The sequence below is a fragment of the Pelobates fuscus genome, chromosome 2 (genome assembly GCF_036172605.1).
Source record: "Pelobates fuscus isolate aPelFus1 chromosome 2, aPelFus1.pri, whole genome shotgun sequence".
In the NCBI taxonomy this organism is placed as follows: Eukaryota; Metazoa; Chordata; class Amphibia; order Anura; family Pelobatidae; genus Pelobates; species Pelobates fuscus.
The window spans coordinates 220,106,196-221,259,628 of record NC_086318.1 but is presented as its reverse complement, the minus strand read 5'-3'; the positions used below and the strand labels follow the sequence as shown (position 1 = coordinate 221,259,628).

Sequence of the window (1,153,433 nt, the reverse complement as noted above, 5' to 3'; positions counted from 1 at the left end):
ACATCCTGGTCCCCTGGCTTATGAAAGCCTTGAACCCACTCCTCACACAAATACAGCAAGACCTACAGAACTGGATCTATCCGCACATCTCTTGGCTGGGCCACATCACGGTAATTAAAATGAATATACTACCTAGGCTGCTATATTTGTTCCAAACTATCCCATTGTCGCTACCGACGGCTTTCTTCACCTCTCTAAGAGCAGCATTCCTGAAATACGTGTGGAGGGGATGCAGGCCACGACTGAGGTATGAGCTGCTCTGCCTGCCTAGAAGGAGAGGTGGACTTCCGCTCCCTGACCTGCGCAAGTACCACCATGCGACAGCCCCACTGAGGATCCTAGAATGGCACACTAACCCATGACACAAACAATGGATTGGCCTGGATAGGGGTTCATGTGGCCCCTCCATCTTCACCTCCCTGTGGAATATGAGGACGACGACATTGGACGAGTCGAACAAACTCACCCCGGCGAGCCAAACCCTTCAGACATGGTCTAGAATATGGAAAACGAAAGTCATCTCTCCATGCCTAGCCCGATGATCACTCTGACAAATAACCAACGATTGGGCAGTGGACTGACACCTAGGGCCTGGGACTTCCTGGGAGGAGATGACTTCATCCCGCTCCACTAGGCACTGAACTCAACTGGACTGATACCCCTAGATCAGCTCGTGGGAACACGCCGACACCTGTGAAAATATATAGATACTCACAACTGAAACATTTCTACCGCACATTACCGGACAGACCCACAGTGCACAGAACCCTCACATGGTTCGAAGAGATCTGTGATAGAAAAACGGCCGTGATGAAACCGGTATCAGCCTCATACCAATACTTGATAGTAGAAACTCAACCGGCAACCCTTACCTACAAACGAAAATGAGAACGACTTACAGACAAGACCTTCATGGATGCACAATGGGAAAAAAAATTGACTCTTCACCACAAATTCTCAATTAGCTCGCATTACCAGGAAATGAACTATATACTAATGTCGTTCTGGTATAGAACCCCGGACCTCCTCCACAAAATATATCCCAACACCCCAAAGACATTCTGGAGATTCGAGAACGAAGACGGAACCGTGAAACAGATTTGGTGGGAATGCCCCAGAATCTAGCCATTCTGGAGCCTGATCATCTCTCGCATCAAAGATGTCCTGGGAGACACAATACAGCTATCAATAGAGAACATACTACTCCACTCTTCACAAGAACCGATTTTTAAATACAAAAAGTCAATCCTCCGACACCAAAGCATTAATACCTACCCTCTGGAAACAAACCCAACAACCCACAGTTGAACACTGGCTTAACAGAGTAGAAGACATCAGATCCACAGAAGAGATACATGCTACCCTGATGGGTAATCTCACAAAATATGTAGAAAGGTGGCAGCCCTGGATAATGTACATGGCGGGACGGGGATCGGTGGGCACGGCTGGCGGGGTCCAGGACTGTAATGGTAAATTAAGTAATTTCTTTATATTTATGAAGTTCTGAATTTCATAAATATGAAATAATACCACAAATAAAATAATAAAAGGTATACTGGTCAATCACATAAATATTAGTGAATATCTTGAATGAACAGACAAGAGGCAAAGTTTTGATGAAAGTATAAACAAAACTTTACTGGGAATACAATTATCAAGCACACAAAAAAACAAATACTTTTAAAAAAAAACACACACTGCTATAAACAATACATTCAGGTAAGAAATCTACTTAGCTCTATTCATGGAGATTCAGCAGCTTACACAGGATAATTGAATCAGCATAACACACAGAACAATGAGGTGAGTTCCTTGCCACATGTTAAATGGATTTACATGGGCACCTCTAAAGACACCTGGCTTCTTCCGACCCAGTCATGAAACTGCTCTCAGGTTTCTGGTAACCCCTTGAATAACCTCCCATCTAGTATCCGCCCACAGAGGTAACATAACCAATACCTAATGGTCATCTCTAGGAGGCGGATACTACATGTGGTCATTTGTGAAAGGAAGTGACTTAAGAATTCTCAATACCTTCCTAAAGCACATGTCTCATTGACTATGCGGCAGCCATCTTTATTCACTCGACGTCACAGTGCTCACTAGGCCACCTATAGGTCACTTCCTCCCTAAAGCACATGTCTCATTGACTATGCGGCAGCCATCTTTATTCACTCGACGTCACAGTGCTCACTACACCCCCTATAGGTATCATACGTTATTGCACATGAATGGGAACACAATAATAGAACATTTATCATTGCCCATAACCAATACAATCCACCTGTTGATCCCATTACATGAGTAATAACTATAACTCATATATTTCCCGGATAGGTCTTACTTTCTTCATATGCAAATAAGTGAAAAGTATACCCTTTGCCTCTAGAAAAATACACAAATAAAACGTCAATAAAATTACTCATGTAATAAATGCAACAGACTAAATAATAAAGTCCAATAATAGTCTGTGTAGGTCCCTTTGTTCCCGATGTTTTCTGGTGTTACTCCATGATCAAATAAAATATGAAAATGTAAAGAAAAAAAGGGGTAAATTAGTGATACACTATTTCACTACAAAAAGGGAATCCTTTGTACAAATAAGAATATTAATAAATTGACTTTATTTGAATCTTAGCTGGAAGCTAAGTATCAGTGTAAAAAACTTCACATAAATTAAAATTGGAATTAAAACAAACTCCAGATATCTTTAAATGAATAATAGTAGGGCTTCGTTACGGTATGCCTACTAGTTAGTACAGAAAGTGCTGGGTGCAGACCTTATGCTGTTCTCGGCGTCCCGAAATCAGCAGTTCAGATGTTGGTTTGCTGGTAACAGTGAAGGTGAATGCTCCCCAGGCGCTGGCTTTCTGTGATGTGAGTTGTGTCCCTCCAAACGCGTTTCTCCGTTCCAACGGCTTTATCAATGGATGCGGACTTTTCAGGTAAATGCCGCTTTTATAGCGGACTCTGATTTTCATTTAACACTTAATCAAAAACGATGTTTCAAACTTCTGGAATTCCATAACATTCATTAATAATACAATGTGAATAGTCTAACACATATTTTCAAATTCTTATTTGCGATCATGCTCACAATGTTACATTTTTGTTATTATGTGTCGCCATGGTTACTCCCGCTGGATACAAATTCAAACGTAACTGTCTTTCTTTTAACTTTCAATATATGGACATAATTCACAGGGCATTTCTACAATATACAGTCATGTATCGGTACACTTTTTATTGTTAGTGCTTTCTAACCAAGGGAGTAATACCAGTGCACTAAAAATTAAATGTATAAAAATAAATGTATTTAAAAATAAATGTATTAAAAAATGTATTAAAAAATGGTATTCACAATCCGATGTTTTGCAGTGAGTACTATACAAGTAGGTATAACTCTCTACCAATTGCTAATATTGATTCACAACAATATAGATCCATAAAATATAAAAAAAAAAAAAAAAAAAAAATATAAAAAAAAAAAAAAAAAAAAAAATGCTCAACAATAAAATAATAATCATAAAAATAATATGAAAGAAAGAAGTAGTTTACTAGATACAATTACGAATCTATGTTCTCTGATTTAAAGGTGTATACATATTGGAAAGTTGTGTTTTGTCACTGGAATGCAGAATGGGGTTATAAAGTGAGATCACCTATCACATAGGGAATCTAACAGTTTATTAAACTAAAGATCATGGAAAATAGATAGAGCTATGCCATAATTAATGCAAAAGAATAAATTGCATGAGGGGAGATAAGTATGATGTTGTACCTCTTAATTATATATTATTATTGTACTCCTATGAGGCACTATCATTATTATTATGATTCGAGATAAATACTATTATGGATCAGTGAGTGACCGAATTACTATTCTTTAGGAAGTGATAGGTTATTATCTATCGCTATTTATCCTAAAAAATGGCATAATTCAAATTCTGCATTCAAGCCATTTGGTTGTAGTGTATTTAAATTATATATCCATTTCATCTCTTGTATGCCTAGCTGTTTCGTGTAGTCTCCACCTCTCCAGTGTTTCTTTACTTTGCATATGGCTTTAAAGTTCAAAAGGCTCATATCTGCTCCATGGTACTGTGCAAAATGTGCCGATACTGTATGTTGCATAAATTTCTTTTTGATATTTAGCATGTGCTCTCTGACTCTTATATACAACTGTCTTTTTGTTCTGCCCACGTACTGGAGTCCACATGGGCATTCCAGTACGTAGATTAAATTCACACTTTGACACGTAATGAAGTCCTTAATTTTAAATACTTCATTACGATTATTGACTTTTCTGTTAGAGATTTCATGTACTCCTTTCAATGTAGTGTTTCTGCTGGTTTTGCAAGCAATACACTCATTGCAGTAGAAGAAACCCTTTTTTGTTCTTTTTCCTTCCTTCTTGTTTCCTTTCAGATGATTATTTGTTAATTTATTTTTGAGGTTCCTAACTCCTCTAAATATTATCCTGGGTTTTTCGGGTATGGTACTAGTCAAAGATCTGTCTCTTTTTAGTAGGTGCCAGTGTTTCATCAGGATCTTTTTAAGTTGTATATTCTCTTTACTATAATCCAGAATGATGGGTGGAAAAAGGTTAGTTTGCTGTGGTGTTGCTCTGTCATTTCTTTCCTTTTCTCTTAGCAGGTTACTGCGTTCTATATCCTTCACTCTCAGTAGGTCATATTCTACTTCCTTAGGATCATAGTTTTTAGCCAGAAAATTTTCTTTTATTTTCTCTGCCTGTTCTATATATACTTGTTGGTCTGTACAATTGCGCCTTAATCTTCTAAATTCATTGTATGGTACATTTTTCAGCCATGCTGGAAGATGGCAACTTTCCTTTAAGATGAAACTGTTGACATCAACTTCCTTGAAATGTGTCCTTGTTTTCAGGATACCTGACTCAATATAGATGGTAAGATCAAGGAAATCCACAGATGTAGTGCTGTGGATTGTATTGAGTGCTACTCCCCAGGTATTATTGTTGATGTATACAAGAAATTTATCCAGTTCTTCTATGCTCCCTTCCCATACAAGAAAGATGTCATCAATATACCTCTTGTACCTATGGATATTTTTATTCCATGAGTGGGTGTTCCAGATATAATTGTTTTCCCATTCGCCCATGAATATATTGGCAAAACTGGGAGCAAATTTTGTCCCCATTGCAGTCCCTCTCTTCTGTAGGAAAAATTGGTCTTCAAAAAGGAAATAATTGTTCTTAAGTATAAATTCAATGCTTTCGATTATAAACGTGATTTGTGACTCTTCTAGATCTCCAATCCTCCTCAGGGTGTTCTTAACTGAATTGCACCCTAATTCATGTTCGATTATGGTATACAGTGATGTTACGTCCATGGATACCAGGATGAGATTTTCCTTCCATACCACGGAAGCCAGTTCCCGAATCATCTGCGTTGTGTCTTTTAGATGTGATTTCACTCCAAATACATATGGTTGTAAGAAATGATCAATGTACTGAGACAAGTTTGAAGTGATGGAATTAATGCCAGAAATAATAGGTCTGCCTGGTGGTGTTCTCAGGTTTTTATGTATCTTTGGTAAGAAGTAGAATGTTGGAGTTTTCGGAAAATTTATATCCAGGAATTTGTATTCTGACGCTTTTAGGATTCCTACCTCTTCAGCCTGTATAAGCATATTTTTCAGTGCTCTTTGTATCTTTTCCAATGGATCCTTGGGTAGCTTTTCATAAGTTTCCCCATCTCCTAATAATCTATATGCTTCTTTTAAGTAATTTTCTTTAGTCATAATCACGATTCCTCCACCTTTATCCGCCGGTTTAATGCATATCTCTTCGTTATTCGATAGGTTCTCCAACGCTTCTATTTCTTTTCTCGTAAGATTATTTCTTTGGTAGTTATTTTTCTTGATCTTTCTTATGTCTTCTGTGACAAGTTCCTCAAACATTTCCATTCCAGCTGAGACTTGGTTATAGGGGTAGAAAGTTGAGGTAGGTTTCAAATTGCTATGTTTGAAGACATCCACTGTTTCTTCTTTTTTAGGTATGTCTTGAATTTGTGCAAAATGCTTCTTAATGCTGACTTTCCTAATGAATCTCTTAATGTCGATCATGGTATTGAATTTGTCGACATGCGCTGTTGGAGCGAATTTCAAACCTTTATTCAATGCTGAGATATGCGAAGGGGATAGCGTGATTTCTGCAAGGTTGAAGATGCCTATTGGCTGTTCTTCTTGTTTCTTTTTCTGTTTATTTCCTGCTCTTCTTCCTCCTCTATCTCTTCTGGATTTAAGTCCTTTCTTTTTCTCCTTTTTGGCGTTACTGGGTGAAACCATGTTGTGATTTCTCTTGTGTTCTTGCCTAAAAAAACCTCCTCTCTGGAGGGATTATGGATCTCTGCTTGTGTCGTCACAGTATTTCCTGTTCTGGATGTAGTACTATTATTTTCAGATCTTCTTGTTTCAACCGTATTCTCTTGCCTTAATTCTTTCACTCTTTTTCCATTTGCCTGTGCTGTATTGCTGTGTACATGCTTTCCCATTTTGTTCGATGTTCTAAGAGTTTCATCTTCCTCATTCTGCTTTCCCTGTCTCTTTACTCCTGTATATCCTGTAGATTGTGTTATTCTTTTTGCAAATTGATCCTCTTTCGTTTTCGTGTTGGGATTCTTCCATTTCTCACTTATCCTTTTGTTCCTATTGATTGGTATCAAATTAGGATTTCCTTCTTTACGTTGTTCTTGTGATGATGTTTGTGGTGGTCTTCTATCTTTTGGATTACGGCTGTTTGTTGTTTTCCAGTCCCACTTTTTTGCTTGATAGTTGTCTTTCGATTGATCATATGTGTCCTTTTCCTCCTGATGGTGGGTATGGTTGTATTGCGTGTTATATTTCTTATGGAAGTTTCTGACCCTGTCGTTCTTATAGTCTTCCATGTCTCTTACAAATTTTTTCTTTTTGATTTTCTTGATATCCTCTTCTAATCTGTCAACATTATCCGATATTTTCATAATTTTTTCTTGTGAATTATCATCTTCCAACATGGGCTCCAAGATTCTCTGTATTCCCTTAATTTCTTGGTCTAATTCTATCAGTTGTTTTTTTCTGCATTCTATTATAATGTCTAAAAAGACAAAAGAGCAGTCTTCCATTGCCTCATACCATCTTTCTTTTAGTTCGGAATCTTCTATTGAAAATGCAGGCTCTTTAAACAACCTTAATCCTCTTGGGGTGATATTGTCAATAATGTATTGTTGTAGTGTGGCTACTTCCCATTTTACTTTAAGTTCTTGTTTCAATAACCTTTCTAATTTTAAGAAGAGGAAATTTTTATTGTATTTCGTTGTATAATCCCTCAGGATATCTGTGCCAAAGCATTTCGTTGCATTATTGGCCACTCTTTGTCTTAATGCATTGATATCCATCCTATTATAAAGGAGGCAAAGGAAAAAAAAAAAAAAAAAAAAGGAGTGCAAGGCAGCAATAGATGCTAACAGGCTCCAATTGTGTGGATAGGAAAAATGAAATCCTAACCGTGGTTATAGTATGGCTGCTCAACACTAGTCAGGTTAAAATGTAAATGCTAATAGTGTGCAAAAAGTGGAGCGCTACTTAAATTCCTAAGGAGGAGGGTATATATAATAGGAAACCTGACAACCTATTAAGTAAATGATATGCAAATAAGTGAAAAGTATACCCTTTGCCTCTAGAAAAATACACAAATAAAACGTCAATAAAATTACTCATGTAATAAATGCAACAGACTAAATAATAAAGTCCAATAATAGTCTGTGTAGGTCCCTTTGTTCCCGATGTTTTCTGGTGTTACTCCATGATCAAATAAAATATGAAAATGTAAAGAAAAAAAGGGGTAAATTAGTGATACACTATTTCACTACAAAAAGGGAATCCTTTGTACAAATAAGAATATTAATAAATTGACTTTATTTGAATCTTAGCTGGAAGCTAAGTATCAGTGTAAAAAACTTCACATAAATTAAAATTGGAATTAAAACAAACTCCAGATATCTTTAAATGAATAATAGTAGGGCTTCGTTACGGTATGCCTACTAGTTAGTACAGAAAGTGCTGGGTGCAGACCTTATGCTGTTCTCGGCGTCCCGAAATCAGCAGTTCAGATGTTGGTTTGCTGGTAACAGTGAAGGTGAATGCTCCCCAGGCGCTGGCTTTCTGTGATGTGAGTTGTGTCCCTCCAAACGCGTTTCTCCGTTCCAACGGCTTTATCAATGGATGCGGACTTTTCAGGTAAATGCCGCTTTTATAGCGGACTCTGATTTTCATTTAACACTTAATCAAAAACGATGTTTCAAACTTCTGGAATTCCATAACATTCATTAATAATACAATGTGAATAGTCTAACACATATTTTCAAATTCTTATTTGCGATCATGCTCACAATGTTACATTTTTGTTATTATGTGTCGCCATGGTTACTCCCGCTGGATACAAATTCAAACGTAACTGTCTTTCTTTTAACTTTCAATATATGGACATAATTCACAGGGCATTTCTACAATATACAGTCATGTATCGGTACACTTTTTATTGTTAGTGCTTTCTAACCAAGGGAGTAATACCAGTGCACTAAAAATTAAATGTATAAAAATAAATGTATTTAAAAAATAAATGTATTAAAAAATGTATTAAAAAATGGTATTCACAATCCGATGTTTTGCAGTGAGTACTATACAAGTAGGTATAACTCTCTACCAATTGCTAATATTGATTCACAACAATATAGATCCATAAAATATAAAAAAAAAAAAAAAAAAAAAAAAAAAATATAAAAAAAAAAAAAAAAAAAAAATGCTCAACAATAAAATAATAATCATAAAAATAATATGAAAGAAAGAAGTAGTTTACTAGATACAATTACGAATCTATGTTCTCTGATTTAAAGGTGTATACATATTGGAAAGTTGTGTTTTGTCACTGGAATGCAGAATGGGGTTATAAAGTGAGATCACCTATCACATAGGGAATCTAACAGTTTATTAAACTAAAGATCATGGAAAATAGATAGAGCTATGCCATAATTAATGCAAAAGAATAAATTGCATGAGGGGAGATAAGTATGATGTTGTACCTCTTAATTATATATTATTATTGTACTCCTATGAGGCACTATCATTATTATTATGATTCGAGATAAATACTATTATGGATCAGTGAGTGACCGAATTACTATTCTTTAGGAAGTGATAGGTTATTATCTATCGCTATTTATCCTAAAAAATGGCATAATTCAAATTCTGCATTCAAGCCATTTGGTTGTAGTGTATTTAAATTATATATCCATTTCATCTCTTGTATGCCTAGCTGTTTCGTGTAGTCTCCACCTCTCCAGTGTTTCTTTACTTTGCATATGGCTTTAAAGTTCAAAAGGCTCATATCTGCTCCATGGTACTGTGCAAAATGTGCCGATACTGTATGTTGCATAAATTTCTTTTTGATATTTAGCATGTGCTCTCTGACTCTTATATACAACTGTCTTTTTGTTCTGCCCACGTACTGGAGTCCACATGGGCATTCCAGTACGTAGATTAAATTCACACTTTGACACGTAATGAAGTCCTTAATTTTAAATACTTCATTACGATTATTGACTTTTCTGTTAGAGATTTCATGTACTCCTTTTTTTTTTTAATACATTTATTTTTAAATACATTTATTTTTATACATTTAATTTTTAGTGCACTGGTATTACTCCCTTGGTTAGAAAGCACTAACAATAAAAAGTGTACCGATACATGACTGTATATTGTAGAAATGCCCTGTGAATTATGTCCATATATTGAAAGTTAAAAGAAAGACAGTTACGTTTGAATTTGTATCCAGCGGGAGTAACCATGGCGACACATAATAACAAAAATGTAACATTGTGAGCATGATCGCAAATAAGAATTTGAAAATATGTGTTAGACTATTCACATTGTATTATTAATGAATGTTATGGAATTCCAGAAGTTTGAAACATCGTTTTTGATTAAGTGTTAAATGAAAATCAGAGTCCGCTATAAAAGCGGCATTTACCTGAAAAGTCCGCATCCATTGATAAAGCCGTTGGAACGGAGAAACGCGTTTGGAGGGACACAACTCACATCACAGAAAGCCAGCGCCTGGGGAGCATTCACCTTCACTGTTACCAGCAAACCAACATCTGAACTGCTGATTTCGGGACGCCGAGAACAGCATAAGGTCTGCACCCAGCACTTTCTGTACTAACTAGTAGGCATACCGTAACGAAGCCCTACTATTATTCATTTAAAGATATCTGGAGTTTGTTTTAATTCCAATTTTAATTTATGTGAAGTTTTTTACACTGATACTTAGCTTCCAGCTAAGATTCAAATAAAGTCAATTTATTAATATTCTTATTTGTACAAAGGATTCCCTTTTTGTAGTGAAATAGTGTATCACTAATTTACCCCTTTTTTTCTTTACATTTTCATATTTTATTTGATCATGGAGTAACACCAGAAAACATCGGGAACAAAGGGACCTACACAGACTATTATTGGACTTTATTATTTAGTCTGTTGCATTTATTACATGAGTAATTTTATTGACGTTTTATTTGTGTATTTTTCTAGAGGCAAAGGGTATACTTTTCACTTATTTGCATATCATTTACTTAATAGGTTGTCAGGTTTCCTATTATATATACCCTCCTCCTTAGGAATTTAAGTAGCGCTCCACTTTTTGCACACTATTAGCATTTACATTTTAACCTGACTAGTGTTGAGCAGCCATACTATAACCACGGTTAGGATTTCATTTTTCCTATCCACACAATTGGAGCCTGTTAGCATCTATTGCTGCCTTGCACTCCTTTCTCTTTTTTTTTTTTTTTTTTTTTTTCCTTTGCCTCCTTTATAATAGGATGGATATCAATGCATTAAGACAAAGAGTGGCCAATAATGCAACGAAATGCTTTGGCACAGATATCCTGAGGGATTATACAACGAAATACAATAAAAATTTCCTCTTCTTAAAATTAGAAAGGTTATTGAAACAAGAACTTAAAGTAAAATGGGAAGTAGCCACACTACAACAATACATTATTGACAATATCACCCCAAGAGGATTAAGGTTGTTTAAAGAGCCTGCATTTTCAATAGAAGATTCCGAACTAAAAGAAAGATGGTATGAGGCAATGGAAGACTGCTCTTTTGTCTTTTTAGACATTATAATAGAATGCAGAAAAAAACAACTGATAGAATTAGACCAAGAAATTAAGGGAATACAGAGAATCTTGGAGCCCATGTTGGAAGATGATAATTCACAAGAAAAAATTATGAAAATATCGGATAATGTTGACAGATTAGAAGAGGATATCAAGAAAATCAAAAAGAAAAAATTTGTAAGAGACATGGAAGACTATAAGAACGACAGGGTCAGAAACTTCCATAAGAAATATAACACGCAATACAACCATACCCACCATCAGGAGGAAAAGGACACATATGATCAATCGAAAGACAACTATCAAGCAAAAAAGTGGGACTGGAAAACAACAAACAGCCGTAATCCAAAAGATAGAAGACCACCACAAACATCATCACAAGAACAACGTAAAGAAGGAAATCCTAATTTGATACCAATCAATAGGAACAAAAGGATAAGTGAGAAATGGAAGAATCCCAACACGAAAACGAAAGAGGATCAATTTGCAAAAAGAATAACACAATCTACAGGATATACAGGAGTAAAGAGACAGGGAAAGCAGAATGAGGAAGATGAAACTCTTAGAACATCGAACAAAATGGGAAAGCATGTACACAGCAATACAGCACAGGCAAATGGAAAAAGAGTGAAAGAATTAAGGCAAGAGAATACGGTTGAAACAAGAAGATCTGAAAATAATAGTACTACATCCAGAACAGGAAATACTGTGACGACACAAGCAGAGATCCATAATCCCTCCAGAGAGGAGGTTTTTTTAGGCAAGAACACAAGAGAAATCACAACATGGTTTCACCCAGTAACGCCAAAAAGGAGAAAAAGAAAGGACTTAAATCCAGAAGAGATAGAGGAGGAAGAAGAGCAGGAAATAAACAGAAAAAGAAACAAGAAGAACAGCCAATAGGCATCTTCAACCTTGCAGAAATCACGCTATCCCCTTCGCATATCTCAGCATTGAATAAAGGTTTGAAATTCGCTCCAACAGCGCATGTCGACAAATTCAATACCATGATCGACATTAAGAGATTCATTAGGAAAGTCAGCATTAAGAAGCATTTTGCACAAATTCAAGACATACCTAAAAAAGAAGAAACAGTGGATGTCTTCAAACATAGCAATTTGAAACCTACCTCAACTTTCTACCCCTATAACCAAGTCTCAGCTGGAATGGAAATGTTTGAGGAACTTGTCACAGAAGACATAAGAAAGATCAAGAAAAATAACTACCAAAGAAATAATCTTACGAGAAAAGAAATAGAAGCGTTGGAGAACCTATCGAATAACGAAGAGATATGCATTAAACCGGCGGATAAAGGTGGAGGAATCGTGATTATGACTAAAGAAAATTACTTAAAAGAAGCATATAGATTATTAGGAGATGGGGAAACTTATGAAAAGCTACCCAAGGATCCATTGGAAAAGATACAAAGAGCACTGAAAAATATGCTTATACAGGCTGAAGAGGTAGGAATCCTAAAAGCGTCAGAATACAAATTCCTGGATATAAATTTTCCGAAAACTCCAACATTCTACTTCTTACCAAAGATACATAAAAACCTGAGAACACCACCAGGCAGACCTATTATTTCTGGCATTAATTCCATCACTTCAAACTTGTCTCAGTACATTGATCATTTCTTACAACCATATGTATTTGGAGTGAAATCACATCTAAAAGACACAACGCAGATGATTCGGGAACTGGCTTCCGTGGTATGGAAGGAAAATCTCATCCTGGTATCCATGGACGTAACATCACTGTATACCATAATCGAACATGAATTAGGGTGCAATTCAGTTAAGAACACCCTGAGGAGGATTGGAGATCTAGAAGAGTCACAAATCACGTTTATAATCGAAAGCATTGAATTTATACTTAAGAACAATTATTTCCTTTTTGAAGACCAATTTTTCCTACAGAAGAGAGGGACTGCAATGGGGACAAAATTTGCTCCCAGTTTTGCCAATATATTCATGGGCGAATGGGAAAACAATTATATCTGGAACACCCACTCATGGAATAAAAATATCCATAGGTACAAGAGGTATATTGATGACATCTTTCTTGTATGGGAAGGGAGCATAGAAGAACTGGATAAATTTCTTGTATACATCAACAATAATACCTGGGGAGTAGCACTCAATACAATCCACAGCACTACATCTGTGGATTTCCTTGATCTTACCATCTATATTGAGTCAGGTATCCTGAAAACAAGGACACATTTCAAGGAAGTTGATGTCAACAGTTTCATCTTAAAGGAAAGTTGCCATCTTCCAGCATGGCTGAAAAATGTACCATACAATGAATTTAGAAGATTAAGGCGCAATTGTACAGACCAACAAGTATATATAGAACAGGCAGAGAAAATAAAAGAAAATTTTCTGGCTAAAAACTATGATCCTAAGGAAGTAGAATATGACCTACTGAGAGTGAAGGATATAGAACGCAGTAACCTGCTAAGAGAAAAGGAAAGAAATGACAGAGCAACACCACAGCAAACTAACCTTTTTCCACCCATCATTCTGGATTATAGTAAAGAGAATATACAACTTAAAAAGATCCTGATGAAACACTGGCACCTACTAAAAAGAGACAGATCTTTGACTAGTACCATACCCGAAAAACCCAGGATAATATTTAGAGGAGTTAGGAACCTCAAAAATAAATTAACAAATAATCATCTGAAAGGAAACAAGAAGGAAGGAAAAAGAACAAAAAAGGGTTTCTTCTACTGCAATGAGTGTATTGCTTGCAAAACCAGCAGAAACACTACATTGAAAGGAGTACATGAAATCTCTAACAGAAAAGTCAATAATCGTAATGAAGTATTTAAAATTAAGGACTTCATTACGTGTCAAAGTGTGAATTTAATCTACGTACTGGAATGCCCATGTGGACTCCAGTACGTGGGCAGAACAAAAAGACAGTTGTATATAAGAGTCAGAGAGCACATGCTAAATATCAAAAAGAAATTTATGCAACATACAGTATCGGCACATTTTGCACAGTACCATGGAGCAGATATGAGCCTTTTGAACTTTAAAGCCATATGCAAAGTAAAGAAACACTGGAGAGGTGGAGACTACACGAAACAGCTAGGCATACAAGAGATGAAATGGATATATAATTTAAATACACTACAACCAAATGGCTTGAATGCAGAATTTGAATTATGCCATTTTTTAGGATAAATAGCGATAGATAATAACCTATCACTTCCTAAAGAATAGTAATTCGGTCACTCACTGATCCATAATAGTATTTATCTCGAATCATAATAATAATGATAGTGCCTCATAGGAGTACAATAATAATATATAATTAAGAGGTACAACATCATACTTATCTCCCCTCATGCAATTTATTCTTTTGCATTAATTATGGCATAGCTCTATCTATTTTCCATGATCTTTAGTTTAATAAACTGTTAGATTCCCTATGTGATAGGTGATCTCACTTTATAACCCCATTCTGCATTCCAGTGACAAAACACAACTTTCCAATATGTATACACCTTTAAATCAGAGAACATAGATTCGTAATTGTATCTAGTAAACTACTTCTTTCTTTCATATTATTTTTATGATTATTATTTTATTGTTGAGCATTTTTTTTTTTTTTTTTTTTTTTTATATTTTTTTTATTTTTTTTTTTTTTATTTTTTTTTTATATTTTATGGATCTATATTGTTGTGAATCAATATTAGCAATTGGTAGAGAGTTATACCTACTTGTATAGTACTCACTGCAAAACATCGGATTGTGAATACCATTTTTTAATACATTTTTTAATACATTTATTTTTAAATACATTTATTTTTATACATTTAATTTTTAGTGCACTGGTATTACTCCCTTGGTTAGAAAGCACTAACAATAAAAAGTGTACCGATACATGACTGTATATTGTAGAAATGCCCTGTGAATTATGTCCATATATTGAAAGTTAAAAGAAAGACAGTTACGTTTGAATTTGTATCCAGCGGGAGTAACCATGGCGACACATAATAACAAAAATGTAACATTGTGAGCATGATCGCAAATAAGAATTTGAAAATATGTGTTAGACTATTCACATTGTATTATTAATGAATGTTATGGAATTCCAGAAGTTTGAAACATCGTTTTTGATTAAGTGTTAAATGAAAATCAGAGTCCGCTATAAAAGCGGCATTTACCTGAAAAGTCCGCATCCATTGATAAAGCCGTTGGAACGGAGAAACGCGTTTGGAGGGACACAACTCACATCACAGAAAGCCAGCGCCTGGGGAGCATTCACCTTCACTGTTACCAGCAAACCAACATCTGAACTGCTGATTTCGGGACGCCGAGAACAGCATAAGGTCTGCACCCAGCACTTTCTGTACTAACTAGTAGGCATACCGTAACGAAGCCCTACTATTATTCATTTAAAGATATCTGGAGTTTGTTTTAATTCCAATTTTAATTTATGTGAAGTTTTTTACACTGATACTTAGCTTCCAGCTAAGATTCAAATAAAGTCAATTTATTAATATTCTTATTTGTACAAAGGATTCCCTTTTTGTAGTGAAATAGTGTATCACTAATTTACCCCTTTTTTTCTTTACATTTTCATATTTTATTTGATCATGGAGTAACACCAGAAAACATCGGGAACAAAGGGACCTACACAGACTATTATTGGACTTTATTATTTAGTCTGTTGCATTTATTACATGAGTAATTTTATTGACGTTTTATTTGTGTATTTTTCTAGAGGCAAAGGGTATACTTTTCACTTATTTGCATATCATTTACTTAATAGGTTGTCAGGTTTCCTATTATATATACCCTCCTCCTTAGGAATTTAAGTAGCGCTCCACTTTTTGCACACTATTAGCACTTACTTTCTTCATAGCTTGCTTTCCCACACATATAATCAAATTTACAAAAAAATACAATATTATACATAAAACAACACCCACTACTACCCATTGCATTACTTTAAACCCTAAATTACCCAACCACCCAAAAGGTCCACTATCCGGTGGATTCTGGAGCTTCTTCCTGGTATCATTTATCTTTGAAATATCATGTGTTATTGCGCCAGAGTTATTGACAATATATGAGCAGCACTCTGTCCCTACCAACGCACAAACGCCTCCTTTGGCGGCCAAGACATAATCTAATGCCAGTCTATTTTGCAACACCACTGCTCTCATTTGTACCTGCTCTTGGGATAGTTTGTTAATAGCATCCACGGTTGCATCTAAAGCTTCATCCACTAGCTTTTTTAAAGCTTCTATTCGAGTTAATGACCAATATACTCCCCAACCGGGAAATACAATTCCAGAATTAGCTTCATGTTCTCCGATAAATGAACTCCACCGTTTATTTCTAATAATGCCTTCTGGAAAGCTATTTCTATGCCTTATGGCGGGGATGATTGATCCAATGTAACATTCTCCTTCCCATTGACTAGGTAACCATCTATAGGCCCAATTACCACACAGAAAATACACACCTCTGGGAAGGACACTGTAACTATTATCTGGGGCCCCACTAAAACAAGTGTCCAGGAGTATAGAAATAAAGGGAAAGCTCAGTCTTTTTATTGCACCATGAGAGGTCATACTTATTACTCTCACCACTGGGCTGGCGTCTTTGACAGTCATTGCCCAATGTTGTTCATTACCATAGCCCTTTACCCAGGCAGATGTACAGTTAGAATATCCCATTTTAGTGGCATTGCCTCCGTTGTTATGTGAACTGATACAAATAGCACCTTCCTGGGGGCGGTTTATAATATGCAATCTGTCCAATGATTGTGGCTTTCCTTCTTCTCGGTACCAGCCGAATCCTGTATTATTATATTGTTTTAACTCCTCCAATGTCCATGGAACACCAACATATGGGTAACTGCTCTCCTCGCTGAATGATATGGCCCCACAAATCCAGCAATCCGTGCTGTTTGACACTCTCGAATAACTTGCTAATAGATTCAGGTATGAGTTGGAGGACCAGGGATCCGACTTGTCTATATAGGCACCAATCTGTTGGAAGGAAAGAAAATAGGGTGAGTACCTCCACTTAGTAATACAACTTTAGTGTCACCAGGTCCATTGGACAGTATTTCTCCCTTCTGTTTGACCTGCTCACCTGCTCGTGGTAGCACCCATACTTTGGAACCTGTCTGTAAGGTATTGCTTTCCTCCCATGTCACTAATACTTTCCGTGGGATCCAAATGGATACCACGCCTAATACAGTGTGTGAGAAAATCTGGCCTGGACACCCCCTGGTCAATGGGATTTCCCACAAATCTGATAACACATTTACCATCCCTGTGGTCAACCATTTATCATCTCTTAGCTCCTCTGTTAGGGCGAAGGTCACTTCAGTCCCTTCTGGTAATATCCCACCCATGGGAAGTATGTATGTCATCCATTCATCACCCTGTACAATCTCAACTAGGTTCTGGCTGACCACTTTAAATTTGTTCTTCCCCACCTGTTGGGGGAAAGATCCCTTAAACCTTAATCGAACTGACACAGTTGGTGTCCCTACCTGTCCAGTCAATCTTTCATATGGTGAAAACTGTCCTATTGGTCTACTATTTAGTATCATAACTGCCTGCGTGATCACCCGGTCCCACCCCCTCAATGTCCTACTTGGGGATAGCTTCCGAATCTGTTCTTTTAAAAGCCCATTGCACCTTTCAATCAACCCCGAAGCTTGAGGATGATAGGGGATGTGGAAGATCCACTTAATCCCTGAGTCATTTGCCCACTGCTGTACGAGCTGTCCAGTGAAGTGGGTTCCATTGTCTGTCTGAATCTCAGATGGCAGTCCATAAGCAATCACAAGAGTCTGTAGCATCTGAAGTGTTGAGGCCTGGTTTGCATGTTTGCAGGGTAATACTTTCAGAATTCCGGAAAAGGTGTCTACAGCAGTACAACAATACATCAGCCCCCCTCTTCCTTTAGGCATGGGACCAATGTAGTCCATCTGCCAGATCTGTCCTGCTATTGTTCCTTTATTTAAATGTCCACGGGCTTGCTTCGTGAGGGGCCATTTCTTCACCTCGTTGCAGGTCTCGCATACTTCTTGAGCTTGGACAATCATCTGGAGAGTTATTGGTAGTCCTCGGGCTCGCGCCCACTCTAGCGTAGCTGCTTTTCCTCTATGACCCGCGGTCTCATGGGCCCAGTCTGCCATTCTAAGTAATACTGGATCAACAGGTTCTGGTGTTATTTTTGCTTCTCGTATTCGGGTCAATTCATCGGCTATCTTATTCGCGTTCTCTTCTCCAGTACTGTCTTTCACATGGGCATTAACATGTCCGAGGTGTATTAATCTTGATTGGGCTGTTTTCCATATATTTTCCCATAAATCTTCTCCTCCCCATACTGTCTTGCCATGTATTTGCCACCTGTTGTTTCTCCATGTAGGCATCCATGTAACACAAGCCTTGTACACAGCCCAGCTATCTGTATAGATGTAGAGCTCTGGATCTGTGGTTTCTTCCATCAGTATGACTATGGCAGTCAATTCAGCATATTGACTAGATCCTCCTATTCCCTTCTCTTGAATCACAATTTGTTGCTGAGGGTTGTAAGCTACTGCAGTCCAATGTCGTCCTTTGTGGGTCATGATTGCAGACCCATCTGTGAACCATGCGTTTTTCTTTTGTTCTTCACCCAGTTCTCCAAATGAAGGAGCTGTCTTGATGGGTGAGGGCTGTAAAATTGGGACTTCTTGTACATTGGGATGTGAAAGTGTATCATATGTCACTAACCCAGTAAGGAGTTTGGTCAGTTCCTTCACTTCACCTGCTTGGATCCCTCCTCTTTCCTGCAGGTACCACTTCCATTTTAATAATGTCTGACTTTGTGCCACTGTTGTCTTTGCAGATAATCCTTCATCTCGTACCCATCCTGCTATTGGTAAATCTGTTTTCACTGATACTATGCTTTTCTCAGTCATTGTCTCCACATGCTGCAGTGCGAGGTATGCTGCCAGAAGATTCTTCTCCAAAGGTGTGTACCTTTGCTGAGCCCCAGTCAATTGCTTGGACCAAAACCCAATTGGTACTGCCCGCTTGCCTTTGTCTTCACTCGGTTGCCATAGTCCCCATGATGCTACGTTGTCGTTCACCATCACATCCAATATGAACGGAGCTCCAATTTGAATCGGGCCCAAGCCCTGATGCTGTAATACTGCTTCCTTTGCTGCTTGGAATGCTGTAGCTTGATCAATTCCCCATACAAATGCTGATTTCTTTCTGGTAACATTGTATATGGGGCGTAGCAGCAATCCTAGATGCGGTATAAATGCTCTCCAGTAACCAACTGCACCTAAAAACTTTTGGGCTTCTGTTAGCGTCTTAGGTTCTGGAGAATTCTGGATAGTATCCAGCACAGGCTGAGGTATCTTCCGAACAGGCCCGGACCACATCATTCCTAGGAATTTAACTTCTTGGGTTGGACCTTGAATTTTGTCTTTATTTATTGCCCATCCCCGTCCAGTCATGTAATTCACTAGAACAGGTAATGCTTCTTTCACTTCCTCTTTAGATCCAGAGATCATGATGTCATCAATGTAGTGAAATACTGGAAGATGTAGAGTGAGGTGGCTTAAATCCCGTGCAACTAGTCCATGGCAAATCGTAGGTGAGTGTATATATCCCTGGGGCACAACTTGGAAGGTATATTGGCGTCCTTCCCAAGTGAAAGCAAATTGATCTTGCGACTCAGGTGCAATAGGAATTGAAAAGAACGCATTAGCTAAATCTATTACCGCATGCCACTCCCCGGCCTGTTTGGCAATGTTTCCCACAATGGTTATAATATCAGGGACAGCAGCACTCAATGGTGGTGCTACCTTGTTGAGTCCCCGGTAATCCACCGTCATTCGCCATGAACCATCCATCTTCTTTACAGGGAATACTGGAGCATTGAACGGACTGACAGCTGGACGAATTACACCTGACTGTAAAAGCTTGTCGATAGTCTCACTAATTTCTTGACATCCTCCGGGCAAACGGTATTGCTTCAGTCTTACCGGGTTGCATGGAGGAGGAACAATGACAGGTGTCCAATTTGCATTCCCTCGCACAATGTCTTTTACTGGTCTGAGATAGTATGGCTTATGAGGGAATCCAAACGTGAACACCCCCCACTGTGTCTCAATACTCTGCCCTAGTAACACATCTATTCCCAAGATATTGTCTGGCAATTCTGAAATCAAAACTTTAGCACTGAATCTTGGTCCTTTGTTAATTGACATAGCCACAACAGTTTGTACTGCTTTGGTAATTCTACCTCCTAAACCTTCTATTCTCACACAGGGTCCTGATAGCCTTGATGGATTACCATGCAGTACTGTGACTTCTGCTCCTGTGTCAACTAAAGCTAAAATCTTTGTTGGTCCTGGTCTTGTCCCCCACCACACAGTCAAAGGTACATAAGGGCGTCGGTCCCCGGCGGTTAAAGGGGAAACATGTACCGCCGGAGGCCCACCATTCTGTCATTGTACTACAGCACTGTCCCAATCCATCAAATCATGTGTCATCAGATCTTTTACAGGATACAAGGATCTGACTTTACCATCACTCTCTGGCAGTGCTTGTTTCTCACTAGATGTAGTATGAGAGTAAGTCCTAGCACGATATTCTGTTGGAAACAGTGAGGACATATGTGGGTATGAATGTGGGGGGGTGTTATCTTGGGCTTGAAGTGAGGGTGGGGGCACAGCATAAGGAGCACAATGTTGGAATAGAGGTATGGACAGAGGAGGTGTGTCTGTAGGCATGAGAGGAGTGTTTTTTAAATAACTAGGGGGAGGAGACTTTGGGACAAATGGGGCAGAGGGCATGGTATTGTCTGCCTGATCCTTGCATGCCAAATGCACCTGTACCTTTTTATTAGACTCTTTTTTTAGTTCTAACCATTTTTCAAACATGGCAGGTGTTGAAATTCCATTAATTTGTTCTCTAGGTACACCAGCCTCAATCAAATCATTCCACATTTGAAAACGATTAACTCTCAGCCTTGTTTTATTCCTAAACTTTCCCTGATTTTTTCCCTCTATTGGTTCCACCATCTCCTCCCTTGTCCTGTTAGCGGCAAAAACACCTTTCCTAGGGTTAGATTCTGACTCTAATTCCCCAATTTCAGCTAAATAAGTGGTGAGCTGATGTACCTTTACATTATTCCCCAAACTGCCCAGCAAAGACAATAAAGATGCCTTCATTTCCTGGGGTGCACTTTTTAAAAACCGAGACCGCATGCTGGCTGTGAATTCCTCCATGTCTGGACCTTCCCAGTTATCCTTGTTTAATCCCACCACACAACCCATAACTCTAATGCGGGTAATAGCATCCCTCGGTTTTGACCAGGGTAAAATGGGCTCAATGTCATTGCTAGATGGGAAGGCCACAATTATGGCATGCCGCACCATATCAAATAATGAAAAATTACCTCCAATCTCCCTCACCCTCCGTAATACCTGCATGAGCTGTGGATGCAGCGTCAGCTGCCCCATACATAATGCTTCCCTTGCATTCAACTGCACACTGTCAGCTCCTCCATCCCACATGCGCAATAACCATTCTCCCACATTTTCACCAACTTCATGCTTATACACCTTTGCCAGCTCCATGAGCTCTGTTTGTGTGTAACTTTTTACCACTTCATTCATCTCTTCATGTACACCATTTCTCAAACCATGCGCTCTATCTTGTAGTCTCCTTTTCCGCTGCTGTGTAATGATAGGACGGGCTTGTCGCCTGTCCACATCATTATCATCATCAGAAAAGGATACATACTCATCATCAGATGACTGTAGCGGTGCTTCAGGATCCCATATGGGGTTTGCAACCATTGCTCGCACTTTACTTACAGGCACTGGCTTTTTTCCTTTCTGTGACCTCCTGCGGTTAATCTTGCTTACCACTAAAGTAGTACACTTTTCTTCTAGGGCAGCCACCTGGCATGCATTACTACGCATACATTCTTTAGTCATAACTAATAAATCTTTTACATCCTGCAACTCTTTCTCGAGCGCTTTATTTCTTTGCACCTCGCGGCTAAGGGCCTGCACAACTATCCACCCTGTGGTGGCAGCGGCTTTCCGCACTTTTTTGGAGTATACTCCCAGGTCTAACCGTAATGCTTGAACACCAAGTTCAGTACCAGCATCAGGATAGACAGGAGCTGCATACTTGATCAGCTCCTCAGCAATGGGTTTCCAGTTTTCTAAACTGGCCCACAATGGAATTGTCCCATACTTAGACGCCTCCTTCCCTCCTGCTCTATTACTTTTTTTAAACAGAGTAAGCATCTTTACTCTCAGGGGGAACACAAAAATGCAAATATACCAATCAAAGACAATGCTTGTTAACTATATCTCTTTTCACTGTGCAACGTGACTGTGCTATAGGCTTATTCAATCTATACACACATTCAAATATTCTATATTTAGTGATTGTGCAGTATCCTGTTCACAGCGCCAGTTGTAATGGTAAATTAAGTAATTTCTTTATATTTATGAAGTTCTGAATTTCATAAATATGAAATAATACCACAAATAAAATAATAAAAGGTATACTGGTCAATCACATAAATATTAGTGAATATCTTGAATGAACAGACAAGAGGCAAAGTTTTGATGAAAGTATAAACAAAACTTTACTGGGAATACAATTATCAAGCACACAAAAAAACAAATACTTTTAAAAAAAAACACACACTGCTATAAACAATACATTCAGGTAAGAAATCTACTTAGCTCTATTCATGGAGATTCAGCAGCTTACACAGGATAATTGAATCAGCATAACACACAGAACAATGAGGTGAGTTCCTTGCCACATGTTAAATGGATTTACATGGGCACCTCTAAAGACACCTGGCTTCTTCCGACCCAGTCATGAAACTGCTCTCAGGTTTCTGGTAACCCCTTGAATAACCTCCCATCTAGTATCCGCCCACAGAGGTAACATAACCAATACCTAATGGTCATCTCTAGGAGGCGGATACTACATGTGGTCATTTGTGAAAGGAAGTGACTTAAGAATTCTCAATACCTTCCTAAAGCACATGTCTCATTGACTATGCGGCAGCCATCTTTATTCACTCGACGTCACAGTGCTCACTAGGCCACCTATAGGTCACTTCCTCCCTAAAGCACATGTCTCATTGACTATGCGGCAGCCATCTTTATTCACTCAACGTCACAGTGCTCACTACACCCCCTATAGGTATCATACGTTATTGCACATGAATGGGAACACAATAATAGAACATTTATCATTGCCCATAACCAATACAAGGACTGAGGGAGAGCATCCAATCATCCCATACCTCCCTGCAGCCCCTCTCCCACCCCATCTGACTTTGTCTCACCCAACTCCTTCACTCTTCACTTCTCTCCCCATAATCATACTGCCACAATACACAATACACCCGAGAACCCCCACACAACTTCATAGTAGGGCGACGAATAGCGATACGGAAGGGGAAGGCACCCACTTCCACGGTAAACATGTAATTACGAGACAGTAGAAAGGAACGGAAACCCCTGCAAATATAAGGACTGGGACACGAAACTTGGGAGTCTAAGAATTAGACACAACACTGTACATACTTGGTCACAACAAAAACACATGACAACTTCCCATACAGCAACAGCAACCCCTAATATGACACATACTTTCAATGACAAGCCTATGCCCCACTCCAAGTGAACTGAACACAACAAGGGGAAGATGGACAGATTAGCAACTTCGAGCACACACTATCTCACACATACACACCTCACACATGAACAAGCTCGGATAGAACTACAGATAACACCAGACGCAAGCATTGAGGTGGAAGCAGATAACAATCATACTCGCACAACAAATCAGAACAATATACCCCACATGGAGTAACAACACACCCACAGTTGGTTACCCTATTTTTTAGTATAGCCCATAGAATACGTGATAAAAAATTGTTATGTTTTATTATTGAGGACCTGCGAGTCCACTATGCGCAGCATCTGTGTATTAGCAGCACTCGGCCACATTGGAAACTTGTGGGTCTAACTGCTTGGGTGCTCAATAACTCTATACAAGGGCCACTAGGGAAAACACAACACACCCAGATGACAAACACAATCACACACCATACTAGGGGCACTACACCCTGCAAAAGGTACTAAACACCTGCAGATGCATAGTATATCCCTAATGAAAGTTTATGGATCCGATACGAACATGTCATACTCTGACCTGGAGGACCTGCGAGTCCTACATAAGCAACACTAAAGTAACAACAGTCACAGCCTTCTTGGAGACCTGCGCGTCTCACTGTTTGATTGCTTAAATGTTCTATATATGTGATGTCTCGGAAAAATTCCTTACAAATTTATTTATGTCAAGGTAAGCTTGAAAAGGTTTGTAAACATTTTTTGGGTGCAAATTTTGATCCTGACCTGTTTTTTTAATATGGCATGGATCCGAAGGTTGTCTTTATTTTTAGATCATTTAAATTCAAATGACAGAGGCATAATTTTAACTCATGGATACAGTAAACGCAATTAAAAACTTTTTAGATCTCCACATTTTTATTAAAGATGGTAATATTAATACTAGAACCTTTTTTTGTGTACAAACATAGTGATAAATCAAACTAGCTGCCACTATGCTCCTTGGCTTGAAAGCGCTCACAAAAGCCAATTTTTATGGTTAAAAAGAAATTGCTCCAAGCCAGAGGATTTTGAACAAACTACAGTCTTAAAAAATAATTTTTGGAAAAACTTTATTCAGAAGAAAAACTAGATAATGTTATTAAAAAAAGTCAAAGCAAAAGAAAGAAACAACCTTCTAAGATACAAAGAAAAAAACAAAACTGCACCTTCTGTTCCAATCATATCTGACTTTAATAACAAAAGTAAAGAAAATAATAATTAATAAGCACTGGTACATTTTAGAACAAGATAACATTTTAAAACAAATTCCTCCCACCAAGCCAAATATTATATTTAGAGGTGCCCCCAATTTTAAAAATATTTTCACACAATTTTTTACTAAGAATAATACATCTAAGTCTTCTACGTTATCAAATGCCAAAGGTTTTTTTTTTTGTTTTTTTTTTAATTCTTTATTTTTGCAGTGCATATGAGGATAACAGACAGGCATGTGGTACCCCAAAGGCAGTCCACTTGCGTAGTTCAAAAACATAGATAACATTGGGGTATAAAGGAACATTGCACAATTTTATATTTTTTAAAGACAAGAGGATCAAGTTTGGAGCATGTTAGTTAGGTGAATATAGAAGACACGAGTGTATATGTAGTGAACACGTTAATCAAACTGGTCAGACTAAAAACAGCTAGCTATGCCATATGACGATATAAAACAGTGAGGAGACAGCGTCGGCACCGCTTAAGATGTAAAATACATGAATGATAGTCGCCCATTCCAGGCTTAAGTTGCATTATACAAAGCGTGGGCTCTATAATATGAATAAGCTGGTGGCCCTGTTGTCTAAATTGCATGCTGTGGAAACATCTCCAGATTCTGTTTGCAGTGTCGAGTGTCATCCCATAAGTAGCTAGGCTAGAGTGCTATTTCACTAAGAAGAGGTTGCCTAAAACAATGTTAAGCAGTCGCGTTAAAGGGCCATTCCGACAGGTTCTAATTGCTCAATTAGGTTCAGTCATGCTTAATAAGAATTAATCAATCCTCTTCCATTGTAACAATTATTTAGGTTGCCATCAGGGAACATAGACTAGGGCACAAGTTACATGTCGTAAGTGTCAAAGTAACAGCAGGTGAGATAAAATGATTGGTGCTTGACAGTTTAGTTATGGTAGCGTAATTGTAATATAGGAACAGTGACTTAGCTTAAAATAACACATGCTGGTACAGTATATACATCGTGCAAGACAACTATAGCTTTTGAGTAAATAGTAATCATGAACAGGTAAGTCGCTTCAATGCTTATATCACCCCAGCCGACCGGGATCACCATTGCTGCCTCTGCGGGTGGCCGTCTTCCTGGCGGTCCAGAGACCCCACACTCAGCGAGTGTCCCACTAGCTTTAGGAATCTGCTCTGCCTTATGTGTTTGCTGAAAGGTGAATGTCCATCGGGGCCGGCATCAGGACCCAGTCCCCCCATGCTGCATTGTGGAGTGTTCGCTGGTTCCCATAGGACTGCAGCAGTGCTGTAGTGTGCTCATCTCTCCCGACATACAGCCCGTCGGCGTCAGCCATGGAGGGGAGCCCGGCATGAGGTTTTCGGTTCCCGGGTGAGTCTGCCTCAGGCGTGTGGGGTGAGAGGTCGGCTTGTCTTCTTGTCGTTGACACGGTCAGTCTGTTCAGGCGGCGGTAGTCAGTGTGCGGGTTACCTCCTACTCCCCTGTGCCGCCGTTGCTGTCGTAGGTTGAAGTGGCTGCAGGGGTAAGTGGTCTCACTCCTCGGCTTAGCCGTGTCTGAAAGCTGGAGCCGCCTTATCAGCCTTGGGCGCCAGTGTTAGGTGTTAGTGCTTACTTCGCCGCTTGCGCACATGGCGCCCGCCATCTTGGGCCCAGCGGTCAGACCTCCCAGCTTCGGCCGCGGCATCCCGATCAAGGCCTTAGGGTGAGGACCGGGATCACCCCCCCGGTCCATAGGGGGGGGAACGGGGCCGAGTCCGCCCAGCATCGTGCTCCAGATTGGGTGCTGTGTGGCAGGCCAGTGGGGCAGCGGCCGTCCGCCCCACTCACCACCGGAGTAGGCCTCAGGCAAATCCACGAGGAGTTCTCCTCCAGGGGACTGTAGCTCGGTGAGCCAGCCTCTCCCTGGATCCAGCAGTCCCTCTGCTTTAGGCTTCGTAGCCGTCGGTCAGTTTTTCGGTGTAAAGGCATAGTTTTAATCGTTAATATGTGCGGTGTTGCAGGAGCTCTGCTTGCCTGCGACCGACCAGCTCGGCGGCCCGGCCCCGCCCCCCGCCAAAGGTTTTTTTTAAATGCAGAAAGTGCATTGTACGTAAAACTACCCAGGGACTGGTGCAAAATAAAATCACTAACTTTACTAAAAAACATTACTAAAAAAACCTATAAGATAAATGATTTTATTACATACAATTCTAGTAATGTTATTTATCAATTGGAGTGCCCATGTGGCCTCCAATATGTAGGGATGACCTCTAGAAGTCTAAAAATGCAAATATCAGAACATTGCCGAAACATAACAAAAGGATACTTAAATCACATTGTATCAAAACATTTTTTAAAACATCAAAAAAATCCAGGATGATTAAAATTTACTGGCATACAAAAATGTACTATGCCATGGCGTGGAGGTGATATGAAAAAAATTCTGGGAAAGAATGAGATGCAGTGGGTTTTTAACTTGAAAACTTTGGTACCAGAAGGTTTAAATGCTGATTTTGATCTTTTCAACTTTCTATAGAATATGTTTTTAATTGTCACTGTTTAGCTGATTTGCCTAAAGGCTGTGTTTCTTTTTTATTCATTTTCTTTTAATTTGTATATCTCTTGTCTAAAATTGCTAATTTTATACTTGTTAATACTAACCCCTCCCCTAATATGTCATATCGTTCATTCCTAAACCCTCATTTTTAATATCTAATTATGCAGGCTACACTGCCACACACAATATATTGCTTAGACCTAATAAAGTTACAACTTAAGAAAAAGGGGGAAAAAAAACATACTGCCACACACCTAATAAAGTTACTATTTAAAAAAAAGAGAGAGAATTTTTTTATTTATATTTTTATTAGCCATAGTCATGCTATTGTGGTCATGTGATTAATGATGTAATTTTGACGCCAAAATTAAGTGTTTTAAAGCCTATATAAACCCAGTTATGCCAGGTATCTGTTTTTACCACTTGAGAAAGTCCTTAGGGGAGAAACACGTTGTGTTTTTTTTTTTTTTTTTTAATTCTTTATTTTTGTTGTGCGTTAGCTTATAACATTCGCATGTGAGGTACCCCAAAGGCAAACCTCCAGCGCATTTAAACAGTTAGACACAGAGGTACATGTTAGAACAAGCACATTTTTTTTTGTTTAGGCTATAAACAGTATGGATTTACGCTTCTAAGGTATTGTTATGATAAAACATAAACTTGTTAACGTTAGCACATTGACTTTAATGTAAGTTGCTTTGTACGCAGGCTTGGTTAGTGCGTGTGGTAGTCTAGTATCGACTTAGGTAATGCATGTATTCAATGCTAGATAAGAAATCAGGCTAGTGTGGTTACGCTTTGTATTGGTCATACTTAGTGGAGGCATATAGGCATCTCTCCTAAGGTTGTCAGGTGTTTGTACCCTAGCATTTAATAATCGTTGTGTGTCTATAGCATTGTTTAGTGGGACTACGCTTAGATATCAGTGTATTATATACATGCTAAACCATTGCGTTTGTGAGTAAGACACGAGTAACTACACAGGCTTAATAGGGTAGAAGGTATGCAATATATGTACTTCGCTATTCTGGTCTAGGCTATGATGTAGCAGAGAACAGTAAACAACGGCTATATCTTGTTTCCAAAGTGGGGTAACATCATTACACAGTCCAGGGTGTCGTGGGGCATTAAGAGTTTGTCAAGTAGGCATATCGATGCTGGACTATGAGAGCGAGAGTCACTGGATCTTTAAGCAGGTGAGTGCGGTGGCGCTCTCTTGCGCAAGTCGGCCAACAGGTGAGTTACCAGCCAGTTTGCACATAGTAAGAGAGAAAAAAAATAACAAAATTAAAAAAATAAAAGCACAAAAATCATCAACATACGTGGCAGGTCAAAATGTTTGTTAGTTTCATAGTCCATACGGGACCGGGTGTCCACAGCCGCGGATCGGTAAGTCCATGGTACGCATGGTGAAACTGCCCTGCTACACAAGTGAACAGTCAGCCTATGCCTCGGTTCGTGAAGCTTAGTGTGGGCAGGTGTGGATTCCGGGTGGTGCTGTCTCCGTGGGTTTTGGCGTGTACTTGCTTCTTTGTTGGGATTGCAGTCAGGTTGTGTGATGTCTCCAGCATGGATGGTTGTGCAAGCCGGCTTCCCTTTTTATCAACGCGTGCGTTGTGTGACCCGTACTTTTGAAGTGGAGGGTGCCGCTTGGAGTATCCGTTGGAGCTCTGATGAGCTAGTTTCACCGTGGGTGTCTGCGGTGCAGTCTGCTGGGGTGGGTTCACATCCGCGGTGTGCGGTATGCAGTCTTGCGGGCGGGTTCGGTATTGCGGGGTGCGTAGACCTGTCCACCTTCGGGTACCCTTGCGGCGAGCCTGCTGGGGCCTGCCTTTCCCGCTTTTCCCCCTCTCGGAGGTGTGACCGAGGTCTCTTTGCATGCCGGGACTCCCATGGGCCGTAGTGGGTGTGTGTCTCCCAGATGCAGTGGCTTGTTGCAGGTATGTTACCTGTTTTTTGGTCCCGGTCGTGGGGTGTCCAGGGTGTACTTCCCTGGCTGGTTGTCGTGCCATAGGTGGTCTGGACTTCTTCCCAGTGTTTGGTGGCTGAGGTAGCCGGTGCTTGTGTGCTAGTTTGGCCCAGAACTGCTCCTACATGGCTTCGAACCTTGCGTTGGAGGCCGCCTCCCAGTCGCTGGGAGTGTGTTGTTGTGCTTGTTCCATTCCCCGCTCTTGTGCCTGTGGAGCAGCCGTCTCCTCGTGGCTCAGTCGTAAGTAGGCAGCAGGCCTCGATATATTCAGTCGGCAGCGCCGGTGGTCGGAAGAGGTACCGTTCTGTGCAGCAGCCCCTCCCGGTTGTGAAACTCTTGGTCTGCAGCTTGTGGTTAGTGGTAGCTGGGTGTAATTCACCATAATTTGTCCCCAGACCCGGGAGCTCTCTCCTAACACGTCTGGGCTGCTTGGTTGCTTGGCTCCGCCCCCCCCCCTCCTCCCCCCCCCACGTTGTAGTTTTTATGCTGTTGTTAAAATAAAGTATTTTGGCTACCTCACTGCCTGCGTTTTAGCCATATATTTTTAGAACTTATTAGTATTTATTTTTATACTTTTACCTGACATCTGGTCCCATCACCTACCGTGGACAACCAACCAAAGAAAATCCTTGGTGGGGATTATACCACCCAGGCTTGATACATTGAGCGGTTAGTCTGCTCACTCTATTGTAAGTATATTTATATTTACCTTATTGATACGTACCTATCTATATAGAGAGCACTGTTGGCTGCTTTATTTGTCATTCCATATGATCTACCTCATCGTTATCCAGTTGTGATTTACCATCATTCTACTGTGTACCAAAACCAGAGGGATATCCTGCAAGTGGGAATTGTATACCACTGCATGCTGTTTTACCTAGAGCTGGTTATAGCTCTACCATATGTGAGTTGACATCTTATCTAAGTGTCGTTTGTCCTACCATGTACTACCATATTGCACTATTAGTTTGCATCTGTTTTTGCTTCTTTTTCATAGTCTGCTATTAAGCTAAGCTACCAAGAAAGTCCCATACCAGGACTAGAAGATCTATTGCCACCTTTGAGACTGTGCCGTACTATTTGGTATTTTTTATTCTTTTAAGTTTTATTGTGGACTCTTTTTATATCCAGTGGATTTTTTTATTGCTCTTATTGATTTTATTGTTCTTATTATTATATACTATTGTGTTTGTAGTATTTTTCTTGGTGCTACCTGTATATTGTTGTTTGACTTAATAGGAGAAGAAGTGTCCATTCAAACTGGGTTTGCGCCATTCTCCTGATGGGTCTGCACGAAGGAGCGCTGATTGGTTACTGCGAAGCGCAGGCGACCAATCAGAGAGGGAGCACCCTTTTCAAACTGGGTTTTGCGCCCTTTCTCCTGGGCAAAACCCCTCTCCTCCCTGAGCACTCATTGGTGCGAATTGGTTTCGCACCTTTCAGCTGATTGGTTTTTGCTTGGTTTAGGCACGAAGTTTGAATTTGCCAGGATAAACCAAGCAACCCTCTGGAACTACTCAGAGCCTCGAGCCCAGACTTTGTACGATGGTTTCTCAGGCTCTGTACATCCGATTGCCCCGCTATTTGCAGGGATCTTAGCTGGGTGATGTATGTTTTATATGTGTGAACGCTTCCCTTCATGGGGCGCAGAGCTCCTAAGTTTCCCCCCCCTGTACGTGAAATGTTTTAATGTGTGTAACTGTGTGTGCTGTTGGTATCTTCCAGAGCGGGAGATGGCTATTTGTAACCCAGCCCCCTCCATGCCTGGGACTGAGTGAAGTGTATTGAGTCCTTAATTGGGGTTATACACTACACTACACATATGTATACTAATTTCCTCTTTATTTTTCTTTGGTTTTTTTTCTCCACATGAGTATATATTAAAATCCTACTTGTTGTTCCTATTTAGGAACTGCGGTTGATTGGTACGATGTGGGGGGAAGTGACGTGTCGTGAAGGATCGTGACGTCACTTCACCCACAAACTGACGCCCATGAACTGATGATAAATACATGAGACCGGCGGGCTGGTAAGTGACATGCTATGAGTGTTATACATGCCATAAACAGCCGCTGAATAGCACATATGTGTAGTGTATAACCCCAATTAAGTAGTAAACCTCGCCATTGGATGGGAATATCACGCGTGACCGGAACGATCCCAGCACCACCATATAAAAGACAGCACAGAAGTTTGCTGGAAACATCTAACTGAGGAAGTTTATTTCTAAGCGAAACGTGTTTTGGCAAAAGGAACTGCACTTATTGGACTATACACAATGTTTGTTTTTACTTTTATATTTGCCTATTTGTTTTTAGAATTTTTATTATCAATAAATCTTCGTTGGATTCATCCGGTGTTCAGACCTGATCCTGTTTGACTTCTGGGGTAGTGTCACCCCATATCTTCACACCTTGCTTTCCTACCTCAGAGTCAGGCTTATCAGGCTCTGAACAAGGTGAGCTTAACATCTTCCCATATATGCTAAGTCACTGTTGTTTGAAACTCTCTGCACTACTGTATGCTTTCTATTTCCTTTTATGTCTGGAGAACATTCACCTAAATCTACCAGAGGTATGATGCTGCCTTAAGAGCATAAAGTTCCTCCTGTTACCATACAGGCTCTAGTCTAGGGCTCAAGTCATGCAGAACCGCGTTCCTGTACTTTTTTTAGAGCAGGAACGCCATTCCTGCTGTTCCTGCAGGCACTCATGGGGCGGCAATTTATGTCATGGGGGGACCCAACAGGTGGCCGGTTGGCTACCTGATGGACCCCCCCTTACGGGCGCCTGTCTCCATATCAGACACGGCGAGGGAGCCATGTCTGATATGGACGTCATATTCCAGCTCCCGGCATCAGTAGACAGCCCGCGCAGCGAGAGGGAGCAGAGAGAACACAGCTCCCTAGCCACGTCTGATATGGAGACAGGCGCCCGTCCCACTTAACCCCAGGGACAGGTCCACGCCAGCTCTCCAGGTAGGGAGGCTGGGTGGACATTTTTTTAATAAAATAATAATAATAATTTGTGAGTATATGTGTCTGTGTCTGTGTATGTGTGAGTGTATGTGTGTGTCTGTGAGTGTGGGTGTGTTAGTGTGTGTCTCTTAGTGTGTGTATCTTAGTGTGTGTCTCTTAGTGTGTGTGTCTGTCTCTTAGTGTCTGTCTGTTAGTGTGCGTCTGTTAGTGTGCGTCTGTGTCTGTTAGTGTCTGTCTCTTAGTGTCTGTCTCTTAGTGTTAGTGTGTGTCTGTTAGTGTCTGTCTCTTAGTGTCTGTCTCTTAGTGTGTGTCTCTTAGTGTGTGTCTGTCTGTTAGTGTGTCTGTCTGTAAGTGTGTGTGTCTGTAAGTGTGTGTGTCTGTCTGTCAGTGTGTGCCTGTCTGTTAGTGTGTGTCTGTTAGTGAGTGTGAGTGTGTTTGCCTGTTAGTGAATTAGTGTCTGTTAGTGAGTATGTGTTTCTGTCAGTGCGTGTGTGTGTGTGTATTTAGAATGCGGGGCAGGGTGGAAGGGTTGGGTGGGGGTGGCTCGTGGAAGGGTTGGGTGGGGATGGGGGGGGGGGGCGCCTGAGTTTTGTCCTGCCTAGGGCAGCACAAAACCAGGATACACCACTGGTGTGCACCTGTCAATCTGTGTGTGCACGCGTATATATATATATATATATATATATATATATATATATATATATATACACACAAGTGTATATTATTTTTTTTTGGGGGGGGGGGGAATCTTAGGTGAGTTCCCACACTTTTTTCCCCAGGACTTGGCCCCTGCTCAAGTCCATGTGAGTTGGTATGTACCTTGTATACTGAACCATTAGCACTTTATACCATCTGCACTATATTTTCTATGTGTTGTTATTTCATATACTTTATATAACACTACATTCCCCCCTGCATACCTTTAAGGGGTAAGCACTACTATTTATGCATGTTTAACTTTCCACCTAGTGCTCCACTCTAATATAAATGTAATATCTATATATCCTTTATTTATGCAGTGGATAGTACCTACCTAAAGTGGTGCAAGGAAGGACAACCAGTGAACCGGCATCAGGCTAGTCGTCTGGTCTGAATTTCTAAAAACACAATGCTGGCCATGATAGAAAGGTTACACATCAACAATAACAAAGGTACACTATACCTTTAAAACATATAGTGCATACATAAAGTGCACACAGTGCAAGTGACAGTGCACTTATAGAGTGTTATATTCTGTATGTAATATATACAATAAAGTGCATGTAAATACCAAGTGCAAAAAGTGATAATGAATAATAAAAACTTACTATGAAAATTAAATTAGGGACTTCATAATTATCTCCCAGCAATACATTGAGAAATAATGGATGAAAACAAAAAAGGAGAAGTTATAGTGTAATATTGTAACACCACAGAAGGTAATGTAAGCAAAATGAAATAAACTCACAAGAAAGGAGCAGTGGAAGTCAGCTCCAACTTTGTTGGCATTAGTCCTTATACTCAGGAATGAGAGATCGTTGATGACCAGGACGGCAACTGGATATGAAGCAATTCTTACTTTATTGAAAACAAGGTAAAAAAAACACAAAAAGTGATTAAGCTCTTTCACCCAAATGAAGTCTTTATCGATCTGTATGCAGTCTTATCAAAACTCACGACTAGCACTAGCGATTTCCAAGCGGCAGCAACAATGGGGAATACGTCCGAGAATACGAGCGTCATACGGTCACGTGATGACATCGTACGTATTCGTGCACGATGGCGCGTTTCGCCTGGGCGGATTCCTCAGGACTGTATGACGTTCATATTCCTGAAAGTATTCCCCATTGTTTCTGCAGCTTGGAAACTGCTTTATGTATGCACTATATGTTTTAAAGGTATAGCACACCTTTTTTATTGTTGATGTGTAACAATGTGTTTTTTGAGCTATTTCACCCAAAGGTGCAGCTTTCTTTGCCTTTTTAATATCTACACATTGTTACATTGTTTTATCACTTGTATCATTTTACTTCTTTTTTTTTTGCTTGTATACCTATTGTACATAATAGAAAAAACACACAGTGCATCGTAGTTTGCTACATATGGGGCTGTGTAGCCACAGACCAGTCAGAGTGTCCATGATGACACCTGTCAATCACCAAAACTTCTTCAATGGGAATGTGAGCATAAGAACTAGACCATGGAGCAATGGAATAAGGTTGCCTGGTCATCAGAGGAGGGAGATGTATAATTTTTTCAAGCTCTTAGTTCCTAAGTTGGGACTGTAAATCCGTTTATTTGATTTGTAGTCAGGGATCTGGGTTGAGTTTGTTCTTATGTGTAAGTTCTGTCAGGTCATGAATCGGCTTTGTGTATGTCTGAAGTCTTTGTTTCTTCGTGAAACTTGAGTGTTTTATAAAAAGGCACCAAATGTCTGCCTTGTTTGCCTGCCAGATAACATCAATGTTTATTTCAGTTGTTTTGTTCAGATCTTTAAAAAGATCTTTCAATTGCCAAGAACCTGTCCCCTTATATGGGAAATGTTCCCTTAGTGTCCGTAAGATAGGTGCATGATCTGATCACGAAATCAGACCTATCTGTGTGCCCTGTACTTTTGTCATGTGTATGGATGGGGTTAGAAACCTATCGATTATGGTATAGTTGTTGTGGGCCATGGGATGGTATGAGTAATCAAGTGAGGTGGAGAATTATCCATGAGTGCAAAAAGTTGTGTAGTAGGATTATGTGACATAATTTTGCTGCAATGTTACCCTGTTTCCTAGCTATGGCTTAAGCTACCATTGATGAGGAAGAAGTGCCAGGGTATAGTCCAGAAGGAATTTAGTGTTGCTCCCTATTATGATATCTTCAAATTTGTTTGCAGTCGTTAGGGCCAACATCCTTTTAAAGACAATCGTTATGGTTTTCGTGTTGGCCATGCTTACTGAGGAGTGTGTATTGTTCTTTCTGTAAAAAAAACACAGGGACAGTAAATATCCCCCCTCCCTCTAAGATCAACACTCACCTCTTCTTGGTTTGTAACAGGAATGGAAGTTATGTGGGAACTGCTTTGAACAGAATCTGGGCCTATTCCTCCACTTAAAATGGTTTTCTTGATAGAAATCCACATGGGCGTTATATTTTGTGGGCTCTTCCATTGCTGGCCAAAACTAATGCAAGGAGTTAAGGTCATTAGTATTAAGTGATAATATTTTTAAGACATGATATTTTTGGGTTGGGAGCAGTGCTAATGAATGCTTGTTATTTTGTGACTTCTCATGACAGTGGTGAGAATGGCATCTAGGCCCGCCTCCCACACAAGAGAAGGATGTCAAGAGAAACGACACTTCTCCCCAACTTCTCTATCTTACTCTCTATCGCTGCCAAATATGCTAGCACCATAGAAGAATTTGATGCATCTGGAGAGTTCCATTCATGAATTAAAAAATGATAAAGGTGGTTAGACAGTAGTAACAAGGCTCTAGGGAGCCACATGTGAGTGGTGTTGAAAAGAGTGGCAGATCCAAGAGATAAATCTTCTTTTCCCTTCCTATAAAAAAAAATGTACATGCAGTAGTGAAATAATCCCAATTCATCATCTGCCCAATGCTAGCACTACAGGAGCAGGCACATTTAAAATGCATGCAGACATAGGAATATCTCAAAAGGCACACATTGTTGTGACTGTAGCTAAGGAACAGACAGTCAGGCTGTTTTAAGAGAGAAAGTGGGCCAGAGATCTACAGGCTCAGTCATTTAGGTGAAACCACTGTGTACCTGTAGCTGTATACTTTCACTGGGGAATGTTACTTGGACTTTATCCTCTCAGTCTGGTCTGGCAGTGGCACAGGAATATTCCACACTCTGAGAATATGTTGGTCAGCTCCCTTGCATCATAAACTAAGCGTGCTGTGAATCCCTACTTGTACAGGATTTTGCTTCACGTGAGACCAAGGTTATCAGTATGAAGGTCTTTCTCTTTTGTAGTGTTGTCAAGGAGAGAACTTCAAAGATGTTGACCTCTGCAAATTTCTCAGTTAATGTAGATAGTTCCCGAGAGGACCGCACGATAGCTTCCTTGGAGGTGTAGCAGTGGAACTTTAGTATGAGGTCTTGTGGTACCAATTCTAGCAGGTGTTTGGGCTTAGGCAGTTGGTGTATGCGATCAAGTAGTAAGACCTGCTCACTTAAGTTAGGAGCCAGAGCCTGGAACAAAGCAAGGGCAGAGGCATGTAACTCTTTCAGATTGATTTCCTTTTGCACCCCCGAAGTTGGACCTTTTTGTGCCTATTCCTGTCTACGAGGTCAGCAACCTTATCCCGGGAAGACGTCTAGCTTGGCACTTATGTCTGTATAAGCATCAGCTAAGAAACTATGGGAATCTTTTAGCTTCTTGGCATTCTCCTCCAAATGCACTGTTCTTTCACCAATAGCTTGTATATTGGCTCGTACATCCAGTGGTGTATTTTGGATTTGTGCTGCCCTGGGCATGAAAAAACTCAGGCACCCCCCTAATTTACATTTGCACCACCCTTCCTATCAAGGCTGCACCTCTTCCTGTTTAAGACCAACACGCACTTTGACTGACAGACACACGCCATCACTGATGCATGCACTGACATACACTCACTGACAGACACACACTGACATCCATAGGCCATGTGGAATCAGAGTGTTAAAATTTAAAATAAACTTAATTTCCTCAGTGTTTATCTTCTACTTATTATAATCCCCCCTCTCCAATCTTTCTTCATTATTTTGATTGCACAGAAAAACAGACCTTCTGGATTTTGGTTATGGAACACTTTAAAGTGGTTAGAGACATTATATGTCTCCAACCATTTCCTAATGTTCCTACCATGTCCTGCAATTCTGACATTAACATTTCTAATAATTATTCCTATATAATATAGGATGCAGGTTCATTTTAACACATATATAACTCCCTTTGAAAAACACGTTAGGTGATCCCTAATTTTGAAATCCTTATTGATCCGTCGTTTTATTTATTATTTATTATTGCCATTTATATAGCGCCAACAGATTCCGTAGTGCTTTACAATATTATGAGGGGGGGATTTAACTATAAATAGGACAATAGGTTGAAGAGGACCCTGCTCAATCGAGCTTACATTCTATAGGAGGTGGGGTGTAACACATTAGGACAGGAATTTGCAGTCAGGTAAGGTGGGCTGCCCTTTAGGAGAGAGCAAGAGACAGGTATGTGAGGTAGAGGTTAGTCTTGGAGGCCATAAGCTTTCCTAAAGAGATGGGTTTTAAGGCACTTCTTAAAAGATGCAAGACTAGGGGAGAGTCTGATGGCGGTAGGCAGGCTATTCCATAGGAGGGGAGCCGCCCACGAGAAGTCCTGGAGTTGGCCGTACGGGTGCGGGCAATGGACAGGAGGTGGTCACGGCCAGAGTGGAGAGACCGAGAAGGGACATACCTATGGATCTGTGAGGAGATATAAGAGGGGCTAGAGTTGTTCAGTGCTTTATAGGTGTGAATTAATACCTTGAATTGACCCCTTCTAAAGCATACAGAAAGCCAATGTAAGGACTGGCAGAGGGGTGAGGTGTGAGAGAACCGACTAGAGAGGAAAATCAGTCTGGCAGCAGCGTTCATTACGGACTGTAGCGGTGCAGTATGGCTTTTGGGAAGACCAATCAGGAGAGGGTTACAGTAATCCATGCGGGAAATTACTAGAGCATGGACAAGATCCTTGGTAGCATCTTGTGCAAGAAAGGGGTGGATGCGGGCTATGTTTTTATGATGGAATCTGCAGGCAACATGCTGGATGTGAGGCTCAAAGGTGAGGCCAGAATCAAGTATGATGCCAAGACAGCGCGCTTGCAAGGATAGACTGATATGGGTACCACAAACTTAAAGGGAGAGCGAAAGAGGAGGATCAGTATTAGGAGGAGGAAAGATAAGGAGCTCAGTTTTAGAGAGATTGAGTTTCAGAAAGTGGGAGGACATGGAAGATGGAAGAAAGGCAAGCAGTGACACGTTGCAGGACGACAGGGGAGCGGTCCGGGGAGGAGAGATATAACTGGGTGTCATCAGCATACAGGTGGTAGTGGAATCCAAAAGAGGTAATAATTTTGCCAAGAGAGGCAGTATGAAGAGAAAATAGAAGGGGACCAAGGACAGAGCCTTGGGGGACTCCAACCGAGACAGGACGAGGGGAGGAGGTATCATTAGAAAAGGAGACACTGAATGAGCGTTGGGAGAGATAAGAGGAAAACCACGAGAGGACAGAGTCACAGAGACCAAGTAATTGAAGAGTTTGAAGAAGGAGAGCATGATCAACGGTGTCAAAGGCCGCAGAGAGGTCAAGAAGAATTAGTATGGAGTAGTGGCCTTTGGATTTAGTTACGATTAGGTCGTTAGTAACTTTTATAAGCGCGGTCTCAGTAGAGTAGAGAGGGCGGAAACCAGATTGAAGAGGGTCAAGGAGAGAGTTGGAATTGAGGAAATGAGACACGCGGGTAAAGACAAGTCTTTCCAGAAGCTTTGAGGAAAAAGGGAGCAGGGATATGGGACCATAGTTATAGGGGGTGGACGGGTCTAGGGATGTTTTTTTTAGTAAAGGTACTACAGTGGCATGTTTAAGGTCAGCAGGGACAATGCCATAAGAGAGAGAGCAGTTGAAGATGTGTGTTAAGGAAGGCATGAGATAAGTGGAGAGAGATCTAATAAGGTGAGATGGAACAGGATCGAGCGGGCAAGTGGTGGGGCGAGAGGAAAAGAGAAGAGCAGCCACCTCATGGTCAGTAGCCGCGGAGAATGTCTGAAGGGTAGTAAAGGCATGATCTATGTGTGGTTGAGAAACAGAATGGCAAGGAGGGGAGAATTATTTCCTTAGCTGTTCAATCTTGTCAGTAAAGTAACATGCAAAGTTGTCAGCAGTAAGGTTAGTTTGGGGGGTGGACACAGCATGGCGAAGAAGAGAATTAAAGGTGTCAAAGAGACGCCTGGGATACGGGAGCATGAACTAATGAGAGAGGAAAAGTAGGACTGTTTGGCAAGGGCAAGGGCTGCGCTGTATGAACACAATATGAGAATGGGTGCGAGACTTCCTCCAGGAGCGTTCAACACAATGGGAGCATCTTTGCAGGTAGCGTGTGGATTTAGTATGCCACGGTTGGGGGCGGGTCCTCCTCAAGGTGCTGGTTTGGAGCTGTGCTGTAGCGTTCAAGACACAGGTGAGGGTAGTGTTATATGCGGAGATGGCCAGTGAAGGACAGGAGAGGGAAGGGATGGACAGCAGTTGTGAATCAATATCAGCTGACAACTGCTGGAGATCAAGAGAATAAAGGTCCCTCCTGAGTTGAGGGGGGTTAGGCTGAGGTTGTTGGGTGAGGGGGTACACAAGAGCAAACGATAAGAGGTGGTGATCAGAGAGAGGAAATGGAGTGTAGAAGATATTAGATACTGTACATGCATAAGAGAATATTAGGTCAAGGGTATTGCCAGCTACATGGGTGGGAGAATTAGCCCACTGTGAAAGCCCAAGGGAGGAAGTAATTGAGAGTAGTTTAGAGGCTGCAGAGGTCAAAGGTGGGTTAATAGGAATATTGAAGTCCCCTAGAATTAGGGATGGAATATTAGAAGAGAGGAAATAGACTAGCTAGGCAGCAAAGTGGTCAAGGAAGAGAAGAGGGGAACCCGGGGGACGATAAATAACAGCAATGTTAGCAGAGAAGGGTTTAAAAAGGCGAATTGAATGTAAAGAGAGGGAAGGGGGGGTGGGTAGAGGTTTAAAGGAGCAGTGAGGGGAGAGGAGAAACCCTACACCACCACCTTTACATTCAAAGTTTCTTGGGTTGTGGGTAAGTTGAAGACCACCGAAGGACAAAGATGCAGGGGTAGCAGTGTCAGAGGGGGAGAGCCAGGTTTCTGTTAAGGCTAGTAAATCTAGGGAACGAGAGATGAAGAGGTCGTGGACAGCAGTGGATTTTGTAATATTGCAAACAGAGCGTGTGTTCCAGAGGGAAGTATTGAAGGAGGATTTAGAGGAACATGAGATGGGTATGAGATTAGTGTGGATCCTTGGGTTAGTATGTGGTGAGTTTGCTGAGATGGGACCAGGGTTTGGAGAGACATCACCAGCTGCTAGGAGCAGAAGGATAGAAAGGAAGTAAAGGTGGGAGTAGGATTTGAAAGTTTTGTAGGAGGGTATGTATGTAGAGGATTTGGGAGGAGTTGGTGGAGATAGGCTGGAAAGGTATGTGTAGAGTGCATGAGATGAATAGAGAAGGGTGGGTAGTAAGGTGGAACTAATGATGATGGTGTTGCCAGGGACAGGTGAGCAAAAGGATAGGGCTATTTTAGTAATGAGAGAAGTTAGTATTAAAGTGAAAAATAGAAGTGAGAACATTAGAGAAAATGTGTATTATATAGATATGAAGATTATATATATATATATATATATATATATATATATGTGCACATATATAAATCATATACATATATACACACACACACACACACACAAATATCAATGAGTGTTTAAACCATTGTAAGGATGCAGTGTGTTAACAGAGGATTTCAGGTGAGGAGAGGTTTAGTGACTTGATTGGTGTCTTTTGGAAACCAGCTGATCTGCACTATCTATAAGTAAGGTAATGACCATGGGGTGTGATTTTGTGAGGAGGGGAGGGTGGGTAATCTTCCAGAGATGATACCTCTGATCAGAAGATTCTGCAGGACTTGGTTGCTTGGGAGTGCTGGGTGTTAATGCTTTTTTAAGGGGCCCAGTCTGAAATATAAGGTCTGAGGTTAGAAAGAAAAAATAAATAAAACACACTATTATGGGTGGGGAGACATGAGGCAATTGAGGCAATTAATTAGAGATGACAAATCCAGAGGAGAGAACATTCGGAATAAAAAGATATGAAGGATCAGATAGGTGAAAGTCATAAAACATGAACATAAATTCACAAGATTATCAGTGAGAGTAGTTTTATGTCTGTTATATACTAGGGCTGCTGGGCAGGCAGGCAGGCGAGTGGACATGCAAGGTAGGTGGCAAGGGAGCTTTGATCTTCTTGCTCAGCTCCCTCACGCGTCGCTTAGTGATGCCGGGAGCTGGAGTGAAGTCATATTCCGGCTCTGGCATCACTGTAGAGCGTGCAAGGGAGGCACCGTTTTTTGCCGCACCCTGGAAATACAGCACTGTGTACATCACAAGCTAGTTTGGCAAACTTTCCCTGTAAGGAGCTGTGAAGTTCCTGCAACATTTTCTGGATGGAGGGTTCAGTCGCTGGAGCTTGGGTGAGTGTTCAAATCAGTGTGATATTACTCTTGTCTGAGCAAGAAGTTGGTGTGGTTGGCCTGTTGGCACCATCTTGGGTCTGGTCACATGGTGTAGTCAGGGCAAAAACTTGGAGAGCTACGGCTTTCTGCTTCACTTTTTTGTGTGGTCTGCTGGCCATGAGTTCTCTGAGTCCTATACCCCAGGTTGGTTTAGAGGAAAACATGCTCTGCTAATTGCTGTTCTAAACTGGACACGTCCATTAGTGTGAGATGCGAAACCTTTCCCTTCTTTTGATCATTTTGAAGCCATGTGAGTACTTCATTTCACTTTGGAGTAATAGTTTTCAATTTTAATTGATCTTTTTCACCTCTATAGCTGGAAACTAATCTGGTGCAACACATTATTGGGCTGGTATAGAATTTTTGTTCCAAGACTGCTATTAATTCCCAGTCATGTCCTTGTTAACACACCTATAGTGGCTGTCTTTCAGACAATTACTGAAAGCACGTCCGTGTTGAGAACCGAGTAAAACTCAGTTCTTAATCAAATGCCATACAAAGTTTTGCCGTGCATGTGAATTAGCCTCCCAATGTTTCCCTATGGGAAATCATTGGATTGGATGAGATCATCAAGACTGAGACAGAGCAGCAGGACTGAGACCAGCCTGGTGAGGGCTGAACGGTGAATGAATCTCACCATTCATACCCTCAGAGGATCGGGGAGGACCTAAAAGTTCATTTTATTAATGACACGGAGGCTCCTATTATGCTATCTCTTTCTTACTTTATTCCTCAGCAGCAAAGAGAATATAACTGAAAGAGAAAAAATGTAAAATATGAACAATATATAACAGATACAACCATATCTGCCTAGTAACAGGGCAGCCAATCAGTCTCTAGGAACAGTCCATAAAGTCTCTAGCCATGTACTTCCACTTCCTCTTTCTTTGCTGCTGTCCTCAGACCAGCTAAGTATAAATTTTCTCTCTGTGTATTTGTGCTCATTATTGTTTGCCAGGGTTATTTACCCTGTTTTTAGCTGATGATTATTACTTGCTTTCATTCCGTTTTGGTTCTATGTATATTTTGTGTTTATTTCTATACATTTTTTGATTCTTTTTGTTGGTTTGTCTTCCCTGCGTTTTGCCACCGGTTTCCCTGTCTGTGCTGCACTTTTACTTATCACAGACAGGGTCCGCGGCTCGCAGGGAAAGATTCTCTGTGGAGCTCTATTGCTCCCTGGTTCCCCTCCCTTCCCCTCGTGTGCGGCCGCGTTATCTGCCGGCCCAATCAGTGTCTCCTCGCACCCGCTGGTGCGAGGGAGTTCCCGACCGCGTGTGCTCCACGCGCTCCCCGGCCATTGGCGGGGCAAGAGCTCTGGGGTACCCGCGGCGCGTCCTAGCCGCGGCGGCCATTTTCTGTTTCCTGCTCGCACGTGGCTGGGACTGCTCGGCGGGTCGGCTCCCTCCTACCTCTCCCTTTCGAATTTTTATTCCCTGTATCAGGTATTTGCTTGTGGGTTACTCAACCCCTCTTTTCTGTAGTGTAGTGGCTTCCCCCTTTTCCCTTGTTACCATTTAATTGTGGAATCTGTACCTGCCCTGTAGGTATTCATATTTAAAGGTACAGAGCTGAATTTTGGTGATAGTTTTTATCCTCCCTGCACATTATGCAGGCTAGAGGTGAGGGGTCTGGTAGCCCCAGCTATCCTATTATGGATCCCTCTCAGACCCCTGTCACTGGGGAGATGGGCCTTACTCCCTCTCAGGAGTTCCAGGCCCTCATTGATTCCACCATGCAGAGGGCTCTGGCCTCGGCCATGGGGACCATGTCTTCGTCCCTGTCTCATACAATTCAGCAGGCGTTGACACAGCCCCTGTCCCCATGCCTGCGCTGCAGCCTCAGGCGAGTCGCAAGGCGCACGCAAAGACTAAGCATGTCTCTCCAGATGTGACACAGGTGTTACCTGCCCTGACTGACGTGCCTGTGGCCGTCCAAGATGGCGCGCTACCGTGCTACCACGCAAAAGAGCCGCTGGCCGGGCAAAATCGTCCAGGAAATGGAAACGGGCGCGTGCCCGTGATGGTGATGGATCGGATAGCGATCAGACTGGAGAGACAGACTCGGATGCCCCTGATTACGCCTCATATGAGGAAGGGGGCTGCGGCGATGAGGCGGAGTATGACGCTTCGGCGCTTCCTCCGAGTGAGGGGCAGGACATTTGTGATCCTCATGGTTACCCCCTGTTCGATCCTGATGACCTTCGCCATCCTCGTTCGGCGGAATGGGACCCGCCTGCGCACATTGCCAGTTATTTGGCATTACGCATGCGAACCCCTCTTTCCAAAGAGGGGCACAGTAAGTTGAGGGCCGAGTGCCCGAGGCCTTCGGTGCCTGATGCGGCGTGCAAGACGCCAGAGGTTGACACTCAGATTTCCCAGTTCCTGGCGAAAACGGGTTGGAAACCCAAGAAGGGTCTGGAGCTTTCGCTCCATAATTGCCAGGACAAGATCCTGGACACCCTGGGCCCCACTGCCAAGCTTTATGAGCTTTTAGAGGCGGCTAAGGCTGGAACCAAACCCCTTGACTTCGATGAAGCAATCGGGTGGGTCCAGAGGTTGATTTGCCTTCTCGGCAACGCGAACACTGCCATGTCAGCTGAATGCCGCAAGGCAATTTTGCTCAAAATTGAGCCCAAGTTGGTGAACCTTGCGGTGAAGGAACCGGGTGCTTCGGGCCAAGGGAATGCTCTTTGGAGAGTATTTTGTTAAAGATTTGGGCTCCTTTGTACGCACCTTCACCGCCCTAGATAAGGCCCAGTCAAACCTGAAGCGTGTTTTTGGCCCTAAGGTTTTCCACGGGGCCGGGAGGTATAGGAGCCGTCCGCCCGTCTGTGGAGCTCGAGGTCCCTCACGGGCCCACAGAGGTTCCTTTGCTGCCCCCCGGGCCTACCAAGAATATAAGCCCGCGCCCTTCTTTCCCTCACGCGGGAGACCGTGGCAGAATCGAGGTGGTCGTGGCCAACCCTCATACAGACGTCCTTACGGTGAGTACCCCAGATGGTATGGTTTTCCGGGCAAGTGTGGGTGGCAGGCTAGCGCTATTTCTCGATATGTGGGGCATGATCACCACAGATGTATGGGTTCTGAATACGGTCAGGGGTTTCCGCCTAGATTTGTTGTCTCCCCCTGTCCAGACTTATGTCCCACAGGAACTGAAGCTGCTGGAAGAGCAGTCCGGGCTAATTACCGCGGAGATCGCGGAACTTTCTGCCAAACAAGCTATCCAGGAAATCCCCTACGGTCACCCCGGTTTCCTAAGCAATTTGTTTCTTGTCGCCAAGAAAGGCGGAGGTGTCCGACCGGTGATAAACCTCAAACACCTCAACAATTTCCTCCATTACCATCACTTCAAGATGGAGGGTGCTCACTGTCTCAAAGATGCCTACTTGACCATACCCATGGCGGAAGAGCACTGGGACTTATTGCACTTTACGTGGAAAGGACGTCGATGGCGGTTTACATGTCTGCCGTTCGGTCTATCTTCGGCTCCATGGTGTTTCACAAAGGTGATGAAGCCGTGGTGATGTCCCTCAGAGCTCGAGGGGTCCGCATGATTATCTACCTGGACGACATACTGATTATGTCTTCGTCCCCCGAGCAACTTACCAGACACCTGGAATGGACGGTGAGTCTCCTGGAAGGCCTGGGCTTTCTCGTAAATTGGGAGAAGTCCATTGTGACCCCGGTGCAGAGGATAGAATTCCTGGGCTTCGAGGTCGATTCGGTCGCCCAGTTTCTGTTCCTTCCGGAGGCCAAACTAAAGTCGATGAAGAAGGAGATACGACGTGCGCTAAGAGCCACCTCTCTCTCCGTCCGACAACTGCAAGGGTGATCGGCCTATTGACCTCATCGATTCAGGCGATTTTCCAGGTCCATTACACTATCGGGCCCTACAACGTCTGAAGGGATCCCATCTTCGATCGGGCAGTTCGTACGAGAGTGTATTGACCCTGGGCAGGGATTCCAAAGACGTACTGCGGTGGTGGTTGGACCATATGGAGGCCTGGAACGGCCGGGCCATCTTCGGTTCCGCTCCGGACATGATAATAGAATCGGACGCAAGCCTACATGGTTGGGGCGCTCGCTGTGGCAGTGCCTCCACAGGTGGCAGATGGTCCGAAGTTGAGGCAACGTTGCACATAAATTGCCTGGAACTGCTGGCTGGATCGTTCGCCATTCGGAGTCTATCTCCGACTCAGGGGAATTTCTGCATGCTCCTACGCATGGACAACGTGTCCACGGTCAGATACATAAACCACCTGGGTGGAACAAAATCGAAACAGCTAGCGAACTTAGCAAAGGACTTCTGGCAGTTCTGCCTCCACAACGCTGTGTCGGTTACGGCCGAACACATTCCGGGACTGGACAACGAATGGGCGGATTGGAATTCGCGTTACCTGAAAGATTCAGGAGATTGGCATTTGCTATCCTCGACGGATAGATCGACTATGGGGCCCGCTGCACCTGGATTTGTTCGCGTCCAGACTGAATTCCCAACTACCCCAGTACTTCAGTATATGTATATGTGTATCGGGGGGGATCTTCTTCTTATCTCACGGTAAGTACCCATGATTTACTTGTATTAAGTATGCGGTATTTATATGGTGCGATATATGTACATAATTTTTTGACTATGATGCACTTTGTATGCAGGTCGCATGATTCTGATATGTTGCACTCAGATCCTAAGTTTGGAGTTTACCACCTATTTGTTTGTTTTGCAGCTTGATTTCGTTCTGATGAAGTTTACCAGTTTGACGTTTGTTAATTACTGAAGTGGATGTTTCGGTTTGGGTCTTCGGTTCAGAAGGCAAAGAAGAGGAATTGGAAGTACATGGCTAGAGACTTTATGGACTGTTCCTAGAGACTGATTGGCTGCCCTGTTACTAGGCAGATATGGTTGTATCTGTTATATATTGTTCATATTTTAAATTTTTTCTCTTTCAGTTATATTTTCTCTTTGCTGCTGAGGAATAAAGTAAGAAAGAGATAGCATAATACTTGCCTCCGTGTCATTAATAAAATCATGACTTTACGTCATGTTATTAGTAAAATCTGGGAATTTAAAACTATAACGTTAGGAATACATGTTTGTATTTATAAAGCTATCGTGTTACATTAAGGATTTACTCACTAAAGTCAATTGTGAAATATTGACAAATTTTAAATAGTTATATGAATTCATAATGGAATTGAGATCAAGTAATGTTGTAACACTCTGTAGGACTTACAGTCATTTGTTCTTGACATCCATTGCACTCAAATATAGAGACAGCATCATAGTGGTTAAAAAAAATAATCAATTAGACTACAGCATCTTCTTCTTTGTTGTAGTCCTGTGATGCCCTTGTTCTACTGAGGATGATCTGGTGGTGATTGTTTCTCTTACATATTACATAGTTACATAGTTACATAGCTGAAAAGAGACTTGCGTCCATCAAGTTCAGCCTTCCTCACATTTGTTATTTGCTGTTATTACCTTATTCTCCCCTATTGTTTAACCAAGGGTATTACATCTGGTTACTACATTTTTGGTAACTTACTGATTAGGCTGTAACTGTTTTCTGTACAGCCTTATGAGACCCCTAGTGACTAAATTGTGGCACTACGCATCAGGACTAGCACTTATTTGTAGTGTGTAATTTTATTTTTCCACAATGTTTAATACTACTGGATATTATCTAGGTGGCAATTATAGCCTTTTAAATACATTCAATAAAGGTTCTTAATGATTCACTTTCTGTATATCTCCACCTTTTTCTTTTTGATGTACACTTGTACTGTTTGTTCCAGCACTGTTGTAAGTTTAATATGCTCGACAGTTGTCACTTCAGCATTAGCCGCAAAACTGGCCCAATGTTACTATGTGAGATCTGTGGACTCCACAGTAGGACTTTGATATATCATTTTGGTAGTTTAGCAGATTTAGATGCTCCTTCACCACATTGTTTGAAAAGTTGTTTATTTTTTCTCAGGAATAAGACAGGAATTAAGATTTAAAATATGAAACATTCTCCGTGTGCAGCCAGTCAGAAAGGCTGCTGGCTCTGCTTCTGCCTCTGCTCACTTAAAGGACCACTCTAGTGCCAGGAAAGCATACTCGTTTTCCTGGCACTAGAGTGCCCTGAGGGTGCCCCCACCCTCAGGGACCCCCTCCCGCCCGGCTCTGGAAAGGGGAAAGGGGTAAAAACTTACCTTTTTCCAGCGCTGGGCGGGGAGCTCTCCTCCTCCTCTCCGCCTCCGTTCCTCCCCGTCGGCTGAATGCGCACGCGCGGCAAGAGCTGCGCGCGCATTCAGCCGGTCACATAGGAAAGCATTCATAATGCTTTCCTATGGACGCTTGCGTGCTCTCACTGTGATTTTCACAGTGAGAATCACGCAAGCGCCTCTAGCGGCTGTCAGTGAGACAGCCACTAGAGGAAATAGGGGAAGGCTTAACTAATTGATAAACATAGCAGTTTCTCTGAAACTGCTATGTTTATAAAAAAATTAGTTAACCCTAGCTGGACCTGGCACCCAGACCACTTCATTAAGCTGAAGTGGTCTGGGTGCCTAGAGTGGTCCTTTAAGATCTTTATGAAATACTCACATTGACTGCATTGCGATTTCCTTGTAATTTCTATGCATAGGATGAGGTAGAGGCACAAAATATGCCTGAACAGTCTTAGCATAGAAAACAAAAGGATTAAAGAAACACTCTAGTCACCTAAACAACTTTAGCTTAAAGTTTTTGTTTTTTTTGTAAAGTTTTTTAGCTTAAAAAAAACTTGTTTCATTTTCAATCAGATGTAATTTACCTTAAACAATTTTCTCTCTTGCTCTGTAGATTGAACTTTAATCACATACAAGAGGCTCTTGCAGGGTCTAGCAAGCTATTAACACAGCAAGGGATAAGAAAATCTAAATTAAACAGAACATGCAATAAATGATACACTTTAGATGACTCTCGGCCCCACTGTAACGCTCAAATAAGAGCAAAACGTTTTATTTTTTTGCTCTTATTTGAGCATTTTATCTCCCTCCAAGTCAATGGCACCACCATCACCTCTACCTCGCAGACTCGCTGCCTAGGTGTTTTCTTTCACTCCGACCTCTCCTTCACTAATCATGTCCAGTCGATCGCCAAATCCTAACATTTCCATATCAAAAACATAGCTTGCATCTACCCCTATTTAACACCAGACGTGACTACGGTGCTGGTCCATGCCATTGTTCTTTCTCACCGTGACTACTGCAATTCCCTTCTCAGTGGTCTTATGTGTTCCCAGATTGCACCATTGCAATCTATAATGAATGCAGCGGCAAGGCTGATTTTCCTGTCCACCCGTACCTCCCACGCCTCCCCCCTCTGTCTGTCCCTACATTGGCTTCCAGTTAGATATAGGACTCAATTTAAGATTCTGGTTCTTGCTTACAAGTCCCTACATAATGCTGCTCCAACCTACCTCATACACAAGTATGTCCCGTCGAGGCCCCTGCCCTCTGTCCGTACTCCCACATCTGATGTTCGCCTCCAAGACTCCTCCAGGGCTGCACCTTTTCTGTGGAACTCTCTTCCCTTCTCCGTTAGACTTTCACCCAGTCTCCACTCCTTCAAAAAAATCTTTGAAAACACACTTCTTCAGGAAAGAATCTCATTTAAACTGTTAGCGGGTTTTCATTTTCCATCCCCCCCCATGACTCCTCTCCTACAACTGCCAAAAATAACCTAAATTCTCAGTGATTAATTTTGTAGCAACCTATTTCATTACCCCATCTCATACCTTTTGTGTCACTACACCCCACTCCCTCTAGCATGTAACCTCATTGAACATGGCCCTCAACCCCTCTGCTCTGTTTCTGTGCGTCCATTTGTCTGGTTACAATTACGTGTCTGTTAGTCCACCCCTATGGAATTTGCTGGCACTATATAAATAATAAAATAATAATAATAATAGAACTGGTAAGTATGTCTACCTTTAGATTCACCATCTGCCACAGTACACAAAGCACGGATGTCACCTTTGGGATATAAAAGTTCCAAAAGTAACAGAGCCACATTCTGTTACAGTCGAATGGATAAGTCCACCATAAGTAGAATCTGTTCAACCCTGGCGGCTTACAGGTTCAACTCCCTACAGGGTTGACCAGTGGTGTATCCTGGTTTTGTGCTGCCCTAGGCATGACAAAACTCCCTCACCGCCCGCCCGGAAGTGCCGCCGCTGACAGCCTGGGGGGCCCTGAGGAGGCCAGCCAGCCAGCTCCTGGGCCCCCTAGGACAAGATGCTAGCAAGCTTTTTTTGCCGCCCCCCCAGAAAGTGCCGCCCAAGGCAAATGCCTTGTTTGCCTCTGGGTAAATACACCCCTGGGGTTGACTAAGTCCTTCATCCTTCCGAGGTAGATAAAATGAGTACCATTAAATTGGGTAATAGTAACATCCCCTGGATGTTGGGCAAAAATACGTACTTAGAAACCAGAGTAATCTGAATGTACGTTTCCTGGATAATTTTCTTTGTTTTTATTAAATGTTATGCTTTTTCGAGTAGCTGTTGACATAAATGCAATTATTTTCAAAATGACAAGCAGGCAGATCACGCTGATCTTAATGCTGCACATAGTTTGTCTTTTAGACTTTTCACAGTATGGAAACATTGTTTTAAACTTTTCACGAATGCCTGGAAAGTCAACATCTAAGCCATGTTTTATTAAGAAAAGATTCATTTTTCATTAATCTATTGAGCAAATAAATATTGAATGGATTATTGTACGATCTTTCTGTTTACCCACCATTCATTACATTATAAAATATTGATGTAATTTTAATAAAATATTATATATATGTATTATGTGTGAGCATCTAATGTATGTGTTTGTGAATGATCTTCCTTGTTAGATTATTCCCAGATGGTGTCTGATCATTGGATTAAGATTTAGATTACGATTAAGAAAATAAGCAACAAGTTAAGTTGAAGTAGAACTGTTGGGACATCCAATGGCTTGTGCTTGTTTATTTAGACTGTATGCATCATGCAGTGGAACAATACAAAAAAAGCAAAACAACGGAAATGATTGATAGACATAGAACCGTTTTAACTTTGTTTGCTTATTACTTGAAGAACAGATGGATTGTGTTACGTGAAATAACAAAACAAAAAAGTCAGCAAGTGGTCACAGGACATTCTGATCAGTGGAGAGGATTCCATGTAAGTTAGCTAATAAGTAACTGCACTTATGCAATAGGTGAAATAATATTTAAAGCAAATATATGTTTGCCCCAGATTTCAAGAGGACAAAACAAGAACTGGTCTTCAGAAAAGAGCTCTGTTGAAAGGTACGCATAAAAGCTTTAAAGATTTGATACACTTAAATATATTTCATACAGATAATTATATTGTAGACATTCCATAGATAGTTCAATCAATATTTGTTAAGAACACATGAAAACTTTCACTTTAATGCTGAAATAAAAACAAAATTATACGACTTGTTGAAGGGCAGGAAAAAGATACAGTTCAGACTGAAAGATTTATAGTTGGTTATTGATTTATTTTGTTTAAGAACAATTTTCTGTACCAGTTAAAACATTTCATTTTACTTATTTTATTCTTGCTATGTTACCAAAAGGCTTTTTTTTGTGAAAAAAAAAAACTAATTGCCTAATCTCTCTGCTTCTACAAATGCATATAATATTGAAACTATGTTTTTTGTTCATGTACGTTGTGTTATTTAACAGTTACTATTATTGTTATTATTACTAGTATTTTTAAAATGCCATAATTTTCTGCAAATCTGTACAAGTAGGAAAATCAGACATTAACAGCAACAATATATACAAACAAGGACAAAGGGAACAGAGGACTCTTTCAGTAAGCTATTGTAGTTCTTTTATAAAACGTGTTCAGTTAGATAACCTGTGAGCTTACAATGTATTCTAAAGGAGCAGGGACCAGTGGGAGGTAACCATGGGTAGCAGGGAGACATTGAAGATGATAGCCTGGAGCTTTACAAAGCATTTGCAGCAAGTGCTAAGAAGTGAAGTGATTGAGGAGCTAATTGGGGAAGATGTCAAGCAGCTGGAGAGGAACACTTTAAGCACCATAACCACTACAGCTTGCTAATGGTTTGATGACTTACATGGGGTCCACCAGGCATCGTTTACTTCTTCCATAGGCTACTTTGCATATATTTACTTAATAACTATTAAGCAGTGTTAAAAAAATTCTGAACACATAATTTACAGCCTTGATTTATTTTTTTATAGGCTTTATTGATTCTGAGTAACCATGAAGGTCCAAATCATTCTTCTGCATTTAGCTGCTTATGTTGCTGTGTCAGTGTGCAACCGTGTCTATGTGCATCCTTTCAACCTTTTCAACTTCAACAAAACAGAGTGTGAAAAAGCTGAAAAGCTAAATCACACAATTGAAAAGCTTTTCATACCCATCTCAATTGATTCCAAGATAAAGTCTGAAGAGGAACTGGTGAAAGAGAAAACATCCTTCGACGTAAAACATCTTGGAATTACAGGAAACTACATGTTAAATAGGTTGACATATTTAATGAATGATTTTGGTTTCCGGGCCCTAAATGCATTGATGAAAATGAGCAAAGATGACACTTTTCTCCTGTCCTATACCAACTTATATGCGACTATGATATCTTTCTATCTTGGTGCCTCTGGAGATACTTCGGATGATCTACAGACAATTTTGGGCTTTCTGCACTCATCAGGTCATGCAGACTGTGCATCGAAGGTGAATGGCCTTAAAGTTCTTTCAACCCTCAGAAACATTGACAACCTACTCTTTTCCAAAGGTGCCAACATTGATGCCTTGACTATAGCGTGCATCTTTGTTGCCCCAGACGTCCCATTATCAGAGATGTTTGTACAGAACTTGCTTCCATCAGCTGACGAACTTTATGTGAGGTCAGTTGATTTCACAAATTCAATTAAAGCTGCAGAATTGATCAATGATTTTTTGGAGTCTCGAACATCAAAAAAAAATCAAAATGTATTAAAGTCTACTGCTGAATCGACCAATCTTTTATACACAAGCTACATCCATTTCACAGGTAAGAACAATTTAGAGCTATTCACAAATTATTACTGATGTTGTTGAAATATGCAGACTGGTAACAATATGTATAGACTCACTTTGCATATTTCACAACACAATTTATTTTAATATTCATACTGTATTTGTCATTTTATTAAGATATATGTTCTTTTGCATTAGTATAACCTTTGTCTTGCAGTGCAATTTACAGTACAATAAACTATTTTTCGAACTTGTTACCGCTAGTTTAAAACTATTAAACTTCACAGGAATGTAACCCTAATAACAAATCTTCATCAAAGTAATACACTCATTTCAAAGTTAAGAAACCATTACATGTTAAAATGTGATCTTAATTGTTGAAATGTTGAGGTACCCTCTGTTTTACCATATAACCCATGTTATATAATTATTATATAGCATTATAATTAATTGAAACTGAAACTGGGATATAACACTTTTAAAGAAAGTAATAGGAAGATATGAATATGTTGTGGACCTTATGAATATCAGCAGGCAGGGCCGCCATCAGGGGGTCCCGCGGCGGTCCTGGGGGGCCCGGACTGCTTTGGCAGTCCAGGGCCCCACAATTACTCTCTGCACCTATATATAGCGATGATCGCTATATATAGGTGCAGCCGCGGGCCCCCCGGCTCCCTGTATCCGCAGAGGGGGCCCAGCGAGCTGCAGCTTTACTTTCCAGCATTTCCTCGCTCTAACTCCCGCGAGACGTGCGGACGTTAGAGCGTTGCCATGGGTTACCATGGCAACGCTCCGCGCGCCGCGCACACCACGTCTCGCATCCACTGCACTTACACACACACTGCATCCACTGAACTTACACACACACTGCATCCACTGCACTTACACACACACTGCATCCACTGCACTTACACACACACTGCATCCACTGCACTTACACACACACTGCATCCACTGCACTTACACACACACTGCATCCACTGCACTTACACACACACTGCATCCACTGCACTTACACACACACTGCATCCACTGCACTTACACACACACTGCATCCACAACACTAACACGCACACTGCATCCACAACACTAACACACACACTGCACCCACTGCACTAACACACACACTGCAGACCTTGTGCTTTGTCAGGGGCCCCAAAATTTCTGGTGGCGGCCCTGTCAGCAGGTGAAATAGGGGATGAGGGAGGTATAACACAGTACAACCTTATACATATATTAGCATATTATAAAGAGCAATAAATAAACCACTCGAGCAACTGGTCTTCTTAATTATATTCCTCAGGGGGAGGGGAGAGGATTTCTTCATTCAGGAGCCATGGTACATAAGGCAAAAAGTGGCAAGATTATCAATGTTTATTTTTAAAAGTCATTGTATTGCTTAGGAAGTATGCCAAAGGTCTTCAGAAAAGACGTTAGAGGTAAATTCGTGTAGGACTCCACCCTACCCACTAGAAGATAACTGAGGGTTCCCAATCTACAGGGTATTTCCAAGTTCTGATGCTGATGAGTGATGGGTTGAAATGAGTGTGGCCACAGCACAGTATTGGGAGAGAGATCTTGGAGGAAGGTCAACAGAAAAGTTTCATACCCTTAAAAGCAGCCATCAGGGCAGTTTTGACTGCTATATGTTAAAATATTGAATTACATCACAAGGTGCTTGAATTGAGTCATTCTGCAAGACTTCATCTAGTAATGTTTCACCATCCCCAAGCACCTTTGGAGGTACTGGGTGGCTTTTGTATGCAGTGGTTGGTCTTTAATTTGATGCGAGCAGCTATTGGACAGGTTCTTGAGAAGGTAGTATTGTAGACGGCACTTGTCATAGCAGTACATGTGGTAGTTAGTGTGGTATCAGTGAGATGAGAGGTTGAATGTCATTGGAAACATAGAGGAGAGTATAGGTGTGGCACATAAGGGTGGTTGGGTTGGCAACCCAGACAAGATTGCAGCTTAGGTGATTAGGGAAAGGGAGAGGTGTGTTAGTGAGGTTAGCTATAGAAGAAAGATTGTAGAAGATAACTGTTGCTAGCTTGATGGGTAGGGGAATTGGACCTCTACAACATGATTGTGCATAACATATGACTTTATTGTACCAGAGAGAAAAATTGGGTTATGTGTGGAGCAAATGATGAATCTGCCAATTTTGCTTGCCTGTGCCACGGCAAGGTCTTTGTCTAACAAGACCAATTAACACTTGAGAAAAATACCTAATGTCAGCAGGTATAGTTTGCTTAAACCTTATAGTTATTAGGAGTCTTTCCTGGGCAGTCCTAAGCCATGTAGATTGTAACTGATATTGAGACTTTACTGGATCAGAAAACTAACACGTACTTGTTTTTTGTTATCTAGGTAAGGTAAACAATTCCTTTTTGTTTCCTGAACCTCAAGACTTTTGGATTGAGCCAAACAGGAAAATTCTGGTTCCAATGTTGTCAGTATCTGGAACGTTCCAATATAAGACCGATGATACCACGAATCAAACAGTATTAAAGCTTCCTATTAGTGAAAATGACTTCTTATTGTTGGTCCAGCCAACTAACGGGAACACACTTGAGAACATAGAGTCTTCAATCTCTTGGGATACATTTCAAAAATGGTTGAATAATTTATCAAATAGGTATGTCTGTAGTCCACAATTCATTCTCTTATTAAAATAATAAATAATTACACATATTCAATAATATCTTGTTTATATTTTTAAGGAAGATCAACTTATCTCTACCAAAGCTGGAAATAGAAAGTTCCTATGACATTCAAGAGATTCTTGCCAAACTAGGAGTTCCATCTCTACTTGGAAATACAGCGAATTTTAGGAAAATAAGCAATGTTGACATACAAGTTGGGCAGGTAACGTTTATTTAAAGCACTTATTCAAGCCTTTAATGTAAATATTATAGAACAATAAAGTAAAGAATATATAATCCGCCAGTTCATAGGTACATTTTATGGTTGTGGCATGGCAGTTAGTAAGTGCAGAAAGTAGTTTGTAAGCACAGAAGGGGTAAGAATAATATCCAATAATGCAGATGGTTAGAAGGTTAAAGGGTTACTCTATGCACCCGAACCACTTACAGTGATTGAAGATGGATGCCCATCACCAGAGGCTCAAGGAGCCTTGGCACCCAGTGGGGACCCAGGTAAGGCAAACCAAATATTTGACGCCATTACTGGGAAACATGGATACTCTTCATATCATGCTTGGAGTAACACTTTAAAAGTACTCTTGGGGAAGATAAGTAATAAGGAGTGGCCAACCATTAATAAAGATTAAATTGTCACACCTAAGATTAAAATGTCACGCAAAGCTCCTTGCATAATTTAAATGGTGATGGCACACACAGGACCCTGAACCAACAGCTCCTGCTAGCTATCAATCAGGCAGCTGGAATATTCAGCTGCAACTGCCTATTATTAACTTGCTGCATGCAAAACTTGGATTGAGTGCTCTCTTCTTCCACGAGGCAGCTGAGTTATTAAGCATGTTCACACTGCATGAAAACTTAGACTCTCTCCTAAAAGAGAGAGACAAGTTTTATAAACAGTGAACCTGAAAAGAATGTCTATGTATATAAATGTGTCAGTGTATGAATGTGAATGCAAAATCCAAAGTGAGACACAAAAAAAGAAACCCCACTTTCTGGCCCCTGGTGCCATGTAACCAATTTACCCCTCTACTTACACTCAACCTATGTCATGAGTGGAGTTGCTCTTGGGTGATATAAACTAATTATACAATTACCTTACTAATGCCTGACTGGACCCACATAAAGTAACTGAGGTATCTATATGAGATCAGTTTATTGTATATTTCTAGTATTACTGCACAGATCATAACAGGACAGCAGCTGAACCAGTGGGTAGGTGAACTAATAGAAAGTGGCAGGTTTGAATCTACCTGAAGAATGCCAAACCTAATGTCACATTAGTGTTTTGTGGTTTTACTCAACCATAGTGGGAAGGGAACAATAAGTCCAGAACGCTAATTTTAGCCAGTTCATCCAAATCAAATTCCTTTTAATCCGCACTGTAACAATTCTATTTCCCTGGAAATTACATGTGGAGTAAGGAAAAACCCATATAAATCCCAGATGAATCAATTTGTTCAAGTGTGGAGTAAAAGGACTTTAATTTAGATGAACAGTGCATTTACATGTACTAGATGCATAGTGTCAATTCATTGATGAATCTCTTTAGTTATTAAAAATGACACTCTGTGCAAACAGAAGACTGGAGGATTATAAAATATTTGTGCACAAATCCATTTAAACTGGGTTGAATTAATCAAATTCCTTTTCATCCGCACCCAAACAAGTCAATCTGTCCAGTCTTATCGATGGAATATAACTCCACAGACAAGTCTAGCTTGACCGCTCAGTGAATTAGGCAGCTGTCTAGGGCAGACCAACCAAGGTGGGGGTAGGGGAGCACAGTCTCCGGGTGACCAGCATAAGGGTGGAGCACAGTACTCCCCCTCCTGCAGGTCACAGAATGTATTGTGGCAGTGCGGACCAAGGTAGTGTCAGATTGGGTAGACGAAACAGAAGATCCAACATCGTGGTCCATTCGGCCACACTACATGGAGAGAGGTCAGCAGACACAGGAGGGGTGGGGGGGAAGAACAAAGAGGTGCACAGAGGGCTGAGGGGGGGACAATGGGGGGCACAGAAGGGATTGCGGGCAGAAATAAACACACAGAGGGGCTGGGGGGCAAAGAGGCACACAGAAGGGCTGGGGCAGCACAAAGAGGCACACAGAAGGGCCAGGGGCACAAAAAGACACACAGAGAGGCTATAGAAGACAAAGAGACACACAGAGAGGCTTGGGGACAAATAAACAAACAGAGGTGGGGGTGACAAAGAGGAACACAGAATGGCTGGAGGACAGAGAGAAACAGAGGGGCTGGCTGGACAAAGAGACACACAGAGTGTGGGGGACAAAGTGACACAAATAAGGGCTTGAAGGACAGAGAGACACACACAGAGAGGCTGTGAGTATAAGGAGAAACACCAAGTGTTGGAAGGGGACAAAGAGCAACACAAAGGGGCTGGGGTAAGAAAGAACCACACAAAAGGGCTGGGGAGAGAGACAGAGAAAAGGGCTGGTGGAGAAAGAGACACATAGAGGGGCTAGGGGGGGAGAAAGAGACCCACAAAGGTGCTGGGGGATTTGGGGGAGAGACACACAGAGGAGCTAGGAAAGGAAAAAAAGAGACACACAAAGGGGTTGGGGCAGAAAGAGATACACAAAGGTGGCAATTTGTTTTTTTTGATGGGTGGGTGCAAGTAGCTGGTCTGACCTAGGGTGCAAAATTGTTTTGCACTGTCCCTGTCCACAGGTAAATCCTGGAAAGGTAGGTTTGTTCAACCCAAATAAAATGGATTTGTGCATATGTCTATTTTATACCTCAGCAGTGGTGCGATAAATATTTTCTGTCATATATGTTCAGTATGATGGATATATTTTTACACCCAATAAATGAAGAGAGAAAATGTGTTTTCATGAAACATTGCTCAGTAATTCTAACAATAAATGTTATTGTATATCATTTCAGATTATAAATAAAGTTAATTTTGAATTGGAAAGCATTGCCTTGGACACAAGTGAAGCAAAGAGTCATTTGTCGGACAAAGATGACATTGAACCTCTGGAAGTGAAATATAATGAGCCTTTTCTCCTAGCTGTATTTGAAGGCACCACAAAAGCATTTATTTTTATTGGCAGAATAACAAATCCTGTAAATGCCCTTTAAATGTTAAGAGTGCTGGTAAATCAAGGCGCATCAATGGCAGTACTTGCTTCCCAGATACCTTACAGCTAATCTAGATATGATAGGACATTTCTGAGTTTGAATCCCTATGCAGCCATCTCAGTTTTAGCCATGAATGTCATCTTGGCATAAGTGCCACTTGGTTGACATCACCTATTTTAATGTCCTGTCCTCCTGATCCTTTCATACTGTCTTCATACCTCCACATGTTGCCAGGTATGCTCCTGTAGAAAATAGAAATCTTAAAATAATAATTTTACTTGATACTTATTCATATGTATGTATGTATTTTATTCTTTATAAAATAGGCTTTCTGGTATCATATACAGTACATACATATGTTGTTCTGTGTCACATAAATAATAGTGTAATCAGACTTCCCTGGCTTTTCTTATAAAAACAGATTTATTCTTATTGCTTCACAAATACAAAGTCAGTTCTTACAACATCATTCATGTTAAAGCTGAAGGTATATGCCAGACATTCTGAGTGCGGAGACACTCTGCCCTTGATGTTCTGTGTCGCAGTGTCTGTGTCTGATTGTTTCTATCTTACACATTTAATACATTCTATATATACACCACCAATGTGGGTGTGCAAGCATTACAAAGTCATTGTTATTGATACAATATGATTGTTGATAAGTCTAATTAGGTCACCCCATGTTCCGTGGACACTCAGAAATAGATAAGAGCTTGTAACATGTATTATTGTCTGTTCATGTCACCCAAGATCAACCATGCCGCAGTGGGAAATGCATGTAAGAAAAATGTCCAAAAAATAGAAGATTTTACAGGTCCAGTAGCATATTCCTTCAAAACGTCCCTGTACAGGTCTCAAAACTGTCCTGAATTCAGCAAGACAGTACTAATTCAGACTTCTGTCCCAGCATTCTCTGTTTGTTACCTATTGTATCTCTTTTGGAGACACCAGAGAATTGTCCCTAGAAAGTGTAGTGCAAGTGCATCATTAAACATAAATGTGCTGTGCTAAGGGCACTAGAACCATTAATTGTAACAGCATTCTATGCACGGTTCACCCAGCCAGTGTGATTGGCAGTGTGCATTCACTCCAGGTTGACATGCCCCTTCTTTGGTCAGGATCCAGCATTTGAGCAGGGCCAGTAGTACAGGTTGTGTCGCTGGCTTTCCCCATTTAGGTCAGGCCATCAGCATCCCGCTTTAGATACTTTCCTATGCTGGGAGGCATGCTAAGTACATGCTAAGTCACTTTTAATGCTGTTAAACAACACTAAACATAACCCTGTTTTACTGCTAAGCAGATGTAAAGAAGAAAACTAAACAATCTTAAATAGGAAGCCAAGGTTTAAAATATAATATTTATTATCACAGTACCAGTTCTACTTCTACTCATTTAATGCTGTAGATATGGGGCCATATTTAAACATAGTCCCCGGTCAGATAAATTATGTTCATGACTTTTTATTAAACAATATTTCAAAACTATTTTGTGCCAAATTATTAAAACACAAAATATATCTGTTCCAGTGAAAATGCCGGAAATATATGTAAAATGCACATCTGTGTAAAAGTTTCCCTGATAATATGTAACTATGGAATAAAATATCTCAGTTTCTATATATATATAAAATGCTGTATGTGGAGTTTTTTTCCCCTCTATACTTAATGCAACAACAACAAATGAAAGAAAACAATAAATCAGAGAGAGATAAAATAAAAGCATCAAAAAAGTAGACAAGGCAACACAATCCTGCTGAAGAAACAATATGGGCACTTAACATTAGATACTTAGATAATAATCTGAAAAAACTGTGTCCTTTAAAACTCTTCTCAAACTACTATTATACACTGTAACTAAAATATAACATAGTAAAATCAATAGCATATAATAAACATGCAATACTGGAAAGCACATTTTTCGATGCACCTTTATGGCATCTTAAAATCATACATAAACTGTAAGGTCCACATCAGTGGGTTAATGACACAACTGTCACCTATTAGCATCATGTGAGAAAACTGTTCTGACTCACCTCACCCTCTAAACCAAGCGGTCAATATCTGGGTGATCCCTTCTGCTGGTCACTGAGAGCATCAAGCAGCTTCCCATCAGCCGGGGTAGAGGAAACAGAAGATCCTCCATCCCGGTAAGCGGCTTGCAGCTTGGCTACGCTTCATGGAGGTAGATGAGCTGGCACAGCGGCGGGAGAGAGACCACAAAAGGATCGGTGAGTGACAAAGAGACACACAGAGGGCGGCTGAGGGGGCAAGGAGATGCACAGAAGAGCTGGGAACACACAGAGAGACACACAAAGGGGCTGGGGGCAAAGAGACACAGAGAGTTGCTGGGGTGAGAAGAGAGACACAAAAAGGGGCTGGCTAGAAAGAGACACACAGAGGGGCTGGGGGAAGAAAGAGAGCCATGACGGTGCTGTGGGCGAAGAGACACACACGGGGAAAAGGGAAAAATGAGTTTGGGGAGAAAGAGACACACAAAGGGACTGGGTGAAGAAGGAGACACACAACGTTGGCAATTTTTGTTTTGGGTTTGGGTGCAAGTAGATGGACTTGCCTAGGGCTCAAAATAGTCTCACAATGGCCTTATCTGTAACACCGATTTCTAGTCCACCATCTCTCCTCCATCAGTCTTCATTGATGTTTGATGACACTTCCCCAAGCAGGACAAACATCCTGTGTGATGCCGACAAGCTGTGTTCACTGTCAGCATGCTGACATCTGAATGGAGTGACATCAGTCACTCCTTTTCTATACTCCATAGGCAGCTCTAGCAGCGTCAACTAGCCAATTACCACAGCACACACAGCACACACACCGTGGTTGCTATTTGCAGAAAGTAGAAAGGCTACATGTGGAAGGTCTCTTCTGCTCTCCCTTTTTAGTAAATTCTTCAGCATAGTCTATGCCCAAGAACTAATTGACAGTTGGGGTAAAAAAAACTATTTTTAAACAGGTTTGCCTCCCATTAAACATTTGCTAGAAAACTGTCTAGAACCCATAACTAGAAATCACAGGGCCCCGGTGTGAGAAATCACTGGGGCCCCCTAATGCCTCTCATCCCCCCCCCCACACCCGAGCCCCTCCATGCTTCTCTGTCCCACTTTCCCAGCCCCTCCATGCTCCTTTTCCCACCCCCCAGTTTCTCCATGCATCCCATTCCCTCCCAGCCTCTCCTTGTGTCTAATTCTCTCACCCCAGTCCCTCCATGTGTCCCATTCCCTCCCCCTCAGTCCTGCCCTGTGTCCCATTCCCTCCCCCCAGCCCCTCTATGTGTCTCATTCCCTCCACCAGTCCCTCCATGTTTCCCATTCCCTACCCCCAGCCTCTCCACGTGTGTCTCCATTCCCTCCCCTAGCCTCCCCATGGGTATCCATTCCATCTCCCCCCCTCCCATGCCCCCTTCCAGACGCTCCATGGGTCCCATTCCCTCACCCCTGCCCCTCTAAATGTTTCACTTCCCTCTCAGTGCCTCCATGTGTCTCATTCCCTCCGCCCAGGACAGACACATTTAGATTATTTAATAAGACTGATAGGTATAAAGAGTCCCTCCTCCGCTTACACCACAGTCTTTTTTTCCTGTCCTTAGCCAGTTCTACAGGACTTAAAAAAAACTTTTTATTTTTTTACCACCTTCCTGCATTTGTCGTGGGTACTTTCCAAGTGAAGTTAAGCCTCTCTTCATTTGATGAAACCAGTAAACGGCCTGCAAGAGCAGGACTAACTGGGTTAGGTTCAGTATGAGTACTGAACTGCTATGTGGGAATATGGTGTTCTGAGGGAGACACATATGCAAGGTAAATTGTGGGGTTGGACCTCCTTAAAATTTCCTGTTGTGCATAACCCCTATAAATTTAGGCCAAAAATCCCCCTTACAAGGCAGCTCTTTGGGATCCATACTTGCACAGGGGATCCTCCCTTGGAAGGAACCCTCTGGGGACTCTGTTGTTCCTATTTTAGGTTACCTGAACAGTAGGTGTGCGTTGTATTCCCCTGAGAGGGGGTTGGTTTAAGCCGCTGGGGTCTTTTTTTATTTTCAGCCACAGGTTCCTCATTTCGAACGCTGGAACGCAGTATGCGTTCCAATGGGCAGAAGTGATGTTTGCGGTTATCGCCGCATGACCGGAGAGACGCTAGAACGTATTACGTGCGTTCCAGCATCCTGTGCATGTGTTTCAACCGGCTCTATTTGAAATCAGCGTGGGCTGGGGTTCACTGTGTGCCTGCTTAGAGCATCTGATGGTGTCCTGGGTACAATCCTTCAATCACCTTATTTGAGATCATTGAAGCTGGTGATCTTCTGTTCTTTTGGCTGCTTGGATTTGTTTTCCTTGTCTAAAGGTATGCTTTTTTATTCTTTGCAGTTTTTCTTTGCTATTCACTGTATGCTTATGCATTTGATAGACCATGGATTTTAGTCCTTTTACATACTCTATTGATCTTGAATTATAGCATGGATTCTCCCTCTGCCTCTCTAGAAAACATAGGTGAGCCAATTACTTTTTCTTATAGAGTGTGTTAAAGAGTGCCAGAATAAGCCTTTTATTTTTATTTTTTCCCCTCCAAGAAAAGAAGGGATAAAACCAATAGATGCTTGAATTGTTCGTCTTATGTACCTTTGAGGAGAGTGCTTATTGAAAATAGCGGATGCTTTCAATAGAGGTTCCCAACAGGCAGGGCCGGATTAAGAGCCCAGTGGGCCTGGTGCTGACAATTATGATGGGCCTAATTACAGAATCTTATCGACCAAAAACACTAAAACGGTCATACCTCACAAGCGTCATGTATCTGATGGAGATGGTGTTGGAGGGAAACTCATAGGATCCAGCTATAAGAAAACACATACTCTATGCTAATCTCTCTCTAATTTATGCTTTCATCGTTCAAGTAAATCCATACCCCCTAACAGCAGTGTCCAGTGAAGCAGGAAGTCAATGGGCTGGGTAAAAGGGTTGGCCACTGGTGCGAATCACGTCACCAGACCTGCCAAAAGGGGAGAACATGCCCAAAAAGGGGGCATGTCTGTCCAAAGAATTTGAAGGACAGCCTGGCATGAATGCATGTCAGGCTGCCCGCCAATCCTGCAGGCTGGCCAACTAAGGGCATACTATGCAGGCAGCATTCTGAGCTTGACATAAATGCGTCTAATGATGCGCTCACTCCATGCTTTCTAAGGACTGTCCCCTAGCACTCGCTAGTCCACTTGTCTCCTTATCTTCTTACTAGCAGGCAGAAGTTCCTGGTATACAGTCTGAGACAGAGAAAATGTGTATGTAGTGAGTGTAGAAGAAAGGAGGGGACATACCACAGTGTTAGAGAGACAAACAGCATTACCTAAACTAATTTTATTGTCAGCCAGTCCACACAGGTTTTGTTCCCATACATCCCTCTTAAGCTTCCAAACTTAAAGGGACACTATAGTCACCAGAACAACTACAGCTTATTGTATTTGTTCTGGTAAGTAGAATCATTCCATTCAGGCCTTTTGCAGTAAACACTGTCTTTTCAGAGAAAATAACTCCACTGGCCACTCCTTAGATGGCTGCTAGAGGTGCTTCCTGGGGCAGTACTGCATAGTGTGCAGCACTGCCATTCAGTGTCTCCACCCTATGCATGCAGACACTGAACTTTCCTCATAGAGATGCATTGATTCAATTTATCTTTATGAGGAGATGCTGATTGGCCAGGGCTATGTTGGACTTGTGCTGGCTCTGCCCCTGATCTGTCTAGTTCACAGTCTCAGCCAATCCTATGGGCAAGTATTGTAATTTGCTCAGACCACCACTTCTGATGATGTCAGCAGACAGTCAGTTCAGAGGCAGAGCCAGCAGCTGCAGACTTGAATACAAGTTATATTTTACTATACTTAGGGAGGCAAGAAGTGGCCAGGGTGGTGGTTTTAACATAATAGGGTCAGAAATACATGATTGTGTTCCTGACCTTGTAGTGCTCCTTTAAGCAAGAGTATGTGAAGAGTAGTTAGGGTTGCCACCTTTCTTGGGAAAAAATACCAGCCTTAATCATTTGTATAATCACAAGGAGTGACATCAGAGAAAATTCTGTAAAATCACCAACAGACTACTCACAGTTTGATTCTGCTGTATAGATGGATTGCTCCCAATGTCTCCCTGTCTCCCAGTGTCTCAGTCTCGCAAGTCACCCAGTGTCTCAGTGTCCCTATGTATCACAGTGTCAGTGTCCCCATGTCGCCCAGTCCCCTAGTCTCTCAGTGTCTCATTGCCCACATTTCTCCCAGTGTCCCAATGTCTCAGTGTGTCCCCATGTCACTAGGACACAGTGAGACCCGGGGACACTGAGAGACATGGGGACACTCAGAGACCCGGGAACACACATACCTGGGGACACTGGGAGACATGGGGACACTGAGACATTTAGGGAAACTGGGAGAAATGGGGACACTGAGACACTAGAGACACAGACACTGAGACATGGGGACACAAACATTTGGGGACACTAAGACACTAGGGACACAGAGACATGGGAACACAGACACTGGGAGACTAGGGGACACTGGCTGGGAGACAGACACTTGGGGACACTGGGAGACATGGGGACAGTTGTGGACATAGACATGGGGACACTGGGACACATAAGGACACTGGGAGACATGGGGACACTAGGCACACTGAGACACTAGGAACACAGACACTGGGAGACATGGGGACACTGCAACATTTGGGGACACTAAGACACTAGGGACACAGATACATGGGAACACAGACACTGGGAGACTAGGGGACACTGGCTGGGAGACAGACACTTGGGGACACTGAGAGACATGGAGACACTGAAACATTTGGGGACACTAAGACACTAGGGACACAGAGACATGGGAACACAGAGACTGGGAGACTAGGGGACACTGGGAGACTAGGGGACACTGGGAGACTAGGGTACACTGGGAGACTGGGGAAACTGGCTGGGAGACAGACACGTGGGGACACTTGTGGACATAGACATGGGGACACTAGGCACACTGAGAGACATGGGACACAGACACTGGGAGACTTGGGGACACTGAGACACTAGGGACACTGGCTGGGGGACATGGGGACACTGGGAGAAATGGGGACACAGTGTCTCCATGTCCCAATGTCTCAGTGTCTCCCAATGTCCCTATGTCTCATAGCGTCCCCATGTATCTCAGCATCCCCATGTGTCCCAGTGTCCCCTAGTGTCTCAGTGTCCCCATTTTTTCCAGTGTCCCCATATGTCCTAGTGTCTCAGTGTCCCCTAGTGTCTGTGTCCCCTAGCGTCTGAGTGTCCCCATATGTCCCTTAGTGTCCCCTAGTGTCTCAGTGTCCCCATGTGTCCCCTAGTGTATCAGTGCCCCCATGTGTCCCTACTATCTTTCCCCCCATCCCTCACTTACTGTAGAGCTGTTGTCTGGACTCTGTGCTGTGTTGCTGCTCCCTCATGGATCAGTGAGTAGTAGAGAGAGGCAGGGACATGCTGTAACTTCCTATACCTGCCTCTCTCCACACACAGTGACCCCTACTGGCCAGTGCTGGTATTGCAGAGTAATCTCCATTTATTCTGAAAAAAATACCTGCATTTGTATTGCTGGTATTACTGCAATACCGGCACGGCCAGACAGCCTCAAATACCGGCTGTGCGAGTAAAATACCAGTCAGGTGGCAAACCTAAGAGTAGTGTGTAAAAAAAAATGGGCCTATTCCATGGGCCTGGGCCTGGGCCTGGAGCTGCAGCTCCATCAGCCCCTATGTTAATCCGGCCCTGCCAACAGGACGACCTTAAACATTGGATTTCACAAGCTATTGCTGAGGGCCAGGGGCGTACCTAAAACATTTGGCACCCGGGGCGGGTCCTATTTTTGGAAACCCCCCCCCCCCTCCTCAACTTTAAATGTAAAAAACAAACAAAAATGTTTTTAATGTATATAGCACTGAGCAGTGTTTGTGTGTGAATGTATGCATGTTTTTGTATGGAGTATGTGTGAGTGAATGTAGGGGTGTGTTTGTATGTAGTGTTGGCGTTTGAATGCAGGCATGCATTTGTGTGTTGTGTGGTATTTGAATGCAGTGATGTGGTTATATATAATGGTGGGGTTTGTATGTAGTGTTGACGTTGAAATGCATGAGTGTATTTGTGTGTAGTGTTGGCGAGATTTTGAGATATATGCACATATACACATATACACACACACGCAGAAACACTATGCTCTGCATGCTGGCATCTGACAACACATTTGCATATAATTCACATTAGCCACACAGATTTTTTGTTGTGGGCTGGCTGACACCTCTTTACTTTGATCTTTGTTTAGCAGATAACTCCCCTATTTGCTATCCTTATGTGGGCTTGTCATATTTAAGGACACCAAATAAGGGAAATATCTGCTAAACAGCACCCTCATTTGGTATCTTTAAATATGGAAATCTCGCATACAGGCACCAATTCAGGGAATTATATTCTAAACAGCTAAAGGATCAAAATTAAAAAAGCCCTTTTCTTATTTTCAGTTGTTTAGTAGATAAATCCCTTATTTGTTATCCTTATATTAGATTGCAATATTTAAGGACTCCAAATAAGGGAGCTATCTACTAAACACATACACAGAGATACACACAATCACACACATAATCACAGATACACACAAACACAATCACAGACCCACACACATACAATCACAGACACACAATCACATACACACACAAACATTACATACATACACACATTTAATAAATAAGAGGTCCACCCAGCCTCCCTACCTTGCTCTGGAAGGGCTAGAGTGGATCCTCAGTTCCTGGTGGTCAGTGGTTGCTGCTGGGATCTCTGTGCTCTTCCTGCACAGGTTCCTTGCACGCCCTATAATGACGCAGATGCCACGATGACACCATATCCCGGCTGCCGTCTCACTGCAGGGCGGAGACCGTCAGACACAGTCAGATGCACACAGTCCCACACACAGTCACAGGGAGACAGTCACACATACACACACTCAGTCACAGACGGTCACACACACACACACGTACACACGCACGCAATCATAGGCAGATAGTCACACAGGCACACACACACAATCCCAGGCAGGCAGACAGTCACACACACACAGACAATCACAGGCAGTCACAGATAGTCACACACACAGTCAAAGACAGTCACAATCACAGTTACACACTCTCTCACTTACAGTAAGCTTGGGCTGGAGGAGGAGTGGATTCAGTCCCTTTGGCTCCTGTGTTGTAGTTGGGTAAGCAGGAACTCCTTCCTGCTTCGCCTCTGTGTGTGAGGCCGCCCACGCATCCGTCTTGGCTCCGCCCCGCGCCCGATCTGGCTCCGCCTCCAAATCTCCGTGCAGCCAGGTCTCCTGCTTGCTCCCAGTCCCAGTGCGTGTGAGCTGTGTCGGCTGCCCGGCGCCCCTGCTGCTATGGCACCCGGTGCAGCCATACAGCTCACAGACTCCCAAGCCTGGCCAGCCCTGGTGGCACCCCCCTGCCTGATGGCACCCGGGGCGGACTGCCCCCCCACCCCCCCTTAGTACGCCACTGCTGAGGGCTTTAAGTCTACCATGGATAAAAGTGGTCCTTATAAAAGAAACAGAGCAGAACCTCAGTCTTCATGCACTGATGAAGACCCTGATATATTGGAGGTCTCAGATGACGGTGAGGAGGAAGTTGATAATACAAACAAATAAAGTGATTTAGCGCACATATATAGGAATGAATTTACCTTATGAAATATATAAACATATATAACACAGGTTCTTCGTGTGAAATTATTCTTTAACCTATATAAAATAAATATGCATACACATGGTGTAATCTGTATTTACATGAAATATAATAAGTAGGAGTAGTCTATAAACTCACAACAATTTTTTGAGCCTATTAAAAGTTGGCTCTGGACTTTTAGCGCATTTCATCTCACTCCAGGAGATAAGTAGAAAAATGTATTCGACAGTCACACCAACAGAAACTCAGGAGCTTGGTAGTGTCAGCAACAAAGATTCCAGGATCCCAGGTGACAGGTATTAAGAAAATGTATTAAACTTCAATGTATCAAATAAAATGAAATAAATAAAAGCACAACGCGTTTCAACCTCTGTAAGGTCTTCCTCAGGTATAAGTATCCTAACAGCTAAGCGAGACTAGCCTGCAAAAGCTTGTGTGTTATTCACAGATTACAATGCAAATATGATTATACTGCATGTATACATTCTTTTAGCTTGTGACACAGCATGCCAATTCTAAGTTTAGATAGAGCAGCGATGTTACCAAGTACCAAGCAAGCCTCAGATATTTTCAGCTAGCATGTTAATCCCTAGGCTGTAAGATTAATCAGTATACTGCATTACTAAACTCTGAGACAGGCAGATTTTCTGTGCAACTATGATCCATTGTTTAACCTTTAACATGTCTCCTATCTTGAATATAAAAAAAATGTGCTATGTATTTCAATGCCATACCTATGTTAATGTATGTTTCCAAACCTGCTTGCACCTGCTATTGTGGCAGTACAAACATGATTGTTCAAGCTATGCACAAATAAAATAAAGAATTAAAAAAATAAAAATAACAAAAGATATTAAATATATATAATTAATATATATATATATATATATATAAACAGATATTGTAAAAAATATTTGCTTGTTATGTTAAGAATATAGATATATAAAAAGACCAATGATAGACATCAACCCAGACAGTATTAAAGAGAGCACATAAAACAAAATATAAATCATAAAATACAATTGATCTCAAAATCTATATTGAGCCCTAGAGGGGTTAATATCCTCATCTCAAATTCCATTTTGATTCCTGTAGGCTCAGTTTTTTTAGCTAAGTCTCCCCCTCTTCAATGATTATTTACTTTTTCTGTTCCATAAAATTCGAAAGTGCTAGGGTCTTAGACACACTATGATTTATGAAACCTTTCTTAATATTTCTAATGTGCTCACTAATCCTAGTTTTACTCATTCTAGATGTCTTGCCGACATACTGATAACCACATGTACATTTTATTAAATAAATTACATTTTTGGTGTGACATGAAATGAATAGCTACTCTAGTGGGTGTCTGGAAAAGGTGGAGTTAACACTTCAATGTACCGGTAATTATTACAGGTTTGCTGAAACCACAATGTTGTACATTGCATGGTTAAGGGGACAAAGGCACTGCATCCAGACCACTCCAATGAGATTAAGTGGTTTGGGTGCCTAAAGTGTCCCTTTTGTGTTGGTCAATATCTTGAATGTCTGAGAATGTAGCAAGGAGCTTCCATTTGCTCAACGTGTAGGGGCAGCTCATTGGCTGTGAGCATCAGTTAAGCATTCACAGCCAACGAGCAATCCTCTGTATCTCCAGACTTAGCTCAGAGCTTTGTAGCTGCAGAGGTAAGCATCCAGTGGAACTCAGACAAGTTCTGGAGCTCTTTGACTAGTTAACCTGGTAAGTTATCAGGGACCTCTGGCAACATAAGTACAGTGGGCTTTAGTTTTCATGTTTCATTGATTGTTCATCTAACTGAACCTGTCATAAAAGGTACAACTGTTATCTTCAAAATGTATTTTTACAATATGTTGGTCAATCCATGCACTGAAGTCCCCAAATATGACACTTTAGTGTCAATAAGAAAGAACACTCATTCATTTGATTGCTTGTTGGTAGCCTGTGCCTAGCAGCATGCCAAAGTTATTATGAAATGCATGTTTGTATTAGTAGAACAAGAAGTTTTCATGAAAAATAAATATACAAAGATCCAGTATGTCCTTCCATGGCTAGTATAATCCAGCTTGCTGTTTAGGTGCCCCTCAAGCTAAAAGTGCAAAGGGTTATCATGTATCTGTGGACATAACTGAAACATTACTTGCCAATTCCAGCAAAAAAAAACAAAAAAAAAACAGTTTTCACAGTATACAGGTTTGTTAAGGGATGGAATGACCGCAAAAAATTTGCACTTGGGCAAACTGGACCTGGGTCCCTGATGACCAATTAAATATACCAAACAAGTTCTCCCTCCACACACTTTTGCTTTATTAGAGACATATTGCATTATAATACCTTAGGCTTAGGGGGCAGGGCTGGACCACCATGCTGTGAGGAAGCAAGAACAAACAGCTCCTGCTATTTTTCAACTATTAAGCTAACCGCAGCGGATAACTTACCCTTATGACCGCTGGTTCTGAGGCTGAGCCTTTCAATTCTCTCTCGGTCTCTGGGAGAGAGATCCTTGGTCCACGCTGCTGAGGCCTACTCTGGCGGTTTGTGAGGTGGACGGGCGCCGTCTACCCTGCTATCCTGCCCAATTGCAGAAGATCAGATCCTTGGTCCCACGTGATGCCTGCCCCGTTCTCCCCCTTTGGCCCGGGGGGGGGGGGGAAAGGTGATCCCGGTTCTCGCCTCAAGGGCCTCACCGCTATTAACAGCACAGAGCAACGAGAATCATCTCGAGCGGCAGAGAAGCTTCACCTAAAATGGCGGATGCTGTATGTTGGACCGACAACAAGGAGCACGCCGATTTCTCTCTGCAGGTTTTTGGGACTACCTGACACGGCGTCTCATCCTAACTGAAAGTCAAGAGCGGATCGATCACCCACCCCAGGACTTACCACAGCAGGGTTCCGAGTAGCAACTCTAGCTCTGCTCCAGAAACTAGCCCGAACAGGGATGCAGCGTCGGATACAATCCGGTACAGCTGCCACAATGCATGATCCACCTAAGAGCCCTCATCTTACAGTCGCCAGGGTGGACAATACACCGCGTACGACGAAGCCTTAATTCGTAGCAATTTTTGTTAATCATTTTGCATTTCCCACTATGAATGGGCATGTTATAGCTCTCACTTCAGAGTGGGGTCCCCAGGGTGACACATACTTCTGCTTTTTACTAAAGTTACTTGACTCTCTTTTCTTCAATCTTTAAGACTCCCTCTCAGTGCATATGCCTATACCAGCTACTAGTATGCTGTTGTCAAGCCTAGCACTGTGTTGATTTGTTTATCTTTCGAAAAAAAAATAATGTGCCGTATATCTATAATCTACATTGTTTACTAGCTATTACCTCTTACTATTGAATTTGCAATGTACAAGGTGATATTTTGACAATGCCATGTACATCAAAAATAAAGAATTAAAAAATGCCTTAGTGCTTACACCAACCCTATTTGGGGGAGATGCACATGATTATATTATGGGCATTAGCAGTACACAATATTGCAGTGGGACACTATAGCATTATTAATACAGTTTTGTGTTCCTTACAATATAGTGTTCCTTTAAGTGCAATAATTTGATTAGGTTAGAGTATATATTTTATTTAAAAGAAAACAATTACTCTACAAGCCTATGCTCTCTACCTTTCCTTCCCAGCCTACATAGTTTCCCTTTTTGGTCCAGCTACATTGTGCCACAATGACACAGTATTGGTTGCATTATATAAATTTGCTGCTGTCAGTTACATGTGGGAAATAATAAGCAAGCAAAGAATAGGGCTGTCATATCAGTGTTTTCACTCACCAGGTACACTTATCCTAAAAACCTGCAGTGTTCACCTGTCCTCCGATGGAGACAACTTAAACCTAAGTTTGAACTTGTAACACACTTATGCAGAACAAATTCAATACCATCAAATAATTCTGACTCAGATTTTTTTTTTTATTTGGTAAATTTTGTATGTACAGGATATTTTAATCATTTATTAGGTAGAACAACATATTTCTTGGTTTTCTGCAAAAACACAATTTGTTGCAATCAAAAGAAGTTATATATACATCACAACATGATTTACTCCCTTCAGTCTTACAAATGAAAATATGCCAATATATGTATATATATTATTCACTGATACAGCACAATCATAGTTATCCTTGTTCTGCTATTGCCTGTTCCTTGGCAGCTTGAACCAACTCTAAAAGACCCGGAAAGCATTTTATGTCTTCAGTCTGCAAACCCAAGTTCTGTATCTAAAAGAAAAGAAAAAGGCATGAACGACCATTATAAAATATTCCACTTCTTTTGAATAATATATATGTGTGTCACAAAGGAGTAGTGATTATTTATTTTACGGATTTACACAATTGGATACCAACTTTGTATCTTCATCCAAGTGGCAGTTAAAGGAACACTCCAGACCCCTGAAGCACTTCAGCTTGTTCAAGTGCTTTATGTGTGAAAAGTGTGTGTTAAAAATGCTTAATTTTGCAAAAAGTGCACATTTCAATAGAAATTGGCACATTTATAAATCAGCCTAGTGACACCTACCATGTTGTCAGTCAGACAACCTGTCATGTTACTTCCTGATTGTTTAGGTCAGTGGAGCTAAAATCAGTGGTGTATTCTGGATTTGTGCTGCCCTAGGCACGACTAAATTCGGCACCCCCTTATCTAAATTTGCCCCACCAATTCATGTCAAGGCCTTTTTTTTTTTTTTTTACTGACAGACACACACACACACACACACAGACAGACACTCATAATGACAGACATAAACACACACTCACTGGCAGTCACAAACATCCTCACTGCCAGACACACACACACACATTTTCTCATACACTCACTAATTATTAATATATATATATTTTTAATCTAAAAGGACATATCTCCCTCATCGCCCGGCTAGAATATTAGTACGTTAACACCTAGAGGGGGCCCTAAGGTGGCAGCCAGCTCTTGAGCCTTCCAGTACACAAGGCAAACAAGGCATTTACCTGGGCACTTGGGGCATTTTTTGCTGCCCCCCCTGAAAGTGCTGCCCTTGGCAAATGCCTTGTTTGCCTTGTGGTAAATACACCCCTGGCTAAAATCAAGACGCAGACAATTGCTGAGGCCAGCTTCCTTTCAAAGACTTCTATTTGAGCTGCACAGGGAAGTGTGTGTGATTGGACAACCACAGAATATCATGGCTGAGTTAAAAGAGGGTGGCTTGCAAAGGCTTCAGACAAGAGATCTGCAACTTTTGCAAGATGTTTTTAGATATACACTCAATGAAAAAATGCATATTTAAATGCTTACATGTTGTCATTGGCGTATGTCTACTGAGCAGTGATTTAAATTGTTTTGTATTTGGGCAGTGGAATGTCCATTTAAGCATCATGGGGGATGCAGTCTAAATAAAGATTTAAACTGAATTTGCCTTCTATTGTCTGATAGTGTAATAAATTCACAGATTACCTGATTTCCCATATATTCAACATCGAGTGCTAGCTGAAGTCTTATTTTGTTGTCATCACCAACACCACCATTTGATGCGTTACTTGCTGTTGTGTTTCTACGAGCTTGTTTAAGTCTCTTCAGACTTTCCTCCATCTTCTTCACAGAACTGAGGACATCTGATACAGTGTCAAAATACCTAGGTACAAAAGGGAAATTATACAAGTATAATGGCCGAACATATGAAATCAGATCAAAAGATTCAGGGAGCAAATTAAATATGCTTAAAGTGTCATGTAGACTAAAATTAACTTGGCAAAGTGTTTTTTCTTCTCCAATTAAACCATGGGAATCATTCACTAAATGGTGAGATGTGGTGATTTCAAAATAAACTTGAGATTTGTTTTTACCTTGGCTATTTGAGTCTAAATTTAGCAACAGGCCAGGGGCGGAACTACTGCCAGTGCGGCGGCACGGGGGCCTGCAAGCTCAGGGGGCCCATGCATTTATGGTCACCCGATGGGGATTGCTGAACAGGGGCCCGGTCAGGCGTTGCAGCCTTTTAAGAGTGTGACTGGGCCCTGAAGTACTAGCAGAGCTGGAAGGAAGAGAAAACTGGTCACTTTCGCCCAGCTTCAATAGACAGTGCCGCGTGGGAGGGGAGGCACATGCAGCAGACGCGACCCTCGTATTACCCTACTGTCAGTCACATACCTTTGTGCACATTCAGAAAGCGCACCTTTCAGCCATTTTTCTCTGACTGACTGACTGAGGAGAGTTTTGTATTCATTTTGAAGCTGATGAAGGGGTTTAACAGCATTGTCTACATATGGGGAAGCTTTTGTTGGTACCTCCTAAAAGAAAGGTAAACGTTTAAACAGAATATATAAACCAATAAGGCACGATATACAACAAAATACCCACATGAGTAGAAGTAACAATATGATTTGGACACATGGCTCTATATAGCCCCAGTATGGCTCCCTTGAATGGCAATGCTGGATCTAACAGATTTGTTTATTTAGAACTGCATACTCCCTTTCCCCAATCAAATCCTGCTTTTGTACGATGAGCGAATTCACATCATCCTGATTGTCTCATCATTCCAGATACCGGTACATGCATTTTGAAAATAGAATGGAAGAAACAAATAAAGAAAAATAAATAAATGGAATTTAATGTGAGCTCAATCTCATGGTTTCCCCCACTCGAGCAAGTTGTGAAATGGCCGAAGGGCATAATATATCTTTTTATAAGGAGAAGATGCATGCAAGAGCAGCAAATACTCCTGCTTGTCATTCCCTCTCATGATAAAAAAACAAACCAAAATAAACATTGAGAACTCCTTATTGGTGTACAGTTGCTTGTAAGAGTGCTTCTCAGTCATTGTTTTCCAATGAAAAGCTAATGTGTGGGTCTATATATACACATTAGCAGCTGTTATTACTAAAATTGTCTGAGAAACATACCATGAAAATACAATGTGTGTGGAAACCACAGAAAATAAATTAGCATAATTGCATTTAAACCACCAAATCTGACAGACGCAAAGTAACCCAAGTGATGTGGACTTGAATGTTACTATTCCACTATTCAGGACTAGTAAAGAAACTTTTTACCGAGGTACTTATCTCTACGCTGCAATAAGAATTATTAGTAAACCTTTGAAAAATGTTGCCTTATGAAAAAATAAATATAGTTATTTATACAATATTTTACCAGGAAGAATACATTTGGATTTCTCTCGTTTTCAAGTATGACATATATAATGAGAGTGTGAAAAGTGTGAATTACAAATCACTAAACAAAGTGGATTAAAGACCACAACTTGGTATTTAGCAGTTTGGTGTTTTGTGAATAAACCCAATAGAAAAAATGGCAAAACAGTGCTAATCATTCAAAGAGAAGCTACTCCAGAAATTTACAGCACTTACTCTGCCCAAATCTTTAGACATGGAGCCCTTATGACCTTGCTTCCACAGCCACTGCCTAATGTTAGGCATGCATGCCATCTATCTCACGCACACTCACTAATGCAGGGTTTCACAAAATTGCACGGAATCTAGAAGTCAGCCAACAAAGTTAGAAGCCTGTTGTTTTGTAACTAACCGATTCAATTTCAACGAAAAAAAAAATAAATTTAAAGGGACACTATTGTCACCAGACCCACTACAGCTTAATGCAGTGGTTCTGATGTCTAAAACCAGGCTTTTCAGAGACAAGGCAGTGCTTACATTGCTGCACCTCTATTGACAGTCACTCAGACTGCCACTTGAAGTGATGCCTACCTAAGTTCAGTATCTACACGCTCTAATGCATTGCATTGATGTGGGAGGTAACTTTAATCACTACTTTATCTGAACAGCAATGGCAAAGAGTATGCAACTTGATATGTCTGCGCTGTTGCTAGCAAAACGCAGGAATCTGCTTATTTTAACACAATTTTGGTACAGAACTCCACAGGTTATTGACCCTTCTTGTGATGTTAAATGTTGGAGGTGTCAGAACAAATTGGAACATACCTTTATGTGTGGTGGGAATGTCAAAAGATAGTGCCTTTTTAGAGGAGGATCCATGCAGTCATTAAGAGCTTTACCAATAACAGCCCCCTTCACACCAGCTCCATCTTTGCTCCACCACACCGGTTACGTCTCTATATTAGAGGTCAGTGACCATTGGTATACTGAACGTGGTGAAACCCCTGATGTCTTTAATTCTGGCAAAAAGCAGATCCTCCATCCTTTCAGCTCTGGTAGCTTATTGTGGTTAGCTGGAACGTAGCCATGGAGAAGCGTATGCATGGTTTCTTGGGGCGCATGCAGTCATACACAACATTTTGGCCTCAGTGGCTCTTTCAAGCATTGCTATGGGTATAGTCAAGGTTGCCAACAAAGTGGAGCCCATGGTCACCTGATATGACTGGTACTTCCCAATCTCATCTTAACTTTCTACCAAACCTCTTCTTATAGCCCCTCCCCTTTTTTCCATCTATGTATTGATTTACACACATTGTATTGTATTATGACAAACATACTGGTTTACTTGCAACTGATACTTCTAAACTGAATTCTTATTATACAGCGTTGATTATTTTCTTCAATACGTCAGTATAGTCAGTAAGTATTGGCTCTGTGTAAAACCACAATAACTTGGTACTTGTGAACTTTGGAATGGAGGCAATTTTCCTCATAGTCATGGTTTTAAACCGCAAAACAAAGAACTCTTATTCACCAATATATAAAAATGAAATATTACATTTAATTTGCATTAAAAGTATTACTAACCTTATTTGTCCTCCTGTAAAGCCTGGGGATTTCCAGAGCACCTTTTAAATATACAATGCAAGACTCACTAAGGTCAAGTGTAATTTTGTTATTTATTGCCAACAGAGGTGTGGATAATGCATTGCAAGTGTCTTCCAAGGCTCCTAGGGAATTCAAATTCAAGAATAAAAAAATAAATAAAATTATAGGTATTTAATTTAACAAGAACAATCAACATATAGAAGCTTTTTCTTTTATTTCCTCTACATGCTCTGCCCATTTTTTTAACCAGTAGATCATGTTTTAGAATCCCCATCACTACCATGCATTATAGGGACCTTATTATTTGGCAGCCCAATACATACATGTCCCAGTCTACTTGAGATTACACTCCTAAACAATACATCCTACTATTTTACCCAAGAAAATGCTGAATGCTTCCCGCACAGAAATACATTGCTTGAAGGCATCTCTATGACGAGATGCTGATTGGCAAAGTACAGTGTTTTGCAGCCCATGCCTAATAGCCTCTCAATGCTTTCTATGGGAAAGCATTGGATTGGCTGAGATCATCAAGATTGAGGAGAGGCTAGACGCAGAATAGAGAAATTAACATAACTTTATACTCCATTTTGAGCCAGGGACCTAACCCTATATTCCAGCAATATATATTGTTTAAAAAATGTTTGTATTCCTAACAGTATAGTTTTCCTTTAATATAAGTGGGAAAAAAGGTTTGTTTTTTGTGTATTTTGCCCAATAAAGGTTGCTCCGTGGTCTTAATTGGAAAAGGATTATACTGTTAATGGATTCTGTGCTAAAAAAAAACAAACAAACAAAAAAACCCTCTTAATTAAAACAAAGTACTAGTAAGTTCTTAATTAAAAGAAAGTATTGGTAACTATGTTGATCAAAAAATAGCATTTTATTGCATTGTTTTAATAACTGTTTGGCTATCACACCGTATAGATAAATCTATGAAAGAAAGAAAATAATCTTGCATGGGTTAGAGTATCAGGAGGTTGCCATGCACCTGTCCTGATTTGTCTGGCTCATACCTGTAATAATTAGTAAAAATCCCCTTCTTTCAAATACATCACAGTAATAAACATTTGAGTAAACTACAAGGGCAAGCATTAGGGTCTTCTCTACAGTGAACCCCTACACCACTATGATGCAGATTCAATAATGAGGTTTTCCTCACACATAATGGTCATCCCATGTGATTCTGACACTTACACAATTATAATGACATGATGTAACTTGGTTGTAACTCACATAGATAAAAGGAGCAGTTTTGCAATGTTCTTTGAACAAATACAGCAGACAGAAACTGCCAACTAGTTTACTTAGGGTGCTAACCAACTAAAAAAAGATGGCAAAGGCAGAGTGAGCAATGCATTAATTCTTTTTTTTTTCAACTTTATTCATTTTCCAAATACCAAAAGAGACTAAAAGGATATATAAAAGTGCACGTTTCAAGCGTCATCATACAAAAAATTTGCATAAATTAGGTTTGTTGCCTAGAAATGTGCACACACCAAAACTAAAACAACATATATAAAGGTAGTCAACATTCACACCAGATTCAAACATCACAAAAACAAAACCAGACTGTACCCAATGGTGCGGGGACAAAAATCAGTTTAAATTATATTATGGGTAGGTAATGTATCGAATATCATAAAAAATAAATCCCTTGTACAATTGATATTGACCTTTAATTATAGAGAAGGACTTTTCCATTTGGTATTGGAAATCAATCTGATATTTAAATTTTTTTTTTTGTGTAATATATTTTATTGAGTTTTCATTCTTTATACATGTTACACATTTCCAGGACACAGTTAAACATACAGAAACCATAATCACAGTATTACATGAGTTCGGTTTAACATTTATTCACACATTATATGCATAGATTGTATCATAAGAGGGTATGCCGCATTCCCTATAATAAGCATCATTTTTGTAGTTGTGTGTATCAGTTCTTGAACAGAAGGTCAACTATGTGACACCTGCTGTGCCGTCAATGATGTCCTTCTTCTATTCCCTTATGCGAACTCTATGGCAGTCTTTGTCTGTGTTCCTGGTCTACTATAACTCAAACTAGTATTTAACAGTGGGGTGGGGAAAAAATAGGGGGGGGGTATGAGTGTACCAGGGTATCAGAGTTATTGGTCGGTTTCGGTCGGGGACCTGCCTTCATTGTTATCTGCTAGTGGGATACTCTTTGTTTGTTAATCTCCAGGCGTCCCATTTTTCCCAAGCTGTCTGCCAAAATTGTTTCCCTTTTTTTTTTCTGCCTTGCGGCTGTTTCATAGGATTTGGTGGTTTCCACCATATCTAAGTATGTGCCAATAACTGGAGTGTTTACCTTTAGCCACATTTTACTTATAGATGTGAGAGCTGTGACAATTATATGGTAGGTGAGGTATAGGTCAGTTTTTTGTAGGTCTTGGGGTAGCATTAATAGCAGGAAGAGTTCCGGGGAAATTTGTATGTCATTACTGATGAGTTTCTTAATGATATTTGATATGTCTTCCCAGAAGGGTTGTACTTTTGGGCAAGTCCACCATATGTGGAGCATTGTGCCGGGTTCTGTAAGGCACCTCCAGCAATTCCCCGACTGTCTTTTATCATATTTGTGTAGTGTTTGTGGTACTATATACCAGCGATAGAGTACTTTCCTACTCGTTTCTACATGTGATGTGTTTAGCGTGAGATGTTTGTGAGCCCACATAATTGTTAGCCAGGTGTCGTTGGGCATATTCAAGTGTAGGTCTCGTTCCCAAGCCCGTACAAAGGGCAAAGATTTAGGTAATGTTTGGGGTCTAGTGATCTTATATAAAGTAGATAATAGCTTTTTCGGTTGCTGGTTAGCTACACATATTTTCTCTAGCGGTGACAAGGGGAGTCCCTGGTTGTGTAATTTGCCCTCCATGGTCTGTTTCCGCACCCATGAGTGCAGTTGTAGATATGCGAAATATGCTCTTTTGGGTAGTCCAAATGTTTCGGAAAGTGATTCGTAGGGTGGAAGGCGGCCCTCTGGCATGATCTGGAAAAGGCATTTGATGCTGTGGTCATTCCATAGACCACTATCGAATCCAGGGATAAGCACATAGAGTGCCCGCATTTGCAATGCTGGGGATATATAAGATGCCGGGTAGTGTTTTGTCACATGTTTATCCCATGCCTTGAGGGTGGCAATGGTCGTGGGACAGGTTTGCGTAGATTTTGGCCTTTGATGTTTAGGGATCCAGGCCAGGACTGGCAATGTTAACCCGCCCGTGTTTATCCTTTCAATCTGGTGCCATGGTGGCATTGTGTCGTGATGGAAAGTCCCTATAAGGGTACTCATGAGGGCTGCTGTGTAATAACTTGCTATTTCTGGCGCTCCCATTCCTCCATCTTTGAAAGGTTTATACATGGTGGTCGCTGCCACCCTAGATCTTTTACCTCCCCATATATAACTATTTAGTGTGCGTTGAGTTTCAGTAAAAAATTCTTTTGGGATGCAAATTTGGAGTGTCCTGAACAGATATTGTAGCTTGGGCAGAATCATCATTTTTATTGCAGCTATCCTGCCCGTCCAGGAGACATATTTCCCTTTCCACCCCTGTAACTGCTGTTTGATGTTGCGTAGTAGTGGGAGGTAGTTTGCTTTGTACAATTTCTTGGTCGTTGGTGTGAGGTGTAGCCCCAAGAACGTTAAGTGGTCCCGTCTCCAGTCATATGAGTAGCTATTTTGTAGGTTAGTGAGTTGGGTTGTCGTGAGATTGAGGCCCATCGCCTGCGTCTTACTGACATTGAGTTTATAATAAGAGCATTGACCGAATTTTGTCAGAATATGTTGCAGGTAAGGCAGGGAAGAGTCAGGGTTTGATATGGTTAGCATCACATCGTCAGCAAATAATGTTATTTTATGTGTTTTCCCCCCTATTGTTATCCCCTCTATGTCCGGTGAATCTCTTATTCGCTGAGCTAATGGTTCTAGTGCTAATATATACAAGAGTGGTGAAAGTGGGCAGCCCTGTCGCGACCCATTGGAGACCTGGAAGGACTTGGAGACAAACCCGCCATTGGTTATTCTCGCTGTAGGGTTATCATATAAGGCAGATATCAACATTATTAGAGTCTCCGGGAAGGCAAACTTCTTTAATACAGCTGTTAAGTATCCCCAGTGTAGCCTGTCGAACGCTTTCTCTGCGTCTAAGGACAAGGCCACACTGGGTTCTCCCGACAGCTGAATGTTATGGAAGATGTTAATTAGCTTCCTAGTCCCGTCGGAACCCAGTCTGCCCCGCACGAACCCCACTTGATCATCTCGAACTAGTTTAGGTAGGATTGTTCCCAGTCTATTTGCATAGATCTTAGCCAGTATCTTTAAATCTGTATCTAGGAGTGAGATGGGTCTTAGGTTTTGGCATTTATTGGGTGGTTTCCCGGGCTTGGGGAGAGTAGTTATATGAGCTAATAACATTTCCTGTGGTATTTTGCCTGACTGGAAGATTCCATGGTAGAGTTTTTCTAAGAAGGGGGTTAGTACGTGAGAGAAGGTTTTGTAATAGGCGTTGGTAAAGCCATCTGGGCCTGGGGATTTCCCCTTCGGGAGAGTTTTGATAACTCCTGCTATTTCAGTCTGGGTGATGGGTGTCTCCAAAAAGGAACGGTCTATCTGTGAAAGTTGTTGCGTGTTCACATCTGCTAAGAATTCGTCAATGTCTGAGGGAAGTGGCTGATGTGTATGAACATCTTTTTTAAGGTTATATAACCTATCATAGTAGTCTGCAAGCGTGTCATTGATGTCTTGAGGACTATACACTTTATTTCCCAGTTGGTTAAAGAGAAACGGTATTTTTGAATTTAGTCTCTTCTGCCTCATGAGGTTTGCGAGGGCCTTTCCCGCTCTATTTCCCTGTGTGTATGTGCGGAGTTTTAGCCTATAGGATATAGTAGCTGACGTGCGGACTTGAATATCATTTAATTGTTTCTTAGTTTGGTCTATGCGCTGCTGAGTAAGCGTTGATGGGTTCGTTATTTGTGAGTGTGTGTCCTCCCTGAGTCGTCTCATGAGTGTTAAGTAATGCGCTTTCGCCTGTTTGTGTAAATATGATGCTTGACTAATTAGAAGCCCTCGGATATAGGCTTTATGTGTCAGCCACGTTGTGGCCATAGAAACCTCCGGAGTGTGGTTTATATCAAAGAACTTTTCAAGTTCCTCAGTTAGTTTAGTGACCAGTTCAGGGTTGTGTAGGAGAGCCTCATTTAGGCGCCACGGTGATGTGACACGGGACTGGAATTGGTCTGGTAAGGATACCATTACCGGTGCGTGATCCGACCACACAATGTTACCTATTTCACTGCTTAATGCAGTCGGCAATAAATCTCCTGAGACAAATATAAAATCTATTCTAGAATAGGTTCTGTGGACCGAGGAATAAAAGGTGAACTCCTTGTCATTCGGGTGTTGCGCCCTCCATATGTCATATAAGTTATGTTCCATAAGAGTTTTTACTAATGCTACAGCCTGTTTGCTCAGTGTTTTGCATCTTGACGAGTCAGCTGTTTGCGTGGTATCTAGTCTAGGTTGTAAGGTGTGATTTAAGTCTCCGCACAAAATAGTGGAGGAGGGATATGTCTGGGGTATTCTATGTAAGACTTTCTGGAGAAAATTTCTCTGTTCCGAGTTAGGGCTATAAATCCCCACCAACGTGTACAAAGCATTATTGATTTTACAGTGTACAATTAAAAAACGTCCTTGTGTGTCTTTTTTGAGATGTAAGAGTTCAAATGTGATGGTATTGTGTATGAGTAGTGATACTCCTCTTGATTTAGATGAGTTCGTGGAGTGGTATTGTATAGGATATTCTTTGCTCGCAAATGCAGGCACCCTATTGTGTACAAAATGTGTTTCCTGCACACATAGTATGTCTGATTTATTGCTTTTTGCATCGTCAAGGAGGAGTCTCCTTTTATGAGGTGTGTTCAACCCTCGGGCATTAATTGACATTATTTTCAACATTTGTGTTTAAGTGTAGATCAATGCCGTAATAACAATACAGGATATGACTAAATTTCCTCTTCAAACATTTGGTAGAACCATTGCAGTGATCCCTCAGCAGATATGCTAGATACGACCTGAGACCAGTGGTTATCAGCCCTGTTAATTTAAGGGAATATTGGTTGTGGGTTCGTTTCAGATTTAACCCTGTCAGGGTATGCGACTGATCCCTGGAGTTTGGGGAAGGGAAATGTGAACTGGGAGGGGGGGTCTGTAACTATATACAGAATGTCTCGTGCAGAGACAGTATGTGGGTATACCACATCTGGAGGATAGAATAGAAAACTTTCTATCATAACGTGGCTATTGGGCACCTATTCGCGCCATAATAGGGTACATCCACTACAGAGTATTTTGTTATATAATGCCTTGCTTGCTGTTTGTCATCTGCGTATAGATGACTTATATAGTCTTCGGGGATTCTCATGTTTTGTAATTAACTTTAGTCGACCCTTCCCTGTCCTGATCGGGTGTTGTTACATGTCTGGTTCAGGTTTGGGTATACCTTATTTTATCGTTTTACTGTGCCCTTCCCTCCTCCCGACATTAACAAATATGCATGTAACTGTATACAGTCTAAGTCTTATTACTTTTCCCATCGCTAGCATCTTCCCCCCTCCATTAAGCCCTCTATATGACAATCTTTATATATCATCGTCCATATACTAGGGGCCTGGGTCTCAGGTCCCCTTTACCTCGTGGGCTGATAGAGTTCATAGGGTCAGGAGCAGTGGGCACCATCTTATTATGGGTCAAGGTGCACAGTCCGGTTCTCGGTGTTGGAATACTGCCCGGTAGGTTGCACGTGCATCTCCTGATGGGAGTAATAATCCAGACACTTGGTCTCCCAAGCTGAAGGTCGCGGAAGAGGTTTCGGGTGGGTAAGTTCGGGGATTTATCTCCTCGGCAAACAGTCCAGATCGGGCCATCCCGCGGTATGTCACTGCTCTGCGTACGCTTCGTCACAGCGATGGCGGGAGAACCCGATCCAGAGTCTCACCGCCACATAAGGTAGTCCAGACAGGAAAGGGAGCTTGCTTCCACAATGAATCGCCCTGTGTTTGGGCTTCCCTTGGAATTTAGTTTGAAGCTGTTGAATGTTTATAGTGTCCATTTATTAATTCTTTTCTTAATATCCATGTTTAAACAGGGATGGACGGTCTTAGACCGGTATTCGTCCGGTTTAGTGCTTGTCTCGAGGTTTTTCCCATTCCCGTTTCAATGTGCCTGTTTGGTTTGTGGAGGTGGTCAGCGGCTCCACCGGCAAGGCCCAGGCTAGCAGTTTTGTCACTCCCGCCTCGGGGGTGTTCAGCACCGTCGTGGTTCCATCTTTTGTGACTATCAATTTAGTGGGGAAGCCCCAACGGTATCGAATACTGTGCGACCGCAGGGTGTTGGTTACTTGGGAGAATTCCCTCCTTTTCTTTAGAGTAACGGCTGATAGATCCGCATATATCTTGACTGTTGGGTAGTCCGTCGGAGGTTTTGCTCGTGTTCTGCTGTTCTTTAATATGTGTTCCTTAATATGAAAGTAATGAGCCCGGAGTAGAACATCTCTTGGTATAGCTTGTGGAAGGTGCCCGGGCTTGGGTATCCGGTGCACCCTGTCTACCAGCAGCATGTCTGCCGGTATCTCTGGGGCGTGAGCATGCAACAGATTCCTCACATAGGCCTGCAAATTATCATTTGTGATTTCTTCTGGTACTCCCCGCAGGCGGAGATTATTTCGCCGTGAGCGATCCTCCATATCTGCTAGTTTGCTCTCCAATTTGTTAATTTCTGTGGCCATTCGTTCCACAGTCGTGGCCAAGTCATTATGTGCCGTGGCGAACTCGTCACATTTATCCTCCATGTGCGACGTCCGTTTACCTAGTTCTTGTAGGTCTTTTCTTAGTGAATCCGCCGTATGCTGCCATGTGGTTACAAGTTTTTCGGAGAGAAGCTCCAGGGCCGCATTCAAGTCAGCTTTTGTGATTTGTGCTGCATCTTGCGCCTTAGTTCGGGTAATAATTTGTGCGTTGTCGGCCATTTCAGAGATCATGGATTCCGTTGGGGCCTGTTCTACCGGAGACGCCGGAGATGATTTCTGGTTGAAAAAATTGAGCTTGTCCGGTTTTGCCGAGCTCCTCTTGTTCTTGGGTTGAGACATCGCTAGATAATAGTAGTGGATGTTGCTGCTTTATTCAGGATTGCATTAGATTAGGTGTCCTGATGCCGGAGCAAATTTTCATGCGGCCATCTTGCTCCGCAGTTAGCCACGCCCCCCCCTGATATTTAAATTAATGTCAAAGAACATGGTCAGAGAATCTCCACTTTCTAGCTATACAGAGATTAGCAACTAACAAAAAAAAAAATGTACTGAGTGGGGCGGAGCCTAACCGAGAACCAAGATAAGGCACGAGCTCCCGAGACAATGGTCCTAAAAACAGCAACGTAAAGCATACTGGACAGAGCACAGGCCCCTCCAAACGCATACACAACACTTACGACCCAGACAGCCACATCCAACCATGGGAGGAAACCGGAAAAAACGGGATCTGCCGCCATCGGTGGCCTTGCTCTTCCGCACGCCAAGAGACCCCGCACCATCTTCCACACAGAGAACAGAAGACTCGGCCTCGGACTCCGAGCATAGTGAAGCCTCAACCCCAGCCACGACACCGCTGACAAAACACGACCTCCAGCACTTGCTACACAAGGCGGCAGCAGACATCAAGCAACACATGGCAACGGAACTTGAAAAACAACTCCAAGGCATAAGGGAGGAAATCGCTGATCTGGGGGAGCAGACAGGCCTAGTGGAACAAAGGACAGATGACCATCTGGAGACGGTCAATACACATGATGCAGCCCTGTCCGCATTGATATCCCGCATAGAAATGCTGCAGAACAGGTTGGAAGCTCTCAGCAACCGATCCAGACGCAATAACATCAGGATTAAAGGCCTACCAGAGATGGTAACTGGAGATATGCTCCACTCTATGCTGCAGGAATATCCTTCTTTAGAACAGGTGCCCAAAATTACACAGCATATTCAAGGTGTGGTCTAAAAAGTGATTTACAATAAGGCAAAATTATATTCTCATCCCGAGAATTAATGCTCTTTTTCATGCCTGACCACTGGCGCAGGGGTCCCTGGTATGTACGCCAGTGCAGCCACAGCCACATCTTGCCAGCCTCTTCTCCTGGGGAGCCCAGGAGCTGGCCACCTCAGGGCCCCCCGAGGAGGGCAGTGGCATCACTTTGCGGGCGGACGCGCGAGGGAGCATTCTCCCCTGAGCTCTCTCTGCCCAGCTCCCTTGCGCGCATCGCAGTGATGCTGGAGCCGGAATATGACGTCACTACGGCATCAGCTGAACAGGAGGATCAGTGCTCCCTCGACTCCTGCAGTGACCGGCCGCCCAGCAGCCCCACTGGACCCCAGGGAAAGCTGGAATCCCCTCAGCACTCCCAAAGGTAGGGAGGCTGGGGGATTAAATAAAAAAAAAATAACGTGAGTGTGTTAGTGTGTCAGTGAGTGTGTTTCTGTGTGTGTATGTTACTGAGTGTGTTAGTTGTGTGTGTCTGTTATTGAGTGTCAGTGAGTGTGTTAGTTTCTGTGTGTCTGTTATTGAGTGTGTGTCTGCTAGTGTCAGTAAGTGTGTTAGTTTTTGTGTGTCAGAGAGTGTGTGTGTGTGTCTGTTATTGAGTGTGTTAGTTTGTGTGTGTTTGGTGTCTGTTAGTGAGTGTGCGTTTGTCAGTGAGAGTGTATGTATTGTAAGTGAGTGTGTATGTATGTCTGTCAGTAAACGTGTGTGTCTGTTAGCTAGTGTGTATGCGTCTGTTCGATAGAGTGTGTGTGTATGCTTGTCTGTTAGTGAGTGTGTGTTTGTTAGTGAGTGTGCATGTGGGTCTGTCACTATGAGTGTGTGTCTGTATGTATATCTCTGTGTGTGTATCTGAATGTTTGTCATTAAAGGACCACTGTAGTGCCAGGAAAACAAACTCTATTTCCTGGCACTATAGGTCCGCCCCACCCTTCTGGCCCTCTCCCACTGGGCTGAAAGGGTTAAAACCCCTTCAGCACTTACCTTTCTCCAGCGCCGGGCTCCCTTGGCGCTGGGGATCTCTCCGCCCTGACTGCCTCTCAGCTCCGAATGCGCATGCGTGGCTAGAGCCGCGCACGCATTCAAACCGCCCATAGGAAAGCATTACTCAATGCTTTCCTATGGATGTCCATCCTCTTCTCACTGTGATTTTCACAGTGAGAATCGCGGAAGCGCCTCTAGGGGATGTCAGTGAGACAGCTACTAGAGGCTGGATTAACCCTCCGTGAAACATAGCTCTGAAACTGCTACGTTTTCAGCTGCAGGGTTAAAACTAGAGGGACCTGGCACCTAGACCACTTTCATTGAGCTGAAGTGGTCTGGGTGCCTATAGTGATCCTTTAAGTGTATGTGTATCTGCATGCACTGGCGTACATACCGCAGTCGCAGGGGTCGCAGCCCTGCTACCACGTGCCCGCCGCCATGTGTTGTGGCCCCGGCCCACGCAGTGTAAGCCACGGTGGGGCTCACGGATCAGTTTTCGCACCGGAGCCCCATGGATTGTGTGCATGCCACTGTGCACGACAACACCTTACTGGCCTTAGCCATTGCTGATTGACATTGCACATTGTTCCATAGTTTGTTGTCTATAACAATTCCCAAGTCCTTTTCGTGTGTTGTTATCCCTAACCCGCTTCCATTAATGGTATACGTTGCTTGTCGCCGAAGTGCATAACTTTGCATTTTTCAACATTAAATTTCATCTGCCATTTGAGTGCCCAGTCCCCCAGTCTATCTAAATCCCGCTGCAGCAAAGTAATATCTTGCTCACGTTGTATTATTTTACAGAGTTTTGTGTCATCTGCAAACACTGAAACATGAGTTTCAATGCTTTTTTCAAGATCATTTATAAATATGTTAAATAGAAGGGATCCCAGAACAGAACCCTGAGGGACATCTCTTGTCACCTATGTCCAGCTTGAAAATTTACCATTAATGGCAACTCTTTGTACTCTATTTTTAAGCCAATGTTCTACCCAAGAACAAGAATTTTTATCTAGACTGAATTCTTTGAGTTTGAACACTAATCTATTGTATGGAACTGTATCAAATGCCTTGGCAAAATGAAAATAGATCACATCCACTGCAACACCCTGATCTATACTTCTACTTACTTCTTAGTAGAATGCAAACAAGTTAGTTTGACATGACCTGTGCTTCCTAAAACCATGCTGATTTTTGCTGATAACCATGTTCTTCTCAAGGAATTATCCATTATCCAAAGAATTCCTGCCCTGAATTAAACTTTATAGGGGCTTGGTTCAGAGTATAGAGATTCACACAGGTATGTTATACCATTAATTTTTGCTACCAGATATTGAAACCTGCCTTTTGCGTTGCCTTTATAATAAAGGTGTTCAAAGTTTAACCATATTAAACACTATGATGGCGACTCCTTATTTTTTTTACGAATATAAAATAACATTATATCTTATTGGAAATTTACCAAATTTTCTGAGGTTTTTATCTGGAACTATCCAGTGTGTACAAATCCTATATCAATCCCATTTTCCATTAATGAATTGTATGGCCAGCCTCTTTTTTTGTGGGGAATCCAAACCCTGGACATTGACAGAAGCAATTTTAAGTGACATCATTACTGAAGATTCCCTCAACCCCCTAATGCTATTAGAATATCCCATATCCATCAGCACACAAACAGAAAAAAAATACAACACTCATACTTCACATACATTCCATAGCTGCAAAAGATATTCTCTTGCAACCAATCTCGCAGCCGCCGCGAGAAATTTAAGTGTGTGGAAAGCAATTTGCTATTGATTCCTCTCCTGCCACTGTAAAAAAAAAAAAAAATTAAACAATAACCTACTAAGCCCTCAGTGAATACTTTTCTAGAAGCCTACTTTTCTACCTTTTCTGCATCCAACTTGTCTTGTTACAATTACGTTTCTGTTAGTCCACCCATTGTACAGCACTACACAATTTTTTGGTGCTTTATAAATAATAATAATAATTTATAACAAAAAATTATAAGTGGTCAGTCATAGTAGAATACCGTTTCTTACCCTTTCCCTTCTATCTTTTTTTCTTACCTTCTAAATCTACTTAAGTAAACAATAGTGTGACCAGGCCTGTATAAAAAAAAAAGGTGATTTATCTCCTAAATAAAGAACGAGTAGTGAAACTGCATGGGGAATGATCTATACACCAAAACTGCTTCATTAAGCTTAAGTTGTTATGGTGCCTAATATGAGAGATGTATATTTTCTTCAAAATGTTTTTGCCTCCAAGAGGTCATTTTGTCCAGAACTTGGAATGGATCTTTGAAATTAGAAACATAAAAACATAGAATGTGACAGCAGATAAGAACCATTCGGCCCATCTAGTCTGCCCAATTTTCTAAAATACTTTCATTAGTCTCTTATATCTAAGATAGCCTTATGTCTATCCCACGCATGCTTAAACTCCTTCACTGTATTAACCTCTACCACTTGAGCTGGAAGGCTATTCCATGCATCCACTACCCTCTCAGTAAAGTAATACTTCCTGATATTATTTTTAAACCTTTGCCACTCTAATTCAGGACTATGTCCTTTTGTTGTAGTTTTTCTTCTTTTAAATAAAGTCCTTTACTGTGTTGATTCCCTTTATGTATTTAAATGTTTCTATCATATCCCCCCTGTCTCGTCTTTCCTCCAAGCTATACATGTTAAGATCCTTTAACCTTTCCTGGTAAGTTTTATCCTGCAATCCATGAACCAGTTTAGTAGCCCTTCTCTGAACTCTCTCTAAGGTATCAATATCCTTCTGGAGATACGATCTCCAGTACTGCGTACAATACTCCAAGTGAGGTCTTACCAGTGTTCTGTACAATGGCATGAGCACTTCCCTCTTTCTACTGCTAATACCTCTCCCTATACAACCAAGCATTCTGCTAGCATTTCCTGCTGCTCTATTACATTGTCTGCCTACCTTTAAGTCATCAGAAATAATCACCCCTAAATCCCTTTCCTCAGATGTTGAGGTTAGGACTCTATCAAATATTCTGTACTCTGCCCTTGGGTTTTTACGTCCAAGATGCACTATCTTGTACTCATCCACATTAAATGTCAGTTGCCACAACCATTTTTCTAGTTTACCTAAATCATTTGCCATTTGGCTTATCCCTCCTGGAACATCAACCCTGTTACATATCTTAGTACCATCAGCAAAAAGACATACCTTACCATCAAGACCTTCTGCAATATCACTAATAAAAATATTAAAGAGAATGGGTCCAAGTACAGATCCCTGAGGTACCCCACTGTTGACAAGCCCAAGCTTTGAATATACTCCATTGACTACAACCCTCTGTTGCCAGTCACACAGCCACTTCCTTACCCATTCAACAATATTGGAATCCAAACTTAAAGATTGCAATTTATTGATAAGCATTCTATGTGCAACAGTGTCAAAAGCCTTACTGAAATCTTGGTAAGCAATGTCTACTGCACCACCCTGATCTATTATTTTAGTTAGCCAATCAAAATAAATAAATCAATAAGATTAGTTTGGCATGGTCTCCCTGCCCATGTTGTCTCTGATCTTGAAATCCATGTATTTTTAGATGTTCAACAATCCTATCCTTTAACATGGTTTCCATTACTTTCCCCACTACTGAAGTAAGGCTTACTGGCCTACAGTTGCCCGACTCCTCCCTACTACCTTTCTTGTGAATGGGCACAACATTTGCTAACTTCCAATCTTCTGGGACTACTCCTGTTATCAATGATTGGTTAAATAAATCTGTTAATGGTTTTGCTAGTACACCACTAAGCTCTTTTAATAAACTTTGGGTGTATTCCATCAGGTCCCATTGACTTATGTCTTTACTTTTGACAGTTGAAATAGAACCTCCTCCTCTTTAAACTCACATGTAATAAATGACCTATTTGTCCTTTTTCCTAACTGAGGTCCCTTTTTCTTCATTTTCCTCTGTAAATACTGAACATAAATATTCATTGAGGCAGTCAGCTAGATCTTTATCCTCATCTACATACCTTCCTTCTTTTTTTTTTTTTAAATTAACTAATCCTTGTTTTACTTTCCTTTTCTCATTTATGTATCTAAAAAATGTTTTGTCCCCTTTTTTTTTACTGACTGTGCTATTTTCTCTTCTGTGTGAGATTTGGAAGCTCTTATAACTTGCTTAATCTTTTTCTGCCTAATCTTATAGAGCATTCTGTCTTCCTCACTCTGTTTTTTTTTTTATAATTACTAAATGCTAACTTTTTGCTTTTTACTATTTTGGCCACATCTGCGGAGTACCACAGTGGTTTCTTGGATTTCTTGCTTTTACTGACAAGCCTAATGCATTTTTCTGTTGCCTTCAGCAGTGCAATTTTTAAATAATCCCATTTCTGTTGGACTCCATTTGAATTGCTCCAATCTGATAATGACTCGTTTACACATATTCTAATTTAAAAAAATACTTTTTTTTAAAGTCTAAAACTTTTGTTTTTGTGTGGTGGTACTCAGTCACTGTTCTTATATTAAACCACACTGACTGATGATCACTGGATCCTAAACTTTCACATACAGTAATATCTGATACCAAATCTCCATTTGTTAACACTAAATCTAGTATGGCCTCTTTACGAGTTGGTTCCTCAACGACTTGTTTTAGAGACAATCCCAGTAGGGAGTTTGGAATATGTGTGCTCCTGGCACAAGCAGCTAATTTTGTTTTCCAATTCACATCATGAAGATTAAAGTCACCCATGATGATAACTTCCCCTTTCATTGTCATTTTAGCTATTTCCTCAACTAGTAGATAATCTAACTCTTCTATTTTTCCTGGGGGCCTATAAATCACACCTACACGAGTTAGTGTGTGATTACCAAATTCTAACGTTACCCAAACGGACTCTATGTTCGCCTCACTAACTTTTATTAGGCTACATTTTATGCTATCCTTCACATACAGGGCCAACTCTCCCCCTTTCTTGCCTTCCCTGTGTTTTTTCTATATAAAGAGTACCCTGGTATTGCTATGTCCCAGTCATTTTCTCTCATTATACCATGTCTCAGTAACAGCAACTAAATCTACATTATCAGTTGCCATTATTGCCACAAGTTCATGGATCTTATTCCCTAAACTGCGAGCATTTGTAGACATGACTCTAAGCTTGTCATTTCCTAAACACACTCGCTAAAGGCACCATCTGTCCTTGTTTTGGGGGGCAATTAAATTGATGTTTTATCACCCTTTTGCACCCCCCTCCTAGTTTATATTATATGTAGCATTATCATACATTACATACATGAAAATAAGAGACATATCAATGTATCCTTCCTGGCAAAATATTTTATAGAAAATTACAATCAGAGGAGTAGGGAACCCCCATCTCTGTGGGAGACCCTTATCTTTCAAGGTCAATGTCAGGTCCCTAAATTGTTTACAAGTTTGCCTATTAGTGGCAGATATAGGAAAATAATAATATCTTTATATTTCTTGTCTCTTGATGTTACTTTCATACTCCTTGTAGTATCATATCTATTACATTTGAGTTAGAGTTCTCTTTGGCTTAAAGAGTCTATGAAATATATCAAAAGGTCTATCACCTAATTCCTGGGAGTTGATAAATGTTGAAAATAGTTCTAGATATTCCCTTTTTTACTGTTTCAGGTATTCCTCTGACACGGATATTTTTTCTCCTTGACCGGTCCTCCAAATCTGCTACTTTGTTTTCTAAGGATTTAATTTTATTTTCCAAGACATTGTTGGTTTCTTGCAAGTTTTTACAATCTTCTTGTATTTTATGTAGCACATTACTTTGGGAGTCTGTTTCTGAGAATTGTGCAATTTTGCTTCTTCGCTCTGAAGTATTATCGTCAAAATCTTTCCTTTTTTTTTTTTTTAAATAGAGATTACCACAATTACGTCATTTATGATCTGATGATGGGACTGGTCTACTTCTGTTGTAGACTCTGAAGAGTAGAGAGGCTTAGGGTGTCTCTGCTCTATAATAGATGTTCTCCTATTGCCATCATTTCTTAAGCCATGGCTCTTACGTGAACAGAACAAGTTAACGTATCTGGTTTTATCCGTCTTTGGTGCCATCTTCAACCAATAAATATAGATTATTTGTCTCGGCTTTGAAGGTTTATCAATAGTTAAATGGACAAATATGCCGACAATATCGATAGTAAGTGCCTCTTCAGCCTCAATGTCTGAGAAAGCATGTACAGCCAAGTTAGTCACTCTAGCTGTGTATATGGTCTGTTTTCACACTACAACAACATATAGGTATATGAAGCTACATATCAACTCAGGATACAGGCTTCTGTCTGTGAATTCATGGTATCAAAACTAAACAAAAGCTACAGTAATTACCAATATTCCCTATGAGTAGACATGCCACAGATTGCCATTTTCTTCAAGCAGTTTACGCACAGTATGAAGGACGGGCCAAAGAAGGGTTACTACACAGCCCCAAGAGCTATAATTATAACACAGTTACGGTTTCCACTTAAGCTTGGACTAAACAGGGGCACTGTTAAATTTCAGATGGGCAAAAACTTCCCCTCTGCTGCCGTGCATCCACAGGCGTTATGTCTAATACGTAGTGCCATTTGTTCGCATATTGAACTTATCAATGTAGCAAATTTGCTCGGGACCGGATCGTCAAGACCACCAAACATGTACAATGTTGCTACTTGATGCTACTCTCGAACAGGGTTCTCCAACAACTCCATATGCCAATTAATCTTCCACTCCTCCTCGACTGGCATGCATGAACATGTGCACGTCACATCATTACGCCCTGATCACCCTCCACAGGGAGAGCAATTTTAAAAAAATCCATCAAATATTGTAATTTACAATTCTAAAAATGATGTTAATACTATGGATTAAACCATAAAAGGGTGCTGTTCTGTAACAAATCAACAAAGCATTAAGAGTTCTTAATGTAAACTGAGAGATAAATCGTTTTACATATCTACATTTTTTCTGAAACAGGCAATACTATTTTAGCAAATAAACCCGTGACACCCGTGAAAAACGCACAGCCATGTTTTTCCTCTCGAGCGTCGAACGCACAGCGATCATGTGATCGGCAATCATACACGTGACGCAGGCGTATGACGAATGCGGAAGTGGCTGGTGCTTTGAACGAACCCGGCTTTTTTTCATCGCGGCTAAACAGATACACCTGAGAGAAAAACCTCGACGAATGAGAATTATGAAATTAGAAGACACCCACTATTCCACCAATGACTTGCAGGGTTTAGCCCTATTTAAGAAATTTTGAATGTTAGCGTTTTTAGGATGCTGCTTTTGATTTTATGTACCTGTTGAATGTGATTCATTGAAAGAAGTTCCTGAGGAAGTCCTTTCTGTATAAGGACGAAACGCGTAGGACCAGCATCTCTTTCCTAAGTTTGTTTTTATAATATTTTATTTTATTTATACCTTTTTCAAAGTGAATAAATTGCCTTTAAGTATTCCTGTTGGTTGCTGTCTGTGAAATTTCGGGCTGACCTGGATACCCTACTGGCTATCACTTGAGAAGGGAATTTTAAAGGAACATACACCCCATTTCCACCAAGGGGAGGCACCCATAATACGCTTTATTTTCCTGGAATATGTGAGTGCATTCTGATCATTGGCAGTTTCATTTTAGTTTATTAGCAATATTTGCACTATGTTTTGTCCTCTATTATAGGTACACTAGCAATATCCCAAAACATCCCATCAATTATACAATACTATTTTAGGGATCTGCATTCCAACAACTGAGGTTTTGGATATGTTGACCAATCCCATGTGTAATTGAGATACACTCAAGCTAAACAAATATGAGGAAGGCTGAACTTGATGGACCCAAGTCTCTTTCCAGCTATGTAACTTTTTAGAGTATCTTTATTAGGCCATACCTGTAACTATAAACATATCAAAGCATGAAATGCAGAATAAGACAAATACAAACCATTATTCCATTTGTATTTTATGTTGTTTTAAGACATAAGTATGGGAATATTCCTACCTTTTACTATGGAGAAGTCCTTAAAACCAATCTGATCAAGCTTCTGTTTAATTACGTCTGTTAGTTCTGGTAACTATAGAATAAAATAAAAAAGAAATAAAATTATTCCATATTATAATTCCCTAATGATGACCACATCAGCATTAAAATACATTTTCACTACATTCTCCACTATGTTAGAAAAGATATACGGTAAATGATATATTCCTTAATAAATGGTATACTGCAATTAGTCACAGCAGGAAATATAAATGTAAACTCAGCCACAGTAAAACATCCAGATTTATTCTCCACCACTAAGTACATGTGCCAAACATATACATATACTTGTTGTATCAATATTTTACTTATCTCGTATTGTTCATTTTATTTTAAAATGTTACACCTTTCAATAAAAACTATTTGAAAAGTAGATATGCCAAACAAACTCAAGAGAAAACTAGAGAGACCCACTCGCAAATCGCAAAGTAAAAGAAAAAAAAACACACACACACCAAGAAAAACCATAGTGAACTCTCAGCTACACAGTAACATTTATAATTCAACTCCCAACCACCAATAAAAACAAACAAAAAAGAAAGACACAACAAATAAATCACAAACAAAGAGACATGCACAATGGCCCACACAAACCTACTCACGGCCATACATAACAAGCAAAACACACAAGATCCCTTCTCACACAACTTGGAGGTCTCAAAGACCATGAAGTGAGAACCTCTAGCGGCATTTAAACCCTGCAATGTTACCTTTGCCGTTCCTGAGTGCATATAGTGTCCCTTCAATACCATATTCTGAGATTCATATCTAGATGTCTGCTTGCCTGTCTATCCATCTATTCATCCATAGCGTGCACCATTCTTTTAAAATTGTGTATCAATGTGTATTAACTATTATACTATAATAAATGCAAACCATTCTATATTTATATACACACAAGCGCAACACAATAGAAAGATCCAAAGTATGAATACAGCATAAAAAGACTGTCCTTATGTGAAATAATGGCCTACCTCATCCTTTAGTTTTTCAACATCAGCTACTATAAGCATTAGCCGACGAGTGGTAATAACAGATGACTGGGCCTCTGGAGAAGTTCCACTTGTTTGGTCCTCACTGGTGGCAGGTGAAGGGGCTGAGTCTCTATTACTGGGCAATAGTGGATTTTTATTCTCATTTATAACTCTTTCTGAAGTTACTCGAGATGCCAGCTAAAATAGTAAATTAAAACCAAAGTTGACTGGGAAAGAACAGTTAGAATACAAGATAATATCTCATCATATTATAAAACAATTGATAAACATTACATATATTTTAGACATTTCTGTCTTAAAGTGGCTCTGTCACTTCTCAGCAATTTACATAATTGACTAAACCATGGGTGTCCAACTTTTTAGCTTCCCTGGGCCGTATTGGGTACAGAGGAATTGTCTTAGGCCACATTTCAAATATATAATACAGTTAATGTATAGAAGTAATACAATTTTACTTATTTCAATTGTTTAGTAGATAAATCCCTTATTTGTTATCCTTATGTAGGATTGCCATATTTAAGGATAGCAGATTAGGGAGCCATCTACTAAACACATATGCAAGTACATATGCACACATAACCACAGATATATATATATACACACAAATAATCACACACACACACACATACAATTACAGACATAGTCGCAAGAGAGTGCAGAGAACGGACAACAGCTCAATTAGCCTGCCCTTCGGTGGGTCCCCGCTCAGTTCTCAAGCTGGTTTGAGCTCATCTTGTGCCACACAGACACATACTGACACACATGCGTGTACACAGACACAAATATAGACACACATGCAGATGCACATACACAGAATGGCACTCATACAGATATAAACAGTGACATACAGATACATAGGGGCACACACTGCAACACTTGCAGAAAAACAGATACACATACAGACACAGATACATATAGATACACATACAGACAAATAGATACACATATAGACACGAATGCAGATACACAGACACAATTAATGACAAACATTCAGATACACATACAGATACCCATGCAGACAAACAGATACACCTACAGACACACATGTAGACAAACAGATGCAAAGACAAAGAGATACACATACATACAGACACGCACACACATACAGACATTCTCTGTCCATTATTGCTCATTTATGTATTCTATTTGTCTGTTCTGGTTTTATGGAGATCCAGTAACATTTTCTTATTTTGAATATGACCTGGGTCTGGCATTTTGTTAATTTTTGTGAAAGTTCCTTCATGCTGCTTGTGTTATTTAGAGATATAGGTTGGCAATTATACAAGCTTCAGCAATTACAACAGACACACACGCAGACATACAGACACCCAGATATACCGATACAGACATTCTCTAACACACACACACACACAAACTGTTTTATAAAATTTTAGTGACTTCCCTGGGGTCCAGTGGTTGCCTTATGCTGATGGGAATCAGAGCTTCCACTCTGACTCCCTCCTCTCCTCCTGTGTGGTGCTCTGTTGGCTGGGAGGAAGTGACTTCCTCCCATCTCTGACATCATCACTGGGGCCCGATTGCGCTCTTAAAGCGCCGCAGCGCTGACCGCCCCCAGGAAATCCATTATCATCGGGGCCACCCGTTGGGCTCCTTCAATGCGGCCCGGCGGTTTTACCGCACCAAAAATGCTGGCGCGCACCGCGGTCGCAGGACAGCCGAGCCCCCTGGTCGCAGCTGCAACCCCTGCGACCACGGTAGTTCCACCAGTGTTTAGAACGTATAGTGTAACAGCAATTAGGCAGACAGTGCAGCAAAATACTACATACACCAGCTAAATATAGACAGATATACCATACCTCATTAATAAAGAGAGAGTAACGGGAGAACATTTGTAATGTTAGTTTCCAAAAACGATGTGCAAGTAAAGGTATGAAGATCTGATCGGACCAGCATTCTGTCAGGCATTTCGATAGTACATGTGAAGCCCGGAGGCAATATTTGCTTCCCGCTGCAAGACGGTAGGGGAGAATGATTATTGCACAAGACTGACACACACAATAAAACAACACAATACACACCTGTTGATACAACTACAAATCTAGTAGTACAAACATATATTTGCATGTGTTGAGCGATGATAAACCAGAATTTGCCTCCTAGCCAGGTGTTCATGGGAAGAAATACAACTTTCAGGACTGAAGGCAAAATAAACATTAATTTAACTAATACAATCTAGGTAGCAGTATAAAGCGAGGAAGCTCAGCTGCTGAGGAAGATGGTAATTCAACACCTGCTGGCTGCTCACAGTTCCCATTAAAGGGACACTATAGGCACCTAGACTACTTCATCACATTGAAGTGTTCTGGGTGCAGTGTCCCTGTCCCATTTACCCTGAAATGTAAAATGATTTTAAGAAACTGCAATTAATTAATTCATTACTTTCCTATAGGGAAACCCTAATGCGCTGTGCATGCGCATTTGTTTTCCAGATCTGCGTGAAGTTGAGGGAGGAGGGTAGTGAAAGAAAGCGTTTTTAACCCTTTTGGAGGCAGAGGGACACTATAATGCTAGGAATACAGTTTTGTATTCTTAACACTATATTGGTACTTTAACACAGTTTCCTTTCATTTATTTCAGATGTTTAGAAATAAATACATCACCTATCCAAACACTGCTTACCAGGTGCATCTTCTAGCCCAGCAGACAATGCAGACTCTAGACTTCCAGCTATTTCTTTAAACCTAAGTTAAAAAAAAAAAAAAATATATATATATATATATATATATATATATAAAAAACAAAACAGCAACATCCCATGAGGACTGCACTCCCCTTTCATCATTAATATTTTTAAATAATTGCACCTTGTTTGTATGTCTGTATAAATTTTGAAAGTAACACTACATGAACAGATAAATTAGCATAACAAATCTTTTTTTTTAGACAACGTATCCCTGTTTCTAGTACAATTAAGCCAAATCTTTAGCTATAATTAACTGAATTGTATATGGTCCAGATAGCAGGATTTTAGAAGTGTTTTAGATTAACACTTCACAGTCATCGAAAAGCACAGAGAAAAGAAATGTGGTCTACATGAATAAGTCATTATTAAAATGTGGTTACGCACAAGGAGAGAGTTTAAGCAGTGCTATAAAATCTGTCACGTAAACAGGATTTTAATGAAGGTATGCAAGATACAATCACTAAAATAGCAAGAATATATCATTATAAATGTAGCTAAACAGACAACATTCAGGTTTCCCATTTAGATAAAAAAAAAAAAAAAAAGTAAGAAGAACAGGGGGGCAGGATTAATAGGAAAGGAAAAGAAAAAGGGGGGGAAGGGCACTTGAGGACAGACAGTGGATATAGTGAAGCTTTTTATCTGCATGGTCAGAAACTGAGGAATCAGGAGGAGCCCTGGGTTTAAAGTGCAACATCCTAGGAGCCTAAATATTTCACTTTTTATGCCAGAAAAATATTTGCCCTCTACTGCTTTTTCAGCATGGGACAGTGCAGTGGAAAATTCAACATCTCGTGCAAGACATTTGCCTGTTGCATGTTTAAGTTGTAATTATATGTCATCCTCTAACTTCTCTAAACAAGAAGTAAGGCTGCAATTTGTAAAGAAACCAATTGCAGAAAACGGTTGATTCATCATGTTTGCTTTACGTCAAACAAATTTTGTGCAGAGATAACCCTTGCATAGGTGTTTGACCTGAACATTTTGCAGGAAAAATCTGCCAAGTCACATGTTTACCTTATCTGGAAATACACGGGCAAATTCCACTTGTTGTTAAAGCTGTGGTAGGAGGGATGCGCACGTAATCTCTTCACACTAGCCTGAGACCCGCATTGGCGCTCAAATTTTCTCACGAAGTCCATGCTTATTGTATATTTCTAGAATTGAGATTAAAAAAAGATAAAGTTCACACATATCGTAATTATAGGTAGCAGCACTATATGTATTCTTAAAATATCAGAAAGGAGTAGATTTTAACACCCAAAAATGAGTTATAATAGATATAGTAAAAAGGTACAACCAAGTTAAACAACCACAATATAATATTACTTGCCTTAGCAAGGTGAAGGCTAATTTGTAAAAGTGTAAATTTACCTTAAAATCTGGACTTTTTGCAAAAAAAACAAAAAACAAAAACACAGTTCACACAAAGCTTATCAACAACCTAAAGTGTTTTAGGGGTCTGGAGGGTTCCTTTAACAGCTGCCATTACTGTGATTCTCAAAGAGGGCAAAGACTCCGCTTGTTGTGCTAGTTACAGTCCACTATTCCTTTTGAATGCAGATTTGAAGTTATTCTCAAAAGCTTTGGTGCTCTGCCTAAGTAGATTGATACCTAACCTAGTCCACTCTAGTCCACACTACCTGGTAGAGTGGCGAGGAATAATACCATAAGGGCTCTGAATATTATGCATGCAGTTCGGAAAGCAGGCAGAGAACTCCCTTTCCGCTCTATGGAGAATGCCTTTGATAAGATGGACCGGCAGTTACTTAGCACAACACTGCAATATATGGGAATTGGGCCTCACATACATGTGTGGGTTTCCGCTCTCTATATAGTCCCCTACACGCACATTTGGACTAATGGAGCATTCTTGCATCCATTTCAGATAAGGAACGGCACAAGTCTGGGTACCCTCTGTCCCGTCTTATGTTTGCCCTAACTCTAGAACCGTTTCTGGAGTCTGTCAAATGGGACGGAATATCACAGGGTTCTCCTAAGGTCATGTAGAATATAAAATAGCCACCTACACTGATAACATGTTTTTCTTTGTGGAAAGGCCCTTAGTAACCCATCCAAACCGTATAGCCATCTTTAAAGAATATGGACTTATTTCAAATTGAACATGGACATGCATGGTAAACACCTTATTTACCGTGATCTGACCCAGTTTTGTACTTTAAGCTCTTCACGAAGTCATAACACGAGGGGGGGGGTCTCAGTGATTTATACTATGCTGCTGACTGTTGCTCCAATGGAGTCCCCTAGGTTTGTTTCTAGGTGGGAGACAGAGCTGAGAGTTTCATTCACTGAACAGGAGTGGGGGAAAAAATATAGATAGTCTATCATCTGGAGGCTGATATAGGCTTCCACATCTAGTTGTCCTGCTCTGTTATTATCCCTTTTTGGAGTTTAAATCATTCCAAGATAATAGACATAGTGGACACTGATCTCTCTTCCAACCACTACTAATGTTATTACATCACACAGAATCCCCACTGTCATGATACAAAAAGCCGCTTACCAAACACCTCTTAAATGCGGCCATGACACCTGCAATGTGGCTGAGCCCGGGTGCGCAATCCCTCTGGCAGTGGCTAGCAAAGGTAGAGGAGATTTATGCTATGGAGTCCCTGACTGCGATGCTTAAGTGTACCACAGATAGATATATTCAGACCTGGACAACGTGGCTGGACTTTATATCCAGTAGACCATATCAGGTACTGACCAATTGCACAATGTGATTTGGTTACTCTGCAGCCGTATATCTTAGACTACTCAGACAAAGCTTAGGGAGTAGAAAGGAACCGGCTGAGTACAGATGAGGCTTAGGAGGGATAGCTAATGGCAACCTCAGAGGCATGGAGTGGAGGATCTCTTGAGCTCTCCATAGAACGATATACTGGAGTGGGCTCATGATTAACCTGTGGGAACTGCATACTACCCTCTTTTTTATTTCTATCCTGTCCCTTCTCTTCACCTCTTTTTATCTCTTGGAGGCACAATATACGAACCCGAGGCCTTCCGGAAACAGTACTGGCAGACGCCATATTGCCCACACACCAGGAGCTATTTCAAACCCTCCTACCTAAAACTACAGCACAGGACCGGGAAATAGAAAGGGCGCACAGAGCCCTCCAACTGCCAGCACTTAACACCACAGCCCCAAGAGACATCATTGTACGGCTGCTCCACTTCACCACCAAGAAAAGGCTTATGGCGGTCACAAGAGCTGCACCACCAACATACCAGGGGCACAAGCTCGCATTCTTCCAAGATCTGGCATCCACAACGTTGAAGAAGCGGAGAGAACTCAAACCCCTCACATTAGCGTTGACCCAACAAGAACTTAAGTACCATCAAACTGATGGTCCGAAAAGGGGATCAGGAATATACCCTCCATCATATAGCAGACCTGGAGGAGTTCGCTTCCACACCAGGCCTCGCCCTACAAGCAGCGGATCAACATGACACACGCTCCAAAAAAGTAAGCAACACCCTGCTCCCTCCGAGACAGAACACGAGAAAGAGACCACCCCAGCAGCCCAGAGGCCCAGTCCAAGGCCCCACCGAATGAACGGTCTGACGGACTATGCTCATATCCTAACAAGGGAGCCGAAACTCTCACTGTTCCTAACCAGGTTTAGACGACCTACCTTTATTGTTTGTATTTGTATTTGAATTTAGCCAGATTAAAATATTTGATAATGTAAGGGCCGAACGCACCCAATCCAAAATGCCGGGGACACAGGGGGCAAATTGTTCAGTTATTTTAGACAGCTCCGACACAGAACAGGCACTTCACAACCCAGGACATTAGGTACTCTGAACTCTCTAAGAGTACAGGGGCCACACACACAGAGGACCAACATATCCCAGAATTTACTCTGCCCCGAACGCACAGCATTCCATGGACAGCCCTAACAAGGTTCCCAAGTTTGTTCACACGGGGGGGGGGGGGGGGAGAGAGCCGGTGCGAACATGTATCTGCAAGCACACGGAATCATAGACCCATCAGGCCTAGAGTGCACGGTGCGCGCTGTCTCCTCCTCATGATTAGCTAAAGTACTGCTCGGGTATTCGAGCATCCAAAAAATTGGGCGATCAGACTGCTCAAAAAGTCCTGACACCACATGTAGACTGTCAACACACCTCTGCGTCAACCTAGTCCCAAACACATAGACCCAACAGGGCTTACCCACACATTGACGGGAACTAACACACCCTGGAGCCCACCAGGCATGGGACACGTAGGGCACATTGTTCAGTTCTACTGTTTAGGTTCAACATTGTTCAGGTTTTTGTAAAAATAAGTACACTGCTAGAATGAAGACTCAAACCGCCCGAACCACCGGAGCCAAGGGGCGTCACATCCCCGGACCTGCCCAGTCACAGAGACATAGCACCCATTATTTAATCGCAGCACTGTTTAACTGGTCAGGCACTCAGTAGGGAGCACTGACACATACTTGAGTCCGCCTGGCCCCGGACACACAGATCTTATTGTAAGTCTTCGCTCTAAATAGGAGATAGAAGGTCGTGGGTGCGAAGTAGAGATCCATTGATCCCCTGGTCTCGGACACACGACAATAAGACACAGATTGGGCGCACGGAAGCCTTAGAGGTCAGTCAATTCGACCACCTTCAAGGCTTAGAAAGGCCAGGACTGCAAAACACTACACTTGTGTGTAGTGTTTCAGTGTTCAATGTGTGCAATAACTTCCGCTACTGTTTCCTCTAAGATACCCCTCAGCACTCACCAAAATGCTCACCTGCCACTGTTGTAACGCAATCAGGGAAAAGACTGACCGAGGTTTATAAAAGCTGCTTATAACCAATGCAGGACCGGAACACCACAGAGGAATACCTCCTTTTGCTTTGTGTGCCAACAAATTAATCCTCTTGGAACCGAAGGTAAAACCCAACATACTCCAGAGGAACAAAGAGGACCACCCTCTAAACCCCACAAACACAACTCCAGTCACTACGTGGAAGTCAGATCCGCGAGACAGACCGGCAGGGGGCCACCCAGCAAACCACCTCCTCGGGCTCTCTCTTCCTCCGACCCCACACGCCCTGGAATCTCAGGAATAAGCCCAGGAGTCTGCTTACCTATACCCAACCCAGGCCTATGGCCAGAACCCTACCCCCACACCTACTAAACCCCCTCACACCCTTGACCGGCCTGGATGACAGCCACAGTAACCTACATATTCCATAAACTGTAAAGGACTCAACAACCCCTCCAAGAGACACCAACTAATGAGATGGGCCAGCAGAACAGGAGCAGACCTGATACTCCTGCAGGAAACCCATTTCACCCAAGCAAAACCTTTCCCCCTCCTGAACCGACACTATAAGGAAAGTCACACAGCCAACTCACCCCTAGGCAAACAAAATGGGCTCGCCATCCTAGTGCGCAAGACGTGCCCAATACACATCAAACAGGTAGTTAAAGACCCCAAGGGGAGGTTCATCATGATCTCCGGCCAAGCAGGGAACAACAACTACGCCATCACCTCACTTTATGCTCCGAGCACCCGAGACAAACAAGTCTGGTAATGGCTGCAAGCTCAACTTGCCCTATTCCCGTCCCACTATAAAACACTTGGGGTAGACTTCAACACCACCATGTCCCCAGCACTAGACAGGCATCGCCCACGCACCAACCCACACCACCGACCACCCACAACAAAAGGAGACAAACTGCTCGCCACGTTCGCAACACAATTCCCACTAGCAGATATCTGGAGGTAACGCAACCCTGCCACCAGGGAATAAACGTTCTACTCCCACCCACACAACACGTACTCCCGGATAGATCTCTTCCTCACCACCCCCTCACTGTTACCCGTGGTAAAATGGGCCACCATTGGCTCCATATCGTGGTTGGACCACGCTGGAAATATCAATCCCCAACATAGCCCGCCCCTGGTCCTGGCGTCTTAACCCCACACAGCTACACAACCCTCTTCTGAAAGAATCAATACACAAAGATATAGGCGAATACTTTACCCTTAATAAAAACACAGTCTCTTTGGAGAGCACCCTATGGGCGGCACACAAGACATCCTAAGGGGAAAACTCATTAGCATAGCCTACAAACATAAAAAGGAGCGGCTAGGGGGGCGTGGCCGACCACGGAGCTGAACAGTCGCATGTCTGTGGAGCTCCACTTCAGCCCCACAGATTCAGAGACCTAAAGCCGAGAAAACCGCTCCAAATCACCCAGCTTACCTGCCGCCCGACAGCAGACAATATGGGGCGCAAACACAAGCGACAAAACTACACGGAGAGACCCGAGGCTCCCGACATAAGGCTGGCGTTCCAGAGGCCTACACAGGCGCGGCCCGCCAAGATGGCGCCGGAACCGCTGAGTGAGGTAGAGATGTCTGACAACTCCCAGGAAGAGAGGGTCTCCCAAGCCGCACTCCCAGGCCCCACTCCCAGGAAGATGACTCCCCAGCCACTAAAGGAGACATGAGGAGGCTGCTGACTGACTTAAGACAGGTCTGGAAGGCCGATCTAAAAGAGACCCAGGATGACATAGGGGTCCTGCAGCAGAGAGTCCAGGAGGTGGAGACCAAAGGCAAATCCAGGGATGTCCAACTCCAGGACACTAAGTAACAAGTGGAAGGACTTTCTGAGCAGGTCCGGCGCTTGCAAGGAACGGTGGCGACACTAGAATCCAGACACCGCCGCCGTAACATTCGCCTCAGGGGCATCCCTGAGACAATAGGCGGAGAAGACCTACTACCGTTTGTCCGGAGACTTATCTCCTCCATGGGTCTCAGATGCAACTCAGACACCCCGCTGATATTATCTACCTTCCGGGTATGCAAATCGCCAGCAGCACCGGCCGGTGCCCCCAGAGACGCGATAGCTACCACCAGAGACATAGCGGCGAAGGCCGCCATCATGGCCGGATCCAGACCACTGGGATCGGTGAAATTTGAGGGAAACGAGGTAGCTATGTATAATGACCTCCCTTTCGCAGTGTTGGCAGCAAGGAGACAACTAATTCCGGTCACAAAGAGACTGAGAGAGCACTCCGTCCGGTACCGATGGGGCACAGACAGCTCACTGGTGGTGCAACAGGGCACTGAAGTACTCACCTTGTCCGCAGGGGCAGACCCAGAGACTTTCTTCAAAAAGCTAGATTTGCTAGCCACCGGGCACAGCAAGAGAACTGAGAAACGCAATACTTAGTCTTGCAACACTTCATTAATATGATGCTGTAGTCCAGGTGTCTTTATGTTTATGTATATAGTTTCAGAAGGTTTAGAAGTTTTACACGCCTAGTCTACTACCTCACACATAGATACCATCCACCTGACTTCACAGACACAGAAGGTGACAGTAGAGAACGCTACACTTCTGCATACTCGTTTAGCAGGGATCCTCGTATAACCGCAATAAAAGTTTAACAATAACAACAGTATAAAATATAAAAGTGAAAAGTAGAATAAGCAACTTGATACCTCGCAATGTAGATGTGCATATTTCACCAATACTGTGATTAATGCCATGTTTGCATCCCACCGAAATGTTACACGATCTTGCCATAACCTATTCAATAACCCATACAATGGAAAATTGTATACTGTGTGTACAAAACCAAATAAAATACAAATTTAAAAAAAAAAAAAAAAAAAAAAAGGACCGGCTAGTCGCTCTAGCACAAACCCTCACGGATCTTCGAACATTACAGACACGACACAAGGCTGACCCATCCCCGGATATTCTAGCCCAAATGACGACATGCAGGAACACAATAAGGGCCAGACCCAGAATCCCACAGACAACCCCGGCTCTCACGAATTCTATCAAAATATGGGATAAACTCGCACTTAAGCATTCACTCACAACGCATCCTTCACCCCTAACCCCGATACCAAGAAATAAACATTTCGCACCAGGAATGGACCCCCGTGACTTCACACATTACGAAGACAACAACCTGATACGAATATACCAGTATTACCAAAACCATCAACTAATCCCATTCACAGAACTACCGCGCAACACACCACTCACCACCCACAACTACTTCCGCTACATACAAATAAGAAGCTTCCTGGATACGACCACACTCACAACATTTGAAAAAACATGCACGCAAAACCCAGTACACAAAGGACAGATATCACCCATCTACTCCCTCCTAGTCCGCACTACACAGGACACGACACCAACATATGTCTTGACCTTGGACCACCCGAACACCCAACAGACTGGGGAGACATTTGTGAAGCCACTGCAACAGTCACAATCTGCGTCAACCATAAAGAACAGGCATACAAGACACTCATGAGGTGGTACCTTACCCACCAAAAGCTGGAACAAATGAGGATATCCACAAGTGGTCTCTGTTGGAAGAGTTGCGGCCAACAAGGAACATGCTTCCACCTATGGTGGGAATGCCAACAAATAGCCCAAATATGGACAGAAATCACACACCTAGCCCTCACAATCTTACACACAAACATAGGAAAAGACCCCTGGACATGGTTACTATCCAAATCCATCAAAAACATACCCCGAGCACAAAATAAGCTCCTAGCAAAAATAGCACTAGCCACCAGAAGAGCCATAGCAACACACTGGGAAGCGGAAACTATCCCAACCATAAGAGGCATCAAAAAGAAAATAGAAGAAACTATAAAAATGGATAGCCTCTCAGCCCTTTTACATAACACGACAAAACACTGTGACAAAATATGGGACCCCTGGCTGATCGAGTTCCCAGCCCAAAACCACCCGCCCTACCCTCAGGCCTGGGCATCCCCTACACATACCTTCCCTAACTCGAAGACGACCACAAAACACACAAATACTAGCACTACAAAGCTCAAGCGCCACTGCAGCACCAGAAAACAAAAACAACCGGACCCCTAAAGGTTATACGCTATCCACACAAACATCGAGCACCCGAAGGCCCACCCCGCCTACCTCAAAACTAATCAAAAAGCCTGCGGACATAGACAGAGCACTACCAAGCCGACCCCAATACAAACACGACTAGTCCCCAAATGCAACTCAGAAACACAAGCAGAAACCCCTAATACTAGGCGAATGGACGGACAACATAGCCGCTCACAAAGGGACAGTACAGATACACATAACCTGCTGAAGGCAGACTAACTTTTCCAGAAGTTATAGGGTAGAAACCTACACAACCCACCCCATATCACCAGGGAATGGGGAAGCTCGTAACCACCGAAACCCAAACCGGCTATAACATCTAGGATGCAATTCAACGTGTGGAGACCACGTAACAGAATCTAGGTACATTCTAAAATGTATGATTACACGACTGTACAGTACCCCGCATGTGTTTACCTGACCCGCTGTAACATCCAGACACACCCCCTTACCATGGGGCATATGCACTGATCGAAGGTAACACGTGTCTCATACAACCCATTACAGTTGTACACAGAGTTTCGTTGAAAACTCAAAAGGAAGATTCGTAATAATTGGAGTTGATCCCCACCTGAGAAACTTGTCCAAACACTCTCAGAGAGCGGGACACAACACATGGGATGCCTCTCTCTCCATTCCTTATTCCACACACACCATTACCCCCCCACCCCCATCCGACTCTCCCTTTATAACCGTCACCCATTTCGGGATAAGGGTACTGAACTGCAGAATCCCAGAACTGACCCCAGGGGTAACCAGCCTATGTAACCTTGGGCCTTTAACTGTCCTTTTGAAGGTGCCATCATGGGGGCCAATAACCCCACCATGCAGTAAAAGTACCACAAGATTCATCTGCAACATATCACTATGCCCTCTAGGCTTGCTCATCCCCCTACCCAAGGAAGAAATGCATATTCCCCCTCCCCTTTCCTATGTACCCCCAACCCCCTGACTAATTTTACGGCAGCTACATTGTCTCTTAGTAGACTCAAATGCACCCTTTTATACCTGGCTCCACATGCACCATTGACATACCTCAAGGTCTGAACTACCCGCGCCAAAGTAATCTGCTGTACAGTCAAGAGTTACCCTTTCATTTTTGATACAAATGAAAATGTATTTTCCTCAATTTGTACAAACTTCCCTTTTCTTTTTTCTGTAACCCATGATCTTGCTGAACCACATGTTGAAAACCATAAATAAAGAATTTATTTAAAAACAACAAAAAAAAAAAAGTTTAAAAGGTAAAATAGCCAAAATATATATGGGATATTTTTCTAGACCAGCTATTTTGGTCAGAATTTTTAAATTCACTGTGACTTTACTTTCAAGTCACAGCAATTCTCACTTTTAGTGACTAAGCCAAATTCCCAACAAATAAAAAAAAGAAAATGTATTAAGATCCGACCATGATTTACCTGATGAAAAATGTCTGGATTTCCTGGACTAAAGAGTGATGGTAACTTTTCTTCTAAGCCACGGGAAATCTCTGGCCAGACAGAGTTCAATAAAAAGTCATAACCAGGAACCATGTCTGCTTTGTCACTAAAATAAAAATAAAAAGAAAAAATAATCAAATACGAAAATGACAAAGAATAATTTGCCCTGAACTGCTTTGATAAAAACACCATAAACACTCTAACATTTTATTTTGTGTACTTTCAAGCCCTATGTCTAGATTTTACTCTCAGTAATAGGTCAATAGGATTTTGAGTGAGGATTAGATATGGTGGCTGGAAACAATACGCTTCCCCTTGCATGACCTTTTTAAAAATGTTTTTAAAATATAGTATTATTCTCCACTACGATTAACAATAAAAAACAAAACTTGAGTTGTAAGCTTAAACTGGAATAGTGTTTTGTAAACTATCAAAGCAGATAACTGCATAAATGTATGTACACACATTTTATGTTTGCTAAAAATATATATAAAATTGAGCACATATATTACAGATCAATACTTACATAAATACATAAGACATAATTTACCTCACCTGTATTTTACTATATTTTGTTATTACTTTTTTAATTTTTATCATAGCAGTAAAGAGGTGCAAAGGAAATACTCATTGAATGCTCCAATGAATAAATGGATTTGAAAAGGGAAAGGTGGCAAAATGTTGGCCGCAATCCTGGCTGATTGTTACCTTGATATGGAACCTCCTGTCACTTCCTTTAGAAGTCGACAATGATGAGGAACAAACTCAAGAAGTTTGTTATACATGACTTGGAGCCCATTGGGATGAGATTGTACATATTTTTCCACAATGACCTGCAACATGAGCATAACACTTTTCTAAATTAATAAATCCAGAAAAAAAAAAGTTTGTCTTCAATCAAAATGCAATCAATAGGCACTTTTATACATCTGATCATTAATGTAAGCTACCAGCACAAATTACGTGACTTCCCATGAATGTAAACAAGAGAGCTCAACTTTTAAAAACCTTCATTGCGAGCAAAGCATTGTGTATTATTGGGTACGTGCAATGACAGCAAATGTGAACACAATGGCGAATTTGTGTAAATTTTCAGTACGTGTGAAAGCAGGTGTGAGATTGTGTAGAGTGTCTGTGTGTTGATGCAGTTATATTCCTTTTTCACACTTATATCACTTGCTCATCCCTTTCCATATCACACATCCCAAACACACTTTTTATGTCACCTGTCTACACCTTACTATATTATGTGCCCTCCCCATTTAATTGCATCTAGCCACTTCTCAACTTCACTAGTTCTTCTGCTCCTCTTACAATCTAAACACAACCACCCATTATGTCCCTAGCTCAATTCTACATCATACATTTCTCCTTTGAAGGAGGAATTAACCCCAAAGGGAATTCCAAACTGAACTCCATGTAACACCGAGACCAAAGACATACCAAACAGACCTTATGTAGTGCGCACCAGATTGTTTTAGTGAGCAAAGGATGCATAGACAGCATGAAAAAGTAGTAAACAATCATATTGCAGGGCAGGTTACATGCAGGTCTCTGCTGGCCAAAGAAATAATCACAGCAGCAACAGTGTATGTGCTGTGAGAGAGATAGCGAACAACCGATAGCATGTTTCTTCTGATCTTTTTGGGCAATCAGTTGTTGGTATAGAGTTCAAAACTGTGGGTTAAGCCTAGTATACAGAGAACTGATTGACAGATGAGGAGATGGACAGTATATAGTAAAACTTTATATAGTTTTAGTGAAAAAGCTATACATATATAGCAATTCTGCTAGAACATTATTATATGTATATATGTACCATAAGACTTGCTTTTCTATATAAAAAAAAATGACCTCTTTATAAATTTGTTTGAACCATGACATGTACACTTAAAAGTGTAAAAATGCACAAAAATCTGCTAAATTATTCACGTCTCACTAATCAACTTAAATCTAGTAGCAAATGTCAGCATCTTCCCATAATATTAAGAAAATTGGTACGGAACTTTCCATTCCATAGATGCATAAATTTAACAGGTAAAGAGATAATTATTTGTCAAATAAAACTTGCCTCATCAACATATGGTTTCACTAACACCTGGCCAATTAATGCTTCGGCATCTCTGGTTTTGTCAATAGTAGCATAAGTCCGTAAACAGTGACGAATTATATCCACATTGGACGTCTGAAGGCCTTCTAAGAGCAGCCCTTCCAAAGACTGTTGTAACATCGATGTTATGCCACCAATACGCTTACAGAAAAGGAAAACATTTTTTTTTTTTTTAAAAACATAATGAATTGTAAATAACAGGTGTTTTAAAACAGCATTTTATTCAAGAATAATATCTACATAAACACAAAATTCTTAAATTAAAAGTCGTTTTCACAAAATTTCCATAGGAAAGCATTGGATTCGCGGAGATCATGAATTCTGATAATCTTAGCTAAAGAGGCGGGGTGGGGGGACAGAGCCAAACTCCGCCCTGGACAGTCAGCATCTCCTCATACGGATGCACAGAATCAATGCATCTCTAAGAGCAAAGTTTAGCATGCAGACTGTGCAGCACTGCCCCAGGAAGCACATCCAGGGCTGTCTGAGTGACTGCCACTGGAGGTGTCCCTAGGCAGTCATGAAAACTATTGTATATATATATATATATATATATATATACAGGAAACATGGGGGGATGGTTGCACTTACCTAAACATGCTTTAATGGGGTGCTGCTGGGGGCCATATTATACTTGTGTATTGTTTATTATATATATATATATATATATATATATATATATATATATATATATATATATATATATATATATATATATATATATATATATATATCTGTACAATACCTGGTTTAACCCCTTAAGGACACATGACGTGTGACATGTCATGATTCCCTTTTATTCCAGAAGTGGTCCTTAAGGGGTTAAACCAAGTCTATTTCAAATGTGATGCACACACATAGTTTTGTCACATATGTTAAAGATACAGAACAATACAGTTTTTGTTGCAGATTTTTTTTTATACAAAACAAAATGAATAAAATATGATTTAAATTAACTTTTTTTTTTCCATGGAGAAGGAGATTCAATGATAAGGAGTCTAACAGACACTCTAGTATTTAATGCTTTTGGTATCAGAGACCTGAGCAACAAACTGCTCACTTGAGTGTCACTAATTAGTAAAAGTACTGTTCAGCATTTTCTACATATCTCGAGTTTGACTTTAGGAAAATCATGCTTCCACAACTATCCCAGAGTTTGCAGCTTGACTTTCAGCTTGACATGCAAATGAACACAGTCAGGTATTGTTTGTCATACTTCACTCTGCATTTGGTAGGTACCCCTACCAATGAACACTGTTTTTTCCTTTCTTAAATCATAGAATGGGATGTAAATAAAAAGGAATAGTGACCAGAAACTAACCATGGACTGTACAGTTATAACTTTTTGGGATCCCCCACCAACTTAAGTCGGTTAACCAAAACTATACCAATTTCTGAATGATGCCAGTCAATAACATTATTACTATCAAAATGCTATCTGGTACTTACAGGTCTCACTTTGTCCAACAGAGGCATGCCCTTGCTCTGGACTGCATGGAACTGTAACTGGTTAAATTCTGTAGCAATTCTTTCTAGGGTCTGTCCAGTCAGCAGTGAGCTTAAATACAAATATAGAGGGATAAACTTAACAGCAGTAAATTCAAAATACTAAAATTTGCTCTATTGAAGTTTATATAATGCATCCCTGAAGTATATAAAGATGGAAAGTTAGTAGCAAATATGTGTTAAAGGATCACTATAGGGTCAGGAACACAAACATGTATTCCTGACCCTATAGTGTTAACCCCACCATCTAGCCCTCTCATGCCTCCATAAATATAGCAAAATCTTACTGTATTCAAGCCTGAAGCTGTAACTCTGCATGCTGTTTGCCTCAGAAAAACAAGAAGTGGTAGCCTGATCCAATCACAGTGTTTCCCCATAGGATTGGCTGAGACTGACAAAGAGGCAGAGCCAGCAAGATTCAAACACAGCCCTGGCCAATCAGCATCTCCTCATAGAGATGAATTGAATCAATGAATCTCTATGAGGAAAGTTCAGTGTCTGCATGCAGAGGGTGGAGACACTGAATGTTTGGATGCATTTTAGGCAGCCATGACCCAGGAAGGATCTCTAACAGCCATCTGAGGAGTGGGCAGTGAAGTTATCCCTAGGCTGTAATGTAAACACTGCATTTTTTTCTGAAAAGACACTGTTTACAGCAAAAAGCCTGAAGGTAATGATTCTACTCACCAGAACAAATTTTATAAGTTGTAGTTGTTCTGGTGACTATAATGTCCCTTTAATGTTCATTTAGGGTGAAAAAACAAACTGTTTAAAAGCAGAAGTTATATTCAGGCATTTTACAGTACAACAGTTCAGTTTTAGTAACTACTGTTTTTTTCCAATGTTTAAAGGGAAATATGTAAAGAAAACACATATATTGCAGACAGAAAAAAAGGAATACATATCAAACAATTGAAATAGGATCAAAAGCCATTTTTTATTATTATTATTATTATACTTAAGATATTTGGGCAATCAAAGGCGGTTTCAATAAAAAAGATGGTCTGGCCATTTAGGATTGACTGTCAATTTGGTGATGTTCACCTAATAAACTTTGGTTATATAGAGGGTCAAAGTTATATATCACAGATGTATGGCTGTAGGTCCATTAAAGTGACATGTCCCTTTGAGACAACTGTTTCATTTACCCCCCCCCCCCCCCACTGATGATGATGTAGTGTGCGCCAGCCAAGAATACACATAACCACACAAATGCACAGCATAGCCCCCCGAGAATAAGCGAATTACAGAGGTGCTTTGCAAGGCTTGCACTCCTGGCTCCCAAGTAGAGCCTTCCTACTTGGATAAACACTTGACTACCTCTATGCAGTGGACCATGTAGATTTGGGTGGTGCCACGCAGCCAGAGTGAGGAGGCTATGGGTGAGCCTATAAAACGATCTGGTAGAAGATCGGGGAGCCTGGTCACTTACATGGAAGGGAAGTTTTGGTGGAAACAAATATAGAAGGATGTGGGGATAAACAGGAAATTTCCAATGCACTGGCATTTAAAGACATTGCATAGGGGAAGTGAACCTACTACTCATTAACTGGACAGTCTCATCAGATTGTAATAAGTCATGTAGCGCACAGTCACGCACAGGTAACATTTATTTTACAATTAAACTGTATTTGATAAGAATCCGTCTGGGCATCATAAATAATAAAGTCCAAAAACTGTATAAACCTGACACTAGAGATGCTTTTGAATCAAAATCCCCACAGTCAGCCTGCATCAGAGTCTACCCCCCACATAATCGCCCTGTCACACTCATCCTCATACAAATGCACCCCCACACTGACAGTTACCCTCATACACAAAACAGCCTCACCATAAATACAACTCACATATAAAACCCACAAGCAGCCCCAACACAGACACACACAAACACACAAACACAAACACTTTGCAAGCAGCTTCATACATACACTCTCAGACACAGAGATACACATACCTAAAGAAACAGATATGGATTCCAGATAGTCACAGATTTACAAATACACAGAAATACAGTCATAGATGCACAAGGATGCTCACTGCCAGATACACACTCTCTGGCATATACACAGATACACAATGCAAGAGAAGCACACACAGGTCCCATTTACACACAGCCAGACACACACTGTGATTGTGTATACGCATCTGTCAATATTTGTGTCTCTGTGTCATAGTATTTCTGTACATCAGTGTGTATGTATGTGCGTGTTTCCCAACAGGCAACATGTCTGCAATGTGAGTGTGATATGGTATGATCTATATGGAATACAGAATGCACACTATAATAACCCCAGATATAAAATACAAAACTTTAGTAAGTATAAAAATAACAATAAATTACAAAATGAAAAAAGTAACACAATAAGGCAAATAGTAATCAAGAGTAATTTACTCAAATCTTTCAAGTCTCAAGGTAGAAACAATTTGATTATTCATTTTGTCTCTCCATGTGGTTTTGGTTTATTTAATGTGATATTGTATGAGCAATGTTAAGGTAATGTGGCTATATACCCTGCCTGGCCAAAAAAAAGGCCCAACCTGGGTTTAACTAAGCAAATAGGTAAGAGCCTCCTATTGGATAGTTACTGCATGGGCGATTATCTTTCAGCTGGCAACAAGTTATTTAATCCCAACTGATGCAATGAGTAGCTTCTCCTTTCTTAAACAACCATGTCGAAAGACACATCCCGTGGTCGTGGAAAAGGTTAGTCTGTTTGAGAAGGGTCAAATCATTGGCATGCATCAAGCAGAGTAAACATCTAAGGAGATTGCAGAAACTACTAAAATAGGGTTAAGAACTGTCCAACACATTATTAAACTGGAAGGATAGTGGGGAGCTATCGTCTTCGAGGAAGGTACCCCGACCGGGTACCTCTGTCAGTTGCTGCTTCCTAGTAATCCTGGAGTACCATAAGCACCGCACTGGACACCATAACCACTGCAGCTTGGTTGGGGTCTCTCTGTCCTCCACCCACCCTGGACCCAAGACCCGGATCCAGCTTCCAGTGGGTAGACCTCTCCTAGTCCAAAAAGCAAAGCAGACTGCTCTTACAAGAGCAATCGGAAGCAATAGCAATCCCCAGAGTGAATATAGCTCTCAAATCCCCCAAACATGAGCCTAGACTTCATGAAGGGTAAAACGAATCTGTTTAATGGCAGCCACAACTGGCCTTATATGCAGGTCGCAAGGACTCCCCCTGGACCTGAGAGTAAACTACAGTAAAAACATATACACGATTACATTTGCTCTCAGGTCCATGACACTCCCATACAAAATAGGTCAACACCCTCCTCCCCGTGACTGGGAGATAATTGAGTCAGCACTGTATTAAACTCAATTATCTCCAGGCACAGAAAACACACATTTTAAAAAAAAAAAACAAGAATACCTTTAAACACACAAAATTCCCACAAAAGTTACATCCCCTGATAGCCCCGATCTGGGTGACCAACATATCCAAAAATCACCCAGATCAGTTCAGGGGTTCAGGAATTTCTTGAAAGCCATAATTTTGACCTACCATGTACATGGTCCTATGCCCAAAACAGTTCCAGGGAATTAGGGCTAACAGTTGGTCTTTCTTTCTGGAGTACAAAAGTGCATATATCACATGAACGGAGCCTTTTAAAGTGCACTGAGCAAGGAATATTGCAGGGCCCATAGTCCTGAGGCAGGAGGCTGTCAAGCAGACTCCTCTAGGAGCTCGTGGCAAACGACCAGACCACAGGGCGTTTGTCACAATCATGATCGGCGATCACTTAAACGTTTGGTGAAATCAAATCGTAGAAAGAAAAAAAACACTAGAACTCAGGGCTATGTTTAATAGTGAAAGTTAGAACATTTCCACACGCACAATGTGAAGGGAACTCAAGAGATTGGGACTGAACAGCTGTGTAGTCTTAAGAAAACCACTAATCAGGGAGGCTAATCAGGAAAAAAAAGTCTTCAATTTGCTAGGGAGCATAAAGACTGGACTCTGGAGCAATGAAAGAAGGCCATGTGGTCTGACCAGTCCAGAATTACCCTGTTCCATCATGCCTAGTGCCTACTGTACAAGTCTCTGGGGGCAGTGCTATGATCTGGGGTTGCTGCAGTTGGGCAAGTCTAGGTTCAGCAACAATATGTGCCCAAAGAATGAGGTCAGCTGACTACCTGAATATACTGAATGACCAAGTTATTCCATCAATGGATTTTTTCTTCTCTGATGGCACGGGCATATTCCAAGATGACAATGCCAGGATTCATCAGGCTCAAATTGTGAAAGAGTGGTTCAGGGAGCATGAGACATCATTTTCACACATGGATTGGCCACCACAGAGTCCAAACCTTAACCCCATTGAAAATCTTTAAGATGTGCTGGAGAAGGCTTTGCGCAGTTGTCCGACTCTCCCACCATCAATACAAGATGCAACACTTGACGGAAATAAATCTTGTGACATTGCAGAAGCTTATCGAAAAAATGCCGTAATCAAAGCTAAAGGTGGTTCAACAAAATATTAGAGTGTATGACCTTTTTATTTTTGGGTGGCGACTTTTTTTTTTAGCCAGGCATTGTATAATGAAAAATTACAGCTAACAACTGAGTGCATATGCTCTGCACAGTGAATCCTTTTATATACTGTATCCATAATATATGTGTGTAAAAATGTGGCTGTATGAATATATACACACATGCACACACACAATCAATTGTTACAATTGCTCTCTCTTATCTGTATTAAGACAATCAGTTTGCCAGATTTGTTTCCCTGTCTCTCAGCATCCTTTGTTCTTTGTTTGAAAAAGTCACGAGCCTGCACATTGTAACATATTCATCGTCACCTTGCGGCATTTGCGCTCAGCGGCCATGCGTCTGTACACCTGACTCCTGCAACACGCCAGTCACGCCAATGCCGCAGGCCCGGCTCTAGTTCACAAAGGCTGCCAGCTTACTCCTCAGATTCCACTCAGGAGACCCTGGTCGCTATCCTGGCCAGCCTCTGAACCATTAACAGGCTGGTCAGTGGAAACGGCTATAGCCACACCAGGTGTCTCATTAGGTCCGGCAGGCCACTCCCTGACGGTCTCGGTCAAACTTACCCCTAATTTCCCCTTCCCCCACCACCCACTATCTCTTCTCTGCACGTCTCACTGGCCCACTCTGTTCCAGATTCCACAGAGAAGGAAATTCTTGATGTAAGGGATGTTAATCTAATATCATTACTCATAACTTCCCACGACATCCTTTAGTATATAGGTTACATGATTGATGACATCTCAGTAATCCTAAAGAGAGAGTACCACGGCTCAACAAGCTTCTCCGACTCGGGCCCTTACAAGACAGCCCCTTACACTTCTCACCACTCCTGCACCTCACACACTAGACAGGGAGGCGGGCAGAGGGACAAACTGGGCAGACCATTTAATTTCTGGGCAAGGCTCAGGCGTGCAGTGACTTTAATACAGGGCTATGCTATTTCAGACAGCCCCCCTGCTGGCAGATCCCGGGGGCCTCATTTGCCGTGGGAGGGCTGCCTGGGCTGTCAGGCAGCCCTCCAGAAGAGGATCGCGGCAGAGGTGAGTACCTCCTGGCTCCTGGGGCAGAAAGCCGTTACGGCGTTCCATGCCGCCGCAACGGCTTTAAAGCCCATTTAAAGCGCGACGGCATGGAACGCCGTAACGGCGTTAAGGGGTTAAATAGGTCAACAGCTGAAGGTACATGCTTGACATTCAGAGTGTGAAGACATTCTCCCTTTGCACAGATAATACATTCTACATATATACCACCAAAATGGCTGTGTAAGCATTACAAAGGCAATGCTATCGATACAATATGCTTGTAGGCAGTTCCTTATTAGGTCATCCATTGTTCCATGAACACTCAGAAATAGAAAAGAGCTTACAATACTTATTGTCATCTGTTTATGTCACTCATGATCAACCACACTTCCGTGTGAAATGCATGTAAAAGACTTTGACCTTAAATTTGAAATTCATTTTAAATTCTCACTTTAGTAAATAACCCTCATAGTTTCTCTTGCATTGCTTGTGCTAGTTCATGAAACTCACATGGGTTTTAGTGGGTTGGTGAAAGAGGTGGGTTGGTGAGAGACTAAAGAAACTCCCCTAGCTAAGAGCCGTGTCGGACAAAGGAAAGTTGATAGTGAGTTTATAATTGTGTACTAAATACTTGTTAAACTTTTCTTGCTTTATTTAAGTTTATATATATGTAAAAGTGTTTGCTTGCTGGTGTAAAAAAAACAGAAAAAAAAAAAAAAACATTGCCAAGTAATGCATGTCTCTTTAAGCTTTAAATAAACAAGATCTAGCCCATTTAAACGTCAACAATTTGTGTCTATAATCATTGTGTGGTCTACTTGATCTAATAAACCAATTTGCCTGCCATACAGAACATTGATGTTAACTATTTACAACTGAGAACTTGTAATGTTACTTCACCCACCTGTTTAGCTCAGAAGCATTCTCTTTGCTGTTCTGAGAATTCAAAATTTTTTCAATCTTCTCAACTGAACGAATAACCTGAATCATCCTTAAAACACACATCTGTAAATAGAAATGAGATCTGCCACTTTATAAACTGGACATATTTTGTAACCACCGTATTACTTATATGATAAAATAACTGATTAAAGAAGTTTTATTTTATAATGAATTCACAGCAAGAAAAAAAACAATATTTATGTTACAATATACCAACTCCTCATTTTTGTGTATTTCACATATAAAGACATTACTTGTCTTCTTATTCCACTCCCAATTTCTGAAAGCCATAATTTACTATTTTTAGCAAATGGTCCCTCCAATTTAGACTTCTGCTGGTTAATCACTTCACTACCAAAATTGAGTAGAAAACTTTATTTACTTTCATGTAGTTTGCAGAATGAAATAAATAAAAGCCTCACTCACCCTCTTTATACTCTAACAATGAATACCAGCCTGTAGAGGAACACATTTCTCTTCCAAAAGTCACTGGTCACTGATTTAACGGCTGCTAAAATGTTTTAATGGGTTATATCATTCAGACATTTAGCAGTTAGCATTCCATTTAAAGTCGAGAGATTGCTATAGCATTTTAGAAATATGTTATGAAACTACATTTATTGTATGTGGGCATTATACTTAAATGCAGACATTCTGTTTAAACTTTTATCAAGCTGTGTTAGGGGATGCAGACATGGGGATTTGATCTAAGTGGCTGCATACGCAGATGACATGTTGCACAATGACATCTGTTGTAAAAAAAAAAAAAACATTAAAAAAACAACAACAAAAAAACAACACACTTCTCCCAACATAAATGGGTGTGAAATTGTTTAACTGTGCATCATTTGGGATGCTTGTATTTTCTTAAAAGTCTGAGTGCAAACATCCTGCCCCTGCGGTCTGGCAAATGTAAACACTGCTGTTTCTGGAAAACAGAAATGTTTACATGTGTAAAAGTCTATGCAATATAGAATGCACACTATAACAACTTCGAATAGTCAAAAGTATGACTTTATTATGTACAAAAGGTACTACAGTGAAAAAATACAAAAAATAAACACAATGACAGGAGCAAGGGCAAATACAATAATGCAATAGTAAAATGCCTAAAATTCTAACCAGCTTCAAGACAGAAACATGAGTCACCAAACCCCCAACGTTTCAGCACCAACCTGCTGTTTCTGTCTTGAGGCTGGTTAGAATTTTAGGCATTTTACTATTGCATTATTGTATTTTCCCTTGCTTCTGTCGTTGTGTTTATTTTTTTATTTTTTCACTGTAGTACCTTTTGTACATAATAAAGTTATACTTTTGACTATTCGAAGTTGTTATAGTGTGCATTCTATATTGCGTAGATATTTGAAACATTTGAGGGAGTGGTTTTGATAGTTTGCACCTAGCTATCTGATATATTTTGTCTCTCCATGTGCTTTTAGTTTGTGTACATTTGTAAAAGAACATGTCTCTACTGGCAGACAGCCTGATGAAAGTCGAAAGTTTTCACACTGTACAGACAGCTCGATTTAAAAGGGTGATAGTTCTTCTCATATAGAGAATCATTGGGCTAATGTTTCTCTATTAAAAGCATCTGATTGGCAGATCAATGAATTTAATGCGCATGTGCTGTAGGTCCCAATTGCTTCTCTATAAGAAATACTGGATTTAACAAGAGACGGTCAGAATGATGATCTCACTGCAGGCTTCTACACAGTAAAAGGGATGGCACTGAAAAAAAGGCGAGTTATCCTTTTTTAGGTTTCCAAAGGCGGCCCTAAATAACTGTGGAAAGGAACAGTCTAGTATCATAAAAAAATTTTACTTACTTAAAGCATTACAGTGTTCTTTTAACTTTGCTAATTCACCTTATTTCTGAAAAGGCGAGGAAAATGTGTTCTTCCACAGAGAGCCTTTAAAACTACATTGTCTAGGCATTGGAGTTGGCTAGTTAGAGGTCCTGTCTTATGAACGTTAATATATTTCAACAAAGGTGTAGTCATAATAGTTGAATGCACAGAAATGCTTGGCAATTAATGTACAGAACTCATTTGTGATGTAATGGGGTAACAAACATTGTATTTTTATTTTAATCCCATGTGCACATAGTTCCCTTAGTCACTTGTGCAACAATGACAAAAACCTTGAGGCTTCTGTTTGTTGGTTCCCTTCTGCCTAAATATTGTGTTGCCCTACTTCTTGTCTGGATCACACATAAAGCAGGCTAGTGTGGTGGCAAGGACTTGATGTTGTAGGACTCTCAGTGCATAAAGCACAGTTGTTTAAGGTTGTACCCCAGAGCCTCATCCAGCTGTTTTTCTATAAGTGGATATTTCTCCATTTCCTTGCCTGGGCTGGGTGGGTGAAATTTGCAGTCCGGTTTGTAAATACCATAATTATAAACGGTATTTACACTGATCCTTTTGTAAATAAAGAGGATTTTTTTCCCTTTACCAAACTGAGCTTTTCTATTTGCTTAATGTAGAGGAAAAAAATACTAAGGTTACTTTACTAAGTACAAAGCTATACCTTCTTTTTACGAATATCATCTTGTTTAGCCAAACGCTCATCCACTGCTTGGATAACATCACTTACAGATGTCTTTAAACTCTAAAACACAAAAAAAAGAAATACAATTAGTTCAATGGGCAATTATGAATTACATCTGGAGTTATAAGATGCTGTTACTCAAAAGTTCATTTGAAGATAATGATATGCTTTTTATACAATGTAATGTGTAATGTCCCCTTAATGGACATTTCAGTAACTAAAACCACAGACATGCATCTGACACATCATTTCACAAATCTTCCAGATTTTGCATAATAATAGATGCATAGTTTGTGCAAAAAGAACATATTTCTACAGAAATATTTAGTTAAACTACAAGCACAAAACAGTACACATTTCCAACATTTTATGATAGGAACAAATAGGAAGCCACTTTCATGGCTCTGTTTAAAGAGACACTAAATGCTCTATGAAAAGATGCTGATTGGTTGCTGCTCACTGGTCCCCACTGCTGCCCTATGGGAAAGCATTTGATTGGCTGAAATGATCTGTATTGATGATTTCAGCCAGCAGATATTTGGTGGCCATGGTGAGACAAGCACAACATGTTCTGATTTAACTTCCCAACCCTGTTCGACAAGGTGACACGGGTCCTGCACTCCTGGTTACTCCCCCACATGACGTGGCTTGGCAAAATATGTTATTAAACTAAACATACTACCACGCTTTTTTTGTACCTATGTCAGACTATCCCAGTTCACATTACCCAGACATTATTCACACAAGTCCATCAGTTATTCACATCATACATCTGGCACTTCCAGGAAGCATGATTAAAATTTGCCATTCTGACAAAGCCTAAACAGCAGGAAGGATTGGGACTTACGGACCTATCCAAATTTCATGAAACAGTCCACTTACAATGTGTACTAGAATGGGTCCACTCTCCTCCTGAAAAAAAGTGTCAGTTGTGATCCAACTGAAGGCCAGATTCTCCAACAACCTCTGACGTGCCCCTTTGTGGCTTCCTTCAGAATTGAGGGCAAGACAAACTGGTAGGCATCCTACCATTCCCAATACATTGTCCATATGGAGGAGAATCCATGTGTGTCTCCCCTATACCTAATAATTGGTAACCCATCCGTTAACCCTGCAAACTTCCCTCAATACACATCCTCGCTGGGATTACTGTCCCGCTGCCGCCTAATAGAGGTCTACATAAATGATATTGTTTATCAGACCTTGTCCCCCAAGCCCGCAGCTCAGGTTCCTCAAATGCACAACTGGACTAGCAACAGTCAACAGACTGGCACATGCTATCTCCCAACTCTATCCACTCCTGATCTCCCCATACAAGGGACAGTAGTTATTTTACTTTGTTAAATACCGGGAGAGAGACCTGGGACACTCCTAATCTCCAGAACAAAGGACAGAGACTTTCATCCTTATACATAAATCTTCAATTACTACTAAATACCAAGAATCCAGTTACAAAATGATTTCACATTGGTACAAAACTCCAGAGAGATTGGTCACCATAATGTCCAACCGTGACCCTGAGTGTTGGAAATTTGCAAGGGAGTTGGGTACTCTGTTCCACCTATGTTGGACATGCCCTCTCACACAACCCTTCTAGAGGGAATTACTCCAGATCCTAACTACTCTCACAGACATTCCAGTAAATTTCTCTCCGGACGTTCACCTGCTATACGTCACCACTATCCCACTCACGACATAAAAGAAAATGGTGCTATCACCTGATGAAGGCAGTGCGCAGCCTCATCCCGTGATTCTAGAGACAGAGAGCTGTTCCAACGGTTAGGGATAGGGTGGGACCCTCAATTTTCGTAAAACAAAAAAAGTTTGACAAAGAACCAGGCCTGCAACCACTTTATCAGCACGTAGGGATTATGACCCCTTGACTGCTATTTTAAGACGTGGTACACTGTTGAATGAGCAAGTTCCTATTCATGAAATTAGCTTTCTTACTACAGGTAACTGCATTTGGGGTAGCATGTTACTCGTAAAATTGCAAAAAGAGGCAAACGACTATTGGGTTATTTTATTTAGTACTTCTACCTTTACTCATAGGTCATCCACACTTACACTCTCTAGTAGAAGGAAGGAAAATACAAAAATAACAAAAAAAAAGGAATTGCCAAAAATACCAGTACTTCTTCTTTTAGTTGTCCTAGAGGTACTGACAGTTGGCTCAGCGCTTTATCCATTCCCACCTGTGCACCAATAAATCAAACAAATGAGACAAAAACAAACAAACCATAGATTAGATGCATATATTTGTTCAAAGATCACTTAAAAAGGCAGTCACAACTAGGTAAAAAAAAAAGAAACAAAACCTAAATAAATTACATAAACAGACTTTCCACCCAAAGTTATTTTAGAAGTGCATGCAAGCTGTAAAACTATGAGTGTTTATTTAAACCACTTATTAATCACATAATTTTAGTAAATAACCTTTTATTGAAAAAGATACATTGTGGCAAACGTTTGTGGGAAGGAGCGTTTGTCACACCTACCCCTATACCCTATTTTTAATTATATGTATAGTATATGAAAAGTAAGCCCTATTTGTCCTTTAAAACTATATTTAATGAACATGGTGTCACTTAGAAATTTAAAGAGCAAACTATGATCATCTTATTATAAACACTTATTGTGTGTGAACACCAGGTTTTCCCTTTTCACTTTTACTCCTGTGTCCTGAATTAGAGAAAAACTAGATCTAGATAATAGATGAGTTTAAGTGGCATATTTAAGTTGTGCCACTCCTTTATTGATTTTGTTGTAAAGTAAACATCCTGTAAGCAAAGAGCAGCAAGTTACATTATCCTAACCAGCTTACATTATCCCAAGAAATGCTAAGGCCTCACTAATTTGTTCATTGTTTAAACCAGCCTGAAAATGCATTTCATCTTCCCATTTGCTTTGATTAGAGGGTTATCCTCAATCAAAAATCTGCATTATAAGGAAACACAATCACAATTTTTGGCCATTTTTAGATATTCAGATTATTATATCCAGCAAGAATCCTTTAATACAGCAAAGCCTTTTTCATGCCGTTTTGGCCAGGTGCTCATGTGATTATGACAGTTTGCTAAATAGGATAATTGAGTAAGATACAACTGCTCTAGAACATTATACCAACAATGATTTATATATGACAGGGCTACAGAATCGCTATACATTTCTCTTTTATTTTTATCTTTCTGGAAATCTTAGGAGGACTTGCCTCAAGGATTGCATATTGGCTAGTAGGGATAGAGTTACCCCTGTAAAAAAAGGAACAGCATGAGACGCTATTAACAATACTCTTCATTGACAAGGAAGGCGTTGAAATACGCCAAAACGTGAGTTGAACTTAAAGGGACACTATAGTCACCTGAACAACTTTAGCTTAATGAATCCGTTTTGGTGTATAGAACATGCCCCTGCAGCTTCACTGCTCAATCCTCTGCCATTTAGGAGTTAAATCCCTTTGTTTATGAACCCTAGTCACACCTCCCTGCATGTGACTTGCACAGTCTTCCATAAACACTTCCTGTAAAGAGAGCCCTATTTAGGCTTTCTTTATTGCAAGTTCTGTTTAATTAAGATTTTATTATCCCCTGCTATGTTAATAGCTTGCTAGACCCTGCAAAGGCCTCCTGTAAAGTTCAATTTAGAGATTGAGATACAATTATTTAAGGTAAATTACATCTGTTTGAAAGTGAAACCAGTTTTTTTTTCATGCAGGCTCTGTCAATCATATCCAGGGGAGGTGTGGCTAGGGCTGCATAAACAGAAACAAAGTGATTTAACTCCTAAATGACAGTGAATTGAGCAGTGAAATTGCAGGGGAATGAACTATACACTAAAACTGCTTTATTTAGCTAAAGTAATTTAAGTGACTATAGTGTTCCTTTAATTTCACTTTTGTTTTTTTGGAAATACGTTAAGGTTTTGATGTATTAGAAAGGGGGAGGACGGGGTTCATCTAGAGAGATTTAGTTTTATTATTAAGATGTTTACTAGGCACTAGTAAGGGACTGAGATTGTATAAATTAGGACTAATCTCCTTCTATTCCCAGCTTTTCCTTCCTTACTCTTCCATTCACCATATCTCATTTACTTCTAAGAAATAGTGTTTGGAATTTCTCTCTTTTTTACAGGTAGATTTAGTTACTAAATTTCTAACTCCAGCTAGATATTGTCACACCTTTATAGACACAATGTTTTACACTTTGTTACTGGAATTTCATCCAGATATTGTTATTGTTTTATATTCTAACAGATATAAAATCTAAATTTATGGCTAAATATTGGTACCCTTGTAGTAGCTATATTCTATTTAAATTAATCCTTAAGTGAGAAACTGAGATTTCAGGTACAGAGACATTTTTTTCTTGACTACCGAATTGTTCGGGTAAAGGGCTGTTCGAGTTCCAAAGTTCCACTGTAATTTATTGCTGTGCAGCAGCTGCAACAACTTTATTGGAGATTCCTCAGTAACTAGATACTATGTCATATTTCAAGACACAAAGCTTAAAATCGTGATACTTTGGTTACATTGTCTCAATATATAGCTTATTGTTTCCTTAATGGCTAAACACTTAACCTGGGAGTAGCTATATTCAAATTGTATCAACCTTTTACTCATTTCTATATTTAGAGATGACTTCCCCCCTTATTCCATTTATTATATAGTGTTACACGGCTCATTTATTTCTACACATTTCTGTTTTTCTTTCTTTACTGACTGATGACATTTAAGAATTGTAATTAAAGTGTTATTTTTAATTTAGGCAACATTTGAAGCTAGGTCACTGGATTTGAATTCATTGGTAATTATAATAGCATATATTATTGTAATTAAAGGAGCAATGTAATCACTATAACCATTTCATTTCACAGAATTGGTTATATTACCTGGACTCCCTGACTCTGTCCATCCAAGTTGAATCATTTTCGAGCAGTTTAACACTGAATGAGGATTCTCTCTTTCACATAGCTCTGCCCCAACTGGAGGTATGGTTAAAACAGAGATTACACACCTCCTAGCCGCATTCGTTGTCATTTAAGTGTGCATGCTGATGTTGAATGTGAACCGTCAACTTCGAAGGAAGAATTGCCTATAGCAGTTGACAGTCTACCAGCCACTATAAGGTGTGTTATCTGACAAATGTAAAATTGTGGTTTCTTAGAAAATCCCAATTTGTGTTAATCCACATCTAAATGGTTTAATATAAAACTGGAGGACGGTACCAAGACACTTAATGCAACAAAGCCTATACACTGTACTGTAGTGGTTGTGTTGCTTAGAATGTACTTAAATACTGCATTAAATTAATAATTAGGTCATAAGGACAGTGAATATTACATCAGCAACCATATATTCAAACATTAAATAACAAGTAATAATATACATACCAAGTTTGTGGACAGATTCACAAAGTCTGCATAGTCCTTGTTAATTAGTTCTACCATGGCAGTCTTCAGAAGCCGGTAATAAAGTTCCAGATCGTCTCTGAGGTCTTCCAGCTGCACACGTTTTCGGCATTCTGACATAAAGGTGTCAACGTCAAACCCATCCTATTGGAGAATAAAGCACCAACATGAGCATTTCTATATGCTACATTATATCTAAGAATCACTGAGTTGCTCATTAAGATCACAACCTTTACATAAATTAATATATAGAAACATGTGATTCTATATTTCATTTATATCATCCTCACTTAGCCAGAGATATGAAAAATTATTGTGTGTTAAAATAACACTATGGGAAGAAATTGATTCACATTTTAATACATTATATATACAGGGAGTGCAGAATTATTAGGCAAATGAGTATTTTGACCACATCATCCTCTTTATGCATGTTGTCTTACTCCAAGCTGTATAGGCTCGAAAGCCTACTACCAATTAAGCATATTAGGTGATGTGCATCTCTGTAATGATAAGGGGTGTGGTCTAATGACATCAACACCCTATATCAGGTGTGCATAATTATTAGGCAACTTCCTTTCCTTTGGCAAAATGGGTCAAAAGAAGGACTTGACAGGCTCAGAAAAGTCAAAAATAGTGAGATATCTTGCAGAGGGATGCAGCACTCTTAAAATTGCAAAGCTTCTGAAGCGTGATCATCGAACAATCAAGCGTTTCATTCAAAATAGTCAACAGGGTCGCAAGAAGCGTGTGGAAAAACCAAGGCGCAAAATAACTCCCCATGAACTGAGAAAAGTCAAGCGTGCAGCTGCCAAGATGCCACTTGCCACCAGTTTGGCCATATTTCAGAGCTGCAACATCACTGGAGTGCCCAAAAGCACAAGGTGTGCAATACTCAGAGACATGGCCAAAGTAAGAAAGGCTGAAAGACTACCACCACTGAACAAGACACACAAGCTGAAACGTCAAGACTGGGCCAAGAAATATCTCAAGACTGATTTTTCTAAGGTTTTATGGACTTATGAAATGAGAGTGAGTCTTGATGGGCCAGATGGATGGACCCGTGGCTGGATTGGTAAAGGGCAGAGAGCTCCAGTCCGACTCAGACGCCAGCAAGGTGGAGGTGGAGTACTGGTTTGGGCTGGTATCATCAAAGATGAGCTTGTGGGGCCTTTTCGGGTTGAGGATGGAGTCAAGCTCAACTCTCAGTCCTACTGCCAGTTTTTGGAAGACACCTTCTTCAAGCAGTGGTACAGGAAGAAGTCTGCATCCTTCAAGAAAAACATGATTTTCATGCAGGACAACGCTCCATCACACGCGTCCAAGTACTCCACAGCGTGGCTGGCAAGAAAGGGTATAAAAGAAGAAAATCTAATGACATGGCCTCCTTGTTCACCTGATCTGAACCCCATTGAGAACCTGTGGTCCATCATCAAATGTGAGATTTACAAGGAGGGAAAACAGTACACCTCTCTGAACAGTGTCTGGGAGGCTGTGGTTGCTTCTGCACGCAATGTTGATGGTGAACAGATCAAAACACTGACAGAATCCATGGATGGCAGGCTTTTGAGTGTCCTTGCAAAGAAAGGTGGCTATATTGGTCACTGATTTGTTTTTGAATGTCAGAAATGTATATTTGTGAATGTTGAGATGTTATATTGGTTTCACTGGTAAAAATAAATAATTGAAATGGGTATATATTTGGTTTTTGTTAAGTTGCCTAATAATTATGCACAGTAATAGTCACCTGCACACACAGATATCCCCCTAAAATAGCTAAAACTAAAAACAAACTAAAAACTACTTCCAAAAATATTCAGCTTTGATATTAATGGGTTTTTTGGGTTCATTGAGAACATGGTTGTTGTTCAATAATAAGATTAATCCTCAAAAATACAACTTGCCTAATAATTCTGCACTCCCTGTAGACTGTATTAAAGGATTCCAAGTACCATGGCCACTTCAATGATTTGGAGTTTAACACCCTTGCCGCAGAATGGTATAACTCCACCAAGGCTGCATAATTGGAGAGTCGTTAGCCAGCCCCCGAACAAGAGATCCGGGTTAACTACTGTCAATTCTGTGCGCATGCACTCATATTGCAATCATTGGTCGAGGGAGTAAAGCTCAAGTTCTCAGTCAAAGGATGACGACAGCATCAGAACATGACTTCCGCAGCTCTGCAGAAGCTGGATACAAGTCCCCAGACCTGCCAGGAGCCTTGGAACAGGGACTCAGGTAAAAGGGCAAACCTTTGCAAAACTGTTTGCCCCAATACCAGGGTATGGGGCCATAGGTACTCCTCGTATCATATAAGAGGAGAAGACCCTCACTGTACAATGATGCTCCTTTAATGGAAATCTCAAAGCACCATAAACAAACAAACAATCTATAGAGGTTATGGTGCCAGGAGTACCCTAGTACTTGGAATTCTCACTTTAGTGAATGAAAGTAACCCTGATAAGAACATTTCACTTCCTCTATATCCCATCACGTTTTTGCACAGTGTGAGTATCTATTGAATGGAGACTTCCAGGTGGCTGGGGTGTTCACTAATTCAGTAGTGCTAAATCATTGCAGCCATTACTGTATAACAGAAATGGATCTGACTCTTCAAGTACTAATATACTACAACACAGTAGTACACAATACTACAACACAGTGGCCTGTCACTAGCAGTGCGCAGCAGAGTTATAATGTGTGCTATTTAAAGGGACACTACAGCGTGGAGTTGATCCAGTTTTTAATCAATTATATAAATGGGAATGATATTTTGAGATTACTGGGCTAACTAGCCAGCAGTGATCTCAGCCTATCACTGTCAACCAAAGTAATTGGTCATTTCCTCAATATATAAAAATATTTGAAACACAGCATTCATTCCTCACTTTCTGTACTTTGAAACTGCTGTCATTACACTTCATTCTATCCAGCTGTAGTGGGAGCTTTAATTCTGAAGAATGTATGGGGTCATTATATTAAATATGTGTGATATGTAATAAAGTACGAATAGATTTGTTATAAGAGCCAGAATGGTTCACTGTCCAATACTACACCATAACCTGGCCAATACTGTATGTATTCCAGTGTAAAATATACATAAGACAGTCTTAAACTGTCTTAAACTAGTCTTAAATAGTCTTAAACTATAAGAATAACAAATGTGCAAGGGTAGCAAGTTATTACTTCAAATAAGAGACCTCTCTATACCACTTTAATGCCCTCAAGACCACCTGTATGGTGGACACCAGGGCTTTATACATACAGTATATATATATATATATCAGCCAATCATGTAACAATACTGACATATATATAATCAATGTGTTGTGTATGATATATGGGGTCTGGAAAAACCCCTACAATGGCAGCATAGAATAGACTGTAACTCTGTATGACATATTGCTCGAACCTTCATAAACTCGTTTTTATCGAAGCACAGAGTGCCCGGGCCCTGCGGCAGCTGCATCCCGACCCGCTCCATGTCTGACTGGTGAGGATGGCACCGGGGATACGCGGCACTTCCGCCAACCCTGCAACCCAGCTCCTGCTGATGGGACAGCTAACCTGTCAGCGAAACTGGCTGTCACAGTGACACCTAATGGTCGCCACGTGTAACTACATGGAAATCCGATTATTCTTGTATTTATTTATTTTAGCACTAAAATTATACTGTGGCAACTAAGTAAAGTCTTTGTAATAATGTGCCTGGCAAAACATAACACAAATTGTGGAGGTCACATACATGATCACTAATTTATATAGAGCGTCTGTACATAACTACAAGCTCATAAACACGTCTTATGGTCTGTCCCCACCTGATCAGTGACAGCCAACCTGGCATGAATTCAGAACTGCTAACTTTGTCAGGTCTGAAAGCTTCACAGACAATGAAAAAAGCTGGGTTAAGATTTCATACCTCCCAAGTGTTCGAATTTAGGAGGGACAGTCCCTATTTTTATCCCAAATATATATGTTCCTCTTTTCTGTTCTAATGCCCCTCTTTTCTTTAGGCGCTCTATATTTTTGGTGTGTCTCAGTGTGTAGAATTCTATAGCAATAAAGGCCTCCCAACTTTCCTGATTTTAGCAGGACAGTCCTGATTTTTAGATCCTGTCACGCTGCTCCAACTTAATTCCCTGATGTCTTGCCTTTGGGGACACCAGGGTACTGTCCCCAACAAGCATAGTGTGACATGCAATGAATCCTGGTTTGTCTGCAGGGACATACGATACACACCAGAACAACTACATTAAGTTGTAGTTGTTCTGGTGACTATAGTGTCCCTTTTAAGCACGCACCACATAACACCAGGCTTTTTACAGTACATTACCGTATTTTTGCAAAGACTACCTAATATTATATCTCTGCTTGCATTATTTCTGCAAAACAGAGGTAATGTAGATATTCTTGAACCTCTCTACTTGGCACTGACATTCATTTTCAGCTGTTTTCAGCTCTTTGTGGCTTAATCTACAGAGTTTGGCACGGTTTTCTCTTAAAGGACCAATATAGGCACCCAGACCATTTCAGCTCAATGAAGTGTTTCTCACTGCTATGTTTACACTGCAGGGTTAATCCAGCCTCTAGTGGCTGTCTTCCTGATAGCCACTAGAGGCGCTTCCACGATTTACACTAAATAAATCGCACTTATTTGAAGCTGCACGTCCTCATGGAGTCTAGCGTCAAATAAGATCCCCATGGGAAAGCAATGAGCAATGCTTACCTTTGGGCAGGTTTGAATGCATGCATGCCTCTGGTCGCGCATGTGCATTCAACTCCACTCAGAAGCTGACGTCGGCGGAGAGGTCACCAGCGCCGAGGGAGCGCGGCGCTGGATTAAGGTAGGTGGCTGAAGGGGTTTAAGCACTCCAAGAGCCTATAGTGCTGGAAAAACTGTTTTTTTTTTCCTGGCACTATAGGATTCCATTAGGACTTGTGTGTCTCTCTATTTCTTGCCACTTATGCCTCTATTCACCTCTACATCACCTCAATTGTGTATTTCTCCGTATCCCTCACTTGCACTCATTGTGTCTCTGTTTCTTTTTTAATTCTTTATTTGTTTCATTTCACATTGGAGTAGTACAGAAAAATGTCATAATGTGAGCAAATACACCTACAAATTCAACATACCATCAATAACAGTAAAGCAATGTAAAAAGAATGGTTTTGAGAAAATAAAATTACATTTCCCCACACTGCTGCAAGGAGATGGGCCTTGTCTTGGAGTGATTGGAAGCGGATGCAGTTGCTGGTTTCGGCAACCAGAACATGCCATTTAACTTCAGCAATTTGGCCTGTTTAGGTGGCAGCAAACATACTAATGAAGTGTGGCAGGTTGGTGGACCTATCGTCTCCAGCAACCCTCTGACCTTTAAGTTGTATCTTCTCTTCTTGTCCTCCATGGCATCAACTCTACCATTAGTATTGAGTTTCTGCTCCACTGGGGACAGCCTGGAGACGTGCATACTAGTGGAGGCCTCCAGAAGGGTGATCCTTGAAGTGGCGTCTTCAATGGCACCTTTACAGTGGGCTGCTATATTCCTACGTAATGTCGCCACCATACTTTTCAGCTGGGCCACAGTGACCAGTTCCCTGTCTGTAGAAGCAACAGTCTTGAAGGAGATGTGCTCTTTAGAGTAGGATGATCCTTTGTCCCCCAGCACAATCTTGTCCCTTGAAAACTTTTGAGAGCTCTGCAGGAGATGCTCGATATCTAGGCTGGTAGAGCCTTTTTTAATCTTTTGGTTTTTTTAAACCCATAATACCAGAAGGTAGTAAATAAAGGTAAAATTAAATTTAAGTGTGAAAAGTCTCGGATCTCAAATGAGTGCTTCTACTTTGCTCCTTTGCTAGCTCTTCACAGTTCCTTGAAGAGTGGTAGGTCCACCCTAGCTGAAAAAGGACACCTTATCACAGAACCCTACATTTACCAGCATCTATTTCAAAGCTGGGCCTTGATCTGGCCCATTTTCATCATGGTACAGTAATACAAATTAAAGTCATCAGAATGCTGCCTAGTTAATACTCTTCTATTTCGTGGCTCCATTTTGAATGGTTCTATAATCACTTGTAAAGTACTGCGTATGTTCTCTCTTTACAAATTATTATTTACAGGACACAACATGTAACTATGATCACCTATACTAAAGGAACCCTCCAAGCACCATAAGCACTACAGCTCATTGGAAATCTCTTAACAATACCATTGTTGTAGTTATGGTACAGAAACTGTGTGCTCCATGGTGTTTATCAAACCATTAAAAAAAAAAAAAAAAAAAAAAAAATTCAGACATAGGTTTATTTAAATGGATTAAAAAAAAAACCTAAAACAATAAATTTACAATATACATATAAACAGTAGTCAGCAGGATTGTCAGTAAATGTCCTTCGTCACACATGATCCTCTGCTTGATCTAGCTCTAGCCAAACCTGCATAGCGTGCACGCTGTCACACCGCTTGGGGCGCGCAGAGGCTGCCGGGAGTTGTAGTTTCCAGCTCGGTGGGTAGAGTTAGGCGAGCGACGCCTGCGGCCTAGTCCATCAATGGATCCGCCGGGAGAGAAGGTAGACCTTTTTCCGCTTCTGTCCTCTTTGTCTGGGAAGGTTATAAGGGAACTACCCGCCATTAAAGCGGAGACAGAGAGCGGTCACGGTTAATGCAGTTTATTAATTATACGCGGAGCTCCCGAGGTCTTTGTTATAGTATATAGTATGCATGCAGTGTTACTGTGCCTTGTTATTATTATTATTATTATCTGCTCGTTTAATCACAGTGTGCCCTGCTACTCTGGCTCTCTCATTTTTATACTTTTTTTTTTTTTTTCCTTAATTGTAGCTTATTTATTTGTTTTCTTTTCTCCAGGAAGATAACTCGAACGATGGCCGGGATCCAGAGGATAATTCAAATGATGGGAGCCAGCCTGCCAAGCGGAGATGCACAGCCTCTGGGGAGAGCTCCCCAATCTGTGAGAATTCAAGTCAGGATTTTGGGTACTGTGGAACATTTAAGCAAAATAATCAAATTACATAGCACTGCCGAGTAACTGGTGAAATGTCAAGAGCCATTTGTATGTTTGAAAGGGCTGCTCCTGATTAATGCTTTATAAGGGATCCTTGACTACAATGCTTTATTTTTTTTATTTTTTGTGTGTGTTATTTATGTTTTAGTGGTTTATTCACTGAATGTTGAACTAGTGAACGCAAGAACATTAAGCCAATATAGCCTACAGATGAGTTGTCAATTTTTCACTCTCACCAGTTTTGCCCCAAATCTTGAAAACTTACATTTCATTTCACCACAATTCACAATTTTGTGATTGTTGTAGCTGAGAATTGATAAAATTCACCATTTAATTAATTAAAACCGAGGCTGTCACTGCCTGAGCAGGCCCTTCTGGTCTCTATTATATTCTGTATGTTTTTTACTTGTCAAATATCTCCATTTTATAACTGTAAAACGCTGCGGAATATGTTGGCGCGCTATATAAATGCTTATTAAAATAATAATAGGGATGATTGAGAATGCGTGCTACTCTTGATGTGAATGCTGCACACACTATCATATGCAGCTGCAATATATTTTTATGTTAATACATTTGTGATAGAGTGCATATATACCAGCTCATTGTAATTGTTATGATGCAGGCTGTAAGTGTTATTTTAAAAATATATATTTTTAAACATTCTGTTTTGGTTCACCTTTATGCATCAAGGTCTTAAATCAATAAAAATGTAAATTATTCTAAAGATAAATTACATATTTAGTTGCTTCAGAAGATGTTATGGTTACTTACCTCTCCAAATTGCCTGCTATTACAGTATCCTCTCCTGACCCAAGCTTACTCCCTTCCCTCTCCAACTCACTGACCACTGTCAACCCATCAGAGTGACTCAAATTCTACTAGCCATAGTCAGATATACTTGGAATATCTTTGCATCTACTGTGTATGCAGATCATTGATTAACAGTAGGGGACAAAATCAAATTCAGGTTTTATATTTTATTAAAAAATATTTTTGATAGCACAATTTAGATGAAATGTTGTGCACACATGTATTGATGGAGTCTGGTACTTCAGTGTGTAGCTCTTTTTTCTATATCCATGCACATACATCTCTTTGTTAAAAGGTTACAATATCACTACATTAGTGTAAACATTTCCCTTCTAAAATAATTACCACTGTCTGTTTATTTTCAATAGTTAAGCATTCATTTGTTTTTCCTCAGATCCAATTACTTTCCAGCAGAAAATCTAATTGAATACAAATGGCCACCAGAAGAAACGGGGGAATACTGTATGCTGCAAGAACAAGTCAGTGAATATTTAGGTGTTACTTCCTTCAAGCGTAAATATCCAGGTAAATTTGTATTTTGAAAGGTGAAGGCAATGCCATACACACTTTTATTTTGGTAATGTTTTTCAGAGATATTCATGCAAGTTAAGTAAATAACAGAGGTTCTTAAAAGTGGCACTCTAGGCACTTGAACCATACAGAACATTTTAGTGCTTAGGGTGCTGTGGGTCTAAGGATGCTGTCAAACAGTTTGGAATGACTGTAATAATCTGGGTGTGGGCTAGCCCAGCTACTTTATTCTGTCACTGCTGATATTGTGGTAGTATAGTTTCCATGTTATCAGTTTGATTATATGGGATGTGGGCAGACTACAGGTAGTGAGGAAAGCCCTGATTTTTATCAAACCCCTCAAAACATATACAATGAGCTAGATATTTATGTCAAGGGTAGGCAACCTTCCGCACTCGAGTTGTTGTGGACTTAATCTCCCATAATGCTCTTAAAGCCATATTGCTTCAGGGGGATGCAGTCCACAACATCTGGGGTGCCAGAGGTTGCTTACCCTTGGTTGATGTTGTTTAGACTAGATGCAACAAATTTTTCCATCTTTATTTTATTTTTTCAAGGGACATTCCAAGCACCATTTGCCAATTATTCACATTCTTTGTCAAAAAAGTGAAGCCTATATGAAAGATATATTGTTCTTAGGGTAAAATATATCCGACCAACATCTGGAGTGGTCAAGGTTGCCAATCTCTGAATTGGAGGATGGAAAGGGAACAGCAGTAATGTGATTCCATATGGTCTGTTTAAGGAGGAGGGCGGTTCGCTAATCTAACATTAGTAACCATGTGTATTAGCCCCTTTTTTTTTTTTTTTTTTTTAAGATGTCCACTTTGTGTAGACAAGTGTCATATATTTTAAAAGTGGCAGTATTGAAATAATACTGTGTTTGGTCTTTTAGTTATTTTTTGCCAATTCAAAATTGCCATCGCACATTTACCATAGCTATAATAATGGCTCTGGACAGCACATTGATAGTGATACCTTGTGATATAGATCGTCCTCGATTCTCAGATGGTGTATTGAGAGAGATATCTCCCCAACAAAAATGAAATATTTCTATAATGCTATATAAAACATCATGTATTGTACTGTTTTAAAGCTGTGGTTCCCAACCCAGTCCTCAAGTACTCCCTAACAGTCCAGGATTTAGGGATTACCCAGTCTAAGGTGTTTTTAGAAAGGGGAAAAAAAACACTTGAGACACAACAGGTTAATCCCCAAATCCTGGATTGTTAAAAAGTACTGGAGGACTGGATTTGGAACCCCTGGTTTAAAGGTTTACTCAAAGCACCAGGACCACATCAGGGATTTAAGTGGTCATGGTGACTGGAGTATGTATGTGCAGCGTTTCACTAGTAAATGTGGTACATACAGAGCTTAACTACTTTTACTGCCAGAGGTGTAATACCTTCTCTGACAGCAGCATTTGGGTGACACTAATCCCACCCCTTGTGCTTCCTATGTCCTCTCTTGAGTCTGTCCTTTCCCTACATCCCTTGCATCTAGAGGGAGTGGGGACAGTGAAGGAGGATAAAGCTGCAGGTAGAACTTGGCCTTGGTGCTGGATCCAGGTGCTTTTTAGTTTTAGCAAAGTAAGGGTTACTTTGGTTGGAATAACCCTTGAAACTCACATGGAGTACAGTCTGTGTATTGGCTCTGAGGTTATATGCATTATTACTACCTGGAAGAGAATAACCCGTATACAAACGTTATTTTAATTAACTGAAAAATGTGTGTGTATAAATCTCACAAAGTAAAAGCAATATTATTCAAATCTGATATCCAATAATTTAAGATGTATTCTGCCATGTGGCTTTTTGAAATGAGATTTATTCTTCAAAATGTACATTTTTTGATTAGGCAATTGATAGGAAAAAGTCCCCCTCCCTCTAGCTTGTGTGTTGTAATGAGGAAGTTCCAGACCCTCATTATTTATAAAAGTGTTTATACCGCATGCATATGCATTATAATATGCGACTCCAAGCACAATATAGGAAAATTCAGCTTTAAGGATCACTATACTGTCAGGAAAACAAACTCATTTCCCTGACACTATATAACCCTCAGGGCTCCCTCGGCGCTGGTGACCTCTCCTCCCATTCCGACATCCGCTCCCGAGTGGAGCGGAATGCACATGCGCGGCCAGAGCCGCGCGCGCATTAAAAACGCAGAAGCGGCTGTCAAGAAAACAGCCACTAAAGGCTTGATTAACCCTGCAATGTAAACATAGCAGTTTCTCTGAAACTGCTATGTCTACTTCTGAAGGGTTACAACCTGGGGGACCTGGCATCCAGACCACTTCATTGAGCTGAAGTGGTCTGGGTGACTATAGTGGTCCTTTAACCCCTTAAGGACCAAACTTCTGGAATAAAAGGGAATCATGACATGTCACGCATGTCATGTGTCCTTAAGGGGTTAAGCTCCTTTTAGTGCACCCATGTTAAGTCAGTATTGCTAGTTTTACAAAGGCTCATGCTATGATCTGTGTGTAATGAGCTTTTATAGTATTCTAATATGTGTGTGATGAAAATGTATATTTATGTTTTATTGTAATATTCATTGTACAATAGTGGTATATAGTATTGTAATATTAACATGTTATATTAAAACCAGTCCAATTAAAGTTATTAAAATAGTAATAGTATAGTTACTTTATCACATGATGGTAATTGAGTTATTTCTGATTCTAACAGTTGCTGCTGCTACCTGTGTCATAGGAAGTAAATGGCTTTAATCTGTGATTCTTTCAAAGGATTATTATTTTATTAGAAAGAGATGCTTTGTTTTGTATAGAGAATTAAATGTTATGTTTAATTGCTTTGCAAATTAAAAATGCTTTTTCTTCTTTTAAAGATTTAGAGAGAAGAGATTTGTCCCACAAGGAGAAACTTTATCTAAGGGAACTAAATGTCATTACAGAAACACAGTGTACTTTAGGTAATTATTACCAGCTAAAAACCTGCACATTCTGGCTGTGCTCCTGTCAACTGAGATTAAGAGCACCTGTATGTAACCATTTTGCTGCAGTAGTGATAGAAACATGTTTAAAAAAAAAAAAACCTGCGCTCCACATTCAGTAAATACCCTGGTTGCCATAGTAATTAGGAAAGATACTAAACAGCTGTACTCAGATATTACCTAAAAAGGCAATGAACCCATATAACTGAAAAATGTCTACGCTAACACTGAAAGAACGCAAGATATTAAAGAGCAGTACTAAACAGATATATTAGTAAGTGGTAATATTTTACAATATTTAATTTAATACACAGGAGTTAGAAATTGAACCGTATTGCAGATTAGCATGACGGTGACTTTATGTGTCTAATAGACAGCCACTAGAGGTCACTTCCTCCTTCGTAGCACAGATTATATGTGCTAGAGCGTCGCTGGACGTCCTCACGCTGTGTGAGGACCTCCAGCGTCGCTCATTTTCTCATAGGAAAGCATTGAAAATCATTTTCAATGCTTTCCTATGGGGAGCGCTAATGCGGATTGTTTTCCTGGCACTGGAGTTTTCCTTTAAAGTCTACAGACTAAAAATGTGCTCTAGATAGACGGTTCAATCCAAAAAATTAAAAAGGGGGTGGGGGCGTGGCCGGCAATGAACTAAACCAGATGTTTTTATGTGGAGCTCCGTTATGGCCACACAAAACAGAGCCAATAGCCGCAAAAATAGAGCCAGCGAACCCTAAAAGACCTACCACCCCCCCAGATAACAAGATGGGGCGCAAAAATAAGAGAACCCAGCGTCCAGAAATACCTAGTCTCCGGGATATCAGGCTTTCTTTCGAGAGACCTGCACCGCAAGATGGCTCACGAGGACCCGGAGACTTCTGATGAATCCCAGGAGGGAGAAGAATCGATCCACACATGGAGGTACTCCCCAGATATCCGAGTCGGAAGAAGACTCGCCATGTCTACTACAGGGGACATAAAGAGGTTGCTAACGGACCTATGGAAGGCGGACCTGTTTGACACCCAAACCGAAATGGGTGTCATACACCAAAAGGTGGGGGAGGTAGAGGCGAGGGAAACTGCTAGAGACAGCCACATACAAGAAGCCAGAAGCCAAATTGAGGGCCTCACAGCACAAGTCTATCAGCTTCACTGAGCAGTAACCCTGCTAGAAACAAGGCATAGACACAGAAATATACGAATCAGGGACATTCCAGAGTTGGTAGAGGGGGAGCAGCTGCTGGAATTTACAAGAAACATGATTCCTGCTATGGGACTCAAGGGCTGCGCAGAAAAAAATCTGCAGCAGCGCCCAGCGGTGTCCCCAGAGACACTATTGCACTCACGAGAGATGTCACGGTACGCACTGCGATTATGGCTTGATCCAGGGCACTGCAGACCATACATTTCGAGGGCAAAACGCTGGCAATATACAGTGATCTCCCTTTTGCAGTGCTGACAGAACAGAGGAGGCTAGCACCAGTTTCATAGCGGCTGAGAGACAGCTCTGTGAAATATAGATGGGAAGTCGACGGTTCCCTCACAGCAACAACTGGGGCCAGACCCATTGCTCTCACCTCGTCTGACGACCCAGAGCCCTTTCTACAGAGTCGAAGCATACTGGCCGAATCGCAAGCGGCTGCACTATCCCCAACCAAGAAGCCCACTAATTCCTGGGTGACCGACAAACCGACACCAATGACCTCGAGACCTACTGTGTCAAGGTAGCGTTCTTGGAACACAGAGACAAGGATACCTTTACAGCTGACACCTCTGGGTTTAAGACTTATACTCTAGACAGAGAGTCACACTAGGCATAATGCCTGATCTCTTCCCAGGGACATTAGGCAGCAGAAAAAGATACGAAGATCCCACTTACAGTTTATACTACATTTCTATCTTACTATAAATAATCACTGTTACATATAATGTTTGAGGTGCATACCCATGCAAAGCATTAGTCTATATGGCCAATTGATATTATCAGTATAATGGTCCTGATGTATACTTTATGTGCAAATGCAAATAAAAAACAAAACATACCAAAGCAAGAAAGTATGTACAGTAAATTATGTACAAAAACAATAGAAAGGATTTTATTTATATATATATATATATATATATATATATATATATATATATATATATATATATATATATATATATATATATAGAATGGATCCACAATATAATTTTAAATCCATACAGTGGATTTCTTAAATTGTGTGAAAGAAAATCTCTCATTCATACTCAAAGTCTTTAGTTGGTAAAAACGATAAGCTTTTTAACCAGAGTTCTGAGGAAAGTCCCAAGCTGGGACTGAAACATTGACTGACTTTTTAACATCAAATATAAATGTATGTTGGCACTCGAACCTGCAAATAGGTGCTGGTATCAGGGTTACCCACCTATATTAATCCCAACATGAATATATACAAAAATAAGAATATCGCACTCCAAATTCTTGATCAAAAAATCAAAAAGGTATTTAATGGATAATATAAATAAAAAATATAGGTAATCAATTAGTGCATCACTTCACATGAAAATTCATCTATATACACGAATATTTCATTAGTCGGAAAAACCTGAATTCATATTATGTACACTATTGCTGTACAAATTGAAATCATATTCTGTACATCATATACATAAATAAAAAAAAACTATAATAATTCATCAGAAATACTTGATCAAGAAAAAAATCATATACAAAAATCAGATTAAATTCATCAAATTCATAAAAAAAACTAAAAATGAAAAAAACAAATATGCAAAAAAAGTCTCTATATGTAAGTTATTTTGAGTACTCAAAAAGGAAAAAAGGATTGGTAAGATCTCACCAAATATTGGTTTAGCAGGATATTTAAATTTCGCAGTAGTAGGTAGTATGTGGTATAAAAGTTCATTGGGGATTCACTGGACTAGAGAGAGAAGAGTCCACTGGATCCTTTTTTTTCTTTTTGAGTACTCAGAAGAACTTACATATAGAGATTCTTTTATTGCATTCTTGTTTTTTCATGCTTTTCGTTTTTCATTTTTTGTTTTTTTTACGTTCTACTATTTTTTTCCAGGACTGTCATTGAACAAAAATTTTTTTTTTTCCAGCAGCATTTAATCAATTTTGTCTTCCTCTAGATTCTGCTACCATTTTAGGCAGGACCATCTATATTCTTCATAAATAGTATGGGGTATGGTAGGACATATCTCAAGCATATTTCACTAAGCTTTGATCTATGATGTTCCCAAAATGAACTTATGAACTTTTTTATTCATTAAAAACTCTTTTCTTTGCGCGGGGCCTGACCAGCATGGCGACTGGTCGCAACTTGCAGGGGCTCTCTATCAAACTACTCTCCCAAGCGTTTCACCGAGACTCCTGTCGCTCACAGCCTGACCCAAAATGTGATTTAACTGTCACAGACAATGACTGGAGTGTTCCGGTTCGGAAAGCCGAGATGCCGACCGTCAAAAGCCTTGCAGAGTGATTGCGGCCTAGTGCAGTCCCGTTTCCTCCCCCCTCTAGGCCGGGGGGGGGGGGGGGGATATCCCAGTCCACACTACACTGCCTGCTGAGCGGATAGACCCTGGTAGACCATGCATCGGAACCACGGAGTGCAATCCCATGCACAAGATGGCGGGCGCACTTCCATGTCACAGCCAAGCCACGCGAACAAGTACTCTCTGCGGACCGGTGTCCCTGGAGAGCTTCATGTCAAAGCTCGATGCTGTCTTTGAGGCCTTCTGGGCGAAGTTGGCGGCAAGAGCGGCAATCTCCAAGTGGGACCCCCGAGCAGAGGATCAGAGGCACGAAGCACAAAATGGCCGCGGATCACACTGCTGCATTCAGCAGTGCACTGCACCCGCCGCAAGCAGCAACTACCTTCCTGGGCTAGAGGTCACCAAGAGACTAGCTCTCCGGCATCGACCACACAAGCGGAGCATCCCACTCATACGTCAACGCAAGACTGTGCTCCAGCTCTGCACTCCCTTTGTAGGAAAGGACTTGGACTTTGCAAGGTCCCAAGTCAGTGGCTCAGAGATGCAGACCTCAACACAGGCCTGAGGCTATGGGGCTGCCTCACCTCACCCCCACTCAAGCGTCTCGACCACAGCTCCTCAGTACTTCCCGAACATGGGAATCGGATGAGCCAGGACTCCCTCCACCAAACAATGCTGGCTTCATGCCTCCTGGACGCCAGATTTGCAATCTCACCAACTACAGAATGCGAATCACCTACGATTGCAAACACTTATTATTAAGCTATGTTATATGTTAACCCTGTTATGCGTGGCACTAAATTGACACTCGGGGCAGTGACAGTCCCGATTACACAAAGCTGGCACTTCGAGTTCCCTTCTGTGGGCAGAGATCCAGCCAGATAGTGTACCATGTCTAATAGTTGAATAATCTTGCAGTTCAATCTTGTTTGTTTCATCTATACCTATCTCAATGCAGTCCAGTCTGAAAATTATACCATAACGGAAGCGTAGATTTCCCTCCTATACTCAGACAACTGTATGCCACATACTTACCTTGTTCCCTCCTTCTTGATAATATAGATGCTATTTGCCATTCTTGACAGGTATACTTTTTACCATAATATGCATAGCTTTGTTCCACCTAGCATGTCCACTGTCCACTGATTTACCTAATCTGTCTCAGGTTAATCTATGTTCATAAAAGTGTTTCTACTATCCAGTGGTAACATTACTAATAGAACTGTTGGTTACTACAACAAGACATACTTCCTTAACTCACTACTGACGTACTCTCTATCATGCTCATGTTATACTATGTTATACTATACTATTAAGACTAACAGTAAGTCAGTTACCTATCTTGCTTCCATTATTGCTCATACTAGCATACCTACTGACATATTATGTATGTCCATGTTTTATTATACAAAAATTGTGCCGTTTTACCCAATGTCATGACGTTATGTTCTTCGCATTGCCTGCGTTAGCTATCGTGGCATTACAGGCCTGTTATAAACCCTTTGCACTGCAAAAATAATGAATTTAATTTTTAAAAATTTTTTACAAACACTTTTTTTAATTAATTTATTTTTGTATATGACTTTTTTTCTTGATCAAGTTTTTCTGATGAATTATTGATGATTTTTTTTTTTTTATTTATGTATATGATGTACAGAATATGAAATCAATTTGTACAGCAATATTGTACATAATATGAATTAATTTTTTTCCGACTAATGAATTATTCGTGTATATAAATGAATTTTCATGTGAAGTGATGTACTAATTAATTAAATTTTAAAAAATTTTCACTTTGATTTAGTTTGGATTTAAAATTTTACTTAGATTCACTTTGAAGTGCTGACTGTTTACACCTTCATGAATATCGCATTGTCGTGTTTACTAGCTTGATCAATTCAAAGACAATGATGTGATCAAATAAAATGTAGTAAACTATCTGATTTACATTTTTAACACTAAATGTCTTTGTGATTGACCTATTTATTTAAAGTAAAAGGTGTCTGGGCTGTATACAGATCAGCATAAAGCTAAAAAAAATTATAAAGTAAAAAAAAAATTATTCTGAAATCACCCAAGTGGACCAATGTGAACAAGGAAGAACTGTTGCAACATTCTTTTTTTTTTTCTTCTTTTTTGTAATGTAATGATCAATTTAAAGGAGTACTATAGTGCCAGGAAAACAAACTTGTTTTCCTGGCACTTTGGGGTTAATATGTCCCACCCCATTCAGCCACTTACTTTAATTCAGCGCCAGTGACCTCTCCTCCCCCCGCCGACGTCAGCTACGAATGCGCATGCGTGACCAGAGCCGCGCGCACATTCAAACTGCCTATAGGAAAGCATTACTCAATGCTTTCCTATGGACGTCAGCGTCATCTCACAGTGTTTTTTTTACACTGAGAATTGCAGAAGCGCCTATAGTAACTGTCAGGGAGACAGCCACTAGAGGCTGGATAAACCCTCAATGAAAACATAGCAGTTTCTCGGAAACTATGTTTTCAGCTGCAGGGTTAAAACTAGGGGAACTTGGCACCCAGACCACTTCATTGAGCTGAAGTGGTCTGGGTGCCTATAGTGGTCCATTAATGATGTAACATTGTAGTAAAGTACTTAGTATTTATTTTAATTGCAAACGGTCTTCCCAAGTTGCTTTACATAGAAACAAAAGTTGGTTATTGCAAAAAAATAATTTATAAAAATAACTCTGAGCTCTTCCGGACAGTCTGTTTTAAAGAGTGGAATATTATTAGCAGGAACCACTAACCTGTGTAGCAAATCCTCCAGTCTCTCTAGACCTCAAGTCTTTATAGCAGCTACTCGCTATACATCCTTAGTCTCACTGAAAGATTGGATTTGCCAATGTAGACTACAGCTGACATCTGGTTAGTGTTAAAACATGTTTATCAAAATCATACAATGCCATGTTGATGTTATTGATTGAAGTTACCTTGATATTTAAATATCAGGGGCTATATACTTATTATTTTCAAATTCGCTTCCTCTGAGGGCTAAGGGTTTAAGGACATGTTAATGGCCAGGTTTACTTTCACAGGTCTGACAGCTTTACGAAGTGATGAAGTAATTGACCTTATGATAAAGGAGTACCCATCCAAGCATGCAGCATACTCTGTCATACTGCAGGAAAAAGAGCGCCAGCGAATTACTGATCATTACAAGGAATATTCAGTAAGTTATAATGTCAGGTTTTGGAAAACGGGTTTGTATTTTGATTTAGAATTGCTCAATTTTGCCAGTTGTATCGTTTTGAGTCCTAAAACAAAAAAATAAATGTATATACACACATACATACACAAGGTGGGCCAAAATTCAGAGTAGGGTTTGACCAGTAAATAACTTACTTGTTAGTAGTTTATTTTTTGCTACTGGTACGTAATATAACTGAGTCTAGGGAGATTAATCATGGGTAATTTCACGAAACGGACGATGGTGGTTTTTGACAGTTGCTGGTGTGAGTTATCGGTCTATGATTGGAAACTTTTTTACGTAATGAAAAATTATCCTGAAATGTGGTTTCAACAGGATGGGGCTACTGCCCATAAAGCCAGAGCCAAAATGGACCTGCTGAAACAAATGTTCTCTGAGCAGATAATTTCCCAGAAATTCCCAGATTTATTGGCCATCACGCTCACCTGACCTTTTAGCTCCCGATTACTTTCTGTGGGGATATCTAAAGGAGCGGGTGTATATGAACAAAACACATACACATGAGCAGCTCAAGAAGAATATCCGTGCAGAAATTCGAGGGCTAGAGCCTTAACCATTAACTAATGTTATGAACAATGCAATCGAAAAAGAGCCGACTTTGAGAGGCAGCAAATGTTGCTCATTTAAAAGATGTCATCCTCCGTACCTAGTGAAACAAATCTCCATGCATTCATTGTATGGAATATCCTTGAAAATGACATTAATTTGAAAAAAAATATATTGACTCCACATACCCTACTCAGAATTTTGGCCCACGTGTATGTGTGTCATGATTTTTTTTTTTTTTTTTTAACAAAACTAAAGCCAAAATGGCCGTTTGTGAAAAGCGAAGTACACCTTATGATTCAATAGTTTGTAGAACCACCTTTAGCGGCAATAACTTAAAGTAACCATTCTCTGTATTACTTTGTCAACAATAAAGCCAGAATGGAGAAGCCATGTGTAAAAAATAAAATAAAAAATAAAAAAAAATAGGTACACCCTTAGTGCTTCCATAGGAGTCTCTCACATCATTGTGGGGGAATTTTGGCCACTCTTTACAATATTGCTTCAGTTCATTGAGGTTTGCTGGCATTTGTTTATGCACAGCTCTCTTAAGGTCCACACACAACATTTAATTTGGGTTCAGGTCTGGACTTTTACTGGGCTATTGCAACACCTTGATTCTTTTCTTCTTTAGCCATTCTGTTGTAGATGTGCTGCTGTTCTTGGGATCATTGTCCTATTGCATGACACAATGTCAGCCAAGCTTTAGCTATCGCACAGATGGTCTCACATTTGACTGTAGAATACTTTGGTATACAGAGGAGAATCCTTCCAAACAAACCATACTTGTTCAGTCTTTTTCTAATTATATTGTCATGAACATTTAACATGCTAATTGAAGCCTGTATAGGCTGAAATGTAACTTTTGGTTATTTTGCATTGTGTCTGAGCAATGCACGGTTTGACCTTGGGGTGAATTTGCTGGGACATCCACTCCTGGGAAGATTGGCAACTGTCTTAAATGCTTTCCACTTTGGAATAATCATTCTCACTGTAAAATGATGGACTTTAATTTGTTTGGAAAATGGTGCAGAGTGAACTTGCTGGCATTTCGGATCTTGACTGCCCGTTAAGAGGCATGTCCAATAATGCAATATGATAAAGTATATAAATGCTTATTACATACTTTTCAAAGTTTTTCTTCCTTTATTTTGGTTTGTAAAAATCTTTGTTTTATTGCTGGTTTAAAAAAAAAATTAAAATTGTTAGCTGATGCGTGTTATAACATCTATATATAACATCAGGTTATTGCATGGAAAAGGTTTACAAATGATCACAACTTCCCTTAATGTGTACTGTTATAATGGGTAACAAATAACCTACACTGAAGTTTAAATACTTTTCTCGGAATTGAATGTTCAGTTTAAACGTTTTTCGGTTGTTTGTATTTCAGAAACTGGATAGCTAGTGAAATTGTAATATGGTTAGCAATGGATCACATGAGTAAACCGCGTATGCAGCAAACTGTTCATTGTCACACCTTCCATTGGGAGTTACCTGGCATGTGTCCAGAGCAGTGCATGTCTGTCATTTTCCAAAGTGTAATTAATAAAAGGAAAGCAAACCTTCCGGTTCTCAGTTGCATTAAAGCTCCATAAGAACAAATCTATGTGTGAAAGCAGTATAGACCGAGCTTTTCATTAAACTTTTTTCCTGAAATCTAAGTGGCAACAAATATCCAAATAAGGAGAAAAAGAGGGGTGAAGGAACACAAAACTACTTCTCTCCAAGTTTTTTTTTTTCTGATATTCATTGCAATGAAAAAAACATTTTTTTGTAAATAAAACCAAGTATAAGAAGAATTGTATACCCATTTTCCCCCCTCTCTCTGATGAAAGTTAGTTAGCAATGTTTTCCAAGTCTCAGGAACAAAAAATGTAAAATCCCAAAACTCCATTTCGGTGTCAAATAAAATGCAGCATTTATTGTAAGCCCTTAAAATGAGTACATGTCACCGATCATGTTGTGTGAATGAACATATACTTACTAATAGGGGCATAACATAGCAATTCAAAGGACACTATAGGCACTATAACCATTGAATTGATTATAGTGCCTGGAGTATTCTGGTGCTGTCACTCCGTTCAATGTTAAAGCAACCATAACTTGGCCCCCCACTGAAGCGTAGGCTAAGGCAGAGATTACGCACTTCCTTAGCCATACCATTTCAAAACAGCAATTAAGTGGCTCTGATAAGCTGAAAGCAGTTCGCTCATTGCTGCTCAGGCTGCTGCTTTCTAATGCCTAATCATCACAGGGGATGGGCTACTGGGGACCATTTTCAATGGTTTAATGTTAAAGGAATGTTGGAACCAAGGTAACTCTAACCACTTCAAGCAGATGAAGCTGTTAGAGTGCCTAAAGTTTCTTTTTAAATGCCCCATTTCTGAGGTGTCACAAATTGTGCAATCTGCAGAGTAACACCTGCATTAACCCTTATCTTGCACGTTACAAAGTCAAACGCTTCTTTCATACAAAAACAGTTTAACAGCAAAATAACAGACAATTTCTCATATGTATTTGTTCTTCTGAAGTTTGAGTGCATCTGAGACCTGCCCATTTTCATTGATTTAATTAATGTCACATCCCATTGATGTAAACTTTCCAATGGGAATATGTCCAAGTTGATAAAACAAGTGCATTGTTAACTAATACCTCTGAGAAAACATTTCAGCAGTTAAAGCGACTATGTCATGAAAAATGAATTTTGTAAGTTTGAAGAATCACTCGTTTTAAAAATAACAAAACAAGAACTGTTTTTTTTTTTTATACCAATATTTTTCCATAACAGATAACTGCTGGAGAAATTCAGAATGAAGTATGTGATCAGGATGAAACAGGGAAAGTAAACACAGTTTTTATTGTATATTTTCCTCTTTCCCTTTCTTTGACTGTGTGAATGGGACAACACCGTTAACAATAAAACATCTGTTTTTCAGCAAATGCAGCAACAAAATACACAGAAGGTGGAACCTAGCAAAGTCCCAGAGTATATCAAGAAAGCTGCTAAAAAGGCAGCAGAGTTCAACAGCAACTTAAACCGTGAAAGGATGGAAGAAAGAAGGGCCTATTTTGACTTACAAACACATGTAAGAGGGCTTTCAGTAGATCTTGTGTCGTATGCTTTATAAAAAAAAAAAAAATAAAGAGAAGATTAGTTTTACTAAACAATAAACAGAATATCCATTCACTTTTACACAATCTATTACATATACCATATATATATATATTTTTTTATTTTTTTTTCGTTTAAATGTAATTAATATTCAGAACAGACTATGAACATACTTATGACGTAGATAAAGTTTCTTTTTTTCATGGATCTTAATTATGCCAAGGAGGTTGTTCTGCACCACTCAAACTAATGAACTAACACTGTATAGTAAGATATCAGATCATAGTCCATTACCTATGTTGTTTTTTGTTTTCTCCCAAACATTTTTATGGTTATTAGCTAAAGATAATTTAAAATTTAAGACCAAAACAGACCATTTGAAAGTATTAAAGAATTATTCCAGTTTAGTATATGGACCTTAAATTTTAAATTATCTTGGTTGATTGAATAACCCTGTTTATTGCAACCAGTTTTTAGCGATAAGAATAGATGCAAATTTAGGCATGATTGTGTATTATTTTGTAATGCATTCTTAAGTACATATTACTGTTCAGTACTTCTCTTGACTTATCCTTGCTCTGTGTGGTTAGATATCTTTTTTTTTTTTTTTTCCTGATCAGACGCACCTCTTACCTGACCAAAGGTCATGCAGGTAACAAAGGTCAAGTTCTGACCTCATGCACCAGTGCCAAAGATCTCAGAATTCTGCACTGAGCCAGTGTGGGTGGTTTACATTGCACATTATTTTCGGTCAGGTGCATAAGTGGTTTTGCTGATGTTGTTTTATTTAATGCATAAGCACTTTTACATTTTATTTCTGAAAGATTACTGGTTGTTGTTTCAGATAGTGGTAAATTTTATGTACTATTTAAAGCAGCACTGTCATGCTGAACTTACCTTTCTCCTATTGTTCCCTCTTCTATTCTTCTCTCAGAATCTGTTCTTCTTTTCTTCCTTTCTGATCTAGTTTTCTTTTAAACATAAAGTAGGGACTGCTTTGTCTTATGTATTTTTCCTACACTTGACTTTCTTTGAAAAAAGGAGGAGGAGCTCAAGTCCGCTCCATTTCCTGTGTCAGAGAAAGTACTTGCCCGTCTCCTTGACTCAGGAAATGGAGCTGACTTAAGCTCCTCCTTGGGTGAGAGAATGTCAGGCGTAGGAAAAATACATAAGACAAAGCAGTTCCTACTTTATCTTTTATTTTGAAGAAAACTAGATCAGAAATAAAGAAAAGAAGAACAGATTCAAAAAGAGGAAACCATAGAAGAAGGGTAAGTTCTGCGTGACAGTGATGCTTTAACTCAAATGTAGTGTATGGAGTGTTTGACTTTTGATGTGCACTTTCTTAGCATGTTTGGATATTTTTTTTTTTTTTTTTTTACGATTCTTTTATTTGTTCAAATTATCCAATAGGTGATACAGGTGCCAAAGGGAAAGTACACAATTCTACCCACCGAAGTAACGAAAGTGAGCCCATATCCTGTTTCCCTCATACCTGGACAGTTTCAGGAGTACTACAAAAGGTATACTATTTCTTAACCACAATATACAATACATTGCAGATTTGTTATTTTGAATTTTACACCTAGTAGCATCACTATCATGATTTTGGTTTTAGAAATGGTGATCTAAACATTTGATTGATACAAATGATATAATTTTGGAAAGTTTATTGGTATGGTATCTGTCTATCTTTTGTGTATGTATTTTACTAAAGCAGACGATAGTGATATCAGTGAAGTGCTTACAATCAAAAAGTGTTTGTAGATCCTCGATTTATATGTGCTGTGAAAAAAAACCAAAAAAACAGGGATATGGGAAAATTAAATATTGTAATCAGAACCCAGGTGGCATCGTCAAAGTATTAAGCTTTACAGATTCTGGGCTGACCCTTTGACCAGTGTTGTAAGCTAATGTACTGCACAAGTCAGGATAAATTACTGCCATCATGTAGGTTTGCCCTGTAAATTTTGGTATTCTACTTTGTGTGTTACTGATTTTAATCGGTGCACGTTCCATTTCATTCTACCCCTAATCATACTCATAAGCTAGTATATGCACATGTAGTTCTTGGCTCAAACTGTAATGTTGTGTTCCATAAAGAGGTCACAGAGGAAGTTATTTTAGAATCTTAGAAATTTGTATGGTAACATCTGTTAAGGACAAGAATTAATACAAATGAGACGGACGATTAGATTATTCTTCACTGATTTAAGGTCTAAGGGTTGAGAGAGAATGTTTTTGTTTTATTTAACTTGGAATACAATGCTATATTTGCCTAATATCATTATGAGCAAGCAATTATTTTTCTTTTTAGGTATTCCCCAAATGAGCTCCGCTACTTACCACTCAACACTGCTTTATATGAACCACCTCTTGATCCTTTAGACCCTGAGTTGCTTGCCCTTGACAGTGATGGAGATTCAGATGAGGTGGAAGAAAGTCGCAGCGAAAAGAAAAAAACCAAAGGTTCCTCAGTAAGTCTAAGCACTATATATTTACAGTTCTATTTTTTTTTTTTAATAATACATATGCCATAAAAGGATAAAGTGCATTGGAACACGGCAGTGACGTAAAACTATCCAATGTTAATATCAATGGAAGAAATTGTAATGCTCAAACTTCATTTGTAGTTTTAATGGTGTGTTTGTATTGTTACGGCGCTAGTCAATGCATGATCTGTTCATTTATTTACATTTCTCTGGTTTTATATTGCAGGGAAGTTCTTCTGGTAATGTCTCAGAAGGTGAAAATACACAGGACACCCAGGAGGACTCACTTCAGGGAAACCCTAAGAAGAAAGAGAAGCCAACTCCGAAAAAAGAGGGCACCAAACGTACTGTACTGTCCAAAACTCACTCCGGGTACAAGGTAGAAGAAAAAAGCCCCTGACTCGGCTTCTTTACTGACCAGCCTCTCTCCCTGAAACATTAATGCTGTTTTTACATTTCAGCTTTTCTTTATTCACTATTTTTGTTCGTTCCTACTCCTGCCTTTCTCCTATCATGTGATGGTCTTCCATTGCTTCCCTTTTTTGGCTTTATTTCACTGGAGCTTTTCTGTAACTTTTAACTTAAGGAGTAACATCTGTTCATGTATCTGAACTCCTTCATACAAGGTGTGTAAATGGAAAATGTGTTTATTTTTTCAAACTATATAGTCTTATCCTGATGCATTTAATCCACCCAGAGGGGCATTAAATACACAGGGTTGCTTCATATCTTCTTGGACTGCGTTTACAAGAAAATAGTATTTATAGTGTGATACTATAGGCCAGGGTAAGGCAACTTTTGGCAGTCCAGATGTGGACGACATCTCTCCTGATGTTTTGCAAACAGTATGGGTGTAAGAACATTATGGAAGATGTAGTCCAACATCTGGGGTTCCAAATGTTGCCTACTCCTGCTGTAAGCCAGCGTGCTTTATAGCATATTGAGGGGGGATGGGTCATAGGGTCCTATAATTGTTTTCCAATTACAAGATGGATGTGAATTTAGAGTTTCATAGAGACTACATGTTGTATAACCATTTTGAAAGTTGTACTACATCTAGATGCTGGGTGATATTCTATGAAAAAAGCAGGAATTCTGTATGTGGTGGCTCTAATGAAAAGCTAATTTTAAAAGTTCATTTTAATATATACAATTTGTAGTAATCCGTGACTGATCATCTGAGTTAGTCACTCTAAGCAGCATTACAAATTTATTTTGCTGTAGTAAGACCTGTCCCTGCATGCTAACCTTGTAAACCTTTTTGCCATTTTCTTGATATCTGCATATGTTTGAAGATGTAACACCACAACTGGCTAGGCATGTAATCTGAGGTAGATTTAATTCCTCATCTGACCGATTTAAATATTTATTCTGATACTCACTGTACTGCTCCATTTAGCTTGGCAGCCTTACTTGCGATGCAAAAATTGTATGCAGATATTAAGAAAACTGCAAAATGTGTGACTTAGGAATCAGAGACTGGGGTCAGTGCACCATCAATACTACAGTAAACTGACATGGTACAGTATCCCTGCGAGTTAGTCTTTAAGTAGACAACTCTGTAATTTAATAGTATATTGTGAGATCGTACTTTAAACTAGCACTTTTTAACTTTGAATGTTTTTTCAGTAAACAGTGAGCTGCGGTGAGTTCAATTATTAGACCAATTGGCAAGCCAGGAAAAACAAAAACAGCAGATCTTGCAGGGATTTATTGTATGGGTATTTTTCCATTTCCTATTGCTATGATCTAGAGTTCGCAATCCTTTTGTCAACTCACCACAACTGACTGTTCAGAGTATAAACATTTTTCACTCAATACTTCTCCCTTTAAGGGGTTTGTTCAAAATGAATTTTAGGCACAAATGCACCTTAAAAAAATTGTTTTTGGGTTTCACTGTGTTAAACCTATTTTAATTAAAAATATAGACATGTGCCTATTATAAGCAATAGGTCACTGTTTTGAAATGGCATATTAATATATTAACCTTCATACTGCTTCCTTCAAAATATATAGTATTTTAGGTTCTTATTTCAGTGTTCTCATTTTGTTAGATGTTTCTAGAACACCGTATATTGTGTAATTGAGCAGTTGATATCATTCACTCTTTTGAAGGGTACATATTACCTTGATATTTTAATCTTTATAACTCATATTCTCATACAATATAATTAGTATTGTTATTTATTAGTGAACTGTTATACCTAGTTTTGTTAATTTAGAATAAAAATGAGTTGTTTAAGTATTATGCAGATATTCGTGTGCAGCTTTATATTGCATATAATAATCCAAGTTTGGAACTTAAAAGCCTTTTTGCAGCATTTATCTTAGGCCGTCAATAAACCCATGTTTCCAGAAGGCTTAAATGGTCACTCCAGGCATTGAAACCACTGTGGTGGTTATGATGGCGGGATTGCCCTGTTGCCATTCCTCAGTGATGGGGCAAACTGTTTTGCTACAGTTTGTTCTCTTGTCTGAGTTCCGCTGGGTGCTGAGCCTTCTACGCTGTTGGGTGCCAGCCATCAAGCTTCTGTAGTGCTGCAGAAGCTGGGTACCTATCCCACATCTTACTGGCTAAGATTACAGGCTACTATATATATTTTTTCATTGTCTGTTTTATAAAACCAAAAGTTATCTTTTTGATATTGTGAGAGCTGCTGTGTTGCTTAGGTCATCCTAACTAGATCTAAATCTTGGTTGACTAACTTTGGCACTATTGGTTCTATATCATTGGATCTGTAGTGCTAATAACCCCCTATACCCAATCCTGTTTTGAAAAGTTCTTAATATATATAATAAAATCCTCATCAAGCAGCTCTGATATCCTGATATTATTATTAAATGGATAAAAGGGACACTCTTGACAATGCAACCATTTGAGAATATAGTAGTGGTTATATTGTTCGGAATCTTTCCCTGCAAACTTATGTTTTAAATCCTTGCCATTTTTTATGTATATTTTAATGGCATGTTTGGTATGCAGGCTCCAACTTACTTTCCAAAGACGCATTATAGTTCCCTTTCTAACTAAGAGCACTGTGTGAGGTAAAGATAAAAATTACAGAATCTGTGAGGTTTAAAAAGTATGTTTTCAGAAAAACCACCACTCTAGCACCATAACGTCTACAGTGTTGTGATGAGCTTGGAATATCCCATTAATACTTTGATTAAAGGGATCCTATAGTGCCAGTAAAACAAACCTGTTTTCCTGGAACTATAGGCTCCTGGAGTGCCCTCCTGCCTCGGCGATGGGTCAGGCTCCTCCCCCGCCGTCAGCCAACGGGGGAGACTTAATGGCCGCGCGCGCATTAGACCTCCACATAGTAAAGCATTATTTAATGCTTTCCAATGGGGAAAATCTGACGCTGGAGGTCCCTGAGGACGTCCAGTGTCCGATGACGGACCAAAAGTCCGTCTGGATTCCGGAAGCCGTCTAGTGGCTGTTAGTTAGACAGCCACAGAGGGCAGACTTAGAGCTGCAATGTAAACATCGCAGTTCTCTGAAACTGCAATGTTTAACTATCCAGCACTAAGTGCAAAAGTGTCAGATCTTGGTTGACTAACTTTGGCACTATTGGTTCTATATCAGGGTCAATTAGCTGAAGTGGTCTGGGTGGCTACAGTGTCCCTTTAATAACAGCCCCCAGTTTCTCCTTGTGTGCAGGTAAGTAAATTAGAGTATATATTAGTCCACAAATATGACTACTTTTTAAAGCTCACAAGGAGGAAGAGAAGCTTACATAGGACACTCAGACCAGATACGGTCATGGTCTGCTCAGGGATATCAAGTGAGTACTTATGAGCAGAGGGAATCGAAGAAAGAGAGAATTTGAGAACTTTGTTCCATTTTAGAAACACTACATAATAAACTGGTATTGTTTTTGATAAGGTATTATTAGTGTCACTGTGTATTTTGTATAAGGGGGAATCAGGAAGCCTAAACAGCAATCCAAAGTCTGAGGTTTGAAGCACAATGTCTTTTGGTAAGTTACAGAATCAACAGACAAGTAACAGAGTCGGTAATCCCAAGTAAGTGGTTCAGTGAAACACAGGTAAACAATCAGCAGGATAATAGATGAAATATGACTTATTACAACTGCTTTGAACATACAGAAGGGCAGTTATTTATAGCATGCATCTGGTTGTGATTAGAGTATTATCATAGATGTTTGTTAATGGCTGATTTCCCTGAATATAATCAAAAGGCCTATGGAACATTCACACCAGGAGACTAGCAAACAAATAAATGTGCCACTATGTCTGTGACTGAATTAAAATCCCCATATTGCCACCTTGAGCAGGATATCCGTGCCACCTTGCAGTCCTAAAAATGCATTTAAAAAAAAAATCAAGAACAGTATCCCTCAGTATTAGTGAGCAGGAATTTGGGAGTTGGCACGAATGTAAATACTACAAGTTTCAAGTAATATAATAAAAGCAACAGTCCAATCTACTCAAGTTGCATTTGCTTGGAAAGTATGTTGCAGGTTATAAGTAAGAGAGGAAATGTGGAAAGATGTGGCTGGAGGTAAAGCTTTAATTCACATGTATAGCTGTTGTATGTGCAGACCGAGAACAAGATAGTTTATATGGGCATGATCTGTCATCATTAAATGTGCATTTTATATGGATGAAATATTATAAAACACCTCGGTTTTATTTGAAGTGGATAGCATGTATACTGGTGGCTGACATCATTCAATTTGTTTTTCCCTAAAACCTCTAAGTGAAGTAGCAAAAGTATTGCTCATCAGATGTTGACATTTCATAAATTAAAATAATCTGCATTCAAAAAATTACATATCACATTTTATTCTGAAGTGAAAAATTGTGATTAATCTACTTTAATACTGTCAAACGCATGTATGGCACAAGTACATGGAACTTAAGTCTGGACTAACAAAGGCAAGTGTTGGAAAAGCTAGTAGCACATTACCAGTCCCTAGGGAGCAGCATGCAATGATGTAGGGTTCCAGCTTCAGAAGTCAAACCATTAAACATCATGCTAGCAGTAGTTTGCAGCACCAGGAGTGCTAACTATTGCCTGTGTGTTCTCTGAATTATATCTGTCTAATAAGTCCTCAATAATTTTGTTATTGCCTTTATAAATATGGCAGGTTTGGTGAAGGGTTAATTAACTCTAAACCAGTGGCAAGATGATACCTTGCTGCAGCTCTACTCGGCTATCTGGGAGATAATTAGTACTGATAATCTCCCAGTGTTTTTCATAGACAAGCATTAATATATGGCACGTCTGCAGCACCTTTTTGTGCTTCACCTGCAATGCTTCTTACAGAGAAGCATTGCATCCAGTTTCTCTCTATGAGATGCATTGTCTTTTCATTGTGCTGGGGCACACAACAATCAGGAAGCATATAAACACTAACACCTTTTAAGTTAATTTGGAAAACCTGAGCTATAAAGATTATGGTGAATGATGCTACGATGCACCATAATATGTAGATTTATTTTATTTTAATTTTCACTGCTGCACCTTGGCAACATTTGTATTCTTTTTCTGAAAGAAAGAGTGAGGCTTGATAGCAGAAAAATAGATCTGTATTTTTCTAGTAAAACTTGCCATGCAGAGGTTTGAGACACATTAAATGTTTCCATGAAAGACAGTAGTAGTGTGTACAACAAATCACCGATATCCTTTTCTTGCTTTTCCCCCCCTCTGTTTATGATGCTAGATGCCTGTGTTTTTCAGAAACTGCTAGGAAAAAAAAAAAAAAGTTGCATCCTTCCATCATTAACTCCTAGAGTGCAATCGTTTTATGGAATATGTGAAACATCTTAAAATCAGTACGCTAGAAATGTCCTAAGCTGTTGTAAAACACATTATATGCCTTCCTAAATCGTTTAAATACTGATTTTCATTTTTCTGATTGTTACTGCTGCTTTCATTTAAAGTTTACCTGTCATGATACACAGTATTTTAGGTTTAAAGTAAAGCACCTTATATTTCATATATGCATTGTGCTAGCAGAAATGCTGGCAAATGTACAGATTTTAATTTAATATTTAAAACTACGGTTACTCCCCCACCCAGCAATCAGTCTTCAAAGCAGAAGGTTGATTGACATTGGGGAGCAGGAGAACCTTCTTATATGTGGTTTTCCTCTACCCTATAACCCCAGCAAACGTTTCTCAAATTTGCTGTGGTTGGGGAAGTGCCCCCAATCAGAGCTAGTCCGTGCAGAGAGAATAGCTGCTTAGGAGCTAGGGAGTAGCAGGTTACAACTATATATGCTCATGAAACTTGTAATTCTATCATGTATCACTGCCTTAGAAGCTGTTATATATTAATATAAACTTGGTATGGTTTCAAAATCCAAATGCAGCTTGTTCTATTCTTATTAATCAAGGCTTAATTAAAACCTAAGTTCTGGCAGTTAATAGATAATCTGAGAAGAAAGTCAAATAGCCTTTCACAAGTGTTTCTGGAGCTATTTTGTCAGGTTTTTACTTTGTATAATTTTTCTCATTTTGATATAGACAAGTTCGATTTAAGTGTACTCAAAGAAACCTGGCACATCTGTAAATTATAAAGTGGTTTTAATATCTCCTCAGATATCTTACTCCGATATCTAGCCTAGTTGGATCATTATTTTCATATCTTGCGCTGTCCATTATCAAAATCACATCATATGTACTAGTTCTCCCTCCCTTATTAGTGCCCGCACTAAGCTTTCTCAAAAAGAAGCTGATGTACAGTGGACTTGGTAGAGAAACTATTACAATTTCTGCATGAATCCAAGCATGGGAAGCCCTAATCTGTGTGGTGGTTAAAGAGGTGACTGCTTTTTACATTATGGCACTTAAGAACAATAGAATAGTCTAACAAATGTTTCGGATAAAAAAAAAAAAAAAAACTAGTCCCCAATATTTTCTGAGTAATAAATATTCACATCGATATATAAAATGAGAATGCAACGGGCATGTTTAAAGATATTGAGTTTGCCCCATTTTTCTGGAATGCATTAAAATACTTTAAAAACAATATAATAAAAATAGTCATGAAATATACTCATATTTAAAGTTCCTGCATGTGTTGTTTATTCTCAAACTTTGCAGCTTTTAGAGTAAGCCCTGCTCATAATAAGAAGTAAGTTTAGCAAATTAACAATATTCCTTTAAATTTACATGTCAATGATGAACTTATTCAATACATTTCTGCCAAGCCAGAATTTATGTTAGCTATAATGTAGTGTAAAAGCTGACAACTGATCTGAAACTCCCAGAAGTGATGACTTTCCATAAAGCTGTACTAGTGGAGCAAAAAGGAAAACATGGGACTCCCAAAATCAAACCAAAAAACCCTAAAGCAGATTATATAACCTAACCTACACATTGATATTTCTGGTGTATAATTAAGTATGTTTGCACATAAATGATAAATGTTGTTTTATGCACCACACATAAACTACATTGTCGTAAAAGGTAATATTGTATAACTTAAATATGGAGATGTACACAAAAATAATGGCAGTTTTTCTTAGAAATGTGCATTATACCAAAACATTGTGCGTCATGAAAAAGATTATCTGTATTCATTTATTAATAGCATTTATATAACGCCAACATATTGTGCTACGCTTTAAATTTGATAGACTTGGGATATTTGAAGAAGGCTATGCTCAACCAAGCTTACAATCTATCAGGATTTAAGGCAGGCAGATATATATATATATATATATATATATATATATATATATATATCGTTAGGTGTGTAGTCCAGCGGTTCCCAAACTGGGGTGCTGCGAAGGGCACACAGGGGCACTGCAAAATATTTCCCTGCACCAGGAACCGGGCCTTCCTTTTCCCTGTTGGCTCTGCAGGACCGGATGGGAAAATAAGAGCTCTCCCTCTCCGGCCTGCTAGCACTGTAATGTTGGCAGCCGGCAGGGGAGGGAGAGAGGACCAGGGGAGCTTCTACCCTGCAGTTCCGCTGGGTTGTCCTCTCGCGAGCTTGGAGCGTTGCTGCGTTTACCACGGCAACTCTCCGAATCTCACAAGAGTGAACTCTAGCTGCTAGAGTTCACTCTCACCAGTAGGACCATCAGGGCTTCTCCACCAGACCACCAGGGATTGCAGGAAATGTGTCCCCCCATCTCAGGCAAAGCTAAGCAGGGAGGGGAGATATCAAAATTATTATTTTTTTTTTTTTAAATAAAAAAAAATCTGTATTAATCTACCCTCCCCTTATACACACACACTGCCCCCCTCAATTACACACTGCCCCGCACACGCACACACTGCACCCTTCAAACACACACTGCACCCTTCGAACACACACACACACACAATGCACCCCTTACACACACACAATGCACCCCACACACACACACACAACATCCTTCATAAACACAACACACCCCTGTACCCACACTGCACCACACACACACACCACTACCCTTATCCCCTACTAAAGCCTCTATCCCGGCAGACCCCAGGTAAGTTGTCAAACTGATCTTAAACAGTTTGACTACTTACCCTGGGAGGGCACCATGGCACTCCTGGCACCATAACAACTACAACGTGCTGTAGTGGTTATTGTAGCTGGATTGTTTCTTGAAATAATCTTCAGTGCTCCTCCCGAGATTAGGTTTTGGATCCGCATCTAACAGGGAAACATTTGACTTGGGGCGCCTTGGAAAAATATTGAAACATTAAGGGCGCCTTGAACCTAAATGGTTTGGGAACCACTGGTCTAGCCTAAGGAAACTTACTGCTGAGGTGGTCTGACCAGTATTCAAACATAGATTTCCTGGTTCTTAGGCAGTGACGTTACCATAGTAGTAAATTATATAGAAGATAAGGATTCCTATCAGCAGCATTAATGCATATTAGTATTATGTGTAGTGTAGTCAAAATGTAGCTTTACAGCATGGATGCTCTGTCGTAGAACTACAGCTGCTGTGAAGTTTTTTGGGAGTTGCAGTTCTAAAATAGCTAGAGAGCTACCTGGCTATCCCTGCTGTATAGTTATCGTGGATGTATAATCTCTGTGATGATGCTCTGCCCACCGCAGACACTCCTTTACATTTTTTAATGTAATGTTTTGCTGGGCATGTAGTTGGAGAACATCATTCTTGATTACCTTAAATGTAAAAAAAAAAGCTGTTGGATTAATAATTTAGTCTACCCTTGCAGCCATTTGGTTTACCCTTGGTACCACAGTTCTCTCCATGCCGTCAATCATTGTTTCCCTCCATTACATTTGTATTCAGCTTAAGTTCTTTAAGGGTTTTTGAAAGCATGTCATGCAATAGCTCAGCATCTTAATCACAATATCCAGGCTGAAGCAACAGGAAAAGCCAAAGGTTTTTTTTTTTTTTTAAATAAAATTTTATATTATACATACTTTTACTCCATGTTTGCATACATGTATACCATTATATTCTAGGACAGATAGATACTATTTCACATGTTTTAAATGTATAGCTTCATATACGTTATATTTATTTTGTAGACACGATATTGTGAATGTACAATTTTTTCCTTATTTCTTTTAATGTTTTAATATGTAAACAGGTTGACAATGCTTTATTTTCCATTTTTTAAATAAATGGCATGAAAGTCATTATGTATGCCTCTGTCATCTTTTAAATGAGGATTTGCAGCATGTGGTGTCCACACAAAATGTCAGATTACATGATCTTGGCAAAATAAACCAGTTAATATATCTTATGCTTTCAGTTATTCCAACAATGGATAATTGTATCATGAAATGTGGCTCTTGCCATCTCTGAGCACTCTATATTTTGAAATAAGGAAATTAAACATTTTTAAATTGTGACCACTGCTACCTCTTAATTGACAATATAAGATACAAAAAAGGGCATTGATATATACCATATTATCAATTTTGTGGTATTGTCCCCCATACTTTAAAAATAAATAAATTTTTAGAAAGGCAACATACTAAGTGATGGCGTATAGTAAGCTGTAATACAGTCTTTAAAACAACTTGTGTGTGCGTGTGTAGAGTTCTAATGACGAATGAATGCATAGACAAAAAAAACACAGGTTATGTTGCATGTTGTAAAATGTAAATCTAATGTCTTTAATAAGGTCTTTAAGAACTGTGTTGTATTAGCATAGGTTGTAAATGGTCCTTAGAGGGTACATTTATTTATTTTTAACACACTATATATAAATCAATGCCCTTAATACGAAATATCCTTCACACACACACACACACACACACACATATATATATAAAATTTACAGGGAGAATAAAATAATTATATGCTGATTTGTAAGTCTTGGACATCATCATCTTACATTTACACACCACACACTCCCCTTTGCCTATTAAAGAACTTTGATGAAGAAATGTAAATGCAGCTCTGGGCTGTAAAAAGCTTCTGAGGTTTCATATACTGACACTTTTAGACAATGACTGAAGTCTTCATTGGCCATATAGCATTTTGAAATGGGATAAGGCTGTTTATTCAGAAGAATGTTACAAAGAAAACGTTGCAAAGCATAGCAATTTAAAGTCAAGTTTGTAGGGTCTTCTTCACAAATTCTGCCTGCTCTATGTTATGTATCAAACTATAAGATTATTATTATATTTAGGTAGCACTTTGTCACAAGACATTTAAATGTATATTCATAAAGTAGTATATATTTTTTATTTTTTTTAGCAAAGTGTCAGATGCACAAAAAAAAAACAGTATTTATTTGTGCATGACAAATCCCTAAAAACTATACTCTATATTCTCATGCTACCTATCGGAAACAAGAGAATGACATACCTGATTGTTCAGTTGTAGATCATCTACACTTTGCAGGAGCACACAGAACAACAATTAGAGGAATCAAAGTGAATTCTATGTAAGATAGTGGCTAACAACTTTGAAAAAATGTCTCACTGAAAATCCACTAAACAATGTCAGAGCCACACATTTTTTTTTATTTATTTATTTTTTTAACATTTTTATTTTCAAACTTTCCCCTGCATGAAACACAATGTTTTTGTTTTTTTTATTGGCTGAGCATGCAGCTCGTTTCAACTGACAGAAAATGCAAATTAAATCACTAGTTTAATTCTGATTTCTTTATTATTAGTTTGTTTCTCTTCAGTATTTTTTTTTTGTACAAACTAGCTTTAAAATTTGCAGGAAAATGAACACGATCTGTGCTTTAAAAAGGAATGTATTTACTTGTGCTAGATCTACTCACAGTGAACATTGTAAACACCCTATCTCAAACTATTCCAGTTGAGATATTGGGAGTGAGACCTCACATGAGCAGATTGCTCCTGCTGATAGATTCCTCCTTTTTCTTAAATTAGTGTTTTTAATGTTAGCGTAACAAATTCAGCTGCTAAATACACACAACTGATCTAGAAGTATTGCAATAGAGTAGCAGTGAAGATCCTAGTGAGGCCTCAATGAATTCATTTGGCATGAAATTATAGCACTTTTCTACCATTCCAGCCAAAGTCCATTCCAAATGCTATATGTGGGATTTGTCTGAAGGGTAAGGACGTCGCCAAGAAAACCAGAGCTGAGAAACTAATACACTGCTCCCAATGTGAAAATAGTGGTAAGTAAATCAGTGTTTCAATGCTTTCCACTAATTAGTACACGTGTGTTGACTCATCTATTAATTTTATTCTGCTTAAATTAAAACATAGTGGCCAAAGTAATAGTTTGTTAAAATCACACAATAGATCTCTATCATTCTGTTCAGCTCTTATCATACATAATTATATTTCAGCAATTGTGACATGTGACTGGTAATTTGTGCCCTTGTGGTTTAAAAAAAAAAATTGTCTCATTTATTTGTCATGCATTCCCAAAAGTTTAGCATATTATATTTACTTATTTTCTATATTTAGCAAATACGAGTTTCTGATGCCTGTTAAATAAAATCTAAATTAGAAATTCACCCTGCTGCATTTACTCTTCAATGTTTGGGGTACCCCTCCTAATCCCCCATTTCCACCTCTCTGCGGCCAGACCCATCTCCTTGGCTGAGATCATCAATCTTGATAATATTAGCCAACCCAATGCAGCAAAATGCCTCACTGCACTTCTATGAGAACATCTGAATGGATATGTGAGTTCAGCTCTATTAGGTCGGAAGCACCTCTAGTGGCTGTCAGCGTGACAGTCACTAGAGGCATGTTAACTCTGCAATTTTCCTGCAGAAAGGCAATGTTTTCAGTTAAAGCGAAAGGGGCATGGCACCCAGACCATTTCATTGAGATGAAGTAGTCTGAGTTCATTTAGTGTCCCTTTAACCCCTTAAGGACCAAACTTCTGGAATAAAAGGGAATCATGACATGTCAGACATCTCATGTGTCCTTAAGGGGTTAATATGTGTGGTAATAGCTTGTTGATCCATGGAGACATCTGACTGTTACTTTACAGTCGAAAAGGAATTTATCCTTATTTTGTGCAAAACTGGAAATAAATTCTGATTGGTTGTTTAGTCTTCTTTTGGATCAACAGGAGTAATTCAAATATGTCAATAGCTGAACTTGGTGGATTTGAGTCCTTTCAGGTTTATATTACTATTTAACAATCGATACCCTGGAAATGAGTACCTCCATCTTGTTTCCCTGTCAGTCATTGTTATGCCATTTGCTCCAAACGGTCAGTAAATAAAGAATATAGTGAGATGTGGAGCAACTGAAACAATGGTCATAGTGCATGTTTGTTTGAACTGGATCCAGATGTCAGTTCCAACTAAATCATTAATTCTTACACTAAAAAGAGAAGAGGTATCATATGAACAAAGATCAAAACAAAATATGTCATTTTCATTTTTTAAAATTCAAATGTGTAATTTCCACAGCAGTTACAGTTCTCCATTTTAATTTTGATAAATGTTCTCAGAAAAACAGACCCAGTATCTGGGCGCTCCTCGTGTCAGCTGATGTTTCTGGGTTTTTACATGAACATGCCACAAATTGGGAATACGCAGTTTGAGTTCATCTAAGCACTTTGCATTTAGAAATGATCTTTATCTCCATATACCTTAGCTGATGCAGCTACTCCCAAACAGCTAAATCATTACTGAATTTGTTTAAGTTGGTAACCACAATTCCCCTAAAAAGGGTCAGGGAATTGCATCCATACAGTTAAGCCTCACTAATCCTAAATCATCTCACTTCAACCCCTTAACTCCCTAACCTTTAACTCTATGACAATAATTCAACACTCACCCCCCTCTTCCATGATGCTGAATCTGTCTCTGTTTTAGTTGCTTCCCACACATTATCTTTGGAGTAATCCACAATTTGCAAAAGAAAATACAAGTTGGAATCAGACGGGAGATCTTTGAAATTATTGCATTATTTGCAAAAAGCCAACGCTCTTTTTTTTTTTTTTTTCTTGAGATTCATCCTGCTCTCCTATGAGGCCCTTTTGATAAAGTGAGGGGGTATTTGCTACTGCTTGTGTCCTACAATTCATTGAATTATTTTGTAAATATGAGATAATGTGAATAAACGTTTGGATACTAAAATTGGCAATAATAACCAGTTTTAAAAAATGTTAAAAATCCATTCCTGAAACTTGATCTAGTACTTAGCGATAGTCTAGAGTAGGGGTTCCCAATTAATTTTTCCTGTGGAACCCTTTGACATAGTGTATCAACATCGTACACCCACACTCAGATACACACACTGGCACATACACACAGTGTCATATACGCGCACTGACACACACACACACTGATATACACTGACACACACACACACTCAGATACACACAGTGACACACACACAAACCTTGACACACACTCAGACACACATACTCTTTGACAGACACACATACACTCTCACTGACAAACACACATACTCTTTGACAGACACACATACAAACACATATACACTCTCACTGACAAGGACACACTCACTGACAAGCACACATACACTCTCACTGAAACACATACATACATACACACACATACATACACTCTCAGTGACACACACTCACTCACACACATACAAACTCCTTAACAGACACACACGCAATTTATTTTTTTAAATTTCACTCCACCCAGCCTCCCTACCTTTAGGAGTGCTGTCATGGAGTCTCTATTTCCCTTGGGTCCAGTGGGTCTGCTGGGCTGGCGTGCAATCCCTGGGGTCCAGTGGTGCTGCTGGGCTGACTGGCTAGCATGCGGACGTACAATGGGGGTGGTGAGGGAGCAGTGATCTTCCTGCTCAGCTCCCTGGCACGCCTCTTAGATGTGACGTCTCCTGCATCACTGCTGTGCGCGCAGGGGAGAGTGCTCCCTCGCCGCCCATCTCAATTATCGCGGTCTAGAGACCCTAGAACCAGGGGTAGGCAACTTTCAGCACTACAAATAGTAGTAATGGACTACATCTTCCCTGATGCCTTGCCAACATTATGGCTGTAAGAGCATTATGGGAGATATCGTACAAAACATCTGGAATACTGGAGGTTAGTAATGGTTAGTGAAGGTTTGTGAAGGTTCGCAAGAGTTATTGGGAGAGAGGAGCTGAATGTGTAGACGCAGTGTGCTGGGCCCCCTCTGCAGTAACAGGGAGCCGGGGGCCCCACCATGCCACCGGACCACCAGGGAATGGAATCTCCCCCCTCCCTGGACACAGGTAAGAAGCAGGGAGGGGGGAATAACATTTAATTAAATTTTATGTAAACTTGATGTGAAATTAATGTAAAATTGCCCCTAACTGGGGGGGGGAGGGGTTAGGGGCATTTTTACATTAATTTCACATCAAGTTTACATAAAAGTTCTCCATGGAATATTTGAAATCTAATGCAAAGACTTTGAGGACAGATTTAAAGAAAAGTTGGTACCCTAACAGCTTCCTACAAAAGACAGATATATGTGATCTTGAAATAACTAGACGCCTTTTATAAGTGTTTAGATGTATTGGCACTTATACAGGATGGAGTTAGGTGAGAGGCATTCTTCAGAGGTATTGTCAAAAATTAATGGCAGACAATCAATTGAAGGAAATGTTGAACAAAAATTGTAATCCAGGCACTCAAGGATCAATTTAGCAGCTTTATTGGAACAAAGTGCCACTTTTCCATCCCACAAGGGATCTTTCTCAAGCGCCTGGACTACAATTTTTGTCCCAATAAATCTGCTGAATTGATCCTTGAGTGCCTGGACTACAATTTTTGTTCAACTATCACAGGAGGGGTAGCCAATCCCTGGTCTGGTTGCACCAGGATTGTAATAAGTGTGCAGTATACCTGTTTTTTTTGTTTATACACTATTCGAAGGAAATGCTGAAACCTCAGCTATCATGCAGCATGACCGGCATCAAGAATTTGTGACATTCTGGTATATATCCATTTTGTTACACCTAGACAAGAGATTTGATTAACTAATAATCTAGTGGTCCATTTAAATGTAAAAGCTGCGGGCGGGCTTGGCACAGCTACAGTTTAGATACCATCTTTTACAGCTCTGTGCACAAATATCCTAAAACACCGAAAAACTGTGAAAATATTGGCTGATCAACAACCAAAAGTGCTTGCCACAGGTGGGGGAAATCCAGCTGACCCTGCTCATGCCCTTTCAATTCGGATCGCCCACTGCGCCATCCCACAAGACCCGGCAGAAGCTTAGGCCTGGAAGCCTGAGGGCCGCAACCAACCACGCCGAGCTCCTCACTGACTGGCGCGAATACCTGTATCCCTATCGGAGAGACCTAGACACTGCAACCATGGGTCGGAAGACCACACCACAAGAGGCGAGAGATATCGGGGCACTCCTCAAATGCTTAAGGACCAGACCGGCAGAGCACTCTGCTCCTCCAGCTCACTCAGCCAACAGAGGCCTCTGAGGATGAAGAGGGGAACGGGGAGGAAAGCATGCAGCACGTTGCAGCGGCCACCGCAAGTGAGTCCCACAGCCTGACGCCTGCCACTAAAAGACATATCTGACCTCTATGACATAATCAGTCTGTTGTTTGATGCTGACTTTGCCCTGGTAAAAAATGAGGTCCAGGCTGTCACAAACCACATACAGGCCACTGAGGAAGGTGCGATTGACCTCAAGAAAGGCCTGGCAGCCCTGGTGGACACTGTGCAGCAAATGCAAACCTCACATTCCTTCCTGACACACAGAGAGGACACCCTGGATGACAGGAGAAGGCATCAAACACATCAAAATCCGCTGCGTCTCCGATGCAGTATCCACAGAGGAGTTACCGCATTTTCTTAGGCAGCTGATAGCCACAGTCCTGCCCGCTAAACAGGTTAAACTGCTCCCGCTGGATGGGGCATATCGGGTCAACAGACTCACACGCGCCCCAACGAGCTCACCGAGGGACATTATTCTCAAATGTCAAACCCTCACAGACAAGCAAAGGCTAATGAAAGCTTTCCAAGACAAGGCCCCTATGGACTTCCTCATCCTCTTACTTTCTATCAAGATGTCACCCGGGCCATTTACTATGGAGAAAGGCTATGCAGCCTATCACGAAAAAGCTACAAGAAGCAGGAGTGGCATATCGTTGGTCCGCATCCCGCACTCTGATGGTTCTCAAAGAAGGGAAGACGTATAAAGCAACATCTCCGTCGGATGCCCCCGCTTTCCTCGCAGCACAGGCCCTCACGGGGGGCACAGAAGCCCCAGCGGGAACAACAACCAATCCTCAGTGGGATGTCTCAAATGTAACACCCTTTGTTCCATCCTGGATCCAGGACTTAGTGACTTGGACACTGAACCGACGGCACTAACTCAGTTCACCTCACCACTGTTGGCGGCAAGGAGATGTTCTTCACGGACTGGATTGCAGCTTACATTCATAACCTGGTTTATAGCTTTCGTCTAGTTTTCTGTTATCTTGCGATGAATGATGGTTGTTAAACTAGAAATGAGGCACACGCAGAGAACCTCCACAACTGACACTCTCTTTCCTCCTCCCCCCCCCCCCCCCGCTACCCCCAGAGGTTAGGGGTACACAAAACCAACAGAGGCACCAAACATTGCCCCCCAACAACCCCCATGCCTATGAGGCACGGTGGATGCACAGCCCCCACACTAGTTAGATAGCAACAATCTAGTGATAGCCGCTGACCTCTGGTATAGCATCAGCAGGAATCTGCTCAGCACACTTCTGCGGACCGTCCGGTATCCACACAACGCCCCACACACCAAGACGTATTACGCACCGATGACAAACTCTGAGTACCACCAATCACATGTTTATCTGAGCCACGTTTTCTTCACTATTCTGTTGTCTGATCCAACTTATATGTAAAAATGTCAAAGTTGCAAGCTATGTGGATTTGTTAAATAATTTTAATCAATCAACAACAAATAAAGGGGGGAACCTCTTCAGGCAGTGAAGCCTTGAAACTTTTCAGCTATGCATGTGCATGTAATGAACCTCTAACCACCATGGTCCTTACTCAGTAACTGCACACTAAGTCATGCTAATTAGTTGTCTGTTTAGTCTGTAGTTTAAAGGGTATAGTTTGGATCCTTTATTTTGATATTGATCTGTGATACATAATCTCCTGCCTTGCTGTATGAACAATGTATGCTAAATATTATTGTAAAGAAATGATCAAATTGTTGACAATCATTTAATTACTGTTCTTCAGGACACCCTTCGTGCTTAGATATGTCTCCAGAACTGGTTGCTGTTATAAAGAAATATCCATGGCAGTGCATGGAATGTAAAACGTGCATCATTTGTGGGCAGCCACACCACGAAGAGGAGATGATGTTTTGTGACCACTGTGACCGTGGCTACCACACATTCTGTGTTGGACTTGGTGCTCTCCCTTCAGGTATGTCTTTTAAAGAATGAATAAGCATACATTAATGGGACACTGTAGAAAATATTAAAGGATATTGATGATGGGATGTACTTGAAAACCAGAGGAATCTGAATGTACCTTTCCTGGTTAAATACTTTATTATCATATGCATGTGGGGGGCTACATTATTGGGGCTATTTATTGAAGTGAGAATGCAAAGTGAATTTCAAATATAAGGCCAGAGTAGCTGAACTGAAAGCCTAACTGACTTAGAGAATTGTTCTAAGTTTGCTCTTTTGACCTTAAATTTTAAAATCAGTTTGAATACCTACTTTAGCAAATGACCCTGTATATGACTAATGTTCCATACTAACTCCATTTGACTGGTTCTAATCTAGTTTAATTGCCAAACACTTGGGGACAAGTCCAGTGCAGCTATTAGGCATCCTTTAGGGGGCCCAAATGGACTGGGACTTTTAACAGAATTTTATACTGCCTCAACTTGGCAGCACTTGGAAGAAGTGATGTCAGATCCCTTCCTCTCAGGGCTTGTGGAAGCAGCACAGTAGGTATATGTGTGCAGCAGACTGTGTGTAGCATTGTGTATGATTTTCAGTGTGATTGTGTGTTTGCCTGGCATTGTGTATTGAAGTGTGTGTGTACCCGTGAGAATGACTGGAATGTATATTTTTTTGAGAGTGAGTGTGGGGGAGCCAGAGAGTGGGGAGCCAAGCCTGTACAATGCATTTCCAGTTGTCTTCTAATTCTGCCTAGAGTAGCCTATATGTGTATTAAATGTGTATTCAATCATGGTGTCCTGAGCACTCACAAAACTGTAAGTGCAGTATAAAGCAAAACAATTCTGTCTGACATTATGGTTTTTCCATGGCATTTCCATGGCCTGCTGTCCACAGTGTTATCTTGCTGATGTTCAGCTCTGGAATGGATTGTATTTCACACAGATTTAATGAAACATGATCACAATTATACATTTTGTTTTACTGAATTGCCCATCTCCCTATAACTCACAGATGACAAAACGAAAATCCTTCAGGAAAGTAACTTCATTAGTAAATGCTAAATTGGTTTTATTTCTTTAATACAAAAAAATTGGTTTTATTTTTTAATAAACATACATGTCTGTTTTACTTTAGCTGTATATCCCTGGTCTAGTGAAAAGAATAAAAATAATATAATTGTACACAGTCAATACAGGATACCGTGTGACTTGCTTGGCAAGGAACAAAACACCCATTAATTGTGATTTTAACAGTCCCCTTTCATTTTTTTTTTTTTTTTTTTTTTTTATTTCTTTACTTATTAGCAGGTATTTCTTACAAGATTATGAACACATCATAATGGATAGGACATTAACCTGAATGGATTATTTTTGTTCAAATATCGCCTTTCTTTTTGTTTTCTCCAATTTCAAAGGGATAGCCAAAATGTTTTCCCGTTGATTTCCAGTAGTTTATTAGTTGAAGGATTTAGCTTTTAGCCATCTCTGGATTACGCAATTTATAATAAGGATTTACAGGGACATGTTATCTAAACCCCCCTCCTCTCCAATGAAACAAAACAAATCAAACTTTTTTTTTTTTTTTTTTTTTATTAGGTCCCTGGATTTGTGACTGTTGTCAAAATGTTCCAGCCACACCAAAAAAAGGAGTCAAAAGAGTCAAAAACAGTAAAGAAGGATAGCAGATGTTTTTTTCGTTTTTATTTTTATTTCAGATGTTGATTGCAGAAGTCTTTCTACACGGTTGCTACTTGACCAGATATCCTTGAGTGCTTTGAAATCAATTGCACATATGTAACAATTTTTCACATTTTTACACCAACTAATAAAACTTTTGGAATTATTTGCTGGCATACTGGGACCTGACATGAATGGGATTGTTTTGTTTGTATCGTGTGTTGTCTTTCTTTTTTTTAAAACCTATACCGTATTTTAGACTACAAATACCTCATATTGCTGGTTTAAACAAGATACAATTACTTGCCCTTAAAACTCCACTGTGTCTACACAAACTGTGTTGAAGTTGCATTGTGTTTTTATCTAAAAATGCAGGGTGTTATTAACTAATCAAGGGACTACCAAGAGGTCTGTATTAATGTATGCAATTATTGGTGTTATAGTTGTGTAATAATGTTTTATATAAGAAGCATGAGTAAATGCCATTTTGACTTTATTTCTCAAAATGCCATGGTTATGCACATATCATGTATCAAGAATCATTTTGTTTAACTAAAGAAATGTTATAAATTACTGCCATTTATTTGTTGTCATTGGTGTCCTAACCGCAACCTCAAAAGCTCTTTGAAGCCTAGAAATTGCACGACACAAAGGTAAACCTGCCGACAAAGTACACTTTGTCACAATAAATGACCTGAAATCTGGAAATGTTGACTGGACCCATAAAATATTATAGTTTCATGGGTTAATACTGCTTGGTGTCCTAAATATTAAAATGTTTTTACTATGTTCACACAAAAAAAATGCCCTCATTGGTTTTTTGATTTATTTATTTATTTATACTTGGAATTCATAGTAGATATTGTGTTATGTCTATTTACAAGATGGTGACCCTGTCGGCTAATAACAAATTACCTGAAGAACAGTATCTGTTACACAAGTATCTCTCAATTCATGTTTTATTTGGTTTCTGTCAATTTGCCAAACAGTACCATATTTTATGTATACTGCACCTTCCTCCACGCTGTAGGCATTTCTGGGTAAGATTTAAAGTGAAACTGTCACTTTTCTAGAATAGAGAATTCCTCACTCCAGTAAATGCTATTGTAACATTTACTTCGATGAATAATCCAGCAGAGATGCCTAAAAACCATATGTAGCTCTGCAGCACTTCCATGTTTAGTGCATTTACACTGACTTGTGATGCATTGTACGCTGTCTGGCATTTAAAGAGAAATGGTATTTGAGCACCTAGTGCCATAATTGAACAAACTACACTGCAATGGATTAATCCGATTTGCATCACTATACCAGGACAGCCAGGCATACCTTGTAATATAATAGAAAAACTAGTAAGATTTGCAAAATAAATAAATCACGCTTTTAGTTGGCTGTTGGCCTCTGCATAATCTCACTATTGATTTACAATAGTCAATACTTTCCTTAGTAAAGCAGTAAAGTACTGTGCACATATATTACTTGCTTAATTTAATTCCAACATACTTGAATGGTAGATAAATTATAAATAGAAAATTAAAGGAACTGTATAGGTTTAAAAAAAAATTAAAAAATGCATATCCTCCCTTCTCCCTCCACAACAGTAAACCTACGCTCACTGGGGGCGGGGCCGGACCGCCGAGCTGGATGGTCGACGGCGCGACCAGCTCCTGCAGCCTAAGTCCGAATAGGCTTAAAAAACATGAATCCTGGCACAAAATCATCCGGCAAGGGGGGCCCTCAGCGGGCGGAGAGCACTGGATCTAGGGTGAGGCTGGCCGAACGGGCTTCAGTTCCCTAGAGGAGGATCCCTCACTGGCTCTACCGAGGCCTACTCCGGCGGTGAGCGGGGCGGACGGCCACTGCCCTGCCGCCTGCCGTTCAGCGCTAAGAGTCAGACCGCGGGGAACCGGCCCCATACCCCCCCCCCTATGGGCCGGGGGGGTGGTCCCGGTCCCCACCAGCAAAACCAGCAAGGCAACACAGCAAAGCAGCCAAGATCCGCACTACAGGCATTGATGCCAAGATGGCGGAGACCATGTGGGATGATGCTGAGACCAGGGCCTGCACAGACCTCTTACCCGCAGCGGCAGTACAACCAGCAGACCGTAAACACCTGCAGCACAGATCCTTTCTGCAGCCATCCATCTGCAGGCTCCCTCGAACCCCAACAAGCCACCCACCTTTGCTAATACCACCCTCAGAAGCCTCCAGCGGGGTCCCGGTATTTCCTCCCTCCTCTGGGTAGGGAAACGAAACTCCACACACAAGCATCAGCAGCACGCAACCACCACTGCACTGGGGAGCTTACCTGCACAGGGAGAAGCAAACAAGCCATCGCCCAAACCCCTCTTGGATCCTCACAGGCAGCAGGAACACAGCAGAGAACCTGCCCTGCACCCAGCGACCGGCAGCAGACCGGGCATCCTGGTACAACACATCGGCAGCTGAAGGGGGTAACTCACCTACCTAAAGAGGGACTTTCTACCACAGAGACGGTCTTGCATACAACCATCTTACCCTCATGAACTTTGTGCCATTATTGATTGTAATCTGCCACATGCTGGTATACTCCATCCACTAGGGTACCTCTAGACCACCCTGTAAACATGAGCAAAATCTAACCAGCCAGTCTCTAGATAACTATTCTCTAAGGGAAGCACATAGTATGTTTAACAACTATACCAATATACATCCCTCACTTAAGCATAAGTTAAGCGACACTACATCAAGGGTCCGAAACTAAAGCGACGACGTATACTTTAATTCTTAACCTCAAGCTACTGTTACTAAACGTTAGAATAATTCATTAGAACTAACCAGCATGTACCTAGCCTGTTTCAAATACCAGAGCTTGCATTACTACATTTCTTACTCAAAGTGTTATAAAATTTATGCTGAAGCCTGTTTCTTTAACTTTAAAAAAAAAAAAAGTGCAATTGTCTCTCATGCCATAACACTGTACACAAATGTTTGACCACATTAAGCTTGTAGATGCTGTTGTGGCGCTACCAGCCTGTATGTTATTACTTTCTTGCACATCAAAAAAAAGAATTAAAAGAAAAAAAAAAAAACAGTAAACCTACGCTCACTAAATGCATTTCCCCCTTAAATAGTGTCAAAAAATAGCTTTAGAAGTACCTGTTTTAGTCTTTACATTGATCAGAATTTTGGCTTCAACTCTGATTTAATGTAATTTCCCCCTTTGATTTATCCCTGCTTCCTGTATTTCAGTCAGACTGTACACCAATGGCCATGCTGCAGTGATTCTCTATGATAATCAGTAATGGCATTCCTTACTGTTGGTGCCTGAGCTTCACTCAGCTCAACACATGCCCACAATGCCTGTCCAGTCTCCTCAGAGTCCTCAGCACTCAGACCCAAGAAATTACAAACAACATCACACAAACATTTCCTCACTATTAGGTGTGATATAGTTTCATATGTTTATTATACATACATATCAAGAGACAAACACATTGTGTTATCTATATATATATATATATATATATATCTCGAAGTCTATCTTTAATTCTCTGTTTCTCTCGAGAGGGGTTAACAGTGGGTAGTGAGGTTAGCTGACAGGTACTGGCAGGGTAGAGGTTAACTGTGGTTAGGGAGGTTGGCTGGCATGGGAGGTGAGTTAACAGTGGCTACGGAGGTTGGCTGACTGGAACTGGAAGGGAAGGGATTAACTGTGGTTAGGGAGGTTGGCAGACCGGAACTGGCAGGGAAGGAATTAACTGTGGTTAGGAAGGTTGGCTGACTGGGACTTGCAGGGAAGGGGTTACCAGTAGGTTTGGAGGTTGACTGACAGGAGCTGTAAGGAAATGTATAACTTGCATTACAGGGAGGGAGAGAAGCACATATGCCTCTATTTTCAGTTGCTGAAAAGGTACGTTTCAAAGACTGGGGATCAGGAACGTGTTGAAATGTGAGACGGGGTGGCTAAAGAGGCTGGGTTGCACTGCTGAAAACAGCAAAACATTTTACAGCACTGCAGGAAAGCTACACAGCATTGGAAGAAAAGGAAACGAACCACAGGTATGAGTTTAACTTGTTTAGCTGCCTGGAATGTCCTTTTAAAAGAAGGGTCAGAGCTAAAGAGGTGTGTTGTGTCGTCAACAATGACTAGTATGGTCCACAAACTGAGCAAGGGCCAATCATTTGCCCTATGCTGTATTTTATTCTTTTTGTAATTTTTTAGCCCCACCATGGAGAATTTTTTTTATTATTATTTTAACTTCATTCCTTATGCTTTTTCCTCTTTCCCAATATAGGTATACTTAGGAATACTTTTTGACCTTTTTATAGTTTGAGCTTAGGCATAACTTATGCTTTTCTCTGAATGGCTGATACTAGCGGTTTCTTATTGGCCATATTCAGCTGACAATTTTTTTATTTTTATTTATTTTTGAATTAAAAAAAAAAAACTGTAGGCATAATAAATGGGCATTGACGGGGCGGGGCTTAGCAGCCGAGACAGACAGTCGCACTATTCCGGAGCTCTGTGGCCCAAACGAGAGAAAACTGACAAAATCCCAACAAATCGGCACCCGAACCACGGCAAAAGTCATAGACCTACACCCCAACGATATGGGTCGCAAAACCGGCAAGAAAATCCCGGGGAAAATCAACCCGGGACTGACTATAGGAGACATGTGGCGGCAGGCCCGAGGCGCAAACGAAGCCAACATGGCGGCGCTCCACGGAGGCCGCTCAGACTTCTCCGACGATCTCTCAGGTGAGGAATACCTACCGGTCCACACAGCCAGACGGCCCTCACCACCCACCAATGCCTCTCCAGACTCCACTCCAGTGACAGTAGCGATCCTTAAACAAATGCTGGCAGACCATCACGATGACATACACAAGGAAATCATTGCACTGAGGGGGGATCTAAAAGGGGTGTCTAGCCGCCTAGCTACGCTAGAAAATCGAACCGAAACGAACTCCGAGGACATACGGGAGCTCAAACACGCGGTGCATGAACTGCGCTTGCAACAACGCTCTCACGACGACCGCATGGCCGACATCGAGGATGCCAGGCGCCGAAATAACCTTAAGCTCAGGGGGCTCCCAGAGAACATCACGGACGCAGGCCTTCCACAGACAATCAAACGCCTGCTCGCCATGATCCTGCCACCGGCGCTAGCAGAGCACATCCACCCAGAACACTGCTTCAGAATCCCCAAGTCACCAAAGGCTCCGACTGGGTCCACCAGAGACACCATAATAGTTCTCCGAAAAGATTCCGACAAAATGGCGATACTAGATGCCCTGCGGGGCAAGACGCCTCCACAGTTTGAAGGCAGGACCCTAAACTTTTACGCAGACCTCTCCAGCGGCACCTTAGCTTGGAGACGGTCCCTCCAACCACTTACCACCCTACTCCGCCAAAAGGGCCTCAACTACCGCTGGCGACCAGCTCACACACTCACGGTCCACCAGGGTCCTGACTCACACCAGATAAGGGACTTAAGCGATGCAGCACCACTTCTACTATCCTTAGGCCTCACCCTGGACTCCATCCAACCAAAAGCCCAGAAGAGCCAAGCATCCCCACAACACAGCTGGGACCCATCCAAGACCGTCCCGTTCATCCCGCAGGGCCTCACACCGGACCCATGCGCCACCATCACCACCTGAACAGCGATGGGCGACCACAGGGACTATCGGTCCCGAGGACAAGCACACATATGGCAGAGGACTTATACCAGTTTCCCCTTTTTATCCTGGACTTTTTCCTGGAAACCAACTCCCACATATTAAGACCCTACCCAGGGTTGGTTCGATGGTACCGGGACTTTTGGACAGAGCATCACCGAACCCGTGTCATTCTGGCCTGGTCACCAACCCTGCTGGACCTAATCACATGGCTTCAACATTGCACGTCTTCACGCTGTTCCATACGAACTCGTTTTCTCTTTTTTTTTTTTTTCTTCCCTTTTCTTTTCTTAAGCATGCCACACTTCGAAAAATGTGACCACCCACAGTCCTAAGACTCCAAGCCAGATTGTTGAAAGCTACATGTATAACCTGTCTGTTAGCATTACTCAGCCAGACCTCACATAACGGGTTCCTAAATGTTACATTTTTGGTATTCTTTCACTCTCTCTCACTTACATGTAAGAGGCAAATCAACCCCAACCAACATGTACCAGTCCACCTATACTGACACACATCAATTGTATACCACAAGTCCCTCCGTTAATGGAGTACTACAGGAATCGCCTTAACAGACGAGCTCACATTGCTGGGTAGGCTAGTGGCACTGTAACGACCGGCTCCATAGAGCTAGTAGGCACCCAGGCTTACCTATATTGGCTACACGCATAATATACTCCACACCTGTACTAACATAATGTGTTCTACCATATAGAGAGGCACACCACCTAAAGTCCCCAAGCAGACACTGAGCAACGGCTGTCGAGCCCACCTCAGCGCCTCTCAAGTGCACAGGCCACGCTTGCTCATAGATGACACACTCCTCCTGATACAACACTTTTAACTTTGCTCCAAGTACCGTCTCAAAATTATACTAACGATGCTAGCAAACCATCCGCGCACACACACGCATGCAGCCCCTTAATTCAAATGTAGTGTCGGGATAACGGAGGTGACCACTACAGTTACAAAAGCATATTTTATTTAACAATGTTATCTTTACCCTTTATTTCGATACCTAGCCTCTCAGCCCTTCATGCAAGCACAACATGATTATCTGCTCAGCGTGCACAAAAGCATACTGCTCTTGCTACTCATGCTAGCCTAGTAATTGTTTAGCTTGGTATATTAACCTGCAGTTCTGTAAGCCCCACCAAAATGCAATATGTTTAGCGAGGTGTACGAACCAAGCGCCTCATATAAGATCCAGAAAGGGGTTACAAGGAGCTTTTGATTTTGGTTTTGCTTTGTTTTCCTTGGATTTGTTAATCAACAAATGCATTTCGGATCTTAGGGTAAATGCCTAAAAATAACCCATCTTGAATATTTTATGGTATGCTTCCATGGTAATTTTAACCTAATACTTCATGAAGCGGACCTCTTGCATTGCATACATCGAGCCCAACTCACCTGATGAACCATGTCTTTAGCGTCTAATCTGTACACCAAATGTGTCCCACATATCTAACATATCCTCCCTCCATATAAAAATGCCTGTATGTTGAATGACCTTGCCAACATAATCCCCATGTTCATAGTTAAGGCTTTATGCCTTTCTAGCAATGTTAAGACATGGTATATAGTGGAACTGTCACACACGTACCATTGCATGTTTTTCAAGCCTGTATATAATATGTTTTCGTTGCACAATATAAAAACAAAAATGAGGCCTAAATGTCGCGGAAATGTACAACTTTAATGTCATTGCTGTACCGGCCCTACATTGTGTATCATTTGTATATTTCACTTTCTCCATTCTGTAACCCAACTTGTATGCCTTAATAAAAGAAAGATTGACAATACTTTAACGGGCATTAAAAGTGAATGGAATTGAAATGAGTATAGTGATCTAAACTGGCAATGTATATAATGTCAATTCAATGCCATGAAAAGGATCAAATCAAGTTATATCACTGACTTAAAATCGATTGTCCTGATTGGCTGCAGCCAGTGTCCTGCTCTGACATAATGACATTCAGCATCACCAGCACAAAACTCCTAGCTTTGTCACTGTGACAAACTATAGCTGGAGTTTGAACCTTTCAGGAGTTATGCGATAAATGTCAAGAAAGCTCTGGACCTAGTGTGCAGGAAGTCACTGCATGTGTACTAAGGGACAGTGATCTTTTAGGTACCAGAGCCTATAACGTGTTGCAAAGAAAAGGGGCTTCCATACTCAACAAGTTTTGTGAAGAAATTAGCTGTTACTTCAAACACAATGGAAGCATACTTGTCTGTATCAGGGACCAGCATGAGGCTGACAAACAGACCTGTTTGTACCTACTTCCGGCACAAGGAATCCAAGCATTAATAGCCCAAAGACAACTTAAGACACTGAGAGACAGAAAGTGTTGACAAATGACAACCACAGCAAAAACTGTTTCTGGAAGAAATCTTTCCTGCCCAGCTTGACTCGAGGCCTGCTGGCCTCCAAACCAAAAACAGAGTCTGGTAGAAATCTTTCCTAACTAGATCAACTCAAGGTCAACTGCCTCTGGCTTCCACACCACCAAATAACGATTCTGGGAAGAGATCTTTCTTAACTAGCTCAACTCAAAGTCAAGAGCTGCTGGCCTCCACTCCTGTAATGAAAGAATATATTGCTATAAAGGAGCGTTGTTGGCTAAAAAAAAAAAAAAATAAGGCCTTGAAATGTGGATCAAGAGAAGAAAAGGTTTTTGAAATCAGATTTTAGGTACAACCCTCACTTTGCCTATGTTAAACCTCCTCCACCCTCTGCCTTAGCCCAGTCCAGCCATTAATATTAAAAAGAAGACACTTCAGAAATATGGAAGTTATGGGGGGCAGCCTGCTACCGAAGTGGCAGATCTATAAGGAGATACGTAATTACATGGAGAAAGAAGGGGGCATAGGAGAGATTGCTGTTAAATGAACACCATAGTCACCTAAATTACTTTAGCTAAATAAAGCAGTTTTAGTGTATAGATCATTCCCCTGCAATTTCACTGCTCAATTCACTGTCATTTAGGAGTTAAATCACTTTGTTTCTGTTTATGCAGCCCTAGCCACACCTCCCCTGGCTATGATTGACAGAGTCTGCATGAAAAAAAAACTGGTTTCACTTTCAAACAGATGTAATTTACCTTAAATAATTGTATCTCAATCTCTAAATTTAACTTTAATCACATACAGGAGGCTCTTGCAGGGTCTAGCAAGCTATTAACATAGCAGGGGATAAGGAAATCTTAATTAAACAGAACAATAAAGAAAGCCTAAATAGGGCTCTCTTTACAGGAAGTGTTTATGGAAGGCTGTGCAAGTCACATGCAGGGAGGTGTGACTAGGGTTCATAAACAAAGGGATTTAACTAAATGAGTATTGGGCAGTGCGGCTGCAGGGGCATGTTCTATACACCAAAACTGCTTCATTAAGCTAAAGTTGTTCAGGTGACTATAGTGTCCCTTTAATCTCACTGAGGATATACTCACACAAGAATCTCTTGTGAATGTAAAAGGGCATCCAAAATGGCAATTCATTTGTCTATGGCATGAGAACACTGGCTAAAAGGCAAACTGAGACATGAAAAAGGGAACTCATTATTTTCAAAAAAATCTATAACAATGAGCAGCAATGGAGAAATAGCAACCAGAAAAACAAACAGTAGAAGGATTGGCAACCATCCATGCCCTTTTATTTGAAACAAATCCTTCTTTGGGCGAAATTCCCCTACTCTACTATGCTGTCCCCCAAACAAGCTCTATGTCCTTCTCTGAACTCTTTAAGGATTTAAAAAAAATATGTTAAAGATCCAGACACAAGGGGGTATTATTGTTTGCGGGCAAAAATGGGCCTGACTGACACATCCAAGCCAGGCTGTTACAATAAAGATCAGGTATACCTTGAAGGCGTTCTCCATCTTCTAAGGCACAGGTATGTAATAGATTTCCAGCTCCTAATGGCAATGGGAAAGGTTTCTTATGAAGATGTTGACCATCTTAAAAGCATTGCAAGGCGTATGAATCCAAGGATCTCAGAGTTTCTACAAGAAAGGAAGCAGTATATGGAATGTCTGGAGAACATAATGAAATTCAATCATCTAACAGACGACAAACTACAAAAACGTATTAATTGAGATGAGAGTGTTAGACCATCAGTCACAACGTGTAGCATGAGGCAAGTATCACACAAAAGTTAAATACATGTTGTTTGTGTTGGTTTTGGTTTTTGTGAGAAATTGTATAATTCTGCTGCTTTACATCTAGGAGATGTTTCAATGCTAAGCAATATATGTGTGAAATGCAATCTTGTTCTTTTCTGTTGTTTTTTTTGCAATAGGTATAGATTACTCACAAAAGTGCAAGGAGAACAATGCACGCAAACAGAGTTTTGAAATGCATATAATGCCTGGATAAAGGTCTATAGCTCAGAACAATAGAAGGAGAAGAGCTGAGAGGGAAAACAGTGAGAGAGGAAAATGAGTATTCATGAGCTGTCAGTGACAGATACAGTCTTCCGCGCATCTTCACACCAACCCGCAACTTGGGGTCTTATCACAATCCCATGACTTCCAGGACCTGGCTGTCTGTCATAAGTCATGGAATCCTTCCCTACCAGTCCATTTTCATGGCTACTTGGGAAGTGTATTCCCTACTTGCTCCTCTACTTCCAGTTGCATCTTTTCTTTTAAAATGATTGTTTAATGTGTCTACTCTCCATTTCTGGTTTTGTACCCCCCTGCTTTTCTGTATTGTATTTGACTGTCTTGGCCTCTTATTGTTTTGTTTCCATTTCTGACAGTCTGCTATAGGCGTAGCTCATGCCAGAGCAAGATGTGGCTGAAATCCTGAAAGGTCAGCCACAAAATCCACTAGGCCATCATCAAAGTGCATGCCAGTGGGGAATTTTGTTGCCATCTTTAGACTAGTATAATAAATTAATAAATGGGTTCAAAAATCTAAATGCATGGAAATGTTTTATACCATTAAAAAAATACAAACTTCTTTGCAAATAAGAGTTACTCTAACTAAACACTATTTTGGTTGGAGAAAACCTTTGAAATATGAAGAATTAATAAATTCAATATTGCTGAGCTAGCTGATCCCTACAAAACCTGATAGCGCCTCTACGGCGTGCTATTCCGTCCTACATTGCACACCGCAGCATTTAAGCCCTTCCACATGTGCTCACTCGATCACAGGCTGCAGATCATGGTTGGCCCCCTGTGGCCAACCAGTGGCAATCTGCAGCTTAAGGGGCACTCAAGGCACCCAGACCACTTCAGCTCATTGTAGTAGTCTGGGTGCAATGTCCCTTAACCCTACAGTGGTAATTATTGCAGTTTCTGAGAAACTGAAATAATTACTGCTCAGGATTAACTCCACCTCTAGTGGCGGTCTACCAGACAGCCACTAGAAGGACTTCCGGGTGCTTAGACAAGTTTTGGTCGTCTAAATGACGCTAGCTGTCCTCACGCTATGCATGAGGACTTCCAGCGCCACCAGAATCCCTATAGGAAAGCATTAAATAATGGGACATTGGCACTGGATTTGATACCGGAGAAACTGACGGAAGCCAAGCACAGAGAAGTGGACACAGGTTTCTTCAGGAAGGAAGAGATTCTTTATTCGATTCACCGACCGGGGCTCAGAGGGACTAATATCACCAAAATACAACAAGATCTGAGCCCAGAACTGACTGTGTAAATGCATGATATAGACATATAGCTCCTCCTATAGTTAACTCTACCCACATATACTCTTTACCCAATCAGCTGAACAAAGCCTAACTTCCCTTACCTGTTAGACCACATGGCTCACCCAGAACAATGGAGGAGGGGAAGTGTTTTCAGTTTCTGCATTCCTGCACTTGCTCAGTACACTGTTGATTGTATCTTAGCTACGTGTAACTGACTAACTGATACACCAACATTTACACATATGCCACGTGGAAATCTCGGCCTACTAAATCTAATTTCTACCGAGCTTCCACCACATTCCCCCCTTTGATGCTTCTGATATATATAATAATTCCAGATGCATCACTTAACCATAGTTTGCTTACACCTCAGGTTGCCATGAATCAGAACAGACCTCGTAAGCATCTTAGCATCATTACAAATTCCTTCAGCACTCCTCATCCTGAATATATTCTCTCTGGGCTAAGGGTTCATACTTGCAAACAGCCATTAAATGTGCAGCTGTTTTCCTTTCTGTCGTGCTCTCTATGACACTCTGTATGGGCCTAATTACCAATGGAACCAAACATGGTAGAAAGAGACACAACACTATAATCAACATGACTCCTCCTACCAATGTCTTGATCCCTCCAAGCTGCTCGTACCTACTTCCAAACCAACTACTAGAATTGTACCCGTTCCAGGCTTAAGTCGGTACATGCGTCAGTTTAGCCATGTGGCTTGTGAGATCAGCCACTGCCTGCCCTTCATCATCTATGTGCAGACAACAGTTGCTGAGATTGAACTTTCCACATACACCTCCTTCTATTTGCACTGGAAGTGAATGGAGGACTTTATCAACAGCCCAACTGGTTTACCCGGTAAGAAGGCTATGTGCTTTACAGAGGAATCCATCATTGCCTAATGGTAGAATGAGGCTTGAATCCCTGTATTAGAATACAATAACACTTCATGGGCATACAGTTTGGCTGTTAACCAGTTCCCTCACATATTACATCCCTCCTATTGGCAATGAAGCGCGCTAAGGTAGCCAGTGCCACTCATTATCTTCCCAGCTACCTACATTCAAGGATGCTAGCTTCTTTTTATGATTCACATCATAAACTTTAACTCTCAAGGTCTCTCCTGTTTCAATTGGCAACAAGAAGAAGGATGGTTTGAGCATACCTAATACACATGCCCCTTCCCAGTCCTGTGGTAACTCCGAATAGGCTTTCTTACCACAGATCCAGTACAAATTTGCTGGGGCTTTCCAACTAGATGTAGCAGATAGGTCAAACCACACATCCTTTAAATTGGTATAAATTGCAAACGGATTAGGTGGTTCTGAGACATTTGAAGCTGACCACCAAGTCATGTACTATCATTATAAGCTTTTTGCCCTAGACAAGTCAATTCTCCTACAGATGTATTAAACATTATTCCTTTCCTTGCTATGCAAACATAACCTATAATGGAGGTCTTTAATCGCCACTCAGATTTACCTCTAACACTCACTTGATAATCAGTCTGAGAAGATATTAACTGTACAACTGTCTCAGAACCGGAATACATTACCTCCTTTGCTTCCCATGGCCTTTGGTCTCCCATGTTAGTACCTCCACACACATAGCAGTTGGTTACATTAAGACTACCAGCAATGCTTTTGGCTAGATCTATAAATATGTTTTTCACATTATGGGGGATCTTATTTTCCACACTCATCTCCTCATAGAAGGAATGAAAGACCTGATGAGTCTGGGTTGCTACAGTATCGGTCTCTATTCATATAAATAATATTGTCCCAGGATCCAAACCTGTTCCATATATCTGGAACCCAAATAAGTTCCCAAACCTATCTATGAATCGTTCTGGGTCTTGATAAGTATATGGACTGGGTTACACTCCCTAGACTTACAATATGGCTTGGTAGGCAACTTAGTGACGATCATATCCTTATCTACTGTCTGTCCCCAGGTTGCCCACCCTACACAGGACCAATACGGACAATAATTATATCTTTATTTGGGCACTTTGGATCCATGTATTTGTACTTACTACTGGGGCAAATATATTTATCATTAGACCCAAACGTTCTTTCCCATTTAAGATCCTACCACCTGATATCGCCTTACATGCATCAAATAGCAGAATACCTGAATAATGTACGGTTTCTAGTATGGTCTTATTTATCAGGGTCCCCTGTGAGTCTCCATTCCGAATAGTCAACCAAATTGTACGGGGTTGATACTCTGGACTAAAACACCTAGGTTCTCCTGCTCTTAGATGGCATACACTATAATCTATACTCAAGTGTCTACACTTAGATACATGTCCTTTACACTCATATTGTGAATGCCAAATAAGGGTCTGGGAAATATGATTGCCTGTTTTCGTAGTCTTAATGCAAACCTCACAGCCTGGTGTGTCGGTACCTCTACCTTCCTGAATAATTAAAAAACACAAATATACACATTATCAAACACATCACTCCTGACATCTTTGTCCTGACTTTTCGACCGTGCGATGGCACCTCAGCTTCCAGGCTGTGAGGGCTGCAGGGAATGGAGTCCTTCCTGATCCTCACTTTTCTTCACAGAGGTTTTTCCTCTGGCTTAACGTTGGTAGGAGGTCAGGCTTTATTGTGGCCGTCAAAACACCTACTTGTAGATCTTTGTTGATGTTCCCGTTTAACAATATTCTCTTTGCAAAAAACACTTTTAATCCAACTCGGTCACACGCTTCAACCGGATCTTGCAAGGATTCTCTGGATCTATGGTAGCTTGTCAGGAATCTGCCGCTGGTTTTTACCCTAGAGTGATGAATCCACGGAGTTACTTCTACAACCTTTACAACTGTTGGGGTAGATAAAAGAACAACATAGGGACCTCTCCACTTGGAACCTAATGGAACAGTGTTCCATTCTTTTATCCACACTTGATCCCCTGGATGGTAAGAATGAACAGGTGGATATATGTTCACAGGTAACCTATCTTACACCTATTTCTGTACCTTCATCATAGTTTTACTCAACTCAGCCACCTACAGCCGAGTAATTCCATCATCAAACTGACATAAATCTCCTCCTAACTTACTGAGTATGGAAGGTGGATGCCCATACATAATTTTTCAGCAGTACCCCAGAAACAAAAGAAAGCATCTTTGAGGTCTAGGAAGGTATAGTAGGTTGCCCCACCTGGTATTAAAGCAAGCAGATTATAGGGGATGGGTACCACTGGGTGTATATTGACTACTGCATTATTAACTGCTTTTAGATCTTGTACAGGATGATACTCATCTGATCCCGGCTTCTGAACAGGTAATAATGGAGTGTTCCAAGGGGAGGTACAGAATTTTAGGATGTTGTACTTTACACACTTATCCACATAGGTTTGTATATTTTCCTTAGCCCTCTATAATATATGGTACTAACTAAGGCTAACAGGATACGCTCCAAGCTTTAATTCAATGTGTATTGCTGGAATATTGCGAGCAAGTCCTGGAGGATTATTCTCTGTCCATATTCTTGAAATGTCAAATAAGGATTCATCACTCTTAGGGTCTGTATTTGTTATTATAGAGTAGAAGTGGGAGGGGGGGGGAGAAAGAAACAGGGAGGGAGGGGGGAGAAAGAAACAGGGAGGGAGGGGGGATAAAGAAACAGGGAGGGGGGATAAAGAAACAAGATGGGGGGATAAAGAAACAGGGAGGGAGGGGGGATAAAGAAACAGGGAGGGAGGGGGGAGAAAGAAACAGGGAGGGGGGATAAAGAAACAGGGAGGATGGGGGGAAGAAAGAAACAGGGAGGGGGGGGAAGAAAGAAACAGGGAGGGAGGGGGGATAAAGAAACAGGGAGGGGGGATAAAGAAACAGGGAGGGAGGGAGGGGGGGAAAGAAACAGGGAGGGGGGAGAAAGAAACAGAGAGGGAGAGGGGGGAAAAAGAAACAGGGAGGGAGGGGGGAGAAAGAAACAGGGAGGGAGTAGGGGGGAAAAAGAAACGTAGGGAGGGGGGGAAAGAAACAGGGAGGGGGAGAAAGAAACAGGGAGGGAGGGGGGAGAAAGAAACAGGGAGGGAGGGGGGAGAAAGAAACAGGGAGGGAGGGGGAGAAAGAAACAGGGAGGGAGGGGGGGAAGAAACAGGGAGGGAGGGGGGGAGAAAGAAACAGGGAGGGAGGGGTGGGAGAAAGAAACAGGGAGGGAGGGGTGGGAGAAAGAAACAGGGAGGGAGGGGGGAGAAAGAAACAGGGAGGGAGGGGGGAGAAAGAAACAGGGAGGGAGGGGGGAGAAAGAAACAGGGAGGGAGGGGGGAGAAAGAAACAGGGAGGGAGGGGGGAGAAAGAAACAGGGAGGGAGGGGGGGAGAAAAAAAACAGGGAGGGGGGAGAAAGAAACAGGGAGGGAGGGGGGGGAGAAAAAAACAGGGAGGGAGGGGGGAGAAACAGGGAGGGGGGAAACAGGGAGGGAGGGGGGGAAACAGGGAGGGAGGGGGAAACAGGGAGGGAGGGGGGGAAACAGGGAGGGGGGAGAAAGTGAGTGACAAGGGGGGGACGGAGGTAGAGAGGGGGAGAAAGAGTGACAAGGGAGGGGGAGAGAGAGTGACAAGGGAGGGGGAGAGAGAGTGACAAGGGAGGGGGAGAGAGAGTGACAAGGGAGGGGGAGAAAGAGAGTGACAAGGGAGGGGGAGAAAGAGAGTGACGAGGGAGAGAGATTGACATCCATCACACACACACACAATCACACAATCATGCAATCCTTACACACACAGAAACACACAATGCATTCCTTACACACACTCAATGCACCCCGTACACACACTCAATGCACCCCTTACAGACGCACACACTGCATCCCGTACATACACAGAATCACACCTTGCAGCCCTTACACATACAAACACAGATTCACACAATGCATTCCTTACACACATATCAGGACATCCCCTACACACTCCACCCCTTGTGAACAAACTCATTGGTGGAACGTGAAGGTGGACCCTGGGACCCAGACCTTGAGCTGTGTAAAGGGCCCCCAAAAAATGGAGCTGATTCCCGTTCTCACAGAACATTGATTTTTGGGACCACAGTTACAAACAGCCTCCAGAGAGCCTGTTCTACACCAGACCAGTGGAGCCAGACTGCAGCTAGAGCCCATCATCATCCTCATCTGGTTGTAAGTAGGCAATCTAGCATATTATTCGTGGCTCTAATCTCTAATTTACCTCACATTAAAGAAACACTATAGTCCCCAGAAGCACTGCAGCTTAATGTAGTGGTTCTGGTGTCTATAGCCTGTCCCTGCAGACCTTTTAATGTAAACACGGCGGCACTCCAGCACTGGCGTTAGTTAACATGGCAGAAAAATAATTGGAAATGGTTAGGGGGGCTACTAATAAGGATAGGGGGAGAGGGGTAGGTAGAAAAATAATTGGAAGGGTTTAGGGGGGCTACTAATATGGATGGGAGGAGGGGGGAGGTAGAAAAATTATTGGAAGGGGTTAGGGGAGTACTAATATGAATGGAAGAGGTAGGGTGGGTTATAATATGCATGGAAGGGGTTAGGGGGTACTAATATGCATGGAAGTGGTTAGGGGGGTACTAATATGCATGGAAGGGGTAGGGGGTTAATATGCGTGGAAGGGGTAGGTGGGGTTCTTTTGTGCATGGAAGGGGTATGGGTGGTTCTAATATTCATGGGAAGGGTAGGGGTGGTTCTAATCAGGAGGATCCCGGCGCTGTATACGGGTAAGTAAAACCCCTTCCTTGTAGTGACCCTTTAATGTTATTATTTAATCATTTATATAGCGACTGCAAATTCCGTAGCGCTGTACAATGGGATAAACAACTCCTAGTTTACGGAATAAGAATATACCCGGCGAGTAAAAATGCTATCCCCCCCAGATTTCTTTGGGTTCCTACGCCCATGCCCACATATACTCTTTACCCAATCAGCTGAACAAAGCCTAACTTCCCTTACCTGTTAGACCACATGGCTCACCCAGAACAATGGAGGAGGGGAAGTGTTTTCAGTTCCTGCATTCCTGCACTTGCTCAGTACACTGTTGATTGTATCTTTGCTACGTGTAACTGACTAACTGATACACCAACATTTACACATATGCCACGTGGAAATCTCGGCCTACTAAATCTAATTTCTACCGAGCTTCCACCACAGATTCAGATAAGTGACTGAAGGGATTTTAACCCCTTCAGCAACGCAGGAGGGGGACAGTGTAGGAACCTAAAGTGAAGCAAAACAGCTTTGTTTTCTTGGCCCTATAGAATCCCTTTATGATCGCAATGACAGCCTGTCACTGCGATCACTGTTAGAATGTGTCAGCCAATGACTTGAAAATCACTAGCTGACATATTGCCCCTCTCTTCACCTCACTGTGATCTGAGTCGAGTGAGGCAGAGGGATCATTGGAAAGTGTGTTTTAAAACATTTAAAAAGTTGTAAAAGATTTTTCTTTTGTTTAAACCCTTTCAGTGCTTATCACAGCATTAACACTGTGATCACTTTTGTACTAGTGTTAATTGTTTTTTTTTACCCTTTTTGTCAGCCGCAGAATTTTAAATCTTAACCCCTTCCCTGCTGCTGTGATCACTGGACTGTACATCAGCGAGTATCGTACCAGTGATCACTGTGATCAGAGGGCTCTCTGGTCAGGCTGACATTTTTTGGGGGTTATTTTTATACAAAAAAAATAAAAAATAACCCTTTAAGTACTGATTACAGCTGTCTAAACTGCAGCCAGTCATTTTATTTTTCATTTTGTTTTTTTTGTGGGTGGAATTGGGAGGTGGGTGTTAGACAGGAAATAAAGTAATTACCACATTAACTTTTAAAGTTTTTAGTGTACAAATAGTCCCTTCTTGAATAGCACGTTGCTATTCACTAGAGTATGCGTACACCATTCTGGCAGGCAGTGATAGTGACACTCTGTAAGATAGTGAGTAGTGACACTACCACCTCCTCTGACATTCAGCCTATGAAAGTGAGTCCTCAAGTGATAGTGCCCTACCACCACCTACAAGAGGATGCTCAGAAAGTCCAATGCCAGACAAAGCCTGGGTAACCCCAAACCTGACGGCCCCAGAAATACCCCCATTCACGGCATTCCCTGGCACTACTGTAATGGTGGATACCTGTGAGCCAGTAAAATATTTCAAGCAGTTTATGTCGGAAGACATAGTTCAGCTAATGGTTGAGCAAATCAATTTATTTGCTAACCAGTATCTGACTGCGATTCCGGGGTCACATTATAATAGGAGAAATATGTGGCACCCTACGGATGTTGCAGAAATGCGCAAATGTTAGGCACTAACCCTAGTTATGGGTATTGTAAAAAAAGCAGAGTGTCAGGTCCTACTGGTACGTGCACCCCATCCGGGCTACCCCGCTTTTCCCACGGGTTATAAAGAGGGATAGCTATGAGTAGCTGCTCCATTTCCTTAATTTTACTGATAACACACTGTCCCCCCCAAGAAACGACGCATTGTTTGACAGGCTCTACAAAACTCGGCACCTTATCCAACTCCTGTTGGACAAATTTCCTCCAAATTATCTCCCCGATAAAAATTATTTTGTTGATGAATCTCTAAGGAAGTTCAAAGGTAGACTGCTTTTTAAGCTGTATATACCATCTAAACCGTCCCGATAATGTGTGACGTTTTACAAATCCTGCGATATACATGAGCGTTTCGTATTTATCAAGGGTATTTATCTTGACTCACCAGGATGCCCTGATTCCGTGGGTACAAATGGCAAGATTTTCTGCCATCTGATCCTTCCCTTGTTAAATAAGGGTTACAAGCTATAGGTGGATAATTATTACATCAGTATCAATTTATTAAAAAAAAATATTTTGTTTCGAAACCCTAGCTTGTATCACAGTGCGGGAAAAATCGCAGAAGGTTCCCCCAAACCCTGATAAGAGCTAGATGCAGTAGAGGCTCCTTTTCAGCGCTCAGCCAGGATGAGTTACTTGCCCTTCGGTTCACAGAGAGGAAGGATGTATTCATGTTGTCTACAATGCACAACAAAACTAGTGCCAGTGTCTGTGAGAGATAGAACTGAGCAGCTGGAAAAGCCAAAGTGCATTGTAGATTACAGCAAGTATAAGGGGATGGTAGACTTGGCTGACTAATGCATACAGCCCTATCTGGTGAACCTAACAAGTAGGACCTGGTACAAGAAAATTGCAATCTACATAACCCAGGTTGCAATTTTCAACTCCCATGTGCTTTATAAGATTTTATGGTGAAAATTTTGTCTGAAATTGTATTTGCCCAGGCCCCCAATCCACTTGGAATTCGAAGATGTCCAAAGACTTTTTCGCAAACATTTTCCTTCCCCAACCCCCCTCACATGCTGTAAAAGATCATCTCAGAGAAAGTGCAGGGTTTGCTGCAAGAGAGGAGTCCAAAAGGACTCCAGTTATTACTGCCACCCTCTGCATAACAAACTGTTATAAAATCTATCCATACAGAGCTGAACTATTAAATCGCTCTGTATAAGACTTTGGCAGTTGTTGTTTTTTCCGGATTTCTGACCCTCGGCTTCTCCTGAGTGCACTTTGTTAGCTGCCTGTATTGGGTGGGATGGGATGTGGAAGGGAGAGGCTGACCTACAAAAGCACAGACCTGATGCCCCGCTGCCCCCCCCCCTCCTCTTTGGGCCGGCAAGGGTGATTCCGATCCAAACCCTGACGGCGTCCCAAATCCAATGGGGAAGGGAGGTAAAGCCACACTCAGCAACACCATCACAGGCGGTATGCTCACAATGGCGGATGCAACGAGTCCCCTTCAGGACCAACTCACAGTGTCCAGACGTGTCCAAACTGGAAACAATATTTTAACATTTCTGGAGGAGGCTGAGATTCCAGGAACAAAGGCTTGTTTCACAACCCAAACAAGTTCACCCACCTGAACAGGAGCGTTGACAGCACCAGAACCAGCACAAGACTCCAGCCCGTAGCAGTGCGCGCTGACAAAGGCAGGAACTGCATCGGCCGACCTTGCGGATTGCGAGGTACCAGCAGAGCACAAACAAGGCAGGTCTGGAGACCCCACGACAGGCTGAAGTTAGGAGGGGAAAGCAGCAGACGACAGGGGAGCTTCCACACCATCAAGTCACTGCACCAACACCACCTAAATGGACACATATTGCGAGCGAGCGATACGATAGATACGATCGAAACCAGGTTAGCGAACGATCACCAATACCGGAGTTTTTGAGTTTGTGCAGTAGAATGTCGTGGTCTACTGTGTCAAAGGCCTTAGCAAAATCAAGGAAAATAGCTCCAGTTATGTCTCCTTGTTCCATGCCAGTTTGGATGTCATTGCAAACGTTTAAGAGGACAGTTGTAGTGGAGTGATTCTGTTGAAAGCCTGATTGATCAGGGGTCAGATAGTTTGATTGCTGGTAGTACTCACATAGTTGCGTATGTACACATTTTTCTAAGATTTTTGACAATACCGGGAGCAATGATATTGGGCGATAGTTAGAAACCAAAGTAGTGTCACCACTTTTATGGATAGGCACTACTCTCGCAGTCTTCCAAAGTTTGGGTATGTATCCAGACACCAAGGATTCGTTAATTAGAGTTGCGACGGGTTTAGCAATTGCCGGCGCACTGAGCTTCAACAGCATTGCTGTTTTTTTTTTTTTTTTTTAAATTCTTTATTTTTCATTCAATAGCACGTACAGGCGCACATCAGTTTACTGACTTACGCAGAAGCCGACATCATTGACAGTATGATAAAATACAGCGTTACAATCACAGTATTATAAGCCTCATTTTTCTTATCAGAACCGATGGCGCCTGCCGGCCACTGAGGAATTTCGTAAATTTTAACTTCTCAGTACCCCTTGTTAGTATATACATCATTTTACTTTTAGCTCGTCAAGTAAACAAACTCTGTTAGGCTAAGGAAGAGGCCAAGTAAATTACAAACCCGCCTTCGGAGACCTTAGTCCTCTGTAACATTGTTAACGTGGGTCTGAACCTAGGCTTGGCACTCGCCGTTTGTAGGGGAAATTTATGTTAGGTATATACACAGGCCAGTGGGCTAAAAAAATAGTCAGCTATCGTATGTGCCAGTTAAACCTCTAGCTGTGCTACCTAGTTCCTCCGTTCGCTAGATCTAGCCTGAGGAAACAGTGCGAAACGTAAAGAAGAAAGAGAAGAAAAAAGAAAAGAAGAAGGGGAGAGCTTAAATAATGTGTAGCCAGGTCAGAAAGGGGGGGAAAGGGGGAGGGGGATGGCGGCCGGTCCATTAATCTCTCAATGTGCAGTGGATCCCAGTCCAGCGAGGCCTCGCTGCGGTCCACAACCATCTAAGCACGACTCAGGTGCCACTCGAGCCTATTGCGCTGTCGTCCCAAGGCTCCCAGAGTTTCCGAAATGTCGCGGACGTCCCCCTCACCCTTGCCGTGAGATCATCCATAATTCTACATTCTTTAATTCTAGATATAACTCCAGTGAACTCTGGGCCCTCTGGAGTGAGCCACGCCTTCGCTATAGCTCGGCGTGCACACATAGTTACCTTGTGTACCAATCTCTGTTCCTGCGTTGTCCACCCTTCCACCGATCTGTTTAATAAGTATATCCACGGATCTAAACTCAGTGGTCTACCAAATAACTGCAGCATTAGGTCTTCCACTGCCTTCCAAAATCCGCGTATCTTAGGGCATTCCCACCACATGTGGAGATACGTACCCTGGGTCCCGCAACCCCTCCAGCAATCGTCGTTCTCTAGTTTGTGCATCCTATGATAGCTTCTCTCTGTTAACTCTTTCAGCCATCACCTCCAAACTTCCCCTGCTACCTCTTGTCTCAAATCCCCATGGTTTCCTTTAGATTGTAAGCTCACGGGCCATCTAGCCAAGCACTTTGTATAAAAGAGCTCCAATGGCTAGATATCAGCTTACGGGCAGGGCTCTCTTACCCCTTGTATTTGTATGTGTATATTGTACGTTTCTCAACTAATTGTACAGCGCTGTGGAATCTGTGTGCGCTTTATAAATAGCAATAATAAATAAATAAAATAAAATAAATATGCAATTGAATCTGGGTAGTATACCAGCGGAACATAGTTTTCCAGGCCTGTTCTTGTAAAGTGACGCACATTGACACCTTAGAGTTAGCCTCCCATATCTCCCGCCACTCTATCCCCTCCAGTGTCTCCCCAAGGTCTCTCTCCCATTTAGTAGTATATGTCAATCCCCCCCATTCTCTGTTTTCTTCACTAATATGTGCATACAATAGCGTGATCAATCCCCTGGGGGCAACTCCGTCCGAACACAATCTCTCGTAGAAGGTAAACGTCTCCAGAGCGGCTTTTTTAATGTGTGGCAATTGAGCGAAACCCCTCAATTGGATGTACCGGAAGAAATCCGCTGGAGTGAGGTGGGTGCTCGACTGCAGATCCGCAAATTGGACGACCTCTCCATTGCGAAACAGTTGATGTACCCGTTGCAATCCAGTTCGTTCGATGTTGCGAAAGTCCCGTGGGGTCATACCTGGCGGGAATTCCTTGATGCCATACAGAGGGGTCAAGGGGGATGGGGACGATGCCATCTTATATTTGGTGTTATACAAGTCCCATATCCTAAATGAATTGAGCATCGTTGGGCTTGCGCTCCGTATCGTTGGTCTGTGTTCCCTGGGGACCCACAATGTAAACTGGGGAAGGACGCCGTCTACCATCTGGGATTCGATGTCCACCCAACGCCTCTCCTCGGGGGTAGAGTGCCACATGGCCACCTGTGACAATTTTCGCCGCTACGTAGTAAAAGAAGAGGTTTGGCAGGCCCAGGCCCCCCCATCCCTACGTCTGTATAAAATCTGTCTAGATGTTCTGTGTCTCTTGTTCTGCCAGACAAAATTCCCTATTGACCTTTGCAAGGGGAGCAATTGCGTCTTCGTGACTCTGATGGGTAACGCCTGGAAAAGGAACAATAGGCGCGGGAGGATATTCATTTTCACCGAATGTATCCTCCCGATCCAGGATATGGGAGTATCAGTCCATCGATCCATATCCCTCATCAATACTCTAAGCATAGGGGCGTAGTTAGCTTCATATAATCGCTCCGGGTCAGCCGTTACATTAATCCCTAAGTATTTCAGGGAGTCCGATTCTATTCGAATGTGGTATACCGCGCGTAGCCTGTCTGTGTCCTCTTGTGACATGTAGATCGGGAGCGCGCTGGACTTTTGAATGTTCGCTTTATATCCTGATAACCCGCCGTATTCTAAAATAACTCCTTGAAGCTCCGACATCGATGCGAGCGGATTTGTGACGGTTAAGAGCACGTCATCCGCGTAAGCCGACACCTTAAAACTTTTGTCTCCCACTCTGACTCCTGTAATATTCGGATGTTGACGTATCGTGTGTAGCAGGGGTTCCAATGCCAAGACGAACAATAGGGGCGAGAGCGGGCAGCCTTGCCTCATTCCATTATAAAGCTGAAAAGGGTGCAATGGGGCACCCGATATCCTTATCTGCGCACGCACGTTGTGATACATTGCTTTCGTTGTAGTTATGTATTCTTCAGGGAAGCCCATGCACTTGAGCACTGGAAACAAAAATTGCGTCTAAGGATACCACTAAAGTTGGAATCTTTGATGTCACCTGTTTCCATATTAAATCCACATTCCTCCTGGTATTTTCGAATAATTGTCTAGTAGGGATAAACCCAACTTGATCCGCGTGAATGAGAGAAGTCAGCAGTGGGTTGAGTCTGTCAGCCTGTATTTTCGCCAAGATCTTCAGGTCATGGTTGATCAGCGAGATAGGCCTGTAGTTTTCAGGGTGAAGAGGGTCTTTTCCGGGTTTTGGTAATAGTACTATAGTCGCCAGTGACATGTCGGGTTCCAGTTGTCCGCCCTGCCGTAAGCTGTCGAAAAGTCGGACCAGTTGTGGTGTGAGTTCTTCCCTAAAAGCTTTGTAATAAGAGCCGTCAAAACCATCCGGTCCCGGCGCTTTGTTGCCATGTAGATTTGTAATAGCCCTGTCCACCTCCTCTTCCTAGATGTTGGCGGCCAGGGTGCGTACCGCCTCTCCACTCAGTTTAGCCAACCCGAGTCCGTCCAGGTATCTTAAGATATGGTCCTCTTCATGCTCTCCGTGCGGACTTCCTTCCGGAGAGTGATTGTATAACCGCATATAGAACTCCTCAAAAATCTTTACAATCTCCGCTGGTGCCGTTCTCGTCGTGCCGTCGGAATGTTTCAATGCTGTTATGTGGGTCCTTCCTTGTCGTGGCCTAAGAGTCCTTGCTAAGAGGGTGTCCATTTTGTTCGCCTTTTCGAAGAAGGTCCGTTTTGACCATGTCATGGCTTTAGCCGCATCATCCAACATTAAGGTGCGGATGTCCCTTCTCACTGCCTCCAATTTTGCAAAGACGCTAGCCGACGGCGCCATTTGATGTTTGTGCTCGAGGGTTCTAAGTTGACCCAACAGAGATTCAAGCGCCCGGTGTTTCGCTTTCTTTTTTCTGGTGGCTAATTTAATTAAGGTCCCTCTTATGACCACTTCATGTGCCGCCCAAACTGTACTTGCGCTCACATCTGGAGTGGTGTTCAATGCAAAGTATTCAACGATTCCTTGTCTGGTCTGCTCTAGGATCTCCGGGTCCTGAAGTAGGGACGTGTTTAGTTTCCACGTCCACGGTGAAGCAACGCATAGGTTTCCCAACGTGATGGAGACGTCCGCGTGGTCCGACCAGGAGATGTTGCCCACCTGTGATCCAGTTATTCGGGACATGCCTGCCGCATTAGTCAGAAAAAAGTCTATCCTAGAGTACGTCTCATGGGGGGCCGAGTAAAAGGTGTAGTCCTTGACCCCTGGGTGTTGAGCTCTCCATATATCCACTAAACCCGTGTCTGCCATGAAAACCTGAAGCAGATGATCCTGATCGCCCCTACCCTGCGACCTAGGGGCACCCGTCCGCGAGCTCCTACCTATGGCCGGGCATGGTGCAGCGTTGAAGTCACCTCCCATAAAAACCATTCCGTGCGGTAGCGCTGATATTTTCTCCTTGATCCCCGTCCAGAACTCTTTGTCTGGCTGGTTAGGTGCGTAGATGTTTATCAAGTGTATGTTATGGGAATGTAGGACGCCAGAGACGATAACGAACCGTCCGTCTGTGTCCGCCTCGCAATGCGTTTCGCGGAAGGGGCAACTACTTCTAATAAGTATCGCCACTCCGTTGCGCTTGCGAAAGGTCCTGGCTTCGTAGGAACCAGCAAATGCGTGGTCTTTCAGCCTGAACTTGGCCTGTTTTGGTAAATGAGTTTCCTGAATGAATGCAATGTCCGATTTGGTTCGTCTCAGTTCTTTAAAGAGGAGTCTGCCTTTCCTTGGGGCATTCAGGCCCTTAACGTTCAAAGAGGAAATCTTAAACTCCGTCATACCGTCCGGTGATAGCCATATGGAAGCACTCGCAGCCTCTCATCGTGGCACGTCCCCCGTCAGGGCTCCGTGAGAGACCTTTTGGTAGAACCCCGCCCTCGCCACCCCCCCGGGGAAGAAAACAACTAAAAGGGATGGAAAAAGGGGTAGCACAAAAGTAAAGTAAGAGAAGAAGAAGAAGACTGCATCTGGACCCAGTCCGATGCGAAGAGGTTCTGGTCTTATCCAATGCCAGAACAATAAGGGGAACGTCGTCCCATTTCCCTGCCACGATCAACGATGGGAGGAACAATGGATTCCCTAGCCCCACCACCTATGCACCGCGTACGTGATATTTGGACCTCTATTTCAGCTGTTAATGTAGTCGTATTGATCAGACTGTAAGTAATCCCCACTCCCCCTCCACCATCTTTAGCTCTGGCCTGATGTCTCTGCGCCATTACTTCACCTACTCAGAGCCCAAGAACAGTTCAGTAGGTAGCTACTCCCTCTACCCTGCAGTTTTAGATTACTGCCCCCTTGGGCACACCCCGCTCCCACCACTCGTGTGGAGACCGATTCATAAGTCATGACATTTCCCAAACAGATAATAGCTATATAGTGGTGGGACATTGTCCCCAAAAACATTTAGAACGGAACTCTCCGTGAAAGGTAAATGACAGTTAGTCGATAGTTGTTGCATCTGTATGCAGTGAACAGTACATGTACAAACATATGCTTTCAACAATAATATTTGTGGGATGTTAAACATATAACCATTAGAAAGCAGGGATGTGGCTTGTGAAGTCCTGCATAGCAGCCCCAACCCCGTAGAAGAGCGTTATTGGGCCTGGACTCAGTTTCTTTTATCTGTGTTAGTTTTTCTGGGGGGAGTTTTTAGTGGTTTGAGGCATGTTATTGCGTTCCTTAGTCACATTATTGTGTAATTCCACCCATGCTCAATCAAGGTTACTTATTTTTATATATATAAACATTGAGAGATTTTCGTTACGTGTTCTTTTTTTATTTTTTATATATTTTTTATTTTTTTATGTTTGGTTTGTTTGTTTTTTAAACATCTTCGCATTATTAAATTTCGAACTACGTTTGCAGCAAAGTTCTAACCCTTGAAACGTGCAGTAATACCGTACATGTTTGATTATAGCTATTTTCCACTCCAGCTAAAGGTATAGGTATACGGCCCCGCCCACGTCCCCAAACCCCCCCTCCACCCCCCCACAGTGAATTCCTACCTAAATCTCAGGACAGCCCAGCATCCCGAGCAGGGACAGGCTAACCACCCAGGGTACATGGCCCCCCTCGCCCGGGGGGGGGGGGGGAGAGAAATTTGCGTCGCCCTCCTACGCCTCCTGTCGTGGCGCCCAGGATATAAAGAATGTGCCATGCAAACCACAGATATATGCGGCGTCCATTCACGCCGCGAACTCACGGCAGAGCCCCCCGGGTGTACCCCATCCCTCATTCTCCATAGAGGCTGCTCACCCGAGCGGGCAGTCACCCCCACCACCCGGCCCCAGGCAGGGGATACCCAGACCGGCCAGCAGGGGCAAGTATCCGCACAGGGAGCTACCCCGCGGAAACCGAGTCACCCGGGGATGGCCCCACCCGCGGCCCCCCACACTTGGCCACGTGGGGAAGTGCGGATGGACAACAGTGTACCATGCTGGATGCTCCCTCTTGCATATGACCTGCTTCCCTTCCTAAACTGACCACTTCGGCGTGGATAACTCAACAGGGATATTTTAGCGGCAATATCTAACGTGGGTTGTACACTACATCCCCTCCCATGGCCGTCGCGTCCCCCCATGATAGCCTGAGCAAGCTGTCCCGCCACCCACTCATTGTCACCGTACCCTACAAGTTTCTCATCGAGGAAATTCAACAATATACATTAAACGTTGTTTCCATTTTCAATTCTTGGTCGGCTAAACTTTATGTCACACTTTAGATTACCTTTAACTAATTATGGCGTCATGGGCTCGTCAAAACATGAGCTACAGTACCTCATAGACGGGGATTGTTAAATGGTTGTGCGCATGGTTAAATCACAATTTGGGGAGCGTGTTTATTTATATATGGGGATGCGATTTGCAATATTTATAGTGATTCTATTTACATCTTCGTTTTTATGTTTTTATTTGTTTATTATACTTTTTCATGTGCTTTATTTAAACCATATCTGATTATTTTCGTCATTTTTATTTTTTATTTTTTGAATTTGACAATTTTTAATTTCTCGTAAACAGCAATAGGGATACAGAAAAGGAGGAGGGAAGGGTACCATGTGGACAATGTTATTTAGTAGCATACAATGCATCAGACATTAGTCTGTAACATCCGAGCAATACACAGTGTGACATTATGCTGCAGCCTGGTATAGCATATTGTTGCATACATTCAATAAAACAATGAACACTTCCTAGTCTTCCCACCCTCCCCCCGAATTCCAGAAGCTGGTGGGCTGACCGGGAGCGCAACGCAAATTGCTAAGTCGTGATTACTCTTGTCCCTAGATAGCCATAAGCTGATGTGGTAGCTACCTCTAATTTCAAGCCTCATACTCCTTTGCTGTAGAGAAGGAAAACGGGTATAGACATGGATGGTGGGGGGGATGGGGGGAACTTGGTGAGGGGGACTAGTCCGCACTGCTTAGTCTGGTCTAATGTTGGTCGCACCTGGTTGCATTGGTTTCGTTAGAAAGTTGGTCCATCTAGCGTGTGCTAAGTTCATGTGTTTCTTTTCTCCAAATTGGCGAGCGTAAACCATCTCATAGGCCCAGTTAAGTTTAATTTGGTTCATAAGGGCTTCTCGTGGTGGGGCTGATGTCTGCTTCCACCTCCGAGCAATGCACATAGCTGCCGATATAAGGACATGGTATGTGGCTGCCCACATATCTTTAGTGAGTGATTCTGGTGGTATGAATAGTATGCACAATTCCAGCGTCAATGAGATCTGTGTGTGTATGATATCTGTTATGATAGAGTGTACCTCCTGCCAGAAGGGTGTGATAAGTGGACATGACCACCAGATGTGTACCATGGTGCCTTTGTGTTGGCCGCATCTCCAGCATAAGTCGGAGGACTGTGGCCATATCTGGTGTATTCTAGCTGGTACTAGGTACCATCGGTATATAAGTTTACGTTGCAGCTCTATATGGGAAGCACATGAGGAGACCCCTTTATGCGAGGAGTATGCTTTAGCCCAATCTTCTTGTGATATGAATTTGCCTAATTCTTTTTGCCAGGCTTGAATGTGCGAATTATTGCCCTGGTCATGTGACTGGGTCAGCGCTTTATAGCTGATGGAGATTCATTTTTTCGGTGGTTTTTTGTTGACGCACACCAGTTCAAATTCGGTCATTGGCCTGGTGCTTGTTTCGGCCGGTGAACCGGGTTTATTTGTAGTTAGATAAGATTTGATTTGCAAGTAGGCAAAAACTAGCCGGTTTGGTAGGTGAAATTCTTGTTGGAGGTCTGGGAATGACTTTAAACCCTTGTCGTTATATAATTGCCCTATCTCGAGGATTCCCTCTTGTAGCCAAGGTTGAGTGTTTAGAGTTGGTATAACATGGTTTAGTGTGGAGAGTGGGGCTGCCAGTGGCATTGGTAGATAACGTACCATCATACCCTTGGCGGAATCCCATGTATGTAAGATATGTTGGGACGTGGGTAGGAGGTGGCTGGTGTCCATCCTATGTGATTTGGGGGTCCATAGAATAGAGTGGAGCGTCAATGGGTGCGCCCAGCTATTTTCTATTTCTAACCATTGGGGTGCTGTGGGGTGTTGTCGGAGTTGTGGTACTACCATCAGTGCTGCCGCCTTGTGGTATGCTTTCAGGTCTGGGAGACCCAAGCCTCCCTGGGTGATTGGTCTCTGTAGTAGTATTGTCGCTACCCTCGGTTTTTTGTTTTGCCATGAGAAGTTTGTTAGTAATTTGGTTAGTGTTTTGGTATATTCAGTCGGTAGTGGTATCTGTAGTGTGCGGTATAGATATTGGAGTTTGGGTAGTAGCGACATTTTTATAGCCGCTATGCGCCCCACCCAGGACAGATATTTCCCCTCCCATGAAGTTAGCAGGGACTTGAAGGTTTCTATTAATGGTTGGTAGTTCATTTTATATAAGGACATGGGATTTTTTGTAATTTTGACTCCCAGGAATGTGAGGTAATCGTCTCTCCAATCCAAGGGAAACGAGCTTTTAAGAGTTGTCCTCTGTGGCTCAGGAAGGTTGATGCTTAGTGCCTGTGTTTTGGTGACGTTTAGTTTATAATATGAGACTCGCCCATATTCCGTAATGTGATGCATGAGATTAGGCAGAGATATGTGAGGTTGTGTGAGAGTAAGAAATATGTCGTCTGAAAAGAGACTTAATTTATATTCTTTCTGCTGTAATGTTACCCCATGTATTGCCGATTCCGCCCTGATCTTGGCAGCCAGTGGTTCTAGCGCCAAAACATAGAGCAATGGAGATAGTGGGCATCCCTGGCGGGAGCCATTGGAGATGGCGAATTTGTCAGAGCAGAATCCTGCGTTAAGGACCTTAGCCGTGGGGCAGCTGTACAGAGCTGCTACTGTGTCTGTAAAGTAGGGGGGAAAGCCGAATTTCTCCAGAACAGCTTTGAGAAAGCGCCAATTTAACCTATCAAAGGCTTTCTCTGCGTCTAGGGAGACTAGGAGGCTGCTCACTCCTTTCCTTCTTATGCTATGTATTAGGTCTAAAACCTTTCGGGTGTTGTCAGTACCCTGTCTCCCCCCTACAAATCCCACCTGGTCGTCGTGAATTATAGTTGGGAATATCGAACTCAAACGTCGGGCATAAACTTTAGCGTACAGTTTTGCATCTGTATTGAGGAGGGAGATTGGTCTGAAATTCGGGCAGTGTGTTGGAGGTTTCCCCGGTTTTGGTAGTGTTATGATGTGAGCTAGTAATAGGTCTTCTGGTAGTGATTTGGTTTGGGTAGCTACATTAAAGAGATTGGCCAAGTGTGGTGCTAGGGCGCTTGCGAATGTCTTATAGTACATATTTGTGAAGCCGTCCGGGCCAGGTGCCTTGTGTTTGGGTAAAGATTTGATGGCTTCCACCACTTCTTCAGGGGCAACTGGTTGTTGCAGTACTGCGGCCTGATCTTGAGTAAGTGTGGGTAAGGAGATGTCGTGTAAGAAGGACTGTATGTCTTGATCGGTAGGGTTGTGTGTCTGGTCAGACTGTGCTAAATTGTAGAGTTTGTTATAGTATGTTGCGAAGGTGTTGCTGATGTCTATAGGGGAAATTACTTTTACGTTGTCATGGGTATAGAGGTGAGATATTTTAGCATTGGTTTCAGCTCGTTTCAAGCGAGCCGCAAGTGTTTTGCTTGCTTTGTTTCCCTGCGCGTAGTATATAGCTTTGAGTTTGCGTAAATTAAAACCTACGCGTTGTAATGTATGTAACTTGATTTTTTCTGTTACTTCTGTTATAGTTTTTTGTGTAGCTTCTGTTGGCTGCAGTTTATTTTTGTTCGTAAGGTCGATTAGTTGTTTATTCCATGCTATCCATTGCGCTTGGGTAGTTTGTTTTAAGTGCGTAGCACGCCTCAGTAAGAGACCTCTAATCACCGCTTTATGGGCTTGCCATAAAGTACACGCGGATGTGTCTCCTGTGTCATTGAGTGTGAAAAACTCATTTATGGCTTCCTCTATTTGGCCGGTGAAATTTATATCTGTCAGTAGAGATTCATTGAGTCTCCACGGGCTCTTATGTTTGTAGTCGTAATTGTCTTTAAGGGTTAGTGTAAGTGGGGCATGATCCGACCATGTGATTTGCCCAATAGAACAGTCCAGGACCTGGTCTAAATGTAAGCTTTCCATGTGAAATCTATCTATCCTGGTGTATGTATTGTGTGTGGCTGAGTGATACGTATAGTCATTTTCTTGTGGGTGGAGGACTCTCCATACATCATACAGTTTGTTGTTGTCTAATAACTTAAGATACGATGCACACGTTTTGTGTTGTCTGGTCTGAGGTGCTCTTGCAGCCTGTGATGTCGTGTCTCTAGTGGGGTCTATAATGTGGTTAAAGTCTCCGCAGAGGATCAGTATTCCTTCTTGTATTGGTTGCAATTTAGATAGTATTCTGCCTAGAAAGCCTTTTTGGTTTGTGTTAGGGGCATATATATTTGCTGGGGTATATTTAGTGTTGTTAATCGTGCAAACTATTATCACGTATCTACCCTCTTTATCTATTAGTGAGCAGTGGTGTTGGAACGATACGGTGTTACTAATAAAAATTGAAGTTCCTTTAGCCTTTTTCCCTGACGTGGCGTGGTACTGGTTTGGAAATAAGGACGGTTTTAGGGTTGGTGGTAGCTTAAAATGTGTTTCCTGGAGGCATATAACGTCAGGTTGTGCCCTTTTGAGGTCCCTAAAAAGGCAATGCCTCTTGTATGGGGTATTCAGCCCTCGTACATTATAACTTTGTATTTTCATACTTTGGGACAGTATCTTGGGTTGCTAGGTTCGTTTCGCGTGAGCTACTTATAAGGTGGGTTGCTCTAATGGTCATTGTTGCGGTAACTCTGACTGCACACTGCTGGGCATTGGCTTTAGCAAGAGTGTTTTGCTTATCGATACCATGGATTATCCGCATTTGGTGTGCGGTCAATCCTTGATTCGGTATTGCATTCAGGTGGGTATTTTGGGTGCATATGTTGGGCGGATCTATCCCTCGAAAGAACAGTGGGTGGGGGGTACGGTAAGGGATTGGGGTGAATTCATACTGTGAGCGTATGAACAATAAGGGTGGGAAAACTATAGCCCATTCATGGGCCCTGGTTCCGGATATCGGTACCATTGAGAACGTGGTTATTCTAATGTGGTAACAGTGGTGAAGTTGGCCAACATCAATAGCAATATATCGTGACCATTTGAGATCCTGGCTTGTTTCACCCTTAACCTGCCGGCCCTGCGGTGGGGTAATAATTAGCAGCCGCTCTGGCCTACTGTGGCCTCTGCAGTTACAACTGACTCATCGCTTGGCAGTACAACATCGGGAACTCACAACTCGCAGCTTGGGGTACTGTACAGACAATGATATTGCAGAGAGATTGCAGGGTAAGCATAGAGAATATGGGTTATATACATTTTTCTTTGTTCCCTTTTTTTTTTTTTCCCCCAAACATATAGGTGAAATATATAAGTTTGTATATACCCCGTCTCCCATCTGGTCTCAACGTGGCCCTTAGGAAGCCCAGGTGTCCCTTATTCCTATTCTGGCAGTATACCTTCTAATGCTTGTGCCTTAAGTTGGGAAGCGGTTTGGTTCTCTTGGGGGGAGGGGGTCCCTCAGTGTGGCCTAGGCTAGGATAAAGCAATGTGCTAACACGATGCGGTGCGATAGTCTGATTATCTAAGGCGCATAAGGCCCGCTTGGTGACTTGTGGCTGTCGTATTATGCAACTAATACTGGTTGATCTTGTCCCTGTCCCCAACCTGATATACCTCCTTTGGGATCTTACAGTGGGGCAGGGTTGTTGCATGAGGGCCTATCTGAGGCGCTTAGACACTGAGTTAGTGGCAAAATCCCCCTGGGTCATTGCAGTTCCCAACACACAATACAGTACATTATACTTGCATCATTTCCCTGGTGATACCTCCCCACAGACATCCCCGGACCCAGCGGCTCCACGTGGGCGGCTGTGCGACCATCTTCGGATGAGTTCTGCATTCTCCTGTTCCGCACACCCACATGGAGTGAGGCAAAATGTCCCCCATCCGGCTCACATTTTGTTCACGTCCCAGGGATAGTCATAAGATGGCCTGTGCCTCAAATTGTCCCAATGGTCGGCTGTTTGGGGCCGTGCTTGTTCCTAATGTGGGTGCTATGAGCTAGACAAAGATGAGATTGTTCTATGTGTTCGGGTATGCTGCTGGGGTTGCAAGGGCAGTAAGGGTTTATCCGTAACCTGTTGTCCTTCCTGGAGACCAGTTGGCCATGCTTACTTAATTGAAACAGTCCCGGTCTTATATTTCCATGCGTCCCCCGGTTTCAGTGGTTGCTGCGGGTAACATATGGCATCTCACGCCATTTCAGCTGCTTGTTATAACCAAAAGTACTTTACCCCTCCAATTAGGCCGCAGGGCTCTGGTGTTAGTTGCGGGCTCTTTTCCATTCAGCGGTAATCTTGCTCGGTTGTGGATCGCCGCCGCTGCGCGCCTGGGTTTGGGGTTGTATGCCCCACTTCTGTAGGAGTTTGCGCCCGTCTGCCAGAGAGGTGATAACATTCATAACTCCGTTCCTATGTATTAACAGACGAACTGGGTGACCCCATCGATAAGGTACCTCATGGTGCCTGAGAGCGTCCGTTATTTCTTTATATTCCTTCCTTTTCTTTAGAGTTTGGGCAGATAGGTCAGTATAAAGCTGGATGGAGGAGTATTGGGTTGGGAGGTCTTTACGGTGTCTGGATGCCTTCATCAGCGCTTCTTTGGCATGGTAGTAATGGAGGTGGGTCAATACATCTCTGGGTGCTTCTGCTGGAAGGAAGCTTGGCTTTGCGACCCTGTGTGCTCTGTCCATAAGCAAGATATCTGCTGGGAGGTCTGGGGCTAGCACTTTAAAATAAGTTGTGAGGTATGCCATTATTTCAGGCTGTTTTACCGTCTCAGGAATCCCTCTGATCCGTATATTCTGTCTCCTTGACCTATCCTCCAGGTCCATAACTTTATTTTGGCAGGACTCCAGTGCCTGTTCCAGTTGGTGGACATGATCCGCCATATCATTATGTGCGTCCGCATATTCGCCCATGCGGTTTTCCATACGGGCTGTTCTGTCCCCCAGCTCCTGCACATCTCTTCTCAGGTCTGAGATTGATTTGTTAAGGCTGTGCAGTAGTTTGTCTGACATTTCACCCAGGCATGCTTGTAAAATATCCTGTGTGACTGGCAGGTCTCTGCTCCCAGGGGAGTCTTGCAGTGGCAGTGTATCGTCGCCATCTTGTTTTGGATCTCCTGTGCTCGGAGTTTTGGGCGGCTGATTGCGGACGGAAAAAAAAGCGTTTTTATCGCTTTTTTCAGGGATTCGCTTCCCCTTACCTTGAGCCATGTTTGAGGGTGAGTTGAGTGCTTATTGCTGGTCACAGTTGCTTAGTTTATCGCTGTATAGGCCAGATCTTGAACGGAGCCGGTCTCACATGCGTCCGTTCGCGCCGAGCTCTAAGCCACGCCCCCCGTCATTTTTATTTTTACTTTCATTTTTAATTTTTTTTTTCCTTTTTTTGTTGTTTTTGGTTTTTTAAATTATTAATTTTTGGTGTTATGTTTTTCTGCATTGCAACAAAGATTATCCCCTATGGGTGGGGCAAACAGGTGATATACCCTGGTATCTCAACGAGGTAACAAAAACACTTGGTACATATACCATAACAAATAGTCAAAAAGCAACGTCCATTAGTATCGGATGACGTTCCGGGCAACCCTTGTTCCACAGGTCGACCCCCCTAACCCACCCCACCTGAGGGAAACCCCGGGGGGCAGAGGCCTCGATCTGGGTGTATGAGCCTCGTCACGTGAGCCAGGGAGCCGAGGCAAAGGTAACAGTCGCATGTGGGGACACTAATCCCAGTGGGGGAGCCCTCAAAGTGGTTATTTAAGGAAGGAAGGCCCAGTGCGAAAACCAGAGATCCCGGTCTCCCGCCCACCCAAAACCACTGCTCCTGGGGCCCTGAATGGAAAAAAGGGGACCCATTTCAAATGCTCGATGGCGGAAAGCCTTCCAAGTGGATGACAAAATAAGTAGTTAGCGGTAAATTAAAGAAAAATCCCTTGTGTAGCAAAAACCTTGTGAAAACCCCCTAGACCCGTACCCCAACAAACCGCTGGACCTTTCACCAGCCGTGTACAGTAGGAAAGATGCGGAGAGACATGAAGGCATACGATATCATAGGGAATCATCGCTGGCTCCTGGAACCCGCAACCCGCCATTCCGCCAGAAGGTGTGGAAGCTCCTCCGGCCCCATTGCCAGATCCGGTAGGTCTGAAGGCGGTGGTTTTCCCAGGCCTTGGAACAGGCGCTTCGGGTCGCCTCCTTGTGTCAGGATGTGGGTTCTGCCGTCGCGGAAGACCATGAGTTTAAAAGGAAAGCCCCAAGCATACTTCAGGCCTGCACCTCGCAGAGCCCCTGTGATGGGCCGCCAGTCCCTCCTCCTCTGGAGCGTCGAGGGTGCCAGATCCTGATATAGGGAAATCATGGCTCCGTTGGGCCGGATAGGCCCGTCTCTGCCCTTCTTCATCAACGCTTCCTTCGTCCCGAAGTATAGGAAGTTAATTATAACATCCCTCGGGGTGTTGGCGTCGGACCTTTGGGTTTTCAGCGCCCTGTGAGCTCTCTCAATGTGCCACTGGTCCTCCGGGATATCGGGAAGGAGAGGCTTAAGTATTGAAAGTACAAGCTCTAACAGGTTCTCGTCCGTGCCTTCAGGTAAGCCCCTTAACCCCTTAAGGACACATGACATGTCTGACACGTCATGATTCCAGAAGTTTGGTCCTTAAGGGGTTAAACGAAGGTTGTTCCTCCTCGAACGGTTAGTGATGTCCTCAAGGGCGAGGTCCATGTCGACCACGTGCGAGGTTAGGCGGCTAACTCTGTCTGTGACCCCATTGTGGGCCTGAGCGGTCGCCTCCATGCGGTCTTCTAATTTGGCCGTGCGCTCCCCCAGGGCGCTTATGTCGGCCTGCAGTATGGCTGTGGATCTGGTGATTTCCCCCACGAGGAAAGTCTTCACCTACGCCAGCTTGGCCAAAACAGATTGCTGGTCTGTAGATGAAGGTGCCCTGTCAACACCGGGTGAGGAGTGCATGGATCCTCTGTCGCCATCTTGGCTGCCAGCTCTACCATGCCGGGGTGCGGTAAGGAGGTCCAAAACGGAGCCCCCAGGTTCCGTAGCCCTCTTAGTTTGCTTCTCGGTAGGTCTTCTCTCCATAATTCCGTATTAGGGGAGAGGTAGTCGGTTGAATAAAGGTCGCTTTTGTAGCTTAAAGGTGCCGGTGGAGCGGAGCTCTAGCAAAGCACGACCGGTCTCATCGGCTGTCAGGCCACGCCCTTATTAAGATGTTTTTTAATGACACTAATAGGTACAGATCTAAAAATGAATTTGTCTTGTTTTGGGCCTTTGCAAATTTAGTGGGACCTGATCCACATTTGTAGTTTCAGGATGCGTGTCATTTATTAGCTTGCCAATCAGGGCAGTAGAGCATCCGACAAAATAATTGTTAAAGGCATTTGCTACATCTAAGGGAAGTTGCAGGGTTTGGTTATCCACTTTGACAGTGGAGGGTTGGGAGTGGATTGGGGGAGTTTGTAGTTTATTTATGACTTTCCAAAAGTTTCTAGGGTTTGAGATATTATTACTTAACAAAAACACCTGAGAAACTAGTACGTGGGGGTACTGTTATATTCATCAGACAATGTTAAATAAAAATACTGAGGCTTTATTGCACTAACTCATATCAGGAATATGAAATGCCATGTGAAAATGGAGTTCTTATGCGTGCAAAAGCACAAATAAAAGTAGAACCGTCATGTGGGCCCTGCATTTCTGTTAAAGTGGCTAGACCAAACATCAAAAAAAATATATATATACCATTTGGAATACTCTGTGTTGCCTACTTTTGAAAATGATATGCCATAACAGTAGAAATGTTATTACCCAGGCTACCATAATCTTTCAAAAGGTGACATAGGCCCAGAAAATCACTCTCAAATGTACAACTTTGAAATACGTATCTCTGTCTCTATGGCGTTCCATAATGGTGAAAATGTTATTACACAGGCTGCTCTATTACACACTTTCAAAACTTAAAGGGACACTGTAGGCCTTTTTTTGAGCCCGAAATGTTCTAAAACCCCCATAAAACCTATACATAGGGATACCGTTGTATTCGTGAGACATTACTCAACACAAATTTGAGTGTTCCAGAGCAGCAGACTGTATAATAACAATGAAATAAAAAATGCAAATAAATAAATATATGAACACTAACTTTGGCCAGGGTTTGTGACTAAGAGGCTATTACGAAGGACTGGACATATCCCATTTTGAATACCCTGGGATGTCTACTTTTGCAAATGGTATGCCATGATGGGGGTAATTTTTATTTCTGAGCTGCCATACGGTCTCAAAGGCAACATAAGCGATCTGGCAAATTTCAATTTGTAAAAAGGAAAGGAGGGTGTACTGTTTTACTTGTGAGACATTGCTGAATACAAATACGCGTGTTTTATTGGAGTAGAAGCTAACAGTGTTATGACACTCACAGTTAAAAAAATAACCTGCAGAACTTCAAATATCAGTTTCTTAATATTTTTTTAGATTTTATTCATATTAAATTAAGTTTCATATCTAAATATTTTGTATGAAATGAAAGCCCTGTTTCTCCTGAACAAAATGATATATAATAAGTGTGGGTGCAATTAATATGTCAAATAGTAAATAATGGTTAAAGAGACATATAGCTAAAATTCTATGGTTTGTTTACATTTTGTTTTGATCAAAACTTGTACAGTGCTCTCCATCCTTAAGGGGTTAATGAGAAATATTTTTAGAAACCAGACTGGACTGAAACAAATATTAGTACCCTTAAAGGGTCTAAAGTGGTCTGGGTGCAGTGTCCCATTGCATAATGCTTTCCTATGGCCATAGCCATTGCCGTGCATGCGCATTAGATCTGCCCCATGCCGACGCCAGTGGAAGGGAGGCAGACCCAAGCCAGTGCTGAGGGACATCGGCGCTGGACACAGGTAAGTCACAGAAGGGATTTTTAAGGGAGGAGTTAGCATTTGAGGCTGGCTGGCAGGGAAGTGGTTAACAGTGGTTAGGGAGGTTGGCTGATGGGCTGGAGGAGAATGTATTACTTGCATTACAGGGAGGGCTCTAGCTTTGTCTCTGTGGTGGAGTCTGTGCTGTGAGCATTCCTTACACTACAGAAGACATGCCTCTATTTTCATTGGCTGAAAAAGGTACATTTCGCTCAGAGACTGGGAATCAGGAACATGTTAAAATGTGAGACGGGGTGGCTAAAGAGGCTGGGTTACACTGCTGAAAACAGCAAAACATTTTACAGCACTGCAGGAAAACTACACAGTATTAAAAGAAAAGAAACTAACCATGGGTATTTGAGCAGATTACCTTTAATTTAAGCTTAATTTATTTAGCTGCCTGGATGTGTCCCTTTAAACCGTTACTTCCTTACTAGTTCATTTATTTATCCATGTTTTATAAGGAAGCAAAAAAATAGTAATTTCTAGGCTGAAACCAAGGCCATGTGAAAGGTTTATATTTACACATATTATTCTTAATATGATATAAGAAATACCTGCCACAAGAATAAGCTTCCTTTTAATGGGATTGCCTCAACAAGGGTGAATAACGAATACTTCTACTGTAAATATAGCAGAAAAATAGCAGCTGCTGCTATGGTTTTATTCCCAATAATATTGCAAAAATTTTATACAGATTCAAATCTGTAACTGTTAATCAAAATACATTCTGAATAACCAAATTTATTTTTACAGTTTGAAAATATTTCACTGTTATTAAATGAAGCAAAGTGTCAATTGCTGAAACCCCACAGCAACAGAAAAATCCAGCTTTGAATTTACTTAGTGTGGTGGTTACAGAGTCAGCACCAAAAGCTTCATCACACAAGATTAATAAAAAATACAAGAGGGGCATTTTACAATTCCAGTTATTTAAAATTACAAACAAGTGCTTTGAATTTATGAAATACGAAAGTAATTAGAAAAGAAGCTCAAGAATTATTTTCAGTATCCCTATTAGGATAGTCCTCAGCACAGATTCTTCCTCCTGAGATGTATCAAGTGGTGTCTGTCCCTGCTTTTTTTGACTTGCTTCTACATCTTCGGGATCAAAAGAGGCATCAGCATAAGGATCCTCATGGATGGTTTGGTCATAAAATACTTGCAGTTCAAATTCGCTTTCCAGATAATAGGGATGGCCATAAATTCCTATGCCCACTGGACGACTGAAATGATCTGGCACTGTAATCGTATCAAGCCCACAGGTTGTTGATTGCAGCTCATATTCATCGAAACTTGGATGAAGGTTTGAAGCAGAAATGTAAATATCAGCATCACCTCGAAGGCTATACATTTTGAGTATTATCTTTCCTTCATGGTTTAACCTAAGATAACTGTAGTTCCCTGCCCCTATTTGTCCCTGGATTACATGAAGGAGCATCCATTCGTCTGGAACTTCCTCATCTGTTATGCATTCAATCAGAAAAAATTTGCAAGTTGCCAGAAGGAGGAAAAGCATTCTTCTCCAGTGTGCCACCATTTTTCTTCCTGGCTTGACATCAATTTCCTGTGGCAAGAAATAAGTGAGATTAGTAATCTGCCTGATGATGTGCATCACATAGGAAATGAAAGGTTATATAGAAATCTTTTACAGAGCATTTGCGTGGCATAAATTGTACACTATGGTGAAGATGCATCTTTATGTTCAATTCGAGATTTGGTGAGACAAAACAATTTTTCCAAATGTTTGTTTAGAAGATTTTTTTTTTTAATCTGATCATAGCATACTATTAACTATTTTGTGTGAATTGTTGTTAATTTGCATTACAAATTTTAGACCAAAATAGCCAAACTAGAAAAAGTCATTAGGTCAGATACATTTACATATTTTGTGGCCACAATGTTCTAAATCATGTGATAACTTTAGCTAACTTTATCTTGAGCAGCAGGGCTGGAATTTTGTTAAGCACCTCTCTCCCTGCTGCTTCATCCTGTTTCTGACCCTGCCTTGGCTCCAAAATGGTGGCATAATCAGCCAGTCCATCCAAGCATTTGGTAAATATTTATCGTTATCTCTGTGGCTCCATAGTTTCTTTTTGGCTGCTGTAGTTTAAAATGTTAAATTATTTGACTTCTAAACGAGTTTCACTTTTGTCAATAAGTTATGATGAATAAACACCAGTGCATCGTGGTTAACTGAATTTAAAATCGATTTGCAAAAATTAGGCCGAACTAGCACAGTTGGAAATATTCACCACCTTATTCCTTTTCCAGCAATGGCCTCAATTTAATAAACTCTATTCTGCAGCCAGTTCTGTGACTTTGCATTATATACAGTGTGTTTGTGTAGTGTTTTTATGATGCAGTGTGTGTGTGTGTTTCTGTAGGTATGTAATTTGGGGGTAGGGGTATTTTTAAATTTTTAAATAATTATGATTATAATTTCTTTTTAGTCCCCCCTCCCTGCTTGTTACCTGGCCAGGGAGGGGGGATACAGCATTCCCTGGTGGTCCAGTGGCATGGAAAGTACAGAGGGGCCTTACTTTCCTTCCCTTCAGCTCCCTTTCTAAATCTCGCGGCCAGTTGCAATGGTAACCGGTGGCAACGCTCTGGACCTGCGAGATTTACACAGGGGAGCTGAAGGGAAGGTAAGAAAGCGCTTGCTGCGAGCCCCCCCAGGACCGCCAGGCTTGTAATGGGCCTGGCGGTCCTGTTATGTATTATCGGCAATATCGGTATCTTTATTGGCCTATACCGATATTGCCGAAAAATACTGAATATCGGCCAGACCGATATTCAGTCGATCCCTACTGCAGAGCCTTTCATTAATCAAAGGATCAATCCATGTTGCAAACCATCTGCCTCCTTTTACATTCCTATACCATTTACATTATCTCTTCTGTAATCTGACCTTGCAACCAAGTGGCCAATTCATATATGCACTACACAAATTACATTAAATGGCAATATTTTATAGTGCAACAATGAATGATTGTCATCCAATTTTCAGCAGGTAAATGCTTCCCTGTCGCATAAGCTGTTTGGCAAATACCAACATATAATATTTTACCTTGTGGCACAAACATTTTTGTGTCCTTCCTGTAGATTACCTGCAAAACAAATGCATAGTGGGTTTTATTGCTTTGCATTATTTTCTGATCGACATGTAAAGGTCTGACTAGAGCAGCGATGGCGACCCTATGGCACGTGGGGGGCGGGGGGCAACGGCACAATTTCCACCACCCCCAAGAGCTCTCTCCTGCTGGGTGCCTTCACGGACCGGAGGGTGATCAGAGATCTCCATCACCGGTCTGCAGGCACATTGACGGCAGGGGAGGGAGAGGAGACCCTGGAGCATTAGCTTGCGGCTCAGCCGGGTCTCCTCTCGCGAGCACGGAGCATTGCAGCGGTTACCGTGGAGCTGCAGGCTAGAGTTCACTCCCCACTAGAACCGCCAGGGATTCTCCACTGGACCACCAGGGCATCACAATCGCTATCACCTCTCCCTGGGCAAAAGTAAGAAGGGAGTGGGGATATAAAGCATATTTTTTTTAAATACATTTAAAACAAACAAACAAAAAAAGCCACATTTGTTTTAATCAGCCCCAACTAGACACACTGCCCCCACGTCATCCCCATACACACACTGCCCCCACGTCATCCCCATACACACACTGCCCCCAAGGCATCCCCATACACACACTGCCCCCACTTTATACCCATACACACATACTGCCCCCACTTGTATTCACATACACACATACTGCCCCCACTGTACCCGCACACACTGCCCCAACTGCACACCAATACACACACTGCACCACCATAACCACACTGCCCCCACTACACACTCCTACACATATTGTTCCCACTGCACCCCATGTATACACTGCACTCCCATGCACACACTACACCCCTAGTTCAGACAACTGTATGAGTTGTTTTTTCTAAACTTAAACCTCACTATTCCGGTTTAGTTGCAGTGTTGGCACTTTGTGGAAAAAAAGTTGGTTTGTATTGTGGTTTTGGCTCTAAGGCTCAAAAATGTTCGCCATCACTGGACAAGAGTTTCAAAACCGGTCTCTGGACTTTGTGACAGTTGCATCCACTGTGAACCATCTGGAGTAACAACAGAAGCCTGTGAATGAGTTGCTGTTGTGACTGGAGACAACATCCTCAGAGAATCTGCAACTCTCTACCCAACTGAAGGCCAAGGGGGTTGATATGTAGAACTGTATCCACACCACAGAGCCCAGTGTTCTTTTCTCTCTACAAAATCTGTAGGTGCAGCATTTAAAAAAAAAAAAAACAAAGAGAGTAAAGGGGGCAGAGCTAAGCATCTGAGAGGACAGGGCACCATTTCTGGCTTCTCCATGCAATCTCACAATCAATCCACAATTTCTACTTGTTTAGTCTGTCTTCCGATCTCTGACTCCGCTCAGTTACGCTCTCTTTCTGAAGAGCTATCAGAACACATATTTTAACTCAGATGATTACTGCTGTTGGAATCGATCAATTGCCTGCATTTCTGGAGCTTATCAGCTCTCTCACACCCGCTCCTCCTCTCTTTACATTAATAAATATTATGGATCGTAGATCTCATCAACAGAAATCTGTATCTGAGGGCCAACAAAGAGACATAAGAGATATGTATCTCTGGTCTGCACCACCTGAAGACCCACCAGTAGTGAAGCTGTCATGAAGCGGACTGTGAAAACAAGAGGTGATAGGCTCCTCAGAGTCTGATGACATACCATCCACCTAAAAGATGTCAAAAACCTTTTATTCCACATTAAAGGGACTCTCCAGTGCCAGGGAAACAAACCATTTTCCTGGCACTGCAGGTCCCCTCTCTCTCCCACCCCTCATCCCATGTTGCTGAATCCAGCGTCGATGTCCCTCGGCGCTGGGTCAGGGTCCGCCCACGCTCCTCCCCCGACGACGTCATCCGGCGGGAGAGACCTATTGAGCATGCGCAGCCAGCAGCGGGGGAGACCTAATGCGAATGCACGGCAATGCCGCGCACGCGCATTAGACCTCCCCATAGGAAAGCATTGAATGCTTTCCTATGGGGATTTCAGTGACGCTGGAGGTCCTCACATGACGTCCAGCAATGTTATAGCACACTTTTTCGTGTTCTATGAACACGGAAGTGTCCTTTAGTGGCTGTCTAGTAAACAGCCACTAGAGGAGGACTTAACCCTTCAAGGTAAATATTACTGCTCATGCCAATTTGCATGTCACACCAAGTGCATTTTACTGATTTTCCAAGTGAACCTTGAATATTAGTCAGTTATTTAGTCTACTATTCTCACCACCCCACACACACACACTCAAGCCTGAAATTACACTATTGCCAGACTTTTACCCAATCACCTCTACATTGACAGACACTTCACATGGTTCAATAGTTAGCTCAGTTTATGTCTTAATTGGGGGATCAGATTATAATGACACCTGTCTTATGTATACTGTAAAGTGGGTTCTCTTGTATATGCTTTCTTTCATATTTTACAAACGTATTGGTAGCAAGCATTGTTTTGCACTGTCTATTGTGCTGCATCTCCCGCAATTAAAGGATCACTATAGTGTCAGGAAAACAAACCCGTTTTCCTGACACTATGTCATCCTTGGGGGACCCCCACCCTCAGGGTCCCCATCCCGTGGTGATGAATCAGCAGCTTACCTTAATCCAGCGCCGGGATCCCACGGCGCTAGTGACCTCTCCTCCCCTGCCGACGTCAGCTCCCGAGTGGAGCGGATTCCGCATGCGCGGCAAGAGCGTGCATTCTAACAGTCCATAGGAAAGGAAACAAATTTCAAAGGCAACTTTATAGATAAACACCAGTACGCACTGGTGAATTACTCTTAAAGTTTAAACAATGAGACCGGATATGTGTACCATAACCACTGTGTCACTGCAAGAATAGCCGCCACCTGCGGTTAAAAGTGTAAATATTGGATACCTATTGAATAGACAATAGTGGTTTGCAGGACTCTGTGGAGATAGTTTTTGTAGTTGCAATATGATTTCACAAAGTAGCAATAATATGTAGCAAATGTCTCAGCTGTTTGTATCTTTTCTTCCCATATGAGGGCAAGAAAAATAAAAAATAGCTGAATAAAAATAATCTAGTAAAGGTTTCACTGTGTATATCAACCAATACACTAAAGAATAAGTAAATTGGGGAAAGATATGTATAATCCCACTGTAGTAGAAAAAGCTATGTCAATTATATTGTGCAGCCGACAGATTGCTTAAAATATACAAGATTTTATTTAGCAACAATTCACTGTCAATAACTAACACACTTAATATAAAAGACAATAAAAGTTCCCAAGTGTGGAGAGTAGCTGCTGCCAAGTTTAGAATTTTGAGTGTCCAAAAGATGTAAAAATCTCTCACCGGCCGGATGAAATCAGATATGGACCTCCTCGTGTTGCAGACAGACTTGCTGACAGCCGCGTGCGTTCCACTGCGGCTCCGGTTTGCGTTCCAGCTTGCTCTCCTGGGACCCAGAGTAGAATGCCGCCTTACGCGTTTCGTGATCATAGGATCACTTCATCAGATGAAGTGATGAAGTGATCTATGATCACGAAACGCGTAAGGCGGCATTCTACTCTGAGTCCCAGGAGAGCAAGCTGGAACGCAAACCGGAGCCGCAGTGGAACGCACGCGCCTGTCAGCAAGTCTGTCTGCAACACGAGGAGGTCCATATCTGATTTCATCCGGCCGGCGGCATTCTACTCTGAGTCCCAGGAGAGCAAGCTGGAACGCAAACCGGAGCCGCAGTGGAACGCACGCGCCTGTCAGCAAGTCTGTCTGCAACACGAGGAGGTCCATATCTGATTTCATCCGGCCGGTCAGAGAAATTTTTACATCTTTTGGACACTCAAAATTCTAAACTTGACAGCAGCTACTCTCCACACTTGGGAACTTTTATTGTCATTTATATTAAGTGTGTTAGTTATTGACAGTGAATTGTTGCTAAATAAAATCTTGTATATTTTAAGCAATCTGTCGGCTGCACAATATAATTGACATAGCTTTTTCTACTACAGTGGGATTATACATATCTTTCCCCAATTTACTTATTCATTAGTGTATTGGTTGATATACACAGTGAAACCTTTACTAGATTATTTTTATTCAGCTATTTTTTATTTTTCTTGCCCTCATATGGGAAGAAAAGATACAAACAGCTGAGACATTTGCTACATATTATTGCTACTTTGTGAAATCACATAGGAAAGGAAAGCATCCTATCGACATTCTACACGCAGAAGCGCCTCTAGCGGCTGTCAGGAAGACAGCCACTAGAGGTTGGATTAACCCTGCTATGTAAACATCGCAGTTTCTCTGAAACTGCTATGTTTACATCTGAAGGGTTAAAACCTGAGGGACCTGGCACCCAGACCACTTCTTTGAGCTGAAGTTGTCTGGGTGACTATAGTGTCCCTTTAAAAAAAAATGGAGAAAGCAGAGGATGCATAAGGGAACAGTGAATAGTGCCATGGAGGCACAAACCTCCTGCTTATCCTCTACACTATAAAGTCTAGTAGGGCATAAATGCCAGGGAGTTCATAACCTCTAAAATAGGAAGAGAAGAAATAACTAGATGTTATATGTGCATAAGGCTCCAATTGTCATGTTACGCCCAATTTAATGTAGCTCTGTCACCTCAAACTTGCCTTTCTCCTATGGTTTCCTTTTATCTTCTTCTTTCAGAATCTTTTCTTCCTTTCTGATCTATTGCTCTTTAAAACATAAGACAAAGCAGGAACTAATTTGTCCTATGTATTTTTCCTACACCTGATAATTTCACAAAGGGTTGAACTTGAGTTAAGCCCCGCTATCTTGACAATATCCAAACTTGGCATTTCTGCCACTGGTACAATATAATTTCTAGGTGACTAAGAGTTGATATCACTTACATTTCAAAATGCCAGAAAATAGGGGTTCAATGGAAAAATCAAAACAAATGGGGTGAGAGGTGGCATCCCTGCTGTCAAGTGCCATTATGTATAAAGAAGTGTTGGGGCAGGAAATAGCAATCAAATAAGGTTGAAGTAAAGCAGAGCTGGAGGAGAGAGTAGAGTGCTGCCCTTTAGGAGAGAGCAAGGGACAGGTATGTAAGGTAGCGGTTACTCTGGGAGGCCAGAAGCTTTCCTGACGAGATGGGTTTTAACCCCTTAAGGACCAAACTTCTGGAATAAAAGGGAATCATGACATGTCAAGCACTTCTTAAACGATTCATGACATGTCACGCACTTCTTAAACGATTGTCACGCACTTCTTAAACGATTGAAAACTATGGAAGAGTCTGATGGCGATAGGCTGGCTATTCCATAGGAAGGGAGCCGTCTGCGAGAAGTACTGCATGTGTGAGTTGGCCGTACGGGTGCGAGTAGCGGACAGGAGTAGGTCACGGTAAGAGCGGAGAGACCGAGAAGGGGCATACCTATGGATCTGTGAAGAGATATAAGTGGGGCTAGAATTGTTCAGTGCTTCATAGGTATAGGTTAGCACTTTGAATTGACTCCTATAGGATACAGGAAGCCAATGTAAGGACTGACAGAGGGATGAGGTGTGAGAGGACCGAATAAAGAGGAAAATCAGTCTGGCGGCAGCATTCATTACAGACATTACAAGCGCTTGTGCCGTCTTATGAACGCGCCGGCCCACCCATTCATTATTGGTATTGCCGATGATGACAACAACAAAAATCGGAATATTGGCAAAACCGAATCAGTCAATCCCTAGTATTTTTTTTATGTGAATTTTGTGGAATGGAAAGGATTTCCGTGTTCCTGCTCCTCACAGCTCCCTCGTCATATTCCGGCACCCGGCATCACTAAACCGCACAAGGGAGCAGTGAGAAGCAGGAAGGACCCCAGAGAGATGCCCCACATCGGCTCCATAAGGTAAGGAGCAATAAGGAAAAGTATCAGGAAGTGACCTCTAGTGGCTGTCTAGTAGACAGCCACTAGAGGTGGAGTTAACCCTGCATGGTAATTATTGCAGTTTATTAAAAATTACACTTGCAGGGTTAGGAGAAGTGGGAGTTGGCACCCAGACCACTCCAATGAGCAGGAGTGGTCTGGGTGCCTCTTTAATGTGAATATCTTCTAAATCCATTGTTGTGTATCAAAATATTGATTCCTATTATTGCAAACAGTTTCATTTTCTGTGGTCAAACATACTTTACAAACAACCTCATACTGTGAAAAGCTGATCTCTTGCAGGTGCCGTCACAAACAACTGACACCTTACATTTACTCTGCCAGACAAAGCAGGACATATAATTACCTCCAACTAATGGCTTGCGGCAGGGTCCTCAGACAGTCCCCTGTGAAGTGTGGACAGCGTCGTGAACTGCCAGCGGCATTCAGACGTATATCAAAAGTGATGCTGTCATTGGGTATGTTGGCGCACTGGCTGACACACTGGAATAAAACTGCAAGGAAGCACTGCAGAGTCTGCCACTTACAATGCTGCTTTGAAGTTCTTGGTGATGCAGCAACTAATATATTAATTTAGAGATAGATGGAGGCCACAATGGCCCCTATTTCTTATTAACACTCACCCCAGCATCTACTTTTAGATGCCTCCGGCCCTTTTGAACTATGGAGAAACAAGCAGGCATTATGTTCCTCTACCCAGGTCTGATGAGTGACGTAAAAGTCATAGGAGCCAGAGGGAAGCTATCTGTGACTCATCTGTACACTCACAAAAGGTACATAGCCTAAAACGGCTGTAACCAGTTGTGGATTGGATAATTCTTAATTGTCTGTGGGTGTCTCTCTTCATAAAAGCAGAGTATGTGTCATTAAACCTTAGAACTGCTTGACCCTTTCTTGAAGCCTTGGCTCATGCTTGGGGGATGGGATAACTACACTCTGGGGATTGCTATAATCACACTATACTCCCCAGGGTAAGCTCTTGTAAGAGCTGTTCTTGTTCCTGCTACACTCTCTGGAGGAAGAGAGGTCTGCCCACTGGAAGCTGGTCTTGTGTCCAGGGTGGGTAAAGGACGGCAAGACCCCGGCGCAGCTGCATCGCTGGAAGTGGGGTATGCAGTGCTGATGGTGTCGGTTGGAGTCCTCGGCAAGCACTAGGAGCATCGATTCGTGGAGGTACTCGGTCGGAGTGCCAGCGTTCCGTCACAATACCCCTATATACACATAGTACATCTACACACATTTTACCCTAGTATATACACATGCACAGTATTTTATTATTAGCATTTGTATAACGTAATACGGTCACTTTACCATAAAATGGGAATATTTGACAAGTAATTAACATGTGGAATATAACAGACAAGAGGTGATCTTCGTTAATCTATGAGACAAGTTTATAATCCATGAGCACTATACACTATTCTTCTTCTCCTCAAGTCAGAGTTAGCACAGGTATTCTGTATGATAAGGGGGTTGTTGTTTTTTTGCATATAAACTGGTGTGTGTAAAAAAATTCTGACTATGCATATATGTCAGTGAGGGTGTTTGTATGTCAATAAGAGAATATGAGTAAGTGAGAGTATGAAAGCAGCATTGTGCATGTGTGTCTGTGCCCTTTCCTTAAACTGACCCATATACAGATTTATTTATAATATTAAAAATGGTTTTACTTAAAGGGTTACTGTAGTGCCAGGAGTACAAAGCTGTATTCCTGGCACTACCGATCCCTCTGCCTACGCTCATGCCCCCCCCTGCCGGTAAAAAGAGTGAAAAACCCTTAATTTACTTACCTTATCCCAGCACCAATGTCCCTTGGCGCTGGGTCAAACCTCTGCCCCCTACTCCGTCCCGCGATGAACGGGGTCTAATGCGCATCAATGCTTTCCTATGGGGAAAACATCATAAAATAACGGACCAAAATTCCGTTCAGATTCTGGAAGCGGCCCCAGTGGCTGTCTGGTACAACGCCACTGAGGGCAGACTTAGTGCTGCAATGTAAACATTGCAGTTCTCTGGAACTGCAATGTTTAACATTGCAGCACTATGTGCAAAAGGGACAATGCACCCAAACCACTTCAATGAGCTGAAGTGTTCTGAGTGTCTACAGTGTCCCTTTAAATAGAACCTATCAGACAGAATCACTGTAACACATGTACCCTTGTTAATATGGTCTGTGAGGGGGGGGGGGGCATATACCATGTGGAGTTACAAATTTTCCTGTTGCCTTGTCAGAAAAAAAAAATATATAAATATCTACACCAAATTAGTGTAACTCAACTTCAACTTACAAATTTACAAAGGAAAAAAACAACAATGTAGGAATAATTTCAGAAAAACTAAACTGTTTAATTATATATTTATAATCTTTATTTCCTGGTCTATACATAGCAGCAGTTACTGAAAGGTTAGCTCCACCCACTTATCCAATGACAGGAAATAATTTCAATAATTTAAAGAATTAGGACAGAATATAGGACCTCCTCTTCCTTTTATCCACAGTGGTTTTTTTCCTATCCTTGCAGCCGAGTGACAGATCTACGTTTAACATGGAAAGTTTTTATTTTATGACCCATCTGCTAGAAGGTTCACTATGAAGCTCCCCAGCAAGAGTTCAGCCTCTCTCTTACTGTACAAACCAGCAATCAGTCACTTCACTGGGTTAATCTGACAGTCTAATATTACACAAGCTGCTATTCATAGAACCAATCGTTTTAATCATTTACTGTAAGACAAATGCGGTCTTTGGGCATGAGAGAACTAGGGGACTCACAATTACCTTGTTTTCTTTTCTGTAGGTAGACCTATATCCTCTGGTGGAACGCAGCAAGCTTGCTTCGGCAGTTAATCTGTTTGGGTGTACCAAGATGGCCGCCACACATGCGCCGTAGCAATCCCAATGATTTTCTATTAGCCAGGAGTTAAGATGGTGGATTTTCAGATAAAAGGTCAAAACCAAACCGGAAAACACTTTCGTAGGTTTTTTTTTTAAAATGTGGAATTCATATTTGGCACACAAGTTGAATTTTCAGCATTCTAAAGGCGGGTTTTTAGTGCCCAAGCCTGTTTTTTTAGTTTGGTGAGTTTTCTCACAATATATATATATTATTTCGAAAATGCCTGGAAGAGGCTGCTGGAGTTTCTGAAGAATTCACCCGAAAGCCTCAGCTCATGGCATGGATAGCATAAGCCGTATAGTACAAAGGTATTAAAGAGGCAACATGGAATTGAAACCTCAAATGAGATGGCAAATACACAGTCACCAAGTGACTTAGAGGAAGGCCCTACACCAGATATGAGGAACTATCTGACCTGGCCAAGGATCCCTGGAGAAGCATGCACTAGCACCAATAATCTCCATGATCAGGGAAATACTGGCATTCCCTCAAGATAAGGTTAAACCCCAAGCAGTGGACAAATATTTTCAATATGTGAGACCTAAGAAATTTAAATTCCAAGTCCATTCAGCAATTAAAAATCTGATAAGCTTAGAGTCATGTCTACAAATGCTCGCAGTTTAGGGAATAAGATCCATGAACTTGTGGCAATAATGGCAACTGATAGTGTAGATTTAGTCGCTGTTACTGAGACATGGTATAATGAGAAAAATGACTGGGACATAGCAATACCAGGGTACTCTTTATATAGAAAAGACAGGGAAGGCAAGAAAGGGGGAGGGGTGGCCCTGTATGTAAAGGATAGCATAAAATCTAGCCTAATAAAGGTTAGTGAGGCGAACATAGAGTCCGTTTGGGTTACGTTAGAATTTGGTAATCACACAGTAACTCGTGTAGGTGTGATTTATAGGCCCCCAGGACAAATTGAAGAGTTAGATAATCTACTAGTTGAAGAAATAGCTAAAATGACAATGAAGGGGGAAGTTATCATCATGGGTGACTTTAATCTTCCTGATGTGAATTGGAAAACAAAAATAGCTACTTGTGCCAGGAGCACACATATTCTAAACTCCCTACTGGGATTGTCTCTAAAACAAGTCGTTGAGGAGCCAACTCGTAAAGAGGCCATACTAGATTTAGTGTTAACAAATGGAGATTTGGTATCAGATATTACTGTAGGTGAAAGTTTAGGATCCAGTGATCATCAGTCAGTGTGGTTTAATATAAGAACAGTGACTGAGTCACACCACACAAAAACAAAAGTTTTAGACTTTAGAAAAACAGACTTTTCTAAAATTAGAATATGTGTAAAGGAGTCATTATCAGACTGGAGCAATTTATATGGAGTCCAAAAGAAATGGGATTATTTAAAAGTTGCACTACTGAAGGCAACAGAAAATTGCATTAGGCTTGTCAGTAAAAGCAAAAAATTCAAGAAACCACTGTGGTACTCCGCAGATGTGGCCAAAATAGTAAAAAACAAAAAGTTAGCATTTAGTAATTATAAAAAAACCCAGAGTGAGGAAGACAGAATGACCTATAAGATTAGGCAGAAAGAGGCTAAGCAAGTTATAAGAGCTTCCAAATCCCACACAGAAGAGAAAATAGCACAGTCAGTAAAAAAGGGGGACAAAACTTTTTTTAGATACATAAATGAGAAAAGAAAAGTAAAACAAGGATTAGTTAGATTAAAAACAAAAGAAGGAAGGTATGTAGATGAGGATAAAGGTCTAGCTGACTGCCTCAATGAATATTTTTGTTCGGTATTTACAAATGAAAATGAAGGAAAGGGACCTCAGTTAAGAAAAAGGATAAATGAGTCATTTATTACACGTGAGTTTACAGAGGAAGAGGTTCTATTTCAACTGTCAAAAGTAAAGACAAATAAGTCAATGGGACCTGATGGAATACACCCAAAGCTATTAAAAGAGCTTAGTGGTGTACTAGCAAAACCATTAACAGATTTATTTAACCAATCATTGATAACAGGAGTAGTCCCAGAAGATTGGAAGTTAGCAAATGTTGTGCCCATTCACAAGAAAGGTAATAGGGAGGAGTCGGGCAACTATAGGCCAGTAAGCCTTACTTCAGTAGTGGGGAAAGTGATGGAAACCATGTTAAAGGATAGGATTGTTGAACATCTAAAAACACATGGATTTCAAGACCAGAGACAACATGGGTTTACTTCAGGGAGATCATGCCAAACTAATCTTATTGATTTTTTTGATTGGGTAACTAAAATTATAGATCAGGGTGGTGCAGTAGACATTGCTTACCTAGATTTCAGTAAGGCTTTTGACACTGTTGCACATAGAAGGCTTATCAATAAACTACAATCTTTGAGTTTGGATTCCAATATTGTTGAATGGGTAAGGCAGTGGCTGAGTGACAGGCAACAGAGGGTTGTAGTCAATGGAGTATATTCGAAGCTTGGGCTTGTCACCAGTGGGGTACCTCAGGGATCTGTACTTGGACCCATTCTCTTTAATATTTTTATTAGTGATATTGCAGAAGGTCTTGATGGTAAGGTGTGTCTTTTTGCGGATGATACTAAGATATGTAACAGGGTTGATGTTCCAGGAGGGATAAGCCAAATGGAAAATGATTTAGGTAAACTAGAAAAATGGTCAGAGTTGTGGCAACTGACATTTAATGTGGATAAGTGCAAGATAATGCATCTTGGACGTAAAAACCCAAGGGTAGAGTACAAAATATTTGATAGAGTCCTAACCTCAACATCTGAGGAAAGGGATTTAGGGGTGATTATTTCTGATGACTTAAAGGTAGGCAGACAATGTAATAGAGCAGCAGGAAATGCTAGCAGAATGCTTGGTTGTATAGGGAGAGGTATTAGCAGTAGAAAGAGGGAAGTGCTCATGCCATTGTACAGAACACTGGTGAGACCTCACTTGGAGTACTGTACACAGTACTGGAGACCCTATCTTCAGAAGGATATTGATACCTTAGAGAGAGTTCAAAGAAGGGCTACTAAACTGGTTCATGGATTGCAGGATAAAACTTACCAGGAAAGGTTAAAGGATCTTAACATGTATAGCTTGGAGGAAAGACGAGACAGGGGGGATATGATAGAAACATTTAAATACATAAAGGGAATCAACACAGTAAAGGAGGAGACTATATTTAAAAGAAGAAAAACTACCACAACAAGAGGACATAGTCTTAAATTAGAGGGACAAAGGTTTAAAAATAATATCAGGAAGTATTACTTTACTGAGAGGGTTGTGGATGCATGGAATAGCCTTCCAGCTGAAGTGGTAGAGGTTAACACAGTAAAGGAGTTTAAGCATGCGTGGGATAGGCATAAGGCTATCCTAACTATAAGATAAGGCCAGGGACTAATGAAAGTATTTAGAAAACTGGGCAGACTAGATGGGCCGAATGGTTCTTATCTGCCGTCACATTCTATGTTTCTATGTTTCTATGATTAGATCAGAAGTTTATTTTTTTTCCAGGTCAAGCCTGAAAAAAAGGTTTTCCCAGAGGTAAAATTAGGAAATTAGGACTCGAACAGGCACACGGCACACCCAACAGCAGTTATATTTACTAAATTAACTCCAGAAACATCTACACTTGGAAGCTTCGCACACCCTGCTCTTGATGTGTCGTGCATTCTACCAGATGGCCTCTTCAGCTATTACTTAGCAAACCTTTCTCCCTCAACTGAGCGAATATTAAATACATGCTATTAATGGGGTTAACCTCTGTTTTTAATCTGCAAGATTCTTTACTATCAGGAATGGTACTGAAAGACTGGAGGAAGGCAGATGTGGTTCCAAAAAGGGTTCAAAATCTTTGCCAGCAAATTATAGACCTGTAAACTTTACTTCTGTGGCTAGGAAAGTATTTGGCGAGTCATATCAAATTATAACCCACCCCTCGCTTTCGATAGGGAAGTCGTCGCTCACTTTTTACCTATACCTTTTTATATCTATACTATATTATTCTGCTAGGGCTTCAACTTATCCAAATACCTCCCCAATGGTTTTTAGTTTCAATGATGGATCAAACGTCCTCTCTCCATATTTTTTTTTTTTTTTTTTTTTTATAAAGTAATTGTAACTCTACTTCTTGCCCATGAGAGGTCTCTGATGTTTTCCAGTGTCTGGCAATTGTACATTTTGCAGCCATTAATATATGAATTGTAAAGTCTCTGTTATACTTTGTCAGTTTATTCAGTCCCATATCGAAGAAGATTTCTGGGCTAAGAATGAGATTTAAAACTGGAAAATTACCTCTGATGGGATGTAATATGTGGTACAATAAAGTGTCTTGGTGATCAGCAACTCAACACTTAATGTGGAATACCCTTTTATCCACACTACATAAAACAGCAACAAAAATGTGGTATAAAATACCTCTTAGTGGAGCGCTAAATAATTCTATCTGGTCTGGGTATGGCTGCTTTAAACTTACCCCACAAATACAGTGTGATAATTTACTCGAATGTACATAAAATGACAAAAAACAAGACAAGAAATAATAGTGGAGATGGTACAAAACAGTTCTTGTCTGATAATAAACAAAGTGCTAGAACCCCTCACATGTTCTGCAGCCTATATAATATTGGCTTCGTAGGATGAACCTTTTTGCTTTTAGGGCAGCAACACACCACTCTCATGACATTGTTTCTTCTAGAGGGGATATAAGAAGAAAAACAACCAATGTGCAGTATCTTTCAGTTGTGAACTTCAATTTAAGTCAGAGCAGGTGAACTTGACTGTCAGTTTGTTCAGTACAGATACTCAATCTCATTCATTTGAACTAAAGAAGTATATTATGGCACTAGAAAAAGTTCAGAGGAGGGCCACAACATTAATAAAAGGAATGGAACATTTTAGTTAAGAAGAAAGGTTAACACATTTAAATCTCTTAGTTTGTAAAAATGGGAACTCAGAGGGGGATATGATGGCATTTTACAAATATATTCGCTATGATCCAGGCAGATTTCAGACGAAGAAGGCATTCTTGGGCGAAGAAGGCATTTCCCCCCCTAGTTTGTTGCAAAATTTGAAGTGCTTTAAACTGTTTTTTTCCCTTCTTTTGGAGCAACAGCAAAAATAGATGTGAGAAAGGCCAAACCTAATAGACACATGTCTCTTTTCAGCTATTGTAACTATTTAAATACCGTATTTATCGGCGTATAACACGCACCTCATTTTAAGAAGGAAATTTCAGGAAATTTTCCCCCCTCCCATAGTATTCTCCCCCCTCCCATAGTGTCCCCCCCCTTTCCATAGTACTCCCCCCATAGTATTCTCCATCCCCTCCCATAGTGTCCCCCCCTCATCCCATAGTGTTCTCCCCCCCTCCCATAGTGTTCCCCGTCCCTTTGTCCCATAGTGCACTTTCCCTCCCCTTGTCCCATAATTACTTACCTGTCTTGAAGCGTGGGCCGGCTTCACAGCGCGCACCGCGGTACAGGAACTTCAATTTCAGGTTCCGGTTTCCGGCGGGACTGAAAGGAAGTGTGCACACTGAGTGCGCACTTCCTTTCAGTCCCGCCGGAAACCGGAACCTGAAATTGAAGTTCCAGTACCGCGGTGCGCGCTGAACACCGGCCCACACTTCAAGACAGGTAAGTAAACCTTCACATTCGCTCCATAAGACGCACAGACATTTCCCCTCCCTTTTGAGGGGAAAAAAAGTGCGTCTTATGGAGCGAAAAATACGGTATATTCGCGTATAACACACACACATCATTTGCCCCCTATTTTCAGGGAGAAAAAGTGCGTGTTATACGCCGATAAATAAGGTAACTGTACAGACACATCACTGCAAGGGGATTTTAAAAAGTGAATTTGCCCCATTTCCCTCTTATGGGGCGTATTAATATACTGAAAATTGTGACTCTCCACAAAATCTTCTACCTCCTGCAGACACTTCCTATAAAGGTACCTCCTGCATTCTTCACTCAGCTCCGGCAGGCTTTTACTGCCTTCGTTTGGGCGGGGAAACATTCACAAATTTTGTACTCGACCCAGTGCCAGGAGCCAAGTGGGATTGGGGCAGCAACGTATATTCAACTATTATGTAGCTGAGATGTTCAAGAGAGAGAAAGCAATGATATATGCTACAAAACACAGCCCCGGGCCAACCCTACACCTTTAATAAGGCAAGGGAGGCAGCTCTGCACATACAACTCTCAATTATTGAAAATGTATTTGTAACAAGGTAGTCCGCTTCCCTGTTGGCATACACAAACAGGAAGCCATGTACAAGGTTGTTTCTCGGTGGTGCAAATCACCATCTCTACTCCATTCAATTTTTCTCCCCAAAAGGAATGAACCACTGCTTGCTTGCGTAATTTGTATTAATTCCGTTTTTATTGAGACAATTTCAGAAACTGTATATGCACTGGACACAGTGCATATACATGGAACAATATATTCAACAGCTATGGCAGAGCATTGATATACTGATGTTTGCCTGCGCAGAGGCTGTGTATGCGTTATCACTCATAGCATAATGGTCAACTAGGTAAACAGGTTTCCCATGCAGGGGTCATATTGTAAGTGGTGCAAGGAGTTTTAGGTTACCGTTCCCGCCATGGTGTTAGATCAGTGGTTATGGTATAAGGCGTGGCCTAAGGTTCCTGCACTGGGGGAGCCATGCGCATTTAGGGAGCAGGATAGGGTCCTTTATTGGTATAGCTTTGGTACCTCGATATTCGCCTGCGCAGAGGCATAGTATATTCTTAACCCCTTAAGGACCAAACTTCTGGAATAAAAGGGAATCATGACATGTCACACATGTCATGTGTCCTTAAGGGGTTAAACCATGGTTGTTGTGATTGTTCTGTTAGTCTGGTTACCCCTGTAGGGCCGCAATTTGTAATAAGTAGTTTTGTACTTGTGTGGGTAGGGTGTTATCAGACATGGAACAGGTTACAAAAAGGTGTCGAACTGAGATAATGCAAGGTATATAGTAAAACATGAACATTAGGTCTCATTGGCGTTAGTGACAGCATTTGGTGGCGGAACCGCATGGTGAACCCATTTGATGAAGGCTAACTGCGTATTGCGGAGTTACTCTTGGGCAGGTATGGCCTGGCATCCCACTGTGGGGTGAGCCATCTAGCCGTTTGTTGGTCAGGCAGATAACGCTGTCTATCCTAGCTGGGTTGGGGTGTAGTCTGAGCGTCTATTAGGCGTCTGTGGGTATATTCAGGGGATGAGTCAATATACCGGGTGCGGCGTGTGTTCTTGGGGGTGTCCCCTGACTATGTATTCCGTGGCTTTCTTGCAGGTTAAGTGCGCTAGGTCTCTTCTCATGTCTGACCAATTTAGTAGAGTGCGTAAGGGTTCCTCACTACAGTCAGTCTTGGTCGGTGTGAGGGTACCTGGCTAGGTCCCTGGAGTGGAAGAAAAGAGAGGGGGGGTGAGAGGATGCGCTGGAAGATGGGGATGAAGAGAGGTGAAAAATGGGCTGGGGACGGTGGTGGTGGGAGGGGAGGGAGGGGGGTATCGTATCAATCTCATGCAAACAGCGTCCCCGGTCGCCGCCTCAGTTCCTCCCACCCCAGGGGTCGATAGGTGGTGTCTGCTCTGTCTCTGTTCGGTTATCCTCTGGTTGTTCAGGTAGCGGTTAGGTGTTGCACGAAGTCGTTCGAGGAAATGAGTCTCAGCCAGTAGAACCAGCGTTTTGTGTGCTTTTCTTTAGCGTGTACCGTGGACGCCTTCAAGTCCTCGAACCTCCTTGTATCTTCCACCTCCTCCACCCATCTCTTGATTGGTGGGGAGTATGGTTGTCTCCAATAGATGGGGATTATGGCTTTCGCCACATTGAGGAGTTTAGGAATCACTGATCGTTTGTACGCTGGTGTGGGCATTGTCGTGTGGTGAAGTAGGTAGGGAGCTGGTGTCTGCAGCATTTCTTCATCTGTTTGCTTGCGTAATTTGCACCGGCTTTTTCTTCTTCCCCTGGAGAGCCCCGGAGAGACACTGAGGAGATACGAGAGAGACACATAGATGGATCCCCAGAATAATAGCAGCAGACTACACCCTGTTCCAAATTATTATGCAAATTCTATTTAAGTGTCACAAAGATTAAATATTTTGTTTTTCAGTTTAACTCATGGATGGCATTGTGTCTCAGGGCTCTTTTGATCACTGAAAACAACCTAGGACACCTGTGATAATTAGATTGCCAGGTGAGCCCAATTTAAGGAAAAACTACTAGAGTGAAATAGTTCAATGCCTTGGACGGGGTATGAAAACATTAGATATTTCACGAAAACTTAAGCGTGCTCATCGCACTATTAATAGATTTGTGGCTGATTCAGAGCACCACAGACGGGTTTGTGCAGATAAAGGCACATTGAGGAAGATTTCTGCCAGATCCATGCATCGGATCAAGAGAGCAGCTGATAAAATACCATTACATAGCAGCAAACAGATATTTGAAGCTGCTGGTGCCTCTGGAGTCTTACGGACATCAAGGTGTAGAGTCCTCCAGAGTCTTGCAACTGTGCATAAACCTTCTATTCGGCCACCACTAACCAATGCTCACAAGCAGAAACGGCTACATTGGGCAGAAAAATACATGAAGACTAATTTTGCATTTGCGGTATATGTCTATCCAACCGTAATTCACCTCTTTCATATTAAATGCACCCACACTTATTATATATCATTTTATTCAGGGGAAACAGGGCTTTCATTTAACATCAAATATTTAGGTATGGAACATAAGTTAATATGAATAAAATATAAAACAAATGGGAGAAAATAAGATATTTAAATTTTTTTTAGTTCTACGTGATATTTTAACTGTGAATGTCAAAATACTGTTTGATTTTACTGAAATAAAATACACATATTTGTATTGAACAATGTCTCACGTGTAAAACAGTACCCCCTATGTACAGGTTTTATGGTGTTTTGGGAAGCTACAGGGTCAAATAAAGCGTGTTCCATTTTTCAGTTTTTTCACATTGAAAATTGCCAGGTTGGTTACGTTGCCTTTGAGACCATATGGTAGCCCAGGAATAATAATTACCCCCATGATGGCATACCATTTTAAAAAGTAGACAATCCAAGGTATTGCAAATGGGGTATGTCCAGTCTTTTTTAATAGCCACTTGGTCACAAACACTGGCCAAATTTAGTGTTAATATTTGAAAATGCAAAAAACTAATTTGAACGCCAATTTTGGCCAGTGTTTGTGACTAAGTGGCTACTAATAAAGACTGAACATACCCCATTTGCAATACCCTGGGTTGTCTACTATTGCAAATAGTATGCCATTATGGGAGTAATTTTCATTCCTGGGCTACCTTACGGTCTCATAACCAACCTGGCGAATTTTAATGTGAAAAAACTGAAACGCAAGCCTTATATTTGACTCTGTAACTTTTGAAAACACCATAAAACCTGTACATGAGGGGTACTGTTATACTCGGGAGACTTCGCTGAACACAAATATTAGTGTTTCAAAACAGTAAAATGTATCACAACAATTATATCCTCAGTGTAAGTGCCATTTGTGTGTGAAAAATGCAAAAAATGGCACTGTCACTGACGATATCGTCGTTTTAATAAATTTTGCTGTTTTAAAACACTAATATTGTGTTCAGCGAAGTCTTCAGAGTATAACAGTACCCCCCATGTACAGGTTTTATAGTGTCTTGGAAAGTTCCAGGGTTAAATACAGTGCTAGCAAATTAAATTCCCTGAACTTTCGGCCTGGGTTGTCAGGCATGTCTGCAAATTGTAATGAATAAAATGACCTAATTATGAAAAATGATTACATAAATATATACGTAGAATTATTATATATATATATACGTGTGTGTATATATATATATGTGTGTGTGTAAGTAGAACGGTTCTGGTGTACCTAATGTACCACACAGGAGAGAGGGAGACGGACTAGCACTAAGCTGCTCGAAAACTGGTAATGATAGGGATTCACTAAAAACCTATATAGAACAAGGGAAAATAACTCTCTAGAAGAGTGGGAATACCAGGAGCTGGCTCTGTGACTAATGGCTACAATACTACTAAATAGAGAATAAAAATATAAATATATGGTACTATGCCTTTAAATCTGGAATAGACAAAGTATCCCTATAAATGTGCAAAAATGTGAATAAAGGTGCTATGAGTGGAAATCTCAAATAAACGGAATATCCCTTTAAATACATTTTTCTACCCCCTACACTCTAATATAATAAGAGGGGCTCTAACCTGTGCACAAGAGGAGCCTGTCCTTCTACCTGTATTTAAACCTGGGGGGTATCCAGAGGCACCTCTATACTTTGTACTTTGTATTTTAATTATGTTCAGTACTTAAACTTGGGGGATTGATATCCCTATTAGGAGGGCAGCTCATACCACGGGTCTGCTCCCCCTATGATCTATAGAGGTGACTGTAGCACGCTTCTGGGCTGTACTAACTAGGTGGAGCTCTATTCACACATATGGGTATCCTTTCCTGGTAGCCCCCGCTTATGTTCTTTTTTGCTAACTTATTTTTCTAATAAAGACTTTTTTATTTTTATTTTCGCTCACTTCATCTACTCAGTCATGGGACTCTAGTTAGTTATATACCCTCCTATATGGGCACACCCTCTGCTAGTGGTCTGCAGGACCTGTGCTCTCCCTTCCATCTACCCTAACATTTGGGATTCTTTTTCTCTCAGTTTATATCGCTCTGGGTTATGCCCATGTCTGTTGCCCATTTAGTCCGTTTGACTCCAGGGTTAGTTTTTTCTAACTCTGCAGTCGTTCTTTTTCTTATATTTATGGTCTTATGTACTTACCTGGTCACCGGCGATCGCGGTATGGGGACTCACCTAGGAGGGGTTAATAGTTGATAACATGAGAATTATGCTGACTGATATTTACATCAATTATTTAGGTAAATGAGAAATTTAATTTGCATAATAATTTGGAACAGGATGTATATTTCTTTTAACCACATTATCCCCACACACACACACGGGTATAACAGTATCATTAAGGGTTAATCTACAATCTAGTGTCAGTAAATGACATAATCCTCTCTCTCTCTATTGGATAATTCAAATCCGCACGAACCTATCACTAAGAGATTAAGGGTTTAAAAATGGATACTTACCTGTGCTGGGTTCCGCTCTGATGAGCTGACTGGTGAAATGCACGCGTCAGGGGCTCTGGTAGCTTTCAATTTACCGAAAAATGTCAGCTTGCTATTGCCGCATACCTAATCGCGGAAACAAACATCTTAGCTACCACTAGCGATACTCTAGTTTCCACTGATATTTATTTTGCCTCTGATTTATACAGGCTTGGGAATTGAGAGACCACTGAATCATTTGATATTAATCATTACCGCACTGTACATGAGGCGATATACAGCTATTATAGCGTGGTTAATTTTCGAATAACCTTTGTAGGTGATTCAGTTTCTGAGTATAGGGCAAGGTGGGATATTAGTGAGAGGATAGATTTTGGGTAAGGGGTGCCCTCGAAGGAACTTTAGGTTGGATTATATATCCAGATCAGGACTACCTATATTCTCTTCCTTCCCTTAACTTTCTATTGCCTTGTTGTTACTAGGGATGTGCATGGGGAAAAAATTCGGTTCGGTTCGGCATTCCGAAATTCAGGACTTCGGCCATTCGGTTCGGTTCGGTTCGGCACTTCGGCAACTTCGGAATTTCGCCACTTCGGGACTTTTCTTGCAGCCGCTAAATAGATAACTCCCTAATTCCCACGGTATTAGGGAGCTATCTACCAAAAGGCTGAAAGATCTAAATTGGTCTTTCAGCCAAATTTACTAATACTAAGTAGGGGCATGTCTATTAAACAGTGAGCAGCCTGTGGTTTCTCACTGTAAAAAAAAACAACCTAAAAAAAAAACATTCCTCCCCTGGCCTCCACCCCTGAACGGAGGGTGGGGGCCCTAAAGTAAAATAAGGGGGGGGACACCTATTGTCCCCCGTGCCCCCGGCCCCCACCCCTGAGCGGCGGGTGGGGGCCCTAAAGAAGAATAAGGGGGGGACACCTATTGTCCTCCCCCCCCGGCCCCCACCTCTGAGCAGCAGGTAGGGGCCCTAAATATCAATAAGGGGGGACCTATTGTCCTCCCCTCTGGTCCCCACCCCTGAGCGGCGGGTGGGGGCCCTAAAGTAAACTAATGGAGGGGGAACCTATTGTGCTCCCCCCGGCCCCCACCCATGAGTGGCGGGTGGGGGCCCTAAATAAAATGTAACCCCCCAGGTGACTAGGGGCCCCAAACCCCTAGTCACCCCTCCCCCCCAAAAAATAACCCCTACCTACCCCCTTCATCCAAATAATGAGGGGGGACCCTTATCTAAATACCTGTAAAAAAGATAAATAATAAACTTACCATTTGATGTCTTCTTTCTTCTAAACTCTTCTTTTTTCAGCCCCAAAAAAGGGCAAATAAAAATCCATAATCGACCAAATTTGGACCAAAACGAATTGCACATGTCTAGTTGTTACTATGAAGCAGTTTCTTTTTAGTACTATACAGTTGAAGGCATACATATTGAGAGTGTAGAATACTTATTCTTGTACATCAATGCTCTACTACTATTTCCTCACTTAGTACTATAACCACATCTGGTACTACTTGTGGATAAAAGCATTGTGCTGCCCTCTTAAATGGAAACTACCTTATTAACATTTATTTTATTTGTATATGACATTGTTATGGACAAAATATTAGAACTAGTAAAATGTCTATTTACTCTGTGCATCTGTGCTCATTATTCACTGTGTTAACCTGGCTGCTAGAATAACCCCCCCCCCTCCTGTGTTCAGTAACTGCTTCCCCCCCTCCCTAATTCTGCCTCGTGTAACAAGATGGCGCTGGAATGAGGAGGACAATCCCATGATGACAGTGACATCACACCCTGTAGGTTGTGCATTAGATAAGACACTTAACACTTAACCAATTAAAGATGTATTTTCTCTGAAATCTTGCTTTCTGCATATGACGTATTTCTGCTTTATAAGGGGCTCCCCGCCCCCTGATTAAACATTCCCGAGTTTTTCATCAACCTGAACTTTTCATCAGTAAGAAAAAACACACTTGTCTTCACAAATTAAGGAAAATTAAGGAAAGGGGATCATTTGGCAGAAATAAACTTTGCAGCTTCCCCATAGTATTTACTGTGAGAGTAACCATGGTTTCATTCGGGCTCCGTCTCAAGTCATCCTATTACCTGCAGGCATAGGATGACCTGAGACTGAGCCAGAATGACTGACACACATCTCCTCCTGTACCGGGGAGATGTGCGTCAGGCCCCTCTACCCCCACCTCCTGTGACCCCTTCGAGACACCAGCGATAAGGCTCCTTGCTGTACCTTCGGTTCTGTAGTTGGTCTAGCTGGTGCTTTTGTCTGTGCCGTTTCCGCACAGCCTTGTTTCTAGGCGCTCTGTGCAGCCTGCTCCGCTGCCAGAGTGGTGCCTGCTTCACCGCCAGATCTGAGGGCTCCCTTCGGATATCAGGATTCAGCTGTTGAATTAAGCAGGCTACCAGGGGTTGCAAGGCCAGCTAGCTCATTCTGCACCCCACTGTCAGCCAAAAATCAGCAAAGAGGCTGTCTAGCCTGGACAGGTAGGCTGCTGCTGGGAGTGGGGAAACATGCGGTCTTTGCCATTTTAGGATTGTTACCGTCATTTTCAGCAAGCTTGATCTCTTCACCCCTTAATCCGCTAGGTCTGGGTTGCCCCCTTGGGGTGGACTAGGATCACCCCCGCCAGTCCATAGGGGGGGAAACTGGGCATTAGTTCAAGATTTGTTGCTTCTGGGCACCTCCATGCCGGGGGATCGGTCGCCTCCTCCACTCAGTGTGCACTAGGCCGCATGTGCCACGATGCAGTAGAAGCTCCCGGAAAGTTGCTGACTGCTGCTTAGCATGGCAGGTAGGTCCAGGCACTAGTATTTCTCGTAGCTAATCCCAAAACGAGCTTGGTGAGGATGCTTGGATTAGTAGACTAGTGGAGCAGCTCAGTCTAGAAGCGTCCTTCCACCATGATGACTGTCAGGCCCCGCCCCCTCTCACTAGAGATTTTTTTTGTGTCAAATACACTTAGAATGAAACTATATATATATATATATATATATATATATAATTACAGAAATAATTGCATACATATACGCGTAGACTTTAAATATATAAATATGTATAAACATTTAAATTCTATGTCTATATTTATGTAATCTTTTTACATAATTTAGTGATTTTATTAATTATAATTTGAGGGACCTGCCTGACAACCCAGGCAGAAAGTCTTAGAATTTAACCCTGTAATCTTCAGAAACACCATAAAACCTGCACATTGGGGGGGTACTGTTTTACTCGTGAGACTTTGCTGGCGTTTGTGACCATGTGGCTACAAAAAAAAAGACTGGACATACCCCATTTTGAATTCCCTTGGTTGTCTACTTTTTCAAATGATATGCCATGATGGGGGTAATTTTCATTCCTGGGATGCCATAAGATCTCAAAGCAGGGCCAGATTAAGAGCCCAGTGGGTATGGTGCTGACGATTATGAGGGGCCTAAGTACAGAATCTTATCGACCAAAAACACTAAATTAGTCATACATCTCAAGCGTTATGTACCTGGTGGAGATGTTGCCGGAGGGAACCTCATAGGATGCAGCTATAAGAAAACTATGCTAATCTCTCTCTAATTCATGCTTTCATCTTTAAAGTAAATCCATACCCCTAACAGCAGTGACCAGTAAAGCAGGGAGTCAATGGGAGGGGTAAAAGGGTGAGCCACTGACGCGGATCATGTAACCAGAACTTCAGAAAGGGACGAACATGCCCAAAAAGGAGGCGTGTCTGCCCAAAGAATTGGAAGGCTAGTCTGGAATGAATGCAACAGCATCCTGAGCTTGGCATAAATGCGTTTAATGATGCGCTTGCTCCATGTTTTCTAAGGACTGTCCCCTAACACTCACATGTCCACTTGTCTCCTTACCTTCTTACTAGCAGGCAGAAGCTCATGGTATACAGTCTGAGACAGAGAAAAGTGGATATATTGAGTGTTGAAGAAAGGGAACATGCCACAGTGTTAGAGAGACCAAAGTCAGCATTACCTTAACTAATTTCATTTCAGCTAGTCCACACAAGTTTTGTTTCCATATAGCCCTCATACGTTTCCATATTTAAGCAACAGTGAAGAGAAGTTAAGTTTGCCACCAATCTTGGAAAAAATACAGGCCTTACTAATTTGCATAACTAATTATGTATGTGTGACATCACATGGTGTAAATCACAAGGAGTGACATAAGAGAAAACTCTGAAATCACCAAAAAAACTACTTACAGTTTGATTCTGCTGTATAGATGGATTGCTCACAGTGTCCCCATGTCTCCCAGTATCCTCTAGTGTCTGTGTCCCCATGTCACTAGGGGACACTGTGAGACATGGGGACACAGAGACACTTGGGGACACTGGGAGACTTGGGGGCACTAAGACTATGTATCACAGTGTCCCTATGTATCACAATGTCTCAGTGCCCCATGTCTCCCAATGTCCACATATTGCCCAGTGTATCCATTTCACCCAGTGTCCCCAAGTGTCTGTGTCCCCATTTCTTCCAGTGTTTTCCATAGCGCAAATTCCAGTTTTGTTTTTTTTACATTTTGTTTTGATCAGAACGTGTACAGTTGACTCCATCCTTAACCCCTTAAGGACTGAGCGAATTGTACAAGTTGTGATCAAAACAAAATGTAAATAAAACGTGGAATTTGCTTAATATGTGGTTCAACCATAATTCACCTCTTTCATATTAAGTGTACCCACACTTATTATATATCATTTTGTTCAGGAGAAACAGGGCTTTCATTTCATATCAAATATTTATTTATGAAAAATCACAACATCTAAAAACGTATGAGAAATAAAAACATTTTGTTATTTTTAAGTTCTGCATGACATTTTAACTGTGAATGTCACAATACTGTTGGATTTTACTAAAATAAAATACACATATTTGTATTCAGAAATGTCTCACAAGTACAACAGTAACCCCCCTGTACAGGTTTTATAGGTTTTTTGAAACTTACAGGGGTTAAATGTAGGGCTTTCCCCTTTTCCATGTTTGCACATTAACCCGTTAACGCCGTTACGGCGCTCCATGCCGTCCCCATTATAATGGGCTTTAAAGCCGTTGCGGCGGCATGGAACGCCGTAACGGCTTTGAGCCCCAGGAGGTAAGTTATACTTACCTCCGCCGCGATCCTCTTCTGGGGGGCTGCCTGACAGCCCAGGCAGCCCTCCCACGGCAAATGAGGCCCCCGGGGGCCATGTGATCGCTCTCAAAGAGCGATCACATGGCCCCCTATAGCTGGCTATGGATCTGCCTGCAGGGGGACTGTCTAAAATATCAGACAGTCCCCCTGCTGGTAAGAAAGTATAAAAAAAGAAATTAAACATGTTAAAAAATAAATTGAAAATATTTTTATATATATATAATATGTATATATATTATATATATAATATATATACATATTATATATATGTAACGTCATACAAAGTGTATTTTAATATTAATATAAGTATATATATTAGCATTAAAATACACTTAGAATGATGTTACATATATATAATATGTATATATATTATATATATAATAGATGTACATATATATATTATATATATATACGTATAATTAAAATAATAAATAAATAAAATAATAAAATAAATAAATAAAATATTGAAACAAAATTTAATATAAATTATATATTCATATGTAATTTCATTCTAACTGTATTTTGTTATTAATATATATATATTGGTAACAAAATACACTTAGAATGGCATTCTATATATATCTATCTATATATAAAATACAAATAACCGCAAATATATATATATAGATAAATACATATAATTACATAAAAAATTACATTAGTATACACGTAGCATTTAAATACATATATATGTATATATATTAAAATTCTACATGTATATTTAAATAATCTTTTAACATAATTATGTGATTTGATTAATTAAAATGTGATTGACATGCCTGACAACACAGGGAGAAAGTGCAGAGAATTTAATTTGCAAGCACTATATTTGACCCTGTAATACTCCACGACACCATAAAACCTGTACATAGGGGGTACTGTTTTACTCGGGAGACTTCGCTGAACTCAAATATTAGTGTTTCAAACTGGTAAATTGTATTACAACGATGATATTTTAAGCAAAAGTGACGTTTTTTGCATTTTTTACAAACAAACGGCACTTTTATGGACTATATTATTGTTGTAATATGTTTTACCGTTTTAAAACACTAATATTTGTGTTTAGTGAAGTCTCCCGAGAATAACAGTACCCCCCATGTACAGGTTTTATGGTGTTTTGGAAAGTTAGAGAGTCACATATAAGGCTTGCGTTTCATTTTTTTCACATTGAAATTTGCTAGATTGGTTATGTTGCCTTTGAGAGCGTATGGTAGCCCAGGAATGAGAATTACCCCCATGATGGCATACCATTTGCAAAAGTAGACAACCCGAGGTATTGCAAGTGGGGTATGTCCAGTCTTTCTTAGTAGCCACTTAGTCACAAACACTGGCCAAATATTCGTTTTTTGCTTTTTTCACACAAAAACAAATATGAACGCTAACTTTGGCCAGTGTTTGTGACTAAGTGGCTACTAACAAAGACTAAACATACCCCACTTTCAATACCTTGGCTTGTCTACTTTTTCAAATGGTATGCCATTATGGGGGTAATTCTCATTCCTGGGCTACCACACCGTCTCAAAGGTAACATTACTAATCTGGCAAATTTCAATTTGAAAATGGAACGTTCTATATTTGACCCTGTAACTTTCCAAAACAACATAAAACCTGTTAATGGGGGGTACTGTTGTACTCGTGAGACATCGCTGATTACAAATATGTGCATTTTGTTGCAGTAAAACCTAACAGTATTATGACATTTACAGCTAAAATGTGAGGCGGAACTACACATTTTTAAAAAATAAATAAATTTCTCACAGTTTTTTTTATTTTATTCATAATAAATTATATTCCATATATGAATAGTTAATGGTAAATTAAAGCCCTGTTTCTCCTGAACAAAATGATATATAATAAGTGTGGGTGCATATAATATGAAAGAGGGGAACTACGGGTGAACAGACATATAGCGCAAATTCCAGTTTTTGTTTACGTTTTGTTTTGATCAGAACGTGCACTATTGACTCCGTCCTGAAGGGGTTAAAATTTGACAGATTGATTTGCTGTGCCTATGTTGTCTTTGACACCGTATGGCAGGTCAGTAATAAAAATTAACTCCATCATCGCATACAATTGATAAAATAAGACAACCCACGGTATTCAAAATGGGGTATGGGGTATTCAGTCATTTTTAGTAGCCAGTTAGTCAAAAACCCTGGCCAAAATTAGCATTTATATTAGTTTGTTTTGCATGTTTCACAAACTGCCCTTTCACCAATGATATTATCAGTAGAATACATTTTACTGCTCTAAAACACTCATATTTGTGCAGAGTAAGGTCTCACAAGTACAACAGTACCCTTCAAGTACAGGTTTTATGGTGATTTGGAAAGTTACAGGGTCAAACATAAGATCTGCCAATTTCTGTTTTTGCAAATTGTTGTTTGCCATATTGACTATGTTTGAGACAGTATGGCAGCCCAGAAAGGAAAATTCATGTTGTGGACATAATATTAGCAATATTATTACTAATAAAATGCCTATTTACTTAGCATTATGTTAACAGCAGTAATCACGATTTACTCAAAATGGCCGCTAGGGTGTTTCCTTTGTCTCCCACTAACACTCTCACCTTAACAAGATGGCACTGGAATCTGGAGGAGAGCTCCATGAGGCCGGTGACATCACACCCGGTAGGACGAGCAATAGATGAACCACTTAACACCTAACCAATTGATGTATTATTTTCTGTTATCTCCGATTATGCATTTGATGTATTAATGCTTTATAAGGGGCATGCCGGGCCCTCGAAAATAAATCATTCCTTTCAGTTTTCATTAACCAGAACTGGTGTCCGGTGTGATTTACTGGGGAAGCGTGCACGCATACTTTAATCAGGACAGGGGCAGATATTCAAGATCAAACTGTTGATTTGAACCACATCGATTAACTCCAACATGACATACCATTTGAAAAAATAGACAACCCAGTGTATTCAAAATGGGGTATGTCCAGTCTTTTGTAGTAGCCATTTTTCTTTACACAAAAACTGCACTTTTACTGGTGATATTATCGTCGTAATAAGTTTTACTGTTTTAAAACACTCATATTTGTGTTCAGCGAAGTCTCCCAAGTATAACAATACCCCCTATGTAAAGGTTTTACATGTTTTGGAAAGTTACAGGGTAAATATAGGGATTGCCATTTAAAGGATCACTATAGGGTCAGGAACACAAACATGTATTCCTGACCCTATAGTGTTAAAACCACCATCTAGCCCCCCTGTGCCCCTCATGCCTCCATAAATAGAGTACAAATCTTAATGTATTCAAGCCTGAAGCTGTAACTCTGCATGCTGTTTACCTAAAAATAAAATAAAAAAAAAAGCAGTCTGCTGATATCATCAGAAGTGGTAGCCTGATCCAATCACAATGCTTCCCCATAGGATTGGCTGAGACTGACAAGGAGGCAGATCAGGGGCAGAGCCAGCATGATTCAAACACAGCCCTGGCCAATTAGCATCTCCTCATAGAGATGAATTGAATCAATGAATCTCTATGAGGAAAGTTCAGTGTCTGCATGCAGAGGGAGGAGACACTGAATGTTTGGATGCATTTTAGGCAGCTATGACCCAGGAAGGATCTCTAACAGCTAGGACCGTACTGGCCCACTGGGATACCGGGAAATTTCCCGGTGGGCCGCGGCACCTGGGGCTGGGCTGACAGCCCTAATCATCACTGATCAGGCTCCTGTAATCCCGGCCGGCCATGTGCAAGCTGTGCCCAATGAGAGGCACAGGGACCCATGGAAGTAGTGAGATGCCAGGCGGCCGACACAGCTCGCACATGGCCAGCCAGGATTATAAAAAAACAAACAAAATTGTGGTGGTGCGGAGCTTAGCGTGCGGCAGGGCGGAGCTTAGCAGGGCGGGGCTAAATGAGCCGGGTAACTGCAGCATGGGAAGCAGGAAGGAGTCCCTGCTTCCCCAACAACCAGTCTCCAGGAGCTCCAAAGGATGTGGTAAAAAGCAGGTAAAAAGCAGGACAGTGTGTGTGTGTGTGACTGTCTGCCTCTGTGTGTGTGTGTGTGTGTGTGACTGTCTGCCTCTGTGTGTGTGTGTGTGTGTGTGACTGTCCGCTTCTGTGAGTGTCTGCGTCTGTGTGGCTGTCTGCCTGTGTGTGTGACTGTCTGCCTGTGTGTTACTGTCTGCCTGAGTGTGTGTGTGGCTGTCTGCCTGTCTCTGTGTGTGTGGATATCTTTGTGTGTGTGCATCTGCTAGTGAGTGAGTGAGTTTGTGTGTGTGCACATCTGCTATTGAGTGAGCTTCTGTGTGTTTGTACATCTGCTAGTGAGAGAGCTTCTGTGTGTGTGCACCTGCTAATGAGTTTGTGTGTGTGTGTGTGTGTGTGCCTGCTAGTGAGTGAGTGTTACGGTTCTCACCGCAACATCCAGATGGCCAGACGTGCCCGATGAGGGACTTGAACCTGAGTACTTTGCAATCCTGGACCTGCCTTTTTTGCCTCTGAGCCACTATACAGCTCTAGTAATTGCCTGAAGTATAATCTTGCCTTGTATCCAGCACTGGGGGCTGGACGTTATTCTGTGGCTGCTCCAACATTCTCAGCACACCAGTGGCTGATCACCAATTAGCCAGGTATAAGACACTGCCTCTCGCTGAGGGCAGTGTCAGTTCATTGACTCTGGTTCCGTATTGCTGTTTGTGTTCCAGTGTGCTCCTGTTGATTCCTGACTTGGCTTGTTATTTCGTTGTACCCTGACTTCTGGCATCCTCTGACCTCGGCTCTCTACTCGTTTATCCTGATTTCTGGCACCCACTGACCTCTGTCTTACCCACGACTATTCTCCTGGTTTATCCGTTTCTGTACTGCGACTTGGAGCATTAACATTCACAGCCCCCGCGCACAGACTCACAGGCCAGGTGAGTTCTTACCTGACCACCTTGGCCTGTGTTTAATTGCAAGGGTGAGCATATATCTGCGCTACAGACTCCCAACCAAGGTAAGCCGTTACAGTGTGCTTGTCTGTAGGGATCTTGTGTGTGTGTTTGTGAGCTTGTCTGTAGGGAGCATGGGTGTGTCTGTGGTGAGCATGTGTGTGCAGTGAGCTTGTCTGTAGTAAGCATGTGTGTGTCAGTGAGCGTGTCTGTAGTGAGCATGTGTGTGTCAGTGAGCGTGTCTGTAGTGAGCATGTGTGTTAGTGAGCTCTTCTGTAGGGATCGTGTGTGTCAATTAGCTTGTCTGTAGGGAGAGTGTGTGCGCATCAGTGAGCTTGTCTGAAGTGAGCAAATGTGTGTGACAGTGAGTTTGTCTGAAGTAAGCTTGTGTGTGTGTATCAGTTTGTCTGTACTAAATTTGTGTGTGTACCAGTAACCTTGTGTGTGTGTCATTGAGATTGTCTGTCAATGAGCCTATGTGTGTACATCAGTAAGATTGTCTGTGTCTGCATGTGAGTATGCTTTACTGTATAATTTAATTACCCTGAAAGGACTAATATTTTGAATTAGAAAAATAAATATACCAATAATATATATATATATATATATATATATATATACACACACACACACTACATAGCACAATGACTTATGGGGCTGGCATAGATTATTTTCCCAGGGCTGCTTCGTATCCCCAGTCCGGGCCTGCTAACAGCCATCTGAGGAACGGCCAGTGAAGTTATCACTAGGCTGTAATGTAAACACTGCATTTTCTCTGAAAAGACAGTGTTTACAGCAAAAAGCCTGAAGGTAATGATTCTACTCACCAGAACAAATTCAATAAGCTGTAGTTGTTCTGGTGACTATAGTGTCCCTTTAAATTATCTGGACTGTCTGTCTGGGTTGTCAGCAGGTCCCTCAAATTATAATTAATATAATGAAATAATTATGTAAAATTAATAGTATATATATATATATATATATATATATATATATATATATATATATATATATATATAAATAAAACATGGGGGGATGGTTGCACTCACCTAAACATGCTTACATGGGGTGCTGCTGGGGGCCATATTATACAATAAATACACAAGATCCAGCGCACTCTCCTATCAACTAAACAGCAACTTCAATGTTGACAGATTTTATTAGTTTGTAAAAGTTTTTTTTAAAAACACCTAATCTAGGCAAAAAAATGGGGATTTAGTTACATTATATGATCATACATTGCATAAGCCTGCCACAACGTCAATGTACCCCATCTTTGGCAGGTCCTACTCTCACAGTCTAATGTCTGCTCTTATGAGATTAACCACTTACTTGGGAAAAAATTCCATCTGAGGCTCTCTGCAGTACAAGGCTAAATAGGGACCTGAGATGAGGCACCTGTAACAGGGAGGGGTGCAGAACCAAGGAGTTGGCTAGACTCCCAAATATATATAGGAAACATGGGGGGATGGTTGCACTCACCTAAACATGCTTAAATGGGGTGCTGCTGGGGGCCATATTATACAATAAATACACAAGATCCAGCGCACTCTCCTATCAACTAAACAGCAACTTCAATGTTGACAGATTTTATTAGTTTGTAAAAGTTGGGGTACATTGACGTTGTGCCAAAGATGGGGTACATTGACGTTGTGGCAGGCTTATGCAATGTATGATCATATAATGTAACTAAATCCCCATTTTTTTGCCTAGATTAGGTGTTTTAAAAAAAAACTTTTACAAACTAATAAAATCTGTCAACATTGAAGTTGCTGTTTAGTTGATAGGAGAGTGCGCTGGATCTTGTGTATTTATTGTATAATATGGCCCCCAGCAGCACCCCATTTAACCCCTTCAGGACCGGCCTGTTTTTGCGATGTTTGTACGTTAACCCCTTAAGGACAGAGCTTCAGAAGCTTGACTTACGCTTAATGACACAAGCAATTTTTGCATTTTCTTGCTGTTTGCGTTCAACTGCAATTTGCATCTCTCTCATTTATTGCACCGACACATATTATATACTGTTTTTTAAAGGACAGAAAGGGCTTTAATTTGATATAACATATAAATATATAAATGCTTACTTATTATAAAAAAAATACAGAAAAATGCAAAAAAAATGAAAAATATTGTTTTTTTTTACAGTTTTTGCAATCATAATGTGTGCATAATTAGTGCAGGTTAAGGAAAGTAATTAAAAATAAATTCATTTATTTGTTCTGATTTACAGAATATATAATGTGTCTGGGATTTTCAGTTTTTTTTGGTAGTTACAGGTCACAAAGCACAAGGAGTAAAATAAAATTTTAATATGGAGCGATTTTAGAATTTGGTATGTTTGTCTTGTAAGCCTAATAGCCATAAAATAAAACAAAATTGCCACACAAAAGTATATATTTATATAAAGTAGACATCACAGGCTATTTACCTAAGGTTGTTTTGACACTTTCTACGTAGCCATTTTACCGCCAACCTCTGCTAAATATTGGAGTAAAATTGTGTTTTTGGGGGGTTTTCGCACACAAACGTATAACAAAGAACTTCTCATGTGTATTTTGTAAAGTTGTTGTGTGCTATTCCTGTACAAAGTTTTATTATGTGTTCAGTTACTTCTGCTGAGTACAACGGTACCCCCATTGTATGTCTTTGGCACTATTTTGTGAAGCTACAGTGCCATATAGGAGACCTGTCCTTTTCAGTATTCACAGTAGAATTTTGAGAGACGGATATAATGAGCCTATGCTTCCATTTGGGGTATTATAACAGTTTGACTGTTCAAAAACCCCCACAAAGGCCTACCATTTGTAAAAGTAGACACTCCAGGGTATCTCATAAGGTGCATATTGTGCCTTAACATGCCCCCATTTTTTTACCATTACATGCCAAAGTATGTGGTAAAAAATAATTGTGTGCATTTTTTACATACGGATTGCATTTTTGCTGGGCATTTTGTATATTTCATATGTGCCACTAAGTTCAAACCCCCCAAATTATGCTCAGCTAAGTCTTCTGAGTAAAAGGACACCCCCATTGTATGTCTATGGCACTATTTCGTGAAGCTACAGTGCCATACAGGAGACCTGTCCTTTTCAGTATTCACAGTAGAATTTTGAGAGACGGATTTAATGAGCCTATGCTTCCATTTGGGGTATTATAACAGTTTGACTGTTCAAAAAAAAAACCACAAAGGCCTACCATTTGTAAAAGTAGACACTCCAGGGTATATCATAAGGTGCATATTGTGCCTTAGCATGCCCCCATTTATTCACCAATATATGCCAAAGTATGTGGTAAAAAATAATTTTGTGCATTTTTTGACATACGGATTGCATTTTTGCTGGGCATTTTGTATATTTCATATGTGCCACTAAGTTCAAAACCTTCAAATTATGCTCAGCTAAGTCTTCTGAGTAAAAAGACATCCCCAATGAATGTCTTTGGCACTATTTTGTGAAGCTACAGTGGCATATTGGAGACCAAGCCATATCAGTTTTTACAGAACTTTGAATTTTGACGCTGGACCTATGTGCAATTTCCAAGCATCTTTGTAAGTTTTAAATTCAAACTACCCCACAAAGGCCTACCATTTCTTAAAGTAGACACCCCAGGGTATTTCAAAAGGCATATTTTGAACCTTAGCGTGGGATAATTTTTCCGCTAGCTTGTACCAGGTGTAGTGGTAATAAGCGTTTTTTCTGCCTTTTTGACACACAAAGTGAGTTTGCACAGTATATTTTGCAAACCTTATGTGTACCACCACTCTATAATACTTTATATGTTGCTCAGCTATGTCGGCTGAGTACAAAAATACCCCCGTATGTACCTTTGCCAGATATATGTGGACATCGGAGGGGCACATTTGGGACACAGCCATTCCATTTTTTTTCAAACTTTACATTTTTACGCTGTGCCCATGTCCCATTTTAGAGTATTTTACCAGGCTATATAATCCAAATACTCCATAAAGCCATACCATTTCTTAAAGAAGACATCCCAGGGTATTTCAAAAGGCATATTTTGAAAATTAGTGTGGGATAATTTTTCCGCTAGCTTGTACCAGGTGTAGTGGTAATAAGCGTTTTTTCTGCCTTTTTGACACACAAAGTGAGTTTGCACAGTATATTTTGCAAACATTTTGTGTACCACCACTCTATAATACTTTATATGTTGCTCAGCTATGTCGGCTGAGTACAAAAATACCCCCGTATGTACCTTTGCCAGGTATATGTGGACATCGGAGGGGCACATTTGGGACACAGCCATTCCATTTTTTTCAAACTTTAAATTTTTACGCTGTGCCCATGTCCCATTTTAGAGTATTTTACCAGGCTATATAATCCAAATACCCCATAAAGCCATACCATTTCTTAAAGAAGACATCCCAGGGTATTTCAAAAGGCATATTTTGAACCTTAGCGTGGGATCATTTTTCCGCTAGCTTGTACCAGGTGTAGTGGTAATGAGCGTTATTAAATGTATTTTTTTACTTTTTAAAACTTTTTTTACTTTTTAAAACTATTTTTTAAACTTTTGTTTTGCTTATTAATTTTTTTTAAAGTTTCCTAAACTTTCGTAAAACTTTTTTTTACAGATTTGACATTTTTCTAAGCTTTTTCTTTTACCGTTAACCCCTAACTAGCAGTAAGCAGCACTAACAGTAAATTCCCCATTTTCCCATAACTCCCATCCACCCCAGCTAGCAAAATATTTAATTATACAATATTTAAATTAGTTAATTAAATTAATTTAACCCCTGAGGGTTAAAAAATAAATAAAAGTTAATCGTCAGGGGTTAAAAAAAAATTAGATCACAGTATAATACTGTGATCTGTATTTTGATCACTGTAGGCAGTGATAGACTGGCAAGCAAGGGGTTAATTTTTATTTGGACTGGGTAAAGGGTTTATTTTTTTTTTATTTTTTACTTAAACGTTATTAAAACTTTTTTTTTACTTAATTTTTTAACTTTTTAAAGCTTATTTTAAAACTTTTTTTAACGTTAACCCCTAGTTAGCCTAACACTAAATCCCCCAATTCCCCACTAACTTCCACCCTCCCCAGCTAGCTAAATTTATAATTTTAAAATATTTAAATTAATTAATAAAATAAATTTAACCCCTGAGGGTTAAAAAAAAAAGAATTAACCCTCAGGGGTTAAAAAAAAATCAGATCATATTAAAATGTAATCCCTGCCAATTGATCACTGTAGTCAGTGATCAATTGGCAGGGAAGGGGTTAATTTTTTATTAATATGGGTAAAGGGGGGGTGGGATTTTAATTTAACTTTTTTTTTTTTAACACCAGGGGGCAGGATCACTGAAGATCCGTCTCCCTGCACTTCACACTGAACCCGGAAGTGCAGGGAGGCGGAGGTGAGTATAGAGAGCACATGTGCCCGCTCTGGCATGCTGTCAGAGCGGGCACATGTACTCTGACAGCCCGATCCGGTGCTCCCGGTCTGCCTCTAATGCAGAGGCAGACCGGAGCACCATTAACCCCACGATCGCCGCGATTGCGGCGATCTGGGGTTAATTTTACCGCGTGACGGACGAGGTCCGTCACCCGTCGTTAAGGGCATCCCCAGGATGACGGACCTCGTCCGTCACCTGTCGTGAAGGGGTTAAGGACCAGAGCAGTTTTAACACTTTTGTGGTGTTTGTGTTTAGCTGTAATTTTCCGCTCTCTCATTTACGGTTCCCATACAAGTTATATATTGTTTTTTTCAGGACAAAAGGGGCTTTCTTTACATACCATTATTTGTATTATGTCCAATATTGTATTTAAAAAAAATAATAAAATATGGTGAAAAATTAAAAAAAAAAACATGTTTTTGGACTTTTACTTGAAAAATCTTTTACTTATCTACAAAAGCTAATGAAAAAAACTGCTAAATAGATTCAAAATTTTGTCCCGAGTTTAAAAACACCCAGTGTTTACATGCTTTATTGCTTTTTTTTTGCAAGTTATAGGCCTATAAATACAAGTAGGAAATTGCTGTTTCAATATATATATATTTTAAATGTATCAATAGTGACCTTGTAACACCGTTATCTGTCATAAATCCCTGAAACACACCTAACATGTACATATTTTTTTTAAAGTAGACAACCCAGGGTATTCAAAATTGGGTATGTCCAGTTTTTTTTAGTAGCCACTTAGTCACAAACACTGGCCAAAGTTAGCATTTATATTTGTTTGTGTGTTAAAAATGCAAGAAACGCTAACTTTGGCCGGTGTTTGTGACTAAGTGGCTACTAAAAAAGGCTGAACATACCCCATTTGCAATACCTTGGGTTGTCTTCTTTTGCAAATGGTATGCCATCATGGGGCTAATTCTCATTCCTTGGCTACCATACGCTCTCAAAGGCAACCTAACCAATCCGACAAATTTCAATTAAAAAAAAAAAGTAAAATCAAGCCTTATATTTGACCCTGTAACTTTCACAAACACTATAAAACCTCTACATGTGGGGTACTGTTATACTCAGGAGACTTCGCTGAACACAAATATTAGTGTATCAGAACAGTAAAATGTATCACAGCAATAATATCCTCAGTGAAAGTGCTGTTTGTGTGTGAAAAATGCAAAAAACTTCACTTTCACTGACAATATCATCGCTGTGATATGTTTTACTGTTTTGAAACACTAATATTTGTGTTCAGCGAAGTCTCCCGAGTAAAACAGTACCCCCATGTACAGGTTTTAGGGTGTCATAGAAAGTTACAGGGTTAAACACAGTGCTAGCAAATTAAATTATCTGGACTTTCGGCCTGGGTTGGCAGGCAGGTCCCTCAAATTGCAATCATTAAAATTACTTAATTAGGTAAAAATATTACATAAAAACACATGTAGAATTTTAATATATATACATATTTATATATTTGACGTCTACGTGTATATTTATGAAATTATTTATGTAATTATGTATATGGACATATGTATATTTCGTATTGTTTTTATTTATTTATACATAGATATATATATATCATTACATTCTAAGTATATTTTGATATATATATATATATATATATATATATCAAAATACTGTTAGAATAAAATTGCATATATAAATATTTTTTATAATTATTAAAAATTATTTTTATTTTTTGTTATTTATTTTTATTAACATATTATTTGTATTTTATAATAATATATATATATATATATACCATATATATAGCAATTATATATATATTGTATATATTCGTGTGTAATTTAAATATAAGTGTATTTTTATATTAATATACGTATATATAAATATAAAAATACACTTAATATGACATTATAAATATGATACATATACATATATTATATATAGATATAATACATGTATATATATCATATATATATATATATATATATATACACATATTATTTATTTATTTTTACACTCATTTTACACTGTTTTTTTTTTTACTTTATTTTTTGGATTTTTCACTTGCAGGGAGACTGCCTGTCAGCACAGACAGTCCCCCTGCAGGCAGATACACAGACACCTATTGCGGTCATGTGATCGAGTGATAACATGGCCGTGGGGTCCTGATCTGCCGAGGGGGGACTGCCCGGGCAGACAGGCAGTCCCCCTGGACCGGGTGGAGCACTGATCGCCGCCGTGGGACCGACGGCGATCAGGTAAGTAGCCCCAAACCGTTATGACGGTTCAGGACCGTCAGCGGTCCAAACGCACGTTTTACCGCTGACGGTCCTGAACCGTCAGCGGTCCTGAAGGGGTTAAGCATGTTTAGGTGAGTGCAACCATCCCCCCATGTTTCCTATATATATTTGGGAGTCTAGCCAACTCCTTGGTTCTGCACCCCTCCCTGTTACAGGTGCCTCATCTCAGGTCCCTATTTAGCCTTGTACTGCAGAGAGCCTCAGATGGAATTTTTTCCCAAGTAAGTGGTTAATCTCATAAGAGCAGACATTAGACTGTGAGAGTAGGACCTGCCAAAGATGGGGTACATTGACGTTGTGGCAGGCTTATGCAATGTATGATCATATAATGTAACTAAATCCCCATTTTTTTGCCTAGATTAGGTGTTTTTAAAAAAAACTTTTACAAACTAATAAAATCTGTCAACATTGAAGTTGCTGTTTAGTTGATAGGAGAGTGCGCTGGATCTTGTGTATTTATTATATATATATATATATATATATATACACACACACACTTTTATTTCATATATGTATTGTTAAATAATTAAAACATTTTATAATATATTATACATATGATTTCATTATAAGTGTATTTTGAAATATATATATATATATATATATATAGTACACTTATAATGAAATCATATAAATGCATTATGTATAATATATTATAAAATGCTTTAATTAATTTATTATATATTTATTTAACATGTTTAATTTTTTTCTTCTAAACATTTCAGGAGTCAGGGGGACTGCTCGACAGCTCAGACAGTCCCCCTGCAGGCAGCTCCATAGACTCCTATTGCGGCCATGCGATAATTGTGATCACATGGCCCTGAAGGGCTAGAGCTGCTGCAGGAGGACTGCTGCGCTCTCCGGCAGTCTCCCCCAACCGGGATCGCAGCGGATCACGGGTCCAGGTAAGTGTAGGGTGGCAGGATGGAGGAAGGACAGCTGGGTGTATATGCCGCCCTCCTGCAGTTAGGTCCTTCCCTTTCAAGGACGCATAGTGCGCTTTCAAGGACGCATAGTGCGCCCGCCGTCCTTAATGGGTTAGAAATGATTCTTGAAAGTGACAGATCCTCTTTAAAGGGAGACTATAGTCACCAGAACAACTACAGCTTATTGTCATTCTCTGAAGGCATTTTCATGTAAACTTTTTAGAGAAAAGGCAGAGTTTATATTACAGCCTAGGGATACCTCCAATGGCCACTCTTCAGATGGCCACTGGAGGCAGTATTGTATTCTGGTCTTGTGCTGCCTCAGCACAAAACTCGGGCACCCCCTCCTTCCCAAATTTCTCTTCCTGACAGACAACGCCCTCACGGATGCGTGCACTGACATACACACACAGTTACACAGTCATTGTCACACACACTGTTCACTGAAACATACACATTCACAGACATACGCAGTCACATTCACACATTCACCGACACATACACACTCACTGACAAGACACACATGCACACTCACTGACAGAAGCACACTCATTCAGTGTCAGGCACACACTGGGAAACACATATACTCATTGACAGATACACACTGACAAACACACATATACAACACTCACTGACAGACATATATACACTCAGTGTCAGACACACACATTGACTGACAGATACACATACACTAGCGGACAGACACACACTAACAGACATAGACATTCACTGACAGACACATACTCTTAGTGACAGACACGCATACACACACTGACAGACATGGATACACATGCTGAAACGCATACACACACTGATGCATGCATACACACACCGACAGACACACACTTAGTGACAGATACACACACACACTGACAAAAATATATACTCTCAGTGACAGACACACACTCACTAACACTCACTAACAGACACACACAAACACACTCACTAACAGACACACTAACACTCTCACTAACAGACACATGCTAACACTCACTAACAGACACATTAACACACCCACTAACAGACACACACAAACACAATCACTAACACACTCACAATTTTTTTTTATTCAATCCACCTGATGTAGAATTATTAAAAATCTTTATTGAACTTGTATTGAATTATTGTACTAACTCCATTTTAACTGCATACTGTGAATCCTCCATTTTGTCCTCCTAACCTGACTTCTTCAATCCTCCATTTTGTCCTCATAACCTAACTTGTTCATTTTAAAACTACATTACATGACAGAATTTCCCAGCACATCTAATACAATAGACAAAGACTGTATTCTCTATAAAGACATGATTAACTCAGGAACTGCTGACTTTACTGACTTTCCCCTAACTTGCAACATAGTATAATTTGAAGGCCACGAGAACACAGTAGTAATGAAATGTTCTATTCATAAGAGACCTTGCACCTGGACATGAGGCCCGATATCACTGACTGTGTAAAATGACGCTCAAGCCCCCCTTTCCACCGAGTAAACCTCATGCTGGGAAAGATGGCGCCTGAGCCTTCTGTCCACACCCTTGTCCAGAACAATACCACCTCCCGGTGGGAGGACACCTAGCTGGTCACTCAAATCCCTGAGCCAATTAATAATATTGATGGGTGGACACTGATATAGTCACATAACGTTTAATCCAATTAATGATGTTTATTTGTTATTATCTGATATTCAATGATGATGTCATTTTGCTTTTAAAAAGATCTACACAACTGTTTTCCAACCAGATTGTATTAAATTTTCTGAAGTGCTTTTAACCTGAACTCCATGTGTCAGTGTGAGTTTACTTCTGCGTATACGCAATTTAATCATCTCAGATTTGGACAGGAACAGATAGACATTTAAACATATTTGTTTATTTCTAAATTAATCCACATCAATTTGGCGCATCCAACGTGGGGCATCGGGCTATGTCTGGCCGGTGAGCCGTCCTAAGGAAGATGCTGTTGGACGGGGGAATCCTGGGGGTAGGAAGGGAGACTGATCACCTCCAAGTACACGGTAGAGACTTCTGCAGAGCCACCGGTATGTTCCGGCCCCTTTGATTGACCCGTCCACGTGTCTGTGACTGCTTCCCGGGAGGACATCAAAGACAGGTAATATCTTGCCCGGTGTCTCGTTACTCACTTGTTTACCTGCAATTTTAGTCTATCTGTTGCCTGGGTGTGTTTGAATTGTGTTTGAATTGTTTGCCTGTTTCCCCATTTTGAGATAAAGGGGGGGTGGACCTGCAGGGGATTTGCCTGGGGTTCTGTCTTGCTTGTTTTCCCCTTTTTGGGATAAAGGGGGGTGGACCTGAGGGGACTTGCCTGGGTCTTCGGTTTGTCTGTTTATCTGTTTGTATTTTACCCCTTTTGGGATAAAGGGGGGTGGACCTGTGGATGCGTTCCTGGGGGTCTTCTGTTACCTGTTTTACTCCTTTTAGGAACCACGGTGCTGTGGTTGTAGGGAAAAAGGGGGGTTGACCTGTGGATGCGTTCCTGGGGGTCTTCTTTGCCTGTTTACCTCTTTGAGGAGCCTCGTGGCTGTGGCTGTAAGGAAAAAGGGGATTGTTGGAACTGTGGATTTTGTGTAGACTCATAATTTCCTGTGATCCTTCTTGTGACACTTTGAGAGCCCAGCTAGCCTCATTGTGCACGTGGTAACCCACAGTTTCGAGTACTGGGGCTAGTGGAATTCCAAGTTTGGTAACCACTGCCCCGAGTGCTGAGGCTGGGGGGGATTCCAGTTTTGGTAAACCTCAGCTTCGGCTGGGGGGATTCCAGTTTTCTTTTGGTAACCACAACCCTGAGCGCTGGGGCTGGTGGAATTCCAGTTTTCTGTTTATTTGTGGTAGGGGACTTAGTCTTGTGGCAGGGGACTCTGTTTCCTGGGGGGATTCAAGTAGGCATTGCTTGTTTTCCGCATCACGTGGTAGTGAGACTTATAAGTGGGTTTTATAGGGGCACTACGGGAGTGAGGATAGAGGTGGCCACATTCTTGTGGACTGCTGTGCAGAGGGAGGCTGACGGAACTCGGACCGGTGTCAGTTGTTTTCCGTGGCCGCTGGTAGTGAGACTTATGAAAGTCATTCTCCGAGCGGGGACACTACGAGGTTGAGGGAGGTGACTTTGGAGTAAGCACACGAGTAAAGGAAAGGGATTACTGTTGATTTCATTTGAACTGTGATGCATGCACTGTATTTCAACTGTATTGTTGTCTTGTCTGTTTAATTAGGAGTCTCATGAACTCCTGTGTCTGTCCCTAAGGATTTTTCCTTACTCTTTACCTTTTCTATACTTCCTATATTATTATTCTATCCTCTCCTATTTCTATTGTGAGAGAAGTGATTGGTCACACACTTCTCACCTCCAATTAGTGACTAGTCTACGTTTTGGGAAGACGCACTGGGGGGGGACCCACCCCTCTCGAGTGTCAGTCCACCATTGTAGACACTGTTTAAAACCTTTTCCCCCTATATCTGGGACGCCTGTATAGGAGGGGAATGGAACAGGGTTAGAAAAGCCCAATAAGGGCTGGCTAGCGCGTGTGATCTAGTTGAAGATAGAGATTGCTAAAGTGTGTAAAATTGCTGTGCCTTCATGTGGTAGATTACTGACAGAGAAGAAAGCAAGCTTACTGGTACAGAGTAACAATGCTATTCAGCAGGAAGGTAGGGTTGAGGAAGAACTAGATCACAAAGGGTTAAGAATGTATGTATATTATAATAATTGTTTTTGTATTTTGTGTTAGCCATTACCCTGGTAGAGGGTGGGGGTTTTGTATTGAGTTTCACTGAAGAGTATTAAATGTTGTGTTTTTGTGTCTCTTTGCTTGCAATAATTGTAACGTAACTGTCCTTCCAGCGCTGACATGGTTAAAAAAACTTCATGCTGGCTCTCTCTCCTCACCCCTCCCTCCTTGCCTTCTGTGAGACGCTAGGGGGGAGAGGGAGGGGTGACATTCCTGGTTTTTCAGTTCTGCGTTCAGTAAAATTATTCAGAGGCTGCTGTTAAGACTTAACAATGGAATTTTTTGCTAGAAAATATTCTAATTGTGTAGTTTGTTATTTTAATTGAAGTTGATAGGATCGTGTTGGAGTACAGCTCAGTGTTTATTACGAAGGTTAGGAAAGTGAATCTGATGCAGGGATAGAGAATTATTTGGACGAGTTAAAAATGTAAAGGCAAGTGTGATTTGTTGCAATACTATGCAATGTGGATAGAGGGAATATGCAAAGTTGTTACGTTAGATTATAAAAAAAAAAAAAAAAAAAAAATTGGTAACATGATGGAAGAGGGGTTATCTTAAAGAATATTTACTAAAAGAAAGTTCTAATAAACCAAGATTTCTTGAACAAATGGTAATACAATTAGGGATTGGTTTCAAAATGTTTTTACTGGATAATGTTTGCCTCCAGATTAAAAGACTGACTAACATAATTTTTGTTGTAAGCCCAGATATTTTATTATTGCATATGCATAGGAATTGAGACTTTGGGCATTATAGTATATTAATTCTAGATCTGTTACTAGCAGCAAGTGCTTAGCCTTATGCCTATCCCACGCATGCTTAAACACTTCTACTGAGTTAACCTCTACCACTACAGTTGGAAGGCTATTCCATGTATCCACTACCCTCTCAGTAATGTAATGCTTCCTGATATCATTTTTAAACCTTTGTCCCTCTATTTTTGAGACTATGTCCTCTTGTTATGGTAGTTTTCCTTCTTTTAAATATAGTCTCCACTTTTACTGTGTTGTTTCCCTTTATGTATTTAAAATGCTTTTATCATCTTTTCACCAAGCTATACCTGTCAAGATCCTTTCACCTTTCCTGGTGAATTTTACCCTGCAATCCATGAACCAGTTTAATAGCCCTTCTTTGAACTCTCTCTAAGGTATCCATATCCTTCTGAAGATATGGTCTCCAGTACTGTATCCAGTACTCTGCACTTCCCTCTTCCTACTGCTAATACCTCTCCCTATGCAACCAAGCATTCTGCTAGCATTCCCTGCTGCTCTATTACATTGTACATTGTCATTAACAGCCAGAAACTGGAGAACAAGAAATGTGAATTAATGTATAGCCATTTATAAGCTTAACAAAATCTCCATTATCTTTTCCATTTATTTTGCAGAAGGCAATGTTATTTGTCTATTTTGTATGTTTTAAAAATACATTATCAGTGAAGAGTAGAATAAATTTTATCCCATTTACGAGACATAAAATTGTGATAACGTATATTTGTGATATAGGTGGGAATTACATTTTGAGATGTTAGATATAAATTATTAAATTAAGAACGAGAGTTAGGGATAGCGTCTGTCTCCGCGGGCACAAGGCCCCGTGTGGAGAAGTGGTGGGCAAGCCATCATGGGCCACCCATGGGAGTGAAACGTTCGAGGCTTGTGGAGACAAGATGAGCATGTTAGCCTTTTATTATTTTTCTCTAGGGAAAGCTTAGGGCCAGTTAATAGTTGTTGTACATGGGCTATTTGCAGCCTCCATTGCATTTCTACCTAGTCTTGATTTCTGATGTATCCTCCATTGCTACATCACCTGTCTGCTCCCTTACCTGCCCACCCCCGCTTATTCCTCCCACCGATCCCTCCCCTTCATCTACAGTCCCCCACTTTCCCCTACTGCCCCTCCCTCTACTCCACCTTCTCCTCCTCCTACTCCTTCTTCCTGCTCTTACTCCTCCCTCCTCTTCCTACTCCTCCCTCTACTCCACTTTCTCCTCCTACTCCTTCCTCTACTCCACCTTCTCCTCCTCCTACTCCTTCTTCCTGCTCTTACTCCTCCCTCCTCTTCCTACTCCTCCCTCTACTCCACTTTCTCCTCCTACTCCTTCCTCTACTCCACCTTCTCCTCCTCCTACTCCTTCTTCCTGCTCTTACTCCTCCCTCTACTCCACTTTCTCCTTCTACTCCACCTTCTCCTCTCTCCCCCTACTTCTCCTCTATTCCTCCTTCTCCTCCTCCTACTCCGCCTTCTCCTCCTCCTACTCCACCTTCTTCCCTCTCACTCTATCCACTACTCATTCTTCCATCTCCCCACCACCATATCTATATCCTTTATATGCTTCCTCCCTTCTTATTTCTTACCAATTTCCTCCACTCATAGACGACTCTGCCTCTACCTGACAACATTATATTTTGAAGAAAAGTTGCTCTGGCCACTCTTCCGCCACTTCCCAGGGGGGAATACCACACTAACGAAAAATTAAAATTATTCAGACATGAAAGAACTGTTTTGGGCACTCTCAAAGAAATAGTGCGGTCCTGACCCAGATTCCCATGGAAGTAAGACACCTGTAAGGGAGGTGGCTGTCCCTCATGTTTTTTTCTACACTAAGTCCCCAGAAATCTCATGAAAGGAACCTGACTCATTAGAACAAAACATGAACATTCAATTTACAGATCTCTACAGAGGGGGGTCAGCAAGAGAACTGTGAATAGAAAGACAAATACCCCCCAATCTCACACAGAAATAGGTGAGGAAACCTCTTCTACTGCTCCTCATGGTTGCTTTGAACAGATGAAAGAAGAAACAAGACACCTTTCAACAGAGCATGCAGTAGCTTTACCAGATCCTGACTCCACTCTGTTTGCGGATAAAGAGGAAAGGTACCATACTGGATTTGCTGTTGCTACAGAAGATCAGGTACGTCAAGCACCTTCACTTTCCTCACTCACATCTGCTCAAGACGCTGAATTGACAGCCTTCTCAGTGGCATACAAAATGCCTGAAGGAAGACATGCCAATATCTACACTGACTCAAGACATGCCCTGGGTGCAGCACATTATTTTGGATCAATCTGGAAGATAAGAAGCACCACTCAGCTGACTAAAAGCTGCCAACCAAGCCACAAGTGCACCAAGGGAAGTGGACAGAATGGTGTCCGCTAAAGAAACTTCTATACTCACCATGTAGATCCTACCTACAGATCTCAAGCTTCTGAAAGAATGACAAGCAGCTACTGACCCTGAAGAAATACAAAGCTGGAAAAACAGAAAGGGGCAACCCTTGAAGACGGGCTGTACTCCAACGCTCTTAAGCTCTGTTTACCCAAAAACATGTACTGGGCAGTGAGCCCATGGAACTTTATACCTATCCAAGACCCTCATGAACTCTTTGATCTCTAAAATACCCCTAAGCACCTAGCTAACTCTCAATATCCCTTTCAAGAATCCAGATGACAAAGAGCTACTGGGTCAAATATGCACTAGTTATCATAGACATTTTGTCAGGATGGCCAGAAGCCTAGCCGGTCATCAATGTGACAACCAAGACCATATACCCAATAGTGCATTGTGAAAGTTGCAGAGATCACTCAGTGGATTCATTGTTCCAGATTCAAGACTCTCTCTGCAACATGAGAAGTGACATTTGTTGATTTTGACACACTTTTGACTCTAAAGAAAAAAATGACTTGTTAAATAAAAAGATACCAGCAAGTAGGTGTTTGATGGCCATAATAATGCCTGACCACCTGCCATCGATGGAAAGCCGAGGACCCCAAAAGGAGACCTCGTGAAGCTGAAGGGATCCAAATGCCAAGCTTCCTCAGGATTATTTGCCCATCCTGAGTTTGTGGTGATATTAATATTGACTAAATGATCCGAGTCCACCTACGCTGATGTAGCGTGGGACAGGTTTAATACTACACCCTAGCCAAGGTTATTATGTCAATACACATAATACATGACAAGGTACTCTTGACACACCACATTCATGCTTCAGAACATAAAAAGGAGCACCCCTCTAAAGGGAAAGTTTGATTGATATATATATATATATATATATTGATGCCATAGGTGTGCCAAGGGGGGTACCAGATGATTTTGCAGTAAAAGGAAAGTTTGAGTCCATTTTCCCAACCGTCACTGCTAATAATAATAATAATATTTTGATTTGCATTTATTATACCTATTGCAACCAACAACGTTTACCTGTCACCATGACTACTTGTGCCTATATTCCAGATAACACAAGTCCATATGGTAATGTAAGCTTGTCTATTTATGATGTCCCTCTGAAGAACTAAGAAGACTTTAAGAACCGTTACTTCATAGGGTTTCTGTGCCTTGGGTTAACACGTCTTCCTGATACTAACTTAATAAAGTTTTTATCTCTTAGAATATTAACATTTCATAGGGGGGACTGATGTAGAATTATTAAAAATCTTTATTGAACTTGTATTGAATTATTGTACTAACTCCATTTTAACTGCATACTGTGAATCCTCCATTTTGTCCTCCTAACCTGACTTCTTCAATCCTCCATTTTGTCCTCATAACCTAACTTGTTCATTTTAAAACTACATTACATGACAGAATTTCCCAGCACATCTAATACAATAGACAAAGACTGTATTCTCTATAAAGACATGATTAACTCAGGAACTGCTGACTTTACTGACTTTCCCCTAACTTGCAACATAGTATAATTTGAAGGCCACGAGAACACAGTAGTAATGAAATGTTCTATTCATAAGAGACCTTGCACCTGGACATGAGGCCCGATATCACTGACTGTGTAAAATGACGCTCAAGCCCCCCTTTCCACCGAGTAAACCTCATGCTGGGAAAGATGGCGCCTGAGCCTTCTGTCCACACCCTTGTCCAGAACAATACCACCTCCCGGTGGGAGGACACCTAGCTGGTCACTCAAATCCCTGAGCCAATTAATAATATTGATGGGTGGACACTGATATAGTCACATAACGTTTAATCCAATTAATGATGTTTATTTGTTATTATCTGATATTCAATGATGATGTCATTTTGCTTTTAAAAAGATCTACACAACTGTTTTCCAACCAGATTGTATTAAATTTTCTGAAGTGCTTTTAACCTGAACTCCATGTGTCAGTGTGAGTTTACTTCTGCGTATACGCAATTTAATCATCTCAGATTTGGACAGGAACAGATAGACATTTAAACATATTTGTTTATTTCTAAATTAATCCACATCACACCCAGCCACCCTACATTTGGGAGTGCTGGAATGGATTTTTCCCTGGGGTCCAATGGGGTTGCTGCTGGCTTTGCTGGCAGGCACGCGGGCAGGTGGTTGGTCAGGCAGGCTCATATTGGAGGCGGCGAGGGAGCCCTGATCTCCCTGTTCAGCTCCCACACTGACATACATGCAGATACACACCATATAACACATAAACGGACACACATGCTGATACACAGACACACATACACACGCACAAATGCAGACACACAAACTAACACACACACTGATAAACAGACACATATGCATACACAGACACACATGCAGATACACAGACACGCTGAATGACACACTTTGAGATACACAGAATGACACTCCCATAAATACAAACACAGACACACATACAGATACACAGACACGCTGAATGACACACTTTGAGATACACAGAATGACACTCCCATAAATACAAACACAGACACACATACAGATACACAGACATACACGTGGATACACAGACACACATACAGACAGATACACAAACACTTAAGGACAAACATTTAAATACACAGAATGGTGCTCATACAGATACAAACAGTGACACACATACAGATACAGAGGGCACACACTGACATACAGATACACAGACAAAGAGATCCACATGCACACACATACAGACACACATGGAATCACACATACATCAGGACCGTCTTTAAAGGGGGGCAAATGGGGCGACTGCCCCGGGCCCAGTTACTCCTTGGGAGCCCAAAGCAGCTGCAGCATGGGCCCCCTGCCGGAGGCCAAACCCAGTGGGCTGCGGCACTCTTCCATGTTGTCTGCTGGGAGGAAGTGAGGTGAAATCACTTCCTCCCAAGTAACACAGCGTCGCTGGGGAGGTGAAGGATGCACACACAGAAAGAGGAGAGGGACTAAAGAAGTCAGATTCCCATCAGCCTTGGCCATCAAGCTCCCACTGGACACCAGGGAAGCCACCCTTCTGTACCCAAAAGGTAAGGAGACAAGAGGGTGGCTAAAATATGATGTAATTTGATTTGTGTGTGTACATGGGTCTGAGTCAGTGCATCTGGCTATATGTGTGTGTGTGTTAGTGTGTATCTGGCTGTATCTGTGTGTGTGTGTATACCTGGCTGTGGTGTGTGAATTTGGCTGTGTGTGTATCTGGCTGTGTTTGTGTCAGTGTGTGTGTGTGTGTCTGGCTGTGTGTGTATCTGGCTAAATTATACAATACACAAGATCCAGCGCACTCACCTATTCACTAAACAGCAACTTCAATGTCGACAGATTTTATTAGGGGGGTGAAAACCCCTTCAGTCACTTACCTGAGGCAGAGGCGATGTCCCTCGCCGCTGTCTCCTACTCCGCGCCGCTCCTCCTACTGGCTCCGTCGGCCAGCGGGCGAGACTGATCCCGCTCACCGGCCGAGGAGACCTAATGCGCATGCGCGGCAATTCCGCGCATTAGGTCTCCCCATAGGAAAGCATTGAAAATTAATTTCAATGCTTTCCTATGGGGATGTGAGCGACGCTGGAGGTCCTCACACAGCGTGAGGACGTCCAGCGACGCTCTAGCACAGGTTTCCTGTGCTATGGACCAGGAAGAGACCTCTAGTGGCTGTCTAGTAGACAGCCATTAGAGGTGGAGTTAACCCTGCAAGGTAATTATTGCAGTTTATAAAAAACTGCAATAATTACACTTACATGGTTAGGAGTAGTGAGAGTTGGCACCCAGACCACTCCAATGAGCAGAAGTGGTCTGGGTGCCTACAGTGTCCCTTTAAGGGGAGGGAAGAAAAAGTTTTACAAAATTAAATGTTACAAGAACGAAAATCTTGGAAAGGAGTAATACAGCAGGGTAAAGGTTTATAATAGGTATTTTTGCTCTTTTGAAGTACTACAGTCTGTGAAATTGTTAACTACATAAAGCAATGGCTAATAATAAGTTAACTGGCATTTTAGCAGGTGCAGAGGCAGGGTAACAGCTTAGTGGGAAGTTTTGAATCGCGTTTTGGATTGACCTCTCCCGCTTGCCTTATTCGGCTTCTCGGTTGCCAGGATACAGAACTTGCAGGTGTTGTGAATGATTGAAAGAAGAGTTCCTGGTAATAACAAGGTAGGAGAGAAGTAATAAATGAATGATGTGCGATTATTACACTCATTGCAATGGTGGGGCTTCTAATAATAGCACATCTAGTTAAACCGTGTTAAAAATGTTCATGGTGTGTTTATATCTGATCTAAATGCTTGGCAGACTCATAAGTGTAAAGTGAGAGGCTGTACCACTTGTAATTGGAACGTCTGCCATGTAGTTCTGAGTTCTAATGCATACTTCAAAATAACAAGAAGTAAAAATGTTTTGTTAATGTAGGGCTTGGATAAAACACAGTAATTTCATTTTACAGACAAAAATGAAAAACAAAAGGGATAATAAATATGTAATTCATAAAAAGTAATGCAATGTGCTTATTATGGCAAATCTAACAGAAATTAAGCTGGTGCCTTATATGAATGACATTTTAAATCACAACATTTAGAACACTTGCTGCATTGTGATACATATTGAGACTGAAAAATATAAAGATATGAAGAAAAAAACAAAAAAACTGTCCAGGACAGTTGTTAATGCAACTCCTCAGCATGAGGTTGGTCTACCAGTAACCAACCTCACGCTGATGATTTGCATTAACAATGAAACAGATGCCCATGAGTGGTTCACTGGCTTTGCTCCTCTTCCTGAGTTGTGTTTCAAAGCTGTTATATACAGAGCAGACACATACTTCTGTGGGAAAAGCATGTCTTATGGCTTGACTGGTGTGTATTTGTGTTTAGCAATGTATTAACTATCCACTTACTTTAGGTGGAAGGGGTTTTCATCCACACTTTTCCCCACCACAACTCTGTCGGTATGTATGTGTGTGTATATGTATGTGTGTGAAGCAGCGAGGCTCATCTTCCTGTCCGCCCGCACCTCCCATGCCTTACTCTTCTGTCAGTCCCTACATTGGCTTCCTATAAGATATAGAGCTCGATTTAAAATTCTGGTTCTTGCTTTCAAATTGCTACATAATGCTGCTCCCACCTATCTATCCTCCCTTATACACAAGTATGTCCCGTCTAGGCCCTTACAATCTGCTGAAGACTTACGTCTATCTTCTGTCCGTACTCCCACCTCTGATGCTCGCCTTCAAGATTTCTCGAGGGCTGCACCGTTCCTGTGTAACTCTCTTCCCTCCTCCGTTAGATGCTCACCCACACTCCACTCCTTCAAAAAAATCGTTAAAAACCCACTTCTTCATAAAAGCGTATCAATTAAACTCTTAATAGCTCCTGACTGATTCCTCTTCTGCAACTGTCACTAGTCTAATACTATCCTTACCTTTTTGTGTCATTTTACCCCACTCCCTCTAGCATGTAAGCTCATTTAGCAGGGCACTCAACCCCTCTGTTCCTGTGTGTCCAACTTGTCTGGTTACAACTACATGTCTGTTCGTCCACCCATTGTAGCGCTGCGGAATTTGATGGCGCTTTATAAATATTATAGTAATAATAATTATATATATACAAACACCCCCACTTTCCCTGTCACATCAACACACCACACTCCCCCCACACACAACCAGCCTGTCACACTTACCTCACACACACAGTCACCCGTCATCCTGGCACAGTGAAGCACATACACAGATACCTCTCTCACAGACCGTCACACCTTGCGTGTATATGTATTTTTATATATACATACACATATATATATAAATACAAATATACATGGGGTACAGTGTGTGCGATTGTGAGGGGTGCAGTGTGTGTGGGGTACAGTGTGTATGATTGTGAGGGGTGCAGTGTGTGTGTGAGGTACATTGTGAGGGTTGGTTGTAGTGTGAGCGAAGCTTTGCAGGCTAGGATAGGGGTCTGAGAGGGGAGCAGCTTTTTTAATTTCATTATACTTATTTTAATATTTTTTTAAAGTGTTTACCCCCCCTCTCCTCCTTCCTTGTTTCTTACCTGCATGGTCAGCATATTCCCTGGTGGTCCGGTGGCACTGTGGCACTGTAGGGGCTCTCAACCTTCACCTCTGCAGCTCCGCCGGGTGAAGGCTCGTCTCGCGAGTCCCGGCACCACATGGAATCGAGCGTTGCCGTGTGGGGGCTTAAAGTGTTTGGGAATGGTGATAGTGTATGTGGTGACCGTGTATGTGTGCGTTGGGGTTGAAAGGGTCTGTGGAGAAGGGGGATGTGAAAGGTGTGTCCGTGTGGATGACAGGGTGTGGGTGGGGGTGACAGAGTGGGGAGTGGCTGTGACTGAGGGTGCGGGAGGAGGAGGGGCTGTGACGGGGGTGTGGAGGAGCAGTAGACTGAAGGCTGGATCTCCGTTAGGGCAGACAGGAGGTGCCTCGCACCCAGCGGCATTGTGGACGAACCGCTGCGCCCCTCCTGTGTCTGGTCGTCGGTCATAGAATGAGGACCCGACATGTTAGTCTGCCCCAAGGTCGCCTAAATCGCCAGCAGTGCAGCACGGAGGCTTGATTAGGGTGGGCACAGTGCACAGACACACCCCATGTGCACATCAATGCACACATCAATAGCGTAGTCAGCTCCCCTATACACACAACTGCACGCAGTTCCCTCACACACTTACCCTCCCAGAACACACGTACGTACATAAAAGATACACAGATACAAATATGCAATTCAGGCACAGCAGAGAAGCACACTCTCAGGCAAATACATGCTACACAAAGAAAATGTGGGGTGATGGTGAAGCGCTATATATTTAATAAAATATAGGAAATGGAGATAATATTAGAGATGAGTGAATATACCTGAATAAAACTTATTTCTTGCAACCTTAACCTTGATATAAGATTCCTTAAAAGTATAAACACAAAAAATATCTCATAGTATAAAACTGTAATATGCACAGTAAAATATATACATAAGATCTTTCCCACTCACACTCTCTAGAGCCAAAAGATTTTAGCTCAGTTCTGGCGCCTGTAGGGTCCGTAAAGGCGACCCTCTCCCTTCTTGGGAACCTTTGTTCTTCCTTTTTCAATCTAAGATATAGAGCATATATAGTGCAGTACCTTTGGTAAAAATATCTTAAAATGTATAAAATATAAGATGGGGTACTCACAAACCCAGAGCCTTCAGTATAGGCTCAATGGAACAGCATATGTGGTTAAGGACCACAATCCTTCTTTCTTGTAGCAGGAAGAAATTTGCCAAATAGTGTCTTGGTAAAAATATATTTATTAAACTATCACTTTAAAAGTATATAAAAGTATAAAACAATTTCTATACAAATATCCACTATATAGGCAAAATCAAAAAAGTCCAATAATTACAGTCTTTTCATATTCCAGGACGCGTTTCGCCAAATAGGCTTCCTCAGCTGGATCAAAAAAAGTCTTTGTGAAGATCCTTGGACCAGTTCCTGCTTTTATATCCCCTTTTCTTATCCGAATTGTTGCTGTATGGGCTTTTTAATTTCGCGGGCTATCACCATGGTAACCGTGATGCCCTGCGCGTCAAGCCTCTCTCGTGTGTTTGCTTCCGTGTTCGTCACTTCCGGTATGACGTCTTTCCGGTTTTTCGTGCGTTCCAACTTGCGGTTCATTCACGGGTATTTCCGGATCGGCATAATTATGAAAGAAGAGAGGGAGAATACATCCCGTAAAAGTTCAAACGCATTCTCTTTTTTTCTCTATATGACCCACATGTATCTTTAGTTCATTTTTCCTAATTCGTTTTCTTTATGAAGAATGCGGATTCTAATATTTAACGTTATATAACTGTTGTCTCACATAATGTGTATTCGATTAGTGTCTAAACACCACTGTATAATTGTGAATAAAGCATAGGAATTCTAATTCTATGTGTCTTTTTTATATAGTATAAATTATAAAGGCACAAATTTTATAATGAATTTTAAGAGCATACAATTAAAATAAACCACTAAAACTGCTCAGCATTTAGTTTTCTTAAAATTGTATAATACTAGAAATGAATAAATAATAGGCATAAGAGGAATTGATAGTAGGTGAAAATAAACCACTTCAGGTGCTAAGATTTCGTTTTCTTAAAATAATATGGCGCTAAAAACATACAAATAAAATGGGCACAAATACATATACATTAAAACAAACCACTTAAGGTGCTTAGGATTTAGTTAAAATTATATAGTGCTAAAACTACCCAAAATCAAAATAAACCACTTAAGATGCTCTGCATAAATAAGGGTGAAACATAGAATGTGAATCAGTCATAGGCGAGATGTTATTAAAGGACCACTCTAGTGCCAGGAAAGCATACTCGTTTTCCTGGCACTAGAGTGCCCTGAGGGTGCCCCCACCCTCAGGGACCCCCTCCCACCCGGCTCTGGAAAGGGGAAAGGGGTAAATCTTACCTTTTTCCAGCACTGGGCGGAGAGATCTCCTCCTGCTCTCCTCCTCCGATCCTCCTCTTCTCCTCCCCGTCGGCTGAATGCGCACGCGCGGCAAGAGCTGCGCGCGCATTCAGCCAGTCACATAGGAAAGCATTCATAATGCTTTCCTATGGACGCTGGCGTGCTCTCACTGTGAAAATCACAGTGAGAAGCACGCAAGCGCCTCTAGCGGCTGTCAATGAGACAGCCACTAGAGGACATAGGGGGAAGGCTTAACCCATTCATAAACATAGCAGTTTCTCTGAAACTGCTATGTTTATGAAAAAATGGGTTAACCCTAGAAGGACCTGGCACCCAGACCACCTCATTAAGCTGAAGTGGTCTGGGTGCCTAGAGTGGTCCTTTAATACAAAGGAATTCTGTCATCTGAAAAGTTTGACCTAACATATAAAGTGCTGTAAAACTTAATAGATTTCTAGAAATATGTCTATAAGAACCAGTTTGTATGTGTATACATAAAAATCCGTCTGTATAAAAGAGTCCATAAAAAACGTCCATATTTATAGTAACGGAAGTGGAGGGGGCAAAAAAGGTGTGGGTCTATTTAAGAAAATGGCACATCTCAAAATCTGCGTTCAGCCTGTTTGGAATGAGAGTATTTAATTTAAAAATCCACTCCATTTCTTGTTTGCTCATTTTTGCATCAAAATTGCCTCCTCTCCAGTCTTTCTCCACTTTTTTTATACCTAGGAATCTAGTGTTTTTAAACTCACAGTTGTGAACAGATTTGTAATGTAAAGAGACACTGTGATTTTCGAATCCTTTTGTAATGTTCCGGCCATGTTCCTCTATTCTGATATGTAAGGCTCTGGTGGTTTTGCCCACATAAAATAAGCCAAACGGGCATAAAAGTGCATAAATCAGATTATTTGAGTGGCAAGTTAAAAGGTCTTTAATAGAATATTCTGTACCATCTTTGTTCATGAAAGATTTTATGGGTCTCTTTTTATTCGTAGTTCTTTTACAGGCCAGGCATTGGCCACAGCCAAAGAATCCTTTTTCGGAATTTAAAAAAGAATTCTCTATTCTTTTTTTCTTTTTTATAAAACTTGATGTTAGGGTGGTGCGTAGATTATTTACCCCTCTATGTATGAACCTAGGCTTGTCTGGAAGAAATGTTTTTGCAATGGGGTCCTGTAATAAGATTGGCCAGAATTTGGAGATTATCTTTCTTACTTTAAAGTTGTCGGTACTATAATTACATATGAAGGGGATATCTTTTATTTCATTTTCTTTTTTCTCCTTGTATTTTAAAAGGCTGTTTCTTTCTACTCCCTTCACTTCTTCTCTAGCTTTTTCTAATTTCTGTTCTTCGTATCCCTTCTCTAAAAAGTCAAGTTTAATCTTATCTGATTGGACTTTAAAAACATTAAGATCAGTGCAGTTCCGCCGAATTCTTAAAAACTGGCCTTTCAGGGCATTTTCTAGCCATGGTGAAAATTTCTATATAGCTGTTTGCTTCTACAGTTTTGAAATGATTCTTAGTTTTGATGGTATTTTCCTCTATATATATTAAAAGATCTAAAAATATAACTTCTGTTTTACTCCAATTACTTGTGAGTTTAATCCCCCATGAGTTTAAATTCAAAAAGTTTAAAAATTCCCTAAGGTCTTTTTCTTCTCCCTTCCAAATAAAAAAGATGTCGTCAATGTAACGGCCATAAGTGACCAAATTGTCCCTCCAACTATGTGGGCCATAAATGAACGTATCTTCCCAATGGGCCATGAACAGATTTGCATAGCTGGGGGCAAACTTGGTCCCCATGGCCGTTCCATTAATCTGTAAGTAGAATTCCTCACCGTACCAAAAAAAATTGTTATTTAAAATTAATTCAATCCCTTCTAAAATAAATTCCATTTTTGTCTCGGTTAAATCTGAAAAATTGTTTAAGTGATGTTTTACTGCATTATATCCATATTTATGGGGAATGTTGCTATAAAGTGCTACTACATCGCTTGTAACTAAAATATAATTATTCTTCCAAATACATTTATTTAAAAGATTTAAAACCGTAATAGTGTCCTTTATATAGGAAATGGTATTTTTTACTAGAGGTTGGAGATGTAGATCCACATAATGGGACAGTCGGCTAGATATCGAGTCTATCCCTGCCACTATGGGTCTGCCTGGGGGGTTGCTAACATCTTTGTGGACTTTGGGAAGAAAATAAAACACAGGAGTTTTGGGGTGCTTGATATTTAAAAAATTAAATTATTTTTCATTTAATATATTCAATTCTAAACCTTTCTTTAAAAACTCTTGAAACTTTAAATTCATCTCGTCTCCAGGATTAAAATTTTACTTTTTATAGGTAGTGTTATCTGCAAGTATTCTGCCAGCTTCCTTCTCATAGAATTATTTAGACATAAGGACTGTTCCTCCTCCCTTGTCTGCTGGTTTAATCACTAGGTTTAAATCTGTTTTTAAATCTTTTAGAGCTTTTCTTTCTTGTGAGGTCAGGTTATGGCTGAAGTTATCTTTTTTATCCAGTTTTCTAATCTCAGTCATAACCATCGTTTCGAATGTCACCATTTTTTCTGAAATCATCTGTTTAGGGTAAAATTGGGATTTCTCTTTTAGCATTGTATGTCTTGATTTGTCCTCATCATTTAATTGGAGCTCTATAGGGTTTTTTGCAAAATATTTTTTTAAACATAGGTTTCTTTTAAATTTATTTAAATCAATATAAAATTCGAATTGGTTTAATGGTTTATTCGGGGCAATTTTTAGTCCTTTAGTTAATACCTTTTTATGATGTTCTGTTAGTACCTTTTGGCTTAAGTTATAGATAACTCTCATTTCTATTGGTTTCTCAGTGGTTTCTCCCTTTTTCCTTTTTTTGACATATTTTCCTCCTCTAGTGCCTCTATGCTTGAATCTCTCCTTCTCTTGTATGGTGTCATAGTGTTTAAAAAATCCTCCCTTTTGTGCCTGTCTTTTCCCTTGCTTCTCCAAAAATCCTGGTCTTCAAATTCATCCAGGACTTGGAAGCGATTCCTAATAGCCAAAGGTTCTTCTTTCCTATATTCTGTGGGTCGGCTATAAGGTGTTTTTTCTCTTACTTCATTTCTGTATTCCGTTTTTCTTTCTTGTCTCTCTCTCTCTCTCATATCTAGGTCTCCTTTCATATCTCTCTCTTTCATAATAAGTATTGTTTTCTTGATATCTATCTTTATATTTATATTGTGGGTATTTCGGTTTGGGTTTATAATTCCAGTTTCTATATGGACGTTGTTCATAGTGATTTCTATGGTTAAAATGGTATGGTTTATTTTCTCTTTGTTTTCCATAGATATTATCTCTTGGGATTTCTAGATCAGGGTTTCTTTTGTGAGTTATAGGTTTTGGCATCTCTCCTCTAATTTCTGAATGTGTCTCTTGAGAATTATATTTGGAAAAAGACCTTACTTGTTTGAGCTTGTAATCTCTAGTATCTCTGAGATATTTGCTTTTTTTAATCTCTATGACTTCTCTTTCTATTTTATCTAGATTTTCTTTGTCTCGTGTTGTGATATCAAACTCCTCTTGATTTAGGGAATTTAAAATCTCGTTCTGGCATTTATTAATTTCAAGGTCTAATTCTTTAAGATTTTCTCTCCTTCTCTTAATAATTAAATGCATGGTGGTAATAGTGAAATTTTCTAACATTGTATTCCACTCATCCATAAAGTGTGTTACTTCTTTATCAAATGTGGGGGTTTTAAAATATCTTAGACCTCTTGGGGTGATTCCTTCTTTTAAATATTTCTCAAAGGTGGCTATCTCCCACTTAATTTTTAATTCTCTTTGTAGTAGTTTTTCTAATTGTTCACTAGTATTATTCTGTTCACTTTTTCTCTTATTAAGTGGTTGGTCGGTCCAATTTGCAAACTCTGTTTCCATTTCTACATATGTATTTTTTCTTTTGTCAAATAATGACATCTTACTCACAGCTGCTAGGTACAAAGGTATGAAGATAAGAACAAATACCGAAAAATAGAATATCGAAAAGGCACTTTATATGTTAGGTCAAACTTTTCAGATGACAGAATTCCTTTGTATTAAAGGACCACTCTAGGCACCCAGACCACTTCAGCTTAATGAGGTGGTCTGGGTGCCAGGTCCTTCTAGGGTTAACCCATTTTTTCATAAACATAGCAGTTTCAGAGAAACTGCTATGTTTATGAATGGGTTAAGCCTTCCCCCTATGTCCTCTAGTGGCTGTCTCATTGACAGCCGCTAGAGGCGCTTGCGTGCTTCTCACTGTGATTTTCACAGTGAGAGCACGCCAGCGTCCATAGGAAAGCATTATGAATGCTTTCCTATGTGACCGGCTGAATGCGCGCGCAGCTCTTGCCGCGCGTGCGCATTCAGCCGACGGGGAGGAGAAGAGGAGGATCGGAGGAGGAGAGCAGGAGGAGATCTCTCCGCCCAGTGCTGGAAAAAGGTAAGATTTACCCCTTTCCCCTTTCCAGAGCCGGGTGGGAGGGGGTCCCTGAGGGTGGGGGCACCCTCAGGGCACTCTAGTGCCAGGAAAACGAGTATGCTTTCCTGGCACTAGAGTGGTCCTTTAATAACATCTCGCCTATGACTGATTCACATTCTATGTTTCACCCTTATTTATGCAGAGCATCTTAAGTGGTTTATTTTGATTTTGGGTAGTTTTAGCACTATATAATTTTAACTAAATCCTAAGCACCTTAAGTGGTTTGTTTTAATGTATATGTATTTGTGCCCATTTTATTTGTATGTTTTTAGCGCCATATTATTTTAAGAAAACGAAATCTTAGCACCTGAAGTGGTTTATTTTCACCTACTATCAATTCCTCTTATGCCTATTATTTATTCATTTCTAGTATTATACAATTTTAAGAAAACTAAATGCTGAGCAGTTTTAGTGGTTTATTTTAATTGTATGCTCTTAAAATTCATTATAAAATTTGTGCCTTTATAATTTATACTATATAAAAAAGACACATAGAATTAGAATTCCTATGCTTTATTCACAATTATACAGTGGTGTTTAGACACTAATCGAATACACATTATGTGAGACAACAGTTATATAACGTTAAATATTAGAATCCGCATTCTTCATAAAGAAAACGAATTAGGAAAAATGAACTAAAGATACATGTGGGTCATATAGAGAAAAAAAGAGAATGCGTTTGAACTTTTACGGGATGTATTCTCCCTCTCTTCTTTCATAATTATGCCGATCCGGAAATACCCGTGAATGAACCGCAAGTTGGAACGCACGAAAAACCGGAAAGACGTCATACCGGAAGTGACGAACACGGAAGCAAACACACGAGAGAGGCTTGACGCGCAGGGCATCACGGTTACCATGGTGATAGCCCGCGAAATTAAAAAGCCCATACAGCAACAATTCGGATAAGAAAAGGGGATATAAAAGCAGGAACTGGTCCAAGGATCTTCACAAAGACTTTTTTTGATCCAGCTGAGGAAGCCTATTTGGCGAAACGCGTCCTGGAATATGAAAAGACTGTAATTATTGGACTTTTTTGATTTTGCCTATATAGTGGATATTTGTACAGAAATTGTTTTATACTTTTATATACTTTTAAAGTGATAGTTTAATAAATATATTTTTACCAAGACACTATTTGGCAAATTTCTTCCTGCTACAAGAAAGAAGGATTGTGGTCCTTAACCACATATGCTGTTCCATTGAGCCTATACTGAAGGCTCTGGGTTTGTGAGTACCCCATCTTATATTTTATACATTTTAAGATATTTTTACCAAAGGTACTGCACTATATATGCTCTATATCTTAGATTGAAAAAGGAAGAACAAAGGTTCCCAAGAAGGGAGAGGGTCGCCTTTACGGACCCTACAGGCGCCAGAACTGAGCTAAAATCTTTTGGCTCTAGAGAGTGTGAGTGGGAAAGATCTTATGTATATATTTTACTGTGCATATTACAGTTTTATACTATGAGATATTTTTTGTGTTTATACTTTTAAGGAATCTTATATCAAGGTTAAGGTTGCAAGAAATAAGTTTTATTCAGGTATATTCACTCATCTCTAATATTATCTCCATTTCCTATATTTTATTAAATATATAGCGCTTCACCATCACCCCACATTTTCATCCGTTTGTTTAAAAGATAAGAGTTTGGTGTTATAGCAGCTTAAAGTATATTATATTATATCCAATTGGTTTATATGAATTTTGGTGTTTCACATTAGCGCTGGTACATCCCCCCTTTTCGACATGCTACACAATGCCAGTCACGCACACACAGTGGTGTATCCTGGTTTTGTGCTGCCCTAGGCAGGACAAAACTCAGGCGCCCCCCCCCTCCCCCCGCGCCACCCCCACCCAACCTTTCCCCCCGCCCCGCATTCTAAATACACACACACACACACTCGCTAACAGAAACACACACACACTAACAGACACACTCACACTCACTAACAGACACACACTCACTCACTAGCAGACACAAACTAGCAGACACAGACACACACAGACACATACAGTCACACACTAACAGACACACACACACACAGACACACACAGTCACACACTAACAGACACACACACACACACTAACAGACACAGACACACACACTAACAGACACAGACACACACACTAACAGACACAGACACACACACACTAACAGACACAGACACACACACACTCACAGACACAGACACACACACACTAACAGACACAGACACACACACACTAACAGACACACACACACACACACACACACTAACAGACACAGACACAGACACACCAACAGACACACACACAGACACACACTAACAGACACAAATACTAACAGAGACACACACACACACACACACTAACAGACACACACACACACTGACACACACACACTAACAGACACACACACACTAACAGACACACACACACACACACACTAACAGACACAAACACTAACAGACACAAACACTAACAGACACAAACACTAACAGACACAGACACTAACAGACACAGACACAGACACAAACACTAACAGACACAGACACACACACTAACAGACACAGACACACACACTAACAGACACAGACACACACACTAACAGACACAGACACACACACTAACAGACACAGACACACACACTAACAGACACAGACACACACACTAACAGACACAGACACACACACTAACAGACACAGACACACACACTAACAGACACAGACACACACACTAACAGACACAGACACACACACTAACAGACACAGACACACACACTAACAGACACAGACACACACACTAACAGACACAGACACACACACTAACAGACACAGACACACACACTAACAGACACAGACACACACACTAACAGACACAGACACACACACTAACAGACACAGACACTAACAGACACAGTCACACACTCACCCACCCACATTAACACATTTTTTTTTTAATTTATTTTTAACACTTTTTTTTTATTTAATCCCCCCCCCCTCCCCCCCAGCCTCCTTACCTTTGGGAATGCTGGGGAGGGGGGTGTCTCTTCCTCCCTGGTGGTCCAGTGGCCGGCGAGGGAGCACTTCCACTGAGCTGTCTGCTCAGCTCCCTCGCGCGCCTCAGAGTGAGGCTGGGAGCCGGAATATGACATCATATTCCGGCTCCGCCTCCCAGCCTCACTCTAACAAAATTAAATGAAACAAAATAAATATATTATATATGTATAATATATTATAAAATAATGAAAGCATTTTATAGGATGTTATATAGATATGATTTCATTATAATTGTACTTTATGAAATATATCTCAAAATACACTTATAATGAAATTATATATGTATAATATATTATAAAATACTTTAAATATATATATATATATATAAATATATACCGTATTTATCGGCGTATAACACGCACTTTTTCTCCCTGAAAATAGGGGGAAAATCGTGGGTGCGTGTTATACGCCGATATCCCATAATTACTTACCTGTCTTGAAGCGTGGGCCGGTGTTCAGCGCGCACCGCGGTACTGGAACTTCAATTTCAGGTTCCGGTTTCCGGCGGGACTGAAAGGAAGTGTGCACACTTGTGCACACTTCCTTTCAGTCCCGCCGGAAACCGGAACCTGAAATTGAAGTTCCTGTACCGCGGTGCGCGCTGTGAAGCCGGCCCACGCTTCAAGACAGGTAAGTAATTATGGGACAAGGGAAAGTGCACTAGGGGACACTATGGGAGGGGGGGGGGACACTATGGGAGGGGGTGGAGAATACTATGGGAGGGGGGGAGAATACTATGGAAGGGGGGGAATACTATGGAGGGGGAGAATACTATGGAAAGGGGGGGCACTATGGCATGAGGGGGGGGACACTATGGGAGGGGGGGAGAATACTATGGAAAGGGGGGGGGGACACTATGGGATGAGGGGGGGAAATTTCCTGGAATTTCCTTCTTAAAATGAGGTGCGTGTTATACGCCGATAAATACGGTATATAATGTGTGTGTGTGTGTGTGTGTGTGTATATATATATATATATATATAATATATATAAATGTATTCATACTTACTGTAATTTTCTTTTCCTGGCTATTATTCATGGCAGCATATACACATGGGTTAGCTCCTCCCCTTACAGCCGAAAGGACAGGAAAACCACCAAGGTTTTAAAAGGAGGCTCCATCCCTAAGTTCCTCAGTCAGTTTACAAGCTCTACAGTACATAAATAGAGACATTAATGGGTGGGAAGTATATGCTGCCATGAATAATAGCCAGGAAAATTACGGTAAGTATGAATACATTTTCCACTTTCCTGCCTAATCATGGCAGCATATACACATGGGGAATACCCAAGCTTACACAGGGAGGGATAGCCAATCAAATAATCAGAATAATTCAACATAGATAGAAGAATGAACTGAGTTAAGTACTTGAGTACCAAATTGTGCATCATAGACTGTTTTAACAAACAGTATGAAATGCCAGACAAACGTGTCTAAAGAGGTTCAAATGCTAGCTTACAAAAAGTGTCAGCAGAAACCATTGCCATGGAAACCCACAATGCTGCAACAGCATGAGAGGAGAGTGCCCTGATACCCTCCAGCACAGGTAGAGAACGGACGTGACGTCCAAATTGTGCCTCATTAATTGCTTCAATGTCCAATATGTAATGCAGGACAAACTAGTTCAAAGAGGTCCAAATGCCAACTTTACAAAGTTTCAGCAGAGACCATTGCCATGGAAGCCCACAAGACACTGTAACAGCACTAGTGGAGAATGCCTCAAAATCCTTTGGTACAGGTAGAGAATGGCATTGAAAGGCTCTCACTTTAGGCGGGATCTCTGGTGCTATATGCAAGACAACCATATCCTCTTGAAATTCAGTGAATGGGGGTACACAGGATCAAGCCTGGAGTTCACACATTCACCCTGCTGTGGTACCAGCCACCAGCAACAGCAACGTCTGTGCTAACATCATGGAAGCTCCTGCTAGAGGTTCGAATAATGGTTTAGTCAGAGCCTGTGAGACCAGTGGTACGTCACATATTGGTTTCAACACCCTCAGCGGAGGTTTGAGTTTAATTGTTGCTTACATGAAGCAAAGCACCAGGGGCATCAACACACAATGGGTACCCTTCAGTACAGGTAGAGAATGACATAAATAAGCATTCACCATAGGCAGGATCTTCAGGTGCCAAATGCAAGACAGCCATATCTGTTGAAACGTAGTGAAAGGGGGTTCACAGGATCAAGCCTGGAGTTCACCCATTTTCCTTGCTGGGGTAACAGCCACCAGCACTTTCTGTGCTACCACCATGGAAGCTCCTTCTAGAGGTTCGAATAATGGTTTAGTCAGGGCCCGTGAGATCAGTGGTACGTCACATATTGGCTTCACCACACTCAGTGGAGGCATGATTTCAATCAATGCCAATATGAAGCAAAGTGCAGCTAAGTGCTCCTTTGGAGTGTTATAGCACAGAACCTTTCAAGGCCTGAACGAGGAGTAATTCCAACAGACAAAAGCATGTCAAGCTTTGTAAAGCCTGTACAGGATTGTAAGAGGATCTCACTGACCGTCTCAGGGATGCCTATACCAATATGGACTGCCGCATGAACACCAGAACTTGAGGATCCTGGTGTGTCAAGGAGCCTTGTAATAGGTCTGGACGTACTGGAGTTTTCCTTGAAGTTTCCAGAATCATCTTATTCATCATTGGAATTAGAGTCGACACGGTCTTCCACTGTCACCTTTTGCATTCCCTTTTTAGGAAAGTCGAAAACAGGAAAATATGTACATCAGACTAAAATTCTAAATTTGAGTCAGTTTATCCTGAACCTGAGCATTCTGGTCCTAGCATGTAGAAAATACTTCTGGACCTGGTAGTTCCAAGAAATGGCCATCAGATCTATGTAGGGTATCAGACAAATCTGTGTCAACCCCGAGGATACGTCGTGACATGGTTGCCAATCCACCTTGTTCACAGTTATTCAGCTCAAGCAAACAGCCATTGGTTGTTCTTCTGTGCCCTGATCATTATGGGCTGGAATTCCATCAATACGTATTTGTGAGACCCATCTTGATAAATATAAGATACAGTTGCATTGATATTTGGACCCACTCGGTCTTCAGCAAGCCTCTGAAGTGAAGAAGAGCCTTGAAAATGACTCGTAATTCCATACAAATGAATGGAAATATTGTGCAACATGGTCCAAACACTGTGCAACCAATCTTTTAAAAACTGGAATTCGGGCTAATAATTGACCAAGGAGGTTCTGTTCACTGGAAACTCAGAGATCTAATCCCTCTTTTCAGCTACCAGGTAAGGTGTAACTCCACTGATGGGGACATAGTCAGTGGCTGGCTCCAATAATCTTTCTCTTATTAAACCAAGATAGGAAGGATCTGTGAGGAATCCAGAGATGCCATTGGGCCCATCTGACAAGTCTGCTGGTGGAAGCCAGGAGTCCTAGTAGTAGCATCTATTTTCTTGCGGTTAGCAAGCAGAAATGGAAAAACTGGGAGAGAAAACCTTCACAATGTGTGTAACTGTTCCTGAGATAGGGAAAAGCAGAGCATAGAATTTTCCACTCGGGAATGTCAACCACTGAGCTGGTGTGAAACTGCTTTTCTTGATATTCATCAAGCAGCCAAACCCTCTGTGTGCCTGCCTTCTGAAGGTCTAAGGCTATCAGAAGTAGACCATCCAGATAATGGAACCAGGTGGAGTTCTTGACAAATAATAATAACTAAATATTACCTGTGGTAAAGTATTAAGTAAAAATGTGTACTGTTAAATTATATAAGAAACTAGAAAAGCTACAATTTCTGGGGAAATTGTGAAGTGTTCTTGCCTCCACCAGTAGTCTACAACTGGAGTGGGCGGAGTAACTGTTATTATTTATTTATATAGCACATTTAATTGCAATGTTGTTGCCCAAAGTGCTTCACAGTTACATTAAAACATCCAGTTATAAAAACATTAGCAGGTATAAAAGGATTTGTCTGCTGCAGCCTGGCACATGTCAGAGTATTTTTGCGGTTGTCATCTTCAAACGGTCATATTTTTAAAACTATAAATCCTACAGTGAAGAGCTTTATAATGTGAGAATCACAAGACCCAGACCTACATTTTTTTTTTTTTGTAATTCTTTCTTTTATTGAGAGGTTAATGCATCGTACAAAATGAGGAAGGTATACTGTGAAACATGCATCTTGTCAATAATAAGAACCTAGCCATTACACATACAATAACACATGAAATATGAAAAACAGGATATGCCAACAAAAGTGTTAAACAAAAGTTGTATTGCAAGAAAGTTCGCCTCTTGTAGAGAGTTGGAAGGCAAAAGACATTCGTTTTCTCGTATCGTTTCCGTGTAAATTAACCCCTCTTTGGGAATTTTAGTACATGACTAGATGTAGGTAGGTCAGCTTACCCACGGTAAATATGATTTGCTATGAAAAACAATGAAACGCAACAAGTAATGAGTTGTTTGGGAGTTTGCTGTATGTTGATCTCTATGTGGTGTATGCATGATACGGTGTATGTTCCTATGCTGACCGGGTGTCTGCAAGGGTTTTGCCGGGGGTCACCACCTTATGTTGCAAGTGCTTCTGTCTGTTATATTAGTGTGCGAGTATTTCCATTGTGTGGAAAGCAACGAAGTCGGCTGTGTGAGTTCTGTATTTGGATATGTGCCATAGGGATGGGGAATAGTGTTTGGTGCCTACAGGCGCTCGTATTTACCCCTTACCTATGGGGGTAGCGGGGGGTTGGGGGGAGTTGTTAGAGAACATGCATTATCAAAACTGCAGATAACCATTAAACTGTTTTTAAACTTGAGTTACTGTCCATTATGTTGTGGTTTCCTCCGTGCCCTCATCTTTTAGTTAAGTGCACAGGGTTGGTGCTTCTGGTGCAGAGTCTATGTTACCGAGTCCTGGACCCTAGGTGGCACGAAGGGTGTTACATTTGCGACGTCCCACCGGTGGGTGTTTGAGTGTCCTGCTGGAGCTTCCGTGTCCCTCTCGAGGCCAAGTGCTGCAAGGAAGTTAGGGGCGTCCGATGGTGATGCTGCTGTGTGCATCTTCCCGTCCTTGAGGACTATTAGCATGCGTGATGCGGACCAGCGGTAAGGCACCCCAGCTTCTTGTAGCTTCCCAGTTATGGGTTGCATGGCCTTTCTCCACAGCAACGTGGATCGGGTGACATCTTGGAAGAAAGTGAGGTGGTGATTCTCAAAGTCCATGGGGGCCTTGTCTTGGAGGGCTTTCATGAGCCTTTGTTTGTCCATGAAGGATTGGCATTTCAGTATAATGTCTCTCGGTGTGCTTGATGGGGTTCGTGGTGACCTGTTGACCCTATATGCCCCATCCATCTGGAGCAGTTTGGCCTGTTTGGTGGGTAGGACTGAAGATGCCAGCCGTCTTAGAATGTGTGGCAATTCCTCTGTGGTCACTGTGTCAGAGACTCCTCGGATTTTAATATTTAGTCTCCTGCTCCTGTCATCTAGGGTGTCCACTCTGTGGGTCAGGAAGTTGTGCGAGGTTTGTAGTTGTTTCACCGTGTCTCCCAGGGTTACCAGACCTTGCTTGAGGTCATTTACATCTTCCTCATTGGCCTGAATGCGGTCCGTGACTGCTTGGACCTCTGTTTTTACTAAGGCGATGTCTGCATCAAACAGTAGCCTGATTCTGTCATAGAGGTCTGATATATCCTGCTTGGTGGCAGGTGTCTGCTTGTGGGTCTCACCTGTTGCGGACTCAGTGGTGGGTTGCGTGGTTTCAGGCCTGTATTCTGTTTCGCTCCCATCCCCCTCCTCAGAGGCTTCTCTCTTAGCTGAGGTAGCGGAGTGCTCAGCTGGCCTAGACCTCGTGCATTTGAGGAGTGCCCCGATGTCTCTAGCCTCCTGTGGTGGCGCCAATAGTGATTTCTGATTTTTCCGACCCATAGTTGTGGTATTGGTGTCGTTAAGGTAGGGGGTGAAATATTCGCTCCAGTCCGCCAGGGGCTCGCCGTAAAATGGCGCGGCCGTCAGGCATCCAGGCCTAGACCTCCGTCGGGTCCCACGGGATGGCGCGGGAGTCGTTCCGAACTGAAAGGGCATGAACGGGATCAGTGGGGATTCCCCTACTCGTGGCAAGGACGGTTTGTCGGTTAGTAGCTGGTAGTTTCGCAGTTTCGATCGATTTAGGCAGTTTTTGCACGGAGCAGTAAAGTATGGCGTCTGAGCTGTAGCTGTGCCAGGCCCCGCCCCCCCGACCTACATTTTGATGTATAGTATGTCTCTGAGATATTAAAAATAAAGGCACAGTCGCAGTTTAGAAATTGCCCTTCAAATGTGAGCTTTGCAGAGTGGAGTTTCAATGAATGTCAATGGAAGGCGTGAGTTGCAAACAAATGGTCATATTGTGAAAACTATCAGGACTATGGCTTAGCCGTGGACATTTCTAGTGGCAGCAGGGATAGCTGAACGTTTTGATATAAGATTTGTGTAGGTGGGCCTGAAAATGAGGGAGTGGTGGCAGTTTAGAAATCATGTCCTGATTTTTCAGCTTTTGCCAGCTCCCACTCTAGCTTTGCCATTCATTCCTATGGGACAAATTTTGCCACAAGAATGACGATATTCCGAGAACCATTCGCCGAAACGTTCCACAAAGTAATAGCAATCCGATCGGGAACAATCTGCACGTTTTGGTATATTTTTGTCTATGTAGTGTAAAAACTGTGGGAGGAGTTAGGGTGGTAAATTTGGCTATAATAAGAATAATAAGAACTAGAAAAGCTACAATTTCTGGGGAAATTGTGAAGTGTTCTTGCCTCCACCAGTAGTATACAACTGGAGTGGGCGGAGTAACTGTTATTATTTATTTATATAGCACATTTAATTGCAACGTTGTTGCACAGTTACAATAAAACATACAGTTATAAAAACATTAGCAGGTGCAAATGGCCCTGTCTATGACATCACTTGCTGCTGCAGCCTTGCACAGGTCAGAGTATTTTTGCGGTTGCCATCTTCAAACGGTCCTATTTTAAAAACTATAAATCCTACAGTGAAGAGGTTTATATTGTGAGAATCACAAGACCCATACCTACATTTTGATGTATAGTATGTCTCTGAGATATTAACAATGAAGGCACAGTCGCAGTTTAGAAATTGCCCTTCAAATGTGAGCTTTGCAGAGTGGAGTTTCAATGAATGTCAATGGACGGCATGAGTTGCAACAAATAGTCATATTGTGAAAACTATTCGGACTATGGCTTAGCCGTGGACATTTTTAGTGACACCGCGGATAGCTGAACGTTTTGATATAAGATTTGTGTAGGTGGGCCTGAAAATGAGGGAGTGGTGGCAGTTTAGAAATCATGTCCTGATTTTTCAGCTTTTGCCAGCTCCCACTCTAGCTTTGCCATTCATTCCTATGGGACAAATTTCGCCACAAGAACGACGATATTCCGTGAACCATTTGGCGAAACGTTCCACAAAGTAATAGCAATCCGATCGGGCACAATCTGCACGTTTTGGTAAATTTTGGTCTATGTAGTGTAAAAACTGTGGGAGGAGTTAGGGTGGCAAATTTGGCTATAATAAGAATAATAATAACTAGAAAAGCTACAATTTCTGGGGAAATTGTGAAGTGTTCTTGCCTCCACCAGTAGTCTACAACTGGAGTGGGCGGAGTAACTGTTATTATTTATTTATATAGCACATTTAATTGCAACGTTGTTGCCCAAAGTGCTTCACAGTTACATTAAAACATACAGTTATAGAAACCATTAGCAGGTGCAAAAGGCCCTGTCTATGACATCACTTGCTGCTGCAGCCTTGCACAGGTCAGAGTATTTTTGCGGTTCCCATCTTCAAACGGTCGTATTTTAAAAACTATAAATCCTACAGTGAAGAGCTTTATATTGTGAGAATCACAAGACCCAGACCTACATTTTGATGTATAGTATGTCTCTGAGATATTAACAATGAAGGCACAGTCGCAGTTTAGAAATTGCCCTTCAAATGTGAGCTTTGCAGAGTGGAGTTTCAATGAATGTCAATGGAAGGCGTGAGTTGCAAACAAATGGTCATATTGTGAAAACTATCAGGACTATGGCTTAGCCGTGGACATTTCTAGTGGCAGCAGGGATAGCTGAACGTTTTGATATAAGATTTGTGTAGGTGGGCCTGAAAATGAGGGAGTGGTGGCAGTTTAGAAATCATGTCCTGATTTTTCAGCTTTTGCCAGCTCCCACTCTAGCTTTGCCATTCATTCCTATGGGACAAATTTCGCCACAAGAACGACGATATTCCGTGAACCATTCGGCGAAATGTTCCACAAAGTAATAGCAATCCGATCGGGAACAATCTGCACGTTTTGGTATATTTTTGTCTATGTAGTGTAAAAACTGTGGGAGGAGTTAGGGTGGCAAATTTGGCTATAATAAGAATAATAATAATAATATATATGTGAGATAACATTAAGTGGTCTTGCTATGCAAGAACACTTAATAACTAGAAAAGCTACAATTTCTGGGGAAATTGTGAAGTGTTCTTGCCTCCACCAGTAGTCTACAACTGGAGTGGGCGGAGTAACTGTTATTATTTATTTATATAGCACATTTAATTGCAATGTTGTTGCCCAAAGTGCTTTACATTTACATTAAAACATACAGTTATAAAAACATTAGCAGGTGTAAAAGGCTTTGTCTATGACATCACTTGCTGCTGCAGCCTGGCACAGGTCAGAGTATTTTTGCGGTTGCCATCTTCAAACGGTCATATTTTTAAAACTATAAATCCTACAGTGAAGAGCTTTATATTGTGAGAATCACAAGACCCAGACCTACATTTTGATGTATAGTATGTCTCTGAGATATTAACAATGAAGGCACAGTCGCAGTTTAGAAATTGCCCTTCAAATGTGAGCTTTGCAGAGTGGAGTTTCAATGAATGTCAATGGAAGGCGTGAGTTGCAAACAAATGGTCATATTGTGAAAACTATCAGGACTATGGCTTAGCCGTGGACATTTCTAGTGGCAGCAGGGATAGCTGAACGTTTTGATATAAGATTTGTGTAGGTGGGCCTGAAAATGAGGGAGTGGTGGCAGTTTAGAAATCATGTCCTGATTTTTCAGCTTTTGCCAGCTCCCACTCTAGCTTTGCCATTCATTCCTATGGGACAAATTTCGCCACAAGAACGACAATATTCCGTGAACCATTCTGCGAAACGTTCCACAAAGTAATAGCAATCCGATCGGGAACAATCTGCACGTTTTGGTATATTTTTGTCTATGTAGTTTAAAAACTGTGGGAGGAGTTAGGGTGGCAAATTTGGCTATAATAAGAATAATAATAATAACTAGAAAAGCTACAATTTCTGGGGAAATTGTGAAGTGTTCTTGCCTCCACCAGTAGTATACAACTGGAGTGGGCGGAGTAACTGTTATTTATTTATATAGCACATTTAATTGCAACGTTGTTGCACAGTTACATTAAAACATACAGTTATAAAAACATTAGCAGGTGCAAATGGCCCTGTCTATGACATCACTTGCTGCTGCAGCCTTGCACAGGTCAGAGTATTTTTGCGGTTGCCATCTTCAAACGGTCGTATTTTAAAAACTATAAATCCTACAGTGAAGAGCTTTATATTGTGAGAATCACAAGACCCAGACCTACATTTTGATGTATAGTATGTCTCTGAGATATTAACAATGAAGGCACAGTCGCAGTTTAGAAATTGCCCTTCAAATGTGAGCTTTGCAGAGTGGCGTTTCAATGAATGTCAATGGACTGCGTGAGTTGCAAACAAATGGTCATATTGCGAAAACAATCAGGACTATGGCTTAGCCGTGGACATTTTTAGTGGCAGCAGGGATAGCTGAACGTTTTGATATAAGATTTGTGTAGGTGGGCCTGAAAATGAGGGAGTGGTGGCAGTTTAGAAATCATGTCCTGATTTTTCAGCTTTTGCCAGCTCCCACTCTAGCTTTGCCATTCATTCCTATGGGACAAATTTCGCCACAAGAACGACGATATTCCGTGAACCATTCGGCGAAATGTTCCACAAAGTAATAGCAATCCGATCGGGAACAATCTGCACGTTTTGGTATATTTTTGTCTATGTAGTGTAAAAACTGTGGGAGGAGTTAGGGTGGCAAATTTGGCTATAATAAGAATAATAATAATAATATATATGTGAGATAACATTAAGTGGTCTTGCTATGCAAGAACACTTAATAACTAGAAAAGCTACAATTTCTGGGGAAATTGTGAAGTGTTCTTGCCTCCACCAGTAGTCTACAACTGGAGTGGGCGGAGTAACTGTTATTATTTATTTATATAGCACATTTAATTGCAATGTTGTTGCCCAAAGTGCTTTACATTTACATTAAAACATACAGTTATAAAAACATTAGCAGGTGTAAAAGGCTTTGTCTATGACATCACTTGCTGCTGCAGCCTGGCACAGGTCAGAGTATTTTTGCGGTTGCCATCTTCAAACGGTCATATTTTTAAAACTATAAATCCTACAGTGAAGAGCTTTATATTGTGAGAATCACAAGACCCAGACCTACATTTTGATGTATAGTATGTCTCTGAGATATTAACAATGAAGGCACAGTCGCAGTTTAGAAATTGCCCTTCAAATGTGAGCTTTGCAGAGTGGAGTTTCAATGAATGTCAATGGAAGGCGTGAGTTGCAAACAAATGGTCATATTGTGAAAACTATCAGGACTATGGCTTAGCCGTGGACATTTCTAGTGGCAGCAGGGATAGCTGAACGTTTTGATATAAGATTTGTGTAGGTGGGCCTGAAAATGAGGGAGTGGTGGCAGTTTAGAAATCATGTCCTGATTTTTCAGCTTTTGCCAGCTCCCACTCTAGCTTTGCCATTCATTCCTATGGGACAAATTTCGCCACAAGAACGACAATATTCCGTGAACCATTCTGCGAAACGTTCCACAAAGTAATAGCAATCCGATCGGGAACAATCTGCACGTTTTGGTATATTTTTGTCTATGTAGTTTAAAAACTGTGGGAGGAGTTAGGGTGGCAAATTTGGCTATAATAAGAATAATAATAATAACTAGAAAAGCTACAATTTCTGGGGAAATTGTGAAGTGTTCTTGCCTCCACCAGTAGTATACAACTGGAGTGGGCGGAGTAACTGTTATTTATTTATATAGCACATTTAATTGCAACGTTGTTGCACAGTTACATTAAAACATACAGTTATAAAAACATTAGCAGGTGCAAATGGCCCTGTCTATGACATCACTTGCTGCTGCAGCCTTGCACAGGTCAGAGTATTTTTGCGGTTGCCATCTTCAAACGGTCGTATTTTAAAAACTATAAATCCTACAGTGAAGAGCTTTATATTGTGAGAATCACAAGACCCAGACCTACATTTTGATGTATAGTATGTCTCTGAGATATTAACAATGAAGGCACAGTCGCAGTTTAGAAATTGCCCTTCAAATGTGAGCTTTGCAGAGTGGCGTTTCAATGAATGTCAATGGACTGCGTGAGTTGCAAACAAATGGTCATATTGCGAAAACAATCAGGACTATGGCTTAGCCGTGGACATTTTTAGTGGCAGCAGGGATAGCTGAACGTTTTGATATAAGATTTGTGTAGGTGGGCTTGAAAATGAGGGAGTGGTGGCAGTTTAGAAATCATGTCCTGATTTTTCAGCTTTTGCCAGCTCCCACTCTAGCTTTGCCATTCATTCCTATGGGACAAATTTAGCCACAAGAACGACGATATTCCGAGAACCATTCAGCGAAATGTTCCCAATCGCGTTGCTATTACTTTGTGGAACAATCTGCACGTTTTGGTAAATTTTTGTCTATGTAGTTTAAAAACTGTGGGAGGAGTTAGGGTGGCAAATTTGGCTATAATAAGAATAATAATAATAATATATATGTGAGATAACATTAAGTGGTCTTGCTATGCAAGAACACTTAACTAGAAAAGCTACAATTTCTGGGGAAATTGTGAAGTGTTCTTGCCTCCACCAGTAGTATAGAACTGGAGTGGGCGGAGTAACTATTATTTATTTATATAGCACATTTAATTGCAACGTTGTTGCACAGTTACATTAAAACATACAGTTATAAAAACATTAGCAGGTGCAAATGGCCCTGTCTATGACATCACTTGCTGCTGCAGCCTTGCACAGGTCAGAGTATTTTTGCGGTTGCCATCTTCAAACGGTCGTATTTTAAAAACTATAAATCCTACAGTGAAGAGCTTTATATTGTGAGAATCACAAGACCCAGACCTACATTTTGATGTATAGTATGTCTCTGAGATATTAACAAGGAAGGCACAGTCGCAGTTTAGAAATTGCCCTTCAAATGTGAGCTTTGCAGAGTGGCGTTTCAATGAATGTCAATGGACTGCGTGAGTTGCAAACAAATGGTCATATTGCGAGAACAATCAGGACTATGGCTTAGCCGTGGACATTTTTAGTGGCAGCAGGGATAGCTGAACGTTTTGATATAAGATTTGTGTAGGTGGGCCTGAAAATGAGGGAGTGGTGGCAGTTTAGAAATCATGTCCTGATTTTTCAGCTTTAGCCAGCTCCCACTCTAGCTTTGCCATTCATTCCTATGGGACAAATTTCGCCACAAGAACGACGATATTCCGTGAACCATTCGGCAAAACGTTCCACAAAGTAATAGCAATCCGATCGGGAACAATCTGCACGTTTTGGTATATTTTTGTCTATGTAGTGTAAAAACTGTGGGAGGAGTTAGGGTGGCAAATTTGGCTATAATAAGAATAATAAGAACTAGAAAAGCTACAATTTCTGGGGAAATTGTGTGAAGTGTTCTTGCCTCCATCAGTAGTCTACAACTAGAGTGGGCGGAGTAACTGTTAGTATTTATTTATATAGCACATTTAATTGCAATGTTGTTGCCCAAAGTGCTTCACAGTTACATTAAAACATACAGTTATAAAAAAATTAGCAGGTGTAAAAGGCTTTGTCTATGACATCACTTGCTGCTGCAGCCTTGCACAGGTCAGAGTATTTTGGCGGTTGCCATCTTCAAACGGTCGTATTTTAAAAACTATAATTCCTACAGTGAAGAGCTTTATATTGTGAGAATCACAAGACCCAGACCTACATTTTGATGTATAGTATGTCTCTGAGATATTAACAATGAAGGCACAGTCGCAGTTTAGAAATTGCCCTTCAAATGTGAGCTTTGCAGAGTGGAGTTTCAATGAATGTCAATGGAAGGCGTGAGTTGCAAACAAATGGTCATATTGTGAAAACTATAAGGACTATGGCTTAGCCGTGGACATTTCTAGTGGCAGCAGGGATAGCTGAACGTTTTGATATAAGATTTGTGTAGGTGGGCCTGAAAATGAGGGAGTGGTGGCAGTTTAGAAATCATGTCCTGATTTTTCAGCTTTTGCCAGCTCCCACTCTAGCTTTGCCATTCATTCCTATGGGACAAATTTCGCCACAAGAACGACGATATTCCGTGAACCATTCGGCGAAACGTTCCACAAAGTAATAGCAATCCGATCGGGAACAATCTGCACGTTTTGGTATATTTTTGTCTATGTAGTGTAAAAACTGTGGGAGGAGTTAGGGTGGCAAATTTGGCTATAATAAGAATAATAAGAATAATAATAATAATATATATGTGAGATAACATTAAGTGGTCTTGCTATGCAAGAACACTTAATAATAATAATAATATATATGTGAGATAACATTAAGTGGTCTTGCTATGCAAGAACACTTAATAATAATAATAATATATATGTGAGATAACATTAAGTGGTCTTGCTATGCAAGAACACTTAATGATATATATGTGAGATAACATTAAGTGGTCTTGCTATGCAAGAACACTTAACTAGAAAAGCTACAATTTCTGGGGAAATTGTGTGACGTGTTCTTGCCTCCACCAGTAGTCTACAACTGGAGTGGGCGGAGTAACTGTTATTATTTATTTATATAGCACATTTAATTGCAACGTTGTTGCCCAAAGTGCTTCACAGTTACATTAAAACATACAGTTATAAAAACTCTAGCAGGTGCAAAAGGCTTTTGTCTATGACATCACTTGCTGCTGCAGCCTGGCACAGGTCAGAGTATTTTTGTGGTTGCCATCTTCAAACGGTCGTATTTTAAAAACTATAAATCCTACAGTGAAGAGCTTTATATTGTGAGAATCACAAGACCCAGACCTACATTTTGGTGTATAGTATGTCTCGGAGATATTAACAATGAAGGCACAGTCGCAGTTTAGAAATTGCCCTTCAAATGTGAGCTTTGCAGAGTGTAGTTTCAATTAATGTCAATGGAAGGCATGAGTTACAAACAAATGGTCATATTGTGAAAACTATCAGGACTATGGCTTAGCTGTGGCAGCAGGGAGAGCTGAACGTTTTGATATAAGATTTGTGTAGGTGGACCTGAAAATGAGGGAGTGGTGGCAGTTTAGAAATCATGTCCTGATTTTTCAGCTTTTGCCAGCTCCCACTCTAGCTTTGCCATTCAATCCTATGGGACAAATTTCGCCACAAGAACGACGATATTCCGAGAACCTTTCGCCGAAACGTTCCACAAAGTAATAGCAATCCGATCGGGAACAATCTGCATGTTTTGGTATATTTTTGTCTATGTAGTGTAAAAACTGTGGGAGGAGTTAGGGTGGCAAATTTGGCTATAATAATAATAATATATATGTGAGATAACAGTAAGTGGTCTTGCTATGCAAGAACACTTAATAATATATATGTGAGATAACATTAAGTGTTCTTGCTTTGCAAGAACACTTAACAAGTGAAACAGCTTTAAAACAGGCAGAAGACAGCACTTATCCATGTCTGGAGACCCTGCAAATACTTACCAAATAAGTGTGGTATGTTTACTGTAATATTCCCTTTATTTTAGGAACTTTCTGGCAATTGCCCTTATCCAAGATGGCTGCCACAACTTGTCTTTCCATCTGTATTAGGCCCATTAAGGCACAAACTGCACACATGTGGGCCTATTCCGAGTGTGATTGCTGTTTAGAGACCAGGGAGAGGACTCTGTCTGAAGCCTAGATGGCCCCTAAACACCCAGGGAACCAGGAATAAATCACTGGGACCGAGGGGAAGCACAATAGATAACAAAAGTGCCTGCAAGGAAGTTTAAAAGGCAACCAGGTGCAAAAAGTAAAGGTTTAAAGGCACCACAGCCTAAAGGCCTCAAGGTATAAAAGGTAACAGTTTCCAAAATGTATCACAGGTTTTAAAATATCAGTTTTCAAACGCACTGCAGTCTTCAAAAGTACTGCAGTTTTCCAAATGTACTGCAGTTTCCAATGACTTGCGGTATTACATGCAACAGTATTAAATGCAAATTTAAATGAAACCGTTTTAAATGCCACACAGCTTAAATGCTTCCTAGTAAAAGCACAACCACTTAATGTGCCACAATCTTAAAAATAAGGTACAGCTGTATAATGCACTAGTTTAAAGATATCAAAGCTTAAATGCATTACAGCATAAAAGCACAACTGCTTAATGTACTACAGTAAAAACAGGCAAATAAAGTAATGAAGATAAAAAAAAAAACCATACATGTCCGTAAGTAAAGGGAGCAAATTGCTCACGTCCTAACGGCTGTAGGACAGGAAAAAGACTGAGGAACTTGGGGATGGAGCCTCCTTTTAAAACCTTGGTGGTTTTCTTGTCCTATCGGCTGTAAGGGGAGGAGCTAACCCATGTGTATATGCTGCCATGATTAGCCAGGAAATATATATATATATACCGTATTTTTCGCTCCATAAGACGCACTTTTTTTCCCCTCAAAAGTGAGGGAAAATATCTGTGCGTCTTATGGAGCGAATATGAAGCTTTATTTACCTGTCTTGTAGCGTTGGCCGGCAGCACAGGGCGCACCGCGGTACTGGAACTTCAATTTCAGGTTCCGGTTTCCGGCGGGACTGAAAGGAAGTGCGCACTCAGCGGAAACCTGAAATTGAAGTTCCAGTACCGCGGTGCGCCCTGTGCTGCCGGCCAACGCTACAAGACAGGTAAGTAATTATGGGACAAGGGGAGGAGGACAGTATGGGAGAGGAGAATATGGGAGAGGAGAATATGGGAGAGGAGAATATGGGAGAGGAGAATATGGGAGAGGAGAATATGGGAGAGGAGAATATGGGAGAGAAGAGGAGACTATGGGGAGCGGGGGGATGGAGACTATGGGGAGGGGGGGATGAAGACTATGGGGAGGGGGGATGAAGACTATGGGGAGGGGGGGATGAAGACTATGGGGAGGGGGGGATGAAGACTATGGGGAGGGGGGATGAAGTCTATGGGGAGAGGGGGAATGAAGACTATGGGGAGGGGGGGAATGAAGACTATGGGGAGGGGGGGAATGAAGACTATGGGGAGGGGGGGAATGAAGACTATGGGGAGGGGGGGAATGAAGACTATGGGGAGGGGGGGAATGAAGACTATGGGGAGGGGGGATGAAGTCTATGGGGAGAGGGGGAATGAAGACTATGGGGAGGGGGGGAATGAAGACTATGGGGAGGGGGGGAATGAAGACTATGGGGAGGGGGGGAATGAAGACTATGGGGAGGGGGGGAATGAAGACTATGGGGAGGGGGGAATGAAGACTATGGGGAGGGGGGGAATGAAGACTATGGGGAGGGGGGGAATGAAGACTATGGGGAGGGGGGAATGAAGACTATGGGGAGGGGGGGAATGAAGACTATGGGGAGGGGGGAATGAAGACTATGGGGAGGGGGGGAATGAAGACTATGGGGAGGGGGGAATGAAGACTATGGGGAGGGGGGGAATGAAGACTATGGGGAGGGGGGGAATGAAGACTATGGGGAGGGGGGAATGAAGACTATGGGGAGGGGGGGAATGAAGACTATGGGGAGGGGGGGAATGAAGACTATGGGGAGGGGGGGAATGAAGACTATGGGGAGGGGGGGAATGAAGACTATGGAGAGGGGGGGAATGAAGAATATGGGGAGGGGGGGAATGAAGACTATGGGGAGGGGGGGAATGAAGACTATGGGGAGGGGGGGAATGAAGACTATGGGGAGGGGGGGAATGAAGACTATGGGGAGGGGGGGGAATGAAGACTGTAACGGAGCTCCGTGTACTCCGACTGAGTACCCTCCGTTGATGGATGCTCCTAGCGCTCTCAGAGGACTCCAAGCACTGCAGACGACACCACAACCACCGCAGGCTCCACAACCGCCGTAGCTTAACTGGAGCCGCGCCGTCTTCCTTCCACCCTGGATCGGCTTCTGTCCTCCAGGACCGTGTGGGGAAGACCTCTCCTCCAGGAGAGCGTATCCGGAACGAGCTCTTACAAGAGCTAAGTGATTAAGAGCTCAGGGGAATATGCAGCGCATAGCAGTCCCCAGTGAGATATAGCAGTTCCCTCCAATAACGAGACACGGCTACGTATTGAGGGTCAGAAGAGGTCTGAGGACTGGAACACCCAGCCTGCTTTTTATTAGAAATAGATACACACAGAACACTCCCAGGGGGAGGATGAAAACAACCAATAATACAGATGGTAACACCCCCACGTCTCCTCCCCTCAGATAACTACATAACCCAATTAAAATGTCCACATTTTTCCACCAGTTCTGGATGTACCCCAAAAACAGGGGGTACAGCTTTAAATCCGGTAGCGCTGGATAGCTCTCCTTCAGGGGGACAATATATCCAAAAATCACCCCATTCGGATGTACAGTTCGGGAGATACAACGTTCCAAAGTTTTGACCGACCGCACAGACCAACTAGCCGAAATTAGTTCCATGAGTTTTGGCCTTGCGGTCGGTCTCCGTTCGCACGGTAAAAAGGTATGATACTCTGGCCATCCATGCGAATCGCGGGGTTCGCTGGAATCCCCATAGATGATTGCATATAACTACCGAACGAGGGGACGTTCGGTAGTTTCCGTACGCACTTATGGAGGTCTGGAGGATTCAGCGGTGTTCGCCTGTTTGCGTATCCGTTTTCAGTTCCATGCGGTTACAGGCAAACACCGCTGTTCGCACACAAGATGGCCGCGAACACGTGGAAAGTCCCGAAATGGCGGCCACCTATTCAGAGCACAAAGAATTCGCATGAAATCATGCGAACGGCTGTATTCTCCAGTAATGGCATTCTCATGCACTATATTCGCCTAAATCCCCTGGCTGTTAGGTTATATTAGCAGTCCAAACCTACAGCATAGATAAAGGGAAAAAGACAGTCTAATACAAGTCCATATGCCGGAATACAGGGTTTGCAGTGCAATATAGTCCAGGACCATAGTCGCAGGGGAGGAGGCGGGCAAGCAGGCCTCTCCAGGACAAAGTGGCGAAGGGCACCTCGTCACAAAGACTATGGGGATGTCAGGGTACCTGAAGTCTCTACCTCTGAGAGAGGTAGAGACTTAGAAGTTTATCCGTCCAGAAGGGCTGTTTCCTCCATCCCTCGCGGTCCTTCCGGTCATTTACACGCCGGCCGCGAGGGATCCACTTCTTTTTGTAACACGACGCCCAGCAGTCGACGTCATGACGCCAACCCGGACCGACCTGTCACTCAATTGTCTGGAAACTAATCAGGACTCGTCGGAGGCGTGTCTACTCTCCTGAGCCAGGGTATTTAACAGTGCTTCTTCCATTTGCTCATTGCCCTGTCGTGGTTCTAGCCTGTCTAGTCACTCAGTGCTCTTGTATTCCAGTTATCCTTTTGGTTCCGACCCGGCTTGTTTGTATTACTCTGCTTATCTCTGTTACCCTTTGACTCGGCTTGTCCTTCGCTTACCTGTCTTCTCGTTCCCTCGACCTCGGCTTGCCTTTGACCATTCTTTCTATCTCCGTACGTTAGTCCGGCCATTCTAAGGTCCGGTATACGTACCTTTCTACTGTCTGTACTCTGCCTGTTGGATCCCTGTCCCGATCCTGACAGGGGAGGGGGGGAATGAAGACTATGGGGAGGGGGGGGAATGAAGACTATGGGGAAGGGGGGATGAAGACTATGGGGAAGGGGGGATGAAGACTATGGGGAGGGGGGGGTGAAGACTATGGGGAGGGGGGGGTGAAGACTATGGGGAGGGGGGGGTGAAGACTATGGGGAGGGGGGGATGAAGACTATGGGGAGGGGGGGATGAAGACTATGGGGAGGGGGGATGAAGACTATGGGGAGGGGGGATGAAGACTATGGGGAGGGGGGGATGAAGACTATGGGGAGGGGGGATGAAGACTATGGGGAGGGGGGGATGAAGAATATGGGGAGGGGGGATGAAGAATATGGGGAGGGGGGATGAAGACTATGGGGAGGGGGGGTGAAGACTATTGGGAGGGGGGGTGAAGACTATGGGGAGGGGGATGAAGACTATGGGAGGGGGGGACACTATGGAACAGGGGAGAAAAAAAATATTCTGAACAAACTGTCCCATAGTAAGAAACACTATGGGACAGTTTGTTCAGAATATTTTTTTTTCTGGGTTTCTTCCTCTAAAAACTAGGTGCGTCTTATGGTGAGGTGCGTCTTATGGAGCGAAAAATACGGTATATGAAAAATAATCCTGCACTCCATATATTAGAAATATACTTGACTGGTGCTTGTCAGGCAAAAATACCACTCATGTAAACGTTTTAGGGCTTGCCAATTCAATTTAGTCTCTGGACTAAAAGCTAAGTTTTATCTCAGTTTCAAGTCCTGGGAGTACCATCTGGATTATATATATATATATATATATATATATATCTCTATATCTCCAAAATGGAAAGTCCTGTGGGGTATTCCGGTATTCAGTGGTTTGTATCTACCAAAAGTGGTGCATGGAAGTACAAGTGATGAACTAGTTTCAGGAGTCATGTGTGCCAAAGGCTCATTGATGCACATGTAGAGCGAAGGCTAGCCTGTCTGACCCGATCACATAGAAGAGCTACAATAACTCAAAATGCTGGAAATACTTAATGATGGCTATGATAGAAAGTTGTCAGAACACACAGTGCATCATAGTTTGCTGCATATGGGGCGGTGTAGCTGCAGACCTGTAAGAATGTCCATGATGACCCCTGTTCACCTCCAAAAGCTCCTTCAATAGGAACATGAGTGTCAAAACATGACTATGAATCAATGGAAGAAGGTTGCCTTGTCTGATGAATCATGTTTATCTTTTAGATCAGGTGGATGGCTGGGTGTGTGTGCATTGTTAACCTGGGAAAGAAATGGCAGCAGTATATATTATGGGAAGAATATAATATAATGCATGCTGGTGGAGGCAGTGTTATGCTCTGGGCAATTTTTAGCATGGAAATTGTTGGTCCTGGCATTCATGTTGATGTCCCTTTGATATGTACCTTCTACCTAGACATTGTTGCAGGCCATGTACACCCCTTCATGGCAATGGTGTTCTCTGATGGCAGTGGCCTTTTCCAGCAGGATAAAGTACCCTGCCACACTGCAAAAATTGTTCAGGAATGGTTTGAGAAATTTGACAAAGTGTTCAAGGTGTTGCATTGGCCACCAAATTCCCAGATCTCAATCTGATCGAGCATCTGTAGAATATACTGGGACAACAAATCTAATCCATGGAGGCCCCATCTCACAATCGGCAGGTCTTAAAGGATCTGCTGCTAATGTCTTAGTGCCAGATTCCACACGACACGTTTAGAGGTCTTGTGGAGTCCATGCCTCAATGCATCAGAGCTGTTTTGGCAGCACAAGGGGGACCTTGGAAGTGTTGCAGAGAGGTATGTTTTACTAAATTGGAATTCAAAAACATTTTTATTTTTCAGCTCATAACACTTCTATTAAGAAACATTTCTTTTTTGTAATTGTAGGTCCTGTCTTGAATGAAAATGCTGACAAACACATGTTTTGTAGAGAACTGTCATCCTGCTGTAGTCTTTGAGAGACAATCTACTGTGTCAACGTCTTCTGCCTCCCACGTGCAGCTCGCCTGCACACAGCAGTACTGTGCCTTTCCCATGAATGGAAATGATCTTTGTGTCTGGCACATTGGTAATTTTGATGAGAAGGTGAGGACATATTTACAAAAAGAAAAAAAAAACAAGGATGCAGTTAGAGCAGATTGATATGTATGACAAACAACCCACAAATTAAAGGTTTTTTTTTACTCTGATGTCAGGATAAATGGTTACATTTTCATAATTAAGCATTTTGGATAACTCTCTATCCTCTTTACTGATAAAACGTCCACGATACTTGAACCACTGTTGATTTAACTTTATTCACACACATGAAGTCTCTAGCAGGCTAATAACAGAGCAATGGATAAGAAATTATAAATTAAACACACTTTGCAATAAAGGAAATAAAAAAATAAAAAAAATAGATCTCTCCTTACAGGAAGGGTGCAGGAAGGCTGTGTGAGTTATATCGAGGGGAGATGTGGCTAGTGATGCAAACAAAATGACTTATGTGATTTAGTAATTAGCAGAGAAAAGAGGAATGCAACTGCATGGGTATTATCTATACACAAAAAAACACTATATTAAGCTGATATTATTTTGGTGCTTATAGTAAACTGCCTACCCGTTATCCACTTAAACCAAAATAATTCTGCTCTGTTTATAGCATCACACAGGGGAAAAAGTAGAGTCATACATGTATAGATATACATGGTTCTTTCACATATATGGGAATGGTGATGCCCTGTCACTATATAGGAGTGGGTATGCAGCTGCCGAATCACCCACTCTTTTGCATTAGGGTTTTATGCCTTGGTAATGGTAGCAATGGACAGTAGTGTGGCTGCTGCTCCATTCTGGATATTATTGGGTCCCTTTTCGTTATTAAGTAGAAATTGTAATCTGTTATACCTCCCACTGTTTACACAGCATTCTGTGATAAAAGTTTACAATATTGCAATCTTGGTACATAATCTTATGTATATTTATTGTTACAGGCAATTGTGCTGAAAGGCCACCACCAGCATATTACTGCAGTGACAATTAAAAGTGATAAGAATCCTTCACTTCTCTGTTCTGCATCACGTGACTATGTCATTTTATGGAATCTTAATGAATGTAGTGAGAACATATATCAAGGTGAGTAGCTATCTGCTGTCTCTGTGGAAGGAATGAGTTTTCCTTAAATCTATTTAGAGACATTTTCTCCAGTATATTATGTATATATTATTTTTTTATGTAACTGCTGTTACTGTAATAGCTAATAATCTTGATGCACATTTTGATAACTACAGTGTAACAACCACATGTAAGCTGGATCAAGAGTTAATTTAAAAAATCTGAAATCTCCTTCAGGAATGCAGAGCAGTGTTGCTGACCTTACTGATACATTCACTATAAAAAGCCATGTGTATAAATGACAATCCTATAAACACAAGTTGTGAAAAATTGTCTTCATTAGCATTGGAGACTGTAACATATTCAAATATGTGTGGCTTTATAATTTTATTAAATATAAATGCAGTCTGTATATTTAGATTGCTGGAAACAGCCATCTTCTTTTTCCATATTATTGCAACGCAAGTTATATTATATTTGTGCTAAACAGTAACAGTTGGTTTCTTTGTTTTATAATATCATGCATGACTACTTTAAAAAAAATCTATTTTTTTAGGATAATCTGATTTAGTTTTTATGCCATGTGTAATATGATTATTTTTTCATTTACATTTTTAAAACACGTCTTTAAGGAAGCAAACATTTAGTTGTGTTCTGTTTCTTCACAACTAGATGGGGCTCTTGTTTAGTGAAAAAGTAACAGAACATATTAAAGTTTCTCAAAGACACACAGGTATTGTTGCTTGTGTTGTAAATATACACAGTTAAACCATATGGCTATATTGTGTTAAGCTCACCACCACGTCACAGTACCCCAATATCAGTGCGTCGTACACTAATTTTAACATGGAAGATGAACATGCTAACTGCAATACTTACTGCTTAAAGGGACACTATAGTCACCTGAACAACGTTAGCTTAATGAAGCAGTTTTTGTGTATAGAACATGCCCCTGCAGCCTCACTGCTCAATCCTCTGCCATTTAGAAGTTAAATCCCTTTGTTTATGAACCCTAGTCACACCTCCCTGCATGTGACTCGCGCAGCCTTCCATAAACACTTCCTGTAAAGAGAGCCCTTTTTAGGCTTTCTTTATTGCAAGTTCTGTTTAATTAAGATTTTCTTATCCCCTGCTATGTTAACAGCTTGCTAGACCCTGCAAGAGCCTCCTGTATGTGACTAAAGTTCAATTTAGAGATTGAGATACAATTATTTAAGGTAAATTACATCTGTTTGAAAGTGAAACCATTTTTTTTTTTTTCATGCAGGCTCTGTCAATCATAGCCAGGGGAGGTGTGGCTAGGGCTGCATAAACAGAAACAAAGTGATTTAACTTCTAAATGACAGTGAATTGAGCAGTGAAATTGCAGGGGAATGATCTATACACTAAAACTGCTTTATTTAGCTAAAGTAATTTAGGTGACTATAGTGTTCCTTTAAATAGCTTCCTGAGACTCCTTCCTTTAAATGAATGCTTTCTTGTGGTCACCTTCAAAGGTGACCACTATATGTGCTCCTTTTGCCCTTTGGAGGTGGCCACAGGCAAGCATGCATACTACTACCGCTATGACTACTAGTATTCACTTGTCTAATATCAATACAATAATCAGAGGATTTGGTTTCCAGTGTTTAGCCACTTTAGTTCTGTCATCTGTAAGAGAGTGTACGGTTAAACATTTTTGTGTGCTGTTTAAAGAGGAAGGAAACATATCAAAAAGAAAACATTCCAAGCGGAGGGGTAGCTGGAATTTTGTAATATCAAATTGTTAACAAATGCCCAGGAGGGTTAAAGGGCCAGACTGTCCCAAAATATATGTAGCATTGTTCCAGGCTGTGCACTAAAGTAAGGCAGTTTGTGAGTGTGTGTGAGAGACTGGTAGTATGTGTGTTTATTAGACAATTTGTGTATTTATATAAATCGTCTCCTTTCCCTGCTGCCCCAGTCTGTTTCTTACTATGTGCTTGGTCTCACTTAAATTTATTTTATTTTATTTTTATTTTCTGCTTGAAATCAAAACAATTCAAACAAACATTAAATCTTATAAGATACACTAGTGAACTTATAATAAACTGCAGTGTAGCCCTTGGTACTATCAGGGCACTGGTATTGTCAGGGAACCTCCCTTGAGGGCCACTGGTATAAACGGTGTGACCCTCTCCAGATGCCAGGTAGTAGAGGTCGTCGGGGGCAAGATCTCAGAGGCCTGTGTTGCCAATCCATGCTGGAGCAGGATACCAGCCGTTTCCGAAGCCCTATTCCTCGGGACACAGGCAATAGAGGTTGGAGGCAATTGGAGGTGTTGGTTACAGCTGCCCTGCCCTATAAAAAACACACACCAGTTCTGGGTTTGCTTTTCACAAGAAGCATTGCCTGATGTGAATGATGCCTCGCACAAAAGAGCTCTCAGAAGACCTACGATTAAGAATTGTTGACTTGCATAAAGCTAGAAAGGGTTATAAAAGTATCTTCAAAAGCCTTGCTGTTCATCAGTCCACGGTAAGACAACTTGTCTATAAATGGAGAAAGTTCAGCACTGCTGCTACTCTCCCTAGGAGTGGCCGTCCTGTAAAGATGACTGCAAGAGCACAGTGCAGACTGCTCAATGAGATGAAGAAGACTTACAAAAGACTTACAAAAGTCACTGGCAAATGACTTACAAAAAGACTTACAAAAGTTTTACAAAAGTCACTGGCAAAAGTCTTACAAAAGACTTACAAAAGTCACTGGCAAATGCTAACATCCCTGTTAGCGAATCTACAATACGTAAAACACTAAACAAGAATGGATTTCATGGGAGGATACCACAGAGGCAGCCACTGCTGTCCAAACAAAACATTGCTGCACGTTTACAGTTTGCACAAGAGCACTTGGATGTTCCACAGCAGTACTAGCAAAATATTCTGTGGACAGATGAAACCAAAGTTGAGTTGTTTGGAAGAAACACACAATGCTATGTGTGGCGAAAAAGAGGCACAGCATACCAACATCAAAACCTCATCCCAACTGTGAAGTATGGTGGTGGGGGCATCATGGTTTGGGGCTGCTTTGCTGCGTCAGGGTTTGGACGGATTGCTATCATCGAAGGAAAAATGAATTCCCAAGTTTATCAAGACATTTTGCAGGAGAACCTAAGGCCATCTGTCTACCAGCTGAAGCTCAACAGAAGATGGGTGTTACAACAGGACAATGACCCAAAGCATAGAAGTAAATCAACAACAGAATGGCTTAAACAGAAGAAAATACGCCTTCTGAAGTGGCCCAGAGTTCTGACCTCAACCCGATTGAGATGCTGTGGCATGACCTCAAGAAAGCTATTCACACCAGACACCCCAAGAATATTGCTGAACTGAAACAGTTCTGTAAAGAGGAATGGTCAAGAATTACTCCTGACCATTGTGCACGTCTGATCTGCAACTACAGGAAACGTTTGGTTGAAGTTATTGCTGCCAAAGGAGGTTCAACCAGTTATTAAATCCAAGGGTTCACATACTTTTTCCGCCTGCACTGTTAATGTTTACATGGTGTGTTCAATAAAAACATAGCAACATTTCATTCTTTGTGTGTTATTAGTTTAAGCAGACTGTGATGGTCTATTGTTGTGTCTTAGATGATCTCATTTTATGACCAATTTGTGCAGAAATCCATATCATTCCAAAAGGTTCACATACTTTTTCTTGCAACTGTATGTCCAATTTAGCGTGTCAAATATCTTTTTGGCACCTAACTCTAAAAGGGCCCATGTATTTTCTCTACATAATGTCTATGAGACTGAAAATGTTCCAGGTTTTATCGAAGTGCCTGTAAATCAGACACAACAACAAAGCCCGCTTTTTCTGGGCAAATTAAAGGCCCACTATAGTTTTCCTGGCACTATAGTTCCCTGAGGGGGCCCCCACCCTCAGGGTCCCCCTCCCGCCGGGCTCTAGGGGGAGGAAGTGGTTAAACTTACCTCTTTCTCCAGCGCCGGGCGGGGAGCTCTCCTCCTCCTCTCCGCCTCCTCGGCTGAATGCGCATGCGCGGCAGTGAGACAGCCACTAGAGGCTGGATTAACCCTAATATAAACATAGCAGTTTCTCTGAAACTGCTATTGTGGTGGAATCTCAGTAAAAATAAATTTACTAGGACAAGATTGCCACGTGGTATGTGCACTTGCATATGTTGATGTATCAGTTAGTCAGTTACACGTAGCTAAGATACAATCAGTAGTGTAAGGAGCATATGTAGGAATACAGGATATACGAGTATTTCCCCTCCTCCATTGTGCTGGGCAAGCCATGTGGTCAAACAGGAATTTAGTCTCTATTCGGTTGATTAGATAAGAGTATGTGTAGGTTGAACTGATTATGGGAGGAGCTACATGCCTATATAAGGGACCTACACTGTATGATCAGGACTCAGACTTTGCTGTTTTTTGGTGACATTAGTCCCTCTGAGTCCCGGTCGGTGAATCGAATAAAGAATCTCTTCCTTCCTGAAGAAACCTGTGTCCATCTCTCTGTGCTTGGCTTCCGTCAGTTTCTCCGGTATCACTATGTTTATAGAAAAAAGGGTTAATCCTAGCTGGACCAGGCACCCAGACCACTTCATTAAGCTAAAGTGGTCTGGGTGCCTATAGTGGTCCTTCAAGGTGGGTAGAATATGATTCAACTGTGTTGCAAGACCTTTAGCATATAATTTGGTGCCTGCATTCAGTAGGAAGATGGGTCAATAATTAGAACAATTAGTGTGAGATTTGCCGGGTTTGGGAAAAGTCACAATATTAGCAGCATTCTGTATGATACATGAATATTCCCTGGAATTCCAATCATATGGAGGAGATCTGCAACATGTTTTTAGCAGAAGGTCATGCTTTGTTTTGCATTTCAAGTTGTTCCAGACGATGCATCAGTACATGCATTTATATTTTTTCTTGCACAATAAATCTTGTTGGATAAGTGTTTTTCTGATTATAGCTTTGTGAGCTGGCCAGTGGTTTGATTTTATGTGTTGTTATGGAAGTATTCTGAGATTACTTGAGAAATGCAGTTTTTGATAGAAAGATTGCTTAGAAGAGGTTCATTCAGGCCACAAGCTGGATAATTACCTATGTTATAAAAGAAGCGTGGTCAGACCATGTGACAGCCTCAAGAGAAGCACTGGTAACCGACTGTAGAGCTGGGAGTCATGAAGACCTAAATCTTTTCTTGATTATTTTTGGAGTAATCTCGGTCTCTGGGATTCATATCACGCCAATTATCATGTAAATCCAACTGTTATTATTATTGTTATTTGAGAACATGGCTGTTTGTTGCATGCACATTTAGCATCCATTTTAGGAGCAGGGCATGAGTGAAGTCATCGACTTTCAGCAAAACATTACCAAAAGAAGTGTAGTTTTAGTCTCATACGGAGAAACAAATGTGGCTTAGTGTTAAGAAGGCCCTCTAATATTAGCAATTGTCTGCCCCGGTATAATTATTTAGCATTTATTGAAAAAGTCCAATCCTTGTGAATGAGATTTTAAGTGACATAGTTCATACAGATAGTAAGATAGATACAGATAGTAAGAGGATGAAAGTTTTAGTGGGTTCCTGCTGCAAAACAGACATTTGCTGCTTTAGCCTTTTGAGCATCTTGAAGAACCAGTTTTCTTTTATTGAGAATGCTGAGACATGTACAATTTAAATAGAATAAGGGAATTGATCCATGAGGATCATAGAGATAGGATCGTAGATAGAGACTACAGAATGATGGGAGGAAGCACCGCTGTATCTTTTAGTGGGGCCCCATAGACTGAGAAGAGAAGGAGGAAAGAGAAGAACTCAGGGCTGGACTGGTAATACAAAGCAGCCCTGAAAAAAATATATATGCCAGCCCCATAAGTCAATGCGCCATATATTGTCGCATGTTAAATGTAAGGCTACAGTCAGGTCCATAAATATTGGGACATCAACACAATTCTAATCTTTTTGGCTCTATACACCAACACAATGGGTTTGAAATGAAACAAACAAGATGTGCTTTAACTGCAGACTTTCAGCTTTAATCTGAGGGTATTTACATCCAAATCAGGTGAATGGTGTAGGAATTACAACAGTTTGTATATGTGCCTCCCACTTTTTAGGGGACCAAAAGTAATGGGACAGATTAAGAGTCATAAATTAAACTTTCACTTTTTAACCCCTTAACACCGCAGCCAAATGTACAAGTTGTGAACGAAACAAAACGTAAACAAAACCTGGCATTTGCGCTATATGTCTGTCCAACCGTAATTCACCTCTTTCATATTAAATGCACCCCCCCTTATTATATATCATTTTATTCAGGGGAAACAGGGCTTTCATTTAATATCAAATATTTAGCTATGAAACATAATTTAATATGAAAAAAATGGGAGAAAATAAGATTTTTTTTGATTTTTTTCGTTCTTCATGACATTTTAACTGTCAATGTCATAATACTGTTTGCTTTTACTGCAATAAAATACACATATTTGTATTCAGCAAAGTCTCACGTGTAAAACAGTACCCCCTATGTACAGGTTTTATGGTGTTTTGGGAAGTTACAGGGTCAAATATAGCGTGTTACATTTGAAATTGAAATTCGCCAGATTGGTTACGTTGCCTTTGAGACTGTATAGTAGCCCAGGAAATAAATTTACACCCATAATGGCATACCATTTGCAATAGTAGACGACCCAAGGTATTGCAAATAAGCGATGTCCAGTCTTTTTTAGTAGCCATTTGGTCACAAACACTGGCCAAAGTTAGCGTTTGTATTTGTTTGTGTGTGAAAAATGCAAAAAACGCCAATTTTGGCCAGTGTTTGTGACTAAGTGGCTACTAAAAAAGACTGGACATACCCCATTTGCAATACCTTTGGTTGTCTACTATTGCAAATGGTATGCCATCATAGGGGTAATTTTCATTCTTGGGCTACCATAGGGTCATAAAGGCAACGTAAGCAATCTGGCGAATTTTAATGTGAAAAAAATTAAACACAAGCATTATATTTGACGCTGTAATTTTTGAAAACACCATAAAACCTGTACATGAGGGGTACTGTTGTACTAAGGAGACTTCGCTGAACACAAATATTTGTGTTTCAAAACAGTAAAAAGTATTGCAGCAATAATATCGTCCCTGTAAGTGCTGTTTGTGCGTGAAAAATGCAAAAAACGTCACTTTTACTGGCGATATCATGGTTGTAATACACTTTATTGTTTTGAAACACTAATATTTGTGTTCAGCGAAGTCTCCCGAGTAAAACAGTACCCCCCATGTACAGGTTTTATGGTGTCTTGGAAAGTTATAGGGTTAAATATAGTGCTAGCAAATTAAATTCCCTATACTTTCGGCATGGGTGGTCAGGCAGGTCCCGCTAATTGTAATTAATTAGGATACCTAATTATGTAAAATTATTACATAAATATATGTGTAGAATTAATATATGTATATATATACATATGTGTATATATACGTATATATATATATATATTTTTTTTAATATTTTTATTTATATATAGGTATATATATAGTGATATATACGTATATATTTATGTATATAGATATATATATTATTTCGTTATAAGTGTATTTTGATATAAATATATATATATTAATATCAGAATACAGTTAGAACGAAATAAAACACATCTATATATTTTTTAATATTTTATTTTTAATTATTTTTTTTATTTAATTTTTTTACGTATTTACATATTAATTTTTTTTATATTATTTATAAATATATATATAACAATAATTATATATATATTTAATCAGTATCAGTCTACGTGTAATTTGATATTAATATATATAAATAATTATATATATATTAATATTAAAATACACCTAGACGGTGTATGTGTATGTGTGTATATGTGTATATATATACTTAGATCATATATATATAATATATATATATGATCTAAGTATATAATTTTTTTTTTTTACACTGTTTTAACATTTTATTATTTTATTTTCAGCCAGCAGGGGGACCAACTGTCATTACAGTTGGTCCCCCTGCTGGCAATGCAGCAGGCAGCTATACCGGCCATGTGATTGTGAGGTCCTCGCAAGGACCTCACTCTCACATGACCGGGAGGCACCGGAGGAGGAAGATGTGCCGCGGGGGGGCTCCCTGGGAGTCCCCCGAACCGCGATCGCCGGCGTGGGACCGCCAGCGACCGGGTAAGTTACTAAAAACCGGAGGGCGTACTATTACGTCCGGCGGCGTTTAGAGCCGCTTTTAAAAGGACGTAATAGTACGCCCTCCGGACTTAAAGGGTTAATACTTGGTTGCAAATCCTTTGCAGTCAATTACAGCCTGAAGTCTGGAACGCATAGACATCACCAGACGCTGGGTTTCATCCCTGGTGATGCTCTGCCAGGCCTCTACTGCAACTGTCTTCAGTTCCTGCTTGTTCTTGGGGCATTTTCCCTTCAGTTTTGTCTTCATCAAGTGAAATGTATGCTCAATCGGATTCAGGTCAGGTGATTGACTTGGCCATTGCATTACATTCCACTTCTTTCCCTTAAACTCTTTGGTTGCTTTTGCAGTATGCTTCGGGTCATTGTCCATCTGCACTGTGAAGTGCCGTCCAATGAGTTCTGAAGCATTTGGCTGAATATGAGCAGATAATATTGCCCAAAATACTTCAGAATTCATCCTGCTGCTTTTGTCAGCAGTCACATCATCAATAAATACAAGAGAACCAGTTCCATTGGCAGCCATACATGCCCACGCCATGACACTACCACCACCATGCGTCACTGATGAGGTGGTAGGCTTTGGATCATGAGCAGTTCCTTTCCTTCTCCATACTCTTCTCTTCCCATCACTCTGGTACAAGTTGATCTTGGTCTCATCTGTCCATAGGAAGTTGTTCCAGAACTGTGAAGGCTTTTTTAGATCTTGTTTGGCAAACTCTAATCTAGCCTTCCTGTTTTTGAGGCTCACCAATGGTTTACATCTTGTGGTGAACCCTCTGTATTCACTCTGGTGAAGTCTTCTCTTGATTGTTGACTTTGACACACACCTACCTCCTGGAGAGTGTTCTTGATCTGGCCAACTGTTGTGAAGGGTGTTTTCTTCACCAGGGAAATAATTATTCGGTGATCCACCACAGTTGTTTTCCGTGGTCTTCCGGGTCTTTTGGTGTTGCTGAGCTCACCGGTGCGTTCTTTCTTTTTAAGGATGTTCCAAACAGTTGATTTGGCCACACCTAATGTTTTTGCTATCTCTTGTTCTTTCAGCCTAATGATGGCTTGCTTCACTGATAGTGACAGCTCTTTGGATCTCATATTGAGAGTTGACAGCAACAGATTCCAAATGCAAATAGCACACTTGAAATGAACTCTGGACCTTTTATCTGCTCCTTGTAAATGGGTTAATGAGGGAATAACACACACCTGGTCATGGAACAGCTGAGCAGCCAATTGTCGCATTACTTTTGGTCCCTTGAAAAGTGGGAGGTACATATACAAACTGTTGTAATTCCTACACCGTTCACCTGATTTGGATGTAAATACCCTCAAATTAAAGCTGAAAGTCTATAGTTAAAGCACATCTTGTTCATTTCATTTCAAATCCATTGTGTTGGTGTATAGAGCCAAAAATATTAGAATTGTGTCAAAGTCCCAATATTTATGGACCTGACTGTATGTCTTGTCCCCCCAGATGATTGATATATATATATATATATATATATATGTATGTATATATATATATATATATATATGTATATATATATTACTTTTTCTAATATAAAATATTGGTCCTTTCAGAGTAAAACATTTAATTATACAGTAAGCATACACCCACGCAGACACACACAAGCTCATTGATACACAGCCTCATAGACAACAATCTCACTGATATACTTAAGCTCATTGACATAAAAACACAAGCTCACTCACTAGCAGGCACACACACATACACACATGCAAGCAAGCTCACTCACTAGCAGGCGCGCACACACACACACACACACACACAGCTTAATGTAGTGGTTCTGGTGTCTATAGCCCGTCCCTGCAGGCGTTTCAATGTAAACACTGACTTTTCAGAGAAAAGGCAGTGTTTACATTGCTTCGTAGTGACACCTCTAGTGACAGTCACTCAGACGGTCACTAGAGGTGCTTCCTGTGTCAGTGCTGCACAGTGTGAAGCACATTCAGGGCCTCCATGCTCTGGAGGCGCTGAACGTTCCCCATAGAGATACATTGATTCAATGCATCTCTATGAGGAGATGCTGATTGGTGTAGCGTTTTGCAGCCAATCCTATGGCAGAGCATTGGATTGGCTGAGATCATCAAGCTTGACGATCTCAGCCATAGTGGCAAGGCCAGTCGAGGGGAGATCAGCATGGCGTGGGAAAGGGAAAAAAAAGTGAGTAAAAATACTTTTTTTAAAACACACACACACACACACACACACACACACCCCATGACACACACACCTTGACAGACACACACACACCATGACAGACGCACACACACCTTGACAGCGACACACACACCTTGACAGCGACACACACACCTTGACAGCGACACACACACCGTGACAGCGACACACACACCTTGACAGAGACACACACACCTTGACAGACACACACCTTGACAGACACACACACACCTTGACAGACACACACACACCTTGACAGACACACACACACACCTTGACAGACACACACACCGTGACAGACACACACACACACCTTGACAGACACACACACACACACCATGACAGACACACACACACCACGACACAGACAGACCATGACACAGACACACACACACACACACACCATGACACAGAACCGTGACAGTACCCCCCCTTTAAGAACGCCCTCTGGGAGTGAACAGGTTCTTCGTAGAGGTAGCATTTCTCACTGTCGGAGTCCCCATCCGTAGAATAACATCTCTCGATATCAGAGTCCCCAGAGATGGGTTCCTTCACAGTAAGGAGCCCCATAGTACCAGCTTCTGCTACCGCTGGAGAGTCATCATGGTCTTTGAGGAACCAGGTGCAGGTGGTAAGGGACATCCTCTGAACTTTTCTCCTTAGGTACATCAACAGGAATGGAGTTCGCGACTTGCAATGCCTCAAACGTTTCCAAATCCTGTATGCGGAATTTAGTACCATTAGAGGCATAGGTACAATCTGAAGATAGCTCTTTGAGCAGACAGGAAGTGGTGATGGTACCGTTTTTAACATAAGTGTCTTCAGGTGGAGGTGCAGACTTCTCTGGAGCAAGAGATGGAGAATTTCTCAGGGAGGCCAAGCACGGACAGGCATGTCAACGTCTTTGAGGTTTTACAGGCTGGCGTGCAGAACTCATAGAATGAAGAAAGGAGGTAGCCAGTCAGAGCGCTGGAGGCCTAGGTGTGTGAACAGGGCAATGAGAGATTAACTGACACCTTTCTCCGCAGTAAAAACAAATGCCATGGCTTCTCCTCCGGTCTCTTTCTTCATGAGTTACTTTGAGCTGGACTAGTCCTATTTCCATAAGTTCCTCAGAGTCTAGAGGAACATAGGATACCTCTGGAGTCTTCCTAGGAACCGGATTATAAGGAGTAAACACGGGGGAGTAGTGTTGGTGCTGGTTCTCCCTGTTTCTAGGAATCTGGGATCCTCTGGGACGTGGAGCAGACTTTGGCATAGTGGTCTTACTAGAGGTCTTGCACTGTGAGTCCATAGCAGTCATGAAGTACCCCCAGCTGTCAAGGATGGGACTCTTAGCCAGCATCATCTGGTGTGCTCATGTCTTGATCCATCCAGATAACAGGTTGATAGCCGCACGGACCATGATAAAGTCACTGGCATATGTCCGAGGCTTTAAGGCAAATAAAATTTCACAGTCCACCTTAAAGCACTGGAAGAATGCACGGCTACTGTTGATTCTCTCTGGCATAACAACGAACGGCTCAGAATAAGCAGGTTCCGGGGCTGGGCGTACTGTGCCTTTAAGAAATTGAACTTTTCGCTTCAGCTCCGAAACAGTCTGGGCCAGGCTGGACACTTGCTGGGTAAGCAGTGTACTCATCTCTGCAGATGGTCCGTTCTTTATGTCAGGGCTTACCTTTGTTGGGAGTCTGGTAGGCAGAGATTTGTGCTCACCCTTGCAGATATACACAGTCCAAGGTGATAAGGTTAGAAACCACCAGGGCTGTGAATCTGTGCACAGGGGCTGTGCATGAAAGGTGTTCCAATATGCAGTACAGACAAGGGCAAATCCAGAAGAGTAGTCAGACATGGTTCCAAAAGTCAGGGCAGTGAACAGGCAATAACGGATAATCCAAGAAGAAAGGGTCACAAGCTAAGGCCCAGGTTCAAATCCCATGTTGGGCACTTTTGGGGCGACCACGTCTGGCTGTCTGGATGGCACGGTGAGAACCGTGACAGCTTCGGAACATATCACAAATTTTCTTTATGGATGCCAGAAGGTGGCCTGATAATTGACATAAAATCCCTGACTTAGACACTGTGTCAATCTACAGTGGCCATCTTAGGCCACTCAGTTCCTCTCTCTAGAGAGGCGTTATTTGACTGTCAGACAATTTGGAATGCTTAGAGGACATATCTGCCTGGACTTCTAAGCTGTGGTGAGCCACTGGGTGAGTATTACAGGAAATTAACTGTCTCTACTTTCTAACTCACAAGTTAAGAAAACCTAATTTTGCTCACGGAAATGTCCAGGATACGTCCCCAACATTGGAACATAAGAAGTTAAAAAAAGGTTATAACTTTCAAGTTATGTTTACAGCCAAATATCCTTTAATTTTAGTACATATTTGTAAATATTTTGGAGGTAGACTCTGTTATGTTAACTAGACTTCTGATATTTTTTTGTAAACTAGAATGTTTCGACACATTCTCTACAAATCTAAAATAAAAGCCAAAATGTAACTAATTATCATTTTTTCTAGGATTACTTCCTCAAGGACTGGTAATTGGAACCCTTTTGGGTGCAACTTCATATTTAGCATTTCATCCTGACGGAATGAAAATTGCAGCATGTGCAGGAAACAAAATCTTCATTCTCAATACAGAGGTAAATTAGATTTTATTACAGTAATAATAAGCAAACCGGTATTTTTTTATTAAAGTAGGGATTGTCAGAAATTGACCATTAGTTTCATATTTTTTTTTTATAATTCTTTATTTAATAGTGCATGAAAAGTACAGGAAGGCTGGCAAAGCCACAACAGCTATTGCCAGTATATCAATCAACATATACCAATAAATGCACATTTTATGTTATAGGATAATGTTGCAACGAGAGTTAAACCATCATAATAGTAACAGATTACAACCAGTGTGGCATCGAGTCAGAGTTACGTATTAATGTTAATGCAGGGGCTTGCGCAGAAGCCCATTGTCGGGGTGCAAGGGTTTTTATGTTTAAGTATCAGGGTGAGGACGTGTTGGTAGGTAAAAGGGTCCCCGTATGGGTGATGCCTCCCTGCTTCCTTCGGTCAGGTTTTTCTCCCTTGTTTGGACATGTGATAATTGTAACCTTGTCATGTTATAAGCGAACAAAGAACGAACACAAAAAAACAAACAAAAAACAACAACATTTCGGGGTTAATTGTACATTTGAACCAAATAGCATCTATGTGGATTGTGTTTTTGTGGTAGGTGTAGCGGGTGTTTCTATGGGTCTGTGGGGGAGGGGAGGGGGGAGGGACGAGGATCAGAGGTTCATAGCCTGATCTGTGGTCCCTGTGTGTCCCGGAGTCTGTTGGTTCTTGTGGTTGGGAGTCATCCTCCTCCGCGGTTGCGGTCAGTTCTGCGATGTTTGTTAATTTTTTGTCTCTTTGGTAGGTGGGGTTGGGTGGATTAGTGCGTGAATGTGGGGTTGTGGTTGTGGCAGGGGTCTGGGATTGTGGTCCCCCATCTCTGTAGGTTGTGTGCTTCGTCACCATGGGTGTGTTTCATTCCGTGCGTGTGGTCTTTCCGTGTGGTCACTGATCTGTTCTGTTGTGAGGGGAGGGGGTGGTGTATGGGGGACTATTGTGTTTCTGCTGTGGTAGCGTGGGCACAGGTATGGGCGGGGAGTGGTGATTGTTGCTGTGGCTTCAGTGTGGCGTTTTTTAGGATGCGTTGATGTTGGTGGTTGTGTTCTGGGCTGTGTTTTTTGTTCCCATTACTTGTCCTCTGTTTTTCGCTTTGTAGTGGTTGCGTCTAGGGGTTGTGGATAGGTGCTGCATGGGTTAGGGGGTTCCCTTGTTGTTCCCACCTCCTGTGATTAGTCGTTAGTGGTTTCTTATCTGCTTCGCTTGATGTGTAGGTTGGGTGGGGCTGGGACTGGGTGGTGGAGCGTCCGCTGTCCAGAAGGGGGATGAGTGAGGGGAGTGGGGGGGGGGGGTGTTCGTGGTTCGTATCCTATCTGGGTTAGGTGGCAGAACAAAGCGTTAATGTTGTGGTTGCGGACCTGTGTTGTGTGTTTCGTTCGACTTGGGATTTCATTAATTATGCTGCCGTGGTGGGTTCCATGAGCCAGAGGTCCCGTACTTTGTTGCAGTGGGTTGTGGTGTCATGAATGAGTGCTGACAGGTTGTCCATTGTTCTGGCCTCGTTCATTTTCTTTTTTATGTCAGTGATGGCAGGGACTGTGTTTGTACCCCAGTGTGTGGCTATGGCTCTCCTGGTGGCTAGGGCTAGTTTGGCCAGTAGTTTGTTGTGGCATCTGGGCATGTCCTCCGCTGGTTTGGATAAGAGCCATATCCAAGGGTCTCTTGGGACGGGTGTGTGTAAAACTTTGGAGGCGAGGTTCACTACCTCGCTCCATAATTGTGCTATGTGCGGGCATTCCCACCATAGGTGGTAGTAGGTTCCTGTTTGGCCGCAGCCCTTCCAGCATCTGTCCGAAGTAGAGATTCCCATTTGTTTGAGTTTGAGGGGCGTATGGTACCAACGCATTAGGGATTTATAGGCCTGTTCCTTGTGTGTGACACATATTGTCACCGTAGCTGTGGCCTCCCAGATATCTGTCCAGTCTGCAGGGTCCTTGGGTGGGCCCAGGTCTCTTTCCCACGCCGAGACATACCCTAGCCGTTGTTTGGTCATTGTTTTGAGGAGTTGGGTATATGTTGTGGATATCTGACTTTTTTGTATAGGGGCGTGGATGCACGCCTGTTCGAATGTTGTTAGAGGGGTGGTCCCTGCTTTTTGGTATGTGGGAGTGTCCAATAAATTTCTGATTTGTATGTATCGGAAGTAGTCATGGATATTGAATGGGGTAGTTTGGGGCAAATCTGTGAATGGGATTATTTTTTGGTTTCTGAAGAAGTGGAAGGTCCTGAATAGTTCGTTGTCTTCGAAGTGTGCAAAATCCCTTGGGTTCATGCCCGGGGCGAAGTGTTCATTTCGCAGGATTGGGGCCATGGGCGAGGGGTCTGATGTGTGGGCATGTTTTATTGAGAGCTTGTTCCAGAGTGTTATGGAGGTGTTGAGTGCAGGTGTTGTCGTCGGGTGGTGGGGACGCGCTTGTCTGGGTAGCCAGATGTATAGGGAGGGAAACTCTCTTCCAAAGAGGTCGTGCTCGAGGTCGTGCCTTTACCTGGATTAGTTTCATATTTTAAGCCAAAATAGCTGAAATTGAAAAATTCTGTGATGATTTCAGTTCAGCTTTTTGAAATTTGATATTCACGTTGAAATCAATTTTAATTCCAGACAATTCACATTGAAAGCAGTGTCATCATATTCTCTGTACCGAATGTAATTCATTGGTTCCCTTTCTATCCTAATTCTCTTCCTCTCCGTCATTGTGGAATTAGCCATTTTATCTGAAATATTCAGCTCATACTAAATCTAAAATATTCAATATGTTGTTTTAAGACATATGTGTTAAATAAATCAATGCACTACCATGCATTCAATTTAATCAGCTAATTAAGGACTTCGTATGAGCCATGGGGCATGATGACTTATTGAAGAGGTCAGTTGAAATTTTAAACATATTTCTAGTAATGCTTCATCGCTGTGTATATGTATGCTAATGAATAAATATATTTAGAATGTAATAATTGATATTGCTTGTATTCAAGTTGGGAATGTTTTGGAGTCCCTTAGAACTATCTTCCTGAGTATTATGACAATATGCAAAACTATATTTAATATACATTTAATCAATGAGTGTCACATTTTAATTTCTGATTTTTATATGTGTGTTTTCTGTACATCCTTGGTTTAGTGAATGCTATGGAGAAACCAGAATTTTATATCATTGCCAATGTCCCATACCATCAACAGTTCAGACTCAATGGATCATGATGCACTTAGGAAACCAATTGGCAAATGTTCCAGTAGTATAAACTTCATATTACATGTCCTTTAGTAACTTTAATTTTTTCCATAACAGCATGAAGAGGTACTAGCAGAATTAACAGGACACTTGGGTCCAGTAACAGCTGCTGAGTTTTGGGAATACAATCGAATTGTGTCAATCTCTGAAGATAGAACATTTAAGGTAACATTAATGCGCGCTAAAATGTGTTGACTAAAGATTAAATCACTCTAAGATTGCACTTGTATTTTTGGTACACATGGGTGTAAGATTTAAAAATATCAAAAATTTTCTGAAGCTAACTTAATTTTGTTTTCATTGTTGAGAAAAATTGTTTATATAAGAATGAGAGGGGAGAAAATATTTTTTAAAAAAGGTTTTTCTTTTGCTTTAGCTTTTGTCAGAAAGCATTCAGCCATAATTAATTGGCAAATTTATTTTGTTCCTTCTTGTGGCACTGTCACTTTTGAACTTTGCAGTATATATGAATGAGACAAAGGAGTTGTTTCATGTAATACTTTGTTTATATTCTCTAATTTCCCATCAGCCACTGGTTAGGAAGGTTGATCGGAATAAGCATCTTTTGCACCCTATTGTGCAGAGGCCTATGCACCTTGTTGTGTGAGCATTAGATTATCTATAAAAGATCCTGCAGTCTTGCAGGATCTTCCATGGTCCCCAATTTTACATCCACATACACGAGAGTTCACTATTAATTAGGCTACTGTAATATAAAGCCATCAGGAGCTGAAGAGTTATCGTGACCGCTTTAAGGGGGGAGAACTAGAGCTCAAGTGCCTCTCATTCCTGTATGCACAGACGCACACCTCCTAAAGTGTGTATGTCAATTTGGTGACACACCAGGGCAGCCAATTCACAGAGCCATGTTGAAAAGCTCTTGCATATGGAAAATGCTCTATAGTATGTGGAGAGAATAGGGGCTATATTGTGTAGGCTGTAAGTATTAAAAGCAAAGCAAAAAAGAACATTTTATATGTATCCTTTGGCTAGCATGGAGGATATGCTGTACACTGATGTTGCAGTGGGTGTTGCAACTTGTCTGCAACCCCCATTGGGCACAAACTTCTTCCAGCTGGTGCCAGGGGAATGTATCAGAGTGGTGACACACTGTGACAGAGTATGAAAAACAGAGAACTTGATCTGCACATTGAGAAGATGAAGACCTAGTTCTCCCTCCCAGCATTATGTGGGCTGGTCAGTGAGGAAGATCTTTTATTTCCCCACACGCTGTGGATCCCCATTTCTAGGTCAACACTCAAGTAGCCTTGATGGGGTCAGCTGGGAAGATCTTTTGATCTCTCCTGTCAGCCTTGGTCCATGGCTGTTGGGCCTGTGGTCCATGACAGAGTGCCTGCTGGATCAGTCTGCACCCACTTCCTGGGCAAAACTTAGTACCCTCTAACATTTCATCTAGAGGGTCTGCAGAGATTAGTTTGTTCTCAGAATTGTAATCTGAAAAGTTGTGATAAAGGTCAGAGGAGGCTGACATTAATAGCACAGGACACTAGCTAGCTATGCTGGAAACAAATATACCTGCTTTTCTACAGCTTTTTCTTTTTTTTTATTTAGCCTAACTGTTTTGTTATGATTATTGTTAGTTGGTTCTTAGTTCACCATCGCTTGCTGTTTTTGGACATTCCTATGTTTCCAAAGAATAAATGATTGCCCTAAAAGATCCTATTTTATGTAGTCCTTGTAATAAATTAGCTGTGTCCGACACCTATTTCAAATGTATCACACATAAGGCTGAAATACTGTATAATGTGGAATTTGTGAAAGAATGTCTTTATATTATTTAGAATAATTACCAAAAATTGAAATGTTCAAACATTCTGTGCTTATTGCAGGTGTGGGACTATTGCAACAAATCCTTGTTGTACCAGTCAGCAGTATTATCAGGTAATTATTTGTATTTAAAATATATAGGTACCAGGTTTCTAGCGCATACTGTTGAAAGTAATAGGCAGCTCAAACAGTCTCTCTGTTCTGGTCCGATAGAAGAAACGTGTAATGGGAGGAAGGGGTATCGCCTATTTTACTAAATTTACAATTTTATTTATTTTTATACCTTGGTCTGTTAAAAAGTAGTTATTTATAATATATCCTTGGACTTACCCTGATCCTTTCTTTGGAGCCTGAACACTCATTTATTTGGTGGAGAACATACCACCTGAGCCCTGTGGACGGAGCAAACATTATTTTGCTCCTCCGCAAATACACTACGAGACTGTCCACAAGCTTACAAGACACTTGAGTGGGGTGTATATTGGCTCAGGCTGCTTTACCTGGTTGAAGGCCTCACATTGAGCACTTTACTAAAAGAAGCCAGATATCCTCATGTGGGGATCATACCTCAGATGCGCACAAAAGTCTAAGTGCATTTCTTATACTTTCTTCACTCACCTGAACTGGACATATAACACTTATTTCATTTTTTTACATATGCACCTATCTCTGAGAACACATATACTTCTGAGAATACATCAAAGGTGCAACTACCTCCTCCCAGTACAATTGTTTGTATTCCCCAAGCAGGGCAAATCAGTGAGGACTCCAGGAGGAGTGGTAGACTGACTTTGATATTGTTCTATACGCTTTCCAAGTGATTTACTATTTTTGGATAAATTTGTAACATTCATTTATATTATGATAAACATTTTAATTTTGTAATAGTCTGATAGTTTTAGATATATTGATATATTTTTTTTAAATGTGATCTAGTTTTTGATATAAACATGATTTAGAAGATTCAGATGCCAATATATATGAGATTGTAGTTACCAGATTAAGCGAGATATTTGAAGTCGCAATACTTGATCAAAAATATAGTTAAGAGAAGTCCCAAATAGAAAAAAATATATTAATAACCCAGGAAGGAAACTTAGTAAATCATTATGTTATTCCTATATTAATGCTAGGCCCCAAACCAAATTGGATTACATGGGAGAGGGATCTCCAGAGAGAAATGTCTCTTGATGATTGTTGGCTATTTCTTTAAATTTGAAAGGTATCACCCAGTGCTCGGCTCATTTGGAGAACCACTATAAAGTTTTATATCAGTGGTATCTGACTCCATCCAGGCTACAGAAAATATGCCCCAATTCTACAAATTTCTGCTGGCGTGGCCGTGGGCAAACAGGCACATATTCCCATATGTGGTGGCATTGTCCACGTTTACAATTATTTTGGAAGAATGTGCATACAATAATCAGGAATATCACTCCTTCTGTTGTGACTTTGACTCCAGAACTATGTTTATTCAAGTCATTTCCTGAAAACTTTACTAAAGTGGATAAGATAATGGTAGCCACGTCTTGATAGCGACCATTATCGTAATACCACGTTATTGGAGATCTGACGTAGTTCCTTCTATTAAAGAGGTATTAGAAAATAAGTGCTAAAATAAGTGCTATGCGATGCACTTCAGATTGCCATCAAACACAATTGTAGTTTATGTGCCTCTCCTTTTACTCTTGTTCTGTTTGTACACTATTTATTGCCAGTAAGTATAAATTTTTTTTTTTCATAAAGCATATGTTAGCAATTTTAGAATGGATGGATATTTCCCCCCCTGTTTCTTATTGTTTGTTTGATTTATATTTTTTCTTTATTCGATTATATTCCATATAATCATTGTTTTACAATGATTATTATTTTTGAAAATAAAAACCTTTCGAAAAAAAATAATTGACAAAAAAAAAATCATTTGGAAAGAACGCACACACATAATGCTCCTCTGTGATTTTTTTATTATTTTTTTAATTCTTTATTTTGTCTTGACACGACATGTTACATACATAAACTTGCACGGATTACACATGTTATAGCATGTTGCATACATGGGTTAACAGAGAGTGACAAGTACTTAATATGGTCCTGCCCCTGACAAGCCGTAGGCTCTCTAGATTTACTTAGTGAACACGTTATCGTTGCGTATAGTATTATGGGGCTGCTCTCCATTAGCCTAGAGCACTGTATCTTTGGTCGGTGCGACCCAATTATTGTCTTGTTGGTGGCTCCTCTGTGATTTTATGGTGTAATACATTGATTTCTTTATAATATTTTAGTAGAAAATTTTAATGTTGTTTTTTCATGACAGCTTTTCCTCTTTTGAGGCTGTACATTGATGTAGAGAATAAGCACTTGGTGACAGGCTGCACAGATGGGCAGGTAAGACATGCTTTAATAAATAGTTTTAATATTTGCATTTTTTATTTGTTACTATTATTTATTGAATTTATGGGGGTTTTTTTTCCTTTCATATATAGTGGACAGATATTCTTCATAAATAAATATATTGCAAATCAATTCCTGGTTAATTCCTGTTAAATTCATAGGCGTTTATGCAAATGTACCAGTATCAATATTTTCTTGCAAAATGATCATGATCAGAAATTCAGGTGGTGCAATAAAATTTGGAAAAAAAGTACAATTTCTCTTCCTAGCTTTACTTTCTTTCTAACATACATACTTTTTGTGAATGTATATTTTAACATAGGGCTCGGTTTAATTTTATTGGCTGAAAACAGACAATAACTATCAACTTTTTTTTAAAATCAAATTCTGGCTGGATTTAATGCCAGCTAAAATTCACGCACCAGAACCAGGTATATGGGTCTCCTGCTCGAAATAAAACCACCAATAAATATCCATTGAAATCACATTTATTAGACATTTATCAGACTTTTTTAATTTTACTGTTACTGTTAAAAAATAAATAAAAAAAAAAAAAAAAACTGAAGATCAATATGGCCTGTCTATTAGTATAAGGGATTATATACTTGGAAAGGGCTTCCTACTGCAACCAAAAAACTATCAGCTGAATGGCTATTGATGCCTCGTTGCTAATAATATACAGTGGGGCCTGTGCCAGATACCCACATGCTCCAAATTAAGGGCATTGGTTAAGTGATCATAAATAAAGAATAGGGGGTGGGGTGGTCAGTGATCTTGGAGGTGGACGCTCGTGTTCAACAGATGAGAGATATTAAATTAAAAAAACATGGAGGGGATCGCCATGTGGTGCCAGTGGGAGCTATTTTTAAAATCTAATAAACTGATTTTTTTAATTTCATCAGTGCTAAATTTCCGCTTGCTAAAGGCTATTGGTGAGTGGAAATTTTGAGCCCTGATATAGGTGTCGGTTTCAATATTTGTACTCGTATTTATTGGCTTCTGATAAGCCTTTGACTGTGATGAGTTTAAGCAGCACTGTCACCCTGCTAACATTTTATAAAATCTTTTCATTTTATAAAATTCTCATTTTGACTGTATAGGAATTACACTGAAATTCCAACCCCGTTAAGAGATATATTGATTCAAAGTACTTTGTCAAACTTTGTCTCAGTATTTTTTCTCCACCTGACACTTCATGACACTGGGCGGAGCTACTGCTTTCAAAAAGTGTCTCCGATGCAAGGAATTGTCTCTCTCTCTTAGGGACCTCAATGCTATACTCACGTGCATGCATGAGAGTTCAGCAGTGACATCAGTTCCTGGCTGAAGCGGAAAAAGATAGTGGCACACGAAAGGGACAGGTTCGACTAAGTTGAACTCACCTTTTCCTGACCCCATGGCTATTGGACCGCCAGCAGCAATGGCACAGTTGTTTTTTTTTTGTGCAAATTCTGCAAAGTCCGCAGACCGTGCCCATGCTGCTTTAATTGTTTTCAGCTGATAAATGACTGGTGGCCGATAAACTGCCAATAAACATGACCGGCTCTAATTATTTCAAGGCCGTAGTTATTAATTTTAAAATGTTTGTGGAGTTAGAGATTTAAATTCATTAAACATGAGATATGTATTGGCAGTAGTTTACAACATTTTTAAATAAAGATATGCAAAGACACAACTAATTAACTGTGAATGGTACACTACTCAAAGAGAAAATAAATAGAAAGAGAAATATACTTTTTCTTCTGCAAAATTACGGTACATCTGATTTGTATTGTCAGGTGTGGAGTATACATAATGATGAATGTAAATACAACTAACACCCTAGTAAGGTTAGTTGATGGAGGTTTTGGGCAGGATCCTCTTTGCAGAACTAGTTGTATAGGAGGAATCCTCACCAGGCAATTTAATGGGTTTTAAAAGACTTGTATACCATTTAAAAATCTGATTTAGCATCCTTGCCAGGCAAAGCAACTGGCAAAACCTGACTAGCCAGTTGCTGCACGACTTGCCACTTGACCAAACCTGACTAGTCAATGCCTCATTTCATCTGCTTAATGATCTAGGAAGCCTGTGAGTAGAATTTTGTCTATAAACATATGCACAATATCTCCACATAGCAGTAACAGAACGTTGCAGTTTTGCATCAGCTCCAATCCATTCTTATGATATAAATCACTGATTTATTTTGGATAATTATGGACTATAATGAGTTCTTACATTCATGTTTAGCAATCCTATACAAGTGCAGTATGTGTTCATATTTGTATTTCTTTTTTTGTGCTAGAAAGACTGTTACTTAATTACATGCTTTTTTTTTATGACAAAAAGTCATGATTTTATGAAAGACACGGAGGCGAGTATTGCTTAACCCTTTCTTTACTGTCCACCAATAAAACAGTCCAAACCAAAGAGAACAGGCGACCCGAAATCCAGCCGGACTCCGATCAGGAACTTTAACGAAACTGGGACCGATCGATCAATAAACAGGATTCCAACAGTGAGGGGCCCATCACAGCCCTGTCCATAAACTTCCTGGCCACTTGGTGAAGCCGAGAGAGAAGTGATGAAGACCCTTGATCAACATCAAATCAACCTGTGAAAACACAAAAGACAGGAGCCGAACGGTTAAATCGGTACTTAAACCAAAGTGCGCATGCCAAGACATAATTTTATAACTAGGCAGAAGCAACACAGTGTGCATAATTTAACATAGGCATATCGAATAATCATGTAACATGAACAGGTTAATAAACAGCTGAAACTATACAAAATCTAGAGCGCATAATGACCTACCAACCCTGGAAAACCTTTAGGAGAGAATAAACAACCGGATGGGGTAAATCAGAGAAATAACATAGAAGGGTGGGACAATACTCGCCTCCGTGTCTTTCATAAAATCATGACTTTTCGTCATGAAATAGCAAAATCATGTAATTTTTATGTCAAGACATGGAGGCTCATATTGCAAGTTTAAAGCTGATCAATAACTGGAAAAAAAACGTGAGGCAGAGGTCGAAAGTAAAACTCACGAAAAGTGGATTCGCGGGACCAGTCGGCCAGCCTCATCAGGTCTTCCAGACGTGCACCTGAATTCACCATGGACGTGGCCGATGCCCCATGGGTTGAGTGGGCACCAAAGATGGACGTATCCGCGCCGGCCAGAGACCTCACCCATTTCACCCAGCGAGCCAATGTAGTACTGGACACGGGAAAAGGGGCAACAAAGCGAGAGAAAGAGCTGGGGAGACGACGTTGCACGATGTGCGCTCGTCCGAAGTTCATATTCCCGTAAGCAGGCCATCGGACATAGGGCCGGAGTACCAGGGAAGCTCGGATAAGAAACCGATCGAATAGCGGTCTTGGTGCGTCTGGAGATGTTAAACGTCACCCCGTCCAGAGTGAAATACCTAGCATCATAGTCCAGGGCACAAACATCCAATAAACGTTTGCATGAAATGAGACAGAACAGGGAGACCAACTTGGCCGACAACTGTCGCAGGGAGAGCTCCGCATTAGGCGGCCAGGAGGAGAAGAGCGACAAAACGCAGGAAACGTCCCATTTAGTAGAGTAACGAGGTCTAGGGGGGCGCGACAGGCATGAGCCCCTAAGTAAACGGCACACTAACGGATGTTGGCCTGCTGGGTAGCCGTCAAATCCTTGGTGAGCCGAGGAGATGGCCGATCTGTACAAATTAATCGTACGATATGCCCGACCAGCTTCGAATAATGAAGTCAGGAACAGAAGGATCGCAGTCACAGGTGCTGAAACGGGATCCAAGTTCTGAGCCAGGCACCAGCCAGTCCAAGCTCTCCAAGCGGTCCCATATGATTGTCTAGTCCCGGGAGCCCATGCGTCAGCCAGAAGGCGATAAGTTGCGTCCAAAACCCCTTGGATTTCCCAGGGACTCCCGAAATCCTCCTCGCGAGCAGCAGTAACGACCCGTCCGCTAGGAGGGGATGCTGGAGGCCCGAAGGGTCCAGGAGGAGGTTCGATAGAGATGGCAGCAGTCTGGGTACGTCTGCCGCCAGTTCCAGGATTTGGTCCCCCAGAATAAGGTTAGTAGGATCAGGTCGGCCATTTGGCAGCGAACTTGGAGCAGGACCCGAGGGATCATGGCAAATGGGGGAAAGCGTAGAGGAGTGAGCCGGTCTAGTCTTTTAGGAAGGCGTCCACTGCCTCCGCAGTTGGATCCGGGCGCCAGCTGTAGAACCAGGGCAATTGGGTATTGAGCCTGGACGCGAAGAGGTCGATGGCAAAAGGACCCCATATAGACGATATAGCGGAGAATACTCCCACATCCAATTTCCAATAGCTGTTGTCTGACAGATAGCGTGAACTCCAGTCCGTGTGAGTGTTGTGGAGCCGGGAAGGTATTCTGCCTGGACCACCAGGTTCCTGTCCAAGCAATAGGCTCATAAGTCCTTCACCAAGCGGGCCAGGATTGCCGATTGAGTGCCACCCATGTGGTTGACATAGCGGACCGCTAAGACGTTGTTAATGCATAAGCGGATGCATGCGCTGGCAGTCCTGTTCGCGATTGAACCCGCCAGGAGTTCCAGAGCATTGATGTGAAGGCGGGATTAGTCTGTTGACCAGCGACCCCCGGTAGTCACCCCGTTGCAATGGGCACCCCAGCCGTGGAGACTTGCGTCTGAGTCTACCGTGAACTCTGGTTGGGAGCCGAAGATGGCCTTGCCATTCCAAGCCGAGAGGTTGTGGATCCACCAGGTCAATTCGTCCCGAGTCTCCGAGTCTAGGGAGATCATGTCCGCATGGGACGCCTGCTGCGAAGGTGTGCGATCTTCAGGCGCTGGAGGGCATGGTAGTGGAGTGGGGCTGGGAACACCGCTTGGATCGATGTTGCCAGGAGGCCATTGATCCGTGCCAGGTGGCGCAGAGATAGCTAGGTGCGCGTTAGAGCGCGGCGCAGTTCCTTGCGGATTGTCCGTATCTTGGACGTAGGGAGGCTGAGTGGCTCCGCTTCGGAATCTACCGTGAAGCCTAGGAACTCCATGCGTTGCGAAGGAGATAGGCAGGATTTTCCCAGTTGAGTTGAAAACCCACATGGGAGAGGAGGTCCATCGTCCATTGAAGATGTTTCCGAAGGACTGAACGATCCTGTGCCATGATGAGGATGTCATCCAAGTAGACAATTAGCCAGACTCCCCGACTGCACAGCCAAGCCAATGGTGGGGCGCATCAGTTTCGTGAAGCACCAAGGGGCTGACGACAGTCCGAAGGGGAGGCATGTGAAGCGCCAGGTGTCTCCATTCCAGAGGAAACGTAACAGGTCCCTGGATGACTCGGCCACTGGGACCGTCAGGTAGGCATCCTTCAAATCCAACTTTGCCATCCAGTCTCCCCGAAGGAGTATGTCTCGCAGGAGGTGGATGCCCTCCATTTTGAAGTGACGATAGCGCACCAGGGTGTTTAGGGCACGGAGGTTGATAACTGGGCGCATTTGTCTGCCTTTCTTTTCCACTAGGAAAATGTTGCTGATCACAACTGTGGAGGACACCGGGGCTAGCTCTATCGCCCCTTTTGTGTGGAGGGCCGTTAGTTTCGCGTCTATCAAGATGCGGTCGGTTGTTGAAAGCAAAATAGGGCGAGGTGGGGGAACGTGACACGGAGTGTCGACCAGTTGGATGTGAAACCCCCAAACTGTGGTCAGAACCCAGACATCTGAGGTGATGGCTGACCAGGTGTGGAAAAAATGACGCAGTCTGCCCCCTACACACATATTGGAAGAAACATGAGGTAGATGGAAGCTTACCGTAAGGGCGTCTGGAACCGGGGTTCCCTCTGAAGCCTCTGGAACGCCATGGTTTTCCGCGAGAGGGGAAGAAAGGAGACTGTTGTCTCGTCTCCTCAGAGGTGTAGGAGCCTCGTCCCGATCCACGCGCATGGTAATTGGAACGGCCGGACAGATGACCCCTGAATCTGCCGGCCTTGATAGAGACCTGCCCCTGAAACACCCTCTACATGGGCTTTAAAGGGACCCACAAAACGTCCCAGGTCCATAATAAAGGAGTCCCCAAATAAAAGGCCCTGGGCGTCCTTGCCCGCCTCTGTGAGGGCGAGGTTGGCCAGTTTGGGTTCGATCCTGAACAGAATGGCTTTACGCCTTTCAATGGACAGGGAAGTGTTTACGCTGCCCACATTTCAGATAGCCCTCTGCACCCAGCCACGGAGTTCCTCCGGGTCAACTTGCCGGTTCTCGGCTCTGGCGATTTCAGCCAGGTCAAACAATTTGGCCAAATGGCCAAAGATGTCAAGATGTTTATATTGGCACGATTTAAGTGCTGAATCTAGACCCTTGCTGGGATTCCAACCCATTTTGGAGAGGAATTGGGTCATCTTTGGGTCCACTACTGGGGTCTCACAGACTTTTCCAGGTACCAATGGTCTTGGGCATTCCGCCCTAAGTTTATTACGTGCCACTTTACTGAGGGGGCGTTGTACCCAGTTTTCACGGTACCCAGCCACATGGTCTGCCGGGAGCCATTCCGCTGACCTTGGATGATGGAGAGCATCCGGGTCAAACATGGGTTCCCCAGACGGATCCATGAGGGTGGAGCCCGCAGTAGCGGGGGAGTCACTCCTAGGGCCACTCGCAACCACCACAGAGTGAGCAGGGCCAAAAGGGTCAGATTTCTGCCCGCAAAATTCATCATTGGAGTCATCCACAGACTCAGCGTCAGCCTCCTCACTAGACCCGATTTTTGAGTCGGAGTCGCTCTCTTTTTGTGCTCTAGCCTGGCGTGGAAAGGCTCTCTTGCGTGACATAGGCACGCTGTCATGGGTGGATATAGTCACACCAGTCGTGTTGGTTCTGGAGGCAGGGGGATTTGAGTGCCTGGATTTGGCAGTAGCCTTTTGGTGCCTCCCCTATAGGGTCAGTAACCGGGTGCGCTACGCGTGTCAGCGTGGCCGAGCCTTCTGCGGCCAAAGGGCGTGCAAGTAAGGCCTGTGAGATGGTCTGGGAGAGGACAGAGGACATAGAGCCCATAGCAGCCATAAAAGCGTCAGAGACTGAGCGCTGTAGCGCCAGGGACTGGGAACTGGGTCTCATCAGTCAGGGGCATAGGGTATAGGGTCCCCAACAGAAGAAGGGGAAGTAGAATTGGAAGATGGGTTATCCAAAACCTGGGCATGGCAGGCACTTTAGATCTGGGCATGGTAGTGCTGTGAGATATTCCCCAACAAAAGAATAAAAACTATATAAACAATATAATTGTATGGGATAAAGCTAAAATCAGAGTAGAGGAGACTAGCAGGAGTTAATCACCCCAAACTAGTATAACCTAGGAGGATATAGTTGGGGAGCTCACCAGGGTCCAGACCGGCAGATAGCAAGAGAACACACACAAAGTCAGAGAGACAGGAAGTCAGAAAATGGCCGCCGGCAATCTCGCGAGATTCGCGGCCAAAAATGCAGTCAATTCGTCAAGTTAAAGAGCCGAACGTTCAGCAAAAAAGAGACGAATAGACGAAAGGACTTAATAGGAAACAGGTGAATGCACTGACTGTTCGAATAAAAAGTAGTTGAACGTGTCAAAACAAACGAACGGTTCATGAAGAATTTGCCAAACTGATTAGAATTCTTTCACGAAAACAGTCAAACAGAATGGTAAAAGGGCGCCACGGAGAGAGGGAGAAAATGGAGCCAAAGGGTAGTGAGGAAGATATAAGTGTCACGGCTTACCTTGGTGGGAGTCCAGTTTGCAGAGATATGCTTACCCTTGCAATTAAACACAGGCCAAGGTGGTCAGGGAAGAACTCACCTGGCCTGTGAGTCTGTGCACGGGGGCTGTATCAGGATAACCAGGTCGAAGTACAGACAAGGACAAGAGCAGGAGAATCGTCGTGGGTAAGCCGGAGGTCAGAGGATGCCAGAATACAGGATCAACAAGAACAAAGCCAAGGTCAGAAGCCGAAAACCAACAGGACAACAGGAACTCGAAATAGCAGGAACCAGAGTCAATGAACTGACCCTGCCTTCTGGGAGAGGCAGGGTTATATACCTGGCTAACGGCCATCAGCTTCAGGTGTGCGAGAGTATTGGAGCAGCCACAGATAACGGCCAGCCCCCAGTGCTGGATACAAGGCAAGATGTACTTCTGGCTATCTCTAGAGCTGATATGGTGGCTCAGAGGCAAAATAGCAGGTTCAGGATAGCAAGGTACCTGGGTTCAAATCCCTCATCGGGTATTTCTGGGGCGACCTCGTCTGGCGGTCTGGATGTCACGGTGGCTGTCATGACAATAAGGATATAAGTTGCCAATCAGAAGAAGCAAGTGAGCATGGATAATACACAGAATAAAACACAAGGAAGGTCTAGAACCCTGGGCTCAAAGGTAACCAACATAATATATAGTAGTAAACTAGCATGTAAAAATACACTAGCATGTAAAAATCATTAACAACTGGATACATTTAAAGCAAAAAAGGAAACTATCAACAAAAGGAGCAATAGAAACTCAAATAACAATAAACAAATTATATGAATAACCAGAAATCAAAAAGAGAATAGTAGTATGTATGAGAGAAAATTTGTCATGTACTTATCTTTGGTTGGAGCAGCAAAGAAAGAGGAAATGTGTGGGGAGGTGCTGACTATTATACTGGGACTTGGTATGGGTGTGGCATACCACTATTTTTTACCATTTTTTCTTACTTGTATTCTTTGCTGCTATTGGTGGACAGTAAAGAAAGGGTTAAGCAATATGAGCCTCCGTGTCTTGACATAAAATTAATGTGTTTTTGAGTTGTTACATTATGTCCCTGCACTGATTCTATTGCAAACTGTGCTTTCAGTTGCGGGTGTTTAGTCTACTAAAGGAACACCAGTTCCGCTGCGTGGGCCATATTGATCTTCATAAAGAAAGACTCAAGTTTCTCAATAAACTTGAAGATCAAGGCAAATTTGAAAAATCGGGTGAGTTTGTTTGTTTGACTACCTCTATGTTTGTGCTTATGTTTAATTTTACTTAATAATTCTTAATCTAATATTAAACACTTTACAAGTCTAGTATTATAGTAAACAGTAACGCCAACTTCAATTTCCCCAGCACTGTATTTACCGTAGTTTGACTATGTCACTGAATTTATCATCCACTGAGTTTATAGAATGAAAAGTTTATCTTAAGTAGCATCTGTGATTAAACTACCTGCAAAAGCAGTTTTAAATTACTTAAACTTTTGATTAAATTGCCCCATGCAGTATACTCATGGATAGCATACTTTGCACTAAATGAAGATGTACTTTTAGATATTAGTAAAAAGATATGCTAGTAAATTATAGTCAGTTGTTTGTGTAGTGATTTGTGAGTAGGATGGTTGAAAGTGAATGGAGCTGACATGTTTTGTGATTGTAAAATACTTGCAAATATAAAGAGATTGCTTGGGTATTGGTACGAGGTGGGAAACCACTTATTGATGATATTTAAAAATACCCATTTACATATGAGAATTAGGAGATCCATAGGGAATCATGTGTAAGTAAGTGGAAATGGGGTCATCAGGATACGACCATCAAGGCCAAACACAGCTAGGAGATGTACCTGTTGGCGGGTTTCCATGGGTGCCCTCTTCCCATAAGTTGGCTCAAAACCAGCCGTAGGATGTAGTGCAACCCGTAACTGGATGGGTTAAGAGATAATGGGTAAATAAAGGAAACTTACACCACAAACAGGCTACAGGGGAAACCCCCTTATGTCCACCCAGTACATCTAGGACCAGAACCAAGCACAGCCGGACTCCATACGGAGCGTGACATGATTCCAAAGACTTCCTCGACCGTGCAGACAATGCCAGTCCCAAGGCTAGGGTATAGTTTAATGATGTTGTGGTCTGAAGCTTTAAGTGGGTAACCTGTGCCAAAACTCCAGCTACAGTCACCCCACCCTAGATGCATATACAGGGCCGCCAACGGTTGTCATGGGCCCGGCGGTCCTGGGGGGCCCGGACTGCTCTTGCAGTCTGAGCCCCACATTCCTTATGTGCACAGATATATAGCGAATTTCGCTATATATCTGTGCAGTGTGGGCCCCCCTACCTGTACATTGCAGAGGGGGGCCCAGCAGCACACTCTGTCCTCCTTCTAGCTCCTCTCTTTTTAACTCTCCTGCGGCTGCCAGAGCGTTGCCACAGGTTACCATGGCAACGCTCCGCACAGCACGCAGGCCGCGAGAGTTCGTCAGAGAGGAACTGGAAAGGAAGACAAGTGTGTGCTGCTGGGCCCCCTCTGCAATGTAACACGGCTGGCTCCCTCCACCATGCCACCGGACCACCAGGGAATGCGATCTCCCCCCTCCCTGGCAAGGTAAGAACCAGGTAGGATGGAAATAAAACTAAAATTTTAAATATACACAAATATATATATTTTTTTAAATACTCCCCTCCGCCCTACTTTACACAAACACTGCATCCTTGCAATCACACACTACATTCACTAAACACACTCTGCACTACACACACACTTCATTCACTAAACACACTCTGCACTACGTACACACTACATTCACTAAACACACTCTGCACTACACAAACACTTCATTTACTAAACACACTCTGCACTACACACACACTACATTCACTAAATGCACACACTACATTCACTAAACACACTCTGCACTACACACACACTACATTCACTATACACAATTGGCACTCACTAAAAACACACTACATGTACTAAACACACTTTGCATTCACCACAATCAGACTACATTCACATACACATTTTGCATTCACCACAATCACACTACATTCACCATACACATTTTGCATTCACCACAATCACACTACATTCACCATACACATTTTGCATTCACCACAATCACACTACATTCACCATACACATTTTGCATTCACCACAATCACACTACATTCACCATACACATTTTGCATTCACCACAATCACACTACATGAACTATACACATTTTGCACTCACTACAATCACTATACATACTTTGCACTCGCTGCAAACGCACTACATTCACTTTACACATATTGCATTCACCACAATCACGCTACATGCACTATACACACTTTGCACTCACTACACACACACTACATCCACTACAAAAAAACCACTGCATTCACTGTACACACACTACATCCACGTACAATCTGCATCAGGGCCAGATTAAGAGCCCAGTGGGCCTGGTGATGACAATTATGATGGGCCTAATTAAAAAATCTTATTGACCAAAAACACTAAAACAGTCCTACCTCCTAAGCGTCATGTATCTGATGGAGATGATGCTGGAGGGAAACTCATAAGATGCAGCTATAAGAAAACAGATACCCTATGTTAATCTCACGCTTTCATCTTTCAAGTAAACCCATACCCCCTAACAGCAGTGTCCAGTAAAGCAGGAAGTCTATGGATGGGGTAAAAGGGTGGGCCACTGACACAAATCACATAATCAGAACTGCCGAAAGGGGCAAACATACACAAAAAGGGGCCATGTCTGTGGAGACATGGGGACACTGCGATACTAGGAACACTGGGAGACCTGGGGACACTGAGACTCTTGGGGACACTGGGAGACATGGGGACACTGGGTGACTTTGAGACATGAGGGGACACTGGGAGACATGGGACACTAAGACACTGTGATACATAGGGGATACTGTGATATATAGGGGACACTGGAGACTTGATGATAACCTGGCTACAGGTTAAAACGTTGCAGTGTCCAATAAACCTGATTAAATCTATCACAGTGAGTGCTTAGATTTTTTTTCTTTTATACTAGGGACACTGAGACACTAGGAGACATGGGGACACTGGGAGACATTGGGACACTAAGACACTGGGAGACTAGATGACTTTGGGAGACTAGGAAACACAGAGACAGTGGCACACTATGGACACTGAGAGACACTGGGAGACATGGGGATATTGAGATACTAGGGACACTGGCTGGGAGACATGGGGACACTGCCCCATATCTCCCAAGTCTCAAAGTCGCCCAGTGTCCCTGTGTCCCCCAGTGTCTCCATGTGGCTCATTGTTCCCTAGTGTCTCAGTGTAACCATGTCGCCCAGTGTCCCCTAGTGTTTGTATCTCCATGTATCCCAGTGTCCATTAGAGTCTGTGTCCCCATGTCTCCCAGTGTCCCCATGTCACTAGGACACTAGGTGACACTTAGAGACATTGGGACACTGTAAGACTTGGGGGCACTGGGAGAGACATGGGGACACTGAGATACATGGGGACACTGAGAGACTAGGGCACTCTGGGAGACTAGGGACACAGACACTAGGGGCACTGAGAGACACCAGGCACACTGGGAGACATGGGGACACTGAGAGACACCAGGGACACTGGGAGACATGGGGACACTGAGAGACAGCAGGGACACTGGGAGACACAGGGACACTGAGACACTAGGGACACTGGCTGGGAGACATGGGGACGAGAGACTAGGGGCCACTGGGAGACATGGGGCCAAAGTGTCCCTAGTGTCTCAGGGTCCCCATGTTCCCCAGTGTCCCTATGTCTCCATGTCTCCTAGTGTCCCAATGTCTCAGCGTCCCCAAGTCTCTCACCGTCCACATGTCTCGCAGGCTCGATGCTGTAACTTCTTATCTCTGCCTCTCTCCACACAAACAGTCCTACTGTCCGGCGCTGGTGTTGGAGAATAATCTCTGTTTGTTTATACTGAGACAGACATTTGTATTGCCGGTATTACTGCAATGCCGGCACCAGCTAGGCAGCCTCAAATACCTGAGAAATACTTCTGAGAAATACCTGACAACCATAAGAAATTCATGAGAAATACCTGGCAACCCTAAGAGTAGTGTGTAAAAAAATATATATTTAAAAAAAAATCAAAAAAAAATCAATGGGCCTATCCCATGGGCCAGGGCCTGGAGCTGCAGCTCCATCAGCCCCTATGTTAATCCAGCCCTGATCTGCATCCATTATACACACTGCATCCATGACACACATACCACATCCACTATACACACTGCATCCATGACACTCATTCTACATCCACTATACACACACACACACACACACTTCATCCTTGTGGGCGGACTCGGGGCTGGCCCAGGGAGCCCAGATCTTGAGCTATGTCAGGGGCCCTAAAATTTCTGATGGCGGCCCTGTGCACATACCTTGAAATAGGGCGGGCCAAACAGGGAGCCCTGGACCCCAGGGTACCAGCATCAGATGTTAATATGTCTAAGGGGTTGCAGTAAGTACTTAACTACAATGAGTTACATACCCCATATACACAGAGGAAAAAGTAATTACCAAATTAAATAATCATTTCATGAATTGTACAAAGGCAAAAATAGCGACAAAAAGTAGAATAATAAAAAGAAGAATTCCCTATACCTTCTTCCTAGTACCTTCCTAGTACCTTCTTTGCTATCCCTTCCAAATAGCCTACTAATCTAAATGTCCAATCAAATTATCAAAATTATTCAAGCAAATCGGAGGTAAAGCAATATCGAGGCTGCATATTAAATGTTGTCTGTCCACACTCAGGGGAGGTAAAAATATAATTCACTTCTCTATGCAGGTAAGTTCGAAACTTGTAGAATCTATCCTTAACACACTCAACATACTTCAAAAACACACATTCGACATCTGTCCCTGAGTCAGCTAACACTTCCTCTCTCTCCGGCTAAATAGTTCAATAGTTCAGAAAAAGGAATAATAAGTATTTCAATGAGTATAAGGAAATCAGTTTGGACATCATAAATTGTTCCATAAAAATGGCTAATAGTAGCAAGATGACCATGTCAGCTTCCACATAGTTCTTAGTACCGTATATACTCGAGTATAAGCCGACCCGAATATAAGCCGAGGCCCCTAATTTTACCCCAAAAAACTGGGAAAATGTATTGACTCGAGAATAAGACTAGGGTGAGAAATGCAGCAGCTACTGGTAAATCTCTAAATAAAATTAGATCCTAAAAAAATTATATTAATTGAATATTTATTTACAGTGTGTGTGTATGAGTGCAGTGTGTGTGTGTATGAGTGCATTGTGTATGTATGAGAATGCAGTGTGTGTGTGTGTGTGTGTGTGTATGAGTGCAGTGTGTGTGTGTATGGGGGGGGGCCTGGCAGGAAGCACTTACCTCTCCTGCAGCCCCTGTCAGCTCCCTTCTCCTCCGCGCCGATCCGTGCAGCTCCTCTGTCAGCTCACAGTGTAAGTCTCGCGAGAGCCGCACTATGACCCCGCGGCTCTCGCGAGACTTACACTGGAAGCTGACAGAGGTGCTGAAAGGACCGGCGCGGAGGAGAAGGGAGGTTACAGGAGCTGCAGGAGAGGTAAGCGCTCGCTGCCAGCCCCCAGTCTGTATTATGGCAATGTAAATTGCCATAATACAGACACTGACTCGAGTATAAGCCGAGTTGGGGTTTTTCAGCACAAAAAATTTGCTGAAAAACTCGTCTTATACTCGAGTATATACGGTACTTCCTTTAGTTGCTGGATTTTCACAACAATGCTCTGTGCAACACGCCAGTTGTTGAAAGGGTTAATACAGAACTTGTGGCATTAGACAGCACTTCCCTGGTACTTGCGTTCAAAGTTTATGTCCTCATAAGTAAGCGTCTCATTTTTTTAGGCCTGCATGGGTTTTGGCCTAACAGATGCAATTGCAAAATAGTTACGGTTAGCCAGGGAGATTGGTGAGAAGTTCCCAAGAATCTGGTGGCACAAACACTCCAGAACGGTCTCTATAATCATACAAACACAAGGATCAATACGACATGAACAATTCCTAACAGGATCCATTTATCATCATCAATTAATAAATCACCTAGGCTAAGAGTCAAATCAAAGCCTAAAGTTAAACCCTTAACTGGTGTATCATATACTTCTATCAGCTTTGCTTATATTTCATGCAATTTGTCTTTTACAAAAAAGTTGAAATCATTTCCTTTTGGAACACTCGTATTGATGAGAGAAGCATTCATGCTACATAAACGCTTGATTGGACAGTATGACTACTAAAACACTTTCTCAAGCAAGTGTCCAGCAGACTAATTCTGTACATAATCTTAACATATACTTATGGGGATAATTCCCAATAAAACTTGGTTCCTAAATTTAAACCTTGATTTAATAATCCCAATTAATTAATTGAATACTCTTGGATTAACTTCTAAAATTATAACTTTTCAAAACACTCATATATTAAATGTTAAAAACATAAAACCATCAAACCCTAAAAATTTGAAGATATTTGCACTATTAAACCTCATAGAAATTTTTCAACAATTGATTCTCTTATATATCCTAACTTCAGTCCTTTGTTCCAAATAATGAGTAGTACTAGGGCGAAATTACCTAAACAACACACTCCCTCCTTGTTTTTATTTATTTATTTCTATCCTCTTCTGGGTCAGTTTGCTGAAATATCTTCTAATACGTTCTTTAATAGGTTCAACCCTCTCAAAGCATGAATATCTTGTATTATAATCAGACCTATTGACCATCTGGTCTTTCAAGCTATGTAATAAGAAATACAGAAGTAGAAAGCAGGACATAAGACTGACACACTGTAACATAAAATATATAGCTCTGTATGCCTAGGAGAATATTCACTAAGCATTGCATAGGTAAAACAATTTGTTTTCCAACAGTTTAGATACAGTCAGGTTGTGATATCCGAATTTAAACAATGCCAGGGGCATTCGGATAATTAAAAATTGTATAATCTAAGTGTTTGGTAAAACTAAGACTGCTGTTATTGTGTTTGGCTGTGTTTGGTAAAATTAAGCTTAACTGTCTGTTTAGTTTAATCTTGTACCAAACCCTCGTGCTGGAAATTACTCACACAACACAGTCTGAGTGACTGCAACAATGGATTTTTCCAAGACCGTTTAATTTTAATTATTGCTAGCTTAGTTAACCATTTGTCATTCCTCTTCAATGCTAGTTGTTGTTTCATGTTTAACTCTGCTGCTAGAAGAGAATATATTACAATTGATGAATATGTTAAATATGGGTTCACATGCTATTTTGGCAGTGATGGAATTGAAAAACTGCAGTGTTATTTAACGCACAAAAATTAAAAGAACACTGTAGACACCCAAACTACTTCAGCTCACTGAAGTGGTCTGGGTGCATAGTCCCATGTCCCTTAACCCTGCAAAGGTAATTATTGCAATTTTTAATAAACTGCAATCATTTCCTTTGATGGTCAACTCCGCCTCTAGTGGCTTTCTACCAGTATTAAAAAGTTTACCACACATTGACTTGAAATTGGATGTAGTTTATTAGAGACTTTAGTTTTATTTGGAATTATAAAGTCGAAATTCTCAAGTTATCCGTGTTCACATCTACTTTCTTCTTTTTATTTGTATCAAGTTTTTTTTATTATGTGGCAAGAAAATCACACTTTATATTTTTAATTACGTCTGTTTTCTAGGAAATGGCAAAATCATTGTTTGTTTGTTTTTTTTGGTCTCGGCAACTTCCTCTGTATATTATGCTCAAAGAGTCTAAAAGTGAAAAACAAATAGCAAGTGCTTACTACTATTTTATTACATTTTGAATGTTTTTCAATGTATCTATAGATGACATTGCATATGAATCCTGTACGCTTGTTGGTGGTAAGACAGATGATTCAATAGATTCAGGACTTCCAATACTTCATATTCAACAATGTGAACCTTCATCACTAAACGATGAAATGTAAGTTATTTCAAACAATGTGTTTCTCATTGACATGTTACAATTAGTTCTTGCATTTATTTATTAAGTCTGAATCTATTACTATGGTATCTTTAATGGTTTGCGATTTATTTTTATTTTTTTCAATGTTATTTTTTTCATTTCTCCGGGCCAAGTAACCAAAATCCAATGCATACAGTCATAATCACAAGTGCCTTCTGTGGAGTGAATTATGTATTCTCTGTGTCATCTGATACATTGGACCCTTTACTATATAATGCCCTACATTATGTAATAAACATCTTCTTTTTTGTTTCTTTCTATTTACTTTTTCTGTCCATTCAAACCAAAATGCACTTAAAGCAACACTATAGTGTTAGGACTAAAAACATGTATTTCTAATGCTATTTTGTCCTGTTGATGTTTAGGTGTCCCACCCTGGAGTGGTTGCGAAAGGTAGATTTATTTACCTTTTCTCCCTCGCCACTCTGTTCCCTTTGTGACTGCCCTGCCTTCTTGACTGAGATCATCAATCTGGATGATCTCAGCCAATCCAATGCTTCCTCATAACAAAGCATTGGGAGGCTAGTGTGAATATGTGGCAAATCATGTGCTGCACCAATGAAATGCTGCTGTAGAAGCGACAATTGATATAGAACTGACTTGGTTCTCTATGCGGAAGCAACTTCATTGCAATGTTTTACAGCCATACACACAGACAGCCATACACCTATACACACACAGCCATACACACACAGCCATACACCTTTACATACAGACAGACAATACACATACACACACAGCCATACACCTATACACACAGACAGCCATACACACACACACACACAGCCATACAAACAGACTGGGTTGGTTTCTTACCTGGGGTCTAGTGGGGACTGCTAGCTGACACACGCAAGCTCATTTACACAAAAGCTCACTGTCACACACACGATCCCTACAGAAAAGCTCACTGACACACACACATGCTCACTGACACACATGCTATTGATACACAAACTCACTACAGGCAAGCTCATTGACACACATACACATGCCTGCTACAGACAAGCTCACTGACACATACATGCTCACTACAGACAAGCTCATTGACACACATACACATGCCTGCTACAGACAAGCTCACTGACACATACATGCTCACTACAGACAAGCTCACTGACACATACATGCTCACTACAGACAAACTCACTGACATATACACAAGCTCACAACAGACAAGCTTACTGACACACATACACAGGCTCACTACAGGCAAGCTCACTGACAAAACATGCTCACTACAAACTCACTGACCCACAAGTTCACTACAGACAAGCTCATTGTCACACACACATGCTCACTGACACATACATGCTCACTACAGACAAACTCACTGACATACACACAAGCTCACTGATACACATACACAGGCTCACTACAGGCAAGCTCACTGACAAAAACATGCTCACTACAAACTCACTGACACACAAGTTCACTACAGACAAGCTCATTGTCACACACACATGCTCACTGACACATACATGCTCACTACAGACAAACTCACTGACATACACACAAGCTCACTGATACACACACACATGCTCACTACAGGCAAGCTCACTGCCACACACAAACGCTTACTACAGAAAAGCTCACCGACACACACAAGCTCACTTACACATAAGCTCAGTGGCACACACACACACACAAATTCATTGACACACATACACATGCTACAGACCACTTCACTGACACACACACATATTCCCTACAGAAATGACACACATGCTCATTATACACAAACTCACCGACACACCCAAGCGCACTACAGACAAGCTCACTGACACACATGCGCATTATACACAAACTCACTGACACACACATGTTCATTACAGACAAGCTCACTGACACATACATGCTCACTACAGACAAACCCACTGACATACACTCAAGCTCACAACAGACAAGCTCACTGACACACATACACAGGCTCGCTACAGACAAGCTCAATGACAAACACATGTTCACTACAAACTCACTGACACACACACACAGGTTCACTACAGATAAGCTCATCGTCACACACATGCTCACTACAGACAAGCTCACTGACACACACAAGCTCACTTACACATAAACTCACTGACACACACACACACACACACACGCTCATTTACACACACACATGCTCACTACATACAACCTCGCTGACACACACATGCTCACTGACATATACACATGCTCACTACAGACCAGCTCACTTATACACACATGGTCACTACAAACTCACACACACACACCACAAGCTCACTGTGGCGAAAGTAACCTTGCTACTGGTTCTTGGAGGGGCCTGTTTGCCTGCCTCCTACCTTTGGACTATGGGCCATGCAAAAAGGCTCATAAAATACCTTTTTCGTGACTTTTTGCTATTCTGTTCGGTAGAGTGCATTCCATTCCTATTCTAACATTGACTACCGAACAACTGCACAAACCAGGGACCACCCGGGAGCTTGTTAACACCTATTAACACCTTGGAACGGTTCTCACTGCAGTGTTCTAATTGTTAGTCTTGGTGGCCACAATTCCTATGGACAACCACGAGGTGGCGGCCATCTTGTTCGCATGAACGCAGGCAGTGGTGTTTGAGCATGAATCTCATGGAACTAAAATCGGACACAGAAACTCCCAAACACTGCTGGACTTCCATCATCGCCTGCGTTCGGTTCTATACACTTTAGAAGTGCACTGTTTGGTGAAATCGTTCGTCTGGATGAGGGGCACAAGCTCCAGGGTAAGAACATTAACTATGTTCAGTAGTTTGTTTGTTTTCCAAACTACCGAACTAGACCGACTGCAAGCCCTGATTCTATGAAACTGTTTTGGGCATGGGACCATGCGTGCGGTCGGTCAAATAAGTGACTTCCAGGAAATTCCTGAACCCCTGAACTGATCTGGGTGATTTGGATATGTTGGTCACCCAGATCAGGGCTATCATGAGATCTAACTGTTGTGGGGTTTTTGTATGTTTTTTTTTTTTTTTTTTTTTTATATAAAAATGTGTGTTTTTCTGCCTGTAGATAATTGAGTTAGTACAGTCCATGACTCAATTATCTCCCAGGTACAGAGCAGGGATTATCTGATTATGGGAGTTTCCTGGATCTGAGAGCCAATGTGGTTGTGTAATTGTTTATACTGTGGTTTACTCTCAGGTCCAGGGGGAAGGGTCCCTTGCATGGGGACTTGCATATAGGGACAGTTGTGGCTCCTATTAAACGAGTTCCTGCTTACCCTCAACATAGAGCCTTGTCTCACGTGTGGGGGAAATGGCTGTATCTACCCTAGGGATTGCTATATCACTCTACTCCCTCTACTCTCCTGGGATTATAATAAATTGCTCTTTTAAGAGCATGTTGCTATGCTCTCCTCCAAGAGAGGTCTACCCACTGGAAGCTGGATCCTGGTCTTGGGTCCAGGGTGGGAGGAGGACAGCGAGACCCCAACGAAGCTGTAATGCAGGAAGTGGGGGCTACAGTGCTGATGGTGGAGTGCCTGGAGTACTCGGTGAGCACTAGGAGCATTGATTGGCGGAGGCACCCAGTAGGGTGCCAGGCAGTCTGTCACACACGTACACATACTGTCATGGGCTGAAGATTACCTGTCACAGAAGGCTGTGGGAGACTGTCCTCTTCCTTCGTCAGCAGTGTGAGTGCAGGGGCAAAGCTTGTGAGGGGGCAGGGTTTGAGTCCGGGAGGCGGGGTTGGAGCATAGATGCACGAAAATGGTGAGCATTCAGAAGGGAGCCTTACAGTGCTCCCTCCGGCTCCCTGGTAGCTTAAATGCGGCTCCCAGCACCTCGCTCCAGCCCCCAGTAACCTCCCTTCTTTCCCTCAGACTGAGCTGTTACAGTCTGAGAGAAAATTGCCTGCAGACGCCCATGGTGATGGTGCTCAGTCTTAACATTTATTTTCTGCTAAATCACTCACTTTCCCAGTTTCTCTGTTAATACTTTCAAAATAAAACATTTTATGCTCTAAACATTAATACTGTATTATAAGAATAACATTTCCATGTCAATTATGTAATAAAAAAAAATCATTTTATTATTGGTAACACCAGAAAGATATTACAGAAGACACATGCACAGGGTGCATGGCTGTGCAATCTGTGAATGCCAACAGGGTGACACATCCAAACAAGGTGAAGTTTACTGATACATTATCAGAGTTTTTACTGTTTATTGTTAAGAAAATGCTCACAACCTATTATAAAGTTACATAGCTGAAAAGAGACTTGCGTCCATCAAGTTCAGCCTTCCTCACATTTGTTTTTGCTGTTGATCCAAAAGAAGGCAAAACAAACAGTTTGAAGCACTTCCAATTTTGCAACAAGCTAGGAAAAAAAATCCTTCTTGACCCCAGAATGGCAGTCAGAGTTATCCTTGGATCAAGCAGTTATTACCCTACATTGAAAGATTATATCCTTGATGTGAAGAAAATTGACTTTTATTTAACATTTTCTTCTTTATTCAGTTTGTTTCCTCCATTTACTGCATGGATATTGAATATTGGTTCGGTAGTTTGAAACTACCGAACACCGACCACCCTCCTGGCTCGTTAAGTTCAAAAGAACCGACTATTAAGTGCTCCATGGGCGGCCGCTGTTCGTATAGCCGAACGCCACGTGGAATAGAAAACGGCGGCCATCTTGTTCGCACGAGGGGAGTCAGCAGGACTTGGTCGTCGAGTGTCTGGAACTAAAATCGGACACTCGACCTCACGAACCACCGCTGAAACTACCGAACGCCTGCTTCTCTTAATTACCGAACAGCCAGAAGAGCGCCATTCGGTAGTTTTGTTCGTACGGACAAGGGGAGCAATCGCTCATATGAGCCAGGATGATCCATTCGGTACTTTGTTAGTTTTTTTACCTTTTTCTTAATTGACCGACCGCACACGCTGAATTCTTGGAACTGTTTTGGGCAGGAGCCTCGTGTGGTCAGTAAAACATGACTTCCATACTTTTTAAGAACCCCCGCACCGATCTGGGTGAAATTTGGATATGTTTGTCCCCCAGATCGGGGCTATCAGGATATGTAATTTGTGGGGATACCTTGTGGGGAAAGGGGTGTTCCAACTTTTGGGAAAATTGTGTGCCCTCTGCCTGGAGATAATTGATTTATTCCTTAACTTATCTCAATATCTCCCAGGCAGAGGGAAGGCGTGTATTACTGTAAAACTGTATGATGATTGGCTAATGTCTTTGTTTGCTGTGGGAGGTCCTCTTGCAGGAAGATTTCTCATAAAAGCCAGTGTGTTTTCAATAAACTCCATTCCTGTTACACCCTTCATGAAGTCTAGGCTCATGTTTGGGGAATATTCTATTTGCTGGGGAGAATCGTCCGGGAAGCTGCATTCATCTACACTATTCCTCTACTCCCTGCTGCAGCTATAATCACTTATGCTCCGCTGTTGGGAAAGGAATAGAAGACCGCAGTACCATAAACACTTGAATATTCTGTTTTTGCAAGTTTGCATCTAGTAGCTGTTTGAACATATGTATGGACTCTGATAAAACCACTTCTTCAGGCAGAGAATTCCACATCCTTATTGTTCTTACAGTAAAAAAAACCTTTCCTTTGCCTTAGACAAAATCTCCTTTCTTCCAGTCTAAACGCATGACCTCGTATCCTATGTAAAGTCCAGTTTGTAAATAGATTTCCACACAATGGTTTGTATTGGCCCCGAATATATTTGTATAATATTATCATATCCCCTCTCAGGTGACATTTTTCTAAACTAAATAGGTTTAAATTTGTTAAACTTTCTTCATAGCTGATATGTTCCATTCCTTTTATTAATTTTGTAGCCTGCCTCTGCACTTTTTCTAGTGCCATAATATCCTTCTTTAGAACAGGTGCCCAAAATTGCACAGCATATTCAATATGTGGTCTTACCAGTGATTTATAAAGAGGCAAAATGATATTCTCGTCCCGAGAATGAATGCCCTTTTTCATGCATGACAATACCTTAATGGCCTTGGCCACTGCTGATTGACATTGCACATTGTTGCATAGTTTGTTGTCTATAACAATTCCCAAGTCCTTTTCGTGTGTTGTTATCCCTAATTCGCTTCCATTAAGGGTATACGTTGCTTGTGTATTCTTTACGCCGAAGTGCATAACTTTGCATTTTTCAACATTAAATTTCATCTGCCATTTGAGTGCCCAGTCCCCCAGTCTATCTAAGTCCCTCTGCAGCAAAGTAATATCTTGTTCACATTGTATTATTTTACAGAGTTTTATGACATCTGCAAACACTGAAACATGACTTTAAATGCGGTCTTCAAGATCATAATGCTGTCTTCAATGATTTATTTTTTGTTCTAAAACTTTTTTGAGAGCATTGTAACTGTAATTTCTATTTGTGCTTACACTTATTTTTTTGTAATTTTGTTTTATCCTGTTTTAAAGCTCATTAGCAGGAATAGCAAGACGCCTGTGGGTTTCAAGTTCCACTGCTCTGCTTTTAATAAATATTGCCAATTCCGACATTGAGGCGGTTTTAAATTTTAAAGGTATAACAAGCATTTCCTTTTATTTAATCTTCAACCATGTGTCATCCATACCTACAGTAGTAATAAAACCAAAAGTCAAAGGTTATTAAAGGTGTATTTAAAAGAAAACATAAGGACGCTTTGTTAAATAATTGTACACACCATATATGAAAAATGAAGTATAAATTAAGACTGTGATAATAATTTTTATTTTATAATTTATTTTGTTTTTGATTTTATGAATAGGGTACAAAATGTCATGCTTATTCAAACTTTAAAGACTTGCCACTTTATTGTGTCTTAATTTACAGGCAAAGTCCACAGCATGCATTGTAAGGGGTAAAGATGTGAATGGCAGCATTTTTAAAACCGTCATTTTAATGTAAACAATTTAATGTGAATTAGTTTGCACAATTAAAAGGAAAAATTAAAGACAAACAAAATGCAAATTTAGAAATGGTGTAGTTAGCAACAATTAAAAGAAAACAAAAATGAATTGTGTTCCTTCTTTTACTCATACATGGCATTTAACATGCATTCATAAAGTACTTTCATATAAAGGGTAACAATTCTACATATATACAATTATATATATATATATATATATTACTCTAAGTAACAAGACAACTTTTAACTTTAACTTAAAACAAAACAAAACAAAAACAGTTTTGGTGTTTCGATCATGCCCCTGCAGTTTCGCTGCTCTGGTATATGCCATTTAAGAGTTACTTTACTTCTGTTTATGCAGCCCTAGCCACACTCCTCTGACCAGTCTCTCTACATACTTCCTGAAAAAGGGCTGAACTTATTTATTGCGCAGTCTGTTCAATTTAGAATTTCTTATTCTGCTCTGCAATTGCTCACTAGAGCTTACAGCAGTCTCATGTGTGATTAAAGATCAATTAACTGAGCATGAGATACAAACTTTTAAAGTAAAAAATACAAATAAAATAAACCTTTTTTTTTTTTCATGGAGACTGTGTGAGCCACAGCCATGGGATGTCTGGCTAAGGCTGAATAAACTATGATTTCACTCCTAACCAGCAGTGAATTGAGCAGTGAAACTGCATCAGGATGTTTTCATTAAGCTAAAATTATTTTGGTGTGTACAGTAGCTTGCTGCTCATGATATATAGTATGTAGTAGGTCATTACAGCATAACTGATTGTATTATCATTATTATAATTGTTTTCTAACGTCGTATTTTTCTTTAAAAGACTATGAAGACCTAAGCATTCAAGTGGCTGGATCATGTGCACTGTCCAGCACTGTGAGCAGTAAGGTGAGAAATATGAATAGAATGGTATGGTATAAAGCAGGGCTGGTGAATGGTTTTAGATAGATGGTAAAATCTTCTGCAGAAATCAAGTAACAAATTGATTTCCTCTTCCATTTTTATCATTGCTGTTTTTTCATTGCTTGTTCACCCCATTAATGTTCTTGTATCTTTCCACTAGTTTCCCATTTTTTTCTTGCATCTTAGTCCCACCATTTACACTGATCAGCCACTACACTAAATTCACCTGCCTAACACTGTAGGTCCTTCTCGAGCAATGGACTCCACAAGACCTCTGAATGTGTCATGTAGTATCTGGCTAGATTGCACATCTATTTGATTGCAGGGGTGTGTTTACACCCCCTATGAAGAGGTTTGCCCCCACAAACAGAGGCGGTTCTCTAATTAGGTAGTTTAGGCGGCCGCCTAAGGCCTTGTGCTGGCTGGAGCCTCGCGGCCACCTAAACCACCTAACGACAGACTGTGTCGGGTCCTCGGTCAGTGACCGACGACCCCACACCAGGAGGGGGCCCTGGGCTTGCTCAGTTCCTCCTGTCTGCCCGGCCAGCCATCAGAGACACCGGTCAGCAGCTCTGCCATGTGTCTCACCGAGAACTGGCCAATCAGAGCATTGCTGCGAGTTACCACGACAACGCTCTGACGGGTCTCTCGAGATATATACACGGATGTAATGGCCATCGGACCACCAGGGAATAAAGGTATTTAGTACCACCTCCCTCTCCCCATCACCCCCTCTTAATATCACCCCCCCTCCCTCTCACCATCACCCCACCTCCCTCTCACCATCACCCCCACTCCCTCTCACCATCACCCCCACCTCCCTCTCACCATCACCCCCACCTCCCTCTCACCATCACCCCCACCTCCCTCTCACCATCACCCCACCTCCCTCTCACCATCACCCCACCTCCCTCTCACCATCACACCCCTCCCTCTCACCATCACCCCCCTCCCTCCCTCTCACCATCACCCCCCTCCCTCCCTCTCACCATCACCCCCCTCCCTCCCTCTCACCATCACCCCCCTCCCTCCCTCTCACCATCACCCCCCTCCCTCCCTCTCACCATCACCCCCCTCCCTCCCTCTCACCATCACCCCCCTTCCCTCTCACCATCACCCCCCTCCCTCTCACCATCACCCCCTCCCTCTCACCATCACCCCCTCCCTCTCCCTCACTCCATCACCCTCCCTCTCCCTCACACCATCACCCTCCCTCTCCCTCACACCATCACCCTCCCTCTCCCTCACACCATCACCCTCCCTCTCCCTCACACCATCACCCTCCCTCTCCCTCACACAATCACTCTCCCTCACACCATCACCCTCCCTCTCCCTCTCACCATCACCCTCCCTCTCCCTCTCACCATCACCCTTCCTCTCCCTCTCACCATCACCCCTCCCTCTCACCATCACCCCCCTTCTCCCTCACACCATCACCCCCCTTCTCCCTCACACCATCACCCCCCCTTCTCCCTCACACCATCACCCCCCCTTCTCCCTCACACCATCACCCCCCCTTCTCCCTCACACCATCACCCCCCCTTCTCCCTCACACCATCACCCCCCCCCCTCTCCCTCACACCATCACCCCCCCTTCTCCCTCACACCATCACCCCTCTCTCCCTCACACCATCACCCCCCCTCTCCCTCTTACCATCACCTACTCACACACTGGATCACCCCCCACACACACACAGTATCACCCCTCTTACATACACAGCCTCCCCAGACACACTGTTAGCATCCCTCACACTGTCACCCCTCCCTACACTGTCGTCACCCCCCAACATTGTCAGCCTCTTCATGCATCCACACTCACATTAACCACTCTCATCCCCTCCAAACTCACCTGCCTTCACTGTGTCACACTCACCCTGTCACATTAGCCCCCCTTAATTCTGTCACACTCGTCTCGTATATATGGGACAGTGTGCATGTATTGCAACTCTAATTTTTTCACTTTGGTGTTAGTGGGGCCTCATGTTTGAGTTTCGCCTAAGGCCTCATAAAGTCTAGAGCCGCCTCTGCCCACAAATGCCTGTATTTTGGCTGGAATCACCAGGTTAAATTATATGTTTCTTTAGACCCAGTTTTGTAATGAATAAAATATGATAAAATGTTGATTTCACTTATTTTTTTCAGGTTTTCTGTTTGCTTGCTTCAATGTTTGGAAACCAAATTTCGCTTCTAGAGCTAGACACCTATGGCCTGAGGATATCCCAGCACTGTGAAGTGCGACCTTGTAGATCTGATACTGATTTATCCATTGTTTCCAGGTATTAGACATTTAACACATATAGTTTATTTTACTATAAGTCTTAAGTTAACATAAAAACTATTTATTAGTTGTTACTAAACCAGTTATCTGTTAGATACTTTTGTTTTGTGGATATCTTTTTTTATTAGTATTTTGTTTTCTTATACAATGGTACAAATAAAAATAAAAGAGGACGATAAAAAGAACGCACAAGAAGTGAAGCAGGCCCCCATCAGGGATATGTATTGTTTCCTTCTCCCTTGTCCCCCTCTCCTTTAACTATCTGATGAATACTGAATGAACACCAGCATTTTTAGAATGTCAGAAGTGCCACCTTTACAAGAGGGTTTATTCATTAAATGCGGATTAGGTAAATTTAGGTCAAACTAGCTATGTTGGAAAATGTATCCATGGCACATACACATTCTGATGGACACACACTTTGAAACACAAACATACACACACACACACACAGCAACACAAACACCTGGTTGTGTAGTGGTGATAGTTTGCTGTAACTCCTGGCATCAGCCATCATGTTGCTGAGCTTATCCATTATAAAGTGTAGTGTAACTTCACATTGTACTGGAGCAGGGAACAGTGTTCTGGCTGCTGCCAGGAGTTACAGCACAGTATCACTTTGCCCTCAACTCTGCAGCTCATACCAGCCTAAATACAGGGAGAGTGCAGTGCAGAGCAGACATAACAGCCCTCTTACCCCCCTGCTCTTGGGACTGCAGCATCAGCTCACTGAAACATGAGAGCCTACAGACATTAATATAAGTATAGTGTGCAAACAAAATTAGTTTGCAATAAACAAATGTAGTTTACAATTATGCAAATTGCATATATATGATTGCAGGGTATGAATGCATACTCTGGCAATCGTGCATGCACAAGTGTCGAAGTAAAGTGGTTAAAGGATCTCAATAAGCCCAGTAACAACTTTCCTTGCAAAGGTTATGGTACCCAAAGCACTTTTCACTTACTCACAGTGGAGTGTACAAATTTCTGCAGCTATAAGCCAACCCATTAGAGCGGTCAGTCTCTTAGTTCATGGATGTCTATATTAATTTTGTCCATATTTTGATTGAAGTGTTTTAGGTGCATAGACACTGACTCTGTCCTTTTTTTCTTTGTGAAAAAACTAACAACAAAAAAACCTACACAAAAACAGTCAAAAGAATGGTCCACAAAGTTAAAAGAAGAGATCATTGTCCTTAACAAACAAAAAACAGGATTCAAAAAGATAGCAGTGGAAGCATAGTTTGCAAGTTCAAATTTGAAGGAACAGGAAAGAAAACAGGACAGGAAAGAAAGAAAAAGGAAGATATCAATGCCTGCAACCAGATTTCTGAAAATGCAGGTCGCAAAAAACCCTTGAATGACTGCAAAGGACTTGCAGCAATAATTAATGGCAACAGGCACGGAGATTTCAGTGAGCCCAGTAAGGCGCATACTAAACACAGAAGGTTTCCATGCCAGAACTCCAGCATACACTACTACTGACCCAAAAGCACAAAAAACAATTATGTTATTATTGCCATTTATATAGCACCAACAGATTCCGTAGCGCTTTACAATATTATGAGAGGGGGGTATTTAACTATAAATAGGACAATTACAAGAAAACATACAGGAACAAAAGGTTGAAGAGGACCCTGCTCAAATGAGCTTACGGTCTGTAGGAGGTAGGGTATAAAACACATTAGGACATGAAATAGCAATCAAATAAGATGGGAGTGAAGCAGAACTGGAGGAGAGAGTAAACTGCTGCCCTTTAGGAGAGAGCAAAAGATAGGTATGTGAGGTAGAGGTTACTCTGGGAGGCCATAAGCTTTCCTAAAGAGATGGGTTTTAAGGCACTTCTTAAACGATTGAAGGCTAGGCAGGCTATTCCATGGTAAGGGAGACTTCTATAGGATACAGGAAGCCAATGTAAGGACTGACAGAGGAGTGAAGTGTGAGACTAGAGCGGAAAGTCAGTCTGGCGGCAGCATTCATAACAGTCTGTAGCGGGGCAATACGGCTTTTGGGAAGACCAACTAGGAGAGGGTTACAAAAATCCATGCAGGAAATTACTAGAGCATGGACAAGCTCCTTGGTAGCATATTGCGTAAGAATGGGCGGATGCGGGCTATGTTTTTAAGATGGAATCTACAGGATTTGGCAACATACTGGATGTGAGGCCAGAATCAAGTATGAAGCCAAGACCGCGCGCTTGCAAGGATGTGTTTATGTGGATACCACTAACTTGAAGGGAGAGTGAAAGAGGAGGATCAGTATTAGGAGGAGGAAAGACAAGGAGCTCAGTTTTAGAGAGATTGAGTTTCAGAAAGCAGGAGGACATCCAGTCAGGGATGGAAGAAAGGCAAGCAGTGACACGTTGCAGGACGGCAGGGGAAAGGTCTGGGTACGCTGGGTGTCATCAGCGTACTGGTTGTAGTGGAATCCAAAAGAGGTAATACGTTTGCCAAGAGAGGCAGTATAAAGAGAAAATAGAAGGGGACCAAGAACAGAGCCTTGGGGGACTCTAAAAAAAAAAGGACGATAAAGGACAAGGGGAGGAGGTATCAATAGTAAAGGAGACACTGAATGAGCGTTGGGAGAGATAAGAGGAAAACCACAAGAGGACAGAGACTGAGAAATTGAAGAGTTTGAAGAAGGAGAACATGATCAATGGTGTCAAAGGCAGCAGAGAGGTCAAGAAGAATTATTATGGAGTAGTGGCCTTTGGATTTAGCTGCAATTAGGTCGTTAGTAACTTTGATAAGAGGAGTCTCCGTAGAGTGGAGAGGGCGGAAGCCAGTTTGAAGAGGGTCAAGAAGAGAGTTGGAATTGAGGAAGTGAGACATACGGGTAAAGACAAGTCTTTCCAAAAGATTTGAGGAAAAAGGGAGCAGGAATATGGGACGATAGTTAGAGGGGGAGGACAGGTCAAGAGATGTTTTTTTTTCAGTACAGTGGCATGTTTAAGGTCAGCAGGGACATTGCCAGAAGAGAGAGAGCAGTTGAAGATGTGTATTAAGGAAGGCACAAGACAGGGGGAGAGAGATCTGATAAGGTGAGATGGGTCAGGATCGAGTGGGCAAATGGTGGGGCGAGAGGAAAGGAGAAGCACAGCCACCTTTTGTTCAGTAGCCAGGGAGAAAGTCTGAAGGGTAGGAAAGACATGATCAGCATGTGGTTGAGAAAGAGAGCGGCAAGGCGGAGCAAATTCTTTCCTTAGCTGTTCAATCTTGTCGGTAAAGTAGCATGCTTTGCTATTGGCTGTGAGGTTAGTTTGGGGGGTGGCCACAGCAGGGCAAAGAAGAGAGTTAAAGGTCTAAAAGAGACACCTGGGATTGCGGGAGCATGAACTAATGAGAGAGGAAAAGTATGACTGTTTGGCGAGGGTAAGGGCAAGGGCTGTGCTGTATGAACACATAATCTATAATGGAGTCTGTCTGGGTGCGAGACTTCCTCCAGGAGTGTTCAGCACAACAGGAGCATCTTTGCAGATAACGTGTTGATTTAGTATGCCACGGTTGGGGGCTTTCCCTCGTCAAGGTGCATGTTTGGAGCGGGGCTGCAGCGTTCAAGGTAGAGGTGAGGGTAGTGTTATATGTGGAGATGGCCAGTGAGGGACAGGAGAGGGAAGGGATTGATAGCAGTTGTGAATCAATATCTGCTGACAGATGCTGGAGGTCAATAGAATTAAGGTTCCTACTGGTAGGTAGAGTTGAGGGGGGCTAGGCTGAGATTGTTGTGTGAGGTGGTACTTGAGAGCAAACGATAAGAGGTGTTGATCAGAGAGAGGAAATGGAGTGTTGCAGATATTAGATGCTGTACATTCATAAGAGAAAATTAGGTTGGGGTTATGGCCAGCTACATGGGTGGAAGAATTAGCCCACTGTGATAGCCGAGGGAGGAAGTAATTGAAAGTAGTTTAGAGGCTGCTGAGGTCAAAGGTGGGTTAATGGGAATATTGAAGCCCCCTAGAATTAGGAATGTAATATTAGAAGAGAGGAAGTAGGTTAGCCAGGCAGCAAAGTAGTCAAGGAAGAGACGAGGAGAACCATGGGGGGGATGAATAACGGCAATGTTAGCAGAGAAGGGTTTGAAGAAGCGAATCTAATGAATTTCGAATAATGGGAAAGAGAGGGAATGGAGGTAGGGGAGTTCGTAGAGGTTTGAAAGAACACAGAAGTTATGTCATCCTGTTCTGTAGAGTAATAAAACTAAACTGGAATTTTTCGTCTCAATGGATTAGCGGTATGTCTGGAGTTAAGCATGTTGTGGTTCGATGATGCTCTGGGGCTGCTTTGTATCCGCTGGCAGTAGAAACCTGCAGCGTGTGGAAGGCAAGATGGATTCATTTAAGTAACAGGAAATCCTATCAGAAAAAGTCATGCCGTCTTTGAGGAAGCTGAAGTATGGACGCCATTGGACCTTCCAATAAGACAATGATCCCAAGCATACCTTAAATTCTACCAAGGCTTGGTTGCAGAAGAAGTCTTGGAGAATTCTACAGTGGCCATCTCAGTCACCTGATGGGGTTTGAAAAAGGCGGTTGCAGCACTCAAACCAAAGAATATTACTGAACTGGCGAAAATTGCTCATGAGCAATGTACTTAGATTTCTCTGTAATGCTGCCAGAAGCTGGTATCTTTCTATGCATCTCATTTGCAGCAGGTCATAACAGCAAAAGGGTTCTGTGGGGAAATCAACTGCATTCGTTGTGTATTTTTTAATTTTATTTGTCAATTGCAAACAGCTGAAAGTCGGTACATTTTGACAATAAACCTGCTTTTCGGTGGGGGGGGGGGGGGGTGGAATAAGTTTGATTACAACTGTAGAGTTAACCCCTTAAGGAGGCATGATGGGAAATTTCCGTCATGCAGTATTTTTCCAGCAGGGTCCATTTCCTTGCTGGTAACTATGCGCCCCAGGTATCATTTGATACCTTTGGGGCTACCCTCTCTCACCTAGGGCCAGAATTAGGCCCCAGACTGACCGATGCTCTGTTTGCAGAGCTCAAAGTGAGTGCTGCAAACCAGCATTTAAATGGGGATTTACATTCCCACTGTTACAATTTGGTTTGATCAGGGTTAAATCCCTGCTCACACCTAGGAATTCCAGGTATCAATGAAAACCTGAGGCTCCCCTCTATCAGCTGGGGACATTTTTCATGACCCCAGCTTTTTTTTTTTTTTTTTTAATTCTTTATTTTTGTTGTGCAAGGTATAACAATAGGCTTGGTCAGCCACAATAGCAGTCCCAAGCAATAATGTAATAAACAGTTGAAACATAACGTGGCATATGAGTATACGGCACATTTTTAGTTTTGTAAGAGAACATAATAGGGTCCAACGCTACAACAGTGTACATAGAATTAGACAGGTCAAACATTGGCATGAGCAGGTGCTCACCTTTTCTTTTTCTTTTTTTTTTTAAAACAGGCTTAGTATAACTGATGAGTTTCAAGCAAGTATTCTAGCATAATTGTGTAATAGTATTGTATTACAAGATAGCGTCTTATGTGAAACAGGCTGGTTGTGTGGGGGTACCAGGGGTTTTTAGCTGGTTGACAACTATCCATATATGCTTAATCGCCTTAAGAGTTTAGTTAGTTATAACAACCATGCAACAGTTGGTACCTGTTAACTGATAATATGTTTTATATTATAGGCTAAAGCGTGAAGTAATTACTGAGAGAGCACACTTACGGGGTATGCTAGGGGCAGCGGGTTTCATGCTGTGCAGACAGCAAAAACAGGCGCAGGAATCTCAACATAGTTAAACAAATGTGTAGCATTAGAGAAACAGCGCAATTTTTAAAGGTAGTGTTAAACAAGAAAACGTGCATTTTAGGATACGTTAACCTCGATTTAAGAATTGCATAGCATGCCTATTCTGGTACCTATGCTTACACTGAGCGTTAGGATAAGGTTTATACTAAACAGGCTATTCGAAGAGCTGGCTGCTGTATAGCATACTATGGTTGTACATGGAGTTGAAGATCAACGTTTATCGTATATACTAGTTTAACAGGTTTATATGGGCTGGTTGAGTTAGGTCAGCGCTTATAGTGCCTGCTAGTCAAATTAAAGGGGGATTTTTTTTTCCTGAGTAGGTATAGACGTACAGGTTTAGGCAGGGAAATGCCCTATGGCGAAATTGCCCTTTTATGCAAAATGGTTGATTGACACATAGATTAGGCATTGAAATCAGGGAATTGCAAAGTAATAGGGATAAACCAAACAATAAATGTCGGATGAATGTAGTGTACTCAGCTGCAGTACAGGGAGTGTCCACAGCCACAGATCTTCAGAACCACTGGGAGTTGGCTTCAGCATATTTTGCAGGTCCATAACCGATGGGGACAAAAGTAAAAAACGGAAGCATAGTCTGCTTGGGTGATGAGGCCTCTGAATATGGGTACTTAGGTTTTGTAGGAGCTCGGAACAGTCCAGGCTACTGATAAAAGTACCCTTGTGAGGCAGTGTGGCAGGCGTTTCAGCCTATACCCAGCGCTGGAATGTCCTGGAGGTTGGTGTTGAAAGCCCTCTCAGGGGTGTCTCTGCAGTGGGAGTCGGCTTCTTCGGTAGGCTGTGGGGTAGACCCTTGAAATGCGACCCGGCTAGAGACTGTGGTCATAAGGGGCAGACGTGTGCCGTGCTGGTCTCTGGTGCCTGGATCCGATGAGGTACTTGTGTGTGGGGCTTGTTTGGGAGCGTGGGAGCGGGTGGTGATGCCCGAGCCTCTTGGCGCCTTTACCTGCCTTGTCTGTCGCTTGCCTCTGTGTAGCTGGTGAACTGCTCTGGGGGGCTGAGGCCGGGGATCATAGTGGCGGCGCCGGGCAGCAGGGCGGATCAACTTAGCTACTGCTCTCACCGCTTGATTGTGAGTCATTCCCCGCTTGCACAGCGTCGTCCAGAAGCTTGTACACAGCCTGTCAAATGCCTCCAGTGCCTGCGTTGGCGGTCAGGAGCTTGTTCCGTTTGCATTGGGCCTTTGCTGGGCCGCCATCTTGGCTGTGTCTCGTCGGGGTAATACCCCTGCATGCTGCATGGTCAGTAAGCCAGAGTGGCCAGTGGGGACCGGGATAACCCCCACCGGTCCACAGGGGGGGGGGGTAGAGTGCTTGTTGCGTCGCTTGGGATCTCCGAGGTCGGGTCGAACGGGCGCTATGCCCAGGTATCAGCTCAGGTAGGCCGCATCCGGTTTTCAGTTCCCCTGGTCCTTACGGCGTCGGGGTGGTATGCCTCGCTTCTGTGGTGCACCCCCCGATGTGGGTAGTGCACCCTGGTGCTTTTTTGGGCCTCGAGGCCGGCATATTCGTTTTTTTCCGCCCGCCGGACAGGAGCTCATGGAACCCACGTCCTCTCCGTATGGCGGTCAGGCTCCGCCCCCATGACCCCAGCTTTTTTGATGAGCTACATGCAGTGCTGGAAGTCAGCACGGCATGTATCTGCCTAAATAGGTATTTAAATGCCTTTATCTAGATTGTGGTGTGAGGAGGTTTAAATCCCTGCTCACACCATGAAACCAAGGTATCATTACAAACTTGGGGCTCCCCTCCTTCAGCTGGGTCCCCAGACTGACATCTGAGCTGCATGCAGAGCTCAAAGGGAGTTCGGCATGCAGCTGTTTAAATGGGGCTTTAAATTTACATAGACTGCAATGCAGTGTGAGCAGGGTTAAATCTCTGCTCACACTAGGAAACCCAGGTATCAATAGATACCTGGGGCTTCCCTCTGTCAGCTGGGACCATTTTTAGTGGCCCTAGACTTTTTGATGAGCTGCATGCAGTGCTGAAAGCCCTTTAAATCCACAAAGAACACTGCAGCTGAGCGATCAAGCTCAGCTACAGTCATTCTCTCAAGTGATCTGGTGCTTGGGAGACCCCCAGGGTGTGAACAGACCCTGGAGGGTCACCCTCAATGCCCCAATGCCATTCTGATCAGTGCTGAGATTTTTCATAGATAGGAGATAGGAGATATTAGCAGAGAGAAACCTTTGGGATTAAGATTAAATTAAGGATTACAATTAAGGATTATTATTCGGTTTAGAATAAGTATTCGATTTATTATCAGGTTTATTATTAAGTCTATGTTTAAGATTAGGTTTATAATTAATTGGAATATTGGGATTATGTTTCAGATTAGGATTCAGATTATGGTTCAGATTAGGATTAGGGTCAGGACGGGCATCCCTTGCTGAATATAGCAAGGGAATTCCTCTGCTGACACCTGCAGGGGGAATCATTTTAACACTATTGCTAGAGGTAGGATTGAGATTAGGATTAAGGTTATAATTCAGATTACGGTATGGGTAAGAATTGTGGTGAGGTTTATGATTAGATTGAGGGTTAGATTTGGGATTAGGATTTGGTTTAGAATTACGGCTTGGTTTAGGATTAAGATCGCTACTTTCCAAAGATATACATATGGGGTATATTTGTACTCAGAAGATTTTGCTGAGTACAGCTAAAATAATTTTATGACAGTGGGACACACAAGATTTAAAAGATAAGCATCAAAAATACTATGTGTATATAAAAATGTAAAAATAATGAATACCACAAACTTTTAAACAAAATGGTAACAAAATGTCACTTCAATAAAGCTTATAATATTTTATGTGAGAGTCCCCATGGTGTCCAATTTTGCAAATGGTATGCACTGGTGGCGTAGTTTAAATATATGAGCGACTAAAATGCCCCAAAATGAAACAAAGACCCATCGTCAACTGTACTGGGCCGGATATAATTTTAGCCCTGTATTTTTTCTAAGTTTTACAAAGGGGGTAATTTTGTACTCGGGAAATATAGCTGAGAATTTAATTTACGGTAGCATATATCAAGTTTACAAAATTAACCACTAAAATGCAACTTGTGTATAAAAATGCAACAATAAAACAATATGATAAAATTTGAATGAAATTGGTGCTAAAATAACTGTATTATAAAGCTCAAAATATACCATATCACATAGCCCCTGGTTTCTACTTTCACAAATGGTGTGCATTTATGGGGTAATTTTAACTGTCAAACTACTACAATGCCCTAAAATGTGATATAGACACATCAAATCCAATAATCAAAATTCTAATTGTAAAAACTGTAATGGTCAGGACTCTTTGAAGGCACTGTAGCTTCACAAGACAGTGGCAAAGACATACATTGGGGGTATTGTTTAATTCAGAAGAGTTTGCCGAGCATATTTATGGGGGTTTGATCATAGTGGCACATACCAGACTTGAAAAATGACCAGAAAATGTTTTAATGTGTATGTAAAATAAAAAATGTTACCACAAAGTTTGACATAAACTGGTGAAAAAATGCCATCATGTTAAGGCACAATATACACTATATAAGAAACCCTGTAGTGTCTACTACACAAATGCACATGCACATGTCCTTGAGGGGTAAATTCAGTCAAACTGCTACAATGCCCTAAAATGAGACTTGCACCCATAAAATTCATCTATCAAAATTATCACTGTGAAAACTGAAATGGTCAGATCTCTTTTATGGCACTGTAACTTCACAGGATTGTGGCAAAGGCATAGATTGGGGGTATAGTTTTACTCAGTAGATATGGCTGAACACAATATGGTGTTTTCTACAGCAATAGTATACATCAGCTTTATGAAATACACATTAAACTACCTTGTTTTATGTGTGTATGTTAGAAATCTGAAAAAAACCCCACAATTTTACTACACTATTTAGCAGAAATTGGTGGCGAAATGGCTACGTAAAAAGTGTCAGAATTCCCTTAGGTAAATAGCCTGTGATGTGTGCTTTATATAAATATATACTTTTGTGCAGCAATTTTGCTTTCTGTGATGGCTATTAAGCTTACAAGACAAACATACCAAATTCTAAAATAGCTCCACATTAAAATTTTATTTTACTCTTGTATTTTGTGACCTGTAACTTTCAAAATAAGCTGAAATCCTAGACATATTATGTACTCTGAAACTCAGAACAACTAATTGTTATATTATATATTTTTAAATTTCTTTCCTTAAAGGGACACTCCAGGCACCCAGATCACTTCTGCCCATTGGAGTGGTATGGGTGCCAACTCCCACTACCCTTAACCCTGCAAGTGAAATTATTGCAGTTTTTTAAAACTGCAATAATTACCTTGCAGGGTTAACTCCTCCTCTAGTGGCTGTTTACTAGACAGCCACTAGAGGGCACTTCCTAGTCTATAGCACAGGTTTTCTGTGCTATAGCGTCGCTGGAAGTCCTCTCGCTGTGTGAGGACCTCCAGCGTCGCTAAAATCCCCATAGGAAAGCATTGAAAAGCATTGCCGCACATGCGCATTAGGTCTCCCCAGCCGGCGGGTGGGATCAGTCTCCCCCGTCGGCTGACGTGATGAAGGGAAGGAGCGTGAGCGGAGGAAGAAGCAGCAACGTGGGACATGTCGCTGCCTCTGGTAAGTCACTGAAGGGGTTTTCACCCCTTCAGCAAGAGGGGACCTGCAGTGCCAGGAAAACGGATTGTTTTCCTGGCACTGGAGAGTCCCTTTAATCCCTTAAGACCGCAGGGCGTTCTATGCCGGGCGGCATAGAACGCCCTGGGCGGTCTTGCCTCCCATGTGGCCGGTGGCACATGGCCGCTGCAGATCACGGTCGGGGTGCATGCCTGGCCCCCCTGGCAGCCGCCCTGTACCCGGGGACCGCGGTCTGCAGCTTCCGATCGCAGTGACAGGCTGTCACTGCGATCGGTATTTACCATGTGTCAGACGATTTTAAAATCAGCTGACACATGGAGCCGCGGCATTTTCCTCATGCAGATCGCAGTGACAGCCTCTCACTGCGATCAGAGTTACTATGTGTTAGCCTATTGGCTGACACATGTAACTACAGGCAGGATCCCCCTGCAGATCGCGGTGGGGGGCATCTGCAAGAGGTGATCACAGTGACAGCCAGTCACTGTGATCACTGATCCTGTGTGTCAGCCAGTGATGTAAAATCACTGGCTGACACGGTCTCTGCCCCTCTCCTCCCCTCTTAACCCCTTAGGTAAAAATTTTTAATAAATTAAAGTTACAAATAAAATATACTTAGATCATTTATATATATTTTATATATATATATATATATATATATATATATATATATATATATATATATATTTGTGCTAGGAATTTAATACGTAATGGATAGTATCTGAAAAGGAAAAGTTGGTTGTGGTGTGCCGAAACCAACGTACGAGTGGGCCTGTAAATAAAAGAGGGCCCACCAAGGAGCATTGTTATGCTAACAGGGTGTAGGTGGGTGGGGACAATCAACTGGATCGTCAGAGGTGAGTAGGGGCTGGGAGTTTAAGTAGGGGACTTACTCTTCCCACAAATTCAGGCCTAATGGCCTTTCTACTTGTGCTTGGAATTTAATACGTAATGGATAGTATCTGAAAAGGAAAAGTTGGTTGTGGTGTGCCGAAACTATCGGTAGGAAAGAGAGGAATGATGGTGGGGTGTTGTGAGTGATTAGTTTTTGTTGATGGGAGTGTAAGTACGTAGTGATCTTCCACCTTAGTGAGGTGTGAAGCTTTGAGGCTGTGCGTGATATCCCCTTGGCAAACAACGGTGAACTCTCTGGGTCTGAGAAAACCGTAGAAAGCAAGATAAATAGCATATTTAATCACCAGGTTTGTGTTGGCATCGAATGAGGATTCGTCAAGGAGATTGCTGAGTGATCTAAAGATAGGCCCATCTATAGGTAGTCTTGTAGTGGTGAGTGGAACAGAAACCTTTGATATACCTTTCAAGACATTTTTAATGGCATATGATGACAAGAAGGGGGTATTGTTAGGAAAATTGGTGAGGCTGTGGTGCTGGACCCCGGTGAGGTAAAGTTTAATGGTATTGTGAGAAAGTTTAAGATGTAAGTGGCAGAAAGAGGCAAAAGCCACCATGGTTTGGGTGGAAAAGTCACCTTGTAAACCGAATTCTGCAGTGAATTTATTAAAAATGGTAAGTGCCCTATTGTGGGAGATAGCTGTGTTAGGTGATAGTGCTTGGTGAGTGAGAGTCCTAGCGTGGTGCAGTAGTGCGATCAATCCAGGATTAGTTTGTGAAATCGTGGTGTCCTGGATGGCTGGTGGTGAGCCTTAGGGAGTGCCTGGAAGAATACCTGGAATTGAGAGCGAGAAAGAGCGTCAGCGGGCGTGTTGTGGATACCCGGGATGTGAAAACAAACTAAGTGGAACTGGACAGTTGCTGCCAGCCAGGTCAGCTTGCGAATCAGCCGCATGATGGTAAGGGAGGATGTTGTTTATGATATAGCAAGCCGCCGAGTTGTCAGAATAGCATTTTACTGCCTTGCCGGACCAGAGATGACCCCAGGTGTGTGCGGCCGCCACAATGGGGTAAATTTCGAATAGGGTTGAGGTCTCCCTGAATCCTGGCAAGGCATCCATCTCAGCGGGCCAGTGACCCCTGAAACAGTGGTGAATGATGGGTGAAGAAATGGAGAGAGAGGGGATAAACATGGAGATACCGTTCCAATCTGCCAAAAACTTCCCCCACATAGCTAAGTCAGCCTTGGCGTGGGGGTCCAATGAAACTGGGCAGGAGTCTGGTACCCCGTGGAGCAGGCATAGGAGCCTGGATATAAATGACCTTCCCTGCGGAATGATGCGCATGGCGAAGTTAAGGGATCCCAGAAGGGACTGAAGTTCCCTTTTGGTGCATACATCGCTCCGCAGGAACATGTCTATCTCCCCTCTCAAGCGGATCAGTTTGTCGTGGGGAAGGCTAGCTCGGAGGGTAACAGAGTCCAGCTAAATCCTCAAAAAGGTTAGTTTAGTTGTGGGGCCGATAGTTTTTGATGGGGATAAGGGTACACCAAGTGTGGAGAGAAGGGCTGAAGTACTGCGGATAGCGGTGGGTGTTTGTGCCCCTGGTTCTATCAGTAAGAAGTCGTCTAAGTAGTGGATGACAGAGTGACACCTGAGGACGTTCAGAAGCAGCCAGCATAGAGTCTCAGCGAAAATATCGAACAGTTTGGGGCTGCTTCGAGAACCAAAATGGAGTCGTGTGGAAAAGTAGTACATTTCTCGTCATTTAACACCGTGCAAATGCCAGAGTGAGGGGTGCATGGGTAGTAATTTGAAAGCATTTGTGATGTCTGTTTTGCTGAGCCAGGGGCGACTACCAGTTTAGATAATGGATTGTATGGCATCGTCAATTGTTACGTACTGAAGTGAGAATTCGTCTGCGGGTATGAGTGCGTAAATGCTTGGAACAAAAGAGGAGTGCGGTGCCAATAAATCGATAATTAGCAGTTTTTTATTAGAATACTTGTGTACTGCGACACCAATGGGATTAGTGCGCCAGGAGGAAAATGGTGAGGAGGTGAAGGGGCCGATCATGCAACCATTAGAAACTTCGGAGGAAAGGAGAGTGTCTGTGGAAACTGAATCTTGGCATGCTGACAAGAGGTTGGCACTTTCCAGTGTGCCTGAGGGGATGGCTACAAGACCCGTGAAGAAACCCTGTGTGAACACCGTGGTCAAATACTCCACCAGATGCCTGCTTGGGTGTGTTCTTAGGTAAAAAAAAAACAGGTTGTCGACATTTATGTTGGTTAGTCATTTGTTAGGGGACAACCTGGCCGGGCACATGGTCTTGGTATGCGCCCTAAAGCATATGGAGCAGATGTGCAACAATCTACAGGCGCTGAAACTGCAGGAGCCTGCGTTGAAATTATTGCACACATGAGCTTTACCTAAAAAGGAGATGGGCCTACCCAGCTTATCCCGCTGACCACCCGCTGGTTTGCTGTGAGGGGTGAAAGTGGGTTGAGGGGTGGGAGTGGAGGTGGTAGGGCTTCGGAAGGGCATAAGTCTGCCGTATTGGATGTAGAATTACATACGGCGCAAGACGGGGGCCTGAGACCAGCGAAGTGGCGACAGAATAATTCTTTATCCATCTGACACCAGTTAATTCTGACATTAAACTGTTTTAGATGGGTCAGGCCTTCGCTGATACAGACTTATGATAATTGTAAAAAGAAGAGCCCCCGTACTTGATGCCTAAATCCACCACCTTGTGAAGATTGAGGTCTAGCTCCTCTCTTCTGTGGGGATACACCGTGCAGATGACATCACGGTATATCCCGAAGGCTATCACAAACTGAGGGATGGATAGTTTCTTGTTTAGCCTAGGGTCTCTAGTCTTAAGCACCACTGAGATGTCCCCGTAATTGTATGCCCTGTTCTCCAGTACGTCTTGGGAGGCTATAAGCAGAGACACCAGACACACATCCTTCCCTGATGGATTTCTTTCCTGATGGAGTCTGGGACGGAGTGAGCTGGTGACTCGACAGGAGATGTAGCTGTGGCTGGTGCTGGAGAAGGGAGTATGGGGGGGCATGGTGGTACAGTGGGGACTGCCAGGGTGGATCCTGGGAGGCCCGGGGTGTTACCTGGGTAGGCGATGGCGCTCTCCACCTTAAATAGCCTGCTATTCAAAGTCTGCAGGTTTGCCAAGATTGCTGCAAGGGTATCCTGAGTGGCCGTGCCAGCGCTTGGTGGCTTGTCCTTGAGAGCTAGTGCCTGGCTTAGGCTCGGGGGCTTGGTTTGTCAGCAGTCTGTAGAGTTCCGCCTTTCTAGCCGTAGCTGCCAAGGGGATTCCCCTGAGCCTAAGTTCGGCCGTAATTTTAGGAATAGTCCATGCTCTCAAGGACGTGGGAGTAGAGGGGGTGAGCGATTCGCATGCAGACTCTGGTCTGATGGGCGTAAACGGGATCTCTTCGGGCAACTCATCGATGGGAGCTGGTTCCTGAGACATTCTAAAATGAATTAGTGCATGAGATATTAGAAGGGGAGTAGGAGAACCGGGAGGGATATGAGGGGGGTCCTTTAGGTAAACTGGACTGTAAGGCTAGTGCCGAAGCGACAAACTTAACTGTGAATTGGTGATAGGTGAGGCCCTGCTAATGCCGAGTGGCGGTGAGAGGCTCTAACTATGATTTGGCTGAGGGAAATTCGTGGCCACAGACGTGGTGGCGGGGTGTTGGCCTCTCGGTGGCTGTTAAGGGAGTCAAAAACGTGTGGCCGTGACAAGTGAGGCCCTGACTGCAGCCCTGTAGAAGGGCGAACGAGGCGTCTAACTATGATTTGGGAGTGGGGCCATACGTCCGTGTTGAGGTGGGAGATGGCCTCGTGGGACCGGGATGTATTTTAAGCAGGCTAGGGCCGGAAGCCTAGAGCCAGTTCACGCATCAGCTATGGGTTATGGGGTAAATCTGGTGTAATGAGAGGATACTGACCTTGTTGGTGATTATAAATAAGTAACTTGCAACTTTGAGTGTTCAAGTGGAGAGGCTTGGCAGCTGCAAGTATCGTAGAGGAAACCTAAGGGTTAAGACAGATGTTGATGTATCTGAACGTAACGTTGGGGCGTATATTTGAACGTACAAATTGAAGGCCGTACGGGGTGCCTATAGGGGCGAGAACGTGAGATCCTGAGTGTTGAGGGATCTGTGAGCTTAGTTAGAGATTGTGCCGAGTTCGATTTATGGAGAGAGGCTGCCTGAGGCCTTAGGGGTAACGAGTATTGTAACGAGTAAGCATGTAATTACCTGGTAGGGGAGCACGATACCATGTTTAGGCTGATTGAGTGGATTTCCGTCTGATGGCTGTACGAGCGTGAGTCTAAGTAAAAATTTAGAAAATGTTAAATATGAAAAAGGACGTAGAAACGTGTGAAAATGTGAAAGAATAGAGACTGTGTAGGTCTGGTGTGAGAGGCCTGTAATGGGTAGAGTATAATACCTTGTTTTGCTGTACAGGTACTTGGATGAGAGTAAGAGGGTTATACGGAGAAACCGGTGGAGGCCTAGAAATTATGTTGGAGCTAGGGAGTAAAACCGTCAATAGGTTATAACGATAGGAGAAGTAATAATACATAATTTATGACAAACTTGGGTTTGAGACGGTTTGTGTGCAAAGGCTGCCTGAGGCCTTGACGTGATTAAAATTGAAGAGAGTAAATACTATACCTGGAGTGGAAGACAAGAACTTGATTTGACAATTAAGGAAGAATAAGAACAACGGACAATCTGTGGAGACCTAGAAAGTAACAGAGCTAAGATATAATAACTGTGTAAGTTAAATGGGAAATATAAAGAAAACTATATAGGAATTGGAGTATGAGGCGCATACGTAGGCAAAAAATGGCGTTCGGGTTTGGCGTGGAGTTGAACCTCCGCCATAGAAAATAAAACAGAAGAAATGAGTAACGTACTTAACACTGTTTAAACATGATTAAAAAATACAGAAATGAACTGACATTTTAGATAAAGATACCCGGGCCTGAGACATCTTTAGAACTAGTATTTAAAATCAAGCAAATTGAGAACCACAGACGTAGCAGAAAAGAACTATGATTACTGAGCTCAGCGAAATTGACAGATTTAAAGCAAGTTGTTTAGAACCGAATGGGTAAGCATAGAGCCGTTCGTGAAATTTTAAGCGATTATACGGTTGAGATACGGCAGTTTAGACCGCGCTGAGGATCCTAATAAGCTTAACTAATATCTGCGTTCAGATCTTTGGCGTACTTCGGTTAAATTAAAACGTACGAACCGCTGACGTGCAAGAACGGGATATTGCACGAACAGGTAATGTATGAGGTTAAGGGAGCATACCTCCGTGTTTTTAGGCCCGAACGGAGGGAAATAGCCAAAAGCTATTTCCCTCACAAGCTTACGTGAATGTGCCGGTCTCGTGACCGGAAGCAGGAACCGGGACCGGAGAGAAGCCGGGTGGAAGGCCTGAAGAACGGACGTGGAGAAGAGCTGGACACCTCCTCTGCTGGAGACAGGAGCTGTTTGGCGGAAAGCTCAGACCGGAAGTGCTTGTTGCTAAGGAAACAACAATCAACTGGATCGGCAGAGGTGAGTAGGGGCTGGGAGTTTAAGTAGGGGACTTACTCCTCCCACAAATTCATGCCTAATGGCCTTTCTAAATATATATATATATATAAAATAAAAATAAAATGTGTAAATATGTTAAAAAAAATAAAAAAAATAATTAAAAAAATATGTGTGTAATTTTGTTTTAACTGTGTTTTGATATTAATATATATATATATATATATATATATATATATATATAAATATATTGACATCAAAATACATGTAGAACGAAATAATATATATATATGTATATACCCAAGTATATACGTATGTATACCTATATATAAATAAAAATAATTAAAAAAAATAAAATAAATAAAATAAATAAATAAATAAATATATACACTGTGTGCAGAATTATTAGGCAAATGAGTATTTTGACCACATCATCCTCTTTATGCATGTTGTCTTACTCCAAGCTGTATAGGCTCGAAAGCCTACTACCAATTAAGCATATTAGGTGATGTGCATCTCTGTAATGAGAAGGGGTGTGGTCTAATGACATCAACACCCTATATCAGGTGTGCATAATTATTAGGCAACTTCCTTTCCTTTGGCAAAATGGGTCAAAAGAAGGACTTGACAGGCTCAGAAAAGTCAAAAATAGTGAGATATCTTGCAGAGGGATGCAGCACTCTTAAAATTGCAAAGCTTCTGAAGCGTGATCATCGAACAATCAAGCGTATCATTCAAAATAGTCAACAGGGTCGCAAGAAGCGTGTGGAGAAACCAAGGCGCAAAATAACTGCCCATGAACTGAGAAAAGTCAAGCGTGCAGCTGCCAAGATGCACTTGCCACCAGTTTGGCCATATTTCAGAGCTGCAACATCACTGGAGTGCCCAAAAGCACAAGGTGTGCAATACTCAGAGACATGGCCAAGGTAAGAAAGGCTGAAAAACGACCACCACGGAACAAGACACACAAGCTGAAACGTCAAGACTGGGCCAAGAAATATCTCAAGACTGATTTTTCTAAGGTTTTATGGACTGATGAAATGAGAGTGAGTCTTGATGGGCCAGATGGATGGATTGGTAAAGGGCAGAGAGCTCCAGTCCGACTCAGACGCCAGCAAGGTGGAGGTGGAGTACTGGTTTGGGCTGGTATCATCAAAGATGAGCTTGTGGGGCCTTTTCGGGTTGAGGATGGAGTCAAGCTCAACTCCCAGTTTCTGGAAGACACCTTCTTCAAGCAGTGGTACAGGAAGAAGTCTGCATCCTTCAAGAAAACATGATTTTCATGCAGGACAATGCTCCATCACACGCGTCCAAGTACTCCACAGCGTGGCTGGCAAGAAAGGGTATAAAAGAAGAAAATCTAATGACATGGCCTCCTTGTTCACCTGATCTGAACCCCATTGAGAACCTGTGGTCCATCATCAAATGTGAGATTTACAAGGAGGGAAAACGGTACACCTCTCTGAACAGTGTCTGGGAGGCTGTGGTTGCTGCTGCACGCAATGTTGATGGTGAACAGATCAAAACACTGACAGAATCCATGGATGGCAGGCTTTTGAGTGTCCTTGCAAAGAAAGGTGGCTATATTGGTCACTGATTTGTTTTTGTTATGTTTTTGAATGTCAGAAATGTATATTTGTGAATGTTGAGATGTTATATTGGTTTCACTGGTAAAAATAAATAATTGGAATGGGTATATATTTGTTTTTTGTTAAGTTGCCTAATAATTATGCACAGTAATAGTCACCTGCACACACAGATATCCCCCTAAAATAGCTATAACTAAAAACAAACTAAAAACTACTTCCAAAAATATTCAGCTTTGATATTAATGAGTTTTTTGGGTTCATTGAGAACATGGTTGTTGTTCAATAATAAAATTAATCCTCAAAAATACAACTTGCCTAATAATTCTGCACTCCCTGTATATATATATATATATATATATATATATATATTATATTTATATATATATATATACATACACACACATATGCAGTGGGACCTCGGTTAACATAATTTTCGGTTTACAAATGAAAATTCATTGAAAATAATGCCTCGGTTTACAAATTTTTTTTGCAATACAAACAAATTTCCCCACGATGTATTGCACCTGGGTGGTATAAAGCACCACCCCCTGCATGCTGGAGCCTGTGGGTAGCACGTGGCGTCGAGTGTGGAGGTGTTGGAGCGGCTTTTACAGCGAGTTTTGGAGCCATTCTGGAAATTGTTTGCAGTTGTTTTGGGACTTTTTGGTGCATTTCTCAAGCTGTGGAAAAGTAGGGAGCTGAGCTTCGTCGTTTGCATGCCTTTTATTGTGTGTTCTGCATTGCGGGTTGGTGTCCATGCCAGCTCATTTTGACTTTTTTTCTGACCTTCAGAACGGATTAATTGGTTTTCAATGCATTCCTATGGGACACCACGTTTCGGTTTACAAATTTTTCGCAATAAGAAAAATCCCGGAGAACGCATTAAATTCGTATATAATAATTTTACATATATATTTATGTAATAATTTTACATAATTAGGTCATTTTATTAATTACAATTTGCGGGACCTGCCTGACAACCCAGACCGCAAGTATAGGGAATTTAATTTGCTAGCACTATATTTAATCCTATAACTTTCCAAGACACCATAAAACCTGTACATGGGGGGTACTGTTTTACTCGGGAGACATCGCTAAACACAAATATTTGTGTTTCAAAACCGTAAAATATATTACAACGATGATATTGTCAGTTAAAGTGACCTTTTTTTGCATTTTTCACACACAAACGGCACTTACACTGACGATATTATTGCTGTAATACTTTTTACTGTTTTGAAACACAAATATTTGTGTTCAGCAAAGTCTCCTGAGTATAACAGTACCCCTCATGTACAGATTTTATGGTGTTTTCAAAAGTTACAGAGTCAAATTTAAGGCTTGTGTTTGTTTTTTCACATTGAAATTCACCAGATTGGTTACGTTGCCTTTGAGACCGTATGGTAGCCCAGGAATAAGAATTACCCCTATGATGGCATACCATTTGCAAACGTAGACAACCAAAGGTATTGCAAATAGGGTATGTTCAGTCTTTTTTAGTAGCCACTTAGTCATAAACACTGGCCAAAATTGGCATTCAAATTAGTTTTTTGCATTTTTCACACACAAACAAATATTAAACTTAACTTTGGCTAGTGTTTGTGACCAAGTGGCAACTTGGTCACAAACACTACCCCATTTGCAATACCCTGGGTTGTCTACTATTGCAAATGGTATGCCATCATGGGGGTAATTCTCATTCCTGGGCTACCATACAGTCTCAAAGGCAACGTAACCAATCTGGCGAATTTCAATGTGAAAAAACTGAAAAGTGTAACCTGCTATATTTGACCCTGTAACTTCCCAAAACACCATAAAACCTGTACATAGAGACTACTGTTTTACACGTGAGACATCGCTGAATACATATGTGTATTTTATTGCAGTAAAAGCAACCGGTATTGGGGGGCGGAGTTTGACCACCAGGCAGAGCAGACGTGGGTCACACGAGCTCCGGCCTGGCAGACAGAAATTGGGGCAAAATCAGTGGCTACACTACCAGGGTGTGCCACCCAGATCGGGGGCACACCACTGAATCAAGCGACACCTTTTTGGAGCCCGTCGGGGCCAGGGGCACAGAACGCCACGTGCGGCCTACTGGAATTGTAGCCGGGGAGAGGCGGACGCTCTCCCCGACACCGGACTACCTCGAGCGACTTCGCTGGTCTCCTACCCCCCTTTGAAACGGTGGGGGTTAACCCGGTCCTCACTGGACACTCAGACCAGAACTGTTGACAAGCCTGCCGGCTACACAATTTGCGGGGGCAACGGACTACCGAGGCACACGCAAGATGGCGGCTCAGCGCAAGCCGCAGACAAAGAGCACATTAACCCAGCCACCTACGCAATCTCAGGAGGCTTTCAGTCGGCTCTGCAGGAGTTTTTGGTCAGTGCTCTGCCAGCGTGGAATGCCCTTCTTCCTAGCAGTCAAAACAGTGGCCTCCTGGATCCGCCCTGCAACCTGGCGCCGCCAATATGGGCACTTAATACACGCATCCAGAGCGCTCATCAGGCTGAGCAGACATCGCAGACGACAAAGCGGGAAACAGCGACACGCCACTCAGACGGACTCTCGCGCTCACATGGGAGCTGCTGCATCAAGCAAGCCTCATCTGCACGCCACCCACCCAACCCAGGACTCACAGATCAGCACAGCTCCACGCCACACAGCATCGGATGACCTCTGGACTGCTGAACAGGAGATCGTCATGCCGAACAACGCTAGAGTGGGAACCAAGCCCAGAAGCTCCATCAGAGGTGCCTGCTGCGACAGACCAGGGGACATTCCAGCACTGGGCATAAGCTGAGATGCCCATTACTCAGCCCCAAAGCCGGCAAGCCATATTTCACATCGTGAGCACACACTTTCCGGCTGTCGAACTGTCTAATTTGCATGAACTGACACCTTGTTTAATGTACGAACCAGAGGGTTACAGCTCCCCTTCTCTAGCCTGTGGTAACCTCCCCTAATATTACAGCTTACTGCCCAGTCACATCTCAATACTAGCCACACTCCTATATTATTAGCTAGGTACTAGGTACACTACTTGACACTGGGCTCTCCCCCATACACTAGCTCAATGGAGGCACAGCATGAAGGCAAACAGGCAGACTCCAAGTTTCCGCTGCAGCTGAGTTACCGCATCGCAGCAGCTCCCTTCATTTCACTTTACCAATACCACAATCATGTGTGACATGTCATGATTCCCTTTTATTCCAGAAGTTTGGTCCTTAAGGGGTTAAATATCTAGATGACACCGAGATGCAACATAAATATTAATCTTCAGCTATTGTTACTAATCGACAAAGAAATCCATTATGATAGACGTAGTTACCCAGCTTGTATTCAGCTTGTATTGTTAACCTAAAAAAAATTGTGCGTTTATTCTGAATGCTGTACAACAGTCAATGAATATGTGTTTTCAAATTGTTTGAGAATACTGTTATGGCATTGATGACATGAGAAAGTTATTTAATGCACAGCAAAAATAAAGAATTAAAAAAAAAAAAAGCAAAAGGTATAAAATTCACAGTTAAAATGTCACGTAGAACTAAGAAAAAAATTTAAAAATCTTATTTTCTCTAATTTTTTTAAAATTGTATTCATATTAAATTATGTTCCATACCTACATATTTGATGTTAAATGAAAGCCCTGTTTCCCCTAAATAAAATGATATATAATAAGTGTGGGTGCATTTAATATGAAAGAGGTAAATTATAGTTGAACAGACATATATAGTAAAATTCTGCGGTATTAAGGGGTTAAGCTGCAATTATACACATATTTTTATTGCCTAAACTGTGAAAAAAACAATAAAAAAAATATTTATTTTTACATTTATTTTTTTATAATAAATAAGAATTGATATATGTATATGTCACATCAGATTAAAGCCCTTTTTGTCCTTTAAAAAAACCCGGTATATAATATGTGTTGTTGCAATAAATAAGAAAAATGCAAACTGAAGTTGAACACAAACCGCAAAAATTGCTTGTGTCCTTAAGGGTAAGTCCAGTTTTTGAAGCTGCGTCCTTAGGGGGTTAAAGTTGCAAGTCCACCTATCTGTATCAGGGGGATTGGATCATCAACACAATGAAGGGATTTGGCTTTTTGTGAATAGCCATATCAGCCAAATTATATAAACATTCAGTGGATTGCAACAGACAATAAAACTACAGCCAAAGTGCAAATTAGTTGGAAATAACTGAAATAGCCAAATTAGTTAAAACATCCAAATTTTTACAATAAACCACAATCATCTGCCGTTCAGTTTGTCATTCAGCAAATAGACCCCTAAGTTAAAATGGAAAAATAATTCCCTGTCCAGTGGCTGCAGGTTCAACATGAAACAACTTTTGTTGTTTATCCACCATTGTGATTTGCTGGCTTTATATATGGAATTGCTTAGAAACAAAACATAGCATAAAATATTCAGTGTTAACAAGCTAAATAAGGCATTAAAAAAATAGCCCTTGAATAACTCTGTATGTGTTCTAATAATAATGAATTGTATTATTAAATTAGATTGGGGTCCGTTCCCTTTAATTAAAAAAAAATAAAAAAATAAAAAAAAATATATATATATATATATATATATATATATATATATATACTCATAAATGTCTTCAAACATGGCTACAATGTTACCTAAAGTATTTTATTTGATCTGTTTTAGCACCCCTCTGATATCAGCCTCTCCACTCTGCTGTGAAGTTTTAAAGAAGCCAGCCAGTCAAAACACAAAAGGTTAGTACTAAAGGAAAGCATTGCTATTCCTTGCTTGTTTGTCCATCACAGTGTTATGGCAAGAATAGCATAGAAAGCTTCCATTGCAATGTAAAACAGACAAATACATATATATATAGGACAGGAATAGGTGAACCTCACAGGGATGGATATCCAGACTGTAGGATACAACTTCCCGTCTACTTGTAACAAAATAATAACAGACATATACAGCGGTGTACACACAACCCATGGTGCCCCGGTGCGAAAACTGATCCTTGCCCCCCCCCCCCCCGCGCTCTTGCTTTGCACATGGCGGCAGGCACCTGGTCGCAGGGGTCGCATGGCTGCGACCGCGGTGTGTACGCCAGTGCATGCAGATACACATACACTTAAAGGACCACTACAGACACCCAGATCACATCAGCTCAATGAAGTGGTCTGGGTGCCAGGTCCCTCTAGTTTTAACCCTGCAGCTGAAAACATAGCAGTTTCAGATAAACTGCTATGTTTCACTGAGGGTTAATCCAGCCTCTAGTGGGTGCCGCTAGAGGAGCTTCCGCTATTCTCACTGTGAGTAATGCTTTCCTATGGATGGTTTGAATGCGCGTGCGGCTCTTGCCACGCATGCGCATTCGGAGCTGAGAGGCGGATCGGGGCGGAGAGATCCCCAGCGCCAAGGGAGTCCGGCGCTCGAGAAAGGTAAATGCTTAAGACACACACACACTCTCACGAACAGACGCATACACACTAGCTAACAGACACACACATTTACTGACAGACACACACTCAGTGACAGACATACATACACACTCACTGAGACAGACACTCACTCACTTACAAAACCCACACTCACTAACAGACGCACACAAACTAACACACTCAGTGACAGACACACACAGTAACACACTCACTGACACACTCTAACACTCACGTTAAAAAAAAAAAAAAAAAAAAAATAATCCCCCCAGTCTCCTTACCTGTGGGAGAACTGAGGGGATTCCCTGGGGTTTAGTGGTGCCACCGGGCGCGTGCGCGAGGGAGCACTCTCCCTGGCTGAGTGCTTCCTCTTCAGCTCCCTCGCGCGCCGCGTACTGATGCCGGAGCCGGAAGATGATGTTATCTTCCGGCTCCTATATCAGTGCGGTGCGCGAGGGAGCTGAAGAGGAAGCACTCAGGGGAGACTGCTCCCTTGCGCGCCAGCCTGCCTGCCTGCCTGCCTGCCCGCCCGCCGGGTGACACCAGGGCCAGCCTCGGGGGGCCCTGAGGTGGCCAGCTCCTGTGGAGAAGAGGCTGGCCACAGTGGCATACATACCGTGTCGCAGGGCGGTATGACCCCGGTATGTACGCCACTGGACATATAGCACATAAAACATATTTGTACAGAGCGCTATGGGGTTTTATTCAATAAACAGTGAATTGTAGTAAAAAAAATTTTACAGTTTGTAAAATTTTGGCCACATTTGGCTTTTTTTAGCCTAAATTTGCAATTCCTTGATCAATTCACTCAAATGGTTACTCCAAACCATGGCTACTTTAGTGGTTTGATTCTATCATGGTGTCTGGAGTATGTATATGCAATGTTTTGCTTTGAAATCCTACACATCCGGAGTTTAACTCATCTGCTGCCAGATGTGTAACTCCACCTCTGGCAGCATCATTAAGCAGCCCAGAATTCTTGACTGGCCAATATCAATTATGTGCATTGCAAATCTTTTTTACCCCATTAATTGGAAACCGGGTCAAGGATATCCTCTCCTCATAATCACTACAGGGGCTGTAATGGTTATGGAAAGCAAGGATGCACGTGTGTTGAGCTGCTTGTATTACATCTATTTATCACTGTTAAGCGCCTTGTTATATTACACCGACTCTTTGTTTTTCTGCTCTAATGGTTATGATGGTCCGCCCGCACCTCCCATGCCTCACCCTTCTGTCAGTCCCTACATTGGCTTCCTATAAAATATAGAGCTCAATTTAAAATTCTGCTTCTTGCTTTCAAATCTCTACAGAATGCTGCTCCCACCTATCTATCCTCCCTTATACACAAGTATGTCCCCTTACGATCTGCTGAAGACTTACGTCTATCTTCTGTCCGTACTCCCACCTCTGATGCTCGCCTTCAAGATTTCTCGAGGGCTGCACCGTTCCTGTTCAACTCGCTTCCCTCCTCCGTTAGATGCTCCACTCCTTCAAAAAATCGTTAAAAACCCACTTCTTCATAAAAGCGTATGAATTAAACTCTTAATAGCTCCCAACTGATTCCTCTTCTGCAACTGTCACTAGTCTAATACTATCCTTACCTTTTGTGTCATTTTACCCCACTCCCTCTAGCATGTAAGCTCATTGAGCAGGGCCCTCAACCCCTCTGTTCCTGTGTGTCCAACTTGTCTGGTTACAACTACATGTCTGTTCGTCCACCCATTGTAAAGCGCTGCAGAATTTGACGGCGCTCTATAAATATCATAATAATAATGGTTTTAAACACACTTTTTAGTGAATGGACTTTAATAAATTTTTTGAGTGAGTGGAGTAAAAAATAATAATAAAAATAATTATTTATTAATATTGCATAATCACATGTTATCAGCACAAAGCCGCTGGCAGGGAGCTTGTGTTCTGAAACTTTTTGCACTCCCTCATCTTGGAGCTCACTAAATGGCTGACTAAAATGCAGCTGCCAAGTTCTCCAGGTCTGATTCATTATTGAGTGTTGGAACAAACAGGTTACTATAGTTTACATCCGCTGGATGTACAGACTACATGCTTCCTGACTGGACCATCAGGGATTCGGGAGCCCTGCTGGACCAAGGGTGATACAGACTTCCTTCGAAACATCCATGAATCATAGCTCCCCTGCCTGCAGAAGTAAGAGTAAGTAAAAGTAAGAGCACCGCACAGATAACAAACATCCTGCACACCTACACTATGCTGTGTAAATTTGCGGGGCAGTGGAGAGACTGTATGGGAGGCAGAGGGTGAGACCCTGCCCAGAGCTCTATGTATGTAGATGAAATTATTGTGTGTACCAGGGCAAGTAAATTGTCATAGTGCATAAGCAGATTGGGCTGCCGCTTCTAGTCCCTTGGATGAGTGGATTCTTTTTTTGTACATTTCCACACCTTTGATATGTAATATAATACATATTATGAACGTATATAGTGTCTGTATGGTTTTGTGTTTAGGTGCAGATGTTAACTGGTCTGGGAGCAATTTGTAACTTCCTGTACTTTTCCCCACATTGTGTCGATCTGGTGACATCATCATGCAGGACGCCACTGCAATGTGCATATTTCTTTTTAATGTTTTGACATAGGCCTCTGGCACACAATGCCCATTTATTCAGAGTACAATATACATATTATCAACTATTCTATTACTATTTCAGCTCCCTGTTGCTGTTCCTTGGTATTTTCTATAGCACATTCTTTATTCTTTTTAGTTCTGTTGATTTAGACCTGGCTAGTTATCAGTGACCTGGCCTTTGGAACCCCCTTCACTACACTTTTTTGTGCTCCTCTACCTTCTGTACTTCCTTGACCTTGATTTGCACTCTTTTGTCTTTATGTCTGCCTGTAGGCTCCATGCTATTAGCCAGGCCACGCTAAGGAAAAGTCATATGCATCTTTCCTGTTACTTCTTGGATAACCCTCAGGTTCAAATTCTGCCTGTCAGTCTTCCCAACACCTTGACACAAATATAGAGATTTTAAAGAAAGAGGAGACACGTTTTCTGTTTTTAACCATATAATAAAAAAGCCAACTTTTCATTTGTTATTTTCAGTCATGGTATTTTGCAAATTTTTTCATTATTCTTTTTATTATTATTATTATTATTATTATTATTATATAACGGTGTGTGGAGTGCTCTTAATGCTATATTGGACAGGGAGTTAAACCAAGTAATAAAAATGACACACTAGTTGGATAGACAGACACACTGCAAATAGTTGTCCTTCAGCTTTAAGACATGGAATGCATCATGGGAGATACAATTCTGCAACTGTTAGAGGTGAGCCATGCATGCATTACATACTAAAATGACTGAGACAGACAGACAGACATACATATGCATACTAACAGGGTTATTTACTAAAGTGAGAATTTAAAATTAGTTTAAAGTGAATTTAAAATGTAAGGCCAGAGTGGCCAAACTGAAAGCATGGCTTACTTTTTCCAGTTCGATCTTAAATTTTAAATTCACTTTAAATTCTCACATTAGTGAATAATCCTGTAAGACGAACATACACAGACCGTGACAGAAGGCAACATTATGGATGCATCACATTGAATTAACCCCTTAAAACCGGAGGGCGTACTATTACGCCCTATTCTAAGCAGCTCTAAACGTCGCAGGGTGTAATAGTACGCCCTCCTGTTTTTTTTTTTACTTACCCAGTCGCCTGTGATCCCACGCCGGCGATCGCGGTTGGGGGGACTCCCAGGGAGTCCCCTGCAGCAGATCCTTCCACCTGCAGCCCCCCCCGGCCATGTGAGAGTGAGGTCCTTGCGAGGACCTCACAATCACATGGCCGGGTTAGCTGGCTGCTGCATTGCCAGCAGGGGGACTGCCTGTAATGACAGTCCCCCTGCTGGCTGGAAATAAAATCAAATTAAAATAAGTGTAAAAAAAAAAAGAATATATACTTAGATCATATATATTATATATATATATATATATATGTGTGTGTGTGTGTGTATATATATATATATACACACACACACATACACTGTCTAGGTGTATTTTACTATTAATATATATATAATTATATATATATATATATATATATATATATATATATATATTATCAAATTATACGTAGACTGATACTGATTAAATATATATAATTATTGTTATATATATATTTATATATAATATAAAAAAAATGTAAATACGTTAAAAATAAAATTAAAAAAAATTAAAAATAAATAATAAAAAAATATATAGATGTGTGTTATTTCGTTCTAACTGTATTGCGATATTAATATATTTATTTATCAAAATACACAGAACGAAATAATATATATATCTATATACATAAATATATACGTATATATCATATATATATAAATTCTACATATATATTTATGTAATATTTTTACATAATTAGGTATTTTAATTAATTACAATTAGCGGGACCTGCCTGACAACCCAAGCAGAACGTATAGGGAATTTAATTTGCTAGCACTATATTTACCCTATAACTTTCCAAGACACCATAAAACCTGTACATGGGGGGGGTACTGTTTTACTCGGGAGACTTCGCTGAACACAAATATTAGTGTTTCAAAACAGTAAAATGTATTACAACGATGATATCGCCAGTAAAAGTGAAGTTTTTTGCATTTTTTCCCGCACAAACAGCACTTACACGGACAATATTATTGCTGTGATACTTCTTACTGTTTTGAAACACAAATATTTGTGTTCAGCGAAGTCTCCCGAGTACAACAGTACCCCTCATTTACAGGTTTTATGGTGTTTTCAAAAGTTACAGCGTCAAATATAAGGCTTGTGTTTCATTTTTTTCACATTCAAATTTGCCAGATTGGTTACGTTGCCTTTAAGACCCTATAGTAGCCCAAGAATGAAAATTACTCCTATGATGGTATACCATTTGCAATAGTAGACAACCCAATGTATTGCAAATGGGGTATGTCCAGTCTTTTTTAGTAGCCACTTAGTCACAAACACTGGCCAAAATTTGCGTTTTTTGCATTTTTCACAAACAAACAAATACTAACACTAACTTTGGCCAGTGTTTGTGACCAAATGGCTACTAAAAAGATTGGACATACCCCATTTGCAATACCTTGGGTTGTCTACTATTGCAAATGGTATGCCATTATGGGTGTAAATTTAATTCCTGGGCTACTATACAGTCTCAAAGGCAACGTAACCAATCGGGCGAATTTCAATTTCAAATGTAATATGCTATATTTGACCCTGTAACTTCCCAAAACACCATAAAACCTGTACATGGGGGGTACTGTTTTACACTTGAGACTTTGCTGAATACAAATATGTGTATTTTATTGCAGTAAAAGCAAACAGTATTATGACATTGGCAGTTAAAATGTCATGTCGAACTAAAAAAAATAACATTTCTTATTTTCTCCCATTTTTTTCATATTAAATTATGTTTCATAGCTAAATATTTGATGTTAAATGAAAGCCCTGTTTTCCCTGAATAAAATGATAAATAATAAGGGTGGGTGCATTTAATATGAAAGAGGTGAATTACGGTTGGACAGACATATAGCGCAAATGCCAGGTTTTGTTTACGTTTTGTTTTGTTCACAACGTGTACATTTGGCTCAGTCCTTAAGGGGTTAAATACATGTAAAGGAAAATGGAGGATTACTTAAAATAATACCCATACACAAACATAAAATGACATATCTGTTTTTTAGTTCTTAGAGATTTCCAAAAAAGGATGGTATTTGAAGATTTCTGCTCTAAAAATACCATTCTAGTTTGAGACATTAGGCATAAGGAAGTCGGTTAGATTTCCACATAAAGTGGAATGAGACATGAGAATGAGCATGCCTTTAGCTTACACCAGCTAACCACAAAAATTCAACCAAGAACCATTCTTTTTTTTTAAAACTAATAATGACTGTGCCAGTAAAAAATGTATCCATTAAAAATTTTCTAAAATGATCGATGATCACACATAATTAAGGTAAGACACTAGATCAACTGAACTCAGAAATGGAAAATCAATCTGTTATCTAACCGCAGAAGTATCCATGATTGCTTTTACGAACTTAACTAGGAATTTGACCAAATGACATTTGTTTTTCCAGCCATTAGAAAACTGCTTTACTGCAATAAGTTATGTTGTGGGTGACTTTCCAGAATGCCAATTTCACAAGGTTTCTAAATCTGTACAGTGGTATTTGTATTAAAAAGACAAAAAAATATTAACAGGAATAAAGCCAGTTGTTAAATTCTGTCAGCTTCTTAAATGAGAACAAATGCTTTTACTAGTGTTACCTCATTTAACAGTAACATTTTAACATTGTTAAATAGTCTTAAATGATTAAGTAGAATTGAATCTAGAGTTTAAATGCAGTACTTGATTACCTTCATCAGACCAAATTTTTAGATAAATTCTTTCGATTTAAACCATGGGATTTATTCACTAAACTATGGATGATTGATAAGGGAATTTCAGATCCAAACCAGCCAAAGTAGAAAACTCCTCCACCTTAGTCCCCCTTTCTTGCTTGGCTGTTTTGGTATAAAGATATGTAATTCACTTGTCAGTTCTCAATAAAAATATCAAATTAAGTGAATACATCTAATTATGAATGACTAAACCATCAATTTAACCAGACATTCTCCGAAAAAATAGAATGTCCTGTATGTTGTGTATTGAGGTTATGTGGCACCGGAGCACATATGCACACACATTTTTATTTATTTACGGTAAGGTCCGCCTCGCCTCCCTTTTCTTACTTTGAAAAGGGGCTGTAGAGGAACCCTTCCCCGGTCTCTAGTGGGGCGCTGCGGTGAACTCTCTGCACTGTTTGTCCAGCTCCATGCATCTCTATACTGATGCCACAGCTGTGGTGACTATATATCATGGCTTCAGTATCAGTGCAGGGCGAGTTGAGCAATCATCGTAGAGTGATCCCTGTAGCACAATTGCCACATGCTCTGCAGCCAGTTAAAACAGCAACAGAGCAGGCACCTTTGATGTGGCAGGATGGATCTCTCAAATGCTCCCTCGTTACCACTTCAATGAGTGGAATTACTCTGTTGACTGATAGCAGCCAATAGAGAACTAGGCTAGGTGCCCCAATCACCACAGGAGTGGTGTGTGAGTGCACGCTAAAAAGATTAGTGCTCTATCTCCTGGAAGGAGAGGAAAGCTAGTACAAATTTGTATGCAGCATGTTCATGCTAAGCAACTCAACTCTCTAATACTCTCTAACGATAGAGCACTCTGTACAAGTTTTTTTTACAGCATGTGCATGCAGCACGGATACGTTGGACAAAATGGATATTGGGCAGTTGAAACTGATTATTCCAGCTGCCTGAATGGCAGCTCTCAGGGGCTGTTCTAAGCTATGTTCAGATGTTGTTGGCTCAGAGGGCACCATCACCTTTCGAATTATAAAACATTGTTAAGGTGCTTTGAGCACACTTCTACCCTTAGGCTGTGCTCCTTTGTTGAATGGTTGATTTCGTACCTGTCTCCTAGAACACCTTTAATCCTCTGTATCATGCATTGATTACAAATTTACTACTTCTGTTCTTGCAACCTACTTTTAGCACTTACCTACTACCGTGCCACAACCATGAAATGTTCCTGTGAACTGGTGAATTAGATATTCATGTATTGTATTGAGCTATAATACTTGGATTAAAGGCTTGAAATAGTACTTTATTCTAAACATTGCTTTTCAAATGTGTATGTTAACGTTGCTTATTTTGCTAAAATTCGCTGTATTTCATGTAGCGTTGAAACTCCCAGTTCGGCAAGAATCTTTTGAATGTCATTAGAACTTTCCATTTCCAGCTCGGCAGAGATAACTTTATATACCTTAAGAAATGTAAACAGGATGTTATCAAATATGTGTAATTCTTTATTATTTAAATGAGAGGATGGATTATGTAATAAAGACATACTGTAAGGAAATACTATGACACAACACAGAGTGTCTAAGTAAAACACAAGTTAAATAATACTCTTGTGAAATAAACATATGACTGGGCCTTAGAGTGGCTGCTCCTCTAATGTACTGCTCAGTCAGGTTGCCAGTGCTGTGAACCTTTGCTTGGCTGTTTCCCGAGCCCCTAGTATGATAATATCCTTGTTTTTCTTCAGTAGACAAGATCTATTATTGATCTTTCCACCTCTGTGAAGCTGATTCAATTTGCTAACTTCCTTACTCACACACTATGCCTTTATCTTGGCTTCCAGTTTGCCAGTGTGGGCATTGTTTTTCTTTCAGTCTGATCTTGTTGTCAAGCATTTGGAGGACCACTAATAACCACTAATAAATGGGCATATATGAGCTTGCTGTTCTTTCTGATAGTAGTGGTAGGGATTTTAGACACTACCCTATTAAGCACTGCTAGCATACTGTTAAAATGACGTTTTTCAGTGAACTTTTGTAGTCTTGTCTGGTATTCAAGGACTGCTAGCTTTTTTAAGATCATCGCTATGCCATGTTGAGGCCAGGTTGCAGGTTGGAAAAACTCTGTAAGTATAAGTATGGGTATGGGAGTCTCTTTCTCCTCATTGTCATCCATGTACTTTTGTGTAGTCCATCTAATTTCATTTGAGACACTAGTTTTCGCTTGACTGTGTTCAAATGTTGTGTAACTAATGGTTTTGGTGTTAAAATAGATGATGTTCTTGTATTCATCATAGTGCTCCCTTATATTCATAAATACCATTTGATTGGGCCTGCTGCTATAATAGCAGTCAAACAGATCCAGTTTGTCACTCTGTGTCCATGAATGGTTTGTTCCTGTAGCCCACTTGTTGTAAGATTGACCTGATTCCATAGCATCTGTCGCGGACTTGTTAATCCAGGTGTCATCTGAGCCGGCATGAGTCTCTTGGTTTATGTCACTCTCATATTGTAGACGTAGGCAGATATATTACATAGTTACATAGCTGAAAAGTTCAGCCTTCCTCACATATGTTTTTGCTGTTCATCCAAAAGAAGGCAAAAAACCTAGTCTGAAGCGCTTCCAATTTTGCAACACACTAGAAAAAAAAATAGCAGTCAGATGTCTCCTTGGATCAACCAGCTATTACCCCACTAATGTTTTTGCAAGTATTTATCCAATTGCAGTTTAAACATATGTATGGACTCTGATAAAAAACACCTCTTCAGGCAGAGAATTCCATATCCTTATTGCTCTTACTATAAAAAAACCCCAAAACCCTTTCTTTGCCTTAGATGAAATTTCCTTTCTTCCATTCTAAATGTATGACCTTGTGTCCTATGTATAGCCCTGTTTATGAATAGGTTTCCAGATAATGGTTTGTACTGCCCCAAATATATTTTTATAATGTTATCATATCCCCTCCTAGGCACTGTTTTTCCAAACCAAAGAGATTTACATTTTTTAACCATTCTTCGTAACTAAAATGTTCCATTCCTTTTATCAATTTTGTAGCTCATCTCTGCACTTTTTCTAGTGCCATGATATCATTCTTTAGAACAGGTGCCCAAAATTGCACAGCACATTTAAGGTGTGGTCTTGCCAGCGATTTATATAGAGGCAAAATTATATTTCTATCCTGAGAATTTATGCCCCCATTTATACATGACAAAACCTTACTGGCCTTAGCAACTGCAGATTGACATTGCATATTGCGGCCTAATTTGTTGTCTATAACAAATCCCATATGTGTGGTTATCCCTAATTCACTACCATTTAGGGTGTAAGTTGCTTGTGCATTCTTGACCCCCGAAGTGCATAACTTTGCATTTCTCTACGTTTAATTTCATCTGCATCTTAGTGCCCAGTCCCCCAATCTATCCAAATCCCTCTGCAGAAAAGCAATATCCTTCTCACATTTTATTACTTTACAAAGTTTTGTGTCATCTGCAAACACTGAAACATGGCTTTCAATGCCTATTTCAAGATCATTTATACATATGTTAAATAGAAGCGGTCCCAAAACAGAACCCTGAGGGACACCACTTACCACTTTTGTCCAGCCTGAAAATTTACCATTAAGGACAACTTGTTGTACTCTATCCTTAAGCCAATTTTCTACACAAGAACAAGAATAATCATCTAGACCACTTTCTTTTAGTTCAAAGACTAACCTATTGTGAGGAACTGTATCAAATGCCTTGTCAAAATATAAGTAGATCACATCCACTCCAACACGCTGATCTATACTTCTACTTACTTCTTCGTAGAATGCAATTAGGTTAGTTTGACATGACCTATTCATAAACCATGCTGATTATTGCTAATAACAAAGTTCTTCCCAATGAATTCCTGAATATTATCCCTTAAAAGCCCTTTAAATATTTTCCCAGTCACAGAAGTTAAACTCACAGCTCTATAATTTCCAGGCAAGGATTTTGTGCCCTTTTTAAATATAGGAACGACATCTGCCTTCCTCCAATCTTCCGGTACAATACCTGAAAGAAAATATTTTTGAAAAATTAAATACAGAGATTCACTTATTCACTTAGCTTCTTAAGTACTCGTGGGTAAATACCGTCAGGCCCTGGAGCTTTATTTACATTAATTTTCTTTAACAGCTGTAGCACCTTGTCTCAAGTTATCCAATCACAAGTTATCTGCAAGTTTTTTCAGCAATCATTTGCATATCTCTTGCCATAGGATCCTCAATATATACTGAAGAGAAATAGTTATTTCAAATTTCTGCCTTTTCTTGGTCTTCATTAGCTAACAGACCCATCGCTGTTTCCAGTGTACCTACACTTTCATTTGTATTTTTTTTTTTTTTTTGAATTGATGTACTTGAAAAAATGGTTGGGATTTGTTTTGCATTCTTTGGCCATCAATTTCTCGTTTTCTAGTTTAGCCACTTTAATTGCCTTTTTGCAAGTATTATTGGCTTCCTTATATCTTATATAGAATGTCTCTGATTTGTCAGATTTAAATGCTTTAAATTCCCTTTTCTTATTTTTTTTTTAATTATTTTTACGTGCATGAGTTAGTTTAACAAGCATTCATGTCATGCCCCAACAGCAGGAACATGTATTGAAATAGACAAAGTATAACAGTTGTGGCATAGAAAATCGGTGCACATTTTTGTATAAGGGTTATGAAGAGAAAACAAGATGATAGTCGGTGGTGTGACAACATATCAATTGATAAAAAGATCAGGCTATTCCGGCTGACTACATGAGTGTAGCTTGCGAGATTAAACGAGTGTTGCGCATGTGAAACAGATTTAAAAGATGGTCACGCTAAGATATGAGTAACAATCAATTCTGGTTAAGCAAGCTGGAAACTAGGCCCACATGACAAGAGGGTAGTTAAAGGCAAGGAACACGTTTTAAAGAAGTCATCTTGACCTATAATAAGACAATCTTACATGGTTACAAGAGGAGAGGTTAAGGATTGCCATATCTTTGCACCGCATAGGGTATTACCGTGCTGGTTGATATTAAGTAGGTGCAAACTAAACCGGCTAGACTAACTGATTATAATTCTTGGTAATAAAATAAGATAATGGCATGAAAACAAACTTGACAGGCTAATTCTCGAAGGTGTGGTTTAGTACAAAAGTCCCTCATAGTGTAAGTGTGGGTGATTCTTATGTCGGTGCGTTCACCTTGCCCCACAGCATTTGGGAACTCAGAACAAGCATAGTGAGAGTGTGTCAGGCAACCAGCCCAGTGTGCTGGCTAAACAGGCAATGTATTTATAATTTTAGTGTCTCTAGACAGGTAGCAAGGGAATGTAGTCTTTTCCGGCATCATCTAGGATACCACATAGAAAGAGAGTCCTGTATAAGATACCTGTGGGCTGTGGGAGATCAAACTAGCCCCTCTGGTGAAGGCTCCGGTCTATCAGCCGATGCCCCTGTGGTTTTTGCTGTTTGCTTGTGTATTGAGTCCATTTTTAGGTGTAGCGTAGCGTTGTGGAGGCGGAGAGCACCTCCATCTCTGGGGTTGCTGATGAGCCAGTGCTTTGTTTCTTCGTGCTTGGGTTCTTGTGGGGTCCTGTGCCTCTCCCGAGGTGGTGGCGCAGTGGGCGCTGCTTGTTGCTCGTGTGGTACTCCATTTGCTTTCTGTAGTCTTCAGCATGTGTGGCTGATGCTTGCGGGTTGGCTTGTGGCTATGTAGGGCTGCAGTCCGGTGTTTCGGCTGCTGCTTTGTTTTCATCTGCCTACGTTGTTGGCATGCTGGGGTCGCACTCTGTGTGGCTCTCGCCCCAGGTGGTGTGACTTCTCTTCCGGGGGTTAACAAGGCGTGTGCCATTGGTACCGGGCTCGGCTTTGCCGCCATCTTGTAGGGTAGGCCTCTGGGGTTTCGCGCCACCTAGTCTCCACAAGTTTTGAGCTGTGGGGACCGGGTTGCGAGTTTGCAGCCCTGTGTACCTTGCTAGGTGATATCTGTTGTCCGCTTCAGATTCCGCAGCTCGGTCTCCGCACACGTGGCCTCCGCCATCATGGCCGCGGGTCTTGGGCCTGCATGGTGGTCTGAGAACGCCTCCGCGTGTAGTTTGGAGCACGGACCGGGATCATCCCCCCGGTCCAGAGTAGGGGAACAGGACCGGGCCCGTCGATGTGCCTTTTGTGTTCCGGGCTCCGTTGGGCAGGATAGTGGAGCGGCGGCCGTCCACTCCACTCCACTCACCGCCAGGTAGGTACCCGCTGGATGCTGCAGGGGACCCTTCCTCCGGGGGACTGGAACTCCGGGAGCGAGCCTCTCCCCGGCCCCGGTAGCCCGTGTACTTTGCAGGTCGGGGTTGTTGGTCGCTGATTTCAGCTAAATTCTCGATTTTTCGTAGAAATTGAGCAGGAGCTGTGCTTCCCTGCGACCGCTCGGCTCGGCGGCCCGGCCCCCGTTCTTATTTTTAATCTCTTGTTTTACTTCTCTACTAAGCCACATTGGTTTCAATTTGTTTCTTTTCTATTTATTACCCATTGGTACATACTGAGAAATTTACCTTTGTAATAGTTGTTTGAATAGTTTCAATTTATCCTCAGTGTTTTTTGCCAGTCGATATCTTGTAGAGCTGCCCTAATCTTATTGAAATTAGCTTTTTTAAAATTATACGTTTTAGAATACCCTGTGCTTTTGCTTTTGTCAGTCTTTGTTCTATCGGTGGCAGCGTCGTTAGTAAGTTAGGTACCTATCGTTGTGACAGTTAGAAGAATGTCACCTAGCCTACAGGGACTCGGGGGTGGGGAGAGTTAGGCACCTTCCCGCGGGTCTGGGCTCTATTGCGGCTATAATGGTCCATCTTGGGGCTTTGACTGTGAGAGTAAACTGGGCTTAGTCACGGCTAGAGTTGTTTGTGGAATGTTGAGATAAGTGACAGAAAAAAAAAAGAGATTAAAATAACAGTGACGATTTGGAGCAGAAATACAGTTAACATAATGCAGCACTGGTATGGCCAGTGGTCAGGTCGCAGTCGCTGCTCCCGGGCTTCTCTTTCCCTCGAAGTGTGAAGGGTCTTGCTCAGTTTGGAATCCCGGTCTGGGTGTTGGAGGCGACGTCCGGGTGTGGGCTCAGTCCCAGTGTTGGAGGAAACGCTGCGGCATCTGTTATGGAGGTGAGTCTCAACTCCCTGCCGTCCATTGTTGTAGCTGTAAGGGCTCGCGGTAGAGTCCATTGATACTCCACTCCAACTTCCCGTAATCGGCTCGCCCAGGGATCTCCGCCATTGTAGGGTGTTCCTGGTGAGGTCTTGAAAAAATGGCAATTTGGAGTTCTCAAAATCCAGTGGCGTTTTGCCCTTCACTGCTGCTAGAATGCGGTTCCTGTCTGTGTCAGGTCCCCTGCACCGCTCGCGGTGACCTTGCTGACCTCATCACAGCGAGCGGCGTCCTCTGGTCCCTGTCTCCAGACTGACAGTGTGTCTGACGCTGCATGCTCCAGAGCAGCTTCCTTATGTGTGCTGCACCGGGTCATGTGACCCAGCACACAGTGATGACCTCAGAGACCACAAGGGAGGGAAGAAGAAACTCCTCCCACATGTTGTGGTTAACACTAATTGGAGGTTATCCAATCAGACACACTCTCTGTAACCCCTCCCTTGCCTCATTGCCCTGTTGTGGTCTTTGGTTTACTATTGAGTGTTGCACTTGTTATTTGGATTTCCTCGTTACTGATATTTGGCTTTGTCTCTCGTTATTCCGTCTCTCTGTTTCCCTTGATCTCGGCTTGTGTTTTGACTATCCCTTTTTGCATAATCCGACCATTCTAAGGATCGGTATTGCAATTCTCTCTACTCTGTCCTTTCTGTGTGTTAGGGTTCCCTAGTGAACGTTACATTCTGTCACGGAATGGTAGCGAACAATTACAGGGAGTGCAGAATTATTAGGCAAATGAGTATTTTGACCACATCATCCTCTTTATGCATGTTGTCTTACTCCAAGCTGTATAGGCTCGAAAGCCTACTACCAATTAAGCGTATTAGGTGATGTGCATCTCTGTAATGAGAAGGGGTGTGGTCTAATGACATCAACACCCTATATCAGGTGTGCATAATTATATCAGGTGTGCATAATTATTAGGCAACTTCCTTTCCTTTGGCAAATTGGGTCAAAAGAAGGACTTGACAGGCTCAGAAAAGTCAAAAATAGTGAGATATCTTGCAGAGGGATGCAGCACTCTTAAAATTGCAAAGCTTCTGAAGCGTGATCATCGAACAATCAAGCGTTTCATTCAAAATAGTCAACAGGGTCGCAAGAAGCGTGTGGAAAAACCAAGGCGCAAAATATCTGCCCATGAACTGAGAAAAGTCAAGCGTGCAGCTGCCAAGATGCCACTTGCCACCAGTTTGGCCATATTTCAGAGCTGCAACATCACTGGAGTGCCCAAAAGCACAAGGTGTGCAATACTCAGAGACATGGCCAAGGTAAGAAAGGCTGAAAGACGACCACCACTGAACAAGACACACAAGCTGAAACGTCAAGACTGGGCCAAGAAATATCTCAAGACTGATTTTTCTAAGGTTTTATGGACTGATGAAATGAGAGTGAGTCTTGATGGGCCAGATGGATGGGCTCGTGGCTGGATTGGTAAAGGGCAGAGAGCTCCAGTCCGACTCAGACGCCAGCAAGGTGGAGGTGGAGTACTGGTTTGGGCTGGTATCATCAAAGATGAGCTTGTGGGGCCTTTTCGGGTTGAGGATGGAGTCAAGCTCAACTCCCAGTCCTACTGCCAGTTTCTGGAAGACACCTTCTTCAAGCAGTGGTACAGGAAGAAGTCTGCATCCTTCAAGAAAAACATGATTTTCATGCAGGACAATGCTCCATCACACGCGTCCAAGTACTCCACAGTGTGGCTGGCAAGAAAGGGTATATAAGAAGAAAATCTAATGACATGGCCTCCTTGTTCACCTGATCTGAACCCCATTGAGAACCTGTGGTCCATCATCAAATGTGAGATTTACAAGGAGGGAAAACAGTACACCTCTCTGAACAGTGTCTGGGAGGCTGTGGTTGCTTCTGCACGCAATGTTGATGGTGAACAGATCAAAACACTGACAGAATCCATGGATGGCAGGCTTTTGAGTGTCCTTGCAAAGAAAGGTGGCTATATTGGTCACTGATTTGTTTTTGTTATGTTTTTGAATGTCAGAAATGTATATTTGTGAATGTTGAGATGTTATATTGGTTTCACTAGTAAAAATAAATTGAAATGGGTATATATTTGTTTTTTGTTAAGTTGCCTAATAATTATGCACAGTAATAGTCACCTGCACACACAGATATCCCCCTAAAATAGCTAAAACTAAAAACAAACTAAAAACTACTTCCAAAAAAATTCAGCTTTGATATTGAGTTTTTTGGGTTCATTGAGAACATGGTTGTTGTTCAATAATACAATTAATCCTCAAAAATACAACTTGCCTAATAATTCTGCACTCCCTGTACGTCGTGGGTGTCATCGGATAGAGCCTGTTGGGACTTGTTTATCCTGTAGCAGCCCTCTGAGTTTTTTTGACCTGAGAATGAGGTAGGAGTGAGTCTGTCAGCTGTCTTCTATAGTATGGCAGTTGAGCCTGGTCTATTGTGTCTGGTATACCTCAGAGTTTAATATTGGAGCATGTGAGTGTAGTAGGCTTTGCATCTGGTCTTTCACCTCTTGCACCTCTCGTTTGAGATCTTGGACCTCTGCCTCTGTAGCCTGCATGGACTATGTCCAAGTCAGCTGCCGACATCTCTCTGAGCTCCCTTAAGAGGTTTGCGATATCCTGTTTAGTAGCAGGGGCTAGTGGATCTTGGTCTGCCATTGCCTCTAGGGGTGTCGTGGAGGTGAGTGTGTCCCCAGGTGCAGTCGGGTCTGTTTCGGAATCTGGTCTGTTTACCCTGTTTTACGGCCTGCCCGCCATCTTGGAGGCGTTGGGCGCTGCAGCATCTCCCCTATGTCATGGGATTCCTTGCTGGGGCCCGGCTGTGGTTTCTGGGATCGGTGTCCCATATTGTCTGTGCGCTGTGGGAGATGGTCAGGTGGCCACGAGGTGCTGTATATTTCTGCCAACTCTGCCCCCAGGTATGCCCCGGATGTGCGGCGAGCCTTCTTACCCGTTTTCCGGTAAAAGAAAGGCATGGTGCTATTGCTCGCTCCTGTCTGAGTGTGCGGGGTGTTGATTGGAGGTCCGATGGCTGCGGGGTATCCCAAATTAGTTCAGATTAGTCAATTATTGTCCCTGCGTTTTCTTTTTTGAGTTTATTTTAAAAATTACCATACTGTGATGACTATTTCCCAAATGCTCCCCTACTTGAATGTTGGTCAAAAGATCAATATTGTTTGTTACAATGAGATCCAGACAAGCATCCTTTTTAGTTGGTGCTTGTACCAGTTGTGACATAAAGGTGTCATTTAACACATTCAAAAACCTGATTACCCTTGCTGAAGTACTAGTCACTATATCCCAATTTATGTCTGGGTAATTAAAATCACTCTAGTCCAATTTATTGTTTGTTGTCTTGCTTAAATTGGCTCTGTCATGTTTTTTTTTTTTTCTTTTTTCTGCTTTCTTTTCTTTATGCCCACTGCATCTTAATGCATATACTCCCCTTTAATAATAGTTTTTAATAATATTTGCTGTATTTTATTCCTTGTGCCGGATCTCAATATCTGAATGCAGCTATTGTGGTCTCCTCTGCCCATAATCTCTGCTATTTGCCCTTCTGTGGGATTCCTTATACTCAAGGACAGTGGGTAAATTGGTCAACTAAAGCAAACCCTTGCTTTTAACCTCTGCCCATTGTTGTTTTGTCAAATTGACTGCTATACGTAAGAAAAAGTAGTTCCTGCATTTCTTTATGTATTTTATGAAAACTACCGTTCAAGTTTAAAAAAAAGAAAATGTGTCCCCTTGAAACCATCTTGCTCTACAATGGGATAATTAATATGTAATATATAACATTTAAATGTCTAACTGGATGTATGCAACCACTATACATGTCATTATGCATATTGATCAACATCCGCAGGTTGTATTGAGAGATATCTATTGTACCATTGGTATTATTGTACACTCTTACTGTATCCAACTGGATATCTTATGACTCAATAAAAATAGAAAAATTGAAGAAAAAAAAGAGAGAGATTCTGACTCAGGGAGCTATATAGATGCAGGTAGGAACAAGATAAGCAGAACAAGTAGATAAGGACAACACGTTAAAATTAAATCTATAGTAGCTAATCTGGAAAAATGTACTATAATCATAGCTTGGCTAATTTAGCCTTAATTTCTCCTTTATGATTTCATCACATCGAAGGAACACTCCAAGCATCATACTCAGTAGAGCTAACTGCAAGCAGGCTATGACATTGATACTTTTGTGCTTCATGTACTTTGAGCCCGAAAGAAGACACCCCCTTGAGGAAGTGGAGAGTAGAGGAGACCATTTATCTGAGGACTTTATTCATTAATCTGCTAAAAAAAATAAAAATGTATTTTTCAGTTTTATGTATCTTTTACCATTTGTAATACTATTCATGAGGTCAGACATTACTCTGTCTGCCTCCACATTTTGATTGCTTTTGTTTCTATGGTCCTGCTTTACAGGTAATGTATTATACTTTGTGTTCTGGCCTTATTACTACTAAAAATGTAATCACTGTTAGGCCACACGTTTCCAGCACATTTACGGTAATGTTCTATGACAACCATTGTTTGCTTGTAATATGTGGCAAATATGCTAAAAAAAACACAAAAAAAACATTTCATGAATAAATAGAAAACAAAACATCCTATGCAATCAATACCATTACAAATGTAAATGTTAGAGCTGAGGTTCTAGTTGGAGAGTCATGTTGCTCATATTCATTAATCAGTTGTATTTTGCTTCTTTATCATATTTGAAAAAAATTATCAAAGTCTTTTGACTGAAAGACATGTTAAACAGATCCTTACATATATCAAATTGTACTCATTTACACTACCAAATTAATTTCACATACTGATTAAAAAAAGAGAAACTCCACTGCCCAAATACAAAATAGATTAAAAAAAAATATTGTTTAGTAGATATATATATACTTGCATGCATTTAATTATGTATTTTTTTTTTCATTGTTGTATATCTAAACACAGTTAACAAAACCTGCAGTTCTCTTGTCTGTTACCTTTGCAAGCCCAGACGTTCTGTGGCTGTCCAATCACAGACTTCCCAATGCAGCTCAATGAGAAGGGCAGGTCTTTGTAGGGCAGATGCTTTGAGCTGCCTCTTGAGTTTAGGACAAAGAGAGCTGGAATAGAGCCAATATTGGGTACACTGAGATACTATATAAAATGGGTGTTGAAAGTGCCAATAATTTTAGCACTTAATGATAACCTGATAACATAGAAATGAAACAATCTATCCATCCTTCATATCATATAGTAACAGCTCCTAATGGTTGCACCAACCCTCTGAGTGGGCAGAGTGTAGTGTCTGTGTAAGGTGGGTGAATAAACGGGCTAGATGGCTAAGTAACTGTTAATCTAGAATGATAGTATCATCTCCGGGTAAGGAGTGCTGTGAAAGGCAAGTGGACAGAGCACAGCTCCCAGAAAGTGCAGAACCGGTAACCCACCAAACGCTGCTCATATAAGCTGCTTCCCTCCCATGCCTTTGAGGGCACCTGTCACAAAATCCCGCTATGTAATAACAACCTGATGTCTAAGGAGTGGAGGCAGAAAGGAACGAAAGAATAAAAAATAATAAATATAAATAGTTAAAAGCAATAGCGCGGTGGCAAGTCAGAGTGCAAGTTCAAGGTTAAACTTGAAGGTTTAAAAAGTTTGAGGACCCCTGTGCTAAGGTATTGCAGCTTAATTATACGACATGGAAAGTTAGGTTCATTGTGAAAAATAATCCTAAATGATGATAAGGATTTAGACAGTCTCAATTTGAATATGAAGATAAATATTTTAGTTAAATTGTACTAGCATGCATGGATTTTCTGGCACTGTTAGTGTTATTATTATTGGTAACGGCATAATGAACCGATGTAGAACTTAGATCATATTCTCATAAAGTAGTACTTCAATTAGAATGTATGAAGTAATGTCCTATATAAGTGCTCGGATGCAAAGAGTAATAGAGCTACTAGATATGATACATAATGTGTGATAATGGTATTGAATTAATAACCATGATTAGGATTTAAGATGAGGAAAATAAAATTACACCAGAACGTTCATGCGTTAAATCTTCATATTTACTTCCGATTTTCTTATAATACCGCACTGTATTATGTAATTGTAATATTATCAGAGCAAAATAACTAATTTGCTCTAAATGTCACAGCAGTCTATGGACTAAAGAATACTATATAAAATGGGTGTTGAAAGTGCCAATAATTTTAGCACTTAATGAGAACCTGATAACATAGGAATGAAACAATCTATGCATCTTTCCTTTCATATAGTAACAGCTCCTAATGGTTGCACCAACCCTCTGAGTGGGCAGAGGGCTTATTGATGCTCAAACACTTGGGAAGCAGACAAATGTAATATTCTGGGCGTCACACTGGATGTGGTAATCTGTAATTTTTGGAATTAGAGTATATTCTTCACCGTTTATTAAGGAGAAAACTAATTTATGTATAAAGGGAGTGAAATTGAATTCTTCCTTGAGACCATCTGGTGTAAGTGTTTTGAGATGATAAATCCATCTAGATTCCTTCATCAATAGTACTTTGTTAAAGTTCCCTTTTCTAGTGTTCATGGTCAATTTCTCTAAGGCTTGAAATGTCAAATGTGTGGGGTCACCTTGATGGTGGTTTCTGACGTGGTTGGAGACTGGAGTAGATACATTAGGGTTTGTGATAGAGCAAATGTTGGTACGTTTTACCTACATATTGGATCCCACAACTGCATGTTATCAAATATATCACCCGTGTGCTGCTGCAGTTAATTAACTCTTTTATCTTATATTCTTTTTTGTTTTAGAGCATGTCAAAATTTTAGTAGGTTTAATGTATTGGCAGGCTTTGCAGTGTCCACAAAGGTAGATGCCAGTGGTTTGTGTTAACCAGGTGGATTGAACTTTTTTGTTTGTTCCGTATGGCTGTGGACCAAATAGTCTCTGAGATTTTTAGCTCTGCGTGCCGTGATTTGGGGAAGTTGCCAATCTCTTCGTTCTGATCGGTTTCATGTTGTAGAATTGGCCAATTGCGGGACATATTTTCTGTACTGAGTCCCAATATTGGTCAAAAGTGCCCACACAACTAATTATCTTTGTTTCTGCCTTAGGTCTTGTGGTTCTTAGACTTTCACTTCTATTTGTTGACATTGCTCGTTGGTAAGCTTTTTAAGAGTTTGTTGGGGTACCCTTTCTGTTTGAACATACTCCTTAACTTGTTGGCATCTAGCTGGAAGGTCTCATCATTTGAGAAATTTCGTTTCGCTCTCAGGTACTGGGCAAATGGTATCAATGTTTTCAATGTCACTGGATGATGGCTGGTCCAATTTAGCAGACTATTAGTGGCTGTGCTCTTTCTGAATAGTTCTGTTTCTATTTTACCATCTTCCAGAATTTTTATATTTAGGTCTAGAAATTCCATATGAGTCGATAACATGTGTTAACGTAAGGCCTATGTTGTTCTGATTTAGCTCTTGCACTAGATCTTTGAATCTTTCCACCGATCCCAGCCAGAAGATCAGTATGTCATCAATGTATCTATGCCAACTATAGATACAGGTGTCATACTGGTCTTTGATAGTTGCTTCCAGAATGGTCTCCTCCCACCAGCCCAAGTAAAGGTTGGTGTAGCTTGGGGCACAGGCCGTACCCATGGTTGTGCCCCTAAGCTGAAGGTAATATTGTCCATTGAACACGAAGAAATTATGAGTTAAGACATATTCTAGTAGTCTAATGATAAAGTCTCTTTGTGCTGGTGTAAGTTCAGATGATTTCTTAAAGGACCACTCTAGTGCCAGGAAAACATACTCGTTTTCCTGGCACTAGAGTGCCCTGAGGGTGCCCCCACCCTCAGGGACCCCTTCCCGCCCGGCTCTGGAAAGGGGAAAGGGGTTAAATCTTACCTTTTTCCAGCGCTGGGCGGAGAGCTCTCCTTCTCCGATCCGCCTCTTCTCCTCCCCGTCGGCTGAATGCGCACGCGCGGCAAGAGCTGCGCACGCATTCAGCCGGTCACATAGGAAAGCATTCATAATGCTTTCCTATGGACGCTGGCGTGCTCTCACTGTGAAAATCACAGTGAGAAGCACGCAAGCGCCTCTAGCGGCTGTCAATGAGACAGCCACTAGAGGACATGGGGGAAGGCTTAACCCATTCATAAACATAGCAGTTTCTCTGAAACTGCTATGTTTATGAAAAAATGGGTTAACCCTAGAAGGACCTGGCACCCAGACCACCTCATTAAGCTGAAGTGGTCTGGGTGCCTAGAGTGGTCCTTTAAGGAAATACGATGTAGCTAGTAATCCATTGTCATGGGAAATATTGTTATATAGTGCTACAATGTCAAGACTACCTAATAGAGAGTAGGGTGGTAATTCCAAATTTTCTAGTTTGACAACAAAAGGATGTAATAACTTTACAAGAAATTGTCTGCTTCTCTCTGTGATTGATCCATTACCGGAGACTATAGGTCTTCCTGGGGGTGTTACTGGGTTTTTGTTGATCTTGGGAAGGCAATAAAAAGTTGCAATCGTAGGGGGTCAAGTGGGGCAGTATGAACTTATATTCTTCACTAGTAATGATGCCATCCGTTATTGCTGGTTCTAGGATTGACTTTAGTTCTGGCCCTTCGGTAAAGGGCTATATGCCTCTGCATCTTTAAGGTGTTCCATACACATCTCTATGTATTTCTCGTTATCTAGAAGAACAATGTTACCTCCTTTATCAGATGATTTTATTACTAAGTTGAGTTCACGACATTGTTACATGAGTGCTTTTTGTTCGCCTGAGGTTAAATTGTCTTTATGCATTGTGGGAATTTCCAAGGACTCAATTTCATCTGTGGTCATTTTAATGAAAAGGTCCACACTCAACACTTCTTTGAGGTTTTGTGTGAACCAGCTCTCTGGGTTCAGGTTGGTAAGAGGTTGATCTAGGTCTTGTTCTTCGAGTAGGGACAGTAATGTTTGATAGTGTTTGTAATCATCATCGGAGAAACCCGCTTCTTTAGTTAATTTATGGTTTTTACTCATATTTGTACTACATTAAGTGCTAATTTTCGACAGAATAAGTTGGTGTCCTTGATCCAGTCGAATTTATTAATGTTTGGAGTGGATACAAAGGAAAGACCCTTATTGAGAAGTGATACATGATGTGGTTCAAGTGAGAAGCTTGATAGATTAACTATTTGATTTTAATTAATACTCATTGGGTCAGGTGTGTTCTTCTGTCTGGTTTGAACCCCCATTTTATTCTGACCCTTAGTCTGCCACCTAGTGGAAGTGGCCAGTCCTCTTCTAAAAAAAGGAGAGGAGGAAGTATTTCTGTCAGTTTGGTTCGTAATTTCTTGATTAACCGTTAATGACGTGTCTGGAAAAGTTACACTTTTATTGTTTTTTCTCAAGATACCTCTTCCTTTATAATTATCTCTGTTTCGCTGGTTTCTGGTTTGTCTGTAAGAGCCAGAATCAGAATCCGTCCAATCCGTACTGCCAGATGTGTAACTGTTTCTACTAGAATTACGAGTTCTGGGTCTTCTTTTAGTGCGAAAGATATTACCCCCTTTTAAGTCTTTATGGTCTCTTACAAATTGTACGTGTTTTTTCTCCTTTATATGTATTTTAACCCCTTAAGACCGGAGGGCGTACAATTACGTCCTTTTTTAAACGGCTCTAAACTCCGCCGGGTGTAATTATACGCCCTCCGGTTGTTTTTTTACTTACCCGGTCGCCGGCGATCCCACGCCGGCGATCGCGGTTGGGGGGACTCCCAGGGAGCGCCCCGTGGCACGTCCGCCCTCTTCAGTCCCCCCCCCCCCCTCCGGGCCATGTGAGAGTGAGGTCCTTGCGAGGTCCTCACAATCACATGGCCGGGATAGCTGGCTGCAGCAATGCCAGCAGGGGGACTGCCTGTAATGACAGGTAGTCCACCTGCTGGCTGGAAATCAAATTAAAATAAATTAAATAAGTGTAAAAAAATATATATATACTTAGATCATATATATATATGTTTTAAGTATATATATACACATATACATACACACACATACACTGTCTAGGTGTATTTTACTATTAATATATATATAATTATATATATATATATATTAATATCAAATTAAACGTAGACTGATACTGATTAAATATATATTTAATTATTGTTATATATAATATAAAAAAATAAATATGTAAATACGTAAAAAAATAAAATAAACAAAATAATTAAACAAATAATTAAATATATAGATGTGTGTTATTTCATTCTAACTGCATTGTGATATTAATATATATATTTATATCAAAATACAAGTAGAACGAAATATATATATCTATATACATAAATATATACATATATATCACTATATATATATATATATACCTATATATAAATAAAAATATTTAAAAACAATTATGTATATATATATATACATATATTAATTCTACACATATATTTATGTAATATTTTTACATAATTAGGTATCCTAATTAATTACAATTAGCGGGACCTGCCTGACAACCCATGCCGAAAGTATAGGGAATTTAATTTGCTAGCACTATATTTAACCCTATAACTTTCCAAGACACCATAAAACCTGTACATGGGAGGTACTGTTTTACTCGGGAGACTTCGCTGAACACAAATATTAGTGTTTCAAAACAGTAAAATGTATAACAACAATGATATCGCCAGTAAAAGTGACGTTTTTTGCATTTTTCACGCACAAACAGCACTTACACGGACGATATTATTGCTGCAATACTTTTTACTGTTTTGAAACACAAATATTTGTATTCAGCGAAGTCTCCCGAGTACAACAGTACCCCTCATGTACAGGTTTTATGGTGTTTTCGAAAGTTACAGCGTCAAATATAAGGCTTGTGTTTCATTTTTTTTCACATTAAAATTCGCCAGATTGCTTACGTTGCCTTTGGGACCCTATGGTAGCCCAAGAATGAAAATTACCCCTATGATGGCATACCATTTGCAATAGTAGACAACCCAAGGTATTGCAAATGGGGTATGTCCAGTCTTTTTAAGTAGCCACTTAGTCACAAACACTGGCCAAAATTTGCGTTTTTTGCATTTTTCACACACAAACAAATACTAACGCTAACTTTGGCCAGTGTTTGTGACCAAATGGCTACTAAAAAAGACTGGACATAACCCATTTGCAATACCTTGGGTTGTCTACTATTGCAAATGGTATGCCATTATGGGTGTACATTTAATTCCTGGGCTACTATACAGTCTCAAAGGCAACGTAACCAATCTGGCGAATTTCAATTTCAAATGTAACGTGCTATATTTGACCCTGTAACTTCCCAAAACACCATAAAACCTGTACATAGGGGGTACTGTTTTACACGTGAGACTTTAGTGAATACAAATGTGTATTTTATTGCAGTAAAAGCAAACAGTATTATGACATTGACAGTTAAAATGTCATGTAGAACTAAAAAAATAACATTTCTTATTTTCTCCCATTTTTTTCATATTAAATTGTTTCATAGCTAAATATTTGATATTAAATGAAAGCCCTGTTTCCCCTGAATAAAATGATATATAATAAGGGGGGTGCATTTAATATGAAAGAGGTGAATTACAGTTGGACAGACATATAGCGCAAATGCCAGGTTTTGTTTACGTTTTGTTTTGTTTACAACTTGTACATTTGGCTCAGTCCTTAACCCCTTAAGGACCGGCCTGTTTTTGCGATGTTTGTACGTTAAGGACCAAAGCAGTTTTAACACTTTTGTGGTGTTTGTGTTTAGTTGTAATTTTCCGCTCTCTCATTTACGGTTCCCATACAAGTTATATATTGTTTTTTTCACGACAAGAAGGGCTTTCTTTACATACCAGTATTTATATTATGTCATATATTGTATTTTAAAAAAATAATAAAATATGGTGAAAAAAAAACAAAAAAACATGTTTTTGGACTTTTACTTGAAAAATCTTTTACTTATCTACAAAAGCGAATGAAAAAAACTGCTAAATAGATTAAAAATGTTGTCCCGAGTTTAAAAACACCCAGTGTTTACATGCTTTATTGCTTTTTTTTTGCAAGTTATAGGCCTATAAATACAAGTAGGAAATTGCGGTTTCAATATATATATATATTTTAAATGTATCAATAGTGACATTGTTACACCGTTATCTGTCATAAATCCCCGAAACACACCTAACATGTACATATTTTTTTAAAGTAGACAACCCAGTGTATTCAAAATGGGGTATGTCCAGTCTTTTTTAGTAGCCACCTAGTCACAAACACTGGCCAAAGTTAGCATTTATATTTGTGTGTTAAAAATGCAAAAAACGCTAACTTTGGCCGGTGTTTGTGACTAAGTGGCTACTAAAAAAGGCTGAACATACCCCATTTGCAATACCTTGGGTTGTCTTCTTTTGCAAATGGTATGCCATCATGGGGCTAATTCTCATTCCTTGGCTACCATACGCTCTCAAAAAAAATATATCACAGCAATAATATCCTCAGTGAAAGAGCTGTTTGTGTGTGAAAAATGCAAAAAACTTCACTTTCACTGACAATATCATCGCTGTGATATGTTTTACTGTTTTGAAACACTAATATTTGTGTTCAGCGAAGTCTCCCGAGTAAAACAGTACCCCCATGTACAGGATTTAGGGTGTCATAGAAAGTTACAGGGTTAAACACAGTGCTAGCAAATTAAATTATCTGGACTTTTGGCCTGGGTTGGCAGGCAGGTCCCTCAAATTGCAATCATTAAAATTACTTAATTAGGTAAAAATATTACATAAATATGCACGTAGAATTTTAATATATATACATATTTATATATTTGACGTCTACGTGTATATTTATGAAATTATTTATGTAATTATGTATGTGGACATATGTATATTTCGTATTATTTTTATTTATTTATTTATACATAGATATATTTTGATATAAATATATATATATCAATATCAAAATACTGTTAGAATAAAATTGCATATATATATATAATTTTTTTTAATTATTAAAAATTATTTTTATTTTTTGTTATTTATTTTTATTAACATATTATTTGTATTTTATAATAATATATATATACCATATATATATAGTTATTATATATATTGTATATATTCGTGTGTAATATAAATATAAGTGTATTTTTATATTAATATACGTATATATAAATATAAAAATACACTTAGTATGACATTATATATGATATATATACATATATTATATATAGATATAATACATGTGTATATATATCATATATATATACACATATTATTTTTTTTTTACACTGATTGTTTTTTTTTTACACTTTATTTTGGATTTTACACTTGCAGGGAGACTGCCTGTCAGCACAGACAGTCCCCCTGCAGGCAGACACATGGACCCCTATTGCGGTCATGTGATCGAGTGATCACATGGCCGTGGGGTCCTGATCTGCCGAGGGGGGACTGCCCGGGCAGACAGGCAGTCCCCCTGGACCGGGAGGAGCACTGATCGCCGGAGTGGGACCGACGGCGATCAGGTAAGTAGCCCCTGACCGTTATGACGGTTCAGGACCGTCAGCGGTCCAAACGCACATTTTACCGCTGACGGTCCTGAACCGTCAGCGGTCCTTAAGGGGTTAAGGGGTTAAAAGAGTCTACATTTTTGGGGGGTTTGTTTTCCATAAGGGGGAATTCTGTTTTATCTTTAAAGGGACACTATAGTCACCTGAACAACTTTAGCTTATAGAAGCAGTTTTGGTGTATAGAACATGCCCCTGCAGCCTCGCTGCTCAATCCTCTGCCATTTAGGAGTTAAATCCATTTGTTTATGAGCCCTAGTCACACCTCCCTGCATGTGACTTGCACAGCCTTCCATAAACACTTCCTGTAAAGAGAGCCCTATTTAGGCTTTCTTTATTGCAAGTTCTGTTTAATTAAGATTTTCTTATCCCCTGCTATGTTAATAGCTTGCTAGACCCTGCAAGAGCCTCCTGTATGTGACTAAAGTTCAATTTAGAGATTGAGATACAATTATTTAAGGTAAATTACATCTGTTTGAAAGTGAAACCATTTTTTTTTTTTCCATGCAGGCTCTGTCAATCATAGCCAGGGGAGGTGTGGCTAGGGCTGCAGAAACAGAAACAAAGTGATTTAACTCCTAAATGACAGTGAATTGAGCAGTGAAATTGCAGGGGAATGATCTATACACGAAACCAGCTTTATTTAGCTAAAGTAATTTAGGTGACTATAGTGTTCCTTTAAATGTTTTGATGTGACCTAGTTCTTTTTCTACATTTTGTTTTGTGATTTCAAGATTTTGTGACTCAAGTTTAATCAGAAATTGCGGAGCATTCAAGTAAGATGCTATTCCATTTCTGAATCTGCTTCTCTGTGGTTACCTTGTCTGGAAGTGGGATTTCTGGTCTTAATCAGCTTCACTGAGCTACCCAAACCAGGAAGTAACAGGACTGGTAGTCTGCATGAAAGTCAAGGAGGGGCAACAGAGTTATTTGATAAAAGTGTCAATTCCTATTGAAATCTGCACATTTTGCAAAATGAAAAAAGAGGCGCCCCCTCCACACAAAGCTGTTCAGCATTCTCAAGTGCTTTAGTTATCTTGAGTGTCCCTGTGCATTAATATCCAGTAATTTTAACATTGTCCAAGAACCAAGGAGTATATGTATTTCCCTTGTAAGAGTGCAGCAAATAATAAGTACAATCATGTAATCACAATGGAAAACTAGAGAAAAAAGTATGCTTAGGGCTTACTGTATATTGTGTTTTCTTTTAAGTCAACCTGGGAAAAAAAGCAACCAGAGAAGGAATCTTACCAGATAAAAATATTGTTTGTGCCCACTAGGAGGGTTCACTCTATACAAATCCCTACCTCTCTAAACAATTGTCTATGAAGAGGAGAAATTGTGCAACCATGAATACTACTATCGGTTCTCAGCCTCCATGTTCCTGATGATGTCAAGCTCCTGCTTGATGATGTCAGGTGTTAAACTACATATCCCTTAAAGCTTTGTGGTGCAGGTTTTGTCTGTTTCTCCAATGGAACAGAAATGTGAAATGCCTAAATCCTGTACTGTTGGTGCAGTGACAGACTTATGTTATGTTGAAGCACAGTAATGCTGCAGCACATCCATATCTTCATTTTACACAGTGGCATACCTAGGTCACTTAGAAGACATGTACAGTTTGTTTAGTTTCTGCAAAACAAATGTATTTCTCATCGATTTTGTTTCATAAGGATAGCAAATTAGAGACATGTTAACTAAACAACTGAAACAGCAAAATTAAGAAAACATGCACAGATACATACACTGATACATGGATGGAAACATACACTGACACACATGCACACACAAACACTGGCACACATAAACAAAAATATACACTGACACATATACACTGACATACACAGATACATACACCAACAGACACAAACACTGTGCTGCAGATCCCCATGGCACTTTTTTTCCCTGGTGGTCCAGTGCTGCAGCTGGCTCTTATACATTTCCTACTGGTCCAGTCGTGATATCTGAGTCGGAGAGCATGCTGGGAATATGCCCGATTGCACTATTACTCACTAGCTGACCGTTGGAGACGCGAGGGAGAGGATATGATAGAGTGTTACTGGAATGGGAGCATCACATATCACCACTGGACCAACAGGGACCCGGATGAGAAGTGCAATCAGTGTTGGACTCTATGCAGGGCAGCAGCAGGTGAGCAAACTAAGTAAAGTAAGCTGCCTGCTGCAGCCCTGCTTGCTCTTTTTATCTCTGCGTGGCCCCCATGACAGGTGGAACTGCAGGGCCTGGGAGCAGTGGTGACATTTGTGACCTTGGTGGTTCTGTCACTGTTTGTAATGGGGTGCATTTAGGGCAGCTTTCTCTCTGTCTAGAGCAGCACTATACATCAGTAATGTCAGCGTGTGTTACCTTTACTTATCTCTGTTACATGATGCCAAATATCAGTTTACATTGTGTCTGTGAATTATGTGTCACAATTTATAGTGTGCTGAAACATTGTATAGGTACCATCTCTCTGCCATACTTCCTTTGGTCACATTTGTGTAAACCTGAAATAAATTACACTGTTCTGTACCTATTTATTTATTACACTAAAATAAACAAAAATAACTTTAGATAGTTCTTAAAATATGTTGCAAGAAATTCTAGAGCTTCCTATGGTGTGGTGCTGGCTTCTATTTCAAGATATCTGATTGGTGCACAGCATACTTGTCTACAGACAGCAAATCACATAAAGAAGCTCCATTCTGTACTTTAATTATCATTATTTTTAATATAAGTTGTAAAGTGTCGACACATTCTACCTCAATGGATATTTTTTTTTAAAGAGAATGGTAACACAGCTTACATTGACAGACATAATCTGATAGTTTTGTAGTTTTTATTAAGAGCCCTGCCGCAAACTTGAATCTGAAACTCAAGGACGCTGATTAAATATTCGTTACCTGCAGAGTGTTTGTCAGTTTATTAAACCTGGAATTTTATAGTGTAATCGTATTGGGGCTAGTGGGCTGATTTGTTTAATTATATGAATGTTTAAATGATGTTTAGAAAGTAGTTGAAAGTGTAAGGGCATGAGAACAGCACATGAAAAGAATAGTTTTTTGTTTTGTTTTTTGCAATAAGGGTAGAGCTGTAAGAGAGAGCAGAGCAGTTTGGGATTTGTAAGTGAGGGTAAAGTGTTTATGTAATATTCTTAATTAGATTTGGCACACGTAGAGGGCTTTATACTGTGAATCATCAGAATCATCAGAAAAATAATATGTTTTGCAGCATTTTTTGTATATTAGAGTTTAGTTAAGTGTTTACAGACTTGGCATGTGGGAAAGGGGAAGTTGAACAGTGTTAATTTGAGCCAAAAATTTCAGACATGTAAAGTAAAGGGACACTAGAGTCACCAGAACCACTAAAGCTTAATATGATGGTTCTGGCATCAATAGCATGTCCCTGCAGGCTTTTTAATGTAAATTCTACCTAGTAACATAGTTTACATTGCTGCTTACTAACGCTTCTATGTGCAGTAACTCAGACTGCCACTAGAGGTGCTTCCTAGTGGTGGACTGTGTGCCGCACCTACGTTCAATGTCTCCCTGCACTGCATGGAGACACTGAATGCTCCCCATTGTATCAATGCATCTCTATGAAGAGAAGGAGCAGCATCGATTTGCAAGGAGTTAGGCATGAATGTGCAATAGCCTCCCAATGCTTTTCAATGGTTGAGATCATAAAGATTGATGATATCAGCCATGGTGACTGGGTCAGCCGTGGTGAGACCAGGGAGGTAATGGAGAAAAGGGTAATAAAATAAGTTTTTACTCTACACTGGTGGTGGGCCAGGGACCTAGACTGCTGGAAACTGTCTAAACTGTATTTCTAACACTATAGTGGTTCTTTAGGCTTTACAAGTGATCAAAAAACAAACCTCAATATTGCCACAATAGTGTAACACTGTTAAAATCAAATTTATTATAATAGCCAAAAAGCTGCTCGCTAAAACCTCTAAAAGAGATAGCTTTGAGTGAGATGTTTTTTTTTTCTTTTTTTTCACGTGTGGATTGGCTTTTGGACATATTGGGCAAATGCTCAGTGGGCTAGGCTGTCATGTGGACTGTGGCCTCCGTTTCTTCTTCTTGCTGGTGCCTGTACTGTGTGTATACCGATAGCCTGCTGTTCCCTGGTGCTGATCTTGAGATGAGTGTTGTGGCTACCTTGCCTCTTTGCCTTTGTTGAGCAGAAGAAGAGAGCCTAAAGTAGATGTATGCTGACAAAAAGAGTGCAGCAGGTTATACTGATTTGGTGGGGGCTCTAAATTCTTCTCTCTTTACTGTGCCATTTAGAAACCAAGATATAATAAACTATTGAGGTTTTTGTTCCATAGACCTGCAACTTGATAAATATGTTTGTGTCTGACTATGCAACTGTGTGTACATTTGTGTGTCTCATTACTGCAAGTGTATAGACAGTGGAGCGGATTAGGATTCTACTTCAGTTTAAAGTCATCAAAGAGGTGGGCTGCACTGTTTGTAAATGATGGTGGATACCATGAGAGACGTATCACCATTAGTTTTGTGTTATACAACATCACTGGTTATAAAATTGGGGAAGTGAAATTACATTGCAGACTGCTACTTATATTACACTTTTACACACAATTGTTTGGTTTGATTGTTCAAGGATGCATTACAATAAGAGAAAACAATATTAAAATTGTCATTTTACAATACGATGAAACAATAAGGATATGTGACGCAAACTGATTTGCCTACTTTCTTCAATCAATTACCAGGTGTCTAAATGTTCTCTTCTGTGCAACAATGCTAAAATGTTTATTTATATGTTTTATTTACATGCTTATTGCTTCTTGATTTATTGTTGTGAAACTTATGGAGTTATCTTTCCCCATCTGAATACAGTAAAAACATTGTTACTCAATATTATTCAGTCCAATGAATGTGTCAGAATCAATTATTAGATTGTGTTCCTGTCTTGCATTATCTGCTGATAAATACCTTTCAATAATGTACATATATATTCCTTCTATTTCCGCTTACGTTTCTTTGCCTGTGGACTATGTTAGAGATCAAGTTCATTCATTTAAATCACAGCTATATATAATATTTGTTGTACAGCACACCTGTAGATTATTGCCCACTTGGATTATAAATTATCAACATTTTGTAATATTTGTGGTTTGCTGTAATCAAACATTTTCTTAGAATTTTGCTATACTGTACTTTGAAAAAGCTAATGGCATTTTTGATATTTTCCATATGAGCCATTTTTCATTTCAGTAGCACTGTTGTCTTAATGTGTTTCTGATCAGATGCCTATTCCATTCTTACCTCATTGTGTTCTGGGTCATGATCCATACTTACCATCCAAGCACATGTTATCTCATAGGTATGACAATTGAGTCAATATGTGGATCATGTTCTGCTCTCATTGCTGTGTCTTAATTTGTGAATGCGTTTGCAGTTTCCTTATTCACTTGTCTTTTAGATGGTATAAAATTTGATCTGTCAGTGCATCATAAATAATGCATTATTTCATATGAATTATTATTCTTGTATATCATTTGTTAAAAGGACACTATAGTCACCAGAACAACTACAGCTTATTAAGTGTTCTTGCATAGCAAGACCACTTAATGTTATCTCACATATATATTATTCTTATTATAGCCAAATTTACCACCACCACTCCTCCCACAGTTTTTACACTACATAGACAAAAATATACCAAAACGTGCGGATTGTTCCCGATTGGTGTGCTATTACTTTGTGGAACGTTTCGCCGAATGGTTCACGGAATATCGTCGTTCTCGAGGCAAAATTGGTCCCATAGGAATGAATGGCAAAATGTTCAAAGCTAGAGTGGGAGCTGGCAAAAGCTGAAAAATCAGGACATGATTTCTAAACTGCCACCACTCCCTCATTTTCAAGCCCACCTACACAAATCTTATATCAAAATGTTCAGCTATCCCTGCTGCCACTAGAATTGTCCACGGCTAAGCCATAGTCCTGATTGTTTTCACAATATGACCATTTGTTTGCAACTCACGCTGTCCATTGACATGCATTGAAACTCCACTCTAGCCAGCTCAAATTTGAAGGGCAATTTCTAAACTGCGACTGTGCCTTCATTGTTAATATTTCAGAGACCTACTATGCATCAAAATGTAGGTCTGGGTCTTGTGATTCTCACAATATAAAGCTCTTCGCTGTAGGATTTATAGTTTTAAAATACGACCATTTGAAGATGGCAACCGCCAAAATACTCTGACCTGTGCCAGGCTGGAGCAGCAAGTGATGTCATAGACAGGGCCATTTGTACACCTGCTAATGTTTTTATAAATGTATGTTTTAATGTAACTGTGAAGCACTTTGGGCAACAACGTTGCAATTAAATGTGCTATATAAATAAATAACAGTTACCCCGCCCACTCCAGTTGTAAACTACTGGTGGAGGCAAGAACACTTCACACAATTTCCCCAGAAATTGTAGCTTTTCTAGTTGTATTTGTTCTGGTGAGTATAATCATTCCCCTCAGGCCTTTTGCAGTGAACACTCACTGTTTTTTCAGAGAAAATGCATTGTTTACATTACAGCCTAGGGACACCTCCACTGGCCACTCCTCAGATGGCTACAAGACTTGCTTCCTGGAGCTGCATGAAGACACTGAACTTTCCTCATAGACATACATTGATTCAATTCATCTCTATGAGGAGAAGCTGATTGGCCAGAACTGTGTTTGGCTTGTGAAGGCCCTGCACCTGACATGCCTCATTGACAAGCTCAGCCAAGTCAAAGCATTCCTATGTGAAAGCATTGTGATTGGCTCAGAACACAATTTCTGATGATGTCAGCCAAGGAGGCAGATCAGGGGCAGAGCCAGCAGTAGCAGCCTGGAATAAATGTAAGATGTTGCTATATTTAGGGTGGTCAAGGGGTGGTTTTACCACTATAGGGTCAGAAATACATGTTCGTGTTTTTGACCCTATAGTGTTTCTATAATGTTTGCCTTATCCGGCTCCTCTCTTACAGTACTCATCAAAGTGTCATCAATACATTGCATCAGAAGTAAAGAGCTAAATATAAAATGCAATATCAAACTTGGTGACAAAGGTCTATACATTTTACGACCCAGAAGCACTCATTTACAAACAGGGCTAGGTTATGTTTTACTGCCAGTAAACATTTTCTTTTTTTTTTTTAAATAATTTTTTTTCTTTTTGTGTGAAATATTGTTCAAAATGTGTATCAACAAACTATGCTTTAGTTTCAAACTTCTCTTTCTCAGTCATTTACAGTATGTTTTTATTTTTTTTATATATCAAATGTTTTATTTCGTTTGAAATAGAACAGAGAAGAAAGAAAAGGATCAGCAGGTTTTCATAAGACAGGTCCGTAATGTCTTAGATAACAATTGGTCTCGCAGGACCGTGGCAAGGTTTTAAACATCTAAGAAAAAGATAAACAGTTGTGTAGGCAGGTTTTGTGAATTTCACTTATCCAAATATGGTTTGCACTCAGGTAGCAGTATTACCACATTTCGTTGTTAACTAAAAAGAATATAAATTAACATAAGCAAAAACAAGTACAGAGCTTTTCAAAATCCCCCACTATATTCTCCGGCTAAGGCTTCATCTGTATAGAGCTTATTATGGCTATCACAAGTTAATGATCTCTAGGTAACATTTGGGAAACCTGGTGATAATGGGCCGTCCGGTTTCACAACACGATGGTCAGTGACGCGACTGTATTGGTCTCAGGTCAAGTCTTATTGTGTGACCGCGTCGTTTCGCTGCATGCCATTTTACATGGGTGATAAGCTACTAGGTGTAAGTCAAGTGGCTATCATCTAAATGTGAGTTTTTTAGGTAAATTGTTGTTCATGCCAATTGACTCTAGCTATGTTTTTAGTGTTTCTTGCGTCAGGGGTTAAGTCATCTGCACTAGGGTAACTGGTTTGGCTACATCTTTAATTTTAAAAATGTGGGGGTTGAGATAGTCATTACTCTGTGTGTCGTACTTAAGGTGTCCAACCCATCACTCTCATGGAGCTGTGGCTGCCATGAATCGTTAAGAGGCATAAAATATCCTTCCTCTGGGGGACGGGTTTCGCCTGTAGTTTAGAATGGGAAGTATAAGAGCAGGGGCTCATGAGACATGGGTGAAGATGGGGGAAACAGGTTTATCTCACTCTTTAGTAATTAAACAGGTTTATCTCAGATCAGTATTTATTATCTAAGTTACCAACATAATCATATACAGAAATCTTCTAACAATTAACTAACTAATTTGATAGCCATTATCTTTTTCAGAAAAAGTTAATCTTTGACTAATAATTCCTATCTCTAATATGGTTACATTGGGGACCGTAATAAACAAGATAATTTGGATAAATATAATTCTTTACATCATGAATGGCAACTTCCTTCTTCCTAATCTAAGGATAACCAATTGTACAGGAATGATTGGTTAACCCTAACCTTTACATCTTATTTGGACTAATCTTCACCGTCCCAAAGTTTATAGCTATATGGGACTATTTGATTTGTCGATAAGATTGAACAATAAAGTTTATAAATGTACCCATAAAATATCATAAATTAGGATGTTACTACTCTATTCCATCTCTAAATTGTAATAATGACTAATCACCATATGACATTGGCTATTTCTGCACAAATTCACTATATATAAATAATTGTTCTTCTGCAGTTAAACATTTAAATGCCCATCCTTTAAATAGTCACTCTCATTTCATGGACATTATAATTAATATCTCTTCATATACATAGCTTTCAGTCCGGAAACCTTAAGAAACTTTTACAAAAGGTTCTGGCTAGTTGGCAATATTTTGCCGAAAATCTTTCTAAGACTTATTCCTCAGGCTTAATTCACAGCCTCATATCATTAGTGATTCAGAGCTTTCTTTGGACTTTGTCTTAAAGCTGACCATTTAGCTGATAAAGGGTTAAAATTCCATTTAAAGACTATAATAAGGGTTAATCCCGACTATCGTCACGTCACTGTCCGAGCCGTTTCCTATTGGCTCTTAAGAATGATGACGATTAGGGGAACTCAGGGACCCAGAACTATTAGACACTTATTCATTTGAATCTTTAATTATACCAAGCTCGGGTCCTGAGCTTATTTAAACTGTCTTTGCTTTGGACAATTAGCGCTTGACTTACACATATCTTTAGTAATCTCGCTATCTGTGCTATTGGCTTAAAATAGGAAGCACTATTATTGTTCCTATAGCAAGCACGTTTTTTTCATCCACAAAATTGGCATTGCTATACCCTTTTAGACTAATAACTTTATTTTTGCGCTGTGATACATTATTTCAGACTACCCTTATTTGATACAACGGGAAAAAGGGAAGTCCGTATCTATCCAGCGGTTACAGAATCGTTATATTGCATTAGTTAACCGACGGGTTCCTAAGCAATATTGAGACTATTCCTGCATTTTTAGTTCAGCAATAACTATCAAAATTGACCACTGTGGACTGCAAAACTGAGTTTTGCAAATGTATCTGGGAATAGGTTTCTGAAAACTTTAGAATAGAACCTCCCAAGTTTGTACATATTTAACTATGGTTATTTGAACCTTCTAAATTTTATACTTACCATTTTTTTGCGTTCCTTGCATCATAGAGCTAAAATATTCTATATTTTAGATTTGATCCTATAGGTGACTATATCACTCTATGATGCATGGTTCCGTATTAATTGCTATTGGATAAGGATTTGGAATACCCTGCAATGGGATTAATCCCAACTCCATCAATTACCAATTAGCATAAAATTAGCATATTGGAACATTACCATATTGACAAATATTAGTTTATAGATACTTGAGTAATTGGACATTTTTTCCTAGTCAAAAGACTATCTTAATAGAATCATGTCAGGGTATTTATATCGGCAGACATATTGTGCTATGATAGAAATTAAAAATGGTATATTCTGAGTCACTCTGAACAGAACAGACACCATTTTGTTATTTTTTTTTTTTTAAATTCTTTATTTTTGTGTCAACACCGAATGCGGCTCAAAAACAGTAGAAGGCCCACGCAGGGGCCGATCATTGACATATAGTACATTTCTTTTTACATAGAAACAAATAAGTGTGTACAGCATATATCATTTCTTAGCGCCGTTCGGTGTTGTTTTTAAATTTTAAAATTGTAGGGCACTTTAGGCCCTGTGTTCGAACATGAACATAAATTGAGTCCAGTCAATGCAATACTTGGCAAATTAACTTTTCTTTTAAAACCTTACAAGTTTTGTGCGGTTCGGGTGTCCGCGCTTCAGGGTCAACATTGTTGTGGTCGTGTGTGTCTCACTCAGAGCGGTTCTCATTGGTGTGTACCGGTTGTGTGTGTTAGAGCGTCTAGCTTGGCTTCAATCTGTCTTGGCAGCGGACGCCTCGTGGGTCAGACCCCTTTGGTCATGTACAGCTGTGTCCTCGTCAGGCGATCTCCCCTGAGGGGGCGATCACCTTGGAGGTGTCAGCAGCCTGTTTGTGGTGTTCGTCTCTGACGTGGGGTGGGTCCCCGGAGGACCGCCTGTCGGGTCATGTGCTTGAGTTTGTCTAAGTGCCATCGTGGGCTATCATAGCCTTAAGTGTTCTGCGCTAGATAACCTTAGTTTATTGCCCAATTGGGTTGCTCTGGGTGACTCCCTTTAGCATTCAGGTAGTCGTGAAGGTCGGTTTGTCTGTCTGTTCTAGTGTATCTCGTATCTGGTGAGATGGGAGAAGGGGGGGGTGTTGGACGGGACTGTGGGATGGAGTGAGGGGGGGAAGAGGGATAGGGTTATGAGTCGTCGGGGCGCCCGGCGGGCACTGGTCTCAGCTCTTGTCTGATCCCCTGATCAATCTGAGTGGTCTCAGTCGTAAGTGTATGCCTCCCATGGTTGCCAGATTTTTTGGAATGTTTTTTCTGTGTTTCGTATTTGGGCTGTAAGTTTGTCCATCAGGTATGTGTCTTTGATTTTAACTATTACGTCATTGTCAGTGGGGACCGTGGGTTTCAGCCATACCTGTGCAAGGGCTCTCCTTGCTGCCAGGGTGAGTTTGTTCAGCAGTTGTTGTTCTTTCCTAGGGAGGCCGTCTGTTGGTCGGGACAATAGGATCGCCCAAGGGTCTAAGTCAATGGGGCGTGTGAGAACATCTGTCATCAGCGACTGGATTCTCTTCCAGTAATTGGTTACTTCAGGGCATTCCCACCACATGTGAAGGAAGGTACCTTTACCTCCGCATCCCTTCCAGCATGTGTCTGTTGAGGTTTTCCCCATTTTTTGCAGCTGAACAGGTGTGGTGTACCACCTCATAAGCATTTTGTAGGATTGTTCTTGTTGCGTTACACAGATCGACGTTTTAGCCGTCGCCTCCCATATATCTACCCAGTCCTCTCCCTCTATGGCCCCCCCCAGGTCTGCTTCCCATTGGTGTATGTAACTGGGGTCAGTAGCTCCCCTTTCCCGGGCGCTGAGTTGCGCATAAATGGCCGTGATCAGACCCTTTTGAATCATTTCCGTATTACATAGTTGTTCGTAAAATGTCATTGGGGTCTGGGCTGCTTTTTTTACAACAGGGTTTTTGGCGAAGTCACGTAGTTGTACGTATCGGAAGAAGTCCCTAGTTGTTAAGGGTGCCATGGTTTTTAAAGTGTCGAAGGTTTTAAAGGAGTCTCCGTCGTACATATGCCCGTATCTTTGTATACCTGTGTTTTCTATCCCCCTAAAGTCTCGTGCGCTCAGCCCGGGCTCAAATGCTTTGTTCCGTAGATACGGAGTTAGCGGTGAGGGTGTGTGTTTTAATGCATATTTAATGGCCGTGAGATCCCAGATCCTTATGGAGTTAAGGATTGCCGGGCAAGTGGTGCGTAGTGGAGGTCTGTCTTTTTTGGGCACCCATATCCAGAACTGTGGGAGGTCTGTACTCATTAGTTTCGTCTCCAGGTCTACCCACCTATGTGAACCCTCCGGTGTGTGCCATGCTATTATTTGGGCCAGTTGAGCCGCCAGGTAGTATAGGTATAGGTTTGGGAGTCCCAGCCCGCCCCTCGTTTTTGGTCTGTACAGGACTAGTCAAGCGATCCTGTGCCTCTTCCGTGCCCAGATAAAGTAATCTATATGCCTCTGAAGCGTCTGTAGGTCTTGTTTAGTCACTTTAGTCGGTAGGGCCTGGAATAGAAACAACAGTCGTGGGAGCAGTGTCATTTTGATTGCGTGCAATCTTCCAATCCACGATATGGGCTTTTCATGCCATTTGTCCAGATCATGGATGAGTGCCTGGATAGCGGGCGTGTAATTGGCGCTATATAGTTTCTCCGGGTCCGCAGTGAGTTTGACTCCAAGGTATTTAATGTCTGTTCTAGTGAATCTGAGAGGGTGGGTGTTTTTGATGTAGTTAATCCCCTCCGTGTCCATTTCTATAGGCATGGCCACAGATTTGTCTAGGTTAATCTTGTAACCCGAGACACTCCCGTAATCCTCCAGGAGGGCCACCAGTCGGGGCAGGGACTCCCTTGGATTGGTGAGAGTGACCAGGACATCGTCCGCGTATGCGGAGACTTTGAATTCTTCCCCCCCTGCTTGTATGCCTGATATGTGCCTGTCCTCCCTTATTCTCTGCAGGAGAGGTTCCAACGAGAGGACGAACAACAGGGGGGAAAGGGGGCAGCCTTGTCTGGTGCCGTTAGCGGGCGCAAATGGGGTCGGGGCCATTCCCGGTACATTAGTCTGTGCCCTCGGTTCAGTGTACAGGGCTCTCACTCCTTTAACAAATGTTTCTGGCATGTGTAGTCGGTCGAGCAATGCGAAGAGGTAGTGCCATTGCACCCTATCGAACGCCTTCTCCGCGTCCAAAGATAGGATCAGAGAAGGCGCCCGGGTCCTCACCGCCCGCCATATGACGTCCGCCCCTCTCCTGGTGTTTTCATACAGCTGTCGTGACGGCACAAAGCCACCCTGGTCCGGGTGGACCAGAGTGCCCAGTCGGGGGTTCAATCGCGTCGCCAGTATTTTTGCAAAGATTTTTACGTTAAATTTGATTAGCGAAATGGGTCTGTAGTTTGCCGCTTCTGTCGGGTCCCTACCTGGTTTGGGTATCAGTGCTATATCTGCTGTGAGCATTTCCGGGTTGGGGTGTCCACCTTCCATCCATTCGGCGTACACTTTCGCCAGTTTTGGCGTCAGCGTTTCCCTAAACAGTTTATAGTAGGAGCCGTCGAAGCCGTCCGGTCCTGGGGCTTTGTTACCTTTGAGGGCCGTAATCGCCTTGTCTATCTCCTCCTCCTCTATGGGCGCCCCCAAGGTGTGTAGGGCCTCCGGGTTCAGTTCCGGCATGTGTGTGTTTGCTACGTAATCGGCTACCGCCTGTTTGTAATCCCTATTGTTGCTGTTTTCGTCTGGGGAGTGGTTGTAGATGTGCGCGAGGAATTCCGTGAAGATCTGGTTAATCTCCGTAGGGTTCTGGGTGATCTGCCCCCTTTTGTCTCTAATCGCTGTTATGGTTTGGAAGTGGGGCTTGGGGTTTAGTGCCCTGGCTAGTAGGGTGTCCATCTTGTTGGAGCGTTCGTAGTAGAGGCGTTTCTTACGGACTAGGTCTCGCCCCAGGTCCTCTACTGCTGCGGCTCTAATTTGATGTCGGAGATCCCTAAGGTCTTGTAGTCCCTGTGTCGTAGGGGATTGTTTATGTCTGGCTTCTGCCCTTCTCAGCTCCTTTTGGAGCCTAAAGAGGGTTTCTGCCCTTTGCTTCTTCCGACGGGTTGCAAGTTTGATGAAGATGCCCCTTAGCACCGCCTTATGAGCGGCCCATATTGTGGATTGCGTCAAGTCCGGGTCGTCGTTGTCGTCGAAATAGGTCGAGAGTTCGCCCTGTATAAGTGTCTCAATCTCTGGATCTTTTATGAGCGAGCTATTCAGTCGCCACTTCCATGGAGGTTTAGGACCTGGGAGTCTGAGAGTAATTTCTACATCTGCGTGGTCCGACCATGTAATAAGATTGATGCGCGCAGACTGTACCCATGGTATCCCGGTCTGATTGACCAGGAACATGTCTATACGGGAGTATGTGGAGTGCGCTGCCGAGAAGAAGGTGTAGTCCCTCTGTCCCGGGTTGCGCAGCCTCCAGGAGTCGAGTAATTTCGTCTTCTGTATAAATTGGGTGAGGAGTTTGTCTTGGCCCCTCGTGTTCTGCGTCCTTTGTCCGCCAGTCGGGGTACTACGGTCTACTGTGGGGCAGGGTGTAGCGTTTAGGTCTCCCCCCATGACTATGATTCCGTACGGTAAAGCGTGGACTATCGTGTGAAGTCGCTCCCAAAAATCTGGGTCTGGCTGGTTGGGTGCGTATACGTTGATCAGGTGGTATGTGGTGGCGTGTATCGTCCCCGTGAGGATGATGTACCTGCCCATAGTGTCTGTGCTCGTCGTCTGGGTGACGAAGGGGCATTTTTTATGCATGAGTATTTCTACTCCGTTTTTCTTTACCAATGCCCTGGAGGAGTATGCCCTAGTGTATAGGTGGTCCGTTAGTTGGATCCGGGCTGAGCGCAGGAGGTGTGACTCTTGGACAAATGCTATGTCAGTTTTTTGTCTTTTTAATTCCCTCATTAACAGACGTCTTTTAGTTGGTGTGTTTAGGCCATTAACGTTCAGGGAAGTAATTTTCAGTGTCGCCATGTTATATGTTACTGTTAGGTCTCTATTGGCCTTGATGCTTTGGTTCCGATACCTACCCGCCGTGCGCCCCTTCGAGCCTTGATGTTAGGGTGACCTCCTGGAGGTCCCTTGGGTTTCTGGGGCCCTGGGCTTTGTGCCGGGCTGGGCCGGTGAGGGGGGAGGGAGGGGGGATAGGATTTGGTGGGAAAAAGGGGGGGGGCAGTGGAGAGGTGCAGTCAGGGGGAGGTAGTAGGGAGAACTACCTTGGTTAGGGGATGCTGGGGAATTCCCCGGTCTTATCTAACTTTGCTGGGTATCTCGGGGGATGGCCACCCGCTCCGCGGCAAAATATTTGGGCACGGAGGGGGTGGTCAGTCGCCGAGCACCCCGACATCGGCACTATGAGCAGGGTTATCTTTACCCTTGACTCAAATCCCAAGAACGTCTGTGTTTCAGGTCGTGTGTGTGTGTTCCGACATATACATTTTTATCCAACAACATTATATACAGTAGTAATCCAGACATAGAATAAAACATAGGTGCCATAAAAACATTTATTTAAACCTCTTTCTGTCTACAGAGTCTACAATTTCCCAGCTATCTCCACTGTGTAATTTACATGAAGGATTAAATTCCTGTCCCAGCCTTCCATCTTACTGCCATTTGGGCTCTAGGGCCCGTGTGTTCCCGTACACCCCTAAGGAGGGAGGGGGTGATTCATGTGGTCTATCGTGTGCCTACTAGTGTCGTCTTCCTCTGTCCCTCTCCCAATGAGGCTGTAGTGTCGTGTAACTTAATGTGTGTGTTGGTGTCAGAGTCCCTTTTCGGTTCGGTTATGAGATGGGATGTATATGCCTGTGTGCTCCCTTCTGTGTACTTTCTAACCTTATCTAAATCCCGATTGGCCCACAACAGTGAAATTTGCAGTATACGACATAAGGTATAAAACTTGCGTATCTGGTCAGGTAGATGGTGGGTACCGCATTCTAGGTTCCGCCCCGGCAGTGTAACAGGTGACCTAAGTCCATAGGACTGATGGGTCTTTGCGCTCAGGGTGGGTGGCAAAGTCCTGTCGAGTGTATAGATTTTACTGCGGCTGTGTTCTCTCTCCGGCGATGGATCTCTTCTGGATCGTCGGTTGCCCTCTTCTGCCTTTCGCCGTTAATTCAGCTTTTGGTGTTCCTTATCTTTCGGTCTGGCTGTCGGGTTTTTGCGCGTTTGTCGTAGCCGGTCGCGCTTGTCCATTCTGTGATTGTCTTTATGCCTTGGATTGTATTGGGTGGAGTTGTCATTCATATTTGTTGTTTTTGTACGTTTCTCTCCGTTTTTTTTTTTATTTATTTATTTATTTTTATTTAATTTAATTTAATTAAATTTTTTTTGGGGGGGGGGGTTTGCGTTGCTTTCGTTTCTTTGTTGTTTCGTTGAAGGGACGTCAAGTGCAGTGTCTATTTATTCCTATCTAGTTCTTGGTGTGGCAGTGTGGAATGTCCAGGACAGCTGTCGTATAACTTTACTTTAACTTTTTGGCAGGTGGATCTCCAAGAGTTTCTATGTTAGGGGTTTTGTAGTCCCCACTATTGCACGATGTTGTCGCACAGTGGAAAGAGGGTTGAGCTGCGCGACTGTTAGGGTGCGTTGCCTTCTAGAGCTGCGCCGTCTCTGGGTATCAAGCCCATTGCTTGGGTGCCCCTCTGGGGGATGTGGAAGTCCACCGGGACCTCGATGCCTAACTCCCGAAGGAAGGCCTTGGGGTCCGCCGAGGGTAGTAGAACGGCTGGCCGCGGCCCGTTGAATACAAGCATCTTAAAGGGGTGCCCCCAGGCGAAGTTGAGGCCTTTGGCTCGGACGAGGTCTGCAATGGGCCTCCATTCCCTGCGCCTAGCTAGTGTGGCAGGCGCTATATCTTGGTATAATTGCAGCGTGGCACCTTCAAAAGAGTATGTGTGATGTCTGGCACTCTTAATAACGGCTTCCTTGGTGGAGAAGAAATGCCACCGCATGATTACGGCTCTGGGTGGGCCATTGGGGGGACCCCGGGCTCTAAGCGCCCTGTGTGCCCTGTCTATAGTCCACAGGTAATCAGGGATAGCTGGTAGGTGTGCCCTGAACAGATCTGTGAGCACCTTTTGGATGTCTGTGTCTCTTACCCTTTCTGGCAGGCCCTTTATTCTCAGGTTGTTTCTACGTGATCTGTTGGAGGCATCTTCTAATTCTGCTTCTAGTTCAGCCACTTTTGTAATTAGGGTGTTGGTGGCAGAGGCAGTTTCGTTGTGGGCCGCAACCACATGATCCATCCTCCATTCTAGTGCCTCTGTACGCTGCCCCACTGTCTGGATTTCTGCTTTAACTTCCCTCGCCGACCGTTCTATCTCTCCAGCGAGGTAATGTTTAACTTCAGCTAGTGATTGCATAATATCCGCTGTAGTGGCCTGATGTGGCTGGGTTGCTCGGTCTCTGTTACCCGGGGAGCTCGGGGAGTCCGTGCTCACGTGTCCGCCGCCATCTTTGGGTCTAGGCGTTGTGAGGAGGTCGGCCACAGATGGGGTGCTTTCCCGTTGTTTTTTGCCGGTCTTTTTTTGCTGTGCCATCTCCGGATCGTTCCCGCTGGTGCCCCAGGTATTTTTTGGGGGATTTGGTCGGGTTTGTTGCGTGTTGCTGGGCGTTTTGTGCCGGTCAGGGTGCAGAGCTCTCTGCTTAAGCGGCCATCTCTCGCCGCGGTCAGGCCACGCTCATTTTGTTATTTTTAAGTTAACAAAAGACACAAGATTTCTATCCTTTCTGTAAAACTAACCATTTTGCCAGAAGCTAAGGAATGCTTAGTATATACAAACCAAGTGGATAAGAGATGAGAACGGGGGATGGACAGACTGTCTAAATGCTAATGGAATATAATCAATTCTAAACCCAGACATTTGTGACAGAGAAGATTAAATAATTAAATTTTACTTTCGATATTGTATAACGTCCCATTGTAAGTTTAGGGGTAATACTTACTAGTTATAACTGTCATATTAGAAATTACAGCAGGAATTGGAGACACATAGTCTGAAGAAAGCCCAAATAAATTCTTTGAACTAGACAGAAAACTGAAGTTATAGACAACCATAAAGATAAGCTAAATGACGTCAAAATAGCCACCAGGAAAAGTTAACTCTTTCCTGGATAGGTATGTTATTGGGACGAGACTGCCCTCTATAGACCAAATACTTAAATTGTTATCTGGAAGGTAACCACACCTCCAGTGTTTCTATTGGTCTATCACCTAGTGATGAACAGAGAATTTTCCCTTTAAAAAGTTAAGACAAAGGGAAGAGAGAGGTATGCAGAGTATGCAGAGAAAGCAAAGCAAGGAAGCAAGAGAGTGAGCAGTCGGGGGCAAAGAGTTAGAAGCAGGCTAAGTCGGGAGACAGAGAAAGAGACCCATGACATTCAAATTCCTGAGAATACCTACTAATCTGATGAAAATATCTACTCAACTGGTAATTATACTGGCTTCATTTAATTAATCTAAATTAATTAACATTTTCTAATAGCATGATAGAAACAAATAAATCACGATCAGATTTCGATATTTAGAAATCTTAGTTAAATAAGAAGTACATAATAAAGCATTCTATTCGGCAGATAGAAAAGAATAAATACGTATTAATGTGACATATCACATGTTAGCATATCGTGATATTTATCCAGGTGTATTGATTTGCTCTAAAATAAGATAAAATATCTGTTTAGGCAAGTTAAAATTCTGCTTATAGAACACGGTAGATTACTCTTATTGGATGGTTCCAGGAAATGACTAATGAGCTGGTTTAAATGTTATTTTATTTAAAATTACATGATAATAGGTCTTAATTACTTAGGAGGTCTAGCCAGCATTGAAAGGGTTATTCTAACTGTCAGCTAAAGTTTTATGGCCTTCTGCTGCAAGCTGTGTGTGTAAGTTTCACCTTCGTTTCTCTGTGAAAGACAGTCATAAATCTTGTATTAACCATTGGAAAGTGTATTGCCATTGTATTGCATACCATGTTATACTAAATATTCATTGATTATTATCACGCATGTTACATATTATTATTATTTAAATTGTCACAATAAATTGTATCTATTTTTATAACAAATTGTGATTTTATTTATATGGAATACATTTTACTTACACAATAACGATCTTTGGGATCTGAGAATTGAAATAGTGGGCAATTCTCAACTGTTTACTATTATTATCCCATAAATATCCCCACAATCATTAAAGGTTATATTTTAAAGATAGGACACTCACTTCTTGTTTGTTTATCGCTTTTGTTTATGGGTTAACCCCTTTATAGAGTGTCCTATTAGCTTCCTTTCTCTCTTCTTTTTTGCTTTTTATAAGCAAAAACAAGTACGGAGCTTTTCAAAATCCCCCACTATATTCTCCGGCTAAGGCTTCATCTGTATAGAGCTTATTATGGTCATCACAAGTTACTGATCTCTAGGTAACATTTGGGAAACCTGGTGATAATGGGCCATCCGGTTTCACAACACGATGGTCAGTGACGCGACTGTATTGGTCTCAGGTCAAGTCTTATTGTGTGACCGCGTCGTTTCGCTGCATGCTTTTTTACATGGGTGATAAGCTGCTAGGTGTAAGTCAAGTGGCTATCGTCTAAGTGTGTGAGTTTTTGAGGTTAATGTGTTGTTCATGCCAATTGACTCTAGCTATGTCTTTAGTGTTTCTTGCGTCAGGGGTTAAGTCATCTGTACTAGGGTAACTGGTTTGGCTACATCTTTAATTTAAAAAATGTGGGGGTTGAGATAGTCATTACTCTGTGTGTTGTACTTAAGGTGTCCAACCAATCACTCTCATGGAGCTGTGGCTGCCATGAATCGGTAAGAGGCGTAAAAGATCCTCCCTCTGGGGGACGGGTTTCGCCTGTAGGTTAGAATGGGAAGTATAAGAGCAGGGGCTCATGAGACATGGGTGAAGATGGGGGAAAAGGTGTGATTGAAAGTGGGGGGGGAGAGAGTGAAAGTAAGGCATGTGCGGGCTTCCCCTCCCCACCTCAAGCGTCTGTCTGTGTCTCGTCTCCGGTATCTGCCTGTGCAGGGTAGATGTACCATGGGCTCCATTGCTTGGTATGTTTGGTGCTTCATCCCAATAATTTGGCCAGTTTAGCTTCTGCTGCGTTACAGTATGTTCTTAGCTCACTTTACTTTTGTTAATAATTTTGTTTTGTTCTTTGTCTGTGTTGTCAATAGTGATGTCCCGAACAGTTCGCGTGATGTCCGCCCCCTATTCGTCATCATTGAGTAAACTTTGACCCTGTACCTCACAGTCAGCAGACACATTCCAGGCAATCAGCAGCAGACCCTCCCTCCCAGACCCTCCCACCTCCATGATGAATAGGGGGCGGACTGAACATCGGTTGCGAACACGCTATGTTCGCCGGCGAACTGTTCGGGACATCACTAGTTGTCAATGCATTTTTGTTTTTTCCATTGTTCACGGGACACACACTTCCCACTAGAGGTCACGCTTTAGCAATAATTTACAAGCATGTTAGCTGAACGCTTTTACAGTAATTTGTTTCATACTCGGGTAAGAATCTTAAGATGGAACTATATGCAAGATCCATAAATTGTTTTTCATGGTAAACACACAGTTATATAATGACTAAGAGAGACTCCAGTTCTCCCCTTCAGACTGTGAGTGAGAGAGATGATTAAGACTAAGCAATGATGCTGCTATGCAAGTCACCTCTATTGTCTGGGCATGATGTCATCTGTAGGTTAGCCGTCTGGTCCTACCTTAGCTATCACTTTTTAAGAAAAGTTCAAATAATTCTGTGTGATTATTTGAGCTGGTGTTTGTGGATAAATTGCTTATCACAAAATCACATGTTGGATAGGGAATCACCAGAGTAGATGTTCTGGAGTGTCTCATCCCATTTTGTGGTAGGGTCTTTCTGCAGCTACAGGCAGATGCACTAAGCAATGATTTGTCTGGAAATGTTCTGGTGTGTGTGTGGATATATATATATATCCACATATATATCCATATATATAAACATTGGTTGAAAATGAACAATCTTCTACAATAGGCACTAATACCGGTACTTTAAATTAGTCATTACAAATTTAGGGATTGTGGTTTTCCAGCTGTTGCTGATTTTTCAGAGATCATTAATCAAACCTAGAAACTGTCAGAGGTAAAAGATATAATTTGAATTCTTAAATCTGTATAAAATGTATTTATGATGAAAAAAAAATGAACTTATAGAAGTGCTTTCTAACTACCCTTTGCAATCACAACTTTTTAGTTATCTGATATTTGCAACATGGCCAAAGATTTAATACATATTTACCATAAGTCTGTGGTCAGATTTGTTTTACCTAATTATAATGAAATTAATTCATTTGTTTGTTTGACGGAAGATTTATTATATGATGGACTTCGTTGTTCCATTGGAATGCTGGAAGAATATAATCTACTGTTAGATGGAAGAAACAGACACAACTATATATCCTTTCTCTTTCTCTAAATACTTGTGCCACAATGTAATAGAAGAATGAAAATACATCTGCCAGACATAAAAATGTCAATTGGTTTAACCATAAAGATAATTTCACAAGGTAATTTTTTTTTCCATTTGAAGTATTAACCCTTTAAATGTATTGATTCAGGAAATTATGTTGGCATTTTGGCTGACCAGTTTCTACAGATGTAATTTATCTTTTAAAAATCTGCAAATAGTTTGTATGCATTTGTAAAAAATAAAACCAGTTAGATAATTTATTATAAGACAAATAGAAACACTCTAAGAATATAGTGTGTGGACTCCAGGAGCTAGCTAGTGGCTGATGGCTAAAAATGTGATAAATAAAAATATTTAAATAAATATTAAAATAAAGAAAATATATAAATAATAAAAAAAATGGTAATATAATTAAACCACAAAATGATTGAATAAACTCCTTGAACCAGTATGTGCAAAACAGGTATCTCGATCCCCAATGAAGTGGGGGGTAGATGATACCTATTCCAAAATGATATACTTTGTGGTATCAAAGATAGAAAAGGTAAAAAAGTATCTAACTGTTAAGTGATACAGTATATAGAACTGCAGGCTTGGATGCTATGTACAATGGATCGTGATGAACAGAAGCAAAGTAAACTGGATAGGTAATCAACAAGTTTATTAAACATTAAAAATAGTTAAAATAAGTCAGAAACCGTTCATAAGTGCATTACCAGGCTCTAGTAAATCAAATGCCAGCAAGGACCTTCGGATTGTGAGAGGATGGCTCTGGATACTGTTGGTGAGGATGGCGTGGTTCTGAGTGCACGTTCCGAACAGAAGCCTCACTCCCGGAGACGTGCAACACAGGCGATACCGGTTGCTGTTGTTACCAAAGGTCCTGCTTGGGAAGATGAACTGCTGCTGGTGAACGCGATCTGTGTCTGTGTCTTGCCTCTGCAATCTGCCTAACGCGTTTCGTAGGAGGTTCTCCCTACTTCATCAGAGACATGCTATCGTACATTGCTTCAGACATTCATTAAATACCCTTTGGGTTAATTGGCAATAAAACAATATTTCATTTGCAAAGTTACATACATAACATATGATACAAATAGGGGGGTATATATGGATGCAATCAGATTGAAATAAACATTTTCTACAATTATTATTTTTTTTTTTTTTTATTCTTTATTTTTAGCGTGCATGAAAGTATAACAAGTGGGCTCGTCATGCCCCAACAGCTTTGACCAGCATACATACAGACAATTAACATTTGGTTGGCATGTGAAGTATTCTGCACAATTTTTATATAAATTAGTTAGCATTAGTGTTATAATACTGCACTTTTTTTTTTTTTTTTTTTTTTTTTTTAAACATATTAAACCATCGACATCGACCATCGACACCATTTGAACAAATGCGCTATGTAAGAATACAAATATTAATTAATTCTAAACTGTGCCTGCGGAGCCAGGCTTGCATCACATAAGAGTTAAGCGGAGCGTGGATAGTTGTCAAACATTTAGTGGCACTAACGCCGCCAAGCGGACGGGTAGGACGATTATCTATTGGGGGCTGTTCCAGAAGACTAAGGAGCGGGAGCTACCTCTGGGAAGTGGCACTCACCACAACTAGTGGCCTGTTTGGCAGGGCGGTGAGGTGACATTCCAATTTGGTTAAGCCAATTTGGCGGGTTGTAATTAAATTGCTAGGCTGTTGTAGCCTTATTTGTGGTTTCGCGTTTCCACGGTAGGCTGTTGCAGTATGGCAGGGGGACGGTAGGCCTTCTCCCTGTCTGGGCAGCATGCCACCCGGTGAAGGGCCATGTTACTGCGGTCAAGCTGAGATGTAGCTGGGTGGCGTACGGCCCTTATTGCAGGAATATGCCCTGTGTGGTGGACAAGGTAGTTGCGTAGTGTGGTCGCAGATGGGAAGGGGGGGGGGTGCGATGGGCTCTGTCCTGGTGAGAGTCAGGGTGGCGAGTCAGTCAAGGAGGTGTTCCTATATCGTGTCTGGTCCGTGTGGGCTATTTGTGGGCAGTGGGTAATTGCATCCTAGTTTGGGCGACCCTTTAGTCTAAGAGGTCTTGGGGTAGTGGGAATACATATATAACACATCACAGAATTGTGAGGAAAGAAAGAAGTGTAAACCAAAGTTCTCTTTAGCAGACAGTCCGTGGCTGGGATTATGGGATTATGTGTAGTCCAACAGTATACAGGCAGAGCATTAGTAGTGGAAATATGGAGTGTGTCTGTAAGTGCATATATACACATGGTTAGGGTAATCTATCACCCTGTGGGTTCATGATATGATATCTTCCTTAGAGGAGAGATGTGATAAAGTAACAGATGCTGGATATGTATAGAAATAAATATTAAAATACATATGTACCAAGGCATAGGTTATCAAGGTAAATTGCCAACAATAATTCATCCTAAACATTCTAATAAGTTGTATATAATGGTCACATAGTATTCCGTGATAGTAGCATATAAAAGATAGATGCATCATATATTGGACATTTTCATTTAATTCTGCAACAGAACAAGAGAATTAGTAACTTGGTCAAATCAGACTTGCATCTTTGGTGTCAATAATTTGAAAGGTGAGACAGTGGTGGGATTATGGTAAATTCTTCCTCTTCAGGGATATATACTTTTTTTTTGTATGAAACATTTAAGGTAACATTTAATGTTTTATTTGCAATAAAAAACATTCGGATATGAGTTTTTGCGTGTGTGTGTATATAAATATTTATTTGTAGTTGTGGACAATAAGCCGTACATGATGCCGTAGGTTGTGTAGTGATAGTCGGTTGTGGTGTGCATAAACCGACGATCGGGTAGACCTGAAATAAAAGAGGGCAAAAAGATTTAAGCGTAACACTTTAATGCTTGCTTATTGTCAGGATTTTACCTGAGGTTGGATTTTGTAGCGCAGATATGTTTGCTCACCCTTGCAGATAGAGACAGTTCAAGGTGACAAGAAGTAACCTGGACTGTGAATTTGTGATCGGGGGCGGTGCAGGAAAAGTGATTCTAATGCATAGTTACATAGCTGAAAAGAAACTTGCGTCCATCAAGTTCAGCCTTCCTCACCTTTTTTTTTTTTTTTTTTTGCTGTTGATCCAAAAGAAGGCAAAAAAAAACCCCAGTTTGAAGCACTTCCAGTTTTGCAACAAGTTAGGAAAAAAAATCCTTCTTGACCCAGAATGGCAGTCAGATTTATCCTTGGATCAAGCAGTTATTACCCTACATTGAAAGATTATATTCTTGAATATTCTGTTTTTGCAAGTATGCATCTAGTAGCTGTTTGAACATGTGTATGGACTCTAATAAAACCACTTCTTCAGGCAGAGAATTCCACATCCTGATTGTTCTTACAGTAAAAAAAAAAACCTTTCCTTTGCCTTAGACGAAATCTTCTTTCTTCCAGTCTAAACGCATGACCTCGTATCCTATGTAAAGTCCGGTTTGTGAATAGATTTCTATAATGTTATCATATCCCCTCTCCGGCGAAATTTTTCTAAACTAAATAGGTTTAAATGTGTTAACCTTTCTTCTGATATGTTCCATTCCTTTTATTAATTTTGTAGCACGCCTCTGCACTTTTTCTAGTGCCATAATATCCTTCTTTAGAACAGGTGCCCAAAATTGCACAGCATATTCAATATGTGGTCTTACCAGTGATTTATAAAGAGGCAAAATTATATTCTCATCCCGAGAATGAATGCCCTTTTTCTTTTTTTTTTAATTCTTTATTTTTGTTGTGCATTGTAAAACAAACGGCTAGATCAGCCACAATAGTAGTCACGGGCAGTCATAATGTGTCATATGATAATACAGTACGTTTTTAGTGAAGTAAGTGAAAATAAGACACAGTTTTTGAACTCCTGTGGCATAGAGGTGTCCGCACTTTTTTAAGTATGTGGTACTTGAGAAACAGGCTTTTCTAAACATTAAAACGGGTTAATTACAGATTAATAACAAAATAAGATCTCGATAACAAAATTAATTCTATTGTTTTACGGCATATAGAGCGATTTCATTTGTCTGGTTGGCGGGTCATAGTAGGGTCAACAAGGCTTGTCGCGCTACACCCATCGTGGATCCACTATGTGTATCAGTTACCAAACTGTCGGGACTAAACCTATGAATAAGATGGGAGTCTACGGGTATAGACTTGTGTGAGCTTTTGGTTTGCCATGCTAGGTCCGAGACATTATCACACTAATTTGGTCTGTGTGTGGGTGAAGTCGAGTGATGGCTTAGAGGCTTGGTATAAGCATGTGATAGGGCTGCGCGTGCCTAGACTGAGGCAGTACCTGTGGTGTATATTGGAGCCATTGTGGCGGGTATGTCCCCGGGGTGCCTCCCCCCAACACATGTTTAAACATACCACTAAGTACAGATTACACAGTTAAACGCTATCTGAAAGCGGTAAGTAGGATAGCAGAGATAGATAAAGGCGAAAAATAAGGCAGCAGTATTATGAGCAGTCATAGAGGTTTGACAGTCCCCTTCTGAATGATTCAGGTGGTGGTTGTAGTCTGCGTCGTGCGGGTGGGTCCGCCTGGAACAAAGGGTTCAGAGGTAGTTGGATTCCACTTGTGTGGCTTGCGGGTTGTGGGAGGTCGCCTCATGGCGTCCGCTGGAAGGCCCAGGGTAGGGAGGAGGGCTTCAGCCTCTTGTAAGTCCGCTATAAGGTGCGTAGCCTCCCCGTGAAGCACTTGGAGTTTACAAGGTGAGCGCCATCTGTATTTGACGTCGTGCTCGCGGAGCAGAGCGGTGAAAGGCCTTAGAGTAGAGCGCCAGGCCATAGTCCCCCTTGATAGGTCAGAGTAGATCGATAGTGTCATGTCCTCAAAAATGATTGGCGCGGTGTTTCGGATTGCGGCCATTATCAATTCCTTGTCCTGTCATTTCTGGAGTTTGATGATTAAGTCCCTGGTTGCTGTCGGTGGGGCCGTTGGTGGTTTAGGGATCCGAAATAAGCCCTCGAGGCCCACTCCTTTGGCCTGTTTTGGCGGCAGTATAGTGCTCACCAGGCGCCTCACGAGGTGGGGGAGTTCAGCTTCTGGGACAGATTCAGCTATGCCTCTGACCTTGAGGTTCTGGGCACGTCTTGAGTCTTCCATTGCTGCCATGGCCTGTTCTATATTTATGTGTTGTTGTTGCATTAGAGTCATCTCCTGTTGGAGTGCGGCAAGCTGCCTGTTATGCGTGTGGGAGTTTTGCTCCACAGTTGCCACGCGGTCAGTGAGGCCCTTTATGTCCCTCCGCATGCCCGCCACGTCCTCCTGAATGTTCTGTCGGAGCTCTGCCAGCAGCTCCCTCATTTCAGATTTCGTGACCGGAGCTGAGTCGGGCTGTGTAGCAGGCTTTGCGGCCGGTTTCTCCGGAGCCCGCATCGTGGGCAGACAGATCTCGTCCGGCTCAGAGAGCATGTCGTCGGAATCTTCTAAGCCGTCCATGTAAGCGGCCATGACGGGCTCTGGGGCACTGTGCGCTCGCCGCCACAGGTCTCCTATACTGGTGCCCACCCGGGGCAGGTCGGGCTTAGGCTTCTTACTTTTCCTGCCCATATCCACTGCTTACTCGGGTGGCTAGTCTGTTTTTTGGGGGATGATATTTTGGGTTTTGGGGTCTTTTAGGTCGATTTCGTCGGGAGCTCACTGCGGGTGCGTCTTGTCGGTTCGGCAGTTGGCTCCGCCCCCATGAATGCCCTTTTTCATGCATGACAAAATTAAATTTCATCTGCAATTTGCGTGCCCAGTCCCCCAGTCTATCTAAACCCCTCTGCAGCCAAGTAAAACTTGCTCACATTGTATTATTTTTTGTGTTTTGTGTCATCTGCAAACACTGAAACATGACTTTCAATGCTTTTTTTCGAGATCATTTATAAAAATGTTAAATAGAAGGGGTCCCAGAACAGAACCCTGAGGGACACCACTTGCCACCTCAGTCCAGCTTGAAAATTTACCATTAATGACAACTCTTTGTACTCTATTTTTAAGCCAATGTTCTACCCAAGAACAAGCATTTTAATCTAGACCGATTTCCTTGAGTTTGAACACTAATCTATTGTGTGGAACTGAATCAAATGCCTTGGCAAAATCCAAATAGATCACATCCACTGCAACACCCTGATCTATACTTATCCTTACTTCTTCGTAGAATGCAATCAAGTTAGTTTGACATGACCTGTGCTTCATAAAACCGTGCTGATTTTTGCTGATAACCGTGTTCTTCTCAAGGAATTCTTGAATATTATCCCTTAATAACCTTTCAAATATTTTCCCAGCCACAGAAGTTAAGCTCACATGTCTGTAATTTCCAGGCAAGGATTTTGAACCCATTTGAATATAGGAACCACTTCTGCCTTCCTCCAATCCTCCGGAACACTTCCTGAAATAAAATAATCTTGAAAGATTAAAAACAGAGGTTCACTTATTTCTACACTTAGTTCCTTAAAGGACCACTATAGGCACCCAGACCACTTCAGCTCAATGAAGTGGTCTGGGTGCCAGGTCCCTCTAGGATTAACCCTTTCTGCTGTAAACATAGCAGTTTCAGAGAACAACATCAACGTTGTTTGTTAAAACCAGGTCCAGACAAGTGTCCATTCTAGTTGGTGCTTGTACAAGTTGTGACATGAAGGTGTCATTTAACAAGTTTAAAAAACTAATTCCCTTTGCTGAGCTACTAGTTCCTCTGTCCCAATTTATGTCCGGGTAATTAAAATCTCCAATAATTAAAGTGTTACCCAGATTTGCAGCTTTCTCAATTTGCTCAAACAGCTGTTGTTCCTCGTCAATACCCATTTAAGTTAACTGCCCAGGCATGTGTCTCATCCCACCATGTTTCAGTTATGCCTATTATATCATATTGTTTAGTGTATGCTAATGCCTCTATTTTCCCCATTTTGTTATTTAGGCTCCTTGCATTAGTAAGCATACATTTATTATAATGCGACACTTGTATATTTTGTGAATTATCAACATTACAAAGCTTCTCTGTTCTGAGCTTGCCCCTCCCCCCGTCTCCACCCCCCTTAACTGTGCTAAAGCCCATCTCCTTTCTGTCCTATCTCCATTTTGTAGATTGCTATGACCCTCCACCCTACTACTAGTTTAAAATCTCCTCCAACCTTCTAGCCATCCTATCCCCCAGCACTGCAGACCCTCTCCGGTTTAGGTGCAATCTATCACTACTATAAAGGTTGTACCCAATCGCAAAGTCGGCCCAGTGCTCTAAAAACCCCAAACCCTCCTTCCTGCACCAAGACTTAAGCCACGCATTGACCTCTCTAATCTCCCGCTGCCTTTCCACTGTAGTGCGTGTCACAGGTAATATCTCAGAGAATACCACCTTGGAGGTCCTTTTCTTAAGTTTGCTACCTATTGCCCTGAAATCATTCTTTAGGACCTTCCATCTTCCTCTTACTTTGTCATTGGTACCAACATGGACCATGACCGCTGGGTCATCCCCAGCCCCTCCCAATAATCCATCCACTCTGTCAGCAACATGCCGGACCCGAGCACCCAGGAGACAGCAAACTGTCTGGTTGAGCTGATCAGAGCGGCAGATTGCCCTATCTGCTCTCCTAATGATAGAGTCCCCTACCACTACAACCTGTCTTGCCTTCCTTACATTTTGATCCTCACCCGTACTAGGGGGGCTGTTAGAAGTAACCGCTTCCTCTAATACAGCTACTCCTGAGCTGATGCTCCGAACATCTTCCGTCAGACGGGCAAATCTACTAGGTTGCACCAAATCAGAACTAGCTAGCCCTTTCCTCTTCCCTCCCCCCCTGCTCCCTCGCCCCACTGTCACCCAGCTACATGCCTGTTCCCCATCTGTCTTATCTCCTCCCTCTCCACTACCTGTCCCCACTAAACTCTGCTCAGTGAGCAGCAGACTCCTCTCAAGATTGTCAATCTCCCTCAAAGTTGCGATTTGCTTCTCAAGAACTCCAATCTGAGCTTCCAGAGAAGCCACTCACACACAACCATCACAGAGGTATGGACCCTGGACGGGTACATCCAGGCATCCATACATGCAACAAGATGTGCATTGAGTCAAACCAGCAATCTTGCTAACACTCATTTCCCCAGATACAGAACAATAAAACAATTACCTTGATAGTATAAACCCCTGGTTAGTTTCAACTCCTGGTTTTCAAACTCCTACTTGAAAGAGTCTGCTTTCAGGTAATGTGAGCAAGCTCAGTGAGTTAAGGGTGTGCCTTTATGGGGATACAAATCCCACACAGGTGGAATTAATGAACACTCCCCCAATCAATCAAGCAGCAGCACAAAAGTGGGGGTAAAACCAGAACACAGAAGAAAAATTATATATATATATTTTTTAAAACAAAACTTTTTTTTTTAACCCCTTAGCGACCGAGGACGGTTCAGGACCGTCATCGGCATTTTTGCATTGCCGACCGATGACGGTCCTGAACCGTCCTAACGGTGCAATGTACTTACCCGATCGCCGTCGTTCCCCCGGCGGCGATCGGCGGTGCTCCTGGTGTGGGGAGACTGTCTGCAGCCCAGACAGTCTCCCCATGGCAGATTAGGACCCCTGGGGCCATGTGATGGCTCAACAGGGCGACCACGTGGTCACAATAGGTGTCCATGTGTCTGCCTGCAGGGGGACTGCCTGTGCTGGCAGGCAGTCTCCCTGTTAGTGTAAAATCATAAAAAATAAATAAAGGTACATGTTAATAAAAATAAAAAATATTATATATGTGTGTATATATATGATATATAGACATATTATATTTATATAATATATGTCTATATATCATATATATAATATCATACTAAGTGTATTTTTATATTAATATGTACATATATTAATATAAAAATACACTTATGATTAAATTACACACGTATATATATATATAATATATATAATAACTATATATTGTATATATATATTATTATAAAATACAAATAATAAGTAAATTAAATTAAAAATAATAATATTTTTTTTGAAAAATTACATATCTATATGAAATTTTATTCTAACTGTATTTTGATATTAAAATATATATATTTATATCAAAATACACTTAGAATGAAATTGTATATATATCTATGTATATATAAATAAATAAAAATAATACGAAATATACATATGTCCATATACAAAATTACATAAATAATTATATAAATATACACGTAGACTTCAAATATATAAATATGCATATATATTTAAATTCTACGTGCATATTTATGTAATATTTTTACATAATTAAGTAATTTTATTAATTGAAGTTTGAGGGACCTGCCTGCCAACCCAGGCCGAAATTCCAGAGAATTTAATTTGCTAGCACTGTATTTTACCCTGTAACGTTCTATGACACCCTAAAACATGTACATGGGGGGTACCGTTTTACTCGGGAGACTTCACTGAACACAAATATTAGTGATTCAAAACAGTAAAACCTATCACAGCGATGATATTGTCAGTGAAAGTGACTTTGTTTCGCATTTTTCACACACAAACAGCACTTTTACTGATGATATAATTGTTGTGATATGTTTTCCTGTTTTGAAACACTAATATTTGTGTTCAAGAAAGTCTCCCGAGTATTACAGTACCCCCCATGTACAGATTTTATAGCGTTTTTGAAAGTTACAGGGTCAAATAAATGGGTCAAATATTTTTACATTGAAAATGGCCAGGTTGGTTATGTTGCCTTTGAGAGCGTATGGTAGCCCAGGAATGAGAATTACCCCCATGATGGCATACCATTTGCAAAAGAAGACAACAAAAGGTATTGCAAATGGGGTATGTCCAGTCTTTTTTAGTAGCCACTTAGTCACAAACACTGGCCAAAATTGGCGTTCAATTTAGTTTTTTAGTTTTTTCACACAGAAAACAAATATGAACGCAATTTTACAGATTAAACAAAAATAAAATACAAACCACTCTCCACAGCATATTGGCTAACCTTGGCAGAGGAGGACCACTGGAATCAAGTAAGGGAATTAAACTTTTTTTAAACCCTTTCATGGATCAAGGGGAATAGGAACTCTATGGTGTTAGGAATACATATTTGTATCTTTTTAACTGTAAAGTTTTCCTTTAAATCATTGCAATTAGTTATGATGGTCAAGTGGACACTGAAGTTTAGGGATTTCCTTCTTAGATTTTTCACAGGAAGTCTTAATGCCTAGAGCTAGTTCTGCCCCCATCCCAGTAAATAGTTTAATTACTACAGAGGCGTTTAGTGAGGTAAATCTTGAAGGAAAGACTATAATATATGCACTTAACTGCAAGCACCTTTGTGTTCATTGCTCTATGTGGCTGCTTAAGAAAGAGGGTGGGAATTTCGCTAAAGTGAGAGGCCAGGCTTGCTAGTTTTGCTTACTTCAGTAACTATGGCTACATTCAAGCATGATAAACGTTACCGACAGATATCTGGTCCCGGTCATTTGTGTAATTTATAACATGTAGAGAGGTCAGAGGTTCTGTTAGATAAGTATCCAACCTGATAACATGCGATTATAAAATACTTCAGTGCTTGAAGACTCAAAGGGCACTGCATATTTATTCAAGGATACATGAGACAATGACAAAAATAAAATAAAGTATATGTGTGTTGAGTGGAAATTACAGAAAGAAAAATAACCATCTTACAAACAGAAATTATGTGAAGAATGACAGCAGAGAATGTGTGTGTGGTGAAATGGATGTACGGTATGTATGTATGAATTAATGACAATTTCCAGCTATCTCTGAAATTATTATATACAATTTCCTGTCTCCTAAAAAAATCCTTGTGGCTCTTGACTTGTTCCCTAGTGCTATGTGATGCAATGTACTGCATAGCTGTAGTCAGCAGATACTTTAGTTAGCACTGTTTGTAGTTGGCTCCAAATCAACGGAGAGGAGGGTTTACACTTGGATTGACAAGCGACATATGGCCTGTCCTAACTTAATCCTTAACCGTTTGATGAGTTAACTTTTTAAAATGCCACAAGTTTGAAATATATGCTATCATACAGATAAAATTTAAATGTATACATTAAATAAAACAATCCATGCTCCACAAGGCTAACTGACAGCCTACCCCCTAAAGGCAGACTATGAATGAATGGCAACTAGAACACTGATTCTAATGCCATGTCCCCTCCTACATCTTGAAGTCTGCCAGGCAGATTGAACTGCATTGCAGATTTGAGAATGTGGGACCGGTCCCCGTGACCCATTTTTTTTTGAAAAATTTTTTTAGGGACAGGACACCAAAATGCAGGATTGTCCTAGCAAAATTGGAACTGACAGCACTACTGTGGTTAGCTGAAAACTTCAAGTGGTGTTTGTGATTAAGTGTGTTTTTATGTATGTGTGTTTGTTAATGATTACTTATAAATATGTGTCCTTGAAAGTGGTTTATTATGCATTTTAGTGTACATGGCTAATTAGGAGTGTGAGCAGCTAACTATGCATTTGCATGGCAGGATGTGTTGCTACTTTGTGTATAAAACTGATTATGTATAACTTAAAATTTAGCTACATAGGCATGTGTTATAGTGAGTGCCTAACGCACATGTGCACACAATTAGCCATACTCTCACAATTCATGAAGATAAAAAATTCTGGCTATGCTGATTTAGAGAGAAATCATTGAATATAAAGTTTAATGATAAAGTAATAAAATGCATTATTTCAGTAGACTCCGCTATTGTGCTAATTCAAGTAGTTTGTCTGAGATGACATAGCAGGGAATATATGAAATATAAATTGAGTTGTATGAAATGCCCTGGCTGTGTCTTTTTAAAAGACAATTGTGGTGTCAAAGTCAAAAACTTGCCGCTATCTATTTAGAAATAAACATACAGCAGAGGTAATAGCTGCTTTTATTTTCTGAACTGCAAAATAGTCTTACAACAAAGACAGCAGATCCTTGTTATTCCAACTCGGTTTTGGGGAACATGTTGAAATTCCCTTAGCAACACACACCAAAGCTCAATGGGGTTATACACTAACCAGAATATTGGGGCGGATTGAAAGCGGAACTGCAAAATTCAGGCCAGAGTAGCTATTTTATGTTTTCCCTCTGAGATATCTGAGCAGTAACTCTGGCCAATCAAGTGTCCATAAGTTCAGTACATTTTATATGTTATGATACATATTCTGGTATGGTGGGCTTTGCTCTCTTAGACCAGTGTTTCCCATTTGCGAGAACAAAACTGGTGTTCTGCCACAATTTGACACGCTGTGTGTATCTGTGTGTCAGTGTCTGTATGTGTATCTTTATGCCAGTGTGTGTATATATGTGTGTATGTGCCAGTGTGTGTATCTGTGTGTCAGTGTATCTCTTAGTGCAGTGATGGCGAACCTTTTTGAGCCCGAGTGCCCAAACAGCAATACATGCCAACTTTTTTCCCTCAAAGTGCCAACACGGCAATTAAACCTGAATACTGAGGTTTAAGTTTAGAAAAAACAACTTGTACAGTTGTCCGAACTAATTAACAACTTTTGTTTTAAAAGAACTGCTGAATACATACACACAGTCTGCTGAATACACTGACACACACAAGACTGCTGAATACAGAGACTGATGAATACACACACACACACACAGTCTGCTGAATACACATACACACAGTCTGCTGAATACACATACACACAGTCCGCTGAATACACACACACAGACTGCTGAATAAACACACACTGCATTGAGGGGTGTGAGCAGGTACGTTATAGCCACGAGGCAAACAAGGCATTTGCCTTGGGCGGCATTTTCCGGGGGGCAGCAAAAAACGCCGCCCCCAAATGCCTAGGGCAATTGCCTTGTTAGCCTTGCGGCTGACTGACAAGGAGGGCTGCTGGGCGATCGGGCGGCACTGGCGGGCGGGCGGATGACGAGGGAGCACTTCCTCTGAGCTTTCTGCTCAGCTCCCTCGCGCGCCGCCCGCAGAGTGAGGCTGGGAGCCGGAATATGACGTCATATTCCGGCTCCCAGCCTCACTCTGCGCGCGGCGCGCGAAGGAGCTGAGCAGATAGCTCAGAGGAAGTGCTCCCTCGTCAGCTGCCCGCCCAGCAGCCACTGGACCACCAGGGAGAAAGAGACCCCCCCAGCATTCCCAAAGGTAAGGAGGCTGGGGGGGAGGTAAAAAAAATGTGTATATATATGTTAATTATTATTATTATTATTATTATTTTATTATTTATATAGCGCCAACAAATTCCGTAGCGCTGTACAATGGGGTTAATGTTAGTGTGTGTCTGACTGTTAGCCTGTTAGTGTGAGTGTGTGTCTGCTAGTGAGTGGGTGTGTGCCTGTTAGTGTGTGTGTCTGTTAGTGTGTGTGTGTGTGTGTGACTGTGTGTGTGACTGTGTGTGTGTCAGTGAGTGTGTGTGCCTGGTAGTGTGAGTGTGTGTCTGCTAGTGAGTGTGTGTGTCTTCTAGTGAGTGTGTGTGCCTGTTAGTGTGTGTGTCTGACTGTGTGTGTCTCTTAGTGAGTGTGTTTGTGTCTGCTAGTGAGTGAGTGTGTGTCTGTTAGTGTGTGTGTGTGTGTCTGACTGTGTGTGTGTCTGTTAGTATGAGTGTGTTTGCCTGTGAGTGTGTGTGTCTGTTAGTGAGTGTTTTTCTGTTAGCTAGTGTATGCGTATCTTTCAGTGAATGTGTGTGTATGTGTGTATTTAGAAGGCGGGGCGGGGCGCCTGAGTTTTGTCCTGCCTAGGGCAGCACAAAACCAGGATACACCACTGGGTGTGAGGGGTGCTGTGCGTGGGAGTAAGGGTGCTGTGCTGTGGGGGGAGGGGTGCTGTGTGTGCGTTGTGGGGTGAGGGGTGCTGTGTGTTGTGGGGGGAGGGGTGCTGTGTGTGTGTGTGTTGTGGGGGGAGGGGTGCTGTGTGTGTGTTGTGGGGGGAGGGGTGCTGTGTGTGTGTTGTGTTGTGGGGGAGGGGTGCTGTGTGTGTGTTGTGGGGGGGAGGGGTGCTGTGTGTGTGTTAGGGGTACTGTGTTTGGGAGGGTTAGGGGTAGTGTGTGTTGTGGGGAGGGGTACTGTGTGGGGGTAGGGTTGCTTTGTGGGGGGGTAGGGGTGCTGTGTGAGGGTTAGGGGTGCTGTGTGGGGGCAGGGGTGCTGTGCGGGGGGCAGGGGTGCTGTGTGGGGGGCAGGGGGTGCTTTGTGTGGGGTAGGGGTGCTGTGTGGGGGGGTAAAGGTGTTAAAAAAAAAAAAAAAAGTATGCTACATCAGTATCCCCCCTTCCCTCCTTCTTACCTTTAATGAAGGAGGGGGGGTGGGGGGGGGGAGGACAGCCATCCCTGGTGGTTCGGTGGTGGTAAGTTCCTGTTCTCCTGCGCGATGCTGTGTGGAGCGTTGCAATGGTAACGTGTGGCAACGCACCACACAGCTTGCTCGCGGGAGGACAGGGGAGCTGCTTCCTAGAGCCCCTGCCTCCCGACACGGAAGCAGAGTAGGCGCCTGCCGTTTCGGGCAGGCAGGTGCCAACTCTGCATTGATGGCGAACCTCTGGCCGCGTGCCGACAGAGAAGGCCACCACAGTCCTAGTGTGTGTGTGAATGTGTTACAGTGTGTGTATCTGTATCTCAGCGTGTGCATCTGTGTGGCAGTGTATCTGTCTGTATCTGTGTATGTGTCAGTATATATATGACTGTGTGTTTCTGTTTTTTTATTTTTATCTGTGTTAGTATGCATGTGGCAGTGTATGTACAGACATTCTAGCAGTCAAACACCAACACATCATGCAAACACAAACATGACATACAAAGACACCGCTGATCTCCAACTCCAAAAATATATACAAACATTCAAACACACCCTTCACTCAAACACCGATACTACACACACATGTTTATCTGCATTTAAAATCCAACACTACTTCCAAACACACCACTGCATGCAAATGCAAACAGCGCAATTATTTTTGGGTGGTGGGGGATTCCACGATTTTGGTATACTATGTCAAAGGTTTCCACTGGAAAAAATTATTGGGAAACCCTGTTTTAGATCATTGAAGCCTCAGTGCTGAGAGTTATCTGGTATGTATTCAATTTGTAATTTTTTTTTTAATGTCTATTATGGCCTTATACTCTTAAACCAGCAGGTACAAAGAACTTGGTAAAGGACCAGCCGCTTGTTTTCCATAATAAAGTTAAATCATCTGGCTATTCTGCAGCACCAAGGTAAGAAATAGCAATCAAAGTCAATGATTTATACTTCTATATTTGAAAAATAAATCGTACTAATGAATTTTGGAACATTGTAATTGCAAATATCTGTCCATCTAGTTATTTCTGAATATCTATATTTTTTTACGTAATAGACTAGAACCTAGAGCATATGCGATTATATTCTTGGACACACAGAATTTGTTGAATTATAGATATTGTTTAATGTATGTGTATCTTGTATAGCTCAAGGCATTAGATTATTAATATTATATTTATATAGCGTCAACAAATTCCGTAGCATATGAGGAAGGGAACCCTTCTGGCTGTCTGGTTGACAGCTGAGAGTTGTTACCATTGGGGGATATTAAAGTTTTCTTGAAGGCAAAAGACACAACCAGTTAACATTATTTTGTTATAGTGGAAAATGTATTCATACTTACCGTAATTTTCTTTTCCTGGCTATTATTCATGGCAGCATATACACATGGGTTAGCTCCTCCGCTACAGCCGATAGGACAGGAAAACCACCAAGGTTTTAAAAGGAGGCTCCATCCCTAAGGTCCTCAGTCAGTTTACAAGCTCTACAGTACATAAAAAGAGACATTAATGGGTGGGAAGTATATGCTGCCATGAATAATAGCCAGGAAAATTACGGTAAGTATGAATACATTTTCCACTTTCCTGGCTAATCATGGCAGCATATACACATGGGGAATACCCTCGCTTTCAAAGGGAGGGACAGAATAGCCAATCAAATAATCAGAATAATTCAACATAGATAGAAGAATGAACTGAGTTAAGTACTTGAGTACCAAATTGTGCATCATAGACTATTTTAACGAACAGTATGAAATGCCAGACAAACATGTCTAAAGAGGTTCAAATGCTAGCTTACAAAAAGTGTCAGCAGAAACCATTGCCATGGCAACCCATGATGCTGCAACAGCATGAGAGGAGAGTGCCCCGATACCCTCCAGCACAGGTAGAGAATGGACATGATGTCCAAATTGTGCCTCATTAATTGCTTCAATGTCCAATATGTAATGCAGGACAAACTAGTTCAAAAAGGTCCAAATGCCAACTTTACAAAGTTTCAGCAGAGACCATTGCCATGGAAGCCCACGAGACGCTGTAACAGCACTAGTGGAGAATGCCCCGAATCTTTTGGTACAGGTAGAGAATGGCATTGAAAGGCTTTCATGTTAGGCAGGATCTCTGGTGCTATCCTGTTGAAATTCAGTGAATGGGGGTACACAGGATCAAGCCTGGAGTTCACACATTCACCTTGCTGAGGTACCAGTCACCAGCAACAGCAACGTCTGTGCTAACATCATGGAAGCTCCTGCTAGAGGTTCAGTCAGAGTCCGTGAGACCAGTGGTACGTCACATATTGGTTTCAACAACCTTAGCGGAGGCTTGAGTTCAATTGTTGCTTACATGAAGCAAAGCACCAGGGGCATCAACGCTCAATCGGTACCCTTCAGTACAGGTAGAGAATGACATAGATAAGCATTCACCATAGGCAGGATCTTCAGGTGCCAAATGCAAGATGACCATATCTGTTGAAAAGTAGTGAAAGGGGGTTCACAGGATCAAGCCTGGAGTTCACCCATTCTCCTTACTGGGGTACCAGCCACCAGCACTTTCTGTGCTACCACCATGGAAGCTCCTTCTAGAGGTTCGAATAATGGTTCAGTCAGGGTCCGTGAGACCAGTGGTACGTCACATATTGGCTTCACCACACTCAGTGGAGGCATGATTTCAATCAATGCCTATATGAAACAAAGTGCAGCTAAGTGCTCCTCTAGAGTGTTATAACACAGAACTTTTCAAGGCCTGAACGAGGAGTAATTCCAACAGACAAAAGCATGTCAAGCTTAGTAAAGCCTGTACAGGATTGTAAGAGGATCTCATTGACCGTCTCAGGGATGCCTATACTAATATGGACTCCCGCACCAACACCAGAACTTGAGGATCCTGGTGTGTCATGGGGCCTTGGACGTACTGGAATTTCCCTTGGAGGTTCCAGAATCATCTTATTCATCATAGGAATTAGAGTCGACACGGTCTTCCACTGTCACCTTTTGCATTGCCTTTTTAGGAAAGTCGAAAACAGGAAAATATGTACATCAGACTAAAATTCTAAATTTGAGTCAGTGTATCCTGAACCTGAGCATTCTGGTCCTAGCATGTAAAAAATACTTCTGGACCTGGTAGTTCCAGGAAATGGCCATCAGATCTATGTAGGGTATCAGACAATCTGCGTCAACCCCGAGGATACGTCAGGACATGGTTGCCAATCCACCTTGTCCACAGTTATTCGGCTCCAGCAAACAGCCATTGTATTCTGAGCCACTGTTTGTTCTTCTGTGCCCTGATCATTATGGGCTGGAATTCCAACAATACGTATCTGTGAGACCCATCTTGATAGATATAGGATACAGGTGCATTGATATTTGAGCAAATTTGGACCCACTCGTTCTTCAGCAAGCCTCTGAAGTGAAGAAGAGCCTTGAAAATGACTCGTAATTCCATACAAATGAATGGAAATATTGTGCAACATGATCCAAACACTGTGCAACCAATCTTATAAAAACTGGAATTCAAGCTAATAATTGACCAATGAGCCTCTGTTCACTGGAAACTCAGAGATCTAATCCCTCTTTCAGCTGCCAGGGTAAGATGTAACTCCACTGATGGGGACATAGTAAGTGGCTGGCTCCAATAATCTTTCTCTTGTTAGACCAAGATAGGAAGGATCTGTAAGGAATCCAGAGATGCCATTGGGCCCATCTGACAAGTCTGCTGGTGGAAGCCAGGAGTCCTAGTAGTTGCATCTATTTTCTTGCTGTTACCAATCAGAAATTAAGAAACTGGGAGAGAAAACCTTTACAATCTGTGGAACTGTTCCCGAGATAGGGAAAAGCAGAGCATAGAATTTTCCACTCGGGAATGTCAACCACTGAGCTGGTCTGAAACTGCTTTTCTTGATATTCATCAAGCAGCCAAACTAGGAGTTATGAAAGAACTATATACCTCTGTGTGCCTGCCTTCTGAGGGTCTAAGGCTATCACAAGTAGATCCTCCAGATAATGGAACCAGGTGGAGTTATGTACTCTCAATAACACTATAAGCACATACAAAGATTCTTGGGGCCGCATTGAGGCCAAATGGTAGGGCACTAACATGGAAGTTCTCTTCTGAGATAATGCCAAAGATTTCTTCTACAGATTGGACTGAAAGTAAGCATCCTCGAGATATATAGAGGTAAGGAAATTATCCTTCCAGATTGCTTGAGATATGGATCTGATTGACTCCATCCCGAAGACTCTGACATTCATCCTCTTGTTGGCCCCTCTTAGGTCCAGTGTAGGCTGAGAGGCGAAACTTGTCCCTGGAACTGCTCTTGTTCTGGGACCTAAAAAAAAAAAAAAATCACCTCTTCGTCCAGAAGGCTTCTTCCTTCAGTGCTTTACCTTTTGATTCATTGGTCTTAATACTCCTGTTGGTATGGAGACTCCTTTGCCTGAAGAAAAAACTCCAGTCTATATCAATCTGGACCATGGATACCACTCAAGCCTCCAGAGTATGACGAGCCCAGGTATGTGTGATCAGAAAAATGAGGCTCCTAGTACTGGAGGAGATATGTTCTTTGCTGAAGAGCAAAACAACTGCTTTATAGCTCCATTAGAACCTTAAAAGGCAGGTTTACCAACTGCCATGAGTTACCTCTGGAGTATTCCCTGCAGGGCCAGTAGCTCCATGTAACTCAGAAATACTGGTCACTGGAGGTTCTCCGGTCAGACTATGAGGAGCTGGGATCCTTGGAACTTCAATCCTGAGGAACCAATATCTTGCAGCCCTCATTCGCCTTTTTTTTTTTTCTTCAATTTGACCATTTTTCTTTTTCTTGCATAAAGGGTAAAAGAATAAGGGGGTACAGAAATAAAGAGAAGGTGGGGGTTACATGCGTGGGTGTTATATATATTGCATTGGTTTATACAGATTTGTACAAAGCATATGGTGTCTCTCAATGTTGTATATATATTTGTACAGTTTTGCACATTTCTACAGGGTGTAACATTGTTTTGAATAGGACCCCTTCCGTTCACGTTCACAACATGAGCGGGACATTTGTACATAACCAGGGAGTAAAGTCAGGTGTGCCGTCTTTCCAGAGCTCTTGCGTGGGTCTGTGAGTCTTATGTCGGAGTGGGGCCTAGAGGGCTAATGCAAATGGAGCGAAGGATAGAGGGGGTCAGGGGGGATGCTCCAATCTGAGTGAAGTTTTTATCGATAGGGTCCATTGGGTACACACCACGGGTTCAGCCCCGTTGTCCATGTTTCGTCTCCTATCTCCCAGCAGTCAGACGGGTGTCCTGACATTGTGACATTGAATGTTTGTGCGCCCTTTCTGCTAATTTTAGTGTGTAGTTCTCTCAGCCCATGTTCTCCAAACCTCCCTTTTCCAGGATTGGCGTTTTGTCATGGGACAATAAGTGTTTCGTAGCTCCCTACCGTAGATAAATACTTAGTCAGTTCCTGCATAGTCGCTACGGTTGTTGAAAGCCAATTCCTGGCGATATGTGTCAAGGCAGCAATTTGAATATGGTGTATCAAATATCTGTCGGCTGGGGGAATTGGTCTCCGTACATGAACAGTAGGAGAGAGGCTGGGGAGTTGGGGACTGTGATACCTGTGTGCGAGTGGATGAGGGAGAGAACTTCTTTCCAGTAGCTCTGTATGATGTCACAGCCCCACCATATGTGTAGGAAAGTGCCCGTATCTTTATGACATCTCCAGCAGGTACTTGAGTGGGTTGGCAATATTTTAGCCAGGCGTGTGGGGACCATGTACCACCTATATGCGATTTTGCGCATGAGTTCCATATGGGCTGCGCAGGCTGATCTGCCCTTGTAGCTGTTGATGGCTTTGAGCCAGGTGGTCTCAGGGATGTGGTGGCCTATATCTGTTTCCCAAGCTTTGGCCCATGAGAGGTGGCAAAGTTCTGTGTTGGTGTTCAGGAGCGTGTAGATAACGGATATGGGGCCCTTGGCAGGTGCACCTGCGATCAGGTGTTTCTCAAATTGTGTAAGGGGGCGCTTGGGGGTCTGGTGTTGGGATCTTTACATGTGCGTGCCACCAGGATCGGAGTTGTCTATACGAGAAGTGTGCCACGTTAGGGATAGTGTGTTTAGGGCTAAGGACGGGAAACGTCAGCAGCGTTCCCTTATGTCGCAGGTCATGTAGTTGGGTGACTCCACATCTGTTCCATAGTTTGAAATTAAACTCAGGGATCAGCTCCGCCAACGCCCTGAGGGTCATGTCCATTGAGATAGGGTGGCAACCGCACAGGCGTGCGCGGGAGATGTCCCATATTTTTAGGGTGGCCGTCGTGGCTGGAAGCGCCTGTGTCATGTCTGGTCTTTGGGAGGGTGTTAGCCACATCAGGGTGGTTATATTGAGCCTATGCGTCCAGAGGCCCTTGATGGACATCCATTGTGGTGGGTCTGTACGATGATGGGCCGCTACTAGGCTAGTTAGGATTGACGCTTTATGGTACCCAGCAAGGTTAGGCAGGCCCATACCTCCTGCGCTTGTGGCCCCATAGAGGGTGTTTGTGCCTATCCGGGGCTTTTTACCGTTTCATATGAACAGATTGATTTGTTTTTGCAGCGCTTGGAAGTAACGTGCAGAGGCAATCAGTGGTATTGTCCGAAATAGGTATTGCAGTTTGGGCAATATCACCATTTTTACCGCTGCTATGCGTCCCGACCAGGAAATATACTTATTTTTCCTTTGCTGGAGGGTTTTGGCTATTTCCTTACTCAATTTGACATAATTGAGGTCGTAAAGGTTTGGGAGGTGGTGGGGAAGTCTAACTCCTAAGAAGGTGAGGTAATCCTCCCTCCAATCATACGCAAATTCCCTCACAAGGTCAGACTTATAGGTGCTCTCCATCCTCACCCCCATGGCCTGTGTTTTTGTGAGATTAAGCTTATAATATGAGCATTTGTTGTAGGAATGTAACAGGTCGTGAAATGCTGGTAGTGATGATTTGGGTTCAGTGATAGTGAGGAGTATATCGTCAGCGAATAGGTTCAGTTTCATCTCCCTCCCCTCTATCGCCCCTGATTAGAGCCGCCAACGGCTCTAGCGCCAGGATATACAGCACTGGTGACAGAGGGCACCCCTGCCGAGTCCCGTTGCTTATGCTAAAAGGGGTCGACCTAAAGCCTGCATTGAATACTGTCGCAGTCGGCTTACTGTAAAGTGCCTTAACTACCGCCAGGAATTGGGGGGGAAAGTTACATTTTTCGAGGACTGCTTGTAGGAAAGACCAGTTCAAGCGGTCAAAGGCCTTTTTGGCGTCTAATGAGAGGAGTATGCTATTGGGGGATATCCTGTGCATGCTTTGTAAAAGGGCGAGCGCTTTGCGCGTCCCATCCGCTCCTTGCCTCCCACCTATGAGGTCTACCTGGTCAGAGTGTATCAGGGTGGGGAGAATACGTTTTAACCTAGTCGTGTAAACTTTCGCCATTATTTTAATATCAGTATTCAGCAGGGAGATGGGTCTGAAGTTAGCTTGCCTGGCTTGGGCAGCGTGGCTACATTAGCCTCTCGCATTTCTTGTGGGAGTTTGCACTCAGTAGATGCTGTCGCAAATAGTTTAGCCATCTGCAGGGTTAGGAGTAGTGGGAGTTGGCACCCAAACCACTCCAATGGGCAGAAGTGGTCTGGGTGCCCGGAGTGTCCCTTTAATGAGACTTTATGATTAAAAACGTAATATTCATTAAACTAACACTCCAAGCACCATAACCACTATAGCCCAATGTGGTGGTTATGGTGCAAGGAGTGCCCTGGTACATCCCATCGTCACATATCAAACTGTTTTAGCACAGTTTGACAGCTTACCTTGTTTCCATCCGCAGATGCATCTGAAACTTTAGGGCTTCTCCAGCAAGGTCACCAGATTGTATTGTAGAGGACAGAAGGGTTATGCAGGAGTGGGTTCACTGTCTGAAAGCGTCATCTGAGCATTCTCAGCCAATGAGTGCAGTCCTTCATCAGCTGTGCTTTACAGCAACACCCAGTCGTATCCTGCCAGATGTCTCTGAGTAAATCTGGCCAATGCTCAGCTTCTCCTCTCAGACAATGAGCATTGACCTACAGGTTGAACTCATTTCCATATGCCCACCCAGACTTTCTTGCGGTAGTAACCATCACTGCAAATTTGAGATTTCTGTGGGAAAAGCAAGTTTTACTGGTGTGTGCAAGTTTGACTGATGTGTGCAGATATGTGTGCAAGATCCAGTGAATTCACTCAATAAATACCAACTTCAAGGCTCACAAAATTGAATTTTTTTTTTTTAATACCTGACTTGGGCAGAAAAAGACATGTATTTACAGTATAGCGCTACAGAACTTGCTGGCACTATATAAATAATAAAATATTAATATGATCATACATTGCATAAGCCTGCCACAACTCCAATGTCCTCCTTTTTGAGGGGTTAGAGGCTTAAGTGTAGTGTTAGGAGCTATAGTGGGGGTTAGAGGCTGAAGTAAGGGGTTAGAAGCAATAGGGGGATTAGGGGCTATAGTGGAGGGTGAGGAACTGTAGTGGGGGTTAGGGAATGTAGTGCGATAGATAAGAGACTAAGGGAAAGGTATTGAACAAAAATCAACAACACTGAGGCTTAACTTGGGCCAGGGACGGGGATGGTGAATGATGGTGGTCCAGTGGAAAAAGCAGCATGTCTGTGGGTGCAGACAGCTTCTTACGTCTGGCGCTGGAAAATTTATTAGAAGGTTGCTGCAGTAACCTGGAAGTTTTACCTCTTTTCCCTCATCGTCAGGGGCCGGCTTGTGACTACAACCAGCGGCTTCTGGGGTAGGGGCGGCAAAGGAGACCTTTTGATCTTCCTGTTGGTTTGTCCAGCATTAGGTGTGCCTAATGTGCACGCCTATGACCTGCTTTTATGATATATATATATATATATATATATATATATATATATATATATTTATTTGTATGTTTATATTTACTGTTTATTTTGCCATAACCATGTCAACTGTTTTAATGTGTGTGTATAAACAGAATGAAAATGTTTTCACCGAAAACTAACAGTAAGAAAACAAGTGAACCTCAAACATGTAAGAAAAATGTAATTAGGTAAGTACATTCATTGTACCTGTGTTCATTGCTGTATTGGGATTGTTTTTTAGTTTAGTCGTGCACTGGTAACCTCTAGTGGTAAATTAGAGTATAATTCTATCTTTAAAATAAAGTGCTGTGTGAACAGTGACTCTTTTATTTTCATAATGTTTCATGTTTTCCTCATATGTCATTCTTTTCTTTTGGCTCATTGCCTTGTGTTGTAACCTTTTTAGGTTCAAGGCACCCTTAATATTTCAATATTTTTCTATGGCTCCACGAGTTAAAACAATTTCATAGGTTGTATATATGCACAGCACAGCGGCTTATACTGGGCCCCTATTCGGCAGAAATGCTTACCGTTCAAGCGAAGATCCATAACCTAATCTTTGGAGGGCCACTGGTAGATTATTTAAAGAAACAATCCTGACACAATAACCACTACATCACGTGTGTGTGGGGGGCAGGTTGTGTGAGGGGTACAGTGTGGGTGGCAATGTGTGAGGGGTACAGTTTGTGAGTGTGTATGTGAGGGTAATGTGTGTGTGTGTGTGTGTATGTGAGGGTAATGTGTGTGTGTGGGGGGGTGGTTAATTGTGTGTATGTGGGGAGTTATTGTGGGTATGTGGGGGTAGGAGAACAGATAAATATATACTTTTATTTATTTTTTTAATTAAAAAAAAACAAAAAAACAATGATTTTGATATCCCCCCTCCCTGCAGAACAAGGCAATCCCCAGGTGGTGAGAGTGAACTCTAGCAGCCTCAGGAGCTGCTAGAGTTCACTCTCGTGAGATTCAGAGCGTTGCCCTGATAATCATGGTAACCCGGTGGAGCTACAGGTTAGTGCTCCCCTGCCGGCTGCCAGCATTACAGTCTCTGATCTCCCCTCCGGTCCTGCAGAGCTGGCAGGGGAGAGTGAGGCACAGTTCCCGGTGCTATGATCATATGATCATAGCACCAGGGAAATATTTTGTGGCACCCCTGTGTGCCTGTGGCTGTGCCCCAGGGCGCCATGGCACACAGTTTGTGAACCACTGGTTAAAGGAAAATATCTTTTTGGGGACTCCCAAATAGAGCATTGCGGTTAGGATTCAGTCAGTATGACTGATTCTGTAAATTTTGTTCAGCTCAGTTCGGAAAAATCTGTGATTTTTTGCATCCAAATCAATTCTCAGCACCGAAATTGGAGGTTCATCAACAACCGCATGGCAGTCAATGATAAACTGAATGCATCCGGTGGGATGCATGTTCGCATATTATCATCCATTAGGACAATAAAGGTAGTGTATGCCTAAGACCCAAGGTCTAGGTAACACAGGTAAGATACAGATCTCAGAAGCCTGCTAAAATTAATAATCTTTAATAAGGTATACTTGACCATGAACAAATAAAACAACATAAATGTGGATACTTAAAGTAGAAAATCACCCAAAACTGTGCAAGAGGAGATTGAAAGGGGCTCAGGGAGTAATGGATGAGGTATCAACTTACGCAAAAGTGCTCTAGATGTATACTCATTACTGGGGAATACAATTGGGAGGTACCAATGTACACTTAGCTACCCGGCTGAATCGTTACAGAACCAAACCTTTAAAGCTGGACCACAGAAGTGTATATTCGTATGGAGGTATAGAGCCAATGAGCTCTTAACAATATAACACTTCAAGATATTGCAACAGGTAATGTTGCATACTTGCTTAGAGGTCACAGGTGGATCATGTGGCCGTCACAGAGTTACACAAGAGGGTACTGCAACTTAAAATAGTGCAGAAATATACATTTGGTCACACCTTTATAGCTAAATGCAGGACAGTAACATGAAGTACTAGGTAGATAGTATAGATATGGGATACTTAGATGTTCCCCTGTTAAATATAAACAGACTCAACACTACTTAGAACTAGCCCCAGTGCTGTATGCACTGACTGGTAGATAGTGTAGATTTGGGATACTTAGATGTTCCCCTGTTAAATATAAACGAACTCAATACTTCTTGGAACTAGCCACAGTGCTGTATGCACTGACTGGTCAAAGCAAGGCTAATAAAGTCGTATTACACACTTAGTATATTAGCTGAAAGCCAACAGATAGTAGTAATAATAGTACAACTCCCTTCTTCCCTCCAAAAAATCTCCAAACAGGCCCCAGCTCCTCTTGTCCTAATACAACACCCCTAACATAGTGAAGTGAAAAATCGTGAGAAAACCGTGATTATAAAATCATCTAAATTCTCTGCATGTCTGCCTAACGCGTTTCGGCGCAGTACAAAGCGCCTTTCTCAAAGGCTGTCATTGAGCAAATGCTCGAGAGAGCTTATTAAGTATAAATCATAGCCGAAATTCGTCCAATCAGCAACGACATGGGCGGAGTTTAAAGTTCGATCCGCCCCTCGTTCATGATGGGTGTAAGAGACATCAGTCTTACAGCCTCTGGCCAATCAGAACGGGTCCAGGGCGGGGCTTAATGCCGGAGCTATGGTTAGATACATCCACCAGTGGTGATGTGTGTTCGAGCTGTCCGTCTTATAGGCTCTGACCAATCAGAGCGGGCGGGGGCGGGACTAAGTGCCGAAACCGAAATCCAGTGTAAAGTGCTGACAGGATCATAGGCTAAACCGCAATATGAGTGTAACAGCAATGGACTGGTTAAAGAACACATCAATGGAGATAATCCAATGGTGGGCTTATAGTACATAATAGTAGCGTCCTATTTTTGTACATATAGAACAGACTGGGAACATATTGACTATTGTCCAGCCGAAGTGACGTTCTTATTTTGGTACATATAGGACAGACTGGGAACTAAATAAGTATTACCCAGTCGAAGGTTAAATCTTGCTGTGTCCATATAGCCTCATAGTTGGAGAGGATCATATGGGTACCTTCGTACTATATATTAGTTGCTGACTGGTAGAACTTAAATTCGGTCGCTAGTAGTATGGTTCATGATAATGGCCTGATAAAGAAGTGATGTGTACAGAGGAGTGTGTACATTAGCAGACCACAAGTATAACGAAATGTGAAGGAAAAATGACTATTGAGAAAAAAGTTCTCATTATAAAAAAGGTTTCATTATAAAATAAAGGGGGTGAAGGAAAAACCTTCATTGAGGCCATTAGGGGACATGGTGTTTAATGTCTGAATCCAGAAACACTCTCTCCTCCTTAGGATGAGATCCAGGTCTCCCCCTCTTTTGCCCACATGGACTTTTTCTATCCCTGCAAATTTGAAGCCTCTAGAGGTATCCCCTTGGTGTGTTCTAGCATGTCTTGCTACAGGGGTGTCTCTATCTGATGAGACTGAATGAACATGTTCCATCATGCGCCTCTTGAAGGGACGTATAGTTTTCCCTACGTATTTTTTACCACATTTGCATGTGAGGAGATAAACTAGTCCAGTTGAATTGCAATTGAAAAATTGTTTTATCAATGTCTTATGTGCACCAGAGGAGTCAGTTATGGATTTAGAGTCTCTATCTATGTAGCTGCAAGCTACACAGCGTCCACATTGATAGGTACCATAGACATTAAGCCAATTTTTCTTATGTTTGTTGTGTTTGGACAGGTGGCTTGGAACTAACAGATCCTTTAGATTCCTACCCCTCTTAGCTGTTATGGAGACATGTGATGGAATCACATCTTTAAGATGTCTGTCCTGTGTGAGTAATGGCCAGAATCTAGCCATAATCTTTTTAGATATATCCCAGCCAGCGTCGAAATTCGCCACACAGCGGATTACTTTCGGGGGTGTGGGTTTAGGGATGTTGTCTAGCAGCACTTCACGGTCACTAAGAAGTGCCCGCTGATAAGCCTGTAAATGATCTTAATCTACGTTTAACTATGGAAATTGGGACATCCTCATTGAACTTTCTTGATTGCACTTTCACTATCACGAGCGATCTAAGGATACAAACTTCTCTCTACCGAAAACCGACATCAACTAACAATATGCTCAATTGGCATAGTTACCATCCTAACCCTCTGAAAAGGGGTATCCCAGTGGGACAATACCTTCGACTAAAAAGAAATTGCTCCACTGAGAAAGACTTCATAGAAAAAGCAGCACTGCTAAGAATAAGATTCAAAGCCAAGGGCTACCCTAACAGGTGCCTCAAACAGGCTTATCAGCGGGCACTTCTTAGTGACCGTGAAGTGCTGCTAGACAACATCCCTAAACCCACACCCCCGAAAGTAATCCGCTGTGTGGCGAATTTCGACGCTGGCTGGGATATATCTAAAAAGATTATGGCTAGATTCTGGCCATTACTCACACAGGACAGGCATCTTAAAGATGTGATTCCATCACATGTCTCCATAACAGCTAAGAGGGGTAGGAATCTAAAGGATCTGTTAGTTCCAAGCCACCTGTCCAAACACAACAAACATAAGAAAAATTGGCTTAATGTCTATGGTACCTATCAATGTGGACGCTGTGTAGCTTGCAGCTACATAGATAGAGACTCTAAATCCATAACTGACTCCTCTGGTGCACATAAGACATTGATAAAACAATTTTTCAATTGCAATTCAACTGGACTAGTTTATCTCCTCACATGCAAATGTGGTAAAAAATACGTAGGGAAAACTATACGTCCCTTCAAGAGGCGCATGATGGAACATGTTCATTCAGTCTCATCAGATAGAGACACCCCTGTAGCAAGACATGCTAGAACACACCAAGGGGATACCTCTAGAGGCTTCAAATTTGCAGGGATAGAAAAAGTCCATGTGGGCAAAAGAGGGGGAGACCTGGATCTCATCCTAAGGAGGAGAGAGTGTTTCTGGATTCAGACATTAAACACCATGTCCCCTAATGGCCTCAATGAAGGTTTTTCCTTCACCCCCTTTATTTTATAATGAAACCTTTTTTATAATGAGAACTTTTTTCTCAATAGTCATTTTTCCTTCACATTTCGTTATACTTGTGGTCTGCTAATGTACACACTCCTCTGTACACATCACTTCTTTATCAGGCCATTATCATGAACCATACTACTAGCGACCGAATTTAAGTTCTACCAGTCAGCAACTAATATATAGTACGAAGGTACCCATATGATCCTCTCCAACTATGAGGCTATATGGACACAGCAAGATTTAACCTTCGACTGGGTAATACTTATTTAGTTCCCAGTCTGTCCTATATGTACCAAAATAAGAACGTCACTTCGGCTGGACAATAGTCAATATGTTCCCAGTCTGTTCTATATGTACAAAAATAGGACGCTACTATTATGTACTATAAGCCCACCATTGGATTATCTCCATTGATGTGTTCTTTAACCAGTCCATTGCTGTTACACTCATATTGCGGTTTAGCCTATGATCCTGTCAGCACTTTACACTGGATTTCGGTTTCGGCACTTAGTCCCGCCCCCGCCCGCTCTGATTGGTCAGAGCCTATAAGACGGACAGCTCGAACACACATCACCACTGGTGGATGTATCTAACCATAGCTCCGGCATTAAGCCCCGCCCTGGACCCGTTCTGATTGGCCAGAGGCTGTAAGACTGATGTCTCTTACACCCATCATGAACGAGGGGCGGATCGAACTTTAAACTCCGCCCATGTCGTTGCTGATTGGACGAATTTCGGCTATGATTTATACTTAATAAGCTCTCTCGAGCATTTGCTCAATGACAGCCTTTGAGAAAGGCGCTTTGTACAGCGCCGAAACGCGTTAGGCAGACATGCAGAGAATTTAGATGATTTTATAATCACGGTTTTCTCACGATTTTTCACTTCACTATGTTAGGGGTGTTGTATTAGGACAAGAGGAGCTGGGGCCTGTTTGGAGATTTTTTGGAGGGAAGAAGGGAGTTGTACTATTATTACTACTATCTGTTGGCTTTCAGCTAATATACTAAGTGTGTAATACGACTTTATTAGCCTTGCTTTGACCAGTCAGTGCATACAGCACTGTGGCTAGTTCCAAGAAGTATTGAGTTTGTTTATATTTAACAGGGGAACATCTAAGTATCCCATATCTATACTATCTACCTAGTACTTCATGTTACTGTCCTGCATTTAGCTATAAAGGTGTGACCAAATGTATATTTCTGCACTATTTTAAGTTGCAGTACCCTCTTGTGTAACTCTGTGACGGCCACATGATCCACCTGTGACCTCTAAGCAAGTATGCAACATTACCTGTTGCAATATCTTGAAGTGTTATATTGTTAAGAGCTCATTGGCTCTATACCTCCATACGAATATACACTTCTGTGGTCCAGCTTTAAAGGTTTGGTTCTGTAACGATTCAGCCGGGTAGCTAAGTGTACATTGGTACCTCCCAATTGTATTCCCCAGTAATGAGTATACATCTAGAGCACTTTTGCCTAAGTTGATACCTCGTCCATTACTCCCTGAGCCCCTTTCAATCTCCTCTTGCACAGTTTTGGGTGATTTTCTACTTTAAGTATCCACATTTATGTTGTTTTATTTGTTCATGGTCAAGTATACCTTATTAAAGATTATTAATTTTAGCAGGCTTCTGAGATCTGTATCTTACCTGTGTTACCTAGACCTTGGGTCTTAGGCATACACTACCTTTATTGTCCTACTGTATATAATACAAGGGTTACCCCCTATTGAGATACGATCTGGACACACTTACCCTATCCCCGCAAGGGGGTACTTTCTTTTTCATATTATCATCCAGTTGCTATTTGCAAGTGAATTGATCATTTGATTTTATTCAAAAAGTTAAATAACCCTCAACTCTGCAATTGTTACACATGTGGCAACATTAAAATAAGAAATAAATACAAATTCTATGGAGGCCAATAAAGGGGATAGGTGGGGACATTATTACTACTAATAAATGGAAACCTATGTTCCCCTCCCCTGGCTTAATGAAGGCTTACTTGGTTATAAAATAGGCATGGTGGACATGCCTGTGGACATTATACACCACCCTAAATATTAGAATACCCTGGGTGGCTTGGGGTTCCCAATCCCATAGTCACCTAACTAAAATAAAACCCCTACTTGCCCCCCTCAGTCTTCTGACTCAAAGAATCTAAACCTGTTAAAAAAATAATATATATATACACACATACATATACACACACACAGTGAGGGATAAAAGTATTTGATCCCCTGCTGATTTTGAACGTTTGCCAACTGACAAAGAAATGATTTCAGTCCTTCACGGCATAGTGTGTTACTATGGTCCCAGCTGCCTTGAGATCATTAACAAGATCCTCCCCTGTAGTTCGGGGCTGATGCCTCACCGTTCTCATGATCATTAAAACTCAACAAAGTGGAATCTTGCATGGAGCACCAGACCGATGGAGACTGACAGTTATTTTGTGTTTCTTCCATTTGCGAGTAATCACATTAACTGTTGTCACCTTCTAACCAAGCTGCTTTGCAATTGTCTTGTAGCCCAGTCCAGCCTTGTGTAGGTCTACAATCTTGTCCCTGACTTCCTTGGACAGCTCTTTGGTCTTGGCCATGGTGGAGAGTTTGGAATCTGATTGATTGCTTCTGTAGACAGGTCTCTTTTATACAGGTAACGAGCTAAGATTAGGAGCACTCCCTTTAATAGAGTGCTCCTAATCTCAATTCGTTACCTGTATAAAAGACATCTGGGAGCCAGAAATCTTGCTGATTGATAGGGGATCAAATACTTATTTCACTCATTGACATGCAAATCAATTTATAACTTTTTTGACATGCGCTTTTCTTTGTCAGTGGGCAAATGTTCAAAATCAGCAGGGGATAAAATACTCTTTTTTTTTTTCAGAGAGAGAGTGTGTGTGCGCGCGCGGAAAAAAGATAGATATATATATATATATATATATATATATATATACTTACCATCAGAAATATTAATTGTTTTAATTATTCTGCTTTTTAGCCCCAAAAAAGGACAAATAAAAGTCCAAAAAGAATCAACACCACTAATTTTTCCCACACTTTGCAATATGACCAAGAGCTCTTTTATTGGATGGCTAGGAAGCCAACCAATCAGAGCGCTCAAACAGCCAAGTCATCACTGTTTCTCGGAGTTCAACTGGCAAGAGGTTTGGGGATGCAGTTAATCATGAGGCACAGAGCTTTTTTACCCTTCTTCCACTAGAGAGCAGTGAGTTGTGACTTTACTGAATTATCTGGTAGCCTGTAACTTGAGCTGCACCATTACAAGACAAGATCTTCTACTTTCTCCAATTAAGCCATGAGAACAGCTCTAACTGAAATTAAGCACATTGATAAGAACTTTAACTTTAAAATTAAGTATATTAAGAATATTTTTAATTGTATTTTCTTTTCCATGTTTTTAGTGGAATAAGAAACAACTACCCTTTGAATGCCCAGGCACCAAGCATCCTTCAGACACAGATACCTTTGGCTAACAAGGCAACACATGCCTGTTGCATTCAATATTCTGGTATGTTTTTTTCATTTTATTCTTTAAAAATAATTTAGTTGACTTGGTTTGATCACATAATGTGTAGTGCAATTCACAGGAGAAACCGATACATGGTGTCACATTGCCATGAACACTACCATTTGCAATTTTATCAGGATTTAAAGGGGACTCTCATGTCCCTGGCTTTTTCATTATGTTTACTTGTTACTATATCTGAGGTATGAAAAATAAAATGAATTATAGAAACCTATTTTCCCGAAACTGGGCACCTCCATCCTAGTTCTCTGTCCGTCATTATCCAGTAAGCATAGAGAAAGCATTCAGTGACCAGGAAAAATGAAACAATATTTCTATTTGTCCTCCACACTTGCAATGTTTTCCGTGGTTTTGCCTTGTCTGAGCCGGATCAGGATGTTTTATGCTAAATCTTTACTATACATTAAAGTAAAAATAGAGCATCCAATGAAAAGGGTTAATATGAGTGGTTGGTGATTTTTAATGTTATGTGTTTTTTTCTTTCCCCCCCCCCCCTAATTTTGTGCATTCCAAACAAGAATTGGCTATTTTTTGGGGTGTTTGCTAAAGCTCCTTAATACCAGTAAATAATCCCCATTGATCTCTAAAATGTTGCCTTCATATGAAACTACAGGGAAAATCATAGGTAAATACCCTGTGTACAGAAAAACATAAAGGAAAAGGACTTAACAGCTACAGGATTGGGACATACAAACATATTTCCTGTTGCAGTTCGCACTAATTTATCAACAGCTGACAGCTGCACCACCATCATTTAGCTCTTTTTGTTACAAATACACATATTTTTCTGTTTTCAGGATCTTCAGAATTCTCAAGAGTGCTTTGGTCAAACTTCACTTGGCCTTCAGTTAATCATGATTTGTTAATGGAATAACACCAATTAATAACTCCCGCCAGCCTCTGGGAAAGTAAAAATCTTTCTGTGTGCTGAGCTTTTTGTCCAATTTAGAAAATTGCACGTGAAAGCCAGCAGTTTTGGACAGTCATATGTCTGTGTTAACCTGCTGTACAAAAGGGACCATATAGTCACCAGAACAACTACAGCTTATTGTCCCTGCACGTTTTCTGCCTTTATCCATACTGCAACAGGTGCAGACAGGGCCGGACTGGGAAGAAAATTCGGCCCGGGCATTTTTTAATCACAGCGGCCCACTAAGAAGGGGGCGGGGCAGAGAGGGTGTGTGTTTTGTCATCACCAATGACAAACACGCCCCCACTCAAAGTGAGCATGTTGGTTCAATGCTCTTCCAGGGCAGACCATGCGCAGAGCTCTGCTAAAGAGCTCTAGCATGAGAAAAAAAGCCCTGTATTTGTTCTGCACAGTGCAAGAAAATTAAATAACATGCTTGCACGGTGTTTCCTTGCAACTTGTCTCTGGTGTCTCTATAAATGGATACCAGGAGACAAAAATGCCAGGAAAGAGTATTGTGCATGTGTTTGGAGCCTGCTTGTGGTATTACGTGTGTGTAGAGTGAGCTGATTGTGGTGTGGTATTGTGTAATAGGGTCGGTTTTAGTCGTGTTGTGTTTGTGGTGTAATGTAATGTAATGCATATGTGGCTAGGGACTGTAGAGAATGTGTGTATAGGGGAATGTAGCAAGTGTGTGCATACAGGCTATAGTGTGTGTGTGTATAGGTGATGTAGTGTTTGTAGAGAGTGTGTGTTTAGGGGTGTAATATGTGTTTGCTTACAAGGAATCTGGTGTGTGTGTATATATATATATATATATATATATATATATATATTTATATATATATATATATATATATATATATATATGTATAGGAGTCTAGTGTGTGTTTGAAGGACCCAGAATGTGTATAGGAGATCTAGTGGGTGTGCGTATATAACGGATTCAGAGTGTATATAGGGATCTAGTGTGTGTATGTGTGTAGATGATCCAGAGCTGGGTAAAGGATGTAGTGTGTGTCTGGAATGTAATGTGTTTAGGGGTGCAGTATGTGTGTGAGGGGTGCTGTGTGTGTGAGGGGTGCTATATTATATAAATATGTTTGGAAGTATTGTGTATGTGTGTGATTCAGTGTATCAGGGGGGGGGGGTTGTGTGTGTATGTGAGGGGTGCAGTATGTGTGTGTGATAGATGCTGTGTGTGAGGTGTGATGTGTGTGAGGTGTGATGTGTGTGAGGTGTGATGTGTGTGATGGTGGTGTGTGTGTGAGGGTGCTGTGTGTGAGAGTGCTGTGTGTGAGAGTGCTGTGTGTGAGAGTGCTGTGTGTGAGAGTGCTGTGTGTGGGTGCGGTGTGTGTTGTGTGTGATGTGTGTGAGTGCTGAGTGTGATAGTGCTGTGTATGATGTGTGAGAGTGCTGAGTGTGATGTGTGTGAGAGTGCCGAGTGTGATGTGTGTGAGAGTGCTGAGTGTGATGTGTGTGAGAGTGCTGAGTGTGATGTGTGTGAGAGTGCTGAGTGTGATGTGTGTGAGAGTGCTGAGTGTGATAGTGTTGTGAGTGCTGAGTGTGAGAGTGCTGTGTATGATGTGTGCTGTGAGTGTGCTGTGTGTGAGTGATGTGTGTGAGAGTGCTGAGTGTGATGTGTGTGAGAGTGCTGAGTGTGATGTGTGTGAGAGTGCTGTGTGTAAATGTTGTGTGTGTAAATAAACAAATAAAAAAAACTAAGGGGGTAACTAAACAAATAAAACTAAGGGGGGGTAAATAAACAAATAATAAAACTAAGGGGGGGGTAAATAAACAAATAAGAAACTAAGGGGGGTAAATAACCAAATAAAAAAACTAGGGGGGTAAATAAACAAATAAAAAAACTAGGGGGGTAAATAAAGAAATAAAAAAACTAAGGGGGGGTAAAAAAACAAATTATAAAACTAAGAAGGCATTAAATCCCCCCCTCCCTTCTTACCTTTACCCGGGGAGGGGGGGGACAGGCATGGTGGTACCTGGGAGGGGGGGGACCGGCAGTCGCACACGATCCCTGGTGGTCCAGTGGTGAGTGAACTCTAGCCATAGCAACGCTCCCGATCTCGCGAGAGGAACCCGGCGGAGCTGCAAGATAGAGCTCCGCCTGGTCCTCTCCCTCCCTCCCCAGCCGCAGGTCTATTCAAGTGGGCCGGTGAGGGAGATCTCTGATCTCCTCACCGGCCCGCCATGGCACACAGCGGGGCCGGCGCTCGGATAGTGCCGGCCCTGCATAGACCAGCAGGGGAGATCATGGGACCTTCCCCTGCCGGCCTCGGCCCCTGGCCACCGCGGCCCACCGGGCATTTGCCCGGTGTGCCCGATGGCCAGTCCGGGCCTGGGTGCAGACCACAGTAATCATTCTGTTGCGGCCCACCACTAACTGAGTCAGAGAGCAGTCCTCTAACATTGAGATTCCCATCACAGACTTTGACTTGGAGTTTAAACACTGCTAGTCTACCAGGGTTTTATAGCTTTCTCCTTCCAAAAAGCTATGCAGGAGAGGGCAAAACAGAACAGAAAACAGCAAACATTACACACATGATATATATATTACACACAGCCAGCAAACATTATACACAGTACATACACTAGATACAGCAAGCAAATATATCACACATTACACACAACCCACAAACATCACACACATTAAATACAGCCAGCAAACATCTGACACACATTCAGAAAACATCACACACTCATTAGAAACAGTCAGGAAACAACGACATACAGCCTGCATGCACACACAGTGCACACAGTTTGCACTGCACGTTCAGAAATATTACATACAGTCATCACACACTATAGAGGAATCTCAGGAGTTAGTGTTATTCAATACATTCTGATTTTTACAAACTGAATATGAATGGAAAGAACCTAGACAAAAGGTTGTGAGTAATTGAAGAGTTTTTCCAGGTTAGCTTTTGTGTCTCCGTTTTTCCATTTGGATTTAGTTCATGAAAAAGTAAGGCTTGGTGCATAGCCTGTCCATGTCCAAGGCACTAGGCAGGTGCCCCAATCTAAATATGTCAGGACAAGTAAATTGTCATGACGGGCTTTAGTCCCTGATTAAAAAAAAAAAAAAAAATCCACACCAACAAAAAAATAAATATATTAACTATATAGTCAACATTTTTGGACACACCTCTTAATTGTTAAATCCTGGCGTTTCAATCAGACTTATTGCCATCTAGCCATGCAATCTGCATTTACAAACATTTGTGAAACAATGAGTCGGTCTGAAAAACTCAATAAATTAAAGTATTGTACTGTAAAAGGATGCTGCCTCTGTCAGTGTCTGTAATTTCATCCCTGCTAGAAAATTCCACGGTCAATTGTAAGTGGCATTATTGGAAAGTGGAAGCATTTAGGCTCTACTGATTCCATAACTGAATAGTTTTAAACTTCCACTGGCATTAATATCTGCACAAAAACTGTGCGGCGGGAACTTAGTGAAATGGGTTTCTGTGGCCGAGCAACTGCATGTAAGCCTCACATCACCAAGCACCATGCCAAGCGTCGGATCAAGTAGTGTAAAGCACGCCGCCATTGGACTCTGGAGCAGTGGAAATATGTTCTGTGGAGTGACGAATCACGCTTCTCTGTTTGGCAGTCTGATGGGCGTGTCTTGAGTTTGGCAGATTCCAGGAGAATGTTACCTGCCTGACTGCATTGTGCCAGCTGTAAAGTTTGGTGGAGGAGGAATAATGGTATGGGGCTGTTTTTCAGGGGTTGGTATAGACCCCTTACTTTTAGTGAATGGAATTTTTAATGCTTCAGGTTTGTATTCCGACATGACTGTGCCCCAGTAAACAACAGGGTCCATAAAGACATGGTTGGATGAGTTTTGTGTAGAAGAACCTAACTGTCCCACACCGAGCCCTGAACTCAACCCCAGCAAACACCTTTCCAAAGCAAGTTTATCCGTTTATTTATATCTTCATTTTTTTTATGTCATTTCCATTTTTTTGTGTGTTCTGATTTTTTCCAGTGCAGCCATGTCCCATCATGAAAGGTCAATTTAATCTATTCAGACTTTCTGGCCAACATAATCCTATCATTAAGGCATTTGTTGATTGCAGATAGTTTATTTTATGGTAGAAGAACTGTATGAATACATTGTGTTCTTTTTCTATAAGCTTGCTTTGTATGCAGAGACAGTCTGTCTTTCTAAAAACCAGGTTGTGAAAGTGTGCCCATATTTGTTCTGGGCCATACACTATGCCAATCTCTTGTCCTGAAATTCTCTATGTACTGTAACTCAATCTGTGAAACCATAATAAAAAGTATTGACTTCTCTTAAGTTCTCAATTTAAGTGGCTGAAATATTTTATAAATAAGAACTATAGCTGACTTTCTGATTGAATCATGATGATAATGTACATTATGTACAATGAACAAAAACTGATGATAAACCACATGCCTTTTATAAAAGAGGCATGTGGTTTCCAAAAAAACTCACTGATACTCAGTTTTATTAATAACAGACTGCCGTATTGTAGATTGGCACATCTATAACTTGGGCAAAGTGACCTTTATATATCCATATATGTAATTGTATATTTATATATTTATTTCTATTAGGAGATGGACAGAAAGTGGCATGTGGATTGTCTGACACATCTTTGCTGGTGTTCAATGCCATGCTAAGTGGAGAACCTGCTGTTTTTACAGGTATGTTTAAAGTCTAATCAGAATGGTACAGGAAAGTACTGTATAATCAATAGTAAGTTGATTTACCTACCTTGTATTGAAACATAGAATGTGACGGCAGATAACAGCCAATCGGCCCATCTAGTCTGCCCAAACCTCTAATACAAATATTTGTTGTAGCAAGCTAAACATAAATTTTATAGGTTTAGCTTGTGTTTAAAATATAAAGGTGAAGATGTATTTAAAGATAGTCTTTCACTAAATATAAACCACTTATTGCAAAGCAGACTATATATTTTAACACCCTTGTTATCCTTTAGGCAGCACACATTAGATGGCACAAGGAGTCAAGCCTATGTAATTGGATAATGCCTTCAAATTTTCAACAACAAATCTCTGTTTAAGCAGATGACTTGGAGGATTGTGTACAACAAACCCTGAGTTTGCCCAAAAGGAATTGATGTTTTATTATTGTCAATGGAAAATTGCAACCATCGGCGCTTAATAAAAATGTACTCCATCCCAACTCTAGAGATTAATATCAGTAAAGTCTGTGGTCTCTTGTACGCTGTTGAGATCAATACAAAATTAGATGTCCAGAGGTGTTAAACATGGGACAATGTGGCTCCTCAATGCAGTCTGAGTTAAAAAATTTCCACTTGCCTCTAGCCATAGTAGCCATAGTGTGATGTAATTCCAGTAAAATACAAGTTTAGCAGGCTAAGATTGCCACAAGGCATATGTATGTATATGTGTTTGTAGTATCTAGTTAATTACACGTAGCTAAGATACTGTCATCACTGTACTGACCAGGTGCAGGAATGTAAGAACTGGAATTACGCGTCCCTCTCCTTTGTATCAGATGAGCCACGTGGTTAGACCGGATGGATGAGTTTAGACTCTATTTATTAAATAGGTTAAGGGTATGTGTGGGTGTAGTTAATTGTGGGAGGAGCTACAGTGCTATATAAGGAATGTACTCTATGTATTCAGTACTCAGACTTTGCTGTATTTTGGTGACGCTAGTCCCTCTGAGTCCCGATCGGTGATCCAATAAAGAATCTCTTCCTTCCTGAAGAAACCTGTGTCCATCTCTCTGTGCTTGGCTTCCGTCAGTTTCTCCGGTATCATTTGGTGCATTGGCCGGGAAGCTCATCGTTCAACGGTAGCTGAGAGGCAGAGGCGTGAGACGGTCTATCTTTGCCCACGTTCTCTACGGCTGCACCCCTGAACTTCTGCGTGGACCTCCCTTCGTCTCGGCGCCACTGGTCTGTTGTCCAGGAGATCATCGGCCTCTACGTAAGAAGTGCTGGGGTGTCCCCGTCGATGAGTGTGAACTCAGGTTCAGGAACGAGGAGGTAAGATAACTGCTGTTTTAGACGGCAGGACCCGCTAGGGGTATACCGATTGTGCGGTAGGCCCAAAGGGGTTTTTGAATCTGTATCTGCCCCCTCTGTCGGAGGGAAGGAGCGAAGGCGCACCGCTCGATCGAACGCTCTTTAGTCAGACCGTTTGATTTGGTTAGTCAGGCGGGGTCCAGGTGTAAGATAGCCCTAGCCGGACACCGGTGTCTTGTCTAGACTAGCGTTCTAGGGTGTATATTACGTTCGCTAGGTCGGAGGGACCGGGAGACTAAGCGGCGCCTGTGTAAATTCGGATCTCTAGCTCGTTGTATAGTGCGACTAAGAGGCGCCTGTGTAAATTCGGATCTCTAGCTCGCTATGTATATGTGGTGATTGGGCAGTGTGGCTAACCAAAACGGGTGTATATAGTTTTAGGTAGTCCATTCAAGGTACTGGCCAATAGTTTAGTTGGGAATTGTAAATGTGTTAACGATTGTTTAGTAAAGTGTATATCTTGTTAGATAGCGCGAGCTCAGCCGTCTAGCGAGAGTGTTAATAGTGTGTTGCTGTATTATAGTGCACGGTACCATAACCCTGTATATTTACTGACATTGTATAATAAGTACTAATCATTGTCGTCCATTGCATGTTTTAACACCATAACCACTAATAATTGTATTGTGACCTTAACTTGTGCTTTGACCTATGCTAACCGTACTGTAACCGCTATTTGTAAAAGACGATGTTACTGGGTGTGTTATAGACGGGTAATTCGTATATAGAGAATTATAGCGTGGGTGACTGTGTAGTTACGCCAAAGGGCATAATATTGATTATATAGTGACTGGTGTAGCAGCTGTGTGTGTACGGGAATTCCCTGAGTGTTTATTGTTATTGTGTACGTTTCACTTGGTAACCGTACCACGTGGTGCTGTTGCCAGAGGAAACGGGTGTGACTGTTGAATAGTACGCGTGTATAGTATTCGTTGTCGACGACGTTCCATTGTTAAGTATGGGTGCGTCGCAGTCAACGATTCCGGATCCCTTAGGATGTATGGTTAAGAATTTTAAAAAGGGATTCAAGGTTTGTGATTTTGGGGTTAAGATGTCCCCTGTACGTTTGGTCACTTTGTGCACTAGGGAGTGGCCTACTTTGGTTGCGGCATGGCCGCCACGTGGCAGTTTGGATCCAACTCTGGTACAGCGCTTACACGTGGCTGTATCAGGTAGGCCTGAACTTTACGGCCAGTTTCCTTATATTGATTGTTGGAGACAGGCCGTAAATGACTCGCCAAAATGGCTCCAGACATGCCACGAGGAGCAGTGTCGCCTCATGGTAGCTAGGACTTGTTCGTCCACTAGGACTGGTGTTAGGCCCATTTTGGACACGCCCCCTGAGTCCGAGATCCCTTTGCCGCCCCCTTACTTTCCGTTAAGAAGAAGTGACGCAAACGCAGGAAGTCCTGTAACCCTTCCCTCACTACCCCCATCCACTTCCGCTTCCTCCTCCAGTACAGGATCCACCCCCCCTCGTACTAAATCTCCCCTTCCGGAACCAGAATCCACCCCCATTAGAAACGAATATCCTGATTTGGCGCCACTTCAGACTTCCGGTCAAGCTTCATCTAGCTCGGCCCGAAGTGTTCTACTCACTACCTTTTCCCAAAACCAACCTCCCACATCCCCATACCCTATCTCTCCCCGACCGGAACCCATGACTGACGCTTCCCTACGTAGCCCCATCCAAACCCGACAGTTGACTGGTGCCCAACAATTAAAGCACTATCAGATGCCTCTTCGCTTAAATCCCGGGTCAGCTTATATCGATGCCGCAGGTCAAATGGCACACGCTGACCCTGTCTTCGTATATGTCCCTTTCACCACTACCGACCTTTTAAACTGGAAGACCCATAATTCCTCGTATACTGAGAAACCACAAGCCATGACTGATCTGTTCACCTCAATAGTACAGACGCATAATCCGACATGGGCTGATTGCCAGCAGTTACTAATGACTTTATTTAACAATGAGGAAAGGACAAGAATAAATCAAGCAGCCATTAAAGCATTAGAAGATAGAGCCCGTGCTTTGAACCAAGCTAATCCAGCAGCATGGGCCGCGACACACTATCCCAACACCGATCCCGATTGGAACGTAAATGGTGCTGATATGGTTCAACTCAGAGCCTATAGAGACGCTATAATTGCTGGCATGAAAGCCGGAGGAAAGAAGGCTATTAATATGTCAAAGACAGTTGAGGTGATTCAGAAAAGCGATGAAGCGCCCAGTGTCTTTTATGACCGATTATTGGAGGCGTACCGCTTGTACACCCCCTTTAATCCGGAAGACGCAGACAATTCCCGAATGGTTAACTCCGCCTTTGTCAGCCAAGCATACGGAGATATTAAGCGCAAGCTACAAAAGTTAGAAGGGTTTGCAGGTATGTCCATCACCCAACTAATGGAGGTAGCAAATAAGGTCTATATGAACAGGGATACAGAAAGTAAGAAAGAGGAAGAGCGCAAGATGCGTAAAAAGGCTGATATGCTAGCGGTAGCGATCGCAGGCGTAGATAAACGGGGCCCAGATAGAGGCAATAATAGATGGAGTAGGGAGCCTTTGAGTAGGGATCAATGCGCGTATTGCAAGGAAGAAGGGCATTGGAGGAACGAATGTCCGCAAAGAGAGCAGTACGAGAGAGACCAACCCAGGGCAGGCTACGGAAACTTTAGAGGTAGAGCGAGAGGTAGAGGAGGCCCCGGAGGGAGTAATGGTTATAGAGGGAGTAATGGGAACAGAGGAAGTGTTAGGGAAGACAGGTATATTCCAGCAGCGCAAAGGTCCCGCGATAGAGAAGGTAGGGACTTTGTAGGATTGGCTGACACTGTCATGGAGGACTATTGATACCGACCGGGCTCCATCCCCCTTGGTCGAGCGGAGCCTATGGTCGATGTATCAATAGGGGGGAAAAGGAGTGCGTTCATGATCGACACTGGTGCTGAACATTCAGTGGTGACTAATCTAGTTGCTCCTCCATCTGGAAGGACTATTACTGTGATAGGAGCATCTGGAAGAAGTGCTGAAAAACCGGTTCTTAAAAGTCGACTCTGTACATTGGGAGGCCACGTAGTAAAACACCAATTCCTTTATATGCCTGAATGTCCAGTCCAATTGCTGGGACGTGATATGCTATCCAAATTACAAGCGCAGATTACGTTCCTACCAAATGGAACAACATCTTTAAAGTTTAATGGACCTTCAGGTATTATGACTTTATCCATACCAAAGGAAGAAGAGTGGCGACTTTATACAGTGTTGACTAGCCAAAACCCTAGGAGTGATGAGACATTGTTTAACATACCAGGAGTTTGGGCAGAGAACAACCCACCAGGACTGGCCCGCAATATTCCACCTATAAAAATTGAACTGAAACATGGGGTTTATCCAGTGAGCCTGAGACAATACCACATTCCGCAGAAGGCTAAGAAGAACATCCAATCCTATCTGGATAAGTTCATACGGTATGGTATCCTAAAATTCTGTACTTCCCCCTGGAACACCCCATTGCTGCCTGTTCAAAAGCCCGGTACAGATGAGTATCGACCTGTACAGGACTTAAGAGCAGTCAATGATGCGGTTGTTAGCATACATCCAGTTGTACCCAATCCATATAACCTGCTTGCTTTAATTCCGGGCGGGGCTACTTACTTCACAGTCTTAGATCTCAAAGATGCCTTCTTTTGCCTCCGAATTGCCGCAGAAAGCCAATGTATTTTCGCTTTCCAATGGGAGAACGCTGTAACGGGCTCAAAACGCCAAATGACTTGGACAAGACTGCCCCAAGGGTTTAAAAATTCACCTACCCTATTTGGTTCAGCTCTAAGTCAAGATCTACTGGATTTCGAGTCTATCCCAGGAGAATGTGTATTGTTACAATATGTAGATGACTTGTTGATAGCAGCAGTTACAAAAGAAATCTGTCAGCAAGCAACGCACGATCTACTACATATTCTCTGGAAGGCAGGATACAAGGTGTCCAGGAAGAAGGCTCAGTTGTGTTTGCCAACTGTCAAGTATCTGGGATTCCATATCTCTGAAGGTCAAAGGATTATGGGGCCAGAGAGAAAAGAAGCTGTCTGCCAAATACCAATACCCAAGAATAGAAGACAAGTGCGAGAATTCTTGGGGGCAGCAGGCTTCTGTAGGATATGGATTCCCAGCTATGCGATACTAGCAAAACCTCTGTACGCAGCTATCAAAGGTACAGAGCACGACCCCTTCCTATGGACCCAAGAACAGCAAACGGCATTTGAAGATGTGAAGAAGGCTTTGATGAGTGCCCCAGCATTAGGTCTACCTGATCACACACGACCATTCTACCTGTATGTACACGAGCAAAGAAGAATGGCTGTGGGAGTATTGACACAGTACTTGGGATCATGGCAAAGACCTGTTGCCTACATGTCTAAACAATTGGATGCAGTGGCCAGCGGACTTCCACCTTGTCTAAGAGCCGTAGCTGCAGCCGCCCTGCTAGTAGCTGAAGCCGATAAACTCACTCTGGGTCAAGAACTTTATGTACGAGTCCCACATGCAGTACAGACGTTGTTGGATTACAAAGGAAATCATTGGTTTAGTAACAGCCGTATGACCAAGTATCAAGCAATGTTGTGTGAAAACCCAAGAGTGCATTTAGAGACTGTAAACACCTTAAATCCAGCTACCCTTTTGCCACAACCTACTGAAAGTCAACATGATTGTCTGGAAGTAATGGATGAAGTATTCTCAAGTAGACCAGATCTTCGTGATTTTCCCATCCAGAACCCCGATGTTCAATATTACACCGACGGCAGTAGTTATGTGAAAGAAGGGATCCGCTATGCAGGATATGCAGTGACAACAATAGACAAGGTGATAGAAGCTCGGCCACTGGCGAAAGGAACATCAGCACAAAAGGCAGAATTAATAGCACTAACACGAGCGTTACAATTGGCTGAAGGTTTAAGAGTAAATATCTATACGGACTCTAAGTATGCGTTTTTAACCACTCATGCCCACGGAGCTTTGTATAAAGAAAGAGGACTACTGAATTCAGAAGGCAAAGAAATCAAGTACGCAGCTGAAATCCTACAACTATTGGAAGCAGTGTGGGAGCCGAAAGAAGTCGGTATCATACATTGTCGAGCGCATCTGAGAGGAGATGGTGATGTAACCAAGGGAAATCGGATGGCAGATAGTGCAGCTAAGCGTGCTGCTGAATCAGGAAGACAGGAGTATGTGGGGCATATAGCTGCTCTTATACCAACTCCACTGTCCCAATGGACTCCAGTTTATACAGCTCAAGAAGAGGAGTGGTTAAAGACTGAACCGGGAAAGTATTTGGAGAACAAGTGGTATCAGCTAGAAGATGGAAGAATAGTCATACCAGCATCACTAGCGGTAGAAATTGTCCAAAATTATCACAACGGGACACATTCTGGGAGAGACAGTACTGAAGAATCTCTCAGGAAACATTTCTACATACCAAGATTGTCCAACTTGACTCAGGCCATTGTACGCAGATGTGTAACGTGTGCTAAGAATAATGCAAGACAAGGACCAGTAAAGCCACCAGGAGTCCAGTTTATGGGGGGACTCCCCATGTCCGATCTACAAACAGACTTTACAGTAATGCCTAAATCGGGTGGACATCGTTACCTGTTGGTAATTGTGTGCACCTATTCAGGCTGGGTAGAAGCATGTCCTACTCGTACAGAGAAAGCAGGAGAAGTTGTAAGATTCCTGCTACGAGAAATAATACCCCGATATGGACTACCCTGTTCTATAGGATCGGACAATGGTCCAGCTTTTGTTCATCAGTGCCTACAACAACTGACTCATATGCTTGGTATAAAGTGGAGGCTTCATACTGCATATAGACCCCAGAGTTCTGGTAAGGTAGAGAGAATGAATAGAACTATAAAGAACCAGTTGGCTAAAATGTGTCAGGAAACCCAACTTAAGTGGAACGTTCTCTTACCCATAGCTTTATTGCGAATCCGCAGTACCCCTACCAGAAGGATGGGCCTCTCTCCTTTTGAAATCATGTATGGGCGACCACCTCCCGTACTTGGTAACTTAAGGGGGGATTTGAGTCAGTTGAGAGAAGGAATTACCCGGCAGCAGGTTGTAGAGTTGGGTAAGACTATGGAGGAGGTACAGAAATGGGTACAAGATAGATTACCTGTGAATATTTATCCCCCTGTTCATAGTTATCATCCAGGAGATCAAGTGTGGATTAAAGAGTGGAATAATGTACCGTTAGGGCCCAAGTGGAGAGGTCCTTATGTTGTTCTTTTGTCTACCCCTACAGCAATAAAAGTAGCAGAAGTGACTCCGTGGATACATCACTCCAGGGTTAAGCCAGCAGCAGTTGATTCTTGGCAAGTTACAGCAGATCCAGAGAATCCCTGCAAGATCCGGTTGAAACGCACTACTCAGTCGGAGTAACGAGGAATTATTGTGGATTACAAATTTTATTGTTACAGGTGTGAGTGAGAAGGCCATAATAAAGCCTGTCCGCTTACCAACACATAGTGTATAAGCCAGGAAAGTCTCGAAGGGACACCTGTGAAGACGAGCAGAACTCCATTCCCTGCAGCCCTCACATCCTGGAAGCTGAGGTTCCATCGCACGGACGAAGACTGAGGATGACGGCGAAAGATGTGCTTTTGATTGTGTTTATTTATATGTGTTTTTATATTCAGGAAGGTAGAGGTACCGACACTCCTAGCTGTGAGGTATGCATTAAGACTACGAGAACAGGTAACCATATTTCCCAAACCCTAATTTGGCATTCACAATACGAATGTAAAGGAGAGGTATCAAGATGTAGATACCTAAATATAGACTATAGTGTGTGCCATTTAGGAGTAGGAGAACCTAAGTGCTTCAGTCCAGAGTATCAACCTCGTACAATTTGGTTGACTCTCAGGAATGGAGATCCTCAGGGGACCCTAATTAATAAGACGGTGTTAGAATCCGTACATTCTTCGGGTGTTCTGCTATTTGATGCATGTAAGGCGATATCAAGTGGTAGAAAACCGTGGAATGTATGTGGGGATCTTAGATGGGAGAGGACGTATGGGTCTAATGATAAATATATTTGTCCCAGTAGTAAAAATAAATATGTGAGTCCTAGATGCCCAAATAAAGACTATAACTTTTGTCCATATTGGTCTTGTGTGGGGTGGGCGACTTGGGGACAGACAGTAGATAAAGACATGATAGTGACTAAGTTGCCGACTAGCCCTTATTGTAAGTCTATGGAATGCAACCCAGTCCATATACTTATTAATAACCCCGACAAGTTCCTAGATAAGTATGGAAATTTATTTGGGTTTCAGATATACGGGACGGGTTTAGATCCTGGGACATTATTGTTTATAGGAATAGAGACTGATACGGTATCCTCCCAGACTCATCAAGTATACCATTCCTTTTATGAAGAGATGAGTATAGATAATAAGATCCCCCATAACGCTAAAAACCTGTTCATTGACCTAGCTGAAAGTATTGCCGGTAGTCTTAATGTTACCAACTGCTATGTGTGTGGAGGTACTAACATGGGAGACCAATGGCCTTGGGAAGCAAAGGAGGTAATGTCCGGTTCTGAGGCAGTTGACCAACTAATATCTACACAAGCCGATTATCATTTGAGTGTTAGAGGTAAATCTGAGTGGAGATTAAAGACCTCCATCATAGGTTATGTTTGCATAGCAAGGAAAGGAATAATGTATAATACTTCTGTAGGAGAATTAACTTGTCTAGGGCAAAAAGCTTATGATGATGATACTAAAAATACAACTTGGTGGTCGGCTTCAAATGTCTCAGAACCATCTAACCCGTTTGCTAGATATGCCAGTTTAAAGGATGTGTGGTTTGATTTATCCATCACATCTACCTGGAGAGCCCCAGCAAATTTGTACTGGATCTGTGGTAAGAAAGCCTATTCGGAGTTGCCACAGGACTGGGAAGGGGCATGTGTGTTGGGTATGCTCAAACCATCCTTCTTCTTGTTACCGATTGAAACAGGTGAGACTTTAGGTGTTAAAGTGTATGATGTGAATCATAGGAAGAAAAGGGGACCCTTAGAGATAGGCACCTGGGAAGATAATGAATGGCCTCCCCAGCGTATCATAGATTATTATGGGCCAGCCACGTGGGCAGAAGATGGTACCTTTGGTTATAGAACCCCTATTTATATGCTCAACCGCATTATAAGATTACAGGCGGTGGTTGAGATTATCACTAACGAAACATCACAAGCGCTCAATCTTCTAGCGAAGCATAACACCAGGATGAGGACAGCAGTATACCAAAATAGATTAGCCTTGGATTACCTTTTGGCAGTAGAGGGAGGTGTATGTGGGAAGTTTAACCTGAGCAATTGCTGTCTTCAAATAGATGACGAAGGGCAAGCAATAGCTGAGCTTACTAGCCATATGGTTAAACTAGTGCATGTGCCTACTCAGGTATGGAAAGGGTACAATCCAAGTAGTTGGTTTGGTAACTGGTATGAGCGGTTTGGAGGGCTTAAGGCAGTGGTAGGTGGAGTCCTACTGATTTTACTGTTGTGTCTACTCCTACCGTGTCTTATACCCTTAGTAGTTAGGTCTGTGCAAAGCCTGATAGGAAGTATAGCAGAGAGGAAGGCTGCTGCACAGATAATGGCGATATATAAGTATAAGGCTCTAGATCAAGGAGAACCAATGCAGGAAGATGAGTGTTAAAAGATTCACATCATAAGATAAGTCTGGTCTGGTTCATGGTAACCTGAGGTATATGCAAACCAAGGTTAAGTGATGCCTCAAGTAATTGTGAAATATCAGAGGCATCAAAGGGGGGAATGTGATGTAATTCCAGTAAAATACAAGTTTAGCAGGCTAAGATTGCCACAAGGCATATGTATGTATATGTGTTTGTAGTATCTAGTTAATTACACGTAGCTAAGATACTGTCATCACTGTACTGACCAGGTGCAGGAATGTAAGAACTGGAATTACGCGTCCCTCTCCTTTGTATCAGATGAGCCACGTGGTTAGACCGGATGGATGAGTTTAGACTCTATTTATTAAATAGGTTAAGGGTATGTGTGGGTGTAGTTAATTGTGGGAGGAGCTACAGTGCTATATAAGGAATGTACTCTATGTATTCAGTACTCAGACTTTGCTGTATTTTGGTGACGCTAGTCCCTCTGAGTCCCGATCGGTGATCCAATAAAGAATCTCTTCCTTCCTGAAGAAACCTGTGTCCATCTCTCTGTGCTTGGCTTCCGTCAGTTTCTCCGGTATCAATAGGTGAGTGAAAATTTAGCTCTGGTGAGTAGAAATTCACCCCTGACGATTATGCCTTCAAGACCCTTCAAGATTGCAGTGGTGAGCAACTTTTAAAGGGTTTTACCGAGCACCATGGCCATTTGATGTGCTGCAAGTGGCTTAACTCCATCTCCAGCATTGTCAATGGGTGTAATTAGCCACACAGGAACAAGAATTCCAAGCTGGCTGATGTTATCTATTTACTTCTTTTTTTTTATAAGGAGGTGGGGTGGAGGGCTGATTGGTCCCAGGTTGAAAAAGATAAGCTGATGAAAAACAATGTTTTCTTAAAACATTATTTCGTGATATAATGTAATGGGATTTCCATTGTAACTCTAGGATGGGGAGAATATATCAAAGCCAGGTGAATCTTTTGACACTTAAGACACATTACATGACAAGGCCTGCACTCTAACCATATGAGAAGCAGCCATGGTTTAAATACACACACAAGTCCAAGCTAGCCTATATTCACTCCAGAAAGCAACATGATAGCTTATAAGTTTAACATTGGTTGGATTGTCAGTTATCTGAATCAATCCTTACTATTTTCCAACCTTCCATTGCTTTTTAAATGGCAGAAAGAGCAACATTTGTTTGCAAAATAGTGAGCATTTGGTCAAATAAATGATAATCTCACTGAAAGTGCATAAAGATGGCTGTCAGAATGGAGTGGGGAGGGGAAAGACAAGGGATGTTATAAAAAAAACAAAACAATATAACATTAACTTATGAAGTGGAATATTAAAACATAACACAATAAGGTTAGTGTTCCTTTAAATTGATGGGGAATAGGTCATTATAAAATGCATTATTTTTGTTTATTTTTAATAACTGTGCCAAATGAATCATTTATCAAAATGCTTTAAATACATTTGTCCAAGATTCGTGGTCAATATCCTAAAAATGAACTGATATGTATAACTTTTATATTTTAGGTTTAAAACAATGCATAGACTCTACAATTAAAAGGTTAAATGTAACCATTAAACTCTCTAGGAAATATATGATTCTGGGAAATACAAACCAAGCAGTACATTTTATCACATCTCTGTTCTAAGCCAGTGGTTCCCAAACTTTTTAGGTTCAAGGCGCCCTTAATATTTCAATATTTTTCCAAGGCATCCCAAGTCAAAACAGTTTTCTAGGTTGTATATATGTACAGCGCTGTGACATATACTGGGCCCCTAATCTTGGTAGTGGCTCTGGTATATTATTTAAAGGAACAATCCAGGCACAATAACCGCTACATTATGTTGTAGTGGTTATGGTGCCAGTAGTGCCCTCCCAGGGTAAGTAGTCATACTGTTTAAGAACAGTTTGACAACTTACCTGGGGTCTGCAGGGATAGGGGCTGTAGTGTATGTATGTGTGTGTGTGTGTGTGTGGTGTGCAGTATGTGTGTGTGTGTGGTGTGCAGTATGTGTGTGTGTGTGGTGTGCAGTATGTGTGTGCGTGAGGGGTGCAGTGTGTGTGTGTGTGTGTGTGAGGAGCAGTGTGCGTGTGTGTCTGTGTGTACAGGGGTGCAGTGTGCGTGTGTGTGAGGGATGCAGTGTGTGTACAGCGGTGCATGGTGTTTGTGAAGGATGTAGTTTGTGTGTGAGGGGTGCAGTGTGTGTGTATGTGGGGCAGTTTGTGCATGAGGGGTACAGTGTGTGTTTTCAGGGGAGATTCAGTGTGTGTGTGTGTATGAGGTGTACAGTGTGTATGAGGGGGGCAGGTTGTGTAGGGGGTTCAGTGTGTGTGTATTGGGGGGCAATTGTGTGCATGGGGGAAGAGTGTTTGTATGGGGGGGGTAGTGTGTGTATGGTGGACAGTGTGTGTGTGTATTGTGTGGTCTGTGGGGGTAGGAGAACAAATGAATAAATATCTATATATATCTATATATATATATATATATATATATAGATATATATATTTTTTTTTTTTTTTTTTTATTAAAAATAGAAATGATGTCCCCCCTCCCTGCTTACCTTTGCCTGGGAGGGGGATATTTCCTGCAGTCCCTGGTGGTCCCAGTGGTTAGAGTGAACTCTAGCAACCTCATGAGCTGCTAGAGTTCACTCTTGCGAGATTCAGAGCGTTGCCATGGTAACTGCGGCAGTGCTCCAAGCCTGCGAGAGGAGAACCCGGCGGAACTGCAGGTTAGAGCTTCCCCCGGGTCTTCTCTCCCTCCCTCTCTCCCTCCCTCCCTGCCGGCTGTCAGCAAAGTGCTAGCGGGCCAGAGAGGGAACAGAGCCGACAGGTGAGCAGAGCCGACAGGGGAGAGAGCACAGTTCCCGGTACTATCATCATAGTGCTATCATCATAGCACCGGGAAAATAACTTGCGGCGCCCCTGTGTGCCCGTCACACAGTTTGGGAACCACTGTTCTAAGCAATCTTGCAATTATTACGCCAAGCTTTTATCACATATTCTTGTTGTGTACAATGCCACATAAAATTACTCTGTTACTATGGTGTACAGACATTTTAGTAGGAAATTGATACTTACTGATTGGTTGGTTTCTAATTTTGTACTGATAGACATTTGCTCAAGGACTCTTAGCTTAGTTGAGTTGACATTGCTGCAAAGCAAAACAGAGATAAAATACAATTTTTAAATAACTAACTGAACCATTACAAGAAAACAAAACACATGGTAAAACTTTTTGTTATTGTACTCTTAAATTTTACCAACACTAATGGCAGTTTGTGAACGAATGGTCTATAGTTTTGATCTTTCTCGTCTTCCAGTTCATCACAGCATAGAGGAATGGGGCTTTTGACACATGCAATTTTTTAAATGTTTAGGTTGCTAGAAAGTGGTACTGATATCCTCAAATGTTGAGATCATAAGGCTACTAGATAACAGGTAGTTAAACATCCAATTAGGTATTACTCTTGGAGCTTCAAAGAGAAAGTTGAGGAATGTTCAAATTGCTAAATAAAATTAAAATTTTAGATTAGAAAGAAACTCCAGTGCATCTGTTTACCAAGAGCAAATTTGACTACTATTGTCCTGAAATTATTTATTTTGTTTTCATTTCAGCCCTACAATATAGAGTGAGACTGTAAGCCTGGAATTGGCAACTTTCAGCACTCCAGATTTTTGGACTACACCTCTGATGATGCTTTGCCAGCACTATTGGGGACATAGTCCACAACATATGGAGTGCCGAAGGTTTCCTACCCCTGGGCTGTTTACTGTCACCCGATTAGCTAATCTACTTAGAACTTCCAGCTCACAGGCAATGATAGTGGCGGTAGGGAGGGTCCTAATATCTATAATAAAGGGAAGGTCATAGTGTCCCACCCCCCTGGCCTCCACCCATCAAGACGGGTGCCTAATAGCAAAGATGCATTATGCTCCTCCCCCCCCTTACCCGCCACAATAAAAAAATAATGCATCTTCACCTGTTTCTCTTAACCCTCCCTCTTGAGTTTCTTACCCACTTTTGTGTTTTTTTTTTATCCCCCTTTTTTGAATGTCTTAACCCCTTTAGTTTATATTATCCTACTTTTGTGCCTCCCACTTACTTTTAGTGTATCTTATCCCCCATTTTTCCCTTTTGTGTGTCTTACACCCCCTTGAGTGTATCTTACATAACCCCCAATCCTCTTTTCCCCCCAATCTCATCTGTGTACCTCTTTCCCCCAGCTCCTCTGTGTTTCTTTCTCCCTCCCACACAGCCCCTTTCGAATGTCTTTTTAACGCCCCCCCCTCCTCCCTGTAACACCTTATCCTTATGGTTGCCACCGGCATTAGATGCTCTACTCGGTTCTATTATCGGTAAGACTCCACATGGAAAAAGGTTGTTTAAAAATGCATTGACTGGAGTACTACCACACGGGAAAACCGGGACTGCTGTCTGTATGGTCCCGCTGTGGTGGTCCACTTTTTTCTCCAGCGTATGTATTTTTAAAATTAAGAAAGAACGGTACAGCAATTTTATAGTGGCGTGTGATGCTGTATTATTTTGGCATTCTGACAGATATGTACATTTGGATGTTACAGTAAATGTGGAACCTCACACCATCAGCTGCCCTCTAAATTAGACAGTGGTGTTGGTACATATATATATATATATATATATATATATATATATATTTCACCAAAAAGCAGCTGCTCACCGGTCTTTAAAAGTTCCAAATTTTAAAAGAGACCAACGTTTCAGTCCCAGCTCGGGACTTTCCTCAGGGTAACAAAACAATGTATAACGTTATCACATAAATGACAATATATAGTATGCAAGTAATTAAGTAAAACTCACCCAGGTGCAGAGAACTCATGACGGCCGTAATCCGGTGCACTTCTGGGTATGCGCGCGCATGCGTCAATGCGCTCCGCCCCCTTACGTGCACGTGATACGTGCCGATTTCGTGAGTCTGTGTACAAGGTTGCTTAGCAACCAACTATGCCAAACCACTGCGGAGATGTAACCCGTGCAGTGTATGCCCTGAAAACAGTGACAGAAGAAGTATATATGTGTTGCAGGAATAAAGTGCATATTGTGACAGAGATGCAGAGTGTATGCAATTGACAAAAGCTAATTAGTATCTGTAAAGTGCATAGTGGACTATGTACATGCAGGAATCACTTATGTATAAAACACAGTGTGTGTAATATATGGTACAAAAAAGACCACCGTGATGTACACTTATAATAAGTGATGGCCCTTCAATTAATGAGGGTATATACAAGTGTGACTATACAACTATATTACATATTGCACATTACATACAAAACACAAATAACACAGCTATAATAATAATAATAATGATGATAAAAAAACACATTTATATACACATATATATATATATATATATATATATATATATATATATATACAGTGCAGGCTTATGGAGTTCAAATAAATGAATAATAAGGGATATTCTCATTAAGCCCTTTTGGTGCCAACATTTGGTGGATGTTAAATGCAGCATTACTGAGGTGGAAACTGAACACACAGTGTTATTAGCTTCAACAGAGGGTTTAAAGATACAGCAGCAACTTAAAATAGAACTCCTCAAAAGTGAGTTAGTGAAATTTAAGAAACAGAAGTATGAGAGGGTACAACAAGATTATCACGAACACCGTGTGTACCAGTGGCTATCTGGTGACCGTCCCCAGGCCCAGAAAATTTAGGAAGAGAGTGGTACGTCCGAATATACCAACAGTGGACATTACATCGGGTGAGTCAGCATCTGAAAGTGACATTCCATCAGATTCAACTCCTTTTTTAGGAACAGTAGAGACTGGCACTGTGACCAGGAGCAAACACCGAGGCGAAGACGACACAGGATCAGGAGAAGCCGTAAGACCAAAAATGGCACTCAAGGGCAAACCTCCATTCAGGAGAAAAACCCCATCTTCAACCTCTCACACAGACAGCTCAGCACCATTGAGATGACCACTTTAAGTAAAGGACTTTCTTTTATTCCCACATGTGGTCCTAATCCATTTAAATGGAGCCCTGACTTATTTCAATTCGGAAGACATATGAGATTGAAAGAATTTTTTCAGAATAATGTAAAAGAGAGACTACCAACAGCAGACTTTGGAGGAGGTAGATTCAAGAACAAATCTACATTTGACCCTCACAGCACCAAACACACGATTAAAACTTTTTTATCATCTACAGCTAGGATGACTCAAGATGTTTTCTCACGGGAAGCTAGACAATATCAAAATATCACCAAACAGGAACGAAATTTACTAAGAGATTTGGCTAACGATCACACCATAGTGATCCGTCCGGCGGATAAGGGTGGTGGCATAGTCCTGATGGACTACATTGACTACTCTGAAGATTTAAAAACACAGCTTCAAGATTTAAAGGGAGATCCCACAATGGAAATACAAAAGAAAATAGTAGATATACTCAATATGTCTTTAAGAGCTGGTTACATCGATACAGAACTTTATCATTTTTTGAACAAATCTTTCCCCCACATTCCTGTGATATATAGCATACCAAAGATATACAAAAACGCTCAGAGACCTCCGGGTAGACCAATAGTTTCAGCCATCGATGGAATACTGGAACCCATTGCACAGTGGCTTGATTTTATCTGCAAAGAACCCGTGGAGGCTTTATGTACCTGTGTGAAAGACACACAGACTTTGTTGAACAACATCAAAGCTTTGGAATTTCAAGATACAGTTCCGGTCTTTATCACTATGGATGTTTCCAATTTGTATACCGTTATCCCCCACATTGATGGGGTAGAAACTATGCGTCAAGTGTTATGTAATTCACCATTATATCGTGGTCCTCCAATTGAGTTTGTGTTGGAGTTATCATTTATTCTTCATAATAACTATTTCAGATTTGAGGAACAATGGTACTTACAGGTGGCAGGGACGTCCATGGGATCTGCAGTAGCGCCAAGATATGCTAATGCATATCAATATATATTAACTCCATATGCAAGATTCATCATAGGATACTATCGCTACATTGATGATCTCCTGATAATCTGCAAGGGTACATCAGTTGAGGCACAGCATATGATAGATGCATTGAACCAGTTACCTACACTGATCAGGTTTACATCTAACATCAGTAAAGATTCAGTCCAATATCTGGATTTGGAGCTATCATATGGATTAAAAGGAATTGAATATACACTGTTCTCTAAACCAACAGACCGCAACACTCTGTTGCATGCTCAGAGTGCCCATCCAAGGGCCCTGAAAAAATCTATCCCGAAGGCACAGTACCAGAGGGTTATACGCAATAACTCCAATGCATCCAGAGCCGAGTTACAATTGGAATCAATGACCCACAAGTTTGTGAATAGAGGATATGAAGGTCGAGTGTTACAAGAGGCACTCATTCAAGCCAAGTCAGCCCCAAATCAGGTTAAGGCTGACTCTTCACAGCGTATGGTGTTTCCCATGACATTCCACAACTCAGCCGACAAGGTAGCAGCATTGATCAAGGACAACTGGAAAATATCCAGATATCGACGGATGACTCACTTCCCAAGATTTTTAAAGAACCGCCCATGATCTGTTACAGAAGAAATAGGAACCTACGCGATATGTTGGTACATACAGATGCATGGACGCCAAAAAGGTGTTCACAGACAAAGAAAGTATCTTTCTCTCCCAGGATACCAGCATTGACTCTAAATTTAAACTTATATCCAACACATGCAAACAACAAATTGCTGGGATGGGAAATCTCATCTATTCAAAACTACCTCAGTAAATCTACGATACCCAGGGGACTTAGGATACAAATAATGCCCAATGTGCAAATGGAGGACGCCGCCCTCCTAAAAGAATGGGAGGAGGCAGCTAACCTATGCTCCCGCACTTTTATGGATATTATTTGTAGAGTTGAGAGTCAAAGATTGGAACAAGTTAATGGTAACGTTAAAGAGGCAGTTGAGGCTGTTCAGAATTACAAAGACGATCCAAACTTTGACTCTCAAGAACTCAAACTTCAACAAAATCTGAATAAATATAAAGACTCCATTAAAAGCCGTAACCATAAAAAGTTCATAAGGGACAATCTGGATTACAAAAATGGAAAGGTGTACAGAAGATTTAGAAAAAGTACACGCGTTGACTCAGATCAATGTTCAACATCAGAGTACGAGACCTCTGACATTGATACTGAGGGCACAAACACAGGCTCAACATCCTTTAATACAACTCAAACAAGAGTTATCTTGAAAAAAAGGGTAGCTTTTTTAGGCCAAAACCCCCGGGAGGGGGAACCCCAATCACAATACAGACAGACAAGATACAGGGGGAGGGCACGCAAACGTTACTAAATTCCAATAATAAGGTCATCAATCTCTCTGTTAAGGCACTTACTGAACCCCAGACCCAGGTACTTGTGAAAGGGCTATCATTTGTTCTCGTTCCTTCCTTCAACAGATTTGAGTGGATAAAAGATATTCACTTATTCGGGAGAAGGTTAGCCCTTCACAAGTTCTTTCTCATCGAGAAGGAGAAAAGAGCTAAGGATCTGGGTTTCAGTATGAGGGAATACCAATGCCTTAATGACCTAGTATCTCTACTAGAGGAGAATGATGATCTAGCCACGATGCCCTACACTGACCTACGGCACAAAAGCAAATTTACCCCTAACATCAAAGATTTCAAGAACATAGATATGTTTGTTGATTCAACCTGTAACATGATACAAGAGCTAAGGGTGGATTCCCTACAACCCCGACCACACAGTAATCTCTCTAAGAATGAATGGCGGGCCCTTTGTGACTTACAGGACAACGATGATATTATCATTAAGCCTGCGGACAAGGGAGGTAATATTGTGGTGTTAAATAGAATGCAGTATGTACAGTTGACTCAAAATATACTCAAAGATGACACCACTTACAAAATATTACCCACAGATCCTTCAGTTAAATTCTTGTCAGACTTAAAAAAACCTCTTGGATATGGCATTCGATGATGGAGTCCTTGGGAAAGATGAATATACATTTATCTATGTTAAAAGCCCAACTGTGTCTACATTCTATTGTTTACCCAAGGTGCACAAGCAATATGAGAACTTAACAGCTAGACCAATTGTGTCCGGATCCAACAATATGACATGTAAAGCCAGTGTCTGTATAGATAAGATACTTCGTCCCTTCGTAGAAAAATTACCCTCATACCTTAGGGATACAAAGGACACATTGAAATGCTTAGCCTCCACCAGTCTACCAAGAGATGCTATATTGTGTAGTCTGGATGTAGAGGCCTTATATGCATCCATTCCACATTCCCTTGGATTAAAACATACTAAACACTATTTGGAAACATGTGGGTCTAGACACCAACGACACACCTCTTTTGTATTGAACTTGTTGCAGTTTGACCTGACCCACAATTTCTTTTTATTTGACGGTCAATACTACCACCAGGTGCAGGGTACAGCTATGGGTACATCTTGTGCCCCATCATATGCTAACCTGCACCTGGGTTGGTGGGAAGAGAATGTGGTCTTCGCTGATACCAATATAGAATACACCAGATATGTCTTTATGTGGAAGAGGTATATAGAGGACGTCCTTGTTGTCTGGACAGGCACAAGGGACTGTTTCATGGCTTTTGTGGAGAGTTTGAACTCCAATGACCTGAATCTGAAGTTCACGATGGAAATAGGGGGTTCCTCCCTAAATTTCCTTGACTGTACTTTTAATACTACTTCAAATCAGAACATTGAGACAACACTCTTTAGGAAACCCACTTCAACAAATACTATATTGAGGTGGGAAAGTCACCACCCGACTACTTTGAAAAGAGGTATCCCTGTTGGACAGTACCTGAAGGAACTGCTCAACCGTGGAGGAATTTTACCATTCAGGCCAAGTTACTCAAAATCAGCTTCAAGGAGAGGGGATATCCCAACCGCTGTTTAAAGCAAGCATACCAAAGAGCACTACACAGCGATAGAATGGAACTCCTCAAAGATAAACCGATACCTAATGAACAAGCACCCATTCGATGCATTGTGAACTTGGATTCAGGGTGGGATCAGGCAAAAAAGATATTGGGCAAGTTCTGGCCTCTTATATCTCAAGATCCCCAACTTAAAGGGGCTGTGACCCCATATGTATCCCTTACAGCACGGAGAGGGAGAAATCTTAAGGAGGTCTTAGTACCTAGTCACTTCTCCAAAAAGACTGGACACAATTGTCTCTCTGTACAAGGCACGTATAAATGTGGTAAATGTGTGGCCTGCAGGTACATTTAGAAAGACTCCAAACATGTCACAGATTCATGCGACCAAAATGTTTGTAACGTTAAACAATTTTTTAATTGCAACACTAAGGGGGTAATCTATCTCCTGATTTGCACATGTGGTCTCAGATATGTGGGTAAAACTATCCGCCCTTTTAAAAGGAGAATCATGGAGCATATACACTCTGTGAGAAACCTTAGGGACACCCCAGTGGCAAGACATATAAGGAATCAACATTTTGGAGACCCAGAAGGAGTCAGGTTCACAGGAATTGAAAAGGTGACTGTAGGACGCAGAGGAGGTGATTTAGATCTCACCCTCCTCAAAAGAGAGTGTTACTGAATTTACAGGTTCAAAACTTTGGCCCCCAATGGGTTAAATGAGGGATTTACGTTCACTCCCTTTATTGAGAAATAAATTCACCAAGGATAGTATTTATGTAATTATATTATATATATACATTGCTTATAAAAACTGTACATATTTTTGTTTCTTTAATTCATTATTTTTTACTTTTTTTCATCTGATTGCAGCATCCGTGGTTTACACTTTTTTAATAGTTGACCCTAAACATATACACTCTTTTATGATTAAGCAAGTATACATTGTACACATCAACATGCACCTGTAAAATACATCTGGATATGGGACCAACTCAGAAGCTGGAGTCTCTGTGGAGAGCCTGATAGGGCTAAAACCAGCTTCTTCCCTGACTAGTGGGTTTATTCAGTATAATTTAATTTAATTTACTCCCCAAGTTCATGTAGCATATATTTACAGCAATGACACAGTATACCAGTTTAATAGGACCATACACATTAATTCAAGTCCAGCACATTTATTTTCACCATGCCTAACTGTGTCCATGTTGGTCTCTACTCCAGATTCCAGTATATACATATTTTTGATATGGGAATAACAATAATATTTTTTTCCATACTATACTAAACCAAGGTGTCTTATTGATGTAAATATCAGTTGAATCTATCATTTTCTTTAATTACTCTGTTTATTTTATCACTCTTGGACTATCTATGTGACTACATTGCGACTGGATCAATAGCCGCAAGACATTGGCATTCACATAGTTAAAGAGTGCCGAGATTTGTGAATAGGACTCAACCTATCCTATGACGATACGTCATTGGGGTGTGGCATGTCCGTGACCGGGTCTTTTTGGCGCGAACATGATGTACACGCCCCCTGCTTTAACCGTGTGAATAGGGCTATAAAAGAACCCCCGATGCTCGAAATACCTGTCTAGCCTCAGAAGAAGGCGCGTTTAGCAGCACCGAAACACGTGTCAGGTAGCAGGCAGAAAGGTTAGATAGGAGCTTGGTTACCAGGCGGTCCTGTCTCTTTAGCCAGCTAGCTAGTCAGCTTATTTCTTAGTCGATTCATTTGAAGTGCGGCTTGCTAGATTGGGGGAGGTTGTGGGCGACGAGAGATTTTGATTTATTCGTCAGATAATTTTTTCAGTTTTATCTTTGCTCTATATTTATTTTTATTCCCCACCTCGCGCTCATTCCTCACTCAAAAGAGGCTGTGTTCATCACAGCAGCAAAGGTACAAGCAACACTGTATCAACTAAGCTCTGTTTCCAGAATAGCAATTTAGCTACTTAGTAATAGACCTCATTGATTTTTCACTATTTCTCTCCCTCTAGGTGGCAACAATTTGCTACTTACTACCCCATTAGATTCTTTGTTTGGTCACTGTTAGGGGATTCTGTAGGGAGAGCTAATAGAAACATTAGTGATATCTTTCATATTTAGGATATAAACACTATCCTGAGGTACTATTACCACTTAGAGACGGATCAAACATGGTAGGTTATATATCCCACCCAGGCACTACTATCTACCTATCTATATGTTTATATATATTTTCTTTCTATCTTTTATTTTTTCTATTATAGATATGAGTATTTTATTGCAGTAATTATTAAAAGTTATGTTTTATTTTTGGTAATCTACTACTAGGGGGGCGCCCTATTTCCTTCTGACCCACCAGGTCTGCTTTTCTACTTATACACTTATGCGAGGGTTATTCCCTGTTTTGGTCGCCTCTGACACACACTTAGTTGTTTCCCTTCTGGGTATCCAACTTTTCGTTCTTACATACAGATCCTGTGGAAAGTTACACCAAGACCCTAAAGAGCAATATACGTGGCTGTATACGATGCCTGGGATGTGTAACCTGTGGACACATGATTCCATCCAAAAAATTTAGCCGCCCTCACACTAATAAAATATATGACATCAGGTATACCATTTCATGTAAAACACCTTATGTCATTTACAAACTCATGTGTCCCTGCGGACTATACTACGTGGGAAAAAACGAAACCCCTATATGTGAGCGTATCCGGGGCCACCGGTCTAGTATCAGGCTGGCCTATCGTGATGGCCAATCTGATAAACCGGTGGCCAAACATTTGTTGGAGAAGGGGCATCCACTATCCTCCCTCAAATTTGTGAGCATAGACCACATACCTTCTCCTAAGAGGGGTGGCAATAGAGGACGGATGCTGCTTCAAAAGGAAGCCTTTTGGATATACCAGTTGGGCACGTTGGCACCAAAAGGGCTTAATGAGAATATCCCTTATTATTCATTTATTTGAACTCCATTAGCTTGCACTGTATATATATGTGTATATAAATGTGTTTTTTGTATTATCATTATTATTATTATTATAGCTGTGTTATTTGTGTTTTGTATGTAATGTGCAATATGTAATATAGTTGTATAGTCACACTTGTATATACCCTCATTAATTGAAGGGCCATCACTTATTATAAGTGTACATCACGGGGGTCTTTTTTGTACCATATATTACACACACTGTGTTTTATACATAAGTGATTCCTGCATGTACATAGTCCATTATGCACTTTACAGATACTAATTAGCTTTTGTCAATTGCATACACTCTGCATCTCCTCTTCTGTCACTGTTTTCAGGGCATACACTGCACGGGTTACATCTCTGCAGTGGTTTGGCATAGTTGGTTGCTAAGCAACCTTGTACACAGACTCACGAAATCGGCACGTATCACGTGCATGTAAGGGGGCGGAGCGCATTGACGCATGCGCGCGCATACCCGGAAGTGCACCGGATTACGGCCGTCATGAGTTCTCTGCACCTGGGTGAGTTTTACTTAATTACTTGCATACTATATATTGTCATTTATGTGATAACGTTATACATTGTTTTGTTACCCTGAGGAAAGTCCCGAGCTGGGACTGAAACGTTGGTCTCTTTTAACTTAATAAAATTTGGAACTTTTAAAGACCGGTGAGCAGCTGCTTTTTGGTGAACTATACCTTTGGAGTCCAAGCTATGGCACCCGGGACATTGGAAACCTACTAAGCGTGAGTGCGGGGGATATTGGATTTTTATATATATATATATATATATATATATATATATATATATATATATATATATATATATATATATATATATATGTACTTAAACTGCTGACACAGTTTAATTGTTAACTTGTTTCATCATGATTTTGTTCAAGTGTTTTTTTTTTTTTAAATCTTTATTTTTGCAATGGCAGATCGTATGGTAAAGTTAAATTTTTAGGCTTATGCAAAAGCCATATGATAGTACATATGTCAATTATATATTACAGAAAGGAAAAGACGGTAGAGAGTTATTTTGTTGAGGTTTTTCTTCCTGTTGTTGTGGTTGACATGGTCGCTCTCTGCCAGTTTAGTTTTTTGTAGTCAAAGGAGAACAATAACAGAAATCAAAGAAACAAATAACCTTGGGGAGTGTTGCTTTCAACATGTTGTGATGGAGTGGGGTTGTGTTTGTTGCAGTGTTATTCAAGGGTTTTGTTAGCTGTTTTTATCGTGGGGTGTGATCAGTATCTGAGTGTGGTGAGTTGGTAGAGCAATGAAAGAGTGGTTATGTAGTCGGCGGTACATGTCAGAATGACATTTTGTATTGGAAGTCATACAAATTTAGCTGCTTTACTACATTTAACAGATTTGCTTTAGGTATGTTTATCTAGTCATCCTGTGCTCTTTATGTCTACCTTGCTTTGATTGTTCTGCATCCCCTGAATCTATATAGGTTTGCCTTTCACCCCTCTCTCCCCTCAGATTTTTCCAACGTCAATAACTATTTACAATTACCGGTCCACTGGACATCCCCGCCCCCCAGGAGCCGTGTATAGGTTTATGGATAAGTGGCACTGGGCAGCACGCCCAATGGATCCCTTCCCGCCACCACCTCGGTCGAGAACCATGCCGTGTACTCCAAAGTTGCTCTAACTCTAGATTGGAAGGAGGTGTCAAGCGTAGAAATGTACCATTTCCACGTGAGAAAATTTTTTTTTCACCATAAGTTCCTTGTTGGTTAGGGTATGAAGCCATTCCATTTTAAAAAGGAACTTAAGTTTGGTTAAGAATAAAGTGAGTGTTGGACTGCCCGGCTGGTTCCAAACCTGAAGAATGGTTTTGCGGCCCACCACTGCTATGATCATAGAGAAGCGTCTATTAGGTATGGGGTCACCGCGTACGGGTCCCAACAGTAGGAAACTGGGATTCAATGGTATGGGAGTCATGTTGTTGTTCGTTAAGTATTGTGTAACCTCTCTCCATAAAGTCTGGATTACGGGACACTCCCACAGACAGTGATACATACTGCTTTGTTGTGGGTGCATTTAAAGCAGGTAGAGGAGTCCTTCCTTGCCATGAGATGCAGTCGATGTGGCGTGAAGTATGCGTAGTGTGTGGTTTTCAGGAACATGTCTCGATACGAAACCATGGGGAGTAGTTGACTTTGAGTGTAGTGTGAGTTGAGGATGTTCTTAGGTGTGATGTCGGGGAAATGAGTCTTCCATTTCCCCAGACCTGTTTTTAGTGTGTTCCAATCGGGTGTGTATCGCAGAAGGGCATAGAGGGTAGAGTTTATGTGGTACATAAAAGACGATCCAGAGAGTTACTCCAGTCGGAGGGCGTGAGGCGTTTACTGACCTTGTGAAAATAGTGTCGTACTTGAAATTATGCATCATAGCACCGGGAAAATAACTTGTGGCTCCCCTGAGCCACAAGTTATTTTCCCGGTGCTATGATGATAGCACGGGAACTGTGCTCTCCCCTGCCAGCTCTGCAGGACCGGAGGGGAGATCAGAGAACTCCCTCTTCGGATCACTAGCACTTTGCTGACAGCCGGCAGGGGAGGGAGGGAGAGAGGACCCGGGGGAGCTCTAACCGGCAGCTCCACCGGGTTCTCCTCTCGTGAGCTCAGGGCGTTGCCGTGGTTACCAAGGCAACGCTCCGAATCTCGTGAGAGTGAACTCTAGCAGCTCCTAAGGCTGCTTGAGTTCACTCTCACCACTGGGACCACCAGGGGCTGCAGGAAATGTACCCCTTCCAGGCAAAGGATAGCAGGGAGAGGGGACATACATTTTATTTTTAAAAAATATAAAAAAAAAATATGAATTTGTTCTCCTACCTCCACAGACCCCACATCACACAATAGCTCCCCCATACACACACACTGCCCCCCATACACACACACACTGCCTTTCCATACACACCCAATTACCCCCATACACACACACATTAACCCACCATACACACTGCCCCCCATACACACTGGACCCCCCACACACCCTGCCCCCTCACACACTGTACCCCTCACGCAACCTGCCCTTCCACACACAACCTGCCCCACATATGCACCCCCTGCACCACACACAAACTACATCCTTCACAAACGCAATGCACACCTGTACACACACTGCATCTCACACACGCACACTGAACTCCTGTACACACACGCACACTGCACCCCTCAAACACACACACACACACACTACAGCCCCTATCCTGGCAGACCAGAGGTAAGTTGTCAAACTGTTCTTAAAGGATCACTATAGGGTCAGGAACACAAACATGTATTCCTGGCCCTGTAGTGCTAAACCCACCATTTAGGTGGCTGCCCCCCCCCCCCTTAGCCCCCATATAAAAGTTTAAAACTCCTCTTATTTCCAGCGCCGTGCTGCCATATTTGGTCCGCCGGCACAAAGGGGGAGGAGCCAGTGCCGGCAGACCAAAAATGGCAGATTTTTAGCCAATCCAATGATTTCTCATAGGGAAAGCATTGGATTGGCTAAAATCGACATGGGGCGGGGCCAAATGTTATTTTGGCCAATCAGGACCTCCTCATAGAGATGCACTGAATTAATACATCTCTATGAGGAAAATTCAGCGTCTCCATGCAGAGTGTGGGGACGCTGAACGACAGGGCTGCTTACTGTGCATCTAAAGAGTGGCCACTTGGAGGTGTCCCAAGGGGCAATGTAAACACTGCCTTTTGTTTCTGGTTTGTTTCTTTAAATAATCTACCAGTGCCACTCCCAAGATTAGGGGCCCAGTATATGCCGCAGCGCTGTACATATATACAACCTAGAATTTTTTTTGACTTGGGGTGCCTCGGAAAAATATTGAAATATTAAGGGCACCTTGAACCTAAAAAGATTGGGAACCACTTTTCTATCAAATATACTGTTATTAATAAAAAAAATTGTACTTTACAGTGATACAATGATTCTCTGTTATTTTGCATCTGTATCACTAACAAAGGAATGAATACCCCACATCCAGTTCCCTACTCCTCTTGGTTTTCTGTTCTCTTCGCTAAGGGTCATTTTTTTTTTTTTTTGTAAAAACCTTAATTTTCTTCTACAACTACTAATGTTTCTTCTAAATACTACTTTAATACGTTTGATAGCGTATCTGGGCTGCCTTTTAGTGTGTGAGCAGTATGATATGCAAATGATTGGAGATTTATTTGTAATGGCAAATTTAAGTAGGACAAACTTGAGGAATAAGCGGGGATCACGTGAAAGGGAAGCAAGTATATGCCATTGTTTTGTTTTTTTGAGTATTGTGCTCCATTTTGATTTGTTTGCCAACATCTAGAGCTTGTTTATGTAGACTATATGGGAGGATGAAATACTTCTGGACTTCATTACCTTTGCTTGTTGGCATTCTATTGCAGTATGTGTTCTGTTGCCATTTGTTTTATGTTGTTTTCTTTGCTGTGAGGATTCCTTACTAGGCTTTTGCCATGTTTACCTTGAGCTTAAACATCCTGTTCTGCTTTCCGTGTATGCCCACTTTGCCAATACTTAAATCAGCTTTATTCTGTAGTGCTGTGCATGCATCAGTCATATGTGCTAATTAGCTAGCTTAGGTCCCTTTTGTAACAATCTCTTTTGTTTCAGAAAAACCTATGAGTTTGCAAAATAACTAGGACTGAATTTACTGTCTGCTTGGTTTGCCTCACACCCAATGCCAGATTTATGTCAGATGCCTGACGTAGGTATAAAGCAAAAACAGCAAACCTAGTGCAATATTGTAAAATCTCTATACAAAGTGGTACAAAAGGAATGAATATACATTTGCAAGCATAGTGTGGATAAAGTACCACTCAGAACTATCCATCTCTGGGCAATCAGCCCCTTGTGAATGTGGGATCCGATTTGTGTAAGTAGAATGTCTCACCACCACCAGCCTGGCTTTTCTTTTGGTGTAATCTTTATTCAATTCCCCCCCCAAATACCTTGAAACCTTGAAATTATCGTTTCCTGGACCAAGTTTCATTCACTTGGGGGGGGGGGGGGGGAGCAAACAGCCGAGCTGACCGGTCGCAACTCCAGCGAGCTCCGAGAAATAAAAGCACTTTTACGGATAAATTCCACGACTACCACCCCCAAAAAACAAAAGTAACAGGCTGATTACACCTGCAATCTAGGTAGCAATGGGAAAGAAGAATAAAAAACTAAAATCGGACATGCCACGACCAGGCACAAGTTTTTTTTATTGGGGACCTGTGGCGGAGAGCACATGGAGCCCAAGAGCCTAACATGGCAGATTACACAGACTATGTGGACGACTTCAATAACTCCGATGACCTAATCTCAGACCAAGAAGAGGTGACCTTACCCGCAGCACGACTGCCGACACAGCCCAAGACACAGTCGGATGCTACACCGGTCACGAAGGCTGAGATGAGGGAGCTGCTGACGGAGCTCCAACGGGGCATCCAGGCGACATGGCGGATATGAGGAAAGATATCCAGGGCCTGTCGGACCGCATGAGTGTCGTGGAGCGAGATTCCAATAGCCACACACAGCAACTTACCACGCTGCAGCAAGACATAGTCTCCCTACAACAACAGCACCTGCAGGTGGAACAAAAAATGGTGGCGATGGAAGATGCACAGCGTGCCCAAAACCTCAAAATCAGGGGAATTGCAGACTCAGTCTCAGACGCTGAAGTACCCGACCTCATAAGACGCCTGGTAAGCACAATTCTCCCCGCGAAGCAGGCCAAAAGAATAAGCATAGACTGCACATTCCGAATACCCAAACCCACGACAACCCCACTAGTGGCACCCAGGGATATAATAGTTAAATTTCAAAAACGGCAAGACAAAATGGCAATAATGGCCACCACCAGGGGAAGCACACTGTATGCCTTTGAGGACATGTCCCTCACGTTCTATACGGACCTGTCACGGGGATCAATGACATGGCGCGCAACCCTCAGGCCACTCACCACCTTGCTCCGCGCACACAGCGTAAAATACCAGTGGCGCCCACCCCACAAACTACAGGTGCTTCATGGGGACGATACCTACTCGATAGCCGACCTACAAGAGGCGAGAATGTACCTAGCTGCCTGGGGCCTCCCACAAGATGCCCTGCAGCAGCCCCACAAACCCGCCAACACCCACGCATGGAACCCGGCCACCTCCGAGACATTTGTCCCAAGAAGATCCACCCAAACAGTACTATCAATGAGCCAAACATGAAACCACATGTGGACTTGAGGATCTGCACCTCTCGCTTATTGCTGTTCCTTGGGGTAAACAATATGGACACAGACAAGTTTTGTCACTACATTATATTGCCATACCAATCTACCCAATGTAAATGAATGTAGATCCCCTGGCACCCCACAAAGGAACCTGGTTATATATATTTGCATACAACTCTGTTTATATGTTTATATGTTCACATGTTTGCCTGTCCCTACATCAAAAAACCATTACAAATAAATTACTACACAGCATCTCGACCTAGATGTTAAGTAACTATGACCAAACCTAGAGCCCAAACTTAAGCCTTAACACATATTTAACCTATCCACTGGTATCTAGACCAGTTCACTCTGCAACACGCATGTTGGGTTTAAATGACTCAGAATCGTATTATTCTAAAATATAAAATGTGCACTATTTTCCATGCCACTGTCAAAGCTGTATTGATTGATGAAAGCGCTGTTGTGGCGTTACTGTTATGCTTTGTAAACACCTGCACAATAAAAATAAACAGAATAAAATAAAAATAAAAAAAATAAAGTTTCATTCACTTGAAATAATTCCTAAAGTCCACTTTTCTTGGCATTCAGCACCATTTTACAGCAAGACAGGAAACTTTATATTTGCTTATACCTTCTTTACTGACGCCTGCAGCTGCAAAGAAACTGTTAACATAGTCAAAAGAAAACACCCAATCGGAATGAGGTTAGACATATAAAACCCTTAATTGAACCCTACCACTTCCTCTTTCTTTGCTACCACCTCCAGATGAGCACCCTCCATTATAAAGCTTCCACTGCATATTGACTGTATTAATTGTGGTCTAGATATTTTGCTGGAAACGTTTTTTGTTTCCCTGCTCCCCCTCTCCGATTTGAGCCTCAGAATTCACAAAGTTTTCTCTGCTCTGATCGCCATTTTAATTTCTGTGATAGGTGTATTTGCTGCAAATTAGCTCTATTTATTGTAATCTATATAGTTTGCTGTGGTTTTTGCTTGGCATGTTTTTTTCCTGCTCCTCTCCGCTTTGGGCCTCCGAGCTACGTGATTGCGGGCGCCTGGTCTTAGCTACTCTGTGATCATGACGCTCTTGGCTCTTTTTTCCCTCTCGGTCCCTTCGGGGTTCCCTTTGGATGGATTGAGAATTGGAGAACCTGGTCCTCACGGAACTGTCCGACCTCGACTCAAAAGGCGCAGTAGAGAGGGCTAAAGTCGGTGTTCGTATCTTCTCAGTTTACTGTGGACTCGGTGGTACTGAAAACTCAGTTTGCTTTTACAAGTCTTTGTTTACTTTCCAGTGTGATCTGGTTCATCCTGTTTTGTTACATTTTAATCATATGGTTGCTATTTATGGATGTTCTGCTCTCCTGCTCGACCTCATCAAAGAAAGAGGAAGTGAGAGGGCCCTTAAAGGGTTTTATATGTCTAACCTCATGCTGATTGGTTGTTTTCTTTTGTCTATGTTAACTGTTTCTTTGCTGCTGGAGGTGTCAGTAAAGAAGGTATAAGCAAATGTTCACCTACTGTTTTTAATAAAATTTAGATTATTTCTTCACCAAGGCTAGAATAATGCTTCCTGGTTGGCAGTGACGCAACACATTTCGCCCCGCCTCTTGGGGCTTTGTCAATGTCATGGCCGTTACCTGCGCTGCCGGTCTCTTCCGGGTTGACGGACTGTAACCACCCCCCCCCCTCTGACGCGGTCTCATTGCGCTACATAATGCGACCGCGCCAGGCAACAGACGCTGGATTAATGAACAGCGTACCGCGGAATTAAACCAGCTGCAACTTTTCTCTACAAACTTACCTGTGTACCGAACCGGACTCGTAAACGACTAACCTCCTTCTCCTTCCTCGACCTCGGCTAGCACTTGACTCCTCTCGACCTCTCTCCACAGAACCTCTCCGGAAGGCACTCTGGAACCAACTTCAACTCCTCTGGAAGCTAAGTTACCTCGCTGTATTATACGAACTTTCCCTGACTACTGAGCTCAAGCTCAGCCTGCTCACACATCCTCCTATCGTTATAGGAGTAATTCCTAATCATTTACTTTTCTACCTCCATATGAGATATTTTCTATCAATTAAGCTAAAACTAATCTCTGCAAGTTAAATCTACATTGCTTCCTTCATATTATTGCTTCAATTCAATTGTATAAATTAATCTAAGAATCCACTCAACAAACTTGAACCATTTAAAGATACGGTACCTGTGTTTCTTCAATCAAATATATTAAAGACACAGTATCAGTTAACTCCCTGGTGAACTGTCATCTCTTTATTTCCTCAACTCCTCACATTCACATCTAATTAATCAGAAATCTGCAGTTGAGCTCCTTCAAATTCTATGTGAACGTGACAGTCAAGCATAAGTGGGTTCCACGAGTGTCCATTTATATGTTTGTTGCCAATGTTCCTAATTATGTAACCAATATCCATTGAGATACAAAATATAATTCAGACTGAGAAGAAATCAATACAGAATTATTGCAATAATATATACACCAAATAAAAAGACAAGAATTAATTTCCTCAATTTAAAATGCTATGATTTCTAATATAATATAATATAAGCAATCCTTTAACCCCCAAAAATAAATATTTAAATACTTAATTGGATTTTAAAAATACTAAACCACCAAGTATCCTTTGAATAGGTATACCATCAAAATATACCAATAAGATTGATATAGAAAGTATAACATACCTAAAAGGAATATTCCAATGAAACTTAGTACAAAAATATGAGTATCCCAAAAAATCTAAGAGACAAATATCTCCATAAATGAATAATTAATTTTAAATAACTTGAGAGAAAATTGGGAAATCCTTAATATAATTGAAAAATTGGGACTTGTCAAAAATAGAAATGGGACGAGATCCATATGGAGAGGATCACTTACATGTTACATTAAATCTCCCATCACCAGCCCACCTTAAAGGATCACTATAGGGTCAGGAACACAAACATGTATTCCTGACCTTATAGTGTTAACACCACCATCTTAACCCCCCCCCTCCTGCCTCCAAATATATTACAAAATCTTACTGTATTCAAGCCTGAAGCTGTAACTCTGCATGCTGTTAGACTCAGAAAAACAAGCAGTCTGCTGACATCATCAGAAGTGGTAGCCTGATCCAATCACAATGCTTCCCCATAGGATTGGCCGAGACTGACAAAGAGGCAGATCAGTGGCAGAGCCAGCATGATTCAAACACAGCCCTGGCCAATCAGCATCTCCTCAAAGAGATGAATTGAATCAATGAATCTCTATGAGGAAAGTTCAGTGTCTGCATGCAGAGGGTGGAGACACTGAATGTTTGGATGCATTTTAGGCAGCCATGACCCAGGAAGGATCTCTAACAGCCACCTGAGGAGTGGCCAGTGAAGTTATCACTAGGCTGTAATGTAAACACTGCATTTTCTCGGAAAAGACAGTGTTTACAGCAAAACGCCTGAAGGTAATGATTCTACTCACCAGAACAAATTCAATAAGCTGTAGTAGTTCTGGTGACTATAGTGTCCCTTTAACTACAAAAAAAGCACATTATAAGTATTGTAAATAGGAACACCCTACAGTACAGGCGAGGTAGATAAAATGAGTACCATTAAATTGGGTAATAGTAACAACCCCTGGATGTTGGGCTACGGTAACATCCCCAGGACGTACTTGAAAACCAGAGCAATCTGAATGTACCTTTCCTGGTTAAATACTTTGTTGTTATTATTTGTAGGCAGATACCTTCTCTGCCTAATTGAATATCCAGCTGTGGTCTCAGCTGGCAGAGGTCTCTTTTCCCTATCAGCTTATATTCATTCGTGGTAGGTGCTATTATTCAAACATGGCCTTCTGTTAAACTCAGTGAGTTCAGCTCTTTCTATTCTTTGGTTGATATCTGCAGTTATTCTTTCCGTTACATATTATGTTATAATTGTGTTTAAGTAGTTACCTACAAGTTCCTTGCTTTTTTGTCGACCTGTTAGGATATGCCATCATCTCGATCTTTCCGATCTCCAGTTAGACAATCATGGTCTCTAATATGAATATCTTTGTGTATTATAAAAAGATTGCCTTCAAAAGTTATTGACCGACACATTATATGTCTCTTTATTACGACCCCACACAGGAATCCCCAGGTGTAAGTGGAAATGGAAGTTCAGTCCTTGTACTGTCTGTGGTCAAGTCGCCCTTGACATGATAAGGTTTTTCACAACATGTCTGTCAGAAATAGCTGAACTACCTCACCCTCCTCCTGGAAATGTCCTATACTGTATCTGGTAGATAGTCGATAAAAGTTTAGGGGAAAATTGATCAAGAAAGACAGATCTCTATCTAGAGGGCTCTGGAGTCTTCTGAAAGGCCTGTGCTCACCTAAGCACAGATTCATTTTTTTCTGTCAATAGAAAGTGGAGGCTACAGATTAGAGCCCTATCAGTTTTCAAGAGATTCCTTCTAATCAAGATCAAGAGCAGGCCCAAGAAAAGGGGAACTGTAATAAGGGACATCGGCACACTTTATGGAAACAGGTCATTATCAGGGTTCCAAAGAAGAAAATAGTTTACAGAATATACAGTATACTACTCCTTTTTCTTGCCCCAAAATCCTCTTGGAACAGGCGTTCAATTTTAGACCTACATATTTCCAACTACTGCATCCATGTGAGATGATCCAGAATTGAATCTCACAATAAAGTTTTCTTGTTTTGTAAAGGTCACACATTGGTTTGATGCTTTCTAAAGACTTTAGTAGACAGGGCAATTGTAGGTTATCTGGATTGAAAAACTACCATTACCTGATTTCATGTAAATCATATGTATTAAAAGTTGGTGCATGTTCTACCTTTTGATTAGTTGTTTAGATTAGATAGAGTGTTTACATAAAGCCTTGCAACCCTGATATTTGACATCCACATGCTACCTTTTTATGAGATTCCTAACACAAAGCAAAACACTAAATGCTGTAAAAACAAAAACATAGAAACAAAATTGGTAAATGTTTTTCTCTTGTAGGCCATGATGGTGCTGTCAGTGGACTGGGCTGGAGTTATGATAAGAACTTGCTGGTTTCATCTGCTGATGACAGAACAATGAGGATATGGAATGCAAAGAGCACCGAACCTGTGCTAGTGGTGGTAATAAAGACAAATTTTTGCTTTTGCTGTTTGATTTAAACAACCTTTTCCCTCTCAATTTGTCATCATTAAATCAGTATGTAACATTGTTATAACAGATCAATTGTTGTGTGAAATGGCTTTGTATGATTTTCATTTTCAATAGTGCTTATAGCTGCAACATCCAACTCGTACTAGTCACCAGGGAAACCTTTCCAAACTCTTTTTATTTCACTGTGCATATGTCTGTCTAAGACAGTGTGTGCATCTGTGTATGCATATATGTGAATGCACTCCATCATTTAAACACCAGTACTAAAAAACAAATACACTCCTGAATTCAAACACACTGACACTGATCCAACCCTGCTATAAATTGTAGATATCCAGCTGGCAAAACATTGCGGGAGTTGTACACAAGTTGAAGAACTACCCTAGACTATAAAAACTTTTTTTTTTCCCTTTCTAGTCCTAGTATGAACATGTGCTCTTCATTTTCTTACCATTTGTTGCTCTAAAAAAATTAAGATAGTGTGCCCATTATGTAGCAGCTAAATAACCTGGATATCACCTTTTTAGGCAACACAACTCAAGTTGCTCATAGCTAGTTAAAGACCTAGCATTAATGAGATCATGCTTTTGAGCAGGCAGTTGACATTGTGTTGAACTTCATAATATGTGTGCATGGAGACTGTTCAACACTATCCATTATTAGCTTTGAAAATGCAACATATCCATATCCATATTTCTGGATCCATATAATGATTTACACTATAAACTTACAACTCAATGAACTTACGGAGCTCCTTGGTTTCCTTGTTATTATGTGTAGTTGGTTATTTTCAAAGTCCTCACCAACTAGATATGGTATTCAAAATACCGTTTTTTTAAGACACAGTTTTGTTTACATTTGGTACTTTGCCTACCTTGCTTTACACTATTTTAAATGCTTCGGTTCTGTTTATTTTCTGGTAGTGAGTATTGGAATGCAGAGCTTTTGATCCGTCTGGACCATATTTTCCTTAAAGTAGAATTTAACTCTGAAACGTGTTTCTCTCTGTCTGATGTAGATGTCAGCTGGAGAGGAAGCGAGGTAGGCTTTTACAATTGGCATTGGCTAATATCAAATATGCGTGTATTTCAACGCCAGAAAAAACACAGTATATTATTCCAATTAGAAGTGGCAAGGTACCAGGAAAAACTATTAAAATCCAAAGGATCTAAACAAGTATTGAACAGTGTGAATGTGAAAAATCTTTGCTTTCTGGAGAACCTTCCATGAAAATCAATCGATTTGTGCTTATGAGATTAATGGATATGTTCTCCATCATTCATGCAACTCACTTGAAGGGTTATTCACTAAAGTGGCAATTCAAGGTGCATTTAAAGAGAATTTAAAATTTAAGGTAAAATATTCTAAGTCATTCATGCTTTGTGTTTGGCTACTTAAAGGACCACCCTTAAAGGACCACTCTAGGCACCCAGACCACTTCAGCTTAATGAAGTGGTCTGGGTGCCAGGTCCAGCTAGCTTTTACCCTTTTTTTTTTATAAACATAGCAGTTTCAGAGAAACTGCTATGTTTATACTGAGGGTTAAGCCAGCCTCCAGAGCCTCTAGTGGCTGTCTCATTGACAGCCGCTAGAGGCGCTTGCGTGCTTCTCACTGTGAAAATCACAGTGAGAGCACGCAAGCGTCCATAGGAAAGCATTAATGCTTTCCTATGCGACCGTCTGAATGCGAGCGCGGCTCCTGCCGCGCATGCGCATTCAGCCGATGACATCGCGAGGAAGAAGAGGAGGAGGAGGAAAGCTCCCCACCGGGCGCTGGAGAAAGTTTAACCCCTTCCTCCCCCCAGAGCCCGGCGGGAGTGTGTCCCTGAGGGTGGGGGCACCCTCAGGGCACTCTAGTGCCAGGAAAACAAGTATGTTTTCCTGGCACTAGAGTGGTCCTTTAAATGTAAAATTCACTTTGAATTCACTTTGAACTTGGACTTTAGTGAATAACCCTGTTGGATAGCCTTAGGAGATATTTTAATAGAAAATAGCACTTATGGGGGGTGGGGGGACTGTTCGGGAAGAGATCTCTGCTTTAGAGGGTCGTGTTCGGGCTGTGGAAGAAAACACAGACCTTGTGGAAGTGGAGCAGCTAAAGCAGGGGCAACAGTGTTTTAGCAGAAGATTGCAAATCTACATAGGCACAGAAATCTACGGTTTCGGGGCATCCCACATTCGGCACCCACTTTCCGAGAAGGCTGCGTGCCTCAGTGTTAATACCAACGAAATTGAAATCTGTAAATTCTCAGTTCCGTCTGGCTCAGTCTCCCAGAGCACCAGTGGACGTCCTGAAGGACCTCTTGGTGCAATTCTGCTTAAAGGCGAACTGGGCAGTGATTTTAGCGGTGACGAGATGCACTCCTCACCATACTTTTGAGTCCTTTCAGCATTCTATGGGGATTTTTCACATTCAGCAGTGCAGTAGAGACAGTCACTTTGCCCTTTTAAAAAACGTCACCATGATGACTGGGATGACAACTGACAGTACAACACAATGGCAAGAAACTTCATCTCATCATGTCAGGGGTTCCGACCTTTGCTTTGTCCTTGGGACTTGCTCTACCAGAATCTGAATCTACGATGACACATGGGCCACAGTCTCCTACACACTGGAATATATACAATATTCATACATTTTATCTTGCAGGATCAGAAGAGGACAGCAGAAAGGGACAGCGAGGGTTATGACGTTGCCGGGACTGGTCACATTCAAGATCTACTGACTGTTTTCTATACTCATGTTATTTGTTTCTTTTAGTTGAATATTACCACATATTATGGGTTTCTTTGATTGTAATAATTGTATTAATGTGATGTTTGCATACCATAGGCAGGCTTCTTGGAAGCCTTATCTTGCTCATTTCTCCTAACAAAGTTATATCCCCCAATACAGCACTGAAGCTAGTTGTTAAATAACAGTGGCAGTAGTAACATTGTTCAGTTTAGCACTGGCATGTTATCCTCAGAGGAACAGCATTACAGCATAGGTAGTTTTGACTATGATGTCCCCTATCTCTATGTCACTGCTGAGTGGTTTCACAGGCTATGAGGGATTATGTAGGGTGATTGAGCTTAACACATTTTTCTACTAACATTAGGTAGTTTAGTATTATCCCCAGATTTTTTTCTATGCTTTATACCTTTCATGCCATGCCTAACTCAGAGAGTTTTCCTCTGATATAGGACAGCTAGAGTCAATCACCATACAGATGGTTCACTTTTTTTTTTTTTTTTAATTCTTTATTTTTTAGTGCATGGATAGACAAGACAGCTTACTCTGCCACAATAGCATTCCTAAGGATAGACATATAACATTAGTATTACAATTATGGCATTTGAGCAGTGCACATTTTTGTATATAGATGTAGAAACAAAATATGAATTAATATTGGTTGCTCATTACAGTTAAAGTTACTAGCTTAATCTGCTAAACACTAGGACACATTTATGCTTAAAATCTGCATAAAGTATTAAGTGAAACAAGAAATGTAGTTAATGCTTATATAAGATAATGTCCGCTTGTATTAAACTTGGAACAACAGTAATACGTAAAAACAGTCATTATATGCATGCTTAGTGAGAACTCCAGGTTAGTAGGAGCCTTACTGGTCAGTGACCTGCGCACAGTCAGCTGATTCCAACGTCTGGGAAACTGAAACCCTGGAAGTGGGGGTAAAAGAAGGCAGCGTAAGTCCCGAAAATGTAATAATTCTCCCTCCGGCCCTGGTCTGCAGTTGTCTGCCGCGGATCCGAGCCCGCCAACGGTCTTTTTCTTTCTCCGATGAAGTGGGCGGAATACCAGAGTGGTGTGTTGCTTCAGGCGGTGGCAGCATCTCCGTCTACGCGGATGCCGCTTCGAGGTCGTGTTCCGCTTGGCTCTGTCTTCCCTCTGGATCCGCTGTCACCGCTCACGGTTCGCTGTTGGGGCTCAGTATGCTGCAGACGTGCCTCCAAGGAAGCCCATAAGTGTGCAAAATGGCCCCCGAGCCGCTGTAGCAAGCGATCAACTGGGTTAGAGTGTGCAAGGCAAGGTAACAGAGGGCCCGACTTCGCAGGTGAGTAGCCCCGCCGCCATCTTGGGCTGTGATGCTGGGTGGCTCGCTTGTTCGGCAATCCCGCTTTTTCTGCTTTGTGTCGGTCCACATGCTTGTGGAGGCCGGAATATCCCCCCCAGCACCCTGGGGGGGGGGGGGGAAACAGGGCTGTCTAGCACATGTCGTCTGACAGGAGAGCGGCCTCCTCTCCCGCCATGCAGCTCCCCCAGGTCTCGCCCAGGTAATTGTTAACGAGTTGATGCTGTGCTTTGTGCACTTGTTTCATGGCTCCCAGGTCGGGTAAAATCTGCAGGTAGTTGCTTAGGTATGTCTAGGTGTGCTTGGTTAAAGGATTATTAAGCTCGGAGCTCGTGCAAAGTGCGTCCAGCCGCCATGCCGCCCCGTGGTTCATATTGTGTGTAAGAGTAGTACTACTTATTTATCACTGTTACTGTTGTTTATTACTGGTTTTATTTGACGTTCACAAAAGGAGATGTATTTTAGCTTTGTGCCAGCTTAATGTATTTGTCTTTTCATTATGCAGTATTCTATGGAACAATGTCTCGTATCGATATTTGTATGTCATGTGATATCATCTCAATAAAGTATAAATTAGAAAAAAAAGAAAATAGCACTCATTTCCTTATAATAGCAAATTTACCCTGGGAGGGTTAACGGGGTATGGAGCTTTGAATTGGCATGCGTCGGGCAGGGAGATCGGCCTCCTCTCATTGCCACAGCGCCCGCCAGGGCTTGCTCCTGATCGTCGTAGACAGTTGTCTTTGAGCGCTGGTAGCAACCCCGAGCCAGTCACTTAGTGCTAAGTGTTGAGGTGTCTTGACCTACTCAAAGTAGAGCGTGTCATACATGGGTGACTGGACTAGATTATTATGGTATGCATAAGGAGCTCAAAGAAAACATGTCCATTCGCCATTGCTGTCAGGCCCGCCCCCCTACATATATATTTCTACTGTGTCAGTAACTGAAGATTGGAAAAGTTGATCTGCCTCACCTTTTAAAAACTGTAAAATCTTTGAAAGTATTCAAGTTACAGCTAAATAAATGTACTATTGCTTAGACCTTGATTTAATAAGCTTCCCAAATGATTCAATACTGTTAGAAATGTTTTACAAATGATTACTCTGCAAAACTTCCCATAGACTTAATGTTGACTACTGTAGACAAATCATTTGTAAAGTGTTTCTAACAGTATTGAATCATTTGTAAAATGTATGAAATTGCTGCCTTATATTTTAATACATCTGGATAAGCTTATAAAATTATTTCAATTTTCAAGAATAACTTTTTACATTTTTTTTTTTCAAAATATCAAATTATATCATACATGCAAACTATGTCAAAAGATTGCAAAATTAGAATATGTTTCATAATATTAAATCATTTCAAAAGTTCAAAAGTATACAAAAAATATTGCATAATTTGAAGAACTTGTCCAAAAATATTGTCAAGGTCTTGGTTAAATTAAAATATCTTTAAAGTTTAACAAACATCAATGAACCTTTTCTGTTTTCTTGATTTTAGGGAAAAGAAATGTTTTGTAAGCCTGTTCGTTTCCCCCAGTTTTACTACATGGATAAGTTTATTTTGTTGTCATCTGGAGCCGAGATTCATCTTCTGAAATATTTTCTGGATGACAGTAAGGATGAAATAAAACGGTGCGTGAAGTTAAAAGTAACAATTTGTTGCAAAAGCATAAAACAAGCAGTCCTATATTATTTGCATTTCAATGGGTATTTTAACATTTAATATGTGCAGAGATGGATAGACGTGTTCTTTGTTTTAAAAAAAAAAAAATATATATATTTTTTTTTTTTAAGATTACATTTATGATGGTAAGTTGCATGGTCAGTTGCATATACAGTAAAATCTTTGCACTGGAAATTAATGTTGATTTCCAATGTAAATGATACATTATTTTGGCAGTGCACAATCTATAATGTGTTTTCAAGAATCTTTATTTGTTTTTGTTTATCTTGAAGTTATGTTCACTGCTAATGATTTTGAACCATATTTATTCTACCTGATTAATTTAAACAACCATGGAAACTACCGGTAATCATATTACACATAGGTGTCGGAACATAGCAGAACAAATGATAATTGTAATTGAGCATGGAAACCAGTGACACGATATCACATTGCCTTTATGTTCTGTAATAGCTTTGAAGAAGACAAGAAGCTTCCAATACTTTCATTCAGCCAATAGGAAGGCATACTTTGGTTTTTAAATACACTTAAAAACACACACGTTTCGCATTACACCGACAGAGACTGAAATTCCGGATGTATTTGTGCAGATGTGCTCTTAAGTGTGTGTTTTAGTCTTTTGAGATGTATTATTTATTATTGATAAATGTATAAAGTGTTTGGTTTACTGCAGACATCAGACTTTATTGCTCATAGTTCATGTAAATGTTCTGAGAGTTTAATGCATTTTATTTTTGTTCATGGCATAAAGTCAATAGAACAGTACAGAGCAGCACAATTCTACTATGTCAAAAGTTTTGTAGTTGGTACACATGGAAAACATGCCATTTGGATAAGGAAGGGAAACAGATGTAGGAAAAACAAAGAACCATCATGGGAGGCCACAGCATAACTCAGATAATGCATCAAAATATTTTCTTATTTGAATTGCATAAGAAAGGGCTTGAGACCCTAGGTGTTTCCGCTTCAATGGATCACGCTGGCTTGTTAGGATATAGAATAGAAAAATGTGAGGGTTAGTGTATATTTATCAACATGTGTGCAATAGCGATGTATGGGTGTCCTATGAGTGGGACTAAATTTGTTTAAATGGTTGCCATCTTTTGTCAAGGTGCTTTAATATACTGCAAAAACATGCTTGGTGTTTAAAAAAAATAAAGTGCAAAAAAGTACAACAGGGGGGCGGAGCCGGGACGCCGAGCTGAGCGGCAGCCATCCATGCCAGCTCTGGCTCTGAGATGCTTAAACACACCAAAATAATGCACCAAAAGCCCACCTGGAGCAGGGGCAAAAACAAGCATTAAGCGGGGAGAGGCACAGGAGCAACATACAGGGACACCTGCTAAGCCACCGCCGCGCAACCCGCACACCCGGAGCACACGGAGATGGCAGGAGCCACGAGACCAGATGGCTGAGGGAGAGAGGGGGGTCCGGTCCCGGCCCCGCTAACCCCCCTCGGGCCGGCGGGGGTGATCCCGGCCCACGAGTCAAATCTCCAGAGACTGGAGGCAGAAGGCCCGCACATTGGGGAGCACTTTCCCACGTGGAGCCAAGATGGCTGCTATACGCGCACACTACTGGGAGTCACGCGGGGTCACCCTGGCCCTCCGGGAAGACGGATCCCACAGATGGACCCCTCCGGGCAGCAGAATGGTTGGCTCAGAGCCGGCTCTAACCCCTGGATTTGGTGGTGGTCCAGGGAGGCCTGCCCCCACTCTGTGAGCCCTGTGGAGCCGGGGTGGGCTGGACCCCCGACGGACCGGTGGCCGGGGAGGCGAACACCGGCGACGTGCATGTGACCGGAGAGGGTTGAGGCACAACGGGGCTGGAGCTCCAACGGGGAACTGCAGGTGTTGGGGAGGTGCAGGGGACGAGGGGCCCGGGGACTTTTCAGGGGTGGGAGTCTGCCGGACTGCTGATGTCCTTGAGTGCCCACAGCACTGCTGAACTCCAGGACGACCGGCCAGAGTAGGCCTGGAATGGAACAAAGAGGGGGTTGGTCGCACTGGGGGAGCTGGAGGGATCCTGCACTGAATAACCAGCTTGGCAAAAATATGCACCCCGGGCACAAGCCTGCAAGAGGCCACGGCACAGATATACCAGAGGGGGCCATTAACCCCACGCTGGACAATGCTTCCCAACAGGCATTACAACGCCACCTCCAGTGGAGAGACTCACCAGTTATCGTTCCACAGAACTAGATCAGGATATACCTTATTGATCTAGCAATTGGACACTACACTATCATCAGCTGCTTAAAGAAGAAGAAAAGAAAAGAAAAAGAGAACAATAATTTATATTTATAGCCAGACGGATGTAATATATAATATATGTTAGCATGCTTACACTTTACCTTAGAAAGACGCACATTATACATGTAGCTACTCGTCATTATTACTGCAGTCACAACTGTTAACCTAAGGATTTTCATAAACGCCCAGATTATACAACGCCACGCTCTCACAGCGAGCCGCGCACACTAGGAACGAGCTCAAGCATACTATAGGCCTATATGGCTTACATACTAGACACAGCCTTAAGATACGCATCCTGATATAGAAAATAAATGCCTAGTTACCAGCAGAAATTGCACAAATTGTTTTGCTTAGAAATGCTAAAATGCTCCTACAGGGGCTAAAGTTTATGGTTAATTGCTTATACAATAAGCTTTTTACGTCACTGCTTAATTGACATATACTTAAGTGACTCTTCGCATCAGCTTCAGAATGAATATGCTATCCATTATTGTTTACCTAAATAGTCAGGCGATTGCATTATACGACGTACACCAATCTTCTCAAATCTAAACATAGAAACAACCATGCTCATTGCGGCACATAAATAAGCTATCAGTTCTGATGATTATGCACTCACTTCTTGGCATGCATATTTTGTAAATGATTGGCCGCTGTTTTAATGTTAATAGATAGGACTTTTCATCGCACCGAGATGCCTGCCTCTTATAATACTATTACCATATATGATTACCGTACCGCACGTTTTATTGAATTTACTTAAATGCTTGTTTAACCTGACCTATATGCCTCTGCGCAGGCAACCATATACTACATCTATTACCCTGTACTATGCCTGCTCATGCTTTTTTGCGACAATAATACAAATATTCAAAACAAAAAAGTACAACAAACCATGCATCCACTTATATTATCTGTGCAAAAGTGTAACAAAATCTTTTAGAGCAACACCTATAATGTGCTAATGCAAACAATTAGCAATTGTGTGCATTCTGTGTAAAACACAGACATATTTTCCACATAAAAATGATACAATTTTCAAATTGCACCTTGTAAGTGTAAGAATAAAATCAAATAAATATCTTCTAATACTTAACAGCAGCAACATTTTCAGTGATATCACTCCCTCCTGAGGTGAAACCGAAGAAGGAGCTTGTGTGGCTCCATCATGGGCCTGGTGGGGCAATGTGATAAGCTTGCAACCAACGAGCCCTTGTGTTTTTTAGTTGACCGTATGGACGATGTGGGTCACTGTTGTAGCAAGTGAGTTGTAGCCAGATAGCCTGTGTAGAGTTGCTGTGAAACATGCTGTAATATGCCCAGGTTAGCATGTGTCCGATTCCATGCACAGGCAAGCCATGCCCCCCAAGGAGGGTTTTTTTTTAAATAATTTATTCCACCTTCTGCAACATTACTGAATAGGATTTCATTTGAGTCCAATGCATACAGTACTCTTTATTTATAAATAAATAATAATAATAAAAAAAAAATGTAAGCATTTAAACCTGTTTTTATTCTTTTTTTCCCCCTGACGTAAATGTACTTTTCTTGGTTTTCTATGCCCATGCAGGACTTCTCAAAATCTTACTTGAGATATGCAGGTGATATACAACAGTACTTTTTGTATTTGCACTGGAGAGTTTTGTCGTGTTTAATATTACCACAATCTTTTTCGTACCTAGCTATATGATTGATCTCAACGAAACTTCAACTTCCAGACCATATACGACACCATACTAATAAGACCCACAAGGTCAGGCAGACTTCTTCCTGCATTTCTGCAGGCACCCTTACTAAGAGAACACTATTTTAAGAAAAATACTTATCAAATGTATGTACACCGCTCAACCAATTTACATTAGAAGGAGTGTATGATGAATTGGACCTCGTCACGGGTCCTTTGAGGAGCATACTTGCCAACCTCTTACCCTGTGACTATGGTCCCTGTGTTAAACCCTGGTTGAAAACCCTATTTGTGCCTCTTGGGACTTATAACAGGAACAATTCGAACTTTTGAAGCGGCACTTCGAACTCCCAAAGCCATTCGAAGTGCCATTCAACCACGTGGCGGCGGCAATCTTAAGCCGCGAGTACAATGAGCGGTGTTTGGTCGTCGAGTTCATGGAACTAAAATCGGACATGCAACGGCGCGGACACCGCTAAACTCTTACCTTCCATGGAGGTTCGGCTATTCGAACGGGAGTCAAACGGAGTTCGGTAAGAATAAACTCCCGAACAAGAGACATGCACTGACTTTATTCACGAACGGCTACGTTTGGCATTCTGAATATTATTTTGAATCCTTCAAGTAGACCAGGCGAACAACCTGATTCTCTGGAACGGTTTTGGGCATGGAACCATGCGTGCAGTCTGTCAAAATATGACTTCCAGGCAATTCCTAAACCCCTGAACTGATCTGTGTCTTTGTGTTGGAGTCCCCAACAAGGTCCATGTGGTCGTACCCCTTGCATGGGGACTGTCATAAAAGGCCAGTGTGACACCATTAAAATTCAGTCCTGCTTCACCCTCAACATAGAGCCTCGCCTCGTGTTTGTAGGGACCTGCTATACAAGCTATAACCACTAGCTCTTGTAAGAGCTTCACAGCTATACTCTCTTGGAGGAGAGGCTCACCCACTGGAAACTGAATCCTGGTCTTGGGTCCAGGGTGGGTGGAGGACGGCAAGACCCCAACCAAGCTGCGGTGGTTCATGGGGTCTACAGTACTTATGGTGTCCGGTGGAGTGCTTGGAGTCCTCGGGGAGCACTAGGAGCATCGATTGACGGAGGTACCCAGTCGGGGTGGCAGGTGGTCCGTCACAGAGAGGACTCCCAGGGAGACATATATTGCTTGTTTGTCTTTATTTGCTCTGACTGTCTGCAGGTTGTCAATGATATACATGGAGTATTTTTGTACACCAGATTGCCATGTTCTTCATGGCTAGTCTGTGGGTGATTAAATCGTTTAATCACACACAGACATGAGTAGATTGCCAGATCTACTCCATCATGAAGAACATAACAACACCTTGATCCATAGGTAATTATAAATATTTTTTATTCCAAAGTAAACATACAGTTTGGTCACACAGGGGGTAGATTGAAGATCACCACTGATAGGTTTTGTGCCTCATTGGCAATTCATCCGACACTAATCATTTACCTCAATAGACAGCATTGTATATTGTTAATGCATTTTCCAAGAACTATGGTAATTTCTGGCTTTGCAGGGCTTTCAACGGATATATGAAAGAAAAATAAATCCCTGCACTGCCTTTCTACTGTTTGCTGCTGTTTGGACTTTACTGTCCCCTCTCATCTTCACGCAGAAAGCATGCACCATCACTGCTGATAGACCATCAGTCAGTATTATATTTCTAGAAGGACATATTTGACAACAGTAGTCCGTGATATAACACAGGGTCTGAAAATAGATATGTGCAATTTCCAGCAGGGAAGTATTGTTAATTTAATCTTAAGATGTATCTTGCTATTTCCAAGGGGACATTATTAGTTTTATAGTTTGTAATGTTATGCATGTAATGGGATTCCTGTCAAACATAGCACATTAGTTGTTCTTTATTTTACAAAACATACACACAATTCAACAAAAATAAATAAATTGCGCATACTGAAATTCTAGGACAAATGGTGCCATTGGTTTTGGGAATCAGAAATTGCTTCGTAATAACATTTGTCTCTGGTAGCAATTTTAACATTATACTTTGAAAGTAATCAGAAGCCTGTTTTTTAGTCCAGAACTTTTCCAGTGTGACAAAAATGTTCTTTTCCAGGCATGCTTATGGAAAGTCATGGTTTAACGGCAACTATTAGTACAAATAATCATTTGTGGTTTATTTTATCTGCTACATGTAGAAATAAGAAACTTATGCAGATATGTGTAGGCTAAACTTAGCATAAATACATTTATATCTGTGTGAATGTGATCCATTGTTCTGTTCTTAAAAATCATCAATTATGGTATTTATGTCAATGAACATTGTGTATAGCAGCTGATGTAACATTCAACATTTTGTTGTTAAGCAATATCTGTGTATGATGTGACACATCATATATTATCACATTTTTCTTATTTCTGCATACACTGCAATTTTTGTACAATTATTCAGTTGTTTAATTTTGTCAACTTAGCACAGTTAATTGTGATTAGTTGCATACTTCTACTATATTAACTTGGTATTTTTGCTGCAGTTGCTATATGTCAGCAATTAAAGTGTTACTGCAACCATCAGAAACCTCTGTACCCCACTGTAGAATTTATAATGGTAAGTGTACCTTGGCACCATACCTCAGTAACTGGCCAAACCTTTTTAAATGGCCCTGCAAGGTGCCGGGTCTCCTCCGTTACAAAATTGCTATTTGTAAATAAAAAATGAAAAATGTTTTAAATCTGAAATGTTATGCATGCTACGTACCATTTAGAAAATTAGGATTGAGACTTGAACCCTTATAACCATTATAAAATGACTCTAAAAGTGTAACTTTGTAATCTGGTGCATTACATTAGGACTTATGTTCTAAGTCTAAGGATCTTGTACAAGAAAGTGTAAAATATTTATAAATTGTGCATGTACCTTGTAATATGTTTAGTTCACATTAGTTTTCAGGCCAATGGTTGAGAATGTGCAAAGACAGGCACAAAACGCATCCAGGACCTCCTACAAGGTTTGCTGGGACCCTCTCCAGTGTTGATTTTTTTTTTCTCCCTCCTAGTAGATTTTGCTATCTCCAGCTGCTTTTTGCATTTTCCTGCTCCCCTCCTCCCCCCTTTTTGGATCCAGGGTGTTTCATTTCCACCTATTTGAATGTGCATTTGAGTTGCACACTGGCTTTTGGTGCAAATATTGTAAGTAACATCTTATTCGTTTGACTACTAGTTGCTGGCATTTTTGTTATATTTTTTTTTCTCTATTTAATTTTTTAATAAAATGTGCATTTTTTCATTACTTACCTGTGGCATAATTTTGGAGCTACTAACATGTAAAGACTGAATGGAAATATTGGTGTACTACATCACCTGGAAGCTAAATTAGTTATATCAGTTGATTTCTTGTTTGGGCTTGTCCCATGGCTTTTCGGCACATGTCCGTTTCAAAATCACCATGACTACCTCAAGTCAACATTAATTTGTTGTCCAATTACCTTTCGCATATGTCACTAGTCAACAAATCCTTGGCCTAGGGTAGCAGGCTGTGACTCTATTTAGTTAAAGAATTGGGGAGTACCAACAGACTTTTTGTTGGGTGGGTCCCCTGTGGGAAGGAGTAGTCAGATGGATGATAGGTATTGCTCCTACTGGACAGGGTTTAATTTAACCATTCTACATAACTAGATAAAGCTGGCAAAAAGTAAAGGGAGATAAAATATAGCTGGTTTATAGGCAAACATAAGGGAATAGTTGAATGAACAAAGTTACTGTCTTTTCAGTTCAAAAATAAGGAACTAAAGCGATTAAACAGACAAATGTGAATTTGTGAATCAGAGTTTCTGTCTCTACTTCTGTTATCAGCCTATCATAGTCTAACTGTAGATTACTTTCACTAACTTAGGGTCCCTGTAGAGATAATTAAATTGGACCTACCAACAGTGCCCACATTTAGAATTTCCACTATATATGTAAAAAAAAAAATCCACTTTTATAGAGAATTCTAATCAGGTAATCAATAGAATATTATGTAAAGGCTGTTTTTTTTTTTTTAAAACATAAAAATTAGATCAGCATTACACACAAGAACATAGGAAATTAATTTTCTATTCAGACAAGAAAACTAATATAAAGGTGTTTTTAAAATGTATATTTTTTACATGCTTTATTTTTGCCCCAGGTAGACATGATGTATACATAGCAGAGAACAATAAGTAGACTGGTAGTGAAAGAAAAGCAGTTTTCATAGAAATAAGATGTTCATTTGTCGAGCTGTGAATTTTTTATGATTAAGTGCTTGGTGGTGACATGTTCAATGTGAGATGTGTGGCATTTATAGAGAAAACAATGTTACCAATATGAAAGTGAGAGAAAGATCGCTTATAAAAATAAGACTAGGTTTGTTGGTGGAACGTGCATAGATTCTATGCAGAGAGGTGCCAGCAAGGCCTATGTTTCCATTATGTTTCATGCACATTCCTAGCCCAAGTTACCCAGAGGCAATGGGGGAGGGGGGCGGGTGGGGATGTGTGTATAATAATTAACTAGTCAGTCTGAAAAGGGTTAATGTGTCTATACTGTCCTATGTGTGTGTGAGGATTCTAACTTTTGGCACAATTAGGGGAAGAAACTTCCTAATTACAGAAGTTCCGAACTGGGCTTTGCAATAGGCAGTCCGATCTGGGTTCAGGTTGTGGCTGTGGCAAAAGTGTACGACGTGGACGGTTTAGGTACAAATTCAGCAGCTGTTATCGGCTTCCATCTTTGAGGTGGCTCAGGCGCTGTATTTGGGTCATCATGGCCGAGGGAGCCCTAGGGGAGTTCCATGCATGGCAGGATCAGTGCGGCTTCTTGGAGATCTTGAATAGTGCGAGTTGTGTCACCATGGAAGACAGACAGTGAGCAAGAGAGGCTCCAGCGGTAGCGGATTTTGTGTTGTTGTAGAAGGGAGGTGAGTGGTCTTGATTCCCGATACAATGCCAGAGTGCTGCCAAAGAGGTCTGCATAGAAAGCCAGTGAAATTTCTTCAAAGTTGTAAGGGGACTTACCCCTTAAAGAGGTCAGCTTTGTCTTTCCCATTTTGAAATTGGACACATGGTCTCTTTGTACTGTAGGTGGTGCCTTTGCCGGTCTGGGCTCCCGTAATATTCCTTAGATCACTGCTGATTTGGCCTGTCTAGGTGTCAGCAAGGCTGTCAGCCGTCGTCGTGTGGTAACTCCACCTTAGGGATGTTTTTAGAGATCCCCCTGATTTGAAGATTATACCGGCGGCGTGAGTCTTCATGTGCCACGAAGCAGCACTTATATGTTTGGTTTTGCTGCTGTAATTCGCGGATCGCTTGTTGAAGAGATATGATCTGTTGTGTGCGAGAGTTAGATGCAGTTTCCAGTGCTCCGTGTTGGCCTGTCAGGCCCTGCAGGTCCCAGCTTATGGTAGCCATATCAGCCAGTAAGTTCTTTTTCAGGTCTGCTAGGAGCTCTTTCAGGATTGATGTTGTCACCGGAGCGGAGTCTGGATTCGGTAGTGGAGTCAGCGGTGAAACTGCCTGAGCAGGTGTGTAACCCTCATTCTTTTCGCAGGAAAATTTGATTGAGAAGTCCGAGCAATACTCAGTGAGGGATGCCATCTTAGGCCCAAGAGCGCCATGAGCCTGCTGCCACAGATCTCCAGTATTCATACCCATTTGGGGTTTGTCCATTTTTTGCTTTTTTGTCTTCGCACCATGGGGTTTAAGCAGGCTGTAGGTTCCCTCGGAACCCAATAAGGCAGTTGTAAGAGGGGAAAATCAAGTAATTAAGACTCTTGTGGTCTGGAGCTCTACGATCACGCTACCATCTGCTTTGGCAGTCATACTCCACCCCCCATGGTTTCTCAATCTTAAATGCAGATTCTTGTGTTTTAAGCATTTTCTGCCCACAGACCCCTAACCATGGCTCTATGGAGTTTATCATGACATTTAGGGTTTTGTGGTTGGGTGGCTGGCACTCATTTCTGAGAAGGCTCTGGTATATGTATAGTTACATTTATTTTGTACAAAGTTTGGAGGTTCTAAACGTAGACAGACTGCACCTAGGTGTAAAAATTTTTTTTAGCTGGTCAGAAAGGATACGGGCCCCCTTTGGTAGGAGTGCAATAATGCTTCACATAGATTCAGTGACGTATGTCTAAGATGTCTCTGATGTACAAGCAAATACACAAATACACAATAAACCTTGATTCATGAAAGATCTGACTGCATAACTTATTCCTTTGGCTCACAAAGCGACTGCTCTTGATCATAGTTCTATTTGACTGCCAAGATAAAAAAAATTTCCCTTTAGTAAATGAGACACTAGTTTAGAACAATATTTCACCATGTGGAATGAAGTTTGTTGTACTGATGATCTTTTTTTGTTTTAAAATAGATCTGTCATATTATTCTGTGAAAGGTAATACATTCTTCATTAATTTCTATATGTATGTTTGTTTGTTTTTTCCCCCTTTAATGCATCACATTTTAAAGATATCTACAGTTTGTCAATATACATCTACTGAAATTCCAGCACCATTAAAATATATATTAAATACAAAGTAGGTAGGCACTACCTTTTTCATGTATGCCACAGGGAAATGCCAAAACCTGAATGGTTTTCCTTTAAGATACATCTCCTTGTGCATGTGTAAGACGTTATGTGTGTGATCATACAATCTGGAACAAGACTGCAAAGTTGGTATAGTTCCCGCAATCCCAGAAACAAGAATGATGGCGATACCAAGAAGGGATATCTCCCACTTCCCTTTTTCCTTGTTGCTCCAAAATCAAGTGAACAGAGTGCCCAGGGAGGTCTTTGCAAAAAATTATTTTTAAAAAAATGCAGAGACTACCAAGACACACTTTAAGTATTGAAGCATTATATTTTACTTTCTGCATCAGAATATTAATTAATTTACCCTGCTATATAAAGATCTGGAGAGGTCAAGTCAGCGTTGAAGTTGCAAGTTATTAATAGTAAGGCAGAGAAGCCGGCATAGCATTCATATAGAATTTGATCGTATTACTCAGTCATTATACTAATACTTTACTAGTACTTTAAATGAAAAACAAAACATAATTTCATAAAGAGTTGTGCACATAATACTTTTTAAGTTTTGCTGTATAACTAACAAACATGTACAATAGCACTATAATCTCTTTTAGGGTTCTCTGAATTTATCATAATGCACTGTACACCTATTGGTTCTGTTACGCTGTGTCTGTATATCTTGATTCGGATTGTTCCAAGAAGGTCATGTTAGTAAGACGGAATCTGTTATGATGGTCATTTAAACAGTTATGAAAACACATATTAAAGGAAGGTGAAGATTACTCATCCAAAATAAATGGAAAACCCCACAATCACTTTGGTTATCTCAACAGTTTCAGTAATTCTAAACAGTGTTATTTTTTGTACTAGATGTTCTGCATCATTAGACAACATTGAAGAGAACATTTATAATTATGTAGATAAACTATGCAGTAAGCTACTTTCCAAAGACAGAGTATTTAAAGGAACAATCCAAAGTTAAAAATATTTAATTTTACAATGTTTAGTTATCCATATAGATATTCTGTAGTTTCCCTGCCACTAAAAAAAAGTCAAATTCAAGTACAATTTTTCTGGGGTTCTGAAGTGTATACACTTCAATTGCCACACTCAAACAATAGAATGCTTATAATCAATTTTTTTTTTATTATGAGAAGCATTGCCTTCCTCTTTGAGTGAGCCCTTGAAGGAGCACTGTAGTGTGAGCAATAAAAAGCTGTATTCTAACACTATAGGAAATCTATGCCCCCGTCCCTCTTTGGAGTTGTAGGCATTAGGCACTCTGCTTTCCTATGGGGTTTTTCAACAAGCTGGATGTCCTCACGAAAACCACGAGCACGTCCACCATCATTTCACAGAGTCAAACTTCATGAAACAGCAGGAAGCGCCTTTAGCAGCCGTCTGGTAGACAACAACTAGAGACAGTCTTAACACTGCAATGTAAACATTGAAGTTTTTCTAAAAGTGCAGTATTTTGCATTGCAGGCAGAGGCGGCTCTCTAATTAGGCGATTTATGCGGCATCCTAAGGCCTTGCGCTTGCTGGGGCCTCATGGCTGCCTGGATTGCCTCAGGGCACACTGAACTGTCGGGTCTTTGGTCCATGACCGAGGACCCGACAGCAAGAGGGGGCCTGGCGGCTTGCCTAGTATGCCGCCGGGTGTGGGGCCCCTCCACATGGTCTGCCCATAGAGAGAGCCAAGCCTCAGATCTGCAGCTTCACCGGGTGCAGAGCTGCAGATCACGTGATATGGTTCTTGCGAGATCACAGAGCATTGCCGCGAGTTACCACGGCAACACCCTGACCAGAGCTTGAAAAAACATGGTCTGCAGCTCTCTGCACAGCGGAGATGCAGACAGGATAGTTATCCCACCTGACCACCAGGGACTGCGACCACTGGACAACCAGGGACTTACATAAAAAGGTATTTCAGTGTTTGGAGGCTTGTCACAGCCTCCACACTCCTTGGCCCCCACATATCCTGCCCCCCTACACTGTCATACACCCTGCCCCCCACACTGTCATACACCCTGCCCCCCACACTGTCGTACACTCTGCCCCCCCACACTTTCGTACACTCTTTCCCTCCACACTGTCGTACACTCTTCCACACTCTCCCCCCCACACTGTCGTACACTCTTCCCCCCCACACTGTCGTACACTCTCCCCCCCACACTGTCGTACACTCTCCCCCCCACACTGTCGTACACTCTTCCCCCCACACTGTCGTACACTCTTCCCCCCACACTGTCGTACACTCTTCCCCCCACACTGTCGTACACTCTTCCCCCCACACTGTCGTACACTCTTCCCCCCACACTGTCGTACACTCTTCCCCCCACACTGTCGTACACTCGTCCCCCCACACTGTCGTACACTCGTCCCCCCACACTGTCGTACACTCTTCCCCCCACACTGTCGTACACTCTTCCCCCCCACACTGTCGTACACTCTTCCCCCCCACACTGTCGTACACTCTTCCCCCCCACACTCTCGTAAACTCCTCCCCCCACACCGTCATACATCCTGCCCCCTCACACTGTCATACATCCTGCCCCCCACACTGTCATACACCCTTCCCACCCACACTGTTATACACCCTCTCCCCACCCTGCCCCCCCACCACTGTCACACACCCTGCCTCCCCACACAGTCACACACCCTGCCCCCCACACTGTCATACAGCCTCCTATCCTGTCACATAACCCTCTCTAATCCTGTCACTCTCACCCTGTCACACTCCCTCCTCCAACCATGCCACACTCACCCCAACCCTGCCACACTCACGCTGACACACTCACCGCCCAACCCTGTCTCATTAATCCCCTCACCCTCATCCAGTTGCTGTTTAAACATCTGCGCAGATTCTGATGAAACCACCTCTTCAGGCAGGAATTCCACATGCTTATTGTTCTTGCTGTAAAAAAAGAAAAAAAAATCTCCTTTTCCTTAGACTAAATCTAATTTCTTCCAATCTTCCTCTTGTCCTATGTATAGTTTTGTTTATGAATAGATTTCCAGACAGTGGTTTGTGTTGGCCCCGCATATATTTGTTTAATGCAATCATATTCCCTATGTGGCACAGTTTTTGGATACTCAGAAGAATCCAATTTGTTAACCTTTCTGCATAACTAAAAATTTCCATTCCTTTTTTATTAATTTTGTAGCTCGCCTCTGCACTTTTTCTTCTTTTATAATATCAATCTTTAGAACAGGTGCCCAACATTGCATATTCAAGGTGTGATTTTATAGAGAGGCAACATTATATTTTCATCCAGAGAATTATTGCCCTTTTTTATGCATGACCATACCTTGCTGTACCATAGCAACTACTGATTGACATTGCACATTGCTGCTTAGTTTGTTGTCCTTAACAATTCCCAAACCCTTCGCATTTGCTGTTATTTTTAATTCACTATTTAGGTTATACGTTGCTTGTGCATTCTTTATCCTGAAGTGCATAATTTTGCATTTTTCTAACTTAGTTTTCATCTGCTATTTGACTTCCCAGCCCCCTAATCTATCTAAATCCCTCTGAAGCAAAGTATTATTCTGCTAACATTTTATTACCTTACCTAGTTTTGTGTCATCTGCTAACCCTGAGGAACACCACTTACCACTTTTGTCCAGCATGAATATTTACCAATAATGGCAACTCTATGTACTCTTTATATAAGCCAATGTTCTTTCCAAGAAAATAGTTTTTATCTAGACTAATTTATTTTTGTTTGAATTAACTAACCTATTGTGTGAAACCTTATTAAACGCTTTGGCAAAATCCAAGTAGATAACATCCACTACAACACCCTGATCTATACTTCTACTTCTTCTTGAAATGCAATGAAGTTAGTTTGGCATGACCTATGCTTCATAAAACTGTGCTGATTTTTGCTGTTAAAAATGTCCTTCTCAATTAATTCCTAAAAATTAAGAATTAATAACCCTTCAAATACTTTCCCAGCCACAGAAGTTAAGCTCACTATAATTTCCAGGCCAAGATTTTAAACCCTTTTCAAAAATAGGAACCACATCTGTCGTTCTCCAATCCACCGGTAAAATTCCTGAAGGAAAAGAACCATGAAAGATTAAAGACAAAGGTTAATTTTTTCTACACTCTGCACCAGGGGCGTATTAGCCGCGAGGCAAACAAGGCATTTGCCTTGCGGCTAACAGACATGCCGGCGGGCTGCTAGGCTGGGCGGGCGGCGCTGGCGAGGGAGCACTTCCTCTGAGCTGTCTGCTCAGCTCTCTCGCGCGCCGCAGAGTGAGGCTCCCAGCCTCACTCTGCGATGCGCGAGGGAGCTGAGCAGACAGCTCAGGGGAAGTGCTCCCTTGCCAGCCGCCCGCCCGCCAATGCCGCCCGCCCAGCAGCCACTGGACCATCAGGGAGGAAGAGAACTCCCCCCCCCCCCCCCAGCATTTCCAAAGGTAAGTAGGCTGGGGGGGTTACATTTAAAAAACAAATATGTGTTAAATATGTGAGTGTGTGTATATCTGTTAGTGTATGTCTGTTAGTGTGTGTGTCTGCTAGTGTGTATGTATGTCTGTTAGTGTGTGTGTCTGCTAGTGTGTATGTATGTCTGTTAGTGTGTGTGTGTATGTATGTCTGTTAGTGTGTGTGTGTGTTAGAGAGGGTGTGTCTGTTAGTGTGTGTGTGTGTCTGTTAGTGTGTGTATGCATGTCTGTTAGTGTGTATGTACGTCTGTTAGTGTGTGTGTGTGTGTGTGTGTGTATGTATGTCTGTTAGTGTGTGTGTCTGTTAGTGTGTGTATGTATGTCTGTTAGTGTGTGTGTGTGTGTGTCTGTTAGTGTGTGCATGTGTCTGTTAGTGTGTGTATGTGTCTGTTAGTGTGTGTATGTGTCTGTTAGTGTGTGTGTCTGTTAGTGTGTTTGTCTGTTAGTGTGTGTGTCTGTTAGTGTGTATGTATGTCTGTTAGTGTGTGTGTGTGTGTGTCTGTTAGTCTGTGTGTGTGTCTGATAGTGTGTGTGTCTGTTAGTGCGTGTGTGTGTGTATTTAGAAGGCGGAGGAAGGGTTGGGTGGGGGTGGCGCGGGCGGGAGGGGGGCGCCTGAGTTTTGTCCTGCCTAGGGCAGCACAAAACCAGGATACACCACTGCTCTGAACCTTAAAGGACCACTCTAGGCACCCAGACCACTTCAGTTTAATGAAGTGGTCTGGGTGCCAGGTCCAGATAAGGTTAACCCAATTTTTTATAAACATAGCAGTTTCAGAGAAACTGCTATGTTTATAAATTGGTTAAGCCATCCCCCAAAGCCTCTAGTGACTGTCTCATTGATAGCCGCTAGAGGCGCTTGCGTGATTCTCACTGTGAAAATCACAGTGAGAGCACGCAAGCGTCCATAGGAAAGCATTGTAAATGCTTTCCTATGCGACCGGCTGAATGCGCGCGCAGCTCTTGCCGCGCGTGCGCATTCAGCCGACGTGGCGGAACGTAGGCGGAGAGGAGGAGGAGATCTCCCCGCCCAGCGCTGGAAAAAGGTAAGTTTTAACCCTTTTCCCCTTTCCAGAGCCGGGCAGGAGGGGGACCCTGAGGGTGGGGGCAACCCTCAGGGCACTCTAGTGCCAGGAAAACGAGTATGTTTTCCTGGCACTAGAGTGGTCCTTTAAAATACTTTATTCACAGTGCATGGTGTTAAACACTGAACTTTCAAAATTGAGGTCAATTTGAGGTCAACAGTTGATCAGAAAAAAAAAATTTTTCTGGACGATTCTCGGTTGCCATAACACATTTTATTTAATTTTTATTATAAAGGATATAATCATATTTCTCGCATGCATATATATTGGACTAAAGATGTTTGTTGCACTTATTTTATTACCTCTGTAAAGTGACCCTGCCAGGAATTACACATGTTGACCTGAAGTTTGAACCGACAGTATAGTCTCCTAATATTAGTCAACAGCGTCATCCTGCTATACTAAATCAATCCCATTATTTTTAATATCATGTTTTATTGTACCTATATTAAGTGATATGTATTTGTGAGGTGTGAACAATGAGAAATGTAAACCTTTTTTATTTTGTGACTGGTTGCCTCTATCTAATCTCTCAAGGATCTTTGTTACAGACTAGAAGACTAGAAACTTCACACTTGAAGACAAACGCTAACAAAGAGACAAAATTTAGCTATATTTCTAGTTCACTTCGTCATTTACAGTGTTTATCCTTGTCTAAATTGATGTATGATATTATTGCTTACTCTGTGATATTTGATAATATTTACTAAATCCAAATGGGGTCAGAATTCGGTTAGCCCAACCGATTTCTGTAACATTGGTTCAGAGACGGAATCACTGATTTCCCAAATTTATCCGAACCAATCTGCAGCACCGGAATAGCTAATTCTCATTCATGTGCTATTTACAAGTGAATGATAATTTGAAGAACTATTTGTCTGCAGCGCTAACAGCCAGCCGACAAATAGTTAAAATGTTTGGCAGCGCAAGGTTTAAAGGAACCCTATAGTGTCAGCATTAAAAAACATATATTCCTCACATTTTAGTTCTACTAGCGCTATTTAGGCCCCGGCCAACCTGTCAACAAATTTAAAGGTGAGTTTACTCACTTTTATTCCAGCACTGTGCGGGCCCTGCCCCAGCTCTGCCTTCTTGACTGAGATCATCAAACTTGACGATCTCAGCCAATCCAATGCTTAGAGATGCATTGAATCAACAAATCTCTGTGAGGAACATTCAGTACCTCCATACAGAGTGTGAAGATGCTGAACATCAGTTCTGCACATTGTGCAGCACTGACCCGTCTGAGTGCCACTAAAGATATTACTAGGCAGTTATGTAAACTTTCTCTGAAAAGGCAGTGCTTACATTAAAAAGCCTGCAGGGACATACTGTGGATACCAGAACAACTACATTAAGCTGTAGTTGTTCTGGTAACTAAAGTGTCCCTTCTATTATGTGGCTGCTTGCCAGAGCTTGCTCTTGCTACCCAGCCACCACAAGAAAATAGTAAAAAAATAAAATTAAAATAAAAACAATTAGTAGATAAAAAATGTTGAGGGTCAATAGGTATTTCACCTCTATGTGCCACCATTTGCCATCTTGTAGGTTGTAGCACATATATCAAACATTTAAACTAGTGACTGGGCAGGAAACTGCAACATCCATGCTGGCTGTAATGAGGGTTACCTAGTGTCCCCTCTCCTGGACCAACCCTTGTTCCATTATCTACAATGGAGGGGAAAGACCTCGTGTCACCTCACCAACTCCCACCCATGCCGGTGGGTGGGGGCCCTGATAAGTATAATAAGTTTGGGACCTCGTGCCCCTTTTCGTCCACGTGGCTAGGAGTCCCCATTGTCACCCATTAAATAAATAACCTATCTATCCCCCCTCACCCTAATAATAGTGAGGAATGGGCCAAAAAACCTGTAAAAAAAAAAAATATATATATATATATATATATATATATACGCCCTGTTCCAAATTATTATGCAAATTCTATTTAAGTGTCACAAAGATTGAATATTTTGTTTTTCAGTTTAACTCATGGATTGCATTGTGTCCTAGGGCTCTTTTAATCACTGAAAACAATCTTGGACACCTGTGATAATTAGATTGCCAGGTTAGCCCAATTTAAGGAAAAACTACTAAAGGAGAGTGTTCCACATTATTAAGCAAAGCACCATTTTCATGCAATATGGGGAAGAAAAAGGATCTCTCTGCTGCCAAAAAGAGTGAAATAGTTTAATGCCTTGGACGAGGTATGAAAACATTAGATATTTCACGAAAACTTAAGCGTGATCATCGCACTATTAAGAGATTTGTGGCTGATTCAGAGCACAGACGGGTTTGTGCAGATAAAGGCACATTGAGGAAGATTTCTGCCATCGGATCAAGAGAGCAGCTGCTAAAATACCATTACATTGCAGCAAACCGATATTTGAAGCTGCTGGTGCCTCTGGAGTCCCACGGATATCAAGGTGTAGAGTCCTCCAGAGTCTTGCAACTGTGCATAAACCTTCAATTCGGCCACCAGTAACCAATGCTCACAAGCAGAAACGGCTGCATTGGGCAGAAAAATACATGAAGACTAATTTTTAAACAGTCCTTGTAACGGACGACCTTCCGTTGACGGATGCTCCTAGCGCTTCCTGAGGACTCCACGCACTGCAGACGACACCACAACCACCGCAGACTCCACAACCGCCGTAGCTTAACTGGAGCCGCGCTGTCTTCCTTCCACCCTGAATGAACCTCCAGCATTCAGGACCTTGTGGGAAAGACCTCTCCTCCAAGAAGAGCGTAACAGGAACAAGAACAAAGTGACTAAAGCTCAAGGGAGTATGCAGAGCATAGCAATCCCCAGTGTGATATAGCAGTTCCCTCCAATAACGAGACAAAGCTACATATTGAGGGTCAAGAAGAACTCTGGTTTAATTACACACACTCTGCTTTTATGCAGTGCTCCCCTGCAAGGGAGACGCCCACATCCAATTAAGCATTACCCAACCATACAATGGTTACCTCCCACAGATTCCCTCCCCTTAGCCTGAGAGGTAACCCAATTATAACATACAGTTTAAACATACATTTTCATACATTTCTATAACTCTAAAACTATGCATACAATCTTCATAAAAATAATTAATAATTAATAATTAGCATACTTTACTTACAAACATATCCAAAATTCAGCTAATTCCATCCAGGGGTTAAAGAGTTAGCTGGAAGTCCTTTATGACCGACCGCAAGCACATTTCCCTGCCCAAAACAGTTCCACAGATTCAGGCTGTGCGGTCGGTCTATTTCTGCACTGAAAAGTTACAAAGTCCCATCCGAAGGCGCCGTTCGAATCGGCGAACTCACTTCGACTTTTGTCGAAGTGTCGAAGTGAAACCGGGGTTGTTTCCGTGGTGTTATATTGTCTACTAGAGGTCTGTTTTACACCCAGAAATGACAAAGTCCCGTTCGAACGTGGGTTTGAATCTTCGAACGGGACTTAGTCTCCAGCCGCAGTGTCGAAGGGTAGGGGAAGGTACAGCTCACCGCGTTCGACTGGATTAAAATGGGCGCCGCCACGTGTTCGACTGTAATGGCGGCCACTTCGACGGCTTCGGCACTTTGACGGCTTCGGCACTTTGACGGCTTCGGCACTTTGACGGCTTCGGCACTTTGACGGCTTCGGCACTTTGACGGCTTCGGCACTTTGACGGCTTCGGCACTTTGACGGCTTCGGCACTTCGACGGCTTTGGCACTTCGACTTCATTCGAAGTGTCAGTTTAAAAGTTGGACCACTGCTCCCAAGTATTTAAAGGGCCAGGAACAGCATACAAACATCCATTGGGCCCAAATACAAGTCTCAAAGGGCAATACCTTCCAGGGCCATAGTCGCAGGGCATGAGGCTAGCAATAAGTCCTCTCCAATGCCCAGAGGCAAATGGCAGTTTTTCACAGTCCTGTTCACTGATGAGTGCCGTGCAACCCTGGATGGTCCAGATGGATGAAGTAGTGGATGGTTGGTGGACGGCCACCCTGTTCCAACAAGGCTGCGACATCAGCAAGGCGGTGGTGGAGTCATGTTTTGGGCTGAAATCATGGGAAGAGAGCTGGTCGGCCTCTTTAGTGTCCCCGAAGGTGTAAAGATGACGTCTGCAAATTATGTGGAGTTTCTGACTGACCACTTTCTTCCCTGGTACAGAAGGAAGAACTATGCTTTCCGTAATAAAATCATCTTCATGCATGACAATGCACCATCTCAGGCTGCAAAGAATACCTCTGCATCAATGGCTGCTATGGGGATAAAATGAGAGAAAGTCATGGTGTGGCCTCCATCCTCCCCTGATCTCAATCCTATTGAGAACCTTTGGAGCATCCTCAAGCAAAAGATCTATGAGGATGGGAGGCAGTTTACATCCAAACAGCAGCTCTGGGAGGCTATTCTGACATCTTGCAAACAAATTCAAGCAGAAACTGTCCAAAAACTCACAAGTTCAATGGATGCAAGACTTGTGAAGCTGCTATCAAATAAGGGGTCCTATGTTAAAATGTAACGTGACCTGTTAAAATTTTTAAAAAGTTAAAATGTTGTTATAAGTTTGATTGAAATAGCTTCTGATTTCAGTACATATGCTGCAAACACAACAAATGACATTTTCAGTTCTTTCAGCATGTTTAGGTGAGTGCAACCATCCCCCCATGTTTCCTATATATATTTGGGAGTCTAGCCAACTCCTTGGTTTTGCACCCCTCCCTGTTACAGGTGCCTCATCTCAGGTCCCTATTTAGCCTTGTACTGCAGAGAGCCTCAGATGGATTTTTTTCCCAAGTAAGTGGTTAATCTCATAAGAGCAGACATTAGACTGTGAGAGTAGGACCTGCCAAAGATGGGGTACATTGACGTTGTGGCAGGCTTATGCAATGTATGATCATATAATGTAACTAAATCCCCATTATTTTTTTGCCTAGATTATGTGTTTTTTAAAAAAACTTTTACAAACTAATAAAATCTGTCAACATTGAAGTTGCTGTTTAGTAGATAGGAGAGTGCGCTGGATCTTGTGTATTGTTTATTGTATATATATATATATCTATATATATATATATAGATAGATATATATATACTTACCATCTGAAGTCTTTTTTCTTCTAATTCTTTTAGAATGCCATAAAAGTAAAACAATGCCGGAAAAAAACAACAATCCATCTTGATCCATAGAGGGCTCGCTGCAGATTGAGCACTCCTAGCGGGAAAAGCCTTTTTATACAGATATCACAAAGTGAAAATTTCCCACAATTTGCAATATGACCAAGATCACTTTGATTGGTTGGCTAATAGTGCCAGAGAGCAAGTGGAATGCCGCTGAATACTCACCCTTTCTCCAGGCATCCGCCAGGTCCGCTCCTGCCCGGGAGTGGACTAGGACCCGGCGGGCGCATCTTGTTGTGGCTGCATTCCCACGTGGTAATGGGAATGTCGCCTATCACTTACCTCCTCCTGAGATGCCTGCTGTCTTCTGACAGGCACTTCTTCCCTCACACAGCTCCCGGGTCTGTAATCATTAGAGACGCCAGCCCCTGCAAGTAAGAACCTTTTAAGGTTATTACTTAACCTTTTGAGTGCCTAATTTTGGAAACATGTGTGTGACGTCAAACACACACACGTTCACTGTCATATGCTCCCCTGTAGCCAATCAAGGAGCACCTTAGGCTGTTTAAAATTTTTTCCTTAATTTCTCTCGGCCCTGTCGTGGTTTCCATTCTGGTTATCTGAGAGCGCGTTTCTGGTATTGTTTCCTGTGTATTTTGACCTTGGCTTTCCTACTGACTACTCCGATCCCTCATTTTTTGACCTTTGGCTTGGCTTCTGACTAATCTGACTTCTAAATTCCTTGGCCTTTGGCTTACATTCCGTTTACGAGATATCTGTATTCTTGACTTCAGCCTGTCTTGTGTTTTTCCTTTTATACGTTAAATCCTGCCGTTCTAAGACCTGTAATACGTCTTAGGGTTTTCTTTATTTTGTTTAGTTCTATTTATTTAGTTCTGCATGTTGGGCATATTAGTGTATCCTGACATTACAACAGGGCCGTGGACCCTGCAGACTTAGGTAGAGATGTGATGTCTTGCGAGGTTAAGCTTGAGGAACATGATCACCGCATGGATCAGTTCTCCCAGGCTTTTCAGACTTTGCTGGCTCACACTGCACACCTCCAATCTGAGACACCTCCTACTTCCCAGGCTCCACAACATGCCGCTGTGCCAGTGTCCAGTGGTCAGAGGGCTCTGACCATAAATCTATTGCCTCCTTCTAGATTCAGTGGTGACTCCCAGGAGTGTAGGGGTTTTATAAATCAAATTGAATACCACTTTGAATCACCCCTGGTTATTCCCTTTCTGATCGGGTATTTAATGAACCAACTGTCCGGTAAAGCCCTAGCATGAGCCAATCCCTTATGGGAGAGTGGTAGGACTGTAGCTTACAACTACATAGAATTCATTACTGAATTCAAGAGATCATTTGAACCTGTTGGAATGGTTGAGAAGGCAGCCGAGGCGTTAATGCGGATAAAACAGGCCAATAGATCCGTTGCGGATTACGCCATAGAATTCCACACGCTAGTGGCTGAGGTAGATTGGACAAATAGTAGTTTGGTTACAGCTTTTTCAGAAGGGCTCTCTGATGAAACAGCCGCAACAGATTTATTGGAAGACTATATTATCTATATGATGGATATAGATAATCGCCTAAGGGAGAGAGCAAAGACCAAAACATGAACTGTCCGTTCCTCTGTTTCTCCGGCTCCTCGTATGACTCTATCTGCTCCTGTAGTTGCTGTCAAGTCCGAACCCATGCAACTGGGAGTGATGAAGCTATCAGAAGCTGAGAAACTGTATCGTATGGCTGAGGGTTTATGTATGTATTTCGGTAAAAAGGGACATTTACGCATAAACTGCCCTATTTATCCGGAAAACCTCCGCACCCAAGCACCGTTAGAGAACCGGCCCTAGGTGTAATGAAATCGTCCTCTATCATGCCTCACAACCGGTTCCTCCTCTCGGTTATTCTATCTTGGGATGCTCATAAAATTCCTTGTAAAGCTCTTGTCGATTCAGGAGCCGCTGAGAACTTTATAGATAAAAAGTTTGTTAGCGACCTTCTTATCCCTCCGAGGTCTAAATTTGTAAACACAGTGGCCCCTTTAAGTCTATCAAATAATTCCGTGATGAGGAGAATAGACGTTAGACGTTTTTTATAGTAATCTTGTTAAGACCTCTATAATCAATGCAAGGTCGTAGATCTCCCTCTTACTTGGAAACAAAGAAAAACCCTGCACCTGCAAGACAGGAAGATCTATGTATGAAACCCTTGAACCCTTAGAATTAGGGAAAATCATGAATGGAAGACTGCATTTAACACAAGGTGTGGGCATTACGAATATCTTGTAGTGCCTGTTGGGTTGTGTAATGCTCCTGCGCTTTTCAAAGACCTTATAAATTATGTCTTAAGGGAGTATATCCACTTGTGTGTTCTAGTCTATTTGGATGACATACTCGTTTATTCCCCAGACATTATTACTCACTATGTTCATGTCTCTCAGGTACTCACAACGCTGTTACGCAATGGCTTATATTGTAAATTGGAGAAATTATTATTTCATCAAACAGAGGTCCAATTCTTGGGCTATGTTATCTTAGCCAAGGGTTTTGAAATGGATCCCAAAAAACTAGAGGCGGTCTTCAAATGGCCCAGGCCTAAGGGTCTTAAAGCCATTCAAAGGTTCATTGGATTTGCTAATTACTACTGCAGGTTTGTAAAAGGATTTTCCTCAGTCATTTCTCCCATTACTAATCTCACACATAAAGGTGCTGAAACACATGGCGGGCCTCCTAAAGCCCTGTCTGCCTTTAATCAGCCTAAAACACTCTTTTCCACTGCCCCTATTCTCATACACTGTGATCCTTCCAAGCCTTTTGTGCTAGAGGTTGATGCTTCTGAAACAAGAGTAGGGGTTGTCCTCTCTCAACAGGAGTCTCAAGACACTCCACTCCATCCTTGTGGTTTCTTCTCCAAAAAGTTATCCGTTGCAGAAGTTAATTATGATATAGGGAACAGGGAGTTGTTGGCTATAATCCTAGCATTAAAAGAGTGGAGACATCTGGTAGAGGTATCTAAAGTACCCATAATGATCATCACTGACAATAAGAATTTGGCCTACATAAGTGAGACAATCTAGATGGTCCTTGTTTCTTTCTCATTTTAATTTTATCATCACGTATAGGCCTGGTTCTCATAACACTAAGGCAGATGCCTTATCGAGACCATTTGAAACTGACTCTGATCAAGATCTAGTAATCGTTCCTATTATACCACCTGAACGTATACTGGCAATTACTATATTTACCATGTCCTCCTCCTTGATGGATAAAGTACATGCTGCCCAAACACAGGTCCCTGACTGTAAACCCAACAATAAATTGTATGTTCCACCTACGGAGAGAATGGAAATACTCTCCTTGAATCCCTCTGGTCATCCCGGGATTCGGAAAACCATATCTTCCATATCTAGACAGTTTTGGTGGCCTTCTTTACATACAGATGTTACTGTTTATGTTCAGGCATGTACTGTTTGCGCTATGACCAAAACACCTTGTAAACTACCTCGTGGTGTCTTGCAGCCACTCCCAGTCTCAGAAAAACCTTGGTCCCACTTTGCCAAACATCTTCAAGGGTGTTCTATGCTGTCCCTAATGAGAAATGGAAACAAGAAAAACTCTCTCCCAATTATGCCCTAGACCACATAACTCAGTGCTGAAGATAAAAAAAAAAAAAGTTAATTAAACACCTATTGCCACCATGTGTAAAAGACAGGAACCAACAAAGAACCTGACGCGCGTTTTGGTGCGTTTAGTTGCACCTTCGTCAGGGGATAAGGTTTTTTTTATCTTCAGCACTGTGGTCTAGTGGTCTAGGGGATAATTGGGAGAGAGTTTTTCTTGTTTCCATTTCTCCAGTGGGGTAACTCTCCGGTCTGCAGCTCCGCCGGGTGCAGAGCTGCAGACCGTGTAATAAAAGTCTTGCAAGCACCCAGAGTGTTACCAAGCACCCAGCCATGGTTACGCTCTGGGAGCCCCGCGAGACTTCTATCACACGGTCTGCAGCTCTGCACCTGGCGGAGCTGCAGACCGGTGGTGCTGGGCAGACTTATTGGAGGGAGCCTGGCGGCACTTAGGGCAAGCCACCGGGCTCCCTCCTGGTGTCAGTCTGCTTGCCCGGGTCCCCTGCGGCCCTGGATGTGTGGGTTAGCGCGACCCACTGGGAATCGCCCTGCGACCCACCAATGGGTCGCGAACCACACTTTGGGAACCGCTGTGGTAGACGACATCTTGTTATCCCTTCTCAGTTTCATGAAACTGGATTACCGGTTCTTGATTAACACCTTCATGATCTTAAGGAAAGGTGGAAGCTTGTACATCGTGCATTCTCTTTGGCTTCCTCTCATCATAAATTCCATTATTATTATTATTATTATTATTATTATTATTATTGCCATTTATATAGAGCCAACAGATTCCGTAGCGCTTTACAATATTATGAGAGGAGGATTTAACTATAAATAGGACAAATACAAAAAACTTACGGGAACAATAGTTTGAAGAGGACCCTGCTCAATCGAGCTTACATTCTATAGGAGGTGGGGTGTAAAACACATTAGGACAGGAATTTGCAGTCAAAATAAGGTTGTCCATGCGGACAAACGCTGATCTATTATTATTATATAATAATATAGCGCCAACAGATTCCGTGGTGCTTTAATAAATTTGATAATTTCCAATGCGGTCAGAATTCAGACCACACAGGGTGATGGCTGATGACATCACCACTGTGTGCTGGGAGCCTTACAGTCAGAGTCTACCTCAGTATGACTAAAGGTGTATAATTAAGGCAGATGGATCTAATGTGAAAGTCGGGGCCAGATTTTCAGGTATTTTTACATATACTTATTTTTTTTTAAATGCCATATCTGTTCATTACATGCGGCTAGGATTCTTATAATACATTTTTTTTTTTCAATCTGGTGACAGTTGTCCTTTGGAAGAAAACAGACCATCTTCTGAAAAATTATTAACACAAGTTATAGGTGATTTTAAAACTTGTATTCAATTATGTAAATTCTTGGAAAGTGACTGTTCCCCTTCATGCTATTTTTGTAATTAAACTTGATGAAATTGATATGTTTAAACATTGTCCAATAATTCTTGTTGTGTGCTGTTTTTAATCAGATAAATAACTGTATCTTACATTTTCCCAACTGAAAATGGAATTTCTATGTTACTGAATTTTTTTTTTCTATTTTTTTAGTTATAAGAAAAAAAACATTTGTAAAACAATCCAAAACTTCCAAATGACTGCAGCGAAGGAAATCACTGGACTTTCTTCTGTGAATGACTTTTATTCCTGTATCCTTTTAATACTGTTTTGCACAGTGCACAATAACTTTATAATGCATACCAGTGTGAGGAGATATTTGTCAGTTGTTTGACCTAAAATTATCAGTATTTTATACAAATGATTAAAATATGATTGGAATTCTACAATTTGCCAATTTAAATTGGATTTGGATAAATAGACAGAAAAACAAAAGAAATGGCAAGAGTACCTGCTCTTTGGTCTGTATTCATATAAAGTAAGTAAAAAAGATTTGGTATAAAAAAAAATCGAGAAAAAAAAGCTTTCAAGTTTTTTGGTAAAATCAGAGAAGAAAGATAAAGAAATGCGATGGGGATGGGAAAGAAGGTGTGAGACAGAGGAGCAAGGTGGCGAGGGGGCTCTATGGAACAAATTGGTGTTGCTGTAGTATCCAAGGGCTCCATATGTTTCAGAAATTATCTTTCGTAAGAAGGCAGATCTTCAATAATATAAATATACCTGATTTTAGACAGAATCAATGGTAGCAGTCCATATGTAAATAGAAAGTGTTGAACACAAGTTCTGATTAATTGGAAGCACCACTCACAGAGACAAAGTTAGCTGGGGCAATGAAGTCATTCAAGGCTGGATGGGCACCGGGACTCGAAGAGTTTTCCATGGTAGCTAATAAAAATTTTGCTCTGGGCTGCTCCCTAAATTAGCACAAGCATTGAACTCCTCAGTGGACTGTAGTCAGTTCAGTTCAAATACCCTTATGGCATATAAATCTGTCATACTAAAGTAGGGAAAGGACACAGACTAGTGGGCTTGCTATCGATTAATATTACTGCTTACTATGGATATAAAGTTATTCTCCAAACTTTTGGCTACTTGGATGTAGCCGTTGTAGCCTTTGAGGCTAGTGATGACACACTGAGGCTGTTTGCTATCCAACACTTCGCACAACAATGTTGATGCATGCTGAGAAAGCAGTAGACATTGCTTACCTAGATTTCAGTAGGGCTTTTGACACTGTTGCACATAGAAGGCTTATCAATAAACTGCAATCTTTTAGAATCCAATATTGTTAAATGGGTTAGGCAGTGGCTGAATGACAGGCAATAGAGGGTTATGGTCAATGGAGTATATTCGAAGCATGGGCTTGTCACCAGTGGGGTACCTCAGGGATCTGTACTTGGACCCATTCTCTTTAATAGTTTTATTTAGTGATTTTGCAGAAGGTATTGATGGTAAGGTATGTCGTTTTGCTAATGATACAGTATGTAATAGGGTTGATATTCCAGGAGGGATAAGCCAAATGGCAAATTATTTAGATAAACTAGAAAAATGGTCAGAGTTGTGGGAACGGACATTTAATGTCGGTAAGTGCAAGATAATGCAGAGTACAGAATATTTGATAGAGTCCTAACCTCAACATCTGAGGAAAAGGATTTACAGGATGACTTAGAAGTAGGCAGACAATGTAATAGAGCAGCAGGAAATGCTAGCAGAATGCTTGGTTGTATAGGGAGAGGTATTAGCAGTAGAAAGAGGGAAGTGCTCATGCCATTGTACAGAACACTGGTGAGACCTCACTTGGAGTATTGTACGCAGTACTGGAGACCGTATCTTCCAGCAGTTTTGGTGTATAGAACATGCCCCTACAGCCTCACTGCTCAATCCTCTGCCATTTAGGAGTTAAATCCCTATGTTTATGAACCCTAGTCACACCTCCCTGCATGTGACTTGCACAGCCTTCCATAAACACTTCCTGTAAAGAGAGCCCTATTTAGGCTTTCTTTATTGCAAGTTCTGTTTAATTAACTGAATGGTTCTTATCTGCCGTCATATTCTATGTTTCTAAGAATGGGTTTTAGAGAGCGACCCCAGACATGGGTTGCTTTTCACCATACCTGCCCCAGTACACAGGTACAGGTGAATAACTCCCTTTCCAAATTGGTAAAAATACAACACTACTAGGTGGAGATGCCCACTCTCGCCTTTCCGGTTTACTTTTTCTATGGAACCATACATGGGGCGGTATGGAGGGATCCAAATGTTAGGAGATTCAGGGCTTATGCCTACAATCTACTTTCTTTGCTGAACATCCAAGAATTACTCTCCCCAACCTTATTGCAGCATTAGAGGTGTATGGCTACATGTCCAATATAAAACTGAATCTATGTAAATGTCAGGTGCTTAACATCATAGTCCCAAGAAGTGGAAGAAATACACCCACAATTCCCCTTTCACTGGTGCATAGACCAGATGAAATATCTGGTGGTCCTGATTACTCTGATCTGAGTAAGCTCCACCAGAGGAATCACATGCAACTTCTTCATTCCATTTAGTCAGCCCTTAAATGCTAGTTAGACCCTTATCTTTCCTGGCTAATGAGGGTATCGGTCTTAAAAATTAAAGCTTACGATCCATAGTGACTGTATATGGCAGGAAGAGAGGTCTCGAATAGGATATGAAATGTTGTGCTTGCCAAGAGTGAATAGAGATTTGGCCTTGCCGGACGTGTTCAGATATTATCTGGCCATGGTGCTGCAGTGGGTCGTGGAGTGGTATGTATCACCAGTTGTAAAACTCTGGCCAGTGCTGGATGCGGCAAGCGCTGGTATCCCGTTCTTTACACTGGTATGGAATGCCTCCAGATCCTTGGGTCGGGAATACCCATACAACTTAAAAAGAATGGGAGATGGTATTAAACAAGTCATTCACGGATTGTCAGTGGGCAAAAATTCTCCTGTTGAAACACAAGAGCTACATTAGTTCAATATATCACACATCTGGTGGGATTGCTCACTCATCAAATCCTTCTGGCAGATAGCCTGGGACACATTCACTGACATATTTGACGAACACCCCGATTCGTAATTTAAAACATTCTTACACGCCACACCTCGCACCATCTCACTCTACAAAAAATCCTTCACATGTTATCTCATGAAAGCTGCTAAACCTTGCCTAATTATACCTATATAAATAAGCACAATTATAAGCCTGGCAGTTATGCTTGAAATTTTGTTGTTCTTGGTTTGAATATGCCGTGCCTTCTACACCTATATTTTCTATTCTATTATGTCTGTCGCTTTGACAAAAATACAATTACTAGAGAAACCAAAATTAGCATATATAATATTATGTTTAGTAAGAACATCTAAATCCGTTAATGCAGGAGACGCTGATTACATCAATGAACAGCAGGCAAGAGTAGCAATGTAAAGATAAAATGTGAATACAAAATCTATAGTTTATCATAACAATAAAAACACTTTTATTAAATGAAATGTCACACTCACAAAATTGGTGGGACTCAACTGACCCAACACAGGTATAAGGAAGAGGTCTACCAACCTCAAGATATGTTCCAATTAAAGTCATTCCCATTGCACACTGAAGGAGACGCTGTCCAGTGATTCTGTATTTCAGTATCACTGGACAGCATCCTGTAAATTCCTCTTTGCAGGTATCTCAGATCAAACTGTTTTTCTTTTGGATTTAACTAATACAGTACTCGAAACTTAAAGCATGGAGATTATTTAAATAAAATTGAATTGGCACCAGTCCTCAAAGTGTATATATATGTATATAAATGTGCAAGTTTAATTACGTAATTTAAAGGGGCACTCTAAGCACCAAAACAACTTTTGCTTAGTGAAATGGTTTTGTTGTATGGATCACGTCCCTGCGGTCTCACTGCTCAATTCTCTGCCATTTAGGAGTTGAAAAACTTTGTGTATGTAGCTCTCTCCATGCCTCCACTGGCTGCAGTTCAAATAGCCTCCTCCCTACACACTTGCTGGAAAAGAGTCAATTTTTTAAGCTTCCTTTATAGGACAGCGTATTTAATCTAGAATTTCATTTTTTTCTGCTCCCTTTATAGCCTGCTAGGGCCTGGAGCCTCCTATGTGTAATCACAGTTTTATTAACAGAGCAGGAGATATATACCTATAAAGTAAGTACACTGTGCTGTAAGATTTGTTTCACAATTAATCCATTTTTTTTTCATTAAGGCGTGAGTCAAAGCCAGGGAAATTGTGGCTAGGGCAGCATAAACAGAAAAAAAAGTTACTTAAATGTCATATAATTCAGTAGTGTGGCTGAATAGTCATGATCTATACACCAAAACTGCTTCATTAAGCTTAACATACCAAAAAAACTATATGTGGGAGTCAGCTAAACATCTGAGAAGGAAACCATAAACAAAACATAGTGTGATACAGTAGGATACAGTTTAGCTGCACTTCTTTGAAATGTACTCACAGTGTATTGGAGGAAACTGCGCCTTGGGATGCATTCCATGGTATAGGCTGGGCTGCTATCATCTTCTTTAGGTTCCTCCTGGTGCAGGTCTGGTCCGTAATAAATTCAGAGAATCGGAATATACAGCTCCATTAAAAAAATGTATTTCATACAAATTGGTTTTAAAAACAATATTCCAAAATTAAGTATAAAACCTTGGTCCAACGTGATTCTTCAACTTGATGTGGACTTCTTCAGAGACAAAATTAATAATGCAGCAATTCCAGCGCCATTTGTCATTGCGTTCCACCACTCGTTGTTTGCACGTACTTCATTGCTTTTACTTGCTTCTGCGTTCCAACTCCATGTTGGAGTGCAAATCAAATGCCGCTAGAGGGGTGTTGAAAAAAACAACTTTATTTACAACTCACATTTAATAAGGAGGAGTGGTTAAAAAGCAACATTTACATAGTAACATAACATGAGGTGGATTGTGGACTTAGATGGATGCATTAGTTTTATAAGTAAATACTTTTAAACAGCATATGTGTAAATATTATAATGAAAAATATATTAAGAAGAAAATATGCATAAAAAATATAAAAAAAATTAAATAAAATATATATGAAAAAAATATGATATATATGATTATATAAAAAAAATTGTATAAACATGAAGATAAAATAAAATCTATAAAAATAAAAAATAGAAATCAATATAATAAAAATAAAACTGTGAAAAAATATGTGAAAGAAATACATAAAAGATATCAAAAACTATATAAATAAAAATTGTATCCAGTCCATAATCTCCCAATACTGTCGCATAAAAAACATAATTTTAAGTAACTATAACAAACATGCTAGATCTATGTCAATATTTAACCCACTTGGCTCCAGCGTACCCAACCTGTGAATCCAAAAAGCTTCTCTCTGGAATAATTGTTTCACTCTGTCCCCACCCCTCCAACTGGCATGTATTTGCTCTATACCTATACATGTAATTTCTTTCCAGTTGAAGGAGGGCCACAGGCTGCAGTGCACCGGAACCGAGTGCGTCAAAATACCCTTCCTGATATTGTAACAGAAAAGAAAATGGGGTGGAACAGCGCTACAGTACTGATCACAGGGGTGAATAGAGCTGCACACCTGAGGGGAAGGGCAACCCTCAAACCCTTCAACAAATCTGAGAGAACAGGAAACAACAGATACAGGGTGTGCTAAGTAGAACAATAAAAGATAATATACACAGAAAAAAGGAAGTACAAAAAGTCTCTAAAAATACAATGTGGAGCTTGGATAGGTATTCTTTGGTTCTTGCTTTGGGTCCTCAGTAGTTAATATGAAATACAAAAGCAGAAACAGGAAGGGACCAATAGTGCAAAACCGTTAGGAAATGGTGTCACGGACAACATAGAAATGAAGAAGTGCCAACTCACAATATAAAGAGCTAGGCAGATAGGTAGTCTAAAAATACTTTTATTTTAACAAAATCATAAAAAACACAACGCTTTTCGCCACAAATAGGCTTTTTCAAGTGTAGACAAATAATCCTGGCTAGTTACATTATATAGGCAACTAAAATGGCATAAAATGTGAATGTTGGCGCCAAAATGACTCATTACCATGTGACCGCTTGTAGTTTAAAATCCTGAGTATCTGAGTAGCTGTGTTTAATTCGTGTCATCTGGCTTCTAGCTATCCCCTTCAGCCATGGTGCATCATGGCTACTTTTTTGGTGGACATAGCTATTGCCGTCAGTTTTCTTGAAGAATCATTTACTCATCATTACCCCTATGATGGCATACCATTTGCAATAGTAGACGACCCAAGGTATTGCAAATGGGGTATGTCCAGTCTTTTTTAGTAGCCATTTGATCACAAACACTGGCCAAAGTTAGCGTTAGTATTTGTTTGTGTGTGAAAAATGCAAAAAAAAACGCCAATTTTGGCCAGTGTTTGTGACTAAGTGGCTACTAAAAAAGACTGGACATACCCCATTTGCAATACCTTAGGTTGTCTACTATTGCAAATAGTATGCCATCATAGGGGTAATTTTCATTCTTGGGCTACCATAGGGTCATAAAGGCAACGTAAGCAATCTGGCGAATTTTAAAGTGAACAAAATGAAACACAAGCCTTATATTTGACGCTGTAATTTTTGAAAACACCATAAAACCTGTACATGAGGGGTACTGTTGTACTCGGGAGACTTCGCTGAACACAAATATTTGTGTTTCAAAACAGTAAAAAGTATTGCAGCAATAATATCGTCCGTGTAAGTGCTGTTTGTGTGTGAAAAATGCAAAAAACGTCACTTTTACTGGCGATATCATCGTTGTAATACATTTTACTGTTTTGAAACACTAATATTTGTGTTCAGCGAAGTCTCCCGAGTAAAACAGTACCCCCCATGTACAGGTTTTATGGTGTCTTGGAAAGTTATAGGGTTAAATATAGTGCTAGCAAATTTAATTCCCTTTACTTTCAGCATGGGTTGTCAGGCAGGTCCCGCTAATTGTAATTAATTAGGATACCTAATTATGTAAAATTATTACATAAATATATGTGTAGAATTAATATATGTATATATATATACATATACATATATATATATATTTGTTTAATATTTTTATTTATATATAGGTATATATATAGTGATATATACGTATATATTTATGTATATAGATATATATATTATTTCGTTCTACGTGTATTTTGATATAAATATATATATATATATTAATATCACAATACAGTTAGAACGAAATAAAACGCATCTATATATTTTTTAATATTTTATTTTTAATTATTTTTTTATTTAATTTTTTACGTATTTACATATTTATTTTTTTATTATTTATAAATATATATATAACAATAATTACATATATATTTAATCAGTATCAGTCTACGTGTAATTTGATATTAATATATATATATATAATTATATATATATTAATATTAAAATACACCTAGACAGTGTATGTGTATATGTGTATATATATATACTTAGATCATATATATATAATATATATATATATATGATCTAAGTATATATATATATTTTTTTACACTTATTTAACATTATTTTATTTTCAGCCAGCAGGGGGACCAACTGTCATTACAGTTAGTCCCCCTGCTGGCAATGCAGAAGCCAGCTATCCCGGCCATGTGATTGTGAGGTCCTCGCAAGGACCTCACTCTCACATGACCGGGGGGGACCGGAGGAGGAAGATCTGCCGCGGGGGGGGGGCTCCCTGGGAGTCCCCCCAACCGCGATCACCGGCGTGGGGCCGCCGGTGACCGGGTAAGTATAAAAAAACGGAGGGCGTACATTTACATCCTGCGGCGTTTAGAGCCGCTTTTAAAAGGACGTAAATGTACGCCCTCCGGACTTAAAGGGTTAATATTGAAAAAGAAATCAGACTGGCAGAAAGGAAAAACAGAAAAAAACCTTTTAGAGAGAAAAGTGAAGAAACCCACAATGATTTATTCAGATACGCCTTTATGACAAACTATAACAAAAATTATAAACCAATTAAAAAAGATTTAAATGAGTTTTGGCCAATACTTCGAAAAGTTCCAGTGTTAGGGGAACAATTACCTAAAAGGCCGCCAATTATCTATAGAAAATCAAGAAATTTAAAGAGCTTACTAGCACCTACCGGTAGCTACTTTAAAGGGGGGGAAAAAGGTTGGATACCAAGAAACCTAGATATTCTACAAGTGGTTTTAGAGGTTGTTCTGATTGTAAGGCTTGTAAAACAATAAAGATAAATACACGTACCCACTTTAAAAGAACCAAAATTGATTTTGAGTAAATCTTCTGTAGATTGCCGCACGGATTTCATGGTATTTTTGCTGCGATGTCCGTGCAGCAAGCAATATGTTATTTTAAAAATAAGGATAATAGAACACATCAACAATAACAGGAAGGGTATTTTGACGCACTCGGTTCTGGCGCACTGCAGCATGTGCCCCTTATTTTTTTTTTTATGTTTTTTTATGCATATTTTGCATATATTGTTCTTAACATATCTTTAATTATAATATTTACACATATGCTGTTTAAAAGTAAACCGTAAAGTAAAGTCCGCAATCCACCTCCTGTTATGTTACTATGTAAATGTTGCTTTTTAACCACCCCTTGTTATTAAATGTGAGTTGTAATTAAAGTTTTTGTGAGCATCCCTCTAGCTGCATTTGATTTGCGCTCCAACATGGAGTTGGAACGCAGAAGCAAGCAAAAGCACGGAAGTACGGGCTAACAATGAGTGGTGGAACACAATAAAAAAAATGGTGCTGGATGGCAAGCTTGCGCTCCAATACGGAACATTCAGAGAAGATCAAAAACAGCAGAGAGCCCCAGAAAGACTGTGTTTGGTTAGCCAACATCCTATCAAAATCAAAGAAAAGACCAGCACCCATTAAACCACCAATGACTGACAGGGAATAGCCCTATTCAAATACCTTTTTGAATAAGGGGGGTAGGCAGCTTGACACCTAAGGGTGTATTTTGTTTGTATTACTGCATTATTAATTTTGTCTCTGAAGAAGTCCACATAGAGTTGAAGAAACGCGTTGGACCAAGTTTTTATACTTCATTTTGGAATATTGTTTTTAAAACCAATTTATATGAAATACATTTTTTATGCAGTTGAATATTCAGATTCTCTGAATTTATTACAGACCAGATCTGCACCAGGAGGCACCTAAAGATGGTGATAGCCTCCCAGCTTATAGCAGGGGAGGCACTGTATCCTACTGCATCACACTGTTTTATTTATGTTTTCCTTCTCAGATGTTTAGCCAAATATCTTTTTTTTTGTATGTTTTATAAGAAGGGTGGTTGATTGGGAATACCACATGGGAAGCTACATCTTGCTGAAGTTAAGTATTGTTTTTTGTTATTTTTTTTGTACCTGTTTCATTAAGCTTAAGTTGTTTTGGTGAATTGAGTGTCCCTTCAAATGATTTACAAGGATTCCTTTTAGTAAAAGGAAAGCCTCAAAAGTGTGAAAACAATGGTGCTTACTTATTTAAAAAAAAAAAAAAAGCTGACTTTTTAAAACCTATTTTTACACTGAACGTGAATCTTTCAGATATTGTGCTTGCGGCTGGAAGTGACCGTACACTGGAAATTTTTGATCTAAATGTAGGTTGTAGAGTGGCATTGATCCCAGATGTCCATTCAAGGGCAGTCCACCAAATATGCCAGAACAAGGTAACGTTTTTTTTTTTTTTTAGAAACTTTGTAGTTTTGTATCTATATAGTTATACTGTTAAATAATATGGTTATATAAAAAGTAATATCTAAAAAGACTATGCAAATATAAAAAGTAATATAGGAAAATAATATAGATACATAAAAGATAGATTCTGAATTATTAGAGCATCTCTAAATCACTTGCTAGATACATGTCTCAGTATGAGCTACATATTAAAGGGACACTCCACTACTTAAATACAAAATAAATTAAAATCACTTTAGATTTAGTGATATACCTCAAATGAAAACTTGCATGCATTTAGTTATGATTTTTTTCATTGGGGGTTAATCTAAAAACAGTTTGCAAAACTTGCATTTCTCTTGTCTACTGCCTTTGCAAAACCCCCCTTTTCTAACTCCGCCCACACTTTATGTGGCTGTCCAATCACAGACTTCCAAATGCAGCTCAATGAGAAGTCTTTGCCAAGACAGCTGCTCTGGGTTAATTGCTCAACTGAGCTAACTAAACCAGGAAGTAAAATTACCCATGGGGGTGTAACCATCTTAATTTATAAAAGAGTCAGTTTCTAGTTAAATCTGCACTTTTTGCAAAATTAAAAAAAGAGGACTACTCTTCATACATAAAGCTTTTCAGAAAGCTAAAGTAATTTAGGGGTCTGGAGCAACCCTTTAATGTTTTGCACTATATATTCAATTATATTATGTTTTCTTCTTTTGATAAATTCTGTTTTTAAAGGGGCACTACAAAAATCATTTTTATAATAAAAAGGATGCATTATCATAAAAATGTACAATAATCTTAAAATGCCTTTTTTATAAACACTGTTGTTTTCAAAGCTGTAGTTCTGCAACTAGTTCAAAGACCAAACCTGAGTTATCACAGTGACGAGGACAAACAACAGTAACCCTAGGATTTCCTCCCACTCTGTGTTCTTTGTAGTTCTCCATCCTTGAGGTCAATGTTTGTTCATGTGGTGACTTTCCCCCACTCACATATTCTGCTGTTCACTTGTAGACTGAATGAAACAAACATATAATGATACACTCACAATTTGGCTGTTTTAACCCATTTGAATATTTGTAAAATAATTATTTCATTTGAATTTGCATTTTCATTTATCATTCCCATTCAACTGTTCCAGTTCTGTTTTGAGATCTAAATCTCTATTTAATATGGTTTATTTTGTTCATATAAATGGCCTCCAAATTGAAATATATAAGTTTCTGACGCATTCACAGGTATATACCTCCTCAAATGTGATCCATAAGTTCCCTTGTTTCCCACTGCCAGGGCTGCCACCAGCTGCCATCAGGGCACCAGTGGCCCACCCCTGAGTATGAAACAGGGCCCATCCGGAGTCCACCCATAAGGATGAAGTGTGTGTGTGTGTACTGAATGTGGTGTGTGTATAGTGGATATAGAATGTGTGTTGTGGATGCAGTGTGTATAGTGGATGCAGATTGTACGTTTCGTGTAATGTATGTAATGTTTGTTTGCATTAGATGCAGAGTGTGTGTTTGTATAGTGGATGTAGGTGTGTATGTACAGTGAAGGCAGAGTGTGTGTTTGTAAAATGACTGCAAAGTGTGCATTTGTGTAGTGAATGCAGTGTGTGTATTGTGAATGCAGAGTGTGTATAGTGAATGTATAATGAATGCAGAGTGGGTATAGTGAATGTAGTGTGTGTGTGTGTGTGTAGTGAGTGCAGAGTGTGTATAGTGAATGTAATGTGTGTTTAGTGAATGTAGTGTGTGTGTAGTGAGCGCGGAGTGTGTATAGTGAATGTAGTGAGTGCATTGTGACTGCAGAGTGTATAATTAATGTAGTGTGTTCGTAGTGAGTGCAGAGTGTGTATAGGGAATGTAGTGTTTGTAGTGAGTGCAGAGTGTGTATATTGAATGTAGTGTGTTTGTAGTGAGTGCAGGGTGTGTATAGTTAATGTAGTGTGTTTGTAGTGAATGGAGAGTGTGTATAGTGAATGTAGTGTGTGTAGTGAGTGCAGAGTGTGTATAATGTATGTAGTGTGTTTCTAGTGAATAGAGAGTATGTATAGTGAGTGCAGAGTGTATATAGTGAATGTAGTGTGTGTGTGTGTGTGTAGTGAGTGCAGAGTGTGTAAAGTGAATGTAGTGTGTGTATAGTTAATGTAGTGAGTGAAAAAAGCATGCGTATGGTCTACCCTCCAATTCTGGGTGAAAGTTGGGATTGTTCGTGATCGGTATAGAGGAGACGGGAACGATGAGACTCACAGTCTAGGTGCTATCCTATGCCATATCTCCAAAGTGGCCCAAACACATGGTTGCTGGCCCGATTTCATCCCATCCGCCTTGGGGTTCATCCATATCAGTGCCGTCAAGGGCACGCCCATCTGGGTTTGCTCAACGTCTTTCCTTAGTTTAACCACCCCGTCCTTGGCCCACTCCAGTACCCTCTACAGGTGGGTTGCAGGGTAGTATAAAAGAAAGTCGGGAACTGCCAACTCCCCTCTGTTTTTGGTTTTGTCAGTGTCTGGTATCGCAGAGGCCTTCGCGAGCCCCATATGTAATTTATTATTAATGATCGGGGAGATGTGAAGTATGCGGTCGGGATCTGGATAGGGAGCATCTGGAATAGGTAACGGATGCGTGGTAAGATGTTCATCTTCACCACTGCGATGCATCCCAACCAGGAGATAAATGGTAATGTCCAGTCTGCCAGGTTCTTCCGGATCGTGGTCAGTAGTGGTGTGAAGCTTGTTGTATATAGCTGATACGGAAGGGCTTGGTTAATGCAAACCTTTACTGTCGGGTTGCTGTAAAGGGCTGCCAGCCAGGCATTCATGTGTGGGGCCAGTTCAAGAACCTATAATGTGTGAAAGAGGAAGTCCCAGCCCATCCAATCAAAGGCCTTCTCTGCATCTGTGGATAGCAGAAGAAGGCTGACGCGTGTTGTGTTATCTCTTGCTTCCTGATAGAGGACGAAACCTACCTGATCAGACTTTACAAGGTTGGATAAGTATGGATTCATTCTAGTGGCCAGGTTCTTCGCAAACAATTTCAGATCACAATTCAATAATGAGATGGGCCGGTAACTGGTACACTGCTCTAGATCCTTGCCCTCTTTCGGGATCAGAGCGATGTTAGCTGCCATGGTTTGTGTGGCAAGCCTCTGTCCTTCCGTAAGGGAGTTGAATGTCTTCAGGAATTGTGGGTATAGGACGTCTGCAAATTGCTTATACTAGCAAACAGTCAGTCCGTCTGGGCCCAGGCTTTTGCCGGGTTTAGTGGCCTTTACCGCTGCCGCCACCTCCTCTATGGACAGAGGTGTTTCCAGAGCCCTTTTGACGTCTTCTGTCAGTTTTGTGTGAATGTTGGCTTCTAAATGAACTTGGAAAGCTTCCGTCCTTCGGTTTAGTTAGGAGCGGTCCCGATCTGTCCCCGTCGAGTATAGAGTTTCATAGTATAAGCGGGCCACCTTAGCGATAGCGTTGGACATCTGTTGTACTCTTTCCTGATGGTCCCGTAAATGGACGATGTAGGACTTAGATTTCTGTTTGTTGATCATTCGGGCAAGCAGTCTGCCACATTTGTGGTGGTGCTGATGAAGGAGCATTGACCGTTCTAGTTGTAGTGCTGCTAGGTCCTGGAAGGTGTTCAAGGTCGATCTGGATTTATGTAGGATTTCCAATATTTGAATGTCCTCAGTAAGCTTGTGCACCCCCTCCTCCCTTTCCCGTTTGATCCTAGCTCCCCATTCCACGAAGAATCCCCTAATGGTGCACTTGTGTGCTTCCCAGACATTCGGGGCAGAGACCTCAGGGGTAGTGTTCTCAGAGAAATAGTCCATCAGGGCAGTATGTGCTTCCTGCGAAACCAGTGGGTTGTTGAGGAGCGTCTTGTTTAGTCTACAGTTGATTGTCTTGGATCTGGAGAGCAGGGGCATCAAGCTCACGAGAGTGGGGCATGGTCAGACCAGATTATTGGCCTTTTGTACTGTGTGGAGGAAGTAGTAAGGGACAAAGAAGTAGTCCAGTTGGGAGTATCTGGCATGGGGTATAGAATAGTGTGAGTAATCCCTCCCATCTGGGAGTAAAGCCCTCCAGCAGTCTGTGAGTATGTAGGAGATTCCTGATCGTTTGGAGTACGTGTTCTGGTACCATCGATGTGCCTGTTGAATTGTACGTTTGAGGGTGTAAGGGAATGTTAAGTATGCCCTCCGCAAAGGTCATGTGGTGTTTCAGGGTGGCCTTCATGAACTGGCTTTGCTGTGAGTGTGGTGCATAACTATTGGCAAACGTGTATCTGTGGTCTAAGATCTCCCCCTTGAGGAAAATGTAGGCCTTTTGCGTTAATCAATATAAGTTTCAGGTCCGTTGGCAGGAAGGGAGAGGCGTGATACGCCATGGGTATACAGCTGCCCCAGCGGGATAGAGCCCTAAGTTGCTCAGTTGTCCTGAACTGCATGGTGGATGGGTCAGGAAGAGACGCCAATTACTAGGAGTGGAAGTGTTAGGAAAAAGGGTCCAAGGGAGAAGCCCCAGTTATGGGGGGAACTGGCAATGTACTAAAATAGCAAGTTAAATAAAAGGAACCAAAATTGTAGTCGGTAGGAGTGACCGAGTAGGGTCGAAGTTCCCACCCAGACCCGCTGAGTCTGAGAAGCCCACCCTCTTGTAAAGTATATGTCTCTAAAACCACCTCGGAGGGGGGGGAGGGGGGGTTAGCAAAGATTCAAGTGTTTGGTGAATATATGTTAGGCAATTAATCTGTCGTGGAACAAATATCTCCCTCGTGTCCCGATACCTCTGTCTAAGAGTTCGTCGAACAGTATGACAATCCAAAGGCTAAAGATTTGGAGCTACAGGGGTAGTCAAGTCGCGTTGGTTCCGATCACATGGGCTTCGTCTATATGCGGTGCTTAGGAACGTGGTGTCACATAAAAGGTAAGCGAGCTTAGGTTCAGAGTCCATTTAAACAGTAAATAACATTGTGTGATATATAAGCATTAGAGATACAGACTCATATACAACATTGAGATCAGTGTACGTGTAAAAACCATAAGAACATTCCGTTTATATGAAACTAGGTGAACAGCACAGCAAGACAATGAGATCCAGTGTGTGGTGATTGGCGGATGTATAACTCTGCTTCAGCTCCGGACTTTGGGAGGGGTTGTCAGCGAGGCGCGCCCAATTGCATGGTAATAGAGGAGAGGGGGAAGGGTGATAAGGAGGGGGGGATGAGGATTACAGCAAAAGTGGGGCGTTGGTGGGCCTCCATAATGCGCCCTGCGATGTGATTGTCGCCTCGGGGCGAGAGAACATATAGAGCTGGGCATCACCTCCATGTTGTAGGGGGATATTATAGCAGTGTGTGTCTAAGTGAGTGTGAAGGTGGAATATGACATGCACAGTAGCCAGTTGTGGTGACATCAGGCGTTGGGCAGCCAGGTGTGAAAATAAACATAAACAGAAAGACATTCAACAGAAATTAAACATGCAGTAAGGACAGGATTTCAATATCAATGTATACCAAGTCGTGAGGAAGCAGCATTGTGGTGAGAGCGTAGGTGCACCACGAGCAGCTCGGTCAGGCATGAGGATACTCGTTTAGGGCCATTTAATTGCGGCAAACAGGAGGGACAATACATTATGAGTAGACCATATGGCATGTAGGGGTGGTGGCATGTCAATAAAGGGGAGCTGTAACTACAACTGCATGGACAAAAACAAAAGTGATTTAACTCCCAAATGGCAGAGAATTGAGCAGTTAGACTGCAGGAGCATGATTCAAAACTGCTTCATTAAGCAAAAGTTGTTTTGATGCCTATTGTATTACTTTCAGTTAGTTTGACAAGACCTATGTTTCATAAAACCATGCTGATTTTTTGCTAATTTTAATGTTTTCCCGTGCCCCTGCGCGGTGATGCTTACCCCGTCACCGCGTACGGCGTCTTCCGGTCCCTGTCCGTGGCTTGTGGCTGTCCCCGCCGCCGCTCCCCAGACTGACAGTGTTTCTGACGCTGCCCGCTCCAAGGCAGTTTCCTTATATGTGTGCCGAACCCTGTCATGTGACCCAGCACACAGTGATGACCTCAGAGATCACAAGAGAGGGAAGAAACACCTCCTACGTCTTGTGATTTACACTAATTGGAGGTTAGCCAATCAGACACACCCTGTGTGTTTATAAGCTAGCCTCCCCCTTGCCTCCGTGCCCTGTTGTGGTCTATATTTAACCCAATAGTGCGTTGTACTTTGTCGATATATTTTGGTTACCAATCTTTGGCTTGTTTTACGTTTACTCTGTCTTCTGTGCTCCCTGACCTCGGCTTGTCTCTTCGTATTCTATCTCTCTGTTTCCCTTTGACCTTGACTTGTACTTTGACTATCGTTTTGCACAGCCCGGCCATTCTAAGGACCGGTATTGCAATTCTGTCTGTTGTGTCCTGTCTGTGAGTTAGGGTTCCCTACCAATCATGACAACACCTTTAGCACAATCTTCATCTTACCCATTAGACCGTACTGTCCCACTCCACAAACTTATCGGTCGCTGAATACCCACTGTGTCTAATGCCCATATCCATGGCTGGGTCTGTTACTGCTCTTATTGAGTACCTCATGTGCTAGTGGTAGTTGACCTTGGCAATTCCAGCTATCCTACTATTAGTCCTAGAGGATGGTTGCTGTACACCCTTAGAGACTGAGTCCAGCCTCTGTCTTCCTTGTAGCTCTCCGCTGCAGCCACATCTCTAATCCCTATTCACTATACTTATTGTGATTGATTTAAAAATAGCTGAGATTCATTTGCATTAATTTTCCTATCTGTCATTTGTTAGTGAAAACCTTGAACCACAGAGGAGTGTAAACAGCAGAATGTTGGATATTTGAGCTGTATGAAATCAGATTTGTAAAAGCAAATGTGATGTTCAGTGAATAAACCACAGAGTCTGCCTGGGTATCCTGTTATAATGCAGACTGCTTGACTTCAATTAATTTAGCTCTCCTAATGCTGTAAGTGGTGTGTATGTTTGTAGATAATTCACTTTTTAGAAAAGGAAATTAGTTTTAAGAATATAAGAGGCGCAGCAAAGGAGGCAGGCCTATGGTACATATTAATGAGGTAAAACCTATCAAATGCATTGAAACTGTATCTGTGCCCAAAGTGTATTGAGATATGCATGTAGTTAATACGCAATGGTACCTATTTTATTGAATTCAGACACACAAAGGACTTAGAAAGAAATTAATCAGGAAAATTAAATTTACTATATGCCCATATGTGTATAATGGTACATCTTTTTTTTTTTAGAGTTATGTATCTTTACTATGTCTGTATGGTTAAAGGGAAACATCTTAAAAAAGTATTAAAGTTTACTTCCTGTAATTTGTAAGAATAGTTAATCACGTAAACTTCATATTTGACAGCTAACAACATCCTTCCTCTGTCTTTGATATTTCTTAAACAATTTATAATTTGTAGTTGTGTCAATGGAATATATACAGAAGCTAAACAGTAGTCTCATGTCTGTTTTGAATTCAAATTCATATTGGATTGGGATCCTTTCAACAGTTCTAAGAATATGTAAGTGTATACTTAAGTACATTGTGATCTGGTAAAGTACTTAGTGGTGTTGAGGTGTCTAAGTATCACTTACAACACATGTACAAGCATCCAGCTACTGGTGTTCAATATTTTTTTGCTCAGTCAGCTGAGTGATTTTGGCCTAGGTAAGCATGCAATGCCGTCAAAGCTGTGGATACCAAATATCACTGGGGATTGAAATTGAAGAAGAGAATCTACTGTGGTTTTTAAAAGAAAAGTCAGGATTATTTTCCTTTCTCAAGAAAAATATTAATGCAACTTATAAATCATTTAGCTAAAGTAAAATTCATTAAGAATTAGAACATTCTGTATGTTCCAAAGAGGGATTTGTTAGTTGACAGCATAATTATATGCAGTACTTTCTTACAAGCGTATGCACCTAAAAATGTTTTAGGGGAATATGTATTATCAACTTAAAAAACAAACCTTAAAAAGGTCTCTATCTCTTGCCATTCTTTTCGGAATTACTTTACTAACAGTGACTATTAGTAAAAAAAATTACTTTGATGCCTAATTGTATATTCACAGGAGCATTAGGAATTCCCCTGAACGTAGACCTGCTTTCTTGCACATGCTTGCTACCGTTTTTCTCAGAAAATTAAGACATCTCCCAAAAAATAAGTCCTAGTCCGTTTTTCAGGGTAAAAATTATTATGACACGTTCTTATTTTTGGGGAAAAACGGTAATATCTCAGGCCACTTCATATTATCCATTAGCGAAAATAACAAAAACAGATAAAGACCCAGTAAAATGGATTATGTGAATATTTAGTGGGGTAAGTACTTACCATCATTGTGTTTAATAAAATCTGATCTGTCATCAAGGCTACAAAAATCTTTTGTTTACAGCTTATTATTATTAAGATATGGATGTCTAGATTTATGATCCATTTAAACAAATATAAAATGTTGCATTAAGATCTTCTGTTTTTTTTTTCTTCAGACATAAAACCACGCTAAAAATAAACCATTAGAACTCAATGCAACTATAACTAAGCAACAATATAACTTGCAAAAACTGCAGGAAAATGTACCTCCCTCTTAAACCATTTAAATAAATTACTACCTTTTAGATACCTTTATGTAACTTAATCTTGCTAGACTTGAATAAAAAATGTTCATTGAAATCTATATTCCTTCTTTACTGACAGTGTATTCTTGATCTGGTAAAAACATCAGCACTTATAATGGACATTCTATAATGAGGGGTAATAAAGTGTATGTTCACAAATTTTAGTGTATATTGGGAAATTCTTTGAATGATGATCACTTCAGATGAAATGCTGTTACATTACTTACATTAGCTCTTTTAGCCGGTAAGGGAATTGAAGAGCAATTCAAATTGCACATGTTTTTCACCTGTAATAAATCTAGGTCACTGTGAATTACATATAGCATTTTTTGGACTTTTGGGTTCTACTCCACAAGTAATGTCTTCTTATTGTAAACACTGATCAATTTACATCAGTGGTTGAAAAAATGTAAATTGCGGAATATTTTTTTTCGAAATGAGGGTGTTTTAAAAAATTAAATGTACGTACATTTATCTTTTTATTTCCAATTAATGCATGTTTATAATGTTTTTTACTTTATAAAGTTTAATGAGAAAACAATAAAGTAAATTGAAATTACCTTTACTAGTGATTAATGAGATCCTTGAGGTTGATGCTGCAAGACTAAATATTTGATATCTGGTTCGATTTTCGTAAGGAACAAACTAAGGTCTCCTCTTTCGGTGATATTCAGACGACTTCTCTGTTTGCGCATAATATGATTTCTCATCTGTGCGTCAGCTCCCCTCTTCTCCCTCCAATTCCCCTCCCCACCTTTTTTTTCAACCTTCCATATAACAATGCCCAGTAGGAAGGCTGAGCTAGGTATCCCACTATAACAGACTGGCACACATACATACAGACATACATACAGACTGGCACACATACAGACACACACGACACATACATACAGACAGGCACACATACAGACACACACAAGACATACATACAAAGACACACACACATACAGACAGACACAAGAAACATATACATACAAAGACAAGACACACATACACACATATACAGACACACACGACACATACAAAGAAACACATACATACACACATATACAGACACACACACACACGACACATACAAAGACACACATACATACAGACACATACAGACACACACACAAGACATACATACAAAGACACACACACACACACACAAGACATACATACAAAGACACATACACACACAAGACATACATACAAAGACAAGACACACATATATACAGACACACACACACACACACGACATACATACAAAGACACATACACAAACAAACACACATTATATTTAAGTCACCCTCCTGTTTCCTACCTTTAAGGTGCAGGAGGGTGACTTTCCCTGGGGTCCAGTGGTGGCTCAGGTGGATGGGAGTCAGAGTTCCCACTCTGACTCCCTCCTCCTCCTTCCTCCCGCGCGGGCTCTCAGTATGCTGGGAGCAGTGACCGGGGAATCACTTCCTCCCAGCAGAGATGATGTCATCACAGGGGGCCCGGTCGCGCTGATAAAGCGCCCAGCACAGACCGGGCCCCCTCACAATCCATATCCATCGGGTGGCCTTGACAGCATGGGCCACCCGATGGACCCCTCCATATGCGGTAGTAGTAGCAGGACTCTGTGGAGATAGTTATTAAGGCAGTGTGAGTTCACAAAATAGCAATATTGTGTAACAAATGTCTCAGCTTTTTGTATCTTTTCTTCCCATATGAGGGCAAGAAAAATAAAACAATAGCTGAATAAAGATAATCTAGTAAAGGTTTAACCACATATGTTAACCAATACACTAAAAAATAAATGAATTTTGGGAAAAATATGTATTATCCCACTGTAGTAGAAAAACTATGTCAATTATATGTGCATCCGACAGATTGCTTCAAGTATAGAAAATTTTATTAGCAATAAATCACTGTCAATAACTAACACATAAAATATAAAAGACAATAAAAGTTCCCAAGTTTGGAGAGCAGCTTCTGTCAAATTTAAAGTTTTGAAAAAGATGTCCAAAAGATGTAAAAAATCTCTCTCACCGGCCGGATGAAATCAGATCTGGACCTCTTCGTGTTGCAGACAGACTTGCTGACAGCCGCGTGCGTTCCAGATTATAGATTTAATGTATTGTATTCCTATAATTATTATTGGATAATATTGTTTTAGGTAATATCTAATTTTATAATTATTTTTAAAACCAATTTTTTGGTTGACGACCCATGATTTACATTGTATGCAAAATATAACAGACACATACATTGTTGTGTCAAACTTGAGACATGGAGATGATGCACAAAATTAATTTTTGAATTTGCATAAATCAGTATGACATTTTATAAAGCCCCAATAAAAGTCCAGGTTTGGAGGGGAAAAATTGACAATTTTAATATGGATAAGCTTTCCATATGATTTAATATTTTCGGATAAACTTTCAAAATATTCAATATTATAAACATCTTTTAATTTTGTAATATTTTGATAGTTTTTTTTATATATATATTGATACTCTTTTATATATAAGAAGTATTTGATATTTTAATATTTTAAAACAATAATTTTAAAGGTTTTTCCAAAACTATTAAATCATTTGGAAAGCTTATCTACCAAAATTAAATTGAGGCCTAAGTGTCAATAAATCTAGAGTCCCTTGAGTACTCTTTTTCAAGTTGGAGTCTGCACCTAGGGCCAACCCGGCCAAGCATAATGAGACATGCTTAAATCAACTCTATTCAATCTATAGGGGAATTACTAAAGCATTTTTCTTCAGATACTCCATATATTTTATTCAATTAATTTTCTTCTTTTTTTTTTTTAACCGGTAACATTCATTATAACAGAACTCCGCTGGTGAAGTTTTCAGATGGTGGGATGCTAGGCTCTTCCCCTAATATTTGATCCCAGCAATCTTCATAAACTTTGCCCCTAACATGCTGGACTGTGCCCACTCAAAGGGATACTACTTCATTAATGCAAACAGCTTTAACTTAATAAAGCAGTTTTGATGTATAGATTAGCAGTCTTGTTGCTAAATTCTTTGAGCTTGAGCTTTAGGAGTTAAATCACTTTTGTTTCTGTTTATGCAGCCCTAGCCACATTGTGATTGGCACAGCTTTCATGTAAAAAATGGTTTCAGATCTTCCTTTAGAAGTTTGCATCTCCTGCTCTGTAAATTGAACTTTAATCAAACAGATAAGGCTCTTGCAGACTCTAGAAGGCTAATAGATATATAACCTACATTATCTTACATTATTTTTAGCCAGCAGAATGGCTGACCGAGATTTGTGGCAAATATAGTCAGCAAGAGCTGCAATGCTAAAGTTGAGACATTACTACCAAACAATTAGTTTAATTATAAGCAAAATATCAGACAATGTCCTACCAGGCTGGGGAACAGTGCGTTCAGTTCCTGCCTGGATGAGACTGCGGTGGAGAGCTGTCAGTAGGGGAGAGAGGGTGGGAGGGATGGATTCACAGCATGGAGCCAGGGGAGGATTATCAGCGACTGCAGGGGAATAGGTGCATGGATGCATTCAAAGCATGGAGCAGCAGATTGTGAGATTCTTAAACAATTTAGCAGACATTGAGTCAAAATGAAGACTGCATCAGGGTAAGTGGAGTTCTGCCAACTCTACTCTGTTGTGTTAGCAGTATATGACAGCCCAGTAAGAAGGCCTATCTTTTAGGGTAGCATTATTGGGGCCCAAAAAAGATACATTGGGAAGAATATGTTTCTGTCAGACAGTCAATGAGGGTAACTCGCACAACTTCTCGTAGGATTTAATCAGATTTTTGGCCAATCAACCATAAATCTTGTTATACTTCTTGTTTTACTCCCCCTAGAGGGGCATAACAAGGGGTTAAAACTACAGTAATAATAATTAATAGGGCATGACAAGTTTTTGATCAAACACACATCTCAAATGTTTAAGTTAAAATTGTAATGTAAAAAAAGATATACAGTTGTGCTCAAAAGTTTCCATGCCCTGGCAGAAATTGTGGCATTGATTTTGAAAATATGACTGATCATGCAAAACAGTGTCTTGAAGGATAGTGATCATATTAAGTCATTTATTATTACATAGTTATTTGGCTCCTTTTAAAATCTTATTGATAACAGAAATCACAAATGAACGATAATACCTTGACATACCTCACAGCTTCTGGCATACTGTAATTTGGAGTGGCAATACCAAAATGGAGGTTTGTGGTCACAACCATAAGTGCTTTGTTTGGAGAGGGGTTAACAAGGCCTATAGTGAAAAAAAATATCATTCCCACTGTGAAGCTTGCTGGTGGCGCTTACAAAAGACTGCACGCTGTCATGGATGCTACAGGGGCAATACACAATATTAAGAACTAAGGGTATGCAGACTTTTAAAGAGGAATCATTTCATTTTTTATTATTTTTTTGCCATGTTTTGTTTTATGATTGTGTCATTCTGTTATAACCTACAGTTGAATATAAATCCCATAAATAGAAAAGAAATGTATTTTGCCTGCTCACTTATGTTTTCTTAAAAAATGGTACATATATTACCAATTCTCCAAGGGTATGCAAACATTTGAGCACAAATGTAGTTTAATTATTTTTTTTTATTGCAAAATACTGCCCCAGCTAACCCTATGGATGAGCTTCTACTGCCAGAATTAAAGCCCTTTTATCAGAAAGGATTTCCGTTTCACTGAGTCTAATTACCTAGTTAGGTGTAATTTACAGAAACAATGTAACTGTTTTCAATAAAACAATATAAACGGCTCATAAAAATACATGTACACCACAAAAAAAAAACAATCTGTGTTGCACAACCCTTTTTATGTTAGTTTGTTTTGGTAGAACTCTACTTACTGGATTTTGTAGCTTTTTAGTAAAATGTGTTCTTGATTGAAAGTTAAGCATATGGTCAATTTTTTTTTTTTTTCGGGACTGTGACAACTGATGGGTAATTGTGTCAGAAAGGCCATATATTGCCTAAGATTAACAATTTTGTGAGACAAAATAGTCTCTCCTCTGCCATAGTTATATATTTGGATTGCATTTGAATCTCAAGGAAATTTGAATCTCACACAAATAACTTTCACAAAGAATCTATAGTTGTAAAAGTCTCAGAAGTGACATAATTGCTTTAGTATGCAGTATGTATAAAGATCCAGTTGGAAAGAATTCACAGATCTCCATCAGTCACAGAACCAACCATTATTGGGACAAAAAAAAATATTTAAGAAGCAGCCTAGTTGGTTCTATAGTTGCAGAATAGTGGTGGTAGGAAAGACAGCACACTTTTTAATGATAGTTCATTCCCACACATATTTTGGGTAAGATTTTACTTTATTGCAAATATTTAAGCTGGTTATTTTACAGACCATAATGTTACATTGCTGTAATATAATATATATGTTTTTACTACATAAACATAGGGTTGTCTACAGCTAGAGTTTGTTAAATGGTTTTTGACCATCCAATTAATTGGCCTTAACCATGATGATATTTTAAAGACTTGCTCAATATTTCCAGTGCAAGTACTAATATAGATTACTGCTACATGCTTAGATAAGATATCCTATGAAGTTGTATCAATAGAAATGAATTATTATCCCTACATGCATTACAATTAATTATTTCTGATAAAATGTTTATATTATAGGCAATTAGTAAACCACTGCAAGTCAATGAACAAATATTGTACTGCTTTATTGATTAGCCTCTAGGAAATAAATAACAATCCTGCAAACAATGAAGTTTCCAGTCTTTTTTAAAATTACCACTCTTTCCCCTCCACCCCCTTTTCTCTTCTTACTTCTTGATATCAATTTATCTTGCGTCATAGTTTAGCAGATGACACAGCGTTCATTAATCAAATTTGCCTTCATTTTCCCATCTCCTCATTGCCCCTCCCTCAAACTGTCCAGCTTATCCTCTCATTAAATCTCTACCAAAACAATCCAAAACCAGACCAACTACGCAGACACAGTCACACACCCTGTCACCACCATGACCTCCCTCCCAAGGCCCAGGGACACCATGGTACAAAATATAAACACACATAATAAAAAATACATTATGAGCTCCAATTAGCTGTTACACTTATTTATTACAGATCACAATCTGCCCATCTCAAATTGTATTGTTCCACTGGTCCCCTAGAATTATGAATAGGATATTCCAAATCTCCTTATTTATTCACACCAATATACCATTAACAAATAGTTCTTTATCCATGTTAATAAGGCGAATCAGAAGTGATTTTTTGAAAAGTTTGATATCCAATATTTATATGGAATAAGCTTAACAATGCCAGATATAAGACAACATCTGAATCCATAAATTTCTTTATATGCCTAAAATATATTTCTAAATTCTTATTCATTTTTAGGCATTTCCAAACCATATATAAAAAGATCTCCTCCCTCAGCCCCACACCTCCAACAACTATCACATAAGAGTAAGCCAATCCTAAAGAGATCCATAAATTACTGGGCTTCATACCAGCTTCCCAATGATTTACAAGATTGTTCCTGATATTTATCTACCTCTGAACAAGCTCAATTTAAAACTTTATTTCTAATGCACTAAGTCCAATAAAATAGCTAAATTGTTCTGTCGTATCATACAAAAGTGTAACCTCGAAGTGTTAGGCAATTGAAAAGGCTATTACAACATTACACTATGTTGCATTTTAGTGATACAAGCTGGATCCCTGTCCCTATTTGCATTTCATAATATCCTACAATAGTGTAGCAGATCTGGACCCTGCAATTTCTTCAGGATTCTATATGCTCTAGAGTAGACAAAGACAAAGTTGCATCTAAGAGATTTTACGTTATAATAATAACAACTAGTATTTATATAGCGTCTTTCTTCCAATTTCTTCCAGCGCTTTTCAGCGCACGCTCTCAGAATTAACCAAATCGGCAGCTGAATAGTAATAGATGTTATTATTACCCAATTGATGGTACTCATTTTATCGACATCGGAAGGATGAAGGGCTGAGTTGATTTGAACCTGTGACCTTGCATTTTGAACAGGCTTTGTAGTTAGGGAATTTAACAAACCTCACCGGCTGGGAGGTAATGTATTATTACCTGTAATTAGATACAGAAGGCTCAGTAGATTTGCTATCCCACTTTTTCCTGTAGTCTTATCCCATGCTCACTTGGAAGGTCCCAATGTTGAATGGTTCATTACAGATATATTTCACCCTTTTTCGCTTACATTAAGTTTTACTTTCCCACATTCCAACTTTTTACGATGTTTTCCGCTTACCATCCCCATGGGACTTCAGAAATGTAAATATTTAAATATTCTTGTTCTAGGGGAATCCAAGGCTTAGCGGCAGATGTAGTCCATTGCTCCACAGTAGAAAGATATAGGCTGAGCTAGGTGACACCTTTATTTCATGTTTAAAGGAAGGCTGAGGCCTAAGGTAACTCACCCCAACTCACTTTGTAATGTTTATGAGACTGTAAAACCAAGAGGCCAAAAGAAAGCCTGTTGCTTGTAAGGAGATTGTGCCCTGCAGGGCAAACTAATGTGGTGTTAAATCAGGAAAGCCAACAAACAGCACCGTGCCTTTTGGAGACTCTGTGGTAAATCTAAAATGGACACTGTGAAGTCATTTGCACCTCCCAGCAACATGGAAAATAGTATGTTGTAAAAGTTGAACTCGTGGGGCGTGATGATATGCGCAACGTAACGGCTACATGTACGCGCCGCTCAAGGGAAAGGTGCTGAATGGTGAAGTGGTGAGAGGACGGGAGGAGAAGCTGGAATGTAATCGCTCCAAATGGCCGTATCTTGCATTAGCATGGTCTAAACCAGGGGTAGTCAACCTTTTTATACCTACTGCCCACTAATGCATCTTTCTTGATGGAAAACTTTCCTTACCGACCACCAGTTTTCATTTTTTTTTAGCGCAACTGCAGAATATTTTTTAGAAAGGAAGTTGTTTAAAACAAAAAAGTACTTAAATGTATCTTTTTATTTCTACTTTATGCATGTTTATAATGGTTTTTAATAACTTTATAAAGTTTAATGAGAAAACAATAAAGTAAATTGAAATTACCTGTAGCATTAACCTTGAGGTTAATGCTGTGAGACTAAATATTTAATATCTGGTTCAAGTATCTCCACTTTGAGGACCTGATACTTCTCAATGTAATCTACTTTATAAATAAAGCTGTATTACTTGAGCTTTTTTAACAGGCACACACTCGCTACATCCCCTATACACAATATGCCCCCTGTACACACACACTCTCTACAGCCCTAGCCACACATATTACACCACAAGCATAACACAACTGAAGCCAACATTTACACAATATGAGGCAGTGAACATATAAAATCCTGATTTATAGCAGACAGGCATATTCCTAAGATCTACTCTGACTCTCTCAGCACGGGGAAAAAAAAAGATAAGTAAATGTAGCGGACCCTGGGTAACCCGATCGGTGACCTCTGCTATTACCTTCCTTCAGCCACTTAGGAACCACTTTAGAATATAAAGAGACCCATTTCTCCACAGTAACTGGACGACACACAGCTCTGGAGGTACAGCACAATTTTATTGTGACACACGGCTTTTATGCATAGCCCAATGAAAGGGGTCTTCCACACACATAAACGGGGGTTATCCCAAGATCCTCTATGCTTGGGGAGGGTCGCTGTTCCTTTGTCTCCCAAATATGGAAAGCCCGCCACTCCGGCTAGGGGGTCTCCTGCACAGGACTACGGGCGGGGGGTAGCCAAGATGTGGGAAAAGAGACCATCCCTTTGTCTCCCAGGCGCAGAGAAGCCTGTCAAACCAGCCAGTGCCCCAAAAGTGTCCCCACCAATCTCAGGTGACCTCACACTGGCACATTCTCTGAGCAATCTCTGTTCGCGAGATTCCTGTGCTGAAACCTGCAAGGGAAGCGTCACCTTTTGGGGTACGAATGCTCCCACCAATCTCAGGTGACCTCACACTGGCACATTCTCCGAGCAATCTCTGTTCGCGAGATTCCTGTGCTGAAACCTGCAAGGGAAGCGTCACCTTTCGGGGTACGAATGCTCCCACTGGTTGGCGTTCGTCTACATGAAATGGCGGCCACCCAGGGCAGCACTCATTAAATACTTCCCTCGCGCTTTCTCACTTATGTTGCAAGTGTGAACGTTCTAATTAATTGGTGGGAGCGTTTCAAAGGGTGGTCCTTGTTCCGGAGACGAACGAGTCGGGAAATAATCCATGAATACTCCCCCTGGCTGGCGTTCATCTATACGAAATGGCGGCCACCCAGGGGAGCACTCATTGTTTCCATTGCGGTTTCGCAACTATATGAGAAGTGAGAACATTCTACTTGAACGTTCTAACTAGCATTCTAAATGGGATTTTGGGTGGTCCCCGTTCCGGAGATGAATTAGTTCCTTTCGTAGGAGCACTCCCGAACTGGGTGCGGTCTACAATACACGAAACACAGGGAAAACCACACAATGCCAGGGGAGAGCACCCGAAAAAGCATTAAGTAACACTATCTAAGCTGTGATATTCATTCTTTATTGTACTAGAGGTCTCCTGAAAATGGCTTGTATCTGCTTTGTAGATTAACTGACATTAGTGACTCCCCAAGCTTTTAAAGAATTATAAGTTCTTATAGTCAAAAGTTAAAAACTTACCAGAGGCTTCCTGAAATTGGCTTTTATCTGCTTTTTAGATTAATTGATTTTAGTGATTTTGTAAGCCCCTAAAGAAGATAATACTATTATAAGTTATTAATGTTAAAGTTCAAAATCTGAGCTATTCCTTCTACATGTAGGAAAAGCGTCATGCAACAGAAGAAATATAGAAAGAAGTATAAGGCAATTTTGATTGCAAACTTCCCTCCACCTATTGCTCCACATACCCTACAGGTAACCCTGCACACTCTCATTTAAAGGTCTCAAAATCAGACAATTATCTTAAGTTAATATGGCTCCAAAAGGAGAAAGAGAGAGAAAATAATCTCTCTAATCCTAATCCTACTAAATAAACCAGCAATTACAAATCCAGACATTAAAAGGCTATCTCAGACTACCGAGTTGTGTACATCATTAGCAGGGGGGAGATCTACACCCATCCTATAATGTAGAAGATGACTCCATGGTCAGTGATCCTCCCATGTTCCATCAAAGCATCTCAGAAATGCTAGATAATTTATAATAAAAAAAAAGAAGAAAGTTATACCGCTTACTACCACACCGTCTTTACAAGCAGACACTCTGGACAAGGTACAATATGAATACAAGATACTACAAACAGAAAATCTACAGATGGACAAAAAAATTAAATATCTAGAAAATAAAGTCACAGGTCTGGAAGACAGAGGGCGGATAAAAAAAAAATGTAAGAATCAGACGTGTTAGTGAATCAGTCACCCAGGAATAACTTTGTCTATACTTAAGCGATTTATTGAATTTGTTGATCGCTCCTGGAAAACTGGAAATAAATCTCTTTGAGAGATATCATCGGCTTACATACTTTACAGCTACAGACAAGAGGTTTCCATGGGACATTCTTATAAGATTCTTAGAAATCATTTTGGAGTAATTATAAAGAAATGAAGGTATTCCAGGACATTTCATATGCTACAAGAACTGCAAGAATTCAATTTACAGATCAAACAAATTCTATGGTCGAATGGACTAAGATATAGATGGTTATATCCAGCTTTATAGCCTGTTCCTTCTCGGATCCTAAAGCACTACAGGAGAATCTGATGCTCTGGAATATTGTCACGAAGCCTGGAAAATCTAGTCAATTGCTCTTTAACTCCCTTTTTCATTCTATCATGATACAGAAATTTTGAATCTCTATTAATAATACCAGATACAAATTCACTAATGCCTTAGGATAAGCAGCGACGTGATTCACAAATGTGTACACAAAGGGTGTTAAACCCAGACAGTTTATGTTTTTATCTACTACCACATAATTTATCTTCATCTAATTAATGTTTTTTTTTTTGTTTGTTTGTTTGTTTCCACCTCCCCTTCCCTAAGTAATACACGTAAATAAAATTATTCTGAGTCAAAATAGAACTGTAGAGAAAGAAAAAAGAAGGGGAAAAGCAATATTATTAGTTAACACAGAAGATATTTGAGATGATTGTAATATTATTCTAGCATATTGCTAGACACAAATCACAGTGTTATTATAGCATTTAAGCCCTATGGATTTATTTGTTTTGTTATGAGCACTATTGAATTACTAGACACAAATTAAATGAGAGGGAACCTAACAAGTTTTTTTCTTTTTCTCTCTTTCTCTTCCTTCTCTCTCTCTCTCTCTCTCTCTCTCTCTCTCTCTCTCTCTCTCTCTCTCTCTCTCTCTCTCTCTCCCTGTGACTAGGCTGAAGGGATAGATATAGCTTGGTTGCTTCATCTAAGTGTTGCTTCTAAGTGTGTGTGTGGTTGGAGATATTCTGGAGAGTTTTACAGAAGCTTCAACTGTCTAAGAGTTGTGCTAAGAGTTTTTCTTTTCTACTGTTACAGGTAAGATTCATCTGTAGGAAAAGGTTACTGACTGCACAAGGTTTGATTTCCTGTTGGTAATTACAAGGCATTTGATTTGATTAGGTAGCTACTTGCTATTGATTGCTGTTTAAATTAGCTATTGTTTGCTAATAAGCAGAGGCCTACCCAGGTGTTAAACATTCCTAGTGGGAGGTGATTTTAGGAGTATATAAGGGTAGTTGTCATTAGCTTGGCTAATATAGCTTGGTTGCTTCATCTAAGTGTTGCTTCTAAGTGTGTGTGTGGTTGGAGATATTCTGGAGAGTGTTGCTTCTAAGTGTGTGTGTGTGGTTGGAGATATTCTGGAGATAACCTGGAGGTAATCTGAGGTATTCAGGAGGATAAATAAAAAGGTAAGGTTTGTTTGATTTAAATTATTCACCTCATTGGAATGGCAGACTTAGTTCAGTGTAATAGTTGCTTTGCATTTGTTTCACGTTCCACTTTTTGGAGGTTTGGTTGTTGTCTAATCTGTAGACAGTTCTCTATCTTGCGGCAGGAGATTGTATTTTTGAAATCTGAGATTTGTAAATTATCTGGTAAACAAACTCAGGCTGGAACTGCTGCAAAGCCACTGCCGCAGAGACATACTAGGAATGGCAGATGGATTACTGTAGGATCTGGTAGACTTGGAGTTGTGGATAAAAGGCATATTGCACAGTCTGTTGCTCTACATAATTCATTTTCTGCACTTTCAGAGTGTAGTGGTGTTGTGCAGAGAGGCACTAAGGCTAGTTGTGTTGTGCAGAGAGGCACTGAGGCTAGTGGTGTTGGGCAGAGAGGCACTGAGGCTAGTGGTGTTGGGCAGAGAGGCTTGAAGACTATGGTGAGGCCTAATAGAAAGCAGTTGTTGTTGGGGGATTCCATCATAAGAGGTGTGGAGATGGGCAATGGTGGTCTTGTGAGGTGTCTTCCCGGAGCTACTGCTCACAGAGACAGAAGACGTATCTGTAATATTGTTAAGCAAGCAAAGCAGGAAGGGGAATTGGATGTACTTGTCCATTTAGGGACAAATGACTTGGCTTGCAATGAGGTTTCAGAGGTTAAGGAAGTTTTTAGTGTTTTTGCCAATGATACGGCAGGTTGCTTCCACACTGTCATTCTCTGAAGTTCTGCCTGTGCATAACACTCAGAACGACAGGCGGATGCGTATTAGGGACTTTAACTTGTGGCTTGGTGAATGGTGTCGGGAGCAAGAATTTGGCTTTATTGCTCATGGTAGCTCTGTTTGGAATGGAAATAAACTGTACAAAAAAGATGGTTTGCATCTTTCTCAAAAGGGAACAAATGTTCTCAGTGAGCAGTTCAGAGGTTTTGCTAGGATGTATTTAAACTAGGAGGGGGCGGGGGGCAAAAGGGTGATAAAACATCAATCCAATTGTCCCCCAAAACAAGGACAGAGGGTGCCTGTAGCAAGTGTGTTAAAAAATGATAAGCTTAGAGTCATGTCTACAAATGCTCGCAGTTTAGGGAATAAGATCCATGAACTTGTGGCAATAATGGCAACTGATAATGTAGATTTAGTCGCTGTTACTGAGACATGGTTTAATGAGAAAAATGACTGGGACATAGCAATACCAGGGTCTTTATATAGAAAAGACAGGGAAGGCAAGAAAGGGGGAGGGGTGGCCCTGTATGTAAAGGATAGCATAAAATCTAGCCTAATAAAGGTTAGTGAGGCAAACATAGAGTCTGTTTGGGTTACGTTAGAATTTGGTAATCACACAGTAACTCGTGTAGGTGTGATTTATAGGCCCCAGGACAAATTGAAGAGTTAGATAATCTACTAGTTGAAGAAATAGCTAAAATGACAATGAAGGGGGAAGTTATCATCATGGGTGACTTTAATCTTCCTGATGTGAATTGGAAAACAAAAATAGCTACTTGTGCCAGGAGCACACATATTCTAAACTCCCTACTGGGATTGTCTCTAAAACAAGTCGTTGAGGAGCCAACTCGTAAAGAGGCCATACTAGATTTAGTGTTAACAAATGGAGATTTGGTATCAGATATTACTGTAGGTGAAAGTTTAGGATCCAGTGATCATCAGTCAGTGTGGTTTAATATAAGAACAGTGACTGAGTCACACCACACAAAAACAAAAGTTTTAGACTTTAGAAAAACAGACTTTTCTAGAATATGTGTAAAGGAGTCATTATCAGACGGGAGCAATTTAAATGGAGTCCAAAAGAAATGAGATTATTTAAAAGTTGCACTACTGAAGGCAACATAAAATTGCATTAGGCTTGTCAGTAAAAGCAAAAAATTTAAGAAACCACTGTGGTACTCCGCAGATGTGGCCAAAATAGTAAAAAACAAAAAGTTAGCATTTAGTAATTATAAAAAAAAACAGAGTGAGGAAGACAGAATGACCTATAAGATTAGGCAGAAAGAGGCTAAACAAGTTATAAGAGCTTCCAAATCACACACACAAGAGAAAATAGCACAGTCAGTAAAAAAGGGGGACAAAACTTTTTTTAGATACCTAAATGAGAAAAGAAAAGTAAAACAAGGATTAGTTAGATTAAAAACAAAAAAAGGAAGGTATGTAGATGAGGATAAAGGTCTAGCTGACTGCCTCAATTAATATTTTTGTTCGGTATTTACAGATGAAAATGAAGGAAAGGGACCTCAGTTAAGAAAAAGGATAAATGAGTCATTTATTACACGTGAGTTTACAGAGGAAGAGGTTCTATTTCAACTGTCAAAAGTAAAGACAAATAAGTCAATGGGACCAGATGGAATACACCCAAAACAGATTTATTTAACCAATCATTGATAACAGGAGTAGTCCCAGAAGATTGGAAGTTAGCGAATGTTGTGCCCATTCACAAGAAAGGTAATAGGGAGGAGTCGGGCAACTGTAGGCCAGTAAGCCTTACTTCAGTAGTGGGGAAAGTGATGGAAACCATGTTAAAGGATAGGATTGTTGAACATCTAAAAACACATGGATTTCAAGATCAGAGACAACATGGGTTTACTTCAGGGAGATCATGCCAAACTAATCTTATTGATTTTTTTGATTGGGTAACTAAAATTATAGATCAGGGTGGTGCAGTAGACATTGCTTACCTAGATTTCAGTAAGGCTTTTGACACTGTTGCACATAGAAGGCTTATCAATAAACTACAATCTTTGAGTTTGGATTCCAATATTGTTGAATGGGTAAGGCAGTGGCTGAGTGACAGGCAACAGAGGGTTGTAGTCAATGGAGTATATTCGAAGCTTGGGCTTGTCACCAGTGGGGTACCTCAGGGATCTGTACTTGGACCCATTCTCTTTAATATTTTTATTAGTGATATTGCAGAAGGTCTTGATGGTAAGGTGTGTCTTTTTGCGGATGATACTAAGATATGTAACAGGGTTGATGTTCCAGGAGGGATAAGCCAAATGGCTAATGATTTAGGTAAACTAGAAAAATGGTCAGAGTTGTGGCAACTGACATTTAATGTGGATAAGTGCAAGATAATGCATCTTGGACGTAAAAACCCAAGGGCAGAGTACATAATATTTGATAGAGTCCTAACCTCAACATCTGAGGAAAGGGATTTAGGGCTGATTATTTCTGATGACTTAAAGGTAGGCAGACAATGTAATAGAGCAGCTGGAAATGCTAGCAGAATGCTTGGTTGTATAGGGAGAGGTATTAGCCGTAGAAAGAGGGAAGTGCTCATGCCATTGTACAGAACACTGGTGAGACCTCACTTGGAGTACTGTACACAGTACTGGAGACCGTATCTTCAGAAGGATATTGATACCCTAGAGAGAGTTCAAAGAAGGGCTACTAAACTGGTTCATGGATTGCAGGATAAAACTTACCAGGAAAGGTTAAAGGATCTTAACATGTATAGCTTGGAGGAAAGACGAGACAGCGGGGATATGATAGAAACATTTAAATACATAAAGGGAATCAGCACAGTAAAGGAGGAGACTATATTTAAAAGAAGAAAAACTACCACAACAACATTTATATATTTATCTCTTTACTTTTAAATTGAGATAACTAACATGATTTCAATTAATATTACCAAATATAAATATAAATGTATTGTGTCCCCAGATAAACAACAGTGTAAATTCAGAAAAGTAGAAATAAAGGGGGTTTAAACCCTGATATCGAAAGCTTTCATATATGCACACTATTTATCTTGATGAGATTTTTTTCTTAATCTTTCTAAATTTAAAGACTCTGTATCTATGTAAGATTATATCTTAAATTAAATGATCAAACTCTGAATGCCACAGAACTAACCCAATTCTATAAAATTGAAGATTGAGGGAAAAAAACTTCAAAACAAATTTGAGCTCTAAGTTAGAAATATTTTTCTTTACTTGTGAGTTAAGAATGATTTAATTAATAAAGAATGTATACCACATGTTACGGCACCCCCAGGCATAAAAGGGGTTAAAAGCCGTGTAGTAGATCTTCCCCTTCCAGAGATACAGGCACAGCTACTGCAGAACACCAAACTCCCGAACTGGATACAAAATAGCACTCCAACTCCCGAACTGGAACCTCACTAATAGCTGCTAGCAGACGAACAGGAAAAGCAGACAATCAGCTTACACTCCTGGCAATCAGTCTCTAACAGCATACAGTAAATCCCCCCAAGAACGAGACAAGGCTCCGTGTTGATGGTCAAGCAGTGGTCTGACAGAGCTGTGGGTTTATTGTTCTTATATACACATTAGTTCCACCCACAGGGTTTTGGAAAACAACCAATAAACACGTACAATACACTCAGACACTCCCACACGGAATCCTCCCCTCTGCCTGTGATACAATTACCTTACACAATGAGTAATGTAATTATCACAAGCAGAGAAATACAGTTTTTCCACATTATTCATAACTTTAAAAGTATGCATCACATTCACATAAAACTTACATTTTCAGAATCAGCATACCCCAAATATGATCATACAAATTGGTCCAGTGATTCAAAAGATAGATCGTAGTCCTTGGTGACCAAATGAAGCATGGCTTTTCTGCCCAAAACCAGTTCCACAGAGTCTTCTATCCTGGAGATAAATGGGAAGTAATCCAATTATCTCCAAGGACAGAGGCAAAACTCCATTGAACACACGGCAGCAAAAGACAATAAAATACATAAAAATATATAACTGTGCAGCCATTGCATAAACAGGTACATTCAACATATCCCCAGATAGCTCAGATCTGAGCACACATTATTACTGAATGGCGCTCAGATCACCCATATACAGTTCAGTTACCATGGAGCCAAAGTCTTTACCATAGTCTTTCATTATATGAATGGGCTCCAAGGCACAGCTATCTGGGGTATCACCGCTCAAACAGGGCAAGCACCAAATTACCTGGATTTCGTGTCTTTGCAGGGGAAAATCAAGCTTTTTAACATGGGGCCATAGTCCAGAGGCAACAGGCGGGCAACCAGGGTCCTCCAATGCAATGTGGCAAGATTGGTCTCGTCACACCACATCACTTGGTTGACAATCTGCTCCATTTTTCAGCTACTCAAAAAAAAAAAAAAGATACTGCCTAAAATATTAAAGCTTTTTAACTCTAACAATTAATATATAGGTTTTGAAATATGTAAACCTTCCCTGATATGTAAATGGTAATATGAATTGCACACTCAATTTCCTATGGAAAAGTGGTTGAAATGGATCAAACGAGTACTTCAGAGAATTCACTGTATCTCTATGCTAGAGCTAGATGGTATCTAGTTCCCAAAAGACTTGAAATGATTTCTAGAAACAACTCTGATATACGTTGGAGATGTCAATCAGACATAAGACGTTTGCTACATATCTGGTGGGATTGTATAAAGTTGGAAACAATCCAATTCCCAATTAAAATCTGCCTACATCAACTATTTCATATAGACATCACTTCCTCTATATTCTTATAGAATATTGATTTTTCATTTTGCAATAAAAGTAAATAATTATTTAATAACTCATATTCTGTTTGCAACTAATATTGTTATAGTCTGTAATTGGAAATCAAAATTGGCCATCTATATGCAATCAAATCTCATATCAATACAGGATGGAATGCAGCTTTAATATAATTAGAAATACAATTGAAAAATGTTAGTCCAGGTGGCTACCCTGTAAGAAATATATAGACCCCTAAACTAGGATAACACACATCTACGGAATTTAGCAAAAACATTTTCATTGCCTTTTACTATACTCTTTCTCTGCTTCGTATAGCACAATAGCTCTGATCTTCACTGGGCTCCCCGATAATGGGTTGTATGAAATAATTACATATTTGTATTTTATTGTGTTAAATATTTTTCTACGTTTTTGGATTTGTCTTGTCTGTTTGTTAAAACTGATAACTACATACTAATATATGCTATTTATACAAAATATTTATTATATCATTGTTTTTAGAAAATACAAACATGAATAATAAACAAAAAAAAAAAGTACTTCAATAAAGATTTATAAATGAAAATTGAACTTGATGGACTTCAGTTTTATTTCCACCTAGATTACTATGTGCATACTGTTGGATGAAATTGGGACAGCAATAGAGGCAGTAAAAACTCCTTATTTGCTGTGTCAGAGCCAGGTAGCTGGCTTATAGCGACAGTAATTTTTACATATCGCTGCAATTTTGAGTCAATCAGCATTTATGGGCCACGCCACAGTTAAAATCATGAAAAAAAAAAAAAATCATATTTGCTAAATATATCCTCAATGAATATATGCATGCATTTTTTTTCATGCATGTATTCATTTGGGGCATATGGACTTGCAAAAGCTACAGGAATTTTTAATTGACTTTATGGATGTGGAGTGGACGACCATTATGGGTGGACCATCACACTTTACACCATAGCCTTTGTAATCATGCAAAGTTGTAGATTGCTTAAAGTAACCCATTTAAGAAGTACAATCTCACAACAAATTTAATAACAGAACGGAATTATAGTTTTACTACTTATATGTATGTTTTTATTTTTCATTACAGGGCTCAGCATTCACCTCTCAGCAACCTGAAGCTTATAATCTTTTTGTGACAACTGCTGTTGGTGATGGCCTAAAATTGTGGGATGTAAGAAATCTACGGTATGAAAAAGCACCTTTATATGTGTATATGTGCTTCACACTATGTAAAATCATTGTCTCATGCAAACTATAGTCTGATTAAGACCTTGAGGATTATTCACTAAAATTAGAATTCAGGAGGGGGCATGGCTAATCAAGGATGCCAAATTAAATTTTTTTAACCAGATTAATATTACAGCTCTAGCTATGATAAGTAAATCATGGAAAAAACTGGAGGCGCCGACCATAACTTAGTGTTTACAACTAATTGACACAACCCAATTCTACGAATCCTCGTGCAGGGCGGCTCTCTCCACTAAGGCAACCTTTTGGAGCAAAGCCTGCCAGATGTGGGATATCTTTAAAGGCCACGACCCCCAACTCAGATAAACTCAGAGTCAGATAAACTTGTCTCGAAGTCTCACCAGCCGAGTTCATAAAAAACCAAACCTGTTCATAATACACCAACTGTACTGTGATAGTGGTTCATATGTATATATCACCACCAATAACCCCTTCCAAATGGGATGCCCGCAGTTGCCTCTGGAAAACCCAGGCATGACACTTAATCAAACATGACACGAATAAGGCTAAATCTAGCTCTCTACATCCATGTCCCTTACCCCCTCTTTCCCCTATACCATATCCTCATATTATTAAAACTTATTAAAACTGTTCATAATGATGCAGAATATTGTTTTCTGTATACCATATATGACTTGACTTAACTTACTTCTCTTCTGTATATTTTGTATACCCTGCATAACATGTGACACAGAATGTACATTGTGGATGTGAAATTTACTTAATAAAAAAAAAAAAAGAATTTAGGAGAACTGAGTGTCTTTGTAGAGCAGAGCACAGTTAATGTAATGCTACGCCCATTAGCTTATGCTTTTGGCTTCCCAGAGTAACGTCTACCTCACAAACCTGTCTCTTGCTTTCACCTAAAGGGCCACACTCCACTCTCACCTCCAGTTCTGCTACTTTCCCACCATGTTTATTTGCTATCTCCCTCAATACCCTTCCTATTGTGTTCTATGCAGAGGCGGCTCTCTAATTAGGCAATTTAGGTGGCCACTTAAGGCCTCACGCTTGTTGTGGCCTCACGGCTGCCTAAATTGCCTTAGGGCAGACTGAACTGTCGGGTCCTCGGTCTGTGACCGAGGACCTGTCAGGTGAGAGGTGGCCCGGCGGCTTGCCCAGTATGCCGCCGGGTGCGGGACCCCTCCACATGGTCTACCCATACAGAGAGCCGAGCCTCAGATCTGCAGCTCCACCAGGTGCAGAGTTTCAGATCTTGTGATGTGGTTCTCGCGACCTCACAGAGCGTTGCCGCGGGTTACCATGGCAGTGCTTTGACCAGAGACGCGCGCATAGCTGCAGACAGGATAGTTATCCCACCAGACCACAAGGGACTAACATAAAAAAGGTATTTCATTGTGTGGAGGCTTGTCACAGCCTCCACACTCCTTGCCACCCACACTGATTCTCACATACTGTCCCCCACACTGTCATACACCCTGCCCCCCACACTGTCATACACCCTGCCCCCCACACTGTCCCCTCCACAGCCCTGCCCCCACCCACACTGGCGTTCACCATGCCCCCACACTGTTGTACAACCTGCCTCCACACACTGTCGTACAACCTGCCCCCACACACTGTTGTACACCCTGCCCCCACACACTGTCGTACACCCAACCCCCTCACACTGTTGTACACCCTGCCCCCTCACACTGTTGTACACCATGCCCCCTCACACTGTTGTACACCCTGCCCCCTCACACTGTTGTACACCCTGCCCCCCCACTGTCATACACCCTGCCCCCACACTGTCACACATTCTGCCCCCTCACACTTTCATACACCATGCCCTCCCCACACTGTCATACACCCTGCCCACTCACTGTCATTTACCCTGCCCCCCTCACTGTCACACACACTCACACACTTCCCACACTGTCACACACCTTGCCTTCCCACACTGTCACACACCCTGCCCCCCACATCCTGTCTCACACCCTGTCTTCCCACACTTACACCATCCTCTACACTCCCCCCCACAGTGTCACCTTCCTCCACCCTGTCCCCCTACACTGTCACCTTCTTCCACACTGCCACCCCCACTCTGTCACCTACCTACACACTGTCACCCACCCACCCACACCATGCCCCCAACTGTCACCTTCCTCCACACTGTCGCCTTTCCACACACTGTCCCCCAATATTGTCAGTCCCCAACACTGTCACTGATACATACAGTCACGCCTCCCAAACACTGCCCCCCACACTGTCACCAACACACAAACTGTCACCGTTTCTACACTGTAACCCTCCCAACACTGCCCCACACATTCTCACCTACCCACTGTCACAATTCCACACACATAAAGTCTACCCCCAAACTGTCACCCTCCAACACACACATACAGTCAACCCCCAAACTGTCACCCCTCCACATGCTGTCATACCCCTTCACCCACATTAACCTCTCCTAATCTTGTCGCTTTCACCCCCTCCATCCATACCACATTTTCCTGCATTCGCTCTTCCACACTCACCCTATCACATTAATCCCCCTACTTATCACACTCATCTTCTCTCGTACGGTCACACTCACTCCCAACCCTGTCACACTCATCCTCTTTTACATTAACACCTCCAGTCCTGCCACTTATCCTGCCTAATGATTCCACACTCACCGTGTCACATAATCCTGTCAGACTCACCTTCCCTCGCCCTGTCACACTCCATCCTCCATCTGTAAAACACATAACCCCAATCCTGTCAAACTCACCCCCCCTTCACCCTGCCACACTCGCCCTATCACATTAACCTGTCATATGACCCTCTCTAATCCTGTCACTCTCACCTCCCCTGGCCCTGTCACACTCCCTCCTTCCCTCCTTCATCCATGCCACACTCAACCCAACCCTGCCACACTCATCCTGTCCCATTAACGCCTCTAATACTGTCACACTTTCTTCCCCTCAACCTGTCACACTCCTTCCCTCAACCATGTTACACTCACTGCCCAACCATGTCTCATTAATCCCCTCACCCTACCACAGTTACCACTTTGCTCACCGTCACATCCTGAATACATTCACCATACACACAATCATGGTCACAGGCAGCTCCCCCAAACACACAAAACACCGCAATCAGCTACCCCATACACATACAGTTCCATAAACAAACATACACATGCTCACAGAGACATACATTCACAAACATGGATTCTCACGGTCAGACAACACTGTCAGGCACATACACAGGTAGACAATGCCAGGTACACTCACACATTCACACAGCCAGATACACATCGTGACTGCATGTCTGCATTTGTCAGTGTGTGTTTCTGTGTGCATGTGCATATATGAGTGTGAATGTATTTTGTATCATATATGTGTGCATGTAACAGTGTGTAAATGTGTGCATGTATTAGTGTGTTTCTGTGGTTGCAATGTGAGGGTGGTATGGTACGGCAAAGCAAAGGTAAAGTGGCAAGATATACAATCTAAATTATATACTGCATTCACAAAACATGGAGACATGTAAATAACATATGGGATAATATATATTTTAAGGGATTACAGAATGTGTGGGGGAAATGTCTATGTGACATTTTTCTTATCTGTAACTTTATTATTTTGTAGTTTTTTTTTTTTTTTAAAGGTTTTATTTTTACCCAATCAAAATTTTTATTTCTGTTTGCAATAACCCCTGCACACTGGCACTTCTGTATACATGACTGCCAGACTATGCAACCATACACGGCAATCATGTATAAACAATGAGCATCACTGCAAATTAATTTAGTTTGCAAATTATGCCATAATTACAGTCAGAGAGCTCACAACAGAGTGGCACAATGAGCCGCAACAATGCAAGCCTCTGAACAATGAATAAATGAATCCAGCGTTGCAAGCCCTCCTTTCAATATAACTGCAACTCATTATACACACACGATGCAAACTCTATATATTGTTTTACTATAAGTGTTAGTGGGGGCCTCATGTTAGAGTTTCGCGTGAGGCCTCACAAAGTCTAGAGCCGCTGGTTATATGCCCCACTTTCCCCGGACTGTAAGCTCATTTAAGCAGGGTCCTCATCTACCTGTTCCTGTAACATTTAGCTATTGTCTCATTTGTTAAATTCCCTTTTTAATGTAAGACGCTGCGGAATAAGCTGGCGCTATATAAATGCCAATAATAATAATAATACTCTGTAAATCAGGACAGAATACATGATTTTGTTGGAAAACGTTTCTTTAGGTGCAATACACATTATTGTAGGCAAAAATCTTTTTCATGGTAAAAAAAGTTATATATCTGTCATATGGTAAAATTGCCAAAGAGGCCAAAATTGGTTAAATATCAAACTAAAAAGTTAGCTATTGCTTCTGCTACCAAAAAACCCAAAAACATTTTTTAAAAGGGGTTTCCTACAATAAAGACACACAGAGGAGGTGAGTGTTATTTTACCTAACTTTGCTGTTTTGTATTAAACTAGGTTCAGGGAAAAGGGAATTGTCATTTTTAGAGAAGTGACAGTTCCTCTGTAAGTTCCAATACAATTACCGTATATACTCGAGTATAAGCCGAGTTTTTCAGCCCATTTTTTGGGCTGAAAAACCCCAACTCGGCTTATACTCGAGTCAAGGTCTGTATTATGGCAATTTGCATTGCCATAATACAGACCGGGGGAGAGGGGGGCTGGCAGAGCTGTACTTACCTGTTCTGCAGCTCCTGTCAGCTCTCTCCTCCTCCGCGCCGTCCGTTCAGCACCTCGGTCAGCTCCCAGTGTAAGTCTCGCGAGAGCCGCGGCTCTCGCGAGACTTACAATGTGAGCTGATAGAAGGAGCTGCACGGACGGCGCAGAGGAGGAGGAAGCTGACAGGAGCTGCAGAACAGGTAAGTACAGCTCTGCCAGCCCCCCTCTCCCCCCACTGAACTGCCACTGGACCACCAGGGAAGGAGAGCCCCCCTCCCTGCCATGTATCAAGCAGGGAGGGGGGACGAAAAAAAAAAAAAATAAGAAATAATAATAAAAAAAAAAAATAATAATAATAAAAAAAATATATAAAAAAAAGGGTGTATAAGGACCACTGTGGGAGGGGGGGGGGGGGGTATAAGGACCACTATGGGAGGGAGGGGGGGGGATATGGACCACTATGGGAGGGAGGGGGGTATAAGGACCGCTATGGGAGGGAGGGGGGGGTATAAGGACCGCTATGGGAGGGAGGGGGGGATAAGGACCACTATTGGAGGGAGGGGGTGGGATAAGGACCACTATGGGAGGGAGGGGGGGTATAAGGACCACTATGGGAGGGAGGGGGGGGATAAGGACCACTATGGGAGGGAAGGGGGGGATAAGGACCACTATGGGAGGGAGGGGGGGATAAGGACCACTATGGGAGGGAGGGGGGGAAAAGGACCACTATACCACTATGGAAGGGAGGGGGGATAAGGACCACTATCGGAGGCAGGGGGGTGGGATAAGGACCACTATCGGAGGCAGGGGGGTGGGATAAGGACCACTATGGGAGGGAGGGGGGGGAGAAAAGGAACACTATGGGAGGGAGGGGGGGATAAGGACCACTATGGGAGGAAGGGAGGGGGGGATAAGGACCACTATGGGAGGGAGGGGGATAAGGACCACTATGGGAGGGAGGGGGATAAGGACCACTATGGGAGGGAGGGGGGGGATAAGGACCACTAGGGGAGGGAGGGGGGGATAAGGACCACTAGGGGAGGGGAGGGGGAAGTAAGGACCACTAGGGGAGGGGAGGGGGAAGTAAGGACCACTAGGGGAGGGGTGAGTCAGGACCACTGGGGGAGGGGGGTGAAGGAACACGGGGGTGGGGAGGTAAGGATCACTGAGGGAGGAGGAGGGGAGGTCAGGACATATGGGGGGGGCAAATATCCTTGCACCGGCCCTGCACACACTGCATTCATACACTGCATTCATACACACACTGCATTCATACACACACTGCACTCATACACACACACTGCACTCACACACACTGCACTCACACACACTGCATTCATACACACACACACTGCAACATACACACGCTGCACTCATACACACGCTGCACTCATACACACACACGCTGCACTCATACGCACACACGCTGCACTCATACGCACACACGCTGCACTCATACGCACACACTGCATTCATTATACACACACTGTAAATAAATATTCAATTAATATATTTTTTTTAGGATCTAATTTTATTTAGAAATTTACCAGTAGCTGCTGCATTTCCCACCCTAGTCTTATACTCGAGTCAATACGTTTTCCCAGTTTTTTGGGGAAAAATTAGGGGCCTCGGCTTATATTCGGGTCGGCTTATACTCGAGTATATACGGTAGTTTTATCCTCATAGTATTATAAGGCATACTTTAAGTAATACAATGACGCCAGGGAACTGTTACAGCAAGCTGGAGTGGTTATATTGCCCCTGTAAATAGTTTTTGTAAATGTCATTATCACTACTGCCCTCTAATGACTCTGCCAGAGGTAAAGTTACACCTCTGGCAGCAATATGGAACATTGACATTTCTTCCATCTTCCTTGGAATTGTGTCCTGTTTTCTCCCCTAATTCAACATTTAATGTGCTGTCAAGATGTGGAGTCTGGGTAAAAGGTTTCTCCAAGTTGCAAGCTAGATTTTGTCTCTTATGAAATGTATCTTGATATGCCCTATGTTGCGTAAGTTGGCTTAAACTTCTTGAGGCATAATGATTGTGCTATGTACTATGTATTCTGTATGATTCTCTCATGTCTCTTTTGTGTAATTTTTGTGTATTTTTTAACAAAAATAAATAAATGTCAAATCAGTGACGTTGTCATGGTGCTTGGAGTAACATTTTAAGGTCCATTTAGTGAGTCAGAACTGTAGCCATGTTGTGACCATTAGGAAAGAAAATGATTTACCAGTAAACGGAAATTTCATTTTCTTGTGTATGTCTTGTGGAGCTCAGTATTAAATTTCACAGTAAAATAAATTGAGTATGATAAAAATACGTACAACATTTAATATTGAATGCTGATAATACCACAAATACCTCTTGCCTTTTAAGGAATGTGGTTTAGGCTTTAATGACAGAGATATTATGTCTATACTTTTGGTGAGTACTAATTTGTTTATTCCTTTTCACATATGTGGAAAAATCATACTGTGAGCAAAGTTAATTTTCATTTGAGAGTAATCATTATGTATACACTGTGGGTAACGCTTGTTTTGATGATCTAATGTAATTTTAGGTTGCAGTGGTCGTGTGGTTCCATAAATGTTGCTTGGTCTTGAGTTTGTATACTTTGAAAAGTATGTGTAAATTCACTTTATCATCATGTAGGTATGTTCTCTTGGCTGAAGATAAATTGTTTTGTTCTATGTAGTGCTTTACATACCATTTGGTTTAAATTTAAAGGGACACTATAGTCACCCAGACCACTTCAGCTCAATGAAGTGGTCTGGGTGCAATGTCCCTCAGGTTTTAACCCTTCACATGCAAACATAGCAGTTTCAGAGAAACTCAGGGCACTATAGTGTCAGGAAAACCGCTTTGTTTTCCTGACACTATAGTGATCCTTTAATTATTCACTATCAGTTGCAATTCCTTTAACCCCTTAAGGACCAAACTTCTGGAATAAAAGGGAATCATGACATGCCACACATGTTGTGTCCTTAAGGGGTTAAAGGCTGTTTTATACAAAATATACATCCATGACAGGAATCAAACTATTTTTAATGAGTAAAAATATTTTTTGGGGGGCTTAACTTGGATGCAGAGCAGAGCAGAATTGTGAGTCTCCGCTCTGATGACCCCTTTAACAGTACAAAAAGTGCAGATTTGAGGCCGCATCGGATATGAGGTGAAGGCTTGGGAGCAGCATAAGTAGCCCTCAGCAGCAAATAAAGAAAGCCAAGGGCAAGGATGGCACCGATGTTTGCCCTGGCACATGGACCACAAGTTGTGAATCAGCTGTCACAGACTTACCTGCACCTGGTGCCCACGCCAATCCACTCCGTGGGCCACGCAGGCAGAAAACACAGCGCGGAGGCACTGTTTCAGTTCAGAATAGAGAATAAAGTAAGACTTACATTCGGCCCAGCGAACAGCTCCCTCTGCTGATTGCATGCTGCAATACTCTGGTATTTTGTCATTTTATACATACATACATATATATATATATATATATATATATATATATATATATATATATATATATACATACAATCCAAAGAGTGGGAGCAGTTTACCTGATACTCAAGAGGTAATGCAATACAACATGTTTGGTTATGTTTGTGGTATGTTTACTATAAAAAGAAGAATGCATTTGTTATTGTTTTTTTTTTCCTAGACAGCTTTTTAATGGATGCTCATTTATGCTAACAGGGTAACAATCTCCAGCCAGTTGAATTTATTTTCAGTCTAGATGATCATTTTCATGTCACAGATATATTCTTTGTCATATTGATGATTTTGTAATATAAACCGTAATATAGCATTCATGTGTGTTTTCACAGTCAAATCATGGTCTCCATTCCAATAATCTCAAAAAAAAAATCAGGAAAGATTTAGTTGGCACAGTTCAGTATGCTAATATAAACAGTTCATGTTTCCATCACATCTGCTATAGCCATTCTAGATACAGAATTGTGTAACTTCAGATTCCATAGGATTAGCATGCAGTAATACATATTCAAACACAGGACATATCTTTCAAAACACCACAAAATATATATCAATATTTTGTAATTCCCTGTTCATGTTTAAGGCATTTGGTCATTTATTAAAAAAAGAAATATAAAGAAATGTAATATCCACATTAAAAAAAAGAGGACAACATATACATGTCATGCATATATATTTTCTGATTGTATTACTATAGAGAAATTTGTGCTTATAGTATATGGCTATTGTAACTTACTAAGTATATCTCAGGCTTTCTTTGATATCAAATAGGAGCACCCAAGTTGCTTAATATATCATGTCCCAATACAGATCTGTACAACCCAAAATTTGAGATTGGTTATTAAATTAAAAGTATGAGCATAAACCAGCGGATTGTATGATCTTAGTCAACAGTATGCAAAAAAATCCTAGTATTTATCTCTATGTTCTCCCTTTTAAATAAGGCACACGGGAATTTGAATGCTGTTACACACTCCTTGTAATTTTACACATAACTGGCAAAAGTAAATGAAAACACTAGATATTTTTCAAAATTAGGGCATTTGGACAAGTATATTTTTTGGACTTTTAGCTAACTAAATGAATTGTGTGTAAATGATCAAAGTTATAACTGTGTTTTGTTCCCATTATTTTTCCCATTACTGTTTGAAATGTATTTCCTATTAAAGGAACACAGTGTTATTAGAGAAGAGTAAAAACAATAGTTTTTTTTTTCTATATGTTTATTTAACAGTAATTTCCTTCTTTCTCATTTGAGAAACTTACACTTTATTAGTAATGACAAGGTAGGGTTTTCTTCTAAATACAAATATATAAAACCCTTCACATAAAGGTACACTTTCAGCAAACACTCCAGACACTCCAAACACACAGTGCACTATAGTGGTTATAGTGCCAAGAGTGCCCTGGTACCCCTCTGTGTAACTAGAAACCACGGGGCCCCGATGCGAAAATTGCGCTGGGCCCCCCATATATGTCTCCCCCGTCCTCCCATATGCCCCCCCCCCACATGCAGACAAACAGGTGAACATGCAGACACACACACATACGCATATACAAAGACAAACACATACATACATACAAACGCACACAGACGCACATACACTCAGACACACATACATACAGACACACATGCACACACACAGAAACATACATACATTCACATGCATACAAAAATGTACAGTGACACATACATACAAACACACACACATACATATAGACACACAAACATACAGAGACAAATACACTAACACACATACATACAGAGACACACACATATACATACAAAAACACACACATGCAAAATGTTTTAGTCACCCTCTTGTTTCCTACCCTTTAGGTGCAGGAGGGGGGCTTTCCCTTGGGTACAGTGGCTCCAGCTGATGGGAGTCAGAGTTCCTACTCTGACTCCCTCCTCTCCTGCCTCATCCCTTGCGGCACAGTGATTGCTGGGAGGAAGAGACCAGGGCAATCAGTTCCTTCCAGCTCTGATATCATCACAGGGGGCCCGGTTCAGCACCGCAGCCCGATTAAGCGCCCCTGGATATTCATTGCCATCGGTTGGCCCTAACAGCATGGGCCACCTGATGGGCCCCTGAACGTGTGGCTCCGACGATTAAACCACGCGGGCCGGGGCCGCGTTACATAGCCGCCACTGTTGATACCTCTTTAATGTAATAAATTGCTAATGTTTTGACTTCTTATCTGGGGGTGACTTCTGTCCGTAAAAACTGGAAGCTCCTGCAAGAAGCTAGTTGTCCTGATCTAAGCCCTGCTGAGCAGGATTAGCTAATTGGATGAGAGTGTCAGCTGATCACTTCTAACCAATAAGCTAAGCCATGCATTGCCAGGCTTAGGTAAGTCAGAGAGCTTCTCACTCTTATAGAGACAGGGGCCAATGCCTGGCAGACCCTAGGTAAGAAGTGAAACCGCTAACAGCTGTATACTACTTACATGGGGGAATGGGTGCAAGCGCACTACTGGCACCATAACCACTGCAGTTCACTGTAGTCATTATAGTTCTTGGAGTGTTCTTTTAAGTGAATGGTTTTCTATATTTGTATATCAGAAGTAAACCCTACCTGTCAGTAAGCACACATTGTAATTTGTCAGAGTTTTCTCAAATGAGAGAGAATTACATATTTTCTTGTGTCCTTATAAAAAAAAAAAAAAAACACTTAAAAACCCAACCCTCAATGGAACTGCATATCTACCTTCCATGGTGTTCCTGCAGGACCATCTGGTTAGCTTTTTAGAATTAGGCAAGGCCATGCAAAATTGTACTCATTGGCTGAGGGTGTCAGTTGTGTGCTCTCAGCCAATGAGGTTGGTCCTGGATCACCTATGCTTACCTGAACACACCTATTACCTATGCTTAGCTGAACCTAGATGTCTGGCTTCTTCTGCAGGAGAAATCTGGATGTTCAGGCAAAACACAGACTTGGGTAAGTTATAAAACTGTTATCAAATGGTTTGACAAATTCCACCTGAATAATACTAGGGCACTCTAGCTGTGATGGTGCTTGGAGTGTTCTTTTGAGGGGTTGAGGACCACCAATAGTGCAGGTTATAGGAATTAACATTCCTGTTCAAGTTGTGATATTGATAAATCCTGGACCATGGTGATCCTACCTTGACAAATGGTTTCCAAAATTAGTATCTCTGCTTTGTAGCATTATTACTTTGCTATCTAATGTGTAGGTCAAAGTATCATTAAAATCGTAATTTATCAGGGGCGTGGCCAACTACCGAGGTGGAGGGCCGCATGGAGTAGGAGCTCCGGCACAAAAGACCCTAAAAAGGCTGATATATCGAAGCGAAACACCGTCTAAACGCTTCCGAGCACGGTACCTGCCTCACTGCGCAAGATGGCACCGGCAAAACAGACACAACTCACGGACCCAGTCCGCACTGCTAAAAAGGATAAACCGCGGCCCACCCAAGAGGGCGAGGACGGACCGCAGACCTCGCAAGGAGGAACAAGAATGTGACACAGGCCACTACACTGATGCACCTGTGACTGAAAGGAGGCTGTATGCTATGCTTCAAGAATTTAGAGTATCGCTCCATTATGACTTCAAAAAGGTCACCAGCGAGTTGAGAAAATATATAAATGACATCGGTGAGCGCGCCAAACGTCTTGAGGCACGCACTGATGAAATATGCTCAGAGCAAAATGGCTTGGCAGAGACTGTACACCAACTAACAATGGAACACCAGCAGCTTAAGCGGAAGATGGCTGACATAGAGGATAGATCCAGGAGGAACAATGTCCGCTTCAGGGGGATCCCAGAGTCGGTCTCGAGGGATGCACTAGTGACATACCTGTTGGGTATATGCAAAGCACTCTCACCAAACATTGCAGACTCGGAATGGATCATGGACAGAGCACACCGACTTCCGCGACCACCGAGACTCGCCCAAGATACCCCGAGAGACACGGTGGTGTGGTTCCACTACTTTAGCACGAAAGAAACGCTGCTGTCCACAGATCGAAAACTGCAGAAATTGCCGGACCCTTATGAAGCAATCCATCTAAAGATTATCGTGTGGAAAGATGGTAAAAACTACACAGCGGAAGAACCTGAGGTGTCCTTGATGTAATGTCCCTTGATTGTCCCTGCTCGCCGATAGTAGCCCACCCAAATTCCTAATAAAACACTACACCCAAGATTATCTAAAGGGGTATCCATATACTTTCACAGGGACTGGGCCTTCTCCCTCACCAAACAACACACGGGCAAGGATGGGAGGTTATTAATATTAGTGGGATCGCTCAATGGCCTCCAAATAACGGTGGCATCTCTGTATGCCCCCAACGACACCCAAAAATCCTTTTTACCCACGGCCCTCAGGAAGATTGACCGGCATAAACAGGGACACACAATAATATGTTGTGACTTTAACTGCACGCCAGACCCATACATGGACATATGCAGAACGAACCACAAGCCGCCAGAAAGCAGGTCGGTTTCCCTGGGGAACCACCTATCACAATTACTACACACTCATGACTATTATGACGTATGGCGCAACCTGAACCCACGGTCTAGGGACTATACCTATTATTCACGAGTCCACATGACATACTCCAGGATAGACCTATGCCTATTTGACAAACACACTGTATCACATGCACTCACAGGGCGCGTCGGCTCCATCACCTGGTCGGACCACACACCTATCATGATCACAATGCAAACACCTCACCCTGCTAGAGGAAGAGGCACGTGGAGGTTGAATGAGGCGACACTAGATGCCCCGCAACACCTCAAGTCCGTAGAATCCCATTTAAAACACTATTTCTCAGACCACGCACACTGCTCGACTCCACTGACGACTCAATGGGAAGTGCACAAGGCGGTAATGCGAGGTCACCTAGTACAAATTGGATCCATGGCAAAAATAACCCATAATCAGGAACAGATGGACCTAGAGCAGGAAATCTCCACGATCGAAGCCCAACATAAAACAAACCCTACAATACGGGTCCACAAACGTCTAGTAACTTTAAAAGCAAAACTAGAAGCAGTACAACTGCACACGACTGAGAGGCACATGCGCTATCTCAAACAAGCCTACTACATAACAGGGAACAGAGCGGGCAAAAGATTAGCTAATAAACTAAAACAGAGACATATACAATCCAAAATACCCTTCCTCACTTCCACGGTAGGGGCCAAACTTTATCATCCCCAAGACATTGTCAACGAACTCGCAAAATACTATGAAACACTATACCAACTAGGCAATGATTAGGAGACCCATCAACCAACTAGGGAGGAAATAGAGCAGTTCTTGACGCAAACAAATCTACCCCGACTGTCGCCAGACCAAGCGGACTCGCTCACACAACCGTTCACTGAAGAAGAGGTCGCATCAGCGATCCGATCGCTCCCTAAACATAAAGCACCCGGCCCGGATGGCCTGTTCAACTACTATTATATAAAGTTAGCAACACAACTCACCCCCCACCTCACTACACTCTTTAACTATATTAAAAACTCAGGCGACATCCCACGGGACATGCTAGGTGCATATATTGTCACTCTGCCCAAACCCAACAAACCCCCCACGGTATGCGCCACCCTCCGTCCCATCTCCCTCCTCAATGCGGACGTAAAGCTAAATGCCAAATTAGTGGCGACGAGGCTCAAGCCTCTCCTGACCACGCTGATATCCGCGGAGCAAGCAGGTTTCTTGTCTGGTAGGCAAGTGGGGGACATCACCAGACATTTCCTGAACTTCATTGATTGGGCCAACCGTTCCTCCCAAAAGGGGCTGATCCTAGCTTTGGACGCCGAAAAGGCGTTTGATCACCTACACTGGGGTTATATGGAAAGGACCCTAGTGGCAATGAATTTCCCCCCCGAATTCATTCGTAGTATCTTAGCACTCTATAAACAGCCCTCGGCCAAAGTCTTCAGCACCGGCTTTCTTTCAAATTAATTCGACATCCTCAATGGCACACGCCAAGGGTGCCCGTTATCCCCGTTCATCTTCATTATATTTCTAGAACCGCTCATAAGACAAATTAATCAACACACGCAAATCATGGGACTACACACACCAGGGGGCATCAAGAAACTAGCACTCTTTGCGGACGACATCCTGCTTTTCGTCACGAAACCAGTCGCTTCTATCCCGGAGTATAAAACCCAAGCATTACCTATTAACCTCCCACGGAACGAGGTGGCCGAGTTGAAGGGGCGTTTTAGCTTTGATTGGCGACGTGACTCGTTGGCCTACTTAGGAATAAACTTGACAAAGTCCCTTCAGACCATTCAGAAAGAGAACCACCACCCGACACTGCACAAAATAAAAAAGACGCTAGAGAAATGGACGGACCTGGAAGTGTCCTGGCTGGGGCACATAAACACCTTGAAAATGATGGTGTTGCCCCTAATTCTCTACCTATTCCGTACACTCCCCATAGCCCTGCCGAACAAACTCATATCCCTGTTTCAATCCACGATAAACGCACATGTTTGGAAACGAAAACCACCTAGGGTGGCACAACGCAACATGGGTCTCCCATATGACACGGGAGGACTGGGTCTCCCGGACGTGAGAGGTTATTACAGGGCCACAACACTAGCCCAAAGTATACGGTTATTACAGCCAACAAGCACCTGCTCCCAGCCACTGTGGCTGGCATTAGAGAACGCTTGTTTACGTCCATACGACTTGACTCACTCCCTGTGGACACACGTAAATCGCACGGCTACAGCCATTCCCAAACTACAATGCACGCAATTCCAACTGAGATCCTGGGTATCCTGGGGCAAGTATATAATAGGGACCGTACCACTACTCATGTCCGCGCCAGTGGAAGCACTGGGGGCCCTGTCGGCCGATCTGTCTCTAAAGCAGTGGGTCGATAAAGGCATAATCAAGGTGGGCGACTTATGTATAGGACCAGAAATCAAACCGTTCCCCACTCTCCAACAACAATACTCACTGCAGATGAGAGACATATTCTTATACCGGTGGGTAAAAAGCGCCCTTTTAACGAAATTGAACGAGGAGCAGAACTTCCCCTGGGTGTAACACGGCCACAACAACTTTTGTCATCTAAGTGTACAAAACCACTAGCCCTCTGCTATGGAACTATCCTGCTAGGCCCGGCAACTCATAAATTATCTTACATGTCTCAGTGGGAGGAGGAGTTAGGAGTCACGATCCCATTAGCTCAGTGGCATGAGGCAATACGCAACACTAAACGCGCATCGAGGAGCCTGTCGCTCTGGGAGGCTTATTGCAAAATAATGATGCGGTGGTACTTGGTGCCCCACAGGCTGTCGCGCATCTTTGCGGATGCTTCTGAGCGATATTGGAGATGCGAGGAAGGCAAGGGCACGATGTTACCTGTATTCTGGGACTGCCCAATCCTGGGAGAGTATTGGGAAAAAATAGGGGCACTGATAGCTGACGTAACACAATGCAAAGTCCCTTGGGGCGCCAAGGGGTACCTGCTACACATCGCCCCAGAGATAATGCATCATGGTAACCGTACAGTGGTGCTTAATATTCTTACAGTGGCGAAAATTACTATAGAGCTTCACTGGAAGAGTAAAACAGTACCAACAGTGGAGAGCATATGTCAAATTGCTAGACACGATTAGCTCCTATGAACGAATAGCAAGCAGAGTACAGGGCAATGAACCCAAATATGTGCGAGAGTGGGACTGCTGGTCCGAGAGGATGGAAAACGCTGGCCAAACAGATAGGGAGGCCCCTGGCACCTAGAAACCTAGTGGGAATACCGCTCATGACATTCTGGACGTTCACTAATAATTTTAACAACGATTCTTAACTGTAGTGGAAAGCGAGAGTTGAGACGGCCTACCTCACAAAACATATACAATTACATACTTATACAATTACCGAACGACCAAGAATGCACTGGACTACAGCCCAAGGGCTGCAAACCCTACAAATGAAAGACGAAGGGGCGATATGATGAACCAAATATGACCCCCACCTCCCCCTCCTTCCCCCCCCCCTTTTTATTTTTCTCCCTTTATGTTCTCCCTGTTTACCCCACCCACCCCAGGAGACGACCTGTTAGTCACGGAGTCCACGCAGGGGGATCATACCCGCAGGTCACAACCGGCTGTGGCAGATGACAGGCGAGGGTGAGGTTAACCTCTTAACCATGACAACAACAAGACATACCCGCAACCTCCCGATACATACTTAACCACAGCGACAACCAAATATTATATACCAATATGGAAGACGTAAATAACTGTGGCGTACTAGTGGTTCAGGCTTATATTAGAGTGGAGCAAAGCCATCACGTAGGGTACAAAAGCAGATATGATCAACACTATATTGAGACAACGACTGTGACTGAAAAAGGTTAAGCCAATATTAACGCATGAGAGCTATGGTACACAGTGATCCTTGCTTGTAGCTGCTCACCATCTCATTCATGCAATGGGATGTGATTTCCATGTTGTGGATACAGCAATGTTTGTATATGTACCCCCACCACCACCTGCGCATGGAAATCCCCTCATTAATCTCCCTTTTTCCTTTCTGTACCCTATTGTCGTGATTTACTCTTCGGCCGAAGAGAAAAAACAAATAAAAACAGATATTGAAAGAAAAAAAAATCGTAGTTTATTTATGAAACAGAAGCTACAATATATTACATTTTGGATTTTTCAGACATACTTGTCTTGTTGACGTCTATCACCTCTATTTACTAGTCGTGTAAGCGTAAATCAGCACTTTCAGCATATGAACATAAATATTTCATATATATATGCACAACATATGTAGTTGCAAAATACAATCTGGCATAAGCCGCATAATACATGTGAAACAGCAAATCGTTTTTTTTTGCAGTCTTAACACCTAGCTACTTTCTTTTACTACCTGCATATTGTATCGCCCTTAATCTACTGCACAGAGAATGAAGGAAGGAGACACTTTTTGTACTTACCTTGGTTGATACGTTTTTCTACCATTTTGTTATTTAAACATGTAAGAGAGCCAATCAGCGCTGACCTCGTACATTATGTTATGTCTATTCTGCAGCACGGAAAGGACCTATTTCCCTATAATAACTAATCTTACTGTCGTTCAAGTGACTTTTGTATTTGTATATGAACCGCAGGATTTACACCTCATCCCAATGTCAAATAGTAAATTTCTGGCTCTGTGGTTTTCTCTGGGCTGCTTATCTTCACATGGAATATGTTTTAAACACATGCTCCTGCTGAATTACACTGTATAGTGAATAGCAAAAAGGTATAACTTTTCCATAATGACAGTTGTATTCCAACAACGCTCACTAGTAAATCGGCTAGTACTTTTCAAAACTATATTACAAGCCAGTTGCATAAAACTTGAATTCAATTTTAAATGTGTTCTGTATTTGTATTTTATAGGTGTAATTGTAGTTCATTAATAATCTGGTTCATAAATAGTTTGATAAAAAAAAAGGGGAATTGGGGCACACTCAGAACATGCATCTCTCAGCAGTGTTGCTGCCGTAAAGACCAAGATTTATACAAAATAAAGATTAAGGAACAGGGCACACAAAGATATAGATTTTAATTTTACAAGGCTACTTAAAATCACCTATCTCAGCAAACAAATATAGGGGTTCAGTTCCATCATATGGCCACATTGTGTCACTATTTCACAGTACCCCAATATTGGTGGGACTTAAACTAATTTTACCATGGTAGGCAAACATTGTAGTGCTAAATGAACTAAAGTGTATTTCATTAATCTGTTGCAAGAGCATTGTGAATATATATCATGTAAAATGAATGTGATTCTATTTTTGTGTGTGCCTTGTCCCTAATCTGTATTTTGAAAATAATTTAAAGACATATTTCATAAAATATGGTTGCTGTTTCTGTGTTCATTATTTTTTTTTCCCTTACAGGTGTGTCCGACGATTTGAAGGTCATGTTAATCGTTGTCAACCTTGTGGGATTGCTATAAGCTCTTGTGGTCGCTTCATTGCATCTGGATCTGAAGATAGATTTGTAAGTTTACTGTTTTGTAAGACATGGTAAACACCATTCAACTGCCTCATTGTTGTTTTTGTGTGCAAAATTTTATTTTGTTGTGGGGAAATATAGAGGAAGAGACTTTAAAGGGACACTTCACTGCCCAAATACAACATGTATAAAAATCATTGTTTAGTATATATACACCAAATGAAAACTTGCATGCATTTAATTATGCAGTTTTTTCACTGGGGATATATCTAAAAAGAGCTTGCAAAAAACATGCCATTATCTTGTCTGCTGCCTTTGCAAGCCCAACCCTTCTTCCTCAGCCAAGACTTTCTGTGGCTGTCCAATCACCGACTTCCCAGTGCAGCTCATTAAGAAGTCTTTGCAAGGCAGTTGCTCTGGATAATTGCCTGGCTCTTGAGTTGAGCTCCACTGAGCTAAACAACCAGGAAGTAACAAGACCTGTTGTCTGCTTGTATGCCAGCGGGGTGTAACCAGGTTAATTTATAAAAGTGAAAATTTCTATTGAAGATGCACTTTTTGCAAAACAAAAAAATAGAACATACTCTTCACACATAAAGCACTTCAACAAGCTAAAGCCACTTACCTGATCTGTAGGCTGCCCCCATCCATGCCTTACTTACCTAATCTGTAGGCTGTCTCTGCAGGCTGGGAGTTGCTGGCTGCATGTGCTGCTCCCCTGCGGATTGTCAGGAGAGAGAAGCAGGGATAAGATGTAACTTCCTATCTCTGCCTCTCTCCATACACAGCACCACCTACTGGCCGGCACCGGTATTACAGTGTATTATCAATCTCAAAAGAAAAATACCGGCACAAGCTAAAAATATCCAGGGGGTGCAAGCGCCCCCCCTTGCCCCACCCTGTGGACGCCCATGTCCCCAGATGTTGTAGAACTGCAACTCCCATGATGCTTTGCATGCCTTTGGAATGACAAAGCATCATAGAAGCTGTAGTTGTAAAATATCAGGGGATCCACCTTTTGGGCACCCTTGGTCTAAACCATTAGTAGGATCTCATACTTCTCTCTCTATTGACCAGGATTCTGAATATAGTGGAGTATTTTCAAATGTGTGTGCGAAAAGGAAACCTAATATAGCAATCTCTCACAGAACATGTGCCGTATTGAAGAATTATCTTTTCTTCTGTTAATATTTCTGTTTATGGATGCAACGGTTACATTGTTCTTTATCAACACAGAAGTCGCAACACAAATATATCACCTGTAGTACAATGTCCTGACCCCTTGCTCACGGTGCCTAGAGGGATATTGGCTGTACCTCACTGATGATACCTTACAAGGTTGAAACGATTGTCTAGGGTTGCCTTATCTCTTGTGCAGAGGGAACTTGCTGGCATTTCGAATATGGACTTACCCTACGGATGGGACCATTCTGATATGTTTCAGATATGTTCTCTCTGTAATGGCTAAAACCAGCTTGAGATCTGAGCGGGGACCCATTGAAGGGCAGGCTAATTGAGATGTCCGTTCTCACCTCTCTTGCTACTTTTTTTTCTCACTTGTAGTACAATGATTCTCCACCTATATAGTTAGGATCCCAAACGTCATATGTAGTATTGATTTGACAATTTATTCTCCAGATGGATATCTAGCTCACATGTCTCATTCTTCACTGTGATATATGACTAACACTTAAAAAAAAATGAAGGGTGGCTTAAAGGATCACTATAGGCACCCAGACCACTTCAGCTTAATGAAGTGGTCTGGGTGCCAGGTCCCTCTAGGGTTAACCCTGCGTACTGTAAACATAGCAGTTTCAGATAAACTGCTATGTTTACATATGGGTTAATCCAGCCTCTAGTGGCTGTCTCATTGACAGCTGCTAGAGGCGCTTCTGCGCTTCTCACTGTGTAAATCACAGTGAGAAGACACCAGCTTCCATAGGAAAGTATTGGGAATGCGCGCGCGGCTCTTGACGTGCATGCACATTCAGCTGATGACGTCCAATGGAGGAGGAGAGTCCACAGCGCCGAGGGAGCATGGTGCTGAAGAAAGGTAAGTGTTTAAACCCTTCCACGAAGTTTAGCCCGGCGGGAGTGGGGCCATGAGGGTGGGGGCACCCTCAGGGCACTATAGTGCCAGGAAAACGAGTTTGTTTTCCTGGCACTATAGTGGTCCTTTAACCCCTTAAGGACATGTGTGACACGTAATGATTCCCTCTTATTCCAGAAGTTTGGTCCTTAAGGGGTTAACTAGACAATTTTCTTCTTGCACCAGGGAAAGCAATACTGCTGCAATAAACAACTTAAAGTAGACAGTTACATGTTGCCTCATGAATAGCATGGCTTTTCCTGACAACAGGAACCTAATAAAATGACATGACACAGGAGTTATGAAACACCCCACCCCAGTGTCAGTGTAGTGGATGCAGAGTGTATGTCAGTTTAGTGAATGCAGAGTGTATGTCAGTGTAGTGAATGCAGAGTGTGTGTCAATGTAGTGGATGCAGAGTGTGTGTCAGTGTAGTGAATGCAGAGTGTGTGTCAGTGTAGTGAATGCAGAGTGTGTGTCAGTGTAGTGGATACAGAGTGTGTGTCAGTGTAGTGGATACAGAGTGTGTGTCAGTGTAGTGGATGCAGAGTGTGTGTCAGTGTAGTGGATGCAGAGTGTGTGTCAGTGTAGTGGATGCAGAGTGTGTGTCAGTGTAGTGGATGCAGAGTGTGTGTCAGTGCAGTGGATGCAGAGTGTGTGTCAGTGCAGTGGATGCAGAGTGTGTGTCAGTGTAGTGGATGAAGAGTGTGTGTCAGTGTAGTGGATGAAGAGTGTGTGTCAGTGTAGTGGATGCAGAGTGTGTGTCAGTGTAGTGGATGCAGAGTGTGTGTCAGTGTAGTGGATGCAGAGTGCGTGTCAGTGTAGTGGATGCAGAGTGTGTGTCAGTGTAGTGGATGCAGAGTGTGTGTCAGTGTAGTGGATGCAGAGTGTGTGTCAGTGTAATGAATGCAGTGTGTGTGTCAGTGTAGCAGAGTGTGTGTCAGTGTAGTTAATGCAGAGTGTGTGTCAGTGTAGTTAATGCAGAGTGTGTGTCAGTGTAGTGAATGCAGAGTGTGTGTGTGTGTTTACTAGTTTATGCATGTAATGTAATGAAAGATATTACCCCTCCCTGTTTCTTACCTGGTTCAGGGAGGGGGAAAGATTCCATCCCTGGTGGTCCTGTGGCATGGTGGGGCCCAGTATTTGCAGAGGGGGCCCAGCGGACTGCAGGAGCACCTTACAGATCTTCCCTCTCTCTAACTCCCGCCAGACGTGGTGTGCACGCTGTGCGGAGCATTGCCATGGTAACCTGTGGCAACACTCTAACGGGTGCACATCGCGCGGGAGTTAGAGAGAGGGAAGATCTGTAAAGTGCTCCTGCAGTCCGCTGGGCCCCCTCTGCAAATACAGAGAGCGGGGGGGGGAGGGGGGGAGGAGGGGGAGGGCTGCGGCTGCACATATATATATATATATCGGTCATCGCTTTATATACGTGCAGAGAGTAATTGTGGGGCCCTGGACTGCCATAGCAGTCGGGGGCCCCCCAGGACCGCTGGGCCTGTGACAACTGTCATGGTTGTCACCCCTTGATGGTGGCCCTGCTGGTGACTATAGTGTCCCTTTAAATATTTTGCAAATGCAAAATCAATCCAGTTCAGTCCAAGCACAGCAGTGGGCACACATTGCAAATAAGGAGGAAAATTAGAAAAAAAATATTTGTTCTCTTCTAGGTATGATTTACTGGTCACCATAGAGAAAGAGCTTATAACAAAAATTGCCAGGGCACTGAGAAGGCCAGTTGCAGAAAGAGGTGTGGAGTTCCACCTTTAATTTAATTGGAAGTGACAATTCCCCTTCAATTTAGGTTTAAACATAATACAGCACCCATTTTTAAACAACATGTGTTTACTTTAGCTAGATCATTCCAAACTAATCATATTGATTTTTTTTTTTCGATTAGATAACTACAATAATAGATCAAGGTGCTATAGTAGACATTGCTTACCTAGATTTCAGTAAGGCTTTTGACACTGTTGCACATAGAAGGCTTACCAATATACTGCAATCTTTAAGTTTTGATTCCAATATTGTTGAATGGGTAAGGCAGTGGCTGAGTGACAGGCAACAGAGGATTGTAGTTAATGGAGTATATTCGAAACATGGGCTTGTCACCAGTGGGGTACCTCAGGGATCTGCACTTGGACCCTTGCTCTTTAATATTTTTATTAGTGATATTTCAGAAGGTCTTGATGGTAAAGTATGTCTTTTTGTTGATGATACTAAGATTTGCAACAGCGTTGATGTTCCAGGAGGTATAAGTCAAATGGCTAATGATTTAGGTAAACTAGCAAAATAGTCAGAGCTATGGCAACTTACTTTTAATGTGGATAAGTGCAAGATAATGCATCTTGGCATCTTGGGAGTAAAATCCCAAGTGCAGAGTATAGAATATTTGTTACAGTCCTAACCACAACATCTGAGCTGAGAAAAGGGATTTAAGGGTAATTATTTCAGAGGACTTAATGATAGGCAGACAATGCAATAGAGCAGCAGGAAATGCTAGCAGAATGCTTGGTTGTATAGGGAGAGGTGCTCATGCCATTGTACAGAGCACTGGTGAGACCTCACTTTGTGTATTGTATGCAGTACTGGAGACTTATTTCCAGAAGGATATTGATACTTTGGAGAGAGTTATGAGTAAGGCTACTAAACCTGTTCATGGATTACAGGGTGATTTAAGGATTCAAGCCATTAAAGTTAGAGCACACTTTTACTGCTCTTTACTTGTGAGTTTGCTAGATTCACTTATATTAACTAAAATATATGCCACAGAGTTACACTATATATTTTCTCCTTTTGTTTTTTATGTGTTATGCTCCACCATATCCTTTTGGGAGAATATTTTGTTTTAAATTCTTTATTTTATTTTATTTTATTGTGCAATAGGGAAGACAAGCCCTCCACTACCACAACAGCAATTATCGGCATACTTATGAACAGGTATAAACATATGTTTGGCATAGGTATCGAAAGCACATTTTTTATATAGGAGAGAAGAGTAAGTATAAGAAAATACAGTTGTGATGTCAGCAATTAATCCAGTCATGTCTAGATCCCCTAGAGGTCAGTGAGTGCCATTTCATGGGAGTGAAGTAGACATGTATAGTGGAATACTGTTATATTGGGAAGACATATGAGATAGGCATGTTGAATATCAGTATTAGAAAGTTCACGTTAGACTTTTATAAAGCAACTGTCTGGTATTTCCCTTGCCAGAGAGGAGGGGTGCGCCATTGGTTTATGCTAGTCCCCAGCAGGTGGTCAACCCTCACCTGATGCCACATGACTGGTAACAGGTGAGGGTGGGGGGCGGGAGAGGGGGGTATGCCTGTGTAGATATGGCCAGATAAGTCCCTGATTGTGGGTGCTGTACGTCATGACGTGGAGCGATATGCACATGAGCCTGTCTTGGGTGCGTGTTGGTCAGGTCGGAGAGGCCTATACTATCGTGCGTGCTAAGAGAAAACAACATGAGGAATCAACAAAGAAATTATAAGTAAACAAAGCTAAAATTTGTAAAGGAACAAAGCTGAACATTATCATCTTGGAGCTACTTCTTGGAGATTGCGATCTTGGCAGTCTCTGGAAACTTCAGAGAATCCTCTCTGGGTTGTTACCCTTCAGGTCACCTCACCACCACGTGGTAAGCGCCTGGGTGCACAGGTAGTGAATTCGACCACTGTGGCATGGTCTGGAGAGCTTTGTCCCATCTGTGAGCGGGGTCAAACTCAGGACGGCTGTGCATAGGTGTGAGTTCAGCTCAGAGTAGCTCCAGACTCGGTATGTCATTCCTTGATGCGTGAATGAAAGCAGGTTTGGGGTCCCCCATTTATATTGGATGCTCTTTTTCCAGAGCTGTTGTAAGAGCGTTTGCAGGATCTTGCGCCACTCTATGGTGCTTCTGGTCAGGTCCGGGAAGAGGGATAGTGTGGCACCCTCAAATGGTAGAGACATTTTCCCCCAAGCAGCCGCCAGCAGGAAAGCCTTGTCTCGGAGAGTCTGGAAGAGGAGTATCACGTCTGTGTGTGCTGTAGCCATCACCGGTTTCGGCAGTCTGAACATGCCATCTAGTTCCACCGCTATCGCCTGTTTCCTGTTTGGGTGGTAGGAGGTTGGCCAGTAGGCGTCTGATGAAGTGCAGCAAGTCTGACAGGCCTATAGAGTCCTGGATGCCTCAGATCTTTAAGTTATGTCGCCTTCTCTGATCTTCCAGAGTGTAGATCCGTTCATTGGTGGCCTGTTGCTGTTTCTGCACTGCGTCCAGTGTTCGTTCCCAGGAGGTTATCCTGGAGTCGTGGATGCTAGATGAGGCTTCCAGCAGCGTGATCCTGGATGTGACGCCCTTTATCGCTTTTTTAACGTAGGTCATGTTGGCTGCGATGTTGGCTCTAAGTTCCGCCAGCATGCTTTTTAATATGGGAGCTTTGACCGGTTCTTCCTTAGTGGCTTGTGGAGGTTTTGGCTTACCAAGTCTATGACCCCTCTCCCAAGTCTATGGATAGAATCCTCGAGGAGAATGAGTAACAGTCTTCTCCCGTCGCCATCTTGTCCCATGCAACCTTTTGGGAGAACCTTAGCAGTTCGCTGATATCACGGTTGATAGGGTCTTTGTCTGCGTTTTTTTTTTTTTTGCTTCCGACCCATGGTTATCTCCTGTACCGAGTGAGGGTATTCGTAGCTGTGTAGCTTTCCAATTTTTGCCCTAAAATCGAGATTTTAGCGATAATAGGTAGAGAGCTCGGAAGAGTGTCTGCTCTGCTCCAGTCCCTTTGGGAGAATATTTTGAAGTTCCAATTTTTCCAATTTTAACACTTTTTAAATAAGTGTTTATTATATATATCACTCAGTGCACTTTTATTCATTGCACAATATTTTAACTCATATTTTATTATATATGGCACTTTTTTCAGCACTTTATAGTGCACTAGTAATTGCACTGTGTTGCACTTTATATATACACTGTATAGTATTTTAAGGGTACAGCGCACTTTTTTTTTATCTTAGACTGTGGCTACATCCGCATTTGTGTCCTTTGTGTGAGAATAAACAATTAACCATTTTCCTTTGAGCTCACTAGCAAGATAATTGTGTCAGTGGAATATTTTTTATTTGTTTCATTACATTTTCCATATCCTAGCTAGAGCAACACTTTCAAAATGAGTCCTGAAGGTGCAGTCTTAAATGTAGTGTTTTACCTGTGCTGTTCCAGTGTGGATACTGACAAAACCTGAAATGCTCTGGAGAAGTTAGATTTTGAAATTCACAGGTCAGCATTTTCTGAGACAATCTAACCACCATGTCTGGCCCCAATAATCATAACATTGACAAATGTTCTCATATCATCAATCTTTCAAAGTCTGTTTGGTCAAATAACATGCAAACCTTTTCACACGTGCATATATTTTTCTATTGAATGTATTGGACATAAAAATACATATTGGCAATACCTTAGTAATGAAGTTATGATAGGCCAAACGTTTGTCTGGACTGGCATAGATGACTTATGTAGCATTTTCATTATGGAGCTATTTCCCCTATAGCAATATAATTTAGCTAAAACTCATTTTAAGATATTAATGATTGGGATCTACCAGTAGAACAATCTATTAAGCTTTAGATTTTTCTTAACAAGTGACTCTATTGTCTAACACTTTTGTTAGACAATACTTTTTCTTTCATACGTTTTTTCATGATGTCGGACCATCCTCTGAAGTTTTGGAAATTAGCAACATACATTGTAAAGTTGAGAAGAATAAAAATGGCAGTCCATCAAGTTCAAAGTTCCTAATATATTATCGCTATTAAATTATGTATAATACTGACATGCATTTAGCTATCAAGCAAAACGTTGAAATTATCTTCAAAATAATGTGAGCTAATGTTACAGTTCAACTGGGTTTACTTTCAACAGTGATTTATAGTTATAGAGATACCGTATAATTGAATTAGAAAGAGGATCAAAGTCAGGCTAGGGCATATAAAATATAATATTAGATTAAAAAATATTTGACCCAAATCTTTCAAGAAAAAAAAATGCATATTTCTAAGTAGACGGTTATTTGATTCTGATTTTAGAGAAAATTAATACCATAACATTCTATTTTAAACACAAAAATGATTGATTTTGAATTTTAACAAAACAAATTACAGCAGTCTGTAATTTAACTAAAGAATGAAATGGACAGTGGGCACAGTGAGATTAGAGATACATTTAGTGAATGTTGTCTAATAATTAAAAGCAGAATATTATATGTGAGCTTCAGCTGAAATATATCAAGAAAAGCAAGCAAAGTAAAAGTCCAGAATATACTCCAGCTCTCCCAAACGTAGGGATGCTGGGTGTCTGTCATTGTATATGTGTGTCTGTCAGTGAGTGTGTATCTGTTAGTAATTGTCTGTCAGTGAGTGTATGTGTGTGTGTGTGTGTCTGTCGGTCTGTGGATGTGTGTGTATGTCAGTGAATGTGTGTCTCTCAGCGTGTGTGTGGCTGTCAGTGAGTGTGTAACCTTGATAGGAAGGGGTGGGGCAAATTTAGACTAGGGGGGTGCCCACGTTTAGTCATAATATTAAGAAATGACCTATTCAAATATACAATATAGATGTATATGCAAAAAAAAGCAAACTGAGTATAAACATTAAACCCACCAATATTACCATTGGTACATTGACAAAGAGAGTGAAAAAACATGGCCACTGACTTGATGCCTTTTTCAAGTGAATCTTAATCTGACTCTACACAGCCAGCCATATTTATACCCATTACACATGTTAGGTAATGTTACATTTAAAATGAAGGGGTCCTCAAGCATAATCGTGTGCACACTTCCTGCCTTTGCGTGTGATGTGGGCGTACAACATTGTAGCGGTTCCCCCGTTGAGTGGAGGGGTTTCCACCGCCAGAGGGCATGCTTCTCCCGAGTGTGCATTCCAAGTAGTCATCCAAGTAGAGGAGCTCTTACAAGAGCTAGTGTGATAGCTTTCCCCCCAATAAGAGACAAGACTCTAGATTGAGGATAAAGTAAGATCTGAATTTTAATGGAGGCACACTGCCTTTTATGCAGGGCACAGGGACACAAAGTGAACAACCAATAAACAGTGTTTTACATTGAGACACTCCAATACAGATTAAACAATCCCTCCCCTCTGCTTGGGAGATAATTGAGTTAATTTACTGTATCAACTCAATTATATCCAAACGAAAAAGACAAGTTTTTACACATTTTTTTAAAAACACCACAAAAACATATGGGAATCTCATAAAACACATCCCCTGATAGCCCCAATCTGGGAGAACAACATACTGAAAAATCACCCAGATCGGTTCAGGGGTTCAAAAGGTAGCTGGGAGTCTCTTTTTGACCGACCACACACATGGTTTCATGCCCAAAATAGTTCCAGAGAATTAGGCTGTGCGGCCAATCTATTTTGAACCGTCAAAGTACGTTCAAATAGTCGAACGGGGTTGTTTGTACACATAGGCATTGAGTGTAGTTGGTTCGGTAGATTGTGTCTACCAAACGGCGCTTCATTCATGCAATTACAGTCGAACATAACAGGGAGTGGAAGTCCCAGCGGTGTTCGTGCCGTTGAGTGTCCGATTTTAGTTCCATACACTCGATGACAAAACACCGCTGGCCGCATTCGTATCCCAAGATGGCCACCGCCACGTGTTCGCTGACCACCCAGTCGACCGCTTAGAATGTTAGGGCGTTCGTGGTTTGTTAGAGGTGTTAAGAAGGTCAATGAGGTAAACAAGCGCCACGCTCCAGGATTGGGTGGTCGGTCGTTCTGTAGATCTTTTGGTATTCGAACGGCCAATGATAAAATAACACAGATTGTATTCCCTTTTAACGGTTAGATGAACAGAATGTCTAAACTTTAAAATTCAAGGACAGAGGGTCTGTCACAATGCTCCCTCCTTGTGGAACACTCTGGCAGACCCAGTTTGACCTTTTTCGGATCAACTGGAGGATGTCCGGACTTCTGGTTATGCACTGATTTCTGTCTGTTGGGACAACCCATCAGCGTTGCCATTTAGCTTACCGGGGCGGTACTGGATGGTGAAATTATAGGGTTGAAGAGCTAAGCTCCATCTCAGTAATCGCCCATTGTCTCCTTTGACCCGGTTAAGCCACACAAATGTATTGTGGTCCGTTATTAACGTGAATTCTTCCCGTATAAGTAGGGGGTGAGTGTTTTTTTCAGGGCCCACACCAAAGCCAAGCACTCTTTTTCCACTTTCGCATAGCTCACTTCCCGAGGTAGTAACATTCAACTGATGTATCCGACAGGGTGCTCTCCTCCATCCACTCCAACTTGGCTTAAGACTGCCCCCAGTCCGAACATGGAAGCGTCTGTGTGGACCATAAAGCGTTTGTTAGGGACTGGGACATCTTTTAAAGCTTTAAAGGCAGTTTCTCAGACGGGAGACCACAGGACTTGTCGGGGTAAATAATTTTTCGTAAGGTCAGTCAAAGGTTTGTCCCTAGAAAGGCCAGGACTTGGGTCTTGGTACGGGGCATGGGCCAGTTAGCGACCGCTTCCACCTTGGCTGGCTCTGGTCGCTGCTTTCCACACCCTACCCGGGTACCAAATATTGGACTTCTGCCATGCCTAGATGATATTTGTCTTGTTTCAGGGTCAAGCCAGCAGCCTGAATCTGATCCAGTACTGTCCCTACATGCCTCAAGTGCTCCTCCCAGGACTCGCTTTAGATCGCAATGTTGTCCAGGTACGCACAGGCGAAATCCTGGAAGCCACCAAGCGTTGAAAAGTGGCTGGGGCGTTTTTCATCCGGAATGGCATGACTCTAAAATGGTACAAGCCAAACGGGGTGACAAAGGCCGACTTTGGGATAGCTTCCTTGGCAAGGGGAATCTGCCAATATCCCTTGTTGAGGTCAATGGTGTTCAGATACCTTCCCCTGGCGATGCAATCTAATATCTCATCTACTCTAGGCATCGGGTAGGCATCATTCACTGTATTGTCATTTAACCGCTGATAGTCCACGCAGAGCCGGGTGGTCCCATCTTTCTTTGGTACCAGGACTACTGGGGACGCCCAGGGACTAGCGGAGGGTTCAATGACTCCTAGCCTTAACATCTCTTGTATCTCCCCCCTCATCCCCTCTCTGACGGCTTCGGGGATACAGTAGGGAGGTTGTCTAAGTGGTTCTTGCCCAGGGGTTTCTACCCTATGGGTGGCCAGTGAGGTGAAACCTGGTTCCTGCAAGAACATTTGGTGCTTACTTGCTATTAGCTGGCGTACTTGCTCCCTCTCTGAGGGCGTTAATCGGTCCCCTAGTTTTATCTGACTGAGGGGGTTAGACTGTGAATCCTTTTCCAATAGATCGGGTAAGGGTAGGCTGTCAGGATCGTGTGTGGCTGGGGCGCATACAGCAGCTATATCTTCCTGCCTTTCTTGGTTCTCTTTCAACATGTTGACATGGAAGGATGGCAATTACATAGGTGGTATCACAGAGTTGGTCTACCACCTTGTAAGGGCCCTGCCAGACTGCCAGCAGTTTGTCTTGTTTTGCAGGTTTTAATACTAGAACTTTCTGTCCCACCTTGAACATTTGTTGACGGGCACCCCGATCGTACCACACCTTTTGTCGTACCTGGGCCGCCTGGAGGTTTACCTTTACCATCCGTGCTAACTGCTCCATGCGGTCCCGGATCTCCACTACGTATGATACGATGGGGGTCCCTTCGAGTTCCATTTCTCCTTCCCAGTGCTATCTAATGAGATGAAGGGGACCTCGCACCCTTCTCCCATATAGCAGCTCGAAGAGAGAAAACCCGGTAGATTCCTGCGACACCTCTCGATATGCAAACAAGAGGTGAGGCAGACATCGCTCCCAGTCTCGGTATTCATCCATGGGGGTGTTACGGTCAACTGAGCAGGGACTTAATCCTACAGACCTTCCACAACTGGTGCATAAGGTAAACTGGGTCCCTTGATCAGATAGAATTTCTTTAAGAAACCCCACTCGGGTGAATATCCCGACTAACGCACTAGCAACAGTGTCCGCCTGGATATTGGGAAGAGCAACGGCTTCTGGGTAGCGGGTGGCATAGTCCACCATGGTAAGGATATATCGTTTACCGGATGGACTAGGTCGTTTTAGGGGCTCCACCAGGTTGACTGCTTTTCGGCTGAACGGTTCTTCAGTGAGGGGCATAGATAGCAGTCTGTCACAACTGTCATTGTGCCTTCCGCATTTATTGTGTATGTGGTCCGTACACTTGGAATAAGAACTTAGCAAGCTCTACCGCTTCCAATTTGCCTGAAGCCCCTGTGACTTCGTATGCACCTGCCGAGGAGCCCATGGAGATAGGGTTGGTCTCGGTCAGACAGTCACCCCGTGAAAGGGCAAGAAGGACTGTGTTTTTATTTTTTTGTCCTTTTCACCCATCCTCAAATTCTCTGACTGGGTACTACCCATTCATATCCTGCGAGGCCTGTATACCATCCTGCTACATGTTTGGCCTTGACCATTGACCATTCCACACCCTCCTAAGGCTGTTACTCCCGAGGTCTTGCAAACTGTCACGTAGAAACTGGATCCTTCTACTTCTAAGGAAGAATTGACTTCTAAGGTGGCTGATACCACAACTACTGATAGTCCTGTTGCTAGAGATCCAAACTGTCAAGGAGAAACCTGATCCTTGTACTTCTAAGGAAGAATTGGCATCTAAGGTGGCTGATACCACGACTACTGATTGTCCTATTGATAGAGATCCTCCTCCTGGCTACAGAGTGATGGGACTCTAGTGGTTACAGAACACCTGCAAGACTTCGAAAAGCCATCAAATCTGCTCAAGCTGGTAACTCCAAAACCAGAAAGTCAAAGTGAGGAAGTCTTACCTCTTTTCACCTTACGGCGGCTTTGAGGAGGGGGGTACTGTCATGACTGTCATCATGCCTTCCGCATTTATTGTGTAAGTGGTCCTGGCTGGGTTCGAACCTGAGTCTCCTGCATCCCAGCCAAATACCTTATCCTTGGCTCCAAGTATCTTTGGCTACTTCTGCTTGTTCCTGATATCTAGTAGCCTGAACCTGTATGCCTGGACTTTACTCACCCGTTCCTGATGTCTGCTAATTCCAGCCTATATAAACCCCGCCTTGGCTATTGATCCTTGTCAGATCGTTTTGTTCCTGCTGGTTCCTGTTTTCTATTCATCTGACTCTGGTTTTAATTCTCTGCTCGTCCTGCACTCTTGCCTGTCTGCTGCCTGTCCTGACCTTTGGTTCCGTCCCTGACTACGTTTATTGGCTATTCCTCGTCTGTACCTCGTTCCTGGAATCACTGGTTTTATTCAGCCCCAGTGCACTGGTTCACAGCCTTGGGGATTTCTACCTTGAGTCCCCTTGGTCTGTGTATAATTGCAAAGGGTGCTTTAACTCTGCGTGTTGACTCCACTCTCAAGGTAAGATCCTTACACAGTCGAGCTTTGGGGTGATCATCCCTCTTCTCTACGCTCTGACAAACGTTGCAAGTCCGGCAGTAGAGTCGCACATCCGTGGAGAGCTCTGGCCAAAAGAAGTGCTGGGTTACCCAATGAGACGTGCGAGTCCATTCCCAAGTGTCCGTCTAACGGGATGTCATGCCCGATTCAAAGGAGCTCCAGTCGGTACTTCCTTGATACTACTAACTGGCGCTTCTGCGAGGGGGTGACTCCAGGCTTGCGATTTTCTGACACCCTATACAACCTATCTTGTTCCCAGATATACTGTTCTCTCTTTGTGCAGGGATGGGTCGGCTCTAGTCTCTAATCCGAACCCTTCTGGGATATGCCAGGCTAGGGTCGTCATGGCTACGGTTTTTGTCAAAGGGTCAGTGTGTCTTATCTGGGTCTTCCCGACCAGTGGGCTGTACTCGGTGGACAGGGCTTGGGTACGGGTGGTAACTGGATTGGCTGTGGCTGGTGCGGTAGGTGTGTAGGGGGAGGTGAGTGGCCACAGATCATTTCCCAACAGTACTTCCGCTGGCAGGTTGTCCATGATCCCCACATGCACTATGCCAGATCTGGCTCCTTAGTTCAGATGAACATGAGCAGTGGGGAGCCGATAAATAGCTCCCCTTGCTACCCGGACAGCAACTGTTTGTCCGGTACGGTCGTTATTGCAGACCAAGTGTCGCTGTAGTAGGGCTAAAGTGGCCCTGGTATCTCTTAGGCCCTGAACCGATTGCCCGTTAACCAAGACCTCTTGTCGGTGTTGCTGTCGGTTATCCTGGGCGGCTGCTTGGATAGGATCAGCTTTGTATAAGACCCCTAGATACTCCTCATACCCTGGTTCAGCTTCCAAACAGTGAGCGGCTGGAGTGCGGGTTGGGGCAGGTTTCAGGTGGTTGCCCCCAGTTGGATCTGGGTGGTTTCAGGGGACATTTTTTTGCGGATATGGCCTCTGGTCTATGAGGGGACGCATAAGGGACTGCTCTGGGTGAGGGCAGATATTGGTCTGTTCCTAGCGCCTGGCATCGGTGTATTCATCAGCCAGGTGAGCAGCGTCTGGCAAGGTGAGTGGGCATCTATCACGTACCCACTCCCTCAGGGCTGGTTGCAAAGAATCCAGGAAATGCTCGAGAAGAAATAGCTGTAGGACTTCTTCCCCCGTTACCGCCTGACAACCCGCCACCCAATGCGATGCAGTCAGTTGTAGGTTACAGGCCCATTCTGTATATGAGTCCCCCCTTTTTCTCTTTGATTCCCTATACAGTCGCCGGTATGCCTCAGGGGTCACTGCATACCGGAACAGTAATGCCTCTTTCACTGTAGAATAATTGTCCTCGGTAGGGATAGCCCGAAACGCCTCTTTTGCTTTACCTGACAATTTACCAGACAAAATGGTAGCAAATTCCTCAGGGGGTACCTGGTGTAATGCACATTGCCGTTCAAAATCTAGCAAATATCCATGGATTTCCCCATCTGCTTCCTGGAATGCTTTAAATTCTGCGAATGGTACCTTTTTCTGTTCCCTGGGGTTTACAGTTGGAAACACAGCTGGGCTTTCAAGTCTTTGTGCCGTGATTACGCAGAGTTGGTGTTCCCTTCTCTCTCTAGCCTCTGCTGCCACGGTATTGAAGACTTGTGTGATCAGCTCTTCAGATGGGTTCGGTCCATAGATCGCCAACCTTAGTTGAACGGCTTGCAGGGTGTCGTTCTCCTCTGCATTCGGTAGATTTGGTTCGGCCATAGTAGTGCTTTGGTCCAATTCGACCAGTTCCGCTATCAATTCTCGGCGTGGTTGATTACTAGCCAGCCATCCACGGCTCTCCAACAGATCTTTCAAAGTCAATCTTTTCAGCTTCTCATACTGACTCTCCATTTGTGCACTACCTCCTCTGGGAAGAAAAGACCATCTCGCTGCTGCCACCAAATGTAGCGGTTACCCCGTTGAGTGGAGGGGTTTCCACCACCAGTAGGCATCCTTCTCCCGAGTGTGAGGGATATTACAACATTCCAATTAGTCATCCAAGTAGAGAAGCTCTTACAAGAGCTAGTGTGATAGCTTTATAGGAGTTTCTCCCAATAAGAGACAAGACTCTAGATTGAGGGTAACGTAAGATCTGAATTTTAATAGCGGCAAACTGCCTTTTATATAGGTTTCCCAACAAGGGTGACACTTGTTGGGCACAGGGACACAAAGTGAACAACCAATAAAAAACAGGGTTTTACATTGAGACACTCCCATACAAAATACACAATCCCTCCCCTCTGCTTAGGAGATAATTGAGTTAACTTACTGTATCAACTCAATTATCTCCAAACGAAAAAGACAAGTTTTTACACATTTTTTTAAAAACACCACAAAAACATATGGGAATCTCATAAAACACATCCCCTGATAGCCCCAATATGGGAGAACAACATACTGAAAAATCACCCAGATCGGTTCAGGGGTTCAAAAGTTAGCTGGGAGTCTCTTTTTGACTGACCACACGCATGGTTTCATACCCAAAATAGTTCCAGAGAATTAGGCTGTGCGGGCGATCTATTTCGAACCGTCAAAGTACGTTCAAATAGTCGATCAGGGCCGTTTGTACAAAGAGGCATTGAGTGTAGTTGCTTCGGTAGATTGTGTCTACCAAACGGTGCTCCATTCATGCAATTACAGTCGAACATAACGGGGAGTGGAAGTCCCAGCGGTGTTCGTGCCGTTAAGTGTCCAATTTTAGTTCTATGCACTCGACGACAAAACACCGCTGTATCCCAAGATGGCCGCCACCACGCGTTCGCGCATACGAACGCCTAACACCCAGTCGACCGCTTAGAATGTTAGGGTGTCCATGTTTTTAGAGGTGTTAAGAAGGTCAATGAGCTTAACAAGCGCTATGCTCCAGGTTTGGGTGGTCAGTCGTTCAGCAGGTCTTTCGGTATTCGAGCGGCCAATGATAAAATGAGACAGATTATATTCCCTTCGAAGGGTTAGATTAACAGAATGTCTAAACTTTAAAATTCAAGGACAGAGGGTCTTTGTATCCCATTTTAAAATGCATACTAATGCAGAATGTGTGCGGACTAAAGATGAAAATGCAAATTAAAGGTACCTACATGTTAACAGCGCACCTAGGTAGACAAAAAAGTGCTAATCAATTTGTTCCAACATATAATCACAGTGCATAAGATGGATTGGATTTTAATACTAGATTTTTAGGGTGTGATTAGTGAAATTGTTTCACACCATTCTGATATCTTTGTAGAGATTGCTCCGGAATTATTTCTAGTATATCTCATCTATTTCTCTATGTTAAAAATGTTGCCACCTATTAAATGCTATAGCACAAATGTCCATGTAAAATGACTTAATTAATTGTCAGCTGATAATCATAATTTTAATGCAGACAGTTATTTAAAAAATACATATTTAAGGATTGTAATCAGTTTATTCCAACACTTAAAAGGGACACTATAGTCACCAGAACAATTACAACTTAATGTATTTGTTCTAATGAGTATAATCATTTCATTCAGGCTTTTTGCAGAGAAAATGCAGTGTTTACATTACAGCCTAGTGATACCTCCACTGGCCACTCCTCCTACGGCTACTAGCAGCACCGCTATTCAGTATCTCCACCCTCTGCATGCACTAAAACTAAACTTTACTCATAGATATGCATTGATTCATTTCATCTCTATTAGGAGATGCTGATTGGCCAGGGCTGTGCTTGATTTGTGCTGGCTATGGCCCCAGGACCTGCTTCCTTGACAGTCTCAGCCAATCCCATGGGGAATCACTGTGATTGGCTCAGACCACCACTTCTGATTATGTCAGCAGACAGGAGGCAGGTCAGAGGCAGACAGCAGCAGAGGCAGCAGCTACAGACTTGAATAAAAGTAAGATTGTACTTTATTTAGGGAGGCTAGAGGAGGTCGGGGGGAGGGTGGTTTTAACACTATAGGGTCAGGAATACGTTTGTGTTACTTACCCTATAGTGTTCCTTTAAGTCAATGCCATACTACACTATAGAATAAGGCTTTTGTAATATGTGGTTGGGTATTTGTAATTCCTATCGAAAGAGTTAGTATACATAATGTGTTAGTTAATTTTATTTCTAAGGCACCATCTCTGTTGCCTTACTTATTTTTAGGACGTAAATTACTCCATGTGTCTTTCTTTGAAAAAACATATGCTCCACTTGCTGTAGAAAATATTTGTTTAAACTGTTTTGTAGGGCTAATTATCTCAGCACTTAGTTTACGATGTGAAAAAGCAAGGTGCCCACAGAAAGCTATATTTAGTATGACAAGGTTATTCCAGGATATTTGTATTTTTATGGTGCAGGCTCCCATTAAATTTGTTTTCAAGAAAAGATATATGTTGCCACATAAATAGCAGTACTATTACTTATAGGAACATTATAGTGTCAGAAATACAAGCATGTGTATCTGACACTCTAGGTCTAAATGTGCCGTTTAGAGGACCAGCCCCACCTTGCTATCATTAAAAAGGTATTAAACTTACCATTCTTTTCCAGCGTTGCGCGGGTCTTCTTGCAGGAAGTTCAGCCCCCGCTCCGCCTCCATGGATCAATGCATCTCTATGACAAGCATGCAGTGACTCCATGCATAGCGTGTAGATGCTAAACGTATGTGCAGCACTGACCCAGGAAGCACCTCTAGTGGCAGTCTGAATTATGGCAACTAGATATGTTACTAGACAGTAATGTAAACCCTGCCTTTTCTATGAAAAGGCAGTGTATATATTAAACATCCCTGCAGGGACATGCAATAAACACCACAACAACTACATTAAGCTGTAGTTGTTCTGGTGACTATGTTATAGAATAATTAAAACTCTTATTAAAACTTCACATTAACTTCATTAACTTCATAAATGACAGATTTTCCTAACAGCATTTAGAATATTAGCAAGAGAATGTATTTTCTAGAAGGATATGAGCAACACCGGAATTGTCAAGTTCCTGTAGTATGAAACATTGTATGCCATAGTTAGATCATGAGAACTGTACTAATGAAATGTCCATTCACTAAAAAGCCTTGAACCTGACCTCGAATCTAACAGCACTAACTACTCAAAATGGCGCCTAAAGCCCCCCTCCCATCGAGTGAAGCCTCGTGCTAGCAAGATGGCGTCTGAGCCATCGTGTCCACTCCCGTGTCCAAGATGACGCCACCTCTCGGTGGGAGGACATTTAGCCGGCCACTTAGTACTTAAGCCAATTAATAATATTGATGGGTGGGTATTGACATAGCCACTTAACACTTAACCCAATTAACGATGTTTATTTGTTGTTATCTTGATATTCTATGATGATGTAATATTGCTTTTATAAGGGTCTGCGAGCCCGCTTTTTAACCAGATGCCATTAAATTTTCTCAAAGTTCTTTTAACCTGAACTCCATGTGTCAGTGTGAATTTACTTCTGCGTATATGCAATTTAATCATCTCTAATTTGGACAGGAACAGATAGTCATTCAAACTTATTTGTTTGCTTAAAAGAATCTATATCAATTATAGTGTCCCTTTAAACTTTAACAACATAATACATTTTGATTGAGCAGGTAATTTATAAAGCTAGGTTATTCAGTAATGTCCTTTGAGTGTGAAGAAGAAGTTCATTAAACTGGGAATAATGATTTCACAAGGGCATTTCACAATTTTGGCTAAAGTAGCTTAACTGAAATAATCCAACATGGTAATTAATTCAACTTGCTATAGTACCAGAGTGCAGCAGGTCATAACAGCAAAAGGATGCTCTACTAAGTTCCAAAGATATTGCTATAAAGGTGTTGAATAATTTTGAGACTGGAGAAGTTATTATACGTTGATTTTCAGTTGAATTTGGAGAAACCAATTGAAGCATTGAATAATTTTGATTACAACTGTATAATAAGACACAATTTACTAGGGAACTCTGCCCTCGGGCTGTAATTTAATATCTTTAGAACTTTTAGATGGCTCTCTATAAGAAAGGCTATGGGCGTAAAATTTAAAAGAAAAATATTTACTGAGACAAACCTTAGCAGAAGAGAAAATACAGTGTTCAACAAAAAAACAAAACAAAAAAAAAAACTGTAAAGGTGTGAGTGATTAAGGAGTGGGTGAACTACTAAACAGGCATAATAGTAATTTCACACAGAGGAAAATGGAGGGCAATATTATGCTGCAAAAATATCATTGCCAAGGATACAAACCTAGGGTGATATAGGCCTGAGATCCAATTCAACCCTTCCAGTTTGTGAGAGGTTGATAAAAAAAAGTCCTTTGACATGATCATTTCAGATACAATGTTATTTAATTGTTCTATTTCAGTATAGGGAAATGTATACTTATGACAGGTCTGCACCCATTTATGACTTACACCTTATTACCGGTAGTTTTTTTTTTACTTTGTCAGTTGTCACCTCCCAAGTTGCGATTTATGAGCTGCTGTAAACTGCAACCATGCTTACATTAAAGGACCACTATAGGCACCCAGACCACTTCAGCTCAATGAAGTGGTCTGGGTGCCAGGTCCCTCTAGTTTTAACCCTGCAGCTAAAAACATAGCAGTTTCAGAGAAACTATGTTTCACTGAGTGGTAATCCAGCCTCTAGTGGCTGTCTCACTGACAGCCGCTAGAGGCGCTTCCACGATTCTCACTGTGAAAATTACAGTAAGAAAATGCGGGGTGTCCATAGGAAAGCATTGAGTAATGCTTTCATATGGGCTGTTTGAATGCGCGTGCGGCTCTTGCCGCGCATGCACATTAGGATCTGACGTTGGCAAGGCGTGGAGAGTTCCCCAGCACAGAGGAGAAAGGTAAGTGGCTGAAAGGGTTTTAACCCCTTCACCCAAGCGGGAGGGGGGCCCTGAGAGTGGAGGGGACTTAATGACCCTATAGTGCCAGAAAAACGAGTTTGTTTTCCTGGCACTATAGTGCTCCTTTAAGAGAGACTGGTCCACATGTATCCTCTGGTTACTATGGTAACAGCTCAGTAGCTTTCCTTTTTTTACATCCTGGCCTTTATATTTATTTAAAGGACAACTCCATTCCGAACTGTTTTCAATATATTAATCATTTCAACAAGTTTTAAAAGAAAATCGATTTTTTTGTAAAATTAACTATATGTAAAAAAATTAGAAAAAGAGATCCGGTATCTTCGGCTTGACTGCTTTAGCATAGTTTTACATTTAGATTTTCAATTCATTGCAGTTCAAGTCTTTAACCTATAAACCCCTATGTGCAAATTGTGTGTATGTATCTAACTTAATACATTTATATTCTATTCCAGGCATATATTTATGAAATGCGTTCCAGTACATATTTGCAAAAGCTCTCGGGGCACACAGAATCCGTCATCAGTGTAGCGTTTAATCCATCTTCGTCACAGGTACGATTTCTCTATTCCTGCTCCTTAACTTCAAAATGCAACACACGTGACTGTTTGTAAGATGATTCTTTTCTTTCACACGGTATACTTTTAAGCATACTGAGATTATTTTATAAGGTACTTTTTATCATTTGTGTTATTGTTCGGTGATATCACAGTTTAAATAAATTTTTATCTTTGTTAATTGGATCTTGCAATTCAGCTAATACAGTGCATTAAATTATGTCCATCAATTAACCACAATGGTTTATTTAAGCACTCTCTATTAAATGACATCATATCTAAGTAATAATTTGTAATACTAAACTGTGTTACTGTGAGTTATTTGGTTGCTATTACAGCAAGGCTTAGTCATGTTTAAATTTGAGTTGTATTACTCCATTGCCGAAGTCGTGAATTCTCAAGATAGGCTTTTGTTCACTCCTACTAGTACGTGGCTGCAAGGCATGACATTTATGATGTTGTTAAAAGTCATTTTACTGGATTAGCATTTTTATGTGAGATAGTACATCTTGTAGGGCCCAGTGGAATTTTGGTTGCACCAATTCTCCTTGTCCAGTGGGGAGTTAGAAGGCCTTATACTGACCCAGCCACTTTTATAATTGGGAGGGAGGAGCTAAGATTAGTGCAAACATGAGTTTTCTTTGTAGTGAGATCTAGCACAATAAAGCACTTTGTAATGATGTACAATGTTGGCCTGATGTGTTTTGTATTCCTATACCCAAAATCTCAACTTCCTACACATAAACATTTGAAAAAGGTTATTGACTGGAAGTAAGTTATTAATATCTAAGGCATTTGGTAGCTGCTTGAGTGACTGCCAACCCCTTTGGTAGGCTCATCTTCATGATTGAGGCAAAAACTAAAGACAGGAGCAGAGCTTGACGGTGATACTGACCAGCCGCCATATCTGTTAGCTTTCAGCGTAATTGCTATAAATTTACCCAATATCTTCTATTGTGAGAGCAATCTAGCTCCCAAAGATCCAACCTCTGATCTTGGGGATCCTGCTGCATTGGTAGATGCCCTTCTTTCACACCCTGAAACGGCTAAGTAGAAGCGCAGACCTGGAGTCTACCTTACACTTTCCCAGCTTGTAGATACTCCTCAGCGGTTCTTGTACAGGCAGCACGCCTAGCAAAGCTGAACTCTTCTATCCTGTCTCTTTTTACACCACGACAGCTATAGGGCGCTGCTCCCAGAAAACTGGTACTATGGCGGAATAATGAGACATGGGTTATGCTACAGAGGCAAGCACAACCTAAAATGGCCCAACTACCTTGGCACCTTCTTGCTCACCAAAGCGGCACAGCTCACAAGATACTATTGCATCTTGAACGGTCCAACATACACCCTTGGAGTCCACCGAGGGCTGTGCTTCTGCTACTTAACAGGACCTACATATCTTACTGCAGGATTTTTAATAATTACTTGCAACAGATGTGCTCAAAATAGATATGCAGAATATCACTGAATGGGTGTAATCTACAGAGGAGGATATAACAGACTGTCACAGGTTTGGGGTGAATGGGCTTGGTATGCAGAAATTTTATACGGACACAGTCACTGAATTAAAATGTTTTATTTTAAAAACAAATAAATATAATGCAAAAGTCCCAATGCAAGTATAAACAGTAAATAAAGCAATTCCTTCACAAGAAATAAGTCTTTAAGAAAAAAAAAAAGTATTTTACCAGAGTTCCAGCAAATGAAGAAAGGCTTGTTTGAAGTTGTAGTAAAAGCTGTAGTAAAATTCCAGGAACTAAATCAATAAATATGGGACAGCGTTGCAGGGGTTAATCAAGGTTGAAACAGCATTGCAGCGATTAACCAAGGTTGAAACAGCGTTGCAGGGGTTAACCAAGACTCAAGGCAGAATTCAGGCAGACAAGAGTTGAATCTGGCAATCAACAGGTGAGGATGATCAACTCATTTCAGACAGGACCTGGCTCTGTACTCCAGGGGAACAACAAAACAACTGAGCACAGACCCTAGGGTGGTCTGTGCTTAAATAAGGAAAAGGGAATAGGAGTCCTCCCATGAGGAGGGGTCTAAGGGCCTATATAAGTGTCTCACTTGGACTCATCTGGGTAGCTAGATGTTCACACCTCCCTATATGGGTGGGATGCTATGTCCGTTCCCCGCACTACTTCCAGGAAAACCTCTATGGGTTCCCTAGAGTTCTGATAGCCTCCGCCAGAGGGGAGGTAGGCTCAGTTTGTGTCCCTTCCCCCGCATGCTGCAACCCACGTGGCGCATGTGTGGGGCCCGAAGAGACCGGAGAGACAGCGGTGCACCTTGTGCCAATGGCGTGCCACAGAGGAGTGGAGGAGACTGCTGGCCACCAGGAGGAAGTTGAAGCGCATCCCTCACTCCCAGGACACCAAGAAAAACGTGGCGTCCGACGTGTGAGTGAGTTGTGCTGAACCCTCCCAGTGTGCTGAGACACAGACATTCAGAGCTGTATGTCCACTATGACAGACACCTTTCACCACCTACACGCTACTCAATAAGAACTTTCTCTACAGTTGACCACGCAGGAAGACCGATACCTCCACAACCATATCAAAATTCATGTCATGCCATCTGCAGTAACTGTTGAAAAGATAAGATACCACACTATCACATCTGAGGCAGTTCTTGGCAACTATCTTGCTTCTGGCTATGCCATGAAGATCACAATTAATATTGTCTTCCTAATCCAAGCTAGTCCTCGCCTAAGTCATCTGAGATGTCATCCTTCACTGCACCTCCTCAGGATAAGGGCCAAGTTATGGCTGTGCAGAAAGGCAAGACACCACTCTCCTTTGAAGCCTCACAACTGTCCTTTTATCAGGACCGGCAAGGGCCACACTTCAATGGTGCAAATCACTTAGATCAAAAAACACCTACAATCCGCTGGAATGGCCTACAGGTTGGGGGCACCCAAGTCCCTTTTGGTAAACCACAATGGGACTATGCATAAACTCACCTTAAACCTTTTCCAGTGCTGGGAATCACAGAACCAAGCTCTGATATGACCACACAGGCTCCTGCTCAGCACTGGGATCCTGCCAATATAGGGCCTTTCATTCTGAGTGTTGAAGAGGAGACTCACCCGGTCCCCTGACTGTGGCTGGTGATGAAGATGCCACATCTTTTCCACTAGATGATTTGCAGCTCATATCTGTTTTTTTGTGTATCTCTCTTCTTTTCTCTTTGTTTATAATTTTCTGGCATTATTTTATGAGACTATATTATGTGCTAGGCATACTTGTGTATTGATAACCCAGGCTAGGTACATAAGCCATGCTTTAGTCTATGCACTGTGATGTGCTGGTTCAATTTTGCAATATGCAGATTACTGATGAGAACTCAACCCCTTCCCCCCACCACTCCCTTCTTGTTAGGGGTACCGTACACTGTCAAATATTTTATAATCCTTCTGGTGGTACCGCATCCATTAAAGGTCACACTTTTTCTATATAACTTACTTAACTCTCATTCCCAAACTATTAATTGTTTATATTACCTTTGGTTTCGGTACTACTTAGAAAAAAGCATGATATATGATTGGAATCTGTTGTATGTCGTCTAACATGTTTGTTACTTAATCCTGACTAACATATACATTGTGTCCTACAATTAGGGTCTTATAGGTGAGGTACTCTACTAATTAATGTCTTGTATCCTATTCTTAACCCCTAATGTTTACCTCGAAAATTGATCTGTATTGATTAATGTATTGATTAATGTTAAAATGGGCAGTTTATCTGACGTGTCTTGCCTTTTCCTAATCTTGAAACATACACCATTATGCTGATTTCTTTTCCTAATCCTGTTGTTACCTATGCACTACAGAAATGAAGAATGTAACAAAAAATACTAAACACAGACTTTGTTAATGTGTAAAGGGTAAATAATCTGTGTGTTAAAGAAAAAAATAACACTGACTAGTTAATCTCTGTGTAGATCTTTTTGTTTTGGAATTTGTCTTTACTAGTTCACCTATAAACTGCTGGAGATATCCATAAAAGCAATAATTTGCATCAGATATTCTATACCACCATTGGGTACTACTAGGTATATTAAAAACAGTTACAACATTTATTGTAACACAAAATCTGTTTGTATTTTTTAATGAAGTTATAGTATAGGTAGAGGTAGAAACTAATATAAAAAGATTGAAAACTGTGCCATTGGGTAACATATCTGATTTACCCACAGATAGCAATAAATTACTGACAGGAAAAGTCGAAATGGGAGACTGGATATGATATTTGCTGAACTGTAATAGCCATGAGCAGATTTTGCATAATCCTATTTAAGACCAATTCAAATAATTTAATTATATTACAAGATAATGTGCATGTGGTTTTGAAGTATGGGATAATGACTCTGATTAGCATTCCATATTAAATTCTCCTCTGCATCCGAGGTAATTCTGATATTCATGCGTAAGTCTCATTTAATAAAACGCAGTAGTGCCAGGTTAAAAATAGCAGCAGAATCACAATGCCAGGCATTTTGGAACTGTGAAATATGCAATGTGTGGCAGTGGAAGAAAACAGTTGCAGATGCTGGATGGATGTTGGACACATTGAATCCTGATTCTTTTCCAACATTTGCTATTTAATGTTGCTGAGATGTTTATGAGTCCCCTTATGCACAGTTTATCAGTTGTATTGTCCGTGAGGATACTTTTCTTGTAGAAACCAGTTGTTGAGTTTCCAACACTTATTAAAAGCTCAGGTTACTGCAGTTCTTTTCAAACTATTTTGGCAGGGAACTTCTCGGCTAATTACATATATTTTCCATTGACTGTTTCTATTCCACTTATTCCACAATATTATCCTAAAGTGTGTTTGTCTGTGATTCTACTATTTTGATTAATCTCTGTGTAGAGTAGCATTCTCAATAAACAATACATTGCACTCACATCATATTGTGTTCCAATGAGAACATCTCCAGATTGCTTGGTAAGGTAAGGTATTTTGAGCCAAGACTAGATGATAAGTTAGCCAAACACATATAAATATAATGTCTAATGCACCAATTCCATACATCCAGCTTTCCATAAGTTTTTATAATTAGGAATTTCAGCATTTTGCAGCTTATTAGTATGTCCCAACTTGTACAGTGTACAATAAAAGTGTTTTACTGTGTAACCTTTGTTGATACAGAGCATATTCTGCTATAATTTGTTAGAACAGGTGCACAGACAAGAAACTGTGATAATATGTGAGCAAAGTTAGGGTGATATGATAATAATTGCCTAACAATCTTCCAGGAAATCACAATGACATTTAGAATAACAGCACCCCTCTAATATTAAAGGGACACTATCGTTAATGCATATATTTCAATGCTATAGTATCATAATCACGATCTGGTCCTTAAACACCCGACACCATTATGGAATGGCTTGTTTATTTAAGATCAGAATCCTATTTTTAGATTAATAGAATATTGAATTTCAGTGTGTGGTCTCCAAGCACCAGTTTATTATGATGGCATAGCTAACATTGGCACCTCAATGTGAACTGTCAGCATTTTGGATCTTTACTGCCCAGGGTAAGTCTCATATTAAAATAGTTTGTGATGTACAAAATTAACTAAAACCAGAACTGAGCATCAACCCTATGAAGGACCATTTTGGTTTGGTTTTCAGCATTCACTTGCACGCTCATTGTGCTTTGAAAAATATCAACTACACATTGCTGATATGGTCCACTAACACCAAACTGATAATCTAGGATGCTGAATCCCTCATGCAGAGGAAACTGGCTCGCATTTCAGATCTGCACTACCTTTTTAGGATGGGATCAGTCTAATATACAAGTGGTACAGGTTCTCTCTCTAATGGCACAAATTGAGCTAAAACTAGCTTTAGAACTGAGTGGGCACTTTATGGCAAGCTATTTGAGTTGTTGTCTGTTCACATTATTTTCATCCATTCTGTTTTGGTTCATTTGGGTCCCAGTTTATTTTTTTGTTTGTTTTTATTTCAGAATGTTTGCAATTACATTCACATAAGTATTATCAAGTTAAACATCTCAAGTGGGTATGACAACAATTGCATTCAATATAGTAAATAAAAAGATAATATAAAGTAATAAAAGAAGAAAAAATTAAACAAATATAACAAAATAGGACATAATTATTTACTTAATGCCAAATTAAATTTCTAATATGTCGATAATGCACTCCAATGAGGTATGTACCTGGCCAATGCGCAAACCTGGCAAATGCCACAAACGCTAAGGGCCGAGGCCGACCAGTGATCAAAAGTTTGCCCGGCCAGCCCATGCAGGGACGACACTCAGTGAGCGAGGCCCAAACAAGTAACTAAGTCCCTTCGTGACCTGGTGGGGAGATCAGAAATCTTTCTCACTGACCCATTACTCAGACATGCAGAGTGGTGCAGGGAACGACAGGTTTTACCTCCGACTGGGGGTATATTCTCGCAAGCTCTCACCACTGAGAGCGTTGCCGTGGATTACCATGGCAACGCTCTCAGTAACACTGGAGCTCATCTGAGTGTCAGCAGTTGGAGAGTGATTCCAGCCCAAGTTCCCCTAATGTCCTACCACCTTTTGCCAAAGGTAACAAAAGGCAAAAGTGAGGGGGGAATATTCTTTTTTTTTTTTTTTATATAAATCATTTTTAAAAAAAAATATTTTAATAGGTTTACAATTGCTTAAAAAAGAATTGATATGAAGTGTCTTGTTGTAATAAAAAAAAATCATTATTATGCCATTTGTAATATCTGTGTACCTGAGGTCTATCTAAAGTCCTAAATTCACTAATAGAATTAGAGGGCACAGTGGTCTCCGTAAGTCACAGATTTAACAATGGCTAGCATTGGCAATGAAACATTAAAATAGCCTATGTCTCCCTCTTTCACTTTCTAAACCAATGGTTTTAGACTTATTCAGGGCTTTCTCCCCTGCCACACAAATAAGGAAATGATCCTTTGAGCCAAACGTAACCTACACAGGTATTAGAATAGGGAGGTGCCTGAATAGATTTAACCATTTTGGCATAACATATGCTTCAACAAAATTATTTTACCAACCCATGATAATAGTTTATTTTTTCATCCCTTTAACCCCTTAAGGACAGAGCTTCGGAAGCTTGTCTTTCACTTTGTGACAACGGCATTTTTTGCATTTTTTGCTGTTTGCGTTCAACTGCAATTTGCATTTGACTAATTTATTGCACCGACGCATATTATATACCGTTTTTTAAAGGACAGAAAGGGCTTTCATTTGATGTAACATATATATATACATGCTTATTTATTATAAAAAAAATACAGAAAAATGCAAAAAAAATGAAAAATTTTGATTTTTTTTTTACAGTTTTTGCAATAATAACGTGTGCCTAATTAGTGCAGGTTAAGGGAAGTAATTAAAAATAAATTCATTTAGTTGTTCTGATTTACAGAATATATAATGTGTCTGGGATTTTCAGTTTTTTTTTTGGTAGTTACAGGTCACAAAGCACAAGGAGTAAAATAAACTTTTAATATGGAGCGATTTTAGAATTTGGTATGTTTGTCTTGTAAGCTTTATAGCCATAAAAGAAAACAAAATTGCCACACAAAAGTATATATTTATATAAAGTAGACACCACAGGCTATTTACCTAAGGTTGTTTTGACACTTTCTACGTAGCCATTTTACCGCCAACCTCTGCTAAATATTGGAGTAAAATTGTGTTTTTTGGGGGTTTTCGCACACAAACTTATAACAAAAAACTTCTCATGTGTATTTTGTAAAGTTTGTGTGTGCTATTCCTGTACAAAGTTTTATTATGTGTTCAGTTACTTCTGCTGAGTACAACGGTACCCCCATTGTATGTCTTTGGCACTATTTCGTGAAGCTACAGTGCCATATAGGAGACCTGTCCTTTTCAGTATTCACAGTAGAATTTTGAGAGACGGATTTAATGAGCCTATGCTTCCATTTGGGGTATTATAACAGTTTGACTGTTCAAAAAAAAACCACAAAGGCCTACCATTTGTAAAAGTAGACACCCCAGGGTATCTCATAAGGTGCATATTGTGCCTTAACATGGCCCCATTTTTTTACCATTACATGCCAAAGTATGTGGTAAAAAATAATTTTGTGCATTTTTTACATACGGATTGCATTTTTGCTGGGCATTTTGTATATTTCATATGTGCCACTAAGTTCAAACCCCCCAAATTATGCTCAGCTAAGTCTGCTGAGTAAAAGGACACCCCCATTGTATGTCTATGGCACTATTTTGTGAAGCTACAGTGCCATACATGAGACCTGTCCTTTTCAGTATTCACAGTAGAATTTTGAGAGACGGATTTAATGAGCCTATGCTTCCATTTGGGGTATTATAACAGTTTGACTGTTCAAAAAAAACCCCACAAAGGCCTACCATTTGTAAAAGTAGACACCCCAGGGTATCTCATAAGGTGCATATTGTGCCTTAACATGCCCCCACTTTTTTACCATTACATGCCAAAGTATGTGGTAAAAAATAATGTTGTGCATTTTTTACATACGGATTGCATTTTTGCTGGGCATTTTGTATATTTCATATGTGCCACTAAGTTCAAACCCCCCAAATTATGCTCAGCTAAGTCTTCTGAGTAAAAGGACACCCCCATTGTATGTCTATGGCACTATTTCGTGAAGCTACAGTGCCATATAGGAGACCAAGCCATATCAGTTTTTACCGAACTTTGAATTTTGACGCCGGGCCTAAGTGCAATTTCCAAGCATCTTCGCAGGTTTTAAATTTAAACTACCCCACAAAGGCCTACCATTTCTTAAAGTAGACACCCCAGGGTATTTCAAAAGGCATATTTTGAACCTTAGCGTGGGATCATTTTTCCGCTAGCGTGTACCAGGTGTAGTGGTAATAAGCGTTTTTTTCTGCCTTTTTGACACACAAAGTGAGTTTGCACAGTATATTTTGCAAACCATATGTGTACTACCACTGTATAATACTTCATATGTTGCTCAGCTATGTCTGCTGAGTACAAAAATACCCCCGTATGTACCTTTGCCAGGTATATGTGGACATCGGAGGGGCACATTTGGGACACAGCCATTCCAGTTTTTTTTCCAACTTTCAATTTTTACGCTGTGCCCATGTCCCATTTTAGAGTATTTTACCAGGCTATATAATCCAAATACCCCATAAAGCCATACCATTTCTTAAAGAAGACATCCCAGGGTATTTTAAAAGGCATATTTTGAACCTTAGCGTGGGATCATTTTTCCGCTAGCTTGTACCAGGTGTAGTGGTAATAAGCGTTTTTTCTGCCTTTTTGACACACAAAGTGAGTTTGCACAGTATATTTTGCAAACCTTATGTGTACTACCACTGTATAATATTTCATATGTTGCTCAGCTATGTCTGCTGAGTACAAAAATACCCCCGTATGTACCTTTGCCAGGTATATGTGGACATCGGAGGGGCACATTTGGGACACAGCCATTCCATTTTTTTTCAAACTTTACATTTTTACGCTGTGCCCATGTCCCATTTTAGAGTATTTTACCAGGCTATAAAAACCAAATACCCCATAAAGCCATACCATTTCTTAAAGAAGACATCCCAGGGTATTTCAAAAGGCATATTTTGAACCTTAGCGTGGGATCATTTTTCCGCTAGCTTGTACCAGGTGTAGTGGTAATAAGCGTTTTTTCTGCCTTTTTGACACACAAAGTGAGTTTGCACAGTATATTTTGCAAACCTTATGTGTACTACCACTGTATAATATTTCATATGTTGCTCAGCTATGTCTGCTGAGTACAAAAATACCCCCGTATGTACCTTTGCCAGGTATATGTGGACATCGGAGGGGCACATTTGGGACACAGCCATTCCATTTTTTTTCAAACTTTACATTTTTACGCTGTGCCCATGTCCCATTTTAGAGTATTTTACCAGGCTATATAAACCAAATACCCCATAAAGCCATACCATTTCTTAAAGAAGACATCCCAGGGTATTTTAAAAGGCATATTTTGAACCTTAGCGTGGGATCATTTTTCCGCTAGCTTGTACCAGGTGTAGTGGTAATGAGCGTTATTAAATGTATTTTTTTACTTTTTAAAACTTTTTTTACTTTTTAAAACTATTTTTTAAACTTTTGTTTTGCTTATTAATTTTTTTAAAGTTTCCTAAACTTTCGTAAAACTTTTTTTTACAGATTTAACATTTTTCTAAGCTTTTTTTTTTACGTTAACCCCTAACTAGCAGTAAGCAGCACTAACAGTAAATTCCCAATTTTCCCATAACTCCCACCCACCCCAGCTAGCAAAATATTTAATTATACAATATTTAAATTAGTTAATTAAATAAATTTAACCCCTGAGGGTTAAAAAAATAAATAAAAGTTAATCGTCAGGGGTTAAAAAAAAATTAGATCACAGTATAATACTGTGATCTGTATTTTGATCACTGTAGGCAGTGATTGACTGGCAGGGAAGGGGTTAATTTTTATTTGGACTGGGTAAAGGGTTTATTTTTGTAAATTTTTTACTTAAACGTTATTAAAACTTTTTTTAACTTAATTTTTTAACTTTTTAAAGCTTATTTTTAAACTTTTTTTAACGTTAACCCCTAGTTAGCCTAATACTAAATCCCCCAATTCCCCACTAGCTTCCACCCTCCCCAGCTAGCTAAATTTATAACTTTAAAATATTTAAATTAATTAATAAAATAAATTTAACCCCTGAGGGTTAAAAAAAATAATAATTAACCCTCAGGGGTTAAAAAAAAATCAGATCATAGTAAAATGTAATCCCTGCCAATTGATCACTGTAGTCAGTGATCAATTGGCAGGGAAGGGGTTAATTTTATATTAAAATGGGTAAAGGGGGGGAAAAGGGGGGTGGGATTTTAATTAAACTTTATTTTTTTAACACCATGGGGCAGGATCAACACTGATCCGTCTCCCTGCACTTCACACTGAACCCGGAAGTGCAGGGAGGCGGAGGTGAGTATAGAGAGCACATGTGCCCGCTCTGGCATGCTGTCAGAGCGGGCACATGTACTTGGGCAGCCGGATCCGGTGCTCCCGGTCTGCCTCTAATGCAGAGGCAGACCGGAGCACCATTAACCCCACGATCGCCGCGATTGCGGCGATCTGGGGTTAATTTTAACGGGTGACGGACGAGGTCCGTCACTTGTCGTTAAGGCAATCCCCTGAGTGACGGACCTCGTCCGTCACTCGTCGTTAAGGGGTTAAAGCATAGTTAATCTCCTTTAATGTTGCCATAAAATTTAGAGCCAGAATATCTGAGACCTCTGGTGCTATTTTCATGCCCAAACAGGTGAAATCTCTTTCTGTCCAGACATAATCGTAACGTTGTTGCAAACGTTTAATTTTTTTCCTCCTCTAAGTTGAGGGCCATGATTACTGTTTTATCCATTTTTAGTTTGTAATTGGATAAATTAGAATAACGAGCAATCTCATCCATCAGAGTGGACAAAGAATTTTCAGTATCCGTAAGAGTCAAAAGGATATCGTCGGCATACATGCGACCATATATTCTTTCTGGGAAAAGGGCAAACCTATGGATTTTCTGCTCTGCCCTTATTTTAATTGACAACATTTCTATTGTTATGATGTACAACAATGGGGAGAGTGGGCATTCATGTCTAGTCCCATTTCCCAGACCGATTTGGTCCCTAGAGATTATCTGTGCAATAACCTGCTTATGTCTGCCTGCTGTGATGGATGCATAAACCTTTGCATCAACGTTAATAAGAGATATTGGTCTATAATTTTTAACATAAGCTGGGTCTTTATTTGGCTTCAGTATTGGGAGAATATTAGCAGCAAGGAATTTCGTCGGGCATATATTTAAATAGATAAATTCATTAAAGGCCTGTGTCATTTCCAGGGCTACTCTTGTTTTAACGGATTTATAGAACTGAGCACCAAACCCGTCAGGGCCGAGGGCTTTCTTATTTTTAAGTGCTTTAATTGCTTTAATAACTTTGTTTGTCTGAATAGTTTTGTCTAATATTTCCTTCTGTTCTTTACTGATTTAAGGTATTTGTAATCCTTCCAAGAAATTATCTAAACTCTTCAAATTAGTATTATTAGAACTGTTATACAATGATTTACAATATCTGTTAACACATATGCCGATATCTTTAGGATCTCTGTATATCTTGTCTTTATATATAATTTTATCTATCCATTTTTGAGCCTGTTTTTTTTTTAGTCTGTTAGTGAGCATCTTGTCCGCTCTGTTACTTTTATGTACCGGTTTTGCTTTAGTCTTTCTAAATTATTGGAAATCCTTATCATATTTAATATGTTAATTTATTCTTTAATTAATCTGATTCTGTCTGCCCCTTCTGTCGTAGGGTTTCCATTATTTGTTTGTCCAATTTATAAAGAGTAAGGTACATATCGACAAGGGATCTTCCTCTTTCTTTATTTTCTTGTATCCCTAATTTAAATCAGAGGCCCTCTAATCACTGCTTTATATGCAATACATCTAAGTCCCCGGGCCACATCTTTATTCTCTCGGAAATAAAACTCTGTCATTTGATTAATGTGTTTCCTATATTTTTTACTATTCACGAGAGACTCTTTCAGTCTCCAGTGCCTTGTCTCCCACTTTTGATCTTCCTGTATTTCCCATATCACTGCATTATGATCTGACCAGTAGATCGATTTTATAAAAACATTCTTAACACAGTTTAGTAACGTGATATTGCCCACTAGCATAAGAAAATGTCTGTATGAAAAATGGGTGAACTCATAATCTTGTGGGTGGAGTAATCTCCATACGTCATATAAAGCAACCTTTTTCAAAAGAAAATAAAGAGCCCTTGCCCTCCTTTGCAGTGTTATATCAATCTGTTCTCCCTTGGGAATACTTTTGTCCCATGCAGTATACATGACAGAATTATAGTCTCCTGCAATTATTAGTCTGCCTTTTGATATCTTATCTATGTTTTCAATAATACTTCTCATAAAGGCCACCTGCCCAATCTTAGGGGCATATATATTAACCAGAGTATATAGCTCAACGATTTTGTGCTCCAAGATGGTGACATTCTCACCCATTCTCAGCCATTCCTTTATGTTCGTTCAATAAAGAGTTGTGAGGGTGCACCATTTTGTCTATTTTAGTTTCCAGTTTGTTGGTTTTCTCACCCAGATCTCCAATGGACTTAGCCAGCTCTACCGTGAGGTGAGTAAGGTTGTTTTTGAAATCCTTTCTCAGGTCCTGCAACATTGCTTTCATCTTATCTGTAAATGCATCAAATTCCAGCAGGATCACCATCAAGATCAAAGTTTCTGCAGCCTGTGCTTCTAACCAAGATTGCATTGATGCTGAGGAGTGCTCCACCATTGGTGCTGCTCCACTGCTCTAGAAATCATGCTTTTCTAGCCACATTCCCTCTGGTTGTGTCACAAACCTACCTGCTCCTGGCACCATCATGCAGACGCGCTGCTCCCTTCCTTCGGTCGTGCAGAGCGATTCCTCCATGTGGCAGCGCAACCAGAGCAGGGAATAAAATATACTTACTATTCAGCCCCGCGAACAGCTCCCTCTTCTCTTTTGCCCTGGCTGAAGTCCACGCTTGCTGTTTCTTCCCTGTATAAGTATAGACGTTGCCTGCTAAATTGGCATGTCTTTTTTTATTTTTTTGTATTCTTTATTTTGTAAGATTTTGTTGTGGGGGGGAAGGGGTACAGAGAAATGGGGGATCAACGTTTGTCATACAATTTTCAGCACATAAACATGAGAGAGTTATTTCAATTCATCATTCTGTACAGGTATCATCCTTTTTTAACCTTAGTGTCCTCGTTTATTTTTGCATTTCAATACATTCCTACGGTCTTTTCAGTATGGTTTTTCTTTGTTCTATGGGTTGGGGTAGGGTACAGAAAAAAGAAAGGAGGGGGGATAGGGTGCCCTGTTTTTGTACATTTTTGCAGTTGTGCTTTCAAATTCTCTCTTAGTTCCTTTCTTGTATCGTGTTCGTTATGTATCTTTTGGGTGTGGTCTTGGGTAGTCAGGGGGGTCGGTTTTGGGATTGTGCCACTTCTGCACAGGGTCCTAGGGTGGGTACTTGTATGTGCTGCCTTGGTTTGTCGTCTTATGGCGTATAAGTCTGTGTTGTATGTTTTCTTTCTGTGGATATATTGTTGTCGGTGGAGTGGTAGTATTGGTTGGTGTGTAATTATTGTCTTGTGTGTTTGCTCATGCTCCAGTTATTGTGTGGTGAAGTTTGTGCGTTCAGTTCCTTTGTTATTGTGGTCGGGGTTTTTGTGTGATGTGGGATGAGGGCTTTGTCCCCCTATTTGGTGTTGGTTGGCAGTTAATTGTTCTTTGGGTGACCCACATGGTCCTCTATCTTGAGTTTGTTTTTCCCCTGACTTTGTTGTGATGTGTGTGAATTGGGGCGGCTTGTTTTTGGTATCCTCAAGGTTTGCGGTTTTCCCCTGTTCGTGTCGGACTTTCTGTGGGTGATGCTAATATTTTTGTGGTGGTGGTTCGGGTTTTATTTCGCTGGATGTGTTGCGGGGAGGGGTGTTCGTGTAGGGTGTGGTTTGAGATCGAGGGTTAGGATGTGTATGAGTGTGTGGGGTAAGTGGGGAGGTCGGGGGGGACTCGGGATAGGAGAGGGTGATTGGGGAGGCTAGGTCAGTGTGGTGTTTGTGACTGATGTTTCTGTGGTGCGTCTTTGTGTGGCGTTGTGTTGGTGATGTTTTAGGTTAGTAGCGGGAATTCATAGAACCATGGATCCCAGATTTTGTGAAAGTGTTTGGTCGTGTCATGGACCATTGCGGACATTTCATCCATTTTAATGGCGTCTGTTATTTTCCATTTTACTGTGTCTATTGTCGGTGTGTCTGGGCTTCCCCATTTTTCAGCTATTGCTCTCCTGGTGGCTAGCGCAATTTTAGCGATTAGTTTGTTTTGGGCCATTGGTGTGCCGGCCATAGGTTTGGATAGAAGCCATATCCATGGGTCTTGTGGTACATTTGTGTGAAGGATCTGTGAGACCATGGTTGCTATTTGTTGCCATAATTGTGCTGTATGGGTGCATTCCCACCATGTGTGTACAGGGAGTGCAGAATTATTAGGCAAGTTGTATTTTTGAGGATTAATTTTATTATTGAACAACAACCATGTTCTCAATGAACCCAAAAAACTCATTAATATCAAAGCTGAATATTTTTGGAAGTAGTTTTTAGTTTGTTTTTAGTTATAGCTATTTTAGGGGGGTATCTGTGTGTGCAGGTGACTATTACTGTGCATAATTATTAGGCAACTTAACAAAAAACAAATATATACCCATTTCAATTATTTATTTTTACCAGTGAAACCAATATAACATCTCAACATTCACAAATATACATTTCTGACATTCAAAAACATAACAAAAACAAATCAATGACCAATATAGCCACCTTTCTTTGCAAGGACACTCAAAAGCCTGCCATCCATGGATTCTGTCAGCGTTTTGATCTGTTCACCATCAACATTGCGTGCAGCAGCAACCACAGCCTCCCAGACACTGTTCAGAGAGGTGTACTGTTTTCCCTCCTTATAAATCTCACATTTGATGATGGACCACAGGTTCTCAATGGGGTTCAGATCAGGTGAACAAGGAGGCCATGTCATTAAATTTTCTTCTTTTATACCCTTTCGTGCCAGCCACGCTGTGGAGTACTTGGACGCGTGTGATGGAGCATTGTCCTGCATGAAAATCATGTTTTTCTTGAAGGATGCAGACTTCTTCCTGTACCACTGCTTGAAGAAGGTGGCTTCCAGAAACTGGCAGTAGGACTGGGAGTTGAGCTTGACTCCATCCTCAACCCGAAAAGGCCCCACAAGCTCATCTTTAATGATACCAGCCCAAACCAGTACTCCACCTCCACCTTGCTGGCGTCTGAGTCGGACTGGAGCTCTCTGCCCTTTACCAATCCAGCCACGGGCCCATCCATCTGGCTGTCAGGATCGGGACAGGGATCCAACACGCAGAGTACGAACAGGAGAGGAGTACGTATACCGGACCTTAGAATGGCCGGACTAACGTAAGGAGAAAGCAAAGAATGGTCAGAGACAAGCCGAGGTCGAGGGACCGAGAGAACAGGTAAGCGAGAGACAAGCCGAGGTCAAAGGACACGAGAGGTAAACAGGAACGATAGTACAAGCCGAGTCAAAACCAAATAGAACAATAGACATAAGAGCACTGAGGAACCAGACAAGCTAGAACCACGACAGGGCAATGAACCATTACACACATCCCTCTTTTATACCCTGGTTCTCTAATTGATGACTCCGCCCTTGCCGAGCCCTGATTCGTTGTTCCGAACTAGATTGACAGGTCGGGATGTGATTGCCGTCATGACGTCGGCTCCTGAGCGTCGTGTCATAAAAGGAAGCGGGGCTATCGCGGCCGGCGTGGGAATGACTAAGAGAGCTGTGAGGATTGGATGAATCAGCCCCCCCGAGAGAACGGCCGTCGGGAAGTCTAACCTCCTCCGAGGTAGAGACTTCAGGTACCCTGACACTGGCCCATCAAGACTCACTCTCATTTCATCAGTCCATAAAACCTTAGAAAAATCAGTCTTGAGATATTTCTTGGCCCAGTCTTGACGTTTCAGCTTGTGTGTCTTGTTCAGTGGTGGTCGTCTTTCAGCCTTTCTTACCTTGGCCATGTCTCTGAGTATTGCACACCTTGTGCTTTTGGGCACTCCAGTGATGTTGCAGCTCTGAAATATGGCCAAACTGGTTGCAAGTGGCATCTTGGCAGCTGCACGCTTGACTTGTATCAGTTCATGGGCAGTTATTTTGTGCCTTGGTTTCTCCACACGCTTCTTGCGACCCTGTTGACTATTTTGAATGAAACGCTTGATTGTTCGATGATCACGCTTCAGAAGCTTTGCAATTTTAAGAGTGCTGCATCCCTCTGCAAGATATCTCACTATTTTTGACTTTTCTGAGCCTGTCAAGTCCTTCTTTTGACCCATTTTGCCAAAGGAAAGGAAGTTGCCTAATAATTATGCACACCTGATATAGGGTGTTGATGTCATTAGACCACACCCCTTCTCATTACAGAGATGCACATCACCTAATATGCTTAATTGGTAGTAGGCTTTCGAGCCTATACAGCTTGGAGTAAGACAACATGCATAAAGAGGATGATGTGGTCAAAATACTAATTTGCCTAATAATTCTGCACTCCCTGTATGTATGTGCCCTTGTGCCCGCAGCCTTTCCAGCACAAGTCGTTGTCTGACCTGCCCATCTGTTTAAGTTTGAGGGGGGTGAGGTACCATCTCATAAGTGTCTTGTAGGCCTGTTCTTTGTGATTCACACATATAGAGATGGTGGCTGTAGCTTCCCATATGTCGGCCCAGTCGGATAGGTCTTCTGCCGGCCCTAGGTCCCTCTCCCAATCCGACATGTACGTGAATGCTCCATCCTTGATGTTTTGTATTATATGGGTGTATAGTGCCGATATTTGGCCCTTTTGTGTTGGTGTTTGTAGGCATTGTTTTTCGAATGGTGTGAGTGACCTAGTGCCAGCCTGTTTGATTGTCGGCGTTTCCAGGAAACTTCTGATTTGTATATGGCGGAACATGTCGAAGTTGCGATATGGTGTGGTTTGTGGGAGGTCTGTGAAAGGTGTTGGTTGTTGGTTGCTGTAGAAGTGGTGTAGCCGCGTGTGGTTGTCGTGTCTTTTATGTATTTAAATCGAGTGACATCACACCTACCCTTAAATTTGGAGTCACAGAGATGACATGGACTAATCAGAAAAGGTGAAGTGCACACTCAGTATTGGAAATTAATAATAAAAACCACCACTGGTGTGCATGTGGAGCGCTTACAAATTTGTTGACTCACCTATATGGGTTAACATACATATGTATGGAAAACGTGACTCATGACTCAGATGCAGGAAATAGTGCAGATAACGTTTTCAATAAGTGCAATGAGGGAATATTCTATATGGTCTCACTCACATGTAGCAGAGCCCTATAGGATAGGCTCAGATCTCAATGGCCTGCGTGTGCTTATGGTGACACAGTACCCAATTGGTCCTCTAGGCGTCTGGAGATCCTTATGCATACATGAGAGAGAGAGAGAGAAAACAAGGGGAAGAGGAGAACCCCTAGTGCGGTCAATCCCAATGTACAATGTCAAATAGTGCAGAAAAAATGGCTTCTCACCTGATGTGGAGCCCTATACCTGGCTCCTGGTGTGTAGGTGTCTGTGCCTTTAAGGGGGCAACTACCCTTCTTTAAGCAGCAACAATGGAAGATGGATTCCAAATATAAAACAAAATGTATTAAATAAAGAAGTAAAAACTTACAAATAAAGTATGAACACAATTGTGAGAAATTTTGTTCATACTTTATTTGTAAGTTTTTACTACTTTATTTAATAAATTCCTTTATTTAATAGATCTGAGCCTATCCTATAGGGCTCTGCTACATGTGAGTAAGACCATATAGAATATTCCCTCACTGCACTTATTGAAAACGTTATCTGCACTATTTCTTGCATTTACATTTGTTTCAGATATATCGCTATGAGTCACGTTTTCCATACATTTGTATGTTAACCCATATGGGTGAGTCAACAAATTTGTAAGCGCTCCACATGCACACCAGTGGTGGTTTTTATTATTAATTTCCAATACTGAGTGTGCACTTCATCTTTTCTGATTAGTCCATGTCATCTCTGTGACTCCAAATTTTGTACTAATCTATAGGGTAGAGAGTCCCTATTTGTGTGGTAGCTGCTATCATTCTATTCAATTATTAACTGAAAGCACCTTGAAAACACACAAATTCTTATTTCTGTAATCAAAAAAGGTGTTTGTATATTTAACCCCTTTAGGGACGGACTGCTTTGGCCATGTTGTACGTTAAAGGGACACTATTGTCACCAAAACAACTTTAGCTTAATGAAGCAGTTTTAGTGTATAGACCATGATCATGCACTCTCACTGCTCAATTCTCTGCAATTTAGGAGTTAAATCCCTTTTGTTTGTCCATGCAGCCTTAGCCACTGCTTCCCTGGCTGTGACTCACACACCATGCATGAAAAATAAATGGTTTCACTTTCAATTTGATGTAACTTACTTTAACCCCTTAAGGACACATGACATGTCTGACATGTCACGATTCCCTTTTATTCCAGAAGTTTGGTCCTTAAGGGGTTAAAGGACCACTGTAGGCACCCAGACCACTTAAGCTTAATGAAGTGGTCTGGGTGCCTGGTTCATCTAGGATTAACCCTTTCTGCTGTAAACATAGCAGTTTCAGTGAGAAAACGCCAGCATCCATAGGAAAGCATTGAGAATGCTTTCCTATGATACTGGCTGAATGTGTTACTCTTGCCGTGCATGCATATTCAGTCGATGACATCAGAAGAGGGAGGAGAGTCCCAGCGCCGAGGGAGCCTGGCGCTGGAAAAAAGGTAAGGGATTAACCCTTTCCTCCCCCTTCAGCGCCACGGGAGTGGGACCCTGAGGGTGGGGGCACCCTCAGGGCACTATAGTGCCAGGAAAACGAGTTCTTATTGCCTGCTCTCTAAAATGAACTTTAATCATACACAGGAGGCTTCTGTTAGGTCTAGCAAGCTATCAACAGTGCAGGGGATAATACATTTTAAATTATATAGAATTTGAAAAGAAGGAAGTATAAACATTAGCTGACTTTTTACAGGAAGTATTTAGGAAGGCTGTGCAAGTCACATGCAGAGAGGTGTGACTAAGGTGCATAAAGAAAGTGATTTAACTCCTAATTTGCAGAAAATTGAGCAGTGACGCTGCAGGGAAATGATCTATACACCAAAACTGCTTCAATAAGCTAAAGTTATTTTGGTGACTATAGTGTCCTTTTAAGGACCAGTGCTGTTTTAACACTTTTGTGGTGTTTGTGTTTAGCTGTAATTTCCTCTCTCTCATTTACTGTTCCTATACAAATTATATATTGTTTGTTTTCAGGAAAAGAAGGGCTTTCTTTACATACTATGATTTCCATCATGTCATATAATTTAATTTAAAAAAAAAAAATAGTAAAACATTTTTTTTTTACTTTTACTTGAAAAATCTTTTACTCATCTACAAAAGCTTATGAAAAAAAAACTGCTAAAAAGATTAAAAGTTTGTCCTGAGTTTAAAAACACCCAGTGTTTATGTGCTTTTTTGCTTTTTGTTTTGCACGTTATAGGGCTATAAGTAAAAGTAGGACATTGCTATTTCAAAATATACATTTTTAAAATTTATCAATAGTGACATTGTAACACTGTTATCTGTCATAAATTTCTGAAAAACACCCCACATGTACATATTTTTTTTTAAAGAAGACACCCTAGGGTATTCATCTAATGATATTTTGACACTTTCTATGCAGCCATTTTACCACCAATCTTTGCCAAACTTTGCATAGGTAGTTTATTTTTTTTCACATACATTGCAATTCAGGTATACAGTCACAGATCTTGTTATGTGTCACTGCCAAACAGCCCCCCAATATGTGTTCAGCAACATCTTCTGAGTACAGTGATACCACTCATGCATAGGCTTGTCGGGTTGTTAGGGAGGTAAAAGGCCACATTTGGCAGGTGCGCATATCCTTTTTTAACTTGGAATTTTGACATGTAGTCAATCTGTGCCCATGTCCTATTTGGGCCAATGTATTTTACACCCATCAAATTATATATTTTTTAAAAGTAGACAACCCAGGGTATTTTAAATGTTGATATTTTTTTTTTTTAATTCTTTATTTTTGTTGTGCACAATATTAACAAATAACCTTGGTGCGCCACAACAGCGACATCAGGGTGAATTGATGAACATTCGCTATACAATTTGTGACATTTGCTAAACAGGCACATTTTTATGTGAATAGTATTTCAATAGTTTAGGTTCTCGTTTAAGTGGGTTAGCGAGGTGCACATGTCAGGAAAGGGTAAACAGAGGAGTGACATAGATACGAAGTATGACATGTGCAAGCATTGTATGAACACGGCTTTACAGTGTAGTATACGTTAGGTTAGTTCTATCCTATCTCTTGTCCGGCTAGGCTGGGAATAAGTGGTTGCAGGGCAGGAAGCATATAATAAGCATGTGTGAAAATACTACTGCTGGTTATAGATTTGAGGTGATCTAAACAAAGGAAACATGTAGGATACGAATAAAAGAGCCTCTGCAGACATGGGGCCTGTGGAGTAAGAGAAGGCATTGAGAGAACATGTACAAAGAATTACATGAGCTTAACTAGCCTATATGGTTTCTGCTTAGTTGATGTACACGAGTAGATTACTGCACCTTCCAGGATCAAAGTAAAGGGAGTAATGAAAATGATAAAGAAGATGGAGCCAGAAGAGAGCAAGAAAAAAAAGAAAAACAGCCATATTGCTAATATTGCAGAACAAATTATATGTGACATTGCTCATACGGTGGATCTGATCTCTGCTTCAGCATATCCCCTTAGGAGACAAGGATGGGGAACATGTGTGAGAGTCCTTGTTAGCGTCCATAGTGCAGTGCCATAGTGGTGGTGTTTCTTCGGCCTGTGTGGTTGGTGCTTTAAGGCTAAGGCCCGTGAGGCTCTTTTCCCAGGGGGACGGGTTACAGGATAGGTAGGCCTTTGCTGGCGAGATTTGCCCTGAGGGGATTTTCTCCACCGTGCTACTGAGTCATTCTGCCTGTAGCTTCAACTCCGATGTTCTTTGCCGCTCTCTTAGTTTAAGCCAGCATCGCTGGGCTTGCGTTATGATTGTGCTGGTTAGTGTGCTGTACGGCTCCTCTCCTCTAGGGCCTCGTGAGGCATCCACGCTGCCGCCATCTTGGGAGGTAGGTCTTTGGAGTGCCGAGCCTTCTGATTCTCCACCTCTCCCGAGCTATCCGCAGTGGGGACCGGGATAACCCCCCGGCCCACAGGGGGGGGGGAACGGGTCCGGCAGGCGTCTCAGAGGGTCGGCATTCGGCAGCCAAGTAGGGAGACAGGGCAGCGGCCGTCCACCCCGCTCCCAACTCAAGTAGGCCGCAGTCCCCGAAGCTTTACTCAGCCCTTCAGCGTCCAAAAGCTCCCGATCTCTGGGTCTGCCACCCAGTCCACCGCCGCGAACAAGTTTCTTGGGCTCCTTGCGGATTACAGAACTGCAGGAATAGCCTAAGAGGCCAGATTTCTCCGGAGCCTCTCCTGCATGCGACCGGTCAGCATGGCGGACCGGCCCCGCCCCCCTAAATGTTGATATTTTTTGGGGGGGATTTGACAATTTTTATTTTTATTGTTAACGGGGGGGGGGGGGGGGGGGATTCAGAAAGGAAAGGGTTAGGCATAATTGAGACATTATCGACCATTGACATTTGTTAAGTTTAACGATTATTGTATATGCAACTGTACAGAGTAGGGTGGATTCGTTATTAGTCGGCAACATAGTTTCACAAAATGTGTGGGCCTGTCAGGTTAGAGTTGGTGTATGGTAGCGGGTCTCGGTTAGGGGAGGGCAGGAAGGTATCCCATGCCTTACTCATTATCGTATGCCATTGTAAGTTCGCTTATTTATGGGGCGGGAGGAGGGAGAGGAGTGGAGGTAAAAGCAAAGAGAGGTATGGGGGGGGTGGGTGGGGGTGGGGGGTAACAGCAGAGTGTGAGAGTGCATAGCTAGCTACGTGGCGTGTCGTGCCTGTGATTGACTATATGTCGGGTGTATGTTTCGTATTGCCCTGGGGTGTGGTGATGTAGTTCCAGTCAAGGAAATTATGTGCTTGGTTCTGATGTGAGCTGGTCTTGTACGTTAGAAGGTTCAAGTTGGGTATTGTCCCATAGTTCCCATGCTTTTTGCCAGTAGATGTTTCCCTGTTTTCTCTTCCGTGCCATAATTTCGTAGGTTTTGGTATTGTTTATCACTGTGATGCATTGGTTTATCGTCGGAATGGTTGTTTTCTTCCATTGGCGACTAATGAGTGTAAGAGCAGCAATTATGATGTGGTACATTAAGTATCGAAGATGCAGGTGTGGCATTTGCGGTAGCAGGAGGAGTAAAAATGTCTCTGGCGAGGCGTTGAGGCACACTCCGGTGCAGTGTTGTATTAGGCTTGCGACTTGGGGCCAGAAACTTCCAAGTGACGGGCATTGCCACCATATATGTATCATGGTACCCCTGTGGGCAGTGCACCTCCAGCATGTGTCTGACGCATCCGGATAGCTGTGTTTAAGTCTGGTGGGCACTAGGTACCATCTGTACAGTATTTTACGTGCGAGTTCTGTGTGAGTTGTAGAGAGGGTCATTTTCTTGTGAGCTCGGTAGATGTATTGCCATTGTTCATCGTTGAGTTGGTAACTGAAGTCTTGTTCCCATGCTATTTTGAAGGATGGCGGTTTTATCTGAGGTTGTACATGCTCTGAGGCGTATATCGTGGAGATAAGTTTTGTTGCTGGTTTAGCTTTTGTACATATTTGTAGTAGGGTTATCCAGTGTGCGTTCACCCTGTCAGAGTATGGGGAGTCGGGCTGAGCTTGAGTCCAGGATTTCAATTGTCTGTAGGAGAAGGTCGCAGTACTTGGTAGTTTGAATTCCGCTTGGAGGGATGGTAGCGGTTTAAGGTCATTACTCTGCATTATTTGCGACATAGTTATCACTCCGTGCCTATGCCAGAGTTTGTGGTTGAAGTCTGGGATTAGGAGCCGTAGCGCTTCCAATGGGAGTGCCGGGGAGAGTGTCGCTGTTGCCCCATCCTCTTTCGATATGTATCCCATATGGATAGGGTTATTGCCGTTGTGGGCAGTAATTCAGAAGTTTTTGGCCTATTCTGTTTTGGTAGCCATGCCAGGAGGGGTATGGAAAGCCCCTGCGCGCGTGATTTCTCTATTTCAGCCCATGCCGGTAGGTCATGTCGGTGTGCGAGTGTGATAAGGGGTGCAACGTGGGCGGCTTTATAGTAACCTTCGATATCAGGGAGGCCCATACCTCCTTGCGTGGTGGGTCTATATAAGGTCGTTCTGGCCACTCTCGGTTTTTTGTGGTCCCATATGTAGTTGGTCAGGGTAGTCTGTAGGTCCATGAGGTATTGCTTTGGCAGTTTGATTGGGAGTGTGCGGAATAAATACTGAATTTTTGGCATTACTATCATTTTTATCGCTGCTATTCGACCTGTCCAAGATATGTATTTGCTTTTCCAGCTTTGCAAGAGGTTTTTGATTTCCGTGTGCAGCTTTACATAGTTTGCTTTATGTAGTGTATTTGCGGTGGGTGTGAGGTTGACCCCTAGGAATTTGATGCAGTCTTGTCTCCAGTCGTAGTTGAAATTTGATTGTAAGTTTCTTAAGGTGGGGGTTGGGATATTTATTCCTAGTGCTAGGGTCTTTGCAATATTTAGTTTGTAATAAGAGCAGAGACTGTATTGGGAGAGGAGTTTGTGGAAGTTGGGCAGCGAGATATGTGGCTCTTCAAGGGTTAGGAGTATATCATCCGCGAAAAGGGACATTTTGTATTCTGCGTCACGTATCTTAATCCCATGAATGTCAGGGTGCTCCCTGATTAATTGGGCTAGGGGTTCTAATGCAAGAATGTAAAGCAGCGGGGAGAGTGGGCAGCCTTGCCTTGAGCCATTGGAGATATCAAACGGTTTAGATATGAATCCCCCATTCACCACTCTGGCCGTTGGGGAAGAGTATAGGGCAGTAACTAGTGATATAAACTGAGTCGGAAAGTCAAATTTTCGTAGGACTGAGAGTAAAAAGGGCCAGTTTAGCCTATCAAAGGCCTTTTCTGCGTCTAGTGATAGTAGAACGCAGGGGGTTGATTGGTGTTGTATCTCATATAGTATGTTTAGGGTTTTCCTCGTGCCATCTGAGCCCTGTCTGCCCCCTACAAACCCCACTTGGTCATCCCCTATGATCGTTGGGATTATACGTGTGAGCCTATTCGAGAAAATTTTGGCTAGAATCTTAACATCTGTATTTAGCAAAGATATAGGCCTCAGGTTTTGGCATTTGTTGGGTGGTTTTCCTGGTTTGGGGAGGGTGGCTACATGCGCCATGAGCATCTCTTTTGGCAATGTTCCTGTTTGTAGCGCATGGTGAAAAACATTTTGTAGATACGGAGCTAGAGTAGGGGCAAAATGCTTGTAATAGGCGTTAGACAGGCCATCTGGGCCTGGTGATTTCCCAGGTGGGAGGGAGTGGATAGTGTCTAGTATTTCCTTCGTTGTTATAGGTTGGTTGAGGACATCTTTCTGTTCTTTTGTGAGCGCGGGCAGAGTTACTGAGGTTAGGAAGTTTTCTATTTCTGGTCTTCCTGGTTGGTGCAGCGTTGGGTCTGTGTTGAGGTTGTAGAGGGAGTGATAATAGTCAGCCATGTTATCATTGATGTCTTGAGGATTGTGAAGCTTATCACCTTTGCCAGTGAGGAGGAAAGGGATTTTGGAGTTCGCTTGTTTCTGTCTGAGCGTATGAGATAAGTGTTTCCCTGCCTTGTTGCCTTGTGTGTACATGGTCATTTTCAGTTTGGTAAGGACGTGGGCTGTTTTTTCTAGCGATTTGACATTGATTTGTTTAGTAATATCTTTAATGCTTGCTGCCGAGATATCTGACGGATTCAGGAGGTGTTTTGCTGTGACATCTCGCAGTCGCCTGAGGAGGTCTATATGTGTTTTGTTGCGTTGACGGTGGAGATAGGAGGCTCGGCTTATCAGGTGACCTCTCATAACAGCTTTGTGAGCTTGCCATACTGAGACAGGTGATACTTCTGGGTTGTCATTTAACTGGAAATAGCTTTCTAGGTGTTCGGTTAGGCTTGCTACATATGTATTGTCACATAATAGGGTGTCATTGAGACGCCATGGTGGTTTCCCTCTATGTTGGTAATGGTTGTGCACAGTGAGGGTCACTGGGGCATGATCTGACCATACAATGCTTCCGATGTTGCATTCTTCCATTTGTGGGAGTAATGTGCCTGATATGAGTATATGATCTATTCTAGAATGAGTTTTGTGCACGTGTGAGTAGAATGTGTATTCTCTTGCTGATGGGTGCTTCGTTCTCCATGCGTCATACAGACCATATTCTTGTATAAGTTTTGTGAGTGCTTTGTTTGTATTGTTTAGTCTAAGGTGTCTGTCTGAGGCGGTGGGTATCGTAGAGTCAATGCGTGAGTCCATGGTATGGTTAAGGTCTCCGCATATGATCAAAGGGTTTGCCATGTCATTTGGTATTTTATTTAGGACTTTATGTAAAAAGTTACGCTGTTGGTCGTTCGGACTATAGAGACTCACTATGGTCATCGGGATATTGTTTATGATGCATTGGAGGATCACATATCTACCCTGGCTATCCTTTTTGACTTGGAGTGTTTCTACCGTCAGAGAATTGTGTAGTAAGATGGAAGCACCTCTAGATTTTGACGTGTGCGTTGCATGGTATTGTATTGGGTATTCCCTATTTGCAAAGTTTGGGGTTCGGTTGGTGACAAAATGGGTTTCTTGGATACAGACTATGTCTGCGTTGGCTTTCTTCAAGTCTTCTAATAGGATTCGCCTCTTATGTGGGGTGTTGAGGCCTTTGGTGTTGTGTGAGTATACCAGCATATTAGTTTTGTTGGCGTGTTTTGCTGAGATCGTGTCGTCACGTAGCCAGGAGGTAACTATTACTCAGCAGTGTCGTTAAGCAGCGTAGGGTGTGTGCGGTGGGGGGGGGGGGGGGGGGGTAGGGGCGGGGATGTGTAGTGGGGTGTACAGGAAACCTGTAGTGCTGGTACTCTGGTCGTACCGTGGGGTATTGGAAGTAGCTTTCCAATTGGGTGGCTGGTTGGGCTCCATAATAAGGAGGTGTTTTGAACAGAAACCTTCAGTGTGAGGGTGAGAAACATTTTTTTTTTTTTTTTTTTTTTTTTTTGAACGGTTATTAAACGATTATCACAAGAGACATACTATTAACTTGAGCATTGTAGGAGGCATGCAAGAATACACAAAGCATACATACATTGTTGATTGGATCGGAGCAAACTGCTGTTGACTTGTAGCATTACATAGTGCATACATACATCTCAAACCCAGTAAATTTGCAGTCCGGTGTGGACGGGTGTAGGGCCCCATGATATAGTGGGCTAACTTGAGTGGCTAGGCGATCCTGGCTCGCTAGTTTCCCGCCATATGAGCTACACCCCCTGAGGTCCCTAGAGGGGATATTTTGGGCGCTTATGTGGTTTGCCAAACGCCTAATCCCGTGCCATATAGTTACTTTACCCAGGGTTTGACGGCCTAGTTGGGCCGCGGCAGGTAGATAAATAACCCCTGTTCAGAGGGTATTAGCCGTGGTCGGAAGCATTATGTGTGCAGCGGGATCAGGTGCTATTACTGCAGTCAGGTGTAATATGTGGCGGACATGTAATATTTGGCGGGTAAAGGCGCCATAGATTGGTTGGACTTAGCGTCGGGCACTTATCGCGGCAAACATATGGGGGATATGCGCGCCCGGTCCGTAGCTACCGGTGCCAGTAAGGGAGGGGAACCAACTTGGAAGCAACTTGGGGCGAAGTGCCGTCAGCTCAGGGTTGAGTGAAACAGTGTTTATACTCACAAACCTAGCATAGCAATCAGCGTGTTCAATACTTGCATTACGGTGCCTCTATCAGTTCGTTATTTAGTACGAGTATGGTGTTAAATGATTAGTCCATATTTCCATTGCGCTTTCCTCGGGGTGAGTAGGAGTGTGGTCCCGGTGTAGGCGTGGAATCTAGGCCCCATCTCACGAGTGCTGACTTCCCTTCCTCCGGTGACGAGATGGTAGTGGTTTCCCCGTCCCTGGTGAGTATGATCTTCGTGGGGAAGCCCCACCTGTATCTGATTCCGTTGGAGCGGAGAGCTGTTGTGAACTGGATGAATTCTCGCCTGCGTCGGAGGGTGGTTGCAGAGATGTCCGCCATGATGCGTACCGATGGGTAATCAGCATGCGGGTCTGTTTTGCTGCGGTGTGTCTGGAGGATCAGGTCTTTAATATGGTAGTAGTGCGCTCGCACTAGGACGTCCCGCGGGATGGCTTCAGGTAGATGTCGCGGCCTCGCAACTCGGTGCACCCTGTCAGTTAGGAGCATGTCAGACGGGATGTCTGGAGCGTAGGCATGGAAGAGGCCTTGCACGTAAGTGTGTAGGTCGGCCGGAGTGACAGACTCTGGGATGCCTCTGAGCCTTAAATTATTTCGCCGCGCTCTGTCTTCTTGGTCTGCCACCCGGGTATCTATCTGCTCCATTTGACGTTGTAGAGCTTGTAGCTGACCCGACATGTCTGCCTGTGTGGAGGACAACTCCTCACAATGTCGTTCCACCGTGGCGGTTCTAGTGGAGAGGTCTCTCACCTCACTTTTGATCTGCTCCGCTGTTGTCTGCCAGGTATTTATAAGTTTTGCTGCCATTCCCTCCATAGCCCTTTCGAAGTGGTCCCGCGTGAGGTATTCTGCAGGCAGTGTGGATTCTGGCGTCGGGTGCTGCATTATGGTGTCTGAGTCGTCCGCGCCATCTTGAGTGGCCGCCCGTGCGGTCTCGCTTGCAGGGACGGATTTCTGCCCAAAAAAGCTGTTTTTGTCAGCCTTGGTGGCGGGTTTCTTTGTTTTGGAGGAAGCCATCGCACTTTAAGTCTGTTTTACGGTTTCAATCTCGTGTAGATTTGCTTTTGTCGGAGCCCATGTGCCGGAGCAATTCACTGAGCGGCCATCTTGCTCGGCGGTCAGCCACGCCCCCTCTAAATGTTGATATTTTAACACTTTTTATGCACTGAATTCTACCACCAGCCTTTGTGAAACGTTTGGGTAGTCATTTTTTTTGTGTTTCTTTCACACACATTGTACTTTAGGCATGAATTAACAGATCCTGTTATGTATCACTGCCAAACAACACCCCAATATGTGTTCAGCAACATCTCCTGAGTACAGTGATACCACCCATGCATAGATATTCTGGTTTGACTTGTGCATGTCAGTTTTCAACTTGATATATAGGTATGCTTGGCCTATCTTCAGTTTGATGCATTTTTGCATCCCCCAGTTAATGTTACCATCATGAAAGTATATATTTTTATAAAGTAGACATGCCAGTGTATTGTATATGGGGTGTTTTAACATCCTTCCCTCAACCATTGTGCTAAAGAAAATTCAGAGAATGTGCATGGTGGTAATTTTTGAATACTGCTTTTTGATTTTAGCAAGTTGGTTATATGTTACTGCCAGAAAACACCCCAGTTTGATTTCTGAAAAGTCCCCTGGATACACATATACCCCCCATGCATTTGTTTGCTACAATTTTACAGTAACTAATTTTGGAATTTGTGCCTGAATATAGTTTGCTTGCTTTGCTTGCTTTGAGTGTGGTGCATATTTACATCCCCCAAGTTTAATTCATGGTTTGAAAGTATATTTTGACTTCTTTCCCCTAACCATTTTGCCCCAAAAATTCAGAGAAAGTGTGTGGTGGTAATTTTTTTATTCTGTTTCTTATCCACACATTGCTTTTAGATTTTGGCCAGCTGGTTATATGTTACTGCCAGAAAACAAATTTAACCAAATGTGCAGGTATCAAATGCACATTTAGCAGCAATCTATAATCTAACTCCTGCAAAAATAATCTCACTGGAGATTTGGGGGAAGGAAACTGACTAAAATTTGTCACTTTCCAAAAAATAATTTCAGGAATAAGTATCACAAAAAGGTATGTTCTCTGTGGTAGAGCTTAAAACAGCGATCTGAGGTTATGACCGTTCAGGACCATCACCGGTCCTACAGGCTATTTGCACTCATTTCTGGCTATTTCTGACTTTATCTTTTATTAACGTTAAGTCCAGCCACTCTTAGGCCCAGTAATTTGTCTTTCTAGTACTTATCTATATAAGTTGGGGTACGACCCCGTCACAGGTGAGACAGAGCAAAAGAACTATCTTGCTTACGTGAAAAGCCATGCCTCCTCATATGGGTTCCAGTTTTAACCATCATTTGTATGGGTTGTCTTTGGTTCATACAGCTGTATGTACCTTTTAATCTTGCTTGATATAGATTTTAAAATTGATAGCTCCTCCATATTTATATATATTTAGTTTTTTGTGAAGTACAGATAAGGCTGTGTCGCCACTCGTAGAACCACTACTAGCAAGGAAACTGGCAGCATAGTATTTATCCACAATTTGCTGTTTCCACTTGCAAAAAAATTGTGTCCTATTATAAACTGCTGTTCACCGAAAATTAAGATTGAAAACACATTTTCAAGATGTTCACAATAGGACACATTTTTCCTTCCACTTGAAAGAATGTTTAGAACAAATGAACATTTGATTAAATTACGCAGTCAAAATGATTTTCATTACCAAATAGCAAGGCAATCCTAAACCGCACAGAGGTAAAGTTCAGATTCCAGCATTCAGTGTTTTTTTTAATTTGATTTCTGGCACTCACTGGCAACCAACGTTTACAGTGCTGATTTAGCACACACTCTCAAATAGATTCAAACAAATACAGAGGGAAAGGTAGTGGGAAAAAGAATTCATTCAAAATCAAAAGGAACCATGGCATATTAAAAAGACTGTTGTTTTACCTCCGTTACCTGTTTTCTACCGAGCATGCATTTTGATAAAATGGTATGGTTTATCAAGGCAAAAGTTTTTTTTTTTTGAGTGCAAAGTGTTCAATGTGGAGCGACATCCTTTTAGTTTCCGCAGTGATTACTACTTATTTAGCCCTTTACCTCAAAGGGGCACCTGTTTTTACTTTGATATCCCCCCAATGCCTCATTTCTATGACACTGACTCAATTAATTGCTTGTACCGATGCTTTTAAATCAGTTTGTAGCCATTGGGCGGTCTTAGTGTTACATATACTAAAAGGATCACCATAGTGTCAGGAAAACAAATTAGTTTTCCTGACACTATAGCATCATTATGACCTCCCCACCCTCAGGGTCCCCCTCCCTTGACATTAAAACCCCTTCAGCCACTTACCTTAATCCAGCGCTGGGCTCCCTCGGCGCTGGTGACCTCTCCTTCCCTGCCGACATCCGCTCCCGAGTGGGGCGGAATGCGTATGCACGACAAGATTTCACAATGCTTTATTATGGACATTCTGCACGCTGGATGCAATTCTTATGAGGTAAGTTATGCATAGCTTCAAGTGTTGTTATGTTTACAGAAAGCAAAATTGATCTAGACAGGATTCTCCCCATAGAGAATGTGCAAATAACGTGTCAGAAAAAAGATTGTAAATCTTTACCTTGTGTGGGACTTGATGGAAAGACTGTGGGAGGATTTCAGTAATAGACAGAATACTAGGAATCTAGGAAAATTACACTACAAGCCTTGTTTAAAATAGATCACAAGAAAATGAAAATGTGTAGGAGGACCAACAAATATACACCATGTTGAAATGTTCCACTCTATACAAGGAATCAATAGAGCAAAGAACATCCTAGCACCACTAACATTCAGTAGTCACACTTAGACTTCTTAGGTTGACAAAAAGGTTTAAATCTGATGCTGAAGTTAGTTTGCATGTGATTGAAATCAGTCAAATTAATTTGTTGTGAAAGGATTTTTTTATGCTCTTTTATTATCTAAAATGGAAAAAGTGGAAACTTGTTTCCTAGAATTCCATTCCACCTTCTAAAGAACATCTGCAATCAACAGTACAGTTCATAAAGAATGTGTCTTGTATTTCTTATATGTTCTTTAAAGTTTGTGTTTGTATTCCTGCATAGTATTATAGAAAATGTGTAAATATAAGTATGACTGGGCCATATGTATGTTATTCATATGACATCTGCTGTTGTTTGCTTGAGGCAATATTCAGATGAGTAGTAGTTTAAGCAGGATATAGCTAACAATTAAGGATAGTAGATTTCGTTTTATTTGGGAATATACATTAGTTAAAGGTGCTCATAGCTAAGCCAATCCTTCTCTGTAATTTTACAATTATTTGCATATTAGGCTCTAGCATACATTGAAAAAAAAATGAAAATATCCTGATGAAAGTTCAGAGAATTAACTGAAATGACGAACATCATTGGTTTTATGCAATAACAAAGAATGTTATTTCCCAAAATAGAATGCTGGCTTGTTCTGGATTGTCTATTTAAAAGTATTGCAGAGCACTGGGATGCATCTATAATATATTAAACTTGAAGTGCAGGACCGGCACACTACTGTATGTGTGTGTGTGTGTATATATATACAAACAAAGTCGGGAAACCAGCCAGGACAGGAAACACAGAAATGCAAAAGCTAGGAGTTCTGAGGCAGGCAACAAAACAACCAAGCACTGACTGAAGGTGTGCTCTGTTTATAAAGGAGTGAGTCAATCACATAAGCTGCTCTTACCTGTAGGAGGTGTTAACTTAGGTCAATATGACTGACTGTAGTACTTAGCCCCATTTTGGTTACATAATTTTCCTGGCTCTGCCACTCAGCCACGCCTCTTTCTACCTCTGACCTGGAAATCAGTCTCCTCATGCAGCTGACGCCATTTTGGAATTTAAGTTACAGAACAATTCCTGTGAGTTCTTTGGTCGTGAATTGATGATCAGAGAATGCTGACTGGGTTGCTGCAGCCACTGGCACCACTGCTGTGGATCGACCTCCAGGGCATTATGTACTGACCTCCTTGGCACAGGTGAGAGACAGTCACTGAATTTGACACGTCCCACAAAGAGGATGGGTAATGATCAATGATGTAACTTTAATCATTGTCAGGCCTGTCTGGAAAACCTGCTGTAGTAGTTTTGGTGCTTGGTGTGATCCTTTAACCCCTTAAGGACGGCGGGCGTACTTCCACGCCATCCTTCCCACTTACCTGCTTACTGATGATCCCCTGCCGGCGTTCGCAATGGGGGGACTTACCTGGCATCCCAGGGAGTCCCCCTGTGTCTGATCCGGCCCTACTGGGCCATGTGATAGCGAGGACCTCACGATCACATGGACGGAATAGCCGTCCATAGCAGTGCCAAGAGGGGGAGTGCCTGGAATGACAGGTAGTCCCCCTGCTGCCTGTAGGAAAGTTAAATAAAAATATACATTACAAAATATATACATATATTAATATAAAAATACACGTAGAATGATATTAATTAAATATATATATATTATATATATAATCTAAAATAAGTATATAAATATGTTAAAAATAAAAAAATATTACAAAATAAAGCATTGCAAATATATATAAAAGTGTAATTTCGTTCTAACTGTATTTTGATAGTAATATATATATATAGATATCAAAATACACTTAGAAAGAAATAATATATGTATCTATACATAAATATATATGTATATATCACTATATATATATATATATATATATATATATATATATACACATAATCAAATATTAACTCTAACTTTGGCCTGTGTTTGTGACTAAGCGGCTACTAAAAAGACTGGACATACCCCATTTGCAATACCTTGGGTTGTCTACTATTGCAAATGGTACCCCATAATGAAGGTAATTCTCATTCCTGGGCTATCATACGGTCTCAAAGGCAATGTAACCAATCTGGCGAATTTCAATGTGAAAATAAATGTAACATGATATAATTGACCCTGTAACTTCTGTTACTACTGTTTTACATGTGAGACATTGCTAAATACATATATGTGTATTTTATTGCCGTAAAAGCTAACAGTATTATGATATTCACAGTTCAAATGTCATGCAGAACTAAAAAAATAACAAAATGTCTTAATTTCTCATATTTTTTATATTTGTTCATATTAAATTATGTTTCATAGTTAAATATTTGATGTTAAATGAAAGTCCTTTTTCTCCTGAATAAAATGATATATTATAATTGTGGGTGCACTTAATATGAAAGAAGAAAATTACGGTTGAACAGACATATAGTCAAATTCCAAGTTTTGTTTATGTTTTATTTTGATCAAACCGTGTACATTTGGCTCAGTCCTTAAAGCGGCACTGTCATGGCCGTATCCCGTTTTTTTAACCCCCCTCCCGACTCACTGTTAAACCAAAAAGCCCCTAGTACCCCCCTCCCGAGCCCACCCATTCATGTGCAAATGGGGGCTATTAAACTGAAGGGGTGACCTAGAGCCCACCCCAGGCCCCACCCCTATGCGGCGCGGCGGGTGGGGGCCCTAAATGAGAATGTGGGGGGGGACCTATTGTCCTTCCCCCAGCCCCCACTACTGAGCAGCGGGTGGGGGCCATAAATAACAATAAGGGGTGGGACCTATTGTCCTCCCCCCGGCCCTCATCCATGTCCAGTTGGTGGGGACCCTAAATGGCCCTACAGGTTTGATGGGTGTTATTGTTTTTTTTGGGCCTTTTTGGGGGGCTGAAAAACAAAGAGTTTAGAAAAAAGAAGACATCAAATGGTAAGTTTTTGTTTTTGTTTTACAGGTACTTAGTTCTTTTATTCCCCCCTTACTATTTTTAGGGTGAGGGGGGTAGGTAGGGGATTTTTATTTTTTGTTTTGGGTGGGGGGGTGACTAGGGGCTTGGAGTCCCCCTAGTCACCTTGTGGGGGGGGGGGGGGGTACATTTTCATTTAGAGCCCCCACCTGCCGCTCAGGGGTGGGCGCCGGGGGAGGACAATAGGTCCCCCCTGTTACGAACGCTGGTAGTTAGGGTACCTTGTCTATTCCTCCCGAACTGCTGAGCCTTAGTGATTATAGCTGCAGTTCGGGTGTAGATACGAATAGTTCCACACGAATGACCCCCTTCAGTTTAATGGCCCCCACTCACGCGGCACGGGTGGTATCACGGGAGGGGGGTAGTAGGTTTTTTTTTTTTTTTTTAACAGTGATTAGCCACAGGCGGTATAGCGAGTAGGGGCAGAATTTACTAATAATAAGTAATCTTTACTTAGTATTAGTAAATTTGGCTGAAAGACCAATTTAGGTCTTTCAGCCTTTTGGTAGATAGCTCCCTAATACCGTGGGAGTTAGGGTGCTATCTACTAAGCGGCTGCAAGATGTAGCTGCGGCACGAATAGGATCGGAATTTCATTAATTCAAATGAAATTCCAATACGAACAAAGTCCCGAATTGCGTCCTAACATGAATGAACAAACTGTTCTCATTCTGTTAGGACGCAATTCGGTAGTTTTGCCAGCGTTCTGTCTAAGTCACAGCACGTTCAGGAAAAGTGACAGAACGCATCGCGGGAACAGGGAGGAAAGCTAAGAATTGTGGGAAAATTTCTTTGACCACCGGAAATGAAGCACACTTTGCTCCTCCGCTGGTCAGAGATGGTCAGGCGTAGGAAACCTCCATAAGACAAATAGTCCCTACTTTGTCTTATGTTTTAAAGAAAACTAGAGCAGATAGGAAGAAATGAAGAACAGATCCTGACAGAGGGAGAGAAGAGGAATTGATTAAAGAAACGTAAGTTTGGCATGACAGTGCCACATTAAGGGGTTAAAGAGTTTGCAAATGTCATTATAATCCAGTTTGTGCTATGCCAACTAAGTTGTAAAATAGTATTGCTTCATTTCTTCTCTTTTGTATGATTTTTTCTACGCTGACTATAACAAAGATAGCTTCTAACAGTGATTTACATGAAGCTAAGATGTCAGCACCCAGAGATAAGGAGGTGTAGATTTCTAAATGTATATTTGTTTTTCACACATGTCAAATGTATATTTGTTATATAGAAGGAAAGAAACATAACTTTAGCAAACTTGGAGGAGGGCAGTTCCCATTTAAAAGATTTGTATGTTTATTTGTTGACCACCTGTGTAGTAAAGGAATACTATACTGTGTAATAATTTTTATTTAAGTCCGTTCTCTGTGATAGTTATATTAGAATAATGAGAAGTTATTTACAGTAAGTGTTTTTTCTGTATATACCTTTAAACCAACACCGTCAGCAGCCCCCTCTCAGCACTTGGCTCATGTCCTTTGACATCATAAAAGTCACTGCACGATGGTCCAATCCAATGCTTCTCATTTTAAAGCATTGTGGTCTGTAGGCACATGCGCTGCTCTTGCCGACAATGAAAATAATCTCATAGATAATCATTGAAACAGTGTAGTCCTGAAAATGACACTGCACATGCATGAGTGATGAGCTTTTTTTTTCTTTTTTAATTATTTTAAATCTCAGTGAACTAATTTAAAACATTTAGAAATACCCATCTGCACGAAAATGCATAGCTTAACAGTTCACCCTTTTATTTATAGCACATATATGCCATCATCACTTTTTTCCCTCTTTCCTGCATTTAACACTTCCAGAAATTCAGATTTTGATTGGTATCTTCAATGAATGACCCCTAACTGCGTGCGTAATATTTGGCAGTATTACTTTTCCACAAGCAAAGCATTTTTTTGTATTGATATGGAAAAGTCTGGTTTAAATTTGTTAGTACGGAACCTTGGCTTTGATTGTTCTAAAATCAATCTTAGCTTTACCTCAGTATTGGCGTTGCATGTATTCTAGGATCACACATGGTGAAGAAAATGATTTTGCCTGCATCAGAAGTATTTCATCATGGTTAATTAAGTTACAATGTTATTTTTATATGGCCTTAGCAACAGAATATGTCCTTGTTTACATGTTTACTAGGTGCATTGTTAAATAGTTTCAATAATGTACCCTCCAGATGTATTTTTAAAGAGAGAAATACATTTTTGCAAATGGGAATTATGTAGCAGACTTCAGGAAATTCCTCATAATCTATTGAAGCTTCAGTACTCAGTAAGTGTCTACTGTGTTTTCCCAATATAAAATCTGTCTCCAAAGACTGGATGCTTTTTTTTTTTTACTTAACATGCTATTAAACATGGAATGACTTTGGTAGTTTTACATTATGAAATACTGATGTTATTATTACCAAAGTTGATGGTACTGGTTTTATGGACCTCAGCCGGATAAAATTATTGAATTCCATCTACTGGGAAATGAACTATACAATTTGAACATGTGTTGCATGCAGGGGCGTACCTAGAGCACCGGGGACGGTTGCTATTTGTGTCCCCCCCCCCCCCCCTTATTTTTGCCCACCCCAATTTTAAATGTAAAAAACAACCACTTTTTTTAAAAATGTATTTAGCACTGAGCAGTGTTTGTGTGTTTGAATGTAAGCATGTTTTTGTATGGAGTATGTATGAGTGAATGTAGGGGTGTGTTTGTATGTAGTGTTGGCGTTTGAATGCAGGCATGCATTTGTGTGTTGTGTTGTATTTGAATGCAGTGGTATGGTTATATATAATGGTGGGATTTGTATGTAGTGTTTACATTGAAATACATGAGTGTATAAGTGTGCAGTGTTGGCGAGATTTTGAGATGTAGCACATATACACACACACAAATACATATACATGATGCAGACATCATGGTGACTCTAGGAACCATATGGAGGGGGGGGTGGGGGAGGGCCACATAAGAGATACCACAGTCAAAACAGGGGGGGGGGGGTGAACACTAAAACTTTTCACTAGGTAATGGGGTAATGTGCTGCCATTGACTGTCTGATGCCAGCATGCTGGCATCGGGCAACACATTTGCATAGAATTCACATTAGCCACCCATATTTTATGTTGTGGGGTGGATGACCCATCAATCTTTGTTTAGCAGATAACTCCCCTATTTGCTATCCTTATGTGGGATTGCCAAATTTAAGGACACCAAATAAGGAGCTATCTGCTAAACGGCATCCTCATTTCTTTAAATATGGAAATCTCACATAAGGGCACCAATTTAGGGAATTATGTACTAAACAGCTAAAAGATCAAAATTTAAAAAGCCCCTTTCTTAATTTCAGTTGTTTAGTAGATAAATCCCTTATGTGCTATCCTTATGTGGGATTGCAATATTTAAGGACACCAAATAAGGGAACTATCTACTAAACACATACACATTGCTATGCACACAATAACACAATAGATATATGTATATATACACATACACACACTATCAAAGACATAGACCCACATATATATAAGAAATGAATATATCCTTGCAATCACGCTGAAATGTCCTACTGTCTTAATGCAGTGGTATAATTTGCTGGGTGCCAGTAATTGTGGGGATCTTGATATGTACCAGTATGTAGAAATATAGGCGGCACTCTCGGACTTCATCCTGAGGAAGGTCCCTGCGTTGACCGAAACGTTGATTATCTTGTTTTATGGAATAAAGCACCTTTTTTGAAATTTGAAGTCCGAGAGTGCAGCCTATATTTCTACATACACAACAAAAATTAAATACCGCACTCAAATAAAGTAATCTATATAAAGAATTAATGAATGAATAGCTAATCAGTGTGCAAAAAAAGGTGAAATTTAATCAATTGTACATTTCATATCTGAATTCATATATCTACAAACTATATACATCATAGAAGTTTGATAATCTCCTTCAATCCATAACATTTTTCATTAGAAAACATAACTAATCAGTTGAAAAATAATTCATAAATTTCACCTTTTTTTGCACACTGATTAGCTATTCATTCATTAATTCTTTATATAGATTACTTTATTTGAGTGCGGTATTTAATTTTTGTTGTGTATATATATTGTTGAGGTCCTACATGGGGAATACCTCTTAATACCGGCACCATTCAGTCATTGAGTGCAAACACTACCTATAATTTTGTATATATTTCTACATATATATATATATATATATATATATATATATATATATTTACACATACACGCACTATCAAAGACATAAACCCACATAACCACACACACAATCACAGACCTACAGATACATAAACACACATAATCACAACACACACTTAACCACAGACACACACACACACACACACACAAACACAATCAAAGGCCCACACACATACAATCACAGACACACAATCACATACAAACATTACATACATAAACACATTTAATAATTAAAAGGTCCACCCAGCCTCCCTACTTTTCTCTAGAAGGGCTGGAGTGGATCCTCAGTCCCTGGTGGTCAGTGGTTGCTGCTGGGATCTCTGTGATCTTCCTGCACAGGTCCCTCGTGCGCCCTGTAATGATGCCGAGGCAGCGATGACCTCATATCCCGGCTACCGGCTCACTGCAGGGTATAGACAGTCAGACACAGTCAGATGCGCACAGTCCCACACAGACAGCCACACATGCAGACATTCACACATACACACAAACAGTCACAGACAGACACACACACACACAATCACAGACAGTCACACACACAGACAATCACAGGCAGACAGACACACACAGTCACAAACACACACACACAGTCAAAGACAGTCACAATCACAGTTACACATAGTACACACTCTCTCACTTACAGTCAGCTTGGGATGGAGGAGGAGTCGATTCAGTCCCTGGTGTGTTGGAGTTGGAGAAGCAGGGACTCCTTCCTGCTTCCTCTCTGTGTGAGCAGTAAGAGGCTGCCTCTAGCTCCGCCACCCACATCTGACATGGCTCCGCCCCCACAGCCAATGTGGCCCCACCTCCAACTCTCTGTGCTGGTCTCCTGCTCCCGGCCCCTGCATGTGTGAGCTGTGTCGGCTGCTAAGGCGCCCAGTGCATCCACACAGCTCACAGAACCTAAAGGTACCCGGTGCGGACCATCCCCCCTCCCCGCCCTTAGTACGCCACTGGTTGGATGTACTTCTTCTTCTCAAAACCCAGCAGGCAATGAGAATGCTGGAGAAGGAGTTGGTGCAATACTGTTAAACATACAATTACAAAAGTAGGCAATGCATTCACACAAGAAACTCAAAAGGAGAAAATAGCAAGTTATATGACTAACGATATTTGGGTGGAATGTGAATACCAAGGGACATGTTATACAGTACAGACAAACCTTGTGTTGTTACCTATATTAGTCCCATGCAAGTTCTCAGACAATTGTTTCAGACAATTCTGAACCTTATTGTATTGCTCATACTCACTAATGTCCTATATATGAAAGTAAAGAATGCAGAGTCATTTCCTTCTGGGAATAGTGGGTTCAGCTAGGAAGTATGATACTGTTACTCCAGGAAAGATGGAAAGAAAATATAATTTCTTTCTCTAACAACCTGGTTGTTAGCTAAATATATAGAAACATAGAATGTGATGCAAATAAGAACCATTTGGTCCATCTAATCTGCCCAATTTTCTAAATAATTTTATTAGTCCCTAGCCTTACCTTATGTGTAGGATATCCTTATGCCTATCCCACGTATGCTCAAACTTCCTTACTGTGTTAACCTCTACCACTTCAGCTGTAAGGCTATTCCATGCATCCACTACCCTCTATGTTAAGTAATACTTCCTGATATTATTTTCAAACCTTTGCCCCTCTAATTTAAGACTATGTACTCTTGTTGTAGAGTTTTTCTTCTTTGAAATACACTCAACTCCTTTATGGTGTTGATTCCCTTTATATATTTTTTAATTTATGTTTTATTTGGTTTGTACACATAGTACATCACTTTTTTATTGTATGGGGTTTAAACCCATGTATAGCAACATATACTGAGCATAAAAACATTTAAGTTAAGCACTTATCAATCAAACAAAAGGAAATCAGACTGGAGTAGGCATGGTCAGTTTATCAGTCCACTGTAACTGGAATCAATTGTGGAGTTGTGGTCAGAAGCTGTGTGCAGAGATGCGTGCCGGCATAAGTAGGCAGGGTACCAGGCGTAGAGCCTCTGAGCCTGGTTTACCGCCTTCAGGCAGTTCCTGCAGCTGCAGTGGATGGTGCTGGTGCCCCAGCTCATTCGGGTTTTGTGAACTTCCCCTTTGATGCGGCCACTTTGACTCGATATGCCCAGGCTCCCGATCCTCTGCTGAAGTGAGAGGGAGGTACCCGTCTCCTAGCACAGCCTTAAGGAATCCCTTCACTCCCCAGCGGAATTTTAGCGAATGGTCTCGCAGCCTCCACGCCACTGTAGCCAGTCTCCTTTTCTCTGCTAGGACCATAAATTGGATGTCCTCAAATCGCCAGCACGTTACCCTCGTACCGTATGGTTCCAAGAACTCTGGAGAGGTTCATTATCACGGCTCTCACCGCTATACCTCTGATGGTTGCGATCGTGTCCCTTGGTGCTTCACTGGGTGCTGCAGTGGATTTTCACACTCTGAATACAGAGGTTATCTGTGGAGGGTCTGTACACCCCTTATCTCCTATAGAGGTAACCAGACCATGGGTGTATTGCAGCAGTGTATCGTTTCCACTGATTCTGGGATGCCCCTCATAAGAATATTATGGCGTCTATGCCTCGTCTCCAACGAGGTCACCGTGCGGCTCAATTGCTGAACCTGAGTGGTAAGTCCCTTAATTAGGTCCCTCTCTCTCCTCCACTGCTCTTACCATATAGTGAATCACACCTATTTTGGTTTGGGGTTCTAGCAGGTCCGCCTTCTAGACTTTCCTCAGGTCTATTAGCGGTTTTATGTCTCCTTTCGTCGAAGGGGAAGAATCTTCTTCATTTTCGGAAGATTGGTACACTGCATCATGTCCCTGAGAGTCAGCAGACTCCTCTCACTCCTGGGAGTCCTCCGAAGTTTCCGAGTCACTGTGGGCCATCATGGTTAGTTGCCGTGGCATAAGCCTCTCGAAGGAAAGTCTTATATCTTGCAATCTGGGGACTTCTGGGCGTTGAGACTTTTTGTTTTTGCGTCCCTTAGTGTTTCTTGGGGGGTTCAAGGGTTTCTTTGCTGGTTTGGCTCATATATGTGTGGTTTCTGTTGCTGTTTCGTGGGGCCTGAACAGAGGTACCCACTAGTAACGAGTCCTTGCTTTGAATATGTATCCATTGACTACAACCCTCTGTTGCCTGTCACTCAGCCACTGCCTAATCCATTTAACAATATTGGAATCCAAACTCACAGTTTACAGTTTAGCCTTCTGTGTGTGACAGCATCAAAAGCCTTACTAAAATCTAGGTAAACGATGTCTACTGCACCGCCTTGATCTGTTGTTTTAGTTACCCAATCAAAAAAATAAGATTAGTTTGTCATGATCTCCCTGAAGTAAACCCATGTTGTCTTTGATCTTGAAATCCATGTGATTTTAGATGTTCAACAATTCTATCCTTTAACATGGTTTCCATTACTTTCCCTACTATCGAAATAAGGCTCACTGGCCTATAGTTACTAGGGAACAGGTTATGTTGAGTATATTATTACTAGGTACAGCTATTATACTGTAAATAACCATGTAGTTAGATCGCCATTAATGCATCCCTGGGTGCAGGGCCAGCGATAAGCCTCACCGCAGTGGCACTAGGCAGTGCAAGGAGAGGCAACAAAAAATGATTAGCAATGTAATGTATAAGAGCATCCTTATAGTGGTAGCCTGTGATCATGTACTTGAGCTGCACATTTTAAAACTGCAATATGTCACATAAGGTTTACATTCCTACCAAGGTAGGCAATAATAGTACAGGCTGTATGCTGTTCAAAGGTAAATCTTACAGGTTATAACACTTAGCAACTTTTAACTAGCTATCCTAAAGATTATAAGACGCTAGTGTCCGGGTACTGAGGCAGGAAGAAAAATATATTGGATCCCAAGTTCAGCAATCATGGCAGTATGTGGCATCTTATTAAGCGGTCATGCGCAGGAACACGGTGGAGAGAGTGTTCGGGACATGAGAGAGGTAATTAGAAGTTGTCTCTCTCATCCGATTCCTTTTGTCGGGAGGCATCTTTATCCCTTTGGTGGATCGTGGGGGTCAGTTGCCGCATGGGTGCGGGTGTAGGTGACCCTCCAGCCCCAGGCTGATTTATAGGCCTGCATCTCGTGGCCACAAACTCTTCTGCTTTCCGAGCATGAGTTTCCTCCTCGCATGGGAGCGGCGGGAGGCCTGATGGTGGGCTGCCGTTTGCGGCGCATGGGCCGCCGCCGGTGTGGGCGATGCTGCTGGGTCAGGACCCTCTTAGCCTTCAGCCTGGGTGGGCTAGGGCGAGTAAGTAGTGGGTGGTCTAGTGCTTTGCCCGAGGGTGACCCCCTCGCCCCCTGCTGCCCGTGACCCTTCTTACGCTTTTCCAGGGGGTCTGGCTGCTGTAGCTGTGCTGACTGCATGCGACTTCTCTCACAAAAGTCTCTGACAAAAGTCTCTGAATAGTCTGTCCAACCGCTGCTCAATATCAGCTGCTCCGTTATAACAGGTCCTGTGACTTGAGAGCTGGGTTGGCTTAAGTGAAGAGTGTGCCGCCGCCATCTTATGTGCGCCTCGTGTGGCGATGCCGCTGATGCGTGTGTAGCACTCGGGGTCCGGTCTAAGTAAAGGCAGGTTACTCCAGACTTCCAGCGGGGACCGGGATATCCCCCACCGGTCCCAGGGGTGGGGGTAGGAGGGTCGAGGTACTTCCGTGCTAGTTAACGAGCGAGGAGAGTGACCGTCTCACCTCAGCTCGATCTTCAGCAGGCCTCAACGATTTCGGGTTCCCGGGTGGGTAGAAGGCTGGTTTTGGTGTCTATGAGTACACCCGGGTTTCCCCAGCATTAATGTAGCCCTCCGAGGTGCGGGCGCGTCGTTTTTTGGGGGGTTTTCACCCTCCAAGTTGTGGTTTGTTGCGGGAGCTTGATCTCGGCACGTCCATTCACTCAAGGTGCTAGGCTCCGCCCCCATCTATCTGCAACTTTAACAGTGTTTACTTTATCTCAGTAAAGTGTGAGCTGAACATGCAGGATATTTTACAGTAGTATAACTATATGCACAGAATTGCACATTTATGTGTTATACTTTGTATAAAATATCCAATTGCTTTGCAAAGTATACGGAACATCCTGTGAAGTGTAAGAACTAAAAGCAGCTATTGTTACACTGAAATCAGTGCTTGGAACTTTAATGTGCTACTAGTCATAAATTAAGTTCCCTTGCAAAAATGTTGGATATTTTATTTGTCATGTCATTTTGACAAAGTGAGACTGCATGTATTCACAAATGTAATGTAGATATCACGGGTGACGGTACGGAGACCGGAACCTTCAGGGCCTGGTGCAGGGTAACAACACGCCCCCTGGTTTTGAGCACCAGCGTTTGTGCGGCCACATACCAGGGCCCTGATGCAGCTACTGCAGACCCCAAGAGCTAGGAGCTTGATGATATGCAGACCTCCCAGGAACTGGATAGGGAGGCTCTGCAGCAGATATGTATCCAGTACTATAAGCAAGGCAAGACTAGAACAGGCACCTAACAAGAAAACAAGACAAGACTAGAAGAACCCAGAACCGGAGCAGGACAGAAAGCAGAACCCAGAACATGTACACAAGACATGAGGGAAACATGAACAGGGCAGGACTGGACTGTCCATGAACTGGAAATACAAGACAAAATAAAACAAGACAAGAGATACAAGGCAAAACAAGAGGAGACATAACTAAGTACTATATATGTAAAACATTGGAGATTTAGACATACATAAATGGCCAAGATGTATGCAGCCCACCACTGTACCAAAGTACTCCAGTTACTGTGGGACCTAACTGCCTAGATATGCATGACTAAATAAACAATAAAACACACACAGTACTTACCTGCAAAGAAAGGAGCAGAGGTAATGAAACCACTGCCTGCAGGACCAGACTGAAACAAAAAAATTATTAAATGGCAAAGGAACGAGTATGGCGACAAAAAACAAACATTTAAAGGAATCAAGGAGACTGTGAATTCCAGGAACAGAATAAAGGAATGAACCCAGGAAACCCAGCATAAAGAAAACCAGACATAGAATAGAAAACAAAAAAAAAACCCAAGAAAAACTAAACAAGAATTGTAAAAAGAGTACTGGATACCAGAAGCCAAGGCCAGACATATCCGTAGAACAGGATGTGATAGTACAATTGTAATCAAAATTATTCAACCCCCAATTATTTAGATTTATTGTCAAAATTTACAGACTTTCAGCTGTTTGCAATTAACAAATCAAACAAAAGCAATGAAATAACTCAACACAATGAATGCTTCAAGTGGCTTCCCCAAATTCCACTGAAAATGCAACTTTATAATGACTTCTCCAGTTTTACATTTTTCAACTCCCTGACTAGAATCCCTCACAACAGCACAACTATGCAAAACAGCTATTGTCTCAAGCGCAAGGTTTTTACTATGTATTGGGGCTGATGTGTACTGTAGTCATTGCAGCCGCCCAGTAGTGATGGGAGTTGAGCGCAGGACTTTTCTTTCTGCAATTGTCTCAAGCGCACCTGATGCAACTAATCAAGGGCTTCATTATTTGCACCAAGTATGCATTAGCTGGAACACTTGAAATACCTGAACTGGCTATGGGTTTGTTGAGTGTCACGGTTGACTGCATGTTAGAAACATGCAAAAACGCAAAAGAATGGTACTCAAAGTTAAGAGAAGGTAAAGGATACAAAAAGATAGCGAAGGCACTGAATTTTCCTAGAGACACTTTTGGAAGCATAGTTTGCAGGTTCAAAGTTGGATGAACGATGGTTACACTACCTGGACGGGGCAGAAAAAAAGCTACCAATGGCTGCAACCAGATTTCTGAGAAGGCAGGTTGTGAAAAACCCTTGAGTGACTGCAAAAGACCTGCAGCAAGATTTAGTGGCAACAGACTTCAGTGAGCACAGTAGGGCACGTATTAAACGCAGAAGGTTTCCATGACAGAACTCCAAGATGTACACCACTACTGACCCAAAAACACAAGTAAAGTCAGCTCCAATATGCTCAAAATAATATGAATGAGCCACGGAAACGTGAGGAGTATGTTCTGTGGAGCAATAAAAAAAAAAAACGATCCAATGGATCAGTGGTATGTCTGGAGGAAAAAAAAAAACGAACACTCTGCCTACAGTTAAGCATGGTGGTGGCTCAGTAATAGTGGTGGCTGCCTTGCATCCTCTGGCACTGGAAACCGGAAAGCAATATGGATTTATTGAAGTAACAGGAAATCCTAGGAGAAAACATCATGCCGTCTGAGAGGATGCTGGGGTGGCATTAGACCTTCCAACGAGGCAATCATCCCAAGCATACCTAAAGTTGCACCAAGACTTGGTTGCAGAAGAAGTCCTGGGAAATTCTACAGTGGCCATCACAGTCACCTGACTTGAAGCCCACAGAAAATCTCTGGTGGGATTTAAAGAAGGCGGTAAAAGCATGCAAACCCAAGAATATTACTGAACTGAAGGCCATTGCTCATGAGTAAAGGGCTAAGATTCCTCAGGAATGCTGCTAGAAACCAGTGTCTGGCTATACATCTTGTTTGCAGCTGGTCATAACAGCAAAAAGGTGCTCTACTAAGTAATAAAGATGCTTGCCAGGAAGGTCATTATAAGCTGCATTTTCAGTTGAATTTGGAGAAACCACTTGAAGTATTCATTATGTTGAGCTCTTTCAATTGCTTTTGTTTGGTTTGTTCATTGCAGCTGAAAGTCTTTACATTTTGGGGTTTAATAATTTTAATTACAACTGTAAACAGGAAAACCGTTACTCTGCATCAAAAAGAATAAGAAAAAAAATATATAGATAATCTGCATGATGGCTGTGGGCTTTTGACAAGGACTGACAAAAAGTAGCTAAAAATATTAAAAATACATAATTTGAAGCTCGTTTGAGGAGATTCCTCATTAACTTATTGTTCCTGTAATATTTTATAATTGTATCATTTATTGTTAATTTCACCCTTTATAATAGTGTAAAGCACTGTGGATTAAGTTGGCGCTATATAAATGCCAAAATTATTATTCATAATAATAATAATAAAAAGACAACACATTGTCTAATTTGTGTTATGATATATTTTTACTTGGCTGGGATTTAAATTAGGGGAGGCAGATTGGCTTTAAAGAGAAATCATAATTATACCCTCCGTCGAGAACTTTGAATTAGGAGTTGGGCATGTAAATGAAAATAAAACCATATAAAAATGACTAAAAGTACAGCTGTACTGATATACTAAAAAAGACATTTAGAAAAATCACAGATGTCTTAAGGTGTTTTGCCTTGTTCATGACTGCTTTGAACCATCTTCTACAAGATCAAAACACCTTGGAATGCATACAAATGCTTTAAGATTTCAAAATTCCTTCCAGATAAGTAGATATATATGCAGAGATAATATATAATGAATTTTTCTGTCTGAGAACAAACACCAAGGAACACACAGTTAAATATCAAAACAGCTGTTCATTCTTTTAATCCTACTATTATTTTATTGACCTTCAGAGCTTTGCATGAACACACCATTTCAGTAAACACTCGCCTTATGATTTTTGTGATGGAATTGGTTCAACGAGTGTTTATTGCTCATGTGTGCACTTTAGCAGGCATGCATGTGCATGCAACCCTAGCAATCCCTTTAATTCCTTTGGTTCCTGTTCAATCAAATAATGTACAGTGGTGCTCAAAAGTTTGCATACCCTTGGAGAATCGGTAATGTATGTACAATTTGTAAAGAAAACATGAGTGAGCAGGCAAAACACATTTCTTTTATTTCTTATGGGATTCATATTCAACTATAGGTTATAACAGAATGGCACAATAATAAAACAAAATATGGCAACAAAGAAAAAAATGAAATCACCCCTGCTTAAAAGTCTGCATACCCTTAGTTCTTAATACTTTAGCATCAATTACAGTGTGCAGTCTTTTGTAAACGTTTTCTATGAGGCCCCTAGTGGTCTGGAAGTTTGGTTTAAATATAAACTAACGCTCTAATTTGCCATATGTCTAGATTCCCTCTTAGATAGGGGGTCCTTTGATATATTAATGGCCAGTAGTCTTGTGTTACAGTATCATATCCAAAAGAAACATTAATACTTACCCAGAGATTAATAATTAAGCCTTATTTTTTGTTATATTTAGAATGGGACAAGCACAGTCTTCCAATGAGTTACGCCGTTGGGCAGGATTGTGATGTCCGCTATATTGGGTCACAATGAAGAAGTGTGACATATCTATGGAATGGGAAAATTGTAACACATTCATAGATGCAATTACTATTTCTGTGGCAAGTACATAAGAGGAGATAGAACCAAATGCTTCCATTCGGATTGATGTTGTGGGTGGTCACTATTTGTCTATATAGGTATGTCTTATCTCCATCTTTAGGCCAGACTTGGTAATACACAGGATATATATCCAATGATATGGAGATGTGTATTGTACTTGCTTGGGGTCAAACTCTAATTTTGAGTGAGTCGCCATCTTCCTTGCCAGAGACCCCCTGGGCAGAAGTTTTACTTTGAAAAGTGATTAGGACTTCTGTTATTTTATCCCTTTTGTTTTTATCTGTTGTTGGTGTAAATAATTTATCCTCTATTTTTTGTATGCACTGTGACTATTTTTTGCTCATAATAAATATTCCTTTATTAAGTTCTGCCTTTGTCTGGTAAAGAATCACGTTACCTGAAGACTTACTAATTAGGCACCACATTTATAAATTGTCTTGGTAGTGGTAGCGTTAAAATAGTAATATGTATATTATTATATTTAAGTGTGGGTGGTGTTAAGTGGGATTTTTATCATTATTTCCGGTCTAGTGCAGACAAATAGTGAATTTTAACCCTTTCACCACCACAACGGTGTCACGCACACTCTTAAAGTAGGGTGCGTTCGTGAAAGCATCCCAATGTGCAGAAGAATGTGAATTGTCTGCCAGTATTTTCTGATGACATGCTGCATTCATCTTGCCATCAATTTTCACAAGATTACCTGTGCCTTTAGAGCCCACACCCCGAAAACATCAGTGAGCCACCACCATGCTTCACTATGGGGATGGTGTTCTTTTCACTATAGGCCTTGTTGAACCCTCTCCAAACCTAGCACTTATGGTTGTGACCATATAGCTCTATATTGGTTATGTCACTCCAAATTACAGTATGCCTGAAGCTGTGAGACTTGTCAAGGTGTTGTTGGGCATATTATAACCAGGCTTTTTTGTGGCATTGGCGCAGTAAAGGCTTCTTTCTGGCAACTAAACCATGCAGCTTATTTTTGTTCAAGTATCGTCGTATTGTGCTCCTTAAAATCTTTCTTGGTCTAGCAGACCTTGGGTTGGTTATAAGAGATTCCCAAATTTTCCACTTCTTAATAAGTGATTGAACAGTACTGACTGGCATTTTCAAGGCTTTTGATATCTTTTATATCCTTTTCCATTTTTATAAAGTTCCATTACTTTGTTACGCAGGTCTTTTGACAGTTCTTTTCTGCTCCCCATGGTCCAGTATCTAGCCTGCTCAGTGCATCCACATGAGAGCCAACAAACTCATTGACTATTTATACACAGACACTAATTGAAATTAAAAAAAGCCACAGGTGAGGGAAATTTTACCTTTAATTGCCATTTTAACCTGTGTTTGTCACCTTGTGTGTCTGTAACAAGGCCAAACATTCAAGAGTGTGATAATAAATGGCTTCATATGATCACTATCATTCAATAAAATCATTTCTTTGGCAGTCATATTTTCAAAATCAATGTTAAAATGTCATAATTTCTTCCAGGGTATGCAAACTTTTGAGCACAACTATATGGTGGAATGAAGTCCTTAGCCTGGCCTTTTACATTACATTCTTACCAGAGTCTCACTTGAGAGGCATTTATACTATTTCCATGGAAAAAGGTTTATGTTTTAATACTGAGTCCAATTGTCAGACAGAAGTTGTTTTTGAACATACTCCTGCTCGTAGTTTTCATCATAGGACACTTGCAGCTAACTTCTTCTAACATATTTTTCTATTATAAACTAAGCTTAAAGGTACACTATAGGGTCAGAAACACTAACATGTATTCCTGATCCTATAGTGTTAAAAACACTATCTACCCCCCCTAAATATAGTAAAATATTACTTTTATTCCAATCTGTTGGTGCTGGCTCTGCCCCTGATTTTCCTCCATAGCTGACATCTTCAGAAGTGATGATCTCCGCAAATCACAATGCTTTTTCATAGTAAAGCATTGCATTGGCTGAGATTGTCAGTTTTGATGATCTCAGCCAAGGAGGGTGGGCAGAGCCACCAAACGCTAACCTGGCCAATCAGCATATCCTCATAGAGATGCATTGAATCAATGCATCGCTCTGAGGAAAGCTCAGTGTCTCCATGCAGAGGGTGGAGACAATGAATGTCACACTGCCCAGGTAGCACCTCTAGTAGCCATCTTAGTGGCTGCCACTGGAGGTGTCCCTAGGCTGTAATGTAACCACTACATTTTCTCCTAAAAGACAGTGTGTACTGCAAAAAGCCTGCAAGGACTGACTATATCTACCAGAACAACTACATTAAGCTGTCTCTTTAAGCTTATGCAGCAAAGTAAATTATGTTCATGATTCACTTTATCCAGTAATAGAATAAAATGTGGTTCACTGCCTCTATAATATTCAATCAAATAAAGTATATAGTCTGGTCTTGAACGCTCACTCAGAGGATTTTTAACACTCCGATATTGCTACGTATATTCATAGAAACATACAATAGGGTTTCCTATAACTAGCTTAGTAAAGGGATGTTTGGTTACAATACAAAATGCATACCGTCTGTTCCTTTCATAAGCATCCTTTAACAAAACCACAATGATGGAAAATTTAAAGAGTGCAGGAGAAAGCTTGTCTGTAAAAACGTCAATGACGGGAAAATCAAAGGGTAACAGAGAGAGAGACGCCTGCAGCTCAGTAAATTTTGAAGACTTACTGTGGTCTATAGGGAATATTCTTTGTACAACTACACAAATAATATAGTCCCAGTGGTATCATAAAAAAGCAAGGCATACTTTTCTAAAATGGTAGTGGCTTTGATTATCTCTTTTTGTTTTGTAAACATGTACCACTTGGCAGAGGCTCCAGTTACCCCAGATGACCTGATTTTCTGAGTGATAAATTGAAAAATGTAATATAAGGATTAAGTATACAATTAACTATTGAAAATTACTGTGACGGACCGCCTGGCAGCCCGACTGGGTGCCTGTGCCAATCACTGCTTCCTAGTAGCCTGGAGTACTATAAGCACCGCACCGGACACCATAAGCACTGTAGCCACTTAGCCGTCATAGTTTGGCTGGGGTCTTGCTGTCCTCCACCCACCCTGGACCCAAGCCCAGGATCTAGCTTCCAGTGGGTGGACCTCTCCTACTCCAGAGAGTGTAGCTGGTATAGCTGTTCCCTACAATCATGAGACGAGGCTGCGTGTTGAGGGTGCAGTGAACTGATTTTAATGGGACCACACTTGGCCTTTTATGACAATCCCCATGCAAGGGGTACTCCCACCTGGACCTGATGGAAGACTACAGTACAAAGTTACAGATCAATGACAAAGTTTGTTCAAGTACAGGACACTCCCATACATAATCATACAAAGCCTCCCCTTTGCCTGGGAGATAATTGAGTCAGGAACTGTACTAACTCAATTATCTCCAGACACAAAAAACACACATTTTTATAAAACCCCAAAAGTACCTTTAAAACATACAAAACCGCCACAGTTACATCCCCTGATAGCCCTAATCTGGGTGAACAACATGTCCAAGGGGGTTCAGGAATTTCATTGAAGTCATAGTTTTGGCCGACTGCATGGTCCCATGCCCAAAACAACTCCATAGAATCGCGGCTCAGTGCTGCTTGGGACCCACCGGAAACCACAAAGTCTTGTGAAATTCCCATAATTCAGCAGATTCCATTCAGATAACCAAGAATAGTGAGGACTTTATTCACTAAATAACCAGATGCAGTGATTTCACTACTGACTACCAAAATGGAAGCTAAATAGCAAACTTTAAGGACAAAAAAAAACAAAACTTGATTCATTAAAAATGTATGCTAAAAGCCAAATGCCAATGTTTATTATTGTCACAATGTAATACCCCAACACGCAGAGTACAGGACAGCAAGGGAGAATATAGGGAAATAACTTATAACTGGGCCTTAGAATGGCCAGACTTAACATTGTACAATGCATAGTCTGTAATCAGTGGCGGCTCTACACTTTATGAGGCCTTAGGCGAAACTCTAACGTGAGGCCGCCCACGAACACACATAGTAAAACAATATATAGGGGTTGCATTGTGTGTGTATAATGAGCTGTAGTTATATTGAAAGGCGGGCTTGCAGTGCTGGATTCATTTATTCATTGTTCAGAAGCTTGCATTGTAGCGGCTCCCTGTGCTGCTCTGCTCTGTTGTGAGCTCTCTGACTGTAGTTATGGCATAATTTGCAGACTAAATTAATTTGCAGTGATGCTGATTGTTTATACATGATTGCCGTGTATGGTTGCATAGCCTGACAGTCATCTATACAGAAGTGCCGGTGTGCATGGGTTATTGCAAACAGAAATAAACATTTTGATTGGGTAAAAAAAAAAAAAAAAGCTTTTAACCCCTTAAGGACACATGACGTGTGTGACACGTCATGATTCCCTTTTATTCCAGAAGTTTGGTCCTTAAGGGGTTAAAAAAATCACCTACAAAATAAAAAAGTTACAGATAAGAAAACTGTCACATATACATTTCCCACACATTCTGTAATCTCTTAATATATATTTTATCCCATATGTTATTTACATGTCTCCATGTTTTGTATATGCATGTATATAATTTATATTTTATGTCTTGCCACTTTACCTTTGCCGTAACATACCACTCTCACATTGCAACCATAGACATACACTAATACATGCACACATATACACAGTGTTACATGCACACATATACGATTCAAAACACATTAACACTCTCATACATGCATTTGCACACATAAACACACTGACAAATGCAGAGAATCCATGTTTGTGAATGTATATGTCTGTGAGCATGTGTATGTTTATGGAACTGTATGTGTATGGGGTAGCTGACTGCTGTGTGTTGTGTGTTTGGGGGGGCTGGCTGTGACCATGATTGTGTGTATGATGAATGTATTCAGGATGTGACAGGGTGCGCAAAGGGGTAACTGTGGCAGGGTGAGGGGATTAATGAGAAAGGGTTGGGTGGTGAGTGTGACATGGTTGAGGGAAGGAGTGTGACAGGTAGAGGGGAAGAAAGTGTGAGAGGATTAGAGGCGTTAATGTGACAGGGTGAGTGTTGCAGGGTTGGGGTGAGTGTGGAATGGTTGGAGGAGGGAGTGTGACAGGGCAAGGGGAGGTGAGTGTGACAGGATTAGAGAGGGTTATGTGACAGGGTGAGTGACAGGATTAGAGAGGGTTATGTGACAGGGTGAGTGACAGGATAGGAGAGGTTAATGTGATAGGGTGAGTGTGGCAGGGGGATAAGTTTGACAGGATTGGGGTTAAGTGTTTTACAGATGGAGGTGGGTGTATGACAGGGCGAGGGAAGGTGAGCCTAACAGGATTATGTGACAGGATGAGTGTGGCATGGTTGGGCAGGATCAGGGCCGGACTGGGAGAAAAATTCAGCCCGGGCATTTTTTTTATCACAGCAGCCCACTAAGAAGGGGGCGGGGCAGAGAGAGGGTGTGTTTCGTCATCACCAATGACAAACACGCCCCCTCTCAAAGTGAGCATGTTGGTTTAATGCTCTTCGAGGGCAGACCATGCGCAGAACTCTGCTAAAGAGCTCTAGCATGCGAAAAAAAAGCCCTGTATTTGTTCTGCACAGTGCAAGCAAATTTAATAGCATGCTTGCACTGTGTTTCCTTGCAACTTGTCTCTGGTGTCTCTATAAATGGATACCAGGAGACAAAAGGGCCAGGAAAGAGTATTGTGTATGTGTTTGGAGCCTGCTTGTGGGATTGTGTGTGTTTAGAGTGAGCTGATTGTGGTGTGGTATTGTGTAATAAGGTCGGTTTTAGTCGTGTTGTTTTTTTGGTGTAATGTAATGCAAATGTGGCTAAGGGCTGTAGAGAATGTGTGTGTATAGGGGATGTAGTATGTGTTTGTTTACAATGAATCTAGTGTGTTTATAAGGGATCCAGAGTGTGTATTTTAGGAATGTAGTGTGTGTGTGTATACAGGAGTCTAGTGTGTGTTTGAAGGACCCAGAATGTGTAGGAGATCTAGTGAGTGTGTGTATATAAAGATTCAGAGTGTATAAAGGGATCTAGGTGTGTGTATACGATCCAGAGTTGGGTAAGGGATCTAGTGTGTGTCTGGAACGTAATGTGTTTAGGAGTGCAGTATGCGTGTGAGGGGTGCTGTAGTATATGTATATATATATATATATATATATATATATATATATATATATACACACACACATATATATATGGAAGTATTGTGTGTGTTTGGTGCAGTGTGTATGTGTGAGGGGTGCAGTGGGTGTCTGTGAGGGATCTAGTGTGTATGTGAAGAGTGCAGTATGTGTGTGTGATGGATGCTGTGTTTGAGTGGTGCTGTGTGTGATGCGTGTGAGGGTGCTGTTTATTATGTGTGTGAGGGTGCTGTGTGTAAGGGTGCTGTGTGTGATGGGTGTGAGAGTGATGTGTGTGAGAGTGCTGTGTCTGAGAGTGCTGTGTGTGATGGGTGTGATAGTGCTGTATGTGATGTGTGTGATAGTGCTGTGTGAGGTGTGTGAGAGGGCTGTGTGAGGTGTGTGAGAGGGCTGTGTGTGAGACTGCTGTGAGAGGGCTGTGTGTGAGAGTGCTGTGTGTGATGTGTGTGATGTGTGTGAGTGCTGTGTGTGATGTGTGTGAGAGTGCTGTGTTCGATAGTGCTGTGTGTGATGTGTGAGATGTGTGAGAGTGCTGTGTGTGATGTGTTTGATGTGTGAGAGTGCTGTATGTGATGTGTGTGTGAGAGGGCTGTGTGTGATGGGTGTGAGTGCTGTATTCGATAGTGCTGTGTGAGATGTGTTTGATGTGTGAGAGTGCTGTATGTGATGTGTGTGTGTGTGAGAGGGCTGTGTGTGATGGGTGCGAGAGGGCTGTGTGTGATGGGTGTGAGTGCTGTGTTCGATAGTGATGTGTGTGAGAGAGGGATCTGTGTGATGGGTGTGATAGGGCTGTGTGTGATGGGTGTGTGATGGGTGTGAGTGCTGTATTCGATAGTGCTGTGTGCCCGATGGCCAGTCCGAGCCTAGGCAGGATAAGTGGCAGGACTGAAGTTGTTAATGTGAAAGAGGATGAGTGTGACAGAGTTGGGGGTACGTGTGACCATATGAGAGAAGATGAGTGTGATAAGAGTAGGGGGATTAATATGATAGGGTGAGTGTGGAAGAGCGAGGGCAGGTTACCCCCTCCCCTCCAGAAAAATAATCTTAGTGTTTTTAAACTACTGCAAAGAAATGTTTTTCCCACATAAAAACTGGTGGGGCACTGAACCAAGTGCCACTGTGTAAAGCTCCACTTGAAATGGAAAAATTTCTTGTGCAGTTTTTCTAGTCTAAACTTGTTTTCAGTTCATTACAATGCAATGTTCAGTGGCTATGCCCTTTTCAGTTGCTAAAATAGGCCTCGATTTAATAAGTTTTCCTCCTCCATGGAGTTGTCTGTCAGTGCTTCCAATAAAGCAAGGTTTTCATTAACATACCAGCTAGCATCTGTAACAGTCATAATAAAATAACACATGAATAGTGTTGCACATTTTGTATTACAAATTAAGACCCATAAATCTACGTAATAAAACTGAAAGAAAGACCATAAATAGTGGCAGGGAACTATTACTACTAGAGTTAAATAGAAAGAGGAATATGGGCAAAGTGGAGCAGTCGATATGGTTTCCAAACATCTAATTAAAATGAACCAGCAGTCCAATTCTAAAAGGATCACTCCATGTCTATGGAGTATCCTATTTTAAAACTAATTTATAAAAGGGACGATTTCTTGGAGAAATTGTCACTTTTATCATTAGAATTACAAACACCTCCCGGACTGTCAGACATTCAGGGAGATTTTCTTTCTCCTTCTGCTAGCTCCAGTGTGCGTGCCTTCTTTTCTTCCCATTGCTGTTCACAGACCTCAGACCAGCATCCCTCAGCTCCCTTAGAACAGGGCATGTGCATGCATGTGCAGGAAACTGATTCAGAGGCTTCTTAATGAGAAGCCTCTGATTGGTTATTCTCCTTGAGGAGACTGAACGTCTGAAAGGGGGGATGGCTTGAAATGTCTACACTAATAAGAACTGTAAAATTTGCAAGTTGTTTTTGGATATATCCCCAAAGGCTATATTCATAAATAAATGCATGCATCAATTCATTGGTGGTCTATCTAATTAATAGCCTTTTTTTACTGTGAAGTTTTCTTTTACACTTTTTACTTCAGTTTGAAATAAACACTGAATCTCTTTAAAAATTATTAAAGGAACACTTTAAACCCCCAAAGCACTTTAGCTTGCTGAAATGCTTTATGTGTGAAGAGTGTACCCTCTTTTTTATTTTACAAAAAGTGCATATTTTAGTGGAAATGTATACTTTCAAAAATTAACCTGGTGGGGGGGCGTGGTTTGGACGCCGGCGAAGATGGCCACATAGAGCTAGTGCTCTGCACCCCGGCGCTCACAAACGCACAGTAACCAGCTTTGGCCCAGACTTTGGGCCTGCGAAACTCACCCCAGGCGCCCCGTGAGTGCGGCCGGACCGAGAGGACGGATGTCCAACCGCAAGCCGTCTAAGAAGAGAGGCGCCAACAAAGCTCAATCAGTTGTGGATATGTTCGCAACACAAAGGCCTGCTGCACGTGGCGCGCCGGCAACCACAAGCCCTGGCGCGGTGCACCCCACGGGGGGGTCCCCCGGACGGGAGACTCTCACCAAGAGGCATCCTCTAGTGCCATCCTGCAATCTCTCGCAGAAGTAAAAGGCTGCTTGGCCGCAGAAATCAAGAGAACTGCCGCGGAGGTCAAAGCCGAAATAGCACCCATAGGGGCGCGCACCACTCGAGTCGAAAGACAACTGGGGACCGTGGTCTCAGCACATAACAAGGCTGCAACCCTTACGAACGCACTCTCCTCCAGGATCAATGACCTAGAGCTGGAGCTGGAGGATATCTCCAATCGGTCAAGGAGAAACAACTTGCGCATCCGAGGCCTGCCGGAAACGGTGGGAGACACAGACCTAGAAGACACGCTAGTCACCATTTCAAACGCAGCCTCCCTGACATCCCAGATCACCTATGGCTGGTAGACAGGGTACACTGGGCTCTGAGGGCCCGTGGGACGAAAAACAGCCCCCCACGAGATGTCATCGTCAAATGGCACTACTATAAGACCAAAGAAGCCATACTGCGACACAGCAGGGTGGGGGCCTACGAGCGTGAGGGGACTGTGCTACAACTTTACTAAGATGTGGCACCGGCCACACTCCTTCGGAGGAAGGAATGGAAACCAGTAACGGACCTATTGAGGAGCAACGGCATACGTTTTCCTTGGGGTTACCCCTTTTATGATTCTGGTCTTCAAGGGTCCGAGGCCGACGGTATTGTTACCATCCACTGATATTCCCGCCTTTCTCCAGGAGTTGGGCCTGGACCTGCCAGAGGACTTCCAAGCACCACTACGGCAGACAGAGGCTCTCTTCATGGTCACCGAGTCGGAAGAACCCTGAGGCCCCTGGCGGGACTAGCAAAGGGGCAGTGAACATTGTACCGCATACGCGCGCCGTGTGAGGGCCCTTATCGATAGCAGGACATATCTAAACTGCACAAGCATAAGTACATTTTCTTGGGCACCATGGGCTGCACAGGCATGTGTTTATCTGATGGGGTGGGGTGGAAGCGGGGACACGGTGCCAGGGGGTGTTTGGGATGGGGGGGGGTTGGGGAGGGAGGTGGTTATAACTGTATGGCCCAGCAAATGTGATTTTGTACGTGCACTGTGCCATGAACAAGACGGTATGGCCCCGGGACTGGTAATCAGCAAGGGGAAGGACGGGGTGCGGGCACGGGGAGCTGACTTCCCCCCGCGGCACAGAGTGAATTACCCCTTAGGTGGAGCAGCGGCGGCGTTCCCCCGGACGGGGGTGCACCCTGCGCGCCCAGATCGTTGCCTCCAGTCCACACACGGGCTGGGGGGCGGGGACCCTCCACACTGCAGAGATGGCGCAGACGCCCACAGGGAACTGGGTGGGGTCGACTGGAAATGGCGGGGGCTCTCGTAGGAGCTGCCCGGCACTGGGCAGAGGTTGCCCTCCCCTTCCCGCGGCCCCCCCCTCCCATCTTCTTGCACCCTAATGCGGGCCCCAGCGGTTGGGGTTAATACAATTACCTCTTTTGAGTGAGCGTTGCCGGGGTGCTCCCCCCCGTTTTGAGGTGATCCCCTCAACGCGGTGGTTGCCCACCCCCAGAGCTCCTGGCAAACTATAAGACCTGGAACTAAACTTTTAGTTTACTTAAGTTTACTTTCTTTTAGAGTTATTTTAGAGTTCCTAAGTGTTATAAGGGACTACTACACCGGTTGGCTGGTGTGTTGTATTGTGGACCCGGCCCCAGCAGTCGGGGTTGACAAGGCTACCCATTTTACGTGAGCATTGCCGAGGTGCTCTTTGGCTGGGTTCCCCCCTCCCCCCCCCCCCGTGTTGGGTCGATCCCCTTGGCGCGGTGGTTGCCCACCCCTGGAGCTCCTGGCAAACTATAAGACCTGGAACTAAACTTTTGGTTTACTTTAGTTTACTTTATTTTAGAGTTATTTAAGAGTTTCTAAGTGTTACAAGAGACTGCTTGCACCGGTTGGCTGGTGTGGTGTATTGTGAACCCGGCCCCAACGGCTGGGGTTAAAAGGGCTACCCATTTTACAGGAGCGTTGCCGGGGTGCTCTTTGGCTGGGTTCCCCTTCCCCCTCCTCCCCCCGTTTTGGGGTTATCCCCTCGACGCGGTGGTTGCCCACCCCTGGAGCTCCGGGCAAACTATAAGACCTGGAACTAAATTTTTGTTCTACCTTAGAGCTATTTTAGAGTTTACTTTATTTTAGAGTTTATAAGTGTACCAAGTGACCACTAACACCAATTGACTGGTGTACTGTACTGTGAATCCGGCCCCAGCAGTTGGGGGGCCTAAATCTACTTGTTCTACGTGAGAGTTGCCGGGGTGCTCTTTGGCTGGGTTCCCCCCCCCGTTGCGGGGTGATCCCCTCGACGTGGTGGCTACCCAGCCCCGGAGCTACTGGCAAACTATAAGACCTGGAACTAAACTTTAATTTTATCTTAGAATTATCTTAGAGTTGATAAGAGTAACCAGAGACTAAATACACCAGTTGGCTGGTGGGCAACACTGTGAATTTTGTATTTTAAACACTGTTCTTTGAGAGAGACCATCCTATCCTGTACTAACCACCCAGAAACAAGGAACTCTTGCCCAACAGGAATTGGCTTAGTAACACGCACAGGATAGTACCGAACACTCTCTCTCTTGTTTTTTCCCCTTTTACTTTAGTTGGCCGTAGCCTTCACTCTCGACACCCTTGATCCCACTCGTACCCCCCCCCTACCAGCTCTACCACTCCTGACCCACTGCTGGGGACTGCCATAGCAGCTGACTCCGCAGCTGACACACACTTATAGAAATAGATCCCACAAAAAAAACAGCAAACCTACAACAAATGGAACTTAAACTGACATCCCTAAATGTAAACGGACTAAACAGCCCAAAAAAGCGTAGACTCCTATTTTGTGAGCTTAGGCGACAAAAAGCTGATATTGCGTACATACAGGAAACCCATCTACCCAGCACGATGGGAATACAGCTCACAAACCAGGTATATACCAGAGCATACGCATCACGGGCATTGTGTAAGAGAAACGGTGTGGAAATCCTTATATATAAGAACTGCCCACTCACCAAAACCCATACACATGCTGACAAAGAAGGTCGGTACGTGGTCCTGACGGGTACGATCCACTCCAACACATACCATTTGATCAATGTATATGCACCTAACACCGCCAATAGGGACTTTTGGACAGACCTAGAAGCATTGATCCCGCGCTGGGAAGAGCTGGAGGCAACTTTGGGGTTAAACCATTCGTGGGCACTAATTTCTGCAAAAAAGAATAAAAAAGCAAAAGTACTTTTGTATAATATTACAAAAATCCTAGAGAATCCTAGAGAATAAAATAAAACCACATTTTCCATCAGAGGTGGTAAAGGACTAAGTATAACTCCTCCTATATTCAGAAATGATCTCGTGATCACAAGCTTTTGTCTAGCTTATGAGGTGACAAATGTCTTTAGAAACCAGAAACATGTGTCTAGGAGCATTTTGTTGACGAAAAAAAAAAATAACTATTCTTTTTTATCATTATATAGTTGGATCTCAGTGGTTCTGGGTTTTTAAAAAAAATTGTTCTAACCTAGTGTCAATTCATCCTGTCATGCAGATGTTATTCACATTATTTAAATACTCGTTGTAATGACACATGCTGTTTAGTAAGGCAAGTCTATTAGAATAAATATAGTATAATACAATATAGTTTTGGTAACTATGATTCAAAACTTTTTTCATGATTATAATATTATTGTGGGGCGTGGCCTGGAAGCCGTCGGAGATGGCCGCTTAACTTCGGAGCAACGACCCGCAAAGCATTGTAAGCAGCACTAAACGCCGCAATACTCTCCCGATGGGGCGCACCAAACGGGCAGACACCCACCAGACCCCCAGGAGACCACTGAACAGCCCGCACGCCGGTTCCCTGGACGGCTACCTGCAAACACCGAGCAGCCAGCCACGCGGCACACAAGGCCCCAAAATGGCCGACGGCCAGTGCTCACCGCCGGAGACGGAACCCCAAGCGCTATCCCTCGCGGACATAAGAGCTGATATCAGGGCCCTTACTGCAACCATGAAGGACGACCTCAAAAGTACCTCGGACACGCTCCATGAGGCGATTAGAGCGGAGGTCGCCATCTTAGGAAACGAATTGGCAGCACATGGTAACCGCATTCAGACCCTGGAGGCCTCAGAACAGGCAATGTCTAGCCGCATAGAAGCTAATAACTTAGCGATTACCCGACAGGGGACTATCCTTCTGCACCTTAGAAGACAAGCTGAAGATCTGGATAACAGAGGACGCAGATCTAATATAAGAATCCGCAACCTCCCTGAATCCAATGGAGAAGAAGACGTGGAGGCTATACTCTCCGCCCTCTTCAAAGGTATACTAGGCCCGGACGCACCGCAACATATCCAATTCGACAGAGCTCACAGGGCCACAAGACCGAGGAACATTGACAATTCTCCCAGAGACATTATCTGCTGCTTGCATGAATTCAAACTAAAAGAACTGATAATGTCCAAGGCCCGCTCCAAACAGTCCTGGCCGTTTCAAGGCTCAGAAGTGGCCCTCTACCACGACCTGTCACCCCTCACTCTTGAGGCCCGCAGGGCACTCCGGCCGGTAACCCAACTTCTGAGGAGCCGCAACATCCCCTATAAATGGGGCTTCCCCTTTAGCTTACTGGCCGCCCTGATAACGAATGGATCCCGATCCGGTGGCCTGAAGAAGTACCGATATTCCTGAGGCGACTAGGCCTGCCGCCCACGGAGGTTGAAGACTGGATCCTGAGGCCGACAGAACCACGCCCTGGCCCGATGGCACAAAGACTTGCACGACGCCGCAGAGAGGAATCGCCGCACAGACCGCCGGCGCACCGGCCACGCAACCCGGCCCAGCAGGCTGACTAACGACCTGGCACTGAGGTGGACGACCTGGCGTCTCCCCCGGCTGGTAGGACAGAGGCATCCTGGCGACTGAGATCATGACAGCTAAGTACATTTATGTTCTTACACTGACAAATATCGACTTTGACCCGTGACTATTGACTTTACTCACCTGCACCACACGCTAGTGCTGTTGGCATGGACTGACTCCCTGCGGACTGTTGCCACCCACCCGACGACATCACCCACACCTGAAGTGGTCAGGGGCACTTACGCACCACCGAGACACTGACAATTTGGCACTGTTGAATGGAAGGGGTGGGATCCTGGACGCTATTTGGGAGGGGGGGTGAAAGTTGGGACATGGGACCTTACCGCTTAATACTGTAGTGACACTACACCTGGATCACCGCCAAACTAGGGGTACAACCCGATGCTACTCCAGGCTCTACTGGAGGACTGAGACTGTGGGTGAGGGGGATCGGGGCAATGTTGAATGTTGAAAGGGTAAAATGCTTGAGGCGGGAGGGAGAGGGTGGGGGAGGATGAAAATGTATAATGATGGTAAAGATGGTTGTATAGCACGGAGCCCACTGAGCACTGCACTTAGCACAGGAAAGTCTAGGGATCACTAGATCAGACAGGTACTGTATATGGAGGGATTAAACCCAGTGTAACCCCGGACACACATCCCTGACTTAGCTTAAACGCCTCAACCACCCCACTCTTAACGCGAACTACCCCACACTCCAGACCGCACTCGCACTGCAGAGACAGGCACCCAGGAATCACACCCATTGTCCCGGACCGAAGCCTAGAAGACGCACCCCACCACCATGACGACGACGAACTATAACGACCTACGCTTCACCTACAAATAACCTGACTGACTTTGACTTGCCCGATGCCACCTGAAAGCTGACTGACTATGAGACCCTACAGAGCCTGGACCACCGGACGGGGGAGACTCTACTAACGCAATTGTAGATAGTGCTAACCCAGACCCAGAGGGAGAGTACATAACCGCTAGTACCACCAGCAACAAAGTGCACACGAAACGCTATATTTTCAGCGGGACAGGTAATCCACCTGAGACTTCCAGACACACCCGCACACCACTTCGACTTGGCGAAGGCCACGACCCGAACCAAGCCCGTGTAAACCAGAACCACTGAGGGGGCCACAGCCGCGGCTACTCCGGTACATACCGTGTAGTGGTACGGCTCTGGACACCCACCCAGTTACACGGGACCACATCCTATACAAAAGGGTACACCAACACCTACTACATAAATTGGTATACACACACACACAGACACACCCTACATAACTGCCACACACACACCCCCACCACCACACACGACTAACCACCCGCACGCACTCCAGGGGACAGCCGAACACAGGTAGACGCACAAGCGCCTGCGGAGACACACCCGCAGTCGTTATACGACTGTGACGCTGAGTCGCGAGAGACCTCATACCCACAGCGCTCTAACTCTTCGCTGGACGCCCCGGGAGGTGCTCACCTGCCCCCCCCCCTCCTGCCTCTCTCTCCCCCCTCTGCGCTCTCCCTCCTTTTTCTTGCCCCCGCTCTTTCTCCCTGCCGCCCTGCGGCGACTGATCCGGCAGGCCCCGGCCCCGTTCCCGCTTGCAAGAAGGAGAGACCCCTAGCGGGAGACGCGGAGCGGACAGCCTACAGCTGACCAGCGAGTGGGACGCGACAATGGCCTACTCTCCGGCACCCCTGATCATTACGACGCAGAACTGCAGGGGCCTCAACACCCCGGAAAAGAGATCACACCTCTTGAAAACCCTCAAGAGACAACACGTTTCGTTTGCTCTCCTGCAGGAGACTCACCTGAGAGCTGAGGCAAACTCGCTACTCAAAAACCGACATTACCCGCTAAACTTCTATAGCAACCACCCCACAATGCGAAAAACGGGTACAGCTATCCTGATCGCAGCCAACCTCCAGTTCGTACCCACAGACCATCTGTCGGACGGCGATGGCAGATACGTATTCGTTAAAGGGATCCTGGCGGGAAGGACGTATACAATAGCGAACATTTACACCCCGAACTCGGGACAAGCCAGCTTCCTCCGTAGGACACTGAGAAAGTTAGCCAACTTCACGTAAGGAGTGCTGATAATGGGAGGCGACCTAAACGTCCCACTAGATCCTCTGGTCGATACATCGATGGGACGGAGTAGTGTCCCTGACTCAGCCCTGCAAACTATTCGACGATCCCTCAGAACGCTTCGCCTGACAGACGCGTGGAGGGCGCTCCATCCTACCGACCGGGACTACACCTATTACTCCACGCTACACCATAGGTATTCCCGGATCGACTACTTATGCATACAGCAGGAAGGACTCACATTCCTCCGAAAGGCTGACATCCACTCGACCCCCTGGTCGGACCACAGTGAAGTGAGGGTAGAACTGGAATCACCACTTTATCGCCCAGCTAGGATGACTTGGAGACTCAATGACGCCCTACTCCAAGATGTTCCGTCGAGAACGTTGATTGCGGATCACATTCGTCGATACTTCGAGGAGAACTCCACAGAAGACGTTTCGGACATAACCATCTGGGAGGCGCACAAAAGTGTCCTGAGGGGCCACCTCATCAGAATGGCCACACAAAAAAAGAGGGAGGCAGGCGCACAGATTAAAGACCTCACCAGACAGATAGCAGATCTGGAACAGATACACAAAAGAACCCAACACGACCCAACTTACCGTGAGCTGACCCTGAAAAGGAAACAACTCACAGACATCCTGGAACGAAACCACATGAGACAGGTGCAACGTTCAAAGGCATTCTTTTACACGCACGCTAACAAGGGGGGCAAACTTCTCGCCCAAATGCTCAGGGGACCGCAGAAGCAGGCGCAAGTACACGCCCTGCGCACTGGACAGGGCAAACTCACACAATTCCCAGATGACATCGCCAACGAATTCCGGAGATATTACTCACAACTATACCACATCCCTGCAACAGATGGTGACACCGGTATCGCACAGCAGAGAATTGAAACCACCAACTACCTACAAGGGTTCAACCCAGACGCCCTCACCCCAGAAGAAGCGGAGGGTCTTGAAGCGCCCATCACCGAAGGGGAACTTAAGCTGGCCCTAAAATCGGCAAAAAACGGTAAGGCACCGGGCCCGGACGGGTTCCCGGTGGAATACTACAAAAAATTTAGCGATGACCTAATACCGAGATTAGTAAAAGCCCTAAACAACCTACGTGATGGAGCTTCCTTTCATAAGGAATCCCTAGCGGCGACGATCACAGTGATACCCAAACCAGGGAAGAACACGGAACAGGTGGGTAACTACCGCCCAATCTCCCTCATCAACTCCGACATAAAACTCTTCTCGAAGATACTCTCCCTCCGTCTGCAGGCCTTCATACCTAGACTGGTCCACCCTGACCAGACAGGCTTCATCCCGGGCAGGGAAGCCAGAGATAGTACGCTCCGACTCTTCATGCTACAACACCTGGCGAAACACCTGCAGAAGAAGCTACTTTTACTATCCACGGATGCGGAAAAAGCATTTGACAGGGTGAACTGGCACTTCATGATGGAGACACTGAGGAAAGTCGGTGTCGGAGAGGGAATGATGACCTGGATCCAGAACTACACACCCCTCCTGACAGACATCCTGGACGACCTTAAGAGATGGAACTTCAACCACATCTCCTGGCAAGGTCGTATAGCAGTCATAAAAATGAACATCCTACCAAGGATATTATATAAGTTCCACACCATACCTCGCACAATCCCACCGGCATTCTTTAAAACCCTCCGCTCAGCATTCCTCAGATATATATGGAAGGGAGAGAGAGCTAGGATCAAGCATGACACACTCTGCCTCCCCAAACCGTGGGGAGGACTGGCCCTGCCTAACCTCCACAAATACTACCAAGCCACGGTTCTACAACGCGTCAGAGACTTGCACCTGGCGTCCCCCCACAAACGGTGGACCTCCTTAGGCCGGGAATTGGCGGACAACCACCTACACCTCTTCCTATGGTACAAGGAGGCAGACGCCAAGAAGGACCTCGGGGAGGACTCGCCAATCACCCAGACCCTTAGGACATGGACCAGACTGAGACAAACTTCCTATATCTCACCTACCCCGAGCCCCCTGATCCCCATTGCTCATAACACGTACATAGGCGACGGAATACCGCCTCCAGCATGGCCGCTACCAAACCAAGACGGGTTCATCCCACTACATATGGCGATCACAGACAGGGGGATGAAGACGCTACAGGACATATCGGAAATAGAGAGACCCACGTTGATGCACCAATTCCATTATGCCCAACTCAAACACTTTTATCACAACTTACCGCATAGAAATAGACTGCATAGAGACTTAACGTGGTTTGAACAGCTATGCTACCAGACACCCGAGGCAGAAGGTACAGTCTCCACAATATACCAGCGACTGGCGACGGGAGAGAGGGAGAGGAAAGATACCTTCAAGGGGCGCTGGGAAGATGCACTGAACAGAGAATACACAGAAAGTCAATGGGAGCAAGTATTATTGCTGCAACACAAGAGCTCCTCTAGCTCACAATACCAGGAGACGAACTACAAGTTGCTATCTCACTGGTACCGCACCCCATCTCTGCTACACCGAATCAGCCCAGAAATTCCAAACACATGCTGGAGATGCGAGACGGAGACAGGGACCCTACAACATATCTGGTGGGAATGCGACGGTATTAAGCCATACTGGGTGAAGGTTGAAGATGAAATACGAAAGATACTAGGCGAACCTCAGAACCTGACGGCAGACCTAGTTCTACTGCACCACACGGACAAATCGCTCTCAGCTTACAAAAAGTCGATCCTCCGACACCTCTTGAACGCGGCGAAGGCACTGATACCGCTGCTCTGGAAGAAGCCGCACCCGCCGACGATCGGACAATGGAGACGTAAAGTGGATGATATCCAAAAAGCTGAATCCATAATAGCCAACCTGCTGGGCATACAAGAAAAGCATGCGGATCAATGGGGACCCTGGTTCTTCTATCGCTCGCAAACCACGGGTGATGACTGAAGGGGTTGTGGGAATACGGGGCCCGGGCCTGCCTGATACAACTTCCCTACCTCCACTCCGATCTGCCATATCCTCGCCAGGGACCGGGGGACAGGTGGGCAGGGACCCCGGTGAGACCAGAGAGGAGGCCCCACCACGGTTGGGAATAGACACCCGGGGGATGGAGTCAAGGGAACGCTACCAGGGCATAGAGTAACCAGACTTGCATGTAACGCGCGTAAGGGGATGACTATTTTCTTATAATATAGAATACACACACACACTGACAACCGAGGCAACACGAGAGAGACTGGCATCACACTGAACCGCACGGGGGGGGGGGCGGGCGGGTGGGGGGACAGGGAGAGGTACATTGGGAACACACACCACACATACCACCACACGCACATACCAGCACGTAAGACCACCTAAATTGACACCCACACATACACCAGAAGCAAGACTAGCCCGGAGATGACTCCACAGACGCTGAGTATCTTAGCAGACAGAGGGACGACGGAAACGTACTGGCTACGGAACACAGGGAACGCATAACCCGACAGCTACCAACTAGAAAGCAGGGACGAATAGGGGTGCAGAGGGCCCACAGACGCTACCCTAGCCCCGTTCTCTACACTAGACACCCTGATACCAGCAGAACACATGAACAAACCACTGGTGAGTCGTATTAACTCCCAAACGCTGGACTACCTCAAGGCTCCACATAACTCCCACCGACGGATACCGGGGAAGGGGGTGGGGGAACGGATGCCTCATGCACCCCAGAGAACACACGGTAATAAGATCGTGACAGCTAACCCCTGACCCAGCCTAGTAGTGAACTGTGTCTAGTACTGCCATTCACACCACAACTGCAACCTGATACCTACCAACCCAAGCTCAAGTAGGGATATATAGGCCCATACCCGGAGCGCTGGACCCACCATCCGAGCTCCGAACCAAGTCTTGCACCCAACATCATTAGACCCTGGTGTATGAGGGGGTTGGATAGGTCGCTAAACAGACACCTAGAGCATGTATCTCTCGACACGTCCCTCTATGAAAGGCTATGGATACTACGCTCAATGACCCCACTTGTTACTTCCAATGGCTCTCCCCGAGATCCGAGGGGCCACACACGGGGGGCGGGGGGGGTTATGGGGGGAAGGAAAACAGTAAACAAAATGTTAACATGTTGGTAGTTAATGATGATAATTAATGTTAATTAATGATGATATGCTTGTGTTCAGAGGTGACCTGCGTGTCGCTTCACTTGAAAAGATGACTTACAGATTTTGCATGTTACCGTTGATGTTTGATCGCCGGGACCTGCGTGTCCCGCTTAATGTCTACTCTAAGTTGACTAAATGAACATTTCACTTCAATAAACACATATTTACAAAAAAAAAAAAAAAAAATAATAATATTATTGTGACAAGTGAAGAGGTAATTCATGTTTTTAAAATAGTGATACATTTGAGGTATATATATACAGAGGAAAAACCTTGATACAAAAGTTAAATATAAGAGCAGGGTCGGACTGGCCCACCGGCTTACTGTGAAATTTAAAAGTGGCCCGTTGCACTTTGGGTCAGGAGGGAAGCCTAATCCCATTTAAGTTATTTTTCTCCTCAGACTGGGAGTGTCACATATCCTTCGTATCCATGTGGCAAAAACTAAGATAATTACCTTTTGAAGAACGAGGGAGTGCCAATCGGCGGTCTTCTGCCATGATGCCTGGCTTGTGCGGCATTTCGGTGCATGCCGGTCGCTGCGGACCCACGCAATTATATAGCCCCACGTCCGTCCATGGTAAAGATGACGTTGACATGCGGGTAACGTCACGCAAAAGACGAACACGCACGTTTTGGGGTCAAGGGCTAGGTACAGCCAATTGTATCTGAAAGAGGGTTATTTAGTTTTTATAAAATATATTATTTTATTAGAAAATAAATTTACAGCCACATACATTGTACAATATTTATCACCATTTTAGACTTTAAAACATACAAAATTTTCATAATTTATCTCCTAGATACACCATTGTTCAGTTATTTTCAACTCATATTCATTAATACAAATTGTGATGATCAATAAATATCTATAGGGTTTTTTACATTTAAAGTATCCACCGCTAGGAGATATATATAATTACATATACTACAATCATACCTAAAATGAATAGGGGGAGAGAGAGAGAAAAAAGAGGGTTATTTAAACTCATTTATTCCTTAACTCATTGCCCTGTCGTGGTTTCCTTTAGATGGTTATCCGAGAGTGTGTTCCAGATCGTGTTTTTCTGTTTTTTGACTTTGGCTTAATTTTGACTTCCCTGATTTCTGGTACCCTAGACTTTTGGCTTTTCCTTATCACTGTGTCTTGTTCTGTGTCCCTGAACTCTGCTAGTTGTCTGACTATTCTCGGGTACGTTAAGTCTGGCCATTCTAAGGCTGTGTAAAATGTTACCCTTAGTTCTAGGGTGTGATACTATTTGCGTGCTGGATCAATATAATCCTGACAGTGAGGAGGAAAGAGCTGGGGGCTGATGCAGCCGCATTTTGACTGCAGGCTGATGGAGGTAGCACAGTAACGCGGGAGCTATTCTGTGATTGCTCTGCTCCAGCCCTGCTCAAGCTCTGTCCCCAGCATCAAGCACTGGCTCCAGCCTTAAGCAGCCTCAAGTGAGCTTGTCTGCAGTGAGCATGTGTGTGTGTGTGTGTGTGAGAGACAGTGAGCTTGTCTGTAGTGAGCATGTGTATCAGTGAGCTTGTCTGTAGTGAACATGTGTGTGACAGTGAAATTGTCTCTAGTGAACATGTGTGGGAAAGTGACATTTTCAGTAACGAGCATTTGTGACCGTGAACTTGTCTGTATTGAGCATGTGTGTGTCAATGAGTTTGTCTTCAGTGAGCATGTGTGTGTGTCGGTGAGCTTGTCTGTAGTATGCATGTGTGTGATAGTGAGCTTGTCTGCAGTGAGCATGTTTGTGTGTCAGTGAGCTTGTCTGCAGTGAGCATGTGTGTGTCAGTGAGCTTGATTATAGTGAGCATGTGTATGTGTGTCAGTGAGCCTGTCTATAGTGAGTATGTGTGTTAGTGAGCTTGTCTGTATAGAGCATGTTATTGTGAGCTTGTCTGTAGTGAGCCTATGGGTGTCAGTGAGCCTGTCTGTAGTGAGCATTTGTGGGTGTGGGTGTATATTTGTGTGTGTGACAGTGAGCTTGTCTGTACTAAATATGTGTGTGTGTGTGTTAGTGAGCTTGCCTGTAGTGAGTGTGTGTGTATGCATGTGTGTGTCAGTGAGCTTGTCTGTAGTGAGCATATGTGTGTCAGTGGGTGTGTCTATAGTGAGCATGTGTGTCTTGGTGATCTTGTTTGTAGTGCGCATGTGTGTGTGACGGTGCTGTTTGTGTGTGAAGGTGCTGTGTGTGTGTGAAGGTGCTGTGTGTGTAAGGGTGCTGTGTGTGTAAGGGTGCTGTGTGTGTGTGAAGGTGTTGTGTGTGTGTGTGTGAAAGCGCTGTGTGTGTGTGTGAGGGCGCTGTGTGTGTGTGTGAGGGCGCTGTATGTGTGTGTGTAAGGGTGCTGTGTGTGTGAAGGCATTGTGTGTGAAGGTGCTGCGTGTGTGTGTGAGGGCGCTGTGTGTGTAAGGGTGCTGTATGTGTGTGCAAGGGTGCTGTATGTGTGTGCAAGGGTGCTGTATGTGTGTGTAAGGGTGCTGCATGTGTGTAAGGGTGCTGTTAGTGTGTGTGTGTATATTTAAGGGTGCTGTGTGTGTGTGTGTGTATGTGTAAGGGTGCTGTGTGTGAAGGTGCTGTGTATGATGGTGCTGTTAGTGTGAGGGTGCTGTTAGTGTGAGGGTGCTGTTAGTGTGTGTGTGTGTGTGTGAGGGTGCTGTGGGTGTAAGGGTGCTGTGTATGTGAGGGTGCTGGGTGAGGGTGCTGTTAGTGTGAGGGTGCTGTTAGTGTGAGGGTGCTGTTAGTGTGTGTGTGTGTGAGGGTGCTGTATGTGTGAGGGTGCTGTGTGTGTGCTGTATGTGTGTAGATGCTGTGTGTGTGGGGATGCTGTTTGTGTGCTGTATGTGGGTGCTGTGTGTGTGTGCTGTATGTTTGGGTGATTGTGTGTATTGTGTGGGGGCCGTTTAGTAAATATCCCCCCTCCCTTCCTACCTTATGCCTGGGAGGGGGGATCCTTGCTTCTGCCTTCCTTCCCTTGTGGTCCAGTGGAGAGTTAACTCTAGCCTGCGGGGCTAGAGTTCACTCTCGCGAGACCTGTGCGTTCCCGCGGCAACACTCCGACCTCGCGAGAGGAACCCGGCTGAGCTGTTGGTTGAGCTCCCCGGGTCCTCTCCTGCCTCCCTCACTGCATGTGGGCCGGTGGGGAGGGAGGCTGAGAGCAGAGCCGGCGCTCGGATAGCGCCGACTCTGCATGAGCCGACAGGGGAGATCCTGAGATCTCCCCTGCCGGTCTCAATACATAGGCGTGCCACGGGGATTAGGGTGTGCCCAGGCACACCCGGCACACCCCGTGCGCACGCCTATGTGTTACAGTGACCTTGTCTGTAGTGAGCATGTGTATGTGATTTCAAGTCTCAAAGAATATAATAATTTTATTTAAAAACACCTCACCTAGGGGAAAAATAATGGGGGTTTAGTTGCAGTATATGATCATGCATTGCATAAGCTAGTCACAATGTCAATGTACCCTATTAATGGCAGGTCCTACTCTGGACTGAGGCACCTATAAGCAAGGGCATGCCTAGAGCCCTTGGCACGAGGGGCGGTTCCTGTGTTTTGCATCCCCAACTTTAAAATGTAAAAACCACCCACAATTTTTTTGACATTCTTTATTTTTGTTGTGCAGTAGTAGATACACGAGTAAATAAGGACAAATGACATAGGTTTGTACTGAAATATGAAACAAGTAGTTATAACCTGCACTGTCAGAATATGCTGACAATCTAAACAAGATGGCTAATATGTCAGGCATGTGGCAAGACAGTTATGTGATAAAACTAAAGGGTGGCCTTACATAAATAACAGGATATTAATTCTACTCAAGATAAAGGAGACTATTCCATTGAAACAATTAAAGATTGCATGAGGAAAATCAGGCGGTAAGTAACTGGCATAAACTCAGATTATGAGACATGGGTATGAGACATGCTTAGGAATGGCTGGTAGCCTGTGACTATGCTTGTAGTCAGAAACACTGCTACAGGACCCGGATAGTGATCTCAGCAGATGTAAGAGAGGAACGAGTCCTGTTCATCCTATGCCCCTTATGGGCCACATGTGAAAGTCCAACTCCAAGCATATGTGAGAGCCCTTGCGAGGGCTGATGATGTTCTCTTCCTCCTCCATCTCAAGGTCAGCTAGGGCCTGCAGGCAGTCTTGTACTGGAGAGTGTGCTAGTCCACATTGCCATGAGTCCCCGTGGCTACAGCTCCGGGTCGTAAAGGGGGCTTCTGCCTTAGCTCCATAGGTCCCCATCTCCAGGTGACCTCTTGCCCATAGGATTCCTATAATTCGGACACCTCCATGTGTGTGTGGATGGATGCCTGGGTGTTGCTCCAGGTGGGCTCCTGGCCCAGAAGAGGAACAGGTGGCGCGGTCTCCCATCATGGACATCCGAGTAGCAGGAGGGGTGAGTATCATGGGTTTGCTGTTGATTCAGCGCCAGAATTCTTGGCATATTATATTGAATCTTGAGTTTAACAAGGCTCTCCATTCTTGGTTTTCTAGGCCTGAGTAGCAGTACTGAGGCTTCAACATTGACAGTCATCTTGGTTGTGCCAATGCAGTTCGGGTAATTACCATTTTTTAATTCTCCGGTTCAGGATCAGAGTGATCCAGTGGAGACTGGGTGCCACCGAATACGCCTATGGAACTGAGAGATCGCCTGCCTCGCCCCGCTGCCAAGCAACAATCCTGAGACAAGGTAGGAGGTTGGCTAAGCGTTGCTAAGTTGGCTTCAGTAGATGCCCTTTGTTTTAATGCGCCCACCTGACATTTCAAAACGGGTCAGTGTGGCTGTAACGGAGCTCCAGTACTCCAACCGAGTACCTCTGCCAAGTCTGCTACCTCTTAGTTATCAGGAACCTTGGAGCACTTAATATGCAGCCACTGAGGCTTGTCTGGGATCACTGAGGGCCTTTTCCACCCTGGACCAGGCTAATGTGCTTATAGCCCTGGACACCCTTTTCATCAGCAGATTATATCCCTTTCCCCAAACACCAGATGACACATAGTGAAGTTTAACATAGAAACTACCTTTACTAGACATAGCACACATTTTAAGCCCCCAACAGCCTCATTTACATACAGTGGTGCATAGAGTACTATAGTATAAGGAAGGTGGGGTTAGACAATAGCAAGGGCTGATAGGAGATTGAGGAGGGACAAAGCAGCTAGTTTAAACTGGTCTGTCAGTGTCCCTGGAACAACGCCCTGCTGGGGAAACAATAGGACAGGAAAAAGGGGGAGGGGGAGAGGCAGAAACAAGTAATACATTTAACATACCCTGCACCAATAATGGGCACATGTTGACCAAAATACAAAAGAAATCTGGGGACCCACATATAGTTGGTTCGGTAAACAAATGGGGGGTGTACGGACAGTCAAACAAAAGGGAATAAAAGAGTAGCTAGAGCATCCATTCCGCTACAGTGGCCAATAGTCGTGTTTTGTTCCCAAGTGCTGGAGCTAGTGTAAAACACATCCAGCTATCTTAGGAGTCCGCCCCTCCACCCACAATTTAAAAAAATATTTTCAAGAATATTTATTGCACAAATTTGTTTGTTATAAAGACTTCCCCCAAGGCCCCATTAGAGACTACAGTGGAGTCTAATAGGCCCTGGAGAGGGGTCTCTCTAGAAGTTTGGCCCCCCTCAGACAATCTCTGTGTCTTTCTGTGCGCCCAGCCCCTCTGTGTGTCTTTCTCCCCCTTCCTTTGCCCCCTCTCCTCCTGTGCCATCTTTAGCCCCCTCCCTTCCTGTTCCCTTGTTTGTCCCCCTCCCGTGCCCGCATTATCCCCCTCCCCTCCTGTCCCCTTCTTTGTTCCCCCTTGCCTCATGTGCCCTTCTTTGTCCCCCCTCCTGTGCCCTCTTTAGCCCTCCTCCCCTACAGTGCCCTCTTTAGTCCCCCTCCTGTGCTCTTTAGCCCCCCTCCCCTCCTGTAAGGGTGCTGCTGGGGCCAATTCATATAACTTACAAGATCCAGCGCACTCACTCATTCAATAATAAGCAATTTTAAGTCTCACAGAGTGTAATAGATTTATTTAAAAACACATCACCTCGGCAAAAATTATTGGGGGTTTAGATACACTTATATGATCACATATTGCATTATCCTGCCTCAACATCAATGTACCCCTTGAAATTGCATGATAGTGAATTAATGGGTGTACTGGATCTTGTATGTTGTATGAATTTGCCCCAGCAGCACCTTAATAAGTATGCATGTTCAGGTAAGTGCAGCCTCTTGGTTTCATATATATATTTGGGAGTCCAGGCCAATTCCCCGGTTTTGCACCTCTCCTTGTCTCAGGTACCTAATTCAAGGACTCTATTTAACCTTGACCTGCATATAGTCCCAAAAGGACGCATTTCCCAAGTAAGTGGATTAATCTCATAAGAACAGTCATTGGGTGCTAGAGTAGGACCTGCCAAGAATGGGTTACATTGACGTTGTGGCAGGCTTATGCAATGATCATATACTGTAACTAAACCCCAATTCGTTTTTGCCTTGGTGAGGTGTTTTTAAATAAAACTATTTCATTCTTTGAGACTTGAAATCACACACACATGCTCACTACAGGCAAGGTCATTGTCACACACATATGCTCACTACAGACAAGGTCACTAAGACACACATGCTCATTACAGACAAGCTAACGGACACACATTCACATGCTCACTTTAGACAAGCCCACTAACACACATGCTCACTGCAGACAAGCTCACAGACACACATACACATGCTCAGTTTAGACAAGCCCACACATGCGCACTACAGACAAGATCACCAAGACACACATGCTCACTATAGACAAGCCCACTGACACACACATGCTCACTACAGACAAGCTCACTGACACACACGTGCATACTCACTACAGGCATGCTCACTGACAAACACACACATACGTACTACAGACAAGCTCACTGACACACAGATACTCACTACAGGCAAGCTCACTGACACACACACACACATACTACAGGCAAGCTCTCTGACACAAACACACATACTCAATACAGGCAAGCTCACTGACACACACACATACAGACAAGCTCATTGACACACACATGCTCACTACAGACAAGCTCACTGTCACACACACACATATGCTCAGTACTGGCAAGCTCACTGAGACACACATGCTCACTACAGACAGGATTAAATCCTACTCTAGTGGCTGTCATATTGACTGCCTCTAGAGGTGCTTCCTGCTGTAGCAAGCAAGTAAAACAAAGAAAATCAATGTGTACGGCCGAAAGGCATAAATAAAAACCATCGGGCCCTGGTGTGAAAATTGCCCTGGGGCCCACTCTATGGGTCTCATTATCCCTCCAGCTTACAATGTCTCTCATCCACCCTCACTAGCTTCTTCATGTATTTCAATATCCCTACCAACCAGAAAATGGCAGCAAAATAAACCTGTTGAAGCTTTAGGGCAGCAGGGTTTATTTTGGGCTTGGCCAACTCAGCCTCTCATCCCTCTGAAGATTGTAAAATAATAACTGTTAAGTTGGGTAATAACATCTGTAACCCAGGACATGCTTGTGAATGAGAAGAATCTCAAAATATCATTCCTGGTATACTTTGATCACCACATTATTATTATTATAAATGCTTGTATTTGCCAGTCTTAAGAATCCAAGACTGAAACAGATGGATGGGATGCTTTCCAGAAAGTATGTCAGCATAAACATGCAATTTTAATGTAGTTTTTTAAAAGGACAGTCTAAGTACCAAAATCACTTCATCATAATGTGAAAGTGTTTTTGGAGCATTGACTCCTGTCGCTTTGCAAATGAATACAGTGCTGCTTTTCTGAAAAAGCTTCACTGTTTACATTTCCCACCCCTTCTAGTGGGTGTCATACAGACACTATGGGCTTCCAACACAAAAGATTAACTTATTAAATGTTTATAAAATCCGGTGTCAGCATGCAAAGTATACGGATTCCAGAGAATGAAGCATTAAATTGCAGCATATGTACCGTGCGTCCTTAATGCTTCTTTGTATGAAACATCTGATTGGAGAAAAGTCATCAGTATTCGTGACTTCACAGGACACATATTGCCTTAGCACTACCTTACAGGTAATTTAAGAGATGTTCAATTCAATTAAAAAAACAAGTGGGTCCAGTAATCTAAAAAAGTTTAAATAACACATCTATTTATTTTTTTAGAGTGCATTTTTTTTTTAAATTCTTTTTTTTTGCTGTGCATGTAAATAGTACAGGCTGGCGAGAGGTGCCCCAAAAGCAGTCCTCTGGCTTTTCCCACGCTCAGGGCCGGCGCTACCTTTAAGGCGAATAAGGCATTCGCCTGGGGCGCCGGCCTCTAGGGGGTGCAAACCGAGAGGTTTCCCGGTGGGCTGCCCTGCTGTAGCTGTCTGGGGATGCTGTGCAGGGTGAGTGGCTCCTTAGCCATTGAGAAGCTCCTTGGCCATTGAGAAGTGAAGGTGGACCCAAGCCAGCACAAAAGACATTGGAGCTGGACCCAGGTAAGTGACAGACGGTGTTTTAACCCCTGCTGCACCACGAGGGGGGATGAACTTGACGACGGGGGAAGCTATAGTGCCAGGATAACAAGTTTGTTTTCCTGGCACTATAGTTTCCCTTTAATATCTACTCAGTGCGCCTATTTCCCTAAATTTAGTTGCATTCATAAGGGGGCGTCAAAATTTATTCTTGCCTAGGGCGGCAAGAATCCTTGCACCGGCCCTGCCCACGCTAGACATGCGGGGCACATGAATGACAGGCACTTTTTTTTTTTTTTTTTGTAATCAGGCTTAAACATTTGGATTTAAACACATATAAGTAAGTATAAGTAAGTTAGAATGGTGCTGTAACCATGCTATAAGCAATCCGAGTAATGTAAGTGCGTATCATTAGTAGTAACATGCTAGAAACATGAACATATGACGTAAAATATCCACCGCTTCGCGGTGCTAGATTAGTTATGCTTATATATAAAGCTTATACACAATAGTGTTGCTAGAATGGTGCAATATCCATGTCATTGGCAATGCAATTAGTGTAATTTCGTATCATTAGTTATAACAGGCTAAAAACATGAACATATGTCGTAAGATAACTATCGCTTTACGGTGCTAGATTAGCTATGCTCATATACATATATATATATATATATATATATATAATCTATACACATTAGTGTCGCTTATCAAGGAGTTTCTGATATTCTGTTAATATATGTTTAACATGACAGGTACAGTGCACGAGTGAATAGAACTCAATCTTAGATCATTGTCTCTGGGTTTCGGCTTAGTTACATGAGTCCGCCAGATTGAGCAGGATTTGTGTGGTCGACTGTGCCTGCGTCGGCTCCAAGGTTGGTCAGCAGGTAGCTCTCCTGCGGCTCTCGCCGCTGTGCCATCACTTGGTAGGTGCCGCTTGTGCCCTAGGGCTGCAGTTTAGTCATCCTGCGCTATGCGTTGGCGTATGGCGGTGGTTATGGTCCAGAGGGGGGGGGAGAGAGCGAGACCCCAGCTGGAGACCCGGGAGAGCGGCCGTCTCATCCCGGCTCAAGCTCCATGCAGCTCCGGACCCCGGGCGGGTTACTGTCGGCGCCGGACAAGGTTCAGGCGGTAGTTCGGCTCACCCCTGTTGCTGGGGGTCTGGGTGGTCCCGGTGTGGATTGTTTGTCACGGGTGGCCTCCAATTTGCACCGCCCGTCGGGCCCTGGGGCGGGAGCTCAGACACAGCATGTCTAATCCCGTCGGCGGTCAGGCCCCGCCCCCCTAAGACTTTTTTTTTTACTAACTTGTATATTTAGTGATATGTTAGACTGTATCCTTTATTTACACAGTGCTGTCAAAACACAACATAAGATATATTTTACATTTTAGAACATTATATACTCTTTTGTTTATGTAGCAGAGATAAAATCTGAGTTTTTTTCAGGTTGCAAAATGTACTATTATTTATTGTTGAAGCATGGTATATAAAAAGTTTTTAAATGTTGAATATACCCATGTGTAATGTAATACGGTGGATATAATATGAATGTATTATGGATTCACGTATTATGGCGGTATTATGGATTCTATATACATGTATAACAAATTCTTGAAAACCATGGAAAACAAAATATCCCTGTTGGAACTTTTATAATGTTCCCATCTTATTTCTTTGAATTTGTAGCATACAATGGTTGCCAAATTGGTAGCAAATGCAGATATTTTATGTTAAATGTTACAAAATATAACCCATAGGTAGTTGCACATGGACCCAGTAAAATCACGAATTATGCAGCAGCATTCCTAGACTGTGTGTCATGTTGGGGATGTTGTGTGTTTGCTAGGTTACTATTCAAGTAATGATCCAGTCGATTATAACAGCTACCTTCTTGGAGGATTATGAAGTGATCTTCGGGTAAGTATGCTTAAAGGCACACTTCCTGTAGTGCTCTGGGTGCGTTGTCCCAGTTCCCCTTAAACCTGCAATGTATATCATTGTAGATAAACTGCAATAATTACATCAGGGCCACCGTCAGGGCGTGACAACCATGATGGTTGTCACAAGCCCGGCGGTCCTTGGGGACCCGGACTGCACTGGTAATGCTTTGTGTGTCCGGGCCCCCAGTTCTGTGCATATATATATATGTTTCAGGTAGTTATCAGCACTCACGGTCTTGTAAAGTTAAAAGTCCAAAGTTTATTGTAAATTCATTAAAATTCGACCAACGTTTCAGTCCCCACTGGAGCCTTCATCAGGATAAGGTATGCTCAGGTCATACCTGATTTAACTTTACAAGACCGTGAGTGCTGATCACTACCTGAAACATACATATTTTTCCCTGGATTTCTAGCACCCGGCGAACACTTCTGATAAGCGTGAGTGCAAGGACTGTATATATTTTGTTATATATATATATACACCTCTGCAGGGCCCTGCTGGCTTCACACTGACTTCCGGCACTCTCTCGAGCCATGGCTGTGAAGTGTTGCCAGTGTTTGTGACTAAGTGGCTACTATAAAAGACATACCCCATTTGCGAAACCTTGGGTTGTCTACTATTGCAAATGGTATGCCATCATGGGGGTAATTTTCATTCCTAGGCTACCATATGGTCTCAAAGGCAACTTAACCAATCTGGCGAATTCCAATGTGAAAAAAATGAAACGCAAGCCTTATATTTGACTCTGTAACTTTTGAAAACACCATAAAACCTGTACATGAGGGGTACGTCGCTGAACACAAATATTAGTGTTTCAAAACAGTAAAACATATCACAACAATTATATCGTCCGTGTAAGTGCTATTTGTGTGTGAAAAATGCAAAAAATTTCACTTTCACCGACGACATCATTGTTAAAATACATTTTACTGTTTTGAAATACTAATATTTGTGTTCAGTGAAGTTTCCCAAGTAAAACAGTAACCCCTATGTACAGGTTTTTTGGTGTTTTCAAAAGTTACGCTATGTGATATATAGCGTATATACTTATGTGTATGTGTATATATATATATATATATGTGTATGTGTGTATATATATATATATATATTTATATATATATATATATATATTATTTTGTTCCACATGTATTTTGATATCAATATATATTAATTTTAAAATACAGTTAGAACTAAATTGCACGTGTATATATATATATATATATATATATATATATATATATTTTATGTATTTATTTTTTATTGTCAATTTTTGTCAATCTTTATTTTGTTGAGGCATTAGGTAAATGGGATACAGAATGAAGAAGAGGGGTCGTTTGTTTTTCATACAGATTGGGAGTACAATAACATTATACAACCTTTCCCTTGAGTAACAGCCTCATTTTATATTAATTATACTTTATATTAATTTATATTAATTATACGTTCAATAATAGTGCTAGCTAGTTCATATAAAGCAAATAGCAGAAAGTGTAGTTTGGCATAAGCAGAACAACAAGCAAGGTTATAACAGGCATGTAACATGAGGAACAGTGTACCTTGTAGTGTAATGTGGTAGAGCAATAGCCTAACTTTTCAGCTCAGCCTAATAACATAAATGCAGTGAGTATTCATATGTGAAGTCTATCGTGCGGTGCTTGTGTCTATGTCAGATCTAGCATTTCTAGTGCAAGTCCTGCGGGGGATCGTGTCTAGCTGGTTTGAGTTGCCATCTCCAGTGGAACGCTAAGGACAGCGTACTCTCATGGTAGGTAGATTACTAGGCATCAGAGTCAGTAAGGCTGGGGTATGGTTAGTATGCCTCAAGTCTGTCTGACTGATTGTCACTGCATGTCTTGCTAAGTAGGCATAAGCTAGTAGAGGTCTGTATGTGAGGTACATAGTAGGTGCAGTCAACAACAAGCATGCAGACGCGGAACAGTTTAGCTATTTCTGGCTATCAACAGAAGCAGGTGATCTAGGCTATCATATCTGGCTCATGCTCCCCTCAGGATCCCCTCTAGAGTAAAATATTGTAAAGTAGAACAGTCCCTGTGCCGAGCATATTTTATGGTTTGGTAAGGAGTGAAACAGGACCCATGTTCCATATTGGTCTACTCTGCATCAGGATCTTTGCATTCTGCACAGCGTCTTTTGGTTGATGCAGAGGGGGATGTCCTCTGTGTGATGCCCGGTCAACCAATTCCTCTGGGCGGGAGTTGCGGCAGCAGTTTCAGGTAAGTCAGCGAGGAGTGTAGGTGAGTGCGGCGGGAGGCTTCTCCCTTGCTTCTGGCAGCTTGAGGGGTCATCACCATGTGGCCACAGACTCGGGTACCTCTCGGGGCCGGGTCTTTCCCGTTATGGGCGCTGAGGAGAGTCCAGGTGGTCGACCGCCGCCAGCGGCGGGTGGCTCTCCTGCGGTCTGGTCGGTGAACAGGAGAAGGTCTCCTGATGATCCCCTGCCTGGGTGGGTGTTCCGCCCGTTGGTGTGCGGCAGCTTTTCCCAGGATCTGCCCGTTCCGCCTCATGGCCTGGGCCTGCCTCACCTCCTCTTGGTGATTGGGAATTTGACGTGCCCTCCGTCGTTCCAGTTTCTCCCAGAACCAGCTGAACAGGGCATCTAATCGCTCGTGAAGAGGCTGAGTGGTAGCAGGCTCTGCAGTGTGGTCTGTGGTAGCCATTTTGCGTGCGTCTGCTTGCCGTTATGGTGCGCACTTTTGGCTGTCTCCAGCGATTGCAGGCTATTTAGGTACAAGCTTGTATGGACTGGGATAACCCCCACCGGTCCTAGGGGGGGGGGGGGGGGGGGAGGGAAGCCCAATGCTACAGGTGCTGCTTGGTTCGGTGAGTCGGGAGAGTGGCCGTCTCTCCGAAGCTTCGTGTGTTGTAGGCCCCAAGCCTCCGGTCCGGATTCTCAGCGGGCTTTTAAACAAGTGAGGTGTCCCTCTGTAGCCCGGCTTCCACGTTTTAAGGCGAGGTGAGCTGGAGGAGCTTAGTTCCATATTGTATGTTGTCTCTGATACTAGATACAGGGTTAGTTTTGTTGTTCATGGGAGTTAAATATGTTGCCAGTTTGCATGCTGTCTTGTGTTGCATTAGGTGCTATTTTGTGTTTCTTGAGGCAAATGTACATTGACAATTAGCCCATAGCTTCTTATGTTTAAATCTTAAATGACCACTATAGTGCCAGGAAAACAAACTTGTTTTCCTGGCACTATGTAGCCCATAGGTCCCCCCCCACCCTCATGGCCCCCCTTCAGCCACTTACCTTTCTCCAGCACCGGGCTCCCTCGGCGCTGGTGACCTTTCCTCCTCCTGCCGACATCAGTGCGCATTCAAACCTCCCATAGGAAAGCATTACTCAATGACGTCAGCGTCTTCTTACTGTGATTTTCAGTGAGACAGCCACTAGAGGCTAGATTAACCCTCAGTGTAAACATAGCAGTTTCTATGAAACTGCTATGTTTTCAGCTGCAGGGTTAAAACTAGAGGAACCTGGTACCCAGACCACTTCATGAGCTGAAGTGGTCTGGGTGCCTATAGTGGTCCTTTAATATTGTTTGTAAGAGCTAAGTGCATTAGAAGAGGAAAATGCGTATATTTGTGGTAATACTTTATGTAATTACAATATTAACACTACATGTAGTTGATGTAAGTTTGTTTATATGTTGTTCCTTTATTTTTAATTTATATATTGATCAAAATAATAACTGTTCAGATGGAAAATGATACAGTCAACACTTAATGGCATTGAAATCACAATACCAGAGGTAAAACAATGCAACGTAATTAAAGGACCACTATAGGCACCCAGACCACTTCAGCTCAATGAAGTGGTCTGGGTGCCAGGTCCCTCTAGTTTTAAGCAAAGAAGAGATTAGACCTAAAAGGTCAGAAAGGATAGGGCGCCCCCTGGCAAATTGCCGTGGATACACATAAAATATAACTTTTATTAGTTTCTGGTGGTAAAATATAATCGGTAATAGTGCAAAACAACAAAAAATTATAATTAATAAAAATGAATAATCAAAGAAAAAGAGAGAGGTGAGATGTAATCTCCTAACTGGGATATAGAACCTTAGAGTATCATTTGAATAATCCTATAAGGAAAATAAATCCCTGTAAAATGCTCGTATAGCGGCTAACTGGGATATTGATCCTTAAGGTGTCACTTAAATAAGAACGATACAGTCCTGTAAGGAAAATAAATAAATCCCTGTAATAGTATAGTAGCTTAAACTAATAACAGTACGTGATAATGCTCCTTCCTGTGTTGATAACTGGTTAGTATCTTCCCTAACAGAGTCCTAGTTGAAAAAATACTAGGAAAGAATCTTGCAAAATACAATGTGGCAAGATTGAATTACCTCTGAAGGAGAAAAATGATAACAAAATAACCCATACTGAACAAGGAAAGGGGAGTCTGTTATAAAGTAAGTAAATTAGCTCAGTCGAATACAAAATGATTCAAATTCAATTGTCGCTCTGTATTTGCTACTGTTTCAATCGAAAAAGGGGAGGTTGGGTAAACATGGGCTGAATTGTCTGAGTCCCCAAAGTGAACAGTGGAGAACAAATGCACCCGCCCCCACAACCACAACCCTTAAAAAATAGAACCCATACCCTAGGATAAAGCAGCCCAGATCTAATTTAATTAAGTAGAATCAAAATGCTGGCTAAAAATAACTAAAGCTACGACGGCTGGAGTCTCAACACCTCTCTAAACTAGCTACCTGACGTGTTTCGGCGCTGCTAAAACGCGCCTTCTACTGAGCTACACAGATTCAAAACGCTGGCCCCCAATGGGCTAAATGAGGGTTTTACCTTTACCCCCTTTATCGAATAATTTTGTGTGCTATATAACCCTCTAGTTTTAACCCTGCAGCTGAAAACATAGCAGTTTCAGAGAAACTGCTATGTTTACACTGAGGGTTAATCCAGCCTCTAGTGGATGTCTCATTGACAGCCACTAGAGGCCGCTTCCACGATTCTCACTGTGAAAATCACAGTGAGAAGATGCTGACGTCATTGAGTAATGCTTTCCTGCGGGTGGTTTGAATGCGCGTGCGGCTCTTGTCGTGCATGCGCCTCCGGCGCTGACGTCGCTGGAGGAGGAGAGGTCACCAGCGCCGAGGGAGCAGTGCTGGAGAAAGGTAAGTGGCTGAAGGGGTTTTAACCCCTTCAGTCCAGCGGGAGGGGGGCCATGAGGGTGGAGGGGAGGGGGAGAACCTTAGGACTAGGTAGTGCCAGGAAAACAAGTTTGTTTTCCTGGCACTATAGTGGTCCTTTAACCCCTTAAGGACCAAACTTCTGGAATAAAAGGGAATCATGACGTGTCACACATGTCATATGTCCTTAAGGGGTTAAGGTAAGTATTAAGCCACAATCCCAATTCTATTTCTGTCTGTAAGACCAATTTTGCATCTAGCTAAAATGTGGGTATCACAGAAGACAACATTAGTCAGTGCTACTGCTGTTTCAGACCTCTGTCTAGCACTGGTGTTTTACTATCCAGAACTTGACACTTCAAGGTAAATGTCTAATACAGATGGTTAAATAAGGTAATATTCCTAGGAGACTTAGAGCTACATAGACAGGAAGTTGTGGATTAGGCTGTATTCAGCTACTGCCAAAATACACCAAAGATACTTCATTTAGCTGGAAAATAATTTTTTACAGTGGTCAGCTGTTATTTTCAGCAGAATTCACGTATAGTTGACTTAACTTGCAGACTGTTCATTTCCTACCCATAGACAATGTTTTGGATGTTTTCCTAAACCATTTACGTGTAGTTTGCTCCCCATTGCATTGTTCTCTAAAGATTGCTGCAGAAACAATGTTATATGGCAATCAATCTACCAAGGTATATTTCTTTTATTTCTTGAAAAGAGCTACTGTGGATTTTAAAAGTACAGCTAAATATTCCCAAAGACAATTGCATTTCTTTGTTGCTGGCTTTATGTGCTTTTGTTATGCTATACTCATGGGAAGCTAGGTAAGTTTTAACTTATATTTATATATATTTATTTTTACTGGCAGTAAATAAATCACCTGTTGGTGAGGGCCCCATAACTATTAAAATAGCCTAGAGTGAAGCTGTTCATTAAGCTGGATATTATTAACTGTGACTCCGTAGGGGAGGTACACTAATATGTAATATGAAATATAGCATTCTGCTGTCACATTATCTGTTACTCCTGCTCTATCTCAGTGCCAATGTGACATACATTATGACACAGTTGTGGGTCATGTTTGAGATGGACTGCTCCACTATGGGGCATTCTTAAGGTCAGAATGGCTTACGGGTTATGTCATTTTCGTGACAATGGTCAGTGGCTGCGACCCCTGCGACCGTGGGCCGCCAGCATACATTTAGGGCCAGTGCATAGCAGCACCAGTCAGGGCCCGCCGTCACAGGCTAACCGGCAGGAGGGGAGCAGCACAGCACATGTTTGTAGCGTGGCCGAGCGGTCTGACAGGAAGTGCTCGCAACCACCAGATAGGGGGGTAGAGAAATAAAGGGTCTACAAGGGAAAGGGGTGGGGGGGGGGATAAATGGAGGCTCTGCAGGGAAAGAAGAAGAAATGGAGCGTCTGCAGAGGAAGGGGTGGGGGTAAATGGAGGGTTTGCAGGGGAAGGGGGTAAATGGAGAGTCTACAGGGGAAGGGGGGTAGAGAAATAAAGGGTGTACAGGGAAATGGGAAATGGAGGCTTTGCAAGGGAAGGGGGTAGAGAAATAATGGGTTTGCAGGGGAAGGTGGGTATGAAGGGTCTGCAGGGAAAGGAGTGGAGAAAAATGGGTGCAAGGGGGGGGGAGTGGAGAAAAATGGCTGCAAGGGGGGGGAGAAATGGAGAGGCTGCTGGGAAAGGGTGGGGGAGAGAGAAATTGAGCGGGAGGGAAGGGGGGAGAGAAATGGAGGGGCTGCAGGAGGGGAGAGATAAATGGAGGGGGAGGAGAGAGAAATTGAGGAACGGGTAGGTGAGGGGGGGAGAGAATGGGAGAAATGGAGGGGGAGGAAGACACATGGAGTGGCTTGTGGGTGAAATAAGACATGGAGGGTCTGGGGGGGAGCAAATTAGCCACTTGGGGGGATGAGACACATGGGGGAAACTGGAGGTGCCTGGGGGGAATGAGACACATGGATGAACTTTGGGGGGGATGTGACATAATAAGGGGCTTGGGGGGAATGAGACACATGGAGGGACTTTGGGTGGGATGAGACACATTAAGGGTCTTGGGGGGAATTAGACGGGAGGGCCTGGGGGGATGTGACACATCGAGGGGCAGGGGCTTCTAGTGGCTTCTAGTTACGCAATGGTTGTGCACATTCTGGCATCACTCAATTGCAACTAGCCAATAGGATTTTCTCTGTCTCTGTTTAAACCCAGACCATGCTCTAGAATATACCCTCTAATATGCCTCCTTTAGCTTCCTAGGAGTGCATTTATGCAGTGTATGGCTCTATTTCGGTTTCTGACTTAGATTTTGGATGTTTTCTGTAATCATGACCTTGGCTTGTCTACTTGCATTGTTGATTCTTTTCCTTGTCCTTGACCTGTTCTAGTTTATTCTTGTTCCCATTGAGCACTTCCTATCACACTGAGTCAAGGATTCAAAAGATCATCTACTGTGGACCGTGTTGTCACGCTACATGGAGTGACTGACAGGAGGGGAAGTTCTGTGTTGTCCCCTCCTGCTGGTCCCTTTGACGTTGTGATCCCTAGGCTGGTGTGCCCTAAGCCACCTGTTCTGCCTTTTGGTTGTTTCAGCCCCAATTATATTATATTTAAAAAAAAGAAAAAAAAGATTTGCTTATATAGAGTATATTTCCTTGAATAACAACATAAAAAGAAAATCCTTTTGTCTTCAACATGAGTCTTTTTAATCTCATCTGCAATATACATTTGCAATTGTTTGATAATGGTACATACAATATCATCAGGTATTTTAACAACAAGCTATGACGTCCAGAGGCATTATTCACATAATATATCAATTTATTGACTGATGTTATATTAGGACTTAAGTAAACTATAGCCCTATATAAATGCAATGTGTTGTGTATAGTTAACTCGGCTCTGCCATCCCTTAGGATTTAAACAAATATGTTATAATCTGTGTGCTGATGTTTTGGAGAGATTGTAATTGAATGTATCTCACTTTGGCGAGAATATCTCACCCATTGTTATCCTTTAATATTGTTTAGAACTCTTGGCTTGCTAAACTCTTTAAAAAATACAAACATTCTTATAACTGATCTTGCTGATTTATTAAACATTTGGAACTAACAATTCACTTTTAATGACTTCATGTACATTAAAAACATTTTGAATGTTGAAATAAATTTGAAACCATTTCGGATGTACCCTGTAAAAGCAACATATAGCAGCTGATTCATGGAAAGCAGGCTTTCTAAAGTGAAATCAATTATTTTAATAACTGTTGACCTATTCATACTATTTTGGTTATTGTAATAATTGATGTCACCATCCTACAGTTGCAAGAAAAAGTATGTGAACCCTTTGGAATGATATGGATTTCTTCACAAATTGGTCATAAAATGGGATCTGATCATCATCTAATTCACAACAATAGACAATCACAGTCTGCTTAAACTAATAACACACAAAGAATGAAATGTTGCCATGTTTTTATTGGTATATGGGAAGACAAACCTATAAGACTTTATACTATCATTGAAGGTCCTACTTATGTTTACCAAATGTTCCATGTGAAGAATCTTTGATGATTGTGGTGACATGGACCATCATAGACATTTAATATGCTAAGTTTGCCAAAAATGTTTTAATGTAGAAAATATATTTTTCATATATCTTTCTCCATTTTTTTTTTTTCCAAATACCAATCATCTGTTGATAAAAGTTAATCTGGAAACTTGTAATGAGAATTCAAATAAAAAGAAACAATACTAGATAAATAAGTGTGGCATTTTAATAAATGTGAGCTAAACAGGGCCCATTAGGCAGAGTAGGCACCTGTTCTGTACGTGGTGCCTATTAACAGAACTTATGATGTGCTTTTTTGGAGCTCAGACCTGCTGGTGAGAGGAGATAAGTACCAGCAGATTCAAATACAGTACATTAGAAGCAGCTTCTTGTGTGATCCCATCATGGCTAAAAGGTAAATACATACAGACAAAGTATTACTGTATACAATGTGCAAGAGGGCTGAACAATTGAGTTGAAACATCTGCTACTACACACCACACGTGTCACGTCCTGTTCCTGCTGCGTATCATTTCTTGTGATGGCTTCTGGTATCCAGTACTCTTTTTACAATTCTTGTTTAGTTTTTCTTGGTTTTTCTGGTTTTCTATTCTATGTCTGGTTTTCATTATGCTGGATTTTCTGGGTTTATTCCTTTATTCCGTTCCTGGAATTCCCAGTCTCTTGAATTCCTTTAAATGTTTTATTTTTATTTTTTTTGCCACACCCATCCCTTTGCCATTAATCCTTTTGTTTCAGTCTGGTCCTTCATGCAGTGATCTCATTAGCTCTGCTCCTTTCTTAGCAGGTAAGTGCTGTGTATGTTTTATTGTTGTTTATTTAGTCGTGCATATCTAAGCAGTTAGGACCCACCGTAATTGAAGTACTTTGGCGCAGTTGTGGGCTGCATACATCTTGGCCATTTATGTATGTCTAGATCTCCAATGTTTTACCTCTATAGTACTTAGTTAAGCCTCCTCTTGTTTTGCCTTGCATCTCTTGTCTAGTTTTATTTTGTCTTCCCAGTTCATGTACAGTCCAGTCCCACCCATGCCTTGTTCTGGTTTCCCTCATGTGTTGTGTACATCTTCTGGACTCTGCTTTCTGTCCTGCTCTGGTTCTGGGTTCCTCTAGTCCTTGTTTCTAGTACTGGATACATATCTGCTGCAGAGCCTCCCTATCTAGATCCTGGGAGGTGTGCATATTTTCTCCTAGCTCTTGGGATCCGCAGAAGCTGCATCAGGGCCCTGGTATGTGGCCGCACAAACCCTGGTGCTCAACACCAGGGGGCGTGTATTTACCCTGCACCAGGCCCTGATTTTTCATTTCCACGAGGTTGACTCCTATCATCATCAGGCACACAGGAGTCCCAGTCTCCGTGCCGCCACCCGTGACAACATGGGTCTAAACTCAACTGAGCTGAAGTGACCTCCTTGCGCTAGCAAGTGTATATGCACATATGAAACAGCGTTGACATAGCGACAGAAATGTCATGTCCTAATCTCTGCAAAATTTAAAAAAAAAATGAAAACTAACGTGACACTGAAACAAACTGATTACATTAGCACGGTGTCTGTATATATGCATATATTTAGATGTTTTTGTGGCTGCAATGTCCAATTAATACATTTACTAAACTCCCTTTATCTCCCATTTCATTTTTTATGGGGGGGTGGGTGGAGATGGCAGGGGGCCCCTGAGAATTCTATGCCTACAGGCTCCTGATGTACATTTGGCCATGGAGCTAATATTTACATTTGTTGTTTCTAATATTGTTATGGCAGTTCTTTGTATCAATGTATTACTAGATTTATTTCTATGCTCATGTTCATGTTCAGGTCGGGCCAGAAAGCCTTTGAAAACAAATGATTTTTTTTTTTTTTTTGTCCAGCTTATATGAAAAACAAACAAACAAACAGAAATACATGGTAGATGATTTAGTGCTTCTGCTTGGAGAATATTGGACATATTGTTACTTAGTGCTTTACTGTTAGTTGAAAACACAAGCTGACCATCCACAGAAATCTATTGGGGAACAAAAAAATAATGAATTTAGTTCATACATACCTCTTGTGTGTTTTTTTTCCTTTTTTTCTACATTTGCTACCTTCTTACTAATACTTTCAGTGTTTCAAGACTTGGGTCTCTACAACAGCACAATTAAAGAAAGAATAAAAGTAAGAAAGCAAACAAAATACATAACAATATTGCAGTGTTATCATGTGCTAGAACATGCGATTACTGTTCTCAACAGTGAAAAGTAAAGCCTCCACTGTAAATTGCGATGTGGTAACCAGAATGCTCGATATGTTAGATGAGAATAACTCCCAGGGTTTTTTCTAGGTTTTTGTTTCTTTACTTGCTCAATTGATATAGTGTGTTACATGGTTTGCAGACTTGTGACATTGGATTGACATTTTCCTGTAAAGAGGGGGATTTGCAATCTGTGGTTCTGGTGCTTAGATTGTGACTTTAAATAAAAAAAAATGATTAAAAACAAAAAGCCTTGGTAGATGTTTGAGGAAAAAAACAATACACACATTGGTAAAGACGTTAACCCCTTAAGGACTAGACTGTTTCGGCCATGTTGTACATTAAGGACCAGGGCTGTTTTAACACTTTTGTGGTGTTTGTGTTTAGCTGTAATTTTCCTCTCTCTCATTTACTGTTCCCATACAAATTATATATTGTTTTTTTACAGGACAAAAATGGCTTTCTTTACATACCATTATTTCTAAAATGTCATTTAATTAAAAAAAATAATAAAAAAATATGGTGAAAAATTGAAAAAATAAACAGGTTTTTAACTTTTACTTGAAAAATATTTTACTTATCTACAAAAGCTAATGAAAAAAACCTGCTAAATAGATTAAATTTTTTTTGTGAGTTTTAAAACACCCAGTGTTTACATGCTTTTTTTTTTTTGCAAGTTATAGGGTTATAAGTACAAGTAAGAAATTGCGGTTTCAAAACATACATTTTTAAAATTTATCAATAGTGACATTGTAACACTGTTATCTGTCATAAATCTCTGAAATGCACCCCACATGTACATATTTTCTTTTTTTTTTTAAAGTAGACAACCCGGGGTATTCTTATAAGGATATTTTGACACTTTCTATGCAGCCATTTTACCACCAATCTGAGGTGCACATATCCGTCTTAAGGGGTTAATATGCACATTACCTGAACATGTATTTTTCTTAATAACTTTTCGATCTCTTTAGGGAAAATAAATACATATTTAAATCAAACAATATAGCAAAAAAACACAATGTGGAGGTATAGTCTTCCTATAAGGAACAAAAACTTAGAGAATAGTAATGCCACCATTACGGTGTGTATATGCAGGGCTAATTGCACTCAAGTATGAATGAGTATAAGAATGGCTTTTCTTTTTAAAAGTTGATATTTTAAACCCTGCTTGAATGGTATACCTAAGTCAAATAGTGAGGTTCAAGCGCAATTGTTAAAAGAAATTAGATTTTGCGGAACAGAAAAACAATAGTACATATATAAATGAACATCATTTTATTTTTTTATTGCACTCACTTACTAACATCTCTACACACAAACAAGATTCTCATGTTTACAATCAGCTACCAGAAACTGTATGTATGTAGTACAAGTAGCTAAGATTGAAAATAAGAGGTGGCATTTTGGGTGGGAGAAATTATACATCTTTATAGGGAGAAATTATACATCTTGACTAAAAGAGTAAGTGGCTTATTCAAAGGCAGCTAGTATTTTTTTTTTTTTTTTTTTTAAAACAAATACAAGTTAACATTCTGCTGCTCCCTTAGATATACCATCATAGGTCTTGTCACCCCAATGATAAATATGTGGTTGCTTCTCTGGCTGTCTTGTTATTTACTTTCTCTCAAAATTCCTGTCTCTTTCTTGCTATACCATTCATCTTTAGTTCCAATCACATCTTTATTTTTAGTTGTTACCCCTTCCATAAAATTGTGAAAATATGTACCACCATGGGGTCTGGCTATCACAGCTAGTTGGGTTATGATTTGTTCTTGTGTGAGTTTCAAGCTTTCAGCAGTCAGTGGAAGACTAATGATGGATTTGCATCCTCCATCTGCATTCCTGCTTGGATCCGTTGGGTTCCAACTCCGTGTCATCCACAAAAGAGAGAGGTCAACAGCTTTGTATGTTAACAGCAGTGTTGTAATCTAAAATGGAAATTTATCACAGGCAAATTTAAAACCGCTTTCATTTCATCAAAATTCAACTTTAACATTTTACTTTTTATGTAAAATGTGTAATTTTCTTTTTACATAACTTAACAAATCTAAATCCAGTGTCTGAGTGACATGATTGATCTAAGATATAATAAAAGATGTACACAAAGCCATATGTTTCCCTACCACTAAAGGATGTCATATGTGAATCATGAAGATATATTGAACTGGACCCTGTTGCTTGTGATGTTTTCCCTCAGTTTAGAAGTGATACCACCATTCTGTGCATCTACTTCCTGCAATATGTAGCCCTTAAGGTCTTGCTGTCCCTGGAGGATGGAGATATTTACCTACAGAATACACCATAGAGGATCAGTCAACAATACAGGCAGGATAATTGAAGCAGTGCAGTGTGTATAAAGCATTACAGCATGTCTCTGTAAAAAAAAAAAAAAAAAAAATCTGTAATATGGTTCACGTAAAGTTGCTATTACCTCAAGCAATGCTAACCCATAGAATCAATACTCTGACCTGTACTCTGGTAGGAGCAGCAAAGAAAGAGGAAGTGGAAAGCACCACAGAGCTATATATAGTAATGACTCTTGTTTCTGATTGGTTTAAAGTTTTTGATTGATCTGTGCTGCTGGAGTTTAAAGTAAAGAAAGTGTGTGCAAATATGAAGCCTCCTGTCATGTGGTAAAATTCACAAGACCCTTCAGTGCATGTCTTTTTGCTGATGATACTAAGATATGTAACAGGGTTGATGTTCCAGGAGGGATAAGCCAAATGGCAAATGATTTAGGTAAACTAGAACAATGGTCAGAGTTGTGGCAACTGACATTTAATGTGGATAAGTGCAAGATAATGCATCTTGGACATAAAAAGATGCAGAGTACAGAATATTTGATAGTCCTAACCTCAACATCTGAGGAAAGGGATTTAGGGGTGATTATTTCTGATGACTTAAAGGTAGGCAGACAATGTAATAGAGCAGCAGGAAATGCTAGCAGAATGCTTGGTTGCATAGGGAGAGGGTATTAGCAGTAGAAAGAGGGAAGTGCTCATGCCATTGTGCAGAACACTGGTGAGACCTCACTTGGAGTATTGTACGCAGTACTGGAGACCGTATCTTCATAAGGATATTGATACCTTAGAGAGAGTTCAGAGAAGGGCTACTAAACGGGCTCATGGATTGCAGGATAAAACTTACCAGGAAAGGTTAAAGGATCTTAACATGTATAGCTTAGAGGAAAGACGAGACAGGGGGGATATATGATAGAAACATTTAAATACATAAAGGGAATCAACACAATAAAGGAGGAGACCATATTTAAAAGAAGAAAAGCTACCACATCAAGAGGACATAGTCTTAAATTAGAGGGGCAAAGGTTTAAAAATAATATCAGGAAGTACTACTTTACTGAGAGGGTAGTGGATGCATGGAATAGCCTTCCAGCTGAAGTGGTAGAGGTTAACACAGTAAAGGAGTTTAAGCATGCGTGGGATAGGCATAAGACTATCCTAACTATAAGATAAGGCCAAGGACTAATGAAAGTATGTAGAAAATTGGGCAGACTAGATGGGCTGAATGGTTCTTATCTGCCGTCACAGTCTATGTTTCTTTGGTAATCCTCATATGCAGATGTAGACTGCACCTGGGCAATTTACTAATTATTTATCTTTAAGGAAGAGTGCCAAGCTACCTTGTAATTTATATATATATATATATACACACACACACACAAAGAAAATTTAGCTAATTGTGTGGCCCATTTACAAATGTTGACATTGTAATGCCCTGGTCCCTTGGTAATAAAGGTTTATATATATATATATATATATATACACACCCACACTCTTTAAGCTGTGTTTAAAAAAAAAAAAAAAAAATTTTTAGTTTGTATATACACTGATCAGCCGCTACATTAAAACCACTGACAGGTGAATTGAAAAGGATTGGTTATATCATTACAATGACACCTGTCATGGGGTGGGATATATTACGCAGCAAATTAACAGTCAGTTCTTGAATTTCATGTGTTGGAAGCAGGAAAAATGGTAAAGCGAAAAGATCTGATTGACTTTGACAAGGGTCAAATCTCTGAAATGGCACTTCTTGTGGGGTGTTACTAGTATGCAGTGGTTAGTACCTAACAAAAATGGTGCAAGGAAGGTGAACTGGTGAACAAGTCTCATTTATGCACATTGGGAGCAAAGTCTAGCTTGGCTGGTCCAATCACACAGAAGCTCAAATTGCTGATACTATGCATACCAAGACAACTTCATCTCATTGATGTGGTTTGGTTGCAGTGCCCCTGTCTCCTTAGCCCTGCAGCAATGTTTTCTTTGCAAATTTAAGACTACCTTTAGTGGCTGTCTACCAGAGTGAAAAGATGCTTGATGTCCTCACACTTTGAATGAGGACGTCCAGAATCTTGCAAATCACCATAGTAAAGCATTTACTTAATTCTTTCCTATGGGCCATGCCTAAAGCGTGTGCTGCGCATTAGGTTCCCCCTCACGCTGACATTGCAGGAGGTGAAGATGGAACCAAGGCCAAGGAACCTCAAGCCTTGAATTAGGTAAGAGTTTAAAGTACTTTAACCCTTTGATTGCCGTGGGGGAAAGAGTTGCGGGGGAAGAAGTATACTATAGTGTAGGAATACAGCTTTGCATTCAGAACAATATAGTGTTCATTTAATGCTGACCATGATAAGAAACAGTCACAGGGTCCATGGTGATACATTTCTCCTCCAATGAAGAAGGTTACTTAGTCTAATAAATCAAGTTGGTTTTTTGTTTTGTTTGTTTTTTAGATCATGTAGATGGCTGGGAGTGTGCATCATTTACCTGGGGAAAAAATATCTGCAGGGTGTACTTTGGGAAGAAGGCCAGCTGGCAGAGGCAGTGTTAAGCTCTAAACAATGTTCTCCTCGAAAACCTTGGGTTCTGGCATTCATGTGGATGTTACTTTGACACATGCCACCTACTTAGAGATTATTGCACACCACGTACACCCCTTCATGACAATGGTTTACCCTGATGGCAGCGGCCTCTTTCAGCAGGACAATGCACCCTGCCATACTACATAGATTGTTCAGGAATGATTTGAGGGACATGACAAAGAGTTCAAGGTGTTTCCTCCAAATTCCCCAGATCTCAATCCGATTGAGGTAAGGCATGTCACTCTAGTGCTGTCTAGAACTGTGATATGGCCCAATTAGAGTTACCATTACCTAAAAGAGAGTCCTTGGCTTACACTGTGGTTAGTACACTAGATTGCAAGCTGTTTGTGTTAGAAATGTATGTATGGAAAGAACCACATGCCTGAGTACTAGTCACCCTAAACAAGAACAACAATTAATTCGATGCATTGGCACATTTGATCAACTGTGGGATCCTATTAAACAGATCTATTGGGACCACTGGCCAATTCTTAGACAAGATACGGATTTAGCAAATCGTCTACCACCATTCCCTAGTATGACAGCACGCAGCCCCCAAAATTTAAGAGATATGCTGGTACACAGCCATATGGAACCTGAGTTGGCCCCTCGAACATGGCTCACCACCAAGTGTGGACACTATAAGGCGTGTGATTTTGTGAAACCATCCAAAATTGTGAAATGTACTCAAACTAAAGCACAATTTCCCATCAAACAATTCATCAACTGCAGTTCCACTAAAATAGTTTGTTATCACTGTTACCAACCCCAACATCACCACTCCAGTAGCCAACCATATTAGGAAGGTACATAACAGTGACGTTTCCAACCAGAAATTTTAGGTACTTGGAACTAATTGCGCTAAATTCCAGGAAGGGCAATTTTAATCTTAAACTTCTCAAACAAGAATCCAAATGGATACACGTATTCTAAGCATTGGCCTCTCGATGTTTTAATGAGGAGTTAAATTTTACTCCCTTTATTCATGGATAGCCAATAAACTCAGGGACCATTTATATTACACAGCCCTTAGCGCCCTGAGAACTCTACCTTCATAGTAGTATGGGTGAGGATATCTTTGTACCATCCTATTGAACCCATGATAAACAATGATCCTTTTAGTTGCTTTAAGGTGAGTCATCTTAGCCACCTTTCTGCATAGGTCTATAGTGCCATAGTTGGGCAGTCAGCAATTCCTACACATTTAGTACTAGTAGTAACCGTGGTAGTAACAGCACAATTTTTCTATTTTGTCATATATATCATTCTGTATTTTTCCATTATGATTTAATCCTCTTCATTCTCATTCTCTACAAAGTTATTATGTCTATCATTCTGGAGCAAGGTCATCTTCAGGACCAAATGGCTTTTCTTTGACCTGTATGCTATCATGGATAGCCAATATACTCCGGGACCATTTGCATTACACAGCTACCCTTACATTATAATCACCATCTTTATTTAGTATTCCTTCACACTATCAGCTTCTTTTTTTCCTTTTTTAGGAATCTGGATAACTGTACTTAGTGCCCTGGGAGCTCTACCCTTGTAGTAGTATGGGTGAGAGTATCTTTGTTCCATCTTTTTGAACCAAAGATAAACAATTATCCTTTAAGATGTTTTTGAGCCCACGGTTAGTCACCTGAGCCACCCCTCTGTGTAGGACTCGCGTGCCATAGTTCGGCAATCAGCCATTCGTATATATATTTACGAACAGCACAATATTTCTATTTTTATATATGGTAACTGCACAATTCTTCTATTTTTTTATATCATTCTGTATTTCTCCATTATTATTTAATCATCTTTATTTTCATTCTCTACAAAGTTATTATCCTATCATTTGGGATCAATTTTATTTTCAGGACTGAAGGGGTTTTCACCCCTTCAGCTACCTGGGATGGGAGGTGGGAGATGGGAAGGAGAGGGTACCTGCAGTGCCAGGAAAACGGATTGTTTCCCTTTAAGAAATATAAACTTTTTTTGGTAATTTGATTTAATTGCCACATAAAATTCACCATATTATGCATAATATGAGAGAGTTATGTTATATTTTGCAAACAAATCTAAATTAAAAAAAATGTCTTCTCTACACTGTTAACTGAATTGCTAGCAAATGTATAGCAGAGGGAATACTGATGCCATGTGTAGCATGTAGCCATCACATAAATGCTGTGTGGCAGCAATAGGGAATGGTGTTTATCTCAGTGCACCCTGCTCTCACTTCTGTTTCTCAGTGCAGGCTTTATGAAGCACCAAGTGATAGAGACCAGGAGAAAATGTCAAAGAAGAACAGCTCAGTGCTGCTCCCACACAGGATACAACTTACTACCTCAAAAATGAGCAAGGGGGGGGCGTGGCCTGGCAGCTCGAGGGAATGGTTGTGTGAGCCGTCAGCTCCAACGAGGGTTTCAAACTTACAGCGATTAGAAGAGCATTACCGACCTTTACCAGCCACCAAACATAACCACCCGTTACCTGAACCACCATGGCACAGAGATCAGTGAAAAAGAACAAACTGCGCCCGGCTACACTGAAGATCGCGGCTCTAACATCTCCGCGACGGTCTCCGCAAAATGGCGCCGGCGGCCCTTCCTCGCCCACAGCGTGCTCTGACAGGAGCGACAGCACTTCCATATCACTGGGAACTGCTCTCCCAGCGTCCGAAACAACTCTCCACAGAATGCTGCAAGAGCTACAACAATCTCTGCAAGCAGATTTCTCAAAATTGGCCCGTGATGTCAGGGCAGATATCCAGGCAATTGGTGAGAGAACTTCTTTATTAGAAGACAAATCTGAGGAAATCATTGAGGCACATAATACCCTGGCAGGGGCCCATGATTCATTAGAGGAGAAAGTCGCCTACCTCACAGCTAAAATAGCAGATCATGAGGACCGAGACAGGCGCAATAATATTCGTCTAAGAGGAATACCTGAAGACATTGGACCATCTATGTTAAGGGACTACGCCATAGCATTTTTCAAAACCCTCTGCCCGGAACTTACAGATCGGGATCTATGCCTAGACCGCATACACAGACTACCGAAACCCAGATTCCTGGCGCCATCTATACCCAGGGATGTGATCACCCGGGTACACCATTTTACAGCCAAGGAACAGATCATGCGTACGGCGCGGATAGCCAACAATCTACCGGCGCAATATATGGGAATCAAATTATTCGTGGACTTATCAGCCGCCACCCTTACGAAACGTAAAGAATTTATGCCGATCACCAAGGCACTGAGGAATGCTGAAATCACATATAAATGGGGTTACCCCACGTGTCTTCTCCTCAAGAAGAATGGTTCGGAGCACCAGATAAAGTCAGTACCGGATGGACTGAAATTACTGAAAGAATGGGACATTGCCATTGAACACGCGGAAGATACTACCCACACGAATGACACACGCAAATCGCCTACGAAAATCTCTAAAGACTGGTCTCAACTAACAAGACATAAATGAGACTGTGACACACTGCTTGCCGGCTGGCGCAGTGTAATCCTCACCCTCTTAAATGAGGCCGCATGGAGACACGTGAGATTGATCATATGCAATAATTTAGTTATTTTTTACATGCTATGCGCTGTTTAAAATGGTTTAATATGCGTTATATGTTTATGTGTTCCCCTTCATGACATACCTTTGATTGCTAGGTAACAAAGAGGTGACGTGGTTTCTCATTTTAATTGTACCCGTTCTATGAGGGCCTCATGAGATAGATTAACCACCACTCAGAAGAGGCTGGAATAATTCTTATTGTTATTGTTACTATTTTCCAAACACACTCTAAAGCATAAAAGGTTGATCATAATATCTACAATTGCCCTCCCCCACTCTGGCTCCATAGGGCCTATATTTTCTATTCTGACTCTGGACACTATGTCCTGGTCTGTCTTTCTGTATATAGTTGCCTTAGGGCAGAAAGTCCTTTACCTAACCACTCCGTACCCTACCCACCCATCACGGACTCCATTTTCATATACCAATGAAAAGCAGCTCCTCTTGAATTTCACTAGCCCCAGAGGTTCACAAGCAGGCTTACACCTTATAGTTCCAATTATCCTACGCAAGTACTCACTGACGCCATATAAGAGGCGACCTGTAATTTGTAATAGATCAGAATATGGTATCCCATTTCATCTACAAGGTTTAAAGGTGATGATGTATATAGTACAAGTAGACAGGGACAATGAACAGGCCGAGACCCCTTCAGGGGCACTTGACACTCTAACCCCAACCCAGGACTGGCCATGGCTTTAACCATATTGTCCCTTAACGCCAAAGGCTTGAACTCCCCTCACAAGAGGAGGCTCGCCTTAGCAGAAGCAGTTAAATCGAAAGCGGGTATTGCCTTCTTTCAAGAAACCCATTTTTTGAAATCTAATATGCCTAAATTTTGTTCCAAATCGTTTCCGCTGGGATTTCACACAGCATATGTTAAGAAGAAAAGAGGGGTGTCAATATTGATACATAAAGACGTGGCCTACTCAACCCATAAAATAATACGGGATAAAGAAGGTAGATTCCTCCTAGTACAATGTCTCATAAATAATGCACCGTACACGCTGTTAAATGTATATGGTCCCCACGATAATCAAGTGACCTATGCAAACAAGATAATTTCCTTAGCTCAATCCCACTTGTTCGGGACACTAATTATAGGAGGGGACACAAACTTTGTTCTAGATAGTGGATTAGATACAACGTCCGAGAAATTGGTCGCGAGAGCATCAGCTCAAAAGCGCTCTAACATAGCAGCACAACTCAGGACAGCAATACATACAGCAGGACTATTAGATATCTGGAGGGTCTTACATCCTTCAGACAAAGACTACACGTTTCACTCCCAAGTTCATAACTCATACTCACGTATTGATCGTTTCATGATTCACGCATCCACAACACCGAACATACAAGCAGCACACATAGGAATTATAACATGGTCCGACCATGCTCCTATCACCATATCAATACAAGAGAAATTTTCTAATATAGGTCGAGGTACATGGCGTCTTAATGAAACACTACTGAAAGATCCCCATATACTAGCCCAAATTAAAGAAGATCTTGACTCCTATTTCGAAATAAACAACACTCACCACTCCTCCATAGATATGATTTGGCAGGCTCATAAAGCAGTGGTCAGAGGGTTATTTATTAAACATGCAAGCCGCGCAAAAAAGAAAAGGGAAGAAACATACAATAATCTTATCAAAGACATAACAGCCCTCACACACGCCAACAAAGCAAGCCCTACACTGGAACAACAGAGTAAACTGAGGGACCTCCAACATAAACTGCATGAAATTGACCTGGACAAAACCAATTATATACTACAGAGATGTAAATATAAATTTTTTGCCCACGGGAACAAGTCTGGTTCCGTACTGGCGTCCAAGCTAAAATCACGCATGGCCAACTCCCGAGTAGCATGGCTACAATCCTCAAACAACTGCAAAGTGACTAACCCTCAACATATTGTAGACGAATTTGCACAATACTATAAAAAACTATACAATCTCCGAGAGGACAATAGCACACATACCCCATCTGCGACCCAGATACAAAAATTCTTAGCCTCGATCCACATACCCACATTAACACAGACAGAAATTGATCTTCTCATACAACCAATCACCGAGACAGAACTGTTAACAGTGATTGGCCAATTACCGGCACATAAATCGCCGGGCCCGGACGGCCTCCCCAATATTTATTACCAAACCTTCTCTAAAAATCTCACCCCCTCTCTCACACACCTCCTGAATCACTGTTTTCTCACGGGCACCATGCCACCTGAGATGTTACAAGCCCACGTCTCCACACTGCCGAAACCGGGCAAACCACCCACACTATGTCAAAACTTTAGACCCATATCGCTTCTAAATTGTGACACGAAAATTTATGCTAAAATCCTGGCTGAGAGAATGAAACATATCTTGACGCGTATTGTACACAACGATCAATCAGGATTTGTTAAAAATAGGCAAGGTTCGGACAACACGAGAAAAATTCTAAATATCCTTTCCCATATGGAATCAAGACACATGGAGGGCCTTCTCTTAGCGCTGGATGCGGAGAAGGCCTTCGACAGACTGAACTGGTGCTACATGACACAGGTACTAGAAAAATTTGGATTTCCTACTGCTTTTATACAGGGCATTTTAACTTTATACTCCAGCCCCACAGCTAGAGTATCGAATGCAGGGTTTTTATCAACGCCCTTTCCAATAACAAATGGCACCCGCCAAGGATGCCCCTTATCGCCCCTATTATTTGTGTTATCATTGGAACCTTTAGCATACAAAATACGAAACAGCACAGACATTACAGGGATACATGTATCTCAGAAAGAATACAAACTATCCATGTTTGCAGACGACATCCTGATCTCTCTGTCCAATCCGACACAATCGCTCCCCCACCTCATGCGCATCCTAGATGAATACAGCGCAATCTCGTACTATAGGTTAAATCAGACTAAGACGCAGGCATTACCAATACGTCTCACATCACATGAGGTGCACACACTAAAAGAAAGATTCTCCTTTGATTGGAAGCACGCACACATTACATACTTGGGTATTAAAATAGCAGCTACCCTTAGGGGAATAACCACGCATAACCTATCTACCCTGCCACTAATGTGTAAAAACCTACTTCATAAATGGAAAGGAGTTATGCTTTCATGGTTAGGGAGAATAAATGCGGTTAAAATGGTTGTGACGAACCCTACTGCATAGACCGGTATTGCGGGTTCATCTGTTTCCATGGGATTCGTGGATTTCCTGTCCGTACGCTATTGGTTTTTCGTTTCCTAAAGTACCGAATAAAACTACCGAACATCGGCCACCCAGGAGAGGAGTGTGCGGCTCATTAACACCTTGACCACAAATTAGAACGCTGTGGTTAACCGCAAACACCTCTCCATTCCATTTCATACGGGTGGTCGTCGTTCGTATGCCGACCACGAGGCGGCGGCCATTTTGGACACGAGGCGAATCAGCGGTGTTCGGTGCAAAACCCATGGATCTAAAAACGGACTCTTTATCTACCGAACACCGCTGGAGACGGCCGTCCCTCCTTCTATTCCCTTGGAGGCATACGAACCCTGTTCCGTTCGGGGGTTTTCTTCATCCGTATGGACTTACCCAGATAGCCGGCCCATGGAGTCATTCGTACACCGAAAGACTTATGAGAGACTTTGACTCCATGGCGATTGGACTGTGTACTTCGGATCTGAGCGCTATTCGGCAGGAATATGCCTTCAGATTCAGGCTATCTGGGGATACGTTGCACGAACACTATATCTTCGGTATTTCGGATTTTATGTATTTTATTGCATTTTGTATGTTTGTGTTTAAAATGGCGATGGTTCCTATCCTCGGAGTTAATTAGATTTCTCCCTAATTATCTCCGGGATAGGAAGAAATGTCTTATGGGTAAAATGGGGAGGGCTTGTGTTATGGCCACTGCGATTGGCTACTGTTAAATATATTTTACAGTCTTCCACCAGGTCCCCTAGGGGAGTGTCTACCTGGTGGAGACCTGCATAAATACTGGGCAGGTAGCCCCCATTAAACTCATTCTGCTTGACCTTCAAAACGGAGCTTTGTCTCGTTTGTGGAGGGATTGACTATTGGGACAGCGTTTTCGTTTATTTCTAGCTGTGGAAGGATTTCGGATGGATTGCTGATCGGGAGTTGCCGCATTCGTATGCTCCGGTCGGGAGTCTTATGATCGGTTATGCTGGAACTGCATTTCTGGAGAAAGGGGATTATTGGCTAAACGGCGGCTTCACTCTCCAGGCGGCGAGTGTCGTAACAACTGGTGGCAAGCGACGGGATGAATCCCACCGCCCTGAAGGCCAGCTACACACCCCGGATTGGAAATGCAATATGAGGAGTTAAGGCGTGCTACCCTTAAAGACATTTTGGAGCGCAGAGGACGATCAGCGAGCAATCTCAAGAAAAGAGAGATTATTGCTATATTGGTGGAGATGGATACAGCACAGGGAAGGGAGATAGCTAATGTGCCTGGCCTGCTGGATCTAACACCCGAGGAAATAGCGTTTAACCGGGCAGTTCAGATCAGGCTGGCACACTTTGGCCCCAACCCTGCAGCGGATATTGTGGTTCAAGTACAAGCCGCAGTAACAGCACAACAGGCGCTCCAGAGAAGCGGAGCTGCAGCAGCAGAGGTACCCCATAATAACAATGGGAAGAAAAAGGTACCATTTGCTGCTTTTAAAAACTTTATTGAGACTGAAGGAGAGATAGACGGGTTCCTGGCGGACTTTGAACGACAGTGTGCTTTACACCAGGTACCCGCAGAAGAATGGGTTCCTATCCTCTCTGGGAAACTATCCGGCCGGGCTAGTGAAGCTTTTCGGGCCATCCCAGAGGAGGAACTCACTAGCTACCGGACAGTAAAAGATGCTCTTTTGACCCGGTACGCTGTTACCCCTGAGGCGTACCGGAGGCGATTCCGGGACAATAATAAACAGGCTGGTGATTCCTATGTGGAATGGGCATGCCGGGTACACCGCACGGCAGCCCACTGGATGACAGGATGTCGAGCGGTAACTGGGGAAGAGGTGCTGCAAGTGTTCCTGCTAGAACACTGCTTTGACAAATTACCTGCAGGAGTTCGAGAGTGGGTCAGGGACCGTAAACCCGCTACCTTCCACGAAGCTGCTCGTCTGGCTGACGAATACACTGATGCCCGTAAGCTCGATCAGACAGCAGCCAAGGTCCCTGCCCGAGTGGAATACAAACCGGCAGCACCTCCAACCACCAACCTATATCACCCCCCAGCACAACGTACCCCCGCTATACCGCCAGCAACCAACCATGGGCAGTCAGCCCGATTCAACAAACGGGGTTACTCCAACCAGGTCCAGTGCTTTGGGTGCAAGCAGATGGGACATAAAAAACCAGAATGCCCTTTAAACCACGCCAACCAAGCACCATCCTGGAGAAACCCAGCCGGCGGAGCCCAGCAACCACCTCAGCCTTCTGCTCACTGCCTAGAGCAGGAGGAGTTTTGGGGTTTCCTGCACGAAGCAGACCCAGTTCACGCAGCTCAGCAGGACAACCGCCAACACCACAGACAGACCGTTAAGTTGAACGGGAAAGAGGTCACTGGTCTAAGAGACACCGGGGCTACGATGACCTTGCTCCAAAAGAACCTGGTTTCGGAACACCAACACACCGGGAACACTGTGGCAGTAAGGGTGGCAGGAGGCGCCGTGTTCCGTCTGCCTGTTGCCCGGGTTCATTTGGACTGGGGAGCGGGAGCTGGACATGTGAATGTGGGGGTTATGAAGGACTTGCCTGCCGATGTTTTGCTGGGAAATGATTTGGCCCCTTTGATTTCCGCCTATGCTACTATGGGACCTGGCGAAGCCAACCCAGTGACTACCCGTGCTCAGACCCGTGCTGCTGGAACCGGCCCACCTGCTGCTGAGACCCAGGTAAGGACCGATTCCCCGACTGACACCCCAGGGCCGACGTTAGCTAGTTGGGATTCCCCGGAGGAGTTCGGGAGGGAAACCCAGACAGACCCATCTCTCCAGAGGTATAGAGGCAGAGCAGACACTGGAGAGGAGGGAGCAGAGGGGGAGCGGTATGAGTGGGTAGGGGACAGGTTATATCGGATCCCTAAGCCATCCCAGAAAAGTGTTGCCCCCCCGCCGAATCGACAGCTGGTAGTGCCCGCGAAATACCGGCGAGAGATTCTGCGGATAGGGCATGATGTCCCGCTAGCCGGACATCTAGGGTCCCGCCGCACAGGCCATAGGATTATGCAGAATTTCTTTTGGCCGGGAATTAACCAGGCTGTGCGGATATATTGTAGCACGTGTGACACTTGTCAACGGGTAGGGAAGCGGGGGGACCACCCAAAAGGTAGGCTTATGTCGATGCCTATTATTGGGGAGCCCTTTGCCCGCATAGCCGTTGATATTGTGGGTCCACTGGCCAGGGCTAGTCCATCTGGTAAGAAATACATTCTCACCGTGGTGGACTATGCCACTCGCTATCCAGAGGCAGTGGCGCTGTCTAACATAGAGGCAGAGACAGTTGCTGATGCCCTGGTTAGGATTTTTACCAGGGTCGGGTTCCCTCAAGAGATTCTCTCTGACCAGGGAACCCAATTTACCGCTGTGCTCACCCAGCAGCTGTGGAGGGTGTGCGGCATTAAACCGATACTTGGTTCCCCATACCATCCACAGACTAACGGTCTCTGCGAGCGATTTAATGGCACCCTCAAACAGATGCTGAGGACCTTTTCTGACACTTGCCGAGACTGGGAGCGATTCCTGCCTCATCTGTTGTTTGCCTACAGAGAGGTGCCCCAGGAATCTACTGGGTTCTCCCCCTTTGAGCTGCTTTATGGGAGAAGGGTCCGCGGACCTCTAGATCTCATTAGAGGCCACTGGGAGGGGGAGACAGAGCAGGAAGGTACCCCCATAGTACCGTATGTTCTGGAACTTCGGGACCGCATGGAGAAACTGTCTCTGATGGCAAGGGAGAATCTCCGGGTGGCCCAGGGGAGACAGAAGGAATGGTATGATCGGGGTGCCCGACAGCGAGTATTCCAGGTTGGGCAGAAGGTACTAGTGCTCAAACCTGTGAAGGCGAACAAGATGCAGGCATCTTGGCAGGGCCCGTATAAAGTATTAGCCCAGGTGTGCGATACTACGTACCTTATAGCCAGCTGTTCAGATGACAGGATCCAGCGATCCTTTCATGTGAACATGCTAAAGGAATATCAGGAACGACCGGAGGATATAGCCGCAGTGTGTGCCCCCGCTGCAGACGATACCGAAAGCTTACCCCTACCCGACCTATTAGCCAGAGGTGCCCAGACGGATCTGACTGAGCTCGTACAGCTAGGGGACAGGTTAAGCCCCACGGAGAAGGAACAGGCGAAACAGCTTCTGTGGGAGAAGCAGGCGACGTTCTCCCAAGAACCCGGCTACACTACCCTAGCTGTACATAAGGTAGAGACCCCTGGACAGAACCCCTTACGACAGCCCCCTTACCGTATCCCTGAAGCAGTCCGAGAAGGAATGCGGAAGGAGATAGAGGAGATGACCCAGCTTGGGGTCATCGAGCACTCCGATAGCCCTTGGGCCTCCCCTGTAGTCCTGGTGCCTAAGAAAGATGGGACCACCCGGTTCTGTGTGGACTACAGGAGGCTCAACGAGCGGACCACCACTGACGCCTACCCGATGCCACGGGTAGACGAGTTATTAGACCGCATTGCCAGGGGACGCTACCTGACCACCATAGACCTGTGTAAGGGCTACTGGCAGATTCCCCTGGCCAAGGACGCCATCCCCAAGTCGGCCTTCGTCACCCCCTTTGGCTTATACCAATTTAAGGTTATGCCATTTGGGATGAAGAACGCCCCAGCTACCTTCCAACGAATGGTGGATAGGCTCCTTGATGGCTTCCAGGACTTTGCTTGTGCATACCTGGATGATATTGCGATCTACAGTGAGTCCTGGGAGGAACACCTGGTACACATAGGGGTAGTACTGGATAAAATTCGGGCCGCTGGCCTGACGTTAAAGCCAGAGAAGTGTCATCTAGGTATGGCTGAGGTACAATACTTGGGTCACAGGGTAGGGTGTGGGAGCCAGAGACCAGAGCCGGCCAAGATAGAGGCAGTAGCGAACTGGCCCACACCTATAACCAAGACCCAAGTATTGGCCTTCTTAGGGACTGCAGGGTATTACAGACGCTTTGTGCCCGACTATAGCTCGATAGCTAAACCCCTGACAGACCTGACTAAGAAGAACCTCCCTAAACAGGTCCTGTGGTCTCCAGCTTGTGAAGCTGCGTTTCAAGCACTTAAGCAGGCCCTCATGAATGCCCCCGTCCTGGCTGCCCCACTTCCTAACAAACGTTTTCTCGTCCATACAGATGCTTCCATGTATGGACTGGGGGCTGTGCTAAGCCAGGTCGGGGAAGATGGAGGAGAACACCCTGTCGCATACCTCAGTCGAAAGCTGTTACCCCGGGAAGTGAGTTATGCGGCAGTAGAGAAAGAGTGTTTGGCCCTGGTCTGGGCATTGAAGAAATTGAGCCCCTATTTGTATGGACAGGAATTTTCCCTTATCACGGACCACAATCCCCTTGTTTGGCTTAACCGGGTCTCGGGAGACAATGGTAGACTGCTGCGGTGGAGTTTAGCATTACAGCCATATAACTTCACCATCAGTTACCGACCCGGTAAGCAGAATGGGAATGCAGATGGGTTATCCCGGCAAACCGACGTCCTTGCTACTTCCTAGTCCGGTCATCCCCACGTTGACCCGCTAAAGGGCCAAGCCGGGTCTGCCGGAGTGTTCCACAAGGGGGGAGCCGTGTGACGAACCCTACTGCATAGACCGGTATTGCGGGTTCATCTGTTTCCATGGGATTCGTGGATTTCCTGTCCGTACGCTATTGGTTTTTCGTTTCCTAAAGTACCGAATAAAACTACCGAACATCGGCCACCCAGGAGAGGAGTGTGCGGCTCATTAACACCTTGACCACAAATTAGAACGCTGTGGTTAACCGCAAACACCTCTCCATTCCATTTCATACGGGTGGTCGTCGTTCGTATGCCGACCACGAGGCGGCGGCCATTTTGGACACGAGGCGAATCAGCGGTGTTCGGTGCAAAACCCATGGATCTAAAAACGGACTCTTTATCTACCGAACACCGCTGGAGACGGCCGTCCCTCCTTCTATTCCCTTGGAGGCATACGAACCCTGTTCCGTTCGGGGGTTTTCTTCATCCGTATGGACTTACCCAGATAGCCGGCCCATGGAGTCATTCGTACACCGAAAGACTTATGAGAGACTTTGACTCCATGGCGATTGGACTGTGTACTTCGGATCTGAGCGCTATTCGGCAGGAATATGCCTTCAGATTCAGGCTATCTGGGGATACGTTGCACGAACACTATATCTTCGGTATTTCGGATTTTATGTATTTTATTGCATTTTGTATGTTTGTGTTTAAAATGGCGATGGTTCCTATCCTCGGAGTTAATTAGATTTCTCCCTAATTATCTCCGGGATAGGAAGAAATGTCTTATGGGTAAAATGGGGAGGGCTTGTGTTATGGCCACTGCGATTGGCTACTGTTAAATATATTTTACAGTCTTCCACCAGGTCCCCTAGGGGAGTGTCTACCTGGTGGAGACCTGCATAAATACTGGGCAGGTAGCCCCCATTAAACTCATTCTGCTTGACCTTCAAAACGGAGCTTTGTCTCGTTTGTGGAGGGATTGACTATTGGGACAGCGTTTTCGTTTATTTCTAGCTGTGGAAGGATTTCGGATGGATTGCTGATCGGGAGTTGCCGCATTCGTATGCTCCGGTCGGGAGTCTTATGATCGGTTATGCTGGAACTGCATTTCTGGAGAAAGGGGATTATCGGCTAAACGGCGGCTTCACTCTCCAGGCGGCGAGTGTCGTAACAATGGTAGTTCTCCCGAAACTGTTATATGTATTTAGGATGTTACCGATCCCGCTCTCACCCACTCTAAGCAAACATGTACAACGTATAATCACTATGTATATTTGGGAACAGAAAAAAACAAGATTGCCGTTGTCCCTACTCCAGACACCAGTGAAAAACGGAGGACTTGGAGTCCCCAATATTTTAAACTACCAGAGGGCGGCTATACTGGAGACAGCAGTTAAACTCCATGCCCCCAAACTTACGATACAATGGGTAGACCTAGAAAATGAATATAACCCGAACGGATCAGTAACGGACCACATGTGGACTCCCAAATATCTCAGGGACAATACATGCCCCATATTACCATTGTCTAAATTTTCAGTCCAAGCATGGATTACCTCCACCGAAATAACAAGACCGAACATAAATTTTTGCCTTGGGCTCCACTAACAGCGCTCAAATCGATCTCACCCTGGCTATCGCTGGATAAATGGAGAGATCTGGGAGCCCTACATATTACTGACCTATGCAGACGAGATAGTATCATACCATTCCCGGAATTACAATCCACCCATAAGCTACCTCACTCCTATATCTTCCCATATTTGCAATTAAAAAGCATAATAGAAGATAAAGTAATGAAGTATGTGGACAGGGAGCAAACCCCCAGTAAACATACACTTATACTATATAATCGATGCCAAGGAACTCCAGTTAAAGCCAAGACTTTATCGGTAGGTTATTCAGCATTGCACGAACAACTCCCTACCCAAGACTTTAAATTCAAATCCCAATGGGAAAAAGAACTGCACTTAAATTTTATAGATGACCAGTGGCTAAAGTCGTTATTGGCGTTGAAAGGCATCACTTCCTGCTACTCCCACATAGAAGCCCATAAGAAATTAGTATTTAGGTGGTATATAACACCGGATAAGCTCCATAAAATTTACCCGGGCACCTCAGATCGGTGTTGGAGATGTGCCCAAGGCAATGGCACCATGTCCCACATTTGGTGGGATTGCACTATTATTATTCCCCTTTGGGAAGAGATTAAGGCACTATGGAACAAAATCCACTCTCAGACACTAAAACTTAGTATGCCTCTTTCTCTTAATGCCGGATGATATCTCCCAACCTGACAAACAATTATTAGCAATAATAATAATGGCCGCACGTAACCTTATTGCCACTCACTGGAAACAAAATACATGCCCACCATTACCACTATTGCACCAAACTATTCGAAAGTTTTTGAAATATGAACTGATATCAGCACAAACACCCAAACAAATCAGGAATGCTCATTATAGCTGGCAACAATGGATCACCACACAAGCCGAGTAATCAGGCGATAGGGATAAGGTCTACCTTTTGGTGGGCTACACCGTAGAAATTTCCATATGATACACCACAAAATGCTATTCCTAGGATATAGAATAACATGTGGCATATATGTATAGTGTATATGTATGATAATATGTGGCACTGTGTATTGTACAATATGAAATATGTAACTGTATAAAGTCTTGTGGATCCGTGATCACCCCCCTTATGTCCCCCTACCCCCCTTTTTCCTTTCTGTACCCCTTACCCTTTACTTGTTGAGAAAAATGAAAAATCTTTCAATAAAATTCAAATTTGAAAAAAAAAATGAGCAAGGGGATTAGAAGAGGGGGTATTGAAATGAAAGTAAAGGAGATAGAAACATAGAAACATAGAATGTGACGGCAGATAAGAACCATTCGGCCCATCTAGTCTGCCCAATTTTCTAAATACTTTCATTAGTCCCTGGCCTTATCTTATAGTTAGGATAGCCTTATGCCTATCCCACTCATGCTTAAACTCCTTTTCCACTTCAGCTGGAAGGCTATTCCATGCATCCACTACCCTCTCAGTAAAGTAATACTTCCTGATATTATTTTTAAACCTTTGTCCCTCTAATTTAAGACCTCTTGATTAAGACCTCTTGTTGTGGTAGTTTTTCTTCTTTTAAATATAGTCTCATCCTTTACTGTGTTGATTTGTCTTTCCTCCAAGCTATACATGTTAAGATCCTTTAACCTTTCCTGGTAAGTTTTATCCTGCAATCCATGCACCAGTTTAGTAGCCCTTCTCTGAACTCTCTCTAAGGTATCAATATCCTTCTGAAGATACGGTCTCCAGTATTGCGTACAGTACTCCAAGTGAGGTCTCACCAGTGTTCTGTACAATGGCATGAGCACTTCCCTCTTTCTACTGCTAATGCCTCTCCCTATACAACCAAGCATTCTGCTAGCATTTCCTGCTGCTCTATTACATTGTCTACCTACCTTTAAATCATCAGAAATAATCACCCTTAAATCCCTTTCCTCAGATGTTGAGGTTAGGACTCTATCAAATATTCTGTACTCTGCCCTTGGGTTTTTATGTCCAAAATGCATTTTCTTGCACTTATCCACATTAAATGTCAGTTGCCACAACTCTGACCATTTTCCTAGTTTACCTAAATCATTAGCCATTTGACGTATCCCTCCTGGAACATCAACCCTGTTACATATCTTAGTATCATCAGCAAAAATACATACCTTACCATCAAGACCTTCTGCAATATCACTAATAAAAATATTAAAGAGAATGGGTCCAAGTACAGATCCCTGAGGTACCCCACTGGTGACAAGCCCAAGCTTCGAATATACTCCATTGACTACAACCCTCTGTTGCCTGTCACTCAGTCACTGCCTTACCCATTCAACAATATTGGAATCCAAACTTAAATATTGCAGTTTATTGATAAGCCTTCTATGTACAACAGTGTCAAAAGCCTTACTGAAATCTAGGTAAGCAATGTCTACTGCACCACCCTGATCTATAATTTTAGTTACCCAATCAAAACAATCAATAAGATTAGTTTGGCATGATCTGCCTGAAGTAAACCCATGTTGTCTCTGATCTTGAAATCCATGTGATTTTAGATGTTTGACAATCATATCCTTTAACATGGTTTCCATCACTTTCCCCACTACTGAAGTAAGGCTTACTGGCCTATAGTTGCCCGACTCCTCCCTATTACCTTTCTTGTGAATGGGCACAACATTCGCCAACTTCCAATCTTCTGGGACTACTCCTGTTATCAATGATTAGGTGAAATAAATCTGTTAATGGTTTTGCCAGTACACCACTAAGCTCTTTTAATAGCTTTGGGTGTATTCCATTAGGTCCCATTGACTTATTTGTCTTTACTTTTGACAGTTGAAATAGAACCTCTTCCTCTGTAAACTCACGTGTAATAAATGGCTCATTTATCCTTTTTCTTAACTGAGGTCCCTTTCCTTCATTTTCATCTGTAAATACCGAACAAAAATAGTCATTGAGGCAGTCAGCTAGACCTTTATCTTCTTCTACATACCTTCCTTCTTTTGTTTTTAATCTAACTAATCCTTGTTTTACTTTTCTTTTCTCATTTATGTATCTAAAAAAAGTTTTGTCCCCCTTTTTTACTGACTGTGCTATTTTCTCTTCTGTGTGTGATTTGGAAGCTCTTATAACTTGCTTATCCTCTTTCTGTCTAATCTTAAAGATCATTCTGTCTTCCTCACTCTGTTTTTTTTTATAATTACAAAATGCTAACTTTTTGTTTTTCACTATTTTGGCCACATCTGCGGAGTACCACAGTGGTTTCTTAAATTTTTTGCTTTTACTGACAAGCCTAATGCAATTTTCTGTTGCCTTCAGTAGTGCAACTTTTAAGATGAGAGGAAATGGCACTGGAATGAGGCAACATTAAATAGGAAGAATTATGGATAATGAAACAGGGGTGGCATACAATGGGAGAACGGGACAATTAAATGCAGGGATCTGAGATGAAAGGAAAGGACAATGAAATTTAAAGTGCATGACTCCTCCTGTATGTATGTATGGGCATAATTTACTATACTACTTATAAATACTATATATTTACTATATACACATACATTTGTGTGTATGGTTATTTGTCTATGTATGTACGTTTCTGTGCTTGTTTTCCACGTGTGTATAACAAGAAAAAAACAATAATATAAAAAAGCAAGTGAAAAAAATAATAAAATGTATGGTGCTACCCTCCAGTGCAAACACACACCTATAAATTGCACAACATTACAACAAAAATATAACAAACACTAGTTCACATACTTACATCCTGAAGTGTGTGCACATTAGTAATAGTGTAGTATTCATATTTATATATACCATAATATCCTGTCGGATTAAGAGCTGATATGGGCACAAAACTATATGAGTGAGGCGTTAAACTGCTTTCTTCTCAATTTGGACTTATTTAATAGTACACCATATTAAGTAATTTTATTTACAGTACATTTCTACTGAAGATAAGTGGAACACGCTATCTGCAGAGTTTCTCCCGTTTCTCCCGCTCCTGGAGGAAGTCCCGCACCCAGGCAGACTTTCTCCATTATAGATTCATGTTGCTTTCATACAGCGTAGCCCTTGCCCTCGCCAAACAGTCATACTTTTCCTCTCTCATTAGTTCATGCTCCCGCAATCCCAGATGTCTCTTTGACACCTTTAATTCCCTTCTCTGCCCTGCTGTGGCCACCCCCCACACTAACCTTACAGCTGATAGCTTTGCATGCTACTTTACCGACAAGATTGAACAGCCAAGGAAACAATTCTCCCCTCCTTGCCATTCTTTCTCAACCACACGTAAATCATGCTTTCCCTACCCTCCAGACATTCTCCCCGGCTACTGAACAAGAGGTAGCTGCGCTTCTCCATTCCTCTCGCCCCACCACTTGCCCGCTCGATCCTGTCCCATCTCACCCCATCAGATCTCTCTCCCCTTGTCTTGTGCCTACCCTAACACACATCTTTAACTGCTCTCTTTCTTCTGGCACTGTTCCTGCTGACCTTAAACATGCCACTGTAGTACCTATCCTGAAAAAAAACATCTCTTGACCCATCCTCCCCCTCTAACTATCGTCCAATATCCCTGCTCCCTTTCTCATCAAAGCTTTTGGAAAGACTTGTCTTTACCCGTGTGCCTCACTTCCTTAATTCCAACTCTCTCCTTGACCCTCTTCAGTCTGGCTTCCGCCCTCTCCACTCTACTGAGACTGCTTTTATCAAAGTTACTAATGACCTAATCTCCGCTAAATCCAAAGGTCACTACTCCATATTAATTCTCCTTGGCCTCTCTGCTGCCTTTGACACCGTTGATCATGCTCTCCTCCTTCAAACTCTTCAATCGCTCGGTCTCTGTGACTCTGTCCTCTCTTGGTTTTCCTCCTATCTCTCTCAACGCTCATTCAGTGTCTCCTTTTCCAAGGATAACTCCTCCCCTCGTACTGTCTCGGTTGGAGTTCCCCAAGGCTCTGTCTTTGGTCCCCTTCTATTTCCTCCTTATACTGCCTCTCTTGGTAAACATATTGCCTTTTTTTGGATTCCACTACCACCTGTACGCTGATGACACTCAGATATACCTCTCCTCCCCAGATATACCTCTCCTCCTGCCGTCCTGCAACGCGTCACTGCTTTCTTTCTTCTATCTCTGACTGGATGTCCTCACGCTTTCTGAAACTCAATCTCTCTAAAACTGAACTTGTCTTTCCTCCTCCTAGTACTGATCCTCCTCTCTCGCTCTCCCTTCAAGTCAGTGATATCCACATAAGTCCATCCCTGCAAGCGCGCTGTCTTGGCGTCATACTTGACTCTGGTCTCACCTTTGAGTCTCACATCCAGCTTGTTGCCAAGTCCTGTAGGTTCCAACTCAAAAACATAGCCCGCATCCGCCCCTTTCTTACACAAGATGCTACCAAGGAGCTTGTCCATGCTCTAGTAATTTCCCGCATGGATTACTGTAACCCTCTCCTGATTGGTCTCCCCAAAAGCCGTACTGCCCCGCTACAGTCTGTAATGAATGCTTCAGCTAGACTGATTTTCTTCTCTAGTCGGTCCTCTCACACCTCACCCCTCTGCCAGTCCTTACATTGGCTCCATGTATCCTATAGTCAATTCAAAGTGCTAACCCATACATTTAAAGCACTGAACTATTCTAGCCCCTCTTATATCTCTTCACTGATCCATAGGTATGCCCCTCCTCATTCCCTGCGCTCTGCCTGTGACCACCTCCTGACCGCTGCTCGCACCCGTACGGGCAACTCACGCTTGCAGGACCTGTCGCGGGCGGCTCCTTTCCTATGGAATAGCCTGCCTACTGCCATCAGACTCTCCCCTAGTCTTCAATCATTTAAGAAGGGCGTTAAAAACCCACCTCTTCAGGAAAGCTTATGGCCTCCCAGAGTAATCTCTACCTTACATACCTGTCTCTTGCTCTCTCCTATAGGACAGTGCTTTACTCTCTCCTCCAGCTCTGCTTCACTCCCACCCTATTTGATATTTCCTGTCCTAATGTTTCTAATACCCCACCTCCTATAGTCTGTAAGCTCATTTGAGCAGGGTCCTCTTCAACCTATTGTTCCTGTAAGTTTTCTTGTAATTGTCCTATTTATAGTTACATCCCCCCTCTCATAATATTGTAAAGTGCTACGGAATCTGTTAGCGCTATATAAATGGCAATAATAATAATAATAATAATAACAACATTACAGTGTAATTAACAAAGCTTTAATATACATATTTTTTTATGTATATTAGTGACATAGGGTATCAATTATTTTTTTTTAATTCTTATTTTTTTTGTTGTTTCTTGTTTCTCGTTATTCTGTCTTCTGGTTCCCCTTACTCGGCTTGTCTCCTGACTATTCTTTGTGTGCTTAGCCCGGCCACTCTAAGGTCCGGTACTGCACCTTTTCTGTGTGTGTGTTAGCGTGTTTGGTTCCCGGAATCGTGACATTACAACAGGGCCAAAATGGAACCTGCTGACATTTCAAACTTATTGGTTAATCAGGAAGCTAGAATGGATGGTTTAGACCACCGTATGGATCAATTTGCTCAGGCTTTACAAACCATACTGGTTCGTACCGCTCTCTTGCAGCCTGGTGTCCAAGAAGCAGTTGCTACGACACCAGACCCTGTTCCCGAGCCAGTACCCGCTCCTTCTCTTATAGTGCATATCACGCCACCACAGCGTTTTAGTGGTGATCCGTCATTATGTCGTGGTTTCCTCAACCAATTTGATATCCATTTTGTAATGAATCCTCGTTCCTATCCCACTGATAGAGCCAAGATTGCTTTCCTTATTAACCATCTATCCAGGAAAGCTTTAGCATGGGCTAATCCCATATGGGAAAATACGTCCCCCACATCCTTTGCTGAGTTTTTGACAGCCTTTAAACGTACTTTCGATCTACCCGGTAGGGTTGCTTCGGCTGGCAAAGCTCTGCTTAGCGTGCAACAAGGGAACAGATCGGTAGCGGATTACACTATTGAATTCCGCACTTTAGCAGCTGCAGTGGTTTGGAATAATGACGCTCTCGTAACGGCCTTTCAGGAGGGTTTGGCAGCTTACATCCTGGACGAAATAGCGTCCAGGGAATTGCCTGTCCTTCTGGATGATCTTATTGATAATTGTATTAGAGAGAGACATAGTCAGATGTTACCTGCTTTACCCAATACTGCGCTACTAGCATTACCCCCTTCTAGCCAACCTCCCCCTGAACCCATGCAATTGGGTGCTACTGAGTTAACTGAGGTTGAAAAATCATATCGAAGAAGGGAAGGGTTACTTACTGTGGGAAAAGGGGACATCTTCTAAGAACCTGTCCTGAATTGCAGGGAAAACTTCAGCACCTAAGGTCTATAGAGGGGCCAGCCTCGGGTGTTATGTCGTTTTTCCCTCACGTCCCCATTGCTAGACCGTTTATTACGATTACCCTTTTTGTTAAAAATACTACTGTGATTACCAAAGCCTTGATAGATTCAGGGGCTGCTGACAATCTTATGGATGAGAGTTTTGCTAAAACCGCATTTTTGACTCTGATCTAAAAGGTCACTCCCTTGGCCGTGGAGGCCATAGACTGTAGACCACTGGAGAAACCTCTGGTGACCCATGAGACCCAAGAACTGGTTATGTCTGTGGGTGCCTTGCACAAGGAAAGATTGTCCTTTCAAATAATCGACTCTCCTACAGCCTCTATCGTTTTGGGCTTCCCCTGGTTGGTTAAACACAACCCAATGATTGATTGGGGTTGTTTGGAGATTCTCTCCTGGGGGAAGTCTTGTTAAAGAGATTGTATGACTCGTGTTTGTCCTGTTAGCTTGCTTAATGTGCCCACAGCCAAACCACTTTCTGTTTCTGTCCCTCCTGTGTATGCAGACCTAGCAAAGGTTTTTGAAAAAAGGGAGTCAGATAAACTGCCCCCGCACCGTGAATATGATTGTGCCATAAACCTCTTACCTGGTACTATGCCGCCTAGGGGTAAGGTATATCCTCTTTCCGAAAAAGAGAACCAGGTCATGGAGGAGTACATACAGGATGTCTTAAGTAAAGGTTTTATCAGAAGGTCCTCCTCTCCTGCTGGGGCTGGTTTCTTTTTCGTTGCCAAAAAGGAGGGTGACCTAAGGCCATGAAAAGACTACAGGGGTCTGAACAATATAACGATTAAAAACGCCTACCCTATCCCCCTCATCACTGAGTTGTTTGATCGTGTTAAAGGTTCTAAGTACTTCACTAAATTAGACCTCAGGGGGGCTTATAACCTTGTCCGTGTAAAGGAGAATGACGAGTGGAAGACAGCGTTCAATACGCGTAGTGGGCATTACGAACATCTGGTCATGCCTTTTGGACTGTGTAATGCTCCTGCTGTGTTTCAGGACCTCATAAATGATGTCCTTAGGGATCTATTGCATGTCTGTGCCGTGGTGTACCTTGACAACATACTTGTATATTCTCCTGATTTGAAGTCACTTCATAATCATGTTAGGATGGTGCTTAAAAGGTTATTACAGAACGGACTTTATTGTAAGTTAGAAAAATGTTTGTTCGATCAGACCTCTGTGCAATTCCTAGGATACATAATTTCTGAACAGGGTTTCAGTAGGGATCCTGCTAAATTGGAAGCCATACTGTCCTGGCCACTTCCCGAAGGACTGAAGGCTATCCAGCGTTTTATAGGATTTGCTAACTATTATAGGAAATTTATAAAAAACCTTTTTTTTTTTAAATTCTTTATTTAAATGTCGACCGGCACATTGCATAACAGTACATTCGGCCTACGCAGAGGCCTAATCATCAGGCATGTCTTGATAGGTGTTTTACTATAAAAAAACGTTTCACCACTTATCTCTCCTATAACGAAGCTGACTAAAAAAGGTCTACACCCTAGGGTTTGGACTCCTGAAGCCCTTAAGGCCTTCGAAACTCTCAAAAAGGCATTTGCCTCTGCTCCGGTGCTACACCACCCTAATCCTTCTCTTCCCTTTGTTATGGAAGTAGACGCTTCTGATTCGGGTGTCGGAGCAATACTGTCACAGAGGTTATCTTATGACGAACCCCTCCATCCCTGTTGTTACTTTTCAAAAAGGTTGTCTGATCCAGAAAAGAATTACGATGTTGGGAACAGGGAACTATTGGCTATTGTGTTAGCTTTTAAGGAATGGAGGTACTTATTAGAGGGTTCCAGACACAAAATTATGGTTATAACAGATCATAAGAACCTCTCCTATATGGCTGATGCTAGAAGGTTGTCCGCCCGGCAGGCTAGATGGTCTCTATTCCTTTCGCGCTTCCAATATGTTATTACCTATAGACCTGGTTGCCGTAATGCCAAGGCTGAAGCTATCTCTCGACAATATGAACCTTTAGAATTTGTTAACCCGACTCCTGAACTTATTGTACCTGCGTCTCAGATAATAGCTGCTACCCGTTTGGTTGTTTCGTCTCCTTTCCTTGATAATATTAAGACATACCAAACCCAAGCACCCCCTGAGACGCCTATTGGTAAACAATACGTTAAAGTTAATGACAGAAAAAAGTTGTTAACTTTATGTCACACCGCCAAAACTGCTGGTCATCCGGGGGTTACCAAGACTTATAAGGGCCTCCTTCAACAGTTCTGGTGGCCTTCACTTAAGCGAGACATAGTGGATTTTGTACAGGCTTGTCGGGTCTGTACGCAGTGTAAGTCCCCTAATGTGAGACCCCAGGGTCTACTGATGCCTCTATCTATACCCAAGAAACCGTGAACCCACTTATCCATGGATTTTATTGTAGACCTTCCTCCCTCTGATGGTCAGACAGTGATATTGACTGTGACGGATAGGTTCTCTAAAATGGCGCACTTTATTCCGCTTAAGAAACTGCCTTCTGCGATTCAGCTGGCTCAGGTGTTTGCCAAGGAAGTGTTCCGCTTGCATGGGGTACCTCAGGATATCGTATCTGACAGGGGCCCTCAATTTGTCTCTCGGTTTTGGAGGGGCTTTTGTGCTGAGATGGGGGTCTCCTTGTCGTTCACTTCCTCCTATCACCCGCAATCTAATGGTGCAGCCGAACGTGCTAATCAGTCTGTGGAATTGTATTTGCGCTGCTTCACTAATGCGCACCAGGACGACTGGTCTCGCCTCCTTCCGTGGGCTGAATTTGCCAGGAATACGGTGTCTCATTCGTCTACTGGCTTAAGTCCTTTTGAGGTTGCTTATGGGTTTCGGCATTCTGTCCTTCCCGGTGCGTTCTCCGACAAGGGAATGCCAGCCTTGGACCAGCACCTCGCCTCTTTGCGGAAGATGTGGGATCAGGTCCATATTGCGCTGTCTCGTTCAGCAGCTGCTCAGAAGAAGTTTGCTGATCGCTGTAGGGTTCCGGCCCCTTCTTATGCTCCGGGTGATAGGGTATGGTTGTCCTCCAGAAACCTCCGTCTCAAGGTTGCCTCGATGAAGTTTGCTCCCAGATTTCTTGGTCCCTACAAGGTGTTACGTAGGGTTAACCCCGTTTCCTACTCCCTAGACTTGCCTCCTTCCATGCGTATTCCGAACACGTTTCACGTCTCTTGGAAATTATCCAATCAGAATTAACCTTATGATTTAAATACTTACCTTTCCTGTTCCTCCCTGCCCTGTTGTGGTCTTTGATTGCTAGTACTGCTACTGAACTTGTGTTTCTGGTTACGTACTCTCTGGCTTGTTTATCTGACTTTGTGACTTTCTCCTACCCTTTGACCTCGGCTTGTTTCTCGTTATTCTGTCTTCTGGTTCCCCTTACTCGGCTTGTCTCCTGACTATTCTTTGTGTGCTTAGCCCGGCCACTCTAAGGTCCGGTACTGCACCTTTTCTGTGTGTGTGTTAGCGTGTTTGGTTCCCGGAATCGTGACAGTCATTTTTTCAGGGTAAAATAGACCGACCGCACAGCCCAAATGTATGGAACTGTTTTGGGCAGGAAAATGTGCTTGCGGTCGGTCCAAAGGGACTTTTTACTATCTGGAACCCCTGAACGGATTTTCACGAATTTTGGATATGTCTGTCCCCAAGTTATACTGGTTACGTGTACGATGTAAAATCAAGAAGTTATGAAAATAACACACATGGCTGTGTTACAGGAGTGCAGGGGAGCTAAATCAGGTACCTGGGTGGAGGATTTCAATATTCTCCACCCGTGACCAATATAAAAATAGCGATTAAGTGGGGGGCGGAGCTTACCGAGTGGTGGGGCAGAGCATACCGAGATGCGGAGGCAGGGCTACAATGGCAGCGGGGGCAGAGCTAAAAGCGCCCATTAGCCGGTGGCTTGTAACTGCTGCCCAAATAACAAGTCTCCAGGAGCTGCACTGCCTCTACTCCCACCTACCATCCAATATTGGAAAGAGGTAAGTATGTGTGTGTGTGACTGTCTGCCGGTGTGTCACTGTCTGCCTGTGTGTGTTTGTAAACTCACTGACACACATGTAAATAAACAGACATACTGACACACATGCAGATACACAACAACACTGACCACACAGAAATGCTGACACACCTGCAGATACACACTAACGCACATAATGATACACAGAAACAATGACACACATATTAGTACACTGACACACAGAAACACACAATGATGTAAATACACAGATAAACACACACTGACTACTATACAGATAGACAGCCACATAAATGCACACAATGACACACCTACAGATAGAAAGACACACAGATGCACACACTGACACACATACAGATAGACAGATACACACAAAGAAAAATACAATTGAATGAAGCTGTTAGGAGTCAGAATGTGCCAGTCCGTGCCATCCTCTCTCTGTCTTCCCCTCCCACGTGACTCCATGTCTGTTATCTGGGAGTAAGTGACAGGTTCTCAGTTTCTCCCAGCACTGGTTACCGATAAAGTTGCCCAATTGCGCTATTAAAGATCCATAGCGCACAACTTGGCTTTTGCAGACACCCAGTAAGTCCAGTCAGCATGTGGGCCCCAGGCCCCTGGCACGCAAATACCTTGCAAAACTTCAAGTAAATATTAAATTTTTAAGCTACCGAGGAAGAGTAAAATAGGTGTGCTATGGCATTGTTTCTCTTTGTGCCTTGGTCCAAAACAAGTTGGTTACCCCTACTCTAATGTACAGTCTTTTTGAACACTCTAAACTCATGTTTACATGAGGTATTGCATTGACTTACTCATTGAATTCACTCTGATCTCTGGGCATTCATCCTCTGCATTTCTACAGGAAGACTGGCTGTACAAAAAAAACTATTATTTGGAATCTTGGTTTTCTCTTGCTGCTGAATGTGGAAATCTATTTTGAAATCCTAGATAACCCATACTGCTGCTCTTATGTAGGTTCACATTTTTTAATTTATATCCATCAGAGAAAAATGTACTTAAGTACTCATTTCTATTCATTCAGTTCTTCTTAAAAATGAATGCCAAAGAGTTGTCACAGACACTGGATGAAAAAGACACTTTACAAGTTTTAGGCTTTGCTGCCTTTAGTCATAAACAATTTGAAAAACAATCTAACAATTTTGTTTTTTTTGTTAAGGTTGCCAGCAGTACATAGAATATAGTGAGATGTAATAGTTAATATGCATGGTATTAAGAGTTTATTGATCCAAAGAGAAATCTTGTTTGACCTTTTTTTAATCTCCTTTATTTTTTTATTTTTCCTTCTCTTTTCTTTAGCAAGTACATTACAAATACTTTACAGAAAAAGAGAGAAATTTTACCTTTTTATTCCCCCCCCCCCTTTTCTAATTCTATGTTAATTAAATTTCAATACAGTCATGATTCATTGTGTTACATTATTCCTTAAACATATAAGGGTAAAGATAAAGTTCCTTTTCTTCAAAAACCTTTATATTTTTCTTTTTTAACCTCTTCCGCTGTGGCTCAATTTTTCCAAGAATGAGCTTAATGTTGTGGAGCTCTTTTTTTTGTATCCACAGTCCTCTCTCCATTTTTTATTGATATATTAATTGATTCTCTACTTCCTGCAATATAGGAGTATCTATTTTCCTCCAATGCCTGGCTATTACGGTCTTAGCCGCCATGAGAATATGTATAACAAAATGTCTATTATACTTTGACCATAAAGCCAATCCTATATGTAACAAAAACAATTCTGGACAAAGAGTAACAATCTTCCCAATAAATATATTCAATTTTGATTATTATCATTGCCCAAAAAACCTGTATCGGTTGACATTGCCACCATATATGCATATAATCTCCATTATTCATACCACATCTCCAAAAATTATTAGGTACTACTGGGTATATCCTAGATAAAAAAAAAAAAAGCAGGTACTCTATCCCACCTATTCATGATTTTATAATTTGTTTCTATTATATTTAGACTATGTATTACTTTGTTAATATAGTTTAAAGAATACATCCAGTCTTCAATTAATACATTTAGATCTTTTTGCCATATTTCAAAGGCTTTTATATTTATAGATTTCGACTCCCCTTCTATTAATCTACTACAATGTGCTAACAACCCCTTATTATTCTCTTTTTGAAATAGACCAATAAGTCTATATACTTGATCTAAATTCCCAGTATATAGATGCTTCTTAATATACCCCTTTACCTTCAAGTAATTGAATATTTCAGTATTCGGTAAGCCATATTCTTGTTGTAATCGTCTAAAAGACTTTATTTCCCTGTGAACCATCATATTCTCAATACTTATTAAGCCCAAATCTTTCCATATCTCTAATTTTATGTTTTGAATATTATAATTTAAGATCTCAATATCATTTTCCACAATCACTTTTCCTAATTTTTTTCCCAATTCTGGGGTACATCTAAGATGGTTTTAGGGAATAGATTATAGCTTGTTTTCTTCTTCCTTTCATATTGTGTTTTATCTGGGTCTATAGTTGTCCAAAAAAAATACACTTTTTTAATTTTTCAATATGCTTTGTTCAATTTGACACCAGCTTGTCGTAATATTGTTTTCCTCTTGTGTTATTATAGCATGTGATAGTCTACTTGCCCTTTAAACCTGTTCTACATTGGGAATATCCATACCACCTTGAACGGGTCTTCACATCAATATTCTAACACTTATTCTCTGGGACTTACCTCGCCATACAAATTTCCTGAATGCTGTCTGTATCATTGTTAGCCAAGCCTCTAGGAAATTAATTGGGATTAGTCTAAATAGACAAACCCATTTAGAGAAGATATAAGATTTAAAAAATATTTATTCTACCCCACCAAGAAATTGGGATATTTTTCAAATCCAATTATTTTGTATTCATTTGTTTTAATAGAGGTAAAACTTTTTTTTTTCTACAATTGTTGTTATAGCTGTGCTAATTTGGATTCTAGATAAAAAAATGTTTACATTCTTTATTTTTGTAGTGCATAAGCTGATAACAGATTGTTGCGAGGTACCCCAAAGGCATTCCTCCAACGCATGAAAGACATTTGAAACATAGAGGTACATGCAAAATCAAGCACAATTTTTATATTTAGAGATAGTTTAGGTAATGAATAGAGATGTCCCGAACGGTTCGCTGGCGAATAGTTCCTGGCGAACATAGCTTGTTCGCGTACGCCACGGATGGCGAACATATGCGATGTTCAGTCCGCCCCCTATTCGTCATCATTGAGTAAACTTTGACCCTGTACCTCACAGTCAGCAGACACATCCCAGCCAATCAGCAGCAGACCCTCCCTCCCAGACCCTCCCACCTCTTGGACAGCATCCATTTTAGATTCATTCGGAAGCTGCATATTTTTTATTCTTTTTTTTTAGACAGAAGTGTGTTATATTTGAGCATGCTAGGCTGAACGTGCGTATATCATGGCTAGTTGCACTGAGGGTATGAGTATATAGCAGTACATTGTTGTGAAAGATGGCTGTCATGTTTAGGGTGTAGCTTGCACGTTATCAACTGTGTATTTATATCAGCAGCTCCACCACTAGTTATAAATCAAGTGTGAGTCGCCCCATGAGATGAGACTAGTGAATAACATAATTCATGAACGGTTAAGGTAAAGGCATGTAAGGAACTATGACAATAAACTCTTTAGGAGGTGAAATAATGACACGCTTGCTACTTTACGATTAGTTAATGTGCAGAGAGCAGTTCATGTGATCAAAGGCATGGTGTGGAGGATCGGCTATAGTGGGACATGCTTGGCAGGCTGCTGTTTACTGCTTGTGCTCATCTGATCCCTTCTGGGCGCCAGGTGCAGACCCTGGTAGTCCCTGATACCTGGAACAACAAAGGCAAGTCTCTGGCTGAGTGCCGGGTTCGCGGCTTGAGGTGGTGGAAGCTTGTTTTGTCGGGTGGTCGGATCTGTCCCGGTGGTGCTTCACGTCCGGTGTGGGATTGTGGTGGCTTAAGGTGGAGGTGAGTGCTTGACGTGGGGCAGGCTCTGCATTTCTGTTTGTGCCTCCGGTCCCGTCTTCGACGTCTTTTGCGTTGGTGGATTTTAATGGGGACTGCTTCGCTTAGCTGTGGTGGAGCTTGTTGGGGCTGTGGTGGAGCTTGTTGGAGCTTCCTGCTTGTTATTTGCTTCCAAAATTGATTAAAGAGTCTGTCCAGCTTCGACTCAATATCCTGCCATGCTTTGCTGGTACCAGGAGGACACGCGGCTGCCGCCATATTGGGAGAGTCGCAGATGAGTATGTCATCCTGGGTGACTGTGCTCTGTGCGTCCATTAGCTCCAGACAGCCTCTCAGGGGTGGACCGGGATAACCCCCACCGGTCCGAGGGGGGGGTAACGAAGCTCCTGCCGGGAAGTAGATGCTCCAGGGCATCCCAGGATCGGGAGATCGTCCGCCTCTCCCGCCCGGTGAGCACCAGGCCACACTTGCCACGCGGAGGTAAGTAAGACTCTGTCGATTTGCTGAGCACTATTAAGCATGTCGGGTCGGTCAGGTAGGAGCAACATTGCTGGGTCATCCCCTTCTGGGGTGAAATTCACTTGTTGATAGCTGCTTAAAGTGAGATATTGAGGGAGCTCACACGAAGTGCGTCTTTCCTCCATGACAGCTAGGCCCCGCCCCCCGGAAGCTGCATTCTTAGTGAGAGGAGGGACAGTGTAGCTGCTGCTGATTTAATAGGGAAATCGATAGCTAGCTAGTGTATTCAGTGTCCACTACAGTCCTGAAGGACTCATCTGATCTCTGCTGTAAGGACAGCACCCAAAAAGTCTGCTTTTTTTTCCCTGTGTAATCTAATTGCAGTTGCCTGCCTGCCAGCGTGTGTGTCAGGCTCACAGCGTATACTGTGCCCACTTGCCCAGTGCCACCACTCATATCTGGTGTCACAATAGCTTGCATTTAAAAAAAAAAAGTCAGTTTCCTTCACATGTGTGCGTTTCAGGGCCTGCCAGGGCACAGTGTCACACCAGTGCAACTCATATCTGGTGTAACAGTAGTGTACATTTAAAAAAAACCTAGAAATTTGACTGTGAAATAATAGCAGTCAGTTTCCTTCACACGTGTGCATTTCAGGGCCTGCCAGGGCACAGTGTCACACCAGTGCAACTCCTATCTGGTGTAACAGTAGTGTACATTGGACTGTTTGGACTGGACTGTTTGCGGTTGTTTGCGGTGCGTTAAACGGGGAGTTTGGTCTGTCACTGTGAAGCGGTCGTAACCCTTACACTACCTGATCGATACAACATCATACCTGATGTTTTAAAGCACGTTATTCCAAACAATTTAGAAATGTTAGGTGATTTATGCCCTTTATGGATTTAAACCAGACTCTGCATCAACTATGTAATTTTCCATGGGAGTTTTGCCATGGATCCCCCTCCGGCATGCCACAGTCCAGGTGTTAGTCCTCTTGAAACAACTTTTCCATCACTATTGTGGCCACAAAGAGTCCCTGTGGGTTTTAAAATTCACCTGCCTATTGAAGTCTATGGCGGTTCTCCCGGTTCGCCAACATTTGCGGAAGTTCGCGTTCGCCGTTTGCGAACGAAAAATGTTATGTTCGCGACATCTCTAGTAATGAACAGTAGAGGGTCTAACAGCTGATTCTTTCTCATATCTGAAGGTTATATCACTGATATATCTAGTCAGCTAGTTTTGGGCATCAGAGAGTGGTATTCGATCTGTGTTATTCAGGCTTAGTCTAGCTTTTATGTCAGAAAAGAGGCAAGATTGATACACTGGCCCTGGCTATCTGCATTACTGTTCTCTTACTGTATTAATCGCAGTAGCAGGGGTTATAAAAGTGGAAGTAAACAGTAAAATTAACATTAAGCGCTAGCAATATACTTTTCAGGACTGTAACGAGTGCCCTAGGAGTTGCATGCCAGGGGTGGTAGAGTCCTCAGTATAGCTGTGTGTTCAGCCAATTCCCCGTTGGGGCCAGCTGCATTTTGCCACAGGAGTCTCGCACCATTTCTTTTGCCCTTGTACTGCCAGTCCCAAAATCCTGAACATCGCTGCATCTTGGCTGTTGTCGGGTAGCGAGGCTCTCTTCCCGGGCCTTGTCCCCTGTGTCGCCTTTGTGCCTGTAGTTGGCGCTGTGGCGTGTGCCTTTTCCGCCAGGATGTATTGGGAGCGTGGGGTCGGTATGTGCTGGGCTGGCGTGTGGTGGATCTGTGGTAGGGTTGGCGAGTAGATCTGCGTTGGTGCCGTGCCCGGATGAATGTGGGTCTAGGGCGGCTGTGCATGCGCCAGTTCGCCTGCTGAGAGTTGGGTAGCAGTGACCGCTTTGTGAAGGTAGGAGGCTGTGGTGGGGCTCGCAAGTGAAGCTTACCCTCCAGCTTCCTCCAGAATGCCTCGAAGTGGTCGCGGATTCGTGAGAGGATGTCTCGTGTTGCGTCTGTCAGGGTATCAGCGCTTGCCTCATCTGCCATTTTAGGTAGGTCTCTGCTGTCCTGTCTTGGCGCCTTTTTGCTTCTCCGTATGCCCGGGGTAGCCACCCCTGGATGGACCGGGATTACCCCCGCCGGTCCGGGGGAGGGGGATACAGGGCTTTCTTGTGCAGTGAGCAGCCTCAATATGCCTCCAGGCTGAGGGAACGGCCACCTCCCCTGCCCGTCGTGCACCAGGCCGCAGTGTCTGTCGCGGTTCCATCTGGTCCCAATCGGGTTGCCCGGTGTCCCATCGTGTGCCCCCTGTTGCCCTTTTGTGGGTGGCAGGAGGGTGCCTAGGATTTCCGCTTGTGTCGCCTGTAGGGGCCTTATTTTTTCCGTTTCGCCAAGTTTGTGCGGGAGCTCGTGGAGAACACGTCTCTTCGCCATGCTGGTCAGGCCCCGCCCCCGGATTCTAGATAATTTATTGAATTTAACTCCTACTTAAATCCATATCTATCACTTAACAATTTTCTATCACTCTCTTCAATATTACTACCTAGCGCAATTGATTTTTCAAAATTCAATTTATAACCTGAAATTACAAAGTTACATAGATATCTTTGCAAAAAGATCCGCAATATTCATCATTGCCTTTATGGAGTTACATGGATCTTGTAGTGTTAGAATAATGTCGTCTGCATATAAATTTAGCTTATATTGGATCTGATCACAGCAAAATCCTCTTACTGCCTCTTCCTCTCTTATGATTGCTGCCAAAGGCTCCAATTACATTATATATAATATTGGGGACAACGGGCAGCCCTGTCTGGTTTCATTTCCCCATGTGAACCATTTAGAGCTAAACACATTGCTCACCACTTTTGATGATGGATTCAGATACAATGCCATAATTGCTTCCAATATAGCTCCCTCTAAACCATATGCCATTAACGAATATCTTAAATATCTCCACCCAACCCTGTCACAGGCTTTTTCAGCATCTAACGACAGGGTTAGAAGGGGGGTCCTATTTTTTTTTTTTTAATATATCAATTAATTTTATTATGAGTAATGGCCTATCTACCCTGAACAAATCTTACCTGGTCCGGATGGATTATTTCTCCAATAATATTATTCAATCGGGCTTGTAAAATAGAAGAATATTATTTTTTATCGACATTTTGAAGTGCAATTGCTTGATAATTAGAAACCTCCAAACTACTCTTAGCCTGTTTCAAAATTGGAACTATATTTGATTGTAACATTTCCATTGGGATTGGATTTCTCTTAGCAAAACCATTAAAAAGTTTAACAAGTTGAGATTTGATATTATCCTTCAAGATTTCATAAAACGTATTAGAAAATCCATCCGGACCATGAGACTTGCCAATTTTGAGGTTCCCAATAGCATTGTTTACCTCTTCTACCTTAGAAGACAGATTTAATACTAACAATTATTCTTGCGTTATTTTAGGTATTTTACTTTTCTTTAAAAAGTCCTCAATATCTCTATCAGAAGGTAGCATAAGCAAATGATATAAGGTCTTATAATAGTCTTGAAAAGCCCATCCTATTTTCTCTGGTATCATGAGAGTTTGATCCTTTTTTTTTTTTTTTTTTGTCAATCTTTCTTTTATTGAGGCAGGAATTAAATGGGGTACAAAATAGAGAAGGGGGGATGCACAGTAGTTGTACAGAGTGGGAGCACGTTAACACAACAGTACATCACCTACGAATGGCAGCCTCATTTTATATTAAGCAAGCTTTTTTCAAGAAGGTACTAACACGTATAAAAGAACAATTGTGAAATTGAGTAGACAAGTGTAGAACAAATTTAGAACATATGAAAAACAACATCCATCTATGCTTGTCATTGCTTGACTGGTTATGGTAAATAGTTAAATCTCGATGTTTAGATACATGCTAGCTTGTGCACGGCTGTAATCGCTTCAGTTGTTGTCACGTGTATATTCAGTAAGCCTGTCATTATAACAAGGCATATAACGGTTACGTATAACATTTGCTTATATCCACGGTAGTGGAGTTTGTGAGAATATATGTAGGTGTATTTGGTAACTTACTGCTGTTTGAAAAGTCGATGTATGTAGTATAACTAGCAGTGTGAGCATGTGAGTAGTGAGAGTAGCTAGATATGACAGTAAAATAGGCATAAAGGCACGTTCAGGTAAGTAAAAGTCCCGTAGTGTCCCTCAGGATGGAAACTGGCAGGTCAAACTGGTGGCTGCTTACTGTCCCCATGGAGGTGTGCTCGCTCATGAGGTACCAAGTTAGTCCTTTTAGCCGATGCCCTTTGCTGCTACTTGTGTCTTGCCTGTGGTGTTCATCTCAGGTGCGCTTCTAGACCGGGAGTCGGCTCCCTCTGCATGCCGTGGAGTGTGCAGTTTTGTGGCTTCTCGCTTTGCAGCAGTGGCATGGAGGGAATGGCGTGAGACACATTTGCTGCCGTTGGGAGTCCAGAAGGTGAGCTGGTAGCGGATTCCATATGAGCTGCTTTCTCGCTCTATCCCCTGAGCTTTACTGGTTGCTCGTGCAGCAGGAGTGGGTACATAGGTGGCTGGTTGATGAGAGCGAGGTGCGTCCTCTCTCCAGCCCCGGGCCGGGATGAAGGCCAACATCCTTACTCCACGGACCCCTGCACTTCTTTGGGCTGGGTCCTTCCCATGTTGGGAGTAACGGGGGGAGCTGATGGTTTGCCGCCTTCTGTGGTGGCCGTCCCTCCGTCCATGTGGGTGATGCCTCCGGGTCTTACCCTTGGTGGCCCTCGGCCCAGGTGGGCCAGTAGTGTGTAATGCAGGCTTGTCTGAGTGCTTTAGGTCCGAGAGAGTCCTCCTCGCCCTCCGGTTCTTGCCACCCCCTCCGCCATCTCGAGGGGCCGCCGCCATATAGAGTATGTGAGTTTCTAGTGCGACCCATAGCTGGTGGAAGTGCTCGTTTAGAGTCTGCAACATGCGGTCCACAGAGCGCAGGACAGGTTCTCGCTGTTCGTTTGCCGTCTCTGCTGGCCGTGTGGCAGTCGCCATTTTGGGTCGGGTCTCGCACGTGGAGGCCACCATGGGTGTCTCAAGGTGATTCTCTGGTGCTGGGTTGTCGCTTGTGTTTGCCGGGATATCCCCCGCCGGCATGGGGGGGGGGGGAGGTAGAGTCCTCCGGGGAGACCTTCGTCCAAGGAGGCTGCTGCTGCAGAGGAATCGGCCGCTTCCCTCGCGTCGCCTGCTTTCGCCACCCGTAGGCCTCAGATCGATCTCCGGTAAGAGACTGCTGCTGGCAGTTGAAATTTGTGGCTGGTATCGTTGCTTTGGTGTGCCCTTTAGGCTGGGGCTGTCGTGAGAGCAGATTTGAGGGCTTTATCTCGCTTATTTTGTTCGCTTTTTGGTTTTTGCCTTGGAGCCCATGTTGCATGCGACTGCTCGGCATGGCTGCCAGGCTCCGCCCCCGAGAGTTTGATCTTTATATAGAATTTTAGAAATACATTTATTTTATTTTTATTTTTTTATTTGATTAGAAAATAACTTATCCGGTTTATTACCCTTATAATATCATGTTCTCTTTTGATTATTGAGCCTTTCATTTCCCTTATTATTATTATTATTATTATTATTATTATTCCTAGAGGGGACCTCTTTATTTAGGGCACTTATAGAGTCTAATTGTAAATGTAACTCAGGTAAACCTAGTAGTTTATTTTTCTTTTCGTATGTCCCAATTTTTATTAAATGATTGCGTACACTTTTATAAGAACACCATATTGTAGAAGATGATACCTCTTCACTCTCATTGTCTTAAAAATACTTTTTTAAAAGTTCAACAAGTTGTGGTTTATTTAGTAAATCATTTAATCTCCATGAAGAGCGTTTGTTTTCAAATTCATCCTTTAGTTGTACCATTATGGCATTATGATCAGTCCAGGGGTTAGTAATCATTTTTTTTTTTTTTTATATTCTTGATAATTCCAATTTGTCATTATATAATCTATTCTAGAATAAGTAAGCACCGTCTTAGAGAAACGAGTATAATCCTTTATATTGGGGTTAACAATTCTCCATATATCTAATAGAGCATAGTTCTTAATTAACTCTCTTAATCTTCATGCATTATTACATGCATTTCTATGTATACTTTTTCCCCCTACTGAATTTCTACCCATTGCTGGGTCCTTTAAACAATTCAGATCCCCCATTAGTATAATATCTCCTTGTTTAATCCTCTCTATCTTATTCAACACTTTTTTTTAAAATACATTTAATTGGCAAGTGATTAGGTGCATATAGATTGGCAAATGTGTATTTCTTAAAATTTATCTCACATATCATAATTAAATATCTACCTTGTATATCAATTTATTGATGTACAAGTTTAAAAGATAATTTATTAGAGAAAATGAATGCCACTCCTCTCTTTTTCTTATCCGTTAGTGAAGAGGAAAAATATATATGGATATTGTCTTGATTCTAATCTTTTGGGTAATTTTTCCTCCAGTGTGTCTCTTGTAATGCACAGATATGAAGCTGTTCTTTCTGGAGAAATTGTAATAATATTGCCCTTTTTTGAGGTGTATTGATGCCACGCACATTAATTATAACTATTTTAATATCAAAGGTATCACACACTTCCCCCCTTATTTTGAGCATACAGGTCATCCCTGGTTGACTGCAGAACCCCCTCCTGTTGTTATGTTGCATTAATTTTAATACATCCTTTATAAATCCCCTACAAAAAAAACATTCCCTTCCTCTCCCAGGGTGATCCGCCCTAAGAAAGTTCCAGTGCATGAAGACAATAGCAAGAGAGACAAGAATCCTCTCCTCCATATCCCCACTCTCTGGATTCAGAAAGACCGTCAACACGGTCTAGTGCTATTATCGATGGTGGCAGAATGTTATGATAATTTTTCGACTATTATTTTCAACTGCCAATATACACACTTAGAGAGAGAGGAAAAATAAAACGCAAACAAAAAGCATACATTCTAGCTTTTTGGCCCTAATTCCTATAGTTTCTTAAAACGTAATCTGCCAAGATATCTCTCAAATACTTATGTGCACATGTGTGTCTATGTTATCTTATTTGATTTTGATTACTTCAGTATTCTTTCCCTTTTAATACTTAATTCTTAATATTTGTGTAATTACCCTCTATTATTACTTATGGTTTACCTATTCATATACCTTGTTCGATCTTATACTCTCTCTTCGTAATAGTTTAATTGATTGTATTCCTTATACGTGGTTTTAATATCTCTAATTATGTGATATCCAATTCCCATAACTCTGGAAGTGAATGATCAAAGTGACCTTATTGTGTTGGAAGAAGAAAAGGAGAAAAAAAAAAGAATATATAATATATATATATATATATATATATATATATATATATATATATATATATATATATATATATATATACACACACACATATGTTATGTCTATGATAACAAAACTTTTCTCTTCATCTTTCTAGGGCTTTCTTCATTTCTTTTCTTTCTCTTCCTTCTCTTTTCCCTTCCTTCTTTTAAATTTATGGGTGAAACTTAATTTTTTGCATCCACTCTCTTTTTGGAATTTGAGAAAGTCCTCCTGCAGTCTTCTTATGTGACTGCTATTCCCGTCGGAAAAGTACACATATATCCTTAGATCTTAATGCTATTGTAAGAGAATCATATTGCGTCCTCTAGAGCCTTGTATTCATTGACAGATCTGGAAATACACATATATTCTCAAATCTTGTACCTTTCTTTTCCTTCTTCCTATATGCTTGAATAATTTGGTCTTTAAAGGACCACTCTAGTGCAAGGAAAGCATACTCGTTTTCCTGGCACTAGAGTGCCCTGAGGGTGCCCCCACCCTCAGGGACCCCCTCCCGCCCGGTTCTGGAAAGGGGTTAAAACTTACCTTTTTCCAGCGCTGGGCGGGGAGCTCTCCTCCTCCTCTCCGCCTCCGTTCCTCCCCGTCGGCTGAATGCGCACGCGCGGCACAAGCTGCGCGCGCATTCAGCCGGTCACATAGGAAAGCATTCATAATGCTTTCCTATGGACGCTTGCGTGCTCTCACTGTGATTTTCACAGTGAGAATCACGCAAGCGCATCTAGCGGCTGTCAGTGAGACAGCCACTAGAGGAAATAGGGGAAGGCTTAACAAATTTATAAAAAAATTAGTTAACCCTAGCTGGACCTGGCACCCAGACCACTTCATTAAGCTGAAGTGGTCTGGGTGCCTAGAGTGGTCCTTTAAGTTTATATGAATGAAAGCATGCTATATATAATATCTCTTGGAAGAGAGGCTGCTATATTCGCTGATTTATTTAATCTATGTGCTCTTTCAATAAATGTATTGCTTAAATCTGGATTCAAATCCAAGAAGACAATGAATTTGTCCAGATACTATCCCATTTCATGGATAGAAAAGAAGGTTGTGAAGGAGGCTCCTCGTAGCCACGGGGTGCTTCACCTCACAACCACTACCCCCAGAATGAATATCAAGCAGTTTTAACTAAAAAAATAACAAAACTTTAATGAAACAAAATTGCATTCTATATACGTAAGACATATACTGTCACCCCAAATTGTGAGGGTTAAAAAAGTGAAAAAAGTGAAAAGAGACTGTAGGTCAAATTGGCAAAACGGCAAGGCAGGATCTATATATATAGGGGAGTCTGCAGCAGTGTATCACATAGATGCAATTAGTACATGGTTCATGTGAAACATCTAATCATAGTTGCAAGTGTTACAGAGAATCATTGCAGAGAAAAAACACTCCCCAGAGAAAGATCCAGCCTATCCTTAATTTGCTTACCCCTAATAGGCAACCTGGGGAGAATATAAACCTAAGTTACCTATAGCAAATACAAAAGTCCTATGGTACATACAGTTTAGCAATTCTAAATAAGTAAGTGTCTCTAGTATGGCCAAAAGGAAATAAACCGAAAGGATAGAGAGATAAGGGGAAGAGGAAACAAAGCAGTGTGAGAAAACTGAATCTAGACAGAATTAAAAAGAGGGTTCTGTCAGCACACCAGTTCCTTTCTCATTGATCCTGAGGTGAAACAAATGCCGATAACTGTTTTTCTTCTTTTGACTCATTGTTTTTATCTTTTTTGCAGTATTCTTAGCTTCAGTTCGTTTGGTCACCATTTTTAATTAAATGGATATCTTTTCAAGTGGAGCAGGAATATTCTTATATTTTTCACTTTCTCTCCTTCTTCCCTCTCCCCTTCTCTCCCTCTCTGTGACTGTATTTCAGTGCGGTAGATATCAGCAGTAATGTAGGCAGTGGCTATTTGAGTACTTATATATCCAAATATATATTGAATAATTAAAACAGTAACCCACTATATTCGGACCGACCACATATATGAGGGGGGGTTAATCAAATTAATCCGATTATTTATACAAAATTTTTCAATATGCATAAAAGCCCATTGCCTCTTAATCTTCTTCTCTTTCCGTCCGGGCTATTTGTTTGATCTTTAGTGTTTAGATCTTTATAGGGGTCTTATCTTCTAAATGTTGCTTTTCTTATGAGGTTTAATGCTTCTTCTTTTAATCTATTTTTCTTTTCTTTCTTTCCTTTTCTTTTCCCCTCCTTCCTACCCCCTCTCTGTTTCACATATACCATATATACTCGAGTATAAGTCGAGTTTTTCAGCACATTTCTTGTGCTGAAAAACCCCAACTCGACTTACATGGAGTGCAGAATTATTAGGCAAATGAGTATTTTGACCACATCACCCTCTTTATGCATGTTGTCTTACTCCAAGCTGTATAGGTTCGAAAGCCTACTACCAATTAAGCATATTAGGTGATGTGCATCTCTGTAATGAGAAGGGGTGTGGTCTAATGACATCAACACCCTATATCAGGTGTGCATAATTATTAGGCAACTTCCTTTCCTTTGGCAAAATGGGTCAAAAGAAGGACTTGACAGGCTCAGAAAAGTCAAAAATAGTGAGATATCTTGCAGAGGGATGCAGCACTCTTAAAATTGCAAAGCTTCTGAAGCGTGATCATCGAACAATCAAGCGTTTCATTCAAAATAGTCAACAGGGTCGCAAGAAGCGTGCGGAAAAACCAAGGCGCAAAATAACTGCCCATGAACTGAGAAAAGTCAAGCGTGCAGCTGCCAAGATGCCACTTGCCACCAGTTTGGCCATATTTCAGAGCTGCAACATCACTGGAGTGCAGGGGTGTATCCTGGTTTTGTGCTGCCCTAGGCAGGACAAAACTCAGGTGCCCCCCTCACCCCCCCCCCCCCCCCCGCCACCCCCACCCAACCCTTCCCCCGCCTTCTAAATACACACACACTGACAGATACGCATCCATTAGCTAACTGTTAGCTAATGGATGCGTATCTGTCAGTGTGTGTGTGTGAGTGTATGAGTGTGTCTGTTAGTGAGTGTGAGTGTGTCTGTTAGTGAGTGTGTCTGTTAGTGAGTGTGTGAGTGTGTCTGTTAGCTGCTAACAGACACACTCACACACTCACTAACAGACACACTCACACACACTGACATACACACACTAACAGACACACACACACTCTAACAGACACACTCTCACACACACACACTCTAACAGACAAACAGACACACTCACACTCACTAACAGACACACACTAACAGACACACTCACACACACTAACAGACACACTCACACACACTAACAGACACACACACACACACACACACTAACAGACACACACAGTCAGACACACACACACACTAACAGACACACTCACACACTAACAGACACACACAGTCAGACACACACACACACACTAACAGACACACTCACTCACATTAACTCATTTTTTTTTTTTTTTAATTTACCCCCCCAGCCTCCTTACCTTTGGGAATGCTGGGGGGGGGGTTCTCCCTCTCCCTGGGGTCTAGTGGGGCTGCCGGTCGGGCTGCTGGGCTGGTTGCTGGCGAGGGAGCACTTCCTCTGAGCTGTCTGCTCAGCTCCCTCGCGCGCCGCAGAGTGAGGCTGGGAGGCGGAGCCGGAATATGACGTCATATTCCGGCTCCCAGCCTCACTCTGCGGCGCGCGAGGGAGCTGAGCAGACAGCTCAGAGGAAGTGCTCCCTCGCCAGCCGCCCGCCCGCCCAGCAACCAGCCCAGCAGCCACCAGCCCAGGGTGTCTGTTAGCCGCAAGGCTAACAAGGCATTTGCCCTGGGCGTTTGGGGGCGGCTTTTTTTGCCGCCCCCTGGAAAATGCCGCCCAAGGCAAATGCCTTGTTTGCCTCGCGGCAAATACACCCCTGCTGGAGTGCCCAAAAGCACAAGGTGTGCAATACTCAGAGACATGGCCAAGGTAATAAAGGCTGAAAGACAACCACCACTGAACAAGACACACAAGCTGAAACGTCAAGACTGGGCCAAGAAATATCTCAAGACTGATTTTTCTAAGGATTTATGGACTGATGAAATGAGAGTGAGTCTTGATGGGCCAGATGGATGGGCCCGTGGCTGGATTGGTAAAGGGCAGAGAGCTCCAGTCCGACTCAGACGCCAGCAAGGTGGAGGTGGAGTACTGGTTTGGGCTTGTATCATCAAAGATGAGCTTGTGGGGCCTTTTCGGGTTGAGGATGGAGTCAAGCTCAACTCCCAGTCCTACTGCCAGTTTCTGGAAGACACCTTCTTCAAGCAGTGGTACAGGAAGAAGTCTGCATCCTTCAAGAAAAACATGATTTTCATGCAGGACAATGCTCCATCACACGCGTCCAAGTACTCCACAGCGTGGCTGGCAAGAAAGGGTATAAAAGAAAATCTAATGACATGGCCTCCTTGTTCACCTGATCTGAACCCCATTGAGAACCTGTGGTCCATCATCAAATGTGAGATTTACAAGGAGGGAAAACAGTACACCTCTCTGAACAGTGTCTGGGAGGTTGTGGTTGCTTCTGCACGCAATGTTGATGGTGAACAGATCAAAACACTGACAGAATCCATGGATGGCAGGCTTTTGAGTGTCCTTGCAAAGAAAGGTGGCTATATTGGTCACTGATTTGTTTTTGTTTTGTTTTTGAATGTCAGAAATTTATATTTGTGAATGTTGAGATGTTATATTGGTTTCACTGGTAAAAATAAATAATTGAAATGGGTATATATTTGTTTTTTGTTAAGTTGCCTAATAATTATGCACAGTAATAGTCACCTGCACACACAGATATCCCCCTAAAATAGCTAAAACTAAAAACTACTTCCAAAAATATTCAGCTTTGATATTAATGAGTTTTTTGGGTTCATTGAGAACATGGATGTTGTTCAATAATAAAATTAATCCTCAAAAATACAACTTGCCTAATAATTCTGCACTCCCTGTATACTCGAGTCAATGTCTGTATTATGGCAATTTATATTGCCATAATACAGACAGGGGGCTGTGTAGGAGGGGGGCTGGCTGGGAGCGTTTACTTACCTCTCCTGCAGCTCCCGTCAGCTCCCTTCTCCTCCGCGCTGGTCCGGTCAGCTCCCCTGTTAGCTCCCAGTGTAAGTCTTGCGAGAGCCGCGGGGTCATAGCGCGGCTCTCGCGAGACTTACAATGGGACTTGCAGAGGGAGCTGACCGGACCGGCACGGAGGAGAAGGGAGCTGACAGGAGCTGCAGGAAAGGTAAGCGCTCTCTGCCAGCCCCCCTGCACTGAACGGCCAATGCCACTGGACCACCAGGGAGTGAGAGCCCCCCTCCCTGCCATGTATCAAGCAGGGAGGGGGGACGAAAAAAAAAAAAAGAAATGATAATAAAATATTAATAATAAAATAAATAATAAAATAATAATACAACAAAAAAGTATTAAAATAATTTAAAAAATAATAATAATAAAAATGCCCACCCCCCACCAAGGCTCTGCAACACACACACACACACACTGCATTCATACACACACACACTGCACTCATACACACACACTGCATTCATTATATACACACACTGTAAATAAATATTCAATTAATATAATTTTTTTAGGATCTAATTTTATTTAGAAATTTACCAGTAGCTGCTGCATTTCCCACCCTAGTCTTATACTCGAGTCAATACGTTTTCCCAGTTTTTGGGGGTAAAATTAGGGGCCTCGGCTTATATTTGGGTCGGCTTATACTAGAGTATATACAGTATGTGAATTTTTCTACATTATTTCTCCATAAACTTTATTTACATTGCCTTCTGAGGTCGGATATTATATACACAGTTCTAAACCACAATAATTAGAATGGCGCAAATTTGTAGTTATCAAAAAGCTTTCACCTTAAGGGAGCTTTCAGCTAAAACATAAGCATGCAGCAACTCACAAGGAAACTGTGGGTTTCTCAAGCTGAGAAAGCCCTGAGAGGCGGGGCAAAGCGCGTAGCTGCACGCCGAGCCCGGAAGTAACTGCACGTAGTAACAGAGAGGGACAGAGAGAGACCAGCTGGATTATTTAGTGAGAGGACGCTTGAACTGTAACTCCTTTTGAATGCCAGGACTTTGCATCTCCTCTACGTGCAGGGTGATTTTAATTTTTACATTTTACATTGATTTTTGATCTACAATAAAGTGTCCTACTCCAAAGGTTTGGCTGGCGGTGAGTGCATCTTTTAACCTCCACTACTTGGATCCAACGATCTCAAGGGTCTGATCCTCCCTGAGCCTGAGAGTCCGGAGTGGTACTATAGCCACTCCAGAATTGTGAGTGAAACTCTTAAGAGCATTTACTCTGATTTGTTTTTAACTAGCTGTGTTGCACTAGTTTGTGTTCATTCTGTATTTTAGATTATATGGCCATATCTACAAAGGAGTGCAAGTATATCCTGTTTTTGCACTTTATATCTATTGTTATTTTGGTTCATAGTGTGTGTTTCTACAAGAGTTATCTACACACCCTGTATAATATCCTTGGGAGATATCTGTATTATTATTTTTTTTTAATTCTTTATTTTCTGTTGTGCATGGTATAACAATTATTATTTTAATTGCACTGACACTTTAAATATTCTCTGCACACCCACATCTTTGATTTTTTTTTATATACACAGTTCTGTTTGTTGAGCAGTATGGGGACGTATATTTTAATTCCGTAATTTTCAAATATTTATAACTTTGTAACCTTTGTACCTCTATTCTGTAGTCCTGAGCGTACGTATTCTCTTCACTTTTATTCACCCGCCTTCTCAGACATCCGTCTTCAGTCCACTGCCTCCTGTCATCTGCTATACTTACTATCTCCACATTGAATTTTTTAAAAAGATAATATCTCTCCTCACTTCTTCCTCCAGCCACCAACATCGATCAGCAAGCCCGCGAGAACGTGGCGTGCATGCGTCTCGTCATTACTCCATCTTTTAGTTTGACCTTTTTTTACATTTATTCTCTGTTGTCCTAGATGGTCCTCCTGAAGAGAATTTTTTTTCTCCTTGAGTTCAATGTTTAGTTTAACATTTCTATACATTCACTTTTTAGCCGTCTTTTGGATCAGAGACAGTATTGGAAAATTAATCTCATATATCCGATTTTAGAATTGAATATCTTGCAATTTCCTATCAACTGTGATGACAAATGGGGAGGAGGTATCTTCTTGAATGATGCACAGCCAATGCTTATTATGTTCCATTATTCATTGTGGTAAGAATATCCATTGAAATATGCATCAAGCCCTCTCTGGGTTCAGGGAAAGACCCAATTTTAATTGTTTATGTTGTATGTGAAAGGGAGGTTTTTAGACAATGATAGTACAGGCCACTAGTTCAGACTACTAGTTAGAAACAAATAGGACAGTAAAAACTGACATGTCTTCTAGTTATTTCCATGGTTTACAAATATATAGAATTTGTTGCCACTGGGTTTAGTGACACACTTTGAATCCATTTTAGTCATCAAGTTATTTGACCATTAGCAATCATGAATTAATATTTTGCTTCAGAGTAAGCTAAGCACCTTCCCTCATGAGAGACAATTTGAGATTCTGTTTTTATATTCTTATTAAGTATAGTCTGCATGATGATATAAATATGAGTTCATGGATCTAATCACTTTGCACTTGTACATATTGGGATCAAGCTATAATTTCTAAAAACCTGCAAATGTTTAATATCATTATGGCATTATACAGACTTGGGGAAAATAATTGCCTATGTTGCTATAGTGATCATCATAACAACGCAAGGTTATTTAAGTTAACTATATTGTTTATACTAACATACTTGGGAAGTTTGGGATTCACAATTTCACAACAGTAATGAGCCTCAGCCAGCAATGAATAAAGTTATTTTTTTTATTCATAATTTTCAAATCCTTAGCTATGAATAGTAGAATCATAAGTAATTTGGACTTTTATTTGTTAAAAGGCCATTATATGCATTATATGGGGGGGAGGGGGGGGGGGATGATAAAGGCAAAACCTAACCAGCAATATTATTTTTTATTTGCAAATGATATGGGAAAACATACCAACTACGTTATGTCATCTTTTTTCCATAGGAAAGATTGCACAATAACATTTAACTCACAATCGAGCCTTTGGTGACGTGTATAATTCCGAAACAATTTCTCAACACTACATCTGGAAACATTTCTATATTTCTTATTTACAGTACCGTAAGAAATAGACATACAATACTGGATATCATTGCAAATGCTCCAGCATATTCATTGGGGTTTATTGTGTCCTTCATTATCCTGAGATAGTTATCATTATGGCTGTTTGCCGTATATATTTATTGCATCCCGTTGATATTAGATAATTAAAGAAAATAGAAGTAAGACTGCCTTTTACAACTAAATTAAGTCTGCACATGCAAAATTAAAAGCTTGTAGTTACTCATTTAAAAGCCTCACCCCTCAATAGTCTCCTGAGGATTCAAAGATTTAAAGTTGTGTAACACCAGTTCAACTTGGCATGCATATATCCTGTATGGACATGTTTGGAAAGCTCAAGTATATACCAGACCTTGGGCAGAGCAGAGGTCTCAGAGTGAACAAGTGGTATTTAGTGTCATATAAATACACCATCTGCACCAAACCACAATTCTCCATTCACTTGGGAGTAGGTCTGTCCTCTTTTGGAGTCATTGCAAAAATGGAAAAGAAACCACACTCAATTCACTAGAAGTGCCAGCACAAGCCCAAAAGATAAGTCCAGGCACAATGTTTTTCAGACACCTTTATTAAACACTGCAACGTTTCGACTCCCAATAGAGGAAGGGTTATTTTTGGACAAAATATACAAATGTTCTAATCATTCCAATTAAACTGTACCATCTTAAAATGTGTAACATGGAAGAAAGAAGTAATAATATTATAAAGATTTCTACATGTACTAGCTTGTATTAACTGAGCAGTTGCTCCTGTTGAATTTTTACAAATGGTGTAACCCCAAACTTTGGAAGATGGCATCTGATCGCTCTGCCCATCTACTCCCTTTGTTGGTGAGAGGCTTCAATCAAAAAGGCTCAAACCATGTCCAGTCCCCTAACCCTGAAATGATTACCTCATAGTAGCCAAGTGGCTAGAGGTCCGTAATACTTTACTTATCTAACTATAATCCTACCACCTCCCAAACTAATAGGTTTTAGTGTGTAGTGCCCAACTATTAATAAATAAACTGCACAATATTATATAACATATATTTACCTGTCCATGTCTTTATTGAAGATCTTCAGTCTTCTTTCTTCATCTTTAAAACTGTCTGAAAAATACCACAACTTCACATAAGTAAATTAAAATAGAAAACTTAGTTGCAACAAACCTAAAAAAATACAACCTAAAAAAAAAATCAAAGCAATAGAACCTAAGAATCACCTTCAGTCAGTCAGATTGGTGGCCACCACTCAAACTGAACGTTCAAGTCAGAAATGTCTTTATATACAGTAATCATAAAAGAGTACACTTTTGACAAGAGAACAAAATCTATGTGTGCCTTCTGCAGCTGTTAGTAAACATCTCATTTATTTACAGCCATAGTAGAGCAGTTTGCAAGATGTATGCACGTTGTGTAAATGCACAGTTCTAACTATGGCCGTGATTTAATATTGTTGGATAAGCTTTTTTAAATTATTTAATAATTTTAGATCAACTGTCATGATCTTGTGCAGGTCAGATAGGAGACTTATGCCAGGGTTGACTTCAGGTACTTTATTAGTGATTTTAGACATATTATGAAACTTGAGGCAAAACAGAATTTAGGTAATATGCCACAAAACCGGATACTTGCAAATAATAAAGAATGTCTGTAATTTCCAGGTAGGGTTGTAACAAAGGCAGGCTGGTAACAGTGGAAGGCTGGTTACAGAGGCAGGCTGGTTTGAAGTATAGGTAAGGGTGGAGCAGGTTATTGTTAGGAGCAGGTTGGTATGGAGCAGGTTTAAAGGTTAGTCTGAAGCTGGTTCACAGGAGCCAGGATTGAAGTGTTTCTGGTAAATCACCAACTTCAATGTAAAGGCCACTGGTATTCTTGGGTGTGGCCTTTTGTTGCATCTGTAATTAGTCCCAGGCAGGTGAGGACTGAGGTGACTAGTTGCTAGGGAGGCCACTAGTGGTGGAGAGCTGGAACTTCTTTTAAAGGAAAATAAATAAATGAAGATAAAACATAGCTGTCAGGATACGATCGTGACATCAACTTTTAAAATAATTTTAAAAAAATATAAAAACATTAAAGAATATATCGAATATAAAAAAATAATATATCAAAATATTACAAATGTAAATATTTTCATTGTAAATGAATGTAAAGGTTTATCAAAAAATATTACATTATTTGAAAAGCTTATCCAATATTAATTCAAGGCCTATACACAATGCCATCTAGTTTTAATTGTCAATATGGAATCACAGCCTTAACCCCTTAAGGACAGAGCTTCAGAAGCTTGACTTACGCTTAATGACACAAGCAATTTTTGCATTTTCTTGCTGTTTGCGTTCAACTGCAATTTGCATCTCTCTCATTTATTGCACCGACACATATTATATACTGTTTTTTAAAGGACAGAAAGGGCTTTAATTTGATATAACATATATATATATAAATGCTTACTTATTATAAAAAAAATACAGAAAAATGCAAAAAAAATTAAAAATATTGTTTTTTTTTACAGTTTTTGCAATAATAATGTGTGCATAATTAGTGCAGGTTAAGGAAAGTAATTAAAAATAAATTCATATATTTGTTCTGATTTACAGAATATATAATGTGTCTGGGATTTTAAGTTTTTTTTTGGTAGTTACAGGTCACAAAGCACAAGGAGTAAAATAAAATTTTAATGTGGAGCGATTTTAGAATTTGGTATGTTTGTCTTGTAAGCCTAATAGCCATAAAAGAAAACAAAATTGCCACACAAAAGTATATATTTATATAAAGTAGACACCACAGGCTATTTACCTAAGGTTGTTTTGACACTTTCTACGTAGCCATTTTACTGCCAACCTCTGCTAAATATTGGAGTAAAATTGTGTTTTTGGGGGGTTTTCGCACACAAACTTATAACAAAGAACTTCTCAAATGTATTTTGTAAAGTTGGTGTGTCCTATTCCTGTACAAAGTTTTATTATGTGTTCAGTTACTTCTGCTGAGTACAACGGTACCCCCATTGTATGTCGTTGGCACTATTTCGTGAAGTTACAGTGCCATATAGGAGACCTATCCATTTCAGTATTCACAGTAGAATTTTGAGAGCCGGATTTAATGAGCCTATGTGTCCATTTGGGGTATTATAACAGTTTGACTGTTCAAAAAAAAACCACAAAGGCCTACCATTTGTAAAAGTAGACACGCCAGGGTATCTCATAAGGTGCATATTGTGCCTTAACATGCCCCCATTATTTCACCAATATATGCCAAAGTATGTGGTAAAAAATTATTTTGTGCGTTTTTTACATATGGATTGCATTTTTGCTAGGCATTGTGTATATTTCACATGTGCCACTAAGTTCAAACCCCCCAAATTATGCTCAGCTAAGTCTTCTGAGTAAAATGACACCCCCATTGTATGTCTTTGGCACTATTTCGTGAAGTTACAGTGCCATTTAGGTGACCTGTCCTTTTCAGTATTCAAAGTAGAATTTTGAGAGACGGATTTAATGAGCCTATGTGTCCATTTGGGGTATTATAACAGTTTGACTGTTCAAAAAAACCCCACAAAGGCCTACCATTTGTAAAAGTAGACACTCCAGGGTATCTCATAAAGTGCATATTGTGCCTTAACATGCCCCCATTTTTTCACCAATATATGCCAAAGTATGTGGTAAAAAATAATTTTGTGCGTTTTTTACATATGGATTGCATTTTTGCTAGGCATTTTGTATATTTCACATTTGCCACTAAGTTCAAACCCCCCAAATTATGCTCAGCTAAGTCTTCTGAGTAAAATGACACCCCCATTGTATGTCTTTGGCACTATTTCGTGAAGCTATAGTGCCATATAGGAGACCTATCCATTTCAGTATTTACAGTACAATTTTGAGAGATGGATTTAATTGGCCTATGCTTCAATTTGGGGCATTATTGCAGTTGGAAAGTAAAAAAAAAAAACCACGAAGGCCTACCATTTCCTAAAGTAGACACCCCAGGGTATTTCAAAAGGCATATTTTAAACCTTAGGGTAGGATCATTTTTTTGTTAGTTTGTACCAAGTCTAGATACAATTAGCATTTTTTCTGCCTTTTTGACACACACTTGGAGATGTTACTGTATTTTTTGTAATCCTTATGTGTGCTATGGCAGTAGAACACCTAATATGTTGCTCAGCTATGTCCTCTTAGTGCAGCAATACCCCCATGTGTACTCTTTTTGGGGATATGTTGATGTTGAAGGGGCACATTGGAGACCAAGCCATATCAGTTTTTACCGAACTTTGAATTTTGACGCTCGGCCCATGTGCAATTTCCAAGCATCTTAGCAGGTTTTAAGTTCAAACTACCCCACAAAGGCCTACCATTTCTTAAAGTAGACACCCCAGGGCATTTCAAAAGGCATATTGTAAACCTTAGCGTAGGATCATTTTTTTGTTAGTTTGTACCAAGTCTAGTTACAATTAGCATTTTTTCTGCCTTTTTGACACACACTTGGAGATGTTACTGTATTTTTTGTAATCCTTATGTGTGCTATGGCAGTAGAACACCTGATATGTTGCTCAGCTATGTCCTCTTAGTGCAGCAATACCCCCATGTGTACCCTTTTTGGGGATATGTGGATGTTGAAGGGGCACATTGGAGACCAAGCCATATCAGTTTTTACCGAACTTTGAATTTTGACGCTCTGCCCATGTGCAATTTCCAAGCATCTTAGCAGGTTTTAAGTTCAAACTACCCCACAAAGGCCTACCATTTCTTAAAGTAGACACCCCAGGGAATTTCAAAAGGCATATTTTAAACCTTAGCGTAGAATCATTTCTTTGTTAGTTTGTACCAAGTCTAGTTGCAATTAGCATTTTTTTCTGCCTTTTTGACACACACTTGGAGATGTTACTGTATATTTTGCAATCCTTATGTGTGCTATGGCAGTATAACACCTAATATGTTGCTCAGCTATGTCCTCTTAGTGCAACAATGTGTCACGGGCAACGCTGTCACGGATTCCAAAACACAGACAGACCACAAAGAGAGAGAACACAGAGAGAGAAACTTGTAATACCGGTCCTTAGAATGGCCGGGCTATACAAGCAGAGAATAGTCAAGGTACAAGCCGAAGTCAAAGGGGTAAAGAGAAACGGAACAACGATAGGACAAGCCGAGGTCAAGGATCAGAGAAGACAGGATAAACGGGAGACAAAGCCAAGATTTGGTAACCAGACAGTTGACTATTCGGCCTGGGTGTGCTTATTCGGCCTGGGTGTGGAAAACTTTAAAACAATGGCCAATACATAGGCCGGGCTGAGAGGGGCAATCAGGGCAGTAATAGCTTGTCTCAACTCTTACACCCCTCTTGTAACACACCCTGCACCTTTTCTGGGGGTTTTGTTTTTTAGGGGTTGGTGGAATCTTAAAGCAGAAGTGACCTGCCTCCATTCTTCTGCTAGGCTCCACTGATGGTCCCCCTCTGTGGCACTCAAGTAACCCAGAAATGAGCTGAAATTGAAATGAAAGGAATGTGCATTTCAGCTCAGCATTTGCCTTTTTAAAAATAATAAAGGCATTGTGGACTGCCGTCTGCATTATATATATGCCCACTTTTTTGTACCATGCCCTGGTTTTGCGCATGATTAGATACGGCTGCATTAGTTGATCGGATAGATCAACTCCCCCCATGTGCCGATTATATTGCTGAATGCAGACTGGCACCCGTTTATGTTCCTCTCTGCCACGAACTGCGACCCTGCGAGTGTTTTCCCCATGGATCGTAGTTAGGATGAAAACCTCCTTTTTATCGCGGTACTTGAGTGCCAGCAGTTCATTCTGGCAGAGAGCTGCTGTTTCCCCCTTTTTTAATTTTTTTTCTGCTAGAGCCTTTGGGAAACCTGTGCGACTCTTCCTGATAGTGCCACAGGCCACGGTCTCAAAACAGTACAGCATTTGTAAGAGTGGGATGCCATTATAAAAGTTATCGATGTATAAGTGATAACCTTTGTTGAGTAATGGCATTATTAAGTCCCAGACAATTTTCCCACTTGTCCCTACTGTATCTGGGCAACCTGGGGGATCAAGGTGGCTATCCCTTCCTTCATATACACGGAAGGTGTATACATAGCCACTGCCACTTTCACATAATTTATAGAATTTTATCCCATACCGGGATCTTTTGGATGGGATGTATTGTCTAAATCCCAGTCTTCCCTTATATTTCATGAGGGACTCATCAATCAAAATTTGTTTTTTGGGGGTGTAAATAGTGGCAAATTTTTCATTTAAGTGGGTAATTAGAGGGCGTATTTTATAAAGAATGTCATACTGCGGATGACCTTTTGGGGGGCACTTCATATTGTCATTAAAATGCATAAAACGCAGTATGTCCTCATATCTCTCCCTATGCATAGTCTGGGAAAAAATGGGGGTATTAAAAATAGGATTTTTAGTCCAGTACATTCTAATTGTGGGCTTTTTAACTACCCCCATTAACATGGTCAGTGCCCAGAATTGTTTAATTTCTGGCACACTGGTTGGGTACCATCTCTCTGTCCTGGCGATTCGGGAGTCTTGGTTGCGTGCAAGATATTGCTCCGCATACAGATTCGTCTGGGTAACTACCTCCCCAAAAAAATCATCCCCCAAAAACAGCTCCATACAATCCAGCGCATTATAGCCAGACAGGTCAGCCTGTATGCCAGGATTGGCAGTGAACACTGGGATGTCTGGCGAAAAATGATTAGGGGGTACCCAGTCATCTGCGCCATATTGAACATTAGGGGAATCAGCGATTTCCTCTGATGTTACTGCACTATCTGGCACATAGTCCCTGTCCCCTGCGTCACTCCCTGCGTCACTCTCTGAGGCAGTGTCGGTCGCCTCTGAGTCGGCGGCTAACAGGGCATAAGCCTCCTCTGCGCTATACTTTCGCAACATTTTTAATACAGTTAACACAGCTAAGAAAACTTTAACTAAATAACTAAACTTTTTTTTTTTTTTTTTTTTTAACCCCTAACTAAATCCCCCAAATTACCACTAAATTCCACCCACCAACTAACTAAATCACAAATTAATAAAATAAAAGAATAAAATTTAACCCCTTAGGGTTACAAAAAAAATAAAATGTAACCCTTAAGTGTAAAAAAAAAAATAGATCACAGTAAAGTACTGTGACCTGTATATTGATCACTGCTAGCAGTGATCAAGCAGCAGGGAAAGGGTTAATATTTTTTTTTAAGGAAGGGGAAAGGGATTAGGAACTTTTTAAAGATATTCACTATTCTTCTGGAACACAATGTTGCAACGATCCGTCTCTCTCCACTTCACAAACCCACACGAGGTGGAGGGAGGCGGATCAGATATCCCAGCAGTATTGTGACCGCTGTGACTGGCTGTTACAGCGATCACATGTGCTGGGACATCGCGATTTGCTGTTGCTGGTCTGCCCCTGACTCAGAGGGACCCAGCAACAGCGTTAACCCCGCGATCGCCGGCACTGCGCGATCGCGGCGTTAATTTTACCGCGTGACGGACGAGGTCCGTCACCCGTCGTTAAGGCCATCCCCAGGATGACGGACCTCGTCCGTCACCCGTCGTGAAGGGGCTAAAGGACCACTCTAGGCACCCAGACCACTTCAGCTTAATGAAGTGGTATGGGTGCCAGGTCCAGCTAGGGTTAACTAATTTTTTTATAAACATAGCAGTTTCAGAGAAACTGCTATGTTTATCAATTAGTTAAGCCTTCCCCTTTTTCCTCTAGTGGCTGTCTCACTGACAGCCACTAGAGGCGCTTGCGTGCTTCTCACTGTGAAAATCACAGTGAGAGCACGCAAGCGTCCATAGGAAAGCATTATGAATGCTTTCCTATGCGACCTGCTGAATGCGCGCGCAGCTCTTGCCGCGCGTGCGCATTCAGCCGACGGGGAGGAACGGAGGCGGAGAGGAGGAGGAGAGCTCTCCGCCCAGCACTGGAAAAAGGTAAGTTTTAACCCTTTTCCCCTTTCCAGAGCCGGGCGGGAGGGGGTCCCTGAGGGTGGGGGCACCCTCAGGGCACTCTAGTGCCAGGAAAATGAGTATGCTTTCCTGGCACTAGAGTGGTCCTTTAATGCCAACTCTTTAAAATGAAAAAATAAAATTATACACTTTCAACCTCAAGTCAATGTATTAATGGTTAACGTTTACATGACTTGTGACGTTCTGAAAATTACTGTTTTATAGCATAGTTGGGAGTTTCTCTGCGTGAAGCAGAGAGACGAACAGAAGAAAATGCTAAATAAATCCATCTACTTCTATACATAGGCTATTGAGTTAAAGTGTTAACTAGTTAACATACTGGTGCTTTCCCCCACCCCTTTGAATTCTCTTTCCTAGGCAAACCTCTTTCTTACCATTGAAGTTTAAGCATGCGTGGGATAGGCATAAGGCTATACTAACTATAGATAAGGCCAGGGACTAATGGGTATTTAGAAAATTGGGCAGACTAGATGAGCCGAATGGTTCTTATCTGCCGTCACATTCTATTAAAGTTTAAGGGTTTAATAATGAAAAGCAAGAGTACTTTTCATGGGTGATAAATAATATACAAATAAATAATAATTGTGAACTTTATTTTTGTTTAAAATTGCTGCTTCTAATGCTTAATCTATTAGAATCTCTCTTGAATTCCTCTTGTCTCCAAAAGTCATATGCCAGAATGACTCCTGTCTTGGCTTCATCTAAAGTGGTTGTGGCTAAATTTTTATGACTTAACTTAATGCTGTTCAGAAGCAAGTCACAAGCCAAGCAAAATCAAAACTATTTTGGAGGATAATGCAATGCTTTTACAGTGCAGCTAAGTATTAATAGCCAAGAGAGCTGATTTTTGCTATCAAACATTTCCCTTCCTCTGGATTTATTTATTGGTAGAAATTGTAATTGCAGTTAGTAATTTCTGGTACATGCTTTATGAAAATGCTGTTCATCTGCAAAGTGTCTTGTACGGAATCTACCTATATCTCATTGGCGGATCCAGGGGGGGGGCAACGGGGCAATTGCCCCCCCCGAGATTCTCCCCTGCCGGCTAGTGCAGGGCTGGCATTGCCCAAGCGCCAGCCCTGCAATGTGCCTGCGGACCAGGGAGGGAGATCAGTGATCTCCCTCCCCGGTCCGCAGGCACATTACTGACAGCCGACCGGAAGGGGAGGGAGAGAGGACCCGGGAGCTGTTACCAGCAGCTCCTCCGGGTCCTCCTCTCGCGAGATTTGGAGCGTTGCCGCGGTTACCACGGCAACGCTCCAAATCTCGCGAGAGTGAACTCTAGCCCTGGAGCGCGGGCTAGAGTTCACTGGAACCACTGGACCACCAGGGATTCCCCACTGGGACCACCAGGGATCCATAAATATCCCCCCTCCTCCTCAATAAAGGTAAGAAGGGAGGGTGGACATAAATATATTTTATTAAATACATTTTTTTTTTTTAATTAAAAAGCCTCCCTTCCCTCCTCCCCTTCCCCCCATACACACTGCCCCACATACACTGCCCCCATACACACACTGCCCCCATACACACACTGCCCCCATACACACACTACACACGCTGACCCCATACACACACTGACCCCATACACACACTACACACACTGACCCCATACACACACTACACACACTGACCCCATACACACACACACTGACCCCATACACACACGACACACACTGACCCCATACACACACTGACCCCATACACACACTACACACACTGACCCCATACACACACTGACCCCATACACACACACACTGACCCCATACACACACACGACACACACTGACCCCATACACACACTACACACACTGACCCCATACACACACTGACCCCATACAGGGGCGTATTTGCCGCGAGGCAAACAAGGCATTTGCCTTGGGCGGCATTTTCCAGGGGGTGGCAAAAAAAGCCGCCCCCAAACGCCCAGGGCAAATGCCTTGTTAGCCTTGCGGCTAACAGACATCCTGGGCTGGTGGCTGCTGGGCTGGTTGCTGGGCGGGCGGGCGGGCGGCTGGCGAGGGAGCACTTCCTCTGAGCTGTCTGCTCAGCTCCCTCGCGCGCCGCAGAGTGAGGCTGGGAGCTGGAATATGACGTCATATTCCGGCTCCGCCTCCCAGCCTCACTCTGCGGCGCGCGAGGGAGCTGAGCAGACAGCTCAGAGGAAGTGCTCCCTCGCCAGCCGCCCGCCCAGCAACCAGCCCAGCAGCCCGACCGGCAGCCCCACTAGACCCCAGGGAGAGGGAGAACCCCCCCAGCATTCCCAAAGGTAAGGAGGCTGGGGGGGTAAATTAAAAAAAAAAATTAGTTAATGTGAGTGAGTGTGTCTGTTAGTGAGTGTGTCTGTTAGTGTGTGTGTGTGTGTGTGTCTGTTAGTGTGTCTGACTGTGTGTGTCTGTTAGTGTGTGTGAGTGTGTCTGTTAGTGTGTGTGAGTGTGTCTGTTAGTGTGTGTGAGTGTGTCTGTTAGTGTGTGTCTGTTAGTGAGTGTGAGTGTGTCTGTTTGTCTGTTAGAGTGTGTGTGTGTGAGAGTGTGTCTGTTAGAGTGTGTGTGTGTGTGTGTGTCTGACTGTGTGTGTCTGTTAGTGTGTGTATGTCAGTGTGTGTGAGTGTGTCTGTTAGTGAGTGTGTGAGTGTGTCTGTTAGCAGCTAACAGACACACTCACACACTCACTAACAGACACTCACACACACTGACATACACACACTAACAGACACACACACTAACAGACACACACACTAACAGACACACTCACTAACAGACACACTCACTAACAGACACACTCACACTCACTAAACAGACACACTCACACACAGACACACTCATACACTCACACACACACACTGACAGATACGCATCCATTAGCTAACAGTTAGCTAATGGATGCGTATCTGTCAGTGTGTGTGTATTTAGAAGGCGGGGGAAGGGTTGGGTGGGGGTGGCGGGGGGGGTGAGGGGGGCGCCTGAGTTTTGTCCTGCCTAGGGCAGCACAAAACCAGGATACACCCCTGACCCCATACACACACTGACCCCATACACACACTACACACACTGACCCCATACACACACTGACCCCATACACACTGACCCCATACACACACTGACCCCATACACATACTACACACACTGACCCCATACACACTACACACACTGACCCCATACACACTACACACAGACCCCATACACACACTACACACACTGACCCCATACACACACTACACACACTGACCCCATACACACACTGACCCCATACACACACTACACACACTGACCCCATACACACACTGACCCCATACACAAACTGACCCCATACACACACTGACCCCATACACACACTGACCCCATACACACACTACACACACTGACCCCACACACACAAACACTGCCCCATACACACAAACACTGCCCCCATACACACAAACACTGCCCCCGTACACACAAACACTGCCCCCATACACACACTACACACACTGACCCCATACACACACTGACCCCATACACACACTGACCCCATACACACACTACACACACTGACCCCATACACACACTGACCCCATACACACACTACACACACTGACCCCATACACACACTACACACACTGACCCCATACACACACTGACCCCATACACACACTACACACACTGACCCCATACACACACTGACCCCATACACACACTACACACACTGACCCCATACACACACTGACCCCATACACACACTGACCCCACACACACACTGACCCCACACACACACTGACCCCATACACACACTACACACACTGACCCCACACACACAAACACTGCCCATACACACAAACACTGCCCCCATACACACAAACACTGCCCCCGTACACACAAACACTGCCCCCGTACACACAAACACTGCCCCCATACACACAAACACTGCCCCCGTACACACAAACACTGCCCCCATACACACAAACACTGCCCCCATACACACAAACACTGCCCCCATACACACACTGTCCCCATATACACACTGTCCCCATATACACACTGTCCCCATACACACACTGTCCCCATACACACACTGGCCCCATACACACACTGGCCCCATACACACACTGACCCACAAACACTGCCCCCACATACACACACTGCCCCCACATACAAACACTGCCCCCCATACAAACACTGCCCCCCATACAAACACTGCCCCCCATACACACACTGCCCACAAACACACACTGCCCACAAACACACACTGCCCACAAACACTGTCCCACAAACACTGTCCCCATACAACACTGTCCCACAAACACTGTCTCCATACACACTGCCCCATACACATACTGCCCCGCACACACTGCACACCTATACACACACAGTGCCCTACACACACTGCTGCCCCCCATACACACATTGCCCCAAACACATACACACAGTGCCCCCCATACACACACTGCCCCACACAGACATACAGTGCCCCCATACACACAGTGCCCCCTAACACACACACTGCCACCCTTACGCACTCACACTAACTTCACCGCTCACACACACTGCACCTTTCACACACACTTCACCCCTAACACACACCACTTCTCCTATGCCCTATATCCCAGCAGACCCCAGGTAAGTTGTCAAACTGTTCTTAAACGGTATGACTACTTACTCTGGAGTGGGATCCTGGCACTACTGGCACCATAACTACTACACTGAGCTGTAGTGGTTATTGTGCTAGGATTATTTTTTTTAAATAATCTACAAGTGCCCCTCCCGAGATCAGGCTCTGGATCCGCCACTGCTATATCTATCTATATTTGAAGGGCTATTAAGGGATAATATTCAGGAATTCATTGGGAAGAACTTTATTAGCAACAATCAGCATGGTTTTATGAAACATAGGTCATGTCAAACTAACCTAATTGCCTTTCCATGAAGACCAGGGTGTTGCAGTGGATGTGATCTACTTGGATTTTGCCAAGGCATTTGATACGGTTCCTCACAATAGGTTAGTCTTCAAACTAAAAGAAATTGGTCTAGATGAATATTCTTGTTCTTGGGTAGAACATTGGCTTAAGGATAGAGTACAACGAGTTGTCATTAATGGTAAATTTTCAGGCTGGACAAAAGTGGTAAGTGGTGTCCCTCAGGGTTCTGTTTTGGGGCCGCTTTTATTTAACATATTTATAAATGATCTTGAAATAGGCATTGAAAGCCTTGTGACTAAGTGGCTACTAAAAAGGACTGAACATACCCCATTTGCAATACCTTGGGTTGTCTTCTTTTGCAAATGGTATGCCATCATGGAGGTAATTCTCATTCCTGGGCTACCATACACTCTCAAATACAACATAACCAATCTGGCAAATTTCAATGTGAAAAAAACTGAAAATCAAGCCTTATATTTGACCCTGTAACTTTCAAAAACACTGTAAAACCTCTACATGGGTGTGACAGTCACCCCGAGTGAGGAGGGTTATCTACCACCAGAGATGTCCTTTTTCCCTAGTCTGAGTAGCACTGCAGTATTCTCCAGTTGGTATCCCAGCAGACCAAGAATCCAATATAGCTGTAAAGTTCTTATAAGAGCTAGTGGTTATAGCAGCATAGAGGTTCCCTACAATCACGAGACGAGGCTGCGTGTTGAGGGATAAGTGGTTTAATGGTAGCCACACTGGCCTTTTATGCAAGTCCCCATGCAAGGGGCACATCCACATGGTCTTTGTTGGGGACTGTAACACAAACTTACAAACCAATAATGACAGAGTTGCAATGTATGACACTCCCACACATGGCATACAATCCCTCCCTTCTGCCTGGGAGATAATTGAGTCAATTACTGTATCAACTCAATTATCTCCAGGCGAAAAGGAACATAATTTATAGACATTTGGAAAATACCCCCAAACCACACATAAACCCCATAAAAAGTATATCCCTGTCAGGGACCAGGAACCAGACAGAGACAGAAGTAGATGCAAACACACCTTTATTAATAAATAACAAATAATAAACAAAAGCAAAGTCCAGGAATCAAGCAGGGGTCAGTCACCAGAGCGGGTAGTCAGACAAGCCAGGATCAGGAGCACGGAGAGCAGCGGAGTCAGGAACAAGGCCGGAGTCAGGAACCAGGAGCAAACAGGAAACACAGGAACAAGGAGACTTCTGGGAAACAGGAAACCACGCAAGGGCAAGGAGGTTCTGGGCTTAGCTGCTTAAATAGGCAGAACTGATTAGCAGCAGGGTTGATTACTACTCACAGGTGAGTAACCGTGGCAACAAGCAGAAGGAGCTGATAGTAATTGCAACTGAAACTCAATCACTGAAACAGAAAAGGGTTGCTGTTTAAAACAGCAAAGAAACCCTGACAGTACCTCCCCCTCAACGACTCCCCCCATCTCTGTTGGTGGGTCCGGGCTTCATGGGGAAGCGGGCGTGATATGAACGAAGGAGGGATGGTGCATGGACATCAGAGGCAGGAACCCAGGAGCGTTCCTCTGGACCGTATCCTTTCCAGTGCACCAAGTATTGGATCTGTCCTCTGAAGACCCGTGAGTCAATGATGCTGCGTATTTCATATTCCTCATGATTGTCAATCAGAACAGGACGTGGACGTGGCACTGAGGTGGTGTAGCGATTACAAACCAACGGTTTCAAGAGGGAAACATGGAAAACATTTGAGATGCGCATGTTAGCAGGAAGGTCAAGTGCGTAAACTACAGGGTTAACCCTTCGAAGTATACGAAATGGCCCAACGTATCGGGGTGCCAGTTTTTGTGAGGGAACACGGAGGCGTAGGTTGCGGGAAGACAGCCAGACCCTCTCTCCGACCTGATAGGTAGGTGCAGGAAGGCGTCTGCGGTCGGCCTGGAGTTTGTAGTTCTGCATTGCGCGTTGCAAAGAACTCTGGACCTGCACCCAAGTGGAACGGAGTTCCCTGAGATGTTCCTCCAATGCCGGTATCTCCTTGTAGCGGTACTTACCCTCTCCAGGGGCCGGCCGGGGTCCTCCCTTCTCGCCGCGCGCGGTCCTGCTCCTGCACGAGCCGCGCGCGGCTCAGCCAACGATGGGATCAGTCAGGCGGGCAGTGACCGCGAGAAGCGGTCACATGTCCCGCCCGACACTAAGAGCGCGCCGCGCGTCTCGGGCGCGCTCTTAAAGGGACAGTGGGAGACTAAATTAGAATCAGTCTCCCATTGGCCCCTGTCAGGCCACATTCCCCATTCACTCACGTTTTGGGGGCGTGGATATGACAGGAGCCAATCAAAGTGAACCTTAGGGTTTTTATACTCACCTGTTTCCCCTTGCTCCTTGCCCTATCGTGGTTTCTGTCCAGTTCCCTTTAGTGCTTGTATCGTTCAGTTGGTTTTTTGGTGCTTGACCTTGGCTTTGTTCCTGACTCCGCTCTCTCCTTATCCTTGCTTGCTTATCCGCTGTTTTGTCCTCTGTGTACCAGTCCTCGGCTTGTTCTACGTTACGCTGTCTCTCAGTTCCCTTGACCTCGGCTTGTTCTGACTCTGTCTTTCTCTCGTCCTAGTCCGGCCATTCTAAGGTCCGGTAAGACGAACACTGTTTCTTGTCTCTTGACTGTGAACTATTCCTGCGTGTTGGGGTATATTACCGTGACATTACGATAGGGCCATGGACCCCGCAGGTTTAGGTCAACAGATGGCCACTCATGAGGCTAGATTCGCAGAACAGGATCACCGTATGGATCAAATGGCTCAAGCCATCCAGACACTGTTATCCAGATCTGTTCCGGTACCTGTACCTACGCCTCCTGTAAACCCTATACCGGACACAGCTAATATGTCTAATGCTTCTGCACATCTAACCCCGCCACCTAGGTATGGAGGGGACGCTAAGACATGTAGGGGATTCCTTAATCAAGTAGAATTCCACTTCGAAATGTACCCACGTTCATTTCCCACAGACAGATCTAAGGTGGGTTTTCTTATGCACCAGCTTACGGATAAGGCACTAGAATGGGCAAATCCTATTTGGGAGGCTAATGGGCCTATGGTACACGACTTTAATAGCTTCCTCACAGCGTTCCGTAGAACATTTGACACGACTAAAAGGTCAAAAAATGCCGCCAGGGCATTAATGAGAATAAAGCAAGGATCTAAATCTGTAGCCGATTATGCTATTCAGTTCCGGACCCTTGCCTCACAGGTAGATTGGACTAATAATGGCCTTACTACTGCCTTTATGGAAGGTCTGTCTGATACTATCTTAGATGAGGTAGCAGCTAAGGACCTCCCTGTACCGCTGGAGGACCTGATTGACTATCTTATCGATATAGATAACAGGATCCGTGACAGGTTATATACCAGGTCCAGAAATAGACATTTTGTTCCCTTTAACTCCCCTAGAGCTGAGACTCCCGAGGGATCTAAAGGTTCTGAGGAGGAACCTATGCAGTTAGGGGTTGCTAAACTTACCGACGCTGAAAAGCTTTATAGGAGAAAGGAGGGACTTTGTCTTTATTGTGGTAGGAGGGGTCATATGAGACAAGAATGTCCCGTGCGTCCGGGAAACTATCGCACCTAAGACCGTATAGAGGACTGGCCTTGGGTGTGACATCACAGTCCTCAGATTTGCCTCTTAATAAGCTACTTCTTCCTGTTTCCCTGCACCTTGATAGTAACTGCATAGCAGGGAATATACTAGCCCTGGTTGATTCCGGAGCGGCCGAAAACTTTATTGATTCCAGTTTTGTCAAGGAGAATAACATACCCACCAGAGAGAAGGAGACACCCTTGGCCGTTGAGGCCATAGATGGTAGACCATTATGCTCTCCTATTATCACACATGAGACTGTTCCCCTACATATGTCTACAGGGGTGTTACACTCTGAGACCATTCGGTTTCAGATCATTACTTCTCCTTCCTCTCACCTCGTGTTAGGGTATCCTTGGTTACGTACTCATAATCCCACCATTGATTGGGAGTCAGGACAAATAGTTTCTTGGAGTGATTCTTGCCAAGAGTCTTGTGTTGTTAAAGTCACCCCTTTGAATTCTACTCATATTCCTCCCGTGCCTACGGTCATACCCTCTCAGTACCTGTCTCTTAAATCTGTTTTTGATAAAAGGGAGGCTGAAAGATTGCCACCTCACAGGCCTTACGATTGTGCAATTAATTTATTACCTGGTACGATGCCTCCCAAAGGGAGAATATATCCTTTATCTCCTCAGGAGAATCTGGTTATGGAGGAATATATCAAGGAATCTCTAGAGAAGGGATTTATAAGAAGATCCTCTTCCCCGGCAGGGGCTGGGTTCTTCTTTGTGTCTAAGAAAGATGGCGAATTAAGGCCTTGTATTGACTATAGGGGCCTTAATAAAATCACCGTCAAAAATGCGTACCCCATACCTTTGATCACAGAACTTTTTGATAGGCTTAAACAGGCCACAGTTTTTACTAAATTGGACCTTAGGGGTGCTTACAACCTCATACGTATCAAAAAGGATCACGAGTGGAAGACTGCTTTCAATACCAGGAGTGGCCACTACGAGTACACTGTGATGCCCTTTGGTCTTTGTAACGCCCCAGCAGTTTTTCAAGAATTTATTAATGATGTCCTACGTCAATTTATACATACATTCGTTATAGTATACTTGGACGACATATTAATTTATTCTAATGATTTACAGACTCATCACATGCATGTTAAATTAGTGTTGAGAACTCTTCTGGTTAACGGTCTCTATTGCAAACTCGAAAAATGTTCATTTGATCAATCTGAAGTCCAATTCTTGGGTTATATAATCTCTGCCAAGGGTTTTCGTATGGATCCCAAGAAACTGTCTGCCATTATGGAATGGCCTCTGCCCCAGGGTTTGAAAGCCATTCAGCGTTTTCTGGGGTTCTCTAATTATTATAGGCGTTTTATTAAAGGGTTTTCTGCCATTGTAGCGCCTATAACCAGAATGACCAAGAAGGATGGTAATACTCATGTCTGGAAACCAGAAGCACTCGAGGCCTTTGAATTCTTGAAAGCTACATTTGCCTCTGCTCCTGTTTTACAGCATCCTGTCCCTTCACTGCCCTTTATTCTTGAGGTTGATGCTTCTGAGATAGGGGTAGGTGCTATCTTGTCTCAAAGAGATTCACCTGAAAAGCCGTTACACCCTTGTGGCTTCTTTTCCAGACAGATGTCCAAAGCAGAGAGGAATTATGATGTAGGCAATCGTGAACTCCTTGCTATCATTTTGGCGCTCAAGGAATGGAGACATCTGCTAGAGGGTACCAGGGATCCTATCCTCATTTTAACGGATCACAAAAACCTCTCATACCTTAGTGAAGCAAAAAGATTGTCTTCTAGGCAGGCCAGGTGGTCTCTGTTTTTGTCTCGTTTTAATTACATAATCACTTACAGACCGGGTGATCGTAATACTAAAGCTGACGCTCTGTCCAGACAATTCGAGACTACTGACAAACTCGAGGTCGATGTTACCCCTGTCATTCCGCCTGACAGAATAATAGCGACTACTGTTCTTTCTATTTCGTCTTCTCTCTTACAGACTATTCAGGCTAAACAAAACTTGGCTCCTGAGGAGAGGCCTGCTGATAAGCTATTCGTTGATATACCAGAGAGACGAGACATCTTGTCATTATATCATGACACTAGAACTGCTGGACACCCTGGTATTTCTAAGACAGTCTCAGCAGTTTCTAGATATTTCTGGTGGGCGTCCTTGCGCAAGGACGTCACCGATTACGTTAATGCCTGTAGCACTTGTGCCAGTATGAAGTCCTCCCACAGAGTTCCCTGTGGGTTGTTGCATCCGTTGCCCATACCCGAGAGGCCATGGTCCAATATATCCATGGATTTTATTGTTGAATTACCTCCCTCTAATGGTAAAACTGTCATCCTGATGATTGTGGATCGTTTTTCTAAGATGGCTCATTTTGTGTCTCTTGTCAAATTGCCATCATCCAAGGAACTTGCCTCTATCTTTGCCGGGCAGGTGTTTCGGTTGCATGGTATTCCCACTTCGATCGTGTCCGATAGGGGTAGCCAGTTTATTTCCAGATTCTGGAGAGCGTTTTGTGCAGAGATGGGTATCTCCCTCTCGTTTTCTTCAGCCTACCACCCCCAGTCTAATGGAGCTGCTGAACGTGCCAACCAATCTCTGGAGCAGTATCTTCGCTGTTTCGTGTCCCACCATCAGAACAATTGGGCTGACCTGCTTCCTTGGGCTGAGTTTGCTCGTAATAATGCTGCTCATGAATCCTCCGGTAACAGCCCTTTTTACGTTGTGTATGGCCGGCATCCCGTGGTTCTTCCAGCTGCATTCTCCTTACAGGGCATGCCAGCTCTGGACGAACATTTGGCTAGTCTACGTAATACTTGGGAGCAGGTTCAGTGTTCTTTGGTGGCCTCAGCTGCTCGCCAGAAGGTTCACGCTGACAAGCATCGCAGGGCGGCTCCATCCTATGCGGTGGGAGACCGGGTTTGGCTTTCTACTCGCAATATTCGTCTTCGTGTGCCTTCTATGAAGTTGGCCCCTCGTTTTATTGGTCCTTTTCGTATCTTGCATGTGGTTAATCCTGTCTCGTATGCATTGGATCTTCCAAAAAATCTACGCATTCCTAACGTGTTTCATACCTCCTTGTTAAAACCCCTCCTGTGCAACCGTTTTACTCGGCATGTCCCCCCTCCTCCTCCGGTTTCGGTGGAGGGCCATGAGGAGTTTGAAGTGGCGGCTGTAATTGACTCTCGCTTGCTTCGGGGTCGCCTCCAATATCTGGTACATTGGAAGGGCTATGGGCCTGAGGAACGCAGTTGGATTTCCGCTGACGCTGTTCACGCTCCTCGCCTTGTGCGTTCTTTCCACGCTCGTTTTCCTGCCAGGCCTGCTCCTCCCCGCCCGGTGGGCGTGTCTTCAGGGGGGGGTACTGTAGCGGTACTTACCCTCTCCAGGGGCCGGCCGGGGTCCTCCCTTCTCGCCGCGCGCGGTCCTGCTCCTGCACGAGCCGCGCGCGGCTCAGCCAACGATGGGATCAGTCAGGCGGGCAGTGACCGCGAGAAGCGGTCACATGTCCCGCCCGACACTAAGAGCGCGCCGCGCGTCTCGGGCGCGCTCTTAAAGGGACAGTGGGAGACTAAATTAGAATCAGTCTCCCATTGGCCCCTGTCAGGCCACATTCCCCATTCACTCACGTTTTGGGGGCGTGGATATGACAGGAGCCAATCAAAGTGAACCTTAGGGTTTTTATACTCACCTGTTTCCCCTTGCTCCTTGCCCTATCGTGGTTTCTGTCCAGTTCCCTTTAGTGCTTGTATCGTTCAGTTGGTTTTTTGGTGCTTGACCTTGGCTTTGTTCCTGACTCCGCTCTCTCCTTATCCTTGCTTGCTTATCCGCTGTTTTGTCCTCTGTGTACCAGTCCTCGGCTTGTTCTACGTTACGCTGTCTCTCAGTTCCCTTGACCTCGGCTTGTTCTGACTCTGTCTTTCTCTCGTCCTAGTCCGGCCATTCTAAGGTCCGGTAAGACGAACACTGTTTCTTGTCTCTTGACTGTGAACTATTCCTGCGTGTTGGGGTATATTACCGTGACACTCCTGTGGCAAGAACGTATCAGGCAACATGGACGGTTGAAACCCATAGTTTGCCAGGAATGGGGATAGCCGGGAGGAGGCATTAATCGCACTATTGTGGGCAAACTCCGCCCAGGGTAGCAGATCAGACCAGTTGTTCTGGTGGTCAGAAATGTAGCAACGCAGAAACTGTTCCAGTGTTTGGTTAGCTCGTTCCGCTGCACCATTGGATTGCGGGTGGTAGGCCGAGGAGAAGGAAAGCTGAATTCCCATTTGCTTACAAAAAGCTCTCCAAAATCTGGACACGAACTGGCTACCCCATCTGAGACTATCACTTTGGGTAACCCATGCAAACGAAAGATCTCCCGACCAAAAATTGTTGCAAGTTCCTGGGAAGTTGGTAGTTTTTTCAAGGGAATGCAATGCAACATCTTCGAGAATCGGTCAACAACCATGAGAACGACTGTATTGCCACGGGAGACCGGAAGATCTACGATAAAATCCATGGACAAGTGGGTCCAGGGTCGTTCACCATTAGGTATGGTTTGCAGGAGACCCACTGGAGGGCGTCGTGGGGTTTTATTTTGAGCGCACACAGGACAGGCAGCTACAAAAGCGGTGACATCCGAACGGAGACCAGGCCACCAAAATTGCCGGGATACGGACCAGATTAACTGGTTTTTGCCTGTCCAGGGGTCATGTCCAGCTGCTTTGGGGTCGTGGTATGTACTCAATAGTTTCGTACGGAGGTTAATAGGTACAAAACAACGGCCATTAGGTTTCTCTGGAGGAGCATTACTTTGTGCAGCCAGAATCTCCTCGCCTAGGGGTGAGGTGAGGTTAGTACGGATGGTTGCCAGTATATGGTCCGGAGGAATCACAGGAGTAGGGGTTATCTCCTCTCTAGATGGAGGGGAGAACTGTCGAGACAAGGCATCAGCCCGAATGTTTTTTGTACCGGGCAAGTAAGAAACCACATAATTGAATCTTGATAGGAAGAGAGCCCATCTAGCTTGCCGGGGGGAAAGTCGCTTAGCTTCCGAAAGATATGTTAGATTCTTGTGGTCTGTGAGTATGAGGATTGGCACTGAAGTACCCTCAAGAAGGTGCCTCCATTCTTTGAGAGCTAAAATTATGGCTAGAAGTTCTCTATCACCAATCTGGTAATTGCATTCCGCCGGGTTCAATTTCCTCGAGAAATACCCGCACGGATGCCTGGAGCTCTCTGGGTTAGGACGTTGAGACAGGAGGGCGCCCACTCCTGTCTCAGACGCATCGACCTCAAGAATGAATGGTAAGGCAGGGTTAGGGTGTGCCAGTATAGGAGCAGCAGCAAAGGCGACTTTGAGAGACTCAAAGGCAGTAATGGCTTCCTGTGACCAATGCTGTGGATCAGCATCTCTCCTGATCATGTCCGTGAGAGGTTTAACCAAGGAAGAAAAGTTGCGTATGAACTTCCGATAATAATTGGCGAAGCCCAGAAAACGTTGTATAGAGCGAAGACCCGTAGGTCGAGGCCATTTTAGTACAGCCGAAAGTTTCTCCGGATCCATAGAGAATCCAGCATCTGAGATAACATATCCCAAGAATGTGACCTGTTTGCAGTGAAACTCACATTTCTCCAATTTGCAGAACAGATTATTCTCTCTAAGTCTCTGTAGAACACGAGAAACGTCTGCGTGATGGTTCTCGAGAGATGTGGAATGGATCAGAATATCATCAAGATAAACCACCACGCATTGCTGCAGCATATCTCGCAGGACGTCATTTATAAATTCTTGGAAAACCGCCGGAGCATTGCAAAGACCAAAGGGCATTACTAGGTATTCGTAATGGCCGCTCCTGGTGTTAAATGCGGTTTTCCATTCGTGGTCCTCTTTTATCCGGACGAGATTATATGCCCCTCTCAGATCAAGTTTGGTGAAGACCGTTGCTCCCTTGAGGCGGTCAAATAACTCCGTGATTAATGGAATGGGGTAGGCATTCTTAATAGTAATGCGATTGAGACCCCTATAGTCGATACAGGGTCTCAACTCGCCATCTTTTTTCTTTACAAAGAAAAAGCCGGCCCCGGCAGGAGAAGATGACTTCCGAATAAAACCCTTAGACAGTGCATCGGTAACATACTCCTCCATGACTCGATTCTCTGCTACAGACAGTGGGTAAATCCGGCCCCGGGGAGGATTGGTACCCGGTTGGAGTTCGATACCACAGTCATACGGACGGTGTGGTGGCAGAACGCTGGCTTGACCCTTGTCAAATACATCTTGGAATTCTTGGTACTCAGCGGGTAAGGAAGAGGAAGAACATGCGCCCAAAACTTTGACCGGTTTCTGGAGACAGGACAATGTGCATTGCTGGGACCATGATAATATCTCAGCTTTGCGCCAATCAATTGTGGGGTTATGCTTCTGTAACCAAGGGTATCCCAAAACAACCTGGTAATATGGAGAGGAAATTACCTGGAATTGGATCGTTTCATGATGTAGAGCCCCTACAGCCAGAGATATGGGCACGGTTTCTTGGGTCACGTGGGTTGGCTGTATTGGTCTGCCATCGATGGCTTCCAAGGCTAGTGGGAAGTTGCGAGACTGTAAGGGTATAGAGTGCTTTGCTGCAAATGCACAATCTATAAACAAGCCTGCGGCCCCAGAATCAAGAAATGCCCGGGTCTCAATGGATGAATCAGGCCAGGAGAGGATAATAGGCACCAAGGGTTTGCCCACACATATCTCTGGGTCTGCAGAAAGACCACCCTAGATCTGCCCCTGACAGTATCTTGGGTGCGGACCCTTTGCCGGACGGATCGGGCAAAACTTTAACATGTGACCGTGGTGTCCGCAGTATAGGCACAGGCCCTCCCTCCTCCTAAAGGCTCTCTCCTCGACCGAGAGGCGTGAGAAGCCTAACCGCCTTGGCTCCACACAGACAGAGGACTCAGGCCCAGGAGGCATAGGAGGTGAGGGAGGTTTGGGTGGGCAAGAAAAGCTTGGTGCCAAATATACAGGAGGCCTCCGCCGGCGCTCCCTGGATGAGGATCTCTCTCGGAGTCTGATGTCAATGAGGGTGACAAATGAGATCAGTTCCTCGAGATCTTTAGGTAACTCTCTGGCTGCAATCTCATTTTTAAACACATCGGAGAGACCCTGTGCAAAGGCAGCCACGAGAGTCTCGTTGTTCCAGTCACCCTCTGCTGCCATGGTACGGAATTCACTGGCATACTCGACAATAGTTTTTGTGCCCTGAGCATTAGGCATGAGTAGTTCGGCAGTAGGGGTGGAGCGAGCTGGAATATCAAAAACCCTTTTAAAGGACGCAACAAATTCAGGGTAATTGTAAATAATAGGCCTCTCTGCCTCCCAGAGAGGTTTTGCCCAAGCTAGGGCCTTTCCAGACAGCAAAGAAATCATGAAGTGAACTTTGTCACTGTCTGTAGGAAATGCCTGGGGCAGGATTTTAAGGTATCCTTTAACTTGATTTATAAATTCTCTGCACTGAGCTGGGTTGCCCCCAAAATACTGAGGGAGCGGGACAGACCCAGTCATTTCTCTAGCCGCTACAGGTTTGGAGGCTACAACCGGTGCTAGAACAGGAAGTGGGCAGAGGCGGCCGCAATTGCAGGCTGGCCGGGTACTGGATCCAGATGGGCATACTGGTCCAAATGGTGGTTCTGCTGGTCCCACTGGGTAAGCAGGTTAGGTATAGGTGTCTTGCCTGTACCATCTGTATTCATGGCCCTTGTGTAATGTCAGGGACCAGGAACCAGACAGAGACAGAAGTAGATGCAAACACACCTTTATTAATAAATAACAAATAATAAACAAAAGCAAAGTCCAGGAATCAAGCAGGGGTCAGTCACCAGAGCGGGTAGTCAGACAAGCCAGGATCAGGAGCACGGAGAGCAGCGGAGTCAGGAACAAGGCCGGAGTCAGGAACCAGGAGCAAACAGGAAACACAGGAACAAGGAGACTTCTGGGAAACAGGAAACCACGCAAGGGCAAGGAGGTTCTGGGCTTAGCTGCTTAAATAGGCAGAACTGATTAGCAGCAGGGTTGATTACTACTCACAGGTGAGTAACCGTGGCAACAAGCAGAAGGAGCTGATAGTAATTGCAACTGAAACTCAATCACTGAAACAGAAAAGGGTTGCTGTTTAAAACAGCAAAGAAACCCTGACAATCCCCTGATAGCCCTGATCTGGGTGAGTAACATATCCAATAATCTCTCAGATCGGTTCAGGGGTTCGAGATTTGTATAGAAGTCTTATTTCTGACTGACTACAAATGAGGCTCCTGCCCAGCATAGTTTCATAGAATCAGGCTGTGCGGCTGGTGTCTTTCGTGGGCTTCAAATATAAAGAAATGTCTCAAATAACTGTTTGTGGGAAAGATAGTTGTGTGCCCCTTGTTCGGAAGTTGGGTTTCACCAAACACCGCCTCTTTTGGATGATTTGGAACGAAACTAGGTGATCGTGGAAGTCTCAGTGGTGTTTGGGCCTTTGAGTGTCCGAAAATACTTCCATACACTCGACGACAAAACACTGCTAGACGTGTTTGACAAAACAAGATGGCCGCCGCCACGTGTTCGTGCATACGAATCAACGGCCACCCAGTGAACCACTTAGAACGTTCAGAGTTGCGGTTAGAACAAGTGTCAGTAAGGTCAATTGGCGGCACTCAACTGCTTTGGGTGGTCCAAGGGTTCAGTACATTTTTCGGTATACGAACCAGCTGGGGCAAATCTGTTCGCTTGAGTTCGTATACCGATCCAGGCAAAAATAAACTTAATATCCAGGAACAGGGCATTTGTTACAATGGGGGGCACTGTTATACTCTGGAGACTTCGCTGAACACAAATATTAGTGTTTTTGAAAACAGTAAAGTATATCACAACAATGATATCATCAGTAAAAGTGCTGTTTGTGTGTGAAAAATGCAAGAAACACCACTTTCACTGACAATATAATCGCTGTGATATGTTTTACTGTTTTGAAAAACTCATATTTGTGTTCAGCGAACTTTCCCAAATATAACATTACCCCCCCCCCCCCCCCCATGTACAGGTTTTATGGTGTTTTGGAAAGTTACAGAGTCAATATAGGGCTTGACGATTTCAGTTTGCCGAGTCTATGTTACCTTTTGAGACCATATGGTAGCCCAGGAATGTGAATTAACCACATCATGGCATACTATTTTAAAATGTAGAAAATCCAGGGTGTTCAAAATGGCGTATGTCCAGTCTTTTATAGTAGCCACTTAGTCACGAACGCTGCCCAAAGTTAGCGTTTTTATTAGTTTTTTGCATTTTTTTTTTTAAAACAAAAACTGCACTTTTACTGGTGATATCATCGTTGTGATAAGTTTTACTTAAAAAACTCATATTTGTGTTCAGCGATGTCTCCTGAGTATAACAATACCCTCCATGTAAAGGTTTTATGGTGTTTTGGAAAGTTACAGCGTTAAATATAGGGCTTGCCAACTCAAATCTCTGGACTGTCTGTCTGGGTTGTCAGGCAGGTCCCTCAAATTATAATTAATAAAATCAAATAATTATGTAAAATTAATAGTTAAATAAATATATATATATATATATATATATATATTTTTTATTATTATAATTTATTTTTTTTAGGTATCAGGGGGACTGCCTGACAGCTCAGACAGTCTCCTTGGAGTCAGCTCCATAGACTTCTATTGCGGCCATGTGATGCTCACATGGCTCTGGAGAGCCGGGTTAGCTGGAGCTGCTGCAAAGTAACTGCTGGGGTCTCAGGCAATCCCTCGACCGTGATCGCCGCGGATCACCAGACCAGGAAAGTGTAGTGCTAATATTTGCTCCGGACGTACTAGGTACATCCGCGGTCCTTAACGACCGCTTTTGGTCGGACGTACCTAGTATGTCCGAGATCGTTAAGGGGTTAAAGGTGTGATACAGTGAAAGGGCCACAATCGTGACTGGAAAAAAAGAAGAAACATTAAACACTTTCAAGAGCCTGCCCTGAAGAAGGGCTGTTTAATATTAATTCTGTGCAAAATTGGCACACAGCATCCTTCCCTCAGTCTGCCCTCCCTAACATCCCTCCTACGAGGGCTATTCAATTGAGCCACAGGAAGAGTTACTACAACCAAAACCAGTGTTTAATAATTAAGTAATTGTGGAGCCAAGTTCATGTCTGAACTGTGTTAAGCAACTAAATTATTTTCTTGAATTGTTATATTATTGTTTATTATTATTATTGTTTCTCTAATGTGTTTGCCACTGTAGATATTTTTTTTTATTCTCCTACATTCTTTTTCCCTTTTCATTATCCTATTTCACACACCTAACTCCTCATCCTGTCAAGTTAGTAGTACATCAGATGGCATAATCTTTTTCTGTAAACCAGGTGATCTCATCTGAAGTCTATGGATGTCAAAACCCTGAACTAATCTAAAATGGGTCAAAGGGGCCCTGTGATTTAAAGAAAAAAAAGAAGCATCTCTTGTATATGTCCTGGAGACTAATTTTCTGCAAGTTATTGGTCTTTTTTTCCACAAACACAACTTTCCTGTAGGATGTTTTAGCAATGACACGCAATACAAAAGTATCCCCTTCACAGAGGAGGCAATCAGAGCTGACCATGGTTGCAATTACCGATCCTTTAGGGGGTCTTATTTCATCACTGTGATATAAGTTTGCTAATATCCCAACATATCCCAACAGGCCCTAAAATAAGATGTTTTGGTTCACTTCAGAGGGGAAACTTTGATCATGAACAAAATGTTTGCAAACCAACCACCAGCTTGGTAAATATTGAAAGACACAACAACAAAGGAATTAACTGTACATTTTGATTTGCTTCGAACACAACCACATTTCACATGACTCATTACCAGCGTTTTACTTAACACCACTACAGAAACTGGACATGATCAGAGCATTGCCCTGTGAAAATTAAAGGATAACTATAGTGTCAGGAAAACAAACGTGTTTTGTCAGGGGACACTCACCCTCACCCTCAGGGTCCCTCTCCCGTGGCACTGAAGGGGTTAAAACCCCTTCAGCAGCTTACCTTAATTCAGCGCCGGGCTCCCTCTGTGCTGGTGACCTCTCCTCCCCCGCTGACGTCAGCTCCCGAGTGGAGCGGAATGCGCATGCGCGGCAAGAACCGCGCGTGCATTCTAACAGTCCATAGGAAAGCATTTCCTATGGAAGTTCTGCACGCTGGATGCGAATTTTGCATCCAGCATCCTATAAGCGGCTGTCAGACCACAAGACAGCCACAAGAGGTTGGATTAACCCTGCTATGTAAACATAGCAGTTTCTCTATGTCCTTTAAATATAACTTTCCCCTTTTGCTCACTGACAGAAAAGACTTATGAAAAAAATACTCTTGCCCAGCACTCTCTATGATCACGTCACTGAAACAGTATAATCCAATTATTTTCTGAAAAATCACCAATAATTAAACCTCCCCTTGTAACAATTGAGGTGAATATCACAATAATCAGTACCATTTCATTTAGATCAGCTTAGCTCCTAAAACACTATACAATTCAATAATGAAATGCCTTTGCAGGAAAATATCACAATTTTAGAATTTAGTCAAACAAACCTAAAATACAGATGCCTAGCAGACGCTGATATCACATAGGGTTGCCAGGTGAAATAATAACCTTACATTTGGCATATTACATTGTAATTATTTTATGACTATAGTAATATATGTGGCCATTTATTAGCTAGGATAGTACAATTTTAGAGTTGCAGCATAAACATCTCCATGATTAAATTTGCAGGGTGTACCATTTAGCATATAGCATAACACACAATTTTTTTTAAATATCACCACCAGCTGTACAAATAACCCTCTATACTCATAAATGCAATTCAACTTGACTACATAAGATGAATCAGAGACTTAATCTCAAGTCCTCCTCTATTTACTTTAACCCACCTCATCCTCCTTATGAAACCACTTTCAACAAATATATTTAAGTTTGTTTTGTTTTTTGTCGATTTTCTTTCTATTGCAATTTTTGTTTTTATGATATCAATGCAAGGTAAGTTACAGAAATAAAAAAGATTTAGCACATACGAGTATTAACATGTTCGTGCAGTTTTAGTATTTAGGTATTTATGTATTTATCACATGTATAATTAACCCATCATTGATATGTTGACATGAGAATGTGAAGTGCTTAGGGAGAACGGCTGGGTAGAGTAAGAGGTTTTAAATGTCACCTGAATGGGGTGATATTAGGGGGCAGTTTTCTAATTGTACCCTTGATCAAGGGGCTATCGGGGGGGGTGGGAGGTGGGGCTGTCAGTGGTGTGGTATAACACACCATTTTATAAGGGCAAAGCCCCATGTTTCTGAGTGCCGGAGCATATATTTGCAGACAATTAGACTCCGTATAGGTGGAGAACCAAATAAACTGGTTGTAAATCAAACATTACTTAAAAAGAACATAAAAGTTAGAGCCGCAGATGTATAATAGGACCCTCAGTGTTGTCAGGTTTCTGGTTGCAGAATCAGGCAGTCTGAAGATGTAGATGGGACTGCCTGCCCAGGTACCCAGTTGCGTGTGCTGGATCATTGGTCGGTATCCTGCTTGGGGGGTAGATAAGCCAAGAGCCTTAAAAAAAGGTAGGTGCTTCAGCGAGGTTAGATATTTTGTGTATAGTCCCATTGTGCGTGACTACCAGGAACCTAGGCGATCTCCAGTGGTATTCCACACCCGCTGCTTTTAGGTGGTTGGTGACAGGATTTATGGATCTTCGACACTGTAGCGTGGATCTGGTGAGGTCCTTGAAAATAGAGAGACTTGCTCCCTCGAAGGTTAGTGGTGTCTTGCCTCGGAGTGCTGACATCACGAGTCTTTTGTCCTATGAGGTTGAACAATGCATGATCACAACTCATACCATAGTAGAGGCTGCTCTGACTGCTGATGGTAAACAGTAGATCCCATCTAGGGTAAGCTTCTTAGCATGATTCAGTGGAAGTATTGTGGCTACCAGTCGCCTTATATTGTGAGGAGCTCGTCAGATGTGATGGAGTCAGGTATCCCTCTAAGCTTGATGTGATTGTGTCATGGCCTGTCATCCAGGGCTATGTAGTGTAGTGAGAGAGCGTGTTGCTCGGTTTGTATGGCTAGTACAGAGTCCTGTAGAGATGACAGTGCTTGAGGTCTGATATGTCATCCTCTGAGGCCTTCACCCTGTCAGTGACTGCTTGCATGTCTGACATGTCCAGTTTCTATAGAGGTGCCTTAATTACTGCCACATCAGCTACCAGTAGGTTCTTGATCTCTGTGACCAGATTGTAAATGTCCACTGTGTGACTGGGGCTGACCCATCCGAGTCCCCCTTGTTGATTTTTACCTGCTCTGGAGGTGAGTCAGGCTGCTTGGGCTCTGCTGGCACCTTTGTGGGTTCCTGGTCAGCTGTTCCCGTCATTTTAGGGGATGGTTGTTGCTGCAGTAGTGTTCCTATGTCTCTGGTCCCTGAGGGTGATTCCAAAGGTTGTTTTTGGGACCGTCGACCCATCGATGCTGGAACAGGTAGGTAAGCGGCAGGATAGTCTTCTGCCTCCGAGTCCCTGGAAGGCTCAAATCTACTAAGCAGTTGCGGCCAATCTAGGCTTGGAGTGGGTCTGTAGGTCACAGACCTGCGTTTCTGCTGTTTCACCTTAGTGGGGTGTACAAACTGCATAGGGTACTCCAGGGATGTGTACTTCGTGTAACGCTGGCCAAGAGTAAGGTGTTTGAGGGGTTTATACAAACAAAATCAGGCTTTTATTCGGCTTTTTGTGAGGAGAGATGCAGAATGGCGTCTGCTCCGGCACATGGTTAGGCTCCGCCCCCATTAAAGTTGCTCAAATGGGAAAAACACAGTCTAGATACACTTTTTTCAAGAATATTGCAAAATATTCTACATCTCAGTTGCTATAGATTCTAATGAATAATCATGATTTTCACTATGAATGGTAAAAATGCAATGGATGTCATATGTTGCTACATTTGGTTCTTAAATAAGTTGTGTACCTGGGATTACTCTGATTTGGTAGCAGAATTTTATTTTCATTCAATAAGAATTTATTGCATAGGTAAGACAACATAACAGAAACCTTAAAAGACGTGTGTTAGTTGGCAACATTATTATATAGAAACTTCTAACAGTGGCAGGTGCATCATAAGTATGACTAGTGTATAAAACATAGTATGGTTGGCATTAATATCAACCCTAGTTGAGAACCAATATTATCTGGTAATTAACATGTTAAATAGAATACAGTGCTATATATACTGTGATTTCATATCAAAGTGGTCCTTATACAAAACCTAGTGCATAGTATCAGCAAACGTGTAACCGTAAATAAAATGTAAGCAGACAATTGGAATGCAGCATACAGAATCTAAACAGTATATAGCACAGTATACTCAGCTTCAGGATGCTGTAAGGACACATATACAGAATCAAGCTGTGAAGTAGCAGATGTAAGAAAGTTCAATGGAGGCCTTCATCTACAGCTGATAAAGAAGAGCGTGGGACTCCTGGATAAATTGACCTTTATAGTATATAATATAGTTGATAAACTCAGAAAATAGTGTCTAAATAAAATATGTAAATTAAAAATATGCACCGCAACAATTTTTGGTTAGTAGAAAAAGGTGAAGAAGACCACAGAGTCTGTCAGTATTTTTATAACAGAATACTAATGTAGTATCAACTCCAAGTATTATAGGAAGGGTGTTTTTACATATTTTGTTTGTTTTCAATAAATACTTTATTAGAGAACATTATGTGCTGACCATTTGTTTTTTCTAAGCACAAGAATAATATAAGATTGTTATACCTTAAAATATGAGCATTTTTCCATAAGCCATTTGCGCCCATTTGTGTCTTATACAGGTTATATTTAAAAAATTAGAATATCGTGCAAAAGTTAATTTATTTCAGTAATGCAACGTAAAAGGGGAAACTAATATATGAGATAAATGTGATGATTATGGCTTACAGCTCATGAAAACCCCAAATCTACAAACTCAGTAAATTTGAATATTACATGCAATCAATAAAACAAGGAGTGTACATAGAACAATATCGGACCTCTGAAAAGTATAAGCATGCATATGGACTCAGTACTTGATTTGGGCCCTTTTTGCAGCAATTACTGCCTCAATGCGGCGTGGCATGGAAGCTATCAGCCTGTGGCACTGCTGAGGAGTTATGGAAGACCAGGATGCTTCAAAAGCGGCCTTCAGCTCTTCTGCATTGTTCGGTCTCATGTCTCTCATTTTTCTCTTGACAATGCCCCATAGATTCTCTATGGGGTTCAAGTCAGGCAAGTTTGCTGGCCAATCAAGCACAGTAATCCCACAGTCATTGAACCAGGCTTTGGTGCTTTTGGCAGTGTGGACAGGTGCCAAGTCCTGCTGGAAAATGAAGTCACCATCCCCATAAAGCTCGTCTGCGGAAGGAAGCATGAAGTGCTCTAAAATCTCCTGGTAGACGGCTGTGTGGACCCTGGACTTAATGAAGCACAGTGGGCCAACACCAGCAGATGACGTGGTTTCCCAAATCAACACAGACTGTGGAAACTCCACACTGGACTTCACGCATCTTGCAGTGTGTGCCTCTCCATTCTTCCTCCAGACTCTGGGTCCTTGGTTTCCAAATGAGATGCAAAAGTTGCTAAATAAAATCTGTAAATTAAAAATATGCACCGCAACAATGTTTGGTTAGTAGAAAAAAGTGAAGAAGACCACAGACTCTGTCAGTATGGTTATAACAGAATACTAATGTAGTATCAACTCCAAGTGTTATAGGAAGGGTGTTTTTACATATTTTGTTTGTTTTCAATAAATACTTTATTATTAGAGAACATTATGTGCTGACCATTTTTTTTCTAAGCACAAGAATAATCTAAGAATGTTATAAAAATATGAGCATTTTTTCATAAGCCATTTCCCTCCATTTGTGTCTTATATGTTTTTATATACAGTACATTCCAGCATGTTTTAAAGTACATTTTCTATTTTTTTTTTTTTAAATTGCCTTGTAAACTGTTTTGCGTCTCTTACTAATCTTGAGATTTGACCATTGAAGGAACAGTATTCATTTTATTAGGAAAATGTTATGTTGTTTTTTGAGAAGGTTTTTTTCTGTATCCCTGACTATATTGACTGCATTGTTTTTAGAGCTTTTTCTTCTAAAAGTAATGGATTATAGTGATAAAAATCTGCTCAGTATCTTTAACATGTTTAAATGACTTTGGATTTCATTCTACAACATCATGCATAGCTTTGTACCAACATTTGGGGAACAGTTAATCCTCTTTGAAAATGTAGTTCCTGGAAATTGATAATATTTAGGAATTATGTATATTTCAGATGTCTTTGTTCATGGGAGATGGAAGACAGTATAGTAAGATAATTGTAACTCATGTCCAAATCATACTGAAATAATCTAATATATGATATACCAGTATGAATGTTTTCCATTAAAATATATACACATGGAACCTCGGAGTAGATGCTATTGCTGGTCTGGCAATCTGAGAAGTGTTTTTTGTTTTGTTTTTAAATGTGCGAAATCATTTCCATTTATGTTACAATGTAATATGAGAATATTTCTGATTGATAAAATAAGAGACAATGTAAATGGCTCTCAAATGAAATGCAACTTCACATCAGAAACAGACATCTTACCTGCTAATTCATTTGGACAGCTCAGCATAAACTAATGTTTGCATAAAGATAGAAATATGGGGTTCACATTTGCAGTTGATGTCATTCTCCATGTGTCTAAACTGTTCAGAAGAAACCTCTTATCACGTCCAACTCATGCACATATACTAATAGAAGCTTTAACCCCTTAAGGACACATGACATGTGTGACATGTCATGATTCCCTTTTATTCCAGAAGTTTGGTCCTTAAGGGGTTAATATAATTTGTGTTTTGCTCTTTCAGTGAAATCCATTTCTGCTCCCACTTGTTTTAATTAGTCTAATTCAGCCCACTTTTTAGAGAAGGTATTAAGGCGTACTAAAGTCACATTGGAAATGTTGAAGGCCCTACACTTGTTTTCTCTAGCACGTAAAATTAGATAAAATTGGAAAAAAATATATAATGTAACTATGTCAATTGCTCCTCCATGATATCTTGAATTTTTTTTATTTTCATTAATATGTTCACCCTGTCCAGAAATGTTGAGGGGGTAAATGTAAGTGATTATTCAGTCAAATAAACATATGGGTACTCCTACTTGAATTTCTGGAAATATATTGTAATATACATTTTACTTAAATGTAGATATAAATTCATAATGCTTGCTTGTATCTAGTACAGTTACAGCAAGCATCTGTAGCACATAGTACTTTGCAGGCTGTTGTTGCAGAATCTTTATTTAAGAATCACTTAAGTGTACTCGAGCCATCCACCCCCATAAAGTTAGATGTACATTGCAACCATAAAGTTAGATGTACATTGTCACAGAAAGAAGGTTATTCTCCAAATGACACTGTGCCACACTGCAATAATTTACTAGGTAATATCTGAAATAATGCCTCATCGCTCAGCCTCCCAAAGTAATCAATCTTGAGTTCCTCTTTCTTTCTTTATTATCCTGTTACTCTTGTTACCTTTGCATAATCACTTTTTATACTGGGTTATTTGATTACATCTGCATATTACTGCATGTGATATCTTGCTCTTGGACTCCAGTACATTGTTAACATTATTGTAGTTGGCCTGGGATAGATATGTCCCTAGGTGTCCCCTTCAATATATTAAAGTAGTTACAAATAAAACTTTACTATTCTCAAGACGAAAGGTCTACTGCTTTGGGCAACAAAATTAATTAAAAAATGAGGACAGGTTAGAAATTAGAAAATTAATGTTTCCTTCTTTGTGAGAAAGGGAGATAATCAATTGTATAAGAATGAAATAGAATGTAGCCGAATGCAATCCGGAGGTTTCGGTGGCTGTAGAGGTATCATCAGGGGTGTATTTACCGCGAAGCTGACAAGGCATTTGCCTTGGGCGGCAAAAAAAATGCCTTTTTAGCCTCTTGTCCTTGGGTGCCCCAGGGCCCCTTGGTGAGGGAGCACTGATCCTCATGTTCAGCTCCCTTGTGCGCACTGCAGTGATGCCAGAGCCAAAATATGACGTCACTCCCGACCCGGCATCACTACACGGCGCGCAAGGGAGCTGAACAGGAGGATCAGTGCTCCCTTGCTGACTGCAGTGACCAGCCGGCCGCCCAGCAGCCCCACTGGACCCCAGGGAAAGCGAGGCTGGGGGGAAATTTTTTTTTTTATATATATAAAAATGTGAGTGTGTTTGTGTGTGTGTCTGTTAGTGAATGTGTGTTTGTGTGTGTGTGTGTGTGTGTCTGTTAGTGAGTGTGTGTGTGTCTGTTAGTGAATGTGTTAATGTGTGTGTGTGTTAGAGAGTGTGTTAGTGTGTGTGTCAGTGTGTATGTGTGTCTGTTAGTGAGAGTGTATGCGTGTCTGTTAGTGACTGTGTGTCTGTTAGTAAGTATGTTACTATGTGTGTGTCTGTTAGTGAGTGTGTATGCATGTCTGTTAGTGTATGCGTGTCTGTTAGTGACTGTATGTGTCTGTTAGGGAGTGTGTATGTGTGTCTGTTAGTGAGTCCGTATGTCTGACACTGAGTGTATATGTGTCTGTCAGTGAGTGTGTATGTGTATTTAGAAGGCGGGGCAGGGGTTGGGGTGCCTGACTTTTGTCATGCCTAGGGCAGCACAAAACCAGGATACATCATTGATTGTGAAACTCCTCATAGATGATTGAAGGAATGTGAGAAAATATATAATGAAGACAAAGAACTAAGAAATGTTCAAGGACAGTGGTTCCCAAACTTTTTTGGGTCAAGGCGCCCTTAACCCCTTAAGGACACATGACGTGTGTGACACGTCATGATTCCCTTTTATTCCAGAAGTTTGGTCCTTAAGGGGTTAAAGGACCACTATAGGCACCCAGACCACTTCAGCTAAATGAAGTGATCTGGGTGCCAGGTCCATCTAAAGTTAACCCTGCAGCTGTAAACATAGCCGTTTCAGAGAAACGGCTATGTTTAGACTAGGGTTAATCCAGCCTCTAGTGCCTGTCTCATTGATAGCCGTTAGTGGCGCTTCCGCGCTTCTCACTTTTTTTTTTGCACAGTGAGAAGACACTGTCGTCTGTAGGAAAGCATTGAGAAATGCTTTCTTATGAACTGATTGAATGCGCGCGCGGCTCTTGCCGTGCATGCGCATTCGGCGGATCACGTCGGAAGAGGGAGAGTCCTCTGCGCCGATAAAGCTAAGTGTTTAACCCCTTAATCCCTTTTGAGCTGGGGGTGGGGGGGACCTATTAACACAATAGTGCCAGGAAAATGAGTTTGTTTTCCTGGCACGATAGTGGTCCTTTAATATTTCAATATTTTTCCAAGGCACCCTAAGTCAAAAAAATGTATAGGTTGTATATATGTACAGCACTGCGGCATGTACTGGGCCTCTGCTCGGCAGTTTGTGCGTGAGGTTTACCGTGTGTGTGAGGGGTACAGTGTGTGTGTATGTATAGGGGGTAGTGGGTGTGAATACTGGGGCACTGTGGGGGGGTTATTGTGGGTCTGTGGGGGTAGGAGGGCAAATTCATAAATATATATATCTTTTTTTTAAATAATAATTTTCATATCCCCCTTACCTATGCCTGGGTGGGGGGACAGTACAAGGCAGTCCCTAGTGGTCAGGTGGAGAAGCCCTGGTGGTCTAAGTGGTGAGAGTGAACTTTAACACCCTCAGGAGCTGCTAGAGTTCACTATCGCAAGATTCGAAGAGTTGCCATGGTAAACACGGCAACGCTCCGAGCTCGCGAGAGGAGAACCCGGCAGAGCTGCAGGTTAGAGCTCCCCCAGGTCCTTTCTCCCTCCCTCCCCTGCCGGCTGCCAGCATCTCCCTTTCATCTCCCCTCCAGTCCTGCAGAGCTGGCAGGGGAGAGGGAGGCACAGATCCCAGTGCTACGATCATATGATCATAGCACTGGGGAAATATTTTGTGGTGCCCCTGTGTGCCTGTCGTGGACACAGTTTGGGAACCGCTGTTCAAGGAAATAATGAAAATGCCAGAGTGAAGAGTAGATGACATGATATAGTATAAGATATTCTGAAGCAAAAATAAAGAGCACCATGGAATGTAACTTAGAGACTTTAAAGATAATAGTGGTATCAAAATAGATGTTGAAATTCACCAACGATAAAATAATGGATGCCAGAAGCGAAGAATTTGAGAAAGCCAATCTCAGAAATATTCTAAGGAATGGTGAGAATGACTAGGTGGAGAGCACATGTATGACATTAGGAATACCAAAGAAAACAAACATATGTATGTGATTTCAAAGACAGACTATACTACACACGTTTGTTGGTTAGTTTGTTTAAATTCTGAAGTAATCGTAGTTTGGACGTAATTAACCTTTTTTCACAGTAAATTCCAAGTGAATTTCACATTAAAAGCCAAAATAGCTGTACTGGAAACATGACTAGGAGCTGACTTGGAGGATTGTTCCAGTCTGGCTATTTTGTTATTATATTTGAAATTCACTGTGAATTAACTTTAAATTCCTGACAACCTGTATGTGGAGCCATAAATCTCCATTATAAATATTAATAAAGCATTGCTTGGAGGAACATGTTGACTAGACATGTTTTGAAAGAATACTGATGTTCAAGGATAACATTGCTATTTAAATTCAGATGCAATGTGAAACATGCACTTGCAAAGTAAATTTTCCATAAAAAAATTCAATATCTTTTTATGTAGAAATTCAATTGAAAATGCATCTTATTTGTGCAGAAATGTGAACTATGTAGGAAAACGCAAACAAAACACACAGGTATTAAGATTAGAGTCAGTATATGAAGGGACAGTACATTACCTATGAGTTCACATTCTTACTAGGTAAGACATGGGAAAGTAATTTTATTTGCATTAAGGATAAAATAACACAAGGATTACACTTTATCCTGGACTCTTGGATATACTGTTCTGCTACTAAAGAAACCTAGAAAATGTAAACCCTACTGGTATTATAAGCTCTACGTTTTATCTACAAATAACTTCTGTGATTATCCGTAAAATGTTCGTAACATCTGTAAGTCCATAACATTTTCTGTACTCTCTGAGTGGAGAAGTGGAGGGTTATATCTCCTGTTAACATTGTATGAGTTTAAATAGTCATATTTTTATGCAATACCCATGGTGTATGTTTGCAGCCCCTTGTATAATAGTTACTATAATGTCCATTTGTTATCTGTATGTGTTATATACTATTCTTACTGGGTTATCAACCACTGCAATTTCATATTTACTGGTGAAAAAGAAATGTAAACTATCCTTGTTAAAGAATAAGGGTCATTTTAAAACATAACATTCTCAAATACAAGGATAAAAATATGACAAAGCTAGATAAACCTAAATACAAAAAAGGGGAAATTATATATATATATATATATATATATATATATATATAAAATCTGGAGAGAGTCGCTCAGTCGATTTAGTTAAGTACATATAGGTTTAAGATATCTAGATGGTGGTCAGACTGTAATACCGTATAGATAAATAAGAGAAAGCGACTACTAGATGTAATGATCGATAAATGTTGTTTGAAAGTTGTTTGAGGTTGCAGCAAAGTATCAAAATGTCCATGTTGGCCCCAAAAGAGAGTATGCAACAAATTAGGCAATAATGGAAATGCTGTTGCAATGATCAAATGATCACGCAACTAAAAAAACAAGGCATAGAATGTGAAAGGGAGGAGGGAATTATTGCCTAAACGATCACTCACGATGTTTGCTAAAAAAAATCCTAAACGTGGTGTATTTGTGGCATTCCCAATCGACTATGTGAAAAGTCAGTCTAATGCCCTGAACAATCTATGTTATCATGTGTACTATCAGGGTTACCCCATCTTTTCTATTCTAGATCCTCCTCTCACAAATAAGCTTCCAACTTTTTTGGTTTTTCATATATGCTAGGACCGAAAAAACATCCAGGGTAATTTTGTAGAAGGGAATCAAGTTAGCAAGTTATAGTTGTGTTTACTACCGAGTTAGGGGTAAAGTTAGTGTCCATTAATTCCCAATACCCCAGACATGTAGAGTTCTACTTCCCAGGCAGCTGCCCACGTTACTCTGCCCCAAAGCACCCATATGTAATAATTTGTTAATTTACATATATTTATATCTTGTCATTTGTTTTCTTTCTGTAACCTCATTCCTGTCTTTGTTCTTCAGAGGCCTGATCCCAACATCTTCTTTGTTGGCTGACTAGGATTTATATAACTGATGGGATGCATACATACGACATAACATCATACCTTCTGCTTGAATACATTTATGTACATTGGCTTCCATCAGACCTATGGCTGGCACAAAACCCCAATATCCAGGACACTGAGTAGGAGCCAGTCTTTATTGGTGCTTAAATTGGTGCTTAAATCTTTCTAAGGTCAAGAATATTAAATAATGTATTAGCATCTTAGTGACATTTTTTTAAATTGCATAATTGAAGGAGCATCCATATGTTATGATTCACAATGCAATATAAAGAAACTTGGCAGAACACCCCTGGTGCTCTGTATATTAGGGCCTTTTTTGTAGTGCCTTGCATTACACAGATTAATTTATTGTAGACACTATAACAGAAAAAAATGAAAGCACAATCCTGTTTTTAGACTTCTCTGTGTGTAGGCTTGAAATAAGCTTCACATTTTATTCTTCTGTTCTTGGCTTTATTGAAATGTATTAACTGCATTTTAGCCAAGTCCAGGCTATGAAAATGTTTTATGCTTTATATTTTTGCATAAAATATTGTTAAAATTTATTGAACACATTCATTGCCAAGGGCCCAAGCAATTTTTTCCACCTACCAGGTCAATCTTGGACAATTTTCTGAATTTCACTTTACTTTACATCTGTTTAAGTGTCATTCCTTCAAGCAGCTTTTCATTGCAATTTACATATGGAAAGTTAAACGCAAAAGTTAGCATATTTAGTTATTTCATGGCCTGGGCTGAATGTGTTGATTAATTGCTATGACAGGCTTAACCAGCATAGCTGTCATAGCATAAGGGCCAGATTTACGTCATAAGCACCTGTGGGCACAGAATTCTTAAAATTCTCAAACCACACACTCTTCCAAACGTGATTGTTTAACCCCTTAGTGACCAGACAGTTTTTCAATTTTCTTACCGTTAAGGACCAGGGCTCTTTTTACATTTCTGCAGTATTTGTGTATAGCTGTAATTTTCCTCTTACTCATTTACTGTACGCACACATATTATATACCGTTTTTCTCGCCATTAAATGGTCTTTCTAAAGATACCATTATTTTTATCATATCCTATAATTTACTATTAAAAAAATTATAAAATATGATGAAATTTTAAAAAAAAACACTTTTTCTAACTTTGACCCCCAAAATCTGTTACACATCTACAAGACGCCAAAAAATACCCATGCTAAATAGTTTCTACATTTTGTCCTGAGTGTAGAAATGCCCAATGTTAACATGTTCTTAGCTTTGTTTTGGAAAGTTATAGGGCTATAAGTACAAGTATCACTTTGCTATTTCCAAACCAAATCCCTGAATAACCCTTCACATGTATATATTTTTTAAAAGAAGACAACCTAAGGTATTAAACTTGGGGTATTTTGACTCTTTTCATGCAACCATTTTACCACCAATCTATGCCAAATTTAAAGAAATAAAAACTAATTTGTGATTTATGTGTGATATGTGAATATATGTACTGAGAACTTTAAGGGTTACTGCCAAAGAACACCCGAATATGTGTTCAGCAACATCTCCTGAGTACAGTGATCCCCCACATGTATAGGTGTGTAAGGTTCTATGGGGGCTAGACGACATTATTTAGAGGGTGCGCATTCCAGTTTTCCAACTTGGAATTTTCACAGCTGGTCATCATGCACCCATGTCCTATTTGGGACATTTTTGAAGCCGGACAATGTAATTTACCCCCATCAAACTGTATATTTTTGAAAAGTAGACACCCTACGGTATTTTAAACGGTGGTATTTTAACACTTTCCATGCACTAATTTTATCTTTTGGGTAGTCATTTTTTTTATTTTTCTCTCACATTGTACTTTAGGCATGGATTCTTAGTTCCTGTTATGTGTTACTGACAAAGAACACCCCAATATGTGTTCAGCAACATCTCCCGAGTACAACAGTGCCCCCAATGTACAGGTTTTATGGGTTTTTGAAAACTTACAGGGGTCAAATGTAAGGCTTTCCCCTTTTCCATGTTTGCACCTTGAAATTTGCCAGATTGGTTTGCTGGGCCTATGTAGCAGCCCAGGAATGAAAATTAACCCCATCATCATGGCATACCATTTGTAAAAGTAGACAACTCACGGTATTCCAAATGGGATATGTCCAGTCTTTTGTAGTAGCCACTTAGCCACAAATGCTTGCCAAAGTTAGTGTTCATATTGTTTTTTTCATTTTATTTTACACAAAAACTGCACTTTTACTGGTGATTTCATCACTGTGATAAGTTTTACTGTTTTAAACACTCATATTTGTGTTCAGCAAAGTCTCCCGAGTATAACAATACCCCCCAAGTACAGGTTTTATGGTGTTTTACAAAGGTACAGGGTCAATATAGGGCTTGCCCAATTCAGTTTGCTAGATTGGTTTGCTGGGTCTGTGTTGCCTTTTGAGACCATATGGTAGCCCAGGAATGTGAAATAACCCCATCACAGCATACCATTTTCAAATGTAGACAACCCATGTTATTCCAGTTGGGGTATTTCCAGTCTTTTGTAGTAGCCACTTAGTCACAAACGCTGGCCAAAGTTAATGGTTTTATTTGTTTTTTATAAATGTTTTTTATTTAATTTATTTTTTATTTATATGATATATTTATTATACATTTGTGTGTGCACACACATATGTACACACACACACACACTTTTATTTCCTATATGTATAATATATTACAATTAAAGCATTTTATAATATATTATACATATATAATGCATATGATTTCATTATAAGTGTATTTTGAAATATATATGTATACTTATAATAAAATCATATATCTGCATTATATATGTATAATATACTATAAAATGCTTTAATTATTTTATAATATATTATACATATAGATATAATATATTTACTTTATTTTTTTACTTTTTAGCAGCCTGGGTGTCAGTATACTAGTTGATCCAGCACGCAAAACTGTATCACACCTAGGACTAGAGGTAACGTCTTACCGGGCCTTAAAATGGCCGGACTTAACGTACCAGAGCATAGTCAGAATACTTGCTGAGGTCGTGGACATAGAATGAGACACAATGGAGAGGTAAAGCCAAAAGTCAAGGATACCAGAATACAGGGAAGTCAAACGAAGCCAAAGTCAATAACCAGAAATAAACGCTCAGGAACACACTCTCGGATAACCTACTAAGGGAAACCACGACAGGGCAGTGAGGAAAAGGAAAAAGGAGTTTAAATAAGCCTCCTTCAGATCCCCGGCTTTTGACACCAGAACTTGCGTGCGCATCCTTTGCGTGATGACACAAACATGCCGTGGGCGGACGTGGGGTTACAAATGGGAATGGATCTGCAGCAGCCGGCGTCCTTCAACTTACCGCAGGAGTCAGCATGAGTAGCACCTCTGTTAATGCCAGAAAGGCATTTGTCACTACGGACACCACAAGGTGAGGATGAACATGTGACATTACCCCCCACCTGAAGACCGCCCACCAGGCGGGCAGGCCCAGGCATGGATCGGAAACTTGGGGTGGAAAGAACGAATCTTGTGACCAGCATAAATATCGGAGGCCGGGACCCAAGAACGTTCAGCAGGCCCATACCCCCTCCAATCAACCAAATACTGTAATGAACCACGAGAAAACCTGGAATCGATTATGGAAGAGACTTCATACTCCTCCTGACCAAAAACATCCAACGGGGAGGTGGAACACTTGGGACAGTATAAGTATTGCAAATAAGTGGTTTGAGCAAAGAAAAATGAAATGTATTAGGAATACGTAAGGAGGCAGGGAGAGCCAGGATTAATTCTACGAAGGATACGAAAATGGACCAAGGAATCTGGAAGCAAACTTCATGCTAGGAACCTTTAGCTTGATGTTGCACGAGGATAACCACACCCTCTCACCCACTTGGTAAACAGGGTTGGCATCCCGCCATTTATCAGCATGAAATTTTAAACTATCATGCAGTTTCGAGAGCGGAGTGAACCTTGGTCCAAGTCTCACGAATAGAAGTAAAGTCATCATCCAAAGCAGGGATAGCAGTGTCAGAAAAAACAGCCGGTAGAACTGTAGTATGACAACCGTTTTTAATCCCTTAAGGACCAAACTTCTGGAATAAAATGGAATCATGACATGTCACACATGTCATGTGTCCTTAAGGGGTTAAAAAAGAATGGGCTATGTCCGGAAGAGTCATGCATATGACTGTGTTGTCTTAATTGCTATCCTGAATTTGTTCTGTACCAAAGTTTGGCTGAGCCAAATTGCCCGTAGTATGTTAAATTCTGCCGTCCTAAATGTTTTTATTCATTTATTTTTTTCAGCAGAAGTTAAGTAGTTACATAGGCTGAAAAGAGACGTGTCCATCAAATTCAACCTTTCTCACATCTGTTTTTAGCTGTTCAGCCAAAATAAGGCAAAAATTCCCGTTTGAAGCACTTCCAATTTTACAACAACTAGGGGAAAACATTATTCTTGAACCCAGAATGGCAGACAGATTTATCCTTGGATCAAGAAGCTATTACACTACAGTTTAAAAATTGTATAATTGAATATTGTGCTTTTGCAAGTATGCATCTAGTTGCTGTTTAAACATGTGTACAAACTGATAAAACCACCTTTTCAGGCAGAAAATTCCACATCCCTATTGATCTTCCGGAAAAAAATCCTTTACTTTGCCTTAGACTAAATATTCTTTCTTCCAGTCTAAATGCATGGCCTTATGTCCTATGTGTAGTCCTGTTTGTAAATGGATTTCCACACAATAGTTTGTATTGGCCTTGGACATATTTGTATAATGACATCATATTCCCTCTGAGGTGGTGTTTTTCTAAATGAAAGAGATTTAAATTTGTTAAACTTTCTTCATAGCTAAAATGTTCCATTCCGTTTATTAATTTTGTAGCCCGCCTTGGCACTTTTTCTAGTGCCATAATATCCTTCTTTAGAACAGGTGACCTAAATTGCACAGCATATTCATGATGTGGTGTTACCAGTGATTTATAAAGAGGTAAAATTATATTCTTATCCTGAGAATTAATGCTCTTTTTCATGCATGACAATACCGTACAGGCTTTAGCTACTGCTGATTGACATTGCACATTGTTGCCAAGTTTGTTTTCTATTAAAAATCCCAAATCCTTCTCATGTGTTATCCCTAATTCACTACCATTTAGAGTATAAGTTGCTTGTGCATTTTTTACCCTGAAGTGCATAACTTTGAAAAAAACTATATTTGTTTTTACTGTTTTTACAGTTTTTACTGTGCACTAGTCAAGTGAATTCTGCAATTATAAGATAGAAGTCTGACAGACATTGCCCATTAGATACATAATGTAACAATAGCCTAAAACATAATTATTACTGCTATATGCTTGTATATCTGTGCATTCTAAAAATTAAAAGAGCACTCTTTATATACTTCCCATCATTCCAAAATGGTGTTAAAGGAACTCTATAGGAATCAAGACCACTACATGTCAATTTTGCATGAATGGCGCTGTTTTTATTGCAGGGTTAACACGCCTCTAGTGGCTGTCTTCCTCAAAGCCACTAGAGGTACTTCTTCAGCTATAACCAAGTTAAACTCGGGTACAAATGACTCTCATAAAGCTTTAACTGGCCCAGAGCAGCATTTTGCATGCCTTTTTGCATGTGTGCGCACTAGCCACGTGAGATTATCTTGATAATCTCAGCTAGGAAGATGGAGCGGCAGTACAGTGTCCAGTGCGCCACAAGATTTATGATAAATTAAACACCTACATAGGACGGGGGACACTATAGCATTTGGAATACATGTTTGTATTCCCTACGCTATAGTATTGTATTACTAAATGGCAGTCTGGAAGCTCTACCCCATGGTAAAAAAGTAATTAAAAAAAGAATCATGTCAATTTACCAGAGCCTGATGATTTTGTTGACATTGTAGCAAAGTTATATACAATGTAATTTAATAGTTGGCATAACTCGTAAAAATAAACAAAAGTGGAGTCTCATGGGACCCCAAAAAGTTAGGGCTCTGGCGGAGAGTAACGTAAAAAGGGACCCAAGATACACCCATTCTCCTGTCCCCATTTTTAAAATATAATATATATAATATTGTTATACACAAGCCTGGGATCACTATGCTTGGTTTTGCTTGCAAAGAGGGTAGGTAGAGACATATTTTTGGTGGGTAATAAGGGTATTTGTGATCCCTAATCAAGCAAATAACAGTCCAGCTATCTATGCCCATACTGAATCTATGTGAATAAACATTGATTTTAATCTGAGTCTCTTTTAAAAAAATATAAACCTCAAATATAAATTACTGATTGAAGTTATATAAAAACAAAAAACAAGGACACTTGTATAATTCACTTGACTGAACAATATGAGAGAAATGTTTTCATCATGGACTAATCTACACACTTTTTATAGTGATCATGCTCAAGAATAATTATGCAAATATGATCTTCAGAATAGTATATTCTTGGATGCGATTATCCTTTAGCAGTGCAACTGGGCCTATGTCAAATCGGCAGTGCTGGGAGGAAGTGAGTTCAGGTCACTTCCTTACAGCTAACAAAATGCCATGCAAGAGGGCAAAGGGGGAGGAAGAGAAAGGAGGGGGAGGGAGTTTGTACCAGACGCCCATCAGTCTCATTCAGCCATATCTGGGTGCCACACAAGCACACTCAAATACATACAGGTGCACATAAACACACACGCACTCATGTGCTATGTACTGACATAAAAAGGCACACACACATGCTCTGATAGAGACACAGACAATGAAACAGGCACACAAAGACACACAAACATGTAAACGTATTGTGAAAAAAAAAGCATAGCAGGGGGCTGGGTAGTTAGAAGGCCAGTTGCAATTTAATAATTAATGCTGCTCTCTCTGACAGCCGGTCTCCTGCGTGGAAGTGTAAAGCAGCACAGTGATAGAGGTGTGGGGCTGCAACATCACATTCACCATGCCTTTATCTAAACTGTGCTGACCGAATGTGCCTGAAGTCTTTGGTAGTCTAGAGCACCTAATTTCTACTATACTGTTCTGTGCTGCTCACCCTACATGATGAACTCAGCGATTCTTAGCAGCTCACATATGAAATGCACAGAGCCACTAGAGGTCACTTCCTTGTTTCAGGTTTCCTGTGCTAGAGCGTCGCTGGACGTCCTCACGCTGTGTGAGGACCTCCAGCGTCGCTCAAAACCCCATAGGAAAGCATTGAAATGATTTTTCAATGCTTTCCTATGGGGAGACGTAATGCGCATGCGCTGCATTTCCGCGCATGCGCATTAGGTCTCCTCGGCCGGTGAGCGAGATTAGTCTCGCCCACCGGCCGACGTAATCACTAGGAGGAGCGTCGCGGAGGCGTAGACAGCGGCGAGGAACATCGCCGTTGTCCCAGGTAAGTGACTGAAGGGGTTTTCACCCCTTCAGTAACCGGGGATTGGTGGGTGGGAGGGAGAGGGACCCTCCAGTGCCAGAAAAACGCATCGTTTTTCTGGCACTGGAGTTTCCCTTTAAGGCTAATTAGCCCTTTTGGAGAGGCAGATGGCCCTCTCTACATGAGTTCAGCCACTGTGTTCTCATAATATGCATTCTAAATCTCTACAGTAGATCATACAAGTTTTTATTATTTTTATTTTTAATCCTGATTCATTCTTTTTTTTTTTCACCCTCCCCCCATCAGAATCTACGTCTATGTAAAAACCTGTCTTGTACACATCGTGAAACCATAATGGACAACTCTTTTTGATTCAAATTGGTCTTTATGGCAATTACATAATTTTTTTGTTTTTGATTTGGTTTTGGCTTTTCACACAAAATGTTGTGGGGCAAAATATTTTGTGCTCTTCATAAAAGAATGCAGACGATTGGTTTTCATAGCTGAGCTTGATATTTCCAACTTTCCACTGTTGCATTTCACAGTCTGGTATTTGAACATTAATTTTTTTTATTTCTCCTTTTACTGTTTTACGTGATTAGGAAAGTACAAATTATGCTATTTATAATGTTTAAGTTTGACTTAAGAAATCTGAAATTAGTGTTTTTTTTAACCATTCTAGGGACATTTGAAAAACTAACGCTCATTAATGTGCCATGTCAATTATTGACACTTGTCTTACCTATTCCCCTTTTGTTGGATGTTTTCTTGAATGTCATGTTCATTACTAACATTTTCTACTGCTTCCAATATTAATTCAAATATTCAGTAACTTCCACTACCTCATATATACTAAAAAGCACACACATTAATCTCTTAGTACCAGAGATGATACTGCTATCCTCTGTTTTGACACTTTAGAGCGCCTGACTTAAGATTCTGCTTTTTAGATGCTCATTCCACCGTGAAGAGCAGCCTGACTGCGAAACGCGTGTCAGAGCTCTGTTTGAAATCCTATTTAGCCGGATAATTTATGCTTCATGTTATCTTGACACTTACCGATTTCGGGTTTAGGATTTGCAGCCATTCAAATAGCTAGCACTATTTTATATTTGTTTCAAGTCTGCTAACTAAGGTGCCTTCAAAAGCACAATCAGGGAATTGTAGCTTACAGATAATTCGATGCCCTTGAAGGCATAGTATCAATATTGAGAACACTATTGCTGACTTTTTTTTTTGAATATAAAATATATATATATATATATATATATATATATATATATAATCCTTTGTTTTGGTTTCAATACACTGTGCTCTCATTCATTCATCAACTATATAATGTATGCATGTATGTATATATATATATATATATATATATATATGTATATATAATTATTAATCTGTACATACACACAAAAAAGTAAGAAACACCCTCTTTGAATTCTATAGTTTACATATCAGGACATATAATCATCTGTTCATTAGCAGGTCATAAAATTAGGTAAATATACACCCTGTTCCAAATTATTATGCAAATTCTATTTAACCCCTTAAGGACACAGCTTCAGAAGCTTATCTTACGCTTAATGACACAAGCAATTTTTGCATTTTCTTGCTGTTTGCGTTCAACTGCAATTTGCATCTCTCTCGTTTATTGCACCGACACATATTATATACTGTTTTTTAAAGGACAGAAAGGGCTTTCATTTGATGTAACTTATATATATATATATATATATATATATATATATATATATATATATATATGCTTATTTATTATAAAAAAATACAGAAAAATGCAAAAAAAATGTAAAAATTGTTTTTTTACAGTTTTTGCAATAATAATGTGTGCATAATTAGTGCAGGTTAAAGAAAGTAATTAAAAATAAATTAATTTAGTTGTTCTGATTTACAGAATATATAATGTGTCTGGGATTTTAAGTTTTTTTGGTAGTTACAGGTCACAAAGCACAAGGAGTTAAAAAAAACTTTTAATGTGGAACGATTTTAGAATTTGGTATGTTTGTCTTGTAAGCTTAATAGCCATAAAAGAAAACAAAATTGCCACACAAAAGTATATATTTATATAAAGTAGACACCAGAGGCTATTTACCTAAGGTTGTTTTGACACTTTCTACGTAGCCATTTTACCGCCAACCTCTGCTAAATATTGGAGTAAAATTTTGTTTTTTTGGGGGTATTTGGGGGTATTTTGTAAAGTTGGTGTGTGCTATTCCTGTACAAAGTTTTATTATGTGTTCAGTTACTTCTGCTGAGTACAACGGTACCCCCATTGTATGTCTTTGGCACTATTTTGTGAAGCTACAGTGCCATATAGGAGACCTGTCCTTTTCAGTATTCACAGTCGAATTTTGAGAGACGGATTTAATGGGCCTATGCTTCCATTTGGGGTATTATTACAGTTTGACTGTTCAATAAAACCCACAAAGACCTACCATTTGTAAAAGTAGACACTCCAGGGTATCTCATATGGTGCATATTGTGCCTTAACATGCCCCCATTTTTTCTCCAATATATGCCAAAGTATGTGGTAAAAAAATATTTTGGGCATTTTTTACATACGGATTACATTTTTGCTGGGCATTTTGTATATTTCATATGTGCCACTAAGTTCAAACCCCCGATATTATGCTCAGCTAAGTCTTCTGAGTAAAATTACACCCCTATTTTATGTCTTTGGCAATATTTTGTGAAGTTACAGTGCTGTAAAAGAGACGTGACAAGTTTACGTTTTTAACCCCTTAAGGACACATGACATGTGTGACATGTCATGATTCCCTTTTATTTCAGAAGTTTGGTCCTTAAGGGGTTAAGTGTGAATTTTCATGGAGTGTTTTGATGCGTCCGTCTTCCACTTTGGAGCACTTGAGCAGGCTACATATTACAACTACACCATAAAGGCATACCATTTCTTAAAGAACACATCCCAGGGTATTTCAAAAGGCATATTTTGAACCTTAGCATGGGATCATTTTTCCGCTAGCATGTACCAAGTGTAGTGGTAATAAGTGTTTTTTTATGCCTTTTTGACACACAAAGTGAGTTTGCACAGTATATTTTGCAAACCTTATGTGTGCTACGACTGTATAATAATTCATTTGTTGCTCAGCTATGTCGTCTGAGTACAACAAAACCCCCATATGTACCTTTGCCAGGTATATGTGGACATTGGAGGGGCACATTTGGGACATAGCCATTCCATTTTTTTTTCTAAATTTTAAGTTTTTTACGCTGTGTCCATGTTCCATTTTGGAGTAGTTTAGATGGTTGGTTATTGAAACTTCCCCACAAACACATACTATTTATTAAAGAATATACCCTGGGGTAATTCAAAAGGCATATTTTGAACCCTAGCGTGGGATATTTTTTTCTCTAGTTTGTTCCAGGTGTAGTGGTAATGAGCATTTTTTTATGTATTTTTCCTTTTTTAAACTTTTTTCACTTTTTAAAACTAGTTTTTAAACTTTTGTTTTGCTTATTATTTTTTTTCAAACTTTCCTAAACTTTTTTTTTTAAACTTTTTTTTCCAGATTTAACAGTTTTCTAAGCTTTTTTTTTTACCGTTAACCCCTAACTAGCAGTAAGCAGCACTAACCGTAAATTCCCAATTTTCCCACAACTCCCACCCACCCCAGCTAGCAAAATATATAATTATAAAATATTTAAATTAATTAATTAAATAAATTGAACCCCTGAGGGTTAAAAAATAAATAAAAGTTAATCCTCAGGGGTTAAAACAAATCAGATCACAGTATAATACTGTGATCTGTATTTTGATCACTGTAGGCAGTGATCGGCTGGCAGGGAAGGGGTTAATTTTTATTTGGACTGGGTAAAGGGGTCTTTTTTATTTTTTACTTAAAATGTATTAAAACTTTTATTTTAAACATAATTTTTAACTTTTTAAAGCTTATTTTAAAACTTTTTTTAACGTTATCCCCTAGTTAGCCTAACACCAAATTCCCCACTAACGTCCACCCACCCCAGCTAGCTAAATATATAATTTTAAAATTTGTAACTTTTTAAAGCTTATTTTAAAACTTTTTTTAACGTTATCCCCTAGTTAGCCTAACACCAAATTCCCCACTAACTTCCACCCACCACAGTTAGCTTCATATATAATTTTAAAATATTTAAATGAATTATTTAAAATAAATTTAACCCCTGAGGGTTAAAATAAAAAAGAATTAACCCTCAGGGGTTAAAGAAAAAAATCAGATGACATTAAAATGTAATCCCTGCCAATTGATCACTGTAGTCAGTGATCAATTGGCAGGGAAGGGTTTAATTTTTTATTAAAAGGGGTAAAGGGGGGTGGGATTTTAAACTAACTTTATTTTTTTCTAACAGGGACAAGATCAGTGAAGATCCGTCTCCCTGCACTTCACAGTGAACCCGGAAGTGCAGGGAGATGGAAGGTGAGTAAATGGAGCACATGTGCTCGCTCTGACAGGCTGTGCTGGGGCAGCCTGATCGGGTGCTCCCGGTCTGCCTCTAATACAGAAGCAGACTGGAGCACCATTAACCCCGCGATCGCGGCGATCTGGGGTTAATTTTACCGCGTGACGGACAAGGTCCGTCACCCGTCATTAAGGGTATCCCCAGGATGACGGACCTCATCCCTCACCCGTCCTGAAGGGGTTAAGTGTCACAAAGATTAAATATTTTGTTTTTCAGTTTAACTCATGGATGGCATTGTGTCGCAGGGCTCTTTTGATCACTGAAAACAATCTTGGACACCTGTGATAATTAGATTGCCAGGTGAGCACAATTTAATGAAAAACTACTAAAGAGGGTGTTCCACATTATTAAACAGAGCACCATTTTCATGCAATATGGGGAAGAAAAAGGATCTCTCTGCTGCCAAAAAGAGTGACATAGTTCAATGCTTTGGACGAGGTATGAAAACACTAGATATTTCATGAAAACGTAAGCGTGATCATCGCACTATTAAGAGATTTGTGGCTGATTCAGAGCACAGAGGTGTCCGTGCAGATAAAGGCACATTGAGGAAGATTTCTGCCAGATCCATGCATCAGATCAAGAGAGCAGCTGCTAAAATACCATTACATAGCAGCAAACAGATATTTGAAGCTGCTGGTGCCTCTGGAGTCTCACGGACATCACGGTGTAGAGTCCTCCAGAGTCTTGCAACTGTGCATAAACCTTTTATTTGGCCACCACTAACCAATGCTCACAAGCAGAAACGGCTGAAAATTAGTCTTCATGTATTATTCTGCCCAATGCAAACAGTCCTGTTCACTGATGAGTGTCGTGCAACCCTGGATGGTCCAGATGGATGGAGTAGTGGATGGTTGGTGGACAGCCACCCTGTTCCAACAAGGCTGCGACATCAGCAAGGCGGTGGAATTTTTGTCCGGAATCATGGGAAGAGAGCTGGTCGGCCCCTTTTGGGTCCCCGAAGGTGTAACGATGACCTCTGCAAAGTATGTGGAGTTTCTGACTGACCACTTTCTTCCCTGGTACAGAAGGAAGAACTATGCTTTCCGTAATAAAATCAACTTCATGCATGACAATGCACCATCTAATGCTGCAAAGAATACCTCTGCATTAATGGCTGCTATTAGGATAAAAGGAAAGAAAGTCATGGCGTGGTCTCCATCCTCCCCTGACCTCAATCCTATTGAGAACCTTTGGAGCATTCTCAAGCAAAAGATCTATGAGGGTGGGAGGCAGTTTACATCCAAACAGCAGCTCTGGGAGGCTAGTCTGACATCTTGCAAACAAATTCAAGCAGAAACTGTCCAAAAACTCACAAGTTCAATGGATCCAAGACTTGTGAAGCTGCTCTCAAATAAGGGGTCCTATGTTAAAATGTAACGTGACCTGTTAAAATGTTAAAAAAGTTAAAATGTTGTTATAAGTTTGATTGAAGTAAAGTGTTTTGAACCTTACTGTGCATAATAATTTGGAACAGTGCATTGTAAGTTTTTTATGTTATCATTAGGAGGTATGTTTTAGGTAAGTTGTATCCTGCAATCCATGAACCAGTTTAGTAGCCCTTTTCTGAACTCTCTCCAAAGTATCAATATCCTGCTGAAGATACAGTCTCCAGTACTGCGTACAATACTCCAAGTGAGGTCTCACCAGTGTTCTGTAAATCGATGGTGAATGGGGAGATGAGAGGTGGACCCCTGTTTTTTACGTGAGTGTCTTACTAAAGTGTAGGTAACACAGTCTACGTTATCAATCTATCTGGTACTATGCACTTTAGTCACTATCATCGCGTCACACAGTTACGGTGTGACATGACGCACCAGCTTGTCCGGAGGTATTATATGAATGTTTGCGGGGTGGAATGGGCCAGGGCTGGTATACATTTTTGCCACATGTAAGCACAGCATTGGGGGGTAGAATGGGGGCCCACGTGGGGGTGGTGCGGCCGGCGAACATGTTGTGGTTTGTAATGCAACCCAGGGTACTTTGTCTACACTGTTTGTCCCTGTATGTGAAACTTTTAAATATAGATTTTTTTTAAAAAATGTGTAAAGGCAGGAGCCCTGTAATTGTGGTAGGAGCTAGTCTGGCTATTTACAGCATTCCCCTCCTCTCTCCAGCTGCTGCATCTTAATCTGCTTGTAACATCACTCGTCCAGGTTTCGTGGGGATTTAGAAAAATACCTCTCTTTGTTTCATTAGAGATTTTGCCTTCCAGCTTAACCCCTTAAGGACACATGACATGTGTGACGTCATGATTCCCTTTTATTCCAGAAGTTTGGTCCTTAAGGGGTTAAAGAAGCAAGGGTAATTTTAGTGTAGGACTTACCAAAGAGTTTTTTTTCTTGATGTGGAAGATGAGATTACACTTTAATGACCATGGAAGTGATACTAAAAACCTCCAGTTATTTAAATGTGCTTTGGGGCAGTGAGCAAGTAACTTTTTTTCTTTTTATTGTATATATTGGGACTAATGTGTCCTATTGTCATGCTCCTGAGCAGGTCAGAGAGGAGACGATTGCAAGGGTTATTGGTTAAAACTTTATTTGTCATATTAGACATAACACATTTACTGAAAATAAAGAATAAATGGCATTCTACCACAAACAGGATACTTTGTGAGAAAATAAAAACAGGGTTTAGGCGATATGCCACAAACAAGATCTTTAGAAAGTAAATGAATAAAGTATTTTGTATACAAGCAAGCTTGACGTTATACCAAGTAGTTAAGGATTTCCAGGATACTTTGCAATGCAGCTAGTTATAGGTAAATACCTTTTAGGATAAGGCAATACAGGATCATGCAGAGTTGCAGAGGTTAAAACAGGTAGGTATATTCCAAAATAATATAATGCAGGTTGCTTACGAGATCATGCAGTGATGCAGCAATTGAAGCAGTTAAGATTCTTCAATGAAGGCAATACGCCACAAATCAGGATTCTTGGAAGCTGATAAGGAAAGTATTTCGGTAAGATGTAATTCAGGCAAGTTCAGGATGAAGTAATGCAGGTTAGTGCCTTTCAGTATGAGGAAATGCAGATGAGTACAGGATGAGGCACTGCACGTAAGTTCTCTACAGAATGAAATAATGTAGATAAAATACAGGATATTACCAGGAACAGAGATTCTTTATCAGAGCATAGACTTCAATGCCAAGGTACTGTTGTGTGCCGGGAGTAGACTTATCAAGCCTCCTAATTAGTTAATCCAGGTGAGGTTATTAAGGTGAGTAAATAGATTAGTGGCTAGGGAGGCCACTAGAGGAGGAAATAAGGAAGATCACTTGAAGGGCCAGTAATAAACTAAAAAGTCTTACATGTCAGTTTTTAAACCTGACAACTATAGTCATTGGTTGCCCCCCCCCCCCCCCAAGGTGTAGTGGGAGTTTGAGCGCAGGGCTTGATTTTGTATTCTATTTTTGCACCAGACTTACATTTGGCTCAAAAAGCAGCCTGAGGCTTTTTGACATTTTCTCTAAAACACTGTGCTTGCTCTACTTATGTAGATGTCCAACAGTCATTATTTGGATGATTTCCTGAGAAAGTAATACTAAACCCCCAAGCAGCATAAAGGACACCATTGATTTATTAACTCAACTTGATGTCCCAGTTTCAGTTGATAAAAGGTCCCAGTACTAAAATAATTTTTTAAGGCATACAACTAGACTCTGTGGCGATGGAAGCCAACCTCCCTGGGGAGAAAATTGTATCCTGTCAAGTATTGAGGGTTGCCTACAGCAGGATTTGCATAACAGTTTTTTTGGTGACTATGGTCCCAGCTGCCTTAAGATCATTAACAAGATCCTCCAGTGTAGTTCTGGGCTGATTCCTCACTGTTCTCATGATCATTGAAACTCCACGAGGTGAGATCTTGGATGGAGCATCAGACCGAGGAAGACTGACCGTTATTTTGTGTTTCTTCCATTTGCGAATATTCGCACCAACTGTTGTCACCTTCTCACCAACCTGCTTGGCGATGGTGTTGTAGCCCATTCCAGCCTTGTGTAGGTCTACTATCTTGTCCCTGACATCCTTGGACAATCCTTTGGTCTTGGCAATGGTGGAGAGTTTGGCATTTGATTGCTTCTGTGGACAGGTGCCTTTTACACAGGTAACGAGCTGAGATTAGGAGCACTCCCTTTAAGAGAGCGCTCCTAATCTCCGCTTGTTACCAGTATAAAAGAGACCTGGGAGTCAGAAATCTTGCTGATTGATAGGGGATCAAATACTTATTTCACTCATTGACATGCAAATCAATGTATAACTTTTTTGACATGCGTTTTTCTAGATTTTTTTTGTTTCTTTTGTTATTCTCTCTCACTGTTAAAATACACCTACCATTAAATTTGTAGACTGATCATTTCTTTGAACAAACGTTCAAAATCAGCAGCAGATCAAATACTTTTTTCCCTCACTTTAATATTAAATCCTGTATTAAATCCTGCACCAGGAATAGCAAAATTTTTGCTGAAGCTATTTAGTTAATTATCAATAACTGTGTTTCCTCTATGCCACCTAAGTCAGTTACATGAGCTGAGAGACTTCTTCTGCTTATGACAGAGGGTTAAAGTGACCGTTCAGGCACCATAACAAATTCAATCGGAATGAAGTTGCTACGGTGAAAGGAAATCCTGGGCCTCCTCTCAGGTGATAGGTAGATTCTGGTAATTATCAATACCTGCTAGGTCAGTTAAATGAGCTGGGAGACTTTCTCTGCTTATGACAGCAACCTTGACCAATGACTTACATGATTATTCACTAAGCAGCAATTATTGTGAGTTGATGAAAGACCATTTGAAATTTCAGAAATATATCTATGTATTATATGATAAATATACCAATTGAAGAGAATGAGACTCTAACTAGAATAATAATCTATAATAACTATTTAAAGTATTAAAACACATGTATCTATTCAACATACTATATGTTTTTAATGATTTAACAGTCATGTTGTATTGTTTATGGTTATAGCTCCAAGTAAAAAGAAAATCTGTAGACCTGTATGGAAACATTCTCTTTCTGATACTTTTCTACTTCCCATAACATTTCCATTACATCAGGGATGCTAAACTGTCCTCAATTACATCAGAAATGTAAAAGTAGATAGAACATATTCCTTTGTATTATTTTCTGTTACCGTAGCTTGTAGTTCGTTAAGCCATCCCTAAAATACCATTTCTTTAGCGAAGAATATGGGCTGGGCAATTAATGTATCTGACATGCTCAGCCTATTCCGGTTTAGCCTCTCCCATAAATATTTCCCGTGATGCTCACATACCTTCTACACCTAGCAATTCCTTTAGAGTGCAATACTGAGAAATATATATGAACTTTCTAAATAATATAATAATGACAGTTTTGATTGTTGTTGGTTTGTGAAGGCTGAATTTGTCAGTCATGATTCATGTTATAAATACAAACTTATCATAGAAAGAAAGAGAAGAAAATATATTATACAGTAGATTGTAGTGCCATATATTTTTTGTTTCATACAGTTACACTACTCAGCTTATAAAACCAACCAGTGTCTACTTTAAAACTGTCCTATACAAGACATTTAAGCAATAAATTTGTCGCACATCTCTATTTAGTCTGAACAAAAATACATGACCCTAGTAAAATGGATATGTGTATACATAAATCTCAGTGCTGCCTGAATAATATACTGCTATTTCTAAGTAACAGTAGCTCTTAAGAATAATGTAGTAGCATATAATCATTGTCCTATATTAAGAAAGTGATACGTCTATCCATGTGTTACAGCTACAGTTGAATATTATTTTTAAGTGACCAGGTTTAACCCAAGCATTCTTTTACACATTCACCACATTACTTCATCGTCCCAGAGTTTGGTGGATAAACATCAGTAGCCCATGCAGATTAGTTATGTGTGGAGCTATTGAAAGTCTACAGGAAGAAATAAAACATCTGGCCAAAAAAATAAAATATATATTTTTGTAACAATATATTTTTGTCATTACTGACACAGATCCGTTTTGTTTGTTTATTAGCTTAATTCATTTATTTTCAGGACAGCACATTGGATATATAGATATTACATTGTATTTAAAAATAAATGTGTTTAGTCACTGAACCCAGAATTAAAGTAAAACTCCAAGCACAGTAACCACTACAGCTTGTTTTGACTGCCGGATGTCACGTCCTGCTTCCACTACTTCTAATGGAGAACTTTGACTTCTTACTTTGGGTCCTCTGGGCCCCATCCGTGCCTTTGATGAAGAATTGGAAGTTCCTAAAAATGAGCTTCTGTTAGCTTTCCTGAACTAAAACCCTTTAAGCAATGCAAGACAGAGGTGGCTTGGGGCTTCCATGTATCTAAACTTATCAAAGGTCACCAATACTGTCTCATTGTCAGGGTACCTGAGGTCTCTACCTCCGAGAGAGGTAGAGACTTAGTCGTTCATCCATCCGGACGGCCTGATTTCCCTCTTTCTCGCGGTCCATCCGGTCATGCAAAGCCGGCCGCGAGGGAGTGACTCCCTTTTATAGCATGACGCCCGGAAGTCGACGTCAGGACGTCAACCCGGAACGACCTGTCACTCAATTGGTTCAGGACCAATCAGGACTCGTCGGAGGTGTGTCTACTTATCTGAACAGGGCATTTAACAGTGCTTCTTTCATTAGCTCATTGCCCTGTCGTGGTTCTAGCTTGTTCTAGTCACTCAGTGCTCGTGTTTTCTAGTTATCCCTTTTGGTTTTGACCCGGCTTGTTTGCTCTTCTCTGCTTATCTCTGTTACCCTTGATTCGGCTTGTCTACCGCTTACCTGTCTTCTGTTACCCTCGACCTCGGCTTGTCTTTGACCATTCTCTACTGTACTACTTACGTTAGTCCGGCCATTCTAAGGTCCGGTATACGTATCTGGCTACTGTTTGTACTCTGCGTGTTGGATCCCTGTCCCGATCCTGACACTCATTACATGCTCCTGTTTGCTCCCTTGCTCCAGGTTAAATGGGTATGCATTGAGGACACTATAATCCCATATCCTTGATTATAAAAAAGCTCAACCTTGACTCTAACTCGACATCCAACTGTACCTTTTGCCTCCAAGATTCTTCAAAGAATTGTGTTCGCAAAATTGACTGACTTCCTTGAATCCAACGCTCTGCTTGACCCATTTCAGTCTGGATTTCATGCTTGTCAGCGCTGTCAAAACTGCTCTGACTAAAGTATCCAATGATTTAATTGCTGTAAAAGCTAGTAGTTACTATTCTGTACTAATTATTTTTGCTGCTTTTAACACTATTGATTAATCAACAACTACTTCTCATCCTCTATGATCTTGGTCTACGAGACACTGCCCTTTCCTGGTTTTCATCCTACCTCTCCCAGCACTCTTTCCGTGTTACTTTGTCTGGCTCTGCCTTTTCTCCACAATCCCCCTCTGTTTATATTTCTCAAGGCTTTGTCCTTGGTCCTATAACTATCTCCATCTTTACTGCCTCCCTTGGTAAACTCAACTTATTTGGTTTCCAATATAATTTCTATGCGGATGACCAGCAAATCTATCTGCTCTCTTCTGATCTCTCACCATTGTAACCGCTGGCGGTTCCCTTATTTACCACTATAATGTCTTAAAGCATAGAACTTAGTAGGGCTAACCATACAGATATCTTAGCCATAATTTTATATAGTGAGTAAGAGATATTTAACATATATAAATAATTGAGAATACAATATAAAATAAGGATTGTCTTGGAAGCAATAGATTTTGTCTTTTAGATATTTCTTATATAAAAATATAAATATAAAATCCATTATAGCAGAGTTTATAAGATGAAATTAAATGCTTGCAAATATCATTAGTAGGTTAACATACCCTTCTGAACATGTCATCATGTCAGCCTCTCTGTCATTTTAAGATGGAGCAGCGTCTGTCTCCAAGTCTCTCCTCTGTGTCTTAATATTTAAAAAGTACACCTATTTATACCTTAGGTGTCGTAATTTTACGGTCACTGTAGTTCATATATGAAAAAGTTACTTCTTTTACTTTATTCATTTTAGGACCACCCTTAATTTGGCAAACATACAAGGCCATAACTAAAGGGTGCATACGTCATGGAAATTTTCCTGACTTAGTTCAAGATGGCATCTTAAAGTCTGAATAGCTTATCTGTTGTTTATACTAAGACGTAAGTGCACAGTCGTGGGAGATTCCCGGATTTGGGGAAGTTCCATTAACTTGGGGTTACCACAGTATATTGTGTACTGAGAGACTCGTAGCATAGCCTTGAAGCTTGTTTATGCGTTATTGTTCTTGTAATTCGTCTGGGATAAAATGGCGTGAACATAATATGCACTGAAGTTATTGCTTAAAGAAACATCTATGAAAAACAATATGTTCCATTTCTAACACCTTGTCAGTTTACAATATCTCTTAAAGACAAAGTACACAGTTTAAGAAATACAACATTTCATTCTAAAACTTGTAATATTTGCATTTGCCCATAACACCATCCCTCTGGACTTGTGTCTCTGACTGCCTCTCTGCTATTTCTTACTAGATAGCTGCTCACTTTCTTAAACTTAACCTATCCAAAATAGAACTTTTTGTCTTTCCTCCCTTAAGTTTTGCGATCTGCCTCCCTTCAAGTTAATGGCACTACCATCATCTCTACCTCGCAGGCTCGCTTCCTAGGTGTTCTCTTTGACTCCAGCCCCTCCTTCACCCTTCATATCCAGTTGATCGGAAAACCCTGCCGCTTCTATCTCAAAAAAATAGTGTGCACCCGCCCCTATTTAATGCCAGACGCATCTAAGTTGCTGGTCCGTGCCAATATTCTCTCTCGTCTTGACTACTATAATCCACTTCTCTGTGATCTTATAGACTTAGCTTGCCCCATTACAGTCTATAATAAATGTGGCAGTTATGCTCATCTTCTTCTTCACCCGCACCTCCCACGCCTCCCCCTCTGTCAGTCCCTACATTGGCTTCCCATAAGATATAGGGCTCGAACAAAAATTCTGGTACTTGCTTACAAATCTCTACATAACACTGCTCCTAACTACTTATCCTCCCTAATAAACAAGTATGTCCCATCCAGGCTTCTACACTCTGCCGAAAACCTGCGTCTATCCTCTGCTCATACTCTCACCTCTGATGCTCACCTTCCAGATTCTAGGGCTGCACCATTCATATGGAACTACCTTTCCTGCTCAATTAGATTCTCACCCAGTCTCCATTTATTAGAAAAAAATCATTGAAAACTCACTTCTTCAGGAAAGCATTTCAGTTAAACAGTTAATAGCTTTCTCTCCTGCAACTGTGTCATCAAAATAAACAAAAAACTAAGCCTTCATGGGAAATTATTATTCTTTTAACCTACTTTTCTACCCTACCCTTACCCTTTGTGTCACTATACCCCACTCCCTCTAGAATGTAAGCTTATTTGAGCATAGCCCTCAACGCCAATTTGTCTGGTTACAAATACTTGTCTCTTAGTTAACCCAATGTACAGCTCTGTGGAATTTGTTGGCACTTTATAAATATTAGTAATAATAACATCCCCTTGAAGACCTCTTTAAAACCACCCCTCGCAAAGGCCTTATCTGTCTCATTTACAATTCACCTCTCATTACTCTTTCACTCTTCATGATCCTGGTCTGCAGGATCTTACGTTTTTCTAAAACCTTTCCCTGTTTCTTATACAGAACACAGAATCCCTAAGCTACCTGTACAGAATTAAACTGAGATGAGCATACGGGAGGGCTCAGACAACTGGTAGTCTTTGTCCAGTGTTCTGTCTAGAAATTGACAAAGATACACCATCTCCCAAGACATGATATTTGTAAATATCTCTACATGCAATGCTACTTTCAAAACAACCTGGGTGTTATTCAGACTGGTAATGGCCCCTCTAATTACAATAGCACACAATCATATATGTGCCAAAGGCTATATTGCAACCCAACCTCACAGCCCGATATTTTGCTTGGGACATTACTGATGTACTGAATTAAGAATGCCATCTCCCTTCTTCCTGTTGCTCCACTTTGTTTGTTATTCCACTCTAAATCCCTCCACCCGCGTGGCCTGCCTATTCGTTTATCCACACCCACCAGTCCTCTTGATCCCGCTTCCTCCAGGCATCACCTATGGTTTCTGCTTTTCCTCTGACAGGTTATAAATTCTTTTGTTTCCTTTACCACTTCCTCCTAGATGTTACCCTCACGTAAGCAGGATATTCTTCATATTTTGTGTTTCTCAATTAGTTAAATAACTCTTTCTATGATTAAGAATGGGAGAAAACGTTAGTGGTATAAAAAAAATCCTAATAATAATTATACATCATATATAAATAAATGTTATCATACATAATTATGGCTCCTATAACATAAAATTGATTACTTGACTTCCAGAACTCTGTTCCCACTTGTCTTAAATTGTCTTTTATTTTCAGCTTGTCAAAAAACATATATTGTTCTTCTTTTAAATATTTTCCATAACATCTATCCCAAAAAAGGGCCTGATTAGTTTGTCATCAGAAGTGTGGGCACAACTTTCCATGGCAGATAACTACCCTGCCAGCCAAAATCTGTTAGATCCTTTCCTGAAATCCTGAATTCATATTCTAATTCTGAACTCTTAGTGGTGGTTGTAAACCTTGAGGAACAATGTGGCAGGTCATGGTAACTGGTGTCTTCACAAAATGTACAAGTAACCCTGCATTTGCCATCATTTTCCCTAGTTGTTCCTGGACTTTATTTTTCTTCTGTAGTCCAATTAATGTATTCAGCCTCTATTTCTCTCCACTCAACCATAGTCTCATTCTCTCTCCAACTCCTCGCTTGTCTTACTCTTTTTCAACAGATTTCTTTTTTAAACTGTATCTAAGGTGTACTTTTACTTTAGCAACAGTGAATTTGTATATTACACACAGTCAACTAAAGTATATTAGTTTTGAACATTGCTGTTACATTAGTGATGGCAAATAAGTGATTCAATAAAGGTTTAGAGAATTCCCATTTATGATTTAGCTTTTTCTAGAGCTTGTTGCCAGAATAGCTTACTTTGCCAATCCAAACTTCAAAAAACACATAATTAAGAATCATTGGCACAATGTCCCATTATTGGATAGTGAACCACTTTCTTCTGTCTTTCCATATGTTTAAAAGAGCACTAAACCTCAAGGACGGCTTAGTGTCAAAGAAGTATAGATTTCTCCTTGTAAATTTCAGTGGTGACATATGCATGTTTATGGTTAATATTATGACCTTTAAACAGCTGGCAATAAGACTATTCATAGTTCATCTAATGTAAATAGTACTTCTTTTGTTTTTACTTTGCTTTGGTTTTCAAACTTTTATACGACTCAAGTCTAAGTAATTACATGAGAAGTATAGCCAACATTAATAATGTATTACAAAAACACCTAAAGAATAACTTAAATTGCACTTTTCATGTACATGCATCAGAAAGAATTGAATTCCAAGTATTATTGTACTGTATGTAAAAACAATTATGTAATGTTTTATTGGAGGTCAATATTAAATACACTTTAAGTGGGCATTTTGCTTTGCTTATGAAGTATATAAGCTGATTAGACAATAATACTTGTTGACTTGCTCTTAAGCCTATAGGTTTAAAAGATGAAACTATGTTGTTGTTTTTTTTTGTTTTTTTTTAATTATTCTTTATTTTTGAAGTACAGATTCAAAATTCAAATACATGTTTCCTGTATGACATTTAGCATGAGAGAATATAACAAAGCATAGTTGTGAGTAGTCATGAGGCACTGCACTTTTTTTGAAAAAAATGTTTTAAACAAGAAAACAAGAATATAAGAGTTACACAGCATAGTAAGAGGCATAAGTAAAAATAAAGGTTGTACTGAGGGACAGTATTCCGATATCGGGTAATGATTAAACTAACATGCTTAACACAGACTAAGGTATATCCACTGCATCAAAAGTATGGTCAGCTAGAGAGGCTGGTATGGCCTGTGACATCTGTTATTAAGGATATGGACATTGCTGGTGCTATTTTCTCTTCTGTGTGTGATTTGGAAGCTCTTATAACTTGATTAGCCTCTTTCTGCCTAATCTTATAGATCATTCTGCCTTCCTCACTCTGTTTTTTTTTATAATTACTAAATATTAACTTTTTGTTTTTTACCATTTTGGCCACATCTGCGGAGTACCACAGTGGTTTCTTGCTTTTACTGACAAGCCTAATGCAATTTTCTGTTGACTTCAGCAGTGCAACTTTTAAATAATCCAATTTCTCTTGGACTCCATTTAAATTGCTCCAGTCTGATAATGACTCCTTTACACATATTCTAATTTTAGAAAAGTGTATTTTTCTAAAGTCTAAAACTTTTGTTTTTGTGTGGTGTGACTCAGTCACTGTTCTTATATTAAACCACACTAACTGATGATCACTGGATCCTAAACTTTCACCTACAGTAATATCTGATACCAAATCTCCATTTGTTAACACTAAATCTAGTATGGCCTCTTTACGAGTTGGCTCCTCAACGACTTGTTTTAGAGACAATCCCAGTAGGGAGTTTAGAATATGTGTGCTCCTAGCACAAGCAGCTATTTTGGTTTTCCAATTCACATCAGGAAGATTAAAGTCACCTATGATGAAAACTTCCCCCTTTATTGTCATTTTAGCTATTTCCTCAACTAGTAGATTATCTAACTCTTCTATTTGTCCTGGGGGCCTATAAATCACACCTACATGAGTTACTGTGTGATTACCAAATTCTAACATAACCCAAACGGACTCTATGTTCGCCTCACTAACTTTTATTAGGCTAGATTTTATGCTATCCTTCACATACAGGGCCACCCCTGCCCCTTTCTTGCCTTCCCCGTCTTTTCTATATAAAGAGTACCCTGGTATTGCTATGTCCCAGTCATTTTTATCATTATAACATGATACCAAATCAAAGGTAAGTAAGGCAAGACCCCGTGGCAGTCCGTGGCAGTCAGCCAATGCTCACTCTGGAGGCCCAAGATGGAAGCCTGGGGTGAGGCTACCGCTTTAACTGGATGCAGGAGCCCTGTGGGACAACCAGTGGGCGCAAAAAACCATCTCTGGGTCTCCAGACGGTGGTGTCAGGCCAACTGACAAAGTCTGCCTGTCACGCTTTATTGCCCCTTTATGAGTGACCACACCACCAGGTTCCCTGGTGGTCGTTGTCTTGGAGAGTGTCTCCTCTTCCTGCCCATTTTCCACATAGGCCTAGTTAGGTCTGCCCTATGGACTCTTGCTGAGGCGCCACATGGTAAAGTCCGGGGCTGGAGCAGTGATTCCGTCTGCCTGCTTCGGCCTCCTGTTTCGCCCGCACGCTTTCCCAGAATGTGGCACACAGTCAATCAAAGCGTTGCAGGAAGCTGCTGAGTTGTTGTCTCTGCTTGGAGTGGCCTCCAGTTACAATTACGGTGCCATCAGCTGCCATTTTAGGTGCGTAGAGTTGTATGCTCCTGTGTCCCAACATAGGGACCTTGTTGCATTTAGCCAGTCAGGGGACAACTCAGTTTCCGCCTTTTGTGGAATGTGTCCCCATTTCACTCTTTTGCATCTTTATCCCCCTTTTGAGATATCATACCCTTTGAGATCTTCTGTCTCTTATACCCCATTTTAATTATAGCATCCATTTTGGTCTGCCTTACCCTCCTCTAGTGTATTTTATCCCCTATTTGCCCCTCTTATCTCTCTTACTCCCATGTTTGTTGCTCTTACCTCACTTTGTGTCGCTAGCCCAGGGTTGGGAAAAATCATGATTTGAAAAAAAAATTACATTGAAATAGTTGACATAGTAATCAATATATATAGAGATATATAGAGAGAGAGATTACTATTGTCAGGATCAAGACAGGGATCCAACACACAGTGTACTAAAACTATAAAGACGTATACCGGATCTTAGAGTGGCCGGACTAACATCCAGCAAACAAGGAATGGTCAGGGACAAGCCGAGGTCGAGGGAACGAGAAGACAGGTAAGCGTAAGCCGGGCCGAGTATAAGGATAGGAGAGAGAAGCAAAGTCAAGAAACAAGCCAAGTCAAAACCATAGAACACTAAGAGAATATAAACACTGAAGGGACAGGCAAGCTGAAACCACGACAGGGCAATGACTCACAGTAAGTGAGTACCTTTTATACCCTGTCTCTTTAATTGATATCCACGCCCCCAGAACGTCCTGGTTTGAGATTTCCCGCGGGTCGTGACGTCATGACGTCGGCGGAGTTGCGCCGCGTCATAAAAGGGGGCAGGGCTATCGCGACCGGCGTCCAAAGTGCCGAAATTGCTGGAGAAGAAAGAGGTGTGAGTGGCAGGTACCATGACAACTATGTCAACTATTTCAATCAAAGTGTTTTCAATAAATGTAATTTTTTTGTGAGCAATCTTACCAATACAACTACTGTTTTATGGATTGTGCATTTCACAAATACTTTGCATTCAATACTTAATTTCTAACTCAATGTCATAGGAAAAAAAAATAATCGTACAAGTGCAGCAAACAGTAACATATAACTTACAGGTACTTCGAGCTAGGGTATAAATAATCAAAACATGACATGTTAACTAAGGTCCATGCTAATTAGAGAAAACTAAGTAACCAAAAAAACAAAACATATAACTCAAAAAGCTTCCCATTTGGTGGGTCCCCACTCAGTTCTCAGTTTATTTTTAAATCAAATTGTGTCAGTACAGATATAACTTGAACAATTTGCATAATAGATTGTTCCCACCCTAAAGAGTAGTCAAATGCCTACATTCTAGCAGGCTCCCTTTGCATGAAAGGCACAGAAACTCTAGACCAGTGGTCTCCAACCCAGTACTCATGGACCACCAACACTCCAGGATTTATGTATTTCCTGGTTTTATTCCAATGGAGATATTGACAACACCCAGATTTCTGCTCTAGACTATTGTTTTTGTCTTAGAGGGCCTCATCATTAAGCTATACCCAAGACCCCCGTAGTAAGGGGTTCCACGTGTGGACTACTTTTTTTTACATTAAGGAAACACTAGGCAATTTAAAAAAACAAAGCAAAACACAAAAGAATACTGAGAATGGACTAACAACTCAAATGGCTTGCACTTCATTGGGTCATCACTCAAGCTAATGTTAACTCATTTTTTGCTATTACAGACAAAACATGAACCATTTACATATCAGACTAATCCCATACTACAGGGCAGTCCAGATCTGATTTTTTTGGCAAGCTTTGCTCTGCGTGAGAGAAAAATTGCATAAAATTATTTAAGCTTTGGTGGGCCTCATCAGTAGAGGCGGTTGATACCCCTCTAGCAAGAAGTTTCCACCTATAAGGGTGGTCCAGATCTGCAATTCTGGCAGGCTCCCTCTGTAGGATACACATAGCAAACCCAAAAATGTCTTCCGTCTTTGGGCCTCGCCAGTGTGAAAGGCACGGTGAACATGTACTCAATAAATTAATTAGCCTTTTAAATTAGGGAGACCCTAAGCAAGTGCACTGAAGCAAAAACTAACAAAATATATGATAACCTCTACCTAGTAATGATCTACCTCTAAGGCTCGCTGCCTAGGTGTTCTCTTTGACTCCGACCTCTCCTTCACCTCTCATGTTCAATCACTCGCCAAATCCTGCCGCTTCCATCTAAAAAACATTGCACACATCTGACCCTATTTAACACCTGATACGGCAAATGTGCTTGTCCATGCTGCTGTCCTCTCTTGCCTTGACTACTGTAATCTGCTTCTCAGTAGTCTTAGGTGTTCCCAACTTGCCCTGTTACAGTCTATAATAAATGCGGCGACGAGGCTCATCTTCCTGTCTCCCCGCACCTCCCACACCTCCCCCTTTGTAAGTCCCTCCATGGGCTTCCCGTAAGATATAGGGCACAATTTAAGATCCTGACACTTGCTTGCAAATCTCTACACAATGCTGCTCCCACCTACTTATCCTCACTAATACACAAATATGTCCCATCTAGGCCCCTATGCTCTGCCTGAGACCTACATCTAACTTCTGTTAGTACTCCTACCTCTGATGCTCACCTTACAGACTTCTCTAGGGCTGCACCGTTCCTATGGATGCCCTTCCCCTCTCTGTTAGACTCTCACCCAATCTCCACTCCTTCAAAAAAATATTTGAAAACTTACTTCTTTAGGAAAGCATAGTAATTAAACAGCTTTCCATCGCAGAACCCTGATTCTTCTCCTGTAACTGTCATCAAAACAAAACATTAAGCCCTCAATGAATACTATGCTAGCAACCTACTTTTCTACTCTACCCTTATCTTTTGTGTCACTATACCCCACTCCCTCTAGCATAAAAGCTCATTGAGCAGGACCCTCAATCGCTCTGTTCCTGTGGTTACAAATTCGTGTCTCTTTGTCCACCCATTGTTCAGTGCTACGGAACTTGTCGGTGCTTTATAAATAATAATAACAACAATTAGAATGGGCAAAACATACAACATTCAGTGCACTCTACTTCAACCTAACTTTAAAAGCTGATATTTTTATCTTGCATTTATTGGTCACCAGCAGCACCCTTGTAAAGTATGCATGTTTACGTGAGTCCAGTATTTTTTTCTAAAATACTCTTGGTTTTGTATGCTTCCCTGTCACAGCTGCCTCATTGAAACCCCTGTTTAAACCTTTCACACTAGAGAGCACGAGATGATGGATCTCCCAAGTAAGAAGGTTAATCTCAGAACAGCAGTCATTAGGTTGACTTCCAAAATAGACTACCTTGGTGTTGTGATGGCTTTTCAGTTAGTTTGAAGTGAAGTGCACTGAATATATATATATATATATATATATATATATATATATATATATATATATATATATATATATATATATATATATATAGTCTGTAATCGCTACCTGAACTGAATTGTAGTTTATATGGATTCAAAATAAACATCTCTACATGCTATTACATAATGCACTAAACAAAGTATTGCTAACACCATTTTTGATGACACACACTTACCTGATATCATTTATACTGTGCTGTTTTCAGCCTCACCTTTGTCTTGTTCTTTGTAAAGTTCATGCAATAAATGTGGAATTAATAAACCATTTCTGTTGTTTATAATTTCAAAGCAGTCCGAAAAAGTAGCAGTTTTGTAATTCTATTCGTGTATTTTTCTTTATCCTCTGTTACTTTACACAGGAACTATTTCAACACATAGTCATTTGATAACCTAAACAAGATGGGAACCACATACCTCCATTCTGTCTGTAGAGGAAGGGTGTTTATCTTTCCGTATCTTTTTCAGTAGCGAAATGAACACGTTAGAAACATATGGCTTTAATAATTTGTTGCTTGAATTTGTCGATGGAAGCTGACAGATTCAGCAGCATTGCACAGTTTTTGACCCAAAATATGGTACATGCAAGTTACTGTGAAGATTGATCTGATAAATGTCATTTCATATTTACTGCTATGGTGGAAATACTGCCTGGTCATTTAAATTACAAAAAGCAATATCTGTATGTCAGTTATTGAATTCAATAGGTCTATAACCTCTTATATGCCATAGGGAGGTTCTGCACACTGCATGTTAAAGTGATATACCCTGTTTAGCAGTCTATGGATTGTACATATTTCTATGCAGAATCATAGAGCACATACTCTTATATTTTAAATTTTATGTTAATACTTGATATTTAGAGCACATTTTAGCAAAGAACCCTGTTATATTTCACATATATAAAGTCAATAATTCTAGATAAAAGCCACGGCTAGAAATTACAGTGTAATTTTTTTTTTAATTCTTTATTTTTATTTGTGCATAGCGTGAACAAGCATATTTGCACTGCCACAACAACTGGTGTAAACAAAAACAGTAGTATGGCAGCAAGAAACATTGCACTTTTTTTTTTATATATAAACAGGAGTAAGTCATAAGTATGAAGCATGAAAGAGAGATATGCAGGTCTCAATTAATCTTATCAGGAAAAGTATGTGAGATACGTTTTACGTGCGTGTGGGTTAGACTAAAGCTGGAAAACCTCTCTATAGTGTTAGTAGCTTACAAAGTGGAAACACAAGACTTAGCTGTAGAAAATAGGTATTGCAAGGCTTACGTGTCTGCATTTTGATCTGTAAGGATAGCTTATCAAAGACAATTAAACATGCATGCAATTAGATCAACAAGGTTGGTGCTCAATGTGTAAGATTGTCAGTCCTGGACACTTGGTTTAGCAGGCTTAAACTGAGGGAGTATGGGCCTGGCGCTGAGTTGTCCTGAGACTTTATGCAGAGAGTCTCTATCAGCCGATGCCGTCTCTTGTGGGACAGTGAGCATTGGTCGGAGTGGTGTTGAAGGCTGCAGTAGCGGTGGGCAGTGTGAAGACATCCTTCCAGCCCCAGGCTGTTTTGTAGGCCTGCATCTCGTGCCACGAACTCTGAAACTACTGGAGCCTGAGTTTCTTCCCCTCTCGGGAGCAATGGAGGACCTGCTGGACTTTAGCCTCTTGCGGCGATAAAGCCTCATAGCGTGTGGCGATGCGTCCGGGTCTTCGCCCTTTTGGCCTTCAGCCCGGGTGGGCTCTGTGGTTTGGGGCTGTGTGGGTCGCCTGTCGCTGTGCCCGAGGGTACACTTCCCTGTCCCTGCCGCCAGCTGCCTCTCTTACCAGCCGTCCATGCAGGTTTCTGCGTGATTTGTGCTGCTCTCATGCGGTCACTGAGTTGTGCCCAGAAGCGGTTGAATATTGCGTTCAGGCGCTGAGCGGTGTCTTGTCGGATCGTCGTTAGCTGTAGCTGATTCATTGCAAGCAGCGTGTTGACGGCCGCCATCTTGGGGGAGCTGTGTGGGTGGCCAGCACTGCTTTCTCTTCGTTTCGCATCCCCATGTAGCTGGTGGCTCCGAACACACCGTGCAGACCGGGATGACCCCCACCGGTCCAGAGGGGGGGGGGGGGGTTAGGAGGTGAATAGCGTGGAGGTTCCATGTGCAGGGTTGCCCGCGAGGAGAGCGGCCGCCTCTCCCCTACAGGGTCTCAAGTAGGCCTCTAGTTGCTGGTGCCGGTTCCCGGTAAGTAGTGGGTTAATTACTGGTATCCATCGCTTTGCCCGGGTGTCACCCTCCAGGTGCTGTGCTTGCATTTTTTGGGGGGTCTTTGCCCCGAATTGTGCCATTGTGCTCAGGAGCTCTGTTGCAGCACGACCATGCAGCCTGGAAGCCAGGCTCCGCCCCCCAAATGACAGTGTAATTTAAGAATCAGTCTTACCGTAATTGGTAGACCAGGTTGTTCTTCTTGTTACACTGAGATATGGCAGAAATAACCATATGTAGGTATCTGCCAGTATGCGGTCACCAAGAGAGCTGGTCAGAGTGATAATCTACCTATCACTGGCTGTTATTGCTGGAATCTCCAGATTGAATGCTGCAAAGCAGTTTAATGGCATATAATCACTGTGACAGCCAGTCACACCAATCTGTGTAAAGAGCACTTGTAGGCTGTGTAGCGGAGCTCTGATACCACGACTAGGTATCTCCTCAAAGCTGAAAGAAGCACTATAATAATCCAAGACCCTTTCCCCCCAGCAACTAGACAACACATAGTTCTGGGAGTCAACTGATTTTATTTTGGTCACACACATCTTTTATGCACTGACCCCTAGCATAGGGTCTCTATATAAAAAATAAAAGGGTTTTCCTCCAAGGAGCCTCTGTTTCTGAGAGATAATTGAGTCAGAAAACTGTAACTCAATTATCTCTCCGTTACAGGAAAACATACAATATTTTTAAAACACCCCAAAAATACATATTAATAACATAGGAACCCCGCAAAAGTCATATCACAGAATAGCTTAGATCTCAGTGCTCACTTTGTTGAAATAGCGCTCAGATCCTTTTGGTGGTTCGGGAACGCCATTTGAATGAAGTTTTGACTGGTTGGCCACGGGGTGATGCCGCAAAATTGTTCCACAGAAAACAAGGCAATGACCATTCATCTTTCGGGGGTTTTCACACAAACACCAATGAATGCTCCCCCTGTTCGGTAGTTAATGCCTCCTAAACGCCGTTCTCTTAACTGTTCGGGAAATTGGATGGGCAGCGGTACAAGTTTCCCAGGTGTTCGCGGGGTTGCGTATCCGAGATACAGTTTCATGTCGTCAACGACCACGTACTGCTACCTGTATTCGGGAGACAAAATGGCCGCCAATTCTTGGAGCACGTGGATTCAGTTATACGAACAGCGGCCACACAGGGAAAGCACCCAAACTAATTGCTCATTTGTGGTTAACAGCCAGGGGTGGTTAGTGATTAGGAGGTGCTAACAAGGGGACCACACAGAGTTGGTTCGGTAAACCAAGGGGACTTTGTAAAAATGTGGGGTTTTTTTCTGCCTTGGGATAATTAAGTTAATGCATTATCTGCCTTAATTATATCACAGGCAGAGGGGAGGGATTGTGTACTGTATGTGGGAGTGTCATTCATTATCACATTGTTTTCATTGGTTTGTACACTTTTTGTCCCTGTACCCAACAAGGTCCACCTGGGCATCACCCTTGTTTGGAAACCTGCATCAAAGGCCAGCTGTGGCTTCCATTAAACAGACTTACTTCACCCTCAATCTATACTCTGGTCTCTTATTGGGGGAAACTGCTATATCACTACAAGGGATTACTATAATCACTATAATCTCTTGGATTCTCTGATCTCTTGTAAGAGCTATTCCTGCTTGACTCTCTGGAATAAGAGAGGTTCACCCACTGGAACCTGGAGCCTTGTTGCAGGTCCAGGGTGGTAGGAGAAGGCGAGACCCCAACCAAGCTGCGGTGGTTGTGGGATCTGCAGTGCTTATGGTGTCTGGTGGAGTGCTTGGAGCCCTGGGTCAACACTAGGAGCATCTGTCGGCAGAGGTCCCCAACCGGGGTACAGGAAGCTCTGTTATAGTGCCCCTCCATGTTTCTCCTTCACCCCCCACCCACGTTTCATCTCCCTCTGCCAGCCTCTCCACATGTCTCATTCCACCCTCCCAGTCACTCCGTGTTTCTTACCCAGCCCCTCCACGTGTCTCTCCCATCCACCCCCTCCATGTGTCTCTTTCACCCCCATACATTTGTGGCAGACACACACACACACACACTGACAGACACATATGTATGGGCAGACAGACACACACACTGACAGACACACACAGATACACACTGAAAGACACACACTGACAGACACACACTCACACTAACAGACACAAACTCACACTGACAGACACACACTGACTGATGCAGACTCACACTGACATACACACACAAACTCACTGACTGACAAACACACACTCACACTAACAGAGAAACAGACACACACACACTGTTGCACACTCTGAAAATTAAATTTTTTGATCATTTATTGTCATATTCCCGCTCCTGGCATCAGAGGGCACGCGAGGAAGGAGAGAGGAACTGCCAGATTATCCTCCCTCGCCTGCATCCAGTCCTCCCACGCCCTTCCGGTGTATTTTGGCAGAGTAGGCAACTGCCATCCCGGTAAGCAGGTGCCTACTCTGCCTCTCAAGTTAAGAGCTGAGTTGGGTGGCCCTAATGTAGCCAGATGGCTACCTCCTGGGCCCCCTGTGAGAGAACTCCCTGGGTGACGGGCCCGGTTGCAGTTGCTACTCCTGCGATTAGGGTAATTCTGCTACTGATTAGAGGGATACTATAAACACCAAACAACTTTAGCTTAATTGAATTGTTTTGGTGTATAGATCATGCCCTGCAGTCTGACTATTCAATTCTTGGCCATTTTGGGGTTAAATCACTTTGTTTAAGGAGCCCTAGCCACACCTCCACTGCATGGCATAGTATTAGGAATACAAATGCTATAGTGCCCTGGCCACCGTTTAGGTTACTGATCCCCAATTGCAGAGAGTAAAAAATATATTTTACTTACCTTTCCTCTATTATAGTTCCAGTATCCTCACTGCCATCCTCCCTCCATGGCTGAAATCATCATGATCATAGTCAATCCAATGCTTTCCCAAGGAGTGTAGCGCACATGCATGGAAGAACACTGTGCTGCACCAATCAGATGGCATCTCTGATTGTCTCTCTGGGGATTTAAGCTCTGCAATGACAGTATTGGCATTCTGCAGAACGGCAATGTTTTCAGCTACATGGTAAGAATAGGGAGGGGGAGAGTTTAGGGGGGCATAGGCCATTTATTGAGATCAAGCGGTATGTAGTATAGTGTCTCTTTAACTATTTATCACTTGGAAAATGATGGTGATTATGAGCAGAAGAGGCCCCCAAAAAAGACTTATTAATTATTTAAATTTTGTATAAGGTATTTTTGATAAATAAACCCAATGAAATTCTGAGAAACCACATAAAACTTTGAATAGATAATGAAGGGATGGCAGAAGTCCTAAACTGAAGCTATCAAATTGTACACTTAACATTGCATTTTTAAAGAAATGTTTTTACCAATAACCTACTTAAATTAATATTGCTGTATCATGCTAGAGAGGTAAAATAGAAAGGATTTTTATTACATCTTTTCTGACATTTTCTCAAGTAACATGTTCGCATTCAAATGGCTCTAGCAAGCTAGGAAAGAAAGTCAGAGGGAATGACATATATTTACATAACAACACAAATTGGAACTTTAGTTTAGTTGTCACTTACATTATTATAACAAATCTACAGTACCTTCAGATTTACAGAAGATGGCACTGTAGCCAAAAATTATGGGTTATTTAACAAAAATGGTTGTAGACCTAGAATTTGCCCCAAAATTTCATATGCGAGAGAGGGCAAATCCTCTTTACAATAAAGATAGTTTTGAGGGTCACCATAGCAATGCAGGTCATTTGGTTCTAAAGCACATACATATGGATTTTTAAATGTTGTGATTTCATAATCAAAGATAATTAGCAGCTCCGAATAACCACAGTTCGAAATGGCATCTTTCAAATAATGACATTGTTTTGTAATACTCTTTTTGGTGATTACAATTTTATTACGTACTACTTGATTTGAAAAAAAAAAAAAAATCCTTTTTTGTGTTACATGTAAATACTTCCTAGAGCCCTGTTGTCCTCCCTTTTTCAAACAAAGGATCTAAAGAGTATCCATATAATATATAATTTTAAGACAATTCTGGGGGTGTTTGGATGATGATATATACATGACATACATGAAAACAAAAAATAAATAAATGATCCTCCCTAAATCAATTATTTATGTTTAAACAATGTATAACTATTATATTGTGTGGCCTAAATATCCGCTTTTAAAATTAGTTTAGTTTTTTGAGATATGCATTACTAGGTATTCACTTATAGCAATGGTGGCACCAAACCATTTACCATGGCTCTCAGAACTTCCTGGTTTTACTTCTACGATGACATTACAGACCTGGGTCAAATGAGGGATTTCTAATCCCTAACAGATAAAATTAGAGCTTACCAAGCAAATCCTCCAGGCTGGTGTAGGATACCGAGCACATTGAAATGGTTAATTATGATTTAGTTCTCTAGAATTTAAAGCAATAAGATCCCTGTAAAATATATACTGACTGTGTTGGAATTTCACTAAAATTCCAACCCAGTCAAAAGATACACTTAGACAAACTAGGGACAACTTTGTCTCAGTATTTTTCCTCCACCTGACATTTCTAGACACTGGGCAGGTCTACTGCCATCTAGAAGGGTAAATCTCCAAGCTGTCACCAGTGTTGGCTGCAGAGTTATTAGCTGTATCTATAGAGGATCCTGTGGTCTTGCAGGATCGTCCATAGACTTCAATTAAGCAATAAGATCAGCTCCAGGCTACTAGTCAATTAAGTGGATACGGTATCTACCAATGCCTTCTTAAAGAAACAATCCATGCACCACAACTACTACAGTAATAGTGTTTGGTGCCAAGAATGCCTTTTGTAGTAGGTTTTAGAATGGATTTACTTCTTACCTGGAGTCCACTAGGTGCAGCTCCTTGCCTCCCCAACCTGAACCAAATAGTTAGCTTATATCTAGGACTTTCTTTTAACACGGCTGAGCTGAGTCATGCAGTGCAGAGCTAACTCATTGTCTGAAAATGTCAGCTGGTTGCTCTAGGTAAGCTCTGCACCTTAGCTCAGACAGAGACTAACGGCTGAGGTCGTTGGGACGGGGAACGACACCTGGAAGACCTCAGGTAAGATAAAAAGTAGAATCATTTGATTGAGCAGCAATGACTTGGTGAGAGGAGAAAGGCCTGTCACTGGCTGCAACTAACAAGTAATGCCTTACTCGTTAGTAGAAATGTACATAGAGAGAAAGAGAGGAAGCCAATCCAGTACCTGGTGAACTCCACCTAGGTGTTAAACTGTTTGATAATGGTTTAATACTTAAAGGTAATAAAAATGGTGGACTTCAGGCAGCATAAACATTTCAATGATATGAAGTGGTTTTGGTTCCTTGGAATGTTCCTTTCATTGTCTCTATCAAGCTGCTGATTTAAACATTAGAAAGTTTACTTGCTAACCCAGTTGTAATATTTAATATAATATGACTGTTTTCATTATTTTTTTCCAAGTTGGTTATTTTGCACAAATTGTACAAGATCTGTATCAATGCCACACAGTGACGGTTTATTTAAGAAAAAAAAAAGAAAAACATTATAGATTATAGTCTAATTTAGAATGTAAAAATTCTCTTAAGTCCTTAAGGACACATGACATGTCTGACATGTCATGATTCCCTTTTATTCCATAAGTTTGGTCCTTAAGGGCTTAAATCTTATTACATGTTCAAATTTGATAAATAATTACATCAACAATATAATATAAATATGTCAGTAGTACATTAAAAAGATACCAAAAAGTATGATGATTTTATACAATACATGTTTTACAATTATATTTAATACATGTTTTACAATTATATTTAAATTGTGTAGATTAGAACTTCCCTTAGTATTTGTATAATTCCGTGTCATATCTTTCTTCATGTGCCTAACAAATGTTTTATAGTTCCTTTCAGATGGTTTTAATTAAAAACAATAAAAGTAGTTTCCTTTTCTTTGATAATTACAAACATAACTTTTATATCACATTAAAAGCATATAACTTATGCCAATGAGTTCAAAGAAAAATATAATCTTTTTTGTTATGTGTTTTTTCTTCAGCTAACCACAGCTACGTTGGATGGAAAACTCCAAACATTTGTTTCATGACTGGACTTCTTCAGCCCTGGCATAAAGAATGTGCAACTATTTGTAGTTTATTTTGTATATTTACACTTTCAATCAGTAAATGAAATGCTAATTATTTGTTTTTGTTTTGAATGTGAATATAGCAAACCTATGAATGGAAAAATAAAAACTACCTGAAGCTTACTTGCAACTATTCTGAGATATCCATTTCATTGTATACATTAGTTCACATTTTTGGCCATAAAATATGACAAAATACATATCTCTGGTAACTGAATTGCAGTTTGCCATGTGAAAATTGTTCCATTAACGTCTAGCATAAAATTTAGTGGATACAACATACTTTGTAATGTACCGTGGACTTTATACTCTAAACTTTTAACCATGGTGAATTGACAATCAAAAGTACAATATTTTGGGACAAAATGATTAATAGGATTATTCACCGAAGTGAGAATTGTTGGAAATTCAAAGTGAATTTTAGATTAAAGACCAAAATAACCAAGCATTTTTTCCAGTTTTACTACTTGTCCTTCAATTTGAAATTCACTTTGAATGCCTGATAATTCTTACTTTAGTGAATAATGCTGTTAGATGGATTGACAGCAGAGTTAGAGAAGATGTATATTCTATTTTATGTTTTGGGTGTACATTTGCTTCTTAAAACCTGAATTCTGAATTGCTGGATAGAGACATTCAAAAGGCAAAGTAAGATATTAAAAACAAAAACAAAAACCCACATATATTTGGTTTATATATTGATTGTAAAAGAACTAGGAAAATGCTAGGCTTTCAGACAACCTTTACTATAGATATTATTGTATGCTCTACTAATTGAAATGTTAAAGGCATGAATAAACATATTTCCATTTGAACATCTGTTGGTATCTATTCTTTTTTTTTTTTTCCCACTATCTTTATAAAAAAGACTGCGCTCTATCAAAAAGCCATACAGAAAGCACTGAAAGATTTGCATAACCATCTCATATTACCTTATGGGCATGTGTAGCAAGAGTGGACCACTTAGAAAAATACTGCTTAACGGTATTTCTTTGTAATGCTTTTATTTATTTGTTTATAAAATATTTTACCAGGAAGGATACATTGAGATTTCTCTCGTGTTCAAGTTAACTTTTTTGTAATTTCAGTTTTTTTATTGTAGTAATAGAGAAAAGCCACTTATTTATTTATATTTATATAATTATTTATTTATATTACTGGTATTTATAGAGTGCCAACATATTCCACAGCCCTCTAGAATGAGGGGAGATCATACAATATACATAGACAAATACAAACGGTAGAGAGGGCCTTGCCCGTATGCTGAGATCTAGCAATTGAAGCTCTTTTATACAAAGTGCTTAGCTAGATAGCACGTGAGCTTTCGTGCTAAAGGATAAAATTGCGATTTGAGACAAGAGGTAGCATGGGTAATTTGGAAGTGATGACTAAAAGAAGATAACAGAGAGTTGCAGCTATGGGTAAAATATAAAGGGAATAAGGAGGTAATTGAGTGAGACTCTCAAACAGCTGGAGGAGCATGCTATATATTTAGTAGGAACCTGGGTGGGTGGGTAGTGCTGAGAAAAAAAAATGGAGTGCTTGAGTATTATTGTTTTTGGGTGTGAGAGGTGATGCTTGTAGGTTGCTGGGAAATGGAAAATGTAGAGATGTAGTATTGTTGTTGTTTCTGGGTGTGAGGGGTGAGACCTGAAGGTTGCTGGGAAATGGAAAATGGAGAGCTTGAGTATTATTGTTTCTGGGTGTGAGAGGTGATGCATGTAGGTTGCTGGGAAATGGAAAATGTAGAAATGTAATATTGTTGTTGTTTCTGGGTGTGAGGGGTGAGACCTGGAGGTTGCTGGGAAATGGAAAATGGAGAGCTTGAGTATTATTGTTTCTGGGTGTGAGAGGTGAGGCCTGGAAGATGAAAAATAGAGAGCTCCAGTATTATTGTTTCTGGGTGTAAGAGGGGAGGTCTGGAGGTTGCTGGAAGTTGCTGGGAGATGAAAAATGGAGAGCTTCATTATTATTGTTTCTGGGTGTGAGAGGTGAGGCCACTTGCGGTGGTACTACAATAATGGTGCTTACTACATTTTACAACACAGTAGGTCATTGGTAAACATAACTGGGAAAGAACAGAAGAAAGGCTATACAAGTGCTGTGCAGTGTAACAGGGCAGTCAAGCTTGGACAAGACCTAACGTAATTTCACAGCAATTCGGTATTATTGTGATTACTAAATGAAAACAAGCTAAATAAAAACAAACATCAAGCATAAAAGCATAAGAATAAGAAACGTAGAGGCTACAGTGGTATGAGAAATCACATCAAACATTAGATCCGCATATATTCAAGCAACTAAAAGATGTTCAGGTGCCCAGTGAAGCTATATTTGGGAGGGCTGTACAGGGGCTACAGCCTAGGATAGAAAGGCTGGGCTGAGTCCACATTTCATTGGGTTATGCGCAGGTTCTTATTTCTTTCTGGTGCCATCAGGGCAGGCAACAAAAGTCCCAGTGCTGAGACAAAGGTATCGGCATGTAATACATCAGAAAGTTGAAGTTGTTTTCCTTCATACTGTGTCCCTGGCCCAACCGATTTGGGATAGTATGATCAAATAAAAGCTTGGTAACTGAACCCAGTTAAACCCTCCACACCACTGTCGAATGAGAAAAAAGTCCCATCGAAAGCCAATACATGATACTCTAAAGCAGTGTTTCCCAACCCAGTCCTCAAGGCACACCTACCAGTCCAGGATTTAAGGATTACCCAGTTTTGTCCAAGGTGTTTTTTCTTTTTTTTCTAAAAACACCTTAGACAAAACTGGGTAATCCTTAAATCCTGGACTGGTAGGTGTGCCTTGAGGACTGGGTTGGGAAACACTGCTCTAAAGTGTGAGTTGGAGATATTTTAGTAGCCGCCATCATTGAATCTTTATCTGCCTCCGTGTGGAACCGCATTAGGAGGTCCCTAGGGAAATTAGGTGGTACACTGGGAAATCTTGCCACTCGAAAGGAGGAGTCTGTAGCAATAGTCTTAGCTCTGGATGAGTGCAGCAGAATAGCCTAAATTCTTATAAGTAGTAGTGCGGTATTTCACCATAGGGTATATAAGAGTACACCACTGATTTAGATGTTTCTCCGTCTGTGTAGATCCACCATATAAGCCAACTTTGTCTTGTATATATTCTGTCTCCTCAGAAGCTGTGCTATGGTGTCAGCCATGTTATCTTGTCTTCCTCAATTGCCTGCATGCAGGCCTGTGAGTGTGGCCATGTCTTTTTCCACCACAGAGATGTCTGCAGCAAAAAGGGTCTCAATATCGGTAAGGAGGGCTGCAATGTCTACTGTGGCGAAACCGACCTCGCCACCTGTCCTTGGAGGGGGCTGCTTGCCCGCCTCTTGCCTTTGGACTATGGACCAGACTTTATGTGAATGTGTTAACCCAGATAGCTATACCATGGAGCCTATTCATATAATGAAAGACTATGGGAAAGACTTTAGCTCCATGGCAATTGTACTGTGTGAATAGGATCTGCGCGCTATTCGGTAGTTTTGTGCGCTCAGATCCCAGCTATCTGGGGATGTGTGAAATGTCTGTGTGTTATGTATAAAAAGTAACTTTATGGGGGGCGGAGCTAACTTCCGGGCTGGATGGACGTGCTATACCCCAGCTCCTGGCACAAACCACCGAAACAAGGGGTAAAACCCCAGAATAATGGCACACATGCTGCCTGGAAGGTGACAGCGACGACGGGCACCCCCGGAGGAACACAGCGAGACCAAAATCCAAACAAACAACCTCCGGGAACCCACACACACAGCATGGGGCCTACCTGCCATGAGGCCGGGGAGAGGCGGCCGCTCTCCGCACCGGCACCTGCGCATACCGACCCCTCTATATACTCACCTCCTACCCCCCCCCTTTGGACCGATGGGGGATATCACGGTCCGTGCTGGAGGTCTGGAGCAATCGACCTGCCTAAAGACAAACAGCAAAACAGCAACGCATCTAAGCTCGGAGCACCCAAGATGGCGGCTGCAACGGAGGCACTGCTCACACACAACAGGCTGCACCAAGACACCATGCGAGGCATAGAGGACAGCTTCAACCGCTTTTGGGAACAGTTCTGGGAGAGGCATCTCACAGCCCAGCCCGCACTGACCACCCCACAGATCAATGGTGAGCAGAGCCACGGACGGAGGGAGGTGAGGGGAAAGTCCTTGGGCACAGCGACATTGCCCCCAATTAATCCCAAGCCACAGAGCCCACCCGGGTTGAAGGTCAGACTGGGGAACACCCGACCGCATCAACCACACAAATGGAGGCCCAAGCAGCGCAAGCACAAGCACACTGCCAAGCCCTCTATTAATCTCCCACGTGGAGGAAACTCTGCTTGCACCACGCACAGAGTTTGTGGCCGACGGATGCAAGACCTCACACAGACCCGGGGTAAGAAGGTAATTCCCATACACACCCTTGGGCCAGTGGCTCCCAGAAGATCTCGGGCGAGCCCTACAGACACTCGGAGAAACCACCCCAGCAAAGCGGAGAGAGCAGGAGGAAGGCAAAGAGGCCAAGCGTCTGCAATCTCCTCGCAAGCACCAGCATCCTCACAGCCGCGCAGGGGAGTCGGCTGACAAGCCGGCCGTGAATTGCGCTTCAGCCAGTAAGTGAGCATAGCACCCGGACTGGCACCCGGGGGATTCGCACCGACAATGCTGAAGTTGGACTTGCCCCCTATGGGGTCCCCAAAACCGTGAACACCCCCAACATAGCGGACTGTGTCCTAAGGTGACCCATAAGCCTGACATTTCCACTACACTGTCAATCCACGTCTGCTCATCCATGTTTTTCTTACTCTCATCAGCCTATTTCTACATGTTTGTACGTGTGTATGTTTAATGATGCAAGCCTGTTCATTCCATTGTGATCAACAACGTTACTTATTCTAACTTTGCTTGTACCATATACCATGTTTACTTTACCAAGAGTCCTTGACAAAAAGCATAGCACACGCATCTCTTTATAATTGTGCTACACTACCAAGCTTACATTATGCCGTCAATAACATGTTAACTGAATTAGCTATATCTGGCAAGAGGCACAGCAAACGTATTTCCTCATTAATCTCCAGCAATAGTTGTACCCAACCTGTATTACCGTGTTTATATAATATCAAAATGTGACAGTCTTTCCATGGGAATATATAATAAGCGACGCTGCCACTTATGTTTTGTTTTATGCAGTTCTGATTCCCATTAATTTGTAAGCTGAAAATTTAACACTGTTATACCTGATGTACTTTGCCTGTTGCATAATTTAGTCCTGAGTAGACGCACTGTGATCCTAGCGGGTTAACCTATACTTAGGCAATCACCTAATAACTAATTTGATCGATGTGCCGCATAGCACAAGCCTGTTTAACTATGACTATCTCACCGATTGTATCAACCTGTTTGCCTCTTAAAATAGCATAACTAGTATGAGCCTGCTCAACCCTCACTAGGTTCTCGATTCATATAAGCCTGTTTTATTATTAGCAACCTTAAAGTTTAACCCTGTATACCTAGCCTTGTAATAATCATTTTCGAGCTAACCTGATATCAAATAGATTGCCATCGTTTAACCAAAACTACTTAGCTTAGCATGTCTTACAAAAAAGAAAAATTGTGCAAGTTTATCATGCCACTGTTTAATCTATATGTATCTTTAAGTAAACAAACGCTGTTGTGGCGCATGACAATGCTCTGTAATCACCCGCACGACAAAAATAAAGAATTAAAAAAAAAAAAAAAAAGTAACTTTATGTATTTTAAAGTGTTTTACTGTCTTTGTGCCCCCATGTGCTCAATGGAGTCTGTCTCTATGCTGGGAGGTAATTGGATTACTAATCCAGCACAGAGAAGGCTCTGTAAAACCGGGCTGAGCTGGAAAGCTAGGGGTTTTAAAAGATACTTTACTAACTTTTGAACCCCTGGTCTGATCCATGCCATTTTTTAATATGTTGTTCCCCTGAATGGATTGATTGTGGATATGTATTTTTATTTTTATGAGAGGCCTTCACCTTGTCCTCCTCTATGCTAACCTCCAAAGAAGTTGGAGAGACACCTTTAAGAAAATTAAAAAAAACAGCTCCTCTCAGCATGCATTTCTCAATGCCTTAGACTATTGTGCAAAACATAAAGTTAGCTCTAAAACACAAAAACACAAGTGTGGGAAATATGATTTCGTAAGCATATATAAAAATCTATGTAGCGCACAAAACTTCCCCCAAAAAAGACAAAGTCTTCTCCTCATAAAAACTCCAGCTTTTTCTTTTGAAAAATGGATGAAAGAATAAAGTAATAGTAAAGCATGCAAGCTACTTCTACTCTAGGACTCAGATGTTTCTTTACTTTCTAGGTGGTAAACATAATATAGTTACTAGACATGTGCATTCGTTTTCGTACTTATGCGATTTCATCTGAAAATTCAGGGTTTTTTTTTATTCGTTTACTAAAACGTAAACGAAAGCCCTACAAATTAAATATAAACGAAATGAAAGGGCAAATGCCGAATGCATTACCTTTTCGTTTTGTTCGTTTAATAGACTCCGTGCTGCAGGGGAATTAACCCCCACAGCATGGAGAAAATAACACTGCGCATGTGCGAAATAATTATTAAAAAAAAAAAAAACAAGCAGGGAGCCTCCTTGTAATTATATTAATTCTTACCTCCCCCCCCCCCATTAAAACCTATGGGGTTCACTATGACCCCCATATGCCACGAGTCGGGGCATGTCGCCTAAACAGCTAGCAGCCAGTGACTGCCTCCTGTCATTTAACACTAAATATAAATCAGTATGGGGGTCACTATTGTCATAGATCCAATATTGATCTTTGTTATATTCAGGGGAACCCAAATTGTATCAAGCGCACTTGGAGACGCGTGTTGATTATCAAAATAAGCCTTTGACCTTTATTTCAACAGTTTGTGCTTTTATACATTAAAAAGTAAGTGCTTACGTGCAAATACTCATAGAACAGTAGAAGGAAGGGAGTAAAGTAACAGAGAAGGAGTACAGAAAAGACATAGGGATGAACGTCATGTACATATAACAGTTAACCTAATCTCCCCCACAGGTCCCCACCCATAAGCGGTGGGTGGGGACCCTAATTAATTACCCAGTCACAGCCACTCATTAATCCTGGACTTTTATTTGGCCTTTATTGGGGCTGAAGAAAGAAAAAAAAGAATAAAGAAGACATAAAATGGTAAGTATTACATTTTGTTTTACAGGGTTATTTTTTCCCCCACCCCCCTCTATTATTAGGGTGAGTGGGGTAAATAGAGTATTTTTATTAGTTGGGGAGTGACTCAGGGTTTGGGGACCCCAAGTCACTTTATTATTTGTGGTCCCCACCCGCTGGTCATGGGTGGGACCGGCTGGGAACATTAGGTCCCCCCCATCATTTATTTATTTAGGGTCCCTCCCCGCTGCTCATGGGTGGATACGAGGGGGGACATTAGGTCCCCCCTTTATTTATTTAAGGTCCCCACCCGCCACTCATGGGTGGGGACCTGGGGGGGACATTAGGTCCCCACCATTATTTATTTATTTAGGTTCCTCACCCGCCGCTCATGGGTGGGGACCAGGGGGGACATTAGGTCCACCCTTTAATTAATTAGGGTCCCCACCCGCCACTCATGGGTGGGTACCTGTGGGGGATATTAGGTTCCCCCTATTATTTATTTAGGTTCCCCACCCGCTGTTCATGGGTGGGGACCAGGGGGGACATTAGGTCCCCCATTTATATTAATAGCCCCCACTCGCAGGTCATGAGTGGGGGCACGGGGGGCACTATGTCCCCCCATTTTAGTTATTTGTGTTCCTCACTATGGGGGAACGGTGGGACCTGTGCCAGGTCCCCCCTTATTGCACAAGTGACTGGACGAAAACAAATTATAATTTTACGAATTTGTTCGAGAATGAATGCTTTGCAGACTAAATTCGAGATTGACGAATGGAATTTTTATTTTAGTACAAAATCATTCGTACGAAATGAAAATGTCACAGGTACAGATGTCTAATAGCTACAAATCTTTACATTTGTCTCATTCCATTTTTGAAAAAGAGAACTGCTTAGGTCATACCCTGATGTGCATTTCTCGGCAGTTTTTAAATTGGTGTGCCATGGCGAAATGTAGAAGATAGAGTTGTTACTCCTTAATATGACAGACAATGTACCTCTACTCAGGAACAGTAATTGCCACTACTGAGCACTGAGAGCATCAAACTAGCCAACACTTTTCAAAAGGGAAATATTTTAGGATAGACGAAATACACAGAAATGTAGTATGGAATCAAATTATTTTAGTGATTAAATGAGATTGAACATTCAATCTATAAACATATTATTCTATAACTTAAAAAGTATTTAGGCTAAATATATTTGAAAATGAATTGGAATTCAATGCAGTAGGTATAAAAGTGGGACATAAAAATGTACAGGGAACGAAGTAGAAATGGCCAGCTTTTTCATTATTTTTAATAATTTCATATATTGTAATGATCACCATAAAACATCAGTTTGCTTTCAAGTATTATTCGCTAAAGTGAGAAATTATGGCAATACAAAGTAAATTTCAAATTTAAGGACAATCTGAACAAACTGAAATATTTCTCCAAGCAAACTATGCTTCCAGCTCAGCTATGTTGCCTTTAAATTTGAAATTCACTTTGAATTCCCAAAAATTCTCTGTTTACAGGGTTATTTGCTAAAGTGAGAATATACTGCTCCAACTATATAACCAAGAGAACTAGATTAAAAACGTAAAAATAATATAAATGTATTGCTACATAGTAGCATAGGGTTATCATGATTGGCTTCCGACACATAACAACTCAATAAAAAAATGTTATGACATAAATGAACAAGTTTTCAGATACAGTAACACGGAAATTGTGTGTTCAAATTAAAAAAAAAAACAAAAAACATTGAAATCATTAAACTATAATAATCATATGTTCTGCTGACACAGGAGGAGGTATAGCTGTCATTTGATATATGTATTTGATATATGTACTAAATAACTATTGTGATACATTTGTTTGAATATAAAAAAGTTCCTTTAATCCATAGTACACATTCTTGACAGCAATTGCCAATTGTTCAATATGTATTATTTACATGTAACAGAAAGGGGAAGAAAGTGGAACAGCGCTACAGAACTGATCACTGCAAAATGGAGTGCCCATTATTTACATTTGTACATGGAGTATACTAAACAACATTTTTGAAAGAGGTCTAAAAAAACACTTACCAGAGCTGACTGAGCTTTCTAACTATTCCCAGTGCAGCTGCACCGGAACCTGAATGCTGAGGGAACTCATCAGGTTGTCCATGCATGTAGAGCCATCTGATGTGAATGTGAATGTGTCCTCAGGGCAGGATCATGCTCTGTTGCCCTTTAACAGTGTGGCCAGGCCCTTTTAATATCAGCAGCCATCACTGGAGTAAATGCAGGTAATTTCCATCCAGATAGCTTGCATGGAGTCACATGGGAGGGGGGTGGGGTTGGGGGTGAACTGACTCCCAAGAGCCCCAGCCAGCAGAAGCTACCCCATCCAAAAGGTAGGAAAACAGGAGCGTGGCTAGAAGGTGACCAGCATGTGTGTTTGTATGTTTGTCATTGGGTGTCTGTGTATCTGTATGTGTGTCAGTGTGTGCATCTGTGTCTTTATATCTTTACGTGTATCTGTATGTAGAGCATTTATATATGTGTATACACATGTGTATCTGTATGTGTGTCAGTGTGTGCATATGGCAGTATACTTGCATATATCTCAGCAGTCAAACAATAACAATACACTCTGTATTAAAACACCAACCAACATTATAAAGAAACATGTCCCTACATTAAAAAAACAATACTACACAAAATTAATTCAAACATCAACACTACATACAAACACACCCCTACGTTTACAAGTAAACACTACACTCAAATTCAAATACACTGCTACATTAACAAACACACACTCATAAAAAAACAAGATTACATTCAAAGACATAAATACTGCTCAGTGCTAAATACAACCCTGCAAAGATGGGTAAATGGTAGATTCCAAGCTGGCAAAGCATTGTGGAACTTGTAAGATGATGGGGATCTACCTTTTGGCCAGCCTTGAGCTAGGGGGGCCCCAAAAGAAAATCCAGGGCCCTCTCTATGTAATGTCTGCCACTGCTGACAATACAGACTTAACTGAGTTTAAAGGGACACTATAGGCACCCAGACCACTACATCTCATTGTCCCATTTCCACTTAGCCCCTCAATGTTAAACATTAGAGTTTTAGAGTTTGTCTCCATGAAATGATTCTAGACATCCTCTCGCTTTGCACGAGGACATCCAGCGTCAAGCAATTCCCCATAGGAAAGCACAGATTCAATGCTTTTCTATTTTGTACTTCCTTACAAAAATAAGTCAGTTGCTCCAGCATATATGGAATTAGGAACTCACCTGAGATAACTGTGGCTTGAGGTGTATGCCAGTGCGTTCAGGGCCGGCCTTAGGGGTGTGCGAGCTGTGCGGCCGCACAGGGCGCCATGGTGCAGGGGGCGCCCTGCGGCCGCATAGCTCACACGGCATGTCTGTTAGCCGCAATGCTAACAAGACATTTGCCTTGGGCGGCATTTTCCAGGGGGCGGCAAAAAAAGCCGCCCCCAAATGCCCAAGGCAAATGTCTTGTTAGCCTTGCGGCTAACAGACATGCCTGGCTGCTGGGCGGTCGGGCGGCGCTGGCGGGCGGCTGGCGAGGGAGCACTTCCTCTGAGCTGTATGCTCAGCTCCCTCGCGCGCCACAGAGTGAGGCTGGGAGACGGAATATGACGTCATATTCCGGCTCCGCCTCCCAGCCTCACTCTGCGGCGCGCGAGGGAGCTGAGCATACAGCTCAGAGGAAGTGCTCCCTCGCCAGCCGCCTGCCAGCGCCGCCCGACCGCCCAGCAGCCACTGGACCACCAGGGAGGAAGGGACCCCCCCCACCAGCATTCCCAAAGGTAAGGAGGCTGGGGGGGGTCTAAATAAATGTAAAAAAATGTGTTAATGTGGGTGTGTGTGTGTGTATGTTAGTGTGTGTGTATGTTAGTGTGTGTGTCTGTTAGTGTGTGTGTGTGTGTGTGGGTTAGTGTGTGTGTGTGTATGTTAGTGTGTGTATGTTAGTGTGTGTATGTTAGTGTGTGTTTGTCTGTTAGTATGTGTCTTTGTCTGTTAGTGTGTGTCTGTTAGTGTGTGTGTGTGTATGTTAGTGTGTGTCTGTGTATGTTAGTGTGTGTCTGTGTCTGTTAGTGTGTGTCTGTTTGCCTGTGTGTGTGTGTGTGTGTGTGTGAGACTGTCTGCGCGTGTGTGTGTGTGACTGTCTGCGCGTGTGTGTGTGTGACTGTCTGCGCGTGTGTGTGACAGGGTGTGTGGGAAGGGGTAAGGAGTGGGGGAGGGGGGGACGGGAAGGGGGGGCGCTGTGAAGATTTTTTGCACAGGGCGCCCAAATGCCTAAGGCCGGCCCTGAGTGCGTTAATGCTTTGTGTTAGACCTGTATCTGGAGGAGTGTCCTAAGGAGTTAACCCTATGTGTCATTCACCACAGTTCACTGTTTAATGAACAGACTTTTAATAGTTGATTAGCACATTATATAGTTTATACACTAAAGCCAAGTTGTGATTACAGTTTTGTTTAAAATAGTAGTCTCATCCCAACAGTCTCTGGTAATTTGTTTCATAAACCATTCAATTCTTCATAGTTATAAGTAAACAACACATATGTTCACATTTCACATCAACAATAAATTCTTAAACTTTCTTTTTAATCTACAAATCATACTTCTCAATTTTTTCTGCAGGATTCTTGAGTATGTAGAGAACTTTAAAAATATGCCATATATCTTATACATATTGATGAGCCTGAGTTGTTTTTATTTTATCAAAGCAATAAAATGCTTATACTGTAATGCCATCAAACGTCATCCAGTATTATTTTAATCTTGTAGCTTTAGGTTTTTACGTTCATAGATAAGTATATCAAAGCAATAGCATTCTTCAAATATGCTTCATGAAACTGTTCATCAAATGTCCATGCTATGTAAAATATAATTTCAAAAAGCCATGTTCAAGGCATTTGTTTCTCTGAACTTTGCAACATCATGGCTCAGAACAATTGTGTGTCATTTCTGCCTAAAAAAAAATGATGTTACATGTCCTAGGCTCTCAGATTTTGCATTAAGATGTCTCAAATTCACTCAAAATCCCAGTTTTTCCCATAGTGAGGAAGAGACAGATGGCAAAGTAGAACTTTTATATTTTCATTAATATGCATAATGAGAGAGAATGAGATATATCATACAATCAATACCCAGGGCTCACAATTTACACTCACAACTAGTCATGGCAAGTAGAAATTTAATGTTACATAGACTCTACAAGTTCATCAGAGAACCTGGCTAGTAGAATAGACCTTGAAAATTTAAGTCGTAAAATATACATTAGTTACTATTCACTTCCCCCATTTAATCTCCTTTTTGTCTCTTGTTTAGATGTCCTTCTTTATTATGAGTATTGTAAAAAATTCTAAAATTTATTTTTGTAATTGGTGTTACTTAACATTCCTATTATTTAGCCCAGTTGCCAACCACAACCAATTAGAAAACAATGTAATCACTGTCTATTGTCTATATTCATGTAGGCATATATTTCCTGTGACAACTATTTTTTTTGTCTTGATAACCACAAAATATTTATACAGGGAGGGCCAGAATTCAGAGTAGGTAAACAACTAATATGTTGGTAGTTCAATTTTTTTGTTGCAAAGAGCTTACCAACACCACTTCAATGTAAGAAATAGGCCCGCCATGACTATGATTCGGAAACGAATGCAACATGCTCATTTTTATTTAAATTGCTTCCTTATTAAGCAATCCACAAATAATTAATCTGTGCCAATTACACCCTACCAAAGGCACCATTTGTGACAAATGGAGCTCATGTAACAGATGGCGTCTTCTGTACCTAGTGAAAAAATCTCCATACGTTAAACATTCATTGTATGTAATATCATTGAAATTAGTCAATTAATTAAAAATAAAAATTACTCTTCAAACCCTACTATATAGATTATGCATATTTTAATTTTCAATAGCTATATAAAGTTTAGGTCAAGGAATTATGTATATTTATACTTCCTGTAGCTATCTCTTTATTAAATAAATCATTTATTTAATATATATACAAATGTTATTGATTCTCGTCACACAACATTATATTTTCTAAGTGACATTTTTTTCAGCCAGACACAGAGAAAATGTTTTACCAACTACAGTAATAGGCTGATAGCATTGGCTGATTGTCTCAGTCTGTCACTGGTGCTCAAGCAATCCTTCCTGATCAGTGTGGAAGCTGTAAGGAGGAGAGAAAAGCCAGTATTAATTAATTGGGCAGACTAGATGGGCCGAATAGTTCTTATCTGCCGTCACATTCTATGTTTCTATGTTAAGTATGGATGGGCGTCCAGGGACACAACTTTAGGGTTAAAGTGTTGAAAATGGTTTAACCCTGTAAGGTAAGAAGTCTTCTAGGGTCTCCACCTCCAATAACAACTTTATTGAGATGAAGTTGTTATTGGAGTAAAGTGTTCCTTCAATTTCTCAAAATAGCAAATCACAATAATTTTGTTATTTTAATCTTAAATTACACTTCTGCTTTGTTAATATTAAATAATGAAGTGTAAATATTGAAGAACAGGAGATGGCATAGGCCATGCTCAAAAAAACTTTTAGTTCAAAGGATTTGGGGTAAAATGTTGTAAAACATAAGTAAAGATTTGAAGAGTACAATCTTTATGAACATATATACAGTCTTAATTATATACACTATATAAATTATTTGGTGTATACAATAGCTGTAGAGTCAGGTTGTGTGATGGAAATAGAAGATTATTAGTGGAAGAATAGCACGTTTGATATAAGACAGCCTGCTATTGGGACAGTAAATAACTGATATGATAGAGCAAGCATATGAAAAAGCTGTGAGAAAGTGGAGAGATAGAATTTAAGTAGCTGTATTCATTGCTGACTGCAATGGGGGCAATGTGGGTACCTGTAAGACTGATAAAGAGGAGCTGCATGTGATGAGATGTGGTATTTGTACAAGAACTTTGACTGCTTCTTGTTCTTAAAAGTGGTGATCTAGTTTGATATTTATGATATAGGATCCTGTGTGACTCAGCACATAAGACTGCAGTCAGGGAGGAGAGAAGTTGGGAGGTCATAGACACAATGGCCACGTATAGTACAAATGCCACGTATAGTACAGATGCCTGGTTTTATATTCAATGTGGTCTAATTAATTTGGAATTTTAAAAGTAGTTAGTAGATAACAATCAGAGGAACATTTGAAAGATTGAACTTAATGGGGTTGTGATTTTTGTTGTTGTTTGTTTAGTCTAAATTACTGTCATTGTTAAATATAATTATTATTAGGGTATGGTAAGAAAGTACAGTGTTATAAATATGTCTCACAATAACAATGAGAGACTGAATCCAGTGAATAGCAATGAACTATCTTCATTGACTGGTACTATCGTACTCTTTACAGGTCTTACAACTGTATAACTCGATAGAAATATGGCCACCTTGATGGGAAACTGTGCAGGTCCAACTGCACAAGCACGTTTATTCAATATGAAAGAAATGGTTGATAATTCACAGAGAAATCAAACATTTTAGATCAAAATAGAAAAATTGGATAATTTTTCCTCCTAATGTACATTTACAGTTTTATTTTATTTTATTTTACAGCTTATTTTGCCATAACATTCTATATTTTCTGGTCAGTTTTTCAATATTCAGATTGTAATGAATAACCTTGACAGTGCCTTCATTACTGTTTGTATGCACTCTCAGCTAAACAGAAATCACAAAAGGGCAAGAAAGCAAGAGCAGCCAGGAACTATATATATATATATATATATATATATATATATATATATATATATATATATATATATATATATATATATATATATATATATACATATATTTACCCTCTACTTTGTTGTGATTGGTAATATACCATCATAAAGTATCACATAGACTGACAATATAAAATCAGACCAATGGAACGCTTTCATGTCATATATGATGTCAAAATGAGGCACCAGGAAGCAAGAGATGAGTGGGTGTGTTTAGGAAAACACAGAAGAGACATCACTTTAATGATCGCATGGCATCATCATGATAGCAACTTTCAGCACTCCAGGCACCACAGTTCCCATGATGCATTGCCAGCATTCTTGCTATAAGAGCATAATAGGAAATGTAGTCCGCAATATCTGGAGTGCCAAAGGTAGACTATCCCTGGCCTAGAAGGTAGAGGTGAAGTTAGCACACTTTAAAAGCATACACCCCAAATCCCTACCAACATGGGTAAAATTTAAAAAAAAGAAACTTTACATATGCAGGATACATAGAAGTGATGTGGTTACAAATCAACTATCAATGGGAAAAAACAGGCATTTTAATTATTTTCCATCCAATTTAAAATGCCTCCTAGTGAATAACCTTCTTGGAGTATACAACTGGCCTGTATCCCAATGTGCAATGTATTTTGTATTTCAACATATCCAGCAATGTGCAGCACATTGTACTTTTATTCTCCGCACCTTCAGGACATTGAATGGAAACTATCCAATTAAATGTGGATCTATTATTTCCAAGTTGGCAATGAAGCAGTTCAAACAAGTCCACCTTTAAACCCTAAGGGGGATAATGCACTGGAAATAACGTGAATTGCATAATTTATGTGAAAATACTAAATGGAAGTATTTGTCTCTTGTTAAAATGGAAAAAAGGAAATTAGTTATAAAGTTATGTAAAGTTTTGACTCAGAGTTTTTCTGTGCTTACATTTTTGTTTATTTTAATTGAAGTATGTTTGAGGAAACCATACAACAATAAGACATTGAAAATTAACTTGTGATGAATAATGAACATGGAAAGTGATAGCCGAACCTGTTTCTATACACTTATAAGGAATTGGTAGAAAACATTACTATAGAGGAGCTGATAAGAAAGGTGGAGATTATAGTATTCATTTAGGTCCTTAGAGTGGCTGGGCTTAACTCAAACGTCTCCAGTGGTAGAGAATACATAGTCAATAAACTAGTTAAATTCTGGGAAATCAGAAAAACACTAATCAGGAGTAGTAGATAGGATATGTGATAAACAAAGTTGTCTTAAACTAGAATTCAAAACCGTAAAATAAGAATGTGTTAACAAGTAGCTGAGTATATGAAAAGGCAAATATACCAAGGAGAGGTAGGTATACATGGGCACAGCTTGCAAACTCTTTATCCTGCACCAGTCTATCAACACCAGAATGTACAGATGTGTTAATGCAAGAATGATACTTGAGAAGATGTTACTACTACTAGTAGGAGAATAATTAAACGATGCAGGTCTGGTCTTCGAACAGAACTAACAGGTAATGTGACTTGACTACTAGACATTGAAAATCATCAGTAAAGCAGATAACTTGTATCAAATGATAAAAGGCTCACGTGTGAGCTATGAAACCTGGATAAGGTAATAAAGAAAAATAGAATCAAAATAATCAATGTAATCAACGTTTCGATTCATCCTGAAGAATCATTTTCAAAGTGGAGGCACTTTTACAGTAGTTATTATGTGACCAAGTACTGGATTTGTATGCATATAAAAAATGAAAATCAGGGGCAATGTGAGTTTAAGTTCGATTAAAATGAAGGTTAGGACCATTGATCAAACATTATGAACAATACTATTTCACTCCATACAAACTCAGTAAAAGGCTGAGAGCATCAGCTGACATACTCAGTCTATAACTGGCTGCAGTGTAGATGGGAAGGAAACCAGTAGGCAGAGGTGTCAGGTGCCAGAGCCCAAACTTCTGGGTAACATCACTGCAAAATGGTTTAACTCCTGGACGTAAAACAATCTTCTGGCCCCATAACAACTTACATGAACTTGAGTTGTTATATTGTTCCTTTAATAAAAAAAAAAACAGATACCAGGATCCAAAATACACTTAGGAGGAAAGTAACGAACACTAAAAGGATAGAGCCATTTCAAGATAAAGAAAAATAGTAACAATTAAAGTTTTTAGGCTAACAATGCTTATCACACCGCGTCCAACATAAATAGTACGTTGTCCTTGTGCAAGTGCACACCACAGGGAAATAATATAGATACATATTATTTGGGGGGATGAGGGGGGGAGGGGGTTCAATGGCTGCAGAGCAAGTAAGGAGCCCCAGTGGCACACAAGAGAACTGCACATTTATGTACTTTATGTAAAACATATTCTTGCATTCCTTATTTTTTCTACTTTTATTAGCCAGAACATATTTTCTACATAGAACATCAACATGTTCACTGTGACCATTATATACTTTAATTACTGTCATGTACATCTGATTTATAGTAATAAAAGAGTCCAACATATATAGTAGAAGTGCAAAATACAAGTTTATAGCAAAAGTATCATGCAAATGATTCTTGTTATATAGTTGTGTGGAACTGAAGTTGTGTATTATGTTTGTCATGCAGACAGCTGACTCATATATTATCAAGTAACTTTCCTTGCACAGTATCATGTCATTATTATTACATTTTTGGTAATTCTTTAAAGTGCATCCACATTTTATTTTTATTACCAGAAGGCAAATAATGCATCTGTGGGTGATTAAGGGTGCTATGCTATTCTATTCAATGATGCCGACTAATAGACTTGCATAGAGTCCAAATAATCAGTGCCAGAATTACAGCTGCAGAGGTCACAAACACTGCTCATTTATATAATTTGTATGGGGACATTGTAAAAGATATGAAAGCACATACCACACGGAAACACATGGAAAGTGGCCACAAGCTGACGCTCACTAACAGAAATGGATGGATACATCACGGAATAGTTTTTTTGGGGGGATATTGACCCTTTCACCTACAGCCTTTTTTTTGTATATACTTTTTTTCCCCTTTTTGAGAAATTTTTTGTTTCCCTTACCCTTTTTCTTTTTGAATTTTTGTTTCTTTTAATGACCCTCCTCCAAATCCAATAAAGCATTATTTTTAATTTTAGATATTGTTGTTTAGATGCAACGGGATTGAGCATTGATTTATTTATTGTATGTTGTATACTGCCATTGATATCTAGACCACACTATGTATAATGATATGGAGTGGGAATATCTAATTATTATTATTATTATTATTATTATTATTATTATTTGTAATTCTTTATTTTAGTTGTGCATAGGTGATACAGACAAGCCTGCAATGCCACAACAGCTAGAGCAAACTATTCAATCAGCATTTTAAAACAATTGTATGGTAATTGAGATCAATGCACATTTTGTATGTTAAGGTAAGAGGAATAACAAGATGACAAACATGTCAGGTCAGGTAGGCATGTGACTTAGCCTAGTTAAACATATTGACATGAAGGAACATCCGAGATTAAGAGAATATGCTTAAAGGAGACATTTCCACTATGTGCACACTATAGAAAAGCAAGAAATGAAATGTCAAGAGACTTGCAGCTTTATCCTCCCAGTGAGCCCCCTCATCATGGTAGCTACGGACACTCTGAGTGGAGGGTATAAAATGGAAATCAGCAAACGCAAAGTAGAGGGACCTCATTTACCCGTAATGTGGCACCCATTATGGGTTATGGGTGTCATGCGGCTGCAGATAGTAGGCCGCAGGCCAAGTAGCCTCCAGATGCCTCCACCTTTAGTTGGGAACGGGCCTGGGCATGCGGAAGCTTCTGCTTGTTCCGCCGCCATTTTCTTGCTCTCTGCACTATGAGGGCCGCTAAACTGCTCTAGCGTTGCGGCTCTGAAACTCTGGGTGAATCACTCACTTTTGGCCCACCAGCTTGTGGTTCTCTGAGTGCCACCTCGTTCCATATGCTTGAAAGGGACTCACGTGCCCCGCTGCCTGTACTCCAATGTTGACTCTCCTGGAAAAGTGTGTGGAGCTGATCGGTGGGGACCGGGATAACCCCACCGGTCCAAAGGAGGGGGCAATTCACAGGAGTCCCAGCTACAGCTTAAGAACCAGGTGAGCTGCCGTGAGCCTTGAGTGGATTAGTCTAGCATCGTAGACGCCCGTGCAAGGTACGGTCGGGTACAGCAAAGACTCCCGGGTAGAATTAGTGGAGGCTGCTGTCAATGAGTGCAGATAGCCAGGGGATAAGCCTTGATATTTGTCACGATTCTGGGAACCAAACACGCTAACATACACACAGAAAAGGTGCAGTACCGGACCTTAGAGTGGCCGGGCTAAGCACACAAAGAATAGTCAGGAGACAAGCTGAGTAAGGGGAACCAGAAGACAGAATAACGAGAAACAAGCCAGGTCAAAGGGTAGGAGAAAGTCACAAAGTCAGATAAACAAGCCAGAGAGTACGTAACCAGAAACACAAGTTCGGTAGCAATACTAGCAAGCAAAGACCACAACAGGGCAGAGAGTAACAGGAAAGGTAAGTATTTAAATCCTTAGGTTAATTCTGATTGCATAATTTCCGATCAGAATTAGCAATCACACGTGATTGAGGCACTGTACCTTTAATGCCGGGTCAGGTGGCTGACCCCGGCGTTTATTAAATTGGGCGGTCTCCCAGCGTGCAACATCATGCATGCTGCCGCTGGGGGACGTAGAGGAAGACGCGGGCGGCATCTGTGGCTGGGAGGATGCTGCCCGCCGAGCGCACGCCAGGAAGGAGACCGCGGACGGCTGGATGGTGAGTGCCGCGAGCGGACTGCAGCCTCCCCTCGCAGCCGCCCGCGGGATCCTGACAATATTTGTTGCCAAATGCGGGAGCTCTTGCTGAGCAAATTTTGGCTGTCAGGCTCTGCCCCTCCAGAATATCTAATTATTTTTGTAATTTTTCATTGTTTTGTAATTTCTTTTGTGTGTCCCTTAATGTTTTTTCCCTTTCTCCTTGTTATACTCATGTTACATAAAGCAAAAATTTCAATAAAAAAACACTTGAAAAGAATAGTTGTTAAATGAAATGCCACAAAAGAGAAGTATAAAAAATGAATACAAAATGCAATCAGCATTTGTGTTTCAGGGTCCTTCAATGTTTCACAAAGACCATTTATGGTTACACCACCACTTGGGGTGCAGTAAGCCAGGGTGAAGTACAGATGAGTTTGAATTTCAGCTCCTGACACTTTTTCCTACAATAGCCAACATCAGTGTTTTACTTTTGCACATGTGGGAGAATAGAATAGTGATGTCTATGGAGGATCACGCAAGACCATTGTAGCCTCCATAGATGTTTTTTTGCAATGTACGAGATAATACCTTATTCCTACAGTTGTCACTAGCCATGGCTGTAGAAAGTGACACAAATTGATGGTGGTAGCTCTGCTTTTCTCAAGTTAGAGATTTACAATCAAACAAAGTAGTCCATACTTTGCCTTATGAAATATTTTGACTGCGCTGTAATATCTATGAATTTCTAGCACAGTCTTTATAATCATTTCATAAAGTGTTTATATTTGTGAAATATTAAACAAATAAATTTGGTGACATTAAATCTGTCTCCTATAGGGTTAACCCCAGTAAGAGTGTTACACCTTTACTATCATGGGGTATTGTCTGGCACAGTTTCTTGGCCCTTATATGTTCAAACGGGTTAATCCCTTAAATTAAGTCACCATAATTAAGATCCTCCTACCCCTTCCGGGTGGCTATGGGTCTCAAAGCCATATAATATAGAAAGCAAACAAAAACACAGGAATTAGCCTTGTACTGAAACTCCCACTTCTCTTTGACAGCAACAATGGCTATAGTATTCATCATCCCAAATATATTAGTAAAATAGTTATCTTTACATTTTTTCTATATCCTTATAACCAACAGAGGTTTATCACTTTCAAAACAACATTTCTCTGTCATTTTTTGTTTGGCTACTTTAGCTCAACATGTGACATTTTCTTTTCAAAGGGACATTATAGTAGCCAGAGAAACTACAGCTTAATGTAGTCATTCTGGTGAGTATAGTTAGTCCCTGCAAGCTGTTTCATGTAAACACTGCCTCTTCAGAACACCTCCATTGGCAGTCACTCAGATGGCCATTAGAGGTGCTTTGTGGGTCAGTGCTGCACGTGTAGCACTGACATTCAGCATCTCCACACTCTGCATGGAGACACTAAACTTTCTCCATAGAGTTGCATTTGACTCTGCCCCACCCCACCTCCTTGGCTGAGATAATCAGAATTGACAATCTCAGGCCAATCCAATGCTTTCCCTTGGGGTCAGTGCAGGCAGACCCACGCAGAGCTGGAATAAAGTGAGTTTTTATACTATTTAAGGTGGGACAATAGTGGAGCTGCCACCTAAATAGTGTTTTTAACATTACAGGGTCACACGTTTGTATTCCTGACCCTATAGTGTTCGTTTAATTCACTTTGAATGAATTCCTGGCAATTCAAACTGTAGTGAATTATCCGGGTTGTATAAATTCAACTAAAACTACTTGATTGACATCTTCAATTTGGCAATGCTTTCTTCTAAGTAATGCAACAAAATGTTTTGTTAGGTCAGAATGTTTCAAAGTGCCTGGAAGATATCATCATTATTTTCATCTGTTGGGAAAGAGATGGAATAGAATATTGATTCCGAACTTATAGGCATAGCCAGGCACACTCTGTTACTTTGTGTTCAGAAACCTAAGAAAAAAGTCAAGCACCAATTGAATGGCTGCACACACAATAAAAGGTAAGCAGATTTATTTCCCCTACTTACGACACAATTACAACGGAGTTTAATTTTAACATTTGTTGTATTTTCTGTACTGTCACAATGTTGGGCAAGATTTTTCAAGCCAGTTAATTGTTAACATGCCTAATAATAATTAGTTCATTTTGCATACTACTTACATCACAGTTAAAGGAGCACTTTCACTTCCCAGGATTTTAAGTATTATGTTTACTTATGCCTATATTTTACAAATATGAACTTGTGAGGTGTGAGGAATTTAATTAAATGTAGAAATTCACACTTCTTTATCCTGGTGCCCCCCCATGTAAGTAGTGTCTCGGGTGAAAACCTAATCCCTGTTTCCACTACAGTTTTAAAGAAAGACAGCCACTTTTTCTTAGAAGTTTTTGTTTGTCTCTCCTGAGCTGCAAGGGAGACTGAGAGCATCACCTGATCACTTTCAGCCAATGAGCTAAGCCTTACAACACTAGTCTGGGCTTAGACAAAACATTTACTTGAATTCATTAACCCCTTAAGGACGGCGAGCGTTCTATGCCGTCCTTAAGGAAGCGGCATAGAACACCCAAACCGTCCTTTGTACTGACCCGGTCGCCGGCGATCACGGTATGGGGACTCACCTGGGAGCCAAGGGAGTCCCCCTCAGTCCTTTTCGGCCCCCCTGGGCCATGTGATCGCGAGGCCCTTGCGAGGACCTCGCGATCACATGGACGGCATAGCCGTCCATAACAATGCCAGCAGGGGGAGTGCCTGTAGTCATCCCCCTGCTGTCTGAAAATAAATAAAATAAAAGTTAAATCAGTGTAAAATTAAATAATATATACTTAGATCATATATAAATTTATTATATATATATGATCTAAGTATATATATACACATATACATACACTAAGTGTATTTTAATATTAATATATATAATTATAAATATATATTAATAACAAAATACACGTACAATGATATTGATTAAATATATAAATATATTTTTCATTATATATATTTATATATAATGTAAATTAAATAAATCTGTAAATACGTTAAAAATTAAATAAAAAAAATAGAAAATAAATAAATACAAAATATATATATATGTGTAAATTCATTCTAACTTTATTTTAAAATTTATATATATATATATATATATATATATATATATATATATATATATATTGATATCAAAATACATGTAGAACGAAATAATATATATATACATATACATAAGTATATACGTATATATCACTATACAATAAACCATACACAAGATCCAGCGCACTCACCTATCTACTAAACAGCAACTTCAATGTTGACAGATTTTATTAGTTTTTAAAAGGTTTTGTTTAAAAACACCTTATCTAGGCAAAAAATTATGGGGATGTAGTTACATTATATGATCATACATTGCATAAGCCTGCCACAACGTCAATGTACCCCATCTTTGGCAGGTCCTACTCTCACAGTCTAATGTCTGCTCTTATGAGATTAACCCACTTACTTGGGGAACAAATTCCATCTGAGGCTCTCTGCAGTACAAGGCTAAATAGGGACCTGAGATGAGGCACCTGTGACAGGACAGGGATGGAATTTGTTCCCCAAGTAAGTGGGTTAATCTCATAAGAGCAGACATTAGACTGTGAGAGTAGGACCTGCCAAAGATGGGGTACATTGACGTTGTGGCAGGCTTATGCAATGTATGATCATATAATGTAACTAAATCGCCATTATTTTTTGCCTAGATAAGGTGTTTTTAAACAAAACCTTTTAACCCCTTAAGGACCAAACTTCTGGAATAAAAGGGAATCATGACATGTCACACATGTCATGTGTCCTTAAGGGGTTAAAAACTAATCAAATCTGTCAACATTGAAGTTGCTGTTTAGTAGATAGGTGAGCGCGCTGGATCTTGTGTATGGTTTATTGTATAATATGGCCCCCAGCAGCACCCCATTTAAGCATGTTCAGGTGAGTGCAACCACCCCCCCCCCATGTTCCATATATATATATCACTATATATATACCTATATATAAATAAAAATAATTAAAAAAAATTATATACACATATATAATAATTCTACGTATATATTTATGTAATAATTTTACATAATTAGGTACTTTTATTAGTTACAATTAGCAGGACAACCCAGGCCAAAAGTATAGGGAATTTAATTTGCTAGCACTATATTTGACCCTGTAACTTTCCAAGACACCATAAAACCTGTACATGGGGGGTACTGTTTTACTCGGAAGACTTCGCTGAACACAAATATTAGTGTTTCAAAACAGTAACATGTATTACGACGATATTATCAGTGAAAGTGACATTTTTTGAATTTTTCACACCCAAATGGCACTTACACGGACAATATAATTTTTGTGTTACTGTTTTAAAACACTAATATTTGTGTTCAGCGAAGTCTCCCGAGTATAACAGTACCCCTCATGTACAGGTTTTATGGTGTTTTCAAAAGGTAGAGAGTCAAATATAAGGCTTGTGTTTCAGTTTTTTCACCAGATTGGTTACGTTGCCTTTGAGACCGTACGGTAGCCCAGGAATGAGAATTACCCCCATAATGGCTTACCATTTGCAAAAGTAGACACCTTAAGGTATTGCAAATGGGGTATGTCCAGTCTTTTTTAGTAGCCACTTAGTCACAAACACTCTCCAAAATTGACGTTCAAATTAGTTTTTTGCATTTTCAAATATTAACACTAATTGTGTCCAGTGTTTGTGACCAAGTGGCTACTAAAAAAGACTGGGCATACCCCATTTGCAATACCTTGGGTTATCTACTTTTGCAGATGGTATGCCATCATGGGGGTAATTCTCATTCCTGGGCTACCATCTGCAAATATTTGATGTTAAATGAAAGCCCTGTTTCCCTGAATAAAATTATATATAATATTAAATTATGTTTTATACCTAAATATTTGATGTTAAATGAAAGCCCTGTTTCCCCGGAATAAAATGATATATAATAAGTGTGGGTGCACATAAAATGAAAGAGGTGAATTACGCCTGAACAGACATAGCGCAAATTCAAGTTTTTATTTTGTTTTGATCACAACGTGTACTTAAGGGGTTAACTTTACTTCTCCCCCAAAACAAGACTTACTTGAATTCTCACTTAGTAAATAACCCTGTTGGGCTTTGCCTTTTGGGAGAAAGAAGGAAACAACATAGTTTTCTGCCCTGCCCCCCTTCCAACCAAACACACTGACACAATAGAAGAATGCCACAGATTTTTTTGTGTTTGTTTTGAATCATCTGGTGTAAATGACTATGGCATCCCAGCCCTTTGGGGGTTTTAAAATGGCAGCATTGTTTGCCATTTTTTTTTAATCTCCATAGAGTTGGGATGCAATTTCCTGACAATTTGCTTTATTCTGATTAACCAAGCTTACTCTTTGTCCCTCTCCTGAGATAAAATTACTTTGGCAAACCCTCACCACTATAACCACTCATGCACCACAATACCACAATACAGAGGTCCTCACACTGCACTCAATCTTAAGTGAACAATGAATCAAACCACTGCCAGTGATACTCAACACCCCTGATCCCACTGGTCTACAACACTTCCAGTACAACCAACTGGTCCACTGCGCTAATCTCCTACCAACAGGACATAGGGATATGACAAAATATGAACAGCTCTGCTCCTCTCACCCTCTGCAAAAGAAACTCCTTTCCTCTATGTACCATCTCCTGCAGAATGCCAACATACAAGCTGCTCCATCCTTCACCGACAAATGGACTGGCGAGTTGCCAATTTCCATGTCCTCAGCCCAGTGGAAAAAAATATTCCTTCAGACACATAAATCTGCCACTAATCTTGCCACTCAAGAGAGCAACTACAAACATCTAACCCGTTGGCAGTACACCCCAGAAAACTTACATAAACATCACACGACCACATTGTAGGAGATGTCACCAACCTGATGCACGTTCCTCCCACATATAGTCACAAAGTACACTGATCACCAACTACAGGGAGTGCAGAATTATTAGGCAAGTTGTATTTTTGAGGATTAATTTTATTATTGAACAACAACCATGTTCTCAATGAACCCAAAAAACTCATTAATATCAAAGCTGAATATTTTTGGAAGTAGTTTTTAGTTTGTTTTTAGTTATAGCTATTTTAGGGGGATATCTGTGTGTGCAGGTGACTATTACTGTGCATAATTATTAGGCAACTTAACAAAAAAACAAATATATACCCATTTCAATGATTTATTTTTACCAGTGAAACCAATATAACATCTCAACATTCACAAATATACATTTCTGACATTCAAAAACATAACAAAAACAAATCAGTGACCAATATAGCCACCTTTCTTTGCAAGGACACTCAAAAGCCTGCCATCCATGGATTCTGTCAGTGTTTGGATCTGTTCACCATCAACATTGCGTGCAGCAGCAACCACAGCCTCCCAGACACTGTTCAGAGAGGTGTACTGTTTTTCCTCCTTGTAAATCTCACATTTGATGATGGACCACAGGTTCTCAATGGGGTTCAGATCAGGTGAACAAGGAGGCCATGTCATTAGATTTTCTTGTTTTATACCCTTTCTTGCCAGCCACGCTGTGGAGTACTTGGACGCGTGTGATGGAGCTTGTCCTGCATGAAAATCATGTTTTTCTTGAAGGATGCAGAACTCTTCCTGTACCACTGCTTGAAGAAGGTGTCTTCCAGAAACTGGGAGTTGAGCTTGACTCCATCCTCAACCCGGAAAGGCCCCACAAGCTCATCTTTGATGATACCAGCCCAAACCAGTACTCCACCTCCACCTTGCTGGCGTCTGAGTCGGACTGGAGCTCTCTGCCCTTTACCAATCCATCCATCTGGCCCATCAAGACTCACTCTCATTTCATCAGTCCATAAAACCTTAGAAAAATCAGTCTTGAGATATTTCTTGGCCCAGTCTTGACGTTTCAGCTTGTGTGTCTTGTTCAGTGGTGGTCGTCTTTCAGCCTTTCTTACCTTGGCCATGTCTCTGAGTATTGCACACCTTGTGCTTTTGGGCACTCCAGTGATGTTGCAGCTCTGAAATATGGCCAAACTGGTGGCAAGTGGCATCTTGGCAGCTGCACGCTTGACTTTTCTCAGTTCATGGGCAGTTATTTTGCGCCTTGGTTTCTCCACACGCTTCTTGCGACCCTGTTGACTATTTTGAATGAAACGCTTGATTGTTCGATGATCACGCTTCAGAAGCTTTGCAATTTTAAGAGTGCTGCATCCCTCTGCAAGATATCTCACTATTTTTAACTTTTCTGAGCCTGTCAAGTCCTTCTTTTGACCCATTTTGCCAAAGGAAAGGAGGTTGCCTAATAATTATGCACACCTGATATAGGGTGTTGATGTCATTAGACCACACCCCTTCTCATTACAGAGATGCACATTACCTAATATGCTTAATTGGTAGTAGGCTTTCGAGCCTATACAGCTTGGAGTAAGACAACATGCATAAAGAGGATGATGTGGTCAAAATACTCATTTGCCTAATAATTCTGCACGCAGTGTATTGGAAACTGAAACCTATTCCCCACTGTCTGGATGTACAGAATACAATACTATATAACCATCACTGTACACAATTCCGTTCTACCTTTAAGGATTCAGTAGCTACCCATTATATACCAGTATTATTATTTCTTTCTGTGTTTAATTCTTACATTTATGCCTATTTATCACCTGAAACTGCTACAGTATATTCCAGATCTTGCTTAGTTTCTCGATGATATGTACTGTATCTTATGATGTACTACATAAGGACACTTACTGTAACTTATAGCACACCATCTAATGTCAATGCATTGCAATATTTCAATAAAAATTTATAAAAAATAAAATAAAAAATCACCTTGGCAAAAGAGTTTGAGAAAAGATTTATACCCTGGTACTTAATGAAGGGAAGTCTCTCTTATCATTAGAACTCTCTCACTTGGGAATACTTCAGGGTTCAATATTTCAGATTTAGTAAAGTTAATTTTACAAATTGGGAAAGGACCTGTGTGCTTACTCTGTGGAAAACATACCGTTGGATTTGACCAACCGACACCCACCTCATTATATATAGGTGTGGCATGTTTATATGTTTTCAATAATGGTGCCCAGAATAGTGCCTCTCCCCCCAGGTGTAATGTGTAGAAGGGATCGTCGCAAAGACCATGGTCCAGTCAGAGACTATATCTCCTCCAGGATTCTGGTCTCAGTAGAGGAATCTCTGTGAAGTGAGACTGAAAGGGCAGTAAGTGGGAAGAGATAGTGGATTGTTGCCAACACAGGCACAGAATCCACTGCATTCGGCAGGAGCCAGGTATTGTCCCCTCTGCCTTTGTGCTGCCAGCCAACCTGGGTAGAAACTCACACTGATGCAGGTATTGACATCTCTGTCTGTTATCCTTCTCCCAGGCAGGTATTAACCTTTCTGCCTGTCTACCACCTTTTAGTAAGGTATCGTCTCCATCGCCTTGACATATCTGGATGCCATGGCATTTGTGGCTCATCGTGATTAGCTAAATGATGGCAGTTCCAAATATGCTGTTACAAGCCTCTCCAGGAAGGAACACTAAACGCTAAACACTAAACGCTCATTAAAGATCCCCAGTAACAGTGAATAGTGCAGTTGGTAAGCAGGTCTTAAAGTCATGCTACTGGAATAATTGCAAGTACAAGCCAGTTCCTAATGGAACTACAACACAGTACTTTATTTCCACTCAGGACTAGCCTTTGTCTACATTACATTATAAGTATGGTGATACACACAATACAACACAAAAACCATAATTAGATAGGGAATCATACAGGCAATCCCTTAACAATAAAATATTTATAAAATGGTGGGAGAGATAAACACTGACAATAAATGAATTCCATGCCTGCATAAACCATAATATGCAAATCTACCTGCATATGCAAATTAATGAGGCTTGCAATTTAGGTAGTCCACATAACTATTGCAGTCACAACTGGCCCAGACATATTTTAAGCACAGCTGCCCAGTAAGAAGGGGTGGAGGGCAGGGGCATATTAGCCGCGAGGCAAACAAGGCATTTGCCTTGGGCGGCATTTTCCAGCCCCCAAATGCCCACGGCAAATGCCTTGTTAGCCTTGCGGCTAACTGGGCTGCCGGGCTGGTTGCTGGGCAGGCGGCTGGCGAGGGAGCACTTCCTCTGAGCTGTCTGCTCAGCTCCCTCGCGCGCCGCACAGTGAGGCTGGGAGGCGGAGCCGGAATATGACGTCATCTTCCGGCTCCCAGCCTCACTCTGCGGCGCGCGAGGGAGCTGAGCAGACAGCTCAGAAGAAGAGCTCCCTCGCCGGCCGCCCGCCCGCCCGCCCGCCCGCCCAGCAACCAGCCCAGCAGCCCGACCGGCAGCCCCACTAGACCCCAGGGAGGTAAAGAAACCCCCCCCCAGCATTCCCAAAGGTAAGGAGGCTGGGGGGGGGGGTAGATTAAATTAATTATATTATATATATATATGATATTATATATTATATTATATATATTATATTATTTATATTATATTATTTATATATTATTTATATTATATTATTTATATATTATTTATATTATATTATTTATATATTATTTATATTATATTATTTATATATTATTTATATTATATTATATATATATTATTTATACTATATTATTATATATATATATTATTTATATTATATTATTATATATATATTATTTATATTATATTATTATATATATATTATTTATTATATTATTATATATATATTATAGATTATATTATTATATATATATTATATATTATATTATTATATATATATTATATTATTATATATATATTATATTATTATATATATATTATATATTATATTATTATATATATAATATATTATATTATTATATATATATATTATATATTTATTATATATATAATATATTATATTATTATATATATATTATATATTATATTATTATATATATATTATATATTATATTATTATATATATATTATATATTATATTATTATATATATATTATATATTATATTATTATATATATATTATATATTATATTATTATATATATTATATTATTATATATATATTATATATTATATTATTATATATAATATATTATATTATTATATATATATATTATATTATATATATATTATATATTATATTATTATATATATATATTATATATTATATATTATATTATTATATATATTATATATTATATTATTATATATATTATTATATATATATTATATATTATATTATTATATATATATTATATATATTATATTATATATATTATATTATTATATATATATTATATATATTATATTATATATTATATTATTATTATTATATTATATATTATATTATTATTATTATTATATTAGATAATATTATATAATATTATTATATTAGATAATATTATATAATATTATTATATTAGATAATATTATTATTATATATTTATATATTATATTATACATTACATTATATTATATATCAGAGAGTGTGTGTGTCTGACAGAGAGTGTGTGTGTCTGACAGAGAGTGTGTGTGTATGTGTCTGTTAGCTAGTGTATGCGTATCTGTCAGTGAATTTGTGTGTGTGTGTATTTAGAAGACGGGGGAGGGGAAGTGTTGGGTGGGGGTGTCGCGCGGGGGAGGGGGCGCCTGAGTTTTGTCCTGCATAGGGCAGCACAAAACCAGGATACACCACTGGTGGAGGGGCATAGTGTTTTGTCATCACCAATGACAAGCACACCTCCTCTTAAAGTGAGCATGTTAGTTCAATGATCTTCCGTGAAAGACTATGCGCAGAGCCCTGCTGAAGAGTTCTCGCATGTGAAAAAGGCCTTGTATTTGTGCGGTGTATGTCTGTGCCCCACACACAGACTGACCTATGCACATACACGCTGTCCCCCCACACAGACTGACACAGACTGACTCATATACAAACAGAATGATCCACACACACTAACCCCCCCACACCTCAAATCACCCACCCCCACACACACCCACTGACCGATACAGACACACATATAGTGACTCATACAGAGTGCACATTTACCAGCAGCTACCTGGATGCCTCATTCCCTCCTTGCTCTGGTCATAGACGAGCTTCCACTCTTCTCCCTGTTTCTCCCTCGTGCTGCTCTCTGTGACCCAGGAGGATGTGAAACTTAATCACTTCCTCCCAGCACAGTGCCCCCTGTGGCCACAAGAGGACACAGCCTTCTATGACTCAATTCTTCAGGGAAGGAGGTAGGGGCCCCCCGACCGACTACCCACTTCTGTACACCGCCCATCAGGCAAGCGGCAGTATGGATCAGTGGTGGAACTCCCGCCCTGTGGTGGGCCCCCCTAGTGCTCTGGGCTCAGGTGCAGTCACACCTGCCCAGCATGACAACAACCTCCAAGGTATAGGGACTGGAGCCAGTATTCCTTTTAAGTCATTTTATTTTACATGGAGCAGCCATGTGTGAAAAACTAAGTACACCTTATGATGCAATCGCAGTAATCGTTTATGTATGTATTATAATTATTTATAAAGTGCCAACAAATTCTGCAGCACTGACTAACAGACAAGTATTTATAACCAGACGAGTTGGACGCACAAGAAAAGAGGTTTGAGGGCACTGCTCAAATGAGTTACATTCTAGAGGGAAGGATAAAGTGTGCGCCTGTCTATGCATACCTGTCTTTGTATGTCTGTCTATATTTGTGTATGCCCTTCTGTGTCTGTGGGTTCCTGTATGTACCTTGTCTGTGTCTGTGTATGCCTATCTGTTTGTGCCTTCCTGCATTTGTGTGCTTGTTTGTGACAGTGTGAACCTGTGTGTGTTTTCCCATCTCTGTGTATACCTACCTGCCTTGAAATAACTGTGACTGTGTGTTAAGGGAAAGAGTGTGGGAGTGCCACGGGTGGGGTTCATCAACAGATATGGATAGACCTTTAGAAAGGTATGACCAAATTACACTTAGATTAAATGGACCTATAGTGTCTCAATGGAGCGTAATTACTCCTATCCATCATTTAATTGAAGAAAGATCTGGGCATACACAGTTTGTCCAAAGCAGACTTAATTTGATAATGGAGCAGGCAAAGTTTCGGCTTTACAATAAAGCCTTTCTTAAGGCGTTATCTAATTAAGTGTGCTATGGTCGATTTGCGTGTTCCTAAACCCTTCTTTAATTATCAAATTATTTTTGGGCTCAAACCCGGGGTATATTTTTGACCCTATCAACATCTCTGTTCATTCAACTGGCTGCAGTTTTCTTACCATGCAAAATATAAAAACCATGAAAAATTAAAAATAAAATATTTTTGCTTAACACTCTGCAAGAAATTATTGTTTTGTTTAGTGAATAATCCTCAGATCTGTAATCCTTAGTATTTTATATTCACATAACATCCTTGTGGCCACTGCAGCATGCAGGACTTAACTCAAAATTACTTCTGTTCAATTCGCATAGTCAAAGAGTATTCACCATGCCAAGTAGCAGATAGAACATATAGGGTAAAATCCTTCATTCACACATTGAAAATATATAATCAGTGTCCCCATGTTCGCCCTGATGCCCACTGGTATTTCATGTGTCGAACCACCTCCTTCCAGATTCTGTGTTTCAGGCACATGTCAAAATGCAATGATGTAATCGTGACAGGCTCCGCTGACACCTATGGAGCTCCGGCAAAGCAATGACTGTCTGCATATACAGGGCCGTCCCTTCCATAGACCTAGGAGACGAAACGCACAGGGTAAGATCTAAATACACACGTTTATGCTGACATCACAATTTCTAAAGGAAAGGAGGATGAGATTCACTTTTGCACCTGCACTTTAATGTTTGACCCATCTCCTCCAGATACTTGATGATGGGCTTTTAATTTTATTTTATTCTGTAAGTGTGACCACTAAAGCAGTTTGTTTTATATAGTGTTGCACAATGTTTCTCTACCATTTCTTTACCTGCAATTCTGAGAATATTAGAAGACCGTGATTACCAGAATTTTACTACACACCTAATAAGCTTCTGTTTACCATACGGTTGTGAGTTTAACCCCTTAAGGACGGAGGACGGTTCAGGACCGTCATCGGCATTTTTGCGTTGCCGACCGGTGACGGTCCTGAACCGTCCTAACCGTCCAATGTACTTACCCGATCGCCGTCGTTCCCCCGGCGGCGATTGGCGGTGCTCCCGGTGTGGGGAGACTGCCTGCAGCCCAGACAGTCTCCCCATGGCGGTTTAGGACCCCTGTGGCCATGTGATCGCCCAACATGGCGACCACATGGTCACAATAGGTGTCCATGTGTCTGCCTGCAGGGGGACTGTCTGTGCTGACAGGCAGTCTCCCTGCTAGTGTAAAATAAAAAAAATTTAAATAAAGTGAAAGTTAATAAAAAAAATTATTATTATATATGTGTATATATGATATATAGACATATATTATACCTATATAATATATGTCTATATATCATATATATAATGTCATGCTAAGTGTATTTTTATATTAATATGTACATATATTAATATAAAAATACACTTATAATTAAATTACACACGTATATATATATAATATATAATAACTATATATATATTGTATATATATTATTATAAAATACGAATAATAAGTCATTTAAATTAAATTAAAAAAATTAAAAATAATACAAAATTTTTTAAAAATTATATATCTATACGAAATTTTATTCTAACTGTATTTTGATATTAATATATATATATTTATATCAAAATACACTTAGAATGAAATTGTATATATATCTATGTATATATAAATAAATAAAAAGAATGCAAACTATTCATATGTCCATATACAAAATTACATAAATAATTATATAAATATACACGTAGACTTCAAATATATAAATATGCATATATATTTAAATTCTACGTGCGTATTTATGTAATATTTTTACATAATTAAGTTATTTTATTGATTGCAATTTAAGGGACCTGCCTGCCGAAAGTCCAGAGAATTTTATTTGCTATCACTGTATTTTACCCTGTAACGTTCTACGACACCCTAAAACCTGTACATGGGGGGTACTGTTTTACTCGGGAGACTTCGCTGAACACAAATATTAGTGATTCAAAACAGTAAAACATATCACAGCGATGATATTGTCAGTGAAAGTGACTTTTTTGCATTTTTCACACACAAACAGCACTTTTACTGATGATATAATTGTTGTGATACATTTTCCAGTTTTGAAACACTAATATTTGTGTTCAGCAAAGTCTCCTGAGTAGGACAGGACCCCCCATGTACAGGTTTTATAGCGTTTTTGAAAGTTACACGGTCAAATATATGGGTCAAATATTTTTACATTGAAAACGGCCAGGTTGGTTACGTTGCCTTTGAGAGCATATGGTAGCCCAGGAATGAGAATTACCCCATGATGGCATACCATTTGCAAAAGAAGATAACCCAAGGTATTGCAAATGGGGTATGTCCAGTCTTGTTTAGTAACCATGTAGTCACAAACACTGGCCAAAATTAGCGTTCAATTTAGTTTTTTACTTTTTTCACACACAAAACAAATATGAACGCTAACTTTGGCCAGTGTTTGCGACTAAGTGGCTACTAAAAAAGTCTGGACATACCCCATATTGAATACCCTGGGTTGTCTACTTTTAAAAAAATATGTACATGTGGGGTGTTATTTAGCGATTTATGACAGATAATAGTGTTACAATGTCACTATTGATACATTTTAAAAATGTATGTTTTGAAACCGCAATATCCTACTTGTACTTATAGCCCTATAACATGCAAAAAATAGCAAAAAGCATGTAAACACTGGGTATTTTTAAACTCAGGACAAAATTTTGAATCTATTTAGCAGTTTTTTTTCATTCGCTTTTGTAGATGAGTAAAAGATTTTTCACATACAAGTCAAAAAACTTGTATTTTTTTCAATTTTTCATCATATTTTTTCATTTTTTTTAAAATTAAATTACATGAGATTATATTAATAATGGTATGTAAAGAAAGCCCCTTTTGTCCTGAAAAAAATATATAATTTGTATGGGAACAGTAAATGAGAGAGCGGGAAATTACAGCTAAACACAAACACCACAAAAGTGTAAAAAGATGCCTAGTAGCAAATGTACAACATCGCAAAAACAGTCCGGTCCTTAAGGGGTTAACATTGAATTATCTCCAAGTGTATTATTGTACTACTCTGTGTCTGGCCCTTGTTGTTTAATTTTGTAGATACATTTTTGTACAGTACATTGCAGAAACATATATGTTTGTTTGTTTTTTTAGGTGGGGGTGGGGAGTGGTTCAGCATTTCATCCTTGGACCCAGGCAGCATAATGTCATGGGCTAGCCCTGTGCATTCATGTTGTATGTTTGGCGCTTTTCCTACCGGAGGTGACATTGCTACATTGCTGGTTCCTAATGAGGATCAGGCTGTTCTCTTCACTCCCAGGTGGTTTACTTTATGCTCTGGATGACATCATATCTTTCCAGTGCTGATTTGCCTTGATGTCCACCCAGTGTATAGCCTGGCTGGTTGTAGTGTGGAGTGTGGCACCATTGCGCCTTGGAGTATTTTCTGTTTATTTATTGTTTTTATTCGCTTTGCAGGCATGTTGTAAAACATTATCTGCATAATGTCCAGTAATACCTATTTATGCACTTCACTGTTTATTTTAATGAATGTAAAGAAACATTAATTACACTTTAAAAATCCCACCAAGATTTGTAAAGGTCATTTGTGTGTACTGTACATTACTGAAATATTTAATCTTTTTAGTGTATTGTATTACTAAATGACAACATGACATTATGTTTGGGATAATTAACATTCCAACTTTTCAAAACTATAAAATTGTATTTCTTCAAATTTACTTATTTTCATTTCCTTTTTAATTAACAACTTATGATCTCCTCATGCTTTCACCAAGCTACTACCAGATATAACAATATTTATCTTGTAACTGGATTTCTGCAAAAAATTAAAGCAGAAGTGATATTGTGGTTTAGTGTCAAGGCCAAATCACTGAGGGTGAAATAGAACTCTCTGTGAATAATTTTTTGAGAGCTTTTACCAAAGGAATGTTGTTTAGACAAAGAATTCAGTTAAAATGTCAATCTCTATCTCATTTCACTTTACCTTATATCACGTCCCTTTTCCTTGTAGGATAGATAATTTTGAAGTAAGAACCTACATATTATTGTAAAGGAATTATTCAGAAAACGTTGTCCAGTCAGAGCCCAGCTAATCAAATGCTGGGAAGCTGTGTACACTTCATGAAACATACCAATTACAAAGTGTCTTGCTTATGTATGCAAAATGTATGCATTATATGCCATTTAATGTGAGAACGGAGCCTGACCTTCTTCAAGCTGTTTAGACGTATAGTGCACTACCGCTCACTACGAGTTTAATTATCTGCTGCAGAAGCTTCTGGGAAAAGCTGAGTGAACGTGCACAAGCCACTCTGTCCAGACTGTGGGAAGGTGAAAGGGAAAGCGTTCTTCTGAAGATGGGTGCCCGCTTGGGGTGACGCATTCTTGAAGGCAACTACTCCACCTATTACTCCCCTACCTGGGCCTCCTTGTATCGTCCACACGAACGGTAGATCACCCTTCGAAAGTGGCGATTACCATTTAGATCGTGTGGGGGAGAGACTTGGTCTTCAAGAGCACCTGCGTACATAGTCCAATGAGGCAGGCCCTTATACAGGCCTGGGGAAGCAGGGGTGTCCCATCCCAGGGCTGAAAATAGTACAGACTTCCTAAGACACATACCAGCCTTGGAACTTTCGGGAGTCGGCTGACCTAACAACAAGCCCCCTGCCTGAGCTCGGATATTGGCAGACAACCATTTTCTTCTCACGAGGCAGACTTTTCTAGGAGTTTCTTCCTTTCTTTTGTTTATACCCTAGCTATGCTTATTTACACATGTGTATGTTTGTTAGAACTCTTTATTACATGTATATCTTTAAATTCTTTTTAAAAAAGAGACTGACAAAAAAATAAAAATACCATTTAATAGACTGCCATAATTAAGGGCAATCAAATGTAAGGATATGACAAAACAGCTGACAGATAAAAATTAAGGAACACAAGTTATTTTCTTAAATTAGCTCTTTCTGCTGATTAGTAGATAAGTCCCTAATTGGTATCCTTAATCATGGCAATCCCGCATAAGAATACCAAATCAGGAGGCTATCTACTAAACAGATGAAAAGTCAACATTATTAACAAAAGCTGTTGATCTTTCTGGCAGCTGTTTGGTAGATAACTAAATCTAATTTTGGATCCGTATTTGAGATCACTATTTTAAGAGTAACAAATTAGAAAGATATCTGCTAAACAGTGTCCTAATTTGGCATGCTTTTGAATAATTGGGAATCATAGTTTTAAAATGTAGTTTCCAGATAATTGCTACATTTTGGAGAAATTCAAATTTTAAAATTATTGAATTGAAATAAAAAAACTGGAAAAAAATCATGCACATTTCAACCATTTAAATAGCTAATACAGTTTCTAGTTTCTGCTTCACAAAAATATTTGACTACTTTTCCTAGATAATAAAACCAGGCTGGTGCATTGCAAATGTAGCCATGGTTACGACAGTGAAAGATGAGCATGTGATTGGTTTAAACTATCTTTCTGTATGAAAGAAGGAGCAAATATTGCTAACTTGTTAACATAGCTAAAGATCCCCTATTTGTCATTGTCAAAAGAGTTTATCTATCTTAATAGAATTTTCACAATGGATGTAAAGGAGCGATAATTATTATATGATTTGTGGACCCAGGACATAAAACGAGAGAAATCTCAATGTATCTTTCCTGGTAAAATATTTTATAATTAAATAAATAAATAAATAATAGAGCGATAATTATTATATAGACGGTGGGGATTTTTTTTTTTTTCAAAACAAGGTAAGGATCTATATGTTATTCTCCATTCTCTTGTCATCTACAACATAATAAATAACTCCATGAATTAGCAATTCCCTCCCTTTAATCCATTAGCGAGTACGTTTTTTTTTTTTCAGTATCTGTGCATTCCCGACTTTCCTGAGATCTTTTGACTTTTTTCAGTGGCATCATGGTATTTGCTCATCAGGAAAAAAAAATCTGCATATAAAATGAAAAACAAACAAAAAAAATCCTATGTAATTCACTTTGTATTTTTATTATTTTTTTCTATCACCTATATAACCCCAATCTAGCTGTAGATGTGCTATTAATAACTTTCTGAACAAACTAAAATAACTTTCTGAACAAACTAAACAAATACAAATGTTATTCTAGCCCTAAATGTCATGCTAACCCTAATTCTAAACCTAACCATGATTCTACCACTAATGATAACCATAAAACCTAATTCTTCACTGGGACTTTATTAGTAGTACTACTCAGTCTGTTTGTGTATAGAGTCGCGCAAATACTTCTGCTATGTCTGGCATACCATGTAGGAGGCCAATGTTTTGGTCTCTGCCTTTTGCTGGTATACTGCTGCAAGAATCCGGTCAAGGACAGGCATCAGTAACCTGCAATAGTGCAGCTAGGCCCAACACCAATTCCTACATCTATAAAATCCAGGTGGTTCTCCCCAAAAGTTTTTTGGTGTATCATGATTATCTTTAACCCCTTCAGGACGGAGTCAATAGTGCACGTTCTGATCAAAACAAAACGTAAACAAAAACTGGAATTTGCGCTATATGTCTGTTCAACCGTAATTCACCTCTTTCATATTAAATGCACCCACACTTATTATATATCATTTTGTTCAGGAGAAACAGGGCTTTCATTTCATATAAAATATTTGTATATGAAACAATTTATTATGAATAAAATAAAAAAAAAACTGTAAGAAATTAGAATTATTTTTTTTAATTTGTAGTTCCGCCTCACATTTTAGCTGTAAATGTCATAATACTGTTAGGTTTTACTGCAACAAAATGCACATATTTGTAATCAGCGATGTCTCACGAGTACAACAGTACCCCCCATTAACAGGTTTTATGGTGTTTTGGAAAGTTACAGGGTCAAATATAGAACGTTCCATTTTCAAATTGAAATTTGCCAGATTAGTAATGTTACCTTTGAGACGGTGTGGTAGCCCAGGAATGAGAATTACCCCCATAATGGCATACCATTTGAAAAAGTAGACAACCCAAGGTATTGAACGTGGGGTATGTTTAGTCTTTTTTAGTAGCCACTTAGTCACAAACACTGGCCAAAGTTAGCGTTCATATTTGTTTTTGTGTGAAAAAAGCAAAAAACTAATATTTGGCCAGTGTTTGTGACTAAGTGGCTACTAAAAATGACTGGACATACCCCATTTGCAATACCTTGGGTTGTCTACTTTTGCAAATGGTATGCCATCATGGGGGTAATTCTTATTCCTGGGCTACCATACGGTCTCAAAGGCAACATAACTAATCTGGCAAATTTCAATGTCAAAAAAATGAAATGCGAGCCTTATATGTGACTCTCTAACTTTCCAAAAAACCATAAAACCTGTACATGGGGGGTACTGTTATTCTCGGGAGATTTCACTAAACACAAATATTAGTGTTTTAAAACAGTAAAACATATTACAACAATAATATAGTCCATAAAAGTGCCGTTTGTTTGTAAAAAATGCAAAAAACGTCACTTTTACTTAAAATATCATCGTTGTAATACAATTTACCAGTTTTAAACACTAATATTTGAGTTCAGCGAAGTCTCCCGAGTAAAACAGTACCCCCTATATACAGGTTTTATGGTGTCTTGGAGAGTTACAGGGTCAAATATAGTGCTTGCGAATTAAATTCTCTGCACTTTCTCCCTGTGTTGTCAGGCATGTCAATCAAATTTTAATTAATTAAATGACATAATTATGTTAAAAAATTACTTAAATATACACGTAGAATTTTAATATATATGCATTTATAGGTATTTAAATTCTACGTGTATACTAATGTAATCTTTCATGTAATTATATGTATTTATCTATCTGTATATATTTGCGGTTATTTGTATTTTATATATAGATAGATATATATAGAATGTCATTCTAAGTGTATTCTGTTTCAAATATATATATATTAATAACAAAATACAGTTAGAATGAAATTACATATGAATATATAATTTATTTTAAATTTTGTTTCAAGATTTTATTTATTTATTTTATTATTTTATTTATTTATTATTGTAATTATACGTATATATATATAATATATATATGTAGATCTATTATATATATAATATATATATACATATTATATATGTAACGTCATTCTAAGTATATTTTAATACTAATATATATATACTAATATTAATATTAAAATACATTACGTATGACGTTACATATATATAATATGTATATATATTATATATATAATATATATATATATTATATATATATAAATACTTGTATTTTATTTTAACATGTGTATTTAATTTTTTTTTTACACTACCTACCAGCAGGGGGACTCTCTAATATTTTAGACAGTCCCCCTGCTGGCAGATCCATAGCCAGCTATAGGGGGCCATGTGATCGCTCTTTGAGAGCGATCACATGGCCCCCGGGGACCTCATTTGCGGGAGGGGGGCTGCCTGGGCTCTCAGGCAGACCCCCAGAAGAGGATCGCGGCGGAGGTAAGTATAGCTTACCTCCTGGGGGCTTCAGCCGTTACGGCGTTCTATGCCGCCGCAACGGCTTTAAAGCCGCGACGGCATAGAACGCCGTAACGGCGTTAAGGGGTTAAAAAAAAAAAAACTATCCACAAAAACGGATTTAAAATGAGATGCCCCTCTAAAGATGATCCTAGGTTTCTCAGGTAGAATTGACTTTATTTACTATCCAATTTTAATAGGCCAACGTGTATTTATTGTTTTTTTTTAGTTTTTTTTTAATCAGTCTGTGTTCTTTATTAAAATCAACACTATTGTATCCCCAAAACTGTCCTGATTAAGAGTATTAAAATCTTTTTTTTTTTTTACTAATAATCTCTTCTGGTGGACTTTCTCCAATACTCCTCTTGGTATTGTTTCTCCCTAAGTGTTCATAGTAAATTATTAGCCGGCTGTCTAAAAACCCAAGGTGATATTTAAGAAATCATATTCTTTAGTTTTTATTCAAAATTCCTCCCTGTCACGGCAAGGGATCCTAATTCATTATTGCACTATGGAATATTTGTGTAGAGCACAGATGAACTAGCTGCCTGGTAGATATGGTATTGTCAATGTCAAAAGGGGTTAATTTGATTGTATTGTATGGTTTATAGCCTTAATTCCTTTTGAAACTGGGACCCCCACAGAGGTCAGATGACAGAAAGGGTAATGTAAATTGCACAGGAATGTGAAAACTGGAAGGTGTGAGATTCTACACGTGAAAAGCCTGAATGTCTGACTTCAGCCATATGTCCTGTACCCAGGGGCGAAATGAGACCACTCTGGGCCCCCGGGCAAACCTAGGCCCTGGGCCCCCTCTATAATCCAATATGTACATGTAGAAACATACATGGGTGTGTGCACTAAATAATTCATTTTTGTGTTTTTTGAATCCAAGGTTGTGTTTGTGTGAGTAGTGCCACTGTTTATATTTACATGTAGAGGAAGTGTGCGTAAAACAAAAACTCTATATCTTTATAGACCAGATGTGTATTTGTGTGCATTGTAGGAATACAGTAGTGATTTTGTATTTTGTATAGCGCATTGATGTATTTAGGGATGTGTGAAGTCAAAAGAATATTTGTGTGTAATAATAATGTGTGCAGATGTAGTGTTATTGAATATTTTTATGGACTGTGTTAGTGAGTGCAAACATTGCTTTTGTGAGACATGCATGTGTCTGTGTACGATTGTACTTCACTGGATGTTACTGTGTACATGTATTGTTGTATTTGAGAAGTATGTCTATACAGGGGTGTATTTTACCAAATGTCATAGTGTAACTTATCTTCCCATTCACTATCATTCTCTTACAAAGCACTTTTGTCTATCTGATCCCCAGGGGCTTTGCTAGGTGGATCTAGTCCCCAAAAATAAATTTTACATTAAGCTCGCCCAATGAACAACCCCAGCGCGACCGTAAAAAACTAAAATAAAAAATATGAACAAATAAAGAAACAAATAATAGAGAAACATATACATATATACAAAAGAATAGCAGTCTAAGGACTTTTTACAAAATTAAAATGATATTTTTATTACTAGCTATCAATAAAATGTTAGCATTTCATTTTTTAAAGCCAATTTTCCATGAGGAATTAATACAAATGCATAGACACACACTACTACACATACGCAGTCATACACTCACAATTAATACACAAATACACATATACATGAAACTGTTACACATACTCAGAGATGCACACACCACATATACCCAGACTTATACACATATACAATATGTTGCCTAAATACACACTCTTACACATATAGACATACACACATTCAATAAACAAAACAAAAAACAAGGCCCAAACCACTAGCCTATCAGATATTGTTCCTATATAGGGTTAACCCATACATTTCTGGTCCAGAAGGAGTTCATTATTTATATTATAGTTGCCAAGTAATTAAATCCAGAAGAGGTTAACTTCTTTATATACCAGGGGCTAGGGGATGCCCAATCCTCTGGCCCTAAAATTGTTAATATTGCCTTTTGAAGTGTCCTGGTGTCCCAAAGTCCTAGCCAACCCTCCTAATAAGTCCTCTCACATTTTATCCTGTAATAAAATAGTTATACTTACCTGTTTCAGTCCTGATCCCTGAGGTTCTCTGGTTTCACAGGAGGAGCACAGCCAGCCTTCCAGGAGCTCTGAGCAGCTTCCACTGTGACTGCAGTGAGAGAGCAAGCTACCGGGAGCTGGGCAAAGTATTTTTACAATTTCCCTATTTGTTTCTTCTAAACTCCCTTTTCTTACCTTAAACTGCTTGTCCTCCCTTCTGTTCAGGCTCCTTTCCGCATGGTCGGGGTTCTGTTTTTGAGAGGTGGGGATAACATGTAAAATCCTATCCCGCCTCCATCCACATACACTGTGAAAGGCTGCATTTCGTGCTTGGAGATAATTGCATTAGATTAGTACAGTGCCTGATTCAATGATCTCCCAAGCACAGAGGAGGGATTCTATTGTTTGTGTATGGGAGTGTCTCTGTCAGGATCGGGACAGGGATCCAACACGCAGAGTACAAACAGTAGCCAGATACATATACCGGACCTTAGAATGGCCGGACTAACGTAAGTAGTACAGTAGAGAATGGTCAAAGGCAAGCCGAGGTCGAGGGTAACAGAAGACAGGTAAGCGAGAGACAAGCCGAATCAAGGGTAACAGAGATAAGCAGAGTCGAGCAAACAAGCCGGGTCAAAACCAAAAGGGATAACAAGAAAACACGAGCACTGAGTGACTAGAACAAGCTAGAACCACGACAGGGCAATGAGCTAACGAAAGAAGCACTGTTAAATGCCCTGTTCAGATTAGACACACCTCCGACGAGTGCTGATTGGTCCTGAACCCATTGAGTGACAGGTCGTTCCAGTTTGACGTCCTGACGTCGACTTCCGGGCGTCCTGCTATAAAAGGGAGTCACTCCCTCGCGGCCGGCTTTGCATGACCGGATGGACCGCGAGGAAGAGGGAAAACAGGCCGTCCGGATGGATGAACGACTAAGTCTCTACCTCTCTCGGAGGTAGAGACCTCAGGTACCCTGACAGTACCCCCCCTCTCAGATACGCCCACCGGGCGGAAGGAACCAGGACGAGAAGGGAAGCGAGAGTGAAATGCCCTGCGGAGACGGGGAGCATGAACATCCTCCTGAGGTACCCAACTTCTCTCCTCAGGACCATATCCTCTCCAATCGACCAGATATTGTACTTTCCCCCGGGAGATTCGAGAATCAACGATGGAATTGACCTCATACTCCTCCTGACCCTCCACCTGAACAGAGCGAGGAGGGGCGATCGTGGAGGAGAATCTGTTACATACTAGTGGTTTCAGCAACGAAACATGAAACGAGTTAGGAATGCGTAAGGTAGTAGGCAAAGCTAGACGATACGCAACTGGGTTAATTTGAGTCAACACCCTGTAAGGTCCAATATACCGAGGAGCGAACTTCATGGAAGGCACTTTTAACCGAATGTTTCTAGTACTTAACCATACTCTATCGCCTGGAACAAACACCGGTGCTGCCCTTCTACGTTTGTCAGCGTGTCTTTTAACCAGCATAGAATTGTGCAGAAGAATTTGTCGAGTCTGGTCCCACAACTTCCTTAAATTGGCAACATGAACATCAACCGACGGTACCCCTTGGGAAGAAGCCTCCGAAGGCAGAATGGAAGGATGAAAGCCATAATTCATGAAGAAGGGGCTAGAATGCGTAGAATCACAAACGAGATTGTTGTGTGCAAACTCCACCCAAGGAATCAGACCGACCCAATCGTCCTGGTGTTCAGAAACAAAACAACGTAAATATTGTTCAACCTTTTGGTTAGTGCGTTCAGCAGCTCCATTGGACTGAGGATGATAGGCAGAGGAGAAATTCAATTTGATGCCTAGTTGAGAGCAGAAGGATTTCCAAAAACGGGAAACAAATTGGGAACCTCTGTCAGATACAATTTGGGAAGGTATCCCATGTAAACGGAAGATCTCCCTAGCGAATATCTCTGCTAATTCGAGCGAAGATGGGAGTTTAGGTAAGGGAATGAAGTGAGCCATCTTAGTAAATCTGTCCACCACAGTGAGGATAACAGTCTGCTTTTTAGAGATAGGCAAATCAACAATGAAGTCCATAGCTAAACAGGACCATGGCTTTTCAGGAACCTCTAAGGGGTGCAGAAATCCGCATGGGAGCGAATGAGGTTGCTTAGTCTTGGTACAAACCTCACACGCCCCGATGAATTCTTTAATATCTTTCCGTAGATCAGGCCACCAGAAATCTTTAGAGATCAAAGCATACGTCTTGCGAATGCCAGGATGCCCAGCCATCTTGCTGTTGTGGAAACAGCGTAACACTTCTAGTTGGAGAGTGCCGGGAACGAAGTGTCGATCCCAAGGAGTCTGTTTGGGCGCAAGATGCTGTAATTTCATGATCTCAGCAAGCAACGGAGAGTGAATCCTGAGACTCGTGTTAGCGATGATGTTACCCTTAGGAACTATCGAGGAAAGGACTGGCTCAGTTATAGTGAACGGTTCATATTGACGAGACAAAGCATCAGCTTTAGAGTTCTTAGAACCAGGTCTATAAGTAAGTACATAATTAAAGTGAGTGAGGAACAAGGACCAACGAGCTTGCCTGGCGGACAGGCGCTTAGCCTCCCCAATGTAAGACAAGTTCTTATGATCCGTTAAAATAGTAACAGGGTGTAATGTCCCCTCTAGTAAATGTCTCCACTCCTTTAAAGCCTTAATGACCGCTAACAGTTCCCTATCACCGATGTCATATCTGCTTTCAGGACCAGATAATTTCTTAGAGAAGAACGCACAAGGGTGTAACGGTTTGTCCACCCCTAACCTTTCAGACAGAACAGTGCCAACTCCCGTCTCAGAGGCATCGACCTCGAGTAAGAACGGCAGAGTCGTATCAGGATGGACTAGAATGGGAGCAGAAGCAAAAAGTTCTTTGAGAGTCTTGAAAGCAACAAGAGCCTCCGTAGACCAGGTCTTAGTATCAGCCCCTTGTTTGGTCATATTGGTAATAGGCGAAATGATAGAAGAGTATCCCTTAATGAAGCGCCTATAATAGTTAGAAAACCCAATAAACCTCTGAATAGCCTTGAGTCCTTTAGGCAACGGCCAATCTAAAATAGATTGGAGTTTGTCAGGGTCCATCTTAAAGCCTTCCCCAGAAATCACGTAACCAAGAAAGTCTATCTGAGACTGGTCAAAGCTGCATTTCTCCAATTTACAGTATAGACCGTGTTGCAGAAGTTTAAGTAGTACCTTTCTGACTTGTCTATGGTGAGTCTCAATCTCCCTAGAGTGTATCAGTATGTCGTCCAGGTAGACAATAACACAATCATGTTGAAACTCCCTAAGTACCTCATTAATCAAATCCTGAAATACTGCAGGAGCATTGCAAAGTCCAAATGGCATAACTGTGTATTCATAGTGGCCATACCGAGTATTGAACGCCGTCATCCACTCGTGTCCATGCTGGATTCTCACCAAATTATATGCCTCTCTGAGATCTAATTTGGTGAAGATTTTGGAGCCCTTAAGACGATCAAACAACTCGGTAATCAATGGAATAGGATAGGCATTTCTGATAGTTATTTTATTCAAACCTCGGTAATCAATACAAGGCCTCAGCGTGCCATCCTTTTTTTTTTTTTTTTTTTTCAATTTGACAATTTTTTTTTTTTTTTTGCAGAACATAGGGGGTACAGAAAAGAAAGGGTAAGGTTAGGAGGGGAAAGTAATACTAGTTTCACCAGTTGTTCATTTTCAATTTACATTACCTAGTTATACATTTTTGTTGTTTCCATTTTGACAATTTTTAACTTTCTTTCTTAGCATAATACGTAATTATTTAATTATTTCCGGGGTACAGAAAAAAGAAGGGGAGGGACATAACTGTTTAAGTTTTTACATTCTTGACATAATTCCATGAACACGTAAACAAGTCATACATTGCGGTAGTCAGTGCTTTATGCCTCAACAATATCCACAACCTGGGAGGCCGGGGAGATGATTGTCGGTCACAGAATGTTCTCTACCCTCTAGGACGTCCCTTGGGAGGGTGCCCGCTCTTACCCGGAGGTGCCACTTACTAATGTGTTTCATGCCTCCGTGGTGAATTGTATAGGGGGGAGGCTTATGGGGAGGTGTAGGGGAGGGGTCGGGGGTAACTTATATACAAGTGGGTATAAATCAAAACTGCTCTACGTTATTATCGGCCCGATTTGACGGGTTCTACAGGTACCTGCTACATTTCCAGTCCCCGTGTGACACGGTGACTGTGGGTGAAAGGAGAAGGAACAATTGTGACCTCAGCCCTTAGGTCTTTAGTCCCGCTTAGCATGATTCGACAATTGGTATCGTTGCGTCTTTTTACAACACTTTATAACACTTTATATCACTTTATATCACTTTGTATCACCCATCCCTCGGTGTTCCCATCCACTCTGTTGTTCACTCTTCCCCATCTATTGTACATCCCGTTCGTGTCCAGTAGCTATCCCATATGCAGCGTGCCTCCGCTGTCGCCCCCGTTATCCCTGTTTGGCGATATGCCATTGATTCATAATCCCAGTTTGTCTGAATTTGCCTAAGTAGTGCAGATTTCTTTGGGGTCGTTTGTGTTTTCCATGTCCTAGCTATGAGGAGGCATGCGGCCACTATCGTATGGAATAAGAGTTTTGTATGTACCCTGGTAAGACCTTCTGGCCAAATGTATAGGAGGCATATTTCTGGTGTGAGTCTCATAGGTGCAGGCAGTAGGTTCTTAATGATTTCGCTTACCATGGCCCAATATGGTTGGATACGTGGGCAAGACCACCATATGTGAAGTAGGGAGCCCCTATTTGCCTCGCATCTCCAACAACTGGAGGATGTGCCCGGGTATACATGTGCCAGTCTCGTTGGTACTAAGTACCAGCGGTACTGTAGTTTCCGTACCTGTTCAAAGTGTGTGATACAGGAGGTGTTACCCTTGTGGGCCGTGAAAGCGTGAGCCCATTGGTCCTCGGTGAATGTGCATCCCAAATCTGCGTGCCATGCTTGTTTAAAATTGTCTACCGTGAGTTTTTTACTCTCCAACAGTGTGGCGTATACTAAGCTAAAAATCTTTTTGTGTGGTGCCCCCTTGAAGCACCAGGCGTCAAATCTGGTCATTGTTGGCGTCTGGAGGCTGGCTGATGTCTTTTGCAAAAGAGATTTAAGCTGTAAATACGGGAAGATTGCTCTAGTAGGTAAATTGAACTGCTCCTGTAGGTCTGGGAATTGTTTTAAGGACGTTCCGTTATATAGGTGGTATACGTGTGTACATCCCGCTTTCTCCCATATGGTGTGATCAAATGTCTGGTTCCTCAAATGGATGCTATACATCGTTGTGGCTAGCGAAGTGGCCAGAGGGCCGCTTAGTTGGACTTGGTGCGTATCCCATGTTTTTAATAACAACTTGGTCTGTTCTAAGATGTACGGTGTATCCGGTCGTAGCCGTTTCGGGACCCAGAATAGGTGGTGTAGCCCCACTTTGCCCGCCCAATAGGATTCTATAGCCACCCATTGGGGTACGGAATCTGTCCTGTGTGTGGTTGCTACTGTGGAGAGGAGTGCGGCCTTGTAGTATAAATGTATGTCAGGGAGGTTCATTCCTCCTTGTTGTATTGGTTTCTTGAGTACTTGGAGTGCTACCCTGGGTTTTTTGTTTGCCCAGACGAAACGAGTAACTTGTTTCTGTAGGGCTAGTGTGTATTGTTTGGGGATGGGAATCTGTAGTGTACGGAACAGATATTGCAGTTTGGGGAGTAGTGACATTTTGAATGCCGCTATTCGCCCGTGCCAGGAGTGGAAGTCACTTTCCCACTGTTGAAGTATTTGTGTGAGTTCACTGGACAGCCTTACGTAATTGTACTTAAACATTAATTGTGTTGACCTAGCTACCTTAATACCTAGAAAGGTTAGGTAATCATCCCTCCAGTCAAAGTTAAAGGAGTTCTTCAGGTTACGCAAGAGTTGGCCCGGTAGGTCAATGCCCAACGCCTGCGTTTTCGTTAGGTTAAGTTTATAGTAGGATACTTTATTATAGTCCTGTATACACTGTAGCAAGTTAGGTAAAGAAATTTGTGGTTGCGTCAATGTTAGGAGTATGTCGTCCGCAAAGAGGTTTAGGGTATATTCCCTGTCGCCCACTTGTACTCCATTAATGGATGGGTGTGCCCTTATGACCGCTGCCAAGGGCTCCAGCGCCATCACATACAGCAGTGGCGAAAGGGGGCACCCCTGCCTTGTCCCATTAGTGATCCTGATTTTATCGGATACAAACCCGGAGTTTAGGACTCGGGCCGCTGGTGCTGAATATAAGGCCCTGACCGCCGAGATGAAGCCCCCCGGGAGCCCGAACCTTCTCAGGGTCGCCTCCAGGAATCCCCATCCCAGCCGGTCGAAGGCCTTCTCCGCATCCAAGGACAGCAACACACCCCCCCCGGACCCAGCCGCTTTAAGGCTGTGCATGAGGCTAAGGACTTTCCTTGTGTTGTCTGCTCCCTGTCGGCCCCTCACAAACCCCACTTGGTCGTCATGTATAATATGGGGGAGCATGGGTCCCAGTCTTAGTGCAAATAGTTTAGCTAGGAGTTTGACGTCCGTATTGAGGAGCGAAATTGGTCTGAAGTTCTGTGGGCATGTCGGTTGTTTACCTGGTTTGGGGAGAGTGATGATATGGGCAACCTGCATCTCTCCCGGTAGTGTCCCCGTGTGTATCGCTTCATTGAATACTGCCGCTAAATGTGGCGCTAGAACCTCCCCAAATTTGTGGTAGTAGGAATTCGCGAAGCCGTCTGGGCCCGGTGCTTTAGCTTTCGGTAGGGTTTTAATTGTGTCTCTAACCTCCTCTGCGGTGATTGGACTCGCCAATGCTTCCTGTTGTACAACCGTCAGGGTAGGGAGCTCTACGCTATCTAAGTAGTCAGCAATCTCTGTCTCCAGTGGTTTGTGTGTTGTCGGATCGTGTTTGAGATTATAAAGGCCTGAGTAATATTTTGCAAACTCATTGCTGATGTCTAAGGGGGTTATAGCCTTCCCTCCTGCACTGGTGTTTAAGTACGCTATTTTTTGTGCCTGTTGTTGTTTTTTTAACCTCGATGCCAGTAGTTTCCCTGCTCTATTTCCCTGAGAGTATTGTGTTGCCTTCATTCTTTTCAAATTATATCCCACTTTGTCAAGCGCATTTTGGCGCAAGTCGTGCCGTATTTGAGAAATTTGATTTTTCCTCTGTGTTGTCGGGTTAATCTGATTTTGGGCCGTCAGGGAGTAGAGCTCTTTTTGCCACCCTAGCACTTTAGCATGTGTTTTGCGTTTTATATGTGATGCTTGTTTTATGAGTATTCCCCTTGCAACCGCTTTATGAGCTTGCCACAATGTGTGGTGTGACAGCAAGGGGTTCGCGTTTTCCCTAAAATAGGTTTTAATAGAGTCGTTCAGTGAGGTTGAGAAGGTGGTATCGGTAAGGAGGGTCTCGTTTAGGCGCCAGGGGCTTTTATGCTTAAAATCGTATTTGTCCTTCAGAGTTAATTCCACGGGGGCATGGTCTGACCATACTATTTGTCCCACTTTGCTGTCTATTATTTGCTCCAAGTCCGCCCCCCCCACCAGAAACCCATCTATTCTGGAGTAGGTATTGTGGACTGACGAATGATAGGTGTATTCTCTGTCCTCGGCGTGTGTTACTCGCCAGGCATCATAATAGTGGTGCAATGTCAGTAATTTCATCAGGGCTGCACATTGCCTTTTTAATGGCCTATATCTAGGGCTATGCTGGGAGAGTGTGGTGTCTAGAGTTGGGTTCAGGACATGGTTTAGGTCCCCACAGATAATCGTCATTCCTTGCTGTATATTCGCTACCCTTCCTATTATTTTATGGAGAAAATTCCTCTGGTTGGTGTTGGGGGCATAAATATTGGCTATCGTGTACAAAACATGGTTAATACGGCCTACTATAATGGCATATCTGCCTTCTTTGTCTATGTCCTCCAAAATCAAGTCAAAGGCCACTTTTCTGCTTATGTAGGTGGATACCCCTCTAGATTTGGTAGCTGCCGTGGAGTGGAACTGGTGAGGATATAAAGAGGTCAGAGGGCGTGGGTGCGTCGTTCCCCTAAAGTGCGTCTCTTGTAAACACACTATGTCTGCGTCCTGTACCCTAACGTCCCTCTCCAGGAGATGCCTTTGCACTGGGAGGTTGAGTCCCCTCACATTATGACTATACAACTTTAGGGTGTCATATAAGGGAAGTATCTGTATATTGCAAGTGAAAGTAGTTCGAAACGAGGGCTCTGCCTTCCCCAGCCATGTCGAGCCAGGCAGATCCCCTCCTGCATTCTCCTTTGGGCACCTGTCTTGTAACCCAATCCGGAGTCCAGCTCCAGGTTTGGGAGTGCAGCGCATCTGTTATCATAAAGGACAATTAAAATGGTTGGGCCACCCACTAGGCCCGGGCGGGGGTCGGTGCGGGATAGGTAAGGTGACATAACAGTGAAAAAACAAATGACATAACAATTAACAACACAACTTTGCCATACAATTACTAGAGAGAACAATATTGCCAAGTTATTGGCTAGGTACCCATAGGGGGAACCTTGGGGGTCGGAGCTAAAAGCTTCGATCCTGGTTGATGTTGCTACCGCGAGGCTGGCCCTCGCTGACTCAATAACAATTTTATAGACCCTATACATACTTATCTATTCAATACCTTTATCCGCTAGTTAACTAGTCTCCGTAACATGGGGAATGTCTCATGAGGCCACGCGGGCGGTGTGCCTGGGGGCCGGCCTACCCGCTCCTGGTAGAGCTGGCTCTTCTACTACTGCTATTGGGGTCGAGTGATTCCTCTCTCCCGCCTCCCTCACCCCATGTTACCAAATTTGTTTGTCTCTCGGTTTGTTAGGCTAAACCAAAGCCTCTGTTAAAGTAGTTAACACTAAACACAATCAATACTTATAACTATAAACTAAGCGGTGTCATCTGATACTTGCGGACACGGGAAAGTTCTTGGCATTGTGGTGGCATTTATTTCCTCGCCTTCTTCCATGTTGAAGGCAGGCGGTTGTCCTGAGTCTGTTTTGCTTGAGAGGCCGGCATGTCAATACCCCAGTCTTTTAAGAGTTGTAGGCCGTTGTCCGGGCTTGTGAGAGCTGTGAGAGTCCCGTTGCGGTGAACAAGCAGCTTGGTCGGGTATCCCCACCTGTATGCGATGTTATTCGATCTGAGAGCTTCCGTGATCATGCTGAAGGATTTTCTCGCTTTGAGTGTCATGGCGGAGATGTCTGCGAAAATCTTGATTTTCTGGTATTCTGTGGGCAAGTCCATGCGTGTGCGGCTAGCCTTGAGGACTGCTTCCTTGGCGTGAAAGTAATGCATTTTGAGCACTACATCCCTTGGGATGTCTGCAGGCAAGTATTGTGGTTTTGCGACTCTGTGTATACGGTCCAGCAGCAGGACGTCTTGCGGGATGTCCGGTACTAAGAGGCGGAACAGCCCAGTTGCAAAGGCCTGTAGATCTTGCGGGCCTACTTGTTCCGGAACATTCCTCAGCCTCAAATTGCTCCTTCTTGCTCGGTCTTCTATATCGGCGAGTTTCGCCTCGTATTGGTTTAGGCGGTCCCATGCCTCCTCCATTTTGTCAGTTAGGCGATTATGTGCCTCAGTTTGTGCTTCCACGATGTTTTCCAGTTCCGAGGTGCGGGACCCCAGTTTTTGGATGTCTGTGCGAATGTCCGTGAATGATCTCTGCAGTGTACCTTGCAGCTTAGCCTCCATGTTGTCGAACATAGCCTGCAGGCTTTCCGCTGTCAGCACGAGGCCTGCAGTCTCCGCATGTGTTCCTTGCTCGTCTTCTGACTCAGCGCCATCTTGCGAGTCTTCCGGAATCAGGGCCCCTTTTGGTTGCCCCTGTTTGTTGCCGAAAAAGTTCAGTTTGTCTTGCTTTTCTGATCCCCTCTTGCTTCTGTGATGAGACATGGTATAAGATTTCCCGGATTTTTGTAATTTTCCGTCAATTTGGGTCTTTCAAAGGTATATGAGGGCCTAAAAGCCGCGGAGCTAACAAACCATGCGACTGCTCGCGTTCAGGTCCAGGCCACGCCCGCCATCCTTTTTTTTAACGAAAAAAAAAACAGCCCCGGCAGGAGAAGAAGACCTCCTAATGAATCCTTTTTCTAAATTCTCACGAATATATTCCTCTAGAACAGAGTTCTCCTGAACAGATAAAGGATATACATTACCCCTCGGGGGCATAGTACCAGGTAGAAGCTTAATTTTACAGTCAAATGACCTGTGTGGAGGTAATGAATCGGCATTCTTCTTGTCGAATACTGCCTTTAAGTCTTGGTACAGGGACGGTATCTGTTTCTCTGTGGACTGAGTAGGACTACCTGGTGTGTTAATATTAGCCAATGGAGAAACCTTGCGTAAACACCTCTCCTGGCAGCTCTGACCCCACGAGAGTATCTCCCCTAATTCCCAATCGATAATAGGGTTATGTCTCTTCAACCATGGATACCCCAGAACTATGGGAACAGAAGGGGACGAAATGAGCATAAGAGATACATTTTCCACGTGTAGGATCCCAACATTTAAGTTAATGGGTATGGTCTCACGAAAGATAACGGGGTCCAGTAATGGTCTACCATCTATGGCCTCAACGGCCAAGGGTGTCTCCCTTAACTGGGATGGGATATTGTGTTTAGTGGCAAAGGCTTGGTCGATAAAATTCTCAGCAGCTCCGGAATCTATCAAAGCCATAGCCTCTATTACTTCCTTCTCCCAAGTTAAGGAAACTGGTAGCAGAAGCCTGTGATCTTTATAATTAGGAGTAGAGGACAAAATAGAAACACCCAAGGCCTGTCCTCTAGAGAAACTTAGGTGCGAGCGTTTCCCGGGCGGTTAGGGCAGTTCGAGAGTAAATGACCTCTGGCTCCACAATACATACATAACCCCTCCCTTCTCCTGTACTGTCTCTCCTCCTCAGAGAGACGGGTATAGCCTATCTGCATAGGTTCAGGAAGCAATGAGACCGTGGAGTCAGGACTTAGAAATGCGGGAGCTAACTTAAAGGAAGGTCTCCGGTTCCACTCTCGAGTGTTCTGTCTCTCTCTTAAACGTTCATCTATACGAGAAATGAACGAAATTAAATCCTCTAAATTTTCAGGAAGTTCTCTAGTAGCAACCTCATCAAGGATTACATCTGATAGCCCATTCAAAAATACATCCATATACACCTGCTCATTCCACTTGACTTCAGACGCCAGAGACCTGAACTCTAGTGCATAATCCACAAGTGTTCTGTTCTCCTGTCTCAGGCGTAACAGTAATCTGGCTGCATTAACCTTTCTACCTGGAGGGTCAAAAGTTCTTCTAAAAGCAGCTACAAATGCGTTATAATTGTATACTAACGGGTTATCGTTCTCCCATAGTGGGTTGGCCCATCTCAGAGCCTTCTCAATGAGTAAGGTGATAATAAATCCCACCTTTGCCCTATCCGTAGGATAGGAGCGAGGTTGCAATTCAAAGTGGATACTAATTTGGTTTAAAAAACCACGACACTTCTCAGGGGCACCACCATAACGTACTGGTGGAGTAATGCGAGAAGAAGCACCTACAGTGGCTACCTCTAGGCCTGAACTTACAGGAGAGATAGGGGTAGTACGTAACTCCTCTGGTGGGTTCTTGGCACGAGATAATAACGCCTGTAGCGCTAGCGCCATCTGATCCATTCTGTGATCCATGGCTTCAAACCTAGGATCAGGAGAACCAAGCTGACTGTTTGTACTTGCAGGATCCATTGGCCCTGTCGTAATGTCAGGATCGGGACAGGGATCCAACACGCAGAGTACAAACAGTAGCCAGATACGTATACCGGACCTTAGAATGGCCGGACTAATGTAAGTAGTACAGTAGAGAATGGTCAAAGGCAAGCCGAGGTCGAGGGTAACAGAAGACAGGTAAGCGAGAGACAAGCCGAATCAAGGGTAACAGAGATAAGCAGAGTCGAGCAAACAAGCCGGGTCAAAACCAAAAGGGATAACAAGAAAACACGAGCACTGAGTGACTAGAACAAGCTAGAACCACGACAGGGCAATGAGCTAACGAAAGAAGCACTGTTAAATGCCCTGTTCAGATAAGTAGACACACCTCCGACGAGTGCTGATTGGTCCTGAACCCATTGAGTGACAGGTCGTTCCGGTTTGACGTCCTGACGTCGACTTCCGGGCGTCGTGCTATAAAAGGGAGTCACTCCCTCGCGGCCGGCTTTGCATGACCGGATGGACCGCGAGGAAGAGGGAAAACAGGCCGTCCGGATGGATGAACGACTAAGTCTCTACCTCTCTCGGAGGTAGAGACCTCAGGTACCCTGACAGTCTCACTGTATCACTCTGTTTTTATTGGTTTGTTCACTTTGTGTCCTTGTGCCCAACAAGGTCCACCTGGGTGTCACCCTTGTTGGGAAACTTGCATAAAAGGCCAGTGTCCATCTATTAAAATTGAGTTCCTGTTTTACCCTCAACATAGAGTCTCTGACTCATGTGTGGGGGAAAAGGCTGCATCTACACTGGGGATTGCTATACTCTGTATACTCCCCTGGGCTATGGTCACTAAGCTCTTTTAAGAGCTGTTCCTGCTTGACTCTCTTGAGGTGAGGTAGTGGGTATTAGACAGGTAGGTAAATTCATTAAAATCCCCCTGCAACAGTGACACTCTCACAGACAGTGACACTGTGATAGCCTCTGACAATGAGCCTCTAAGCGAATGCTCCAGTAATGGTAGTAATGGTGCCCCAACACCATCTACAAGAAGGTGCTTAGGGGGCATGGCTTGAACACCGAGAGAAATGGCTGCCTAAGCTCAGAGCTCCGCACCCAATAGCAGCATTAACCATGTGTACACCTATGAGGATCATCCACTACACCTGTACCAAGACATTGCACCGGCCACGCTATCTCGTAGGAGGGAAAGGAAGCCCATTGCCGACCTGGTACGCGCCAAGGGATACAACTTCGCCTGGGGACACCCCTTCAAAATGCTAATCTTCAACGGTCCGAGACCCACAGTACTCCTGCCATCTGCAGACTTCAGGCCCTTCCTTCGGGACATTGGCATCGAGGTCCCAGAAGATTTCCGGATCCCCAGCACTTTGCCACCTGCAGAGAGACGAGGCTGAACACAGGGCACTAGCCCCATATACAGCCATGGCGCAAGAGGAATACTTGCAACCTTACAACGTTCACTGTTGGCGATCAGACATGAATATGAATATGTTAAAAGTTTAAAACATTCCCAGAAAAACTGTCTAAAATATATAAAGATAAGCAAGTAAATGCTGGAGGTGTGAAATAGGAAAAGGAGACTATCTACATATATGGAGGCATTGTGAACAGCTATAAAAGTATGGAAGGATATTAATGATCAAATATATGTAGTTTGTCAGGTAAATATACCGTTCACTCCACAAAGTTTTTTATTACACCAGGGCTGGCCCAGTATGTCCACTGAAAAAACCTGGATGATAATACACATCTTGATGGCATCAAATATAGTTTTGGCAAGGCATTGGAGAAGTAAAAAGATATTAGAGTGGAATGAAATAAAAAATCAAACTATATACCAGTGTAAAATGGAAACCGGAATAATTAAAAATAATTCATATGGATTGATGAAAATTAACAAATGGATAAAAATTGTGGAAAAGCTCCTACTTGGATAAGCAAGTATGAATAATAAAAGAGGAAGTACAGAGTAATATAGTAATCAATGCTTACAGTTAAATATAATGCATATTGTCTCACAGGTATGAATGTGGCCTAAAGGAAAACAAGATATAATAGACCTGGTAGAAATATAAGACATAAGGAATGTTTATTATTGGACAACAAGTAAAAAAGTAAAAACTGATCCTCGGGGCGAGTGATTTGGTTGATTTTATTGTATGTATTTGTACTCTGCAATCCATGTATACATACATATATATATATATGTATGTATTTTTACGTATGGAAATATGTAGAATTTTTTGTAATATTAAATGCATGAATTGTTATTTGAAAGTAATATTATGAAAAATAAAATATATATATATATATATATATATATATATAAAAAAAGGTTAAAACGTTTAATGTTTAAAGGACCACTCTAGGCACCCAGACCACTTCAGCTTAATGAAGTGGTCTGGGTGCCAGGTCCAGCTAGGGTTAACTAATTTTTTTATAAACATAGCAGTTTCAGAGAAACAGCTATGTTTATCAATTAGTTAAGCCTTCCCCTATTTCCTCTAGTGGCTGTCTCACTGACAGCCGCTAGAGGCGCTTGCGTGATTCTCACTGTGAAAATCACAGTGAGAGCACGCAAGCGTCCATAGGAAAGCATTATGAATGCTTTCCTATGTGACCGGCTGAATGCGCGCTCAGCTCTTGCCGCGCGTGCGCATTCAGCCGACGGGGAGGAACGGAGGCGGAGAGGAGAGCTCCCCGCCCAGCGCTGGAAAAAGGTAAGTTTTTACCCCTTTCCCCTTTCTAGAGCCGGGTGGGAGGGGGTCCCTGAGGGTGGGGGCACCCTCAGGGCACTCTAGTGCCAGGAAAACGAGTATGCTTTCCTGGCACTAGAGTGGTCCTTTAATAGTATAAATGTTACAGGCTAAGTTGCCAGGCCGCCAGCGTACAGATACAATTAGCCATACACATTAGCTCCCATGGGGCTAACAGCAAACCAAGGTACGCCCAGTGACATCCCCACCCTCTCAGAAATGGCTAGCTGTGAAGGACCCTTTGGGCAATGGGCCCACACAACCTGTCTACTTCCTCTGGATCCAAAGACTAAGTACATAGAAAAGGAGTACCTAACCCCCCTCCCCCCCCCCATCCCCACTCACCCCCACAATGAGTGGAACCGCATGAAAGCATACAAGTAGTAAACACTAGATACAGAGCGATACTGAGCCCAACACACAGTTCCCCCGATGACGAACCAACAGAACAGAACGGCACAATGCATAATAAAAAAAAATCATAAACAGGCCATCAACATCCTGTTAAAAGGTAAACAAAAATGTAATTTCTAAAAAACAAAACAAAAAAAACCTGACAAAAAAACAACAAAACATAAAGAAATTAGTAAATTAGTAAATATTAATAAAAATGACAAAACCCAACAAATAAGAAATGAATGTCGACTTTACAGTGACAATTTAAACATACTAGAGAACACACCAGTAAGCCTAAGGTTTCCTCACCAGGGATAGACCATACAACCATATCTCAGGAACCTTTTATAAGGCTGGCGCCCCCCCCCCCCCCCCCCCCCCCCCCAGGGATGGAAAAAATAAAGAAAATGTACGGAAGATAAACTGCATGTATATATATATGTATGTTGCAATGTACCTGATATCCTTTGCTAAAGTGTACTCTGAGCGATTAAGCTAGGTTAACAACACCATAGGAAGACAAGCGGGGACTGCGAGGGGCTGACAGAGTGGACAAAACAAGTATATAGACAGGAGAGTAGTGCCCAAAATCTCCCACCCCAGAGCAGACTCACTTATACCCCACTACACCCCAGAATCACATCAAGGGAAGCAACTTCAAACCCTGGTGATAGGCTCACTAACAAATGCTAGCAGGCACTGTACGTAACATTTGGTGTCAGTACAGGAATCGAGGCAGTAAGGAAACCTCACCATACAACCAGATAGTAAACATGACAGGCGGACCTAAGGATAAAAGGACAGGGATTGACGGGAGTATGGACTTATAAAGACCTTCTACGACACACGACAAAGTGACAGCGCAATTCAGAGGGACAAATAGTTTAATACATCATAACTATGATACAATGCTAACTGTTTAATGTTTATGTTGTTAATTGTTCACCCAATAAAGGGTATACAAGGGATTACTTTGAAACGACCGAGGAACTTGGAGCTGCGAAAGGGTGCTCGGCGGCTGGAAATCCTTCCTGCGTGTGGTGATCCCCACCGCAGAATGGATGGTCACCCGACAGGCTTGGCGTAGCATAAGACCGGGTTTTCACCACTTCGGCAGTTCCACCCCCAACTGCCGGAACACACCTATTCTATATATTTTTTTAAAAATCCTACCCCATCCCCGACCACTCTTACAAAGGTCATCTTGACCCCTCACTCTGTGGACAAGTAGTCCACCTATAAAACACAACCCCACACAGACTTCCCCTCTCACCTCCCTATCCATCCCCCCTGTCCTCTTCTCACCTTTTCCTTCTTTGCTCCCCCCCCCTGCTGGGACAGGCAGCAGACCAGGGCAGCGGCAGAGCTGACCACTTGGGACAGGGACATCTAACTTAACCATGAGCCAACTAAAACCGACTAAATGGCCACACTTAAATTCACTTCGTTGAACGTCAACAGTCTGAATGTACCGAACAAAAGACGACTACTGCTAAGGGAAATAAAAAGACAAAAAACAGACATAGCATTCATGCAGGAGACACATCTGCTGCGCTCATCCCAGGCTCACCTAACAGACCATGTCTATACTAGAGCATATGCCTCCCGAGCCCAAAGCAAGAAAAATGGAGTAGAAATACTTGCGGGGGTTTTGGATCCCTGGAGACTCCAGCACCCAGGAACAAAAGATTATACTTTCTATTTGGCAGCCCACTCCACGTACTCGCATATCGACTTATTTCTTGTCAATAAAGGGGGGTCCCGTGGGTCCAGTCATCCCATATCAACCTCATCTCTTGGTCGGATCATGCCGACATAGAGCTCACGTTAAGTCTGCCGGGTGCCTATCCTCTATGGAAATGAAGACTGAACGGTTCACTTCTCAAAAACCAAGTTATAGCAAAACAGATTCAAAGCGAACTCACCGAATACTTCCAAATGAACCAAACTCCTGATCTCACGCACTCCACAGTGTGGGCGGCGCACAAAGCGGTCATAAGAGGCTCCGATCAAAATGGCTCCGATCCGCAAGAAGCACAGAACAGAAACCCTGTTTGAGCTGAAAAAAACACTTAGCAAAAAGAAATGCAACACAAACAGTACCCCATGGCACAAAAACTTCAGGAACTCAGAGAGCTGAGACATAGGCTTAGAGAATTACCGGTGGAGGAGGTAGGAAAAAGATCTAATCCGAACAAAACGCCTATTCTATGAACACTCGAACAAGATGGGCACCCTGCTGGCTAGGGCTTTAAATCCTAAACCGAAATACAAAATGATAACAGCAATCAGAGACACCCACGGTAATATAGCCAACAGCCCCATGGACATATACAAAATCTTTACAGACTTCCTCAAAAAAGTATATGATCACTCGCCAGTCCTGAACGACACGAACGAGGCTTATAGCCAAGCGGTCCAGGCATTTGTATCTGAAGCAGCGATACGGACACCCAGAGGATACACTGTGGGCATTAGAGTCCCCTATAGATGGAGATGAGGTTGATCGGGCGATATCAGCCCTCAAGGGAAATAAGGCCCCGGGACCAGATGGGTTTGATGGGACATACTACAAGATACTGCGGGAGGCATTGGTCCCCCACTTGGTGGCGGTCTTCGTGGAATGGATGGAAGGGACAAGCCCAAATTTGGAAACCCTTAGGGCTGATATCACACTCATCTCTAAACCAAGTAAGGATGACTCCACAGCGGCAAATTATCAACCTATCTCCCTCATCAACTTCAATGTCAAACTGTTTGCAAAAATCCTGGCATCTAGGCTAAATCCACTGCTACCGACCATGATACACGCCAACCAGGTGGCCTTCCTGCCCGCAAGACAACTCTAAAAGAATACGAGACGGGGCGTGGACCTCATATGATGGGCAAGGACGCGAATGTCTTCTCTGGTCCTTTCCTTGGACGTGGTCCTTTACTTGGAAATCGCCTCCCTCTCCTATTCACGTCTAAATACTGCACCAGGCAGGGATGCCCGCTCTCCGTTGCTGTTTATCCTGGCACTAGAGCCACTCCTCCATCGAATATGCACAAACACAAACATCAAGGGCTTAAAAGTCATGAGGGAAGAGTAAAACGTCTTGGCCTACGCTGATGATGTGTTGATATTGCTGACAGATCCAAAGGTATCACTACCCTAACTATTACAACTGCTGGACCACTACGGCCACATATCAGGTTACAAGATCAATGTGGATAAATTGGTGGCCATGCCGCTGGGGATAGAGCAAGAGGATGTAGCCCTTCTGGAATCCACACACAGCATTAAGACAACGACATCCTTCATAAATACCTGGGGGTCAAACTCACAGCAGACCCTGACAAACTTTATGATGAAAACTACACCCACACTCTCACGACACTCACGAGAGACTTAGAGAGCTGGCGCGATAAGCCAATATCCTGGATAGTGAGGCTGCATACCATTAAAATGAATCTCCTACCGCGCCTGCTCTTCCTGTTTCAGGCCTTACCCATTAGGGTGACAAAGAAAGACCTAGGCCCCCTGCAAGGCTTCATAGACAACTTCATATGGGCACAAAAGAGGCACAGGGTAGCGCATCTGGTGCTATACTGTCCCATATCGAAAGGAGGAATTGGACTCCCCAACTTATACCTGTACTATTTAGCTGCACAATTGGCCCAAGTGGTGGGCTGGCACTCTCCAGTGGACTTCCACCACTGGGTCGACTTAGGAACACACCTTATAAGCACTGACTAACCCCAGTTCTGGATTTGGGTGCCCAGAGCAGACAGACCACCGTGACGAACTACATGTCCTGCTGTCCTGAACTCCATCAGGATTTTGGACCTCATGGCCACCAAACATTACCTAAAACACACTTCCTCCCCGCTGACTCTGTATCTGAGGAGCCCGGGATGAGCGCACGAGAATTTCAAGGCATAGAGGCCACTGGGATTCAAAGATGCTACCAAATGTTTGACAATACCACCTTCAGAACATTCAAAAACCTCAAAACATTGGCACCCTTTACAACCAAAGATTATTTCTGCTATATCCAGCTCAAAGATTTTGCTAGAAATGCAAAGGTGCTCAATGCGGCCCACGTCCCCATGACTTTTTTTGAGAAACTATGTATCACAGAAACAGATCAGAAGGGCCTGATTACAACAATGTACTCACAGCTCAGCACCCCAGAGAGACGACGACGACCCTAGCCACATAGGACATTGGGAAACCGACTTGCGTCAGACATTAGAGGGGGAGGACTGGTAGACATATGGGAAGTGTCAGCCAAAACATCTATCTGCATATTACAACAGGAGCAATTCTATGAAATGCTAATGAGGTGGTACACAACCAGGGTAAAACTGTTCAGAATGGGAAAAACCATGACAGACACCTGCTGGAAGGAATGTGGGGACATTTATCCATATGTGGTGGACGTTCCCAAACGTTAATTGATTTTGGTTGCAGGTACAGACGTTGCTAAAAGACGTATTTTAACGACAGATTGACCTGGACCCCTGGTCCTTTCTGCTATCCAAGCCCACTGACAGACCTTTCAAAGCCACAAAAACTCTTAAACAAACTTACCCTATCGGCCAGAAGAGCCCTGGCACAGGCACAGCTTAAAAATTATATACCAAGAATAGACAATGTAGTCATAAAGATCACAGACAACTACCTAATGGACAAACTGACCGCACAAATCAGAAACACAGAGAAAAACTTTACAAAGACTTGGCAACCCTGGGAGACACACACCAACGACTAAAAATACATACACAAGGTCAGGCAAACCAACAGAAGGAGACCCCTGGTGAGCCGTTTGGGCCTGCAATGGGAAGAAGGGCACCCCTATCCTCCCCACTCCCCTCTTGCCACCTTTACCCCTCCTTTCCTTTGTCCTCCCCTGACCCCCCACCCCACACCACACCTCCCTAAGCGGAAGGCCTAGGATGAAAATCAAAAGGACGACAAAGCAGCAGACACACACACGGTGTTCACAAACAAACAACAACGAATAAACAACTGACATACGCAAGGGCCCCAGGAGAGACCGCAACTCCACCCATGCCCCTCCCCCTCCCCTCACAAAACATAATAAATACTGATGAACTTAGTACACAAGGTACACACTGATATGCCCAAACGTACGCCACACTATGACCCTTGTGACCCCAAGGTTGAACCAGCCAAGGGCAATGAAACCAGCTAACAGCAAACCAACCTGTATCTGTTTGTGAATCTGTGGTCACACTACAGTAGAAGAAAACATGTGGCACCTGTCAGGATCGGGACAGGGATCCAACATGCAGAGTACAAACAGTAGCCAGATACGTATACCGGACCTTAGAATGGCCGGACTAACGTAAGTAGTACAGTATAGAATGGTCAAAGACAAGCCGAGGTCGAGGGTAACAGAAGACAGGTAAGCGAGAGACAAGCCGAATCAAGGGTAACAGAGATAAGCAGAGTAAGGTAAACAAGCCGGGTCAAAACCAAAAGGGATAATAGAATACACAAGCACTGAGTGACTAGAACAAGCTAGAACCACGACAGGGCAATGAGCTAATGAAAGAAGCTCTGTTAAATACCCTGTTCAGAGCAGTAACCACGCCTCCAAGGCGTCTTGATTGGTCCTGCAGCAATTGACTGACAGGTCGTTCCGGGGGAGTGTCCTGATGACTACTTCCTGCCTAGATGCTGTAAAAGGCAGTCACTCCCTCGCGGCCGGCCTAGCATGACCGGATAGACCGCGGGGAAGGGAGCCATCAGGCCGTCTGGATGGAGGAACAGCTAAGTCTCTACCTCTTTCGGAGGTAGAGACCACAGGTACCCTGACAGCACCTCACTGATGTAACAGAAATGAAAAGATGTTGTACCCTAACCCTAGTAATGGGTGTTGTGAAAAAAAACCCCACAAGTATCAGGTTCTACTGGCACCCTATGCTTTTCCCAGGGGTGATGAAGAGGGATCACTACAAGCAAATGTGATTCTTCCATTTTAACAATGATGAACTGCCCCTCCCCCCCATTGTTTGATAGGCTCTTCAAAATTCTGCCCCTTATCCAACTCTAGCCTGACAAATTTTCCCTAAATTATATCCCAGACCAAAACATTTTTATTTATGAATCCCTTATGAAATTGAAAGGTAGACAGCTTTGCAAACAATATATCCTACCAATAAGGTCACAGTATGGCATTAAATTCTATAACTTATGCACATTGGCGTTTCAGATTTATCAAGGGAAAGATAGCCATCTTCATCAACCAGGATGCCCTGATACTGTGGGCACAAATGGCAAGATTGTGTGGGTGTCAGGTTCCGATCCTGACAACCAAAATATTTTATTTATTCTGTTATATTTCCTCAATTCCAAGTTTCCACCACTAGTGGCTTCTCTAGCCACTAGACAAACCTGAGTCTCTCTCACCTGTACAGCATGATGATCCAAATCTGCTATAAGAGGCCACATCCAACTTTCACAAACTGCCTTTACAGTGATAGAAGTTTGTGTTCTAAACCTGACATGACTTCTGCTCCTGGCTCTGACTGAGAAAACCTGTTCAACTCTTACTACCTTTGAACCATCCTGATTTATTCCATCCAACCTGCTTTGTTTCCAGACGGTTTTTTTCTAAGGAGCTTAGTAACAAAACCTGATCTCCAATACGAAGCTGCTTTATTTCATACTGGACTTTATTGTTTTTTTTTGTTTTTTATTCTTTATTTAGGTTGTGCATAGGTTAACAAGCAGATTTGCACTACCACAACAGCTGGTGCAATCAGAGCAATAGACAATGAACATGTGGCTTCACATACAATGCACGTTTTCTTTTTTTTTATGATAAAAGTTACCAGTAAGCTAGAGATACAGGTCTAGACTGATCATATCATACATTCTTACATGAGGTTTAACTATCTAGACTGATACTAAATAAGAATGAAAATAAAAATAGAAAATACAACTTGCTTGAAAGTAAATGGACTATGTATAGGTACAATTAGTATGTAGTCGATTAACTTCGAGTGATACCCCCCTGCGATCCCCTGTATGGTCAAAGAAGGGTAATAAATTCACTGGAGCTTGTATTAAACTTGTATTCAACTTGGGTATGGAAAGGTAAGAAGCAGTAGGCACTTTGCCTGACATGGAGTCCCAGTCCTGATGTTCAGGTCAGCCGATGCCTTGCTGGGGCTGAATGTGTTCCCACTGTGCTGAGTCTTGCAGCCTGCTCAGTCTCCCAAGTGTGAGGAGGCGTTGAGCCACTGTGCAGTGAGGATGTATGCTTGTCAGTGTATACAATGTCCTCCTTGCGGTTCTCAATGCTGGATATGCCAGTCATGGGTTGTGACGGCTCCCTGTTGGCCCTCTGATGTGGTCGCAATCTTGGGCCTCGCGCCCAGCCATTTCACCTGCCGGGTCGGGCTGACCATGCCCCTCTGGGACTTATGCCGTGGCTCGGTTCACTGGTGAGGGTTTTTGTATAGAAATTAGATATTGTGCATAAACAATGTTATGCTCAACTTAGCCCAAAGAAACTTTAGGTACTTCCTAAAACTTGGAGTGATGGGAACTGTAAGACTGACGTCATTTAGGTGCAGACGTGAGAACCACTTCCCCTAGCAAAGTAAGTTGTGTAAAAGATGGATGCCTTTCATCTTGAAGTGACAGTGTGTGGCATAAACCAGACTGTCTCGAGGACCCAGGCATCCTTGGTGATGAGTATCCATTGTGGAAAAAAAATATGTTCGTTCCTGCAATAGGAATAGGGATTGTATACCCGCATTAGATCTGCCTTGAGGTAGTAGGCTGGGGCTCACCCATAGTAAAGAGGGAAAGGGGCTAAGGGAAGTAAAACAGTGGGCCACAAACAAGAGGAGGTAACCCTCTTACCCTACAAAATTGTAGTAATAAGTTGTAAGAGGAAAAACATATAAAGGTGGTTACTATTAAATACAGGGTATGACAATTGGAAAGTAATTGGAGGGCACAAAACAATAAGGCAGATGAGTTTGAAGGATAAGGCTAGTCAATGGAATCGCTCATCAAAGTTAGAAGAGTATGCACAGCTTGCTATCCTTAGTGTGAATAGCAGTAATATAGCCTGTAAACCAAGGAGGACCAAGTGAAAAAAAAAAAAAATGGGAAAAGGGGGTGGTCCCCACAATAAACAATTATATTAACCTTAGATCACCATAAACAAAACTGTCTCACCTGGGAGGCAGCAGTAATGAAAGTGGTTATGTTAGTATTTTAATGTGTACTTATTATCATGCTTAATTCTGATTGGTGCATGTTTTTTAAGGTTATTTGTTAAAGCCACTTTATAGACATCCATAGCACTTTATCTCAATGAAGTTGTCTGAGTGTAATGCCCCTTCAGTTTTATCACTGCAAGTGAAAACATTGCAGTTGCGCAGAATCAGCAATATATATATTGCAGGGTTTTAATGTCTCCAGTGGCTGTCACTCTGATTAAATAGCTGAGTAAAACGTGGCTATTTCTACCAGATGGCCACATAGGGACCATCTGATTGGGTCAACAAGTTGTTTTGTTGCACATGCGCACTATCTTCCTAATGCTTTCCTGGGGATATCATTGGATTAGCTGAGATCATTGTTCTCAATGATTTCGGCCAAAGAGGACAACGGCATGACAAGGGAAGAAAATTAAGTAAAACTCAACCTTCATTCCCTCTCACTGGGGGGCAAACATTATTATAGTTAACTAGAAACTGTAGTGTTGAGAATATATAAGAGAACAAGGCTGACAGAGAGGGATTACACAGTAGGTCCTCCCAATCGTCAGTCTCAATACCCCTAAGTAGAATAGTCCATAGTATTGGCTAGGAATTGCCAGTATGGGACATACATGCAAAATATGAAAAATAATAAATATTTATTAGTCCCTTGTAGGGAAGAAAAAAACACACAAAAAAAAAAAAAAAAAAGTATATAATGTGACTGAAATTAAAATAAATTAATTAAAAATGTATATACAGTGAAGAAAATGTATATACAGTTAGGAGAATAGGGATCCTCAATCGAGAGGGGGGACCTCACAGCAAACCTTGTTAGTAGGAGCTAGATTGCAACACTGTTTTAAATGCTATAAATAGCTATCAATCTGTATCTAGGGAAAGACAGTGATGTCACCCTCATAAAGATTACAAAATAGTAGAGTCGCTAGGGAGGAATAACAGCACACAACCCCCCCTAACCAAGGTGTAGTACTTTGAGGATAGTATGATTGGACCAGTGTCCTCACAGGTGGCCCCAGATAGTAGAGCTGGTTAGCATGCGTCCCTTTTTAGTGGAGAAACCAGCAGTGGACCCCTAGATATGGATAGCCCACTAGCTGTAAATAGAGGGTAGCGCTTAGCGTCCCATGCAGTAAAGCTGTAGTAGCGAGAGCCTGTAAGGGAAAAATCGTTGGCTCCTAGTATCTTGTCACCAGAGGTGCGTTACTCGGAACGCACAAAACAAAGATAAACAAAACCAGAGTCTAAGTATACAGGATAGGATGGTGGATAAGCAGCCCAAACGAGAAAACAAGCAAACCCTTAAGAGGACTGGTCTATTAACAAAGTTAAGCTATAGAGGAGCTCCCTGCCTATAATAGATAAGATAAGGGCTCTAGTGAGCCGTCTAAATGCTAAAATAGCAAATACTGGCTAAGCCCTAAGGTCTATCCTTCAGAGGCATACACTCCCTTATAGCTAAAGCACACGTTTGTTAAACAGAGCTCGGGCTAGCTAATGCTGATTTAAACAGCGATCCTATCATTATAAAGAGGTTTCAAAGTACTTAGTATTTAGGACCCTAATAGAATCTTGGACCAAGTGGTCCCGGTATTTGCTCGAGGTACAGAGTTTCAAAGTTTCAAAGTACTTAGTATTTAGATAGATAGATAGATCCCTAATAGAATCTTGGACCAAGTGGTCCCGGTTTTTGCTCACAGAGTTTCAAAAGTTTCAAAGTACTTAGTATTTAGATAGATAGATCCCTAATAGAATCTTGGACCAAGTGGTCCCGGTTTTTTGCTCAAAGTACTTAGTATTTAGATAGATAGATCCCTAATAGAATCTTGGACCAAGTGGTCCCGGTTTTAACTTTGTTAATAGACCAGTCCTCTTAAGGGTTTGCTTGTTTTCTCGTTTGGGCTGCTTATCCTCCATCCTATCCTGTATACTTAGACTCTGGTTTTGTTTATCTTTGTTTTGTGCGTTCCGAGTAACGCACCTCTGGTGACAAGATACTAGGAGCCAACGATTTTTCCCTTACAGGCTCTCGCTACTACAGCTTTACTGCATGGGACGCTAAGCGCTACCCTCTATTTACAGCTAGTGGGCTATCCATATCTAGGGGTCCACTGCTGGTTTCTCCACTAAAAAGGGACGCATGCTAACCAGCTCTACTATCTGGGGCCACCTGTGAGGACACTGGTCCAATCATACTATCCTCAAAGTACTACACCTTGGTTAGGGGGGGTTGTGTGCTGTTATTCCTCCCTAGCGACTCTACTATTTTGTAATCTTTATGAGGGTGACATCACTGTCTTTCCCTAGATACAGATTGATAGCTATTTATAGCATTTAAAACAGTGTTGCAATCTAGCTCCTACTAACAAGGTTTGCTGTGAGGTCCCCCTCTTGATTGAGGATCCCTATTCTCCTAACTGTATATACATTTTCTTCACTGTATATACATTTTTAATTAATTTATTTTAATTTCAGTCACATTATATACTTTTTTTTTTTTTTTTGTGTGTTTTTTTCTTACCTACAAGGGACTAATAAATATTTATTATTTTTCATATTTTGCATGTATGTCCCATACTGGCAATTCCTAGCCAATACTATGGACTATTCTACTTAGGGGTATTGAGACTGACGATTGGGAGGACCTACTGTGTAATCCCTCTCTGTCAGCCTTGTTCTCTTCTATATTCAATTCCATGGGTTATGCCCTTATACCCTGCAACCCCCACCAACCCCAATGTAGGATTGTATCTATTTATTTATTTATTCTCTTCCATTGGTGGCTGTGTCGTTTCTCTATTTAATTATTACAGGTTTCAATACCATGGTTGCTTTACATCACTGAGCCTTATATTTCTACTGATCAGAATGACAGGCTTTTTAGCCAATAAGCCAGACAGTTCAGTTTGGTGCAAAGATGCAGAAAATGTGTTTTCAAGTGAACAATTGAACACCACAGATCACGTGTTAGATATTCATTCATCATTTAACACACTCAATAAACTTTATAGAAAACAGATTCGAGCCAGTTGGGAAATCTCTTCCCTTGATAATTACCTTAAAAAAGAGATGATCCCAAGGGGCTTAAGAGTTAACAATATCCCCTCATCCCACTCTGAAAATACAGAGCTAATCAAAGAGTGGGAGACAGCGGCTGGCATATGCTCCAAAACATTTATGCAAATAATATGCAAGCATGAAAAAATTAAACTTGAAGAGACAGATAAAACCCTTGAACAAGAAATTGACAAGGTTCATACATTCCAAACAGATCCCCTATACAGTCAATTGGAGATTAGATTGAAACAGAATTTGGACAAATTTCAGCAAACAATTAAACTCAGGAAACACCAAAAATTCATCAGGGATCTGAGGGACTATGAAACAGGTCACATCTATGGGTCATTCTCACGTAGAACAAGAATGAACTCAGACAATACAATGACCTCTGAATATGACTCATCAGATACCGATAATGAGCCCAGACAGCAGCTCTCTGCACCTACTCCTAGCACATCTAATTCATCTAACAATAGAGGCATCCTTAAAAAAGGGGTTAATTTTTTAGAGTTGGATCAGAGGGAGGAGCCCCCTCGCCAAACATACCAAACTCGCAACAGAGGCAGGGGAGGGAGATACACAAGGAGAAGGCGGTACTAAGCAATACCACCCAAGTGATCAACCTATCTGACCATGTATTAACCCTACATGAGATGGATGTCCTTAAAAAGGGCCTTTCTTTTGTACCCACCCCAGCATACAACAAATTTACATGGGTAAAAGACATACATTTGTTCGTTAGAAAGTTGGCTTTATGTAAATACCATCAATTACAGATAGAAAGAAAAACCAAAGATCTGGGCATATCTGCTGATGACTATAATGGTCTGATGGCCCTTGTAGCTCTATTAGATGAGAATGATCCTACCATCACTAAGAGCCTGACAAATCTGAAACCTAAAAGCCGTTTCACACCACACATAGGCAGCTACAGGAATATTGAGGTTTTCTTGGAAGCAGTCAAATTCGAAATTGAAAGCATTAAAAACAGTGATCTTCACTTTCAGCCTAACATGAATTTGACTAAACTTGAGGGGAAAGCTTTACAAACACTCAGAGAAGACAGGGAGACAATAATAAAACCAGCAGACAAGGGCGGCAATATTGTAATGATGAACTCAACCAATTACATCAAAATGGCCCTGAAAATTCTGGACGATAGGGAAACCTATAAAATCCTTCCAATGGATCCTACGAGCTCTTTTCTGGAAGAGTACAAACGGATTTTGGATGGGGGACGCAGTAGAGGTCTGCTATCCAGGGAAGAATACGAATTTATTTTCAACAAAAACCCTAGGATAGCGACATTCTACTGCCTGCCAAAAATCCATAAAAATAAACTTGATCCACCAGGACGCCCCATTGTCTCTGGCAATGACTGTCTCACACAAAACGGGAGCATTTATTTGGACCAAATTCTACGCCCGTTTGTTGAATCACTGCCATCCTTCATTCAGGATACCAAGCAGACGCTGGCCCTCCTCTCTAACCTTATGCTACCAGAACCTGTAAATCTATGTAGCTTGGACGTAGAGGCTCTCTACTCCTCCATACCCCATGAGGGAGGTTTACAACATGTCCAGTACTATCTGGAAAAAAGAGGTATTAACCTCTCTGCTCATTCTGAGTTTACATTGGAACTACTTAGATTCGTCTTGACACACAACTACTTTCTATTTAATGACAAATTCTACCACCAGGTGCAGGGCACTGCGATGGGGACGGCTTGTGCCCCATCATATGCCAACCTGCACCTTGGGTGGTGGGAGGAAGTAGTTGTCAAATCACCCAGATTTCTACCTTTTGCCCCCCTGATACACCTGTGGGCTAGATATATTGACGATATTTTAATTGTTTGGAAAGGCACGATCGATGACTTTAATCGGTTTGTAGCCCTCCTAAATGAAAATGTCCATAATTTAAGATTCACTTCTGAGTTCGGAGGAAAAACCCTCAATTTCCTGGACCTGACCGTCTCGATTGAAAATCAATTTCTCCAAACTACCCTTTTCAAAAAACCGACTGCCTCAAACAGTCTTCTAGATTGGGATAGCTTCCACCCAAAACCCCTTAAACAAGGTATCCCTATAGGACAATACCTGAGGGCACGCAGAAATTGCAGTACTTTACAGGACTTTAAGACTCAGGCAGATGCCCTGAGATCACAGTTCAAGGAAAAAGGCTACCCCAATCGGTGTTTAAAGAGAGCCTATAGACGAGCTTTGGAGTCTGAGAGAGAGACTCTTTTGTGCGCTAGCCAACCCACACCACCCCCCATCTCCAGCCCTCGCTTGATTGCAACCTACGATGCTGGTTGGGACAAAGTGAAATCCGGAATACAAAAATTCTGGCCACTTCTAACTGGTGATGTGCATCTTAAAAAGATTTTGGGTCCAAAAGTAGACATCACGGCACGTAGAGGCAAAAATCTAAGAGATCTCCTGGTCCCCAGCCACTTTCAACCAGTACGCTCGGGGATCAAAACATGGCTCCATAGACCCATCACTGGCACTTTCCAATGCGGGCGATGTGTCGCCTGCAAATATATTAAACGCGATTCCAAGAAAGTGACTGACAGTGACAGTAAACAGACCTTCAACGTTACCTCCTTTTTTAATTGTAACACTTCAGGCCTAGTTTACCTACTCACTTGTGAATGCAACTGTAAATATGTAGGCAAAACTTTTCGCCCATTCAAAGAAAGGATTAAGGAACACGTCAGATCACCCAAATTGACTATTGAAACGCCAATTGCTCGTCACCTAAGGGAACAACACTCAGGCAAATCACATGGTCTGCGTTTTTGTGGCCTTGAATTGGTGAAACGAGATAAGAGGAAGGGTGACTACGATAGATTCCTTAGACAGCGTGAAAGCTTCTGGATCTATAGACTCAAGACTTTACAACCTAGGGGCCTAAATGAAGGTTTCTCTTTCGCACCATTTATATAAACTATCTATCACGATAACGTACGAGGGTCCCTCACCATTGAGTGGCTAACAATATTAAAATTAAGGGGGAATTAAGAGGGAGATGAGAATAATATTAAGTCACTCCTCCGTATGACTAACACCCATAATATGCCCTGTACCTTTGATGGGGTGGTTAAACTGATTTAAATTACTCCCGACTATATCAGCTAATGTCCATCCATATAACAAGTCTAAATAAGGGTAATGTATGGTCCTTTCTTTACCCTATATATACATGTATTATTCGCCCTTTGAAGATTCAGTAACCCCGAGGGTCCTGACACTCTTTGGGATATGTCTCCTATACATGTATCACACACCCCTTATTACCCCCTATCGCAATATTTTCTATCTACCCAGACAATCCAGTATGTTTTCTCTCTGCTTGCATGTACTTATGTACATAGATGTATATATGTATATATATTCTGTATATATTTATGTCTTTTTCGCATTATTATTTATTACTTTTTCCAAATACACTTCAATTTACTTATTTTCTGTTCAATTGTTCACCCTTGTCAACATTAAGTGACTCGGCATCTCTAACTCTTAACTACGCTTATTCATATCTTTGCCTGCAGCAATAGGCTCCGATCTTCTTCTGCAAAATAAAATAAATCATTCATATACACATATAAAAAACTTTTTAATACAGCCCCTACTGGGATTTCTTCTGGCATGTATTCAGCACTCTGGCTAACATAGGGTTAACCTCTTTTGGTACCCTACTGCCGTACGGCTGCACATGCCACTCAAGTATTCATTCCCCGCCCACCGACCAATCCCGCTCGAATACGATGATGACGTCGGCAATCTGATGGGCGGGCCCATGCCCTTTAAAAATACGGCGGGCTGACTCATACCGGTAAGCTCTTGACAAAGGCGCAAGATTAAGCGCCGAAACGCGCGTTGAGCAAAAAACCGGGACCACTTGGTCCAAGATTCTATTAGGGATCTATCTATCTAAATACTAAGTACTTTGAGCAAAAAACCGGGACCACTTGGTCCAAGATTCTATTAGGGATCTATCTATCTAAATACTAAGTACTTTGAAACTTTTGAAACTCTGTGAGCAAAAACCGGGACCACTTGGTCCAAGATTCTATTAGGGATCTATCTATCTATCTAAATACTAAGTACTTTGAAACTTTGAAACTCTGTACCTCGAGCAAATACCGGGACCACTTGGTCCAAGATTCTATTAGGGTCCTAAATACTAAGTACTTTGAAACCTCTTTATAATGATAGGATCGCTGTTTAAATCAGCATTAGCTAGCCCGAGCTCTGTTTAACAAACGTGTGCTTTAGCTATAAGGGAGTGTATGCCTCTGAAGGATAGACCTTAGGGCTTAGCCAGTATTTGCTATTTTAGCATTTAGACGGCTCACTAGAGCCCTTATCTTATCTATTATAGGCAGGGAGCTCCTCTATAGCTTAACTTTGTTAATAGACCAGTCCTCTTAAGGGTTTGCTTGTTTTCTCGTTTGGGCTGCTTATCCACCATCCTATCCTGTATACTTAGACTCTGGTTTTGTTTATCTTTGTTTTGTGCGTTCCGAGTAACGCACCTCTGGTGACAAGATACTAGGAGCCAACGATTTTTCCCTTACAGGCTCTCGCTACTACAGCTTTACTGCATGGGACGCTAAGCGCTACCCTCTATTTACAGCTAGTGGGCTATCCATATCTAGGGGTCCACTGCTGGTTTCTCCACTAAAAAGGGACGCATGCTAACCAGCTCTACTATCTGGGGCCACCTGTGAGGACACTGGTCCAATCATACTATCCTCAAAGTACTACACCTTGGTTAGGGGGGGTTGTGTGCTGTTATTCCTCCCTAGCGACTCTACTATTTTGTAATCTTTATGAGGGTGACATCACTGTCTTTCCCTAGATACAGATTGATAGCTATTTATAGCATTTAAAACAGTGTTGCAATCTAGCTCCTACTAACAAGGTTTGCTGTGAGGTCCCCCCTCTCGATTGAGGATCCCTATTCTCCTAACTGTATATACATTTTCTTCACTGTATATACATTTTTAATTAATTTATTTTAATTTCAGTCACATTATATACTTTTTTTTTTTTTTTTGTGTGTTTTTTTCTTCCCTACAAGGGACTAATAAATATTTATTATTTTTCATATTTTGCATGTATGTCCCATACTGGCAATTCCTAGCCAATACTATGGACTATTCTACTTAGGGGTATTGAGACTGACGATTGGGAGGACCTACTGTGTAATCCCTCTCTGTCAGCCTTGTTCTCTTCTATATTCAATTCCATGGGTTATGCCCTTATACCCTGCAACCCCCACCAACCCTAATGTAGGATTGTATCTATTTATTTATTTATTCTCTTCCATTGGTGGCTGTGTCGTTTCTCTGTTGAGAATATATGTTTGTATTCCTAACGCTATAGTGTTCATTTAACTATTTATTTGCTGGGATGCCCAGTAAAGACGGTCAAAAGCAAATATAAAGCCTCCTATCTTATCATAAAATTCTTGCTCTGCAAACATCAGTCAACTAAACCAAACCGAAAATAGCCTGGCAATAGATAAAAGTCTGTAAAAATATATATATTTGCATGTGTATCAAATGGTGAATTTAGACTCAAATGTCAACATATTTTATGCTTTATTCTCTCATGTTGTAAAACACTCTTTATAAACATAAAATATTGTCTAGCATTTTATGGATTATTTGGCTCTGAGGATATGTTTTAAATCAAACTGATACATGTGAGGAATGTTTTATGTTAACACTGCATTAGCTCAGTAGAACATGCAAAGCAATTCAGATAAAGAAAAGAGGTCTATAATTTTATGGCAACAGTTAATATAAAAACACGTTTTCAAAATTACACTGTACTCAGTATCTGCCTTACTATCCCACATTGTGGGCTGATGATTAGATTGGAGCGTCAGAGTTTGATCTAACTGCTCTGATGCAAAAAATATTTTGTGTGGTTGTCATCTTGTTTATTTTTTTGAACTCAAGCAAGGATAGGAGGCCAAACTGAATGTCTGTTCTCATGCAACTTTGAGTTTTCAAAAGTTTTATTTAAAAAAGGAAAGTCTGAGTTTAAGACACCTCTGCAAACATTAACATTTCAAACAAGGGTGCAAAACTAGTCACATGGCAATTTAAATTCCTTAAATGCAAGAAGAGACATCAGTGGGAAAGTATTTTATTCTTTAAAGTGATGGTAAATGTTCTATGGCAAATGTGTCAAATTTAAACAACTTTCTGTAAAGAAATCATACCATATAGTTAAAGAAACACTCCACTGCCTGAATCCCCCCAAAATATGTAAATCATTATACCCCAAATTAAAATATGCATGCCTTCAATTATTAATCTTTTCAAAACATGCAAAAGATACCTTTGCAAGCCCTCCCCTTTTGACCCTGCCCAGACTTTCTGTGGTTGTCCAATCACAGACTTCCTAATGCAGCTCAACAAAAGTCTTTGCAAGGCAGGTGCTCTGGGCAATTGCTGCCTCTCGAGTTTAGCTCCACTGAGCTAACCAAACCAGGAAGTAACAGGACTGATTGTCTGCTTAAACACCATGGGGTGTAACAAAGTTTATTTACAAAATGTACATTTCTATTGAAATCTGTAGATTTTGTCAAATGAAAAAAATAGTATACACTCTTTACATATACAGATTTTAAGCAAGCTAAAGTGCTTTAGGGGTGTGTCCCTTTAAAGGGAACCTATAGCCCAATAGTTTAGTAAAGATGACATACCTCGTTCCCAGCACTGAGGCTCCTCAGCTGCAGCTGCCCACTAAGCTTACACTATCTGCTATGAACAGCATTGGGTTCTGGAGAAGGAAGGCCAGACAACAGCTGCTCGATATGTACCATATATACAGTGTCTGAATTTTGGCAACTTACATTGTCATAATACAGACCAGGACCGCCGGGCTCATTACAAGCCTGGCGGTCCTTTTGGTGGGCCAGCAGGACGCGTTTAATTACCTTTACAGCAGCTCCTGTCAACTCCGTTCACCTCCCCTGTTCAGCTCACAGTGTAAGTCTTGTGAGACCCGCGGCCATCAGCTGAACGGGGAAACTGCACGGAGCTGACAGGAGCTGCTGTAAAAGTAAGTAAACACTTCCTGACGGCCCCCCCCCCCCCCCACTGCACAGCCCATCCACTGGACCACCAGGGATTGCCATAGCCCCCCTCCTTGGCCAAGTATTAAGCAGGGAGGGGGGACAAAAAAAATAAACAATTTCATTTTATAATATTAAAATAAAAAATAAATAAAATAAAATAATAATATTAAAATAAAAAATAAAAATAAAATAATATTAAAATAAAAAAATATTAAAAATAATAAAAATGCCCTCCCCCCCACCCAGTTTACACACACTACACAAACACACACACTCTGCATCATACACACACACTACATTCACACAAACACACACTCTGCATTATATACACAGAGTGTGTGTGTATATAATGCAGAGTGTGTGTGTGTGTATAATGCAGATTGTGTGTGTGTATAATACACACTCTGCATTATATACATACACATTCTGCATTATACACACACACACACACATACAAACACACACTCTGCATAATATACACACACTGCATTATATACACACACACTCATACAAACACACACACACACTCATACAAACACACACTCTGCATTATACACACACACACACACTCATATAAACACACACTCTGCATTATATACACACACACTGCATTCATACAAACACACACTGCATTCACACAAACACACAAATTCTGCATTCATTATATACACACTACACACAAACACACACACTGCATTCATTATATACACACACTACACACAAACACACACACACACTCTGCATTAATTATATACACACTACACAAACACACACACACTGTATTCATTATATACACACACTGTAAATAAATATTCAATTAATGTAATTTTATTGGGATCTAATTTTATTTAGAAATTTACCAGTAGCTGCTGCATTTCCCACCCTAGGCTTATACTCGAGTCAATAAGTTTTCAAATTTTTTTGTGGTAAAATTAGGGGCCTCGGCTTATATTCGGGTCGACTTATACTCGAGTATATACGGTACTTAACCATGCAATGTAAATAATGCAGATTCTACAAAACTGCAATGTTTTTCATTGCAGGGTTAAAATGACAGGACTAGTGCACCCATACTACGCAATTGAGATGAAGTGGTCAGGATGAAATTAGTGGTTCTTAAAAAAAAATAACTTTGATAATAAATTCAAGATAGGCCTCTGTCTGAGCCGCATATGCCTTTTTGCTGGGTTAATCCAGCTCTGCATGTCTGATGCTGGCACTACTGCCATATATCATTTTATGCTGCCCCCTACATGTGAATATTCTGACATGCAGACTGTTGTGTCATTCATGAGATACTGTGAATGTACATTTCTGTGTCACAGTTATGATGCTGAGCAATGAATTGAAGCCTCTGCCAATTTAAACCTTCCTCACAGATTACCGTCCCATGTCATGGTTTATTGAAGAGTGCTTTCTATTCTGATTACTTGTTTTGATATTGGACCCTCAATTATAGGCTTTCAAAATCCCCATAGCAAGCAAAATATTCAACCATAAGCCTAACAGCGACAAGAATACATACCTCAAATCCTACCCACAACATTTCAGCACCTACAGAGGCCTTTCGCAAGGAATAAGTATATTATTTATGTTTTGCTATATTGTGTAGGTTTTTATATGTTTTCGGATACATAAAAGTGTTTTTTTACAGCAAATTGTAGTTGGTGAACATCCTTCTATGAAATAGCTGTGTTGGATATTAGTATTAAGGAAAGTACTTTTTAGGTATTGCACCATTGAATATTTTGCTGAACTGTAGAAGTGGGCTCTCTCGTGTTACTTTTTATACTTTTTTTATGTATTCACTTTAAGCACAAAAAAAGGAATTGGGAGACATACACATTCTAGAGCATACACAGCATATTACATAGTCACATATTTACATAGTAAGTAGCCTTTAGCCTTTGATAACGTCCTTTTCAACAGGATGACACACGTCAGGTTGTCAATAAATTAAAATGACTTCTACTCTCTCTACATCTCTCACTATCTGGATTGCCAAACGGTAAAACAACTTCAGTGATCCTCCTGAACTGTCAAGATGATTTAAATGCTTTCAGTAAACGGTGATTACCAGAAAGTCTTTGATAGACTAAGGAAGTATTTTCTTAATATTATAAGCATGTATTCTTTATATTTTTATTTTTATTTTAGTTTTTTACATCTTCGTTTGAGTTTATGGTTTAGTTACTGCTTTTTTTATATACAGTATATGAATATATTTTTATTGTTTTCTAAAAATAAATATATATAATTGAGGATGCCAACAAGGGACACACACACACACACACACATATATACATCCCCCTCGATGGCATCATCACCTTTATATGTTTATTTTTTAGAAAACTTGTATATTATACCACTGTGCTGCATTGGAAAGACTAAAAGTGAAAGAAATAAAGACTTAAAATAAAGTAATGTATTCAATTTCAAACACATTGCAATTCATCAGAATTTTAGCTGACTGGTAGGTTGTCCAAATTCCATACCTATGGATATATCATGTAAAAGAAAGAGGCCTACTGGATTCATACATTAGATACATTGTGGCCTAAGGGACTTAACAGGGAATTTACATTAACCCCTTAAGGACCGGCCTGTTTTTGCGATGTTTGTACGTTAAGGACCAGAGCAGTTTTAACACTTTTGTGGTGTTTGTGTTTAGCTGTAATTTCCCGCTCTCTCATTTACGGTTCCCATACAAGTTATATATTGTTTTTTTCATGACGAGAAGGGCTTTCTTTACATACCATTATTTGTATTATGTCATATATTGTATTAAAAAAAAAAAAAAAAAAATATGGTGAAAAATTAAAAAAAAAAAACATGTTTTTGGACTTTTACTTGAAAAATCTTTTACTTATCTACAAAAGCTAATGAAAAAAACGGCTAAATAGATTCTAAAATTTGTCCCGAGTTTAAAAACACCCAGTGTTTACATGCTTTATTGCTTTTTTTGCAAGTTATAGGCCTATAAATACAAGTAGGAAATTGCTGTTTCAATATATATATATTTTAAATGTATCAATAGTGACATTGTAACACCGTTATCTGTCATAAATGCCCGAAACACACCTAACATGTACATATTTTTTTAAAGTAGACAACCCAGGGTATTCAAAATGGGGTATGTCCAGTCTTTTTTAGTAGCCACCTAGTCACAAACACTGGCCAAAGTTAGCATTTATATTTGTTTGTGTGTTAAAAATGCAAAAAACGCTAACTTTGGCCAGTGTTTGTGACTAGGTGGCTACTAAAAAAGGCTGAACATACCCCATTTGCAATACCTTGGGTTGTTTACTTTTGCAAATGGTATGCCATCATGGGGCTAATTCTCATTCCTTGGCTACCATACGCTCTCAAAGGCAACCTAACCAATCTGACAAATTTCAATAAAAAAAAAAAGTAAAATCAAGCCTTATATTTGACCCTGTAACTTTCACAAACACTATAAAACGTCTACATGTGGGGTACTGTTATACTCAGGAGACTTCGCTGAACACAAATATTAGTGTATCAGAACAGTAAAATATATCACAAAAATAATATCCTCAGCGAAAGAGCTGTTTGTGTGTGAAAAATGCAAAAAACTTCACTTTCACTGACAATATCATCGCTGTGATATGCTTTACTGTTTTGAAACACTAATATTTGTGTTCACGAAGTCTCCCGAGTAAAACAGTACCCCCATGTACAGGATTTAGGGTGTCATAGAAAGTTACAGGGTTAAACACAGTGCTAGCAAATTAAATTATCTGGACTTTCGGCCTGGGTTGGCAGGCAGGTCCCTCGAATTGCAATCATTAAAATGACTTAATTAGGTAAAAAATATTACATAAATATGCACGTATCATTTTAATATATATACATATTTATATATTTGACGTCTACGTGTATATTTATGAAATTATTTATGTAATTATGTATGTGGACATATGTATATTTCGTATTATTTGTATTTATTTATTTATACATAGATATATATATCATTACATTCTAAGTGTATTTTGATATAAATATATATATATATCAATATCAAAATACTGTTAGAATAAAATTGCATATATATATATAATTTTTTTTTAATTATTAAAAATTATTTTTATTTTTTGTTATTTACTTTTATTAACATATTATTTGTATTTTATAATAATATATATATATATACCATATATATAGTTATTATATATATTGTATATATTCGTGTGTAATTTAAATATAAGTGTATTTTTATATTAATATATACGTATATATAAATATAAAAATACACTTAGTATGACATTATATATATGATATATATATATATATATATATACATATATTATATATAGGTATATATAGATATAATACATGTATATATATCATATATATTTATACATATTTTTTTACACTGATTGTTTGTTTTTTTTTACTTTATTTTCTGATTTTTCACTTGCAGGGAGACTGCCTGTCAGCACAGACAGTCCCCCTGCAGGCAGACACATGGACCCCTATTGCGTCATGTGATCGAGTGATCACATGGCCGTGGGGTCCTGATCTGCCGAGGGGGGACTGCCCAGGCAGACAGGCAGTCCCCCTGGACCGGGAGGAGAGCTGATTGCCGCCGTGGGACCGACGGCGATCAGGTAAGTTGCCCAAGACCGTTATGACGGTTCAGGACCGTCAGCGGTCCAAACGCACGTTTTACCGCTGACGGTCCTGAACCGTCAGCGGTCCTTAAGGGGTTAAATCCTTATTTATAATTCTATATGTTATTGACATGTAATTAATTTGTTTTTTTATTCTTTTTTCAGGTGGCTCTACATAGAGACTTACACAATTATGCCCACCTGGATTGTGGTGGTGTCAAATGGGTAGAGTTAAATTTTCAAGTTTTTTCTTTTCTTTTTTTATTTCTATTATTATTTGTATTCACCATACTGGTAAATAGGATAACATTTTGTAAATAGGATTAAATTTTGAGTGGAATACGTGGATACCTATGTAAATATGGTTTTGATCCTGTCTATTTAAGAGTACACCTTTAATATAAGATTATGCCTAGAGCAAAGAAGTAGTAGGTGTAGCCACCCATGCAATATTAAGCCGGGCAGGTTAAACTGCAACAATGAAATGGGGCAGCAGCAGTGCCAACTTTCTCACTCAGCCACGTGGGCTCTGCCTTCTTCCCTACTCCCTGTCATTTAGCTCTCCTCCTCCCCTTTGCTCCTTAATTGTCAAAGCTTTTCATTTACCTCAACAGCCTTAAGAGGATACAACTAAACAGCAAAGAGGGGCTGGATATGCAATTATCTTGCAAAAAATATTTATTAAAAAAACTCGGGAACACACAAAAAAAAGTGATAGAAAAGACAAAAATCACATACAAATCTTAACAACTAAATCCAACCTCTACCAGTCAGAACCCATTCAATCTTCTCCCACAGCCTCTCATTTCTCAATGAGTTCAATCTTCCAACTCTTTTCTCTCAATCCGCAACAAAATTCCCAGTATTTACCTCTAACCAGTCAGGCAGAACTATTATGCACTTCCGTTCTTTTCCTCCATGGTCAGCCAAAAGGGAAAAGAAGCTCTAACAAAGCATAAAAAAAGAAAAAGAAAATGGGGAACAGATATAAAAAGAAATACATGTGAGGAGGCAAGAAAGAAGAGGTGGAACGATAAAAAAGGGAAACACAAATAAAGCATGTAGAAGAGAAAGAGCCTTTGTCTTTAGAAACATTCTGCATATCTACTTACTGAAGGTTGGAGCTCCAAAAACACAAAACACACAAGAGAAAATGGGAACTCAAAGTTAAATAAAATAACAATTAGAAAAGAAGCAGACACGTAAAAAGTGGGGTAAAATTACAGAAGTAAGAAATGAAAGCAACACGGAAGACAAATGAGGACCACAAGTAAAATTTTTAAACAAATACCAAACCCCTGAATAATAACTCCTAGACAACCACATTTGAATCCATAATCATATTCAGATGTGTAGTCTCATTGGATGCACAAGTTGAATCTCAAGTTCCTGGAAACTCTGGGTGGTTGTTTTTGTGTTAGAAACCTGTTAGCTGCAACTTGTACATGTAGCAAGAGCATAAAAAGAGATAAAAAAAAGACTTCCAACATATTTAACTAATCGTAATCAATCCCAGGGAGTTTTTCAGCAGTCTTAATAGCATCATAATGATAGTTTCATCAATTATACAGAAATAAGCAAACAGAACAGTATTATGTTTTTTTTTGTAAAACATCTGGCTCATAACCACAATCTGATTTTGAAAATTTCCAAATCTCATCTCACATGTCCTTCAAGGAGATATGCCAGTGCTAATATCAGCAATTTCATCAACACGTGAGTTCATATTAGTTAGATTAATTAAAAAATGTAGTACAGATATATCTGGAGGTTGAAGGGAAACTATAGTGCCAGATAAACAAAATTGTTTTATAGCTCCCTATAGTGCCCCCCTTGAAGGAGTTAAAAACCTCTTCTGTTACTTACCTGATCCCAGCTCTGATGTCCACCTGCACTAGTCAAAGCTTCGCCTCTGTCTTGTAGGTTTAGTAGCCATCACAAAAAAAATTGCCACACAAAAGTATATATTTATATAAAGTAGACATCACAGGCTATTTACCTGAGGTTAGTTTGACACTTTTTACATAGCCATTTCATCTCCAATCTCTGCTAAATATTGGAGTAAAATTGTGTTTTTTCTTTATTTTGGCATATACATATATAACAAGGTTTTGTAAAGCTGGTGTGTGCTATTCCTGCACAAAATCCCATATTTGGTACTTTTCTGTAAAGCTGCAATGCCATATAAGAGACAAGGCTATTTCAGTTTCTATAGTTAGAATTTTCATAGATGGATTTGACAAGCTTATGTCTCATTTTAGGGTATTATAGCAGTGTGACTGTTCAAATAACCCCACAAAAGGCTTTCATTTGATAAAGCATACACCCCAGGGTATTTTATATGATGTATATTGTGCCTTAACCTGTCACCATTTTTTCACCAATTTATGTCAATGTTTGTGGTGGGGGGAATGCAATTTTTTTTCCCCCCTCACCACAAACATTGACATAAATTTCTACATATATGTTGCATTTTTGCTGAGTATTTCTTACACTTGATATGTACCACTGTCATAAAAATCACCAAATTATACTCCGTTACATCTTCTGAGTAAAAAAATATGCCCAATGTATGACAAAGACACTATTTTGTAAAGTTACAGTGCTGAAAAAGAGACGTGACAAGTTCAGGTTTTTAAGTGTGAATTTTCATGGAGGGTTTTGATGTGCCCCACTTTGGAGCACTTGAGCAGACTACATATTACAACTATACCATAAAGGCATACCATTTCTTAAAGAAGACATCCCAGGGTATTTCAAAAGGCTTATTTTGAACCTTAGCGTGGGATAATCTTTCCGCTAGCTTGTACCAAGTGTAGTGGTAATAAGCGTTTTTTCTGCCTTTTTGACACACAAAGTGAGTTTGCACAGTATATTTTGCAAACCTTATGCGTGGTATGACTGTATAATATTACATATGTTGCTCAGCTATGTCGGCTGAGTACAGCAATACCCCCATATGTACCTTTGCCAAGGATATGTGGACATAGAAGGGGCACATTTGAGACACAGTCATTCCAGTTTTTTTCAAACTTAGAATTTTTACACTGTGGCCAAGTCCCATTTTAGAGTATTTTAGCTGGCTATATAATCCAACTACCTCATAAAGGCATACCATTACTTAAAGAAGACATCCCAGGGTATTTCAAAAGGCATATTTTGAACCTTGGCGTGGGATCATTTTTCCGCTAACTTGTACCAAGTGTAGTGGTAATAAGTGTTTTTCTGCCTTTTTGACACACAAAGTGAGTTTGCACAGTATATTTTGTAAACCTTATGTGTGCTACGACTGTATAATGGTACATATGTTGCTCAGCTATGTCGTCTGAGTACAGCAATACCCCCGTATGTACCTTTGCCAGGTATATGTGAATGTTGAAGGGGCACATTTGAGATGCAGCCATTCATTTTTTCTAACTTTGAAGTTTTACGCTGTGTCCATGTTCCATTTTGGAGTAGTTCAGCTGGTTCGTTAGTCAAACTTCCCCACAAACACATGCTATTTATTAAAGAATACACCCTGGGGTAATTCAAAAAGCATATTTTGAACTTTAGCGTGGGATCATTTTTTTCTCTAGTTTGTTCCAGGTGTAATGGTAAAGAGCATTTTTAAATGTATTTTTTTACTTTTTAAAACTTGTTTTTAAACTTTATTTTTGCTTATTAATTTTTTTTACTTTTTTTTTTTTACAGATTTAACATTTTTCTAAAAAATGTTTTACCCTTAACCCCTTAACTAGCAGTAAGCAGCACTAACTGTGAATTCCCTAATTTCCCATAACTCCCACCCATCCCAGCTAGCAAAATATATCATTTTAAAATATTTAAATTAATTAATTAAATAAATTGAACCCCTGAGGGTTAAAAAGAAAAATAAACTATAGGTAGTGACCAACTGGCAGGGAAGGGGTTAATTGTTATTAGGACTGTGTAAAGGGGGTGGGATTTTTTTTACTTTTTAAAAAAACTTTATTAAAACATTTTTTTAAACTTTTTAAAACTTTTTAAAAACTTTTTTAAAGTTAACTCCTAGCTAGCCTAACACCAAATTCCCCGATTTCCCACTATATTGCACTATTCAATAGCTTATGTAGATAAGCAGGAGAACCTTTAAAAGTGGTAAATGCTTGTTTATGTTCATTTTCAGCTTAGCATTTCACTATTACGGTATGATAATGTCTTGAACTCCCACTGTGTAATGAATGTGCAGCGTTTTCCTGTCTTATGCTCTTAAGCTGGTAACATTTTGATGCGTTATATAAAATAGTCTCTAATGTACAGCAGATCATTCAGACAATGAAATAAGAAAGGCTTTTCATCGTAGTGCATTATTACACTGGCAAATGATAAATTAGAGTATGCATAGGAGAGTTTGCCTGAAGATTTCTGGGCAAGAACAGCTAGATGGATAGCTCCCTGGAAGTTTAAAAAAAAGGTGCTGAGGTTGCTTTTCTGGGAACTTTCAGATTGCTAATGAAAACAGTAAAATAAGAAACACATTGAAATTATGTGGTCTGAAAAATATATTAAGTTTAAAACGTAGCAACTGCAGTTGCTATTTAAAGCATGCATAAAGGAAAAAGAACTGGAATTATTCAGGCTTGCTATTTAAATGAAGAAAAGGATTGATACAGATTGCCTCTCCCTTTTCAGTCACAAGCTCAATGTAATTATATTATTTTTCCATAATACAATTTTTATTGAGACTTTAAAAGTTAGCAGACATAGAGTATGATAAAATGTAATACAAACAAGTGAATAAACTTTACAGGTTAACAAAGTAGTAAAATTTGGAAATGTTAGTACTTGACTATCTGGCAACATTTCTTGGTCGCAAATTCTTCTGGCTGCCTTTGTGGTGTGAATTTCCCAGGTATTGTTCTCAATGAGACTACGGTTTCTGTTTTTTTACAGAACAGATATTGTGGGACATATGCTCCCAAGCCCTATGGGCAGTAACTTTACCGATTATCATGGTAATTGTAGGAATCATGAATTAGGATGGAAATATTTTGAGTTCAGCTAAATTTAGGTAGTTTAGGGAGGTACTATATCATTGGATGAAAAACCTTCTCCCCATAACAGAAATAGTAAAAAAAAGCTAGCCCAGAAAACCTGAAACTAGGAGCACCTGAAGGCACACATTATTCAAACCTGTCTCCATAGTGGGAATGTGAATCAGATGAGATGTAGGTATGTACCAACATGGAATAATTTTAACCCCTTAAGGACACAACTTCTGGAATAAAAGGGGTTAATACAAGTTTTCTGTATTATTGAAGCCATGTGGTAGCTATCCAAATGTTCCCACTCACCCTCAGTAGTTCCCTCCTCCACCCCCCCCCCCCCCCAAGTTAACCATTTAGGAACGTTTGGTTAGACCATTAAGGAGGAGAAGCCTAATGTAACATACTGGTGTAACTTTTCAATCACATTGGTTTTCACCATTCATTCTGATAATCAGTGCATTCTGATAATCAGTGTTGCGCAACAAAATGATACATGTTACTTTTGTAGACTAAATATAGTTTGATCGAATCGATTTGTCTGAAAAGTAGTACAAATGCAATGCCACAACAGCTATTGCCATAATTTCAAAATACATAAAGAGAGAATAGAATGGCATACAATAACACTTATCTATAATAGAATGTAGGGTGAGAGAGAACATACTGAACAACTATGGACAGTTCCACCACAAAGGGCTTTGTGAGAGTGATGTGAGAGTCCAGAACACCATAAAACATAGGTAAAACACTCATTGCTAACAATAACTAGAAACATAAAAACACGCCACTTCAGCTGAAAAGGGTGTGTACATTTTCTCAAGCCATATTCCTCTGAGATGAAGTCAGAGTAGATATAAGGGATGATGATTCCAAATCTCATCTGTGACCCTCAGCCTACGCCCAAAAGGCAACACACAGCCCAATGCCATGACACCATTAAGTGGACTGGGAGCCACATGAGGTGGCAAAACAACACCTAGATGGCATGATAGGTCTCACAACCTCTTCCGTGGTTCCCATTGTGCTTTTAGCCTCCCAGGATACTTCTGTCTTGGTCGATATGTGCTTAGCTTTAATAGAGACCTGTACACCACTCTCCCCTCTTGTGGGAGGCTGACTTGGGTTCTGTAGCCACGCACCAGTCCCAGGGACTTTGGAGTTGGAAAGAGGCATCAATTTAGCAGGGTCTGCTAGAAATTTTCAAGGAGGCTGTCCAACTGAAGTAGTGTTCTGGACCTCTTCTCCAGATTATGAGGAATACTATACTTACCTTGGCAGTCTGTCGATCAGCTGTTTCTCTGATGTAGCAGACCGCTGCTTCTGTTCCTCCTCTGCACTCAGATAGCATCCTAAATGCCGGCCACTGCGTGCACATCCCTATTAATGACACAGCACACAATGTCTTATTTCATCCAGCCATTCTAGGTACTTTCTGAGTCTTTATTATGGTTGATTTATATTCAGCATGTTGGATCAATACATGACACAGATAAAGCCAGCAACAACCCTCTGTGGAGGTAAGGAGCCCTCAGGGTGGGCACTGAATCATTCCCTACTGTCCATGGGTGGGGACAGCGAGGCTTCAGCTCCATGTTATTTTGGGTCAGTGCGCATCAGGCCAGGAGATTGGCTGCCTCTCCCTTTCACAATGCCTGCTAGGCCTCACTCATAGTCGGCAAAGATTTCCGTCCAGGCCACAGCAGACGACAGCTGAAAGCAACCTCAAGCTGATCAGCCAATGCAGGATGCCAGGATGTGTCACATCCTGTTCCTAGCTGCGGATCATTCTGGCAATGGCTTCTGGTATCCAGTACTCTTTTTACAATTCTTGTTTAGTTTTCCTTGTTTTTTCTGGTTCTCTATTCCATGTCTGGTTTTCTTTATGCTGGGTTTTCTGGGTTCATTTCTGTATTACGTTCCTGGAATTCCCAGTCTCTTGGATTCCTTTAAATGTTTGTTTTATGTTGTCACACCCGTTCCTTTTCCATGATTCCTTTTGTTTCAGTTGTTCCCTGCAGGCAGTTGCTCAAGTTCTCTGCCTTTTCTTGCAGGTACGTGCTGTATGTGCTTTATTATGGTTCCTTTAGCAGACATTTGGCAGAGTAGGACCTGGGGTACATTGGCGTTGTGGCAGGCTTATGCAATGTATGATTATATAATGTGACTAAATCCCCATAGTTTTCACATATAGTACTTAGTTATGTCTCCTCTTGTTTTGCCTATTATATCTTGTCTTCTTTTATTTTGTCTTGTATTCCCTGTTCATGTACAGTCCTGTCCTGCCCTGTTCTTGTTTTCCTCATGTCTTGTGTACATGTTCTGGATTCTGCTTTCTGTCCTGCTCTGGTTCTGGGTTCTACTAGTTCTGTCTTGTTTTCATGTTTGGTGTCTATCCTAGCCTTGCCTTGTTTCTGTACTGGATACATTCCTGCTGCAGAGCCTCTCTATTCAGCTCTGGGAGGTCTGCTTATTTCCAAGTTCCTAGTTCCTGGGATCCGCCGAAGCTGCATCAGGGTTCTGGTATGTGGCCACACAAACGCTGGTGCTCAACACCAGGGGGCGTGCGGTTACCCTGCACCAGACCCTGCTAATCCACTTCCACACTGTGACTCCTACTTTCAACATCAGGCATACTGGGTCCCGGTCGTCCGACCGCCGCCCAGACAGTGTCTGGGTCCCGGTCACCGGACCGCCACCCTGACAGGTTGTCTTAAATTGGTTAAAATAAAGAGCCACAATTACTGGTGACTGGACTAATTTGTTTGATTTGGACTAATTTGCACTTAGAGAACACATCCAGTTTCCATTACAGTCAGGCGCCTCTCCTGAAAATTATTTTTAGGTCAGGAAATATAAAAGTCATTACATGGCATTACGCTTCAGACAAACTTTGTCCATGCAATTGTATTGGGAAAACCAATTTGCTTGAATAAAAAAAACTGCAAAAATGGGGGTCTCAGTGTACTATATAAATATTTATAAATATCTACATTTATATATTATATTTTCTTCTCACTTGATCTGTGAACCAGTGTCCACTAACCATCAATCATCTTTTTACCCATCAATAATTGTTTTTTGGTGCCACGGATGAAACTCTGAATCATGAAACAAACCAAATTGCTCATGCATATTTTATGTGTTAACGAAAGTGATTAACATTCACGGTAGTGTCTCAGAGTTTTGATGTGAGTCTGATGAAACGTTAGAACAGAGTAGAGCCATTTATCAAGTTGCCTCCTTTAATGCTGTTTCTCATTATAAGATTCAGGGCTGTATTACATGTGGCTTGATACAAGTCCACTTAGGGCTTTTTCCACCTTGTCTGATCTCTGGGCATAGTCATCACATTTGCATTGCAAAGGATTACACAATAAGGCCTTGAATGTAGACTCTGCACATCAGTGTTACATATGCCATTGTGTTTTGTTTTGTTTTTTTTTGCTTTTTTTAATGTACCGCAACATGCATTGGGTCAACATTTTGTATCAACATCCAAAAACTATACTTTAATATGAGCTATTAAAACCGCATATGAGGATGTTTCTTTCAACTTTAATATCATATGACATTGATACAGTGTACATTGTTAGTGTAATAACAATATACTTTTTGAATCAATGCATCTCTATGAGGAAAGTTCAGCGTCTGCATGTTGAGGGTTGGGACACTGAATGTAAGTACTGCACAGTGTGCAGCACTGCCACAGGACGCACCTCTAGTAGCCATCTGAGGAGTAAATAGTGAAGTTAACCCTGCATTGTTTCTGAAAAGACAGTGTTTACTGCAAAAAGCCTAAAGGGAATGATTCTACGCACCAGAACAAATACAATAAGCTGTAGTTCTGGTGACTATAATGTCCCTCTAAGTATGCCCATCTTAGTGTTAGAAATTATGTATAGTTCTTTGATTTCTTCAGCTAAAGGGCACCAAGGCTAAAATTAACCACTTTTTTTTCAAAGCATTTTATAGATTATACATTGGTAAAAATAGGTCTAAACAACAAATACAAAATAATAGAGTATACAAAGACTCACTTCTGAAGTTATAATATTTGCAATACCCAGACATGATATAATTCTGAATTATTCTAGTTTACAGTGACCGAATAATCAAAATGTTATGAAAGACAGGAGGGGAATATTTGCTTTAACCTTCTTTACTGAACCTCCCAGAAGCAAAGAAACAGTTAAACACATAGAGAAAAAATAAAACAGAGAAACATTGTGAAATTATAGTCACTTGGACTGGATGTTTGATATATATACACACACCTGGATATTACGAGTATTAAATATTGCAAAACCAAAATAGATATAGCTAGATAAATTAAGAGTCACCTAACTAGGACAAGCAGAAACACAACGTTTTAAAATACAGTCTAGGAACATAGGAATGGAAAAGTATATCTCACACGGAAAGTGTCTGGGATGGGATACAAAGTGGGTGGGAAAATATTTGCCTCCTATCTTTATAAAATAATACAACTTGGAATTATTCGGTCACTGTAAACTAGAATAATACTGAATTTTATGTCAAGAAAGGAGGCTTCATATTTGCTGTTTTAAAGTGAGGAATCCAAGGAAAAAGAAGCATGGAGCGATTGTCGAAAATAAAAGGTACGGAAGGTAGACTCCCTTGACCAATCAGCGGATGCTAGAATATCCGCAAGGGATCCACCGTGAGCTCCAAAGGATAAATACACGCCTGCCAAAGCAGGGAGCCACTTAGTCCAGCGGGCAATCGTGGGACAAGACACTGGTTTGTGTGTTTGCACATATGAGATAAACAGGAGGCCCGTAGGAGTACGTAGAGGAGTTGTAGAGGAGAAGTGGTGCAAAACACAGCGAGTAACACAAAGAGACGGTCTGTCTGGGAAGTAAGGGTAAGTAATTGCTGAGGAATTAGCTTTAGTGCGGCGAGAAATGTTAAAATGTACACCTTGGGGAGTGAAGTCAATTGCATAGAAATCAATTGCTTGATTATCCGATACTCTCTGAAAAGAAACTAAGCAGAGAAGAAGAACAAACTTGGCCGACAGTTGTCGAAGAGAAAAAGTGCCTCGATAGATGGCCATGTTTCCAAGAAGGACCAAAAAACTGAGAATATTTCAGAGCAGGGGTTCGAGCAAGGGTGCTTCCCTACTGCCGCATTTTCAATAGGAACATGAGCTGACGAAATTGCTAAACGAAAAACATTAATAGATTTGTAAGATTTGCCTTGATCAAAGAGGGAGGACAAGAAGTTCATAACATTAAAGGGACACTATAGTCACCCAGATCACTTCAGCTCAATGAAGTGGTCTGGGTGCCAGGTCCCTCAGGTTTTAACCCTTCACATGTAAACATAACAGTTTCAGAGAAACTGCTATGTTTACATTTGGGGTTAATCCAGCCTTTAGTGGCTGTTTTCCGGACAGCCACTAGAGGCGCCTCCATCGCGCAGAGCGTCTGTAGGAAAGCATTGAGAAATGCTTTCCTATGGACACTTTGAATCCGAGCGCGACACTTGCCGCGCATGCGCATTCGGTTCCAGTGAAGTTGGACGGGGGAGCTGATGTCGAACGAGGGAGCCTGGCGCTGGATTAAGGTAAGTGGCTGAAGGGGCTTTAACCGCTTCAGCGTCACGGGAGGGGGACCCTGAGGGTGGGAACACCCTCAGGACACTATAGTGTCAGGAAAACTGCTTTGTTTTCCTGACACTATAGTGATTCTTTAATCAAAGAAGCTGAAAAGGGATCAATACTCCTTTCCTAACACCAGAAATTCTAAACTCTCCAGCCTGAGAGGTAAGAACATCTAGTCCCGGGAGCCCATGAGTCCCATAGGAGTTCTCGAGCAGTATCCGAAAATCCTGAGACATTCCAGGATCCCCTGAAACAGTTTAGGCCACTAGCTCCGGTCCTCGCCCAGGATTGTAGGAAGGCGTCGACTGCTAGAGAGGATGGATCCGGCAACCGACTGAAAAAGGCATATGTCTGACGATTCAGCCAAGATGCAAATAGGTCGAGGTTGAAGGGACCCTGAAGTAGATGGAGATGATAAAAAGCTTGTGGATCCAGTTGCCAGTCGCTGGAGTCCCTCCAGTTTCGAGAGAACCAATCTGCAACAAGGTTGTTGGAACCGGGCAGATATACTGCTCGAAGAGAGATGATACTGTCCAGACAAAATTGGTACAAGTGCTTTGTGAGGTCTGAGAGCATCTTGGAATGGGAACCCTGTAGACGATTCAAGTATTGAACAGCATAGATGATGTCCATCCTTAGCACTAGGGAACAAGTGTAGGTATCGTCCTTACTATTATGTATTTGAGTGTTAGCCATGGGATCAGTGTCCTGTAAGGACTGGCTTTGAGCAGGTGTAACTTCCCGTAACATAATCAGAATTCTTCATCTGAGTACCCTGCACCATATTCGACCACCAGTTGTAGGTGATAGCTAGATGTCGAACCCTTTAAGGGATCAAACTCATTATTACGAGTGGATTTGGCATTAAAAAAATTTAGCAGTTTTTGCCGGGGTGGTGCTTGCGTGGGGCTTCATCATGGTCAGTTCAATGGTAGTTGGATCACCACAACTAGTATACCAACGGGTATATATATAAAAAATATATTTAAATTAACATTTTTTTAATTTGTTTCTTTATAAACCTGTCTCCCAAACAACGAAACAGAGGCCGTGGACTTTCTTATTGGGGTTCACCTTAATATAAAATATTTTTTGGTCACCGTTAAAGGAAAAATAAACAAAAAAGCATCAGTGGGGTTCATCCACAATGTTATGGCAGGTAGACTGCCAATGTAATAATAACATGTGGAACCTGTGTAATCAGTTTTATTAAGGGGTTCATCCTGTAGAGTAAAAATAGTAAGAAAGAGGGGGTCACCCTCAGAGGAAAGGCAATGGGGGGGTGGGAGGGGGGGGGTCACCCTCAATAGGCACAGAGCTGTATAATGAGGTGTAAGCCTGTAAAGAAAACAAATAGGCTGAAGTAAGTAAATTCCTCACCAAAGTAATTGATATGCTCTAATTTCTAGAGAGCATAAATTAAGTCAAGAATACTTACGTTTTGGCAGAGACGAAACTCCATTCAGGCAATTGTAGAACAGAAATCCAACAAGAATTAGAAGAACCAAAGTGGAACAGAAAGTGCGCAAAACGCGAACAAACCGCTGAAAGTAAAGATGGCCGCCCGCAATAAGGAGGGGGCGGGATTGCGCATCTCATTTGTGACGCGAAAAGGGCGACCAGGACAGGTCATGGGCGTGACCGCTGTTGGGCCGCTGCCACAGCAGCAGTGCAGTGTGAAGCAGACGGCTAAAAAATTGACAGATTAAAATAATATTACCATTATTTTCTACCTCTTTTGATGAAAATCCAAACCGATTTGAAACAGTGGTCACTCTCCCATATATATCGTGGCTTGGACTTGTGGCATTTATTAAAATTAATATTCTCCCTTGTCTTTTAATATTCTCCCTCATCTTTTATACCTATTTCAGACAATACCTCTTTGTTTATCTAAAGGTTTTTGACTCCTTACGAACTTCAATAATTAACCTTAAGTTACGTTATGACCCCAAGTATCCTAACTATTCTTTGGTGCGTTAAGTCTGGCCATTCTGAGGCCCGGTAATATGTTACCTTTTAGTCCTAGGTGTGACACAATTCTACGTGCTGGATCAATTAGTAATCCCTACACAATATGAGTCACAAGTGAGAGGTTCCACATACACTACCACTGTATACCATTTCCGTCATAGAGCTCTTTATTTTATGACTCTTTTTTTCTATTACTATCAAGCACATCTTGTCTCTGTTTCACATTTCCCATATGTGATCCAGACATCGCTATCTGCGGGAACTGTAAAATTTACTAGAAAATACTTTGTGTAAAACAGAGTTTCTTCTATATTGTATCTATCTGTATATAAATATTTTACAGGTGCTACTTTAATATCTCAGCTTTTAGAGTGGGTCTCCTGTCTTTTCCCATAGTAGGAGTCCACATCCACACCTATGTGTATATAACTGATACAGACTGTTGGGACATTATACTGTGTTTTTTTTTTTTTTTTTTTTTTTTTTGTGGACTACTGAGATTTTCAGCATGCCAGATTAAAATTATTGTTTTTATTTACCGAATTCTGAGTTGCACAGTGAGTATTTTTTGGGGATTATGCTATTCCCCACTGATGATATCAATCAATATACTTATATGTAAATATTTTTTGTTGTCATTCTGTGCTTTCTATTTCACCATTTAGGTGCTCTATCCACTTCTTTTTACCCTTTACATTTTTTAAATGTATTTATTTATTTTTGTCTAGTTTTATATATATATATATATATATATATATATATATATATATATATGTAAATAGAGAAATAGTTGGAGTGCAACCAACAATTTTTTCTATTTGGATGTTTAAGCCCTGGTGCTGCACCCGGTTTGTGGCTTGGGGACCCCTAGTCACTTTTGATTGGGGGGGGAATTTTTTTTTAGGGCCCCCACCCACCGCTCAGGGATGGGGGCCATGGGGGGAGGACAGTGGGTCCTCCCACCATTGTGATTTATGGCCCCCACCCACCGCTCAGGGGTGGGGGCCGGGGGGAGGACAGTAGGTCCCCCCCTCATTATTTTTATGGCCCCCACCCACCACGCAGGGGTGGGGGCCGGGGGGGGGGGAGGACAGTAGGTCCCCCCAGTGTGTATCAGGGTCCCTGAGGACAGGTGTCAATCCATATCTGCCAAGTGAATAGAGACTGTTCCCCCTACATAGGGTCACTTGGCAGATATGGATTGATACCTATCCTAAGGATCCCTGGGATATATATATACTCCCTCCAGACACTCTGTGTTACTGCAGATACTCCCTCCAGACACCCTGTGTTACTGCAGATACTCCCCCCAGATACTCTGTATTACTGCAGATACTCCCTCCAGACACCCTGTGTTACTGCAGATACTCCCTCCAGACACCCTGTGTTACTGCAGATACTCCCCCCCAGACACTGACACAGAGCAGAATAGGGACTGTTCCCCCTACATAGGGTCACTATGGATTGACACCTATCCTAAGGATCCCTGATACACACTGACACGGAGCCCTCCATGGGTGAAGATTGATTATTATTATTTTTTTTAAATTGCGTCGGTTCTTATGGCTTTTTATTTGGCCTTTTTTGGGGCTGAAAAAAGAAGATTTTAGAAAAAAGAAGACGTCAAATGGTAAGTTGAATTTTTCTTTACAGGTTAGTTATTTTATTCCCCCTTCACAATTTTTTAGGCTGAGAGGGGTAGGTAGGGGGTAACTTTTATGGGGTGGGGGGGGGGGGGGTGACTAGGGGCTTGGGGACCCCTAGTCACCTTTGATTGGGGGGGGGGGATTTTTATTTAGGGCCCCACCCACCACTAAGGGGTAGGGGCTGGGGGGGACAGTAGGTCCCTCCCTTATTGATTTTTTTAGGGCCCCCACCCACCGCTCAGGGATGGGGGCCATGGGGGGAGGACAGTGGGTCCTCCCACCATTGTGATTTATGGCCCCCACCCATCGCGCAGGGGTGGGGGCCGGGGGGAGGACAGAAGGTCCCCCCCTCATTATTTTTATGGCCCCCACCCACCACGCAGGGGTGGGGGCGGGGGGGAGGACAGTAGGTCCCCCCTAGTGTGTATCAGGGTCCCTGAGGACAGGTGTCAATCCATATCTGCCAAGTGAATAGAGACTGTTCCCCCTACATAGGGTCACTTGGCAGATATGGATTGATACCTATCCTAAGGATCCCTGGGATATATATATACTCCCTCCAGACACTCTGTGTTACTGCAGATACTCCCTCCAGACACCCTGTGTTACTGCAGATACTCCCCCCAGACACTCTGTATTACTGCAGATACTCCCTCCAGACACCCTGTGTTACTGCAGATACTCCCCCCAGACACCCTGTGTTACTGCAGATACTCCCTCCAGACACTCTGTGTCACTGCAGATACTCCCCCCAGACACCCTGTGTTACTGCAGATACTCCCTCCAGACACTCTGTGTTACTGCAGCTACTCCCTCCAGACACCCTGTGTTACTGCAGATACTCCCCCCAGACACTATGTATTACTGCAGATACTCCCTCCAGACACCCTGTGTTACTGCAGATACTCCCTCCAGACACCCTGTGTTACTGAAGATACTCCCGCCAGTGGTGGCTCATCAAAATAAATCAGGAAAATTCCAAACCCCAAGGTTGAATACGGTGAATAGGCTACATATGGCCACTCCCATCACCCAAGGCCGAGTTCTTCAACAGTGTTACCCCTAAATGTCAGTCCTCTGCCTCTTCCTAGGAAAATGTTCAAGATGCCAATACAGTGCCTGGCTGAAAGTGATAGTAGTTGCTGCCTACAGCCTGAGACCAGATCCCATAATTCCCCAACTGGGACTGGGGTTTAGAGTTTACAGTCTGCCGATCCACTGTGGATTGTTATACTAGAAGAATGGCTGCATTAGAGGATCGAGGGGTCTATGCTCCAGCTCTGAAATCACAGCTGCGGCATGCCACTTGCACCATTTGTGTTAGCGCCAGCAGGCAGTAGCGGTCAATGCGGCATCTATGTATTCTATGTCTATGTGGGCCCCCATCAGGGCACTATAGAGTCAGGAAAACCGCTTTGTTTTCCTGACACTATAGTGATCCTTTACGTTTTCTATGGCAACTTAACCCAATTATCTCCACGATAGAGGGGAGGGATTTTACTGTTTCTGTGGGAGTGATTAACATTGTGAAAAAAGGTCCATGTGGGAGTATACCTTGCTGGAGGACCTGAGCTGGGGCCACCATTAAACAGACCGTTTTTACCCCTTCATGAAGTCTGGGCTCATGTTTGGGGGATTGGGAGCTATAATTCACAGGTATAAAACATAATTTAATATGAATAATATATTAAAGAATGGTAGGAAATAAGATTTATTTTTTTATTTCTGCATGACATTTTAACTGTGAATGTCATAAAACGGTTTGCTTTTACTGCAATAAAACACATATATGTATTCAGCGATGTCTCACGTGTATAACAGTACCCCCTATGTACAGGTTGTATGGTATTTTGGGAAGTTACAGAGTCAAACAAATATAGCACGTTACATTTTTCACACTGAAATTCGCAAGATTGGTTATGTTGCCTTTGTGACCGTATGGTAGCCCAGGAATGAAAATTATGGCATAACATTTGCAATAGTAGACAACCCAAGGTATTGCAAATGGGGTATGTCCGGTCTTTTTTAGTAGCCACTTGGTCACAAACACTGGCCAAAGTTATTGTTAATATTTGATTGTGTGTGAAAAATGCAAAAAACTAATCTGAATGCCAATTTTGGCCAGTGTTTGTGACTAAGTGGCTACTAAGAAAGACTGGACATTCCCCTTTTGAAATACCTTGGGTTGTCTACTATTGCAAATGGTATGCCATCATGGGGGTAATTCTCATTCCTGGGCTACCATACGGTCTCAAAGGCAACGCAACCAATCTGGCTAATTTCAATGTGAAAAAACTGAAACGCAAGCCTTATATTTGACTCAGTAACTTTTGAAAACACCATTGTAGCAAACTCACCCCTTTAAGGGAGTTTGCCATGAGCTTTTGGAGGGGCCTGCTTGCCCGCCTCCTGCCCTGTGACTACGGCCCCTGTGATGTATTGCCCTTTAAGAACATATTTGGGCATAATAGATTTTTATTGTGCGGCTACTGGCCCTTTAAGCACAGTGAATGGACTTTTATTGGACTGTGTATGCCCCTTTAAGAACCATCTGGGGACATATTGTGACTTTTGGGAACAATGCCCCTTTAAGACTTTGTCCCCAGACTGTTAAAATCCTTTGTTCATTGCTATTTTCCACTTGGTTCAGTAAATTGGGCTTACTGAACCAGGTACACCACAGGCGGACCACCCAGAAGTGGAAGTGTGCCATCAATTTACCTCCCAGGCTGGGAGCCTGCTGTAGGTAAATTGCAGAAGGCTGGGGGGGCGCCGTCCGTGCAAACGAACACGTGGTGGCGGCCATCTTTGTTCATTCAATGCGGTCAGTGGTGTGTGTAGCCAAATCCATGGAACTGAAATCGGCTATACAGTTCCGCGAACACCGCTGAGCATTATCTTCTCCCACAATGATTTTGCAGCAGCAGAGACTAAGTCCCATTCGGTGTGAAATTGACCGACTGCACAGCCCAAATCTATGGAACTGTTTTGGGCAGGAAAATGTGCTTGCGGTCTGTCATAAAGGGACCTCCAGCTAACTTTTAAACCCCTGGATGTAATTGGCTGAATTTTGACTATGTTTATAATTAAAGTGTGCTGAATAATAATATGTTTTTTTGAATATTGAATGTATAGTTTTAAAGTTATAGTACATGTGTAAAAACGTTATTTCTCTGCCAGTGATAATTACATTAACCCATTGTGTAATGTAATTAAATCACAGGCAGAGGGAAGTATTTTGTCTGTAATTGCTGGGAGTGTCTAAGTGTATTGTACGTATTGATTGGTTGTTTTACAAAACCCTGTGGGCAGTACTATGTGTGCAAAATGTGCATACAAGCAGTGTCTCATTAAAAGCTTCAGTTCTTCTTCACCCTCAATTTGAGTCCTGTCTCTTATTGGGGGAATCTGCTACAAGGGATTGCTATGCTCTGCATATTCCCTTGCTATAATCACTCCTAAACTCTTGCAAGAGCTTGTTCCTGGTTTGCGCTCTGAAGGAGTCTACGGTGGTTATGGTGTCGGCTGGAATGCTGGAAGCCCTCAGGAAGCGCTAGGAGCATCCTCCAATGAAGGTACCCAGTCAGGGTGCCCATGATCAGTTACAACCATAAAACCTGTACATGAGGGGTGCTGTTATACTCAGGAGACTTCGCTGAACACAAAAATTTGTGTTTCAAAACAGTAAAATGTACCATAACAATTATCTCGTCCGGGTAAGTGCCATTTGTGTGTAGAAAAATGTCACTTTCACTGACGATATTATCGTTGTAATTTTACTGCTTTGAAACACTAATATTTGTGTTCACCGAAGTAAAACAGTACCCCACATGTACAGGTTTTATGGTGTCATAGAAAGTTACAGGGTTAAATACAGTGCTAGCAAATTAAATTCCCTGGACTTTCGGCCTGGGTTGTCAGACAGGTCCTGCAAATTGTAATTATTAAAATGACCTAATTATGTAAAAACATTACATAAATATATACATAGAATTATTATATCTATATACGTGTTTGTGTATATATATAATCCGACCTCCAACACTCACCATCATTAAAAAATATAACTTGTAATACCTGGGTGCTTCCAGCGCCAAACATAAAGCAAATAGTGAACGGAGCACTCCTTAGGAAATTTTCAATCGTGTATTTAATAAGTAATCAAGATTACTTAAATACACAAATGAAAATTTCCTAAGGAGTGCTCTGTTCACTATTTGCTTTATGTGTGTGTGTATATATATATATATATATATATATATATATATATAGTGATATTTTTCGTTCAAGTGTGTATGTGTGTGTGTATGTGTAAATATATATATATATTATTAAAGAAAAGAGAAGTCAGAAGTTGTAATCCAATATTTTTTTATTTAGAAAAGCAAGTGGGAGAAGCAACAAAGCAGAGGCAGCCCAGGTTGTTAGGAGCAGTCCTGGGAGGATATAGTGCAGAGGAGAATGAACCAATGTATATTCAGGGGAAGGATAGGGAAAACCAGGAGGAAATTGAGAATGTAACAACCTATAATGAACAGCGTCAGTTGTGTTCACATTTGTGGATGATAATGAGAAATAAACATCTGAGTGCATTCTTCCCACAGATATCTATTCATCATCATCATCCCTTCTGGGAAGACCCTGCGCACGTCGTTCACGAACTAGGCTATCTACATCAGCAATGGTTATGCTCAAATTATGGGCAGCTTGCGCGCACATTAAAATGCACTCTTCCTCCCTCATTTCCATAAAGCGCTGCATATTTTGCTGCAAGGAAACCTTTGCTGATGTAAATTGCCTAACGCCCTAATTCAAAACGTTAGACATGGAGCGTACCTCGGTTATTACATTCTGCAATAGTTCTCGCTGATTCTCCCTATCCTGCTGTGTGGACGTCTCCAGTACAGCTTGACGAGCCTGGATCGTCGCATACAGCGCAGCCAAGGGTGGAGGAAGTTGTGGTGACTGCATTTCTCCGGCCACTGATGTCACTGAATCAGGATCCACTGCTGTTAGGGTAATGGTACCCTCCTGTTGCAGGGGGAGAGTACCATCAGAATCTATAGGGGAGAACAGAGAAAGAACATTGTTAGCATGTGTCATATGTTGCAATGCTTACTATCATCTGTACAACAATATTATTTAAACTTGGAAATAAGATATATGCAGTCATGCTATTAATTTATTAGTATGTCTAAGTATAGTTATGCATCTTTGTCCCCCCTAGCCCTTTCTCCGTCTCTTTGTGACCTCTCAACACAAGTCTTTGTGCCCACCTCCCTTTCCTTCTAATCTCACTACATGTATCGTGGCCGAGCGTCCCCAGGTAGAGAATCTCCAGTTTCTTCTGCATGACAGGAAGCTGATCGTTGCACTCAGCTTCATTTCAGGGCAAGTAGATGGTAGATAAGATCACACGTGGTCCACTCAGCCACAGTAAATAAAGTGAACAGAAGGAGAGGAGCGATGTGAGCTCCCCCCCACCCCTGCTGGTCACCCAGACATTGAGCCCCCTGGCCAGTGCGTGCTAGGCAGAAGCTTAGTTTGCTTAGTGGTCGACCCGGCCCTGCCTGTTACATAAACTAGTATGCCTGCAAAGAAAATGTGTTGAGTTAAAGCATTTTTTATTTACGCTCAGCAGTGGATCCCTGTTCCTGGACACCAGTGGCCGGCTGTTGGAGGGAAACCACACTCATACGTGGTGAAGAAACGTCGACAAGTTGTGAATGGTCTGTGAACAACAACTGCTTTTTATTAGGCCTCACCATAGTTTGCAAGCCTGTCTCCATAATACCCCTACACTCCCCTGCCTGAGCCTGTCTCCACAACACCATTACACTCAGTGCCTGAGCCTGTCTCAACAACACCACTACACTCGGGTGACTGAGCTTGTCGCCATAACACCACTACACTCAGTGCCTGAGCCTGTCTCCATAACACCATTACATACTGAAAGTGCTGAAAATGAATTATGTAGAGCAACAGACTGTGCAATATGCCTTTTATCCACAACTCTAAGTTTACCAGATCCTACAGTAATCCATCTGCCATTCCTACTATGTCTCTGCGTCAGTGGCTTTGCAACAGTACCAACCCCATTTTGGGATAAATTTAAATGGTCCAAAGACATCAACCTTTTTGGAACAAAATTAGCACTAGAAATCATCTATGAAAGAAAGATCTTAGAATGGCAACTGATCTGGGCCTATCCACTCAAAATTAGGCCCAGATCAAACATTGATGTCACTTCTTGATGAACAGCATATCTATAGACCTATGACTGACTTTAAGCCTAAAAGTTGATACACTCCTAATTTTCAAGAGGTCCCCCATGTGGACGTTTTTGTTCAACCTACCAAACATGAACTGTAAGAAACTAACACCCAATCTCATCATGAGCACAATCTCAGCAAACAAGAGAGAATAGCTCTACGCGAACTTACACAACTACAGGATATCGTGATTAAACTCGCCCACAAAAGCGGCAATATAGTCCTCTTAAAATGAGATAAATACATTAACATGTGTATGGAACATCTGAATGATTTAAAATGTTATCAGCTTTTAAATTCTGACCCAACCACTAGTTTTCTTCTTGAACTCAAAGAACTGATTACTTCTGCCTATGATAATAAGATCATTTCCCAACAAGAGTACAAGTTCATGCTACCAAATTGCAATCCGACTATAGCAACCTTTTTTTTTGTTTACCTAAGATCCATAAAAATATTGCTGGATTCAGTTCCATCATATGGCCATATCGTGTTAAGCCCACAACTACGTCACAGTATCCTGATATTGTTGGGTCCTACACTCATTTTAACATGGGAGATGTACATGCTAACTTGCAATACTTACTTGCAGTATAAACTTCTTCAAAAGACTCCTCAATTTAAGCTTTCCTGGGGTCACCTCCAAAGGGGTTCCTTTAACTGTATTTTGTATATGTTTTGGTCTTTACATGCTTGGAAATGCATGTTCTGGGTGTGCCCCCAATTCCCATTTTTTTGTGTCACTGTATAGTATCATACCACATGATAAAGGTATCTTTGATTGTAGGCATTTTCTAAATCTGACAGAATATAATGAGCCACAAACACAGTTCATTGTGACTCTGCTCGAATTTATACTCTAACGTAATTACTTCACTTCTGACGGCAAGTGTTGTTTTCACAGGTCATAGGAACAGCTTGTGTGCCAACTTACACTAACCTGTTCCTAGGATGGGGTGGAAGCAGTCTGCCGTTAATTCAGCTTCTTATACCTTGTACCAAAAATTAATCCAAAAGGTGTTACCGGTACATAGCTGACATACTGATCCTGTGGGCAGGGTCTATCCCACTGTTTGAACAACTAGTAGAAAGCTTGAACAATAATGACATAAACCATAAACTCACCCACGTAAACAATGAAAAAATGATTTTTCTGGATCATGGATTATTGATTGCTTTAGCATTTGAAAGCATATTACATCATACCTAATTTACTTATCTTTTTTGCTCTCATTACACCTTCGGTTATTTTTTCCTGTTTATTCATTGGACAATCATTAAACCCATATGCAAAGTGACTCTTTCCTCAGCTTAAATCCCTTGCTCCACCCTAGAGGCTTCTGATTGGTGACTATTCAAGCCAGATAACTGTGGGTCTTGCTGATTGGTTAGTTCAACCTTTTCTTTGGTTTTTACACCTGATATATAATTCCTTTTTTGCGGGTGGGTGGGGTGTGGGAAACAGCGACATGAACCTGCTAAGATTGAAGCAGTCGTTAAGTGACCCACACCCCAAACCAAGACCCAAGTACTGGCCTTCTTAGGGACAGCAGGATATTATAAACCTTTTGTGCCTGACTATAGTGCTATTGCTAAACCCCTGACTGACCTGACTAAGAAAAATCTACCTAGGCAGATCCTGTGGTCTCCCACCTGTGAAACTGCGTTCCAAGCCCTAAAGACAGCACTAATCCATGCACCTGTATTGGCTGCCACAGCCCCTAACAAATGGCGGCGGTTCTAAGCCAAGTGGGAGAAGATGGAGCAGAACACCCTTCCGCGTACCTCAGTAGGAAGCTGTTACACCGAGAGGTGAGCTACGTGGCAGTGGAGAAAGAATGTTTAACCATGGTGGGGACCTTCAAGAACTGACCCCTTATCTGTATGGCTGAGAGTTTACCTTAATGACAACCCGTTGGTGTGGCTTAATCAGATCGCAGGCGACAATGGCAGACTATTATGTCCAGTACCGGCCCGATTACAGGGCATTGAAAGTGTGTCGTTTATGGGTATTCAAAAGAGAACTGGGTGAAAAGGTTGGGGTCAGATGAGACCAAAATTTAGCTTTTTGGAATCAACTCAACTCGCTGTGTTTGGAGGAGGAGGAATGCTGCCTATGACCCCAAGAATACCATCCTCACCGTCAAACATGGAGGTGGAAACATTATGCTTTGGGGGTGTTTTTCTGCTAAGGGGACAGGACAACTACACTGCATCAAAGGGACAATGGACGGGGCCATGTACCATCAACTCTTGGATGACAACCTCCTTTCCTCAGCCAGGGCATTGAAAGTAAGTCGTTTATGATTATTCCAGCATGACAATGACCGAAAACACACAGCAAAGGCAACAAAGGAGTGGCTCAAGAAAAAGCACATTAAGGTCCTGGAGTGGCTTAGCCAGTCTCTAGACATTAATTCCATATAAAATCTGTGGAGGGAGCTGAAGGTTCGAGTTGCCAAACATCAGCCGCAAAATCTTAATGACTTGGAAAGGATCTGCAAAGAGAAGTGGGACAAAATCCCTCCTGAGATGTGTGCGAAAACCTGGTGGCCAACTACAAGAAACGTCTGACCTTTGTGATTGCCACCAAGTACTTAGTAGAAGGGGTAAAATACTTCTTCCACTCATTGACATGCAAATCAATTTATTCCACTCATTGACACGCAAATCAATTAATTTTTTTTTACCTTTTTGACATGCATTTTTCTTGATTTTTTTTCGTTTTGTTATTCTGTCTCTCACTGTTAAATTACACCTACTATTACAATTATAGACTGATCATTTCTTTGTCAGTGGGCAAACATTCAAACTCAGCAGTGGATCAACTACTTTTTTCCCTTACTGTAGATGGTTCTTACTGTAGTTAGTTACTATTTGTTCTTCATTGTATCAATATTCAAGGTAATTGCGACATTAATCATTTTGTTGCAATCTCTAAACCACAGATACGCTTCACTGAGAACCCTCAGACATTACTTACACTTTAGACAGTATGGCCAGCTGTCTATTGGTCTGTAATGCGGTTTAGGATTTCGAGCAGGTTTTTTGTATATACTTCTTTTGGTTTAACGTATGTCACATTAATTAATATAAATACCAGCCAAGCTATTTTTAATCATCTAAATCAAATGTTACGTTTTATCTCATTTTAAATCTGAACACTGTTATTGGTCCAGGCAAGTTCTCGCTATTTTGTGAATAAAATGAACAATTAGTGACTGTCCCCTAACCATCAATCTTATTTTATTCCCATCAATTATCTCTTTTTTTGTGGCAGAACACAGAATTTAGACTCACAAATCAAAATAAACATGCTCAGCAGTCAAACATTTCATTTGGTTTGTGTTTTGGCTGCATTTCAGTTCGGAGATCGGAAATACGACCAATCACCTGATCGGCCGATTTTTAACAAATTGCAGTTCGTTATGAACAGGGCTGGTGCAAGGATTTTTGCCGCCCTGAGCAAAATAAAAATTTGCCCCACCCACATGTGACATCACAATGCCCCACCTATATGATCTGCCATATGAGCAACGCCAGTGCTGCACACAGTGTGTGTTAACATTAAAAGTCCTGTAGGGACAGGCTATAGACACCAGAACCACTTCATTAGCTGCAGTGGTTCTGGGGACTATAGAGTCCCTTTAATGTGAGGTAAATTAGAGATTTGTGTCACTAATAATATACTAGATTGCCTACTTACAACCAGATGAGGATGGTGATGGACTCTGGCTGCAGTTTGGCTCCACTGGTCTGGTGTAGAACAGGATCTCTGGAGGCTGTTTGTAACTGTGTCACAAAATTCCATGTTCTGGGGGAACAGGAAGCAGCTCCATTTTTTGGGGCCCTTACACAGCTCAAGGCCGACCCATAAGTCCACCTACATGTTCCACCCATGAGTTCGCTCACAGGGAGTGGAGTGTGTAGGGGATTTGTTATGTGTTATTGTAGAGGATCTAATGTGTGTGCTTATGGAATGTAGTGTATAGGGATACCAGTTTGTGTAGGTGATGCAGTGTGTTTGTGCATAGTGGAAGCACTGTGTTTTTGTGTAAGGGATAGACAGCAGTGTGTGTTTGTGTATAAGGGGTATATTATGTGTTTCTGGTTGTGTGTAAGGGATGCATTGTGTGAATCTGTGTTTGTATGCATAAGGGATGCAAGGTGTGTTTCTGTGTATGTAAGCGATGCAATGTATGTGTCTGTAGGGTGTGCATTGAGTGTGTGTAAGAGATGTATTGTGTTTCTGGGTGTATGTAAGAGAAGCAGTGTGTGTTTGCATGTGTGTAAGGGATGCATTGTGTGTTTCTGTGTATGTGTGCAAAGGATGCATTGTCTTTATGTGTAAGGGTTGCATTGTATCTGTGCGTAATGGATGCATTGTGTGTTTCTCTGTGTGTAAGGAAAGCATGTTGTGTTTTTGCATGTGTAGGGATGCATTGTGTGTTTCTGTGTATGTATAGGGATGCCTATGTGTGTGTGCACGTAGTGTGAAAGAACTCCCTGTCCTGCCCCCTGTCCTATAGAACTCTCCCTTCCGTCCCTTAGAGCTCTCCCCTGCCCCTTAGTGGTCTCTACTCTCCCCCAACCCTCCCCTAGCGTTCTCTGCTCAACCCCCCCATCCATGTGTTCTCCTCACCTCCCCTCCCTGTCTTCTCCTCATCTCCCCTTCTTCTCACCTCCGCTCTCCCTGTGTTCTCCTCGTCTCCCTTCTCCTCACCCCCTCCCTGTGTTCTTCTCACCCCCTACCCTCCCTGTGCTCTTCTCACTCCCCCTTCCCTGTGTTCTTCTCACCTCCCCTCCCTGTGTTCTCCTCATCTCCCCTTCTCCTCACCTCCCCCTCGTGTTCTTCTCATCCTCCATCTCCCTGTGTTCTTCTCACTCCCCCGTGTTCTTCTCACCCCCCTGTGTTCTTCTCACTCCCCCTCCTTGTGTTCTTCTCACTCCCCCGTGTTCTTCTTAACCCCCGCTCTCCCTGTGTTTCCTACTCCTACCCCTCCCTATGTTATTCTTTCTCCCCCTCCCTATGTTCTTCTTACTCCTCCCCCTGTGTTCTTCTCACCCTCCATCTCCCTGTGTTCTTCTCACTCCCCCCATGTTATTCTCACTCCCCCGTGTTCTTCTTACCCCCCACCCTCCCTGTGTTTCCTACTCCTTCCCCTCCCTATGTTCTTCTTACTCCTCCCATGTTCTTCTCACTCACCCTCGTGTTCTTCTCACCCCCCACCCTCCCTGTGTTCTTCTTACTCCCCCCTCCCTATGTTCTTCTTACTCCCCCCTCCCTATGTTCTTCTTACTCCTCCCTCCTATTTTCTTCTTACTCCCCCTCACCTGTGTTCTTCTCACCCTCCCTTTGTTCTTCTCACCTCCCCTTCCCTGTGAAGCGTTGGTGGCCAAGTTTATCTCAGGTCCGCGGTACAGTAGCTTCTGTTTCCTGTACCCGGCCGGACTGACAGGAAGTGCACACTGAGTGAACACTTCCTATCAGACCGTCCGGGTACAGGAAACGGAAGCTCGGCCACGCTACATACAGGGAAGGGGAGGGGGGAGAGAGGCAGTGCTGCAGCTGCCTGGGGCTCTCTATAGAGCACTCAGGCGGCTGCAGCATTAAAAGGGCCAGCGATGGGGACGCAGGGTGCCCCCTCCTATGTGGTGCCCTAGGTGACTGCCTAGTTCGCCTTATAGGAAGCGCTGGCCCTGGTTATTAAACAAATCTTATGAAACAAATATTATGATTCTTGTTTATTTTTGTGACGGACTGCCTGGCACCCCGACCGGGTACCTCCGTCAATCACTGCTTCCTAGTACTGGTGAGTACCATAAGCACTGCACTGGAACACCATAACCACCACAAACCCCAAGAACCGCCACAGCTTGGTTGGGGTCTCGCCATCCTCCACCCACTCTGGACCCAAGACCAGGGTCCAGCTTCCAGTGGGTAGGCCTCTCTTAGTGCCAAGAGCATAGCAGGAACAGCTCTTACAAGAGCTTAGTGATTATACTCAGGGGAGTATAGTGATTATAGCAATCCCCGGAGTGTAGTTCTCCAATCCCCCAAACATGAGCCAAGACTTCATGAAGGTGCAAGATGATCTGACCTTTAATGGTTCAAGTTGGCTTTTATGGGACCTGATGGGGCACAGGAACACAAAGGACACACACCAATTAGAACAAACATACAGTCTGTGACTTGAGGACTGGGTTGAGAACCCCTGTTCTAGTGGCTACTGTGATTCCTTGCAGATGAAGTGCAAGGAATTGAAAAAAAATAAGATGGCAGGCACTGTAATGGAGAACTTCTGGTAAGTCAAACTACATTTTACTGCACCCCCTGGCCATTGCACGTCAAGAGGTGCCACCAGCAGGCGTACTTGCTAAATATGGAAAGCCCCAAGACAGTTAAATAGCTGCTTTAAGAGGAAATCCAATTGGCAAACAGAAAAAAACAACAACAACAAAAATGCAAAAATATTAAATATTGATTAATTTTAAAGTGTTATTATTGAAATAACCCTGTGGTACCCAAACTTTTTAGGTTCAAGGCGCCCTTAATATTTCAGAATTTTCCAAGGCACCCCAAGTAAAAATTTCTAGGTTGGATATCTGTACAGCGCTGCAGCATTTACTGGCGCTATAGTGTAATGTACAGTGTTGGTGTTTGAAGGGGTGCTTGTATATAGGTATATAGGGGTGTGTTTGTATGTGATGTTTGCATTTGATTGCAGCGATGTGTCTGAATGTAATGTTCACTTTTAAATGCGGATGTACATTTTTGTGTACATTCTGTATTTCAGTGAAGGGGTGTGTTTGTATTTTTTTTTTAGTTTGAATGCAGGGGTGTGTGTATGTAATATTTAAGTTAGATTGCAGGAGCATTCTTGTATGTTGTGCTGGTGTTTGACTGCTTGGATGTATGCACAAACACTACCACATACATACATACTTACACAGATATTCATGCACATTAACACACAGATGCATATAAATACATCGACAAATACACACAAATTCATATAGATACTGACACATACACACGTATAAATACACACAGACACATACACACATTTACCCTAACACACACAAACATTGATACATGCCCACACCATGACACAGATACACATACTGACATAAAAACACACAACCTGACACACAGACACACATACACAGATGTGTGCGAAGACACACACACAGATGCACACCCTGACACACACACTCACAAACACCCTGACACGCGCACACACACATACTCACTCACACACTTACACACAGTCATACACACACACTCGCAAACTCATACACACACTCATACACCCACTCACACACATACACACACACACACTCATACACACACATACACACATTCATGCTCACACACACCCACACTCACACCCAAACACACACACGCAAACTTATACACACACTCATACACACATACACATACACACACACATACACTCACACTCATACACACACATACACACTCATACACACACTCATACACACACTCACACACACACTCATACTCACACACACTCAAACTCATACACACACTCACACAAGTGATTTAAAAAAATATCTCCAGCCACCCTCCTGTCAGCTTACCTTATGTGCCAGGAGAGTGGCTTGCAGTCCTGCTGCAAAAAATCTACCGAACACCCCGGCAGAAAGGCACGAATAAGCCTTTCTGCAGGGAAAATAAGTCTTTTAAAGTCTGGCCCATAGTCCAAAGGCAGCAGGCGGGCAACCAGGCTTCTCCAATGCAATGTGGCGAGATTGCTCTCATCACAAAAGGCATTTCGTCACACTTATATATTGGACGCACTACAGATGGCACCCAGACAGATACATTAGAATACGAAGAAGGAGAGTGCCAAACTACTTACTTTTCTAGATATGTATATATATATATATATATATATATATATATATATATATATATAATACAATTTTATCACATGACAGGAGGCTTCGTATTTTGCATAATCTTTCTTTACTATCTCCATAGCAGCAAAGAAAAGAGTGACACAACTTTTAACCAATCACAACGTAGAATAGGGTATAAGAGGTGTGACCTATGACATAATTTTGTCTTTCTTTGCTGCTCCATCACAAGTTAAGTACTAAATTTTGTGTTATCTATATTCAACATATACTTATTCACTTACATGCCTTTTGTTCTATCACTGTGCCTTTATGTATTTGCCCTATTATTTCTCTTACCCTATCTGTATACCATGGAACCTTGCCTGGCTCCCTAGGTGTCTTTAACGGCTTCCCCGCCATCTGTACTTTCCCTCCATATCTCTGTTTCTGCCAACGGCTTTTCTGTGCGCTCGCGCACAACCTTTTCGGTTGTTTTCTACCGAACGTTTTATTCGGTAGTTTTTGCGCATTCGCCTGTTTGACGCGAATGCCCGCGGTCTTTTCTGTGCGACCACACATTGACTATTCGTTTTTTTCTACCAAACGCTTCGTTCGACAGTTTGACGCGATCGCCTTTTAAGGCGTTCGCATCCATTTTACAATTCGCACGTTCGGCTGTTTAATTATACGAACGGCAAGCTTACAGTTTTGCCGCCCAAACTGGGGGAGGTACTATCCTCCCCACACAAAGGCTGTCAGTCCGGCGGCCATCTTAAAGAGATAGACACTGCCTGATTTTTTTTCTGCTCCAGCTAATTCTGCAAGCAATTGTAAATCATTGACCCCTTTTCACTCAGTGGGACCAGGTTAGTGCCTTACATTTGGGGTTGGTTTAGCCAGTTGGTCTGTACCTTATTCTGGCCGGGGTGAGCCCCTCATTTTATGCTGCTAAACGGACCTGTTCATGCAGGATTCCGATTACCTGGGTGAGCCCCAGTGAAACAGCCCTCTCCTCTTCCTACGACCTACCGGTCTCTAACCTCAGGTTATTTAGTCCTGATACTATACCACCCCGGTCCCCAGGCCTCTCCACTAATTGTGCCTAAGTGCCCTCACGCAATTTATCGGGTGATCCCCGAATCCTCATTCCTTATAATGGAGGAATCACAAACCTCAGACCTCAGGCCATGATAACAGCAGCCGTGGCTGCAGCTATGGAACAAGCCGCTTCCAAGTCGCTCCAAACAGACTCTGAAGTCCCCATGCCCATCTCTAAACGGGTTCATTATAAAGCGGACTCCGAAGACTCCGACTCCTCCAGGGAAAGCTCCCAACGGCGAAAACGCCATTGGAAGGGCAATGTAACCCCACGCAAGTCTAAAGGGAAAGCCCCTGCTGATCGCAGAAAAGCCACGGTTCGTGCTACCCATGATCTCACACAACTTTCCTCAGGTGAGGAAGATGTAGAACCCACTCAGGCACTAGTTGTGCTGGATGAATGGCAGGTGGCAGCCTCCGACCAAGGGGACTCCGACAGGGATTCCATGGCCAACTCTGACCCTTACTTCATAAGGGAACAGGGCCTGGGTGAGCCCCAGGACTCCATGGCAACATCCATGGATAACCCACAGGAGGGCACGGAGATTTTCCTTGATAATTCGGGCCTCCAAATGTTTGACCCAAGAAACATCCGGCACCCCCGTTCGGAAGAATGGTCACCACCTGAGCATTTGGCAAGGTTTATGCACTTCTGGCTCAGAAAATCGCTGGACAAAGAAGTAAGAAACCGGATGAGATCCGTATGCCCTCGGCCTAGTCTACCAGACAAAGTGACGCACACCCCCGAGTTTGACCTGCTCATGACTACATTCATGTCCCGAGGGGGTCGGGATCCGCGCAAGGGCATAGAGCGCGGTTTTAAAGGAGCGCAAGACAAACTGCTAGATGCCATTGGGCCACTAGCCAGAATCATGGATATGGCGGATGAAGCCTATGAGAGGGCTGACACTTTTACCCCAGATACGGTGCGTGAATGGGCACGAGATACCTGGGAATGGGCACAAAGGTGTTTCTGTTTTCTAGGGAACACTAACGTAGCCCTCTCTTCGGAGAGGCGCCGAGCAGCACTTTACCGTATCGACGAAAAACTGGTTGAACTGGGGGAAAAGGAATTAGGACAGGGTAAATTATTTGGAGAGGCCTTCCTTAAGGAATTAAATAAAAGGGTCAACATATTCACGTCCCTTAACAAGGCACAATCTTCAATGCGGAAAGTCTTCCGCGGTTCTCACACCCATGGTGTTTTTGGAAGGGCTGGACGGCAGAGGGGCCGGGCCGCCAGCCGTTTTTGGCCATCCGGCCCCCGTACAACAAGGACTCAGCAAATGTTCTACCCAGACTCATCTAGCCGACATAGATTCCACCAATTCAGGGGATCTGATCGTGGCCGAGGCAGCCGAGGACGCTCACGGGCAAGATTCTCCAACGGTAAGTCGGAATCTTACTCTGCCTCTAACCTCCTCTCATATCACAGGTCGTGTTTCTCTTTTTTTCCAGAACTGGAAAGAACTATCTTCAGACGCGTGGATAATCCAAACGGTGCAGGGCTATCGACCCCGCTCCAGCTGGCCCCTCCAAGTCCGATCCAGACTACACGGGCAGACGCCCGCCTCATAGACGCGGAACTCCGAGAACTTCGCTCCAAGTGTGCCATCCAACCGGCTCCGGATGCCACCGGTTTCTACAGCAATATCTTCCTGGTCAGGAAGAAAACCGACGAATTTCGCCCCGTCATCAATCTCAGGGAGCTCAATTATCACGCGGTATACTGACATTTCAAAATGGAAGGTATACATCTTCTCCGGGACTTGCTTCGACGCAACGACTGGTTCACTCGTCTGGACCTCAAAGACGCGTACCTTACCATTCCGGTACACAGAAGCAGCCGTCCCTACCTCCGCTTCTTCTGGCACGGGATCCCCTGGCAGTTCACCTGTCTCCCGTTTGGCCTCAGTTCGGCCCCGTGGTGCTTTACCAAGATTATGAAGCCGGTAGTGGCGAAGCTCAGATCCCAAGACATAAGATGCATCATCTACCTCAACGACATCCTGATCTTCGACGAGGATGCAGAGACTCTGCGGAGACACACGGAAAACACACTACACCTTTTGGACTCTCTGGGTTTCGTCGTCAACCGTCCCAAGTCCGCATTGACCCCGGCTCAATCAGTTCAATTCCTCGGATTCGTAATAGACTCCACATCATGCACTCTCCACCTCCCGGCTACCAAAATTACGGCAATCTGCAGGGTGATCCGAAAAGTCCTTCGTCGGACTACCATACCCCTACAATTACTGGCACGGATTGTAGGCCTTCTCTCCGCATCCATCCAGGCCATTTTCCCCGGACCCCTGCACTACAGGGCCATGCAACGCCTCAAGGCAAGTTTCCTTCGCAGACAACCGACATACGACCAACCGGTTCCAAAGTCGGCCGAAGTCCGGGAAGAACTACACTGGTGGCTGAACTGCATGCAGGCTTGGAATGGCAGGGCCATATTCGGGAACCAGCCAGACTTCGTGCTGGAATCGGATGCCAGTCGTTCAGGCTGGGGAGCAACAGACAGAACCATGTCCACAGGAGGAGTCTGGACTTCAGAAGAGCTCTCGATGCACATAAATTGCCTGGAACTCTTGGCCGGGTCCTTCGCCATTCGCAGCATGGCAAAGGATCGATCCAACTGCTGCATCCTACTCCGCATGGACAACGTCTCAGCGGTCAGATACATCAACCGCCTTGGAGGCACTCGTTCTCGAACACTGGCGGATCTCACGAAAGAGATCTTCGACTACTGCCTACCACGCAACATAACCTTGCTGGCAGAGCACTTACTAGGAGACTCCAATACGACGGCGGATTGGTACTCACGCTACTGGTGGGACGCCAGCGATTGGCAGCTAGACCCTCACATTTTCGCGCTACTGGATGCACAGAGGGGACCTCTATCCATAGACCTATTTGCGTCCCGCAACAATCGACAGACAGAGGTTTTCTTCAGCTGGCTCCCAGACCCGGAGAGCCTCGCAACGGACGCTTTTCTCCAACAATGGCAAAGGGACGGTGCCTACGCATTCCCTCCTTTAACAATGATAACGAGGGTCCTTTACCGGATCCGTCTACAGGGAGTGAGAATAATTCTCATCACGCCGCTCTGGCAGAGCCAGCCATGGTATCCGGACCTTCTGGAACTTTCAATCAAAGATCCCCTCCTCCTACCAGATGCCCCAACCATCCTCAGGAACCCATTGGGCCTACCTCACCCACTAGTCCTGCAGGAACGCTTGCCCCTTGTGGCCTGGACTCTTTCCGGGGCTCCTGGAGAACCGAGGAATTATCGCAGGAAACTAAGGACCTGCTATGAGATTCATGGGCACCAGGAACAAGGAGGTGCTACTTATCAGCATGGCACTCCTGGACAAGTTGGTGTGTGGGACGGGACCTCAATCCCTTTACTGCACCTACTCACTCCATCATGAATTTCCTGACCTCACTTTTCACTGCCGGAAAATCATACCGTTCCATCAACGTGGTACGGTCAGCCATCTCAGCGGCTCATACTCCGACCCAGGGGACTCCTGTTGGTAAGGACCCGCTCATCTAAAGACTTCTCCACGGCATGCGCCTATGGCGCCCCCCGGAACCCAAATACTCTAGACTTTGGGACGTTGGTGTGGTCCTTCAATTCTTATGAAATTGGCCTCCCAACGAGGAACTGTCACTCTGCCAGCTTACCGCAAAATTCACCTTCCTGCTCTGTCTGGTTTCCTTTCGACGGGTATCGGACGTACGCGCCTTTGACGCCAACGCATTTACCTTCTGTCCGGTGGGTGTTACCTCTCGGATCTCACGTCGCACTAAGTCCAACTCTCACTCGGTTTTCTACCCTTTCTTCCCTTCTGACCCTCAACTCTGCGTGGTCTCAACCCTCCATCAAAACGTGGAAGCCACCGCGACGTTGCGGCAGCCTTCCACTCATCAGCTTCTCATCTCTTATGTCCGCCCTTATGGTCCGGTTTCGGTTACTACACTGGCCAGATGGGTTAGATGGCTACTATCCCTTGCCGGTATTGACCAAGCTTTTAGAGCACACTCCGTACGTGGGGCAGCGGCCTCTTCCGCTTATGCGGCAGGCGCGTCCCTTTCGGACATTTTACGAGCGGCGGACTGGACCAGAGAATCTACCTTTAGGACATTCTACTTCCGTCCTCTTGATAATCCGGCATTTTCTTTTCTTTCACAGCGTTGAAATTGCAAAATACAAAGCCTCCTGTCATGTGATAAAATTGAAGATTATGCTAGCTTTAGTGTACAGATAATCTTAATTTTAATAATGACAGGAGGCGAGTATTTTCCCTCTCTGTTCTCTTTCGTTCTTCCTTCCCTTTCATTTTCACTTCTACCTATAACACTTTGCTCTCTCATATGGTGGTATAATACCTAACTCGGTAGCTCTTGTTTAAATGCCTTATTTACATTCACTTATAGATCTATATATATACTGTTTTGGGTGGGATACTTATTTAACACCATTAAGGGAGGACGTTTAGTTTATTATTATCATTTTACTAGACGATATTAAGTTGAATTACGGGACAGACACTCATTTTTTTAAACAATCATTTCTGGACTCTAACGCACCTTATACTCTCGTTTCAGCTTAACCAGAAGCCACACGGAATCATTAAAGTCTCCATACAAGATGTCGTCATCATCGCATCAGGAGATTTATCATCAGGTCTTGGGAGACCATCGTTTGAAAATGAGATGCCTTCGTCTGCATTCTACCTGTTCCGGTTCAATTTATTCTGATTAAGTTTCCAGTTTCTTGTTCTATGGACTTTTCAGTTGTTCTGTTATTTTCTACATTTGTGATGTCGCAATTTTAAAGAGGAAATGATGTCATAGGTCACACCTCTTATAACCTATTCTACGTTGTGATTGGTTAAAAGTTTTGTCACTCTTTTCTTTGCTGCTATGGAGATAGTAAAGAAAGATTATGCAAAATACTCGCCTCCTGTCATTATTAAAATTAAGATTATCTGTACACTAAAGCTAGCATAATCTTTAATTTTAAACACAATGACAGGTGCCAGAGAACTACACAAAAAGAAATATTTACGTTAAACAAAATAATCAGCTTTGAAGTGTTCACTTATTGCCCCATTGACTTAAATAACATAATACAAATAATTAGATTGACCTGTAGGCAAAATAAAAAGCTGTATTTAATTATTGTAGAATTAAGAATCAGACTGCCTGAATATTTTAAACAACCACATTTCGGAAGTAAAATTACATAGACTATAAAACGGTCTTTGTGATGGGTTAGCAACTATTTAATGTCTTAGTTAAATATTACTCTGAAACATTTGCAAACTGTAAGAAACTGTGTGGTTTGCTTTAGATTCAAAATTTCCAGTTATATACAAACATGGTTTGCACAGACAGATACAAGTGTTTTGTATGTATTAATCTATAAGTTGATTGCATTTAGAAAACTGCACAATGGCTTCTTTGATAATTTGTAACATTGGGGTAATCATTAGTATTAGCACATTTTTATAATGAAGAGGGAGGTAAGTAAGATTAGCCTAGGCTACTTACGGTTCGAAACAGGACATATAATTTGCAAGGCTTTAGATTAGATTATACTGCACAATTTTTAAATGTAACAGAATACAGGCTATATAATGCATGTCTAGACACACTATGGATAAGAGAATGCGAGGCTATGCATTAACTGCCTAGCGTGTCAACAAAGAGCTAAACATGTATAATATACGACAACAGGGCGTCTTCTATGATGAGTGTCAAGATGTGCTTATTGTAAAAGAACATCCTTATAGTGGTAGTATTACATATTGAGCTGTATGTTTTAAAGACTAATGAGACACATGAGATTTACAAACCTACCAAGGTATGCAATATTACATAGTTATATAGCTGAAAAGAGACTTGCGTCCATCAAGTTCAGCCTTCCTCACATATGCTTTTGCTGTTGATCCAAAAGAAGGCAAAAAACCCAGTCTGAAGCGCTTCCAATTTTGCAACAAACTAGGAAAAAAATCCTTCTTGACCCCAAAATAGCAGTCAGATGTCTCCTTGGATCAAGCAGCTATTACCCCACTAATTAGAAATTGTATCCCTGTATGTTATGTTTTTGCAAGTATTTATCCAATTGCAACTTAAACATCTGTATAGACTCTGACAAAACCACCTCTTCTGGCAATGAATTCCATATCCTTATTGTTCTTACTGTAAAAAAACCTTTTCTTTGCCTTAGATGAAATCTCCTTTCTTCAAGCCTAAATGTGTGACCTTGTGTCCTATTTATAGCCCTGTTTATGAATAGATTTCCAGATAATGGTTTGTACTGGCCCCGAATATATTTGTATAATGTTATCATATCCCCTCTAAGGCGCCGTTTTTCCAAACTGAAGAGATTTAAATTTTTTAACCTTTCTTCATAACTAAAATGCTCCATTCCTTTGATCAATTTTGTAGCTCGTCTCTGCACTTTTTCTAGTGCCATGATATCCTTCTTTAGAACAGGTGCCCAAAATTGCACAGCATATTCAAGGTGTGGTCTTACCAGCGATTTATAAAAAGGCAAAATTATATTAGTACAGGCAGTATGCTTTTCTGGTGCAGTTCATGCGGGTTATTACATTTTGCAAACTTTAACAGGCTGTCCTATAGATTGTAAGTCGCTGTGGTCCGGATTCTAAGACAAGAAGAGGAACACACTAGACTGCACTGTGTCGGTCATGGTTATATGTGGCATCATGGTTGGGCATGCACAGAAACATGGTGGAGAGAGTTAAGGAAGGTAGAAGCCTATGGGGTATCAGAAGGACAGAAAAAACAGGGGGTAACCCTTAAGGATAAATTCAAAACAAGAGAGAGATATTCTGTCCAATGGCCTATGTTACAGTAAAAAAATAACTTTTAATACAGTTGTTACAAAAGCTAGTAGAATAAGGCTAGCTAAAGTCAATAACCTAAAGTAAAGTAAACATCAAGGATGGGGGAGGCGGTTGTTGTACACAGGGTAAAGGTGGGGAAATATATACACAGGATATATCGGCTGGTAATATCTCTAGGTAAATGTAAAGGGTTGGCAATAAGGAAGCTCTAATTTCTTTCCACAGGAGTAAGAGCTAACAGCTGATAAAGATACCGATTACAGTGTTGCAAATGCTTCCCTGATTTAGTCTCATTGGGACAAAATATCAAAATTACAAGTGAAGTATAGGGGACCTGAAGGTGTCTGTATATTGTATCACTGTAGCAAGGTCACTGAAAGTAAATACAGTAATTTAGTAAGATACAGTATCGAAAGTGTGGGAGAGAGCGACTAACAGTGATATTAGCAGGGAAAAAAAATTATGAAAACGCAAGATGATAATAGTAGAAAGAAATGCCAATAAAACCCAGAGATATAATGAGCCTTAATAGCTAGTGGAGAGTAAATATAATGTGTGCCTGTGACAGGCACCTAGCTAGATGAGCAAATCTGTGCCTTCAAGGGCACCTAATAGAGAGAGGATAAACTGCTACACTAGTTTAAGATGCAAACTCTAACGCAAAAGTCTAGGTCCAGGACACGGATTAGTAGCATAATGCAGGGTATGTAGGATAACAACCCTACAGAGTCAGTCAACTGGTAGCTAGTCGAGGGTTAAATTACCTCAGTGCCTAGTATCAGCATCGAGCACGTACATGAAATCTGTGCCTTCGAGGACACCTAGCTTAGAATGAGTTAACTTCTACACTAGCTAACAAGAAACAACAATTATAAGAAAAAGTATTAGTCCGGTAAACAGACCAAGAGGCTAAGATTGCCCAAAATATATCTAGGGTCTGACAGGAATATAGATCTCGGTAGCAAGCTGCAGGATACCAAGGGTGTAATAACCCAATCTGTTTCAGGAATCTAATGTTCAGCTGCACTGTAAAACTGCACGTAGGAGCCCCGACGCGCGGTTTGCCGGTGGGCGGCTCTTCAGGGGGTGTTCAGGTCCTGAAAGAGAGTGTTCAGGTCCTGAGAGCGTTTGTGAGTGGTTGTCTCTCTCAACCGATTCCCTCTGTCGGGAGGCATCTGTATCCCACTGGTGGATCACAGAGGTTTGTCGCCGTGTGGGTGCGGGTTTAGGTGACCCTCTAGCCCCATGCAGGCATGTAGGCCTGCATCTCTTGGCCACGAACTCGTCTGCTGCCTGAGCTTGAGTTTCCTCCTCATATGGGAGCGGCGGAAGGCCTGGTGGTGGGCTCCCGCTTGCGGCGCTGGGATTGCGCCGGTGTGGGCAATGCTGTCGGGTCAGGACCCTCTTGGCCTTCAGCCCCAGTAGGCTAGGGCTATTAAGGGTTAGTGGGTGTTCTGGTGTTTTGCCCGAGGTTGACCCACTCACTTCCCGCTTCCGCAAACCCTTCTTAGCCGCTTTCAGGGGGTTTGGCTGCTTTAGCTGTGCTGCCTGCATCCGGTTTTGAATCCTTTCCCAAAAATCACTGAACAGTTTATCGAGTCACTGCTTAATATCAGCTGTTTCGGTGTAGTGGGTCGTGTGTCTGGAGAGCTGGGTCCTCGTAATTGGTGAGTGTTCTGCCGCCATCTTGTGTGTGCCTCGTGTGACGGTACCACTGATGCATGTGTGGCGCTTGGGGTCTGGTCTAGGCAGATGCAGGTTGCTCCAGACATCCAGCGGGGAACGGGATGTCCACAGTATGGTGACCTTGAGCATAAACTTTGAAGGAGATAAAACCAGGAACCCCCAATGGCACAGCATTACACAAAGTTTTATTGTTATTCAGATAAAAAATTGCTTATTTCATACAGTGGTGAGAATGCCAACATAGTCAGCCCACAAACACATGAATGACAGTGATGAATTCTGATACTAGCAAGGCACTTCCTGGTTTCTCGTGGTTCGAGTCTTTGGCTCTGCCTCTGATGATGTAACTCTGTGATGTGTTTCTTCCACCCTTTCGTGAGCTTCATCAGGAATGCTCACACACAAAAATGCAGTTTTAAATTTTACAAAACGAGTTAAAATCATCCATCTTAACAAACAAATATGGAGATTTAGTTCCACCATATGGCCAATAGCTGAGATATAAGAGAAATCCCATTTACGCCTCCTTTACATTTCCTTTTTATGTAATAATCTAGGGGAATAGGTTGACTACCTCCTTGTGAGCAGCCTTGGTTCTACTCAAAGCACAGGCTACTGTGATGTTTTTCTGAATTAAAATTCTCAACAATGTTTGCTGTGGTTCTTGATCTCATGTTTAATTGTGCAGTTGGGCACTGCTCTTTAGTAGGGAGTGGCATAAACTAGCTTTATGCAGGTACAGGAACTAGCAAGGAAGATGTATTTTTTAGAATGGAGGAAGAGGTGGGACAGAGAAGCATAATTAAAATGCAGAAAGGCATTTTTTGGCAAAAAATTATACAAAATGTGTTGGCAAAATCTATATAAAATCGGGCATGCAAAAAATACATAGAATTATTTATATTCAATGGCATTTCATTGAGCAGTTTAGACAACAATACAGAGAATAAAGGCAACATTCCAGTGCTAGCATCTAAAGCAGTACAAATACCTAAAGCACTTCGGAAATATAGAAGCAGTGTCATTGTGGCTGTGGCCTGTAGTTGTGGGAAGGACAACCCTCTTTTGGTTCAAGCTCAGGACCACGCGACAAAATCATACACGGATCAGCTGACAGCTCCTAATTATCTTTTTACGCAACAAACAGGATTTTTAGGCCTCGTTCGGTCTCAATATACAAGGCTCCCAATACAATACACTTGCACTCCCCCAGACTGCAGTACAGTTTGTAAACTCCAACAAACTGTAAGTATAGTATGGATTCCAATATTGTTGAATGGGTAAGGCAGTGGCTGAGCGACAGGCAACAGAGGGTTGTAGTCAATGGAGTATATTCGAAGCTTGGGCTTGTCACCAGTGGGGTACCTCAGGGATCTGTACTTGGACCCATTCTCTTTAATATTTTTATTAGTGATATTGCAGAAGGTCTTGATGGTAAGGTGTGTCTTTTTGCGGATGATACTAAGATATGTAATAGGGTTGATGTTCCAGGAGGGATAAGCCAAATGGCAAATGATTTAGGTAAACTAGAAAAATGGTCAGAGTTGTGGCAACTGACATTTAATGTGGATAAGTGCAAGATAATGCATCTTGGACGTAAAAACCCAAGGGCAGAGTACAGAATATTTGATAGAGTCCTAACCTCAACATCTGAGGAAAGGGATTTAGGGGTGATTATTTCTGATGACTTAAAGGTAGGCAGACAATGTAATAGAGCAGCAGGAAATGCTAGCAGAATGCTTGGTTGTATAGGGAGAGGTATTAGCAGTAGAAAGAGGGAAGTGCTCATACCATTGTACAGAACACTGGTGAGACCTCACTTGGAGTACTGTACACAGTACTGGAGACCCTATCTTCAGAAGGATATTGATACCTTAGAGAGAGTTCAAAGAAGGGCTACTAAACTGGTTCATGGATTGCAGGGTAAAACTTACCAGGAAAGGTTAAAGGATCTTAACATGTATAGCTTGGAGGAAAGACGAGATAGGGGGGATATGATAGAAACATTTAAATACATAAAGGGAATCAACACAGTAAAGGAGGAGACTATATTTAAAAGAAGAAAAACTACCACAACAAGAGGACATAGTCTTAAATTAGAGGGACAAAGGTATTACTTTACTGAGAGGGTAGTGGATGCATGGAATAGCCTTCCGGCTGAAGTGGTAGAGGTTAACACAGTAAAGGAGTTTAAGCATGCTTGGGATAGGCATAAGGCTATCCTAACTATAAGATAAGGCCAGGGACTAATGAAAGTATTTAGAAAACTGGGCAGACTAGATGGGCCAAATGGTTCTTATCTGCCGTCACATTCTATGTTTCTATGTTTCTATGTTTCTATAGCTGGCTTTTCATTCGGCCCCCATTTCAGTCTTTTCTATATAACTTTTGGTCACTTTTTCCCTTGTGCATACTCACGGCCATTTTCCAAGCACAATCCAGAAAATCATTAAACACAGCCACATTGGGTCATAATAATCGGCAAATATATATGTGATCTTGTTTGCAAGCAGCCTTACTGTGGTTAGGCCAATTTGCTACACTCATTGTAGAATTCATGCGGCTTCCTAATATTTGCACCCACATTTGATCTGGCGATGGTTTGCTTGGGCCTCAAACCTGAATCAGCCTTCCGAATATTCAGCCCTTATTCAGCCGTCAAAGTAATACAAACACAATCAGCATTCAATTTAGAGAATGGTCATCTGGCCTTGTTCGCCCATTCCAGATTTCAAGTATTCGGGGGCCATTCGGTTTTCACGATATATGGATACATTTATCATACATTTCAATGACTATCTGTGTGGATCATTCAGTCCAGTTAAGAAGTTTTCGCTGTTTGGCCCTTTCACGGCCTCATGTTAAGTGTACTAGGATATCGCACTCAGCTATCTAGAAGCCAAATTACATGATTGCTAGTTTAACTTACAGCATGTAATACATTTGTTTGCTCAAAGACTTTCATTTTAGGACTGCTACTATTCTCTTTTGGTACCTGTTTTATTATTTTAGTGTTTTTATGATATCGGGCTTAATTTATGCCTCTTAACCTCAGAGGTAACTTAGTCAAGTCCCAAATCATCATTTGTTACTTAGCCCCTCTATTACTTCAATCAAAATAATTAAATATAAAAAGTGGTGGTCCTCAAAATGAATTTGAAGAGAAGAGACAAAGAAAAACCAAAACAAAACAACAAAGAACAAACAAAAATAAAATAAAATAAACATTGACAACTTGGCATTCTACTTGATCTCTCGCCCATCTAAGTATTTAGGAGATTTTCTAACAATGGAGTTTTCACAGGGGTTTCACACCGGAATCATACATCATGTACAATCTGTGTTACATGACCCTCTAACAGTAGACATATTACTAGTTAAGAAATTAACTATGGATTCATGTTGGATCTTTTCAATCATCACCCTTTTTTAGGTTGATGGACCAATCCTATTGGTAAAGCGAAAGGAAAGTGACTTTTCTCAAAAAGAGAATGAGTATTAAATTTATCAGCTCCTCATTCGGTAGCCAAACACATCCCTAATTCCCAATTCCATAATACCATCCAAAGAATTTTCTCTCCAATATAAAACCGTAGATGACGCCATACAGTCGATTCTGAAGGCAGGAAAAGCAACATGGCTCAGCAAAACACATATTTCCAACGCCTTCAAGCTACTTCCAATCCATCTCTGTGGCACTTACATGTTTTTTGCGTAAATCTCTCTAATGGATCATTCTTAATATCACAAGATGCCCAGATGTAATTCATGATCTAGATTGCAAGATTAATTTCTGTTTAGCTAAATCATAAGACTAACAGCATAGTGCAATGCTGCAGTTTACAACCTTTTCTGTTCTTATTTTCAGGACTTCTTCAAACTCCATCCAGCTGCCAAGAAACACCCATCAGAAACCTCAATGTTCACAGATATCATTATGGACTAGACAAATTATGGACACACAGCTGACAATTGGCACAGATGGCCTTATCAGACAACACCCAAAAAACACACAACATAGCACAACGATATTTAATAAATTAATCTCTGACTTCCAGATTACTGATCCTTTTTCTATAGAATCCATGGTAGTATTTGCTGCCTTTTGACACATTCATTTAAAATTACCATATAACAAAATTAGAAAGAATGTTGGATGCTAATTTATAAAAAAAAAAAGGGGAGGTTGCAGGACAGAGAAGGGGGTAACCCTAATATTTGAAGCATAAATAGAAGAGAAAACAAACTGTCCTCAATGAGAAAAATATTTAATCCTAAAAAATACATTTTAATAATGATCAACAAATAAAAATAAGACCAAACTAAATTACCCTTTTCACATTATTAAGTTTATTTAGTTTGGTATTGTTTTTATTTGTTGATCATTATTAAAAGTTATGTTTTAGGATTATATCATTTACTAATTGAGGACAGTTTGTTTTCTCTCCTAATTATATAACAAAATTAAACATGATATGACAGGTATCCACCACCACTTATTACCCACATTCCCCAATAACAAAACGTTCATGCCTACATATCTGTGATACTTTTAGAAAAATTTCATTTGGAACACAACTGCAGATTAAAGAATACATTTGATACTGTCACTTTAAGAAAATATAATTTATTGAATTTTGGTATTTCCACTTTAATAATCCTCTGCATTATAATTCAAGTAATGATAGATCCCGCTTGGGATTGCTTCACAGAGATAATTAGACTTCAGTAGTGAAAAATAAACTAGATCCTGATTTGGATTAAATAGCAATGTCCATTAGACTTCAATAGTAACACAAAATAAAATAGAGCCTGCTTTGGGAAATTATATCACAGTCCTTTAAAGTCTGGCTATAATTTAATTAAATTAGAAAAGAGTAATCAGCTGAATGGTTACTTCCAATAGTGCAATTTAGGAGTAGCTGGAACCCAGAAGGCAGACAAGTGCCTTTTTATCCTTCCAAATAAACATAAGGATTGAACCAATTATTAATCCCTGTAACGGGAGAACTTATCTTGCTTTCTTTGGATGATGAGCATGGAAGTCCTTTCCAGAATAGTGAGGATTATGGTTCCCTGTAGTGTATGGAGGAATAGTGGAATTTAGGTTTAAGCAAGAGAGGTTCAGCACACAGGTAATCAAATAGAGGAATTCCAACGGCAATCAGCAACAAAGTAACAAGGTATGCGAGAGGCACAAATTGATTGAGCTATTTGGATGCGGCCGCGGCTTCCTTTTGAAAGGGAAGCGCGTGGCGTCAGACGCATGGGCGGGGTTGGATCGACGAAACCCGGAAGTCGTATGAGTAATGCTGATCAGAAGGAAGATAAGGGTCAATCCTGACTGTACCCTATGAACGCATAGACCACCCTGCAATTCCTAAACAAGAACTTATTAATGTGCCTAAATTGCAAGCTTAAATTCTGACTAGATAATCACCTATTTAAAAACTCAAACAGATTCAGTTATTAAAGCCACCATTTATATAGCCCTTCATGGTTTCCTATGACGCAGAGAATTTACCATAGAATCATTGACAGTTCAAGCACGGCATCTTAACATTCACAATCTCACAAATAAAATCGTAGATCATTATATAGTCTTGCTGAGACACTGAAAAACCAACCAAACTGGGCTTCCAGTAGAAATTCCACTATATCCCACAAATAACTAGTGCCCCATTAAAACCCTGGATAGCTCCTGCCAAACCATTCCAGAGCCTCCAAATAATTTGCTACTGTTGTTATTATACGATAAATCTCTTACAACAGCCAAAAATATATTTTACATCTGTACACTTTTCATGAGACTCAGTCTAGACCAAGCTACCTTTTCAGGTCATTCATTCAGGATAGAAGCAGCATAAGCAGCCTCTAGCAGATATATACCAATACATATTATCAAAAGACTAGGGCGCTGGAAATGCTCTGTCTATAATAAATATATTCCTCAACCAGAGAAAGAATTGTTGAAAGTATTTAAAAGTTTGGCAATGTAAATTTTATTTACATAATAAAGTCTACTTATGAAATGTCTTCTTTTGCTCTATTGATATATAGGCCTACCCATATATCGATTTTGGCACACCACGACCGACTTTGTCCCATATCAAGGCTTTTGTCCATAGCCATAAAAGTTAAGGCTGTGTCTTGTAGTGGTGGGAGGGATTACCTGGCCTATTTAAACACAGGCAACCCTCTTACCTGGGCCACTGCCGACCCTTGCCCCACCTACCACTTCCGTTTTCATTATATATTTAACCTGTTTATTTACAGGTCTACCTTTGGCACACCACAACTATCTTTGCCCCATATTATGGCTTTTGTCCTCAACCACAAATGATGATATACAGAAAATAGGGTGATATAGTACAAAACACCAATCCTCAAGAATGTATATATTGCACTTAATGTGTTTGTATATGAGAGCCTTTCTCCCCTTAGTGGTATATTCACTTTATTAAAGTAATCTTAACCCCATAAATTTGTCATGAAGTTCTATGCCATCCTGCACTAAATGGGCATAAAAGTCTTTACAGCGGCATAGAACATCATATCGGTTTGCAGCCCCTGTGGCACCCATAACTTACCTACGCCGGCGATCTCTATGAGGAAAGTTCAGTGTCTCCATGCAGAGGGTGGAGACACTGAATGTGAGGACTGGCCAGTGGAAGTATCCCTGTGTTGTAATGTAAACACTGCATTTTGTCTGAAAAAATAGTGTTTACTTCAAATTCCTGAAGGGAATGATTATACTCAATGTATCTACTCACCAGAACAAATACAATACTATAGTGTCCCCTTAAATATTACCTTGGAATGAAGCACCTGTGACAGGGAGGGGTGCAAAAATGGTGATTTGGCCTGGACTCCAAGATATATATGGGCACATATGTGGGCAAGTGGAAAACAACTCTAGAAGCCAATTCCTGGAAAATAACCTGGCCAAGAGAAGAACTTGTCACCATGGATGTCAAGACCAGGAAATGACTCACTATGAATGGAGGATTCCACACGAAATCCAGCACCCAGAGACTGTACACCTGCCGGAAGGAAGGAGGTCGGGGCTTGATGAGTGTCAAGGCCACAGTTCTGGATGAAACACAGAGCATCCACAAGTACTTACCAAATATGGCTCCCAAAGATGAACTGCTAAGGGAATGCCTGAGACTTCCACAGATAGAGGATGCCAAAAAAGAGAAGGTTCCTTGGCAAGACAAACCTCTCCATGGGGTGTACCACCGGCAGATAGTGGCTTACATGACAAAATCCTACCAGTGGTTGGAAAAGGCCGGACTGAGAGACAGCACTGAGGCACCAGTCCTAGCAGCACAGGAAAAGGGCCTCAGCACCTGATCAATTGAAGCTGGAGTCTACCACACCAGGCAAGACGCAAGGTGCAGACTGTGCAAAGAGGCCTCTAGACAGTCCAGCACTTAGTAGCCGGATGCAAGATGTTAGCAGGAACAGCATACACGGAGAGACACAACCAGTTGCTTGGATTGGTGGGATTGTGTACTGAAACATCTGCATAGAATATGGATTCGACCTGCCTAAGTCCAGATGGGAGATACCACAAAGGGTAGTTGAGAATGACAGGGCTAAGTGTCAGGATCGGGACAGGGATCCAACACGCAGAGTACAAACAGTAGCCAGATACGTATACCGGACCTTAGAATGGCCGGACTAACGTAAGTAGTACAGATAGAATGGTCAAAGACAAGCCGAGGTCGAGGGTAACAGAAGACAGGTGTAACGCTCAATTGTTGATAAGATGGAAACAACTGCAGATTTCTGAGTTTGATAATGTTTATTACTTTAAAATAAAAAAGATAATCAAATTGAACTGTCTCTTTAATTCCTTGCAGGTTATAACCAGCAGCGGTGTTTGAAGTTGTTTTTAGGATAAGGTAACTTTAACACAACCAGCGAGAAGTTCCAAATTAGGATGCAGATAATTAATAAGTGGAGCAGATAGCGAACCACTTAGATTAAAGATGGTTATATATTAAATTTGAGCCAATCTGGTTTACTTAACTTATGAAGGAGTGATAATCCAAATTGGTGATGGAGGTTCCACAGAGAATCGAGGTTGCAACAGGCAAGAGAATATCCAAAAACAGTCCGAGGTCGTAGGAGAGGAGAAGGAGGGTAAATGATTAAACAGTCCGGGTCCGATACACAGTAGAAGTAAATATCCAGTTTGAAGTTCGCGGGAGCTTTCGAGTTGATCAAGCACTGTGGTGTTGACGCGGACTCTCTATGAACCCTGGGAACGACCACGTCATAGGAGGGGGAGTGGCCGCGCTCCGAGAACCCGGAAGTCCACGGTTAGCGAATGCCGGAAGGTCTGACAGAACCCCCCTCATAAGAAGCAGCCACCGGATGCTGTCAACGAGGTCTGGATGGGTAGCGAGCATGGTACGCGTTGATAAGTCGACGAGCATGCACCGCGGAGGACGACACCCATGAGTCTTCGTCAACTCCGTAGCCCTTCCACCGGACAAGATATTGTAAGGAACCACGATGGATTCGTGAGTCGAGAATCCTCTGAACCTCGTATTCCTCTTCACCTTGTACCAGAATGGGATCAGGAGTGGTATGAACATCCCTCATGAAAGGGTCGGAGTGGTGTGGTTTAAGCAACGACACATGGAAGACTGGATGCAGTTTCATGGTAGGTGGAAGTTTCAATCTAACCACGTTTTCGTTGATGAGTGACAATATACGAAAAGGGCCAAGGAAGAGTGAACTTAGTTTCTTTGAGGGACGGTTGGTAACAATGTTTTTTGAAGAGAGCCATACGAGATCACCAACCTTGTAAGTAGGGGAAGGTCGTCTACCAGTATCGAAAAACTTTTTCTGAGCAGATGATGCACTTTTAAGGTTATCACGTAACTTGAGGAAGAGGGCAGACATGAACGAGTTATGGTTGGAGACGTATGGATTAGAAGAAGGAAGTCCTTGATCGGGGAATGAAGAAGGATGGAATCCAAAATTTGAGAAAAATGGAGTCATTTTGCTACTAGTGTGTACCGAGTTGTTGTATGAGAACTCTGCCATTGGTAACCACGTGATCCAATCATCTTGTAAATGAGAGCAATAACACCGCAAGTATTGTTCAAGACATTGGTTAACTCTCTCTGTTTGTCCGTTGGTTTGAGGATGATAGGCTGAAGATAGTTTACGTTGAATGTTGAGGGAGGAACACATCTCATTCCAGAATTTGGAGGTGAACTGAGTTCCTCTGTCTGATATGATTTCTTCAGGAAGACCATGGAGTTTCACGATGTTGTTGATGAATACTTTTGCAAGTTCAGATGAAGAGGGTAATTTCTTTAAAGGAATAAAATGGGACATCTTGGTGAACCGGTCCACCACCACCAGAATGGTAGTATGATGTTGCGAAGGAGGGAGTTCTACCAAGAAATCCATTGAGATGGACTGCCAAGGTCTTTCTGGAACAGGTAGGCTCAGTAATTGACCGAATGGTGGATGATGGTCAGATTTTGATCTCAGACAGGTTGGGCAGTTTTTGACATAAGATTCTATGGTTCTGTCCTGGCGAGGCCACCAGTAATATCTTTTAGACAGCTCCAGTGTTTTTCTTGTACCAGGATGACCAGCCAGAGGGGAATCATGAATCAAGGAGAGTATTTTATTCCTAAACAAGGGAGGAATGTATAACCTGTCTTTGAAGTAGTACAACCCGTCCTTTTTTGATAGATTGTCTTGTTTGGGAAGTTCAAGATCTTCTTCTTTAAGATGTTTAATATCATCAGTTAATGACGAAATAATACCTATGATTTTAGGAGGTTGAGTTTCGTTTACAGGAAGATCTTGGTGAATTCTGGACAGGGCATCTGCCTTTTTATTTCTGGATCCAGGTCTGTAGATGATTTGAAAATTGAAACGGGAAAAGAAAAGATTCCAGCGTACTTGTCTGGCAGAGAGTGTTTTGTTGGAATGAAGATATTCAAGGTTCCTGTGGTCGGTATAAACAATTACAGGAGTGCGTGTGTCTTCAAGTATGTGACGCCAGTTTTCGAATGCAGCTTTAATGCTTAATAATTCTTTTTCTCCTACAGGATAATTTCGTTCAGCAGGAGACAAAGATCGTGAAAAAAAAGCTACTGGATGAAGAGGATCTTGAGGCGTTTGGTGTTGAGAGAGGACAGCCCCGATAGCTGTATCAGAAGCATCCGTTTCCATGACGTAGAGAAAAGCAGGATTAGGTAGTTGAAGAATGGGAGCACTTGTGAATCTCCGTTTTAATTCATCAAAGGCTGCTTGAGCCTCTTCGTTCCAAGCAAAGGACCGTTTACTGCTATTGAGCAGGTTGAGGGGATGAGCAACCTTAGAGTAATTTTTAATGAACTTCCTATAGAAGTTGGCAAATCCCAAAAAACGTTGTAAGTCTTTAGTATTAGTAGGGGTAGACCAGTTGACAATGCAATCTATTTTGGAGGTATCCATACTTATTGAATGAGGGGAGATAACATATCCCAAAAAAGTGATTTCATTGACTTCAAATATACATTTTTCTGGTTTTGCGTATAATTTGTGTGTTCTTAATCTGGATAATACCCATCTCACGTGTTTTCTGTGTTCTTCAAGGTTGTTGGAGTAGATGAGAATATCATCTAAGTAAATGATGACACAAACGTCTAGGAGATCACGGAAGATATCGTTGATGAAATGCTGAAAGGTTGCAGGGGCGTTACATAGTCCGAAGGGCATGACAAGATATTCGTAAAGACCATATCGGGTTCTGAATGCCGTTTTCCATTCATCATTGGCCTTGATTCTAACAAGGTTATATGCCCCACGAAGGTCAAGTTTAGTGTAGATGGTAGCTGTTCTTAATCTTTCAATCAACTCATTGATCAGGGGAAGAGGGTAACGATTCTTAATAGTTATTTTATTTAAAGACCTGTAATCGATGATGGGGCGTATAGTCTGGTCCTTGTTTCTCACAAAAAACATGCTGGAAGCGGCTGGTGAACAGGAAGGTCTAATGAACCCCTTCCGGAGGTTTTCATCTAGGTATTCCTTGAGGGTTTTTAGCTCTGATTCAGAGAGGGGATAAATATGTCCAAAAGGGATAGGAGCACCAGGAACAAGGTCAATCGGACAATCATAGGGTCGATGAGGAGGAAGTGTCTCTGCTTCCTTTTTACTGAACACATCAGCGAACTCCGAATAGCTGGAAGGTATAGTGGATTCCCTAGTAACATGCAAAATGGGGATGTGTTGTAGACATGTTTTCTGGCAATATGCAGAGTTAAACGTGAGAGAGAAAGGAGCCCAGGTAATAAGTGGGTTGTGAGTCCTTAACCAGTCTATCCCTAATATTATAGGATAAAGAGGAGAATTTATGACATCAAAAACAAGAAATTCAGAATGGACATAATTAGTAGTAGTCCTTAAAGGGACAGTTTCAAGGCGAATGGGCCCCGAGGAGATTAAGGAGCCATCAATAACTCTGACAGAGACGGAATTACGTTTTTGAACACAAGGAATTTTATTTTTTGTAACAAAGGATGAGTCCAGGAACACCCCATTAGCACCGGAATCAATAATGGCCTTAGTCGTAATTCTTTCTTTGTCCCACTGTAATATGAGAGAGACAGAGGAGAAATGAGAGGTTGGTTTAGAAGGAAGTACACTCATTATAGTCGTGGTAGAACCATGCTTACCGCCTCTTGGACGTTTCAATAGGGGACAGTCTGGGACCACATGTTCTTGCGAAGCACAGTACATGCAGAGGTTCAGTTGTCTTCTTCTGGTTCTCTCTTCTGGAGTAAGAGGACTTCTCACAACCCCTATTTCCATAGGTTCAGCGGGAGTTATAGGTTTCTCCGGTGCCTTTGAAGAGGTGAAGGGTTTTTTCCATAGAGAGCTAGTGAGTGATTTCTCCGCTTTTCTTTCCCTAAGTCTTCTGTCGATACTGATTGACAGTTGAATAAGTGTATTCAGTGTAGTAGGTAGTTCAGTTCTGGAGAGCTCATCTTTGACAGCTTCAGATAATCCAATACGGAACTGGTTACGTAGAGTTATGTCATTCCACTGAGTTTCAGGTGCCCATCGTTTGAATTCAGCAATGTAATCTTCAACAGGCCGGTTTCTTTGCTGCAGTGTTCTAATGGTTAAATCTGCAGTCGCTTGTTTGTTTGGGTCTTCGTAAAGGAGAGACATGGCTTCAAAGAATTCATCCAGAGAATCCAATATGGGATCATCATTCTCAAGAAAGGAATGAGCCCAGGCCATGGGTTCACCTCTCAAAAACGAAATAACGGAACAAACTTTAGATCTTTCTGTGGGATATGATCGGGGTTTTAACGCAATCAACAACTTGCAGGAATTGATGAACTCTCGGTATTGGGACCTGTCTCCAGAGAATTTTTCGGGGTTGGAGACAGCAGGGTCACTAGCCGAGTGTGTAACTGTGTGAGGAGTATGGGTTTGCAAGTCCCTTACATAAGTAAGGATTCTTTCATTGTTGATCTGTAGATCTTGCATGCCTTGAGTGAGAGTATCCACCCTTTGGTTTAATCTGGTGATTTCAGAAGTGAGATCTGCTGTATCCATTAATTAGGCTTGATCAATCTGTAACGCTCAATTGTTGATAAGATGGAAACAACTGCAGATTTCTGAGTTTGATAATGTTTATTACTTTAAAATAAAAAAGATAATCAAATTGAACTGTCTCTTTAATTCCTGGCAGGTTATAACCAGCAGCGGTGTTTGAAGTTGTTTTTAGGATAAGGTAACTTTAACACAACCAGCGAGAAGTTCCAAATTAGGATGCAGATAATTAATAAGTGGAGCAGATAGCGAACCACTTAGATTAAAGATGGTTATATATTAAATTTGAGCCAATCTGGTTTACTTAACTTATGAAGGAGTGATAATCCAAATTGGTGATGGAGGTTCCACAGAGAATCGAGGTTGCAACAGGCAAGAGAATATCCAAAAACAGTCCGAGGTCGTAGGAGAGGAGAAGGAGGGTAAATGATTAAACAGTCCGGGTCCGATACACAGTAGAAGTAAATATCCAGTTTGAAGTTCGCGGGAGCTTTCGAGTTGATCAAGCACTGTGGTGTTGACGCGGACTCTCTATGAACCCTGGGAACGACCACGTCATAGGAGGGGGAGTGGCCGCGCTCCGAGAACCCGGAAGTCCACGGTTAGCGAATGCCGGAAGGTCTGACAACAGGTAAGCGAGAGACAAGCCGAATCAAGGGTAACAGAGATAAGCAGAGTAAGGTAAACAAGCCGGGTCAAAACCAAAAGGGATAATAGAATTCACAAGCACTGAGTGACTAGAACAAGCTAGAACCACGACAGGGCAATGAGCTAATGAAAGAAGCTCTGTTAAATACCCTGTTCAGAGCAGTAACCACGCCTCCGAGGCGTCTTGATTGGTCCTGCAGCAATTGACTGACAGGTCGTTCCGGGGGAGTGTCCTGATGACTACTTCCTGCCTAGATGCTGTAAAAGGCAGTCACTCCCTCGCGGCCGGCCTAGCATGACCGGATAGACCGCGGGGAAGGGAGCCATCAGACCGTCTGGATGGAGGAACAGCTAAGTCTCTACCTCTTTCGGAGGTAGAGACCACAGGTACCCTGACAGTACCCCCCTCTCAGATACGCCCACCGGGCGGAATGAACCGGGACGAGATGGGAAGCGAGAGTGATACGCCCTGCGGAGACGGGGAGCATGAACATCCTCCTGAGGTACCCAACTCCTCTCCTCAGGACCATATCCCTTCCAATCAACCAGATATTGTACTCTCCCCCGGGAGATTCGAGAATCAATAATAGAGTTAACCTCATACTCCTCCTGACCCTCCACCTGAACGGAGCGAGGAGGGGCTATTGTGGAGGAAAATCTGTTACATATGAGTGGTTTCAGCAATGAAACGTGAAACGAGTTCGGGATGCGTAAGGTATTAGGAAGAGCTAAACGATACGCAACTGGATTGATACGGGTCAGCACCCTGTAGGGTCCAATATAACGAGGAGCGAACTTCATGGATGGCACTTTTAAACGGATGTTCCTCGTGCTCAGCCATACCCTATCACCTGGAACAAAGACCGGAGCCGCCCTTCTACGTTTATCAGCGTGTTTCTTAACCAACATAGAGTTGTGCACAAGGATTTGTCGAGTTTGATCCCACAACTTCCTCAAATTGGCAACATGAACATCAACCGACGGCACCCCCTGGGAAGGAGAATCCGAAGGAAGAATAGACGGATGAAAACCATAATTCATGAAGAAGGGGCTTGAATGAGTAGAATCGCAACCGAGATTGTTGTGTGCAAACTCCGCCCAAGGAATCAAACCGACCCAATCATCCTGGTGTTCAGAAACAAAGCATCGTAAATATTGTTCAATTTTCTGGTTGGTACGTTCAGCAGCTCCGTTAGACTGAGGATGATAGGCAGAAGAAAAGTTTAATTTAATACCAAGTTGAGAGCAGAAGGACCTCCAAAAGCGGGAAACAAATTGGGAGCCTCTGTCCGATACAATTTGAGAGGGTATCCCATGTAGGCGAAAAATCTCCTTAGCGAATATCTCTGCCAATTCAGGAGAAGACGGGAGTTTAGGCAGGGGAATGAAGTGTGCCATCTTAGTAAACCTGTCAACCACGGTGAGGATAACAGTCTGTCCTTTAGAGATAGGTAGATCGACAATAAAGTCCATGGCCAAACAGGACCATGGTTTTTCTGGAACCTCCAAGGGGTGCAGGAATCCACATGGAAGCGTATGGGGTTGTTTGGTTTTAGTACAAACTTCACATGCAGCGATGAACTCCTCAATATCCCTCCGTAAAGCAGGCCACCAGAAGTCCTTAGAGATCAACGCGTAAGTTTTGCGAATACCAGGATGTCCCGCCATCTTGCTATTATGTAAACACTGTAAAAGTTCCAGTTGAAGAGCAGGAGGAACGAAATGACGACCCGCAGGAGTCTGTTTAGGTGCTAGATGTTGCAACTTAATGATCTCGGCCAGTAATGGAGAATGAATCCTGAGATTCGTATTAGCAATGATATTGCATTTCGGAACTATAGAAGAAAGAACTGGTTCAGGTACAGTATAAGGTTCATATTGGCGAGATAATGCATCGGCTTTAGAGTTTTTAGAACCAGGTCTGTAAGTCAGTACATAATTGAAGTGAGTCAGGAATAAGGACCAACGAGCTTGTCTAGAGGATAAGCGCTTAGCCTCCCCAATATAGGACAAGTTTTTGTGGTCCGTCAAAATCGTAATAGGGTGTAGGGTCCCCTCCAACAAATGTCTCCACTCCTTTAAGGCTTTAATGACTGCTAACAGTTCCCTTTCCCCGATGTCATATCTGCTCTCAGGCCCAGAAAATTTCTTAGAGAAGAAACCACAAGGGCGTAACGGTTTATCCACCCCTAACCTTTGAGACAGAACAGCCCCAACTACTGTCTCAGAGGCATCGACCTCAAGCAAAAAAAGGCAGAGTCGTATCAGGATGGACTAGAATGGGAGCCGAGGCAAAAAGTTCCTTGAGAGTCTTGAAAGCACCAAGAGCTTCCTTAGACCAGAACTTAGTATCAGCCCCTTGTTTGGTCATATTGGTAATAGGCGCAATGATAGAGGAGTATCCTTTAATGAAGCGCCTATAGTAGTTGGAAAAACCAATAAACCTTTGGATAGCTTTGAGTCCTTTGGGCAAGGGCCAGTCTAAAATAGATTGGAGTTTTACAGGATCCATTTTAAAACCTTCCCCAGAAATCACGTATCCAAGAAAGTCTACCTGAGACTGATCAAAACTGCACTTCTCCAATTTGCAATATAGACCATGTTGCAGCAGCTTGTGTAATACCTTTCTGACCTGTCTATGGTGAGTCTCAATCTCCTTAGAGTGTATTAGTATGTCGTCCAGGTAAACAATAACACAATCATGCTGAAACTCCCTAAGTACCTCATTAATCAAATCTTGAAATACTGCAGGCGCATTGCATAGTCCAAATGGCATAACAGTGTATTCGTAATGGCCATACCGGGTATTGAATGCCGTCATCCACTCGTGACCTTGCTGGATTCTCACCAAATTGTAAGCCCCTCTGAGATCTAACTTGGTGAAGATTTTGGAGCCCTTAAGACGATCAAATAACTCGGTAATCAGTGGGATAGGATAGGCATTTCTGACAGTTATTTTATTCAAGCCTCGGTAATCGATACATGGTCTCAGCGTGCCATCCTTCTTCTTAATGAAAAAGAACCCAGCCCCGGCCGGAGAAGAAGACCTCCTGATGAATCCCTTTTCTAAATTCTCCCGAATATACTCCTCTAGAACCGAGTTTTCCTGAACAGACAAAGGATATACATGGCCCCTCGGAGGCATAGTGCCGGGTAGAAGCTTAATCTTACAGTCAAATGACCTGTGTGGAGGCAAAGAATCGGCATTCTTCTTGTCAAACACTGCCCTTAAGTCTAGGTAAAGGTCTGGTATTTGTCTTTCTGTGGACTGAGTAGGATTCTCCGGTATGTTAATATTAGCTAATGGAGAAACCTTGCACAAACACCGATCCTGGCAGCCCTGGCCCCACGAGAGTATCTCTCCTAACTCCCAATCGATAATAGGGTTATGTTTTTTCAACCATGAGTACCCCAGAACTATGGGAACGGAAGGAGACGAAATGAGCATAAGAGATAAATTCTCCACGTGTAGGATACCAACATTTAAATCAATGGGTATGGTCTCACGAAAGATAACAGGGTCTAGTAGTGGTCTACCATCTATGGCCTCAACGGCCAAAGGTGTCTCCGTTAGCTGGGATGGGAAATTGTTCTTACTAGCAAAGGCTTGGTCGATAAAATTCTCAGCAGCACCGGAATCTATCAATGCCATAGCCCTTACTACTTCCTTCCCCCAAGTTAAGGAAACTGGTAGCAGAAGCCTGTGATCTTTATAATTAGGAGTAGAGGACAAAATAGAAACACCCAAGGCCTGTCCTCTAGAGAGACTTAGGTGCGAGCGTTTCCCGGGCGGTTAGAACAGTTCGAGAGTAAATGACCCTTGGCCCCACAATACATACACAAACCCTCTCTTCTCCTGTGCTGTCTTTCCTCCTCAGAAAGGCGGGTATACCCTATCTGCATAGGTTCAGTAAGTTCTCTGGTAGCAACCTCATCAAGGATTACATCAGATAGGCCATTCAAAAATACATCCATATACGCCTGCTCATTCCACTTGATTTCTGCCGCCAGAGACCTGAACTCTAGTGCATAATGCACCAGTGTTCGGTTCTCCTGTCTCAGGCGCAACAGTAATCTGGCTGCATTACCTTTCTACCTGGAGGGTCAAATGTTCTTCTAAAAGCAGCTACAAATGCGTTATAGTTATAAACTAATGGGTTATCGTTCTCCCATAGTGGGTTGGCCCATCTCAGAGCTTTCTCAATGAGTAGGGTGATAATAAATCCTACTTTTGCCCTATCTGTAGGATAAGAGCGAGGTTGCAATTCAAAGTGGATACTAATTTGGTTTAAAAAACCACGAGACTTCTCAGGAGCCCCACCATAGCGTACTGGGGGGGTAATGTGAGAAGAAGCACCCACTGTGGCTACCTCTAGACCGGAACCGACAGGAGAAACAGGGGTATTACGTATCTCCTCTGGTGGGTTATTGGCACAAGCTAATAGAGCCTGTAGCGCAAGCGCCATCTGATCCATTCTGTGATCCATGGCTTCAAACCTAGGATCAGGAGCAGCCAGCTTACTGTTTGTACTTGCAGGATCCATTGGCCCTGTCGTAATGTCAGGATCGGGACAGGGATCCAACACGCAGAGTACAAACAGTAGCCAGATACGTATACCGGACCTTAGAATGGCCGGACTAACGTAAGTAGTACAGATAGAATGGTCAAAGACAAGCCGAGGTCGAGGGTAACAGAAGACAGGTAAGCGAGAGACAAGCCGAATCAAGGGTAACAGAGATAAGCAGAGTAAGGTAAACAAGCCGGGTCAAAACCAAAAGGGATAATAGAATACACAAGCACTGAGTGACTAGAACAAGCTAGAACCACGACAGGGCAATGAGCTAATGAAAGAAGCTCTGTTAAATACCCTGTTCAGAGCAGTAACCACGCCTCCGAGGCGTCTTGATTGGTCCTGCAGCAATTGACTGACAGGTCGTTCCGGGGGAGTGTCCTGATGACTACTTCCTGCCTAGATGCTGTAAAAGGCAGTCACTCCCTCGCGGCCGGCCTAGCATGACCGGATAGACCGCGGGGAAGGGAGCCATCAGACCGTCTGGATGGAGGAACAGCTAAGTCTCTACCTCTTTCGGAGGTAGAGACCACAGGTACCCTGACACTAAGATCTTGTGGGACATCAAGATCTAGACAGACAAGCAAGTGCTGGCCAACCAACCAGACATCGTGGTGGTAGACAAGGAACGAAAGACTGCAGTTGTGGTGGATGGGGCAATACCCAGTGACTATAACATCAGGAAGAAGGAACATGAGAAGGTGGACAAATACCAAGGACTTAAAGAAGAACTAGAAAGGATGTGGAAAGTGAAGGCAGTAGTAGTCCCAGTTGTAATAGGAGCACTCGGGGCTGTGACTCCCAAGTTGTGGAAGTGGCTTCAACAGATTCCAAGTGGGACATCTGAGATCGCTGTCCACAAAAGTGCAGTTCTAGGAACAGCTAAGATACTGTGCAGAACCCTCAAACTCATAGGCCTCTGGTAGAGGACCTGAAAATGAGGAATGAATATGCAAACCCAGAAGGGGTAAGAAAATCTTTTTTTTTTTTTATACATATGTACAGGTTGTCCCAAAAGTAGGTATACAGTTGAATCAATAAAATTAATCACAACAGATTATATGGTTACACATACACACTGATACACAACAAAGAACATTATAGATTCATATTGTGTTCATACAGCGCAGCCCTTGCCTTCGCCAAACAGTCATACTTTTCCTCTCTCATAAGTTCATGCTCCTGCAATCCCAGGCATCTCTTTGACACCTTTAACTCTCTTCTTCGCCCTGCTGTGGTCACCCCCCAAACTAACCTTTCAGCCGATAGCTTTGCATGCTACTTTACCGACAAGATTGAACAGCTAAGGAAATAATTCTCCACACCTTGCCGTTCTCTTTCTCAACCACACGTTGATCATGCCTTTCCTACCCTTCAGACTTTCTCCCTGGCTACTGAACAAGAGTTGGCTGCACTTCTCCTTTCTTCTTGCCCCACCACTTGCCTGCTCGATCCTGTCCCATCTCACCTTATCAGATCTCTCTCCCCTTGTGCCTTCCTTAACACACATCTTCAACTGCTCTCTCTCTTCTGGCGTTGTCCCTGCTGACCTTAAACATGCCACTGTATTACCTATGATGAAAAAAACATCTCTTGACCCGTCCTCCCCTTCAAACTATCGCCCCATATCCCTGCTCCCTTTTTCCTCAAAGCTTTTGGAAAGACTTATCTTTACCCGTCTGGCTCACTTCCTCAATTCCAACTCTCCAAATCCAAAGGCCACTACTCCATACTAATTCTTCTTGACCTCTCTGCTGCCTTTGACACCGTTGATCATGTTCTCCTTCTTCAATCTCTTCAATCACTCGATCTCTGTGACTCTGTCCTCTCGTGGTTTTCCTCTTATCTCATTGTCTTCTTTTCTAATGAAACCTCCTCCCTCGTCCTGTCTCAGTTGGAGTCCCCCATGGCTCTGTCCTTGGTCCACTTCTATTTTTACTTTATACTGCCTCTCCTGGCAAACTTATTACCTCATTTGGATTTCACTACCACCTGTATGCTGATGACACCCAGATATATATCTCCTCCCAAGACCTCTCCTCTGCCGTCCTGCAATGTGTCACTGCTTGCCTTTCTTCCAAACCTGACTGGATGTCCTCCTGATTTCTCAAACTCAATCTCTCTAAAACTGAGCTCCTTGTCTTTCCTCCTCCTAATACTGATCCTCCTCTTTCGCTATCCACATAAGTCCATCCTTGCAAGCACGCTGTCTTGGCGTCATACTTGATTCTGGCCTCACCTATGACCCTCACATCCAGTATGTTGCCAAATCCTGTAGATTCCATCTTAAAAACATAGCCCGCATCCGCCCCTTTCGCAAGATGCTACCAAGGAGCTTGTCCATGCTCTAGTAATGTCCCGCATGGATTATTGTAACCCTCTCCTAATTGGTCTTCCTAAAAGCCGTATTGCCCCACTACAGTCTGTAATGAATGCTGCCGCCAGACTGATTTTCTTCTTAGGTCGGTCCTCTCACACCTCACACCTCTGTCAGTCCTTACATTGGCTTCCTGTATCCTATAGGAGTCAATTCAAAGTGCTAAGCCATATCTATAAAGCACAGAACAATTCTAGCCCCTTTTATATCTCTTCACAGATCTATACATATGCCCCTTCTCGGTCTCTCCGCTCTGCCCCGTGACCTTCTCCTGTCCGCTGCTCACACCCGTACGGCCAACTTATGCTTGCAGAACTTCTCGCGGGCGGCTCCCTTTCTATGGAATAGCCTGCCTACTGCCATCAGGCTCTCCTATAGTCTTCAATAGTTTAAGAAGTGCTTTAAAACCTATCTCTTTAGGAAAGCTTATAGCCTCCCAGAGTTACCGCTACAGTACATACCTGTCTCTTGCTCTCTCCAAAAGGGCAGCACTTTACTCTCTCCTCCAGCTCTGCTTCACTCCCACCTTATTTGATTGCTATTTCCTGTCCTAATGTGTATTATAACCCATCTCCTATAGACTGTAAGCTTGTTCGAGCGGGGTCCTCTTCAACCTATCGTTCCTATAAGTTTTCTTGTAATTGTCCTATTTATAGTTAAATCCCCCTTCTCATAATATTGTAAAGCACTATGGAATCTGTTGGCGCTATATAAATGGCAATAATAATAATAATAATAATATATATATTCCAAGAACATATATAAATTATATACATTTTCAAGTGAATCTGTAATGACAGAACAAATTGACATTGCAAAAATTAACTATTAGGTTTGATCATGTTAAAACGTTACAAAAACAAGTAAAATATAAAATCTTTTCACTAAAAAATTCCAAACCAACCAAGTTATGTTAATAAATAATTTAAGACTGCCTTAGCAATATATAAATAAATATATAAATATAATAAAGGTAGACATAACTACTTTTCACAGTAGGAGTGTCAGATATAGATTCCAATGTGATTACAATACTTTGGCATACATTTCTATTGTTTTTGCCAGAGTTAAATAACTAATGAAACTTTTGTCCTCTGTTTGACTGCTAAGCAGATGACTATGGTAGTAGCTCTTCCCAATAGCTGACAATGGCACTACGGGAACCGGAAGACAAATTCTTCTGCTGATGAAGGCTTTAATGCTTAAAGGAATTGGATTTAAGTATGTCAAAACATTTTGGTTTGTGATCAGACCAACACATAGAAAAAGTGATAATGTTAATTTGCTCACAGTTGGCAGGTCTTCTGAAATCCATTGTGATTCATTTGAGTTTATTCACATATTCCAATTTTGAAGAGAACTTTCATATTATTATCAAACAAGCATCAGGCAAGGTCGTAACCTCATCACCATAAACACAGCTCATTGTGTTTACAAGGTATAGCCAAATGCAACAAACACATTGGATCCGAGTCTATAAAGCCATCCAGAGATTCAATTTCTAAGATTTCTCACCTTTAAACACTAGCATTTATCTTTTATGTTGTTTTAGAGCTTGCATTTATAATAATTTTACAAACATTATCCATGCACTGGCTTGGTTTATAAAACTATCCCATTTCATTAATCACCAGAATAATACGTGAGATAAAGTCAGTGCTTCTATTTGTACTGATTTTCAATCTCTATGCCATTTTTAAGCTCTGTGGTTTTACATTAAATTAATTAAATAAAGATTGTCACATAAATCCTTACATGAGGTTATGTTCTCAATTCTCAGGGCTAGACTAGTCTCCAGGAGTTTGTTATATAGTTCTTAAAGTGCAACTATCATAACAAATACACTTTATCTAATCTGCTTCTATTTAGCTCCCTGTGTCTAAATATTGTTTGTTTCCTAAGCATGTGTAGCAGTCAAGTTGACAAAACTTAAAAAATAGGAAGCTTAAGCAAGGTTCTCTTTCAGTTTTCAATCAAATTTACCTACAATGCATCAGCAAAATAAATTCCACAGGATGGTAAACATCTTGGGCAGAGGAGAACAAAATGTCTGCATCCAGATATTGACACAAGAATAAAATATAATGAATATAAATAAAGCCAAGTGGGAATAGGTGGTATAATCATTAAGATACAGTGAGCATAAGGAAAGGAAACTTAAATAAAAATAATCTAACAATAATAATAGAAAACATGACAGTTCTGCTTAAAGGAAAAAATAATATAACAATTATAACAGATGTGACCACACTTTTTTCAAAGAGGGCTAGATTTGATGAAGTGAACATGCGTGAGGGCCAACCATTTTGCCTGACATTCTTTGAACCATTACAATTGAATGTAAATTAACTATTTTATGCAAAGTTTATTGCAAACTGCATACTTTTAGTTTCATCTCTTTATTCTGTCTCAGATCTCTTTATTCTGTCTCTTCTCTCATTATTCTCTCCCTTCTCTCTTTATTCTGTCTCTTCTCTCTTTATTCTGTCCCTTCTCTCTTTATTCTGTCTCTTCTCTCTTTAATTCTGTCCCTCTTTATTCTGTCTCTTCTCTCTTTATTCTGTCTCTTCTCTCTTTAATTCTGTCCCTCTTTACCTTTTTATTTTGTTCCTCTTCATTCTGTCCCTCTTTATTCTCTACAAAAAAGGTGACTGGGGAAGCGGCGCCACAGGTGAAAAAAACCTGATTCTAAACTATACAAGCACATATACAAGACACTATATAAGAGAAAATACATACAAGATAAAAAATAAAAAAAAGAGGTTGAAATATGTATAATGAATAATAATCAAGAGTCTAAAAAGTAAGTCCAAAAGAGTCTATGCCTGATAAATACAGCAAAAAGTTTTTTATCAGGCATAGACTCTTTTGGACTTACTTTTTGGACTCTTGATTATTTTTCATTATACATATTTCGAACTCTTTTTGTTTTTTATCTTGTATGTATTCTCTCTTATATAGTGTTATGACACTCACCGCCAGGTAGGTAAAGCCGCTGTTTAGTAGATAATCCCCCTTCTCCAGAAATGCAGTTTTAATTCAGCCGATCGTCAAATTCCCGAACGGAGCATACGAACATGGCAACTCCCGATCAGCAATCCAGTCGAACTCCTTCCACAGCTAAAAATAACGAAAGCGCTGTTCCAATAGTAATTCCCCTTCCCCACAAACGAGACAGAAGCTCCGTATTGAGGGTCAAACAAGATCTGGCTTTACTGTGGGCTACCCATCCGTATTTATGCGGGTCTCCCACTTGGTGGACACTCCCCTAGGGGACCAAATGGAAGACTGTAATTACAGTAGGACAAAAGTACATTTCAGACGTACAGTCACAAACTTCTCCCACAATGCATTATGTTTCCCTCCCCTCTGCCCTGGAGATAATTGGGAAGTAATGCAATTATCTCCAGGACAAAGGCACATCGCCATTTTAAACATAAACACAGAAAGTACATAAAAATATATAACTTTATAATAACCGAATATTCTACATTCGTATCACATATCCCCAGATAGCCTGGATCTGAGGGCATATTATTGACGAATAGCGCTCAGATCCTATCCGTATAGTTCAATCACCATGGAGTCAAAGTTCGTACAGACCTTCGGTATGCGATTGACTCCATGGGAAGGCTACCTGAGGTCAGTACTTTCGTATGCAGTAGAACTCCGAACATCCGGTGTTCGTACGTGATCGTCGAAACAGCTAAGCGACCCATTGGTTCAGCGGTGTTCGGCAGAAAGAGTGTCCGTTTTTAGTTCCATGAAATCCGTGCCGAACACCGCTAGGCTTTCGTGCGTTTTAAAATGGCCGCTGCCTCGTGGTCGACATACGAACGACGACCACCCTGAAGTCGGTCTAATTGAGAAGTGTCTGTGGTTAACCACAACGTTCTAATTGTGATCAAGAGGTTAACCAGCAGCACACTTCTATTCTGGGTGGCCATCCGTTCGGTAGCTTTGTTCGGTCAAAATAGTAATTCGTACGGTTGGGCTATGGGAAACAGCCATTATATGCACGGACAGCCAAATAGACGAATCCACCAGAACAGACAAACGGATGGTTTTGTGACATAGTGTCTTGTATATGTGCTTGTATAGTTTCTAATCAGGTTTTTTTCACCTGTGGCGGCGCCTCCCCCTTCACCTTTTTTGTTTTGTCTACAGGGTCTGTGAGGGAGCACTATTTTTCAGGTGTGCTGCGCTGCTGCCTTATATTTATCTCTGTAAGATCTAGTATATTAGCACTGATCCTTTGTACATATTTTTTTCCTTTTTATTCTTTCCTTCTTTATTCTGTCCCTCTTTATTCTGTACCTTTTTAGTCTGTCACTCTTTATTCTGTCCCTTCTCTCTTTATTCTGTTCCTCTTTATTCTGTACATTTTTATTCTGTCCCTCCTTATTCTGTTCCTTTTTATTCTGTCCCTTTTTATTCTGTCCCTTCCATCTTTATTCTGTACCTTTTTATGCTGTCCCTTCCCTCTTTATTCTGTCCCTCTTTATTCTGTCCCTTTTTATTCTGTCCCTTTTTATTCTGACCCTTCTCTCTTTATTCTGTTCCTCTTTATTCTGTACCTTTTTATTCTATCCCACTTTATTCTGTCCCTTCCCTCTTTATTCTGTCCCTCTTTATTCTGTACTAGTGATGTACCAAACTGTCCGCCGGCGAACAGTTCCCGGCGAACTTAGCGTGTTCGCGTTCGCCGCGGCGGGCGGACACATGCGCAGTTCGATCCGCCCCCTATTCGTCATCATTGGGCAAACTTTGACCCTGTGCCTCTCGGTCAGCAGACACATTCCAGCCAATCAGCAGCACTCCCTCCCTTCCACACCCTCCAACCTCCCTCCCAGCATCCATTTTCGATTCATTCTGAAGCTGCATGCTTAGTGAGAGGAGGGAAAGTTAAGCTGCTGCTGATTAGATAGGGAAATTGATAGCTAGGCTAGGGTACTCAGTGTCCACTACAATCCTGAAGGACTCATCTGATCTCTGCTGTAAGGACAGCACCCCAAAAAGCCCTTTTTAGGGCTAGAACATCAGGCTGCTTTTTTTTTTTTTTTTTTTTTACTGTGTAATGTAATTGCAGGTGCCTGCCTGCCAGCTTCTGTGTGAGATTCACATTGGATACTGTGCCCACTTGCCCAGTGCCACCACTCATATCTGTTTTTACAATAGGTTAAGCTTTAGATTTAAAAGAAATAATTTTTTTTCACTGTAATAGAAGAGCAGTTGCCTGCCTGCCAGCTTCTGTGTCAGGTTGGATGCCTTGCCCATTTGCACAGTCAGTGCCACCACTCATATCTGTTTTTACAATAGCTTAAGCTTTAGATTTAAAATAAATAATTTTTTTTCACTGTAATAGAAGAGCAGTTGCCTGCCTGCCAGTTTCTGTGTCAGGCTGGATGCCTTGCCCATTTGCACAGTCAGTGCCACCACTCATATCTGTTTTTACAATAGCTTAAGCTTTAGATTTAAAAGAAATAATTTTTTTTCACTGTAATAGAAGAGCAGTTGCCTGCCTGCCAGCTTCTGTGTCAGGTTGGATGCCTTGCCCATTTGCACAGTCAGTGCCACCACTCATATCTGTTTTTACAATAGGTTAAGCTTTAGATTTAAAAGAAATATTTTTTTTTCACTGTAATAGAAGAGCAGTTGCCTGCCTGACAGCTTCTGTGTCAGGCTGGATGCCTTGCCCATTTGCACAGTCAGTGCCACCACTCATATCTGTTTTTACAATAGCTTAAGCTTTAGATTTAAAATAAATATTTTTTTTCACTGTAATAGAAGAGCAGTTGCCTGCCTGCCAGCTTCTGTGTGAGGTTCACATTGGATACTGTGCCCACTTGCCCAGTGCCACCACTCATATCTGTTTTTACAATAGGTTAAGCTTTAGATTTAAAATAAATAATTTGTTTTCACTGTAATAGAAGAGCAGTTGCCTGCCTGCCAGCTTCTGTGTGAGGTTCACATTGGATACTGTGCCCACTTGCCCAGTGCCACCACTCGTATCTGTTTTTACAATAGCTTAAGCTTTAGAGTTAAAATAAATAATTTTTTTTCACTGTAATAGAAGAGCAGTTAGTTGTCTGCAAGCGTCTAGGTGTCAGGCCTACTTCAGCGTGTGCTCTGCAGACCTGTGCCAGCGTGCTTTGACAGTTGCCAATCATATCTGGTGTCTCTTTAGCGTGCTTTTACAAAGAAAAAAGGTTTCCAGTGTAAGCTAATAGCAGCCAGTCAGTGTCCTTCAAGCGGCTCTGTCAGGCCTTCCTTCAGCGTGTGCCCTGCACAACACTGCCAGCGTGCTTTGACAGTTGCCAATCATATCTGGTGTCTTTTTAGCGTGCTTTTACAAAGAAAAAAGGTTTCCAGTGTAAGCTAATAGCAGCCAGTCAGTGTCCTTCAAGCGGCTCTGTCAGGCCTTCCTTCAGCGTGTGCCCTGCACAACACTGCCAGCGTGCTTTGACAGTTGCCAATCATATCTGGTGTCTCTTTAGCGTGCTTTTACAAAGAAAAAAGGTTTCCAGTGTAAGCTAATAGCAGCCAGTCAGTGTCCTTCAAGCGGCTCTGTCAGGCCTTCCTTCAGCGTGTGCCCTGCACAACACTGCCAGCGTGCTTTGACAGTTGCCAATCATATCTGGTGTCTCTTTAGCGTGCTTTTACAAAGAAAAAAGGTTTCCAGTGTAAGCTAATAGCAGCCAGTCAGTGTCCTTAAAGTGGCTCTGTCAGGCCTTCCTTCAGCGTGTGCCCTGCACAACACTGCCAGCGTGCTTTGACAGTTGCCAATCATATCTGGTGTCTCTTTAGCGTGCTTTTACAAAGAAAAAAGGTTTCCAGTGTAAGCTAATAGCAGCCAGTCAGTGTCCTTCAAGCGGCTCTGTCAGGCCTTCCTTCAGCGTGTGCCCTGCACAACACTGCCAGCGTGCTTTGACAGTTGCCAATCATATCTGGTGTCTCTTTAGCGTGCTTTTACAAAGAAAAAAGGTTTCCAGTGTAAGCTAATAGCAGCCAGTCAGTGTCCTTCAAGCGGCTCTGTCAGGCCTTCCTTCAGCGTGTGCCCTGCACAACACTGCCAGCGTGCTTTGACAGTTGCCAATCATATCTGGTGTCTCTTTAGCGTGCTTTTACAAAGAAAAAAGGTTTCCAGTGTAAGCTAATAGCAGCCAGTCAGTGTCCTTCAAGCGGCTCTGTCAGGCCTTCCTTCAGCGTGTGCCCTGCACAACCCTGCCAGCGTACTTTGACAGTTGTCACTCATATCTGGTGTCTCTATAGCGTGCTTTTAAAACCAAAATTTTGTTTCCACTGTAATAGAAGAGCAGTTGCCTGCCTGCCAGCTTCTGTGTGAGGTTCACAGTGGATACTGTGCCCTCTTGCCCAGTGCCACCACTCATATCTGTTTTTACAATAGCTTAAGCTTTAGATTTAAAATAAATAATTTTTTTTCACTGTAATAGAAGAGCAGTTAGTTGTCTGCAAGCGTCTGGGTGTCAAGCCTACTTCAGCGTGTGCTCTGCAGACCTGTGCCAGCGTGCTTTGACAGTTGCCAATCATATCTGGTGTGCACATTGCCAATCATATCTGGTGTCTCTATAGCGTGCTTTTAAAACCAAAATTTGTTTTTCACTGTTATAGATTGAATAGCAGTTACTTGTCTTCAAGCGGGTGTGTCAGGCCTACAGTGTGTGCTCTGCAGAACTGTTCAAGTGCACATTGCCAATCATATCTGGTGTCTCTATAGCGTGCTTTTACAAAGAAAAAAAGGTTTCCAGTGTAAGCTAATAGCAGCCAGTCAGTGTCCTTCAAGCGGCTCTGTCAGGCCTACAGTGTGTGCTCTGCAGAACTGTTCAAGTGCACATTGGCAATCATATCTGGTGTCTCTATAGCGTGCTTTTACAAAGAAAAAAGGTTTCTAGTGTAAGCTAATAGCAGCCAGTCAGTGTCCTTCACGCGGCTCTGTCAGTCCTTCCTTCAGCGTGTGCTCTCCAGAACTGTTCCAGTGCAGATTGCCAATCATATCTGGTGTCTCTATAGCGTGCTTTTACAAAGAAAAAAGGTTTCTAGTGTAAGCTAATAGCAGCCAGTCAGTGTCCTTCAAGCGGCTCTGTCAGGCCTTCCTTCAGCGTGTGCTCTCCAGAACTGTTCCAGTGCACATTGCCAATCATATCTGGTGTCTCTATAGCGTGCTTTTAAAACCAAAATTTGTTTTTCACTGTTATAGATTGAATAGCAGTTACTTGTCTTCAAGCGGGTGTGTCAGGCCTACAGTGTGTGCTCTGCAGAACTGTTCCAGTGCACATTGCCAATCATATCTGGTGTCTCTATAGCGTGCTTTTACAAAGAAAAAAGGTTTCTAGTGTAAGCTAATAGCAGCCAGTCAGTGTCCTTCAAGCGGCTCTGTCAGTCCTTCCTTCAGCGTGTGTATCAGGGGCTTTGAGGACAGGTGTCAATCCATACCTGCCAAGTGACCCTATGTAGGGGGGACAGTCCCTATTCTGCTCTGTGTCCGTGTGTATCATGGTCTCTGTGGACGGGGAACAGTCTCTATTCTGCTCTGTGTCAGTGTGTATCATGGACTCTGTGGACAGGGAACAGTCTCTATTCTGCTCTGTGTCAGTGTGTATCAGGGGCTTTGAGGACAGGTGTCAATCCATACCTGCCAAGTGACCCTATGTAGGGGGAACAGTCCCTATTCTGCTCTGTGTCAGTGTGTATCATGGTCTCTGTGGACGGGGAACAGTCTCTATTCTGCTCTGTGTCAGTGTGTATCATGGTCTCTGTGGACGGGGAACAGTCTCTATTCTGCTCTGTGTCAGTGTGTATCATGGTCTCTGTGGACAGGGAACAGTCTCTATTCTGCTCTGTGTCAGTGTGTATCAGGGGCTTTGAGGACAGGTGTCAATCCATACCTGCCAAGTGACCCTATGTAGGGGGAACAGTCTCTATTCTGCTCTGTGTCAGTGTGTATCATGGTCTCTGTGGACGGGGAACAGTCTCTATTCTGCTCTGTGTCAGTGTGTATCAGGGGTTTTGAGGACAGGTGTCAATCCATATCTGCCAAGTGACCCTATGTAGGGGGAACAGTCCCTATTCTGCTCTGTGTCAGTGTGTATCAGGGGTTTTGAGGACAGGTGTCAATCCATATCTGCCAAGTGACCCTATGTAGGGGGAACAGTCCCTATTCTGCTCTGTGTCAGTGTGTATCAGGGGTTTTGAGGACAGGTGTCAATCCATATCTGCCAAGTGACCCTATGTAGGGGGAACAGTCTCTATTCTGCTCTGTGTCAGTGTGTATCAGGGATCATTAGGATAGGTGTCAATCCATATCTGCCAAGTGACCCTATGTAGGGGGAACAGTCCCTATTCTGCTCTGTGTCAGTGTGTATCAGGGATTTGACTATCTTTATTCAGATTCAAAAATTACAATTCCAGGAAAAATTTAACAAACATTTACAAGAACATGTTATGCACATCATAGAAACAACGTGCACCTCTTTAAAGCCACAAACTTAAGACAAAAAATACGTACACACAATGTGTAAGGGTTTGAAAGAATATTCTGAATCCTTACATGTTTACTTTATCGTTTGTTTGATTTTTGTGAACCATATATAAACTACAAGCAGCGTGAAAACTATAAAAACTCAAGTGGCCATGCTGATCAAATTAAATAGTATGCTTTACACAGCGTATAAGGGTGATGTCACAGCACAACGGGAATCTAACAGGGGAAGAGGTGAAAGTCATCCTCCCCCTCCCACAACCCCGCCATATCTGCCAAGTGACCCTACGTAGGGGTAACAGTCTCTATTCTGCTCTGTGTCAGTGTGTATCATGGTCTCTGTGGACGGGGAACAGTCTCTATTCTGCTCTGTGTCAGTGTGTATCAGGGGCTTTGAGGACAGGTGTCAATGTTAGGTGATTTCTGCCCTTTATGGATTAAAAGCAGACTCTGCATCAACTGTGTAATTTTCCATGGGAGTTTTGCCATGGATCCCCCTCCGGCATGCCACAGTCCAGGTGTTAGTCCCCTTGAAACAACTTTTCCATCACTTTTGTGGCCAGAAAGAGTCCCTGTTGGTTTTAAAATTTGCCTGCCCATTGAAGTCAATGGCGGTTCGCTCGGTTCGCCGGTTCGCAAACATTTGCGGAAGTTCGCGTTCGCCGTTCGCGAACCGAAAATTTCGGGTTCGCGACAACACTATTCTGTACCTTTTTATTCTGTCCCTTCCCTCTTTATTCTGTCCCTTTTTATTCTGTCCCTTCTCTCTTTATTCTATTCCTCTTTATTCTGTCCCTTTTTTATTCTGTCCCTTTTTTATTATGTACCTCTTTATTCTGTCCCTTTTTATTCTGTCCCTTCTCTCTTTATTCTATTTCTCTTTATTCTGTCCCTTTTTTATTCTGTACCTCTTTATTCAGTCACTTTTTATTCTGTCCCTTTTTTATTCTGTCCCTTCGCTCTTTATTCTGTACCATTTTATTCTGTCCCTTCTCTCTTTATTCTGTCCCGCTTTATTCTGTCCCTTCTCTGTTTATTCTGTCCCTTCTCTCTTTATTATGTCTCTTGTCTCTTTATTCTGTCTCTCTTTATTCTGTCTCTTTTTATTCTGTCATTCTTTATTCCTTACCTTTTTTATTCTGTACCTTTTTTATTCTGTACCTCTTTATTTTGTCCCTCTTTATTCTGTACCTTTTTATTCTGTCCATTCTCTCTTTCTGTCCCAGCAGGGAGAAGGAACCAAATCCTGCGATCGCGCGCACCAATCCCGCGAATCCCGTGATGTCCAAGAGATCGCGAGAACACAGACTGAGGTCACTGCACGTCTCGCCATCTCTTGGTCCCCAGTGAATCCAGAGATCATAGGGGTCCTGAGCGGTGCTCAGGGATTCACTGGGGGGCCACAACAGATAGATTTACCAAATTAACTGTGGGGCCGTATTAAACCGGAATGCGGGCCGGACTTTGGACATAACTGAATTATAATAAATAATAGAAAATACGACAGTTCTGCGCAAAGGAAAAAAAACTATGTGCCAGTGGTTTTGACCAAGGAAAATGTGTGATCAAAGAGAACATCCTTGATTATACAATGTGTTATTATTTTCATTTTTTTGTCAATCCTTCTTTTTTTCAGGCATTTGAATAAAATATGACATGAAAATAGAATGAAATAGAATTAGGAGTTATGTTCCAACATTGCACTCGATTCCTAGGAAAGACTGCCTCATATTTAAAAAATAAAATAACAATGAAAAAGTAAGAGGCACATTGCATGTAAACTCAATAGATAAGACATATGCAGCTTTATAGTTGCATCCAACAATTACTAGATCCCCCCATTTGAAATGCAGCCCCCATTTGCTGAACACAGGTAGGAGCAGGAGGGGACATTATTTTGACCTTCCCCCTTTTTCTAAAAGTAATCACTACCACCCGCTAGCTATGTTTCGGCAGATCACTACCACCCGCTAGCTATGTTTATCCACCCCCATTATTTAATTTAAAGTCTCCCACCAGATACCCATGATTGAGAGCGCAAGGGAGACCAGCCCCCTCATTATTTTACAGTGTCTGGGTGTCTACTTGCTAGTGCTTTACAGGGTCTGGGTGTCTACTTGTGTTAGTGTTTTGTTACAACAAGCAGCCCCGGGCTGCTCACAGTTTAGTAAATTTGCCTCCCCATGACACATGTCATATTGACCACTTTATAGTTTTTATTTCTTCTTTATTTACATTTTAATGTGGTGGCTGGCTAGAAACATTGTTTCTTTTTTCACCTCTTTGTATACTTCATGTATCTTGACTACCAGGTAAAAGAACAGACATTATAAATGGAGACACCCAGTTGTAAAATATAGAGATTTGGATTTCTACATATAATTTTGTTTTTCCTCACTAGTATATATTTGTCAAATATAGGGGATAATTAAACATACCGTATATACTCGAGTATAAGCCGACCCGAATATAAGCTGAGGCCCCTAATTTTACCCAAAAAAACTGGGAAAACTTATAGACTCGAGTATAAGACTATGTGGGAAATGCAGCAGCTACTGGTAAATTTCTAAATAAAATTAGATCCTAAAAAAAATATATTAATTGAATATTTATTTACAGTGTGTGTATAATGAATGCAGTGTGTGTGTGTATGAATGCAGTGTGTGTGTATATGAATGCAGTGTGTGTGTATGAATGCAGCGTGTGTATGAATGCAGCGTGTGCGTATGAGTGCAGCCTGTGTGTGTATGAATGCAGTGTGTGTATGAATGCAGTGTGTGTATGAATGCAGTGTGTGTGTGTGTATGAATGCAGCGTGTGTATGAGTGCAGCGTGTGTATGAATGCAGCGTGTGTATGAATGCAGCGTGTGTGTATGAGTGCAGTGTGTGTATGAATGCAGCGTGTGTATGAGTGCAGCGTGTGTATGAATGCAGCGTGTGTATGAGTGCAGTGTGTGTGTATGAGTGCAAGTGTGTATGAGTGCAGTCTGTGTATGAGTGCAGTGTGTGTGTATGAGTGCAGTGTGTGTGTATGAGTGCAGTGTGTGTGTATGGGTGCAATGTGTGTGTATGAGTGCAGTGTGTGTGTGTGTGTGTGTGTGTGTGTTGCAGAGCCTTGGTGGGGGGTGGGCAATTTTTTTTTTTTATTATTATTTTAAATTGTTTATATTATTATTATTTTTAATTTAATTTAATTTAATTATTATTATTGTATTATTATTATTATATTTTTTTTTCGTCCCCCCTCCCTGCTTGATATATGACAGGGAGGGGGGCTCTCCTTCCCTGGTGGTCCAGTGGCATTGGCAGTTCAGTGGGGGGGGGGGGGGGTGGGAAGGGAGGCTGTCAGAGCTGTAACTTACCTCTCCTGCAGCTCCTGTCAGCTCTCTCCTCCTCCGCGCCGTCCGGTCAGCTCTTCTGTCAGCTCCCACTGTAAGTAGATTTACACTGGGAGCTGACCGAGGTGCTGAACGGACGGCGCGGAGGAGAAGGGAGCTGACAGGAGCTGCAGGAGAGGTAAGTAAATGCTCTGCAGCCCCCACAGCCCCCACAGCCCCCAGTCTGTATTATGGCAATGCAAATTGCCATAATACAGACTATTGACTCGAGTATAAGCCGAGTTGGTGTTTTTCAGCACATAAAATGTGCTGAAAAACTCGGCTTATACTCGAGTATATACGGTAATTTAAAAAATTCAGGGAAAAGATTTGTGACAAAACGCCTTTTGTCACTGGATGGTTAGGTGACAAGTTGCCCTTTTCCCCTGGCTGTTGGAAAAGCCTGATTGCCAGCCTCCTTCCGCATGACTATGGCCCCTGGGAGATTTGGCCCTTTAAAAACATTATTTGGGCTAATGGATTTATTTTGTGCTGCTGCTGGCCCTTTAAGAATTGCATTGTAGCTTATGGACTTGTATTGGACCATGCTGGCCCTTTAAGAACTGTCTGGGGACATATTGAGACTTTGTGTGACAATGCCCCTTAAAGACGGTGTCCCCAGTGTCCCCAGACTTAGTTAAAATATTTTATTTATTGCTATTTTCCACTTGGTTCAGTAAATGGGGCTTACTGAACCAAGTACCGCACAGGCGGACCACCCAGAAGTGGAAGTGTGCAGGCAATTTACCTCCCAGGCTGGAAGGTTACTGCAGGTTAATTGCCGACCACTGGGTGGCCGCAGTTCGTGCAAACGAACACGTGGCGGCGGCCATCTTTGTTCATTCGAACGAGGTCAGCTTACCTTCTCCTGCACTGAGTTTTCAGCTGTAGAGACTAAGTCCCGTTCGAATATTCGAACGGCCCCGTTCGTGCATTCGAATGGGACTTAGTCGTTTTTCTGTGTAAAATAGACCGACCGCACAGCCCAAATCTATGGAACTGTTTTGGGCAGGAAAATGTGCTGGCGGTCGGTCATAAAGGACTTCCACCTAACTTTTTATGTACTGGAGGGATTTGTATGATTTTTGGTTATGTTTATATTTAAAGTATGCTGATTCAGAATATGTATGTTTTATGTGAATATGATGCATATTTTTAAAGTTACAGTATATGTATAAAAAGTGTATTTTTCCTGCCTGTGATAAATTACATTAACCCATTGTGTTCAGTAATTATATCACAGGCAGAGGGGAGGGATTGTATGTGTGTGCTGGGCATGTTTTACGGTTTGCCTGTAAATGATTGGCTGTATTGTGGCCCACCCTGTGGGATGTCCCCTTGCATGGGGACTTGCATAAAAGCCAGTGTATGGTCATTAAAAGTTCAGATCTTCTTGGACCTTCATGAAGTTTTGGCTCATGTTTGGGGGATTGGAGAACTACACTCTGGGGATTGCTATCATCACTATACTCCCCAGGGTATAATCACTAAGCTCTGCTAAGAGCTGGTTCTTGTTCCTGCTCTCTGGAATTCGGAGAGGTTGACCTACTGGAAGCTGAACCCTGGTCTTGGGTCCAGAGTGGGTGGAGACGGCGAGACCCCAACCAAGCTGCGGTGGTTCGTGGGGTCTGCAGTGGTTATAGTGTCTGGCGGAGTGCTTGGAGTCCTCGGGAAGCACTCGGAGCAGCCATCAACGGAAGGTATCCGGTCGGGGTGCCAGGTGATCCGTTACAAGATTGTTCCCCTATCTCTAACCCTACCACAAGCCCTAACCATGTAAAAAAATGATGTACTATTAAAGCTATATAACACTGAAACGTGTTATTGAAAACTAATGCCATCAAGGAGGAGACATCATAACGATCCACAAGATCAAAGGTCAAATAGTTTAGAAAAGTCTCCAGAATTCCTTGCATTCTTTAAGCTTAATATAGCTGCTTGAAAGTGTAAATCCTATTAAACTTGGGCATCCCAGAGCATGTATATTTATTTATTTATAAAATATTTTACCAAGAAGGATACATTAAGATTGCTCTCATTTTCAAGTGACTTCTGCATGGCAGGAAATTTCATTCGACGTAATAATTTTTCCAAAAATGTAAGTTTTATTTGAGATGTCTGATGTTTGTTCATTTTGCGGTTCATTTTAGCCAAATATTATCTATGGAAAAATATTTGAGGAATAAACCAAAAAGGGCACAAATATGGGCAAGTCAGATAGAAAGATATATACGTAGATAGAAAGATAGATAGCAATATTTATATATATATATATATATGTATAGATAGATAGATAGATAGATGATAGTTTTTGTCAAGCCATGCATGACTAATGCACACATTATGTTTCCAGGGCTCAACATTTCCACTTACCCACTATCCATTGCTGAATAAAAATGAAGTCCTGATGCGTAGAAAGTCACTCCTGGTAAGTGTGCCATTGACACACCAGGCTTGAGATTTTGAGCCCTGTTACCCACCATGTAGTATGGTGTTTTAAAAACATGATCTTAACATGTCTGCTGTGTATACAATGATATTAAACATAAGAGGCAGGCAGCTATCAAATATGCCAAGTACCTATTTAATTACAAAGTCATAAAACAAAAACTTAAAGTAAGAGATGCAACAATAAACCATTCAAAAGAAGATTGACTTTAAAAACATTATAATATATGGTAATGTGTTTCTGGATACCAATGTCAAATAAAATCCCCATATATATTTTATGTGTATGTCATGGAATAAAATGGTCTTATATGGTTGTTAATAATGTAAGTTTTTATGATCAGGGTTTCAGCATCATGATTAGTAACTTATAAGAAAGATCTGCATTAATATAAAATGTATTTCTTTTATCCTGATTATAGTTTTTCTGCACAAAATTAATAATGGGCCGAGTTTTAGAAGTTCCAGGAAGGCAGTGCTGGGCCATTGTAATGTGCTCTCTCTTTAATATTATTACAGATACTTATTTAGAAGCAGAGCATAGCTAATGTGCCAATGTGGCCATTTTTCTTGAATATACGTAATGCAAAAATGTTCTAATTGTGGAACACCTTGTCTTTTCATTGTCTTTTCATGGTTTTCATTTTCATTCATTTAAGGAACAAATATATGAACCAAAGGTAAATAATATTTAATAGGAGAACAGACAGGACCTTTTGATCAGCTCTCCATAAAATGTTTCTCTTAATAGTGAAACGTGTGGCAAATGGTCAATACCACTTAATCAGTCCTTTAAATGTATTATGAACCATTTTAGAAACCTTCCCAAAATACACTATTTTTATGACAACCAATATTCACATTTTCCATATTTGTCTAGTATCTGTCTTTAATTATTTAAGAGAAATATTACTTTCAAAAGTGTTTATTATAAACCATGTAACAGCCAACAATGAGCAATGAACATATTTTCTACACTACTAACCTACCCAATGCAACATATGTTTGGCCAACCAATTAAACTACTTTGAAGATGGTGAAAGGAAAGGCTCAAAGTTTGTTCACTAAACAACAAAATCCAAATGGCCAAATTTAGCCTGAAATAGCCAATATTTTATTATAGAGGAGTTGCAGAATTTTTCCAAATCAACTACTTTGGCCTTAACTTTCCATTTTGACTTCCAAGTAAGTCGTACTTTTTATTTAGCGAATATACCACACAGTGTTTGGAAAGTACCAAGAAATTGCACATTGTAGGTCAGTATAGACCAAAAGGAAAAAAACAAAAAAAAAATTGTAGCTCTTTATTTTGAATTAAAATACCTTGGATAATTCTATATAGTTGGAGCCTAGTGAATAATCCAGACTGCTTCCAATTGTAACCAGCAACATAGCAAAAAAGCTAATTACATAATGTCAGAAACACTTAATAATTTTAACATGTTTATTTTAAATCAAATGTGAGATTAAGGCCTCAATTTAATATTTTTGGATCAGCTTTTCAAATTATTTGATATTTTTGGGATAAACATTTAAAATATTAAAATATCCAAAAATACCAAGACCAATAATAGTGAAATGTCTATACTTCAACGATACCTTCCGCATACTAACAGCATACAAACAATCACCTTGTCCTACTTACCAAGACAACAGAATCCTGTTATTCAAAGAATATTCAGGTTACTCAACGTCGGCTTTTACACAAACACAAAAAGGGCATCCAATTTGCTTTACTATATACTGCCACTTTGTGCTTGCAAATTGCTAACTTACACTATCTAAGTAATCCACCACTTTTCTCCACAATGTAATTCCTGAATGAGAAACTGCCTCACCATGCCCATTGGCTCATGCCTCTTCTCCTTGGAGGGAGCAGCAATTTGCTTAATTAACTGCTCAATAATCTGCTTAGTTTGTGCAGTTTTGGTTTCTAGTTATGTATATGGCCATTTAGTCACTGGATTCACAGGGCCTCCTACTCGATGGGAACCCATGGACTTTCCTCCTGTGAGGGTTGTGGCAGGAGGAGCCCCCTCTTTTTTCAAAATTCAGCCAAACAACATCATCCTCACCGAGGAATTGGCTAACTTAAAATGTCTTCTACAACACAGTAGGACTCTAGACCTCACCTCAAATTGTTGTCTCGGAATGTTAAGGGACCACCAAAGCGACCACCAGGAAATGCACTAATGAGACTGTGCTCAACTTAAATCTCCATGGATCCAATCTTGCCTTTCAGCAAAATATAATTCCTCCCTAATGCTATCAACCAATCCATCTACCATTTGTCAATTTGTCATACAATGATGCTTACCATCATACTTACAGGACCTTCCCAACACACTTACAATCCGGCTGGGCAAATTTTGTAGATGATAATCAGGGCTGTCTTTAACATGGGGCAAATGGGGAAGCTACCCCAGGCCCTTTTACTTCTAGGGTGCCCAAGGCAGCTGCCCCGTGGGCTCTGCTGACCTCGACAACTTTCTCCCCCCACCCGGGCCTCTTTGCTTTTTGGCAGCATGGGAGGAAGTGACTGCCGTGAGTCACTTCCTCCCAGAAAGAGACCACACCAGGTACTGGTACTGGTACTGGTCTGGATTGCCAGCCTCGGCCACCACTCTGGATACCAGGGAAGCAATCCATCAAGGTAGGAAACAGGGAGTCAATTTAAAAGTGTGAATGTGTCAGTATGTCTGTGTGTCTGTCAGTATGTCTTTGCGTCTGTGTGTCAGTATGCCTGTCAGGGTATGTGTCTGTGTGTGTCAGTATGCGTGTCAGTGTGTTTGTGTCTGGGTGTGTCAGCATGTATAGAAATGTATAGAAAGTCTCCCAGGCCATCCACTACCATAGTTTGCATACGTTCTTGTACAACACTATTTTTAATCCCTGATACACCATTTTACTCCAGAGAACTGAACTAACCCCTTAGACACCCTTCTATGTTCTACTAATCCAGCACACTGTATGCTCTGATACATTATTCTCCTGACAGGACAGCAGTCCAAACATGTCTAGGAAAGTGGACAACACAATTTCCTAAAATTAACCACAAAGGTATCTTAAAAGCTCACTATACTCAACTGCAACTACTACACATAGTCTCCTATAGAAATATGTTTTGGAAATCAACACACTATGCTTAATTAACACTTCATAGACTCCTCAAAATGGCAAGAAAATATTCATCCACCTGCATCAAATATCCACATACCAATGTGGACTTATAGCACTGTCTGTAGGAGTGCCCACTGATTCAGTCTTTCTGGATGGAACTTGGGAGGTTCTTGAAAACTAACAAACTGCCTACCTTGCCACTTGATCCTAGCTTCCTTATACTGGAAACTCTCCAGGAAATCATATCCCCCACAAAAGATTTCTTACCTTAGTCACTGCAGTGGGGTGTAAGACCAGTGATGGAACCACCGCCAGTGTAGCCGGTGTGGCTGCACCGAGGCCCGCACCCTCATGGTGCTTATTGAGTGGCCTAATGACTCAATAACTCTAAGTCATTAACTGAGCACCAGACTAGGAGGAAGCTCTAAAAGTGGTCTGCGCCTTCTTTTTTTTAATGTTTCATTTGGCTTTAGTGAATAGTGTGAATTATAGCCAAATTTAAAAATAAATAATTAAATAAAACAAGCAAAAAAAAGAAAATCAATGTAGTGGCTAGTTTTGTTGACTGCAGAATTGATGTTAGTGCATACTATTTTAGAATTCAGCCTTACTAAAATCCAGTATAAAATAAATCTCTAGTCTTGATATACACATTAAAGAGAAAATAGTTCTGTATATATTTTGACACAATTTTAAATGAAAAAGTTACCATGCATTTGAAGATACCCTTATGTAAAACTAAATACATGACTTCTAAATTTCATTATTTTGTAGTATATATTGCAAAACATCCTATTTCCAGTATCCTTAACCCCTTCACACAAAGAACAGACAAACAATGTATCTAATTCACTCATCAGGGGGGCAATATAGGCTGCTGATAGCATTGATTAATGAAATGAGGGGTCTAAGTATTATACTTGTGGACAGAAAGCAATTATCTGTGTAAAAAAGCTTTCAGGTTTTACTGAACTGTGCTGGAGGCTACTATTATAACTCAGTAATAAAAAAGAAGTTGGTCATACAACTAAGAATTCGTTTAGCAAGGTTATATATGAGTGTATTATAAGTTTGTTCAAAACATATTGCAGCTTAGCCTTGGTTTCTCCTATAAGGTTTTCTTGATGAAGAATATATGTATATAATGTACCTATGTGTTATTAATGATGTGACTTACAAATAGCAGATTGTGAAGTATAGTGTGTGCATACCTGCACATAGACATGTGCAGAGCGAAAACATTGTGGTTCTTCCGAAACATTTTTATCAGTTTTTAGCAGAATTTATTAATGTTGCTGTTCATTTGGCTAAAATTTGGTTAAAAAAAAAAAAAAACAATATTTGGGAAACACATTCAGAGAGCCAGGAAAGCAGGAAAAAAAAAAGTGACTATGACTTTATGGACATGCAAAAATGGCTACACTATCACCTGAACTAATGGCAATTCTGATTTGACAAAATTAGATTATTATACATCTCGGTTTTGTTTTATCCAAAAAAAGAAGGGGAAAACTGGACAATTGACCACCTGCTCGGACCTTTCACTCTGGCAAGAAGAAATATTTTTCAACATCCTGTCTGTTTAAGTTAAGTGTTTAGTTTGTTCATTTCTGTATTGTATTGTTTCTGTAATTCACTGTTACTTTCTATATTTGATATAATTTAGTGCAGAATATTGACATACAATATCACAAATATTTTGTATATTTTAATTCCCCATTTTCAATCATAATACAAAGAAATAATAAAACAATAATGTTGTAACCTATTACTTAATTACATTCTATTAATTAACAGATTATTATTCATACATAAACAATGGTATCTAATAAAGTATACAGTTGAGCTCAAAGTTTGCATACCGTGGCAGGAATTGTGACATTTTTGCATTGATTTTGAAAATATGACTGATCATGCAAAAATTTATTTCAGAAATATACACGTAGACTTCAAATATATAAATATGTATATATATATATTTAAATTCTACGTGCATATTTATGTAATATTTTTACATAACTAAGTAATTTTATTGATTGCAATTTGAGGGACCTGCCTGACAACCAGGCCGAAAGTCCAGAGAATTTAATTTGATAGCACTGTACTTAACCCTGTAACTTTCCATGACACCCTAAAACCTGTACATGGGGAGTACTGTTGCTGAACACAAATATTAGTGTTTCAAAATAGTAAAACATATTACATATTGTCAATGAAAGTGACATTTTTGCATTTTTCACACACAAACGGCACTTTCACTAATGATATTATTGTTGTGATATGTTTTACTGTTTTGAAATACCATATTTGTGTTCTGCAAAGTCTTTCGAGTAGAACAGTACCCCCAATGTACAGGTTTTATAGTGTTTTTGAAAGTTACAGGGTCAAATATAAGGCTTGATTTTCATTTTTTTTCACTTTGAAATTTGCCCGATTTATGTTGCCTTTGGTTATGTTGCCTTTGGGAATGTATGGTAGCCCAGGAATTAGACTTACCCCCATGATGGCATATAATTTCCAAAGAAGACAACCCAAGGTATTGCAAATGGGGTATGTTCAGTCTTTTTGGTAGCCACTTAGTCACAAACACTGGCCAAAGTAAGCGTTTATAAATGTTTTTTGCATTTTTAATACACAAACAAATATAAATGCTAATTTTGGCCAGTGTTTGTGACTAATTGGCTACTAAAAAAGACTGGACATACCCCATATTGAATACCCTGGGTTGTCTACTTTAAAAAAAAAATTGTACATGTGAGGTGTGATTCAGAGATTTACGACAGATAACAGTGTTACAATGTCACTATTGATACATTTTAAAAAGATATAAAGATACATAAAAAGATATATTTTGAAACAGCAATGTCCTACTTGTACTTATAGCCCTATAACTTGCAAAAAAAGCTAAGAACATGTTAACATTGGGTATTTCTAAACTCAAAACAAAATTTAGAAACTATTTAGCATGGGTGTTTTTTGGCAGTTGTAGATGCGTAACAGATTTTGGGGGTCAAAGTTACAAAAAGTGTGCTTTTTAAAATAATTTCATCATATTTTATAAAACATTTTTTTTCAATTCTTTATTTATGTTGTGCGGGTGGGTACAGGGTTTCAACAGACGCCACAACGGCGTATTGCAAGATTTATACATGTTAGACAGTGGCATGAAGATTCGCACATTTTTTATGTTTTTATCCAGCGTTACTAAACAATTGTATTGCCATAGTAAAGTAAATAAAGCAAGTGAAAACAATTTATGCTTGACCATGCTAGATTAGCTGTACTAGTGTAGTTAGGTCGATATGCTGAGTTACATGCTAGTGGAGTCGTTATTGTAGTCGCTTATGTAGACGCTATGTGTTTGCACATTTAGCTTATTCCAGCTATACTTGCTTAGGCGTAAATATTGGTTGTTCGGTTACCTGTTGTACGGACAGGAATAATTATGAATACCCTACATTTGCATATAACATTAGCTTATCACAGTTGCATAGAACATTTGCTTAGACCAGTTGCATAGAACGTTTGCATATAGTATTTGCATATAACAGTGTGAGAGTTAGTGATAAAACTGTCCCCAGTGAGGCATGCCCGCTTATGAGGCACCGAGGTAGTCCCTTCAGCCGATGCCCAGTGCGTTGACGTGTCTCTTGCCATCGGTGTTTGTCTTTGCAGGGGCGCCCCTGGACCGGGACTCAGCTCCAGCAGCGTTTAGCAGAGTGTGCAGCTTTGCGGCTCCCCGATTTGCGGCTGTGGTTTGGAAGGATGGTGACGAGCTGTTCCGTGCACCGGTTCCCGGGTCGGGTGAGTGGTTTATGTGGAGGCCTGGTCTGGTGGTTTCACTCTAATGGATGTGGGGGCAAGCATGTGGCTTGTTACGGGAGCCGCTGTAGGTCTCTGCTTTGATGCAATCCCCAAGCTCACTTGTGTGCTGCTCGGTGTCCACGCCATATTGTGCGTCGGTGAGGTTTTGGTCGGCCATCTTGGGGCACTCCGTCCGGCCCGCGATGCTCGGCCGGAACGGAGTGGAGGTGTTGCGGCATGCAGTGGTGGTCGCCCGTGGGGACCGGGATGACCCCCCCGGTCCAGAGGGGGGGGGGCAGAGCGTAGGTCAAAGAACCGGGCGAGCGTCCGTCTCACCCAGGCTCAAGCTTGTAGGCCTCAGGCCTCTACCGGGTTACTTTGGTGCCGCTGGGGGTCTTGTCGGGTATCACCTGAATCCCCATCGCCTGAGCAGTGCTGTAATCATAATTTCAGGTCGGTGTCTGCTTTTGGCCCGCAGTTAGCTCCGATATTCCAGCTCAGAAGCAGGAGCTCAGACGAAACACGTCTGATCCGACCGGCGGTCAGGCCCCGCCCCCTTATAAAACATTTTTATAGTAAATTGTATGATATGATGAAAATAATGGTATCTTTAGAAACCCCATTTAATGGCGAGAAGAACTGTACATAATATGTGTGGGTACAGTAAATGAGTAAGATGAAAAGTACAGCTAAACACAAACACCGCAGAAATTTAAAAACAGCCCTGGTCCTTAACGGTAAGAAAATTGAAAACGGTCTGGTCACTAAGGGGTTAAAAATGTCTTGCCATTGTAGTTTGGTGATGTGCATTTGCATATCTGCCTCCTACCTCTTCATATAAGCAGGCAGAGTGGACATTTTGGTGCTACCCAATCTCCCATTCATCAATGGAAGGATTCTAATCTGAGGATACTGTATAGGACATGAGTTTTCAAACTCTGTAAGAGGCCAGAGCCCCTCCAGAGGTTTTGGTAAAGTGGTAATGCAGGTAATGTATTAGTTGGTGATGTTTGAATCTATCACTGAAAGTCGAGTTTCATGTATTCAAATAATTGCTAATGGAAGTTAATTGTGTCTATACATCTTATGGTAACACTCTGTCTCTGTGTAAACAACTAGAGGAAAACCATTTGGAAAGGTCTCTAGGGACCAGAGGGTTATTTGTCAAAGGATGCAATGGGGAGTTTGCAGTCGAAAAGCCGTTGCATATCAATGTCTTGCGCCAGACTGTCAAAGTGAGAGTGTTTAGAGAAACAGTCAAGAAGCTAGCTTCTTTGGCTTTCCAAGGCTTATAGTTATTGACTGCAATCCACTCTCGGATTCTAAAAACTAGGTTGGCTACATAATATTGCTGTACGTCAGGGAATCCCAGACCCCCTTTCAGATTAATATTCATTCTTAAGTCTCGGCCACAATATTACCTGTTTTTAAATTAAATTACTCCTGCAGCTGCAGCTTCCTCTTTTTTCAAGTGTCTTTTATGGTTGTGCTTTTGCCCTGCCTGGCTGAGTCTTGCAGAGCTTTATCAGCTTCTCTCAACTAGCCTGTGGAGGCAACAGGAACTACTCACTCAGTCAGACAAAAACTTTTGAAAAAGCCTCTATGAAGGTGAAATGAGAAGTGTTTTATTACTGATTTGTATTGTTTTTATTAACTCCTATATACAAGTTTATTTAATAAAGTAGTTAATTTTAATACACCTTTGGACTTCATCCTGATCTTTCCGCTGAAACCTGGACACATTCCTTTGGTGGGAAACATACCATGTGAGCCCTGAGGGTAGAGCAAAAACCTTTTTTTTGCTCCTCACTTGTGTGTATTTCTCAAATTATTTTACTATTGCACAGTATTATCAGTGAGCACTATATTTATTCAAAGAAGACAAGAATATCCCTAGGCAGAATTTGTTTAGCCAAAGCACATTAAAGTAGAGCTACTCAAGCTTTATAATCTGTAAGCGCATTTACTCTTTTTATACCTTCACCGGGGTACAGGATATACTACACTATGTTTTGTTCTACTTTTCTTTTCTTCACATATCCAACTACCACTAAGAACGTATCTACCTCAGAGAATATACAAACGTGCTACTCCCTCTTCCCATTATATGAGACAGTGGCTTTCTCCTAACCATTAATAATCCTTTTTTGCTAATGAAGTTACTTATTTGCCGCAACCCCCTCTTCTCCATTCCATTACCCTTTTTTCTGGTTCCAATAGCGGTGCATAGTATCATCAAGGAAAAATAAGCATGTTTGGTGTGTTCATTTCCCCTGAGATTCTGGTACATGACTGTTTTGACGAAAATTTTCAATTATTTTGTATCACCTTTTTGCAATTCGGTACAAAGTGAATTCCCAAGTCTACATATACAGTTATCTTAGGGTGCACCCACAGCCAACAGCAATACAGACAATTGGAAATATCCAGCACAAACCTTTAAATCCACAGATAATTTTTTGAGGTGCCAAACAAAAAGTGACGTTTTGGCCACACACGGTCTTTTTGAAACCTACTGTAAACATGAAATTTTTTTGTATAAGTAGACCTTCAAATAACCTCCAAATTGAGGTGGAGTATCCTAATTATTATACACTGTGTAGTTTGTTCATTAAGATAATTGAGGGCGATACTCCATCCATACTCCAAGTGTGTTAACTATACTCACTCATTCGCAGGATTCCTAGGGTCCCTGGTGCTAGCGTCTTAATTCCATATTGGGCAGACTAGATGGGCCGAATTGTTCTTCTCTGCCATAACATTCTATGTTTCTATATTTCCACAGTAAATATAATAGACAAACTTGCCATCATGAAGACTCCATCAATACATACAGTATAGTGCAAATACCTTTAAACCCAAGTGCTGATGTAATCCTTCAAAATAGGCATACATCATTGTGTTGCAACCACATAACAGCTTAAAAAAGTATGGGGGGGGGGGGGGGGGGGCTAGTTTGGTTGTTGATGTCCTAGATTTGCACTCCTCCGAGATTAAAAATCATTATAGTTGGGACATCTGTCAGAGGTCTAGTGGTACTGGAATGTTTCTTTTTCCACTGTTGAATTAATGCCAATAAAAACCTGGAAAGAAGACTGGATAAATGCTTAAAGCTGCTTTCTTTGCTAATTTCACTACTCCTTACCAATGCAGCTGAATAAAGCTACCGCACACAACTATTCTGCTTTTCCCTATTTGTAATTTTACTGCAATTTCCAGTACCATTTGTCATACAACCATATGGTTCCTATTATTATTTCACTTGCCAAGCAAGTCAAGTCCAAGGGCAGGAGAACTGCTAGGCAATGTTTGCTAGGCTATATAGTTCACAGTTGTTTCCTCCACTATTTTTTCCACTAAACATTTCTTATGGTATATTAACCAGTCAGCCATATTGTTAGCCACTCAATGAAGCTGTGACAGTATACAACCGATATAACTGCTTTTACTAGGATAATCCTTTTTTTACAGCAAACTTTGTATGTCATCTTTAATCTATATATCAACAATACACTTGGCTATATGTTTCCTGTCTGCATTTTGCTATCAATCTGCATGTCCGTCTTGCTACATGTATACCCGTCTGTCTCGCTACCTGTCTCCCTGTCTGTCTTGCTACCTGTCTCCTGGTCCCTCTTACTACCTGTCTCCCTGTCTGCCTTACTACCTGTCTCTCTGTCTGTCACCACTACCGGCCCCCCCATTTGTCCAGCTATGTATCTTGTTACTTGATTCACAGTATGTTGGCCATAAATGTTGTAGTATGGATGCATCTTATTGTAGATCTGGTTGAAATACATGTGTTAGTCCAGTCTAAGCACCAGGAAGGACAGGTGGTGGTGTTTTAAGCCTGGTTGTACCATGTTGTTGTTTTCACTCTGGGTCATGTCACACAGTAGGAAATGATATGTCTTGGGACACTAATCAATTCGAACTTTGTGACTTCTCTTTATGTATAGATACCTCTTGACTGATATGATGTGCTATACATAAATTAAACAGGCATTATTCTAGCAGTTGGGTTAACAGTACCTTATGTCTTACATTACTTCAAGGGTAATTATGCTAATTTTAAAATATTTGTTATGAAAGGGTATGTAGTGAGTTAAAAAAAAAAAGTACTTGGGAAATAATTTGTTGTGTGAGTTTCCTCTACCGCAGAGGTAACTGTATTAGGATATTGTGTGTTAACGAGCTTTCTCTAACGTTGAGGTCATATACATGGGATATTGTTTGTCGCTGAACTTTCACAATCTCAGAGGTTGAGTAACTGGGATAATGTTTGAAACTGAACTGAGCTTCCTCACAGTATTATAATATTGTGCGTTATTCAGCATCTCTATCACAGAGGTTGGGTATTTGGGATATGGTTTGTAGCTGAGCTTACTCTATTGCAGAAATCAAGCAATTGTGATATGGTTAGTTTCTGAGATTCCTCTGCCGAGGAGGTTATAGTATTGGGATATTGCATGTTACTCATCTGTGTCTATGGCAAAGGTCATGTACTTGGAATATTGTTTGTTGCTGAGCTTCCTCTATTGCAGAGATCACATATTTCATATACTGATGACTGCTAACCTTCCTCTATTGTAGAAGTTACATGATCAGGTAATTGTTTGTTACTGAGCTTCCTCTACTACAGAGGTCACGTAATCATAATATTGTTTATTATCGTGTTTCCTCTATTACAGAGGATAATAGTTGGATATTTGATTGTTAGTGAGCTTCCTCTGTTGCAGAGGTCAGATGCACATGCAGTGATATTTGTTACTGAGCTTCTTCTATGGTAGAGAACATACCCTCTCAAATTTGTTCTTAGATTCTGAGCTTTCTCTGTAATAGATAAAAAATACAAACATAAGTGCTCTCTATCTGTGAATAAGCTGCAGTTCACCAACAAGGTGTTCCCTCAACCTTGTGAAAAACAAGACGAATATATAGAAAAAGGTGAACAGCGCTAGCAGTATACAAAATATATATATATTACATACGTAATTGGAGATACTTCTCGGTGGTATAGCTTAAAAGAAAAAACAGAATACAATAATAGTGCAATATATTTGGATGATATAGTGGATGATGGAGGAATATATAATTCTCACTCACACTTTGGAGAGCTTTATAAGCTCAATTTCAAGGGCCTGGACGGAATAATCCCCGTCTATGGATTTCTTGGTGTGCAGTCTTCTAGGTGAACTTATAGATATGGATTTTCGTGGTATATAGAACGAAAAAATAAAGAGAAACCAATGGTATAGATAGTAGGTATATGTACAACGCAAATAGAAAAGATCCTACTTACATATACTAGAGCAATGGACCTGCTCTAGTTTAAACAGCTTCAGGTGGAACAATCCCCACCTAGGGATGTAATGGACCCAAATGTAGCAGCAGCAAGATGGAGTAGGAAGTAGGACTAAGATAGAATAGGTATATAAAAATGTATATACTTTATTGTAACAAATATTTAAAAGTGAATTAACAAATATATAAAATACCAGTCAGAATAAAAAAAGTCTGTGGTTCTTCCTCACTTAACGCGTTTCGCTGTGGCTTTTTCACTATATCATCCAAATATATTGCACTATTATTGTATTCTGTTTTTTCTTTTAAGCTATACCACCGAGAAGTATCTCCAATTACGTATGTAATATATATATTTTGTATACTGCTAGCGCTGTTCACCTTTTTCTATATTTTTCTCGGTAATAGAGCTGTAAAAAGTGCTGTATATTTTTGTGTATTTCCTTCTTTACAAAGTGCTTAGTGTATATAGCATGTACAGATTATTAAAATATAAAAAAAATAAGATTTTCAAAAATAAGATTTTCCTTTTGATGTGTTTGATATACACTGTTGCAGTGTATGTCACATTCAAACCCCTAAGATATGACAGAAGGTCTAAATTTCTTACCAGTCTACCTCAACAGTTTTGTGCTCTTTACTTAATCACGTTTTTCACAAAACAAACATAACGTGAAATAGTTACAAAAAGCATCATCCAGTGATGAGACACAGTTGGCTACTAGACGAGAACAGAATCTTCCTTGTGCTGCCTTTGTTTTTCTTCCATGAAATACCTCAATCCAAGAAATACAGAAAATACAATATGTTTTTGGACCATTACTGAACATTTTGAATTAGGTGATGACTGGATTTTATTAGGGTAAATTAAAATATAATTTCATGTACTGAGCATTCAGAAGATGACTAGGTAAAAAAAAATGAAGACACTGTGATCCTCCTGCAGATGATTATTGAGATTTGTCTCACGTATCTTATAAACACGTGGGATGCCAATCATATTCAAAGACAAAATTACCAAGGCACAGAGAGTAAGGTTCTTCTTGCTCCTCTCATACTTGGGTCGAAACAAAAGCAAGGAGCTCAATTTTCTAGAGTCAACCACATTAAAAACGGCAAAATATTCACTGTTGCAGAAAAATGATATATAAATGGCATTTTACAATGCGTGTATCTCATCTGCTATGCCAGTACGGTTGCCACCTTGTTGATATTTTACCAGGGCAGACAGAATTTGACACTGTCTAACAGGTACCAGTATTGCAAAAATAACAGCAATGCAGATGCCAGTAATTTTTCTTATTGTGCTCTGAGATTGCAGTATTTAGTTCAAGGGACCCTGATCTCTGCATGGTCCTGCACCCTCAGACTGCACACTGTGATCTGAGAAAGTGGAGAGGAAAGGGAAAGTGGAGAAAGAACTTGAGCCACACATTGATTAATACATATTGACCAGCGGTGGCTCGCCCATAGTGGCAATTGAGCCAGCACCCCACTGGTTTCTATGTGGGAATAAACCCATTTGCAATAGTTAGAGGGGAGTCAGCTAAAAAAACATGGAAAAAAATGTTGATTACCATACTCTAGTCATTACCTACGTGTGTCAAAATAAATAGATACAAAAGAGTATAATGTGTGTCTCTTTAATTTTGTCATAGGTTTCAGTACTGCAGGGCTCCCCCCTCCTCCCCTGTCCCCACCCCCCCTATTTCCACCACTCCCCGCCCCCCGCATGCTCCCCCCCTCCGCCCCCGCTCCAAATACACACACACATTTTGGGGCTGGTTTGAAATCTGCCATGTATCAGAAAGTTTTGCACATGCTTAGTATCCATTAAAAAGGAATTTCATGAATTTCCATTGACAGAGCCAGCTGAGATGAGGCATGCTATAGATCTCTCTATCCAGGGGCCAAGATGCAAGAAGCACAGATAGTTCAAAGCAGGACCAGTTCCTGACCACTGCCTAGTAAAAGTTTATAAAAGTGTATTTGTCTCTCCTCCATTAGCATCAGTGTCTGTCTGAGGTCTGATTGACCAAGGGAATTTACCGAAATGTGTAAATAAAAAATATAAAAATCAGGAATTCCCAGAGAGGACAAGAGAAGGAAGGGAAATTACATACAATTCTGACAGTACTGTGTTGCCTGTCACTAATACCTTAATAACTCCTGCTGCACATTGTCTAACGTGGGATCAGCTGCCCAGTGCCCACTATCTTCTTTAACATGTTTAGTCACTCTGTACTCATGGTGGGATTAGTTGAAAAGTTATAAAGCTCCACACTGCAAGACTGGGACTAAGATTCTGATGGCTGAGCTGATACTGATTTGAATCTGTTTGAATCTGCAATTATTCTCGCTTCTGTTAACCATGTCAACTACATCTTGAATGCATTTTGACACAACACATTAACAATATTGCCAGCTGCAATGTTAATAACGAGCATATTAATATTCTGCTGCTTAAGCCATGAGTACACTATGTACTGAGAGCTTATGGGGAGTCAGAACTAGCTAACATATTTCATAACAACAACAGCAACATTTACTAGAAAGCTAAAGTCATATCAGGTGCACTACTGAAGATTACATCAGAAAATAGTGAGGTAGAGACTCGGAAAAGACTATCGAGCTTGAGTTAGACAGAGAGAGATGGAGAATTATAGAGACATTGTACTGTCTAAAAATCTCTGTTTTAAAGTTATATGTATTTAAACACATTACCCCTGATGATGTAGTAGTTATGGATATCTCCTTATTGTGCCAACTCTGTGTGTTTTACCACTGTGTTTTACTCAACTTTGACTGTTATATAGATGACCCTATATTCAACCCATCTCTGAGTATTCAATCATGCTTTCGTCTAAATCATTCATTTTCGACTGCCCTCTTAAAAGTTTGCATTGACATCCAAATTGGCATGGAACAAGGAGACTTAACTGGAGCTATTTTCCTTGATTTTGCCAAGGCTTTTGACACAGTAGACCATCGTATGTTTGATCGTATGTTTCATACCGATTGCAATATGTGACCATTTCTGATTGTGCTACCCTCCCTCTTCCAGTCATGTGTGGCGTTCCTTAAGGCTCTATACTCAGTGGTGTATTTAGGATTTGGGCTGCCCTAGGCAGGGCAGTGCTCGGGACCTCCCCCCCCCCCCCCGCCTCCCCAATTTAAATTTTCCCCACCCCTTCCTGTCAAGGCAGCACTTTGACAGACGCATACACTCATTGACAGACACACACTCTCATATACACTGACAAACAATGACATACACACACACTATTACTTGAACACTGTCAGGATCGGGACAGGGATCCAACACGCAGAATACAAACAGGAGCTAGGTACGTATACCGGACCTTAGAATGGCCGGACTAATGTAAGGAGTAAGCAAAGAATGGTCAGAGACAAGCCGAGGTCAAGGGAACGAGAGAGCAGGTAAGCGAGAGACAAGCCGAGTCAAAAGGATAAGAGAGGTAAGCAGGGGAGAAAAATACAAGCCGAGTCAGAACCAAAAAGACAAATCGCAATAAGAGCACTGAGTGACCAGACTAGCTAGAACCACGACAGGGCAATGAACCATTACCCATTACCCTATTTTATACCTTGGCTCTTTAATTGATGATCCCGCCCCCGACGAGTCCTGATTCGTTGCTCGGGACTTGATTGACAGGTCGGAACGTGATTGTCGTCATGACGTCGGCTACTGAGCGAAGCGTCATAAAAGGAGGCGGATCAATCGCGGCCGGCGTGTAAACGGCCGGGAGGACTGCGAGGATCGGGTGAGTCAGCACCCCTGAGAGGACGGACGTCTAAGTGTCTCACCTCCTCCGAGGTAGAGACAACAGGTACCCTGACAGTACCCCCCCTCTCAGAAACGCCCACCGGGCGGAAGGAACCGGGGCGAGACGGAAAATGAGCATGAAATGCCCGAAGGAGATGAGGGGTATGCACGTTTTCACGGACCACCCAAGACCTTTCTTCAGGACCATACCCCTTCCAGTCAACAAGATATTGCAACTTCCCCCAAGAAATACGAGAATCAAGAATGGATTTGGTTTCATATTCCTCCTGACCCTCAACCTGGACCGAAGGAGGGGAGGACACAGTGGAGGAAAATCTGTTACAAACAAGAGGCTTCAACAAAGAGACATGAAAAGAGTTAGGGATGCGCAGGGCAGGTGGAAGGGCAAGGCGATACGCAACCGGGTTAATTCGAGCCAGAACCTTGTAAGGGCCTATGTAACAAGGAGCAAATTTCATGGAAGGAACCTTCAAGCGGATGTTTCTAGTACTCAACCACACCCTATCACCCGGGGCAAAAACCGGAGCCACCCGTCTACGTTTGTCTGCGTGTCGTTTGAACACCGTGGAATTATGAAGAAGAATTTGTCGAGTCTGATCCCACAACTTCCTCAGATTGGCAACATGAACATCAACCGACGGTACCCCTTGGGAAGGGGAAACCGACGGAAGAATGGAAGGATGAAAGCCATAATTCATGAAAAAGGGGCTAGAACGAGTAGAATCGCAAACGAGATTGTTGTGCGCAAACTCCGCCCAAGGAATCAGACCGACCCAATCATCCTGGTGTTCGGAAACAAAACAACGCAAATATTGTTCAACCTTTTGGTTGGTGCGTTCGGCAGCTCCGTTGGACTGGGGATGATAGGCAGAAGAGAAATTCAATTTGATGCCCAATTGAGAACAGAAGGATTTCCAAAAACGGGAAACAAATTGGGAACCTCTATCAGAAACAATTTCAGAGGGTATACCATGTAAACGAAAAATCTCTTTCGCGAATATCTCAGCCAATTCGGGAGAAGAGGGCAGTTTAGGTAAGGGCACGAAATGAGCCATTTTAGTAAACCTGTCAATCACCGTGAGAATAACAGTCTGCTTTTTAGAAACAGGCAAATCGACAATGAAGTCCATAGCCAAACAGGACCATGGTTTCTCGGGAATTTCCAAGGGGTGCAAAAGCCCACATGGGGGCGTATGAGGTTGCTTAGTCTTCATACAGACATCACATGCCCCGACGAAATCCCTAATATCCTTACGTAACGAAGGCCACCAGAAATCTTTAGAAATCAGGGAACACGTTTTGCGTATGCCAGGGTGCCCAGCCACTTTACTGTTATGAAAGCAATGCAGCAGTTCCAGTTGGAGTTCAGGAGGAACGAAGTACCGAGCCCCAGGAACATGTCTGGGAGCCAGATGTTGTACCTTCACGATCTCGGCAAGCAACGGGGAGTGTATCCTGACACTCGTGTTGGCAATAATATTACACTTGGGAACTACAGAAGACAAAACCGCATCAGACATAGTAGAAGGTTCATGTTGGCGGGACAATGCATCAGCCTTAGAGTTCTTAGAACCAGGTCTATAAGTGAGCACGTAATTGAAATGAGTGAGGAACAAGGACCAACGAGCTTGCCTGGCGGACAAGCGCTTGGCCTCCCCAATATAGGACAAGTTCTTGTGATCCGTCAAAATAGTAACAGGGTGTAAGGTCCCTTCCAACAAATGTCTCCATTCCTTTAAAGCCATAATAACCGCTAATAGTTCCCTGTCACCAATGTCATATCTGCTTTCAGGCCCAGATAATTTCTTGGAAAAAAAAACACATGGATGTAACGGTTTGTCCAAACCTAGCCTTTGGGACAAGATAGCGCCTATACCTGTCTCCGAGGCGACTACCTCGAGTAGAAAAGGCAAAGATGTGTCAGGATGAACTAATATCGGTGCCGAGGCAAAATGTTCCTTGAGTGTTCTGAAAGCAACGAGAGCTTCAGTAGACCAAGTCTTGGTATCAGCACCTATTATTGGTAATAGGAGCAATAATAGAAGAGTACCCTTTAATGAAGCGCCTATAATAATTGGAGAATCCGATAAACCTCTGAATGGCCTTGAGTCCCCTGGGCAATGGGCAATCTAAAATAGATTGGAGTTTAACCGGGTCCATCTTAAACCCGTCTCCAGAAATAATGTAACCAAGAAAGTTTATCTGAGATTGGTCAAAGCTACATTTCTCCAATTTGCAGTACAATCCATGTTGTAGAAGTTTGCGCAATACCCTTCTGACTTGTCTGTGGTGAGTCTCAATCTCTCTAGAGTGTATTAGTATATCATCCAGATATACAATAACGCAATCATGTTGAAATTCCCTAAAAACCTCATTAATCAGGTCCTGGAATACTGCAGGTGCATTACAAAGCCCAAAGGGCATTACCGTGTACTCATAGTGGCCATAACGGGTATTGAAAGCTGTTTTCCATTCGTCTCCCTGCTGAATTCTCACCAAGTTATAAGCCCCCCTCAGATCTAACTTGGTAAAAATCTTGGAGCTTTTCAGACGATCAAAGAGCTCAGTAATCAAGGGAATCGGATAGGCATTTCTAATAGTTATTTTATTCAAGCCCCGATAATCAATGCAAGGCCGTAGAGTGCCGTCTTTCTTATTCACAAAAAAAAACCCGGCCCCGGCATGAGAGGAGGATCTCCTAATGAATCCCTTATCTAGGTTCTCACGAATATACTACTCTAGGACTAAGTTCTCCTTAGTGGATAATGGATATACCGTACCCCTCGGAGGCATAGTACCAGGCAGGAGTCTGATCTTACAGTCAAAGGACCTATGTGTAGGTAAAGTATCAGCCTTCTTTTTGTCAAAGACTGCCTTTAAATCCAGGTACTGAGACGGTATTCGTAAATCTGTAGATTGGGTAGAATTAATCGGTGCGTCAACTACGCAAACCGGTGAGATTTTCTGTAAGCATCCTCTCTGGCAACCCTGACCCCAGGAGACTATCTCACCCAGTTCCCAATCAATAATAGGGTTATGCTTCTTAAGCCAGGGATACCCCAAGACTATTGGAACTGAAGGAGATGAGATAAGCATGAGGGATATTCCTTCCTCGTGTAGAATACCAATGGTTAACTTAACTGGTATGGTTTCACGAAAAATAACAGGTTCTGATAATGGTCTACCATCTATGGCCTCAACGGCCAAGGGTGTATCCCTTAGCTGGGATGGGATAGAGTGGTTAGTGACAAAGGCTTGATCAATAAAGCTTTCAGCTGCTCCGGAATCTATCAATGCCATAGCATTTAGTACTCCCTTCTCCCAAGCTAAAGAAACAGGTAACAGAAGCCTATGATCTTTATAATCATATATAGAGGACAAGATAGAAACACCCAAGGCCTGTCCTCTTGAGAAACTTAGGTGCGAGCGTTTCCCGGACGGTTAGGTCAGTTTAGGCGTAGGTGACCTCTTACTCCACAATACATACACAGCCCCTCCCTTCTCCTGTACTGTCTTTCATCTTCTGAGAGACGAGTGTTACCTATCTGCATAGGTTCTGGGAGAGCTAAAGTTGTAGATTCAGAATTCTGAAATGAGGGAGCTAGTCTAAAGGAAGGTCTACGGGTTCTATCTCGAGTGTTCTGCCTCTGTCTTATGCGTTCATCTATTCGAGAAATAAATGAAATTAAATCTTCCAAATTTTCAGGAAGTTCTCTTGTGGCAACCTCATCTAGAATTTCGTCTGATAATCCGTTCAGAAATACGTCCATATAAGCCTGTTCATTCCACTTGACTTCTGCCGCCAAGGATCTGAACTCTAACGCATAATCCACAAGGGTTCGGTTATGCTGTCTAAGACGTAACAGTAGTCTAGCTGCATTGGCTTTTCTTCCTGGGGGGTCAAAAGTCCTTCTAAAAGCAGCAACAAAGGCATTATAGTTATAGACTAACGGGTTATCATTTTCCCACAGAGGGTTAGCCCATCTCAGAGCTTTGTCAATGAGTAGCGTGATTATGAATCCAACCTTCGCCCTATCTGTAGGGTAGGCGCGGGGTTGTAACTCAAAATGGATACCTATCTGGTTTAAAAAACCTCGACAAGTATCCGGAGAGCCGCCATAGCGTAAAGGGGAAGTAACACGGGAAGAAGCACCCACTGTGGCTACCTCTAGGCCTGTACTTACAGGAGAGATGGATGTAGTACGCATCTCCTCTGATTGATTACTAGGACGGGATAGCAATGCTTGCAGCGCTAGAGCCATTTGGTCCATTCTATGGTCCATGGCCTCAAATCTAGAGTCAGGAGAACCGACCTGAGCGTTTGTACCTGCAGGATCCATTGGCCCTGTCGTAATGTCAGGATCGGGACAGGGATCCAACACGCAGAATACAAACAGGAGCTAGGTACGTATACCGGACCTTAGAATGGCCGGACTAACGTAAGGAGTAAGCAAAGAATGGTCAGAGACAAGCCGAGGTCGAGGGAACGAGAGAGCAGGTAAGCAAGAGACAAGCCGAGTCAAAAGGATAAGAGAGGTAAGCAGGATAGAAAAATACAAGCCGAGTCAGAACCAAAAAGACAAATCGCAATAAGAGCACTGAGTGACCAGACTAGCTAGAACCACGACAGGGCAATGAACCATTACCCATAACCCTATTTTATACCTTGGCTCTTTAATTGATGCCCTTGAGCCCCCCAGGACGCGAGACAAGCGAGGGATCTCCCTGGGCATTTGGGGGCCGGCTTTTTTTGCTGCCCCCTGCAAAGTGCCGCCCATGGCAGATGCCTTGTTTGCCTCACAGAAGACACGTCCCTGCACACACACACACACTCACTGACAGACAGCCACACAGTGACAGACACACTCACATACACACACTGACAGCCAGACACACACACAATCATTCACATACACACTGACATACATACATAATCACTCACATACACACTGACATACATACACAATCACTCACATACACACTGACAGACACTCATACACAATCACTCACATGCACACTGACAGCCAGACACACACAATCACTCACATACACACTGACAGCCGGACACACACAATCACTCACATACACACTGACAGCCAGACACACACAATCACTCACATACACACTGACAGACATACATACACAATCACTCACATACACACTGACAGACATACATACACAATCACTCACATACATACTGACAGACATACATACACAATCATTCACATACACACTGATAGACATACATACACAATCACTCACATACACACTGACGGCCCCATCTCCTTCCCTCCCCTCCCCTCCCATTCCCTCCCCAAACATTAACTCATTCCTTTTTTATTTTTTTTAGTTTAAATCCACCCAGTTTCCCTACCTTTGGGAGTGTTGGGTGTTTTTTTTTACCTGGGGTCAAGTGGGGCATTTTAACAGGAAGGGAGGCAGGCATGCAGGCGGTTGTCCGGCTAAAAATCCAGGTGGGCGGTGCTGGCGAGGGAGAATTCATCAGTGAGCTGTCTCTGCTCAGCTCCCTCGCCGCAGAGTGATGCTGGGAGCCGGAATATGACTACATTTACTTGTCACAGCACTCTGGTTAGCTTGAAATCAAGCCAATCAGAGTGCTCTGTGTCATTTTACACAGTGTAGCTATACTGCGAGTAGGGGCAAAATTTACTAATACTAAGTAATTTTTACTTAGTATTAGTAAATTTGGCTGAAAGACCAATGTAGGTCTTTTAGCCTTTTGGTAGATAACTCCCTAATACCGTGGGAATATATTGTGTGTTGAATGAATAAGGCAACTATATCTACAAATAAGGACCTGAAATAAAGATGAAGGGGTAAAAGGGGAAAGACAAGCATAAGGGTTAAATAAGGTGAAGAAAATGAGGTGGAATGAAGTTGGATACATTAGTCAGGGAGATAAAATACCCTTGTGCTTAAGAAACAAAAATAAACCAACCTACAACATCACAAGGTAGGGACCAGCTGTTCACTGGGGTCTGCAACAACTCCTGTGCAGGTTCCTCATTACTGTTTTTCCTCAAAAACCTGTAGGGTAAGGTAGCTCATGCTCATCATGATTGTGCATGTGGGTACATGACAGCAAGTTAAAGTCAATATAGCATACACTTTTCCATAAAAGTCCTCCGTCATTTGCCAAATGGTTCCAGTAGCATTTTCTGTGATCAACAAGGTTTTATTTCATGAATTATTTGCTGACACCTGACCCACATTATACTGCCCTAGTGGTTAATGTGAAATATCCTGTTTATCCAGGGGAGTTTTGTAGCGGTTATATGGACCTAGATAAAAACCTACAAGCCTGAAGGGGTGGGGGGGGGCAGGATCCTCGGCCCATCTTTATGGAAAAGCCAAATTGAGTGGGCAGACAGGCATTGACTCTTTTATAGATAGGCTTTCATTTTTGCATGTATGGACAGATGACCAAGCATAGAGAAGGTTTTTCACATAGCTTAGACCTCAATAAGATTGTTTACAAATTTACCCAAAAAGTGTATCAAGCACAAGCATAAATTAATAATGAAGTCCAATATGATATATATGTGCAAAAAAATATGTTGATCATCAAGGGCAGGCAGTACATGTTACAATAGGTCAGATGAAACACTTTGATTACCCCAGGCAGGACCTTGAGTTTTCCACAAAACATTATGTGGGCCATCTGTATTAAAATTAAGATATTTTTTTCCGCAGGTTGAGTACCATTGTGGCCAAGTTGCCATTTGCACTTCTAATGTTGTGCTTTATGTTTGTGAGTGTGATTAATATTTGTTTTTTTTTTATCTGCAAAGCAATTACTAACAATACTACACCATATTATCTCCTTTCCTTATCTCTTTTGATGCTTTAAATTAATATTGTACATTTTCTATATTACATATCACATTCATATAACATTTCACGTTAGTCTTCTTCTTTTTTTTTTTTTTTACCCTTTTGGGGTTGTTTAGAGACAATCCAATCAAGCAGACTGCACTTTACGTCTAATGTACTTGAATAGATAATTACATTTGCGATTTGTTTTCAGTAGTTTTCGATTTAAAAGAACACTATAGCGTTACGAATACAAATATGTATTCCCAATGCTATACCGCTTAGGTGACTTGTCCCCTATTCAATGGTTAAAAAAGGGTATCTAATTTACTTTGATGGAAATAGTGATTTTTTTTACTGCACTATTTTGTAGAAGCTCCTCTAGTGGCTGTCAGTTTAAAAGCCACTATAGGCTTGTTAACCCTGCACTGAAAAGCCTGCAGAACGGGAATGTTTTAGACTGCACGGTTAAAACAGGAGGTTCATGGCACCAAAACCTGTAGTGTTCCTTTAATATTTTTGGATAAGCTTATCTTAATACTGCATATACTTTTAAAATTATTTAATATTTTAAAAATGTGTTTAATATTTTTATATTTGTTGATAAACATTTTTTTTATATTAAAAAAAAATAAAAAAATACTTTTACACATTAAATAATTTAAAAAGCATATCCAAAATTATTTAGGTCATTGTTGGTAAATAATAGCTGTATGTTGTCAACAGTCAGTAATTTGTAGCAGAAACTAATTACCAACAGGTTTCCAACCGTTTTGCTATTTTATCAGCTGGTACCAATAACGTCTACTTGCAACAATCACAACTACTCAGCAGAGTAACCAATTGCTGGTAAAGCACAGAAACACATGCAATGTAAATTTTGCAGTGGGTAAACAGCCACAACTTTCTAACAGTAGTGACAGGTACTTTAGAAAGCAGCTGGCTGGTAAAAAGTTGCAACAAGATTGGAAATGATCCATGAAGCATAAATAAGGGTTCGTCGTGCACAGTATGTCATATCAAAGCTGGTTCGCTCACTCAACATTCAAAATAAATGTTTCAAACATGATATATGTTGATTTAATAGCAATTTGGCCTGGAAAAAGTGTCTGGTTAGCTTCCCCATCATGGCCATGCTATGGTACAGTTCTAACAAAAACAATTACACCACACTTTCAAACTTATTAAAATGTTTTACAGTAATGGAATCCCCACATGTGCATTTACTCTCTAGTAGTGATGTCCCGAACTGTTCGACAAACTGTTCGTGAACTGTCCGCCGGCGAACAATAGCGTGTTCGTGTTGGGCGAACATATGCGATTTCCGGTCCGCCCACTATTCGTCATCATTGAGTAAACTTTGACCCGGAACTTCACAGTCAGCAGACACATTCTGGGAGGGAGGGTCTGCTGCTGATTGGCTGGAATGTGTCTGCTGACTGTGAGGTTCCGGGCCAAAGTTTACTCAATGATGACGAATAGGGGGCGGACCGGAAATCGCATATGTTCGCCCAACGCGAACACGCTATTGTTTGCCGGCGGACAGTTCACGAACAGTTCGGCGAACAGTTCGGGACATCACTACTCTCTAGCTTTGACTCTTTAAAGAAGCTTTTAATGAGTGTTTTCCTTTGTAAAATTGATGAGTCTCTGGAAGCAGTTTAAGCTGGAAGCATTGCAAGTTAGCATGTAAATTAGTGTAGGACCCACCGATATTGGGGTACTGTGAATTAGTGGTGGGCTTATCACTATATGGCCGTATGGTGTAACTGAATCCCCATATTTGTTCGCTAAGATAAGTGATTTTAAGTTATTTTGTATATATATATATATATATATATATATATCTATATATATATATATATATATATATATATATATATATATATATATATATATATAAAGAAATTAGAAAAACGGAATGCACTCACAGGTCTTCATATAGATGAAAATAGTGCTTTATTGATACATGAAGTGTGTACAAATATCGACTATGGGTGCCCTTTTTGAGGTGATCACAAGAAAGCATAAATTGAGACGTTTTTGAGAAGTTTAGCAGTAAGCAGTTTAAGCAGTAAGTATTGCAGTTAGCATGTTAATCTCCCATGTTAAATTAGTGTGGGACACACTGATATTGGAGTACTGTGAAGTAGTAGTGGGGTTATCACAATATGGCCATATGGTGTAACTGAATCCTTGTAAATGTATAACTGTATTTTTGTGTGTGTGCTGTTCCTTTAACGGTACTTTGTAAATGCAAACTATCAAAATATTTAAATGCATTATTAAAATTAGTTGTGCTTTAAATGTTTAAGAGAAATCTACAGAACAAAATGGCTCTTCTATAAAAAACCCACATACATAACAGAGTGTGCAATTATTGTGCCATTTAATACACTTCACATGGAATTATTGTTAATTGTGAGAATGGGTAACATTCAGTAGTGGAGACAATTCTAAAAGTGGCAAGTTGAGGTGATTGTGGTTCCTCTAAAACAATATCTACATAATGCAAAAGAATGCCCATATGCAGAGGTGTAACTAGAAATCACTGGGCCTGGAGCAATAATTGCCCTGGCCCTCCCATGTTTCTGACCCTCTCCAGCCTGTTCACGTGTCTCATTCCCCCCATACAGCCCCTCCAAGTGTCTCATTCTCCCAGCTGCTCCATGTGCCTAATTCTCCCCCCTCAGTCCCTCAATGTGTCTCATTCTCTTCTCCAGGGTTCCATGTAGCTCTCCCACCCCCAGTCCATCCATGTGTCTCATCCCCTCCACCAGAACCCCTCCATTTGTCTCCACCCCCAGAGCCAGAGCCCCTCCACGTGTCTCTTCCAACTCTCTAAGCCATCCACATGTCTCTACCCCTCCCCCGTCCCCTCCAGGCCCTACATTTTACAGACAATATTTTAGTAATTGTATAATATTGTTTTACTACACCAGGCAGTAAGGTGTTCAGTCTTGAAACATGTAAATGCACCAACACTGCATCAAGCTTAACATTGCCATACAATGCTGCAAGTCATTTGTAATATATTAAGTTATTTCAGTATAAAATGAATCAATATGTACTATTGGATACATTTTACAGACATGAGGGGGGATTCTGTGAAAACTGCCATTGTCAGACTCTCAATACAACATTTCCTCTTTGCCTGTCTTTAATTTAAGCTTCAAGTGCAAAAAAAAATACTTAACTATTGACTAGACATCCTCCTGACTAAACTCTAAGTCATAGTAAATCCCCAGAGAAATACAAGGTCTGTCTAAAAATGAATGTCTGCCCTGAGTGTTTCTAGACTGAACTATTGCTGAGCACAAAACGTGAACACATCTTCCTGTTACATGTTTGCAAGCTATAAATGTATAAATACATGTACAATATATCTAAAGAAATGCTACCATAGCTTTCACACTGCAGAGTGGCAAAATGTCATGAAGGATGGTGCCCATTTCTCTCCAGCCTGACAATGTGTGACCCATTATCAGGGGCCTTGGTAGGTTTCAGAAGTAAGAAGGACTTGAGTCCAAACAAATAGCCAAGGACTTCTACACTAACCAATCTGTGACTGGGAGTATACCAGTACACACTCTTAAGGTGTATGTAACCATTTATATATATCCCGCCACAGAATCAGCACACCAGTGAGACACTCCAGGGGTGTCTTGGGGCTTAACCCCAATACTATATACAAAACAAGAGAAAGGGCAAAATGATTTGACAAGCAGTGAACAAAAAAAGGGGCATTTTTCTCACTGTTTGTGAGATTATTTTGTCCTTTCTCTTTTTTTGTATGTCATGACATATCATTGCCTTTCAATGTTATGTGTCCTCTTCTCTACCCATGACTTGTGTGCTGCTAATGCTCTCTAGGATGTCAATAACAGTTGTGACAGACTGCCTGGCACTCAGACCAAGTGCCTCCACCAATCGATGCTCATAGTGCTCACCGAGGAATTCCAACACTCCACCAGACACCATAAGCACTGCAGGCCCCACTTCCAGCGATGCAGCTGCGCCGGGGTCTCGCCGTCCTTCACTCACCCTGGAACCAAGACCAGAATCCAGCTTCCAGTGGGCAGACCTCTCCTACTCCTAGAGAGCGTAGCAGGAACAGCTCTTATAAGAGCTAGTGATTATAATTCCTGAGGAGTATAGGGATATAGCAATCCCCAGGATAGATACAGCCATTTCCCCTACACATGAGATGAGACTCTATGTTGAGGGTAAGCAGAAACAGAATTTTAATGGAGGTACCTTTTATGCAAGTTTCCCAACAAGAGCGACACCCAGGTGGACCTTGTTGGGCACAGGGACACAAAGTGAACAAACCAATAAAAACAGAGTCATACAGTGAGACACTCCCATACACAAACAATAGAATCCCTCCTCTGTGCTTGGGAGATAATTTAATCAGAAACTGTACTATTCTAACTCAATTATCTCAATTTAACTCAATTATCAAGAAGCACAGAAAAAACATCCAATTTTATGAAACCCCAAAAAGTACTTGAAAAACACATAAAACCCCATACATCCCCTGATAGCCCCGATCTGGGTGAACAACATATCCAAAAATCACCCAGATCGGTTCAGGGGTTCAGGATTTTCCTGGAAGTCATAATTTGACCGACCGCACGCATGGTCCTATGCCCAAAACAGTTACAGAGAATTAGGGCTAACGGTCGGTCTCTCTGTCTGGAGTACAATAGTACATACTTCACATGAACAGAACCTTTTAAAGTGCATTAGGCAAGGTATATTGCAGGGCCCATAGTCCTGAGGCAAGAGGCTGACCAGCAGGCCCCTCCAAAAGCCAGTGACGAGGTTACTTTCGTCAAAACAGAATAGCTAGAAACAAGCATGGCTGCACAGTCAGTTATTCATTGTGATTGCACCACACTGCCTTTCTAATAATAATTAAAAAAAAAATCATGGGGCACTACTCCCTCACACCTGGTGAAGCACTATAGTATTGATAGTATTGATCTTCTTTTTTATAGTATATAGCTGCCTATCGTAAAATAAAACATAAAAAGCCATGATATCCATGGCTCTTGTCCCCAAAGCCCCCTCCCCCTGCCCCCACCACAATTCCTGTGATTAGAATAGTAATATGGAGGTGAGGCCCACCATTTTCTGAAATCTGTTTCTTTCAGGACTGGATCCCCAGAGTGAAAGCACCACAAGAGACAGTATCGGTCAATAATTATAATGAGATTATCACTTCTTCTCTATTAAGCCCCAAACAAGTGTTCATGCACATGACATTGATAAAACTTTCCCACCCATTTATCGTTCACATGACTTAATAAAATGTGCAAATATTATACATATATTGTGGGAGTGATTTATTTATTTTATTCATATGTTTGTATTGGTCTGCTATCAAGATAGCTGAACAGAGTAACATGGGGCTTGCAAAGTGAAGTGACATGATCATATTTTCTTGGGATTTTATTATTTTTCCATATTTAGTTTGTATTAATTTAGAAGAGTGGTCAAATCTGGATCTATCCTGGATAGGGAGAATACATTCTATCAAAATAAACATACTACCTACAGTTCTATATTTATTCAGAACAGTACCTGTCTTATTACCTAATTCAATACTATCTCAGTTTCAAAGAACTATAAACGCATACTTCCAGAAGAGAAAACCTCTAAGAATCTGACATACCTCGTCATGGTTCTGTCCAAAACATGGGGTCTTGGCGTTCCTGACATCAAGCAATACTATGTGGGTGCTAAACTGGCCCACACATTGGTCATCAGGACAGACACAGCACAAGTGATTGGCCCTCACTTGAGAATATCGGCATTCAGTCTTATGGATAAACAAACAAATAGGAACTGCACCCTTCCAAATGAGCCTAAGACTGAGTGCAAAACCAAACAAGGCCACCACAACCCCAATACATTAGGAAATCCAAAAAACAAAAGGGTTTGGCACTCCAGAGCTCATAAGCAGGTACATTCATTGGATCAAAAATGTACTGAGCAATATTTTAAACCCAGCAATTGGGTCTTTGTAAAATATCCACTGTTGGGTTGAAATGTTGCTCAGTATATTTTACAACTGCTCTGGGATACCTGCAACCATACTACACTAGTTAGTGCCTATTACAAAACATTTATTGTATACTTGGCGATCATGGGCTGGGGACTTGATTATCCCTTGCTTTGGCTCCTCTGTTGGCCTTAAAACTATCCATATCAAACTTCAACTGGACAAACTGAAAGGCCACCAATTTGAACTTGAATCTGCCAAGTTTATTAGTATGGAAATGTATGCTTGTTACACCAAAGTAGTTGGACACCACAGTTATATAATTAAAATGGTGAAAATTGAATAGGATATTAAATTATGAAATTTCCTGAAGGTATGCAATGGAATGTTTATTTTTAGCCTCATTTTTATTCCAGTATATTCACAGAATTATCGTTGTTGACTTTTCCAGCCACTTATAAGATGATGGCTTCTTCCTTCTATTATAAAATATATTTCATTTTAAACCCTAGGATTATTCAGAACAAATTATGATCCTTAGAAAATGACAGCACCTGGCAAGTGTGGCAATGGCCACTTCACTAGAAAAATACTTTAGTAATTTGCTGAGCCAACTGAAATTCCGAGACTCCAGATGTCGACGGCTGTTTCCTTGCACTTCACTGTGTGATTTGATTGAACTTTATTCAGCTTATTTATCACTTTGAACAACTGTAACTAATTTACAAACTTTGTCAAAACTGAGTCCAGTAGTAGTTTTGACAAAGTTTTGTTCATCTCTGTCAGATTTATTTGGCATTTTGGATATGTCGAATGATCTCTACAGATTTGAAGTGACTACTTCAAATATTCTGAAGTGACTATGTGACAAACGCCGCTTTCCACAGACGTTTGCCACGGATTCCTGGAGGAGTGTGGAAGCTGGCCTCTTGCCCACTGACTATGGGCCAGGTCAGTGACTGTACAAAAGTATTCAGCCCCCTTGACTTTCTACCTATTTTGTTACATCACAGCCTTAAATTCAATGTTTTATTAATCTGAATTTTATGTGATGGATCAGAACACAATAGTCTAAATTGGTGAAGTGAAATGAGAAAAATATATACATAAAACTATTTATTAGAAATAGAAAACAGAAAATTGGCATGTGCGTATGTATTCACCCCCTTTGTTATGAAGCCCATAAAAAGCTCTGGTGCAACCAATTACCTTCAGAAGTCACATAATTAGTGAAATGATGTCCACCTGTGTGCAATCTAAGTGTCACATGATCTGCCATGACACATAAACACCTTTTTTGAAAGGCCCCAGAGGCTGCAACACCTAACCAAACACTGCCATGAAGTCCAAGGAACTCTCCAAACAAGTAAGGGACAATGTTGTAGAGAAGTAAAAGTCTGGGTTAGGTTATAAAAAAATATCCAAATCTTTGCTGATCCCCAGGAGAACCATCGAATCTATCATAACCAAATGGAAAGAACATGGCACAGCAGCAAACCTGCCAAGAGATGGCCGCCAACCAAAACTCAGGAACCGGGCAAGGAGGGAATTAATCAGAGAGGCATCACAGAGACCTAAGATAACCCTGGAGGAGCTGCAGAGTTCCACAGCAGAGACGGGAGTATCTGAACATAGGACGACAATAAGCCGTACCCTCCATAGAGTTGGGCTTTATGGCAGAGTGGCCAGAAGAAAGCCATTACTTTCAGCAAAAAACAAAATGGCACATTTGAGTTTGCCAAAAGGCGGGAGACTCACAAAATGTATGGAGGAAGGTGCTCTGGTGCTGATGAGACTACAATTTGTCTGGCGCAAACCCAACACATCACATCACCCAAAGAACACCATCCCACAGTGAAACATGGTGGTGGCAGCATCATGCTCTGGGGATGTTTTTCAGCAGCCGGGACTGGGAAACTGGTCAGAGTTGAGGGATAGATGGATGGTGCAAAATACAGGGATATTCTTGAGCAAAACCTGTACTGCTCTGTGCGTGATTTGAGGCTAGGACGGAGGTTCACCTTCCAGCAGGACAATGACCCCAAACACACTGCTAAAGCAACACTTGAGTGGTTTAATGGGAAACATGTAAATGTGTTGGAATGGCCTAGTCAAAGCCCAGACCTCAACCCAATAGAAAATCTGTGGTCAGACTTAAAGATTGCTGTTCATAGAATGTGACGGCAGATAAGAACCATTCGGCCCATCTAGTCTGCCCAGTTTTCTAAATACTTTCATTAGTCCCTGGCCTTATCTTATAGTTAGGATAGCCTTATGCCTATCCCACGCATGCTTAAACTCCTTTACTGTGTTAACATCTACCACTTCAGCTGGAAGGCTATTCCATGCATCCACTACCCTCTCAGTAAAGTAATACGTCCTGATATTATTTTTAAACCTTTGTCCCTCTAATTTAAGACTATGTCCTCTTGTTGTGGTAGTTTTTCTTCTTTTAAATATAGTCTCCTCCTTTACTGTGTCGATTCCCTTTATGTATTTAAATGTTTCTATCATATCCCCCCTGTCTCGTCTTTCCTCCAAGCTATACATGTTAAGATCCTTTAACCTTTCCTGGTAAGTTTTATCCTGCAATCCATGAACCAGTTTAGTAGCCCTTCTTTGAACTCTCTCTAAAGTATCAATATCCTTCTGAAGATAGGGTCTCCAGTACTGTGTACAGTACTCCAAGTGAGGTCTCACCAGTGTTCTGTACAATGGCATGAGCACTTCCCTCTTTCTACTGCTAATACCTCTCCCTATACAACCAAGCATTCTGCTAGCATTTCCTGCTGCTCTATTACATTGTCTGCCTACCTTTAAGTCATCAGAAATAATCACCCCTAAATCCCTTTCCTCAGATGTTGAGGTTAGGACTCTATCAAATATTCTGTACTCTGCCCTTGGGTTTTTGCATTATCTTGCACTTATCCACATTAAATGTCAGTTGCCACAACTCTGACCATTTTTCTAGTTTACCTAAATCATTTTCCATTTGGCTTATCCCTCCTGGAACATCAACCCTGTTACATATCTTAGTATCATCCGCAAAAAGACACACCTTACCATCAAGACCTTCTGCAATATCACTAATAAAAATATTAAAGAGAATGGGTCCAAGTACAGATCCCTGAGGTACCCCACTGGTGACAAGCCCAAGCTTCGAATATACTCCATTGACTACAACCCTCTGTTGCCTGTCACTCAGCCACTGCCTTACCCATTCAACAAGCGCAAACCATCCAACTTGAAGGAGTTGGAGCAGTTTTGCAAGGAGGAATGGGCAAAAATCCCAGTGGTAAGATGTAAGTGACTTGGAGCTGTGATTGCCGCAAAAGGTGGCTCAACAAAGTATTGACTTTAGGGGGGTGAATAGTTATGCACATTGACCTTTTCTATTATTTTGTCCTATTTGTTGTTTGCTTCACAATAAAAAAGAAAAATAGCATCTTCAAAGTTGTGAGCATGTTCTGTAAATTAAATGATGCAAATCCTCAAACAATTCATGTTAATTTAAGGTTGTGAGGCAATAAAACATGAAAAATGCTATGGGGGTGAATACTTTTGCAAGGCACTGTATTCTCCCTGGTTCGGCACTTTCCATTCATGCGCATAGAACCGAACGCTAGCTCCCTGGCAGGGAGACTTCGTGGTTCTCAGTTGATCCTCAGCGGCACTTAGCCGCAATTCTATGGAACTATTTTGGGCATAGGACCATGCATGCGGTCGGTCAAATTATGACTTCCAGGAAAATCCTGAACCCCTGAACCGATCTGGGTGATTTTTGGATATGTTGTTCACCCAGATTGGGGCTATCAGGGAATGAAACTTTTAGGGTGGTTTATGTATTTTTTAAAGTACTTTTGGGGTGTTTGGGAAATGTGTGTTTTTTTGTGCCTGTAATAATTGAGTTTAATATAGTGCTTGACTCAATTATCTCCCAGGCACAGGGGAGGGATTATCTTGTTTTATATGGGAGTGTCCTGGACCTGAGAGCCAATGTAATCATGTGTATGTTTTTACTGTAGTCTTCTCTCAGGTCCAGAGGGGAGTGCCCATTGCATAGGGACCTGCATATAAGGTCAGTTGTGGTTGCCAATAAAGGTATTCTAACTTGTACTCCCAGAACTATGTGTCGTCTGGTTACTGGGAGGAGAAAGGGCTAATTACTGATCCAGCTTCTTCCAGCATGTAGGATTCAATGGGGAAAGACCTTGTAAGGACTAGAGCTCCCAGGACTGAGTGTCGTCCAGTGCCTGGAGGTGTCTAGAGCTATTCCCCTATTCGGCTCCAGGAGGGAGCAGTTCCAGGACCCCAGTCAAGCCACGGCGACTGGGGGCAGACATGCTGTGGTTTGTCCCCTGTTCCAGCCATGAAGCAGTCCTTGGCGGGGCTACCCAGTCAGGGGTACAGGGTCAGACTACTTCTATTTTCTGCCCTCTGAAATATTATTAGGTGTTGGATTGCAGCATTTTATACCCCATTTCTGCAGAACTTTGGGATAGGGATCTAAGAGAGAAAGTTGCCCTCTGTTTTTTTATATTACCTTATTTGTTGTTTTTTTTATTGTATGGAGAGACCCCCTTAAAATATATTTTAGATTTTTTGATTATGCATGAATACTCAAAAATCCAATTTTCCTTTGTTATTTCACATCACACATTCAAGGTTACAGACAGTTATGTGCATTAATCATGATAACCGGTGAAAGATGAATCAGTAACCAGTTACTAATCTTCAACATAATTATTTGCACTATCTCTATCCACAGTCACTGTACAGAATAGTATTACTCTCGATACCTGTCAAAATATGTTGGTGAAAACTAAGGAAACTTGGTAATTGTGATAAAGGAATATCATGTTCATCTAAAAAAAGTGTTAACACCATTTACCTTGAAGAAATATCCAGTTGTATTACAAATCTTATTGCTCAATTATGGCATCTGTAGGATATCCTTAGATAACCCATTAACTAGAAAATCTTTCAACATCTTCTATACGTTAACACACATACTTTACATGCTTATTCTCTCTCCATAAACAAGTAGTTTGGTTTTATAAACATTTACATCTATTTAAATAAATACATTTTTTCAAGTGAGTTATTTTCACAAAAAATCTGGAAAGGAATAATAAAAGTGATAGACCATGTAAAATATATCATGTTCCATACCAGTGAACTACAGATAATCAAACCAACCACATTTCATGACAACCTATTTTGTGATTGTGAAAAAAAAAATTGTGTCGCCATTTCTTTTGTGTGAATATTAGTTTTATTATTTTCATCATTCAGTCGTAGAGAGCATTGAGACTCGCAGGTCTCCAGATTGAATTACATTTAAAAGTAAGGTATCATCATCTGATCGGGCTCGCAGGCTAACACTGTTGTCGGACTCACAGGTCCCTTGTATCGGTTCTTATGCATTTCTGACAATACCCACTTTGGAGCATGATATAATTGAGGACGACCCCCAGTAGTGTTGTCGCGAACCCGAAATTTTCGGTTCGCGAACGGCGAACGCGAACTTCCGCAAATGTTCGCGAACCGGCGAACCGCGCGAACCGCCATTGACTTCAATGGGCAGGCGAATTTTAAAAACAACAGGGACTCTTTCTGGCCACAATAGTGATGGAAAAGTTGTTTCAAGTGGACTAACACCTGGACTGTGGCATGCCAGAGGGGGATCCATGGCAAAACTCCCATGGAAAATTGCACAGTTGATGCAGAGTCTGCTTTTAATCCATAAAGGGCAGAAATCACCTAACATTGACACCTGTCCTCAAAGCCCAGCCCTGATACACACTGACACAGAGCAGAATAGAGACTGTTACCCCTACATAGGGTCACTTGGCAGATATGGATTGACACCTGTCCTCAAAACCCCTGATACACACTGACACAGAGCAGAATAGGGACTGTTCCTCCTACATAGGGTCACTTGGCAGATATGGATTGACACCTGTCCTCAAAACCCCTGATACACACTGACACAGAGCAGAATAGGGACTGTTCCCCCTACATAGGGTCACTTGGCAGATATGGATTGACACCTGTCCTCAAAACCCCTGATACACACTGACACAGAGCAGAATAGGGACTGTTCCCCCTACATAGGGTCACTTGGCAGATATGGATTGACACCTATCCTAATGATCCCTGATACACACTGACACAGAGCAGAATAGAGACTGTTCCCTGTCCACAGAGACCATGATACACACTGACACAGAGCAGAATAGAGACTGTTCACCGTCCACAGAGACCATGATACACACTGACACAGAGCAGAATAGGGACTGTTCCCCCTACATAGGGTCACTTGGCAGATATGGATTGACACCTGTCCTCAAAACCCCTGATACACACTGACACAGAGCAGAATAGAGACTGTTCCCTGTCCACAGAGACCATGATACACACTGACACAGAGCAGAATAGAGACTGTTCACCGTCCACAGAGACCATGATACACACTGACACAGAGCAGAATAGAGACTGTTCCCTGTCCACAGACACCATGATACACACTGACACAGAGTGTCCGCGTGAAATAGGGCCGTGAGTAATGACGTCACGGGTAGCCTGCCCATAGTATCGCATAGGGTGGAAGAGCTGATAGGACATCTGAAACGTATTGGGATGGAGATGCTTAATTGTTCTCCAAAATGCTTGACACCACCCCATAGTGAATCTCTGCAAACTTTAATACCATCAGAGGAGGAAGAATGTGGCAGCCCACTGGGATTATTCGAAAAATTTCAAATTGATGATTTTCCAGACCCTGGGGTTGACATTAGTCCAGATTTACATCTTGTGACCCATGAGATTTACATCTTGTGACCCAGGCACTACTTGTGAAATAAAGACAGATAATAAAGTGAATGATCCTTCTCCTTGGGACTTGCACCCTGTCGTTGAAGGTGGAGTAGGCAATGGCAAGAGAATGCTGTGGGTAGTCAGTGCAAACACTCTCTTCCTGGTGAATAATGAGGAGACTAACTATGATGACGTTATTTGCATTGAAAGTAATGATGCCAGACATCTTTTGAAACCATATGGAAGGAACGAATTGGTTAAAAGAAAGGCAAGAGACCACCTGCATATAGACAAGAATACGCATAAGAGAAAGAAGAGAACAGGTGAAAAAGAAAAGCTGCAGACTGCCTATCTGCAAATAGTTGAGTTATGTCCTGAAGATGTCCGTGTTACCACAGTGCAGACTCTGTTTGATACACTACTGAGGAGAGTCAGAGAAATCCCAGATCTTCACATATTGGATGAGCCGGTGCGTGGAGTTGCAGAGAACGTAGAACAAGAAATATTTAAACTTTTCCTGTGTACTGACAGCAGATATACATAGGGTCACTTGGCAGATATGGATTGACACCTGTCCTCAAAACCCCTGATACACACTGACACAGAGCAGAATAGAGACTGTTCCCTGTGCACAGAGACCATGATACACACTGACACAGAGCAGAATAGGGACTGTTACCCCTACATAGGGTCACTTGGCAGATATGGATTGACAAATCCCTGACAAACAGCTACCACATGCAAGGAAGGCAGCAGGGGCGCAAATGACCCACTCCCGACGCGGGAAGGTAGTGACGACAAATAACAATACAGGACTCTTTAGAGGTCCTGTAATTGTAATCAGTCCACTTGAAATCCTTTAACTTTGATCAATTGGAGGGAAGTCTGGTGCAGAGCCACTGACCCATGCGCAGGGCCAGCCTTAGGCCTTTGGGTGCCCTGTGCAAGAAATCTTCACCCTGTCACACCCATGTGCAAGAAATCTTCACCCTGTCATAGGGTCACTTGGCAGATATGGATTGACAAATCCCTGACAAACAGCTACCACATGCAAGGAAGGCAGCAGGGGTGCAAATGACCCACTCCCGACGCGGGAAGGTAGTGACGACAAATAACAATACAGGACTCTTTAGAGGCCCTGTAATTGTAATCAGTCCACTTGAAATCCTTTAACTTTGATCAATTGGAGGGAAGTCTGGTGCAGAGCCACTGACCCATGCGCAGGGCCAGCCTTAGGCCTTTGGGCGCCCTGTGCAAGAAATCTTCACCCTGTCACACCCATGTGCAAGAAATCTTCACCCTGTCATAGGGTCACTTGGCAGATATGGATTGACAAATCCCTGACAAACAGCTACCACATGCAAGGAAGGCAGCAGGGGCGCAAATGACCCACTCCCGACGCGGGAAGGTAGTGACGAAAAATAACAATACAGGACTCTTTAGAGGCCCTGTAATTGTAATCAGTCCACTTGAAATCCTTTAACTTTGATCAATTGGAGGGAAGTCTGGTGCAGAGCCACTGACCCATGCGCAGGGCCAGCCTTAGGCCTTTGGGCGCCCTGTGCAAGAAATCTTCACCCTGTCACACCCATGTGCAAGAAATCTTCACCCTGTCACACACACACACACAGGCAGACAGCCATACACACGCACACACACAACTGCGACTGACTAGGTTTGTCACCTCCTCAAAAGGACGCATGAGCCTACAGGCATTGCGCATGAGCGTCCAGTAACGTGGCAAAAAAATTCCCAGCTCCCCAGAGGCTGTCCTAGCACCCCGGTCATACAAATATTAACAGCTTTTTCTTGTTGGAGCAGGCGGTCGAACATTAGGAGTGTTGAATTCCAACGTGTAGGGCTGTCGCAAATCAAGCGCCTCACTGGCATGTTGTTTCGCCGCTGGATATCGGCAAAGTGAGCCATGGCCGTGTAGGAACGCCTGAAATGGCCACACACCTTCCTGGCCTGCTTCAGGACGTCCTGTAAGCCTGTGTACTTATGCACAAAGCGTTGTACGATCAGATTACACACATGTGCCATGCACGGCACATGTGTCAACTTGCCCAACTTCAATGCCGCTATCACATTTTTTCCGTTGTCACACACCACTTTGTCGATATCCAGTTGCTGCGGAGTCAGCCACTTTTCCACCTGTGCGTTCAGGGCGGACAGGAGTGCTTGTCCGGTGTGACTCTCTGCTTTCAAGCAAGTCAAACCCAAGACGGCGTGACACTGCCGTATCCGGGATGTGGAATAGTACCTGGGGAGCTGGAAGGGGTGCCGTTGATGTGGAGCAAGAAGCAGCGGCACAAGAGGACTCAGCCGAGGAGGTTATGGAAGAGGATGGAGTAGGAGGAGTAGAGGAGGTGGCAGCAGGACTGCCTGCAATTCGTGGCGGTGTCACCAACTCCTCTGCAATGCCACGCATTCCTTGCTTGTCAGCCGTCAGCAGGTTTACCCAATGCGCAGTGTAGGTGATATACCTGCCCTGACCATGCTTTGCAGACCAGGTATCAGTGGTCAGATGGACCCTTGCCCCAACACTGTGTGCCAGACATGCCATGACTTCCTTTTGCACAATCGAGTACAAGTTGGGGATTGCCTTTTGTGAAAAGAAATTCCAGCCGGGTACCTTCCACTGCGGTGTCCCAATAGCTACAAATTTTTTGAACGCCTCAGACTCAACCAGATTGTATGGTAAAAGCTGGCGGGCTAATAGTTCGGACAAGCCAGCTGTCAGACGCTGGGCAAGGGGGTGACTTGGTGACATTGGCTTCTTACGCTCAAACATGTCCTTGACAGACACATGACTGTGGGCAGATGAGCGGGAACTGCTCAAGGCGGGAGACGGAGTGGCGGATGGTTGAGAGGGGGCAAGAAGGACAGCAGTGGTTGACGTGGCTGAAGATGCTGGACCAGGAGGAGGATGGCGGCTTAGAGTAGGCGTGCTGCTTGTACTCATGTGTTGATCCCATAGGCGTTTGTGATGTGAGATCATGTGCCTACGCAAAGCAGTTGTACCTAGGTGGGTGTTGGACCTCCCACGACTCAGTTTCCTTTGGCACAGGTTGCAAATGGCATCGCTGTTGTCCGAGGCAGACACACAAAAAAATTGCCACACTGCTGAGCTCTGCAATGACGGCATTCTGGTGGTGGACACAGCATGCGTTGATTGGCGTGCTGTCGGGCTGACCCCGGGTGCCGATGCATGCTGTCTGACTGTGCCACTAGCTCCTTGCGACGACCCCCCCCTGCTTCCAACTCGTCTCCTCCTCCTCCTCTCTGTCTCCCCATCTGAACTTTCGCCCTGTTCTTCTTCTTGCCGAGCGGGCACCCACGTGACATCCATGGACGCATCGTCATCATCAACCGCTTCGCTTGTATCTGACAACTCAGAAAAGGAAGCAGCAGCGGGTACAACATCATCATCATCACACCGTACCTCCATGTGTTTAATGCTGCCTGCCTTAGACATATCCCTGTTATCTACATCCTCTAGCAATAATGGTTGTGCATCACTCATTTCTTCAAACGGGTGTGTGAATAACTCCTCTGACATACCAAGTAAAGCGGCTGTGGTGCTAGTTTTGGTGGTGGCGGCAGGCGGGTGAGTGCTATCTTGAGAGGTGCCTGAAGCTAAGCTGGAGGAGGATGGTGCGTCAAGGTTCCGAGCGGAGACTGTACAAGATTAGGTGTCCTGTGTTAGCCAGTCAACTAAGTCCTCAGAACTTTTCAAGTTCAGGGTACGTGGCTTCTGAAAACTGGGCATTATTCTAGGGCAAAAGGGAATCACAGCACCACGACCACGACGGCCCCTGCGGGGTGGCCTGCCTCTGCCTGTCATTTTTTTGGGGATTAGTGGTACTATGCGTGCAAGCTACTGTGAGACCAGATATGATTGGCAATGTGCACTGGAACAGTTCTGCAGAGCACACGCTGAAGGAAGGACTGACAGAGCCGCTTGAAGACAAGTAACTGCTATTCAATCTATAACAGTGAAAAACTAATTTTGGTTTTAAAAGCACGCTATAGAGACACCAGATATGATTGGCAATGTGCACTGGAACAGTTCTGCAGAGCACACACTGTAGGCCTGAGACACCCGCTTGAAGACAAGTAACTGCTATTCAATCTATAACAGTGAAAAACGAATTTTGGTTTTAAAAGCACGCTATAGAGACACCAAATATGATTGGCAACTGTCAAAGCACGCTGGAACAGGTCTACAGAGCACACGCTGAAGTAGGCCTGAAACACAGACGCTTGCAGACAACTAACTGCTCTTCTATTACAGTGAAAAAAAAATATTTATTTTAAATGTAAAGCTTAACCAATTGTTAAAACAGATATGAGTGGTGGCACTGGGCAAGTAGGCACAGTATCCAATGTGAACCTCACACAGAAGCTGGCAGGCAGGCAACTGCTCTTCTATTACAGTGGAAACAAAATTTTGGTTGTAAAAGCACGCTATAGAGACACAAGATATGAGTGGCAACTGTCAAAGCACGCTGGCAGGGTTGTGCAGGGCACACGCTGAAGGAAGGCCTGACAGAGCCGCTTGAAGGACACTGACTGGCTGCTATTAGCTTACACTGGAAACCTTTTTTCTTTGTAAAAGCACGCTAAAGAGACACCAGATATGATTGGCAACTGTCAAAGCACGCTGGCACAGGTCTGCAGAGCACACGCTGAAGTAGGCCTGACACCCAGACGCTTGCAGACAACTAACTGATCTTCTATTACAGTGAAAAAAAATGATTTCTTTAAAATCTAAAGCTTAAGCTATTGTAAAAACAGATACGAGTGGTGGCACTGGGCAAGTGGGCACAGTATCCACTGTGAACCTCACACAGAAGCTGGCAGGCAGGCAACTGCTCTTCTATTACAGTGGAAACAAAATTTTGGTTTTAAAAGCACGCTATAGAGACACCAGATATGAGTGACAACTGTCAAAGTACGCTGGCAGGGTTGTGCAGGGCACACGCTGAAGGAAGGCCTGACAGAGCCGCTTGAAGGACACTGACTGGCTGCTATTAGCTTACACTGGAAACCTTTTTTCTTTGTAAAAGCACGCTAAAGAGACACCAGATATGATTGGCAACTGTCAAAGCACGCTGGCACAGGTCTGCAGAGCACACGCTGAAGTAGGCCTGACACCCAGACGCTTGCAGACAACTAACTGATCTTCTATTACAGTGAAAAAAAATGATTTCTTTAAAATCTAAAGCTTAAGCTATTGTTAAAACAGATATGAGTGGTGGCACTGACTGTGCAAATGGGCAAGGCATCCAACCTCACACAGAAGCTGGCAGGCAGGCAACTGCTCTTCTATTACAGTGAAAAAAAAATATTTATTTTAAATGTAAAGCTTAACCAATTGTCAAAACAGATATGAGTGGTGGCACTGGGCAAATAGGCACAGTATCCAATGTGAACCTCACACAGAAGCTGGCAGGCAACTGCTCTTCTATTACAGTGGAAACAAAATTTTGGTTGTAAAAGCACGCTATAGAGACACAAGATATGAGTGGCAACTGTCAAAGCACGCTGGCAGGGTTGTGCAGGGCACACGCTGAAGGAAGGCCTGACAGAGCCGCTTGAAGGACACTGACTGTCTGCTATTAGCTTACACTGGAAACCAATAAAAATGTAAGTTTTATTCATGTGCTATGTAAAATCATAACGTTATAAAAATGTGTAAGTTTTAGCTTGGAGATAATTGAGTAGATATAGTAGGAAACTCAATTATCTCCCAAGCAGAGGGGAGGGAAACTGTGGGCTGTACTATTATGTTATTGGTTGTTTTATACCTCCCCCCGGGTGTGTTCTGTTTGTACCTGACTGTAATAAAAACCAGGCTGGGTGTGCCAGCACCTCAGTTCTTCTTGACCCTTCAAAACGTAGCCTTGTCTCGTTATTGGAGGGAATTGCTGTATCACACTGGGGATTTATGCTCTGCATATTCCCCTGAGCTTTAATCACTTAGCTCTTTTAAGAGCTTGTTCCGGATACGCTCTCCTGGAGGAGAGGTCTTCCCCACACGGTCCTGGAGGACAGAAACTGATCCAGGGTGGAAGGAAGACGGCGCGGCTCCAGTTAAGCTACGGCGGTTGTGGAGTGTGCGGTGGTTGTGGTGTCCAGTGCGGTGCTTGTGGTCCTCGGCGCAAGCTAGGAAGCATCCATCAACGGAGGGTACTCGGTCGGAGTACACGGAGCTCCGTTACACAGTTTATAAGCGATATTGGCCTATAGTTCCCGCATTGTTCCCTGTCTTTGCCGTCTTTGGGGATAATGGTGATGTGGGCCGTCAGGGCTTGTTTAGGGATATGGCTCCCATCCCTTATCGCATTAAAGGCTTCCACCATAGGTGGGTATAGGTCCTCAGCATAGGTCTTATAGTATTTTGTCGGGAGGCCGTCCGGCCCCGGGCTTTTGCCTGGCTTGGTTTGTTTGACCGCTAACGCTAGTTCTTCTATGGTAATGGGTTCATCTATTAGCTCTGCCACATCCGTGTCTAGGGTCGGTATTGGGTGTTTAGTTAAATACTCCCGGACGGATTCGCGAAGGTGAATTTTTGCCCATTCGGTTCGCGGTTGCGGAAGTGTGTACAGCTCTGAGTAGTAAGTGTGGATAGTGCTCAGGATGTCTTTCGGGAGATGTAGGTTCCCCTGTTTTTCTCTAATCCTGTCAATGTACCTGTGTTGCCTCTGTTTTTTCAGCATTGCGGCTAGGAGCTTGCCGCTCTTGTTCCCATGTAGGGTGAAGAAGGCCTTATGTCTGATCGCGTCCCTGTGGTGTTTGGAGTGTAGTAGTGTGGCTAGTTCCCGCCTCAGTTGTAGGAGTCGGGTTTAGTGTGTGCGGTCTGGGGCCTGTTTGTTTTGTTCGTCTGTCTCGTGTTTGTCGGCCAACAGGTCAGTTAGCCGAGCTTCGGCTTGTTTCCCCTGTTGTATGTAGTGGCCCCTTATCACGCTTTTGTGTGCTTCCCAGCGAATTGTCGGGGATGTCTGCTCCGCCCTATTAGTTGCAAGATATTCCTTTATTTTCTCGCCTATAAGGACTGTGACCTCCAGTTTGGAGAGTAAGTATTTGTTGAGTCTCCATTTCGGGGTCGTGGGGCGGTAGAGTGGTGATTTGAGTTTTAGTGATACCGGGGCGTGGTCCGACCATGTAGCCCCTCCGATTGTTACTTCGGTCACTAGGGGGAGATCATAGTGTGTGGTGTATATGTGGTCTATTTGGGAATAGGAGTTGTGTGGATGGGAGAAGAAGGTGAAGTCCCTTTCATCTGGGTGGTGGGCTCTCCAGCAATCGACAAGGCGTTGCTTGCGGAGCAGGGATTTAATGTTCTGGAGTTGTTGTGTGGGGACATGGGAGATGCCTGTTGAATTGTCCCATGTATGGTCTAGTGCGATGTTAAAGTCCCCCCCAAGTATAAGGATCCCCTCCGTGAAATCTTGGAGTTTGCGGAATGTCTGTTTGAGGAAGCGCAAGTGCTGTTTATTCGGGGCATATATGTTTGCAAACGTGTATTGGTGTCCTGCTATTTCCCCCTTAAGGAATAGGTATCTGCCTTCGTCGTCGGACATGCAGCCCCCCTCCTGGAACGGCACTCTCGTGTGGAGGAGTATCGCCGTCCCCCTGGCTTTGCCCCCATGGTAGTCACTATAGTATCCCTGTGTGTAGTGTTGGTTGGTCAATTTGGGTCTTGTCCCCTTTTTGAAATGGGTTTCCTGTATCATGACTATAGAAGCCCTTTGTTTATGGAAACCCGATTTCTTCTCTGGTTTGTTCAGTCCTTTTGCGTTTATTGTGAGGATATGCAGGTGGTCGGGGGTCAGCGTCATGTCGTCAAGTCAGGTCGCTATGGGTGGGCTCTATAAGGGTGTCACTGTCCGGTGTCTCTATGCGACAGGTGGTCACACTATGTCTCAGGCGTAGTAGTTAGTGTGGAGTCTGGATATTGGGGGGTGGGGTGAGGGTGGGGGGGGGGTTAAAGGGCTAAGTTGATTAAGAAGTCGTGGAGGTTTCCAGTAACCTCCTGTGGTCTCGTCACGTTCTCGTGACAACTAGGTATAGGCGTCGGGGAGCTCCAATCCACGTCACCTCCAGAGGTGTACGCGGATGGCTCGCCTTCTGGTTGGCGCCTCCCTGTAGGGCGTCGGTTGGGCGTCCGGTTGTCCGGCTCGGTGTCCTAGTGGCGTGTCAGGTCCCGTGACAACCCTATATGGCTCCTCTGCATTAACTCAGTATGAGTGTGTCCGTTTTCCCCGCCTTGGGGTGCATTGGCCCTATGGCCTGCATTGGTGTTCGTCTTAGTGTGTTGCGTTTCTGCTTGCGGCTGTGTTGCAAGTAATAAACAATAACATTCGGTTACTTATCACAACAGGTGAAAACAAGTTATAACGATTCTATAACAGTCCAAGGCTATACACATTTTGTCCACAACCCTTTGATCCCCAGGTTCCCACTGGCCAGGCTAACTAGTGTGTGTCATTGTGAACCTTATTTCTCAGTGCTGTGTGTGTTGTCCCTCTTAGGGCTCGCGTGTGCTCACGGTTGGGTTTAAGCTGCAGCTGGTCAGTTTCCAGGATCAGTGGTGGGCTTTTGGGTCTCTAGCTTAATCACTATAACTATGCTATGAGGGTGTTCCTGGTTCATCGATCCTCCATGTGTCCTTGTCCCCCCCTCTGCTTCTTGTAGTGGGTAGCCGCTCAGACCGTGTTACTGGGCTGTTTGTCATGTCTGTAGTTTCCTCCCCCTCTCCCGCGTTGTGTACCCAGGCCTTCCCCCCGCCCCACCACCTGCTCCCCGAGGTTCGTCACAGGGCAGGTGGGTTCCGGCGACCGGGCCCAGCCGGGGCGGGAGCCGCCCTCCATCTGCTCTTGCCATAGGTGGGAAGGCCTGAGTGTGTGTGCTCTCTTTTCCCCATTCGCCCGCCCCTTGCCCATCGTCCGTAGTCCAAAAGCAGTCTGGCAAACCGGAGGACTCAGTGGGACCGGGCCTCCGTTCCGGTTCCCACCGGCTCCCTGCTCTTGTTTCGTGGAGCTTGCCCCCCCCAGTGTCTCTGTCCCTCTGTGGCTATGTGGGGCCCCAGTGGGTATCGCCCAGTGGGCTGTATACTTGCGGTTTAGACGTGTACAGTGTCTCTAGTCTCTTGGGTCAGGGGCAAGTGGCTTCAATCTTGTCAGCAGCTGGTGCCACGTGGGTTCCCAGGGTGGTGGGTAGTGTACGGCCTCTTACATGTTGGCGCCCAAGGGGCGAGTGGTCTGTTGCCTTGTTCTCCTAGGTCTGGTGGGTTGCTGCGCCGGGCGCTGTGCCTCTGGTGCGAAGGTGTAGAAGGCCATCGGGTGCGGCCGCGTCATTTGCAGTGGGGGCAGTTGTAAGTCCTTTACGAGGTCACCCAGGTTTCCCTCGTTCCTCACCGTGAAGGGGCCGTTAGGTGTGGTGACTTGTATTCCTGTGGGGAAACTCCAGCGATAGGTTGGACTGCAGCACTCGTGTAAGTGGGCGCATGGCCCGTCGTTATGCCAGTGTTGCCGGTGAGAGGTCTGGGTATAATTGTATTTCAGTGCCATTGTGGAAGACTTGCTTCTTATCTCTAGCGCTTTTTAGGATGTCTTCTTTCACTTGAAAGTGTTGCAGACAGCATACAACGTCTCTGGGGGGGAGTCTGGTGCCCCCCTGAGCCGGAGGGCTCTGTGTGCCCTAACAAATTCGATGGGTGCCGTGTTTGGCCTCTGCAGGAGGGCATTAAATATCTCCGTCAGGGTGCCACGTATTGGGTCTGGTCTAGTTCCTCGGGTAGGCCCCTTATTCTTATGTTCTGCCTTCTCCCTCTGTTATCTAAATCCTCCACATGGAGGGCCATTTGGCGAAGTTGGACTTCTTGTCTTTGAATTGTGCTCGTTCTGTGGTCGCGTTCTGTGCTGACACCACGTGGTCACAATCTGCCTCTAGCTGGGCCAGTTTGTGCTGGATCCCCTGCATGTCCTCCCTTAGGGCGTGGAGTTCCCCTGTAATGGATTTATGTAAGGCCGCATTCGCCTCCTTTAGGTCAGCTTTAGTGGGTAAGTTACTAATAATTGATACCCAGTCCGGCTGGGCTTGGGGCGGGTTGGGTCTGTGTGGTACCTTTTCGTGGCGGTCGTCCTGCGGCCCGAGGCTTCTGAGTCATTCGAGGCCTGTGAGGTTTGGTCGGCCTGGGCAGTGAGGTATTGGCGCATGCCCTCTGGCTGGGGCCCCCTCGGGGTGCTGGTAGTCGAGGCAGCCTGTTGTGGTTTGTGCATTTTCCCCATGTTCGCGCTGTTTGAAGCAGGTTAGGCGGGTATTAGTGTTGAGCCTGGAGGGAGCACTCGGTTTACGCCGCCATCTTGTCCGGCGTCCAGGCCACGTCCCCCTGTGTCCCCATTTTTAACCCCCTTAAGGACAGTGGATGGCATAGCACATCCACGCAGTCCAGGGCAATTACCAGTTCGTCGGCGATCCCATGCCGGCGATCGCGATGGGGGGGACTTACCTTCTGCAGATCCGGCCCTCCTGGGCCATGTTTTTGCGAGATCCTTGCGAGGACCTCACAATCACATGGACGGAATAGTCGTCCATAGCAGTGCCAGCAGGGGGAGTGCCTGGAATGACAGGTAGTCCACCTGCTGCCTGTAATAATGTTTAATACAGTTAAAAAACTGGGTAAAATAAAATAATATATACCGTATATACTTGAGTATAAGCCGACCCGAATATAAGCCGAGGCCCCTAATTACACCCCCCAAAACTGGGAAAACTTATTGACTCGAGTTTAAGACTAGGGTGGGAAATGCAGCAGCTACTGGTAAATTTCTAAATAAAATTAGATCTTAAAAAAATTACCGTATATTAATAGAATATTTATTTACAGTGTGTGTATATAATGAATGCAGTGTGTGCGTATGAGTGCAGTGTGTGTATGAATGCAGTGTGTGTGTGTGTATGAGTGCAGTGCGTGTGTATGAGTGCAGTGCGTGTGTATAAGTGCAGTGTGTGTGTGTATGAGTGCAGTGTGTGTGTGTGAGTGCAGTGTGTGTATGAGTGCAGTGTGTGTGTATGAGTGCAGTGTGTGTATGAGTGCAGTGTGTGTGTATGAGTGCAGTGTGTGTATGAGTGCAGTGTGTGTATGAGTGCAGTGTGTGTGTATGAGTGCAGTGTGTGTGTGTGTGTGTGATTGCAGTGTGTGTGTATGAGTGCAGTGTGTGTGTATGAGTGCAGTGTGTGTGTGTGTATGAGTGCAGTGTGTGTGTATGAGTGCAGTGTGTGTATGAGAGCAGTGTGTGTGTATGAGTGCAGTGTGTGTGTGTGTGAGTGCAGTGTGTGTATGAGTGCAGTGTGTGTGTGTATGAGTGCAGTGTATGTGTATGAGTGCAGTGTGTGTGTATGAGTGCAGTGTGTGTATGAGTGCAGTGTGTGTGTATGAGTGCAGTGTGTGTGTGAGTGCAGTGTGTGTATGAATGCAGTTTGTGTGTGTGAATGCAGTGTGTGTGTGTGTGTGTATGAATGCAGTGTGTGTATATGAATGCAGTGTGTGTATATGAATGCAGTGTGAGTGTGTGTGATGCAGTGTGTGTTTGTGTATGTGTTGGGTGGGAATTTTGATTATTGTTATTTTATTATTTTAATCATTTTTTTGTTATATTATTTATTTATTTTATTAATTATTTTAATTTTGTTTTGTTAGATTGTTATTTAATTTAATTATTATTATTTTATTTTATTATTATAATGTATTTTTTTTCGTCCCCCCTCCCTGCTTGATATATGGCAGGGAGCGGGGCTCTCCTTCCCTGGTGGTCCAGTGGCATTGGCAGTTCAGTGGGGGGGAGAGGGGGGCTGTCAGAGCTATAACTTACCTCTCCTGCAGCTCCTGTCAGCTCCCTCCTCCTCCGCGCCGTCCGGTCAGCTCTTCTGTCAGCTCCCACTGTAAGTCTCGCGAGAGCCGCGGCTCTCGCGAGACTTACACTGGGAGCTGACCGAGGTGCTGAACGGACGGCGCGGAGGAGGAGGGAGCTGACAGGAGCTGCAGGAGAGGTAAGTTACAGCTCTGACAGCCCCCCTCTCCCCCAGTCTGTATTATGGCAATGCAAATTGCCATAATACAGACTAATGACTCGAGTATAAGCCGAGTTGGGGTTTTTCAGCACAAAAAATGTGCTGAAAAACTCGGCTTATACTCTTGTAAATATGGTACAACATTTTCAATACCTTGGGTTGTCTACTATTGCAAATGGTATGCCATCATGGGGGTAATTCTCATTCCTGGGCTACCACACAGTCTCAAAGGCAACGTCACCAATCTGAAGAATTTCAATGTGAAAAAACTGAAAAATTTAGCATGCTATATTTGACTCAGTAACTTCCCAAAACACCATAGAACCTGTACATAGGGGGTACTGCTTTACACGTGAGACATCACTGAATACAAATATGTGTATTTTATTGCAGTAAAAGCAAACAGGATTATGACATTCACAGTTAAAATGTCATGCAGAACTAAAAATATAAAAACATTTCTTAATTTCTCCCATTTTTTTTATATTTTATTCATATTAAACTATGTTTCATAGCTAAATATATGATGTTAAATGAAAGCCCTATTTCTCCAGAATAAAATTATATATAATAGGTGTGAGTGAACTTAATATGAAAGAGGTGAATTACAGTTGAACAGACATATATTCAAATTCCAAGTTTTGTTTAAGTTTTATTTTGATCACAACATGTACATTTGGCTAAGTCCTTAAGGGGTTAATATTGTTTTTATAATTAGTGTTGTGTTAGGTATACATTTTTATTATTAGGAGAAAGCCCTATATGTCAATTAAAAATCATATTCAGTACGTATGTATGGGTACACTTAATAAGGAAGTTTTTAATTACTGTGAAGTAACCACATAGCAAAAAGGCCTCAGCCACAAAGACATTGAATCTTGGAAAATCATCAGCCATAAATAGGTTCAGATATATATACTTATAACAAATAAAATAGACTGTACATAATGAAGCCACTATTTTTTGTTAGTACAATCAGATTTTTTTGTATTCATATTGCAATTTCTCATTTTAAACCTGTTTAAGCTGTTCTTGCCATGCTGTTTCTTAAAAAACATAAATTTGAATTGAGTTTATCAAAATTATATAAGGAAACATTATTCATTAGCACACTTGTACATTTCTTTTGTTCTTATCCAAAAATACTAAGACGTAAAAAAAAAAAAAAAGAATTATGGTACAACATAATAATATAAAATATGCAGATTTACTTCAGCCGTATTCAGTAGACAAGGCTTTATAATGATAATAATCATATTCAAGGAGCCATGACAATGGATAAAGAGTACATGTCATGACAGACTTTCTTTAATTTCATGATTTAGATGAAGAAAAGAGCAATTTTAATCAGTTTGTCAAGGTAGTGCTAGGGCCTCCACACAATTGATCTGAGGGTAGCACCACACATCTAAACAATCTCCTAGCAACGGGAGATATATGTAAGAAACGCTTTGTGATTTGTGAACTGACATCATACAGTGCCATTCAGTTTAATGAATTCCAGGATTCAGCAGGGGGAAGCCACTTTAACATAGTATGGTTCATTTGAGATGTACTGTACACATGAAATACCATACATAGCAACATGACAGTGTTTTGTCTGCTAATGCTTCACATGACTGAGGACAGTTATACCACTGAAAGTGACAGGACAACAAATACAACAGTTTAATGTATGTACTTGTAGAAATTTAAAAAATAAAAAAACAATGAATGCATGTGCATGTAAGGGAAAAAAGAATACAAACTGCAAACATAAATGATCTCATGTATAGTACACTGTTTTAAATCTCCCAGTGCTCACTAAACAAATATATCAAACAACACATGTGAAAGTTAAAGGAACACATTGTTCAGACTCATAGCACCATAACAACTTAATCTAAAGTTATTATGGTGCCTGTATTCTATGGCCCCATTGTACCCCCTATGTTTTAAAACATGTGCCATCTGTTTTCAAATGGACTGCTACAAAAGGAGTGTCCCCAAGCACCAGTCTTCTGCCTCTCCTCGTGGTCTAATGCAGAAGCATTAGGTTCGCCAGCAAAGGGGCAGCAATGATAAGCTAGGAGCAGCAGCTATAACTCTCAGCAGGGCTGGCCCAAGGCATTGTGCTGCCTGGGTGCAAGCATGAAATGATGCCCCCCCCCCCCCCCCCCACCAACAAAACCGCATTAACCAAAACACGCCCACATCCATTATGTTATGCAGTGTGTGTAGTGGATGCAGTGTGTGTATTATGAGCAGTGTGTGCAGAGTGTGTATTTGTGTAGTGGAAGCAGTGGATGTCGTGTGTGTGTATAATAGATGCAGTTATTGTGTTAGTAAAGCACATGCAGTGTGTGTTTGTGGTGATAAGTAAATTTGTGGGGGTGAGCAGTTTTTAATTTTTAAATTTTAACTTATTGCCCCCTCCCTGCACTTATTCCCACCTCCCTGCCTCTTACCGGTGGGCAGGGAGGGGGATTCATGATTCCATGGTGGTCCAGTGGAGCTGGAGGACAGTGAAGAGGGAGCCCTGATAGTGATCTTACATCCCCAGCAGCAGCAGGTATTCTTCTCTCACGAGCCGCGGTAGCGTTACCAATGGTTTCCATGGCAACACTCCGCGTGGCACACAATGCAAGAAAAAAAAACAAGTAGCAAGAGAGGTGAGAACGGACAACAGCTCAATTAGCCTGCACTTCTGTGGTTCCCCGCTCAGATTGTTTTTCTCTCCTTAAGTTTAAGGGAAATCCAGACGTGGACCCCTTCCTCACGGTGCCTAGAGGGATATTGACTCTACCTCACTCATGATACCTTACAAGGTTGAAACGATTGTCTGGGGTTGCTGTATCTCTCATGCAGGGCTGCCATCAGAAATTTTGGGGCCCCTGACAAAGCACAAGGTCTGGCCCCCACCCCCCCGACCCCTCCCTCCCGGGCCCGCCCACGCCCTACCTAGTCCGCTGACAATGATGCGGGACTGAATGTGGTGTGTATAGTGTAACGGATCACCTGGCACCCCGACTGGGTACCTCCGTTAATGGATGCTCCTAGTGCTTCCAGAGGACTCCAAGCACTCCACCAGACACCATAAGCACCGCAGGCTGCAGCTATCTCCCTTCAGAACGAAGCAGGAACAAGCTCTTACAAGAGCTCAGTGATTATAGCAAGGGAATATGCCTAGCATAGCAATCCCTTGTAGCAGATTCCCCCAATAAGAGACAGGACTCAAGTTGAGGGTAAAAATAGAACTCCCTGGCTGCTAGCTTGCAGCCCTTTTTATTAGGTGCTCCCATGAAGGGGAGGGACACACACAGTAACGTACATTAACCAATCACACAATAGTTACATCCCACACATAGCCCTCCCCTCTAACTGTAAACTAATTATCTGTACACACAGGAAAATACAATTATCATAGGTAGGGAAAATACAGTTTTTACACAACATTCATAACTCCCAAAATATACATCACATTCGCATAAAAATACATATTCACAATCAATCCATTCAGGGGAATAACATATAAAAAAATGGCATGAATCCTTTCTGCAGGGAAAATAAACAGTTTAACCTGCAGGGCCATAGTCCAAAGGCAAGAGGCGGGCAAACAGCCCCCTCCAAGGACACGTGGCGAGGTCGGTTTCGCCACACTTCTCCCCTTTGCCCCCCAGACTAACAGGGTATCTGACCTCCTGCCGGTCAGTGCCCTGGTTAGTCCAGCAACCCACCCACGAAGCACAAACAGCAGTGCAGCCCACCCACAATAAATGTTTACTCCACCTGGATAAAGTAGCAACTTGTCCATGTCCAGGTGCCTCACCACGGCTGTGTGGGGAGCTGGTAGACTGCCTTGGTGGGTTGCTGAGTGGGCAGAGACCAGCGGTACTCTGCCCTGGTGCCAGCGCTACCACAGAAGTAGCCTGATTGGAGCCTGGTTGTGGGAGGGGGAGACCGACCGTCTCCCCTCTGGGTACACAGCTCTGGGGCTGGGGGACAGGACCGACCGTCCCTACCCCTTGGGCTGTAAGCGCAGAGACTACGGTCCCATCTGCACAGTTGCGGGGCTCAACATCTCCCCTTGGTGGGTTAGGCTGCCGCTGGAGAGAGGGTGTAACAAGCTCCTCTCTCTGGACTGTCAACTGCCGCTGGGGAGAGGGGTTAACAGGCTCCTCTCCCTGACACTCTCTCTGCTGGTGGAGAGGGGGACCAGCTGTCTCCCCTTTCATTATTTTGTCCTGCTGCTGGGGTGTGAGACTGACGGTCTCTGCTCCCTGCAGGACACACTGCCGCTGGGGAGGAAGGACGACATCTTCAGCTCCCTCGGGTTCACACTGCTACATCCCCAGCAGCAGCAGGTATTCTTCTCTCACGAGCCGCGGTAGCGTTACCAATGGTTTCCATGGCAACACTCCGCGTGGCACACAATGCAAGAAAAAAAAACAAGTAGCAAGAGAGGTGAGAACGGACAACAGCTCAATTAGCCTGCACTTCTGTGGTTCCCCGCTCAGATTGTTTTTCTCTCCTTAAGTTTAAGGGAAATCCAGACGTGGACCCCTTCCTCACGGTGCCTAGAGGGATATTGACTCTACCTCACTCATGATACCTTACAAGGTTGAAACGATTGTCTGGGGTTGCTGTATCTCTCATGCAGGGCTGCCATCAGAAATTTTGGGGCCCCTGACAAAGCACAAGGTCTGTCCCCCACCCCCCCCGACCCCTCCCTCCCGGGCCCGCCCACGCCCTACCTAGTCCGCTGACAATGATGCGGGACTGAATGTGGTGTGTATAGTGTAACGGATCACCTGGCACCCCGACTGGGTACCTCCGTTAATGGATGCTCCTAGTGCTTCCAGAGGACTCCAAGCACTCCACCAGACACCATAAGCACCGCAGGCTGCAGCTATCTCCCTTCAGAACGAAGCAGGAACAAGCTCTTACAAGAGCTCAGTGATTATAGCAAGGGAATATGCCTAGCATAGCAATCCCTTGTAGCAGATTCCCCCAATAAGAGACAGGACTCAAGTTGAGGGTAAAAATAGAACTCCCTGGCTGCTAGCTTGCAGCCCTTTTTATTAGGTGCTCCCATGAAGGGGAGGGACACACACAGTAACGTACATTAACCAATCACACAATAGTTACATCCCACACATAGCCCTCCCCTCTAACTGTAAACTAATTATCTGTACACACAGGAAAATACAATTATCATAGGTAGGGAAAATACAGTTTTTACACAACATTCATAACTCCCAAAATATACATCACAGTCGCATAAAAATACATATTCACAATCAATCCATTCAGGGGAATAACATATAAAAAAATGGCATGAATCAGACCAGGGGTTCAAAAGTTAGTACAAGTATCTTTTGTTCCCCCTGGCTCAAACAGTAAAAGTAAAACATCCCCACAATGCATCCTGGCTTCCTCCCTTCTGCCCTGGAGATAATTGGAGAAGGAATCTAATTATCTCCAAAGACAGAGCCAAACTCCATTACCCACATGGCAGACAAAAAGACAGTAAAAGACATAAAATTACATACTGATACATTTAGTACATAAAACACACATTTCTACATATCCCCAGATAGCTTTGATCTGACTGCACATTATTAGATGAATGGCACTCAGATCACACGAATAAGCCTTTCTGCAGGGAAAATAAACAGTTTAACCTGCAGGGCCATAGTCCAAAGGCAAGAGGCGGGCAAACAGCCCCCTCCAAGGACACGTGGCGAGGTCGGTTTCGCCACACTTCTCCCCTTTGCCCCCCAGACTAACAGGGTATCTGACCTCCTGCCGGTCAGTGCCCTGGTTAGTCCAGCAACCCACCCACGAAGCACAAACAGCAGTGCAGCCCACCCACAATAAATGTTTACTCCACCTGGATAAAGTAGCAACTTGTCCATGTCCAGGTGCCTCACCACGGCTGTGTGGGGAGCTGGTAGACTGCCTTGGTGGGTTGCTGAGTGGGCAGAGACCAGCGGTACTCTGCCCTGGTGCCAGCGCTACCACAGAAGTAGCCTGATTGGAGCCTTGTTGTGGGAGGGGGAGACCGACCGTCTCCCCTCTGGGTACACAGCTCTGGGGCTGGGGGACAGGACCGACCGTCCCTACCCCTTGGGCTGTAAGCGCAGAGACTACGGTCCCATCTGCACAGTTGCGGGGCTCAACATCTCCCCTTGGTGGGTTAGGCTGCCGCTGGAGAGAGGGTGTAACAAGCTCCTCTCTCTGGACTGTCAACTGCCGCTGGGGAGAGGGGTTAACAGGCTCCTCTCCCTGACACTCTCTCTGCTGGTGGAGAGGGGGACCAGCTGTCTCCCCTTTCATTATTTTGTCCTGCTGCTGGGGTGTGAGACTGACGGTCTCTGCTCCCTGCAGGACACACTGCCGCTGGGGAGGAAGGACGAAATCTTCAGCTCCCTCGGGTTCACACTGTCGCTGGGGAGGAAGGATTGCACCCTCAGCTCCCTGGGGTACACACTGCCGCTGGGGAGGAAGGACGACACCTTCGGCTCCCTGGGTTACACACTGCTGCTGGGGAGGACGGACGACACCATCAGCTCCCTGGGGTACGCACTGCCGCTGGGGAGGAAGGACGGCACCTTCCGCTCCCTGGGATACACACTGCCGCTGGGGAGGAAGGATTGCACCTTCAGCTCCCTGGGGTACACACTGCCGCTGGGGAGGAGAAATATCACTTACCTCCCCCTGGTACTCCGGCTGCTGCTGGGGGGGAGGTCGATGCTCTCCACTTTCTGTAACTCCAGCTCTAGTTGGGGATCTGGGCCGGTTGCCCAGCATCCCTGTAGGGCCGGTGGAGAGATCTCGGTCCCATCTCCACCTGCCTGCAGGGGGTCCTCCCAGGACCAGTCTATGAGGTCCTCTACCTTGGGTACCTCTGGTTGCTGTTGGGGAGGGAGACCGGTTGTCTCTTCCTCCAATAACACATTCTGCCGCTGGGGAGTGAGACCGACTGTCTCCCCTCCCTGTAAAACATACTGCCGCTGGGGATCTGGGCCGGGTGCCCAGCATCCCTGTAGGGCCGGTAGAGAGACCTCGGTCCCATCTCCACCGGCCACCTCGGTTTCTTCCTCGTCCCACTCTACCTGTGGCTGGAGTTTCTCCCAACGTGCCCACTGGCCTTCCCTCAACGCCCTGTGTTGAAGGTTCCGGGTCACCATGTCCCACACGAACCGCACGTATTTCTCCTCTGGATTGGGTCCGTAAAACTTCAGGTGTAACCCTACCATCGTGCCAAACTCTAGTACGGAGTAGCTATACGCCATGCTTGCTGTAGCCACTGCTGGTTCCATTATGTTGCTGAAGATAAGGACGCTGCACAACTCCACACGTTACCGGTGTCTCCGAGCTGCTTCTCCTCGCACTAGGACGCCATCCCACCGCTTGCCACCAATGTAACGGATCACCTGGCACCCCGACTGGGTACCTCCATTAATGGATGCTCCTAGTGCTTCCAGAGGACTCCAAGCACTCCACCAGACACCATAAGCACCGCAGGCTGCAGCTATCTCCCTTCAGAACGAAGCAGGAACAAGCTCTTACAAGAGCTCAGTGATTATAGCAAGGGAATATGCCTAGCATAGCAATATCTTGTAGCAGATTCCCCCAATAAGAGACAGGACTCAAGTTGGGGGTAAAAATAGAACTCCCTGGCTGCTAGCTTGCAGCCCTTTTTATTAGGTGCTCCCATGAAGGGGAGGGACACACACAGTAACGTACATTAACCAATCACACAATAGTTACATCCCACACATAGCCCTCCCCTCTACCTGTAAACTAATTATCTGTACACACAGGAAAATACAATTATCATAGGTAGGGAAAATACAGTTTTTACACAACATTCATAACTCCCAAAATATACATCACATTCGCATAAAAATACATATTCACAATCAATCCATTCAGGGGAATAACATATAAAAAAATGGCATGAATCAGACCAGTGGTTCAAAAGTTAGTACAAGTATATTTTGTTCCCCCTGGCTCAAACAGTAAAAGTAAAACATCCCCACAATGCATCCTGGCTTCCTCCCTTCTGCCCTGGAGATAATTGGAGAAGGAATCTAATTATCTCCAAAGACAGAGCCAAACTCCATTACCCACATGGCAGACAAAAAGACAGTAAAAGACATAAAATTACATACTGATACATTTAGTACATAAAACACACATTTCTACATATCCCCAGATAGCTTTGATCTGACTGCACATTATTAGATGAATGGCACTCAGATCACACGAATAAGCCTTTCTGCAGGGAAAATAAACAGTTTAACCTGCAGGGCCATAGTCCAAAGGCAAGAGGCGGGCAAACAGCCCCCTCCAAGGACACGTGGCGAGGTCGGTTTCGCCACATATAGTGTAAGTGAATTAGAATGTGTGTAATGGATGTAGTGTTTGTGTGTATTAGATACTGTTTGTGCAGTGAATGCAGAGTGTGTTAGTGTAGCAGATGCAGTGTGTATAGTGAACGCAGAGTGTGTTTGAGTAGTGGATGTAGTGTGTGTACAGTGATGTAGTGTGTGTTTGTGTAGTGGATGTAGTGTTTGTATGTACTAGATGAAATGTGTTTAGTGGATGCAGTGTCTGTAGTTGATGTAGTGTGTGTATTAGACGCAGTGTCTGTGTATAGTGAATGCAGAGTGTTTCAATTTGTGGTGGATGTAGTGTGTGTACTGTGAATACAGGATGTTTGTGTAGTGGATGCTGTGTGTACAGTTAATGCAGAGTGTGTGTCGTATAGTGAATCCAGAGTGTGTGCATAGTTTAGTGAATGCAGAGTGTGTGCATAGTTTAGTGAATGCAGAGTGTGTGTTAGTGTGTAATGAATGCAGAGTGTGTGTTAGTGTGTAGTGAATGCAGAGTGTGTCAGTGTAATGAATGTAGTGTGTGTGTTAGTGCAGCGAATGCAGAGTGTGTGTTAATGTGTAGTGAATGCAGAGGGTGTGTTAGTGTGTAGCGGATGCAGAGTGTGTGTTAGTGTAGTGAATGCAGAGTGTTAATGTGTAGTGAATGCAGAGAGTGTTTGAGTAGTGGATGCAGTGTGTGTACAGTGATGTAGTGTGTGTTTGTGTAGTGGATGTAGTGTTTGTATGTACTAGATGAAATGTGTTTAGTGGATGCAGTGTCTGTAGTGGATGTAGTGTGTGTATTAGACACAGTGTCTGTGTATAGTGAATGCAGAATGTTTCAATTTGTGGTGGATGTAGTGTGTGTACTGTGAATACAGGATGTTTGTGTAGTGGATGCTGTGTGTACAGGTGATGCAGAGTGTATGTTAGTGTAGTGAATGCAGAGTGTGTGTCAGTATAGTGAATCCAGAGTGTGTGCATAGTTTAGTGAATGCAGAGTGTGTGTTAGTGTGTAATAAATGCAGAGTGTGTGTTAGGGTGTAGTGAATGCAGAGTGTGTCAGTGTAATGAATGTAGTGTGTGTGTAAATTTGTAGTGAATGCAGAGTGTGTGTGTTAATGTGTAGTGAATGCAGAGAGTGTCTTAGTGTAGTGAATGCAGAGAGTGTGTTAGTGTAGTGAATGCAGAGAGTGTGTTAGTGTAGTGAATGCAGAGAGTGTCAAAAGATAGGTATTGGATCAGCGCTGAGTGATCTAATAGGACTGTGAACAAATCGAAAGCTGCAACCTATGGGTATGAGGTTCCCTCTAATAACCTCAAAGGAAAAATGGCAAAAACACAATAATAGGTCGCGCTAAATACAAATAGATGTGAAATAACAATGTAAAATAAATAAATAAAAATATAAAATAGAACAAGATCAGAAAGACAAAAAGAATAGGAATAAAAGTATTAATATTAATATAAATCCACTCGCACACACTCTAACAGTAAGGAATGGAACAGTTATAATGAATAGTCCCAATACTTAATAGTCTGCTTGTATATTCCAATAAATAAGTGGAAGGCTTGATATGTAGGAATTTCCAATAAAGAGAATGGATCTTCTAATTCATGGGGTGTCTTGACTCCGTGGTATACATGGAAAGACAAAGCAAAGAAACTCCAATAGTGCAAACTGAGGACCAATAAGAGCAGGATGAATATAGGGGAGGTATATTACTCACCTATTATTGAGCATAAACTAGCTCAAGTATAATAAGCATTCAGTGGCGTCTGCCCCCCACTGGCGGGATAAGGTGAAGAAAATTCCTCGGTATAAAAATAGTCCCCACCTAGGATTCTTTAGCAGGTATCAGCTTCACAGTAATATATGACCAGGTAAAATAAATAAATAATTAAAGGATATATGGCAAAATAATTCTAGGTAAAACCAATATTCCTTTAATAAGATAATAAATATATAAAAACAGCCAATTTGGGCTGTTTTTATATATTTATTATCTTATTAAAGGAATATTGGTTTTACCTAGAATTATTTTGCCATATATCCTTTATTTATTTATTTATTTTACCTGGTCATATATTACTGTGAAGCTGATACCTGCTAAAGAATCCTAGGTGGGGACTATACCACCCAAACGAATAGATTGAGCAGTATATCCTGCTCATCCAAATGTGAGTACCTGCATTTCTACTGTTTATACTTATTTTTATCATATCTACAGTGAGCACTATATTTGGTTGTTTTTCTTCCCCTTTTTTTATACCGAGGAATTTTCTTCACCTTATCCCGCCAGTGGGGGGCAGACGCCACTGAATGCTTATTATACTTGAGCTAGTTTATGCTCAATAATAGGTGAGTAATATACCTCCCCTATATTCATCCTGCTCTTATTGGTCCTCAGTTTGCACTATTGGAGTTTCTTTGCTTTGTCTTTCCATGTATACCACGGAGTCAAGACACCCCATGAATTAGAAGATCCATTCTCTTTATTGGAAATTCCTACATATCAAGCCTTCCACTTATTTATTGGAATATACAAGCAGACTATTAAGTATTGGGACTATTCATTATAACTGTTCCATTCCTCACTGTTAGAGTGTGTACGAGTGGATTTATATTAATATTTATAATTTTATTCCTATTCTTTTTGTCTTTCTGATCTTGTTCTATTTTATCTTTTTATTGATTTATTTTACATTGTTATTTCACATCTATTTGTATTTAGCGCGACCTATTATTGTGTTAATGCAGAGAGTGTGTTAATGTGTAGTGAATGCAGAGAGTGTGTTAATGTGTAGTGAATGCAGAGAGTGTCTTAGTGTAGTGAATGCAGAGAGTGTGTTAGTGTAGTGAATGCAGAGAGTGTGTTAATGTGTAGTGAATGCAGAGAGTGTGTTAATGTGTAGTGAATGCAGAGAGTGTGTTAATGTGTAGTGAATGCAGAGAGTGTGTTAGTGTGTAGCGGATGCAGAGTCTGTGTTAGTGTAGTGAATGCAGAGAGTGTATTAGTGTGTAGCGGATGCACAGTGTGTGTTAGTGTAGTGAATGCAGAGTGTGTTAGTGTGTAGCGGATGCAGAGTGTGTGTTAGTGTAGTGAATGCAGAGTGTGGTAATGTGTAGCGAATGCAGAGTGTGTGTCAGTATAGTGGATGCAGTGAGTGTGTTAGTGTGTAGTGTATGCAGAGTGCATGTTGTATTAGTGAATGCAGTGTGTGTATTGTATTAGTGTATGCACTGTGTGTGTTAGTGTATGCAGTGTGTGTTGTATTAGTGTATGCAGTGTGTGTGTTTGTGTATGCAGTGTGTGTTGTGTCAGTGTATGCAGAGTGTGTTGTGTTAGTGTATGCAGTGTGTGTTGTGTTAGTGTATGCAGTGTGTTGTGTTAGTGTATGCAGTGTGTGTGTGTTGTGTTAGTGTATGCGGTGTGTGTGTTGTGTTAGTGTATGCGGTGTGTGTGTTGTGTCAGTGTATGCGGTGTGTGTGTTGTGTTAGTGTATGCGGTGTGTGTGTTGTGTCAGTGTATGCAGAGTGTGTGTTGTGTTAGTGTATGCGGTGAGTGTGTTGTGTCAATGTATGCAAAGTGTGGGTTGTGTAAGTGTATGCAGTGTGTGTTGTGTCAGTGCATGCAGAGTGTGTTGTGTCAGTGTATGCAGAGTGTGTGTTGTGTTAGTGTATGCAGTGTGTGTTGTGTTGGTATATGCAGTGTGTGTGTTGTGTCAGTGTATGCAGTGTGTGTTGTGTTGGTATATGCAGTGTGTGTGTTGTGTCAGTGTATGTAGTGTGTGTTGTGTTAGTGTATGTAGTGTGTGTGTGTTGTGTCAGTGTATGCAGTGTGTGTGTGTGTTGTGTCAGTGTATGTAGTGTGTGTGTTGTGTCAGTGTATGCAGTGTGTGTGTTTTGTCAGTGTATGTAGTGTGTGTGTGTGTGTGTTTTGTCAGTGTATGTAGTGTGTGTGTGTGTATGTGTTATGTCAGTGTATGTAGTGTGTGTGTGTGTGTGTGTGTTGTGTCAGTGTGTGTAGTGTGTGTGTGTAAATTTACAATGAGGAGGGGGAGGGGGGGTCATTTTAACATTATTAAAAAAAAAAAAAATAATAATTAATTAAATTGTTTCTCCCCCTCCCTGCTTACCTGTGTCTAGGGAGGGGGGAGATTCCATCCCCGGTGGTCCGGTGGCATGGTGGGGCCCCCCGGCTCCCTGTTACCGCAGAGGGGGCCCAGGCCTCCAGCTTCTCCTCTTCTCTCCTCCAATAACTCTCGCGAGACCCGCGGAGCGTTGCCATGGCAACCAGGTCTCGCGAGAGTTATTAGCAGGGAGGAGAAGAGAAGAGGCTGGAGGCCTGGGCCCCCTCTGCGGTAACAGGGAGCCGGGGGCCCGCGGCTGCACACATAGATCGCGATATTCGCGATCTATGTGTGCAGAGAGGGAAAGTGGGGCCCAGGACTGCCAGAGCAGTCCGGGCCCCCCAGGGCCGCCGGGCCCGTGACAACTGTCACGGTTGTCACCCCCTGATGGCGGCCCTGCTCTCATGCAGAGGTAACTTGCTGTCATTTCATATCTGGACTGCCCATATGGGTGGGACCAGTCTGATATGCTTCAGATATGTTCTCTCTGTAATGGCACAAGATGAGCTCAAACCAGCTTGAGAGCTAAACGGGGACCCACCAAAGGGCATGCTAATTGAGCTGTTGTCAGTTCTCACCTCTCTTGCTACTTGTTTTTCTCTCTTAATAAAGTAATAGTGTTGCGTGTTAAAAGCGCTATTATATAAATACCTCTATCAAACGCTGTGAATATCAAGCTGCTACCACACTGTATGTGCAAGTTCTCCATACCAGAGCTAGGTTCCTTAGTTCTGGACTATATGAGTGTTCCATTGGCAGTTTAGTTTCCTATTTTTTGTTCTTTACAGGTTTTACATTATTGCATAATTGTAAAGGTATATAGAAGTCCTATTTGAGTGATTACAGTTAAATTACTGTTAGAGCAGACTTTTCTGCTCTCTGTGAGTTTTATTTCAATTCCCTTTGAAGTTTTATTTGCATTGTTTTACAATATTAGCCTATATATTTTTTTTCTCTCTTTTATGTCCCTCCATTTGGAGTATTACCTTCACTACATCGATTCTTGTGTAAGTTGTAACTATGTTTAGGTTTTATATACAATGAATCACACTGAGTGATTTTTGCATTTGTTTAGTGCACTTTGATATATTTTGCACATTAAGGAAAAAAAAATGTCTGCACATAAAAGTCACTATAGACATTGATTATGTTGATGGATAACTTCTCTTATTTATTTATTTCAGTGTCCCTTTTAGGCACCTCAACCCTCCACAAACCAGTGCCTCAAAATAAGTGTACTATACACTTATATACACATTGTAGAAGTCTCACGTGTAGTAAGGGATTTTGTCTAGTGTAAGTTAATAATGTTTGCACATTTGTATTATGTGTTAAAATTAGTTTAAGATGAATACTGGGGTACTTAACAATGGATCAAAATATTTTTTTATATTTATTTCTCATATTTTTCACGTGAGATATTTATTTTAAAGGATCACTATAGTGTCAGGAAAACAAAGCGGTTTTCCTGACAGAATAGTTCCCTGAGGGTGCCCCCACTCTCAGGGTCCCCCTCCCGTGGCGCTGAAAGTGTTAAAACCCCTTCAGTTGCTTACTTTAATCCAGGGCCAGGCTCCCTCGGCGCTGGTAACCACTCCTCCCCGTCTGACGTCAGCTCCCTAGTGGAGCGGAATAAGCGTGCGCATTCAAAGAGTCCATAGGAAAGCATTTTTCAATGCTTTCCTATGGACGCTCTGGGCGATGGATGCGAAATTCGCATCCAGCGTCGCAGATGCGCCTCTAGTGGCTGTCCGGAAGACAGCCACTAGAGGCTGCATTAACCCCAAATGTAAACATAGCAGTTTCTCTGAAACTGCTATGTTTGCATCTGAAGGGTTAAAACCTGAGGGACCTGGCACCCAGACCACTTCATTGAGCTGAAGTGGTCTGGGTGACTATAGTGTCCCTTTAAGTATTTAAAAAAAAAAAAAAATTAAAAAACTATTTTTTTCTGTGTATGCTGTTTCTTTTAATTTGCATTTATTTTTAAAGATATAGTTTCTGTTGATCTAAAATCAATAAAAAGTATATATATTTATATATATATATATGCATCTATTATATATGTGAGAAAGAAAAGAGCAGGTAGGCATTACTTGTTACTACACATCAGTAGTCCTCAAACTCCAGCCCCCCAGATGTTGCTGAACTATAACTCCCATGATTCTCTGGCTATCTATGTAATTCAAAGAATCATGGGAGTTGTAGTTCAGCAACATCTGGGGGGCCCGAGTTTGAGGACCCCTGCTACACATGATAATTTAGCTCCAGCATACTTCTGTTCTTCTTCTGGTTTGTTAGGATACATTAAACAGTAATAACCTCCCTCTGTACCCAGGGACCCCAAGCCAAAGTACCGCCTTTACTAGAGTGAAACAGCTGGGAAAACTATGCTCTCAGTGATTCATATGTTTATACACGCTGCATTTGGTTACAGGATTTCTTATAAGTAAAACCTGTACTCTACTTTGTTTCTTTAGCAACTGAACTGAAGTAAAAATGCCAACATTAGAACATGGGGGTAACAGGGGATAACTAAGGGAGGGGATAAGGTTGTGATATAATTTATAGAGCGAGGACAATGTATGGAACACTTTATGAGGCTAAATGCTTAGTTCTGTTTTATTGTAGGCCTTCCCAGAGGTTAAATGATATTGTGTTAACAGACCACAGAAACAAAAGAAAAATTCAGTGCTATGATGCTACCCCTTCAGTCCATAAAGCGAATCTATAGTACCAGGATAACAAAGCTGTTTTCTTGGCACTATAGCTCCCTATAGTGCCCCCCTATATCAAGGTACCCCCGTGATGCAGAAGGGGTTAGAACTCCCCTGTCACTTACCTCAGATCAGCGTTGATGTCCCTCAGCGCTGGCTCAGGCTCTTCTCCTCCCGTGCAGACATCAGCCGACGAGAAAGACATAATGCGCATGTGCGGCAATTATACAATGCTTTTCTATGAGGTTTCAGGTGACGCTGGATGTCCTCATGCATAGCTTGAGGACGTCCAGCATCAGTTCGGCGACCAAGAGTTGCCTAACGACCCAGAAGTCCCTCTAGTGGCTGATGTGGTCTGGGTGCCTATAGTGTCCCTTAAACTTGCTCAGCAAGCCACAAAGACAAGCTAGGGAGAGGTATATTCCCACTGACCAAGTCCAAAACTAAACAGAAAAAAAAAACAAACCACATTTTGCAGTCAACAAAACTTATTAAGATCAAACTGTTGCTGTTGAGACCTGACTATATTTTGGAAGGAACATTTGGTTAAATGCATGTTCTATTTCTTGTCCATATATTTTTATGGTGATTATATTACAAAGTTACAATATGAATGTTTGAAAAAGGCACTCAGCTGGCACTCAGCTAGCCACTTTTTGTTTTTCCTAAAAAATGTAAATTGTTTCAGACAGGGGATTTTGGAAAGTGCAAATCAAATGGTTTGATAAAATATTTAATATTTCGGAGTGCTGTACTCAGTGTTAAAATGACTTATGGCTGTAAATCATTTGAAAGATCCATGAGATTAACCACCATGGCTCGCAAGCTGACTTTTTAGGGCGATTCACCTCAGCAAATGTAGTTATTTTCCTTGCATAAGTGCACTGGTAAAAAAAAAAACTGGTGTCAGTCTGTAACTCATGGCTGCAAACAGTGACACATTCACATGTTTACAGGTAAATATACAAAAGTAAAAAAAAAAAAATACATGTGATCACAGACACCCTGTGACATTAACTCTTTGAGTACCACAGCAGAGTGTGATGCTCTGTTTACCCTGTGGCATTAAAAGGACATTTTTAATTGATAAATAAATACATGCCGAGGGTCTGTGATATTCCCTCAGACTGACAGCAGTGATTGGTGATCTCTAACACAAACTAATTATAAGCTAAAAAAGTGGGGTCCCAAAGACCCCCCCATTAACCCCTTAATGACACATGATGGAAATATTCCATCATAATTCTCTTTAATTCCAGAAGGTGTGTCCTTAAGGGGTTAAAGTCAGTCAGGGGCCCAATGAGTGGCACCTACTCCTTTCTTTCACCCAAATGAGAGAATCCTAGAAAGGTTTAAACATTGAATTATTATTAGGTCCAGTAGACATCCAGCTTCTGAAAGAGTTTAACCAATTAGGGCCAGGGGGTACCCAGTCTCCTGACCTAGTAGTATAACGATGGCCAAGTGGAGCTTTCCAAATAATGTGTATAAGCATATGCGTATGTCCAATGATGTTACAAAATAGATTAAAGACCTGCAGTCAAGAAATTGACAGGTACGTATAAGATTAATTGCAATGTGTGTATTTATTTTAGAGGACCTCCTCTCATATTAGTTTATTGGTGGGGACATAGGATTGTCAATCACATGGCCCTTTTAACTCCTTAAGTACAGGAAACTGGGAATCCGGTGGTGCAAATAAGACTTTAAGGGGCTACCTCATTCTGGAGTTAATCCATATCAGGATGATTTAGGGGCCAAAAGACATTGTATGCCTCTAACCACACAGAGGAGTCCAGAAGACTAGACATCTCCTGAAAACATTTGCACATACCAGGCATCATCTGATTCTAATCATACATAGAGGGCTAGATGACTGGGTATATCCTGGACAGCTTATTAACTCTTTTAGTGCAGGTTTATGGTAAGAGCAAAACTCTGAATGGGAATGTTCTTTTGTTCTTCCCGAAATCACAAAGAACTAGGCTATTTTCAGAAATGAAAGACTTCAGTACAATTAAAACTTTTGGTCTGCTCAAGGATTGTTCACTGTCCCTCTCTATTTATTATATATACCACCTAATTTTTTGGGGGGGAATCCCATTAACCTTTTTAGTTAACAGTACACTATCTACTCTATTTTCTTTTTTTTCTGCCTACTTTTTTTTAATCTCCTTTTATACGTAAATTTTCATTTTTATTTTTATTGTCTACGTTAGTTCACCCTGTATCATCAGTGTCTCTGTTTTTCCTCTCTCCTATCTTTTTATTTTCCCTTCTAATGTCTGCTCATTATTGTTATGATGATAATTTTACGTTATTTACTAATGTCAGGATTGCTGGCAATTCAAAGTGAATCTCAAAATTTAGGCTAATATAGCCAATTGGAAAAAATCTCAAAATAATTATTTTTTCAGTTTAACCTTTTCACCTTGAATTCCCAGCAATTCTAACTAGTAAATAGCCCAGTTTGTTACAAATGTCTCTTGAGACATGTTGCTCTTCTCCTTATGGGGTCATTTTTGTCATGCCACTACCCCTGCTGTTATTGTTTTTCTGTTCACTTACTTTATACATACTTGTATGAGTAATTCCATTTATTAGCATACACACCACCTTTCTGTTGGTTTTTGTTGTTGTTTTTTCCACTTCTTCTTTATTGATGTCACTAAATGTTCCATTACCCTGTCTCAGCAGAATAAAAGTACATATTATATTCTATATGGCACCTATAAAGGGACCATTTAATTGTGAACCCTATTATGATACAGTTCTAGGGCAGGCAATACAAATTCAAACAACACGGAGTCACTAGACTTATCCTCGTTCCCCTTCAACTAACATTGTCTGCTGAACTTGCAAAGTGTGTTAGTCGGCTTTGGAAAAATATAATTTTAGAATAAATGTCCTTACCAGACATAATATCCAATTCTAAAACTGTATTAAATGTATGGAAAAGGTAATCTCTGCAACTGGCATTCTTCAAAATGCCTTGCATTAATCTTTGAAGTTCCTTAGTCAGTAACAAAGGAATTGCAATTACAATAATTGATTACATTCTAAGACATACTAATTATTGAAAGATGACATATGGCAGTTGCCTAGTGTTTCAGGTTCTAGGTAGATCAGTAGAGGAAATGTGTTATTAGAACCCAAAAATCTCAGTAAGGCAAATATTGAGCCAGAGTCACTCGCTACATGTATCGACCACCACTGATTCCTGAGACAGACAATAACTTCACAATAGTATTTAAATGAAGCAGATCAAAGCATAATGAACATTCAAATAAGATGTATCAGTCTCTGCATAAATTGTAATTCAAATCCTTTATTTTTTTTCAGAAAACGGACCACCTATGCCATGACTTAAAACACAGTACATTATTGGTAACCCAATATGTAGACCCTGAAGACTTTTAACTAGAAGAAACAAAGAAAAAATCCAGGGTGTTTGATGCATTTGTATAAGCGCTCACAATATTGAAATGGTTAAAGGCATCTAAGCCATACTTTGTTCATTTTGGCAGCCCTGGTGTAAGCATCTATGTCAATGTTCAGAGCACGAGCTGACTGTGTAGCATTTCTCACTGCTACTGCTAAATCACTAATAGGAAACAGATGAATAAGGAATTAGTTTTGGGCTTGGAAGCAAACAATGACTCTTTAGACTGACTTGCTTAGTTACAATGGTATTCTAAAAGTAGATACTTATCCATATCATTGCCAGAAAGGTCAATAGGGAGCTGCAAAGGCACAGTTCCCTCCCTGTGAAACTATAGAATGTTTATTGGCTGTGTGCTCCTGTTAGCATTTGCTATTCTGGTTTTATGGGTATGTATACAGTATATGGGATTATTCATCAAACCTTAAATGCCCCCACCGCTTATCATGGGTGAGGGTTTCGGAATTTAGTTTTTTGACAATATTTTTTTTGAAACACAATTTAAAGGGACACTACAGTCACCAGAACAACTACAGCTTAATGAAGTTGTAGTTGTTCTTGTGAGTATAATAGCTCCCTTCAGGCATTTTATGCAAACACTGCCTTTTCAGATAATAGGCAGTGTTTACATTGTCCATAGGGACACCTCCAAGTGGCCACTCCTTAGATGGCCACTGGAGGTGCTTCCTGGGTCAGTGCTGCCGAAAAAGCAGCCCTGTCAACCAACGTCCCCACGCTCTGCATGAAGATGCTGAGTTTTCCTTATAGAGATGCATTGATTCAATGCATCTCTATGAGGAGGTGCTGATTGGTCAAAATGTAATTTGACCATGGCCCCTTGCTGATTTTATCCAATCTGCAATTTTGATAATGTCACCAAGGGGGCGGGGCCAGCGCTGGTGGACCTGTGGGGGGCTGGAAAGAAGATGAGTTTTTTTAACCCATTCTGAGGGGGCTGAGGGGGGCAAGCCACCTAAATGGCGGGTTTTCACTATAGGGTCAGGAATACATGTTTGTGTTCTTGACCCTATAGTGATCCTTTAAATACAAGATTAACAAAGGACCACATAAACGTAATGAAATTGAAGGAAGCAGTAGGCACGTAATAATGCATATTAGACCCCACAACCTCATTTTTCATTTTAAATATATGTTTTTTTTCACCTAGTTGCAATGTAATTTTCTGTCTACAAATAGTAAAATTGTGGGAATTTTTGTGTTTTCCTATATTTCATTAGGACTTTTTGGTGGGCTATTTTTAGCAGAGATCAATATACACTGCTCAAAAAAATAAAGGGAACACAAAAATAACACATCCTAGATTAGGCAGCGAGGCTCATCTTCCTGTCCGCCCGCACCTCCCATGCCTCACCCTTCTGTCAGTCCCTACATTGGCTTCCTATAAAATATAGAGCTCAATTTAAAATTTTATCACATGACAGGAGGCTTCGTATTTTGCATAATCTCTCTTTACTAAGTCCATAGCAGCAAAGAAAAGAGTGACATAACTTTTAACCAATCATAATATAGAATAGGGTATAAGAGGTGTGACCTATGACATAATTTCCTCTTTCTTTGCTGCTCCATCACAAGCTAAGTACTATATTTTGTGTCTCTATACTTGACATATTTTATTCATGCATTTGTACTATTACTGTACCTTTTAATATTTACACTGTTACTTCTCATACCCTATCTGTATACCATGGGACCCTGACTGGCTCCCTAGGTGTCTTTCACGGCTTCACCGCCGTCTATATTTCCCGCCATGTCTCTATTTCTGCCAACGGCGTTTCTGTGCGCTTGCGCACATCATTTTCGGTAGTTTTCTACCGAACGCGTTGTTCGGTAGTTTTTTGCGCATTCGCCTGTTTTATGCGAATGCCGCGGTTCTTCTATACGATCGCTCATTGACTTTCGTTTCTTTCTACCGAACGCTTCGTTCGGTAGTTTGAAGCGTTCGCCTATTTAAGGCATTCAGATCATTTTTACAGTTCGCACGTTCGGCAGTTTAACTATACGAACGGTAAACTTTCAGTTTTGCCGCCCAAACTAGGGGAGGTACTATCCTCCCCACACTAAGGCTGTCAGTCCGGCGGCCATCTTAAAGGGATAAACTGTACCTGATTTTCTGCTCCAGCAATCCTGCAAGCAATTGAATTTCTTTTTCATTCAGTGGGACCAGGTTAGTGCCTTACTTTAGGGGTTGGTTTAGCCAGTTGGTCTACACCTTATTCTGGCCCGGGTGAGCCCCCATTTTATGCTGCTAAACGGACCTGTTTAGGCAGGATTCCTATTACCTGGGTGAGCCCCAGTAAACAGCCCTCTCTTCTTTACGACCTACCGGTCTCTAAACTCAGGTTATTTAGTCCTGATACTATACCACCCCGGTCCCCAGGCCTCTCCACCTATTGTGCCTAAGTGCCCTCACGCAATTTATCGGGTGAGCCCCGAATTCTCATTCCTTATAATGGAGGAATCACAAACCTCAGACCTCCAGGCCATGATAACAGCAGCCGTGGCTGCAGCTATGGAACAAGCTGCTTCCAAGTCGCTCCAGACAGACTCTGAAGTCCCCAAGCCCATCTCTAAACGGGTTCATTATAAAGCGGACTCCGAGGACTCCGACTCCTCCAGGGAGCGTTCACAACGGCGAAAGCGCCATTGGAAGGGCAATGTAACCCCATGCAAGGCTAAAGGGAAAGCCCCTGCTGATCGCAGGAAAGCCACGGTTCGTGCAACCCACGAGCTCACACAACTTTCCTCAGGTGAGGAAGATGTAGAACCCACTCAGGCACTAGCTGTGCTGGATGAATGGCAGGCAGCAGCCTCCGACCAAGGGGACTCAGACAGGGATTCCACGGCCAACTCTGACCCTTACTGTATAAGGGAACAAGGTCTGGGTGAGCCCCAGGACTCCATGGCAACACCCATGGATAACCCACAGGAGGGCATGGAGATTTTCCTCAATAATTCGGGACTCCAAATGTTTGACCCACGAAACATCCGGCACCCCCGTTCGGAAGAATGGTCACCACCTGAGCATCTGGCAAGGTTTATGCACTTCTTGCTCAGAAAATCGTTGGACAAGGAAGTTAGAAACCGGATGAGATCCGAATGCCCTCGGCCTAGTCTCCCAGACAAAATAACGCACACCCCTGAATTTGACCCGCTCATGACTACGTTCAAGTCCCGAGGGGGTCGGGATCCACGCAAGGGCATAGAGCGCGGTTTCAAAAGAGCGCAAGACAAACTGCTAGATGCCATTGGGCCACTAGCCAGAATAATGGATATGGCTGATGAAGCCTACGAGAGGGCTGATACTTTTACCCCAGATACGGTGCGTGAATGGGCACGAGATACCCAGGAATGGGCACAAAGGTGTTTCTGTTTCCTAGGGAACACCAGCGTAGCTTTCTTTTCGGAGAGGCACCGAGCAGCACTTTACCGTATCGACGAAAAACTGGTCGAACTGGGGGACAAGGAATTAGGACCCTTAGCACAGGGTAAATTATTTGGAGAGGCGTTCCTTAAGGAATTAAATAAAAGGGTCAACATATTCACGTCCCTTAACAAGGCACAATCTTCGATGCGGAAAGTCTTCCGCGGCTCTCATACCCGTGGGGTTTTTGGAAAGGCTGGACGGCAGAGGAGCCGTGCCGCCAGCCGTTTTTGGCCATCTGGCCCCCGTACAACAAGGACTCAGCAAATGTACTACCCGGATTCATCTACCCGACATAGATTCCACCAATTCAGGGGATTTGATCGTGGCTGAGGCAGCCGAGGACGCTCACGGGCAAGATTCTCCAACGGTAAGTCGGAATCTTACTCTGTCTCTAACCTGCTGTCATATCGCAGGTCGTGTTTCTCTTTTTTTTCCAGAACTGGAAAGAACTATCTTCAGACGCGTGGATACTCCGGACGGTGCAGGGCTATCGAATAGAGTTCAACTCGACCCCGCTCCAGCGGGCCCCTCCATGTCCGATTCAGACTACACGGGCAGATGCCCGCCTCATAGACGCGGAACTCCGAGAACTCCGCTCCAAGGGTGCCATCCAACCGGCTCCGGATGCCACCGGTTTCTACAGCAATATCTTCCTGGTCAGGAAGAAAACCGGCGAATTTCGCCCTGTTATCAATCTCAGGGAGCTCAATTCTCACGTGGTATACCATCATTTCAAAATGGAAGGTATACATCTTCTCCGGGACTTGCTTCGACGCGACGACTGGTTCACTCGTCTGGACCTCAAAGACGCGTACCTTACCATTCCGGTACACCGAAGCAGCCGTCCCTACCTCCGTTTTTTCTGGCACGGGATTCCCTGGCAGTTCACCTGTCTCCCGTTTGGCCTCAGTTTGGCCCCGTGGTGCTTTACCAAGATTATGAAGCCAGTAGTGGCGAAGCTCAGATCCCAAGGCATAAGATGCATCATCTATCTCGACGACATCCTGATCTTCGACGAGGATGCAGAGACTCTTCGGAGACACACGGAAAACACACTACACCTTTTGCACTCTCTGGGCTTTGTCGTCAACCGTCCCAAGTCCGCATTGACCCCGGCTCAATCAGTCCAATTCCTCGGATTCGTAATAGACTCCACCTCATGCACTCTCCATCTCCCGACTACCAAAATTACAGCAATCCGCAGGGAGATCCGAAAAGTTCTTAGTCGGACTACCATACCTCTACGATTACTGGCACGGATTGTGGGCCTTCTCTCCACATCCATCCAGGCCATTTTTCCCAGACCCCTGCACTACAGGGCCATGCAGCGCCTCAAGGCAAGTTTCCTTTGCAGGCAACCAACATACGACCAACCGGTTCCAATGTCGGCCGAGGTTTGGGAAGAACTACACTGGTGGCTGAACTGCATGCAGGCTTGGAATGGCAGGGCCATATTCGGGAACCAGCCAGACTTCGTGCTGGAATCGGATGCCAGTCGTTCAGGCTGGGGAGCAACAGGGACTCCAGAAGAGCTCTCGATGCACATAAATTGCCTGGAACTCTTGGCCGGGTCCTTCGCCATTCGCAGCCTGGCAAAGAATCGATCCAACTGCTGCATCCTACTCCGCATGGACAACGTCTCAGCGGTCAGATACATCAACCGCCTTGGAGGCACTCGTTCTCGAGCACTGGTGGATCTCACGAAAGAGATCTTCGATTACTGCCTTCCACGCAACATCACCTTGCTGGCAGAGCACTTACCAGGAGACTCCAATACGACGGCGGATTGGTACTCACGCCACTGGCGGGACGCCAGCGATTGGCAGCTAGACCCTCATATTTTCACGCTACTGGATGCACAGAGGGGCCCTCTCTCCATAGACCTATTTGCGTCCCGCAACAATCGACAAACAGAGGTTTTCTTCAGCTGGCTCCCAGACCCAGAGAGCCTCGCAACGGACGCATTTCTCCAACAGTGGCCAAGGGACGGTGCCTACGCATTCCCTCCTTTCGCAATGATAACGAGGGTCCTTCACCGTATCCGTCTACAGTGAGTGAGAATAATTCTCATCACGCCGCTCTGGCAGAGCCAGCCATGGTACCCGGACCTTCTGGAACTTTCAATCGAAGATCCCCTCCTCCTTCCAGATGCCCCAACCATCCTCAGGAGCCCATTGGGCCTACCTCACCCACTAGTCCTGCAGGAACGCTTGCCCCTTGTGGCCTGGACTCTTTCCGGGGCTCCTGGAGAACCGAGGAATTATCGCAGGAAACTAAGGACCTGCTATGGGATTCATGGACACCAGGAACAAGGAGGTGCTACTTATCAGCATGGCATTCCTGGACAAGTTGGTGTGTGGGACGGGACCTCAATCCCTTTACTGCACCTACTCACTCCATCATGAATTTCCTGACCTCACTCTTCACTGCCGGAAAATCATACCGTTCCATCAATGTGGTACGGTCGGCTATCTCAGCGGCTCATACTCCGACTCAGGGGACTCCTGTTGGTAAGGACCCGCTCATCTGCAGACTGCTCCGTGGCATGCGCCTACGGCGCCCCCCGGAACCCAAATACTCTAGACTTTGGGACGTTGGTGTGGTCCTCCAATTCTTACGAAATTGGCCTCCCAACGAAGAACTGTCACTCCACCAGCTTACCGCAAAATTCACCCTCCTGCTCTGTCTGGTTTCCTTTCGACGGGTATCGGACGTACGCGCATTTGACGCCAACGCGTTTACCTTCTGTCCGGCGGGTGTCACCTTTCGGATCTCACGTCGCACTAAGTCCAACTCTCACTCGGTTTTCTACCCTTTCTTCCCTTCTGACCCTCAACTCTGCGTGGTCTCAACCCTCCGTCAATACATGGAAGCCACCGCGACGTTGCGGCAGCCTTCCACTCTTCAGCTTCTCATCTCTTACGTCCGCCCTTATGGTCCGGTTTCGGTCACTACACTGGCCAGATGGGTTAGATGGCTATTATCCCTTGCCGGTATTGACCAAGCTTTCGGAGCACACTCCGTGCGTGGGGCAGCGGCCTCTTCCGCTTATGCGGCAGGCGCATCCCTTTCGGACATCTTGCGAGCAGCGGACTGGACCAGAGAATCTACCTTTAGGACATTCTACTTTCGTCCTCTGGATAACCCAGCTTTTTCTTTTCTTTCACAGCGTTGAAATTGCAAAATACGAAGCCTCCTGTCATGTGATAAAATTGAAGATTATGCTAGCTTTAGTGTACAGATAATCTTAATTTTAATAATGACAGGAGGCGAGTATTTTCCCTCCCTGTTCTCTTTCGTTCTTCCCTCCCTTTCATCTTCACCTCTACTTATGACACTTGACTCTCTCATATGGGGGTATAATGCGTGACTCGGTAACACTTGTTTCAATGTCTTATTTTCATTCACTTATGGTTATATATATATATATATATATATATATATATATACTGTTTGGGGTGGGATACTTATTTAAAACCATTAGGGGAGGACGTTTAGTTTAGTTTATTCACATTTTATTGGTCAATATTGAGTTGAATTAAGGGACAGACACTCATTGTTTTTAGACAATCATTTCTGGACTCTAACGCACCTTATACTCTCATTTCAGCTTAAACAGAGGTTACACGGAATCATCAAAGTCTCCATACAAGATGTCTTCATCATCGCATCAGGAGATTTATCATCAGGTCTAGGGAGACCATCGTTTGAAAATGGGATGCCTTCATCTGCATTCTACCTGTTCCGGTTCAATTTATTCTGATTGAGTTTCCAGTTTCTTATTTTATGGACTTTTCTAATGTTCTGTTATTTCTACATTATTACCTTGTGATGTCGCAAGTTTAAAGAGGAAATGATGTCATAGGTCACACCTCTTATACCCTATTCTATATTATGATTGGTTAAAAGTTATGTCACTCTTTTCTTTGCTGCTATGGAGTTAGTAAAGAAAGATTATGCAAAATACTCGCCTCCTGTCATTATTAAAATTAAGATTATCTGTACACTAAAGCTAGCATAATCTTCAATTCTGGTTCTTGCTTTCAAATGTCTACATAATGCTGCTCCCACCTATCTATCCTCCCTTATACACAAGTATGTCCCGTCTAGGCCCTTACGATCTGCAGAAGACTTACGTCTATCTTCTGTCCGTACTCCCACCTCTGATGCTCGCCTTCAAGACTTCTCAAGGGCTGCACCGTTCCTGTGGAACTCGCTTCCCTCCTCCGTTAGATGCTCACCCAGTCTCCACTTCTTCAAAAAATCATTAAAAACCCACTTCTTCATAAAAGCGTATCTCTTAATAGCTCCCAACTGATTCCTCTTCTGCAACTGTCACTAGTCTAATACTATCCTTACCTTTTGTGTCATTTTACCCCACTCCCTCTAGCATGTAAGCTCATTGAGCAGGGCCCTCAACCCCTCTGTTCCTGTGTGTCCAACTTGTCTGGTTACAACTATATGTCTGTTCGTCCACCCATTGTAAAGCTCTGCGTAATTTGACGGCACTCTATAAATAATATAATAATAATAATAATAATAATTAGTGATATCCCGAACTGTTTGCTGAACTGTTCGCGAACTGTCTGCCGGCGAACAATAGCGTGTTCGCGTTGGGCGAACATATGCGATTTCCGGTCCGCCCCCTATTCGTCATCATTGAGTAAACTTTGGCCCGGAACCTCACAGTCAGCAGACACATTCCAGCCAATCAGCAGCAGACCCTCCCTCCCAGAATGTGTCTGCTGACTGTGAGGTTCCGGGTCAAAGTTTACTCAATGATGACGAATAGGGGGCGAACCGGAAATCGCATATGTTCGCCCAACGCGAACACGCTATTGTTCACCGGCGGACAGTTCGCAAACAGTTCGGCGAACAGTTCGGGACATCACTATCCTAGATCTGAATGAATTAAATATTCTTCTGAAATACTTTGTTCTTTACATAGTTGAATGTGCTGACAACAAAATCACACAAAAAATTAGAAAACGGAAATCACATTTTTCAACCCATGGAGGTCTGGATTTGGAGTCACACTCAAAATTAAAGTAGAAAAACACACTACAGGCTGATCCAACTTTGATGTAATGTCCTTAAAACAAGTCAAAATGAGGCTCAGTAGTGTGTGTGGCCTCCACGTGCCTGTATGACCTCCCTACAATGCCTGTGCATTTTCCTGATGAGGTGGCAGATGGTCTCCTGAGGGATTTCCTCCCAGACCTGGACTAAAACTTCTGCCAACTCCTGGACAGTCTGTGGTGCAACCATAGGCCTGCGCACGGGGTGTGCCGGGTGTGCCTGGGCACACCCTAATCCCCGCGGCACGCCTATGCATTGAGACCGGCAGGGGAGATCTCAGGATCTCCCCTGTCGGCTCATGCAGAGCCGGCGCTATCCGAGCGCCGGCTCTGCTCTCAGCCTCCCCTCACCGGCTCACAGGCAGTGAGGGAGGCAGGAGAGGACCCGGGGAGCTATTGCCAGCAGCTCCGCCGGGTTCCTCTCGCGGGGCTAGAGTTCACTCTCCTCTGGACCACCAGGGATGGCAGCAGCAGCAGGATCCCCCCTCCCAGGCATAAGGTAAGAAGGGAGGGGGGATAACTGATCTGCCTCCACCTCCACTGGACCACCAGGGACAAGGAACAAGAATCCCCCCTCCCCACATAAAGTAAGAAGGGAGGGGGGATATTTAGTAATGTACCCCCACCTCCACCCCCCACAATCACCCACACACATGCACACACACACACACATACACAGCACACACACACACATACACAGCACACACACACACAGCACCCACACACACATACACAGCACCCACACACAGCACCCACAGACATACACAGCACCCACAGACATACACAGCACCCACACACAGCACCCACAGACATACACAGCACCCACAGACATACACAGCACCCACAGACATCCACAGCACCCACAGACATACACAGCACCCACACACAGCACCCACACACATACACATCACCCACACACATACACATACACAGCACACCCACAGACATACACAGCACACCCACAGACATACACAGCACCCACAGACATACACAGCACCCACAGACATACACAGCACCCACAGACATACACAGCACCCACACACAGCACCCACAGACATACACAGCACCCACAGACATACACAGCACCCACAGACATACACAGCACCCACACACAGCACCCACAGACATACACAGCACCCACACACATACACAGCACCCACACACATACACAGCACCCACACACATACACATACACAGCACACCCACAGACATACACAGCACACCCACAGACATACACAGTACACCCACAGACATACACAGTACACCCACAGACCTACACAGCACCCACAGACATACACAGCACCTACACACATAGCACCCACATACATACAGCACCCACACACATACAGCACCCACACACACATACAGCACCCACACACACATACAGCACCCACACACACAGCACCCTCACAAACACAAACAGGACCCTAACAAACACACACACACAAAACACTACCAGTACCCTCACACACAAACAGCACCCTGACACACAGTACATTTACAGCACCCTCACAAGTGCCCACACACACACAAACAGCACCCTGACACACAGAACATTCACAGCACCCTCACAAGCACGCACACACAAACACCCTCACCCACACAGTACACTACCAGCACACACACATCACACTAACAGCACCCTCACACAGCACACACACAGCTTTGTGTGTGTGTGTGTATATATGTGTATATATATATACATACATATATATATATATATATATATATATATATATACACGCCGCATGTGCTTGTGCTTGAGGGTGCACACCCTAATGCAATAGGCTGCGCACGCCTATGGGTGCAACGTGACGTTGGTGGATGGAGCGAGACACAGGGATGGGCTGTTTAAGGAACAGCTGTTTAATGTAATGCTTGCAGGACGGCCAGCTGCCGCAGAACCTCTTTGTTTCCATCTCTGCAAAGGGCTCCGGGCACTGCTTGTTTTGAGTGTGAGCCACTGTAAATTAGGGGCAGAGGGCAGAGGGCACTTGCACTGCGGTCAAGACGGGTCTGGGCAGGAGGAGAGTGCAGTGCAATCAGTGAACTCCCCTCCTGTGGGTCACCAGTAGACTGGTGCACTTGCCCAGGATCAGAGCCGGTGCAAGGATTTTTGCCACCCTAGACAAAATATAAATTTGCCGCCCCCCCATGTGACATCACAATGCCCCACCCATATGATCTGCCATATGAACTAACGCCAGTGCTGCACACAGTGTGTGTTTACATTAAAAAGCATGCAGGGACCAGCTATAGACACCACAACCACTTCATTAAGCTATAGTGTCCCTTTAATGTGAGGTAAATTATAGATTAGTGTCACTAATAATATACTAGATTGCCTACTTACAATTAGATGAGGATGATGATGAGCTGCAGTTTGGCTCCACTGGTCTGGTGTAGAACAGGATCTCTGGAGGCTGTTTGCAACTGTGGTCACAAAATTCAATGTTCTGGGAGAATTAGAAGCAGCTCCATTTTTTGGGGCCTCTTACACAGCTCAAGGTCTGGGCCCCAGGGCCTTACGGTGGGTATGCCCATAAGGCCCACTCATAAGTCCACTTATATGTTCCACCCACCCATGAGTTCGCTCACAGGGAGTGGAGTGTGTAGGGGATGTGTTATGAGTTATTGTAGAGGATCTAGCATGTGTGCTTATGGTATGTAGTTTATAGGGATACCAGTTTGTGCAGGTGATGCAGTGTGTTTGTGTGTAGTGGAAGCAGTGTGTATTTGTGTATAAGGGATGTATTATGTGTTTCTGGTTGTGTGTAAGGGATGCATTGTGTGAATCTGTGTTTGTATGCATAAGGGATGCAAGGTGTGTGTCTGTACAGGGAGTGCAGAATTATTAGGCAAGTTGTATTTTTGAGGATTAATTTTATTATTGAACAACAACCATGTTCTCGATGAACCCAAAAAACTCATTAATATCAAAGCTGAATATTTTTGGAAGTAGTTTTTAGTTTGTTTTTAGTTATAGCTATTTTAGGGGGATATCTGTGTGTGCAGGTGACTATTACTGTGCATAATTATTAGGCAACTTAACAAAAAACAAATATATACCCATTTCAATTATTTATTTTTACCAGTGAAACCAATATAACATCTCAACATTCACAAATATACATTTCTGACATTCAAAAACAAAACAAAAACAAATCAGTGACCAATATAGCCACCTTTCTTTGCAAGGACACTCAAAAGCCTGCCATCCATGGATTCTGTCAGTGTTTTGATCTGTTCACCATCAACATTGCGTGCAGCAGCAACCACAGCCTCCCAGACACTGTTCAGAGAGGTGTACTGTTTTCCCTCCTTGTAAATCTCACATTTGATGATGAACCACAGGTTCTCAATGGGGTTCAGATCAGGTGAACAAGGAGGCCATGTCATTAGATTTTCTTCTTTTATATCCTTTCTTGCCAGCCATGCTGTGGAGTACTTGGACGCGTGTGATGGAGCATTGTCCTGCATGAAAATCATGTTTTTCTTGAAGGATGCAGACTTCTTCCTGTACCACTGCTTGAAGAAGGTGTCTTCCAGAAACTGGCAGTAGGACTGGGAGTTGAGCTTGACTCCATCCTCAACCCGAAAAGGCCCCACAAGCTCATCTTTGATGATACCAGCCCAAACCAGTACTCCACCTCCACCTTGCTGGCGTCTGAGTCGGACTGGAGCTCTCTGCCCTTTACCAATCCAGCCACGGGCCCATCCATCTGGCCCATCAAGACTCACTCTCATTTCATCAGTCCATAAAACCTTAGAAAAATCAGTCTTGAGATATTTCTTGGCCCAGTCTTGACGTTTCAGCTTGTGTGTCTTGTTCAGTGGTGGTCGTCTTTCAGCCTTTCTTACCTTGGCCATGTCTCTGAGTATTGCACACCTTGTGCTTTTGGGCACTCCAGTGATGTTGCAGCTCTGAAATATGGCCAAACTGGTGGCAAGTGGCATCTTGGCAGCTGCACACTTGACTTTTCTCAGTTCATGGGCAGTTATTTTGCGCCTTGGTTTCTCCACACGCTTCTTGCGACCCTGTTGACTATTTTGAATGAAACGCTTGATTGTTCGATGATCCCGCTTCAAAAGCTTTGCAATTTTAAGAGTGCTGCATCCCTCTGCAAGATATCTCACTATTTTTGACTTTTCTGAGCCTGTCAAGTCCTTCTTTTGACCCATTTTGACAAAGGAAAGGAAGTTGCCTAATAATTATGCACACCTGATATAGGGTGTTGATGTCATTAGACCACACCCCTTCTCATTACAGAGATGAACATCACCTAATATGCTTAATTGGTAGTAGGCTTACGAGCCTATACAGCTTGGAGTAAGACAACATGCATAAAGAGGATGATGTGGTCAAAATACTCATTTGCCTAATAATTCTGCACTCCCTGTATGTGTGTGCATTGAGTTTAAGAGATGCATTGTGTTTCTGTGTGTATGTAAGAAAAGCAGTGTGTGTGTGTTTGCATTGTCTGTTTCTGTGTATGTGTGCAAAGGATGCATTGTCTTTGTGTGGGGGTTGCATTGTGTGTGTGTGTTACGGATGCATTGTGTGTTTCTCTGTGTGTAAGGGAAGCATGTTGTGTTTCTGTGTATGTATAGGGATGCATTGTGTGTTTCTGTGTACTATGTGTGTGCATAGTGTGAAAGAGCTCCTTGTCTTGCCCCCTGTCCTATAGAGCTGTCCCATCTGTCCTTTAGAGCTTCTTAACCCTCCTACTTCTTCTTACTCCCCCTTCTTCTTCTTCTTACACCCCCCTTCTTCTTACCCCCTTCTTCTTCTTACCCCCTTCTTCTTCTTACTCCCCCTTCTTCTTCTTACTCCCCCTTCTTCTTACTCCCCCCTCTTCTTCTTACTCCCCCCCTCTTCTTCTTACTTCCCCCTCTCCTTCTTACTCCCCACTCTTCTTACTCCCCACTCTTCTTACTCCCCCTTCTTCTTACCCCCCTCTTTTTCTTATCTCCCCTCCTTCTTACTCCCCCTCTCCCTCTTCTTACTCCCCCTCCCCTTCCCCCCTCTTTTTCTTATCTCCCCTCCTTCTTACTTCCCCCTCTTCTTTTTACTCCCCCTTCTTCTTCTTCTTACTCCCCCTTCTTCTTCTTCTTCTTCTTACTCCCCACTCTTCTTACTCCCCCCTATTTTTCTTACTCCCCCTTCTTCTTCTTACCCCCTTCTTTTTCTTATCTCCCCTCCTTCTTACTCCCCCCTCCCCCTCTTCTTATTCCCCTTCCCCCTCTTCTTCCCCCCTTTTTCTTATCTCCCCTCCTTCTTACTGCCCCCTCTTCTTACTCCCCCTCCCCTCTTCTTACTCCCCCTCCCCTCTTCTTACTCCCCCTCCCTCTCCTTACTCCCTCTCCCTCTCCCCCTCTTCTTACTCTCCCCCCTCCCCTCCTCTTACTCCCCCCTCACTCTCCCCCTCCCCTCCCCTCTTCTTACTCTCCCCCTCCCCTCTTCTTATTCCCCCACCTCCCCTCTTACTCCCCCACCTCCCCTCTTACTCCCCCCTCCCCTCTTCTTATTCCCCCCTCCCCTCTTCTTATTCCCCCACCTCCCCTCTTCTTATTCCCCCACCTCCCCTCTTCTTATTCCCCCACCTCCCCTCTTCTTATCCCACCCCTCCCCCCTCTTCTTTTTCGCCCCCCCCTCCCCTCTTCTTATTCACCCCCCTCTCCCCTCTTCTGATTCCCCCCTCTTCTTATTCCCCCCTCTCCCCTCTTTTTATTCCCCCCCCTTTCCATCTTCTTACTCCCCCCCCCCCTCCCCCTCTTTTTCTTACCCCCTCCCCTGTAGCGTGGCCGAGCTGCTTTCCGGTCCGCGGTGCCCGGCCGGAGTGATGGGAAGGTGCACGCTCAGTGTGCACTTCCTGTCAGTCCGGCCGGTTACAGGAAACAGAAACTCCACGCGGAACAGGAGTTTCTGTTTCCTGTAACCGGCCGGACTGACAGGAAGGTGCACACTGTGCACCTTCCTATCACTCCGGCCGGGCACCGCGGACCGGAGACCAGCTCGGCCACGCTACAGGGGAGGGGAGGGAGGAAAAAGCTGCTGCAGCCGTCTGAGCGCTCTTTGCAGAGCGCTCAGCGGCTGCAGCATTTAAAGGGCCGGCACGCCGCGGCCGGTCCTAAAAGAATTTCGGGCGGCCTGGGGGGCAATTGCCTCCCTGCCCCCCGGCCCAGCCCGCCCCTGGCGAGACATGATGTCCCAGATGTGCTCAATTGGATTCAGGTCTGGGGAATGGGCGGGCCAGTCCATAGCATCAATGCCTTCGTCTTGCAGGAACTGCTGACACACTCCAGCCACATGAGGTCTAGCATTGTCTTGCATTAGGAGGAACCAGGGGGCAACCGCTCCAGCATATGGTCTCACAAGGGGTCTGAGGATCTCATCTCGGTACCTAATGGCAGTTCGGCTACCTCTGGCGAGCACATGGAGGGCTGTGCGGCCCCCCAAAGAAATGCCACCCCTACACCATTACTAACCCACTGCCAAACCGGTCATGCTGGAGGATGTTGCAGGCAGCAGAACGTTCTCCACAGCGTCTCCAGACTCTGTCACACCTGTCACATGTGCTCAGTGTGAACCTGCTTTCATCTGTGAAGAGCACAGGGCGCCAGTGGCGAATTTGCCAATCTTGGTGTCCTCTGGCAAATGCCAAACGTCCTGCACGGTGTTGGGCTGTAAGCACAACCCCCACCTGTGGACGTCTGGCCCTCATACCACCCTCATGGAGTCTGTTTCTGACCGTTTGAGCAGACACATGCACATTTGTGGCCTTTGTGGCCATTTTGCAGGGCTCTGGCAGTGCTCCTCCTGTTTCTCCTTGCACAAAGGCGGAGGTTGCAGTCCTGATGCTGGGTTGTTGCCCTCCACGGCCTCCTCCATGTCTCCTGATGTACTGGCCTGCCTCCTGGTAGCGCCTCCATGCTATGGACACTACGCTGTCACTCACAGCAATCCTTCTTGCCACAGCTCGCATTGATGTGCTATCCTGGATGAGCTGCACTACCTGAGCCACTTGTGTGGGTTGTAGACTGCGTCTCATGCTACCACTAGAGTGAAAGCACCGCCAGCATTCCAAAGTGACCAAAACATCAGCCAGGAAGCATAGGAACTGAGAAGTGGTCTGTGGTCACCACCTGCAGAACCACTCCTTTATTGGGGGTGTCTTGCTAATTGCCTATAATTTCCACCTGTTGTCTATCCCATTTGCACAACAGCATGTGAAATTGATTGTCACTCAGTGTTGCTTCCTAAGTGGACAGTTTGATTTCACAATATATGCATAATATATTATTACATATATATATTCTGCAGTACACTGATACACTGCCATTTGGTTTACAGATCAAGGTGAGAAAAGTAACCAAAACAGGGAAAAAGGAGCAGTAAAACAATAATCTATATTTATATATTTAATAAACATATGATATAGAGAGATGTTTTACTACTTCTTTTTCCCCTCAACTGGTCACTTTTCTGTGACTGTCTTCTGGCCATCAATCAACTTTTTTCCCAATCAATTATCTCTGTTTTTTGCCACCATGAGTGAAATGCATGCAACCTGAAAACATGCTCGTACATTGTGCTTTTTGTTTGGTTGAGGTACATAACGATCTCTCGATCAGCCCAAAGCAGAGGAACTGCAGTCCAACACTGGTTGGAGGGAAAGTACCAGAGAAATAAAGTCCCTATAACCAATTCAATGGGTAAATTACAAAAAAAACGTATGAGGATACATTTATACATGCTACTATAAACCCTAATTGAAATGTCTAAAACATACTTTTGTATGATAAAGTATATAATTTAAGAAAAATCTATGTGATAAAAAATAAAATAAACTCAAGTAGACTAAGAATTTAAGTATTACCTAAGTAACATATAAGCGACATATAAATACAGATGTATGTTGTTTATGAATGACAAAGTAAGCATACTGACCGTGGCATACTTGGCATACAGAATGCAATTTCCTGGTAATGAGAAAATGTAAGCCACCAGGTGGTGCAATAGAGATGGCCAATTGAACAAATGTTGACTGGGAAATGGTGAGCTTACACAGATATAAAGAACATACTTCAGCAATCACAGGCAACTATTTGACATCCTTTCTGGTAAAATATGTTATAAATAAATGAAGCGTACACTTCTTTACTGTGTCTGAAATCATATCAGGAAAAATAATATTACAACAACACACCTGGAGCTTTAAACTAAACAAATAAATATCTAATCAATAAACTTGTAAATCTATGATGTATCTTGATTACCAAGCAGGTAGACATGCACCTGAATTGTTACCTCACAGCTTCTCTTTGACCATACCTAATCAAATCTATGTTTATCGTTCAAGGAAAAATTGGTCAAAGCAACAATTTGGTCCAGCACACCTCTTTTTTTTCCAGCGATCAGCACTCCAATTTATTAGGTAAAAATACACAGAGAGTGTTTTTATCCAAGACATTATAGTGCTGGTCACAGAAAAAAGAAGAGGTATCCTGGACCAAATTGTTGCTTTTGACACATGTAAAGGCTTGGCCTGCAGTTGTGGGAGGGGCATGTTACCCTATTTAAACCCCCTACTCACCTTCCTCCGTCCCGTACATAGTTTAGCGACTCGCATGTCGCTATTTCCGGTCACCATCTGCTTCCCTCGTGGTTCTCCTTACCTGGCCTGCCGTTTTCCCCTGCTGGTTTTGCTCCGTCCACGGTCATTTCTGGGCTCTGCTCCGGTTGGCTGTCTTTTCCAGTCCAACTCTTCTGTTGCTGTGAGTTTTCTTACCTCATTCGGGAGCTTTTTCTTTCCCCTCGTTGCTGTTGCCCGCCTGGTTCGCATGGTTCCGGGTTCAGGGCTATCTGGCGTGCGCCTGGTTTTCCCGAACGGCCCCTCTCTGGATGTGCGCGTGGCGTGGTGGGGATGGTTCTGCGCGTTGCTCCCGTGCTGCTTCGTCTGGCTGTGCGTTGTGGGAGCTCTGGTCCTCCGGCTCTTATCTGAGTGCGGAGCAAGGTGTTTGTAATTGCTACTTTTGGTTTTCCTAGGAATCGACTTTCATTAAGCAGTGTCGGTTATCTTTTAACGCAATAGTCAATCACGAACGATAAGGTGACAGTTATACATCGAGAGAGACACACGGACATATTTAAGAGCAAACAGGATATTTTTAGATAGAAGGTACATACAGGGGGTAGGTATACTCAAGATTACGAACCCCTATAGTATGTGGAGTATTTGTATTGTTACTGTGTAGAGAAATCACGGTGTTGAGGGAGTTTCACTGTTTTTTATTGTATATACACTTTCTGAGGTCCTATTCACTTTTGTTTGTTATAGTTTATACTCAAACTTTGCTTTAAGATAATTAAATATAACACAACTGCCTATATAAGGTTTTTAAAGAGATTTTGCATTACATAAACCATTTCTCCTAATTTTTGAACCATAAAACAGATTGTTAAAGGAGCATGCAATTTGGAAGCAAGACCCTAGTGCATGCTGGGAAATGATGGTGTAATGTGTGAGTTTCACTAACTAGCGACTTCAGCAGAGAATTAATATTTTACTATTCCTAAACACATCATAAAACAAAACATTAATCAAAAAAAAAAGTTAACACTGCACATTATTTGTAAAAACTATTTTCATACATGGGACATTGCTTTGCAGACACAAGTCTAATTTAACCCTTTGAGTACCGGAAGTGGAGTGCGGCATACAGCGTAATATACTTTATTTAACTCTCTGCACTCTACAGGATTAATGAAAGATCTAATCTGTCTGCTGGAAGCACTTTATAAAAAAAAAAAAAAATGCCCCTGCGTGTCTGTTTGGATGCGCGTGGATGTGGTGCGAGCCCTGAGCCGGTTCACTCGTTCCGTATGCGCGGCTCCGTGGCTATGTGGGTTACTCAGTTGACGTTTGCTATCAATCTAGCCCCTTTTTACGAGCCCCGTGAGCTTTTCACACGAATGCGCATTCTTTTTCTCCTTTCCTACTTGCGTTTTCTATACACCCTGACCACCTGGCCTCCGGCGGGCTCACTCTGCCCTCCAGCTACGGTCAGCCCATTGGTTTCCTCCTCGCACCCGGCCCCCTCTTTTCTTTTCACTCGCACTGTACGTCCCCTCTCTCACACGTTTTCCTTCCCTCTTAGTTAGCTGTTGCTGCCTGTCAGGGCCCTAGGTGTCCACTAGTGGTAATTTCCCCCTGGCTTCTTCGCCTTAGGTTAGTGGTCCCGCGAGGCCAACACCCATCCTCATACTCGGAGGTACTACGCCCCTCAGGCCAAATCATAGTTAGTCGCCTCGCATTGTGGCATAGAGAGGGCCTCATCTGTCACTCCCATTCTATCTTATGTTTAACTGTCACCGAGAGGTCGACACCCCGCCACAACGTCAGTGGCCACGATATCCCCTCGCGCCAACGCATAGAGCCTCTCATGCCGCTTGGCATCTAGCAGGGCCTCACCTGTCACCAAACCTAGTGTTAATTGTTTCGCCTTTTTGACTTAGCTAGCATGCCAGCACTCTCACACACTCTCACACACAGTCACTCTGGGTCTCGTGACCCTCGTGGGGTTTACACCACCACGGTTTCTGTTACCTCGCTCCATTCAGCCTGTCCGCCTGGACTCTGACGTGCTTACTCTGCTTTGGTTACGATCGGCTCCACGGTATTTCCTCGTTCACACTCACGTTTCGATACACGTTTAGCGGATACGTCCTCTCTAACACTACCTCACACTACCCTCTTCGTTAGCTGTGGCTGGCTGTCAGGGCCCTAGGTGTCCACTAGTTGTAATTCCCCCGGGCTTCCTCGCCTAAGGTTAGTGGTCCCGCGAGGCCAACACCCATCCTCATACTCGGAGGTACTACGCCCCTCGGGCCAAATTATAGTTAGTTGCCTCGCATTGTGGCATAGAGAGGGCCTCACCTGTCACTCCCATTCTATCTTATGTTTAACTGTCACCGAGAGGCCAACACCCCGCCACAACGTTCAGTGGCCACGATTTCCCCTCGCGTCAAATCATAGATAGAGCCTCTCACGCCGCTTGGCATCTAGCAGGGCCTCAACTGTCACCAATCCTAGTTTTAATTGTTTCGCCTTTTTTGGCATTAGCTAGTATGCCAGCACCAGCACGCACATGCACACACACACTTTCACACACACACGCGCACATTGGGTCGCTTATGCGATGTTTATTCGTCTCTTTTTTCTAGCAGGTCTCTGCTGCTAGGCCTAGGTGTGGTATTTTCCTACCGGGCTCTCTGGCTGGGTCGGGTTCTCATCACGCCATTGAGTTTCGGCTCCTACCTTCCTTTTTTGTGCTCTGGGCGCTTTGTTGCGGTTCTCATGATTCCGCTTATCCCCCCCCCGCAGCCTTCCAGTCAGCTGTACTCTCAGTGTTTGTCCACCTCTACAGGTAACGCTACATTCGTCTATAGGGCGGTGTCAGATGGCAGTTTAGGGTCCCTGGCATCTGCCGCTTTGGCTGGTCCCGAACCGGACTTCCATTTTCGTGCGATCGGTCCTGTGCCTCCTCTATGCATTCCATGTATCTCTGCCTACGACCTCTCCCGTAGCCGCTACCATTCCCGGAGTTTCGAGGCCTGATCGCGGGTTGCAAGCCTTGTGGCTCGTGGTCGCCATCTTTCACGCCAGAGCTCTCACTCTCACTTATAGCGTTACTGTCTCTGTTGATGTGTCGTCTGCGATTGATTTTCTTATTGTTTTTTGCCACCTCTTACTTACATCACTCTACCTATCCAGTCTACAACTTCACATCTTGTACAGGTTTCAATTCACCCAGTTTCATGTTACTCATACCAGACTTTATTTCCATACTCAAGGTGTTTTTCAGGTTCCGGGAATCTTCAATCTCCAGATTTCCCATCAACATCCAAGTATTTCGATCACTATCAGACCTAATTATGCTTGTCATCACGAACCGAGCATCACCCTTTCAATGTAGGGCGATATCCACTTGATCCAAGGATAAATCTGACTGCCATTCTGGGGTCAAGAAGGAATTTGTCCCTAGCTTGTTGCAAATTGGAAAGCGCTTCAAACTGGGTTTTTCGCCTTTTTTTGGATCAACCATTTAATCACAACTGTGAGGTAGGCCAGAATTGGGGGTCGCTGGTCTCTTTTTCAGCTAGGTATCTATGTAATCTAGTTGTCGAGCCACAATACCTGCTTTCACAGTTTCTTGTGGTCCCTCTCTTTTTCTTACAGTCACACATCATCTTGCAGCATGGTCTCAGGAAATCTCACCTATTCATGCAGCCTATTCATTACCTTCTCTACCCCACACTTAGTCTGCCCTAGATGGCCAACATGTGTAATATACCTTACTTCCCCTTGCACAATTTAGAGTACTGTTTAAAGTGCCGGGCACTTATTTGCTCGGCTAGGCAATTTAACCCCTTAAGGACCCATGACATGTGAGACATGTCATGATTCCCTTTTATTCCAGAAGTTTGGTCCTTAAGGGGTTAAGGTTTTGTTGATTGTTTTAGGTTTCTGACAGGTATCTATTTTTGCCCTCTTTTATTACAGGCCTGCCTCGACGTCAGTTCCGGCACACCTCAACCGACTTTTTTCCTATACGGCCTTATTTTCCCCTCACACAAACACTGTTTGCTATGTGTAAGTGAGTGCTGGCGGCTCATTCTTTTCTATATTAATGAATAACTAGTATCATTATAAAATACAAATATGAACGTATTCTTGATTGCATGGCAGTTGAAAAAGTATATAGCATGCTATAATGACAGTCACTTTTAAAACATCTGTTATCTTTAATCTTGTAGCCAAGCTTAGGAAATATCTACTTATACCCAACGTCATTAGATTTGGCAGCTGTTTTCCATGGCTCTGGCCAAAAGCCATCTTCTCTGGATGTATTGGTATGCTGGACTGAGCTGTAACTTGTAAGAGGACTGGGCACAGGTATGAGGTACAAAGCAGGTTTATTGGATAAGATACAATAACAATATTTCTGCATGATAAAGGCTCTTTTTTAACTATAGAGTTGTTATCATTTATCACCCAATAAACCTGCTCTAAACCTATTTCCTGTGCCCAGTCCTCTTACAAGTTACAACTTATCATGGGAGTTTTGTCACTTTTGGGCCAGAGGCACAATTGGAGTGCCTTTATATGTGCCCCTACCCTCATCTCTATTTGCATGCATGCCTGAGCCCACCTTGCATGGTGAGTTTACACAGATATAAAGGACACACTTCACAGTCAATTTTGACTAAGAAGAACAGTATTTGGGGCTCTCTGTCAATTTTTTTTGCTTGCTTTCATATACTTTTCTGCCTCTTTCAGATTCATCCATGATAAGAAAAACACTTTATTTTGCCAAAGTAACCCTACTTCAGAAGAATGTTACATAGTTACATAGCTGAAAAGAGACTTGCGTCCATCAAGTTCTGCCTTCCTCACATATGTTTTTGCAACAAACTAGGAAAAAAAATCCTTCTTGACCACAAAATAGCAGTCAGATGTCCATATCCTTATTGCTCTTACTGTAAAAAAAACTTTTCTTTGCCTTAGATGAAATCTCCTTTCTTCCAGCCTAAATGTGTGACTTTGTGTCCTATGTATAGCCCTGATTATACATAGGACACGAGGCCACACATTTAGGCTGGAAGTAATTGTACATCCGTTCTTGGTTTTATTTACTGATGGTACTACGAAATGTATGGGAAACTGCAATTCACTGGGAGTAAACATTTTTTCTTCTTATTGATATCTTCCAATCACTCATAGTTTTCAACCTAACTGGAAGGTTAGACATCAATCTTATACAGAAATTGCCATTCTATCTTATAATGATCTGCAAATGGAAGTGGTTAGACACAATGCAATTTCTCACATTATTATAGCATAACACGTCTTGGAGAGTATGTATAATATTGCGTATGTGTGTATATTATATATATATATATATATATATATATATATATATATATATAATATTGTTTATAAACTATATCCAGTAAATGATTAATACTTTTCTTTTTTTTCTATGGAATGTAGCTATAGAATATTATGATGTTTCTGAGGCATATGTTTGTGATTTTACTAGAACTCACTAAAACCTCTTTATGCAAAAAACTTTTTAAGAGTTTATTGTAATTTATGTATTTTGTTCCTCTCCATATTTTGCTGCACCTGTTCTTGATTTTGTTTACTGATCATACTTGGAAAAATGATAGAAATTCACTGGAGGCAGACCTAGCTCTTTTTGTATTGATTGAATAATTTTTCCATTATTTGTTTAAATTTTAATGTAACTCGACGGTATGGTATGAATCTGTAAGGCATAAATTGTCATTCTCTCTTTTAATGATCTCCAGATTGAAGATGTGCTGTTCATAACAGGGAGCAATATAAATACTAAACCACTGATTTATCAAATAATAATTACTGTCCACGTGTATGAAGAAAAATAATTTACGCACTGTAATTGGCCTATCTAGGGAGGAAGCCAGTCCATTTATAACTATAACTGCAATTAATTTTTTTCCAAAATATTTTCTTTCTCACTTTTTCCTTTTTCAAGTTTAACACCTCCCTATGTATGTAAGTTGTGTAAGTCACAAACTTAGCACTCATAAACTTAAGCACAGCTCCCGAGACAGACGCTTCCTTAGCCAGGCTACAAGGAAATCCACCTTTCTTTTGTTTGTTAAAAACATATCTCATAGTAAGGACATTCATTGAGCATAAATGCCATGGTTATGGTTTGTAGATGATTTATGAAGTACCTACCTTAACCCCTTAAGGACCAAACTTCTGGAATAAAAGGGAATCGTGTCATGTGTCCTTAAGGGGTTAAAAGAACATTATAAGGTTAGAAATATAAATGTGTAATCCTGACTCTATAGTGTTAAAAATGAAATTTAGGTCTCTTGCCCCCCTTAAAAATTGTTAAAACTCACCTTTATTTGTAGAAACAGCAATGTTTTGATTAAAGGGTTTAACCATATCTCCCAAGTATCCATATTTAGGAGGAACAGTCCCTATTTTGGGCGCAAACCCTTCTGTCCATCTTTTCTAGGAGATCCATATTATTGGTATGTCTGAGTGTATAACAGAGCTCCACATCAATAATACTGAGTATTTTGCCTTTAACCCCTTAAGGACCGGACTGTTTTTGCGATGTTGTACATTTGCGACCAGGCATCTTTTTACACTTTTGTGGTGTTTGTGTTTAGCTGTAATTTTCCGCTCTCTCATTTACTGTTCCCATACAAATTATATATTGTTTTTTCAGGACAAAAGGGGCTTTCTTTACATACCATTATTTATATAATCTCATGTAATTTAATTTAAAAAAAATGAAAAAATATGATGAAAAATTGAAAACAATACTTTTACTCATCTACAAAAGCGAATGAAAAAAACTGCTAAATAGATTCAAAATTTTGTCCTGAGTCTAAAAATACCCAGTGTTTACATGCTTTTTGCTATTTTTTTTGCATGTTATAGGGCTATAAGTACAAGTAGGATTTTGCGGTTTCAAAACATACATTTTTAAAATGTATCAATAGTGACATTGTAACACTATTATCTGTCATAAATCGCTGAATAACACCCCACATGTACATATTTTTTTTAAAGTAGACAACCCAGGGTATTCAATATGGGGTATGTCCAGACTTTTTTAGTAGCCACTTAGTCGCAAAACACTGGCCAAAGTTAGCGTTCATATTTGTTTGTGTGTGAAAAAAGTTAGCGTTCATATTTGTTTGTGTGTGAAAAAAGTAAAAAACTAAATTGAACGCTAATTTTGGCCAGTGTTTGTGACTAAGTGGCTACTAAAAAAGACTGGACATACCCCATTTGCAATACCTTGGGTTGTCTTCTTTTGCAAATGGTATGCCATCATGGGGGTAATTCTCATTCCTGGGCTACCATACGCTCTCAAAGGCAACGTCACCAACCTGGCCATTTTCAATGTAAAAATATTTGACCCATATATTTGACCCTGTAACTTTCAAAAACGCTATAAAACCTGTACATGGGGGGTACTGTTATACTCGGGAGACTTTGCTGAACACAAATATTAGTGTTTCAAAACTGGAAAATGTATCACAACAATTATATCATCAGTAAAAGTGCTGTTTGTGTGTGAAAAATGCAAAAAAGTCACTTTCACTGACTATCATCGCTGTGATATGTTTTACTGTTTTGAATCACTAATATTTGTGTTCAGCAAAGTCTCCCGAGTAAAACAGTACCCCCCATGTACAGGTTTTAGGGTGTCGTAGAACGTTACAGGGTAAAATACAGTGCTAGCAAATTAAATTCTCTGGACTTTCGGCCTGGGTTGGCAGGCAGGTCCCTTAAATTGCAATCAATAAAATAACTTAATTATGTAAAAATATTACATAAATACGCACGTAGAATTTAAATATATATGCATATTTATATATTTGAAGTCTACGTGTATATTTATATAATTATTTATGTAATTTTGTATATGGACATATGAATAGTTCGTATTCTTTTTATTTATTTATATATACATAGATATATATACAATTTCATTCTAAGTGTATTTTGATATATATATATAATAGTATAGATATATAATTTAAAAAAAAAAAATTTATTACTATTTTTACATGTTTAATTTAATTTAAATTACTTATTATTTGTATTTTGTAATAATATATATATATACAATATATATAGTTATTATATATATTATATATATACGTGTGTAATTTAATTATAAGTGTATTTTTATATTAATATATGTACAGATTAATATAAAAATACACTTAGCATGACATTATATATATATGATATATAGACGTATATTATATACATATAATATACGTCTATATATCATATATATACACATATATAATAATAATTTTTTTTTATTAACATTAACTTTATTTTTATTTTTTTTTATGATTTTACATTAGCAGGGAGACTGCCTGTCAGCACAGACAGTCCCCCTGCAGGCAGACAGATGGACACCTATTGTGACCATGTGGTCGCCCTGTTGGGCGATCACATAGCCACAGGGGTCCTAATCCGCCATGGGGAGACTGTCTGGGCTGCAGGCAGTCTCCCCACAACGGGAGCACCGCCGATCGCCGCCGGGGGAATGACGGCGATCGGGTAAGTACATCTTAAATTTAGGACGGTTCAGGACCGTCGTCGGTCGGCAAGGCAAAAATGCCGATGACGGTCCTGAACCGTCCTGCGTCCTTAAGGTTTTTTTTTATGATTTTACATTAGCAGGGAGACTGCCTGTCAGCACAGACAGTCCCCCTGCAGGCAGACAGATGGACACCTATTGTGACCATGTGGTCGCCCTGTTGGGCGATCACATGGCCACAGGGGTCCTAATCCGCCATGGGGAGACTGTCTGGGCTGCAGGCAGTCTCCCCACAACGGGAGCACCGCCGATCGCCGCCGGGGGAATGACGGCGATCGGGTAAGTACATCTTAAATTTAGGACGGTTCAGGACCGTCGTCGGTCGGCAAGGCAAAAATGCCGATGACGGTCCTGAACCGTCCTGCGTCCTTAAGGTTTTTTTTTATGATTTTACATTAGCAGGGAGACTGCCTGTCAGCACAGACAGTCCCCCTGCAGGCAGACAGATGGACACCTATTGTGACCATGTGGTCGCCCTGTTGGGCGATCACATGGCCACAGGGGTCCTAATCCGCCATGGGGAGACTGTCTGGGCTGCAGGCAGTCTCCCCACAACGGGAGCACCGCCGATCGCCGCCGGGGCAATGATGGCGATCGGGTAAGTACATCTTAAATTTAGGACGGTTCAGGACCGTCGTCGGTCGGCAAGGCAAAAATGCCGATGACGGTCCTGAACCGTCCTGCGTCCTTAAGGGGTTAAACTACAATAAATGCAGTTAGAAATCAGTTTGTGTAGCTATGATACCTTGTTTTGTTCTAAATTACATTTTAGTTGCATACATTTTTATTAGTAAGTAACCTAACTATTTTAAAACAGCCCTTCATATGTATGTGGACTTCATACTCAAATGCAGATATTGTTTTTATATTATGTTTACATTTTTAGTAAGCTGTACTGCTAGTAATGCCTTCAGAGTTCTTGCAGATCCCAATAAGCAAGGTATTTGACCATTTGTATCTATATGTAAATATTTGGCACATTTACTGTATGAGAGAAAAATAGCATTTTTACTTGTATACTGACATTTAGATCCTGTCTGACATATTGCAAGATAAAGGACACTGTATACTGTCTAAAACATGGGTCGTCAACCTGGTCCCTACCGCCCACTAGTGGGCGTTTCAGGATTCCAGGTGGGCGGTAGAGATTTCCAGGTTGATCGGGTGGGCGGGTGCGAGCCGGCGGTACCCGTGCGACTGGGTACCGCTTTGACCATTTGCGGCTCCGGCCCGCGCGGTAAACCGCCGGGGCCGCCTTCCAAAGTGTCCATCGGGTGGCCCATGCTGTCAGGGCCACCCGATGGATGCGGATTGTAAGGGGGCCCGGTCAGCGCTGGGCGCTTTAACAGCGTGACCGGGCCCCCTGTGATGACATCACAGAGCTGGGAGGAAGTGATTCCCCGGTCACTCCTCCCAGCTAACACTGAGAGCCGCGCGGGAGGAAGCAGAGGGAGTCAGAGTGGGAACTCTGACTCCCATCCACCTGAGCCACCACTGGACCCCAAGGAAAAGTCACCCTCCTGCACCTTAAAGGTAGGAAACAGGAGGGTGACTTAAATATAATGTGTGTGTTTGTTTGTGTGTGTTTCTTTGTAGGTATGTCTTGTGTGTGTGTGTGTCTTTGTATATCTTGTGTGTGTGTCTGTCTGTATGTCTTGTGTATGTGTCTGTCTGTATATATGTGTGTCTTGTCTTTGTATGTATGTGTCATTGTATTTGTGTCTTATGTGTGTGTCTATGTATGTCTTATGTGTGTGTGTGTGTGCATGTCTGTATGTGTATGTTTGTATGTGTGTCTGTTTGTATGTATGTGTGTGTGTATGTGTGCCTGTCTGTGTGCCTGTCTGTGTCTTTGTGTGTGTTTGAATGTGTGTCTGTATGTGTGTATGTGTGCCTGTCTGTGTGTCTGTATGTGTCCTATGTGTGTCTTGTGTGTGTGTGTCTTGTGTGTGTGTCTTGTGTGTGTGTGTCTTGTGTGTGTGTCTTGTGTGTGTGTGTGTCTGTTTGTATGTGTGCCTGTCTTTTTGTATGTGTGTCTTGTGTGTGTGTGTGTGTGTCTTGTATGTGTGTATGTGTGTGTGTGTCTTGTATGTGTGTCTGTATGTGTGTCTTTTGTGTGTGTGTATGTATGTGTGTCTTGTGTGTGTATTTGTGTGTGTCTTGTGTGTGTGTCTTGTATGTGTGCCTGTCTGTTTTAGTGGACTATAGTAAGTGGGCTACCTAGCTTAGCCTTCCTACTGGGCATTGCTATAAGGAAGGTTAAACAATAGAAAAAAGGGGAAAAAAAGGTGGGGAGGGGAATTGAGGAGGGAGAGGAGATGAGCTGACGCACAAATGAGAAATCATATTATGCGAAAACTGAGAAGTCGTCTGAATATCACTGAAAGAGACCTTCGTTTGTTCCTTACGAAAATCGAACCAGATATCAAATATTTAGTCTCGCAGCATCAACCTCAAGGATCTCATTAATCACTAGTAGAGGTAATTTCAATTTACTTTATTGTTTTCTCATTAAACTTTATAAAGTTAAAAGCCTTATAAACCTGCATTAAGTAGAAATAAAAAGATAAATGTACGTACATTTATTTTTTTTAAAACACCCTCCTTTCTTAAAAATATTCTGCATTTGCGCGAAAACTGGTGGGCGGTAAGGAAATTTTTTTAACCAAAAAGATGCATTAGTGGGCGGTAGGTAGAAAAAGGTTGACTACCACTGGTCTAAAACAACAAAAAAAGAATGAATAAGTAAAAAATAATAATTGTGTAAATTTATATAATTTTTATTTTAAAAGTTGTCTCTAAAGCAAACTATATAAAAATGGCTGTGTTGTGACATGCTTATGGTCTAGCTATGTATATTTGCTTCAAATAAATGGTATGCTAATATTTTTTTTAAATAGGAAAGTGCTTGGTAGTGAAGAGGTTAAAGGACCACTATAGTGCCAGGAAAACACTCGTTTTCCTGGCACTATAGTGCCCTGAGGGTGCCCCCACCCTCAGGGACCCCCTCCTGCCGGGCTCTGGAGAGAGGAAGGGGTTAAACTTACCTCTTTTTCCAGTGCCGGGTGGGGAGCTTTCCTCCTCCTCTCCTTCTTCCTTGCGACGTCATCGGCTGAATGCGCATGTGATGTAGATTAATTTAAAAATAAACAAATATGTTTAAATGTCTATCTGCTCCTGTCCAAATCTGAGATGATTAAATTGCGTATACGCAGAAGTAAATTCACACTGACACACGGAGTTCAGGTTAAAATAACTTCGAGGAAATTTAATGGCATCTGATTAAAAGCGGGCTCGCAGACCCTTATAAGAGTGAAATTGCATCATCATTGAATATCAAGATAACAACAAATAAACATCGTTAATTGGATTAAGTGTTAAGTGGTTATGTCAATGTCCACCCATCAATATTATTAATTGGCTCAAGAACTAAGTGGTTAGCTAGGTGTCCTCCCACCGGGAGGTGGCGTTATTCTGGACACGGGTGTGGACAGATGGCTCAAGCGCCATTTTACCCAGCACGAGGCTTGCTCGGTGAGAAGGGGGGGCTTGGGCGTCATTTTGGGTAGTTAGTGATGTCAGACTCGTGGTCAGGTTCAGGGTCTTTTTTATGAAAGAACATTTCATACAAGCGGTTTCTCATGGCCTAGCTATAGTATACTTTGTTGCATGTTACAGGAACTTGATAATTCCGGTGTTAGTCATGTCCTTCTAGAAAATACAGTCTCTATTCATTAGACTAAATGCTGTTAGGAGATTCTGTCATGTAATGGAGTTAAAATGGAGAATCTGTCATGTAATGAGGTTAAAATGGAGTTAGTACAAAAATTCAACACAGGTTTAATAAAGGTTTTTTAATAATTCTACATCACATGCGCGGCAGGAGCCGCGCGCGCATTCAGCCGGTCGCATAGGAAAGCATTTACAATGCTTTCCTATGGACGCTTGCGTGCTCTCACTGTGATTTTCACAGTGAGAATCACGCAAGCGCCTCTAGCGGCTGTCAATGAGACAGCCACTAGAGGTTTTGGAGGCTGCATTAACCCTCAGTATAAACATAGCAGTTTCTCTGAAACTGCTATGTTTATAAAAAAAAGGGTTAATCCTAGAGGGACCTGGCACCCAGACCACCTTATTAAGCTGAAGTGGTCTGGGTGCCTTGAGTGGTCCTTTAATGGCTGTTTTTCTGGGATCCATATGAAGTGATTGCTCCTCCAGAAACAAGTCAAACTTGGTTCTTCAATCAAATGCTGCTCGTAGCAGCATTTGATTGGGAGGAGCATGGTGTCTTGCGGAACATCTCGTCCCCAATGCTTCTCTATGACAATGCAGAACACAGAAAAGTCAGCAGGCTTGCTGAGGAAGATGGAGGCAGCGTGAGCAGCTTCCGAGGAGGAGTCTCTATGCTGGAAATAAAATAAGTACACTACAGCTTATTGCATTTGTTCAGGTGAGTAGAATCATTCAATTCAGACTTTTTGCTGTAAACACTGTTTTTTCAGAGAAAATTCAGTGTTTACATTACAGCCTAGTGATAATTTCACTGGCCACTCCTTAGATGGCTGCTAGAGCTGCTTTCTATCTTAGTATTGCCGAGTGTGCATCACAGCATATCCGTTTATCCTCCCTCTGCATGCAGACACTGAACTTTCCTCATAGAGATTCATTGATTCAATTAATCTATATGAGGAGATGCTGATTGGCCAGGGCTCTGTTTGACTTGTGCTGGCTCTGCCCCTGATCTGCCTCCTTCACAGTCTCAGCCAATCCTATGGGGAAGTATTGTGATTGGCTCAGAACAACATTTCTGATGATGTCAGCAGACAGCTTGCTGGTCTGAGGCAGTCAGTGGCAGAGCCAGCAGCTTTAGTCTTGAATACAAGTAAGATGTTACTATATTTAGGGAGGCAAGAGAGGGCTTGATGCTAGTATCAAACAACCGATGGTCCAGTCCTGAAAAAAAAAACGATTGTTATTTTAAGTACTATAGATTCCCTTTACACAACAGGTGAAAGTGGATCATAGTCCCTTAAAGCCTATTAACATAGAGAAAAAAAAAAAAAAAAAACCTATATATATATAGATATATCTGTCTGTCCTTATTTGGAGTACCTTAGCAGGTTATTCACTAAAGTGAGAATTCATAGTGAATTAAAAATTAACTGTAAATTTAAGGCTAAAATAACTGAATTGGCAAAATTCTCTAACTCAGTTATGCTTTCAGTTTGGATAGTTACCTTTCCCCATTCGGTTCCTCTTCTCTCCCTCTGTTCTTCATTTCTTCCTGTCTGCTCTAGTTTTCTTTAAATCTTAAGACAAAAGTATTTGTCTTATGGAGGTTTCCTACGCCTGACCATCTCTGACCAGCAGAGGAACAAAGTGTGCACCGTTTCCTGTGGTCAGAAATTTTTTCCAACAATTCTTATCTTTCCGCCGTTATCTCGCAATGCTTCCTGTCAGTCTTTCCGAACGTCCTGTCATTTTAGGCAGAACGCCAGCGAAACGATCGTGCCGCAAATTATTCGTGCCGCAAATCTAACCAATCAGAGTGCTAGTCATTTTACACAGCGTGGGAAAATTCCAACAAACTTTCCCACAGTGTGTAAAATGACGAGCACTCTAATTAGTTGGATTCCAAGTCAATCAATCAGAATGCTTGTGATCTCGCAATGTTTTCTGTCAGTCTTTTCGAACGTCCTGTCATTTTAGGCAGAACGCCAGTGAAACGATCAAATTTAGTCGTAACAAAATGAGAACAGTTTCGCCATTTGTGTTAGGATGCAATTCGGGACTTTGTTCAGTTCAGAATAGCATTTCGAAGGAATGTAACTCCGATCCTATTCGTGCCGCAAATCCAACCAATCAGAGTGCTAGTCATTTTACACAGCATGGGGAAATTCCAACAAACTTTCCCACGCTGTGTAAAATGACTAGCACTCTCATTAGTTGGATTCCAAGCCAATCAATCAGAGTGCTCTGAGTCAAATTGCAGGGTGTGGGAATGCTTTATAAGCCTTTCCCTGCCCTGCGGAGCTCAGTCTGCGCCATGCCCTCGTCGGGTGAACATGGATTAATTTTTAGCTTTAGGTTTTGTTTTCTTTTTTGCGCTCAGGTTTTTTTTTTTATTTGATAATTTTGACGGGTATTATTTGCCCTTTTTTCAGCCACAAAAATGTTTTAGAATACTTACTAATGGTAAGTATGATTTTTTTCCCCCAGGTATTTAGTTTTATTGTCCCCCCCTCACTATTTATAGGGTGAGGGGGGTAGGTAGGGATTCATTTCATTTTATTTGGGTGGGGGGTGACTGGGGAGGGAGTATTTTTACTCTTAGCCCATGGGTGGGGGCCAGGGGGGTGGACAATAGGTCCCCCTCTTATTGTAATTTAGGGCCCCCACCCGCTGCTCATGGGTGGGGACCGGGGGAGAGGGCAATAGGTCCCCCATTGTCATTAAGGGGCCCCCACCCGCTGCACATGGGTGGGGGTAGGGGGAGGACAATAGGTCCCCCCTTTTTGTACTTTAGGGACACCACACGCCGCTCACGAGTGGGGGTGGTGGGAGGACAATAGGTCCCTCCCTGATTGTTATTGAGGGCCCCCACCAGCTGCTCATGGGTGGGGGGGGGACAGTAGGTCCCCCCCTTTTTGTAATTTAGGGCCCCCACCCGCTGCACATGGGTGGGGGTAGGGGGGAGGACAATAGGTCCCCCCTTTTTGTACTTTAGGGCCCCCACCCGCCGCTCATGAGTGGGGGCTGGCGGGAGGACAATAGGTCCCCCCCGATTGTCATTGAGGGCCCCCACCAGCTGCTCATGGGTGGGGTGGTAGGACAATAGGTCCCCTTATTGCAATTTAGGGCCCCGACCCACCACTCATGGGTGAGGGCTGGGGGGAAGACAATAGGTCCCCACCTTATTGTAATTTAGGGCCGCCACCCGCTGCTCATGGGTGTGGGCTGGGAGGGAGAACAATAGGTCCCCCCATTATCATGAAGGGGCCCCCACCCGCTGTGCATGAGTGGGGGTAGGGGGAGGACAATATGTCCCCCCCTATTGTACTTTAGGGCCTTACCCGATGCTCACGAGTGGGGGCTGGTGGGAGGACAATAGGTCCCCACCTTATTGTAATTTAGGGCCCCCACCCGCTGCTCATGGGTGGGGGCTGGGATGGGTGAGGGCCTGGGGGGGAAGAACAAAGGCCTCCCTTTTGTAATTTATGGCCCCACCTGCTGTTATGGGTGGGGGCAGTGGGTTGGACAATAGGTCCCCCCATTTAGTTGAACGGCCCCCACTCGCAGGCCACACTCTGCCCCCCCGCTAGTTAATAGGATGCTCACTGTTTAGTAGACATGCTTCTACTCGTGACATTTTAATCTCCCTTATGCTAATATGGGGGTCGTATTGACTCCTATAGAGTGAGGGAGGACATGGGGGAGCTTAGAAAGTGGCGGAGAGCACTGCTTTTTTTTTACATGTTACAAGGAGGGAGCTTTGCGCCCCTAGCTCCCTCCTTGTAATAAACTGAACGAACAAACGAACACCGATATTCGGTGTTTGTTTGTTCATCTGACATTTCTATTAATTTCTTCGTCTTTCTGACGAATGAATGAATAGATGAAATTTCCATTCGCATGTACAAGTGTTTAACTGGGCATGTGTGGGAATATCACAGCGCTATCTAGTGTGAGCAGATGACATGTCCCACAGGGACTTCATCTACCCACACGAAGATGGTGGCGCCCAGGACCTAGGGCACAAAATAAAGATAAAAAAATAGGTGGCTAGGGGCACAATTAGATGTAGTGGAGTCGGGAGGGAGGGTTAAAAAAACAAAAAAAAAAACAGCCATGACAGTGCCGCTTTAAGTCTATTAAAAAAGTAATTTAGTAACATGTTTTGCTGCTACTATTGGCCCATGATATATCCAATTGATTTGCCAAACATCTAAAGCACTATAACTTGTTTTGTGAAGAGAGACAACCAGGGTAGTGTAACAAAGACACAGTCAGACAACTGGTTATGTTACTTCCTTGTTGGGTTAGCTCAGTGGCGCTAAACTCAAGTGGAAGCATTTGCTCAGAGCACCTGACTTAAATGCATGCATGCTTTCATTTGGATATTATTTGGTTTTTGAGCAGTGAAATGCCCCTTTAAGTGACACTACCCAGGATATGGTAACTAGTATGGAAAGACATGTAAAAGAGCCCTCTATTACAATTACAGGTAAGAGACTACTACTGATATTATACAAAAGCAGATAACAGCATATTTATTCTAAATAAAGATGATTTTCTAATATAATTTTACACTTTTTCATTTGTTAAATGCTCTAGAACAGGGGTAGGCAACCTTAAGCACTCCAGGTGTTTTGGACTAAATCTCCCATAATGCTTTTAGGGGCATAATGCTGGCAAAGCATCCTGGGAGATGTGGTCCATAATATCTGGAGTGCCAAAGGTTTCCTTTCTCTGCTCTAGAATCTAGCATTCTCCAAAACATTACAATACTTTCTGAGTTTCGTGTGAAGATACTGAGTTCATTTTTTTCGTACATTTACTGCAAACATAAAATTCAACATAGACTACAACACATCAAATGCATTTTACTCATCATACACTATTTACTGTTCTGAATATCAACTTTGTGCACAGCTGGTATCATTCTTGGAACAATTTAGCTATCTTAGAATTGCTCAAGCATTTCATAATCCAGTTTCATTTTTTAGCAGTAGGATCAGAACAAAACCATCCTTTTATGAAATGATAAGTGTTAATACTTGAAGAGCAAACCATAATAAAAACGGTTTTCTTTATCTTCTATGTCTGGGCACCTAGAGTACAGAAGGAAATGTGCGTGCAGATTTGAGAAATTGAATATAGTCTCTGCCAAAGTCTGTAAGTCTGTAACTGTAACTGCCTTTTTGTGCAATGAAGAAAATATATGAAATTTCTGTTTGTAAAGTATAAATGATATATAATATATGTCGACGTACACACAAAGATACCCCATGGTACCTCTAGGTTTTGGTCCTGACTTTAGCAGCCTATTTAATAAGCAGTTCATTGTTAATTGTTTTGAAATTAACAGAGAATATGGAAACATGAGAACCATGAGTTGGGCCCTCCCGGTTTAATAAGGTTAACCCATTTTTTATGCCCTCCCACACCCGAGAGAGACAGATCCCGGAATAGAACATTTGTCTTTCAAAAGATCAAAACATTGTTCAATAATGTAATAATCAATACTGTACCATAACTGTACAATAAAGGGTCATAATGTATACATATATAGTTCTCAAAGACCACTAATAACAGTAATTCTGGAAAAAAAATAGAGTCAACAAATTTGTAAGACTGTCACCAATTTTGTATCTTGAAAAAACAGGTGGGTGTTGGACAGAGTGACTGGACAGGTTGCAACTTCTGGAAGAGGACCCCTGAGGTAGTTTAGCATGCAATCTATCAGGTACAAGAGGGACGAATGGGTGCCATTTGACAAATAAATGCTTGGTAAATGTATATTTTTGTAGGGAAGTATGGATCCTATCTAAAATAAAAGAGCATAGTAAATTTGGGCACTCCAGTAAAGGTAGGGGGTGATAACTCAATCCATTGCTTGTAATTCTTGCCCCATGATATACCTCCGTAAAAAATTGTTGTCCAGAGATTTTTATGTTTGGTATGTGTTTTTGGATCATTAGATAAGTAATTTTGCTTGAGTAGGCATTGCTGATCTGGGCCAAAGTTTTCTGGATTACATTTTTAAAAATAGCTAATGTAAAATGTCAGAACCATAAGACCTCTATACTTGATTCTGGTGTTCATTTGGGGCTCAAGTAGTCTTATAGAGACAGAAAAATAACTTCTCAGAGCAACTCTTCTGCCATTTTCCAAAACGGACGCTATAATAGAGGAAGAAGAGATATATAGAAATGAAACAAATGAGAATGGTTTGTAATCTTTTTATGTGTATGCCAAACTATATTTATAAAAAACTATGTTTATCATCATCAGTGAGATTGACCTCAAACCGTAAGTGATAGCCTCCTGTTCTTAGGATGAATTACCATGGAAACCCCAAAAATCTAAATAAATAGATGAGAATCAGATATTTTGAATAATCCAGTTCTCATATAGTTGTAACAGTAATATTATTGTTTGGTGGTAGATATACATCACACGCAGGATATATCAACTTTAAACATGTTTTGGTGTAAATTTAGATTTTTGGGGTTCCATGATAATGCATCCTAAGCAACCGGAGGCAGTCATGTCCAGCTTGAGGTCAATCTCACTTTCTATCAGGCAGCATGCTGGATTAACAGTTTGGCACTAATTGGAAAGTAATGATTTATGCTTCTTTATCTTTTATTTATATATATATATATATATATATATATATATATATATATATATGTGTGTGTGTGTGTGCTTAATTGTATATAACTTAGAAAGTTAGCTTAGCGTAACTGAAATGTTGACAATTAACTAGACGTTGCATATGAATTTAAAAGTCTTTGGAGTGCCTTTTGTTTAAAAGGTATTATATATATATATAACCGACGTACGGGTTGGCCTGTAAATAAAGAGGGCCAACCAGTTAATAGATTTCCTTTGTGGAGTGGTGGGTGGGGCAACCGGAAGTGACCAAGCGCTGTCAGCAAGGTATGGAGGTAAGTAGGGGTTTATATAGGCCGGTTGCAACCCCTCCCACAACTCCAGGCTCCGCCTTCCCATTTGTGGTCAGGGAAGAAGGCCTTTAATCATTAGTATAATATACTAAGTCGGTTGTGGTGTGCCAAAACCGACGTACGGGTTGGCCTGTAAATAAAGAGGGCAAAAGAGAATTATCAGTTCCACACTTTAATACGTATACTTATACATATGCATTATTACCAAAGGTTTCCTTATTTTGCCAATTGTTTAAAAGCTTGTCTCAACTCTTTCTCAGGTTGAGGTATGTAACGATGGTATGCCGAAGATTTCCACCGTCCTAGCTTTTTAATAATATGAACTGGTACGTTTTGGCTGGAGGCTGATGTAGCTGCTCCGATACGAAAGGAGTGGCCTGTATAGGCTGCGGGATCGTACCAGATTCTTGTGAACAGTAATCTCACATATTTGATGAATTTTGATGTAGTCAAGGGTTGACTGTGTATTGTGAGGAGAGGAGCTTGTTTGGGCTGATCAGCCATACCTGCCATGTATATGTCGAATAAGTACATGGGGCACCAATGATTGCCGGTTGGGTAGAACTGAATGTCGAGGGGCGGTCCCATTTGATTAGTTTTTGAATGTCTTAGTGATAAAGTGTAGTGATCACCTATTTTGTTTAAGTGTGACACACACAGCATATTTCCCTTATTATTGATGTTATTTAATGTGAGTTCGTTGGGACGCATAAACCCATAAAAGGCCAGGTATATGGCTGTTTTGAGTGTGTTCTTGGTTTGATTATCAAAGGGTTTGGTATCTAACATGTCAGATAAAGCCCTGAATTTTTCTGCGTCAATTGGTAGCCGTGTATTAGGTTTAGGGTTTTCTAGGCGGTGGATGCCTTTTAGCATGTTTTTTATGGGGTGTGCTGACAGGAAGTTTTTTATACCGGGATATGTGTAGCTTACATGATGCTGTATTCCGGTTAAATAGAGTTTTATGGTGTTGTGTGCCAGTTTCAAGTTGAGATGGCAAAAAGAGGTGAATGCCACCATGGTATCTAAACTATAATGATTCGTGATGCGGTATTCTGAAACAAATTTGTGAAATAACATTAATGCCCGGTTGTACGTGCGTCTGGTGTTTGGGGATAGTGAGGCTTGTATTAGTGTTTTCCCGTGCTCCATGAGTGTTTTTAGTCCAGGATGAGGTCTCTGAGCTGCGGCGCCTTGCTTGGCCAATCCTCTGCAGTTGGGTGTAGCTGTCTGAAAACCTGCAATTTTTAACGGGATAGTGCGTCAGCTGCTGTATTATGGTGACCTGGCACATGTATGCAAGTCAGGAAGAAATTTTGTGTGGCTGCCAACCATGTGAGTCTCCTGACCAGGCTCATGATGGTTATTGAAGAAGACCTGCCTTTGTTCAGAATCTCGCAAGCCGTCATATTGTCGGTGTAGCACTTGACAGCTTTTCCTCCCCATAAGTGACCCCAGACTTTAGCAGCTGCCACTATGGGGTATATTTCGAACAGTGCTGAAGTTTTTGTGAAAGCGGGTAAACCTAATGCTTCACTAGGCCAAGTGTCCCTCAACCATCTGTTTTCGAAGATGGCTGCGAACCCTGCGTGACCTGCGGCATCCGTCCATAACACAGGGGAGTCTAATGTTAACGGTGGTATGAACAAGTTCCTCCCATTCCAGTCTGACAGGAAATGGTACCACATGGTCAGATCTGCCCTAGCCTGACTGTCCAGTGTAACCCTGCTGTCATCGTTGGGTAAGTCGGGTAACAAACTGAGTAGACGTGATATGAAAGCTCGTCCCTGTGGTATTACTCTTATGGCGAAGTTCAGAAAACCCAGGAGTGACTGAAGGTTCTTCCTTGACGTCATACCGTTATTGAGGAATGACCCAACCCCGGATTCTCTGAACTTTGTCTGCTGGCAGGCTAGCTTGCATGGCTGCTGAATCTAAATCGATACCTAAGAAGGTTAGTTTGGTAGTGGGGCCCACTGTCTTGTTCTCGGCCACGGGTACCCCTAATGTCTTGAATAAGGCAACCGTCCTGTTGATGCTGTGTGGTACTGCGTCTGGTTTCTCTACTGTTAGGAAGTTGTCCAGATAGTGTATAACTACTGGACAACAGCAGATATTTAACAGTAGCCAACACAGTGTCTTGGCAAAAATATCAAACAATTTTGGGCTACTTTTTGCCCCAAACGTCAGCTGGTTCGCGAAGTAGTATAGCCCTTTCCACCTTACTCCATGCAAATGCCATAGAGAGGGGTGCAAAGGGAGCAGCTTGAATGCATTTGAAATATCAGTTTTCCTAAGCCAAGCTGCCCTTCCTGCTTCCAGTATGGTCTGTATGGCATTATCGACTGTTGCGTACTGTAACGAAAACTCGGCCGATGGTATAAGTGAGTTTAGGCTTGGTGTGGTGCTGGAATGAGGGGCTGACAAGTCGATAATTAACCGTGCTTTATTGTTGTATTTCCCACGTGCCACACCTATTGGGCTGGTTCTCCAACAAGTGAATGATGGCCTTGTGAATGGCCCTAACATGAAACCATTCCCTACTTCGGCTTGCAACAGACCGTCTACTGTTGCTGGATCAGTAGTGGCAGATTGTAGGTTCTTGCATTCAATAGTCCCTGATGGCAGTACAACCGCCTGCATTAAAATTATTACATATCTGCGCCTTCCCCATAAAAACTATTGGCCTACCTAATTTGTCTTTACATGTCCTTTGGTCAGTGCTACTGGTGCCCAGAGCTGCGTAGCTGGTAGTTGGAAGACTTGGTTTGTTTGGGCACAAATTGGTGGCGTGGGAATTGGATGAACAGATTGTGCAAGACAGTATGAGTCCGGCAAAATGACGGCAGAAAAGTTCGGTATCTAAATGCCTCCAATCTGTTCTTATATTGAATTGTACCAAAGCTGCTGCTGCTTTAGCCGAAAAAGACTTGTGATACTCAAAAAAGGTATGGCCACCGTACTTGTGTCCCAGATCCACCAATTTGTGCAAATACAAATCCAGTTCTTCTCTACGATGGGGAAAACTGGTGCATACTACTTCTCTATATATGCCAAAGTCTTGGGTCTCTAGCTTTCATCACCACTGACAGATCCCCATAGTTATAGGTCTTATTTTCTACCACGTCTTGAGACGCTATGAGAAGGGAAATAAGGCTGACATCTTTTCCCTCTAAAATATCTTTCCTAATGTTAGGAGGTACCAAGTGTGCTGGAGTGATGATGTGAGTGGTAGGATTTTGTGCAATTTGTGCCCCTGCCACATTACCCTGTGCTGCTATGTGTTCAATATCTGGTGTGAGATTGATGTCAGGTGCCACGATAATTGGTTCAGATGCTTCCAGTCTGTCCATTCTCTGGCTGATATTGCTAATGGACGCCAGGATCGATGTCATGGTGACTTGCAGCCCAGCTAAGGTTTCGTTCATATTGTCCTGTGAGCTGGTTCCTGGTTGAGGGGCCTCTGATGTTGTCATCATAATCCTATAAAGCTCAGCTTTCCTGGCCGTGGCCGGATATGGTACACCCCTACGTCTGAGTTCCGCAGCAATTTTAGTAATTGTCCATGACCTCAATGAACAAGGGCTATCTAGGTTTTCGGCTGTTGAAGGGGCCATCATAGGGGTGGGTGGCCTAACTGGCGTGCTGGGAGGGGAGACATCTTCTCCTATGTCGGAGGCGTGAGACATCCTATATAAATGACAAAGTGTTTGATGCGACTTATTAGTAAGTTGTAGTAGCTAACGAGGCGGGTGAGGCCCTGCTATTCGCCGCTGGACAGATAGGGGCTGTAATTATGCGTTTGACGTATGTCTGTGCCACCGAAGCGTTGTGGCTGGAAGGTGGGCCTTGTTTCACGTATAAAAGTAATCTGGGCGTGACTGGTGAGGCCCTCTCTGTACTTTGGGTTGAGTACTGTGGAATCTATCTATGAGTTGGATCGAAGGTGAATACCTCTGTATTGAGGAAAACATTGGAAGTTTTATTGTCGTAATTAGTGTGTTTTTTTATGCCCAACTATCGTGCTAGTGTCTTTATCGTGTTGTAGGTATGATTCTTTGACTAATACGTACCTGATGAGTTGGTCTTTAGGCTACGTTTGTACTTGTATATGCCTAGTTTGCTTGGCCTAAAATTAAAATAATCAAAGTAAAGCACCTGAAATAGGCGTACCCCTTCCCCTTACCAAATATATATGTGTATATATATATATATATATATATTTTTTTTTTTATTACCTGTACCGCAACTAAGCGTTTGATCCTATTTATTAAATCCTATTATAGACGAGATGTAAGGTGCGGTCTATGTCTCTGTCGACTTGTTATAATCAGCGTTGGTCTTGACGACTCTGTAACCTACGAGGGTAAGATGTAACGATAAGCCATTTACCGGTTTGGACCATGTATCATGATAATATGGTGTTTCTACCTCAGAGCAGCTTTACGCAAATAAGTGTCACCTGAGTTATCCATAATGAACATACCGTATTTACCAGCTCTCCCTTGTGTGTTGTAACTGAGAACAAAACCCACCTGTAAGGACATGATAATACAATTTTTTTTTGTTTACCCGTATGCTTACTTTTACCCGTATGCCGCATGTTGAAATTACGATACCCTTTACCTGCCACCCTTATCCTGCCGTTTCACCCGAGACTATACATGATTATATCTATTTAAATTACCTACAGTTGTAACCAGACTGCAATGTATCCGCACACCTATTTAATTTAACTTTATATGCTCCGCATTCATATACATCTCTTACCGATGTGCATAAGGAAATAATATTGTGGATAGCCCCTTGAAGTAATTTTTTCCTTGTGACGTATCCTTTTAACATATAACAGCGGCAGAGTTATCCGGTATATATATATTTATATATTACTCTCCTAATACATGTTTACCTTTAATTGCCAAACTAAAAAAATCACAGTTACATATATAGCATGTCATATGTCAAAAGCGTCAGTAGGTGGCAGTATTGTAAACATATATATATATTTTTTCTCTTTATGAATGATTTAACCGTACTGTGATTCGTGTGTTTTAATCCCGTGTTCATGCGTTTGACTAGTTAGATCCGAGTGGGTTAGTACCGAAAATACTGTGTTCGTGGCTTGAGACTGTCTATAAGTGCTCCCACAGCCCGCGTCATACGGTTATGTGTTTCATGTGTAATTCCCGTTCGTCTAGTTGTCCATACGTCTGAATGTAAGAACCTTGTAATCGGTATCCCCCCCCTATTCGTGTTGTGTTTGCCGTCGATTCGTGTATTTAGTTTGTGCGTATGCCCGTACTCACAATTACCGGTATGTTGACCCCGGAAGTGTGACCCGCCATTCCGGCAGCTGTGGTGCCGTCGCCACTCTGCGTTCTCGCCGCGAACGAAGGCTACCTGCTACCGCCGTCTGTGAGGCCTGTTTAGCGGCTGAAGATCCTGTTGGCGTGGAGGTTGAATAGCCTGGCTGGACTGGAGTTTGGTTTAGTGATTCCCGCCGTCTGGACCGGAACCAGAAGTGACCAAGCGCTGTCAGCAAGGTATGGAGGTAAGTAGTGGGTTTATAAAGGCTGGTTGCAACCCCTCCCACAACTCCAGGCTCCGCCTTCCCATATATATATCTCAATCTGGACTGATCACATGAGCTTTTTTTAACTTTCCACGCTGACTTTGCCCAGCATTATTCCTCATTCCTGCCGTAAACCTGAAAAAAAGAATAAAGCTAGTGCATTTCTTATCATAATCTTAAAATTACTGTTTTTTGTAATGCAACATTAAATTAATAGGATGAATTATATTGTTTTTAGCTCTTCAAAGATGATGTAGCATCCCCCAATAGCCCTTTGCACTTCACAGGAGAGATGCATCATTGTTTTTATTAAACAGTTAAATTATATTGTCATTGTAAGTTAACATTTGAAGGAACACTATAGTGTCAGGAATGCAAACATGTATTTCTGATACGATAGGTGTAAAAAACATTTTAGGCCTCTGGCCTACCTTTCCCCCATTAAAAAGAACTCACCTTTTTTCCAGTGCCGCATCCATCTTTTTGCGACTGGCTACACCCCAGCTCCGCCTGTTTGGCTGAGATCAACACAATTGACGATGTTATCCATTCCGATGCTTTCCTCTTGAGGCTATTGTGCATGCGATGCATGAGGCCTATAGGGTGGTGGCGGAGTCCCTCGGCGGATCGTGTTGGGGCTGTTGGCTCGGATTCAGAGGCTGGTGAGTGACCTGCACCATCTGTTCAACATTGTATGAGCCTGGTGAGGACGGGGGCCTGTCGCAGTCTCCCCATGCGGAGTTCGCCCCATCGCATGGCGACCAGCGGGCGAGGACGGAGTGTGCCTGCGGCTGACTCCCACGTGGACGGGAATGCGGCCAGGTCCGGCAGCATCAGTGGTGGCACCCATAGGTCCTCTGGTGAGTCCGGCCCCAGTGGCCATCATGGCAGTACAAGGGAGAGGCAGGCTGGCTTAAGGGGCAATGGGCTACTCCACAGGTAGCTGGGGGGGGGGCTCAGGCTGCGGGACGAAAGTGGGGGTGACCCAGGTTTCGGCTGGGGCCATGTCTGCTGCACGGGAGGCTGTGGTGAGGCAAGACAGTCAGGTGGCTGGTATGCAAGCAGCAGCGGCCGGGGGGAGGTCGGGCGGTACGGGACAGGCAGTGGGATCCCCTTCAGGAGATGAGGCCCAGGCGGGGTCGGGCACAGGCAATTTAGGGTGGCCACAAGGGGCAGGAGGAGAAGCCCTTCTGTCAGGCGTTACAGCATGAGGCGTTCAGAATAGGAGGAGTTGGCACAGCGTGTCTAGGTCGTTCGGGGGGGCAGAGGTTTACCCTTACAGCCATTCTCATCAGGCAGATACAAAATGTCCATGTGTCTTTCGCGGGACAGCTGGGGTGTCAAGGAGAAAATTTGGAAGGTGGAATTTCTTAAGATCTTTTTGCTCCTCTCAGTAGTGTACAGCTACACAAGTCATCAAACTAACTTTTGACAGGTGCCCCGCCCCTTTTTAGTAAACCACGCCCACTGCGCAATATAACCCCGCCCATTGCGCATTGTTGTGTGATCCGCCCCTTTTTTGACAAAACCACGCCCATGACACCTTATGGGCCCCGCCCCTAATACATTTTTATTTTGTCAGGTGCCCCACCCCTATTTATTAAACCACGCCTGTTGCGCAATATGACCCGCCCATTGCGCGACGATGTGTGTACCGCCCCTTCTTTACTAAACCATGGCACTAAACCACAACCATGGCACATTACGTCCCCAGTGCTATTTTTGACGTAGTAACGGCCATTTTTATGAGTCCACACACACGGCGTGTTATGACCACGCCCATGATCTTTATTACATATTAGCGAACATTTTAATGAAGCCACATCACGGGGTGTTATAGACACGATACAATGTTCATAGAGTGTGCCACCATATGGTTGTATGAGGTATTACATTCTTTGATTGGATTTTTTACATTTATTTTTAATTTCATTTAGAGGAAGGATATTGCTGAGTAAAGGGATTGTGTCTGGGCATGTTTTTGAAAGATGTGTCTGGGATCTTTTTTAAAGTATAGAACAAACACAGAGGACAGATTTATATAAATCGGAGAAATAAATAAATGCCAAATTAACTCATATAGCAATGTTTATTAGACAAAAAAAAAGTCAATGCAATATTCACAGGAAAAACAATAATACAATATCCGCAGGAAAAGCTATAATACAATATATGTAGGAAAAGCAATAATCATCAAATGTATTAGTCAGAAAAGCAAGGAATAAACATCACAAATTCAACCAATCAGCAGGATGCTTTAGTATACGTGGGCGCTTCTTAGGTAGCAAATAGCCGTGAGATGTAGTTAATCCCGGGGTGCTAAAAGAAATATTTGGTAACGATTGTCTCTTTTGAAAATGGGGTGTTATGTCCCGAGTCTCACTTGGAAGGCTCTGCAATTTCAATCGTTCCAAATAGTCTCTATTTGATGTGTTGCCCACAACTGTAGATGGTATGTTCAGGTCAGCCATAGCCTGAAGAAAAGTATCCCAGCCCAGAGGTAATTTACGTACCGTAACATTGTGACTCTGGGTAACACTACGTACCAAATCGAGTATGCTGGATCCCGGTACAACAGTGTTTTTATAAACAAATTCACCCTTATCATTCCAAGCGGTAATGTGCTTAAATTGAGACATTCTACTCAACAACAATTCAGCATTTTTTTTATAGCGGACATTTACATTATTAACAACTTCATGAAATACAGCGTCTGAAACATCAGAGACTCCAGCAGCATGAGGATGTGCTACAGGGGTGTTTGGTACTGAGGATTCTCCAGGAGGTAAGAAAAGTGTCAAGCCCAACTTTTCGCTTTCACTCTGTTTAGCACGTACCAAGTATTTATGCAATATAGTGGTATACCTCTTTATCTTCTCATCATCCGACACACCTCTATTTTGAAGAAGAGACATAATCTCATTATCTAGGTTCTGAGTGACAGACTCACGAGAGGCCTCAGAGCTCTGAGTGGTTCGCTGTATTAGGTCTAACTCTTGTTTAGACACTAAGTACTTTTTCTCAGCATGGGCCATTAACGGTTAGTCAAAAGACCGGTCAGCAGAGGTATAGCAAATCCCAACAGAGAGCCAATAAATCCTCCAGACTGTTTAACCAACTGCTTCTTCTTACTAAAAGACACCTTTTTGTTGCTCAGTGCTTTTATATTTTTTCGCCACTTTTTTAGCTTTTCTACTTGTTGTTGTGATAAAGGTATCTTACCTTTAAGGGTATTAAGAGCAATTTCACATATAGCCGTGACTAAATCATGAGATGCGGAGCATAAAATATCTTTTTTCTGTGATGGCGAGGCACTTATTAGACTTTGTAAAGCCAACCAATTGCGACGTATACGCATAGACATCCTTACAGGCTCTGAGATTCGGCAGGGAATGACCTGTTAATGGTATGTTATCGGCTTTTAGAGGGCTGTTTGTTATAAGTATATGCCGAGGGAAGGTCGGGTGGGAAGAGACCAGTTCTTAAGCGGTACTCTTCGAGGGTTGTAGATCTTAAATCTACAAGTAGATAACCATAAGATTTGCGTGTGGCATCTTCAAAAGCATCTAGAAAAAATTGTGATTTACCGGGGTACATTTGGCGGGCCAGAGTAGTGATTTGCAGTTTATCTCTTGGGTTCTTAAAAAGTACCATATATTTAGTGTTTAAAGCTATAGTACGACTTTTTTTACCTTGACAAAACACATTCTGCACCAGATACATAATACTCAGATTTCTGTGGTGCACATACTTGGTAAATGCTTTCTCAATTTCTGAACTCTCACTAGCAGCCTCCATTAAGTCATCAACAATAGTCAAATTTACTCTGTTAGGGGGAAACAAATTATCGTCATTAAATGTTGTGGGTAAACCCTCTATAAAACGAATATTTGGGGTTGTGAGTAATAATTCATCATAAAGCACTTGCCAGCAGGCATAAAACCAAACAATGTTATCAGGAGTGTGCGACATTAATGTGGTAGCATTCTGTAAAACCTGTTTGACAAAATAACTTTTCCCTGAATTAGAAGGGCCGGCCAATATGCATGAAAAAGGATGTTGTAAACGAGTGTCCATGGTGAATGGTTAGTAACCAAATGGGAGAGTGGTAAAGTTGTCGACCAAATATCTTTTTGTATAAACACACTTTTGTGTTTTCTGTAGTGGTCGCGTCTCTATCTGCCAAAGGAGTTTATTTCTGACAATTGAGGTCTGTCGTACCACTATTCTTTTCTGTTCATCAGGGTCTGAGTGCAAGGGGTAGTCCAACACCAGGTCTTTTAAACTGTCAAAGTTAATCAACTGGGCATTACTGGCATGAAGCGTTATGCCTTTCACCTTTAGAGATGTTTTATCCGTCGATAGTTTGTAACCATAAGTCTTGGGCCCTGCAGATACAAACTCTGTAATGTGTGTGTCACAGGGTATTTCACTAGTCAGCTCGCCTAGATAGTCCCCTAGAGGTGGATTCCAGTCACCCGCTGTACTAACAAAAATAACAGAGTCAGTGTCGTGGTAGAGACATCTCTCATTAAGACGGTCTAAAACATTATACAGTTCAAGTCGTGCATAGGCGGTGGTAAAACATGCAATAAATATATTGGTATTGCGAGACGGACTGTGACAGCCCTGGGCGTACTTCCAACTGAGCATGGCTGTGTCATCATTTATGAATGACAGAGAAGACACCTCATATTCAGGTAAAAATACATACCCAAAAAGCTTGTCAGGATCAGATACAAGACTTGTGGTTTGCAAATTAGGTTTCTGACCAAATTTGCCCCATAAAGAATTAAGAAACAATTTGGCAATCTGTCTTTTTGCAGGGTTTACTTCTATTTTCTCTGGTCTTAACAAAATACCCTCTTTAGCGTAATAAGCATCGATGTATTGGCGTCTTTTTTCATCAGTCGTACACCATTCAGGGTAACCTGAGGATTCCTGTTTATCCCTAAGGTGCACCTTTATATACTTTTCAAATAACGTATCGGAAGAGTAAGGAAAGTGCCAAATCTCAAAGATTTTTCCCAACCTGTAGCCCTTAATCAGGGCTTGTTGTATTTCAATAGTGCACCAAGTACCTGTCAAAGATCGTTCCTCCTCATTATGTTCACAATGTGTTGTTTGGTTATTGGCTGTGCATGTGCGACATAATGGGAACATAAGTTTGCCATTCATTTTAACCGGTAGAACAGGGAAAAATAAACCTCGGGGTGGGTACACTGTTACTTTAGCAAGGCCAAAATAGTGTTCAAAAGGCTGAAAATTATCATAAACGATTACCGGGTGACCCGTGGGATATAATTTTGTTTTGTTGACGTAAGGGTATAGACTGGTAAAATCATAATAGTGTATGCTCTCACCTGGGGCCGCTTTGTGGTACAATTTGATTGCGTTTGTGCGGCCCCCATAAAGGGCATCACGAGGCTCCAGCGGTTGTGGAAAATCTTTATCGATAAGAAAAGCCTGTAGATCCTTGTCAGTTTCTAACAGGTTTGACCAATCATGTTCCCACATCTCACGGACCACATAACCCAGCATTTTTAGAAAATGGGTTTTAACATTGGTTTTGTGGTGTAATTGTGCATAGGTAGTCTTTGTAACTGTGTTAAATGCCTTTTCATTAAAACAAACTGGGCAACCGTGGTAGAAACAACCCTGAAATTCAAAAGCTGTATGCTGGCCATCAATCAGAGCGTACCCATCCAAAAAATAGTTACCAACAGCCCTTTCACCACCCTGTAGAGCGTGCTGAATAGTGATCCCCTCTTTGTGTGCAACATACATTAACCACTGTATAGACTTTGTTGAGAAACGTTTCTGATTTGCATGGTAATTGTCAGAGGGTAAAATTGCTATGGTATTTTTCGGTAAAAACTTAAATCTGTACATGGCCATGCACACAGACGCTAATGTAGTGAGTTGGAAAGGGTCAATATCATTAATGACGGTTTCAGGACCGTCGGGGCCCATAATAGTTTTTACCTTCTTGGTCATCTCCATCACACTTTCTCTGTAGCAGACACAGGCCTGTTTCAAGATTTTAACATCATCTATACAGTATTTTTTAAGTTCATCTTGAAAATTGAACTGGCAATGTTGGTTCTCTTGATACCAGACCATAAACTCCTTTTTATCATCACACATCATTTGGTCATAACCATAATAGTCTACCGAAGGCATAGGGCCAATATAGGACTGATTCTGGGATGTGTTAAAAAAGTGTGGAAAATATCCTTTACAGCCGACGAACCCCAGGGCCTTTGGCAATTTACTTAGTTTCATGGGGAGAAAATTTAAAGAATCGATAAATCTGATACCTAGATCAGCGACAGTCACACAAAGTAATTTACCACCTTGCGCCAACAACTCGATAGCTATTTTCTCCTTAAGAAGTTGATTCACCACAAAGTAAGAGTCATACCTACCTGCATTATGCGCTATGAATGTGTAGCTACTAAAGGGTTTGTTTATAAATGTTATTACAAACTCCTCTAGGCACGATGTACCCTCAAACTCCCAGCACTTATCCCCTACTAACTCTGAAGCATAGATATAGTTGGGGATATGTACACCGGTCTCCTGCATACATTCAAAGTCATAAAAAATGTATTTGTTAGTAGGGTCTTCTGGGGTGTATCTTCTCATATAACAAACATGGCCATCAAGCGTGACTACAGTGTCATAGCAAACCTGACATTGGAAACCTTTACACTTATGCTCGGCCATTACAGTGTAACGGCCGCAGGAATCACAATAAGCTTTCTGACGGCACTCTATGTTTCCGGATACGGAGAGCTCTTTGTGCAACTTTAAGCACTCCTGTGAACGACAAAAAGTGCGACAACTGGAACATCTAGGGATCTCCCCTTTCACTTCTACACAGTTCTGTCTGTGACAGGCCTTACAAAAATACCGGCAGGAATGATTGTTTTTGTGAGAGAATGGTGTGTGACAGTACTTACAGAAGTATGATTCCCCAATGAACGCATTAATTTTTTTAATGCCATAATAATGTTCGCCCTCATGGTATATAAACACAACTTTATCTTTACAGGGCTTGTCTGAATGAAAATAGTGCCACGAACCATGATTGTGATACATTACTTTAATTGTAATGCCTAAATGTTGTTCAAAAGCTGGGATGTCGCTAAAACTAACCAGACGATCATCAGGGATACCTACAGCTTTATGTATTTCCCTGGCTCTCTTCAACAACACAGAGTCTGCAGGATTATCCTGAGCCACAAGGGCACAAATGCTAGCTGCTAGACACAAGTTATTATTATCATTGTTTAAATCATAAAGCCACCTCTTTTTCCTGGCAATGATACAACTATAGGGTGTTGACCGAAGACGCCTACGATGCATTACACCACCGACTCTATTCCTAACAATGATTACAACTAGCCTTAAAGACCTGCTGCCAATAATTTCAGCATTGCTCTGTACCAAGTTTGACACTGCGTTTAAAAAGGTTTCTGCATTCAATTCATCTCTACAACGTCTAATAGAGTGTAACGGTCTGCCAAGATCATCGCTATCTAGTCTTAATTGAACAAAATCGCTTGGCCCTATATCAGGCATCATTCTGTTTAAAAGCTCTTGAATAGCATCATGTACAGACTGGAGTGCGTCTGAAAACGATGTTATTCTGTCTAAATTTACAAACCGAAAATGTTCATAATATTCCACGGCATTGAAATTGTTAATATCTCTGCGGCGTTGTTCAACACGCTCCAAAAATACAGGAGCCTCTAGTTCATCATTGGGGTTCTGCACTTTGGGGTGCTCCTGCGAATCGTTAATATTCTCAGGACTAAATGGACTTTGTTGTATCTCTGGGGAAAGATCTGTAGGTGATGGGGCTATTTCAGTATCATTTGTGTGGGGTGTCACAGGGGTAACAGGAGTGTCAACGCCATCCTCAGCTGGAAGTACCACAGGGGTTAAGCATTTGTCTGTATCACAAGGGGTCTTACGGCGTTGCCTAGTCATCGCAGAACTTAATGCACCTCGCAATGTATTTATGGCACGTTTTACGGTTCTAGCTCGGCGTTTAGCTACAAGTCTCTGTCTGGTCCATTTTTTGGATTGAGATAATAAACCCCGTCCAACCATGACTAGTCACGCGGGGGTCAGTAAATTTAGACCTGAACGAAAGGCATCGGTAGCACGGTCAAGTCTTTCTAAACGGTTTAAAAAATTAGTTTGTCTAAGCTCATCATCAGTCACAATAACAATGTTACGGATCTCACTAATTACAGAGTCAATAAAGGTTTCTAAAGCGAACCAAAAACCAAATTCCCTTAAAAACCACTGTAATAAATCACCGACGTTGTCACGGGGTAATTTATGGTTTGGTATAAGACCTCTTATTCCCAATGGACTGTCACGGCCATCGTGGGATAACAATGAATGGCCAATACTAAATGGGCGCCTAGCGGCGTAAAGTTTTAGACTCAGAGGCCTGCTTTGCTTTAAAAGAGCAGCATTATGCACTATTTTGAGTATTTCATTGATTGTATGGTCTACCGCATCCTTGACTTCAAACCATAAAGGAGCAGAACGCGTGAACCACAACATACATTTTCTAACATCAAGAGGTGATGTGGTCTCTGTATAAATGTGTGTGTTTTTGCTGTCATATCTACTTTTCTTAGGTGGCGGTGGTGTTGGCACCTTTACAGAGGTATTTCTGGATGTCAATGATGTAGTTCCTCTATGTATATTGTTATCGTTGCTGGTGGCTTGTGTTATATCCTGTAAAACAGTTCTACTTTTCTTAGGGATTGGTTGTATAGGAACATTTACAGGGGTAATGGATTGTTTCACAGGTATATTTGATGCTACAGTGAAATGTCGACACCCTGATACATTGACTGGTGATGTGACAGCTGACTTACCCCAAAATGTATGTTTTGTTGTGTTTAATGACTGTATTTGTAGAGGCTCCTTTGCTACACATGTCGCACTAGATGGACGCTGCCTTAAAACCCCTGAGGTAGATGTTGACGGTTGTTCGTCATCACGTGTGACTGTAATATCTCTTGTAGAGCGGCTCCGGGTTAAAGACAACTTTGATGCTGTATAGAAAAAATAAATGAATATGTTAATATATCAATGTACATACAGAGCCTAAAAACAGACCCTCAGATATGAATACTATATTTATGTAGTAAATAAATATACAAATAAAAACCAACTCATACGTATACTTACCCTGTTTTAATTTATGCGGGTTGCAGTCCCTGCGTTCTCCGGCATTCGCGCTGTATGTCTTACGACCGTGATCCGCCGTTGGTAAGCGGCTAATGCCTGTACATGCATCAGAAACTTCTGAGGTTTTTGTACTTTTTATGGATGTTTCTAAAATAAATAGAAATATAATTATCACAGGGATAAAACCGGGTATGATACAACAGCATATAACATTATATAAACACACACCTGCTTTTAATGGTCGACGTGGATGTATGTTGGTGGGTCTGTCAGCCAATACTCCAGTATTAAAAGGACCTAAATAAATAAAATACAATAAGACTTAGTTTATTTTATGCATAAAAGACTCCAAAATAAACATTTGGAATTTTTAAACAACACTTATCAACATAGAAAATGTACAACCTTGTGAGGCGACCGTGAGCCTTCTGGGTAACCCATTTTCATTCGTTGGCGGACTGATTTTTCCCTGAAACGCGATAAAGTATTTGAACACTTATGACGGGAACACTATGACAGCATTTTACAATTAATGACACCAATCAGTTGTTTGACAAAACAGGCATAGTGAGATGTCTAACAGCCACAGTGAAATGCATATCAGCCACAGTGAAATGTATAGCAACCACAGTGATATGTATGATGCTGTAGCATCACAGCATATTTTAAAAATGTTATGCTATAACATGCAAGGATAAGCTGAGCATAACACATATGTACAATATATATAACCCCAGTATAACAAATATATTAAACAACATACACGGATAAGACCCCGCAAATGCATAGATAAGGATTTTGCCCACATTAAAATCATTACTATGTTCAGTACGTAACGTTTTAGAACACAGAGACACGGAAACAAGCAATGCAGACTCTATATAATAGCCCCTTACGTTGTTAAAAATAAAACGCAAAAAACATAAGGCACACAGTCTATACTACAGACCCTTATAGTTAGACATAAAACAATCCCATTGATGCTGTAGCATCACAGCATATTTAAAAAAATGTTATGCTATAACATGCACGGAGAAGCACAGCATAACACCCCCGCAAATGCATAGATAAGGATTTTGCATACATTAAAAACATTACTAACTATGTTCAGTACGTAACATTTTAGAACAGAAAGACGCGGAAACAAACAGTGCAGACTCTATATAATAGACCCCTACGTTGTTGAAAATAAAAACAAATACAAATGGCATACAGTCTATACTACAGTCCCCTACAGTTAGAAATAAAACAATCCCATAGACGTTCATATTTTAAAAAACATACAATTTTAAATATAAAAGAATGATGATTTAGAATTACTTACCATATCTGTGTCTTGGGTATTCATTATGTAGTTGTAACCAGGAGATGCCTTATGACCCCTAGTCTTGAGCCATGTCTTTTTATACCTTTTTTTTTTTTTTTTTTTTTTTTTTTTGTGTTTTCTTGATGGGTTCGGGCAGGTGTATGATGGTCATTGTGTAAATGTGGACAGACAGGTGCATGAGGGTCATTGTGATGTGGTCAGACAGGTGCATGAGGGTCATCAGTAATAAATATATACATACTAATTGTAACAGACAAAACTGATTTTATTGAGATCAAGAAAAATCATAACAAGATATTAATGACGATAACACGCCGTACATCTCTGTACATGAACGCTATGAACACGTCTATTTTTTAACCCACGCATATATTGCCACACAAAACGGGATACTAAACGATCATTTTGTTTTAATTCACTTGTGAAATGGCTTAAAAGCTCTTTAAAAGCAATCCCTTTACACATATGATGAATAAAAAAAATACAGAACTCCCCACACACTGTAGACAGAGTACTTTGCAACTGAACATTTTGAAAGAATATCTGTTTAACATTTCTTTTTAAAAATATCAGTATTTCTTTAGGGAATATTTCACTTGTCGGTGCTAGTCCGTAAGAATCAAAAAAATATCCCTGTCTCTTATCATCAATATAAACAGCCAGCCAGTGCTCCCCGGATAATGTATGTGGATCCGTATTTATAATGAATGCCGCTGGTACGCTGTCCAGTTTAGAGGTTGGTAGTAAATCGCACGGGAACACACCAACGAATATACCTCTGGAATATGGGTCGCTGCGTAAAATATGCGTTATTTCTAAGGTGTTCATGGTTAGGTTTTAGAGAAAATCATAAAGAACCTCCCGTCTTTGATTAATTTCAATAATGTTTTCAAACAGTCCATAGACAAGCAAATTTACAGTGCGTTCCAGGGCCCTCGAAAAACGTATTTCCGCCCTTAGGTTACCGCTACGAATGAGTGAAAAATGGCTACTGCATTCCTGATCAGGTGATAGATCAAAGGCGAATAATGTATATCCGGCCACAAATTCTTCTCTGTTAATTATAATTCCAGAATCACCACAATTCTTCTGTGCCAATAATAAAAATGACATATATTCACGCACTGCGTTAGAATGTTCAAAATCAGGTTGAAAAGGCTTTGCAGGTATTTGTTCACCATCCAGATAGAGTGCCGCAAAATTCACATTATGGTGTTTGAAACACAAGGGATTTCTGTCATAAGCGCCTGAAAAAGCTTCATTGTCGACAAATGCTAAAATGACCAGCTTTGGAATCTGTCCCAAGAATATATTTTCCTGATTGCAAACACGACTGCCTGTGGGTACGCTGAACACTTTCATACTAGCGCGCTCTATGGCATATTTAGCGTTGCCTGTTAGAAGGCCTTGCGCGTGACCTATTCGCACTGCCGGGGATATCTGGACTCTTTTAACAAACAGAGATGCATTTAGAATTTGAAGTTTATACGGTTCAGCGTCTGCGGACATTAAACAAAACGTGTCTTTATTTCTGGTAAGCTTTATTTTCAAATCCAGACCGTTCAGTATTAGTTTGTCCTGAAAAAATAGATCACTATGTAGATGTCCAAGTAACTCAACAGTTTTACTGCGTGCTGTCATATGTGCCCGCTTTGTAAATCCTGTGTTGTCACCATCCAAAACTCTGTCTTGATGTTTTCCCGCAGTATCCTTGTAAAATAATCCGGCTGTAAACTGAGTTGATAAAGCATCAGCGCTGTAATTGAGCAGTGTTTCAATGTAGGCTCGGTAAGCGTAGAGATTATTAGATTGTGATATCAGCCTATCCCCGAGTGTAACATCTAGCTGATTAAACAGTGTCGCTATCGGGTAGTTGATTAGACTCACTCGTGCTCCATCTGCAATCGGCGTATTGTCATTTTTAACAATTTTACACGTAATGTACAACAGCGTGTTATTCAAATCGAAATAATGTTCACCGCTTCCTGCTATGTAGAATTCGAGTGGTGAAGTTTCCGAAATGGCGGCCAACGGTTGTACTTCCACATACAGGCTTTTTTCTATGCTGGTCTGAGTAGGCTTTATTTCAAAAAGATCCAGTTCTGATTTGGCGCATTCTACGGATGCAGTATGGATAAACGACATGTCAGCTGTTCAAAATATGTTGTTAGCGTTCCTTCGTGATACTCTTCTCTTCTTTCTAGCAGGAGTGCAAGCCTTTTTGTTGCGGGTGTACGTTGTACTTGCAGGAAATACTCCTGATCGTTTCCGTTTCCTTTTAGGATTATTTGTACCTATGTATACTAAACCAGAGCCGTCCTGGGGTTCACCCACTATTTTATTCATCGCAGCCGTTGAAACTCTACCCACAACATCCTTTGCAATGTTCCTAGCCGCTGTTTTCACGTGTGGTTTCACCAATTCTAAACCGCGCCTGAACAATGGTACGGCTCTCCGGAATAAGCTTCTAAATATGCCCCCTAAACCACGACCGTACATATACGTACTACCATGAAATCCCGGCAGTCCCTGACCAGCCTGTGTCTTATAATAATTACTGTAAATGTGTGGTTCGCCATAGATTTTAACAGCAACCATGTTTGTTTTGCTAGTAGTAGACGCTGCGACGGGGGCGAAAGTGAAGCTTAACGATAGACTTTCCGTACTTGAATGAGACGTTTCTATTTTGGTCGTTCTTTATCTCTATTGTGATAGTATCGAAATGATGCTTACTTACTGGTAAGTAATCCGGTTTGATGTACTTCTGAGTTATAATCTCATTGTTATTACCTGTAATTTCAACGGACCGTAACAGCGGTACAAAGCTATCACCCACCCGCTGATGCTCTATTATATCTGTGTATACAAACAGGGTATAAAAACTGCTTTTTATATCTGCACAAATAGTTCCTGAAATAGTTCTATCAAAATGATTAGAGTCAATTCCAAGTATATGAGTCAATTTGTCGCTGGCTATAAATGTATCACGGCCGACAACATGTACATAGCGCTCCAAAACGTCATATTCCAGTTTAATATCCACCGGCAGATCATTATTCGCGGCAATAATCTTGTTAATATTCCGAACCAGCTTCTGAACATCATCATAATACCCTGATTTTACGTTCAGCTGTTTTAGGGGTCCGCCGGCTAAACCAACATATATGTATCCTTCAGCGGTTTCAAAAGTGTTCCATGTATGGGGATATTGTATTTCTGTTAAACCAACTTCCCATTCACCTTTTAAGATAATCGGCTTGGATAGTTTTGTCGTATAATTGGATATTTCGTTTTGAGGGTATATTTCGTGCGATGCGTTACTAGGCAGTGTTACGTAAAATGCTGTGTCCTCCATAGTCGTGTTGTTGTTTAGAGGGTGGTTAACTGCTTTTTGTCAATCCAACTATTGAATGACGCTGGGTAACCTAACCATTTAACGTAGTACAATATTTTACCTTTGTCGCTCTTCTGTCTTAAAACTTTTTCAATTCTGTAAATACGATTGTGATTTGGAGGTATTTTCTGTATTTCTTCAGCGTAGAATGATCCCTCAATTAAATCGCCGTTACAATCTTTTAACATATAGAGTGGTTTTATACCTTTGGTATTTAATGAGTCCACTACAAATATTTCATCAGTGAAGGTCTGCTCATACCCTTTACTGAAAATGTCTTTATACTTTGATATCCTGACTTGGTCTCCAATTTTCAGCGCTGGTTTAATCCTTTTATGATTGAAATACTCCCCGTAAATGTTTTTCCACACCGTGCGTGTGTTTTTCTGCGTCACCGCTGCAGGAGCGCACCGTATTGTTCTGTGTACTGTGTGGTTGTAGCTATATATCAGATCATCCAGAACATCTACATAGCGGTATGTATTGCGTGCTGTAAAATAGCGCCACATTTTAGTTTTCAATGTTCTGTTAAAACGCTCGACAATAGCGGCCTTCACCATATTATTGGTTGTAAAGTGTATAACCTCACATTTTTTTAGGACTGTTTTTACACTCTTGTTCAGGAATTCTTTGCCTTTGTCTGTTTGCAACTTTTGAGGTAAACGTCCCGACCTGAAAATATTCTGAAAAGCAGCAGCAACGTTTTTTCCTGATTTATTCTTCAAAGCCACAGCCCATGCATATTTTGACAGCACATCTATGACGGTCAGTATATATTTTATACCATCATTTTGCTTAGCAAAGTCAATCATTGAGACAAGATCAGCTTGCCATTGTTCGTCAATATTAGAGACGCAAATCTTATTGCGTTCAAATCGTCGTCTTGCTGGCCTGTGTAACGTGTAAGTGTCCTGATCTGCCAACCATTCTTTAACAACTGTTCTTTTTATGTTATGTTTTTTAATTGAGTTATAGAATTTATCAATACCGCTGTAGCTACCTGATTCTCTTGGTGTGTAATATATTGATTTTAATGCTGATATATTATTGCTGTTGGGCATCATGATTAAAGAATACTATTCAGTTGGTTATCTTGTTACAGCTGTCACCATGAGACCCCACCCCTGGGTTGTAAATGCCGGCTGTCTGTCAATAGTCATACTGTCCCATGTGTTTAAGGAAAACATTTAAGTTGTTGATTCTGTTACGGCTGTCATCCTGGGAACCCCTGTCTTGGTTGTAAATGCCATCTGTCTGTCATTGCTCATCTAAACACTTTTGCTTTTAGATCTGATTGCATTGCCACACGTGTCTAGTAATATTGTTACATAAGTTAATTTGGCATTTATTTATTTCTCCGATTTATATAAATCTGTCCTCTGTGTTTGTTCTATGCATTCAAAAAATATCCCAGACACATCTTTCAAAAACATGCCCAGACACATCCCCTTTACTCAGCAATATTTGGAACGATTGAAATTGCAGAGCCTTCCAAGTGAGACTCGGGACATAACACCCCATTTTCAAAAGAGACAATCGTTACCAAATATTTCTTTTAGCACCCCGGGATTAACTACATCTCACGGCTATTTGCTACCTAAGAAGCGCCCACGTATACTAAAGCATCCTGCTGATTGGTTGAATTTGTGATGTTTATTCCTTGCTTTTCTGACTAATACATTTGATGATTATTGCTTTTCCTACATATATTGTATTATAGCTTTTCCTGCGGATATTGTATTATTGTTTTTCCTGTGAATATTGCATTGACTTTTTTTTTGTCTAATAAACATTGCTATATGAGTTAATTTGGCATTTATTTATTTCTCCGATTTATATAAATCTGTCCTCTGTGTTTGTTCTATACTTTAAAAAAGATCCCAGACACATCTTTCAAAAACATGCCCAGACACAATCCCTTTACTCAGCAATATCCTTCCTCTAAATGAAATTAAAAATAAATGTAAAAAATCCAATCAAAGAATGTAATACCTCATACAACCATATGGTGGCACACTCTATGAACATTGTATCGTGTCTATAACACCCCGTGATGTGGCTTCATTAAAATGTTCGCTAATATGTAATAAAGATCATGGGCGTGGTCATAACACGCCGTGTGTGTGGACTCATAAAAATGGCCGTTACTACGTCAAAAATAGCACTGGGGACGTAATGTGCCATGGTTGTGGTTTAGTGCCATGGTTTAGTAAAGAAGGGGCGGTACACACATCGTCGCGCAATGGGCGGGTCATATTGCGCAACAGGCGTGGTTTAATAAATAGGGGTGGGGCACCTGACAAAATAAAAATGTATTAGGGGCGGGGCCCATAAGGTGTCATGGGCGTGGTTTTGTCAAAAAAGGGGCGGATCACACAACAATGCGCAATGGGCGGGGTTATATTGCGCCGTGGGCGTGGTTTACTAAAAAGGGGCGGGGCACCTGTCAAAAGTTAGTTTGATGACTTGTGTAGCTGTACACTACTCCTCTCCTTGGAAGAATGTATTGCTCTCAAGGAGGGGGATTAAAAAGATGCCAAGAAAGAGAAGGAAGAAAAGCACTGGAGTTATCGGAAATATACCTAAGACTTTTGGGAATTGGGTCAGGGCATTTTGTATTTTAGCTAGTGTTTTGGGGGAGAAGTTTCCTGGTAGTTGTTCTCAATTCTTTTGCTACATAGATGGAATCTGGGAGGCATATCGGACTTAGTGGGATTAGCGTGGTTGAAGTATGATGAACAATTCTGTCAACAGCTGCCAGTCAATCATGGTATGTGGTGGGACCAGATGGACCTACCGCTGTGGATGAAACTGATGATGGCACAGAAGGCTGTGCCCTTCTAAGTGGGGCTGGCATGGGATCAGGTGCCTAAGCGTCAGCCGGAAAGAAGAGGGCTTTTTCTTGACTCATCAACGAGGGCAAATGCAGATGGGGGCGTTGTATAGATTTAAGCATGAATGTTCCGGTTGCGGAGGAACACATGGAGTCAACAGATGCTTCAAGATAACACATAGATTCAAGAGATGCTTCAATAGAAATTGGCACTCTTATAAATTGCCTTGTTACATCCCCCTGGCTGTCAATCAGGCAATTCGTCCTGTTACTTTCTGATTTGAATAGTTCAGTGGAGATAAGCTCAAGCGGCAACAATTGCTCAGAGCACCTGCTGTGCAAAGACCTCTCACTGAGCTACATTGGGAAGTCTGTGGGATTTCATAGAGATCAGCAGCTTTTGCACTAAATTTTTAGATATACTCCTGATTAAAAATGTCAGTGGAGTGTCTCTTTAATAGTTACTTGCCACTGCAAAGATGGGGTCTATTGCACATTCACCGGAATTTAATTTCTACTCGCTAGGGCAAACTTTTCACTCGTCAAGTGTTATGACACATTATATTTAAAATGTAATGTATCAAATTCTAATACATCTTAATGTGGTGGTTTTGGGGCATTAACCCTATGCCTTTTAACAATGAAAAATATTGCTTCTATGAGAAACATGAAGACACAGCATGCTAATGGAGAATGATGTTAATGCTATATATAAACAACTAGATTAAACGCTTCTTCTGTTGAGAACATCCAATTAGTAGAGGGCAGCAATTGCCACATGTGCACGGTATGTCATCAGAGCAGAGATCATCAGTCAAGATGAGCTCATTGAGAAATGAGCAGCTGCTGTAAGTAGACTGTCCCAGCAGTGGGAAAACAGGTAAGTTTAACAAGGTTATTTCAAAAGTGAGTATGCAAGATGAATTTAAAAATGAAGGACAGAGTTGCTAAAATTGAAGCACGGCTAATTTGACCTTAAATTTCAAATTCAAATTCACAAACACAGGAGAAATGTAAAAACAGCCCTGATCAATAATGGTAAGAAAATTTAAAAATGTTCTGGTCTCTAAGGGGTTAACGAGCATTTGAACTTCTAACCTAGCTGGGATATGCTGAAGTATGATAGCCAAAAAAGTGCTTAGTATGTGAGAAGGTAATCTATTCATTACATAATATAGGTAACACATATTACAGCAAACCTTTTGAAAAGTGCACAAAATTAAAATACATTATTGCACGTTACAGCCATTTAAAACAATAATAACAGACTTAGCCTGTACAATAGATCAGTGTTAAGTACTCCCTTTGTAGTATCTCACAGTTACAGGTTCAATTCTTACCAAGAACAACATAACCTTTTCATCCTTCTGAAGTTGATACAATGAGTACCATTAAGTAAGAGTAATAATAACATCAAGATTAGTGATGTACCGAACTGTTCGCCGGCGAATAGTTCCCGGCGAACATAGCATGTTCGCGTCCGCCACCACGGGCGAACACATGCGGTGTTCGGTCCGCCCCCTATTCGTCATCATTGAGTAAACTTTGACCCTGTACCTCACAGTCAGCAGACACATTACAGCCAATCAGCAGCACACCCTCCCTAGCAGACCCTCCCACCTACTGGACAGCATCCATTTTAGATTAATTCGGAAGCTGCAACCATTTTTTATTTTTTTTTCAATTTATTATTTTTTTTTTTAGTGCATATAAATGTTACAAGTAGATACTCCCTCCAGACACCCTGTGTTACTGCAGATACTCCCCCCAGACACTCTGTGTTACTGCAGATACTCCCTCCAGACACCCTGTGTTACTGCAGATACTCCCCCAGACACTCTGTGTTACTGCAGATACTCCCTCCAGACACTGACACAGAGCAGAATAGGGACTGTTCCCCCTACATAGGGTCACTTGGCAGATATGGATTGACACCTATCCTAAGGATCCCTGATAAACACTGACACAGAGCCCTCCATGGGTGAAGATGGATTAATTTTTTTTTGTGCTCGGGTTTTTTATTTTATTTTTAAGTTCGACGGGTATGATGGCTTTTTATTTGGCCTTTTTTGGGGCTAAAAAAATGAAGATTTTAGAAGAAGAAGACGTTGAATAGTAAGTTGAATTTTACTTTACAGGGTAGTAATTTTATTCCCCCTTCACTATTTTTTAGGGTGAGGGGGGAAGGTAGGGGCTTTTTTATTTGGTTGTGTGACTAGGGGCTTGGGGACACACACTGCATACACACTATACACACACTGCACACACTATACACACACTACACACAATATACACACACACTGTACACACTATACACACACTGTACACACTATGCACACACACACTACACACACTGCATACACACTGCACACACTATACACACTGCACACACTATACACACTATACACACACTACACACGCACACTGTACACACTATGCACACACTGCATACACTATGCACACACTATACACACACACTACATACACACTGCACACATTATACACACACTACACACACTATACACACAATATACACACACACTGTACACACTATGCACACACTATGCACACACTATACACACACACACTACACACACTGCATACACACACTGCATACACACACTATACACACTCTATACACACACTGCACACACTATACACACAATATACACACAATATACACACTATACACACTCACTATACACACAATATACACACACTTTACACACTATACACACACTGCATAAACATACATTTAAAAAAAATTGCAGCTGTTTTTTACATTTCAAAGTTGGGGAGGGGGGTGCCAAATAAAGGATCCGCCCCGGGTGCCAAATGCTCCAGGTACGCCCCTGTATAGAGGGGAGCCATGTTACTCTGTATATAGAGAGGAGCCATGTTTACACTGTATATAGAGGGGAGCCATGTTACTCTGTATATAGAGGGAGCCATGTTACTCTGTATATAGAGGGAGCCATGTTTACACTGTATATAGAGGGGAGCCATGTTTACACTGTATATAGAGGGGAGCCATGTTACTCTGTATATAGAGGGGAGCCATGTTACACTGTATATAGAGGGAGCCATGTTACTCTGTATATAGAGAGGAGCCATGTTTACACTGTATATAGAGGGGAGCCATGTTACTCTGTATATAGAGGGGAGCCATGTTACACTGTATATAGAGGGAGCCATGTTACTCTGTATATAGAGGGAGCCATGTTTACACTGTATATAGAGGGGAGCCATGTTTACACAGTATACAGAGGGAGCCATGTTACTCTGTATATAGAGGGAGCCATGTTTACTCTGTATATAGAGGACTGTTTGCGGTGCGTTAAACGGGGAGTTTGGTCTGTCACTGTGAAGCGGGCGTAACCCTTACACTACCTGATCGATACAACATCATACCTGATGTTTTAAAGCACGTTATTCCAAACAATTTAGGAATGTTAGGTGATTTCTGCCCTTTATGGATTAAAACCAGACTCTGCATCAACTATGTAATTTTCCATGGGAGTTTTGCCATGGATCCCCCTCCGGCATGCCACAGTCCAGGTGTTAATCCCCTTGAAACAACTTTTCCATCACTATTGTGGCCAGAAAGAGTCCCTGTGTGTTTTAAAATTCGCCTGTCCATTGAAGTCTATGGCGGTTCGCACGGTTCGCCCGTTCGCGAACATTTGCGGAAGTTCGCGTTCGCCGTTCGCGAACCGAAAATTTCGGGTTCGCGACAACACTAATCAAGATCTCTAGGATATAGTTGGTAAATAATAAGTAAGTTACTTTACTTTAATTATGTTAAATAGACCAATTTTATGAAATTCTCTCTATAGTCAACCCCTGTTTTAACCCTGCAGCTGAAAACATTGCCGTTCTGTAGAAACTGCAACATTTTTGCTGCTTCTAGTGGCTGCAGGGAAGGATCCAGAACACTGGCAGATAATTTAATGGAAATCTCCAGGCACAATAACAACTAAAGCCCTCTGATGGGACAGTTACATTTTTTTTAACCCCTTAACGCCGTTATGGCTTTCTATGACGTCCCGCTTTAAATGGGCTTAAAAGCCGTTGCAGCACCATAGAACACCGTAAGGGCTTTAAGCCCAGGAGCGCACGGGATACTTACCTTCCCAGGCAGCCCTCCTACGGCAAATCAGGCCCCCGGGGGCCATGTGAATCCTCTTAAAGAGCGATCACATGGCCGCAATAGCTGCCATAGAGCTGTATGCAGAGAAACTGCCTGGGCTATCAGACAGTCCCCCTGCTGGTGAGAAAAGTAAAAGAAAAATATATTGCACAATAAATATAATTCTAAGTACATATATATGTATATGTATGTAAATATATATATATATATATATATATATATGTAATGTCATGCTTAATGTATTTTAATATTAATATAATTATGTATATTAGTATTAAAATACACTTAGAATGAAGTTACATATGTGAAATATATGAATATATATATAATACATATATTTATTTTATATATCTATATACGTATAATTACAATAATAAATAAAATGTAAAAAAATTATATATACATTTGTAATTTCATTTTAACTGTATTTTGAGATATATATATATACGTCCCAGCACTCAATGCTCCCGGTCTTTTAATGCTCCGGTGCTGTCTCCAACCAAATTGTATACGATACCAGTAGAGAGCACTCAGGAGTCTTTCAAGGTAAATTTCATCTGTTGCTTTATTGAGCAATTACAAATTCACACAACGTTCCAGTCGACATTTCAGTCTGTAAAATACATTTTTCCCTGGTCTTGAAAAAAGTATTTTACAGACTGAAACGTTGACTGGAAGTCTGGAACGTTGTGTGAATTTGTAATTGCTCAATAAAGCAACAGATGAAACTTACCTTGAAAGACTCCTGAGTGCTCTCTACTGGTATCGTGTGTGTGTGTATATGTATATGTATATATATATATATATTTTCCTGACATTATTCATGGCAGCATTTACTCATGGGTTAGCTCCTCCCCTCACAGCAGAAAGGACAGGAAATAGAACTCTGAAACTGGTATAAATAGATCCTCCCCCTTCCCATCAGGCAGTCTTTTTTCCTGTCCTTCACAGCAGTTTGGAAGGAGTCTGCTTATGCAGGCCTATAATTTTTCTTTTATGCTCACCAGGCAGTATTTTTGTAGCCATGCCAGGGTTCAGCCTCTAAGCCCTGAAGACCCAGCAGTGCACTATTGTTAATACTGCAAACCTGGGTACCCCCTTTAGTGACCGGGGGTCGGACCCAACCTCTCCCTTAAGGGATGAAAATGGTCCACTGCATGCCAGGGTTCAGCCTCTTATCCCTGAAGACCCAGCAACAGGCCAGCTTGGGTACCCCGTCAGGGGATAAATGTGATATACTGCCTACATGAAGCCAGGCCAGGGTTCAGCCTCTTATCCCTGAAGACCCAGCAAACAGCACATCTGTAAGAATTGCCAGTCTGGGTACCTACTTCAGAAACCAGGGGTCTGACCTATCTCTCTCTCTCTCTGGAGTGATGACAGCGGTCCACTGCAAACATGAGGCCCAGCTGAGTCTAAGCCTTTACCCCTGAAGACCCAGCAAACAGCACATCTATACGAGTTGCCAGCCTGGGTACCTCCTTCAGCAATCAGGAGTCTGGTCTATATCTCTCCCTGAGGGGATGACAGCTGTCCACTGCATACATGAGGCCCAGCCGAGTCTAAGCCTTTATCCTTGAAGACCCAGTAAACAGCACTTCCATAAGGTAACTACCTGGGTATTCCTTTTCTATGTGTTCCACCTTGTATGGGGTTGGTTAAACCTCCTCCCACTGGTGATGATGGACGGCATATGGGGTACAGATGGAAGCCTATAGTTTAAACAGTTTAGGCTGTCAGTTGATCAAATCCCCATTTTGCCGCTGAAACACAGGCCTGCAGCTGTTCAGGTAAGTGCATTAGCAATGTAGATTAAAACTAGTATAGGCACCTGGGTCTCTGTTCTTTCAGTCCCTCCCAGCTGCTTTCATTAGGCTTCCTTCTAACAAATAGGTCACATTTAGGAGGTTTGTGTGGTGAGCATTTAGGTAAGTTTATACATGAAAGGATGCTTGGTGCAAAAGAGTGCTGATAATGCAAGGAGGCATTGTGAAAAAAGAGTGCTGTTAATGCAATGAGGCATTGTGAAAAAGAGTGCTAATAATGGATATCCTGGCTGTATAAAGTCTGCTGGAATTTCACAGTCCTGAAGACAGAGAAATATCCAAGGTAAGAGAACTTTCCTGGGTGACTGATTGCAGTACACACATGTATATGATAGGTTTTAAAAACCTAACTCTAAGTCCACACACACTTGTTTCTATCAAGATATGTGGCATTGATTGCTGTTATCTGTGCATTATTGCAAATAAGCAGGCTTTTCCAGAAAGTGGAAGAATATACTGCATATGAGACCACGGGCCTCAGTATCCATACATAATCTGGTGGTGGTACAGCATCGGTATGTTTTCACTTTATGCTCTAACGTATGAACAGTGTGTCCAGTATATGCTCCATGTATGGGTTACTATAAGGACACGGCCTCAGTATATGTATCCACTATATGCTCTATGTAGGAGTTACTAGGATACGGCCTCAGTATATGATCCGCTATATGGTCTATATAAGAGTTACTGTGAGTACCCCGCCTCAGTATAAGTATCCTCTATATGATATATATATATATATATATATATATATATATATATATAGGAGTTTCTATTGAGACACAGCCTCAGTATATGTATCCACTATATGCTCTGTGTGAGTTTCTATGGGGACAGCCTCAGTATATGTATCCATTATAGGCTCTATGCATGAGTTACAATGAGGACGCAGCCTCAGTTTATGTATACACTATATGCTCTATGTGTGTTACTGTGAGGGCACAGCCTCAGTATTGGTATCCACTATAGGATATATATATGAGTTACTATGGAGACACAGCCTCAGTTTATGTATGCACTATATGCTCTGTGTATGAATTACTATGAGGACACAGCCTCAGTATATATATCCACTATAGGCTCTGTGTGTGAGTTACGATGAGGACACAGCCTCAGTATATATATCCACTATATGCTCTATGTATGAGTTGATCGTAAGTATCTGCCTCAGTTTGTGTTCATTTGCTCTGAAAACAGAGCCTCAGTATATGTCCTCTACATGCTCTATTTGTAAGTTGGTGTGGACATTGCTTCAGTGGATCTGTTCACTATATGCTTGATATATTAGTGGAAACACAATATATGTGAATTATTTAAGACACATCCTCTGAGTCCACTCTGATAATGGTTCTATGTGTGGGTTATTAGTCACAACCTAAGTATATGTGAGTGCTATATGTGCATGAAGTTCTGTTGAAAACACAGCCTCAATTTATCTCACTCATATAATCTTAATATGGGTGCAGGCACATTGTCACTGTATATAGCAAAGGTAGGCTATGTATGATTACTGTTTAAACAGACTCAGTATATGTAACTGATATATATGTGCATAGGGTGCTGTTAAGAAACATCCACAATGTATGTGTTTCATATATTCTGATGCAGGTTGGTATTATTATATAACCCCAATTTATTCACAGCCTTGGTAGATTTAATATATACAAATGATCTAAGGTCTGTTTTGCGCTGAAATGTAATACAGCCCAATTCTAGCAAATGCACTGTTGTACTGGGTAAGTAACTAGTGCCTACTGTGGATTCTCTATTTCAGTTTTTAATGAAGTAGATAAGGAAACATGCTGCTTTTTGGCTTTGTATTAGATTCCTTCTCCCACAGGTGTTTCAGTATAAGCAATTAACATATTTTACCACTTCAGATGGATTGCAGGTGTTTCTGAACCTTTCTGAGTGCCTCTCCCAGGAGAGAAGGAGACCTGCATTTCCAAAATGGAGCATGGTACTGTTTAACAAATTTAAGGCCTTTTTGTGTGCACTCCTATGTATTTATACATGAGACCATTTCTCAAAAGTTTTTCTATTGCCAGATATCCTTTCCTCTCTTATCAAGATAGGGAATGTTTTCTTTTTTTTTTTTTCTTTCAATTTTGGTGGCAATGTGTAACCTTCAAATATATGCTGTTACTGATGCACAGCTTAGTAGTTCATGCTGGTTGCAGGAGCACAAATTGGGCTATTAATCGTTCTCATAAGTAGGTAACTCTGAAGCCATTACCTGATTTAAAAGCTGTTCATATTGGCTTGTTTCTCTCCTGGTCTTAACTTTAGTATCATTTTATTTTTACGCAAACTTCTACTCTGAAGAATTCACTGGTCTGGTTTGTGATTTTTATTCAGTTTCTTGCTCTATTCCCTGGAATTGGTTTAACATTCTTTAGAACTGAGTACATTTCCTTAAGACATAATCCTTATAATTTGGAGAATGTACTAATTTTTTTTATGCAGTATTCTCTCTTATCCCTTGGGGACCTGAGAGTTTGGCAATCCCTTTAGGATATGTCAGGGGTGGCATGCATTTGGTTCATAAGGAATTATTTGTTCAGAAATTTCTGACAAGATTCCCCTGTTGTGAAGGGGAATATTATAATTTCCTTTCTGCAATTAAAGGTATTCTTTTGGGCTCATATGATCCAGGTAAGTTTTCGATACTTGGTATTGCAAGTATTTTAATTGACACTGGGAGGTCTAGTCCAATGGGCCATTCTACCAGGTTTACTATTTCAGGTAAAATTCACCTGCTACCAGAACAAGAGAGGTAACTCCTTAACAGGTAACTCCATTACGGTCCTCTCTCCTGATATTCATGGGGATTCTTCTAGGGGTCCTTATATGTGGAATTTGCAACCAATGTATGGCTTTAAGTGGTTGATTCATCCTACATAAAATAATGTAATGCAGCTTGTTGATGACAAACATTTGACTGATATGTTTTTACATGGTCTCTGTACCTAGATCGGTATAAGTTATGGTCACTCCTAACATTGCATTGATGTAATACTTGTGGATTATATATTTGTATTGGTGTTGATATCTTACAGATAATACAAACTGCTTATTATCGCCATAGGCTCTGCCACTAGTATTTCATCACTATATGAAGATAAGGTAAGAGTAAGTAAGCGGTTGTTTATTCTCATAAGGATAACTGAATATCCTCTACTATCCTGCTTATTATGTGTCGGTTACCACAATGGATCATGTGCCTCTGGTTACCACCTTCTCATCAGTATCCTGCCAATTACATTTCTCCTACTTATGTTACACAACTGTCTCTAATAAATTTGATTATACTGTTTGGCATAATCTGTACTATTTACAATATGTTTCTTTGAATGTAGGTACTGATGTGATTGATCCTTAACTAATCTGTATATGATTCTTCTTGCCTTTGCCTAGTAATGTCATTGGTTTATACCTCTCCTGTGACTGATCATTACTGTATCAATTCATCCACGGTGTGAGGTATTGTTGTGAGCCTGATTTTTGAGATATATATATATTCGTTATTGCAGTGTTTTAATAACACTTATTTCTCTACTAGGCTCTGCCTCTTTCTGACAGGCAGGTATTGATTTGTTTCCTGTATCCACAGGTAAGTAGTTCACAAGGCAAGAGGAAGCAGTGTGAACAGTCCTTAATAATTACATCCAGGAAGTAATTGGATTCTCAGTGTAATTCTCCCCATGTTGAAAAGCATGGTGTGTCTGTTCTCATCCAACATTCTGTTATGCCTTTGTCAAGGTTCTGATCTGATGAGGTCATCAATTTGGTTTTAAATTTTATATCAAAATGGCATTATCCTTATCTAACTTAGGCTATCATGGCCTTAATTCCTTTCGGACTCTATCATTATTCAGGATATTTCAGATATTGAATGCCAGGAGATTGCTGACCTTGCAGCCTCTAGGTTAATTTACTTGTCTGAGCAGAATGTATGACAATATCCTATGGATGTCTTGTTTGGCTTTTTTAAAGTCTTCTAAAATGTATGCAGCTCAATAATGGTTTTATATCTATTAGCTGTTTTTGAACTCTGTCCCTCCCTCTATATATACTGCTTGAGTAATCCCCATGAGTAAATGCTGCCATGAATAATGTCAGTGAAAAAAGGAAAATTTGCTTCATACTTACCGTAACTTTCTTTTTCTGATCATTATTCATGGCAGCATTACGGTCCCACCCATATACTATAAGATGTGATGCTAGTTACTAAGACTGCCTGATGGGAAGGGGGAGGATCTATTTATACCAGTTTCAGAGTTCTATTTCCTGTCCTTTCTGCTGTGAGGGGAGGAGCTAACCCATGAGTAAATGCTGCCATGAATAATGATCAGAAAAAGAAAATTACGGTAAGTATGAAGCAAATTTTCATATATATATATATATATATATATATATATATATATATATATATATATATATAAAATGTTTATGTAACAAAATACACTTAGAATGACATTCTCTATTTATAATGATTATGTAAGTATACACATAGAATTTAAATACATATATATGTATATATTAAAATTCCAAGTGGATATTTATATAATCCTTTAACATAATACGTGCTTTTATTAATATAAATTTGAGGGACGTGCCTGACAACCCAGGCAGAAAGTCAGAGAATTTAATTTGCAAGCACTATATTTAACACTTTAACTTTCCAAGACACCATAAAACCTGTACATGGGGGGATATTGTTTTACTATGGAACACAAATATTAGTGTTTCAAAACAGTAAAACATATCAACGTGATGATATTGTCAGTGAAAGTGAAGTTTTTTGCATTTTTCACACACAAACGGCACTTTCACTGATGATATCATTATTGTGATACGTTTTACTGTTTTGAAACACTAATATTTGTGTTCAGCGAAGTCTCCCTAGTATAACAGTACTCCAATGTACAGGTTTTATAGTGTTTTTAAAAAGTTACAGGGTCAAATATAAGGCTTGATTTTCCTTTTTTTCACATTGAAATTTGCCAGATTGGTTATGTTGCCTTTGAAAGCGTATGGTAGCCCAGGAATGAGAATTACCCCCATGATTGCATACCATTTGTAAAAGAAGACAAGGTATTCCAAATGGGGTATGTTCAGTCTCTTTTAGTAGCCACTTAGTCACAAACACTGGCCAAAGTTAGCTTTCATATTGTTTTTTTGCAATTTTTACACAAAAACAAATCAGAACACTAACTTTGGCCAGTGTTTGTGACTACAAAAAAAGACAGGGCATATCCTATATTTAATACCCTTGGTTCTCTACTTTTGCAAATGGTATGCCATCATGGAGGTAATTCTCATGCCTGGGCTACGATACGGTCTCAAAGGCATCATTACTAATCTGGCAAATTTCAATATGTATAAACTGAAAAATGGAACATGCTTTATTTGACCCTGTAACTTTCCAAAAATCTGTTCATTGGGGGTACTGTTGTACTTGTGAGACATTGCTGAATATAAATATGTGTATTTTATTGCAGTAACATTTAACAGTTTAATAACATTCACAGATAAAAGGCCACGCATAACTAAAAAAAAAATAAAAAAAAATCTTAATTTCTCACACATTTTGTTTTAGATTTTATTCATGATAAATAGTGTGTGTATATATGTGTGTGTATATATATATATATATATATATATATATATATATATATATAGTTGATGTGAAATTAAAGCCCGTTTATAGTTGGGCTAGGGAAGAGGGTATACTGTGATACTGGTCTGATGGGTAATTAAGCTTGTCTGCATTCCCAGTGGGAAATATATCAGAGAGTTGCTGTGGTAACCCATAAGCTCTGATAGTATAAGAGGCGCGGAGACCTTGGTCTGGAAGTACAGAAAAAGGTTTCCCTCCTGCCACTTGACATCCAGGGGCTGGCTGCAGACCATGTCCATGGCTTGGCTTCTTCAGGAGGGCACTTGCTTATGATGAAATAGAAGAGTAAAACCCCACTATTTCAATCAAATGGTCTCAGAACCTGGCATGCATGCGCACTAGTCTTCCAATGCATTCCAGCCAAGGAACGCTTAAACAATTGTCCAGTGTAACGGATCGACAGGCACCCCGACTGGGTACCTCAGTTGAAGGATGCTCCTAGTGCTTCCTGAGGACTCCAAGCACTGCTGCAGACCACCGAACCGGAGAAGCATACGAATGCTCTCAAGCATATGAATGCTCTAAACAGCTGAACAGGAAAAGCATACAATCGGCTTACACTCCTGGCAATCAGCATACAATCCAATTCCCCCAATAACAAGACGACACTTCGTTTTGAGGTCAAGCAGAACTGATTGTACTGGCACATACAGCCTCTTTTATTCACAATCCACAAACATAGTACTGTCCACAGGGTTTTGAAATACAACCAATCAATCCGTACAATACACAGAGACACTCCACACAAAATCCTCCCCTCTGCCTGTGATATGATTACTGAACACAATGGGTAATATAATTATTACAGGCAGAGAAATACAGTTTTATAAAACATATCACAGGGACCCCAAAACATGCAATAACCCCATAAAAATAATAAATATATCCTCGGAACGGGGGGATCTGGGTGAACCACATATCCAAAATTCACCCAGATCCGTTTAGTAGTTTGAAAGATACAGTTTAATGCAGATTCCGCAGAACATATACAAGCTATATGAAAAATAATTACTGTATAATGTGTCCCCTGTTGTATAGTTTAAAACTACTGCACGATGTCTTTGTGCACCAAATACAGGCGAGATGGCACCGTGTAGAAAAGTCCAAACAGTGTCTGTGAGTTAAAATGGCTGCCATCCATTGTTCTCACCATGTGCTTCATCCATTGTTCTCACCATGTGCCTCTGATACATGAAATGGTGGCCACCCATTAACTCCACAGTATGTCCCCAGAGGGTTCTTAAAGGGCCAGCAGCATAATAAAATACAACATGCCCAAATCAGTTCCTATAAGGGCAATACATCCCAGGGCCATAGTGACAGGGCAAGAGGCTGGCAAGCAGTCCTCTCCAGGCACAAGTGGTGGGGCTGGTTCCGCCACATCCGGGGTTTGCCCCATGCAGAGGGAATTTGCCAGCATTTCAAGTATGAGCTGCCCTTATGGGTGGGATCAGTCTGATATGCAAATATGAGTGCCTCTGTAATGGTACAAGTTAAAAAAAATCTAGCTTGAGACCGGAGTGGGGATTTACCAAAGGGCAAGCTATTGTGTTTCTCTAAGCTTTTGTCTGCTCTCAGAGTTCTCATATTCTCTGTTTTTGTTTCCTATTGGAAAGCATTGATTTGGCATTGATGGAGATCATCGAGCCAAGAGGTGAAGCAGGATCAGACACCAGCACTGCAAGGGAGAAAAATATCACCTTTTAAACCATGGCAGCAGTGGTGTTGTCACCTAATCAGTGACTAGGGCACTAAAGTGCCAGAAATATACATTTATAACACTGTATATTTCCTTTGAGATATTGGGTTTGGCCCTGAAGGACCACATTGTTATACATCTCTAGGTCTCCTTCAATAATAATTTTTCCACTGGGCATGTAATGTCCAGATAATGGTAATGTCCCGTGTAATGTCCTTTATAACTATGATAAAGCATAGATTTAGTGCCTTTGATGCTGTTATCTGTTAAAGTGAACCTGTCATGACAGGTTCACTTTAAAGTTTTGCTCTATATCAAATAGCTTCCTGATAAACATCCTTCTATAGCCCGAAAATAATATTATTCTATATAGATGATGGTTTCACTTAGTAAAGCAGCGTATTAGTTCAATTCGAAGACATATAGGAATCCAAAATGAAAACTAAAAAAGATACGGGCTATTTCTCCTAATATACAGGTGATTAGCGATTTTATTTTTTTTAAGGTTGGAAGAGAAAACATCATGACTAACAAATAAATATTGAATGAACCCTGTTAGAGAATATCCTGAAAGTAACAGGTAGTGATCTGAAAAAAGGTCATACTTCCCCAATTATTTCCTATTTTCCCAATGCCTGCTGTGAGCCCTTACTACAGTAGACTTTCTGTTTTGGTAGTATGAATGACATTGTATCTGTAAGGTTGGATTACAGATTCTTTGGATTCATATACTTACTGTGTTTTAGTAAGACATGGAGAAAAGATGCCATAAATTCAGATTATTGCCTTTGACCTTATTCATTTACATTTCACTTTAGTGTTAGTGTTGCCTTTTGCTTCAATATTTCCTCAGTTATATTAGTTTAAAGAATTGCATTATTTGGTCTTTAACCTCTTAACCCTTTAGCCAAATGTACACGTTGTGATCAAAACACACAACTATAAACGGGCTTTAATTTCACATCAACTATTCATATATATATATATATATATATATATATATATATATATATATATATATATATATATATACACTATTTATCATGAATAAAATCTAAAACAAAATGTGTGAGAAATTAAGATTTTTTTTATTTTTTTTAGTTATGCGTGGCCTTTTATCTGTGAATGTCAAAATACTGTTTGATTTTACTGCAGTAACATACACATATTTGTATTCTGTGATGTCTCACTTGTAAAACAGTACCCCTAGGTACAGGTTTTTTGGTGTTTTGGGAAGTTACAGGGTCAAATATAGTGTGTTACATATTTCAGTTTTTTCACATTGATATTCGCCAGATTGGTTACGTTGCCTTTGAGACCATATGGTAGCCCAGGAATAAGAATTACCCCCATGATGGCATACCATTTGCAAAAGTAGACAACCCAAGGTATTGCAAATGGAGTATGTCCAGTCTTTTTTAGTAGCCACTTGGTCCCAAAGTGTGAGGCACATATACAAACTGTTCTAATTCCTACACCGCTCACCTGATTTGGATGTAAATACCCTCAAATTAAAGCTGAAAGTCTGCAGTTAAAGCACATCTTGTTCATGTCATTTCAAATCCATTGTGGTGGTGTATAGAGCCAAAAAGATTAGAATTGTGTCGATGTCCCAATATTTATGGACCTGACTGTATTACATAGTTACATAGTTACATAGCTGCAAAGAGACTTGCGTCCATCAAGCTCAGCCTTCCTCACATATGTTTTTGCTGTTGATCCAAAAGAAGGCAAAAAAACCTAGTCTGAAGCACCTCCAATTTTGCAACAAACTAGGAAAGAATTCCTTCTTGACCCCAAAATAGCAGTCGGATGTCTCTGACCAAACCACCTCTTCAGGCAGAAAATTCCATAACCTTATTGCTCTTACTGTAAAAAAAACTTTTCTTTGCCTTAGATGAAATCTCCTTTCTTCCAGCCTAAATGTGTGACCTAGTTTCCTATGTATAGCCCTGTTTATGAATAGATTTCCAGATAAAAGTTTGTACTGGCCCCGAATATATTTGTATAATGTTTTCATATCCCCTCTCAGGCGCTGTTTTTCCAAACTAAACAGATTTAAATTTTGTAACCTTTCTTTATAACTAAAAAGCTCCATTCCTTTTATCAATTTTGTAGCTCGTCTCTGCACTTTTTCTAGTGCCATGATATCTTTCTTTAGAACAGGTGCCCAAAATTGCACAGAATGTTCAAGGTGTGGTCTTACCAGCGATTTATAAAGAGGCAAAATTATATTTTCATCCTGAGAATTTATGCCCCTATTTATACATGACAAAACCTTATTGGCCTTAGCAACTGCAGATTTACATTGCATATTGCTGCTTAATTTGTTGTCCATAACAATTCCCAAATCCTTCTGGTGTGTGGTTATCCCTAGTTCACTACCATCGAGGGTATAGATTGCTTGTGCATTCTTAACCCCGAAGTGCATAACTTTGCATTTCTCTACGTTAAATTTCATCTGCCATTTTAGTGCCCAGTCCCCCAATCTATCTAAATCCCTCTGCAGCAAAGCAGTATCCTGCTCACATTTTATTACTTTACAAAGTTTTGTGTCATCTGCAAATACTGATACATGGCTTTCAATGCCTATTTCAAGATCATTTATAACTATGCTAAATAGAAGCGGTTCCAAAACAGAACCCTGAGGGACAGCACTTACCACTTTTGTCCAGCCTGAAAATTTATCATTAATGACAACGCGTTGTACTCTATCCTTAAGCCAATGTTCAACCCAAGAACAAGAATATTCATCTAGACCAATTTCTTTTAGTTTGAAGAATAACCTATTGTGAGGAACCATATCAAATGCCTTGGCAAAATCCAAGTAGATCACATCCACTGCAACACCCTGATCTATACTTCTATTTACTTCTTCGTAGAATGCAATTAGGTTAGTTTGACATGACCTATGTTTCATAAAACCATGCTGATTATTTCTAATAACAAAGTTGTTCCTAATGAATTCCTGCATTGTATCCCTTGATAGCCCTTCAAATATTTTCACAGTCACAGAAGTTAAGCTCTCAGGTCTATAATTTCCAGGCAAGGATTTTGAACCTTTTTTAAATATAGGAACAACATCTGCCTTCCTCCAATCCTCCGGTACAGTACCTGAAACAAAAGAATCTTGAAAAATTAAATACAGAGGTTCACTTATTTCCCCACTTAGCTCCTTAAGTACTCGTGGGTGAATACCCCGGAGCTTTATTTACATTAATTTTCTTTAATAGCTGTAGCACCTTGTCTCGAGTTATCCAATCACTAGTTATCTGCAACTTTTTTGCAGCAATCATTTGCAAATCTCGTGCCATAGGATCCTCATTAATATATACTGAAGAAAAATAGTTATTTAAAATGTCTGTTTTTTCCTGGTCTTCATTAGCTAACAAACCCATCTCTGTTTTCAGTGTACCTACTCTTTAATTTTTTGTTTTTTTTAGAATTGATGTACTTGAAAAACTTTTATGGGGTTGGTTTTGCATTCCTTGGCTATCAATTTCTCATTTTCTAGTTTAGCCACTTTAATTGCCTTTTTGCAAGCATAATTGGCTTATATAGGATGCCTCTGATTTTTCTTATTTAAATGCTTTAAATGCCCTTTTCTTATTTTTAATCTCTTGTTTTACTTCTCTATTAAGCCACATTGGTTTTAATTTGTTTCTTTTATATTTATTACCCAATGGTACTTACTGAGAAATGTACCTTTCTAATATTTGTTTGAAGAGTTTCCATTTATCCTCAGTGGTTTTATCACTAAGGAGTTCATCCCAGTCAATATGTTGTAGAGCTGCCCTAATCTTATTGAAATTGGCTTTTTTAAAATTATACGTTTTAGTATACCCCACGTGCTTTCGCTTTTTAGAGTTTATTTAAAAAAATACCATATTGTGTTCACTATCAATATTACATACCTCCTCTGTTCTGAGCTTCCCCTCCCACCATCTCCACCCACCTTATTCTGAGCTAAAGCCCATCATCTCCATTTTCTAGATTGCTTTGACCCCCCCCACTACTAGTTTAAAATCTCCTCCAACATTCTAGCCATCCTATCCCCAGCACAGCAGACCCTCTTCCATTTAGGTGCAATCCATCACGACTATACAGGTTGTACCCAAGCGCAAAATCGGCCCAGTGCTCTAAAAACCCCAAACCCTCTTTCCTGCACCAAGACTTCAGCCACGCATTGATCTCTCTAATCTCCCGCTGCCTTTCTGCTGTGGCACGTGGCACAGGTAATATTTCTGAAAATATTACCTTTGAGGTCCTTTTCTTTTGCTTACTTCCTTGTTCCCTGAACTCATTCTTTAGGACCTTCCATTTTCCTCTGACTTTGTCATCGGTACCAATATGGACCCTCCCAATAATACCTCCACTCTGTCGGCAACATGCCGGACCCGAGCACCCGGGAGACAGCAAACTGTCCTGTTGAGTCGATTAGAGTGGCTGATTACCCTATCTACTCTCTTAATAATAGAGTCCCCTACTTTCTTTTTTCCATCACTATATATGTCAGGCAGAGAGACAGACACACACATAGACACACACTTACAGGCAGACAGTCATACAGTCACAGGCAGATGGTCACACACAGAGTTCCAGGCAGCTAGTCACACACAGTTACCGTCACAGACATACAGTCAGGGCTCGAGTCCTGCAGGAACGCGTGGGAACGGCGTTCCTGCACTTTTTTCACAGGAGGAACGCCGTTCCCCCTGCAGACACTCAGGGGGCGGCCATAAATGCCGCCCCCAAATGCCCTGTGTTCCCCCTGTCATGGGGGGGGCACCTGATTTGCCCCCCCCCGGCGGGCTGCTCTCTCCCTGTCACACGCGGTGAGGGAGCTGTGTCCTCTCTGCTCCCTCTCGCCGCGCGCCGTTTTCTGATGCAGGGAGCCGGAATATGACGTCATATTCCGGCTCCCTGCATCAGAAGACAACCCACGCGGCGAGAGGGAGCAGAGAGGACACAGCTCCCTCGCCGCGTGTGACAGGGAGAGAGCAGCCCGCCGGGGGGGCAAATCAGGTGCCCCCCCCCATGACAGGGAGAGAGCAGCCCGCCTCACTGCAGCCCCACTGGACCCCAGGGACCCATCCATGCCAGCTTTCCTAAAAGGTAGGGAGGCTGGGTGGGTGGGCAATGTTAATTTTAATAATTTGTATATGTATGTCTGTTAGTCTGTGTATGTGTATGCATGTGTGTGCATGTCTGCTAGTGTATGTGTATGTATGTCTGTTAGTGTATGTGTGTGTCTGTTAGTGTATGTGTATGTCTGCTAGTCTATGTATGTGTGTGTGTATGTCTGTTAGTCTATGTATGTGTGTGTATGTTAGTTTATGTCTGTTAGTGTATGTGTTTGTGTCTGTGTGTGTATGAGTGTATTTACGTCTGTTAGCATATGTACGTGTGTGTGTGTGAGTGTATGTGCTTCTGTTACTGTATGCATGTTTGCATGTATGTGCTTCTGTTAGTGTATGCACATTTTTGCGTGTATCTGCTTCTGTTAGTGTATGTTTGTTAGTGTCTGTCAAATCAGTGAGAGTCTGTTTGTCATTTAGTGTGTGTGACTATTAGTGTGTGTCTGTCAGTGTGTTTGTGTGTGTCTCTCTGTCAATGAATGAGTGTCAGTGAATGTGTGTGTGTGTCAAATCAGTGACGTCTGTGTGTTTGTCACTGAGTGTGTGTGTTACTGTCATTGTGTATCTGCCAGTGTGGGTGTCTGTCAGAGAGTGTGCTTAGAGGGACACTATAGGCACCCAGACAACTTCAACTCATTGAAGTGGTCTGGGTGCAGCGTCCCAGTCCCCTTAAACATGCAAGTGTAATTATTGCAGTTTCTCAGGAACTGCAATAATTACCTTGAGGGGTAACTCCACCTCTAGTGGCTGTCCAGACAGCCACTAGAGGGACTTTCGGGTGGTTAGGTGACCAAAAGTCGCCTAACTGATGCTGGACGTCCTCACCCTGTGCATGAGGACATCCAGCATCTGCTAAATACCCATAGGATTTTAACCCCATCAGTGTCGAGTGGGGGAGGGGAGGACATGAGGGAGGGGGGGGGCACTATAGGGAATTATAGTGCCAGGAAAACAGCTTTGTTTTCCTGGCACTATAGTATTTCTTTAAAAGGAGCAGGAAAAGGTGGAGTCTAAAGAGGATGGGGTGGGTTCTTAACCAGGAAGCGGTGCGCCCTTGACAGGAAGGGGTGGTAAATTTAGATTAGGGGGTGCTCAGGTATAGTCATGCCTAGGGCAGCACAAAATTAAAATACACCACTGTGTGAGTGTCTGAGTATGTGTGTCTGTGAGTGTCTGATTGCATGTGTGTGTCTGTGAGTGTATGTGTGTGCACGCGTTTATATATGCATACGAGTGGGGTTTTTTATTTTTTGGGGGGGGGGGGGGAGTTCCCACACTTTTTTTCCCCAGGACTTGACCCCTGCATACAGTTATGTTATAGCAGGCAGTCACATACACATTTACAGGCAGAGAGTCGCACACACAATCAGAGGCATACATTCACACAGTCACAGGCAGGCAGCCACACACACACACACACAGTTACATGCAGACAGTCACACACAAAGTCACACACACCTCATATTGTAACAGGCAGACACACACACACACACATAGTTAGTGACATACACACACTTTTACAGACACACACAGTTACAGACAGTTACCACTTTCCATTATGGGCACTAGGGGAGGGGGTGGAGGCAATGCAGTCTAGTTGTTGGGGAAGCAGGGACTCATTCATGCTTCCCCCTCAGTGTGCAGCATTGACCAGGCAGCGGGTTTAAACTGCACTTGGCTCTACCCCTCCGGTCTATTTAGCTCTGCCCCACATCTTTTATTTGCACCTGGGTTTTGAAACTCTGCCACTACATTGCCGGCCCCGTTGTGTGAGAGCTATCTCATCCACCACATGGCCCCCAGTGTAGCCACACAGCTCGCACCCCTAAGACCTGCCCTTAATCAATGTACTCAAAGCCTCCTCCCCTCTGAACTCCCCAGTATTTTATTCCCAGAATGGTCAAATGAGGGCGCAATCCCACCATAGGTAGAGGAAAGTTCCGCTCTCCTCTTCGCATCGCCAGCAGGTGGCCAGCGTCGAGCAGTCTCGTGCGCGGAGGTCGGCGGGGGTGATGTACCATCTCTTTATGTAAGTTTTTTTTTGTAGTCTTGCCGACCCCGGGGTCTTTTGGACATGAGTGATGATCTTGTCCCAGTCCACGTCGGTGAGTGTTTCGTCAAGATCTTCCTTCCATCGTCTGATGCATGGTGGCGCGAGGAGGTATCGACCTGTTGCCAGCGAGGTATAGATCAGGGATATTGCTCTTGGAGGTGTCGTGTCTTGTAGGCAGAGGGACTCAAACTCTGTACAGTCCCGGGTTAGGCATGGTCGTTGGGGGATCAAGTGCGTGTAGTGTGATATTTGTTCCCTCGCGATAGTGTGTAGAAACGTGTGTCGTTGTTCCAGGAAAAGAGCGGTCGTCGGTCGGATTGCAAATGGAGTTGATAGCACATCTGCCGTTCGGAGTAACGTGTTACTCTTCGCCGGGCGTGGGAGGTGGCCCTGGTCTTCTGTCGGGAAGTCCGGGTTGCCTCTCAGGGGGAGTAAGGGGCCGGGGTCAATGGTAAGTTAGTATTTGGGGCCGTTTTGGTGCCAGATACGGAGAGTGACTTTTACAAATGGGTTTGCGTGGTTGATGCGTTTGCTTCCTTCCTTTGTGATCCACAGTAGGGCCGTGAGGTCGCAGTTGGCGCTATCCACCTCAAGTTGCACCCAGGGTTTGTCCCGTGTCGCCACTGACCAGCTGATTATCTCGTGAGGTGTGTCGCCAGGTAGAACTTTCTGAAATCTGGGAGGGCTAGGCCACCTTTGAGTTTGGGTAGTGTCAGTTGGGAATGTGCTTTTCGGGGAGATTTGCCTTTCCATATGAATTTGCGGTGTAATGTATCACCTGGCACCACGACTGGGTACCACCATTAACAGTTGCTTTCTAGCTGTCAGGCTTACCTTGCTGGGAGACCAATATGCAGAGATATGCTCACCCTTGCAATTAAACACAGGCCAAGGTGGTCAAGGAAGAACTCACCTGGCCTGTGAATCTGTGCACGGGGGCTGTGCAGGTTAATGCTTGAAGTCGCAGTACAGAAAGGGAATATCCAGGAGAATAGTCGTGGGTAAGCCAGTGGTCAGAGGATGCCAGAAATCAGGAGATACGAGTAGCGAGCCGAGGTCAGGGGATGCCAGAGGTCAGGGTACAAACGAATAGCAATCCAAGGTCAGGAGAATACTGGAACATGGAATAGCAATACTCTAACCAGAGTCAATGAACTGACACTGCCCTTAGGGAGGGGCAGTGTCTTATACCTTGTTAATTAGGTATCAGATTCAGCTGGAGAGTTACTGACAGGTCTGAGCCAGGTGTAGTCCAGCCCCCTAGTGCTGCAGGCAATTCAAGAATAAACGGGAGTTATCCAAAGTCCTGAAATGGCTCAGAGGTAAGAGAGCAGGTCCAGAATTGCAGAGTACATAGATTCAAATCCCTCTTCGGGCAATAAAGGGGCGACCCTGTCTGGCAGTCTGGAGGTCACGGTGAGAACCCTGACACTAGCTGACGCCGAGAACTATAAGCACCACACCTGACACCACAACCACCACAGACTCCACAACTGCCGTAGCTTAACTGGAATGTCGACGTCTTCCTTCCACCCTGGATCAACCTCTGACATCCAGGACTGTGTGGGAGAGAGCTCTCCTCCAGGAGAGGGTAACAGGAACAGCTCTTAAAAGAGCTAAGTGATTAGAGCCCAAGGGAGTAAAGTATAGCAATCCCCTGGGTGATTATAGCAGTTCCCCTACAATCACAAGACAAAACTACGTGTTGAAGGTCAAACAGAAACAGCAGATCTGAGGGTATATTGAACAGCTTGGTCTTTTATACAGTTTTCCCCACAAGAATACCACCCAGGGGCACAGGAACAACAAGTAAATAAAAACACAGTTTTACATTCAGTCACTCCCATACAGTGTACACAATCCCTCCCCTCTGCCTGTGATATAATTAACAAAGACAATGGACTAACTCAATTAACTCTAAGCAGAAAAAACATAAATTTTTACATACCCCAGAAAGTACCACAAAATACATATCCCCACAAAAGTATCCCCACATCCCCTGATAGCCCTGATCTGGGTGAACAACATATCCATTAATCACCCAGATTGGTTCAGGGGTTCAGGAATTTCCTGGAAGTCTAATTTTTGCCCCACCATGCACATGATCCCATACCCAAAACAGTTCCATACACTCAAAGACAAAACACTGCTGGACAATTTAAGATGGCCACCGCCACATGTTTGAATCTGTTCCAGTTAAAAGTCCAAGGGGCAGAAACAGTACTTTTGAACATGGGTTATCACAGAGCCCATAGTCCCAGGGTAGGAGGCTGGCAAACAGGCACCTCCAAAAACCAGTGGTAAAGTTGCTTTCGTCACACATCTTCCCTTTCCTTGAGAGACTAACCAGGTACCTGACCTTCTGTCTGTCAGTTCCTGAGTTAGTCGAGTAACCCACCCACAAAAAGCAACGACTGGACCTGGTGTTGTCTCCTCTCCCTGAAACTCACCCTGCCACTGGGGAGAGAGGCCGACTGCCTCCTCTCCCTGCAGTTCACACCGCCACTGGGGAGAGAGACCAGTTGTCTCCTCTCCCTGAAACTCACCCTGCCGCTGGGGAGTGAGACCGGTTGTCTCCACTCCCTGCAGGGTACACTGCCGCTGAGGAGAGAGGACGACTGCCTCCTCTCCCTGCAATTTGCACTGCTGCTGGGGAGAGAAACTGGTTGTCTCCTCTCCCTGAAACTCACTCTGCCACTGGGGAGGAAGGACGACACCTACTGCTCCCTGGGATGCACACTGCCGCTGGGGAGTGAGACCGGTTGTCTCCACTCCCTGTACGATACACTGCTGCTGGGGAGAGAGGCCGGCTGCCTCCTCTCCCTGCAATTTACACTGCTGCTGGGGAGAGAGACCAGTTGTCTCCTCTCCCTGAAACTCACTCTGCCACTGGGGAGGAAGGACGACGCCTTCTGCTCCCTGGGATGCACACTGCCGCTGGGGAGTGAGACCGGTTGTCTCCACTCCCTGTACGATACACTGCTGCTGGGGAGAGAGGCCGGCTGCCTCCTCTCCCTGCAATTTACACTGCTGCTGGGGAGAGAGACCAGTTGTCTCCTCTCCCTGAAACTCACTCTGCCACTGGGGAGGAAGGACGACGCCTTCTGCTCCCTGGGATGCACACTGCCGCTGGGGAGTGAGACCGGTTGTCTCCACTCCCTCTACAATACACTGCCGCTGGGGAGAGAGGCCGGCTGCCTCCTCTCCCTGCAATTTACACTGCCGCTGGGGAGAGAGACCGGTTGTCTCCTCTCCCTGAAACTCAAGGACGGAAGGATGAAACTCAACGCTCCTGGTGGTATACAGTCCATAAGGCCCATCATGTCAGAGACAGGTGGTGTTACACCTTGGAGCAAGCGAGCATAGTCATGTTCAAGCTCGCTCTCCAGGCCAACCATGTAGGAGAGATCAAGTTGTAATTCTGCCACCAATGTAAGCCCCAAGCTGTCTTCCTAATGGTCACGGATACACCTGTAGTGGGTACTGTCCAGGTTTTCAAACCCCAGGGAATCCTCAAAGGCCTCCAACAACAGCCCAGGCCAAACATAGTCCTTTCCTATAAATAGCTGGTAGGGGAGTAGCCCTGGGTAGAGGTCGTCTGCATGCCACCGTAAGGCCCAGTATGTTTCATCTAACCATACCTCGATTCCGACCAACCGCTCTAGTTCTCTTACCTCTAGGGGCTGCTCTCCCAGAGATGGCACCCTCCATTCGAATTGGTCCCATCTCCGTTGGTTGGAATCCGGGGAGATTTCTCCTAGGGCCTCCACCCAGAGTTTGTTTTGAAGCGCCACCCTTCATTACAATTCTTCGCTGAGAGAGGGTAATCCAAACTGCGCCGAACTTCCTGTAATTGCTGCTGAAGCTGGTGTCGATGTTGCATACTGCTCGACGGTACTTGAAGTAGTGCTGGTTTTCCACAGCTAGGAAGCCATCCCACCGCTTGCCACCAATGTAACGGATCACCTGGCACCCAGACTTGGTACCTCCGTTAATGGTTGCTTCCTAGCTGACGCCGAGCTGACGCCGAGGACTATGAGCACTGCACCAGACACCACAACCACCGCAGACTCCACAACCGCCGTAGCTTAACTGGAATCTCGTCGTCTTCCTTCCACCCTGGATCAACCTCTGACATCCAGGACCGTGTGGGAGAGACCTCTCCTCCAAGAGAGCGTAACAGAAACAGCTTTTAAAAGAGCTAAATGATTAGAGCCCAGGGGAGTATACAAAGTATAGCAATCCCCAGTGTAATTATAGCAGTTCCCCTCCAATCACGAGACAAGACTATGTGATGTGGTCTGGAAAACACCCCAAAACATAACATATCCCCATAAATCGTGCATCCCCTGAATCCCTGCTCTGATCTGGGTGATTTGTGGTTATGTTGTTCACCCAGATCAGGGCTATCAGGGGATATGGGGATATGTTATGTTTTGGGGTGTTTTCCAGACCACATCATTCTTCCACAGCAGCCAGCCTGCCTGCCACCCAGCCACAGCAGCCCACCAGTCTGCCAGCCAGCCATAGTGGTCAGCCACAGCAGCCAGACAGTAACAGTAATTAAAGTGAGAAGAGTCAACTTGAGCTGGGTATCAGATAGCTTAGTTATATTACTATATTGTTAATGGGGGGCAAATTGTTACAGTGAGCCCTCTCTAGGGCACATTAGATTCCATTGCAGTCTCCATTGTGGCCTTGAGGGGACAGTTTACACATTTTTTTTTATATTTTAAAGTTCGAGGGGGCTGTTAAAATACAGGATCCACCATGGGTGCACCCCTGAGTGTGTACATATTTCTAGCCTGTAAAGTATGTGTGCGCTTGGGGTTATTGTGCGTACAGGGGCTGTAATGTGTGTGTGTGTGTGTGTGTGTGTGTATTGATGGTCTGCAGGAAATGCATCTTCTAGGTCTTCTAGAATGTAGATGTATATCTAGAAGCTGTAGTGTGTGTAAGCATATAGGGGTTGTTGTGCATATGTGTGTATATGCCTGGTAATGTGTGTATAAGGTGTTTAGTGTGCATGTGTGTATGGGGGTTGTAGTGTGTGTTCATAGGAGGTGTAGTGTGTGTATCGTGATATAGTGTGTGCATAGGAGTTGCAGTGTGTTTATAGTGGAATAGCGCGTGCATAGTGGTGTAATGCGTGTATAGGGAGATATAGTGTGTGTATATATAGGGGATATAAAGTAGAGTGAAGTATGTATAGAGTGAGTGAGTGCAGTATTTATATTGTGTGTTTATAGAGGGTATAGAATGCAAGTAATGTGCTCGTGTGTGAGCACAGGAGTTCTAGTGTGTGTTTATGGAAGGTATAGAATGCATGTAGTGTGTTTGTGTGTGTGTGAGCACAGGGGCTGTAGGGTATGTGTTTATAGAGGGTATATCGTGTGAGTGAGTGCAGAGGGTGTAATGCATGTATACAAGGTAGTATAGTGTTTAATTAATTTAATAATTAAATTATTAAAACATAAAAACATTGTTTACTCCGTACTCCTTGGTGGTCTAGTTGTTTTATCAGTACCTCTGCAGGCTATAGGCCATGTCTCACCTCTTGCAAGCTTCATTGGTTTACAGCAGGGGTGGGGAACCTTCGGCCCTCCAGATGTTCTGCACTACATTTCCCGTCATGCTATTATAGCCATAAGTGTGGCAAAGCATCAAGGGAGATGTAGTCCACAACATCTGGGGGGTGGGGCAGAAGCTTCCCCACCCCTGGTTTACAGTACCAATGCTTTGACAATATCAGAGCTCGCAAGAAGATGGATGCTGCTCTGCCTGCTGCCTAGGTCACTTTGACTGATAATCTAATCTTCCCTCTGGCCCATGAAGGGACATACTAACTCTTAGGGCTGGTGCTGCCCTGCATGAGATGGCAGGGGACATCCTTTGCCCATTGTCCTAGCCAGTACAGGCCCCCAGCTTATGACTGTAAAAAACACAATTTAACCCCTGGTTTAATTATCAGTTAAATGTGAAGATGAAGATAGAAGGTGGAAGTATATAACCAAAAATAGTTCAAACAAAATGAAGAAGGATACTTCTACTAAAAGGTTTCCATTCCTTGGAATGAATTTAGAAGTTTGGTTGTTTTTCCACATTTTTATAAATTATTTATTTTTACTTCCTTGGTATGAAGAATGGGTGCCTGCTATACATGTTTTATTGTACTTGTGTTTTTTATTATAATTTTAATGTCATGCTTGTCATTTCATTTGTCTTTCCAATCTCCTCAAAATAATGAAAAATTTAGCTAATTGTGAAAAACAATGTGGATGTTACTGAATGATCTGTTTAGTATCTACAGACTCCACAAGAAACAACCCCAGGTACTTATATTTAACACATCACTAAACTAATTTGCAAATCATAGATCTTAATGTAGCGTGTTGTGGTTTATACTCTAAAACATTTTAAAGTATATTTGATTCAAGTTACTTTCTTTTTAGGTGTAAGGGACATTAGACATAAAGAAGCAGATTTACGCAACAATTTCATTTTCACATGTCTAGCTCTGTTTCCTGAACGACTCATTCTACAAATAATAACTTGAATTTATTATATCTTAAAATACAGTTCTTGGAATTTATGTGGACTGTATCTTATTATTCACTCATGAAAACGATTTGTATGTCTCATTGCACTTTCTGTTTTATTTCTAAAAGGTTTGCATTATAAGAGTTATGCACATTAAGGACTAATTTTGTTCTTAGAAGAGTCAAAAATGTAATTTACTAATGTGACGTGTGCAAAAGATTCAAAGAGATGGTGAGTAAGCAATACATTTGTGTTCTTTTTATAATCTAAATAAATCACAGACACTATAATAGTGCCACGTCTGTTTTTTTACTCGGACCCTAACATATCTATTTGTGACCTTCTGAACTTTCCTATAGGCCTCTTAAATAATACAGGACATGAAATGGAGTAATGTGGATGTATAATTTGATTTACAATAGGAGTTAAACATTTTTATAAAAAAATACTCTGCTTAAACTTAAATTAAATTAAGTCTGTATCACAAATGGCTTGTGTTATCCTTAACACCTGGGGTCATATTTGTAATGACTTAGAAAACATTATTATCCCTAGTTTACTAATCAGTTCAATAAATTAAATATTATTTAGATTAATTTATTAATATTTTTCTAATATTTTCTAGATATTTTAATTCTCAGGAACGGGTGCTTCGTTAATGCCTTTTGTTCTAATATAAAATGGAAAAAAACATTCTACAGCTGATTATTGGAAGCCATACAAGGCATAAGTGGAATAAATATGTTAAGAAGAAATAGGCTAGACTAGAGCATGATGTCTACTCATTCAATTATTTGTACTAAAAGATAAATTCATAGGGTTATTTGCTAATGGTAGAATTCAAAGTGAATTTCAAATTTAAGGTCAAAATAGGTGATCTGGAACAATTATCTAATTCAGCTATTTTCAGGTCCGCTAATGTGACTGTTAATTCAAAATTCACTTTGAATTCTACCATTAGTAAATACCCCTGTAAATATACAGCAATAATAGTGTAACCGCAGCCGGTTCCCTATTTACCACTATAACGTCTTGAAGCATAGAATTTAGCAGGGCTAACCATACAGTTTTCTTAGCCATAATTTGATATATTCAGTAAGAGATCCTCTATCTAAAATACTTGTAAATAATTGAGAATACAATATAAAATAAGGATTGTCTTGGAAGCAATAAAGTTTTGTCTTTTTACATATTTTATTAAATAAAAATATAAATATAGACATATAAAATCAATGACAATAATTTATAGCAGAGTTTATAAGATTAAAATATATGCTTGCTTAATTATCAAAAAAATAGTATAACATACCCTCTTGAACATGTCAACATCTCTCAGTCATTCTAAGATGGAGCAGAGTTTCTGTTTCCAAATATCTCCCCTGTGTACTAACATTAAAAAGCTGCATATTGATACCCTAGATGTTCATTTTAGGACCTACCTTAATTTGGCAAAGATACAAGGCCATAACTAAAACGTAAGGGTGCACACATCATGGGAAATTCCATTAAGCTAAGACAAAATGGCGTAAGTTAGAACTACACAGTATATTATGCACTAAAAGGAGGTAAGAGGTTATTGTAATTACATAGCATAGCCTTGAAGTTGTTTATGTATTTCTTGTCATTGTATTAAGCTAAAACAAAATGTTGTAAGCTAGAACTATGCAGCATATTATGAGGTTAGTTATTAACCCCTTAAGGACACATGACATGTGTGACATGTCATGATTCCCTTTTATTCCAGAAGTTTGGTCCTTAAGGGGTTAAGGAAACATTGTATGAAATACCCTGGGTTGTCTGCTTTAAAAAAATATGTACATGTGAGGTGTGATTCAGAGATTTATGACAGCTAACAGTGCTACGATGTCACTATTGATACATTTTAAAAATATATATTTTGAAACCGCAATGTCCTACTTGTACTTATAGCCCTATAACTTGCAATAAAAAGCTAAGAACATGTTAACATTGGTTATTTCTAAACTGATGCCAAAATTTAGAAACCATTTAGTATGGGTGTTTTTGGTGGTTGTAGAATAGATTTTGGGGGTCAAAGTTACAAAAAGTGTGTTTTTTAAAAACTTTTCATCATTTTATAATAATTTTATAGTAAATTATATGATGACAATAATGGTATCTCTAGAAATACCATTTAATGGCAAGAACTGTATATAATATATGTGGGTACAGTAAATGAGTAAGAGGAAAATTACAACTAAAAGCAAACACCGCAGAAATGCAAACACAGCCCTGGTCCTTAACGGTAAGAACATTTAAAAATGGCCCGGTCATTAAGGGGTTAATATTTGATTTGAACTCATGGTTGACATACAAATATACCCTCCCCCACAACTTTTCTATCCTTCCTAAATAATGTGTAACCAGTTAAGTTAATTGTCATGTGTCTAATTCCATCATGGTTCTTTACGCCTATTATGGCATATTGCTCAGTGTATGCTATCTAGTCTCTGGTTTCATCACTTTGTTATTTAGGCTCCTTGCTTTAGTAAGCATACATTTACTATTTTCATGAGTCACTTGTTCATGAATGTGAATTGTATTATTACATACTTCCTATGTTCTGATCATGCCCCTACCATCTTCAACACCCCCCCCCCCCCCTTCCTTATGCTGATCCAAATCCCATCAACTTTCTGTCCTGTCTTAATTTTGTAAACTTCCGTGCGATTCCCATTGTAACAACACCCCCCAGGCATAAAGGGGGTTAACAGCCGTTTAGGAGATATTCCCATTCAGATATACAGGCAGCTAATGTAGCAGTCGAACTGGAACAGCATACAATAAATCCCCCCCCAAGAACGAGACAAGGCTCTGTTTTGAGGGTCAAGCAGGAACAGACAGAGCTGTGGGTTTATTGTTCTTATATACACATTCTTACACATTAGTACCACCCACAGGGTTTTGTAAAACAACCAATAAACACGTACAAGACACTCCCACACAAAATCCACCCCTGTGCCTGTGATACAATTACCTTACACAATGAGTTAACGTAATTATCACAGGCAGAGAAATACAGTTTTTCCACATTATTCATAACTTTAAAAGTATACATCACATTCACATAAACATTACATTTTCAGCATACTGCAAATACAAACATATGTCAAAATCATCCAAATTGGTCCAGTGGTTTAAAAGATAGATCAAAGTCCTTTGTGACCAAATGAAGCATGGCTTTTCTGCCCCAAACCAGTTCCACAGAGTCTTCTATCCTGGAGATAATTGGGAAGTAATCAAATTATCTCCAAGGGCATAGGCAAAACTCCATTGAACACATGGTAGCAAAAGACAATAAAATACATAAAAATATATAACTGTGCAGCTATTGCATAAAACAGGTACATTCAACATATCCCCAGATAGCTTAGATCTGAGTGCACATTATTACTGAATGGCGCTCAGATCACATACATACAGTTCAATTGCCATGGAGCCAAAGTCTTTCACATAGTCTTTCGTTATACGAATGGGCTCCATGGCATAGCGATCTGGGGTATCACTGTTCAAATAGGGCAAGTAGCGAATGACCCGGCTTTCGTGTCTTTGCAGGGGAAAATCAAGCGTTTCAACATGGGGCCATAGTCTAAAGGCAGCAGGCAGGCAACCAGGCTCCTTCAATGCACAGTGGCGAGATTGGTCTCATCACACCCCTCTACCATTAGTTTAATATTTCCTCCAACCTTATAGCCATTTTGTCCCCCAGCTCAGCTTCTGTTTAGGTGCAATAAATCATAGCTATAAAGATTGGTTAAAGCCCCAAACCACCACAGTGCTCTAAAAATCCCCAAACCTCCATCCTACACCATGACTTTAGCCATGCATTAATACTAATCTTCCACTGCCTTTCTACTGTAGCACACGATACAGGTAATATTGCTGAAAAAAACTATTCTTTTTTTTTTATATTTTCTTTTATTTCTACATGACTTACCGTTTTCTGTTTACCCTGCTTTATTTTAAATGATCTACTGTTGTGAGGTAAAAATCTAAAATAAAGTTTGTCTGCTCAATTTTATATACTTATTAAAATTATAAACAGTTGGCATTTTAATTTGACTCTCGATGCTGATTGACTGATTTTTATAGCTATATTTTGAAAACTTTGAAAAAAGTTTGCCAAAATCAGTACTTGGTAGTCAATCATAATCATTAAGCTTTGATGGACAGTTCAAGATGGCAAATCTTGTGAAGTTCTTTTTCTTTACCCATACACAATGTATAGCTTTATGTATCAATGAAAAGTCATTTTTTAAAAGTGATTTATATGTAAAACGTGGTTTAAAGGTGTACACTCTCCTTTTATGATATTTCAATAAAAATTGAAGAAAAAGATAGATGTTGATCAGCTTGATTCTATGGATAAATTTTGTGCTTTGTTTATAGATTGACTATCAATAATCCACACACACCATACTCTGAAATTTAGAAGACTAAACAGCCAGCAACTGTTGGTGCTCTGCTTTATGTCAGTAAACCACGTGTATGTATTTTCTAACTACTGTTTTATTTAATCATTTGAAATGTCCTTCTTTATTTGTTTCAATGAATTGCACAGCATGATAGATGTGCCCAGTTCTTAAATTGGCTTTGCTAATAAATATAATTGTCCAATAGATTTAAAAAAATGCATGCAGCCAGGAAAGTGTATTTTAAGTTTGACATTGATGGATAAGATTCCAATGTGCTTCAAAAATGTATTAAGCAATGACTAAACAGGAAAATTTAGTCATCTATACCGTAGGCTTTGCTTAATATCCCGTACATATTGAAGCTAAGCTGACTCATTCTCTTACCATTCATCACTGTGTAAAAACCTGTGAATGCTATATAAGCACTAAAAGCATATTTTAGAGCATATAACTTATAGTTTTATATTAACCCCTGAAGGATAAAACTTCTGGAATAAAAGGGAGTCATGACGGAATATTTCTGTCATGTATCCTTGGGGGGTTAAAGCATTTAGTACAGTTTCATCCATCTCAGTGCACATGTTTTACTTCTCATATACGTTAGATTGATTTATTTCATGAAATATTGGTCCCCTCCAGGATGAGAATTACTGAGCCCAGTAATTACTGAGCCCAACTATAACAAGAGATCCTTAGATACATTAACACCAAATAAACATATCTTAAACAGATTCTGGTACACAAAGCTCAAGTCTTATTTGAAGGAGCTATATTTTCTTCTATTCATTTTAAAATTATGGTAGTGAGTCTGGATTAAGATACATTTATTTTTTAAGTTTAGGATTTGAGTGCTTAAACGTGGGACAAAAGGAATGCCTTTGTTTAAGTTTTGGGAGGAGTTAAATTTAAGATTAGGACAAAGGGGAGTAAAATGTGAAAGCCAGCTTTCACCCTCCCAGGTCTAGTTTTGTTATGGACATTTGCAAATATTGCAGGTTTTTTTTTTTTTTTTTATTCTTTATTTTTGTTGTGCATTCTGTGTGATACATAGGTAATTTCATTGCCACAACAGCAATAGCGCAATAACATCTAATAAGAGATTGGTACATGGCAAGCGGTAGTACTGCACATTTTTGGTATGAGAACATAACAGGTTAGTTAAACATTTCAGATCAAGAAACGGTGAAAAATATTGTAAGCTAACAATATAGGATGGGTTAGTCGGTAGAGCAAAAATGAATGCGGTAACATCCTATACCAATGAGAAGAGTGCTCAAGCGGCATTAGAAAATAAAAACATATAACAAAACATGAAACGTGCGATAATAATTGCAGCATCATCGTGTCACTATGTAAGCGTTGCCCCATACTATCTAGTGCTTTAAGGGTAGGCTTAAGTTGATCGCTTAAAGCGATGTGCGCCTTAGGATGGGCTATTGAAAGAGCCCATAGGGGTGGACTAATGCTAGGGTGCTTTGCTGAGATTGGGGTTCTATTATCTGGCCCGGAGGTGACCCATGGCAAAACGCCCTAGGGGACTGCTTACTGTCTGTCATGAGCTTAGTATCAAGTTAATTAAGCTTTTCAGATCATGTAGCCCCATGTAGCTAGAGCGCAGCTAAGCGGAAAAAGGCCTTGACAGGGGTTAGGAGGCGGGCTTAGGAGGAAGTAAGCGAGGGTTGGAATTATGGGTAAGTGGGATTGGCTATTTAAATGAGCAGCCATTTTAGGTGAGTCATTCTAACTTCCTACCTGGTCGAGTTTGTGTTCGCCTCGGGGAGCGCGGACTTTGCTTGGTCGGATTTCTTTTGTCTCCTCTGCAGGAACAATGGACGACGTGGAGCGTTTGCTGGAAGGGATCAGGTCGGCAGCACGGCATCAAGGTGTGGACTGGCTACGGGCACAGCTTGGCCCTGCCCTGGCGGAGGCGGCGGATCGGGACGGCGATGGCGGGAGACCGGTCCGGGCCCGGAGGCCCCCGAGGAGGCTAAGCCCGGGCGCGGGGCCCGGTGAAGTGGTACCCGGTAGCAGTGGAGTTCCAGTTCCGACCGGCAGCAGGCCCGGGAGCCGCGTGGTCGAGGCCTTGCCTCCCCGTGTGCGGACGGAGCCTCGGATGTGCACTAGGCGGCAAAGGGATATCGTGGACGGGGGCGCGGCTGCTAGCAGGTCGGAGGCGGCCGGGCGGCCCCCTGGTGCTTCGAGACCCACGGAGGGGAGGCCCAGGAGGGCTTCCCCCCCTTCGGACAGCGGAGACGATGAGGAGGCTGGATCCGGGAGACCGCATGGCAGGCATCAGGCAAGTGCAGAGGGCTCAGGTCGGGGCCCTCTTGGCGGGAAGGTTGTTCGGGGGAGCTCTGCCACTGGGGGGGGCGGGAGTAAGCCGGTTGGGGGTACACAGGCCTTAGTGGGAAAGGGGGAGGGCCCTGGGGCCCCGAAGAGAAAATGTGGCTCTAAAGGAGTAAGTTCTAAGGGTGGTAGGGGTTCCCGGGAGGGGGCCAGGTCAGACAGAGGGTCTCCCGTAGGGGTGGTGGGTAGTTCGGGGCCATCGGGGTCTGGCAAGCAAGGGGTCAGAGGTAAGGGGGTGGGGGAGGGGGTTTCGGAGGTAGCTAGGCAAGGGCGTAGGGTAGGCCGGGAGTCGGGTCTTTCTGTAGTGGAGGGGCGCAGGGGGGGCCCGGGTTCCAGGAGTAGTAGTGACAGTCCCTCGCCCGTTAGATCTCTGGGGTCCCGGGATGCTCGGGGGCGGTCGGGTCGGCACTGCTCCCCCTCGGATAGCTCAGCAGGGGAAGGTGCGGCAGCCCCTCGGTATGGACAGCAGGGGCGGCTTGCTGGTAGAGACGGGAGGAGTCGTAGCCCCAGGGGTTCCCGGGTGCCACGTGGTGGTAGAGGTCAGCGGGAGGCTTCGGTGCAGAGCAGGCGCTCCCGGGGTCGGGACGGGAGGGGAGTGGATGTTCGTTACCCCCTACCCAGGACTTCTTCTCCTTGTCCTAGAGTTCGGAGCCGTTCTGCTTCCTCACAGGCTGGGCACCGGGTGGGCTCCCCGGTCGGCGAGATGGCGGCGGAAGTTCCTCTTCCCGGACGTCAGGCGATCTGTACTGCAGCCCCCACCGCTCCGGTGTCGGGGGGCTTGGCCGGTGAGTCCAGTGGGTCACTACACTCTAGCGCACTAGTTACCACACTTCAGGCACTACTCCACTCATTGGGGGCGGGGGGTGACACTAGCGGCGTTGGTCAGGTGTGGGCTCCGGGTGCAGTGGCTTCAGGTTCTCGGATCCGGGATTCCGCGGGGCCTAGTTCGGGCGGGGATTTGGTGGTGCCGCAGGACGTAGGGGAGGTTGGGAGCGAAAGGGCTGAGTTGTCCGGGGGTATCCCCGACGCGGCTAGGCAGCACGCGTACGTATCTTTTGCGGGCCCACTGGGGGTCCATTTGAAACAGGACGTGAAGGATAAGATTTGGAAGGGCGAGTTCTGTGAGATTTTCTCCCTCCTCCCGTTAGAGGACTTCATTGACCTCAAGGAGGAGGATAAGAAGGATGAGAAAAAGGAGGAGGAGGAGAAGAGGAAGCGGTACCGCAAGATACCGAAGTCCTTCGGTAATTGGTTGCGGGCTTTTTGTGTGCTGGCTAGCGTGCTCGGCGAGAAATCGCCGGGGTTGTGCTCGTCTTTGTTCTGCTATTTGGATGGCATTTGGGAGGCGTACCGGACTTACGGGGGGTTGGCCTGGTGGAGGTACGACGAGCAGTTTCGGCAGCGGCTGGCGGCTAACCCGGGTATGCGGTGGGACCAAATGGACCTGCCGCTCTGGATGAAGCTAATGATGGCGCAAAAAGCGCAGCCCTTTCAGAGCTCGGCCGGCGCCAGGGGGCAGTCCGCCTCGTCGGCCACCTTACAAAAGGGCTTATGCTGGCTCTATAACGAGGGCCAATGCAAATGGGGAGCCTCCTGTCGTTTCAAGCATGAGTGCTCCGGCTGCGGGGGAGCTCATGGGCTCAACCGCTGCTTTAAGAAGGGTAAGTCCGGAGGCGCCGGCGCGGCTGTCGCGCCGGGGGGAGGGGGTGCATCCGCTTCCCCTGGGCCTAACCCCAGTGAAGCTAAGCGCGATGGAGCCGTGGCTAGGCCGCTACGGTAACAGGGCGGACGCTGCGGTGCTCCTGGCGGGGTTTGCGGTGGGGTTCTTTATTCCGTTTCAGGAGCGACGAGGGGGTCAAGGGAGGCTGCGCAACCTGAAGTCTGTGGCGGAGTTCCCGGATGTGGTTAGGGAAAAGCTGGGCAAAGAAGTTGGACTGGGCCGCATGGCAGGCCCGTTTGTAGTGCCTCCGCTGGAGGGCCTGCGGGTTTCCCCACTTGGGGTGGTCCCCAAGAAGGAGCCGGGTAAATTTAGACTCATTCACCATCTCTCATACCCGAAAGGGGAGTCGGTGAATGACGGTATTCATAAGGAATTGTGCTCGGTGTCATATGCATCTTTCGACCGGGCGGTCGATTTGGTCCGGCGGGCCGGGCATGGGGCCCTGATGGCTAAGGTGGACATCGAGGCCACGTTCCGGCTGCTACCGGTCCACCGGGACTGTCATCACCTGCTGGGGTGTTTCTTTGAAGGGGCCTACTTCGTGGACTTGTGTCTGCCTATGGGCTGTTCCATTTCGTGCTCCTATTTTGAGAAATTCAGCACTTTTCTCGAATGGGTGATACGGGTGGAAGCGGGGAGTCGTCTTATTGTACATTATCTAGATGATTTTCTGTGTGTGGGACCGGCCGGTTCCCTGGATTGCCTGCGCCTGCTGCGGACGGTTGAGTGGGTGGCGGGCCAATTCGGGGTTCCGCTGGCGGCGGATAAGACCGAGGGCCCGACCATGTGTCTGAGTTTTCTAGGTCTGGAGATTGACTCTGGGAGGGGAGAATGTCGGCTGCCCCAGGATAAGCTGGCAAGGCTTCGGGGGGCGGTGGCTGCCGTTGCTGGGGCACGCAAGGTGACTCTGGTGCAGCTACAGTCTTTGATTGGGTTGCTCAATTTTGCATGTCGGGTCATCCCGATGGGAAGGGTGTTTAGTCGCAGCTTGTCGGCCGCTACCGCGGGGGTTAGATCCCCGCACCATTTCGTACGGGTGTCGGCGGCCATGCGAGCGGACTTGGGCATCTGGGATGCCTTCTTGCGGGATTTTAATGGGACGGTGTTGTTCCGGCAGGAGGGCCAGTCGTCGGCCGAGCTGGAGCTTTTTACGGATGCTTCGGGCAGTATAGGCTTTGGGGCATATTTCGGGGGCTCCTGGTGTGCGGAGCGGTGGCCGGACTCTTGGGGTTCGAGCCCTCTTATGCGCAACCTGGCTTTCTTGGAGTTGTTCCCGTTGGTCGTTGCAGTAGCGTTATGGGGTGACAGGCTGCGTGATCGGAAAGTGGTATTTTTCTCGGATAACATGGCGGTGGTTCACGCGGTGAATCGCCAGTCGGCGGCCTCAAAGCCGGTGGTTCAGCTGCTTAGGCGACTGGTATTGCTGTGTATGTCCCGAAATGTTGTTTTTCGCGCGCGCCATGTTCCCGGCTATTTGAATGAGGTGGCTGATGCTCTATCTCGTTTTCAGTGGTCCCGTTTCTGGCTGGCGGCGCCGGGGGCATCGAAGGAAGGGCTGGCTCGCCCGGACGAGATTTGGCAGCTGGGGGCGTCCTGCTTGGAGGACTCGTGAAGGCTTCTCTGGCACCGGCCACTTGGGCCTCGTACAGTAAGGTTTGGGGCTTGTGGGAACAGTCACTGGAGGGGTTGGCCATGGACAGCGGGGAGGCCCTGCGGGACGCTTTCTTGTGGTACACCTGTCAGTTGCTGACAAAAGGGCCGTCCCCTGCCGTGGTGGACAGATCCATGGCGGCTATGGCGTTTTGGTTTCGGTGGCATGGGAAGGAGGACTTTACCAAGACCTTCGTCATCAGGCAAGCCCTGAAGGGTTATCGCAAGGGGCGCAGGGCGCCGGATACCAGGCGCCCGGTGTCGGTGCGGCTGCTGGGGGACTTGGTGGGTATATTGCATGAGGTTTGTTTTGATGGGTTTGAGGCTTTACTGTTCAAAGTAGCGTTTGTTTTGGCGTTTTTTGGGGCATTCCGAGTAGGGGAATTGGTGAGTGCTAGTAAACTGGCGCAGGGGGGCCTGCAATTGTCGGGGGTCCGTATCCTGGATAGGAAGGTGGTGGTGCACCTTGGCAGGTCCAAAACGGACGTCCGCGGTGTGGGCCGGGACGTGACACTGGGGGCCTTGCCAGGCTCGGCTTTGTGCCCGGTGGCTGCTACGGTGGAGTATCTGGCGCGGAGGCCAGCGGTGGGGGGCTCCTTATTGGTGCATGCTGACGGATCGTCCCTTTCTCGGTTCCAGTTCACGAAAGTTTTTTTCGGTTGGGCTTGGGCAGGTTGGGGCTTCAAGCTGCACGATTTGGGACGCACTCGTTCCGTATTGGGGCGGCCACGGAGGCCGCACGGTTGGGATTGGGGGACGAGGTGGTGAAGAGGATCGGGAGGTGGGAATCGATAAGATTCCGCTCCTATGTCCGGTTGGGTCTATTGGATTAATGGCAGGGGACTGTTTCGTATTTCATAAAAAAAAAAAAAAATGTGTAGAGCCATCAAATTCGAAAGGTTTTGTGTTATGATGTGAGGGGTAATGGCTATGTTGGGATGTTTCGCTGTGTTGGTTGGGGATGGGGTAGGGGTCTCTGTTGGACTTCCCTCATCATTTGTTTTCTCCCCCCAGGGCGTGTGGCATGGATCGTGGGCCATTCGTTTGTCTTCTGGGCCGAGAGGAGGGCCGCAGCTCGAGCGCAAGGCCAGCAGCTGGGTTTTCTGAGAGGCCAGTTGGCAGTTCGTTGGTTTGGGTATCGGGGTTTTTGCTGGGGGGATGTTTGTGGGAAACTGTTTGGGATGCTGGCAGCAGGGTACTCGCCAGACGTGCTGGTATTACATGTGGGGGGAAATGACCTGGGCCTTACGCCGCAGCGCCGGCTGGTGAAGTGGATGAAGCAGGACATTAATAAGTTAAGGGGCCTGCTTCCGGGGGTAATGTTGGTCTGGTCTGAGATTGTCCCGCGGCGCCGGTGGCGGCACGCTCGGGACCCGGGGGCTATGGAGAGGTGCAGGAAGAAGGTGAATAGCTTGATGGCAAGCTTTGTGCGGAAAGTAGGGGGTGTAGTGGTACGGCACCTGGAGTTGGAGGAAGGGTTGCCAGGATACTACCGCTCGGATGGTGTTCACCTCTCGGATGTGGGTTTGGACCTGCTCAACTTTGGTTGGCAGGATGGTATAAGGATGGCTCTGTTTCTTCGGGGTGGCGGAGCTCAGACAGCTTAAGGGGTCAAGGTCTGAGCTTGTGGCGGGACGGGGAGCTGAAGGAGAGGAAATAGGCTCCCCTGGATGAACGTGAGGTGGAATAAACAGATTGTGGTCATCGGTGGTTGAGAGGTTTCGAGTCCTGGAGGTGGCTCAGAACCTGGTGGGGCAGGGGTATCCGGGTATACCCCTGCCGTGGTTAATGGTGGTTGGCACTTTGATATAAAGTTGGTGTATGTTATAATTATGTATATGTGTTATTATATGGGGGTCATTGCCTTTTGTATGGTAGCCGAAGGAACAGGATGCGAGGGGGCGGAGTATGGGGGGCAATGACCCATGTTTACCTGTTAATTTATTATCGATATTATTATTATTATTATTATTATTATAATTATTGGTTAATAAAGCTGTGGACAAATTTCCCCATACTACTTAGTGTCTGTGTATTATTGGGTTAGGTTATGGGGGTGGTTTGTCCTGGATTCCGACTGCCCAAATGGCGACTATAGACCTGTCAAGAAACGATTGAAATATTGTAGGCTAACAATATAGGATGGGTTAGTCGGTAGAGCAAAAATGAATGCGGCAACATCCTATACAAATGAGAGGAGTGTACAAGTGGTATTAGAAAATAAAAACACATAACAAAACATGAAACGTGCGATAATAATAATTGCAGCATCATCGTGTCACTTTGTAAGCGTTGCCCCATACTATCTAGTGCTTTAAGGGTAGGCTTAAGTTGATCGCTTAGTGCGATGTGCGCCTTAGGATGGGCTAGTGTAAGAGCCCATTGGGGTGGACTAATGCTAGGGTGCTTTACTGAGATTGGGGTCCCATTATCTGGCCCGGAGGGCTCCCATGGCAAATCGCCCCAGAGGTCTGCTCACTGTCCGTCATGAGCTTAATAACTGTGTGAGGTTTACAGTAAGTGTATATGCCTGGGTATGTCCCCTGTGTGATGTTGTCTTGCCCTGGTGGCGTATAGTCAGGGGCAATATAGAGGCAGACCGACTTGGACTGTAAGTGGGGGATCCCCTTCATACGATAGTTGTTTGGTGGGGACGAGGGGGGGTGTATCTCAGTGTTCAGTTGTGTGGCTCGGGGGAAACTTGTCTATCATATTGTAGTGACTGCGTCTATAGTACTAAGTGTAATGTGTTCCTTTAGTTGTGTGCTCAGGAAGACATGCAATAGGTCGTGTCTTTTGGGGTTAGTCCAGCAGTTAGGTTGTGGCTAGGACGTATGAGTCCGGAGTGGATGTCCTCGGGACAAATGTGGGGGCTCCTGCCGGGTTCCATGCATGCCTTTTCCTGGGCTCTATGCCCTGTTCTCCTTGGGTCAGTGCTGCAGCTTGGATTCCTAGTTTCTGAAGGAGAGTCTCGCTGTCATGCGGATCGTTGATCGTGAGCGTCTCGTCTCCGTGTGGGACAGATAAAGCACGGGAGGGTCGCCACCTGTATTTAATATCGTGTTGTTGCAAGAGAGTGGTAAGTGGACGGAAGGTGCGTCTCCATGCTAGGGTGTGTGCCGATAGATCTGTGAAGAGTGTCAAGTCCATCCCTTCAAAATGATATGGGGTCTGTCCTTTCGCGGCGGCCAGCACCGCTGTTTTGTCTTTGCCATGTTGGAATTGGAGGATAACATCCCTGGAGGCAGTGGTTGGTGCTCTGGTTGGCCGGGGTACTCTGAACAGGTTTGTGAGTATTATTGTTTTGGCGGTTTTCGGCGACATCAGGGTTGAGAGTAAACGCCTCGCGAAGTGCGGCAATTCGGTTTCAGGTAGGTTGTCTGAAACTCCTCGTATTTTAATATTATTTCGGCGCTTGGCATCTTCTAGGGCAGCGAAGCGGTGTTCATGATTCAGGTTCTGTTGTTGCAGCACCTTGACTGTGTGCTGTAGTGATTCAATCTGCTGAGTGCCTTTGGTGGATGTGGTTTCTAATTTGCTTATCCTGCCTGTTAAGCCTTGCAGGTCTCCCCTGAGTGCTGTCATGTCTGCCGAGATCTTTCTATGCAGGTCTGCCAGCAGGTCTTTTAGGACTGCAGTGGTGACTGGGGCAGTGTCTGCAGCTGTACCTGTTTGTGAGGTCAGTGTGTGGGGCTGTGGCCGCTGGATTGGAGGAGGGAGAGTGCTCTCTACCTGTTCGTATAGCAGGTCTTCAGAGAAGTCGGAGCTCTCATCCCCAAGGGACGCCATTTTAGGTCCGCGTGTATCTTGGGCCTGCCGCCACAAATCTCCTATCGTCGCCCCGAACCGGGGCTTGTCAGGTTTGGTTTTTCTTGCTTTCTTCCCCATCGGGTCCGCGGGAGCTGGGGGGGTCCTGGGTACCGTTTTTGACGGGTTTCGAGGTGGGTAACAGGCTTAGAAGGATTTTATTATCCGGAGCTCCGGAGATATGCGACCGCTCGCTGTTGCTGCTAGGCTCCGCCCCCCCAATATTGCAGGTTTTTAAAATGAAATGTTGTATTTCTTAAACTGTGTACTTTGTCTTTAGAACATTTTGCAAACTGACAAGTTATACAAATAGAAAATATTGTGTCTCATACAATGTTCCTTTACTTACCCAGAAACGTTAAGAAGATGTTTAGATTTTAATATGCCGTTTTGTCCTAGGTTAATGTGACACCAAGTCTGGGCCTTGAATATCCAATGTTCAACCTTAAGTTTTAGTCCAAACGAAGATTAAGATGTCTACACCGTGACAACAGAACGAGTAAGATGTTTTTCTTTAAATTTCCCATGTTGAATGAACAAATCAAGGCTATGTCACTCAATGGTCATGGCCTTGCCTCCTTCCCAAGTTAAGGTGGATTATGTTTGTTTTTCTGTTTTACATAGAAACATAGATAGAAACATAGAATGTGACAGCAGATAAGAATCAATTTGGCCCATCTAGTCTGCCCAATTTCTAAATACATTCATTAGTCCCTGGCCTTATCTTATAGTTAGGATAGCCTTATGCCTATCCCACGCATGCGTAAACTCCCTCATTGTGTTGACCTCTACCACTTCAGCTGGAAGACTATTCCATGCATCCACTACCCTCTCAGTAAAGTAATACTTCCTGATATTATTTTTAAACCTTTGCCCCTCTAATTTAAGACTATGTCCTCTTGTTGTGGTAGTTTTTCTCCTTTTCAATATAGTCTCCTCCTTTACTTTGTTGATTCCCTTTATGTATTCAAATGTTTCTGTCATATCCCCCCTGTCTCGTCTTTCCTCCAAGCTATACATGTTAAGATCCTTTATTCTTTCCTTGTAAGTTTTATCCTGCAATCCATGAACCAGTTTAGTAGCCCTTCTCGGAACTCTCTCCAATATATCAATATCCTTCTGGAGATATGGTCTCTTTTCTAACATGAACTAACTGAAAATCTAGGGTATAAATATGTGTACTTGTTAATATTAAAGACAGAGGGGAGAATTTGGAAGCAGAGATGCTGCTACATTTTACAAGACTGGGAGGTTGATTTGTATGAACAAGAGGGTATGTTATTCTATTTTATTTGTATTGCAAGCATATACTTTAATCTTATCAACTCTGCTGTATATTATTTGAATGGATTATTACATAAACATATGTCTATTTATTGATAGTCAATAAAATATTTTAAAAGACAAAACGTTCGTGCTTTCAAACCAATCCCTATTTTCTAGTATATTCTCAATTATTTATATATGTTAAAAAGAGAAACTCTTGCCAGCTATATAATATGTTTGCTAAAGATAGCTGTAAAGTCAGCAATGCTAAATTATATGATTTAAGACGTATTAGTGATAAATAGAGTAACCAGCAGTTACAGTTTAGTCTAGTCACTCTCCTATGATTGACTGCTGAGCTGCATTAGCTGTTATGCAGTGTGCATCACCAAGTGCTGTTCTAAGATATATATATATATATAGTGTGCATTACTTAATGTAGTTCAGATCCTCCTGTAAGGCTGTTAGTAGGCACATGTATTTATTTATAAAATATTTTACCAGGATGGATACATTAAGATTTCTCTCGTTTTCAAGTATGTCCTGGGTCCACAAAACATTGCATTGTTTAAATAGGATACAATATTACAAAAATGCAATATACAAACTATATATAACAACATATATATATATATATATATATATTGTTTGTATATTGCATTTTTGTAATATTGTATCCTACACATATATACATTTAATACATAACAGGTAATAAATATATTCAACCATGACAGGTGCATTCTGTTCTGAGGTATATTGCCATAGATCTCTTAAAAGATTTTAGATTGAATGAAGATTTGACTGTATCCCTGGGGTTATTCCATAATTGCAGTGCTCTGTAGGAAAATGAGGATCGAGCCACTTTATTTTTGTATTGCGGTATGCTAAATATTGTGCTAGTACTGGACCGGAGGTTATAGGAGGTCGGAATAGCTGGATAGAGCATTCGACTCAGGTAGGATGGGAGCTTCCCAGAAATGCTCTTATGCACAATGCTGGAAAGATGAAGAGTGCGTTGGGATTCCAGCGATAGCCAGTTTATCTCTTTTAACATGTCACAGTGGTGGGTAAAGTAATTACATTCTAGTACAAAGCGGCAGAATGAATTAACATATTAACATATTAAGTTTATTAAGGTGGTGTTACAGTTGACTCCCGACTAGCTGTAAGGTGGACCGTAGAAAGGATGCTCCTAGCACTCACCAAAGGAACATCAGCACCGTAGACACCATAAGTACTGCAGACTCCACGAACCGCCGCTGCTGGGCTGGTATCACGCCGTCTGCTATCCACCTTGGGCCTATGACCAGGCTTCAGGTTCCAGTGGGTGAACCTCTTCCTTCTGTAGAGCGAAGCAGGATCAGGAACAAGAGCTCTTACAAGAGCTCAGTAGCTAAGGGAGTATGAAGAGCATAGCAATCCCTGTAGTGATTATATCTGTCCCCTACAAACACGACTCGAGGCTGCGAGTTAGAGGGTCAAGTAGTACTCTTTTAATCAGCACCAAAGAGCTTTCTTTTGTGCAGGTTTTACACATACAGTACCGCCCACAGGGTGTTTTGAAAAGCCAATCAAACACAGTAAAACACTCCCATTCATTCCCACAAAATCCTCCCCTCTGCCTGTGATATAATTTCTGTACACAATGGGTCAATGTAATTATCACAGGCAGGAAAAATATACTTTTTATACATTTACTGTAATTTTAAAAATATACATCCAATCTCCATAAAAAGCACATATTTATTACTCAGCATACTTCAAATACAAACATACCCAAAAATCATACAATTCCCTCCAGTGGTTAAAAAGTTAGCTGAAAGTCCTTTCTGGCCGACCGCAAGCATATTTTCCTGCCCAAAACAGTTCTATAGATTTGAGCTGTGCGGTCGGTCAATTTCCCTCAGAAAAATGACTAAGTCCCATTCGCATGCATGAATGGTTCCCCGTCTCACTGTGCGAACAGGACTTAGGCACTGCTGCTGAAAACTAAGTGGCGGAGAAGGTAAGTGTCAGCGGTTTTCGTGCCATTTTGTAACCGATTTTAGTTCCAGAGATTTGACGGCACACACAGCTGACCGCGTTCGCCTGAATAAAGATGGCCGCCGACACGTGTTCGTCTGTACGAACGACGGCCACCCAGTGGTCGGCAATTAACCTACAGCAACCTCCCAGCCTGGGAGGTAAATTAGCCACACACTTCCACTTCTGTGTGGTCCGCCTGTGTAGTACTCGATTCAGTAACCAATACTTTTAGCTAAATTCCATATGCCTGGGTATATCCTTTACATTTAATGTTCTTTAAGAACAGCAAAACCAACTTGTGTAATTTTTTTGAGTGATTATGTTGCTTTCCTTGGAGCCCTGTGGGCATCTGTTCCAAAGGATTATTCTAGCTTCCATCAATTATCCTCTTGACTCTCACATTACCTTGTTATGGAGTTCCCGTGTGCATTTATCAACTGAAGATTTCATTGGTTAAAATTATTTTGTTACCCATTGCACAACCTCTCTGGATGTTTAACTTCTTTGATGGAGAATTTTGTTTCTGTCTTTTTGCCGTGGCACTCTGTTTTCATTTATTTTTCATTCTTTATTTTTTTTGGCTGGTCTAACAAACTAAAAGGCCTCCATAGATGGGTAATAGGGATACGCTTTATGCCTTGTTTGTTAAGAACACCCAGTTAATTGATATTTGGAGGCCTCACCACATTTCAGGTAGGTAATATTCATATTTCTCCCCCTCAGCACCGTTCTTACTCGCATATCAATGCCTTTCTAGTCTCTCCAAAATGTGTTCCTGATGTAGCCTGCTCTTCCATTTGTTCTATAACCTGGTCAGATCAGGTATTACCTTTGAGCTTTGCATCTTCTCTCATTCCCATCCATAGTCTTAGTTATGCAATATTTCCATCTCTTCTCCTTGATGGTACTTGTAAATATGTAATGTGGTCTAAGCAATTTTTTTTTTTTGAGAGTCCAAACAAATTGTTAGTCCTTACCGCGCACTAGTGGGTGGTTTGGGATTTCAGGTGAGCGGTGGTGGGTTCTGCAGAAAACACCCGGTGGGCCTCGATAACCATGGGCCCGCAAGTCCCGCAGGTTCATCTCCTCTGCCGGCCCATGCAGGGCCAGCCAGGCTGTTAGCCATCTCGGGCTGGTGAGGAGATCAAATATTTACCTCATCGACCCTCTGGCACTTAGTTACAGCAGAGGGAGGGAAGGGCCTGGTAGGCTCTGTGCTCCTCCCGTGAGCAGGCTGGTCGGAGCGTTTCCGCTTGTTACCATGTCAATGCTTCGTTACAGTGCTGTGCTTGCAGGAGGACAGGAGAGTCAGCCTGCAGCCGGAGGAGGTGCAGGCTAAAGTGAACATGCCACCTCTAGACCACCAGTGCTTGCACCATTATGTCCCCCCTCCATGGTCAAAGGTAAGAAGAAAGGAGGGAGAGACATTATACAAACCATTGTGTGGAAATCTATTCACAAACCGGACTTTACATAGGACACATAGGTCATGCGTTTAGACTGGAAGAAAGAAGATTTCGTCTAAAGCAAAGGAAAGGTTTTTTACTGTAAGAACAATAAGGATGTGGAATTCTCTGCCTGAAGAAGTAGTTTTATCTAAGTCCATACAGATGTTCAAACAGCAACTAGATGCATACTTGCAAAAACAGAATATTCAAGGATATCATTTTTTAATGTAAGGTAATAGCTGCTTGATCCAAGGATAAATTTGACTGCCATTCTGGGGTCAAGAAGGAATTTTCTTCCTAGTTTGTTGCAAAATTGGAAGTGCTTCAAATTGTTTTTTTTTTGCCTTCTTTTGGATCAACAGCAAAATACAAATGTGAGGAAGGCTGAACTTGATGGACGCAAGTCTCTTTTCAGCTATGTAACTATAGTGTTTAGCATGAAACCCCAAAATAGGATATTCTGAGTAGGGACTAGTATGGATTTTTGCAGATTTACTATAAACTTCAGATCCTGTAATAAGGAAATTAGGTAATCTCTCTGCTGAACGAGAGCATCTGCCTCTGGATTCAACAACATGATGTCGTGTAAGTAATAAAGGCATAGAAATCCTCATTTGCCTGACATGCGATATACCGTATATACTCGAGTATAAGCCGACCCGAATATAAGCCGAGGCCCCTAATTTTACCAAAAAAAACTGGGAAAACTTATTGACTCGAGTATAAGACTAGGGTGGGAAATGCAGCAGCTACTGGTAAATTTCTAAATAAAATTAGATCCTAAAAAAATTATATTGAATATTTATTTACAGTGTGTGTGTATATACTGAATGCAGTGTGTGTGTATGAGTGCAGTGTGTGTATGAGTGCAGTGTGTGTATGAGTGCAGTGTGTGTGTGTATGAGTGCAGTGTGTGTGTGTATGAGTGCAGTGTGTGTGTGATGCAGTGTGTGTGTTGCAGAGCCTCGGTGGGGGGTGGGCATTCTTATTATAATTATTTTAATAATTATTTTGTTTTATTAATATTTTTATTATTATTTTTTATTTTATTATTTTTAATATTACTTTATTATTTATATTTTATTATTATTTATGATTATTTTCGTCCCTCCTCCCTGCTTGCTAGCTGGCCAGGGAGGGGGGCTCTCCTTCCCTGGTAGTTCAGTGGGGGCTGTGGGGGCTGCAGAGATGTTACTTACCTCTCCTGCAGCTCCTGTCAGCTCTCTCCTCCTCCGCGCCGTCCGTTCAGCTCTTCTGTGAGCTCACACTGTAAGTCTCGCGAGAGCCGCGGCTCTCGCAAGATTTACACAGGGAGCTGACCGAGGTGCTGAACGGATGGCGCAGAGGAGGAGGGAGCTGACAGGAGCTGCAGGAGAGGTAAGTAACATCTCTGCAGCCCCTGTCTGTATTATGGCAATGCAAATTGCCATAATACAGACTATTGACTCGAGTTACAGTCGAGTCAAACACTGTTACAGTCCAGTGTTATATCTGTTCATTCCAGTGGAATCTGTGTTTCATAGCAATTTTATGTAGAAGACATTTTTCTGCACTAGGCCTGGGAAGTCTGTTAAACCTTCTGTGGCGAAAGTAACCTCGCCACTGGTTTTTGGAGGGGCCTGTTTGCCAGCCTCCTGCCCTGCGACAATGGTCCTGGGATGTATTGCCCTTTAAGAACTGTATTTGGGCATAATGGATTTTTATATTGCTGTTCCTGGCCCTTAAACTACTTTGGAGCAGTGTTACCCTAGATAGCTATGCCATGGAGCCCATTCGTATAACGAAAGACTATGTGAAAGACTTTGGCTCCATGGCAATTGAACTGTATGTATGTGATCTGAGCGTCATTGCGTAATAATGTGCACTCAGATCTAAGCTATCTGGGGATATGTTGAATGTACCTGTTTTATGCAATAGCTGCACAGTTATATATTTGTATGTATTTTATCGTATTTTGCTACCATGTGGCTAATGGAGTTTTGCCTCTGTCCTTGGAGATAATTGGATTACTTCCCAATTATCTCCAGGATAGAAGACTCTGTGGAACTGGTTTTAGGCAGAAAAGCCATGCTTCATTTGGTCGCAAAGGACGTTGATCTAACTTTTGACCCACTGGACCAATTTGTATGAGTTTGATGTATGTTGGTATTTGGAGTATGCTGATTCTGAAAATGTAAGTTTTATGTGAATATACTTTTAGAGTTATGAATATTGTGTAAAACTATGTATTTTCCTGCCTGTGATAATTAAGTTAGACCATTGTGTTCAGTAATTATATCACAGGCAGAGGGGAGGATTTTGTGTGGGAGTGTCTGAGTGTATTGTACGTATTGATTGGTTGTTCTGCAAAACCCTGTGGGCAGTACTATGTGTGTAAAATGTGAATAAAAGAGGATGTATGTGCCAGCACAGTCAGTTCTTCTTCACCCTCAATCTAGAGTCCTGTCTCTTATTGGGGGAATTGCTATATCACTACAAGGGATTGCTATGCTCTGCATGCTCCCTTGGATAATCACTTCTAAGCTCTTGTAAGAGCTTGTTCCTGCTTCCCTCTCTTGGAAGAGAGGTTCACCCACTGGGACCTGGAGCCTTGTCGGAGGTCCAGGGTGGAAAGGAGACGGCGAGACCCCAACCAAGCTGCGGCGGTTCGTGGGGTCTGTGGTGGTTGTGGTGTCTGCGGAGTGCTTGGAGCCCTCTGTAAGCGCTAGGAGCATCCTGCAACGGAGGTACCCAGTCGGGGTGCCAGGTGATCCGTTACACCTTCCATCCTGAATCTTTTCCTCTTTAGGAAAGCATTCAAAGCCTTGACGTTTAGTACTGGTCTCCACGTGCCATCTGATTTTGGAATAGGGAACAAGGGACTGATCCAACCTGAAATTTACAAATCTGCCAATTCTATTTTCCCGTGAGATAATGCCTGGGAAAGAGAGGAATCTAGAACTGGCTGGGCATGGGCTCCTCTGCTACTGCCTGGGGGTCTTGACTGTCCCCCATGGTGACGAAAGTGGGCTTGCTGAGTAACATCCTGGGATGAGCCTGTAGCCCTGTAGGAATGACCCTTGGTCCGAAAGGGCTTCTTCTAGTTGGAAAGCTCTTCTTTAAAATAGACTTCAATAGGCAGGCGAATTTTAAAACCCACAGGGACTCTTTCTGGCCACAATAGTGATGGGAAAAGTTGTTTCAAGGGGACTAACACCTGGACTGTGGCATGACGGAGGGAGATCCATGGCAAAACTCCCATGGAAAATTACATAGTTGATGCAGAGTCTGGTTTTAATCCATAAAGGGCATAAATCACCTAACATTTCGAAATTGTTTGGAATAACGTGATTTAAAACATCAGGTATGATGTTGTATCGATCAGGTAGTGTAAGGGTTACGCCCGCTTCATAGTGACAGACCAAACTCCCCATTTAACGCACCGCAAACAACCGCAAACAGTCCATTTGCACAACCGCAAACTCCCCATTTGCACAAGGTTGGATACCAAGCTAGCCATGTCCCATTCCTTGTCCTCACTGATGTAATTGAAGGTCTCTTCCTCCACCCAGCCACGTACAACACCAAGGGTCCCCGAAAGGTGACAACAAGCCCCCTGGGACGCCTGCTGTGTTTGGTCTTCCACCTCCTCAAAGCCACCTTCCTCCTCTGACTCCTCTTCTTCAGACTCCTCTCTCTGCGTTGCCTCTCTCTGCGTTATTATAAGGTGTGTTAAGTAGTACTATTCCTATCAGTTTAATCCCTGTTACGTCCCCTATCAGGGGACGTGTATATGGCATCGATTTTAGGAATCGGGAGATGGAAAAAGATGCTTGGTCGGTCCTCCTACTTCAAATTTGGGGCACTGCGTGTGCAATCTAATGTGCCACCAGGAGTGGTGTGTTAAGTAGTACTATTCTTATCAGTTTAATCCCTGTTACGTCCCCCTCATCAGGCCTTGTTTAGTCGAATGTATCGCCCACTGTCAGTTCCTTCGGGATCCATCCCTCATTCATCTTAATAAAGGTGAGGTAATCTAGACTTTTTTGACTTAGGCGACTTCTCTTCTCGGTGACAATACCTCCTGCTGCACTGAAGGTCCTTTCTGACAGGACACTTGAAGCGGGGCAGGCCAAAAGTTCTATCGCAAATTGGGATAGCTCAGGCCACAGGTCAAGCTTGCACACCAAGTAGTCAAGGGGTTCATTGCTCCTCAGAGTGTCGATATCTGCAGTTAAGGCGAGGTAGTTTGCTACCTGTCGGTCGAGTCATTCTCTGAGGGTGGACCCCGAAGGGCTGTGGCGATGCATAGGACTTAAAAAGCTCCGCATGTCCTCCATCAACAACATGTCTTTAAAGCGTCCTGTCCTTGCCGGCGTGGTCGTGGGAGGAGGAGGATTACTTTCACCTCTTCCCCTGTTAGATTCCCGTTGTGCTGTGACATCACCCTTATACGCTGTGTAAAGCATACTTTTTAATTGATTTTGGAACTGCTGCATCCTTTCCGACTTGCGGTAATTCGGTAACATTTCAGGCACTTTCTGCTTATACCGGGGGTCTAGTAGCGTGGACACCCAGTACAGGTCGTTCTCCTTCAGTCTTTTTATACGAGGGTCCCTCAACAGGCACGACAGCATGAAAGACCCCATTTGCACAAGGTTAAATGCTGAGCTACTCATGTCCCGTTCCTCGTCCTCAGTGATCTCAATGAAGGTATGTTCTTCCCCCCCAGCCACGTACAACACCACGGGTACCAGATAGGTGACAACGAGCACCCTGGGATGCCTGTTGTGGTTGGTCTTCCTCCTCAAAGCCACATTCCTCCTCAGACTCCTCTTCCTCACAAACCTCTTCCAGCGTTGCCGCAGGTCCAGCAAGCGATGCTGATAAGGCTGTTTCTGGTGGTGATGGTGTTCACAACTCTTCCTCGTCACGCTCATCTACGGCCTGATCCAGCACTCTTCGCAGGGCACGCTCCAGGAGGAAAACAAATGGTATGATATCGCTGATGGTGCCTTCGGTGCGACTGACTAGGTTTGTCACCTCCTCAAAAGGACGCATGAGCCTACAGGCATTGCGCATGAGCGTCCAGTAACGTGACAAAAAAAATCCCAGCTCCGCAGAAGCTGTCCTAGCACCCCGGTCATACAAATAGTCGTTAACGGCTTTTTCTTGTTGGAGCAGGCGGTCGAACGCTAGGAGTGTTGAATTCCAACGTGTCGGGCTGTAGCAAATCAAGCGCCTTACTGGCATGTTGTTTCGCCACTGGATATCTGAAAAGTGCGCCATGGCCATGTAGGAACGCCTGAAATGGCCACACACCTTCCTGGCCTGCTTCAGGACGTCCTGTAAGCCTGGGTACTTATGCACAAAGTGTTGTATGATCAGATTACACACATGTGCCATGCACGGCACATGTGTCAATTGCCCAAATTCAATGCCGGCAAAAAATTTCTTCCATAGTCACAAACCACTTTGCCGATCTCCAGTTCGTGCGGGGTCAGCCACTGATCCACCTGTGCGTTCAGGGTGGACAGGAGTGCTGGTCCGGTGTGACTCTCTGCTTTCAGGCAAGTCAACCCCAAGACGGCGTGACACTGCCATATCCGGGATGTGGAATAGTACCTGGGGAGATGGGGGGGTTCCGTTGATGTGGAGCAAGACTCAGCCGAGGAGGTTATGGAAGAGGATGGAGTAGGAGGAGTAGAGGAGGTGGCAGCAGGCCTGCCTGCAAGTCGTGGCGGTGTCACCAACTCCTCTGCAGAGCCACGCATTCCATGCTTGGCAGCCATCAGCAGGTTTACCCAATGCGCAGTGTAGGTGATATACCTGCCCTGACCATGCTTTGCAGACCAGGTATCAGTGGTCAGATGGACCCTTGCCCCAACACTGTGTGCCAGACATGCCATTGCTTCCTTTTGCAGAATCGAGTACAGGTTGGGGATTGACTTTTGTGCAAAGAAATTTCGTCCGGGTACCTTCCACTGCGGTGTCCCAATAGCTACAAATTTTTGGAATGCCTCAGACTCCACCAGCTTGTATGGTAAAATCTGGCGGGCTAAGAGTTCAGACAAGCCAGCTGTCAGATGCTGGGCAAGGTGGTGACTTTGTGACATTGGCTTCTTACGCTCAAACATGTCCTTGACAGACACCTGACTGTGGGCAGATGAGCAGGAACTGCTCAAGGCGAGAGACGGAGTGGCGGATGGTTGAGAAGGGGCAAGGAGGACAGCAGTGGTTGACGTGGCTGAAGATGCTGGACCAGGAGGAGGATGGCGGCTTTGAATTTGTGTGCTGCTTGTACTCATGTGTTGATCCCATAGGTGTTTGTGATGTGCGATCGCAAAGCAGTTGTACCTAGGTGGGTGTTGGACTTCCCACGACTCAGTTTCTTTTGGCACAGGTTGCAAATGGCATCGCTGTTGTCAGAGGCAGACACACAAAAAAAATGCAACACTGCTGAGCTCTGCAATGATGGCATTCTGGTGGTGGCAACAGCATGCGTTGATTGGCGTGCTGTCTGGCTGACCCCGGGTGCCGATGCATGCTGTCTGACTGTGCCACCAGCTCCTTGCAACGACCTCCCCCTGCTTCCAACTCGTGTCCTCCTCCTCTCTGTCTCCCCATCTGAACTTTCCCCCTGTTCTTCTTCTTGTGAGGGACTGACAGCACTCAAATGAGTCTTGTCCCTTTTGTGTTAAAACTGCTTTGAAACCTCAAATGAGGGAAAAACACGTTTCGCTTTTGGAGGTACTGTCCCTTTAAAACGTCAACTACTCAAACGAGAATGAGGGGAAGAGGGACCAAAATCAAGTTCATCCTCAGAACTTGAAGAGGAAAGGCAAGCCTTCTTCTTTCTTTTACTAACTGGGACTATATCCTCCTCAGAAGATGAAGAGTATAGGTCCCTGGTAAGGAAGGCTCTCCTATGGAGCCTTCTAACGTTGATGGGGCTGTCTCTAGGAGAGACATCCACCATATCAGACACAGAAATGGAGTCCTCCATCAACCTTGCCATTTTAAAATCTGAGGTGATCAGGGCTGCCGTGAGCTGCACAGCTGCCCTGATCATCTGATTGGCTAAAACACTGTTGCTGTGCAGAAGCACAGCACAAGCGTTTTTTAGCGCAGCGTTTTCTCTGGCAGGCTGCCACATACCCACTAGCTTTGCTAGGTGGTTATGCCTCCCGGAGGGACAAATAATTTTTCAACTACTTAAATTTCTTTCAAACTGCAAAGTCTAATTCAGCTGAAAAATACATTTTAAGTGATGTTCAGGAAGTGAATATATATGAAAGCTAAAAAAAAGAGCATGGATAGTGCACATTTTCTACTTCATAAATGAAAATGTTTCAAAAATGTTATGTGATCCAATATAGCAGCCAATACCATATGACCTGTGAAGTTCATACAGGATGGCACACCATAAATATTTATTGCAACACAACAATTTTCATATTTTAGAACATAACAGAAAGTGTTGTGAGAAAGTGTTCTTGTGCAAAAGGGCACTTAAAAAATTTAATTATTTGAGAAATGTTGTATTTCATAGCAGCTACCACACCCGTGTGGGAATCTCTTAAACCACCACAAAAATGTTATGGAAGAAAAAATAAAGGGCTAGAAGCTTCAACCCTCTAACTAACCCTATGGTGGAGCGCTAGGTTATTAATAAATATGAGTAACACTTACCCCTACATAAGCATTAAGATGGAATCTTATGTATGTGCTAAAAATGGGAAAAAAAGGATAACAGTGTAGTATATCATAAAAAGGGGAACATGGGAAACATAAAATGGTCAAACTCACAAGTGAAGAGCCAAAAAGTAGACTGGCTCAGATCACAATCGCCTTGGTGTATCTTTTCTATCCTGCTTTATCCTGCCAACAAGCTTTATTACCAACCTTCTTCAAACTAGCCTAATCTACACTACTATCCTGCCATCCTGATTTACACCAACCTACATGACACCTATCTGGATATTGTTGCTAACTCCTGTTGCAAATCCTGTCTAGTGCCATTACTGATTGTAAATGACTGTGACACTGAAAAAGAGAGAAGTACAACTGCCGTAGGGTTAGAATATAAAGCCATAACAGCTTTTATCAATCTATATGGCAGACCCAATTTCTCCAGAACTTGGAACAGAAAGCCCCAATGAAGATGATCGCATGCCTTCTCTGCGTCAAGTGACACGAGAAGGCATTCGGCCCTAGAGTTCCCAGGCACCAAAATCATATTTATGATTTTACGAGTGGCATCTGAAGCTTGACGCCCTCCTATAAATCCCATCTGTGACAGACCGCCTGGCACCCTGACCGGGTGCCTCCACAAATAGCTGCTTCCTAGTAGCCTGGAGTACTATAAGCACCGCACTGGACACCATAAGCACCGTAGCCCCTTAGCTGTCGCAGCTTGGCTGGGGTCTCGCTTTCCACCCTGGACTTTCCGCCCAGGATCTAGCTTCCAGTGGGTGGACCTCTCCTACTCCACAGAGTCTAGCAAGTATAGCTCTTACAAGAGCTAGTGATTATAGCCAGTATAGCACGAGGCTGCGTGTTGAGGGTGAAGTGAACTGATTTTAATGGGACCACACTTTTATGACAGTCCCCATGCAAGGGGAACTCCCCTCTGGACCTGAGAGTAAACCACAGCAGAAATAAACACACAATTACATTGGCTCTCAGTTCCAGGACACTCCCATGCATAAACAGATAATCCCTCCTCTGTGCCTGGTAGATAATTGGATCAGGAACTGTACTGATCTAATCCAATTATCTCCTAGTACAGAAAAACATACTTTTTCCCAAACATCCCAAAAGTACCCCAAAAACACATAAAACCCCACAAAGGTTACATCCCCTGATAGCCCTGATCTGGGTGACCAACTTATCCAAAAATCTAAAAGAAGAAGGAGACCGCGCCCCAAGTAGTAACTGTAAAATTGTATACGTACAATTTTACAGTTACTACTTGGGGCGCGGTCTCCATATTTTTGACACTCTTTTATCCACAAGGCTGGGAATATTTGTATCGGTTACCGCTGCCTATAATCATCCTGTATTTAATATTGTAGTGAGCACCTATTACACTTCTTTCCATATCCAAAAATCACCTATATCAGTTCAGGGGTTCAGGAATTTCCTGGAAGTCATTTATTTGACCGACCGCAGGCATGGTCCCATGCCCAGCACAGTTCCAGAGAATCAGGGCTTGCAGTTGGTCTAGTTCGGTAGTTTGAAAACGAACAAACTACCGAACAGAGTCAATAGTCTTACCCTGGAGCTTGTTCCTCTCATCCAGATGAACAATTTCACCGAACAGTGACCTTCTAAGTTGTATAGAACCGAAAGCAGGCGATGATGGAAGTCCAGCCGTGTTCGGGAGTTTCTGTGTCCAATTTTAGTTCCATGAGATTCATGCCCAAACACTGCTGCCTGCGTTCATGCCACCACCTCATGGTTGTCCATAGGAATTGCGGCCACCCAGACGAACAATTAGAACACTGCGGTGAGAACCCTTCCAAGTTGTTAATAGGTGTTAACAAGCTCCAGGGTGGTCTCTGGTTCGTGCAGTTGTTCAGTAACCAAACCATATAATACCAATTGCACAAACAGAGTCTTTTAAAAGTATTTTAGCCAGGTCTATTGCAGGGACCATAGTCCTGGGGCAAAAGGCTTGCGAGCAGGCCCCTCCAGGGACCAGTGGCGAATGGTTTATTTAGTGCGACGGGTTGTGATGGGTTGCATTCCAAGAAATGTTTTTGCAGTTAAACATATATAAATTAATATTAATCATATAATGAATGCTATCAATTTTTTAGATGACTTTAAGTGCAAACTGTCTTATTTCTGTGGTCATTCCTATAGACATCCTAGACAATTTTTAGAATTGTTCAGCTTTAATGAGTAAAACAGAATTCTTTTCTTTTTAAGAAAAAAATCATTTGTTTTTTTCAATGTGGATTAGCTTTTGAAATGAATGCCATTTTTTTTTTTTTTAGAATCATCTTAGAAAGTTTCATCTTAGAGAGTCTAAAAAACAGTAATTGGTTTAGTAATGTGGTCAGAGGAGTACCAGGTGTAGGGTAAATTCTGCACACAGACTGCTGCACTATTACTGATTTTCTTTTTTAAAAAAATTATCCACTATTATTACTATTATTATTACTGGTATTGTTATAGCGCCAGCATATTCCATAGCACTTGTGTATCCATCAAGACATAAATAAAACACATTACCATTACTCTATTTTTTTAAATCAATTTATATAGTAACTATGGGATGATAGAAATTGCAGACTTCCAATTTTAGCTACAAACGCTCTTCTTTATTATTCAAGATCACATGCCAAACTAATTGCTTTGTGTGCAGACTATAACTGATTGCTGGCTGTTTGTTAGAACGCCCCTTCAATATGTATTACTTACTGCTTTTTCTATTAAGATATTCAAGAAACAAATCCTACAGCTCACACACAATATGTTTGTTGGCAAAATTTTCCATGATACCCAGACAGTTTTCAATAGCCTCTCTTTGACATTGTTATTCCTTGCTAAAGAGCCTGACATTATCATGTGTAGAAGTAAATTATAATCTACTGGTTGACAATGATCAACATGCTACTGGCTGCTAATGAGTCTTTAAAGGGAAACTATAGGCACCTAGACCACTTTTTCTCATTGAAGTGGTCTGGGTGCAGTGTCCCTGTCCCCTTAGCCCTGCAACGTAAACATTGTAATTTAAGAGAAACAGTAAATTTACGTTTGTGAAGTTAATTATTAATATTACCTGACAATAAATCATCCAGGCTTAAAGTAAAGTATCTCCAAATAGCTCTATTTTGAAATGTAGTGACAATAGCACAACCAGGGAAAGACCATGTTTGGGAAAACATAGGACAGTACCAGCTAGAACTTGTGAAGGTACTGGTGCAGCAGAAAACAGAAATATGATCATGAAAATCATGTCCAGAACAAGGGAGAGGCCAATCAAACAGTAGCCTATGCATACAAGTGTCGCCACCATAGAGGTGGATATGTATAAAGAGTAGTTTCATTGAGATGGGCATCACTTTTCTTTCTATAATAGAATGCTATTAGAGAGCACCTGACATTGCAAAGTCTCAAGTGGTGAACTGGTGGATGCCTAGGATTTAAGAATGGTATCTCAACATCAAGCATCCTGACAAAAAAAAGTAATGTGTGCTATCTCGCTACTCCCTTTTAACTATTTTTTTTTACACATTCTTTCAGAATAAAAGCTTGTTTTTAAAACATACTCTTTCTATTAAAGTTAAGTAATAAGCTATATCTTGAATGATTTACTTTTATTTTAATTTATTGTTTGTACAGAATTTACTTATCTGTCTCATGTTAATGATGTCATCAAGTCACATGCTGATGACGTCATCACATCATTTTACCGCACAAAAATAGAATTTTCTTGCATAGCTATAAATACTGCTATGTGTCCAGGTGTCTGTAACACTTGAAAAAGGCCTATGTTGTGGCAAAATGCTTTGTGATACTTTTACTATATTATTTTATCTTGTTAATTATCTTGTTACATTTAATAAAGATATTAATCTCTCTATAGTTTGCTTTAACTCTTTACAAACTGGAAACAACTATCACTGTACAATTAAAACTTGACATGAGACACAGAGAGACAGCATAACACTTATCTCCTTGATTATCTTTCACAGTTCAATTTAACTCTTTACAAACTGGAAACAACTATAACTGTACAATTAAACTTAAAATTTTAAATAGTTCAACAATAATTTTGTATTAAACATAGTTTAATAATTTTTTAAATGATGTACTCCTATTGGATTTTTATGCAGACCAAACATTTAAATCATCCTATCACGACTTAAGTTCCCATGGATTCTCACATTGGACAAATTAACAGTCAATCAAATTCCACTCACCTAATTGGACCAAATGAACACATTTCGGTTAGAATTTCCCGATATATACCCAACCTGTCATAATGGTCTTATTTCCCTTGAAGAGCCGTCTTACCGGCGAAACGAGCGTCTATAACTCTATAACTATTACTTTAAGATATTTTTTTTTCGTTTGCAATTAGATTATAGACATTATGTTCTTTGCAAGAGATATAGGCAGGGCATATGTATGACTTTGGTTTTCTTAAATCAGTGCTTCTGAAGTCATTGTTGAACAGACCAGACTCCATTTTGTATCTTCAAGTTAACAAAGAGACACAAAATGTCTATCCTTTCTCTAAAACTGACTGCTTTGCCCGAGCTGAATGGAATGTGCAACATAAACAAACCAAATAGATAAGACATTGAGAACGCGGGATGGATAGACTGTCTAGGTACTAATGGAATAGAATAAATTCTATTCCCAGACATGGGTGACAGAGGATTAAATAATTATTTTTTATTTTCTATACCTAACAGAGTCCCATTATAAGTTTGAGTTCATTGTTAGTTCACAATGTGTCATATTAGGAATTATTACAGAAAATGGAGACGCATAGTCTGAAGAAAACTCAAGAAAACTGTGTGATCTGACAGAAGATTTGAGTTAGGGCAAACATAGAGATAACGTAAATGACGTCAAAAATAGCCACCAGGAAAAGTTAACTCTTTCCTGGATAGGTATGCTTAGTGGGACAAGACTGCCCCCTTGAGTTCAAATAATAAATTTATGATTAGAAGATAACCACGCCTACAGTGTTTTGATTGGTCATAAACCACTGACGTACTGAGCAAAATTTCCCTTTAAAAAGTAAGACAAAGGAAAGTTTGGGAAGTCAGATTGAGAGTCAGATTGAGAGTCAGATTGAGAGTCAGATTGGGATGCAGATTCAAATTCGGAGAGATGCAGAGAGCAGGCTCAGAGAAAGAGACCCATGACACTTAGCTACCTGGGAATATCTGATGAGAAAATATCTACATAACTGGTAAATATACTAGCATTTAATTAATTAATTAAAATTAATTAAAATTAATAGCATGATATATGACTGAATAATTCACGATCAGATTTCGATTTAGAAATCTTAGCTAAATAAGAAATACATAATTAAGCTTTTTATTCTGCAGATAAAAACAATAATAATGTATTTATGTGATTAATCACATATTAGAATATCGTGATATTATCCAGCTGTGTTGATTTGCTATAAATAAGATTAAATAGCTGTTTAGACAAATTAATAAAATATCAGCTAATATAACATAGTAGATTTCTTTCATTGGATAAAATCAAGGAAATGGTTGATGACTGGTTAAATGTTATTTTAATTAAAATCACATAGGAGTAGATCTTAAATCCCTAGAAGAGGTCTAGCCAGCATTGAAAGGGTTATTTCTAAACTGCCAGCTGAAAGTTTCTTTTACTATCTCATGCTGCACGCTGAAACTTCACATTCTTTGTCTCTGTGAAAGGGTCGTAAATCAATCTTGACACCTAATGTGTAGATTTTAAACTACATCTTAGTCATTAGGAAATGTTTGTTTTAAATTACCATATTGTATTGCATATTCATGTTATACTCGAATTCCATTGATTATTATCACGCATGTTACTTATATTATTATCATTTGAATATAAAAATAAATTTATCTATTTTTATAACAATTTGTGATTTTAATTACCGGTATATGGTTTACATTTTCACTTATAACGATAACGATTAGGGATCTGAGAATTGAAAATCGTGGGCAATTTCTCATCTGTTTACTATTATTATCCCATAAATATCCCCACAAATTGGAGGCACTGCTGAGATCGTTTAAGTTGAAATTATATTCCATATACAATATATATAGAAAAGAGTTTTGTATTGAGATTAAATCACTGTATAAAATATGGCCAGCGGCAGCGAAAAATCTGTAACAGATAATTGTGAAATAATTGAAGACCTAAGAAAAAATGCTCTAATCAATATTCATAAACATATGAAAAATGATTTAAGCTATGATGTTTGGTTAAAAAGCATAGAATGGGATGCTAAATGCACGATGATAACTGATGAACACATACTAAGACATCTTAAAGTAATTGCTGAACAAAAGAACATAGAGAAAAAATGGGGTACATAATACACTCTTGGCCTTTCTTTATGACAGCACTTCTTAAGGCGTTAGATGAAAACAAGGTATTGAATACCAAACTGGACACGTACAGTGAACAATTTGGCATTCAAGATGGGAAATACCAAGATTTACTTGCTGAGCATAACACTCGTCATGTTGATCATGAAAAAGTAATGAAAGCCTTGATGGATAAATGTGCACAGGAAATAAATCAGCTTAAAACGCAATTGGATGAGTATGAAAAGGAGAGCCAGGAATCAGGCAGTGAGGTTGATAGCCATCATTCTGTGCCAAAAAGTTGCACAAAAATGAAAGAAAAGACTATCTATAAATCCCCTCCTTGTTGTGATTTTCCCACACCAAACCAGGTTTTCATAAAACAGTCTTTAAGTAAAGACGTGAGTAATTCAGGAATATCACCTGTGAAACAGAATTCTCCATCTCCTGGCATTGCCAAACAACCTTGGCAATCTTGGGCAGAACAGTTTGAAAAAGCTGTCTTGGCCAAACTTGAGAGGGAGAGTCCAGTTCAAGGTGATGGGAATGAAAACAGACATGGTTCTGTGCACTGGCAGGATTCTGATGCTGATCAGAATTGTGACAGTGAACAAGAAGCTCAGAGTGATGGGAGTGAAAGTGATTGCACTGTCCACTCTGAAGGCCATGTGACTGATATGCCATCTGCACTGTTGTACGGATCTAATTCCTCTTCAGCAGACAGATCGCATAGACGCTCAAACAGAAACAGAGGTCGTAAATCAACGACACCTGTTTATGAATCGCCAAAGGTTGTTAAGTTCCTTAGAGAGACTGTCCCACAATTTTCTAGAGGTTCAGGAAACATATCTGAACATCTGGAAAATTATGATAGAGCAATGAATTCATTGGGCATGTATGATGACATTCAAAAGAAATGGTTCATTACATGGACCTTTGATTCAATGTGCCGTGTTTATCTAGAGAGTCTTCAAGCTATGCAATTAATGTCCTGGTACAAGATGAAATATGAAATAATCATGGAATATGGTAAGTATAAAACCGTTGCTTCTGCAAAGAAGGCGCTTTATAACTTAAAGTGCTGTCCAGATCAAAGTCCCAGAGAATTTTTAGTAATTCTTAAAAATGCATACTCCGTGGCCCAAAGAAAACCCAGGTATGAAAGCACAGACTTCAAAGATCTGTATTTTCATGCCATGCCTGTAAACATACAAATGAATCTCGCAAGAGATTATGATTGTAAGCTACCATTAGAATGGCTAGTCAGTCAGTGCATGAAATTGTATACTATACACCATGCACATGAAGAAAATCAGCCAAAGGTTAAGAAACCTGGTGATAAAATGGTGTCAGAGACTAAAATTCAGTTAGGTTTAGAAACCCAACAGAAAAAGAGGACCTATTCTGAGGTTTTGAAAACACCAAAGCCTCAGAAACAGGAAAACGCCAGAAGCAATTCTGCAAACTCCTCTGACAATAACTCTGAAAAATCCAATTCCAATGGGAATCAACGCCCCATGGTTAATAAAAACCAAGGCAATTCTCAATGGAGAAGGAATCCTCAGGGAAATAGGAGGTATGGAAACAGAAATAACCAATCTGCTTCCAATAACTCCCAACAGTCTCAGCCATCCCAGCCAAATTCTAATGGGCAAAGACAAAACGGCAATGGGGGAAATAATTTGCGTCGTCAGGTTGGTCAATTGACTGACCAGATGGGCAAATTAATGGAGCAAATAACAAAGATTAACAAAGTCTTTGCTATCAATCCTTTTTTAGGGACAGCTCCAATTGCAGAGCCACCTGTGCAATTCCAACAACAACAACAAGTGCCGCAGCAAATATAGCTACAGTGACTAAACAGGCTAGGTTATCAGTAGATGTAATACCTAACCCTGTTTCCTTTCCAGGTACTAACAGTCAAATAAACAATAGTTGTGTTAGGAAACCTATTGCCAATTCCGTCAATTCACTTCCGGGTGAAGGAGGCGCAACGTGTTCCTCTGTTTTTTCATTTCAGCCAAAGGCTAAAATAGCCCCAGCAGCCACTTGTTTCCAGGATCCAGCTTTGAAAGGGTTAACTGATGAGATGCCGACCACTAGTTCCCGCTTGACAGTTCAAGATAATCCTAAAAAGGATGGGCCTGTGGGTAAGACTGAGCATTCCTCAGTACAGGTAGAAACTACTGCTGTGACCGGTAATGTATGGAAAACAAGTAATATGTTGACACATTCTAAATTCTTATGTGAATTAGAAGAACATGAAGGAAGGTACTACATGTCTGTAGAAATACAGGATTCGTTACCCCAGCCATTCAAAGGGTTAATAGATACTGGTTCACAAGCCACGATCTTATCCAATACCTACTTCCAGCAGGTAATGGACTTAGCAACGGATAAGCCGAAGCTAAGAGATTTCCCCAATGCTCTGTTGAGTGTAGGAGGAAATGCCCTTCATGTTATTGGCAATACCTGGTTAAAGTTTAAAATAGGTAACAAAACCTTTAGACACCCGGTAATAGTGGTAGATCTCCCCTATAACCGACTGATTCTGGGTATAGACATACTCAGAAGACTTAACACAATTATTGACTGTGTGAATGGAATTGTATGGTCACAAGCTAAGGTTCCTATAACCTATGAGAAATCACATGTACAATCTGATCGTAACTGCCATGTGATAGAAGAAAGACCTGACTCGATAGAGGTACATTTTAGGAATAGTCAGTCACCTGACGTGACTATCCTGCAGGTGAATGACGCAATCGCACCTGTAGATGAGCATTCCGTAAGAATTGCTCCAGAGAGGATCCAGAATGTCTCTCTGGAAGGTGATGTTTTAACCATTTCTCTCCACAGGGACTATGTTGAATCTGTAGATCTGGCAGGTCATGCTCAATTCCTTGCCAGAATTGAAAGGGTTAATAACAACTTATTCTTTCCTATTCAAATAAATGACTTAGGAAGAAGTAGGAATGCAAAGCTGGACTTAAAGAGTGAGAACAGCTATATTAGCAGAAGTCTGTTAAAGCAGATCGCTAATCCTAAAATGATCAGGTACGCTTCCCCACATGACAGGTGGATCCAGAACCTGGATGGCGAATCAGAGAGTCACAATGTGATAGCCAAATGTTTACTATCTATTTCCATCGGAAATAAGACAGTTAAACATTTATTCCTAGTGACAGACGAACCTCGCTATCAGGTTTACATCGGCAATGATGTCATACATCGCTTTGCCATACACCTTGACCTGATTAATTCCAACTTGTGGACAAGGTTAAAAGGTAATCCTTGTGGATACCTACACGAGGAAACCGCCCTGTAATCAGGACAAATACTACCATATGCGGTAAGTATCCAAGTTCCTGATGACATAACCATTCCACAAGGGACAAGTAATTTTCTTTTACCCCTACAGGTCAAGGAGGGTCAGAGATTAGAAAACTCTGATGCCCTAATCTGTTTATCCAACAGGATACAACAATTAGGGATGGTGGTAACACATACACCAATGGTAAGTATTGGTAAGAATCCCACCTGTATAATGGTTAACAATGTTACACCCAATAGTGTTACTTTACCAAAAGGAACATTATTAGGTCTAGCATTGGATGCTGAGTACTATACATTTGGTTTCCAAAACCAAATTATAGGCCTCATCCCTGAAGAATACTTAACTGAGGACGAAATTGTCGATCAAATATTCCATTCCTCCCCAGAAGGATTATTCACTATCCTATCTGTGTATCCCTTCAACGTCGAAGACGGCTCGTGTAAAATCGAAGAAGCATCAATCACCTTCGATCATCCGCTCAATGAGCAGGAATCACAAGAATATCACGACCAAAGAGAAAAGGTAAGTCAACGCCGAACTGACCTAACTTCTAGGCTTGAAGAAGCTTATGAGATAGGCCAGCCTGAAATCTTTCCAGGATTTCAGGAAAGGTTAGAAGAGCAAATATCTTTAGCTGATGGTTGCTCCAACGATGCTGAGCGGCAACAGCTAAAGGAAATCCTTTTGGAATTCCAAGATATTTTTGCCAAAGATTCCTACGACTGTGGGTTAACTAACCTCCACGTAGCCAGAATACAAACTGATCCAAATTTACCACCTGTTTTTATCAAACAATATAGACTCCCATTAGCGTCATACGATGGTCTACAAGACATCATTCAGAATTTAAAGGAAAGGGGAATTATACGTCCAGTGCACAGTTAGTATAATAATCCGATCTTGGGAATTCTGAAACCTAATGGACAATGGCGTTTATGCGCTGACTTACGACAGCTAAATAAACGCGTCTATATGTCTGGTTGGCCAGTGCCATACATAGATCAATGTTTGGTACAAATGCAGG

General features: G+C 41.9%; 7 protein-coding genes, 1 long non-coding RNA gene and 1 pseudogene across 10 annotated transcripts; 5 read left to right on the top strand and 4 right to left on the bottom strand.

Moving 5' to 3' along the window:
• The first annotated feature begins 51,102 nt into the window (after positions 1-51,102).
• AGT (angiotensinogen) lies at positions 51,103-59,097 on the top strand. Its single transcript, XM_063443199.1, has 5 exons — positions 51,103-51,187; positions 52,118-52,929; positions 55,266-55,533; positions 55,619-55,763; positions 58,468-59,097. Exons 2-5 carry the CDS (start codon positions 52,140-52,142, stop codon positions 58,663-58,665), a joined length of 1,401 nt encoding a protein of 466 aa, XP_063299269.1. The 5' UTR covers positions 51,103-51,187; positions 52,118-52,139; the 3' UTR covers positions 58,666-59,097.
• Positions 59,098-72,331: 13,234 nt separating this feature from the next.
• COG2 (component of oligomeric golgi complex 2) lies at positions 72,332-130,922 on the bottom strand. The gene is made up of 18 exons (XM_063443204.1): positions 130,784-130,922; positions 127,354-127,515; positions 124,095-124,160; positions 121,945-122,025; positions 119,381-119,481; positions 112,881-112,989; positions 111,393-111,572; positions 110,030-110,154; positions 109,301-109,427; positions 99,975-100,114; positions 98,894-98,955; positions 98,071-98,222; positions 96,233-96,430; positions 95,220-95,292; positions 77,101-77,243; positions 74,531-74,670; positions 73,838-74,015; positions 72,332-72,627 (listed from the first exon to the last, which is right to left on the bottom strand). The coding sequence occupies exons 1-18, from the start codon at positions 130,853-130,855 to the stop codon at positions 72,526-72,528; spliced, it is 2,211 nt and encodes a 736-aa protein (XP_063299274.1). The 5' UTR covers positions 130,856-130,922; the 3' UTR covers positions 72,332-72,525.
• Positions 130,923-133,859: 2,937 nt separating this feature from the next.
• On the top strand, positions 133,860-171,716 carry PHF10 (PHD finger protein 10). Of its 2 annotated transcripts, XM_063443192.1 has the most exons (13): positions 133,860-133,938; positions 134,237-134,364; positions 135,601-135,731; positions 138,588-138,671; positions 145,249-145,382; positions 148,759-148,812; positions 148,907-149,056; positions 150,496-150,605; positions 151,400-151,559; positions 151,801-151,953; positions 163,025-163,133; positions 169,154-169,342; positions 170,928-171,716. In XM_063443192.1, the coding sequence occupies exons 1-13, from the start codon at positions 133,918-133,920 to the stop codon at positions 171,011-171,013; spliced, it is 1,509 nt and encodes a 502-aa protein (XP_063299262.1). In that variant the 5' UTR covers positions 133,860-133,917; the 3' UTR covers positions 171,014-171,716. The 2 variants fall into 2 exon arrangements, with proteins under 2 accessions (XP_063299262.1, XP_063299263.1); XM_063443193.1 differs by lacking the exon at positions 148,759-148,812.
• On the top strand, positions 155,027-159,260 carry LOC134587075 (uncharacterized). The gene is made up of 3 exons (XR_010086613.1): positions 155,027-157,968; positions 158,002-158,046; positions 158,078-159,260. It is a non-coding gene; the product is annotated as an uncharacterized LOC134587075 (long non-coding RNA).
• A 6,641-nt stretch (positions 171,717-178,357) lies between the features above and the next one.
• LOC134586268 (putative tyrosine carboxypeptidase MATCAP2) lies at positions 178,358-180,765 on the top strand (annotated as a pseudogene).
• Positions 180,766-210,146: 29,381 nt separating this feature from the next.
• C2H6orf120 (chromosome 2 C6orf120 homolog) lies at positions 210,147-221,343 on the bottom strand. 2 transcript variants are annotated; one of them, XM_063441175.1, is made up of 3 exons: positions 221,255-221,343; positions 212,585-212,624; positions 210,147-211,081 (listed from the first exon to the last, which is right to left on the bottom strand). In XM_063441175.1, the coding sequence occupies exon 3, from the start codon at positions 211,052-211,054 to the stop codon at positions 210,494-210,496; it is 561 nt and encodes a 186-aa protein (XP_063297245.1). In that variant the 5' UTR covers positions 211,055-211,081; positions 212,585-212,624; positions 221,255-221,343; the 3' UTR covers positions 210,147-210,493. The 2 variants fall into 2 exon arrangements, with proteins under 2 accessions (XP_063297245.1, XP_063297246.1); XM_063441176.1 differs by lacking the exon at positions 212,585-212,624.
• An 87,631-nt stretch (positions 221,344-308,974) lies between these two features.
• Positions 308,975-810,290, top strand: WDR27 (WD repeat domain 27). The gene is made up of 22 exons (XM_063443196.1): positions 308,975-309,048; positions 312,361-312,468; positions 314,154-314,205; positions 316,406-316,476; positions 325,301-325,421; positions 333,043-333,160; positions 339,609-339,712; positions 340,909-340,973; positions 343,131-343,264; positions 366,394-366,464; positions 430,502-430,583; positions 438,673-438,747; positions 447,018-447,124; positions 452,655-452,744; positions 486,979-487,100; positions 492,711-492,844; positions 519,222-519,319; positions 528,625-528,746; positions 555,880-555,977; positions 574,085-574,187; positions 594,975-595,073; positions 809,963-810,290. Exons 1-22 carry the CDS (start codon positions 308,998-309,000, stop codon positions 810,008-810,010), a joined length of 2,073 nt encoding a protein of 690 aa, XP_063299266.1. The 5' UTR covers positions 308,975-308,997; the 3' UTR covers positions 810,011-810,290.
• Positions 810,291-1,080,526: 270,236 nt separating this feature from the next.
• On the bottom strand, positions 1,080,527-1,083,067 carry LOC134585717 (uncharacterized). Its single transcript, XM_063441174.1, has 5 exons — positions 1,083,005-1,083,067; positions 1,082,086-1,082,149; positions 1,081,909-1,081,977; positions 1,081,681-1,081,827; positions 1,080,527-1,081,544 (listed from the first exon to the last, which is right to left on the bottom strand). Exons 1-5 carry the CDS (start codon positions 1,083,026-1,083,028, stop codon positions 1,080,586-1,080,588), a joined length of 1,263 nt encoding a protein of 420 aa, XP_063297244.1. The 5' UTR covers positions 1,083,029-1,083,067; the 3' UTR covers positions 1,080,527-1,080,585.
• A 777-nt stretch (positions 1,083,068-1,083,844) lies between these two features.
• Positions 1,083,845-1,085,152, bottom strand: LOC134586267 (uncharacterized protein F54H12.2-like). The gene has a single exon (XM_063441755.1). It carries the CDS (start codon positions 1,085,150-1,085,152, stop codon positions 1,083,845-1,083,847), a length of 1,308 nt encoding a protein of 435 aa, XP_063297825.1.
• Positions 1,085,153-1,153,433: the final 68,281 nt, after the last annotated feature.

Coding starts and splice junctions, on each gene's coding strand:
- AGT (XM_063443199.1), top strand. CDS start 52,140: ATGAAGGTCCAAATCATTCTTCTGCATTTAGCTGCTTATGTTGCTGTG. Junction 52,930..55,265: donor AAGCTACATCCATTTCACAG/GTAAGAACAATT, acceptor TTTGTTATCTAG/GTAAGGTAAACAATTCCTTT. Junction 55,764..58,467: donor TTGACATACAAGTTGGGCAG/GTAACGTTTATT, acceptor ATATCATTTCAG/ATTATAAATAAAGTTAATTT.
- COG2 (XM_063443204.1), bottom strand. CDS start 130,855: ATGGAGCGGGTCGGGATGCAGCTGCCGCAGGGCCCGGGCACTCTGTGC. Junction 122,026..124,094: donor AACTAAAAGAAGAAGTACTG/GTATTTTTGGCA, acceptor TTTGTGTTTTAG/AGTTTAAAGACATCTGTAAG. Junction 77,244..95,219: donor GGACTTCTCCATAGTAAAAG/GTAGGAATATTC, acceptor TGAATTCCCTAG/GAGCCTTGGAAGACACTTGC.
- PHF10 (XM_063443192.1), top strand. CDS start 133,918: ATGGATCCGCCGGGAGAGAAG. Junction 151,560..151,800: donor AAAAAACCAAAGGTTCCTCA/GTAAGTCTAAGC, acceptor TTTATATTGCAG/GGAAGTTCTTCTGGTAATGT. Junction 163,134..169,153: donor CTCCCAATGTGAAAATAGTG/GTAAGTAAATCA, acceptor ACTGTTCTTCAG/GACACCCTTCGTGCTTAGAT.
- C2H6orf120 (XM_063441175.1), bottom strand. CDS start 211,054: ATGGTGGCACACTGGAGAAGAATGCTTTTCCTCCTTCTGGCAACTTGC.
- WDR27 (XM_063443196.1), top strand. CDS start 308,998: ATGAAAATTGCAGCATGTGCAGGAAACAAAATCTTCATTCTCAATACA. Junction 325,422..333,042: donor AGGCAAATTTGAAAAATCGG/GTGAGTTTGTTT, acceptor ATGTATCTATAG/ATGACATTGCATATGAATCC. Junction 343,265..366,393: donor GATTTATCCATTGTTTCCAG/GTATTAGACATT, acceptor GATCTGTTTTAG/CACCCCTCTGATATCAGCCT.
- LOC134585717 (XM_063441174.1), bottom strand. CDS start 1,083,028: ATGAATACCCAAGACACAGATATG. Junction 1,081,978..1,082,085: donor GCTCACGGTCGCCTCACAAG/GTTGTACATTTT, acceptor TTATTTATTTAG/GTCCTTTTAATACTGGAGTA. Junction 1,081,828..1,081,908: donor ACGTCGACCATTAAAAGCAG/GTGTGTGTTTAT, acceptor TATTTATTTTAG/AAACATCCATAAAAAGTACA.
- LOC134586267 (XM_063441755.1), bottom strand. CDS start 1,085,152: ATGTCGTTTATCCATACTGCATCCGTAGAATGCGCCAAATCAGAACTG.